Source organism: Gopherus flavomarginatus, chromosome 1 (genome assembly GCF_025201925.1).
Source record: "Gopherus flavomarginatus isolate rGopFla2 chromosome 1, rGopFla2.mat.asm, whole genome shotgun sequence".
Lineage (NCBI taxonomy): Eukaryota > Metazoa > Chordata > Testudines > Testudinidae > Gopherus > Gopherus flavomarginatus.
This window is the reverse complement of record NC_066617.1, coordinates 136,677,410-137,830,842: the sequence shown is the minus strand read 5'-3', so window position 1 is coordinate 137,830,842 and position 1,153,433 is coordinate 136,677,410. Positions and strand designations below refer to the sequence as shown.

At 41.6% G+C, this 1,153,433-nt stretch overlaps 5 protein-coding genes, 1 long non-coding RNA gene and 1 other non-coding gene across 14 annotated transcripts; 5 read left to right on the top strand and 2 right to left on the bottom strand.

The window, feature by feature from the left end:
• Window positions 1-110,728: 110,728 nt before the first annotated feature.
• PTHLH (parathyroid hormone like hormone) lies at window positions 110,729-125,667 on the top strand. Of its 5 annotated transcripts, XM_050966777.1 has the most exons (5): window positions 110,731-111,054; window positions 111,278-111,389; window positions 114,222-114,344; window positions 120,416-120,838; window positions 125,203-125,667. In XM_050966777.1, the coding sequence occupies exons 3-5, from the start codon at window positions 114,244-114,246 to the stop codon at window positions 125,210-125,212; spliced, it is 534 nt and encodes a 177-aa protein (XP_050822734.1). In that variant the 5' UTR covers window positions 110,731-111,054; window positions 111,278-111,389; window positions 114,222-114,243; the 3' UTR covers window positions 125,213-125,667. The 5 variants fall into 5 exon arrangements, with proteins under 5 accessions (XP_050822709.1, XP_050822701.1, XP_050822734.1 ...); XM_050966744.1 differs by lacking the exon at window positions 111,278-111,389 and having other exon boundaries at window positions 110,730-111,054; XM_050966760.1 differs by lacking the exon at window positions 110,731-111,054 and having other exon boundaries at window positions 111,083-111,389.
• Window positions 125,668-203,037: 77,370 nt separating this feature from the next.
• On the bottom strand, window positions 203,038-217,566 carry KLHL42 (kelch like family member 42). The gene is made up of 3 exons (XM_050965799.1): window positions 216,624-217,566; window positions 204,837-205,030; window positions 203,038-203,556 (listed from the first exon to the last, which is right to left on the bottom strand). The coding sequence occupies exons 1-3, from the start codon at window positions 217,481-217,483 to the stop codon at window positions 203,105-203,107; spliced, it is 1,506 nt and encodes a 501-aa protein (XP_050821756.1). The 5' UTR covers window positions 217,484-217,566; the 3' UTR covers window positions 203,038-203,104.
• A 23-nt stretch (window positions 217,567-217,589) lies between these two features.
• MANSC4 (MANSC domain containing 4) lies at window positions 217,590-242,361 on the top strand. Of its 4 annotated transcripts, XM_050966259.1 has the most exons (5): window positions 224,800-225,099; window positions 225,330-225,385; window positions 233,822-234,481; window positions 239,828-239,962; window positions 240,294-242,361. In XM_050966259.1, the coding sequence occupies exons 3-5, from the start codon at window positions 234,253-234,255 to the stop codon at window positions 240,968-240,970; spliced, it is 1,041 nt and encodes a 346-aa protein (XP_050822216.1). In that variant the 5' UTR covers window positions 224,800-225,099; window positions 225,330-225,385; window positions 233,822-234,252; the 3' UTR covers window positions 240,971-242,361. The 4 variants fall into 4 exon arrangements, 1 of the variants encoding a protein (XP_050822216.1); XR_007776114.1 differs by lacking the exons at window positions 224,800-225,099; window positions 233,822-234,481; window positions 240,294-242,361 and adding an exon at window positions 217,590-217,856 and having other exon boundaries at window positions 239,828-240,189; XR_007776113.1 differs by lacking the exons at window positions 224,800-225,099; window positions 233,822-234,481; window positions 239,828-239,962; window positions 240,294-242,361 and adding exons at window positions 217,590-217,856; window positions 230,443-231,118.
• A 10,989-nt stretch (window positions 242,362-253,350) lies between these two features.
• MRPS35 (mitochondrial ribosomal protein S35) lies at window positions 253,351-312,628 on the bottom strand. Its single transcript, XM_050966260.1, has 8 exons — window positions 312,448-312,628; window positions 310,463-310,515; window positions 305,888-306,055; window positions 305,279-305,339; window positions 303,250-303,389; window positions 295,023-295,132; window positions 283,528-283,597; window positions 253,351-256,015 (listed from the first exon to the last, which is right to left on the bottom strand). Exons 1-8 carry the CDS (start codon window positions 312,596-312,598, stop codon window positions 255,737-255,739), a joined length of 1,032 nt encoding a protein of 343 aa, XP_050822217.1. The 5' UTR covers window positions 312,599-312,628; the 3' UTR covers window positions 253,351-255,736.
• LOC127057880 (uncharacterized) lies at window positions 263,560-269,737 on the top strand. Its single transcript, XR_007776213.1, has 2 exons — window positions 263,560-264,119; window positions 267,628-269,737. It is a non-coding gene; the product is annotated as an uncharacterized LOC127057880 (long non-coding RNA).
• A 17,819-nt stretch (window positions 312,629-330,447) lies between the features above and the next one.
• Window positions 330,448-1,147,314, top strand: LOC127057265 (potassium voltage-gated channel subfamily KQT member 1-like). Its single transcript, XM_050966175.1, is given in 24 exon segments — window positions 330,448-330,529; window positions 387,285-387,375; window positions 411,533-411,659; window positions 424,899-424,977; window positions 431,291-431,387; window positions 437,557-437,697; window positions 445,145-445,255; window positions 447,096-447,191; window positions 448,045-448,107; window positions 450,057-450,121; window positions 451,251-451,361; window positions 461,751-461,778; window positions 464,305-464,325; window positions 496,266-496,282; window positions 511,581-511,595; window positions 528,888-528,906; window positions 611,513-611,539; window positions 630,821-630,842; window positions 678,826-678,838; window positions 813,197-813,272; window positions 817,398-817,492; window positions 818,802-818,842; window positions 828,558-828,619; window positions 1,147,221-1,147,314. Coding segments are annotated over 24 exon segments (1,542 nt in total). The 5' UTR covers window positions 330,448-330,458; the 3' UTR covers window positions 1,147,275-1,147,314.
• LOC127043383 (U6atac minor spliceosomal RNA) lies at window positions 938,535-938,662 on the top strand. Its single transcript, XR_007772243.1, has one exon. It is a non-coding gene; the product is annotated as a U6atac minor spliceosomal RNA (small nuclear RNA).
• Window positions 1,147,315-1,153,433: the final 6,119 nt, after the last annotated feature.

The window sequence follows — 1,153,433 nt, the reverse complement described above, 5'->3', positions numbered from 1 at the left end:
GGCCAGTTTTCAGAATGGAGAAAAGTAAAATAGTGGTGCTGCCCAGCGATCTGTACTGGGACCAATCCTATTCAACATATTCATAAGTGATCTGGAAAAATGGGTAAACAGCGAGGTGGCAAAATTTGCCGATGACACAAAACAACTCAAGATAGTTAAGTCGAAAGCAGACTGTGAAGAGTTACAAAAGGATCTTTCAGAACTGGGTGACTGGGCAACAAAAATGGCAGATGAAATTCAATGTTAAATGAAAAGTAATGCACATTGGACAACTTAATCCAAAACTATGCATATAAAATGATGGGGTCTAAATTAGACATTACCACTCAAGAAAGATTTTGGAGTCATTGTGGATAGTTCTTTGAAAGCATCCACTCAATGTGCAGCAGTCAAAAAAGCTAACAATGTTGGGAATCATTAGGAAAGGGACAGAAAAAAAACCCATTGTCCCTATAAATCTATGGTACACCCACATCTTGAATACTGCATGCAGATGTGGTTACCCCATCTCAAAAGTGATATTGGAATTGAAAAAGGTTCAGAAAAGGACAACAAAAATGAATTAGGGTATGGAACAGTTTCCATATGAGGAGAAAATAATAAGACTTGGACTTTTCAGCTTGGAAAAGAAAGAGATGACTAAGGGGGGAATATGATAGAGTGACTGGTGTGGAGAAAGTAAATAAGGAAGTAAGTGTTTACTCCTTCCTATAAACACAAGAACTAGGGGCCACCAAATAAAAAATAGGCAGGAAGTCTAGAACAAATAAAAGGAAGTATTTCTTCACACAAACACACAATCAACCCATAGAACTCCTTGCCAGAGAATGTTGTGAAGGCCAAGATTGTAACAGGGTTCAAAAAAGAACGAGATAAATTCATAGAGGATAGGTCCATCAATGGCTATTGGCCAAGATGGGCAGGGACGGTGTCGCTAGCTTCTGTTTGCCAGAGGCTGGGAATAGATAAGGGATGGATCACTTGATGATTACTCATTGTGTTCATTCCATCTGAAGCACCTGGCTTCAGCCATTGTCAGAAGACAGGATACTGGGCTAGGTGGACCATCAGTCTGATCCAGTACGGCAATTCTTATGTGACTAGTTCCAACCATCTCTGGCCATGAGGCAATCACAATTGCACTCATTGGCTCAAACCGTTGTCAAAAAGGTGATCTGAGTAAGTCCCATCACAGACATGCAGTTCTTTCTTGAATTGATGTACAGTCCATTTAGAACCCTCTAAGGTGTAGAAGTATTTTAATATTGTTCTTCAGATGCACATTACTTGGCATTCATCTTTTATTTTATTCTTTGAGGGTTTTTTTCTGTAGTTAAAGTTTTATTGTGTTGACTTCATCTGAAGACGGCTTTTTAATTTTATTCTCTTGTTTGTTCAATTTTATTGAAATAGCATTTGTAGCCATTGTTTATTTTTATTTGCATGTTTATTATTGTTATTTTAGTGGTGACATTAAATTTCATTCTGAATTTCCAAGAGAAAATACAGTATGACAATTTTATGGCCCAGGCAACTGGTAATGCAACGAAGAATCTTTCGTAATGTGTGACAGATTGAAGTTTAGCACAAGTTGGTAGCAATTAGGACTGGGCAAACTAGATTAGATTAACATCAAATTCAAAACCATAGCATATCAAACTGAACCCTGAGCCTTTCTGAACTTTGAAAATATGTTTAGAGCCAAGTTCTCTTGTGTAGCTGATCTGTGCTTGCCCTGAGACTTTGGGGAGTAGAAGAATAAAGTTGGCTATAAGTCATATTTGGATCTCCTAGGATCTAGGGCTGGTTCAGCACCTGCCTGGTTCACAATGTAGATTAGAAAAGTCTTAGGGCCTTAAGGAGTTCTAGGAACCAAGAATTTATGGTCATAGGCCACGGATGGGGGAATGGGACTCATAAGCAAGTATTCCAGTTGACATGGGGAATCCTCAAGTGACAAGGAAAGCCCAGTTCAGATCAGCTTTGTGCTATCAGACTGCCACAAAGCAAGTCCAGAGAATCTGGCCATTAATTTTCCTTTCCATGTGTCTTTTTACGTCGTATGAGAGATTTAACAGAGAACTTTAGTTTTATTTTTACATTCCATTGTCACTTTCCTATCATGTTATACTTCTCACTTTTATATTATCCTGTGATTATAGTGATTGTGATTAATTAATTGTAATATTAGATACTGTATGCGCACGGATGATTTTAACCAAGGCTTTGAGACACTGGGAAATCTCTCCCTCCCCAGCCCATCTCCTTGTTGTGGAAAGTAATCTTGCTCTATCATTAAAAGAAAAAAGTCATCCTAGCTCTTGATCCTATAGAGTGTTTAATTATAGCTTCAATAGAGAATTAAAACATAAGAAAAATTGGATCTGTGTCATCAGGAGGAGTTGGCCAAATTTCAACGCAGGTAAATAAAGTAACCAATTCTGTCTACCTATATTCCCTGTGCACTTTCAGCTGAATATGTGTTATTCAACTCCTGTCTTGAATTGCTGTGTAGTTTTTAAATGTGTTTTAAACCACTACACTTTGCCCTTCTGCAAAGGGACTGGGATCCAGACAGCTACCACACCCCAAGAAGTGTGCAGTACATTGTTGGCTAAGAATAGGTGCTGATTCTCTGCCCTAGGCAGCCTCTACTAGTGGGTTTCCTCAGATCCCTACCGCATTCCTTACTCATCCTAACATTTTGTTTGCCTTTTTGAATGCCTGGATGCTGTCACTCAGCTCTCCATCTTTTTATTGAGTGTTTACCATTAATTTAGAACCCAGCAATGTATGTATGTTATATTCCTTCCAGCTCTTGCTCTGAAATTGCCAACTCTGAATTTCATCTGCATTGTACTATCTAATCGCCTAGGATTGTCTGAGGCCCCTCCATCCCCTTGAGTTCCTCAGTAGTCTCAACTAACAAATAATTGTATCAGCAGCAAAATTTTGTCACCTTGCTGTTTAACCTCTTTTCCAGATCAATAATGAATATACTAATGAACACCCACTTTTGGCACACAATCTTGGAGCACCCCACTGCTAACCTTTTGTCTGTTAAAAATTGACCTTTTTTATTCCTAAACACTGTTTTCTCTCTCTCTCATTCCAATTTGTCATCCCAGACATGACTTTACTGCTCACCCAATGATTTCTTAGTTTCCTTATTAGTTTCTATGTTGTCAAAAGCTTATGGAAAGTACAAATAAATTATGCCAGCCTATTTCCTTTATAGTCCAGCTGAATTCCCACTTCTGAAATGTACTTAATCTAATTCAGAGAAAAAGTCAAAAACAGTAGTAAATTATATTTGATTTGTTTAGTAGTTTGGCAATAATAAGAGAATTGATGCTATGTCTGGCATTTATGTCAGTAAAATCAGTAGTATTAAGTGTTGCCATAAGGAATCCTGGAACACTGAATGGTTTCCAGTACATAGTGTCTGAGGAAAGTTAAAAATTGCTCATTGCACACCTGGTCTGTCTGGAAACTGGGTGTTCAAAGGTTTTTGAATATAGTAACATGAGGTGCTGGACTACAGGTCAGAGAGCATTTCTGGCCACTGGAAGAGGTGTCAACTCTTTTGGGAAGAGAGAGTCATGTCCCATTCTCCCTCCCACCTTCCTTTTGTCAGAAAAATCTCGTTGATCACATGTACATGCTCTTTTCAGCTGACTCAACCTCTCCACTGCTAGTTCCTATGTGTCAGTGGGAAGGCAGTGAATATGTTGAGGGTAATAGAAAAGAACCAGCAGTAGAAGACTCTATAGCTGGGATTTGGAAGTGGATTAGAAAAACTATGGACCTGATTTAGCAAAACTCTTAAGTACATGCTTAAGTGCTTTGCTAAACAGGCTGTATTTTGGAGCAGTGGAACCACAGTTAAGAGGAAGTTTATGGAGAGTGATTAGATGCCAAAGGAGAGTATGGTATGCACATTATGCAGTCTGAGTCTTATTTTCTGAGAGTAGGTTTAAGTTGACTTCCATTCACTCTTTAACCTTTCGTCTTGAAAGGACATTGCACTCCACTGTGGCATCTGCTAAAACCTTCAGCAGCAACATCAGTGGCAAGGTGATCTGCACAAATGGTCACTATTTTTCTTTCAGAATTTCAGTCTGTCATTCTACATTCTCAGCACACACACTTGCATTTGCTTAACATTCCTACCTACACAGAATATACTTGGTTTAGCAAATCCTGGAAAGAGGACAAAATAATGTCATGGCAACAGTCTTAGTTAAGGGAGGTCATTCTTGTGTATTAGCAGAAAGTAAGTATTTTCAAACTTTGAGGGATACATTTCTCCTTAAGAAAGTTTCCCCCATAGAAGGGCATGATAGTGTTAAAGTAATGGACTTTGATCTTGGCTGTGTGTGAGACCAATAATGCTGTATTTCTGAGTTACAGTAAACATGTAAATACAATAAGTACATGGGGCATGTCTTTTTACATATCTCCTGTTTGGTGACCTCAGGACATGCCTTCTAACATTTGAAGTTTAGAATTTGCATCAAGTATTTCATTAAATAAGGATCATAATCCTTTATTTCATGGGCATTACCTACATTGCTTGGCCAAGTCTTTGTTCTTTTGAATAGCCATCATTTCTATGGTGGCTATTTTCTACTGTATTATACATAGATGATCCAAGGTAATTACAGGTAAGAAAGATCCATCTGCAGTACCTTTGCCCTATGCTGTCCATATGTCACAGGTAAAGCTTTTATCTTGTAAGCTTAGAGAAAAGTATTCACTGACAGAAAAAGCTGGTTTCAGATGTTGGCTAATCTATGCAAAATAAGAGGTCTCAACACAATTTTATGTTGACACATGTCCACATGACAGAAATCCTTAACATAACTGGTGCCCTTGCAATAACTGAGATCCTTGTTGGCAGTCACAGAAGAAAGATCAAGGATTAACTGGGCCATGGTAACTAAAGTAGCTCAACTCTTAGGCCTTGTCTACACTAGCACTTGTTAGCAAAATGTAAGTAGCTCAGGGGTGTAAAAAAAACCACCCCCATGAGCGACACATTTTTGCTGCCATAAGCAATAGTGTGCACAGCACTATGTTGGCAGGATAGCTTCTTCCACCCACATAGGTACTGCCACTCATTGGGCTTGGTTTAATTATGTTGATGGGAGATTTACAGCAGCACAGCTGCAAGCTTTCTAGTGTAGACATAGCCTTAGAGATGGTCCCTCTAGAGCAGCATGAACCGTGGTGGCAGGACTGTGTGAGAAAGTTTGTATTGCACACTCTTTCAAGAGGAATGTACAGTTCCAGACTATCTGGAACTTTATGGATACCAAAATTTACTCATTCTCAAACAACCCCCCTAGTGATAATATATTACCTTTTATTTCAGAAAGTTGTTGTACAGTTTGGATTCCTAAATTATCACCTATTAACGGTATTTCAATAGGTCATTAGTGAAGGAATACATTTTATTTTCTTGCAGTCAAGAAATGGTGACCACACAATTCTCTTATTTAACCTAAAACTTCACTAATTATATACATATGAGTGAAAGCCGGCACACAATGATGTCAAGGAGAGTTTTGCCATTGACTTTAATGGACTCTAGATTTTATCCATAGCATCTAATTCTCCACTACAGGGAGCATGAGATAGTGATTTACATCTGTGTAAAGATGATGTAAATGCTACACCCATCTGACACTCACTTTGCACAAGTATAATGGCATACACAAGGTACCAAGGAGGAATTTAGTGCAGAGGGTTTTTCTTTAAACCTTATCTTTCAAGAATCTGGCTGAAGAGAAACCTGATCTAAATGGTGTTTCAGTTACTGGAAATCAGGGCCAAGATTTTCCATTCAAAACAAGACCCTAAAGTTAGGGTCCTAAATCTAGACCTTGTTAAAGAGTCTAAACATTTGTAACTAAAAATGTTTATCACTAAAATTAATTTTTAAATGGAAAAAATTCTCCATTTTGGAAGAAATGCTTCATGGGGGAGAAGAGGAGAGAGAAACGGTTTCTCTCTCCATGGAAATTAAACCAAAGTTCTGGTTCAGAAATATTTTGTGAAAAACTGAAATTACAACAATTTTTTAATTGAAACATATTTCCTTAAAATATACTTACCTTTTTTGATTGGCTCTGCTTAAAATCTATAGACAGACACTTTAAGTGTATTATTTTCAAGATGCTCAAATACCAACAGCTTCTATTGATGGATCTATAAGTCCAGCTTTCATTTTCAAAATATTGGCCCAAATCTTCAATTTAGGGGTGTGTGATTCAAACTACTGTAAATTATAGATTTCCTGGAAATCTATATTTGTGTAAAATTGTTTCCTGTTTCTGCAGGAAGTGTGGTTAATTGTGGATGGACAAGTAATTGCAGTAAATGATATGGAGAGTTATGTCAATTGCATAGAGTGATCAGGAATCCTACAAGATAGATTGAAATATCACCTTTGTACTGCTGAATGCATATCAACTACATTAACTATGCAAGTCCAAAGATTTTTTAATATGTAAACATGTTACCTAAGAAAGTGTCAACCCTTGATTCATATCTCACTTAAACTGATGTAAACTAGGAGTAATTCCACTGAAGTCCATGGAGTTACACCAGGGTAATAACAATGTACACCTCTACCTCGATATAATGCTGTCCTTGGGAGCCAAAAAAATTTTTTTACTGCACTATAGGTGAAACCGTGTTATATCAAACTTGCTTTGATCCACCAGAGTGCACAGCCCCACTCTACCAGAGCACTGCTTTACCACATTATATCTGAATTCATGTTATATCAGGTTGCATTATATGGAGGTAGAGGTGTATTTGAAAGACTGATCAGATCCGCTGTACTCAGCATAACACCACTTCAAAGCACAGTTGAGCCAGAGATGGCCTTAGTTTAGAAAGGAAATGCCATGTCTATACTATAGACCTTACAGCGGTAACAGCAGGACTGTGCCGCTTTAGGGTCTCCCATGTAGCCCCTCTTTGCCAGCAGGAGAGAACTCTCCTGCAGCATAGTTAAACCACCCCGAATGAGCAGCATTAGCTGTGCTGGCAGGATAGCCTCCCCTGCCCAGATAGTAATGTCCACACCAACACTTTTGTAGGTGAAACTTATGTCGAAAAAATACACACACACACACCTCTCTGACTGACATAAGTTTCACCAACAAAGTGCTGGTGTGGACAGCCTTAGATTTCCATCTATGCTAGTAGACATTTGAGAGACAGTTCACAGCATTCATGGCCTACAGATGGCACCTAAAATACAGTATCTGCTCCAAGATGGATTCCAGACTTACTTTTTTTCCCTCTCATCTACTTCCAAGAGGAAAAAAAAACAAAAAAACACAAGTATGAGTATTTGTGTGCTATGACCTTATGTAGGACCCCACCCCGTACCCTCACCCTTCCCCCCGCCCCCTTGAATGGATAATCTCTTCATAGGGTGGGGAAGGGGACAGTTGCTTTCAAGTTTTTGAGCAATGATTTCTTCCACAATTATTTTTGTCTGACCTTTCTTACTCACTGTTTATGAAATTTCCTGTTCTTTAACAATAGCATTGTTGCTACAGCTGCACTGATTATATTTCTCTTCTCTAATATTTTGGGCTTGAAATCAGAGTGGTTTGTTTTTATACATAACTTGGAACAGCCTGTAATATTACAGAAGAGCTTGTAATAATTGTAATGTGCACACACACCTTTTACTGCTTTTTATCTCCCTGACTCAGTGCCTATATATATTTAAGTTGCTGTATATAATAGAGACTGAAGTACTGGTTTCAGACAGAAACACTGGGAAATTCAGCTTGTTAATAAGCATATTCATAAAGAGGTCAGTGAATGTTTAAGAATTTCACTGCACAGCCATGCATCATTGCACATATTTAAGACCCTGCCTTATCTGGTCTCCTATTTAAAAACAAAACAAATCTCAAGGAGGAAAACAAAACTTAAAATAAACCAATATACTTGTTTTACTTACCAAAATCTTAGTTTTGGAGGCCAGATGAGAAGATTACAAAGGGATTGATTATTATTTACACTAAATCCCCTCTATATCACTTGTGAAGTGCAAAAGAGGCATGAATGTAGGGAATTTACATCTACTCTAAGGTCCTTTTGCAATGCCAGACTGTTGCTTTAGTGGATACCAGCTCCTAAATCTTTAGAAAAAGAAATATCACAATATATTAAGGCCCTTATGTAGTAAATACTTCATTTTAAAAAAATGGTTTTATTTGCCTGATTTTCATTTGGAGCCAGACAAGTGTATGGAGTGAACAATAGCCAATAGCATCCCAGCATGAAACCTGTAGTTGCTGTAGACCATTCACTTAATTATATAAAGGAGTGTGAAGAGAATCTTCCCTTTAGATTGCATCAGATAACTGCAAGTTTTAATACATAACATACTTTGTGTTTTCAAGATCGTTTACCGCTAGTGGAAAATGGCAAATTGGCAGTCCTAGATACTAAAAATTCTGTTAATCTTCAGAAAGCTGCAGCACAGGCAGTAGAAGAGCAGGATTCCCTCTCTCCTGCTAAATTGTGCTCGCCTTCTCAGCCAGCATAGGATAATGGTTCAAGGCCTACATGGCAGTTCACACCCTCCACGTTATCTCATTGCAAGTTGAGAAGGTATTTTTCCCCCAGTTTGAACTTTAGCGTCCAAAAATGGGGACCTGCATGTAACTTTCTAAGCTTAATTTCTAGCTTAGATCTGATAGCACTGCCACCAGCCAAAATATAGTGTTTGGCACACTTTGTTCCCCCAAAACCTTCCCTGGGGAACCCAAGACCCAAACTCCTTGGGTCTTAAAACAAGGAGAAATAAACCATCCCCCCTCCTTTCCCCCCTCACAGACTTTCCCCTCCCTGGGTACCCTGAGAGGCTACACTGATCCAAACTACTTGGAACTTAAAACAGAGAGCAATTGACCTTCCCCTCCCTCCTTTCCCCCCCCCACCTATCCCTGGTGAGTTCAGACCCAATCCCCTTGGGTCTTAGATAAGGGGGGAAAAAAAAACCAATCAGGTTCTTAAAAAAAGAAAGCTTTTAATTAAAGAAAAAGTAAGAGTTATCTCTGTAAAAGTGGGATGGAAAATGTCTACAGGGTATTCAAATTCATATAGCCTAGAGGGACTCCCTCCCCCCTAGCCTGAAAGTCAAAGTTACAGCAAACAGAGGTAAAATCCTTCCAGCAAAATACACATTCACAAGTTAAGAAAAAAAACATAAGACTAATCTGCCTTTTCTAGCTAGTACTTACTATTTTGAACATAAGAGACTGTTTCAGAAAGATTGGAGAAACCTGGGGTGCACATCTGGTTCCTCTTAACCCCAAAAGCTAACAAAGAACAAAACAAACAGCACAAACAAAGACTTCCCTCCACCGAGATTTGAAAGTATCTTGTCCCCCCAGTGGTCCTCTGGTCAGGTGTCAGCCAGGTTCACTGAGCTTCTTAACCCTTTACAGGTAAAAGAGACATTAACCCTTAACCATCTGTTTATAACATAAGGTCAACAAATGAGACATTCCTCTAAGAGGACAGTAGCTATGGTCCCCCAGACAGGTTCTTGACTTGCTACTGTCAACTGCCCTGTGCTCCAGCAGCCAAGCAAGGCAAAAGAGGGCACTTTCCAGCTTTGCCCTCTACCACAGATGTTATCCTGTTATGGAATTAATAAAGTTGCTGCGACTAGGCCAAAAATCCAGATGTCTGCATCTGTCCTTATTGCTTCCTGCCATTTGTAATGCACCTCCACCTGCTCAGGGTAGGGGTGCGGGATGACTCTCTCCAGTGATGAAAAGGTAGTTCAGTTCACAGCTCAGTATTTGGTCTTTCTACTGAAAATACCAACATGGCTGATAGAAAACCAAACTGATGTGGACACTTGGCTTTTAGGAATGGAACTGAGGCTACTCAACTTATTCACAGAGTACAGCAAACAGGATTCAGATATTAATACAGTCAAACAATGATGCAGGAGGTGGAGCCTGCACACTCAGGCTTCTTATGTTTAAATTGATTTTTCTTTTATAAAACCCAGAACATGAGCTATTGTGGCAGGAAGTTGCTGAACACTAGCAGTTGCTCTTTGGCGAGTTAGTTTTGAAGGAAGATCCAAAACTAGCATAGACATAGGTTTGGAACTAGATCATGCATTTCATCATTAATGCTCTCATGCGCTGTCTGAGGGGCATGGGGGGCTGTCATGGGGTGCACCACTCACTGCCAATCAGGCACTTCCTCATGGTCACTCTGGGGATTAGCTCTCAAGGCTGATGACCCCATCTGTAGTTTGCATGCCATCATTCTGATCTGCAGCTCCTCTCACTCCAGGACCCACCACGTCCTCTTTGTGACTTAGCCCCTGACTAGGTCACTAAATGCTCCTCCTTCTGGGGTTCAGTCCATGAACAGTCCTAGGCAGTCTTCACATTCACTCCCCTGGCACCACTCCCTCTGTTGCTGGTAAGGGAACCCAGGCCTGCATGTTACTCTGGGTTCCAGTCCAGGGACCTTCAGCTAAGCAGTTTTGGGATCCTCTCTCTATGTGCATTGCTCCTTCCCTGGACTGCTTCCTACACTCTGCTTCCCCTCCTCTCTGGGTATACCAAGTCCAAGAAACCTCCTCTGTCTTCCCAGGCAGTGACTGCCCTTTTTAAGCAGCCCCAGTCTGCAGCCAGCGTTCTGTCTTTATAGGTCCTGCCTTTTCCTGCACAGGTGAGCCTCTCTAATTAGCTGTCTCCAACTACAAGCTCCTCTGTTCGCAGCCTAATTAGTTGATTGGGACCACAAAGCCCAATTCTGCTCTGTGCAGGGATAGTGTGGGGATCTTACCCCATCCCAAGAGCTCAGTCTCGAGTGGAGAATAGGATTGTTTGCATTGGCCATAACGTATTTGTTTTTATAATAGTAAATGGATGGCTGTAAGAGGTGTCTGATGTAGAAAGAAAGAATGTTTGCACCAAATAAATTAGAGAAGCAGTCAAGCGTAGTTCTAATGAAAGTAATATCCTTATAATAAAAATGGCAAGCTAAGTGTCTGTTTGGGTTATCTGTCATGGAAGAGTCAATCACGCAAGTTAGATCTGCTTAGATCTGTCTGTTGTAACTTGCACACTCTTCAATATGTTTCTAATAAAATTTCCACATAACTTCCCCCGGCCCCTTATGACATGCATTGTCTTTTTCCCTTCATTCTGCATGCCATGTCAGCCTCTGCTCACCAATGCCTCTCCTACATGGGCATAACCATAACTGACTAAACATTAAATGCATGTCTGTGAAGAAAGCCATGGTGACGAATGTAAATTTTATGTAAATTACACAGCAGGGACAAGTTGCATGATTTCCGAGTACTGTTTATGCAAAACTAAAAATTTAAATGTATTTAGGTTGAAATCTGTTCAGAAATATGGCACCAGGTTTGCAAATGTCTCAGAATATGCCTGAATTTAGAATCTAAAGGGAAAGAAAAGCACTATAACTCACAAGTATCTTGTAATTCAAAACTAAAGTAGATATTGTGACTTCAGAATGGGATTAGATTTATTCTGGTTCTGCTATTAACCTGTTGATGACATTTGCCATGTCATTTAACCACCTGAGCCGGATTCTCCTCCTCTGTTTAGAGGTCTTATCTCTTTAGGTTGTAAGCTCTTTGAGGCAAGGACTGTCTGAAATTATCCAATTGTATAGTGCCTAGCCCAGTGGAGCTGCAGGTTTGACTTGCGCCTCTGAACTCTTCTGTAATGTAAAATAAATAAAAATAAAGAGGCTGTGTGCATGTTTAATGATAATGCAAGACTCCTTCTACTCCACTTCATAGAATTATTCTCATTCAGTGAGAGAAAACCAAAAAGCCTTCACTCTTACATGAAGTTTATAGAATTCAGTGAGTATGTGAAATGAGCTAGTGATATCAGTCCCTGAGAAGTGGATTAGTGCTCAGAACACAGACTGCTACCCTCACAACTGTATATACCCTCCCATTAAATGTTTTTTTCTTGATGGCAGTCTCAGCAGAGAGCCCCAGGACTAAATGAACAAGAAGAATGAACTATTCCTCCTGGGGGATTATCTAAGGCAGACATGAAGCGCATTGGAAGAGACAGGAGTACGAGGTAGGGAAGTTTGCACTGTTGCTGTTGAGGCTGGTCTGTTCTATGGAAAGACTGAAGACTTCATTCTCTAGAGCTATAAATCCAGCACCTTTCATATATACTAAATTTCAAAAAAAAAATCTATTTTCCTGCTGAAAGCCATGTACATTCTCTAAATGTACTTGTATTATGGTAGGAGGCATGGATCTGCACCCTCTTCATTCAGTTCCATGTCACAAATGAGAGATGTATTTGAATACTTCTCCCTAATACTTGTAGCCAAACATTTGAAGTATGTACCAAATTACAGTTATATGTATAAAAAAAACTTTACACATATCAGGAAGACACTGCAAATGAGAATATTAATATATTGTTAGTGTCAATGTATAGATGGGGACATTTTGCGTTCTAATTGGAAATGTACTGTACTCCAACCTCTGGGCTCATTTTATTAAAACAGCAGATAAATTAAAAATCTATATATTGTATAGTGAAACTGAAGTTATCCACTGCTATAGACTCACTGTGTTTTTTAAATGATTGAGAATAGATAAGTTGCAGAACCAATATTTATTGAACCCATAGCTTTCCACAGATGGATTTCAGATAAAAAAGCACAATAAATAATATTGTACCAAACTTGTGTGCTGCAGGAAACACACACAGTTACAGGTTCCTCATCTAATTTGTGGGTCAACCCCTGGAAGGTGACATCACCCGTGCAAAATTCAGTACATTGCCTACTCCTTCCCCAACTTGGGCCAAGAACATCCTGAGGCTCACAGGAGTTCAAATCCAACATGTGGGTGCCACCTTGAACAAGTCTATATGCTGCAGATACCCACTACACACCTGAGGAGCCAGGACTTCGCTTCAGCTCCAATTCACAAGCCTCTACCACTTGAATGGGGGGGGAGGGGAGTCTTTTAGCTATTAGTAGAAAGTCCTTGATGTAGCGTGTGGAACAGCCACTGAAGGACATCACCACAATACAAGAACATCATGTCAGACTGCTGGTAGAGAAAGTAATTTATTGACTGGAGAATGGGTAAAATAAATACCAGCCTAAACCCTGGCTTACAATTATACCAAAAATGCTCTAACCATCAAAGAGCTCAATTAAACATTTCTTATTGTTTTTCATTTTTGCAAACCTTTACACTTCCTGGTTCTGCCCAATACCAGAAGCAGAAATGAAAAACTTAAAGCCATTTTCAGGCCTGTATGAAAATATCACTAGAACATTTTCTCATGAAATATCTAGTGTGCCTTTGGAGACCAAAGAGATTTGGAAAACATTTAATTGCTCCTGTACTTATCAGAACTCAGTCCTAAATTCACAAAGGGACTTAGGCATTGTGACACTGAGCATTGCAATGCCTAACTTTTAAGAACCTAGAACATCACAGGACTAACACAGGGATCCACAAACCCTGAGTTAGCCACCTAGCCTGTACAACGAATGGGGAGAGAGGCACCTTAGAATGTGATCCAATATTTCACATCTCTCATCTGGTCACCCTATTTGAGAGATTGGGGGGTGAGGGAGGGGGGTGTGCCAGCAGAGCAACAACAAAACCAAAAACCATAAAGCAAGCCGAGAGCATAGGAAAAATTGGTGGGGACTGAGCACCCACCGGCAGCTCCATGCCCCGCCCCCCAAACCAGCTCACCTTCACCCTGCCTCCATCTCCCCTGAGCTGGTTGCTGCATCATGCTTCTCCACCCTCCCTCCAGTGCTTGTGCCACCATACAGCTGATTAGCACAAGCCTGGGAGGGCAAGGTGAGGAGGAAGAATGTGGCGTGCTTGGGGGAAGAGGCATGGCCAGGGCAGGGATTTGAGGAGGGATCCAATAGGGGAGGGAAGGGCAGGGCTGGGGTGGGGTGGAGTTGGCATGGGGGGCACAAGTCCCCCTCCACCTGTGCACCAGAGGGCAAAATATTGGGACAATTTGTGTCCTAACCAAACATTGGTCAGGACACGGGACAAGCTAGTAAATATCAGGACAGTCCTCAATAAAAAAAAAAAAAAAAAAACACAAAACCACACACACACACACACCCCATCGGGATGTCTGGTCACTCTATCCACAAAAAACAACACTAGGTGGGGAGCTGCCAACAAGAAGGGGCTGTCCTAAGCCCCACCCCTCTCACAGAGATAGGCATATAGGCGCCAAATCCATGGGTGCTCCAGGGCTGAAGCACCCAAGGAAAAAAAAAATTAGTGGATGCTTAGCACTCACTGGCAGCCAGTTCTCCCCCTCCCCCACAGCGCCTCCCATCCACCAGTGGCTCTGCTGATCAACTCCCCCCACCCTCCATCCCAGCACCTCCCAGCCATTGCTATCAGCTGTTCCAGAGTGTGCAGGAGGCACTGGAGGGAGGGGAAGAGTAGGGACAGGGCATGCTCAGGGATGGGGTGGAACCAGGTGGGAAGAGGTGGAGTGGGGTCTTGGGAGAAGGGGTGGGGTGGGGCACGGGAAGGTGGGGGCTTGGGAAAGGGGTGCAGTGGGGGTCAGGCCTGGGGAAGAGTAGGAGGTTGAGCACCCCTGGGCCCCAGAGAAAGCTTGCACCTGTGGATAGGCATGTAAGTCCAGGCTACAGGGAAGCAATCCACAACTAGGAGCCCCTCTCCTGAAATCAGGTGGCTTAGACATGTGAATCATTTCTTATGAGAAGGTGTTAGGTGCTTGCCAATCCAGCTGGAGCAGAGGGAGGTGATGGTGGTGCTGGTGCCCTCCCAGTAAATTTGTTAGTCCAGTCATTAGAGAACTCACCTGGGATGTGAGAGACTCAGATTCAATTATCCCTATGCCTAAGGGAGAGAAAGGAAACCTCTGTTCAAATCCTACACCTCACAGAAAAGTTTCTAATCACTAAGTTATGGGATATTCTAATGCGCTTTGGCCTCAATCACTCCTGAGGAAGTGATTTCCAATTTGGATAAATAATGAAAGTTATTGAAGCAGGGGGACTGGACATTGGATCTCCCATCTCCAAGGTGGGTGCCCTAAACATGAGGCTGCAGAGCCACTCTCACGTGCTCTCTCTCTAGCCCCATGACTAAGCATTAGCAATGAGAATGTAGTATTCAGGACTGTATATTTGCCTGAGATAGAATTTTGGGTCTTGTTTGCCCATTTGACTTTTGATATTTTTATATTCTCACTAATATGGATGAACGAAGAATAGACACTGTGTTACATCTGCCCACAATGAGGGTAGGAGAAAGATGAGAGATAAAGTTAAAGTGTTGCTGGGTAGAGTAGAAGTGTAATATAGGAGCATACACTTTAAGGACAGTCCTGCTTCAATTCCTCTCTCAAGATATCAGTCGGGAGGGGTTGGGGTGGGGAAGGTATAACACACACTAAAAAAAGATCAAAGAAATGCCTGTTCCTGACTGAAGAACAAGCTTCACTCCTTACCCCACCCATGGGATACAAAAGAGGTGGTACCGAAGCCCCGAGCCCAAAGACCCTCCAAAATGAAACATGATCATAAATTACAAGGGGTGGGACCAAGGGCATGCACTCCAGGTATAAGTATGCCTGCTAAGGAAGGGGAAATTGGGACACTGAGAAAAGGCTCTGCAGCATCAGAGCTGGAAAGCTGTGGTTGGTAGTTGGGTGCTCAGCTCTGAAGGCAGCACTGCTGCCAGCTGCAATGCAGAAGTGATGATGGCATGGTATGGGGGGGCATCACCATGTTTTGGGAGGGTAGGGCCAACTTTAAGGGTGTGCGATGTGGGCGACTGCCCAGGGCGGCGCTGTGGTTGGGAGGCGCTGGGATCACCACCTCCTCTTACACATACATACCCAGTCCACAGCCCCTTTAACTCCTGAGCATTGTGCCCATACCATGCCACCTCATGTCTGCGCTGCTGCCGACAGTGGCACTGCCTTCAGAGCTGGGCTTCCAGCCAACAGCTTCCATTCTTTGGCCACCCAGCTCTGAAGGCAGCACTGCTGCCTGCAGAAGTAAGGGTGGCAATACTGCTATCAAATAGTCTTGAGACCCCCCTCCCGACCGCCACAACCTCCTCATGGTTACACCAAGAAATTTCAGATTTCAATATCTGAAACCATTAAATTTAAGATACTTAATCTTATGACCATGAAATTTATCAAAATGGACCATGAATTTGGTAGGGCCCTAGTAATAAGGCAAGTGCCACCTCCATCTTCAGCTAGATTTTTAATGGAGCCTGATCCAGTAATTGGCCTCAGAGTGCGCCTACAATATAGGCAGTCTTCTGTCCATCCTCTCTCAGTCCATGGATTGCTTGGGGGCTTAGGTGGGAGATAAATTTTCGGATACCCAGAGGGAAGCAGCCATGCATATGCCTAGAAATATAGGTGCTGAGGGAACATTTACCCTGAAAACGTAAGCACTGAGTGAGTTTAGGTGCCTACAGTATTAGACAGCAGCTGAGCAGGAGTTTTGTGGATTGCAATGGAACCTAAAATGGGGATTTAGCACCTTTTTCTGGAGTTTAGGCACCTCAGTACCTTTGTGGATCTGACCTAAGTGTCCAGACTTGATATTTATCTATCATAATGTAGGACAAAAATTCAGCTACAGGATATGAAGTTTTGTGGCTAAGGCACAAGACTGGGATCAGGAGATCTGGATTCTATTCCTGACTCTTCCTATGATATTGAACAGCTCATATAACCTCTCTGGGCCAGATTCTAAAACAGTCATGTTGCCTAGTCAGGACAGCTACTTGCAGACTAAGGTACTACTCCATGTGAATAAGAATTCAGAAGCTGTCTCTTAGAGTCAGCTTTCTAAAGGTATTTATGGACTCAGAGGGAGTTAGGCACCTAGATGCTTTTCAAACCCCACTAGATGCTTTTTTATACTCTTAGGTAAATCCCTGTACAAATCTAGCCCTTAGCTTTTTAGGCCATGATCCTGCAAGCACTTATGCATGTACTTAACTTTAAGCACGTGGGTTGATTTATTCAGGTCAATGGAGCTATTCATAAGCTTAGAATTAAGCACATACATAGGTGTTTGCAGTACAGTTTCTCCATTGATGAAAAGGGGGTAATACCCACCTTACAGTAGTTTTATAAGGCTTAATTTGTCAGTCTTTTAAAGCATTTTGGGATCCTCACATAGAAGGTGTTACAGAAGTTTTATTTATGTGATAGCTTTTATGGATTTGCTGAATTGTAGAGACTTAATAGGATATTACAGATTTAACAAAAGGTAGACATTATTGCTATCCCGTTCTTTGCTTAACTTTATGTAATTATGCTGTATTTGATTTATAAAAAGGTCATTTAACAAACCACCACCATGAAGCATATAAAATATTTGAAATTTCTCAGAAAACTAACCAGTGTGTGGTAGTAACCCTCTCCCCTGCCAAACAAATAGGGTAACATTAAAAGAGTAACGTACTTTCAGTAATCTGAGTGACCCAGAAGAGATTTCTGTTTTAGTAATTGAATGTAATGAAATTAATTCTATCACTTAATAAGCTTGCTATTTTAGCATAAAAGTAGCTTCTACGTTTTAAGGAAGGAATATCATTTCTATTCCTATTAGTGCTGAATCAGGCTCCGCTCCAGTACAAGACTATTCATATAGTCATGTAACTGGCTTGGTTAGAGATATATCCCCTCCTTCCTCATTACAAATGTCTATCAAAAGACAAGCTAATTACATAATATGGCATTTATAAATCAAGTCAAGATGTTCCAAGCACATGACTTTTTTCCCATTGAAGTTGGATTCAGAACTGCCAGATCTTATTCTGCATTTCTGCCCCTTTTCTGATAAAGGCATACATTGTTTTCTACATAAAATGCAATAAAATTTTTAAAAAACTCTTTTCCTCATAGCTGTAAAATACTGCACAACAATTTGTCCTCGGACTATAGAAAACTGGCATATCACATCTTTAGTACTTAACTTTGTACCTGAAATTATCCTCATGAATGAAAATGAGGTGGCATATCTATAATTATTGTACATTATATTTGGGAAGAAATAGTCCATTGCTCTTCCAAATTATACATACTACACTTTGTCAGATTGTTCTGAAACAGTTACAGAAAGGTTGTAATTATTTTTTCCTAACTAGTTTGTAAAGAAAAACCTGACACTTTCAAAGAAAAGGTATTTTAGACTTGCCAGAAGTACTATCAAACAACATGGAAATTGTCAGCAAAAACTTTAAACAAATTTGAATAACCATGAAGTTACATCTTCTGCTTTGCAACAAGTTAATCAATATACTACATTCACCCTACCTAGCTGAGAGGAATACAAATGGCACCTTGCTATCATAAAGAATAGCTGCATCCTCAAGGGATTTACCCTAGAGAAGAGCAGATGTTTGGTTCGTTGTTCACTTTCGGGACTGAGGGGAACTGGACATCATTCCAGGTTCTCCAATCTTTCTAAATCAGTCTCTCATGTTTCAAATTAGTAAGTAATAGCCAGGCAAGGTGGATTAGTCTTATGTTTGTTTTCTTAACTTGTAAGTGTGTCTTTTTGCTGGAAGGATTTTTACCTCTGTTTGCTGTAACTTTGAATCTCAGGCTAGGAGGGTGTCCCTCTAGTCTATATGAATCTGAGTACCCTGTAAAGTATTTTCCATCCTGATTTTACAAAGATAATTTTTACCTCTTCTTTCTTTAATTAAAAGCTTTCTTTTTAAGAAAGCAATTGATTTTTCCTTGTTTTAGAATCCAACGGATTGAGTCTAAACTCACCAGGGATTGGTGGGAGGAAAAGGAGGGGAGGGATGGTTAATTCCTCTTTGTTTTAAGATCCAAGGAGTTTGGATCTGTATAAGCCTCTCAAGGCATCCCAGGGAGGGGAGAGTCTGGGGGGAAAGGTGGGGGATGGTTAATTTCTCCTTGTTTTAAGACCCAAGGGGTTTGGGTCTTGGGTTCCCCAGGGAAGGTTTTGAGGGAACAGAAGTGTGCCAGACACAGACTTCTGGCTGGTGGCAGCGTACCAGATTTAAGCTAGTAATTAAGCCTAAAAGTGTTCAGGCAGGTCCCCACTTTTTGTACCCTAACGTTCAAAGTGGGGAAAAAACCTTGACAGTCACCCACTGCCTTTTCTATGCAGGGTGGAAGGGTGTGCATTTTTTCACATGCTACCAAAAGCTGTGGGGCTTATTCCTACAACTAGGAAGGAGAGACAGGAGGTTGGCTGGCCTACCATACATTCTAATAAACATTTTAAATAATACCAAAAATCCATATTGAGCTAAAACTTATCCCGACTCTTGCTTTTTAAAAAAAAAAAAAAAAAAAAAACACATTAGGAAGAAAAAAAATTCAGCCCACTCCACATTTTAAGAAACTTTAGATTCAATCATTTCCCTATGTGAGGAAAAAACAGCAGACAATCTGCCTCCCTGTAGAGGGCTGACTCATCATCACAAAAGGGGAGGTAGAAAGGCACATTCCAGATGAAATCACCATTTGACACTACATATGCTCATGAATGCAATGTAGCATAATGGACCAGATTATTCTCTGCCACATGAACAGCTGTGTGAGTGGGCTTTTTGGGAGAGGTCTCTGTGAGGATTTCCTTGTGCAGTTCACACCACATCACCCTTTCAGAGGAGAGAGAAATGCCACCCAGTGGAAAACCAAGTTAGATAGAGCCATTCATATGTATTAGCCATGGCCCTGCTTCAGCTCCAGTCCTGAGCAGCCCTCTGCCTCTCCCTGCTCTACACCAGAATGGCTCCAATTAAATCAAACTGCCAGAGATCTCTCCTGCCTCCCTAGGTCATAGTTTCTCCCTAGGCACAGGTGGGATCCAAACAGAAGCAGAGCTGTACCCACCTCCTCCAAAATTCTACTAGGTCCCTTCCAAACCCAGTGATTCTAGGGGTTTTATAGGCTCAGTTTCTGCCTAAGAACTACGTTGTAGACTTTTCTGTAATAATAGTGTGATGCACAGACCTGCTGGTGGGAAACTCGGCTTTATTTTCTGATCCAACCTTCACCTGACCCTACCCACCACCCCTGCCACAACAGGGGACAGTATCTATTGTTACAGATGGGACCTTTCAATTTCATGTGGTAGCTGTTCTCCCTCCATGATGTTCATCACTACCTGCAGTTAGCAAGCAGGCAGGAAATGCCCCTCAGACCCTAACCCAAAAAGGCCTAGGTGGTGGGGAGAAATGAATAAGTTCCATAGATGATGAGGGGAGAGAAATAATGGAGGAGAAAAGCTCTGACAAAATGGCATCACAGAAAAACTCAGTTCTCACTTTTTGGTTGGGTGCAGCAAAATCAAATATATTTTATTTTCTCTCTACAATTGCAGAGAGGGAGGGAGTGCCCTAGGACACAGGATTTCCCCATCCTAGGCAGGTCTCTCTTTAAGTAAAAAAAGACAGCAAGCATTTATACTTTGTTACCTACAATAATAAGCAACAGCTGCATTTTGTTTATACATAGACCACCTGATATTTTTCTCACTTCTATTTAGATGCCAGTCTACATTCCTTATATCAACACAAGGTTGCAACAACTTCTCACACAGTTCTTTTCCTACTCACCTCACACAATTCTCACATTATTAGGGTTACAGCTAGCCTGACTCTTGCTAACAGAGACTGTCATGCATTAAGATCCCCTGCAAATCCCCATCAGTTCTTTCTCTACTTCCACAGTAGTAAAAGAGAGTGAACAATGGAGGTTAAAACAGATGGGGGAGCATGGCAAATTGCTGGCACTATTATAATGGGTCCCACACTTTCTCCTCTTGTGGGGGTTCAGAGTGTCATTTCTCACCCCTGAACTGAGGTATCAACTCTCTCACTAGTGTCTCAGAAAAGGGGAGTGGAGAGGGAGGTGAGTTCCTCTGCTCTGCACCAGCCAGGTTTCCCTTTACCTAGGGTCTTGATCTTCTGGTCCACCACAGCACTTCTCCAAACCATTCTTCACTCCAACACCAAACCACTCTGCTTCAGCTGTCTGATTGAAGCAGGGGGGTTTTATCAGGTGACTGACTTCAGGTGCTTTAATTGGCTTAATTGGTTTCAGGTGCTCTAATTAATCTGTAGCAGCTTCTCTTCCCTCTACAGGAAAAAAGGCTCTCATCATCCTGGGGCTTACATATTTATTTCCCATCTATCATTCTCCTGCTGCCCTCTGGCCATGCTATATCACAGGGAGAAAAGTTATATTGGAAGAGAAAAATATCTAAAATAAAGAGGAGGACTTTAAAATAAACTACATGGGAAAATTTTAAAAAATGATGTAATCTGATTGAAAAATTAGTTTGAAGGAAAACTTCATAATGAAAAAAAAGTAAAAATATAGGAAGTGGTAAGGGAAAGAGGACCAAAACCAAAGTGGACATAGTAAGTTATTTAAAGAAGGCATGCTGCAGATCTCATTTTGAATTTAGAATTTAAAAGGTAATCTTGACTGTGTCTAGCCCATAATAATTCCGTTTCTATCAATCTTAGGGTTTTACACTGCCACTCAGCTCTGTAGTGCCTGAGTGCTTTCCAAGAAAAATCAGTACTGTTAACAAAGTGCCTAGCAGACTTCATGGAGTCTCTTGCACTTCTCTCTTTTCAGAGTCAAAACTCTACTCAGGATAGGAGCTTTGTTTTTGATTTCCCAACTGCCTTTGAACAGGACTGAGACAGGATGACACCTCCTTTCAGACCCTCTGGGGCTAAAGGTCATTCAAATTTTGTTTGCAAGAAGTTGAAAGATAGGGGAATGGGCATTATTTATTATCATTTTTGAAGATTTCTATTACAGTAGCTGCCAGAGGACTCAGTCAGAATAGGTCCCTTTCTGTGAAGCATTGTCCAAACGTTTATAGTCCTTGATCCAAGCAACTTCCAATAAAATGGGGGAGCAGATTTCTGGGTTAAATCCAAGTGACTCGAAAATACAGTTTTCATTTAGACTTCTCATCAATTCAGCTTCTGAAATTCAGGGTGGAAGGAGGGCACACTGGGAAGGGGTGATTATCAGATCCTTTTCACATGTATATGTACAGAGATTTTTTTAAAAAAAAATGTGATGGTTTGTGCACTACTGTCTAGAAAAATGCCTGAACCAAAAAATGTGAAGTTAGGAACTATCCAAATATTGAAACAACTAGCATGACTGTTTCTTGCCAAGTACCCCTTCTTGGCTGGTACACAAAGAGTTTTCATGTTATTCAGAACATCTGAAACAAGGGGACAATAGAAATAACATCCTGGGCTTTGCTGAGAGTTAGAGCAGAGTCCATAAACCACAGTATCTCTCCATGAGCAAATAGCCTTTTTGTATGCTGGTTTCGCGTGTGTCTAATTAAGTACAGATTTTTGGCTGCTGGAGCATTTTTCCAGAAACACCAAGAAGAAAAAACTAAAGAAGAAAATGTCTAATAAAAAGATGACCTGAGAAGAACTGTGTGATGCTGTCTTCCTCATGATATACCCAGTAGCTTCCAATTCTAGTTGAGCCCAGCTCCTCTGTTGCAGTTACTGTAGATCACACCATATTTCTAATGGCCTAGCAACTAACTGCCCTGCCCCTGGAATGACACATTGAAACCAAGGAGAGTCCGTTTCACTGTATTAAGTCAGTGATGGTGGTTTCACTGAGGACCTTATATCCACCTCACCCCTGCCCCACTCACATGAAAATAAACAGAGGTACACAAATTAGTATCAAGCCCAAAATAATTGTTGGGCTGCATTCACTCCCCAAGTCTCTCTGGACTGGTAGAGATACAGACAAGACGGGGCAGAATCAGAGAGCAGAGCAGAAGCTCAGGATCCAAATTCTGCCCATCTACCTTGTGGATCCCTAGCCAGCGCCTCACCCCAGCAACAGTAACCAAATTAGCTCTTTGCAACTGGCTACTGTGCCATGGGTTCTACTCTGTGACTCTCCAAAGGGAGCCCCCGGATGAAATTACTTGCAGTGTAGAGGGCCTACACAAGGCTCTGTGTGCCACATGCAGGAATCCAAACTTGAGCCTGGTGTAAAGCTGAGCTTACATAGTTCCATGGGCTTGCATAACCCTTCTGCATATTAATTTTGATCAGCAGCGGAGGGGGAACATGCCGCTTAGAGCAGCTGTTCTGCAATTCTTTGCCTGCCCAGTCCTGTAGAAATGCTCCTTTATCCATACATGACCTATTGGGAGCTCAGATTTCCTGTGGAGAGAAAAAGGGCAGCTCCTCTGAAGAGACGGTGGTGAGGGTGGGGAATAGAGACCAACATGTTAAGATCCGATGTAAAGAGCAGCCTGAAGAAACCATTTGCGCTGCACAAGTTTTACTGGTACTACAACAATCAGGAACTACACTGCATACTCTTGAGCACCCTAAAATTGGCATTTTAGTGATTTTATATACACTGATACAATAGCATACAACACAGAACACAATAGATCTTTTCCAACCACCAACACCCCTGCTACATTCCACTCCCTCTCCCTTAGTTTTAGTGATACTTGCACTGCTTTACTCCCCTCTAATCTACACACAGGAGGAGATCATCTAGCCCAGCATTTCTCAAACTGAGGGTCCTGACCCAAAAAGGAGTTGCAAGCCTATTATAGGGGGGTCATGGTATTGCCAACCTTACTTCTGCACTGCCTTCAGAGCTAGGCAGCTGGAGAGCAGCAGCTGCTGGTCAGGCCCCCAGCTCTGAAGGAAGCTGGGCTCCTGAGATAAGGGTGGCATGGTAGGGAGAGAGTTGTCACTTTTTTGTGGGGAGAGGGAAGCAGTCATTACTACCTGAAATATTTTCAAAGGGGGTCCCAACAAAAGAAGTTTGAGAACCCCTGATCTAGGCCTAAGTCAACACAGAAAATTCAGCAAACAGATTTTCAAAAGTAGAATACCATCATTGGCTGATGTGATGATTTCTTAATAAAGGGAAGAGATGAGCAAACTGGCTCAGGAGAAATAAGAACTGTCTTGAATATCTACCAAGAACTCACACAGAACCCAAAACAAACTTATTTTGAAGTTTGAAAACTAAAATACACGGTCAACTTCCATGCACCTTTGCACTCCCTAGTTTAAGCTGGAAGCAGATATTCCAGAACACCTTTAAAGAGGCTATTCTTGTGGCACATCCAACTACAATGAAAGCTCAAAACACTGGAAATCTCAGGAGAAAGCCCAATTCTGTGAGCTTTTTCCTGAGGTTTCCACAATGAAGAGGCTTACACATGTTGGGGTAAGTTTGTGAAGCTGTGGATGCTGATTTGAATTGATGCAAACCAAACCAAACCTAGGAATTAACAATGGGGCTGGTACTTGGTTTTGCAGAGCCATGTTTAAAGTAAAAACATACAGAACACCAGACAGATTTCCATAACCCACACAATTCACTGCGTGGGAGCAGGCTTTTTGGCAAATGGTTGGGTCAGGAACACTTAACACTGTGTTGGGACGTGTTCAAAAGGGTTTTGTCATATAGAAGGGAGGAGTGAGGAGAGTTTGTGCACCTAGAAGGAGGTTAAGACCCTTCCTCCCCAGATAGTTTTGGAAGCCACTGGGCAAGGGAAGGCCTGACATATCATTATAACGTGTCACATCCTTTAAGCTGATGAAAGCCTTTTATCCACCCCCCACCCCACAAAGCAGTGATAAGTGTGTCCGACCTGCTCATCTACCAAAAAACCCCTCATCCTCTTAGAATTCTGCGAGTTATGGAAAATTTGTCTGAAGTCAACAGGGCTGCACAAGAGTTCACCAATGCAAATCTGTTGCGAGGATCAGGGATAAAAAATGTCAGCCATGAAAGTGCCAATTCTGGTTAAAGTGCAGTTCAAGAAAAGAGCTATGCTTGATCCAAATGAAATGCACTAATTTAATTTATTACATTACTGTATGGCAGAGTGCACTGAATTTGTTAACAACATCTATCTATCTATAGATCGATTCTTTACAACATACTTTAGCCAAAATTGTGGGTGCTTTGGGGTTTCGTCATAAGTTGTCTTTTGGAATTGTATTGTGATGTTTATAATTGATGGGGAATGCTGTTGGCATTGTGCTTGCTATTTTTGGTTCTAAGTTTTCTCAACTGGAAGTAAATAAAAAATTGATAATTTTGTGAGCGATCTTGAAATTCTACACTGAGAAGACACTCATCAGGAAGACAGCATCTGTGCCATTCAAGATACTAATTTCATGTTTAAGCATCAGAAAAAAATGGAAACTGGACAAAATAAATACAAGAATTTTGAATATGTGTGGTTAGCACAAGAGTAAAACAAGATGAAAGATTCATCATAATGGATACATAAAATGCCACAGATCATATTCTCCTAGTCTCTTAGTTTGTGAGCCATCAGGCCAAAACCATAGAGAAAAGGATATTTTTATGACATAAGAAATACAGCATGTTCTCCAAAAATATTTGTCCACCAGTTCAAAGTCATATATTATTGTGCATACTTAAAGACATAGCATCGCTATTTAGAATAAAAGATATGTATCTTTATGCCAACAGACAGACAGACATCTTTAAGGAGGGTGCAAAATCACAGAGATGCAGTGTGGTCTAATTAGCTAGGAATCAGGGTGGTCCTCTGAGGTCAGATGTGAATTCGGCTCCTGACTCACTGAACTTGAACAAGTCACTTGACCTCCTTGTACTTGAATCAGCCCAACTGTAAAACAGTGTAAAATCATCTCCCTGGAAACCAGGTGCTACATCGAAGTTGAGTCATTTTAGGTAAATAAAAAGTTACACCCTCCACCATCCCAAAAAATAGTCCCAGCTGGGGCAATATTGGGCTATGTGTTTGATTGTGTCTGTGGTGATCAAACTTGCTGGAACTGTTATTCTTTGAAGCTGTTTGCCAAATTTTACTGAGCTGCTTTATTGCTTCGTAGTGCAGTATTTCCCATGTAGGTTTCTTCTCCATTGCCAGTGTGAATAATAATAAATAATAATAATAATAATATGTATAATGAAAAAACAAATCTGCCACAGACACAAACCTTGTGGTGATTCCATTTTTTCTAAGCTTGGGAATCAAGAAAGCTGCTTCAGATTAAGGCAATCCCTAGGTCCTGAGCTCATTCTGAGAGTTAGGGGTTTGGGGGGTTATGTTTTATGTTATGTTTTTTTTTAAAGTTTCTCTGAGGTGAGCCGAAGGGCAGACGGCTGATTGCATCAGGGAGATGGAAAGATGAGAGAGAGAGAAAATGGCTTCATCCCTAAAACAGCACTGTAAAGGGCGTTTTTCTTGGAGCTTGATTTTATCTGACATCAGACAGAGTGCTTGAAAAAATTTGGTTCAAAAGCCTAAAACAAAGCATATAGGCCCTGATCCTGCACTCTGGTCCCAAGAGGAACTGGGGAGGCTCAAGGATCCACCCACGCAGATCACACTGCAGGATCAGGACCTTAAGGGTCTTTTTGACTCTGGGAAATTTTGAGTAATTTTGGTACATCTGACACTGCATAAAGAGAATGAAAGAGACAGAGGGTAAAAAATTAAAAGTATTTACCATAGCCAAAAAATTAAAGGTATTTATGAACCATAGCCACTAATATAGGTTTTTCCATTCTTAGTGGCTTTCAAATTTCAATCAAAATCAATTTAAAGCAGTAGGATATGCAGCTAATCTGTGATGTTCAATGCCACTGGAGAATAGGCCTGTCGACAGGCACTTGTATCTGGCAGCCAAAGCTACCAATCTGAGGCCTTGGCTACACTGGCGCTTTACAGCGCTGCAACTTTCTCGCTCAGAGGTGTGAAAAAAATACCCCTTTGAGCGCCGCAAGATACAACGCTGTAAAGCGCCAGTGTAAACAGTGCCCCAGCCCTGGGAGTGCAGCTCCCAGCGCTGCAAGCTAAACCCCATCAGGATGTGGAGTACGTGCAGCGCTGGGAGAGCTCTCTCCCAGCGCTAGCGCTGCGACCACACTCGCACTTTAAAGAGCTGCCATGGAAGCGCTGCCGCGGCAGCGCTTTGAAGTTTCAAGTGTAGCCATATCCTCATAATGTGACAGATGTAAGAAGAAAGGGGTGGGGTGGTGATTTTTTTTAAAACCAGTACTACAATTTGATCAATGAAACTTTTTCAATCACATTTTGCAGATAGAACCAAGGCTATCTGAATCAGCATTAAAAAAGAAAAAAAATGACAAGTCTGAAAACCAGTGGTATCAACTATATAATTCAGGGTTACTTTCTTTTCTTGAATGAGTGGGATTCATTTGAGTAGCATTCCTATCTTTTGAGACAATTGTCATGGAGGCCTATAATAGAAGGGGACTAGACTCAGTGACCCAAGAGATCCTTTCCAGTCCCATGTCCTGAATATCTCTCAGGCACTACTTTCAATCAGTGCATTCTAGACCGGGCACTCAAAAATCCAGTGATGCTATTAATGTTACCAAGGGCCAATAATCCTATTTCTCCCGCTGAATTATCTGTTAGATAGTTGAGGGCTGCTGTGAAGATACCTATTACTAAGGAACTGGAAGCAAGAGGTTACACCTGTACAAATATAATGCTATTTAAAACATTCTTCCTCTCAGACACAAGGGTAGCAAATCTAATGACAACTAAGGCCATGGCTACACTTACAGCTGTACAGCGCTAGGAGTTACAGCTGTCTTCGTACAGCTGTGTAGGGAAAGCACTGCAATGTGGTCACACTGACAGCTACCAGCGCTGCAGTGTGGCCACATGTGCAGCATTTGCAGCGCTGTTGGGAGTGGTGCATTATGGGCAGCTATCCCAGCGTTCTAGTGGCTGCAACCTGCTTTTCAAAAGAGGGGCGTGGGGTGGAGTGTGACAGGGAGCGTGCAGGAGACAGAGAGTGGGTTTTTGGAGGTCACACTGTGTCAGCTCCCTGCCTTGCAAGTTCTAAGCACTGGAAGATACACAGCACCAACCTTCAATCATTTGAAAAGTTTTGACCTCTTACCCCACCCCTCTCTTATTCACTAAATGCAAATAGCCTTCAGACTAGATAAGCAGCTGCTCCAAAACCGACACCCCCTCCCCGCCGTGTTGCTTCTCTCCTCAAGCAAACACTATCAAGCTGTGAACATTCTAAAGAAATTCCCCTGCCTGCCTCTGCTCGAGGAAATGAGTTGTGTTTGTTTTTTAGATAAGCAGCTCTGGGAAACAGAGTGGCTGAACAGGCATTCTGGGATACCTCCTAATACCCTGGAGGCCAGTTACAGCGCTTTTGGTGGCCACACTTGCGGAGCACCGCTGCATCACCAATCTGCAATCCTTATACCTGAGGCAGAGAAGGAGTACAGCCAGCACTTCAGCCAGGGAGATGCAGCTCTGTATGTACCTTGCAAGTGTGGATGGTGAGTAAGTTGCAGCGCTGTAAACCCACCACCAGCGCTGCAACTCTCCAGTGTAGCCAAGGCCTAAGAATGAGTGGCAGGGAGAATAAAAGTAGTAGCTTTGGCCAAACTGTGAACCCATTAAGCTTGGAAGGATTGGAGGATGTGTTAATTAATTAATTATTAATTCCAGTTGACTAAACTTTTCCCACTCCCTCACCCTTTGCTCTCTTTATTTATCTTCTCTGGCAAAGCTCTTCAACATGATCTCTGTTGACTTGTTCGCTATACTAGCAAGTGCAAGCTGAAACACCTACTTGTCAGATGCTTGCAGCTATATGTATGCCAACGAACACAATCTGCAACAAGATGGCTGGATTAATTAGGATGAATTGGATGGATGGCCCATTACAAAGTGAACAGATTGACTAACAGATAACACTTTTCTCCCATTCTTACTTTATCTGTGCTCCATATTCACATGAATGTATTTTTTTTTAAAGGAAGAAACTCTGCTCACCAGAAGGGTTATGATAAGTTTACCAAGCTCTTCTATTTTGGTCTCAAGGAACACTAGAAAAAAGCAAGACATAAAGTAGTGTGGAAAATTCGCCTCAGATCAAGTGCCGGCCAACACCACAAAATGGACTGGAGACAAATCTGATAATTAGAAAAAGCAGTGAATACAAAATATTTTTTACTTATGCCATATCAGACAGGCTCAAAAAATTCTTAACAGCAACAAAAGCAGAGGGATTTATTCTCCACAGATTAGACCAGTTTTATGCCAGTGTAACACCATTGTTTACAATGGAGTTATGCAGGTGTAAAATTGGAGAATCACAGTGCTGAATCAGGCCCACTGCAGCTTATTTAAGATGACAGTGCATTTTCACATTTCTGAGAATTTATGTGGTATCAATGTAAATTTGCTGACTCAGTTTACCCCCAAGTAAACTGCTCTGAAGTCAGTGGAATTACATCTGTGTAAAATTGGTGCAAACAAGATTAGAATTAGTGCAACTGCATTTAATCTGATTTACCAGGAGTTTATACACAGATGATGACTGAATAATGGCTTGTTTTTGATAAGCAGCTAGTGAAAAACGATGTGTGTTCTCTCTCTCCCTCACACACACACACACACGTACCCCAATAGCTATTGAAATCAAATAGCTAGTGACTCTAATCACTTGACAAGAGTCTATAACTTTAGATAAATCTGACCTGGATTACATGATTGGGGCCAGAAAATAAAGATCCATCTTTTACAAGCAGTGCTGTATGTCCCATCCTTATTATGTATGGCTTGTTATTGTTGTTTCTCCCTAACTAGACACTGAGAGGTCATCAAAAACACCCAGTGTGTTATTTGCATTTTTTTTTTATTTTAGCAATAGGTGCTAAGAACTAAATTGAGAGGCAAAAAAAAGCAAATGGGCCTGAATCCATGCTCCAGACAACACTCTCCTTGCCCAACAAAAGTGCTGGGGACTGGTATGCATTTCCAATCCAATTTCTAACTTTTGTGAACAGTAAATAACAATTTTGGCCAGAATTTTCAAATGTGGTGCCTAAAAGAGTGGAGTTAATCTGTGTAAAATCCCTCTCCCTCCCCTATCAAAGCTCCACCTAGGCCTACCCTATCATGACTCGCTCCCCATGTGAATACACCTGAAGCAATCTCAGCAGGGTGTAGAGAAGACAGGAATGGAACCTTGATAGTGACTGTGCCCTCTCACACAGACAGGAGATCCCCACAAGGAGCAGACTTTCAATACATAAAACTCAAGGAGGATAATCTAGGCCTCAGTGAGACAGTTCATATTTTCTAAATAATTGAGAGTTGTCATGTCTATTAGACATGTTTATTTTGTCACTTCATTCTTCATCTGGTTTCCTTTACCTCCCTCCCTCTTTAATAATAGCTAACCTTGATAAATAAAGCATGGCTCCTCATAAAAGTGCCCATAATAGCTGGCAGCTCATTGCACTGCTCTGACTAACAGTTTAGCTAAACAAAACCAGCCCAAGCATATAAAAGCTAATGCAGTTCTTTTAGGATCATCGACAGTATGAGGTATAGAGAGGAAACATGAAGAATCAGGATGGCAAACAGTATGCACGCAATGATGCTCTCCTCTTTAAGGCTTATATGCTGCAATTATCACAGAAATAAAGGATAGCCTCTTTCTTAAAAATGAGGCATAACTAAACAACCCCCTGCATCTCTCTTCTGCAAAGACCTTAATCCTTAGTAGTTCTTTGTAAGCACCATTCATATGCAGTGCATTCCAAATGAAGCAGACATATCCATGTTCCCAGATTTCATCTGCTGTGTGCCAATTGTATTATATGAAGAAGGGAAGATGCAGTGTGTGAGTAGTTTTTTTTTAAAACTCAGAATCTGTTGCAGAGAAGAGGAACCTGACATGTTTATGCAGCATTCTTTTGTATGAAATCCATTCCCTTCTGAATCTCCATCTCATCTGGCAATTCTGAACTCTTTCAATCAGAGCCCAATCTTCTAAAGTCAGCTCACCGGACAGACTGCATCGGAGTCAGAGAGCCCTGGTCAGCTGTAGTTCTGAGGTTGCCTGACTCTTGGGAGTCAGGGATCTCAGCAAGCCAGCTATCTTGGGAGGTTGTGGAGCCCTGGTGCCCAAACTCCCAGCTCCCCTTCAGCTCACTAGAGTTTTGTTTCAGAGTTATCAGAACAAAACATTTTGATTTTTCAATAGATTCTTTTCTGATGTCTGCTTCCCACAGAATTTTGAATACTTTTGTTTTCTTTCCAGATCAGAATAAAAAGATCTAAACATCCTCTGTGAAATGAAATTACCATTCTCCACCCAGCTGTGTGCATAAATTTTACTCATGAAAAGTGAATTTTTAAGACTGAATGCTTTCGCCTTCACCAGAAGCAAATTTGAACTCCATAACTAGCCAACACTAATGAACCATGAGTTTTATTCTTGATTTTCCAGTTAGACAGCATATGCAATTTACCAATAATATGGTGACTTTCAATCAGGCAACAGAAGCAGTGCCACCCTCATTTTTGTAACTAATCAACAAAATGCAAATTTTTCGGTAGAGGGGATGAACTTTTTGTGAATGATCCATAGACCAAGAGTTATTCGCTGTAAAGAAATTATGAAATATTTTGAACACTGAATAAACACAAGCATTCTTGCAAAATGTTTTGAAGAATTTGTATGCAGGAAAAGGTAAAATTTGTGGAATGTGAATCAATTGTTAGTTACCATATGAATTATTTCTCCAGATCCATGACTAACCATATACTGCAGTTGTTTTCTTTATCCTCTCTTCTGGCAAATTCCCATGTAATCTAGAAGGGACAAAACTAGTAGAGTATTATAAAAAATAATACAATTCTGTAGAGATTATTTAAAATCCATATAATTTAATTGAGAATTATACCTTTTTATTAATTTTTAGAATCACTCTGTAAAAATCTGCGTAAGGGACTGATCTAAAATACACTGTAGTCAAAGAGAGTCTTTTCACTTGAATCAGTAGAAGTTGGATGAGGCTCATAATGCTCTATTAAACTCTCTATAAAGTGTTACAAAATTCTATAAAAAGGTTAGAATTTAATAGCAGATTATACAGAATTTTCCCACAATCCCAGAAAGACTGATATGTAAAAAGGCAATTTCCTATGTCAAGAATGCTTTTGTAAACAGATTGAATTTTTTAGAGTAGGGAGGAAGTGTAAGAAGGAGACAGTCTGTTATAAGCAAAATAATTTTTACTGTTCTGTAGCCAGTGAATGCAGTAATGAATAATAGGGCCAGAATCTGAAACCCTTACCATGAATAGCATTTTGCTCCATGACTGAGGCCCATTGAACTGAATCAGACTAATCAAGTAGTATGGTACTATTCATTCTGAGAAATGGTGGCAGAATCTGGCTCAGGGTGCTTTGTAATTTGGAGCATTTGACGGGTGTGTCGAGTGTGTAGTGGCTGTTTGTGAGGGAGAGGGCATTTCCCTTTTTCATCCAATTAGGAAACATTACTATATTTTTTAAGATTCTTAAACTAGAATACGAATTTGCATAGCACCCCAAATTTTATTTTACAGATGGTTAAACTGAGGTACAGAGACATTAAGTGATTTGCCTGAGGTTGCTCAATTAGTCAATGGTAGAACTGGGACTAGAATGCAGAAATCCTGGTTTTTATTCCTCTACTCTAACCACTGGATTGTGCTCCCTCCAGGTGTGTGTACGTGAAGTGCAGGAAGGGGAACAGTAGAGGTGAAGAGGCATGTTTCAGGCAGTGTGCCCTCTAATTTTTTATGTCCATGTGCGGAATGAATTTTGTTACGTGCACCAATATGGAGATGTTGTGTGACACAACACCTTCATATTGGTGGACATAACAAAATTAATGTGGTGGGGGTAGGTCCGAGGGATTTGGAGTGTGAGAGGAGGTTCAGGGCTGTTGCAGAGGGTTGAGGTGCAGGGGGTGAGGGCTCTGGCTGGGGTGATGGCTCTGAGGAGGGGCCAGGGATAAGGGTTTTAGGGTGTGGGTTGGGACTCAGGGAGGGGGCAGAGAGTTGGACTATGGAGGTGGTGGGCTCTGGGGTGAGGCCAGGGATGAGGGATTTGGAGTGTAGGTTTCCCCGGGGCTGTGGTGGGCAGAGTGGACTCCCCCTAGCCCTCTCTCATCGCAGCAGCTTGGGGCTGGGGGAGAGGTACCTCTGCCCGGGCATGGCAGCTCTGAGGGGGGCTGGACTGGGCTGAGAGAGGGGCTCCTCTCCCCAGGCCATGGCAAGTATGGGGCAGAGGCACACTAAGGCCGGTATGGGGGGGGTGCCTCTCCCCACTGCATCAAGTCCACGCTGGGGGAGAGGCATCTCTCACTACTGCAGCCTTGAGCCCCTGCGCGGGGCTTAATAGGCAGCTTCATGGCCACACAGTAGAGGGAACTTAGCTTGCAGGTTTAAACTAGTGTAAATAGTGGATTTGCTGTTACTTTAAGTCTTTAAATCATGATTTGAGGACTTCAGTAACTCAGCCAGAGGTTACGGGTCTATTACAGGAGCGTGTGGACGAGGTTCTGTGGCCTGCAATGTGCAGGAGGTCAGACTGGATGATCATGATAGTGTCTTCTGACTTCAAAGTCTGTGAGTCTGAGTCTATAAGAAAGCTTTTTCTAGGTTTAATGGGAGAGGAAAGGTTAGAAAAATATATTGAAGAGCTTTCCCCTGGTAAAGTTTTCCATAGTAAACTGCTTTCACCGCATCACCAGTGTTTTATTAAATGTGTGTCAGCAGACAGTGAAACCTCCATATACTCGGTCTGCTCTTTTTGTCAGCTATTGCAAATGCCAGATCCATGACAAGGCCAGCCTGTGGTCTGGAGAAGATAATACTTCTTAATCCTGGTCATTTGATTACAGAAACTGAAAGGCATTGTCTGTTATAACCTCTGCAATAGTTGCTTTAAATAAACTAAGAAAAAATATTACCAGTAATCCTGCTCTGAATCTACAATTTAACAGAGCAGAGTCAAAGCTTTCCTAAAACATTATACTCATGTGCATCTCTTTGGTCTGTCATTTACCAGTGTGGACTGTCAGTGCCTATTTACAGGTCAGACTTGTATTGGGCTAAGAACATTTTGGCTTATCAATCTTTGTCTGGTTTATAAAAAATAATCTTAATCCTGACCTGTGACACCTCTGCCGTTCTAATTCTGGGTCCCCAATTGGCTTGGCTAGAGCATCGCAGTTCTGACCCACATTATATATTGGCTTCCATTGAAAAGTCAGAATTTGCCAATAGTTATGATATGTGGTATGTCAGATACATCAATTTTTCCTTCTATTTTTTTAAAAAGCCACCTGCCAATTGTATACATATGTAATCTGTGTTCCTATTGCTGCTAACCTTGTCTTCCTCCTCCCTGCCTGGAGCAGTGCAATCCCTATTGTCTCTCACCCTTATCTAGACCTCCATCCTGTAAGCTGCTCCATGCAGGTGGAACTATGCATCTTAATGGAGCTCCACTAACCTCAGCAAAGTTCTGCATGGGCACAGAGGTCTGCCTGGCTGGAGCATTTTACAGGACTGAAGATTACAAGCACTTTGGGATAGTGATCTTTTTTAATTAGCTGTTTGTACAATGCCTGCTCCTAACTGGAGTCTCTGGGTGCTACCACAATACTAAAAACAATGGTAGAAATTGCGTCACACATATACTTGAACATTTTAGATTAATTGCATATGAAATATTCTTCAATATCCAAATGTTTGGGGGAAAAGAGCCATTTTTGCTTGAAAAATTACACTTGTGAATTTTAAAAAAGCTGCTAGAGAACTGAAGGAGGAAACAGAGGTTGTTGTGTTTATGTCATGCAAAAACTACATGGTAGAGGATTGAGTTAGGAGCAAGGCTGTCACAAGTTCTGTTACCATCCCCTCCACCAGCTCCTTTTGCCACTGACTGGTTTTACTAATACCCTGCATTAATGAGCATATTATCCATATATTTGGGTTGTGAAGCAGGTAAACATCACAGCCCGATTTTACAGATGGGAAAACTGAAGAGCAGAAAGGTTAAGTGACTTCTTTGGAAGACGTTGCACTCTGATAGATTAGGCACATGCCTAATAAGCAGGAAACCTGTTTTTTATCCTAGTTGATGCTGACTTGCTGTGTGACCTGGAGCAAGTCACTTAGTCGCTCAGTTTTTCCTTCTGGAAAAACGAGAATGTATTTATCTACTTCATAGCTAATGTATTTAAAGTTAGAAGTATTATCAAGGCTAGTCGGCGTTAAAAATTGAATATAACCCCTCCTGCTTTTTGTGTAATACACTCGACCACATTGGGTGCTGCTTTTACCTTCTCTCTCTACCAGGAGCTTCTCCAGAATTGACAAGTATGAATTTACACATGAAAAGTAGCTTTTGGAAATTATACATGACTCACTGCAAATAATCAATTTTCCCAACTTCACATACACCGATATATACATTCACGTGGGGGAAAGGGGACTGTACACATGAAACCAATCAAAATGAGTTGGTGAACACTTTTTACATACTTTTCATGCCTTTTTTCCACCAGAGTTTCCCAGCTCTAGTTAAAACACCTATTTCTAGTCCAACCCTAGAATGGGCTTTGTCTAAACAGAGTTTGCCAAATGTGACAAACCATAAGCTGTTTGTCAGCAATTTAAAGTCTGGTGAGCAAGCTCCGCCAGACGGGGTTTAAGGATAAATTATGCTGACTACTTTATTAAAGCAATCTGTATTAAATCATTTTGGTCAATCAAAAGTGAGACACTTTGTTTTGTTGAGATCAAGCACACTGTTACATCAGAATGACAGGAGCATTTGGCAGGCAACTCTTCCCTCTTGACAACTGTTAACTGAAAAAGCAGCAAATTCGAGGCCTATTTTCCATTATATGAAGACAATGGAGACAGAGAAATGAAGCCTGCTTCTAAAGTACAGGAGCAGATGGAGCTATGTAAGGAAATAACAAATGAGTTCTAGGTTAAAGTATAGTACTAGTCCCAGCTAAAGGCTGGTAAATATAATGTCCATTCTTGACCAGAGCTTTGGGACAATTAAATAAGATGCCAACTCCAGAGATTCCAGGCCACATTTGAGAAATTTGGGGCAGGAATTAAGGTGCGGTTTGTGACCACTCAGTGCAGACATGATCAATAAAACTCGGAGTTCAATCTCTAGTCTCATTGAGTTGGTTTAAGGAGATCCCAGTAACTGGAACTTGTGAACAAATTCAATTAATTTACTGATACGGAACATATGTACTGTAGTCTGCTACATTACGTAAGTAAGTGAAGCCGTCTCACTGGAAAAGGCAGAAGATTCAGCCAGGGACTTGGAATAAAATGTCCTGGAGCTGAAGTCTTTTCATTGGTTAGAAGTTACATTTTTGTCCTGATGATTGCAAAGTACTTCTGCTAACCTATAAGATTCTTCACATTGGTCAAGAATATCTTTACAATTCACTTTAATTTTATGTTCCCAGTCGTACTTTGAGGTCAGAGTCTGATTTATTGGCTTGTCCTAAATATAAATTGGAAACGTTTGGTGGCTGGAGCCTTCGGTATTTATGCCCCACGATTATGGACTCAGCTTCTTACATGTATTCGGAAATCAGAATCTGGTTTAGTTTTTGAATCAAAACTGAGGAGGCATGCGTCTGATGCTGCTTTTAATTATGACAGAAATGTGAATTTCATGGGGACTTTTTATGAATGGTGCTGTAGAAAAGCATTGTATTATGAAATATATGTAGCTAATTATTATGATTAGTGTGATCACAGGCCTTTGAAAATGTTACACTGTGTATACATGGTAATCACTATTAGTACACCTCTACCCCGATATAACGCTGTCCTCGGGAGCCAAAAAATCTTACTGCGTTATAAGTGAAACCACATTATATTAAACTTGCTTTGATCCACTGGAGTGCGCAGCCCCGCCCACCCAGAGAGCTGCTTTACCGCACTATATCCGAATTCATGTTATATCCGGTCGCATTTTATTGGGGTAGAGGTGTATTACCATACATGTATTTGCATATATAGAGCCAACCCACATAAACTAATCCTAACAAAAATTTGTCCTAAATTCCTCACACCTCATTGCCACTTTGGGCCTCTACTGACTTGTGTCCAGAGAAGTTCTTCTGATCTTCTGTTTCTGCATCACCCTTTCTGCACCAACAGATGAGCAAGAAGAGGTACCATATTTTAACTGTTAGACAGACTTGCATCTTGACCTTATCCACCCAAACAATGACTTTCAATTTTAATATAATATGTTTAGGTTATAATCTAGAGTAGAATATTTTGATTTTTTTTTGTGGAGAATTAATCCACGCAAATCACAATCATTTGTGTGGGGGAGAGTGACTCAATGAGTCAATAAAATGAGAGAGAGTATGCATGTGACCCTGGTGCTACCTTGAGCACTGAGCCATCAGAGACAGGGAAGGAGACTGAATTATGTAATGCACATCCAAAGGCTAATTAAAAAGGATCAAGTAACGACAGCTAATAATTGCCCTCTCTGCTGCAAAAGGGAATCCCTGCCCAGCTTTGCAACTATTGCCAGGGACGTACCTCAAGCTTTCCACCTTGTTGTAACAGGGGAAGATGGAGAGCCAGATGACTCATTCCAGTGATGGTTGTTACCTCAGGTTGATCACTCCAGCTCCATTCATAGTGTTAATTAAAACCAAACTAAAATCCACCTTTAGGCTTATGTGCTCATCTGCAGTTCTCCCAGCTCCATTCATAGTGTTAATTAAAACCAAATCAAAATCCACCTTTAGGCTTATGTGCTCATCTGCAGTTCTCCCTTTCAATGTGGTTCTTTGGAAACTGAGAATATTAGTGCCAAAATTAAGAGGAAGCAAGAGCAAGCCCTGAAGAAAGGAGTTGATTATACCAGATAACATGTGATGCCTTGTAGGGAAGGGAAACAGTGAAAGAAACAGCTATAGCTGGGACTGGACTGGACTTAGAAAAAAAGGAAACCTCCACCCTTGGACATGGACCCCAAGCGGGCCATGATAGGGATTATCAGGACATGGGTAAAGCTCACTAGTTTCACTGAATTGCCCTTCCCTTCTCCTTTATGAGGTGGCCCCTCTAGTCTTCTGCGGTGACTGGACAGTGACCAGAAGCAGGCTGGGGTGGGACAGGGAAACAGAAAGTAGTTCCTATAGTGCAGGATTTTACCCAGACACCCCTGCTCTTCTTGCTTTGACCCTCAACTCTTCTTCCAGTTAATGAGGGTGAATCAAATTGTTCCCAAACTCCCACTCAATGCTATCGGCTCTAAGGGCATGTCTACACTGCTCAGAAGTTCAGATTGAGAGGGTGTGAATAGCAATGCGCACCATAGTGCTGCACTCCCCCATGTAGGTGCTGTGGGCGTGCATGTGAAGGTCCTGAGTTCACACTAGTATAGTCCTCTTCAAATTTAGTCCAAACAGAAGGGCAGTGTAGATGGATGGAGTTGCCCTAAGACTGAAGTTCTCATTTTTGTAAAGAATACTTTAAAGTGTGTTTAGTGTTTTTGAAAGGTGCTGAATAGAGTCCTGGAGATAAAAGTCCTCTGTTTAGCTACAGCCTGAGGAACACATAGATAACAGCAATCCATCCCTCCGCAAATCAATCCAGCCAACAATCCTCAGTCTTGAGGTGTGAGGGGGAGAGGGGGCTGAAACCAGCTGTAATGGTTTTTAGGGTTCTTCTCTTCTCATGCTGTTTCAGTCCTTGACTTCTGTGCTGCGAAATTCCAACAAGGCTGCCAGATCTGGTATTGTGAACACTTGTGTGCTAGGAAACAATGAGATCACCAACTTAACTTACACAGATTACAGAACAACCTTCAACAGTTTACGCCACTATGAATCCAAACTAGGATTTAAAGAAAGAAGTTAGAAGAAAAAGGTTCTGCACATCCCCCTACCAATTCCATCCACCTACCAGAAGCTTGTTTAACTTCTCCATCTCCTCTCAACAGGATTTATAAGAAAAATCTGACCTAGACACTAAGGCTGCACAGATCGTTGATTCCTGGGAACAACACTGCCAATAATGATTCGCCAAGGAAAAAGAGAGCATGGCCAAAGCAGAAGACTGAAACAGGTTGATTTTTTATTAAAATCCTGAATGCAGCAAGGCTAACCGAGGAAGTCAGAAGAACTAAGAGTACATATTGCTGTTCCAATATGTCAGGAGTAGAGGCAAATGTATGTCTGTGTCCTGGGAGTCCCAGACAAACATATTCTTGACAGGTGTTTATGAAAGTTTTTTTGGGTACTAAGTGCACACCCTGTTTCTTAGTAGCTTAGCACTGCCAGTCACTCAACACACTTGGGAGGTCAACAAAAGGGCAGTGATGTCTTTTCCTAACAGACTGTAAGCTGCTGGTGTTGATGGGAAGGGTGGAGGCAATGATAGGCTTTGATTTCATCACCTGCTCATATGACGCAATGGGCACTCATTCTCCTTCAGCTTTATGGAAGCATTCCACATGACAGCAGTCATGCATGCCCTGCCACATATGTGCAATGTTTCATGTCTTGGAAGTTGAGGTATATTGTTTAATAACTGAGACCAAGTTTTCCAATGGGAATAAGCTACCCCTTTTTAAACTACTAATAGCAAAGACCTGAAAAATAGCAGGCAGGTCTTAGATTTGGCTTGAACATCAGTAAATGGAGCACTGGAAGCCAGCACCCTCCTCCTGCCCTGAGCTCATCACAGTCACAAAGCATGTGCAAACTCAGGCATATTGCAATTCATTGTGCCCGTGTCATCCGGAAGAATTTAGCTGTAACTGCAGCAGCTGTGGTCCAAATTATAATTCAGCCTAATGTGGCTGATCTATTTCCCCCACCCCCACTTCCTTGTTTCCCCTCACAGCATGTGTAACAGAAGATCCTATGTGACTCAGGAAGATGAATGATCACCCAATCTACTAGAGGTAACTTAAGTAACTCTGGGTACAGGTATTATTCTACTCAGGACTGCTTGGTAAGGTGCAGCTGCTCTGCTTGTTCCCCATGCAAGGCAGCCGAGACACACAAGCAGACCAAAAGTTGCTCAGAAGAATGAATGAAGACACAAACCTAATTCAGTACAAGAAAGTTACCATGTCTAATGTTTACTAACTTGAAAAAAACCCCAACAGTTCCCAACATCACTGGAAGACGCCAGCACTTAGGGTGCCAAAGTAGAGGGCATGCATATTGGGTGAAGAGAAGAATTATTTCCCCCTAGATCCATCAAGTGTCATTTGATTCCACTTTTCTTTCTAAACTCACCATAGCTGGTGTACAACACGAGCTAGGATTCTTAATCACCCAGCTAGCTGAATCATTTAAAGCCCAAGCAACGCACAAATAATTTCAATTTAAAATTTGGCAAATGTGGATTGAATGGTGTAAGGAAATATTCATGGGATACCGAGCCATTAACTGCTGAGAAAATTTCACATCTGGGCCAGGATGGTAGTGCCAGTAACTCATCATCACTATAAGCCTTACCTAATGCCGAGAGAAATCAGTAATAGTCTTTCCATTCATTCCAATTGGATTAGGCCCTTGTTTTATGGCCTATATGTCATGATTTCAATGTGTCAATCCAATTCCTAGGTCTAGTTCTGAAGTATAGAAAGAGAGCTTCCTTTTTAGTGACAGAAGTAGTCCCACCAGATCACTGTTGGAGCACTTTGGTGTGACAGCAATGGGGGGAAGCTGGCACTGTTGCTGCATGTTGTAGAACAATTTCATAGAGGAAACAATGAACTTCTGTCCCTGGATGATTCAGGTGTTCCATTCAGCAGCAGTAACTTCACTAGTGAACAAAGTTTGACAAACTAAGCATTTAAGTTGCAAAGAAGTTTTTAAAACATTAAATAAACAAGTTAAGTTAATGCTGGTGAAAGGTGCCACATTGCCAAACCCTGACATGGAAGTCCTCTGTTTATCCACAGAAGAGGCACACCACCAAGAACAGCCATAAAAGCTTATTTCCACATCACTAAAGCACCTCAGCTTCGCTACAATATACCACATCTGAAGGTTAAGAGAGTGACACATTTCCTATGTCCATTTAGTCCCTGGTATCTGAAGTAGCCAACAGGGTTACTAGTTAGTTCACTGGTGACAGTATTTGTTTATGTCATGGAGAACTTTGAACTGGAAACTCAACTAAAATCCGCTATTGTGACAAAGTTCCTCCTCTACCTTGGTGGGTCCTGCGCTTATTGGCAGATTTGCTCACCTCAGTGACCTCCCCCACAGTCTGGATCAGCTCCTCCTGTGTCTGATCATGAGTCGGGAGGTTTGGGGGGAACCCGGGTCTGCCTTTTACTCCGGGTTCCAGCCCAGGGCCCTATGGATTTGCAGCTGTCTATAGTACCTCTTGTAACAGCTGTGTGACAGCTACACCTCCCTGGGCTACTTCCCCAAGACCTCCTCCAAACACCTTCTTTATCCTCACCACAGGACCTTCCTCCTGGTGTCTGATAATGCTTGTACTCCTTAGTCCTCCAGCAGCACACCCTCTCAGTCTCAGCTACTTGTGTCTCTTGCTCCCAGGTCCTCACACGCTCTTCATCTCCTCTGGCTCCTCCCCATCTGTCTGGAGAGAGCTCCTTTTAAAACCCAGGTGCCCTGATTAGCCTGCCTTGATTGGCTGCAGGTGTTCTAATCAGCCTGTCTGCCTCAATTGGTTCTAGCAAGTTCTTGACTACTCTAGTGCAGACCCTGCTCTGGTCGCTCAGGGAACAGAAAACTACTCACCCAGTGACCAGTATATTTGCCCTCTACCTGACTCCTGCACCCCACTGGTCCGGGTCTGTGACATATCCCTCCCCTCTGCTCAACACCAAGGGGTTGGGCAGCTTGGGAAGCCAGACAGTGCACACGTGACAAACCATCGGCATTGCCATGACGGCTCCCTGCTCTGTGTTGCACACAGAACTGGAAAGGTTGGAGGGATAAGAACCACCTGGTCACCCTTGTGTTCTTCTCCTTGTTCAGCTGCATCCATTGGAGAGGGGCATGGTCAATCACAAGGACAAATCTGCACCCGAGCAAGTAGTAGCTCAATGCTTCCATGGCCCATTTTACGGCAAGGCACTCTCTCTCCACCACTGTATATTTTTGTTCCCTCGGAAGGAGTTTCCTACTGAGGTAGAAAATTGGGTGTTCCTCCTCCCCGACCATCTGTGATAGAATGGCCCCCAACCCTACTTCCGATGCATCCATCTGCAGGATAAATTCCTTGGTGAAATCAGGGGCTATTAGGACAGGGTTACTGCAGAGGGCAGTCCTTAGGTCTGTGAATGCTTCCTCTGCTGCATCAGACCACCTCACCAGATCAGGTCCACGGGCTTTTACTAGGGCAGTCAGGGGACTTGCCCTTGTGGCAAAGTGGGGGATAAATCGTCGGTAATACCCCACAACACGTAGGAATGCCCGGACTTGTTTCTTGCGACGTGGTAGTGGCCAATTTTGGATGGCCTCCAACTTGTTCACTTGGGGTTTTACCAGACCTTTTCCCACAATGTAGCCAAGATATTTGGCCTCCGTAAACCCTACAGCGCACTTGGCAGGGTTTGCTATAAGGCCAGCTCTCCTGAAGGTATCAAGGACTGCCTCCACCTTCTCTAGCTGGGTTTCCCAGTCTGGGGTATGAATGACCACATTGTGCAAGTAGGCAGTAGCATAACTGTTATGCGGGAGTAATAGCTTATCCATGAGGTGCTGGAAAGTACCTGGGGCCCCATGTAATCCAAAAGGGAGGACAGTATATTGAAAAAGACCCTCTGGTGTAGAGAACGCAGTCTTTTCCTTTGCGTCTTCCGCAAGGGGAATCTGCCAGTACCCCTTTGTCAAGTCTAGAGTAGTCAAGTACCGGGCATTACCCAGACGGTCCACTAGCTCATCTATGTGAGGTATGGGGTACGCATCAAACTGGGATACTTCATTTAGTCGCCGGAAGTCGTTGCAAAACCTTGTGGTGCCATCAGGTTTGGGCACCAGCACGATTGGGCAGGACCACTGACTGGGGGATTCTTCAACGATCCCCAACTCCAGCATTTTTTTTACTTCTGCTTTTATCTCCTCCCTTTTGGCCGCTGGCACCCGATAGGGCCTCATTGTTATTCTGGCCCCAGGGTTCGTGACGATGTGGTGATACGTCTCGGTTGTTCGACCCGGTTTTGTCAAGAACACATCTTGGTTCTGGAAGATCATCTCAGACACCTCATTCTTCTGGTCTGGTGTTAAATCGGGAGACACTCTCACCTGTTTGGAAGGCTTGTTTTCCTGGGTTAGGTCTTTTTGGACACTTATGCACGCCTCTTGTGCATGCCAGGGTTTCAGAAGGTTGATGTGATAAATCTGTTCTTGTTTTTGGCGTCCTGGCTGCCGCACCTTGTAGGTTACTTCTCCCACGGGTTCAACCACCTCATAGGGCCCCTGCCATTGGGCCAGAAGCTTGCTTTCTGCCATGGGTACCAACACCATGACCTGATCCTCTGGTTGGAACTGTCAGACTTTTGCCTGGTGATTGTAATAAGTTCTCTGGGCCTCCTGGGCCTTTTCCAAATGTTCCCATACAATAGGGGTGACACGGGCTATCCGGTCTCGCATCTGTATTACATGTTCTATTATATTTCTCCCCTCATTGGGTTGCTCTTCCCAGATCTCTTTGGCGATGTCTAGTATGCCACGAGGGTGACGCCCGTATAATAACTTGAAGGGGGAAAACGCAGTTGTGGCCTGAGGTACCTCCCGCATAGTGAACATAAGGTAGGGTTGTGGGGAGTCCCAATCCTTCCCGTCCTGACTTACCACCTTCCTTATCATAGCCTTGAGGGTTTGGTTAAACCTTTCTACCAATCCATCAGTCTGCGGATGGTAGACTGAAGTTCTCAGGATATGTATACGGAGCAGCGTACAGAGGTCCTTCATTAGTTTTGACATAAATGGGGTTCCCTGGTCTGTTAATATCTCCTTTGGTAGCCCCACTCAGGCAAAGATCCACACCAGCTCTTTGGCTATCATTTTAGAGGTTGTGTTTCGCAGGGTGACGGCTTCTGGGTAGCGAGTAGCATAATCCAAAACAACAAGTATATATTGGTGGCCCCAAGCCATCTTCTCCAGGGGTCCCACTAGGCCCATGGCTATTCGCTCAAAGGGGACCTCTATGATGGGAAAGGGTACTAAAGGTGCCCTCAGGTGGGGAAGGGGACTGTGCAGCTGACACTCTGGGCAGGACGCACAGTACCTCTGTACTTCTTCGTGTACTTCAGGCCAGAAGAACCATCGTAGAACTCGTGCCAGGGTCTTCTCTACCCCCAAATGCCCCCCAAAAATGTGACTATGAGCAAGACTTAATACAGTATTCAAGTGTTTGTGAGGTACTAGGATCTGCTGTATCTTCTGCCCCTGTACTGGTGCAACCTAGTATAAGAGATTCTTCTTCATTATGAAGTAGGGTCCTGGTCCCTGGGTTTTCCCTTCCATGGGGACCCCATCTATTTCAGTCACCTCCTTTCTAATGTTGTCGTACCTTGGGTCTTCGGCCTGGTCTCGTCCAAAATTTCCTCTTCCGGGACTAATCTGCCCAAGATCTAGGGGCCCAGTCTCTGTTGCCTCTACTGGTTCAGAAACACTAGGGTGGGGGTCAGACTCGGGTGCTTCTGCCTCCGGGGTGGCCTTCTTTTCAGTTGCTCGGGTCCGCCTGCCTACGAGAGCGACCCTCTGACTTTTAGTCAGTATTCAGGTTCCCAAGGCCTTAGCTGCCCTCCTTTCCCTTTTTGACTTTCTACCATGTCTGGGAATGGAAAATAAATCTGGGGATATTTCAGAGAAAAGCAGGGGCTGACAGTCTACTATGGAGGCCTCACTAACTTCAGGGTTCCCCTTTTCCTCCAATCTTCCTACTGGGAGTAAGTTTCCAAACCCTGGGAAGTCCCTCCCTATGAGCACCGGGTATGGGAGTTTAGGGACTACACCTGCTGCTACCTCAGTAGTGTTCCCCAGAATCTCAATTTTTACTGGGATGGTGGGGTAATAACCAACTGTCCCATGGACGCATGTTGTCCCCTTATGCTTAGCCCGCAGCAACTGACTACACTTCACAAGCTTCCCTGAGACAAGTGTGATAGCACTCCCCGAATCAACCAGTGCCGTGGTCTCTACCCCATTTAGCTTTACTGGTCTGGTATACATATGTGGGGTTAGTGAGACCTCCACAAGGTGGATTAGGGAGCATGGGTCTGCCCAGTTCCCCAGGTTACACTGCATTGGCTCCTCAGCATTGGAACATTGTGCAGCTATATGTCCCCATTCCCCACAGGCATAACATCTATATGGAGCCCTAGGCATTCCCCGGTCTCTTGGTTTGGGCAGTCCACCCTCATGATCCTCTTCTCTCTCAGTTCTCTGACTCTTTGTGGCTTCTGGTGAGATTTCAGCCCCTCTTTTTCCACCTGTGCTCCCTTGGTAGCCCCGTCACTCGAGTTCTAGGGCTTAGTCCTGCTAGTTTAACCTGGGGTGCTTCTTCCTTAACTGGTCAGATCAGCTCCCTCGCTGTCCTTTGCCTCTCTACCAGTGCAACAACCTCATCATAGGTGGAGGGTTCGTTCGGGCTTAGCGAGGTACAAAGGTCTGGTGGTAGTCCCCTCATGTATCAGTCGAAGAAGAGAACCTCAAGTATCTCTTCAGGACTCCGGGATTCTGTTCGCAACCACTTTCTTTCGAGATGGATGAGGTTATACAATTGAGACCGCGGGGTTTTATTTTCCTGGTACCTCCACTCGTGATACCGCTGGGCCAGCACTGCAGTCATTACCCCAGATCTGGGCAGGATCTCTGCTTTCAGCTGGGGGTAGTCTGCTGCAGCCTCTTCAGGCAGATCATAGTAAGCCTTCTGGGCCTCTCCACACAGGAATGGGGCAAGGATGCCAGACCACTGATCTCGAGGCCAGGCCTCCCGTAGGGCTGTCCTCTCAAAGGCCAGAAGGTATGCCTCTACATCATCCTCCCGCATCATTTTCTGCAGCCAATGGCTGGCTCGTATGAACTGCATCCTATCATGACCGTGGTTCAGCTCTGTAAGGGTCTTTACCTGGTTTACCAGGTCTCGCAACATAGCTCGGTCTTGAGAAGCCTGGTCCACCAGCAGGAAATTAGTCTCTTGCTGCAGCTGCATTGCCTCCTGTTGGGCAGCTGCCTGGACACGAGTAGCCTCCTGCTGGGCCACCGTAGCTTGTATCAATGCCCGCACTAAGTCTTCCATTGTGGTGAAAAAAAAACCCTCTACCTTTTTTTTTTTTTAAATCACCCTCCTTCTTCTGCCGTGCTGTGCACACCAAGATCCCACTCTGACACCAGTTGTGACAAAGTTCCTCCTCTACCTTGGTGGGTCCTGCGCTTATTGGCAGATTTGCTCACCTCAGTGATCTCCCTCACAGTCTGGATCAACTCCTCCTGTGTCTGATCAGGAGTTGGGAGGTTTGAGGGGAACCCGGGTCTGCCCTCTACTCCAGGTTCCAGCCCAGGGCCCTATGGATTTGCAGGTGTTGTAATCAGCCTGTCTGCCTTAATTGGTTCTAGCAAGTTCCTGACTACTCTCGTGCAGACCCTGCTCTGGTCACTCAGGGAACAGAAAACTACTCACCCAGTGTCCAGTATATTTGCCCTCTACCAGACTCCTGCACCCCACTGGCCTGGGTCTGTCACACTATTTAATATAATAGGGCCACCAAACAACTGTCTTAACATTTTAAAAGGCTACCAGTCTAATAATGATCGATGAGAAAAATTAAGAGGCAAGACAAAGCTGAGTGTACCAATGTGACCATTTGATAGTTATGACAATATATTAATTATTTCTATTATGAACCATTTAATACTATGTTTATAGATTCACTTCCTTCTTGAGTTGTTGATTCTGGTGTTGACGTTTCTAAGCTGGTCAGATGTGGCCGAAAGCTTTCTTCTCCAGATGTGCATTGTTTAGAATCTTGGAAGTGGTTCATGCATTTCTAGAAAGTTGGGAACTTAATTGGAGGTCTCTCAGTATTTACCTGCCTTAGGGGCAGCAGACAAATTGTTTGCTGTAACTGGTCATAGCCAGTCATTTATAATTTGTTTGCAGCCAATCTGAAGTCTAGATATATCTGCATTTGGACATGAACCTGAGCATTGCCATCTTCACAGCACAGTGCTCCAGAGCACAGTGTTTATAAAAATGCCAGTTCAAATTGATAAGTCAGGCAAAGCCACTTGTCTCATCCTGGTGTGGGATCTTTCTGGCCAGAGTGTCAAAGAGACAAAGTGTGATATATTCTATTCCTGAAAGTCTTTGTATGCATTCACTTTGCTAAGGAGTATCTGATACTAAGGCAAAATGTTTCCAGAAACCATGGGGGAAGCTTTCTGGTCTGCAGGACTTGTATCACCTTTGAAAAGGTGCTGTAAATAGAAAACATCCCTCCTCCATTTAAACATCTGACACCCTGCTGTTCCCTGCCAAACCCCAACTTCGGCTAAATCAAGGCAAAGATTTCCTGTAGCCACATTCAGCTCTTGTTTTACTCAAATTGGTTTACCCCTCCCTATTTAAGTCCTTCTCTTTAGCTTATGATCGACTCACTATGAAGAATTTTATGATGGTATTTACAAGGATAGTATATAGAAATAAAATATTGTTTTTTATTATTTTTAGATTTAATCTGAGATGGTGCTAGAGTGATATTGGGTTAACACGAATAAGCAGGTCTGGTTGTAATTGTTTCTACTGTTGACAATAACTTACAGTTACACATCCTGGAGTAAAACGGTGTGCTGTGCTGCGAGGACTCATGCCAAGCACAAAAGGAACTTGTGTTACCCCTCCAGCAGCAGTTGTTTTCAAGAAAGAGGTTTTTATGGATTTAATTTAAGTGCCTAATTAACAGAGAAGGCCCCTGCAGGGTTGTATGTTTAATAATCCCTTAGCATTCTTTTTCTGAATTAAGAGTAACATAAAAACAGAATGCTACCCAATACCCAGTGTTAATTAAATTGAAAGAATGAAAGAACTTTCACATGAGGACATCAGCCATATGCAAAGTAATTAAAAATGCATATCTGATATTTCTTTTGGAGTAGATGTTCTCAACAAGTTCATTCAATCTCATCTGTGTCAAAGCTTTCCGACTTGCTTGTAGTTTAGACCCTGCGCCTGCAATTCCCTGTGCCAGGGTGCCTCATTGCACCCTCATCGTATGAAGCCCTACTGAAGTCAATGGGGTTCACTCATGCAGATCCATGTGCACAATCTAGCCCTTAATCTGTAAAAATAAATACACACACACACATTTGAAATCCCTCCAATTTGCCATAGATACTGGAGGGAGTTCAGACAAAAAGCAACAAGAGAGGTCAATTGTGCCTTCTAGACACAGTTCCACCACCCGTGAGGAGGATTCTTCAAGTTGCCTAGCAAACAGAACATGCACACTTGCTGCCATGCCTGTTCTTGGCATGAAACTTACTGCAGGCTGATGTAAAGGAGGAGCAGAGTCAGAGCTGTACCTCTTCCACCTCTCCAGGGCAGCTCTGTGTTTGTGACAGGGAGGATGCTGTGGCTGCACTCCTTATACCCCCCCGCCCCACCCCCACAAGGGCTAAATCTACTCCAAATTGATCACAGATCTGGAGGAATTATATGATAAAAGATTAAACAAGCTATATAGAGTATAGATGGGCTAAGAAACTACATGATAACAGACTACAAATATTTGGGGTCCTGCTATTTCTGGTCCTGATCCCAAACGTGTTAGCTGATTATTGCCTACTCCAGACCTTGGGTCATTGTGATTTTGAGAAACAAATTCCTAAATCGGAGAGGGAGAAGAGGAAGAAAAAACACCCTTGGCAAGATTTGGACTTGTTGCTATTTTAAATGGTAGGTGTTTCAATCTATTTGGAATGTGAGGCACAGTCCTATGGAAGATGGATTAGTGGGCAGAGTGCAGGTAAGAAAGTCAGAAATGCGAGATGTGTGCAATTTATCATATGCCTCTGTGATGTATCTCAGGAATATCACCATGGTATTAGTGGAGTTAGTGGTATAATCACACACGCCAACATATAGCACACAAACATTTGAGCTATTTTATTGCCTAGGATAATAAGAAATGAATAAACTAGAACTAGGCACAGTGGTTTCAGCTCTTATTACAGCTCTGCCAATGTACTTTCATCCTGAATTGTAACACTCCTGGTATACCTGGCCTGGATCTCACCTATCAAGCCAAATCAAATGCCTCCTGTGGATTTGGTTAATATTCATAAACACATCTTGAGAGAGATCCATTTAAACCCTGGTCTCAGGAGGTAGATGTGAAACACATTAGCCTACTTCATGTATCTCTCCCTGTCCCACCTCTATTTCTCCTCCCCTCCCCACCCCAATAGCTGCAGATGAATTACTTGCTCCAAGTCTGGTTATTTCATCCAAGTGTAAACCTTAAATTAGAATAACTGAAGATCAGGAAGGATGATTACCTTGGGCCAGAAAAATAAACATTTCCAGCCTTTTTGTTTTCATAATTACTCTTAAAGCTTTTTAAACACAAACACAATAGCAGCCCAGAGAGGCCATATTCGATCTACAAACTAAAGGCTGTGGGGAATTAAATCCACTGGCTTTATTCTGCAGATGTTAAAAGAAACTCCCACAAAATATGACAGGTTAAATTAGTTTCATTTTAGACAAATATAATGAGCATCTGTTTTGATTCTTTCAGCTGTTGATCTAATTTCTGTTTAAACTTGGTTTACACATGTGTGCAGAAATTGTAAACAGCCAAAGGTGAAGCCATTCCAACTCTCAGGAACATTTATTTATTTATATCAAAGTTCTTTTAGTCATAATACAAAAATTAAGAGTATTCCAGGCAATACATAGCAAGATATTTATAAATTAGTAGTCTAAATAGAAGTAGATGTGTGAAATTATTATACATAATGTACACACAAATATGTGGGTGGTGTTATTCATGTAATACATTGCAAAATCCTAAGATAAACAGTAGAACCATGAAATAAATAGTACTTATCAATAGCTCTGCAATTTATATGTGCTTATTACCAGCTCAACTGGCTTCTGCACACTAATCTTCCTCCTCCAGGATTACTTCCAACATTCCAGACACCGCAGCAGCATCAAACTGCTGTCCTTTTCTTTTTAAGCAAACTAACAGGAAAAAAAAAGATATATTTCTATGAAGATACAACTCTACAGAATTCTTACGCTTGGGCCTCAGCTCTTTAGCATGAAACAAACAGAACTACCGAAACACTTTATTTTTATTTTTTGATTCTTAATGAAACTCACACATCCTGCTGTAAACTCAGTGTTAACTCCACCTGTGGAGTGACAGCCATCACTCCATTATCCATAAACATACAAACACACACTACATAGAGGAGGTAGAAGATCCATTCTGCCTGTGTCCCATCCAGAGTCTGAGTTCTGCGTGATATTGATTGTGACACCAGAGCATTGCTTTGCATGCACTGATGTAGAACATTGAGGGTTTTGGCTTGCTGCCAAAAATAAACCATGCTGCACAAATCACAGATTGAAGAGTGTAATTTGCCACAACATAATTCAGCCACATTTGAACTGATTTTTTTTCTTGGACCCAGCAACAGGCACCTCACTGACCCCAGGATTATCCTCCTGCCAAACTTCCATGTTATGCTACAAACTGTGGAGGTGTTATAGCTATTTGAAAACAAAACAATCAACCAAAATAAAAAAAAAACACTAGGTTGCAAGATTTTTTTTATTTTATAATGGAATGTATTAGGTAACCTAAAAATGTCACTCCCCCTATAATTATTAAATTGGAAGAATTAAAATGGAGTTACCCACCCCATCACAGAGCCCCAGTCATGGATCAAGATCTCATTGTGCAAGATTGATACTGCTATACTCATAGAATTTGGCCTGACATTGCAATAGAGCAAAACATTTTATAAAATACGGTATCATCCATCATAAAAACCCACCTAAAAACCTGCACCCAATATTCAGCTGCTGCATTAAACGTCTACTGCATTAAACTTCTTCCTCTGTATAATAAAGGTGCCATTTACCACTTTATTTCAATTTCCTTGCTAAAGCACAACAAAATATTATGAAATGTTGATTGTTTTTAAAATTGCCTAGCAATTTGTTTTCTCCTTTGATGATAATAGGCATAATTGAGACAATTTATACAGTGAAGTAGCTTTCAACATACTTTTAGTTCCTTTCAATTGAATTAGCATTTTTTCACATGTTTACTGCTTATGGCAAGAGCTTTTGTTTATTTGGGACAAGTACGGTCTCGCATGGGAAGGCAATCTGAGTGATGCGTGGGTAAGAGAGAAGGGATTGTGATATATTTACCTATATATTTCTTAGGCTGAGTAAATTTAAAATTACTCCCTCGTATGTATGTTTTCCCATTACACTAAATTCATTGTGTAATATTGCAGTTGATATAAGCCACAGTGCAATACAATAATTATGCTTAAGGCTATTATACAGAATATACTTGGGTCAAATAATCCTATTAAAATTAGTATAATACTTTTATTTTTGAGAAGAATCAAAGCACGGGTTGTGGTCTTACCATGTCTCACTTGCTAGCCGCACAGATTAACCAGCTACAAAGGTTGTGAGTTGGGCAAGTCTTTCAATTCAGTTGCTCCTGGGGCAGCCCTAACACTTGCTAAATCGTTTCCATATAGTATTATATAAACAATAGGTGTTGGTATCATAGCTGGTTCACTTTTTTTTCTGATTATGGCTCTCATGTTAACTCCACCGATTTTTTTTTAAAAAGGGAAAAACAAAATATTTCCTCACTCCCAGCTAACAAATTTTACTGTTTTGTGCATATGTGTGTGTGTGTGTGTGTGTGTGTGTGTGTGTGTGTGTGTGTGTGTGTGTGTGTGTGTGTGTGTGTGTGTTAAACTAACAGTTCTGTGTAAATTAAAGAATGGTAAATCCACTAAATCTCTTTTATACTCAATGCTATAGAGATATGTAAATATTAACCACCAAATCACCTCAATTCTGCAATCCAAATCCACACAAGTCCTTCCTAAGCCCTACTTCAGTAAATTGGACTCCATTATTTAAGCCAATGCAGCAGTATGTGTGGCCCACGCTAAAGGATCCAGTTGTAAGAGCAGGCCAGAGAGAACTATTCTTCCTCTGCAACACTGGATAGCTTTTCCGGCACTGATTTTATTTTTAACCCTCATTGTTTTATACATACATTGTCAGTACACAAGTCTCTCTCTCGATCACACTCAGAACATTCTTTTTCATCCCCGCTTGTTAACCCAATAGAAAAATCTATCTTGTAGGCTATAAAGATGTGATTTATCACTGTTACAGGAACTAATCATTTAAAACTATTTAGATCAACCAACATTGTCAGTTGACTAAGATTAGAGTTTAACAGCAGCCTCTTAGATATCTTTGTGTTGTAAATGCTGGCAGCTGTTAACTGCGGCATGGTGAACACTGTAGAATTTTAGTGCTGTTAAAGCAGACTAATGCTACTTAGGATTTTTAAATTAAGAGTATGCTGTATCTTCCTTTCTCAAACCAGGAAAACAAATTCTCTTCCAATGTTTTAATGAGTAGTAGCATTAAATCTCATACTTCGGAGCGACCTGTCAAACCCATCCTTCCTATAAATTGTACGCTCTTTGATAGGGACTTTGACATCCTACAATGGACATTCATGATAGAGCTACAGACCTGGTAAAAGTATTTCCCTCGCTTTCAAGACAATATTTATTTTAATTAATTAACTGAGATAGTTTGAGTTAATAGATTCCAATCCTTTATGTCGTACCTCAGAGGCTAGTGAGAATCAACACTCAAATATCTTATTTTAAATATTAACTTGAAATGAGACAGCAATACCCATCTCTCTTATGTTATTTACTTTTTCTGTAGACTCATTGATGGGTGAAGATAAGGTCCAATACAGTGAGGTTGTAAAAGCCGGTGAAAGCAAAAGTTGACAATAAAAGTCTATGAAATCAATAATGTTCTCTTACTGTAGATGAAATTAGCTTTCTACTTTGGGGCATTCAGTGGGATTTAAGTGATATACAGGCTTTATGCTGCTGACTCTCTGCACAGGAGTTAATTTCACCTTCTGGGCCAAATTATAGCTAACCCTGTTCAACTGTATGTGAGGGTGAAGATATTGCTGATTGCATTTCTGAGATGGCTATATTAATGGTACAGGTGTGCATGAATGTGATATTATTACAAAACACTATATTTTATTCAGTGCAAACATTATGGTTGCTACAACAACATTAACATGATCATCTTGCAATCTATTTTTTTATGTTAAATGTATATGACAGTATAGTATACCAATGTACACCTTTAGCAAGAAAAAGTACTATGGATGTGCAACATAGCCCAGTTAAATATGCTGTAGGAACCTCAATTTTTGTGACTCCTGACTTATTTTGGTTTTAAAATATGCAACTGTAGTGAGGCAGAGAGACCTACGCCCTCTGGGGTGTGTGAGGGAGTATTACATGCCTCTTGGAAGGTGGAGCCTAGGCTGCCCTCCCCACCTCGCTGGAAGGACAGGGGCATGGCCAATAGTATAAAAGACCAGACCCGCAGCCCATTGAGGGGGAAGCCTGCAGAGGGGAAAGAAGTCCCGCTGGTTCCGGAGCAGCACAGAGTGGATCCCCCGCCTGGCTCGGCCCAAGCCCCGGAAGCGGACAACTGGCCCGGAGTGCCGCCGCTGCTTACCTGGAGGAGCCAGATGACAACTGGACGTCAGAGGTACCCACCCCAAGGGATGCAGGAAGTGACCCAGGGGCAGTCCCCAGAGCACGGGGTGCAAAGCCCCGAGCCCCCATGTCGCCGTGTTGCAGTTGGATCCCTACCGGCCCCAGGGCATCTGATTCCGCCCCTGCCAGGACCCTGGGCTTGGGCACGGTGGAGTAGGGAGGGCCCATGTCCCCCTGCCCACCTCGGGTGGCTGACCCTCATGCCTCTGCAAGAGGCTCTCACTCTGAAGACAAGGGGCCCCAGCCGCCTCGAGACTGTTGTTTGCTGGCTGCCTGAGCCCTGCAAGCCCAGGCAATAGCCAGTCCCATGAGACTGCTGTTCACCAGCTGCCGGAACCCATACAGGCTCCGGCCCTAGTTATGCTGCAACAAGCTTGGTGGCGGGCTACCACCAGCCCTTCAGTGACCTCCCTCCTTCGGGGTGAGGGAGGGAGTATTACAGCAACTCATTGTGGTGGTGTTTTTAGAATTTAATTTCCCTACATTTTTATGATGAGTAAGGAACAATTAGAGACAAAGGGGACTCAAAGCTACATAAAAATTAAGCCAACTTACATCTTTGAAGCTGGCATAAGCTTTAAAGCCATCTAAATTCCTAAAGGCAGCATAAGCACCTTAGTTGCCTTTACTCCTTAAAGCAGCATAAACTGCTGTAACATTTTATGATGGCATAAATGTTTAAAATGCATTCCAGATTAAAGACAACATAATTGCTTATTTCACCATACCGTGTGCAAAAGATAAGGAGCCTGGAGGGCTAACCAGTGCTTGAAAACATCCAAGATAAGACAGCAGCTGGCCTTTATTTCTTAACCTGTTCTTAAAACCGTTCTTGCACTCAGTGAGTGAAATTCACCCTCATCCAGAAAGTCTGCACACAGTCTATGCACCACTTAGGTCCTAATTAAACCCTTTGTACAGGGCTTAACTGGGACACAGGCGTTCTGCTGGGCTTTCTCACAGAACTGAATTTCATTGCATGTCTTTTTCCCCAAGTGCATACCTGTCATCTTAATGAAAAATAATACACTGGTTCAGTTTGCGGTATTTAGGTATTTCTAGCTCTATCAAAGCCAATCTTTCAAAACTAACCAAGACAATACTCCTCACTGAGGATGATTTCCTTGACAAGTTGCAAGTGAGAAAAATTGTATTACTTTCCATTCTCACTTAACACACAATAAGGGAAATCCTTGGTGACATGGAGCTCTATGCCACCCTTGCTCTTAGCTCCTGTTGCAAGCAGGATTATCAGTGCCTTCTTTAGTCTATGGACAACTGAGATAAGTTAGAGCAGTCTTCAGGATCAGATTGGTCTCCAGCAGGTTTCTGTATCTGGAAGGTGCACATCTGGCACATAGCTACTTTGTGCTCAGCCCCCAAACCTTTGGTCCTGTGCTGACCTCAGTTCATTCAAATCAGAAAAATCTAGCCCTGTATCTTTAAATTTAGTCTCCCTTTCTGATTATCAAGCATATAATGATACCTATGAATATTTTACCTTGCTCTAACCAAATGCATTTGACAGACATTTCAGTGTGATAATGTCTATAAATTAGCTACCTACACTGGTATTTCTCTCGCTGTGCATGTTTGTGGTTTATTTACAAGCAGCACCACTTGTATTGCTAACTTGACTTTTCTATTTATATTTATTGGATTTTATCTTCCTTAGTTGGTAGGCTGGGTTGTGAAAGTGAATATTTTATGTGTATTTTTCAGTTGTACAATTAGACATAATTGATGTGTATATTTTTATAGAGCATACGTTTCTGTTGAGTTGTATAATAAAGCACCAGAAGTCTGAACACCTTTATCGTTTGTGCGCCTACCCTAGCTGCAGGTGCTCAACGCCTTTCAAGATTGGTAACTGAATATTTCAAAAGAAAAGACATTTTCTAAGTGGCAATAATATCAGCTGAGATTAAGCAAAACAAAAATTACAGTAAATTATCTTGTGGTTCTCAGCTTTGCTTCAGTAGTCTGGGCCAACTTCTATTCCCACTGAAGTTCATGTGGCATTCTTCTACCATCTTCGGTGAGAACAAGATTAGGCCCTTCATCATGTGCAAAAGCCATATATTTGTTTGTGTACTCTACTACTTTCTCTTTAATTATATCTTTAACTACACCTTGCCCAAATACAGCTTTCCTAACTTTAGTCAAGCAGGAAACATTACCTAAAAGGACTTAAAGACATATAGTCATCAGCTGCCATGTATTTTTTACTGCTAGTGCAGTTTCATATTTTAACCCCTTCAGTGACTCATTAATGCATTCTAGGTGCCACACGATTCCTTTGATTTCAGTGGTATGGGGTGATATACAGCCATTGGTTCTTACATGTTCAACTTTGTCAGTTGCATGTCTAATATTTATTATGCAGCAAAGGGGTTACAGATCTCAGGTCTACCTCATGCAAAACAGAAAAACCTTTATGCCTGAGAGATGGCCCCCAAGTTCAGTAATCTAAGTAGCATTCCTTCTCTGCTGCCCTTCCTGAAGAATGCTGATGAGATGCACTTCTACACTACAGGTTTTAGGTTACGTGAGAGATGCTTGATAAGCCTTTTAAGGTTCTGTGTTTTTCATAATATAATGGGAGGGTGATGATAAGTTATTACAAGGTGAGTTTGGAGAACAGGTAGAATGGTGTGTTAAGGTAGAATGAATGACTCACCAAGTCATTTCTAAGCTATCTAAATTTATCCAAATGGAGGGGTCAGGTTTGGGGATCTGAACGAGGGAACAATTCAGATCCTCCCAACGTGAACCCAGAAGTTAGTTATTTTTGGAATTAATACTTACAACAAATCTCACTGACCACATACAATATCTACCCTCTTGACTGAACACCAGGGGATGAATTTCCAGTGCTAAATGCATGAGCTTCTGCAGTTTGAACTGAAGGGCCAAGCTTACAAGATGAGAGCTTAACAATGCATATCTCCTGTGGGCTGGGCACAGAAAGGAACATGTAAGTGTGGCACAGAGGCCCATTGGTACCAGCTGACAAAGGGTTTGCTGTTCTATAACAGCAACTCCTAACAGGACTGACAAACTAACTACTCCTAGCACATCACCTTCATTGCATTTATCCATCATTGATGTCATATGAGGCCTCTAATAAAAGCTTATATCAGATGGATCCTCATAATTGTTGAGAGATGTCGTATGGATGATATTTAAGGACTTGGATAAATGTACTGGAAATACGTTTTAAATTCTGTGTTCAAAGCAGAGCTGACAAACAGGTTTTGCATCATACAAAAGTTTGATTCACCTGTCTCTCTGTCCGCCGTGTAGATTAAACATTTGTGACAAAGTTCCTCCTCTACCTTGGTGGGTCCTGCGCTTATTGGCGGACTTGCTCGCCTCAGAGATCTTCCCCTCTGGTCTAACCCACAGCCTGGGTCAACTCCTCCTGCGTCTGATCAGGAGTTGGGAGGTTTGGGGGGAACCCGGGCCCGCCCTCTACTCTGGGTTCCAGCTCAGGGCTCAGTGGATTGCAGCTGCCTATAGTGCCTCCTCTAACAGCTGCACAACAGCTACAACTCCCTGGGCTACTTCCCCATGGACTCCTCCAAACACCTTCTTTAGCCTCACCACAGGACTTTCCTCCTGGGTTCTGATAACGCTTGTACTCCTCAGTCTTCCAGCAGCACATCCTCTCACTCTCAGCTCCTTAAGCCTCTTGCTCCCAGCTCCTCACATGTGCACCACAAATTGAAGTGAGCTGCCTTTTAAACCCAGGTGCCCTGATTAGCCTGCCTTAATTGATTCTAGCAGCTTCTTGATTGGCTGCAGGTGTTCTAATCAATGTGTCTGCCTTAATTGTTTCCAGAAAGCTCCTGATTGTTCTGGAACCTTCCCTGTTACCTTACCCAGGGAAAAGGGACCTACGTAACCTGGGGCTAATATATCTGCCTTCGATCACTCTCCTGTGGCCATGTGGCCTGACCCTGTCACATATCCCTCCCTCCCCCCACTCAACATCATGGAGTGGGGCAACTTGGGACATCAGGCAGTATACCTGTGACAGGCCATTTGCATTGCCATGGTGGCATCCAGCCCAGTGTTGTATGGTGAATTGGAAAGGTTGTAGGGACAGGAACCATCTGGTCACCCTTGTGTTCTTCTCTTTATTTCGCTGCATCCACTGGAGGGGTGCCTGGTCGGTTACAAGGGTAAACCGTCATCCCAGAAAGTAATAACGTAGTGTTTCCATGGCCCATTTCATGGCTGGGCACTCTCTCTCAACCACGGCATACTTCTGCTCTCTCGGGAGGAGTTTCCTGTTGAGGTAGAGGATTGAGTGTTTTTCATCTGAGATAGGACAGCTTCCAATCCTACTTCAGATGCATTTGTTTGTAAAATGAACTCTTTGTTGAAGTCTGGGGCTGTAAGCATGGGGTTACTGCAGAGGGCTGTTCGTAGATCCATGAATGCATTCTCTGCAGCGTCTGTCCACTTCACCATATCCGGACCCCGGGGTTTTATCAGGTCTGTAAGGTGTTTGCTCTGGTAGCAAAATGGGGAATAAATTGCCAGAGTACCCCATCACCCCCAGGAATGTCTAGACTTGCTTTTTCCGATTTGGCCGGGGCCAATTTTGGATAGCCTCTAGTTTGTTTAGTTGGGGCTTGACCATGCCCCTTCCTACAATGTAGCCAAGGTATTTAGCCTCAGCCAGCCCTATAGCACACTTGGCTGGGTTGGCTGTGAGGCTGGCCCGTCTTAGTGTGTCCAGAACAGCTTCCACCTTTTCCAAGTGGGTTTCCCAGTCAGGGGTGTGAATAATCACATTATCCAGGTACGCTGCTGCATAACTGGTATGGGGCCATAGGAGCTTGTCCATTAGATGCTGGAAGGTGGCAGTTGCCCCATGCAGTCCAAAAGGAAGAACAGTATATTGAAACAGACCCTCTGGAGTAGAGAATGCTGTCTTTCTTTAGAAAGATGGTTAGCCTGTTAAAGGTAAATTTAATCTCTAGAAATAATCTTATTTTGTTTTATTTGTAACCCTGCTGTTTACATTATCCTTACTCACTAGCTATTAAATCTTAATCTTCGATAAACTTAGGACTGTTCTTGTGATAACTATACCTCAGTGCTGTGATATGATGCAAGGAGTTGATCCTGAGTTGAATCATCCATGCTGGTGTGCACATGGTCCCTTTTGGGGACAGCTGATCTGGTAATTTTGGGAGTGTTCAGTGAATAAAGGGGCTGAATGGTACAGCGGGGGGGGGGGCTTTAGGGCTGGGGTGCACTTATCGTTAACCTGTAAGGCCAAGTAAGAGCTGGCAGAGCCCAGGGGAGATTGTTTGAGTGGCTAACAGGCTGGTGGTGACAGGGAGCTGACATCCTGTCTAAGCATAACAATTTCCCCTTTTGCTGGAGGCGGGGTAGGGGAGCAGGTAACAAAGGGACATACAGTCTTGAGTATCCCGAGCAATGTCACAGTAACATGACCAGGGGATTATAATACATTTCGGATTTTTCATCATCAGGTGGTAAACTTTTTCCAATCCTACCTCTTTGTGCTTGGAATAAATTAGAAATGAAAAGTGAACTAGGAGAGTAGCAGTATATAAAAAAGAAAGCTTAAATCAACCATGAACAGGCACTGGTTCTTTACACTTAAGGGAACCAGTTTGGTGAGTATGATTCAGCATCTTCTCACTTCAAAGCTCCCCTACCTGGTAACATAACCATTTAAACAAAAGATAGCCAAGTCATATCATCAGTACAAATGTATTGATTGATCAGCAATACTGAGGACAGGACACATTCTGAGGTCACCATTAAAAAGTCAACATTTACAACAGGCACCACTTTGGCAGCATCAGAACTATTTGATATTTTAAGCATAGGTCAGTCAGTGATTCTCTCAGTTACCATACCATGGTAAGTGTTGCAAAATGTTGACTGCTTAGCAACAATCACTGTATACCTAGCCTTTTCTGAGAGCTGATTATCCCGTTTATGGATGTTAAATACAACATGCTTCTTAAGAGCAGCCTTAGACAGTCAGCAGGCTAAGCAACAATGCTGCCTAGAGGGTCATTATGCAGTGCACTGGAATTATATGCAATATTCATCAACAAGTCCCTCTTCCACTGCAGTTTTTGCCCACTTGTCTTCCAATTTAATGCCAAAAAGGGAACCTTCCTTCACTCACTTTCAGACATATGTGATTGGGCCACATATCCACCTCAGAAAAGTTTCAGCTCTTCCCTTTGGACACTGTTTGGAAACTAAAGATGTTCATTTCACACAAGTAAGTAGAAATGGGTGGCAGCACTTGAAAAAGAATCTTACAAAGACAAGGAACAAAGCAAGTTGCTGATCCGAGAGCCTTTGTGGGAAGAAGGAAGCAGGGAGTAATACAGAGCAGAGGTATCAAGTCCAGACATTACCTCAGGCACTAATGCCCTGAGAGCTAGCCAGAGCCCTATTAGTATGTGTATAAAGACAGATTAAAACTTGATTTCACACAGAGATATCTATTACACCTAGTGGTTATGGAAATTCTTCCTGATTGGTGGAAGGTTACTCACATGACCAGAGAAGGTTGGCACTACTTCATACCAAGAGACAATAGATAAACCACATAATGAAGTGAACAAAATATTATTGTATAGAACCGAGATCTCTTCCTTCTTGGAGAAATTCTCTGCTGAAAGTGCAGGAAGTCTAATGGTAAATTTACATCAATAGGGCCTGATTTTCCAAGTAGAACTAAATAAATTATTACTCATGAGTACAAACATTTTCACTACCCTCTGCCTTCAACAAGAGACATTAAACAAGTTGGTTCATTTGCTTTAACCATTGAGCAATAATTCACTTCTGTTACTTTTTAATGACACAGTATGGACCATAGCTTCGAAAGAAGACAGGAAAATCATTGATGTATGAGTGTATGCATTGAACATGCAACTGTGGGAGACCAAAAGAGTCCTGTATCTTTGAAGAACTTAGCTAATGTGATGTGAATGAAGAAGATCTGGCTGTTAGAACAATAAATTACCTCATTAATCATGATTTTTTTTGTTCCTACTGACTGTATTAAATTAACTCCTTCAAGCAGTTTTAGGCACTGTCAACACTTCAGTATATTTATGTTATGTTTTTGAAATCAGATTGTAATTTGTAACACTCATCTGACCCAGTTATAAATACGGTTGAATTGTATCCACACAGTAACTTTTTTTTTTTCACAAGACAAATATGGGTCAACCATGTTTACTCGTCCACACCTTCCAAGTTGTCTTTTTGTGTCTGTACAATGCCTTTGTGGAAATCTGGGCCTCAGCAGCTAATAGCATGCCTGCAGCATAGGCACACAGAACAACGCCGGCAGTACATGATGTACTGTACACCAGCATCCTGGGATGTTTTACTGCACAGACAGATGGAAGGAAGTTAGATGGCCCAAACCTGTTAAATGGGCACGTTTAGAAGGCCCCGTCTAATCTGCAAAAACATAAGCAAGCAGGTAGTAGGAGGTGGAATGTGCAAAGCCAGCCTTAGCATTTTGGTGAAGGTCTGTGAAACTGCTTTTTGCCATGATCCTTGCCAAACATAACCAGTTTCCATTCACCAGTGTCCCTTCACTTGTGCACAGCACTGGCCTAAAGACCTGGGAGTGGGGGAAGAGGTTCAGGCAGAGAATTATCTGGGATAGATGCTAAACTTAGCTAATTAATTTTACATAACAATTTTGAGAACAAGAGCACACTTCAAATTTCCCCTCAGCTTTGTGCTGCAGAAGTGGAACTCAGCTGCCTGTTCCTTTCAACCTCAACAGCGAGTTAACAATTCTTCACATGTTTAAAGCTCGCTTTACAAGGAATGGCATGAGATACTTTCATTTTTTTTAAATGAAAGTTGACATGCTCATTTACATTCCAAGGCCACCAAAATTCAGGACATTCCCAGGAGCATAAGCCTCATGGGGCTCTAGGTATATCTAACTGATTACAGAGAAGCAAGCATGTGCCAGCTTAAGCCACTGGCAAGAGAGAAACACTTACTTGTAGAAATTACTGAGTATTAATTAAGTGTTGCATGGAGCTATGTTTAGAGCCATTCATGGCATTAGGCTCTGACTCAATAAGATACTTAGCACATGTCTAATTTTTGGCACATGAGCAGTCCAGTTGACTTCAGTTGGTCTACTCCAATACTTAAAATTAGACCCAAGTAAGTGCCTTTGTAGGTCTTAGCCTAACTGATTGTATACTCAATTAAATGTTGTAATGAAGATAGGACCTTAGCTAAGGATCTTCCTTTCAGCTCCTACTTTTGTGCTGCACATATAGAGGTAATTAGCCTATCTATTAAATCCCTTTCTGTAGTGTTTTATTGATGTACTTCGCACAGCACATATTATGAAGCAACAATCAGCGCATATGTAAAGTATGATCAAATTAAAGAAACATCTGGCTGAAGTCCCAAACAAGTTTGGCATGTTAAAAAACACCATGGAATCTAGAAAATGGGATTATTCCTCAAATTCCCAAAACAGGACATTCAAAATCATATAATTTCATTTTTTAGAAAAAAGACAATTCATCTCATCATATCCTTACATATTTACTATTAGGAGGCTCACACACACACACACACACACACACACACACACACACACACACACACACACACACACACACACAGATGTGATATCTATGTAACATACATTTATTACTCCTCTTTAACCACATCACTTGCCCTCTGTCCACAACTCCATCTCCCTGGGACTTACTGTGAGATTCAAAACCCTGAACAACTTCCAGCACACTTGCAGGGAGGTACAGTCTGGGCATGATTCAGTCCTGGATTAGTGACAGCTTTTCTACAAACAAATATTTCATTATCTTAAAGTCTGACATATCAGAGCCCTGCAGGGCTAGAAATGGGAGCTTTATGTCTTTGAAAGGGGAAATTCCCAGCTGCCCAATAAGACACACAACAGTTGCTTTGAGCCCTGAAAGGGCCCAAGATATTAGACTTAAAGCTAAAAAGAATACATGTAAAACCCTTCCAAAACAACCTAAAATATAGCTTGTCTGTGCATTAAAGTTGTTATAGTTTACCTTCCTTCTGACTGTGCATGGACTTGTTGTAACTTTGAAAGCAATGGGAGTTATGTGCCTAAATACCCTTTCAGATGCTTTTGAAAACTTTACCCCAATGTCTTACTACATATGTAAACCAAAAGAGCAACTCATGTGGTAACTGATTCTCCTTGGAATAGTATACCTAAACTATTAATCTGCCTCTTGCCAGAATGTGTAAATATAATGTTATTTTTGGCTGTATAGGTAAAGTATGGGTCCTGCAAATCTGACATCCGAAACCTGCTTACTTCAATCCTATATGGCCCCCGTGACATACCTGTAACTGCAATTCCTAATCAGAAAGACACAGAAAGGTTTCATAACTGTTTTCCAATTTGCTCCAAATATGAGCTTGCCTTCTGAGACTTTTAAAGAGCTTTTCTTTCTGCTTCTTTTCAAAGCATTTCAGCAACTAACATGGTTGAATCACAGATTTCCAGCTGCATGTTGTTAGTGTAAGTTATTGACTTATATGTAAAGAGTTCTTTTTACAAGCATCGTAGGACTTTGCAGAATTGTGCTGCTATGGACAAAATTTACTGCTGAAGTAACTCCTCTGACTCCACCTTTGGGCAGCAAAGACTATATGAAAATGCTTTTATTCTGTAAGTTCACCTTGCCTGCAGATTCTGCCCACAGGTTTGAGTATGAAAAGTAACATATTTCACATTAATAAAAATATGTTTTCATGCTATAATACATGGCCATTTACTTCAGACATGGAGGGGTTGGAGGAGTAAAGGAGAGGCAAGAGTGTGCTGTCCAAAGAGATCAGACCGTCCCCATGAGGAAAATTTACTAAATTGTTTCCAACTTTCAGTGACAAAACCCAACAAAGGGAGAGATTAGCAAATGTTCTCTAAACTGTGCTGGCTCCATATTCTGGGTTTGGAGGGTCAGCTTCAAAACTATCACCGAATTTGCATTCACTCCACAGGGTCAAATGCTTTAGATAAGACAACAACAGGCTGAAAGGTGTAAACAGAAAATTTTGTGAGGATAACTATCTGAACCTCAACATATGTGAGTGGCTCAGGTCAGCTTTTTGTCTTTGAAAATTATTCTTTGAATTCAGGAGCTAAATGAATTCTAAAATAGTGTGCTCTTCAGTACAGAACGGCAGTATTTTGAAGCTAGTAAAGTGAGATGTTAATCACTTTAGGTCCACTTCTGGCAGGAAGCTACACAGAGGCACCTGTCAAAAAACTCATGGGCAGTGGGGAAGCTCAGAGAAAAAAATTTCAACATTATTTCTGGCTGGCCTAAAAATATTGCAATGGCAGCATTGATTTCTAGATCCTGCAGAACAGGAGTCAGAAAAGCAATTTGGGATGTATGCGCTATGGGTCAGATGCTTGGCTCATGCTTTTCATGTGCACTGTTTCCTGGTGACTAACCACTATGCACAGATCCACTGCGTATATTATACCTGCAATGTCCAAGGAGCGACTTACAGCCAGGATTCATGTACAGTGTGTGCATCTGGGTTTTGGTCATTTCAATGTGGTAGCAAAATTTGGCCTTTGAAGTTGAATGGAAAGAATTTAAGAAATACTTTTTAGCTGAGTAGGTGATTGTTTAAGACAATACATCTACAAGGCATCATTCATATAGTATTGATCTGATTAGGTTTGACCTGTTGGTTAAAAACATCTCTTCACCGTCCTCAGGATGCCTGTCCACCTGCTTGACCTCACCAGAAGGGCATCTGCTCAGTCATGTATGGAAGGCACTTTTGATCTGAGGTGCAGCTCGTAATCTTTGTATTGTCTATGAAGCATCATTGTATACGACTCTGGGGTGCTAAAAGATGACCACCACACTACTGAGGAAAAATAGCACTATTCCCTTGAAGGAAAAATGACAAGAGACTGAGTGAGTTTGAGGAGAGGAATAGAGAACAATGGGAAGGGTACCAAATCCTAGGAAGCCCATATATCTAGGGCCAGGCCTGGATTGCCTAATGTACCTGAAATAAATTCTCTATAAATTCTCTTTATTACACTGTCACAGGTTGACTAATCTCTTTAAGGGGGAACAGGTCTAGTTCACCTATGACTCATTAGCTGCCTCCCAATGAGGTCTGAAAGTAATTAAGAAGAGGGGGGCAGCAAGAAGGAGCAGCAGGGTACTGGTGGGAGTTCCCTGGGGAAAAGCTTCAGGAACCGCATGAGAGCAGAAGTTGGAAGCTGCTGTATGAGGAGAAGAGCTCATACAGAGAAGGTGTGACAGAACTGGCCCAAATAAGGGAGCCTTGCTGCGTAGAAGGCTTGTGTGAAGGCCTGTGGATAAAGGGGAAGAACTGGCTCAGGCAGGAACAGGCCAAACCCAAAAGCAAGAGGAGGAGCTCAGCAGGGATAGAACTCACAGGAAGAGCAACTGGGAAGGTGGAACGCTGAGAAGAGCCTGCTCACAGGACCCCTGAAGTGAGGGTTATGGCAGGCCAGCCATAAAAGTGTGGGGAATGGCCAGTGATGCAGAGGCCCTGGAATAGGGGGTATAGAAAGCACAGAACATCATTTGTTCACTCTCAGGAAGATGGCCTGGAGAACAGGTCCTGAGTGCAACAGAACTGGAGAACTGCTGACTTTTAACTGGTTTTGTTTTGGGGTTAATGACTTGTCTCACTTCAGAACTGTATTAATAAATTTATGTCCACAGATGGGCCATGAATTGGACTTGAAGGACAACATTTCTTTCCTGGGCATGTGAGATGGCTGCTGGTCAGGTCAACAGGGAAAAGGGTAGGGAACTTGGTTATCTCTAGGGCCAGCAAAAGGGAAACTGAGGCAGGACTTGCCTGTCATGCCAGTTGGTGGCTTGAGGATACTCTGTGAGGCTGGGCCCTGTTACATACATAAAACAGACTGAAATTGCATCAGCTATCAAAATTCCCTTTGCTCAATATTTTGTTCTTTTCTTTCTCTTCATTTTCTGTTTATCAAACACTAATGATGACTTCACCACAGAGCATTTCTTAGGGAATAAGGCTAAGCGTTTCTAGAATGATTAGTGATTTTTGGCACCTCAACTTTTGGGATGCCCAACTGGAGACACCTTAAAGAAGATTGACTGATTTTTAGAAAAAACTGAACATCCATCTCCTGATAAATAAGTCCTCTTAAAGTGCCTCTCACTAGACGCCACAAAAGTTGAAGCACCAAAACATTTTTTGAAAATCATTTTTGAAAATTTTGGTCCTCATGTCAGGGCATTAGCTGCACACACACAGTTATCAAGCCCCAAGAAATGCCAAGAGCTTGAAACATAATTACTTTGTTACCACTATTCTACATATTTAGTTTGCTTAGCCATTTACTAGTAAAGAGAAACTACTCAGAGGCTCATCTCATATAATTAATTGCTCATTTGACACTGGATAGAGTAAATATGAATCACTTTATCTCTATATGCAGTGATCCGGTGAGGCTAGGCTATGCTAACTGTGAAGAGAGGCAGAGGCAAACCAAGGCAAAAGGGATACATTTAAATTTTTAGAACTTTATAAGGGAAAATCCAAAAATTGTGCCAGGAGGATAAATAATACCAAATATTATCAAGTACTTACTACTTATAATAATAAATGATAGGTTTCCAGCACATTAACCTTTGCGAGCTTGTACACACTACTCTTCCTTATGCTGTGCAGTTAATAACAAGATCTACAGAAGTTACTCAGCAGTATCCTGTGTCACTTCAGAGTCCTCTTCTTGGCTCTAAGTCCAGCTCCACTCATACTACCCTGTTCTGTGTTTATCTTCAGTTTGAAGTGGTTCTTAAAGTTGATGTTCCTATGGCTGTACCTCTTTTCACCGAGTTCATCCACAAGGGTGGTTTCTTCTAGTGGGCCCACACTTGTCCATTAGCCACCTTTGAACTGTACTCCCTCAACAGATGTTCCAACACTCAGACTCTCTGTTCATACACTTTAGGACCTTTGTGGGTGGGCTTCTCACTGTTTTCAGGATCTATTTTCATCTAACACACCTGTTTGATCAATTCCCTTTTCCACCAATTATATTTCCTTTCCATTTTTTCCCTTGATACTCTCTCTGTGGTACATCTGTAGGTATTATTTCCCTCTACTTCCCTTCTCTAACAGCGTCTCCTCACATACCCACATTTCTGCTTCTCCTGACCTGAAACATTCCATATTTTCCATCTTTTCACTTCCCAGTCCCCTTCTCCTATTCTCCATTCTTTTATTCTGTCACCCCATCTCCTGCCCTAGCTCCAGTTCATCTGCTATCGCAGTGTCTAGCTTCTTCTCCTTCCCTCCTTCTTCTCTAGCAGCTTTCTCCAACCGCCCCCTTCAGGCAGATTCTGAGCTGCTCTCTCATGGGCTGCCCCGCACCCCAGGACAGCATTCTATGCTGCTGCATCACAGCTTCAGCCCATGTCAGTGCCAGGATCAGGGTTACCCTCCTCCCCACATACACACACTTCAAGAACATGGATGACAGTCTCATCCAGCTGCAGTCAAATGAAATAGAAACGTAACAAAAACACGCTTACAATGCTGTAACATTACTATTATGCGGTAGATATGAACTAGCACAAAATCAAAGCGTATTTGTTATACATCAAGACTGTTACAAAACTCAACTCACTGGCACCATTTTTCCATTGAACCTTTTGATTTTTTCCAATCTATTGAGAGCAATGAAGGCTAATTGTTTACTGTCATTTCATGAATGTGTTCTCATAGAAAAGTTAGATGGTGGGAGAATCAAACCCAAACAGTATTTATATATCATTTAATCTCTGCCCTGATGTATAATTAAAACATTTTGTATTTTGAGAGTTTAAAAGATTAAATAGCATGTTTAATGCGTAAGGAAATAACTTATTTGATAAAGCTACCTTGAAATATGATAGCTGGTAATTACACCTTTGCTAGCCTTCAGGATGATCTGTTTTATTCATTCCATACCAAACAATGTCAGAGTTGAAAAGATATGAAAGAATACACTTTGCAAAGCAAGCACAATCCAAGGTGAACCTAATCTTTTCTAAGTACCTAGCAATATAATTCAAATGGCCTACGGTGAAGGAGTGAATAAAATGGGAGAATGCACATTATGTTTCACTAAAGAGATTAAATGTTAATAAAAAAGTCTTGATAGTGCTTTCAAAGCAACCGCAAATGTAAATAAAAATTAATCACTGGAAAAGTGCATATTACAAATATACGGTACATCTCAGGTGAAGAAACTATAGGGGAAACATGATTTGAGCCCTTCACGTGGAGTGAACACTGACAATTCCCTCTTTGCAACATGAGGGGAGATTCCAGTCATTCACCTATTAAATGAGTCTCTCTTGGACCCAGGTGTTGGAATCTAGGATGACCATGTTAATATCTGCAGTGAGTGGAGATTTATGTACAGTTTTAATGCTTGGCAAGCCAAACTCTGCTCTCTGCTACACTTGGTAACTCCCAGTGGAGCTACTTTTTTAAGATAATCTGTACTTACACCTACGTGACTGAGAGACAAATGTTGGCCAAGTGTCCATAATTCAATATATTTTTATATTGATCTAAAAAAACTCCAACAACATTGTAGCTATGGTAGTGGGAACTGTGCCTTTAAGGGCTGAACTTCCTAGACAGAGTCTGCATGGGTTACTATGAAGCTGTTGTTGTTCTGCTCTGCCTTTTGGAACAGGACATCGAATAAAGCACAGCTCCTGCAAGCACCTTAAGCACCAAGGTTCAGATCCTCAAAGGAACTTAGGTGTGTAACTGACTGATTTCAGTGGGAATTATACACTTAAATCCTTTTAAGGATCTAGGTCTGAGTGATCACAGAACACCAGAGTAGCCAGCAGTCAAGTAACCTGGAGAATTTTTATGTTAAATAAATTTCCATTTCAGCAGATAATTACAAAATAAACAACACATTCCCAGTACAATCTAGGTGAAATGCATTATTCTGCACAAGATCTATGTATCTTGTAAGTCCTACTCAAGCCCTCAAAACAGGGCTAAAACAGAACTCTAAAAGGTGCGTAGGCCTTATATTTGCCATCTGTGGAAAAGTGAGTTGAACCCTTCCAGAGTTATCTAAAAATGATCAAGAATGACAGAGAGAGGCAGGCTAAGGTTGACTTTTATAATCAGATACCTTTTCCCTGGGGCATTTTCTACTTCTTGCCTTGTTTGAAATTTGTTTTTCATTGTGATTGGGAGGAGTGGGAGATCATTAGCACTGGACTGTGTAGCCAGGTATGCCCTGGTCCTCTTTCCTATAGTCTCTGGCTTCAGTGACTAATATTCCATGCTACATTTCATGAAGCCAGATAAAACGGAACTAACACAGGAGTCAATTCCCACCTCGGAAGACTGCTTTCATAGAATGAGAAGGATGTTATGGTAATTATTCTTGTCTTATTTGTTATGCTGAGGTAGGAGGTAATAAGAATGGGTCACTCTCCCTGCTTTTTGCTCAGAGGAATTCAAATTGCTCCAACATGTGTTTCAGGCATCTGAAGAAGAGGTACATGGACCAAAAAAAAAAAAAAAATTAAAGGCTCAACAAACTAAAACCAGAAAAACTGCAGTTGGTACCTAATAAAACATTTTAACAATGGAAAAACTATCCATTAGGAGTTAATTACCATTAACAGTAGCAAACATATTGAAGTTTCTAAAGTCTTTAAAAAAAAATCACAAAATGAAAGCCAGGTCCAAGTAGTCTTCAGCCTTTCCCAGAAAGTTTTAGTGTGGTTAACTATAGAACAGTAAGACATTCTAACACTTTCAAATAAAATTGCAAATCTTTTCTCTCTCACACCCCCCCTCCCTTCTATTAAAAGTCAGCATTGACCACCAACCACCGCACCGTTAAAGTTACATCCTTTTCCATGGATATCGCAGTGTGGTAACTTTACTGTTGATTTTTTAAGTGAGATTATCATATTGTACATACACAAACATACCCTCTGCACACACTTTTCTCTAACAGTGCCACTCCCTTGCTTCGCTTTCTGTACTGAAGATAGACACCATCTTTCTCAAGGAGGAAGCCTGAATGTAGTTCTCTTCCACACTCCGCTGATACCACTCTTAATCAGCCAAAGGGGTTGCAGTTGAGCGATGCTAGACATTTCCTGCTACTGTGAAAGCTGTGCATCGTGCCTCCACTGCATTCTAAAATCCTGCCAACAAAGGGCCAAATTATGGCATTTAATCTCCGACTCAAGTAGGAGTGGTGCCATTCCATACCCACAAGGGGCAACTAAGGTAGGGACGGTGCCTTGTGAGGTTGGGTAGAGCTGCTATACCAGCTGTAAGCCACCACGATTCCCCCAAGGCTGGTGAAATTCCTAGCTGGCCAGATCTACTGTGCACCATTCTAGTGACAAAGATGTGGTAGCAGAGTGGGGAATCAGGCCCAGCCAGTTTGCCTCAGACTTCACAGCCAAAGGCTGGACTGAGGTCATGTAAGGCTCTTTGCAACCTGAAAAAGAAGTCCTTGCATCTATCACAAGTATACACATTTTACAAAGTATTCTGGTTAACTAAGGGCCCCTGCATTCACAAGATCTTAAGCTGTCTAGGGGCAACCATGGCCAGTAAGAGGACGAAGCAGTCTGGCTGTGGAAAACACTTATCAGAAGATTTTCTTTACAAGGACACAGAGGGCATGCAAGCACGCCTTCATCAATTTTGTTAAGGAAGGGGAGAAAAGGAAAGAAAGTGGGGGAAAAGCAGGAGTTCAGTAACAAAAATGTGATGATGGGTCAAATCCTCAGCTGGTGTAAGTTGGCATAGCTTCAGGCTGCACATCTTTTAACACCCCCAGCTCTGCTTAGCATTTTCCTGATCAGTGATGCAATCAGCAGCTATAACAATAGCAGATTCTCTTTCCCTTCACATCCCAATCCATCATTTATTTAGATCCATACACGGCACAGATAGAGAATGGAGCCAGTTACCTGTGTGTGAGCAAATGGGTTTCTTTCCACTGTATAGGTAGGAGAGTTTTTCTAGCAGTGCTTGGGCCTGGAATAAAATTATTAGGAAAACTTAATAAAGCATCCCTTGTCCCCCACCAGTCAATCGGACTACCCAGGACAATTAGACTGTCCAAACTCCTATTCCATTTGTCTCAGCTTCAGAGGTGCAAGACAATGGACTTCTTTTAAGTTGTTTGTCTGCAAACAGGGAAAGGGTTGTCTTGAATGTGAAGTCTCTCCACGTAATAGGAAAATCTCCAATGAAATATAGAAAGGGTTCTAATTACCCTGGTACAATTAAGTGCAATGATGAGCAGATGTTATATTTGCAGCTATTGGCTGTAAAGAAAACAAAAACAGATGCTTCCTTCAAAGAGGTTCAACTTCAAGTTTATCAACGCTCCTTATGCATCTTGCTACTGACTTTGAAGCTAGGAGGACTGGGTTTGGAAAGCACTGTACATCCTAATGTGAGCCTAACTCCTCTCTCTCATATCCCTCTTTTATTACTCCATCCCCTTTTGCAAGGCTAATCTTGCTATAGCCTCTTCCTTCCTTGACTCCTCTGTTCCACCCCAACAAGAGTCTCCTGCCTTGGAGCCAGGATGCCACCTATGCTGTTCCTTGACCAAGGGAGGATCGCAGCACTGTCAGGTTTTACTTCACACCCTTCACTGCTTCATTCTGGGTGTAACTGTCATACTTCCCTGAGCAGACTCCAGCCCAGTGCACGGAACACATCCGTCACTGGAGGCTCCTGTACAGCAAAGCAAAAGATTCAAATAGTTGCTCCAGGAGGGATTGTTGTACATGCCCCTTCTATGAGAAGCTTACCAGGTGCTGTCAAGGACTGCTGGTACAGACCCTGAAGTGGCTCACAATCCCCTCCTCAGCCCTGCCAGCTTCATTGTCCAGTGGGATGCTGATAAGACCCAGTATGAGGAGGCAACAGTGAGACTGTGGAGGATGATCCAGAACACCCAGAGAATGAGGAGCACCACTACCAGGAGGAACTGGTTGAGGAAAGCTCTCCTCCCCCACCTGACAAATCTGAGGACCCCGAGCTGCGGCAGGAATCAAAACCAGAGGCTAGTAAATTACTACGAGCCCCACCTCCCCACCACCACCAATATCGCTTCTTGCTCTGGTGCGAAGTTCCTGATTCTAAGGTCAAGGGCATTTGAAGTAGTGTGTGCTGACTTTTCCTCCCTGGATAATATGCCTTGCACTGCTATGTTTCAGAGTTTGAACTTGCAGTGTTGAAGTCCCCGCATTATCACACTGTCCCATTTCCCTTACTGAACTCAGACTTTCCCTCCTCAATTCAGACCATACTCTGCTCTAGCCCAAAATGGTCCCCAAGCATATATGGCTATAAATGAAGGATTGTATTGATTTACGATGAACCACTATTATGCACTGGGCTAAGCTACATCTTAAAACCAGATTATTAATGAAAAATGATTGTGCTCAGAGCACTTCTCAGCCAGCAGTCAGGAAGCAATGGTCCTGGGGCCGTGCAGACTGAGGGAAGGGTGGGGTTGGGTTAGAAAGGTCCTGGTTGGGGATGGGACAGTTGAAGGAAATTTTAGACAACCAACTATAAGTTAACAACAGCTATCTTTTGTCCCTTGAAAAGAAAAATACTCAATTTCAATGCTTCTCCCACATCTCTGATTTTATCATCCTCTTACAAAGGGGAGCTGTGCAGAACAAAGGGGTGGTGGTGGTTGGAGTGGGGCACGGGAAGAGAACAGAACACAGTTGTAGAATACTTTCAGTGTCTCAGGAAGAGTTAGTCACAGAAGTCCTTTCTGCCTTGCAGGAGTAGATGTTTTTGTTTAACCATTCCTGTCCTTGGTGTCTGGCCTCTCCTTGAACAGAGTCATGCTGCACAAGCCAGATGAAATGGGAGTGGGAGAAGATTCTGATCTGGTAGCATCTAACAATTACTGGAAGGCAAGGCACCTCAGGAAGTACTGCCTGAAGAAGCCAGAGCGACCAAACCATGCAGTTACCTGATTGGTCCACACCAATAATTTAAACCAGAAAGTTGCCCCAAGAAGCTGTCTGAGTAACAACGCAGACTCTGGCTTGCTACTGCTGCAGATCTTGTCTTTCATCCCATCTTGCTCCTGGCCTAGCTTGCCCTTGGAACCTGTCTCCTGGCTCAGCTTGGTAACTAGTCCCAACTCCTGCCTTCAGCCCTGGCCCAACAGATGCCACTGTGCTGGCTGCCTAAGCGCCAGCAATTACCCACAGAACCAGCCAATCTGCAACTGCCACTTCCTCCTCTAGCTGCTGCCCAATGTGCTGCTTAGCCAGAGGATCCTGTTTGAAGGACTGCCCTTCACCCCACATGACCAGGAGAAGAACATGGAGCCTACAGGACCCCGGGACCTCACCTTCCACTGGCACCCAAAAACCCCTCACAGGGTGACCCCAGTAAGGGAACCAATAAACCTACAGGAGTCCCGGGCCGCACCAAGTGCCTGTCCCCCAAACTCCTAGCAGGAGATGTACCCAGTCCCCTTTCCCCACGGAGTGATTTTCCCTTATCATTTCCCTCCTTGTCAAGAGTTGGGCAAGGAGACAGGAACAGAGACAGTAACATTTGGCCAGTATTCACAGTAGCATTTCCTTAAATTTAGTATTTGTTGTTGACCTTTCTTTTTTAAAATATTTCAATCACTTTTTCCATCTGGTAGTTTTCATAATGGTTATGCTTTCTTTGACTTGGGTGAGGCCTCTTTTTCCTAAGTATGACGAACTGAAGATGTTTTCAGGTTCTGGATTGGGCCTGATGATTCACAGCACATGAAACTGAATGGTGTATAACTGTTTGGTGCCATTATACTGCTAACATTTTTCTGTCTGTACCCCGCCATCCTCTCACAGGTTCAGAAAGATCCAAAGTCCAAAGGATCCAGGGGAGGGATGGAGAAAGAGCAGCTAGTGTACGTGCTTACAGACAGCACTACTACTTTTCAAAGAGGCAGAACTTAGTCTAAAACACTGAAAAGGTGTAGGTGAACATCTTTATGGCTTAGTTCAAATCTAAACACAATTAAATATAGGCAATGGCAGCATTTGCTGCTACCCTGTGAGTAATGGCTTGTCCTCCCCCCACCCCCAAACACTTAACAGTTTCAGCCCTCCTAGGGATTAGTGCTCTGTAACGGCTACTAAGTGCAATTAGCATGGCTGATAATGAACGAATGGTTAAATAATAAGAATGTCTACACACTCCACCTCACATAAAATCTTCATAAAGTCCTTAAAAGATTGAGTGCTTCCATTAACAGAGGTTTGTAAGCAAGCAGCAATAGCAAAGACCAAACATTGTCCAATGACTGCATTACAACTCAGCCACCACCCTCCACTGCACAAGCCCAACTCTAAGGTGATAACCCAGTGAAGGTGCCCTGTTATAATTGTCTTTAATGTGCACAATGTCACAGGAGCGACTGTCTAATGACTTTTGGCTGCAAGGAAACAAAACCCTCAGAAGTCCACGTATGATACAATGTTCCTTCTTGTGCATTTCCAGCAGCTGTACAGCATGTGAAGGTGTTCATCAGCACAGGCAGATGTCACCTTCTGCCTCCCTGTTGTGCCAAGATGTGTGCACATATGGCATGCTGTATATCCCTTTTCTGCTAGGGACCACAACCAGTGTGCACCTGTAAACCAGACTTGTCCTGAGCCCACTTTGGATGGAGGCACTCCTTTTTACTGTCTTAAAAGTTGTGGAGTGCACAGTCAGCAGTGATTATACAAATGGTGTTTGCCACGTTGGCATCTAGCAGGGTGATAGCAGCACCAAGATTTCATGTGCATCCCACGACCATTCTGCAGCCACTGAGTTTGTAACTGAATTCCCTTTTTCCAGGGTCATTGATGTTAAGGTACAGTTTTATGAGCCAAGTTAGTAGTGAGTATGCAAGGTCCCCAAGACAACAAATGGCACAGACACACCATACAGGCTCAGTTTCTCCATACAGGCACAGAGGTTGCATGACTTAACCGATTTTAAACATCAGTTCATAGAGTTGGCCACAAAAAGTACCTAGTGATCAGGTTCCACGTTTTAAAAAGGCCAAAATGTCCCACCATGTGCAAATCATAGCACAACCTTAACATCTGAAGCTGGGTGTTGCCCCTGGGAATGTAGAGACGCTCTTGGCAATAAAGGAGATGGTCTTGTAGATGAAACCTCGAATCTAGGGAAACACCAGTGCTACTTTTTGTTTGGGAGATTGGTGCCATAAATGGGTCACTTGGAAATAAGGAATAGATAATGATTGTCAGGTGACCAGTGATGGTCCCACAGACAAAGTGGGAAGGTTTAAGGACAGTGGTGAGAACTTCCAGCTCCACTTCACTTCTATGAAAAAATGAGAATATCTAAGTAAATGATCACAAATTGGTTGAGGATGCCTCTGAAGATCAAATATAGCAGGGCTGTTACATAGGCCCAATGCTGACCAAGTATTCAAAATGGCCATATCTGTTTCAAAATGTCATCTTCCATTCATCCCCTTGCTGTATTCTGATCAGTTTCTATGCTTCACATTGGCTCAGGTCTTCATGAAGCTCCTAACAGAGGCTTTCCAGGACTTCATTTATGAGAGGAAGGGTGTATCAATTGCAGATAGTAATCTTGTTGAGAGCTCATCAATCAGCACAAGGTTGGAAGAAGCCACAATAAGTTAGCTGCTCTTGCTGGGCAAGTGGAGAGCTGGATGAACCTTTTCCGCAGATTTTCCTCAAGGTACTCCCAGAGGGCCTAAAGCTCATGTTCAGATAAGGCATAGCTTATCAGAACCTCCATTTCTGAGTGAGGATTGATTGGGCAATCATAACTGCGGCAAGGCGGCAGAGTGTCTGGGTTCTGTTTTGTGAAATACCTCGGTGTATTCTAGGTACTTGGCAAGATTTCCAGGCACTTCCAGAAATCTTCAGTTTGCGACTTTGGAACACATCACACAATGCAACTGGCCATTTACTGGAAATGGGAAAGCATTCTCGTCGGCACCGCAGTGAGCAGAAGAGAACAGATCGTGAGCACCTGCTGATTCAAGAATCATGAGTGACAAGCCAAGAGACTCCAAGGATGACCAGTGAATGTGGACCAAAGATGATCTCTCAGTAACCACCAATGGTAATGACTTCTAGGGGGCTGTCTGACACGTGATGGGGCCTGAAGAGAGAAGTGATCCATCAATAGCCTCGACAAGCTCATGGAAATCCATGACAAGGATGGGAATTTGATGCACCTTAAATTTTTGGTTGATGAAGTTGCCAGAGATGGCATGGCAGAATGCCAGAGTCAAAGTGGGAGATGGAACGGAGTAGTGTGTTAGGTACGGATTGCCAAGATTCCAGAAAATAGGTGATAGTGTCATTCATTGTGGGGGAGGAGTGGAACACCAACCCAACACTAGCCTCTCTAGTAGGGATTGGCTTTGGCATTTCCCGACCCAGGGGTTAACTGGACCTTGGCCAGGCACTCTGCTGTAACATGCCTAGGCCCAGGGCCGTCCTTAGGCATAGGCAGAATAGGCAGCCGTGTAGGGCCTCACTCTGCCTGGGGGCATCACTCTGCAGGCAGCCCAGACAGTGTTGAAGCAGGGCTGCTGGGTCCTAGAGAGAGCCGAATGCAGCACAGTCTGAGAAATGGGATTGGCTGCTGGGGTCTCTGGGAAGGGGTGGGGGTAGGGGTTGGGGAAGGAGCTCACCTGTGAGTGTGACTCTTTCCCCCCGGCTGAGGTGAGGTGAGGCAGGCTCTGTGGCTCTGGAACCAGTATCCTTTATTGTGCCCCATAACATCCATTCTTCTCCCCCCTGCCCCACGGAGCACCCCCTCCTTTCTCCCTCCTCCCCAGGAGCACCCCTCTCTCTCTCCTCCCTCCCCTCCATCAGGGCTGGGTTGGGTGAGGTGCTGGGGGATAGGTGGGGGGAGGAGGCTGGCTGGCTGCCTGCTGAGGAGTGAAAGTGAAAGTAACTCACTTCCTCGGCAGGCAGACAGGATTGGAATGTCACACAGGGCTTGGCTGGGGTTAGCCAGATGTGTTAAAAATCAGGATAGGGGATTGGGGTAGGGTGAGCAGATATCCCTATTTTATAGGGACAGTCCCAATTTTGGGGTCTTTTTCTTATATAGGCTCCTTTACCCTCCCCCCCATCCCTGTCCTGATTTTTCACACTTTCTATCTGGTCACTCTAGGTGGGAGTAATTGGTGTCTATATAAGACAAAGCCCCAAATATCGGGACTGGCCCTATAAAATCAGGACATCTGGATCTGGCCACTCTAGCTGGGGAGCGCCTCTCCCCCGGGCTGGCAGCTGCCAGCAATCCATCTCATCCGGGGGGAGCTGCACAGGGCAAGATGAGCTGCTGTGGCTCCATGGGTGCCCCGTCCCTGAGATCAGATGCTGTGCTAACTTCACCATGGTCCGTAAGGCTGGTGGTGGTGCCCATTGGCGTGTGATTGGACCTCAGGGTTTGCTGCTGCTGTTGCCACTCTGCACCCCAAGAGGTGGATTTTGGGGTCCTGCAGTTTTCCACCTATCTCCTCCTCTACTGCAGCTGTTGGACAGCAGGTTGAGGGGTGAGCCAAGCATGAAAGCAGTACTGTGTTACCATTTAGATTGTCATTTAACAACTTTGTTTGCCAAAAATTCTTGCTAACAATCCTGAATCCAATTTCAATTTTTTTTAAATCAATATCTTAGCCAAAAACAGAAAATTAAGTTGTTGACAATTATTAGTGACAGGTTTGGTTTGAGGCAGGGAGTGGGCCAGTTTTCATCAGAGAAACAAAAAATGTTGACTGACTTTCCTATAGCCTGTTACTCCTGATAAGAGCCCTCCAACAACTGTAATATGCTCATCTCCTTACTAGTGTATAAAGCAGGGGTCGGCAACCTAGGGTACACATGTCAAAGGTGGCAGGTGAGCTGATTTTTGATGGTATGCAGCAGCAGGCCGAGCAGCTCAGCCCATCACTGCTCTGGGGTTCCGGCTGCTGCCCTATTGCCAGCTGGGATACCAGACATCAGCCCCACTCAGCACCTGCTGCTGGCCTGGGGACCCCCAAGGAACCCCAGGCTGGCAGTGGGCTGAGCAGGCCAGCTGAGCCACTCAACCTGCTGTCAGCCTGGGGTTCCATTCACTCAGCCGGCAGAGGCTGAGTGGGTTGGTGGTGGTCTGAGCAGGGCCGGTGGGGGGGTTGAGTGGCTCAGTCTGCTGCCAGTCTGGGGTGCCAGCAGCACTCAGCCTACTGCTACTCCGGGGTTCCGGCTGCCGGCCCCTTGCCAGTCAGGAGCTCAGCCGCCAGCCCCACTCTGCCTCCTGCCAGCCTGGGTGAGCAGAATCCCAGGCTGGTAGCGGGCTGAGGAGGGGTTGGCGGCCGGGATCCTGGCTGGCAGGAGTTGGTGGTCAGAACCCCAGACCAGCAGCGGGCTGAGTAGGGCCTGGGATCCTTGTCTAGGGTTCCAGCCACAAGCCCGCTGGTAGTTTGGGGTTTCATTTACTCAGCTGGCAGTGGCCTGAGCAGGACCGGTGGCCAAGACCTCAGATAATAACAATAGTTTATTTATATAATATAGACATAGAGAGAAACCTTCTACAAACATTAAAATGTATTACTGGCACGAGAAACCTTAAATTACAGTGAACTTGGCACATCACTTCTGAAAGGTTGCTGACCCCTGGTATAGAGTGACCATATGTTGTACTAAGATTTTCCTGCTTTTTTTTTTTCTCTGTGAGTCAGTATAACTTTTGCCAGCCCAGAAGTTGGGCAGCCAATGTTTTACGTTTTCACAATGTTTTCTCCAACTTTCATAAAGTAAATACATAGTTAATATGAGTTAAAAAGGCCAGGGACACTTCTTTGTGAAGAATCTGTACAGCAGATCATGCCCATAGATGATCCAGAAAAGAAATTTGAGGTTGAATTTTTTAATGTTGTGATGGATAAAGCAGTATCTGCTGTTGATGAAAGGTTTAATACCTTGCAAGTACACCATGAACAGTTTGGATTTTTGTATAACATAACTAAATTCAATGAAATAGGAAAACAAGAGCAACTAATAACAAAGTGCAAGAAACTAGAGAGCCTCCTGAAGCACGGTGATAGTTTTGATTTAAATGGACTTGAACTGTACAAAGAATTGAGTACACTGTCATCAATGTTGCCACATGCAAAATTGGTGATGGACATTGTACAGTTTATTCATACCCGCAAACTTGTTGACATATATCCTAATGTGTACATTGCCACTCGTATTCTATTGACAATTCCTGTAACAGTAGCATCAGGAGAACGGAGTTTCTCAAAACTAAAGCTCATTAAAAACTATCTCTGCTCTACAATGAGTCAGGAATGCTTAACTGGTCTTGCAATTCTTGCAATCGAACAAGACACGACTTTGTCTTTGTCATATGATGACATTATTACTGATTTTGCAGCCAAAAAAGCCAGAAAGATTGCTTTTAATTAAAACCAAATCTTTGTTTCAATACCTCTTCATATAAATTTCCAATAAAATTTTGATAAATTAAAAAAAATATATTATTTGCATCATTCTGTCATATCAGAATTTTTTCTATAGTGCTGCTTCTTTAGTGCTAGTCCATCAGCATTACAGTGTGCTTAATTAAGTTAAACTGGTTTTAATAACGTGAATGTGGCAAGTTTTTCAATACTGTAAGCTTATGTTTGTGTTGCTAAGAGAGATCAGGCACAGGGGCACCAGTTTAATAATTTCGCCTAGGGCACCATAAATCCTAAGGCCAGCCCTGCCTAGGCCTCCCACAATACACACACAACCGTCATGCCTGATAATGGTTCTCTTTGCCAGCAGAGAGGTGGGACTGGACTCAGTCAATTTGCATCAGTTCAGGGTCTGGTAGGGCAACTGGGACCGTGGAAGTTGGGAGAGTTCTAACTGGCAGGGGTTGGGTACTGTGCCATTTTCCTTGGACTTGCTCCATTAGCCAATCAATTCAGATGCACAGATTGATTAAAGCTTTTAGGTTAGACAGAGGCTCCACCTGTGCCAGTTTGCCATTGATAGAGTTGTTGAGCCACTGCCTAAAGTTGTGTCTCTGCATGGCCTAATTCCCAGCGGGGGTCTACAGCCCGACATGGGAATTCTGCTGCATATTTGGCAACAGAACCTTCTGGAGAGTGTGGAGAGCAGCTTCTGCAGTATATTCTTGCTTATGGTCATCGAAGATGCCCACTATTGCCTGAACTAAGCTCTTTAAGAGTTCAAGAAGAGAACTGGACTCTTCCAGGAGCAGGGACACCCACTTCAGGGCCTCTCTGCTGAGCCGGCTAAGCACTAATCCAGGGGTAGGCAACCTATGGCACGTGTGCCAAAGGCAGCACACAAGCTGATTTTCAGTGGCACTCACACTGCCTAGGTCCTGGCCACCAGTCCGGGGAGCTCTGCATTTTAATTTAATTTTAAATGAAGCTTCTTCTACATTTTAAAAACTTAATTTACTTTAATACAACAATAGTTTACTTATATATTATAGACTTATAGAAAGAGACCTTCTAAAAACTTTAAAATACATTATTGGCATGTGAAACCTTAAATTACAGTGAATAAATGAAGACTCGGCACACCACTTCTGAAAGGTTGCCAACCCCTGTACTAATCCCACACAGTTACGAATGTGGTGGCAAAATAATTGGAGATGACATTGTGCGGCAAAACCCCTACTTATCTCCTAGCTGTTCAAACTGTCACATACTGAGGTGTAGCTGGTGCAACCTAGTGGTCAGAGCAGGAGTCTGGCCTACTGGTCTGAGCTGAATCAGAGGATAGAATTGGAGGTGTGGTCAGGAGACAAGGCAATGATTAGAGCCAGGAGTCAGGAATTCAGATGTAGGCAGGGACTCGGGCTGGAGTGGGACCAGGCACAGGTTGGACCAAGGTCTGTATAGGGAGCGGGTCTGGCATGGCTTCTGGTGTGGAATGCATTCACTAGCCTCTGTGCTGCTGTTTCTACATGGCTTAAATGGTGATATTTTGGCTTTTTGGGGGTCCAGATAAGCTCACTGAGTTGCTAGGCAACCAAGCCCAGAGGCGGTTGAGTTCCTGACAGTCTGGATGTGGGTATACATGTGTACACATCGTTATACGTGTGTCCAGCACAGTGTAGCATGGACACTCAGCATAGATATGGAGAGCATGTATAAGCATGTACATGATCCAGTGCTCAAGTATGCATGCCAACGAAGACACAATCTTAGTTACTAAATATCCATCGTCAGAATTAATCAATGCAGATTTCCTTTAGTCGATGGCAACAAATCAAGTTTCAAAAACAATTAATTGATACAAAGATTAAGACATGACAGGACAAAGGCAGAATTAAAAAGGTGTGGGAAAAATAAATTTGAAAAAATTATTCTTCTAGACTGTCATGTGGGTGGACCATGGCCACAGGCACCCCATTTCCACCTCCCTTGAAAGGGAAATAATCTCTCCTGAAAGCAAATTAATGCCTTGGCATAAATCAAGTACAGGCATGTACACACTGACCCAGATATGAAGACTTTTGCAATAATGTGGTTTTCAACTAAGTATATTGCATATCTTTTTTCCATTTACCAAAGCCTGATAGACTTGGTTAAAATGTGCTAATGTTGGAATAAATATTTGGTGAAATTTCTGGAAAGTTTCTTGTAAGTGAATACTATGTTAACCATCTTTAGATAAAGAGGGCAGAAGAATGAAGAGAAGAACTGTGCAATTAGATGTAAAGATTCCCAATTCTCTGCTCCCACAAAATGTTTCTGTTGTTCAAACTATGTAGAGTAATCCTCCAGCAGTATCTGGTGGGACGAGGTCTCCAAACCAAAGCTGAGGCTAGCCTGTAATGGGAGAATCGCGTTGCTGCTTCACAACTTGGTCATTGGAATTAACCCTTTATTGCAACCCTGTGACGTAGCAAAGCCACTCTGTCATGGCTCACACACAGATGTTCTGTCAGTCAAGTACTTATTCTGAGGACTTCAACTGTTTTTTTTTTTAATACCTGTCACAGGTGAGAACTCCACTGGCTATATTACGCCTATAAATCAAGATTTTGTTAGGCTACATGTTATATTTAGCAGGAATGATGGCTATAGTCACACATGTCCATGAATGAGTACTGGGAATCAAAACTTTCACCTACAGTCACACTCACCTGAGGAAAAATACTGCATGCAACATCATTTGCATAAAATTTTTATTACATACTCTGTGTCGGGTCTGTTTTTTCAGCATATGCTCTTTTATAATGTGAAGAGGCGATGGCATGCCTATCATATAAATATTTTCAAGCATTCCATCATTAGGATACTAAAAGTGCTAGTTTTCTTCTTCGAGTGATTGCTCATATGCATTCCAGTTAGGTGTGTGCGCGCCGCGTGCACATTCGTCAGAGAAACTTTTACCCTAGCAACACTCGGTGGGTTGGCTGGGTGCCCCCTTGAGTGGCGCCGCTATGGCACCGGATATATACCCCAGCCGACCCGGCCACCCTTCAGTTCCTTCTTACCACCCGTGTTGGTCGTTGGAACAGCTGAGTGCGGCTTAGCTGACCTCCACCTTCCCTAGCTACTCGCAGTCTCTTCTAGTTATATTCGTAGTGTAGTTAACTGTTGTTGTATATATATATAGTTCATTAGATTTAGTTATAGTTCATAGTTATAGTTGTTAGTTAGTAAGTGCTGCGGGGTTCGGGGGGTAGCCCCTTCCCCGCACTTGGTGCTGGAGCTCATGCCTGGCTCACCAGGTTTCAAGCAGTGCTCGGCCTGTCATAGGCCGATGCCAACAGGAGATCCCCATGACTCCTGTTTGAAGTGCTTAGGGGAATCACACTTATTGGCTAAGTGCCCGATTTGCAAGGCTTTTAAGCCTAGAACTAAAAAGGAGCGGGACATTAGGTTAAAACAGCTCCTAATGGAAGCGGCACTGACACCGTCGCCCTCAGCACCGAGCACGAGCCAGTCGGTGAGCAGAGGCACCCCTACGGCACCGGGTGTCACCGGTACGCCTAAGGATTCCCAGCACCGGCCACTGCCAGCACCGAAATCGACTCCACGCCACTCCCTCTCCCCGAGGACAAAGACGGCGAAGGGTCAGACGGCAACACCAGCGTTGCAGCCAGAGACTGCACCTAAGTCTGACCGCCCGGCACCAATACCTGCCGCGGCACAGCTGAAACCGGTACCATCGACTCCAGCCCCACGAGGGCCGTTGAGTCCGGCACCTGACAGCTCCCCGGCACCGGCCATGATAGAGCTCACTTTGCCATCTACCCCAGAGACTTTCTCCATGGCGAGGGACTTGATCGCCATCACTGAGGCAGCACCGCCCCTACCCCCGGCACCTCCGGTGCGGGTATTGCAGTCCATGGGCAAGCCAACCCTGACCAGACCACCGTCTGTCAGCGTAGCGGACCGGCACCGATCAAGATCACGATCCCACAGGCGCTCTGAGTCGAGACGTCGCTCCCGCTCTCGATGTCGCTCTTGGTCCCGGCGCCAGTCCTCGCCACGGCACTGGTCGGACTCTCGGCAACGGTCGGACTCTCGGCACCGATCAGTCTCTCGCTCCCCAACCCGCTAGTCGCGGTACCGCTCCAGTTACCTGCACCGTCCCAGGCACCGTACCTCCCGGAGCAGGTCAGGGCGTAGAGACTCGAGATCCCGGTCGACCTCCTGGCACCAGGCCGGTCGCAGGTCCCAGTCTCTCTCTCGGTACCGCTCTGTGTACCGGCACCGGTCCCCACAATCGAGGGGTGCAAGATCAGTCGGGACTTCAGCTCCAGGCTTTTCTGCTCCACCATGGCCGTCCAGACACACGTCCGTATCCTCCCAGGCGGACAGCTATTACAACCGGGACCGGGATACAGAGGTACCTATGGGAGTTTTCCAGGACTCTTGACCGCAGAACATAGGACCTCAGCAGTGGTCCTTCTGGACACCCTGGGTGTACCACCAAGTCCAGGGTGCCCCCCTGGTCCAGACCCGCTCTGCTGCCTCAGAACATCGGGCACCAGAGGCCACCATTTCCCGCCCCCCCGCGGTTGAGTCGGAAGAGCATGCGGCACATCCTCCGGACTCCCCGGGACAGCTGGAGCAGGAACAGTCCCAGGAGCAGGAGGCCGTCCAGGACCCCCTCATTCCTGGGGTATCCTCCTCCTCCTCACCAGATGAGGCTGTGGCAGGGACCTCATCATCAGGGCCCCCGCCGATAGACCTCAGGGCCCATCAGGACTTCCTTCGCAGAGTGGCCCTCAATATCAACCTTCCAGTGGAGGAGGGCCCGGAAGTCAAGGACAGAGCCATCCTCACCTCTGATGCTCCCACCCAGGTCGCACTGCCATTCATTAAAACCATCCAGGCCACTGCCCACAACCTCTGGCAGTCTCCAGCCTCCATTCCACCAATGGCAAAGGGAGTTGAGAGAAAGTACATGGTACCCTCTCGGGGGTATGAGTACTTGTACATTCATCCTCCTCCCTCCTCCTTAGTTGTCCAGTCGGTCAACGAAAGGGTGCGACATGGCCAGCAGGCGCCGGCCCCAAAGTCCAAAGAGGCCAGACGGATGGATCTCCTGGGTCATAAGGTGTACTCAGCGGGGGCCCTACAGCTCCGAGTGGCCAACCAACAGGCTCTACTGAGCCGATACAATTATAACACGTGGGCAGAAGTGGGTAGGTTCTCCGAGCTGCTACCTCCGGACTCACGCCAGGAATTTAACACGTTCCTGGAGGAGGGAAAGAAAGTGGCCAGGACCTCTCTCCAGGCCTCCCTAGACGCGGCCGACTCAGCGGCCAGAACCTTGGCCTCGGGAATCACCATGAGGCGCATCACCTGGCTCCAGGTCTCTAACCTGCCTCCTGAGCTGCAGTACATCATCCAGGACCTACCCTTTGATGGCAAGGGTTTGTTCTCGGAAAAGACTGATCCCAGGCTGCAGAGCCTGAAGGATAATACAGTCATCATGCGCTCGTTGGGAATGCATACCCCCGTAACCCACCGTAGACGCTTCAGGCCCCAAGCACACTGCCCGTACTTTACACCTCGGCAGAGGCAGGACCTCAGTAGAGGTCTGCGGGTGGCCGCAGACGCCAGTCCGGTCCCCAAGGGGGCCAAAACCATGGGCCCTCTAAGGCACCACCGGGCCCCAAGTCCAACTTTTGAAGGTGCACCCGGGGACGGCGTACCAGTCCCAGGACAGGATCCTTTCCCTCCCTTCTCCAACCATCTCTCCTACTTCCTCCCAGCATGGTCCCAATTGACATCAGATCTTTGGGTTCTGCGCACAGTGAAGCAAGGATACCACCTCCAATTTGCTTCATCACCGCCCTCCCGCCCCCCATCCCGGTCCCTCTTCAGGGACCCCTCTCATGAGCAAGTCCTCCTACAGGAGGTACAATCTCTCCTCGCTGCGGGAGCTATAGAGGAGGTACCTTTAGACAAGAGAGGAAAAGGGTTTTACTCCCGATATTTTCCGATTCCCAAGTCCAAGGGAGGCCTCAGACCTATCCTAGACCTGCGCGGACTCAACAAATGGATGCTCAAGTTGAAGTTCTGCATGGTCTCCCTGGGAACGATTATCCCATCCCTGGATCCTGGAGACTGGTATGCCGCCCTCGACATGAAGGATGCGTACTTCCACATTGCCATCTTTCCACCGCACAGGAAGTACCTTCACTTTATGGCCAATCACCAGCACTTCCAATTCACAGTCCTCCCCTTCGGCCTCTCCACGGCCCCGAGGGTGTTCACGAAGTGCATGGCCATCGTCGCCTCCCACCTCCGCCGGCAACAGATACATGTGTTCCCGTATCTGGACGACTGGCTCATCAAAGGGACCTCTCAATCTCAGGTACGGCAGGTTGATATAGTCACGGACCTATTCTCCCAGTTGGGCCTACTCCTCAACACCGAGAAATCCACCCTGGTCCCCACTCAAAGGCTGGACTTCATAGGGGCAACACTGGACTCCACTCAAGCCAGGGCCTACTTGCCTCAGCCTCACTTCCAAGTGATCGTATCAATCATACGAGGTTTACAGGCCTCCCCAATCACCTCAGCTCACACCTGCCTCGGACTCCTGGGGAATATGGCCACATGTACTTATGTGACCAAGTATGCCAGACTCTGCATGAGACCCTTCCAAACGTGGCTCCATTCGGTCTTCTGCCCAGGCAGGGACCCTATAGACGTCCTGGTGACAGTTCCCTCCAGCCCCCTCCGCTCCCTCGATTGGTGGCTAACTCAATCCCTGGTATGTGCGGGGATGCCGTTCCATCCACAGCCGCCGTCGATGACCTTAACGACGGATTCGTCATCCCTCGGTTGGGGGGCCCATCTAGGTCACCTGCGTACCCAGGGCCTTTGGTCGTCCCAGGAGCTGACACTCCATATAAACGTTCGGGAGTTGAGAGCAGTCCGCCTTGTGTGCCAGGCGTTCCAGCAACATCTTCACGGCCGTTGTGTTTCGGTGTTCACGGACAACACAACGGCCATTTACTACATCAACAAACAAGGAGGGACCCGCTTGTCTCCTCTGTGTCAAGAGGCCATTCGACTCTGGGACTTCTGTATAGCCCACTCGATAGACCTAGTGGCGTCCTTTCTTCCGGGGGTCCGGAACGCTCTGGCGGATCGGCTCAGCCAGTCCTTTCTATGTCACGAGTGGTCAATAAGACCGGACGTCATCCATTCGCTCTTCCGGAGGTGGGGATTTCCCCTCGTATACCTGTTCGCCTCCTGCTAGAACAGGAAGTGCCAGGAGTTCTGCTCCTTTCAGGGTCTCTCTCCGGGGTCGATCACAGATGCATTCCTCCTGTCGTGGAGGCACCACCTGTTGTATGCCTTCCCTCCGTTTCCCCTGGTGCACAAGGTCCTGTTAAAGTTCCGCAGGGACAAAGCGCATCTGATCCTGATTGCGCCTGCGTGGCCCAGACAGCACTGGTTCACCACCCTGCTAGATCTGTCCTTGGACACCCCAGTTCCCCTCCCTCTCCTCCCAGACTTGATCACACAAGACCACGGCAGGCTTCGTCACCCAGACCTGCGAGCCCTCCACCTCACGGCGTGGCGCCTGCATGGCTAAACACAGCGGAGTTGCGCTGTTCTGCTCCGGTTCAGCATATTCTCCTCAGCAGCAGGAAGCCTTCCACCCGCTCCACGTACTTGGCAAAGTGGAAACGCTTCTCTTGCTGGTGCGCAACTCAGGGCGTTACTCCTTCGGAGGCCTCGATTCCCACGGTCCTAGACTACCTCTGGTACCTTAAGCAACAGGGCCTGGCGACATCCTCTCTAAAGGTGCACTTAGCGGCTATATACACTTTCCGGCCAGGTGAGGGTGGCCACTCCGTGTTCTCCCACCCCTTGGTCTCTCGGTTCATTAAGGGCCTAGAGCATCTCTATCCCCCCGTACGTCGCCCTGTCCCTACCTGGGATCTCAATTTGGTCCTAAACAGACTAATGCTCCTACCATTTGAGCCGCTAGCGACTTGCTCACTCCTGTACCTGTCATGGAAAACAGTCTTCCTGGTGGCCATTACATCGGCCAGGCGGGTCTCCGAGCTGAGAGCACTCACGGTGGACCCGCCCTACACTGTTTTTCATAAAGACAAGGTACAACTGCGACCTCATCCAGCGTTCCTCCCTAAGGTTGTGTCTGCCTTCCATACCAACCAGGACATCTTCCTCCCGGTCTTCTTTCCGAAGCCCCACTCTTCTCGGCGGGAGTAGCAGCTACACTCCTTAGATGTACGCAGGGCACTCGCTTTTTATATTGAGCGAACAAAGCCGTTCCGAAAGTCTCCCCAACTGTTCGTGGCGGTCGCGGAACGGATGAAAGGTCTGCCAGTCTCCTCCCAGAGAATCTCCTCCTGGGTGACTGCATGCATCCGCACATGCTATGACCTAGCTCATGTCCCTTCGGGCCACCTAACAGCGCACTCTACTAGAACTCAAGCGTCATCAGCCGCCTTCCTGGCGCGCGTGTCTATCCAGGAGATATGCCGTGCAGCGACCTGATCATCGGTCCACACCTTCACCTCGCACTACGCACTGGTCCAGCAATCTAGAGATGATGCAGCCTTTGGCGCAGCGGTTCTGCATACCGCCACATCTCACTCCGACCCCTCTGCCTAGGTAAGGCTTGGGAATCACCTAACTGGAATGCATATGAGCAATTACTAGAAGAAGAAAAAACGGTTACTCACCTTTGTAACTGTTGTTCTTCGAGATGTGTTGCTCACATCCATTCCAAACCCACCCTCCTTCCCCACTGTTGGAGTAGCTGGCAAGAAGGAACTGAAGGGTGGCCGGGTCGGCTGGAGTATATATCCGGTGCCATAGCGGCGCCACTCCAGGCAGCTCCCAGCTGACCCACCGAGTGTTGCTAGGGTAAAAGTTTCTCCGACGAACGTGCACGCGGCGTGCACACACCTAACTGGAATGGATATGAGCAACACATCTCGAAGAACAACAGTTACAAAGGTGAGTAACCATTTTTTTTCAAGTGGTTCCCCCCCTTCCTTGCCATCTATTACAGCAATATTTCTATTCACCTAAGGAATCCTGTTGGAAAATTCCCGTTCTCCCCACCCCTAATAGAAGGGGGGATTTCCCTACTTCCCAAAAAATTAAAAACAAAAAACAAAACACTACAAGCAGCAGCACAGCACCTCACCCTGTACATATGGATTGGGAGTCTTGGCTGGTACATCATTGAATTACATAACACTAGTAACTTGCCAGTACATTCATGATGGCTGCATTTAGAATAATATATACCTACATAGGGAAATACTAAAAGATTGTTTTGCTTATTATGGGAAACAGCCCCATTGTCTCATCCTTCACAATATTTGACCACAAACACAAACACCTATGTCTTACCAAGGAGAGGGTGCTGAAAACAATTATCTAAATAATCTGCATACTCAGACTTGAATTTCTTCCTTTTTTACCAGCTATCATTAGACTAAATCCACTTCCAGTCCAGCCTATGTCTGTGCAATACCCACATGCCCCTTCTCTACTGGATAACCTTGTCAGCCTTCCAACCAGCTCCCTAGCTCTCCTGGGTTGGCCAGCTCATTTCTCCTTCTCGAGCCTACTCCTTTTCTTGGTTGCATTTCTTTGGTCCCCCCACCACCCGAACCACACACACACACCTCTACCCTCTATTAAAGTTTAATAGCAAATGTAGTGGTGGTGAAAGATGTCAGATTGACAGCTCTGAACAAAGAAGTCTTCTACTTATTCATAGAACTAGTACTGACTGGGAACTGCCAGGGAAAGGTGCCTCCTACTCCCCCCCCCCACAATATATATCATTAGATCAATGTGCTCCAGCACTGACTTGGAGATATCACTTCTAAAGACTGTGTGATCTCCATGCCCAGTTAGTACTCGGACTCCCTGCTAAAACTGCCAAGGAATGTTCCAGTTGTGATGATCTTTGTAGCATAGCTATCTGCCACCCACTGAGAACCAGACTGAGAAGCCATCAATTCATAAATTTATTCTATTTATTTTATGACATCACATCAGTTAAACTTCCATTCCAAAACCCCATGTTATGGCTGAAAATACCTCCAGGCAATACCTTTGCATTTAAGCTAAAAATGTCTCACTTCATCTGTGCCCCGTCTGTTCTTCCTTTCCCACCATTGTAACTCGGAAATTACATACAACGGCTGAATGAGTATGGAAACAAACTTAAAATCGCTGTGGTAGAAGTTACCAGCAAGTGTTCATATTTTAACTATAAGTTATTAAAAAGCAGTAAATATGGCAAACTAAGCTATTCATCTTGCAAAGAGGGTGGACTCCTGCAGAAAGCCCGAACCACTTTGATGGGGCTATGCAGGGGCACGAGGGTCCACCTTGTAGTGCTCACTGAAGGATCTGGGGTGAGCTAAACCCTTGCACTATTGCCTCTTCAGAATTTCCCCTCAAAGCTGTTAAAAAGTCCATTTGAGTTTACTTACTTTTATATCTTTTTGGATGTATATCAGCATTTGCTAAAACAAATCCTTTGGCAAAGTATTGAATTGAGATATTTTCCTTTTTCAGATGTAAACCACTCAACCCAAACAAACAACCTGTCACTACTAAACTTTACTTATTCCTTTCCCAGTGTGAAGTAAGATGACAATTGATAGTCTGGAAGTAAAATTACAAAGCTGGAGAACAAACAGACAGCCAAATCACACTCTCACATGGAACTCCTCCATGAGTGTAATGGAGAAGAGAATCTGGTACATCAACATTCATGCCAGGGCATTGTTGAGATACTCAGATATTGTGGAATTCTCTCTTCCAACCTCTCTGTCTTAACCCTATGCTTCTCCGGCTCCTGCCCTGGTTTTACAGCTGGTAGGAAGCACTCCCAGACAGCAGCCAAACTTGGAAAGAGAACTGAATCTGCATCCAGTCTCAAAGTGAACGCAAAGTTAAAAGCATTTTCATGAAATGCAGTATTAATCCTATATTGTGGAGGTCAGAGAGGTGTGACAAAATTAGGCCGGACAGCTGCAAAATGATGGTGGAAGGCAGGTATATTAGTCATAGAATGATAAAGCCCCTTTTCCCTATAAGCTGAAAAAAGGTTACCTCAGGTCAGCTAGGGACACACGAGTCCAATTAAGGACTGTCTGAGATCTTTAACGCCTCACCCCTTCCCACTCCTCGGTGAAAGGAGAAGCAGGAAAAACAAGCTGCTGCAGAGGGCAAGTGGAAGCAGGAAGAAAGGTTTTCAAAGTGGGAGGCAGTTATTCTCCCTAACGGGAATGACTAGCATCCTTGGGCCAAAAACAATGCCACCCTTCCTCCCAGCCCTAGACAGGGGATAGGGCAAGGTATTCCCTTTTGTTTTGTGTTGTGAATTTGTTTGGTGGAGGAGTACTCTTCAGGCCTGCCTCAAGGCCTACATGGAAAATATTGAGCAATAAACTCCAAGTGGGAAAATAAACCCCGTCCAGAGTGGGGCTGCTTTACTCCAGGCCCCCACTGCCACAGGGGGAAACACTAATCCTGGTGAAGTGGAGGAGGTGTCTTGTCACAGAGACCAATAAGGATACTTTGGATACTTTGCATGAAGATGCATCTTATTCCATATGCCACACTAGTGGCATGATCTTCAGAGGTGCTGAACTGCAAATGCTGTGCTCCTCTGAAAATCAGGCCAGCTGGTTAATAACATTAGGATTGTGACAAAATCTAAAAGAGAAATTTAAAAAAAGACATAAAGCTGACATTCTGACCTGAATTTGATCCTGTGTGGCTGGGCATGGCATGACAATGATATTGCAGTGGGAGCTGGCAACAACCCTTTCACTTAAGTTGCCTAATACTTTCCATTATAAGATTATTGCAATCTATTTTCAAACAACACACCCCTCCATTGTTTGCATCAGGACTCTGAAATTTGGCAGAGGGGGGTTGCCTTGAGGGCAGGAACATGCCTTTTTCTGGTTCCATGTATATCTGTTCAGATTTGGCCAAGTTATAAATGTGTTGAAAATCACCAATTTCTTGATTGTGTTCTCACAGAACACAGCTGTGTTTTTCTGTTTTGTCTTTTTGACAGCATGCCAAAAACCCTATCGCTGCTAAAGACCTGCATAGGCAACCTTCCCCAGTGTCGCACTACAGCAGCTCCACAGAGAGTTTATACTTTGGATAGGACAAAGACAAAAAAGATCCACCAGCAGATACAGGAGACCAAACATGGGAGAGATGGGGCACACGGAACACAGTGGGGCACAGAGCATAGTGGGGGGTTATGTTGGAGAACATACTTCATGGAAAGCAGGGTTGCAGCACTGGGTTGAGAGACTTCTGAGGGACAAAGAGCATGGGAGTGGGACACAGAGAGAGTGTGTAATATATAGACACAGAATGCTGATGAGGAAGGTCTGTTACATTCCCTTCAATGGCTGGTTTGCAGACAACACATTTTCCTCCTGGAGCTGATAGCCAGGTCTGCCAGTTGCTGCAGTTAGGCCTGTTGTTCAAGTGGTAGCAGTCTGTGCTGGAGCGCTGAGGGTTCAAATGCTGCAGCTGATGCAAGATAGAGTTGCATAAAGTAGAGTTTGGTTCTGCCTTTGTCCTTTAAACATACCGCCTTGGAAACTACACAAAATTACAATAAAAATGATCAGTCAAATTGCCAACTCAAGCATTCAAAAGAAAGGAAATGCCAGCTTTTCAGCTGCTTGTTCAATATCAGTTCTGCCCCCTTGTGTGTATGTATAAGTGATCACATACTCTTTTCCTCCTACAGGAATCCTGCCTCATTCTTTTACCTGGGTATCTGTATGTTCTCTACGTACTACAGCTTCCCTGAGGAGTTTTAAATGAGACACAATACAGCAAATGAGGAAAGCAGACAAAGGAGAAAGGGGAGGGATGTAATGTGACAGGTTACATGCACCTTTTTCATTCTCTTCATTTGACTGGTTTTAAGTTAAGTTTTAAGGGTTGGAGGAAGGTCCAAGAGCAGGTATATACAGCAGCGGAAAGGAAGATAGCAGTAGAAGGCTACCCAAGAGTAGTGAGTTTTAAGGAGGTTTTGTGACTAAAAGGACGGTGTGGGGGTAGCATGGAATCACAAGGAAAATGACAAGAAGGAGTTCGCAGAGCACTGTTCTCTGTTGGGAGGAGGTGGAAAGAAGGGTTGAGATGTTGTCTGGATGTTGCTGTGTAGAGCCTTTTAGGGGCAAGTGAGGCAGCTGAACTTTGAACTCCTTGTTGAACTTAGTTAGTAACCCTATGTGTTGATCTCACATGAAGACAGACCCCAGTGGCTGGCAGACATCTCTCTGAAAGGAAGGGTTCATTAGGGAAATAATGACTGATGTGAAGATTGATGCAGTTGGTATTGCTCCTCTAGAAACCCCAACCAATAGTTACAGATGAATTTCTAAAGGCTGAGTCCCAGTTCAACTAAGCCCCACCAAAATGCAGATGTTTTGCTATATGAACGTCTCCGAATATTCTCCCTCCCATCTCACTAGTACTTATCCTACCCTTTCCCCCCAACTCTTCAAACCTTATTGCTAATTCTGCTCCCTTTTATCTGTTCCTCCTAACTTGGACCCAATGACACCCATCCCCCCTGCCCCCATTTTCTCCAGATTTCTAACCTGCATTTCCCCAACAAGATACCTTTATCAGTTTAGATCCCACCCAGTCCTGGCAGTCTGGTACACTCTGCTTGCCAGCTGTTGTCTTCAAATCTTGGACACTCCAGGCTCTTCCTAGGAACAAGAACTCATTGTGTGCCTCTGACCACAGTTACCCTAGAAGTTATGAGATTTCTGACCTAGGTTAGATTTCCAGACTTGCTGAGACCCTGCAGTAAGACTTTGTAGGTAGCAGCAAAGGTAAAGGACCAGAGGACTTATATAAAGCTATCTAAACAATTTGAAAAAGACCAGTGGCCTGATTTTCTGAGCAGCTAGCATTCCCGCTGTTTAATTATGGATTTAGAAGCCTAACTTTAGCCTCCTGCCATTTTTTAAATCTTAGCTCTTAGTTGGTTTACTGTGGTTTCTGATAACAGATTCAAGCAAGTCTTTAGTACTTTCCTATGTATAACCTGTCTAATAGGTGAGAAGAATATTATGAGAAAAGCATTTTCCACAGTTTCTAGCAAATTCAGGTTCATCTCCAGCAGGGACTAATATAATATGTTTGCTTGTTTCCAAGCAATGTTTATATAAAAATTATCTCAAGATTTCAAGGGACTTTTTTTTCCTGAGGGCTTGTGATAATAAATCCTTGCTGAACTACTCTTTATGTTATTGTATACTGATCCAAAGGTTGCACAAGCTCTTTACATTTCTCCCCTGCAGTTAGGTGCATTAAGTCTTTCAGATGAAATCTAGAGGGAAGGTCTTGACTACCTGTGGCCACTTAAAATCCCATGGCATTTTGCATAAACCTGGGGAGGGAGGGAGGTTAACACCAGTGTTCCACCCAAATTTCAGTGTGGATAATTACATTCCAATTACTTTGCATTTCCTAATCTAGGTTCTTCTTCACATATTGTTCTGAGATGTGTACTGTGCTTCTGAGCAGTATTAAACCACTGTTGCATTCTACCCTAGAAGTAACTACATTTCGGTGATGGGTGAAATGGTCATAGTACCCGAGGCAAAGCCCATCAAAGTCACTGAGAGTCTTTCCAGGAACTTTGGATCAGGTCCATAGGGAAATTTGTAATTCATTTTTTTAAGTCTGCAAGGCATTTGGGGAAATCTCCTGAAAGAAGGATGCTAGAAAAGGTAAACCAAAAACATTATAACATGGGAGGCGGGAAATTACACTGATGGATCCACGTCAGAGAATAACCACTTAATCATGTTTCCATAGCAGGACAAAACAGAGCCCTCTATTATTGAAAATTCATGTTGGCAACCAGAGGATTAGAAGCACACTGAGTCAGGTATAACATGGAGCCACTGAATTCTTAATGCTCAATAAAAATATTTTAATCTTAATTTTAAAAAAAACACTTTGTTCAACTGTACATACATCTTGATGATTAATGCTTCAGCAATGGTTTTAACACCTGAAGGGCGACAGCCACTACTTTCCCATTAATGCAAAGACGTATTTAGGGTGTGGTAAAACAAAGTGCTCTGCTTTGGCTGTGTCAAGTGAAAATGGAGTCACTTCTAATTACTATATAAGTTTGAATCCAAAATAAATGGATACAGGCATGTAGTTAGAACTTGATGAATATGGAAAAAATAATTTATTCCTGGGTGAGTCTACAAACCCATTATTTGTGATTTATTTTCAAAAAAGGTCTTATTGTTTAATCAGACATTTTAGTCATGCTTGTTATCTTCTAGTTCACTGATATACAATGCTAGGGGTGTGGAGGCTGAGACAAAACTGAAAAACCTCAGGATGTAAGCTGTCTAGAAACAGATGTGCAGTTTAGCATTTGTGGTGGTGACTGCTAAGATTCATATGTGGTTTTCCAACCTTCATTTTTCAGTTGCTTATAATATTCTAAAACAAATTATTTTGAGGATGAAACTTTCCTTGCTTGGTTTCTGCCCAAAGAATTTTTTTTTTGGGGGGGGGTTAAACTTTGAACATATTAGCTTAGTTCTCTGAGTTACTTAAACATGGAATCTCACCCTCACATCAAACACACACTTTCTATATGTTCCAACTAAAATTTGGCACTTACCTAACTAAAAACATCACTGCTGAAAAGTAGGCCCAAATCCTGCTTCTCCTACTGACATGAGTTATGACCCTGATTTAAATGATACAGCTCATGTGAGTAAGGCAAGCAAGATTTGGCCTTAACAGTCCACACTGAAGAGGAAAAAACAGTCTAAATTTAAAGAAAACTGGGTGAATATTTGATGCAGCACACTTTCTGTTCCACTCTGCTGGCCTACTTCAAGGCATGCACTCTACAGTGGTTGTGTGTTTATTCACTAGGTTTCAGGGTGAAACATCCAAACTCATGTCAACTTCTCCAGGTTTTTAGCCTAGGTCTCCAAAATTGAAAAGTAAGTGAGGGCTTAAATCCAAGAGCACTGTCTCAACTTCACAATTTATTTTTAATATAAATCTTATTGCTGTGTTCTTTGAATTGCTATAAATTTTCAAGGATCAACATTACCCTTCGAATACAGGCAGACTAGGCAAATCATATGTGTAAACCATGAGTGATAAATATCAAGTCATTTTTTACAGTGTTTTCCTTTGAATTTTCAGACAACATTTTTCTGTTTACATTCTTCCCATTTGCATTGTAGTTTGAAAGCTTTGGTAAATTACTTGCCAGTTTGTAATCCATAGTAGCTGCTTATATTAAAACATGTCACACTCCTGACATGCTGGGAAGTATCACAGCCCAGTATAATATTTGGCTTTCAAATTTTTGTTTTGCAACAAGAGAACCAACAGTCTAGATCGGCAAAAGAAACTTTGATTATTAGAGTTAGGACATGAACTTGGCTTACCAATGCCAGAAGGAATACAAGTGCCTCCTTTCATGATCTTAATGAAATCATTAATTATGTCAGCAGCTGAAGCAATAGATCTCTGAACACTTTGCACTACTTAGCAAACCAGCAGGCTTCTCAGTCACTTAGAAGTCTTAGAAAAGGTCTTCTTAAATGGACCTCTCCTAACCATAAATAGCTTTCCAGTTTCAGGGATTGCCACTTCCTTCCACCCTCTGCCTCAGTCTCGTCATGGCAGAAGAGAACTCTACTGGTGTTTAAGTAGAAAAAGCAGGCTGAATTAATCTGTCTATACAGAGCATCATTGCTGCAACCAAGAAATATACCACACTTTTGGACAAGAAAAATATACCACACTTTTCATTCATAAGAAAGCTCTCTCAATGGGCTGCTTTCTTTTAGATACAGATTTACTATACTTGAGCTCCTTACTCTATTTAAGGTAATTATTAATACGATTTTTCTTGATATACATATCCACGTTTTCACCTTCTAAGAACAGTCTTACCTGAGAAATGAACTTTTATGAAGTTACCAGAATTTAAAAGCAAAAAAAGCCATCTCGGGGGGAAAAAAAATTTCCAACTGGCCAGGGAGAGAACACACTTCGTGTTTTAAGTTAGAACCCATAGTTAAAGATGGAGAAGTTGCAAGTGAGAGGTAGCAGTGTATTAAGGCAGCTTTTGTTCATCCTGAATATAAAAATGTGATCTGAAGCAGAGTTTTATTCCAGGAGGTGCTAATAGCCTGTTCTATTTCACTAAACAGTCATTCACCTATTCCCTTTTTCACAGCATTGAAAAGCATAGCCACCCTGTTCCCTGATGGCATGAAATGAAGACAAAGTGAATGGGGGTATGAGGGGGCAGAGCAAAATAAATCAGAAGTTATTGAACAGATCAAAGTCAGGACGTTTTGATGCCAACTTGATCATGACATTTATGTCTGCACATTGCATCAACATGCCCCGTTGCCACATGATGATAATGCTGTAAAACAGATTGACAAAGAAGTCAGCCATTTGTTGTCACTGTGGGTGTCATGGGCCCCAGAAGTGATTTCTGGGCAATCGCAGTACCCACTATAAAGGTGATAGCACCTTATTTATAAAGTTTTGAGGATAACTATGGCCATAATAGGCAGATAGAGAAGCTTATGGCTGGTCTTCACTACAGGGAGATCGTAGTGAAGGGATGGAAATAGGGATCAATTTAGTGGGTCTGGTGAAGACCCGGTAAATCAATGGCAGAGTGCTCTCCAGTCAACCCTGGCACTCCTCCTCCCTGAGAAGAGTAAGGGAAGTTGACCAGCGAGCATCTCCAATTGATGCGGCGCAGTGAAGACACTGGGATAAGTTGACCTAGGCTATGTCGACTGCAGCTACATTATTCATGTAGCTGGAGTAGCGGGACTGAGATTGACTTACCCCCGTAGTGAAGACTCACTCACAGACCAGTGCTTGAGGAGATGCCTGCTGAAGTTCTTCGATGTTCTTTGAGAATCTCCCAGTCCCCGGCACAGATGAAGAAAGTGACAGTAAAACTATGGAGGTAAACAGATACCTGAGTGCATGGGTTCAGGTTCATAGAAAAAGGGGCTTTCCCTCTGTGCACCTTTCAGATTGGATAGCTTCCATTTGAATTGCAAAGGAACTACAGTAATAAACTAGGAAAGCTCTAAACTAGGTATAAAAGGGGATTGGGAGGTCAAGTAAAATGGGAGCAAAAAGATCAAATGTGCCAGGGAAAGTCATAGCAAAGTATGTGTGTGTAGCACCAAAATGGATATAGGAAGCAAAGTCTTTGTACAGCTAGGAAATACAATAAGCGACATATGAAAATTTGAATGGGCAAAAAGGCATAGAAAATGTGTTCAAACTAATGTGAAAAGTATTGGGAATAAGCAGAATAAAATAAGTACATTTCTGACCTAGTTATGTGATCCTCACTCCCAGTGAAGTTAGTGGCAGTTTAATGCATAAATTAGCTCTTATAAGAACCTTATTATTCAAACAAAACAATACATTTTGTTAACATTACAGGCGCATGGTGAAATAAAACACAACTGGACTATCAGTTAATCTTTTGTTTGTTTTTCATGCTATCTGAGACAAAGAGATATAATTTCCCCTATCTTAAAAATAACTCCATACCTGACCTTTACACTCAACTCCAACTGCTCTCAGTTTAGTCCCCAACAACTTCCTCATGGATAAATCCCAGGGCTTCTACTCTATCCACATCCTCCTTGGCCGCTCAATACCTTTCTACACCGCTTCAGCTACTCCTGACTTTTGAAAGCTTGTGTTCTGCTGGGTTTTGTAACTCCTTCCTCTCTGGATTTTGCTCTCATCTCTTCGATCATATCTTCAGCATCTAATTGGGTGGATCTTCCTCTTCTTCCCTTCTCCACCCTTAGGGTGGATTTCTCGCAGGGCTCTGTCCTTAACCCTTGCCTTATTCACTATCACAACCTTTCACTGAAGACTCTCCTTCCATCCCATCACACATCTCAGTTTGTCTCTTTGACTTCTCCTCAAGGATATTTTGCTAGTATCTTAAGCTAAACACAACTAAGATCTCATCACCTCTCTCATAACCTTCCTTCACCCCTATTTTTGGTTGTTGTTGATAACACTACAATCAGTTATTCAGGTCCATAATCTGGGCATCATTTTTGACTGTCCTCTCTTTGGATTCCCCCCATTCACCACCACTCCGCCCCCCCCCCCCACTTCGGCTATAGTCAAATCTTGCTGTTTTTCCCTTTGTAACATCTACAAGATTCAGCCAGTTCTCCCTGTTCTGAACTTGAAAGTTTTTATTCAGGCTCTTATCTCCTCTTCCCTGGCCTCAGCCACAGCAGCCTTGCCTCCACCAAGTCCATTCAAATGGCTCCTGCCAAAACCATCTTCCTTGTTGGTTGCTTTATTCACGTCACACACACTCTCCAAGTCTCACTATCTTCCCCATCTTCAGTGAATAAAATAACAGCTTCTCACGCTTACCTTTAAGGTCTTTCATGATTTTGCCCATCATACCTGGCAGACATTATTTTACTGCATTTTTGACCAACACCTTCCCTTCACCAATGGTGCCAGCTTTTATTGTCTGTCATCCCCTTTTCCATCAAGCATGTCTGTGCTTTCTCCCATTCTGTTTTTTATGTATGAAACACCACAAAAAAGGCCATAGAGCCACTACTTTATACTCCTTTAAATCCCTCCTTGAGATTCGCTTCTGCCTTGATGCCTACAAAACAGTGCCTGGTAATAATGGTTAGGGAAGATGGCTAGGAAAAGTGACCCAAAGCTAGTTTATGCAAAAGCATGTTGGTATTACTATTACTTCATCCTCTCTCTCCCCACCTGTTTGTTTCATCCATTGTTGCAGCCAATTCTCAGTCTGGATTTGGCCATATTCTCATCTAGGCTCTTGCCACTTGTTCCCTCATGGGAGCCCCCACTCCTGGGCAAGCTCACTCTTCCCTACAGAAGTTGAGCTCACTTTCTGGGTTCAGTCATTGGCGCTATTTCTCAAGTCCAACTACAGGGCACTGATGGAGAGCAGATGTCCAGAGCCATCTCAGGGCTGCAGTGTCTTTATACCCCAAACATGGGAGAGGGAAAGGGAAGGCTAGTCGCTGCCTTGGGCTGAGCTCTCTTGGCTACTAAGCTCCCACACAGTTTTTAACAGCTTCTCCTCTTAGGCAAAATCCCCCCTCCCCATCCTGTGGCCAGCTTCACCTTTTTAAGCTCTCCTTCTCCAGGTAGAGCTTATTCTGCAGGTGCACCTGATAAAGGCACTGCCTGAGTGCAGGGATGCTTGTTAGGCTTACTGTCAGTGGGAGAGAACCATGTGCCATGACATCCATCTACTGCATCTTGTGATTAACCTTGGTTGTAAGTTTTTGGGGGGCAAGGACGGTTTCTTTTATTAAGTGGTGGTATAGCACCCACTACAATGAGGCCATGATACTTCCTGGCAGTGTTTAGATGCTACTATAGTATGAAATAATTTTTAAAATGTACGTGAATGCTCTGAGGTGCAGATGGAGCTAGGATTTTTTGATGAAACATATGTCACATTTTAACATTTAGAGATCTTCTAGAGAATGCCTTATGCAACATTTGTATGTCTACCAAAACAGGCACATTAATTTCACAATGACACCATTCAGTAGAGCCTAATACACAGTGTAGCTTTTGTTTTATTTTCTAATTTTTTAGTAAATTTGTATTGCAACGTAACAAGTAAACAGCCATAAGGACGAGCTTGGACCTGAAGTTGAGCATCTGTAACTAAGGTAAGATTGACACTGTGTGAATGGGGCTTAAACAGATTCATGCAAACTGGCTCCCGACAGGTGCACGCAACTATATCATCACTATTTCTTAATGAGTCCAGGTTTCCTGAGGATTGTACAACTAGCACAATTGTTTTCAGAATGCTTATGGGTACATCCAAACAAAGTATTTCATAAACAAGCAAGTGGAACCCTTGATTACAAATCCTGTTCTGAATTTTATACAACAGATTACATGGAACACAGCTGTCTTTTATAGCACAGTTTGCTGCAATTCCTCACATCTGTAGATGCTGAAGTGAAATTTGCTTCCCTCCTCCCCCTCGTACTGGTTTTATATAGTGACTGGTTTCTTAAGCGGAATTTATGGCTTTTCTCTAAGAGACACATGTGGAATGATGTGCACTTAAAATGATCTGTAGGATGTTTAAATTGTCAGGACTAACCTAACAAACATTGGTTTTGTAATAGGACATTTTGTAATAGGGTTTGTTATTCTTGCTAATCTCATGGCTTTATGCAATATGCATCGTGGTGTCTGGTGAATGAATGGAGAGTGCCATGTACTGCCACTTTGTCTATTACACAATTTTTCCATATTTATGACTGAATGTAGGCCTCCAGGAACAGCTAATCAGAAAGCACACAGTTGAAATCTAGTCTGATATTTGGATGTACGTGTTTTTTGCAGGATCCCACTTTCTATGGCACATGGGATTCCTGGAGTTTGGACTTCAATATTTCCAGTCTACAGTGCTGGGAGTGGTCTCATTCTGGAAATTACTGCAATGGCTAGGATCTGGAATGGGCCCTCTTTAGTACTTTACTTGTGTGTGTTTGACTCCCCAGAATGGCTAAATCCTCCTATGAAACACGCGTCTGAGGAGTTTCTGCAGGTTGGGACATGCTATAACTTTGAGACTGATCTTACACCCATTACAACAAGTGGGAGCTTTGTCACACTTTGTGCCCAGATCCTAGCCCCTCCCCAGCTCCACCCAAAAGAATGCCCACTTTAGATCCAGAGCAACCCTGCAGAAATAATCAAAAGCAAATCTTGCTGAGCAAGGTGCGGCTAGCTGCACATCCAGCTCAACGACTAGCAGGATCAAGAGCTAGGGTGAAATCCACTCCACCAGAGTATTTTGGCTTTGTGCAGGTGGAGTGCAGAGCAAATGAAGTGAAAGCTACCCCACAACACAGGGCCCAGCTTGTGGCTGTATTTAAGCCTCAGAGATGGAATGGCAGCTATGGCCTCCCCTGTTAGTTGTGTGGGGCTTTGGTGCCAATTGGCACAGATCTCTAGCATCTCTTTGGAGTCAGCCCCATCCTGCCCTAAGTGTGGCCTTCAGTACCATCATATGTGGGGCTAGTGCAGAGACCATTTCTGTGGCATGTAAGGTGTGCACAAACTGCTCTCAATAACTCCCTCTTCCCTCAAGCTCCTGGAAGAGGTCTAGAGGGCTTGCACTAGCCTTCCATACCACAGTGAATTTCACCTGAAGTGATTTGCCTACAGCTAGGAGAACCCAGGAGGTATGACTAGCAGCGCCCTGTCCTAACCACTATCCCAATTCTCCCCACTTTCATATTTTAAGACAATGCTACCATGACTTGAGTAAAACCAAATACAGCTTTAGAGACTGCCTTACTCTTCTACCAAGTTCTGTACAGAGAATCACAGACTATTTAACAGTTGTACACTGAGACCAGTTGACTCTGAGCCAAGCCAGTTGACTGTGAACTAACTATTTTGTGATTTGAATTAAGAGATGAGATATTCTCTTTAAAAAAAAACCCCACACATCACTTTGATACAGGAGAAACTGCCAGAAGCCACTGTAAGATTCATCTGAGGAAACCATTCCAGTTTCTTGCTCATTAAAGGCCCAGTCCTAGATTCCAAGGCCAGAAGGGACCACTGTGATCATCTAGTCTAACTTCTTCTATAATACAGGCCATAGATCTTCCCCAAAATAATTCCTAGAGCAGATTTTTTTAGGAAAACAGCCCATCTTGATTTAACTATTGTCAGTGAAGGAGCATCCATCATACTGACTCTTGGTAAATTGTTCCGAATGCTGAGCATAACCCCCCACTGACACTAGCCATTGAAACAACTGCTTTAATGTGTGACAAGCAAGTTTCAGGTTCCTACAGGATTTAAATCTTGAACTAGAAGGGTAGCGATAATTCCAGTTAATTATGAGAAAACATGAAGGATAGTTGGGTCTCAGAGGGCCAGAGATGGACAAATATTATAATACCTATTCTTATTAAAAAGGGAAACCCAGAGACAGACAGAGCAATGTACTTATCTTCAGTGGCTGGTAAAGTGTTGGAACAATTTAAGTAACCATTTTTAATCACCTAGAGAAAAAAAACAGGTGAAAATGAGTAGATAACAGGATGAGACCTTTTAATTTTTTTCCCCAAGTGAATTTAATTTCTGCCTTTGGTCTGCTAGCAAACAGAGTCCTATCCTTCAAAGGTTAATCATGGCTCCCTCAGGCATATCTGCTATACCAGCTTGCCTGTGCACTACTTCTGTTGCTCAAGGAGACTATGCAGTCAACCGTGGGAACTCTATGCACTACATTACATTACAGGTGAACTGTGTAAAGCAAGTAAAGTAGTTACGCCATTTTACTTGGTACTGCTTAGGCCTCAGGGGATATGTCTACACTGCAATGTAAGCCCAGCTCAGAGTCAGGCCTGATCTTGAGCGCAACCCTCTCTTCTGTCTGCACACAAATCTATCTGCTTTGGGACAGCAATCCCTCTGGACCAATGCCCCATGAGACCCAGCAAGAGGAGTGGGTCCAAGTCTGAGTCCTAGTGGAACTCGGGTCCATAGTGCATCATTTTGCAGTGTGGATACAGCTTGGGCCCAGGTCCCTCAGACTCGTGTCTTGAGAGTCCACCAGTGTTATCCCACAGTCCCATGGGTCGGTGTTCCTATCCTTTCTATATAAAACTCCGAGGAAATGGAAGCAACCACCTGGTTCAAGTGTAGCTGTGCAGCATTTAACCCTTTCATTTTATTCTGAGTGTAGAGCTGCAAACAGAGTGAACCTTCTACTGCATTAGCTATGGCCACTGACAAGACATCCTTTGCCAAGTGTGCTGCAATCTGGTCACCACATCGCACTCAGATTCTGGTAAATCTGTGGTGCAAGGCAAGCAAGGTATTTGACTTACAGTAAGAGTACCAGAAATAGCAGATAAGCTGGCAGCATACAGGATTCAATGTACTGCTGAATGATGAAGGGAGCCAATTAATCAGCTCCAGAGTGACCACTGGAAAGCCATGGATGAGAACTGCACCTCTGGGAACTCCCCATCATATGGCCTCTTTTACAAGGATTGTGACTGGGTGCTGAGTGCTGCACCAAGCACTGAGCTCCCAGGGGTTCACGCTAACCAGGTAATCTGGGATGGCAACCTTCTGACCCTTGAATCTAGTCTAGGACTGGAGGGGAGCCAGAAGGCACCAGATCAGGCTAGTGAAGTGAGTCTGGTGCTCACACCAGTCCTCAAGGAAGCTTTGCCACCAGAGCAGCTGCAACACATTCTGGATTCATATCTGGAGGAGCTGTTTGATAAAGAAGCAGTCCGCTGCAAAACTGGCATTAGAAACTGAAGAGGCAAAAGTAGCCACATAGCCTGGTAATTGTTTGATTCAGTGTTTGATGTTGTTAATATATGAACAGGAGGGATTTCTGGTTTATAACCCAGTGCAATTTTTATTACAGGACATGGGGTAAGAGTGTGCATCCACTATAGGCAGAATTCACACCAATGCCACACCACCATATGGAATTCAAAATGGAGACCAGGAAGCACAACAACAGTTAAACAATCATTTAACATTACATTTTTACTAGATACCTGCACATTTTTACAAAGATATGCTGGAGTGTTAACAGTAAGAACCGCATATTGCCTTCTTTTTTTAGCACGCCGCACTGGAGAAATCAGCCATGCCACAGTGTTACAAGCCGCCTGTAAACAGGATAAGACTCAGGACAGAGGGAGCTTGCTGACAGCAGCTGCTGTCTCAGCTTGCTGATTTACTTAACAAGGCAGTTTACTTAGAGTGGGGTCAGCATACTTAAAGGGGCAATGCACATCTTTCTCTCTCACACAGGTTGTGTGTCTCTGTCTGCCATGCTGTCTCCCCTCCCTCCATTCGTGCTGCCTTACAGAATGTGAGGCTACATTAACAACATGTGTTAACTCTTGAGGGCTCAGCCAAAAGCTAGTTCATCATTCAGCAGCAAAGCATTCCCTGGGAAATATCCCACCTTCTTCCACCCTCTGACTTCACCACCTCAATCAAGCTTCACAATCATTCCTGTGTACATTATTAAATTGTTCGTTTAAAACTTATACTGTGTATGTGTGTGTGTGTACATAGTCTTTCGTCTGGTAAAAAAAATTTCCATGGAACCTAAACCCTGTTTCTCCCCCCGCCCCCATTTACATTAATTCTTATGCGGGGATTGGATTTGCTTAACATTGTTTCGCTTAAAGTCTTATTTTTCAGGGACATAACTACAATGTTAAGCGAGGAGTTACTGTATAGTGTTTGTAAATTTCAACTTTCCATTGTGCATGTACTCTTTTCACTCTGCTTAACTTAGCTATGTCCATGCACCTTCTGGGCATCAAAACATTCCTCTAAGACTATACTGAAGCTGAGTTTTATAAGGTATAAGATTTTGGCCTTGAGATTCTATAGGCTCTTGTCTCTGAGGATGCACTGAACCTTTTTTGAAGTACTGAGACAATAATGTGCAGTTTGTTGTCTGAGTTCAGACCCTTCCACCTCAGCTACCTAGCCACAGTGCAGCAGGAGCCTGGGATTTTGAACTGTCACAGACCAGTCAAAGAGGAAGCATTTATGTGATGAAATGATGGTGGACAAGCAGGTATGTGATCGGATGTACACCTCACACCAACCATGAAAGGGTTAACGAGGGCCTAAGAAGCCAATTAGGTTACCTTGCATTGCCTGAGAGAGGGAAGGCCAGGATTAATTTAGAATAAAAACCAGCTGGGGAAGGCTAGGCCACCACTATAAAGCCAAGAGGTTGAAAGCAAGAGGGGGCTTCAGGGAGAGAGTCTGTAGTAACCATCCAGGGCACAGAAGATGTAGGAAGTGATCCAGAGAGACAGCAAGGAGTCTGAGGGAGTAGACCTTGGCTACCACCTATATGGTCTCTGAGCTGGAACCCAGAGTAGAGGGTAGACTTCAGCTCCCCTTCCAACCACCAAGGAAGGTGGGGTGAAACCTCTTGAGTGTACGGGGTGTAAGGACTATGGAAGTCAGAGACAAATGGAAGACCTGCTGTAAGGATGTTCACTATGGCTGGCTTGGACTCTCTGTTACCCCAGAAGGGGTGGACTAACGTGTAACCTGGCCAGATGGCCAAGGTGTGGGAAGAGAGACCACAGCAGCAATGGAGTGCCTGTAGGCAGAGATTGCCATATACGGAGACTTCTGCTATGCCATGCTTGGCCACAGAGAAGTGCTCCTGTGGTGAGTGAACCCCTTACGAGGTACAATACCAAAGGGAAAAGGATTCAGGGCAAGTGGAAAGGCACAGACAGGCATGAGGAGAGACTTGCAGCAGTTTTTTTCTACAGCTGGAAGGTCACTTGAGGGATGAAGACAGAGCACAGCAGAAAGACTCATTTGAGACCCTGCTTGCACTAATGGCTGCAAGACTTCAGGCTTCTGTTCCACCCATACCATCTCTCGAGTCCCCTCTGCAGTGCTATGTCCTGGAGACCAGAAATGAAATCGACAATCCATGGTTGGGTGACCCATGCAACTGGGACTGAATGCTAGTTGGACAGGGCAAGCATGCCCACAAGCAATCCTCTATGTCCCTGCAGCTTTGACAGTTGTGTGCTAGAAAGGGAAAGGAGAATGGGGGGCAAAGGAACATGCAAAAGTAGGGAATTTGATTGCACTGGTTTCATTGTTTTGCACTGTTCGATGTTTGTGTAATGCACTTTAGTTTATTACTGGCTTTGATGTTGATTTATTACTGGTGTTTTGGCCTGCCTGACAGTGCTTCAGTATGGTTTTTGTCATAATACAGCCATATTTACAAATAAAGGCTTGTATTTTATTTTAAAATTGTATTACCATCTCTACATCACATCCAATAATATGTATCTCAAAGAATAAAGATAAAGACATAAGGCACAACTGGGAAATTGTATTCAAAACACAGTTTCTCAATACAGCATTCAGGTCAATGATCAATAATGGGAATCTAAAATTCGTGTCACACAAGCCACTGTCTCCTCCTCACCCTGTGTATAAGCAGTCACCTCATTCACAATTAACAATTCATGACAATAACTCCCCTCACTAACAGTGTACAGTGAAAGTACTTCATTTATTGTAAAGAATGCTATGCAAACACATCCATAAACACACTATTCTCCTGCTTTCCTTGGCCCGTGAAAATCCATAACGTGGTGCACAAAGCAGCCTTCATTTCTAGTGCCTGTGTACATCCTGCTCCAGCTATGACAGGTGAGCTTTCTGGCTCAGTGTACCAATTCAGCAATCCATTACTGTCATAGGTCCTCTCGGGGCAAATGGCTCACCTTTGGATTCACAAAGATTGTGAAGAGCACAGCAAGCCACAGTAATGTGGACAGCATTGCTAACACTGGTATCCAAATGGTTCTGCAAACAGCACCAGGAGGATTTCAATCTACCCAACGCACATTCAACCACCATTCTATGCCTACCACGGGTGTAATTAAACCTGTGACAGCACAAGGAGCCCAGGACCCATCATGAGACTTCTTCAGCTTTGAACACTTTGTTGCAATGCCAGGGCATTCTTGTTCATAGGCAGCTTAAATTTGGGGTTCAGCATTTTGGAAATATATCTGATTTTTACAGTGGTGAAACGTTTTTGTTCAGACAGGGTTCTTCTTCCCTAACAAGAATGCTTTCTTTCCTCATTTTGGGCTTCCACTCCATTACCACACACTGGAGCTGTAGATTTCTACATGTGTATCCAAAATGGCAAGCTGCTCAGTATCAGGAGTGGTTGGGAATTTTTTGACAAATTTATCTCCTTTTTTTCGTGCTTATGTGTGGAAATGTACCCATTTTGACAAAAATTTCTGCTGGAAGTTTCCCAGAGTGATCCTGGAAGCCACTACAGTTTCCTGGGACTAGGGAGACTCAGTATCAACCTACTGCTCTGAATTATGCAGAACAAGGACATGATCCTTGGTCTCCCACATGCCTGATGATTGCCCTACCACTGGGCTATCCATGGGTTGGTCATGTTTGCTTGCTTAAAAATGTCAAAAAGGCTAGTTTTGGTTCCACAGTGGAATGAGAAAAAGGTGAAACCTCACAATTTTTTGAAAACTAGAATTCTCATTTTCCAGCCAGCCCTGCTCATTATCAGTTTTGCATAAGTTAAATGGAAAAGCCACATTCATTTCCCGGGTCTAAATTATGTTCAGCTGAATCCAAACAAAACCAGCAACAACAATAAATGCCTATGTTAAGAGAATATTTAAAGGTCAAGTAATGACTAGGCCTAGATAATTACAGCTAAAGGTAAAAGTATGAGAAGTTATTAATATGAGATAACAGGGTGTCATTAAGGGAATACTTAGATAACTTAAATATAACTGCTGCTAGCACCTTAATTATCACGACAATTGTGTGTGTGTGTATGTTTGTAAGTCTGGTTAGAACAGGGACCTAAACTGAATTTCTTTGTTACATCATACATTGCAGGCAATTAACCAGAAAGTAGGGGCACAGGACATATTAGACCTCCAAGTCCATCACCACTACCAAAAATGAGATTACAGGGCTGTTAATACAGGATACGGACATACCTTTAAAAGGGCCTGTGGGTACACTTTTCAATGCCTTTTGTATCCAAAACCAGTGGGGAGGCACCATGATGATGATATTAGCAGAAAAGGCACCTATGGGGTGGTGGTCTGTGACTTGCTATGACAAGAGGAAAACTTACATCAAGAAGTCCTTAACCACCATGGACAGCTCACTGGTTTTAACCAGCCAATCCAACGCATTCTCAAACTCCACCGGAGCCACAATCTGATTTGCTTTTTATCCTCTGGAGTTTTGCCATATTCCACAAGCTACACCAACACAGAATGCCAACTACATTCACCATGGAACTATATATAGTAAGAACAGGCTTTATGAATTAATACGAACTGACTCCTTGCCCTCAAACTTAAAATTAGTCGTTTCAGTGTCTGCTACGTTCTAAGAACCAGACAGCAGATTTGGCAAAGCATAATTCATTTCCACACAACTTTTTTTTTTGCTTGAATGCACTAAATGAAATACACATTGTCTAACTAAACCGTGCATTATTTCAATAGCTAAACAGTGGGAGCTTCCACTGCATTTTAAAGTGAGAGAGGCAGTCCCTTTTGTTCATTGTTTAATAATACGGTTCTTGCGCACAAATAGTATGCAAGGAAACGTCTGAGTCCTGCTGATAGGGAGGAGGGTTTTGGTTTTTGTCCTCCCCCAGTGATCTCTTTACCTCATAAGAGGAATACATGAAATTAGAAACTAGCTAAGGTGTGTCTCTAATCTGAGACCCTATTAGCATTGGGAGTGGGAGGAGCCAATTCCTGTGAGGAATTGCCAGGGGTGTTAAAGCACATTACTAGACTTTCTGCCTCGTAAACAACACAGGCATGTATTCAATGTAAAACCGAGTATGTATAAAGAAATACTACTTTCAATCTGCAAGCAATCGTGTTTGCTAGCGGGTACGTGTCAGAGTTGCACTAAATACCATTCTGTCACAACACGATTTTTAAAAGCACTCCAGGACCTTACATTTTGATTCCACAGAGCTTTAGCCACAAACTTTGCGGCACATTACGTATATATTTTTATAAATCTTGGAGAATTTCTCTCTCTTGCGGAATGGACCCAGCAAATCCTTTGTCTAACGCTCGATTCACTGCCCCCCCCTCCCCCGCAAAAGAAGCGTCTGTCGAACTATCAGAATGAATAGATTTTGATGATCTTCACAAATTTTTCCACCCGGGAATGAATAGGAAGGTTTAACTCCTCATTCAAGCTCAAGCCCTGTCTGAGTGTAACTGAGGTTATAGATTCCTGGCAGGGAAAATTGAGAAAGCTGCGAATAAAATGAGAGGAAATGTGCTGAACTTCAAACCCAAAAGGTGAAGGCTGTTAAGCTTGTAATGCTCCTAATTTACCAAGCATTTAAAGACTAGTATCAACGCTTTGTCTTTCCTTTCTTTCTCCAAGGGTATAATTATAACTCAAATCATATTAACTGAACCTGTCCCTCCTGTTTTCTTAGGTTCTATGACTCTGAGTGAAGTTTATTCCTGAGCTATATTAGGTAAAAAAAAGTTACTCGAAGCGACTGTCCTCCTTAACGCTGGGGAGATGGTTCTATATCCCCACCCCCCGCATTTAAAATAAGAAAAAGAAGGGCAGAGACAGCCCCCTAGTAAGTGGGTTCCATCACCCACCCTTTTCCAGGATATGGACCTTTTTCACGCCAGTAATTAAGTGACTGAACTGGAACAGTTGATTTTCTTCCAGGATACCAGTTTTCTTAGCAATATTCGCAGATCACTTTCTTTTTGGGAAAGTTGATTTATGTCTATGTGTATGGCAAATCGAGACATAGGCAAACAGAATTATTCAAGAGCATCTTTCCAAACGTTTATCTTTGACGTTGGAAGGGGAAATATTGTTTTAATGTCACACACACACACACACAAAGGATTTGTCTGTCTCTGTGGCTTTAGCTGGTTTGCTAAAGACACTTGTTCAGGATGGCTTGAATGCTCTGCCTGAAATTATCCTTTTATCTATCCTTCTTGCCGGAAAAAAACTGAATTGCTGCTTAGCCCTGCAGCAGACCTTTTCCCTAGTAAGAGTCAAACAAATGAAAGGTAAACTCTGTATTTCTCTACTCTGGTATTTCCTCCTGGAGCACAGGCAAGGGTTACTCAGATGATAACCTTTGGTCATTTTCACTGGGTCTTCGGTGGGGTGCTTCTAACAGCCTCTTTCATTCCTGCCTACGTCTATGCTATATCATTTAGATCTTGGTGGTTATTGTTCTGAATAAACCTGGGTCCGCTGCTGTCCAAAGGCAGCTAGGAAAGCCATAGAAGTACATCCACTATATATTGCGAAGCCACATTCTCGGAAGGGATGGATTTCAGCACGAAATGCCAGTGAGATAAAGAACATTCCTGAGATCGAAAATCATTCAGCACCATAGACATTTTAATAGATGGTTTCTCACAGAAGGCAGGAACAGACGCTCTGCATAAGTTTAAGAGAGGAAAGAGGCAGAAGCCAGACGTATACACTCACAAAATTTCCTCTCAGCGTTGTTGCAAGACAGGGCTGAGACTTGGGATGGGACGATACTGGGGGAGGTTAGAATTTGCTCACGGGCTAGGCATTCGTGTAGGTGGCACATAACTAAGCCAGAACCATGCCAGGTGCTGTAGAACAGATACCATCGACTCCCAGTCCTGCTATGGGCTAAAAGATGCTGAGTGTGTGCCTGCCTATGCCTTGCTAAAGACCAAGCCTTCTTGGCACTTCTCCCTTCTTTGAGCATTAACAAAACTTTAGGAGCCCTAGGATTTAAGTCATGTATTTCCAGCCCTATTGAAGCAGGGATGATTACTCAGTAAATGGGAAGGTAGGCTATGATGTCACGAGTTATTCTTTTCAGTACCGGGAAAAGGGTCTCTCTCTATATATATATTAAGAGGAGAAGCTCCTGTTCCTTGATAATAACAAGAGCAACAAGGAAAGGAAGCACCTGCTTTTAAAATCCTTCGTTTTATTTTTGTATGCTAGGTGCAGAATAAAAGCTCCTAGGGCAGGATTTTTAAAGTCATTTGCATTTTGATTTATTTCAGTTTTTAAAAAAAGAGATAGAAACTAGTCGTGGAAGCGATTGCTAAGAAGGTCAACCTCTTTTTGGCCAGGGTGATCCCTGAAAGGCACAGAAGACTGTAACTCAAGGAAAAGGTGAAGTAATAATTTGTGAGGAAACTTCAGTATTCCAAGTTTATAAAAGCTATTTATTTTTCCTGAGTCTGTACGAGGATTTTTTTTTAATTTGTGGGGGAGAGGAAATTCTAAAAATATTTCGTAGATATTTTGCCATTAACACCAGCAGTAGACTTATGTGTGTTTGGGGGGGGGGGAGATTTGAGGTGGGTCACAATTATTGTTTAAGTAGTGGAAAGGGCAATGTAAATCAAAATAGCCTGTTAATTTTACATTTTAATTTATAGCCTACCAAGTGTATAGTGACTTTATTTACAGCATAAGCCATTTAATGTTTCCAGAGTGATTTCAGTTTCAGCCCTTTTCATATTCGGTTTTATTTGCTCGTGTGGTATGAAACTTGGCTAAGTAGGTTAACTGTTTTATTATGGAAGCAAATATCGTTTTAAATGTAAAACAACCTGCAGGTATAAAACGGTCTATTTGTAATTTAACTTGCTATAGAAAAAGTATTTTTACGTTTTAAAAATATCTAAATATTACGTTAAGGCTTGTGAAGCAGCTTGGAAAGAATGTATAATAATAAATCAGTGAACTGAACAAATGACACTTCTGTGGATCGACTCCTAGTGGTGAGGAGGACAGTATCTCTTGTACCACGCAAGCAGGTTTAGCTTGCCCGTTCTATGAGTTTGTGGAAATCCTTAAACTCCAACCTCGAGGGCTTTAGTAAAAAGGTAAACTAAACAAGGAAGAAGTTTAAAGAAGCACTGAAAAACAAACCCTGAGAAGTGATGCAAACTCGAAGCCACCCTGGGGTGGCGGGGGCGGGCGGGCGGGCGGGCGGGCGGGGGGGGCGGTTGTTGGATGCTGTATACAAAGTTGCAGGCTGCAGTGGTTTGGGGATCTGAGAACATTACGCTTTCAGGGTGCAACTTAAATTCGGATCATAGACCCCAAATGTTTATTTCTCCAGCACAACGCCCCCATTATGTTAAAAGGCGGAGTAACAGCGAGAGATAATCCTGTCATGCTATAACGTTCCTCAGAAGATAACTGTGTCAGATACAAAATGATTTTATTTTCAGCATTAAGAAAAACAGATTTTTCTATATATAGTCTCCGTAGTATCGATTACTTCATAATAGCCCGGGGCAGTTTCTTGCGCAACGCGGCTGTACAAAGAGATGGATTGTGTTACCTTTGGTTTTACATAAGTGTTTCCTTGTGATGGAAAATTCTGTTGTTCACTCATCTGGGGTGATGTCTGATTGAAGGGAGAGCGCGCGAGCCAGTTCTCCTAGGTGACTTCTTTCTAACCCGTTTTTGGAACTCCCTGGCTGGAAGAAAGAGCAGCTAGGCCACCAAGGGTATAAACCCGTCAGCTGGCAACGGGTTAGAAAGTATGTACGAGGGGTTCTGGACGGGCGCCAGCTGTTCACAGCTGTGCTGAGGAGCAAGGGAAGCAACAACTACTGCTCCAAACCAAAGCTGTGTCTCACAAATGAAGGTCGTCCCGCGGTGCTTTTAGCCTCTCACTTCTGGGCATAGTGACTCAGATCCCTTCAACGCCCAAGTTGGGCTATTCGCTGAGAAAGGAGAGGAGAAACGCTCCCCGATTCTTTTTTTCCCCTGGCCAGCACCTTCCGAGGCCACAGTGTGTGTGTGTGACCCCTTTGCTAGCCTACACTTCCAATCGTTAGGAGCCAACCCTCCAGGGAATAGGTGGAAGGCAGTAAACGACGGTAGGTGATGTGAAAGGAAAGGCGCCGTTAATCTCAAATTAGGGGGCTGGTTTTAATCTGGAAGTGCCCCACTGCGGGGGAGACACCTCCTTTGCAGCGTGCTGCAGTAGGGGAGACCCGCTGCTGGTCCAGTGGTGAAAAAGGGAGAGAAACCAACCCTGTTTCAGGGGATGTGACTGGACTGGGTTGGCGTGTGCTTTGTATGGGCGGGTGTTTTCTTCTCTTGATCCCGATCCCGGGGAGGGTTGAAATCTTTTTTTTTTTTTTTTTTTTTTTTTTGGATGTTGGTATCCCGTACTGGGCGCCATCCGCACATGTTCCTAGGGCGCCATCTCTTTGCAGTCACTGACTCCTCTAGCAGGTTTCCCTCCCGGCGGCTGCCTCTAGAGCGTGTGAACATTCCAAGCCCAGCTCAGCTCCAGCTCTGCTCCAACCTGCACAGCCAAGGACGCTTTCCAGCCGCTAAGCCTTCCCTGCTGCTTCTGCTCCTATTAGACCTCTCTGGTTTCCCAGATAAGACAAACACACACTTTGCCTGAAAAGTTCAGGTTCCTTTTCTCAGTGTGGACCCAAACTTTCCGGAAGCAGCAGGACCTAAACCTGGCTTTAGAAGAGGTATAATAGCTGGATGTATATACAAGTCGGTTTCTCTCTCTCTCTCCCCCCACCCCCCATCTGTACAGAGAAGAAAATACCCTGGGTTTGAAATAATAATAATAATAATGAGCTGAGGAATTTTTTTCCTCCGCTCTGAAAAGAGGGTTTGCCCTGTAACACAAACCCCTGAGAAAGCAGCTTGCCAGATTCATTAAACATTGCTATGGGAGACATGTAAACACACTTCTTAACCTGATTCATATACAAATCAGTTCATTTTTATTAGTATTTTAGAGAGGAATTGCCTCGGATTATTTTTGGAGAGAGGGAGAGAGAGCGCGCTCGCAAAGTTTGGAGCAGCTGATCTCTAAGAAGCGAGAGCTGCCGAGAGTCAAGAAAGTTTGTTTTTCTTTTGCAACTTCGGAGGAGACGGTGTAGTCCTCAGCAGCTGCTATTTTAGAAAGAAGCCGGAGTATGTATCACTGGACTCATTTTCCTTTCGTTGCAGGTTCCAAGACCGAGAGGATACAATGTTCACTAAACTGTTCCAGCATTGGAGTTTCGCAGTCTTCCTGCTGAGTTATTCTGTCCCCTGTTATGGGAGATCACTAGAGGGGACCAGCCGCAGACTGTAAGTTTCTTTCGGACTGATTACTGGGGAGAGGGGGAGGTGTGAGAAATCTGTCTGTGTATACAGCCACCGTAATGTTACAGCTTGCAACGGGGCTCCCTGTATGTTCGAAGCGCTCCAGCAATTGCATTTTTCTGTTACCTGGTGGAGTTCTTTACCGGAGTGGCTTCAGAATTACCTGCACCAGGTATTATACGATCAGTTTTGGTTAAGCAATAGATAAAGAACAGTTTATATGCTCCCCTACTTTAATGAATTACAAGGGATTTACAGCACTTTTCAATTCTCCCTGACTTTATAAGACACTCAGGTAAGAATGTGTGCTTTAACCTGAGGAGCCGAAGTGTATACAAGACAGCCAAACATATGTAGATCTGTATCTATTCACGCACCACGACAGACAAATGAGAGAGGTTTGGAACTATACTTTACCTAATAAGTGTAGATTATATACTGGAATGTCAATATGTCTGTATTGGTGTAGATCCAGTAGAGGTATTGATACAGCTCAAGAAGGAGATAGGGTAGCTGGGAATATAATAAAAATTAAATATAGAAATATTTTCTTTGGACTTGTGCCACTTTGTAATAATTTCATCAGTTGGAGCCAAATAACTGACCTGGAGACAGAAGCATTTTGTAGATAGATGACAATCTGATTTGAGACATTTTGCTCAGGAAATGACCCCCTTATCCCTCCAGTAATCATCAACATAGATATATCACTGTACTGTAAGCTAAATCTAGAAAAGAAACCACAGAAGTGATCTAGCTCCATAGCCTACACATGTAGCTATGTTACTTACTCTCTGTAAACATTTAGTTAACTGATCTGTATCAAATATTTTAGGGAGGGAACACTTCAAGCTGTACACTTGGGAGGGGGGGTCAAAGGCTTGAAAGGCAGCTGACAAGACTTGACGTTTCTATCCCGTTCAGAAGCAAGAGTCAGACTAGAGAGAGAGAGAGAGAATTAGAAAACCCTGTCAAGAATGTTTAGAGGAAAGTGTCACATACTGTACATGTAATCAACTTCAAAAGTGTTTCCTTATAAGTGCTCATGTATGTATTTCAGGATAAGTCTTCCATATATCATTTCCTCTATTATCATTTGAAAAGCAAATAAATCCCCTAAGTGAAATGACTTGAGACATGTCTAAACTTTGGCACCAAATGGAAGTCTATTATAAACCTCCTAGGGCAAATTGTGTTCATTGTACTGATGATAAAGCTATAGTGTATTCTTCCTATTAACATTTGCTAGTTTGCACTGCTGCAAACTACCCTTGAACTATTTTGTGTTTTGTTTTGAAACCATTTTATTCTCATCAGCTGCACAGAGAATCCATGTATAGATTCATGTAAATAAAAAATAAAGCACAATTAAATACTCTATTTCCTTGGCTAAGAATCTTTGAATTGGAACTGAGCCAACTTTTGCTTAAATTAAGATATGATAAGAAATATCTGTTATCTTTTTGAGTACAGTACTTATATATGCCAAGATTAAATACATCCCCTCCACCCTCCAAATCATGGGATGGAAAAATAGGTGCCAAGTTGTCCAAAAGGTTTTCTTGATTCCCTTTTTGCATAACATGTAAAACGCACTTGAAAACCATTTAGCTGTCAACCAGTGACATTCATGTAGTTTTGTTTGTGGGTACAGCATAAACACCAACAACACATGCAAACATACATCCTGTTTTAATATCACCACAAACCATAGTTAATAACTTGCCACAAATATAGACATAGGTTTCCAGTGAGGGCTTAAATCAGTAGTAGATGAAATTAGACACATTATTATAGCGAAACAGAACAAAATCATAGGCCCCATTCTGCAGTCCTTATGCAGGCAAACCTCCCATTGAAACCAATGGGAAGTTTGCCTGAGTACAGATTGCAGGGCCCATTCAATGTTATACAAAATGTTTTAGCTGCTAAAAAAGTTTCTGGAAAACAAGCAATGACTCAAAGAGAAATTAGATATTTTTATCAGCATGCCTAGACATTGCATCACCACATCTCCAAGTCTGCTTCAAATAGGGTGACCAGATAGCAAGCGTGAAAAATCAGTACAGGGAATGAGGTGTGTGTATGTGTAAATAGGAGCCTATATAAGAAAAAGTTTCAAATATCAGGCCTGTCCCTATAAAATTGGGACATCTGGTCACCCTAGTTTCAAATATTTTTCCCTTAGCATAAAGTGTGCGCTCACTTGTGAAATGAACTGAGCACCCTCAACTCCCAGCGGAGTCAATGAGAGCTGAGGGCACTCAGCCATTGGCAGGATACCTCCCTAAGGGCTAGATCCAGAGCCAATTGAAATCTTTCCACTGATTTAGATGAGCTTTGGATCTGGCCCCAAATGAACACTGAAGTACAATAATAATTCAATAATTAATGATTTAATTTAAAAAACTTGACAGAAAGTTGACTATTTGCTACTGACACAAGATTAAAAAAAGTGAACAAAACTTTCTAAGAAGAATGAACTGGGGGAAAAACAGTGACCCAAAAATAACATTTTGGAAATTAGAATGTTCACAAGTCCTGGATTCATAGTATTTAAGCCTAAGTACTTTTTCCCCCATAATGAGACATAAGACTAGTTAGCTACATATGTATATAGAACATTCTTGTATACAATAATTCGTCTGGGCACTTTGGGCAAACAGAAACCATGATCTACATCTTTCTCTCAAAAGTGCTTACCCACATGTTAGCTTAACATTTACTGCATTTGGTTTGGGGTCAGACTGTTTTCCTTTCAGTGAGAAGCATATTTCATAGAAGGATGGAAGGGACCTCTAGTGGGTCAGCCTAACCCTAACATCCTAATATTTCCTAACTGTGTTGCTTGCTAGTACAGTACTACAAATTTTTTCTTGTAAATATATTATTTGTCATATATAACATACCAGTAACTGAATACACATATTAAAGACTCCACCACTTTCCTTATTGTGAATGATGGGGGGGGGAAGGGGAAGATGAGGACTTTTCATGACATTGTTGATACCTGTGTTATGGGACACTTCTCTAAAGGACTTCCGTACATGAACCTTCTTCAGCAAGTTGTTTTCCTTGGGTTTACAAACAAAGGAGTTACTTGAGCAGCTAGGTTGGGGTTGGTAATGGGGGAAGGAGACTTATATTTGCTGCATATTTTTCACTTTATATATTGTGAAACAGAAATTTCCCAAAGGAAACTGGGAGACAAAATGTAATCTTCAAGTCTGGCTGGGTAATAAAAGTCATGTGAAATATAACTCTGTGTAATATTATACAGTAGCGTGGAACAGCAGAAAGTTGTTTGGGGCCAGATTTGCATGCTAAATATCAGACAGACATTTAAAATTGAAACCCACCCCCTCCGGGCACTGCATCCATTCGCATGTCAATTCATGGATTATAATGGAAATCTACACTCAAATAAGAAGTGGGTCTTGTAATGCTGTTTGATTGTATTGTGTGTACTCTAGGTTTAGACTATCTATGTTAAAGGGAATTACTTTTCAAGCAAGAGTTCTTAATAACAAGATTTTAAGATTCAAGATTTTGTAACAGTGACTGAATTGACTAAATACACAGCAGAGGATTAAGGCAGCTTTGTGTTCTCTGTGATAAAAGCAATTATCCCTGGTAGTTTATAAGAGGCAGTAGTAAAGCTTTTCAAATGAGGCATACTATTTTAAACTCAGTAAAGCACTAAGATTTTGTATGCTTTTATAAACTAGGAGGGTGGAATGATAACTACATTTCCCATGAAAGCATCCTGGGAAAATACAGTTCTTTAGTTAGGAAAGTAATGTGAGTCACAGTGGACAGATTGAGAAACATGACAGAAGTTTGCCACATTTCAGATCAGCGCAAGGTGCTGGTTTTAACATTTGACATTTGCAAGTCAGCTTGATCTAAGCAAGGAGGTATTTAGTAGCCAACTTTTGCTGGTTATGGCTATGAAGTAAGGAGTACAAGACAGAGCATCAGAATGACTGTGGGTATGTACCTGATATAGGCCATTAGAGGGACTGGAGAAGCATCACAGGAAGAGTTTTGCAGAATGGATGATTACTGATTACATATTTTTTCTGATAGGCCAGATCCTGAGCCAGTGTAAATGATTGCAACTCCACAGAAGTGAGTGAAGCTGTGTCCCATTATACCTGCTCAGTATCAGGACATGTTATTTTTGCTTAGCAGTGTTCAATAGAAGAGTATTATCTACTTGCACAAAAATCATCAGTCCCCTGAAACTCACCTGGCTACAGGTTTCTTGAAACTCAGAGAATGTTTAGCAGAAGACTTACTAGACTCTTTTGAGCAAATCTAGGACCAGTGTTGAGCAAATATACCCAATATCTAGCTTTGCAGCAAAATCATGATCAATGCAAAATGTTATTGTGGAGCCAGGGAAAAGCTGGCATTTTGAACTGAATTTCACTTTGAGATTTGGGATCATTTGAACCAAAAAACTCAAGGTGTCATGATCTACATGGATAAAAAGCAAAAGAGATGCTCTCATAAGCTTATACTATGTGAAGCTGCTAACTTCCAAACGGCTCTAGTATTGACTATATTGGAAGTCCACAACATATGGAAGCCAGCTCAGAAGGGACTGAGGGTAACAAATTACAGACCTCATTCAATCATTTGGCGCAGAGTTATACCGCACCACATTTTGAAACTCCGCCGTATAGTAGGATAGTGGGGTGAATATTCTGTCAGACAGTTATCAGTCTTCTCCCTGCTCATCCATATTCCGAAACTGTATCAGATGAAATTACTGTACAACAAGCGAGGCAATTAATTCATTTTCTTTGGTTAGAGTGGGTCCGATCACAGGTAGCACCCTAATACAATAAAAGAGGATGCATAGCCCATCTCAACACACTGAAGTAAAGCAAGCTGGAAGGACTATGGGTTTTAGCAGTCATGGGAACATAACTATAAGCCCACCTCATATGCTTTTGTGGTTCACAGGGCAAGTGTGCATCCACCCTGCATTAAAGAAAAAAATGTATAGTTTCTCATGGTTATTCATTGGCCAGACAGCTCTTAGGCCATCCTTTCTCAAAGGTTTCTGATGACCATTTCTTGTTAGACAAGTATGAACCATTGGCAGGGCTTCCAGTTAAATCATCTCCCAACTCCTCAAAAACAGATATAGGTTAAGAGCTTCAATGAACCAAAATGTCAGCTGCAATGAGCAATAAAAGGGACAAATATAGGAACTTTAGAAGAATATCAGGGAAGAATCATAAGGAACAGAAATGCAGAGAAAAGGGTGAGGGGAACCACAGAAATGGACTGGCACAATGCACAAGAGAAAATAGAGAACACCAGAAATTCAGGTCAAAATTTTCAAACTTGGGTTCCTAAATCCACTTACATCCATATTTAGTATTGGCTGAAGTCAATGGGAGCTGCTAGGTGTTCACAATTTCTGAATGTCAAGCCGCTTGTTTAGGTATCTAAATATGGTTATAGGTTGCCTAAATTTTAGGCACTCAAGTTTGAAAAATTTGCCAGAAAATACCAGCAGTTACACTTATTATAACTTAAAAGTAAGGTGCATATTTTTTAAAGTATATGATGGGGCAGAAAAAAGTTATTAAAACAATGTTGCATAAAAAGAGGTTCAGGTTTCACTGCAGGTGTTTATTATTCCCTTTCTTATGTGACTGCAGTACTCCATTATCTGGTTCCCTTTTCCTAACTTTGGCAACTGCCTTCCTTGTTTTAGTGCCTAGATAGAATGCCTTGTACCATTAAAATATGCTTTCCTAGAACAGAGCATTGATTAATCCACCCACAAGTCCAGTGGTGTGTGATGAGTCCACAGAGAATTATTACTGGTTTAGGTCCTTTCCCTCTCTGCAGGGAACAGCTACTCTGACAAGAAATTGCTCCAGCACTGAATTAGCAAGGTACACTAAGAGCTGGAAAGTTGGTTCACTGCTCAGTGTGGCTACAGCTGCCAGAGGAGAGATGAATTTTGCCAAGTTTTGGCTGATAATGAAATTATAAAATCTTTTTTTCTCCCTGCTCTCTTTTTCTTTTAGCAAAAGAGCTGTATCAGAGCATCAGCTACTGCATGACAAAGGGAAGTCTATCCAAGATCTACGAAGGAGGATCTTCCTTCAAAATCTTATTGAAGGTGTTAACACAGCGGAGATCCGGGCTACTTCAGAAGTTTCTCCAAACCCCAAGCCTCCGACTAACACAAAGAACTACCCTGTCCGATGTGGCAGTGAAGATGAGGGTAAATACCTAACTCAGGAGACAAACAAAGCTCAGACATACAAAGAGCAGCCCCTGAAGACATCAGGAAAGAAGAAGAAACCAAAGCCTGGAAAACGCAAGGAACAAGAAAAGAAAAAGAGGCGAACCCGCTCAGCATGGCCAAATTCTAGAGGGTCTGGTAATGGAGATGAAGGGGTCCCCCTCTTGGACATCTCTGGTACTACACATGATCACAATTTAAGGTAATCATGCTTTATCCTTACCAGGGAGACATGTCATATATTTTGTTTATTTATTGGAATTGTTACATTTTACCTCTGCCTCATACAAATCTGGAATTTTATAATAAATAAAACAAATTTTTAGGACATAACAAAATGTTGTGCAACCACAATGCACTTTACAAAGGTAAGTGTTATTCCCATTTTACAGCTGAGGAAACTGAGGTACAGAAGTTAAGTAACTTGCCCATGACTCAGGTCTCATGACTCCCAATACCCTGCTTTAGACTCTGGACAACTCTGTCAGTAATAATTATAGTAAATTACTTATCACAGAGATTTGTGAAACTGAGGTTACAGAAAGTGTTATTTATGCCAAAGGAATGAACCTCATATCTATTAAAATTTCCTGCGCTGCTCTTACTTTGGTATCCCTGTTTCAGATCTTTGTCTCACATTTAGGCTTCAGCAGACTGACAGCTTTGAGCTCTACTTAAAGCTCTGCATCTATAAAACGGAGAGCTTTCCTTTTTTTCCCCTTCCTCCTTGGCAATTTTCCTATCCTTACTTTACAGTTTTTCATTTTACTGTTTAACCTTAGGGGAGAACACAGAAAGTTTCTCTTTTAGTAATATCTGCAAACAGTGCAGACCAGCCTTTTGCCATAAAATTTTCCCTGCCATTAGGACTTTTTAATTCAGCTCCATCTTTCTGCCAGCTTGAGAAACAATGACGTTGCTGCTGAAAAATGTTGAGCATTACCCTTGGAGAGAGACATACTTTCCCCATGTATGACAATGAAGGTTTTTAAGGGCGATGGTGAGTTGGAGTCTCTCTACTAAGTGTCCTGAGCTGCTAGCCCACTTGCACACATCTCATATCTGGATTTGAGCTTGAACAGCTTTGTGTACAGAAGGCAAACAGAAACGTTCAATTCCAAAAAGAATTTAAAAGAAAACACATAACACTCTTCTCCCTTCACCTCTTCCCCTTCATTTTTGGCTCAGTGGACACGAAAGAGCAATTTGCTTCACAGTAAATTATTTGAAGAGCGATGCCATGAACCATAGGTTTTATTAAAATGCTGCACCTTGATTTAGTCTTTATGGGACCAGTCCTGCTAGATGCCTCATGTCTTCAACTCCCAATCGAAGTCAGGGGAGTTCCTGCCATTCAGCACTAGGCCTTATCTAGGCCAGAGTAAGAAATTTGGGATTGGGCCTTAGATGTAATGACAAATCAGTAGTTAACAGAACTTTAATAAGAAGAAGTGGTATAACTGGCACTGCGTTAGCTCTTTTTGAGCTAGCCTGCTAAAAATAGCAGCATGGCTACAGCGACAGTAGCAGTGGCTAAGGCTAGCTGCTGGAGCCTAAGCCTGCCCAATCCCCTGTCCAAGCTTGGGTAGCTAGTCTGAGTCTCTGCCAGTACTGCCATGTCCACAGTACTATTTTTAGCATACTAGCTCAAGCTGAGCTAGCCTGAGTCTGCCTACCCTTACTGGGAATCACGCCTTCCCGCTGCAGTTTAGAAATACCCTTTAAAGGCCTGTTCCAGGGCATATGCAATCAGATGTTTGATACATCTAGAAGTTACAATAAATGTTACAGAGCTCGGATAGCTGAAAAACAGCTCCTATCTTCAAATGTACACTTATACAGAAACTAAAGTAATGGGGCTAAAACTCCCAAAGCATTTGGTTGTATTTCATTTACAGATGATAAGAGATAAGAGTAGTATTAAAATAAAATCCAACAAAGACGACACTATAGATTTTATTGGCTTAAGTTTTAAATGGGTAATGTCCTTATATGCCTAAAGGAAGCTCAGCTTTGCAGTACATTGCAGATTTGGCCTAGCCTCTTGGCATGATTACCCTTATTGCAATGTTATTCCAGCAGGGGAATAGAGTCTTGAAGGGATTGTATACTTGCAATACTTAATTATAAAAGCTAGTTTTTTAAAAAAAAAAAGAAAGTTATAAAACAGGAGTTTGCAATTCCTCCCTTACAGAACACACAGCAGTTCTGGTTTCTGAGAATCGAGTACATGCTCTTTATCTGTAATTATCCAAGTGATCTGGCAGATGTTATCATTTCTACACCTTAAATCAAAACAGCTGTCAACTTGAAATCTGAAACCTTTTGTTTAATCATTTTTAATTCAGGAAATGACATAATTCATCATCATTTTTACTCAATAACACAAGTCATTCTTTACAAACATATGCAAGCCCTGTGTTTGAATTGGCATCTCAAATCCAACCCCTTCCTCTCCCTACACATTTTAGATAGGAGGGCCAGAGCCTCCAGGGCACCAGAGTCACTTTGCACAGGAGTGCTGGCATAACATATCTGTAAACTCAGTTTAGCTGGCTCAGGGACAATCATCCCTGTATATGGGTAACCCTCCAGTTGCACAGAGCTGATTTAAGGGTTCATATGCCACAAACTCTCCCTACTGGTGGGGAAAGAAGGCATGACTGTAGTTTGGCTGAACTCACGGATCTGGTCCTGATTCTCCCTAGCCAGTCTTAACTCCACAATTTTGGAGCCAAGTCAGAACAAAAACTGGAAGAAACTTGCTTTCTAGTTCTGGTAGGAGGGTTGCCCGACATAAGAAAAGTCTTGCAAAATTAGTTGATTTTGGAATATTTCTGACATTTGAGAGCAGAAACCACAGAGGGCAGTTGTAAGATTTTGGTACCATGAAACCCATACCTAACTCATGGTTCAACTTGAACTCTAAATTCAAGGCTAAAAGCTAAATCCAGAACCAAAGCGTAATCCATTTTAAAAGTACACATATATAATTAATTGTGATTAATATACAATGTACGTCAATATTATTAGTTTATATATAGTACAAATGTATGCATGCTAACACTTCCACTCCAGTTACTTAAAAAAAATTATTCTTACAGCACTCCCAGCTATATTCCCATTCCAATTAAATTAAATTATTAGTACCTAATTTCCTAAGAAACCTTTCAAAAGTGTAACCTCCTAACATTAGATGTAGTCTTGCTTTCATTATGTACATAAAACCCCCTTAAATTGTCAAGAATTTCCTCTTTTTTGTGTGTCTCACACCCACACAAGTCTGCCATGTGAAACTCTACCCACAACTTTGGCATTCAGTCTGACAACACAGCCAATCAAATTCCATCCTATAGTTGTTTCCCAGGGAACCAACATACAATTACAGAAACTGGACTGCACACAGTGAGAGAGGAAAAACCCTGCAGCAGTTTCACTGTTAGAAAAATATCAATATTGGAAAAAACAAAGCAAAATATAAATAAGATACAGAATGGGTGGCAGGGGATACTGCTTATAGCCTCTTGAATTCACTGTGGAGAGGTAGGATTATAGAATTAAAACCAGTCTGTTGGTGGCACCTATTAAGTACAGAGGAGCAAATCCCAACCTTAAGACTTGATCCTGCAAGGTGCTGAATGCCTTGAATTCCCACTGAATTTGGTACAAGTGGAAGGTGCTCAGAGCCCCACAGGAAATGCTCAACATTTTCAAGGTCAGGCCTTTAGACTCCTCCTGGACTCACAAAGGTGCAGTTTCAGTTTTCCCAAAGCTTTAATTCAATAACCATTCAATTGATTTGTGCTGTGAAAGGAGCTAGTGTCTCTTCAGAATCAGGGCCTGAACACATTGTACTAAAGTAAAATTCATGTCATAGAAACACCTACCTCACAATTAAGTAATTCCTTGTCCAATGGTTTCTCATAGCCCACCAGCAACGGGAAAGGCAGACCAAATGACAACAGTAGAACGTATCTGACAATAGAAAAGAGGGTATCAAAAAGGCAGCATAGGAAACAAAGCTCAAGCAATATAATGGGCATGTTAGCTGTAGATGGGCTTGATGTTTCTTTTCAGCCTTGCCCTTAAATTCCATTTTTCCCATTTTTCCAGATGGTTTTACATGGGTTTTTTAAATCTCTTATCTGAACTGATCTTTATAGACGGAATTCAGCAAGCTACTTAAATCTATGCCTAACTTTCAGCTCATAAGTAGCCTGATTGACTTGAGTAGTATTTATGCATGTGCTGAATCAAGGCCTAAATGAAGCAGAAGCTTCCTCCTACTTCTGTGAGTAGACAGCTGCAGATGATACAGACTCAGCTGCGTGAAATCAATGTGCCGTCCTTGCATCGCTAGTTTAATTGCATTGAAAGAACTGTAGAGACTTAAAAGAAGACACCTAATAGCTCAATGTTATTAATCAGCTCTCCCTAGAGGGGCTATTTAATAGAAAGGCACAGCCTATATTACTTGATTATTATATAAATCTTGTGTCCATTTATTTTCAGGGAAATTTAATTTTTTCCCCCTTTGTGTTTCCCCTCCCCCCTCTTTCTTTGCAGGAGGCGTTAAATTTTCAGTTGAGATCTTTGGAAAACATATCGCAGAATTCTGTAATAGTGAACATATGGAAAGTATTAGAAATATTTATTATCTGTAAATATTGTAAATGCATTGAAATAAAACCGCCTCCCCCATTGCTCTCTGAAACTGCACATTTGGCTATTGTGAATTTTTTTTTTTGGCTAAGGCTAAGTCAATTATTATTGTCACATTTACCATAATTTATTTTGTTGAATGGTGTATTTATTTTGTTAAAGTATCTTGGTGCTGCTGACTTTCTATACATATATATATATATTGTAACATAATGCACTTTAGATATACATATCAAGTACATTAATAACTGACATAATAAGAAAGTGTTCCTCTTTTGTGGTTGATTTTAAATGGATGCCTATGAACAATTGTTCAACTGATTTTCCTCTGTGCATGTAAAATAGCAATATTTTAAAATTTGTAAAGAATGTTTAATAAAATATAATCTTATGAAACCATGACTCGGAAGGAGAAATGTATCCTTTAGGAATTTCAGGAGAAGGAACACTGTGTGATTTTTTTCTTTACTACATTTGAAAATGGTCTTACATTTAATATGTTTACATTGGTTCAAGCTCCAACATTTTCACATTAGCTTTTAGTTAAAAATCACTTTGAACATATTTTGTTCCAGTGCTCTGTTTCAAATCAGCTAAGTGGCTGAACAACCTGAGGGCACAGAATGAAGCCAGTGGTGTTTAAGAAGTGACGTGCCAACCTCAGCTCCCATTGACTTTACTAGCAGATCAGATTACACAGCATATAGCAGGAGATATCCAGAACCTTGCAGGGTTGGACCAATCCAGATTAGCAGCCTAATGACTGATCCATCTACAATACAAAGAGAGAGATTCCTGTAGTGGATGAGGGGATTAAGGATAAAGAACCAAAGAGTCAGGGCAACAATAAACTGATGGCTATTACTGCAAGTTCTTTCCGCTACTTTGTGTCAGACTCATTAGCCAATAGTCTTTGAGCTACCATGATGATCTCTGTGGAGTGGAACCAGGGAGGCTGGGAAGGGGATAAATCAGAACAGCGGGCTGCTCCTTGTATAGGAAAAAATGAGATCCATGATTAAATATTATTAGAGTTCTAAATTGTTGTTGTTTCACTAACCTCCGAGAGCTTGCCATTCCCTGACAGCGTGTAGCAGTTACTTTGCTATAATTGCTCTTTGGGGATAGTCTCAAGATGTTCTGCAGTGAAATCTGGGATGCCCTAAAACTGAAAAAAAAATGCTTTTCAAAGTGAAAAACAGGAATTTGCATCCTCTAGGATACTGCCTGTGTTTCCATTCATGGTAAAATAACCATCTAAAGGACCAAGAAAGGTTAGTAGTCTAATAGAGATGGGACTTGCAAGGCCAAATAGAATTTTACAGGAAACCCTAGGGTTACTTCAAATTATTTACTTAAGGAGAGGGTGGGGGTCTACCTGCCGCAGGTGCTTAATGCTGTTTCCCTGTGTAACAGCTCCTATGTGACTGCTAGAGTCAAGGTTGGCAAACAACTCCAATCAAACCGCCATGTCCACTTGCTCATAAGTGTCAAAAACATTCAAAATTGTGGAGTGGAATGCCTCTATGTTTGATTTCCATCCAAAATGGCTGTTTCAGCATCAACATAACACACACACACAGCAACAGGTATGTTTATATTAAAAAAAAATAAAAAAGACACATCCTACCAAAACAGGACCCTCCAACACACAGGCTTCTCCAGCTGGGGAGAGGATGAAAAAACAAATAACATATGGCAGATGTGCAACATGGCTTGATGCTCTATTGGAAGGTGCTCAGATACTACAGTGACGAGTGCGGTATAAAAATTATATTGAGTAGAACAGAGAATAAACTATTTTTCTAGTTCTGTGAAACTGCAAACCAAGGAAACCACCCAGCCCCTCAAAGACACCTCACATTTCTTCTATTCTGAAAAAAAAAATCTTGTATTACTTTTCCACACATGCGCAGATAACAGAAAATAACGGCAGATCTTCACAACTGGATGCCCATTGGTTGAATAAAGTGACAAACAATATATAAGCCGCCGTGCATCGTCCAGGCATCTGTTAAAATGTTCCTGTTTTATGCAAAGTCTTAATGAAGCCTCACTCACTTTGTGACATCATGACATATTCTCCCCGGCCATGACTGAACTGATAGTTACTAGAGCTGCTGCTGGGGCAACTTGCATAAGGGGAATTGTTTCATGGACACTTCTATGTGCAGCAAAAGCCTTCAGACCTTCCTCCTCATCCCAGTCTCTTTGCCTAGCCAGTGCCAGTCCTCTCCCCTGCACCCCCGCTCCTTGTCAGATATGTATCTCCTCCACCCACTGATACACTCCCACTGGTTCCTAGTCTCAGTTTCCTTGCCAGCCAGTCCCCATCTCCCTAATGGATCCCAACCCCAGCTTCCCTCTCCCACCTTGGCTCCTCCCAGCCTCATCAGGCAATTTGTCCCGCTCTAATCCTTTCCCTTCCATCTGGTCCAGCCTTTGTCCCTTCTGCATTTGAATGAGACAGCTTCCTCCATTACACTGCCTGGGTGCCAGCTGGGGGGTCACTGAGAACACAGGAGAGACACACTCCCGGCTCTCAGATCTGGTGTCCAGCCTCACCCTGACCCACAACAACCAGCAGAAACTATTGCAGGGAAAGTCCAGCTTCACACTTGTACCTCTGGACTGGAGGGAGCATGCTCAGTCACTTTGTGGGGATGACACACACTCTGGTCAGCACTAGAAGCTGTGTGAAACTTGAGCATGTTCAGAGACAATGGAATCTTCAGAGGCCTCAGGGTACCTCCGCTCTACGCAGCAAATAAATCATTCAAAAACAACAACAAAAAACAACCCTGCAGCAGTGAGTCTCAGAGCCTGGGTCAACTGACCTGGGTTTATGGAGATAAAAATAGTAGTGTAGACATTTGGGCTTGGGCTGGTGCCTGGGCTCTGAGCCCCTTACCTCCTTGCTGGGTTTCAGAACCCAGACTCCAACCAAAACCTGAATTTCTACATTGCTATTTTTAGCCCTAGGATTTTTAGCCCTAGGATGTAAGCCCTGAGAACCCAAGTCAGTTGCTAAAAATCAAAGAAGTCTCAACTGAGCATGTGCACACTACAACTTTGCAAAGGCATTTAACTTGACAAATTGAGCAGATTTTCATGGGGATGACAAAAGGCATATCCTTGATACAAAGGCCACCACCTCTGCCACAGTTCAAGTCCCTGTGCCAGAGCAAGGGAGTGCTAGAACTTTTTCTTTTAAAGCCATTACAATTTTTAACATGGAGAAAACAATGTGTTTCCCCCTAACGCCAATCTTGGAAACAACCAACGATTTTGGCTAAAATTTTACCCCCTTTGTTCCCCATTCCCCCCCCAAAAAAGAAAAGACAGAAAAAAGTCATTCTGAGTATAGTGAGGTGGCTTGGCTCCCAGCTGCCCCAGAGGACGAAGAGCCCAGCTGGTGGCCAGACTGGGTGGAGCTACAGAGCTTTGAGCCCACCCCGCAAAGGGTCAAGCGCAGACCCAGAAGTATAAAGACGGGCCCCCCGAGCTCAGTGAGGCCCCAGTGGCTGGAGTGAGCAGACGTCCCTCCAGGAGCTTGGGACTGGGAGACTCAGGCAGCCACTCAGAGTGGCCTGAACTTCCCCGTGCTCGCTACCCAGAGGAGCTGCTGGAGCTCCCCTGTGCTCGTTATCCAGAGGAGTTGCAGGAGCTTCCCTGTGCTCGTTGTTCAGAGGAGCTGCCAGACCTACCCTCCAGCCCCGGCTGGGACGAACCCATGCACCTGGACTCTGCGGAGGATGACCCCAGGATCCAGGTAAGCCCCGAGGGGGAGTCTGGAAGTAGCCTGGGGGCAGCCGACCCTAGTCTGGCTGCAGCACAACCAGAGCCAATGTCGGTGTGTTGCGGCCTGGATCCCCACTGACACAGCAGCAGGTTGCCTGCCACTGTTAGGGCCCCGGGCTGGGACGCAGAGGAGTGGGTGGGCCTGCGTCCCCCCTGCCACCCCACTCACGGGTGGCAGTCTCCCCCTTTGCCTCAGTGCTCAGGCCCAGAAGCTTGGGCCTCTTACCTTGTATAGACTGAACTGCTTGCTCTGCCCCTGCCCGAGGGTCTGAGCCCTGCACCAGAGTTTGTTGCCCCTCCCGGATCCAGGGCCTGGGCTCTATAGACTGAACTGCTTGCTCAGCCCCTGCCTGAGGGTCTGAGCCCTGCACCAGAGTTTGTTGCCCCACCCTGATCCAGGGCCTGGGCTCTATAGACTGAACTGCTTGCTCAGCCCCTGCCTGAGGGTCTGGGCCCGGAACTGCTGTTGTCACCCCAGGTAGTGAGGCGGTCTGGCTCCCAGCCGCCCCAAAGAGGGGTGAACCCCCTCTCCCAACAGCAGACTTCTACACTGAGATACATACCTGGCATGGAAAATTTCAGCCCAAATGGTTAAAGTTTGGCAAAATTATAAACTACTGAAAACAGGATCTTATAATGGGCACTGTTGGACAACCTTAATAGTAGCAGAGGTACTAGCTCCATATCTAATACATTGTTAAAGTCCATTTCAAGACAGGGAAGGGAACATGGAAGGCCAAAAATTCTGCAACACTACTGTCCTAATTATCAACCATTCAATTTTTTAAGCACAAAACAACACTTTTTCACAACTAAATTGCTGAGAAATATCAAATGGAGAAAAATCTTCATACCATCAACAGTTAAACCCTCTATAATCAACTCTGTCAACCTCTTAGCACTATACACTGCACTTTCAGAGTTTCTGTTCAATTATTATTTGTAAATAAAGAAATTATTTTTTCCTCCAAATCACATATAAACCCAGGATAGTTTACAAGTAAAATATTTAATGATTGAAGCTGGACCCTATCAGCTAAGAGATCAGTCTTGTTGGCATTTCAAAGGCCAGAACTGTTCAGTTTAGTTTTAAGTATCTGACATCCCAAAATGTGGATAATGCTACCTTCTGACACAATGTACCTACAGTGTAGCAATCCTGTACATTCATTTATGAGTAAGTGGCCTTGTGCTCCAGAACTACCACAGGGAATTTGGCTGTCTTGCAGTAATCCAATAAGTAGGGGAATATTGACTATATGTAGTTACAGTATTTTAATGTTTAAACCATTTTGTTATTTAAACATAATTTGGTGCTGGTGAAAGGTGCTGGAACAGCACCACTGGAATCTGAAGGTCTTTATTTAACTAGAGGATAGATACAGCATAGGCAGAAACAGTGCAGCTTCTCTTATGGTCTCATGCCAATGTGCCTCAGTGGCAAACTGGGGACCACCAGAGCTCTACAATTCAAGTAGTTCATCCTCCATAACAGATACAGTGCTTGTCCATACAATGATTTTCAGTGGACTCAGCACCTAGTGAATCAGGCCTGGGGCTGGTGGTTGGACGCTGAGATGGTCAGTAAATGGTTTCCCCTGTTTTATGAAAATTTCAGATTTCTATTTTTTCCCATTCCACACTGGGACAAAATTGAGAGCATTCAAAGATTTTCAATGAAAAAACCATAGAGAGTAACACTACCCCAGATTAACCCATAGACCAGTATTTTGGGCACTTATCTAGGATGCAGGAGACCCAGCTTTGAGTCCCTGCTCTACCTGATTCAGACCTGGATCTCCCACATCCTAGGTGGTACTTTAACTTATTGATTGCTCTGGAGTGAGTCTCTCTCTCTCTCTCTCTCTTCCCCCATCCCCTCCTCCCACTTACTGGTTTTGACCAGAAATTACATCCTCGACCTGAAAAAAATTTTTCTCCAAAAGTTTTGTTAAAACTGGTATGTGTCCATTTTGACAAATCAGAATTGTCCAGTATATACTGCTGGACCAGCTCTAGTTAGAGGACCATTGTTCAACTCTCAACTTTAACACCAACACCCTGTAACATTATGGGCAAGTCACTAATTTGTTTACACTATAGATACCACATCTATAATTGGAGTATGACTTACCCACCATGTGTGTAAAGTGCTTTGAGCTCTACCAAGGAAAAATGCTATGTAAGTGCAAAGTATTATTATAACACCTTATTATTTTATTTATTTATTTGCCCTGTGGATTATCCAAGTTGTTTCGCTTAGGCCACGGATATAGCCATCAGATAATAATGGTTTTTGGTCTCTACCCATCCAGGCAAAGGTGACAGAGATAAAATGACTACCTCATCACCACTCCCCTCTAAACCATCACCACACCACTCTAAACACTGACTTTAGTGGAAGTTATGCTGTGAACATCCCACACAATGCTTTGAAAATACGCCCCGTAGAGTCCTCCTTTTGATCAGTTTCCTGGACTCTTCTCACAACTAAACTAATTTTTTCCTATAGTTAATGTTAACTAATTTACTGTGGAAAGTATCTATGATCTAACCCTCTCCATGCTCCTCCTTCCAAGAAAAATTAGTGCTCCACCATAGTGGTTTCCAATACTTGTGCCATAGATAGTCAGTTTCTAAGGGCTTGATCTTGTTCTCTGACAGGTAGGTGAGCATCCCTATGTATCTTATTAAATGAACTGCTCTGCTAAGATGCATGTTTGTGTTTCAGGGAAACATAGGCTTAAGCCCTCATTGTGGATGATGGGCCTGATTCAAAACTCCTTAGAAATTAAAGGGAATTTTGCCCAGTGAGGAATATGGGATATGCCTGGTGTACATATTAATGGAAATCCTTGGTGAGCCACATAAAGCTGTAGTGGCTATTTTACCCGCAACATGTACAAGAGGATGGAGGGATGGATTTATGTGGATTGCGGCTACTGAGAATCAGACATCTTGTAAATTCCACATCTAAAACAGAGAATAAAGTTTAATGAAAAAGTTTTATAGATTTTAAGGCCAGAAAGGACCATTATGATGATCTAGTCTGGCCTCAGTCTATCATTTAAACTGTAAACTCCCAGGGGCAAAGACCCACTGTCCATGTGTTTTCTGCATACTTGTGGTGCTATAATGTATTAAGAGGATAAGACCTCAGTATTAAAGGAGCCTCAGAAAGGCTAAGAACACAGAGATATAGGAGGATGAAAACAACCCAATAACCTGAATTTTCAAGAATTCATCAGAATCTCCTTTATGTCGCTTCACCAGAATGAAGAGGAACTCCTTTGATATATTCCAGGCCAGTTTCACCATTGCCAATTTTTATAGCCATGTGCTCCCAGGCAGGTATTCTTCTGTTCAGGCTAACTCCTTCCGCACCCTTTCTCTTGTAGCTGAGGGGGCCTGGACTTACACTAAACCCTATAGGCTAAAAACTGCTCAATGGAAGACCCAACTAAGGGGGAGCATACGTGGCATTATATTACCTCTGTGCTTGCCCAATCCTGGGGTCAGGCATGGGCCAGGTCAGCTTCCAGTGTAAATTAGAGCTACCTCCGGGCTCCTTTTACCTATGACCAGCTTCAATAGCCCTTCACATGTGACATACTTTCTATGCTGGGTCCATAGGGGACGGGGTCATCCACAATGGCTCTGCACTACTTGAAGAGTCTTAAAGCACTAGGCCACTCCTCAGCTGATCAGGTTAGCTATCAGTCTTCTTGACAATGCTGAAGCGGAGCAAAGAAGACTTAGTGGTGACCAGGAACTAGTCAAATAAAGGGATCTTTAGCTATTCATACTGACAGGTGAATGAGTTCCTGGAGCATAAATGGACTGTTCTCTCCTCCTGAAGCACCAGCTTTCCTTCATTTCCTGTCTACTTATTAAAGAGTTTCAATGGTAACTGAAAAAAGACTGTCCAGAAAAGAACACAACCTTCTGAATATATTTTTTCAAAAAACAAAATGGGGGGGCTTAGAATGGTCTCACAGAAAATGATGAGTCTTCTCACTGAGAAGTGATGACAATCAGTTCACTCATAACAAACTATAAGAGCTTGCATTTTATAGATGCATCTGAAGAAGTGTGTTTTTTACCCACAAAAGCTTATGCCCAAATAAATCTGTTAGTCTTTAAGGTGCCACCAGACTCCTTGTTGTTTTTGTGGATACAGAGTAACACAGCTACCCCTCTGATATAAGAGCTTGGACAATCAGTCCTCCTTTGACTGAATACACTGAGAAGGGCTATAGCAGCTCAAGTGTGTTTTAGTTAGATATGCTCATTTTAGGGCAAAGAAACCCAATTTGAGTTTTAACCCAGCACCGTGAGTGACACAGGTATAAAGACAGGACTCTTCATGAAAATGCCAGTGAACAAGGGTTGTACAGTCAGTCTCTTTGACATCAGTTGAACTACTCATGTAAGTAAGTGTTCATTATTGTGAGTAAGGCCAGTCAGGCTTTATGTGATAGTTAATGCTTTGGCAATGGATTTCAGCAGGTTCTGTGCAACAACAGTTTTCTACAGCATTTGTAACAGGTGCAGAGTCAATGCCAGCCATACCTGAGGGCTGTCTACAAGCAGATCTGGGTTGAGGGTACGTCACTTGGGAAACAGAAGGCAGCACTACTAACTGCTAGTTGGATGACAGAGCCTCTACTCAGAAGCAGCACAGGCAAGCAGTCACTTACTGTGATGATTGGCACCAGTGCAAGAATCTCAATAGGAAGTTTGTCCAAAGTTTGGACTGATGGAGCAAGATTGCCCTATAAAAAGTCTATTCTCAATTAACTCAGCTAGTACACAATGACCAGATGGAGTTCCCTACCACCAATTGTAGATTATTTACATCAAACACTGAATCACAAAACTGGTTATTTGTATTAATGGACTGTAACCTACATTGGTTAAAACCTCTTCCATTGTGATTACTCTTAGTTTGTACTTCTGTTCCACATTTGGGCCTCAGCACATAGAGAGCCCAGCCCTGCCCAGTTTCAGGGCTCTCACTATTAGCACTTGATTGAGAAAGTAAATGAAAAATAAATAAATAAATACAGTAGAACCATTGCTGTTTTATTTGGATTATTCCAACAGTGCTAGGGTAACAACAGATAAAGAAATTAGGTTAAGAGCTGCTCTAACAGTAGGTGAATGTGCATTCATATTAAATCCCTTAATTAGATGTATTTAGCAGGCAAGATCAACTCATTGGAGTCCTCAATAGCTACATTTTCTTCTGAAAAGGATAAGCACACAGAGACAGACAGACAATGCAGGAGTCAGTTTTGCAATCCAAATTCACTAATGACCTTGGAACATATACTGATAGCCCGGAACAACCAGTTGTCCACATATTACTTAACCACTATTATTGTAAGTCCATATTCACCCATAATGAGAAACAGCTCTAGGAAGATCTAAAGAGTGTTCTCTGAACAGTACCTCAGGAAGATGTGTGAATCATCCTATGTGATGTTACTTGAAAAATAGTTGGTGGGCAGCACGAGGCTGTAAATAAGCACTCCAATGGTCTGTTGGGTTTGTCAGCATGCTATGTAAGATAGCATTGGAAGTTTGTTTGGTGCTGTTTACTAGGTCTGTTGGGAAGTGCTCAGGTCATTCTGAAAGGAACACTTCTCTTGATGCACTGTAAATAATTAGCAGAACTCTCACTAATTTTAACAGCAATTATCATCAAACATCAAGACCAATGTAGACACACCAGACCTTGCAGTGAAGACACTGGGATGAGTGTAAAGCAGTAGTTCTCAACCTGTGGCCCACAGACTCCGGGAGTCTGCAGTCTATGTCTAAGATTTCCAAAGAGATCCGCACCTGAAATTCAAAATTTTTTAGGGATTCACAAATGAAAAAAGATTGAGAACCACTGGTGCAAAGAACACACCTATTGTACATACTAGTACACTGGCCTCAGAAAAGTTGAGTATTCCTTCAGTCTCTTAATTCAACTGGAAATAATCCATTAGCTAATTCTCAGAGCAGATGATGGAGTCTCTCTCTCCATTTCACCATTCTGTTCTCTTTTCTACCCCAAAATAGCATTCAGCAAGACTCCTGAATGAATTAGATACATAATACATTAATTAGGACTGCTGGTATTTTCAAGAAGTATAAGAAGTGCAAAAGTTATCCTTGATGCACTGTTTGATGACATGCTAGGAAATTCTTTCACAATCATTTTCTTCAAAAATCAGGCTTATTTTTATAGGATTCAATAAAATGAAGCATACTAAGGGACCAGATAATTTAAAGCCCTCCTCATTCAGTGCACATACACAGCAAAGTCTATTGGGTGTAGTAAATCTTTTCTCCAAACAGTTTTAGGCCTTTTGGTTTTCTTTTAAGAGCCCTATTTAGCCATCCTTAACCAGGCAAAATTCCATTGACTTCAGTGGTAACTTTGTCTGAATAAGGTGTCCTCGATAGCAGCCTAAGAGTTTCATGGTGTTTGTGACTTATACTCCTAATGCAATTTCACTTTCACCTATAGTGATCTTTCCGCAGAATATAAAAGGGTCTCAGTTTTATCTGTTACTTCCCTTTCTTTTTGTTGCCTTCCTCCAGGTCTCTTCCCCTCAGCTTCCTTGAAATACAGATTTATATACTGTATACATACATAAGGTGAGCAGCCTTACAGCTTCAGAGATTCTGGCACAGGGTACAAAGCAATTGCAACAAAAACACTGACATGCAGCTGTTTCTTTAAATGGTGGAAGGCAGAGCAGGAGACCCCTGCCAGCCAGGTATGAATGTATAAAGAGAACCCCTTCCAGAAAGAGGACTCACAAATTTCTTGAAAATGGGACCACCTCAGAGATGAAGTTATTCCCTTCCCAACCCCTCCCAGACCTGCTCCAAACTTCAGCAAATCAGTTTTTCCAAGAGTCTCACCCCGCTTCCCTTGAGTATACTGATTTTTCTAAGGAATATTTTGGCAGATCTCAGAACAGTTTTACTCATTCATTTCGGAGTCACAAATAATGGTTCCATTTCACCAGTTAATTATTTCACCAGTTCACAGATGCATGCCTTCTCTGCACATTCAGTTAGGAAAGGTCCAGTGCCCACACAGGGAAGAAGGAAAAAAAAAACCTGAATATGTTCTCATTTCTTTCCTTCAACCACTTTTGTTTCTTGATTATTAAAAAAGTACAACACAATTTCTTTCAAAGGACTGAGTATGACTTGAAGTGAGCCACTGGAGGTCACTGTGACAGTAAAGGAGAATGAGTCAGATTAAAGCAAGACCTCCTATGCAGTAGTCACCCGTTTGAGGTGGCATGGAAAAGGGAGAGGGAAGAGACTACATCTCCATTCAGACTTTACTGGAACTTAAAAGAACTGGCTGCAGAACCAAGGCTTGGGACGAAGCTCTGTCCACATCAAAAGCTTGAATCCCAACCAAGTTTCCCTCCAAAGAATCTCATACTTTTATCTACTGTATGTACTTGTGTGTTTACAATCTTCAATCTAACTGTGAAGTGTCCTGGCCTGCTCAGAACTATCTGATCCTATTTCACACTGAATAGAGCTTTTTTTTTTTTAAACCCACATCACAAAATTATATTATGCATTACATATATAATATCATCTTGCTTTAAAAATACTGCCTTTTACAACACAGGGAGGGAAAGCTAAACTCAAATGAAGGCTGCACATGCTTCATCTCTGCCTTAGCTGTCAGGGAGTTTTTATGCCCCGGTGCTGTACGCAGCAAATGGAATTCTTTGCTCAAAGATTAACCAAAAATTGGTCACCATGTTTGACTTACTACCCTTAAAGTTTCACAGTTTAAAAATCATATTCACTGCATTAATGGGGGTGAGTGGCTAAGGAAGCATCACACCTTTCAAACATAGAATGCTGGGGCGGGGGGGTCTATGTTCTGCTTTTCCCAAAAAGCAGCTGTTGAATTCCATGTCTCTCTCTCCAGCAGTGCTTGCTGCCTCCATGACATGGGCCTGCACAGCAAGAAATCGCTTGGCTGAACTCACAGGGGAAGGTGGTTTGGAGGTTCATTTTGGACAAGAATCCAAGTTATACAAAGCTTTTCTGCCCCTTGGAGGCCCCTCAGCTTGGCCCTGCAAACTTTCCCCCATCATCTGACATACACAGACCTCCCCACAACCTGCCTCACACAGATCTCTATTAAACTTCATAGTCATTGCAGGCAATTTTATAAAAGAAAGCAAAAATCAAATATCTTCTATTAAATGAAATAAATATGAAGCTATAACACTATGTCTTGCAAATAAGGTTCCTTAAAGAGCAGTTTTCCTTTCTCCCTTGTTTTCTGTATGTTTGTATGGTTTTATATAACATATACCGGTAAGCGTGCATGCACACACATATATTTGGAGGGGGGAGTGAGAGAAGGGAGGGATATTTAGGGATTCTTTGGTTTTGGACACTGGTGCACAGTTGGGGAAGTAAGTTATAAACATATAGGTAGATCCAAGAATGAATACTTTAATATTTGCAGATCTCAGGGGTTGCCAACTGCTAGCATTTCAGGGATGCAAATTCGCATGCAGCTGGCTCCACACTTTGGAAAGCTGTTTATCTATTGCCAGTTAGGCTGCAGATTTTACATATCCCAGCAGACCGACATATGCATCTTAAACTGACTAGGGAACGTCTCTCCTTATTCTCCAAACTAGTTAACTAAAACCAACCAAAATTACTTTGGGGGGTGGTGAGAGGGGAAGGGAGCAAGGACATAAACTCCCTTACCAGAAATCCTGACCTTTTACTAAAAAGCAAGTTATCCTTCCCAGGGCCTCAGTCATCCCATAATCTGATAGTTCTGTAACCTTAAGGAAGACAGCAAAACTGATCAGGCTTAATAAAACCATTACACAGCCACCCCCCTGTAGGAGGTCTCACCTTCAGGATACTTTCTAGGCATTTGTGTTAAACAGCTCATTGCAGCTGGACTTTTCATTTCATTTCATTCTCTCTATGCTATCAAGCAGCTCTAACATTCCCCAGCTTGTTTATTGCAATTCTCACCAGTATGCCGAGTGCCCGTTTAATTTAATTTGTTTTTCCAGTGGCAGCAACAATCTGTGTGGAAAATACAGAGGGGAAGACTCTGGAATCAGCAAATGGTCCACAGCTGCACACCATAATTTCTGCAAGTGAAAGTTTTAATTTAGTCCATCAGAAGAAGAGCAGAAGGATTGGAAGGGAAGAAGAGGTGGAGTACTGGAAGAACTATAGGGAGAGGAAATATTAAAATCCAAGACAGCTGGAGAATCTTGGAGTCACTGTAATTAAGGTCCAACAGGTTACAATCCCTCTGAAAAAGAAGAATGCAGGAACACAGAGCAGCCAATATGGCTTCAAGAGGGATTTCTCAAAGACCCAATGGTAAAATACATTGTACTGGAAATGGAAAAGTATGCATGTCTCCCCCACTTCATACACAAACCAGAATAGTCAGTCTTTTGTCTGCAGACAAAAAATAAGGTCGAGGGTGGGGAGGAAGTAAGTGGATTCTACAGCCAAAGGAGTCAAGGAGACTAAGCAATAAATCAGGTAGAAGGTTAAATTAATTAGTCTAAAAATCACTAATATAGTTTAAATCTCTCTTTAATAAGAATGTGAACCAAGCTACTGAAAGACCAAATATAGGAACTTTGGGGAAAAACATAGACATAGATCAACTGTTCTCTGTCTATGTCAGAAGGGAGTAGAGTGAGTTAGCTAATGAACAGGCTGAATCATTAACAATTATATTTTTAAATAGCTAGGATGGTACCAGATGGCTGGGAAAAAGGCAAATTTAGTAATGATCTCCCAAAAGAAGGAAAGAAAAGAAAAATAAAAAACCGAGAAAAGCAATACAATTCTAGTAATTCACACCCTGTAAATCTAACTTCAGTCCAGAATAAAACAATGGTACAAATACTCAGAGAAAACAATCTAAGCATTTGGAGGAAAATAATTGGAGCATGAGAAATAAAAAGCCTAGGTTTAATAAAATGGGTTCTGGCTAAATATCACCTGATTTCAAAATCTTCTTTTGAAGTGAAACAACTTTTGTGAAATCTAGAATCTTCTGATTTTAATCAACCCAGTCAGTCTGAGTTTAAGAATAATACAAGGTTTCCATTATTTTCCTTTATCAATAATCAACTTCTTGTCATGGACAATGGTCACTGTCCAGATTGATACTTTTAAATCCATCATTTGCCTTTTATGCCACTATCCATGAGGTGTTGTTGACTCGCCTGTGGTCCCTGGCAGAGGCGGATTATTAATTATATGATTAATTAATTAATTAATTATGAGACTCGTCTCAAGGTGTACTCATTCTTCCCTCTCCAAGAGGTTCCAGACAGAATTATATTGATCAATTGCTCACCCTGCCTAACAGCCCTGCCATATGAGATTCCACAGGGTTCCATTTCATCATGTATCTTGGTCAATATGCATGTGAGGCAGCTGGGGATGCTTGTAATACATACTGAGCTGCAATGTCATTGATATGCTGATGACATTTCTCTCTCTCTTTTTTTTGGGGGGGGGGTATATCAGCTATGGTTGGTGTTGTCTCTGTGCTTTCCTGTTGATGGTCTAAGAGTGCTGGACAAGATGGACACAATAATTATAATATCATCTAGCTCTTATACAGCACTTTTGATCAGTAGATCTCAAAGTGCTTTATCCATGAGGGCAGTATTGTTATCCCCATTTTACAGCTGGGGAAACAGAGGCAGAGGTGAAGTGACTTGCTCAAGATCATCCTGAAGGTCAATGGCAGAGCTGGGACTAGAATCCAGATTTCTAGTCTAGTGTTTTAACCACTAGTCCATAGCCTCTAAAGGAAATGGTGGGAGCAGTGTCTTAACCTTCTGTTGAGCTAGAGCATGCCCATCCTTTGTAAAGAAGTCCGCAAGAGGTTCTTTTACTCTCGCACTTGCTCCTGAGTTCTCAAGTAGGAGTAGTGCTTGGGAATATTTTTTCCATGTGTGATTGTCATGAATATGGTGGCCTTTTTGTCTTGAAGATAGACCTCACTAGAGTTTTCCACCCCTTTGTCTTTTCTATCTTGTACTATTCTAATTAATTCTTCTTGGGGGTCTTTGGAGACCACTTTGGGGTTTCATTAAGTGTAGAATGCAGCAGCTTATTTGTTTGGTGATGGTGGCCATATTGAGAACACTACACTTGTGCTCCATACGCTGCACTAACTACTTGCTTGCTTCTGGGGGGAAACTGCAGACATTAGCTTTAATTGAAAACCCTACAGGTCAATTCCTATCTATGTATTAAAGACTATCTCCTTTCCTATATCAGACCAACTCACACACTGGTAGTTGAGCTCAGTTGAGATGCTTTGGTTAACACTTCAGAGATTGGAACACTCAGGAACTGGTGGCATGTTATGTGCGGTAGAGGGTATTTGACTGAAAACTCCTCACTAGGTGGGCCCACCTAAACCCATGTTTTATGATCTTTAGGATGCAGAGCATGGCCCATCTGTACACTCTGACCTTTACCAGAATGGAGATGACATTTGCAAGTTTCTTTAATGTATGGTAACTGCAATTAATCAGGGGAGTCTTGATTTGCTGACGGTTATTGGCAGTCTGTAATTTTTATTAAGTCTTGTGAATGTACCCAGAGACTTGTGTGAAGGGTACACATTTTTAAATACAAATAAATGAATAATAAAGACCAAGTATTGCCAGACAAACTTGACTAATTTTTAATTTCATATTTAAAAAAAGCAGTGGATTAAGGGAACCCAGTAGATGCAGTGGGTCCGAAGTCTAGTAAAGCATTTGATACAGTGTTATAAAACCTCCCTTACAGTGTTAATTTATAATTGACTTGGGTATGAGTACTTTCACAGACTGGAAACTGGCTGAAGAACAGCAAACAAAAGGGCAATGATAAAGGCTGTTTTTGTCACAGCTGACATGTGAGTTGAGGGTTTTCATGTGTTTTTTAAAGTATCCGTCGTGACTTTTGATATTTGGGGATTTTGCATGTGGGCTGGTAGACATGATGGTTAAAGGGCTGAACCAATTTCACTCAGCACTTCAACTGCTGCCAAGTTAAACCTGAGACTGCACGGGAGGCTAATAGAGAGCAGGAGCTCAGCAACAACACTGTGGTTAACAAAGGATCAGACCAATGAATTCTCACTGAGAACTTTAATTCCTCCCTCCCCACATTTGCCATTAGTATGGGTTTACAGTGGAGAGCTCTGCTACAGCAACTACTAATGTTGCACTGGTCTGACAGCAAAAGTACCACTCTCTCCCCTCTCTAGAGATATATTTTTAAAAGGACAAATAAAAGATTATCCGGGGTGCAGAACAGCACCTGTGCCAACTGAATTTGCCATCATCATCTCATGATATTTCCTAAACATTGCCAGATTTAACCAAAACTACTGTAATGATAAACAGGAATACAGAAAACAATGGGGAGCCCACTAGGGGCTGCTCTTAGGTCTTGTGTTATTTAAACATTCATCAATGATACAGAAAAGGAAGAACAACATCCAAGTGAGATGTACAGCTGATATTTCACTGGGAAGGTATGGAAGCACCGATGAAGACACAGGCATAAAGAGTTCTAAAGAAGTCGGAAAGATGTATGGAAAACAACAAAAATGAGATTCTGATACATCTGGGGAAAAAATCTGGAAATACAGATATTCAGTGCAAGCTGGCTACCCAAGACAGCAGTGATGCCAGAGGAGACCTGGGAATGACAGCAGACAAAATTAGATCTAAGCTAGATATCTGACATGGTAGCAAGAAACTAATGCTGTTTTAGGTGGCATGTGATGCCATTGCACATCACTCTATGTATGAGATTGCAATACCAGGCTCATTTCTGAGAGACCTCATTACCAGAAAATTACTGACAAATATAGGAGTAAAAAGAACAGCAAGCACTATTATGGGAGAGATACCATCAATATGAACTCTAGTTCATGTTTGTAAGTGAACTGTAGGTAGTTTCAGGTATAATATCTGCTCTTGAGTCATCCTGCCAATTCATGTGGTTTAACAACTTTATCCCATTTTTTAAAAAGTGTTTCTCTCTCCCCATTGACTCTGTGGGTCATTCACACATTCAACCAGGGGAAAGTGGCTGACCACAGAGAGGAAACAGTGAAGCTAACTTTATACAAAGTGCTGCTATAGGTACAAAGTAAACAAATTGAAAAAGTAGAAAAAAGGTATTAGTTACAATGAGCTTAGGTGTTTCTTGCAGCAACAGTAGGGAAAAAGCTTTTAGACAGAAGCATGGATTTTTAAGGTTGTTTCCTTTTAAGAGCCTAGACTAATGGGCAGTGATCAAACATCTTCCTTAACCGAATCCTTCCTTAAAATGTACTTAATTCACTTACAGTCAAGTTTTCAAGAGGGACACTGATTTTGCTGCTTCCATTCTTAGGTGCATAGTTTAATTCCCCCAGTACCCTATGTCTCCAGCTGAAGCCAATGGGACCTCCAGGTCCTCAACATCATGGAAAAATAGTCTTCCGTGTTTCAATTTGGGCATCCAAGTAAACATTCACCTTAACAAACCCAAACAAAAATGCCCCCTTTCCTCTCCTTCAGAATGGGAATCTTCTATTTATGCATCACAGCGTACAAATGGTCCATATTGGCTGTGTCTAACTTAGACTGAGTTCCTTGGGACAGAGACCACATCTTCCTTTGTGTTTGTACAAAGCTGACCACATCCTCTCTGCTCAAGAAACAATTAGAATTATAAGGAGAACATTTTAAGGAGAGAACATTTGTTATAACACAGGGGGAAAAGTCCCAACAGTGAAATCTATTAGGGACTGGAATAATCTTATTCCTTGCGGGTTTTAAAATCAGACTGACTGCTAGAAAAAGTGCTGTTGAAAAATATCCTCCATTGGGATCAAGCTTTGGTTAAGTGGAGGAGTAGTTATGTGTCCTCGATCTGCATGCCCAGGTACAGTAATCGTGTGCATATGGACATTTCTATGGACAAGCACATTAATGGCATAAGCAAAGTAGGTACCAAATGCACAGGTACCATTATGGAAATCAAGCCCAATAGGGCTTTTTTCATTTCTCATGTCTACTACTCATATATAATAAACCTTTGAGAAACAATTCAGCCTGAGGCAGATTCCCAGCATGTAAAATGGTTAAAGACTGGCAAAGTTATAAGCAACTGAAAACAGGGTCTTATAATAAAAAGTGCTGGCATGGCTGCCTGTAATACATAAAGATAAAGGTGAAGTGGTGTGTTCCAACATGCTCTACTACAGTAGATGTCTGGTGACCAACTTCCTTTTATCTCTAGAGCCAGCACAAGCAGAGATGTAGTTTTCTAATGAAATAATCACATAGCCGTAAGACATCTTCTACTAAGATATTAGGAGTATTGCCAATTCCAAATGTTCAAAAATCGTGGGTCAGGATCCCCCCCAAAAAAGCTCATGAGATTTAAAAAACAACAGCAAAATACATTTGTGTGTTTTATTTGGCAACAGCAATGGGGACAAATGCCCAGTCTTGCCAAAAAAATTGGGCCGTGCGGAGCAGGGCTTAAAAAAGGGACTGTCCCAGCCAAAACAGGACATATGGTCACCTTAGCACACATGCACAGCTGTGCAGCAATCCACTGCAGCGCCAGAGTCCATTCAAGACAATCTGTTACCTTAGGACTACAGCCACTCCTGCTGGAGCAGTCTGGGGCACTGTGGATCCCTGCTACCCCAAGCAACAGGGTAGATGGTTCCTACACCCCAAGAGTGGGGGACTCACAGCCAGGGATCCCTCAGAGAACGAGCAGGAGCCAGTCTGGTGCAAATCCCTGGCTCCACTGCTCTGGGGCAGCCGTGCCTCCTCACCCCATTAGCACATCACCCACAGCAGCACCATGCCAAGCACCTATGGTTGTGCGGGACCAAGCCACTGGACAGCTACCTGGAGGAGCAGCAGGTGGGCAGTGGCAGGGACAGAGGCTTCTCAAGACAATCTGCTGCCCTAGGCAAAAACTTTACCACGCCACTGAAGGCAGCTGCCTTGTTTGCTTATAGTTCAAGTGGCCCCTGTATGGTGCCCAGGTCAGTTGGCTGCTGGGAGCGCTGCTAGCATAGCACCTGAGTCCTGCTCTGCGTGCTGGGCCCTCAACATGCCAACATGGCAGCTAAGCCTGCTGCTCATCTTGGTGCCGGGATCGGAGAAGTGGATGGCATGGATGGATCTGAGGCTTACCAACAGGAAGGGGCGAGGAGCAGGAACTAGGGTGGGGAGGCAAGGATTCCTGGGAGGAGATAGTAGGGGTGTTTCCTAGATAGCTGAGGCTCCTGGGAGAGAGTGGGTGTAGGTGCTCATGGCAGGGGGGCAAGGCAGAGGATCCCGTATCTAGCTGACCTCAGAGAGGCTCCCTGGAGGGCTGAGAGGGGCACCTCGGAGTGGGTGGCCATAGAGGTTCCAGTGAAGGTAAGAAGCAAAGAGATTTTTAACCGCTCCCAGATCCCTCCTGCATTACTATCTGTGTGTGGCGAGGGGATGGGGGAGGGGGTCAGGCAGCTGGGGATGGTGGGGGTAGAGAAGTGGCTGGTTTTTCTGCACCTCAGAGGTGGCAACTCTATGTGCAAGCCCTTTACAGCCTTCTTTTCTGTTAGGCTTGTTCTGGGCTTGGTTTCAAGAACAAGGTTATTTTTTGATGAAAATAAATAAATATCTGCCCTGTGCTGGATCAACACAAATATTTTCATCTATGGTCCCCATTTGGGACGTCCCTGTTCCATGCTCCTCCTCCACTTCAAATGGCATTCCACAGCCCCTGCATCTACCCCACCCTCCTACCAATCCTTCTGCCCTCTGCGACAGCAGACAGACATCTTGGAATTGGGAGCCCTGTTTTGAATGGACCTGCAATCTCCCATATCTGATGTGATTTACAGGAAAACCTGCTCCTTATTCTGTTTCAGCATTTAAAACATGAATAAGCCTTCTTCTCTATTAATTCCTGTTTTAACTGCACACACCCACACACAATTTCATTTCTCGCTCTTTGCTGAGTCTCCTTTTTTTCAGTCCAAGAACCTGAAGGGTATGGGATATGAAAACACTCCTTTGTCTAGGTGCAGTGTATTTTAAGCAGTAGTGATGACAGCAGAACAAAGGAGTCTCTTGTCCTGTTATAGAGCAGAACCAAAAGGAGAATAATTATAAAAGCGAAGTCGTCTCCCATAGCACTTTACATTCGGGGATCTCAAAGTGCTTCATAAACAGCTGATTAAGCTTCACAAGAGCACATGTGAAGTAGATAGGTATTGTATTATCCCCATTTTACAGATGAGGAAACTGAGGCCCAGAGCTGTGAAGTAATTTGTCTGAAGTCAGCATCTGAGCTGGGACTAGAAATCATATCATCAAACTGTCAGACATTTAAAAGAAAATAAAGGAGAAGAATCTGCAGAGGTAAATGACTTCCATTCCAAGTAGAAGCCCTTTTGAATTGGGTTATTTTTTAATCTAATATTGTTGACGACATCTCTTACAGAGAACTATATATAGGTTTAAAATTATTTTCCCTGACTCCCCACCAGCAACACCCAGACAGAACCCAATTGTCCATGGGAATTCCACAGTGCCATCTGCTGTGAAGTCCTGTCATTGCTGATGCTAACATCTTTCTTCAGCTTCCTATTAAGATGACTAAATGTTCCAGCTTGTCCTGATTCTTTTGCTCGTGCTCCTGCCATTCCAAGCAATTTCTCCAGGTTTCTTTTATGCTATAGATATGGTACTACAGTTCCTCTGTTAACTTCATTATATTGAATATTTCCAACCTCAATGCTACCATTCTATTTTTTTTAGGGGGGGAGTGGGATGGAATGTCATAGGCCCATGTTGGTTTTTGAGGCACAACTATCCCCATTGCCCGATCACAGAAACTTCCCAGGGTGGTCATTCATTGGCTAGAGAGTCGAGAGAGAAACTCAGATCACACAGGGCACTAATATCCTCCGTAGCAGAGCCCAGATATGCTGTCTGCAGCTCTTGCTGTCCTTGGATGTAAGAGACCAAGATGGAGAATCATACTGAAAGCATTAGAGCAGAGCCTAAACCGATTGACATTCCAGCATGACCTGGCACAACTAAATATTTAGCAAGAACCAAAGTAGCCAAAGATCACAGGAATGTGTGTCTTCTTTCTTCCTACATCGTGAGCTGTTCTTTTAGGGTGAAATTCAGAAGAGCAGCACAAGGGCTTAAGTGGGGCATAGTCCTTGGAATGGCACAAGAATGGGCCAGAGGCCCAGGTGTGAATTTCAACCTTTAATTTTTAGTTTGGTGCAGCTTTATCATTGTCAGTCAAAAGATGCATAAGCGCACAGAAAGAAATACTAGTTCTTAGCAGAACTCTAGTAATTTAAACCAATTTTGGCATCACAATAGATCCATCTTCAGTATCTCAGCACCCAGTTAACTTTAATATGTTAGCATAGGCTCGTATAAAAATAATATGCTAGCAGAAAGTGAACAAGAGACATCAAACCCAGTGCATTGAAGCTACTATTACACACTGCATGATTCCCAAATGAAGGTAAGTTTGATGGTTTCATCCCTTTGCCACGTGGAAGTTTGTCCACTCCACCCCACCACACACACACACACACAAAGTGACAAGACTGGTGACCTCAGATCAAGAGATGACCCAGCTCTGGAACAGCAGGATCATGGGGTAAGGCAGCACTGAGGTGCATTGATCAGGCTGTCTGAAGCTTACGTAGTATCTTCCCACAGTACAACCAGAGTTATCAGTCAGGAGATGTTCCAATACCTTGGTTATGGGTGTGGTATAAAAAACACTAAACGGAATAGAAAAAACTGTAGGCAGAGTTTGCCCTACATCCCAAATGCACCAAAATGACCAAACATGACATACCTTATACTAGTACCACAGTGTTAAAAGGCTTCTAAAAGGGGTTCAAGTAAAATATAATTAATAATTACTTCATGATTCTCATCAAACAGGATTTTTGAAGTCCCCTTGTGGAATTCATGGTGCAGCTCCATAGCTTGCTCTAGTTGATTGAAAGGCCCACTCTCCCCCACACTCAACAGAACAGTATAACTTTTCAGAGGATTGGGGGCTCCTTTCCCACGCAGGAACTGTCCCCTTGGTGTTGGGGCCATGAAATCTTGTCAATTTACAGTTACCTGATTCGTTCGAAGCAAAGCAGTTCTGACAAGGGCAGTAATTACAAGAATGTAATGTTCATTTCTGCACAAGGCACGGTGTCTGCATGTCTGGGAAGGGCCCAAGATGCTTACAGCATTTATATTTTCCATGCTGTGGTGAATTTGGAACCTTTACACAGCTTAAGACAGAATAAATTTTACTTCAGCACAAATCTCTTGATCATTTCTCCTTCAAATGTGGGAAAACAGCACTGAGAATGTGGAAAGTGTAGAGCACATCATAAATCCATGGACACAGGAACTCAGAAAGCTGCATAAGGCACATAAGGTCTACTATAAAGGAAGCACTGTGCTTTAATATTATTTTCTGTTTAAAATCTACATGTGTGGTTTGGGACAAAGGCCTTTTAGTGTGAAAGAAAGAAGGTTCAGTGTTTCCCCCCTCCACCACCACCTTGAAGAGAAGTGCGTCTCTGGAGAGACAGTAGAGAGATGTGCTCTGGTCTCCAGTGTACAACACCAAGAGAAACAACATAGGAAAACCTGGAGACTTTCAACCAGATAAAATGCTAGGGACAGCCAAGCACCCAGGACATGGCATGTGTCCAATTAATCAACAGGTGTTGTTCATCCACAGGCAGGGATTAGAATGCTGGACCTTAAATTGCTTAGTTTCTTTATGTACTACCTAACCCTGAAGGGCAGTTGCCTTAAGTTTACATCTAATAGAGCATATTTATATATAAAGGTATAGAAATATTATATAACTCTGAATTACGGATCCTCTGCATTGTGACCCTGCCAGAACAGTACACCATTCTTCCCTCCTACTTCTCCTTCCCCCTTCAACTCTATTACCAGAGATTCTTTCCCAGGAAGTCAGTGTAATCCCAGCAGGCCCTCTGTGTAGCTGCCTTTATCTCAGCAGTAGCCCTGCAATCTGAGTATCCCTATTGTTGCTTTTGAAAATGGATCCCTGAGGTTAAAGGAACCCACTGCCCAGCTAATATTTTTGTTTGAAGACATGAAAGATGGCATGTTAGAGCATGTAACCCTCAGTCCTTCAAACATTTTATTTTCTTCATGTTTCTTGGGAGACCCAGCTTCAATTCTGTGAACTATCACAGATTTCTTGTGTGACCTTGGGCAAGTCACTTAGCTTCTCTGTTCCTCGATTCCTGCTCTGTAAAATGGGGATAATAGCACTGCCCTCCCTCATGGAAATGTTGTAAGGGTAAATACATTAAAGATTGTGTGGCACTCAGATACTATAGAGACTAGGGCCATATAAGTACCCAAGACAGCTAGAACTCATCATGGGCTGAAAGACCAAAGACGAGGGACAAATACACATAATTTAGAAAATTTAAAACAAGGTAGGTCAAAGGCAGCAAATCCCCCAAACCTTCTGGCCTCAAAATGCTTCTGCTAATCTGGTATAGTTCTATAATTTATATATAAACATGCTAAATGAGATGTAAGCATAAGACTTCTTTTATTATTCATGTTCTAAGTGGTTAGTCCTGCTAGCAAATTTATTTTCAGAGACTTTCATAGCTTCAAGCTATTCTCACTACCACTAGCTAAGGCAAACTTGCATAAGTCAACTCTCCTACTTGTTCAGTCAAGCAATACATTGAAAGCCAAGTAGAATATTTGGATTTTTCATTAATCTCACCCATGCTATGGCCCAAATCCTGTTCTCATTTACATCAACGTAAGTCTAGAGTACTTCCAGTAATATGAGTGGACTTCTATCAGCATAAAAAGGGAGCACACTTGGCCCCATGTTTGCAATTGTGTTAGCCAAAACTGTGTTAGACATTGTTTCTCTCAGCAGGTTTGTAGGCTGTTTCGCTCACAAATGCACCCTGGGATTTTTCTTTTTCCACTTGAAGATCAAAAAATTGTTAATGGAACAGTTATAATCATAATGTGGAAAGACCAAATTTGAAGGTTTGGGGAGTTAGGGAGTGGAGTGATGGCGTGACCTGAGATGTCAGCTCATTGTTGCACACACACATAAAAAGAGTCTATGCCAAGACATTTTTCCTCATTTTTTTCCTAGTCAAAATTGCTTTTTGCTCATACAAGAAAGTATTTTTAAAAAGCGACTCCTGCAATAGATTTTCCTCACCCACATCATAATACAAAGGGAAAATATTATCCTGAGTTTCTAGACCCACAAAAACATGCTGGGTATATATTTATTTGTAAAATTTTAGGGGCAGTAATGTCTGCCTGGAGACACTGTGCTTAGTTTCACTGAATTTTTATAAGTTATCTTCTATTTTGTTAATTCTAGAAATCTTTATGTCATTAGAGAAAGCTTATGTTTGCTTATGACAAAAACATGCTGAACTACAATGGTAAAATGTGCTTTTCTGCATCTTTTACAAGACTAAAACTAAATGAGAATTAATTATGGATGAAAGGCAGAGAGGTTGTATAAAGCCTGTTCTTTTGCTCTTTATACAGATGTTCTGAGAGAGGAATGGAGTGAGGGAGGATCCAGCTATATGTGGCTGCTGCTCCAGCATGTGGGCAGAAGTAGAAAAGCTATTACATCTCAGTGCCACACAAGCAGGGGTTCTCAGCAACTGGATGCATTTAGGGACAAATCCAGCAAACCTTCTCCTAACCTGATGTCTATGCTCTCTTTCATGCCTGATTATGTTAAGGTTTTATATCACCACCCATTATCTGAGCACTTTCCTTGTAAAATCAATAGCAATGAAGTCCCAAATGGACTTTCTGGGAAACTATTAAGATAAGCCTCATACACGTGAGGCTTCCTCAGCCGGTCTCTGGTTCTCCATGTATGCAGAGAACTGAATATCACCCCAACTGAAAAAAACATTTTGCACAGTTCTAAAGGAGTCATTGTCCCTCTTGCTAGCTTTTGTCAGCAGCACTGGCTCTTTTCTTCCGCAACTATACATTTGTTGGGTAGAGAAAGCCTTAGAAAGGCCTGGTCTCAACCTCAAACTTCCCCAAGCCATTGTAATAGGACTCTGAAGAGGCAGCACATCAGTAGTTTGGATAGTAGAAGAAAAGAGCTTTATGATTTACTTTGGAAATCAGATTGGAAAGGCCTTGAAGAATTCTTAGATGAACTCTTGGGACAATGACTTCCACATACAGGCTATACAATAATTGTGATGCAGATTATTCAGGAAACAAAATAGCTTAATTAAAGCCTTATGGAGTTTCAAGCACCCAGGACCAAAGTTCTGTAGCAAAAGACCCCTTGCTTCTATGACAAACCAGCACAAGACTCCGTGGCAAACAAGAATGTTCACAATACTATCAGAGGCATCCAACATAATCTAAAATGTGACATTTTAATGCATTACATGAAAGATGAAAATTAATAGCACACACTACTGACATAAAATGTTACGTGGCTGCCTAGCTTTCAGTAGGCACCATAACTCTGTGTTAGTGCCACAAGTTGCATAAATCAAAGGACTTTACTACAGAATTTAGGTCTATTATGCCATCTAAGAAACAGCTATTTAAACAGAAGAAAGAATTCCTCTGGTTGCTGGAGGTCTAAGTAAGTGGAATGAGGGCCAGATCCCAAGCCTACTGGAATCAACTGAAAGACTCCCATTGATTTCAACAAACTTTGGATCTGGCCCTAAAAATATAAGCTTGAGGTGATATTGTATTTAGTCAAAGGCATTGTAATGAACCACATCATAAAGGTTTGTTGTGTATTCTGTGAAGTTGGAGCGCATATTATGGAGATTTTATGACTAGAGCCATCTTATTTGTAACAGAAATCCTGTCCCAAGGAGAGGTAAGGATGACTGACTTAATAGCAATAATGTTTCCAATCTGAACTCGGTTATGCTTATCAGCTAGTGCAAACAATAGAATCTACTTGCTGAATTATCCGTAAAACTCTCAAAACTAAGTGTTTTCTTATTCAAACTGTTACCAGGTTATCAGAATCCACAGTCCCCTGTGTTCTTCCAAGGAACACTGAAAGGGCTCAGCCAGCTGTACAGAACAGGAGACATGAGAAAGCAGCATGATCCACTGTGAAAAGAACCATGTCCTCCCTTAGAGATATTTGATTTGTTTCATGTTCCCTGACCCCAGTAAATTCTAAATGGAAAAGAACTGGGTGTTACATACAGAATCAAATGCTTTATCTGATAAGAATGCATTGACAGTATGTACTGGGCTACAGAAACACTTTTGTGGACTTCGTCATCACAGTGAAGATTAGGTACTTATTGCTACTAGAATAATTCTACTTTTTACAGATTCCAGCTTCAGCTAGAATCTTGCCATAAACCTTCATTTAGGCAGCCCTCTCTTTGGCTTGCTACATCAGCATGAACCCCACATTTGAATCTAGGAAAGAGTGAATTTTCAAAATCAGTGCCTAGAAGTAAAACCTCCATCTTGCAGGACAGAGTGAGTTTTAAAAGGTATTTTAATGCCAAAGCATGTCAGTCAAATTATTATTGGCTCTAACTGCACTCTCACAAGCTGTTAAATTCTTTACCTGCAGCAGAGCGGTACTCAAAAAGGTGCAAAATTCTTTTCTGCCTTTGAAAACACCAAAGAAAGTCAAAGAAATCACTTCCAAACTGATCCTCACAACCGAAACCCACTTGAGCTGCATAGGCGAAGGGCAAATCCACAGGCCCCAATGGGAACTGGCTTTTGAAGAATAAGAATTGATCCACATCCAAAGTGGTCAATTAAAATCAATTCCATTATAATATCTAAGTCCTGGCTGAAATTGAAATGGATCACACACACACACACATACATGCACATGCACACAAACATTATAGAGTGGGAAAAAGCATAAACATATTTAGGATTGAAGTTAGATTCCCATTATAATAGTCTCATCATAAATCTAACATTTTAAAATCACCCACTACCCTAGAAGAAAAAAATCCCCTGAAAATTCATATGCTACATCTACTCCCAGGATAGATATTTTCTAAAAAGTTTACTAGAAATGTGAAAAGAAGTTTCAAGATTATGATTTGAAATTTAATTTGTCCTTTACTGTGAGATTTCATAACTCCTTTTTTTCTTAGTTATCTCCCCAAAATGGCTTTGTCTCTAAACCCCAGATTTGTTTGGTTGACCTTACAGATATTGGAAGGGGTTGTGAAGAGAATTACAGAGATATAAGATGCATATTGAGATAAACAGCAAAAAGCCTCATTTGTTTGATTGCCAACAAAAATAAAGTGGAGCAAGGAAATAAAGAGAAGGCAAAATGCAGCCAACAAAAGAGCCCTGAGGGGCAAGAAAAAAAGTTCTCCTTCCCCAAGGGAGAGGAGACCCTTATATGGGCTTGCTAAAAGTGGGCAAGAGGGAAGTCCCTCTTTGCTGGACCTCATAAGATTTGTCACCTTGTAAGATCCTTCCTGCAGACTTTGCACACCCATCCAATTAAAACTTTTAGTGTTCATTCATTCAAAAAAACAAAAACAAAAAAAATAAAATAAAAAACAAGCACAGGTCGCAAACAGAGAGCTTTTTAAAGTGTGTCCCAGAGAACACCCAAAAGCAATCTTAGAATTTTCTAAAAAAAAATTCTATGCCATAAAAAAACCAAACACCCTCCCCAAGTGTTAGGCCAGGTCTCTCCCACACCAGGATCCACTCAGGTGCATCCCAGCTCCCATGTAGGTACAATGCAGTGGCTCACAAGTAGCTAGTTACAGCTCCAGCCTCAACCCAAATCCTTAATGCTGTTCTCAGCTACGCCACCTGGCAATGATCCCCATGCATCCCTCCACCAGCTGAGAACTGCCAGAGCACAGCTGCTCTTTAGTCACACCTCTCCCACCTCCAGCATGTCCCCTGCACAGGGCCAGGAAAGGGGCAACACAGGAGTTAGCTCTGTGCTCTTTACACCAACCAACAGCTCCTTTCTTCCAGGGAACTTCTCAGCTGGCCAGATGTGGTCAATATCCACCCCCTTTGCCTTAGGTGAGCAGCCACATCAAAGGGGCTGATCAGGGAAACAGAATCTGGCCCAGAATGTCTGGAAATGAACATCTAAAGGGATCCAGCCAGTTCCTCACTACCATATAATCCTTCATCACTCACTATCAACTTCCTTTCTCCCCCATACCATTATAACACTGGTGATGATTTCCCCCAACAGATTCTCCTTCAATGTGATCTCCTTTGGAAGATTGTTACATAGACAGATCCCCCACCTCTTGGGATCCACATTGTCCCAGAGCTGATGCCGTAATTCACAGAACAAAAGGTGATCTTTGATATAGCTGGGGCTTGATCCATTAACTGCTTTGAAAATTAGGACCAAGGCCTTAAACTGGTATTTGAAGTTGACTGGGAGCCAGCGGAGGGACTTGGGCACAGGCCTGAAGTGCTCACAGCAGCCTGAGCCATGGAGAAGACAAGCAGCTGCACACTGTACCAGTTGGAGACTGTGGATTATCTTCACATTCTGCTTCAAACGTAATGAGTTACAGTAATCCAGCCTGGCGGTGACAAATGCATGGATTACTGTGGGCAGGTCCTCATCTTGGAGGAAGGGACAAAGTTGTCTAGCAAGATTGAAGTGGAAGAACACATTTTTGGAAAATGATGCTACATGGTCCGCCAAGCTTATTGAGGAGTCTATCAGCACCCTGAGGCTTTACATCACTTTTGATGAATGGGGGCTTTCTGCCTTGAATAAACATTGGAGACAATGTCTTAGCTAGCTCTTTGAAGCATTTCCCCGTCCCAACCAGCATTATTTCAGTCTTACCAGGACTCAGCTTGTCAGTTGCTCTTCATCAGAGAGCTGATTTCCTGTTGGCAGGAAATCAGGGAGGGATAGGCAGTGGGGAGGGCTGGCTCAGTGGTTTGAGCATTGGCCTGCTAAACCCAGGGTTGTGAGTTCAATCCTTGAGGGGGCCATTTAGAGAGCTGGGCAAAAATCTGGTCCTACTTTGAGCAGGAGGTTGGACTAGATGACCTCCTGAGGTCCCTTCCAACCCTGATATTCTATAGGTTGCTTCAGTTGAAAATGAGATCTATAGTTGAGAGTTATTAACAGCTAATCCCTGGGGTCTTATGGCACTATTGAAGAGAATTGGGGATAGTATAGATCTCTGTAGGACCCTTCAGGTGAGGGGGCCTTTGGCAGGGAGGAGCAGTTACTCATCACCATTCTCTGAATTCTGCGGGAAAGGATCAACTGGGACATCTAGTCTTGCTATGACATGTTAGTAGTACCTCCTGGTCCACTGTGTCAGAGGCTGCAGAGAGGTCCAGTAACATGAGCATGGAGATCTTACCTGTGTCCCTGGCCCTGAGAAGATCATCTCTTAATACCACTAGAGCAATCTGTGCTGTGCCCTGGTCTGAACTCTGATTGAGGCATCCAAGATGTTGACTGATGCCAAGTGTTGCTGGATGGAGGTTGATGATTACTGTTTTCTCCTCCTCCTCCTATGTAATATCAATTATAGGTTTAATGTTAACACGGAGTCACAGGTTCCTATTAAAGTCACTGAGTAGGAATTTTGGAGTGCGATGTTTAGTCCATATGATCAGATATGAATTTTGTCAACATCTCTGGAAGCATGAATGTGTTTGGGTTAAACATGAGCTGTTCAGTCCTTTTTGGAAGCCCTTGTAAACAATAAGCATAGCAGGCATCAGTCTCGGAAGTCAGTAGTGCCGTTCTTCAGTACTCGAAGAGGTGAATGCTCCTAGACATCTCTACTTAAAGATACTTCTTTTCCTCTGACCATGGAGAGCTGCACATAATTCTGCCCCATAACATAACATCTGTTGAGGTAGTAGAGGTTAGGGAGACAATGCATTCCTGGGTATGGGGCTGTAGTTTAAAGAAACCAAAGCCCTACTTTAGTAGGAACAGATATTTAAAGTGTTGAGGCAAACAGCTTTAAAAGAAAGTTCTTCCCTTAACCTCAACCTTCAGGTCTGAAAACAAGAACCTCACTTTTAATTGGTGCCAACTCCAATCAGAACTACCCTGGCTGCAATGTATTCCATTTTATAAACTCCAGTCCTTGGAGGCAAACAGCTAATTGTTTAAGTGCTGCTGTGCAAATATTATGAAGGTGAACGATCCCTTAAACACCTGCTGCTGAAGTTAATGTCTGTGCATCTACTTCTAGCCATAACATGCACAGATGAATAATCTCTTTGTAAAAAAAAGACATTAATGGAAAACAACAGAACTCAGGAATGCTTGACCCGCCTTTTCCTACTTTATACTTACCAAGAACATGAAAAGAGAATTTGCAGAAGAACCTGACATCAGAGAAAATGGCAGTAGAGTTCATTTCATATTAAAATTATAATAAAACAAAAGCACAAACCCATGTAACTTAGCATTTCTCTTTACATGAAAAGGTAGCCTGGGCTGCAAAGTGGTGCCTGGCTGTTGTAGTATTTGCCTGTGTTAACACCTTGCTGCAAATAATGTTCAACACAAGTTAGCCTATTGGCATGTACTGATTTGTCTGACTCCGACATGTACAGCAATATCTTTTTAAACCAGGAAATAAAACTGCTAAATGAATAAAAATATTTTATTTGAAACTGGCATGGGCTTCACAGAGGAACAGACTATTCCAATTAGTTATCCTGACTAGCAGGGGCCTATACTGGATGTTTCAGAGTAAGATACCCCTCCCACCTCATAAAAGCATTCCATAGTTGGCCACGAGCATTAAGTGGGAGACGGGGGGAAATTCTTTCTGGCAGTTATGCCTTGAAGTAGAAGAACTGATAGGCCTGTAATGTTTTAACCTAGCTAGTTTAGTCTAACTGCAGATATTATTCCTACTCAAATGTTTAATCCTACTCTAACATTTACTAATCTGCTTGTCTCCCTATTCCACGGCACTGAATTCCACAAGTGGATTATATGTCATTTTGAGGCATATTGCCTTTTGTTTTCAACATGCAGACTCCAAGATCTAGGAGAAATGTGACCAACCAAAGAAGGCAACAGGAAGTGTCCAATTAATCAGAGTTCAGCTAATGATCTAATGGAACAAGGCCAAGACTAAGAGCCAGGAACTCCAGGGAAGAAGAGTGGTTTATGGGTTAGGGCACTGGATTAGGACTCCAGAGGTCTGGTTTCAATGCCGAGCTCTGCCCCAAGCTGCCTCAGTGGACTTTGGCTAACAGTAGTCCCTGCAAGTATGTCTACCTGGCAATTGGAAGCCTGTGGCTGGCCCATGCCAGCTGACTGGGGCTCGCAGGGCTCAATTTGTGGGGCTGTTTTACTGCAGTGTAGATGTAGTGGGACCTCTCATTTCAAAAGGAGCTGGAGCCTGGGCTCCAGCTCAAGTCCAGAAGTCTGCACCACAATTAAACAGCCCCTTAGCCCAAGTCAGCTGGCACAGGCCAGCTATGAGCATCTAATTGCAGTGTAGAAATACCCTAAGTGCTCAGATGGAGGCAAAAGAGAATGAGTTGTGATAAAAGGGTTTGAATGTTCTGAACTTTCAGAAGCCCTCACAACGCTTCTGTGCCTCAAACAGGAGGAGTGGCTGCTCTAGACATGGCAGGGGCATGACTAATTCTTCAGGCAGGTGCCTCTGCCCTTAAAGGAAGACATAGTTAAAAATTGTAGGGTTTTTATTATAACTGCTCCATTATATATAATAACTGTACAACACATGGTGGGATGGGAAGAGGTTTGACTGATTTCATTTCCCTGAAATAGAGTTCACCTTTCAAAAGTTTGGGAAACAATATCTGAAGGAATACAATACTAAATACTCAGTTATAAGGTATTTTAATTCAGCTTTAAAGGTGACTGACTTTTTTTTATTAAATTGGACTTGTATCTGTCATAAAAAAAAAGTAAAGAAGATTGAAAATTTTTTGTCTTCACCGATTTTTTTCCTCCCGCTTGCTTTTATTTATCTTAGGCTATATCTTCACTTGCACAATAGTTATTGTGTTATAAAATCCTAGTGGATACAAGTTCCATCTTTGAGGAAGGAAATTTATATATTCCGTCTGTTTTTACTGATGAGGAAAACAAGCACAGGCAGGTTAAGCCACTTGCTCTTAGCCAGGGAGAGAGTCTGTATCAAAGCCAGCTGAGACTGGGAACATATTGTGCTAGGCCCTGTACAAACTGAAAAAAAAAAAGGAAGAGTCCCTGACTCAAAGAATTTGTAATCTCAGTAGACAGGGAAACATGCACTACAAAGATCGCCCAGTGCTACAGCAGAGTGCAAAACTGGGGGAGAATTGGGGAAGGGGAGTTAAGGTTAAGAAATATTGTTCCCATTTTCAGAATTCAACATCTGAGCACATGCCATTTTCAAAGTCAGATTCTACACACAGGTGTGGGAAGTAATCTATTACTAGATTCCAAAGGCTGGAAGAGCATGATATCCTCCAACAGGAGCAAGGAGGGACCAGGAAAAAGAATTTTGCTTCTCTGAGGCATATTTCTTTTCCTTAAGGTGCTCCTGGAGCAATACACCTACAACCTGTCTGGTGTAAGAAAATATTTAAGAGGAACCATGTACAAACACAATCTAGCCCTTAGGTTTTACTGTCAGACAATTTTAATATATTGAAAGAATTAAAAAGCAAATACCCCACTCCTAACAGAGACAAGCAAGTCTAGTCATATCTGCATTCCATTTAGCAATATTGGTATTACTTTGGTCATTTTGAATGGAATAAATAAGAGGTGTTCACTGGCATATTGTCTGTGTCATGTAGATATCCAGTAAGCCTCCCATATTAACACGCAGGGGTGCACTGGAGTGTGGAAACTGGAATCCATTGCATTTAAATGTTTTCTTCTTGAGAAGGGAGAGTAACTGATTTACAAAATATATTCCTCAGGCAGCCTTCCAAGGCAGGGAAGATGCATGTGTACAGAATACACAAACAAGGCATCTTTTGGCATCTGGACCTTAGTGCTTTCGTGATTAGCTAGTCAAGATGCCAGGAAGGCAGAAAAAAGAAGATATCTAAATTGGTTCAAAGATTACATCTGCCTGAGTCTATTACATGCCGCTTCTCATCTGGCAATGAAGACAAAGATTGCAGGCTACAGTAAGTGATAGGGATTGTTTCATTTACTTGGCTGCAAATTCAAGGAAAAAGAAGAGAATGGGACATGTTCTCCATAATTTTGTTCTGCAACTTTCCACTGGCTGAATTAATTGTGCCAATTGTTCTGTCAATAGCATCAAACCAATGTTTAATGCAAAGTGCAACACTTATGTCTTCACTACAATTCAAATATTAAAAAATCTTTACTTGCAAATATTTTTTTCTGAAGCAGATTTTCACTTTCTTTCCTTTCTTGCTTTTCAATATTTTCTACTGTTCATTTGCATGTCAACTTATTTGGCAGAAAACCTGTCACCTTTATGACAGTGTTTCCATAAAAAGCAGACATTTTTTAATTTTGTTGTCTCTCTTTAATGAGGAGTGCTCTAAAAATAAGGCACTCAAGGGTAGGATTAGGCTTAACTATATCCACTGGTTTTGCTCAAGGAAAATAAATTGCTGTACTCATTTGACAGGACTTAATTGCTCTTTACAACAGGATTACTTTTTCTGTCATTCTGTTTCCACTGACTGATGCATATTTTTCTAAAAAAATTTGCAGTTTTTCCTCACCTCGAGCTATCTACAGTGGTTGCAAGTGAAGAAAGCAACATTACAAAAAGGCAATTGGGTTAAATACACTGAAGGCAAAACATTTTGATTCCCCACCATGCCATGATATCCTCAATCCATAAAGCCACTACAAAAAAATTTTATGGCACTATTCATGTTACTCTCTTTTAAATAATCCCAGGTGAGCATGTTGTTTAGCCTAAGGAAAGGTCATCTATCAATATAGCTCATTTTAAAGCACAACGGCACATTCAGTCAACCAAATTGTTTTATTGGCTGAATATTCTTAGTAGAGACAAGGCCAAGCAAAGCTGTAAAGTTTGATTCCAGATCTAAGCTTATTCTAAATTCAGGGGAAGTTTGGAGCCCATCTCTAATGCCTAGTATCTAATTTAAGTTAGAGAGTTCCTAGTGTATTAGAATACTTTTCCAGAGGGACTAGAGCAGAGGCAGGCATTACTGTCTTCCTTTGAGGCAATGGAGAAGAGGAGAAAGAGGGGTGTAAGACGGATTTCCCCATTTCAGACTCTTTCCTCCTTGAGCATACAAAAACTCATGTTGCTTTTACTCTCAAATGCTCTGCATTGCAGTACCCCTCAGTTCTAGCTATTGAAACTGAAATTTTGTCTGTAGTCTGACACTGAAGTCTCCCTCCCTCTGTCATGGTTTGGGGTGCAATCCAGACCAATGAGAGGTTCTGTCACAGCTTGTCCTGTAACACTGAGTGCCTTAAAATGCTCCAGTGCTGTAGCTCCCTATCTGGACACCCTCAGCTAGAATACCAGCATGCACTGAATGTCTGTATGCTGAGCAGCCCTGATTCAGCAACACTGATTCCAGCAGCCTGCTTGTTACTCCACATCCACACTTTGATCTCCACTAGCCTTGGTTACTCCCACCCAACTGGCTGCTACACCCCAGTTCTGAATTTTCCCCAAACCATCTGCCTGGAAGTATCCAGACCTCTTTTGGAACATGCAGAGAGTTAATAAGGTCATTGCTCTTTTAACAAGACAAAAGCTCAGCTTATTATTGTAACTGGAGTTAACAAGCTCTTCAATTCAAACACAGCATTAGATTGGTTTAGACTAAAAGTAAAACAAACAAAAAGAGAGGTTTCAAGTGAATTCAAGTACAAAGGATACAAATAAAATAGTTACAAGCAAATAAACATCAAAAACACTTTCTAGTGGCTCAGACCTAACTTAACAAGCTATAGCCTTAGATCAAGGTAAATATCTTACCAATCTTTTTCCTTTCCAGGCATGGCTGACTATCTCTCAGTTAGGACCCTCCCCAGAAGTACAAGTTGCTGGATTCCCTTATCTTCCTTGGCGAAATATCTTTACCTAAGCAGGTTTCTCACCTATATTCTGTTCCCAGAGACTTCAACTCCCTTGGTTGAAGGATTGATCTTTCGCAGCTTGTAAGAGCTTGGGCTCCTTGTTTCTGTTCAGTGATGGATACCAAGATGACTTCTTTTTCCTTACATATTTCCAAATTCACTGTTTTATCCCCAGATTCAGTGTGATCTCATGCTGTTCTTCCCTTCTTGTGGACTTCCCATCCCTCTGTGGATTCTTGTGTTAATAGGGCTTCCATTGTTTTTGGTCACACCTTGCTTAATTTCACTGGAGACAGTAGATAGCTGCCCTCTCTCCTATCTGGGAGACAACCTGTTTCTCCTTATGTTTGGTCACAGACTTTAAAGCATAATATCATTAAATATCATATTTCCACATGTAGTGTTAATATATTTCACAATTTCATCACGAGTGTGCCATTTCAGAAAAGACCTTACTTGATACACTTGCATACAGTATTACTGTATTATAGAATCAGTGAATTCTATTACTTAGCATTTGAGGCTCAAACCCCAGAAGAAACTATCTGCCTCACTCAGTAGGTTAATGGACTTTGTTTTCCTTTTACGTAGATGCGTTTTCATTGTCTCTGCTTGATGACCAGGCTGGCAAAACAAACAAACACACACTCTTTTGTCTAGGGCAGACCGTGCTTATGCATTGTTGCCAAACAAACATAATTCTAGCACATATCCATAACTCTTTGTGCACACACCATACATACATCACAGAAGAATATTAATGATCAGTGAGTTATTAGTTTTCCAATGATATATTACAAGTCACCATTTGGGTATATATCAGGACAAAAGTGTGTTAGGTGCAGTGAGCATGTAAGCCCGGACAAGAGTTGCTGACACAGCAGTGAACCACCAAGGGCCTGCATCACACCCTCTTTGTGGCTATGTATACTAGGCAGATCCTCAATCGGTAGGTATTGCTCCACTGACTTCAATGGAGTGCCAACTAATTACATCAGCTAAAGATTTGACTCCCTGTCTACACTCTTCTCAGGCCCAACCAGCTAAGGATTGGAGTCATAATAGAGGGATCATGAGGCTGCTAACATGAGAGTGATTATTCCAATAGCCTGGTTATGCTTGAGCTCAACTAGCACAATATTGCTAGCTCCAAACATTCAAAAAACATGAGTTATTCCTCCCTCCCCACAAATTGTGAGATTGAATCAAAGGCATGAGATTTCTCAAAAAGACTGTGTTAGATCAAACCCCAAATCTTCTGATTTCTGTACTCCAGCTGCTCATCTTCCATGTGCAAGTGAAAGTGAGTTTTCCAACTCTTGCAAATTTATAGCCAGGAAAGCAGTTTTGGTCCTCATGCTCCCATATCAATTAATTCTCCACCAACTCAACACAATCAATTCTGTATCCCCTCCAGCCTCACAGCTGTTTCTCCTGCAGTTATGGCAGTTTTTCACCTTCCCATCAGGCCTGTAATGGACAGCTCCCAGGGCTCTTCATTTCATCCCATTCAGGCCTGGTACAGGGGGCTGCTTCAACAGGGGTTCTCTTCTTGATCCCATTCTCCACCTGGAGCGCTGGGTGGGAGGAGCAAGCCCTCGACACCGCTCCCCAGCTGGAGCGCAGGGCAGGTGGGCGGGTGTAGCGGGGCAAGCACTGGGGCTGAGGGTGGGGCTGGGTGGGACATGGCCCATCCAGGCCAACCCGTGGCTACACCCCAGTGTGTAGACTGACCCATTTTTTTACAGGAAGGGAGGGAACAGGACTGAGCAGAGCCACCTTGAGCTCCTGGACTCATTCTGCTTCATCTTCTCCATTTTCCTTTTGTGAAAATGGTATCACCTGCTCCTTTTCCCTGCTCCCCTAACCCAAAAAGCTTCTCTTGGCTCCCGAAGGCTGGAGGGAGCTTTGTTTACCTTCCCAGCACAGCCCTGACTGGCTGCTGTTCCCCAGCAGGCAGGCCATCAGAAGGGCCATCTGAAAATCCCATGTAGACTGCAGCTTCTCGCATTGTCACTCCACCCACCTGCCTGCAGCAGCAGCCAAAAGAGTGTTTAGTGATTTTCTTGCAACTGAGCTGGCAATTCTGCTTGCATGAACAAAATGTTTCTAGAAGCCAGAGCACTTAGACTGGTTTGGGTGCTGGGGTGATTAATAAGTGCTGTGCTCTCTCTCCAACCCACTGAATCCTAATTACTCTCACAAACATTACAGGCCTGATTCTGAATTCTATTCTGGCCCCTTTACACCACTCCAGTGATATAAAGGGGTTGTTAAGTGAGAGAAACCAGCCCCTATGGAACACTCCTGGTATCAGAGAGTTCCCTAGATGTCATGAGGGTACAATGACTTTATGCCAGTCTTTTTAAGTCTATGGATAAAGGGCATGGCTGAGGGAGAGGGGAATGGCTGGAGCTCTGCTTCTATAGTCCCTTCAGGTAAATTAATTTAGTCCGGAGGGTGCTCTAGTTTGTAGTGAGAGTCAGGCAGGGTCTCTGGCTAATGGAGAATGTGAGGGGGTGGCTTAAAGCCAGCTGTGCCTCCCTTTCTGTGAGGGCCAAGCTAAGCATTCAGATTTATATACCCTGCATTGCTCTTCCACTAGACTGCTAGATATTACATTTTTAGATATTACATTTTTTATATATGTTTTAAATAAATACCCTGTATTTTAGGAGCACTTAGCAATGAGTATATAAACTGTTCTGAGGTTTACCCCATTGGAATTAGAAACGAATCTAATTCATAATTCAGACATCAGGCTAGAAACAGCTTAGCTTCACTCCATGGACCTATATCCTGATGTCTGAACTGCCCACGAGACGCCCTCTAATCCCAATAGCTGTAACCTAACCTCAGAGTGGTTTCTAAATTTACTGAATAAATATATTTTCTTAAAGAGGAATGCACCTTATTTACTGGCATTTTTGCTCAGTCTAGGCAGACTATCATTTTAGAGCAGTTCTTGTGAGAGGCTGTGTGGAGACAAAACACAATCCAAGAAGGACTTCATAAGAGTATTTCAGTTAAAAAAAAAATCAAAGAAACAGCTGAAACTATCATGTTTAACTAACTAAAGGGTCTATCCAAAGATTAAAGTCATCACGGGGCAGATTCCCTACAAGTAATTACACATGCAAGTAACTTTACTTTACATGAATTTTTTTTTAAATGAGTGGGACTAATCATGTGAAAAAAATTACTCCCATGTGTAAGCGCATGCAGGATCAGGTGCTAAAATATATGTTCTGTGTTAGTTTTTCTGTCAACACCTTGTCCACATGCTGACCCAGTTCTAATTCATATTAGTATATAAATGCTCAAATAAAATTAAAAATCTGTCCAGTTAAAGGATGGGGGTTAGTTTTGTTTGAATTAAAAGTGGGAATTTAGCAAGTGTGAGTGAAGGCTATCAAAATCTAGTTAGTTTCTGAGTTCAGTTTTATGAACACCTATGTACTAAGACAGCAAAGCTGAATTTTCAAACTGTGTTTTTTGCAAGAGGAAGGAGTACTGTAATAGCATAAAGGTCTGGCTGTCTGATCAGATCATGGTTTTCGGATCTGATCTCCACTGATGCTTTTTCAACTTCACTCAACACCTCATATTGGGCAAAAGGGCTGTGCAGCAGGGACGACATTTCTGAATACCTCAATACCACAAACTGTATCTGGTCAGTCTGTCTGCTCTCCATGTGTGCCTTGCTTCACAGCAAATAAATGCCAGAAATAGCATTCCTACAGGATTTCCAGTTCAAAAGCCACAAGAATGCTCTTTCTCATGGTATGGCACTGTGCAACAAAATGGTGTCATCTGGAAAATTATAGTCTTGGAAAGAAATGTTTCCCCCCTCTTTAGTGATTTAAATCTTCTAAAAATACATAGGATGTCACAACATTTATGTTCACCAAGGGAACCCCTTATTCACTCCTGCCGCAAAATGAGAGGGAACAGTTTTCCTGGGGAATCCCCTGGGAGTAATTTAAAAAAAAATTACGGGAACCCCTCAAAGATAGAAGCTGGAACCATTTCATCAAAAGGTTAAGAAATCATTCACACATCATGTATGGAAATGATTTCAGAGAGTATAGACTCGGTATCATCAGAATTTCAAGGCAGGGAGGGACCTCATGTCATGACACTTAACAAAAATTGAGAAGTATTAGCACTAATTCCATGCTTAAAGATACATTCAGAAATGGGCATCTCTTACAGGTAAAAAGGCCAAAGAAGAACTTAAAATAAGAAAGGGACCCCTGGAAAGTCACTTGGTTAAGGAGAAGACTTTTTAAAAAAATTGAAATGAGCAAGGGATCAATGGGATTAAATTATTATTATTTAAAGAAACTCATCAAAATTTAACCACTCCCAGTATTTTGTTCTTTTCCAACCTTTACTCCTGTCTCCCCCCTCAAACTCCCCCTAGTGTACTCACATAGGTATGGCATTTGCTTGATCCTTCCATAGCCAATTAGTACTATATACAAAACCATCATCAGGTAAGAAGCTTTTTGGGGGACAAGAGATTCTTCACAAGAACACCCCTCACAGAGGTGGTCATGAAAGGAACTCCTGGTAACTTCTGGTACAATAATCCCTCTTTCATACAGTATTTCTATATCATTTATGACCATCTCCTTGAAGGTGAGCATTCTGCTGGAAGTTCAAAGTGTAACTTTCATTGAGAGGCAGGCAGACTGTGTTCATCCAAACAAAAAGGTCTACTGATATAATCCAAGGATTGTACTAAAATCATGCCTGGTAAACTAGAACAGTATGAAACCAGAAATCATGGGACCAAATTTGGTGTGTTAGAAACTGGGTCCATAGGTGGACAAAATAATGAGAAGATGGACAGTTCCACTGATCATTCCCTTTTGGGGGTCCTTAAAATACAAGAGACTGAGAAGAATACTGGTGGAGAGGAAGTGAAGGAGGCAGCTATCCCAACACTAGCTAATGACCCTACACCTTCTTTGTTCTAATCCTGAGAAATGTCCTGACCAAAATGGGCCAGAGAGAGCATTCCAGATGACATCACCACCATCTCCACCAGCTAAATCCAAAACACCACCTAGGATGTGAGACTTTGTCCCCTACCTCACCCCCACGTCCTTTTCCTTCCCCACCTTATTCCTTTTCTTTCCTATCTCCCTTTCTGCCTTCTGTTGTGTAAAAGTCTGGCTTAGCCAGCCATGACCACATATTTTGCAACACTGCTATGAGCCTGTGACCAGAGAGGCAACTATATGCAATTCCAAGATCTGATGTTGGTACAAGTTTGCCAGGTCTTGGAGTGGCTGATAAGCCGCTGGGTGCTGGGCCTGTGTTTTTCCAGCAGTGAGGTTGCAAGTGAAAGTTAAAATGAGAGACAGAAGCTGTATTTTCTATCTTTACTGTTCTTTCCTCTCTCCGTGTGTGTGTCTGTCTTGTTTTGTCATCTTAGGAAACAGGATCAAACTTTTAACAGATGCAACAACAGCCCTAGCCCTTCTTCTCTTTTCTTTAAAAGGACAGAGGTATTACTATCTTTGATACTATCTAAAAAACTGTGGGACAAAAGGGGAGAGGGGTTCTTCTAAAAACTCTCTCCAGCTAAGGGGAAAGGGAACGAGGATGTTGTTAAAATGAAAGCCACACTTAATATTTCAATGCTTTAATTGGTTTTCCTTCTTTTCTGTATGTTTGGTAAAAGGTTACAAGGATGTTTAATGATGTGTTTGCCATGGTACTAAGGAGGCTAAGGTCTCTATCTGCCAAACCCTGAACCTTGTTTAGAATTGTTTAATGTTGGACAGTGACTGGATTACGTTAATACTTTTGACAATTTCGGCACATTTATTCCATCTAAATTAGCACAACAGGTCCAAGCAGGACGAGTTGAAAGATTATCTGGCAACTTATTACACATTTCTCCCATGTTTCTACAGGTCTCATCATAGAATGAAGATGCAAAAAAAAAAAAAAAAAGAAAGAAAGAAAAAGAAAGACAGGCAAATAAATGGAAGCTGTTTGTGTCTGTGGTTTTAATTGACTCACTTCTTAAACATTAATGACTGAGGAAGAAAGTAATGATATGAGAAGATAATAGCAAATTTTGGAGACCACCCTCCCCTCCCCCAACCTCCCCTCCCCGCCACTACACACAACACAGTAGACACAAAAAAGGCTCACAGACTCTATTAAAAGTAACAGAAGAACACCACCACTCTCAGTGTGTCTTCTGTTCCCCTTCTACTTAATCTTGCTCAAGAACTGGATAGGCCGGGACAGGTACATGACATGCTTTCACATGAGAGACACAAGTGTATTTATTTGAAATTCCCCAAACTGCAGCACTTTACTTGTCATATTACTTGGCTTCACTCCTACACTGATGTCAGATTCGAACTCTTGTTAAGCAAAAATAGGCATCTTATATTTTGGCTTCAGGCATCTGGTTACCCTAGTTAACACTGGTATCCTGGCCATGTTTCAATTTGGGTAATTACATCTCTAACTTCCCCCTTCATTTCAGCTGTATTATTTTTCATTCTTGTCTCTCAGTATGTGTTGTACAGGATTGCTAGGCCCCGATGTGCAGCTGCCATATCCCATCGCAAAGGTGACAGCATCTCAGTGGTTGGTGAAGAAAATCTTATATATGTAAAAGTGCCTCAGAATCCTTAGGGAAAGAAAAGCAGCATGGGCCAGATTTTTCAAGGCAGTTGGGCACCTAAAGAAGCAGATGAGTGCTTGGAGGGATTTTCAACAGCATCTGGGAGAGTTAGGTATCTAGGGTTAGATTCACAGAAGAACTTTAACTGTTATAGTTGGGCACGAACCATCATTGCCATTCACAAGTACCCCCCTCAGCTGCTACCTAACCCTAGAGGTGTCTAAAGTTCCTAAAGATCTAAATTTCATGAGCTCTGCACCCACTGAGGACTGTGCACCACTAACACCTACTTCAGAAGATAGTCACTATCAGAAGCTCATATGGAGACACCCCAGATCTGGACATTGGCACCAACTGGATTTAATTGTACCCACATACAACACCCGCAGGATATTCTCCATGTTTTCAGAGTACAGACTGTGACACGGAACATGCATTTGTATGCTGCAAAATAAGACTTTCACTCAGGAAATTTCATCATGTCACGCAAAGCTATTGCCCTTGCATTAGCAAAAACACAGAAGACCAAAGAAGGTGTCTCCAATTTGCTACAAACTTGAGGGAAGTTATGTCATTGACTGCATCTCCCCTAAATGTTGGTGCGGCATGGGACACACTCAAAATGAATATCCATGTAGCTGCAACCTTAGCTTATGTTAAACAGAGTGTACAAGACTGGTTTGCAGCATACTCTGAAGAAATGCTTCCAGCCTGGGAAGCAAAATGCACAGCAGCTCCCTGTAATAACATGAACCCCTCTCCTGAGACACGTACTAACCTCAGATTGGCCAAGAGTGCACTGGAACAAACAGCAAAGCAATGCGCTCAGTCATACTGGCTCGTTCTGTGCATGAAGATACAAACATTCTTTGAGACTAGAGGTCTAAGAGGTATGTACGATGGAATCCAAAAAAGCAACAGGTTCTTCAGCCAAGAACACTGCCCCACTTAAATCTCCTAACAGAGACATAATCATAGACAGAAGCAAACAGATACAGGAGGACTATCACCAACTCTATTCACATGAAACACTGTTCCTGAAGCAGTGCTGAATGCAATCGCCAGCTCCACACAATGAAAGGGCTTGATATAGAACCATCTATAAATGAGTTTGAAAGGGAAATCACCTCCTTAGCACCAGGAAAAGATGAAATTCCAATAGAAATACTTAAAGAGGACAGATTGTGCTTAAAGATCTGCACAATGTCTTAATTGGAGGGAAGGATACCACAAGACAGGAAAGATGCTAAAATTGTAATGTTGTATAAAAACAAAGGAGATGAGAGTGATTGCAAAAACTATAGAGGAATCTCTCTCCTTGTTGAGGACAAGCAATTCACATGAATCATCTGAAAAGACTACACATTTTTGCCAACTATGTATATCCAGAGAGTCAGTGTAGCTTCCTCAGTGGTAGATCAATTATCGACATAGTCTTCACACAAAGGCAACTGCAAGAAAAGTGTCAAGAACAAGGAAAATCTCTCTAAATGGCCTTTGTAGATCTTACAGAGACTTTTGACCTGATCAGAATGAAGGGCCCTTTCCAATTGTTTAGAGAGATTTGTTCCCCCCACCACCACCACCACCACCAATCCTCTGATTCAGTCCTTCCATGATGGCACAAAGGCTACAGCCAATATAATGGTGATGAATCTGACAATTTTGAAAAGCACAGTGGTGTCAAACAAGTGTGTTTTGGCACCTATACTCTTCAGTATATTCTTCTCTCTGCTGTTTCATCATGCTTTCTCATCTAGCACAAAAGTTGAAGAAAAAACTCTTCAGCATTGCTTTTTCCTCATAGGCATGCAAAGTCAAACTCCAGCTGATAAGAGAACTTCTTTTTTCTGATGTTGCAGTGTTTGTTGTACACAATGAAGAGGAGCTCCAGCAACTTTGTAATAGCTTTGTGCTAGCTTGTGATGAATTTGGATTGACCACCTGTCTAAAGATGACAAAGATTATGGCACAAGCTGTGTTGACTGCACCCGAAATTTTACTAGTTAGTGCCATCCTACAAGTTTTGCATCTAGGATCAATTGTATCAGGAAACTTATCTCTAGATGATTAGGTTAATTCTTGCATTGGAAAGGCAGCCTCACATTCAGCCAACTGACCAAGCACATGTGGAATAACAGGAAACACATTGAACACCAAGATACGGGTGTACAAGATTCACATTCTGAGCATGCTGCAGTACAGCAGTGAGATCTGAACTACCCACAGCAGGCATGAGAGAAGGCTAAACACCTTCCACATCTACTGTTTCCACCATATTCTAATACCATCAGGTGGGAAACCACAGTTTCGGTCCCCAGAGTACTTGAGAAAGCAAAATTACCAACTCTAACCACTATTCTCAAACACAAACATCTCTGTCCGCTTGGTCATCTGTAGTGAATGGACTATGGACTCATTCCAAAGAATCTCCTGTATGGAGAACTTGAGGATGCACCAAGGCCATTGGATTGACGTACGCTCAGGTTCACGGATGTTTGTAGGAGGGACTTGAAATCTTTCATTACTGACATCAGAAGTTAAGATGATGCAGCTAGCAACAGGCTACATTGAAGGGCTGTGCTGCACCAGTGAGTCAAAGGGGGTGAAGAGAGGGCATTGAGCGAGAGGAAAGGAAAGAGAGCAAAGTGGAAAGCGCATTAGACTTCAAATGCTATTAGTACTACTCTGTACTTTACAGTGCATTATCTGTGGAAAGGACTTTCAAGAACTGGACTTTTTAGCCACTTGCGATGTTCCAGCACAACACATGGCGCCTGAACTGCTTTGACACTTACAACATCATCTTTTGAGACAGATGGTTGCCATTCCATAGTTAGGGCACTCCCATAGAATGTGGGAGACCCAGGTTCAATTTCTCCCTCTGCCTGATGCGAGGGAGGAATCTGAGTTTGGATTTCTCATATTAAGCAGTGGACAATGGAATATTCTGACATAGGTCTCTCTCAGTCTATCTTGCTGAAGCTGTTCCACTGTGTATAAATAATTAAATATTCATTGAGCCAGAAAGAGAGAGAAAGAGAATGATTATAAACCAGTAGCTAGGGCACTCATTTGAGAAGTGGTAAGCCCAAGTTCAAATCCCTTCTCCACATCAGGCAAAGGGAGGAAGTGAACCTGTCACATTGTGGGTGAGTGCTCTAAGGCAATCCTTTCCACCCTGGCACTTTTTGCAAAAACTGCTTAGGTGCTTAACTCTAGGAGATCATGCACAACTGAGAGTCTCAAATTGAGACAGATGTCCAAATTCCATTGAGGAGCAGAATTTAGGACCTTCCCATCTCTGTGGCACCTCCCATGGGCTCCCTTAAACTGCTTCCCTTCTCAGTGTGCTGGCTTTTGCCTATTCCATTCTTAGGCACCCAACTCTCCCCATACATCGTATTCGGAGCCTAGGCGTCTAACTTGGAACGGTGGATTTCAGGAGGTTGCAGGGTTCCTAAAACATAGGTGCAACAATGGTCAATATTGCAACGCCTAAGTTCTTTTATGATCGCAGCCCCCAACCACTTTGAAAATCCCACTAGGCACGTATCTGAATCTTTAGGCAACTATATCTCTGTACAAATTTGGCCCTATATAAATAAATGAAGATACTTTTAAAGAAGCCACAACCAATACTACACCTGTGTTATTTTCTGTGAATTTTCATTCCAAACCCTGCCCCTCATCCCAGAATTGCATTCAGTTCACTTTCTACAAATAGTCTGTCCCTGTGCCTCTCCTCCCATGGACCATGATCCCACAGTTGGGGGTGGAGGGAAAGCAAAACCTTGTGGTAGCTGCACACAGTGGGAGTCAAGAGAGGAGCAAGTCCCTGCCTTCCTCCCTACTGTTCCTTCACCCCTGCTCCACTCCCTTCCATATCCAAATTCAAATAGTGTAGTCCTTTCCCTTCAATACTCCTACACTATGCTCCACTCTGGACAGGGGAAGTCGTGCTGCTCTGAAGCAGAGTGCTTGAGGGTAGGGTTGTGAGGGGAGAGGGAAGAAAAGGGAGGCACTGCAAGCCAGTACCAGCTCCATAACTAACAGCAAGCACACCACCAGCCCTACAGTCCCACCAACCCCCGCACCACAACTACATTCCCAGTGACGCCCCACCCCCCAAATGACTCTCTTCTCCTTCTGCCTCTCCTGTGGCTAGTGAAATGAGGACTCATCAGGCAGGTGACTCTGAGATGGTGGCAGGGTGAGCTGGTGCCTGGCTAGAAGAGTTTATGGGGTTCTGATTCTTCTTGCTAGTGGGTGGCTATAGCACCTGTTCTCCCTCACCTGCTGAGGAAACAAGAGACCTTGCCACTATAGTAGAGAGCTTTCCCTCCAATTTTAACCACTGGAGGGAACCAGCTGGAGTAAATCCAGCAGGGTGAGTGAGTAAACCCAGGGAGGGGCTCATGATAACATTTTTGGGAGGGGGAGGAGGAGTACGGTCAATGTCATGGAGATTATGAGTGAAGGGAGGGGATTTGGGGGAGTGTTCAATTTAAATATTTGTACAGTGCCAATGGCAGTAGTGCAACAAAGTTGCTGCACTCATGGTGGGAGATGGTATTTCTTGCCATGTCCACATACAGCACCTAAAGGGAGTGGCTTCTCCCAGATGGGAAGGACCCCTGTCTCAAGAAGTAACTCAGAAGTGGAGATGTGAGCTTCTGGCCTCGGAGAGAGGGGAGAGCCCCTGTTCCCTCTTTCAGTCATAAATAGATGTTCTGTTGTTAAACTGAGTTTGTGCCTGTGTCCAGGCCCTTTGCATGGCTATTCTAACCCTCTGTGGGTAGGTCACACAACAGCAATATCTAGGGACTGATAGGACCAAGATTATTTTTCAAAAAAGTGTATTCACCTTACTCAGTGCAGTTCACAAAGGATGCATGAACATGTCCTGATTTTGCCTGTGTAGGTATTTATATTATACCCATCTAAGAGCTTATATTATACCCATATACTAGGGTATGTGGCATCAGTGCTGCCAGGATTACGTATTCTCAGCTGCAGATTACTGGTCATTTAAAAATGTCAACAAATTAGTCTAGTAATGCATTTGTTTCCCTCCATTCCACAAAAATGGCTGTAATCTGGGGGGGAGAGGGGAGGTCATTTCATTATATGAACTGAATATTTATATCCTCTTATTTAAAATCATTGCTATTGCTATTTCAAAAACAGCTAGATTAATTTTATTTCCCTTAAGGTAAATCAAGTACATATGTTACTCCACCTCAGAATATCATAATTGTTGTCCCGAGAAAGTATTTGTTACCTCTGTGTTTTGTACTAAATATGTGCTCATCTTATGACCCTGCTCTGGGACCCTGTGTGAAATATATGTACATAAAGAAAAAAGCAGTAGACAAGCATAAGCAGGAAAGCAATAAAGAAAATGATTCTCGTACCAATTTCAATATCTTGCTAGCTGGACTGTATTTTTGTGACACTAACTTTCCATACAGTTAGATCTTTTTGAAAATGCATGTGGCAGCTATATTGAAGGAAATGTTGCAATTTTTAAAGTGTTCTGAGATCTAGCAATGTAACTTAATTTGAAATTAATTAATTTCAGTGAGAGACAAAATGCAATGCAAAAGTATTACACCGTTCGACCACCTGGCAGAACATTAAAGGACCTTTGATGAACACATCTGGTATGTATAAGCAAGCTATGTGACCAGTTCATATTTGGTACAGAAGAACATAACATGGTGTCAGGAGTAAATTAAGAACAGGAACAGAAAGAAAATAGCAACAAAGGTTGCAAACAGAAGGAATAAAGCAACAAAAGTCACAGGATCTCAGTAACATGCCACTCTTTGGTGTCCCAGAGAACTTGAGTCTTGAAAACTGTCAGAATGGACAGACTGGAAACAGCAGTTTGCAAGATTCTGCATTGCTACCAAGCTGCACAAAGAAACTAGAGATATGCAAGCGTCTTTTTTAATTTATGCTATTGGGAAGCAAGCAGAGTGTCATTTAAAATCCTTTGACTTTACTGAAGACAGTCACAAAAATGACTATGAAACAGTTCTAGCTATGCTTGATGCATTCTTTATATGGTTTATGAAAAAGCATTTTTTCCACCAGAGAATTCAAGAACCAGGGGGAAATGTTGAATATTTTATTAGAGTTCTGCATACATTGGCTGAAAACTGTGAGTGTGGGAAAGCAAAACATAAAAATATCAGAAACAGGATGGTTGTTGGGTTAACAATTGAAGAGATTTAATCCCAGCCACAGTTATATAGTTAGTGAAGCAGTCAGGATCAGGGCTCGTCTACACTTACAATGCTGCAGTGGTACAGCTGTGCCACTGTGTAGTGTTTAGCAAAGACGCTACCTACACAGTTGGGAGAGCTTCTCCTGTTGGTGTAGCTACTCCACCTCCCTGTGAGTTGGTAGCTATGTCCCAAGCTTCACCCATTAACATAGTACTGTCTACACTGGGAGTTCAGTCAGTGTAACTGCATCACTTAGGGGTGTGGATTTTCCACACCCTTGAGTGACGTAATTATACTGACATAAATTGCAGACCAAGCCTCAGTTAAACAACAGAACAAAAAGCAGGAACAACCTGGAAAACCTGAAGCTCACTTAGAAATAGTAAACAGACTCTGAAGTGCTAAAAAGGTCAGTATCATCAACTCCTCAGGGTAAGGAGAAAAAACTTCCCATTTAAGAGTGAGTAATTCCAGCCTACACACTCAAGGTGTGGAAAAAGTCATATTGCAAGAGATGATGCATGTCCAGTCAGAGGCGCACGGAGTAATACATGCACAAAATACAGATATTTTGTAGCTTTCTCCCATATCACAGCAGTCAGGGAATTGACCCATATTACAGACAGACAATCAAAACCCATTGTTACCGGGATCTATCACTTATGATGACATACAGCCTGCTGGAGAGGGAAACTGAATATTCATGGCAAGACTATTGACTTTAAAATTGACTGAGGAGCTGACATCACAGTCATCTCATCTTCAACCCCTCCTAAAGCTGAAGTCACAGCTCTGACTAGTCAGAGGAATTTTGAACTGCATGGGCCAGTTCACCACAGAAACAACTTACAAAGACAAAAGCTATGCTTTAGAGCATATGTGATCAAAGGCTCAAAGACCAACAACCTTCTCAGCTGCAGTGTGGTAACCATGATGAGCCTAATGAGACAGAAAGAAACTTCATGAAGGGTTTCATGATACTGGACTTTTGAAAGGAGATCCAGGACCAATCAACTTAAGAGACAAGGCTGGATCATGCAGTGTAGATAACACCCCTACCAGAGAAACCTTGGAAGAGACTAGCTGCAGGTTTACACAAATTGAGAGGACATCATTACCTGATCATAGTGGACTATTTCTAGGTACAATAATGTACTTGAAAGACATGTCTCGATGTTACTGAGAAACTGAAGTGCACTTCTGCTCCCTTCTGTATTCCAGAACAACTAGAGATGGACAATGGACCACAATTCATTGCAGCAGAATTTAAGTCATTCCAAACAAAATACTAGTGGCTCACATTACCCACAAGAGAACAGAGAAGCTGAGAGAGACATACAGACATTCAAGAAAATCCTACAGCAGGAAGATCCATTCCTTGCTTTTCTGAGTTCTAGATCAACACCAGTAGTGGCTATTCGGTATAGTCCAGCACAACTCCTGATGGGAAGGCAACTCAGGTTCTGTTCCAAAGTTGGAACGGTTATTTCAGATGTGGGGAAACTATGGCCCACGGGACCCTTCTGCCCAGCTCCCAAGCTCCTGGCCTGGAAGGCTAGCCCCTGGCTCCTCCCCTGCTGTCCTCCCTTCCCCGCAAGCCTCAGCTCGCTCGCTCTGCTTCCGGCGCAAGGCTCTGGGTGGCGGGGCTGTGAGCTCCAGGGGCAGCGCAACTGCAGAGTCCAGCTTGACCCAGTGTTCTGTGCTGCATGGTGGCAGCAGTGGTGGCGTGGCCTGGCTCCAGCTGGGCGGTGCAGCTGTAGTGCTGCCAGCCACCAGTGCTCCAGGCAGTGCTGTAAGGGGACGCGGGGGGTGGGTGGGTTGGATAGAGGGCAGGGGAGTTCGAGGTGGTGGTCAGGGGGTGGGGGTGTGAATACTGGGGGTTGAATGGGGGCAGGGGTCATAGGAGGGCAGTCAGGAAGGGGGGGTTGCATGGGGTAGCAGGGGGCAGTCAGGAGCAGGGGTTCCAGTGGCAGTCAGGGGACAGGGAGAAGGGCGGGTTGGAGGGGCAAGGATCCCAGAGGGGCTGTCAGGAATGAGAGGAGGGGTTGAATGGGGTGGTGGGAGTCTGGGGGCAGTCAGGGGACAGGGAGCGGGGGGTAAATGGGGCAAGGGTTCCGGGAGGGCTGTCAAGGAACAGGGGGGTTGGATTGGACAGGAGTCTGGTGGGGGGGAGATAGTAGGTGGGGGCCAGGCCATGACTCCCCCACCAACCAGCCCTCCATACAATTATGAAACCTGATGTGACCCTCAAGCCAAAAAGTTTGCCCGCCCCAAGTTATTTCAACTCCAAAGTGGCCAGAAATTAAGAGAGCAACCAAATCGGATACACAGGCTAAAGAGATCATGAACATGTTTACAGCAAACATCACTCAGTTAGAGAAGGGATGGACAACTCCAGTTGTCGTAAAGAAAAAGAATTCAGCCACCAAATCATATGTGACAGAGACTGACAGCAGAGAGTTCAACAGAAATTGTTGACTAACTTCTACAGTCTGCTCCTCTGAAAGAGCAATCAACAGAGCTAAATCTTCAGACGGCAGAACAAGATGGCGACAACTCAACAATTCCTAACCAATCACAGCCAATCATTGCAACTAATGGGCAGCCAGATGACCAAGTTGTTACTCATCTTTGTAATTAGAAAAACAGTATGAGCCAGAGACATTTAACATGCTGGTAGGTACTGAATTTCAAAGACAGTATGATAGCGTAAATACTGTAACGGCAGGAATGTGGAACTTAAAGGGGAAGATGTAATGGAAAGCTAAACTGTATTATACTGTTAGTCCACTAGATGGCACTGTGTGTAAGAGACATTATTTATTATTTAAACGACCCTCAGCCCTACTTGGCAGAGCAACAAAATATCTTAGGATGAACAGGTTTGGTGTGTGTAACAACCTCTGTGACCAGTCCCTAGCTGATACAGAGGAACATAACAGATGTGTGTCTAAATCCCCTAAACTTTTCAGAAATTTCAACCAAGTTTGTAATTAAGATAAGTTAATTACTTTGGCTGCGAACAGCTTAAGGTCCAATTTTGCTTCAATCAACGTCAATGAGAGATTCTTTTACAGTTACTTCAGTGGAAGCAGGATGGGAATTTTGCATTTGTCTTGGGGGGGGGTTTAGACTGGAAAAAAACAGTTGATGGGAGGGGCATTTCTTTCATATATTTTAGCCCAAGTGACAAAGGCCTGCAGTTTTGAAGCTGTGGGACCAGGTTCTAGTCCAAACTCCACAGGTCTGTGTGGCTTATTATGGAGACGTGGTAGCTTCTTCACAATTACAGTTGCAAATATGGCCAATTTTGTCCCCTTTGTTACTTCAAAAAGGAAAAAAAACTTATGTTTTCATATTTTTACAGTTGAGTTTCATCAACAACTAAAGAATACAATCTGAACATTTACAATCCATTGGGTGAGAGGTTTTTGAAAATAAAAGACTTTACAATGGCTTTTAAAAAAATTTATTTGGACCCTCTTTCCACCCAGTGAAGACACATTAGGCTACAAAAGTAAGGATAGGTAGATTTAGACACTGGCTCATGCAGGAAGAAGTTTTCAAGGGCAGGAATTATAAGACGTATAAGAAATGTACATTATTTGAAAGCCAGATAACTTTTCGGGATGGAGTGGGAGGAGCGGGGACGTGGCATGCTCAGGTGAGGAGGCAAAGAAGAGGCAGGACAAGGGCGGTGCAGGGGCGGGCGAGCACCCCCCTGGAAAAGGGGAAGTTTGCGCCATAGCGAGTGGTAGGTGGACGAAGAGGTGAGTGGTGGGCGGGGGGGTGAAGAGGCGAGTGTTGGGTGGGGGATTGAGGAGGGACACAGCAAGCCAGCGGAGGGCTGGGGGGATGAGGAAGGGCACGGTGGCAGGGGGGGCAAGCGTTGGGACCTGGGGTAGGGTGGGGACAGAGCCTGGGAGGAGCGGGGGCACTGACGGCACCCCAATGTGTCCCAATATTTCACTGTTGTGATCTGGTCACCCTAATTTGGAGGAATGTTTATTGGTTCCTTTTCCAGATGAAGACACTGAGGAAGGGAAAGTTTAAAGGATTTGCCAAAAGGTACATGGGAAGTTTGTAGCAGAGCCAGAAACAGAATCTTGTTCACTAAGATGTTAGATGCAGGTTTATCAAATCTCAAACAAAGTTTCAAATCTCTGCATTGAATTAGGTTAAGAGTAAAATCATCATAATAAAGTTTACCCACTTGCTTACCCACAGTTTTAGATTTCTAGATGGAGAGATTTATGTATGTCCAATACATTACAAGCCACTTTTATCTTAAGATGGGGAAACAAAACTAAGCCAGTGACAATAATAAAAATGGGTTAAAAAAAGAGCTAAGTGCTTCCAAACCCCATGTGTAACTTTAAACCAAATATTGGCATTTAATATTAGCATTTAAAAGCCTGGCATTTAAGTTGGTGCTTAACTAGTTAGTGAGGAGCTCGAATTTCCATTCTAACCTACTTTTTCTGTGGCATGTAATTTTCTCAAATTCCATTTTGGGCTGAAATTTTCTATGCTTGACAGGTTTTGTTTGTTTGTTTGAAAGTTCAAATGAAAATCAGTTGAATCATTTATTTATTTTAGCCTTGGGGAGAAAAAAAGCCTTATAAAAAATTTCCTCTATATGTTCTAATCAGATGTTTTGTGCTCAGTGAACTCAAAACCTGCCAAACTGAGAAATTTTACTTCGTATGTCTCACTGACATCTTAAAGAAATATCAAGTCAACTCATGATTAGGAATTTTAAAGGTTTTTAAACTTTTTTTAAAAACATTTTCAGGATGTAATTTTTTGGTAAGGACTATTATTTTCAGGATCCAGTTTTAAAAAAACTGAACATTTAGCATGTGATTTTCGACAGTACTCAGCCTTAGACGAATTCTATTCTCATTGACTTCAATGAAAGCAGATACAGGGCAAAACCCTTTTTTAAAGGCCCACCCTGAAAACAAACAAGGCCTTCACAAATGCAGTCGAAAGAGCCTATCTCAGAAAAACGGATACAGTATCAGTGTGCATACAGTTCAGTGCTGTCCTTATAGCTGGAAACATCTGAAAAACCAAGGGAGTTTCAGAATTTTTTGAAAGACAAAGAAGGAGCTGTGCTCAGATTATCTTGGAAGCCTTTGTGATGGTAAGGGGCTGTATGGAAGAAAGTAGAAAGGTGTGAAGGTGAAGAGATGCTTGGGGAAAAAATTAAGGAGAGGAGAGGCAAAGTAGGGCCCGTAATTCAGCAAGGTAGTTAAGCACATGCCTTACTTTAAGCACATGACTAATTTTCTCATTGGCTATACTTCCATTGACTTCTGTGGGACTGCTCACATGATTAGAGTTAAGTGTGTGCTTACATTGCTAAATCAGGGTCTAGGAGAAGATATCAAGATAGAATACAGCAGAGATTTTGGCAAGGCAGCTATGGGGCCTCCATGAAGTGCAGCACTTCTTAGTTTAGAGAGATATCCAAGCCAACAGAGCTCTATCAGTGCCCCATAGGCAAGGCAGAAAATCCTTTGTAGCTGACTAGCCCACACAACTGTAACAGATTATTACTGCTGCCAGCTAACTCCTTTATCTCAGGTGGTAGAGGTCAGCACTGAGAGTCCCAGGTTCAAAAACTGATGACAGCCTCAGTGTGGAAGGGGATTAACTACCTTTGCCTAATATTTTCTACAGAAGATGTTTTATTTCTGAAGAAAAAACCCTACCCCATTATAGTATTTGTGTAACTGATAATTATATACTTGGGTATAGAGTAGTTTTGGATGGAGCACATCCCTGATATGGATTGTCATTGTAAGCCTTATGTTACAGATGGGGATAACTGAGAAATAAAGTGATAGGCAAGTCAGTGGCAAAGCTGGGATCAGAACTATGGTGGGTTGACTCTCAACCTTGACCCAGTTCAGCAAAGTACTTAAACACATGCTTAGGTTTAAGCACGTGGGCAACCCCATTGACTTCAGTGGAACTAAGTGTGTGAAGTTCAGAATGTGCCCCAGTGCCTTGCTGAATCAGGGCTCCTGTGTTCAGACCTCCAGACCACGCCGCCTCTCTGCTAGTTTTGGAGTCTTTGCTGTTCTTCCAAAGTGCTCAAAGGAGAGGAGAGTGGAGCGGTTTCTGTGCAACCTGTTTTTATGGTACTTATAAGTAAGTGATGTGTGGCAAGGTTGCTCTGAGGGAAATTTATTAACATGAAATACAAAAAGCTCCTGTAAGAAATCTATATCAACAGATTTTGCTGCTTTAAAAAAATAGACAGACAGTCTGAACCACAGACTCCCCTCAGTCTCTGAAGCCCACAGACACACACACACTGTACAAACATATGCTGTCACATACAGACACACAGATAGAATCCCTACCGCCCCCCAGAGTCACAAACAAGTGTATACAGACTGTATATTGTGTATCCGAACACTATACACATACTGGCACACACAATACTGTGGAGTGGCACAGGCAGACACAAGCACATGCATGTTACTCCTGAAGCCAAGAAGTTAACAGGAGTGCTACAAAGAAAACACTCAACACTTTCCCATAACAATAATAATATTTGGCACTTGTAATGGAGCCTAAAGCTTTTTCTAACATTAAGTAAGCATCACAAGATCTGTGTGTTGTTGGTAAGTATTATTAGCCCCATTATAGATGGGGAAACTGAGGCTCACAGCTGTTACAATAAGCCCAAGGTTACAAGTATGCCAATGGCAGAGCTGGTAATAGAATCTAAGACTCCCCCTTTAACTCTGAGTCTCATCACCACAACACACTCCCTTGTGACCAACTAAATGCCTGACTAGAGAGCTTATTGAGGATTTCATGCTGTTGCACAATGAAATATACTCTCCCCACATCCTTCGCCATGAACCTGAAGTGGCAGGTTAAGTTATCCGCTTGACTTCTCACATATTTTAATCTGAAAATCATACAGGTTGTAAGATTATGTACCTTGTGGCATCTTGGCTTACACAGAGAAATACAAAAGGCAATTTGTGAAAGCCGGCTACCATAGGCAACGATGTTAATCTTCATTCACCCACTACAGCTGGTTAAATAAATAAGTAAAAAGACAATTTTCTCCCCCTCCTCTTCCCCATTGTTTGTTCAGTTCTAGATTCAGATGAATTTATATTTAAAAGAAAACCTATTTAAAAGAAAACCTGAGAGATATGCTCAGGTATTAAATAACTTGTTTCACATTCAAGAGCAGCCTCCCCCTGACAACCTGGATCAGTGATGGTGTTACTGTCACAGACCCAACTCCTACTACAGTGCATTGGCACACGCAGTGAACTGGTAACAAAGATGCCATTATAACAGAGACAACGGGCAAAATAAGACTGTCCTTTTCTTTTCTGATTTCTTTCCTGGCTGATGAATAGGTACCTGGCAAAAGGGTTAGTATGGCTCACTCATCATGGACAGGTTTTATTAATTGCCTTACATTTTTCTCTGTAATATGCCCAGTTTTCTACAAATAGTATAAAACCATAGCAGACAACATTGGTTGTAATTCATTCTTTAATTTTGGATTAGGGAAGGTGTTTTTCCTTCTCTCCTAGATATTTGTATGTAAGTGATTGCATGTACATTTAGTGACTTCTGTACCTCTAGGCATTATACTGCCTTTTGCCAAGCAGACAAGAGATATGCCAGTATAAATGCACGTTTCAAATGTTTAGCTTTATGTTCTGGCTGGAGGAGACAAATATGGCAGATAACCACCAAATTCTCTTCAGAAAAACAAATACTGCCCTGACTGAAAGTAATTGATTTCACCTGGTGTACACTGTACTTGCAAAAAAAAAAAAAAATTCAAGGCACAAGATACCATTTAAGGCCCCCTACCTGCAAAGACTTACACGTGTGTTTAAGTTTTTTGTGCTGTAGTAATCCTGTTAAAATCACTGGGACTGCTCCCATGCATCAAGTTAAGCATATGCACAAGTCTCTGTGAGACTATCTGTTACACAGCAATGGGTGGGTGACATAGCCAGGAACAGAGGATTTACTATACTTTGGGCTTCAGAGAATTATTTCTATTTGGAGACAGAGGTCCAGATCCTCACTGCCTTTAGTGGACCATCACCATTTCACACAGTTGAGGATCTGGTCTAGCAGAGGGATCTGACTGACTTCTCTAATCATCAGGTACACAAGAGAATGCCTAATAAGATTACTTTCTTTTCAATTTTGCAGCGATGGAAGTAAATAACAGTGCTGTCCTTATGCAGCCAAAAGCAGGGGTGTCCCTTGGTGGAACAGGTGGTTTATTCCACATTGCAATGGGTCTGTTTTTTGAAGCGTTCTAAGGGCTGCTAAAAGGATTTTGAAATTTTCTCGTAAATGCTGAATGTTTAAGTTATGATTAAGTCATGTTTACCCGTTAATTATGCAGTAAATAAACCTGTGGCTTTACCCTTCCAGTCATAGCGTGGCAGCATGTTAATTGGGTTTTAGAAGCTGGCGGCCTGCCAATGGTATGCCGTATGGGAGGTTGAGAGGTACAAACTGGTTATCAGAGATGCTGACATGTGCTGAACGTTATGTGGTTGCTCTGCATACCCAATGTCTCTAGCACTAGCATTCCCTGTTATGAAAGGCCTGCTGTTTGAAATTCTTGGCTCTTCGTCACACTCAGAGTCTGAAGATCAAGACTCTTTTTTTCATTTCTATTAGTTTTTAAGAGATCCTCTTTCACACTTATTGTAGTACAGGGTCAGGGGAAGGAACAAACTCTCAATGATATAACAACCTTGGGGAAGATAAGTGGGAGATAATAAAGATCTGGTTTGCCTTTCTCCATGCATTTATCCTTTACCCACTATTTCTACTCCAAGACATTTATCACCACCAGGTATGGGGTGAGCCCCAGGTTTTGGATCTGGATGCGAACTTCAAACGTTTAATATATACGGATCTAGAAGTCTGGCCACATTTCTCATTAAATCTAGCTAGATTCAGACCCCAAAATGGGAAAAATAAAGATATGGAGGGGAAATAGATGGTCAGAGAAGATAGAAAGAACGGTGAAGCCTTTTGCTCACATTTTAAAAAATTAAACAGATGAAAAGATGGAAAAAAAATGTTTAAGGATTTACATGCGGATAAAATCCTGGTTTTGCCACAATCTCTCTCACCTTTTCAACCCCATGTACACTTCTTATAGACTTTCTGGAGTCTACAGGATGGAAACTTTGCTTTTTATGGACCTTATAAGATCTGTTCGAGCAGTGCTCCCCTTCTGCAAGTCTGACATGCCAACATGATTTTAAAGTTTGGTGTTCATTTGAAACACAAGGAAATCCCAGAAGAAAGTTGAGGGGTGATAGGGAGTGAGGAAGGATTCTATGGCTGGATCCTTCAACTGTTCATTTCAAGACATTTAACATTTGGTGGGTGAGGGGGTTTCTGGACATTGAACAATTTGTGTAAAGAGAATAATATAGTTATGGAATTTCAGCTGGATACCAGTGAAACATACAGTACTTACAACCGTGAACCTTTTTTGGTTCTATTCCCAGCATGCTTTCCCAGCTTTGACATGTGACTTTGTACAAGTTAGTTCATCCTCCCACTCTTAGTGTGTCTTGTCTATTTAGATGTAATCTTGTCAGGATAGGGACTGTCTGTTACTAGGTCTTTTGTACAGTTGTTAGCACAATGGGGGCTCTAGGTGCTACTGTAATGATAGGGAATTCTTGTACCACAGACACCTTGTTTAGAGCAGCAATGTTAGCTGAACCTCTTCCTAAAATGGGTTTAGTCTAACAGTTTATTCTCTGCTTGCCAATTTATTCTCCACCTTACTAGAGAACAGGCTAATTTTCTCATTCAAAGCTCCATTTTTATTATCTGTGTTACATGCACAATGTTGGCAGTGTAACCACTTGCAAGCGGTTTATCTTCAAACAATGTGAAATCTGGAGGAAATTTGTTTTGATGCAAACCCAGTGTGTTGCTTTCTAGGGAGATGCTGTCAAAACTGATTCTCTGACAGCCTACAGAGCTGCCGGGTAAGTGCTAACAATAAGAGCACACATATAGAGCATCTTTCATTTGAAGATCTCCAAGAGCTCTGCAGACATTAGCTACTTAATCAGAACACATCAGTGAGATAGATCATTTTATCCCCATTTGCAAAATGGGAAACAGCCACAAAGAAAAGTTCAATGCCTCACCCAATATAAGCTAGTGGTAGAGATGAAATTTGAACTCAGGTGTTCCTGATTCCCAGTCTACCAAACTATGCTACTGTAATAGTAGGAAGCTGGGGTGCACGGAAGATATTTTAATAGCTTTAAAAAAAAGAAAATTTCTAAACTGCCAGTGGGACTTTATTTTTAAAACTCAGGGTTAAACTCAGAATTGTCAAGGTACAGAAAGGACCCTCCCCTACAGTTGTGTGCCTGGAATATTATTTCTGGAAGATGGAGAATATATAGAGAAATGCATGAGCTGTTTATATAGTACAAATTTCTGTAACATCTAGACTCCCCCAGGGTGTCTCTGCATATGGGCATGTTAGACTGAAAATCTTAGAATGACTGGCCCTTTCTAATTAGTCTAGATGCAATGCCTCTTAGCTGAAAGAGATATTTAAAAATACCTCAAGCCTATATGCCGTTAAGCACAAGGGTTGTAGCTACAATTTTAATGGTCCCCAGGACCCTGCTTTGAAGTGATGATTCACAAAGAATATTTTGTCAAGCCAACTGTGCCATAAAAATATTAAGCGCGGTTTCAAACAGTAAAGGTTTTATTATCCTGCTCACTTCCTGTCATGAAGCATTGCATTAAATTCTCCTTTTAAGGGATTAATGACCTATTTGCCGTGTTCCATGCTGCATTTGTGGTTATAAAAGCCACTAAAAGCCATGTTATCAACACCAGTGTTAATAAAGGTATTGGAAAGTCAGTCAAGCACAAATATATTATAAGCCAAAGCATTAATCCAATTGCATTTACCCAGAATGTTCTTTACTGTTCCCTGGTGACCTCAGAGCATAGTTACCATTTTGTGGACACCGTCAAGAAAGATACACATTTGAGAGAGTACAGGGCAGCAGCAATCAAAGTCTGTGTGATGTAAATCCCAAACCCTCACACACATACAAAGGGTTATGCAGAAGCACAGAGACTGTATATCAGGATGTCAACACAACTGCCAAATACCATAACCTGCCGCCACCACCACAATTAAAAATGATTAGCAACATTCACCAGTATTTTTACTGACAAATTTGCAAGCACAAGATGATGAATCTTGTTTACACAATAAAAGGCAATCTAAGTCTGCAAAATTCATACAGCTCCTATTTATATAACTCTAAATAAATCTTGTTACAATATCTACCTTCTCAACCATCAAAATGAAAAAGCCTGTGAAACTACTTAATGCATTAAAAGCTTAAGAAAGCAACAGCAACATACGTCACATAAATATAGTGTCTTTCATTCCAGAGGATCCCAAAGCACTTTACAGACTAGATACCATTTATAAATACTCTGCAGTTGATAGCAGCAAACATTACAAACCAGCCTAGGCTGAGGAGATTTTGGCTAAAAAGTACTGGTGCCAACTCCTGGCTTTACATATCATGATGTGAGATAACACCAATATATAGCACTTACTGTAGATGGTGCTTTTCATCTGCCAATCCAAAAGCACTTTACAGTAGAGCAACTCATTCTCCCTGTCATAGATAAAGAAATTGAGGTGAAGTGTCTATCTCAAAGCTACATAGCAAATGAGTGACAGAACCCAGATTAGAACACAAATCTACTGATTCCCAGTCTGATGGACCTGCTATCCACACAATGCAGAAAAGATATCAGTTTTAAGGTGTTATATGAAAGACTCATATACATGAAGATGCACGAAACTTGATTTATTTACCTCAGAAAGATGAGCAATTTTCTAACTACCCAGTAATTTGCACTAGAGAAAGGAAATTATGGATTTCTTCCTCTTGAATTAATTATCTTACTATTTTTACAGATAGTAAATACAGTTACTAATAGTGTTCAAATAGCCTGGGTCAAATATCATCACACCTCAGGACAAGATCACCTTTGAAAGTACAACCTTTCTATTCGGCTTTGAAAGTTTAGCCACTGATCAGCACCTGTGACATGCAACTTAGCCCTCAAACAGCAACTCATCTAGTGTCCCTTAAACTAAAGCACACAGGTCTTGGATGCTTTGTTAAATGCTCCATTAGGAGCAAGTACTAATATATACAAGCACAATTCTCAACATCTCTGATATAATTAACATTAAAAATGAGACAGCTCCATAGAGGTAAAACTGGGCCTTAAATAAGTTGAGAATAAGGAGACTGTTGTCCACTTTTGCTGAATGATGGTTGAGAAGTGTGCCATGTATAGTGTTGGACATTAAAAAGGGGTTGAAAAACTATACTATATTTAGCATTTCTGGGCCTAGCTGCTATAAAGTCTTGACATTTGCAACACCAGGAGCAGGCTGTCAGAGACTGTGAGCTCCGCCTAGACTTTCAGAAAGATATCTAACCTAATTTCCTACTCAGAAGAGCTTTCCTGCTCGAAGATTGTGAGGCCAGTTCCTGTACCCATGGACATCAATTGGAGCTATGCCATTGACTTTAATGGGAGCAGAATCTAACCCTGTACAGTAGTATATTTTTTCTTGATGGTTAAAAACCACCACCACCACAAGAAGATGGAAGCTGATTGACATACTTGGATATTGGGCCTCTCTCCACAGGAGTCTCCAGCACTGTCCACTTTTACACCACAATGGCTGCCAGCAAAAAGTTCTACAAAAAGGCTGATTTTAATCAAAATCTTTCCTTTAAATCTAGCTTAGAGTTTACACATAGTACAAAAGTGCTTCTCGGCACTGACAGTTTCAGGATGCTGTGCTGAGCCAAATACTGTAAGCACAGCTTGGTCATAAGACTGCAATCTCGTGGCCCACCTCTGAAGCTGTAATAAAGCTGCTGTGCTTTGCCTCCCACCCTTGGTGAAGCCTACTAATAACATCTGCTTTATAGCAGCCACTCCTGCAACCTGCTATTTCCCTGGCTCTGCTGCTGTCATAGAGAGGATGTGCTTTTCTATGCTGCAGGTCTGGTGGAAAGTTGTCAGACTTCAAGCCAAATATGAAACCAGCCAGCGCTGACTAAATGACTTGAACTGCTTTCTCAAGGGACCCCTTCCAGGATCTAGAGGCCTTTATAGCCAGATTTGGCGAGTGCTTGTAGACAGCCTTCCTCAGAAGCAAATTAAAAATCAAAATACAGACACCATTTCAAAAACATAGAAAGCTAGACTCAAACATCCACCAAGTGACATACTTATATAAAAATAACCACCAGGTTGCAAATTCATACTTTCCTACTTGATGAGACCAACTACAACCAGAAATAAACCGTGAAATGTGTGGGGTGGATTGCAGTATTGCCTTAAGAGAAAGCATAAAGCTGGAGACAGAAAAATAAAAGAGAGAGAGAGAGAGAGAGAGGAAAAAAAACACATTTAGCTGGGCAATTTGGATATTCTCATTTAAAGTAAACCAAACGGTGGGTGGCACCATAAGTTGGGCCTCTCACCTGTACCATTTCAATCAATGGGAGCAAGAATAGAGCCTTGATAAATATCCCAGTTGTATCTATGGAGACCAATGGCGAGTTCAGTTCCTGATTCAAAAATAAGGGTCTACTGAATGAAGCACACTGACTCCCTCTCCATTCTGGTTCTGCAGGTGGGAATCCCAGCACCAGGGTTTCCATGCTAAATGCTGGCCTCTCCCACACATATCACAGACAGAGCAGGGATCTAATCAGGCTTATATGCTCTCTCCTTGCCCATAATGGCGTGGGAAAGGGAAGGACTTGCTGTGATTCCTACATCCACTACCAAACAGGGGGGAAGCTAAGGGCTCCCATTCAGTCAGGAGGAGTGAACAATGTACAGCCCTCCCAGCAGCCTGGAGCAACAGTTGTGTGGCTTGGTGAGAGGGACTAAGTGGTGGCCTTGCTCTGAACTGTGCTCACTAAAAGATGACAACTCTACTTTTATTATTGATTTCTGTATAATTCAAGCATTAAGATGAAGCCATTCCCACCATCCTGAAACTCCCTGGGGGGCAGCAGAGGGTCCTATAGAAGCAGACAAGATACAGAATGGAAGGAAAACTCTCTAGTTGACCCTTTCTTTCTTCCTCCAGGAATTGCTCCTTTTCAGTAAGGTTCTATGCCCCTTGGCCATCAGGGAATGAAAGTTGGCCTGATCCAACATCTGGGATTTGCTTCAGTCCTGGAACAAGGCCTAAAAAGCACAGCTATCTTGAAGGACCATGGACAGTATTAATTGCTCCACAGCATCTCACAAACCACCAGCACTAGAAACAAATGCCACATCACTAGAAAAATCGAGACTCTCAGGTTCCCTGCAATAACAGAACATAAGAATGGCTACACTGGGTCAGACCAAAGGTCCATCTAGCCCAGTATCCTGTCTTCCCACAGTGGCCAATGCCAGGTGCTTCAGAGGGAAGAGCATTTGTGGCATTACAGGTCACCTGCTATTTGATTTTTATGTCATCTTTCTCTGATTACTATCATTTCCTCTCTCACTCCCATTTCGATTCTACACTTGATTTTCGCAGCCATTATCTTGTTACAGCTAGACAGCAGTGTTACAAAAACCTACCCTGTGGCTTTCAAATATAATTAAGTATTAATTTCTAACTCTGGAGATAGCAGCTAAAAATCATATCTGAACTGAATGGGTTGTGGGGAAAGGAATATTAGAATATGTTTTTTTTTTTTGGTCTCACAACCTCCCAAGGCTGGAAATACGCTGATAAAGATAAACAAGATCTTACTACTGCTAGCCTGCCTTCTCTCACATTTTGCCTTAATCTAGATTATCAACTTTTTGGGCTATTTAGCTGCCTGTACAGTACCTAGCTAAAGTTTGTAATCTGTATGGGGTCTCTAGGCACTGTTGTGATACAGCCAATAGGTAATACACTTTATTAAGCAGTGCTTCTTGACCAGAGATGTGAACTAAATCCCCTCTTTTCCATCACTGTGCATCTATAAGTACTTTCTAGCGGTGCCTGAGATATACACTCATGTATACCTGCCTTGCTCATTCCTGGCAAACTTGACTTTGGTGGACTACACCCACCTTGTCTTCCTCCAGACCTAACCTTTGAGTTAATATTGTTTTGTGTGTACATTTGGTCTTAAATATTGGCAGAAGGAATCTGGCCCAAAGGCACCCTGCTGGAAAGGATCTGCTTAAAAGCCCATTATGGTCTGTTGAGTTGAAGGAAGCATTCATGCATAGAATGCATAACGATTGCATATAGCTCATGGGTCATATAGTCCTCCTGTCACCAGAGACTGGACTTTAGTCCTTTTTTTTTCCTGTTTATTTGGGGAGGAATTTTCTGGGAGAAAGGTTTATTTTTTCCCTTTGTTATACAAGACTGAATACTGTATAAAAACATTGAATAGAATGGGCTGAAGCAACTAGCAGTATTGATATCTGGTTTCTGAAGAAGGGAAATTGCACTAAACGAAGTTTTAAAAACGAACGCAGGCAACTTTGCTTTGATCAACAGCTGAAGTCAGTGTGACTGGGTTTCTAAGAACAAACTGTTTGCAGAGGCTTATTGGAGACACAGAGAGAAGACCGAGGTTGTCAAGAACAAAGACTTCAGAAAGAAATAGGAGCAGGAGACATTCTGGACTTTGAATCCTGCTTTCTTAAAAGACAAAGAGCTAATTGCCATTATAAAATGTACATAGATTACATTCAAATATTTTCCAGTTCATTAGGGCTGATCTTGGTCATTGGATTTTGTGCCAATGCTTTGGTTTTCACACTCTTTGCTACATACAGTTCCGTACAGAAAAGTCAGCTAGACATTCTTCTCCTGAGCATGGCTGTGGCAGACCTGCTTACACTTACCCTGATGCCCTTCGTTCTTGCTTCTGCTCTCCAGAACAGCTGGGTTTTGGGAGATATATTCTGCAAGGTTTTCCAGTTTGGCCTGGCTTTCTCCTGGGCTGCTAGCATCTATTCCTTGTGTGCTGTCTCCATCACTAGGGCTCGAATCATTATGAGACCTTATAGAGCTCCAGAAAAGACTACCATGATCGTGATGCTGATTGTGGTTTGGACATTGAGTTTTATCATCAGTTTATCACTGCGCATCCATGCCACAATGGAAACAAGGCTTGCGACAAACATGACGTTTTGCCTACCAGCTGTCTACTCGGAGCACTATAAGATTGTCCTTAGCCAGTTTATTCTATATTATTTGATTCCTGTCTTGGTGATTGCATTCAACTACATCCGACTCGCTCTTTTCCTGCACAAGAGTCCCATGATGTCTTTGGTGAGTTCTAGAAATACCCGAAGAGCCTCAGTAATGATTTTTTGTACAACTGCTGCCTTCTCAGCATGTTGGCTTCCAGTATACATTTTGGAGTTATGCATCTACTTGAGAGTCTACCACCATGGCTATGCTTGGGACACTTTCTATTTTATCTGTAATATTCTTCAGTATCTTCACCCATGCATCAATCCAGTGCTGTATGTGCTACTGTCCAAACGATATAGGAATAGCAAAACCAAAAGGATCTTGTGTTGCCAAAAAATTAAAGTGAAGCCTCAGGTCCACAGCTTAACAGAACCCTCCTAAAACATTTGCATGCCTCAAGAGTGGAGTTCCAAACATGACAGCAAGGTGTGTAATGTTTGTACGTTTACCATTATTTATAACACATCATGGATTTTGAAATAACTTCAAAGACATTAAAGACTTTAGTGAATAAGAATACAAAAAAACCTAATCTACAATTCCTCTCCCTGCAAGCAGTAGGGGAGAACACCAGTATATTGGGTGAGTTGCTGAACTATTATTTAATCCAATCTTTAAAAAAATTAACAATCCCTCAGCAAGATATTATTTCCCTTTTCTTAATTCTTATTTTGTTGAATGTGCTATTCAAGCTTTGCTTCTGGACTGAAAACCAAATTGTCCCCAATATCCCTTCAACTTCATTGAGAAGGAATGGTGTCAATAGGGTTGGACTCTGGACAGAACTGGCCCAAAGTGAATAATTTTAGAGACTGTCTCCACTAGAAAATTGTATCTTGTTTGAATGTGATTCAGTTCTTCACAGTCAGAAGAACAGGACTTGCCCTGGTCTACACTGACCAGTCAGTCAGTTCTGCAATGTGTCAGCTAACTCAGTTCTTCCGTTCATTTTAATACAGTTTTTAATGAGGACAAGCCCTTAGAAATGTTTAAACTGCACAGCAGAAATCAAAATAAGTATTTTTGTTTTACATCTATTAAGGATCTAATACGGCACCCCACCCTGTGACATCTGAACAGCTGTTATGTCTGTTTGTGTTACTGCAGGAGTACAGATTCCATTAATACTGAGCCCCCATCCTCTAATTTTGGGGGCACCAAATAATTGTGATTCACTCTGGTCTAAGCTTGGTATTTCCATCTCATTCATCTTCTAATACATGCTTGACCAAATTTATGAGAAACTTCTAATTAGTCTGAGATATTTTAAAAACAGAATTAAAAGTCACAAACCCCTTCTTTTCATCCCCCTACCCCAAACCAAAGACTCAGACAGCACCTGAAGAGATAAGGGGAGTTTCTGAATGTTTATGTACATAGGTAGGAAAATTGCTTTAAGATTGTATATATTAAACTTTTCTTAACGAAACTCTTGCAACAGAGTCTCAGTTCTGGGATAGCTTTATTACTGAAAAGGAACTGCTAATGTTTATTACTTCACATTTGTTTTTTGGCATAAACATCCTGTGTGAGTTTGATTAACTCGACTTTAAGAGACTCCACCAACATACAAGTGAATGAATACAGGGAGCCAAGCATTCCAGAGGCTAGTGCTCTGCTCTGGGGTCACTTTCCAATCGTGTGGTATGAGAGGGGAGAGATGTGATGAGCAAAGACAGGAGTGGGAATAAACTTTAAAATTAAGCTATGTGTAACCATGCATAACAGTTGTATGACTGTGTCATTATTGTGTCTTACTAGATTGCTTTTAATCACAAGAACATAATGGCTCCATGATAAAGCCACAGAGAAATACAGCATAGTCTTATCAGCACTCTAGTCTCAATGGGATATTTTGACTGGAGGAGAGTGCAGTGTTGATCAGTGCTTGTTAATGAGGATGACCTTTTTTGAAGTTAAACCCTTCCCCCTAAGATTGTACAAGCCAGCAAGAGAGACAAAAACTATAAAGACAAAAGTGTCCAAATCCTTTCTTAAGGTAGGCAGCAGTATCAAATGAAATCTTACATAAAGCAAGTCAGAATTCACTGAAAAAAAAAAGTCCTCAGTTTATCCCAGATACAGTCACAACATGAGTAGGAGAAGTAGATCTTCACAGATACTGTGTTGGCAAAGTATTTCAATCAAGAACCAGAAATAACAGGCCTAATTCTGCTCATGTGCAATTCTGCTGATGCAAATGAAAAGGCACAGGTGCATGCCAATACAGAATTTGACCAATGCTCTCTAGCTGGGAAGGGATAGTTACTATGTGTATTACTGAAGTACCTAGATGGCTCGTGGTAAGGGGCAGCATGTACACAGAGTTAAAAAAAAATTTGCTTCTGTCTTTGTTCATTTATGCCTTATATTCTGTACAACTAAACAGAGGCACAAAATATCCACACATTTAGCCTAGATAATAGTTCTTTCCATTTTGAGCCACCACTATTGTGAAAGCTGGCTGGGCAGTCATTGTAGCAACATCTGGACTTTTAAGAGGAAGACCACAGCTGTGCTGAAACACCTTAGATAAATATTTAAGTATTTATTAGGGGAAATATGCTATATTGGGAGTTTCTAAAATGCATATTATGCATTTCAAAAGCACTATACTGAACCTATGGAATATTTGTGCGAGTTTTATTATGGATGCATTACTGGAATGTAATGCCACTATTATGTGAATAGAACCAGACTTATTGATGTGTTACTAGACAACCTGAAATATGGTGTTTGTATGGTATTCACTATGTATGAGACACTGTGTCAAAACTTTAAGTTTGGAATTGTAAGTATTTTTGTGTAGGATGTCTAAAATGTATGTATTGCTCGGTAACAGCCAATTCTGTCCAATGTAGTGTTTTATTCTGTTAGAAATTTGAGATAAGATGTCTTGCTATATTTGAACTAGTGGTTTATTTTGCTGGTGTATAGTTTTCTGTACTGAAAGGGGCAAAAGGTTGAATTAGCCAGCAGACACTCTGAGTCAGCCAGGGCGATAGTGCATGAACAGTGATTATGTAGCAGTGGGAACTGGCTGTTATACTTTAACAGTTCACTTTTAGAGTAATACCTAGGGCTCTTTAAAGGTGAAGTTTTGAAAAGGGGCAAGGGGAAATATCTTTGTAGAATCTCTCATGCACACACAGGCATTGACTATTTCAACCAGAGAACCAGTACGTCTCTCCTGCACTTCACCCTTCAGAGGTGACAAGGATCTAGTTGCTAACTGAAAGAAGAAAGAGGTCTCCCCTGCCTCAGTAAGCTCATGGAGTTCAGGAGTGGCAGAGAAAAAATCTTCAACATTTATTAAAACAAATACTAACTTTCTCAGAGGGTGTCACTGCCTTGTGGGGTGGGCTCTTGCATAGCCTCAGCTTCACCTGACTGACCCTCCTTAGTTTGCTCTCAGTGAAGTCAGTGTTTGGACCCTCATTCATTTAAGCCTATCATCTCTTCCAGGTGCCCAGCTGTTTTCTTGGAGGCAGCCTGGTGCAGAGTTGTCACTGCCTTGCTAGCCCTGATCTTTCTGCCTCCCTTTCCTTCACTGCACTCTCCCCTATATTGCAGATCTTTATTTCTTTATTGATTGCAGCTGCAGGTGCCTGCCTCCATGACTGGCAGCTGTGGGGTTGTGATCAAGCTACTTGCTTGTAAATGGGAGGGACTATCCTACCAGCTCTATGTTCATTATGGGGTTTGTAGACCCCATTACAGAGGGCAGTAGCAGAATGGACAGACAGACACATGGGTAAAAATAGCAAATATCAGAAAACAAGAGATTTTTTACAGTCAAGGCCTCTCCATTTGCAGCTATTGCTATTTCTCTGTTCACCTCTCCCAGTTGCAGTCACTGTCCCTGTTTATTGCTCAGCCTTATACTTAACCAAGTTGATTTTGGGGAACTTTTCCAGCCAGATGTATATTTACTGTTTACCATTCAATAGCACCTAATGAGCATTATACAAGGTATTTTTAAAACCCTTATTTAGAATCTATAACGTATTAACTGTGGAGCCATAGGTGGTAGAATTGCACCTTTACAGACTAATAGGTTTCTGCCTCAATATTCTTTCAAATAAGTCGCTTGTGGACTAGCTAACTTCCCCAAATTTTATATACTCCTCTGAGCAAGAGCATCACTTTGCAATGAGCTTTTGATAAGACCAGGGTAAAATTTTCAAGCATGCTTAAGTGACTTAGGGCTAGATTTTCAAAGGTATTTAAGCACCTAAGGATGCAGATAGGCACCTAGTGGGATTTTCAGGAGCACCTAGCCCCCTCTCTCCCTTCTTTTTTAAAAATCTACTAGGCACTATCTGCATCTCTAGGCATTTAAATACCTTTGAAAAAATAGTCCCATAGCTCCCCCCACCAGTAAATGTAAGTGGTTCCACTCACTGTCATTTCACTCAGGAGGTGTTTGCCTGTAGTGCTCCTGTTGATCACCTCTTTGGCCCACTTCTGTCACCAACTAAGCTCTCTAAGTCATGTCTTGTCCAGCTCCCTCTCAGGGTAGCAAAAATCTAAATGTCCCAACAGGACAGCCTTTCACTCCTCTCAGGCTATGCCTTCACCTTTCGTCTGGGCTCAGTCCTCAGCCCCACCCTGGGCTCAATAGTCAATGGTGTCTATTGAACTTACAGGAACCCAGATCCCCACTCTGTTCTGGGTTCCAGGCCAGGGACCCCATGGTGAGCAAGCAGTTCTGGTCTTTTAGATGTGCTGCTGCTGCTACATAGGCCCCTTCCTACCTCCAAGCCCCTCAACTGTTTTCCAGAAACCTGTGGTTAATATAGACTCTCCTCTTGTTCCCAAGCTTCTCCCTAGATCCTCAGTCCTCCCCTGGTACACCAACCTACAAGGCTGCCTCTCTTGTACCTGTTCCTGGGCTCACCACAGGAGCTAACTCCAGCCCCTCTTCTGCCTCCCTTCACCAGGCCTTTCCCAAAGAGTAGAACATCCTACCACCTCTCTCTAGAATCTCCCCCTTTCTGATAGAGTGCTCCTTTGTGTAGCCTTCCTTGACCCTTTCACAGCTTGGGTCACTAACAGTAATTAAGCCACCAGATCACATCAGCTGAGGGGTAACTGCTAGCTCATAGGCAAGACTCAGCCCTGCTCCTCTTAAAGGGCCAGTGAGCCTGTGACAGTGAATATATATATTTCTTTCAGCACTCAATATTTAATTATGCCTGTTTACAAAAGTGACTCATTTTGGAGCCTCAATCCCTTAGGTGCCTTCAAAGGGCCTAATTTCAGAAAGTGTTGATCACTACCCCATCTGAAAACTCAGGTCCCTTTCAAGTGTCTCAGATTGAGAATCAAAAAACTGGGGCATTCCAACTCACTAGTCACTTTTGGAAATCTTGGCCTTTATTTATATGTCTGTGTATGTTTATTTCACTGCACATTCTTCCATGCATAAATATATACACAGTGTGCTTGACATTATACCCTTTATCCCTGTTCATATTTCTTTTTCCACCTGAACATTATTTTTTATTTTATTCCTGTTATTTTTAAGATAGAGCTGTACAATTGATTCTCCTATAAGCAAAGCTAGCTAAACTCTAATGGTATTACCATGTGCTAATTGAGAATATATAGGGTAGAATTTTCAAAAGCACTCAGGCCTAAATTCTCACAGATATTTTGGTGAAATCCAAGGGAGTTAAGTGCCTACATATCCTGAGGATCTGTGCCTCAGCTACTTATTTTGGTTCCACTGAAGTCAATGTTAAAAATCCTATTGTCTTCCATAGGAGCCAAATTAAATCAACACTGAGTGCTTTTGAAAATCCCATCCATACTTTACAACAAGCTCTGAATACTCTGCTCAACAGAAACTGATTGGTTGACTTAATAAAATCATGATGCCAATGAAGCCATTCTCCTATTTCTCACACGTTCAAAGGAATATACTAGGCTGAGAGAGAGATTCAGTTCTGTTTCATGAACTTCTTTAACAACAGGCAAAGAGAACAAAGCATTCACAATGGTTATATTTGCATGGTTTCAAAGATTAATGGAAGAACTTGAAGGAAATAAGACACAGAAAACATAAACTAGAAAACCCTAATTCACAGCTGTTAGGACACAAGCAAGATTTTAGGGCTTATCTACACTTAAAACACCACAGCAGTGCAGCTGCAATTCTGCTGCTGTAGCGCTTCAGTGTCAACACTACCTCACCAACGGGAGGGGTTTTCCTGTCGGTATAGGTAATACACCTCCCCAAGAGGTGGTAGCTAAGTCAACGGAAGAATTCTAGTGCTGTCTACATGGGGACTTAGTTTGGCTTAACTACACCACTGAGGGGTATGGATTTTTCACACCAATGAGTAACATAGTTTTGATGACCTAGTTTTCTAGTGTACACCGGAACTTAGTATTCCCTATATCCATTGTTTAGAGTCATGGTACTGCCTTCCTGCCAAGTTGTTTCTTGTCCATTTTTCCAATTCAACAGGAGTGCTCTGTCTTGTGAGAGCAGGTTACAGGTCCGATCCCAAGAAGTGCTACACACCTGCAACTCTCATTATCTTCACTGGCAGCTGGAATGAGAAACTACAGCAGAGTATACAGGTCAGTGCTTTGCTTTTTCAGAGTCACGGATCAGCACCACTCTCTCAAAAGTTGTTCCAGCAAAATGTGTGAGCAGTCTTCACCTTTTCACAGGATACTCTTACGAAAAAAACATTGTCCTGATCCTTTGAGAGGCATTATTCATTTACATTCGGAAACCTGCATTATGAGGGCTATCAGCTTTGCTTCAAGTATCAACACATGCAACACACACAGGGAAACTAAAAGTATCACGTGGCAAGTTCTCCTGAAGACTTTAGGGTGTATACTACCCTTGTCCCAACATAATCAATGTAAGGTTAGAGTGCCAGCATAAGCCTCTCTTTAGATTCAATGTGTAACTGTACATTTGCCATGTCTTTCCTGTTTTTTATACAAGTGGAAGTTTGTGACTCTTCACATCACCTATCACCTATACATGCACCATTAGAAGCCAACACATATCTCATTACAGAGACATCCATGTCAGTCATTGAACTGCTGGGAAAAGTTGAAGGCAGGTTCCTTGGATTGCCAGAGATTAGCTGTGAGAGGGAACCCCCTGCTTGAGAACATCATGTTCCTGTCACACCTCTGACAGTTTCTTCCATATGTACAGATTCTTTCCCACAAATGTGTTGTTTCTTTGTTTGTTTTAAACTGACTGAGACATGTATGGAAAGCTCTGTTACTACATTTGAGAACAGTTTATGCCTGAAGGATGGACAGCTGCTGTTGCCGAGCATCTGTTTTCCAACTACCTCCTTGCCTCCCCTCCTAAAACCTAGTTTTTGTGGACTTTGCTGTGGCGATCAGCCACTGAAATTTAGAAAACCATAAATACAGGTTCTTATCCACCACAAAGCTCTGGTCTGCACTTGAATACAGTAGCTCAAAGCCCTGCCTGTAGATGGCAGCATTTTCTTCACACCTGAGGCTCCCAGAGAACTGCAATACAGTATCACACTGTATCACATGTATCTATCATTCCTAAACTGGGGACTTCTTTAAAGAGCAGCCAGCACTGAAAGTAAGGTATATTTAAACAACCCCCAAAATTAGTTAAATTATAAAAATTCTACAATTTAAAATGAGAACATTTTGAAATGACAGTAATCCCCAGGCATACTAAGTAATGCCATTCTATATCTCACTAGTCTCCCCACTAAACTCTCCACCCCTTCAAAACACCAAGGATTCTACTACCTTTACATTGAGTAATACCACAATCTGTAAATAGCCCTGCTGAGTTCAATAGGGCTATTTGTGTACTGAGGTCCTACTCAACATGGATCAAGGTGGCAAAATCGGGCTCTAAAAGACAGTTCTCCATGACAAGACCAACAAAAGCAATGTGGAATTGGTAGACTAGGACATTTTAAAAATGTGACTAGTCAAAAAAAATTAGGAAAGTTTGTATAGAGTGAACAGAAAAAAAATTAAACCCATTTTCTCTGAATTTTACCCAAATCCATAAATCCCTATCTGGGGATCAGCCACGACATGCAGAGTTATGGGGCATCGGTTACTTTTTGGAGAAGTTATTAGGGGAAAAGTGGAGAGGGAAAAGGGAAAGGAAGAGGAAATGTAAAGATCTGTTTTATAATGGGAAGTTAATTTCAACTTTAACCCTGGAGCACCTATCAACATTCCCTAATAAGTCTAGCTCTTCTTTACAAAGAGAGGAGGACAAGAGAGAGGAGGGTGCACAGATCAGCTTCAGCAAGAAGAGTTGATAAGCATCAAATACATGCTGCACAGAAGGAGGCAGGCAGTTCTGGGTCCACAGAAGGACGAGTCCTGCATCAGAAATCTGACCTTGGCAATGATTTGGAGGCTGAGGACAGAAAAGAGCTCAGCTCTGAGCCCTGGCATGCAGTGGAAGTGAGGCATTTGGGCTTCAGAGGGAGGAAGGAAGGGAGCAACTGCATTACAATAGAAACACCTCCTCCTCCCGTTTTGTGTTAGCTAAGATGGTACATGGTCTGTTGCTCTAAATAAGAACATCAGAATAGTGAATGTAGCTGAGGAAGGTGGGAGATCCATCACAGGAGACAAAGAGAGATGGGTTTGTGTGTATGTATGAACAATATAGGATCAGTGGACCTAGAATGACTGGTGGGGCTCTATTCACATTCTAGCACTGCTGGAAGTGAAGGGTCCATTTTATTAATTGAAAAATATTACTTTATTACAGTCCACCTGTCACCTCTAGGCACAGTGACAAATTTTTCACATACATTGAAATAGTCACAAGTTACAATTAAAAAAAAGGAGTGAGGGGTTAGAAGAGCTCACATGTCCTTAAACTAGCGAACCTCAGAGAAGTCTGTGAGTGCTGACAAACTACAAGGAGATGAGTGCTTTTATCTGCCACTGGAGAGCATGGGACTTGAGGGCACTCAGCATCCTGCAGAACTGGACCTTCAAAAAGGCCACAGTGCCTATTCTGCAAACGGAAAAGAGTAGTTTCAGTTGAGATGTGCTTTTTTTTGACAGGCAGAGTTAACATTTAAGAAATTGTGTGCATGTAATAGTTCTAGCTGCAGTAAAAAAGTCAAAGCATATTAAAAAATGCTGAGATTCTTATGGCATACTTAATACAGTACTTGTTTATTGGTAACATCAACACCATCAGGAAAAAACAAAACACACACACACCATGACACATTACAATACCAATTTTAAAGGTGGTGAAAGAACAATCTCACAAAGGCCTGACTCCTTTTCCAGCATCTTCTCCCCCTTTTGGATAAGAAACATAATTTACACTGAAACAGGCACCGAGCGTATCAGAGAGAAAACATACAATCTGTACAGAATGTCAACATTAATTAGAATATCAGGGGGAAATGTTTCAACCCTCCCTACCTTAAGGTTTGTGTTTTGTTTCTAAAACTTACTGTGGGTGTTGGGAGCCACCCTTTGGTCATCCTTGTAAGTGCAAAATCAATCAAATCTGCTACAGACGCTCAAGGTTACTACCTTCGGAAAGGAATTCTTGAGAGCTGCTTATGAACTCACCACTCCAATCTTTACCCTTAAAGAGCTGCCCCAGATCATAACACCACCTACTGCGTGTACCTGCCTAGCAGGGAAGGTGGGGAGGATTCATCACTGTTCGTGAAGCATCCGAACATGTAAAGAGCTGAGTGTAATTACATGCTATGCCTTCCATTCGCTTTATGCCTGTGACACAGACCAGTCTTCTCACAGCCTCTGAATAACTGTAGTGTCATTTCTCACTAAAATGAGGATTCAATAAAAGCAACATTTGTTGCTCTGCAACCCTCTCCTCTGCTAGGAGTCCAAAGTTAGAGAAATAAAAATGCTCTACGGGGGCTACGTATTGATTGCTCCATTGTTTCATCCTGGTTATTGGTAAGAACAGCACAGTGGGAAAGGCAGATGGCCAAGTTCTAAAGGCTGACAAACTGGTATCATGTAACTTTAGCAAAACAGGCTGGACAATGGATGTAGCAAAGCAAAAACTTCAAAGAAGGGAAAATACAGACATGGAAGGTCAACTAGCAGGGCAGGGAGGGAAAGCTATGGAAATTGGCCGGGGAAATTATATGGAAAACAAGCTTAAATATCATCTAAATCTTATTTCATACTGAAACCACAGACCATACCTGGAAAGGCAGAAACTATAGGTCTGATGATCTCTCCTTGCCTTTGTCTCAGTGATCTTTACAAGCCCTTAGAATTGTCCTTTGTTGTACAGTCAGTTTTTACTCTTTCCATTTTTCACTATCTAGTAGAACTGGCCCATGAAGCAAAGACAGTGCCCATGAGGAAATATGTAAGCTTGATGCCTGGGTACACAGTCTACACATGAAGGACAAGAAGAGATACTGAGGATGGATGGCTAAAACACAAAAGGCAGGTGGGGGCAGGAGAACTGAGGAAAGCTAGAGCTGATAATGTGAAGGAAAGAAAAAGAATCACTATGTAAACAAAAAAAAAAAACCCTGACAAATGGAAAGACAAATTTGTTAAGAGATACAGAGAAGACTGTAAACACTTCTGAAGATAACTAATCTAGAGCAAGGTGGGATTCCTAGCTGCTTTCTGTCCTAACACCTCCCACAAGACAGTTTCAATAATGAAATAAATAACAATACTAAGCACATATGTAGTTCTTTACATGTTCGAAGTGTTTAATCAATTAAACTTCAACACTCCGGTGGGGTAGATATTACTATCCATAGTCTGCAATTGGGGAAAACAGACACAAAGGAGCTAAGTGACCTATCCAAGGCCGCACAGTAAGTGAGGGGCAGAGCTGGGATTAAGACTCAGGAATTCCCAGTCCTGTGCTCAATTAAGTAGAACACATGGCCTCTCATTTTAGTATATTTACATAGCTGCCATTCAGTGGAAGTTTAATTGTCCCTTACATTAAGACCATTCTACCCACCAAGGGAGGTAACAGATTGTCTTGCATCCCTCAACAACATTTCCATTGGCTGACTGAGAAGCAGTTTGCTGATGAGCTATGAAAAGAGCCCCTCTGCCAGTTTGCCTTGCCTAGAAGGGCTGTAGCTGCTAAATGATACCGTATGTGGAATATTAAAGTGATGGAAAGAAAAGGAGACTGGAATGGGACAGTCATTAGAATTTCTTCTCTGAGGTGTGGAGGGCCACACACCATGAGTTCCTCCCCGAAAGAAAAAATGGTTTGTGCAACGGTTATTTCAGCCTGGTTAAATACTGTCCCACAGCATTGTCACACTGTCCAGATGTTTCATTTGACGAGAACTGGGAGCTGCGGGGGGCGGTGCCTGCTGATGGTCAACATCAGCAAAATGCCTCACGGCCTGCAATCAGATTACCTTGATGGGCCCCAGGCTTCCCACCACAGCATTAAAGCCTATGCCAATTTGGATGTATTTGAAGTAGAGATACCAATGTCTGAATACTCCCCAAAATGCATGTCATCTACTGTCTCAGCTAGCACTCCCATGTAACTCACCACTGCTGGTTCATCAGACCTTAAAAATAGTCATCTGATCACAGAGTGCAGAAAGTAGGACCTGCAGAGAGAGATTTTCTTCATTTGGTATTAGAGAATGATAAAGCTGACTGTACATTAACCTAATATAGTAGGAGGCCACCGTGAAAGAAACAATCACTCCCAAGAAACAAAACAAAGCTCTTAAAACCCCAGCTTGGGTTGGAAGTCATTGGATTAATGGACACCAGATTTGAAAGTTGTCATTCGGAGATATTACTCTGGGCAGGGGGTGAATCTGGAAGCGATAGCTCTTCACAAACAATTCAGCACATAAATCACTAAGCCACAGAATGCAGACTGACTGACTCTGCTGTGAAGAGATCTCCAATGTATATTGTTCTGATTGTGATCTGAGGTGCCTTTGGGAGATGCTAGGGAAAAATATCTTGTACTGCAGAGAACTGAAGGAAAACAAATCATCAAATAATGTGTGTAAGGGAAAGCTGTTGTGTGTTAATAGCCTCCTGCTTACATCTATCCTAAGACACTGAAATGACATGTTTTGAAAATATAAAATAGGGATTTTATTCAGCTATTCCATTCTAGTCACCTTATTTCTACATTGGAGATTGCTTAGCCTGCTTGTACTGGTGTAACAGAGGCAGCTGCTCCTTCTGTGTCACATTTTCAAAACCACGGCCACTCACATGTTTGTGCGCCCAGTTGGACTGCAGGCACAAACCTGAGTGCCTAGGCCTCCTGATTGCTGTAGTCAAACTTGCACTGGCAGTTCATGTTGCGGGTACAAAATCTGCAGGCACATATTCTCTCCAGCCAAAAAAGAAGCTTGACTTCTATGCTGACTGAACCACTGCAAGAGATAAGCTTGAATTTTCCATCATCCCCTGTCATTGAACACACAAGGATAAGTGGCTCAGTCCTGGAACAGCAGCATCTGTGCTATGTGAGAAAGCTGTGGCATGGGCTCTGTGCATGTAAGACTTTCATGACTGTCCTATTTCTCCCCTTTGCCTGGGGAGGAGTTGTGAATGCCACCCAAGCAGATAGAGTGAACAGTCTCTTCAGAACTGTCAACTAGCGAGAGAAGAGGATCCAACTGGACTAAAGATCCCCCCAGGCAATTTGAGAGGGGCTCTGAGGAGAGGACAGCAACCCTCTTCCCTAAAAGTGACTCTTCCCAAATCCCCTCAAATTAGCACCTATGAAAAGTCAGAGGTTCATCTCTGCCTGCCACTTCCCTATGAGGCAGAAAAGGGATTTCCATAGACCACAGGCTAGAGTAACCCACATAACACCATCTGCTGGGAAGGTGGACAAGGATTCACACAGAGATGCTCAAGTGACAGTTCAGTTACATGAGTTCACCTCTCCTTACCACACCTCTGAGCTGCTCCACACTCCTTTTGTACATGCGGCTGACCAACCCCAGGGTGGAGCTAGCCTGCTTAGGCTTCTGGGGCTCATGTGTGTTCTACTGCCACGTAACCTGCCCCCACAATTTGTTCCCTTGTTTCTACAATGTGATCTTAACAGCTGAGTATTTGGAGAAGCTTACTGAACAAATCAAAAATAAATTTAAAAATCACTTCTCCAGCTGAGCAGACGTTCCCCATTTTGAGTTTAGTGCCCCCTGACCTGTGCTTTTTTTTTAAATGTAGGGAGTAGTTCAATGCCTGTCACCAACATTAAAAGAACATCCAATACCCAGGGGAGCTCTTTTAAATCTTTGTGCAAATGTGCCCAGTGCCTACTATAGGGAGATACCAACACAGTGCTGTTGTATCTGGATTGCACACACTGCTTGGCATCATTTAAACTGAAGACAACAACAAAAAGTAAGTTTAATTGAAATTTTCAAAAATCCTGGAAACATCTCTATTAATATTGAGTTTTGCAACTTTTTTTTTTTAAACAGAACCAGTATTTTATGCATAGGCTATGTGACCATGTCCCATTCAGAAATGAAAATAATTTATTTCTTCCAAAAATGGCTGATGAAGTGAAAGGAAAAAATGGTGTAATTACACTTCTATCATATTGGGCAAATATACAGAGCAGACCAACATGTTTTGTCCAAAGGCCGGAAAGCGTCTAAGTGACTCCCAACTGTCTGAAAATATGTTATACTTAAGAAAAATCCGGTGTTCCAAACTTGTAGATGGCGTAATATCTCTGCTCATTATATAGATCCCATCATTATGGAGAGTACAAGTCAAGTTGAGACCTGATTTGGACGTGTTCTCCTTGAGGTAGAGCCATTCTCTGGTAACAGTGTTGTAAGACTGTACTGTTAACATGTCCTCACTGTGGCTGGATTTTTGGTTAGGTCCCAGTTCATGAATACAACCCCCTACCAGGTAGATGGTTTCCTCGACAGAGAGCATCTGCTGTTTGCGAATGTGGACATCACACAGCTGAAAGTTGGTCCAACAGTCAGAGATGGGACAGTACTGCAAGATGTTCATATTCCTGTCTGAAACAAAGGAGAGATGTTTATGCAAAAACTCAAACACACCAGTAGAGGACTATGGTATGTCAATCAGTCCTACAGATTGTCTATCTGTTCTTCATACTGGTTCTAAATAATCAATGCGTCTTCCAACCCTGCTTGTCATGTGTTAACTTATTTACAAGGAAGTGTTGGATTGACAATCTTTTTCCTTTTTGAGACTGGAGTCTCTGATCACATTTTTTCTTTTGTAGAGGGTAAGATTTAAACCACTTTTGGCACACTGATTACATGATCCAAGTTGTATGAAGGGAGTGAGGGGCTTAGCTGAATAATTCCTGTGTGTTAGCTTGCGTGTTTATTTTTAATCTTTGGTCATTGACTGATATTTGAAAATTGCTCCACTTCTCAGGTCTCAGCCAATGCATCCTTTAACTGGGGGAAAGGGAAGGAAAGCAGAAAAATCCATGAAGTCCCCTAGACCTTACCATGCAGTTTAATTTATTTGTGAAGCACCGAGACATTACAGTGAATGATGCTGTGGAAAACTATAGTGTGGATAAATTGAGAAGAGCTAAATATATTTGTTTTCCTCCACAGTTCTAATACAGTAGATGCAAACAGTGTTTCCTTTTTATTTCTTTCCCCATCCATGCACCACAATCACTGATCACGTCAGCAGGAATGCACACAGCTCTGCTTTTACCATTACAAGGTACAGGAAAGCTGCACAGCAATGGGAGGCTAGAGCAGTGACGGAAGGAAGCAGGTTTCTATTTAACTGTATCACATAAAATTGATGGCTATTTCTGTTTATTTTCTTGGCAGAGCAACGGAAACAACAGCTTGTAACAGTTAAAAGGTGAACGGAAGTGTTTTTATTTCATTTTTTAAAATGAAAAAGCGTGTTTGCGATCTTAGATTGCTAAGAGAATATATTACAAAAAGAAAGCTATTTTAAAAGGAAACAAAAGGTTTTAGCTGCTGAGATCTTTGTTTCATCTGCATCCACCAAACCCCTAAAAAGGAGAAGACTGATCTGCATGCCTTGAAGTGTTTTAGGATTTGCAGAGGTGCCGAACATAAGCAATTCCTTTAGAAGCCAGGCCACTTTAACAACAGGCACGCTGGTTTTAATTTTTGGCTGTCAATTATTTTCTTCCCATGTGTTTTATCTTAGATTATTTTCTGTGTTTATTTATAAGACCTTTTCATTTCATCTTTAAAGGCAGATTAAATTTTGGTCTTGAACAAATTGGCTGTGGTCTTTAAAAACAATAGGGTTTAAAAGAAATGTATCTTACCTCTTGTAGTATATCCTCCAACAACATAAATTTTGCCCTTGCATTCACAAGCTGAAAATTCTGCAAGAGGGTTTGGCATAGATGCCACAAAATTCCACCAGTCGTGCTCTGGGCTGTAACACTCCACATTGGAAAGGGATTGACCGCCAATGGCATAGAGCTTTCCGTTTACAGCCAAAAGCTTAAAATTGGACCTAAAAGACACAAATTGGAGTAATGAAATAGCTAGCATGTGAAAGAAAAAACAAAGAAAAGAAAGGACATTATTTTTACGAAGGTTCCAAGATCCCATCAACACTTCAAACTTGTACCATCAGCCAAACTTGTACCATCAGTATGTTATAGTCTAAACTGTTCTGTCTGTGTCCAAAATAGATTGTAAGCTCCTTGGGACAGGAACTGTATCCTTTATGTTTGTAGAGGGTTGAGAACACTGAAGGCATTCAGGAAAAAATAATAATGATGTGCCTTTTTAACATTTTATACTTCTATTTCAGAGCAATACAGTGTAAATGTAGCTGTTCAGTAGAGCAATCTGTTCTAGCTGTGTTGTGTTTTTTGTATGTGTATTCTGTTGTGAAGCACGTGTGCATTCACACACGGGCACAGGCATAGGCGCTCACTTACACGCATGCACACGCACACAATCTTATTCCAGTTAGAGTTCCTGGAGTTTCATGCCAAAGTAGATTAATGCCTGAAACTGAGCACTGTCCCTGGTCTGTGATAGTGTCTGAATAACCCATAATAAATAGACATTTATTTTACTACAGGGTGAATGACACCCTGCAGAAGACAAAGAGGAATATATCCTCTCTATATTTCTCTCTTTATGTTCATCACCACCAATCACCCTGAAAGTAACACATTTTGGTACTCTTCCCTTCGGTCCAGGACTAGATATTTTGACACCTTCTTCTGAAACCACACATTAACACAGGATGCTGAGCTCAATATACCAATAATCTGTTTTTGGTGTAACAGTATCAAAGTTCTATGTTTTCCCCTTCCAATTTAATCCACTCTGTCCTGTATATTTCACAGGCTGCAAAGGGAAACTTGCCGATGATTAGGGTATCACTTTGCAACTTGTGCCTCTAAAAAAAAATATACATATATATGCATGGAGAAACATTCCAAAGACTGGAAAAAAAGGGGAGATAGGAAGACACATAAAAACTGAAGCAAAGAAGCAAGATGGGAAAGAGATCCAGAATGGGATCAATGGATAATAAAATTGCTCCTTCAGCACAACTTGTTGTGAGCCAGATCTAGCAAATTTTACTCAGACAATACTCCTAATAAATTCAATGAGTGAAATTTATCCCTGTGCACTGGACCAGCATAAGGTCAATGTAATACCCTATTCAAGCCCATAAAGGCTTTAGTGGTACATTAGCTACGTGCTGTCCTGTGCACCAAAAGGTGAGTTCCACTCAGTGCAAGCATGAGGTTACAAGTCAGTAAGAATACTGCCTAAGTAGATATGCATGGTTTTACCTGAACAAAATGAATGTTGTCTGGCAGCAGATTGCCCTGCAATTTTTTTGTATTAAATATATTTGGAGAAGTGTAAGGGGGGGAGGAGGGAAGTCTCCTTCCAGGTGGAATCATTTTGTTCTTGTAATCCTGAGATGACTCTGGAAACTAAAATGCTTCGCTGAAAGAATTATTTGCTTTTGATTCTGTTTGTGCTGTTGTTTACTATTAAGTTACTCTGCACATCTCAAGTCTACAGTGATTATGTTTTCCAGCTTAAAGAATCTGGACTTAAGTGGCAATAATGAGTATGAAATTAGAGCAATTACTTGCAAAAACATTTGAGTTTCAAAGAGGAGTACCTATTTTAAATGCTATAGCAGGAAGAAAAACAAATATACATATATACACTACTGGAGGTCCATAACTGAGGAACTGTAGGTTGACTACAAGTACATTTTAGAAATTAAGCATATCCTTTAAAATTAGTAAAATGTTAGCAAGTCTACAGTGTGTTTGTGTGTTGTGGAGAGGCAGGAGCAGAGCTCTGGTCTTATAAAATTAATTCACTTGGGCATATACAATGTCTTTCATCTGATGGCCACAAGACACTTTGCAAATGAAGAAAGCTAACATACAGAGAAGACAAATGAACAATCTAAGGTCACAGTGTCATAATGGAATAGAACTCAGGTTTTAGTCAGATTTAGCTGCTCTAATCACAAGAAAATGTGGCCCCTTGCTGCTTTAGTTGTAGGGAGATCATTAATATCACATTTGTCTGATGGCATTTGTATAACTGGAGGCCTTGTTGCAAATCTAGGGAAGATTACTTTGTGAATGATGTATGGCACAACCTTCAACTCCTATTAGCCTAGAAGGGGTTCCTGTCAGATATTCATGTAAAAGTGTTCAGATTACATATCTGATTTCAGCATTGGTTACCATGATGTTCAGAGCATACCCCTCAAATACAGAAAATTTACCTACAACACTAACTAAAATGTTTATTTTACTCACAGGCACTGATCATACTTTGTCAACGCTTGGATCCTAACTTAATAGAGAGATTGCTTTGAAAAACCACTTGCCTTTGTGTGCCAATTACAGCAATTGCTTTTATGGAAAACTAACATTAGGAAAGAATTTAATGCCTTTTTAACCTTTTTTTTTAAAATGTGCTTCAGCAGCTAGAAACAAGGAATGCAAGCACCATACAACAAACCACCTTCCCAGAACCGCTAGCCAGTGTTCCATGGACCACAGTTTGGGAACCACTGATCTCAATATTGGGACAAATCCATTCCTGATGTAACTCCACTGACTTCAATGGAGTTACACCAGGAATCATACCTTTCAAATGCCCCTCATTTGGATGTCACTCATTTTAATGCCAAGGTTACACACAGATTTGTTGCCCCTTTATTTTTATAGCTGAAAACTATTTACATCAGCGATAGAGACTCATGAAAGTGTGATTACCAGAAGAGGTGTTAAGAGGAATAAATCCCACTGCATTTTAGGTTTCCTGCGTGAGTACAGTATATCCCCATTTATGCCCGAAATCCTCTTATCCAATCCCTTCCTTGCCCCCCATGTCTCTCATGCTGGGGGACAAGGAAAGGATTTGGCTAATACAGAGGTTTGGGTAATAGAGCAGAGACCCCCCCAGACAGGACTGCAAGGAGGAAGACGAGCCCTCAACTCTGGGGAAGGCCACCCTGCTGCTGAATGGCCTTCTGTGGTCCTGCTGTGATTGAGCAGGGCCATAATAGTGGCGCTGCAGAGGGCTCCCTACCCTGCCACAGGGCTGGTGACACCCAGTCTCTGCAGGAACAAGGAAGGCTGTGATCCAAGTGGGCAGAGCAGAATCCTGGCGAGGGTCTCTGCTCTTCCCCACACCTTGCACCTACAGGAATCGGGTGTCACTGGCCCTCCAGCAGCACAGGAAGCCCACTGCAGCCCCACTGTCATGGAAGTGAGTTAATGAGGTAGAGCAGAAATCCCCAGCCAGAACTGTGAGGAGGAGTAGGACGAGCCCCCAGCTGCAGGGGAGGCCACCCTGCTACTGAATAGCTCCTATCCTCTTGATTATCCAAACAAAATCCATGTCCCCCATGCCATTCAGATGACTGAAAGTATACTGTAGTTTGTTTGTACCCTTTATTTTGGATCTTTCTCATGTACTGCATCCCATACTGGGGCCTTGGCAGAGCAAGAGGTATGTCTGGGATGAATCTGGCCTTAAGGCTTTTAGAGTGTAAGGGTTTGCAGTAATTCCTGATACCCAGGAACTGGGAGTGAAGGGACAGAAGTAGGGACGAGAAGAACATCTCTTCAGGAGGCAGCCTGAATGTCTCCTAGTCCTCTATGATTCACCAGGAGCAGCTCCTCTTGTCTCCCTATGGAAGCCCTGCAGGTGGCAGCAGCTCAGGTACAGACTGCTCCCATAAGCACTGTTCCATATGCATCTGCATGCTCTCATGCTGGTGTTTACAAGGGCCTTTCAAACCTTGGGTATTATCTACCAGGAAAAACAAACAAACAAACAAACAAAATCACACACACCACTCATTTTGGAGCAAAACAACAATTAAAAATACAGCCAAGGTTGGCTCAAAAGGCAGGGATTCTAAAGGCAAAATATTTAGTAAATTTCATTTGGCAGTGTCACTAAGTAAAACGAAAAGGACTCTGTTTATCACTACACAATCCCTAAAGCTCCTTGCTGTTATCTCCTGCTCTCTTTCAGAGATAGTATTTTTTTCACTCTAACTCCACTGGGCCCCAATAGCATGACTTTCCACGTGAAGTTATTTCCTCATAACCAGGGATCCTTGTTTTCCGTCAGAAAAAAGCCAAAATTCTGATTTAAAAAAAAGAAAAAAAACAAAAACAAAAAACAAAACTACCCTGCCCCCCAATTCCACTTTTTTCCGTGATTAAAAAGAAACTCTGAATTTCAGTTTCCCCAGACACAATATATACAGTTATCAGTTGAACACAATGTTTTTCTGTGGTAGCCGTGTTAATCTGTATCAGCAAAAAAACCCGAGGAGTCCTTATGGCACCTTAGAGACTAACAAATTTATTTGGCCATAAGCTTTTGTGGGCTAGAACCCACTTCATCAGATGTATGAAGTAAAAGATACAGGAGTAGGTATAAATACATGAAAGGATGTGGGTTGCTTTACCAAGTGTTAAGTCAGTCTAATGAGATGAATCAATTAACAGCAGGATACCAAGGAGAAATAACTTTTGAAGCGGTAAGAGAGTGGCCGATTACAGATAGTTGACAAGAAGGTGTGAGTAACAGTAGTGAGAAATTAGTATTGGGGAAATTAAGTTTAGGTTTTGTAATGACCCAACCACTCTGAGTCTTTATTCAGGCCTAATCTGATGGTATCTACTTTGCAAATTAATTCCAGTTCTGCAGCTTCACATTGGAGTCTGTTACTGAAATTTTTTTGTTGAAGAATTGCCACTTTGAGGTCTGTTACTGATTGACCAGAGAGACTGAAGTGTTCTCCTACTGGTTTTTGAATGTTATGATTCCTGATGTCAGATTTGTTTCCATTTATTCTTTTGCATACAGACTGTCTGGTTTGGCCAATGTACATGGCAGAAGGGCATTGCTGGCACATGATGATATATATCACATTAGTAGATGTTCAGGTGAAGGAGCCCCGAATGGTGTGGCTGATGTGGTTAGATCCTATGACGGTGTCCCTCAAATAGATATGTGGACAGAGTTGGCACTGGGGTTTGTAGCAGGGTTTGGCTCTTGGGTTGGTGTTTTTGTTGTGTGGTGTGTAGTTACTGGTGAGTATTTGCTTTAGGTTGGAAGGCTGCCTGTAAGCAACTACACACCACACAACAAAAACACGAACCCAGGAACCAAACCCTGCTACAAACCTCAGTGCCTACACACCTAACCACATCAGCCATACCATCCAGGGCTTCTTCACCTGCACATCTACCAATGTGATATATGCCATCATGTGCCAGCAATGCCCCTCTGCCATGTACATTGGCCAAACCGGACAGTCTCTAAGCAAAAGTTACACCTTCTTGTCAACTGGCTAATTGGCCACTCTCTTACCACTTCAAGTTATTTCTCCTCCCTTGGTATCCTGCTGTTAATTGATTTATCTTGTTCGACTGACTTAACACTTGGTAAAGCAACCCACATCCTTTTATGTATTTATACCTGTTCCTGTATCTTCTACTTCATATATCTGATGAAATGGGTTCTAGCCCATGAAAGCTTATGCCCAAATAAATTTGTTAGTCTCTGAGGTGCCACATGGACTCCTTGTTTTTTTTAATGTTTTTCTGATACACAGTAGAACCTCATTTATCCGAGCCTGTGTTGTCCAGCTCTCTGTATTAACAGAACCACTAGCTGCCTGGGGCTGACAGGAACGGAGCTTGGGCAGTCAGCTGGAGACCCTCCTCCCCATCTTAAAATAAGGAATAGAAAGCTCTTTGCCAGTTGTCCTGATGATCTGACTTTTTGATTATCTGATCTGGCCCTGGTCCCAATTAGATCAGATAAACGGGGTTCCACTGGAAATTTAAAGCACATTCCAAAACTAACTAACTGATACTTTCAGTAAAATTTAATTCATGTATGTTTTTATTGTTTCACAAAATATAAAAACCAAAAATTGTCTGAAAAAAAGGCAATTCTGTGTTTTTCTGTGGCAAATGGATTACTAGGATCCCTGCTTGTAACACTCAAACCAGTTTTATAAAGATTATGTCTCAGTACAACAATGCTTGTTGAACAACTTAACCACAGAGGTAGTACGTATGATCTAGTGGACAGGGCTCGGCCCCGGACGAGCTCTCAAGAGACATGGGTTAAACTCAGGCACAAACTTCCTGCATGACACATAGGCAAGCCCTTAATCTGCCCTGTGCATCAGTTCCCCATCTGTAAAATAGGGATAACACTGGTCTACCAGACATGGAATTTTCTCTTCTCAACACTTACTATTGATTGTGAGGCATTTTGTTACTATGGTGATGAGACACATAAGGAGCTGGCTAGATCATAGCTATAAACTGGATTGAAATTACTAGTAAATAATCTTTAGGACTTGATTATAAAATCCAGGACATTTTTAAGGGCAGGGCAATCTTTTTATTAGTAGTCACTCAGCACAGTGAATTACCTTACTCCTAAACTTACTTCTTTTGGCCATGAAGTATTTCAGTTCACTTGGGACCAAAAGCAGGGCCCATCAAAAAGTCAACAAGAGTCAAACCACCAACTTCAGTGGGTCCGGGAACCCAGCCTCAGCATATGCAACACTGATCCATGGAATATTATAGTACCAATTGATCCAAGCTCCCTTCAACAGAGGAACATGTGACTGCCCTTCCTTGGACGCATGCTGAGCAAATGAACTGTTTATTTGATTAAGACTCCATACACTATTCCTGGGGAGGATTCTGCATCACTGCACATGTGCAGAATTCACGTCCCTCCTCAGATTTCTTTGCTTCCCCGCAGAAAAATGACTTCTGACAGGAAAGCTCAGGGAAGCTGCAAGAGCAGTCATGCGCCCCTCCCAGGCAGCACAGGCTGGTTGGCTCGGAGGCCAGTAGAGATGTAAATCACCACCGGGAGGGTGGGGCTAGGAAGTCATGCAAGAGAGAGACACACTCTGTTCCTCTCGCTTGCAACTGCAGCACGCTCAGCGTAGAGGGGCAGGGCTTCAGGGTGTTTCTGAGGCAGACATGGGGCAGGTTCTGTCCCCTCAGGCAGAGCAGAATGTAGCAGCCTGCCTGCTTGGTGAATTGTTCCTATTGTCTTTATGAATTCCCCCAGAGGTATAAAACAGGTGTACAATGTTAAGGCCTCTTCACATTGCCAGAGCGGTGTAAAGGACAGTATGGCCTTATAAACGTGTATGGTGCTTTTGTGATTAGAACTGGTCTAAATTTTTGGACTGAAAAAATTTCTTATCAAAATGTGTCCATGAACTGTTTGTTACTGACATTTCTGGAGATGGTCAGTAGCCATTACAAATTGTGAGTTTGACTCCCCAGCCCTCACTTTCTCTTCAGTTGCCTATGATGTAACACTGAGCACATGGCTGCATATATTTGTTGACTAATAACTAGAAATAAAGGGTCAAACCTAGCTACATTACTATTAAGCAGGGCTTTGGAGCGGAGCCCGGAGCAGCTCCAGAGCAGTGGAGCTTCAGGTTTTTGCCTGGAGCTGGAGCTGAGCCGGAGCACAGCTCCAAAGCCCTGCTATTAAGCAAGGGGATTTGGGGATTTTCTGCAATGCTCCCCACTCCCATTCTCCACCCATTGTATAAAATTACCGAAATAATTGAAACCAGAGTGATTATACTCTATTATTTTGACAAATAAAATATGCAGAATTTTAAAAGACTGTGCAGAATTTTTACTTTTTTTGGCACACAGTTCCCCCAGGAGTAACACACTAAAAATATAATGTACAATGAACCATGCTCTTATTGCAGTATCCCTCTGTGTAGCATAAATGCCATGAAGTTCTAGGACAGCTTTGGCTGAGGCAGTGTCTTCACCTTTGTTATACAGCCCTCCATTAAAGGTGGGACTGTTCAACAGCTATTCCATTCTGATTAAAAAGACAAGCGTACGGGGGATGTTGTAAAGTACACGAGACTTTAAAACCACAAACCCAATCTACTCTATGCAGGCATTAAAGACCCCAGGCATGTTTGATAAAAACAGACCTTTGAAAGAGTCCCCTTGGCAAAATTTCCACCTGACTGTTTGGTCTGAGTGTTCCGTGTTCATTGGCTGCCACTATATACCCAAGAGGCAGAAGCACTTCTGTAGAATTGTCTCAGGTTGACGAGAATCCTTGATCTCAAGAGGAGAGACTACTGCAGGGATTATGATCTGCTGGATTACTTTAGTCTTCAATTCTCCACAGCTAGCGGCAAGGTATCCGCAGGGAAGGGCCCACAGGGAAGGGCCCACATGTTGAGAGTCCTGAGATGTGGTCTTAGTTTGCATGGCAAACACATTGTATTTTCAGCAGGGCCCTTGCCAGATTTCAATGCAGAAGTTGGATGGTGCATAGTGAATGAAACCAGGCCCTCTGGAATAGGAAGAATGGTCTTGTGGTTAAGAACCTGATGAGACCTTGGAGAGCTGTGATTTATTCCTGCTTCTGCCACTGATTTCTTTTGTAATCTTGATCAAGTCACTTAAATCTATGTACTCCAGTTCCACATTTGTAAAATAACTCCCCATTACTCACAGGGTTATTGTAAGGATAATGTCTCTGATGCTTCATTGATTAATGCTTATAAAATGCTAAAATACTATGGCACTAAATCCCATAAAAAACCCAAGCAAGCAAGCTAAAAAGAGAGAAGAGTCAGGCTTTCAAAAGCTTGTTGGTTTGATTCATAACTAGGATGGGAACTTCTGAGGTGGGACAGTGGATTCACTGTTGGTCCTTTTATGCTGTAATACCTATACTTCCTTGTTTGTTTCATTGATATAAGATGTTCAAGTGTTTGGCCCTTGTCATCATAAAATATAAGCAATCAATCAATGCATTCAGATTAGAGTAGGATTGCTCCTGCAGAACTTGATAAGAGAATAGAACTAAGATTTTTGTTTTTTTTAAAAGGTGCCTAAATAAGTGGCCTAAAGTCACAGGGTGCTGGGCACTTTTGAAAGTAAGGGCACTTATTTAGGAACCTAAAGATGGGCTTAGGACCCTAACTTCAAGCACCCTTCAAAAAAAAAAAATCTTGGTCTACATTTTTATCTAGTGTCATTTCTCTCATGGAGCAACAACAACAAAAAAAGGTTAATATTAAGATATCACCATTTCTTTTAAAGTCTCAGGAAATGCATACTTTAGAGTCTCTATGGCAATATTAACTCAGGCATGTTGCACATCCTTTATAGTTTGTGATATACATTAAACACGAGAGTAAATTACAGGTAAACTCTCACTATGCACATAACTCAAGGAACATCTGAAATTTTATAATATCAATTTCACAAAGTAATTTGCGATAACCCAAATTTTAGATAATCGGATTGTCAAGTTTACCTGTATTATCTAATACAACAAACAAGGAAAATGGGAAGAAAAAATACACGACATATATGCAATATGTCCAACTTGCTGCTGCTGCACGAACCTTTAATTTTGCATTTCCTGACTTTTTAAACATTTTAATTTGCACAGGCTTAATGTTTCTGCACTTAGGTGTTTTAAATAGGAAAAAGAAAGAAAGATATAGCACCAATGCATGCTTCTCAGAGGCAATCTTGTTTCTTGTAAATACTTAGAAGACTAGGGATCAACTTCTCTCTAGGTCAAGAGAATAAGGGGTTAGTCTTGGGTTTAGTTTCCCACTCAAACAGGCTGAGGAAAGAGAAAAAGGGATGCCTGCAGGGCCTGATCCATGCAGTGGTGGTGGAAATTAGGGGTGCTAACGCACTGCCTGGCTTGATGCACTTAAACACCAAATACATGGTTTCCATGATCAGCACCCCCACTATAAAAATTGTCCCAGCACCTCTGGATCCACATAAGCATGAATGTTATATCCAATAGCAATCTGAGGACAATAAATACATTAAATCATTTCAGAGACAATAATTTAAAAAGGGTGGTGGGAGGAGAGCTGGTCAGGAGTGGGAATGTACAGGTGAAAAAAAACACTAAAAGATCTTGGTTTGAAAAGCACACACTTGTAGTGCAGCAGAAGCATGAAATATAGTAAATCTCTCCTGTCATGCTCATCTTACAACTCCAATCCTGCAATTTGATCAATGTAAGATCCATGCTCAGGTATTGACTTCAATAGGACACTGCATGGTTGACCCTTATGCCTGCGCAGAATTCCACTGAAGTCAAGTGTTCTGCACCTACACAGAAGTCTAACTGCAAAGATGAGAATGCAGAACCAGGGCCTATTAAAATCTTCTAGTTTTCAAATACGCAATGAGGACTATTTACATGCCAAATTTTAGAGTTCAGCTGTTTTTGCGGTAAACTGGTGTTTGTTTTTTTTAAAAAGAATGTTGAGAATATAGAGAATGTATGTATTAATTAAATATATTACATTTTATAATAAGAATTAAAAAAGAAAACCCAAACTTTCCCTTAGTTTTGTCTAGTCTTGCAGCTTTAACAACTTGTAAAATAGTGTAATTGCATAATTCCATTGGTGATCCTATGAAGCATGCACCAGCTGGAAACATAATACAAACTGTGAAACATTTACCTTTTTTCTAATTGTTATTATCAATTACTTTATGAAAAATCGATAAAAAACTAATCACAAAAAATACTGAGTTACATGGGCCACTTCCACTGACAATTATAATACAATTATGGTCTATTTCAGGGGTAGGCAACCTATGGCACGGGTGCCAAAGGCGGTACGTGAGCTGATTTTCAGCGGCACTCACACTGCCCGGGCCCTGGCCACTGATCCAGGGGACTCTGCATTTTAATTTAATTTTAAATAAAGCTTCTTAAACATTTTAAAAGCCTTATTTACTTTACATACAACAATAGTTTAGTTATATATTATAGACTTATAGGAGATCTTCTATAAACATTAACATGTATTATTACTGGGCACGTGAAACCTTAAATTAGAGTGAATAAATGAAGATTCAGCACAGCACTTCTGAAAGGTTGCCAACCCCTGGTCTATTTCGTCAGCTTTTAAAAACAATATAAGAAGCAGGAAGAGGGGGTTGATGATGGAAGGACCAACTTCAGGGCAAACATTCTCCTCAGGTATATTAAACGATAAACTCTCTGGGGCAGGGACTGCAGTTTTATAGCATGTGTGTACAGTGCCTAACACGTCTAACTGCCGCGATACAAATAGTAATCTGTTTGGTGGATCTTGACTCAGACGTTCTGCACTCCATGCATGCATGTCATTGATACCAACAGGATTCTATGTGTATAAGAAGACCACATTACTGAGCCAAAATGCACCATGCAGAGACTGGGAGACTTTTGTCTTCATTATTTTACCACGAATTTCTGTTTTAAACGAAGACAGATATTTAGACTACAAAGCCTACTGGACCCTAGAGGCCTGATTCATCACCTCCCTGCCCCTTGAATATTATCATTAACACCAGCAAAAAGGAAGAGAAGGGGAGAGTCAAGCACTGCTTGAGCTGATGGAGTTGACTCCACAAGGTGCAGGGCAGTGGTGAATCAGGCCCTACATCTTGTGTAGGTATTGACTAGACCCAGACTCAATAGGATTTATCTTAATTCACCATGTGGGGGTTTACCTCTTTTGGTTCATTGAAGCCATCTGACTCCATTCATTTATGCAGGGGTTATAGCAGTGGGCAGCCGATATCTCTTGACTGGTGATCCTATAGCCCCCGATGACAAACAGGTAGTTGTCCAGCATCGCCGACCCATAGCCTCGGACATTCATGAGATCCAGGGGCAGGTTGTTGGCCAAGGGAAGCCACCTCTGGGCCACCTCATCATACCTCAGCATGGACCAAGGGGCTTCCTCCTGCAGGTGGCGACGTGGGGCCAGGCCCAGAGAGGAGGCACCCATGAAGTCTCCAATAGCCACTAGGGTGGCAGTGCCCTTCATCCGCCTCTCCATCAGCTGCTGCCGGAGGGCGCTGGGCAGGAGGAGATGGGGACGGGCCTCAGGCCTCCGCAGCACCTGATGGTAATGGGCAGCCATGAAGTCCAGGCAGGCGTCCTGCAGGTCCTGGAGGCCATAGACCTGGGCTAGGCGGTGCAGCTCCAGGCAGTTGCCCAGCCTCACCTGGGAGAGGAGCAGGCGCAGCAGCGGGGTGACCTGCAGGTAGGAGGCGGCCTCAATCAGCTCCTCCAGCAGAGGGGGCTCCTGCTCCCCGTCCTCCTGCTCCAGCCGGGCCAGGCCCGAGGTGTTGATGAAGTCCAGCACCAGCTCCAGCCCCAGGGCGCTGAGCCCCCCGCGCAGCTGCTGCTCCTCCTGGCCCTGCCCCGCCTCCCGCATGCCCGAGCGGAACAGGGCGCGGAAATAGTCGCTCTGCTCGATCAGTTTCCTCTTGCAGACCGGGTAGCACCTGTCCCCCAGCCGGATCCGCACCACCTCCTCCCCGCCCGCCCCAGCCTCCCCCGCCGGCGGCTCCGCGCGGGACATGGCCCGCTCCGAACCCTTTCTTGCTCGCTACCGGGGTGGGAGGGGAGCGCACGCCGGGAGACGCAGCCGCTGCAGGGGCGGGGGGACGGGCTAGCTCCCGGGCGGGGGGATGGTTCCTCGGGCGGCGGCCCCAGCTCCTGGCCTGGACGCGTCCTGCAGGGCGCAGGCCTAAAAAGGCAACACTGGAGCGCGCAGCCGGGTGGGAACCAGCGTCTCTAGGCACCAGCTGCCGCTGCCTCCCGGCCGGGAAAGGATTTAAAACACTCTCCATTTTGTGCGCCTGGCTGCAGCACACCCACCCCCAGCGCCGCCTCTGCAGCACAGGCCGCAGCGGGCCAAGGTCAGCCCTGAGCTGGCAGTGCCCGTCCCTGGTGTAAGTAACTCAGCAGCACAGAGTGGGTCTGAGAGGCGTTTAAACCGGCCTTAAAAGCAATTTGAAATGAGGGGGTTTCTGGTCCAACACCCTCTGCTCTTTCTCGCTGTGAAAAGGGGACCTGGCTGCTCTGGCACTATGTGGCTCCTATAAAACCTGATTAACTGAGCTGATGGAAGAGGAAGGGTGGACTTGTAGTTAAGGCACCATGCTGCCACTTGGGCCAGCTGGCTGTAATTCACAGCAGTGCCCCAGCCTTCCTGTTTCATCCCAGGCAGTGGTGAGCTGGAGCCAATTCACAAGAACTGGTTGTTAAATTTAGAAGCTGATGTAGAACCAGTTGCTAAAGGGATGGCCCAGCTTCCCCAGGGGGCAATTGAAAGGGCCTGGGGCTCCAGCCCCTTCTGGGAGCCTCAGGCCCTTTCAGTTGCCACCAGAGTCCCATTGCTGGAGCCCAGGAGTAGGGCTGCAGGGCTCTGGTGGCTATTTAAAAAGTTTGGGGCTCCCTCTGCTTCTACTGGCCCTTTAAATAGCTGCCAGAGCCCTGCTGCTTCCCCAGGGCTCTAACCACTATTTAAAGGACTGGAGTGGTAGAAGCAGGGGAGCCATGGGCCCTTTAAATAGCCCCCAGAGACCTGGGCTAGCAAGGGGCTCTAGGGGCTATTTAAAGGGCCAGAGCTCCAGCTGCCTCTACTGGCCTAGTCCTTTAAATAGCCACCAGAGCCCTGCCACTCCCCCAGGGCTCTAGCTGCTATTTAAAGGACTGGGGTGGTAGAAGCAGGGGAGCCATGGGCCCTTTAAATAGCTCCCAGAGCCCAAGGGTAGTGGGGGAGGAGGGCTCCAGTGTTATTTAAAGGGCTGGAGCTCCAGCTGCCTCTGCTACCCTGGTCCTTTAAATAGCTGCCAGAGACCAGCTGCTGCTTCTTCCCCAGTAGAAACAGGGGAGCCTGGTTCTTTAAATAGCCCTGGAGCCCCCCACTACCCACTTTGTCCCTTCCAAAAACTTTCCTAGTCCAAAGTATTGCAATAGAATTAAAGGCATGCCCCTATTTTTCCTCCCCAGATGTCTCAGTCAGTCAGTACCCATTATGCCTCTGGCATTTAAGGCAGTGACAAAAGCTCTTCTGCTCCTGCCTGTTTCTTTCAATGGTTCCTTAGCTGTTCCCCAGGTTTTTCAGCTCAGCCTCCACAGTTCTTAACCATGTTGTTTTCAGATGACTTTGTTTTTGCTTGTCTCATCTTATTGCTATTCTGGTGATGGAATCAGTTTCCATCTGAAGCACATGGCCAATCCATCTCCAGCACCTCCTGGTAATGATGGTGCTCATATCTTCTTGGATGCACCATGTGAATAGGTCTTGGTTTGATATTGTTTTGGGTAAAAATATATGGAGAATTTTTCTGAGGCAGGTAGTATGGAATGAATACAATTCAGACATGTCATACTTTGTCATTCCCTGGCATTCTGCACTATAATGTAGTGTTGGAAGTATGCAGCTCTGATAGATCCTGAGTTTGGTTTTGGTGTTGTATTTTGATGATTTCCAGAGTGTATTTAAGCTCTTGAAGGTGTTCCTGGCTTTATTAAGTCTGTTCCAGATATCCTGGTTTGTTCCACCGTCCTGGCTGTTGGTGCTGCCCACGTATGGGAATGTTTTTATTTTTATTTTTTTTTATTTTTATGTATTGTCAGGTAATCTGCAAAGTGGCTCTTTGCTCCAGTCATATACCATGGTGGCTGTGATACGCCCAGCAAAGTGCACAGTGAGACTTACCAGAGACCAGGAACTGGTGATCTTTGACTTCAGGGGACGTGACAAAGCAAAAAACCCAAAAGTCTATTTAAAATCTCTTGAGCACTGAATGCCCCACAGTTCCCACCTACTTTTGCTAGGTCACATTCACTGCTGCAAGGAAGGATGGTTCTTGTTTGGCTTGTTATTGCCTTAAAAAAACTCACAGACAAACAATCCAATGTTGTAATTTACCCCAGGGTTTCAATAGAACATAGTAGCAGAGGTGCGTGTTTGTCTCCATTTTATATCATCAGTCATTGTCCTTGCTCAATGCTACAAGTGAGTAGGAGCTAGCTGCAAGAATAGACAGACTAAAATCACACATTTAGAATAAAAGTCACAAGATTTTGCTTGGAATAGAAAATACATTGTGAGCTCAGCAAAATCCTCTCCTCTTTCCCTCTTCTAATACTCCAACAGACTTAGAGATTTAAATCACCTATAGCAAATGCTCAAAATCTGAACATAAAGTTTAAACAAAAATATTCATAGTAGCATTTGCATTTTGATTATTTCATGTTCTGTTGCATCAGAAGGTACTTTGCCAGGTGGAGTGGGAGGGAATCTCCAACATGTGCTTTCACTTTGATTTTGCTTACATGGTGTTCTAAAATTGCTAACACTTCTCCCACCAACTTTCCTTTCCTTTCCCATACATGCTCTGTTTACATAGGGAAAATTTCTGTGTACTTAACAGGTTTACAAGAGTCAGTTTTCAAAGCCATATTGGGTAAACCAATTGTGTCAGTTCTGCTGGTGAGGGAAAAACTTTCCCCTGGCCCCAGGCTCTCTCAAGTAATTGAATAGTCATGCCCCATACACAATGGCCACAAAATATTAGCCTAAACCATTTCAGAACATGGCAAATTACAATGTGGAGGGCCTTGCAACAGTGCTAGCTAATTACTAACCCTCCTAAATGCCTCTTGAAGTCAATGGAAACTGCAGGTGCTCAGCACTTCAGAGCAATGCCCCAAGGAAATAGGAGTTCCTTGGTGTGCTAGTTCTTGGGGTACCCAGTACTAAGAGTCACCTTGTTACCTACTGCCCCCAGCATAAAGTTCCCTGGTTTAGTATTGTGCAAGGCTAAACAATTAAGCCTTGCACTGCATCACCAGCTAAAAAGGGTGGAGTGACAACTCCCCCCTGCCCAAATGGGCCATCACAGAGAGACATGATCCTCTGGTGACTCATTTTTACCTTATGTCCTTAAAGTATGCTTTGAATATAAGTAATTTTTTTCCTTAAATATTACATACCTCTCACAATGATTATGAATCTTGACAAGTTACAAGCTTTCTGTAGTTACCTTATATGTTACTATTTATGGCTAAATACCCTGTATGACATGTGCTTGGTGTAGTGAGTTTGTCAGGTCTGAGGTAAGAATTGTTTGCAAAGAACAGGGGACCCTTTCCCAAGGGGTATCTGCATCACAACTGTATTTTAATAGTAGTATGCAGCTGTTTGACAGCTGCTGCCTTGGCCAGCATGCTGAGGACTGAATCAGGGATCTCTAGAGCTAAAAACATCAGTCTCTGCAGCTTAAGCTAAAGAGACAGACTATATAGCTGAGAACGGTAACATATTGACATCCTCTGTGTGCTGGGTACAGAGGGGGACATTTAACACGTACTGTGATGAGTGGGTTACATACTTCATCTGGGAATCCAAAGGCAGAGGAAGTTTGTCCCAAGCATCTGAGGCCCATGCTGCTTTGAATCCCAGACAAGTCCTCACTCAGGGGCCAGGACAGCTATCACCTTGGCTAACAGCAGGCACTGAACCAGGGCTCTCCAGCGCTGAAAACATAAGCCTCTATAGCATGAGTTGAAGAGTCAGTCTCTGTAGTTGGGGGTTGTAAAGGGCTAATGGGCTTAAAATCTAAACAGACATGACATACAAAGCGTGTGAAGGAAAAGTATAATTATTCCCATTTTTTCAGATGAGGAGCTGAGGCACAAAAGAGACTAAGTGACTTACCCAAGATCATGCATTGAATCTGTGGCATAGCAGGAAAATGAACCCAGATCTCCTGAGTAGCAATCCAGCGCCCTAACCACAAGGGAAAATTGACATTTTTTTTATTTATTTAAATAAACCTTGGATCTTAGCAATCTGAACACAACAGCACTGTGCTACTACGTGTGAACCAGAAAGTGAATTATTATAAACAGAACATAAATTTTGCCAGTCTAATATCACTGCCTAAGGTAAAGGCAATGTAACAAATAAACAAGCAACACACACAGGTAAAAGTAAATTAGATTTTAAAAGTTCTTTTGATGTTAATAATCTAAGATGTGAGCAGAACTCGGTGAGAGAGAATTTTAAATACATGCAATTTTCATAGTGTCTCCACCATAAAAAGTTAGAGCTACATTCTTCCCTAGTATAATTCTACTGCCAGTAATTCCCAGGGAGGAATTAGACCCAGTGATTTAAAGTCTGTTGGAAATGATGAGTCAATTGCTGCCCCTGCTTAGCATTTTGCTTGTCATATGATACAAAACAGGCATTTCTGGAATACAGGATGCACACTTCAGTATTTCAGCCTTAAAAAGATCAGAATTGCACAAGGCCATGTCTTTTCTGAGAGAAGCTGAGTGGAGCAGATTTTATTTCAACTACAGGCTTTATGGTTCTTGAAGGATGGGCTGCTAAACAAGGATAATCCCCTCCTCAAATTCCCAGCCAAACAAACGCTTCTTACAGAGTTCTCTAAACATTATGTTATTAAAAAAACACATTTTTAAGCAGTCGGTTACATTTCATTCCCATTATTTTCAGCTTATTTTATCTGCCTTTTGATAGGCCATTTAATATGTTCTTTGGCCTGTAATGAAATTTGTTGTATAGCACACGCTTGAAAAGAATGCGACAGGGAAGACAAACACATTGACTTTCTTATTTGTTACCAAGCACTTGACCCTGTCTTTGCTTCATTCTTTATTTGTACTTATTAGTGTTCTCAGGTGGCTGTTTCTGAAGGCAAAAACATGCCAAGTGTTCTTGTCTTGGTAAGTATTTTCTATGGATCATGAGAACGTTCAGTCACTGGAGAGTAGAAAGGAAGCATCTGTGCTTGAATCACGGCCTTGACTCTCAATCTGTGGTATATATTATGCAAAAGACTCCAGTTTGTGACTGATTCAGGTGAAAAGTGTTTTTTAACAAATCCTGAATTGGGATCAGGCAAGTAGAGCACTGTCTCTGTCTGCTCCTGCATAGGGAATCACAGGTTAGTAGGCACTTTGGTTTAGTGGCAGTCACATACATCCCAGGCTAGGCTGGAGTTCTCTTGCTTGGTCTATAGGTCTGTCTAGAGTAGGATAAATGGTGTGGTTTAAAAACAGGATGGTTAACACATTTTAAAGTCTTAGTGCAGACAGGGCAAGTTGTGTTTCAGCACATAACTGGAGAAGGAGGACATTCAGTAAACCATCTGAACTGTGGGCAACTTTCTGAGGAATGTGGTTGCAGGTTTTGTGATAAAAGTTCTAGGTTCTGGTACAAACTCCAGTGCATTCGTTAGTAGATTTGCTAAAGTTCGTGCCCCCTACAATGAATTTAGGCTCAATTTAAAGTGAATCTAGACAGATTTACAGTTTCAGATGTGAAGCTGGTTATGCATCGTTTTAACACAAAACCCGTTAAGACTCGATGGGCTTTGACTTCAAGGTTTGTCAGGGTTCATTTGACTCTGAAACTCAGATGGACTCTCAAGGTGTGCAAACCTCCCCTCCTCCCTCCCACAGTTGGAACAATGCTGAAGGAAAGGTTCACAGGAAACCCCATAAACAGAAACTTCAGCATTTCACCTGATTCTACTATTTAGCTGAGATGTGTCTGAATGAAAATCCTGGAGTCCAGGGGTGGCTCCAGGCACCAGCACACCAAGCCCATGCCTGGGGCGGGGAGCGGCCTGACGGTCGCTGTGAGGGTGGCAGTCAGGCTGCCTTAGGTGGCATGCCTGCGGGAGGTCCGCCAGTCCCGCGGCTTTGGCGCGGGACCAGCGGACCTCCCGCAGGCATGGTGCCGAATCCGCATTACCAGTGGACCTCCTACAGGCATGCCACCGAAAGCTGCCTGCCTGCCTGCAGTGCTTGTGGTGGCAAAATACATGAGGTAGCCATGTTAGTCTGGATCTGTAAAAGTAGCAAAGAGTCCTGTGGCACCTTATAGACTAACAGATGTAGTGGAGCATGAGCTTTCGTCTGTTAGTCTATAAGGTGCCACAGGACTCTTTGCTGAAAATACATAGCGCCGCCCCTGCTGGAGTCTGATCACCCACTTCCCTTGAGGAAGTTTGAATCCAGTTCCAAGATTTGTGACTGAATAGTCTCTGTATGCTGGGCTGAACCCAAACCTGTGTGTACTAACACCTTCACAGAAAGCTAGGTCAAAAAATTTTCAACTGAAGAGTTTTCCATCAATAGATGCATTTTCATCAAAATCAAAATGTTTCACAGGAATGTGTTGATTTCAATAACATTTTCAATGGGAAAAAGTCTAAACGGTTCATTTAGATAAGGTAAAATATTTTGTTTCAACCTTCTGGTTTTGATTAATTAAGTTTTGACTTTTATAGTATATTAAATATAGAACAAAGTATTTCAACATTATTGAAAAAATACATTTCACACAGTGTCAATGATAGAATTAAAAATTATTGAAACGAAATGATTCAGCTGTCCTGAATTTAAATTATTTTGGAACTTTTGTTTCACAGGAAGCTTTGAAATGTTAGCTTTTTATTCCAATTCAGAACAACCACAAAACAAACAAAATACTCAAACCCACCAAAAAATCAGCAAAGGTAGATTTTGCTGTGAAATTGAAATTCCAGTTTTTGACCAGCTCTCCCTCCAAACTTTGAGGAAGTTTAGTTCTGAGCTTTACAACTTGGACTCCTCCCTACTATTTAAGGACACAGTTAACTCACTTCAACGCTAATATATATTTCAGCTCCATAAACTTACAGAAGACCTGGCAACAAATTAAGTGTCAATGTCACTGTTGCACTAAGGGAAAGCAAAGACAAACACATTCAGGAGCAATGAGATATGCAAAAACTTTTAACACAGATCCTGCAAGCAGACCACTGGGCCATTGTCTTCTCCAGGGCTCCAGATGGCTATAAGGGTCTATCCACATAGACCTGATTGTAGGACTGAGGTATTTACTTTTTTTATTCTCATCTGCAAATGCATTCTTATTTCACACATTTCAATCCCCTCTCCAATACTAAAGTACAATTGATGTCAGAACACCACACTTTAGATTCAAACAAACAGCTACATCAGCATGTGGAACTCTAATATTAGCAAAGTTTATTTTCCTTTTTTGCTTGGGTTTGGCATAAAAAGAGTTAATGCATAAGAGCCATCTTCTCTAGGAAGCTCTTGAGTTGTGCCATTATCCCTGCATGCAAGTAGAAAATTCAGGTAGCGATTTCCATTTATATTGTATTGTTACAAAGAGCATTCTCCCCCTTTGTTGTTGCTATGTTTACAAATCTCTCTGCACAGCAGGATTATAGAGGACCATAATCTCAAAGAAAATAAACAATTGCCAATTTGTTTCCTAAGAGTAAATATTAGAAGAAAGATCTATGAAATACTATTGAAGACAGGAGGATCAGATCTGACACTGACCAGGCTCTCTTTGCTTCCAGAAAACAGCCCTACATCCTTCCCCCTAGAGAACATGGAACAACCAGACTTTCTGCAGGTAAGACAATGATATCTGCTGCTTGTGAGATTTTGGGGATATCCATATTCATTTATCATTTAAAAATCTATTCATGCATCTCCCCATAGCAGAGTCATTATTAAATGATGCAAAAAGTGGTAACAAAGCTGCAATTTAATAGGCAAGTAAAGTGTTTGATTCGTTGGGAATTGTCCAGCGTAGCTTTAGATACTTTGGATGGTAAAATCCATTTACATTTCTTTAAAGGAAAAAAAAGGGTGAGGATTCCTTGCAGCTATTCTTGCTTTATTTATCCAGAATGAGGGAGGAGAGCGGAATTAAAATTAATGCAAAGGAAAATGGATGCTATTACTGTAGCCTGAAAGGAGCATACTGCAGAAATGCAGAAAAATTATACAAAGGTAATGAGATGAAAAAACTGTGGTAGCACCTATACTTTAGCAGGCTGAAAAGGTATTGAAAGTGCACATTGAAATTGAATATTTATATGCTGAAAGCTTCTCTTTGTTACACACGTGGGGCCCAATGCGGCAAACACTTATTATTCTCATGAGTAGTCTGCTTTGGAACTGTGCTCTGTTTAGAGCATTTAGTTACAGGCTGAACAAAAGTGATAGTACTTTAGCATTTTTCACCTTATTGAAAATGTGATGCATGAAAATTAGTCATTGCCAGGTCTGAGTGACACTTCAACCTCCAGACAGGTTTAGACCCCAGCCCTGAACCCTGTAATGTACAGAGCCACAGTGAAGTCACAGAGGCTCTGATTGGTTACTGGGCTCCATTCACACGGAAGGAGTTATAGGATTGGGGCCTTAGCTACTAATTCCTTTTATGAAAAGTGTAAAAAATGGTTGATTGTACATCAACTGCTGTGCAGTGCAGCAAATGTGTAAGACAAGAAAGTACTGAAGAGTTGAAGTAGTAGAACAAGGGTTTCTGCAAGTCTGTTTACTGTTACAATAACTGTGATGGGTCTAATTCTGACTCCCTTCCTGATGTGGAGAAGTACCTTATTCTATAAATAACCCTATTTATTTCAATTGAGAGTAAAGTTCTATTCATTGTAATGAGGGAAGAATATGAATAATTTGTTTTGAACCCAGTTCATCCCACTTGCTGCAGTCTTCCTCAAATGGTTCATTTCCCTTCATGGAGAAAACAGCAGTGGGGAAAAAAATAGGACTCAATAATTGTACATGCCTGTCATAAACAGATAGCTAAGGGTTAATGTCTCTTTCACCTGAAGCACCTGACCAGAGGACCAATCAGGAAACCGGATTTTTTCAACTTTGGGTGGAGGGAATTGAGTGTCTGTCTTTTGTGAGTCTGCCTGCTTTCTCTGAGCTTTGGAGAAGTACTTTCTACTTTCTAGTCTTCTGTTTCTAAGTGTAAGGACAAAGAGATCAGATAGTAAATTCTATGGTTTCTTTTCTTTGGTATTTGCATGAATATAAGTGCTGGAGTGCTTTGATTTGTATTCTTTTTGAATAAGGCTGTTTATTCAATATTCTTTTAAGCAATCGACCCTGTATTGTATCATCTTAATACAAAGAGACCATTTGTATTTTTCTTTCTTTTTATATAAAGCTTTCTTTTAAGACCTGTTGGAGTTTTTCTTTACTTCAGGGAAATTGAGTCTGTACTCACCAGGGAATTGGTGGGAGGAAGAAATCAAGGGGAGATCTGTGTGTTGGATTGCTAGCCTGATTTTGCATTCCCTCTGGGGGAATAGGAAAGTACTTTTGTTTCCAGGACTGGGAACAGAGAGGAGGGAAGGGAAAAAGGATTATTTCCCTTTGTTGTGAGACTCAAGGGATTTGGGTCTTGGGGTCCCCAGGGAAGGTTTTTCAGGGGGACCAGAGTGCCCCAAAACACTCTAATTTTTTGGGTGGTGGCAGCAGGTACCAGGTCCAAGCTGGTAACTAAGCTTGGAGGTTTTCATGCTAACCCCCATATTTTGGACGCTAAGGCCCAAATCTGGGACTAAGGTTATAACATGGTGGCAGCAGGTGGGATATAGACAGAATCCAGAAGCCAGTAGGAATATTATATTTTTCTTTTCTCTGCTAAGGGCTTTTTAGCAGAGAGAAACAGTTTGGTTTTAAAAGGGAACCAGAGAGAATTTTTTTTTCTCTGCTCTCTCTGGCAGTTTGTGGCTTGCATGTTAAGCAAGAAGCCATTACCAAACTGTTAAGGGTCTTTTGTCATGCAATAGCCCTCCCATTAGGAGGCAAGTACCAGCACTTATATGCATGTAAATAAAGTGGTTTTTCTGGTTTCCCTTCATTGAACATTAGCTAGAGAGAGAAAAGGAAAAAAGCACTATTACTAGGCAGACTTCAGGAGGCAACAGAGAACCTGCAGTTCAGAAGATAAACACCGGAGGGCACCCCAACACAAGAAAACAGGAACCATGACTTCTAAGGCAAAAATTGAGGCCGAAGAACAAATCAAAGAAGCTGAACACAGGCGAGAGATGGAAAAACACAAACAGGAACTGGAAATAAAACAAAAAGAGATGGAGATGAAAGAAAGAGAAGAACAGATCAGAGAGGCAGCCTACCAAAGAGAACAGGCAGCCTACCAAAGAGAACAGGCCGCCACAGAAGCAGCACACAAAAGAAAACTAGAAGAAGAAGAGGTGGCCTACCGAAGGAAACAAGCAGAAGAAGAGGCGGCCCACCACCGAGAAATGAAAAACAACAAAAAGAGAATGAAGAGAAGGAAAAACAGAGAAAACATGAACTGGACTTGGCAAAAGCTGGGCTGCATGTGCCAGCCAACCCTAACAACCCGGCGCCCATTATTGCTCCACAGCACAGGAAATTTCCCACCTACAAGGCAGGTGATGACACCGAGGCCTTCTTGGAAAATTTTGAAAGAGCCTGTCTTGGGTACAGCATTCCCGAAGACCAGTACATGGTAGAATTGAGGTCACAGCTCAGTGGACCTTTAGCAGAGGTGGCAGCTGAAATGCCTAAGCACCAAATGAATGACTATAAACTTTTTCAAACCAAGGCCAGATACAGAATGGGGATAACCCCAGATCATGCCCGTCGGCGCTTCAGAACCCAAAAGTGGAAACCAGAGGTGTCATTTCCCAAACACGCCTACTACATTGCAAAAAACTATGAGGCCTGGATAACAGGAAACAACATTCAAACCTTGGAAGAACTAAACCTCCTCATACAAATGGAGCAGTTCTTGGATGGTGTTCCTGAAGACATCACACGGTACATACAAGATGGAAATCCCAAAGATATCGCTGAGGCGGGGGAGATTGGAGCCAAATGGATGGAACTGGCAGAAAGCAAGAAAGCTACTGTCAAGGGGAACGATTACCCCAGGGGGCACACAGACCATAAACCCTACAACCGAGGACAGCCAAAGACCCCACATACCACCCAAGTAAAGCCACAGATACCCTACCTTTCAACCTCACCAGTCTCCAGTAACTCACCTCGGCCCAGTGACCCATCAGATGGAAGATGCTTTAAGTGTAATGAACTGGGACATATCAAGGCCAACTGTCCAAAGAACACCATGCGAGTGCAATTCATTACACCACCATCACACCAAAGATCCCCAGGCCCGGATGCCTCTCAAATACCCTTGGAGCGAAGGGAAAATTTGAGAGTGGGCGGAAAGAAGGTTACTGCGTGGAGAGACACGGGGGCACAAGTGTCAGCTATCCACCAATCCTTCGTTGACCCCAAATTCATCAACCCAAAGGCCAAAGTTACAATTTACCCCTTCATGTCACAAGCTGTAGACTTGCCTACAGCTCAACTGCCTGTCCAGTACAAAGGCTGGTCAGGAATGTGGACTTTTGCAGTCTATGACAATTATCCTATCCCCATGCTACTGGGGGAAGACTTGGCCAACCAGGTGAGGCGGGCCAAGAGAGTGGGAATGGTTACACGTAGCCAAACCAGGCAAGCTTCCAGACCCATTCCTGTTCCTGAGCCGTCCACAGAGGCCCCGTCTGTGTTACCAGAGACCCAGACAGAGGTAGTGGACCCGGATTCCATGCCTACCACTGAAACAGCCACGTTATAACAATGCCAGTCCTGTAAAACAAAACAGGCTCAAAATTCACAATAAAATGCTGGAGGGAATGCCATGGTAGAGGGACATTCGCCACTTCTGAGATTGTCCAAAATCAAGAGATGTCTGGCTAAAACTGGAAAATTGGTGCAAGAGTTATTTCAGAGTATATACTCCCAACACTGCGTGTTACATGGGGTTAGGTAAATGATTAATTTAGGATGTACAAAAAATTGAGCCCACACAGATATCTGTTTGGAATCCTTGTGACTGTAGGTAATAAAGGTATTCAGTAATTATGGCTCCCGTCCTGCCATTGGATTCATGTGAGTAGAACTGTGCTAAGCTCCATTAACTTTAAAGGAGCTCTGTACGGACATAAGAGTGCACCTGCACTGACCTACTTGCAAGATCAAGATCTGATGTTGAAAAGAATACCCAACGTCAATATGTAGTTCACAAGAAAAATTCAATTATGTGCATATAACTTTGATGTTTTTAGGTGCAACCAGAGGAATGTTCTTGGTGCTATCTTTGCTGAAAAATTGCATCCTCTTGTAATATACATATTAATAGAAAATTATTGCTTTTCTACTGACATCCTTCAAATCTGCACATACAGTCCACTGATTATAAACTAACTGGTGTATTGTAACATCTTTAAGCTTTTAACAGGGCTGTCTCTGTCTCTGTCCTGGTCTACACTACACGTTTAAACCGAATTTAGCAGCGTTAAACCAAATTAACCCTGCACCCGTCCACACAACGAAGCCCTTTGTATCGATATAAAGGGCTCTTAAAACCGATTTCTGTACTCCTCCCCGACAAGGGGAGTAGCGCTGAAATTGGTATTGCCATGTTGGATTAGGGTTAGTGTGGCCGCAATTCGACGGTATTGGCCTCCGGGCGGTATCCCACAGTGCATCATTGTGACCGCTCTGGAAAGCAATCTGAACTCAGATGCACTGGCTAGGTAGATAGGAAAAGCCCCGCAAACTTTTGAATTTCATTTCCTGTTTGCCCAGCGTGGAGCTCTGATCAGCACGGATGATGATGCAGTCCCAAATCCAAAAAGAGCTCCAGCATGGACCATACAGGAGATACTGGATCTGATTGCTGTATGAGGAGACAAATCTGTTCTATCAGAGCTCTGTTACAGAAAACGAAATGCCAAAGCATTTGAAAAAATCTCCAGGCTATGTGTCATAAACAGATAGTTAAGGGTTAATAGAACAGAAGTACTTCATGTCTCTTTTGCCTATAAAGGGTTAACAAGTTCAGTGAGCCTGGCTGTCACCTGACCAGAGGACCAATGAGGGGACAGGATACTTTCAAATCTTGAGGGAGGGAATTTTTTGTGTGTGCTGTTAGTTTTTGGTTGTTGTTCACTCTGGGGGCTCAGAGGGACCAGACGTGCAACCAGGTTTCTCTCCAATCTCTCTGGTACAGTCTCTTATGTGCCCAGAATAGTAAGTACTAGGTAGATAAGGCGAGTTAGGCTTATGTTTGTTTTCTTTATTTGCAAATGTGTATTTGGCTGGAAGGAGTTCAAATTTGTATTTTGCTGAAAGGATTTTAATTTGTACTTGTATACTTAGGCTGGCAGGGTATTCCCAGTGTCTATAGCTGAAAGACCCTGTAACATATTCCATCTTAAATTTACAAAGATAATTTTTACTGTTTTTTCTTTCTTTAATTAAAAGCTTTTCTTGTTTAAGAACCTGATTGTTTTTTTATTCTGGTGAGACCTCAGGGGACTGGGTCTGGATCCACCAGGGAATTGGTGGGGAGAAAGGAGGGAAGTGGGAGAGAAAGATTAATTTTCTCTCTGTGTTAGGATTACTTTCTCAGGGAGAGTCTGGGAGGGGGATTGAGAAGGAGAGGAGAAGGTGAATTTTCCTCTCTGTTTAAGATTCAAGGAGTTTGAATCACAGTAATCTTCCAGGGTAACCCAGGGAGGGGAAGCCTGGGAGAGGCAACAGTGAGGGAAAGGGTTTACTTTCCTTGTGTTAGGATCCAGAGGGACTGGGTCTTGGGGGTCCCCGAGCAAGGTTTTGAGGGGACCAGATGTACCAGGCCCTGGAATTCCTGGTTGGTGGCAGCGCTACAAGTACTAGGCTGGTAATTGAGCTTAGAGGAATTCACGCTGGTACCCCATCTTTTGGACGCTAAGGTTCAGAGTGGGGGATTATACCATGACACTATGATACAGAGTCCACAGCAGGGACTCAGCACAGTGCTGCGTGACAAGTGTAACAGAAAGCCAAAGAATCAAATGGAGGGAGGGAGGGGGGACTGAGGACTCCAGCTACCTCACAGTCCCCGCAGTCTCCGAAAAGCAATTGCATTCTTGGCTGAGCTCCCAATGCCTGAAAGGTCAAAAACATTGTCCCGGGTGGTTCAGAGTATATCTCGTCAATTTCTCCCCTCCCCCCCATGAAAGAAAAGGGAAAAAAAATCGTTTCTCGCCTTTTTTCAATGTCACCGTATGTCTACTGCATGTTGCTGGTAGACGCGGTGCTGCGGCTCTGAACAGCAGCATCCTCTCCCCTTCCTTTCCTGATGGCAGACAGTGCTAAATGGTGGAAAACCGTCCTCATCATCCCATGAGTGCTCCTGGCTGGCCTCGGTGAGGTCGGTCAGGGGCACCTGGGCAACAATGGGAATTACTACTGGTCATTCCCGGCAGATGGTGCAAAAGGATTGAAAACCATCTTCATCATAGCAACTGGGGGCTGAGCTCCATCAGCCCCCCCCTTTCATGTCTAATGAACATTCTGTACTGCCTGGACTATCATAGCAGCGGGAAGCTGCCTCCCCCTCACTTTATCTCACTAAAATGTCAGTGTTTCTTATTCCTGCATTCTTTATTACTTCATCACACAAATGGGGGGGGGGGGGGGACACTGCCACGGTAGCCCAGGAGGGTTGGGGAACGAGGGAAGCAACGGGTGGGGTTGTTGCAGGGGCACCCCCTAGAATGGCATCATCATTTCTGCAGGATCTCTGGGGCTCTGACCCGGAGCGGCTGTGCTCTCTGGTTTTCTAGTACACTTTCCCCGTATTCTAGGCAGGACTGACTCTATTTTTAGACAAAACATAAAGAAGGGAATGACCTGGGGAGTCATTCCCATTTTTGTCCATGCGCCCCCGGCTGACCTCAGCGAGGCCAGGCAGGAGCACCCATGAAAGCAGCAGATGGTACAAAAGGACTGATAACCTTCATTGCCAATTTCCAGTTGCAAACGGTGCAAAATGACTGATAAACGTCATCACCAATTTCCAATTGCAGATGGTGCTATAGCTGGTAATCGTCTCTTTAACCTTGCAAAGGCAAATGAATACTGCTGTGTAGCACTGCCGTACCGCGTCTGTCAGCAGCATCCAGTACACATATGTTGACAGTGACAAAAGGCTAAACAGGCTCCATGGTTGCCATGCTATGGCGTCTGCCAGGGCAATCCAGGGAAAAAGGGCGCGAAATGATTGTCTGCCGTTGCTTTCACGGAGGAAGAAGGATTGAGTGACGACATTTACCCAGAATCACCCACAACACTGTTTTTGCATTGGGATCTCAACCCAGAATTCCAATGGGCGGGGGAGACTGCGGGAACTATGGAATAGCTACGGGATAGCTACCCACAGTGCAACACTCTGGAAATCAATGCTAGCCTCGGTACATGGACGCACACCGCTGAAATAATGTGCTTAGTGTGGCCACGTGCACTCAACTTTATACAATCTGTTTTAAAAAACCAGTTTATGTAAAATCAGATTAATCCCATAGTGTAGACATACCCTCTGTCTCTCTGTTTTTCTCTCTCTCTCTCTCTCTCTTACACTTACACACACACACACACACACACACAAAGGAGGAAATCATGGAGCAGAGCAGATGTTTAAAAAGCAGGGGTTAATGTTTGCAGGGCAGGTACATGAAGAACTCCAGCTGCTCCCTGTTAAAAGGTGAGCATGTATAATGTCAGACCTTCTACAAGATCAAGCATAAGCAGAAAAATCCATACAAACTGAATTCTTAGTCTTGTGGAACTTAGAGACGGAAAAGACCAATTAACTATTCAGTCCATCTGATGATATGTGCAGGATGCCCCCTCCTCCAGTCATTGCCCATTGTTATTGGATCTAAACAAATAAAATAAAATGCTTTTTGAAGAAATGAAGGGAGTGAGAACTTCCCATATTTGATTGCTATGCAGCAGAAATAACTTAGATACGTAATCTGTAGCTAATAAGGAAATGAAATATATGTGTGGCCACTAATTCATTCAAAACATATCAGGAGACTAAACCAATCCCTTTCTTCTATACTAAGTGTAACAATGAACCTGAACCAGGTGGGAGACCTCTCTGCTCTCAAATGACTGAAATATTTGCTTTTTCCAGAGAGAGAACTGGAGTGATTCTGCTAGGATCACCGTTATTCTGTGTTTATTCACACATTAAAGCTGTCTGCAGTAGTTTGGTTTAACAGGACAAGCAAGGCTGGCTCAGGATCACTTTTCTGAATGATTAAGGGCAGAGTGTATCTGGGGTGCAGAAGAACAGAAATTCATGAAAGAGACATTAAGAATTTCAACAGTCTCCCAGGGACTCATCTTGAGAGAAAAGAAAAAAAACAACAACAAAAAAGCCCTACAACATGTAAGTCAGAAAATGGCTTAGTCAAGCAGGATCATGGGAACAGCTTAAAAGAAACTAGTTCCTTTTCCTGGCAGTGTTGCCACTTCTCAAGAGATTCTCTCTCAAAATGTTGGCTAGTCCCCAGTGCTTCAGGCTGGAGAACAGGCGCTTACTAAGCCGATCACATTGAGGAGATGTTTCTGTTGGTGGCAGTAGCAGAAGTGCTGTTTGTTCTGGGTTTGGCGTGGAAGTCAGATTCTCTTTGTTCACCCACTACTTTTTACAAAAACTGCTGGATCCGACGCTTCCCGGGTCTTCTGATTGATCTGGAGGAATCTCAGAAGAGGGGAGCCCAGGTGCTGAAGATTTACACAGAAGTCACAGCTGAGCAATGCAGCCGGACCTGCTGCCTTCTGAAGAATGGTAAGTGTTTATTATTTGCTTCTGTGTATATAGCCTATACAGTCTATATTAAAAATATATTACCACACATGAAGAAAGTTAATTTTAGGCTGTTTATACATCATTTAATCATTATTCCAAACAGTAAGAATGCAAAAATTTGGCAGTATTTTCAGGATAGAAAGGAAGGACACATCTAAACTATTTCCCTCCTATCTCCCACCTTTCTCCTTATAAAAGTGAACTTGGCTACTTGAACTCTTTGGAAGAGCAAACTAGAATGCTGACATTCTTAGATAAGACTAAGAGTAGGGTCTGTCTCTCCTGAACAATAGAGGAATATGTATTTATTTAAAGGTTAATGAAATGGAAGAACTCTAGATTTCCATTACAACACTGGTTTCTTGGGAACAATGTGCCAACAACTTTACTGTTTAAGTAAAGGAGACCCACAACATCCTTGGGAGTGATTCTGTCACCAGGAATCAGGCTAACAAGACCATTACTCCCTAAGTAGTACTACTGATTTCAATAGGACTACACTCAAAGTAAGTTACTACTAAACCTAAGTAGGGATGGCAGAATCAGGCCTTCATTTGAAGTAAGTTAACAAGACTGTAAACTCCTTGAGGCCGGGACCATCTTTTTTATTCTGTGTTTATAGAGCACCTAGAACAATGGGGACCTGGTCCTAACATTTTACAAATTATGAAACAGACTCAGAGCTGTTATTTGACTTGCCAAAGATATATAAAAAGACAATATTAGAGGTGGAATTAGAACTCAGGAACTTCTGATTCTTAGCCTCAAACCACATGATGACTGTACTGCTTCTCTGTGCAATTGCAGAAAGCTAAAGATTCAGTTAGGGTTTCTGCATTTGGCATTAATAGGGCAGGATGCTTTGTTGGAATATTAGCCTTGAAGAGGATCAAAGCAGATACTGGAAAAATTGCATAGCAATAGTAAAAGCAAAGCCTCCTAGTTTAACTTTTGAGAATATTTTGGATGACCTACTGGGGGTAGGCATCTGTGAGGAAAATTAAGTGCCTGCATCATAAATTGAGAGGGTTTGGATATCAGCAAGGGGCATTTGGGGAGGAGTTGATCTGTGTACAATACAATGACTAAATAGTTTGATATAAATGTAGGAAGATTTTATCCCAGATTAAAAAAACATTCTATATACTTTGCTTGCATTTTGTATGTCTCGCCTAAGAAATTTCCACTAAAAGATATAAAATTTGTATTAGATTTCTGAGGAAGATTGGCAATGGCACATGGAACATTACAACACAGTCACAGGTTCAAATATGGTTCTGTTATGTTATAAACAAGAGTTTATCTATTGATGGCACTTCAATTTACTGTCTGAAATAAGCTTAAAAAACACTCTAGTTCCCAGTAGACAGATCCACCACCAAAACGACCATTACGAACAACCATTACAATTGGCAATCTCATCGAACAGGCAAGGACTGAATGGAAATGGAGGTTCAAAAACAAAAACACCTTTGGACCATTCAAAACAGAGTTTTATGGACATTGGCAAAAGTGACACAGGGAAATGTACTCCTTCATTGCCCACGCTGTATGAACTTGCTTTTGTTTCCAGGACTCTCAAAAACAGTAGGTTTAACAAGCATGAAAAAGCTAAAATAATTAGAACAAACTAACTTAAAGTTGCCTGCTAACTCTCTAAGGTAAGGAAAAACATTACTATAGCATGGTCTTGCAATATTTGTTGTTTCCCTACCAAAGAATCCTCATCCTTACCAAGAATTATGATTGGGGCAAATTAATTAGTAAGCCCATTCAAACAAGCTTCACTTACTTTAAGCATAAAACAAACATACATGTTAAAGGGTATCTAGACTCTAATATTCATTCTTTTCAAATGAACATAGACTTATTTTTGTGACCTTCAATGAAAGAATGTAGTGAAATTTGCACATGCTGAGTAATACGTAAAAACAATGGTGCTTTTAAAAGAAAATTTTGAGATTAAAACAGATGCCTACATTGGCTCCTGAAAATCTTCCATACATAAGAAGTGTGAATGTAAGATTTGGGGGACTAGGTCCTTGCTTTGAAATAATATGTCCATTTAGCACTCCTATTTGGAGGTATTTTGTGTTCTTAAATAAGACATACTTTAACCAGGAAAACTGCAGAGTATTTGATGCATAATAGTACTAAAAGAAACAAGACATGCTATCATCATAGGCCATATTAGTGCTCTTAATAATGTACACCTGCCTCTGAGGGTAAGGGTACAGATTGCTTCTGTAATTAGTGAAAATTGAAGAGTACAGTTGTATCTAAGGTAAGATTATCAACATGAACAAAAATATAACACTTCTAGTTTTTAAACAATGACTCTATACAAAGTTTGTACTCCTAGATTATTAGAATTTGTAAAGATACCGTGTAACTGCAAATATGTTTTGCAAGCCTGCATTGGTTCCAGCTTCCCAAAATACCCATGGTGTTCACTTTACCTCTATATACCTGATGTTTCAGTCTTGAACTTCTATTGAGCATAAACTGCCAAGCATATTGTACATTAACTCTTGTGATGTAGATTACTAATGTCAGCTAGTGATCAAATATTGTATTAGCCATTACACTACAACAAATATTTGAAAAGCCATTTTCATGATGTTTGCTTACTATTTATTAAAACTGAAAGAGAAAATTAAAAGGCTTATTGGTGCTGAGAGCAGTTTTCTGTGTAGTCAGTCTTACAAATGGTCAGTGAATCTTAAGTTCTTTTACACATGGAGAAAACCGTTTTCTATACATGACCCATAATGATGCCTAGAGCACTCAGGGAATGGATGAAAATATTTATAGAGTGACTGAAGATGGCTATGTAACACTGTGGTATTTATGCACCAGGTCTAGTATGTGTTTGAATCTTATTTAAAGACTGGAACAAAACAGTCAGAATTTTCTATGAAGCCTGTAGAATTATCCTTCTGTCCTTCACACAGAATGTTTTCTGTTGTTTTCATAATGACAGTGTTTATATTTCCTTGCACCTGTCTTTTATTAAAGAACAAATGTATGCTAACCACAAGCTTTCATCAGTCTGATAACTCATTGGAGGCTGATGACAGTTGACTAGAATTAGATATAGACTATGAAGAATGACCTCAGACAAGGAAAACTTGCTAATTATTTTCTGTTTTTGAGACCTGATCATACCTCCCTTTGACAGAATTTTTATTATCATTTTAAAGATACTCATCTGTTGTTTATTGATTTTTCTGTGTTGGTTCCAGTTGGGCAAAGAAAGTTTTGGTTTAAAACCCAAAGTCTGGTCTATTTTTGCTGTAATATGTTGTTTGTAATTAATTACTTCATTTTGAAAGCTGGTGTTTTTAGGTTTATCATAGACAAATCAAGCGCATATCCTGAAACTCAGAAATACTTATTTTTTTAAAAAATCACCTCTTTTACTGCACTAACTTTGCTTGTCTATATTGACGAGCCTATTTCCAAGTAGTATTTTGATTGTGTTATTCTGATGTAGTATGTAGGCTACTAAATGAAAAAAAATTATAAAATAACCAGAGAAAATATTAAAAGGCTGGTTTTGGTATATTTCAACAACAAATATCTTCCTCTTTTTCCACTGTAGATAACTGAAAATGCTTTGTGAGAGTGTAAATACATGGGGGGGGGAAGAGAAGTTGTGATTTTTCCATGATTATCCATGCAAATGGTATTAACAAAATTATTCCAAAAGCTAGTTCCCTGTTGGACAAAGCACTGGGGTGATTGTTGATATAAACATCACAGTAATGTAATACATTTATTACATGCTGTTTGTTTTTGAATTATTCTGTATGGATTCAGTATAATATTAAAGATTTTTGTTCTTGCTGTAAAGATATACCTGCTCTGTAATTAAAATCACATTCTTTTACATCAAAAACTACAGAATCATTCCAGAAATGTTTTTGTATCAAGTGCTCAGCTCTATTGCTGCATGTGTTCCAAGCATAGCTATGCTGACACATACCATAAGCATGTAATCTGGAAAGCACACTACAAAAACAAATGGTCCAATTCAAATTCAAAAATATGATCAGCATTTTCTCATATGCTCTGCTAACAGCCAGAATTAGTAGCAGAAGATACCCCTTTTAATTTTTAATTTCAGTCATAGCTTCTTTGCTATAGACTCTGGGCCCGTTCCTGGGCCCTGAATGCAAGTAGCCCTGTTTTAGCTCAGTTTAGTTTAGTTTGTGACAGGGGAAGAGGAGATGAGGTAAAGAAACTATGATGATGATAACAAAAGCTAACAGTAATCTTACTGATGGTAAGTAAATCAATGCAGTGAAGGAAAATTAGCTTTGGACAAGATGTTTTGCTTTTGAACTATAAGATAGTCTCACAGGAAATCCTGCCAGTGTTCTGAACTGCACCTGACTAATTTAATGGAAAGTATTTCAGCATTAGTATTAGACAAGCACGTGGGGCAAAATTTTCAGGAGTGCTTAAATGACTTAAAAGCCTAAGTTTCATGTTCAAAAGTGGCTTTGGTACTTAGAAGCCCAAGTCTCAAGGCAATGGGATTTGTGCTGCTAAGATATCTAAGTACTTTTTATTATTTTGTCCATGAACTTTTTTTTTGGTTGATAGATCTGAAATCCAAATGATAGTGTATCAGACCTGGAGTTGTATACACTTAACAGGTACACACTTATTGTTTCCCCCACCCTCCCCCAAAAATACAATATTGCACTGTCAAAAAACCAAAAGATGATGGCTGGTTTAGGGGATAGTTAAGGGGGTACGCCTCATGCTTGAATGCAGTCCACCTCTGGAGTGACCAGAAGGAATTGCTATCTGACAGCTTTTTAGTAAGCTGTGTGAAATGAGTAGGTGGTCTCAGACTAATTCCTAATGGACAGTCATCCATGTCACAACAGCTACCATCTCAAAGTCACCCCTGCTGGCAGCTTTAGAGGTCCAGAACCATCTCATCCGTAGAGGTGGACAGTTCAGAACAAGGTTGAGACACAATGGAAGGAGATGTGCGGAGAAGCTTGTAATACCACTGGACTGTGGCATACCTATTGTTCTGTGAACCATGAGAATGATCTGCAATGCAGATAACTCAGCTTTTTCTCTGCCCGCTTGCCCAATTGTAAAATGAGAATTAAAAATTCTTATAGTACTTACCACACAGGGTGCTGTGAGGTTTAATGAAAGTTTGTAAAATGTTCTGGTTTAAAAGTGCTGTTTAACTGTCCTTTATTAGAACTTGTTTGATGTTAAGCAATAGAAATGAAAGGCAATGTGCCTGGGTCATCATGTCCACACAAACTCTGTTTTACTCTTTTCTCATTATAGTTTCCTGTAACCTGGCAGTTTTCTACTTTGAAACTATCCATGAGAACATTAATTGCCTGCACATTTATTGTCCAGCCTTGGAAAGCTGCATATTGAGGGCTAGAACCAATGTCATTTTGTACAACATCACAACAGGTAACAATGTATTATGCACACACAGGCTGAAACAGGCCAGAGATGGGGTAATTGACTATCATGTTGGTTCAGTCATTATGTTAAGATGAGGGGTGAACATCACCTTATTTCATTTGAAGCACAGGTACACATGGTAAAAGTGTCTTAGGGGATTTTTCTTTGTCTACAACAGTTATAAACTAACTTGTAAATTGCATTTACTTAGATGTATGTGTATATTTTATTTCCTCCCTTTCATTCCAACATTTGAAAGATGAACTGAAAATGCACAGTATTGCTATGCTTTACACTTTCAGATGTGTATTTAATGTCTTTTTTCCCCCTTTAACAGGAATTGATCCGGATCTTCTTGTTTTTGAAAAATTGTCTAAGGATCCAAATACCCGTTCCTCTTTTAACAAATGGGAAAGGCAAAACAGCTCCAGGACTGCTGATTCAGAAAAATGCCGACACAATAATGTCACACTGAGGTCTCTTCTACTCCAGTATCCACCTTCTACCACTAGCCAGGGCTTGGTAGCAAATGGTAGTCATAGCCACAGTACAAGTGGCTTGATCCCAAATACCAAACCAATCACACGTTCATGGGCAAGGTCTCTACCCTTGGATGACCATTTTGCTAAGGAGATGGAATTGACTTCAGAAAGTACAGGTTTGACATCTAATTCAGACAAAAAGATGTCTGTATCCACTAAGATGTTATCTCATGTGCCCAGTCCTGCTCGCCTAAACATCAGTCAGCAGCACTTCAATGAAACCAAAGGATACAGTGGCAGGAACTACACTTCAGATAATGAGGGTCAAAGACCTGCTTGGGTGGCAGTGGATACAGGTGCCTGGTTTGTCCCTTTGGTGCTTTGCTCTTCTTTCATCTTCCTTTGCTGTTGTACTGTTCTTCTGGCAGCTGGGCGCTGCAGAAAGAGGAGAGGTCACTATAAACCAGTGCAGAGAGGAGAGGGAGGGTCCAAGCAGTACATAAAATATACTCTTGTAAAGGATAGTTTGTAATAGCAGATACTGAAAAAGTAATAAGGAGCTAAATAACCTGCATCACTCATGTTGGTGGAGAAAGAGGCAGCAGCCGTATTTAGTGAAATACCTCTCTCAGCTTATTTCTTGGGGGTTTCCCTTTGGAGATTTTGAACTATTTTTGGTGAATGTCTCAGCAGCTTTTGATAACAGTGTCGACTAAACGTCCTGTTATAATTCTCTTTTTACTACCCACTGATCCAAAGAGATATAGGGCCAAATTCTAGTCACAGCTACGTGCTCACAACTTCCACTGAACTCAGAGGTATTTCTACATACCTTTGTTTATAATTTGATCAAGAGTAAAGCTAGAATCCTTTTCTAACCTCTCTGTAGAGACAATGGGCTTGATTCTCCACTTCCTCTGGGTGTACTCTTCCCTGTCTTACTTTGTATAATGTAAAGCAAATGTAAAATGCAACCATATCAGAAAAGCAGCATTTTACACTTACGTTGCCTAAGTTTTTATGGAAACAAAAGGTGCAAGGTTATGGAGAAACAGACCTAGTTACTTTTAGATCATTAATATCCTGAACAACATCCATACCTTTAAAACAGTGGAAATTTAGAGTTTGAAAACACGCAGTTGTCTGCTTAACCATCCAGAACAGGATTGTTCCTACTGTGTTTTTAAAATTATTCTGGTGATGGGACTTCCACAATCTTTTAGGTCTTATTATTAGGAAATGTACTTTAATATTTAGCCTATATTTTCCTTTGCCTGTTGCAGCATTCTCAATTGCCAGTTCCCTTCTAGGCATCTCTAGCACCATGCTCTCCGGCCCCACTCCCATCCTAGATGCCAACCCTTCTTTCACCTCCTCCCAAGCCAATAGTCCTTCAAGCTGGTAACGCTCTCCTATATCCTACAAATGTCAAACACCCCAAAGTCCCTCCTCCCCCACAAGAAAATTGACTGAGTCTCTTGAATAGTAAAACATACATTTAACTTTTAATCGTCTCTGGGCTACTGTTTCCATTAAAAGGGCCTCTACTTCTGTTCTCAAAGTAAATCCCAGAGGTTGGATCTTTTGCCTTTCCCCTGGCAAAATGAGGATGAGATGTTTTAGCCAGACATTTGTCATTTTCCATGAAACACTGCCCTCTTGCATCACCTCACACACATATTTCTTGTCCTTATCTGTGTGACCGGGATCCCATTGCGGGTCAGCTGTGGTCACTCAAATAGGGTGAACTGCACAGAATGGGGCAGACAATCTCCCCAAAGCTGGTGGATATTGTAGTACTTAGCATAAAACAGCTTCTTTATTACCTCACTGATTATTCAGAAGTCCAAAAAACACAGTTCCCTTAAGCAGGGGTTCCCAAACTTGGTTCACGGCTTGTTTAGGGTAAGCCCCTGGCAGGCCATGAGATGCTTTGTTTACCTGAGCATCCGCAGGTACGGCCACTTGCAGCTCCCAGTGGCCGTGGTTCACCATTCCCAGCCAATGGGAGCTGCGGGCGGCCGTACCTACGGACGCTCAGGTAAACAAAGCATCTTATGGCCTGCCGGGGGCTTACTCTGAACAAGCCACGAACCAAGTTTGGGAACCCCTGCCTTAAAGTGATCCAGCCTCAGGCCTCCATCCAGGTACCCAAATCAAATATATGATGAAATAAGATTTTGAAAAATCATCATAAAAGAAAAGGTTCTACTAATCCCAAAGGATCGGACACATTACCTCCCTGGTTAATGAATGTTTCAGATCTTACCCAAATGCACGCTACATCCAATTCTTATTAAATAAACTAAAATTTATTACAAAACGAGAGAGTAGGGTTAAAAGATCAATATACATACAGACTGAGTTCAGTTCATTGAGGTTCAGATTCATAGCAGAGATGGTGAGCTTTGTAGTTGCAAAGAGTTTTTTCAGATATAGGTTATAGTCCAATGTCCAAATATATTCAGGGCGGGCCAGCATAACTGGGACCTTAGTCTTACGACTCAAACTTCCCCTGATGAAGAGCTAAGCAGAGCTAAGATGACAGAATCAGGACCCAAGGATCTTTTATACAATTTCATGTCCTCTTTGACAAGTTGGGAGTTCCCCCCGGGAACAAAAGCTAATTAGGATGACTTGGAAGGAAGTCATCAGTGGTACTTAGCTATACGAATTAACATAAGGCAATTCGCTTGTTCTTCCACCATTCATAGATTATTTGCTGTAATTTCAAAGAGAGATGAATACAGAGATATCCTGTGTTTACAATTCATTTAAATGCTAGGATGTTCTTTTGATTTCTGAATTATCAGAACACACCATAGACAGGGACTGTTGATTACATTGTGACACTACTCATACATATGTAAAAACACAAACATTATCTCCTCACATGTCTTTTGAGAGTTATTTATTCTGCAGGATTGATTGATTTAACTCTTTCTAGCCAAGCATCACAATTTGCAAAGCCCTTCACAGTTTAGGCCCACTCCCTCCCTCCCTCCTCAAGCTATTACCCCCTGCTTCACCTTGCCAGTGAGACCTCCTCAATTCTCTCCCCGTTTCTTTCACAAGCACCCTTGTGCTTTCTCCCAGGCTGCCTCCTTCAAGTCTTTCCCCTCCTTCAAGTCTATCCTCAAACTCACATGCTCTGTATGAATGCTGAGAAATTCAATCTTATAATGGCTAGGCAGGTGGCAAACTGTGATTACTGCTCATGATTGGCTAAGATTATTTGTGTTACTCCATGTCATCCACCCTGGCCCACTCGTTCTTCTCATCTACTCTGTTTTATGTCACATCTTTTGGACTGTGAGCTGTTTGAAGAGACAGTTACTATATGTTTGGATAGCATATAGCACAATGGGGCTCTGAAATTGTAGGTCTTTAGAAACTTCCATGAAATAAGTTACCAATAAAAAGAACACTTCCTGTTCTGCACTATACCCTATTCCTGTGGTTTTCAACCTTTTTTCACTTGTGGATCCCTAAAACATTTCAAATGGAGGTTGCAGACCCCTTTGGAATCATAGACATAGTTTTCAGATCCCCCGGGGTCTGCTGACAACAGGTTTAAAACCACTGCTCTATCCATTAGAATGGCCCTTCAATTCCTAATGTATTTGTTAAACCAAGTTACTAGATCAGCAGGGTAGTAAGCTGCCACCTTACCTTACCCAAGAAGTTTGATTAATGAACTTAGGCAAAGCAAATGCATTTTCAACAGTAACCTGGATTGTTCATCTTTTAAACTGGTTGATGATTCAGAGTTCATCAATTTCTTTACTTTCTGTCAGAAGTAACTTGACCGGCTCTCTTGAACAAAGAGATGTAAAAAGACACATTGGTTGAATTTGTGTTCTATTAAAATCATTTTCTTAAAGTTTCTGTTCACTATATTTGTGTAAAACTATCTTAAAATGGGTAAGATACACTGACTAAAGTTTAATGAGCTGATGAGGGTTCAATGCCAAGTGCCTATGTCATTACAGCAGAAGAGGTCAGCGTGAAAGACTTTAAAACTATATTTTAGCTGAATATGAATTATACTAGAGCCTTTACAAGCTTGTTATAGCCTGTGGTTATGTATATAAGCCTATATGCACATATACTACAAAACAGATTAACATTAGGATAAAGATATCTAGAAGTACTATTTTGGAGGGAGAAGAGATTAAATCAGATGAAATAATGCAACAGAAATTTCATCTTTTTTTTTTAATTCAGCTAACCCTAATCTATTTATATTTTTAGAATTAAGTTTTGAGGCTTGTTCTGGTTTTACTGATAAATTGGTAAGATCTCCAAAGGAGTTAAAATATCAACATCCATGCCTGCCTTAAACAAAATGACATCAATAATTGCACCTTCACTGCCCCTCCTCCAGCTACCTCTAAGATAAAAATGGAGCAACAAATCCTGGTTCTGCACGATGTACTTTTGAATTAAAGATGAAGGCACAGGTAATCAGTTTCATTTAACAAGAGAGAGGTTTCTGGCAAGTTATGGTGATTCCTCTCTGATGGGCAACATTTAGATGCTCTGACTTCATATGCTATTACATTACACATAACAGCATAACTATAACTACATACATTACATGAACTGATCAGCCACATCCCCACAAATCAAACAGTTGTGGGTTGGGATTTTTTTGTTTTTGTTTTTAACCACCAAAACCATTAACTAGGACTTTTCATCCTCTGAGCTCTTTACTAAACACATTAGTAAGCCAGATTCTGATCTCTGTTTATACAAGGAACAAACTTAAAAAATAAGGAAAAACTCCTAAATTTAATCACACAAAAGCAGCATTAAAAGCCCTCTTTTGTATGCAAGATGAAAAGGAAATATCAGTAACATGTTTAAAAAAAAAAAAAAGGAACACCATTGTTAGCTTTCTCTTTGGCCATCCATTACCACGTGAATAAACATTTGAGTCAGTGTAATAATACAGAAATGGTTTATCCTGACCATATGATTAGACAACAGCAAAATGCACCTTTCGCTGCCAAAAGGTGGCTCAGCAAGAACTGTACCTTAAAGAACATTGTACTTTTGTGGGATTAAGTTTTAAGGTAGCCTTAACCTAATCCCAGATAAATACTTCTAAGAGAACTAGATCTGCACCTTTGGGATGCCTTTCTTCAGGCTGAATGCAGCCTTTCTTTCTTAAAGCTCTGTTTGTGTTCATAGTCTAGCCTCTGTAGCCCTCAGCCAGAAAGTAGGTGTTGTGTTACTTGAGAAATTGGACGTTCCAAATAGCACGGACTTTATTTTCCAGGATTTTGAAGCACAGATTTATGAATATATATTCACCCTCAAATTAGTCCCTGTCCCTTTCTTACAGGCATGGCAGCCATACTATCTCATGCTATGATCTCTCCACCTAAGAAAGAACTGGCTTGACTAGAAGTAGGCAGGTCAGGCAGTAGGTGACACTCTTCTCTACAAGTCAGTTTTGCCCAGTGCCCCAGCATGGTGATTGGGGGGCAGGACAGAACTATATTGCAGAAGGTGGCATCTTTTGAATGACTGTTAGGAATCGTGCCTCTTTTTGCAGATATAGAACATTCGTTCTGCTATCTTGGCCCAATTGTACTTGGTAATGTCATCTTCTGCCTACCTTAAAATTCCACTGTAGTTTCAATTGGCTAAAGTATTACTGATTTCTTAGGTTATAGTTTTGCTAAGGACTGTTAAACAGTTGTCATGTTTAACCACAGAAACAGATGCATTTTAGTGTTAACAATCCCTATATTTAGTTTGTAAAGTACTTTGGGAGCCTTTGCATGACCATAAATCATTGTTTCTTTCCCAGGTTTTATAGAAAAAGGATTTCTCTAATTTCTATGCATTATGAGAGATTAGATTTATATATGTAAAAATTTGCAATAAGAAATAATTTACATAAGATTTGCACAAATGCCACAATGTTGTAAACACGGTATCCTAATTTACTTTGTTAGCATCAAAATGCTCCATATATAATTAATAATACTGACTAGAATGTATATTTATTTGCAGAGATAGGCTCCAGTTCAGCAGGGTACTTAACCACTTGGATAAATTTAAGCACATGTAGCCTCTTAAAATTAGGTACATTCTTAAGAACCTTCCTGAATTGGGGCTACCCTGAGCAATCCCTTCTCATAGTCAATGAAATAAATAGTTAATGCAACATTCATATTGCATGGTTAAGCATGCAAAAGACGGGAAGTGTCAAAGGTTAAATTAACATGGATACTTAAATCTGCCCATTCATCAAATGCATCATAAAACAGTTTGAATTGCATCTCAAATACATCATACATTTTTACGTAAAACAGCCACATTTTAGCATACTGTAATGCTTTTGTTCTTGTATATTTACATTAATTTTTAATTGTCAGGATATGTTTAATGACTTTTTAGATACTAAGTTCTTTTCTCAGTAAGGCAGGGGTTCTCATACAGAGATCCACAGACCACTTGCTGGAAGTTTCCAGAACTGGGAGGCCACATGGTGCTGACTTTCAGCTGCTTTACGGTACTCTCTTAATTGGAAATAGCCTATAAAAGAAGCTGCAATCAAGGAAGAGGAGCCAACATAGTTGCTTCCACTAGTAGCTCCTGCTACTTAGAAGAGCTACCGTCAGTGACTGGAACCACTCTAACATCGTTGTTGTGTGGCGTAACTCCACTAGTGGAATAAATAAAAATCAAACACATGGAAAAAGTAAGAAGTTGCTATAATTGGAACAGGGATGATGTATGAATAAGAATACAATGGCTACTCAAGAGCCTCTCTCTATTAAGATATGATGTACAGAATTGTGTAGTTAGTTGTATGAACCTTTGGCCTGAGACATGCATTTTAATATTGCTGCCACTGTACTATATATGTTAAAGGATGGTTAGTTTCCCCCACTCCTCTTTACAGATAGACATTTATATCTGGCCCCTGATCAGCTGTGTGATCTCAAAAACCTCTCTGTGCAATAGTTTCCTCATTTTTAAACTGGTGATAGTGATCCTTAACCTCCTTGCAAAGTGATTTATTACATACAGTCAAAAAGCACTATATATGTTATGAATTAATGTCTAGAAAGTAGGGAGAAAGTATTATTTTGGGTTTGAAGATCCTAGAGTTTCCCTGGGATTCATATTTCAGTAGGCTCTTTTGTGCCCAAGTGGCAGACATAGGAGAAGTTTGGTGTAGGGGAAAGGAATATATAGAATGTACGACCACTAAAAAAGGAAAACGTTTTTGGCACTACTTTCATACTTGTGGGGAGGATTTGTTTAGTGTTTTTTAATTACACGGGGTGGGGGATTATCAAAATGAATGGCAGCCACATGAAGGAATAACAAGAGTTTCTCAGGTTCTTATTTGGAAACGTAGCTGAGGAAGTTGTGTCCTTAACGGCCAACTTTGCAACATCATGCTCAGAGATATGGCAAGAGGGGGAGTGGGAGTCAGACAGCTATTCTCCTAGATTAACTCAGGAGTTCATTGCTACTGTGACAACCATTAGGCTGCCATCAGTGCTTTCTGGCTGTATGCGTATAGCTGGCCACACTCTGGATCTCACATATGGAGATGTTACTCCCCTTGCTGAAGATCATATCGTCACCTCACGTGGTCTGAAGTTAAGATGCACTGATCCAGTCAGGGCCTGAGACTTAATTTAATAGTCTGTGTAAGAAGAGTGGTGATACTGCATAGGCTACTGACGACTATGAGGAAATACCACAGTCAATGGTCTGCCATAATACAAAAATCTTTAGTCCATGACTCTTAATAGCTCTGAACTGAGCTGTTCCTTAGCTTCACAAAAAAAGATCACGTGTTGCAATAAACGAAACAAGGAAATAGCTAGTACATTGATGCATAAACTCCTTAGCAGAGTCTGATTGCAACATCTAGACATTTTTTAAAGCAGCTCTGTGCAAAACACAGATAAGCTTAGCTTCCACCAAAGCTCTGGCTTGGCTAATCTGAGTTGCCTCTACTAGATACAGAGCTGAGTTTCTCTCACTGCAAGGAATTTTCAGTTTCTTTGTGAACACTGCATGGATCTAGAAGAAACCATCTGTCCTACCGACACAATGTCTCGAAGGGACAAATACAATGGGCTTTTTTTGCTCAAGTTTCAGCTGATGACCAGCTGAAGTGGAAGTGTTTGGAGTGCTTTGGACCATGACCTGCACACTAGCCCTACATTACTGTTGGCTGGTAAAGGCCAGCACTGAGATAACAGGCCCATTGTTGGTGAAGATAGTCAATGCCTCTTTGTCTGCCTGCAGGATGCCAGGAGTACTTTTCATGCCTTATTAAAGTTCAGATATTATTTCTGCCACCACCCCACATACTAGATGCAAGTTAGAATATTAACATTTAAATCAAACAGTTACCAGGTGACTATAGCTGGACCGCTTGGTAATAGTGACCATAATATAATTAAATTTAACATCTCTGTGATGGGGAAAACACCACAGTGACCCAACATGGTAGCATTTCATTTCAGAAAAGGGGACTACACAAAAATGAGGTTAGTTAAACAAAAATTAAAAGGTACAGCACCAAAAGTAAAATCCCTGCAAGCTGCATGGAAACTTTTAAGAGACACCATAATAGAGGCTCAACTTAAATGTATACCCCAAATTAAAAAAACAAAGTAAGAGAACCAAAAAAGAGACATCATGTTCTTTTAACAAAGTAAAAGAAACAGTGAGAGGCAAAAAGGCATCCTTTAAAAGGTGGAAGTTAAATCCTAATGAGTTAAATAGAAAGGAGCATAAACTCTGGCAAATTAAGTGTAAAAATATGACTAAGAAGGTCAAAAAAGAATTTGAAGAATAGCTAGCCAAAGACTCAAAAAGTAATAGCAATATATATATTTTTAAGTACATCAGAAGCAGGAAGTCTGCTAAACAACCATTGGGGCCACTGGATGATGGAGGTGCTAAAGGAGCACTCAAGGATGATAAGGCCACTGCGGAGAAACTAAATGCATCAGTCTTCATGGTTGAGGATGTGAGGGAGATTCCCAAATCTGAGCAATTCTTTTTAGGAGACAGATCTGAGGAACTGTCCCAGACTGAGGTGTCAGTAGAGGAGGTTTGGGAACAAACTGATAATCTAAACAGTAATAAGTCACCAGGACCAGATGGTATTCACCCAAGAGTTCTGAAGGAACTCAAATGTGAAATTGCAGTACTAACTGTTGTTTGTAACCTATCATTAAATCAGCTTCTGTACCAAATGACAGGAGGATAGCTAATGTGACACCAATTTTTAAAAAGAGCTCCAGGGAAGACCTCAGCAATTACAGGCCGGTAAGCCTGTTCAACCAGGTAAACTGGTTGAAACAGTTGAAAAGAACAAAATTGTCCGACACGTACATAAACATAATTTGTTGGGGAATTGTCAACATGGTTTTTGTAAAGGGAAATCATGCCTCACCAATCTACTAGAATTCTTTGAGGGGATCAACAAGCATGTGGACAAGGGGGCTCCAGTGATATAGTGTATTTAAATTTTCAGAAAGCCTTTGACAAGGTCCCTCACCAAAGGCTTTTAAGCAAAGTAAGCTGTCATGGGATAAGAGGGAATTGATTGTTAACTGGTTAAAAGATAGGAAACAAAGGATAGCAATAAATTGTCAGTTTTCAGAATGGAGAGAGGTAAATAATGGTGTTCCCCATAGTCATAAATGATCTGTAAAAAGGAGTGAACAGTGAGATGGCAAAATTTGCAGATACAAAACTACTCAAGATAGTTAAGTCCACGGCAGACTGTGAAGAGTTACGAAAGGATCTCACAAAACTGGGTGACTAGGCAACAAAATGGCAGATGAAATTCAATGTTGATAAATGCAAAGCAATGCACACTGGAAAACATAGTCCCAACTGTACACATAAAATGATGGGGTCTAAATTAGTTACCACTCAAGAAAGAGATCTTTGAGTCATTGTGAATAGTTCTCTGAAAACATCTACTCAATGTGCAGTGGCAGTCAAAAAAGTGACCAGAGTGTTAGGAATCATTAAGAAAGGGATAGATAATATCATATTGCCTCTATATAAATCTATGGTACACTCACATCTTGAATTCTGCGTGCAGATGTGGTTGCCTCATCTCAAAAAAGATATATTGGACTTGGAAAAGGTTCAGAAAAGGGCAACAAAAATGATTAGGGGTAAGGAATGGCTGCCATATGAGGAGAGATTAATAAGACTGGGACTTTTCAGCTTGGAAAAGAGATGACTAAGGGGGGATATGATAGAGGTCTATAACAGGGGTTCTCAAACTGGGGGTTGAGACCCCTCGGGGTCACAAGGTTATTACAGGGGGAGGTCATGAGCTGTCAGCCTCCACCCTAAACCCTGCGTTGACTCCAGCATTACAATGGTGTTAAATATATTAAAAAGTGTTTTTAATTTATAAGGGGAGGGGCTGCAACTCAGAGGCTTGCTATGTGAAAGGGGTCACCAGTACAGAAGTTTGAGAACCACTGGTCTATAATATCATGACTGGTGTAGAGAAAGTAAACAAGGAAGCGTTATTTACTCTTTTCTCATAACACAAGAACTAGGGGGCACAAAATGAAATTAATAGGCAGCAGGTTTAAAACAAACAAAAGGAAGTATTTTTTTCCACACAATGCACAGTCAACCTGTGAAACCTCCTTGCCAGAGGATGTTGTGAAGGCCAAGACTATAACAGGCTTCAAAAAAGAACTAGATACATTCATGGAGAATAGGGCCATCAATGGCTATTAGCCAGGATGGGCAGGGATGGTGTCCCTAGCCTTTGTTTGCCAAAAGCTGGAAATGGGTGACAGGGGATAGATCACTTGATGAATACCTTTTCTGTTCATTCCTTCTGTGGCACCTGACATTGGCCACTGTTAGTAGACAGGATACTGGGCTAGATGGACCTTTGGTTTGACCCAGTATGGCCATTCTTATGTTATGTGACCTACGTATCTAGTCATAAGTAACATAAAAATGTACAGATGTAAGGTTCAGAGTAGTAGTGTACTTGCAGTAGGATACATTAATAAAGCACCCCTGACAGGGATGCAGAAAGCTACTCTATGGATCTGCACATTTATTACTACTGTTACACTTCATGAGCAAGATGTGCTACAGGGCCCTGTCTTTCATGAACTGAACCCTACAAGAATATGAGATAGAAGATACTTAAGATTGATTTAAGGTTATAAAAGTGTATAAGTTGTCTAATGTATAATAATCATATTACAGCAGCCACCTGAGAGCACCAGCTGAGGTCAAGGATCCATTGTGCTACATATGGTATTAACACATAGTAATCAGGGCCGACTCCAGGGTTTTTGCCACCCCAAGCAGTGCAAAAAACAAAAACAAAAACCCCAAACCCACAGCAGTGCAATCGCGCCACTGCACTCTTCGGCCGCAATTTGGTGGCAGGTCCTTTGCTCCGAGAGGGAGTGAGGAACCCGCAGCCGAATTGCCGCCAAAGAGCTGGACGTGCTGCCCCTCACCATTGGCCATCCCAAGCATCTGCTTGCTGAGCTGGTGCCTGGAGCCAGCCCTGATAGTAATGGACTGCTCCTGCCTCACAAAATCTTATAAGCTAAATTAGAGAAGACAGAATGAGAGGGGAGACAGAGAGGTAGAGAGGCTTGCTCAAGACTAAACAGCAAGTCAGTGACAGAGCCAAAGATATAGCCCATGGCTCCGGGGACCTAATCTAATGCCTCGGCCCCCAGGGGCACAAAAGCTCTGTACTGTAATGCATAATCGCAAGTAGCAGCAGTTAACATTGCTTATGCAACTTTGGATTTGATATTGCTTTGATGTAAGAGCTTAATGGTGCATTAACACTTTTACATTTAAATTCCCTTTTCTTTTTTTTAAAAAAAGAAAATAGCAAGTTTTGATTGTCAGCGCCTTATAGCTCTAACTTGCAAAAAAGTTACAAAGTCAAAAGGCCAATTGTTGTAACTAGAACCATTCAGCTGCCATAGGAAACAATTACCTCTGATTAAGGAAACCCAAATCCAGGTGCCCTTGCTCAAGGAGGATCAATTTTCACCCTGCTTTGGATTACTAGCAACGTTTGATAAGTGACTCCAAGCTAGATATAAGTACTTCACATAGACTCAAGTTTAATGGATTTTGCATTTCCTATACATTTTGTAGCACATCCCATTAGATATGGAGTTAAATACAAAAACTACTTCAGATTTTAAAATACTAATGTAGTAAAATGAAAATTAGTTTCCTATGCATTCCCTTGCATCTGTGATGACTATTTCCATGCCAAAGTTGTTGCTTTCAAATTTCAGCAGTTTTTTCCGAACATGCTCTGTTCAGGTCATAATTAGTAAAGTTTATGGCAGGTAGGAGATTAATTGCATTCATTTGTACAGGGAATAGAACTCAGGACTTCCTGTTGCCCACTTGTGTGTGCAGAAGGACATTCTGATGGGAAAAAGCAACAGAAACAAGAATCAGAACCGTATAATATTCTAAGCGTCTCAAAATATGTAGAAAGTTACTCAAATTAGTCTACAGTGATTCTGCAGACTAGCCACTCCATTTTGAACTAAATTAGCTGCGCATCAGTCCCTAGGTCTAAAAATCCCTCCCATACATATTGAAAACAAATTTCCTTTGGTGTAAGGCTAGCCCCCGATCTAGAATTCATAGCATTTTCCAAGTCTAATTGCAGTTTTCAATTCTCCAGTGATTTCTGTTCCATAGCTTTTCAAAAAAAGTTAAGTGTGTGTGTATATATATATATATATATATATATATATATATATATATATAAAAACACATACATACTTTTATTCTCACTCAAAAACCAAACATTCAAAAACAGCTGAACCATTTTCCCCCACCCCCCTTGACACTTTCAAATAAAATTCACCTTGGTGCAGAGCTGAAAGGAGGGAATATTTAATGCCAAAAAGGTGAAGGATTGCAAAGTTTTGACAGTCTGAAATACGAGTTTACTAAGCAACCATTTTCAATCTTAACTATAGCTATATTACTATTTTATGTGCATAGAGGTACTTATTCCTGGATGAAAAACTGATCTACTAGACAGAATCCATTTGACAATGCCACTCCTTTTAGAAGGGGAGTATACATTCCAATTTCGAAGGCTACCTGTGGATGACAAGTATTAGAGGGGTAGCCATGTTTGTTGCTTTTTACAGATCCAGACTAAGAGTCCTGTGGCACCTTATAGTCTAACAGATCTACTGTTAGTCTATAAGGTGCCACAGGACTCTTTGTTGCTTTATGTAGATGACAGAAGCTGCAGCAGCCGGAGTACCTATAAGCCATGCAGAACGGCTCCAACAGATTCCTAAACAGATGCACAAGAGTCACTTCCCTCCACTCCCCCAGTTCTGGTGCCTATGCTCTTATGTTGCATCTTTTCTTCTTAACCAGCTGTGGCTGGGGAGCAGAACATTGTGAATGATGTTTTTAAGCTTATTTAACCTTTTGTAGAATCTTTAATTCTGATGAAAAGCCACCCACGTGAAAGGGAAATATTTTTGTAACATGAATGCCTAATTTTGCTAGTGCTAGTAGTTGTATTTTTACTGTCATAGGATCTTAACCTCCTTAGTTTTTGAAGCTCACTTCTCTTTTCTTCCTTTTAAAAATAAGTTCTCTTTTCACAATTTGTAGCATTAAAGAACCATTTGATAATTGGTGAGTGCTAAAATTACCAACTACTTTCAGGTTTTCAGACCAGTTCTGCTCAAAGAGCAATTATCAAAGGTAAAAACCATCCATATATTTTTTTCCCTTTCTTTGTTAAGAGCAAGTCCTATCCTTTTAAAATATTTAATTTTAACTTCCCATCACCTGCCACCCAAACTGTTTTTGTTCCTCTAATAAGACATGCAATTCTTACTTATGCTACATATTTATTGTAAAGCTGTATGTGTATACCTTTTATTTTGCATCCTTTCAGCCACTCTTTAACCTTTCCCTCCCTTCTTTATGGTACACTACTCCAGCCACTTTCTATTCTGGGGTCTTAACTTTATCCTGTTCCCCTTCCTTCAGAGATATACATGTCTATCTAAGGTACTTATGTGACCCTCATTAGTTATGTGCATCACAACCTCCAATGCAGTTATCCTGCCAACTGCCCGCAAAGGTAGGAGGTAATGTTACCTTCATCTGGAAAAATGAAGGTAATGGAGGCAGAGATACACTAAGAGTAAAATTTTCAAATGCACACTAAAGGTATGCTTACACAGCAACTAGACACCCACAGCTGGCCCATGCCAGTTGACTCAGGTTTGCAGGGCTCCTGCTGCGGGGCTCTTTCATGTCTCTGTGTAGACTGCTGGGCTTGGGCTTTTCTTTGCTGTGTAGACATACCCTGTGTGCCCCATTTGCAGAAATGACTTAGGCACACAGGATCCCAAATCTCATTGAAATTCAGTGGAACTTAGGAGGCTAAGGCCTGGTCCACACTACAGCGTTAAATCGATTTAAACAGCGTTAAATCGGTTTAACGCTGTACCCGTCCACACTACAAGGCACTTTAAATTGATTTTAAGGGTTCTTAAAATCAATTTCTGTACTCCTCCCCAACGAGAGGAGTAGCCCTAAAATCGATATTACTATATCGATTTAGGGTTAGTGTGGACGGAAATCGAAGTTATTGGTCTCATTCTTTTACTGAGCTACCCAGAGTGCACCCCTCCGGAAATCGATGGTAGCCTAGGACCATGGAAGCACACCACCGAATTAATGTGCCCTAGTGTGGACGCATAAAATCGATTTTATAAAACCAGTTTTATAAAACCGGTTTTAATAATTTCGATTTTATGCTGTAGTGTAGACATGGCCTAAGTCAAATGGGTGCTTTTGAAAATCTTACCCTATATGATTTACCCAAGGATACATAGAAATCTGGTAGAGCAAGGAATTCGATCGGGGCCTCCTAAATCCCAGGCTAGAACAGCAGAACAGAATGCCTAAGCCCATAAATACTCAGGCTTCCTAGAAAAGACTTGATACAAATTGTATTTATAGAGGAAAAGGAGGATATTGGCATAAGGGGAAACAAACTCTGTGTTGCTGACCCTGTTTGAAATCTCTATTCACTGGAAATTCCATTAAAGGTTTTTGAAATTTTAAAATTTTATTAATTCTACGGAAAACTTGTTTTGTTGAAGGTCCAGAATATCATGGATAACTGCATTCACAATTTCCTACAAAGTAATATTATCATAGATTATCTTTGTATATTGACATAAGATCAGAGATGCGCATGGAATGTCAATTTTCACTGTAATGCTTGTAAATTCAGTAGTTTCATCACGGATTCCTTGTATTGCAAAATGTTGTTTTCTGTTTCCCCTTCATTTTTAAGTGCAACTACAGCGGTTTTGTAATTCTCAACTATCTCAGAGGCAAGCAGCTCTTCCTCAGTTACTTCAGTGGTTTTCTCTGCAGCTCTTATTCGAAGAAGCGTGTCCAAAGCATTCTTCTGAGAGGGGCTATTATCCCAGATATACTCCTCCATGTCAGCTTCAGTCTTCTCGTTTTCCCACATTTCGGTTTTCTGAAAGAAAACAGACATCCCCTTAGAAATGTCACTACTGAAGTAACAACCATCAGGAAAAACCTAAACTCTCATCCCTCTCCCACAAAAAATTGTTTTAAGATTTTTGTCTTGGACGAAGTTCACTCCAGTGTAGAGTCTATGCAAAAAACCTTCAACACAGCTTAAGTGAAATTTAAGAGGTGAACAGTCTTTGTGTTTGACCTCTGCACAAGGTGAATTTAACTCTGTGATTAAAGTTCAAATGTTATTGTAAATATAAGCCTGGAAATCCATTTCAAATCTGTATCATTTGGCATGATTGCAGTAATCTGGAGAGAAAAAGAGCTGGCAGGAGCAATAATTAGTTTTTCAGTTATGTAGAGTTACTGATTACAGCTCAAACTCCAAGAGGAGAAAAAAAAGCCCAAATACTCCAAAATGTTATTTTAAAATAATGGTCCAAATTCCACTGTCAACACTGGAGTAGCTTTGTATTTACACTATTATTGCCAACATTAGAATCTGACCCAAAGTTTGTGAAATGAAAGGAAGTTTTCCCTTCATTAGTTTGGAAGTTGGCACACCAGCCATTAGACTGTCTGGGGATCAATAGGGCTTACTTTTGGTGGTCCCAGTTTGTGTAGTCAGACTAAGTCAAGTCACCAAATTTATTTATTTTTTTTAATCATTCCACACCAAACTGGACGCTACTTCAACACCTTCAGGACATATCGTCATGCAAAGGATCACAATTCAATTCTCTTATGTAATTAGACTAAAGAACTTGGTTAACCATCAGAAAATGACACAGCGCCCATCCATAGAATGGCCAAGTGGTTTTAGATTGTGTTTTGAAAGAAGTAGTGGTGACATGCAGCTTGTCGCTCTAAACTCCTGATATACTATATTTCATCTTTTCCTTTTACGATCAAATTCCTTGAGTTGAATGACGATCATACTGGTGAAACACGAAATCATATACATTCTTAAAAGTTAGCAAAAAGTTATCCTGCTTTTCATACCAGTCACTTATTGCACACTGGCTCGCCGGGGCAGTTTGTCCAGTTCAGAAAGAATTTAAAAAAAAACCAAAAAACACAACCACCTCTCACAGGTATAGGGTTTCTCAACAGTAAAGGAATGAGTGTTGCACCTGGTCAGTCCTGGACTAAACTCTCGTTCTTTGCCAGAATCATGTCCTAGGTTCAACAAAAGATCATTGTGAGGCCTTTGAACACCTTTAAGTTCCAGCAGAGGTAATAAAAACTAATTACGGTCATTACATTTATCTCTTCAGGAAAATCCTCCTCTGTGCACATTAACTGATGGGATTTCAAAGATGAATGTTGATAAATAGATTAACAGCTTCCCATCTCTCGTGAACATGCTGTAGGATTTTGTAAAATATCTTAAAAAGTATAAATTACTACATACCAATGTGTTTGAGTAGTACAGGGAGGGAGCCTTTATTACATTGATTATAAAGCATGGATTACATTAGCAATTTTCTACTGTATTCTTACAAACTCCCAAGAAAGTAAGGAGTAGGTGCACAATACACATTGTTCAGGAAAAACGTTGCACACATGCAGGTTTAACTTCCAAACCTTTCAACTACTGCTACAATCAAGGAATTGTGAGGAAAAGCTCCAGCAACTGATATTCACTTGGTCTCCAATAATTTTCACTTTAAAGTTTAACTAGAAATTGAACTACAAACAGTTTTTGGACCAATTCAACTAGATTGGTTTAAGAACCAATTTAGGTAAATCAATCCAATCTCCTAACACAGACATATATAATTTAAAAGTGTTTTTAGCTTTGCTGCTGCTGCAGGCGCGCACCCACACACACACACACGCACCTTAGAGGGAGCACAGGAAGTTTTTTTATATGTCCAAACTGTGCAATGCAAAGGGATTTTAAATTAGACCAGTGAAATTGTATTACTAGTTTGTAAGCTTTGTAAACAGGTTGGAGTGTCAAAAAGTAATTCTTAAAATAAAAACAGACTGCTTTTAAGGATGGGGTATGGGTGTGATTTCAAAATATGTTCCTTTGCTCTGTTACAAGAAGCCAGAATCATTTGCTGAGATGTTGGTGGCCATCCTTCAAAATGAAATGTTATCCTAGCATACATAGATCCAGAAGTGTATCATAAACAGGAAACTGAACAGAAACTAGATTTTCGCAGGCTGATTGTATTAAGTAAATTTAAAGACCTTTCAACCAGAAAATTTACTGCATGAGTAAAAATAAATGAAGTTGGAATTACACTTCCATCCGATAACACATTAGGGTAATCAAACCCATATGTGAACTCACTAATAGGAATGCTACAACAAAACATTAATGTCTCAGTTTAAAGGGTTATAAAGTGTGCCAATGAGACAGTGATGCAAAAACCAAGTACATCAATACGAAGTCTTAATTCAGAGTGGTAGCTGCCCATTTCGTCTCCGCCAAAATTCGGTATTTGAGTGAAGGATTCAGTGAGAACTTTAAACTTTGAATAAAGTTGTGACAGTTGGAATATTCAAACTGTGTATGTTTACCATTTTTCTGGACTCACTGCTGTATTAGGTTAAAAACCTTAAATATATCCTTACTCAATAAGCTGAAATGAAATGGCTGCTCTTTCAAACGCATAGTTTCCAAAAAGCATTAGCCAGACCCACCTAAAGGTGCATTCACCTGATAGTGCAACTGGTTCTCCAGTAAGCACTTCCAATGAAAGCTATAAAACATTTTTTTTTAATCTAAGTTCAGAAAGTGTCTGAAATAGATACTACAAATGAGATTTGGGGGATTTTTGCACTCCCCAGAACAGAGGAGACTTTTTTAAAATGCCATAATGAGAATAAAGGTGTGTTACTGTGCAATTCTTTTATATCAATTGTGATCCTCCAAAACAGAGGCTTATAACTGAATTGCTAACAAAGCCTTAATATTAAAAACTGGATTCAAGACAATATCAAAAAGCTTCATTATAAAATGACACTATAAACATAAAAAAAAGTGATTTTTAATCACTTAAGACATTTAAATCACATTTTTCTTGGCTTTCTTTTCAGTTTAGCAAGTTGGCGGCTGCAGTCATACCTAGGATTAAGGTTGCCAAATCTTCTGATGTGTCTTTTTAGAAAAGTTAAATAGTTAAATATTTTAAAACTCATTGTAAGTAGCACACAGAAAAATTCAAGACAATTAGAAATATTTAAGAACTCACGTTAGTCAATTTTCCTGTCAACAGCTTGAACAGTTAACACGTTAATCAGAGATTCAATGCTGTTCAACAAAAATGCAAGTATTTTTTTTTCACAAACCTGAAAATGGAAGTTTAACCTGAAGATACCCTAGAATAAGTAGAATAGGTCTCTTTCTACTATGTTGAAATAGAACGCATTTTAGCTACTTCATGGACCTGCCTCACAAATTTACAAGTAGCAATAAAGAGCAATGATTTGGAACATACTAACTCAGTTAAGCAACTCTAAAAACTGTCAAACCTATTTACCTACCAATCACTGTGCATATACTATATCCTTGAACTGCACTTACAAGTTCTTAGCTAGCAACTTGAAAGATAAGTATACATGTAAAGACACTTAATAGGCAAAATATACTTAAAAATATCTGTCTGATAGAATTCACGTTAACTGCCAATGCTGCTATAGGGAACTTACTCTTATGTAGCCTTGAAGGTGAGCTTCAAAGCAAAATATATTTATAACCTAGAAATCTTGCTATAAGTTTTAAAATCAGAGCATACCTGTCAAATCTCACACCCGAAGCACATTTGCCCCCAGTGTCACCTTTACCCATGTCAACTGAAATGTCACTACATGGAATTAGAGATACAAACAATGAGTGAAGTTTCCCCTTCAGTTCCCTCTACTCCCAGGTGCTAGAGAACACTCCAGAGATTCTGAACAAGAGGCTTCCACCCATCACTCTTTGATGGGAATGAATAGGTGGATAGGACTGCTGTGTCCTGGTCCTGAACTGTTAACACATTTTCCCGCCCCCAGGAAGTAGTCATGGTATGAGGGAGAGAGCATGATAGGAGTTAATAAAGAAATTCAATGGGAAAGTGTGGAGAGGGAGACAGGATCATTGCAGGAAGAGGGCAAATTAAAAGCAGAAAAAGAGAATGAGCCAAGTGGTACCAAAGAGACAAGGATGAATAAAAAATAGGTATCTCTGTCTCAGAACAACAATGTAGGTTGTAAAGGAGAAAGAATGATCTTATAACTAATGACAACTCCTGGGTTCCATGCCCAGTGCTGCTACTGACTTACTAAGCGACACTATTACCTCTATCCTTCAATTTGGCCATCTGTACAATGGAGATAATATTGATCTTAGGATGGAAGTGTCTGTACTTTTTTGCATCTTTTGGTTGTGTCAAGATCTGAAAGGTTTAAGTCCAAACAAAGGTTTTCAGAAAGCAAAGATCTTATGGAGACTAGAGAACGAATGAAATAAGGACATCAAAAAACAGAAAGCAAATATGAGAGGAAAAGGAATATTTTAAGGAAGCTTTAAAACTTTGGATTTTTTGCTCAATACCTATACCTGATAAACACTTGGGAGAAAGGATGTCTCTGAAGATCAACCTCCCCAGTCTCTCATCTAATGCAAGACTCTGCACCATATATTTGAGAGCCTTTCCCTCCCCAAAATTCTCCAGCAAATCCAGAAAAGACAAGATTTGACCCTGAAGATATTTCTAAGGGAATGGTAAGGCAAATGGAGCATTTTTTTTTAATTTAAAATATTTTAGACCACCTTTAACTTAGTTTCTGTTTTTGCTTGAAGTTCTCTTTTAGAAGAGACATGCTGACATGGTATTCCAGTGAAACACATGGAAACAATGCATCATTTGGCATGTACAGAGATTCACCCCAAAAGAAGCTGCGTGTTCACTAGTAAAAGGTATGTCCTTGAGTTCACTAGTATTTTACCTTGTGTTAAGGCAGCGTGCAATTTTCAAGCAAATTAATTTGTCAGGTAGTCTAACTCGACCAGCTAATTTGTATGAAAACTACAAATTCCCTTGTCTTCACTATGATTTTACAAGTTAGTGAACTCAAGATAAGAACACACCATTCCTCCTAGTACAGCCTTTGAGATAAGTGTTTGAACCCCAGCCTGCACAGTTTCACAGTACAGCCCCACAAAGACACCCATTCAAGTGATTTGTTGTATGTAAACTTGCTTAGGTTATTTCAAATCCCTTCTCCCCCCCCGCCCCTCCTCCAGGACAACTACTAAATAGAACTCTATTGTGTGATGCTGGCATGCCAAGGCCCAAGGCCTCTCCGAACGCTGACAAATGCAGAGTTGGAAACTGGTCTTGCTTACCTGTGGGTTAGTATTGTTAAAATATATATTAGTGTTATAAGAATGTGCTTAGTGTTTAGACTTTATGGAACGCTTGTAGGATGTGCATGTATTAATCCTACTTATAATATATGTATCCAATGTATAAAGTTATGTTGAGTGTTTGCATTGTCAACCTCTGTAATTGTGCAACTCAGAGGAAAAGCAGCTTTAATTAGGATAAAGTGCTCATCCTGCACACAGGATGGCCCACTGAAGGCAAATGAGGCATTGTGTAGCATCACAGGACAGAGACTTTGTTAATGGCATTCCTAACTCTGTCAAGGAAAAGGGAAACCTGTACATGAACTCATCCCATTGCCTTGGAATCCGGGGTGAAGGGAATAAAAAAGATCCCTGACAAGGAGAAACTTGGTCTCTGGACTCTGAGGGGTAAAGTCTCCTAAACATAAGCAAGAGACCCTTGTGCTACTTGGCATGGGTCAGCCCTAAAGTACAAAGCTGATTATAGAAGCTTACATTACCTTTATAAATCTACGACTAACTCACTTGTGTGTGTACGTTTTCTGTTTTAACATTCTAAATAACATTTTCTTCTCAGTTAAAAAAATTGAGAGTTTATTACAGGATTAGCTATAAGTGTTGTCTTTGGTTTGAGATCTGAATACAACTGACCTGGGGTAAGTGACTGGTCTTCTGGGACTGTGAGTAACCTGAATATTGTGATTTTTGGGGTAAAGTGACCCTCTTATCACATAGTCCAGCTTGTCTGGCTGGCAAGACAGACTGGAATATCTCAGGGACTGTCTGACTCCATGGTTAGACTGTTACAGTGTTTTAGGAGTTCATGCTTGTTACTGGGTTGGGGAAATCTAATTATAGAACATACTACCAGTTTGGGGTTTCTACCCTGCTTTTTGACAGTCTGCCCTGAGGCTGGCACTCACGGTCTTGAGTCACTTCAGAACAATGCCATATTATTTCCCATTTAAACATAGATCGTTTGGAACTTTCCATTGATTGGAATCACTATTCTTACTTGCATCAGTAACACCAGGAATAAAATTGTAATATTTGAAAAGCACTTAATGAAAGCCTCTAAAGAGCAGCTCTGGACTAAAGGGGAAATACATCAGAATCTGCACGTGTGATTAAGTTCAGTTACTCTTATCTACCTTATTCTCTCACTATTCCAAACAAAGTAGAAATCTAATTTTAATATAGTTATCCCAGAATGGGATATCTATCCAATCTATCCCTTTGGCAGCAATAGAAACTTCGGCCACTGGGAGCTGTGGGCAGGCCACCAGGCCTGCGGACGGTCAACGTAAACAAACTGTCTCGCAGCCCACCAGCAAATTACTCTTGACAGGCTGCAGGTTGCCCACCACTGATCTAGACTGAGATCACCACATTCTCTTCACTTTTAAGTATTTGAATCCAGGTTTCCAGGATGGATGGATTACTAATTCCAGATCCCTGTATACTACTTAGTCCCTTGCTTTACATACATACAGAACTACCTTTTAAAATTTATTTTAATGACAGGAATACCCTTTGCAAATTAAGTTATTAATTAACAAGTGGACAATAAAAACCAAGTATAATGCATCATAATTAAGGCTATGTTTATGTCATGGAGGTCATGGAATCTGAGTTCCAGAGACCTCCGTGACATTCTGCGCTTCAGCCCAGGGGCTGTGGGACTCCGGACCTGGCAGCCAGTGGGGCGCTGGCAGGGTTCCAGCAACAGGCAACAGCAGTGACAGGGCCCCCCCCGCAAGGTAGCAGCTACAAGTGACAGATTCTGAGGGGGCCCTCCTCAGGGTTCCAGCAATGGGCGACAGTCTCATGCTGGGAGGGGTAGGGGAAGAAATAGGACGTCTCAGGCGGGTGGCTGGGGGTGTCCTGTTTTCTCTCTGGGAAATATGGTCACCCTGCAGCTCCTAGCTACCCTGGGAGATGGCTCCCTCCCTGCAGCTTCCAGCTGCCATGGGCGAAGGAGGAACCCCACAGCTCCCAGCCACCCCAGTGGCGGGGGAAACCATGTAGCTGCAGCAGCAAAAGTCACAGGCAATAAACAAAAATTCACGGAAGCTGTGACCTGTCTGTGACTTTTACTAAAAATAACCATAACAAAATATTAGCCTTAATCATAAGACATTCAGCAGTCAAAATTAAATATTTTAGTTGTAATGTATACAGTGCACCAGTAAATATGCTGTAGGATTTTGTAAAAGTAATATCTTAGAAAGTATATATTACTATATACCAATGTGTTTGAGTAGTACAAGGAGGGAGCCTTTATTACATTGATTATAAAGCACGGATTACATTAGCAATTTTCTACTGTATTCTTACAAACTCCCAAGAAAGTAAGGAGTACGTGCACAATACACATTGTTCAGGAAAAACGTTGCACACATGCAGGTTTAACTTCCAAACCTTTCAACTACTGCTACAATCGAGGAAGTGTGAGGAAAAGCTCCAGCAACTGATATTCACTTGGTCTCCAATAATTTTCACTTTAAAGTTTAACTAGAGATTGAACTACAAACAGTTTTTGGACCAATTCAACTAGATTGGTTTAAGAACCAATTTAGGTAAATCAATCCAATCTCCTAACATGGACATATATAATTTAAAAGTGTTTTTAGCTTTGCCGATGCAAGCACGTGTGCGCGCGCGCACGCACACACACACACCCCTACCTTAGAGGGAACACAGGAAGTTTTTTATACGTCCAAACTGTAAGGTTAGGTAAGCACTTAAATTAGTTATTATAGACTCATAGGTCAGAAGGGACCAATCTGATCATCTAGTCTGACCTCCTGCACAAGGCAGGCCACAGAACCCCACCCATCCAATTTTATAACAACCCCTATCCCAGGACCGAGTTATTGAAATCCTCAAAAATGGTTTGAAGACCTCAAGCTGCAGGGAAACCACCAGCAAGCGACCCGTGCCCCACGCTGCAGGGGAAGGCGAAAAACCTCCAGGGCACCTGCCAATCCGCCCTGGAGGAAAATTCCTTCCCGACCCCAAATATGGCGATCAGCTAAACCCTGAGCATGTGGGCAAGAGTCACCAGCCAGCACCCAAGAAGGAATTCTCCGCAGCAACTCAGTACCCATCGCATCCAACATCTCCCCGCAGACCATTGAGCAGACCTGTCTGGTGGTAATTCAAGATCAATTGCCCAAATTAACGATCCTATCATAACATCCCCTCCATATACTTATCAAGCTTTGTCTTAAAGCCAGGAAAGTCTTTTGCCCCTACTACTTCCCTCGGAAGGCTATTCCAGAACTTCACTCCCCTAATGGTCAGAAACCTTCGTCTAATTTCAAGTCTAAACTTCCTAATATCCAGTTTATACCCATTCGTCCTCGTGCCTACATTAGTACTAAACTTAAATAATTCCTCTCCCTCCCTAACGTTAACCCCCTTGATATATTTATATAGAGCGAGCATATCCCCCCTCAGCCTTCTTTTGGCCAGGCTAAACAAGCCAAGCTCTTTGAGTCTCCTTTCATAAGGCAGTTTTTCCATTCCTCGGATCATCCTCGTAGCCCGTCTCTGAACCTGTTCCTGTTCGAATTCATCCTTCTTGAACATGGGACACCAGAACTGCACACAGTATTCCAGATGGGGTCTCACCAACGCCTTATATAACGGTACTAACACCTCCTTGTCCTTGCAGGAAATACCCCGCCTGATGCATCCCAAAATCGCATTTGCTTTTTTAACAGCCGTATCACATTGGCGACTCATAGTCATCCTGCTATCAACCAGTACCCCAAGGTCTTTCTCCTCCTCCGTCGCTTCCAACTGATGCGCCCCCAACGTATATCCAAAATTCTTATTATTAATTCCTAAATGCATGACCTTGCACTTTTCACTGTTGTATTTCATCCTATTTCTATTACTCCAGTTTACAAGGTGGTTCAGATCTTCCTGAATAGTATCCCTGTCCTTCTCCGTGTTAGCAATACCCCCCAGCTTCGTGTCATCCGCAAACTTTAGTAGCACATTCCCGCTCTTTGTGCCAAGGTCAGTAATAAAAAGGTTAAATAAGATCGGTCCCAAAACCGATCCTTGAGGGACTCCACTGGTGACCTCCTTCCAGCCCGACAGTTCACCTTTCAATACGACCCTCTGGAGTCTCCCCTTTAACCAGTTCCTTATCCACCTTACAACTTTCATATTCACTCCCATCTTTTCCAATTTAACTAACAGCTCCCCGTGCGGAACCGTGTCGAACGCCTTACTGAAATCTAGGTAAATTATATCTACCGCATTTCCTTTATCTAAGTAATCCGTCACCTTCTCAAAGAAGGAGATCAGATTGGTTTGGCACGATCTACCTTTAGTAAATCCGTGTTGCAATTCGTCACAATTACCATTGACCTCTATGTCCTTAACTACTTTCTCCCTTAAAATTTTTTCCAAGACCTTACATACTACAGACGTCAAGCTAACAGGCCTATAATTACCCGGATCGCTCTTATTCCCTTTCTTAATAATAGGAACTACATTAGCAATCCTCCAGTCATACGGCACAACCCCCGAGTTTATCGATTGCTTAAAAATTATCGCTAACGGGCTCGCAATTTCACGCGCCAGTTCCTTTAATATCCTCGGATGGAGATTGTCCGGGCCCTCCGACTTCGTCCCATCGAGCTGTTCAAGTACGGCCTCTACCTCAGTTGTCGTAATATCCACTTCCATATCCACATTCCTGTTTATCATCCCTCCATCATCGCAAGGTCCCTCACTAGTCTTATTAAAAACTGAGGCAAAGTACTTGTTTAGATGTTGGGCCATGCCTAGGTTATCCTTAACCTCCATTCCATCCTCAGTGTATAGCGGCCCCACTTCTTCTTTCTTTGTTTTCTTCTTATTTATGTGGCTGTAGAACCTTTTACTATTGGTTTTGATTCCCTTTGCAAGTTCCAGTTCAATGTGGCTTTTAGCCTTCCTCACTTTATCCCTACATGTTCTGACCTCAGCAAGGTAGCTTTCCTTACTGATCCTGCCTTCTTTCCACCCCCTGTAAGCTTTCTGCTTTTGTCTAATCCCCTCTCTGAGTTGTTTGCTCATCCAGTTTGGCCTACAACTCTTGCCCATGGTTTTTTTCCCCTTTCTCGGGATGCAGGCTTCCGACAGTCTCCGCAGCTGTGACTTAAAGTAATTCCAGGCCTCCTCCACATTTAAATCCACTAATTCCTCCATCCAATCCACTTCCCTAACTAATTTCCTTAACTCTTTAAAATTAGCCCTCGAGAAGTCAAAAATCCTAATCCCAGATCTACATTTGTTTATCCTTGCATCTAGTTTGAACTGAATCAGCTCATGATCACTCGAACCAAGGTTGTCCCCTACCACCATTTCTTCTACGAGGTCCTCACTGCTCACCAACACCAAATCTAAAATGGCATCCCCTCTGGTAGGTGCTTCAACTACTTGATGAAGAAATCCATCCGCTATCACATCCAGAAAAATCTGACCCCTATTATTCTTGCAAGAACTCGTCCTCCAGTCTATATCTGGGAAGTTGAAGTCCCCCATAATCACACATTTCCCCTTTGTGTTTACTTCATTAAAGACATTAAAGAGGTCTCTATCCATATCCCAATCCGATCCCGGCGGTCTGTAGCACACCCCAAGCACTATCTCAGGGGATGCTCTAGTTGCTTTTTTACCCAGTGTGATTTTTGCCCAGACAGACTCTGTCTTGTCCATTCCATCGCTTCTTATTTCGCTACATTTAATTTCATCATTGATGTACAAGGCTACTCCACCACCTTTGCCTTTCTTCCTGTCTTTTCTAAACAGCACATAGCCTTCAATACCCGTGCTCCAGTCATGAGTACTATTCCACCAGGTTTCGGTAATCCCTATAATATCCGGCTTCACTTCCTGCACTAGTAACTCCAGTTCCTCCATCTTGTTACCTAGGCTCCTCGCATTAGTGTACAGACCTTTTAATTTTCGGCGTTTGGCGTCAGTGACATTCTTTCCCCCATCGTGCGCAAACTTTCTACCACCAGCATCACCCGTTACTCTGGTTTCTACTCCACTGTTCCTCCTTGGATCAAATCTTGGGGTCGCAAGGGTATCCCCGCTCACTTTGTTTACTTCCCTCTCCAGGTTATATTCTGGCGTGGAGATCTCCCGAACATCTCCCAACCATCTCCCCCAACTTCCTAGTTTAAAGCCCTCTTGATGAGGTCGGCGAGCCTCCATCCTAGAATTCTATTTCCCTCCTTGCTGAGATGAAGTCCATCCTGTGCAATCTCAGTTACTGGCGGTATTTAAGAACAGGTTAGCCAAACACCTGTCATGGATGGTCTAGATAAATTTAGTCCTGCCTCTGCGCAGGAGACAGGACATTTCTATGATTCTAAGCTTCCAATCCTTTTTGTTGCCTTTTACTGACTTTTTTTTTAAATTTCTGCTACACAGAGGCAGAGAGGAGCTCAGAAATTAGCACAATATTTTAAGAGACAAGGTATGTGAGGAAATATCTTTTATTGGACCAACTTCTGTTGGTGAGAGAGACACGCTTTTATTGGGGGCCCTAGACTACGTGGGTTAAACTAGACCGGGGTCAGCAACCTATGGTATGTGTGCGAAAGATGGCATGTGAGCTATTTTTGATGACATGCGGCACAGGCTGAGCCACTCAGCCTGCCACTGCTCTGGGGTTCCGGCTGCTGGCCCCTTGCCAGCTGGGGTTGCTGCCACAGTCGCACTCACCTTGCTCCCGGGTCGCCAGCGCAGGATCCAGGCCTCCAGCCCTCCTCAGCCCTACCAGCCACCAGCTCCACTCATCTCAGCTGCCGATCTGGGGTTCCAGCCTTGCTCAGCCTGCTTTCTGGTCTGGCGTCCCAACAGGCCACGCCACCCCGGGCTCTACTCTTGGCCTTGGATCAGTGCTCTGCAGCCTCCCCGCTGTGGCCCACTGTCCCCAGCCTGGGACACTGAGGGTTGCACACGAGGCAAGAGGGGGTGTAGCTCAGCACCCCCATCTTAAAATTGCTTATATCAGACCACACCGCGTTTGACCTTGTGCCTGCCTTCTATCGCCACTTTTTTTCCCCCCCCCTGAGAGTTGATGGGAACATTTGACAATATGGCAGCTCTTAAGAAAGCAAAGCTAGATGTCTGATCATTTCAGCCTGCTTGGACAGATGTATTTGGATATATTGAAAAGAAGGACCGTGCTATTTGTGCTTTCTGTTATGAAAGTCTTGTTTGTCACACATCAAGTGTTCAACAACTTCTTGATGAAGCAGACAAGCCTGAATCGATCAAAAAGGCAGTAGCAGTCTATGAGAAGCAAAGCAGTGTTTTTAAAAACTTAAGTGTAAGTAAAAATCAAGCGACAGAAGGAAGTTACAAGACTGCACAGTGCATTGCAAAAAATGGAAAGCTGTTTACAGATGGGGACTATATAAAAAGTTTTTCTCAGCAGTTTGGAGATTTTGTGCAATGATTTGCCAAATAAAGATACAATCATATCTAGAATAAAAGAACTGCCCATCTCTGCCAGAACAGTTGAAAGACGCATACATGAAATGGCAGAAAACATTAAGGAAAAGCAGATGACTGAATCAAAAGACAACAGTGTTTAGTGTTGCAGTTGATGACAGTGTGGATATAAATGACATTCCACATTTGGCAGTTGTTGCAAGATATCGTGCTTCTGATGAAAACCAAGAGGAACTTTGTTGCCTAAAATCCCTGCATGGCAAAACAAAGGGGGAAGATATACTGGAAAGTTTTGTAAGCCATTTTGAAGAATGAGGAGTTGACAAAATATTTTGTGTGATAACAGATGGTGCTCCTGTCATGGTCGGAAAACAGAAGGGATTTGTACAGTTTCTTGAAGATCAAATTGGCCGCCCGACAGTCAAATTTCACTATCATCCATCAAGAAAACCTGTGTGCTAAAAATTTCTAATTCAAAGCCTAATAATGTGATGAATACAGTGCTGCAAATTTCCTTGTTGCTCGATCTTTGACTCAATTTCAAGCACTGCTAGAAGAGATGGACAGTGCTTAGAATGACATCCCACTTCACAGCAACATTCAGTGGCTAAATCGTGGCAAGGTTTTGGTGCATTTTGTAAACTTGTTTTTTGTTTTTGTCTTTTTTGTTGAAAAAAAGAACAAAACTACCCCAAACTGGATGATGACAAATGGCTGTGTAAGCTCATGTTTCTAACTGACATCACCGCTCACCTAAACGAACCCAACCTTTGTCTCCAGGGTGCAGAGCAAACGGTTCTGGATCTTTATAAAGCCTGGAAAGCATTTGTTGTGAAACTAGCAGTTTTTTCCAGGGATATTCAAACTTCTACTTTCTGCTACTTCCAACTCATAAAAGAGCTATTGACACGTTGCACTGTCAATGTCAATGAGATTCGAAAGTATATGCAAGAACTGCAATCAGAATTTTTTTTGATCGATTTCAAGATTTCCAGCAATTTGGCCCAATGCTTTCTTTCCTAATTAAACCTGAAAAGTTCAACAAAAGCAACTTGGATTTGTCTGTATTTCAGTGGATGGGTGTTGACGATTTCGAAATGCAGCTCATTCAGTTAAAAAGCTCAGAATAGTGGCCATCCACGTTTGTGGATCTGCGGAGCACACTTGAAGCTACTGAGAGAGATCATGTGGCCTCTATTGTGACCTGCTGGACATCCCTGCCCGTGAAATTTAACTGTTTGAGGGAAACTGCGTTTGCAATGCTTTCAGCATTTGGATCCACATACCTGTGTGAACAGGTCTTATCACACATGAAATCTGTCCTCTGTCCCTCTTGGAGCCAGTTAACAACTGATCACTCAGAAGCCTGTGTGCAGCTTAAAGTATCCAAATACATGCCAGACATTGGAAAACTCAGCAAGGAAAAGCAAGGGCAAGGATCACATAAGATCTGCATTAATTTTAAATAAAGCTTCTGAAACATTTGGAAAACCTTGTTTACTTTACATATAACAGTAGTTTGGTTATATATTATAGACTTATAGAGAGTCCTTCTAAAAACGTTAAAATGTATTACTGGAATGCGAAGCCTTAAATTAGAGTGTATGAATGAAGACTTGGCACACCACTTCTGAAAGGTTGCCGACCTCTGAACTAGACAATCACTATTCTCTAGATTAGAATGAACTCACACAGGAAAAAGATAGAAGACGAACACCACATCACCAATGGCTGTACACTTTTCACAAAGCAATCACTTCATATCTGATCGATCAGTCCCCATCCTCAAAGGAAACCTGGACAACACCACTTTCAAAAGATGAACCTGGAAGCTTAAATTCATAACTTTGTTACACACTAAAAATCATGGTCTTAAAAAAGAATGGATTTATGCCTTATTACAATAATCTGTAAAACACTAACCTTCCCCTGCACCTTTGTCCTATGACTACGGGGTGTTAATAGGCCACTTTACCTTGAATGATTCCTCAGAGTATGTGCTAACTACTTATGCCAACTATCTATTCGACTTTTAGCTGTGACATTTAGTACCTTTTCCAGACCTGACAAAGTCCTCTGTATAACTTGAAAGCTTGTCTCTCTCATCAACAGCAGTCAGTTCAATAAAATATTATCTCATCCACCTTGTCTCTCTAATATCCTAGGACCAACAGGGCTATACCACTGCTGCATACTAAACAAGTCAACTATTTTTTCCAGTTCACTGTTCCTTCTCTTTTCCAGATCATTAATTAAGAGATCCTCACAACATTACTCATTAACCTCATTTCATCTTGAAAATTGATTTTTTATTTCTACTTTGTTTCCTCTCCGTTTCCAACCCACAATATAAGTTTAAATCTCAATGATTATTCCTACGTAAATGAGAAAGATCGGTTTATGTCTCCTTTAACCACTTGATGGCAGCAAACTACCATTCTTTTGACACTAAAAAAAAAAAAATTCTTCGTGCTATTATACTTGCATCCATCCAAAATTAATACAAGGACCATTACATGCCTATTATAATTACTGCTTTGTATACCGCTATCAATAGTAAGACAGAGACACTTCATTAAAGTTCTCGCAATGCTGCCCTTTTTGTTTGGCAATGTAGACCATGTCCACCACCGGCTCTCTCCTGGGGACAATCTGCAAAGCCAAGACACAAGGAACAGAGTCTAGACCATCCAAACTGGTAACAGAACAAGACTATAGTAAACTATCTCCCCACCAACCCAAACATTACAGCATCAAATAGAGAGTACAGCAGAACAAAGCATAGGGTCATTCAGGCATTGGTTAGAAAACTACAGTTCATATGAACAGCAAACTGGCTATTCAGACAGCTACTACATGGTGTGTAGAAACTAATAATGTACAAGTATTAACTTAATTACCGATTAAGATGAAAAAGCTGCAAAATATAAAATGTTAAGCATTACTGTACATTTTCAAAATATTGTAATCAACATTTTAAAGTTTGTATGTTGGAAATTGTCACCAAAATGTCATCACTTTTGGTGACAAAACATGAAAGCCTGCCTTCCTGAAACTCCTGTGCATAGGCTTATAAGGCAGAAAGTTTGCTATGGAAAGGTAGTGTAGCACATCTACCTTTAAATCTCACCACAATGTATGACCATCAGCATAACAACAATATCAAAGCTAACCAATTAAGATAACCTCAGATTTTCCAAGGTCATTGATGTAACAAAGAAGTTCACTGTTTGGGACTATTGTCTCCTGGTTTTTGTTTGTTCTGTGAGCAGCACTGCAGAGCCCGTCAAGGCTGTTTGTGGGGGGATCTTACTTGTGCATTTTCAAATGTCATCATGTTTTATTTTTTAAATGCACACTTAGCTTTCAGTTTCCTGGCTAACATCTAGGCCTTTGAGAAAAGCAGTTGTCATCTGACGAGGGATTGTACAGAAAAAAAAACAAAAAACAACTCACTGAGACTCCAATGTTGTCTCAATGTCTCCATATCAAATTGGATATTTTTTTTTTTTTGTCAGGATTGCAAACAACCTGGAACTTAAAAGTTAATATGGGCATCTGCCTTCGCACTAGAGAGGCTGTAGAGAAATTAACTTCTGTATTAGAGCTATGCAACTCACTAGCCAGCCTACAATTTGCACAGGTGTGACCAAGGACATAATATAATTTATAGAGAATTACTGGTGAAGCTGCATGAGGGAAAAAAAAAAAAATCCAACTTGGTTTCAAGATTGCAGGCCGGGCTGGCAGTTTGATTTGTGAATTGAGAAAGTTTGACATAGTGGATGTCAAACTCCTCTATGTTGTATGCAGTGTAGATGTAGCCATGTTCGTCCCAAGTCCTGTGACCTGAAGAAGAGTTCTATATGGTATGAAAGCTTGCATCTCTCACCATCACAAGTTGGTCCAATCAAAGATTACCTCACCTACCTTGTCTTTCAAAAATCCTCTGTGACAGACAATCACTTATTGGGTATAACCATATTAAGTGATGCTACAAATATGAACTTACTGCACCTTAATTAAAAAAATATAAAAATTGCACAGTGACATGATCTAGTGAAGTTTGCTCTGCTCTTCCTTGTGTGGTTATTTCCCTCCCACCCCCCAGTTCTGTCCCTAACACCATACTGCCTTGCAAATTAATCCCATTTATTATCAGCCCACTGATGTGCTGCCAATATTTTAAACAGGTTCCCACCGAAATTTTTTTACTTAGCCTGTGATTAGAGGATGGATGAAGGATTAGAGGATTTATTACTTTGTTTTCCCATTTAAACAAATGGATTTAAAAAAAACCGTAACCAAGGAAGGAAGGAAGCAACACAGCTGGAAAATGAACATAAATGAAATATGATGGAAATGCTTATACTTTATTAAAGAGAAATCTATCAAATGTATAGATTTGGGAGGGATAGCTCAGTGGTTTGAGCATTGGCTTGCTAAACCCAGAGTTGAGAGTTCAATCCTTGAGGGGGCCACTTACGGATCTGGGGCAAAAATCAGCACTTGGTCCTGCTAGTGAAGGCAAGGGCTGGACTTGATGACCTTTTGAGTGCCCTTCCAGTTCTAGGAGATAGGTATATCTCCATTATTTATTGTTATTAAGAGAGTAAGAAGTGTTTAATTTCAGTTATTTGAAAAGGGGTGGGGATGATATTTTTCAATAGGATAATTTTCGAAAGTACCGAAGGGATTTAGGAGCTTAAATCCCATAGACTTTCAATGAGATAGAATTATGTACATAGGACCCTCTTTTGAAAAATGTACCCAAAGACTTTAGGGAGTCCAGGCATATCTTCCTCCAAGGGTTTCACGCTGCCCCTGACAAATATCTAACATGTGGGGCAATCAGGTACATTCCAAAGAGAACCAGAGCCCCTCTGATAAAGAAATCTTCTTATGCCATGGATGGGTTAGCATTATACTGTGTTGGAATGAATGCCAGACACAGGGAAATCATCCTAGTTCTCACTTTAAAATGGTTGTGGAAACTTAAATTTCACACTTTGCCACATTTACCCCATACTTACAGATTCTCCAAGGGAAACATACATTTTGGTAAACTTGGGACCCAATCTGGAAAAAGTACTGAGTGTCCTCAACTTCCATAGGAGTTTGCATGATCAAACTATTTCTGGGATCAGCATGTGGGAAGTCACTTTCAACTATGCCTGCGTAGTGGCTTCAAGTAAAACCATAAAATGTGTTAGAAGTGTTTCTACCCCTTCTTTGGGTGACCTCACCCATTCACATGGCTCCAACTACCCACCTTTACACCAGTGACTCACAAATCTACTTCTTCCACTCCTGACTTGTTTCCATGTGTATAATTCCTCATCTCAGCCTGTCTCTCCAGCCCCTCTTTCTAAATATTTCATTGACAAAAACTTAACATGGCAGAATTAATTCCTGATCTCTCCTCTCAAGGTCTCATCTTCACCCCATTCTTAGTCACTGTTGAAACCACAACAATCATCTTGTCGTTCATTCAGGCTCATAATTTAGGTGGTAGTCAGACTTCTTCCTCTCCCTTGCCCCTCACATCCTGCCATAGTTTCTTCCTCCATAGTATTTCCAAAATCTGACCTTTGCACTCTCTCCAGTATTAAAAGGCTACCTACCTACTGCTTTATTTCTCATCTGGAGTACTGCAGCCTCAAATTGCCTATCTACTGTCAATTCAGAAAAGTACCTACTAAGATCATTTTCCTTTCACATTATTTTGACCACATCAGTAACACTCTGAATTTCTCCACTGGCTTCACTGCATCAAGCAGAGTATTCCTGTGCTCACTCTTCAAGCACTTCCTAATTCTGACTCCTCCTGTCTGTTCATCTCAATAGATCAACCCCACTCCACTCCACAAATGCTGGTCTCATCTGAGTATTTATCAGCTGCTCCCACAATTTACTCCATGCCTTCAATGCTGCCTGTTATACACAGAACACACACACACACACACACACACAATTAATCCACACAAACGTTCCTACCTCCAGAGATTGAAACCAAACCAGTCAATCAGGGATAGCTGATATTTGTTTCTAATTAGACAAAAATGAGCCCTGTAAACAGGCACACGAAGAAACTTCATATTAAACATCTTATCTATGCAATTGTTACTTTATTGGTTACTCCTGCCCTCTCCTTTCCTTCCCATTTAGTTTGTCACTGACTTGTTGCACATATAGACTGAGCACACCAGAGCAGCAACTGTCACTGGTTATTTTTACAGTATCCAGCACAATGGAGACCCAGTTCTGATTGGACCCTTCAAGTGCTACTGCAATATTGATATCTATAAAATCAGAGTTCCACTACTAGAGAACCTGGTCCTTGTACTGAAGCCTTAGTTAGAAAGGAAGAAATGCTCCTCAAGACCAAACTTGGACCTGGAAGGCAATCTTTGGGGAAAAAAGTACATGAGTTTTCAGCAAAGAGTGATCCACAGGGGATTTTTTCCAAAAACCAACCAATCCAGAATTAACTATGTATGTGTTACTTGGGAACAAAGTTATATCAGCACTTTACTACTCCTGCATCACTTCGTACAGATCAATAGCATGCAATTTACCAAGCATTGGACAATCCACACAGAAATTGGCAATTCCCAACTCTGAGAAAAGGTTTAATTAGGAGATACTATAGTGAGACCTCATATTATTAATATGTAATTATTTTGACAAATTACTTCCTAACATTAGTACATATGCTGTAGTGCGTCAAACAATTAAAGCCAAGTTACACTTAAAACATAACTACGCTCTCTGACCTATATACAGCCCTTGGTTTTCATATCCTGTTTTTTCCCATATGTGCTAATTTGCAAGTTTCAGTACTTCACAACAGTTCTTCCAGTCATTAGTACTATTAGAGAGGATCGACAATAACTAAAACAGCAAGTACTGCACTGGGTCTTTAGGTCTCGCATCACATCTTGCAACAAAAGCAGTAATAGTCAACACGGAAAGGAAAGACTAGCCTCATTTTCTTATTGCATTCCACCAAGCACACTCATGCAAGCATGCAATATGGCACCACTCTGTTGGCAAGGTGACCAAATCTCGAGATTACTTTTGTCTAATGTTACTGTCTATAGTTAGGACTAATCCCCCCCAATATTTAAAGTTCACACAGATTAAAACAGATCACAGCTTGTTTACTTACGGTTAACAAAATGCATCAAAACTATCTTTCAGCAGGTCTATTAAAAGGGATTACCACTGATCATGGAAAAAAATCAAATATGTCACAGCAGACCATCAATTTTTCATGGAAATCAAAGACAATTACAACGGATTGATGAATTCATCAAATATTAACATGGAAGTTGAAAGGTAATAAAAGGGTAAGAGACTTGTGCGTATTCAATACACAGCAAGCACTCACACGGCAATATCGTATGGCCTGGACTTCTATCACTAAGTAATGCTAGAGCAAAGGACAGATGTGTTGTTTGCCTGGAATTCAAAAAAAGGAACAGTGCTTAGCCTTTGTTGTCACTGTTCTACTGCTGGAAACTTTGATCTGTCATCCGAGTTCAAGATTTGTTTTACTGGTACAGAGAAAATACCTAAGTTGGTAGCATACCACTGAAAAGTAAAAGCTTATGAAACATATTCTTTAAAATATAAATTCATAAACCAAATTTAATAGCATGTTGTCTATAATTACATCATACACATCCTTCAAGGCAGTGTCTGATCAAATGAAAATCCCTGACTGAATGTGTTATTACATATTTAAGTAACTATAATGACTGAAGGCAGAAATTAGACTTTTAAAGAATGTTGATTATGAGGACTTAAATACTACTAGAAAGTCAACTAAAAATAATATTATGAAGGGAAACTAAGGGTCTTCCCATGCAAAGACAAGACTAAAAATACAATCCAATTTAACTCCACTCTGACTAAGGGCAGGTCTTCGCTATCTGCCGGATTGGTGGGTAGAGAGCGATCTATCGGGGATTGATTTATTGTGTCTCGTCTAGACATGGATAAAATCGATCCCCGAACACGCTCCCCGTCGACTCCAGAACTCCAGCGCGTGAGAGGCGGAAGCAGAGTCGACGGGGGAGCGGCAGCAGTTGACTCGCCACCGTCCTCACGGCCAGGTAAGTCAAACTAAGATACGCCGACTTCTGCTACGCTATTTGCATAGCTGAAGTTGCGTATCTTAGGTTGACCCCCTCCTCCCCCCGCAGTGTAGACCAGGGCTAAGTACTGCAAGGTTCACAGAGAAGTATATAAAAGCTGGGTAACAAATGCAGTGACACCAAGGCACAACTAAGATGATTGAGAGAGAGTGGGAAGGAAGTACCCAACTTATTTTCAGCCTAATATAATTAGTCAGATGGTTAATGTTAACTGAATGTACTATTTTTTTATCAATATTTTGAGAACTTCCAGTCTGCTACATTTTACAGACTCTGAAAAAATACTATACTTGTAAACACACCTGCTCAAATACTGTGTGAAAACATGATTGCTGCACAAATGCCAAATGTAGTGGCAGCGGCGGCTAAATGTCATATTTGTCAGTTACTTCCCTGAAACAAATAGAAGCTATCCAAAATGCAAGTATTGGTTTTCAACATGCCTTTTTATGGCAGGTATGTTATCTATAGATTCATAGATTCTAGGGTCAGAAGGGACCCATGTGATCATCTAGTCAGACCCCCTGCACAAAGCAGGCCACAGAACCCTACCCATCCACTTCAATAACAAACCCCTAACCTATGCCTGAGTTATTGAAGTCTTCAAATTGTGGTTTGAAGACCTCAAGCTGCAGAGAATCCACCAGCAAGTGACCCATGCCCCACGCTGCAGGGGAAGGCAAAAAACCTCCAGGGCCTCTGCCAATCTGCCCTGGAGGAAAATTCCTTCCCGACCCCAAATATGGCGATCAGCTAAACCCTGAGCATGTGGGCAAGACTTACCAGCCAGCACTCAGGAAAGAATTCTCTGCAGTAACTCAGATCCCATCCCATCACCAACCACTGGGCATACTTATCTGGCGATAATCAAAGATCAATTGCCAAAATTAGGCTCTCCCATCATACCATCCCTTCCATAAATTTATCAAGCTTAATCTTAAAGCCAGATATGTCTTTTGCCCCCACTACTCCCCTTGGAAGGCTGTTCCAGAACTTCACTCCTCTAATGGTTAGAAACCTTCGCCTAATTTCAAGTCTAAACTTCCTAGTGTCCAGTTTATACCCATTCATTCTTGTATCTACATTGATACTAAACTTAAATAATTCCTCTCCCTCCCTAATATTAATCCCTCTGATATATTTATAAAGAGCAAGCATATCACCTCTCAGCCTTCTTTTGGCTAGGCTAAACAAGCCAAGCTCTGAGTCTCCTTTCATATGACAGGTTTTCCATTCCTCGGATCATCCTAGTAGCCCGTCTCTGAACCTGTTCCAGTTTGAATTCATCCTTCTTAAACATGGGAGACCAGAACTGCACACAGTATTCCAGGTGGGGTCTCACCAGCGCCTTATATAACGGTACTAACACCTCCTTATCTTTGCTGGAAATACCTTGCCTAATGCATCCTAAAACCGCATTAGCTTTTTTAACGGCCATATCACATTGGCGGCTCATAGTCATCCTGTGATCTACCAATACCCCAAGGTCCTTCTCCTCCTCTGTTGCTTCCAACTGATGCGTCTCCAATCTATATCTAAAGTTCTTATTATTAATCCCTAAGTGCATGACCTTGCACTTTTCACTATTAAATTTCATCCTATTACTATTAGTCCAGTTTACAAGGTCGTCCAGATCTTCCTGTATGATATCCCAGTACTTCTCTGTGTTAGCAATACCCCCCAGCTTTGTGTCATCCGCAAACTTTATTAGCACATTCCCGCTTTTTGTGCCAAGGTCGGTAATAAAAAGGTTAAATAAGATTGGTCCCAGAACCGATCCTTGAGGAATTCCACTAGTAACCTCCTTCCAGCCTGACAGTTCACCCTTCAGTATGACCCGTTGTAGTCTCCCCTTTAACCAGTTCCTTATCCACCTTTCAATTCTCATATTGATCCCCATCTTTTCCAATTTGACTAATAATTCCGCATGTGGAACCGTGTCAAATGCCTTACTGAAATCTAGGTAAATTAGGTCTACCGCATTTTCTTTGTCTAAATAGTCTGTCACCTTCTCAAAAAAGGAGATAAGGTTGGTTTGGCACGATCTACCTTTAGTAAAATCATGTTGTACTTTGTCCCAATTACCATTGACCTCAATGTCCTTAATTACTTTTTCCTTCAAAACTTTTTCCAAGACCTTACATACTACAGATGTCAAACTAACAGGCCTATAGTTACTCGGATCACTCTTTCTCCCTTTCTTAAAGATAGGAACTACGTTAGCAATTCTCCAGTCGTACGGTACAACCCCTGAGTTTACTGATTCATTAAAAATTCTCGCTAACGGGCTTGCAATTTCATGCGCCAGTTCCTTTAATATTCTTGGATGAAGATTGTCCGGGCCCTCCGATTTTGTCCCATTAAGCTGTTCAAGTATGGTTTCTACCTCAGATGTGGTAATATCCACCTCCATATCCTCATTCCCGTTTGTCTTCCATGATCCCTAAGCTCCCCATTAGCCTTATTAAAGACTGAGGCAAAGTACTTATTTAGATATTGGGCCATGCCTAGGTTATCCTTAACCTCCTTTCCATCCTCAGTGTGTAGCGGTCCCACTTCTTTCTTTGTTTTCTTTTTATATGGCTATAGAACCTTTTACTATTGGTTTTAATTCCCTTTGCAAGATTCAACTCTACTTGGCTTTTAGCCATTCTCACTTTATCCCTACATGTTCTGACCTCACTAAGACAGCTTTCCTTGCTAATCCCACCCTTCTTCCACTCCTTGTAGGCTTTCTGCTTTTTCTTAATCACCTCTCTGAGATGCTTGCTCATCCATCTTGGTCTACAACTCCTGCCTATGTTTTTTTTTCCCCTTTCTTGGGATGCAGGCTTCCGATAGTTTCTGCAGCTGCGACTTAAAGTAATTCCAGTCCTCCTCCGCATTTAGGTCCACAAGTTCTTCAGTCCAATCCACTTCCCTAACTAATTTCCTTAATTCTTTAAAGTTAGCCCTTTTGAAATAAAAAACCCTAGTCCCAGATTTATTTTTGTTTATCCTTCCATCTAGTTTGAACTGAATTAGCTCATGATCACTTGAACCAAGGTTGTCCCCTACAACCATTTCTTCTATGAGGTCCTCACTGCTCACCAAAACCAAATCTAAAATGGCATCCCCTCTTGTCGGTTCTTCAACTACTTGGTGAAGGAATCCATCAGCTATCACATCCAGAAAAATCTGATCCCTACTATTCTTGCTAGCACTTGTACTCCAGTCTATATCTGGGAAGTTAAAGTCTCCCATGATCACACATTTCCCATTAGTGTTTACTTCCTTAAAAACATTAAAGAGGTCTCTATCCATATTCAAATCAGATCCCGGCGGTCTGTAGCACACCCCAAGCACTATCTCAGGGGAGGCTCTAGTAGCTCTCTTTCCCAGTCTGATTTTTGCCCAGACAGACTCTGTCTTGTCCATTCCATCACTTCTTATTTCTTTACAGTTAACCTCCTCACTGATGTACAATGCTACTCCACCACCTTTGCCTTTATTTCTATCTTTCCTAAACAGCACATAGCCTTCAATACCTGTACTCCAGTCATGACTACTATTCCACCACGTTTCTGTTATCCCTATAATATCCGGTTTCACTTCCTGCACCAGTAGCTCTAGTTCCTCCATTTTGTTCCCTAGGCTCCTCGCATTAGTGTACAGACATCTTAATTTTTGCCGTTTGGCTTCACTCACATTCTGTACCCTGTTAGGCACAGACATTCTACCACCAAAATCACCTGTTAGTCTGTTATCTACACTACCCTTCCTCCTTATGCCAATTCTTCTGTCCATGGCTGTATCCCCTCTTACTTTGTTTACTTCCCTCTCAAGGTTAAATTCCGGCATGGAGATCTCCCGAACATCTCCCAACCATCTCCCCCAAATTTCTAGTTTAAAGCTCTCTTAATCACGTCAGCGAGCCTCCATCCTAGAGTCTATTTCCCTCCTTGCTCAGGTGAAGTCCATCCCGAGAGAACAGTCTTCTGTCCGTAAATGCTTCTCAATGGCCATACATCCCAAAGCCCTCCTTATAGCACCACTGCCTGAGCCATCTGTTGATCGCCATAATCTTGTCACACCTTTGTCGCCCTTCTCTAGGAACCGGCAGAATCCCACTGAAGATCACCTGAGCCTCGATTTCCTTAAGCGTCTTCCCAAGTCTGGCATAGTCTCCCTTGATACATTCCAGAGAGTATCTACCCGTATCATTTGTTCCCACATGAAGGACAATCAACGGATTCTTCCCCGCTCCCGCTAGTATCCTTTTCAGCCTCAGGTCCACATCCTGTATCTTAGCACCCGGCATACAGCACATCCTTCTGTTCTCCCGATCAGCTCTAGTCACAGGCCTGTCTATTCTTCTCAGTAAGGAGTCTCCAATCACGTAGACCTGCCTTTTCCTGGTGACAGTGCGCTTCTCCGGTCTATCTCCCGCACCCACCAGCTGCAAGTCCTCTCGATTCCTATTCCCCCTTGCAATCCTCCTGGGGCTCATATTTGGTGTTGCCTCCATTGACTCCTCCCCTCCTCTTGCAGGACTATCAGCTCTTCTCTTTTTCCTTCCCCTCTCTCCTTCAGCGACCACCTGCTGTGCCCCTTCTTCATTTTCCAACTCTGCAAACCTGTTCCTGAGTTCTATTTCTCCTTCACTGGCCTATCTTTTCCTCTGCCTGGTTCTCTTAAGTCACATGCTTCCACCGTCCACTTTCCTCCCCCAGCAGTCTCTCCTCTGAATTCTTTGGTCCTGCTTCCATCTGCACATCTGAGCTTATCCCTTCAGCCCCCTCGTGTCTGTGCTCCATCGTCTGCTCAAACCCCCTTCTGAACTCAACCAGAGTTTGCACCTGCATCTCCAGTCCTCGGATCTTCTCTTCCATCAGCTCTATCAGGCGGCACTTCATGCAGACAAAGCTCTTTTCAGGCGCCCCCTCCAGGATCATGTACATGCCGCAGCTTCCACATCCAGTCATCCTCATTGTGTCTTTCACTGCTGCCTCTGTATCAGTCATGGCCTTCCCACCTGACGCCTGGTAGTCAACACAACACAAGCCCCCAGCAGGCACCAGACCACCACCCTATCCCTTGACTTGCTTTTCAGTTCCTCTGTCTTAGTCTCCCCTGCAACCTCCCCCTGGAAACTCCCACTGAAACTCCCCTGTTTACAGCTCTGTTTGCTGGCTCCTGTGCTGCTGCCTGCCTGGCTGGCTCCTTATACAGGACCCCTAATCAGGTAAGCCCCGCCCCCTAATCAGGGCTCCGCTGCTTTCCCAGCACACTGCCCCTAGCAGCCTCCACACACATGCACACACCACAATACAATCCACAAACTACAAACTACAAAAACCTGCTCCTCCAACAGAACTCCCACTGCAACTCCCCTGTTTACAGCTCTGTTTGCTGGCTCCTGTGCTGCTGCAGCTGTCTGTCAATAGGAATGACTAGAAGTCATGGGAGAAATGGATATACTAAGTATTAACGAGCCAGTTGAGGGATACATTTTGATAGAGAAAAGAGTATGGATTGAAAAGTTGTTTTATGTCCACTTGATGACCTATATGAAACAGTTATTTATTCTAATTCCTAATGTACTAGTGTTCTTGTAACATATCACAACTGATGCTCCTACGGACAGCCTCAGCAATTAGGCAGTGAGGTGGGTGGGGCCAACCAAAAAAGAGAGACCCTGAATTGGAATAAATGCAAAAATTATTGTCCCTCTACTCACCATAGGAGAATATTTCACTCACCACAAGGTCACTACTTTTGTGAAACTTACTAGGCACAGACCCGTTTTTAATTAAGTTGTACACATTAAAAGCAATGTGTTTTGAATATAAAATATTCCCCAAAAGGGAAAAAAGCATATTTTAAGACAAGTGTAAGATTCAAATAATCTGTGACACCTTTAAAATAACTTCATTCATTGCTTAAAAACAAATTTGATTTTATCACTTGAATATTTAACTAATTAACTTGTAGTTTTTAAACACAAGTCTGTCAAATTATTTTGTTTCCTGCTTCTCTGTATTTTGCTTTGGGTTAAGATAATCAGGTATTATAAAACCACATTTTAAAAAAAACAAACAAACATTTTAAACTGATTTCTTATCTAATTTTCAGTGTGTGCATTTAATAGCCAGTTGAAATCTTTTGGAAAGCTGTTTCATTTCCATTTAGCTTTTTAATACTGCATCAAGATAAATGCAATCAAAATTATTCCTAATTCCTGTCAGAACAAAAGGAATTTATTTAAGACCTCCTGTGGGGTGATATTTATTGTGGGCATATGAAGTCAAGTAAACAATAAAATAGTGGCATCCTGGAAAGGTATTAGAAGTGCTTTCTGTCGTTCACGTTGGACAGAACAGGGCTGTTATGCTTTTTGTAAATCTTCCAAGCATGCTGGAGCTGCAGAACGATTCCACCCACCACACAAGTCAGGATTTTTAACTAAATGTGGTCCTAGGTGAAGCATTATCTTTTCTGAATTAAAAGCACTGTTTATTTTGTTAGATATGTTCATTTGCTTACCCACGATTCATGGTACAAAACTGTGAGGAGGTAGATTCCATAGTCATAGTTCTGTCTCCTTAACGGACACCTGAAATTTAAAAACAAAGGATGCATTATGACATAGTCGCTATTCTGTTTTTGGAAATTAAGAATACATAGCTAAGATTTTTGTTTGTTTGTTTAATCTGTGTCCTCAGACTCTGGGAAGATTTTGTATCATTTCAGTTCCTAGTCAATTGCCCATTGTACATTTCTGAATTAAATTTGATTTATACAGATTTTCAGGCTTTTAGCGTGATGTCAAGGAAATAGTTCCCTCAGTGACTGATCTGCATCTGCTCAGTGGGAGAAAATTATGACAATAAACTAGAACCGATGGGGCACATATTCAGCAACCATTCAAGTCTCTGCACACTCTTGGCCAGAGCCAGTCTTCAATGAAATTCTGCTTTCATCAAGCACAGTTAAGTGTAGACAGCATGAGATTCTGGTACTGAGAAAAATATATTGTTCAGTTAGCGAGTGAAGAAAAAACTAATAAAACTTTGGCGTCTAATGTAAGAAAACTTAGATCAACTTAATACCAAAGTTAGAGAAAGACGTTCCCAAGTGTAAGTAGCCAGAAAGGGAAGGATACTGCACAGACTATGGTGTGCATTTTTTTGCCTCAGGCCAAGTGCTTTAGGTATGCATCAGGCACAAACAGGTTGTGGATCTCAGAACACAAGTAATGCACCTTGAAACCAGAGATGCTGATCTGAAGGTCCAGAGGGAGACTGAATTACTTCCAGAAATAACATAAGGACACTAAGACAGGCTGTCACAATCCTTTAATTGAGGAAGCTGGTGTTAAACACACTGTATTAAGTGATTTCCTGGGCTTAGGTAGGGCCAGTACAGCACCTCTTCTGCTCCAAGCTCTCAGGTAGTCCTACAGTCCAGCAAAGTAGGCAGTGCAGCAGCCAGTGACACTTTCCTTGTCCCTCCATAAGGCAGGAGGTGGTGTCAGCAGGGGAGGTAGTACCCCTCCTACTCTATTTTTCCAGTGTTGGACCTAACTATACCTGGAAGTTACTGCCAACCTCTATAAAAGTTTGAATGGAAAGGGAAATACAAATGGTATCCATAAAAATCTTAATTCCCAAGCCTAAAAATGTAAAATGTACTAATAAGTTTATACTACCAGCCTCTGGATCAGGAAAGATATTGCATGTGCAATATTGAGAGAGATCCTAGAGACAACTAAAATTTAATAAACTAGTAATAATGCTTGTTTCAAGTACCCACTTACAGAAAGTGTACCAGTGTCATACCAGGACAAGGTTTAGAGAAGCTATTTCTCAATGTCTTCATATAACTGCTTTTTTGGAAAAGCTACGTCTATGGCATACAAGAGGAGTAGCTATGCCAGATTTAGTCCGAAGTTAAACACAGGAGCAAAGTAATTACAGACAACGCACTAAGTAACAGTGAGAGTAGATTTAAAATAGGAGGCTACCTGAAAAGACCCTACATTAAAAAGTGAGGAAGTTAAAATTCTTTCACTCAGCAAGGCAATTACTTAAGTATTCCCTATAAGAATCACAGAAGGTATGCATGGGGGGGAGAGGCATGTCCACCTAAGTCCCCTAAAAAAGCAGGAAAGAAAAAAAAATCAGACTACGATTAAATGGCAAAGGACAAGAGAGTATTTGAGCCAAACAGGTATCCTTCAAAAATTGAAATCCAGCTAAAGTGAAGCCAATAAAAAGGAACCAGCTATGGCAGGAAAAAATGTAAAATGGGCAAGAGGGAATTTTGGAAGAAAATAACTAAAGGAAAAAAAAAGAGCCGAGAAGTTTAAGTATTAGAAACAGGATGCCTACAAGAGAATTGTGGGGATACCAGGGAGCAAGGGGGCTAACTGATGACAAAGGGATTTCAGAGAAACGAACATTTCTTCATTACCAAGGACATTGTGGTCAACTTGTTCTTTTCAGGTAACAAAGATGAGGCTTTGTCAGAGACTAAGTGTGGAGTATGTCTTCACAGTTAATGCAGGTGATCGGCAACTGGATCTGGGCACCTGGTAGCCTTGCCTGGGTATAAGGCTCCCTACAGTGAAAGTCCTACTTGCATTACTGTGTTTTCTGTTTCTGCAGTCACCCACGATTCTGTGTGCTAAGCCAACCTAGGATTCTTTCTCTGTCAACTGCAGAAGAACTTGTCTGTTCTTTGGGGGAATTGTGGGACACACACCAAGGACTGTCAGCACTCAACTGACTACCCGTATCCTCACTTCAAAACAGACAGGTGACAATGATCTGCATTAAACTGGAGCTTGGGCTCTAACCTTTACCCACAATGGGTTAAGCTAGCCTGGGCTTGAAGTACCTGCAAAGCCAGGCCACAGGTTTTTAAACCAGGGCAGGATTTCTTCTGTCAGGATGGTTGTGGAACACAATCTGTTCTTTTTGTGCATCTGGAGTCATGGCTGCTAATTGTTGCTGCTTTTAATTTCCAGTAACCTTGTAGAGCAGACAGAATTAAGACTGAGGGTGTTGGTTTCTATTCCTTCTGTATTAACAGAACAGTTCATCAAGTTAAAGCAGCAAGACCTGTGCAAATTCATTACAAGCCAGAGGGTTACACAGATATAATTGACTCAGATGTCCCACAGAAAATTATTGGTGATGCGCAACATACAGACAACTCCTTTTGACTTACAGAGCCAGATACTTGGACAGCCAAAGCATGAAAAACTTCATAATCACAGCATGTTAGCAATGGTCACAAAGGTAAAGTCTACAATCTACAGTTTAAATTAGCTTAAATTGGATTTAAACACTTGCCAAGCAATGTCCTTACTCTGCAACACTGAATTTAACTTCTCACTATTTACAGAGTGAATATTTCTTCAAAGAACATAAGCCTTGTTTACATCATTACTTTCATAATAGCTGCAGAAGCCTTCAATCCCTCTATTTGTGCCCAGGGCTTGCTTTTAGTTTAGTGTAATTAAAAAATATCCAGCCTCCAAATGGGAGTTGGGCCAAACCACTCTGTCACCAAGTGAAGCCTGCCTCTATCACCAGCTAAGTAGCTTTGAGAACATAAAAAAATCTTGCTTCACAGGATCTTTAACTGGGGATTTTTGCAGTAACAGTTTGACTCTTAGTTATTTCTTAAAAATAAGATTGAGCACAAAGAGAACCGCACTGAAGGCAAAACTAAGCATCAGGAAAGCAACCTAAACTTTTAAAAAAGCAATATTAAACAAACGTAAGTCTTGTGATATACCAACATAACAGATTTCTCTCCCTCCTCAAGAACATAATCAGCATTGAGTATTGTTTTCCATTCCTGCACCTGGAGGTTCTTTACAGCCCCCTGGTGGAAGACGTTTTCATAAAAACAAATAACCTTGACTGAAGCATTTCTATCAACTGACAACAAATACTAAAAAACTTAAAAGGACATAATAGTTACACAAAATAACCTAGAAAGCATGAGCCAAAGAATTTACTAACAACAGTACTGAGAATGAAATGGGAAATAAAGTTAGGAATCACTGTTGTCACCACATAGAAATATTTGGACGACAACTCAAAATGTTTGGACAAAGTCTGAGATATATACATAAACCAGTTACTGAAATAGTGTATCCAACTAGTGTTCCAAACTAAATACACAAAATGCAGGTGTTCATGATTAATTCTAAATTTATCATAATTTGCTTCATATTTCTGAACACAGCTAAGTTGTACTTTTATTTTCAATTAACTTGAGACTGACAAAGAAGGGCTTTGAAATTCAGTTTAATTACAGGTTGTAGCAGAAAGGCTCAAGAAATATTAAAAGCTTTTTTATTCCTCAAGCAAAAAGTAAATACTTGTGCTATGTACTTTGCTGAGGCCATGATATTTGTCTGAAGCTTTTCTGAACACCGCAAGCCATTTGGAAAGGATATTTAATGAGTTTTTAACTTGAAGCTGCCAGATTATTGGAAAAATAAATTACTTCTGCAGGTGAAATGAGATGCATCATTATTTACTATTATTTACAATTCTGATGAGAATTTCCCAAAGGCTAGTATCTAAAATTCATAATTGATAACCATGATTAGAGAATTTAGTGTCAGCATCCAAGTTAGTAAGCTGTTGATAATACATTGAAATGCTATGTATGTTATAACTGAATACTGAACAAGTTGCATCATTCTTAATCAGCAAAAAAGACAGTTACTTACCTGTACTGTAACTGTTCTTCAAGATGTGGGTGCAGTCATGTATTCCATTCACTTGTGCACATGGCCCAGTGCACCAAAGTCAGAGAACACTGTGTAGCAGTACCCGCACAGGTGGTGCTCATAACCACTGGCCTTTTAGGCCCCCCCCCAAGCTATTTAAAGGGCAACTCAACCCTGACCTCTCAATTCTCCTTCATACCAAACATCAATAATTGATACTTCAGTGGAGAGGGGATGAAGGGTAGGTTGTGAAATAAACATCTGCATCCACATCTTGACAAATAATGTGACAGGATAGGTAAATATCCATCTTTTCTTCAAGTGATTGCAGACACGCACTCTAATCAGGTGACTCAAAAGCAGTATCAAGCGGAGAAGGGGCTTGGAGTCTACTTTAAAGAGCAACTGCAAGAATGCCTTCCCAAAACTCAAATCTGATTTGGACACAGATGTGACAGCATAATGTTTGGTAGAAGTAGGTATGGAAGACCAAGTAGCAATCCTGCAAACTTTAATAAAGAAACGCAATCTTGGCCAAGCTGGTGTGATGAGAATCCATCTGATGATCCATCTTTATCTCAGGAATGATTGGGATCAGGGGAAAGCATACAATCAGGACTGATCCACTATTTAGATTAAATGAATCACTCAGGGAACACTGACTGATACCTGCTCAGGACCTGCACTGCTTGTTGTCCATTGCAAACAGATGCAAAGATGGACCTCAGCACACTGTTCTTAAGAGAACAGTCATGATTCTAGGAGAAATTCCTGCCAAGACAATTGGCCAAGTAATTAGGCCCCTGGTAAATGAGAAACTGCAGGAGTGATGTTATCTTCGGTGCAGAGCTGCCAGAGCTTTGTCAAGAGATGAAGCAGCTGACTGGAGTGAGCTCCCCCTTGCTTCTTCACATAATACATTGTGGCGGTGGTGGGTACATGAACTGCTACAGCCTTGAGCTGTGCTCAAAATACCTTGCAGGTATTGTAAATGACTCAAAGCACCAGGATGTTGATATGAAGAGATGCTTCCTGCTCCATCCTCAAACCTTGTACCTCCAATTCCCCCAGATTTGTTCCCCAATCTATTGTGGAAGCACTAGTAATTATGGTCCTGTCCAGGGCGATGGGGGCGAACGAAGGCAATACCCTGGCATACACTGCTCTGAACTAACCATCACTGGAAAGAATCCAGACCTTCTGGAGGCACTCAAACTTGACAGTCCAATGCTTGAGAATTTGGGTGATAGATAAACTTCAACCACGCTTGAAGATGACAAAGGTGCAATCTTGCATGCAGGTCCAAATAAGGGTTTGGCTACATGACCAAACAGCTTCAGAAGCACTCAGACTGGAAGAGAAGCGTGAGAGCAGACACACAAACAGGTGACTAACTGCCTGGAATCACTCATTTGGCAAAAATGCACTCAAGTTTGCAGAATCAAAGAGGACCCCAATGAGCTTGATTTTTTGAGGTGGTATTAATGTCAACATTCTCTTGTTCAAGATCAAACCCAGACTACTGAAAAAGGCTTAATGTGAATTGGACATGTGAGAGGACTTGTTCTCTTGACTTGCCCCTCACTATGCAATTGTTCAAATACGGGACATGAATTCCTCTTTTTCTGAGGTCTGTTGTCACTACTGACATGCATTGGTAAAAATGCAAAAAAGAGAGGACAGATTAAAGGGTAGCACTGTGTACTGATCATGTTCACCTGCCACAACAAGTCTCAAACGTCCTGTGGCTTGGGAAAAAAAAGAGTCACTATGTGGAAGTAGGTATCCTGAGGATCCAGGCCAGCAGGCCAGTTGTGATTTAACACAGAAGAATAGCTGCTTAGAGTGACCATATGGATTCTCCCATATTTGATGCATTTGTTAAGAGGAGAGATTGAGAATAGGTCTCATCCCTCCTTTGAATTTGGGGACCAGGAAATACCAGGAATAGAATCCTTTCCCCAGTGCTGCAGAGAGACCTCTTCTATAGCTTCCAAAGGATGCAGAGTGTGGACCTGCTGGAAGAGCAATGGCTTGTGAGAGCAGGTCTGAAGAGGGAATGAATAGAAATGTAGGGAAGAGGGATGCACAGAGATTGAATGGCACAACCCCATCTCATGGTGCTTAGGGCCCATTTGTCTATTACTGTATCTCAAGAATGGATAAAGCAAGACAGCCTGTCCCCAACCTGAGCAGACAAAGGCATGGATGTCACAACTGGAATGCTGCCCTGGATCTAAAAGTCAAAACTGCTGCTTGCTCACTGAAGGATGACTAGCTAGTTGGCTGAAATTAGATCCAGAAGGCCCATTTCTCCTCCAAAATCCATGTCCTCTACAAGATATGTTCTGCTGCATAACAGGGAAGAGCAACTGCCAGAAAAATAGCTGATTGCGATATTCATGCTGTTATTGCTGACCTCTATAATGACACCTCCTTGTAGCTGGTGTATTGTCAAGGACTCACAGGCCCTGTGCTCTCTCAGCTCCATACGGTCCCTCAGAGTAACCCTCTTCAGTGTGACAGCTTTCCGTGAAGCTGCACTTTCTCTCTGGGGCTAGGCCCTCTGGCCCTGCCACCTCCTGGAGCTGTACCTCTAAGACTTCTGCACACCTGTCTCTCTCGCCATGGGCCCTCTCATGGAGTCCACTCTCCACACCCAAAAGCAACAATGCAACCTTGATCTCTAGACTGCAGTGACTCTCAGCCAGCTTAAAACAGAAAAGTTTATTGAATGTCTGAACCCAGCACAGGAAGTTCTCAGGGCCCACGGGTCCACAGTCTATCTGGGTCTGCCCCAGTCCCAATGGGCTCAGGCTGCTCTCTCAGTCCCCAGTCCAGCCGCCCCCTCCTTCCAGCCCATCATCCTATATTACCGTCTCCAACAGCCCCTCTGCCATCCTTTGTCTTCAGTCCCAGGGAAAGAGGCCATCTGGACCCTCTCTCTTGTCCTTTGTTCCCCCACTGGTCAGAACTGGTTGACTTTCAAGATGGGGTGGGCCTTCTAGTCATCAGCTGCTAGGGTACCCAATCTCCACGTTGTTACCCAGGCCCCTGACTGCTAAGTGAGGTCACACCTCCTCTGCAACAAACACCCTCTCCCACCATCTCAATAAACATGCAGCACACAGGGAAACAGACACACACAGTATTCATGCAAACCATTAAGAGAATTCCCTACTTTTTCACAGGTATAAACCCCCACAAACAAAGTAGCCCGAGAGTCCTGCAAAGAATGTAAAGTCTCTTCAGTTTTCTACTGAAACAAAAGCCAATCATCAAAAGCTAAGTCTACTGTGCTCTGCTGAACATCAGATCTTCTGGAATTCACAACCATGAGGCCCTTCTCATAGTCACAGCTGATCCCATAGCTCTGGAAGAAGTGTACGACACATCCAGGGCTCACTGCAGGAAAGCTTTGCCCACCAGATGACCTTCTGCATTGAAAGCTGTAAACTCTTAAGTGGGCATTTCTGGCAACTTATCTGAGAGTTTGAACTTAGTGACAATTGATGATTTGCAATGCGCAGTTGTAATCATGAAGTTGTGTACATTTTTCTCCCCATCAAGTCCCTCTTCTCAAATTCTTTGCCCCTGGTGGTGGACTTACATCTCCCTGTCATGATCTGTCATTAATGCTGTTACAATGAGTGAGCTATGAACTGGATGGGAACAGAAGCACTCAAAGCCCTGCAAAGGAACATAACACTGTTTCCTAGACAGCTTTGCTGTAGGTGGTAATGAAGCAGGGATATTCCACAAGGACTTGGTAGGCTCCAAGAGAGCTTCATTTATCAGGAAAGCTACCCTCCCTGGAGCTAAAGACTTGAGACTACCCAGCAATTTACATGTATTCTGCATAAACTCATCTTGAACGCCCAAGGTGGAAGCCATGTGCCTCAGGAGGCCCTGCTATAACTTAATATCCTCAGGCACAGGTGAAGAACAGTCCAGTATCCTAGGGTCATCAGGTGAGCAGGAAGTAGAAGGGGCTGGGGCCACTGGAGGCTCCCGCATGAGAGCATCAGGCTGAACCAGTTCAGGAGGAATTACCTCAGATTGTACTTGTAGTAGAGATGGCTCAGGAAGATAAATTTTAGCCAGAATCGGCTGGGTTACTTTGAAGAACAGGATCTTATATGCCAAGGAACATCTCAAGAATTTCAAGTGGGCCACTGGGAATAAGGGTCACGGTGGCTAGTACGTACTAGGCCAGAGGCCCCATTCCTATTGTGTTAGGCAGTGTGGTATAGGATACTGATGAATGAGAAAGCTCTGGGACCAGATGATGCTAAGAGTACAGCAGAAGCTGCCACGGAAGCTGAATGCTCCTGACTTATTGGGGAATCAAGAACAGAGAGGCAGAGTACATCTGATACTGTCTGCTAGGCCAATGGCACAGAGATCGTTGGTGCTGACCTCAACAGTACAGTGTCCAACTGATCTTGGCACAGAACCAGTGAGCAGCTGGGCAACTCAACTCCATCTGGCATACTGGAGGAATCATGGTGCTGGTCAGTCCCTCTCTTGGAAGATGAAGAAAAATCTCTCTGACCTCTGGAATGGTCTCAGTCAGTCCTGTGGGACCCTGAGGGAACTGGGATTGTTTAGTTGGCAGAAGAGAAGAATGAGGAGGGATTTGATAGCTGCTTTAAACTAAGTGAAAGGGGGTTCCAAAGAGGAGACTGTTCTCAGTGGTACCAGATGACAGAACAAGGAGTAATGGTCTCAAGTTGCAGTGTGGGAGGTTTAGGTTGGATATTAGGATAACTTTTTCACTAGGAGACTGGTGAAGCACTGGAATGGGTTTCCTAGGGAGGTGGTGGAATCTCCTTCCTTAGGAGGTTTTTAAGGTTAGGCTTGACAAAGCCCTGGCTGGGATAATTTAATTGGGAATTGGTCCTGCTTTGAGTAGGGAGTTGGACTAGATGACCTCCTGAGCTCCCTTCCAACCCTGATATTCTATGATTCTTTCTCAGATGACTAAGGGAAGCATTGGACTTCGAACCCAGAGAAGTATCACATGTCAGCTCCGAAGAAGAGCATGGAGCTGGATGATCTGTGGACATCCCCAGTGCCAAAGTAGGCCTCATGGACTACACCACCTGCATTCCCTTTTGAAACACCTCTGCAGATGGAGAACCTTTCTATAACATGCTCTTCTCCCAGGCATAACAAACAACACATGTGGGGGGTCGTTACTGGGGATATACACCTCACACAACAGAATGTTTAAACCCCAAAATGAGGGCATTACCCAGGGTAACGATCTATCCTAAATAACTACTACAAATTAAACCTAGTGGTATTGCTAAACAATACTGACCATTACCTATATACAATAAAATACCAGAAAGCCTGAGCTGAAGGGGTCAGGCTGCCACAGTCCTTAAATAGTCTAGGGAGGTGAGAGGACCTTAAAATAGGCTAAAGGGTAAGAAGACATGAGTACCAGTCCTACAGGCACTGCTAGGCGACGTTCTCTGGCTTTGGTGCAAGGGGCATGTGCACATCTTAATGGAATACATACCTACAATCACTCAAAGAACTGTTGCTTGAACTCAAAGGCAAAATTCTTATCAAGACGAGTCTTTACTTTGCTGTTTCAATTTCACTGAAACACAACCCTTTACCATTAACTAAGTTAACTACCATTAATTGTAGAAAGTAGGAGAGATTGCTCTCAACAGAACCACTTTCAGCATCCATCTAAATGATTAAGGATCATGATGGAATCAACAGTCACAAAAAGGAGAGGGGAAAAAAGAGCCCCAAGACTTTTTGTCCACACTCTTTCCACAAAGCAAGAGTCCTTAAATGAACTGAGTGTAACTTGCTGTAGTACATTTCATTACAAGATACTTCACAGCACTTTACAAACAGCAGTTTGAATAGTGTACCTTAGGTCAATATAGAAGGCCTTGTAGATGGAGCAATAGCTTTCCTTCAAAGCCTTTGACATTAGAATCTATTTTATTAAGAGGTTAAAAATTAGCATTGCCTAAGACAGAGGTTATCAAACTGGGGGTTGGGACCCCTCAGGGGGTCGTGAGATTATTACATGGGGTTTGCAAATTGTCAAGCTCCACCCCAAACCCCACTTTGGCTCTAGCATCGATAATGGTGTTAAATATAAATTAAAAACACATTTCTATATATGGGAGGAGGGTCACACTCAGAGGCTTGCTATGTGAAAGGGGTCACCAGTATAAAAGTTTGAGAACCACTGGCCTAAAATAAAGGTTAGTCTTACTCTTTCAAAATCCAGTACGAGATTGTTAATTTCCATTACAGAAGCCATCTCAGACTGGCAGAAGGGACCTTAAGTTAACATTTTGCTACCAATATCAAATAACCTACCAAGTCAGTTTCAATAAAGAAGTTTACACAATTGTATTAAATAAATGATAGTTGTAACAGATAGTCAGTTGTGAACAACTTGGAACGCAAAGGCCTGTGACCAAAAAGTTACACCTTATGTTTATTTTAACTTCAGTTATGTAGTTTTCCACTGAAAGATACACACTATATATACATAACTTAAAAAAAAAAAAAAAAAGTGTAACATGATCAAGTGGACTGAACATGGGATTGGAAGCCAGAACTCTGAAGCTCTGAATTTGGCTCTAGTAACTTGCTATGGAAGCCTGAGTAACACTGAGTGTCTTAATTTCTCCAGCTGTAAAATGAAGATAATACTGCTGAGGTGCATAAGTGTTCTGATTACCTAGTTAGTACTTTTATATTGGTAGTGCTTTACAAACACTAACATGTATACATCAACAGATGTTACCCCATTACTGAATTAAATTCTGAATTTGTAGGACATTTTGGATTATCCTCTTAAATGCCAAAGTGAGAGATAGAAAACAGGGCAACCTGCTGAAATGTAACTATAAATAACTACAATGGTTAGTGACATTAATAGATGAGAGTTTTGAAGAGATGTTTGGATTGGAACAAAGCCCTTTTAGTTTTCTGCCTCATGCTCTTTCTATATAAAATTCATATAATCCAATTGTCACACATTTCTAAACATAATTTTAAGATAATGAATTACAAATATGCATTTCTCCAGCACCTGGTGATACTTTAAGACACTTATAAGATTTGCCATTACAAACATATAGTTGCAAACTGAAAACTTGTAATTGCATTTAATCAGTAGATTTTAGTTCAGAAAGAGATATGAATTTATTAAGACAAATTGACATATTAGTGCAACAGACCCTCACTACTTTCCAAAAGAGCCAATGCTACAGACATTTTTCTTGTGTTACCATACCTGTCTGTTGTAATGGTAAGTATATCTGTGTCCTTGCAGTACCGCTCTCCTACAAGTTTAATGAGCTTCTTCTTTGCATGGTCATCCAAGTTCAATTTGGAAAGCTTAACCTTGGAGTACAACAGAAAACATCTTTAGTTCTTTTGCAGATCCAATCCACATATACAAACAAGATGTTTTTAGAATTAGTTAGACAATATCTTTTACTGAGGAATTAAAAGCCAGGAATTGAGATATGTGCATTCATAGAATTCTCCTTAAAAGCATTACTTGTCAAAAATATTTAAAATATAGACAAGGGACCATTTGAGAACAAAAAGTTTTGGGGTGAATTTGTCTGTCTCTCCTTTTATCCAGACACAGAGAAAAAAAAAACAGGTATGTGTTGCAGATCACTAGGATTACTACTCAGATATTTCAAAAATGCTTGTCCTAAGTGTCTAAAAAACAGGATGACATTAAAACAGATGCACTGACAAATGCAAGCAGCTGTAACACAACCCACAGAGTTTTCCCCAGTAGTTCCTGCATCAAGCCTATAGTCCTTAGATGCATAGAAAATAGCTTTACAATGCATAAGCTGAGGAATCCAGCTAAGAGGAAATCAACCTGAATCTACTTATTATATACAGAACCTAAGAAAATGATAAACTGGTACTAGTGGCTATAAACTACTTGAAATCACTTTGGCAAATAATGGATTCACAGAATGCACCTGTACAAGGATATCAGATTTCAAGATGACAAAATTTTGTTGAGGAGTGGTGGGAAAACATTAGAATCCACCAGTGTGAAAGGCAGTTAAGGAATTCGAAAAGGCTTTATGGCTAATCAGCAATGGACTAATTCCTCTGAAAAGGAACAATGCAAGGAACAAGCAGCAGCCATTGTAGCTCTTTGAGGGACTGCTCAAAGATCAGAATCAGGGCTTGTCCACGAGGTGACTCTGTGCAGCAAGCTGGATTATAAATCTGTGGTGCTCTAGCTTGCTGTGCATTAACTGGCCATGTGGACCCTGCTTCTGTGCACTAAGAGTACCAGAACATACTGACAATTAAAGAAGATGCAGTGCTGTTGTAGTCGTGTTAGTCCCAGGATATTAGAGAGACAAGGTGGGTTAGGTAATATCTTTTATTGCACCAACTTCTGTTGGTGAGAGACAGAAGCTTTCAAGCTCACACAAAGCTCTTTTTCAGGTCTGGAAAACTTACAGAGGCTATGTCTACACTACAAATTACTTCTGTATAACTTACATCACTCAGAGGTGTGAATAATCCACACTCCAAAGCAACAAAGTTATACCAATCTAAACGCTGGAGTGGCCAGTGCTGTCGGTGGGAGAGCTTCTCCAGCCAACATAGCTACCACCTCTCTCAGAGGCAGGAGTTAAGCCGAGAGGAGAGCTCTCTCGTATCCTCTTAAAGCATCTTCACCAGAAGCGCTACAGCAGCATTGGTGCAGCTGTGCCGCTGTAAAGCAGACATAGCCTCAGTGTCACAGATAAATACAAGATGGGACAGATTGTTTAGTATAAGTAGATGACACATATTTCAAGGGACCATTCAAGGTGAAGTGGCCTGTTGACAACCCTCCAGTCAAAGGGAGGAAGGGAAGGGAAGGGATTTGTCAAGAAAAGGCAGACAAAACCCCCAGACTGAGCGCTTGTACACACTCATGCTCACTTTGGTATACCTCAAGTTAAACTGGGGTGTGAAAAAGCCACCCCCTGAGCAACAAATTACACCAACCTAAGTGCCGGTATGGATAGTGCTATGTTGAGGGGAGAAGCTCTCCCACTGACATAGCCACCACCACTTGGGGAGGCGGAGTAATTATGCCAACAGGAGAGCTCTCTCCCGTCGGCATACAGCGTCTGCACTAGCAGCACTACAGCTGTGTCACTGTAGCGATTCTAGTGTAGACTAGCCCTGAGTCAATGCTAGCTAAAGGGTTAAAAGAATTGGGAGGCTTTAACAAACTTCAGGAAAAAAGTACTAGATTAATAAGGAGTAGGATTAAACTAAGGACTCAAGAATGGCTGAGGCACCGAACTTGGAATATATGACTTCAACCAACAAGGGAAAAAAAGGGACAAGGAAGTTTAGCACTAAAAATATCACAGAAGTAACTTCACATAACCTTTTACAAATACACAAAAGCTATGTTACCTATTCTGGAGGTCTTATGATTTAAGAAAAGAAGGCAATGCTATTGCAGAAGTCTATGTAAGAACAATTTCTATAATTTTAGCAATGTGTAGAGGAGACAGGCTTACAGAGAAAATGGAATCTGACAGCATGTGACATCACAATCAAAATATTTGACAAATGACCTAAATGTGGATTACCTGTATTTTGTTACATGACACCACAATTTATACATTTTATTTTAAACTGTACATTCCGTTTTAAACAAGGTTCTGTCTATTAACTACGTTAACCAGTTTCTAGAAAGAAAATTAAAAAACACATTGTCACATGCAACTGTAAATTCACTCTACATGAATTTGAAACCTGGACCTTCAGATCCCACTACAAACCTTAAACAAATGCTGACCTCTATGTGGACTAGCCACTAGATGGGGACTCATCACACACACAGTCTGTGGGTTACATGACTACTTACTAGGCAAGCATTAGAATTTTGGACATCAGAAAAATTGAGTTCTTACTCTTGCTTTAGGAGAGAATGTGGTGCAGTGACTGGAGACTGGATAACCAAAGCACATATCTAGCACATTCAGTCTGAAAGGCAATTTGAGTGGAAGAGAGCTCTAATCTCAGTACTGCCTGCAATTTCCTTATGCACTCTCTGTAAAGTTACTTGTAAGAAGGGGATCCTGCCTACTTTTTAGTATCAGGATATGAGGTTTTAGTAATAAAGGGCTGTGTAAGTGTATGGAAATATAAAAAGCAGTCAGCAGATGTAAGATGTGAATTCTGTCTATTGCTTACAGTATGGGGGGAGGGGATCAGAATTTTCTCCTATTGTTTAAGAGGCAGCCTGATTCACCCTAAAATCAGAATGTCGCACATGATCCAGTTCACTTGAGAGGTCTGGCTTCATGCAAGACAGACACCAGCGTCTGCAGGAGTGGGTCTCGTACGTTTAACACGATTTAAAAATGGAATCTCTTCCAGGAGAATGGCTATACCATCATAGAGCACATTAAAAAAGGTAATGAGTAAATACTTCTACTCTCATATGATTTTCCACTGGATCCTTAGGGTCTACAAAGAGCAAACTGAATGAGATCTTAGAAACCAAAGTTCTAAGTAGTTTACCTTTTCATTAAAGCTTCAACAATAAAAACCCTTCTCTAAGCCACCATTTAGAACAGTTGAGAGGACATTTCTACTGCCAGTTTTAACACATTTTTGAATGACCGTCGTCTTCAATTAATTATTTTGTGGCTAAAGTTTTGGCAAACATTCTTTGTCAAATACTTCTTTTAAGAATAGGTCAGTGCTGCAGAAAGCGACGTGAATAGATTATGCTATGAGCTCTGAAGGGTTTCAGAAACTGGGTGGCAAACACACGTTAGTCATGATTTTACAGTGCCTATGTATGCTATTTATATACCAGGAGGTTCTGTTAAAGCAAGTTAGTGAAAACCACCAACCCAGATCTCAGGCATTAGCTCATATTTACCAACAATGCAAAACACTTCCATTGTAACATAGTAGTACTTTTCATACTACAAATTGTGGGGTATCAGTATCTTTTATACTCGCATGTGTATAGTGTAATTATCCCAAACTCATGACAATAAACACCTTCATAGCATTCTTGTATTACTGTGTTCCATAAGCAATATTTAACTGTCTGCTCAGTTTATGTTACAGGACGTTAAAAAAAAAAAAAAGATTTCATTTTTATTTCTGCTCATCAGGGCCATGTTACTATGACAGACATTTTAGGCAGTTAGCTAGTTCAAGCAGGATATTAATGTTACTGTTTCCAACTATCAACTAGACTGCTCCACACTGTTTTATGATAGTTAATGTTTATAAACTATAGTATCATTAATAGTGGATGATGTAAAATGACCGGATTATATTTTCAATCTTATAACACTAGATTAAACTAACATCTGACAAGATTCCTATTTGAGATTAGACTCAAGCAAGTGCACTGAAGGAGGAGGGAATAAAAAAATTGTGGGGACAAATTAAGATATTAAAGAGCCTCAATTTTTTTCTTCAAAAACAATACAATTCTGCACTTTTGTTTCATATAGATTTGCATATCAGAGGTTTCTTTATTCCATGGTACAATGGAAACTGTTGCAGCAAATACCTGCAAACTTATGATAAAATCTCAGTCATTGTTTGACCAAATGTCATCTGCTTTCCACCGTAACATCCCCCCTCCGCCGCAACCCCGCCCCCCCACCAGGCAGATTGTGTTGTCAGAGAATTAATCAGAGAACACTAAAGAGAATTCAATAATGAGGTCTCGGGTATGATCATTAGTGCTTGTTAAGCCCATATGGCTGGCTGTTTCATTTTTATTCTCTTTTTTTTGGTTGAATACTAATAAATAGCCACACACTGCCCTATAAACAGCATATCCTATGCTAATATCAGAGGACACACATTTCAGCTAGATAGGACTTTACTTAATTGTAAAGTACAAAATTGTTAGTTACTGACAAGTCAAATTCAGTTCCAATTCACAAATGTAGCGACTTATATCTAATGGGCAAATGAGAGGGAAAAACACTGGATAGCTCAGGCCACTAGACAGCTCAGAGGTAAAGTGAACCATTATTCAAAGTTAGCATAATCTGATGGCTCTTCTATAGAATTTACAACTCGGTGGTCTTCTGAAGTTTTTAACGGGACCCATCCTTATTATACAACAGAGCCCACTGTTGGGGGCTCAGACAAAGGGCTAATACAGAGGTCAGCACTCTTTCAGAAGTGGTGCGCCGAATCTTCATTTATTCACTCTAATTTAAGGTTTCGCATGCCAGTAATACATTTTAACGTTTTTAGAAGACCTCTTTCTAGAAGTCTATAATATATAACTAAACTATTGTATGTAAAGTAAATAAGGTTTTTAAAATGTTTAAGAAGCTTCATTTAAAATTAAATTAAAATGCAGAGCCCCCCGGACCAGTGGCCAGGCAGCGTGAGTGCCACTGAAAATCAGCTCACGTGCCGCCTTCAGTGCATGTGCCATAGGTTGCCTACCCCGGGGCTAATATCTCAGCCACAAAAGCAATTCTAAAGATCAGGCTGAAAAATGACAATCTCTGTAGGTCTGTTAATACAGTGCTTTTCAACAGCACTAAGTTCATTCCACAAAAACAGAGAGAGAGATAATCAAAAGCCATTTTCTGCATTATATACTTCACACCCCCAGAACCCATGTGTTATAATAGATGGTCACTGACAGCATTCTATGCATTCTTACTAAGTATTTGGATTTTGACATCAAGAGAGAGCACTCAAGCCAACCCTCATCACCCCGACCACAGGAAATGGAGATGGACCCTGGCTACCTCAACCAGGGTCCAATGCCCTTACTACCACTTTCCCCACCCCAAAGCCCCTATATCCCAAACCCAAAAAGTACACACAAGCCTTTAAGATTTCAAAACCAAATATACTCCTCCTCATGCATCCCAAAGACCTGCACCCCAAGGGACGTTAGTTTACACTAGAGGCACTGGTCTTGATTCTCCATACTTAGGATTTTCCATTTTCCACAACTTCCTTGTTATGTATGAAAAACAGTGTATCCTTCCCAACATTACAGTACTTATACTTTGAGTACAAAATGAATAATCAAGTCTGCTTATAGTTTAAAAATAGGGTCATTCAAGAAATTTAGCATTCCTCTCAGTCTTTCCTTTGTCCCAAATGATCTTTGTGGAATAACACATCCATACAGTTAAACTCATCTGAAATCTTATCTTGCCCATAACTATAACCAAGGTTGTTAATAATGGTATCTAATATTTTTGTAATTATAATAGGTCACAGATAGGGTTGTAACCACCAGTCACCACTGCTCCTGTATTGTTACTTTGCATACAACAATTCTACTCGTTGTAAAGAGTCAGTCATATGAGGGGGATTAGACACGTGTCAAGAGTTCTCACTGGTTGATTACTTAGCCAATCTGTTGCTGCTCTCTAGAAGATTCCATTTCCACATAATAGCTTGGGCATCAGTGCTACTGAACTCCACTGCATGCTGAGACAGCACGGCCAGATAGATAGGGTAACCCGTAAAGCCAAAAGACACTGGGATTGGGTTCTCCCTGTTCTCCTCTCTTCCACTGCCTCACATACCATCTGTCTGATTAACTCAGCCCTCTATGCAAGTAGGTCAAATTAACGGCAAATTAAGAGTCAAATTCACCAGTACCCTCAGCTATCTGCTTTGCACAAAGCTATCTGCTTTGGTGTACTGGAATCTGCCCTCAAACTAAAAGTTTAAAAAAATTATTTAATGTCAATACTACAATCACAAAGTCGTGTTCCCTGTGTTTCTTCTTTAGCGTTGTTGTTTAGTGTATGACATTTTCAATTACAAAGATTCTAAGACAAAAAATTAAGTTAAAATGCAGTTAAGCTTAAAAGTAGATTTCAGTAACTAGAGGGGGAATAAACATACATAACAATGCTTTAATTATCCTAAAACCATTACAAACCCAGGAAATTGAGTTAACAGTTGTACTGCAAAAATATTAGTGTAAGAAATGCACACTTAAGGCATCCAGTAAAAACTTAACTCTCCCTTGCATTGGCAACACAAGGGGAAAAATACAAAAAAGTCTAATACGTCTTTAAAAATCAATTTAATCTGATCTGTGATCACAAACACTGAAATGCCTTAATCATATGGTTATTGCAGGATGTCACTACAAGGTAGAGCTAAGGTTATATGCATGCCTTAACTGTGCATCTCTATCTTACATATAAAAAAAGAAATCCAGAAGAGTTAACTAATTCAATTACCATAGTTTGTAATGCTTTATTTTGGGGATAATAATTACAACATCTCTGGAATATTTTTAATCCCACTCCAGCCCCATTATTCACAACCTTAATTCCATTTTAAAGTAGTTGTAGGTCCTGGAATATTAATCAAGTCATAACTATATTAGGACCACTGAGATAACAGAACAGTATTTTAAACACTACTTTTACCTAAAATAAAATAGTAGAGGAAAAAATAACACTATTTCTGCCATCCTGGCCCCAAGAAGGATTACACTGTTTTCAAATCCCTAGAACAGGATACCTGCTTTCCATGTCTTAACTCATAAAACAGAAGAGTTTTGTCTCTCTGAACTCCTGAATATCAAACTCTCAACAGAGAGGTGAATTAAAGCTCTCTGATAATGACTCACTTTGCCCTTTCTGTTCTAGCTGAGTAAAATATCACTCAAATGCTCTAGTTCTGCAGCAAAACCAGGTATGAGTTTATATTCTGCCACTTCTGGGGTAAATATAATATAATTTTTAATTCTGCTTGATGATATATGTCTTCTGTTTTACTATAACTCCTCTCCCCTTTGTAAGTCACCTTGAAGACAAAGAATAAAATACCTGAAATGACTGCACTCCTAGGACTAGATTTCTGTTTTTGGGAACAGTTCCAATTCCAGCTTTTGTTACTATCACATTCTAGCAAATTAATAATGAGCATCACGAGTCAGAGCACATTAACCTGATGACATTAGATTAGAAAGCACGAGAGATTAATTAGAAAGCTGTTAAACAGATCCCTATGGCCACAATACAAGTTAACTCATTATATTAAAGTTTCTTGTTGTAATAAGTCTTACAGTTATAGCAAACAAATGAAAAAATGCAAAAGTAATAATGAATGCTAAAAGGTATCAGGCCCACAAAATGCCAGTCATTGGTTAGATATTACTTAAGCAAGATTCCTTAACCCAAGGAATAACAAAGACTTTGACTATCAAGCTTGATGGCATTTCTGTTTCTAAAATAAATTCATGTGAATGATAACGGTATCTCTGTCTGCCTTACAGAACATTTGAATGCACAGGAAGTATGCCACTTTGGCTTTACTTTAAACTGCTCCTCACTTATATCTGATACAGGTCATACTAATATGAATGAGTTTCTACATGTTGCTCTGTTTAAAGTAAAGTAATCTACTGCCTTTCATTTGAGGCTCAATTGCAACACTTTTTGAGAGCTTAAAAATGCCTTTGTTGTTTACTAAAATATAGTACTTACTCTTAAGGTCACCACTCTTGCTTTGGGATTACGAACAGATGGCCCTGCTGAAATATAATCTACTGTCTCAATTTCAATAGGAAAATGCTGCTCACATTTCTCATCACTGTCCAATACAGCTGGCCACTCAGTGCAGAAATCTGAGGGATACAAAAGTAACGTTTTAAAAAAAATTGTCGCTTACTTGTATTTATAAAGAATTTTTTTGTATATTTATAGGGAAACCATATTCCCTTACGTAATGAAAACATAAAGCTGTTATTAGTTTACAAGCACCACAACAATATTTCTTCACTTTTGAAATCAGCTCATCAACTTCATGCTGCAAGAACCCTTTTCAGATGTCCAGAAGAAAAGATGGGCTTTGGAGAATATTCTAAAGGCTAATAGCAGAGCTGGGTGGGAAACTCCCAAATATTTGAGAATTTTATTATATTTATATATCTTATATTTGAGAAGTCTTTTCCCCTCCCATCTCAAATCAGGAAAAAAAGGTCAAAATTCTGAAAACATCTGAAAACCAAAAAGCTATTTTTTCTCTTTTGGGTCAGCCAAATTGTTTTGTTTCAATAATTTTGAAGCTTTTCTTCAACTTTTTTTTTTTTTTTGGGGGGGGGAGTGCGGGGGGGGGAAAAGGGTGTTGGAAGATTTATCAAACCTGACTCTGTTTTGAAGTCTATTTTGGCACATGGACAATTTTCTAAAAAATTCCTGACCAGCTCTAGTTAACAGTTCGCGGATCTGTTGCGTCTGGGCAGAGGGTGAAAAACAAATTTCAAGATAGAAGACCCCTGAATTTCAAAGTAGAGAATTCCTCCCAGAGATCACACTGCCAGTAGATCCCTATTCTGTATGGAGGAGGCTCCTGCTTGAAATATCTTTACTGATCTCAGATGAAGGGAAGAGACAGATGGATCTCTCAAGTAACCAGGTTTCAAGCTATTTAGGGGATCTATAAATTAAAACCAACGTTTTGAATTCTATCTGGAAACTTACTGACATACAGTAGAGATTCTATAGCACCAGTAGAATGTGCCCTGGCATGAAACTCCACCTAAGGAGGGGACTGCTATGTTCATCATTAGTTTTAATTTCCAAGCCATTTCAAGTTGTAGAACCAAGCAGAACACATTACAGTAATTAATTTTGAGAGGACATTGGCATGGATAACTATGGCAAGATCTTCACTGGAAGAAGATAGGTTGAAATTCTCAAAAGACACAGATCAAAAAACACACTCCTGGCCTCAGTCACTATCTCAGCATCCAAGAGCAACCAAACATCTAAGACAACAAATTGTATTTGCTGCGCAATCTCAGCTGGAGAATTTATACAATCTTTTTCAACTCTTCCAGCTGCTTTCCTCAGGCCTTATACTGGTATAGCTAAAATGCTACAGTTAAAGCAGTACAACCCCAGGGTGGATGAAATTACACAAGTATAAATGTATAGAAGTATAGCTTCCTCTTCTGATTAGGGTAGAAGCACATTTATGTGGATATAACTACATCCAGATTGGGGGGTTGTACCAGAAAACCTATATCAGTTTTAAAAAAAATGCAGTCCTAAACAACAGTTTTACTGGTACAAAGCACTGTGCATAAACCAGGCTGTAGTCTTCTCTGGACTGAGTCATATCCAAGCCCCATACTCATCAAGACATCAGGTTATCCATTTCCCTACACTAGCTGAGCCTAACAGAAGAGAAAAGCAATCTCACCAGCACATCAAATACATCGCAACCCAGAGTAACACACTACGCCTCTCAGTGGCCTCTTTTCTGGGAAAACACAACTCCCTGAGAGCTGATGAAACATGAATATATATAGACTTGTGAAATGATTCCATAACAATCAATGGGAAAAGAAAAATGGTACTGGACAATATTGAGAAAGAAATCTGACAAGCAGCAAGCTTTGTATGTGGGTCGTCTTATCTTATCACACAGTGGTGTAATTAAGTTAAATTACTTATTAAAGTGTCTTAAGAATTTCAAGGAGACTCTTTTAAAGAAAAGGCAAAAACTCACCTTTGAGAGCTGTACAATGTTTCTTAATTGCTGGGGGAGTCAGATGCAAAAAGTTGGGGATCTGAAATAAAATATTTGATTATTTTTCAGTAACCTAGTTTGCTTATAAACAAACAAACTGCTGTGAGAACTTAAAATTGAAGGCACTCCCTTGAGCAGACAATAACTTGCTCAATAAACAAAGTCTGACTACTTATTCTACTTTCTACTACTTATACTACTTAATTCTCTTTAGACCAAGTGTGTGATAGGAGATTCAAAAGAGAGGATTAAACAAGTGTCTCTTCTCATCTGTGATTCAGCACAAGTCTCATTAATAAGTTATGAGATCAAGTCAACAGGACCAGACCCTGTACACATGAAAGTTTAAGGGATCACAGTAAACTGATATTAAAGCTGAACTGATTCTCTTCATCTTCATTCGCTACTTGGGTGCACAGCTGTATTATGTTAAATATATTGTGTGATAAATGTATGAAGTATATATAAATCTATCAAGTATGAAGTGCTATCTGGAGAAAATATTTTGATCAAGCCATATTGTAAATCATTGGACTTTGAGAGCTGGAATAAAACTAAGTTATATAAAGACTACTGTGATGCACCTACCTTTATAAGCTCCAAATTGCCTTCTTTTGGTGGAGGTACTCCTCTCTTCACAGGATAGCCCATTCGGATGGGAAGAGGCACCGAAGAAGGATTAAATGCTGCCGCAGTTGGATAAACATTGCCCCAGTACTGATCAACAGCCATCTTTTCAGTTCTAGGAGCTCCAGGCTAAAAAAATTAGAAGTGATACAAAATAGGTGGGGGTCAGTTATTGTGAGAGAGAGACCAATAATAGTCAAAGTGAAGAGTGTTCTCAGGAATAACTGACTGGCAGGCTACAGTGGATCTTAAGGCCAGTAACTTCAAGAAATGCTTTTTGCTAAGTTCGTTATTGAGTTTTAAGAAAAGATACTTTTGTAGTAAGTGTTTAATAAATTCCTTTTCAACTGTAGAACATCTATTCTATCATATAAACATCTTATTTTAACCAAACAACTACAATCACGATGTTCTAGAAAAAGCTATGTTCACAACAAGAAAGTCTCTCTCTTTACCCTGAGGTATTTTGTGTGTGCACGCACGTCCATGTTTCAAATCTGCAAATGTAAAAAGTGAAGATGAGTCAAACCCAAATTTTAGACCTCTATTCTGTATCATTATTATTATTTCATTCTGAGAAAAGTTCAAAGGGGACATGCAAAGGAATTTAAAAGAGCGACTTGTGCCCATCTGTGGTTTATTTATGCTGCATAAAGAAGAGGTCCACCACCCCCACCTCCACTTGTATTCTAGAAGTATCAGGAAAGTTAAGTCTAGTCTTCCATGGTTTCATTATAAGTTCATAGAGATGACCAAATGATGTTTAATGTGAGCTCTTAGGGACAGACTTTGAAAGGTATTTAGATGCCTAAAGATGCAGAAAAGCACCAAGTGGGATTTTTCAGAGTGCCTAAGCAGGTAAACTAAATTCCAATAGAACAACCAACAAAACAAGAGTTAAAAATTATGGTATTTTGAAAATTTAACTGCAGTTCACTTGATTTAACACCCCACCACCACCATCACCTTTTTTTGCTCATAATATCCCAGAGTAGCTTGGTTTAGAATTCATTATGTATTATTTGTACTGTGGCAGTGCCTTAGGCGTCCCAATCATGAATCAGGACCCCATTGTGTAAGGTACTGTACAAATACGAAGAGACCACCCCTGCCTCAAAGAACTTACTATTCATGGAACGATGAAACACGTGGATACAAACAGAATGAAGAGCATGGGATAACGATGAGAATACTGGCCACCATAAAACGCAGAGGTCACAGCTGTGTCAACCTCATGACAGAAAAGAGTTTTAGAAGATTTGAAGGCCAACAATGAAGTGGCTTTGCAAATGTTTACAGGGAGCTCTTTCTATGCACGAAGGGCAGCTTGGAAGAAAGCATGAAAGTACTTGTTTCAAAAATTTAAGTAGAAGTGGGCGATGTAGGCTGGCATATTTAGTAGAGCAGATACAGAACTCTGCATCTCAACAGCGTAAGAAGTGATAGGTAGGGCAGGAAAACAGCCCATGAAAAGTCTTAAAGTGAAGACCAAAAAAATTATATTTGATGCAATACAGAAGGGAAGCAAGCAGAAGGACACAAAGGGGGTGATGGGTTAAGTCAAGAAAGTGATCTTTGCAGCAGTATTTTGAATGGATTATTGAGGCATTGGTCATGATTTCACACAGTTAAGGCTGAGTTTGTCTTTGTTTTGTAAGAAAAATACAATGTATTCTCCCTGATCTTAACACTCTTACTCTTTGAGCACAGAATGAATTATCTGTTAGTTTAAGGATTTTAAGAAGTAATTAAACTGGATAATGTAACAGAAGCGGGGCCAGTGTGACAGAGATAACCATAAGCCATCACCACAGGAATCTACAGATAGTTTTCATTCTACAGCTATGGTTGTAATGATTCAGTGGTATGAGGGAGACTGGACATGTGCCAAGCAATCTATCAGTGAGAATGTTTGACACAACTGTCACTGTTCTTTAAAAGTTTAACAACTTCAATATAGCTTGGGTTTTAGGGCTTGAAAGACCCCATGGCACTGATGCTTCATCTCCACTGAGCAAAGAGAGTACTGACGAGGGAGCAAGACAAGGAACTTTTAAAGAACAGTCACACTGGGCCTCAGACTGAGCTCTATGCCACCACTGCACATACCACATATCTTACTAACACAACCCTTTAAACCAATAACTCAATTGGTTTAGAGTGAGATTCACCAGTGTTTTGGCCACTTTGCACTGCGCTGCTATTACAAAGCAGTTGTAGATTCAGCTTAACTGGCTGCTGTGCTCTGGCTGCTTTGGTGTGGCACTGAATCTGCCCTTAAAAGAGAGAGTGTGTGTGTGTATGTGTATATATATATTTTCATTCAAATAATCAGAAATAATGCATCCCCTCTGGATTTCTTGTGAGTGACCAAAAAAAACCACACAGGAGAGTCCCAGACAAAAAAAGCCCACTCAGACAGAGTTAATGTTGAGTATGCATAGTAGTTTAGTGTCAAAGCCATGATAGTTGATGTAATTATCCTAAAATCAAGTATTGCAAATGCAGAAAACTCAAGAGTCAAGGCCACACTTCAACATATATGGGTTTCTTTTAAGTGTAACCTTAACTCCGAGGACCTGAAGTCGGCAATGCTTGGCCTCAGCATAACATCTCTAAGATACATCCCTTCCCATCCATTCACACAGTTAAACCCCCATCCAGGCTCCCATCTTGATTACTGTAACCTCCTTCTCTATGGCCTTCACAAATGCAATCTTTCCACACTAATGGCCATTCAGAATGTTGCTGTAAACTGTATTTTTCTACCCTGTCGCTTTGAAAATATCACCCCTCTTTGCATCCCTCCATGGACTGCCTTCTCTGTACCGCACCAAACATTTTCAAAGCCCTTCATGGCTTATCCCCACTTGCCAGTGGATCGATGCTGTGGCGATCAATCCACTGGTGAAGACCTGCTAAATCGACCACAGATCGCTCTCCCGTCAACATAGCATAGTGTGGACCCCACGCTAAGCTATGTCGACTTGAGTTACCTTACTAACGTAACTGAACTGATATAGCTTAGACGGACTTTCCTCCATAGTGCAGACCTGCCCTCAGTGTCTAAAGATCAACTCTTATCTTATAAATGGTCCATGATGCCAGCCTCCATTGCCTGCTTGTTAAATTTTCAAAGCAAGCACCTAAAATTTTTCTCTCATGCTGCCTTTCACGCTTCGGAGGAACTTTCTATAAGACAGGATGGATAAAAATGTGTGTATGTGTAATACGTAAATAAATCAATAAGATTTTTTAAAAAAATAAACCTGTTTTAATTTTAATCAACTTATTTAAAATTATATTTGAAATTATAAAAATATGTTTTAAGGCCTAAGTTTATTATAACCTATTGAAATCATTTAATTAAAACTAAACAATATTATGAGGCAGTACATGTTTTCTGCCAAAGTCTTAAAGACAGTTAAACCACTGCACTGGTGGAAGACATGGACTAAACTGTAACCAAGAGTTAGTTGAAATGTTAAACCAGTTCTTGACAAAAGTAGCCTCTTTTGCAGATGCAAAAAAATATATATTTTCTTCATTTTAGTTTATTCAACTAGTTCTGTTCAATTACTAGTGCATTCAAAGTTAAGAAACCAACTGGGAGTTCAAAATGTAGGAAAACGTGTCTTCCTCTTCCAATCTATACATAAAAACTAAGTGTGCAAGAATGAGGTCCACTAGTTCTAAAATTCTGAAGGAAAATGGTGACTAGAAACAAACATTCAATTCACATGTTTAATAAATCAGTTAGTTTTAAATGCAAAAAATCATGTTTTGATAAATTTTTTCTTATGTATCCTCCACATTTCAGGTAGTTTTATTTAACTAAAAAAAAATTTTAAAAATACTGTTTTATGCAATTTTAGTTAATTTTTCAAGAGAAACTTGACAAAAATCATAAGTAAAACATTCATCTACTGAGTAAAAATTAAAATTCTGAATAGATGTAAGCTATGACGTAAATAAATGTGTATTAATATGGCATATCCTCCTGGTTAACAAAAAGAAACATCAAATTTAGTTTCAAGGCTATATTTAGTTCAATTTGTTTTAATGATTACCAAGCAATGAGAATCAATCTTTCTTTAGGAAAAAACTAAGAGTACAGATGCAAAACAAGACTAAAAAAACAATTTAAATCTCAGTTTCCTGTTTGTTGATTTAAATCGCAATTAAAGCTGGTAACTTAAGTCACTGATTTAAATCAATCCACCCTGCCCTAACATACACAAAGCCATTTCATTTTTCTCCTTCAAATCCTTCCTTAAAACTCTTTGCCACAATGCCTACAAAAGCCTTGACAACGGGTAGGTCGCTGGTGTGCTGAAACTGCTGCCTGTCATGCTGACCAACAGCATCTCATCATTTCTTTGTATTCTCATGACAGTCTGGATCCATCTGCTGTCTTACAGTTGGACTGTAAGCTTCTTGGGACAGGGAGGGTTAATGGACAAATTACTAAAATATGAAGTAAACACTCTACAAAGTCTTGCAGATAAGGTAGTTGCAAACATTTTTATTTCTTACCACTCTTCTATTTCCTGCAATTTGTGATGTCCTGCTTCTTCTCGATGCTGCAACTGCAAGATAAAGCAGTATCTTCAGAAAGACTTAAACAGCACTGCTAAAAACTTGCACATTCAACAATTTTTACTTTGCCTCATCATTCCATGGCATCTCAAGACAACAGTAAAACTAAATGGTAAATCCAAACTGCAGAATTAATTGTTATAGTTAGATTAAAAAACAATGACAAGAACTGACTTTCAGATCAGGACTATTTAAAATCACACATCACTTGTGAGCGGTGGGAAGGAAGCTATCTGTGGAAAAGAGCAACCTCAGCCATCAGTTTCTGCAGAACTGAAGCTCTCCTTTAAAGAGTTAAATTTCTAGCCTTTATGCAGAGCCCATGCATTTGCAGAGATAACCTTTCAAATGTAAATTAATACAGTGCTGTCTTCCAGAGTCTGAGCACAGCTCTAGTGCTTTTGCTGTTGCTGTTCAGGAAAGCTATGAGCAACATAGTAAAATGAACAAGACACTTGAGTTTCACCTCTGGGTTGGCAATTGTGAAACTCTGAAGAATGAGAGAGACAAGATGGGTGAGGTAATATCTTTCACTTGACCAACTTCTGCTGGTGAGAGACAAGCTAACACAGGTCTCTTCATCAGGTCTGGTGTAAACTCATCTCTCTCATGAACAGCAGCTGCTCAAGTGAGAGATATTATTTCACCCACCCTGTGTATCTAATATCCTGAGACCAACATAGCTACAACAACACTGCATACAACAGTCTAAAGAAAGTCAGTTTTACACAAATACACCCAGTCCCACAGCACAGCAATGGGGACTGGCAAGGAAAGTGGGGAAAGAGTGGAGTTTTCACTTTGAGCTGCCAGAATGAGGAAGGAGTTTCAAATTTACCAGACACCTACCATCTAGAGAATGACATCTCAACAGGAAACTGACCATAGACCTCTCTTGCTAACTTCCCCCCCAGCCCAACCATCTTTCATATTGGTACATTTTCAGAGTCTTGTCTGGACATTTAAATTTTAAAAATGGCAAAAAGAAACACCAACCTCATGTTCTTAAGTTTGTATTTCAAAAATACAATTTTTAATGAGATAAAATCAATATAGCAAATAAAATCATACACTAGTAGTAATTTAGCAGATCTTTAAGCACTCTAATGATGTTAGGACAAATTCAGCTCTAGTGTATCCCCAATTCCACTCAAGTCAACTAATTTCTATCCACTCATGGCAATACTGAATTAGCTCTTGTGATCTGCATCAATCCTTGCAATATGTATCTGATAAACTAGTCTTCTGTACTGCCCACTAAGATCCTGCTCTCCCAAGGGTAGATATTTATATGCACAGAAGCTAACACATACAAAGTTTGATTCATGAGTAGGAAGTCTGATCTTATTAACAATTGGTATAGCCTGATGACAATTTGTGAAGCAACAGTGACAAAGTATATGGAACACTCACAGCCAAAGTAGTCAACATCAGACCAAAGATATGATGACTATAACAAAATCTACTTCCACAGCTTTGGACAAATTGCAAAAAGATCTTCCCTATAGTATTTGAGCACCTGCCAGGTAACATCAATAGCAAGTGTTTAAGGTTTATTTGTCTAAACCACATAGAAGTATAGTGTTAACATCTTGCCAATCCTGTTTACGGATAAAGAGCTGCGTTAGGATGGCGTCGAGCACATGTACAGGTATACTAATACAGAGGCGTCACCGGGGTGATTAGCCCAAAACCAAGCATTACAGACCCAGGAAATTCAGAGAGAGGCAATACCACACCGAAAAGAAAGACAAACCTAGTAAAGTCTGTTACGCACAAGCTTAACTTGATGGGAGTTTACTGTATTTATGCCGCTTGTTGCATTTATTTTCCCTGTCAAAGAACAAGACAAACCCCCAGCAGAGACGCGCTACACAGAGACCCTCCTTAGAGCCCCAACAATGGGGCGGGACGGGTCTCACCTTCGCGCGGGCTGGGCCCCCCGCTCCCCACAACCAGCGCGGTGGAATAAGCCGGTGCCCGGAGGAGCGACCTGGGCCCTGCGGCCAGGCCCGCCCAAAGCCGGGGCAGCATCGGGCGGGCGCAGAACTGGCAGCCACTGGCGGCCGCCATGTTACTTTGCGGCTCACGCACACGCGCTTCAGAAGGCTCACGGAAGCCGCTTTAGGCCAAACCGATTAGGCGAAGCATGCGATTCCCCGCGCTCGCTCGGTCTGGGGAGGGGGCGGGGCTTCTCGCATGCGCCCGCCCGTTTGGCAGGAGGGGCTCGCGCTGCTCTTGCTTTAGTGGTTGAGGCGCTTGCAGAGCAGCCGGCTGAGACTGTGGCTGCTTCTGTCGTGGAAGCATGCAGGGGAAAATGCATGTGGGTGTTTTGAGAGGGAGGAGTGATAAATCCCAGCAGCAATAATGAATTTTTAATACTAACCTCTGTAGAGCAGAAACCAAACAAACGGTGACTGGTAGCAAAGGATTATCTTAAAAGGAGGATGAAAAGAAACGGAGGAAGAGGAGCAAAGTGGTGCCTTATTCAGAAAGTGGCAAACTGCTGAGCTTGCCATCCATCGTTAAACATACGTAGCTGCACCCCACCTTTGCCAGTCCAATCTTATCACGACTCTTGCGATGTTTGTTTTTCTTGAAACCCCAACTCCTGCATTCATGTGATTGCGGGAGAATCTCCGTTTTTACGGTTTTGTTTTTTTTAGTAACTTTTTAGGTGTCACAGTTGTGTGACAAAGCTTGAAAACCTAGCCCAAGAGTATTCTAAGACAGTGGCTCTCAAACTTTTGTACTGGTGACCCCTTTCACATAGCAAGCCTCTGAGTGCGACCCCACCCCATATAAATTAGAAACACTTTTTAATATATTTAACACCGTTATAAATGCTGGAGACAAAGTGTGGTTTGGGGTGGAGGTTGACAGCTTGTGACCACCCCCCTCCATATAATAACCTCGTGAACCCCTGAGGGGTCCCGACTCCCAGGGTATGTCTACACTACGGGATTATTCCGATTTTACATAATCCAGTTTTGTAAAACAGATCGTATAAAGTCGAGTGCACACGGTCCCACTTAAGCACATTAATTTGGCGGTGTGCGTCCATATACCGAGGCTAGCGTCGATTTCCGGAGAGCTGCACTGTGGGTAGCTATCCTGTAGCTATCCCATAGTTCCCACAGTCTCCCCCGCCCATTGGAATTCTGGGTTGAGATCCCAATGCATGATGGTGCAAAAACAGTGTCACGGGTGATTCTGGGTAAATGTCATCACTCATTCCTTCCTCCGTGAAAGCAACAGCAGACAATCATTTCATGTCCTTTTTCCCTGGATTGCCCTGGCAGACGCCATAGCATGCCAACCATGGAACCCATTTTGCCTTTTGTCACTGTCACCGTATGTGTACTGGATGCTGCTGTCAGAGGCGATACTGCACTGCTACACAGCAGCATTCATTTGCTGTTGCAAGATAGCAGAGATGGTTACCAGTTGTTATGTACCGTCTGCTGTGCCATTGTAAATTGGCGATGAGATGACGGTTATCAGTTGTTCTGTACCATCTGCTGCTGTCATGGGTGCTCCTGGCTGGCCTTAGCTGAGGTTGGCCAGGGGGCGCAAAGACAAAAATGGGAATGACTCCCCGAGTCAATCCCTCCTTTATAGTTTATCTAAAAATAGAGTCAGTCTTGCCTAGAATATGGGGCAAGTGTACTAGAGAACCAGTGTATCAGAGAGCACAGCCACTCCATGGCAGATCCCGCAGAAATGATGAGCTGCATGCTATTCACGAGGGTTCCCCTGCAACAACCCCACCCTCGTGAACCCTCGTGAATAGCATGCAGCTCATCATTTCTGCGGGATCTGCCATGGAGCAGCTGTGCTCTCTGATTGATTCCCTTCTCTCCCAACCTTTCTGGGCTACCGTGGCAGTGTCCCCCATTTGTGTGATGAAGTAATAAAGAATGCAGGAATAAGAAACACTGACTTTTTAGTGAGATAAAATGAGGGGGAGGCAGCCTCCAGCTGCTATGATAGTCCAGGCAGGACATTAAACGATCTGGGGGAGAGGAGCCCAGCATCCCACTGCTATGATAGTCCAGGCAGTACAGAATCTTTTCTTTAGACATGAAGCGGGGGGCTGATGGAACTCAGCCCCCAGTTGCTATGATGAGGACGGTTACCAGCCGTTCTGTATCTTCTACCGGGAATGACTGGGAGTCATTCCTATTTTTACCCAGGTGCCCCCAGCTGACCTCACCTAAGGCCAGCCAGGAGCACTCACGGGCTGATGATGACGATGGATAACAGTCATATTGTACTGTCTGCCACCGGGGAGGGGAGGGGAGGGGAGAGGATGCTGCTATTCATTGCCGCAGCACCGCATCTAACAGCAGCATGCAGTAGACATAGGGTGAGATATAAAAAAAGTCAAGAAATGATTTTTTCCCCTTTTCTTTCACGGGGGGGGGGGGCGGGAATTGACGACATATACCCTGAAACACCCCAGACAATATGTTTCACCCTACAGGCATTGGGAGCTCAGCCAAGAATGCAAATGCTTTTTGGAGACTGCGGGGACTCTGGGATAACTGGAGTCCTCAGTACCCCCTCCCTCCCTCCATGAGCGTCCATTTGATTCTTTGGCTTTCCGTTAAGCTTGTCATGCAGCACTGTGCTGTGGCCTCTGTCTATCATAACCTGGAGATTTTTTGAAATGCTTTCTCATTTTGTCTTCTGGAATGGAGCTGTGATAGAACAGATTTGGCTCGCCATACAGCAATCAGATCCAGTATCTCCCGTATGACCCATGCTGGAGCTCTTTTTGGATTTGGGACTGCATCGCCACCCGTGCTGATCAGAGCTCCACGCTGGGCAAACAGGAAATGAAATTCAAAAGTTCGCGGGGCTTTTCCTGTTTACCTGTCCAGTGCATCTGAGTTCGGATTGCTGTCCAGAGCAATCACAATGGTGCACTGTGGGATACCGCCTGGAGGCCAATACCATGAATTTGCGGCCACACTAACCCTAATCCGATATGGTAATACTGATTTTAGCGCTACTCCTCTTGTCGGGGAGGAGTACAGAAACTGGTTTAAAGAGTCCTTTATATCGATATAAAGGGCCTTGTTGTGTGGACGGGTGCAGCGTTAAATCGGTTTAATGCTGCTAAAATCGGTTTAAACGCGTATTGTAGACCAGGCCTCAGTTTGAGAACCCCTGCTCTAAGAGGTTCACAATCCAGATGACAAATAAAAAGTGCCCTCAATGTATTTCTTAAAAAACTCATGTTTTGGGGGGTCTTGAACTAGGAACATCAGTAGGTACACAAGGAATAGAAGGCTTGGCTGCCAGCTGCCTACAGGGTATGGCTCTAATTATACTTTTGTTCATCTATACTCCTACAGATAGTCTCACATATGCAAATCATGAGATTAGCTTTTATGAGATTTTTTTAAAACTAAATTTCACATCCTTTCCTTGCCTTTTGGTTTCTGGGTCTTATGTTGGGTCATGTGTTCAAGCTTTTCTCCACAATCATAAAGATTATAAACTTGTGTGTGTGTTGGGGTGGGGGTGGGGGTTCTCCTGAGTGAAAGGTGGGGTTCTCACATATTTTCATAACTCATAAATCTGGAGCTTGAGAACACCACTGATCATGAGAGTTAGCAATATTGCAGTTATCAAGGAACAGGCACTGTGAAGTGATTGGTTTATTACAACTTGCTAACTCGGGCTCATTTCAAGGCACAGTTTTGTGAAGTCTCTGGTTATGATGGCAAGGCATGAGCTCTGTGACAGCACTCACTACTATTTCTAGCTCACTGAGCTAATCTCAAGGCACAGGTGGTTACTGAAATTATTGGCTTAGTAGCTCAGTTCCTGCAGCTAATATATTAAAGACTCACTGAGCAAAAGACCTCATAAAAACCATGAGGCACAGAGATCCCCTGCTCCAGGATCTACATATTAATTTGCCAAAAGAAATCATGTAAAAATGTCACTAATGAAAGCCTGACACAGGTCATCATAGAGTTATAGAGTTTAACGCCAGAAGGACCACTAGATCATCTAATCTGACCTCCTGTATATCACAGGCCACCAACACCCCAGCATCTGCACACTTAACCCAACAACCAAAATGAGACCAACGTATTACGTCCCAGAGGAGACTAGACTGTTCTGTGCCACAGGCAGAGACTAGGAGGGATCAAAGTGCACCAGTCTTCGAGGCCCCCACAATGGCAAGGAAATGATAAGTGGGATTTCTCAGATGATTCTAGCAAATGACCCACACTCACATACTCTGCAGAGTAAGGTGAACCCATCTCCACAACATCACTGCTAATGTGACCTGGGGAAATTCCTTCCTACCCCACATATGATGATCACTTCGGCCCTGAGCATGTAAGCAAGAACCAGCCAGCCAAACCCTTGAGAGAAAGAATACTTGGTACACCTCAGAGTCCTCCCCCACCCTGCCCCATGTCCCATGTCCAGCCATGGCCATCTCCAAGCTTTAGAAGGAGATAAAACTCCCAGAATTCTTTGGGGAGAGATCTCTTCCTGACCGCTGCCAGTGACTGGCTGAAACCCTAAAGCATGAGCTTTAGAAACGTAAGACATAAACTGGTAGTAAGCCCCAGCTTTCTTCTTAAAACTCCTGACTCTTCACTGGAACCCAAGAAGGATCTGCACATGACTAGATGCAAGAAGTCTGGAAATTGTAATGGAGAATAGATTATTAATTATGTGAAACACCTCAGAGAGTTGAGTCATTATAACTCTAAGTAGAAAGAGTTATGCTATCCCTAAAGAAATCAAAAGGTACCAAACCAAAAAATTAACCCTGAATATATTATCTACTGCTAAACAGAAAATTGTAGGCTAAGGATGAAATTCACACCTGTGCAGAAGGTCTGTGCACCAGGTGGGTGTTCAAAACAGAATTAAAGTTTCACCCTAAATTAATCTGAGCCACATGGAACAACAAAGAGGAGGATGGCTGGATGTTTTTCAACATGTTTCTATCAAAGAGGGTCCCCAAAAGTGTCAATTTTTTCTACTGAAAATCTTCAACATGTTTCAGCCATCTCTTATTTCTCATTGTTTGAAAACCCATTCATTCTGCAGGTCTCAGAGTAATCCTGGGGATGAATCTCTTTGCTTGTTACAGAAGCTGTCAACAACAAATGGAGACTGGTAAGTATTTTCCTTTTATTTTTATTGTCTTTGTTTTATTCTGCTCTAGATTTTTAATGCTTAGATTCAGTTTGTGGTATTTACCTATGAACATCAGGTGTGTTTGTCATCTTCATAGCATTTCTGCTAATCTTCCCTGAATGTAGATTCCTCTCTACATTCAGGCTTCCGCTTCTGTTTCGCCCCCCATCCCGAGGTTAATAATAAACAAATTCCAAAATCTAGACTTCATGGCTAGCACTTTCTTTACATCATCAGACAAAAAATTACATTAAGTTTGAGACTGCATATCAATAATTTAAGGTAAAATACATTACGGGATGCTGTGACTATCCCAAAATAAAGCAGATGGACAGTTAATGCACCCAAACAACCTTAACTCTGCCCAGCCATATATTCTTCAGGTTTCCCATGTAGTTAAAGCTCATGGAAGTCTTATGCAGAAACTACATCTGAAGATTTTTGGTTTTTATTTATTTAGGATAAATGGTCATTTCCTCCTTCCTCCATTATTCTTTGTCATTTAGATTTAATTGATTTTTAAAGACACATTAGATTCTTTCCCCTTTTGCCCCTTGCTCTCACAGGTGGTCACTACAGATCAGTTAAGGTAGTTTGGGTGCCCTGGAAGTACATTTCTATGCCTTGTCATGTTTGAATTTATTTTAAGTTTAGCCTTAACTGTCATTCTCTGAATTGAATATACTTGGTTTTAGTATAATTACAATGTCCCTGTAATGTAGTTTACCCTAAATTACTGATATATACTCTCAACCTTAATTCTATTTTAATGAAGTTTTTGTCTGGAATATAAGCTTAAGAATTAGATACAATATTTGATAACAACTTACATTAACTACAACCAAATTTCTTTCCAACAGTTTGTGCAAATGAAGAGAAAACAAGGGGGCCATTAGAGTGTAAAAGTTTGAGTCATAGGTTAATTATTGACACTTATAATACTTAATAGATATTCATTGTAATTTACAAATATTAACCAGTCAATCAAGTTGGCCTTTACAAGATATCAACTTCACCAGCTTGCTAGTAACTTAAGGTAGCTTTATTCAGGGTCATCAAAAATTCTCAAATCCTGCTATGTATTCAATAACTGATGGAAGCAATCCTAATTAGACGTCACTGTCAATTTTATTTCTCCTTTCCTCTGTAGGGTAACACAAGAAGAGGTTCTTTGTTGTTGATTGTTTCCACTGCCAGTAATGTAACAAGTTCCTAACTGCAGGTGTTAAATGTTACCTTGCAGTTCCTGTTTCATGTGTTTAGCTTGTGTTACTTTATATGTAGTATTGAAAAGATTCATGCTGAATGGCAGGGCCTATAGTGTTCATTTTCTTTTAAAATTACCTTAAATCATGCACTTTTTTTTTTGTAAAATAAATCAAAATACTTGGTGTAACTGGGTCCCGGGGATTGACCACACTGAGAATGCCACACTGAGGGCAGACTGCAAGAATCAGGGCAGGCAATTGTCCAGAACTGATGAGTTTACTCTATAATTAGATTTACCAAGCCAGTAACAAAAGAGCTTCTGCAATACCACACTGGTTAACCAGAAGTCAAACACAGTCCCCTTTGGCTCCCATCCAGATGAACTGAACACTCAGATTTAGATCCACCTCCTAGTGGATGCTGTCCATATCACAAAAAGCAACATCAGAACTGGCTTTGTTAGTCTAAACAGAGAGGGCAGAAATAGATTCATTAAGACTAAGTTATCCTATCCCTGCAATTGGCCCCTTTAGGGTTAGAATTGAGGCATTTTAACTAGTCACTGTGGAGGAAACTACAGCTTCAGACTTTGAGTAGTACCAGTGGTGCAAGCATGGAATATGGCCTCTGGTATTGCAGGAGTTAAGTTATTTAAAAAGTAGTTTACACTTTTTATAATTAGCTGTGCTGCTTAAAATATTAATTTTTACTGCAGTTTCTTTAAGAAGAGTTGTTTTGACTTTGTTGCACTGCATGTGGGAATTGAATGCAGAAAAGAGCCTTATGAGAACCTTAAATCAAAAGCAGAAATTCTTATTGCCTTTACTTTTACATGCGAAAGTCTCTCCTCAGTTACAAACATGTAATTCTCATACAAAAATGTACTGAAGCAGTAATTATATTTTGTTCAGTTACTTCAAATATACTTGTAATGTGTCCAATTTTAATAATGATATTTTGTTACCACCATGGTATCAACAATAGTATACTTCTCTTCCAGTGCATCACTAATGATTTAAACAAACGCAATAAAACAATGCTAGAACACTTAATATAATTGGAGCAAGGAATCAAATTACAGTTGAGGTTCACTGTGCAAGAATTTAAATTGTCCCTTATTATTTGAAAGCTGTCTACTGCTGCCATCTGATATCGCTTCATCAATTAGAATAGATCCAATATTTCAAGCAGTAATTCTTGCTTTCCCTTTCTATAACACAGTGATATCAACAGAGACTTTTACCCACACTTTATGTGAATAATTTCTTTGTTGATACATACAATTTCTTCATAATTTCTCTTATATGGATATTAAGACTATGGATTTTTATGAAATATCATACTAATTACTTAAAAAATCTATTAAGCTCCTAAAGAGTATTTAAAAATAAAAATTAAGGGCCAAATCCCAAGCTTTTAATTAAGGGACATTTGGGTCCTGTTGGATTGATATAAGACAAACAGGATTTGGCCTTAAGAGTGCGATGAGAAACTTTGGCATATGGTACTTTAGGAACTACTGTTACACTAAGAGTAATTAAAGTACCAATCAAGATCAGGGCTTCATTGTGCTTGGCTCTGAACAGCAAAATACCCATAATTAGCATGTAAATACAAAGTTAGAAAAATGGACTGTTATGAAATTTTCTTAATTTTGTATAACTTTAGTATATCAAGTCACTTCCTCAAAAAGTCAACGGCCTGTTGAAATGACAATTTAAATATTGTCATCACAATACAACTATTGTGTATAGAATGATACTACTTAAGAGTGAACAGAGAAGCATATATATTTATATTACAGATCAGTCACAAAGACCTTAATATAGCATTTACTTGTTAGCAAATAATTTATCTGTAGTGTAGTTTTACTCTAGAAAAAAAACTATATGAATTGCCAGCATCTTATTCAGATTTGTTTTCTTTGGATGCAATCCACCCAGTACATGGGGCTAACACCAAACATATACACCAGTACTATCCTCTTTATTTGGGGACAATTTTATGGCCTGTGTTATACTGGAGGTCAGATGAGATGACCACAATGGTCCCTTCTGGCCATGGAATCTAAAAAAGACCACAAATTAGGGGTAGTGCATAGGTCTTGTGCAAGTCCTCTGCAGAAAGGTTGAATTTCACCCTGTAATACACAAGTCAAGTCAAACCACATGTGTGACCTGAGTATTTGAAATAGTCAAGTCAGATCAACGTATGACCAGATCTTGAAGTACTTGGTAAAAGTATTGTGGAGGAAACGGAAAATGTCTGTACTTATTGGAAAACTGGCATAAGTTTAATTAATCATAAAGCAGAAACAGTGTATTTCCCCCCTTAAAGGTGATTTACGAAGGATTTTCAAGAATTTGAGCTTGTGCCCTTTAAGAGAGGCCTGAAAGGTTAATTTTTTTCCTGCATGTTCTTTACTTTAGAAAAGTCAGGAATGTCAAGTTAAGTCTTTCCTGATTTTGCTGAAGAAACTGTGAGGACTTAAGGATGTTTCCTATGAGCTCTAAGAATTATTGAAATTAATTCTTACTGAAATTTATTATTATTATTACTTATTAGTTGTATTAATGAGAGTGTTTAATCTGTATTTAAGCTTCCTTTATCCAAAATATGTAATAATTTAAATTTAATAGGTGTAAACAAAAAAGCAAAGGTTTCAACAGTGACTAAAAATACTTCCCTTTAATTACTCAGCTTTCACTTTATTGACTCTTCTGACATCACCATATTATTCCTGCCTAGAGAAGACCCTCATTTCTAATTTAACAGCTTTTTATAAGACTTTTTAAAATGTTTGTATACATCATAAAGAAGCAAGAAGTGCATACACCTAATTTAGGTTTGTCCTAACAAGCCATCATTGATATTATGGGAAATAGAAGAACTACATTAGACAAGTAATGAAACACTAAGTGAAATGATTCAACAGACAGAAACAGCAGACACAGTTCTTGGAACCATTATGGACCTGGAGCTGCAGGTTTTGTTGAGTATGTGACCCATCACAAATGTTTATCTTTTCCTGGTTACTCCTCCCCCCCCCCACTAGAACAATTCAGAAATTACAAGGGAACGCAACACAAAGCAAAAAGTAGTAGGCAAAAGTTAAAACTTGAAGGGATAGATTTCTCCCCCTCTTGAGTTGTCTAAGGTTTTATCTGCTGTTTAAATCAGTGAGAGCCTTACAGCTAGAACTCTGTACCATGCTTTGGAATGTTCCCCTTGGAATAAATTGTGTTCATTAAATTGATCCTTGTATCAGGGCAGCTGCCTCCTGAGCACCCCCTTTTGGCCAGAATTGGCTCCACAGTGCCCTTTCTCTGTTTCCCCTTTTCAGGGCCCCTTATGAGCTCCCCAGTCTTTCTTGAGGCTAATACCATCCCCTGCCTGGGGTTTTTTAAATAATTGAAACAGTTAAAAATAATCCTCAAAGTCCTACAATACAACCTATTACAGCAACACACAAGTTTATATTCATCTCTGGCTCTTCTACCACACACTGAGCTCTTCCTCTGTCCTGGTCTGCTCTTCACAAAGCCAACTCTCCTAGCCCTTCCTAGCTGGATCTCAGTCTTCTGGCTCTGGCTACCTTCTCCTGCCAACATCTTGCCTGTTATGAAGGAGAAGGCAGCATATAAACTGCCCTTCTTCAAAGGGCTGATCCCAGTTGGCTGGGAGAGAGAGGACCTCTGCCCATGCTACACTACAGGGCTCCTAATCCTGGACCCTTAAAGGAACATGTCTTTTTTCCCATCCAACTACTAATTCACCAGGACCACTTCCTGTCTTCTGGCTTTGGCCATTTCCTGTATCTTTGTTAATTCTAGTGTTCCTAGAGTGGGGTCTTCTGGCCCCTTCTAGGCTTTAAGAGCCACCATCTCTGTTACAAGCCTCAAAGGAGACAGGTAGACTGTTTCTGCATTCTGTCTATAATCATGGAGAGTAAAAAGGCTGAGTTTTCCTCTAGTTCCTAGCTATCATGTTCCTGGGTTCAGGAATAATAAGTATTTAGGCCCAGATTCTGCATCAGGACCCACTAGCACAGATCCATATTGGTAGATCCTGATGCAGGAATAGAGTCATAATAGATTAATCTATCCTGATTCTGAAAGAGGGGATTGGAATTTCTTCCTTTTACTCAGGCTAGCTAAAATAACCTCTAGAAAATGAAGAAACTAGTACTGACTCCAGTGCAGTTTAGATCTTACAGTCCTTATACTAGTCAAATTCCTTGTATGTTCCTGTGGCCCACCACTTCCTGCAGCTCCCATTGGCTGGGAATGGTGAACCACGGCCACTAGGAGCTGCGGGGGGCTGTGCCTATGGACGGTCAATGTCAGCAAAATGTTTCACAGCCCACAATTATATCACCCTAATGAGCCACATGTGGCCTGTGGGTCGCAGGTTGCCCACCACTGATCTAGATCATCTCTGACTATCTAACCTGCTCTTAAAAGCCTCTAATGATGGAGATTCCATAACCTCCCTAGTCAATTTATTCCAGGTTTTAACTACCCTGATAGGAAGTTTTTCCTAATGTCCAACCTAAACTTCCCTTGCTGCAATTTAAGCCCATTGCTACTTGTGCTATCCTCAGAGGTTATCAAGAACATTTTTTCTCCCTCTTGCTTGTATTAACCTTTTATGTACTTGAAAACTGTCATCATGTCCCCTCTCAGTCTTCTCTTCTCCAGACTAAACAAACCCAGTTTTTTCAATCTTTCCTCCAGGTCATGTTTTCTAAACCTGTAATCATTTTTGTTGCTTTCCTCTGGACTTTCTCCAATTTGTCCACATCTTTTCTGAAATGTGGCACCAGAACTGGACACAGTATTTCAGTTGAGGCTATATCAGCGAGGAGGAGAGTGGAAGAATTACTTCTCGTGTATTATTTACAACACTCCTGCTAATACATCCCAGGATGATGTTTGCTTTTTTTGCAACAGCATTACACTGTCAACTCATATTTAGCTTGTAGTCCACTATGACCCCCAGATCCCTTTCTGCAGTACTCCTTCATAGGCAGGTATTTCCAATTTTTATATGTTCAAATGATTGTTCCTTTCTAAGTTGAGTACTTTGCATTTATCCTTATTGAATTTCATCCTATTTTCTTAGACCATTTCTCCAGTTTCTCCAGATCATGTTGAATTTTAATCTTATCCTCCAAAGCCCTTGCAATCCTTCCCAGCTTGGTATCATCCACAAACTTTATGAGTGTACTCTCTATGCCATTATCTAAATCATTTATGAAGATATTGAACAAAACTGAACCTAAGACCGATCCCTGCGGGACCCCATTTGATATACCCTTCCAGCTTGACTGCGAACCACTGATAACTACTCTCTGGGAATGGCTTCCAAACCAGTTATGCGCCCACCTTATAGTAGCTCAATCTAAGTTGTATTTCCTAGTGTTTATGAGAAGGTCATGCAAGACAGTATCAAAAGCTTTATTAAAGTCAAGATATACCACATCTACCACTTCCCCCCTACCCAGAAGCTTTGTTATCCTATCAAAGAAAGCTATTAGGTTGGTTTGGCACAATTTGTTCTTGACAAAACCATGCTGTTACTTATCACCTTGTTATCTTCTAGGTGTTTGCAAACTGATTGCTTAATTATTTCCTTGGTTATCTTTCCAGGTGCTGAAATTAAGCTGACTAGTCTGTTATTTTTATAGATGGGCACTATATTTTCCTTTTCCAGTCCACTGGAATCTCTCCCATCTGCCATGACTTTTTGAAGATAATCACTAATGGCTCAGATATCGCCTCAGTAACAAATCTAAGTATTGTCGGATGCATTTCATCAGGCCCTGGAGACTTGAAGACATCTAACTTGTCTAAGTAATTTTTAACTTGCTCTTTCCCTATTTTAGCCTCAGATCCTACCTCATTTTCACCAGTGTTTGCTCTGTTAGCTGTCCAATCACTATTAAACTTTTTGGTGAAAACTGAAAAAAAGTCATTTAGCACTTCTGCCATTTCCACATTTTCTGTTATTGTTCCCCCCCATTGAGTAATGGGCTTATCCCATCCTTGGTCTTCCTCTTGCTTCTACCATATTTATAGATATTTTCTTGTCACCCTTTATGTCTCTAGCTAGTTTAATCACATTTTGTATGTTGGTCTAATTTTATCCCTACATGCTTGTGCTATTAGTTAATATTCATCCTTTCTAATTTGACCTAGTTTGCACTTTTTGTAGGGCTCTTTTTTGAGTTTTAGATCATTGAATATCTTCTGGTTCAGAACGTGTGGTCTCTTGCCATACTTCCTATCTTTTCTATGCAGTGGGACAGTTTGCTTTTGTGCCCTTAATAATGTCTCCTGGAAAAACTGACAACTCTCTTGAACTGTTTTTTCCTTTAGACTTGCTTCCCCTGGGATCTGACCTACCAACTCTGTGAGTTTGCTAAAGTCTGCTTTCTTGAAATTCATTATATTTACTGGCTGTTTTCCCTCCCACCATTCCATAGAATCATGAACTCTATCATTCCATGATCACTTTCACCCAAGCTAACTTCCACTTTCATATTCTTAACCAGTTCCCCCCATTTGTCAAAATCAAATCTAGAACAGTGTCTCCCCTTGTAGCTTTGTCCACCTTCTGAAATAAAAAATTGTCTCCAATACATTGTTAGAACATATTGGATAATCTGTGTCCTTCTGTTATTTTACCAACAGATGTCTGGGTAGCTGGAGTCCTCCATCACCACCAAGTCCTGTGACTGGATTGTTGGATCTGTTGTTTAAAAAAAGCCTCATCCATCTCTTGTTCCTAGTTAGGTGGTCTGTAGTAGACCCCTACCATGACATATCCTTGTTTTTTACCCCTTTTATCCTCACCCAGAGACTTTCAACAAGTCTGTTTGTTTCCTATTTCCATCTCAACTTCAATCCAAGTGTATACATCTTTGGTATATAAGGCAACACCTCCTCCCTTTTTTCCCTGCCTGTCCTTCCTGAGTAAGCTGTACCCTTCTATACCAATATTCCAGTCATGTGTATTATCCCAACAAGTCTCTGTGATGCTAACTATGTTGTGTTTATTAACTAGAATTTCTAGTTCTTCCTGCTTATTCTCCATACTTCTTGCATAGTATACAGGATACATAATTTGATTTCCCCTCTACGTTCTTCCTTGTCTCTTTCCCTGATCCCTGCTATAACGGCCCATGCTCCCCCAAGATTCCAACCCTCTTCCCACATCTCTATGTTTTTGACTTGCCTGTGGACTTTAGTCTCCTGTCCCCACTGAACCTAGTTGAAAGCCCTCCTTGCTAGGTTAGCCAGTCTGTATCCAAAGATGCTGTTCACCTTCCTCAATAGGTAGACCCCATCTCTGCTCATAATCTAACATATTTATCCTCTTAACACCCTGTGAGGTAGGGAAGCATTGTTAGGTGCTGCATACTCTCAGGGTTTCAAAGCATTTTATAGACCATGAAACTATACAAAACCTCTTTGAGAAAGATAGTTCCCAACCCCATTTTACAGATGGGGATCTGAGGCACAGAGATAAGTGACTTATCCAGTGGAACTGGAATTGAACCCATATTTCCCAACAGCCCAAGTTAGCACTCTTGCCACTGGACAATCATTCCTCTCCCAGTCCAAGATAATCTGGGTTCTATTGCTGCTACATATTCACTGTGAGATCTGTCATTATTTGATGTCTCGGTTTCTTCTTCTATAGAATGGTGAGGATATTTTCTCACAGGAATGTTGTGTAGTTTGTCTATAAAATGCTTTGAAATGCTCAGAGGTATTCAAAAGTAATTATTTCCATAGCCTTGGAGACATGTTATTCCTGAATAACTTTGCTGGACTATCTGCGAGTGGGAATAGAAATACAAGTACTTTTGAGAGGATTTGGAGATGAGTGCAACCAATAATAATTGTTGCAGTTGGAAAAGTACTGTAGGAAAGGATGAGGAAGTAATCATAGAAGATGTTAATAAAGGCAAAAGCGAGTTTAAGGTGGAAGGGGAGAGTAAAAGCCAGCGTGGTGCAAAACTGTTGTAAGGGACCCAAGACATGGGCAAGGTTTTCCAACAGACTCTCAAACTTTTCATTGAAACTGGGCCACCTTTCTAGAAAAGCATGTATGGCTTCAGGTGACAATCCTTTTCTATGGTTCACATTCAGCACTACCTGAACACTATATAACCAAAAAGAAGCAAATGAAAGAGAGCAACACAAATTCAGTGTTCTGGAGGGATTGACTTGGGAAAAGAGGTAAGTGTGTATAGATTATCTTATAGATAGCTAAGAGCTAGTTAACATGATACATGTACAAATATTTGAAATGGTACACACCTAAGAATAAGAAGGATTCTTTCGGGTTATACATACAGGTGTAACTAGGAGCAGTCAGATGAAAATAAGAAACTAAGAACTTCCTGAAAGTGTTTGACTGGAATATTCTTCTAAGGGAAACTATATAAGCCTCCTTGTTTGGAACATTTAGAACTGGGGTACAGAACAAAGGAAAATGGCAACAGTCCTGCATTGCTGGGAGGGTGGATGTAATGGGCCTTTCCCACTCTAGTTTCTTTGATTCACCTTCAGGTAAGTGATCTTGCACATACTGGGCAAAAACTCTGGGTCAAATTCCTGGCACTTCCCACAGGAAAATGATTTCACATTCAAAGAAATGAGACAATAAAAAAAATCAGAATTTACAACTTTTCTGGCATGATCACAAGTCTTAGCAACAAGCTGAGAAACATAATGCTGAGGAGTCTACATTTTGGGTGCTCTCTTCCTTCCATTGGAATAAGAAAAATTAGTGTTAGTTTAGGAAAGGCACGAAGAAAAAGATAAGTCCATCCTGACATGGGCTAGATATAGCACATATAATGATCCTCTGCTATTGGCTTCACCAGATCTTCAGTGAAAAAAAATACGCAGCCTGCTTAGATTCTTGAATATAAGAGACTGCTGCAAAGGCGTAGAGCCAGCTTGTACCAGTGCATAATTTAATTCAAAAGGTGTGAAGGAAATACCATTATTAATCCTTTTAATTAGTTATATACAGGTAGGAAAAGATGGATGGTTGTGGTGGGGGCAGAGAGAGAAGTGAACATCTAAACTATTGCTTATGTCTGCTGCTAGTGACATTATAGCAGAGAAGCACAAATGCTCCTCTCTGACATGATAAAACCATCAGAACTAGAGTCCCTACTTCCTTTTTTGCCTCACACCTACTTTCAAGGGAAAACAGACAAGGGAGATATAAGGGAGGTTACCCTGGATGGGTAAGGGTGGGGCTTGATAAACTAGGGGGCAGAGTCAGACAACAGTTCTATGAAATCTGCCATATGTAGCTGAAGAGCAGAGAAGAGGAGAAAAGGGACGTACAACAGGAGAGAGTATGCGCTGCTTGCCAGATGGTTTCAGGTTTTTCTTCATTTCATTTCTGTCTGTGTGTGGAATCTCCCTTTTTTTGATAAAGCACGCTAGTAAATGTTTTTTTATATAGCTTTGGTTGCAAATGCTGGTTAACAGACCTTTGTTAGTAGCACTTGTCTGGTTACCCTTAAGCCCTGTAAACTGAATTGGACTGAGTGAGAATAGTTCTGATATTTGTTTAACATAGGTTTATCTTGTGAATTGGGTGGACTGAAAGGCTTCTTGTTTTAAATTTGCAATTGCTCCCAACAGCTTTTTAGCACTGAGGGAAGTGGCTAGAGAAAATTAAGATTAGAAGTATTTACCCATCAGCAGTGTGATTAACAAGGATATTTTTCTCATTGCAAAATGCATTAAGAAAAAAAAATTGTTCACTTAGTAACAAGTCCACTACCCTATGTAAACATTTCATGAAATACCTTGGAAGAGAGGCTCTACTTAGAAGTATTAAAATGACAATTTATTCACTCATGCACTGAAATCTTAGCAACAAAAGAAATAAATTTAATTTGACAAAAGCCAGGATTAAGGCTGAAATTCCATTTTAAATTATTCTGTTATGCTGAGGTAATAGCAGATCAGATGGTATGTTTGAGGCCCCTTGCCAGAGGAGCAAATCAACTGCAACTAATAGGCATCCTGACTTGAGTTCTAACCATCGTTTCAGCATTAATTCGAGTATTGCCTTGCTTTTGTGAGGGTAAGCAAAACCTGTAATGTTACATTTATATTTTTATGGACATGTGTAAGAACTGAGGCAATTTTTAAAATGTCCCTTCAGAAAACAGACTTCTAACACCTGCAAAACTGTTATATTCTGATATAAAAATAAATGTAGTTACGTTAGTACGTATTAGACTATAGCTATTCAAGTCTGTCTTATGAAATACATGCTAAGCTTTATTGGCCAAATTTTCCACACTATTCCACCAGCAGGATTTCACTTAGGTCAATGTCATTACCACCAATATAAAGCTGTTGTAGCAAAACAGAATCAGGCCCGAGCTCTTTCATTTAACACACTGCAACAACACAGATCTACCAGAATTGTGAGTTAAAGGAGCGTAATAAAGTCCCAATCCTGCTTTTTGTTGTTGTTGTTGTTGCTTGGGCAAAACTCTGAGTACATCAGGAGTTACAATTGCAGGATCAGGCCTCTTATGTCTGAAATTGCTCATTCTGAATCTTAAAATTGTTCTACAATGTAGACATCATAGCCAAGTCTTTCAGAATGCAACATAATAATAAAGCTCCATATTTTAAACCTATGTATACTATGCTTTAGCCCACAGCGAGCTTATAGTCAAAGTATAGACTCTCAGAAAACAGAAGCACTGATAAATTTGCAACTGTAGCAGTTCTATCTGCAGTAAAGGACACTTCTGTATTCACTGAATCTAAAATGATTTGATAGAGTCACCTAAGAGGAAGGTAAGGTACTTCTGTTACTTGTGTTGTGCTATTTCAGTAACTTTTAAGCCTGTTTTTGTTTAATTGCCATTACGTTGAATCTAAATTTTCCACCCCCCTCCAAGTCTTACTGTCTAGTTACTTCTTGTGTTTCCATTGTCTAATATGTTCTTCTGATTTAATTTCAGAGCCTCTGAGTGACAACAGGTGACAGACTGGTGGCTCACACTGTTGTGTCACAGAGGAGTTCCAGGATAACGGCAGAAAGACATCTTATCAGTTATTGGAGAACACCCAGGACAGAAAGGACATACAATACCTTCTTTTATGATTTTAAATATTGATCAGGGTTAGCAATACCTGTGCTTCATTACAGAATGTCCTGTGGTAATGGTGAAACTGGTGGGCACTCTATGTCTAACCTCTGTGGTCAGGGTCAAAGCTCCAGCTCCCAGTTAGCTAGTCTGAATGGTCATAGGAAGTCTTCAGGATTGTTGGAAGTCACAGGGAACTTAAACAATAAGCAATATTCTTCAGTGGCACTAGCTCCAGATACCATGGTGAATAATGGATCAGGAATTCCCCCTAACTCTGAGGAAGACACAAAGGATTCAGCATTCCAGCTCAGCAACCAACCTATGACAGGAAGTGAAATCCATAGGACCTACACTACCAAGTGTTTCTACGGCCCTTATTTAACCAAAACTAGCATGCAGGGAGATGTCTACAACTTCCTGGAGAGGCCTAGTGGATGGAAATGTTTTATTTACCATTTTACTGTGTAAGTACCTATACTTTCACATAATTTCTGATGTAAGAGCTATATGAAATTGTGCACTTATGGTATACTGGAAACCAGGGTATTATGAGTCAGAGTCTGGCACCTTTACTCACAGGGATGGTCTTTGCTCACATGAGTAATCCCATTGAAATGGATGGAACTACTTGTTCCAGAAAGGATCAGGCCCTATACCTGTTAACTTTTCTAGTGCAGTTCACCGGAGTCCTTCAGTGTTTTTATTTTTACTTGTAGCTTCTCTTTCAACTACTGTGCTTCATCCTTGCTATATACAAGACAAAAAAGGTCCAGTACTATTACCACACTTTTTTTTATCTCTGTTTTAATTTATTTACATTGTTCCAGTAGACAAGGAGATGTGTAAGATTTAGTTCTGGTCAGAGACATCCTGTGACTGTAGATGCACACTGTTCATTTTTTAAGTCAACTTGTTGTACAAACACTTGAACACTGTATTTCTTATTTCAGTTTGGATTAATTTACACAACTTGAAGTTATCAGTATTAGATACGAACTTTGCAGCAAGTTAGTCATTTTACCACATGTGCAGTACACAGTGAGAGGAAATGAAGGCTTTGATTTATCCATGTAGTAGCAAATTAATATAGCTGTTAATATTTTCTCTGAGCTGCTTATAGCATCCACCACAGTTTAGTTATCACTTCACATGCTGCTTAAGGGCAGCAGCGAGCCTCCCCACCTCCCTGCCCAGATTAACAAACCCAAGCTTATGGGACTCATCATGCTACCATGCTAAAAATAGCTGTGTAGACATTGCAGCTCAGGCTGGAGCTTGGGCTTTGAAGCTGAGTGAGAGGGGTGGGCTTCAGAGGCCAAGCTCCAGCCCAAGCTGAAACTTAAAAATGCTGCCCACAAGTCTATTTTTAGCATGGTAGCGCAAGTCCTGCGAGCCCCAAGGCCGCCCTTAGGGGTAGGCCACCCAGGCGACTGTCCAGGGTGCCAGGGTCAGGGGGGTGCTGTGCAGCAGTGCAGAATGCATGCTGCCAATGTAGTGTCAGAAACTGCTCTTGGCTGGCAGGGGAGTGCTGCGTGGGGGGATACCCAGATTTCTCCCTGCTTCCTCCCGATGGAGGAACAGAGGGGGGAAGTGGACAGTGATGATGCACAGATACTGTTTGCCTCCCCAATGTTCCTCTGCGCCCCCTAGGGGGCTGTAAGTGGGGAAGTGAGGAGCAACATCAAGCACTCAGGTGGGGAAAGTGACCTGGATGCAGGGAGCCCTGATGTTGCTCCTCTGCTCACAGTCCCCTAGAGGCATGTGGATGGGCAGCATTGGACGGGGGGAGTGAGCAGCAATGCCAGCTGCTCCGTGCATCCAGGTCAGTTTCCCCACGTGGGCACAGAAGGGGAGTGCAGGGATTTGGAGATGCAGGAGGGGAGTGCAGGGGTTGGAGTGAAATGAGCAGAATGCAGGGGTTAGGGGCACAGGAGATGGGTGGGGAGCCTGAGGAACAAATGGGGGCCAAGGGAAATAAAGGGCACCCATGGGGGCAGGGGAACCAAAATACAAGTTCACCCAGGACGCCATTTTCCCTAAGGCCGGCCCTGGCAAGTCCTAATCTGTTGACCCAGGCTGGGAGGATCTCTGCCAGGGGCTGCCATGGGACATACCTTAACAGTAACTATTATTTGCTTTTTGCTACAGTAAAGGGCCTGTTCGTGCCCCTATTGAGTCAAGTGGGAGTTTCACTATTGATTGGAATGAGATTAAGATTAAGCCAAAAAAAAAAAAGTCTTTGTTATGAAGAAAAGTGGAGCATATAGCTCTTGTGTTTGTCTCAGGAGCTTTTTTAGGACCTGATCATGCATTCCTTATCTGAAGAAAATCATCCCTCATTTTAAGTAAGCAAGAGAGTGTCAAATGCCTACTTTTTGGAAAAAAGACTTAGAAAGATACAGCAATGTTTTAAAATGAGGGTAAACCATGATGCCTCTGTTAGTCATAAAGTAGATAGTCTTATTACTATTTATTTCCTTTCTGCCTCAAGATTATCTTGGCTTTTATCAAATGATGTTTTGATTCATGAAATTTTGCCAAATAAACGGATAGGGCCTCTTTCAAGGACTATACTTATAGTATATAATCATGCCTAAGGCTTAAACAGATTTTGTTTGTGTAGATTTAAATATGTGAATGGTCATGGTTTAAGCCTATTTGAGGTTGGGATTTATTTGTCTCACAAAAAATGTGTTTGAGATATGAAATACTGATGATGAGGGCAAACTAAGGTTGACTTTTAATTTGTGCTTGTGGCAGTGATTTTTTTTAAAAACTAGATCACAGTTAGGGGAAACCACTGAAGTTAATAGAAAATAATTCTTTTTTTTAGTAGCATAATGATTTTAGTAAAACTAAAAACCACTTAATTCCCCCATTCACCCCACTTTTAAAAACTTTTCACTAAGAAGTGCTTATTTTGATTAAAAGAAAATGTGTATACGATTCTTTAGACATTAGTTGCATCTAAGTATCCACCTAAGTGCTTTAACTCCCTAATGATCATATAGTATATACATTTACAGTACAAGGATTTTTACAAAGTGTAGATATACCATACAATAGTAAATATGATTAAAGGATATAATGACATGAATAAAAACTGAGTATCAAAATTTTTAAAATGTTGCCCATTTCATTTATGTATTACAGGCATAGTTAATGTTACATGGATCATTAGGATCTTAACTTCTTCCTTGTATGTAACTGAAGTTTTATGACTAAATCTATCTGTGTAGAACAGTGGTCCCCAAACTTTTCGTCTGCCGGGCGCCAGACGAAGGACCATGGCGGTGGTCGAGCATCCACCAAAATGCCGCCAAATTTTGGCGGCATTTCAGCTGCGACGTCTCTCGATGACGTCTCTTGTCGGCGGTAAGTGACGTCATAGAGAGGCATCGCCGCCGAAATGCCACCAAAATTTGGCAGCATTTCGGCGGATGCTTGACCGCCGACCAGGACGTGGGCGCATTTAGATGCCCCTGCCAGGTGCCATGGCGCCCACAGGCACCGCGTTGGGGACCCTTGATGTAGAATGTGGGGAACTGGATGCACAGCTTTCATTAACTCTCCTCAAATTCTCCACATACTACAGTGATAACATTAGTCATTTACAAACCTGTGGGGAACTTATATCCAAATGGGACTGGAGTCAGATAAAAAAAAGGCAGGTACTTCCAGTTCAGCTATGAAAAGTGCACATACACCTCTACCTTGATATAACGTGACCCAATATAACACGAATTCGGATATAATGCGTTAAAGCAGCGCTCTGGGGGTCGGGGTTGCACACTCCGGTGGATGAAAGCAAGTTCAATATAATGTGGTTTCACCTATAACGCGGTAAGATTTGTTGGCTCCCGAGGACAGCGTTATAATCAAGATAGAGATGTACTATGAAGAAAGACAAGGCAGGGTGACCACAAGTTCTGTGGAACTTGGCAACCCTCTTGTATTCTGAAATTACTATGACAGCCTTCTGTCTCATGTAGTATTTATAATTCCCCTGGTATCTCAAACTTTTTTTTAAAGCAATAAACTCGATATGATTCAAAATTTACTAATTACTCCTTAAACTGTTGTAATCTATGTGTTAGAAAACCAGAAAAGGGAACAGATATTTTTTCTAAATTAAATCCATGTTAGCTGTTTTTCTCAGTGGAATTATTCCAGGTTTGCACTTGTGTAACTAACTTCATGATTACACCCGAAACTTAATTGATAAACAGTTTTGAGGGACGGATTTGCTTATGAATTTTCCCATCCCTGTCCCCTGTGTCTTACATGTGTACTTACAAATTAAGATCCCAATCCTGCAAATCCTTAGTTATCCAAGTAGTTCTCACATTTGTTAGGACTGTTTGGGCAAGTGAACATTGAAAGCACTCTCATGAACAGAGTGAAAGATTACATTTGTGGGCAGAAGGAGAATAGAGGGCAGCAGAGATAGCAGTGGCGCGCAGTATGTGGTGTCTTGATTCTCTTTTGTGCAAACCATTTTTCTGCTTCCACTGAAGCTCCTTAAAGTACTGGGTATCAATATATCTTCAAGTCCAGCTGCTGACTGTATGGTTTTTAGTCCAGACACAAGAGTGCTGTGCTTGAATTTGAGTTCTCAAGTATTGTATGCATTTGCTTAAATCCCACTCACATGCCAAGATAGCACCGTATAATCCTCAGAGTTTGTTTTTGAAGTAGTTGTGTGACATATAATTTTGACCCTGGGGTATTGTACCATGGCAGACAAGTTCACTTTAATCAGACGTGGGTATTGTGTTTCCCCTTTCTGCACTAAAGTTTTGCTTTTTATCTCTCCGATTACTTTCTACTATGTGCATAAAAAAAGATGAAAGAAGATTATATTTAATTAAAGTTACTATGCAAATCCAGACAGATAGATCCTGTAACTGTGACTGGGACATCATACATATTTTGTATCCTGGTGAAACATTCTGTTAGTTTGCAGATGGAATAACAAGTGGCTGGATTATAATTGAAAATACTGTTAGGTTTCTTAAACATCTTATTTAGCATAGGCATGCCCATTAACTGGAAAGAAATAAGGGCAGGCAATTTTCCACAATGACAAAATTATTCCATCCCAGTTTAGGAATCAGATAACATAGTATGGTACAAAGCATAGTACAATACATTTTATCTGACTAATGTTCTAGACTATGTGACAGGGTATGCTATGTGTCCTGGTCTTTGGGGACCTCCCAAGAATTTGATGAGAGACATTTCATTAGGATTCAAATGCACAGTCCAGTTTTCATGGCAGGTCTCAGGGGAAGAGAAGCAGACTGGGAAGGGGTAAGTGGTCAGAAAACAGATGCAGCTGAGGCTCACTAAAATGAAGTCCCAGGTGGCAAATATGAAGACAGAAAGGTTGTGGCTGGTGGTGGGGAAGTGGTTTTTGTTATATGTGCACCTAGAAAAGGAAATGACTGATTTAGTTGCTTGCTCATATCCTGGCAAGGAGATAAGAATTCTGTTCTGTTCTGACTGCAAGTGATAGAGAGGCCACCCTGTGTCAGATTCAGTGAGCTGAGCAGCACCTAACAACAAGTAGGATATAAAATTATTTTCATTAACTGAAATTTCTTAGCTACTACTAAATGGTGGCCACCCTGTTGGAAAACAAGAATATTTATAGCAACAACAGTACAGAAACCTAACATAGAGTTGAGGGTCAAACCCTGTTATCTTTATTCACTTGTGTTGTCTCATTAAATTTTTTCTGTCATTGAAACTTAAGATAAGAGTTGACCAAAAGGAAACTCGTACGTATTCTGCTTTAGAACGGTTTGCTATTGAAAAGAAAACTTGCATATTCAATACTAAAATGTTTTTTATACACACGATGATCTCCTTCTGCTATTAAACCAGTATTACGCCGTTTGGGAATTGCTGTAGTCTGTTACCCTTGAACCAGAAATTTTCAAAGTAAAATGGACATTGCCAGCCATCAAGATAGAAGTGCAAATATTAAATTTGTTTTTTAAATATTTGAATAATTTCACAGTTTACACTTGGCAATTAGTACACTATAGATAGTCTCTTGAAGATAAGAGACTTTGATGGAAAAGTGATCATCTCCAGCTTAAAGGAAAGTTAAACCAAGAGAACCACTACGTTGTCATCATATACGTATATATGACCAAGTTCTGCCCTCACACTAGTGTCAATCAGATGTAACTCCACTCAGGTTATTTAAAGTCAATGGAATTGACACTAGTGTAAATCAGAGCAGGGCTTGGCCCATTAATTTCAGACACAGAAGTTAGAAGTTGAGTACAAGTCTGAAGATAAGTGTGATGCACAGTGGTCTGTGTATCTAAGAGTGCTTTTTGAAAATTGGAAAGATCCTTCACTTACAGTTAAGCTTGTTTCTATGGGCAGATCACAACTCCTCTGATCTTCACATAAATAGGTCCTCCATGTGTGGATCTACACACTTTTGCATAGAAGAGAAACTCAGGTACTTTTAAGGTGCCATGTCTTTCCCACCACTGCATCCTGCAGAGGTCTCTCTGCTGTTCTATGTCCACATGAAGGGAGCAGGCAGACTCAGGGAGGGCTGTGGGGATGCTTACTGTTTTCCTCTCTTTCCCCATGAAATGTTGTATATATGCTCAGTACAGGATATAAAGTGGACACTAGGAAGTTTAGACTTGAAATTAGACGAAGGTTTCTCACCATTAGAGGAGTGAAGTTCTGGAACAGCCTTCCAAAGGGACTAGTGGGGGTGAAAGACATATCTGGCTTTAAGACTAAGCTTGAAAAGTTTATGGAGGGGATGGTATGATGGGATAGTCTAATTTTGGCAATTAATTTGGCAATTGATCTTTGATTATCAGCAGGTAAGTGTGCCCAGTGGTCTGTGGTGGGATGTTAGATGGGGGGGAATCTGCGTTACTACAGAGAATTCTTTCCTGGTTGCTGGCTGGTGAGTCTTGCCCACATGCTGAGGGTTTAACTGATCGCCATGTTTGGGGTCGGGAAGGAATTTTCCTCCAGGGCAGATTGGCAGAGGCCCTGAAGGTTTTTCGCCTTCCTCTGCAGCATGGGGCAGGGGTCGCTTGCTGGAGGATTCTCTGCAGCTTGAGGTCTTCAAACCACAATTTGAAGACTTCAGTAATTCAGACATAGGTTAGGGGTTTGTTATTGAAGTGGATGGATGAGATTCTGTGGCCTGCATTGTGCAGGAGGTCAGACTAGATGTTCATAATGGTCCTTTCTGACCTTAAAGTCTGTGAGTTTATGAGTCTATGAGCTCGTTAACCATACTACAAGATGCTCAGGTGGAGCTGCCACTGGCTGGAGCTGATGTGAGGAGCATAGGACTGATGTTAACTACTCTAGCCTCCCAGGAGGAAGGAGAGCTTAGCAAGGGCCCTGAAGCCTTTCCTACATGGACGTAAACACCACTTTTCCAACAATTTGCTGTGGGGTAATGTGCAGATTGCCATGGAAAGTGTTCCTTTTTTACATAAGGGTGAGAATCTGGTACTTTTTGACTCTTAGTCAAGGTTTATGTTTGCATCAGAAACCTTTTACATTTGTATTTATTTGTATTATGGAGCAATGTAAAAATGTGAAATTGATGGTACTATGAACTTATCACAGACAGTGTTACTTTCCAACATGGATGAATTAATATTTAGTACGATCGGCTTAGTCACTGAAATAATTTAGATGGAGGTGTCGTGGAAGGGATATCAGGATGGCTCAGGGATTTATCATGAGAGAGTGAACCTTTCACCTGTAGGCAACTGGTTTGAGTCTGGGCCAAGTCAGTAGTGAAGACTACTTAATGTCTGTTGGGGGAGATATGAAAAGTTTTTGGCCTCAGTCGAGTTCTCAGTGAACAGATGTTCACATTATAATCACTGGTACAGTGAGCACAGGTTGGAACCCACGCTGGCACTCAGCAGAGAAAACAAGGACTGTTTGTATGAAAAAGGAGACAAAATTCTTCTCTGTTCTTGGCAAGTGGGGGTATGAATCTTCCCTGCACTAGCCTGCCATAAACCATCTGTCCATGTGAACCTACTGACATGCATTAAGAGTTAATTAATGAACTTTGATCTAGTCCTATTTGAAAGGGAACTAGATCAAAGCATATTTACAAATAGTTAACAGGCATCAGCAGGGTCCCAATGGATAGCTGCTCCATACCAGGCTAGTACAAGGTAGCTTCACACTCCAGCTTGGCCTAGGGTTTAGCACAGAGGACTAGGTGATAGATTCCTGGGTTCTGTTCCCACCTATGCTATTTTCTTGTTATGTGACCTTGTGAACATTAAAGGTTACTTTATACAAATGGTTAAACTACAGCATGATGACTGCAATACCTTCATCACAGGGGTATGCTGAGGTCTAAGTAGTAATCAAAAAGGGCTTTGAGTGAAAAGTACTGTATAAATTCTAAACAATAAAAATATTATTCTTAGAGCAAACATCCCAGATTACTTCACCTAGGTGTATTAAAAAAACAAAAAAATGAACACTAGTCCTCCTCATTCCTTAAGTATCGTGTCAGGTAAGAGCTACACAGCTCTTAAGGAGCACAACAGAGGGATTTTGTACTGCAGACCTCATGTGGTATAGAGATGGGACATTCTAGGGTTATCAAGCCATACAGGATCACATTATGGAGGGTTTTTTTCCTCTTTCAACCCCCTTCCCAGCTCAGACTGTATATATTTTTATGGTCTACACTGGGGGATGGTGCGGAGACTCGATCTAAGATATGCAACTTCAGCTACAAGAATGGCATAGCTGAAGTTGATATATCTTAGATCAACTCAGAATCACTTACTTCGTGTCCTTGCGGCACGGGATCGATGGCCGCCGCTCCCCCGTCGACTCTGCTTCCACATCTCGCTGTGGTGGAGTTCCGGAGTTGACGGCAGAGTGATCGGGATCAATTTATCCGCGTCTATACTAGATATGATAAATCGATCCCTGATAGATTGATCACTATCTGTCGATCCGGCGGATAGTGTAGACGTACCCATATTAAGAGAACTTTAAGATCCCATGGTGAAGCAGTCAAGTCAGAAAGTGACCAAGACTGTATGCACAAATTTAACTGACCCCAGCACATCTTTATTATCCTTCAGTACTTCACTTTATATGATCACATATTGTTTCTCATCTAATTTATCATCAGCTTTTTTCGATCTATTTTTATCTACTTTTGAATCTGAGTTGTAAAACTGATCAGCCATAGCAAGACTCTTGTTGGAATGAATGGAATTTCCAGCTGCTCTCTTTTCAGGGTATTAGAAACTCTGCTTGGGATAAGATTTTCCACAACCTTAGACACAACCAAGCTGTGTAGCATCTGAAGTAATACTTCATGTATGTCGGACAAACCCTTATAGTCATTTGAGAAGTATGGAATAATCAATTGCATGTGGTGTAAAATGGTGCAAGTATAACTACAAAGAGTAATAATGAATGTTTGTTGGCATGTAGCATGGCATTTTAGGCCCTAGATTGCCGTTAGCTTAGTTAACTGTCTCTTTCAGACTATATTCATAAATGCCGAGCTGCTGCTTGAGAAGTAATTGCATAGTACGTGGCTAGTTCCCATTGATTTCTGTGGGAGTTAGGCACCTAAATACATGCCTTAGAGAAAAAGATTAAAAGGTGTGTCAGTAAAGTTACTGAATCATTTATAACACTGAAAATAAATACACAAGAATGAAAGCGTATCAGGGGAAAAGATATGGATGTATATCAAAGTCCTTTATAAAAATTCTGTGAAATAATGTGATCTAGTAGTTGAAGGCTGTATCATAATGTATATAAATATGAAACAAAGTTAAGGTTGCTAGGGCACCCTAAATATTGCCTTTTTCTGATCTGAATATTTAACTATTCATCCTTACTTTTCTCATGTTATTGTATTCCCTACATTTAGTGTAGGAAATACTGTGGTAATTTTAACCATAAGGCAAATTGAAAAATTAAGGGCTGCTGCTACAGTTTACATTTTAAAAATATTTAAGTATTGTCATGTTTCAGAGCTCATTAGTGGGATCTACTTAAATCATGGCTAAAGAACACTTTTTGCAGGTTGGTCATCATGGCATAAATAGCAAATTTCATGGATGTGTTACACATCTGCAAAAATGGCTATTTATTCCGTGCCAACCCATGAAATGTGTGATTTCTCCAAAGTGTTTCTCAAACTGGGGGCCCTGACCCAAAAGCGGGTTGCAAGCCTATTAGGGGGTTGTGCTTTTGCCACCCTTACTTCTCTGCTGCTGCTGACGGTGGGACTGTCTGAAGCAGGGTGACAGGTGAGCAGTGGCTGCTGACTTGGCACGCAGCTCTGAAGGCAATGCAGCCACCAGCAGCAGGAGAGAAGTAAGGGTGGTGTGGTATTGTCACCCATACTTTTGTGCTGCTGCAGGCTGTGGTGCTGCCTTCGGAGCTGGGTGCCCAGCCAGCAGCTGCCACTCTGCCTTCAGATTTCACAGAGGAGACCAGATTTCATGGTCCATGATGCGATTTTAATGGATGCAAATTTGGTAGACCCCTAATCATTAGCAGTAAATAGTTCTTACATGGAAAATTATAGAAGGCTTAACTTGTGGACTTTCTGTAGACTACTTCTAATGTAACAACTCTCATTTAGTGATACTTTTAGCAGTGGTTTTCAAAAAAATTTTCATTTGCAAACCCCTAAACATGTTCAAATGGAAGTGCAGACCGCTTTGGAAATCATAGACATAGTTTGTAGACTCCCATAGGTCCACAGAGTACAGGTTGAAAACCACCGCTAAAAGCATTCAGCAAGTAAATTAGCATAGTGTTTCTCTTACTGTTATCAGTAAATGGAAGTTGCAGCCCATTATTTGTAATTTTTTATCTTTACACCCTCTTAGGGCACCCTCTAATTCCCTTTTGGATCCTTGGAACAAGTATCTCTAGAGTGCAGACAGATATTTCCCCTTAAGAAGAGTCCCCAAATGATGTGATTGCAATATGTACACCACAAATAACACCTAAAGTTCAAAGCAATAAGGAGCATATGACTGCATGTGAGAGTCTCATGACTTCAAAATCAAAATTCAGATTTGAATGTGGCAATCGTCTCATTAAGGTTAGATAGGAGGATAGAGAGCATAGAGAGGATTTAATTCAGTAATTGCTTGTACTGGTAAGAAACACTATTTAGAATTTTTACACAGAAGTTGGGCTGCCAAGTGTTCTGAATTAGAAATGTACTAGTTATATTTGACATACACACTAGTTGCAGATCCGTCTGTTGATAGGTTTTTCTCCTTGATACAGCAGACTTTGGATGCTAGGGGGTTGAGCAAAGTGTAAGCATACTGCTCTATTTCTGGTATCTCAGAACAATACAAGAAAGTGAAATCTATTATGGAAAGTTATAAAAGATTAGGAAAAAAGCTAAATGAAGTTTCATTTATTTCTTAAAGGGGATGTTCCTTTAACTATTTAAGGTGGTGTGTTTGATTGGATGATTGTCATATATTCGGAAGAGGTTGCTACTGGATGCATATGTTTTAACACAAAATACACTCTCTTTGTGATTCTCTCAAGTCTTAGGTTGTATTTTTCTTTAAATCCATGGGGACACATAGTTTGTTTTTCTAGAGTTATTGATGATTGTGGTGGAATTTTTTTGTATGCCATTTACTGCACATTTTTAAAAACATGATTTTTGGTTTCATGGGAAAGACTGTAAAGTAGATACCATTAAAAATATTTACTGCACTACAGTATTTGAGTTACTGTGGTATTTCATTCCCTGTTGCCAAAAAAAGACATATGGAAGAAAACATTTTTGAAAGTCATTGGCCATTTGGTCTCCCTTAGAACTTTACACACTAATCTGCTATTGCTGCAAATTTAAGGGATTTAGGGCCCAATCCTGTGACTTGTACAGTGCCCACATTGGGAATGGAGGGCATGCCATATCTTCCAGGAATGAGCTTTAAATGTTTGATTCTGTGAGATGCTTAACATATTGCAGGACTGAGCCCCTAAAGGTGCAATCCACAAAGTAATTTAGGTGCCTAAACCCCAAAGGTAGCTGCCTAAGTTCTTGTGCATGACACCATCATGATCCATGAAATTTCTGCTTGGCTGCCCCCTAAACTCATTTGTCACCTCACATTCCTCTGTAAAAGTTCTCTGGGTTCAAGTTTTAGATCATGAGGCATGCACAGTGCTGCCTCCCTCCAGGCATCCAGATGCCCATCTCCCACCTAAAGTCTAGAGCAGCGGTCCACAAACTTTTTGCCACACCGCACTGGAGATTCCTCCATGCCCCCCCTTGGGGTGTGTGCCCCACAGTTTGGGGACCTCTGATCTAGAGCAATGCACAAACCAGGGGAGGATAGGTGCTCACCTGCCTCTGTTGCATGCTGAGCCTGATGCAGTAAGTGGCCTCTGAGCATGCTTACTGAATAGGGTCCTATTCAAAATCCATCTGGAAGAGTAGTGGTGGGAGAGGGAAACTTGTGCTGCCACCCAGTGTTTAGAGCACTCACCTGGGATGTAGACCTAGGTTCATTCCCCCACCCTACCCTGTCCCATCAGAGAGGAGTTGAACAGCAGTTTCCCACCACTCAGGAGTATGCTCTAACCACTGAGGTATGGGATATTCTCAGGTGGGGGCTCCCTCAGTCTCTCATATTGAAGCAGTGGATAAATAATGGAAGACTGAATGGAACAAGGGGTCTGGACCCTCGGTCTCCCACCCATTAGGCTGCAGAGTCTCTCACTGCCTTCCCCTAGCCATTTTGTGGGGAGCAATGCAGGTGCTAAACTCATTCCTGCAAAAACCTCCTTAGGCACCTAAACGGCTTGATTTCAGGCCACTGGTTCCCATTTAAGGATCACTAGCAGCAGTAGGTGCTTCCCTGCAGACCAGACCAGCCCAACTCTGCAGAAGGGGAGGGCATCACACCTCTCTGGTCAGCATCTCCTATTGACTAGTTTAGATGGCTTCCCCCTAGTCTGTTACCTTTTGTGGATCACATTCTTAAATGCCTGTTTTTCCCCCGTTCCTTGTATAGGGAACATGGGTTCCTAACTCTGCTTTGTGGATCATAATGTTGTTCCTATAATTTTTCTAGGCTCCCAAAAGTTAGGTGCCATGATGCTCAGTGTTGCAATGGCTAAGTCCCTTCACAACTGCTACCCTTGGTGACTCAGGCCTGGTCTACACTACGCGTTTAAACCAATTTTAGCAGTGTTAAACCGATTTAACGCTGTACCCGTCCACACTACGAGGCCCTTTATATCGATATAAAGGGCTCTTTATATCAGTTTCTGTACTCCTCCCCAACGAGAGGAGTAGTGCTAAAATCGGTATTACCATATTGGATTAGGGTTAGTGTGGCCGCAAATCGACGGTATTGGCCTCCGGGCGGTATCCCAAAGTGCATCACTGTGACCACTCTGGACAGCAATCTCAGCTCGGATGCAGTGGCCAGGTAAACAGGAAAAGCCCTGCGAAATTTTGATTTTCATTTCCTGTTTGCCCAGCGTGGAGCTCTGATCAGCACGGGTGGCAATGCAGTCCCAAATCCAAAAAGAGCTCCAGCATGGACCGTACGGGAGATACTGAATCTGATCGCTGTATGGGGAAACAAATCTGTTCTATCAGAGCTCCATTACAGAAGATGAAATGCCAAAGCGTTTGAAAAAAAAATCTACAGGCCACACAGTGCTGCGTGACAAGTGTAACGGGAAGCCAGAGACTCAAATGGACGCTCATGGAGGGAGGGAGGGGGTACTGAGAACTCCAGCTATCCCACAGTCCACAGCAGTCTCCGAAAAGTATTTGCATTCTTGGCTGAGCTCCCAATGCCTGTAAGGTCAAACACATTGTCCAGCGTGGTTCAGGGAATAGCTCATCAATTTACTCCCTCCCCCCCACATGAAAGAAAAGGGAAAGAAATAGTTTCTTGACTTTTTTCAATGTCACCCTATGTCTACTGAATGCTGCTGGTAGACGCGATGCTGCAGCAGTGAAGAGCAGTATCCGCTCCTCTCCCCTCCCCGGTGGCAGATGGTACATGCTTGATAACTGCTGAATACCCCTGGCTGGCACCTGGGTAAAAATAGGAATGATTCCTGGTCATTCCCAGTAGATGGTACAGAACGGCTGGTAATCGTCTTCATCATAGCAACGGGGGGCTGAGCTCCATCAGCCCCCTCCCTTTCTGGTGTAAAGAAAAGATTCTGTACTGCCTGGACTATCATAGCAGCAGGATGCTGGGCTCCTCTCCCCCGCACCGCTTAATGTCCTGCCTGGACTGTCATAGCACGGGGAGGCTGCCTCCCCCTCATTTTATGTCACTAACAAGTCACTGTTTGTTATTCCTGCATTCTTTATAACGTCATGACACAAATGAGGGGGACACTGCCACGGTAGCCCAGGAAGGTTGGGGGAGGAGGGAAGCAACGAGTGGGGTTGTTGCAGGGGCACCCCCCGTGAATGGCATGTAGCTTATCATTTCCGCGGGATCTGACACGGAGCAGCTGTACTCTCTGATACACTGCTTCTCTAGTACACTTGCCCCAAATTCTAGGCAGGACTGACTCTATTTTTAGAAATCATAAAGGAGGGATTGACTCGGGGAGTCATTCCCAGTTTTGCTTTTGCACCCCCGCCCGATCTCAGCCAGGGGCACCCATGATAGCAGCAGACAGCACAGATAACCATCATCTCACTGCCAAATTACCCTGGCAGCAGACAGTACGGAATGACTGGTAACCATCTCTGCTATCATGCAAAAGCAAATGAATGCTGCTGTGTAGCGCTGGAGTATCGCCTCTGTCCACGGCATCCAGTACACATACGGTGACTGTAAAAAAAAAAAAAGCTGAACGGGCTCCACGGTTGCCATGCTATGGGTCTGCCAGGACAATCCAGGGAAAAAGGGCGCGAAATGATTGTCTGCCATTGCTTTCCCGGAGGAAGGAATGACTGACGACATTTACCTAGAACCACCCGCGACAATGATTTTTGCCCCATCAGCCACTGGGCTCTCAACCCAGAATTCTAAGGGGCGGGGGAGACTGCGGGAACTATGGGATAGCTACGGAATAGCTACCCACAGTGCAATGCTCTGGAAATCGATGCTAGCCTCGGACCATGGACGCACACCGCCGAATTAATGTGCTTAGTGTGGCCGCGTGCACTCGACTTTATACAATCTGTTTTATAAAACCAGTTTATGTAAAATCGGAATTATCCTGTAGTGTAGACGTACCCCCAAAGTGAAGAGTATAACAAATGGTGAAGGCTGTGGTATTTGCTGAAGGAATCACTTAGCAGAATAAAGCTGTGTGGAGCAGGCTTGCTCTTTCTTTCAGTTTACAGAGCAGCTCTCCACACCTGAGCACAATGATAAAGATATTAAAATCCTGAAAACTGATCCTTGAAGTCAAGTTTGCCACACAAGTGAAAGCTGCATGAACATTTAGACGAATTACCAGGCCTGCAAGAGAAGGTGTTGGTGTGCTTTACATAGCATAGAAAGAGGATGGTGTTTTGATTGCTGTGGAAAAGAGATAAAGAGGAAAACACACCGAAGTGCACATATGCCATCTAACAAGATACACTGGGAATAAAAGAAAACAACATGCAAGAAGGCACAAAAATTAGTGGAAGAGATCAAATGTTAGGTACTCAAAAGAATTACTAAGGTTACAGAATTGAGTTAGATAGTTTTAACCACGGGGAAAACAAAGTGTAGAAAAACAGTTTCTCTAAGAAGTTAAGTGGATTCCCATTAAGTATTGCTATCAAACCCAGAGCATGTGTGATCACAGTCTATCAGTCCTGGATTGGTGCAAACAGAGTGGAGGCCGAGGGATGGGAAAGGGCATAGTCTATATTAAAAGCTTAAGACCCTTCAAAAGGGAATTATGTTAACTTGTAAAGTATTTTGAAGCTGTGAATAGCTAAATATTAATATGGAGTATAAAAGCTTGAGAAATAACTTGTATTTGTGCCAGTTTCATAAAAAGTCTGAAGAAATTTTATGTTTTTCTGCTTGCAACTCAAAGTTATTGTGAAGGACCATTGGTCTCCTTCACTCAAAACTCATCCATGACCAGTTATAAAGATATAGTTTGAAGTCACCATAATAAGAGTGCTTTTTAGTATTTATAAACTGCTTTTTAATACAAGGTGCATTACAAGTGTTAGTTATTCCTCACATCACACATATGAAATAAGTCCCCACTCTCATTTTACAGATGGGTAAACTGAGTCAGCAATGAATTTACTTGACCAGAGACAAATAGATTGGTTAGATCAGTTCCTTAGTAGTATTCCTGAAATGTTCAGCTAGACAGAAAGTATACAAAATTAGCCTTGGCAGGCATTTAGCTCATCTTCTCAAAGCAGGAATGGTTAGAAGTTTATTTGCAGAATGTCAAATAGTGCTACGTACTTGCACAAATTTGAAGTAGCACTGGAAATACGTTTGAAACTGTTGAAATGTTTGACTTGGTTTCTGTAAGCTAGACTAAACCACATGGCAACAGAAGTGTAGGAGTTTATATGTACTGGATGCATATTTATAAGTTAGTGGGCTGTCATCTCTTTGCTAGGTGGTTGTTTATTACCCTGCTAAAGATAATTATGCATCTGTTAACCTAATCAGTTTGCCCTTGAAATGTTAGTACAATGTTTAATGGAACAGTATAATTGTAATTAAATAGCTCAAAATACAATTTGAAAAGAGCCATTCAGTCTCAATGAAAGATTGCTTAGTCTTTTAAATAACTCATTGATTCTAAAACTTACCTATTCTAACAACCAAGATGTAAAGGACAAGTTAATGTAGGGTGGCTAGGTTTTCAGAGTGAAATCTAAGACACCTGTTGCTGGGGCAGCACAGGAGACAGTTTTGGTTTGATTAAGGCTGTGTGTATAACAAGGTTTTACCCACTCCTCCCCCACTAGCCTGCCCTCTTTTCAGAGAAAAAAATGTCACAAGGTGACACTAGCCCTTTAAGAAGGAGCAGAGGTAGTGCCCCTGTGTCTTATCTGCTGCCTCCCAATTAGGCTTAAAAGAGGGCACCTGGGACCTACAAGGAGGAAAGATTTGCTGAGTTAGAGCAGCCTCAGTTTTTCAGGAAATGGGGGCTACTAGACCTGGCAGACTGTATGTGGTTCTTGAGGGAAGGTTGAAGTCAGAAGATTAGCAAGAGAAGTTTGCTGGCTGGCATGTCCAACCTAGAGAACTAGGGCTGAAGGTCAGGGAACAGCAGAGGGACATACCTGCTGGCCCTAAGCTGGAGAGGTAGAGCTAAGGGTAAGGGAGGAGCTGATGTTTTTGGAGACCTGGACTCACGGAAACAGTGAGAGGATCTGGGGAGTTGGGGTGCTCCCAGCAGAGGGTGGGGGCAGTTCCTGCTAAGAAGAGCAGGGCTGCACTCCAGCTGGAAGGGCTAAGGCAGCTGTCCAGGGCCAGAAGAGGACTGACAGAGACTGGGCATGGTCATAGGTGCTTGTATGTGGGATGTTGAGAGATGAGATGTCTTGAAATTTTCATAACTACTTCCAGTGGGTTGATGCACAGATTATGTGTTGGGACATATTTTGGCCAGTTTGTGCAATATTATTAATAATAAACCAGTCCCAAGGAGTGGTGGTGTTGAGAAAGAGAAGCTTGATGTGAAGTTAATGGACTACAGAAGGGAAAACTGAGGTATGGTGTTGTAGTGTCACCCTACACACAAGGGGGTACTCAGAGGTGGCCTCCCTATTACAGCAATACACTTCAATTAGAGGCAGAGGGGAAGTCTTCTATAAGAATATCTACATTCCTCTCTCTTTGGTTTATTACTTTATGCTACTTTTTGTCTCCCCATTCTAACTTTCTCTACCACTCTTCATATTTTCTCTTCCTGTGGCCATACTCTCTATCTTCCCTGCCACTCAAGACTCATGATTCATTTTCACCTGTTCCCCTCTATTATCATCAATTACTGATCTCTGGTGCTTGGGAGGTGAAGAATAGTGGAGCTGCAGGCCCAGACTGGATCAGTGGCTTCCTAAAGAAGATAGCAATGCATTTTAGCTAGCTAAAAGTATACTGCTTGCAGAACAGTCCTTTGCTTGAATCATGCTGTGGATGTAAGAGAGGGACAGCTTGTAGAGTAGGATTTTTTGTAAGGTAGGAGAACATACTATTGCCAAACTCCCCAACACTTAAGCAGTCAGTTTCTGGCTGCTCTATGCAACCTTGAGGGGTAGGTTTTTTTCCTCCTGCTGATGATAGCTCATCTCAATTGTTTGGACTCTTCCAATTGGTATGCGTACTTCCACCTTTTCATATTCTCTGTACGTATAAATATCTCCTGTCTGTTTCATTCTATGCAGCTGAAGAAGTGAGCTGTAGCCCATGAAAGCTTATGCTGAAATACAATGTTAGTCTCTAAGGTGCCACAAGTACTTTTTTTTTTTAAGAAAAATGTGAAAGCAGAAATTCTTGCTGGAGTGTGTGGGAATCAGAATTTCCTTCCAGTGGAAAATTCACAATTTGGAAAAATTTTTGAACAAAAAGTTGGGTGTGTGAATTTTTCCACAGAATGGTAGAACCAGAGATGTCCCACTAATCAGGCAGCTGAGGAGGCAGTCAGAAAACCAGCCAGGCTTCTGTCAGAAACGTGTGGTTTTAGTCAAAAGTTTTTGTGAAAATAAACACATTCCTCCAGAACACTTCATTTTTGACAAAGCAGCATTTTCTGATTGGAAAAATGTTCTATCAGAAAACTACCGACCAGTGCTAATTCTCACGGTTAGTTGTATCCAAGAGCTGGAGCTTTAAATAAAACCATCAAATATCATGAGACTTGTAATAAAATTAAGAGAATTTGTGACACTGACAGTTGTCTCTGAAGCATTCAGCCAGCCTTCTGTTAATTTCACCTATTTGGTTAAGCTAGCAACTCCTTTAGCTGTCTAACATCCATAGGAACAAGAGTGCTTTTTGGATTAAAAACTGCTGAAAGCTAAGTATGTTTTACAGGAACACATGGTTTCCAAAGGTAAACCACAGTAATAATATTTAAAGAAAGTAAGAACTCAAGCCCATAGGAGTGATGATTACTTGCTTTATATAACATGTAAGGAGGATATGCCTAGGCCGAAGAGGCCCCTAAATTAGCTGCTTAAAAAAAGTCCCTTTTCTGCTGGGAAAACCCATTAACTCTCCAAATCAATGGCTATACTGAATGCTATGGAAGTCTCCATTGGGCAACTAGGCTGTCTGCCACCAAAAACAAACCAATTCTTGGTCAGCTATTGTGACGATGCGGTTCTGGCGGGACCCCACTGAGAGTGCCAATTCAGGACCAATTGCTTAAACAGGGCAGTTACAGCTCAAGGCTGGGGTTTTTCCATCTCTAAGGCAAACCAAACCAGCCAGACAAAGAGGACTTGGGTCTCACGCCACTGGCTAACCACAAGTCACACAAGCAATTTCCTTAAACACTCCAGTCTCCCAGTATCACCACCAGTTCCACTCATCCTGGGGATGAATGGTTATGAAAACCAACACCCCACTGAAAGAAAACAGTTCTCTCAATTCCAAAGAATCAAACTCAAGACCCAGGTCAATATGCACATCAGATCTTACCCACAAATCTTGCTGTTGCCAATCCTTTAGAATTTAAAATCTAAAGGTTTATTCATAAAAGGAAAAAAATAGATGAGAGCTAGAATTGGTTAAATGGAATCAATTACATATAGTAATGGCAAAGTTCTTAGTTCAGGCTTGTAGCAGTGATGGAATAAACTGCAAGTAAGTCTCTGGAGTACATCCACAACTGGGATGGGCCAACAGTCCTTTGTTCAGAGCTTCAGTTTGTAGCAAAGTCCCTCCAGAGGTAAGAAGCAGGACTGAAGACCAGATAGAGATGAGGCATCAGCCTTTTATAGGCTTTTCCAGGTGTTAAGAATCTCTTTGTCCTTACTGTGGAAAATTACAGCAAAATGGAGTCTGGAGTCACATGGGCCAGTCCCTGCATACTTCGCTGAGTTACAAGGCGTATCTGCCTTCTCTCAATGAGTCAATTGTGTAGCTGATGGTCCTTAATAGGCCATCAAGCAGGCTAGGCAGAGCTAACACCAACTTGTCTGGGATGTTTCCCTGAAGCACAGCACAAATTTGAAATACAGACAGTAAAGAGCCAATACTCATAACTTCAACTACAAAATGATACATACATATAGACAGCATAATCATAACCAGCAACCCATAACCTGCTCTTAGACACCTTATATGACCCCCTTTACATAAGATTTGTTGCCACTACAGGACCTTGGTTGCAACCATGTTCTATATGGTCCCAGATTATATCAGTAACGTCACAGCTATAATTGCACATACATAGTTGGACATTACCCTTGGTGTCCTCTCTTTGCCTTGGTTACTGAAAAGCAGCTAAGATATTAGACTTCTATTCCAGTGTACTGGAGTAACTCATTACATTTATGTCACTAGAGCAAAGGGAAGCAAAAGGCACAAAATCAAAATGAAGGTTTCCAGAAATAAATATGGGTTATAGTTTCACATTGAAGAGAGAGCTTTAGTCTTCTAAAGTTATCTGCTAGATTGTTTTTGATGTGGCAGAGTAGCCTACAGCAACTTGGTTCTTTCTTGGGGACTGAAAATTACCATGTGTGACTTCTTCGAATCAATGACAGAACAAGGAGTAATGGTCTCAAGTTGCAGTGTGGGAAGTTTAGGTTGGATATTAGGAAAAACTTTTTCACTAGGAGAGTGGTGAAGCACTGGAATGGGTTATCTAGGGAGGTAGTGGGATCTCCTTCCTTAGAGGTTTTTAAGGTCAGACTTGACAAAGCCCTGGCTAGGATGATTTAGTTGGGGATTGGTCCTGCTTTGAGCAGGGGGTTCGACTAGATGACCTCCTGAGGTCCCTTCCAACCGTGATATTCTGTGATTCTATGATCACACTTGGAATGCCTAAACACAGTATAAGTTATTCATTGCCAAGACATTGAGAACAGATTTAGTTCATTAGACTGGATTATTTATGCTATTATTGTAATACTACTAGTAATATGTAAGTTGCTCTTAACACCAAAGGAAAGCACCTCTCCCCTCATGATTTCTAGGTTTTCATTAAATTTCCTCAATTGCAGGACTTGCCTTTTTATAGGAACTTTTCCTAGCATTTCTTTTTAGGGCTAACCCATTAAATTTGGCAAACCGAAACAGCTGCAGCCTTAAACTGCCCATTTTGGATCTATCTTTCGTGGACTGTCTTTGTTTTCTAATTTGTAAATATGTTTATGTTTTTCCTTGTTTCTGAAGAGATAGTGCTAGCACTTTTACTACAGTAGTTGAAGAGACAGTCCTTACTACAAACAGAATGTTATTTATATATAACTGGAAGGAAGGAATAACTCATATTTCTTTTAAGAGATTCTACCTTCATTGTGTTTCTTTATTAGAAAACTTTTTTTTAAAATGAGGATGAAACAGATTCATTAAGATGATATTGAATATGATTTTGTTCTCTATGTTGTTTAACATTATACCAGCTAGTGACAGTGATCCTAGCTTCCAATAGGATTTACTCATAGCCATTTGACATGATTGTCCTTGACAGTGGTGTTTAATACTGTTTGCTAACATAAAACCTCAAGGCCGTGTTCTGATGTGAGGTAACATTCTAGTGGAGACCAGTCTAGTAGGAGACACTAGTATTTATTTTTAACTTTAGTTGATCTGTCTCCCCCACACTACTCAATTAACTAGATGTCACATGGAAAAGAAAAAAAATGACTTGCTTGACTTTCAAGTTTTCCCTAAATCAGAAAGCTGCAGCTTTATGGGAAAAATAGAAGAAAAAAGGAGAGCTTTCCTCTATTGCCTATATTAAACTCATTTATGCACACAGAAGTACATAGTGCAGAGAAATAACTAAATGTAAAGGGACAAAGTGGGTGAGGTCTTAACCTGAAGAAGAGCTCTGTGTAAGCTCTAAAGCTTGTCTCTTTCACCAACAGAAGTTGGTCCACACAAACAAACATTACCTCACCCATGTTGTGTCTCTAATATCTTGGGACAAAGGTAGCTACAACAGCAGTAAACATTAGGGTCACATAATCAGGGTCTGAAAGAGGGGGAGGAATGGAATTTCCACCCTCCAACTGCAGCATCTTTGCTGTCTTTGATTCCATAACGAAACACAAATTAAAGTCAAGCAATGTAGTTCTTTATGTAGCTACTGGAGAGATGTCTGCCCCAGATAAATTGAAAGAGGAGAAAAAAAATACGTGTCAGGGGAGGGACAAACTATTTGTTTTCCATATCTGGGAAGAGCTGTTGATCAGCTTTCAGGAAAGTGAAGGTTATGATGGGGAAGGAGGAACTTCATTATTTGATCTCCCATTCTTTAACCTTGGTCTCATTCATGGGAGGTCAGTAGTGTAGAAGATAAGAGGGAAAATGTCTTCTAAAGCAAAGATTCAGGAGCTTGAGCCAGGGTACTGAAAGGAGGCGCGTAGCATCACAGTGCTCTGTAACACCACTCTGATGCTCTGTCTGAAATAGAAGGATTCCACCTGCTGAATCCATAAGAGTTTCTGCAGTTTCTGAGAATTCAGGACAAATATTGATTTCACCCCATTAGCATCTCCACTCTGATGGGATCACGCACACAATGTTGCGGCTTAAACATTTTTTCAATAAAGGAGAGTATAAGTGGCAAGGATCAAGAGAAACAGACGACTACTGAAGAGATGGAAAGTGCCACAGGGCATGCATTAAGGGCCAAGGGGATACATGCTCTTCTCCCTCATTTATTACTTTTTATAATTTTTGGTTTAACTCCTATTCATCCACTTACTCTACTGCTGAGTAAGTCAGAAATCCAATCAGAAACAGGATATGCCCATGGAGGCCCTGAATCTGACACTACTTGTTTGATAAACTAACACCTTTAGTGACAGATCTCTGGAGAAAACCTAGTTCTTAAACTAAGATAGGAGGTTGAACTTGGAACATAGCCACAAATGTGTACTGAATCATGCTAAAGTTTTAGATGGGTGTGACATTCTGCGGTGCAGTGCAGACCAGTGAGGGGTTGTCACCCCTGCCCTACAACTTGAGGTGCCTCACAATGCTTTGCTGCTGTAGCTCTCACGCTGGGGCACTCACAAACAGCATGCAGTCATACCCTGAGTATCTGTGTAGAGTCACAGCTCAGTCCAACAACTCAGACCCCAGCAGCCTGTTAGCAAACACCAGCCACAGTCTGGCTCCCATCAGCCTTGGTTACTGTTTTCCCCCTCACTTCTATAGTTCAGTCATCCTTTGAAATGCATTTTCCTGAGGGTAATTCCTAGATAAAGTTTGTTCCTGCTGTGAGATTGGAGTCAGGGAGTCTTATTGTGAAAGAAGTTTCATGCAGTTGTTTGCTAATATGCAGATCTGTTTGTTCCTGCCCCACTTCCTTGCCAAAGAATTGCCACTTGGTAGGTGATTGCTCATCAGCTTTGATGACACCTGGCTAGAGATACCATCCCGTCCTTTATTTTTGAGGAACAGACTTACCCACTCCCCAGACTAACACACCTCACAGTCATGATTTTAGCCTATGTTCACAACTTTACATGTAATGTTATTACACACATTTCACCATGTTGTTATTCACCAGTGATTTACTAGTTATCAAATGATACCTTACAAGACACATTTTGTACAAAGATTATTACAATAGTGTGCAGAATGTGAATAAAGGGGTGCATTCTGTCAGTGTGGTACTATAAATTCAGCTATACATGTGTTCATGAGGCATTTTTGCTAACCACAGGGCATTCATTTCCCTGAGGCCCTGCTGAGTGCTCAAAACTTGTTTGCACTCCAGTATTCGGAGGGTTCATTGGGTAGCATAAACTACAGACCTATCGCTAGATATTTAAGATGCAAATAAAACTAAATCTTTTTGGGTTTTGCAGTAATTAAACTGCTTCTTCAAAGTTGAACTTCTCGAAGTTAACCCAAAGCCTGAGTCCTGTTAATGTTACTTAGTTGCATGTCTTGTAATGTGAACATGATGTGTTAATGTTATGCACATAGTAATATGCTTGCAGATCTGCTTTCATTTAATAATAGAAAAAGCTTCATGGTTGCAGAGAAAAGCTTGAAAACATGAACCTTAAAAGCTAAAAAAAACAGAAGGCAAATAACTTCAAATATATTATTTTTAAACCTTCATTATTTTAAGTTCTGATAACATGATTTCAGAGGCCTTGAACACCTGATGTTAGCAGTACTTGATGTCTAGGGGCTTTAATTTTCAGAGGTGATGAGCACCTACAAATGTAGCTAAAACTAATGAGAGCTGCAAGTGCTCAGCACCTTCTGATTATCAGGTTCAGGGTGTCCTGCTGTGCACCTAAAAAAGGAGGCACCCCAAATTAGTAATCACTCTAGGAAACATTGACCTTCTGTGTTCGTATGTACACATGGAAGCTGGTGGGATGACTCATCAGGTACAAAACACTCGGCAACAGGTGATGTCTGTTTGACAGGCAAGAATCTTTATAGTGTAAACAAGCTAACAGAAGCTTAAAGAGTAACAAGTGAAAAATAATTTCAGCATGGGGACCAATTTAGTCTTCAGAACTGCCTTTTCCCATGGCTGGTCTCCCCAGCAGCCCTTCTCCATAGGCCCTTTCCCTGAGTTCTGGTGTAAAGAGATGGGAAAATGACACCTGGGGTTAAACTTTCATACTGGGGACAAAGTATTTCTCCTGCCCCTTGTCATAACACATAATTAGCTGAATATTAAAATAATGTAATAAGCAACATATTTTATTCCTGAGTGAAATTTCATGCTGGAGAGAACCTTTAAATTGTGTAGCAGGAGTCCAGGAGAGATGCATCTTAAGGATATAAAGAAGTGTCGTACATTGTCAGTAAATGACAATTTTTTTCCTTTCTTTTTTTAACTGTGTTCATCTTTGATTTAATCAGTGAATTGAAGTCTAATCAGAGACCCCAGCTGCTTTCTTTAATCAGATACCCAGGGCTGATTCTCTAAGAATCTAAAAGCAGGACTTGATTTGTGACAGGTTTGTCTAGCTAATGGCTCACACTGCAAAATATTCTCATTTTGAATGAGTAATCACATGAGAAGTCATCCAGCAGAAGGCAAAATTAGGTCAAATGATGGGATTTCAGCTGTCTCTCACTAATAAATTGGGAAGCAAAATGATCTTTAGCAGTTGGGATGATTTGCTGGTAATATGCCCTCTAATTCAGATCAAGAGGCAGATCTGCTGTGGTAACTTCATTGGGTATTGCATCACCTGAAAAAAGCACTACTTCTGAAGGGGTTACAATCTATTTTGTTATCTGTCTTAATCCAGCAGTAGCTAAAGAAACAGTGTATTTGCAAGTTTACATGAAGCTGCCAAATGGCTTTTATTATTTTAGACTTTCAGTGCATTGTTGCTTTTTTATAGTTTGTTTTATCAGTATGTGTCAATGCAGTTGGTGTGATATATAAAGTATTATGGTTGTTCAATAATACGGGAACTAGAATAAACTGCAGAGTTGTATGATATGACTGCCTTTTAGCTGAAGATACATTTTAGTACAGGCTGAGCAGGGGAGAAGTTTCTTTTAGTTTCTTATATGATTAGTTTTGCTACTTTTAGACCATGAGGATCCTTGATTGTTGTAATATTTTAGTTTTTTAAAAAATTGTTCATTGGGGTAATCTTGAGATACACATGTCCTTTTTGTGAAAGTCCTAGATCTACAGCAAATATGATTTATCTTACTTCAGTTCAATATAAACTATGTAATACAGGTCATTCTAAAATAGCAGATGAGCATTCAGCAGGTACAATTTCAGTTCTCAGTGACAAACCTTCTAAGACAACAGATTCAGAGTTTCTTGAAGCTATTTTATGGGGGGTGACTATTTCAATGGAAATAGGAAACTATTTAAATGTACAATATTCCTATAATATGCAGGAAGTAGGTCCATCTGAACAGTTAGTTCAGCTACCTGATGGAAAGATTCTACTAATTGGTTATCTGCTCTAGTGTCTAGCCAACTGTTCAACAAAGGGACTAAGGCATTGCAATGCCTAAGGCTTGGTCTACACTGGGTCTACATTACACTTGTCCAACATATGTCAGTATATCTTTCACTCAGGGTGTGGGTTTTCCACCTCCCTGAGCATCTAGTTAAACCGACCTAACCCCCTCTGTCGACAGCACTATGCTGATGGGAGGGTTTCAGCTGTCAGTGTAGCTAGTGCCTCTTGGGGAGGTGGAGTATGTATGCTGAAAATAGTGTCTTCATTAAGGACTACAGCGGTGCAGGTCCACTAGTGCAGCTATGCTGCTGCAGCACTGTTAAGTATATCAAGCCTAACTTTTAGGTGTCTTGAAAGTAACTGGAATTCGTATACCCTGGGTTAGACACCTACACTACCTATACAAAGCATGGGGAGAAATAGGTGCCTAAGAATGAGATCTGCAAAAAACAGAATGTTAGGTGGGAAGCCCCCGAAGCTAGCCAATGGGAGATACCAATGAGAGAAGTGTGCTTTAAACTCTGTGGCTCTCACAGAGTTTAATACCTAAGTCTGGGCTACATGGAGAGGCCTGTCTTTGTTTGCAATCCAGAGCCTCAAAACTTCTCTTGTGCGGAGGATGCTTTATTGCCAGAATAGCTTCGGCACCTGCCTAACTCCACACTAAACAGCAGGATGGGGATGAGGAGGAATGTAGTTAAGGAACTCACCCAGGATGTGGGATACCTCAGTTCAATTCATGTCTCTTCTTGAGAAGGAAGAAGAGGAATTTGAAGAGGGGTCTCCTACCTCTCACGGAGTACACATTGAACAGAACACTCCTTAAATATAGCTACCTGGAGACTGAAGTATTTAACAGTGCTCTGTAATGTAGGCTAGAGAATGAAGAATAATACCCTGTCTTGAAATCACAGGGAGGGATTTCAATTAGAGGAAATAATTACTCAAGTTAGAATCTGGCCAGGTACTCCGAGGTTAACAAATAGTAATTCTTCCCCCCATCCCCTAGGAAGAGGAGGGAAATTTAACCTGGGTGTTCCACATCCCTGTTAGATAAGCAATACAGCAAAACACAAAATACCCAATAACTTGGTGGAATGTACTGGAGATAACTCTTTGTTTCAGAAGGTGGACCAAGTAATTAAGGGGGCAGCCATTTGAGACTTGATTCCAACCAACAGGGAGGAATTGGTTATGAATCTGAAGGTGGAAGGCAATTTGGGTGAAATGTCATGATTCTAAGGAAAGGAAGAAGTGAGAACAACAGAAACTGGACAATGGATTTCAAAATAGCAGACTATAACAAACACATAGAACTGGTAGGAAAGATCTCAGGGGAAGAAAATCTAAGGGAAAAAGGAATTCAGGAGAGCTGGCAGTGGATCAGTAAATCATGTTAAAGGCACAATGGCGAACTATCTTGAGGTAAGGAAAGATGGGAAGAACAGTAAGAATCCAATATGGCTCCATCAGGATCTCTTTAATGACCTAATAATCAAAAAGGAATCCTACAAAAAAATGGAAGCATGGGCAAATTGCTAAGTGAGTCCAAAAGAATAGCAGAAGCATATAAGAAAAAATCAGAAAGGCCAAGCACAAAATGAATTACATTTAGCAAGGGCCATAAAAGTCAAGAAGAGGTCCTTTAAATACATTAGAAGCAAGAGCAGGATTAAGGAAAGTGTAGATTGTTTAGTGGGGAAGGAGAGCTAATAATGAATGACATCAAGAAGGCTAAATTATTTAATGCCTATTTTCCATCAGTCTTCCTTAAAAAGCTAAATTGTGACCAGATACTTAACACAATTAATATTAACAACAAAGGGGAAGGAACACAAGCCACAATAGGAAAAGAATAGGTTAAAGAATATTTAGATAAATTAGATGTAGTCAAGTTGGCAGAGGCTGATGAAATTCATCCTAGGATACTTAAGGAACTAGCTAAGCAAACTTGGAACTGTTGGTTATCTTTGAGAACTCATGGAAAATGGATGAGGTCCCAGTCAACTTGAGAAGGGCAAACATAGTATCTATCTTTAAAAAGGGGAACAAAGAGGATGTGGAAATTATAGTCCAGTCAGCCTAACTTCAATACCTGGAAAGATACTGGAACAAATAATTAAACAATCAATTTGTAAGCACCTAGAGGATAATACAAATAGTCAACATGGATTTGTCAAGAACAAATAATGCCAAACCAAACCATCTTTGACAGGGTTACTGGCTTAGCTCATGAAGAGGAAGCTATAGATGGGATAGTTATTTTTTTAATAAGGGCTTTGATGACATTTCCCACATGGCATTCTCATAAGCAAATTAGCAAAATGTGGTCTAGTTGAAATTACTAAGGTGAGGGGACAAGTGGTTGAAAGACTCTACACAAACAGTAGTTATCAATGGTTCATTGTCAAATTGGGGAGATGTCTCAAGTGGAGTCCAGTAAGGTCTGCCCTGGGTCAGGTACTAGTCACTATATTCATTAATGATGTGGATAATGCAGTGGTATGCTTATCAAATTTGAAGATGACACTAAGTTGGGAGGAGTTGAAAGCACTTTGGTAGACAGGATTAGAATTCAAAACAACCTTGATAAATTGAAGAATGGATCTGAATTTAACAAGATGAAATTCAAAAAAGACAAGTGCAAAGGACTACCATTAGGAAGAAACAATCAAATGCACAACTACAAAATGGGTAATAACTGGTGAGTGAGAGTACTGCTGAAAAGGATCTGGGGGTTATAGAGTTGAATGAGTCAAATGTAATGCAGTTGCAAAATATATATATATAATTCTGGGGTATATTTTTTCGAGTGTCATATTTAAAGTGTAGAAGGTAATTCTCCTGCTTTACTCAGCACTGGTGAAGACTTAACTGGAGTACTGTATCCAGTTCTGGGCACCACACTTTAAGAAAGATGTCAACGAATTGGAGAGAGTTTGGAGGAGAGCAACCAAAATGATTTAGAAAACAAGACCTATGAGGAAAGGTTAATAAAAACCTGGGCATGGGTTTTCTTTAGAAAAGAAGACTTGAAGGGAGGTGGGGGAGGAAATCCAAAAAGTCCTCAAAAACGAAGAACTGTTATCCAAATCTAAAACTGAAGGACAATTATTGGAAGGTGGAGAGACTGACATAGGATTGGATCCAAGTACATGGCCAATAATAATTACTAATGCAATGCTAATGATTATTGTGAAAAAAGATCCTTCAAAACTAGAGCCTACATTTGAATATCCATGTAATGAGTCAAATTGTCGTTTATGCCATACAGTATGAAGAAAAAAATTAAAGGGGGAGAGGCCAAAATTTTTTTGACTTGGGGCAGCAAAAAACCTAGAGCCGGCCCTGGTGCTAATTAGATTAGAACACTGGCAATTGTATTGTCCTATTCCTATTCTGTTGGGGGAAGGGCTAATGTTGTGTGTATACATCTTCAGTATCTCAGTGTTGAACACACAGAATTTAATTGTGTATAGGCCAGGGGTCAGCAGCTTTTCAGAAGTGGTGTGCCAAGTCTTCATTTATTCACTCTAATTTAAGGTTTCGTGTGCCAGTAATACATTTTAATGTTTTTAGAAGGTCTCTTTCTATAGGTCTATAATATATAACTAAACTATTGTTGTATGTAAAGTAAATAAGATTTTTAAAATGTTTAAGAAGCTTCATTTAAAATTAAATTAAAATGCAGAGTCCCCTGGACTGGTGGCCAGGACCCAGGCAGTGTGAGTGTCACTGAAAATCAGCTTGTGTGCTGCCTTTGACACGCGTGCCATAGGTTGCCTACCCCTGGTATAGTCCTTCAAACTTCTTTTTATTAGTTTGTCCTTTTTCATTCCATAATCACTGACTTATTTTAGTTCTGTCCTTTGTTCCTTGTGAAGCATAAGCCCAAATGGTTCTGCTCCATTTTCTTAAGTGTATATCACCATCATTAATTATATCTGCATAGCTTTAGGGGGGAAACCAATGATTTTTGTACCCTCTGTTGGCTGTCTCTTCAACAAGTGAGCACAGTATAGGTATCGTCACTTCTTGGCTAGTGTAATGTAGGACAGATTTTGCCACTCTTACTCAGATAGAATAGTACTGTAGTACTTGAATAACACCATTTAAAGCCAGTGAGTTTAGAGTAAGGTACTGCTTTTGTGCGTGTAGGAGTTGCAGAATCTTGTTTGTAACTTGCCATAACTGGATTGAGCTAAAGCATCTGTATCCTCGCTATGTCTGCTTTCCTTTATTTGGCAGTATTTGCTTTGTACAGGTGAAAAGGTTTTGTTCACGTTACTGGGGACTGCACATATGTGTCTGCACAGATACTGAGGCCTTTGACTCCCCATAGTTCTCTTACCAGCTTTCAAGAAGCAGCCTGGAACTACTTGTCAGGGTCCCCTTTAAAATTAATGTAGCATTTTTAAATGGATAAAATTATATTCGGCATCTCTTCAACCAGGTTTCTGATCATGTTCTCAAACTGTGATTTCCACTAGATTGGGGGTGGGCAAACTTTTTGGCCTGAGAGCCACATCGGGGTGAGAAACTGTATGGAGGGCCAGGTAGGGAAGGCTATGCCTCCCAAAACAGCCTGGTCCATGCCCCCTATCCGATCCCTCCCACTTCCCACCCCCTGACTGTCCCCCTCAGAACTCCTGACCCATCCAACCCCCCCTGCTCCTTGTCCCCTGACCGCCCCCTCCCGGGACCCCTGCCCGTAACCACCCCCCAGGACCCTACCCCCATCCAACCCCCCCTGTCCCCTGACTGCCCTGACCCCTATCCACACCCTTGCCCCCTGACAGGCCCCCTGGGACCCCACCCCCTCTCCAATCCCCCTGTTCCCCTCCCCTTCCCCCTGAACCTCTGCCCCATTCAACAGGCCCCTGTCCCCTGACTGCCCCCAGGACCCCCTACCCCATATCCAATCTCCCGGCCCCTTACCATGCTCTCAGAGCAGCATGTCTGGAGCCATGCCTCCCAGATGGAGCCAGACACGCTGCCATGCTGCCCTGTATGAGCATGCAGCCCCGCCACCCAGAGCACTGCCTGCATGGTGGCGTGGCTGCAGAAGAGGGGGTACAGCCAGGGAGGGGTCAGGGACTAGCCTCCCCAGCCGGGAGCTCAGGGGCCAGGCAGGATGGTCCCGCAGGCCCCATCTGTCCCGCGGACTTTGGTTGACCCACGTCTGCACTAGATGCTAATGTTTAGGCTCAAAAATGCTTGAGATCCACATGCCAGGACACCCCTGGAGAACACCAGTTTTAGAGTGTAGAATAACTCAGTATTTTAAAATGATTCTTGTGTTAAATGGCACAATAAAATCTGTCTTTGCATCAGTGTTATTTCTTTACATAATATTTTAAAGAAAGCAGAGAGAAATCCTCCTTTGTGTTAAATGTCTGGATAATGTTTTAGCATCTTATTTTGTTGTTCATACAACAGGTAAAGGGATAAATTGATGCACAGGGATGTGAACACAGTTTTTAAATGAGTATTGATATGAAAGTGAGAAACAAAGCATTGTACAGGAATAAATAAGTTAAATATTAAGAATGAACTACAGTATTCCATCTGATTCTCAGTGAGTTACAATGCATACAACTGAAAATTATGGCAATTATAATTTGCTTGTACAGTATAGTACACTGTATAGTATGTGGCAGAGATGTATGTCTGGTTTTAAGGGTTCAGTGGCTGAATCTGCTGTCATTAGGCCTAACCAAGGGAATACATTAGTCTTAGTCACTTTCCATTTTCTAAGAAGCCTTGAAAGCATCTGTGATAAGCATCAGCTCTACGTCCATATTCCTATAACTATGTTGCATCACAGTAGTTTCAAATCATATGTCTTAACCTGTGGAATAATGTCTGATTGAAAACATCTGGAAGCCTGTTTAAAATTCTTCACGTTCAGACAGAAAAATATGGAAAGGAAGAAAAAAAAGAAAAGGAATAGCGCCAAAGTTGTGTGGTTTTTTTGTTTGTTTTTAATAACAAAACCCCTCCCCAGATAAGGGTAATAAGCCGCTTCATTTCGAGTGGAATAGTCTCAGGGTACAATTGACATATGAATGGCATTATTTAGGATGGATATTTTTGATCAGTTTCTTCTAAAAATAAATCATCCTCACTCAAGTATTGCTTAATGGCTTCTTTAGCAAATTTAAAGGAATTAACATTGAGCTAGTTTATCATCTGTGCTCATCACCCTGCTTAGTTCTATGGCTAGTCGATAGAGATAGCTGCCTATGAGCCATTCAAGGAAGTACTGGACTAGTTCCTCCCCAGTCTTCCTCCAACAGTAGTAGAGAGAGACAATTTTAGGGCTCAAGGTTGTAATAAGAGGTGTAAAATTCAGAAAGGTACTTACCTTGTAAACTTTCACTTTTCAAACAGTTACTAGGAGGAATGGCCCAATTTCCTCCCCCCTCCAAACCCCTTCTTCCCCCCCCCAAAAGCAGCCTTTTCAAGGTTGACTTTAATGTACCTTAATGAACATTTGGAGGAGGAGGAGTTGTTTTTTGCCAGTCCTAGATATGACCAAGACTTTGATAAATAATTTTTCATGCCAAATCTTTGGCGATCCAACTTGAGACTCCTTTAAAGGGGCTTGATTTTTAGAAGATGTTAACCCATCATCTGAAAATTAGGGTCATTTCAAGTGTCCCAAGTTGGATTCCCCAAAACTAAGGATCCTAATCTCACCTCTAAAAATCTTGATGAGAATAAAATAAATAAAATACAACAGTCAAAACAGGGAACACACAAGCACTATGTCAGCCAAGATTGCTCACTTGTTACTATCATGAGCAGGAAAGTAGACTCTGCTCTGGTTCAGTTTGTGGCACTCCAGCAAGAAGAGCTCCATACGTGTTAAATGAACAACCATGCTCAAGTGGAAGCATGTTTACAATATAAATTTGCCAGTAGCAAAGTCAGAGGGCTAACAGGACAAAAATAGACTGCACCTATTGCTGCTATTTCATATTAGGCATATATAAATAAGAGTAAAAATATTGAACATTTTGGAGTTAATTATGGAACAGAACCAAATAATTTTGTCTGACTGAATTTGTCCATCAAGTGGACCTTTTTACCCTGCTTCTGAATGGACTGAACCCATTTCAGAAAGGGAAGATCCTTTTGGGAGAGACTCATGAGGAATAGTGACTGCCTCTGTAAGGAGCAGCCTATAAAGACACAGGAGAGGTTTGTTCTGGTGTAAACTGTTTAGCCTTTTTAAAATTTTGTTATATGCTACCATGCTGTATGAGGACACCAAAACTCTCTTTCTTGGGACATTTATTTGAGAACCTTAAAGTCCAATAAATATAAACCATCAAGAAGGGCCATTTGTATACGAGTGTGGTCTGTGAGTTTCATAATGTGGATCTTATGGCCTTCTGCAAATGGAAGATACTGAAGTGTTGTCAACCCGTATGGAGTCAGTCAGTTTCTCTGCCACTCCCACACCCACAATGAATCTTTCGTTATTTATCCACAGTGGAACAACTTCAGTAGGAGAGACTGAGCGAGCCTCACATCAGACTATCCCATAGCCTAGTGGTTAAAGCATTCTTGTGAGATGTGGGAGACTCTATTTAAACCTTCTCTTCCCCTCAGGCAAAGAGGGGGAATTGAATCTGGGTCTCCTACATACCATATGGGTGCTCCATCCACTGGGCTAAAAGTTATAAGGTTGCTGTGCCTTCTCCTCTGGCAGGATTTCAAATGGGATCTGATCCTGATCATCAGGTAAGTGGCCTGTGAGCATTCATACTGGATCAGGCCCTACAGGTGAGATTAGTGTTCGGCTGCCTATATTTGCCTGGCTTATGGATCACTCTGGAGATTAAGTGGGAGCTAGGCATCTAGAACCCTGAGGAGAGGCAGTCCTTACACGCCAAGTGAGTTTAGGCTCCTACAGGGAGCTGGCTTTTAGTCACAAACTCATTGGGCCAAATCTGCTGATCATTACTCACATGAGAAGTCTCATTGTCATCAAAGCAGAATTTGCATTAGGAAGTTGAGGAGGATCTGGCCCATTTAGGGAGCAGACCAATATATTGGGTTGACTGAACTAGTTGACAGATTCTCGGCCAGTGTAAATTGATGGAGCACCATTAACTTCAATGGAACTTCATCAGTTGATAGCAGCAGGGCATCTGGCCTGTGGTCTTCTGTGTTCATCCTTACAGTTTAGTTTCATCTGTGTGAAAGGGGAATAGCAAATGACTAGAGCAATAGAGAAATAAGGAGGAAGAAATGGAGAACAACAGAAGATTAGTGTTCCCTCCCTTTGGGATATATATTTCAAACATCTCTGACATTTTATGTGGTTACTGCCTGTGCACAAGTTTCCCCACATTAAAAGATTTCACAAACAAGCCTCTGCCAAAGGGTTCACACCCACACAAAGTCCTGCAGCAACGGACGAGTGGCAGGGAAGACAGGAGCAGTGATCTCTGGGAGTCTTTAGTCACAAGTCTACATGCAGGCAGCAGCTGTGTGATGGTTGTCTTGTTCTTGGTTGAGACAGAAGTGCATTTTGGCAGCAGTGGCTGTGACTGAGCAGGCATTTTCAGGATCCCCTCTGCTCGCCCCAAATGGGGAGGGGGCTAGAAAAGGTGCCCCAAACATAGGCTGTCTCTCACTATTCCAGCTGGATGGCCATAACTAGTGGGATCACTCAACTTCATGGCTGAAAGAAGAGTCATAAGACAATAAATTTCACCACCTGGAATGTCTGCACCCTTACGGACTCTCAGCACAGTGAATGCCCAGAAGGAAGAACTACACTTCTACCCTGATATAATGCTGTCCTTGGGAACCAAAAAATCTTACTGCGTTATAGGTGAAATCGCCTTATATTGAACTTGCTTTGATCTGCCGGAGTGCACAGCCTCCCCTCCCTCTCCCGTCCCCGGAGCACTGCTTTACCGCATTATATCTGAATTCATGTTATATCGGGTCATGTTATATTGGGGTAGAGGTGTACCGTAATTGCTAGAGAACTGGCAAGACTCAGCATTGACATTGCTGCTCTTACTGAGACCCACCGGGCTGATGAGGGCCAATTAAAAGAGAATGGAGGTGGCTACATTTTTTTTTTTTTGTAAAGGAAAGCCACCTGAAGAGAGATGCATTCATGGGATTGGCTTTGCCATCAAAATAAGATCACCAGTCAGCTTTTGGAGCTTCCTGTGGGGATCAATGAGTATCTCATGGCTCTTCAGCTCAAGCTCAGTAAGAACCAATATGCCACAGTCATCAGTGCATATGCCCCAACGCTCGATGAGAAAGACAACAAGGAGCAGTTTTATAGCGCTCTTGATGCAGTCCTCACAGCCACGCCTAAGGCAGACAAACTCATTGTCTTGGGAGATTTCAGTGCGGGAGTTGGACAGGACTCCCAGCTCTGGAGAGGCACAATAGACAAAGAAGGGTTGGGAAATGTAAACCCCAATGCTATTCCTCTGCTCAGCAAATGTGTGGAGCATGACCTGCTCATCACAAATACCATCTTCAGGCAGAGTAACAAATTTAAGACCACCTGGAAATATCCTTGGTCCAAACACTTGCAGCTCCTTGACTATGTTATAGTCAGAGCCTGAGACTATACCCACACCTATATAACATGAGCTATGAGAGGTACTGATCACTGTTGGACAGACCGTCGATTAATAAGATCGGTCATGTACTTGCAGCTCGCTGCACCACATCACAAACACCCAAAGACTAAACGAAAGCGGTACAACTTCAAAGCACTTCAGGACCAAGCCAGCTGGGAGATATTCCAGCAACATCTATCTGAGACAGTCTCTAACCTGCTTGACAACATCACTGATATTAAAAAGCACTGTGATCAACTTAAAAACACCGTTCATAATACATATGCTGAAACCATAGGATATTCCACTAATGGCACCAAGACTGCTTTGACGAAAACAATGTGGAAATCCTAGCATTAATTGAACAGAAAAGAACTGCATTTTGTAACTGGCAAAATGATTCCTCTAACAAATGAAATCATGAGGCCTATCACCTGCTTGAAGCCAAAGTCCAAAGGAGGCTACATGACATCAAAAACAAGTGGTGGCAAGAGAAGGCCTCTGAGATCCAGGGTTTCATAGACCAGGATGACATGAGAAACTTCTTTCAAGCAACAAAAGCTATCTATGGGCCAAGATCCAAAGGCCCAACCCCCTTATGTTCTCAGGATGGCTCCACCCTCCTCTCATATAACGCAACCATTAAACAAAACTGGAGGGAGCACTTTGAGAGCCTACTATATCATGAATCCACAGTCTCTGAAGACACCATCGAGTTTATTCCACAATGCTCAGTAATAGAACACCTTGCTGATCTCCCATCTTCTAAGGACCATCACTCAGACAAAAAAATCACAAGGCACCAGACCCAGACGGATTCCCTGCTGAGGTTTTTAAAGCTAGTGGAACAATGCTCCAGCACAAATTTTGCCAATGCTTTGACAAAATCTGGACCTGCGAAGAAATTCTACCTGACTTTAAGAACACCAACATTATTACAATATTAAAGAAAGGGGACAAATCTTTGTGTGGGAACTACAGAGGCTAGCTCTCCTCTCCATCACAGGGAAGATTCTTTCCTGGATTCTACTAAACCGCCTCCTCCCCCTTGCCAAGAACTCCTTCCCAAATCACAGTGTGGCTTCAGGCCATCCTGAGGCACAACTGACATGATCTTCGTGGCATGGCAGATCCAGAAGTGCAGAGAGCAGCACCAGGAACTGTTCATGGCATTCATTGACCTAACCAAGGCCTTTGACTATCAATCTTGATGCCCTTTGGAAGGTGCTGTGTAGGTTTGTCTGTCCACAGAAATTCATTTCCATCATCAGACTACTCCATGATGGGATGACTGTCACCATTTTGTGCAACAGCTCAGAGACCGAACTGTTCAGTATTCGCACTGGTGTCGAGCAGGGCTGTGTCATTGCTCCAACACTCTTCTCCATTTACCTTGTCGTGATCCTGATTCTCATTCACGACTGCCTTCCTGATGGAATCGGGATTGAGTATCGTATGGATGGCCAACTCCTCAGTCTTCGACATCTCCAAACAAAATCTAAGATCATGAGAATTGCCATCACTGACCTTCAGTATGCAGATGACTGCGTTATTCTTGTACACACAGAGGCCTACCTGCAAAGCACCCTAAATCTTTTTGCAGATGCCTATCATACCCTGGGTCTGTCTCTCTCACTCAACGTCGGGAAAACCAAGGTACTGTACCAGCCTTTACCTGCACAAACTACTCTTTGTACTCCACAAATCACCATCAGTGGAGAACCCACAGAAAATGTGGACCATTTTCTGTACCTTGGCGTCCAGGTGGGGTGGTCTTTAGTGACCTGTACCATGACATCATCCATGTTTTAAGGGCCTGTTAATTTACCAAGAGACAGTCAATAGTTCTGCCTCCCGTTTCTATCTCTACCTCAGTGCAAGTTTGTATATCTTTGATATATAAGGCATCACCTCCCTTTTTCCCCACCTCTTCTTCCTGAGCAAGCTGTACCCTTGTATGCCAGTATTCCAGTCGTGAATTATCCCACGAAGTCTGTGATGCTAATTGTGATTATTCACCAGTTTTCTAGTTCTTCCTGTTTATTCCCCATACTTCTTGCATTAGTATATAGATATATAAGATTTCTATGGTTCGATGGGCCTGCATAGGAAGAGCAAAAAAACCTTTCATTAATTTCACTCTACTGCTGCCTTTCATTGCAAAAAATGCAAGGGTTGAAAAAAATGTGTTTTAGTGTATATCCTTGATGCCCAGTGCACACATTTAATTCCTTCTAGTGGTAACAGTAGTTGGTAATGCCAAAAATTTGAGGTGCTAAAGTCATTCAGCTGTAACAAAATTGTCCTTTGACATTCCTTTGTTAGGCCTAATATGTTTTTTGACTTAATGATAAAGGATTAGATATGAACCTGTTTTAATTATTTTCGGACCTTAAATAGGATTAATCTTTTAAAAAACATGCTAGTTTAATATGTGATTCAGGGATTTCTTTAAAAGGCAATGCAACTTAAGATATCAAAATATCAGACCTGTGGAATAAAAACTGAAGTTAACAAATAAATTCAATTTAAAAATGGAAGGTATTAGTATGTTGTGAAGAGGCTTCATTAGCAAAACACAGATTATCTATCTATCTATCAAAAAATATGTTCCAGGATGCAGCCTTTTAGCTTAATTTTGAAAGCCTAACTGTCAGGTGCTTAAGACAAGGCTAGCCTACCTTGAGAGCTCTCACATTTGGCACCTGCTCTTTAAGGATTACAGCCATTTGTTTTCAAGACTCTTGGGTTGTGTTTCCAGATTTACTGCTGAGTTACTGTGTGACTTTGGCTAGGTCATCTAAAGTCAAATCTTGACCTTGCTTATATAAAGTAGATGTGGAGTGAAGTGGCACTGGTCAAGTGGAAGTCTTGGAAAGATTATGGCTGCTGAACATGACAGAAGGGCTTTGAAAACGGACTGCTGCTTGAAGAACGAGAAGCGTGTTCTTACCCATTGCTGGCTGCCAACATGTTGGATGACTGCCTATCTCCCCTGTAGTTGTGCAGTGCCTCTGGCAGGTGCATTAGCAATGCCCCAGTGACATTGAGAGGTGTGACACATCCATGTCTTTTTTTGTTCTGCTCAGGTGTGTGCTGAGAAGTAGAGGGAGAGCAGAGGCTTCTTACTCACTTCCTTTTCTCTCTAGCCCTCATGCAAAATAAGGCAGGATTTCTTCTTTAATATCTATCTGTTTTCTTCTGTAAAATGGGGATAATTCATACCTCCCTCACAAATGGTTGTGAGAGTGAATTTGTTTGCATACTGCTCTGAGATCATTGGATAAAGGCCCTGTAAATGCAGCATAGTATTAATTATTTGTTTTTATGTCCTAAGATTGCATTACCACAGAAAACCCAGTCTAGCAAAAAAGGAGAATCTCATCATAAACCAGTCTAGGATGTCGCATACATTAAAGTGACAGGCAGATGTTCAGATTCAGGATCACAGGGCTCAGATTCAGGCCTGAATCTGAGCCCTGAGATCCTAAATCTGAATGTCTGCCTGTCTCTTTAATGTATGTGACATCCTAGATTGGTTTATGATGAGATTCTCCTTTATCATGACTATGATAGTTTAGTAAAACAAAACAACCCCCCCCCCCAGGAAATTAAACTTTAGTGCTCAACGTGGAATAGGAGTTGGAATGGAAGAATTCTGGTAAATATTTTCCTCCACCATCTGAAAGGTACCATTTATCCTATTGCCTGTGGTATTGGAAGAATTTATCAAGTCTGATTGAAAACTGCAAAGTAAAAGTTGAAAACCTGAACAAATAATATATACAACAATCTGGATTGTGTCACTTTACCTCCTAAAATCTATAGAGCAGTCATTTTTGGGTCCAGAGATCCAGTCATTTTGTTAGCGATTTCTTACTGGGAGAGCTGGCAGGCTGAAAAACTGAACTTGCTGAAGGAGAACATAAGACTTTAAGTGACAATTTTAAGACCATCTGTTTTATCTAAATTGTTGGAAGTAGTGAGGGAATATGAGCAATACTAGCCTTAAAATGTACCAACAAATGCTCAAAGAAATGCATATTTCATATAGGAGCACTGAAATCTATTCTGGCATTAATATTCCAAAGGGATTTTCTGACGTCAATGGATCTTTTGTATCCAAGACTTTAAGAACTTCTTTTAATATAAACAAAGCTGCAAAAATAAGGTAGTTAAAGCTCCTCTTTATAAACAGTGCTTTTAATACTCACAAAAATGTTTGTATCTTTCAAAATATATTGCATTAAATGTTCTAAAAACTGAAGAAGGAGGAGTTGGACTGGGAGGTGTTTTGCTCCTGATATTCACCTTCAGTCAGCTTTTCACAGTATGGTCTCTTCTAAATTCACAAGAAGGCTGCAAAGAATCCCAAAGACAAGCAATATAAAGGCTATATTCTATATCTTGTGGGCTCCCATGGGAAGCACTACCAGACAGCCAATGACCATCACTGTGGGGGCTCAACCTGTGAGGTTCATGGTATAAGGTCCCTCAATCATTTAAATGAGTTCTTCATTAAATGAATGGAACATTTCTTACATCCTGCTTGTGATGTGTATGTTTTTTGTTTCTTCTTTATTTTTTTTAATAAAGCCGAGCATGGAATGTCAGAGGAATAATGCCATCTCATGTGATCTGTATGTGCTAAAAGCAAACCTTCTGTCCCTCTGTACCATCTGCAACATCAGCGATTCTAGTCAATAAGACACTGATACAGACTGCTCCTGAGATTTGCATACAATGAAAAACACAGCCAGAGCAAAATTCTACCACTTTGGTTTGGCAAAAGCCCTGGAAATTCTTTGTAGTACAGATTGCAGTTTTCTGATTAAGCAGAATATACCTTTTGCTCTGTATTTGACATCATTCTAATCAGAGAAACAATCTTTTTTGCTTCTTTCATTCTTGGTTCTGTAATAAGCAGGGGAAAAAAGAAATGTATATCCAGTTTAGACGGTATTCTATTTGGGAGTCGTATAATAAACACCTTCCCCACATATGTCTTTGACAGAAAATGTAGAAGTTAGAAGCAATTGCCATCTGAAATGATAAAAGGATCACTTCAGCTAAGAATGCAGTTACGGTTACTTGTAGCATTTATTTTGTGCATAGCAGCCATGGAATGGTCACATCTTCATATGATTGAGAATACTACATATGTTTTTCTCTCTTTATCCATACTTGAGGTATGGAAAATGTGGTCTCTGATGGGTGGATTGTGGTGCTCAAGATGAGGGTTATGGTGAGCTGTTGGATGAAGGCAACGAAGGTTAACATTGCCCTGAAGAGGATGAGTCAAAGGTAAAAGGGACTTTGGACGATGTACTGACAGCTCCTGAAGCAACTGCTGCATTTAACAAGTGTTTACTCTGGATGGAGTTAGGAGACTGACTACCTGTGCATCTTGCTCCTCCAAAAGTGATGCATGCAGGCAGTGGAAAAATTAAATAACACTAAAAAGCAGGCTCCTATAACAGAGTTCTCTGCAGTATTGTGGCAGATCACTGTGACTACCTCTGATTCTGTATTTGGTGTGCTTTGTGCAAGCTAGCATTCCCTAGTACTTTGATTTGTTCGTGTTTGCCTACTTTAAAATAAACTTACATTCTTTTAATAAAATACAGTAAGTGACAGTCTTTTTCTTCTGTTTCCCTGGCTGCTTATTCAATGTCCTCTCAATTATACAAACTCCTGATTATCTGAAAAAATTCTATCTTCCATGCTATTTGCATGAACAGGAGTGTACTATATTTCAATAACCGGTTACTATTTGTAACATCAAAGGGCAGATAAGGTGAGAGGGAAGGAAAAGTGAAAAATTGTAGGGCACTGTATAGAAAGAAATCAATGACTTTCACCAGCACATTTTTTAGAGTGTATGGTATTGTTCCAACTTTGTACTGTAGCTGTATGAATGGAGGTCAAGTAATCAAATCTTAAGCTGATAAGCTTGCAATTAATGTTCTGTTGCTGTACAGTGAGGACAAGCATGTTTATAATGTACTAGTATTCATTATTTCACTAATTTTTTCATTCATCTCATATAGATTTCTGTTGTCATCTTTGTGAATCAAGATTACATGCACCCCCAAATTAAACCAGGGGAGACCCCCTGAAATGCACAAATAAAGCATATTTCTTTTTCAGCAGAATGTTTGGCACTTATCCATATTCATCGGATTATCCCTTTAAGTGAGAGACAGAACAGCACCAGATGTCATGTGGAGCTGTTATATAACCAGTTAGTGGATACCTTTTTTCCCTGCCTCTAGATCAAAAGGGAGGAGAAATACCTACTGCCTATGGCATGCTGTTCAATCACCAGCCAGTGATTGGGAACGCCTGTAATCTGTATTAAAGAGAAACTGAGATGATTGATTTTAATAGCATGGATCAATATGGATAAACATTTAATAAACAATAAATGAAAACCTCAGTTTTGAAAGTGAAATAGCTGATACTGTTGTAGTACTTCCAGCCTTGAGAAACATTTCCGTTTGTCTCTTAATAAACATTGTAGTTTTACTGAAACATTCTGGCCAGAACAAGTTCTGTTCTGCATCACGGAATAAAGCAAGGGCGTGAAACAAAGAATAGGAAAGGTCCCAAATTTCATGGCTGTGTGATGAATCTGTCCTTTTATGGGTACCAAGGGAGCTCTTCAGAACCTGTTTCTGAGCATGTGTAGTGAAGAATTGGAGAACAGGGAGTTAATTCAGAGAGCTTTTCCTGTTTGCTTAGGTTTTGAGGGTGGGAGTGTTGCTTGTGTTCGTTTTAAATAAATGTTGACAGGCTTAAATTGAAGCTCCCCTTTCTACAGTTGCATTGCTTCATCTGTCAGTGAGAACAGATTACTGAGAAAAAAAACTGAATGGGGGTAGGGATATATCATAACCTTAGTCCCAGATTTGGACCTTAGCGTCCAAAATATGGGGGTTAGCATGAAAACCTCCAAGCTTAGTTACCAGCTTGGACCTGGTACTTGCTGCCACCACCCAAAAAATTAGAGTGTTTTGGGGCACTCTGGTCCCCCTGAAAAACCTTCCCTGGGGACCCCAAGACCCAAATCCCTTGAGTCTCACAACAAAGGGAAATAATCCTTTTTCCCTTCCCCCCTCCAGGTGCTCCTGGAGAGATACACAGATACAAGCTCTGTGAAACTACACAGAGTGACTCCCCCTCTCTGTTCCCAGTCCTGGAAACAAAAAGTACTTTCCTCTTCACCCAGAGGGAATGCAAAATCAGGCTAGCAAATCCAACACACACAGATCTCCCCCCCCTGATTTCTTCCTCCCACCAATTCCCTGGTGAGTACAGACTCAATTTCCCTGAAATTTCCCAGTAAAGAAAACTCCAACAGGTCTTAAAAGAAAGCTTTATATAAAAAAGAAAGAAAAATACATACAAATGGTCTCTCTGTATTAAGGTGACACAATACAGGGTCAATTGCTTAAAAGAATATTGAATAAACAGCCTTATTCAAAAAGAATACAAATCAAAGCACTCCAGCACTTATATTCATGCAAATACCAAAGAAAAGAAACCATATAACTTACTATCTGATCTCTTTGTCCTTACACTTAGAAACAGAAGACTAGAAAGTAGAAACTACTTCTCCAAAGCTCAGAGAAAGCAGGCAGACAGAAAACAAAGACTCAGACACAAAATTCCCTCCACCCCAAGTTGAAAAAATCCGGTTTCCTGATTGGTCCTCTGGTCAGGTGCTTCAGGTGAAAGAGACATTAACCCTTAGCTATCTGTTTATGACACGCCCCCCAAATTGCAGACAGTGGGGAAGCTCACTGGCGGCGATTTCCTTCTAGAACTTTAAAATAAACAGATTACTACAACACATGCACCTTTACATATACTACTAAGTATATAACTAAAAGACTTCTACATTTTAAGAACACTTTTTAACTACTGAATTCTGGGAAACTCTCACGGGAGAGAGCATCAGCAACTTTGTTAGAAGCTCCTGTGATGTGTTGAATTTCAAAATCAAAATCTTGGAGAGCTAAACTCCAACGAAGAAGTTTCTTGTTGTTCCCCTTGGCAGCATGAAGCCACTTTAGTGCAGCATGGTCAGTTTGTAGATGGAACCGCCGTCCCCAAACATATGGGCGTAGCTTTTCCAGGGCGTACACAATGGCATAGCATTCCTTTTCACTGACTGACCAGTGACTTTCCCTCTCAGACAGTTTCTTACTGAGAAACACGACAGGATGGAAGTTGTGATCTGTTGCTTCCTGCATGAGCACTGCTCCTATACCACGCTCAGATGCATCTGTGGTTACTAGGAATGGCTTGTCAAAGTCCGGGGCCCTGAGCACAGGGTCAGACATGAGCATCGCCTTAAGCTGGGTAAAGGCCTTTTGACACTCATCAGTCCACTTAACTGCATTTGGCTGGGTCTTTTTGGTCAGGTCGGTCAGTGGGGCAGCGATTTGGCTGTAGTGTGGTACAAATCGCCTGTAGTATCCGGCCAAGCCTAAGAAGGATTGGACCTGCTTCTTGGACCGTGGGACAGGCCACTTTTGGATAGCATCCACCTTGGCCTGTAGGGGGTTTATGGTTCCTCGACCCACCTGGTGCCCCAGGTAAGTCACTCTGTTTTGGCCTATTTGACACTTTTTGGCCTTAACAGTTAGTCCTGCCTGCCTGATGCGCTCAAAGACCTTTTCCAGGTGTAGTAGGTGTTCGGGCCAGGAGTCTGAAAAAATGGCCACATCATCGAGGTAGGCAACTGCAAATTCTCCCAGTCCAGCTAGTAGACCATCTACCAGCCTCTGGAAGGTGGCGGGTGCATTTCGAAGGCCGAAAGGAAGGACATTGAATTCATACACCCCCGCATGGGTGACGAATGCTGACCTCTCCTTGGCAGGTTCATCTAGTGGTACTTGCCAGTACCCCTTGGTTAAGTCTATTGTAGAGATGAACTGGGCACGTCCCAACTTCTCCAATAGCTCATCAGTGCGTGGCATTGGATAGTTGTCCGGACGAGTTACCGCATTTAGCTTACGGTAGTCCACGCAAAAGTGTATTTCCCCATCTGGTTTGGGTACCAGAACCACTGGAGATGCCCATGCACTGGTAGATGAGCGGATTATACCCATCTGTAGCATGTTCTGGATCTCCCGTTCTATAGCAGCTTGGGCATGAGGAGACACCCGGTAGGGTGGGGTTCTGATTGGGTGAGCATTACCTGTGTCAATGGAGTGGTATGCCCGTTCAGTCCGTCCTGGGGTGGCTGAGAACAATGGGGCAAAGCTAGTGCACAGCTCCTTGATTTGTCGCCGCTGCAGACGTTCCAGGGTGGTTGAGAGGTTCACCTCTTCCACGCCACCGTCTTTTTTCCCGTCGTAGTAGACACCGTCAGGCCACTCAGCCTCATCTCCCTGGACTGTAAACTGACAAACCTGTAAGTCTCTGGAATAGAAAGGCTTGAGAGAATTAACATGGTACACTTTAGGCTTTAGTGAGGAATTGGGAAATGCTATGAGGTAGTTTACAGTTCCCAGGCGCTCTTGGACCGTGAATGGCCCTTCCCATGATGCTTCCATCTTATGGGCCTGTTGCGCCTTCAAGACCATAACCTGGTCTCCTACCTTGAAAGAACGTTCTCTGGCATGTCAGTCATACCAGGCCTTTTGCTCTTCCTGAGCATCCTTTAGGTTCTCTCTAGCAAGGGCTAAAGAGTGTTGGAGGGTGCCTTGTAGGTTGCTTACAAAGTCCAGAATGTTAGTTCCTGGAGAAGGCGTAAACCCCTCCCATTGCTGTTTCACCAACTGTAATGGCCCCTTAACCTCGTGACCATACACAAGTTCAAATGGTGAAAACCCTAAACTGGGATGTGGTACAGCCCTGTAGGCAAACAGTAACTGCTGCAACACTAGGTCCCAATTATTGGAGAATTCATTGATGAATTTTCGTATCATGGCCCCCAAAGTTCCATTGAACCTTTCCACCAGGCCATTGGTTTGATGGTGGTACGGGGTGGCAACCAAGTGATTCACCCCATGAGTTTCCCACAGTTTTTCCATGGTCCCTGCCAGGAAATTAGACCCTGAATCTGTAAGGATGTCGGAGGGCCAACCTACCCTGGCAAAGATGTCTGTTAGGGCCAGGCACACAGTGTTAGCCCTGGTGTTGCCTAGAGCTACTGCTTCTGGCCATCGGGTAGCAAAGTCCACTAAAGTCAGTACGTACTGCTTTCCTTTGGGTGTCTTTTTTGGGAAAGGACCCAGAATATCCACAGCTACTTGCTGAAATGGGACCTCAATTATGGGGAGTGGCTGGAGAGGGGCCTTGACCTGGTCTTGAGGCTTTCCCACTCTTTGGCATACCTTACAAGACCGGACATACTTGGCAACGTCCTTGCCCATCCCCTCCCAGTGGAAGGACTTCCCCAACCGGTCCTTGGTTCTGTTCACCCCAGCATGGCCACTGGGATGATTATGGGCTAAGCTTAAGAGCCTCCCCAGGTACTTAGCTGGAACCACCAAGTGTTTTTGTGGCTGCCATTCTTCCCGGTGTCCACCAGAAAGAATTTCCTTGTATAAAAGTCCTTGGTCTATAACAAACCGGGATCGATTAGAAGAGCTGAGAGGCGGTGGGGTGCTCCGTGCCGCCGCCCACGCTTTCTGAAGGCTGTCATCTGCTTCCTGCTCAGTCTGGAACTGTTCCCTTGAGGCTGGGGTCACCAGTTTTTCCTCAGACTGTGGACTTGGGCTTGGTCCCTCTGGAAGCGATGTAGGTGATGGGGTTGTTTTCGTTGCTGGTGAACCGCTCTCCGCTGGTGCACCTGAGGGTATTTCAGGCTCTGGCTGAGCCTTTTGGGTATGGCTGTCTTTGGCTTCTGCCAGTTTTGGCTCGCTGGCGCCCTCTGGCGTTGAGTTTGAAGATGTGGTTGCACTTGCTGGTGCTGGTTGCTGTTCCAGTTCCGGGCCTGGGACTGGAGATGCTGTGGCTGTTTCAGTGATAGGCATGGAATCCGGGTCCACTACCTCTGTCTGGGTCTCTGGTAACACAGACGGGGCGTCTGTGGACGGCTCAGGAACAGGAATGGGTCTGGAAGCTTGCCTGGTTTGGCTACGTGTAACCATTCCCACTCTCTTGGCCCGCCTCACCTGGTTGGCCAAGTCTTCCCCCAGTAGCATGGGGATAGGATAATTGTCATAGACTGCAAAAGTCCACATTCCTGACCAGCCTTTGTACTGGACAGGCAGTTGAGCTGTAGGCAAGTCTACAGCTTGTGACATGAAGGGGTAAATTGTAACTTTGGCCTTTGGGTTGATGAATTTGGGGTCAACGAAGGATTGGTGGATAGCTGACACTTGTGCCCCCGTGTCTCTCCACGCAGTAACCTTCTTTCCGCCCACTCTCAAATTTTCTCTTCGCTCCAAGGGTATTTGAGAGGCATCTGGGCCTGGGGATCTTTGGTGTGATGGTGGTGTAATGAATTGCACTCGCATGGTGTTCTTGGGACAGTTGGCCTTGATATGTCCCAGTTCATTACACTTAAAGCATCTTCCATCTGATGGGTCACTGGGCCGAGGTGAGTTACTGGAGACTGGTGAGGTGGAAGAGTAGGGTGTCTGTGGCTTTACTTGGGTGGTATGTGGGGTCTTTGGCTGTCCTCGGTTGTAGGGTTTATGGTCTGTGTGCCCCCTGGGGTAATCGTTCCCCTTGACAGTAGCTTTCTTGCTTTCTGCCAGTTCCATCCATTTGGCTCCAATCTCCCCCGCCTCAGCGAGATCTTTGGGTTTTCCATCTTGTATGTACCGTGTGATGTCTTCAGGAACACCATCCAAGAACTGCTCCATTTGTATGAGGAGGTGCAGTTCTTCCAAGGTTTGAACGTTGTTTCCTGTTATCCAGGCCTCATAGTTTTTTGCAATGTAGTAGGCGTGTTTGGGAAATGACACCTCTGGTTTCCACTTTTGGGTTCTGAAGCGCCGACGGGCATGATCTGGGGTTATCCCCATTCTGTATCTGGCCTTGGTTTGAAAAAGTTTATAGTCATTCATTTGCTGCTTAGGCATTTCAGCTGCCACCTCTGCTAAAGGTCCACTGAGCTGTGACCTTAATTCTACCATGTACTGGTCTTCGGGGATGCTGTACCCAAGACAGGCTCTTTCAAAATTTTCCAAGAAGGCCTCGGTGTCATCACCTGCCTTGTAGGTGGGAAATTTCCTGTGCTGTGGAGCAATAATTGGCGCCGGGTTGGTAGGGTTGGCTGGCACATGCAGCCCAGCTTTTGCCAAGTCCAGTTCATGTTTTCTCTGTTTTTCCTTCTCTTCATTCTCTTTTTGTTGTTTTTCCATTTCTTTTTGGTGTTTTTCCATGTCTCGGCGGTGGGCCGCCTCTTCTTCTTCTTGCTTCCTTCTGTGGGCCAACTCTTCTTCTGCTTGTTTCCTTCGGTAGGCCACCTCTTCTTCTTCTAGTTTTCTTTTGTGTGCTGCCTCTTTGGCTGCCTGTTCTCTTTGGTAGGCTGCCAGTTTGATGCTTTCTTCCTTTTCTTTCAGCTCCACCTCTTTTTGTCTTTTTTCCAGTTGTCGCCTGTGTTCAGCTTCTTTGATTTGTACTTCGGCCTCCATTTTTGTCTTGGTAGACATGGTTCCTGTTTTCTTGTGTTGGGGTGCCCTCCGGTGTTTATCTTCTGAACTGCAGGTTCTCTGTTGCCTCCTGAAGTCTGCCTAGCAACAGTGCCTTTAGCTAATCTTCAATGTTAAGTAAACCTGAAAAACCACTTTATTTGCATGTATATAGTGCTGGTATGACTCTCAATGGGAGTGCTATTGCATGACAAAAGACCTGTAACAGCTCCTTAATGGCTTCTTGCTTAACATGCAAGCCACAAACTGCCAGAGAGAGCAGAAAAAAAATTCTCTTTGGTTCCCTTTTAAAACCAAACTGTTTCTCTCTGCTAAAAAGCCCCTAGCAGAGAAAAGAAAAATAAAATATTTCCACTGGCTTCTGGATTCTGTCTATCCCACCACTGCACACCATATCATAACCTTAGTCCCAGATTTGGACCTTAGCGTCCAAAATATGGGGGTTAGCATGAAAACCTCCAAGCTTAGTTACCAGCTTGGACCTGGTACTTGCTGCCACCACCCAAAAAATTAGAGTGTTTTGGGGCACTCTGGTCCCCCTGAAAAACCTTCCCTGGGGACCCCAAGACCCAAATCCCTTGAGTCTCACAACAAAGGGAAATAATCCTTTTTCCCTTCCCCCCTCCAGGTGCTCCTGGAGAGATACACAGACACAAGCTCTGTGAAACTACACAGAGTGACTCCCCCTCTCTGTTCCCAGTCCTGGAAACAAAAAGTACTTTCCTCTTCACCCAGAGGGAATGCAAAATCAGGCTAGCAAATCCAACACACACAGATCTCCCCCCCCTGATTTCTTCCTCCCACCAATTCCTTGGTGAGTACAGACTCAATTGCCCTGAAATTTCCCAGTAAAGAAAACTCCAACAGGTCTTAAAAGAAAGCTTTATATAAAAAAGAAAGAAAAATACATACAAATGGTCTCTCTGTATTAAGGTGACACAATACAGGGTCAATTGCTTAAAAGAATATTGAATAAACAGCCTTATTCAAAAAGAATACAAATCAAAGCACTCCAGCACTTATATTCATGCAAATACCAAAGAAAAGAAACCATATAACTTACTATCTGATCTCTTTGTCCTTACACTTAGAAACAGAAGACTAGAAAGTAGAAACTACTTCTCCAAAGCTCAGAGAAAGCAGGCAGACAGAAAACAAAGACTCAGACACAAAATTCCCTCCACCCCAAGTTGAAAAAATCCAGTTTCCTGATTGGTCCTCTGGTCAGGTGCTTCAGGTGAAAGAGACATTAACCCTTAGCTATCTGTTTATGACAGGATAGCTCACTGGTTTGAGCATTGGCCTGCTAAACCCACAGTTGTGAGCTCAATCCTTGAGGGGCCATTTGGGGAGCTGGGGCAAAAATCTGTCCAGGGATTAGTCCTGCTTTGAGCAGTGGGTTGGACTAGATGATCTCCTGACGTCCCTTCCACCCCTGATATTCTATCTGTATCATGCTGAATACTTCCTCAGAAGTATATAGAAGCCTTACTGCATGGAGCTCACAAGATCAAAGAGCCCTGGCTTCAGGTGCTTATTGGGACAGGGGAGTGATGGAGTCAATTAGCTATTGCTCTGCATCAGGGGTTCTCAAAATGGGGGTCAAGACCCCTCAGGGGGTCACAAAGCCATTACATGGGGGGGAGGCACAAGCTGTCAGCCTCCAACCCAAGCCACACTTTGCCTCCAGCATGTATAATGGTGTTAAATATATAAACAAGTATTTTTAATTTATGGGGGGGGGGTCACACTCAGAGGTTTGCTACGTGAAAGGGGTCACTAGTACATAGTTTGAGAACCACTGGTCTATACGGTATGTGCCCCACAACTGTTAGTGGATTCCTGAGTGGTAATATGTTCAGTAATTTAGGGCTGGCAATGTGGCCTAGTGGACAGGACACTGGTATGGAATTTGTTCAATTCCTGGCTTTGACATTACTTTGTTGAATCACCTTGGGTAAGTTTACTTCTCTGTTTCAGTTTTGCCATCTGTAAAATCCTTTATCAGATTAGAACAAATGGATGTCAGGGATGGTCAAGGTATACTTGGTCCTGCCTCAGCTGGGGCAGGGGAAGAGGACTAATGACCTCTTGAAGTCTCTTCCAGCCTTACATTCTGTGATTTAGAGCTTGTTAAATTCTTTTTTGATGGAAAAATTTTTTTGTCAGAAAACTGTTTCATTGAAATATTTTGCAGGAATGGGTCAATTTCAACAAACTTTTAGATTGTTTAGAAATTTCTCTATCTAAATCAAAATGGTTGTTTTGACTTTCTCTGTTTTGATGTATTTTGTATTACAATTTTAATCTAATATTAATATATATTAGCTCTAATATATATATTTTACTTTATTTTGACATTTGACAATGAAATGTTGACATCTGTCAAAAATGAAATGTTCCAATGAACTCATTTTCAGTGTTTCAGAATTGTGTGTGTGTGTGTGGGGGTGCGTTTGTTTTGCCATTTCCTTTCCACAAAATTTTTTGACTCTTCTTCTCAGTTCAGGTCAAAAACAAATTTTTAAAATGTTGGACATTCCCATGGGATGGAAATTGCATTTTCCAAGTACCTCTATTAATGATCCTCTGCCCAGCATTAACTTCTCCATTTTTGTAGGTGTGCAGGCATGCCCAATGGCAACAAGTATTCCTTGGGTGGTGTGTTTCCGGGATAGATGAGAGAGAGGCTATGTGCATCACCAGGGGTTAGGATGTGCAAGGGTGGTTCCAGCGGATTTAAGGTTTCACCACCTGCATGAGTCCTAAATCACATCCTTTGAGGCTAGTATTAATAGGAAATGCCATGTGATGACTCTCATGGGACTTCCTAAATACTTCCCCACCTTCTGGGGGCATATCCCTGGAAGGGAGTGATGTGATCCATAGTTTGTGACAAAGGAAATGCTGTTCCTCAGATGAAATGATGAGTGGCTGAATTTGTAATAGAAGATTAATATATATTTTATATTGAAATTCATGGAAATAAAAAAAAAAAAAAAAAGCCCAAAGCCCAAATGGCTTTTACTGTAGTTGTGGTGATATTCTCTCAATGAAGATGTTGAGTAGTTGAAAGTCTTGTTCATCCAAACTCTACTCTGGAATTCGTCTCTTCTAGCTGTTAATTAAGGGCTGGACTCTCCAGCTGCTTTGTCAAAATCACATTCACTTTTATTATACTGACAGTTTTAGAGCAAGAAGGCCAGAATGCTTAAACTCTTTTTTGGGGGGATTGACAGGGTCTACACCTTTCCCTGTTCAAGCAGTATTATAGATTCATAGACTTCAAGGTCAGAAGGAACCATTATGATCATCCAGTCCGACCTCCTGCACAATGCAGGCCACAGAATCTCACTCACCCACTCCTGCAGTGTTAGGATGGGTTTAAGCCCAGGCCTTTGGGCAGAAGCTGTGTGAAAAGCATCTATGTATCATAAGTGGCACTTATTACAGCACACACAATGCCCGCACAGCTGAAATATGCCAGGGTCTGACTATTGCTCAGAAACTCACTTACTATTGGGGATCAATCTAATTATCACCCTTTCAAATCTCTACGTGTGGATGATGGTGGTTGAACTTCTCCAGGATAATCTAAATAGCAGTCTTTTTATGTCTTTAGATACATTTTCAGACCCACACAAAGTATTAAGCTAGCTGTTGTCTGAGATAGCACTATCAAGTAAGGACAGTTTGCCTTCAGTCAGGTACTTATGATGCAGTTGATTAGAGGATATTAATGATCCAATCAAGTGGATGGACTGATGATTTTTAGGATTCATTCATTATTTTGGGAGCCTAATTTTCAGTGGCTGTTGAGGACCTATGCCTGAACCCAAGGATATTCCTGTTCAGAGTCCAGTAAGGATCACTTTGTGGCACTCTTCAGTATGCACATGAAATAACTGGAGAATTGGTAATGGCATGGTTTGAACTATCCCTCTACACTTGTGATGAGGAATCTGAGCAAGGTGACTGCATTGTCTTGTTGCGTGCCTCTAAATGCAGTATTAATATCTGAGAAGGAACTGTTTCTTGTGTGATGGGGAAAAGCCTAGAAGATCTGGCCTGTTTGTAGGGTCTGTTTATGGGTAATTTCTCAGGCAGTTGGACAGCATTTATGACTTTGGAGGATACTTTGACTATGAGGTGAATGTAGAAGAGCAAGTTTCAGCATGGGCCAAAAGTGTGTTTCAATATCCTCACAGTTCAGAAATGTAACATTCCCTTCAGGATGTTGAATGGGCCAGGAAGAACCACAAATTTGTTACCTGAGGGCAACACCAACTCTGTCTCATTTAGTACCGCCTTTAAAAACTACTCCTAGATTGTAGCAATTGTGGAACAGAGCAGCATGAGTGATCAAGGGCCTTTGCTTGTAAGTGAGTGGATGTTAGCACTCTCTACATTGCACTTGCTTATGGTTGTGCAGTACGTGAATGTCCTACTCTCACTATTGATATATAAGATCTTAAATAATATAGTCTCAGTCTGCAATTGTCATTGATGGGTGCTAGGCTGTGTGCATTCTGGTTATTTCAGTACATGTATAGTTCTTTGCCAACATTAAATAAGTAATCATTGCACTTCTATGTGTGGTGGATGAGTTTTATATATATCATGTTGGCTGTATGATAGAGAATTAGGGTCAGCTAATAGCAGCTGGCAGAGAGGGAGATTGCAATGAATTTAGTGCTAGCACCAGCCTGGGTGAAGCAAACTGATTTGGGGTCCTCTTAAAAACCTTGGAATCATTGGCTATAAGAACGGCAATACTGAGTCAGACCAAAGGTCCATCTAGCCCAGTATCCTGTCTTGGAACTGTGGTCAGTGCTAGGTGCCCCAGAGGGAATGAACAGAACAGGTAATCAAGTGATCAATCCCCTGTCGCCCACTCCAAGGTTCAGGCAAACAGAAGCTAAGGACACCATCCCAGCCCATCCTGGTTAATAGCCATTGATGGACCTATCCTCCATGAACGTATCTAGTTCTTTTTTGAACTAGGGTTTTCATGATCCACAAAGGCCATCACTGATCTTTAGGAAAAATTGGCGACCAGCTTTCACAGCTAGCAACTAGTTTATATTAGTTTATATTTTCAAGCCTGTCTTTGCAAGAGGAAGAGGGCTAACCATTTCTTGGTTTTATTTTTTTTTTAATGATAGATTTTCGTTTATATTCTTGGTCCCCAAAAATAAAGACCTGTTGCTGAGGGCTTTGTGGAGCCCAAAGACAGTGTTAGGAAGTTTACCCCTTAGAATTCACAGGATAATATTGAGATGATAATAAAAGCAACACTGATTGGTTTTCTAAACACCCATATAGCATTTAAGATATTTTTTGAGTATTGCCAACAAATTTAATGCATTATTTACATCAAGTTTGGATGCTGCTGCATGACAGAATAAGAAATGAGTGTATCAAGACAGAATTGGTGCTTCTAAAGTATACAGCTACTCCTAGGAAAGATTTATTTTTTGAGGTACAGTAAGATTTTATAAAGTAAACTACTCAATATATGTGGGAGAAAGTGAAAACTGGTCACTGAAGCCTTGATCCTGCACAGATTTGCATACAGATATAATTATATGCATGTGAGTAGTCTCATTGACATCAGATGGATTACTGACAGATGTAAAGTTGAGCATATGCATAAGGCTTTCTTGGACCAGTACTTGGAAATAGAAACATAAATCCTATCATGATACTTGGAAATGCTGGCCAATGAATTAAATTCTGCCAGAACTAAACTACTTGTTTAGGTGAACTTATTTGATGTACCATGTGATTTTTTTTTTCTCCATGGCAGGTTGTACAGTATCATGTTTTCAAATTTATTCTGAAATTCCACATTGATTCTACATGTGGTTCATTTTTAAGCACAAGAAAGGCAATTTTACATTTGAATTCTAGATTCTGGTTTATTCCATTATTGGGTTTCTTATGCCTTCCTCTAAGCATCTGGTACTGTCCACTGTAGGGGAAGTGAATACTGAATTAGATGAAACTCGTTTCTGATCCATTACAGCAACTACTGTATTCTTTTAAATAACCTCTGATGCAGAAAAGAGAGAGAGTGCACATCTCCTCATTCAGAACTTTTGATTTTGATGGTTTTTGAAAGGTTCTGTTGGTTGAGGGCTTCAGCATTGGAAAAGGATATTGAGATCCGTTTAGCATTAGGAGCTCTAAGAGCAGTGAAAGTGCTACATGATATTCTGAACTCTTGAGAAAAGTCTAGCACAGGGTGACCAAAATCTCAATGTTAGGAAGCATAAATATTGGGTAGCGCATGTATTAACTATAGGAAATTTTATCTAGTATGTTTTTTAAGTGAGCCTCCTTTGAAGTGTAAAACATTAAGGACAACTTTTTTGAAAACCATTAAATTTAAGAGCCAAATTCTACAGCAGTCCAGTGTATATCCTAGGAAAATAGGATTCTACCGGGTTAAGAGAACAACTAATTTGGGCCTAAATGTTTGTTTCATTGGTATGTTGTGTCAATCATTCCCTCTCTCAGGATCTATATTTATATTTTGAGGAGGCCTGCCTTCTGCAGTTCATCCTGTATCCACTGAAAAGTATTTCAGTAATTCGTTTAGATTGCTGTGACAGTTGGTGAGCTTAGTAGGAGAACAGCTGATCAACTTGAAAGTGTCTGCAGTTGAACTTAGCCAAAAAGCCCTCTGTGACAACAGATATTTGTGGTGTTTAAAACTTTTAAGGAACTTGCAGAGCAGTATTTCCTTATCTCTCTTCCTTGTTCAAAGTAAGAAATGTCAGGATAAAAAATTCACATGAGGACTTGAACTGGTGGCAATTGAACTGGGATGCTGTGGATGAGAGAACCAACTGTACTAGAATATTAATCTGTCCTGCTGGAACACAAATCACAGCTCTGTTTCCTCCCCTCTGAAATTCTGAATCAATATTGGAGAATAGGCAATCCTAAAGTCCCTCCCAGTTTATTTCATTTTGTTTAAAGCCCCACAATGTTATTAAAAGGGACACTTGCAACCAGTTTTGAAGGTCACTGTAGCATATGACCAAGAATTAATATGACTAACACATGCACATTAGGACCATACATGAAACAGAGATTTGAGGCTGTTGGGGTTTTTAAAGCTGTAATCTCCTACATCTCAGTTAAATGATGATTTTCACTTTGCAGATTCTGGTTAATACGGTATTCTTCCTGTAATCTTCTCCCAAGTTATAAGATGCTGGGCACAACTGTTAGCAGCACCACCCGCTGAGCAGCTTGAGCCATGGCGTGGACTTGCCTATGGTAGGGAAAAAATAAGCCTAGTATTTCTTGTCTCGGGAAGCCTTCTAGAAACTATTAAAAGGAAGGAGAGTGTATTGTTTTGCTTTTATAAGGCAAAACATATTTAGCCTGTCACAGTCCAGGAAACTTGATTATGCACTTATGAACAACTCAATGCAAAAATGGCTTAATAAAAAAAAAAACAAGGCTGCAGTCAAGATCACTAAAATGTAGGAAATGCAAACATTAAAGGTACTAGAGCAATATTAATTCTGCTGTGTTCCTCTTCCTATATTTATCATATATATTTAATGACATAAACAATAACTAACTTAGACACTCATTTTGACAAGAAAACCAGGAGTATAACACACTGTTACAACTCAGATGAGTTAATATTGTTAGAACCTTTCTATCTTCATTTGCTGATTTTTGTGCATTTTAAACAGTGCAGCCAACAGAGCTCTGGAGTTACTGGGCTTGCTGTGCCAGGTTCATGATGGAGCTTGTAAGTTCTTTGAACTAATTTGTTCCATAACCCACAGAGGTTGAAGGATGGGGGGAGAGTTTGGCAGGTAGTTATATGTGGGGTTGAGGTTCTGTGGATGGCTTTGGCAGCTGTGGTGAGAGTTTGGATTAGGACCGTTGTCCTAGAATGAAAGGATTTGACAGTTGAAGGAGTCAGTAGGTGTGGATGAATGTTTCTGGGCCACCCAAATGAAAGGAGCAGAATCTCTTTGCTTCTCTGATGTATGTAGGACCAGATGTACAGTTCAGTCCTGCATTTCCCGAGGGGTGGTGAGAAGTGTAGTAAGAATTCATCCTGTGATACCTGTGGTAAAGGCATGAGTTCTCTGTGAAACATTGTTACATTTCTACCAACTGTTCTGCATGTTACCGTTTGTGCAGAGATGGGTGATAAGATACTGCATTTATTGAAGTAATGAGTATTTCATTGATTCTTAAGCATTTAAGTGCACAACATTCTTTTGCATTCTTTCCCCATTTTATATTTTATGATTCTCTAACAAGTTTTTGGAATGGTGTGTATACTTTTTAGAGACATTTTTTTCTCGTGCTTGAACAATAGCTATAGAAATATCACATCATCTCTGCTGGTTTGTATGTATTTTGTAGTGGTTAACTTCATTACTTCAATAATTACTTACAGTCACATTAATTTAACCCTTAACTCTAGTAGAGTGTCTGAACCCATTAGAATTAACTTGCCAATTTGAAAGATTCTCATTGCAGACTAAAAGTAATAGTGTTATTTCACTTAAAACCATTGTAATTGTGTGAAAAGTCTGTTTTGGAAGGAGTTGTTGATGTGAATTTTAGGTATTTAGCTGAAGTCTGTATCAGGTTTTTTTGTTTGTTTGTTTGTTTGTTTTGTTATAGCCACAAGTAATGAAAGTTAAAAAAAAATCGGAAACTCCCTTGGACTTAAGTGGGACTTCTGGATGTCCAGAATACTGAATTCAGCTAAAGCAGAAGAAAAAGATGATTAAATTACATGATACAGAAGCATTTTTTGATGGCTAACATTAGATAAATCAGTATTTGCAGCGTAACATATCTTTGATATGTCATTAAACACTTCCATTTTTTGTTACAGATTTCTACTGGTGCTGATTTGTTTAATTTTCAGTGTACTTTCTACTATAGAATATTATTCAGAATTTGCCACGGGGACCCTTTTCTGGATGGTAAGTGTACTCCTTTTTTGTTAAATATATTTGTTTATTTTGGTGACAAAATGATTGTTGTTCTTTTTGTAAGCTGAAAAACAAGGAAAGGAAATAGAGAAATCTATTGGCAGTCCATTAGCAAGACAAGGGAATTTAAAATACTTGCTGCTGCTTCTTATGGAAAAGTAATATAGAACCTAAGAATGAAATAAAGTTATTTAGAAATTATTCTATAAATCTACAGAAACTGAGTATTCATAGTGTAGCAGTGTTCATTTTTAAAATATTTTTTTAAGTCCAGAAAAAACAAGGATGATCATCTAGTCTGACTTGCATAACCTCAAGCACAAAATTTCATCTAGTGATTCCTCTTTTAAGCCCATAATTTTGAGCTAAAACATATCAAGGTATGCAATGTTTAATGGGGTATCCTACCTCCAGGAAAATACTACTTAGTACATACTTTTTTGCACCTGAAGGTGCAAATTGCTAAATAATTATGATCTTCAGAAATATTTGAGTCTCAGTGGTAAGCTGTCCTTTTCAGATTTTAGGCCAAATAAATTTTGTGCCAGGATTTATAACTGTTACTAATCTACTAATGTCTCAGGCTTTCCTTGGGGAACTTATCAAGCAGCATACTTAGTATTTTGCAAAAGGACATTGTTATATGCATTACTTATCTACAGAGTCCTTGGTCTCACTGTTGTCACTGTCAATAGGGGATGACAATCTTGCTGTGGTGAGGAACATCTGTCCATTTCGAATTGGACTGAAGTCACTAACTCATTTCACAATGGTCACTGAACGACACTCAGATAGTAATAGTGTTCAGTTACTACCAGTCCTAGGCTAGCTTTGAATTACTGATATTCAGATGAGAGGTTACCAAACACCAGACCATACAGCGCCCCTTAGTTTTATAAACACAAGGTGACTAGCATGTGCACAGCAATTACTGCAAAAAGTTGTTACAATATGTATGATTTTGAACAATGTTATTTTTGAAGCTGGTGGGAAGTAAAATGGGGGAAAATGTGTGTATGGGCATTCCAGAGAATGCCCCTTATCACATCACCTAAAGAAAAGTTAATAATGGGAATGTTTGATGAAGTAGCCTTTACTGAAGTGATGTGAATTGCACCATGATAATACATAACATCTAAATCAGTGATTTTCAATCTGTGGTCCCCAGGTCCCTGGGGGTCTGCAGACTATGCCTAAGATTTCCAAAGGGATCTGTATCTTCGTTTGAAAATGTTTAGGGGTCTGCAAATGAAAAAAAGGTTGAAAATCACTGGTGTAAATATATAGCAACTCAGATCATAGAATCGTAGAATATCAGGGTTGGAAGGGACCTCAGGAGGTCATCTAATCCAACCCCTGCTCAAAGCAGGACCAATCCCCAACTGAATCATCCCAGCTAGGGGTTTGTCAAGCCTGGCCTTAAAAACCCCTAAGGAAGGAGATTCCACCACCTCCCTAGGTAACCCATTCCAGTGCGTCACCACCCTCCTAGTGAAATAGTTTTTCCTAATATCCAACCTAGATCTGCTGAGCTCAGTGTGTAACAACATAACAGCTATTTTGATTTTTTTTTAATGGTAATTTCCTAATGTGATGGATTTTTGCTTTACAGCTGGCTTGAGAATCAAAGCTAGGTACTCATTTACTTCACTGGAGCTTAAACTTCATTAGTGCATGCAGCCTTCACATGTGATTGACTAAAACCATCATTAGGTTCGTAGGGTTATTTTTAAGCATTTATCTAATGATAATGCTGTAGCAAATGTTGCTTGGCTTTACTCAGAGTCAAACAAAATGCAGTTTTGTTGGTCATGTGCAAGCCTCTAAAACCCTTATAAATAGATAACTGTAATGGTAAGTTATATTGAGTCAGAACCTGACATAGTGATACTGAGCGATAGTCAGTGTAGACCTCTGTTCTTATACTGGTTACATGTGTGTGTATGTGTGTGTATATAATATTTTTAGTGAATCTAGTGTTTGTTGAAAAACTGCCAGATTAATAGTCCCAGCGACTTCAAGTCCTGTGGGTTCCCTCCCCCCCACAAATGGGTACAGCCTGGGCAGTGACAGTACTAAGACAGTCTCTATGTCAGTCTGTCAAAGTGTTGCAACTCTGAGCTGAAAGGTCCATCTTTCGGGACATGAGTTAAATCCTTAGCTTCCCTGCTTAATTCACCTGACAAAAAGGCTAGTTGTGGTATTGGCTATTTATATGGCTACTTGTGCAGAAGGGTAGCAGATCGCTGTCTTTCTAAAGATGAGACCGCATACTATAGCTAACACTGGAGAAGATTCATTTAACTGTAACTTGTGGAAGGTTGTGTTGTGCTCTACATTGACAGTGAGCTAAATGATGATAGAGCATGCTTTTGTTGTCTTCCTGTTCAAGGTCTGCATGTAGTTCTCCTGACATAGCCCTTACTAAGTTGTAATCTAAGGCCATGGCTACACTCACACTTTACAGAGCTGCAATTTTCGCGCTCAGGGGTGTGAAAAAACACCCCCTGAGCGCTGCAAGATACAGCGCTGTAAAGCGTCAGTATAATCAGGGCGGCAGCGCTGGGAGCACAGCTCCCAGCGCTGCACGCTACACCCGTAAGGGATGTGGTGTACATGCAGCGCTGGGAGAGCTCTCTCCCAGCGCTGCCGCTCTGACTACACTCACACTTCAAAGCGTTGCCGTGGCAGCGCTCCCGCAGCGCTGCCGGGGCAGCGCTTTGAAATTCCAAATGTAGCCATACCCTAACTTCAAAGTTGTAACACTTACCATTTCCAAGGGTATGGCTACACTTGGAGATGTGCAGCGCTGGGAGTTACAGCTGTGTTTGTACAGCTGTGTAGGGAAAGTGCTGCAGTGTGGCCACACTGACAGATACCAGCGCTGCCGTGTGGCCACATTTGCAGCGCTGTTGGGAGTGGTGCATTGTGGACAGCTATCCCAGCGTTCAAGTGGCTGCAACGTGCTTTTCAAAAGAGTGGGGTGGGGTAGTGTGTGACAGGGAGCTTGGGGAAGACAGAGAGAGTGCATTTTTGGAGCTGACACTGTTCTCAGCTCCCTGCCTTGCAAGTTCTAAGGACTGGAAGATACACAGTGCCTACCTTCAATCATTCTGACCTTTCCCCCACCTGTCTCTTATTCACTAAATGCAAATTATGCATTCCTAAATAGTCTTTAGACCATATAAGCAGCTGCTCAACACGGACTCCCCTCTCTCCTCAAGCAAACAGCTGTGAACATTCCAAAGCAATTCCCCTGCCTCTGCTCGCTCGCTCGCTGGAGCAAAGAGCAGCTGTGTTTGTTTTTTAGCTAAGTAGCTACGGGGAGATCGGAGTTCAGCCATTCCGGTTTGTTGTGGACAGGAATTCTGGGATTCCTCCTAATACCCTGGAGGCCAATAACAGCGCTGTTGGTGGCTACACTTGATGACCAGCGCTGCATCGCTGGAATCGTTACACCCCAAGCCAAACAGGTGTACAGCCAGCGCTGCAACCAGGGAGTTGCAGTGCTGGGCGTGCTTTGCAAGTGTGGACACAGAGTGAGTTGCAGCGCTGTAACCCCATCACCAGCGCTGCAACTCTCCAGTGTAGCCATGCCCCAAGTTGGTGACACCTGACAATGGGAATTCTATACAACATGCATTCAGACCTTCCTTTTGAGGGGTTAAGGTGATGGCCGAAATTCAACATCATTATTCTTAATGGAATTTTACCAGGAACAAATTTGGCCCATTATGCGTAGCACTTAGTGCTTATGCATTAATGGATATTTTAACATTATCCCTGCCTTTCTGAAGCTTATAAAAAGAATAGTAAAAACCCATTAGGCTATAAAACTCATCATTCTGTTCTCTTGATGTGAGAAATCCATTGAGAATAAAGCAAATTGTGTGCATGTGTCAAGGGGAGAATACAATAGTACTACAACTTTTAAAAGGAAAGTTTTTGTGAAGGGGGTCTAAAGAGGTATCTGAGAGGCACTAAAATTGTCAGAGGTTTCAAATAAAAGCAGCTGAAACAATTTGAACCTGATTCTAGGGGGAAATAATGTTCCTGTGCTTATGACACTTGTGTCAAATTGCTCTTAAAGCAAGTCTTCAAAGTTGAATGTAAAGTTATATCCTCAAAGATGATGGGGATATATCAGAAAAAACCTGTTGCTGAGTTTTAAATCATTTCATCACTCAAGTTGAGTGGCACGGCTCACAGAATGTAGCAATAGCTCTACTTGTGGTGTCTGCTTGGGCTTGGAGTGAATTTCTGCTCTCAGGCAGTCAGGAAAAGACAGGCACATGCCATAATTTTCAGTCTGATTAACAATGTATTAACTTCACTTCTGTGGTTTTGAGGCTGGTGAGATTGCTTGTCTTGAGCTTCCATTTGCTGCCAGCTGAGGGAGATGTGCCCTCTCTTTTAAAAGGAGCTCTTTTCCAAACAACAAATATGATGCATATTTATGTCACTTAGCTCTTATGAACTTGTTGCCAGCTTCTCTGCTTGATGAGATAATTTAGTTGGTGGTCATGCTTTTCAAGATAAATTGTAGGACATTAGCTTTTGATTCTTTGCCCTACTCTGGCTATTTAGCAAGCCAGAACACAAGGGCAGTGACATCAGAACAATTTAATGTTCTTGGTGAACAAAAAGAGTATGTAGAATTCATGAGTGGAGTTCAAAAAGAGTTAAAGGATCAGGTGTTTTTTAGATCAGTATCCAGTTGCTTGTCCAAATTCTCTGGACCTCTTGAGCCTAAGAAATCAGGCTGGAAAACTCACAGGAGCAGTGTTTTTGGTGTAATTTCTATTTAATTTTTGTTTTGGGTCAGGCCTGGTACACATGATGGCGTATATTACATACGGAGATAAGGAAACAGATCAATGGAGCCAGACGTGTACCCAGAAGCTTCCTACTGCAAGACAAACCCAAGAAAGAAACCAACAGGACTCCACTGGCCATCACATACAGTCCCCAGCTAAAACCTCTCCAACGCATCATCAGGGACCTACAACCCATCCTGGACAATGATCCCACACTTTCACAGGTCTTGGGTGGCAGGCCAGTCCTTGCCCACAGGCAACCTGCCAACCTGAAACATATTCTCACCAGTAACTGCACACCGCACCATAGTAACTCTAGCTCAGGAACCAATCCATGCAACAAACCTCGATGCCAACTCTGCCCACATATCTACACCAGCGACACCATCACAGGACCTAACCAGATCAGCCACACCATCACCGGTTCATTCACCTGCTCGTCCACCAATGTAATATACGCCATCATATGCCAGCAATGCCCCTCTGCTATGTACATTGGCCAAACTGGACAGTCGCTACGGAAAAGGATAAATGGACACAAATCAGATATTAGGAATGGCAATATACAAAAACCTGTAGGAGAACACTTCAACCTCCCTGGCCACACTATAGCAGACCTTAAGGTGGCCATCCTGCACCAAAAAATCTTCAGGACCAGACTTCAAAGAGAAACTGCTGAGCTTCAGTTCATCTGCAAATTTGACACCATCAGCTCAGGATTAAACAAAGACTGTGAATGGCTTGCCAGTTACAGAACCAGTTTCTCCTCCCTTGGTTTTCACACCTCAACTGCTAGAACAGGGCCTCATCCTCCCTGATTGAACTACCTCATTATCTCTAGCTTGCCTGCATATATATACCTGCCCCTGGAAATTTCCACTACATGCATCTGACGAAGTGGGTATTCACCCACGAAAGCTCATGCTCCAAAACGTCTGTTAGTCTATAAGGTGCCACAGGACTCTTTGCTGCTTTTACAGATCCAGACTAACACGGCTACCCCTCTGATACTTGACACCATGCAAGGCACTGCATTTAGCCGTATGGAGTGGAAATCCATCAACCTCATGAAGAAACTTGCACAAATACAGACAGATATCATCTTCCTTTCCAAATGCAAATGGATGGGCATCATACCAAATGGACTAAAGGTAAAAAATCCACTGCTATCTACATACTACACAGACCACAGTGAGAGGGTATGACATTCTCTATCAAAGAAACTGAGGAACCACCAGATCAGCATCCTATACAGCAAACAGGAAAACATCAAAAAAGAGCTCTCCAACCTGGAGACTTTCATTAATAACCAAACTTCCATACAAACGGACTTCACTAAAATAAGACAGGAGATCTACATTACTCACTTCACCTCTCTACAAAGGAAAAAGGACTGTAAGCTGTCTAAACTCCTACCTGCCTCATGGGGCCACAACCGTGGTACCCCCAACCCACCTAGCAATATCGTCAATCTATCCAACTACACACTCAGCCCAGAAGAAAAGTCTGTCCTATCTCAGGGACTCTCTTTCTGCCCTGCCACCCCCACCAACATGATACAGTTCTGCGGCGATCTGGAAGCCTACTTCCGCGGTCTCCGACTCAAAGAATACTTTCAGGACAACACTGAACTGCGCACTGATACACAGGTACCCTCCCACCAACAGCACAAGAAGAAGAACTCCACATGGACTCCTCCTGAGGGTCGAAATGACAGTCTGGAGCTCTACATTGAATACTTCCACTGACGTGCACAGGCAGAAATTGTGGAAGAACAACATCGCTTGCCTCACAACCTAAGTCGTGCAGAACGCAATGCCATCCACAGCCTCAGAAACCACCCTGACATTATCATCAAAGAGGCTGATAAAGGAGGTGCTGTTGTCATCATGAACAGGTCTGACTACCAAAAGGAGGCTGCCAGACAACTCTCCAACACCAAATTCTACAGGCCACTTCCCTCTGAACCCACTGAGGAATACACTAAGAAACTGCAACATCTACTCAGGACACTCCCTACACTAACACCGGAACAAATCAACATACCCTTAGAGCCCCGACCAGGGTTATTCTATCTACTACCCAAGATCCACAAACCCGGAAATCCTGGACGCCCCATCATCTCGGGCATTGGCACTCTCTCTGAAGGACTGTCTGGATATGTGGACTCTCTACTCAGACCCTATGCCACCAGCACTTTCAGCTATCTCCGTGGCACCACTGATTTCCTGAGAAAACTACAATGCATTGGTGACCTTCCAGAAAACACCATCCTAGCCACCATGGATGTAGAGGCTCTCTGCACGAACATCCCACACACAGATGGAATACAAGCTGTCAGGAACAGTATCCCTGATGATGGTACAGCACAAGTGGCTGCTGAGCTCTGTGCCTTTATCCTCACACACAACTATTTCAAATTTGATGACAATATATATCTCCAGATCAGTGGCACAGCTATGGGCACCCGCATGGCCCCACAATATGCCAATGTTTTTATGGCTGACCTGGAACAACGCTTCCTCAGCTCTCGTCCACTCATGCCCCTTCTCTACCTACGCTACATTGATGACATCTTCATCATCTGGACCCATGGGAAAGAGTCTCTGGAAAAATTCCACCATGATTTCAACAGCTTCCACCCCACCATCAACCTCAGCCTGGACCAATCTACACGGGAGGTTCACTTCCTAGACACCTTGGTGCAAATAAGTGATGGTCACATTACCACCACCCTATGCTGAAAACCTACCGACCGCTATGCCTACCTTCATGCCTCCAGCTTCCATTCCGGGCACATCACACGATCCATTGTCTACAGCCAAGCACTGAGGTACAACCGCATCTGCTCTAACCCCTCAGACAGAGACCAACACCTACAAAATCTCCACCAAGCATTCTCAAAACTACAGTACCCGCATGCGGAAATAAGGAAACAGATCAACAGAGCCACACGTGAACCCAGAAGCCTCCTACTGCAAGACAAACCCAAGAAAGAAACCAACAGGACTCCACTGGCCATCACATATAGTCCCTACCTAAAACCTCTCCAACGCATCATCAGATATCTACAACCCATCCTGGACAATGATCCCACACTTTCACAGGTCTTGGGTGGCAGGCCAGTCCTTGCCCACAGGCAACCTGCCAACCTGAAACATATTCTCACCAGTAACTGCACACCGCACCATAGTAACTCTAGCTCAGGAACCAATCCATGCAACAAACCTCGATGCCAACTCTGCCCACATATCTACACCAGTGACACCATCACAGGACCTAACCAGATCAGCCACACCATCACCGGTTCATTCACCTGCTCGTCCACCAATGTAATATACACCATCATATGCCAGCAATGCCCCTCTGCTATGTACATCGGCCAAACTGGACAGTCGCTACGGAAAAGGATAAATGGACACAGATCAGATATTAGGAATGGCAATATACAAAAACCTGTAGGAGAACACTTCAACCTCCCCGGCCACACTATAGCAGACCTTAAGGTGGCCATCCTGCACCAAAAAAACTTCAGGACCAGACTTCAAAGAGAAGCTGCTGAGCTTCAGTTCATCTGCAAATTTGACACCATCAGCTCAGGATTAAACAAAGACTGTGAATGGCTTGCCAGTTACAGAACCAGTTTCTCCTCCCTTGGTTTTCACACCTCAACTGCTAGAACAGGGCCTCATCCTCCCTGATTGAACTACCTCATTATCTCTAGCTTGCCTGCATATATATACCTGCCCCTGGAAATTTCCACTACATGCATCTGACGAAGTGGGTATTCACCCACGAAAGCTCATGCTCCAAAATGTCTGTTAGTCTATAAGGTGCCACAGGACTCTTTGCTGCTTTTACAGATCCTGACTAACACGGTTACCCCTCTGATACTTGTCAAATGAAAAGAAGTCCCATTCAGTTACATAATGTAATGTAATGTCGGACACCAAAAATTCAATCCTGTTCTTAAAAAAGGTAAATTTTATTAGAAACAAAAGGGAAGAAAATACATCTGGAACTTAGGCTTTTGCTAGATTTTAAAAGAGCAATTCCAAAAATTAAGCACTCAAAATAGCTTTCTTGGGGGTTCATCTTAAAAAGTGACAAGCAAACAAAAGCATCTGGGGGTTAGCACAGAGGAGATCCACAAGCCTTAAAAAATAAACAGAAATAAACCTAATTGCATCTTCCTAAGCATGCCCTGTTCAATGATTTTTTTCTAGGTATGGAAGATGAATTTTTATACCTGGTTTAAGCCTGACACAGCATTCTCCGGAGAACAACAGACAAAGGGAAAGTTTTTTTTCCCATTTTAAAAAGTTCTAGCCCTCCCATTGGCTCTTTTGGTCAAGTGCCCAGTCCTTTTCTTTTACGTGTGGACTTGTTAACCCTTTACAGGTAAAGGTGTCCCTACCTTCTGTTTGCCTGAAGCTGGGAATGGGCGACAGGGGATGGATCACTTGATTACCTGTTCTGTTCATTCTCTCTGGGGCACCTGCTATTGGCCACTGTTGGAAGACAAGATACTGGGCTAGATGGACCTTTGGTCTATCCCAGTATGGCCATTTTTATGTTCACAGGGATCAGATATGTTAAGGAAGAAGGCATCATTTTTACATTGTGACTTTTCTGGGTAGAGTCACTTTTTTAATGAATACTTTTCACTTGAGATATTGCTGTATCAAGGATTCCAAATATTCTATTATACTTACAGTTCTATAGACCTAAACCACTTGCTGACTTTCAAAAGCACCCTGCTTTGGTCCAATAATGTTCCTGTTGATGTCAATAGGAATTTTACCATAGACGTCACTAACAGTAGAGATGAGCCAACAGGTGAATGCGTTTGAAAATCCGACTCTGGAATATAGGATATATAGGAATATATAAGAGAACGGACAATAAGGGTGAGTTGGGAAGATGAGAGAAGAACAGGTCTCTAGAAATAAGCACAGTAGTTCCTATTTCTGGTTGGTTTGTCTTGCTTTTGTTGTGTCCCTGAGTTGATGATATTTTGCATGATAAATCAACTTCTGTCTTCATTATGACAGTTACAGTGCACCACAACAGGATGATGACATGTACAGCAATGTAAAAAGTGCAAGATTGCAAATGTAATGCAATATGGTAACGTCTCAGAACATTGTCCCTTTGGCTACACTTTGCCCTGCATGTCCTCAGGCCCTACAAGTATTTATAGTTATAGATGGTTCTGAACTAAACACCTCATATCCCCTTAGACCTCAGGCTTTGGGAAAGTTCATCTTTGAATCCAAACTTTGTAGCTGAGACTGACCTCAGGTGCTGCTAGGAATGGCCACAGAGTCATTCTTATATTAGCAGAACTGTCTCATAAGAAATCTGAGAGTAACATAGATCTCAAATGTTTAATAGTTCCATGCTGGAAAATGGTAAGTGATGGGGTTTCCTGCTTTGCTTCTGTTCATCTCTTTAGTTAATCACCTGGCTGGAGAAAACCTGAAATAAAATCTTATGAAAATTTGAGCCCAGCTAATGAAACACAGAGAATAAGGATAATAATTCACAGTCTCAAGTCAGACACATTCTTCCCTGTATGGACCTTGGTTCTCTAGTCTTTGCCCTTTCCTCTGCTCTTGGACTTTGTAGGCTAGCCCTCTTCCTGCAAGGGGTCCCAGTGCCTCCTCCCTCTTCCTCTCCTGGTAGCTATGCAAGATGGCTACCACTGTCTGTTTAGGGCTGCTGCCAAGAGGGGATGGGGAGCACTGGGAAAAGCCTACCCTCAAAAGCCAGAAGAAGAACCTCACCGCTAACCAAAAAGTGGCGTGGGAAAACTGATGATGGATTGATGCAAAAGTAAAGGGAAAGCTTCCCCTTGCCTACAGAACCAAGTGTAAGGTCCCTGGCCTCAGATTCAAGGTTCTGTCTCTTCTTGCACTTGTATCATCATATCCCACCTTACCCCAAATGAATTACCTCAGCTAGTTATGCTAGTCTTATTAGTCCTTTTCCTGCTCTTCTCTTCATCCCTTCATGATGCCTCCTATGGCTGGGATAATCTCTTTGTCCATTTCCTTTTGTTAATTCAGATCTCTTCCACTTCTTGCATGAGGTTCATGAATACTAACCCCTGACAGCATTATGCCTTCACGGTGAGAAAAATGTTCTAAATGATTACTATTATTTTAATGTCACTCACTCACTGTGTGCGTGTGCACATTTTTTTTAAATTAAAAACTCTTCAGGGTTTGGCCTTTGACTTATCTTATTCTCCAAGTATGCTGTTGGCACCTAACAAAAAATAAGAGGGAAGCATTAGGAGTGTCTGGGTAAATGCTGGGTTAGGGAAGGAACAACGTGAATGCTAGGGGAGGATGATAATGAATGAGTATGTGAGGGTTAAATGTGGACAGAGAAATTGAGCTGGAGGTGAGAACACTGAGCATCTCACAAGGTAAGTCTGTTAGAGTAGAAACAGTAGTTTGGCTCCAGAGGATGTTTACAATAACGTGAATTATTAAAACACACACAGAGAAGCAAGTGTGGTGGAAAGGTTTTATGGCTTATCTCAAGCTAGGATGCCTACAACAAAAGAAATTTTTGACTGCTAGTCAGACACTGGCAGTGTGACCTTCTGTATATTGCCTAGCAAACGTGTGTCAGTACTGTTCTGGACAGACAACCTATAGGGATGAAAGCATATGTAAGGGTATGTCTATACTGGAATCAAAGGTGTGACTGTAGCTCAGGTAGGCACACCCGCACTAGCGTTAATCTAGATAGCTCACTAAAAATATAATGAGGATGCAGCAGCAAGAGCTTAAGTGTTGGCTGCACAAGCCTGCCCCGAATGGTGTGTGTACATATGCGTGTTCCTAGTCCACACCACTTCTTCATAACTGCTATTTTTAGTGTGATTGCTAAATTAAAGCTAGTGCAGGTATGTTTATATGAGCTGCACATCACACTTACATCTGCAGTGTAGACACAACCTAAGTATCTGTAGAGGTAATTCTTTGATATGGATACTAGTCTCATTGGGCTTTGGATGAAGACCAACAAATTCTCTTCACTTCTTTGAAAAAAAAAAACCTTTATTGTGGAGGCTGGAATACACATCTGAATTTGAGCTGGTCTAATGTCCACATTAATTTTACTTAACATTTTAATAAACACGTAGACGTTTTTCTCCCACTTTAAGTATTTTTATTTTTTTGATTAGTGGTTCTACTGGCACTTGCCATATAAAAATAATTATATCACAGGGTTCACCTGCTTTCGCCTTTCTTATAACTCACACCAAATGCAAGTGGGAGAATGGCTATTATGGAATTTCCCATAGTTGATACTAGACCTCCTTATTATTACTACTGTTTATTTGAACTCTTTCCAAATATTTATTACAGATGCTCTTTTAAATCTCATGTGACTGAGATTAGAAGGAGCTTTTGCTTCTCACCTGGTAGACAAGTGTAATGCTGACAGACCCCAGTCGTTGGTGGGCGGGATCGAACTTGGGATCTCTAGAGCTTAGTGCATGAGCCTCTACCACATGAGCTAAAACCCAACTGGCACTTAGCAGACTCATTTTCTCTCTCTCTCTTTAAGTGGTCTTGGTGCCACTAGATGGGAGAGAACACCACACCCAGAAGGTGTGTGGGTTACACAAACAGGGAGGGGTGGAGTGGGCTGGTCAGTCTATCTGTCTCTTCCCCTTCTCCCACCCGTCCACTTACCCAGTGAAGCAGAAATCTGCTTTTTATCAACAAAGACATAATGCAATCTTCCATTTATTGTGATGGGTGTCTGAGATGGACCACACTGACAATGCCACACTCAGAGCCATAGGCACCGATTTTCTTCTTTCTGGGTGGGTGCGCTGCCCCTGAGCCCTGCCCCACTGTACCCCTTTCCTGAGGCCCTGCCCCCACGCTCCCTCTTCTCACCCTTGCTCTGCTCCCACCCCACCTCTTCCTGCCCCTGCTCCACATCCTCCCCCCAGTGCCTCCCACCCATTGCCAAACAGCTGATCAGCATGGCATGCCAAACAGCTGATCAGCAGGTGGCTGGTGGGTGCTGACCACCCATAATTTTTTTTCCATAGGTGCTCCAGCCCCAGAGCACCCACAGAGTTGGCACCTATGCTCAGACTGCAAGAAACAGGGCAGACAATCCCCCAAAACTCGTTTATTCTATAATTAGCTTCACCAAACCAGTATCAGTATCAAAGGGCTTCCACAGCATCACACTGGTTAACCAGAAGCCAAACACAATCCTCTTTATCCACAGCCCTTGGTTCCCATCCAGACAAACAGGTCTAAGATAGTGAGAGTTTACATATGGTGAATGGGGTTTTCAGTGGGGTTGTACTAATCTCAAAGCATCAGACACTTATCCCCAGGTCAAGACGTAGATGTATCTCAAATCTTACCTAAATATTACGTTGCCAGCCAATCCTTAGTAAACTAACTAAGAATTTATTAATAAAAGAAAAGAAGTGGCTAAAAAATTCATATACACACAAGTGTTTTTCAGTGTTCATAGATCAGGATCCTAGCAGTGATGGAATAGACTGCTGGCTTGGAAAAGTCTCTCCGGTAACTTCCAAAAGATTGGAAGATTCTCAGTCCATAGTTAAAGATACTCCTTTTAGTTGTAAATCTACAGGCCAGGGAAGTAGAGCAGAAATAAGACAAAATGAAGATGTCTCAGGGGGTGTTTTTATATCATATGCCATGTGCATGGAAAGCAACTGTCCCAAACAAAGCCCACAGACCCTGTGTATGGAAAGTTACTGACCCAAAATGAAGTCAAAGTTCGTATGTCCACATAACATACCCTTATATGTTTTGCTGAATCACCGGGGTGGTCATTGGCCCTTCGTTGTCTGAGGCATCCTTTGGAAGAGCTGTCTGGATGGGATGAGTGTCTTCAATGGCCCATTGTGTGAGTTGTGTCCTTAATGGGCCATCAACACATAACCCTGATGTAAATCTATCTGGGGAGTGTCACTGAGGCACATAATACATGTTTGAGAGACAAATCATAGCCAGTATTCATAACTTTAGCTACAAAGATGATATATGGGTTTAACCAGGTTAATCATACTTGACAGATTGTAACTTTTCCATTAACACCTTACATGATAGACTTTATGCAAGATTTGTTGCAATTGTATAACGGTGGTAAGATCAATGATATAAATGGTCATCTTCATCATAGAGCATCACTACTATGTTTTAGTGCAATTTGGTGTTGTCCATTTTCCTTATTGCCACCTAATTCTAGCCTAATCCTAGTTACTTCCAGCATGAACGTGCTTTCTACAAATTTTTTTATTATAAAGTTTTTGTTTTTTAGGGTTCATAATTTGTTTTTAACATGGAGACTCCGTGTATTTAAAATAATTTCCCATTTTAGTGCTCCAATAATGTCTTCATGCTTTTCTTCTATATCTGGCTTGGTGATAGATAATTAAAAATACAGATAATTTCCTCTTCAAAAAGAATTGTCATGGTTTTTACTCTTGTAGTAAACTTTCCTTTGGTAAATAATTAGGAAGTCTCACTACATTTGCTGTTTTAAAAAACGTATATCCAATTTTGTATACCCTGTCTGCCATTGCACTTGATTTCTACCGTGGGTCAGCTCTAAGTTTTCATTATCCAATGTTTCCCAAAATTCCATCCAGTTTCTCCTGTAAAGATAAAAAAAATTCTGCTAAACTTTTCTACTGTTTAATCAGATTTCATTGTGAAAGTTTGACTGTAGTTTCTTCCCCTACTGAAATGTTGCTTGCTGAGCTGTTTCACTTTGCTTTTAATGATCACTTAAAAAAAAAAATTGGAGATATACCTATCTCCTAGAACTGGAAGGGACCTTGAAAGGTCATTGAGTCCAGCCCCCTGCCTTCACTAGGAGGACCAAGTACTGATTTTTGCCCCAGATTCCTAACTGGCCCCCTCAAGGACTGGACTCACAACCCTGGGTTTAGCAGGCCAATGCTCAAACCACTGAGCTATTCCCTCCCCTACCTACTTGTAATAGGTACCTCTTTTCTAAATTCTGTGATTCTTTTAAAAATCTGATTTACTCTAGTAATTCAAGCCTTTTCTCCTCTTCATCCATTTCTTCTTCCATGACAATTCATAGTTCCTACTGTATGTCATAACATTTTTCCAGATTTGGACCTTAGTGTCCAAAATATGGGTGTTAGCATGAAAACCTCCAAGCTTAGTTACCAGCTTGGACCTGGTAAAGCTGCCACCACCCAAAAAATTAGAGTGTTTTGGGGCACTCTGGTCCCCCCAAAAACCTTCCCTGGGGACCCCAAAGACCCAAATCCCTTGAGTCTTACAACAAAGGGGAATAAACCATTTCCCTTCCCCCCTCCAGGTGTTCCCTCCCTGGGTTCCTGGAGAGATATACAGAAGCAAGCTCCGTGAATCTAAACAGAGGGACTCCACCCTCCCTATTTCCAGTCCTGGAAAACACAAGTACCGAGAGAGAGCTAATCTCTCCTCTTCCTCCCTCACCCAGAGGGTATGCAAAGTCAGGTTAATAAATCTAACACAAAGAGATTTTCCCCCCTGAGTTCTTCCTCCCACCAATTCCCTGGTGAGTTGCAGACTCAATTCCCTGGAGTCCCCACTAAAGAAAAACTCCAACAGGTCTTAAAAAGAAAGCTTTATATAAAAAGAAAGAAAAGGACATAAAAATGGTCTCTCTGTATTAAGGTGACAAATACAGGGTCATTTGCTTAAAAGAAAAATGAATAAACGGCCTTATCCACAAAGAATACAATTTAACACAGTCCAGCAACTATACACATGTAAATACAAAAGAAAACAATATAAACCTATGGTCTTCCTATCTTTGTACTTACAACTTGGAAACAGAAGATTAGAAAGCTGGAGATAGAAAAATCACTCTCATAGCCAAGAGGGTCAGACCCAAGACAAAGAACAAAGAACTCACACACAAACTTCCCTCTACCCAGATTTGAAAAAGTCTTGTTTCCTGATTGGTCCTCTGGTCAGGTGTTTCAGGTTTCTGGTGTTACCCCTTTACAGGTAAAAGAACATTAACCCTTAGCTATCTGTTTATGACACTGTATGATCAGGTTAAAGCTTTCTTTCAGCCATAAATATCAACAAGGTGGTAGTTCAAAAGCAAAATAGTCTCACAGTGTTCTTGAGTAGTCATTACTTCACAAAGCTATATTGAAATTATCTTGATAGTGTGATCATGGTAACACAGTGACTGCTGTTATTTGTTTTATATTTAGTGGTGTTAATTAAAAGTCACAGAGGGTATATTCTGGTACTTCCTAAAAAATTATTGCACTCAGAAAATTAAAATATTTTATATACCATGGCCTGTGTGGAATGTGCCTGTTTCCAGTTACTCTTTTGGCCTCATTTGTCTGTTATCTCAATTACAAATGTGTTTTTTTAACACAAAAATCTCCCCAAATTTTAATTAATTTATGTAGAATAAAATCAAGCCTATAACTAGCTACATTACCCATGCTGGGAAAGAGCAAGGGGCTGAGGGCCTGGTATTATTGGGAGGTAAAGGAGATTTGGAGGAAAGAATGGCAGTAGTGGGAGTGAGGAAGGAAATTATTCCATTTCAGAGCAGACATTGCAGAGGTGCATGGAGGTAGAAGTTACTCCCTTTTTAGGAGGACTTGGCAGTTGATGGGCAGTTCTCTTGCAAAGAACTAAAATAGCTGGAGAGTTACTTTAAACCATCAGAAGTGTCCAGGAGAGAGAGCTTGGCCAACAATTTTTTTAAACTGAGAATTTGACTCATGCGCAAACTTAATTTTCCTTATGAAAAAATATATTCCTTTGTCACCCCATGGTTTTAATAATTTCATGTCACAAAATGTAGGGGACGATAGAGCAGGTGAGGTGGTTTTTTCTGGGGGGGGGGAAGGTTTGCATCTAATCCTGTAACTCAAAGAAGTTTTCATTCTACTTTAACTTCACCATCAATTGTAGGAGACTCCTGTTTTCTGACGGGGTAGTGATATGGTATCTGTTACTTTGTGTTTTATTTCAGATACAGAATATTAGTGAGTCATTGTGTGCTCTTGAGATCTCTATCTCTGTCATGATGATGCTATGGCCTAATCCTGCTAGCTTCTTTGGCTTCAGTGGGACTCCGTGTGGGTGTGGGACTCATGGGTGCGGGACTCACCCAGTGCAGAAAAACTTGCAGGATCAGGACCTGCATTTGTTGTTTTTCCTTAATTGGAAACAAGTGCTCTACAATCAGAATACATATTTTATTCTTTTTGAGTATGGGAAGCATAATACCATCCATATTCTAAGTTCTGCTGACTCCCTTCATTTTCATCTTCATTCATTTCCTCTGTGTAGGGGTGTTAAGTAATAAACTACTCTATATTTCATTTGAAGGGCAGAGAAAAAGGAGGGGAATAGAGAGATCTCTGTATTCTAATAGTTTGTGTAAAATGTAAATTGCATTGAGATCCTTATGGACGTGATATTGTACAACTATAAGATGTTAAACGGACCCAGTTTAATTTCCAAACAATCCCCCTCTGAGTGTTTAATCTCTTGACTGCCTTGGGTGCTGGGAACCAAGTGTCTATTTTCGTATATATTTCTACCAGAAGAGGTCACCATTGTTATTTACAATGACATACATCATCATTTTAAAAACCCCTGATGTAATAAAGGAATATCTAGTTTCATTTTGTGTTGACATTGAAATCTTTGAATAAACAAACAAAATTGTTGGCTCAGAGGAGATAGATAAATATTTGCATCCACAACCATATTTGTTCAATGTTTTTAAAAATGAATTTTAGTAATATGCTATCATATGTTTAATGCTATAGTGGTTTGAATTAAAATGGGGATAGGAAATAATTTTTTTCTTCACTGATAGCATACATTCTAGTTTGAAAAGGGCAGCTTGACTTCAAAGTAATTGCTATTTTCAAATGCTAAGCTGGGCCCTATGACTTCACTTCCAAATGTTTGTAAACAACTTTTATTGGGTGCTTTGGAGTAGGGGGACCTCTCTATTCATGGTTAAGAGACCTCCATATTTTACTCCTATCTTACTCTGTAATAACTCTTTCTGAATTTAAATTTACTGTTTGTTTTCATCCTAAAAGTTAACGTCTATTTTTAGGATTTTTTTTTTAATATTGAACCGTTTTTGTCTGTCTTAGAGTTTTGTACTCCTGCCCATCTCTGTTGTATTTGAGCATCGTCCATATAAACTTGCTTAGCTATAGCAGTGTCCCTAGTGGATTTCATGGACACTCTGGCTCTGTTGCTTTTGGGAGGTAAAAACTTCCGAGCCAGAGTGTCCATGAATTTACTCTATAGGCTGATTGCAATGTGTACTACAGTTTGCTCAAACAGAAAACAACTGCTTTGAAATAGAAAATGTTACTATAAGAGTTATTAACAGAGGACCAAATTTTGACATTCTTAGTCAGATTCCTACTCTAGTTAACTAGTGAACTAAAGATTCAGATCAGAGGGAGTTTGCTTGCTTTAAGACCACAAGATTTGGCCAAGGAGACTTTTTTTTTTTTAAATTTAGTTGGGAATGAGAAGTGGGGAAAAAAGAGCAGAAAAAACTGAAACCCACACTAGTCTGAGCCCCCAAATTGAGAGATTAAGAAAGAGTATATGATTATTTATAATTTAGAAGGGGGTATTCACTTTGGATAGATGCCACTGAAAAGCAAGACTATACCCTTTCCCTTCCAGCTACAGGTAGTCTCTTCAGGTCAGGATTGAGGCATGTAGGTGGATTAATTTGAGGAATTTTGCACTACTGCCTGGGTCTATGAATAAATAAAGGAATTCTATCTCCGGGCAATACTATCTTGACCAAATTAATGGTTTCTTTCAAGTTGGATTTTAAGGTTGCTCTTCAGAGTATCTTACAGTCCTTGTTTTAAGTACTGCTATATTCACAGTAGGTCAGAATGTATTCGATTGTACTCTAGACAGTGTCTCATCCACCTAAGTGTATTTAAGGAGATAAAACTTTCTATGAAACACCCCCAGAGATGAATTCCAGACTCAATGGCAACATGTCAGGACAATGGAGCAGAGTATAAAGTTGTCACTTCCCTCATTAACCAGATGATTAAAATTCCATCGTCTATAGTAAATAGAATGTGTTGATAAACTAGAGGACCAGACAATTACTCCTGGTGTGACATCAGCAAATTCTGGATACATCACAAGTGCTCTAAAATATGTAGTCAGTGCCATTTCTTTGCAATGGATCTCTCAAATGTAGATAGTCAATTTTTCTAGTAAACATATCAATTATATGTAAAACAAATCCATGTTGTTCAAAGCAAAATGAGCTGATAGTGTAGGAGATACAGAAAATCTGCATGGCTCTTTCTTCCATGTGATACATATTTTCAGCCACCTAGTTTCAGATTTAATCTCTATTGCTTATAACAGTGAGATTTAGGATGAGAAGTGCACATGCTCGGTGCTGGTTGACTTTCATTGCCTTTGAGTAGTCATTTAAATTAAGCAGGTTGTTAACTTGACATTTTCAACTGTAAGGACAAGAAAACCTTGAAGACAGGTTATCAGATTAAATTTCGGACATAAGCACACGTGTGCAAACATTGGGACTATTAAACCACTATGCTTGCTTCTGAGGCTTCATTGTTTTGAGCTGACATTCCTTGATTGAATCTTCATGAGCACGCTATTCATTTAGCCGTCCTGCTTCCTCCTTTTACCCGAGCACCTAAATATGCCAGTAAAAAGAGTGAAGAGAACCTTGTATATACTCTCCACCTAAAACGCAGCTGCAGCTGAGAAAATACTTGCCTTTTTCATGTGTGCACTTTAATCACTCCAGCTGCATTCATTCCGTTCAGCTGCTTCTCTGGTGCAGTGTATCTTTAACCATATTGGGAGGTATTGTGAATTCTGAGCTATAAATTTCCTTTACATGATGTACATCTTACTGCTGCAAGGAGTCTTATATTTGGTCATAGGTGATATTCTAGCAGGACAGTGTGTGTGTGTGTGTGTGTGTGTGTGTGTGTGTGTGTGTGTGTGTGTGTGTGTGTATATATATATATATATATATATATAATCTCAAACCTGTAAAGTATATCAAACCTAGTATATCATATAAGTTGGTGACCTTGCCTCAAAAGTTTCTAATTTGACTGAGTTTTGGACTGTAAACTGTTGGAAGCTATTTGCCTTTCTTTCCCTTTCGTTCTATCCTCATATCAGCATGTTCACACTCTTTTAAATATATTGTATACAGTTTCATAGAGCTAGAGCATGAATGTTTTAATATATTTTGATTTTTCTGGGTTTGCTTGACACAAATAGGTTAGAGAATTATTTAAGAATTGAGAAAACTGTATCTTTTACATACAATTAATTAGAACATCCTTTGTCTTGAGAAAGTGTGTAGGACATGCTGTAATTTTGGTTTCCAAAACAAAATGAGACAGACTTGTAGTTACTGTAAGTGTTGATACTGACTTCAGCACAGAGCAGTAAGCAAGCAGACAGTACAAAGCTAATGTAAATTCTGATAATTCTGTCAGTTCTTGAAAGTGAGTAAAGAGCTGTCAAGCTTCTGAAATCTGTTCTAGCAAATTTGAGAACCTTGTTCTGTTTGATTTAGCAAATATATAGTATACAAACAATGAAGTAGTAAGCTAAAGGAGAGGACGGAGATTATTTGATTAGTTTGAGGGATCTGTCCTGTTTCCCAGAGAAAGGCCTGCATGGTGAAATTGCCACATTTTTCCTATCGGAGAAATATCTCAAAACTATAAATCCTTTGTTTCCTCAGCATTTCTCTTGTACATAGTGTTTTCTCTGCTAGCAAATACTTAGGTTAACTGGACACAGCAATTCTACCTCACTGTTCCTGTCAATAATTCTTGCACGGGTGTTAATGATATCCTTTAAGTGTGAGTTAAAAAAGCCTACAACTTTGTGGGGGTTGGGAGGGAAGAGACATACTTTTATGTTGCAATTATATGGCACATCTATTCTTCTTATAAATTGCTATGACAATCCTTATCCTGGGGGTCTGATTCCAAAGTTAACAACTCAATCATAATTAGTAGGCTTGTGTAATCACTCTTTTACTCACCTTTCATCCTCTAAAATACTTTGATTATGTGGAATTCTAAGGATGAATAGGCTTTGTTCAGAGAGATGAATCCCATTCCAGGTGTGAAGATGGGGCATGCAGCTGTTCCCAAATGCTCTCCCAGTTGAGACTGCTCCTGCTACCCCACCAGCTCAGCCTGTGGGGTTAGAGAAGTAGGATGTGTTCCCATTATACTCAAGAGAACACGTCTGACTCGTGGTAAGGATAGCATTGGTAGTTTCTGCAAGAATCTGTATTCAGCCCGCTTCACTTGAAAGGTTGCCAAGATGCACTTGCTTTAACACAGTGATTATCCTATTGCTCTTAATTATTTGGTTATAGTGGGCATTCTAGTATGTGATATTAGCTGACATGTAATGTAAAAGTAACACATCAGACGCAAAACTTGAGTTAGTACTCCATGATATTTTGATGAAAAGTTATAAAATTAACATGGCACACAGTCAATGAATTAAAAGCTGGCTAACTAATAGGTCTCAACATGTAGTTGAGGAATTAGGAAATTCCTGATTCTAGTGGGGTCCCACAGGGATGGGTTCTTGGCCCTACACTATTTAACATTTTTTTTTATTAAATACTTGGAAGAAAACATAAAATCATCCCTGAAAGTTTGTAAATGACACAAAAATTGGAGGAGTGGTAAATAATGAAGAGAACAGGTGACAAATACAAAGCGGTGTAGATGTCTTGGTAAACTGCTGGTAGCAAACAATATATGTTTTTAATATGGCTAAATGTAAATATGTACTTCTTGGAACAAAGAATGTATACCATACATACAGGATAGGGGACTCTATGCTGGGAAGCTGTGACTCTCTGAAAAAGATTTGGGGGTTGTGGTGCATAATCAGCTGAACGTGAGCTGCCAGTGCAACACTGTGGCCAAAAGGAATGGAGCAGTCCTTGGATGGATTGGGGGAATCTTGAGTTGGAGTAGAGAATTTATTTTACTCATGTATTTGGTCTGGTGTGACCATTGGGGGAATACTGTGTCCGGTAATGGTGCCCATAATGGTGTGATAAATTGGAGATAGTTCAGTGAAAAACCATGAGATTGACTGAAGGATTAGAAAATATGCTTCATAGTGATAGATTTGAGTTCCATGGGTCTATTTAGTTTAACAAAGAGAAGATTAGGGGTGACTTGATTAATCTCTAAGTACCTTTGTGGGGAACAAATATTTGATAATGTACTCTTCAATATAGCAAAGAAAGATATAACACGATCCAATGAATGCAAGCTGAAGCTAGACAAAGTCAGACTGGAAATATGGCATCAATTTTAAAGTGAGTAACTAATCACTGGAACAATTTACCAAAGGTCAGGATGGATTCTCCATCACTGATGATTTTTAAATCAAGATTGGCCGTTTCTCTAAAAGATCTGCCCAAGGAATTATTTTGGGGAAGTTTTATGCCTTGTGTTATACAGGATCAGACTAGATGATCACTATTGTTCCTTCTAATCTTGAAATCCATGAATCTGTTAACAAAACAGACCACATTCCTTTCAGTGAATGTGTAATTAGATGCAAGTGAGTTGATGGGAGAATTGTACAATTTTAGATTCTAAAAGAGATTCAAATTTGTAAACTCTGATTTTGAATTTTTGCATAGCTTTGTATGCATATAGAGCTCTCTCCGTGTGTATGAACATTAGTTGTTAAGTTTATTAAAAAAATGAAAACTTGACTCATAAGCAGAATTTTACAAGTTCCCTTACATTTCAGAATCACATTCCTTAAAGAACTGGAGATTCTTTGCTTTTATTGACCTGTGTGATTAGAACCAAGAGTACCAAACTTAAAAGGAGTAATTGATTCTCTATGGAAGCCCAGGAGAACATTTCATATAATATTTTGGAAAACATTGTCTTGAATAAAACAGGTCAGCATCATAATTTTGAATGTTATCTCCCAGCCTTCTTTGTCAGCAAATTGTACTGCACATTGTCAGATTTCTACTAATCCTTTTTTTTAGTTAGGATAGAAATAACACAAGAATAGCAGAAAGATTTCTTGTGTTTGCTCCTTTTGCTTTTCATTCCAGCCAAAGCCAGGAAGTGAAGGAGACTTGGTAACCTAGCTGTGTCAAACACCAAAAGTTGGGTTGGAGTTTGAGTATTAGTTCAGTTAATACTTTATCCAAAGTAATTGTTTTATGCCTAGTCTCAAAATGCTTTGATCTCTGCTGTGCCATTCAGAGCACCAAGTACCAGGACAGATAGCTATCAGTATTTAATGAAAATTGTGATGTGATGTAAGTGTATTGGTACCTTGCAATTCCTAAAATGGATTGCAGACATATTTTAGTGAAAATGTAAATATTTTCCAAAGCTCTTTGTGGAACAGGAAGTTGTATAGTAAATGTATGTCTGAGTCAACTGGGTACAGTTTCAGCTGGAAGGCATCCTGGCAATTTGTCTTCTAGTTGTTCTAATGCACTGACATGGTAAAGGAAAGCAAGAAAGAAGCAGAGAACTCTTCAGTAACCTAAATTCAAATTGTAGTCCTCACCAAATCTGATTTTGTCCCAAAGCACAAAAATAATTTCCCAGGGGCTCTTTCCTGGGTGAACTAATTTTTGATTACAAGCTAGTGTCAGAATTTTCATTAAACAGAGTAAATGTAGATAAACAATAATAAGCCTAGATTACTAATACATTTTTGATGTACTATATTTTCCTGTGTATACCAAAGTTAATGTCTGGACTTCTGTTATGTTCATGTAGTCCAACCCTTGTCTTCAAAATCCTTATGTTTCTTAGCTCATATTTTTGCTAATCTTATGAATAAGTCTGTTTTCCATTTTCAGTCCTTCTATTTTCAACTTTTAGAAACAGTAACTAAACAGAGGAAGAAACTTACTGTGACTTCCCTCCGAGTCCACTGCTATGGTGTTGCCTAGAGGGATTAGAATAACTCTTAGCTCTGAGTTTTCTGTTAAACAACTTATTTATGCTGACTGGTACCTTATTCCACAAATAGTTTGCTGGCAGTATACTCCATTTTTTAAAATTTGCCCTCTGAAAAAGAGTTAAACACAACCCTGTTACTGTTGGCTTTTTGGTTTTCAGGAGGTGGCTTGACAAGTCACAGGAGAGAAATGGAAAATGCAAATAGTGAGTTAATTTTTAAAGTTAATCACATCTTTTTTGCTTTTAATTTCAACAGGAAATTGTTCTGGTGGTGTTTTTTGGTGCTGAATATTTGGTGCGGCTATGGTCTGCTGGTTGCAGAAGTAAATATGTTGGCTTTAAGGGAAGACTACGTTTTGCCAGAAAGCCTATATCAATTATTGGTAAGATTTATATTGTTTTCAGACTGTTCTGTTAGTATCCTTTTTAAAGTGCAAATATTAAGTTATTACCAAAGAGACCTGAGTTGTATCCTTGATTCTTAGCACTGACCTGTGTGTGACCTTGGGCAAGCTGTCTGTGCTTCCCGGTGTCTGTCTTTGCTATTTAAATTGTCCTTGCCTTGAAAAGTTTACAGTCTTATTATGTATTAGAAATGTGCCTAGTACAATGGGGTCTCTAGGCACTACCATGGTACAACTAATAAGCAGTAATATTGCATGTCATGAAATAATGGTATGTAGTGAGCCCTTGCATACAGGAAATCCTAGCTGAAGAAGGAAAATCTGAAAGACACAATGTCTCTAGAGAGCAGCAGCATCTACTGGGAATAACAGGAGTGGGTGAGGCTATGTGAGACACTGGGCCTGGGGAGGGTGGCCGTACTCTCAGATACTTTCAATAACTTGGTCACCCTCTCACTAGCTGTTTTCTCCCTTCTTTTCCCAGCCCCAGGTTCTCAAATTGTGCTTGAATATGTACTGTAGCATGGACAGGGTGCAAGGAAGGACACAAAGGAGCTGCTGGATGGAGAGGAAGAGGGACTAAAAGCTAGTTGGAGGAGAGTGAGAGGGGTGTTGGGGAAAAGGGGCAATGGAAAAAAGTAACTGGATTTGTACGTAACAGTACCATAACATTCTGTTTTGTCTTGAGTGTGTTTTTCTTATTTCATTTATAAACCCTTTGGGAAAGGCTTTATCTTCCTGTGGTTTTTGTACACCACTTTGACCATTTTAGGTGCTACAATGATATGAATGTGTATAAAATGTCTATTAGTACCATGTACAGTACACTTTTTAATCATTCAGGGGCCTGTGTTCCCTTTCATAGGTTATTTTTATACAGGGGTATTGGAAACTGAGTTTCAGCTCACTGGGTTTTGTAGTCATGCTTCTGCCAGGGTATGGGTAGCTGGGGAGCAGTGTGTGAGTTTAACCTCATCTGCAGAGTCCACAGCTAATTCTCTCACTCACCACCTATGATTTGCATGAAATTTCAGGTGAAAACTTTGCAAACCAAGTAGTCTGCTGAGGAACTTAATACGCATAATTAACAATAGGGGGAAATAATGTACAACTTTCAAATCCTGGGGGAAGTTTCATTGCATGCAAAACAAACAGAAGCACAAATGCACAAAATGTACAGCTGTTAGGGATCTCAAGTGATTAAAAACATTAAGTGTGTTAAAATTAATTGCCATTAATCACATGCTTAATCACACTGTTAATAATAGAATACCATTTATTTATATTTTTGGATGTTTTCTACATTTTCAAATATTGATTTGAGTTACAACACAGAATAAAGTGTACAGTGCTCTCTTCATATTTTTGATTACAAGTATTTGTACTGTAAAAAAACAAAAGAAATATTTTTCAATTCACCTCATACAAGTACTGTAGTGCAATCTCGTTATCATGAAAGTTGAACTTACAAATGTATAATTATGTACAAAAATAACTGCATTTAAAAATAAAACTATGTAAAACTTCAGAGCCTACAAGTCTGCTCAATCCTACTTCTTGTTCAGCCAGTCACTAAGACAAACAAGTTTGTTTACATTTGCGGGAGATAATGCTGCCAGCTTCTTATTTACAATGTCACCTGAAAGTGAGAACAGATGTTTGCATGGCACTGTTGTAGCCGTTGTTGCAAGATATTTACACGCCAGATGTGCTCAAGATTGCTTTGTCCCTTCATCTTCAACCACCATTCCAGAGGACATATGTCCATGCTGATGATGGGTTCTGCTTGATAACGATTCAAAGCAGTGCAAACTGACACATGTTCACTTTCATCATCTGAGTCAGATGCCACGCAAATGTTGGTTTTCTTTTTTGATGGTTCGGGTTCTGTAGATTCTGCATTGGAGTGTTGCTCTTTTAAGACATCTGAAAGAATGCTTTATACATCATCCCTCTCAGATTTTGGAAGGCACTTCAGATTCTTAAACCTTGGGTCGAGTGCTGTATCTATCTATTGGTACCTTCTTTGAGTTTTGTCCAATCTACAGTGAAAGTGTTCTTAAAACAAACAACATGTGCTGGGTCATCATCCTAGACTGCTATATTATGAAATACATGACAGAATGCAGGTAAAACAGAGCAGGAGACATAGTATTCTCCTGCAAGGAGTTCAGTCAAAATTTTATTAATACATTATTTTTTTTAACAAACGCCATCAGCATGGAAACATGTTTTCTGGAATGATAGCTGAAGCATGAAGGGGCATACAAATGTTCTGCATATCTGGCACGTAAATAGCTTGCAATGCCAGCTACAAAAGTGCCAGCGAATGCTGGTTCTCACTTTCAGGTGACATTGTAAATAAGAAGCGGACAGCATTATATCCCGTAAATATAAACAAAATTGTTTGTCTTAGCGATTGGCTGAACAAGAAGTAGGACTGATTTTTTTAATTGCAATTAATTTTTTGAGTTAATCATGTGAGTTAACTGTGATTAATCGACAGCCCTAATAGCTGTGTTTATATATGGGTGATTGCATGTGCCATCACCTTTTGAGGGATGTGGGAACTGATTTAGTGCATGCCACTTCATTGTTTGCAGACATAATGACTCTGATGCAGACACAGTTAAAATGGTCTGGTAAATTTGGCCTAGTAAGGAAGTTGTGTATTTATTTATTTTTATTTTTCACTAAAAGACCAAAATGATGTGAAATTTTTTTGAAAACTTTAATTTTTTTTGCAGAAAATAATTATACAGCCAATTCTATAACTGACTTAGTCTCATAGAGCATATCATGAGCCAGAACTTGAAACAATCTATGTATGCAGCAACTTTTCCTCCCCATCACTTTCCCAGGATTATATTTAAATTAAGAAACTTCCATAAGTATATATCTGACAGAATATTCATTTGAATGTAGAATAAACTATATAAATCCTTTTTAGACTGTATTTCAACTTGATCTATATTCAGTATGCTGTCATATTGCATACTACCATAGGCGCTGACTCCGTGGGTGGTCCGGGGCTACAGCGCCCACGGCCAAGCTCCTCTCCCTGCCCCCACACCCGACCTCACCTCCACCTCCTCCCCTGAGCGTGCTGCGTCCCGTCTCCTCCATCTACTCCCAGCGCTTGCTACAGCCAAACAGCCGTTTGGTGGCATAGCAAGCTCCGGGAGGGAGGGGGAAGAGCAGGAATGTGGCTCGCTCAAGGGAGGAGGTGGGGAAGAGGTGGGGCCAGAGTGGGGATTAGGGAAGGAGTTGGAATAGGGGAGGGAGAGGGCAGAGTTGGCGAAGAGGTTGGAATGGGGGTAGGGCAGGGGTGGGGAAAGGGTGGAGTCGGGGCAGGGCTGGGGCAGATGGGGGTCAAGTTGGCGCCTATGCATACTACAGTAGCAATTAGTGTTTGTATAACAGAGATCATACAGTGCACTTGAAATGTTAAGTGTAAATCGTGAGCACAGGGTTGCAACATTTTTGTTAGGACACTTCAGAATGTCTAAGTATAGAGAATGTGGTAAAAAGAGGTGTAAATACTGTTTTAGTCTTGTGGGAATGAAGACTTATTGGGAAAATACATTTGGAAGCACAGCTGTTGCTGTTATGTTGTAGAAGAAACTATGTACTAGCCCTATTGCTAGACTTGTCTGTGTGGCTATACATTTGTGTTGCAGATGTTCAGGCTCAGGCTGGAGTCAGGGCTCTGGGACCCTGCAAGGCCAGAGGGTTCCCAGAGCCTTGTCTCCGGCTGGAACCCAAACCATGTACACAGCAATTTTTAGCCCTGTGAGCCCATGTCAGCTGACATGGGCCAGGCACAAGTGTTTAATTGCTTTGCATGTGCACCCTTAATTTTTTTCATTTTTCTTTTTTTGTTGTTATGTTATATATGTGAGGATTTAGATGCTTATGAAAGAAAAGGGACTTTCATTGCCAGGGCCACTATTAACTTTATATCCTAAATCTGCTCACTGTTTCTGAATTCAGTGCTGTTTATAGAAAGGAGTTAAAATTGGCAGATACCCTCAGAAGAGTAGCAACTCCTTTGTTTTCCTCTTTTTTTCTCTCCTTTACTTTAGTTTTGCCAAATCTTTTCTTTGGTTTGTGTTTTTGGAGATGCTGGATAGAATATGTTAATGAACAAGCATTTTCAAAAGAACAAAAGCCTGTGGGAAGTTGGGGAGAAGAAGCTGGGGGTGCCAAAGGGGAAAGAGGAGGAGAGTGAACAACATGAAAGGGGTAAGATGAATATAATACTGAAGTGAGAGTTGGTGGGGGAAGGAAGGAAAACTACAGGGAGAAAAATGTTAGGTCTGGAGGAGACTATTTTTTATTTTTATTTTTGATAAAACTTAAAAATACAATAGTTTCAAACTTGTATTGGAAGACCTGAAGTTTTCATTGTTGAGGTGGAATTTTCCAAAGCAACTAGTGCTGGTCTAACTCTGCCTATGTAGAAATTAGTGGGAGGTGAGAGCAAGGATGGCCTAGTTGTTAGGGAGCCATCTTGGGACTTAGGAGGTACAGATTCAGGTCTTTGCTTCACCATTGACACCCTGCATGACATTGGTCAAATCATTAATCTCTTTGTGCCTTAGTTTCCCATCTCCAAAATGGGGAAAATAGGAGTTCCCTGCCTCACTAAATATAAATACATTCAAAATTATAAGGTGCTCAGATACTACGATGATAGGAGCCTTAGACATGCCTAAGAGAAAAGGATATGGGTTTGTCATTGGCTTCAGCAGGAGCAGTGTTGGGTCAACACTCAATGCTTTTGAAAATTCCCACCCTGAATGTTTATAATTAGGCTTTTTGTAAAAGATAAATAGTGGGCACAGGTGAAGATAACATGAGGGATTGCAAGGTCATACACTATCCTTTTGCTGACACGTGCCATCTTTTTGCTGCATTACAAAAATGTCACTACAGATAAATTTTTGTAATTAATGTTCATTCCCTGGGGGCTTGGGAATTTATGCTTTGAAATAAATATTAGGCAGGTATATGTTCAAGGGTGTTGTGTGTGCATTATTATCCCATATTGTCTGCCTGTAGCAATAGGCCTGTACGGAATATATTCATATGCACCTTCAAAGTTTGTTATGGAATGAGAGGGCTTTGAAAGAGCACCTGCACACTGAATGTGAAATTACAGTCAATTTATATAAGCCTACCAGTTCCGTGCCAATAAAACACTGAGCGAATATTAGCAAAAACCACATTATTGTAAGTCAGAACTCAAATATGTGCATACAGGCTGTTTATTTTAAGTCCTTACAGACAGATTTTCACTGGACCACTAAAAATATATATATCCAGCCTAAGAGCTATCTCCAGACCATAAACTTCATACCATAAACTACTAGAGCTGCTAAAAACAATTCAAAGTTTTTGTTAAAGTAGAATTTTTGTTGCTTTTTGTACTTGAAAAATGGGTGAATTGTGTTTGCTCAAAATCACCAGACATTGAAAGTTGTAGACCAAATGTAAAGATATTAGAAAATTAGAAATCAGATTGTTGAGTTAAGAATGGAAATACTTAAGGAATCTTGACTGTAGGTATTACTATGTGCTCTGCCTATGTGTATAAATAAGAAATACTTGCCTAGCAAGCTGATTTTTAGATATAAATCGTAGCTGTTTGAAGCTGCTGAAGGATTTGAAATAGTACAATAAGCCCTAAGGAGGATGGACTAGAAGGCAGAGTTTTCAAAGCTGTGAGATAAATAAGTTGATCATACAGCTCTGCAGTTTATCACAGGGCTATCATCTCTACACTTACGTAGTATATATATTGATATAAATGCTGATGAATCATTTATAATGCACCACACTATGTGCATATATGAGTGTGTGTATGTGTTTGTATATGTATAATAGTAGTAAAGGCATGTACATTATAGTCAGGTTTGGTAGCACCAGCTGTCGTCCCACTGTTTTGGGATCTATCTGACCCCAGCGTGGCCAAAAATATAAATATTTTTTGTGCCAAACCTGTTCCTGTACATACATTAAGTATTCTCAAACTAGGCTGAAGTCAATCTTTCTGCTCTGGTTTTATTATTCTATCCATCATGGATTTTAGTAGGGAAAAAGTGTGTAAAAAAAGGTAATGGGATCAGTTCAACCTCTCTATGTTAGTCAATGGGGAAGATGAAAGTACTACACTTCCAAGGTCTTTGGGGGATCTCCAAACACGTACATTTTTTTAAATGATAGACAAACCGTTGCCACCTCATTCTTCAACGAGTCTCAGATTATAATGAGGACAACTTGTTAGCATGGATTTTGTCTGCATGCCTGTTGAGGTATTAGTGTAGAAACAAGTCACTCAAAGTTTTGGTGTTAATTAGACCACAAATTATTTATGCAGGTGTTCTAGCATCAGACTGTTCTTTTTATACTTCGAGGCAGCAGTTATGATGTGATTATATGAATCTTTCAGCATTGTTTTTATCATCGTTTCAGTGGTTTTTGTTTTTCAAAAAAATATGCCCCCAAAAGACCTTGGTGTAGGGTCTGAGACCGCAGGTAACATTTGTCTCATGTATCATCACAAAGGTCCAGCAAGCTTGAGTTTCTTTGAAGATGATGCTGTCAAATTGACATGCTAGGAAGAGTTTCTGGGGAAGCCACAATTGTCAGATACATTTCCTGGCAAGCCCTCACTTGACAGATGCTGTGGATGGGGAAGAGGCTTGCTACTGTTGGCAAGACTTGCTGTTGACAGAAGCAGTTCCAGATGTCCTGTTACCATCAATGGCAGTGGCTGTGTTTGAAAGCTCCATTGGCTGTGTGTTTCTCCTGGGAGTCAGACAAGAGGGCAAGAGGAGCCAGGTCTCATGGAGGGCTCCTGAGAATGTTCGCAGTGGAAATGGATGATTCTGACACCAGGCAGTCCAATGGCGATGACACTGACTGAGAGCTTGCTGTTGCAGTACGGGGTGGTGGCATGGAAGCACTGGACGATGAAATCACTGAGGAAAGCGACTCCAGCGATACTGCTGGGCAGTAAAAATCAGGATCTGCCTGCAGACTTTTACCTCTCCAAGAACAAAGCTGAAAAATGGGGAAAGATAGCACAGATGCCAGCAAATCCTCCCTCCAGAAACATCCTGCTCGTGCTCCAGGATTGACCATGCATTCCATATTGTGCATCCAAGGATATTCTATTCCCCTGCTTGCAACTTCCTCTTGACTCAAGCTATGCTAGATCTTATTCTCCAGTATTTTAACAAGTATGGGGCTGAGTTGTTTGGGAGTACTTGGCAGCCAATACTCAAGACAAACTTTGTGCTTACCTGGGACTGCATAGATTAGCAGGTGTTTATAGATCTAGCAGAGAAACATGAGAGGAGTGGTGGTCTAATGACCATGGAAGACTTGTATTCAGTGTTACTGTTACTCCATCAATTTCCAACCATTCAGAGCTATGGGATTTGTTTATTGGTATTCTGCCCAGGTGTTTTGTTCCCTATGAGAGTGTCACCATTGACAAACAGCTGGTGACTTAACATGGTTGCTGTCCTTCCAGGCATTATATGCCTTCAAAATCAGCCAGATCTGGCATTAAATTCTGGCTATGCTGTGACTTCACAGCTTTGTATGTTTTAAATTCTGGCATATATGCTGGCAGAGAGGAGAATGTAGCAGCAGCAAGAAATCTGGCAAGAAACATGGTTAGAGGCAACAGGGGACAATTTTTTCACCAGTGTTGGACTTGCAAGGGACTTGCTGCCCAAAAAAACCTAACTTTGGCTGGCACAACGAGAAGGAACAAGCCTGAAATTCCTGCTCAGTTCCTTCCCAATTAGCAAAACCTGATCACTCCAGTTTGGTTTCCAGGAAAATATGACTCTTGTGAGTTATGTACCCAAAAAGAGGAAAGCGGTATTACTATTATCATATATGCACTCAGATGCTTCTACCTCTGGGGCTGAAGCAAAACCAGGTATGATTTATTTTTATAACAAAACAAAAGGACACATGAGATGGTATCCTCAACCATCGCAAAATGGATAGGAAAACACTGGCTGATGGTAGTTTTTGTGACCATTTTGGGCGTTGCATGTCTGAATGCATATATTTGGATTTTGTTGATTTGCCTCTGGCTTAATAAATCCTTAAGAGATGGATGTTTTTCAGGGACCTGGGTATAGAAATGAAGAAACCACTTGTGCATGGAAGCAACATTGCAGCCTGCCTCAGGCTTCTAGGGGAACGGTGATTAGTGTGCTAGGTACCAGTCCAAAGCCTAAGAAACAGGCAAGATGTTACATTTGTTTGAGAAAATGAGACAGAAAAACACCTCTAAAATGTGCAAAATGTGAAATTGTACATTCAGAACATATGTCACTTATTTGCCCCATTTGTTCAAGGTAGTAGGCTATTTACTTCATTTTGCTGTGTTTGTGCCTCTTACAGGGGCGTGCACAGACATTTAACTTTGATCCCTTTGGGGGCCACGTTCTGTGCCCCCCCCCCAACAGAGATCACTTTTCCTTCCCTCCCTCCCCTGCCCCTGGCTCCAGCAGGAGCTTGCTTTCCCTTCTCCCAGCCCCAGCCCTAAGGCTGGAGGAGTTCTGTGTCCCCTAGTGATTATGGGGGATGTATGCCCCTGATTGCCCTCCCCTCCCACCCCCTGTGCCTGTCTCTGGCCTCTTATATTGTTACTGTTGCTATCTTTCTTTTGTCTAAACATGGGGTCAGTTAGACCCTGACACCAGCAAAGCATTTAACTTCTTAAAAATATGTTTGATCCTGGGGTTAGTTAGACCCCAACACAAGTAATACTTAGTGTACTTTCAAATCTAGGCAAGCTTTAACTTGTTTAGTTGTATATCTTATTAGTAAAGGCAGTTTTACATGCATTCCATGTGGGGTTGTGTTTTTTTTTTTCTGATTTTTGACATACTAGAGGTCTTCAAGATCCCAGTAAAGAAATAGTTGGGTGACTTTTGGTCCAATATCAAAGGCACAGTTACCCAATACTTCCTATTATAACCTCCTGCTTGCAGTTGCTGAAAACTTAGCTAAACATTAACTATTTGGGTTGAAATTTTACATGCTAGGTGTCTGCCTCAGGCTAATACTTTTTTTTTTTTGTATAAAATTTCACCTCAAATGCTTTGAGCCTTTTCCAAAAATGAGGTTGAGGAGAATAGATTGTGTACCAGAATTTTAACATATGCAAACCTTTCCTTTGAGCTCTAGCACCACCATAGTTTGGAGCAACAACTTGAAATTTAATATAATATTGATCTTTGCGTGATGGATAGGCCTTTTGCCATTCCATTGAAAATCCACGCAAATTTGGTTCCATCTTATGAATCTTTGAAAAAGAACATTTTGCACATGCTCAGTAGAGATTTGCTAAAGCTTTGCAGTTAAATTCCCCAAGATTCAGTCCTCACTGGGCATGCTCAAGCCCAGGGCTGCAGGAGACTAAGCAAAACTTTGCCTACATTTGCAGCTGTGGGCTGGTGCAAGCTGGATCTGGGTCTGGGCCTGTGCCTCTGCCTGTGCCCCAGAACTGAAAGCAGGGAGCCCATCTCCCCAGTGCTCTCAGCTCACCCCATGCTGGTGCCCAGGCAGCATGGGGGAGGAAGTTGCAATATTCAAATATTAAAAGGACAAGATCTGGGCAAGGGGGAAGGGAATAGACTCGGACATGGTCGGGGGAGTGGGGACTGGAGGCTGGAGAGGATGGCTGAGAGAGAGAATGGGATTTAGGGTGAGCAAAGACTGGAACTGGCAGCTGTAGGGAGCAGAGGGGGCTTCGACTAGTCGGGTAGGGAGACTGGGGTTGGCAGATTGGGACTGACAGGGAATTGGTGGGGCAGGAAAAAAAGTGGGAAGAGGGGAGACATTCCTGAACAGCCAGGATGAGAGGTGGGAAAGGAGACAGGGACTGAGATGGAACCATTGCTGAAGAAGAGAAACAATTGAGACAGGAACAGGTTGCTGGGGATGGGGAAGGAGGAGTCAAGTTTGTGGGGAACTGATAGAAAGGTCTGTACCCACTAGACATGCTCCTCTCTAGAGCCTGGAGTTGAACCCAAGATTCCTGAGTCTCAACATTCCTCTACTGTCGGCAAATATCTATGGAACCCACTGGCAAAGTGTCTCATCTCTCTTCTGTGTCAGTCCACATAAAGGATTACTACTTACTATCGCTATCAGTTACCTTACTAGCTAAAGTAGCAGAGGTCTGTGCAGTGGAGCTAAACATTTTAGTCCTACTGATGTCCCATATGGGTATCAATATGATGCCACTTGATGGAATTTGTGTTTTCAGTTTGCTTTTTTAAAAACCTAAGAAACTATACACACACAGACCACAACTTCAATGAGCACTAAAGTTCCAAAGTCAAACATTCAAAAGTTGGGAAATGCCAGAGTAGAGGTTGGTTGTGCAATCTCAATTTGTCCCTCTTGTGGATATGCATCATGACAGGCTTTAATTAGATGATTGTGTACTGTTTTTTTTCACAGCACCTCTGCCTTATTCAGCTCCTGGGCCTATTCATAGGAGGTCCTGCCACTTGTCCTCCGCTGGTAGTATGGGGTGAAGAAATGGATGTTGAGGAGGATGAGCATAGAGAGATGATCATGAGGCATGGTATAAGATAGACCGGCTAGATGTTGTGCAGACGGTTGGCATGTTGGGTGTGGCCAAGGACGTTTATGGAGCAGAGGGGTTGATAAGTTCCAGAGGGTCAGCAGTGGATGGAAAGCACCCTTCCTCAGGATCCACTTGAGGAAAACGAGAGAAGCAGGAGACAGGGCTGCCCTCTCCTCTTGAAGCACACAACAGGGAACATGCAGGGTGGGCAGCTCCATGCAATGGCTGAGCACTGTAATCTCCAACTTCCAGTGTATCAAGGGGGAGTCCCTCACCTGCACATGGAGATGGGTTTGTGTAGCAGGGGTTCTGCAAGGAGTGCCTCCTCCACAGTGGCTGCTACAGACCTGACCACTGACACTAGATGCTTCCAGATCCTGAGGAGGTCCCAGTAAAAGATGGTTAGCTCAGCGAGGTCTTGGGAGATAAGAGCTGCCTGGCATATTGAAGATGATGGAGGAAGGTGTGCACCAAAATGCTCCATGCATGACTACCTGCACTCTCACTGCAGGGCCTGAATGCAGGAGCTGTGGGCCTGCCTGTGGATGCAAAGCAGACCTGGTCTGCCCTCCCATAAGGGGAGGCTCAGGACACCCACAGAGACCCAGTGCAGACTGGCCAGAAAAACTCCAGGAACTTCTTCTGGAGGCTGGCTGGGGTTCCTGTGGGGTGGGCTCAATGTCTTGAACTGGTGCCAGAGCATAGACTGGACAAGTTGACAACTAGTGTCCTCCCCAAAAGGACAGGAAGTGCACAGGAAAGACCTGCTCTAGGGATGAAGCAGAGCTGTGTAGTATAGGAGACTGTAGGACCCTTTCCTTATTTCTTGCAAAAGTTGGAAGATGAGTAGTGAATGAGGCAGGGATCTGCCATCATAAAGGCAATTGAATTCTGCCATGAGCAAGTCACTTGAAGCAAACTTTTTCATGTGTGTTCATTAATTGAGCATTTCTCGGTTTCTGAGTGCCTGCTTTGAGATTGATGGGTCTTATGTGCAGAAGCGCTGAGGACTCAGAAGTGCAACTGAAGTCAATGGGAGAGCTATTCTTTGAACATATTAAGTGTGTGTGGCAGAGCTCTGACCTTGCCCCTGTGGGTCCTGCACTTCTAGGCGGTTTATGCTAGCCTCAGTGGCTCACTGTGACCCTCCACGTAGCCCTTCTCTCTCTAGGGCCAGGGTTACAGTCTACTGAGCCCTTTTCATCATAGGCCAGCAAGGAGGTTGGTGAGAGAACTCCCACAGTCTCTATTGTCCCTGGGGGCTTATTTCAGAACAGTTTAGCCTCCTGTCCTGACAGAGGCCTGACTTCCCATCCCAGGAGATGTTCCTGTAGTGGTGGGAACCCAGGCCCACTCTCTACTCCGGGTTCTGGCCCAGGGATCCTAATGGTAGCAGCTGTTGGCAGCCAACCTTTCACTGCCAGAGTTGCTACATTTCCCTGGACCACTTCCCCAGAACTCTCCTGCTTCTCCCTTCTTCATCCTTACCTTAGGGCTCCCTTACCAATGGTTTGAAGGTGTCTTCATTAACCAGCACTTCAGCCACACTTCCTCTCCTCTGGCTCCCTGGCTCTCCTCTGCCTGAATGGAGTGAGCCCTTTTTATAGTATCAGCAGGGCCTTAATTAGAGTCAGGTGGTCACATTAGCTTAATGGCCTCACCTGACTCTTTTCAGGTTAATTAGGGTCAGGTGTTCTCATTAGCCTGGAGCAGCCCTTACTCTGGTCAGTCAGGGAACAGAAAACTGTTAATCCAGTGGCCAGTATATCTGCCTTCTGCTATTCTGCTGTACCCAGCTGGCCTGGGTCTATCACATGTGATATAATGCTAATGAAACATCAGGTCCTAGGTGTGCCAAATTGGGCACCCAAATAGGTAGATACTTTTGACCTTAATCTCTTTGTACCTTAGTTCTCTATCTGTAAAATGGGGATAACACTCCTCACAAGGATGTTGTGGAAATAAATTTAATAATTGTGAAGCATTCCAAAACTATAATGGTCAGTGCCATAGTAAGGACCACGAGGAGGAAATAATAATTGCGCCTAAGAGGAGGGTTTAAATAGTGTGCAGTGAATAAGGCATGGGCCACACATTGAATAACAATGAGGAAACAAAATACATTGAACACCATCCATCCTGTGCACTAAATGAGGTAGGAGTTCAGGGGAAAAATAGAATGTAATCACGTAATTAAAGACTCCATCATAATGCATACAGCACAATGGAGTCAAATTAAGGTATCACAGGCAACTTGAATTTTGGCATTTCATAACTTTTGAGTGCTTGAGTTTCCACCCTTAATAATGTTCTTTTAGTATGTGTATGGGGAAAGGGAATGGGATGGGGGTGCTCATTTTCTGAAGTGGAAATAGGGAATTTTGATGTGATTACCAAACATGTTTTCACTTGGCCTAAACCAGATTTTCATCTTAGTTTTCCAGATGTGAAACTCCACCATGTTAACTCACAGTTCTGACAAAACTCAACTAAAATCATTTGGATTTTGTTTGCTTTTTTCATTTGGTGTTCAACGACTGTTTAAGTCCATAAGTCTAATGTTCTATGTGTTTTTTTTTAAACAGATCTTATTGTTGTGATAGCCTCAATTATTGTTCTGAGTGTAGGATCAAATGGGCAGGTGTTCGCCACATCTGCCATAAGGTACGTTCTTCTAGTGACTATAATGTAACTAAATATATACAAGAGCATGCATCTATAAACCCATCAATTGTTATTGCCAAAGATGATTATCAAAATGTCAAGGTAAATGGACTATAAAGAACTCAGTGTACCATTGTGCCTCAGTCACTGATTGGGAAAGGCAGTATCGAGGCAATGCATACTGCGTGAGTGTGAGTGTGGAAGCAGAGAGGACACAACTAAAGAAACATTATGTCCCATACAAAACATCTAACACTCTTTCTGAGGGAAAAAAATAGTATTACAGCACGTTGGTTTATTTAAGAAATAATCCAGACACCACTCAATTCACTTGATACTTTTTTGGAGAAAGTGGAATTACTTCATTTAAATCCATCAAAGCACAATTGCATTTTATCTGGCACAGGTAACACATACCATGCAGGAACCAGACACATTTGATTTATGAAGTGTTTGTTCAGCTTGCCCGAAGTAGCACAATCTTGTTTTGGATGGTAAACTGAGTAAATACTGGACAGGAGTGATAAGGAGTGGTAGAGGTGCATTCCCACTGTGCTTAATCCAGCAAAGGGGTGCTGCCCCTCCCTATAATGTTCTAAGTGCCCTCCCTCCCACTTGAGTAATTGGGAAGTGAGGAAGTCAGCACTTTGCAGGATTGGGCCCAATAGATATACAACTCCCTTTAGTGTCTATCTAAAGTATTGATAGGGCACTGATTTTTGGCATGTAAGAACTGACAAGATTATGAAGACACAAATGTCCAGAAGAAATATGTACTTTCTGTTCCCACAGGTGAGGCTAATATGTTAAGATTTGTTTAATTTAGGCCTGTCAATTAATCACAGTTAACTCGCGCGATTAACTAAAAAAAATTAATCATGATTTTAAAAATTGTGATTAATCGCACTGCTAAACAATGGAATACTAATTGAAATTTAATTGTTTTTATACATTTTCAAATATATTGATTTCTATTACAGCACAGAATACAGTGTACAGTGCTCACTTTATATTATTTTTGCACTGTAAAAATTCCAAAAAAGAAATAGTATTTTTCAGTTCACCTCCTACAAGTACTGTAGTGCAGTCTCTTTATCGTGTAAGTGCAATTTACAAATGTAGAATTTTTTTGTTACTCAAAAACAAAGCAGTGTAACACTTTAGAGCCTACAAGTCCACTCAGTCCTACTTCTTGCTCAGCAATCGCTAATACAAATAAGTTTGTTTACATTTAGGGGAGATACTGCTGCTTGCTTCTTATTTACAATATCACCTGAAACTGAGAACAAACGTTCACATGGCACTTTTGTAGCCAGCGTCGCAAGAGAGTCTAAACCTTCAATGGCATTGTCCCTGTGTGGAAAAACAGTCTAAATTATGCAGGTCCTAATCTGTTAGGGGCATTTTAGATTAGGGATAGGATATTGCAGTCTGTTCTGAAGTGCACGATAGTGTTGGATTTCTCAAAACACAGCTGTCATGTTTGCCTTGGGCTTTGTTGCTTTTGCAGCATGCTGCATCAACTTAGACATTTTCATTCAGCCCTGAGTAGAGTGAATTGCAATAGTCTAAGGGTACGTCTACACTACAGGATTATTCCGATTTTACATAAACCGGTTTTGTAAAACAGATTGTATAAAGTCGAGTGCATGCGGCCACACAAAGCACAATAATTCGGCGGTGTGCGTCCATGTACCGAGGCTAGTGTCGATTTCTGGAGCGTTGCACTGTGGGTAGCTATCCCGTAGCTATCCTATAGTTCCCGCAGTCTCCCACGCCCATTGGAATTCTGGGTTGAGATCCCAATGCATGATGGTGCAAAAACAGTGTCACGGGTGATTCTGGGTAAATGTCGTCACTCATTCCTTCCTCCGTGAAAGCAAAGGCAGACAATCATTTCGCGCCCTTTTTCCCTGGATTGCCCTGGCAGACGCCATAGCATGGAGCCCGTTTTGCCTTTTGTCATTGTCACCGTATGTGTACTGGATGCCGCTGACAGAGGCGGTACTGCAGCGCTACACAGCAGCATTCATTTGCCTTTGAAAGGTATCACAGATGGTTACCAGTCTTTCTGTACTGTCTGCTGTGCCATTGTAAACTGGCGATGAGATGATGGTTATCAGTCGTTCTGTACTGTCTGCTGCTGTCATGGGTGCTCCTGGCTGACCTTCGCTGAGGTCGGCTGGGGGCGCAAAGACAAAAATGGGAATGAACCCCTGGGTAATTCCCTCCTTTATTGTTTATCTAAAAATAGGGTCCGTCCTGCCTAGAATATGGGGCAAGTGTACTAGAGAGCCAGTGTACCAGAGAGCACAGCTGCTCCATGTCAGATCCCGCAGAAATGATGAGCTGCATGCCATTCTAGGGGGTGCCCCTGCAATAACCCCACCCGTTGCTTCCCTCCTCCCCCAACACTTCTGGGCTACTGTTGCAGGGTCCCCCCATTTGTGTGATGAAGTAATAAAGAATGCAGGAATAAGAAACACTGACTTTTTAGTGAGATAAAATGAGGGGAAGGCAGCCTCCAGCTGCTATGATAGTCCAGGCAGGACATTAAACGGTGGGGGTGGGGAGAGGAGCCCAGCATCCCGCTGCTGTGATAGTCCAGGCAGTACAGAATCTTTTCTTTAGACATGAAAGGGGGGGGCTGATGGAGCTCAGCCCCCCGTTGCTATGATGAGGACGGTTACCAGCCGTTCTGTACATCTGCCAGGAATAACTGGGAGTCATTCCTATTTTTACCCAGGCGCCCCCGGCCGACTTCACCTGAGGCCAGCCAGAAGCACTCACGGGATGATGACAAGGACGGCTACCAGTCCTTCTGCACTGTACTGTCTGCCACCGGGGAGGGGAGGGGAGAGGATGCTATTGTTCAGTGCTGCGGCACCGCGTCTACCAGCAGCATGCAGTAGACATGGTGACACTGAAAAAAGTCAAGAGACGATTTTTTTCCCTTTTCTATCACGGGGGGTGTAAATTGACAAGATATACCTTGAACCACCCCAGACAATGTGTTTGACCCTACAGGCATTGGGAGCTCAGCCAAGAATGCAAATATTTTTCGGGGACTGTGGGATAGCTGGAGTCCTCAGTCCCCCCTCCCTTCCTCCATGAGCGTCCATTTGATTCTTTGGCTTTCCGTTACGCTTGTCACACAGACTGTGCTGTGGGCTCTGTATCATAGCCTGGAGATTTTTTTCAAATGCTTTGGCATTTCGTCTTCTGTAACGGAGCTGTGATAGAACAGATTTGTCCCCCCATACAGTGATCAGATCCAGTATCTCCCGTACGGCCCATGCTGGAGCTCTTTTTGGATTTGGGACTGCATCGCCACCCGTGCTGATCAGAACTCCACGCTGGGGAAACAGGAAATGAAATTCAAAAGTTCACGGGGCTTTTCCTGTCTACCTGGCCAGTGCATCCGAGTTCAGATTGCTTTCCAGAGCAGTCACAATGGTGCACTGTGGGATACCGCCCGGAGGCCAATACCGTCTATTTGCAGCCACACTAACCCTAATCCGATATGGTAATACCGATTTCATCGCTACTCCTCTCGTCGGGGAGCAGTACAGAAACTGGTTTTAAGAGCCCTTTATATCGATATAAAGGGCCTCGTTGTGTGGACAGGTTCAGGGTTAAATCAGTTTAACGCTATTAAAATCGGTTTAAACGCATAGTGTAGACCAGGCCAGTGATGGAAGATACAGAAGTATGGATCACCCTGGTTAGGCTGTTGTCTGACACAAAAGGGTGCAAGTTCCTGACCCATCAAAGATGAAAGGCCGCTTCTGCCCCGGTGGAAATTGGCAAGTCTGGAACCAATGCAGAATCCACTACACCCACAAAGTTTGTAGCACTTCGATAGTCTGCAGTCTGATATCTTCAGACTTTTGTATAGATCATTAAAACAGTCACCTTTTCTACCAACATCACTTCAACCTTTGTGGAAAGCTTGTGCATTTGCATGCCTCAGCTATGCCTATCTCTGATACTCCACAAACATCAATTTTGGTAATATGCCTTTGATCAAGTGCCCATAATGTCCATATCAGCGGTTGGATGCCATGGTGGCAAACAACTTAGATATATTAAAGACAGCTAAACCAAGAAATGTCATAATGTCTACTTGCTGTCAACTGTTAAATTAAAGAAACCTAGGGGAACATCTGTCCTCTCCTTTTCCCCCATGGGGGAGCTGTGTGAACTAGCCAGTGTTGGCATACCACATATTATGAGAATTCTCCTCTTTGAGGCCTTATTTCAAAAAAATACATGTTTGTAGTTAAATTTCTAAAATGTAATATAACTGTGTAGAATCAATAGCCTATCAAAGAATAATGAAATGCCATTTTTATATGCTGCCATTCAGGCTTCACAGTGTCATGGTACAGTGCTTAGTATTGCATGTGGGGTCAAAAAGTACAAGGCTCTAGTAATTTTTATTTTTTTCTTCTGGGGAAGCTTAGAAAAAGCAAACTTTAAATGAAGGAGAGTGTAACAGAGTGGGACTCATCCCTGCAGCATCTCCTGCTAGTCATCTCAGGGAATTAGCGTTTCTAGCCTCTGGAGTACCCTCTGCTGTCCTACTGCCGCTGACCCCCATGTCCCTCCCAGGATCCAGTGCTCTTGTCTATCCCTCTATCCCTACCTTGCCTCAGTCATGGGCTACTGCCAGTCACCATCTAGCCCCCTCTCACTGGGGCAGACTGCAGTGTAAAAGCCACTCATCATAGGCAAGGGGGGGTTGGACCTGCTGCCTCTGCCACTGCAGTACCTAACTGGCTTTCCACTAGGCCGCAGCCTGGGCAGTTTCCAGGCTGGAGCGTCCCAGCTCCCTTGGCCTTCTCCCAGCCCTGCTCCACTCCTGGGACCTTCTCTCAGCTCTCTGCAGCCAAGTCCCTCCCTCTCAAAGTTAGAGAGAATCTCTGCCAGCTCCTGGCTCACTAGCCTTTTATAGGGCCAACTGTGGCCTGATTGGGGTGTGGCTGCAGCTGTGGCTGTTTCCTCAATCAGTTGAGGCTTGATGCTTTCCTAGCAGCATCCCTCTCACAGTCTCAGCCTTCTCCCAGGGCTGATTTCAAGCCTTTCCAGGCACAAGCGGGGTGACCATCCCACTACAGAGAGATTAGATTTTCTAAAGGCAAATGCAGAACCTGTCTTTCAGGAGCAATAAGGATTGCAGGACATCATGGTGGAGAAACCTCTTGAGGTTCCTGCCTTTTAATGTGGCACAAGAGAGCATAACTCTAATGGGATGATAAAAAGAAGAAAAAAATGGCTGAATTAAAAAAAAAATACTCTAGTGATGAGACCTATTAGACTGTGGATTTGGACAGGTCACTAGAAAGTAAACTTGAAAGACAATCTTGCAGTACCAGATGGATAGACCAGATGATTCCTTTCCTTCTCTGGCTACTTAGATTCAGTGATAGGATTTCAATACAGTAGTTGCTATAAGCAATGGCTAAGAGTGTGTGTAGGAAAGATATAAAGAGATCACGATGAAAACAAACCAAACCTAACTAATGAGAAATATTTTAATTTGAATTATTTATTTAAATTATTCATACATTTCTTCAGCACAGGGTTGCCAACTTTCTAATCACACAAAACCAAACACTCTTGCACCTCTCCTTCTCCGAGGCCCCACCCCACTCACTCCATCGCTCGCACATTTGCACCGAGCTGGGGAGGATCCCTTTTCAACACCTGGCAACCCTCCTTGAGTTGCAAAAGTGCCCAATTCAAAATTCATGTTCTGGTTGGTTATTTAAGTTGCATAGTATTGTCTCTACTCACTGATTGAATGATTTATGTAACTAAAAGCATGCAAAAAAGTGAGAATTGTGACTTTTACAGTTGAATGTTCTATTCAGGTTTTGCTTTTGGAAAATATAGGGGTTAAAAGTTTACTTTTCGCAAGTGTTCATGCTAGTAAAGTTTTGGTATTGAAAGTTCTCAGAAAGCAAACATTAGAGAGTCACAAATAAGTAAAAATGTAATGTGCTTAAGAGTATGAACAAATACTTTTACAATTTATTTAACTATTTGGTATATTGATACACTTAAATACAGAGTAGTATATAGTATTGAAATTTATGGGTCCACACACACAAGGTACCGAATAGCTTTAATTCCCAGACACATCTCTGGGAAGAGAAGTTGCTCAGCATCCTGAAGGATGATCATGCACCTGTTATTGTGGGTTTTTTAAATTACAGTATATAAATGCATCCTGAAGGTTGTGTGCAAACTGAAAAATAGTTTGTACAGATATTTAAGTTTTGGATTTCATTTCACATTTTTCTTTCAGGGGAATCCGGTTTCTCCAGATACTTCGCATGCTTCATGTAGATCGGCAGGGTGGCACTTGGAGACTCTTAGGATCAGTTGTTTTCATACATCGTCAGGTACTGGATATTTTAAAGTTCCTAACACATGGCCTATGAAGCTTATTCAGCTCTTTGACTTCAAATCATGATCTGGTTTAAAATGAACAATGATTGCTGCAAGATAGAATGAATCACTTTCAAAGACAATCATGTTTCTTCTTACTTTTGAAACAGGAACACAATTAGGCTGAATGTTTCTTTCAATTTGGTGGCTAGTGGGCACCAGCAGTGGTATTTTCTGGAAATTAGCATTATAGCTACGAATAATGGTTCTCTGTGAAGTTTGATGGAACTATTCAAGCATAATTTATTAAACACAGTTACATGGTTTGTCTTGCATATAAAAATGCTGTCAGCTGTATTTGCAGGAAATGTCTTCTAATTCATGTTATTTTGGCAAAAAAACAAAAACCAGTGAAAACATTTTAAGTAAACACATCAACCATTTTAACCATTCCTTTTTATTTAGTTACTTAAATATTGGGGTTTCTAATTTGTGCTATAAATAAAAATATTAACTATAGTATTATAACATGTAGGAAACACTATTTTATCTAAGGATATAAGCTGTGAAATAGAGGTACATATTTCTATAAATAGCAGCCTGTTTTTGTTAAAACTTTTACATTTTACCATTACCTCTCCTGTTCAGAAGTGCTTAAGCTTAAGTAATCATTTTTCGCATAGACTTTTGCACAGACTTTGGCAAATGAATGATTGAAGGGCCCTTTTTTAAGGGTCACTTTTGAACAGTTTTTGGTGAAAATGGGTGCTTGAGGTTAACCATATGAACATAATATTATTGTCATCCTTTCTTACTCATCCTGTCATATTGTAATGGCTTGTTCCACACTATAGATTTCTTCAACTTTATAGCCAGTTATTTCTCCTCCTATGACAGTCCTTCCTTCACACTCCTTCATATAAATCTGTTCTCCAATTAGTGTAAACAACTATGAACTTCCATCACAGGGGCCACCTGCATTTACTTCAGCAGATCGTTATGTTACAGATGACTGGGAGCTGCTTAAAGCAAAACACTGAAAATCTATCGTATAGTTATTCTTGTGCTATTAACATTTCTGCTGTACCGCAGGTAACTTCAGCTCCAACAGGCTGAACTCCATTAAAAAACACTGAATTCCTGTTTAAAAAAAAAGTCCCAAAACAAACAGCAAAAATCCCTCAACACAAATCCACTTCATTCCTATATGACAGGAGTAATTTTAATGGCCCATGTCAGTGTAAGCTTCATTGTTTATCTCTACACTGCATGGCTATCCATATAATACTGGACTAGACTCCTAACGTATTTTCTTTGCATTCATGAGGCTTACTGTGGGGGTTTTCTGGGGGCAAATAAAAAAATACCATGGAGAAGATAAGCCTGTGAACCAAATGAATTTGAAGTTCTATTACTCCAGAGAAGCGATTATGATGATCTATAAACAGTCTTCATATCTGCATGCTTGACCAAGGAGATCATCCACTGACACATGAGCAGTTCAAAATCAAAAATATTCTTTATTGACATTGGATAAGTGTAGTTGAAACTGCAGTGAACAGAAGGGAAAACAGAACTTTGATTCCCCTCCAGTCTGCAATAGAACTTTGCGTTTTAAAGAAAAAAGGGTCTCAGTTTCTTTTTCTTTGCAGACAGCGTACAAAGCAGACTTTTATTTGTTTTTGTTGTTGATGAATTTGGTACTTTTTCAATATAAAGTAGGATCCTAAATCCCTGAAAAGTGCAAAAAAGTACATTATTGGGTCCCATGGAAAATAGATTCGCTTGGATCTGTCTGTGCCCAGAAAAACTTACTAAAGATTGAACTATGTGTGTCTTAGTTTTACATATAGCTGTATTAGCTCACTGAAACCCGATTTGGCCAGGGCACTCAGCTATTTTCAGCGGGTTGAGCTTATACTAGTGTTTCTTGCCAAAGGCAACAGAACATCAGTCAATATCACATATGATGATGGAAAAACTTGGAAAAAATCATGCTGCTCGCTGAAAAACTATTGAGTTAACTTATCGAGCTCCAGTTTATGAGTCTCTAATCTCAGAGGTTCAGTTATCCCTCATCTTGGTTTGTGAGCTGCCATAATGTTTCTAATAGAAGGCTAATTGATGATTCTGAGTATTATTATTTGGGATAATTTGTCATAATTAAAAATGTGTCCAGGTTTAAAATAACGTATTGACTTAAGCCCCTCAGTATGGATCTATCATGTTACCCTATGTGCAAGTGTGATTTTGGCTTTCTTTGCATATAACCCCCACTAGAAAAGGAAAAGAAATTTTGTTTGTGACCCTGATGAATAGCATCTCAGTATGTTATCTGTCCTAATCAAAAGCACGAGAGTAAGCTTTGCTGTGTGGTAAGTGCAAGGACTGCAAGACCTGTACTCTTGAGTTGTGTATCTGGCTCTTCTTTTGACTTCCTTATATTGGGCAAGTTATTTAACTTCTGTCTGTTACTTCAGCTATAAAATAAAGATAATAATCTGGGCCTTGATTTCTGCAAAACATTCAGGGAACTTCAGATGTTAGATGCTATATTAATGCAAGCCATCAAATCCTGTTTCTTTATATGTACTTTAGTTCACTTTCATTGAAATCTTTATATCCTATCTTCATAGGTGATGAGTTATATGGGCCCATGGTGCCTGTTCGCCACCAATATTCAGGAATGTGATGGTGCCTGACTCCACCAATGTTTGGGCTTATAGTTTCAGATCCATCCCATCCAGGGGGATGTGGGGTCCAGGATGGCCTGGCAGGTTAGCAGGGGGCCTGGCACCAGCAGCAGCAAGTGACACGGCCCCAGCCCACCTCACCTCTCTCCGTCCTGCCTTGCCTCTTCCCGCCCCTGCTCTGCCCCAATCCTGACTCTTCCCACCCCTTCCCCCAAGCCTCCCCCCAGCTCTTTTGAGCTTCCACTCCCTCCCCCAGGCGATGATGGGAGTCAGTGGAGCAGAGCAGGGTGGACTAGGGTTGGGTTCCCCCCTGCTGCTGGCACTAGGCCCCTCGCTAACCCTGCAGGCTGCTCAGGACCCCATGTGCCCCTGAATAGTGGGGCCCCCCAAAGCCTGGGGTCCGGAGCACTTGCCCCGGTCCGTCCTATGTATGGGATGGTTCTGCTTGGACCTGTTCTGGGCACCACCAAAAATTATACAAACCTGGCGCTCATGCTTATTTTACCCATATCTTCTTAGTATAGGGCTGCTGGAACAATTATTTTTTAATATTTATATATACACACTTGCTATTGCAATATTTGTTTTTAAACATATATGTATGTATTCAGAGTGGCCAGTAGAGATGATCAGAGGAAGTGATGTTTGCATCCAGACTAAGTTTTGACAAGGGTTCAGGCTTTGATGAATAGGGCTACGGTTTAGAGATGCTGATGCTGAAATAGCCTCAGAAGTTCTGGTGACATTTCTGTCACAGTGAGAGCCTGAGATCTTGCCTAACTCCACTAAAAATCATATTGGTCTGCCTGATTTTTAAAGTCAATGCTTCACATAGAAAATCTCTCCAACTATTGTCTGGTCTCTGACCTCCATTGTAAGGCAAAATCAGTGAGAAAGTGGTAGATTCTGTGTTCCAGTGACTTGTGACATCTACCAATAGCTAGGATGTTTTGTAGTTGGGCTTTGGTTTGAAGCAAGACCCAGACAGCTTTAGTGGCACTAATACGGTACCTTCATTCAGTGGGAAGTGATATCATCTCCTGGAATTGCAACCTGGTGCATGGGGTCACAGTGCCACTCAGATTTGGCCAGAACACCCCTCCATCATGATAGAGGGGCAGCTGGGCCAAATCTGCTGTCCTGGGAAGCTGCCTAGTTTGTTCATAGCTAGAGTAACCCACGCCTACAAACTAAACAATATCTTAGTATAATGAATGGATGATCGCTGCTGAAAGAGGAAGAACTTGGACAAGATAGCACAGAAAGCTGCCAAAACCAAGAGAAAACAATGCTACCTGCAAATATAAAAGGAACTCTTAACAGAATTCAAAGCAATAAGATCAGACATACCAAGTGTATTAACTGCTGTACAAAAAGAGGCAGCAGAGTTGGTGGAGAAGAGGCTTACCACAATGGAACAACGAACTAGTGAAGATTCAGCTTTAAATGAATCAGGCAACTAGAGCTGAGAAAAGGACCTACAGGTGAAACTGGATGCTACTAAAAACTGAAACTAGAGAGGGAACAATCAGAACTAATGGTTTACTTGAAAATGTATTGAGAAGGGACTCCACTTTGTTTTGTGCAAAGGTTGATTAAGTACACTGAATCTGGATTATCTCAGTGAAGTTTCAGTGGACAGGTATGTAGAGTCTTGACTCCTGATGCTACAAGTAGCAGTTGTCTCAGGGAACGTTCCAAGGCTTCACCATTTCCACCAGAGAGATGCTGTAATGAAAAAATGAAGGGAGCTGAAAGAAATTACAGGGTAAGGTAATAAAACTCAGATATTCCAGGAACTCTTCTCCCTGACATTTAGCTTTGGATGCTAGTGTAAGATGTGACAGAAGAATGGTGGGAGAGAAACATCTATTTTAAATAGAGGGGTTCTTTGTTAGACTGGTGTTTTATTTTTAAAAAAACATTCTTGCAATATTTGGGACACAAAATAAAGGAGAAGAATTCTCTGGAGTTCAGAATGGTGACTAGAAGAAAACAATAAAGAATTGGGAAAAGATACAGATGAGGCACGTAGTAAATGTTACTATTCAGTCTTCCTGCAGGTGTCAAAGCTTAAATAAAAAGTATTGCAAAAGGCAAAACAGGAATTAACCCCCAGTCTCTCAGGCAACACAAAGTAAATGTGAATAAAGTCTCAGATCCCTTTTAAAACGTTCACTAAAAAAAGTTTTAGGTGGAAGGCAATTATGTGCATCCTTGGAAAATCCTCATGTTGGTGAATCAATAGTCTGAAAAATATATTTAGAGCTAAGCATTATATATGTGCTTGTGGATAACTTAAATTAGTTTAATTTCCTTCAAGTTGGTTACTCCTAGGTGATTTGTGTATGTCTAAGTCTATAATGATATGACATTGCAGTTATAAACACAGTATTCAAGGAAAGTTTTGAGTATTTTATAATGTAGATTTCATTAGACTACTTAACGTATTTTAGCCATTGTCCCTTTTCCAAGATACAATTAATAGCAAGATGATGATATAGTTGTAAATCCAAACTATAGAACAAGTCAAATATTATATTTATGTAAGCAGCTTGATCAATGCTGATGGTTATGTCAAAGATGAGGTTTAAAGGAGAATTGCTTTCGCAACAGGTGCTTCACAGTTGATGAAATTATGGACTAATAAAAACATTACATTTGGTACCAAAGTGAAAATTTATCAAATAATTGTTCTGCTCTATGGTCTAGAAGCAGGTGCATTAAATGAAACAGACATCAGAAGGCTGGAGGCAGTAGTGATGGGTTCTTTGGAAGATGGCAGATGTAAAGAGTCATGACTTAAGATAAATCAAGTTAGAAGGAGAGTAGGACAAGAAATCAGGGTACAGGATTGGCTGCAATAGAAAAAAGATTACAATGGTGGGGACACTATAAAACATAGACATGATAGGATGTTAAAGAGACTAATACAAATGCAACCAAGGTAAGGCAGGCATAGATGCCAACTACAGAGTAAATGGTGGGACATAGTATGCAGGGACATGAATGGATGAACAGGCCATGCACAGAAATGAATGGTGATGATGTGCTCCCCATATCTGTTAATATGCTGGGGGATGTGAAGAAGAAACAAATTTACTGTAAATAAATCACATACTCTAAGAGTGTATGGTAGGATTTACCTTCAGTTTTAAAAGGCATATCATCAGAGTTGGCCAATGACATTGCAAAGTCTTATGTCTATTTTTTTCTCTCCAAATCTATTGTCAGGGACCATTTGGCCTTGAATGACTTAGTCTTGAAGCAAATAAAAATCTATTCACTGATTCATCTATTTTTTATGGAAGCACATTTTGCATTCTAAACATGCTGATTGTGTCTTTTTAACATTGCCGTCGCATAGCATTGCCATGATAGTGCCTTTCAGAAAAATATGCTAGTATGTAAAATCAAACAAAGTTATTGGTTTCAAACTGGAAAGTACATAACTTAAGCCTTACATACTGTTTCCTTTCTTTTGTGATAGGAACTCATAACCACTCTGTACATTGGATTCTTGGGACTGATCTTCTCATCCTATTTTGTCTATCTTGCTGAGAAGGATGCAGTGGATGAAGATGGAAGAACAGGTTTCTCCAGCTATGCTGATGCCCTGTGGTGGGGTGTGGTAAGTCATCTGTACCAAAGTGTGTGCCTAGTCTTTGTCCACTCTCATGCAAGATAGACCATTGACGTTAATAGGGATTTTTTTTTTCTGGAGTAAGGATTTATTGATTTTCAAAATCAGGCCTTCGATTTGTAAATGGCAGTCTAAAAGGGAAATTTTACTTTTTCTTAAAAGTAGACTTAATAGAACTAAAATATGTCAGTACTGAAGTATATTATGAAGGCAAAGTAGTGACTCCATGGTAAAGTTTGCATTGCATTTTGTACTTAAAGTAGGAATGAAATCCTTATTTTAAAGAGTGAGAAATTAATCTTGAAATTTTACATGCTCTTTTGAGCCCAATTTAATTTTCAGTGATTTTTCTAAAAAGAAACATTATTGTAAGAATGTGCCCTCTGAGAAATTTAGGCCAGGATATTCCATTATTCAGATGCCTCTAGCTATGCCACTGTACTGAAAGCCCCCAAAGCATGCATGTGGATGTCAGTCATGTGTACTACAATGCAAACTGCGTATTTTAAAACATGGAATATAGGAAGTTGTGATAACATTAAATAGTTCCATTGAAAGTAGTTGACAGAGCCCTCCAGATCCATCAGCTGTTTTGAATGTCTGATAGTGCTTCCCAGATTCACCAGCAGGGCTCAGTCAGGAGTCATGGTGAACTAGAGAAGAAGGTTTGGGGCTGGAGGTTATGGGAGTTGTATAGGGGTGTGAATACCGAGCTGGGTGGAGAAGGAAATACGTGGTTATGTGGGGAGTGAAGAGAGAGAAGAGGTATTGGTGAGGTGGTATTGGAACAGGTATTGGTGATGCTCCTTTAGCCATATTCATCACATTAGTGACACATCTCTGGGAAATGTCTTTCCTCTGCTCACCAGCAGTCTGAGTCTGGCCTGGTCTACACTGGGGGGTGATCGATCTAAGTTACGCAACTTCGATCTAAGTTACGCTATGTGAATAACGTAGCTGAAGTTGACGTACTGAAATCTACTCACCATGGTGTCTTCACTGTGGTGAGTTGACTGCTGCTGCTTCCCCATCGACTTTGCCTGCACCTCTCGTCAAGCTGGAGTACAGGAGTCGACGGGAGAGCGCTCGGGGATCGACGCAGTAAATCGATCCCCACTGGATCGATCGCTGCCCACTGATCCAGCCAGTAGTGAAGACATACCCTGTGATACACCACCTGTGCTCCTGAGGCATCTTTCCACACTGGCAAATCTCATGTGGCTTATGACCTGGGAGTGTCAGTGTGACAAAGCAGAGGAAGTTGACAAATCAGGTCTGGTGATAGGGAGGGAAATGACATACCCGGAGGATATTATGATGAGGAGATATTATTGGGGGCAGACTTAGAGCCACTAGCTCCCAAATATCCACAGTACTCCCCCGCTTGCCCATTCAGCCCTTACACATCCCTTAACTGCCTATTCTCCCTTCATCTCAAACCGCGGTGTAAATCAAAACCTTAATTCCTACCTCATACTACCCATTGACAAGTATACAGTGCATATATCTAACAGATGTTACATTTGCTGTATTTGTTGTAGTGCTAATAAGGGAATGTTGTATATTTCATACTATTTCTTCATATGTGAGTTCATAGCAGAGATGTGCAGCATGTCTGTAAGACTACTGAATATGATGGATGAGTGCTAAGGCATGCTACAGAAGGTTTTCTCTTGCTTATGTGGGTGGGTTTTGCACTTATGAAACCTTTTGCTGGCTTTGATATACGTTTGTGTGTGTGTGTGTGTGAGAGAGAGAGAGAAAAAATTTAGGCTGGCTTAATCCAAGACCAAAGGGATAAGCAGTTCAAGTCTTTGTAAAGAAAAGATGGAAAACTTCCTTAAGTAACAAAGTAATATTTTACCTGCATCTAAATAATCCTTTAAATAAAGACTGGTAAGAGTTTGTGGGATGGAAAAAAAAAGGACCTTGAAAGTCCTAATACATAAACTTTTATAATATTTATGTTAGAAGGGTGACATATAAACCTTTACTTAAAATTATTTTTTTATATAAGTTTGGCTTACCCTTATTTTAAAGGCTCAGTTAAAAAATGTTGTAAACCTTTAATTCCAGTGATTTGGTTATCATGTTTTAAACTAATTTATAGGATACACAACACATCCAATAAATTGATCTAAAAAAATGAAAAAGCCTGACCAAAAAAAGCCCCACCCTGAAATGACCGGACAGAACTAAATAGTCTGGCAGGGAAACCAGTGGCCCACAAAGTCAATCATTTGTTAAACCCCTCTATAGTCATACATGATAAAAAGTTTAGAAGGAACTTAAACCTTTGTGCATCTGGGCATAAAACAAGCTCTAAGCTTAGGAACAAACTTTCCCCAAGAACACATTGCTGAAAAAATATGGAATAAAAACCAAAAGAGTAAAGGCTAAACAAACCTGTGCCTTTTTAGACTTACATCACAAAAAGCTATGCCTATGTTGAGGAAACTTTAACAGTAATCAATTTCTACTTGTTCTACCACCAGTTCAGTTAAATTAGTTTTCAAAACAGTGGGGACATGGCTGCTCAGCTAGTTTTTGCCACCATTTCAGCTAAATATGATGAAAAGTAAATGTAATCAAAATGGTATTAGAAGAGGGTCTAGCTGTGGGAGTCTCAACATTAGGGCTCCCACCAGATCTAGCATTAGTTCAGCTCATCTCCTGGGAAACTTGTAAATTCCCCCAGTGGTCCAAAGAGGTTAGTGGCAACGTGTGTATGTGTGTGCATCTCTCTCTTTAATAAACTGGGATGACTGTTCAACGTAATTGGTAAAGGATGTCGATCTGTGTTCTTGTGAATTTTGTAGTATTTAGCTATGGTTTAATCAGGTTTCCCGTCACTGTGGTATATAAACACCTTCTGTGAGAAGTAAACACAAAAATATCTTTCTCTTTTAGCTGCTGGCAGGAACATGCTTAAAGAATTAAATCCAATTTTCCAACATGAGAAACTATTTTGGAATCTAAGGGCTAGATGCTGCAGGCCTGACACAGTAAAGGCTGCAGAATCAGGGCTTAAAACAGTTAAGATATCTTCACATGAGCATTTTTGCAAATATTCTTGATTATATGTTAATAAAAGAAAACTGGGAGAATTTTCAACAGAAATGAATAAGTTCAAAATGTAGGCTAATTGGTGCTTGCTTTAAACGCTTTCCATTGTTTAAGATAGGAACATTTAGAATTCAACCTAATTTTAAAGTGTTTATGTATTGCACAAAGTGCTCAGGGATTTTTCTGTAAAATTCTACTTGAGTTGTGTAATGGGTAGATAAAATCAGCTTTGTCTTTATCTGTGTGAGGCACATGAAGGAAGAACACTGTTTAAATTGTTTAAGCTTTCCAGACGTGTAGGCCTCTGCAGCATTAGTGAGTCACGGTGCAGATGCAGCTCACAGCTGGGACCAGTGACACAGGGGAAAGTGAATCACTTAGTTTCTTTTTCTTTTAGAACCTCCTATAACACAAAAACACAGATGTGGAGTTATTAGAGAGTGAAATTTGATTTCACTTTTGCTTTTCAAAACTAATCCAAGATTTAAAAAAATCTTGGTAGCAGCTTTTGAAAGTTTTTTTGTGTATCTGCTAAAACCGCAGAGTCTATTATGTGTGATATTTTGCCTACTGTAGAAAGTGCAAGCTTGCTGAATTTGATACAAAGGTCCTAAAGGGTTTAAACATGAGGAAAAAGGAAAATAAAACAAAAATACAAGGAATTTGGAACCAAATGTTAACTAGATTCATGCGCTTTAGCTGAATGCAAGGCTGTTTCATCTGCTTTTGACAGGCATGGCAGCTTTAATTGCAGAGTTCTATTGAAGACTTGTAGCTTCTTATGTGAACCATTTTCAGCACTATTACCTTGTTAACATATATGGAAAGACATTTCCTAAGGGATTATCAGTCTGGCAAAATTATTAATCCTGCTTGTTTTAAGTTATTTTTGAATCCTCTTTTGGGGCAGAAGTTGTTGACATCTCATTTCCATTCCTATCTCTTGAGACCCCACCTTAGTGTCTTTTGATGAGAACAGGGCTAATTTATGTCCTGTAGAATTTGAGTCAAATAATTGATTGTTTACATCAGGATACTCTATTTGTAATACCAGTTTTTGAGCTATTTCACCAAATCTCCAATATCAAGTACCCATGTCCCAGCCAGGGCAATGTCCCTTTATTTTTAATGTTTGGTCCTAAAGCCCTGATCTTGAAAGAGCTTTAAGCGTGTGAATAGTCTTATTGCTATCAGTGAAACTACTCTTGAAGCTATGCATGTGTATGTGTTTGTAGGATCAGAGGCTAAGTTAGCGAGAGCATGTGCAGAAGATATGAATGGACATGTGATGTAGTGAATCTGGTTTTGGCAACAGGCTTATTTTTTCAATAGCTAATTATTAAATGTATGCTGAGTGGTTCACTAGCATCTACTAGAAATTTGTTCAAAATAATTCTGGACAGGATTAAGAAAGCTGGAGAATTTACATTATCTATAATCCATTCTGCATACTTACAAGTATTAACTAGATTAGCAAGAAAGAATCCTCTTAAAGTGGCAATGGAGAAACCTCCTGAGACATGTCCAGACACCTGCAGAAATCTGTCCGCCAAATGTCTGCTGCAGGGATGGAAAAGCATCTCTTCCTTTTTCTGTGGTTATGGCTTTTCATGCTGTCTCCCACAGTAATGTTAGAGTAGTTCAGCCTTATGACAGTTAGTTTTTAATTTCTGAGTGCTGGAGAACGCAGAAAAACAAGGAACCTTTCATAAGAAAATACAGGGGAGAAGAAAAAGCAAGACATTAAAGGATTATCTGGGTGCACCGAAAATCTGAATGGTCATTAAGGAATTATTGCTTTAATTTCCTCTGCTCCCCAGATCTGATCGTTTTGAAAATTAACATGTGGTGTTGCTGATTATCATTATTATTTCTTTGTTTTGGGGTAGGAAGCAATAGCCCTAATCATTATTAGGGCCCTGTTATGCTAGGGGCTGTACTGACTCATGGGAAGATGCGGTCTTTGCTGAGGTGAGCATACAGCTGAAAGTTGCCGGGAAATAAAGATGCTAAAATATTGAGTTTGCTAAACAACTGGCATTTTGTTCAGAATGAGGAGCCAAGAGTCTATAGACTAAATGTGAGTCTAGTTTTCAGGCTTGAAAGTCTTAGTTCAATTGTATTTTCGACCCTTTTTTAAAAAAATCCTCCTTCCTAGCTCATTACAGTGCTTCCCTGAGATATTGCTGTGAAGCAGTGGTTCCCAAACATGATCCGCCACTTGTGCAGAGAAAGCCCCTGGTGGGCCGGGCCGGTTGGTTTACCTGCTGCATCCACATGTTCGGCTGATCGCAGCTCCCAGTGGCCGCGGTTCGCTGCTCCAGGCCAATGGGGGCTGCTAGAAGCAGTGCGGGCCGAGGGACATACTGTTCGTCGCTTCCAGCAGCTCCCATTGACCTGCGGATGTGGCCGTTAAACAAACTGGCCCGGCCCACCAGGGGCTTTCCGTGCACAAGCAGCGGAACAAGTCTGGAAACCACTGCTCTGAAGGAAGCATAATCTCTCCAACTGTTTATAGGCACTTCAGGAAAACCTTAAAAACTATAGATTAATGATTGTGAAGTGCTTTGAGATTCTGATGAACAGCACTTTATAAGAAATATGCATTATTATTATTATTTATAGTATCTAACTGGATGCAACAACTGCAGATAGCAGTGACTGTGCCCTAAATGGTCGTTTTCTCATGAGAGCCATTAAAAAAATGTTTACCAAAATGAAATTTTAGTGAAATATGTTATTTTGTTGAAGCCAGAAGGTTTTGTGGAGATGCATTTGTTTCCATGAAACTTTTGGTAGGAAGGTTTTTTCAGTCGGAGTGAGCACAGAGATCAAAGACTGACTCTGTAGCTCAGTGGAAGAGCCAGGTTCAAGCCCCTGCTCTGCCTGTTTTGGTGTGATACGGGATGAAAAATTCTGCTCTGATTTGGAGCAGAGGAGGGAGTGGAGCCTGGTTCTTCCATGTCCCAGGCCAACACGCTAACCATGAGGCTGAACAGACTCTTTCTCTTCTTTTCAGAATTTTATTTTTTGAAAGATTTTGTCCAAGGAGAAACAAAAACAAATTCTGAAATCTTGAAAGTTGCCACAAAATGGAATTGTCATCCTCTGGTCAACCCTCATTCCCATAGCCTCCTTTGTTCCCATTGTGAATGGTTAGGTGAATGTGAATTCATCAACCTATTTTGGTCATGTTTCTGGTATTATTGGTGGCAAAATGGAAGGAGTGGAGGATAGGTTTGGGGCTGTGTCCTGAAACCTAATAACTCTTTATAGATGTAGCTGTTAAAATTATTTGTATCAGACAGAATGAAAAATACTCTGTAGTCAATGGCTAGAGGTTTTAATTTTGAGAAGAAGTAAACCATCTTTGCATTGTTGAAACAGGGTAGTGGGCAGGGCCAATTATGGCAATATGATGAAAGATTCAGCACATATACAACCTGGGTCTGCAGATTCCCTGGGAAGTGGCTGCCTCCACACCACCACCTAACACCCCTGACAGTGGAAACGCTTACCACACCATGAGTCTCAGGGGCCCAAAGATGGGTGTGCTGGCCAGGGAGAGCCAAATTGACCAGACATTCCTGATGGGTGCAGACATACTGTTTGAGCCTTGGGAGGAAGTTTGTCTCTACAACTTCGCAGAATCCTAGTTAGCTGCTGTTACAGACTCTGCTTTTTCACTCTATTCCTGACCTGAACTTTACCTCCTGGCTCTGATACCCAGTTCTTGACTTGGCTTTGTCTCTTGATTCTGGCTTCCAGTTCCTGACCCCTGGCTTTTAGGTCCCAGCACTGACTCTTGACTCTGGCCCTTGGTTCCCAACCCTGGATCAACTCACAACTCCACTTTCTAGTGTCTGACTGGCTCTAGCCACCAGGCTGCCTGTCCAAAACCCAGCCCTGACATATGGTGTGTTAGGCATACCTTGATATGAGTGCCATGTCCCTCCCCTCCTGGCCCTGCATCCCACTCTGAGTGGTGGCGGCAAGGGCCTCCTCTCTCAGACAGGCCAGATGCAACAGGATGGGTCCCCTTGTACTTATATTCTGTCTGCTGGTGTATCTATTTGGATGGGTGTGCTGAAATTATTATACTCCTCGCTTCCTGCTACAAGTCCTGTGCTGGGGTGGTGATGGAGCCCTCCAGTGCAGTGCCCCAAAGAGATGAATGGGGTTACTCACCCTCTCCTGGCTATTCAGATTGAGATTCTAACATAAGCAAATGATTTCAGGAGCTGGAGCTTTAGGCACAGGCCTATAGTGTTTATGCCAAATGAATTGTCTTACGTTGTGCTGCTTTCACATCACTTCCTGAAATAACTTTATAACTTTACAGTGAATATTTTCTTTGTTTATGGTGCAGGTAACAGTCACAACAATTGGTTATGGAGACAAAGTACCACAGACATGGATTGGGAAGACAATAGCCTCCTGTTTCTCAGTATTTGCTATATCTTTCTTTGCTCTTCCAGCGGTGAGTGGGAATTCAAAGTAGTTATTTAATCCTATGTGTAAATAATACAAATACTTGTTAATCAATGCCATTGTTAAGAAATTTTTTTTATTTTGTCTCAGAATATACCAATTAGTTTATTGCACCTTTTAGCTTGTAATATTCATCATGAAAGGAAGGACGATCCAATTTTTGTGAGCTTTAGCCTAGGACTTGGGAAACCCAGGTTCCGTTTCCTGCTCTGCCATAGACTTCCTGTGTGACCTGGGGCAAGTCACTTTTCTGTGCCTCAGTTCCCACTCTGTAAAATGGGTGTAATAATTGCTACCTCATGGGAGTGTCACAAGGAAAAATACATTAAAAATTGTCAGGCACTCAGATTAAGGTTGCTAACCCTTCAGGATTGTTTTGGAGTCTCCAGGAATTAAAGATTAATGTTTTAATTAAAGATTATGTCTTGTGCTGGAAACTCCAGGAATACATCCAACCAAAATTGTCAACTCTAGCTCAGATAATGTGGTGATGATGGCCATTTACATTCCGTAGATATTGGGAATGAAATATATAACAATACCTTGCTTTTCTATAGCCCTTTTCATCCATAGATCTCAAAGCCCTTTATAAAGGAGATAAGATTCATTATCCTCATGGGGATACTAAGGTACAGTTAGGTGAATTGATTTGCCCAAGACCAACCGGCAGGTCAGTGGCAAAACTGGGAATAGAGCCCAGATCTCCTTAACTTCATGTCATTTATGATTTAAAAAACTGAGAGATTGAGAGGCGACAACCTCGGCAACCTGGGAATCTCACTCGGGTCTGCTGCAAAGCACCATTGCTAGGCTTTTTTTTTTTTTTTTTTTTTTTCCTGGGCTCTCCAAATTGAACATGAATGAATGTAAGGACAAACTAACTAAAAAAAAAATTAAGCTAGAAGACTTTTTTGCTGAAGTTTGAAAATAAAATCCTTAAAATGACTTAGCATTACACATAACATAGCAACGGGTAGAAGGAGTGTCAGGCAACAAGAATGATGAGCAGCTTTCAGTCTGAAGCCTGAAGACACACGCTGTTCCTTCTCTAGATGGAAACTCAACTCAGCCCAATTCCACTGTATTTACTAAAGGTTTGTTAATAGTTTGAGCAAAACTGGGCTACAGCTTTGTCAAAACCAGGTGATACTTGACTGTTCTAACTGAGTTTCAGTGCAGGTTTGTTCAAAGCAGAATTCAGAGGGTATGAACCCACATTACTAAAAACTAGTGTAACCTCTGAGAAATTGAAACTGGATACAGCTATAGCTCTGTAATAATTTATTGCCCTAATATAGACCCATTATAAAAGAAATGTTGCACTCAATAAAATTGTATGTATGTTTCTTTGAGTTCTTCCACAGGTGACAAGTGAAAAGAGTTGTTTATTTGCGGGGGAAGGAAATAGTAAGCGTAAAATACATCTGGATTTCAGTTGTTTTTCTCTCACCATCATGTACCAATTGCTTGTAGAATGTAGTGAAAGTGGCTACAGCTACTGTGTTGAATAATGTTCCCCATAAATTCTAGCTGTGAATGTATGGTTGTTGTAAGTCTTTTTGGGGACAGAATATTTCTTGATTTGTGTAAAAGAGTTAGTGAACTCATGTGATGCCCAGAATACCTCAAATACACTGTATTTAATCACTGGATAAATACATTTGGTCCTCATGGAAATGTTAAGAGTTAAGATACTCCATGACTGTAATTAAGCTTAGGTGAAATTCTCTCATTAATATAAAAGGAGGAGTTGTTTTTTTATTTCATGCTTTAAATTTTGGTTTAAAAAAGTTTCACCAGAGACTTACCAGTATTTGGTTTATTTTTAGGGGATTCTGGGTTCTGGTTTTGCCTTGAAGGTACAACAGAAGCAACGTCAGAAGCATTTCAACAGGCAAATCCCAGCTGCAGCTTCTCTAATTCAGGTAAATGCTTGAATAATAAAACAGAGTAGATGGAGGAGTATAGTTTAGTGGACACAGGACTAGGGAGTTATGACTTCTAGGGTCTAGTCCAACTCTGCTGCTGATTGGCTTTTAAACCCTAAATCATTTTGCCTCAGTTTACTGATCTGTGGCATGAGGATAATTACCTATCCCACAGGCTTGTTGTGAAGTTTAATGTTTTAAAGGGCTTTGAGATTCTCAGGTGAAAGACACTGGCCAAGTGCAGACACTTGTTGAATTAAAGAAGCAACTTTGTTATTTATTTTTAATTTTCATGTAATTATTATCTACCTTGTAGTATTCCCATTAGTACTGTGTATGTCTTAAATAATTGGTTCTGTATGTATGGATACGTACACCCAACTTTGGAAAATGCTCCAATGTTACATTTCATATAGTGTAAAGAGATTGTCAACTGAGAACAAAATTACTAAAATGTGGCACAGTGCATAAAAAAGTAAAGCTGGAGCATTTCTTAATGTTCTAAGAGTATTTCTTCTTATGGGGCAGATTTTCATCTGCATGTGTAGTAGATTAGGCCACAACTTCTACTGAAAGCGGCATATTTAAAAACACCACATGCTGAAGTGAACATATACCTCTTGGTGATGGTTACCTGTTAGCACAGTTACTCGTGGGAGCGACTGCATTTTATTTGATATGTAGCTATACTGTACAGCACATAATGGTTCATTGAAAACCAACTGCAGCACATTTGTATAAATCAAAGAACAGACTGTAGGTTTATTTTTGGCAGGGTGATAGTTACCTTTCCTTCAGAACACAATGCCCATTTGTTCATGGAAAGAATTGTTTGGTTTTTACTTTACAGACTCTATGGCGGTGCTATGCAGCGGAGAAATCATACAGTTCTACAGCAACATGGAAGATCTATGTTACATCGCCTGCTCAAAGTACAAACAAAACACCAGCGCCATCTAGCCCTAGTCTGAGAAAACAGGTTAAAAGGAACTTGCCATACTTATTTTCATCTTGGTTTTAATTTAGTTGGGTTAACAACCAGAATATAAGTAAAAGAGGTATAGAATTTGCAGGGAATTTGTAGAAACATTTGGGTTGGAAGAGACCTGTAATGGGATATGGAATCTATTTCCTTACATTGTGTCAAGATCAACTTAATCGTCCTTAAGGCAAACTTGATGGACAGATATGTCTGTTTTGAATGTATCCATTGGTTTCTATGGGCCTGAATCTCCATTATCTTGTCTCTTATGTAAATATTTATAACTGTTCAACTAAGCATACATTGCTATCTTATATGAGCTGGTAGCATCTTATATCCATTTTACACTCAACTGAACAGTTATATATGACTGGAAAAGGGAAAGGCAGTGGAGCAGCAGGGCCTGTGCTCTCAATTTGGCTTGTAATATCTAAATTAATTGGTTTAAAGTGCTTATCTCTATACAGGACCTTTGAAAAGCGTGTTAGGCAAATATCCCAGTTTGGCTGAAATAAGGCTGAATTTCAGTGCATGCCTCTGTTGTTTCCAAATGTATTTTATTATTTTCATTATAGTAGCAGATAGAGGCGCTGTGCAAATGCATAGTAAGAGACAGGCCCTGCCTTGAGGAGCATATAATCTGAACAGACAATTCAGACAGAAGTGGGCAGGAGTAGCACAAGGCATGGCATTGCTCTGTGCGTGTATAATCTCATACAACAAGCTAATGGCACGGCTAAGAAAAATAACTCTGGTCCTTTGACTCCCAGGCCAGTGCCTTTCCCTCTGGATCACACTGCCTCTTTTATTTTTCTATTTTTTTCAAGTGCACTGTTAGACCTGAATTTCCCTTGCTATAATTTAATCCCATAATTACAGATTCTGGCATTGTTCATTAATGGGTGAAACTCACCCTTGTGAAAAGGGCCAGCAAAGATATCTCTGTATCACTTAAACCTACCCTGGCCCTTATGCTGAGGATTAAAGTGGTTATTGGCATTGTACAGGCCCTTGGCAGGGGGTGAATTTGACCGTGATGAGAAGAGCTGGCTCTTCTCAGACACACACTGTCACTTCATGACAATCTTTAAAGCACAAGCATGTACACATCCTTACTAATTAGGTACACTATTTCGGGAAGTGGTCAACTGACTGATTTGTGTTGTCAGCCAGGATACAGTATGTGTGTTACTTATCACCAGATCTTTGCCCAGCCATCAGCTTTCTGCTCAGTTATTGGTCGCAGCAGGAGCTGACACTACATGCAAAGGTGGAAAGGAGGACAGAAACAGCTATAGACTTTTCTCAGTTCCCTAGCAAGCCAAATTGCTGGAAAATAGAAAGAGACAGTTAGAGGTGCCTATCCAATATAGGCACTTGATATCACCAGGCAGACTCCCAGGTGTCCAGCCTATGATGTCCGTCTTCTCCCTTTAGTGGTCCTTTGGCTTTCGGGAAGCAATGTACTGAAGGAGACAGATTGTTTCATTTCTGCTGGGTGGTTCAATTTAGTGCCTCTTCTTAGAGGTGCTGACATGGACCAACTAAATAGTGACCCATACTTTTACCAAAGAATTGAAATTTCCAACATAAATTAGTCAGGGAACGAGACATCAGCTTTTGAGATCTTGCAATTGGGCCAGGAATTTTCCAGTCTCTTTTTGCCTTACAGCTTGTCACACCAGCTTGTGTAAAGACAAGTTAGGCCATAGCTGTTGGTACAGCCATTTTAAGACCTGCATTGAACTCCAGCTGTTTGCTCTGGTCAGCAGCTTTTCTCCATGAGAAGCTTTCCAGGGGCCAATCTGTGTCATGTCTCTTGGCCAGTTTTGCAGTTATGCTTGCTCAGGTTGTAATTTCTCTATCAAATTCTCTTCTAGCTGCTGAAACATCCAGTTTAGAGGTCACATAATTTATAAAAAGTCACTCCAAAGTCTTTGATGTTGTTTAAACTCTTTTAACAGTACATTACACAGTACAAAGTCACTTCACTAACTGTTGTTCTCAAACTAGAACAAACTGTGTAAATTTTCCATTTCTGTTCTCCTTGTTTTAAAAACAATGGCGGGGCCTCTGTACATATGACTGAGCTGAGTCTGTGCTTTATTAATCAGTTTTATTTCTGATTATTCCACTCTAGTCAAGTGTTCTTATAAACACACTGTTTGGTTTCATTCCTTTTATTTATGGCCTCTTACACCTATGCTGAATTTCACTAACTTGATAGAATAAGCATGCTTAATTGCACACATTAACCTTGCTACTTCGCTTTAGCACTTAAACTAAAAGAAATCAATAGGAACACAACCCCTTTCTTTCCTAACAGGATTTCCCACAAGGTGAAGCCTGTTATTAAAGTTTACAATGTTTTGCCCAAAGCTTTATCTCTAATAATTGACTTCCATTTTTACACATTTTGAATTATAGTATTAGATTCCATTTTAGCACTGTGCCTGGCACATCATATAATGTCAAAATTTGATATTAATTTAATTTTTAATTAATTTACTTATTCACAGACAGGGAAAATGGGAAAATGGGGAAATCTCTAGCTGCACCAGTATGCTCTGGGGAGAAAATACAGCAATTCTGAATTTTCTCAGACTATTGAAGAAATCTAGCCATTAGATCTTGCATTTTTCTACTCTTAGTCCTCTGTTCTATCTTTCTAAAAGGCCTTGATGCCTGTGCAACTGTTAAATAGTCACAACACATAATTTTGGGGCCTTAGTTTTATACTCAAGTTTGGGGCATCTGATTTGAGAAAAATTAGAGACCTTCTTTTCAGAGAGTATTGACTGCCTGCTCACAAGAAGTTTGGTTTCTTTAAGGTGTTTTAAAGTTGGGCATCCAGAATGTGTCAGTTTTGACAACCTTGGCCAAGGGCTTTCGCCATGGCTTAGAATTTGCTGTTGGCCATGGCTCTGAATTTCATCTATACTTTTTACTTAACTTAATGGTTGTAGTATCAAATTCAAATTTACTATACAGTAAACATCAAGTGTGTTGCTCTTTTCTCTGTATGCCATTCATATCTTTGCTATTATACGACTTCCATTGCTACAGTCTAGAAGATACAAAAGAAAAGGAAAACCTGGGCGTGATAATGGCGTGACACCAATAATAAATCCTGGAGAGACTGCCTTATCCATTCCACAAATTACTTACGATCACATTGATGAAAGAGAAGACAAAAAAGACATGGCTTTTTACCTTGATGAACCTGGAGGTAATTTACTTTTATTTATGTTTAGGGCTGCAAATCTTTTAAACAGACACTGTTAAAAGAATTGAACTGGCAAAGGGGTACATTCCTTGTGTACGCAATTTTAAAATAGTTTATGAAGCAAGTTATCTGAAAACAGGGACCATTAAATGACAAAGAAGTGTGGGCACAACATAGTAAAATTAGAGATAAATTAACATATATTGTGACTATCAAAGACCCAAAGGAGTTGCCTTTTTGTTTAACAAACTGTACATAAAATCCAAAATGCCAGTTTAGTTCTGCCTTTTAAAATTTCTGGCGCAGATCTCACTCCACAACGAGAACTAAATGCAAAGTTCATCCTATGAGCCTCACTTTCCCCCAGTATGTTATCAACACACACATATATCCTGTCAACTTAATCAAGTTCCTACCAACTGGGAAGGGAGAAAGTGAGACTTGTTTTTCTTCTCTTATATGCTAGCATGACATGCAGATATGACAATGATGGGTTGGCATATACATATTTTATACCTAGGTGGATACGATAGTTTGAATTGGAGACAGTATTTTTCATCACTTCCTGTATTGAAGTACTGTGTTGTAAACAGTTGCAGCATTTCACCCTGGAAATGGCTGGATTTCAGTCTTAAGTGAAGAGATTCTTGTGTTTGTACAGTCCTTTGAGACTTTTAATGATGGACGTCACTACATAAATGTGCATATAAAATAGTATCAGTGTAAAAACTTCGAGGGCTCCTCTTAAAACCGATTTTTCTATCTGTAAACTACCTCCCTTTGTCTTATGGGAAAAACCTCCCTCTCTGTACAAATCCTGGAGCAGCAAAGCCTCTAACTGAGGAAGTAGACTTCATGCTCCTATCTTGCCCTTTTGGAAGCCTGCAAATACCTGCCAGGCTAAATGAAGGATCCAAAAATAATCTGGCCAAGTACAGCAAATAAAATATTTGTTTTGGGTAACTTAGAAGAACCTCGTGGCTTCTGCCATTTGACATGGGATACAAGAAGCCTCCAATAAACTTGTCTAGCATCTCTGTACTTAAATGGATTTTCTTATGTAGCATTTGGACTGTCACAGGATTTGACAGCTTTTTTCTCCATGATTTTGTGGTGTGATGGTTTGCTTTTGTAATGTATTTGTTCTCAGAGCACATGCTATGTACCTGTTGCTGCTGAACACAGTGTAATAAGGTGGTGATTTTTTTTTTAAGTTTTGATTTCATAGACCACAGGAATGAAGGTCAAGTGGTATAGTAGGTTGTATAGTCCACTAGGCTGTTGAGTAGCAAAAATAAATCAGTTAAGAAAAGTGTAAGCACATGATATTCTGGTTTCTTTCTCTGAGGACCCTCTTGATGAGCTATTTATACAGTATACCTAGAGTGAGAGGCTACTACTTAGAGGTTACTGTAAAAGAATACGATTAAAATCTCTATCTTTGGCTACTTCTAAAAAATATACCAATTAAGCAATTACATTTAAAATTAGTTGCTATTCCTATCCATGGGGTGCATCCAAAAGCAGATGAAAACTAATGTATTGGTTAAAGGTTGCATTCATGTATATTTTAATTTTTCTTATTGTTTTGAATTGACTCCTAATGTAAAGAAACATCAATAATTCATACATTGATTATCCTCTCTACTACATTTTTCTATTAGTTGTAACTTAGAGTATTATTTTTACAATTTACTCACGACATTCTCATTTGTTCTTAATGGCTATAAAACTTGTCTTGCATGTATTCTCACTTGAAGATTTTGCTTCATCTTAGATATATAACTACTGCAGTAATAGTCAGACAATGACAGGCAAAAGAGAAAAAAGTGTGATTGGTAATAAAGTTTTATTTGTTCCTTAGTATGATAGCAGTTAGAGAAAGAAAAGAACCTTAAGTCCTTGTCCATTCCTCTGCCTTGTTCATTTAAAGAATATTCCTTAAATGTTCACCGTTTGAACAAGCAAACTGGTCAGTTTTCACAATGGAGAGGTAAATTGTGGGGTCCCCCAAGAATCTGTACTGGGACTATGCTGTTCATATTCATAAATGATCTGGAAAAGGAGGTAAACAGTGAGGTGGCAAAGTTTGCAGATGATACAAAATTACTCAAGAGAGAGAACTCCAAAGTTGACTGCCAAGTTATGAAGGGATCTCACAAAACTTGGTGACTGGGCAACAAAATGGCAGATGAAATTCAAGGGAATGCACATTTGAAAACATATTCCAAACTATACATAGAAAATGATGGGGTCTAAATGAGATGTTACCACTCAAGAAAGAGATCTTGGGATTACTGTGGGTATTTCTCTGAAAAGATCTGCTCAATGTGTAGCAGCAATCAAAAAAGTTAAGAGAATGTTAGCAACCATCAGGAAAGTGATAGATACTAAAACAGAAAATGTAATGCCATTATATAAGTCCATGGTACACCCACACCTTGAATACTGCATGCAGGTCTGATCACCCCATCTTAAAAAATACATTAGAATTGGAAAAAGTACAGGAAAGGGCAATACAAATGATTAAGGGATATGGAACAGTTTTCATACATTTGTGTCTGTTCAGCTTGGAAAAGAGATGACTAAGGAGGAGATTTGATAGAAGTCTATAAAATCATGAATGGTGTGGAGAAAGTGAATAGTGAAGTGTTATTTATTCCTTCACATAACATAAGAACCAGGAGTTACACTATGAAATTAATAGGCAGCAAGTGTTAAACAAATATAAGGAAGCATTTCCTGACACAATGCATAGTCAAGCTGTGGAACTCATTGCCAGGGAATGTTGTGAAGGCCAAAAGTTTAACTGTTTTTTAAAAAAAGAATTAGACAAGTTCATGGAGGCTAGGTCCATCAGTGGCTATTAGCCAAGTTGTTCAGGGACCCCACCCCATGCTTTGCGTATCCCTAAAACTCTGACTGCCAGATGCTGGGACTGGAAGACAGATCACTTCCTAATTGCCCTGTTGTGTTCATTCATTCTAAATCATTTGGCATTGGCTGCTCTCAGAAGACAGAATATGGGGCTAAATCGCCCATTGGTCTGACCCGCTATAGCTGTTCCTGTGTTCAAAGTGCTGTGTCTAGCAGGAAATATTATGTTAAAAAGGCTAACTTATATTTTTAGTGCTTTCTGCCCCTACCAGCTGGTAACAAAGGAAAATTACATGTTTTTTTCCTCCCTTCAGATGGGTGAAGAGAAAATTGAGTTATTGTTTTTTCCAATTTGTAGAGCAGTGGTCGGGAACCTTTGGCACGCAGTCCATCAGGGTAATACGCTGGTGGGCTGTGAGACATTTTGTTTACATTGACCACCCACAGGTATGGCCCCTCGCAGCTCCCAGTGGCCGTGGTTTGCCGTTCCCAGCCAATGGGAGCTACAGGAAGCAGCGGCCAGCATGTCCCTGCGGCCTGCGCCACTTCCTACAGCTCCCATTGGCTGGGAACGGTGAACCACGGCCACTGGGAGCTGTGGGTGGCCGTGCCTGTGGATAGTCAACGTAAACAAACTGTCTCACGGCCCGCCAGCGGATTACCGTGTTGGGCGCATGCCGAAGGTTGCCAACCCCTGCTGTAGAGGCTAGAATGAATGCTATTCTAGGGCCAACTGTATTTCCATCTTATTTATCTCCTTTAGCCAAAGTAAAGTGCTAAGTTACACAGTGTTTCTTGTTCTGATTTATTTCTTCTGTAACCAAGCTTCCAAGAATGTGTTGGAACAACTAGATTGCTTAAATATGCTTGACCTTCTTAACAGTTTTAACCTGATTTTCCTCAAAGATCCCTTGCGAGCAGTTAAAGGCTTTCAGCCTGGTGCTTCAAAAGGGGGGGAATTCCTCCTCCCCCCCAAAAAAAACTGAAATGAAAATGGAAGTGTATTAGAGGAGTTTAGGAAGGCATAAAGGAATGGTAAATGACAGAGATGATACTATCTGCTGTCAGTGTTCCATAGACTGGAGTAGCTTGTCCATAGGTGTGTGGAAGCTAAGGGTTTTACAGAGACTATGACAAACGTAGGTGGGGTCAGGATGCATCATCTCTACTGATCTGTCCTTGCAACATCAAATCTGTAGTTTTTGGTTTTTTTGTTTTTTGTTTTTAAAAAGTGCCTGTCAGCTGTTTAATTCAGATGTGAATGTAGAATGTCACAGCAGGTGCTTTTGAGTAGAACGGGGAGGAATGAGAACTTATGAACTGTGATGCTTCCAAAAAAAAGTATCTGTAAAAATATGGTAGATCGGTAATTTTCAGACTATCCATATGTGAAAAACAATGTTAGAAAATGTTACTTTCATAAATACTGACTTGTGGAGTCAGTTTGTGATAATCTTAAATGAAATATAGTGTATAAAATGTGGTGTTGTGAAATATCTACTTTTAATTGCACTGTTTTGGCAGGTGTAATATAAACTGTTTCTTTACCTCTGTTAAAGAACATGCAGTACATGATTTATGATGATGGAGAAGCAGTCTTAATCCTGGAAGAATTGCCCTGGATTTAATGGCCATTCAGTTTTCCAGTGGGATGTATCTCTTTCCTTTATTTCACTGTAATTTCTCCCTTTAGTCTTCATTCATTGTTATTAGCCTTTCATCAGCTTTTAAATGTTCCTAGCAAGATTATGCTTCATATACTTTTAAAACCTTGCATTTTTATTTTCTGCCCAACACCTAGAGTACAGTATGTGAGTACATTGTGTGGACTGCATTTGCTTCACTTGGTTGCATTCTGGAATATTAGTCTTTGTCTGTAATGTGTGATAGACCCAGGCCAGTTGGATACAGCAGAATAACAAAAGGCAGATATACTGGCCACTGGATTAACAGTTTTCTGTTCCCTGACTGACCAGAGCAGGGGCTGCTCCAGGCTAATGAGAACACCTGACCCTAATTAACCTGAAAAGAGTTGGGTGAGGCCATTAAGCTAATGTGACCACCTGACTCTAATTACTATAAAAAAGGCTCACTCCAGTCAGGCAGAGGAGAGCCAAGGAGCCAGAGGAGAAGAAGTGTGGCTGGTTAATGAAGACACCCTCAAACCACCATTAAGGAATCCCTAAGGTAAGGGTGAAGAAGGGAGAAGCAGGAGAGCTGTGGGGAAGTGGCCCAGGGAAATGTAGCAACTCTGTCAGTGAAAAGTTGGCTGCCAACAGCTGCTACCATTAGGGTCCCTGGGCTGGAACCTGGAGTAGAGGATGGGCCTAGGTTCCCCCAACCCACCACTACAGGAACATTTCTTGGGAGGGGAAGTCAGGCCCCTGTCAGGACAGGAGGCTAAACTGTTCTGAAATAAGCCCCCACAGACAACAGAGACTGTGGGAGTTCTCTCACCAACCTCCTTGCTGGCCTATGATGAAAAGGGCTCAGTAGACCGTAACTCTGGCCCTAGAGAGAGAAGGGCTACGTGGAGGGTCACAGTGAGCCACTGAGACTAGCATAAACTGCCTACATGCGCAGGACCCACGGGGGCAAGGTCAGAGCTCTGCCACAAATGTTTATTTTTGTTCTTGGATTTAAAGACTGTGCCCTTCCAGAATGCTCATGCTTAATTAGTAGGCATACATTTATATAATTCCACATCTTCCACAGGTGGGCAAAACTGTCCATCCTCCACAAACAAGCAATTCCTCCCCACACTTTTACTCCTCCCTTCTGACATGAATGCTTGGGAGGAGAAGAGATGGGCCTTATGCTTGTGAACAGTGGTGTAATACAGTGGTTCCCAAACTTGTTCCGCCACTTGTGCAGTGAAAGCCCCTGGCGGGCTGGGCCAGTTTGTTTACCTGCCACGTCCACAGGTTCGGCTGATCGCAGATCCCAGTGGTCTTGGTTCGCTGCTCCAGGCCAATGGGAGCTGCTGGAAGCGGCGCGGGCTGAGGGACATACTGGCTGCCCCTTCCCGCAGACCCCATTGGCCTGGAGCAGTGAACCTGGGCCACTGGGAGCTGCGATTGGCCGAACCTGTGGACTCAGCAGGTAAACAGACCGGCCCGGCCTGCCAGGAGCTTTCCCTACACAAGTGGTGGAACAAGTTTGGGAACCACTGTATTACACCACTGGTCACAAGCATAAGGCCCATCTCTTCTCCTCCCAAGCATTAATGTCGGAATGGAGCAGCAAAAGTGTGGGGAGGAATTGCTTGTTTGTGGAGGATGGCTAGTTTGGGAACCACTGGTGTAATATATTAAAAAAGCCTGGACACCTGACAATTGCCCATTAGTATGAGATCTTCAACCAGTGAGACAAATGCCAGTTTTTGTGTCCATCCAGGCTTAAAGTCAAATGGAAGGATCAGGGAAGTCTGAGGGCTCCAGACAGGAACCAGTCATGACAGGACAGCTCTTTCTCAATTACTTTCTCTCCAAAAAAGGAAGCTTAGGACAATAATTGCTGAGTTCATTTAGCACAAAGCAGAGACATGAAAAAGGGAGTTGCCAGTACCCTACCTTTCCAAACAGATTGCTGGCAATCTCAGCATATTTCTCTGCTTTTTCTTTACTAACCACAAGGGATAAAGAACCGCGTTGCTCACCCAAACTCCTCAAGTGCTTCCAAATTCTTGGTGAGCAATTGTTTTTGGAGTCATTCTGAAGACATTGCATTTATCCCATACGAACTTGGATCTGCTGTTACAGTGGCAACAAACACAATCCGAACAGACCATATCTGGAAAGCTTAAAGAAAAATTCATCACAATGGAAAAGTAGAGGCAGCATGGATTTACCAAGTGATGAACTAACAAGAAGTCTCCAGAATATATCTTTGTGAAAAGACCTAAAAGGTACTTCTTGCTGTATTATTTTCTTACCCTGGATTTCTAGTGTTCTTAATCAAGAGCTCTTACATACTGATTTACTCTTCTCAGCATTACTATACAATTTTCTTTTTCAGTACTGAGTCCAGCTTCCTCCTCATTTCAGGTTGTTAGGACAGAAATCCTGACATTGCTTCACAGCCCAGAAATCGGGTTTTATCTTTCTCTGCCACCATTGCTTTGGTCTATATCTTCTGCTGCAAAGAGGTCTAGTATCATAGCATCATAGTTTAAAGCCGGAAAGGACCAATGGATTGCCTAGTCTGACCTTCTGTATATATCACAGGCAACCAACTCCCACCCAGAGAGTGTGTCAGAGTGTCAAGGGAACAGGGAGCTCTCACCTGGACATCTGCTAATATACCTATAGGGCTTAGATGAGATGCTTGAGATAACTAGTACAAATGATGGATATGAAGAAGCAAGGCAAGCAGGAGAATAAAAGAATCACTTTAATTAATGAGACTGGCATACTTTTCTATGCATTTGTGAAGTTTCATTTTCAAATATCAACTATCCAGTCTAGTATAAGCTTTCCAGAGCCGAGCTGAACTGAATAGCTGTTTCATAACTTTTTTTCTTCAATTAGAAAAAAAAATTAGAAACAGTTTTGTACGTAGAAGGCTAGTGCCTCTTGGGACTTCTCTAGCAGATGGAACATATTACAAGCTGTCGGTTATTATAGGTCATGTACACAACTCATTATTGTAAAATTTATCAAAGTCACAAGAACCTCAGAATGATAAATCGGCACTGGGATAAAAATGAGCTTTCTATCCATTGTTATGCTTTTTTAATTTGCTTTTTGAGATTTCTTGCATAGTAATTTCCCCTGTGTATAAATCAAAATGACACGAGACATTTTTGGGTAAAAAACCCAACTTCAAAAGCCCTCCTATATAAATGTTGCTAATGTCAATATATACTGTACATAATGTAATTTTTACACTGATGATGGCTTCCATTATCTGGTAGTGTATAGGTTGTTCTTAGAGACTATTTGAATTGGCATAGAGTGAGGGCTGCCTTCATCCTATGGGGTGGAGGGATTACAATCTGCAATATATATAAAGAAGCAAACATTTTAAATGAAGTGGATTCATAAAGATGCCAGTGCTGATAAGTTGAGTGAAAAGTAAGAAAAAGCATGTGGCTAATATTAACTCAACCAAGCAAATGCTCAAGTTAGTGAGGGTCTGCACTGCTGTCACTAATGGGAAATAGATGGGAACAGGGTAAATACGAATATATGCTCCAAATTACTCAGAGAAAGTGGCCAGAAATCTTGGTTGTAAAGATCTTCAGATTCAATGAGGGCTGAGTTTAACAGATGCCAGATGCTATATTCAAGATAGGGCTGCTTACTTTTTTGTTTTAAAATTTGTTGGTGACTATCATGCACATAGTTAGATGCTATTGGCATTTGCTTGAGCTAAGCATTTTTGCTGGCAGGTACTATACAGACATAGTTTCTCATTTCCACCAGTGCATTTTAGTCCTGCAATATCTTTACCATTTCAGATCTGGTCAATTTCAGATCTTGAACAGAAAATGCCAGTTAGTTGAATTCTTTGGCCAATCCTGTGATCTGCAAAAGGGTTTGTGTGGGGAGGGATGGAAAGAGAAAAGCTGTGACTGCCAAATATACTCTTGTTTGTGACTAGAGCTGCTAGATGATGATAATTCCATTGCACTGCAACTTATGAAGTGTTTGAAATTTGTTTTCATTGCTTCAAGTTGTCTGCCTGACTCAAACCAGAGTTTTTCATCATATTCCACACAGAATCGGGTAGAATGGGGACTTAAACCTGGGTCTGCTGGATCCTGGGCTAGTATGTGAGTGTGTCTTTCTTTAAAGCTTTCAGAGAAAGTTTGATGAAACATACATCTCTACAAAACAATTTAGCTTTGATGAAATTCCATTTAGTCAAAAATGTTTCAGCTAGCTATACTTGTGACTTTAGGACATGAATCCAGATCCTCAGAAATGGAAAGCCAGTGTTCTTATACTATCACTATGTCCCTCTTCCAGCCTTCATCACCAAATTGATACATGACACCTATACAGTAAATAACACAATTGTGTAGACTACTGTAGAATTATTGTTTAGAAGTTCATTATTGTATTGTAGTATTGATATTGTTTTGGCAAGCATGGTTATGTAAAGTTTAAATGGAGTATCCCATTTAACGTTAATAACTGAAGCCATCAGTGCTTTGCTATGCAAAAGAAATATTAGTTAAAAACACAGAATTGGAAAGGAGTGCAAATCCCAGAATCAGGACATTTTCCTTTTGCTGCCAGAAGTATGTATCTCAGATAGTTGGTGAAATCCTGCAATATGTATATAAATTATATTCATGAGCCAATTTGTTATCTAATAACTCTGTAGCTTAAGAAGATGAGGCTCTTTTAAAAGGACAAATGTTTTTACTAGTACAGTGTTTCCCAAACTTGGGACACCACTTGTGTAGGGAAAGCCCCTGGCTGGCCGGGCCAGTTTGTTTACGTGCCCCGTCCGCAGGTCCAGCCGATCATGGCTTCCACTGGCCTGGAGCAGTGAACCACGGCCAGTGGGAGCTGCGATTGGCCAGACCTGTGGATGCGGCAGGTAAACAAACCAGCCCGGCCCACCAGGGGTTTCCCCCACACAAGCAGCATCCCAATTTTGGGAAACACTGCACTAGTATATTGGTGTGTGAGTCCAAGATGAGAGTTGACTTGAGAACCTTGGTCCCAGAAAACTAATGCTGAACATGTGCTTCATCTCAAGCACATGGATGGTGCTCGTTCCGTGATTCCTGCATTATGCTCTGTTTTTAGCCCTTGGACCAAAATACCAGTTGGCTTTAGAGAAATCATGTCTTCGTTTCTATTTATGCACAAGTTGGTTTGGCAAATAAGTGACTAGTATGAGAGAGAATTTAGAAAGATATCTTTACATGTATAGACTTATCTTTGACAAGGATAGGATAGTCTTACTTGTCTAAAAAATATACAGTATATCTGATAAGGCCTCTTTGTTAGAATGGGTTGTTTCAGTTTCCACTCACTTTATCTCCCTTAGAATTCTTATATGGTGAAGAACTTTCTATTACGAGGTAAAGAATTTCCTCCAGTTGAAATGATCTGTTTGGTTTTTTAAAAAACTTTCATTTTTTGACTGATGAAAAATGAAATGAAACACGAAAGGACAAAAAACATCTTCCACTTTTGGTGCAACACACTGAGAGCCTTATGCAAGTATTAGCCACGAGAATTTATGCCCTGCATTTTTGGTATAATACACTTTAGGTAACACACCAAAGGCAGGTAAGCTAAATTCTTTTCACTTGCATAAGGCTCCTGGTAAATTCAGTAAAACTCTCTAGACAGAATTTGCCCCTGTTTGTGAATTCCCTCTGCTATTGTGCAGCTAATAATTAACCAAGGGCCCTATCTAGAATACTTTGTTCAAGAACTCTTCACTGAAATCAATAGTAAGTTTTCCTTGAGCAAGGCATGTCGACTGAAGCCATGTGTGCACTACAGAGACTATATCATTATAGCTACAGTGGGGTTATACCAGCATAACTACATGGTGTGGATGCAGCCTATCCATCAGTGTAGGAACACCACCTGCCTGAGCAATGGTAGCTCAGGAGCATTCTTCCATCAGCTTGGATGCATCTACACATGGGGCAGGTCAGCATAAGTTCATTGATCAATCCCCTCTTCCCATCTCCAGGCTAGCTAACTTGAGCTTAAAGCACCACTTACTTTGAGCTGCAGACTTTTGTATGTAGACAGGAGTTGGAGTAGGGGAAAAACTTGAGTGACAACTTGAAAAAACAGTGTAGTGACAAGCACTTCTTTGTGTTTGTTTTTGAAGATTTATAGTGACTTACTAACTAAACTTGACAACGTGTCTAGTGCATCTCCTCACCAACACTTGCTGCTGTGGACCCATCAAATGTTCCCTCTGCTAGTTACACAGGCTCTCACTGGACTATTGAGTCAAATTCAAAATCTTGGATTTTACCTTTAAGGCACTCAGGTGTGGACCCATAGAAGTACTTAGATGCCTGAGTCTTAGACTTGAGTGCTTAAATCCTGTTTTTAAGCTTCTTTATGGTCTACAGAAGCCCTGCTCATCTGCTGCCTAACCCTGAAGGTGCTTAAAATCACTTGGCACTGAAGTGTTTGCAGTAAAAGTTCCCTAGGTGCCTAAATGTCTGCTTTGGGGCATGCACAGGGATGCCTTGCTGTAGGTGCCTGGATGCCTAAGCCCCTAAGCAATGCACAAATGGAGGGAAGATAGGTGTTTGCCCGCTTAACAAGTGTGTGGGGCCCAAACCAGGTACTGTGCTCAGAGGTGGCTTAACTCTGCACAAAACAACTGGTGGAGATGGAGGAAGACTTTCCTTATGATTTTTAGTCCCGTGGGTAGGGTACAACTTGGGTTGTGTCCCTTTGCTTGATAAGGAGAAGGGATTTGAATAGGGATCTGCCCCTCTCAGGTGAGTGCCCTAACTAGGCGAGAGGATATTCTGGTGTGGGCTTCCCTCAATTACTCCTATTTTTAATTATTCCACTTTAATTAAATAACAATAATTAAATAGTAATTGGACGAAAGAGTGAGAATGGTTTGTTAGTCCCATGGCAAGGGTACTCACTTGAAAGGCAGGAAATGCCTTCTTATCAGGTAGAGCAGGACTTGAACCAGGGTCTTCCACATCCTGAGTGGGTACCTTATCCACCAGGCTAAAGGTTATAAATGAGGGGCTCCATTCCCACTCTCCAGCTGTTTTGTCCCAAGTTAAGCAGCTTTTGAGCATGCCTACCACATCTGGATCCACACACAAGTTAGATGCAGAAGCACCCATCTCCCCCTGGTTCATGGGTTGCAAACAGAGCTGGGTGTCTCCCTGAAGCCTGGATTTCGGTGTCAAACTCTGAGAGGGCTGGAGCTTCTCAAACACCCCTCTCTTCGCCATCTCCCATTGGCTAATTTAGGTGGCTCCTCCCCCAGTGTGCTGGCTTTATGACTTGCATACTAAGCTGCTTATCTCTCCCCATTCATTGTGTAGGGGAGCTGAGGTGCCTAACAGGCTTTGTGGATTGCAGTATTGTTCCTGTGGTTTTTCTAGGCACCAAAAAATTAGACCTTGTGAAGCTCAGCATCACACTGCCAAAATGGCATTGTGGAACTGGTGATAGAATCACAGGGGACCACCAAGTCTAATCTCTTGTCAAGATGCAAGATTTGTTGTGTCTAAGCCATCAAATGGCTATCCAGCCTCCTTTTGAAAACCTCCAGTGAAGGAGGCTGCACAACTGCCCTAGGCAGTCTGTTCCATTGTCCTACTATTCTTACAGTTAGGAAGCTTTTCCTGAGATTTAATCTAAATTTGCTGGAGTTTGAACCCATTGCCTCTTGTCCTGCCCTCTGTGAGATACAGTAAGAAAAAAATGTAAAATGTAGGCCAAAAGTAATCTATGGACAATTGTAGCTGGGTGGTTACCCTGCTTCTGCCCTGAAGGGCTTAAAACAGCCCTAGGAGAGGGCTGTGGCTGGGAGAAAGCAGCTACTAGGCTGATTGGGGAAGCAGCTGCAGCTGCAGCTGGTCCATGCCCCAATCAGGCCACAGCTGGCCCTATAAAAGGCCAGTGAGCTGAGCCAGGAGCTGGCAGTCTCTCTCTAACTGTAGAGGGAGATGGGCCTGGCTGCAGTGACCTGAGCAGAGTACCTGAGTGGAACAGGGCTGGGGAAAGGCAGAGGAGCTGGGGAGGCTCCAGCCTGCAAAGCCGCAGGCTGCGGCCTAGCGGAAGGCCAACAGGTACTGGGGGTTGCAGAGGGCAGCCTGGGGTAGGCAAAGGCAGCAGGTCCAAACCCAACCTTGCTGGTGATGAGTAGGCTGATACTGTAGTCTGCCTCATGGCACGGGGGCTAGACGATGACTGGCAGTAGCTATATACTGAGGCAAGGTGGGTGGGGGCTCCCTGGTGAGGGGAGATCCTGAGACAAAGGGGTTACTGCCAAGGGGCAGCACCCCAGATAATGGGGCATTGAGTCCAGGAGGGACACAGGGGGCCAAGCGGCAGTGGGACACTAGCCTACAGAAGGTGCTCTGGAGGCTGGATGAGCTAATTCCCAGAGACAACCAGCAGGAGGTGCCTCGGGGTGAGTCCTGCACTGTTACAACAATATTTGTAGACTTTCAAGTGTTTCCAGACAATCATGTCTCCCCATAAACTCCTCTCTTCCAAACTAAACACACCCAGTTTTTTTCAGCCTTTGCTCATATGTTTTCAATTCCATTCCTTTGAATCATCTTTGTTGCTCACCTCTGATTCCTGTCCGGTTTCTCCAAGTCCTTTCTATACATTGGTGACCAAAGCTGGATGCTCCAGCTGAGGTCTAACCAGTACTGAGTAGAGGGTACTGTCACCTCCTGTGACTTCCATGGTATGCATCTGTTAATGCAACCTAAAATTGCACTTGCTTTTTTTGCAACAGCATCAGATTGCTGACTCATGTTGAGGCTGTGATCCCCCAACTTCCAGATCCTTCTCAGCAGTGCTTCTGCCAAGCCAGTTATCCTCTCATTCTGTATTTGTGCATTTGTTTTTTCTTCCCTAAGTGTAGCGCCTGACATTTGTCTTTGTTGAATTTCATTTTGTCTATAGCCTAGTTCTCCAATTTATTAGGATCCCTCTGAATTTTAGCTCTAATTTCTGAAGTGTTGACAAGCCCCCACTCCTACCCCAGTGCCAGCTTTGTGTCATCTGCAAATTTGATCAGTAGGCTCTCTGTTCCTACATCCATGTCATTAATAAAGATGTTAAATAACACCAGACCGGATCCTTGTAGAACCCAACTTGACTTCTCTCCAATCTGATATAATTCTATTAATAGATACTCTTTTGTTTGCAGTTGTTAAACCAATTATGTATCCACTTAATGGTAGTTCTGCTGAACCCACATTTCTCCAGCTAGCTTATCAGAATGCCACTGAGACTTTCAAAAGTCTTGCTGAAGTCCAGGTATATTTTGTCCACTGCATTCCACCCCACCCCCCATCCACCAAACCAATTACCCTGTCAAAGAAGGAAATCAAACTGGTTTGGCATGATTTGTTTTTAGTTAAATCCATGCTGGCTGCTAGCGATCACCCTTTCATTCTCCAGGTATGCACAAATGGGATGTTTTATACATTGCTCTAGTAGCTTCCCAGATATTGAAGTCAGCCTGATTGGTCTATAGTTCCCCAGCTCCACCCTTTCCCCCTTTTTAAAAATGGGCGCTACGTTATCCCTTCTCCAGGACCTCTCATGTCATCCCTGAGTTTGCAAATATCTAATTCCTTCAGTAACCCGAGTGAATAGCATCAGGCCCTGCTGATTTGAATTCATTCAAATTGGTTAGAAGATCTGATGTTCCTTTACTTATCTCCATCTGCATCTTTTTCCCTTTATTGTCTATGGTAACTTTGCTAGTTGTCTGGTCACATGTTGTTTTTTGTGAGAAGACTGAAGCAAAGTAGGCATTGAGCAGCTTTGCCTTCCTATCATCTTCAGTTCCCAGCTCACCTTTGCCATTGAGCAGTAGACCACACAATCTCTGAGCTTTCTTTTTTGTATGACACATTTGAAGAATCCCTTCTTGTTTTCTCCAACATCTCTCACCAACTGTAACTCATTCTTTGCCTTGGCTTTCTTGATTTTCTCCCTTCATGCTTGTGCTATTCCCATGTATACTTTCTTGGCTACATGCCCTTCCTTCCATTCCCTGTATGTATTGCTTTTGGTTTTTAGATAGTTGAAAAAGCTCCTTGTGCAGCCACATTGACTTCCTGTGGCTCATCTTATCTTTCCTCTATGATCTGGGCCCAAGTTACTGAAATGGTTGCCCAAAGCTTTGAGGTGAGGCCTGTGGTTGACAGCTCTGTTCCTCAGGCACAATGGAATTATCCACCACAAAGATTAAGGTGAATCTGGGCAGGAATTAGCTTTCTCAAGGGCTGCTCCCAGGTTGTAGTATACTCCTGTACAATCTAAGAATAACCTCAAACCCTTCCTGCTTTCAGTTCCAAAAGCAAAGCATGCTTCTTACACCTTGTTTTCGATGCACATATCACAAAAAGATGTAAAATAAATGTGTACAAGTATTAAATTCTCACATAGTTTCCCCTCAGTGAGGATAAGGGAGCAAGAGACTCCCATTGACAGATGACAATTGTTACTTTATGCTCTTCTAGAAGGTATTCTCATATTGCAATGATTGTGACATATAAAAACTTGACTAAATAATAATGTCAGGATACTCACATTTCTTAATAATTTGAGAAGTTAATTGCCACTTAAAAAGTAAGGGTATGTAATTGCTTTATGCAAACTTCTAAAATCTATATTGTGTATATAAAACAAAACCAAAATAGCTAATAGTTCCTTACAATGGAAATGTCCATTTCAGAATGGTCACTGGAAAATTAAATTTCTTCTTTAATGTATACCATTACATTACAACACCTCCCTTTCAGAGTTGATTTGCTCTCCCAAAGAAAAAATTACTGGCCAATAGGAGCTGTGGGAAGTGGTGCGGGCTCATTTATGGGCCACAGTGATTGCATTGGCCTCATTAGAACTACAAAAGTGATTTTTCCTGCCTTGGTATTCACCACTTCTTGTCAGCTGGGGGAGGGAGACACAGGTGCACAGCCCTGACCGGAGCCAGAGGCACACTGGTCTACCTGGCCCTGTGCTACCAACGTGCCCCTTCCTGTTTCGGGGCGGGCCCATGCTGCGCCACACAGCTCCCCTGCCCAGCTCCCCCTGGATCCACTATGCCCAGAATCCCCCCTACAACCCTTCAACCACAAATGTACAGTGCTGTGCGCACACCCTGCCCGGTGCCCCCTGCCCAGAGTCCCACCACAGCTGCCCAGCACCCACACAGAACCCTCCACTCGCTAGTTTCCCAATACACACAGATTTCCCCTCCCTCCATTCCTTCCTTCCTCCCTCCCAGTTCCCTTCCCCACAGCCCCACCACCACAACTACACAATGCCTCACACAGACTTGCACTGCCCAGTACCCTGACACACACAGATCTCCCCCACTGCTAAGCACCTCCCAACAAGCCCCCACTGTCTAGCACACCAAAACCTACAAACCTCCCCCAGTGCCCTCCACAGCCTCGCAGCCCAGCACCCCACACACACCTCCCAGACACTCACTGCATAACACCCTGCACCTTTCCCTGGCCGCACTCACCAGCCCTACTGGGAAGTCTCTGGCTCCTAGGGTGAGAGCAGTGACAGGAATCTCCAGACTCTCCACGTTCTGTGCCCACCACAAGCATGAGCTCTGTGGCTCCCATTGGCCGGGAAGAGCGCCAATGGGAGCTGCTGGAGCCATGGAGTGGGGCTTGGAGGTGCTGGCAGCACGCAGAGCTCCCCACCCCAGGGGGCAAGGTGGGGAGTCACGGAGGTGCTCACCTGGGGTGGCTCCTGTCCTGGGAAGCATCTGGCAGGCCGGTCCCTCTGGCTCCTAGGGTCACAGGTAGTGGGGTGAGGGCTCTCTGTCCACTCTCGGTGCCTACAAGCCGTGCCCCTGCAGCACACCGTTATCCTGCTGATGGGTGGGTGCCAGGAGCTGCCCCAGGAAGTGGTGGATGGTGGCACTGCAGTGCCGCAGCTGCGGTCTGGACGGTCCCCAATATCGAGACAAAAGGTGTCCCTACTGATGTAAGGTCAGGATGCAGGACAAGTCCCCTAAAATCAGGACTGTCCTGATAATATCAGGACGTCTGGTCACCCTACTTTTCATATGCTGTGTATTTATACGTGCCTACTGTATTTTCCACTCCATGAATCCGATGAAGTGGGTTTTAGCCCACAAAAGCTTATGCCCAAATACATTTTTTAGTCTCTAAGGTGCCACAAGGGCTCCCCATTGTTTTTGCTCATACAGAATAACACAGCTACCACCCTGAAATGTTTCAGGAAAGATGTGCACAAATTGAAGAAATTCCAGAGAAGAGCAACAAAAATGATTAAAGGTCTAGAAAACATGACAATGAAGGAAGATTGAAAAAAATGGATTAGTTTAGTCTGGAAAAGAGAAGACTGAGAGGGGACATAACAGTTTTCAAGCAGATAAAAAGGTTGTTATAAGGAGGAATGAGAATTGTTCTTAACATCTGAGGATAGAACAAGAAGCTGTGGGCTTAAAATGCAGCAAGGATGGTTTAGGTTGGACATTAGGAAAAACTTCCTAACTGTCATAGCGGCTAAGAACTGGAATAAATTGCCTAAGGACATTGTGGAATCTCCATCATTGGAGATTTTTAAGAGCAGGTTAGATGAACACCTGCCAGGAATGGTCTAAATAATACTAAGTCCTGGCATGAGTGCCAGGGACTGGACTAGATGACCTCTTGAGGTCCCTTCCAGTCCTATGATTCTTGAAAGGGCACCAATTGGTATTTTGTAAACTGTATTATTTATTTATTTATTTTACTAGATTGCAATTTGGTTTTAACCAGAGGAGGATGGCTTAGTAGCCTAACGTCATGCCTAGGGTAGCTATGTTCCCTCAAACCACGTGTTCAGGTTCCAAGAAGAGTCAACTCCAACCCTTTGGGTTTTTTTCAGGATAGATGAATTGAATATGGTACTATGTATTGTGTGTATCTCTTTGAGCAGAACACGAAACCTGTATGTTCTGCTTGGGTAATTGAAGATACTGTTATGTTTCCAAGGGGTATGGATTTGCTGCACTAGTCTTGTGCATCATGCTATGTGCTCGCAGTCATTTTGGGATCCCAGCCCAGAGATGGCTGCATGTGTATGATTTATTGAAGCACTCTGGTACCATTGGAACTGAAAGTTAACATATAGTATCTTCTATTTTATAACACCACTGAGCATACATGAAAGTGCCCCCACACTTCACGAGAATGAATTAGATACTGGCAGAACCTGGAGCTTAAAAGTACAGGTAATATAGATGTCTCTATGTTCTCTGTATTATCTGTGAAATCAATCTTATTCATCGTCTAGCATAGGTAATAAAGCTGTCTGGCTTCCATGCTTTCTTGGTTCTTGCTGTGGTCTCTAGCATGTGGTCTTAAAAATATGAAAGGTTTTTATAGGCAATTACCATGGACTTTCTGAACTTTTTGTAAAAGGAGGGGAATGGTTTGCAGGCATGAGTAAGTTAATTATGGGCGGATCATCCGTGACCCAATTCTAATACTGTACTAACCCCAGGATTGCTGAAGTGCAGCCAACCTGGTTCTGATTCTGCATCATTGGTGCATCAGCTATGACCCAGTTCTAACCCTTTGGATCAGGTTGTGTTCTTTCATATATTATCATCATGCTGCCTTCTCAGAGCTTGATTCCAGTTTTCAAAAACACTGAATTGCAGAGTACCAGCATTTGTTGCTAGTGGCTTTTCCCTTTTTCTTTTCAATGAGGAAATCATGGTCACAGACCTGGTTGCACTACCTCAAATAAGTTCCATTTCAGGTCATGCTGACCTAACTCTATCCTAAACTGACGTGTACTGAGTGAGCCAGAATGAGGGCGGCTGCAGCCCTAGCTGTCTTCCAGGTCCTATTGCTGTTTAGCGGAAAGGGTCAGATTGTGTGTAGTTTTCATAATGTTTCAAAGGCGGAAGGTGGGGGAGATCTTGCTTGGAATCAGAACTAGTTTGCTCACCTCTAAATAGGACATTTCCCATTCTTTGTGGAAAAACTGAATCTTAGGAGACTCAGAAAGTTGTACAATATTTATAATAAGGCAGAAATGCTTTCATAAAACAAAAGATTAGTTCATTCATACATACTCTGTGGATGATACTTAGTTAATTTCTATAGGCTAAACTCAGTAGGTCAGTGAGAGCTCTTACACTGGAATAATTTTTGTCTTGTATAGAATCCCAGTGTGCCTTGTATAACATGTCTGAGTCATGCTTACATTTCTGCAGAAGAAAAATGTTCAAAATCTGTATTGTAAAAGTATTAAGATTCACTTTTTCCAAGCTGTGACATGCTGAAAGGTAAATAGCTTTACTGAGCATTTGTTACAAAGAAAGAGAGGTGGGCTGTTATATCAGACCATACAGTTCAAATGTCAGTAGTAGCTTCCAAACAGTAGATTTGAGAAAGTAAAGTTTTCTATTTTTTGAAACACTTTATATAAACTTCTCCACTATTCTCTGGTTTGTTCTGAGTATAGTTAAGCCCCTTTGTTTTTTATTGAGAAAATTTCCCGGGTTTTACAAAGTATTTGTGGGTTTTTTTCTCATTTTTCACCCTATTTTTGTATCATTCAAATGTATAAAAATAACTTGTTTTAGTAGGAAAATACAGTATTGCATGAGATAGATGTATTATGATAATACATTAATCTATGTGTGTATGCAAAGATGCCCGTTGAAGTAAGACACATACAATTAAAAAAAAAAACAGACAGGCACGCACGCAAGCTCTGAAATGCGTGCACATCGGAACATACTGATGAATCTCATGCCCACCATGTATACATTTTAAGCTTTTAGCAGATAATGGTTTAAAGGTTTGACACACTAAAATGGCAGGAAAGGGAAAATCTGTATCAGAATACATTTCAGAGTGAAAGGAAGCTATCAGAATACATTTCAGAGTGAAAGGAAGCATTCAAAAGTTTTAAAAAAAAACAAATGAGAAAAGGATGAAGTTGAGTGTATGCGCTGCAAATGGAGTGTCTCAGTTTATTAAATGTAAATATTTGTAGGCTACTAGTTCTAAGTCTACAACAATAAACTGCTTAGTCAAATGAAAACTTTTATGTGGGGATTAGATGTATTGTTTTCTTAAACTCAGAGGTGGCATTGTATTTTGAATTCTGTTTTAGTTCGGCAGCAAACTACATTGAATTCTATTCATCAAAGCATTAATCTACTGAATACTTTTATCCCCTGTCTTTCCATCCACCAAAATAAACATATTTACCCAGAAAAATTAAGTTTTTTGCACTGATTTTCACCTGTTTTGTTGTAATAAACACTGATGAATTCCTGGGAAAAATTAAATAAAAATCAAAATGAAGGACCCTACCTATATACTTCAATAAGCATGTTCAAGGAAGAGAGCAGTAGGCTTTAAAAAAACAAGTCTGTCTCTTCCCATCAGCTCTATTAGTGTGCAAAGTAATTCTTGTCCAGGTAGAAGAGGGTTAGATTTAAAGGTTCAGTTTGAGATACAGTATTGGTATTTTTATGATGTGCACACCAACATTTTCAACTTTTTAAGTGGACATAATTTCAGATGCTTATTGCATTTTGATTATTTGTGTATTTATCTCCAAAGGAAATTAGGAACATAGGCATGTAAAGTGCAGACACTGCAATGGAAAATATTGTCTTTAAATTAAATACTGTAGTTAATAGATCTGTTGCAATAATAGTCAGTGTTACATAAAACTATTGAATTTGTTTCTACATTAACTAGTTTAACACTTTAGAATAAAGGCAGCACAAGTATGTTACTGAGTGTGTGTACAGCCTATAATAAGCACTACGACTGAATAGTGGCTTTATTTTTATTGTAAAGAATTAGCTAAGATTCCAGTTGTGAGGGTTTTCTATTGGAATGTTTTATCCCTCAGAATAGCATACTGAGAGCACTAGTTAGACTTGGATCTAGAGGAAAGAAGTGCTTTGCAAGTTTCTCCCCACAGCTCTGCTCATGAACCTCCCAACACTGTACGTTATTCCAGTCTCAGCCTTTCATAAAAAGATTTTGTCAATCATGCAATATTGAGTGGGGCAACTAGATCTATACATGCATTTCATCTGTGATGTCAGCCAAACTAGAGCTTACACCTCAAGAAAAGAGGATACATTCCAAACAGGGAACTGATCATAAGCAGGCATTTAAGTCTGCTCATCAGTCTTTGCAGTTTCATTTTTCTTCCTTCCTTCTGTCCTTCCATCAGCAACAGAAAAGGAGAGGAGCTACCAGCACAAACAAATAACCATACAATTGCTTCAGTGCCAAAAAGTATTATTAACCTCTTTCCACCAATGAGAAGCACCCAACAGAAAGAACAACACTGCCTGTCCTGCAAACAGGAAGCAGAGTAGGGCCCCTTAGCTGTAGCCAGGAATTCAGAAAACAGCTATCAGAGGGATAGCTGTGTTAGTCTGGATCTGTAAAAAGTAAGAGTCCTGGGGCACCTTTTAGACTAAATTTCCACCGCATACATCTGACAAAGTGGGCATTCACCCATGAAAGCTTATGCTATAATAGTCTGTTAGTCTATAAGGTGCCCCAGGACTCTTTGTTGCTTTTTACTGAAAACAGCTAGACGTTCTCAGTCTCAAAGTTTTGAAATCTTAACCTAGGAAGCGCGTGCGCACACGCACACACACGCACACACCCCGGTCCCCTGCCAGCAGGAAGAAGATCCTGTCCTGACATAGGGAACAGCAAAAGTTCAGGCCACAGGCTTATATCTTCCATCATTCTCAAACTGCCTAAGGTCTGTTCCTAAAATATTGGGGGTCAACGCCCATTTCACATAAGCTTGACAGAAAAAATCAATGACACCAGGGCCTCCAGAAAGCCCCCTGATCAGGAAGTCTTTTTTGCTCACAAATGTTTCCTAACCTGCTCTGTATAATTTCTGGTTGGATGGTGGTGTAGGCTCACAGAGGGTACTCATTGCATTTAGACCTGTTTAAAACAAGGATGGAGAGAGAGTAGCCATCCTGTTCCAGTTCAGTCTGAAATGCAAGAAATGCCACTGTGGGACAAAATGCTGTGAGATGTAGCTAGCCTGCAAATTCAGATATGAGTACTACATGTATGTCATGCTAATCTACAGTACTCAGAAAACAAAACCCCCAAGGTTTTATAAGAGAACTGAGTGACTTGCTCTCTGACATGGTTGTGAAATTCTCAAGAATTGGTGTACCAGCAGATTCCTACATCCATGTTGACAGTGCCTCTGATACAATAATCCAAACCTCATCTGCACATTTCCTGTATCTGACAGGTAATTTCTGGACCTACAAACACACTAAATCTGATTTTCAGACTGGGCATGCATGAAGGGATTGCAAGGAACATGCTCTACCTACCACCTTCCTGCATTCTGGATCTGGACTCATTACCACTCCTGAAGTCTGACAGCAGAAAGAAAGAAACAAATGTTACTTGCAAAAAATATTTGCAGACACAGAAGTGTTGAAATTCTTGTGACCTTTTATCTAGCCATGAAAGAGACAAAGAAACCCCACCTCTACTTTCCCACAGCAGCCAGTAAATCAAACTTCACTGACCTCTTACTATTGACCATAAATTTTCTTAACATAAAATCTTTCCACTCCACTTCAGAAACCAGCACTTCCTGCTGTGAAGAACTATCTGCTGTATTCTACTAGAATACCACCCAAATCTGAGATGGTCTTTTGGATCCATACATTGGATGTAGACCCATTAATATACTTCTCTTCTCAAAATTGCAGACATTCTCTCAACAGGAAGAATTAGAAGCTGTCTGTGAAAACCAAGCTAACACCTGTGATTCTGATGCATTTATTCAGGGCTAGTAACAACCCAGCATCTGAGGAGACCCCAGTTAAAAGAGACTGTCAACTCCTCCTCTGGAGAAGAAAATGTACTATTAGAACTGGCTAATTTTTTTTTCCATGCAGAAACTTTTCTTGCTGAAAATACAATTTTGTCAAAATTTGAAATTTTTCATAGGAAAATTTCAACTTTGGCAATATTTTGTTTAGTTTCAGCTTAAAATATCACTTTATTTTTAAATTTTTTTTAAATCTATTCAAAATTTTCTAGGAGGGAACTGAAATTTTTTGACCAAAACTTTTTAACTAATGATTTTTCATTCAGAATTTCTCATGGGGAAAACCTTTTTTCCCCAACCATCTCTAAGTGTCACCTATCCCTAAATCATACCATAGTCCAGTCAGTGTTTTAGAAACACCCAAATGAACTAATTTCCATTCCTGAGCAAGCTAATTCTCAAAGAGTAGTGTCTCCAGTTTCACCCAAGTACCTCCAGTATCCTGGAGCTTTTCCCAGTCAGTAGGGCCCTATCAAATTCATGGCCATGAAAAATGAGTCATGGACCATGAAATGTGGTCTTTTACCGTATACTATGCCGATTTCATGGGGGATACTAGAGTTTATCAAATTGGGGGTCCTGACCCAAAAGGGAGTTGCGGGAGGGGGTCACAGGGTTATTTGGGAGGGGGGATATTGTGGTATTGACCACCTTGCTTCTGCACTGCTCCCTTCAGAGCTGGGTGGCCGGAGAGCAGTGGCTGTTGGACGGGAGCCCGGCTCTGAAGGCGACACCCCACCAGCAGCAGTACAGAAGGGTGGCAATACCATACCATGCCACCCTTTCTTCTGTGCTGCTGCCTTCAGAGCCAGGCAGCCAGAGAGTGGCAGCTTCTGACTGAGGGCCCAGGTCTGCAGGCAGCAGCACAGAAGTAAGGGTGGCGATACCATACAATGCCATTCTTTCTTATGCACTGATCTGGCAGTGGCTCTGCCTTCAGAGCTGGGTGCCCTGCCAGCAGCCACCACTCTCCAGCTGCCCAGCTCTGAAGGCAGCGCTGCCAACTGCAGCAGTGCAGAAGTAAGGGTAGCGGTACTTCAACATCCCCCCCCCCGCCCCAATAACCTTGTTACCTTCTCACAGCTCCTTTTTGGGTCAGGCCTGTTACAATTACAGCACTGTGAAATTTCAGATTTTTAAAATCCTATCACCATGCAATTGACCAAAATGGACTGTGAGTTGTTAGGGTCCTACCAGTCAGGCTTCATCTCAGGACATGAAAAAGATTGCGCAAGTGGGACTAGGGTGACCAAATGTCCCAATTTTATAGGGACAGTCCCAATTTTTCTCTTTTTCTCTTATATGGGCTCTTATTCCCCCCCCCATCCCTGTCCTGATTTTTCACATTTGCTATCTGGTCACCCTAAGTGGGACTAAAATCCATAAATGTTAGAGCTGGCCAGAAAATTGCTTTTATTTCTACTTCTTGGCTGAAAACCTAAACAGTGCCCTGGGGATCTATGTTCTCCCACATTTTCTTCAATTTCTCAGTGAAAACACTAGGGGAGACTCTGAAGCAGCATAAACCAAAATGTCAGTGACCACATGATAACCTGCAGCTCAAATCATTGTCACATGAGACACATTGCACCATATCCCAGGTATCCAATGGCTTTGTGGAGATCAGCAACTGGATGAAGAATAGGATAAATTTTGCTGATTCCGATGGAGATAAGGGAGCACTTCAAGAACTACCCAGCTTTATAGTAACACCTTTTACTGAGGACAGCTGCTTTCAGATAGTCAGCTGGCAGACTCAGTATTCGCCTGAATTTCTTACTCTTTCATGGCAGTGAAAAATACCCTTTCCATCTGCAGCTAGCAGGAAGAGTCAAGACTTGATTATTGTAATTTTCTGAACCTAGTATGAAACAGACAATGTGAATGAGCTACAGTTGATTCAGAACACCCTGGCCCATCTGTTTGGCAGCATCAGCTGTTGAGAGCACATCACTCTAGTGCTCTGTTCTCTTTATGGGCTTCCATGGTCATCTGCAAATCCCTTCATGGGGAAACCCAAGTTATGTTAGGGAACTCTTCACTCTGGATGAAAGTGGCCTCTCACAATGGCTACATTTCACTGGAGCAATGGTCCTGTCAGCCTTAAGGATGAGGGGTGTGTGTGTGTGAGAGAGAGCAGGAGCTTGTGCCAGGAAGAGATCAAGGTGACCACAAAATCCAGCACCTAAAGAACAAAATTCAAAACTCACTTCATCTGTACTTTCCCACAGTAATGCTACCCTTTTTTTTTAAAAAGGCCAGCCTCTGCTGACTGAGGGGCATATTTAGGGAGAAATAACTCTAAGTACACACTTCATAAATTTGGGAGGCTTTCACACACCAGGTGTGTTATAAAAACCTAATCTTTTCCTTCTCAAAGAATTAGAATCTTGTCACAGAAAAAATAACCTAAAGGGAAAACTCAGTTATAGGTTTGTTTCTGCCATAGTGACTCTAGGTATATCAGTACAAGCTTTATAATTTACATGCTGGTCTATATGGAATGCTTCTTCATAAGCCACAATGTGTAAATGTCTGTGGTATTACACTGGATATTCATGTCCCCAGTACATGGTAAAGTACAAGGCTGAAGACCCAGTGCCTTCAACTTCCAGAGACGGGCAGCAATCAGGCAGCCTTTGGTGGCGTTTCTGCGGGAGGTGTGCCGGTCCTGTGGTTTCGGCAGTAATTCGGCGGTGGGTACGCTAAAGGCACGGGACCGGCGGACCTCCCGCAGAAACGCCACCGAATCTGCATAACTGGGGCGGACCTCCAGCAGAAACGCCACAGAAGGCTGTCTGACTGCTGTGTTTGGGGTGGCAAAAAACATAGAGCCGCCCTGTCCAGAGAAGTGTGGTTATGTTTGATACTTCTAGAAAGTTAATGCATTTACAGAAAAAAATTCTTGACTATTATAAGGATCTGCTAGGTTCCAGACTCTGTAAGTAAGCTGGATATCTGCATCATTTGAAGCTCAGAGGACAATTAAGTTTTTACCTAGCCATAATGTGTATAATTATTATTTAGACTTGAAGATAAATTGCTATGCCATTTAAAATATCTCCAAATTAAACTTTGAATGGCTAAATATTAAGTCATATATGTCGTTAGAGTACTTTCCCACAAAAATTCTTTTTTTCTGGAACTCAATAGATAATAACTATAGGGATTATTGGGGCTTTTAGGTAGGAATAGTTTGGTTTAATTCAATCCATTCTCAAGGAAATTTTTGTCTTGACTTGCTTCAGGTTTTGAGACAAATCCTATAATTATTCTGTTGGTTAATGAGATTTATTTTAATTTCCAGTCTTTTTCCAATCACTAGAGGATAAGCAGATTTGTGACTTAATAGTAACAATGCTCTTTTTTCTTGAATTCATAATTAACTGCTAGTGAATGCTAAATTGTTCTTGAAGACTTCGATTGTGAGATGCAAAAGATTGCATTGGACCCTCAAATGATTATGATACATTTCACTGTAATGCAACATAATTGCATCTGTGTTCTTCTGAGTCGCATTAACAAATTCAGATTGGTGTTTCTGTTGTAATATCATGGCAATTCGTATGCTTTGAAAAATAACAGTAGTGAAAAATGAAAACTTTTTGGGATTTATTTTCTTTAACTGATACAATAAAACTGTCTTTCCTTTCAAAATAAACATTTTTACTAAAATGACAGTTCTGAATCTCATAATGTGAAGTAACTCTCTATACATTTTTATTACATGATATGTTCCCTGGGTGTAACTTTAAGAGTTTGTATGTGTTAAGAAGCTCTCCCTGCAGAACCAGGAAGCTGCTGAGTGACTTTTCACTGACTGTTAATTGTTTCGTTTGAGGGTCAAGTTCTTCTCCTCTTTTTCAAAAAATCAATGAAGGATCAGTTTCAAAGCTAGTATAGGCTGGTATTTTCCCTGACTGTGCTCACTGTACATCTTCTCTCCAGAAATGCTGAATTAACACAATCAATGCCCGTTCTTTGCTAGCCTAAAAAAGTCAGCTATATTAGTATCAGTGTTTTGAACTTGGACAGCTGATCCTCTGAATGTATTCAGAAGTTGTAGATTGCATCTCCAACCCTGGAAATGCATTTCCAAATGGATTCAAAATGTCCTTGAATAATGTGATACAAAGTTAGTGAGAAAAATAGTTCACATTGCTGAATGATTGTTGAGTGGCATTTAAATGAGCAGAGGGATGAAGTTAAAATGAATGAAAACTGTTCTGTGCTATGGAATACTGACAAAATGGTTACTTTGGACACAGTGTGAATGCAGTAGGCTTGTTGGGCTTTCTGCTTCTGGAGAAGTCCTGTTCAAGTTCCTTTTGAGCTGCTCAGGGTTGGAAAAAGATCTATGCCAGAAAATGAACTCATTGCTAACAAGCGGTGTCAGCAATTGTTTCTGTGCAGTTTTAGCTGCACATGGTTGAAACCCAATCATAGACTACTGTGGTGGAATTGGAGCTGCCCTGTGAATACTGCACGTTGGCCTGGTTATTGATATGATTAGTGTATAATTATATTGGGTTACATCAACAGGGCTTTGGATGCCTCTGAGGATGTTAGGCCTGCCTAGGTTTCCTAAAGATAGGACATACATACAGCCTTTTATCTCATCCTTTGTTTTTACTGCTGCTGTTTCTCAGGGTTTATTTTTAACACTTCTTTTGAGGGTTTTTTATGTAGCTGTCCAAAAATCAGATTTTGCAGGGGCTTTCTTTGTATATACTGTAATGAGTAATCTCTTTGTAATGTTCCCAAGTGCTCTTTAATGTAGTGCTGTTTGAAACAGCACTAGGTTAAAAAGCACTAGAGAACCTTTAGTGTGCACCAGCAGGAACTTTAAACTGATCCATAAATGCACAACTGCTCTATGTAGACAAACCCTTGGATTCAACTAACCATTGCTGGTGTCTTCATTCTGGTGTTTTGTTGGATAAACATCTGTCTTTTGTATCAATGGTGTTTGTTGGTTACAACTGAAAATTAGAAGCTCTAAGAATAAGCAATTCCTTTTCTTTTGCTGATGTCATTTACTGCAACTTTCCCCATTGTCACAATCCCATTATTACCACCAGTATGTCACGGTTACAGGGCTAGCTCCACTTCTGTCCCTCTGAGTGTACCCCTGCTGGTATTAGGTCTTGTGCCTTTACCTATCCCATGGTGGAATGATGCAGTTCTCCCACTCTTAGACTGGACCCTGGGCATTATCCTGCAAGTATGCCTACACTGCAATTAAACACCCGTGGCTGGCCCATGTCAGCTGACTCCAGCTCAGGCTGTGGGACTGTAAAATTATGGTGTAGGTTTTCAGGCCAGGGCTTAGACCCAGGCTCTCAGATTCTCCTCCATTGCAGGGTCCCAGAACTCAGAGTCCAGCCTGAGCCTGAATGTCTACACTGCAATTTTATAATTCTGAAGCCTGAGCCCTGTGAGCCTGAGTCAGCTGACATGTGCCAGCTGTGGGTATTTAATTGCAGTGTAGGCATACCCTGTGTATCCACCAAGCTTGCCCTGCATGTCTGAACCTGTTTTGTTTTTGGTGTTTTGTTTTTTTCCGTTTGAGGAGTCTGTGGTCAGTGATATATGATGACAAAAGGACCTTCTTAAAACCATAAGGAATTAATTATAGGAACAATGCATAAGAGAAAAGATTCTAAAACATGAAGTCTATACATGTCTATTTTACCTGAAGTCTTACCATTTTCTGACGGTAACCTGGGCAGAGCTAACTTCTTCAGACACCACAGCAGGTACCTATGTCTTAGTCTGGTTCCCCCAAACAACTCCCCCCTCTTTCGAGAGAGACACACTGTGACAGGATCCTTGGGTTGCAGCCTGGGACTGTGGGACCACTGTGCCCCCTTAACTCTCTCCAGCCTGGGCTGTCTCCCACAGTGCTTTGCTAGTGACAAGCAGCAAGCCCCTTCAGGCACTGTGATTACTCATCACAACAGCATGAGGAGCCACACACTCCGCTAGATTGCATGACTGTTCCCAGAGTCACTCATGAATCACACAGAGAAAGGCATCAGAGCCAACCCCGCCCCCCCCGGCACTGTACTTCAGGAATATACCATCTTGCGCTGCTCAAAATGGGCAGTGCAGATTTATTAAATGGTTCACCACTTCCACAATGGAAAGTGGACATACACCAGGCTTTGCAAAACCTGAGCAGATTTGCCACACACATCATACAAACTCACTGGTAAAAATAAACAGTAAACAAATGTATTGACTAAAAAAGTTAGATTTTAAGTGATAGGCAAAAAGTCAGAGTTAGTTACCAAAAGAAATAAAATATAAGCACACAGTCTAAACTCTCAACCCTATTAGACTGGGCAACATCTCAATTAAGCAGTTTTTCTCACCCCACTGGGTACTCAGTCCTTAATATACACGTTTGTTCCTTAAACTTGGGCCAGTTTCCTTTGTTGAAGTCTTTTTTTTTCTTTTTTTTCTTCTCAGTGTCTTAGTTGCTTTCATCATAGGTGGGGGCAGGAGAAGGGCTCCACATGTAGCTCCCATGTCTGTTTTATACACTCAGTTCATGTGCTTGGAAAACATAAGTTCAGGCATGCTGAGTCTCCAGGCAAGGCTGAGCAATTCCCCTGGTGTGGCCTCATGCAGATGAATCATTTCATTGTAGCTCCCTTGCTGGACAATGGTTGTTGATGGGTTGATTGACACCCCACCCAGGCGTTGGTTACTTTCCTTGCTGTTGCCTCTGGGGAGCTAATATCTGGCTGATTCTCCAGTTTACAGCATGTTTTAGTGACAACCATACAACACAATTCTCACAACTTCATATGCATTAATGATACGCATATATAGATAAAGAAATGACTTTCAGCAGATCATAACCTTTCCCTGAAACTTTGCAAGGCATGCTTTATACATAAGATCCTGATAATATAAAAATGAGGAATATGGGAGTTACAGCATGCTCCCCCAAGGTCTAGAACATCACACACACCCGTTTGAATCTGCCATAATCATTTTGTTCTTCTGTGTTCTCAGATATCGGGCCCTTCTGGACTAAACCAGTCTGGTAGGATCAGCAGGAGGTCAAGCCAGAGTCCTCAGAGCCACTATCTCATAACAACCCCCAGCTGTATGCTGAGGGGAGGTTTACCTTGAGTTATTTTTTTCCTTTCTTGTTTGTTTTTTTCCTTACAGTAGAAATTCCAATAACCGGGCCAACGTATAGTATTAATAAATGATTACAGAATAGCTCCAATTCCATCACAACTACAACAGGCCATATTTAGCACAATTTCAGAAAAACATGCCTCATGGGAACAAGTCCTAAACACACCTCTCTGACATTGGCAAAAGGTGTCAGCTATGTATAGTTTAACTGCATGCATAGGCCAGGATAAGTGGTGTTCATCCGTGGCAGATGTGTAGTTTTTAATATTGTAAACCAGTCCTTTGATGTTTCTCAATGCACTGCTGCAGCCATGCATTTCTGGCCTTTGGTATGAGAAGGGATAAATTGGGACTGGGCATAGCATAATCAGAAATTTAGAAGGTAAAGCTACTGAAATAGTTAGCTTGTTGCTATAGTCCATGCTCTTGTCTTTGCAGTTGTCATGCCACTGTATAATGAATATGCATTATTGTCACACACACACACACACACACATATATATTTTAAACTAGAAGGTTAATATGGGCAGGAAAAAATTAAATGGAAAATCTTTTTGAAAGGGGTAGCATTGGAAATTTAAGTTTTCTTTCTGTGTAGATAGAGCTTGGGCACCAGCAGTGCATGCTTCATTAATGTTTCCCCATCCTCTTCTGGAGGATCATATCTGAGCGAGAGCAGATACTTAAGTCTCCATGTCCAATCAGTCCTTGACCTCTCTTCTGATTCTACAAACAAGCCTGCCTGTCAGACACTTCCAATTCAAATGCAGTTTCAGTGATATGAGCATTTAATGTTCATTGGGAACTAGAAAGAGACAACATAAATCATTTCATATGGATTATAATTTTGTCTGTGCTCATGTTGTAAAAGTCTGAGGTTGATTTTGTATTTGAATACCTTTTTTACAGTAATCTTAAATTTCATTATACTACAGAAAATGACTTTATATATACATTGCACCCTTCTTGCCCACTAGGTCTTACAAGGATGTTCAAGCAATCAGGTAGGTTCAAAGCGTCTTCATACTAATTCAAGGGTGTATTTTTACTTGCTCTCTGCCAGTGTTCAGATGCAGCATGCCTCAATGATTTGGAGTTACATTCTGTGCTTATTTACACACTATGCCATCCCACTACATATGTTAGGAATTATGATTCTGTGGTATGTAAGGCAGCATGTAACTTTGCCTGTAGATTTATATGGACAAAAGATTGTAGAAAGAATAAAGTGAATAGTAGTGTCTAATTTCCTGTGTAATATGCTTTTTGAGTGTTTGATTTAAATTGGCTACCTGTGATACCAGATGTTGTATCCTGTTGAAGTTTATCTAAGGGCATGTCTAGATGGTGCCTTAGTCCACACAGGCTCAGGTGTAAATTCTAACGTGCACTAGTATGTTGCATGCTAACTGGCCCATGTGCACCCTGCTGGTGCGTAGTAAAATTTCTCTACTGTCCATTAAAGTAGTGTTATTTGAAATGGGACTGCATTAACATGAAGTAGGGAACTTTTAATGTTTTCCAGCAGGGTCCATAAAGGCTAGTTACTGTACAACAACTGGTGTGCAATAGAATCCACATCTCAGCTGGTGTGGATTAAGGCACCATGCAGGCCAGGCTGGCCAACCTGAGCCTGAGGAGGAGCCAGAATTTACCAGTGTACATTGCCAAAGAGCTATATTAATACATCAGCAGCCCCCACCACCCATCCGCTCCCCTCCCAGTGTCTCCTGTCCACCGGCAGCCCCGCCAATCAGTGCCTCCTCCTCTCTCCCCACACCACCCAATCACCTATTTCGTGGTGTGCAGGAGGCTTGGGGTTGGGGGAGGAAGGGGTGGAATGGGGGCAGGGGCTGTGGCAAAGTCTGGGGTTGAGCAGTGAGCACCCTCTGGCACGCTGGAAAGTTAGCACCTGTAGCTCCAGCCCTGGAGTCGATGCCTATACAAGTAGCCACATACTAACTTCTGAAGAGCCACATGTGGCTCCGGAGCCACAAGTTGGCCACCCCTGAGGTAGGCAATCCTTAAAATGTTCACAGCAGAATGTGGTACAAAGTACCATGAATTTCTCTCTTTAAAAGCATACTCTTTTTGCATATGTCTAATATTATACTTAGAGTGAATATGGCACTGCCTACCTGAGATTAATATTGAGCTTGTAATACTAGAACAAGGGGTTGCAAACAGTGGTGGCAATTCAGATATTTGGGCAGAGACGTGAGGGAAGTTGCAATCCCTACCCCCTTCTGGCAGGTACCCTGTCTAATCCAGTCCCTGCTTCTTCCTACCTCAGGGAAGTAAGGTCTGTCTTAGCTCCACTGAGTCTACCCTCTCACGCACACAGTGCATGAGCCAGTGCTGCTAGGAATTGAGTTCTTGGCAACTCTCCTGTGCTCTGACTTCCCATGTGCCAAGCTGCAACATCATTTGGCCTGGCTGTCCTCCTTTCTGTATGGAGGGACAATCAAGCCAAATATAAGTGGCATTCTGACTATGCAGCCAGAGTGATGCTCCAGGTGACTTTGGCAGCATCCGTATTGATTTATTACAGGACCTCTGCTTAAAAGTGGCCAGGCCATGACCTGTGAAAAAAAAATTTGGTAGGGTGCGGGGGGAAAGTGGACATTCCTCCCTCCAGCCCACTGTAATCAGCCCTGTTGGTTGCCAGTGAAATTGAAAAGCAAAAAAGAAGAAACTGCTTTTTACACCACATACTTAACCTGTGGAACTCAAGGTCACAACATATAATTGAGGATAAGAGCTCAGAGTGCTTCAAAAAGGATTAGATGGATAATGAAAATACCCAAAACCACATAAGATGAACATTAGGGATATAAACTCTTATAGTTTTAGGGCACAAGCCCAACAACTGTAATTAAAACTTCTTACAGGCAAGTTATTCCATAATTGTCTGTTACTTCTTGCACTTTCCCTGACACCTTGTACTAGCCATTATGGGTTATATATTGTTAGCTTATATCACTGGTTCTCAATCTGTGGCCTGTGAACAACTAACAATCCATGCAGCACTTGCTGGTGGACTGAAAGGAGCTGGCATGTCACTTGTGCTTGCTCTCCTTCCAGCTGCTAAAATATTTTAAAAGTAACACATTAAAGGCTTTCATAATTGCTTCATGGTGTGGTGCTTTAGGTGCCAATGGCACAGCAGGTGGGTCATGTTATAAACAGGAAGAGAGACAATCTTATGGCATAAGTAGATTCATGAGACCATCTTTCTATTAAGTTATTCTCATTAGAAGTACATCTGAGAACCCCGAGCTAGGTAGGCCATTGGTCTGATTTTCATATGGCACTTTCTGTGTTCTCCAAAAAGAGAAGACTTGGAATAATTTCATTCCTGATATTAAATAAATAAAATAAAATATGTCTTTCAAAATTGTTTTCATCACTCCAAAGATGATGTGCAAAACACGAGTCAAAACAGTGGGTTAATATAATCTCTTACCACAAGATGGAGACAGGAAATAAAGTGCAACTTTGTGACATCACTATTTAGTGAGTGGAATTCCTAGCTTGAGAACTGTTGCCTCATTTTTGTCCTCCATCAGATGGAGATCATGTGACTTGAGGAACTAAAGAGAGTTGTGTTTTAGGGCCCAGTCTTACAGACCTTACTCAGGCAAAATTTGCATTGAATTCAATGGGAATTTCACTTGAGGAGATCATCAGGACTGTCCCATTTCATTCTTTAACAAATACTTTTCTAAAATTGTCTGGTTATTGGGTACTAGAGTTTTATGTAACTTGTTGAGTGCTGTAGCAGAACCAGTAGGCAGTGACTGAGATGTAGTCATGCACGTAACACAAGTATGTAGGGACAAAATTAGAAAAACCAAGGCACAAAACAAGATTAAACTAGCTAGAGACATAAAGGATAACAAGAAAACATTCTACAGATACATTAGAAGTAAGTGGAAGATCAAGACAGGGTAGGCCTCTTACTCAATGAGGGGTGGGGAAACAATAACAGAAAATGTGGAAATGGCAGAGGTGCTTAATGACCTTTGTTTTGGTTTTTACCAAAAAAGTTGTTGTTGGTTGGATGTCTAACATAGTGAATACCAGTGAAAATGAGGTAGGATCAGAAGAGGCTAAAATAGGGAAAGAACAAGTTGAAAATTACTTAGACAAATTAGATGTCTTCATGTCCCCAGGGCCTGATGGAATGCATTCTAGAAACTCAAGAGGCTGACTGAGGAGATATCTGAGCCATTAGCAATTATCTTTGAAAAATCATGGAAGATGAGAGAGATTCCAGAAGACTGGAAAAGGGCAAATATAGTGCCAATCTATAAAAAGGGAAATAAGGACAACCCAGGGAACTGCAGACCAGTCAGCTTAACTTGTGTGCCCAGAAAGATAATGGAGCAAATAATTAAGCAATCAGTTTACAAACATCTAGAAGATAATAAGGTGATAAGTAACAGTCAGCATGGATTTGTCAAGAAAAAAATCATGTCAAACCAACCTGACAGCTTTCCTTGACAGGGTAACAAGTCTAGTGGATGGGGGTGGGGTGGGAGTGGGGAAGCAGTAGAGGTGGTATATTTTGACTTTTTGAAAGATTTTGATACTGTCTCACATGACCTTCTCATAAACAAACTAGGGAAATGCAAGCTAGATGGAGCTACTCTAAAGGTGGGTGCAAAACTGGTTGGAAAACCATTCCCAGAGAGTAGTTATCAGTGGCTCACAGTCAAGCTGAAAGGGCATAACAAGTGGGGTCCCACAGGGATCAGTTCTGGGTCTGGTTCTGTTCAATTTCTTCATCAGTGATTTAGATAGTGGCATAGAGAGTACACTTACAATTTTTTGCGGATGATACCAAGGTGAGAGGCATTGCAAATGCTTGGAAGATAGGATTAAAATTCAAAATGATCTGGACAAACTGGAGAAATGGGTCTGAAGAAAACAGGATGCAATTCAATAAGGACAAATGCAAAGTACTCCATTTAGAAAGGAACAATAAGTTGCACGCATACAAAATGGGAAATGACTGCCTAGGAAGGAATACTGCAGAAAGGGATCTGTGGTGACATAGTGGACCACAAGCTAAATTTGAGTCAAAAGTGTAAAGCTGTTGCAAAAAAAGAACATAATTCTGGGATATATTAGCAGGAGTGTTATAAGCCAGACACAAGAAGTAATTCTTCCACTCTACTTTGCACTAATTAAGCCTCAGCTGGAGTATTGTGTCCAGTTCTGGGCACCACATTTCAGGAAAGATGTGGAGAAATTGGAGAGAGTCCAGAGAAGAGCAACAAAAATGATTAAAGGTCTAGAAAACATGACCTATGAGAGAAGATTGAAAAAATTGGGTTTGTTTAGTCTGGAAAAAAGAAGACTGAGGGTGGGACATGAAAACTGTTCCGTTATCAAGTACGTAAAATGTTGTTACAAGAAGGAGGAGGAGGGGGGACATTGTTTTTCATAACCTCTGAGGATAGGACAAGAATCAAATCGGCTTAAATTGCAGCAAGGCAGGGTTAGGTTGGACATTAGGAAAAACTTTCTAACCTTCAGGGTGGGTAAGCCCTGGAATAAATTGCCTAGGGAGGTTGTGGAATCTCCATCATTAGAGATTTTAAGAGTGGGTTGAACAAACACTTGTCAGTGATCTTCTATCTAGATAATACTTAGCCCTGCCATGAGTGCAGAGGACTGGACTAGATGATCTCTCGAGGTCCCTCCCAGTCCTATGATTCTATGTGCTGGCGGGGTCCAGCCCCACACATGGAAATTTTTTATAGTCCTATTTTATAGATACTAGCTACAATGAGCTGTAGGTGAAATAGTATAAAAAGTTTTTAGACAGACTAACTTTTGAGCTAAATATTAGTAGGCAGCATATAACATTAGCATTTAGTCACAAACAAGGGCTTTTACTTTAGTATTGTTTACCACAATTTGTACAACCTTCATGAGATACATCCTTAAATTAGATAAGTGCGGTGGCAGGCAGTGTTAAACCTTACACACAAGCTGCCTTCACAGTTTTCTCCTACATAGAAGCTCTTCTAGGATCCCAGATACATATTCTTTTAAACTGTAAATTCCAGCAGCACTAAATAATAATAATAATGATAAAACCAAAATGTACATATTGGGTAACATGTTCAATAATGCCTAAGTGACTGATTGTAAATCTCATTGAAAGTCTGTGGAACTAAGGAGCCTAAGTCATGTTTGAAATTGGTCTGAGGCTCCTAAGTCAGTTTTAGGTTCTTTTGAAAACCTTACTCGTAAACAAATTGGTAAACTCATTTCATCTCCTATCACTATATATGTGTAGTAGGTTATAAACCATGAAAGTTTATTCTCAATCTTAATACATTTAAATAATGTGAGGAAACAGTCTGAAAAAGGGGTTAGAATCTTTACATTAAAGTTTATGAAATGGGACAATTGTCACAGTAAGCTAATGTTATGATCTACCATACTACCTTGACTGAGTCCAGTAAAAGGTAAAGATGCAACTATTTTAGAATATAAAGCCATAATATTTCCAGGACAGATGTAAAGAAACTGCATTTTGTTGCCATTGCAACTGTGTATGTATCAGAAAGCCAATTGTGCTTTGGCTCAAAAACCTACTGTTTATATCAGGTCAGTTCTTGCTAAGTATTCATGCTGGTAAAAATACATCACACATTATAAAATAGTATCTTGTTACTTTTCTTTCACGGGTTATTTTGTTTCAGAACAATTTTTTATGTGCAATATTTTTTCTAGCAGCAATATAAAGCCCTTTTCCCATAGGGGGAAAATAAGTAAAAATCAAGTAGGTAAGAGTGACATGAAAACAAAAGCAGCATTGAAAGGGTGGATTGGAGTTTACTATTGGTCTTCTAAGTCCCTTTTTCACAGTGTTCTGTAATAAAATACCTGTTTTCAGCTTACCTCCTAGCAGAGAAAGAGGCCTTATCCTCACTACTTCTCTCTGAATGTTAATCGTCTTCGTGCTTTGGCTGAGCATTGGTTTAGCTTATTCTCTGCTTCCTGTCTGGCTTTTTCTGGCCCTGTTTTTTGCATGCAGGTCGACAGCTTTCCTGGTCATCTTTATCCATCTGTGCTGCAAGCTGTCCCCCATCACCAGGTACAAGGCATGGCGTCTACACATATCATCATCATATATGTCTTGAGGGACTGTTTATTGATGTGACAGTACATGTTTTGTGTGAATTTAAGAGGGCTCAGCCCATTACCGTTTGTGTGCCTCCATTTTCCCTGTTCGTTTCTCAAATGTCTAATTTCACTTAAGTTCTTTGGTGTCCAGGTCTTGGCTATACTTGGTACAGATGGGCTTTTACAAAACTTAAGCAGCCATTGCAAAATCACAGCAGACTTTTAACAGATTTAATAATCTACCTGACAATGGTTCAAATTATCTTTCAGCTTGCCTCTGGTTTTTGGTGAATCTGACTTTTTCTTTGGAGCTGGCACATCAAGTAGAAAAAAATAGCAGCCAGTGAGCAGGACTGGATATATATTGGCTATTGGGAATATTTTGTCTGGAGCTGGATTCATATATTAACTGAATCTAAACAGATTATTTAATACCAAAGAATACATAATTCTACCTAAACCTAATAAGTAGATATTTTCTTTCTTCTTTTCCCTCTCTTTCCTTCTTCCCTCATTTCTCTTTGTGTGTAAATAGAAGTTCTCTTCTTTATCATTAGCCTCTTATTCCTCCCTGATTTGTTCAGTGGTGCCCCAATTCAGTGTGGGAGACATAGATTGTCTTCAGTATAGCAAACTGTGTGATGTCATAGACATTGGATTGGGGCATCACAATGGAAGGTCTCTTCCGAACGACAAGGGAGGATTGTGAAATTTTCTTCCCTGTTGTCTCTGAAAGGGAATGGTGCAGTTACCAAGCGTCATAGAACCATATGGAACAATTTATCAAAGGTCATGGTGGATTCTCCATCACTGACCATTTTAAAATCAAGATTGGGTGTTTTTCTAAAATATATGCTCTAGGAATAATTTTTTGGACTTGTATGAGCTATGCTATACAGGAGGATAAACTAGGCCATCAATGTGGCCCCTCCTGGCCGTAGAAGCTATGGAAAAAGCCCACCCCTGTTTACCTTTTCCTGAGAGAGGGTTTTTTTGGGGAGGGATAATGTATTTAAGAATGACTCTGGCTGTTGAATGGAGATGTTGTCTCTGCTGTATTCATACTTTTTTATTGTGTTAATTGTAAATTTGGGATATGTCTTTTTTCTAGCCTAGAAATTTGGAAGTTAATGTTTAAAGTATGATTAATAGATTAATTTGTGCAAATGCACCTGGATTCTTAAGCAATAGGTGACTGACTTTGAGAAATCTATATCTAGAGATAGAGATAGAGATAAAGAGCATGAGACCTGAGAGAGGCATGTCCAACATATATAATACACAAATTCATTGTTTAGTGATCAGCAGTGATGGGGAAAAAAGTTGTACAGTAAAAAGCTTAGATTTTTCTTTTTCCATTTTTTTTAAATAAAGTTTTTCATAGAATGTAGCAGCAGTAATTAAGGCCCACAGTTCAGGCTATACACTGACATTTCTCATAGTATGCTTGCTGCACTGGATATTGTATGTTTTCAAATCATTATTCTTCCTAAAGTCATGCTCAGAGGAATACCTTGAACTCTTAAACTAAGATGCTACTTCTGCCATGGTTCCTTTATACTTTTGATAGCATTTGGAATGGAACTAAAAAAAAACCACATCAAAATAAAACACCTCCCCCCAAATAAAAAATCCCACACACCAGTACTTTGTGCTTGTAAGACCACTCTTGAGGAGTAAAAGGTTAAAGTAAAATGAAATAGAGGATACAATTCCTCAAGATGGAGTTACAGCTGTTATGAGCTATCTATATTTGGTAGCTAGAGTTTACAACTTCGGATCTTATTCCTGGGTAGCATCACTATCACATGTTGAAGGTATTTTAATGTTTTATATTTCTTCAAAATTGAAGAATTATCATGAGTGATTTTGATGAGCTATTTAGTTGCTTAGAAGATCATGACTTCTTGACACAGAAAATATTTTTATCTCTTTCTATTCTGACTTTTGATATTTTTCTTTGAGTGAACACTTACTTTGAAGTGAATTTTGGAAATCCACACAATAAAAAAGTCATCTTGCAATATAGCAAATTAATAATTTCTGAAAAGAGAATTTCTGGGCAAAAATAACTGTTCACAACTATTACAATCATCTTTATGATGTAAAATTTTTAATGCAGGTGATATGAAGTTTGAATTTAACACTGATAGTTTTGATTGTATTGAATGGAAAAACCTAAGGATTAGAGGGCTAATATATCAGCGAATTGGGTCACTTAGGACTTAACGTGGCAACAGTGTAAAATTGCTTTTAATGTTAGGGTGGATCATAATCAATCAAATTGTGTCAGTGCTTGAGTCTCTGCAAAATCCATTCCTGTCCACTCTTTTATGTTATCAGTCTATCTCTTCTTCTCTTCTCCTGTACTTTCCCTTGGAGGATGATCTTGGATAGGCCAGATGATCTTGTTACATGTCTGTACTACTTCAACTTGCACTTCCTCACGGTTGTCGGGAGATCTTCATATGACCCAGTGAACTGGGTGATGATGTGGACTTCTTCATTAATGACATGGTGGAAGCAGGAGATGCCCAGGATTTTATCGAAGTTCAAGTTCTGCTGTAAGGGTCCATGTCTTGCACACATACAGAAAAATGGAGATGACCAGTGCTTGCAACAGTTTCAGTTTGGATTCTAGGGAGATGTTCTAATTCCTCCAAATTGGCTTTAGCTTTGCCACTGCTGCTGCTGTTTGCACAGTTCCTGCCAGAATTTCTGCCTTTGATCCTTCATCAGTGATGATTGCCTCCAAATACTTGAACTGTTTCACTGTCTCCAGCTCTTGTCCGCTGACAGTGATATGTGAGCTGATCCCGTCATGTTTGTTTGTCATCAGCTTGGTTTTCTCAGCACTGATTTCCATGCCTTATTTTGCAGAGGTTTCATCCAATCATTTCACAAGGTTGGCAAGTTCATCTTCGCTACCTGACAGGCCATCAATGTCATCAGTGAACCAAAGACTTGAGTGTTTGCCCCCCAATGCTGACTGTGCGTATGTGATCTTCTAGGGCATTAGTCATTATGCACTCCAAGTAGATGTTGAACAGTGTGGGTAAAAGAAGGCAGCCTTGCTGGACTCCATCAGTGGTGCAAAACCACTCTCCTATTGTGCCATTAATGAGAACTCCACTGCTGGCCTTGGCATACAGTTGTTTAATGGTAAGAATAAGCTTATGACCAACACTGTACTACTTAATGATTGCCCAGAGAGGTTCGTGCCATACTCTGTCAAACGCTTTCTTGAAGTCAACAAAGACATGGTAGATGTCCTACTGGTGTTGTAAGTACTTCTCACATAGAACACAAAGGTTGAAAATCTGTTCTGTGGTACTTCTTCCAGCACTAAAGCCAGCCTGTTCTTCAGCGATGATATTCTCCACTTGTGGCATCAGTCTTTTCAATATGACTTTCAACATCACTGTGCTTTGATGGCTAATTAGGTTTATGGTCAGGTAATTTTGACACAATTGCAGGTTACCTTTCTTTGGCAGAGTGATGATTGGTGACTGTGTCCACGTGGAGGGCCACTCACTGGTCTGCCAGATCTTTTTGCAGATCTTGGTGAGTACATCTATTACTATTTCTCCTCCGAATTTCATCAGTTTGGGTGGGATCTTGTCAATACCTGCAGCCTTTCCATTCTCGAGTGATTTCACAGCTGTCTCCACTTCTTTGCACAGTGTTGGAAAGTTGTCATCTTCTGAATCTGGGCTGTCTAGGAAACTAGGACTCCATTTGCCTGGTGAGCTCAATGAGAGCAGTAGTTTGTCCACTTGTTGATGATGTCCCTTTTTTCTGTAAGACTGTTCCCTTCTTTGTCTTGAATTGCATTAGCTTTGGTCCATCTTCCCTTTGTCAGACCTTTTACAACCTGGAAAGCTCATTTGCTATTTTTATTATTGATACTCTTCAATTTTAGAGCAGTGTTTTTCAATCCATATTTCTTTGGCCCCCTCATTCCTTTCTTGATCTTTCTGCCAATCGCTCTGTATTTATCGGCTCCCTCAGTGCTGTTCTTGTCTCTCTTGAGTTCTCTTCTAATGTCACACATTTGTAGTATTTAATTTGTGACCCATGGTTTTGTCATCTTGCGGTGTTTCCCAAGGATGTCCATTGCTGCCTCATTCATTACAGCATTGAAATTGTTGATCATTCCTTCTATGTCTTCCTCTAGAGCAAGCAGGGGGGCAAATTTTCTGCTGATCATTGCTTGGAATGACTTTGCAATGTTTTGATATCTGATTCTTTCTAAGTCAAACTTGGTTCTGGTGAACTTTGGCCTGACGATTTTCCTTCGCTGCAGCCAAAAGTTTAGCATCACAAGGTCATGATCACGTCCAGTGTCAGCATTGGGGAAGCTTGTTTTAACTCTGTTAATCCCAGAACGAAATCAGTTTTTCACCATGATGTAGTCAATTTGGCTGTGATGTAGACTATTAGGTGCATGCCACGTTGATTGTCTGAATGCTTTATGTGCTCCTAATGTGTTTGCAAGAACCAGATTGTTATAGCTGACAAACTCCAAAAGTCTCAGTCCTTTCTCATTGGTTACCGCATTACAGAAAGGCCACAATAATCTCATCAATCTGCCTGTGCCCGCTTTAGCATTCCAATCTCCCTGTACAATCAGGATATCTTTCTCATGTGCTTTATCAATGATGTCTTGGAGTTGATTGTAAAAATCTTCAATTTGCTCATCATCGTAGTCTATTGTAGGGATGTAGACTTGTACCATTGTGATATTAAACGGTGCTGCCTTTAGATGGATGGAAATAAGCCTGCTGGATATTGGGCAGCATCCTAATACTGAATTCTTGATATCTTTATGCACAAGAAATCCTACGCCATTGATATGGTTTGTCCTCTCCACTGTAATAGAATGCATGGCCTTCTTCCATTAGTGCCTCCCCAAAGTTCTTCCATCTGACCTCAGAGATTCCTAGGAGGTACCAGGTGTATTGTTCCATTTCATACGTGAGTTCTTTCAACCTCCCTATTTGTCTCAATGTCCTTACATTCCATGTGGCTATGGTGATATCTCTTCCACAGGTCCTCTTTGTTGGGGTTACAGCAGTAGCATACTTGTCGTGTCCGCCCTGGTGGGAGATGGATAGTGCTGTCATGATTAACCTGAGCTGCTACCAATCCAATATGGACATGGCTGACTTGCTCATCATATGGTGTGTCTTGGGCAAATTTCTAATCTGGCGGAGCCCAGCCCCCTTTTAGTTGCCTCTTACAACGTGCAGGAGGAGTAGTGGTCCTATTCTGTTCCCAGACCTCCAGGAAAAATGTTAGGGTTACAAGGATAAAAAACGGAATTGTCTAGCAGTGGCATAATATTTTACAGAACACTAACCTGCACTGCCTGACTCTGCATGAATTGAATGCCTCTGATAGAAAAGAGTGCTGTTTTGTCTGAGAGCATTAGGGAACCATATAATAGAACTGCTAAATGCCATGAGCCTCTAATAATGCTTCCCACTGACCCACGCAGAACAGAGAGGATCTGGTTTCTCCCAGTGAGAGGCTTGAACCAAATTCACACTGATTCTTGTTGATGAGAGAGCTGTTCTTGGATACAACACTAGGCCCTACCAGCACCTGGAGAAATTGTCCTGACTTCCCCCTTGGCATCTGGAGGGTATAGGCAGTGGGAATAAATTGTGCTTGGAAAAGATTTGCACTTGACTCTTATGAGGTGAAGAGCTATTGCTCAGAAATGGAATTCATGTTAAAATATCATCTGGTGATATGATGCAGCTAGTTATTATATAAGTTGTGGCACCCTAAAGAGAGTCAGAAGCCAGAGGGCAGGTTACTGTATTATACTCCCTGGGCAAGAACTTTTCTTTTAACCTGAGGGAGCTACAGCTTGAGTGCCTTTTCTGACTGAAATCCAGAAGCATACAGGGAGAAATGCTCCAGATGCCTATGGTTTTATATATGAAGATGAACACCTTGAACTCAACCAAAAAAAAAACTTATTAGAAGCTATGCAGATTACAGAGCAGAGTGCAGTGTGCTCCCTGCATAAAAGCACAGTTTAATAAGCAGGCGCCAGTATTCTGCACTAACTTCAGCTTCCAAGTGGTCCTAACAGATAGTACGCAAAGTTAGTTTAATTTTGAGCTGAGAATATTGTGAATAATCAAAGAAAAGTCTGCATTGAAAATAAAAGGTTGGACACTTCTTATTCAATGCAGAAGGAAGAAAGCGTTTCTGGCCACAGTTACTACCTGTATATCCAGCAATCTCTTAAATCTGTGGTTGAACTGTTGTCCCTTCTTTGGCATTTCAGTAGGAATACCCAAGAGTGTGGTGTGGGGTGCTAACAGAACATTTCTTCCCTTGAATACGCTTAGGCCATGACTTACCCTCCCTTTGATAGACTATTTCAAATTCTAATAGCTTTTTGTGAGGAGAAACCTTTCCTTATATCAAGGCCAAACCTCACACTCTGTCTGTGGCCACAGGTGATGCTGCTTCTGTGGGGGTCTGAAAACGTCTAATCCTAAATAGTTGTGTGATTCCTTAAGATATTTCATACATTGCAGCATCTGTCAGTTGCTTTTATTTAAGACTGTGATCAGTGAATGGAATCTTTGCTTTATAAATGTGGCTCGTCAGAACAAGTGCAAAATTGACAGGTCACATTCTATAGAGCTCCTGTGGAACAGCCTCAGCAGTAATGCTAGAAGGGCACAGAAGTTCTATTTCCAGTGCCAGAAATCTTGTGTTTCCCTAAAAACATAGTTTAAAGTAGCTCTGGTTAACTGCAGGTCTGAGTCAGATGTAAGTCAAATTATTTTCCAGTTTTCTGTCTTGCTAGCAATGTTCAGTTATGCCATTTTAGAACTCTATTGTCCAGGCCTTCGTTTTCACTCCTTGTATATGTGGATTTTCCATTCCTCAGCATTGATGTGAAATACATTAGTGTTTAGCTTGAATATAGGCCAACCAACTGGTGCTATAGGCTGAACCTGAGACTCTGACAACTTTAATTTTCTAAGTGGACCTTCCTTTCTCAATTCTTGTCACTTTAAATCAATGACATTCATAAGCAATGATGAATTAATGTTTCACTTTGCTTTCTTCTTATTGCTTTCACTTATTTTTCTTTGGTGGTATGCATATGGTGGTTCTTGGTTGAATCAAATTGTTTCTTCATGGCAGTGTTTTCCAAGTTAGTCCCTTGTATTTAGATCTGCTCTCGGTTGTTTGTATCAAGTTTTCTAGAAGCATCAACATTAAAATATGCAGAAGAGAACTTTCATAGAACCTGTTTGGATCACTAGCAGCTTTGACAAATTTTGTTGTTTCAGATCAAAATGATTTAAGTAAACTTATATATGTCCATATATATTTTCAATGTTTTTTGCATGAAATAAATGAAGCAATGTCTACTGTATTGTTTTAAAGACAAACCGTTGATGAATATCCAAAGAATTGTACGCTTAATTTTTCAGAGGTGCTGAGCTCTTGCAACTCCTATTTATTTGAATTGCAGGTGAAAGTCAGGCCCTATGTTTGATTGAAATGAACATTGGGTAGTAGTGCTTTTTAAAGTGTTAACTAGTCTAAATTCTTAATATATATTTATTTTGTAGTTAACAGGGTTAGCTGCACCTCCATCCCCTTTGAGGTCTCTCTGAGTGCACTCCCTCCAGTGGCAGGCTTCATACCTTTACCTATCCCAGCAAGGAATTTTGCAGTTCTCTCACTCTTAGACTTGGACACTGTACTGCTACTCTAGCAGCATTGATTTAATATGGGGTTGAGTGAGGGACCATGGGAAGTGGTTATAGGAAATGGAGGGGAGAGAGAGATTCTGAACTGGGGATGTGGGAGAGAGAAGCCATCTTGCAATATTTATTTTCTTTGTGGACAGTGTTTCTTTCCTCCTAATCCTGGTGGGAAGATTTTGTCTCTGGCCCAATATCTTTGTTCTGTTTCCTGGTTCCAAGTTCCCTTTGTGAGCTGTCAGCTGGGAGCACAGAGGATCAAGGATTTTTAAGGTTCCTTTCTGACTGGCTGCAACTTTTTCTGGCAGCCTTTCACCACTCCCCACCCATAGCTCAGGGAAGCACAGTGCATGCTCATGGTCTTCACAGCATCCAACGCTGACAGAGTTGAGTGGCTGTGTAAGCAGTATGCGTCTGCCACTGAGTGATGATTCCCTCTTCAAGGTTTTTGTAATATTCAGTGGCTGTGAAGCCTGGCACGTGGGAGCCTCCTGGACCCAGTTCTTGGCTCATAGAGAACCTGGATGTAGTGGAATACTATTTATTGTGAAATAAATCAAAGTCCCCAATTGTTTTCATTCATTGCAGTGTCCAAATTGCAATTCTTCATATAGTGAACTTCCACTTAGAACAAAAATTGGTCTTCAGGAAAAAACACACTTAACTGTAAGAGGGTCCCTGTGTGTTTGTTCTCTCTGTGTATGTACCACATCATATGTGTACATTTGTATTTTTGCATGTGACGTGTGTAATAATTATCAAAACAATTCATTGTATCTGCTCTAAAAATGTAGTGTCTTACGATGGGACTTTTTTTTTTAAAAAAAGACTATGGAAATTCATGGGTGGAGGAAAAGAATTGAAGATGCTGCCTCCCTAACATACTGTGCTCTTTCTAAATTATTTGTCTAGTGAGAAGGCACTTAGAAGGGAACAGCAATGAAATGTCACAGGACAACAGCTTCATCGATGACATAGACTTCATATCAGAGGAGTCACCACTGCCTGCTGTAGCTAATGTGGCACAGTAAGTGGAATAATGGCTTTTACTGGATAATATAAACATCAGCTAATGGTGGGGGGAAATGCTATATACTGAATACAAGGTTTTGATTTTTTTAAAAAATGCACTTGCAGTTAGCTTTAAGCTAAGAGCTGTTACTCAGTATAGTGTATTGGGACAGAAAAACTGCTCTTTAAGCCATGGTTAGGAGACTTGGTGTTTTTGGTTTGTGACTTCATCTTTTGCATCCATTAAAAACGTTTCCTGAGACTGATTCTCAAGGGCAGGTTAAGCCTCTGCAGACTTCTGAATGGGTCTAATCTCCAAAATTTCCTGAGTGCATTGAAACTTCATTGTAGGTGATAATGAAACACTTGTGTGTGGACGTAACCTGAAAGGAAGGAAACTATTGTTGAAAGGACAATTGAAGTGAAATGTTTGCCTCCCAGAGTAAATGCACTTGTAGGATGTTACCCCAAAGGTAGTGTAGACACTTAAAGCTATGTTCATAAAGGAATTATGTGGATATATTTAACAGGGAAACAGTGCTTTCAAGAATTAGAGGGTAGAATAATGCAGTTCTGATTGTCACTGGGTAGGACGGGAGGAACATGTCTACACTCAGCGTCCATTGCAGGGGTGTTGATTTCATGAAATTGTTTGTCATATCGCTTACCTTTTTGGTTTCACAAGTACGTGCATCAATACTGTTCGATAGAACGACACCGCACGTTGGCAACTCTGTAACAGTGCATTCAGGGACTCTGAAACATCTGTCCTATAATGCTCAAGTCTCTCGCTGAGCGTAGCGACTTTGGGGATAACTTTCAAACTTGGGACAGCACATTAGCAGTTGTAGCTGGCACTGACTGAACCAGTGAAGCTGTGATGTTTGTAGCTTTGTCTTTAGCTGAAGCGAAACTAATGTAATCTATACTTATTTAGCCAGACCTCAGCAAAAGGCCTCATCCTAGGTGCTGCATCCAATACTTATGATTAAAAACTCCTCTAATGGCAGTGGTGTGGGGCCAAAAGGCACATCACAAGAGGTGCCATCTCAAGGCATTCTAAGCAGTGTCTTTTTTTAATTACTTTTTGTCTAGTGTAGACAGAGCAGAAGGAACCTCAAATTTTGTCTGGCAGTGTGTAGTGCTTTTACTTGTATGTTCCCCTCAGGGCTAAGGATGTGTTGGTTTTTCATCTGAGAAATACATGAAGAATGAATCTTGCTTCTTAGTATGTGAGCGTGTTAAACTAAAAAATGATGGCTGATTTTAATGTCAAATGTGAAAACTACCCTGTCTTCACATTTGGAAAGGAAAATATGGAAGTGGCTTGGTGAGGAAGTTTGATGATTGAACCTTCAGAGTATGACAAGTAGATGGCTGGAAAATAAGATTACATTAACAAATTACAGCTTCACTGCAAAAAATATAAACTCTGGTACTCCATGTGCAAATGACTCCTGCATTTGAGTTTTCTTCTTCAAATTAAGGGGGGGGGGCGCAAAGGGCTAAAAGCCCTATTTTGTGAGTTAGATACAGTGAGATTACATTCCAGATGCCATTGGATGCAGAACAGTGTTGTTGTTCCTAGCACAATGCTGTACATATTTGTCAGGCTAATGTAATGTATTGCCTAGTAAAATTCTAAAGAATGGTGAAGTACTGATAAAAGAATGATACAATGAGCTAATAAGATTTGCTGTGTTGTTGCTCCATTACATTCCATAGCCGATATATATACTGCAGAAGACGTACATGACACATCGGTTCACAGAAAAATTGGAATTCCAGTTGAAAATATTTTTCCGGGTAAGGCAGAGCTGTTAAAGGACTTCTATTGCAAGGCTGGGATTTGCCTCTTACTAAAACACTTGGTGTGACATTACAATTAGATTTGGCTCCTTCAAGAGGAGAAATCCTTTCCCAGCAACCACCTCTAAATCTTCAGTATGAGTTGCGCATATTGCTTTCAAATCGCTAACTGTAGGAGTGTACAGCTTGATCTATGAGCACGCGAGGCAGATGCTGGAGAAGATGGCCTTGAAATGAAATGAAATGTTATGGTTTTTTGGGGGGGGGAACCTGTTATCGTTTTATGTTGTATATAGATTTAATGCTGGGATTGAATGTTTTCATATTTTTTACAAATATTTAAGTGAAAAACAGCATTAGTTAGCTGAAATTTGGCAGTTAGATAAATCCATTGTGTATCTGTTGTAAATCAGATGGAATAAAGATATCAAAAAAGTTTGGTACATTAGCTTTTTCCATCCCACAGATCATGAACAACAACATCACGGTAAAAACTGTTTTAAAGAGACAGGGCTGTAAGAATGCTGCTAGTTGCTGCTATTACCTGCTTTCCATGCCTTATTTGTGTACTCCCAGCTCTAGCAGCTAACTCTTGAATTTAGCACACATTTAATGAAGCCCTTACAGTTTAACTGGGGATGTTCTAAATTTTAAAGAGGCACGCATTGGTTAAATTGGTTTTTTTAAATAGCCATATTGAGCTCCACAGCAAACAAAAGTTTTGTGGATTTAGTCAATAATAAAGATGGTGAATTGCATGGTAACTTACAGTTAAGAGGTGAGATTTGAATTCCTGGTCCCCTCTTTCCCAGTTCAGGGAATTTTTCTAAGCTTTAGACGTATATGGTGAAAATCTCCATGCTTTGCCCACTGGAAGTGAATGGCATTTGCTCTCCAGCAGATTTGTTATCAGATTAAAATTGAATGGGTTTGCCTTTTGTGACTAAAAAGTTATAAAAGTCTTTGAAGGCAAACACTCCCAGTGTGCAACTGATATTCTATGAAACAGCACAAGAAAAGCAACCATGTGCCAAAGAACAGGTTCCAGTGGGTTTTAGATTGCTTGCAAAAGGATGCAAACAGACAATCCAGTGGGGAAGGGGCGGGGGGAAGAGGAAGGGGAGGAAATCACCAAAGCAATTCATTTTTCATCAAATGACCATGAAAATCAAAATTGCTCAGTTTCTATTCAGTGTTTTTAGTTTCTGCTGGTTCAGTAAGATTTGGATAAAATAAAGGTTTAAAGTACCTGTGCTACAGAGTTCATTTTTAACAACTTTAACTATGGTGAAACTGCTGCTGATACAAGAGCAGCATGATAGTCATTACTGCTTGAGTAGCAACTTTAGGATGGTTACGTTGTTTGGTTTAGAAAGATTTTGGTGATATTAACATTTAAAAATCAACAAGGAAGGTTGTTTAGCAAATGCAACACTTGTACTAACATAATCTCCAGTTTTAAACAACCATGCCAGTTGATGAGTTTAGCTGGATTTGTACAATGACTGGGACGTACATTGTGAGGTTATACTATATGACAATGAAGTTTCGCTAAAGCATCTAAATACAAATTTAATCAAGGGGCTCTTCTGTGTTTACATGAAGCTTCAACTCTGAAATTCATGCATGCACTATAGCATATTTCGTATTTAGCCAACACTGTTACATCTGCAAAATAATTGTTTACATAAGCTAATCAGATGTGTTTTTCAAAGTAAGTAAAACATGTTTACTTTAAACTAGTAAATGTATCAACATATACATGGCCCTCATCCTGTTGGCTCTTCCCATGTGAGGGGTCCCACTGGCTTTAAGTGGATTTATATGCATGAATGGGGCAAGTAAAACTCGACTTGCATTTACTAGAGAAGCCAGAGACGCATCTAAAGGAATCATTCAGGTAGATAATATCCATACTGAAAAGTGTGATTCGCTGGGTGAACAAAACATTTTAAAAAGTACCAAAACATGCATTTACATGTCATAGCCCTTAGTATAGCTTTACAGTAGAGATCATGATGGCTAAATGAAATCATAATCATGTTCCAACCTTCTATAAGGTTTTTGTCCTTAATATGGTCAAAACCACGACAGCCACAGCCATTCATTAATGTAGATTTTTCTTTTTTGGGGAAACCAAAACATGCTAAAGACCACTGGGGTTATGAACAGGTGTCAGGGATTTGACAACCTTTCTTTTTCTTGATAACCAAAGTAGAAGGAGGCATCCAGTTAGATCCCTGCTTGATGGGAAAGGATTCCTGGGGTGGGGGAGTGTCCCAATATGGAAAAGGTTGAGAAGCACTGCTTCAGGCTATGAGATTCCCTAATAGTCGGTCGCACAGTTCTATAGTTTTAACTCTGTACTCAGTTGAAATAAATTCCTATCTAAACTGGTCAGGGAAATTGTACAGGAATTATTAGCAACAACCGTGTTCAGACATGACATTGATATCTCCATTTCAACAATTGGAGGGCTCTAAAAGGCACAATATGGTGCCAAGCTTTTATAGAATTTTTAAGAGCTTTCTAGCCACCATGCCGCTAACTTGGATTGTCATGCTTTGATGGGCTTGTTTCCAACCTTTATATTTTCATATCTATATGTTGACTATTTTTTTGCATGTTCTGACCAAAACATTAGATGTAGGTGTAATGTCATGATCCCAGAATGGACATGTGTAGCAAGAGTGCATGGGCTTCTCTTTCTAAAGTCTGGGAGACACTTCAGTATCCCATTAGTTTTGTTCATCTGGGATTTTTTTGGACATCCACATATGCCATTAAAAGGTTTTGGGTAACATTTTGAAAGGTGCCTATGTTTCATTTTCAAAAGTGATATAGGCACTTAAAAGCCTAAATCCCACTGACTTCCAGTGAGACTTAGGCTACTGAGCGCTTAAGACTGTTCTGAAAATGGAACTTAAGTTCGTGTGTCACTTAGGATTTTTTTTTGTTAATTATCCTTTGCAATCTTCTCTTGTTAAAATTGCACTCATACAAATTTATTCAGCTGTATAATACCAAACTCTGATGAATTATCTCTGTTCCTGGGTAATTTTAAACCATGGGCCTTTGATAACTAAAATAGAAGCAAAATCTATTGAATATGTCCAGTTTATGTTTAGCGAGGATTTATTTTAAAAATAGTAACCTAATATAAAAACAGACTGTACCCACGGCCGGCCCACAACATTTTGGCACCTGAGGCGGGAAGCTCAAATGATGCCCCCATGTCCCCTCACTTGGGCCAAAACTTTGAAAGCTCTCAGTTCTGCCTTCTTCCTGTTCTTCTCCTCTCATGATACTGCTCTGCTACCTACCCCAGTAAAGGAGAACTAACAACTTAAAATGCCTCACTGAAAAATTTTAAAATTTGCTGTTCAGGAGTTTGAAAGTTAACTTTTCTTGTCTGCATAGTAAACACTGGCATTTTTATCTGTTTGAATAATCAAAGTGGTGCTTTTCATGCCTTCTTGGTTGCAAAGATTTGAACTGCTTCCTGAAGGTCCACAGTCTGGGCTAGCTCATGCTCTACTGAGATGGTTGCAAGGCTGACCAGCCTCTCCTATGTCATTGTGGAACATGTATGTGTTTTTATTAACTTCAGCTTGGAGAGGCTGCGTTCTCCACTGGCAACTGTTACAGGAAGTGTTAGAAGTATGCGCAGAGCAACAAAAGCATTTGGAAAGAGGGTGGTCATCTTATTTGTGCACATATATTCCAGAACAGCCTTTGGAGTTGATCCTGCTGAAATGTATCTTGAAAGGGCTTTCAGTTCATCACCTAAATCACTCGCATCCATATCCCACATGTAATAATGAGTCAACACAGTCTCTAGTGCCCTGCATTGCTGGTGTAGGTCTTCTTCAGGTACACTGAGGAGTTTTGGAATGTCATACAACATCCCAAATATACTGCTGTGTTCCGTGAGCTGCATGAAACGTTCTTCAGCTGACTGTATTGCACAATCTAGCACCTGGTTAAAGAATTCAACTTTGAATTATTGTTTGGGGGTCTCTTATGGGATTATCCCATGCCTCATAATCAAAATGTCTTCTTCTTCGGTATTCTCTTGTATTCTTGAATGGGTGGGAAAATAGCTTCAGTGTGAAGTTCCTCTGCCAACTTCTGTGCACTATTCAGAACGTTTTGAAATCCCTCATCTGACCGGTAAGACTGTAGGTATGACTTTGCTTTGTCCAGTTGTTCCATTGCTTCAGATATATCAAAGTCAACACCTTGGAGTCTCTTGCTTACAATATTTATTTCAAACAATATGTCTTGCCACAACACTAAGCCACACAGAAATGTGAGGTTATGTATGTTTCTAGTGATTCCATTTCCCTCTGCCACTGTTCTCCCACAAACAGTTCCTGTCATAGCATTATCCTCCGTCATGGCAACTGTCGTATCATCTAACTTCCCAATTTGGTGTTTGATAGGCTTTATCGCCTCCACTTGACTTTCCCATCATGTGGCACTTAGTGGTTTCAGTGTCAGAGAGGATGTTCCCAGGTGTTGCTTCAAAATTTGCCATCGATGAGTTGATGCAGAGAAAAATACATAGATGCTTTGAATTACATTAAAAAATTCAGCAGCCCCACAAGAAGCTGATGCTGCATTACTGACCACCAAGTTCAATGAATAAAAACTGCATGGGACCAAAAAAGCTCGAGGGTTTAACTTTCTGATCCGTGTCTGCACTCCTCTGTTCTTTCCTCTCATGTTGGCACCATTATTGTAGCCCTGACTTCTCATGTCAGCCATCGCAATTCCTGTATCTTTCAGCTTTTTAAGAAGCACATTTGTCATACCAGCTCCTATAGTATCATCAATGTCAATAAATTCTCGAAAATGCTCTGTGACAGTCACCATTGCAGGGACATTTTCACTAGATTCTGTTGTTGCACAACTCACCATTAAAGTCATTTGTTCCGTATGGCTGATATCAGGTGTGTAGTCTAGAATAACAAGAGTAATATCTTGCTGACTTCAGATCTGCCACAATCTTCAGTTTGACTTTTGTTGCCAGTAACTGTATGATCTCACTTTTAATTGTTTTTTTGCCAAGGTAGTGGTGTGTGTACATTTGTTGGGTTGTGACTCTTCTTAAATGTTCCTGGAATACAGCATCAAACTCAGCCATCAGCTCCACAATTTTAAGGAAGTTTCCATTGTTTGGCACATACAGCTGATCTGAACTGACATGCTAGGTTTTGGGTAGCAAGCATTCTCACAATGGCAATGAGCCTTTTCAGAACATTTTGCCAGTAAAGAGACTCTGATGCAACCTTCTCTTGATGCTGATCATCTATGATGGCCTTTAACCTTAGTCTCATCTCAAGCTCTTTCCACCTATGGAATGCTGTCTGGTGATTTGCTGCCTTCTCACGGCATGCCGGATTTCTAGCCAGATTTTTCCAGTCCTTTGTTCCTGTAGAACGAAATGCAGCTGGAACATTAGACTGGAAGAGTTTGCAACAAAAACAGTATGCAGCATTCTGGGTTTTTGAATACATAAGCCATGGCCTCTCCACTTTGTCACCATTGGGAATTTCATGCCAGTAATATGTTGGATGGAAACTTCTATTTTCATTGTCTTTGGGGAATATGAAGTTTTTCAATTGCTGTGGCCCATGAGGTACAAGGAAGTCCCTCAGGCTGCTGGTCAAGTGGGTCCACAGTCCTGGATCATTTAGACTTAAGGGACTAAACTCAGCAGCAGTTGTTTCTTGCACCTCCACCACACTCTTCTCTGATCTACACTTTTCTTCAGGAACGTGCATGGTTACATCCATTTGAGATGGAGATATGGATGCTGCAGTAGCTGCCAGGTCACCTGCACTCTGACTAACTGGAAGATCAGGCATCTCCTCACCACTCTCAAACTCACTGGGGCCGGAAGGCTCACCGTGAACATTTGTGCCTATGTATTTCAGGAGAGCTTCTTCCTTTTCAGATAGAAAAGCTTCCTTTGCTTGCTTGCTTTTTCTGAATGCTGCCCCAGAGGGGCGTTTTCTTCTTTCACTGATGACTGCTGTTCTGTGTCAGCTATAGTGGCTCTCAACACTCAACTGAAGAGGACAAATAAGCAGGCTGGTAGCAGGGCCTGAGTGAGGGAAGATATCAGCGTCTTAAGGGCCTAACTGGCTCCTACTATTTCAGTTAACTGCCTGTTCTCCTCAAGTGGGTTCAGGAAAGCAGCAGGAAGCTCCCTGAGAAGGTGGTGTTAATCAGTCCAGGCTCTTGGGAGTGCTAGAGGGGTACATAAGAGGCTCCTCCTCCTCTCACTACCTGAAGCTCCTGCTGCTTTCTGTTATTCCCTCTCACCTTTTCTCCTGCCTGCCTGTTATGTCTCTTGTGCCCTCCTTCCTCCAGCACGGCACTCCACCATCTCTGTGCATCTAGAGCCAAGAGAATACATATGCACCAGCAGCAGACACAATTTTCTACACTTTGGATCCTAGTGGCACCCCCTCCTCAGAGTCTGGGACCTGAGGCGACCAGCAGCCGTGACTGTACCAGTCAGTATGAGATTAAGAGCAAAATTATTTTCTGATCCACCATATACGTCTGTCTTGAACATTCTGTACTCCATGTAGAAAATGCTATAGAAATCTACATTGTGTATCAGAGAATTTTACTCACAGTATATTATGTCTATAGTGATTTTTCCACAAATTAGCAAGCAAAGTTAATGTGCTTGAATCCTCAGCAATGTTTGATTCCCTTTTTTCAGAACAAGAAATTAGTTTGAACATAGTAAATTATACAGTACCATATAGTATAGAATTTGATTACACAGATTGATTCTATTGTGCATTTGTGTAAGAAACAATTATTTTCCTTACATCTTCTGTTTACTATATGAAAAACTGTGATTTAAAGTTCATTTGGTATATTACATTTTTCAAACATTGTACTTGCATTTCCAGATCATATTAAAAAGTATATGTATTTCTGTCTTGGTGGAAATTCTGGGAAATAATTGTAGAAAACTGATACTATATAAATATAAAATACACTTTAAATTCTGCATGATGTTTAGAGATGGGTAAAATTCTTAAATCTGGGCAAAAGTTTTTGGCCAACCTTTTTTTTTTTTTTTTTGGCAAATTGTACAGATTTGGCTACACTGATATGTTGTCAGTTTCACTGAATTGCTTCACTTTTTTAAAAAGTAACAATTTTTAAAATTAAAATGCTTTATTTTGACACTTTTTTAAACAAAATATTTCCATTTTTAGTACAAAATGACTATAAAAAGATCTTCTTTTATTTTATTTTAAAATTGCTTAAAATGAGTTAAATTAAAACTAAATGTTTAGGGTTTTTAAATGAAATGCTTTGTTCAAAAAGAAAAGTTTATCCCCCACCATTTTGATTTGCTAAACATTTTTTTATAATTCTATTTTCTGCTCAGCCCCTGAAACATATTTTTCTGATTTCTTAGAATTGCCAGCAAACTGAAAAATCCGTTATCAGTTCATGCATGCCTCTCAATGTCAATGTCAGATGCATGTGTGGACTGAGGACCCAGCATCCCATTTCACTTAAAGATCGTTAGGTTTATGCATGTTAAGTTGAATTGGCTTGTCAATAATATGTTTCACCACAGTACATCTGTAATGGGAACATATAGGGAATATGCTCAACACAAGTAGGGAATAGAAATGCAACATTTTAAAGTTGTCTGTTAAAACGATGCAATATCATTGTTCTGAGTAGTGTTTTTCATCTTCAGTGTCAAGAACGTGTTTTCATCATTCTGAGTGTTAATTTCACTTTTAGATAAACACAATTCTACTTCATAGACTAGGGGTTGGCAACCTTTCAGAAGTGGTGTGACGAGTCTTGTTTATTCACTCTAATTTAAGGTTTCGCATGCCAGTAATATATTTTAACGTTTTTAGAAGGTCTTTTTCTATAAGTCTGCCATATATAACTAAGCTATTGTTGTATGTAAAGTAAATAAGGTTTTTAAAATGTTTAAGAAGCTTCATTCAAAATTTAAATTTAAAATGAAGAGCCCCTCAGACCGGGTGGCTAGGACCCGGGCAGTGTGAGTGCCACTGAAAATCAGCTTGCATGCCGCAGGTTGCCTACCCTTGTAATATACCATTATAGCAAATACACATTAATGTATTCAGCTTGTCTGACAACTGTAGCATGTCCTTATGCAGATTGCAAATTTAAGTATTCTGCATTTGTGCAAATCCTAATTATGGAGCTCCTGTTTTGACCAACATACTCAAATAATGGATATCCTTAACACACATTATTTGTTCTGTCTTTTAGCAGAAGTATAAGCAGGTAAGTGTTCCTTTGTGATATACTTATCTCTTGTCATGACCCTTCTTGAAACTCCTTCCTTTTGTATATGTATTACATAAATACATACCCTACACTACTGTGTTTTAAAATTTGTGATGGGGCTACATCATTTCTTTTCTTTTGTTCTTCTTGAAAGCTACATTTTCACTCTGAGTTCTGCTTGTTGTAAATAAAATATTTAGTGTAAACATTAACTCATGTTGTATGCCAACACAATGTAAATCTCTCTTACAGTAGGTCACCTGGAATTAAAATATAGCTTTATTTTATATAAGATGGACTACACAGTGTGAATAGTTCCACTTTATTGCATTTAAGAGAGAGATGCATTTTGCCACTAATGGGACAAATTCTGATCTAAGTAACACAATGAAGTCAATGGGTTTTACAAAGATAAAGCAAATAATAGAATTCAGCCTAATTCCTAAATGCAGTTTAAGCTTCCTAAATCTTACGTTCAATAAAATAAATAAATAAAAAAACACCAAGGGTTTCTCATGACCGCTATAATCCTTGCAGACTTAGTATGATCTCTTGATAATAAAACTATATAGAGAGATCCCTATGCGGCAAAACTCTCATTGATTTCAACAGGGCTGCAGGATCATGCTCCTAGTAATTCTTTATTTCAAAACCTTTAACTTATATATTTTTTTTACAATTAGCTGTTGATGCATACATTAAACTTGAGACTTCAAATCAGTAGCTTTAAAAAAAAAAAGTCTGAGCAAAGCACACTTCTGAAATCTGGGAACCATGTAGGAGCAAATCCTTTTATCTGTGCACAGGTTGGGTAGTAACTGGGTATGCACAGGGGATAGTCAACTAGGTCCATTGGGGTCAGAAACCCTCCCTGTTGGGGTATTGAGTGATAGGAGAGCTGTGTTCAGTAATTCCAGTAATCCCTGCATGCTTTGTGTTTGTGTGTGTGTGTTAGAATAGCTTGTGTATCTGTGTTCTCGTGCATCCATTGACCATGCCACTTCATCCCCATTCCAACCCAATGCATGTTGAGGTTCAGTGTGCCCTCACGGAACAGTTTTATGATCTGCAAGTGGAGCAGATTGTATGGGATCTTGGCATCCTGGTCACCTTCCTTCTGGTGGTGCTGTGATCAGGATACTCTTCAAGTATGAAGGTGCTGGGGGGCAAATAAGATGTGCCTCTTACAGAATGTGTCATTAATATCATTAGGAAGACCAACACAGTGGCTTGCAGCTCTCTCCAGGTTGCTGCTTTAAGATGACTTTTGAATGTCATTTCCGATATTAGTGAGAGTGGATGTGTGTGATGTGGGCACTGCATGCTGGGATAATGCTAAGAGTGCCTGCTTTTATACTGGAAAAAATAGTATGAAGGAAGAATCCATTTAAAATGAAAATGTGGAGCAAGCTTTCAACACTGCCGTATGTTAATCACTTTCAGAGTGCAAATGCAGCTGCCAAGGAGCCTGCCACGACACCACAATTGCCTGTGGTCCAGGTAAAATGCAGCTGAGTGCAGTGTTTCAAACATACAGGGAACAGAGGCAGCATATTAAAAAAAGAAAATGTATTATGTGGCTGACTGAAATTTTCTAGATATATATCAGCTCTCGGTCCTCAGCTGATGTTAATCACCCTAGCTGACCTCAGTGGAGCTACATTAACCAGCTGAAGTTCTGGCCTATTAAAATTATAATAGCTTTCATAAAGAAGAATGAGGTTATTTTTTTGTTAGAAGTCAAATATTGTCAGATTTGTTTAACTTGAACAAGTTACTAAGCTCTAGAATTTGGAGTGTGTATTTTAAAGAACAGTAAGTATTGAGATTGGCATGTCAAATGTCGTGAGCTGTAATGCTATGTACTCATCCCATTTTTCAGATAGCCAGGCATTCAGGGAAGCCACTGTGGAGTAAACAAAGTGTGACTCCATTAGTTAGTACATAGAGTACATTTTTTCATCTGTTGGAAACCTATAAAGAGCTATTGTAAAGCAGGTGAGAATGCATTTATAACAACCTATCATGTACACTTAGTTTTTGAGAATTACATGTTACTACTGTATATTGTCTTAGTTGCTATGTAGAAGATTATCCATATCAAATTACACAATAATGCAGATTTTGTGTTTGCTGAATGAAACTCTAGATCTTGCTGTTCTTATTTCTAGTATTCAAAACTTTCACTCTAGTCTCTTCGTGAAATAGATACTTGTTTCATTGTCAGTTATAGAAATGTAGGTACTTTTTTGAAATCAATTAATTTCCTTATTCTGAACATGTACAGTAACAGATTTTAGGGGAACTTCTCCATCAGACCTCAATCACACTGGTACTTCAAGACAATGTGTTTTATTTCTTTACCATGTTACACACCCTTAGATGAAGAGGGTTCACTGAGTTATGTCTTCATTGGGGCTGAAGGTGTAATTTACAGCCTGAGATAGACGTACATGAGCTAGCTTATCCATGGCAGCTTGGGTGGGTAGGAGGGGCTAGCCCCTCCACATGCAATCCCATCTGGGACCCTAGGTACTTGGGCATCTAGCCTATCCCAGCAAGGCTACATGGCTATTTTTAGCAGACTAGTTCGATCAGAGGTGGCATGCATACATGTCATTTGGCCACAGAATAGTGAAGACTCCATTTTGTGTCTTGACCTTAGAGCATTAGCTGTCTACTGAGCACAGCAGACCACCACTGCACCTGGAGATGGGACAGCAAAGGCTTGGGGCCAATAGGGACTCATTGCAGCTGAATGGGAGATTAGCCCTTTTTAGCAAGCTCCAACTCCACTACCTAATAAAACCTGCAGGGGAGACTTGGGGCAAGGGGGCTGTTCATTGTATTGACTTAGTTTTAGGCTGTTAATGTTTCTTCTTGTGTAGTTGGTTGGGTCCTCTTTTATTTAACATCTTTGATTCTTTTGTCTGTTCTTTCCCCTTTCTTTTGATGTACCCGTACCCTTTCAGAAGAAAAATGTTTATCTTTATCTGTTGGTCACTGATTGGGGATTATTAGTTTATGTCCCTGGTGGCTAGGTGGAGGCACCGCATGCAAAGAGACCTGTGCCCACTGGACCTACAGTGTGTCACTGAGCCCCTGAAAAAGAGGGAGGAATCAGGAGATCTACAACTCTTGGAGATTGAGGTGTCCCAGGTGCAGGCTACTGCTCAATACATTATGGAAGAAGAATTGGCACTTTTTTTCAGTGTCCTGTCTGTGCTATGCATTTTGGATAGCAGTGTTCTTACACAGAGATCGTGCAGCTGGATCTGCACAGGCAGATACTTAAGCTGTACAGAGAGACAGTGACTTCAGTGGAACTCTGCATGGGTGTACGGGACCACTGTACAAAGTTCCATCAAAGTTGGAGGAGTGGTGCACACGCAAAAGGGTCTGCCCACATGGATCTGGGTGCAGGATTTTGGTGAAGCAGATTGTTCACCTCCACTAGCTTTATAGTTGAAAATTGTAAGCAAAAGATGCTGTAAGTACCCACAACCCTATTGCAATGACACTACTGTATGGTTAAGCCTACACTCTTTGACATGTGCGAGAGTTTACCTCTGGTAAGCAAATGCAGAGTTTGGCCCATGGTTTGTACTGAAAGTTTACACCAAACTCATCACAGAATATCATGTCTCTTGTGAAAATATCTAAAAGATCAGCTCTAAAAATGTATGTCCTTTTGTTGTTTTTCAGAGTTGTCCTGTGCGAGTTTAAAAATTTGCTGTATAATTTGTAATCTTTTAAAGTAATAATGAGGTGTACTGTAAGTCAGCATGGCTAGGCAACTGTGGCTGAGTATGCATGTTATAGCTCAATAAGGTCATGTAAAGGTAAATGTCGGTTGGTCTTTCTTAACGTAAAGCAGTGTAATGCTGTGGTTTAGCAATCATCACTTAGATTCTCATGGGAGGAATTCTTTAGAAGGTGAGAGCTGCATACAGTGAACATCATCAGTGGTAACTGCATTCAGCCGAACAGCTGTAGTAATAATTCTTTAGTGAAATGGACTGCCAGTGAAGTGATAGAACACCTGTTCCCCCATTGGAAAATGGGATCTTAATAATTTTTCATGGGTTCAGAGCAAGACTAACAGTTGCTCTTCTTTCTAAGGGCCCTATGCACAGTGGGGATCAAATCTCGTTAAGGAACAGTGTGTGATCCAGCTAAAACAAATTCTACACACAATTTTTAAATATGGTTCTAAGTTTTATGTGGCTTAGCTGCCCTTATGGTAGCTGACCATATCATATTAAGAACAATGCTTCAAAGAAATGTAAACATGCTTCCTTAATTCAGTCTGAGGCCTTAAAGTTAGAAGCATAAACCAAGATCTGAATATGAAAGCAACCGCATTGCCCAAAAAAAAAAAAAAAAAGGATGTTTGCATTCAATTCATACCCAGAATCAGAAGTAGCTCTTACGGTATGAAAAAGTGGTCTGATTTGTGAAATTGTGTTCAGAACGACTACGGTTTGCTATGTGACTGTTGAACCCACACGACTTACAAATCAACATTCTTACACCTTGTAACAGGGTTGCCATGACCCAGTTCTCCTGTTCCTTTGACTCAGCCCCTTTGAACTAGGCATTCTGAGAATCACCTTTCCCAGGAAGGTTCATGTACAAACTATTCCAATGTGAGGGAAAGATAGGAAGAATAGTTAAAGGCAAAGATGGCTTCATCAGAAGCTCTTTCATGACCTGAAAATCAAAAGGTAATCCTGCAAAAACTGGAAACATGGATGAATTTTGCCAGGGAGGAGTACAAAAGAATAGCACAAGCATGTGGGGACAAAATCAGAAAGGCTAAGGCACAAAACGAGTTACATTTAGCAAGAGACATAAAAGGCAATAAAAAGAGGTTCTTTAAATACATTAGGAACAAGAGATTGATGAAGGGAAGTGTAGGTCCGCTGCTTACCAGGGAAGGAAAGCTAATAACTGACATCAAGAAGGCTGAGTTGATTAATGCCTATTTTGCTTCCCTCTTCACTAAAAAGATTAATAATAACCAGATACTCAACACAATTAATATTAACAGCAACAGGGAAGGAACACCAGCCAAAATAGGAGAAGAACAGGTTAAAGAATATTTAGATAAGTTAGATGTATTCAAGCTGGCAGGGCCTGGTGAAATTCATACTAGGTTACCTAAGGAACTAGCTGAAGCAATCTGGGAACCATTAGCAATTATCTTCAAGAACTCATGGAGCATGGGTGAGGTCCCAGAAGACTGGAGAAAGGTGCTATGGTTGCCCATCTTTAGGTTAGATATTAGGAAAAGCTTTCAAAATACAGTAGATTCCTCTTATTAGCAATCCCTTGGCTGTCAGCAAAAAGTTTCTATTTTCCAGCAGTTGCTAATAAGTGGAACACAGGTTTGTGAGGCAGTAGCCAGGGAACGAAGTGCTGGGAGGTGCCTTCCCAGGCTGCAGCCCTGCAAACCTGCCTGTGGGGAGGGCAGCAGCAGGGAGAGTGGATGCAGTCCAGATGCCAGGGCTTTCTACAGAGAGTGGAGGTGCAGGGGCCTGTGGGGCTGCACCATACCTCTCCCTGACGCTCTCTGTGGGGTGGAGCTTAGCACATCCCAGCACTTCCTTCCTTGCATACAGTATTCTAGGGGGGCACAGCCTGGAGAGTGCAGGGAGAGGTGCTGTGCAGTTCTGATATCTGGGCAGAAGCCTTTCCCTGCTAACTGCCCTGCCCCAGCCTGTCCTCCTAAACTGTAGCCCCTTACTTCCTGTGTGGTCCCTGCACATAGGCAGATTTGCCAGGCTGCAGCCCCAGAAAGAAGAACTGTGACGAGCTAAGCACCGGTCGCACACAGGTTTGCAGGGCTGCAGCCAAGGAAGGCATGGCCTAGCACTTCCTTCTCTGGCTGCAGCCTCACAAACATGCCTGAAAGTGGGGCCGTTCTTCCAAAAAATTGCTAATAAGAGGCATGACATTGCAAATATCTGAATCCCATTTACACTGAGGTTAATGGGATGGGACTGGTTCAGAGATGAAATGTGGGGGGCAGGTCAGGTATCCTCCTATATCTTCTGGTTGGCTTGCAATGAACATGCTCTCACACAATCTGAGCATGCTCAGTAACACTGCTGAAGCTGGCTTCCCTCACTCTGCCTCTCCACTGTCGGCAGGCATAGGTTGACTCTGGACTGATTCCTGTAATAAGTTGTCATTAATCATAAGTTGCTAATACTAGGATTGCTATTAAGTGAAATCTACCTTACAAGGGTAGTTAAGCTATAGAATAGACTTCCAAGGGAAGCTGTGGAATCTCCATCACTGGAGGTTTTTAAGAACAAGTTAGACCAACCCTGTCAGAGTTGGTCTAGGTTTACATGGTCCTGCCTCAGCGCAGGAGGCTGGACTTGATAACCTCTGAAGATCCCTTCCTACCCTACATTTCTATGATTCTGTGATGGTACTCACGCGCAGGCTTATTTCACAGGAAGAACTTTTCCCCCAGCCCTACCCATAAAAGTCCTGCGGTGATGGGTGAGTAGTGATGGGAGATAGGTGATCACCAGGAGTCCCTAATCACACACCCACATGCAGGCGATGACTGCAAGATGGTTATGTGCCCCTGGACTGGGATAGGGGGGCATTTTCAGCAGCAGCGGTCATGACTGAGCAGGCCTTTTTAGGAACCCCTCTCTGCTCACCCCATTTGGGGAAGGCGCTAGAAAAGATGTGCCAGATATAGGCTATCCCACCATACCTGACTGGCTAACCATGTCCAGAGGGATCACTCCCAGTGCAGTCGAAAAACAAAAATGTTTCTTGCAACTTAGAATGTCCATACTCTACTAGATGAATCAAAAAGTGAAAGACCCAAACACTGAACAGCAATTGTTGCCCGGGAACTCCTGAAGTACAACATCAACAGCGCTGCTTTCAGCGAAACAAGACATGCAGAGGAAGGCCACTTGAGGGAAGAGGGCGGTGGTTACACTTTCTTCAGCAAGCGACAGGTGAATACATGGTGTTGGCTTTGCAAGAAAAAAACTTTCTAGTCAATCACCTGACTGAGCTCTCCATCAGCATCAACAAGCGCCTTATGACCCTCACCATCGAATTGGCCAATAAGTCATTTGCCATTGTCATCAGTGTATATGTATCAACTCTTGACATTGAAGAACAGAGAGAATCCTCCTACACCGACCGGGATAAAATTTTGTCATCCATTCAAAAAACGATCCTTTTAGGGGATTTTAATGCAAGAATTGGCCGAGATTCTAAGTATGGAGTAGCATCATTGGGAAGGAAGAAGTGGGCAAAACCAATTCCAATGGCATCCTTCTACTCAGCAAATGCACAGAGTACGACCTTGTGTTCACAAACACAATCTTCAGACAAAGCAACAAGTACAAAACAACTTGGCAACACCCCCGCTTAAAACAATGGCACCTCCTAGATTATGTCATTGTAAGACATCTAAGAGAGATCCAAATCATCCATGTCATGAGAGGAACCACCGATTGCTGGACTGACCACTGTCTACTGAGGTCACTCATGTCCCTCAGGATTGCACCAAAACATAAAAAGCAATCCAAATCACACAGACAGCAATACAACATCCAAAGACATCAATCCTCAGTGCACCAAGAGAACTTCCAAGCACTCCTCAGTGAAAAGCTGTCCATATGCACACCTGGAAATGACAACACAAGTGTCGAAGAAGACTTGGAAGCCCTAAAACAGACCATCCAGAGATTTGTGAGGAATCCATTGGCCTTGCTACCTGCCACCATCAGGACTGGTTTGACAAGAACACTGAGATTACAGCCCTTTTGGACCAGAAGAGAAAAGCGTTCTGCGACTGGCAAAACCAACCACTATCCAGTCAGAAGCAGAGCTCTTTCCATCAGCTCAAAGCTGAAGTTCAAAGGAGGATCCGAGAAATCAAAAACAAATGGTTGGAGAACAAAGCAAAAGAAATCCAAACATTCACTAGCAGATGTGATATGCAGAACTTTTTTTTGTGAGACAAAGATCCTATATGGACTAAGCTCATGTGGCTTCACACTGCTGAGGTCCGAAGATGGTAGTACCCTTCTTAAAGATAACAAATCCATCAAAGAGCACTGGAAGGAACACTACCAAAAGCTTCTAAATCGAGCATCGACTGTGACTGATGACATCATCAACTCCATCCATCAGCACCCAATCTGAGAAACTCTTGCCAACCCACCAACTGAAGAGGTCTGCAAAGTAATTAAACAATTTAAAGAACAATAAAACTCCAGGTCCTGATAGCATACCAGCTGAAATACTGAAAGTGGGAGGAGCAACACTGAAAAGCTTCACTTGCTGCTCAAAGAAATCCTTGCTGACTTATGTAACACTAATATTGTCACCCTTCTCAAAAAGGGAGACAGGGCCGACTGTGGCAATTATCGAAGTATTGCTCTCCTCTCCATTGCTCGAAAGATTCTTGTTAGAATCTTATTGAATCACCTACTCCCTCTTGCAGAGGAAGTACTTCCAGAGTCTCAGTGTGGCTTCAGACCACCACGAGGCGCCACCGACATGATTTTCGCAGCCAGGAAGACCCAGGAAAAATGTCAAGAACAACACCAGGAACTGTATATGGCCTTTATCGATCTGACCAAATCCTTGGACTCTGTCAACCATGTGGCTCTATGGAAAATCATGTCAAAGCTTGGCTGCCCAAGGAAATTTATCACCATTGTAAGACTCCTGCATGACCAGATGACCGCCTCCATCCTGTGCAGCGGCTCTACCTCTGAGCCCTTTGTCATCCGAACTGATGTAAAACGAGGTTTTGTACTGGCACCCACTCTTTTATCCAAATTCTTAGCAGCTATGAAAATATTAACCCAAGACTGTCTACCACAGGGCATGGCATCCAATATCAGATTGATGCAACCTCTTCAACCTTTCTCGTCTCTATGCCAGAACTAAAGTAATATCGGCAACAATAACCCAAACTCGAGTACGCAGATGATTGTGCTGTATTTGCACACTCAAAGAAGGATCTTCAAACAACCCTTAATTGCTTCTCTGAAGCTTACAAAGGTCCCATTAAGAGAGTTTGAGGAGACCTATAGTCAGGATATAAAAATGGTGAAAAGTAACTGAAGGGAAAATCCAAGGACAACCTAGTAGCGGAGTGAGACAGAATCCTATAATAAAGCCAACAGCCTTTCCTAAGACAATCAATCCTCCTTTGAACTTCAGCTTTGAGTTTTCCTAAGACAAGCTCCCCCCCTACATGCGCCATCAACTGGGGGAGGGCCAAGTGGACCCTGGCAAAGGATGACTGAACTGTTTAATCTGAGGCAGTCTACTAGTACCAGTTCTGTGTCAAGGGGGTGAAATCTGACACAAAAAAGAGGACTACGGAGTCCTTATACAAACAGGTGGCAGAGGCCCGAGAGGGGCCAAGGACGTGTTTGCTTTTTATTTGCACTTCTGGTTATCCTGGAATGAGAACACTTTTTTGCTTTGCCAAGATGGACATAGTGCTAAAACCATGCTGAACTACCAAACCATAAGAGAGGCTGCAGACATGAGTAAATACTGAGGCCTAACACACACCTATTATGGAGAAATAGGAGCTAATACACCTAGAATACACCCTCAATGATAGGTAGTAGCTTGCACTGCTTTAGTAAAAGGGAGACATTTTCAGGTCATGTTTGATATAAAATTTGTTTTGTTAGAACAAGATTGAACACAGTTATTGGTTTTAATTCCACTTGAACCATATTTTTGAGAAATAATTTCCCTGTAGTGTTTGTGACCCAGTCTTTGCAGCCTTGAGCATAAAAATCTGAGAGCAAAGTTAGCTGAAAACTAACTGTAAACCAAAAATGAAATGAACTAGTCCAAAGTGGACTATTTTCTCCGTTCATTGTCTGCTGAGAGAGCATTTCCCAAAGTTAATAGTATAAATAGTGAAAACAAGGTTGTATTTTAATGTTCTTTCAGTATGTTCAGACAAAATGACTTGAGTGTCCATTTTAGGTTATAAGTGAACAAACCAGAAGAACACCAACTGAAACGCCAAAAGAAATTCCAACTGTCCTTTCAATCTTCAGATTCAGGCTGGGATATTCACAGGGTATAAGTGAGTTTGTTGTCCATGTTCCTTAGCCCAGTTTGAAAATCCCAGTCAGAGTACACAGCTGTGAGATGCAACATGAGTACATGGCAAATCTTTTCTATGGAGGTGTGTCATAAACAGATAGTTAAGGGTTAATGTCTCTTTTACCTGTAAAGGGTTAAGAAGTTCAGTAAACCTGGCTGACACCTGACCAGAGGACCAATCGGAGGACAAGATCCTTTCAAATCTTGGTGGAGGGAAGTCTTTGTTTGTGCTGTTTGTTCTGTTGCTTGTTTGCTCTTGGGGCTAGGAGGGGCCAGACGTGCAACCAGGTCTTTCTCCAATCTTTCTGAAACAGTCTCTCGTGTTCAAAATAGTAAGTACTAGCTAGAAAAGGTGAATTAGACTTATGTTTGTTTTCTTAACTTGTGAATGCGTATTTTGCTGCAAGGAGTTTTAGCTCTGTTTGCTGTAACTTTTAATCTCAGGCTAAGGGGGAGGAAGTCCCTCTAGTCTATATGAGCTGAATACCCTGTAAACATTTTCCATCCTAGTTTTACAGAGATAATTTTTACTTTTTCTTTCTTTAATTAAAAGCTTTCTTTTTTAAGAACTTGATTGGTTTTTTTTCCTTGTATAAGACCCAAGGGGATTGGGTCTAAACTCACCAGAGGATTGGTGGGGGGAGGGGGAAAGGAGGTGGAGGGAAGGTTAATTCCTCTGTGTTTTAAGATCCACGGAGTTTGGATCAGTGTAGCCTCTCAGGGTAACCCAAGGAGGGGAAAGTCTGGGAGGGGGAAGCAGGGGCAATGGTTTATTTCTCCTTCTTTTAAGACCCAAGGGGTTTGGGTCCTGGGTCCCCCAGGGAAGGTTTTGGGGGACAGGGAGTGTACCAGACACTGGAATTTCTGGTTGGTGGCAGCGCTATCAGATCTAAACTAGGAATTAAGCTTAGAAGGGTACATGCAGGTCCCCACTTTTTGGACACTAAAGTTCAAAGTGGGAAAAATACCTTGACAAGGTGAAAACATTATCTAAGTTGTATCTGTACAAACGCATCCCTCTCCCCCCATTCAGTTTAGTTTTAGTTTTATTAAATAAGGGACAGATGCTGGATATGTCAATGAAATGATCATTGTGATGGGTTGGACCCCCCTTCTGGGGTTTCACTGATGTACTGGGGTTTCACTGAGCCTCTCTGCTCCATCAGCCTGGATTCCCTCCTCCTGTTTTGCTGAATTAGGCTCTCTGGCCTCTTGCAGCCACACCCAGCTGCAGCCACAAACTGAAGTCAGTTTTGTGTGAGAGGATTCACCCAGCACTCACGTGCCCACCCCTTTTGGAGAATAAACCCAAAATACTACTGTTTTTCACTGTATAGAAAGATAGGCACAGTGCAAGATCTCATAAAAACTCACTCTCTCCCTCAATGTGAAGAGAGATATGTACAACTTCTTGCTCCCCAGTTAGAAATTGCACAAACTGGGTTTAATAATAAACAAAACCAATTTATTAACTATAAAAGGCAGGTTTAAAGTGATTATAAGGGATAGCAAACAGAACAAAGCAGATTACTGAGCAAATAAAACAAAATATGCATACTAAGCTTAAGATCTTAAAGAGACTGGTTTCAAGAAGCAATTTCTCACCTTAAATGTTATTTTAGGTAAGTTGCAGCGTTTCTGTAAATCAAAGTTCCAATTATTTCGTCTTACAAACTGGATCCCTTTCTCAGTCTGGACTCACCTCTGCCTTTCCTTTCAGGTTAGTTCCTTTGTCCCTTTAGGTTCTTTCAGCAGTCCTTGTTGTTGGATAGGAGTCCAGATCAACCCACTTCCCAAGCCTGAAAAAGGATTCACCTAAGGCGGGAATCCTTTGTTTGATCCCCATCAAAGCACCAGCAATGTCCAAAGGGATATTTTTCATTAGGTGACATTATCACCTCAGAAAGGTGGGAGATTAGCATCTTCAGAGTTCTATTCTTATATGGGTCATTCAGGCGGATTGCCTGCTGTCTGGTGGGTGTTTCTCCCAAGTACACACACAGTTGTAATTGTTATATAGTCAATATTTCTAACTTTAGATACAGAAATTATACATACATACAAACTGGATAATCACATTCAGTAAATCATAACCTTTCCAATGATATCTTACATGAGTCATCTTGCATGAAGTATATCTTGAGTTATGCCATATTCATTTCATAACCGTATTTCTATAAAGAATATGAGGTGTAACATCACAATCACATTGTGTGTAAACCAGATAATCTATATTATGGTATAACCTGAATCCACAGAAAACTGTTAGGACTCATGTGCTGGTAGGCAACAATAAAGTGAAAACCAAGATGGCTTTTGTCATGCTTGATCATTGGAATGGCCTACATGATGCTTTTGGGCTCAAATTTCGGAGGTTCTGACTTTAACTGCAAGGGTGCAGCACCTCTAAAAATCAGGCATTTAGTGCACATTTTGAATGTTTTTGTCATTCCTTCTCTCCAGGGTGTTTTTTGGCAGTGAGAACACCACTGGTGGTCATGGACAAATACTGTTAGAGGAGAAAAGGGAGAGAAAAGGTGTGTGTGTGCGGGGGGGCAATGCTACCAATGGGTGGGTAAGGACTGTGGTTATCATCATGCAAAAGGGACTGAGAGACTGTAGGCTGGCAAGCAGAGGGACAACAGCAGCAGGGGGAATTCTTAGTTGTAAGTAGGGGCAGACATACCTCTTTAATATATTATGATTTGCCTACTTTTATTACATTTGTTTGTCATCCTCATCCTTGGGTGAACCTAATATGGAGTGCTGCAGGAAAATTTGCAGTCAGGCTAGCATAGCTAGTTCTGTACACTATATTCAATACTGGTTTCAGTTATTGTAAAAAAGCAATTTGGATGGGTGTTGGGTGTTTGCAAATTGAAATAAGCTAGTTTATGTCACAGGCATATGCTTCCTATAATTATGAAAACTGGATTTATCTTTAAAGTTATGTTTCATCTTAACCTTGCCCAAAAAATACTTCTGTGGGTTTTTTTTGTATTATCACCATAGTCAACAGTACAATAGACTTCCTTAATAAAAAACAATAATTCAAGCTTTCAAATTTTATTTCAACTTCAATCTCTTAAAAGATCGTACTTATTAAAAATACAGGTATCTGTGGCTGTTCTGAAGAAAACCTATTTTTATATTTCTGACCTTGCTTGGAATGAATTGGTAGAGATTGATAATCTCTTTTTCATATGTTAAAGGTAGAAAATACGCTGCATGCATCTAAAGAGCAAGTATCTGAAGAGTGTGTATCTTTGGGAAGTAGCTGACTCATTTCCAATGACAATGAGAGAAATGTAACTGAGTCAGAAATGCCCCCCCCTTAATTTTAAATGTAATGGTTTCTTTGCATCTGAATTTCTTACCACTGAGGTGCAGTTCACTTGCATTTCCAAATCTGTGAATATGGGACTTATTCATACATTTCTCCTAGTTTATTCAGTTTTGGAATTATTGGGGGGGAGGGTTGAATTGTTCTTGGCCAGTATGTGTCTTTAAACTCAGTTTTACAACATATGAAATTACATCCAAATAATATGAACAAGGAAGGAGACATACTTTCTTTTAAAGTAGTAAAGTTTGGTAAAAATATTATAAAATATTGGCATTAATATAAAAATGTTAATATAGTAAGTTTTTCAAAGAATCTGGCATACTTCTGTTCCATTTTTAATTTTGTGTAGTTTATATTTCAGCAAGAATTTTAAATGCAGAGAAAAAAAGTGATGTGATTTGGACAGTAGAGGGCACTGTATTATAATGGAATGACAAACTAAACAATGTTTCTGTTTTGGAAATGTGATTTGTCACTTATTTTCAACAAACTTATAAATGTACTTTAAGCACCTGAATTTCCTAAATGTTAAACTGACAAGCTGCCACATTGGGGTTGGTTAAGTATTTCATTAAACTGATCAAGTATGTTTAGGATATTTTCTCAAAGACGTAACTTAGTATTGTACTTTGTTCACCAGACAACATATTGTAGACTAACAGCTTGATTTTTGTCAGCATATAGCTTTGTATATATGCTACAAACGTGTGTAGCAAATAATTTCTATAGGACTTTTCCATTAGGAATGATTTATTATAAGAATATAATATTTGTTAGAATAGAAGCTTTTTTTGTTTTTCTAATCATGCTCTAGAATTCAAGAAATAAGTGATTAATAACCTTACCACTTTCAGAACAAAATATAATATTCATTTCTTTGACTTCACTTCCCCTCCTCTTCTCATCCTCTTCCCTCCTCCCCCCAAAAAAAACCACTCAAACCTCTCACCCAACACCAAAACCTACTATCTGAACAAACATTCAACTGGATGATGGAAGAGGGATCATGTTCCTGCTGTCTTATTTTATTTTATGCGAAGGTCCTATGATATATGGGCATTGGGCAATAATCTAAATAGTCTGTGTTTTGTAGACTTGCAGTGATATGTGTGTGTGTATACAGATTATAGAGGCATTAGTAGGGACTCCATAATTCAGATTGTACTGAGAATATCAGTTAAAGACGGACATTCATGTATACTCATGCACAGCAGTCTCCACCCTGCTCCATCACACTCAGCAACAGGCACACATCCTTCATTACAATTACAACTAAAATTGAACCATACAGAATAACATTGGTAACACACATTACAATCCTCTCATCTATTTCAATCTATCTTTACGCCATGAAACAAATCTACCAATCATGTTGTGGCTACATTTCAAACACCATTCAGGCATGTATTTCTCTTTGTGAAGTCTGAATGAAAGCAAGAGACACATTTCCAATGTCCCACAGATGAGAGGCCAATCATAATTAGGGCTAGATGTATGTCAGAGTGGTGGGGAACATGTGACAGCTGTTATGTATTGCATATGGATAAATATGACTGTGTCCGTGTGTGTGTGTGTGTGTTAGCAAGATATATGAATTTAAGTGTTTGTTTTTTCCCTTGATTTTATGATTTTGTGTCAGGGATCAACTTTAGTTCTTTAAAAAATTTTTATGAGAGAATATATATTCTAGTAATATATACACGTTACATAAAATTATCTCTGTGTGTATATATGAAATATTACAGAGATGTATATATCTATTTGAAAGAGAAAATACCTGGTGATGGGTTAGAAAGGCTTGTTTGGGCAAATTGGGCAAATGAGTCATGCATGTCATTCCAAACCAGTGCTGATAAAACCTTTATACCACTTCCCACCATATGCTACATTTGACAGAGAAAACACTTTAGAAATGGTTTAGAGCAGTGCTTCCCAAACTGTGAGCCATGGCTTTCCTGGGAAACCATAAAAGTTTTTCATGGGGAAGCAATGGGTGTTTGAAGAAAAAAATTAATCAACATGCCCATTTTTGTTTTCTTCCTAATTAAGAGACTACTAAAGTAGGCTTAAAAATCACCTATCTTTTATCTGTGGGTCTCTGTCTTATGATGCTGCAGCTCAGCTGTCAGCACTGGGAGTCTCTCTTGCCCTCCCTTATTGCATGGCACCTTCAGCTGAGAGACTCCCTGGAAGGGGGAGGGAGGAAGGGGAAGCATTCAGCAGGAAGTTTCTCAGCCGAAACACCCCTGCTGGAGCAGAGGGCAAAACAAGGCCCTTCATGGCTGACGTTAGCAGCAGAAGTGCTAGCAGATTGGGGAAGGGAACTGAGGAAGAGAAAGCAGCTTTATTTTGCAAAGAAATCCAACCCATCTCACAAGTGAGGAAATAATTAAGATCGTCAATACATTTGTAGTGTATGAAGGTTAATGGTATAAAATCCCAGGCAGTGAACGCACGTTTTTTGGTATGCTTCATGGAGAGAGAGATTCTGACCATACGCAGTGTCTGTATCTCGGAAGTCAGGTGGTTGTCACATGGAAAAGTGTTATGATGCATCTTTAAACTGCATGATATCAAAATTTTTCTCCTTGGTAAAACAGATCTTGCAGACTACACGTGCAATGTGAACTTTCTGACTACATTAACTTACGTGGAAAAGCACTGAACCTAGCATTTCACGTTAGGAATACAAATATACTAGATGTAAAAGAGAAAATAGGGGGATTCATGAATAAGCTTTTTTGTTGGAGATGACATATTTAAAGAGAGTTACCGAGATGTGTTCCAGTGTTACCAGAAGCTTTAAAAGATCAGGGTGAAAGTGATCAAAATACTATAAAGACAAAATATTAATTCATTTGTCTGGATTGTATTCCCATTTTGATTAATATTTTCATGCAGCTGAACATAGATCACTATATACTGATTGGATTTGAAACCCATTCTTGGTAACAGTTGACTCCATTCTAAGCTTAAGTATGTTGGCTCAGGAAAATCTCTTATTGTCAACTTGTTCTTCAGCATATGATCACGTTTCAAATCTAACAAACCAGGAATTCCAGATTTCAGTTAATGGAGAGTACAAATAACTCAGTGATAAAGCTTTGAAAGTGCTCCTTCCATTCACTTCCTGTTATCTGTTTCTGTCTCTGTCTGCATTTTCAGCAATAATTTCTGTAAAAACTAAACCTAGAAATCATTTAAATTTGAAAAACAATTTACATCCTGCACTATGAGATTCAAACAAACATTGTGCAACTATTCAGTCTGAAACAGGCCCATTCTTCTTAAAAAAAACAAAACAAAAAACCCTTAGCCTGTCCAATTATGCCACAAAATCCATATTTTCAAATTATAGTTTTTAAAATCAAGATTAGATCAGATCATATAATTAAACTGTACATAGATTAATACAATTGAAAAATCATCCAACCTTTAGTGTCCCTCTTGAATCAAATGTTTTGAGTCAGTTTTTCTTCTTTGTATTTTTGCTTTTTTTGTTGTTTTTTTACTATGTTTGGTTGTGGGGAGCCACCAAGTTTTAAAATATCCATGAAGTAACCATAATACTGAAAAGGTTTGGAATCCCATTTTGAGAATTTAGGCTATCCTTACTAGAGCTGGGTGAAATTTTTCAAACAAATAGTTTAAGCTAAACATTATTTTTAAATTTGGGTAAAATTTAGCAAACAGTTTTGGTGGGGAAAAAAGACAAAACTCAAAATGTTTTAAAACTTTCAAAATGAAAGCTTGAATTTTCTTTTAAAAATGGCTTTTTTTTTATAAATTTAGAAATTTTTTTTAAAAGAAGTATAATCACCCCAGACCAAAAACCCAAAAAATCCCTGTTTTGGGTTGAATGAAATGTTCAGTTCAACCCAAATGAGTGGGGTTTTTATGTTTGTTTTTTGTTTTCTTTGCTCCAGTATTAAAAAACAAAACATTTTCGGTTGACCTGAATTGAATTTTTTTTTCAGATTTTTTTGGTTTGGCTACCAAATGGAAAAATCAGTTATTAGCCCGGACTAATCCTTATGTCTGCAAAGCCTGAATAACTAGCGTGATTTAAAAAAAATTAGTCCCTAATCAGATGCTCCTATAATCAAGGAAGGGAATATGAACAGGAAACTCCATAAAGTCCACTAGTCTTCACTATGGATTTAATTTACTGGGGAGCACTTAGATACTATAGTGATATGAGAAACTTCTAAAACATCCCTTAAATAATATTAGTGGTTTTCAAGTCCAGTATCTCAGGACTTTCCAGTGCTAGAAGGAAGTGCTGTGTGTCCAGGCCTGTAGCTATGGGGAAAGTGTGTCTTCTGCAGCACACTCTGTGAGAAGGGAGTGTACTGACCTGCTGCACTCTTTTCCCTGCTGCAGTTGCTCAAGAGCATCCTGCTTGTTGCCTACTCTGTCCCACATGGTGACAGAGAGGGCTGCTCCCTGTGCCGGGCAGAGAGATCCTCAGAAAGCAGGACAGGCCGTCCCATTGTTCTTTGACTGAGCCTTTGCTAATGGAATATGTCGCTCAGAGATACTGAATTCTATAGAGCAACTGCGTTGCAGAAATGCTTCCTCCCTTTCTCCCTACCCAGGCAAACAAAGGGAAAGATGTATGCAGATAAGTTGAAGGGGTGGGGAGAGAATCTGTCTGCTGGTGGATCAAGTTGTGGGAGTGAAGGTGAGGGCAGGAAGATCATATTTGGAGGGGGCATGGTTCCCCCTGCCCTCAGTAGGAAAGCATATGTTTAACACTTAGATCATTTGTATTTAAGCCTTACACAAGTATAACACAACAGCAGCCAGAGATGTGTGGTGACTGCAGCTCCCTGTGGTCCAGAGCCCTGCCTTCTGGAATGAAGGATGAGCTTCTGTCTCTGCAGCCACACCCATGTTCTTACGTAACAATGCTAGCTATTTCACTTAGGGTCTGGAGGAAGAGGTGGATCGGCTGGGATTGGGGACAGGTGGAAGGTATGACTAAATAGTGGGTCTTGGAGCAGAGGGTTGACTGAGTGGGAAGGCTGAGGGGTTTACATAGGATGGATTATAGAAAAGGATGGAAAAGTGTGATCAATTTGTCACAGATGGGGCAAGTTGTTGAATAACGGAAATTATTTATAAATAACATGATCTTCATCTGCATCTTACAATGTTTTTCATAACATTTTTAAAAAATAAGAACAATTTATATAAAAAGGCTTCGCAGCAAGCTTACTATGCATAAACTAAACTCTATAATCCGAACACTATTCTATTATCATTTGAATCAAAAGGTGAAAGCTTCTGAATTTTTTAAACACTTCCTCTCCAAAAGTGTGTGTGTGTTCGTTCTCTGGAAAATTAGCTAGAAAATTCACTTCACCAAAGACGTATAAATAAGTAGAATCAGTCAGGATTTTTTCAACAAAACTGTTTCTTTGGAAAATTATGACTCATTGAAACTGTTTCAGCTAAACCTGTGACAGGAAGGTTTCTCAGGTCCAGGATAGAACTTCTGGTCAGAGGGAGACCCACCGTCCAGTAGCCCAGTGGTTAAGGCCCTCATCTGAGATGTGGGAGACCCACGTTCATCCCTGTTCTGCCTGATTCAGAGGAGGGACTTGAACCTGAGTACCCACATCACAGGTAAAGGTCCTGACCACCCACCAGACTGTTGGCTATTCAGGGCAGAGTGTCTCTTGGAAATGTATATTTCACCCTTCCATAAAACATTTCAGAAAGTCCCTGTTTTGTTTTGAGGCAGAATGGGATGATTATTATTATTATTATTTTTAAATTTAGAAAAAATGTATGAGATGGGAAATCTTTCCCACCCAGCTTTTAAATAAGCCAAATCTGTCTTTTCAAACAAGTTCATTTGATTAAGAATATATTAGTCCTTCTAGAACTGTAAATCTCAACACAACCGCGACTGGAGCCTTTCTAATGCTATATAAGTATAAATAACTGTTCATTTCATGCAAGTGACTCTTCTGGACTGTGTTTGACATGGACAAAATAGTATATAGTAGTATAGGATGTTTCATCTAAGGATGTAGTCCATTGTGCTGTGGTTCAGATAGTATGTGACTGAATTATTGTAATCTCTATAGTCACATGAGGCAGAGTTAAGGTCATGCATCCTTTTGTGAGTTCTAGAAGTATTTTTGTTTGAGTAAATCTTAGTTTTTTAATTTATCTTCAGAGGAATTTCCTAGAAAAAAGATAGGGTCCATAATTGGTATGAGATACAGTCATGTCCTTGGGCACTATGAATTGTACACCATGTATATGTTGAGTTGTTTCAACAAGCCAGCATCTTCACCCCAAGAAACACACAAAGCATGGGTGAGTAGTTCAAAGACAAGTATGTGTGTGCCCCATGATTAAAAGGAATGTGTGTTAGTCTAGGATACTGAACTTTTCTTCCTTACCTCTTGTTGCTAACTTATTTGTTGGGTTACCTACCAAGAGTAACTAGTTTTGGACCAGCCTATATTGCTATTTTAACCCTAGTACCTTATTGTGTTTATATGTTTCATACCTAAAAATATTTCTGATAGGTATGTGTTTTGAGCCATATTTTAACCCAACAACTAAAGAATTATCTCAAAAATTTTTTTTTTTTTTAGTTTAAATAAAATACCAGGTAACTCTTCTATTTCTAGTGCTAACAAATTGTAAACTAATGTTCTAGTTTACATCCGTATATTTAAATCTGGGGACAGTTTTGATAGGTAAAGGGAGCTGACAAATAAGTGTCCTGGATTCAAAGATTGTTTTGACTGTTTTAAGATCAGTCCTCAAATCTTATTTTATTAAATCATTTTGTTGAGGAAATCTAAGTAATTGATAAGTGATTTTTCAAAACCCAACCGTTCCTCCTAGATTTCTTGGTTCCTACAGTTATACAACTGTGCAATTTAAAATGTTAGTTTTTTTTTTTTTTGTGTAGACAAAATTTACTGAGTCTGGGGACACTAAAAGTTACTTTTCAGGTTAGATAGCAAAATAGGTCAGATGTGCCCTTTTGCTCTTCTGTTTCTTTCTTTTTATTACATTGACCTTTGGAACAGTAATTACATGCTTTCCTTTGTTAGATTAAAACTGCTATCTCCAGGGCTGTTTCTCCCCACCCCCAACCATGCTTTTAGATGTTATCAGTATATTCTCCAAAAACCCTGCCCTGATTGCTTAGCTGTTTGTTTGTAGTGCTAAGACAGTTTATCTCTGGTCTCTGGGTCAAAATGAATGTATCAGACCATTACAGTACAAAATGCTTAGTATGTGGGCACTGAAGCTTATAGTCATTGCACGCTATATTGAGTTCTGTGCCTCTCATTTCACATGACTGTTTTACTTTGCTGTAATGGCATTTTTCATAAGCTACTGATAGTTATCTCCTCTGGCTTACATTAGTAGGTGTGCTTACACCCCAAGAATAGCAAGAACAGATCATCTTGATGGTGTTTTTTATATTTAATCAGCTGTCTACAATGTATATGGTGCCCATTACTATTAAAATATTATTGGCTAAAACTGATGTTAGCTCGCTAAACACACAGAGCTAATAAAGCCACTTTTATAATGGTTAGTTACTTCAGCAGTTTTACTGCAGAATCTTTTTCAATGAGTTCTGTAACTTGTCCTTTTACCAATGCGAACGTTAGATCACTAATTTAATTTAATGATTTTTACGTACTTTAGTGGACACTTTCACTATAGGTTTTCACATGTTCCTGTGCTTGCTTTGATTTTTTTTTTCTGTTTTTAAACTTTTACCCATATATTTAGTGCTCATAAAAGCAAGGGCTAGTAGCACGAGGGCAGAGGTCTTATATTTTAAATGTGCAGTGTGCAAACCTCCCATATTAATTTTGCTCTTTCTTTCTAGGCCTTGAGAGGCAGTGAATTTGCTAACACAGTTGTGGAATCAAGTTCATGTCACTCCTGATTGGACAGTGGGAATTCATGATATTTTCTACTTTTGACACATTTCTCCATAAGGAAACCAGAAAATGAAGATTATTTAACTTCAGAGACCACACAACACTGATTTATCTGGGCCTATTGCTTTCAGTATTGTGTGTAGGATAGAATTATGATGTCTAGTTTGGAGTGGAATACATACATACATGTAGTACACCTGGCTGTCAAGCTAGCTGGCCTAATTGACTAGTAATATAAAAATAGGTGCTCCAAGAGAAAAGGTAGAAGGAGGGGGATGAAGTAAATGTACATAATTATTGCTCATGGAAAACATAGTCATATTGTCAGCAGCGAAGTGACTCTGTATTAACTTGTGCAGTTTGAGCTCAAGGTCCTCCTTTGCGTCTCTTCAAGGATGTGAGACCTATGAGACTAATGCATCCAATAGGATGTTGAAGCTTTCTGAGAGAGAATACAGTGTAGCTGATAGACCACTCTGTTGATAACCTGGTAGGAAACAGATTCTTTTGTCCTTCATCCATATAGTGGATTGCAAGATAAATATGAGTCAATAGTGTTAACACTGTTGCAAAAAAAAAAGGCGATTATCATTCTAGGATGTATTATCAAGAGTGTTGTAAGCAAGACACGAGAAGTAATTCTTCTTTGCTCTGATAAAGCCTCAGCTGGAGTATCGTGTCCAGTCTTGGGCGCCGCATTTCTGGAAAGGTGTGGACCAATTGGAGAAAGTCCAGCGAAGAGCAGCCAAAATGATTAAAGGTCTAGAAAATATGACCTGTGAGGGAAAATAGAAGAAAGTGGGTTTGTTTAGTCTGCAGAACAGAAGACTGAAGGGAAACATAAAAGTTTTCAAGAATGTAAGAGGTTGTTACAAGGAGGAGGGATTAAAAAATGTTTTCTTTAATCTTTTGAGGATAGGTCAAGAAGCAATGGGCTTAATTGCAGCAAGAGGGGTTTAGGTTGGATATTAGGAAAAACTTCCTAACGTTAGGATTGTTAAATACTGGAACAACTTCCCTAGGGAGGTTGTGGAATCTCCATCATTGGAGGTTTTTAAGAGCAGGTTAGACAAACACATGTCAGGAATGGTCTAGTTATTACGTAGTCCTCTCTTGAGTGCAGGTGACTGGACTAGATGACTGCTCGAGGTCTCTTCCAGTCCTACACTTCTATGATCCATTATCAATATGGATACCATTATCTTAAATGGTACCCTCCTTTAAGCATCATCCCTATAGGTCACCTAGGTATACAGATGAAGTCAGTAGGGAGAATATTGACAGCATCATTCCACTTGAAATTCACTCATTTAGCACAAAAGCTAAAATTCATCCTTAGCCTCTCATTCTTATTTTAATGTGATTTTTCTTTCTCACTGAAGTCTTGTTTCTCTGCAGTGTTACATTATGCCTTTTGGGTTTCTGTATTGTTTGTTGCCCAGTAGTCAAAGCTGTAAGGTAGCTTGAACTCTTTTGCATGTTTAGTTTGAATCTAAAATTAATTCTACTGTACTTTGCATAGTACTCAAACCTTAAAATTAAGTTAGAATTATCCCACTCCTGGTTTTACAACAAGCCTGTGTGTGATGAGTAAGCAGACTGTGGGTGGTCTAGGATAAAATAAAGTTTAAGTGCCTGTTCATGAGGGCAGCTTTCTTCACTTCCAGTAGATAAACAGTTAGCTATGGTTTAACAGATTTTACTGGTTGGTTTATTTAACATGAACAACAAATATCCTGATGGTTAAATATAAATGTTTTTTCCCCTGGTACTTTAGTGGAAATTATTTGACAGATTTGTGAATGCTCAATTGTTCCAAATGGGGGTCTCAGCAGAAATTTACTTTTGCACAGTCCAGTATTGAAGATTTTGCTACATTCTGTGACCCAGAACTCATGGAACTAAACCTCAAAAAACCCACTCCCTTTCTCATCCATGCAGCCTTTAGTTCAGGAGAAGTAGTACATGTACAATAAAAAAAGACTCACAGAAGCTTAAGAAAGTACACTGAAGGCAGGAGTCCTCAAAGGGAAATACTCTTCTTATTGGATCATATTTGTCTGAGCTTTGATGGCATACATTTCTAAGCTTTGTATCAACTCAAGCAGATGAATTGAGGCATTTTGATACATACCCTTATGTAGAGTTGGATTTGCAACCAAGTTTATTTAATCTTATCCTTGGCTGTTGCTCATTCACGGAGGCTCTTATCTCATTTACAAATAGAAGAAGCATGAGCTCATTATAGAGTTTGCTATTCAAGACAGCATTTCCCTCACTTTCTCTTCTTTGATACTCTCTGATGTGGCTTTTCTTATTCTGACTGCTTGAGCAAGAAACTTATTTTATGACAACAATTGTACTCCCTCCTGTGAATTTTAAGTTATATTTTTATTTTTAGCAAATATAGTGCTATTGAAAGGTGTTAGTTCAAGTGACTTACATCCTCTGTCCACAATGCAGAAGTATCACAAAAAATGGTGAGTCATTGCTTCTCCATGGTGCCCTGCCTATGTGCCTCAACCTATCCAGTGGGAACAATATCATGGGGTGAGGATGTACTTCATTCTATATACCCTTTCAATCCATGGCCTCTCTTTTGAGACTTCTAGCAAGGGTGACACTTCTAAAAGCGGTTTCTGTGTTGTTATGGTCTTGGTTCTGATCTTTTTAAAGTTCTGACTGAATTAAGGCTCAGCTATCTCTCAGACTTCTTGCTTCTCAGACCTCCCTCCTGCTCCCACTCCCAACAGCTGCAATCAATAGAGATGCTGAAGTTGACAGAGGCAAATGTGAAAATCCAGGGAGCTGGGGGAGTGCTATGGAACTCCTTGCCACAAGAGGTTAGGATGGTATCCTGAGTCTGGCTTCTTTTAGGGTGTAATGCAAAGACTAGTCTCTGCACTATATTAAAGCAAAATAAATAAATGGGTTTTAATTTTCACTTTTCAGAATATCTACACATAGATTTGCCCTGGAATAATTAGAGGGATGAATCACAACCCGTTTAGTTAGTTGATTCAAATTACCATCAGACACTTTCCAAGACTCACCTGCTTGCCTCTGCATATGCATTGTCTTTAACTACTACTACAGAATAACTGTGTGAGCAGGCCTCTGCTGTAGAAATGCAGCCCATGCAGTATGTGAAGTCAAAACTAAAGATGGAAAGCAACTATTTAGGTCATCTAGTTTCTTCCCTTCTTCAGCAGGATTATTCCCATCTGTGACACTTTCTCTGGAAGCCTAGCACTACTGGTCATCATGTTACCTCCCCTCCCCCCTTGCCTTAGCAAGAGAGCTTTGCTGGTGCTGAACAGATTGACAATTCCCTGTTACCCCAGTCTGTTAGCCACCCCGACAAACTTCTCAGGGCTGTGCCAGCCCTGATTTTGCCTTGCAGGTAACACTTGGTGCACTTCAGTTCCCAAGGCCCCTGGAAGAGCCATCCCTGGGAACATTCAGCCCTGTCACTAGACACTTACAGTGAAATTATCAAGTTAGCTATCTCCAGAAAGACAGTGTATACACCAGCTTATTTGATTCAGCCAAGAATTCACACACTGTTTAATATTAGAGCACCAAGATCTACTTATGATAAAACAAAGAAAAGTTTATTAATAAAGATATAAAAATGATACTAAGATAGTAGAAACAGAATTGGTTATAAATGGAACAAAAATATAGCCTACTTCTAAGAGACTAACACACAGTTTTGTCACTCTCACCCTTTTGCAGAGTTTGCTGATTTCAGTCAAATCAGGATCCAGATTTTTCACGAGTCTCTTCCATCCACCAGGAGTGTTTGTCAGTGAAATGGATAACCCAAACATCTTTTTGCTTCACCTTATGTTTTCCCAGCTGATTGTTTTTGCTTACAGAATCAGGATAAACCCCTGGGGTTCAGACTCCTATGTATCCCTATGCTCATTTCAAGTCCCCAGTAAGTATATGTAATTCTTTTTATAGCGTTCACATATACTTCACAGTGATATTAATGACCAGTGTGTTACTACCTTTCATTGATACCTTAAAGACACTCTTTATAGATAAATATTATGAGTGCAATGTGTTAGATGTAGTGAGTTTGTCAGGCCTGGCAGGAGTTGCTGACACAGAGTAGTGAACCACCAATGGGCCTCGGTGTCACACCTTCCTCCCAACATTGACACAGTGGATTTAGCCACTGGCTACTCTGCAGGTATCAGTTCAAAGCCCCCCTGAACCCATCCATGCCGAAGATTTTCAGTTTTGTGTATGGAATATAATTATGATGTCTAGTTCAGAGTGGGGCTACTTGTCCCTTTTCTTAACATCCCTACTTCTCCTATGGTTGCTTCATGCCCATCTAGGTAATCCTGACCAATAAAGAGTTCTGTCATGCCTGAAGGCATGAAACCAGATCTTTTTACCACACAGTCTTCCCTGCCACCAGCAGAGTTCTGGCCCACAGTGGTTCTTAGCTATGCCAGTGTCTCATGCACCTGGAAGTTTTTCCTTGCTCCAGCTGAATACTGGCCTACTGCTATTTCCTAGCTTTACTGATAACTCACTGCTCCTAGAAAATTGTGGGCCACAGCACCTTCTAGCTGAGCCTCAGTTTCTTTGCTCTGAGAGGAGTTCTGGCCTTGAGCAACTCCTAGTTGTATCTAAATCTTGCCACTTCCAGCAATCTTTTCAGTTCTCTGTAGGGTACTGGCCCACAGCTGTTACTTCGCTGTACCAGTGACTCATCACTCCTAGCAGATCCTGGGCCACAACAACTTTTGTCTGTACCACAGACACACTCAGCACTGATGCAGTTTCCCCCCCTTGACCACTGAGTAAGGTTATGGTGGGCTGGTGCTTAAGCCCTTGGGCTCAACCCTGTTACATCATTACGGAAAATAACACATCAAGAAAAACTTCCCACATTCCCACTCAGAATCTCAGAATGGCTGCTTGTGTCCATAATGACTCAACCTATAGGCAGAGCAGTGGGATTCATTATATCCACATCTGATTGCTTGCTAGCCCCTGATCAGGCACATCCTTATGTCCTTCCATCCAGGTCCCATGGGCATGAATTGACCCTCTTCTGTTCGAGCTGCCTGTGTTTGTCCTGGTCAGTAAGCTTCTGTTGCTCCAGCTCTGCTTCCTTGCTCTGACAACTGGACACCAGTTCCATGTGTCTCTTCTCCACAAGCAGCCTTTCCAACTCCAGGCACCTCTCACCCTCTCTGCTGGGGTGCCTGGGGAACTGTCTGCTTGTTTTCCTGCATGCCTTGTAGGAGAAAAGGGGGCCCTTCTAGACTCCCTGTGTGGAGCAGGTGCCCTGTCTTGCCTCATGACATATGAGTGCAGTGGGGCCAATAGCTCCAATTTGTTCTGATTAGCAGCTGGCAGATTTCACTGTGCACACAGCTAACTGCTTCATGCTGAGTTCAGCATGTGTTTCTTTGCTCATCCTGCCTCTTCTGCTGCTTACTCATCTTTATACTCTTATTCTATTTCCTTTACCCGAAATAAACAACCATCAAGTAACAAACATAATCTTTCATTTGTTTCCAGATTTCTCACTCTGAATCTTGTATACTCTCTAATTTATCAGTGCTTGAAGTGGTGAAGATCAGCCAGCCAGCCAGCGAACTGTGCATAAATCCTGCCAACTATACCACTGTGACACTTTCTTGGGGAAGCCAAAATTATGGATCATCTTGTTACCCCTTTGCCTCAGTGAAAGAGATTTGCTAATGGCTAACAGACTGGTGTGTCAGGAAGCTGTGACCCAGATTAGCACCAGCAAATCTCTCTTACTGAGGCAAGGGCAGGGAATAACAAGTTCTGTCCTTCCTGAGAAAGTGTAACACCATCGGTACATTTTTCTAGTGTTTTGGTCAGTATAACTAATATCCGGTGATGTTGCTTCCACTGTTGTCCTAGAGTGAGACAGGTTTCACTCTTTATCTGGAAGATATCTTGATATTCAGCTTAAATCTTCCTTTTCTTATTATCATCCATTACTGCAAGTTGTACCCTGTAGACCATTCTCAAATAACTTACCTTCATCTCCTTAAAATACTTGTAGATGGTTATGACACCCCACATACTACGAATGCTAATTATGCTTTTTTTTTTAATCTTTGTCAGTCTGTCTAATGCTCTTCAAATATCACACATTTGTCATCTAGCATGAGACCCATGAAGCATAAGTTCTTGAATAGCCCCCATCCCCAGCAGCCTCCTGGGCAGAAGCCCCCAGGCAGGAGAAGCCTCCCTAGTGGCCCCCAGCAGAGGAAGCCTCCAGTGTCCCAACCCCATCCCCGGCAGAAGCCACGGCGCAACAGAGGAAGCCCCCAAGCCTGACCCCACTCTCCAGCACGGAGCTTCTCTGGTCTTTGGGGCCGCCAGGGGCGTGGGCAGAAAGGAACAAACAGGTTGTGGGGCAGGTGAAATGGGGAGGACCCTAGGTGGAACAAGGGCAGGGTCCCGGGAGATCAGGCAGAAAGGGTTGGGGCTGTGGGCAGGGCCGCAGGCGGAAGGAGCAGAATGGGGGTGGGACCACAGGTGGAAAGGGCGAGGAGGGGTTCCTCGCTTGCTGTGGCCCAGGGAAACCTTAATCTACCTCTGGTATTGTGACTTGGTGCATGGGGTCACAGAGCCCAATACATACCTCTGAGCCCCTCACTCAGATTTGGTCTAGCTGCCTGTCCATCATGACAGGGACAGCCAAGCCAAACCCAAGTGGCACTGTGACCTCATATGCCAAGTTGCAATGACTGCAGTGGGGAGGTGGGCCCACCCCATGGGACACGAGCTACTGCTGTGGGGTGAATGCAAGGTGGGCTTGCTCTTGTAACCCCCTCCTTTCCACATTGGGTTGGGATTAGATGTGCAGTACTGGGATGAATGAAGCATTATGTGTAATAGTGGGTCACAAAAAAAAGAAAAAGACAAAATGCAGTTAGTAAGTCATCTTAGTAAAAAGATTGGGAAACACAGCTGTAAAGAATGCCTCCCTCAAAGTCCACTTGCAGCTCCAGTTTATCAGGGAACCAGATGCCCTCTAGAACAAGTATCTGCCCTGGACAGACACCTGTCACATTGCTAGCTTGTAATTTCTTAACATATTACTTGCCCCACGGAATCCCTGACCTACAGTGGGGAAAGAGTGTGTGTTGGGGGAAACCTCACCATGCCCTGGCCAATCTGGCTATAAGAAAAATTCCTTCTCAGTCCTCCACCCCCCAAAAAACAGACAGCACAACACCCACAGCAGATCATGAAACCTGATTCTATTCTGATCCTATGGATGGGTGGTGCTTGTCTGTGGTGAGAGAATGTTATGAGTGGAGGGAGGGTGCGTGGGTGTAAATAACCTCCCACCCCCTGGTACACATTCTATTTCCTCACCCCCATCAGCCAGCCTCTTTCACTCTTTGGTTCACTTTTTATTGTTGCTGCTGCTGCTGCTGTTGTGGTTATTGCCCTTCTGTCAAAACTCAGAGGCTGTCGGGGGAATCTTAAATGAACTAGAACCTCTTTTTTTCTCCTCCTGGCTAGCCAAAATCTCACTGCTTTTTAGGTTCTGGGGAGTGCATTGTTGGCAAAAACAATGCCAGACTTGCATAGTTGGGATGAATTCTGATCAGCTGGAAGGGATTCAGTGGTTTATCATTAGTTTAGTTTGTGACACCAGCAGGAAAAACATTGGATGTTGCTATAAGAATTAGCTATAATATAAGTATTTGTACTTTTCAGCTCAAAATTGTAGATTTTCCAAACACATCTATATTCAGAAGTTCCCTGTGGGCTTGTGAGATTACATGATTGTGAGGTTACTCAGAAATATACCTGTATATAGTAAAATATTTTGTAATTAAAAAGACGAGAAATGAACCTCATCTCAAGAAAGGTCCTTGTCTATATCTTTCTTTCTCAGTCAGCAGCACTTATTGAACACAGTATCTCTCTGGCATGAAAAAGCTTTTAGTGTTTAAATCTGGAGGCAATGGTGTTTTCAAACTGTTGAACGTCTGCCTGTACTATTGCATTATAAGCATTTTCAGGAGTTCGTAATAAATGGTGCTGGTGATGTTTTCTTTTGGGAAGAAAATGTTTTAAAATGTTGGCAAAAATCCAAGCAAATGATGGTAAAAAGGGAACAAGTTTGTTGCTGGTTTGCCAGTAAAAATGAGATCTGAATTCTGTGAACTAGAGGAACATATGGCCACTTGACTAGAGTGTGAAGTCTGTTTTTATTTTTACTTCCTCTTCTTTCTTATTCTGCACCAGTCTAAATGCCACGTAGACATTCGATGTCGTGGTTAAATACACAGAAAGTTTAGTTTCATAAGTTACCACAAAAAAAGCTATGACTGTAAAATTTATAAAAAACAAAACAAAGTAAAGCTAACAGTGAGATTGTATGCTCAGCTATAATAACTCTGTTATAGGGGTTAGTTTTTCCTCTCTATTTTAATATGTCCAATCTTGCAGTCCTTACCCACACCTCCCATTACATGATCAGGTCTAGTATTCTGAAGCTTTAAACTATGAAGATTTATAAAAAAAAATTTCTCTCAATACTTGAGAGAGACTAGCATTAGAGATTCACCAATAAGTACTGCATGTGAAGTACCACTAGCCTAGATTTTTGTCTTGGCTCCCAGTCCTGCTTGGAAAATTCATTGTTTCACACTCTCTGCCTGCCTCAATTTACCCCTATATAAAATGGGGATAGGAATACTTACCTCTCATGGCTGCTTGATAGTTTGAGTTCTTTGGATTAAAACTGTCACAATTGCATTAGTAGTTAACAGTTAAAGAAGATATAACTAGGTGCTTCTTTACTATCATGAAAGTAATAATCTCTTTCTCTATTTGTATGCAGGTTAATGTTTCTTCATTTTTAACTCGGTTTGGCTGGGATGCAGATGGGGGTGGGAATCTTCCATGTCCTCCAGAATAGATACATTGTTAGTTTTTCTTCCTTTTTTGAATTTTACAGTTAAGTGATGGCCATTAACACAAAACATGGGTTGGTATGTGGTCTAGGGCTGCCATAATGTTGCTACCTTCTCTTTAAATTTAAAATGGCACAGATATCGAAGAGGGAATAAAATGAGCTAAATACAGCAGTCATTGATCAACTGCTTTAGATTAATAACACCTAAAGTGGTTTTGAGAAACTTCCAGCCAATCTCAGCAAATAAAGGGATTAGGTAGCATGATGGCTCATGGATAAATGTATGGTAATACACACTGGATAGGGAAATAATCCCAATCCCCCAAGTGTGGTAATGGTTGACTTGTGAACTCAGTCAAGTTGCTTATTTAACTCCTCTAAGAAGCATGAAAGCAGAAGCAATGCTTACTCCAAAATAACCAGATGTGTGAGTCCTCACCAGGAAACTCTGTGATCTGGGTTCTACTCTTGTGGAATCTGCAGCTCCGTGACAGTAGTTCTTTCAATGCACCTTTTTCTCGAATGGGCCATAGGTTTTGCACACACCCTCCATGCCCCCCTGGTGTGCAAAGTAATACATGCCCTCTTCAGACTTTTTTTTCTCTTCTGAGCCTTCTCCATCCTGCTACTTGTATTTGTAAAGAACACTCCTATCGCTCCCCACTTTCACCACTTGCAAAGCCTCCCTCCAGTGTGAAAATTGAAAGTGGAGCCAGCTGCCCTAGCTAAAGAAATGTCTCCAAACACTGCAGAAGTCCATGGGTGGGATGTTGGAGTGAGTCATCTGGTCGTGGGTGCGTATTAACAGTGTTTGCCTCCAAAGTGAGAGGCCTTCCGAAAGGTAGGGGGCAAAGCCTACTTCTAAGAGACCACACAAAGCCTACTTCAGAGACCACACAACACTGATTTATCTGGGCCTATGGCTTTCAGTATTGTGTGTAGGATAGAATTATGATGTCTAGTTTGGAGTGGAATACATACATACATGTAGCACACCTGGCTGTCAAGCTAGCTGGCCTAATTGACTAGTAATATAAAAATAGGTGCTCCAAGAGAAAAGGTAGAAGGAGGAGGATGAAGTAAATGTACATAATTATTGCTCATGGAAAACATAGTCATATTGTCAGCAGCCAAGTGACTCTGTATTAGCTTGTGCAGTTTGAGCTCAAGGTCCTCCTTTGTGTCTCTTCAAGGATGTGAGACCTATGAGACTAATGCATCCAATAGGATGTTGAAGCTTTCGGAGAGAGAATACAGTGTGATCTTATGGGATATGGGTGCAACTCTAATGAATTCATTGGAGTCGCTGTTAATTTGTGCTGGTCTAGTTAATGCACTGATTAATGGACACTACTGATGTGACCAGTAAAATACATGAAGTCCAAACTGTTTATATTTTCCATTGCATAACTCTGAAAACACTGTATTTAAGCATAATGCACATGAAAGGAGGCTGTTGACTACAACGAATGTTGTAACACAGCAAGCATTGAAATGTTTTGATACATCTTAGTGTCCGCTACTTTCAGTACAGTATGTGCTTTGAGGGAAACAACTTTTTTATATGTAGTGGGGGGGAAGAGCTCAAAGAGGAAGAGACAAAGTAATACATTGAGCTGCACTATCCTGAGCCAGATTTATTTGCGTATAAAAACAGCCAGAGTATTTTATAAATGTAATCACAGAGGAATTCTAACAGATAAATGAAGAATACAGGAAAATTAAAAGTGCATAATCAAAAATACATTAAGAGAAAGCAAAGTTTGGTGCCCCTCAAACATTATTTCTTTCTGGCTCTATTACTGTGTCTCCGTTACACTATATATAAAATGAATGTGGATAATTAGTACCAAACTGCATTTTTTTTCACTAACATTTTAATTGATTTTGGTAAGGGGCTTTGAAATCATTCGATGAATACTTGAGAGAGGTGCAAAGCATTAGCACCTGATCTTTGTTGTGCTTCTTCCGGAAATTCCACTCCATCAAACCCCAACTCTCTGCAAAAAGATGGAAGAAAATTGCATTTTTCTATGGTGCATTTACTCTTTTGTTTTCCCCATGTCAAGTCTAATCAGGTGCTGATAGTCCTTAAAGATCAACCTGTTCCTGGATAGATATGTCATTGCCACTCTTCTGTCTGCTCAGCACAGGAAGCATGCATCAGAACACAGTAAAGCAGCCATAAAGGATAAGGATATAGCAATTTCATAAAATCAAACTGGACTTCGTAATTTGTACATAAACAAATTACTCCAAGTATCATGGCAGGCGGGGGGAAAGGGGAAAGGATGGGACAAGGAGCTGGGAAAGGGTTGGAAAGACTGTGATTGGATGAGGAGCCACTTGCAGAAAACTGGGACTGAGAGGGCAGGTGGGGGTGTGTGTGTGTGTGACGGGGGGCGGAGATACAGATCAGGTGATGAGCCAGGAGAGGGGAAAATACGAATTAATGGTTAAAAATATTGGGACCAGGTGTAGGCAGGGGGAGAGATTCGGAGTATGAAGGGGAGATTGGGATTTGAATATCAAGACGGAACATCAGGTATTTCAGCCTGCCCCAAGAAGTACAGAAGAAGCCCGTGCACTGCTGCAGACCAGGGACCGAGTAGCTAGGCAGCAGTTCTGCGAAAAGGACCTAGGGGTTCCAGTAGATGAGAAGCTGAATATGAGTCGACAGTGTGCCCTTCTTGTCAAGAAGGCTCCCAGCATTTTGGGCTGTATAAGTAGATCGAGGGATGTGATCTTTCCTCTCTATTCAACATTGGTGAGGCCTCATCTGTAGTACTGTGTCCAGTTTTGGGCCCCACACTACAAGAAGGATATGGAAAAAATTGAAAGAGTCCAGCAGAGGGCAACAAAAATGATTAGGGCCTGGAGCACATGACTTATGAGGAGAGACTGAGGGAACTGGGATTGTTTCGTCTGCAGAAGAGAAGTATGAGGGGGGATTTGATAGCTGCTTTCAACTACCTGAAAGGGGGTTCCAAAGAGGCTGGATCTAGACTGTTCTCACTGGTAGCAGATGACAGAACAAGGAGTAATGGTCTCAAGTTGCAGTGGGGGAGGTTTAGGTTGGATATTAAGAAAAACTTTTTCACTAGGAGGGTGGTGAAGCACTGGAATGGGTTACCTAAGGAGGTGGTGGAATCTCCTTCCTTAGAGGTTTTTAAGGTCAGGCTTGAGAAAGCACTGGCTGGTATGATTTAGTTTGGGGATTGGTCCTGCTTTGAGCAGGGGGTTGTACTAGATGACCTCCTGAGGTCCCTTCTAACCCTGATATTCTATGATTCTAAGAATTTTATCTCCAGGGGTCTACACAGAGTCCTTCCAATTTCTCCCTCTATTGCTTACTGCAAGGCCTTCTTCCATCACAATGTTATGAACCTATGAAAACTCAGTTAGGTCCACATTCCTCTACTGGCCATTTCAGCTTGCCACATGGCCCTGGGCACTAGTCCCTTCTTGGTATTCAGATGCTCCTGCTGTTGGATCCAGAGGAGACCACTTGAACATACCATGATGCTCCTCAGAAGTACCCAGGGTTGTGAGGCCCCTAACTACCACCTGTCCTTAGTGTGAAAGAGTCTTGTCTGTGCCTGCCATGGAACAGCTCCCTGAAACCACCAGCCTCCGGCAACACAAGCACTGTCTTCCAGGCTTCCGCAGGCCTTGCTATCTCTGTACAGGTAGTGATGGGCACACACCAATCCCCGAATTCTCAAGGCATTTCTTGCAGTGTCCAGCCCTTTATCTACTGAACATTCACAGAATTACTGGTCCTGCTATTCCCAAACGAACAGTACACACCAGCTTGTTAGACTCAACTTGTCAGGACTATCTCTTTACTTAATGCTACAGCATTGAGATACATTTATAATGAAAACAAGAATGAGTTTATCCTCAAAGATTAGACATTCAGCAGATAGTGAGTAAGGATATTGGAAACAAATGGCTACATATAAAACAAATTCATAACATGCTGTCTGGAGACTACACTTGACTAACTGATTAATCTGTGTAAAGAAGCTTATCTAACACAAAGTTCTCTTCAAAGTTTTCAACCAAGGCTGATTCAAGACCCCCCTTCCATGAATGAAAACATGCCATCTGTTTACTTCCTAGGCATGGGATGATGGGATGTTGTCTCTGCCTTCTAGAAATACCCCCAATGTTCATTGTCTTTACTCATAGACAGCATAACCCCTATTGGCTTGATGGTTTTTTGTTTTTGTGTTGCTTGCATGCTCTTTTCTCTTTGGTTTCACATCTTTGTTAACATTTGACTTCATATGTGAATGTAGATCCGTTGTGTTAGATTACGATGCTTACTTTACATCTGGACAGAGAGATATATAACTCATACCTCCTCTCTGGAGAAAACAGAGTAAGGCATGTCACCTTTTGATAACTTGCTTTTAACTTGCATGCAAAAGAACATAATTTTCTGTTACAGATACATAACTCTTTACATAGTACTTGTACATGCACACCAAAATTATATTGATGACCAGTGTGACACCAGCTTTCATCTGAGACCTCATAGTCATTCTTTGGTGAACTAGAATATACAAACCAGAATCGGGAGATACCTGTGTCCTTCGGCACCCTCTTGTTAGTTGGCATTAAGAGGTTCTCGTGTCACACAAAACCATTCACTTTAAGGAGGTCTGCACTGTGTTGCATTCAAGACCCCTAATGGGCAATTAGGCTTTCACCATCTGTTTGAGGGTCAGGTCATCTTTTTCTAAAACTCTTCTTTCATTCTCCCCTGGCTGCAGGCTCAGCCAGAGAGCCTAAGAGCAGGCCAGCTGGCTCCAGCCAAGGCCCCACACCCCTCCTGCACTCCCTCTGTACCTCAGGCAAGATGGATTCCTTGATCACGCCCACAACTCTGGCTTGTCTCTGTAGGGGCAGGGGACTGGTAAAGTTTGAATCTCACATTTTTCATGGCAAACATAATTTCATATCTGCTGTGAATGCCATGACAACAGAGGGAAACGATAAATCTTTACTGATTGCAATATGCAGTTATACATTTTGGTATCATTTCTTTTCTTTGTTACACAGAAAGCTATTGACCTGGACTCATGTCAGCAATTTGAGTCCATATTTAGTCTTTCTACTTCTAATTATAGTTTTCATGCATATGTGCATGTGGGCCTGTCGAAAAATTGTCACATCACAATGCACTTTGAAAATTAAGAAGGATGCTAGTTTTTTGAGGTCTAGCAGTTCTACTTCATAGGCTAAGTGATGTATTTTGCAGGATAAGTTGTCATATTGTGTTCCAGATTCTATGTTGTGAATTGGTTGAATACACCACAGACAACTTTTTTTGTAGAAGCCCTTAACGTCCCAAAGATTTTCATTAATACTAAGCTAAAGTCTGGTTACATGCAGAAAAGTGAACGGAAATAGCATTCTGTGTTTTGCCTTCCAAAGACTTGCAGAATGGATGTATTCAATTTAAGACTTCTTTTTCCCCTGAGTATCAGCCCTGTCTTTGTGATCTGAAAGTCAAAGTGAATGCTTGCTGATTTGCTCATTGATAACAAAATACAAATTTTTCAATGGGAATTTGACTGCCAAATCTGTAGGTGATAAATGAGGCAGAACAACATGCTGCTAAATTTCCTCTAATTGTACAGGCTAACTAGCAGTAAAGGAGTAAACAGTACTAAAATCTTATTTTTGTAATTAAAGTGAGCAGAAATGGCTCCAAAAATCTCAAAAGGGAACACTTAGTTACATAGAAATATTCCATCTTTACATAGTCATGATTATTACTATAAATACCTACAGGGAGTACTGAAACAAAATCACATGCCTCTTGAGTGTTTAGCTAGTATTGTGCGGTCTCCACAGTTTTACATTTTGTTCTTCCTTTTCTTCCACTATTCTGTCCTGATTTTGAAATACGTGACCTGCAGCTAAATTATTGCAATATTAATTGCAACTAACAATTAAAATTGTAGTCACTGCTTCTCCATTACATTCATGTTGACATATACTAGCTAGTATATTACAATATGCAATACAAAACAAAGCAATAATAGGATTTTGTAAACTCCAGTAAGAGTAAGCTACTCATTCTCAAAGAGAAAAATACATACTCTTTCAGGGTTAAGTTTGGAACACTTTTTAAAAGAACATTGTGGCCCAGTTATAATATCTGTACAAGGAGTGGCTAGTGAGAGGCTGGAGTTCATGAACCTAAATACTTCCAGCATGCTCAGTGTAAGAAGCATGGAATGTGGTGATATCATGGGTGACTATGCCAAGGGACTTACAAAGTAGCTTTTCCTTGTCTTTGAATATTGTTGTTTTCAAAAATCCTTTTATACTTCACGTTGTCTCTGATATGCTTAATATAGCAGAGCCATCAAGACGTAATTTAAAGACTCTGCAGAACCCCCCCCCCCACACACACAGTTTTTGGATCATGTTGTTTTCTTGAACCCAAGCTTGCAGGTTGATTTGCCAGGATCCTTAGCCCTTTATTTCCACTTAGGAGTTTTTTGGAGCTATCTGACTCTTAAAATCTCAGAGAAAAACTAAGCTAATCTGGCAAAAGTTGCTGGTTTCATAATGGAAAAGGTAAGTTTCATTATCACCTAGAGTGACCAGATGTCCTGATTTTATATGGATAGTCCCGATTTTTGGATCTTTTTCTTGTATAGGCTCCTATTACTCCACACCCTTGTCCTGATTTTTCACACTTGCTGTCTAGTCACCCTAGTATCACCACTGTCCCCAAAAGTCTCCTTGTCTTTTTGTCCATCTCCCAAGAGGCATATCACTTACTTATAGTCATCTTCTGGGGATAGGCTGGTGCCTGACAGTTTGCATTCCTTGCTCCTCCTCTCTCAAACACTTTGGTAGGTAGCTGGTTGTCCTTGTGTCACTATTTGTGGTGAGGGCAGCAAGGAATCCAGTTTGTTACCGCAGCTTATCGCTGTGACAAATATCTCCTAGGTAAGATGCTGCTATTGAATGTGAGGCCATCAGGTTGCCTGTCCTCCAAAAGATGTTTGCTGGCTTCCCAAAAGATAGCATGTCACCGTGCCTCAGTAGGTCACTTCTGAATCTGGTATTCTCAGCTCAAACTGCTTAGAAATGAGGCAGACCCAGTCCAAACTGGTGGTGGTTGCACAAGATATACCAAGCCAATAACAAAAGTAAACTTCTGTCTCACCACAATGAATAACAAGTCCAAACTGTAGACTCCTTAGGCATCCCAGCCCTTGTTCCACCACCCAGACTCAAGATTTAGTGATGAGTGGTTATTTAAAACCAATTCCATCAAACAGAGGGTTCTTCTAATCCCAAGAGATCAGCTACATAGCTAGGTCAATATATAACTCAGGTCTTACCCGGTAATCAACTGTTGCCAGTCCTTTTGTATCTAATACAGGGGTCAGCAACCTTTCAGAAGTGGTGTGCCGAGTCTTCATTTATTCACTCTAATTTAAGGTTTCACGTGCCAGTCATACATTTTAATGTTTTTAGAAGATCTTTCTATGTCTATAATATCTAACTAAATTATTGTTGTATAAAGTAAATAAAGTTTTTAAAATGTTTAGGAAACTTCATTTAAAATTAAGTTAAAATGCAGAGTCCCCCGGACCGGTGGCCAGGGCCCACATAAGTGTGAGTGCCACTGAAAATCAGCTTGCGTGCTGCCTTCGGCACGTGTGCCATAGGTTGCCTACCCCTGATCTAATATCTAAATGTATATTTATAAGAGGAAAAAAGAGAAGAGATTAAAGAAATCAAATACAAGAATTTTGCAATGAGTGTATGTATCAGGTTTGGAAACAGTGATGTTACCAAGGGCTGGCTTGTAAAGTCTCTGACACTTCCAAAAGATTGGAATGTACTCTGTACATTGGTTGTAATGCTTCTTTTAGTCTAAGTCCATAGTTCAAACCTCAAGCAGGAATGAGACAAAATGGAGATGCTTCCAGGGTTTTTTATACCTTCTCCCATGTGGAGGGACTGCTCTGTTTTAGTTTGTGGAAAATTACAGGCACAAGATTGTGTCCAGGGTCACATGAGCAAGTCACATGCCCTTGCATGCTTTGATGAGTCATAGGAGCAGCCATATTCTGGCTAAAATATCCATAGGAAGGTCCATTCGGTGGTGTCGGGCTTCTTCTGTGGTCTATTGTGTGACCTAAGTGTCCTTTAAAGGGCCATCAACTAGAATAGTCCATTCACAATGTGCTGTCCAGACTGGATGTAAATTACCTTGTGGGTGCTACTCTAGGAGCAAACACATTTGAAATACTGGTACATAGTCAATATTTATAATTTAAGATTATTCTGTTTGTATGCATGTATCATCTTTGTATCCAATTTAGCAAATCGTAACTTTTCCATTGACACCTTTCATAGCATACTTTGTACAAGATTTGTTGCAACTGTCTAACAGTGGTAATATTAATGATATGATTGGTCACGTTTCAATCATAGTGTCACACAGCAGATGGGGAATTAGGCTATCAAGCAACTGCCACCAATGACAGCAGGCTAGAGCAGAGGTGTTGCAAGCCTCGACCCCAGAAAATTGATGAAGGTCAGTGAGGAGCCTTGGAGCTTGTTGGAAAGGGGAGAATGTCTAACAGAGACTATTTTCAGTAGGACTTTTCTACATGCTTTCTGCAAGTCAGTGTGAATGGTGATATTTCCTTATGTTTTGAATGCTTAGGAAGATAAGCAAGACCAATGTAAATGGAAGCTATTTACTTTTCTGGTAACCTTCTGATTCCTGGTCCAAATTTGTTAAAAATATTTATTTGTATTTAGAAAAGTTTGCTATCTTTCCCCTTCGGTATATGGACAGCCCACTGTTGACAAGTCATTTGCCTTTTACACAAGTTAGCCACTGGCTGTCATGTGCGAGAAGAGTATTGCAACTAACTAATATGGATGGGAAAGAGTGGAGAGTCTGAGGGAGAAATCAGTTACCTAATACATTCAGGGTCACATTTTGGTACCCTTACTCCTGTGAACTAAGGTGCTTCTTAACATGAGCACGGGCATCAGAATATGAACTTCAGCAGTCAGTTACTTGTACTATCAGGGAAACTAACCTAAGTCATCAAAAGATACTGTCAGCATCTCCCTTGAAATTTCTTTTTTAAACACGGTGCAAGTATACAGCCTAAGGTTCCCACTGTGGGCTGTGGTGTCCATTTAGATTGTAAGATCCTTAGGATACAGACAGTGGGCTAGATTTGTAAGAGTTTAGCTCCTGTTTAAGCACTTAAATAAGGGCCAGATTTTTAAGTGTTCTGCACCCAACATGCTGAGTGTTTCTGAAAATCTGACCGATTGTGGGTACTAAGGGGGTGGGGGAGGGGAAGGAGATGGTCTCTATGCCTTTTGTGCTATGTACACAGTCAAGTGCTCTGGCAATTAACATTATTTTTGTTATAAATATGCATGGGTGAAATAAGATAACATACCGAACCTTCACCCCAAATTCAAGTGAATGTAAACCAACTCTTCTGCCACCCACAAACACAGACCCCCCCTCTGAACTTTGCAGTTCAAGGCACAAGCATCAAAACACTTCTGGTCAGGCTGTTTTCAAACTGAACTTGTCAGAAATGTCTAAACGAAAGAAAGAAGTATCAGAGATCTTAGAAGACCAAGGTTCCCACAAGATTTCCAGTCTTGTCCAGTCAGAGCTTCATCCACTTGGAGATTGTTGGTTCCAGTATTTATTCCCTATTTGAAGTTTAGGGAATATTTCTGAAATGGGTAGAATCTTTCAAAATGGAAGAAAACTTTTAAGCGCAGCCAATGTGTTTTGATAGAACCTGTGTCTTTAACCATTCTTTATTACAGGAAATGGCCAGGCACTTTAAAAAAAATACCCAGTTGCAAATAAAAGACTCAGTACTGCTGACATGTTCTGTACTTCAAGAACATTTCATTTGCTACAGATGATGTGAAATTGTAGCCTACTTGAAATTGTATGGGCAAGTTCTTCATTCTGCACAGCAGAAGTGTTTTTTTTTTTGTTGTTTTTTTTTTTGTTAACGTGGTGGTACTTGCATCAGACCATAACAAAGATAAACCAAAACATTGACACACACGTTTGGAATGAATATAATCACTCACTTCTCATGCAAAACCAGCAGAAATCCCAAATAAGTTATTTTTAACTTTTGTTTTCTCCCCAGATAGATAAATGGAATTAGCTGAGGCAGACGCATGATTCACCACCACACGAGATACTGATAAAATCCAGAACAAAGAAAAAACATTCTCAGATTGAGTTCAAAAGCGTTCATATTTCAGTTTTAGTTCCTTCCATATTAGCATAACTGTGCATTACCCTAGCTAAAACACTATACGTACAGTTGTCAGAAGAATCTTCTTGACTGAATCCCATTTTTGCCCCATTTCCTAATGCGACTGTAGAAAATGGTTTTCTTTACGTTGACAATAAAAATAAACTAACATCTGTACTAGTATTTACTATGACAGAGACCTTGTGACTGTTTTAATGAGGTAATATCTTTCATTGGGCCAACTTCTGTTGGTGTGTGTGAGAGAAGAGCTTTCAAGCTTACAGAGAGCTTTTCTTCAGGTCTTCTCTCTCCCACTAACAGAAGTTGGTCCAATGAAAGATCTTACCTCACGCACCTCTATAATATCCTGGGATTGACATGATTACAACACTGCATATTTATTTTAGTGCAGATAGATAATTAGGCTGGTAATTACTAATTCAATAAATTCCGTTTTTCAGTATCAGAGAGATATATATCATAGAGATGTAGCTCTGATAAAGATACAGATATACATTATGAAACTAAAAAGAAAATTAAGGCTTTAACCAGGGATCATTAGATATAAATGCATGGTGCTGTTTTGTTTTTGATGTACATCTCCCTTTCCTCAAACCCCTCAGGTGTGACCACCATTCAGCACTCAACTAAGAAAATAATAATGTTACTGATTTCAGATTACCATAATTCTTGTTGAAGTGTGTGCAAAATATTTTTTACATAGACCAGTTTTCCTGTGGTTGAAAATTTCTTGTTCCAAGCTGTCATGAGTTTCAAGTGATCCCAGACAGATTTATGGGTTTGGAGGGAAACTTTATAACACTTGGTGATTTCTAGAGCTTTGTGAAATTTTCATAGCAAGACTGTATTTGATCAAATTTGCTTAGTTCTGACTTCACTATGTGTGTGAAAATATAGTATTCCCATGAAAGTTTCTCATGTCATGTTTTGATAAAGTGGGCCATTACATTTTTCTGTTATCTGTGGGACTGTGGCACTTTTTTTAGCAGATTAATTTCAGTTTTTGTGTATTAATCTGGGTTTGTAGGTTTTTAGTAGTAACATGGAATTGGTTCTGATGCCCTGTTTGAATGAGCCTATCCCATGTGGTCAGGAACCCATGCTGAGTGTCTTGAGAGGTTGCTGCAGTTTAAGGGCTCTAAGCCAGAGAGGGGAAAAAATGTCTGGGCTCAATACAGAGAGACTTTGAGAACCTTATGTGAAGCAAAAGGCACGTCAGTACACTGAAGTCGCAGGTATTGTTTAGGCAAGACCTCTTTGGCTTTTATACAGGAGTGGACTGTCAGTGAATATAGCCAATAACTTATCTGAGAAATTCAAAAAGTATGGAAAGCCAAACAATAGTTTTCAGTAAATCATGCATTGTAATATATTTGGTAAATGATCATAGAAACCACAGAAACAGGGAAAGTTGAAAGAAAGGAAAGAGCTTAGCATCAAGTGAGAATTTTCCTCCCTCATGTCCATCCTCCTCACCTCCCTATTATGGTGTTAAGAGCATGACAGACTTTCATGCTAATCTGAATTTAATGATATTTTGGATACCTGTTATTCTATGTGAACTACTCATGCTGTTGTGCTTTCTAAATTCTATAACCTGTTTTTAATGCGTGTTCGCCTGCATACATATTACATGAGTCTGTGTGTGGTATGTGCAGTGTGTGTGGATTTATGTTTGTTGATCTCTGAGATAAGTGAACAGCTTGTTTTCCCTAGTGTAGGTGACACCGGGAGTTGATTTGTGACTTTATAAACAAGAAGTGGGAGTGGGCAAAATGGCTGGCTTTGGTGGTTGAGTAAAACATGACATGAAAGTTGTGTTAAAAGAGCACCCCTTTTTCATTTCTCATGCCTGGTAAATAAGCAAGGGATGGGTATTTTAGGGACCTGCCTAGCCTTTTCCGTTTAGATGGTCTTGAGGTTCTCTCTCGTAAGTTTAATTTCCTGTGAATTTTTGGGGAAAAAATACACTATTGGAGATGTGTGGGTTCTCATAAGGAACCTTTTACATTTAGTCACAAGTAAGTGAGAAGAAGAAACAATCACAGGCTGCCTCAGGAAGAATGTGTTTGCATATTGGCCACGGTATAAGTCTAAAATAGCACATACAATTCATCTATCGATTTTGTATGTATTCTAGTAATACTTTCCCAATCTAGGAAGGGTGACGCTGGGATAAGCAAAACACAGGCATGGCTGGTGAAGAAATGACTGACAGAGCAACAACACAATTATGCAGAAGATGGGCTATCGTAATTGAAAATATAGGATTTGTTCCTGCGAGTTTGTTTTTTCACAATTTAGTTTTTATTCTTTGTTATCGGAAATATAATTTTCCTAGTTAGTCAATAACAGTGATCTTATTTTTAGATGGTTGGAAATAGTGCAGCATCACTAATGATGTCTGGATGATGAGTATAACTTTATTTGGCACTTGTGAAGATATGAGAGAATGTTATACTATATCTACTGTTGGATATGATTGTGTTAATGTGATTTTTAGATCATAAATGCCTTTTGTGTCACATTATATTTAATTACAAGATGCTTGGTGAGGCTTGGACTGATACCTAGGGCTGTGATACTAATTCAGTACTATGGAGGAGTGCTGCAGTCTAAAGGCCATTATGTGAGAACAGCTTTAAATTGAGACCCTTTCTGTCCTCTCTGTTTGCAGGAGTATATTAAAGACCCCATGGCACTTTTTGGTGAATTGAGGATAACCTCAGTTCGTTGGGCAACATTTTCTTGAGAAAATGGGTCCAAATCATGTTCAGTGCTGTACATGGCTGTTTGTTGTTCATGGGATTGCTACTTATTTGTTTACATGGTCTTCACAGTACAGTTATCGTAATGCATTTTAAAAAATGTTTTGTAATAGTTTGAATATAAAAAGCGTTCTGTCATGTCCAAATAATGTTCTGTGCACAGTTTGCCTTAGACATATTTATATTAATTTTGTTATGAAAAAGAGCAATTTTCCATTGAAGCTTTGTTGCAAATCTTGTTACACCCTTTGCAGATGACGGGGAACAAATACAGTACAAAACGTACTTTACAGATGTTCTCGATGTGGAAGACAGCTATAACTGTATGCATAGATTTTCAGATTTCCCATGATATGCACAAGATAGTAAAACTACATTTTAGTCCAGGGGTAGGCAACCTATGGCATGGGTGCTGAAGGTGGCACGCGAGCTAATTTTCAGTGACACTCACAGTGCCCAGGTCCTGGCCACCTGTCTGGGGGGCTGTGCATTTTAATTTAATTTTAAATGAAGCTTCTTAAACATTTTTAAAGCCTTATTTACTTTGCATACAACAATAGTTTAGTTATATATTATAGACTTATAGAAAGAGACCTTCTAAAAACGTTAAAATGTATTACTGGCACGGGAAACCTTAAATTAGAGTGAATAAATGAAGACTCGGCACACTACTTCTGAAAGGTTGCCGACCCCTGTTTTAGTCTGTACCAGCTATCTGTGATCTCTTACACAGAGACTCATTCATTTCTGAAGTACAGTGGGACCAGCTTTCCCTGTGTAGAGCTTTGACATTTTCATTTACAGTACATTGGATCTACTTCTAAGACCAGCCTTGGAAAAGAAAGAAATTGCATAATCACCATGTGTTATCAAGTTATTTACATAGTCAACTTATGTAATTGGCAATTTTTACTATTGCTATCATCAGTTTCCATCCACTCTTCCCTCCCATTATTGTATTATCCCTTGTTGCATCTTATTTTAAATTGGGCCCCAATCCTGCAACTTCTTGTTTTCTGTTGGTATGCTGCTCTGGTAGGGAGCTCCATTAAAATAATTAGGCAATTTGTTTAAAAATATGCATATTTCTTTTGGAAGTCAGCCCTTTATAGCTGCTTAATATTATATTCCAGCTGAATCTCCTACAGTCCATGAAATCCCTTTTCAGTAAGATAATCACATAAGGTTCCGGACTCAGTGCCTGTTGTAATTTAAAAACATAAAAAAAAAAAATCACCACAGTTGTCACAGTTCTTGCATGCATAACAAATACTTTTCACTATATGAGCTTCCAACATGTTCAGCTGAGCAAAATGGGTTCAATTGTTCTTTCAGTAATAAATAAACTAAATCAGCAGTCATTTTCTAGTGTTATAAACATATTGTTAGAAATTTAGATGTTCAGATTGTTCTTATTTCATGCAAGTAAATGAGGCTCCCAAAAGCCAGTTTTCTTAAAGGTAATGCTTGTCTCAAAATGTATGAAGGCAGTAAAAATCAAGAGGCACTTTATTTCTCCAGAGAGAAGCAGACATGCTAAAATCTCGTTTGCTTGGCAAAATCTTTTTATCTTGCAGAAGATCATGTCTGCTGCCACAAATCAGAAAGGCTTTTCTGAAATAAGAGAAGACAAAATAAACACAGGAAATTGCTGTTTTTTCAAGAAAGCTTTAAAAAGAAGCTGCATTATGTCACCAGAAAATGCAAGTAAAATTAGCAGATTGAATGTGTTTATTTTGGTGGATTTTCACTTCCTTTAGTAATTAGAAGGGTTATAATATTCCAGTTCAAAAATGAATAAACTAACTTAATTTGTAGGATAAAAGTCTATACAAACAAAGCCACTTTCAAAAAATAAGTGCAAATGCTTAAATGACACAATGACAGATTGGTACTTTTCATCTGTAGTTTTTCTTGGGAGCCATGATAAAATGACAGTATCAACATGCCTAGCAAGCATTGATTTCACCTTATTTCTTTCTTCCTTATTTTTCTTTACAAAGCCCATATAATTCTTCATAGGGAGAAAAAAATCACTGCTCTGCAGAGGATCAGTAATAACCCTTTTATACCATTTGAGTCATTCCTGTACTCTGTTTGGAGAGCTTAAGTGATGGTGCATGGCTTTATTCCAACACTTTGCATAGGTATAGTTCACTGCAATTAACCTGGGCTCTTACCAGGAATATGATGACACCTGTTACACTGGTCTACAGTTTTTGAGAAGTCGTCTGCTTTAGAGAGAAAATATGATATTTATTATGTATTTTGATGTGCTGAATTCAAATATGACAATTAAAACAACTGATTGGCTACTGTTTCTAAGATATTTAAGTTTTTACATTTTATGTCTGTGTATATTGTGTAGATAGTAGAGTTTTAATCATAAATTGTAAACCTAGGTCTTTTCATGTGTTTATGGTTGCTTTACATGATAATATTTCACCTGTCCTGTTTATGTAACACTTTAAAAATCAGCAAAAGGGTTATATAAATAAAATTTAGTATGAAACAAAAGGCAAAAAACTATTCTGTACATAGTTTAGTCCTATTCAGTGTCTACTCGGTGCTTCTTGGCTTGTCTCTTGTATTCATTAAACAGAGCATCTCGTCACTGGCCAGCAATAGTCTGCAAGCATTGATGGGCTCCATTTGCCCTGATAGCCTGCCAGGAGATTCCACTGCTGTAGTCTGGAGCCCAACAGCTCTGCCTTACTCTTGGATAGTTCCAAATCCCTGACAAGGTCATTTAGTTCACCTTGTGTTACGAGGTGTGGTTCAGAGGAGGATGGGAGAAAATGTGGGTCCTGTGACATTGATGGTTCAGGACCAGAAGTTTCATCCTCTTCCTTATCTGACTCAAGTGAGAATGATTCTGGTGCATCAGGAACCGGCAGTCCTTCTCCGTGGGGTGCTGGGCGTATAGCTGATGGAATGTTTGGATAATGCACAGTCCACTTCTTCTTTGACACACCTTTCCCAACTGGAGGCACCATGCAGAAGTAACAATTGCTGGTATGAATCTGTTGGCTCTCTCCAAATCTTTGGCACTGCAAAAGGCATAGATTTCCTTTTCCTGTTCAACCACTGGCGAAGATTTGTTGCGCAAGTGTTGCAGCATATGTGTGGGGCCCACCTCTTGTCCCGATCTCCAATTTTGCAGCCAAAATAAAGGTGATAGGCTTTCTTAACCATAGTGGTTAGACTGCGCTTTTGTGATGCAAAAGTCACTTCACCACAAACAGCAGAAGTTATCTGCACTGTTCACACAAGTACGAGGCATCTCCGCTCACTTTGGCTAAACAGAAATGTGTCCCTTTGCAAAATCAAACACTGACAAATAAGAGAGCACGACACTGTATGATTTCTAGAGCTGATATAGGGCAATTTGTTCAGCAGAGTGATGTAAGTTTTGTTATGATTGCATCATCCATCACTTCTAGGAATAACATGATGCAATTCATATCATGTATGACGCAATACCAGCTTCAGATTGCATCATTCATTGTTTTGCCTAAAAAGCAAGTACTGTCCAAACCCAGTCATAGATTTATTCATAGATCCAGTCAAAGATGTATTTTAGTCATTTCTGGTTTAAATTGAGATCCCTTCCCTTTATAACTCACTTATCCTCCGCCATTCCCAAGTCAAGGGTCGTATATACTGACCCAATAGCATATCTTGAAAACTAGAGCCAATCAACAATTTTAAGCATCATTTTCGTTTTCAGTGACCCAGAATTAGTAAAGTTGGACTACATTTATTTCAGAAGCATTTTGGCTGTAGAGCAGTGTTATCATTGTCATTTTGCTCTTCATTCTCTCTATGGCACCTATTTTGAGCAGGAGGTACTTTCTATCTCCTAACCCATACTCAGTAATTGTCCATCACTCTCGCCAGTTTTACTGTACCTGCCATGGATAAGAAAGCAAGGTAATATATATAATAATAGCATCAGTGCCAAACCTTCTGTATTAGCTTCTCATGGTTTCCTTAAATCAGGTTTTTAAAGCAAGTAGAATGTAGTAATAACAGTAATATCACTCACCTAGCACTTTCTGTCTAGGAATTTCAACACATTTCACAGCCATTCATTAACTGTAAAAGATAAAATTGCCTCAAAAAATTGTTGAATGTTGAACTGCATTGCTCAGACTCTTAGAAAGATGTGGTGAATCTATTATACTAGTTCTAAAAAGGGGGAAGTACTATTATTAGTGGCTATCAGGCAACTATGAATTACTCTTGGAATTGATAGTTTGCTCTGGCATGTCTCATAGATTGTGTTTCAAAAGAGCTAGTCTCCTACACATGCTCCCACTGAAGTATGTCCTTACCCTTTTAAGGACACGTTTCTCAGGGGAGTCTCCTTTTTCACTTATCAAAATGGGGATAAGCTTCCCAAAATACATATTCATCTTTGGATGCTTTTTTTTTTTGGTCTGGCTAACAGTAAGTTCTCTTCAGATAGTCTGGTACCACGTCAAAATTCTCTGAGCTTCCACCTTCCTGTTTTAAGGGTCTGTCATAAACAGATGGTTAAGGGTTAATATCTCTCTTACCTGTAAAGGGTTAACTAGCTCAGTAAGCCTGGAACACCTGACCAGAGGACCAATCAGGAGACAAGATACTTTCAAATCTTGGTGGAGGGAAGCCTTTGTCTGTGCTTTTTGGGTTTTTTCTTTGTTCTCTCTGGGTTCTGAGAGGGACCAGACGTGTATACAGACTCTCCAATTTTCTGAAACAGCCTCTTCTGTTCAATTTAGTAAGTACCAGTTAGAAAGGCAGTTTAGTCTTTTGATTGTTTTCTTTATTTGCAAATGTGTTTTTTGCTGGAAGGATTGTATCTCTGTTTGCTGCAATTTGTATTTGTGCTGGGGGGAGGATTCTCTCTAGTGTCTATAAACTGAAAGACCCTGTAACATTTTCCATCTTGATTTTACAGAGACAATTTTTACTTTTTTTCTCTCTTTTATTAAAAGCTTTTCTTTTTAAGAACCTGATTGATTTTTTTTTATTTCTTGTGTAAGACCCAAGGGGAGGGGGTCTGCACTCACCAGGGAATTGGTGGGAGAAAGGAGAGAAGGGGAGGAGGAAAATCCTGATTTCTCTCTGTGTTAGGATCACTGTCTCTCTCTCTCTTAGGGAGAGTCTGGGAGGAGGAGAGAAGGAGGTGAAGGTGAATTTCCTCTCTGTTTTAAGATTCAAGGAGTTGAATCACAGGGATCTCCCAGTGTTACCCAGGGAGGGGAGAATCTGGGAGGAAAAAAGGAGGGGGGAATGGTTTATTTCCCTTTTTGTGAGACCCAAGGGGTTTTGGGTCTTGGGGTCCCCAGGGAAGGGTTTGGGGGCCAGACAGTGTCCCAAAACACTATATTTTTGGGTGGTGGCCTCTCTATCATTTCTAAGCTAGTAATTAAGCTTAGAGGGGTTCATGCAGGTACCCCATCTTTTGGACTCTAAGGTTCAGAGTGGGGAATCATACCTTGACAGGGTGTCTCTCTACTTTATAGGCATAGACATGACATTTGTAACCACCTTGTTTGACAGAAATGCACAAAGGTGTTTGAGATTTTTGTGCAAAATAGTTTCTTCTGTCCATAGAACTTTGAGAGCAACTGGGAATGTTCCAGGTGTTATGCAGTAGGATTGGTGCAGCTTGGGTGATTAAGCCTCTTGAAAGACTCTGTTTATATTGGAAATGACTGTTATCATAGACAGTGAACATGGTAGTCCGCTGTGGGCCTAGCATTGGAGCAGCTACCACCTGCTTGCGTGATTCTTTCTGTTTATGATGGGTCAGGTTGAGCAGCAAAAGCTGTGATGCCACTTGTTAGTGCTGTTATTGTTGCACATGGTACAGGGTGTGGGATTCACATGCTTTCAAATTATTATACAAAATTCCTCCCAGGGCAGTTAGGGATAGAGATTACAGCCAGGAAAGAATCACATGAGAGAGAGGTGGTGGATCTTCCTGTGTCCTTTGGACCAGAGAAAGGGGGGATAAGAGGTGGGCTATTGAGAATGACAGGGCCAGGATGTCCCATGTGGACCTGGTCAATGACTGGAGCTCCCAGGTGCTGTGGTAATACAAATAATAACAGTGCATAGACCACTCTGGGGGAAGCTACATAAGTGGTAAATATGTACCTCTGTGTATGTCTGTGAAAACAGACACAATTATGTCTGAAGTTTTCAAAGATGATTATAGGATTTAACTACACAACTCAGATCAAAATTAGAGTTTTGTAGCTAAATCTCAATCAATGTTTCTAGAACCACTGGCAAATCTTATGAACACATGTGGCTAAGATATAGGGCTCATTATGACATGCTTTTTTCTTCACCTGAGAGAAAGTTCATCTTCAGTCTGTGTATGCGAGATTTGCCGGGGCTCGACCCTCCCGGATGAAGAGGGGAGCCACACTGGCCTCGACTTGTCCTCTGCGGGTCTCGGTTCTCGGGACTGTCGCCCACCGCACGGGTAGTCGGTCCCTGTGGATAGGACCAGGCAGTGGCAAAGTCAAAGGGGGCCCAGCCCTTGGTTCGGGCGGGGCACCAAACACAGTTCTAACAGCTCTGGCCTTTGGAGCAGGGCAGAGCAGTGGCAAAGTCAAAGGGGCCCAGCCCTTGGTTCGGGCAGGGCACGAAACACAGTTCTAACAGCTCTGGTCCTTTGGAGCAGGGCAGAGCAGTGGCAATCGGCGGGAAGAGGGGGAGTCTGCCACCCGGTTACGGGTGGCAGGGGGAACGCAGGCCCACCCTCTCCTCTGCGTTCCAGCCCGGGGCCTTAACAGCGGCTGACGCCGCTAGTAGCGGTCAGTGGGGAAGGGAGTCCTGACCGAAACACACTGACATCGGCAAGGTTTGCTCTACAGCCTGACTGGCATCTGGCTTCCCCGGGCTACTTCCTGTATCCCCCTCTGAGCCTACCTGGCTTGTGGGATCACCTTCAGGGACGTCCCACCACATCGGCTCCTCACGGCCAGGGCTGGGCGGCAGGTCCGGCAGCTCTTCTGGGAAGTTCGGCCAGGCCTGTTCCAGGGGGTCCTCGAGGCCGCAACAGGGCCGGGGCGGCTCCGGCCACTCCTCGTCGTAGCAGGCGCGGGGCAGCTCCGGCAGCTCCTCGTCATAGCAGGCGCGGGGAGGTTCTGGCCAGTCCGGACACCGGCCTGTGACCTCACCGGCTTCCCAGTCAGGAGCTCTCGCAGACAGGTCTGCTCCTGACGGTGGCTGGGCTCCAACTGAGGGCTGAGGGCCGGCTTTTATTCTTCTGGGTCACCGCTTGACCCTCTGGGGGGCGGGACTTCCGCTTAGAGACCCCACCCCTCTGGATGATTGACGGGGCTCGACCCTCCCGGATGAGGAGGGGAGCCACACCAACTCGTTACAGTCTGATTGGGTCTTTTGCTCTGTGATCATTGAGACATTTGTATTAATTTTTCAAGCCAATAAAAAGCCACTGGTAGCATTCAAGATGCCTTTTCCCCCCTCCCCCGATTGGGTATTTGAACCCACTTCTGTGTGTTCTAAAATGCACCAGAATGATGGTGCATGCTGTTATAATTTAAATGTTTCAAAAAAGAGCAAGGCCATCTGTGAGCCCTGATACTGATTAGGGTGACCAGATGTCCCAGTTTTATAGCGACACTCCTGATATTTGGGGCTTTTTCTTATATAAGCTCCTATTATCCCCACCCCCTGTCCAGATTTTTCACACTTGCTGTCTGGTTGCCCTAAAAGTGTTATTTAGGTAACACTGCCTCACCTAAAATGTGTATATATGGTTGATACTTGATGCAGGGGGTCATTCCTGTCCTCAAATGAGCATGCAGATCGAGTGCCAATGAATCTTGTAAAATCAGCCACTGCAAATGTGTTCTCAAGCTCAACAGTTTGAAGATGTATGTGATAGGAAATCTGAGGGCAGGATGGAGCCCGTTTAATTTTATTCAGCTCTGAAATCAGTCAGATATTTCCAGCTGAATATGTTCTTTTATTTAAAGAATGTATGTTAAACTGTTCTAAAGTGAAATTCTGCTCATGACAATTTTTAAATCCCAGAGTCTTTTATTTTAGTATGATATTTTAAATTACACCTTTTTTTCCACCCATGTAAATCTAATTGTTTTTTTTTCCCTTTCTTCTATATTGTATGATATGGAAATCAAAATAAAACTTGACAGAACAAGAGCACCAATGTGGGAATCAGTGTTTTAAATCACCCCTTTTTGAAATGATCACACCTAGCAAGTGTAGCAGTAAAACTGATGTGGAAATCTGGTTATAAAATTCCCAAGAGCTTATTTTGCCTGTCTGGGCCCAACACATGCTTTACCCAAAGGAAAAAAAGGAAATTAATTTTCCATTTGGGAAGATGTCTCTAGTGGTTAAAGCACAAAACTGGGAGCCAGTTCCTTGGTTCTGTTCCACATTCACCTGGTCATATTGAGGATGTTGCTTAACCTTGCCCTTTTCAGTGTACCTAACTGAGAGAGGGTATAACAAAACCCTTCCTCACAGGATTGTTGTGAGAACCAATGCTAGCAACCTGAGTGACAAGCTCATATCAGAGGTAAGTGTGTAAGTGTGAAGCATTACAATAGTATTTCTTCTCTAAACTGTTAACCTCTCTTACCCTGGATCAAGTTTGGACCTATAATAATACGAGTGTTTTTGTCAGTAGATGTCAAAGCCCTTTCCAAAGGAGGTCCGTATCATTACCTTCATTTTACAGATGGGAAAACTGAAGTACAAAGAGGGAAAGTGACATGTCCAAAGTCACCAGCAGAGTGGGGAACAGAACTGCAGTTTCCTGAGTTACAGACTGATGCTCTATCCACTAGGTCACATTGGCTCACTCTGTGCCCACTTTTTAGGCATATTAGTCTGTTTTTTCCCTTTCTTGGACTTTTCTGTTTGGAGGGAATAGCAAAGTGGGCAGTGAAACAAATCATAGAGGGAGTTTCAGTCCTGTCTAATTTTTAAAAGTAGCTTTCAATCTTTTTCTGTAGCTTGTAAATCATACTGAAGCTGCCAGGAATAAAAGTATCAAGACTCATACAATGTGATCTACATATTATCTTGGTCCTCATTTGTCCTACATCTTCCAACTAACTTTCTTAACAGATGGTCATATCAGCTCCTGAAGAGCATTTTTTTGCAGCCAGCTCTTCTGCCTCTCATGGCACTCTTGTGGGAGGGACATACTGTGCTCGGTGAGTTTCTTCACCAGATTCTGAGCAGAATGGAAGCCAGAGTGGCTGACACTCCTCTGGTTCTATTCACTAATGCTTTTAGTGAAATCAAATAAAAAAGTAAACAACTTATAACCGCATCTGTATATTATGCCAAGTTATATTTTCCACTAGTTTAACTGCACAAGAGATTCCAAATAGCTGGAGTTAGGGAAAACAAACAGCTGAAAAGCTTTAAAAATAATCAGTTTTGAGAAGTTTTTCCCTTTATATCTGACCATAAAAAATTAAACAGGTAATGCAGAGTTAAAAATGGAAATTTTCTTTCATGGGGCTTGTTTTAAAATTACTACAAATTCAGCTTTATTTACAAGTACGGGGTCAGATGCCCTGAAAGTGTACATTGCCAACACGTGGCTAGATTTTGGGCTGTGCTGTCTACTAATGTTCACCTGGTAGATGGGAGATTGTAGCTGCCGTCTATGTACTCATAATGTTGCTCATGATTTATTGCAAGTCTCATGGAATTTATTGCTTTTCTTAAAGGCCTAGTTCCTGGATTCATGTGAATAGTACAGAATCTTCAGCTTTCATTTTTTTTTTTTAAATGGGGCTTCTACCCTCATGGGATGGAGAAATGCTGAAAAACATGAATCCTAAAGGTACAAAATCCAGAAGAGAGAAAAATTCCAAATGTATTGTTTTTAAATCAGGATTTTTGAATGTTTGGAGTTGGCAATGCTATAGTCGTAGATTTTAAGGCCAGAAGAGACTTTTATGATCATCTAGTCTGACCTTCAGGATCAACACAGGCTACGAAATTTCACATACTGTTCACTGCAGTGGAGAGAATTATTATTTCCCACATACTGCCCAGCAAGAATCCCCTGGTCCCAAATCTGAGCCAGATCCCCAGCTGATGTAAATTAGCATGGCTCCAATGACTTCTGCAGACCTGCACTGATTTACAGTGGATGACTCAATCTCTGTATGAACAACAGACCATATCTGAAACACTTCACATTATTCAATAGTAGCAATATTTGCAGCTTGTGACAGAAACTCAGACCTTACTGGTGGACTGGGGAAGGGTAAGATTCTACTTTTTCTGTTGCCTGTGTACAAAGCCTTTTTTCTCTCCATTTGCTCCTGGTATTAAGACTTTGCACATATTATCTAATTTTTAAGTTATGATGACAAGTAAGAAATAAAATTGTTGTTGGCAGCAAGTAAAGTTTGTGTAGTGCAGTCAGAAAATACCCCTGCTTGTGTGAACAGCTATGTATAGTTCTATGGATGTAAAAAAGCACTCATTCTTTTTTACATCTTGTCTAGAGTTATGCTTTCTGCTGTAAAACTGGGAAAGAGACATGCTAGAATAACAAAATGTGATAGTACTTTTGACTTGTCACTTGCATATTATAAAATATGCAGAAATAAAACAGCTATTTAATTCAGCTAACAGCCTTACTGATATAACATCAGTGCTGATTTAGTAACAAAAATCTTCATGTTCACACAGCAGCTTTTATGCAAAGATTTCAAAACCTTTTACAAACATGAGATAATTAAGCCTCACAATCCCTCTAGCATTTTAGAAACGGATAAACTGAATCGCAGACCTGAAATAATTTCCCAATGCCATTTCTCTGAGGCAATGGTAATGATAGAAATAGAGTCTGTGACAGACTGACAATTTCCTGCCGTATCCTGAATGAACATTACTGAATTAAGTTAAACCTTTCTGAATTAGGTTAATACCTCTGGGGTCCATTGTATTACAAAGGCAGTTGCGGATGTGTTATTGTGGAATTGTATGTATTTCCATGGGGAGGGTAAATAGTAGAACAGCCAGAAGATGATTAGGCAAATTCACTCAGGTTATGACATCTCCAGATATGCCACCCCCCAGAAAGGTGTGCATATACAAGTTCAAACTGGATTCTCCAGGGGTCCACAGACAAAGAAAGAGTTTTTAGATAAATAGCCTGTTTTTAAACTGGCTCATGGCCTTCTTCAAGTTCCAGCAAATGGACATGATCTCTGGTCCACAGAGGGACCCAATCTTTTGGGAAGAGTTGGAAGGACTGGGCCTGCTGAGGCCTCATAACACTGTGTGCTTGTTCTGAGTTGAATCTGTGATGAACTTGTTAACCACAAGGAGTCCTCTTTGGGTTGGGGTTTGAAGACCTGAAATCCATGTTAGGGTTGGGTTGATTGTAGTAAGCTTATTAGCATGTGTAGTTTCTTTTATTGTTTTAATGTTTTTTTCTCTGTAGTGCTTTTTACCTTAAGTATAAGAAGAGCTATGTGTTACCTTATAAATGGAACAATTACAGCTGTTCACCATCTCTGAAGAGCAGGCAAATAGGTGTCCTAGGACAACCAACCTGTCTGTGCTGGGAATAACACCGTGAAGGCAGGGAACTGTGCAGCCTGGAAATATCCCTGTTCCTGTTACATACATTACCTCTTCATTAGAGATGCACTCAGATACAGTTTAGACCTGGATCTGAATTCCTCTAAAATTTTGGAGTGTTGGATCATGGATTTTGGTTTGGAATCATCACTATTCTTAGTGGCCACAATTCAGCAAGATACTTAAGCATGTGTTGAACTTGAAGCAAGTGGGTAGTACCAATAACTTTAATGAGTCTATCCATGTGTTTGAAATCAAGCATATGGTTAAGTATATTGCTGAACCGTGGTCCTTGTTCAAGCTGAATGAATATTTTTTTTTCTTTTGGTTTGGGGACCAAGAGGAACTTTTGGGGGGTGGAGGGAAGTGGGTGAAGGAGGGGAAGTGTGACTTGGTTGAAACTAAAACTGATTTTTTTCAGTTGATTTTGTCCAAAATGAAAAATCAAACATTTAATTTCACTCAACCTGGAATTAATTTTTTCGGTTTTTCATTTTGCTTTTGGGCTTTTTTTTCTTTTTTACCCTTTTTTGGTTTTCTAAAATATAGCTAAATTTCTAGACGAAACATGATTTTGAAACAAAAATTTGACACATTTTGTTGCGACATGGTTGAAACAAATAATTTTGATTTTTCCTAGAGTTTTTTAATTTTTTTCAGATGAAACTATTTACCAAATTCATGAGTAATTTTGGTGCCCCAAAATATGCATTTTTCAGTGAAAATGAAAAACTAGTGGAAAAAAATTGTCCAGCTGTAATCTCTGTACATAACCTTAAACAAGGGATTGCGTACCAAGAGAACTAACCCAAAACACCATATACTGAAGTGTATTGGTATTATTACATAAATATATAATTAAAAATTATAAGTGTGTTTATGTTTTCAATAGGATCACTTCAACTTCCTCCTGGAAATTGCAGAACAACAATCTATGTAAGGCCATCTATTTTCCTGCAGGGATAAGTAGAGAGAGGGAGTCCGAGACCACAATGTTTGTACAGTGTCAGCTTTAACACACACACAAAAAAAGTGTAAAACAAAAAGACCCAGCCACTTGAGCCAGGACCACCATGCTGAGCAACAAGGACTCACACAGTTCTTCTTTGAAGTTGGACACACAGTGCCTTTTATGTTTGCAGAAATCGAGGGAGAATTCAAGAAACACATTAGAGGGGTTAGGTCACACATTGGGTATGGCATACTCCACATGTTAGTCTTAATTATTATCCTACTCTACACACTTTTTTTATAATCTTATCTGCTAAAATCTTTGGAGTGCTTTGTAGGATGGATGGATAAATAGAATATTTTAATATTGTTGCAAGTAAAGTGCTCTTTTGTAGAGGACTGTATACTTACAGGTTTTTATAGGAGTGGGCTACATTTTGGTGCTTCCTTTTTAAATTTCAGTTTATTGATGGAGAAACTGAGACAGAGGTTAAAGGTCAGGAACTACTCAGGGCGTAGCGTACAACTCAGTGTGAGTAAAAGTGGCAGAATGTGATTATAGCTGATTTGCCAAAGTCCATTAAGAGAGTTTGTAGCAGAATCGGAGCTAGACCTCTCCCCTCCTGATACCCATGCCACAGATCATTCCTCTAGATCTTTGTTTCATAGATGTAGTATGCAAATTGCAAGTAGAGCCAATAGTCGTCATAATCTAGTTTTGGATACAGCTCAATCCTCAGAAAAGGGTAACAGGACTTTAAAAACTTGTCATGGTGACATGGTATCTTTTTAAATGGGAAAAAGAAAAGCTATGAATCATTTATCTGATATTTTTGACTTGCTGTCCTCCAGCACATCATTGAAATACCCTTTATTACATAGGATTATTGAAAATTAATGTTTCTCACTCTCAAAAATGTGCTTAGATTAAGCCATAACAGCTCTTCAATTTTACTTGTGATAAGATTCTAAAATGCCTCACCTATTGAATAAACTGATACTCTTGAACTAAAAAAAATGCACAATTAATAATGAAAAGCCAAACAAAAAAGGTGGTATGCTTTAAAAGTGGCCATAGAAAACCTAGCCATTTCAATGAAAGACTGAGGCTTTTTGAAATAAAAACGACGACATTCTGAAGAGGTAAAAATGAAAAATGGTTTTGCTTTTTAGAAAACTAACTTAAATGTGATTTTATTTTATTGCCTGTTTATCTGGTAATGAGAATTTTTGGTTTTGTACTTAAAAAACAAAACAGAATCACAGAATGAGTCAGGCATAAGGATTGTAGCAAAAAAATCTTCATTTTTCTTGGAGCTATTTTTGGCACGTAATACTGAAGGGACGGAGAGAAAACGTACCAGATAATTGAATGAGATTCTAAAAGAAGAAGAAAAATTGTGTTTTACAAGCTTTTTGAGCGTGACATTGTTTTTAAATCTTATCCAAGATACTTCTTGCTTTTAAAATGTACCCAAACATTTGTGCCAGAATTAAGTTACCAATCTCACTTTTTGTGTTGAATCGCATCCATTTGTTAAATGTCAACTCAGCAGTTATTGACAAGCAACTCATCAGAGGATCAAATTTACTAGATACAGAGGCATATTAAATAACATCTGGCAGCGACCTGCACTTTGTAAAGTATATTTTTGAAATCAGCTTAACATATTTTCTCTAAACAAACCAAGAAATTAACATGCAAAGGAAAGAAAAACATTCCAGCTGAAGATAAAAATAATTGCTGAAGTACTATCAGGAGACATAGGAGTAATTGCAGAAGTGTGATTGAGTGGAGGCAGCAAGTATTTTGTGTTTAAACCACAAAACAGGACATCAGAAAAGAAAACAGAAGGCCTTTAATATGGCACTATCATTTAAAAAAAGGTTCAGTTAAGTATATTGTACACAGACAAGAGAAGTGCTATGTTTGTTAGAATGTGTATGGAAGGAACTCAGTATAATGAGACTTATAATAGAACTTTCTGGCTCTGGTTCCTCTCTGTTTCAAAGCCTCAACTGTTCTTGAATTCTTAATAAGTTAAGGAATAAGTACAGCAGAAGAGGGAGCAGGCAAAATCTGTTGTAGCAGCTTGCCCTGGCCAGTTTGCCAAAGTCTAAATAAGCTTTTTTTTAAGGGCTGTTTTTTCTGATGACATCATTCCTGCCACTGTCAAAATGTGACAAGCCTTGGCTCACTCTTCCTCCCCTTTCCTCCCCTCTCCCAAAAAAGTTTTAAAATGACACTATGCAGATTGAAAACATGCTAAAGTACTACACTACAAGTAAAAAATGTATGCCCCATTTCTCTGTATTGGATTTTCATTCAGGTCTAGTTATTTCTCAAACACTTTGACTTAGTAAATCTTTAAACAAGGCACTTTAAAAAGCTCTGGATCACTTTGTTTCCATTGTGCTGTTTCGCTTTGTGTTGTACCGTTTTTGTAGCAGTATCCACAACCTGCTTTTTTTCAGGTTTAGTTAACTTTGAGCCAACTGAAATCTGTAGGTGTTTCAAACATAGCCATAAGCATTGCTTCCAAAATAAGCTGCTAGTCCTGCTTATTAGTGAACGTTGTTTACTTTCTGATCTAAAGCTTTATGAAGAATACACATTATCAAAGTGTCTTTGAACATTAAATAGTACTTGCCATTTAAACATCACCACAAGCTGTGAACTGTACAATGCATAATTAATGTTGAATGGCAACCTTGAACCCCATAAAGCTGACTAACAACAAGACAATGTATCGGGGAGAACAACTTTAAAACTGTGCTTATAAAAGAATATCAAAACAGCTTAACACAGTAACCCCCTGGAGCTGTTTCAAAACCATTTGCCTACAAACACTTTTGAAAAGAACTCTGCAGTGGAAAAAGTGTGCATAAAAATCTGAAAGTTATGAAAAATAAAGCAGCCCATACTCTTAATTGTAGCAAAGACTTTTGGCATTAAGGACTGCTAAAGGATACGGACAGTACAATCACCCAAGGGTAGAGAAAATGTTTGTCTCCTTTCCAGTTCAAATTGTTACAGCACAATTGTTTTCTAGTACATTGGGTTCTAAATTCTACTTACGGTCAAGCACTGCACAGCTTCATTGATGTTTCAAAGCAGAAAAGAATTGCTACAGTTAATTACTGCAAGAAACTAATAGCACAGTGCTTATATTTTTTTAAAAGCCGTGTTAAATTGTGTGTAATGATGATTCAACATCAGTTGGTCTTCAAGGAAAGAATATGTGATAAAGGAAAGCTCAGGAATAAGGAATCAAGCTGGTATTTTGGACACGAAGGAAACAATTTATTTAGTCTGACACTATTACAAAACTATTAACTCGTGTTAGCAGTTTCATCACAGTAATGCCTAGAAACACTAAGCACTAACTTTTGTTCTAGGTGCTATAAACTTAGTAAGAGATCACCTCTGCCTCAGAATTTTTACCATCTAAATAGACATGGTTGCTAAAAGGTGGGAGAGAGGTAGTATTAGTCTCATTTCACAGATAGAGTATTGAGACAAAGGGATTAAGACACTTGCCCAAAGCCACAAAGGAAGTCTGTGACAGAGCTAGGAAGTTAATCCAGGTCTCCCGAGTCCAAATCCAGTGGCCATCAGAAAGTTTAGACTTGAAATTAGATGAAGGTTTCTAACCATCAAAGGAGTGAAGTTCTGGAACAGCCTTCCAAGGGGAGCAGAGAGGGCAAAAGACATATCTGGCTTCAAGACTAAACTTGATAAGTTTATGGAGGGGATGGTATGATGGGATAGCCTAATTTTGGCTATTAATTGATCTTTGACTATTAGCAGTAAATATGCCCAATGGCCTGTGGTAGGATGTTAGATGGGGTGGGATCTGACTTACTACAGAGAATTCTTTCTGGTGTGTCTGGCTGGTGAGTCTTGCCCACATGCTCAGGGTTTAGCTGATCACCATATTTGGGGTCAGGAAGGAATTTTCCTCCAGGGCAGATTGGCAGAGTCCCTGGGGGTTTTTCACCTTCCTCTTCAGCGTGGGGCACGGGTCACTTGCTGGAGGATTCTCTGCACCTTGAAGTCTTGAGGACTTCAGTAGCTCAGCCATAGATTAAGGGTTTATTACAGGAGTGGGTGGGTGAGATTCTGTGGCCTGCGTTGTGCAGGAGGTCAGACTAGAGGATCATAATGGTCTCTTCTGACCTTAAAGTCTCTATGACTCTAATTGCCAGATTGGCCTTCCATTTTAGTGTATGTATTCAGTAATTCAATGCAAAAGGCTAGTCTGTGCTTGAATTTCTTTTATGGTTACATTAAGGAAAACACTTTCTATACCCTTTGTGTTTACAACAAGTTTTAAAACAAGCAAAGCTATTTCTCCATTTACATTTTCAACTAGAACACAAATCTAGAAGCCAAAATATAGTTTACAAAACTCATATATGAGCTTTGTTTTCTTTTTGGATTGTTAAAATATGCTGATGAGGTGCTAAGCAACAGATCTTTGGTTTGATTTGTTAATTCTCTTTGAAATTAAAAAAACCCACCTCAATTAAAGAACTTACAAAGAATCCAAAAAGAACATTCTCCAAGCCCGCCTCTGGTTAAAAACTTGTATAAGCAATTGAGCTACAGCATATCCAGAAGGTCAGTAAAAGTTGGGAGGAAGGGCAGGTGTGGAAAGCAATTTTACAGGATGCCCTGCTGCCAGCCTGAAGATGTTTCTGTTTTGAGGCTCTTACCATGATAAAGAAGTGATAAGGTGACCCCTAAGGCATCCAGAGCCAAATTATAAAGGGATCTTATCTGTTGGTCAAAACCAACATCATGGAACTTCTCCTGATGAAGACAGGCCCATGATGTCATTTCTGAACTAATTTCAAAACTATTGGAGCATGATGTGGAAACCCAGTTTAAGGCAGACTCACTCAGTTTGATTGAATGAGTTTCAAATATACCAATGAAGTAAAAACCAGCCATGGTCCCTAAAACATTTAAAACTGGGAATACACTATGAATCTAACAAGTTTTTAAATATATTTAGCAGACTGATTTTAAAACGTGTTTGAAATTTCACCATGTGTGAAATTGTAATTCCCTTTTGATATGTTTGCTGGCCAGTTTAGACTTAATCACATGATAATTTCCCCCAATTATTCTGCATTGTCAACTACAGGGTTAAACATTTTTAGAACTACCCTATTTGTCAAAAAAAGATTAAAACAAGACTCTCTGGATCCTATTGGAATTACAAAGAACCAATTGTACTATCTAATTTTCCTTTTTGAAATCCAGCGTCTTAGTATCATACACAAATGTACAATGTTTTTGCAAAAAAACTCTAAATCATGCAAAACATGAACTGATTTTGTGTTTTTTAAATTAAAATTCAGATCCAGTTCATCAAAATATTTGGAAGGAATTGTGAGCCTTTTTATATCACTGCAAGTTCTATACCCATGCATATACATACTGAACAAAAAGAAATGATTTTCTGTGGACTTTGTATCTGAATTGTGGTGTTTGACTCATTACATTGTAGTCTATTTCGGCCAGAGACTATTTCTTCCTTTTGTTTAGTACAGCACTAACCATGCTTTAGGCTAGGGACTGTGGCTATGTCTACACTGCAGCTGTGAGCGTACTTCCCATCTCAGGTAGACAGACACACGCTAACCCTGCTCAGGCTAGCCCCCTAGTAATAAAAGTGTGGCTGAAGATAGCATGGGCAGTAGCTTTGCTATCTGTGCTAGCTTTGGCTATGTGGCTATTTTTAGTAGACGAGCTTGAGCAGAGCTAGTGTGAGTTGTCTGCCTGAGCTGGGAAGCACGCTCACAGCTACAATGTAGACCTACTCTTTTTGTGCAGCACCTTGCACAGTGGGGAATCTGAATCTGCTTGGGGCTTTTGGGCACTACAGTAATACATATAAAGCAGGTTGAAAAGTGGGTAACATTTCTGGGAACAGTTTTGAATTTGACTGACTTGCGCTTTGAAGTTTAGTATTGTTCAAGGTCTCCAGTATCCAGCCCTTGTCACTACTAGATGCCTCCAGAAATTACCAAGTCTGCTGTCTCCAAAGAGACAGTCTACTCACCAGCCTGTTGGCTCAGCTGAGGACTCACATCTCACTTTAATATAACAGCACTGAGATGAATTGATAATCAAAAAAGTATAAGTTTATTAATAAAGAACAGAGATTTAAGTAATCCTAAGCAGAGATAACAGAAAATGGTTACAAATAAAACAAAAGTATCAATGCTTTCTGGTGACTAAAACTTAACTCAGCACACTGTAATTCTTATCTAAGAAGTTTCTTACCCACAGGGAAGAGGAATCTGCCTGAGAGAAGGCAGTGCACCTGATTTAGGGTGGATGAATTATAGAATGTGTGGAGCATGCCTTCTACCACTAAATCCCATGCCTGAATGCCTTTCTGCCATGCCTTTCCACATGCTCAGCAGGGCTGCCCAGGGAATTCAGGGGGCCTAGGGCAAAGCAATTTCAGGGGTCCCTTCCATAAAATTTTTTTTGCAATACTATAGAATACTATATCTTGTGGGGGCCCCTGCGGGGCCTGGGGCAAATTGCTCCATTTGTTCCACCCCCCTCCCCCAGGCAGACCTGATGCTCAGAGCCTTTAGAACAGTATTTTCAAAAGTTTGGTGAATAGCTAGAAGCAGAGCAAGTGATTTGCACCTTGCAGACTCCCCTGTCGGCCACAGCTTGTGAAGCACAGCCCAAGAAACAATTCGGACTCATACGGTCTATGCTGCTCCTTTTCAAATACACATTTAGGAGCAGCATGCAATAATAGTCAAGAGGGAACTGAGAAGTGACTCTGATAACTGCCCCTCCTTTCTTCCTATACACAAAATCTGTCCAGAAAATATTACTTCATGGCATCAGGAAATAAGGCAAAAGGAAAAAATAAATATTTTTCTCCTATTATGTTACATAACGGAAGTCTTACAAGAAGGAGACATGGTGAATCTCAAGATCTATAAACTCAAGAATATAAGCATGACACTGTGAGCCCCTCAATGGCATCTGTACAATGTACAAGACTGCACACTGAACTGTATTTCGTATTAGGCTTGACTCGCTCACTACATATAATACATTGCTATCATAGCATTTATTTGTATGAGTGTTATGTGAAGTATGAAATGAAAGCTGGTGACACACCAGTCATTAATATCATTGTATGATGTATGGATAGAGGGTGTGTAAAGAGTTGTATATGTTTGCTGAAAACATGTTCCTAAAATATGTTCCTGGGGGCAGAGTTGATCAACATTTCTTTGTCTAGGACAGACTTGCTTGTTTGCCTCTCTGGCTGCGTTTCTAATGTAAGTTGATCAAGATGAGACAGAAACAATGGGCCGTTTATTTGCATTTGAAGTAAACACCAGTTTATCAGGAGCACGGAGAAACAGCAAGGCATCTGCACACCTGAGGTCATCATGCAGTGTGAACTCCCGGGGATCATCCTGACTCCTGAGACAAAGACAATGAACTTTATGGAATATAATGATTATCCATCACTTAGGGGACAAAGTAGCCGATGCTCTCTGTGTCTTTGAATGGTGAATCCACTGCCATGTGGGAAGTTGTTTTAGTTAAGAAACTTCTTAGACTTCTTCCCAAAGCATTCAAAGGTGAATAGCCGTGTAGAATATATTGGATCAAATTTATTCAGGCATAAGCTTTCGTGGGCTATAACCCACTTCATCAGATGCATGGAGTGAAAAATACAGCAGGCAGGTATAAATATACAGCACATGAAAAGGGACTCCTCTTTGTTTTTGCTGATACAGACTAACACGGCTACCCTCTGAAACAGATTAGATACTTTTTTTTTTCTGTATATAGATGTTTTCTCATGAAATATACAAGTTGAAAACAGAACATCATGAAAGTTCATTTCTTATGCACTATGTTTTGGTAGCTCTTTCTTGTCCTTTTTATTCTAGTATGTTTTTTTCTGAAACTGTTTTCAATTAACTATATATTTCTTTAAAAAAAAGAAATTTTGTACAGTAAATGCCTTTGGAGTATGGAATTTTGGGGGGAGATGAAGGAGCAACTTGCATTTTTGTAGAATAATTGCAAAATGATTTATCCAAGAGTTTCAACATGGGCTTAAAAGGATTTTTAAAACTGTCAGTGAGGAGCTGGCATATAGTAGTAATGATTTGCCAAGCACTCTATATAATGCAGTATAAATGCCTGGATGAAAGTGCTTAGCTTTATTGTAAGTTAATTAAAAGTTTTTGGCAGTGTGCTTTGGATGAATATTTTTCAGAGAGACTTTTTTTTTCACAATCAACATATTCCAAATAATTGTCTGTTCTGGACCTCTGCTGGAAACCCTGATTTTTTTTTTAATCTTCCCTAATCTTAGTAGGGCAAAATACAGAAGTGACTGAGTAGTAGCCAGGCAGTTAGGAGGTACTGAAACTACAAGACAGTTTTTGTTTTCCAAATAAAAATAACAGTAGGTTCTTTTAGTGGTCCAGTATGATGCATAACCTAATAAAATCTAATGCTAGCCAGCTGCAGATTACTGAAATACTTTCCAGAGAGCTTTACTTACAACAATTTTTGAAGCAATCGTTGAGTATTAGAAGAAAAGGTATTCTATGAAACTGTCTGAGATACCAGAGGCAGATTAATGTGTGACTTTATTAACAAAGATGATTTGGACCTATAGATATCATATTATTATTATTTATTATTATTAGAAGAATTACTATCCACTAAGTGAAAAACGTCAAAGCAGATGGATGAGAAATGTCTTGAGTATGAATGAACATAGCATATGCAAACCACGGGTAGGTGGAATGTACCACTTAACAAATTATTCTATTTTTAGCACCCTAACCTTCTTCATATGCTTTCAGTCAGAAGACGAGTCTCATATATGTGAGACAGCCAGAACAAGCTGCCAGTTGCGGCCTTTTCATTTGCTTTACATGGTTTTAGTTTGCAGACCTAACACTGAAAAATCCTGCAGCAGCTGGCTGCAGAGTGCTGGCCCGTTTGCTGTAGCCATGGTGTGGAATTTCTCTGTGCATTGAGTATATTTAGACAGCAGCACACTTACAAATGTGTTGTAAAATTGGACGCCTGCCGGAGGAGGCTTGGGCCTCCTTGGTTTACTTGCTAAGCCTGTGTTTCAATGGAGAAGCAAATTTGATTTTTCCATCCCACCCCCACACTTTTCTTTCTCTCTCCCTCTCCTCCCTCCTTTCTGCTAAAGAGACATCACTGATTTGTGAGAAGAACTGAGCAACTTAACCTCATCTCCCACTGGTGGTCATGAAAATAATACAGATGGGGGTCAAAGGTTACCTTTTGAATACATTTTAGGAGCTAATTTATTATAAGGAGGGAGTTTCACATTGACTGAATTATTTTCTTGCAGAGAAGACCACACTTGAATTTGTTTATGCCCTTGTGTTCATTGGAAATTCTCTTTAGGAGCCTTTCTATGCACCTGTGCAGAGTACAACAGCCCTTTTTTCAGGGAGGAAGAGCCGAAGGGCAAGAAAAAATGGGCTACGGTGCAGCAGAACCTGGAGGCTATTTGATTACAGACATTTTTATTGTAACTTCTTTATATCTTTATCCTGTAGTTGGATACTTTTTGGTTAATAGAATGTAGGAAAGGGGTGTGTGTGAGAGAGAGAGTGACATTTTCACATCCATCCTGGCAAAGCATGCCATGGATCCTTTAAGAAAATAGGATTCTGACTTACTGTGAGTGAGTAATAAAAAGCGTCCTTCCTTCTGTGAGTTCTCTCATCTGCTGCATATATTATGAGACATTTTTCTGTTAAGCAATTTTTTCTGAGCATACAGGACCTCTGCACTAGCCTGGAAAACCATGAGATCTTCTGAATTTCAAAGTTATGAGCTGTTTGCCTAGATTTAAACAATCTGACCATATTCGGACCCCCTGCTGCTCAGCTACAGCCCAACAACTCATTCCTCAGGCGTTCCCTCTGTCTTTTGTAAAGACTCTGGTTATCTTAAACTTATCTTAAAAGCAGACTGCACTGGGCATATTTATAGTTGAGATCCCAAATCAATTCACTGGCACAGTGTAAAGATCCCCCTCCCCTACATATGATCCTCTACCTCTATTTGCAATTCAACATTTCTTAACACTGTGGTGAAGATCTGCTGTTTCTTTGCTTCATGGCAGGATTGAAGACAAACTTGCTTCACACATCATAGGAATGCTCAGGAACTTAGAGGCCCAAGTGTACAGCATCTTTAATTGCCACTAACTTCAGTGGGAGCTGAGGATGTTCAGCACCTCAAAGGAGAACCAAATACCTTGCAGGATGCAGCCCATGGGGAACTACTAGAATGCATCAGCTTTAGAGAATTTTTGTATAAATTTCATGCAATAGGAGAGGTCTTTTATTGTGTTATAACATGAAATCTGATTGAAACATTTTGACACTGCTAATAAATCATTTGAATATTTCTTTGCCTTGGCTAATAAACTGAAAGCAATGCCTCACATTACTTCACAAGCAGGGGCTTGCATGAAATCTCACTTGTATTAAAGCAGATGATGGATATAATATAGTGTGTTAAATATAATCTTTGCACTGGTGCCTTTGTACATCTTCACTTTCATATCTAACATTTTTTAGAAGTGATTTCCTGATATTTGTTAAAATTGAGTTTAGGATACTTTGGGCCTTTCTCTGAGATCAGGTAGGAGTGGGGAAAGAGTTATTTGCTTGCTTAGTTGCAAACAGCCAAAGAGAGAGGTGACTAGTGGGCAGCAGCACATGGGCTGGAAGGGGAGGGGGAGGGAAAGGAGGAGTCGTCATTGACTCAGTGAGAGCTGTTTTACAGTCAACCCAAGAAATTCTTGGCTTCCAGTCTTGGACCTTAATCCTGCACCTGCATGCTGGTGGGTAAACCCCTGTGTCTACACAGAGCCCCATGAAAATCGGTGGAGATCTCCATGGGTGCACAGAGGTCAATGTACACACATGCAAATGCAGGATCAGGACTTTATGTGCTATTTAGTGGGACTAGGTGATCCCTTTTTTTGGTCAGATGGGAATTGGTGGTTTTATAAAAGTCATTTAAGGCTTGCATTTGAAATGTTCATGCCATGTGGTCCAACTCCTACAGAAGGGGCTTGATACTATGTACTCTGGATTCTGTTCTCAATCAAGTGGGATCTTGAACAAGTGACATCCTCTTCTGTGCTTTATCTGTATCCTGCCTCTGCTGTCAAACGTTGCTTAGGGCACAAACAAGACTCTGCCATCCTGTCTACCTTGGGCTGCTCTTTGTATGTTCTCTGTGTTAAGTTACCCTCTCTGTGTTCTGTTCAAAGTAGAGATTTTTTCATTTGGCCCCCTTTTCCTTTGTTTTGCACAGCTGAAAAGTAGGGATTATAGCACTTACTTTCCTCACAGGGTGGGTATAAAGATTAGCGCCAGATTTTTGAAGTATTTTGCTGCCAAAAGAGGCAGGTAGGTGCTTGATGGGATTTTTCAGACGTGTGTAGATCCCTCACTCCCACTGATTTCACTAACTCCCAATACGATTTAGGTTCCTGGGCACTTCTGAAAATCACACCAGGTGCCTACCTACCTTTTTAGGCACTGAAATACTTAACTGCCAGATTTTTTTAAAGCTCTCTTGAAAAATATGGCACTATATTTTATACCTAATCTAAGTGCTACCCAAAGTACTAATAAGCCTGGGGGACAATTATGATTGAGTAAGGCTGTCAAGTGATTAAAAAAAATAATCTTGATTAATCGCACAGTTAAAAAAAATGCTGTTAATAGAATACCATTTATTTAAATATTTTTGGACATTTTCTACATTTTCAAATTGATTTGAGTTACAACCAGAATACAAAGTGTACAGGCCTCACTTTATATTTTTGATAACAAGTATTTGCACTAAAACCCCCCCAAAAGAAATAGTATTTTTAATTCATCTCATACAAGTAGTATAGTGTACTCCCTTTATCTTGAAAGTAGAACTTACAAATGTAGAATTATGTACAAAGAAAACTGCATTCAAAAATAAAACAATGTAAAACTTTAAAGCCTACAAGTCCACTCATTCCTATTCCTTGTTCAGCCAGTCACTCAGAAAAACAAATTTGTTTACATTTGCAGGAGATAATACTGCCTGCTTCTTGTTTACAACGTCACCTGAAAGTGAGAACAGACGTTCATATGGCACTGTTGTAGCCACCATTGCAAGATATTTATGTGCCAGATGCACTAAAGATTGATATGTCCCTTCATCTTCAACCACCATTCTAGAGGACATGTATCCATGCTGATGATGGGTTCTGCTTGATAACTATCCAAAGCAGTGCGGACCGACGCGTGTTCGTTTTCATCATCTGAATCAGATGTCTCCCAGCAGAAGGTTGATTTTTTTGGTGGTTTGGGTTCTGAAGTTTCCGCATCGGAGTGTTGCTCTTTTAAGACTTCTGAAAGCATGCTCCACACCTCATCCCTCTCAGATTTTGGAAGGCACTTCAGATTCTTAAACCTTGGGTAGAGTACTGTAGCTATCTTTGAAATGTCACATTAGTATCTTTACATTTTGTCAAATCTGTAGTGAAAGTGTTCTTAAAAGGAACAACATGCTGGGTCAGCATCTGAGACTGCTATAACATGAAATGTATGGCAGAATGTGGGTAAAACAGCAGGAGACGTACAATTTATCCCCCCAAGGAGTTCAGTCACAAATTTAATTAACTTTTTTTAAATGAGCGTCATCAGCATGGACACATGTCCTTGGAATGGTGGCCGAAGCATGAAGGGGTGTATGAATGTTTAGCATATCTGGCACGTAAATACCTTGTAATGCCGGCTACAAAAATGCCATGCAAATGCCTGTTCTCACTTTCAGGTGACATTGTAAATAAGAAGCGGGCAGCATTATCTCTCATAAATATAAACAAATTTGTTTGTCCTATCAATTGGCAGAACAAAAAGTAGGACTGAATGGACTTGTAGGCTCTGAAGTTTTACATTGTTTTTGAGTGCACTTATGTAACAAAAAAAATCTACATTTATAAGTTGCACTTTCACGATAAAGAGATTGCACTATGGTAGTTGCATGAGGTGAACTGAAAAATCCTATTCATTTTTACAGTGCATATATTTAATAAATGATATAAAGTAAGCACTGTACACTTTGTATTCTGTGTTGTAATTGAAATCAACATATTTGAGAAAAATATCCAAAAATATTTAATAAATTTTGATTGGAATTCTGTTGTTTAACAGTGGAATTACAACTTTGATTAATCACAATTAACTTTTTAAATTGTGATTGAGTGAGTTAACTGTGATTAATTGATGCCCTAATTCTGAGAGCTTATGCTGGTAAGGGAAGTTTGGGACCACTTCCTCAGCAGTTATAGGCAGTAGAAGGTGTCTTATGAGTCTATATTTTTGGACATAAGGAGCAAAAGAAAGATGAAGAAAGATGCAGGTCCTCTACTTAGCAGGGAAGAAGAACTAATAAGGGATAACATCAAGAACTCATGCCTATTTTGCTTCAGTTTTCACTAAAATGGTTAATGATTACGAGATGCTCAACAATAAATATGGACAAATCATGCCAAACTAACTTAATTTCTTTCATTGATAGGATTACTGAGCTAGTGAATGGAGGGGATCAGTAAACATGATATCTTGATTTGTAGTAAGGCTTTTGACACAGTCCTATATGATATTGTCATAAGCAAACTAGGGAAATGTGTTCTAGATTAAATTACTATAAGGTGGATGCATAATTGGTTGAAAGACCATACTGAAAGAGTAGGGTCCTGTAGGTGTCAGTTCTGGGTCCAGTACTATTCAATATTTTCATTAATTGGATAATGGGGCAGAAAAATATGCTGATACATTTTGCAGATGACACCAAGCTGGGAGGGGTTGCAAGCACTTGAGGACAGGTTTAAGATTCAGAATGACCTTGACAAATTGGAGAATTGGTCTGAATTCAACAGGATGAAATTAAATAAAGACAAGTGCAAAATACTTCACCTAAAGAGGAAAAAAATCAAATGCCCAACTACAAAATGGGGAATAAGTGGCTAGGTGGTTGAGTACTGCTGAAAAATGATGTGGGTGCTATAGCAGATCCCAAACTGATTGAGAGTCAACAATGTGATGCATTGGGGTGTATTAACAGGAGTGTTTTAAGTAAGATATGGGAGGTAATTATCCAGTTCTAGGCAGTACTGGTGAGGCCTCGGCTGGAGTGCTGTGTCCAATTCTGGATGCCATACTTTAAGAAACGTGGATAAATTGGAGACAGTCCAAAGGAGAGCGACAAAAATGATAAAAGGTTGAGCATCCTGACCTATGAGGAAAGGTTGTAAAAACAGAGAATGTTTAGTCTTGAGTAAAGAAGACTGAGGAACGACCAAATAAGTCTTCCAGTACATTAAGGGCTGTTATAAAGATGATGGTGATCAATTGTTCTCCATGTCCACTGAAGGTAAGACAAGAAGTAATGGGCTTATTCTGCAGCAAGGGAGATTTAGGTTAGATATTAGGGAAAACTTACAAACTATAAGGGTAGTTAAGTTCTGCAATAGGCTTCCAAGGGAGATCGTGGAACCCCTATCTCTGGAAGCATTTAAAAACAAGTTGGACAGACACCTGTGAGGAATGGCCGGTTTACCTTGGTCCTGCCACAACACAGGGGGCTGGACTTGACATTTTGAGTTCCCTTCCAGTCCTACATTTCTATGATAATGTCATTCACATTTTCATTAAAAATTGTGTGTCTGGTCTGATTTTTAAATTTTTGTATTCCTGTCATATGCTATACATCTCATGTATTAAACAATGCATCCTGCATAGTTACGGAGTAGTAACCATGCAAAATGCTTGTTTTTTGTGGGGGGTTGGAGGGTAGGAGGAGGAGTGGGAGAAGAGACAGTGATCAATATGGCCAATATAAGTAAAACTGAACAAACGAGTTCTAAGTATCAAGTAGAGGTAAGCAAACAAGTTCTAAGTAGTGCTAAAATCACTACTGTCAGGGAGCCGGTGCTTGGCAAAATTTAAGGGTTTGACTTATGGATAAAATCTTCTCTGGTTGAGGGGAGGAACTTCTATCAATTTCATTCATATTTCAATATAGTAAGTAATATTGTGCTAATAAATATTGTCTGCAAGGGTAAAGTTGGCTGAGTTAACCAAATCCAGTATTTTAGTTACTGCTTACAATCTTAAGTAGAGTATGATTATTTCAAAGTTCCCATGTGTAGGATGTAAAATGTTATATAAAGTTTCAGCTGCTTCTGAAGGTTTTCAAACAAAGCCACCAATATTTTCCTTTTGGTTCAGCAAGGACACAGTTTCAAATCCATTCTGTGCAAGATACAAAAAAGACTCCTTAACAAACCCAGCTGCTGTGAAGAAAAGTTGTGTTCAGGTCATTTCAATATTTTAACATATTAAAACATTGGATCTTACATGATTAAATCCAATTAGGAATATAATTACCCATTAGAAGAATCATTATGTATAGTAACTCTCAGCTGCATTTCACATTTGCTACTGCTGTTTTCTATTCAATGTGTTTTTTCTATAAGTGTTTGGCTCCTCCACGCAATATAAACAACTAGACACAAATTAATTGCAATAAATAGATGCACTCAAATTTCAAGTTAGAAGAATGTGATTTTTCTTGTATGAAATTATATTGGAAAGCTGTAGGCAGCAGCCAGATTTTCCTCTTATCTTCCCCTTTTGCATTAATCTCAGAGTCATTTTTGGAGAGATCTTGTTATCAATTCAGTGGTGGCCTTTGCATCCTGATAAATTTTCTGATGTCATTAAAACATTTTGTAAAAATTTAATATATAATAAAGGTATTTTAAAACACTTGATTTTGAAAAAAACTCATCTTGTTAACTATTCCCATAGAGTAATTTGAGAGGAATAATGCAGCACTGTTAAACAACTGTGGATGCTACAATCTTATGCTGAAACTGTAAAGCTCTAGAGAGAACAATGAAGACTTCTTTATGATGGGATTAGAAAGCTGAATGCTAGGACTATTTTGCCGGGAAAAGATATCCTTATGTTCAATGACATGTTAATTCAAGAGTTAAGGGTGGTGTGATTAAAGTATAGAAAACTACTAAAATGCATTGTGAAAAGTGACCATTCTCTTTTGCACCATAATAAAATAGCAAAGTAATTAAATGACTGGTTCTTGTAAATGTATATAACCAAAAACCAAAGTTTTGATTAGGAATCCCCAGGAGTGCCTTCCTTTTGGATGTATTTTTGTTTACTCCCAGAGGTGTTAAAAGGGAAGTGCCCAGCTTCTGGTCTGAGCAAGACCAGAGGTGAATGACACTTTCATTTAGGGTCTATGGGTCATGGCTGTGATAAGAGTTAATCTATAACTAGGCAACTAAAAGAAAAAGGGGAAACCAGAGGACTGGGCAGCTGGGAAAGAAAGGAAAAGTAATATTTCCCTTTTCTGTTAAGGTTTTTACCTCTCCCCGTTGGAAATGTCTGATTTTCTTATATGATAGGGGGAAGAGGGTATCCATGTGGTTACGTTTTTTCCATTTGAACTAGTGGATAGCAGGCTGCTATGGTCAGACCACAGGGTTATATGCTGAATCCATCATGGCTCCAACAACTCTTTAGCTTCATTAGGATCAGCTGAAACGAATAAGGCTTCTGGTGTGTGAGGGCAGTTGGTTGAGTTTCCCACTGAGCCTACTAAAACTTCTGTGGTGCGGGATGTTTTGGAGTCTCGCCAATTGCAAATGGACTCTATCAAGTTTGGGGTTAGAGGTGGAATGCTACTCTCTTTTACCACTCACCTGTCACACAGGCTAAGAGATTTAATCAGGTGTCAGTGTGGAGGACAGATCCAGAGGAAGGAGCAAAGCACATGACTGGGAATACAGGGACTGTGCCGCCTCCTTCTCTAGAAGGTCTCAGCCTCCCTCTGGCCGTATAAAGGAAGATAGGAGGCGGGAGCTGATTGGCCCCTTGCTTCCCCCTCATTAAAGGGAGGTATTTTCCCCATTGATATCAGATTGGGAGAGGACTAATGGATTTTTGGCCTTTCTTGCAGTATCTAGGAGGGACAGTTCAGTCAGTAGAAGTAGGAGTAATGTGTAGGACCATTTAGCTCATCACAGCTTGTGGTCAGTGTGGATAAAGGCCAAAGGGCCAGCTCCCAGAGAGGAGAGACCTGAGAGTGTTTATCTAGGGTAGAAGGGGATGTCTGAGCTGTCCTTTTTGGTACACTCCTTCCCTTAGCGTGGGTGAGAGTGAGAGGATTCAGATGAGTGAACAGATCCCAGAAGTAGGCCAAGGAGGATCTACCCCAGTAATAGGTAATACGGTAGCAGACTGTAAAGGTATGGGACTCATCCCTGTGGCACCTCCTGCTGGTCATCCCAGGGAATTAGCTCTTTTCCAGCCTGGGCGCCCTCTGCAGGCTGGTGTCCCGCTTGTATCTGGCCCCATGTCTCTCCCAGACCCCAGTGCCCCTTTACCCTGGGGCTGCCCCCTGGCAATACCTCCACCAGTCTCTATGGGTCTCCCCTCTCCAAGAAACTCCCAACCATTTAATCCCCCACCTTGCCTCAGTCTGGGCTACCGCCAGTCATCACCAAGCCCCTACTCCCTGGGGCAGACTGCAGTGTAAAAGCCACTCATCATAGGCAAGGGGGTTCGGAGCTGTTGCTTTCCTCTGCCTCCCAGTACCTCAGGGGCAGGCCTAGGACCAGGCCCTGCAGCCTGGGGAGTTGCCAGCCTGGAGTTCCCCTGCTCCTCTGGCCTTTCCCCAGCCCTGCTTCACTTCCAGTACCCTTTCGATAGACAGCCAAGCCCTGCTCCCTCCAAGGCTGAGAGACTATCTAGCTCCAAGCCAGCAGCCGTTTTATAAGGACCTGCTGTGCTCTGTTTGGGGCATGGCCCCAGATGTGCCTGCTTTCCTAATCAGCCTGGGCTTTTCCTTACAGCCCCAGCCCTCTTCCAGGCTGGCCTTAACCTTGTCTGTGCCAGAGTGGATAACCACCCCTCTACCAGAGGCCTATAAACCAGGGTTTCTCAAACAGGGGATGCTGCTTCAGTAGGGAAAACCCCTGGCAGGCCGGGCTGGGCTGGTGTGTTTACTTGCCCTGTCCACAGTTCCGGCCAATCGCGGCTCCCACTGGCGACCCCTGTTTGAGAAACCCTGCTATAAACCTCCTCACTGGACCAACTTTAATGCCTGGTGTGTAAGAGTCAGGGACATCACGGTGAAAGCATCCTCCCCTAGTGTTAAGTTAATAAAGTTGCAGCCTGCCACTCTACCTCCATCCTGCATCTGCCTTCATTCACCTGTGTGTCCTGATGAACTTTTGCTGTCCCCAACCTGCTTACCCCAATGGTTTAAAAAAAAAGAATTTTCTTGCTATAGTGACTGTCTCCATTTGTTAAAAGTCATAATTTATACATAGTTGGTCTGATTAACTTCAATTGATGTGTGCGTGTGTGTGTGTGAGAGAGAAAGAAATAGTCTTCCATTGACATGCTTCCCTAGAAAATTTAAACTTTCAGGTTTGTCTCTGTAACGAAAAGGGCAAGATTACTTGCATCTTCTTTTAATGAAAGCTTAGTTCTGTGACCCTGATTTGTCTGCCATTCTGATGTTCCTAGATAAATCTTAACTAACTTTTAAAATTAGAGCTGAATAAACTAATCTCTGCTCCTGTGCATTAGATCTTGACAAGCTGAGCCCACTAAACCAAGTTTTTATATCACTATTTCTACTTTTTTGCTGCTCTGTAGCAAAAAAGCTAGATCTTTTGGACCTGGTGAATAGCTGTATTTTAAGGGGTGTGTCATCTGAAAGCCACTTATCCAATCTGATTCACTTCAGATTTGGTAGAAATATTTGACGTAGACCCCAGACCTAAAATACCAGTTTTGAGGCTGATATTCAGATGTTTGTGGATTTTGGCTGTGGGGCATAATCAGGTCTACAATGAAAACCATGTTGGTATCTTAAATATGGAAAGGCTTCTAGGTCAGAATACTTACTGACAGTCCGGGCAAGTCTGCTGCTCTCTGATTTCTGAGTTTGGATGTGGGTGTCCAATAAAGAAGGATTTTTTTTTAAGAGAAATGTTCTTGGGTAAATTAAAACAATAAGTTTATAGCTCTGGAACAGACCTCAAGTAATGCAGTCTGAAGCATGAGGCGTGGAAGTTTGGAAAGTATTTTTTGTACAGGTTGCTCATCTTGGAATCATTTATGCATCAAAGTACTCTACTGTATGTTGTACACAGATGTGGCTTTACACATAAACTGAATAGCCTCTTACTCTTTATTTCAAGGTTTCAAAACCAGATTTTATAGCTTTTGGCAGTGTGTACCTAGAAGTTTGAAAATTGTTCTATAAGCAACATCTTGTGGTCATAAATTATTGCAGTCATTTTAGGTTTGTAAAAGCGCTACATAAATCTCCATGTAAGCACGACAATAAAAAGTGCAAATGTGTTTCTTGGGTCACCATTGCTCTGAGTGGTGTGTAACAGTACCCTAAAAACTACAACGGGAAACCTGTCTTATTACCTGTTTGTTAGCTCCCACCATAACATATTGCAATAGTAAAATTGTTAAGCCTTGCTGTTTATTGCCCATTCGATGTATGGCAACATAACGCAATCAAAGATAAAACAGGGGCTGCCTTTTTCAATATTATTAGTACAGATGTCAGGTCTTTGCCTTACTGGAACAGACAAACCAGATTTAATTGTTGTGGGCTTTCTCAGCAACTTATTTACCCAATTCATACAACCTCTGGGTTTCTTGTTTACTGGTACAGATTGTATTGTTGAACACATGGCTGGTACGAGTCTGCAAGTCATTTTTGAAGCATATTGGCTAAGTGACTGAATTGTTATTGGAAACATCCCTGGCTCTCTCTCATATTTTACAATGCTAGCATTTATGTGGAAAACTTGTATGTCAGACATGCATCTGAGGAAGTGGGTATTCACCCACGAAAGCTCATGCTCCAAAACGTCTGTTAGTCTATAAGGTGCCACAGGATTCTTTGCTGCTTTTACAGATCCAGACTAACACGGCTACCCCTCTGATACTTGTATGTGTTAAAGTCTTTGAGTAGATCTTTAGAACAGTTGCAGAACTTATTGTTTATCTGTATTATGATAGTGAAGAAGTGGTCAGAAATTTTTTGATGAAACAGTTTTTCATCAGAAAATGCCAGTTTGTCATATCCTAAGTGGTTTTGTGAGGGGATTGTTCATTGAAACTTTTGTTAGGAAGGTTTCTCTGGTCCAGGGTTGAATTGAGAGAGATTCCACCCTAGTAACCCAGTGGTTATGGTGCTTACCCAGTCAAAAGGAATCAGTTTTGTATTGATGCAGAATGGGAATTTTTTTGAAAATGAGAATTTTTATGGGATGCTGAAATTGTTTTAATTGGATGAAAAATTGGAAAAAATATAAATATGGATCGGAACTAAACTTCAGATCCTTGAAGTGTAGGAGGTTCAGAAATCTATTTCTGAATCGTGAAAGTCAGATACTTTTTAAATTTTCTTTTTAAAATGTAAGAAAATGTAGGTATTCTGGAGTGAAAAGTTCCACTTGTCTTAAAATAAAATGTTACAAGTTAATGTGCGGGGGGGTGGGGCGGGAAGGGGGTAAGGAACTGATTTTTGCAGTTACTCAGATTTATGACTGGAAAAAGTTGATGTTGCACTGGATGCATTTTCAGGGCATATCTATCATGTTGCTTGGTTTGGGGAATCTAGCTCTGCTGGGGACAACAGAAAGTCATTACATATCTACTATATATCTATTTCTCAGAGTAGGCAGAATCTGTAAAGGTCTTTAGGCAACTGGATGACATGGCTTCTTTTCAAGAGTGTTTAAAGTCAATGAGGTTGCAGATCCTAAAATATATAATTTGGGTAGAAATTAATTTAAGGCTAAAATTACTCCTGCTCAGACAGATCAAAATCCTCCATTTTAATCCACCTTTCATAGTGTGCTGTGGATGGCTCTTCCAGCAAACTTGTTTTTCTGTGACCCTAACCCCCCTTTTACATTACCTGCTCCTCTAGCTGTGGGAACTACTAAGCTGAAATAGTCTCTCAGGGGAGCCCTGTGTGCTTAAACGCAGATTAGCCTCTTAAGTCAGTGGTCCTTTATGACTGACTAAGACCTCTTTAAGACTGCCCAAGGCTGTTCGGGTTGACTTATTATGCTGCTTCACCTGCTGAAAGTTCCCCTAACCTAGCCGTCAGTGCATACACAGCCATGGCTGCAATAATGCTAATGTATTGCCTCTTGAAGATAAATTCTGGAATACAACTGCATAAATGGTAGAAGAAATTACGCTTGAAATGACTGCTCACAGATTAATTAAACTGTTAGTAAATAATTTTGATTATGAATATTATTCTGCTATTTCTGGAAGTGGATGAACCATAGAAAACCTTTGAATAATTATTCTCTTAAAAATGCCAAACACTTGTAATGAATAGTTGCTTGCTGCCATAACCTAGGTTTAGGTTCCACCCAGAGATGGATCGGGGGCAAACAAGTGATAACACTTTGCTGCACCTGAAGAGGCCTAGAGCTGGTTGCTGGAGTAAAGCTGGGAGGAATTTTTTGTTTTTTGGACGAATCACTTATTCACCACAAAATGCAGTTTCAGTCAATGCAAAGCTAGTCACAAATTAGACACAAACTTGCCAAACAGTTTCCGCCAAAAACATTTTTAGGCTAGATTCACAAAGAGACATAGTGGTGGCCTCCCGATACTGTTTTGCTCAGTGGTTAGGGCACTTGCATGGAATTTGGGAGGCCTATGTTCAATTCCTCCCTCTGCAGGATGTGGAGAAGAGATTTGAACTTGGGTCTCGCCCTCTCCTGGGTGAAACAAGATTGAGAAAAACCTACCCTTGAATACCTCATAGCCCAGCATTTAGGGCACTCTCCTGTGAGGTGGGAGACCCAAATACAAATTTGTGTGTAGGCAGAGGCAGGAATGTAATGCAGGTCTCTCACATCCCAGATGAGTTCCCTAACTAATGGGCTAAAAGTTACAAGGATACCACCAACTCCTCCTCCAGCCTTTTAGTAAATCTACCCCTTTAAAAATGTCTTTCAATTTGCTGCATTAAAAAAAAAATCACCAATTTCTTGGAACTACCAGGAGTGCACTGAAAAATCAGTTACTTGCTCAGCTTTATGACAGAACCCCGAAAGCGAGGCAGGACCAGGTTAACCAGAAAACATGCTGATTTATCTCTCTGAGGAAGCCTCTGTAAGTGTGTGATGAACTGCAAGTAGTGACTGATATGTTGTCCTGTCCTCTTGGGAAATCCAAGTCTCTCCCTACTGATTGCTTAGTGTATGTATGAGCGTGGAGCTGTCAGGATCATTACAATATAATACTGTCTTGAGTTAGCATCAGTTCAGGTTACAGAACTGTGTTCTCTGGAGAACTGCTAAGTAAAGAGGCAAACACTCAGAATGCTACTGAGAATTTGGATTATTTAAATGGTGACTATAATTACCTCATTGGTTTGCTACCTGGGAACTTAATGGATGAGTTCCGTACGTTCCATTCTGTCTTAGCAAAAGACAGACAAAGAAAATTTGATACAAAAACTTGAGGGGGAGAAAAGAAGGGCTTTTGTTGTTTCTAAAGCATATATTAAAACTAATGTGCCATGCAAGAAATACAGAGGGCGCTCAGTCACCAAAGAAAATATAATGTATTGGCTACCACTTCTCTACTCTGTATCATAGTGTTAAAAGCTATCCTGTTTTTATCAAATGAAAATATTCCATTAAGTGAAAATCCTTCTTTTTTCCTAATGTTACATAAACCCAAAACATCACACGAACAATGTTGCTTTACTGTGCTTTTCCTAACCAGCTAGATATGCAAATTAATGTATGAAAGCAAATCTGGCTTCTAGAATTTTAGAAATGGTAATAATATTTTGAGTCTGATTTTAGGCATGCAACCATGAATATGTAAATTTCTTAATATTGTATTATCTGATTTATACAATATCTAAAGTTACTGAATTGTGGATGAAACATTTTACAATTTCATATTTTTTTCTGTAATTATTTCAAATCATGTGTGTTTGTGAATATAGATATACCAATGTCAGAACTCCTTCTAATTTGAATATTATGGGTTATTGCAATATTGGATTTGAGTCCCTATTTCCAAATCCAACTTTACAGCAACTAGAAAAATCATAATTAGAGCTGATTTTAAATGTTGCAATGGATGTTTCCATCTGAAAATGTTCATTCATCAAAAGTTAAACATTTTGTGGAAACTTCATTTCAAAAAAACTTGACACAAAGTGTTTCAATAATGCTAAAATACTCTATTTTGATGTTTTTGTAATGGAACATTTAGATTTTCATTTTGAAATGACTGCATTTGCATTTGTTGTTTAAAAAAAGTAAACTTTTTTTAAAAATGTCAATACAAGATTATTATATTTTTTATTATTATTTTATTTATTGCTACTATTTTGGAAATTGCTTCACAGGAAACTTTGAAATTTTATTCTATTTCAGAATGGGAAAAAAAATCAAACTTTTGAAATTTCCCGTGAAATAGAAAATCAATTTCCTGCAAAGCTCTACTCCTAATATCTAGTTCAGACGCATCTAAAAATCTCATGAGAACATTTTGAGTACTTGGACATCACCTGTGAATTCAAACTACTTGCTATTTCAGCCTCAAAACCAAACCTGATCTGGACTCTTCATCTGTCTCTAGTATATTTATTTAGGCCAGATTTTCAAAAGTGCTCGGGATACAACATCTTGCATTGTTCGCAAGCTATTGTTTTCACTAAGTGCTGCTAAGTGGGAGCTGAACTCTTTATGGAAAATCTGGCCCTAATTGTGGGTGCTGAGCATTTTTGAAAATCTAGTCCAATGTGCTCATATGTGCATGTGTGTAATTATAGGTGGAGCATGTAGCAACATAAAGAGTAAAGGCTGCCAAAATTTTATTCTAAAATACTTTTTTTTTTCAAATGCTTATAACTTTGCCAATTTTATTTTTTGGCTGAATATTTCCACATATATTCCTAGATGGAAAACAATGGGTTTTTTTGTTTTGTTTTTTTTAAGTTTAAGTGAAGCCAGTTCAATTGACTTTATAAACCAAAACCAAACACATAATGAGGAGATATGCTTTTGTCATTGTATGTATATATCTGTAAAATGTGTCATGTTGCAACTCTTTTGTTTAATATCTCTATCACCTCTCAGGAAATAGTAGAAACTTGGAATTTTGGAAGGGGTATAGCCTGAAGTTACACAGCCAGAAGAAAATCTGTTTTGATATGATTGCTTTATAAGGATTTAATGAAAGTACTTTGTGTGCATGCACATTGGTTTTTCTTATACTTTTTCTATGCAAAGATCTCTCAACATTCTATTAACCCTGAGCGTACATGTATGAGCTGAGTTGATTTTCATTTCCCTGCGTAGTTCTGAAGGATATGATCTGTGAGGCAAGAGTGGAATGTGGCAGTACTCTGGACCTCATACAGATATGTTTTTGTATATTAATATTTTTTTCAAACATTGCCAACAGCACTAGGGAGAATTTAACATAGGGGTTTAATAAATGTTTCATTGGGAAGGTGATGATGTTGCTCTCCAAAGTGCATGTGTAAGAACTAAGATAAGGTATTACTCTCCTCCATCTCTGATGTTAAACAGTTGAGCTATATGAAGAATAATTTTATAATACAGTATACATTATGCTTTGAAGTAGGATTAATCATGGAGGGGTTGTTATAAGGAACCTTTATGGGAACAGTCATCCCACTTGATTCAGAAGATTTTGTGGAGGCACCATTGGTGGTATCTTTGAAGAACCTTGAGGTGTCTATGATATGTGACCCAGGTTTCGGCACTATACAAGAGAGCAAAGATAACAATGGCCTGGTACATGAGAAGCTTTATTTGATTCTTGATGTCATGATCTTCGAAGACACGTTTTCTCAAGCATCTGAAAACTGCAGTTGTGCATTGGAGGTGGTGTTGAATTTCCTCATCAATGTCAGTTTTCTGTGACGAATAGCTGCCAAGGTAAAGTAAATGCTTAACATTCTCCAGGGTCTCTTTATTGATCTGAATTACAGGAGCAGGATTCAGGGTGATTCGGAGCATGTTGGTTGAGTACTTTAGTTTTCTTTGTGTTCAGTGTGAGTCCTAGTTGGCTATAGACCTTGAAGAAAATGTCAACTATTTTTCGAATATCTTCTTCCGAGTGGAGGCACAGGGCACAGTCATCCACATACTGGAATTAAATGGCTGATTTAGTGATAGTCTGTCTTGGATTGGAGACAATTGAGTTTGAAGAGCTTGCTGTCCATTTTGTATTGGATGTCAAGTCTTCATGGGAGCTTGTTAGTGATGAGAAAGAGGATGACAGCAAGGAGGATGGAGAAAAGGTTTAGAGTGATGACACAGCCTTGCTTGACTCCTGTCTTCCCTAGAAAGGGGTCCATTTCATATTGTAATGGTCCCTCGCTCTCCCCCTCAGAGGAAAGCCACTCAGTCCGGTCCTGTCTGGCCAGGAATAGAGTCTGCAGGACAGTCAAGAGCCCACAATAGAGCTTGGCATCCAATAGTCACAGTCAGACTTCAGCCTGGGTTTGGGTGGCTCAAGCTGCCAGCCTTTAAACAGAGCTGGGGGCCTGATCTTGAGGAGGCTTAGACAGCCAGCAACAAAACAGTCTCAGGGCTGGCTTTAGCCTGGGTGGAGCTCAGGCAGCCAGCAAAGCAGCAGTCTGCAGGTGAGCTGGGGTCTGGGCTTGAGGAGGCTTAGGCTGCCAGCAAGCAAACAGTCTTAAGGCTGGCTCAGGTTTTGGCTTAGGCAGCCAGCGAAGCAACAGTCTAAAAGGGAGCTTGTTAGAGATCTTATTCCTTCACTCTCCCCCTTCCCTGGTCCTTCTCGCATGAACAGAGAGCAACAATACCTGAAGTCCGAAGGTGCAAACAATTCGATGTTTATTGGGGTGAACTTCCAGCAAGCTTAAATTCAAGTTCCTTTTCCTTATTTTTCAAATCCCAGCTTACTTCCTGTAAAAGTAGCAAAGAATCCTGTGGCACCTTATAGACTAAGAGACGTTTTGGAGCATGAGCTTTCGTGGGTGAATACCCACTTCGTCAGATGCATGTAGTGGAAATTTCCAGGGGCAGGTATATATATGCAGGCAAGCATGAGATAATGAGGTAGTTCAATCAGGGAGGATGAGGCCTCGTTCTAGCAGTTGAGGTGTGAAAACCAAGGGAGGAAACACTGGTTTTGTAGTTGGCAAGCCATTCACAGTCTTTGTTTAATCCTGAGCTGTTGGTGTCAAATTTGCAGATGAACTGAAGCTCAGCAGTTTCTCTTTGAAGTCTGGTCCTGAAGTTTTTTTGCTGCAGGATGGCCACCTTAAGGTCTGCTATAGTGTGGCCAGGGAGGCTGAAGTGTTCTCCTACAGGTATTTGTATATTGCCATTCCTAATATCTGATTTGTGTCCGTTTATCCTTTTCCGTAGCGACTGTCCAGTTTGGCCGATGTACATAGCAGAGGGGCATTGCTGGCATATGATGGCGTATATTACATTGATGCACGTGCAGGTGAATGAACCGGTGATGGTGTGGCTGATGTACCGGTTAGGTCCTGTGATGGTGTCGCTGGTGTAGATATGTGGGCAGAGTTGGCATTGAGGTTTGTTGCATGGATTGCTTCCTGAGCTAGAGTTACTATGATGTGGTGTGCAGTTACTGGTGAGAATATGTTTCAGGTTGGCAGGTTGCCTGTGGGCGAGGACTGGCCTGCCACCCAAGACCTGTGAAAGTGTGGGATCATTGTCCAGGATGGGTTGTAGATCCCTGATGATACATTGGAGAGATTTTAGCTGGGGACTGTATGTGATGGCCAGTGGAGTCCTGTTGGTTTCTTTCTTGGGTTTGTCTTGCAGTAGGAGGCTTCTGGGTACACGTGTGGCTCTGTTGATCTGTTTCCTTATTTCCTCATGCGGGTATTGTAGTTTTGAGAATGCTTGGTGGAAATTTTGTAGGTGTTGGTCTCTGTCTGAGGGGTTAGAGCAGATGCGGTTGTACTTCAGTGCTTGGCTGTAGACAATGGATCGTGTGATGTGCCCGGGATAGAAGCTGGAGGCATGAAGGTAGGCATAGCGGTGAGTAGGTTTTCGGTATAGGGTGGTGGTAATGTGACCATCACTTATTTGCATCGTGGTGTCTAGGAAGTGGACCTCCCGTGTTGATTGGTTCAGGCTGAGGTTGATGGTGGGGTTGAAGCTGTTGAAATCGTGGTGGAATTTTTCCAGAGTCTCCTTCCCATGGATCCAGATGATGAAGATGTCATCAATGTAGCGTAGGTAGAGAAGGGGCGTGAGTGGACGAGAGCTGAGGAAGCGTTGTTCCAGGTCAGCCATAAAAATATTGGCATATTGTGGGGCCATGTGGGTGCCCATAGTGGTGCCACTGATCTGGAGATATATATTATCCTCAGATTTGAAATAGTTGTGTGTGAGGATAAAGGCACAGAGCTCAGCAGCCAGTTGTGCTGTGGCATCATCAGGGATACTGTTCCTGACAGCTTGTATTCCATCTGTGTGTGGGATGTTCATGTAGAGAGCCTTTACATCCATGGTGGCTAGGATGGTGTTTTCTGGAAGGTCACCAATGCATTGTAGTTTCCTCAGAAAATCAGTGGTGTCACAGAGATAGCTGGGAGTGCTGGTGGCATAGGGTCTGAGTAGAGAGTCCACATATCCAGACAGTCCTTCAGTGAGAGTGCCAATGCCCGAGATGATGGGGCGTCCAGGATTTCCGGGGTTGTGGATCTTGCGTAGTAGATAGAATAACCCTGGTCGGGGCTCTAAGGGTATGTTGATTTGTTCCGGTGTTAGTGTAGGGAGTGTCCTGAGTAGATGTTGCAGTTTCTTAGTGTATTCCTCAGTGGGATCTGAGGGAAGTGGCCTGTAGAATTTGGTGTTGGAGAGTTGTCTAGCAGCCTCCTTTTGGTAGTCAGACCTGTTCACCCACCATCAACCTCAGCCTGGACCAATCTACACGGGAGGTCCACTTCCTAGACACCACTGTGCAAATAAGTGATGGTCACATTACCACCACCCTTTACTGAAAACCTACCGACCGCTATGCCTACCTTCATGCCTCCAGCTTCCATCCTGGGCACATCACACGATCCATTGTCTACAGCCAAGCACTGAGGTACAACCGCATCTGCTCTAACCCCTCAGACAGAGACCAACACCTACAAAATCTCCACCAAGCATTCTCAAAACTACAATACCCGCATGAGGAAATAAGGAAACAGATCAACAGAGCCACACGTGTACCCAGAAGCCTCCTACTGCAAGACAAACCCAAGAAAGAAACCAACAGGACTCCACTGGCCATCACATACAGTCCCCAGCTAAAACCTCTCCAACGCATCATCAGGGATCTACAACCCATCCTGGACAATGATCCCACACTTTCACAGGCCTTGGGTGTCAGGCCAGTCCTCGCCCACAGGCAACCTGCCAACCTGAAACATATTCTCACCAGTAACTGCACACCGCACCATAGTAACTCTAGCTCAGGAAGCAATCCATGCAACAAACCTCGATGCCAACTCTGCCCACATATCTACACCAGCGACACCATCACAGGACCTAACTGGTACATCAGCCACACCATCACCGGTTCATTCACCTGCACGTGCACCAATGTAATGTACGCCATCATATGCCAGCAATGCCCCTCTGCTATGTACATCGGCCAAACTGGACAGTCGCTACGGAAAAGGATAAATGGACACAAATCAGATATTAGGAATGGCAATATACAAATACCTGTAGGAGAACACTTCAACCTCCCTGGCCACACTATAGCAGACCTTAAGGTGGCCATCCTGCAGCAAAAAAACTTCAGGGCCAGACTTCAAAGAAAAACTGCTGAGCTTCAGTTCATTTGCAAATTTGACACCATCAGCTCAGGATTAAACAAAGACTGTGAATGGCTTGCCAATTACAAAACCAGTGTCTCCTCCCTTGGTTTTCACACCTCAACTGCTAGAACGAGGCCTCATCCTCCCTGATTGAACTACCTCATTATCTCATGCTTGCCTGCATATATATACTTGCCCCTGGAAATTTCTACTACATGCATCTGACGAAGTGGGTATTCACCCACGAAAGCTCATGCTCCAAAACGTCTGTTAGTCTATAAGGTACCACAGGATTCTTTGCTTCTTTTACAGATCCAGACTAACACGGCTACCCCTCTGATAACTTACTTCCTGTTTACCCCTAATTTATATAGTAATATTTTCAGCTATGCCTTAACCAATCATTCTACTAAAATTTACCTAACCAATCCTAACATATTGTAACATGATTAGCTAACCAATTATATCCCACCACCTTAATTAGTTTACCCCTAGCAAAATTAATTATACAGCAGACAGAAACAATCACAGAACCAGACAGAGACCATGCAAATAAACATACAAAACAATACAGAAGTGAGGATTTTACAGCTACGTCCATACAGACATAAGAGTTCTCCAGCTGTGTCTCTTGATAAGTGAGTTCTTGCCAGACAGGATGCGATCAAAGTAAGTTTCCTTTTACATCTTCTAGGCTCTTTCCTTTCTCTAGAGGTGATAGATCGAATCACCTTCCTAACAGCCCCAAATTGCCTCATTTTAATATGATTAGTTTGGAATGTGAGGACGTGACCATACATTTCCCAGTTTATGGCTGCTAAAGAACCAGGCCTCATACTGTCACAGTAAGAGAAGGCCACTACACAGACAGTGATTTTTGATTCTTTCTTTTATACTTCTATAACTAGCTAAGTGATAAGAATATACCTAAAGTCTTAAAGTATAGGCCTTTGCAGACAGGCCTGAATATCTATATCCTAACAGAGCTGATAAGGGAGGGTCCTTCTTCAGAGCTAGAGCTTCCCTGCTCAGTGTAGGGAGTTGGCCTCCCCAGGGTGGGGTGGCAGGGGGATGCAGACCCACCCTACTCCACTGTGTCCCAGCCTAGGGCCCTGGCAGGGGCAGGATTGGCAGCCCCAGCATCGGCAGGGATCCAGCCACAACACACCAACTGAGCCACACTTGACTCTGCAGCTGGCTGTTCCATGTCTGCCCCTGGGCCACTTCCTGCTTCCTTGGGGTTTGGGATCTGTGGGAGGTCCCCAGGCCTCTTCTGGCTCCTCAGGGTACACAGCAGTAGGCACTCTGGGCCTGTCCTCATCGGCACCTGGGGATCAGGAACAACCAAGTGTAGGTTCCCCTCTGGGACACTACAGAACCGGCGGAGCGCTCTTCTCTTCCACAGGCTCTGCCCCCACTGTGCTACAGGGCCTGCCTTTTATGCTTCTGGCCAGGCCCCGGTACTTCCAGCGAGGGGGTTGAAGCGATCTATGTTCCGCCCTACAAGGGGAGTGTAATGGTCCCTCGCTTTCCTGCTTGGAGGGAGGCCACTCAGCCTCACTACACAGATCCATTGCTGATGACCATCACAGACATATCATTGTGAAGGTGTCAGAAGACTTCAACAAATTTTGGCAGGCATCCAAATTTAAGGAGAATTCTCCACAGAGCCTCACAATTGATGGAGTCAAATGCTTTTGTGAGGTTGATGAAGGCCATGTACAGTTGTCAATATTGTTTATGGGCACTTTTGCTGAAGTTGGTGGGCAGCAAAGGTCATTGTAGCAGTATCTCAAGATGATCTGAATCCACTTCATGATTCTGGGAGGATTTCCTCAGCAAGGTGGAGCAACTGGTTGAGGAAAATTCTGGCAAGAATCTTTCTGGACGTGGGCAACAGGGTGATTCCTCAATAGTTTCCACAATCCAGTTTGTCTCCTTTTTGGAAGATGGACACAATCATGGCATCCCTAAAATCATCTGGGATTTTTTCTGAATTCTAAATCTTGAAGTTTAGGGTATGAAGATCTTTAGCCAGTTCTTCTCTACTTTCTTTGGAGATTTTGGTGAGGATATCATAAGGTCCAGATGTTTGTCATCTTTAATATGACGCTGATGGATTAAGTTGAAGATGCTTTCATCAATTTTGGAGTCATGATTCAGGAGATCTTCAAAGTATTCTTTCCATCATATATTGATTGATTCATTGTCCCTGAAGAGATTGGTTCCTTCCCTGGATCTAAGGGGTTTAGTCTTTGGGTGCTGAGGCCGTAGAGGTATTTGATGATGCTGAAGAATCCGTTTATGTTATGGGTGTTGGGCGAGTTGTTGGATCTCCTTCTCTTCATTCTCCCACCACTTGTTCTTCATTTTGTGGGTTTTCCTTTGAACCTCAACTTTGAGTTGATGGTGGATATATTGTTTCTGCTTGGAATTGATGTCGTTCTGCCAAGCACAGAAGGCATGCACTTACGGTCGATCAAGTATTGGATTTCCTGATCATTCTGTCAAATTAGCCTTGGTCCTTCTTAGTTGAGAAGCCCAGTGTTCACTCATATGCAGCATGGACTGCTGATTTGAGTGCTTTCCAGGGATCTTCAGGGCTCTCCATCTCATTTTGATAACTATCTGTTTCTCAGTGGTGCACTGCCTAAAAAGGTCACGTTTTGGTAGGCCTTGAGACTCTTGATGTTGATCTTCTTCTCTCTGGTTGATTTCTTCTACATTTATCATTGTGGTGCAAGTTTGAGGAAAGTGATGAGGCAATGGTCCCTCTAACAATCGTCTGCACCAGTCATATCTTTGAGGATGTAAATACCTTCACAATCACGAACAACGGCATAGTTGATCATATGCCAAAGCTTAGATCGCGAGTGTTTCCACAGTGTCTTGTACTTGTTCTTTTGGTGGAACATGGTGTTCAGAAGTAGGTCGTGCTCCGTGCATTTGGTCAGGAGTAGAATGCCATTGAAATTGGTCTTGCCCAGTCCTCCCATTCCAATCATGTCATTCCAAAGGTCCGAGTCATATCCAACTCTCGTGTTAAAATCACCAAGGAGGATGAGCTTCTCTTCGTTAGGGATGGTGGAGAGAATTTGTTCAAGGTTGGTGTAGAATCTTTCTTTGCTTTCATCATTTGATTGGAACATATTCACTAATAAGTGTTGCATACTGGATCTCGGCAAGTGTAAGACAGAGCATCGTGAGTTGTTCACTAATGCTGACTGGTAATTCTGAGAGTTGGTTGGCGGATGCATTTTTGATGGCAAAACCAACACCGTTGATTCATCACTCCATTGCTACTTTCCAGAAACAAGTCATCACCTTGTTCCTTGAGCTGTCTTTCTCCTGTACATCAGGCTTCACTCAGTGCAGCAATGTCGATGTCATGTCTCGAGTTCTCTGGCCATGTTCACTGTTCTTTGCTCTGGCTGGTTACTTTTCAGGTTATCCGTCAGGGTTCAGATGTTCCAGGTTCCAAATTTCATTGTTCAATTTTTGACCACAGTGAAATGATGCAATTATCCAGACAAACCATGTTTAGAGCACCTTTTCTAGCCCCCTCCTCATGCAGGATGAGCAGAGTGAGTCCTAAAAAGGGCTGCTCAGTCATGGTTGCAGCTGCGAAGTTGCACTCCTGACTCTGTCCAAAACCTCCAATATTGAGGCTAGGATCAACCGCCACCAACTCTGTTTGGCTGGTCATGTTCTTCAAATTCCACACAATCTATTCCCAAAACAGGCCATGTTGGCGTTTCAGAAGTGTTTCAGAAACACCTTCAAAGCCAACATGAAGAAATGCAATATTGACATAAACTCATGGGAAACTCAAGCTCTTGACCAACCAAAATGGAAAAGGATCTTCTGGCAAGTACATTGAGATCCAACAAAGACAACAGGAAATGGAGAACTGGAAAAGGAGGAAAGAACACATAGGAGCCTGACTCAACAATTTAGATCCTTCCTTTCCACCAGGAAATGTCTGCCCCAACTGTGACAAGTTCTGTGGATCGTGGATTGGTCTCATTAGCCACCTGCAGATCCACTAGCAATAACTGACTATCATTTTATGGAAGACAGTCATCCTTGAACTCTGAGGGATTGTCAACTGCATACTTCAGCTATAATGTTTTGTCCTTCCTCATTTTGTCTCCTGCATTTTTACATTATCTGAGCAGTGTGCAAATGTGATAAAATAGCCTGAGCGTGTAGTCATGACTTTCTAGTGGCTGATCCCAGGAATTATACTGTCTGCTATTTATCTCACAGGTGAAGGAATTTTCCTTTGTCTAGTGGTAGAGGTCTGTTCCTTTTGCTACTTAATATTCCAGGTTTGTTCCCTTCTGGGCAAGGGTCATGGTTAACGTCTCCTTAAAGTGGATAGCATGATGCTGATGCTATCCAAATAAATATTACTTGCATACAAAAAATTACATTAAAATAATGTTATTGCAGTTGCAAAGTTGAAAGTTAGGATGTACCAGATTTAAAATGATATTTGCAGACTTAATTCAGTCTGCTTGTGTACATTTGTTATGACTAGAGCTGGTCAAAACGTTTTGCATTTAACAGTTTTTTGTTGAAAAATGCAGTTTCATGGGAACATATTATGGTGACCAGATATTCTGATATTAGGGGCTTTGTCTTATATAGGTAACTATATTTCTCCCTCCGCAAAAGAGTGTCCCAATTTTTCACACTTGCGACTTGGTCGCCTTAGAACATATTGATTTTGATAAACAGGAAAAAGTTAAAATCAGTCACTTCAGCTTTCTGGTTTCATTTTGATAGTGTCAAAATATTTCATTTTGATAAGGTAAAAATATTTGGTTTTGACTATCATTCCAATTCACTACATTTTGATTTTTATATTAAATATTTTCATAAATACACCACTACCCCGATATAACGCTGTCCTTGGGAGCCAAAAAATCTTACGCGTTATAGGTGAAACTGTGTTATATCGAACTTGCTTTGATCCACCAGAGTGTGCAGCCCCTCCCCCAGAGTGCTGCTTTACCATGTTATATCTGAATTTGTGTTATATCAGATCGCATTATATCGAGGTAGAGGTGTACATGTATATAATGTTCATTATAACATATATTAAGTATGTTAAGAATAGAAAAGTCAGAACTAAATTAGTGGAAACAATGCAAAATTGAAACTTTTTCACATTATTGAAATAAACTTTTGATATTATTGAAACAAAATTATTGAACACTGGTCTTTTGAATAGTCCCATAGTGAAATTGTTCAAAATGTTCATTTTGGAGGAAATTTCAAAATTTGGCTTTTCATTACAATTTGGAACAAATGTTGTTTTCAAAATATTGGAATTGCCCACAGAACAGAATTCCACTTCCTGATCAGCTCTAGTTAGGATGCCGTCTGTATTTACATGATCACATGCTCTCTTTTTTTTTTCTACAAGTCCCCTGCTTTGTTTAGCACATAGGTTGGATACATAAGGGGACTAAATTAAGGTTGCATGGACAACTGTAAATTTCACGTTTTTGACTGCCCTCTAAATCAGTCTCTGTCTCTCTGATATTGCATAACCTTGTCTGAAAGGAGTTTATGTCCCCAGTTAGGCACATGCGTGCACAGAGTGAAATGGTGTAGGAGGGAAAACCCCTTGTGTTCCTAATCATCCTCTCCATTACACATGCATACCACTGTGGTATGCCAAGAGTGCAGAGAGAATTCGTAGTCATTCTGTTTCCCCTGGATTCTGTCTAGCAGTGGGGAAGGGGGTGGTAGTTTTAATTTTCTGCTGTAGGGGAAGTAGACCTGGAGGTGGCATGCTTTTCCCCTTTGTGCTGGGGGTGAAACCAGCCAAGGTCAGATCCTCCTATGGAAGAAAAGAGGTAGATAAAAGACTTACAGCTTGGGTCATTCAGCTACTGGTGTTGCTCCATCTGCGGGCAGAAAGACTTGAACTATTGGCTCCTTCTGATGTTTTCACTTCAAAGTCTCCTATCTGATGAGTCCATTTTTCACCATCCATTCAAGACGGAGGAGGAGGTGGTAGAGGTCTGGGGAAGTTCAGCTCCCCAAATCCAGGAGAAGGGAAAGATAGTGGAACTCTTCATATGTTCCCCATGGCCGTTGATTTTACACTGAATATTTTTTTTCTGCCTATAGAAATCATTCTTCTTCTTTCTCTCGGAAGAGCTGTGTTTTATCACTTGTTTATTTAAAAACACTATTTTATATATAGTGACAAAGCATACTCAGTTTTTAGTAATCTTTTGGACAACTGCCACAATATGATTACCAGAGTTAAAAGTTGCTCCTGCATTATAGTGAGTACAAAAGCTTTAGCCCTATTGTTTCCTTCCCTTGACATTTGGAACAATAGTGGCCCTTTCATAAGTAACATTGTACCAGTTTTTATTCTGAGTAAAATCAAATTTAATGGCCCAGGGTGCTTTTTAGAGCACGTAGTGACTTCATGTGAAACACGTACTCCATAAATTTTTGTCTTGGTTTGGATTGTTGTTGGACTCCTTTTTGAAATAAATTAACAAAGGCATAACATGTTTGAATGTCATGCTTCAAGATGCTGCTTTATTCTAATGCAACATTTTGATATGTGTATATATGTTGGCTCAATTCTTTTAAAGCTGACATTGTCCATGATCAATATGAAGTTACAATCCTTTATTTATTTCTCCTAATAAAATATAATGGATTTCATGTTTATCTCATCCATTGGCATACATTTTTATCTGATAATGTACCTCATTTTATTATTTTTATGTAGTGACTTTTTACCCTCAAAGGATCACAGCACTACTAAAATGCAGCAATTTTGGGGGGTGGGAGAGGAGAGTGGGCAGCAGACAACCAATGCACAATTCACTAGACCACAGAGAAGGAAATAGGATATTCTGGGCAAGTACACCTTTGAAATGCATAGGTTTGTTACCAGGTGCAGCAAACAATTTATTTAATGAATTTAGCTCTTCCTGTTGACAGATTATCAACTAACAGCCTGCTTTTTATATATATCGTCCCTCATTTGAAGTTACTCATTGAATGACTTACATGAAATATTTCAGTCTGTGGATTTCTCATGAACTAGGCTTTATGACTGTTTTGTTGACTGTCTTCATACTGTGGATTGTGCACACTGGTTACATAATAATTTTTTGCTCCATGATTGGATGGACTCCCAAATATAGCTGGTCAAAACATTTTGTTGAAAAATGGGGTTTGATGACAAATGAAATCTTTTGCAGTGGAAAAAAATGAACACTTTTCTTCATAGATTTTTTATATATATACATGTATGTGGGAAAATTCCACTTCATCTCACTTTGTGAAAGTGAAAAAGTGCAAGTGTTTCCCCCCACTTTCACTTTTTTTTTTTTTAGTGTTCTGTGCTTCAGCTGACTGTGTAACATTTCAGTTCATGTCCTGTCATAGCTTACTCAGCCCATAATTCTTCTGTTGTAGATATATTGATTTCCAGGTACTTCAACGTGTGGATTCTTTTTTCTCATTGTGGTGACCACAGGTAGCTTACTGTGGTGTAGCTCTGTCAATTCCCATGGCACTTTCCCCCTTCATATGTCATTGATCACAGTCCTTCCACCCTTCTGTGTAGTAGTGTGATCTGAAATCGTTTTGTTGCCCAGCTTTATTTCAGATGGGGAAGATGAGACAATTTTAAGGTGATGACTGGATGATTGAGTCTTTTTGCTTTTATTATGTCTATCAGAGGTTGAGGCTCAATCCAAGCAAGACAGAAGAAGTGGTGGGAGGCAGTGGAAACTAGCAAGGGTAGTGTCTGCCTTTTGTCAAGGAAGTTTTGATATTCTGGGATATTCCCAGATTCTTACTTGTTTTTTTGAGTCTTGTATCTTCAGTTGCAACTTGTTATTTACATTTAGCTAAACAATAAATCATCACAACTAATTAAAAACTAATGATGTACTTGGTGGTGTGCAAGAAGCAAATACAGTCTCCGCCTCAAAGAGTTTACAGTCTAAAAGATTTAAATATTTTTAAAATATCTCTCTCCAATCTGGACCTCATCAGTTACGTTTTTGTAAGACAATAGGACATTTTGAGCTTCAGCTAGTTCAGAATGCAGCAGCACCGTTAAACAGTGAGAGTCACAGGGAACGTATATAGTCCCTGGAAATTAGTTTTTATGAGTTTTCTATTTACTTATGGGTGCCATTCAAGGTGTTTATGATTTATAAGGCTTTGTGTGGCTTGTTTCCTAGCTATCTGAGAAGACCACCTTCAAAAGAAAGAGAGATTAAGTATGAGCAGCTGAAGTAAATAAATGTTAAGTGCGGAGTACATTCTGATTTATGCTTATCTACTGACTAGCTACTACAGTGATTGTTGCTCCATAAATACCTATGATGCACTACTTGCTTTCCTCTAGGGAGCTACCGCCTACCCTGACATCTGAGATCAGGTGTTAACAGGACCTAGATTTAAACATCTGAGTTAGGATAAGATTTTCAAAGGTACGCATAATAGGCTTTGCTCTACTCGCACTGAAGTAAGCGTGCTGAGTGCTTTAAAAAATCCTAACCTAACTCAATGTGTGTGGGACTGTATTGAGAGGGGAGTGTTTGCTAGAAGCAGGAAATGGGCGACGGGATCACTTGATAATAGCCCTATTCTGTTCAATCCCTCTGAAGCACCTGGCATTGGCCACAGTCGGAAGACAGGATGCTGGGCTAGATGGACCTTTGGCCTGACTCAGTATGGCCATTCTTATGTTCTTACACCTATTCGTGTGGACATGCACTATGCATACTAGCTCACACTCCAAATTCTTCTCTAGTGTGCCATATTTAGCTGTGGAAAAAACAAGGAAAGGAAATTTACTCCCCAAAGTTTCCTTTAAAAGTGGTTTCTTATAACACCAAAGAAATCAGAAAGATTAGTCAGTCCATTTTTAATTTTTCTTGTTAAGATGGAGTGCTCCTTTCTATTGAGGAATCATCTTTTATTGCACCTAGTTTTTGAAACACATTTGATACATGTCACTCTAATTGCTCTCAGCTAAACATTTACTTCATTTTTTGTATTTTAGTTCTTAATTACAATAAGAAAAGGTGGAAAAAAGTGGAAGTGCATCCAATAGTTGTTCATTGTTGCATAGTATGATACATTTCATAATCTAGAAATTTTATTCAGTAAAATACTCCTCAAATATGTGTTTGGTTTAGAAGCTCTTCACTAAGGCTTCAGCAATGGTTGGCTAGTGAAGAATTGGATAGCAGCAATATTAAATGATCGTCTTGTATATTATAAAAGCTCTACTGGAAATGAAAAGTATGGTAGGAAAAGAATAATATAGACAGATTAAATAGAGAAGCAAAGATACGTCAGTGGTGGGAGCAGATGAAAGACTGAGGAAAGCTCTCACAGTTTCTCTAATTTATATAGTAAAATTGAGGAGGGTGGGCTTCTTGGTGGTTTTTATTAAAAATGAAAAGCAAGAAGAATGTACTAATTTAAGTCACTGTGGTGGGTGGAAGTGTTCCCTTCTAACAAATGTTCCCCATCAGAGAACCTTTAAAATCAGCCCATTTATTGATGGCTCAGAAAACTTCTACCTTTGTGGGGTTTTTTTTCCTTCAAAAAGAAAACTCTGAAAAAGTCATCCAAGAAATCTCTTTACAAATTCTACTATATTGATTTTTTGCTAAGCCTATGTAAAGTTAGACTCAAATGAGGCCCCGATTTGGTAGGCCTCTAGGCATGATCATAACATACATGTTAAATAACAAAGCAAAGTCCTACTAAAAGATTTTTAATGGAACTTCTTAATATTACAAGTCAAGCCCCATTTGAACAATTTTCAATGCATTTTATAAAAGAAAGAAATCTGCAAGACGCAAAACACACATCAAGTGAAATAGGTGTATCTGGAGCTAGGTAAAATCACCCTTGTGTTATTTGCATTCTTTCTGGAGTTGTAAAGGTATTTATGCATTGCAAGAGCAAACAGAGAGGCAGCTCTGATCTGTTGTGAGCAAGTCTGTAGGCAGCCACGGACTGTATTTCACCAGGAAAGGATGAAATGATGGTGAGGAAGGATGGTCTTGTTGTTAGGACCCTGAATTTGGGAGATCTGGGTTGTATGCCTCTTTTAAAGAAACTCATTTAAGGTTACTTATTTGCTATGTACTCAATTCTCCATGAGTAAAATGGGGATTATAATACTTTCCTATACCTTACGGAGACCTTGAGAGGATACACTCATTAACACAAGTGATGTGCTCAGATATTGCAATCATGGGCTCACAGAAAACCCTGTAGATGAATTTCTCTAGACTATTTTATCAATCACTACAGTTCATCCTTAGAGAGAACTTTACCCCAGAGCAGTAAGCTATACAGTAAAAAAAAACAACAACCCCTATCTATAAAAAATCAAATATAGAGGGCATGTTGTATATGGTAATCTCATGATGTGGCCTTGTCAAGTGTAAATAGAACTGCTGTCTGGCCGCACCAGAAGGAAGACAGGAAGCCATTAATTTTATTCATTAGGCCAGAACTTTATTCATTTAAAATATCTGGGAGTACGTGGTAACAAATTGTACAGTACGGGACATCATCCTTTCTTTAGTCATTTCTACCTAGCCTTGATTAGGTTTCAGCTATTCTACTGCACTCCCCTCCAGGGCTGGCTCCAGGCACCAGCAGAAGCAGCACGTGCCTGGGGTGGTACATGCTAAGAAGTGGCATTCCGTCCATTCTTTGGGTGCCACAGTCCATGTGATTTTTTTTTTCTCTTCAGTAGTTCGGGCGGCAGTCTGAGACTTTTTTTTTTTTTTGCTTGGGGCGGCAAAAATGGTAGAGTTGGCCCTGCTCCCCTCATATGAAGTTAAAGTTGGGAGCAATAAAAAGATGAGAGTTGTCTCTCTTCTTTTCCAGGTGTAGGTTCCCAAACTTCTTTCCTCAGCTCCCTTAGATGCTGCAAAGTCCCTTTAAACATTTTAGCAGTGATGGAACCATGTGGATCCTCTCTAGGGCCCAGGGCCCAAGACCACCCCATTAAAAGCCTCCAGACTAAGATCCTGATACAAGCATTTGGATAACCCCTCATCCTACTGGCAAACATGAAGTTCAGTAGGTGAGTGGAAATCATAGGTGATGCCAGCCCATGGATTCACAGAGACACCATGTATTTCAGTAGCCAATCTTCCCTCCCTCTTCTGAAATCTATTCAATTGTTAAAACTCCTGTCATAGGCCCTAAACATTTGTGGCTCTACTGATCTCCATACTATGCATGAGACAACATATGCCAATGTTCCATTCCTCATTGGCCCCCAGTGCCAGCTTCCAAAATTTGTCCATCTGAAATCGAGACAATGCATCATCTTTGCCAATATCAATCCTGAACACATGCTTGGCAGTGAAACATATGGTAAGATTTAAACACTGAAATAGAAATTACTATTCTCATAACCCTGGGTGATCTAGAGGACTGGCAATTGATAACATATATCATCACCATGTTGTCACTCCAAAAATGCAACTTTAAGTGTAATGAAGCTTGGAAAACTGAAGGGAGTTCACAAGAAGTCATGGATAAACACCTTGTAAAGAAGATCCCTGGCTTCGATCGCCCACAAAGTTCTTGGGCAACTCTAAACCATATCCACACAAACCATGGCAGATGCAGATACTTGTTGCATAAATGGAAAATTAAAGACTTTCCAGTGTGTGACTGTGGTCACCAGAACAGACCATGGAACATACAACAACTCAATGCCCGATTCACAAATACGAAGGAGGCCTCACAGCAATACATTCTGCTGCTCCAGACATAATTATCTGGGTTAGCCATCTAAATGTAAAATTACAGTTGTTGATCTACATTTATATCAGCAATATGAAGAAGACAACTCCAAATATGTGCTTTTGTTTGCAAAATCAGTTCTCCAAATAGTTACTGCTACCAAAATGGGAAAAAATTCCCAGAATGTTGTATCCTTTATTATCCCTTTTTGTATCAGATCTGAGGGCCATTTCTGGGAACACAACCTGCCTGGGTAAAACAGTCCAAAATCTGAATGCACCTGAATGAACCTCTATATCTGCCTCTAACACCCATTCCTTCCTCCAAAAGGACATTCTATTAAATTATATGCTAGCAGTTGAAAGTCCGGTGCAAAATGCCTGCCCTGGGGCCATCACTCAGCATGCAAAGTTAAAATGCCCAATAATAGATTGCAGCTCCTGCAGTGTAACCTCGTTAGCTACTCTAGTCTTCATAATCACTCCCAAAAGTTCCCACAGCCTTTTCTAGAACATAAGAATAGCCATACTGGGTCAGACCAATGGTCCATCTAGCCCAGTATCCTGCCTTCTGACAGTCACCCAGGCCAGATACCTCAGAGAGAATAAACAGAACAGAGTAATTATCAAGTGATCCATCCTCTGTTGTCCACTCTCAGGTTCTGGCAGTCAGAGGCTAGGGTCCCCCAGAGCAGGAGGTTGCATTCCTGACCATCTTGGCTAATAGCCATTGATGGTCCTATCTTCCATGAACTTATAAAATTCTTTTTTGAATCCATCTGTACTTTTGGCCTTCATAACAACCCCTGGCAATGAGTTCCACAGGTTGACTCTGCGTTGTGTGAAGAAGTACTTCCTTTTGGTTGTTTTAAACCTGCTGTCTATTAATATCATTGGATGACCCCTGATTCTTGTGTTATATGGAGGAGTAAATAACTCTTCCTTATTCATTTTCTCCATGCCATTCATGATTGTATAGACCTCTATCATATCTCCCTTAGTCATCCCTTTTTCCAAGCTGAAAAATCCCACTCTTTTAAAATATTTCCTCATATGGAAGCACTTCTATACCCTTAATCATTTTTATTGTCCTCCTCTGTTCCTTTTCCACTTCTAATATATCTGGGAGAGTCTAGATATATCAGCCCACTTATCTAACTAAATCTCCAAATAGGTCAGCTTCATAGAGGGCCCCCTGTGATTTTTCATCAGCCAAAGGTACTCCCAACCTACCAACCAGTGCCTTGAATGTGGCTAGCAGGCTGGAGTGCTCCTCAGAATCTGCCCTGCCTGCAAGCAAGTCATCATCCAAATAGCGTGCCGGATGGTGCAGACCAGACTCCTGGGCTGGTGCCCATTCCAGCGGTGTATTGAATTCTTTAGATTCTGAGCAGGAGATGGACAATTCCCTGCTCTTTGCCCCCTGTTCCTGTACCAAGGGGCAAACAGGTGTGTGTGGGGGGGTGAATTTACCCCCCAATTTTCTATAATATTGGGGCCTTCCCTGAAACCTATAGCATTTGCAAACTGCATGGACCCTGAAACACACCTCACAAGCATGTGTAAATCTGCCCAGTAAATGTTATGCAGAGCATCAGATCTCTGTTGGGTTTGCCGAGTAATAAATAGACCGCTCTCAGCTTGAACACCTGGTCCCCCTGGTATTATTAACTCTAAGCAGAGCCTGTGATTCAGAATGTCCCACTGAATTCTAGCTTGTTACAGCCCTCAGTCTCAACTGCTCATCATAGTTAAACCAAGCCATGCCCCCAAAATGTATTGTGTGTTCACTGTATTATGTTCATACCTTTGAATAATGCTGGGCTTCCTTTTTTTGCCCTTTGGTAAAGCATATGCCAGAGCACAGCCCTAGTTTTACAAATCACGCAGAGATCTTTCTTGCCTTTGTATCAGAATGCAGGGTCAGTCTGTTACTTTCTGTAGTGCCAAATCCTGATCATTTGCGCAGAAAACAGGCGAACCAGATTGCATTCATCTTGTCAAATGTATAAATAAGCAAAGTAATGTTTAAACCATGAATATTTTGCGCAGGACTTTTTTTGGGGAAGGGAGGGGGTTACTCACAACCAAACCTGCAAGATAGAAGGGAAAGTGATTAGAAGACCAAGAAGTTTTAAATATTTATTTCACCTGTCTTTTCCTGAAATAGAAAAGAAGCGAGTGCGGCATTACTTTACTTTTCCAAACTTAATTTTAAGTGTAATGCCATGGAAAATGTTCATAGACTTATTGTTCTGAAGTGATTATCCTTTAAATCATGGCTTTTTCACTGGCTGCCTTCATCTGATCCTGAAACTATAAATGAACTCCAAGGCTTTGATGTTGAGGGTTCGAACTCAAAGGAGATTTTCAAGGTCTTTGAAGTTGAGCTCTAGAAGGGACAATGCACTGTGCACTTATTCACTGGGGGAGTGCTGTCATCATAATACAGCTGAGTCTTTGCCAGTGTAAATTTATCATGGATGTTTGAAGTAGCTTTATTGCATCGGTTTTCCTTTTATTTCAAAGTCAGGATATGGATAAAAATTGGTGGGCTTCTGTTCCTGTTTCATTGCATTTGTGTGAAATGAATAATTGTATCAAAGGCAATATAATTTGGACAGAATTTTGTGGAATAGAAAAAGGAATCTTTTGGCAACCCCTCTCCATCTTTTTAAAAGTTGTTTTAAAAAAAAAATCAGCGATGTTTCCACTCCCATGTCTAGTTTTCCTTAGATGATGACAAACAGGTGAAGTGTCATCAATGAAATTAACTCAGACTCTAAAGACTCAAAATTTGGAGGAAGCCATTGAAATTTAAAGATCAAGGATGTGCCCTCACATTGCAACAATATTGCTCTTTAAGACCCTGATCCTGCAATGAGATCTTTGTGGATGGACCCCCTATGCTTGCATGGATCACTACTGAAGTCAGTGGGGCTTAGCATGGGTGCAGGGGTCTTGTGCATAGATCATTGCAGGACTGATGCCTAAATTGAGAACTAGCATGCTGTGACGTATGACATCATAAATTCATGTAGTGAAGAATGAATGTAAGACCCGGCCCTTTGAAGTGCTGAGTGCTTCCAGTGTCGTGCTGTGCCCTCTCAACTTTAGATCAGTGGATGCTGAGGGCACTCAGCACCTTCCATCACCAGGCTCATATTTGGTACATGACATTAAAAGCAAAGTAATCAAAGTGATAGAAAAAATACTTCTGGGGAAAAATACTGCATTCTTAAAGGGATGTGTTGGATGTGTTGCCAACATTCACAATTTTATCACAAGTCTTGTGATATTTGCTATTTTTTTCTAAAAGCCCTGGTTCCTGGAAGTATGTCAGAATCGCAGTTTCTGGGTGTTTTTAATCAAGTTTCTAATCCTTGTGCTTGTGGAAAAAAGCTTGGTCTGACATGATTTTTGAACAAGCGTTGACAATGTTGAGGTTTTTTGTCTATCGTATCCTGTTACCATTACAAGATGCACTCACTTTCGTACACTGCTTACAAGAGGCAAGTTTTGTGAATAGTTCTTTGGAGAGTTAACAGTATATCACGTTTTAGAGGACTCATTGTAGTTGGGAACAAGATAAATAGAAGAGGATTAGTTATAATATACCCTCATAAAAATGTGTGTGTTCTTTATGTGTGATATTGGTAGTTATGTGAACATTATAAGGAAAGTAGCTAGAATACAGCTAACTGTAAATATTGTACTATGGGTTTAAGACCTATCTGTAATAAATAGTAATTTACAGTGTAAGTTCATGGGGGTAGGGACCATGTTATATTGTGCACTTGAGCAGCGCTAACACAATGGGGTCCTGATCCTGACTGCAGCCTCTTGGTGTTACTGCAGCATAAATAGTAGAGTTCTTTTGGTGTGTGTTCAGGGGGCTATTGGGTGAATTTCATTCGTAATAATGGAAAAACAATGGAGCTGGCTAATGCCTAGCATTCATGTCTCTCAAAAATCCATTTCTATGCAAACATATTTGTATTTGAGATAAGAAGCAAATCCATCGTGTAGGGTAAACAGATATTGTGTGAGCGTCACCATATAGTTCTACCGGTGCACTTTGGTCTTTGCATCTTGTGCTGCTAATATTTCATGTTTCAATCCTTGAACTCTGCCTGTTATACTGAATTGCATGGTGGCTTATTGATATGAACATTTGATTGAAACCACCAAGCTCATATCACTTGTGACCTGAAACAGATTAAAACAGAAGTCTTTACAGATGAAAGGCTTGAAGGTTTATCCTCTCCGCTACCTAGTCCCAAAGAGCTATATACTTTTTTCTGTAATTTCATGGTCCTTTTGTTGGAAACAAGTGTCATGGGACTGGGAATAATGACATGCTGTGACTGGCTGTTTCAATAAAGACAGGATTATGACAATGAGGGATTTTTCTTTCTGTCCTTGCCTGTTTGTGTGATAAATATACAAAACTCAGCTGGTAGGTCCATCTTGATATTTCAAGCTGATATTAACTTGTAAACAAAGAGCTAGACTAAGGCAATTTTTTTTTATATTTGAAATTTGAAAGGTGTGTTTTGTGTGGAATTACAAGAGCCATACCAACTTCGTGAACAACTCACATTTTGGTCTCAGTTCAGCAGATGCTTCAAATATTTTCATAGCCTGACCCTATGCTCGGTGCTCCTTGTTTGTGAAACTTTAGACAGTCTTTTATACATGTGGCTGTTTCTTGGACTTGTATTAAATTTTTTTCCCAAAGAGTTTTTGTTTGCTTACAGGCACACTGCTATTAGATTATATTAATTAAGAATAAAAAATGAATGTACAATATTTCTCCTCATACCCCAGCCCTAAACTAATGCTCCACGGCCCTGTCATAACCCCTAAGTTACACTGCTTTGGTTCCCTTTGCATTCAAGGACACACATCGTAGCCACCATCTATCCACCTGGTAATTGGTTTAGGCTGTCTTTGGACCTCAACAGTGCTATTCCATAATTGGTGTGGGGGGTTGCCATTGGTCTAAGCTAGCAGCTTCCATCCCCCAAGTCATAAACAGATAGTTACGGGTTAATGTCTCTTCTACCTGTAAAGGGTTACAAGCAGGGAACTGGACACCTGACCAGAAGACCAATCAGAAGACAAGATACTTTTAAATTTGAGTGGAGGGAAGCTTTTGTGTGTGTTCTTTGTCCATTGTGTGTTCTTCTCTCGGAGGGTCTGAGAGAGACCAGACATTACTACAGGCTCTCTAAGTTTCTTTTCAAACAGTAAGTAAAAACAGGCAGTTTAGGTTTTTTGATTGTTTTACTCTATTTGCAATTGTGGATCTGGCTGGTTAACTTTTATATGTGTAGTTGCTGGGAATATTTTGATTTGTATTGGTACTAGGGGGAAAGTCTCTTTCTGGTGTCTGTAAGCTATAGGACCCTGTAATATTTACATCTTGAAGTTACAGAGATAATTCTTTACTTTTTCCTTTCTTTTATTAAAAGATTTCGTTTTAGAGAACCTGATTGATTTTTTTTCTTGTTTCCCTTGTTTTATTCCAGGGGATTGGGATAACTCACCAGGACAGGTGGGGGAGACGGGAGAGAGAGAGATAGAATCTCTCTCTGTTTTCCTTGAATCTGTTTGCCTCTTTGTGGAAGGGAAGGAAGATGCTTCTCTGTATGGTGATTTAAGAGGTTGGATCAGTATCTCTCAGGATAGCCCAGGGAGGGAAATTCTGGGAGGGGGAAAGGTGGGGGAAGGGTTTATTTCTCCTTGTTTTAATAACCCAAGGGATCTGGGTTCTTGGGGTCCCCAGGGAAGGTTGGGGAGGTCAGAGTGCCCCAAAACACTATATTTTTGGGTGGTGGCAGTGCTATCAGATCTAAGCTGGTAATTAAGCTTAGAGGATTCAGGTGCTAGTATCTCATTTTCTGAACTCTAAGGTTCAGATCTGAGAGGGAATGCTATGACACCCCAACAGACTGTGTTCCCAGAATGTCCATAGCACTCCATCCCTGCAACTCAGATAAGGAAAGGCATGAAAGGGAAAAGGTAAATGGGAGTGATGTGTAATTATAATTATCTATATTTTCATTCATTTTTTACAGTCCTTTTGTTCTTGCCGCATAATTCCAGTGAGTTTAAAAGCTCACTGGCATCCAACTTAGCTGCAGTTTCCTACAAGTATTATCACAGGAATCTAGCTATTACACATGAGTGTTATGTCTGTAACCACAGTTACGAGGTAACTCATTATCAACAAGTGTTAATCATGTAAATTCTTAGGAGAAAAAAAGGGCTCCTGTGTTTTGATGTGCACTGTGCATGTTATTCCATGGAGTGGTGCCAAAGCTTCTCAGTCCCTTCTGTATCTTTCCTTTTACTGGAGTACTGGGCCTCTTCTGAGCCTCTAATACCGGTGAAAAATAGTGATTTTTTGTAGAAGAGTATACAGTACTATAACTTCACCCATCACTTAAGAGGGACTCAACTGTGAATCCGTATCAGAATGAGTTAAAGCCTAAGGACAGACCTTTTTTAGCCCAAGTTTAGCTTCATGTTCTAAATGCCAAAGGGGACCTTTAGCCTCATCCCTCTGAAATGTTAGCTAAGTGTCCCTAGACGAATGAGTGGTACCTCAGAGGTGGAATGAGACCTTTGGGCAAATCCAAAACACTTGTCTGCGAGTTCATTTCTTTAACTTTATTTAGAAACTGTTCTTGAAGCACAGAATCCTAGAAATACAGAGCTGGAAGGGACCTCCAGGTCTAACCCATCCCCCTGCGCTGAGGCGGGATTAAGTACAGCTAGGATTTTTGTGGCAGGTGTGTGTCTCTGTTTTTTAAGAACCGCCACAACCTCCCAGGGAACCAGTTCCAGTGCTTAACTATCCATATAGTTAGCAAGTTTGTCCTACTATCCAACATAAATCTCCCTTACTGCAAACTAAGCAGATTACTTTTTGCCCTATCATCTGTGGGCACGGAGAACAGTTGATCACTGTCCCCTTTCTATCAATCATTTACATATTTACTATTATCCTCCTGTCCCCCCTCTTTTCTACAGTAAACAGGCCCAATTCTTTCAATACTTACGTGTGTCATATTTTCTAAACCTTTTATCCTTTTTTTGCTCTCCTCTGGACTCTCTCCATGGACTGTTCATATCTATCTTAAAGTGTAGCACCCAAAACTGGAGACAGCACTCCAGCTGAGGCCTCACCAGTACTGAGTAGAGCAGAACAATTACCTCCTGTGTCTTACATACAACACTCTTCTTAATACACACCAGAATGGGGTTTGCCTTGTTTGCAACAGCATCACACTATTAATTCACATTCAATTTGTGATCCATTATAATCCCTAGATCCCCCCATAAGGATTCCCAGATCCTTTTCTGCAGTATTGCTGTCTAGCCAGCATATTATGTCTTTTTAAGGGTTAATTAAACCCAGAAAAGGCCTGTTGTTCCACTGATATGCTAAGAAAGGGTATTAAAAATGCATTGCATTGCTAGGAGACACTGGGGGCAAGGTCTCAACTGTGGCCCAGGCTTGACACAGAACAAATCAGGGGTGATGTGACAAGGTGGTATAGATATCTTTTCAATATCTTCATCAATGATTTAGATAATGGAATAGAGAGTACACTTATAAAGTTTGTGGATGATATCAAGCTGGAAGGGGTTGTAAGTGCTTTCGAGGATAGGATTAAAATTCAAAAATGATCTGGACAAACTGGAGAAAAGGTCTGAAGTAAATAGGATGAAATTCAATAAAGAGAAATGTAAAGTACTTCCACTTAAGAAGTAATAGGTTGCACGCATACAAAATGGGAAATGACTGCCTAGGAAGGAGTACTGCAGAAAGGGATCTGGGGATCATAGTGTACCACAAGTTAAATATGAGTCAACAGTGTATAACACTGTTGCAAAAAAACCAAACCTCATTCTAGGATGTATTAGCAGGAGTGTTGTAAGAAATACACGATTAGCAATTCTTCCGCTCTACTCTATGCTGATTAGGCCTCCACTGGAGTATAGTTCTGGGCACCACATTTCAGGAAATATGTAGACAAATTGGAGAAAGTCCAGAGATGAGCAACAAAAATGATTAAAGGGCTAGAAAACATGACAATGAAGGAAGATTGAAAAAAATGGATTAGTTTAGTCTGGAAAAGAGAAGACTGAGAGGGGACATAACAGTTTTCAAGTACATAAAAGGTTGTTACAAGGAGGAGGGAGAAAAATTGTTCTTTTGAACCTCAGAGGATAGGATAAGAATCAATGGGCTTAAATTGCAGCAAGGGTGGTTTAGGTTGGACATTAGGAAAAACTTCCCAACTGTCAGGGTGGTGAAGCACTAGAATAAATTGCCTAAGGAGGCTGTGGAATCTCGATTACTGGAGATTTTTAAGAGCAGGTTGGATAAATACCTGTCAGGGATGGTCTACGTAATACTTAGTCCAGCCATGAGTGCAGAGGACTGGACTAGATGACCTCTCAAGGTCCCTTCTAGTCCTATGATTCTATGAAAGCTTATTTGCACTGTTAGAGTAGCTTGCAACCGGCTGGAATTTATACCACCATAATCTCCTCTTAATTCCATGTAAACAAATTAGTAAATTTAAAAATAGACACTCCTGTTTTCAAATGCTCTTCAATATCATACTTCTGCAGTACACTATGCTAACACTGGCCTGTCCCCAACTGGTCAAATTGCTCTACTGTTAGGCAGTAGCCCACAATCTGAAGACCGTTGTTGTATAAGAGGAAGGCTTGTTTCTTCTCATCCTAGTTCATTTTCTTTGTCTCTAATTTGTCTCTAATAATGCAATCGTATTTATGCCACATTAATCACTATTGTATCTAGACGCCTTTTGGCAGCTATAGCACCTAAGGACTCCAACAACATTTTTGATTCATAGCAATGAACTGAGCTGGACTGAAGACTTCCTTTCCCTCTGACAGTTTGAGAACTGAGACTCAGGAATGTAACAGTGGTGTGTGTGTGTCATGCTATCGTATATTTAGGCTTGGAAGGATTAGCTTTCTGTTGGTAAATGTTGTTAAACGTCAATTTCACTGCAACCAACCAAAATATATTTCCATCTATGATAATTTACATTTAAAGGTAGGCAAAGTACGAAAAATGATTTGAGAACTTAATAGAGCTTGATTTAAGGATATTTACTGTCTATATTTTGACATGTGCTATTGACAATTTGTGTTTTTTTAATAAAAGTTTAACTTATTGAATCTCAACATCTACTGTCATTAAATAATTGTATGACTCCCCCCCAATAATTTCCCGTAATTATGAACATTTAAATAAATAATTTAAAAAATGCTTAAAAATAACATTGATATTATCCATCAAAATGATACAAATAATAATCACTCTGCCAAGCCTACATATATTGTTATTCTCTCTAATATACTAAATCTATGCTTCAAATAGTATATTAGAGATGTATATGACTGAATTATTATGTATATATTTATTTTAAAAATGAAGCTTGTATTACATGTCTAATACACTACAGTGTATTAGAGAGAGGTATGTATGTGTATATACACACAATAATAATGCTCTCAGTGTATTTTAAAGATGAAGCTTGTATATCCTCTGAAAAGATATTATAGTTTTATGGGTTTTTCATTCAATTTAGTTTATGATGGAAAATTATTCCCCATTATCTAAGCTGGGTGAAAGTGACCTCCAACAAAGCAAATGTCCCTGACTTCTGCCATGATAGCTTGCTGTTATTGCAGGAGTAATATGGCCACCTAGAAACCACTTCTCCTTTTTACCTTGGGGCTACAGTGCACTGGGTTCCCATATTCTCCACTTAAGGAAAGAGAGGGCATTATATGGTCCTCTATTTTTTCCCCAAAGAATGATAATTCTAAACACTGTTACTGTTCCATATTTTAAATCTTTTCTTTTTCCTCGTATGTAGGTTCCTCAATCTATTTGTATATTTAAATTTGTATTGGTATTTTTATTATTAATATTAATGTTTTCATAAATAAGAAATGATTGTGGAGCACTCAAGTGTACTGGCCCAGGGCAAGGACATCTTTATAGGTTTCACTCTTGTTCCAGGTGTAGCTGTTATGAGCTTGCAATGTGAACCTGTAATTTATATAAAATAAAGAAAATGGTAGAATGACAAGATGATATCTCTTGTTGGACAAAGTTCTGTTGGTGAGACAAGCTTTCGAGCTCACACAGAACTCCTCTCAGAACTCTTCTTCAGGTCTGGGAAATGTGCTCAAGGTGTCACAGCTAAATGCAAGGTGGAACAGACTGTTTAGCATACAGACTTCTTCCTTGGTGCATATTCTGTGGTATCTGAGTGCCTGACTATAGATAACAGATAGATTACTTCATGTGCTTGGGGTGGTTGGTGGATCTGTGAAAGTAGATGTGATGATCCATGGATTTCTTGCATGTAGTTGACTGCAGGGACTACTTCTGCTAAACAATACCTTGTTTTTAACCATGACACTAGGAGTAACTTTCCCAGACCTGATGAAGAGCTCTGTGTAAGCTCGAACACTTGTCTCTCTCAGAAACTGAAGTTGAACCAATAAAAGATATTACCTTAGTCACCTTGTCTCTCTCATATCCTGGGTCTCACTCGTCTACAACAACACTGCATATAAAGTGGTAGAATAGCACTCAATGGGTAGTGAACATCTCACTATACGTCACCATGGTTTATAATGGACTTGCAACAATGCCAGTGCCAGAAGGACTTCATAATCATCACTGAGGAAGTGAATAGATGAATTTGGTGGCTTGAAGAAGAAAAGAGAACTGGTGAATGGTACCTTAATGAGACAGACTGAGTGGGTGGGGTTGAATGGCACTTAGCTGGTGTTTGTTACTGAGTTGAGGGTTAATTGTGGGCTTGTGTGTTTGCCTGATCTATATGAAAATTATATTCATATGTGAGCGAGAGAGAGTGTATGTGCATGTGCGCTGAGGTATGGGATTTATGAATGGGTGTGTGTGTGAGAGGTTGTGTAAAGGGAAGGGAAGGTTGTGTTGAGGGTTTTGTGTGTGCATGTGTGTTGGTGTGCAGTCGTGTTTGTGTGACTCTGTCCATAGACAAGTATGTGCATGCAAGGACTAAAAATGTACTTACTTACGAGAGGTAGAGGTGGGGAGGCGGTATGAGCTGGTGATCATCTTTGTCAAGGGATTATTCCCACTTTGAACTTTAGCGTCCAGAAAGTGGGGACCTGCATGTACCCTTCTAAGCTTAATTCCTAGCTTAGCGCTGTCACCAACCAAAAATATAGTGTTTTGGTACACTTTCTGTCCCCCAAACCCTTTCCTGGGGGACCCAAGATCCAAACCCCTTGGGTCTTAAAACAAAGAGAAATAAACCATTCCCCCTCCTTTCCCCCTCCCAGATTTTCCCTGAGAGATCACTGTGATCCAAACTCCTTGAATCTTAAAAAAGAGAGGAATTAACCTTTCCCCCTCCCGCTTTCCCCCCCCCCCACCACTCCCTGGTGAGTTCAGATCCAATCCCCTTGGGTCTTAAACAAGGAAAAAAATCAATCAGGTTCTTAAAAAAAGAAAGCTTTTAATTAAAGAAAGAAAAAATAAAAATTATCTCTGTAAAATCAAGATGGAAAATGTTTACAGGGTCTTCAGCTTATATAGACTAGAGGTACTCTCTCCCCCCTAGCCTAAGATACAAGTTACAGCAAACAGAGGTAAAATATCCATCCAGCAAAATACAAATTTACAAATTAAGAAAACAAACATAGAACTAATCCGCCTTTTCTAGCTAGTACTTACTATTATGAACATGAAAGACTGTTTTAGAAAAAATGGAGACAGATCTGGTTGCATGTCTGGTCCCTCTTAGCCCCAAGAGCGAACAAACAACAAAACAAACCGCACAAACAAAGACTTCCCTCCACCAAGATTTGAAAGTATCTTGTCCCCCGATTGGTCCTTTGGTCAGGTGTCAGCCAGATTCACTGAGCTTGTTAACCCTTTACAGGTAAAAGAGACATTAACACTTAACTATCTGTTTATGACAATCTTAATGTAGATTTGTGTGTGAACTGGGAAATGTTCTTTCTGATTTTGCAGGGCTGAAATATATATTTTTCCATGTATGTGTGCATGTGAGAGAAATTTAAATAAGTAGTTTTAATTATTTTATTTTAATCTGGAAAGTATTAATGTTGCAAATCACTTGGGGTCTGTTTTTTTTGTAAACTTGCAGGAGTTTTGTAATTTTATGTGACTGCTTCTCTCCTTCTTGCGTTTGAGTAAAACAAGAGGCAGGTCAGGTTAATTTATGTCATCTGTCTTTATGCATAGTGTCAGCATGAAGAGTCTCCAGTTTAAAAAAGGAAACAAAAAGACTGTAGAAAGCTCATAATGAGTAAATGCTTTGTGTTGGGCAAGAGCAAATCACCAAATTTTTCTTCTTCTTTTGTTTATGGAGGTGGCGGTGAGGGGATATGTTTTTGTTTTGTTTCAAACAAGCCTTCTTTTTTAAAAACTCCCTTCCATAAAATGAAAAGTGATGGCTCCATCAAGTAACATGTTATGTCAACATGGTTGACTTTATTTTCTTCATTTTAATGAACAGTTCATTAGTTTTCATTTCAGTTAATGTAAAGGTAAAAGAGAGAGGCCCTGAAGCAGGTATTTTTAACCAGGCATTTTAATCAACTACTTTTCACTCGTGTTTACATAATGTGCAGGCAAACTAAGTTGGCCTTGTTTTCACTTACTGTGCTAACAGAGTGAATGAGCCAAGTTCTCTTCTAGCAGTGGAGCTACATCAGAAGTTTATAAGAGAGTCTGATCCAATGCAATTGTCATAAACAGATAGTTAAGGGTTAATAGAACAGAAGTACTTCATGTCTCTTTTGCCTGTAAAGGGTTAACAAGTTCAGTGAGCCTGGATGTCACCTGACCAGAGGACCAATCAGGGGACAGGATACTTTCAAATCTTGAGGGAGGGAAGTTTTGTGTGTGCTGTTAGTTTTTGGTGGTTGTTCTCTCTGGGTTCTGAGAGTGACCAGACGTGCAACCAGGTTTCTCTCCAATCTCCCTGATACAGGTTCTTATAGATTCAAAATAGTAAGTACTAGGTGATAAGGCGAGTTAGGTGTATATTTGTTTTCTTTATTTTCAAATGTGTATTTGGCTAGAAGGAGTTCAAATTTGTATTTTGCTGAAAGGATTTTAATTTGTACTTGTATGCTTAGGCTGGGAGGGTATTCCCAGTGTCTATAGCTGAAAGACCCTGTAATGTATTCCATCTTAAATTTACAAAGATAATTTTTTATTGTTTTTCTTTCTTTAATTAAAAGCTTTTCTTGTTTTAGAACCTGATTTTTTTTTTATTCTGGTAAGAACCCAGGGGACTGGGTCTGGATCCACCAGGGAACTGGTGGGGAGAAAGGAGGGAAGGGGAAAGAAAGGTTAAATTTCTCTCTGTGTTAGGATTACTTTCTCTCTCAGGGAGAGTCTGGGAGGGGGATTGAGAAGGAGGGGGGGAAGGTGAATTTTCCTCTCTGTTTAAGATTCAAGGAGTTTGAATCACAGTGATCTTCCAGGGTAACCCAGGGAGGGGAAGCCTGGGAGAGGCAACAGTGGGGGAAAGGGTTTACTTTCCTTGTGTTAAGATCCAGAGGGTCTGGGTCTTGGGGGTCCCTGGGCAAGGTTTTGGGGGGGCCAGAGTGTACCAGGCACTGGAATTCCTGGTTGGTGGCAGCGTTATAGGTTCTAAGCTGGTAATTAAGCTTAGAGGAATTCATGCTGGTACCCCATCTTTTGGATGCTAAGGTTCAGAGTGGGGATTTATACCATGACAGCAATATTGAAAGATGAGGCAAACCTGAGACTAATGATCAATAATAAAACCATTTTTTATGCTTTTCATAAACATATGAAAACAGGCTATAACTGAATTTTGTAATCACATTTTAACAAGTAAGACTGGGTATTAAGAACTAGAAAGATGGACATCACACTTTAATTATATCTCTTTAAATGCTTAAAAGCTATTGGCCATACTTGGTAAAGTATATTAGCTGGAATTTTCCATTCATTTTCTTTTGTGCTTAGACCAACAGTTAGTTTTTTCTCTTGTGTTGTGTTCACATGTTGTACGGAAGGAAGGGAGGGGTTCAACTTGCACTATTTCACAATAACCAAGTAAAGCAAATTTTAAAAATACAATAGTGTTGACTTTCTTTGTCTGTGTATTCAGGCCAAGATCTTCACAAGTGAGTAGTGATTTTGGGTGTCTGAATTATGAGGTGACCTTTTAAAGAGGAACCTTTTAAAGGAGCCTTTTTTGAGAGAGAGAGAGAGAATTTTGAGTACCTACACTCTGAAACTTAGCCACCTTTAAGGTGTCTCAGACTGACTTCACAAAAATAACTAGTCCACTTTGAAAATCTTTGTCTTAGTGCTGTAAAGCGTATGAGATATTTTCAAAACTGTAATGGAATGTATTTGAAGGTTTCCACATTCCTGTCATTACCTGAGTGTACTCAGCCTGATGTGCACTTCCGTGATAAAATGATCTGTTTTGACTATCAGACATGATATCCAGGAAATTTCTTCTAGTCCAGGGGGTGCAAAATGGTAGGTGCCTCTTTACAATAACATGGCTGGCAGCTGGCAGGCTACGCCAGACCCCCTCTCTGCTCAGGAACAGAGACTGTCCCATCTGTTTTGTGCTAAGCTACAGAAAACTTGGAGTTTGAGGCTTCCAAAAGACTTTCAGATTACCTCTCTCAGGGCTCACTAACGCCTGCCAACCATATCATTGTTATTTTTACTTACTCCTCTTCGCTTTATTAAGCAGAATGAGGTATAGCAGCCAGTACTTTTGCTTTTACACAGATAAGGAATATAATAATTAAGCTTTAGTTTGATTGGTGCCATATTTATAATTTGGAACATTCTGAACATATGGTTATATGAATGGCAAGATAAGAACTTCTCCTATACTTATTAGGAGTTGAGGGTCATGGCATATATTATTTGAAAGATAATTTCCCCTAGATTGGCAAAAAGTTTGATGTCACAAGGTATTACCATATGTATACAAAATGGATATTTTGTCTAACTAGCAGGATTTAAACTACTTCTAAGATAACAGGAGTTAAAGATAATACGTCATACAAATGTTCATTTCCTTTAGATTTGAAATGAAGTTTCAGATTTGAGCTATGACCTCAGTGTCATGATAATTTGGCCATTCTTACTACTAGGCCTGTGTAAAACGTTAACAGTGAAATAGAAACCTGTGTTTTTTAGTTCTTGAGTTTTCTTTTAATTTCACACACATGTATGAAACATCATAAGATTTTGCTTGAAAATTAGATTTCAGTGAAACAGTTTGAGAGAGCAGAGGAGAAGAGGGAGTGTAATTCCATTCCTGTTACGTGTTCATAAAATGTATATTCTTTCAGGCTTACGTCTCTTCAGTTTTTGCTCTTTTTTTCCTTATTTTAGTATAATTTTTTCTTGATATTCATTATACGTTTTAGATTTCCAAACTTTTTTTAGGTCTGTACTTTCAGTATCTAATTAAAGTAGTTACTAAAAGTGTATGTATAGTTTCTTTAAAAACTACCCTTCAAGATATATACCTATAACATACATTATATAAAGCACAAGAGTAGTTAGTAATTTTTGAGCCAATACTTTGACATTCAAATGCTTCTTCCTATGAAAATGAATTTTCACATTAAAGTGTGCAATATTTTGAAAGTTCACATTTTGGGGTTTGTTTTTTGTGATAACTGGCATTTCTTTAAAAAATCCAATTTATTTCTATTTTAGTTTTATTAGGATAACACAATTAGATGTGTTTTTACACCCCTCGCTATACCATGTAATTTACTGGTTTCTTCAACTGGTTCAGAAGATGAAGAGGAAGAATACACTCACCCTTCCTGAAAACAAAGTTTTGTTTAGAGTTTTAGAAAAAAGTTAAAATCCATTAACATCAATTACAATTACATGTAGCTGATGTTAAACATGTCTTTATTCCCCCTCTTTATCTCTCTCTCACTTTTTTTCCTCTTTATCTCTTTCACTTTGAATTTAACTAGTATTTTAAGAGCTCAATTTCAGGTTTCAGTTTCTCTCAGCAAAAGTAGTTCATGACCTTTATTATCAAGCTTAAGTTTAGCATCCATGAATAAGTTGCCAAATATGCATCATTATTATATTTTTGACAATTTAACAGAGGAAAATGTCTCTTAGAAAGATAAAGTATTAGTAGATCACCCATATATCTACAGTAGCCTTAATGAAAGGTTAAAGCATTGACAGATAAGTAGTTAAACAATTCTAGCATTGTACTTTCTGCAGTACTTTGAAGCCATTATGTTTCATTTATAGTTAACTTGCCCCATTCAGGGCATAGATAAAATGTCAGTCATGCACTGTAGCCCTGAGGTCATGATTATATGAAAGCTTCTTTGACAGAGTATAAGTGATTTGGGATAAACAAGTGTAGAAAATTTTGTTTATTTTAAGGACCAGCAGTAGACTTGGAGTGCATTTTCAGTAGGTTTAATCCATCCTTACAAAACTACAGTACTTTCAATTTAAAGGAACAGTTATCATATTTGTGATCCCCACAATTTGACATACTGTTCTTTGTCTTGTATCCATTTGCCAACTCCATCTAATTCCCAATATTTTTTTTCAAAAGGAGTTAATAGTAATATAGAGTAAAAATGATTTTTTAGAATGTTGAAAACTACCTTGAACATTGTCCTTTTCTAAGAAGTCAAAGCTGTGATGATTTTATTAATTCTCAGCTCATTCTTTTTCCTACTCTTTGTAGCATTTCAATCAGGAGTGATAGCAAATCAGAGAATAAATCAATGAGTGCAAGGTAAGAAAATGATTGACCTGATTCTGTTAGAGCTGTCATTAACATAGGACACTGTAGTTCAATATTTACTGTGGTGTAATCCACTGGGGGAAGGAAGCTTTTATGAATGACACAGTGTTAAAACTGGCTTAAAACAAGTGATAGAAGCAAAACCTAAACTAAAATTAAAGCATTAGGCTCAAGGGAAGACTTTTGCAAGTGCATTCAGTTCTGTAATAAACCAGCTGCAGAAGCGGGTTTCAAATTCCTACACTAAAACTGAGACCCACAGATCTGCCCTCTATCCCCAAAGGTCAAAGGGCATTTCTCCTGCAGGCAGAGTGGCAGCTTGTCCAATAAATACAGGACTGTTACCATGACACAGAAGGATCATTATACTGAGTAAGCTGACAAATAATTGGAACATTTCTTCAAGTCTACATGAGGCAGTTGAGAAGACAAGCATAAAGTGGGTACATATGTTCTCTTTGAAAGACAAGTGGGTTTAAGAAGTATGCCCTTAATAACTTTTCAGAGAGGTGTCACTGATAGTTTTATTGCATAGGCCTACCAAAACCTGTTGGAGAATTAATGATATTGGATATGAATCCTACAATTGGACTCTTTGCAGGAATTTAGTGAAAAAACATTTTGGGGAATACAGGAAATAGGCAGACATTGATAAGGATAGATTTTTTTTTTACCGTGAATTATTAATTCTAGTGATGCTTGCACTAAACAATTTTCAAGTTGGTCCATCTATACCCTAATCTATGTGTTTTGACACAGTGAACAAAAATGTTATTTTCTTCATCTTTTTGAGCAGTGTGCAATAATCAGTTTAATTCCATGATTTATGGTGACATAGTAGGCTGTAAATTCAATATCCCGCCCCCCTTTAAGTTTGAAATTATATTGTAGAATCTCATCAACTGAATTAGTTAACAAATACATATGGGATAGAACCTAAAATAGGCTCTTCTGGTTTTGGTTTTGTTCAACAGAAGGAAAATATTAGAGTAAACGCTGAGGAAAAACTAAGAATAGTTGAGCAATAGAACAAGCTGCCCAGGGAGGCTGTGGAGTCCTAAAAACTGGAGCTAAAAAGCAGCACAAGACACTTATTAAGCAAAGGTGGTTTATGGATATTGAAATCAGTCTTGCCTAGTTATGTTATATGGGGATAGACCAGGAGACCCAGTAGAGAGTCTATCCATCCATCTGTTACTATAATGTATGAATAAACAGATGACTCTAAAATTGATGTTTTTTCATATTTAATTCTAGTGAAATATTTACATTGACTGATCATTACTTAGCATTGCTCAGTTTGAATACTGCTTCTATGACTTTCGCTTTATATATTTTTTTAATTCTTATATATTTAAAGACCAAAAGGTGAAATGTAAATACGCTCCAGAAGACTTCGCTGTCACATGTTGTTCTTCTTTTTCTTGCATTTTCTTGCTATCAATAATTCAGGGCTCTCCCGATTGAGCATGTGTGTTTGATAATATGATTGCTGATACATGGATTGGAGGAGAAGGAACTTCTTCTCTGAGTTTAAAAGGAAAAATTTCATGGTGGATCAAACCTGACAAATGAGAACCTCTGTATAAAAAGATAATTGAAATATCGTGGTTATGTCAATCTCCCAGTGTTGGGAAAAAAAGTAAAATTTAATGTCCCTTGTAAAAGCAAACCAACAAGAACCAATTTAACCTTAGTTGGGAGATGATATAAAGCCTGCAGCTGTCAATATCAGTACTGCATAGCAGACATAAATCAGATGGTTGTGAAATAGGTGGATATCAAGGTGACGTGGGATAACATTAAATTGACGATATATTGCTTAGTTATTGTACCATACATTGTATTTTATGTGACTCAGGAGTAGGGGAGAGGGAGGAATCAAACCATCTTGATGTAAGATGATGTATAGAATGTGGCTCTTTGAGTTTCAAGATATTCTACTTCTTGTTGACTCCATATGGAACACTGCATTTTAGGTGAGTTTCACATTGTTATTGTGTTCCTTATAACTTGAGTTCTTCTCTGAGTTTCAAAGTGAGAATCCATGTGAAGCCAAAACAGTAAAAAAGCCCACATGAACCTTTTTCTACCCACAATTCTGTAGCTTTCATGTAATTGCAGGACAATACATTCTAATGTGAGTGACGCTTCATTTTCAGGGGAATTGGCCAATAGCTCTCCTTTGTTTCTTATTTCTATAGTTTTGTCTCTCTCAAAAGAAGATCCCTGAAGACTATATCAACTGTGGCAAATATCAAACTGTTTCAGGCCATAGTTGTGAGGGAAAGAGGGTAGTGAACAGTTTGTTGGGAACAGAGAGCACACAGGAGATGATGTTGGCGTAGTCTTGTGCCACTGACTCAGCTCAAGGAATCACTTGTTCCTTTGGTTGGTACTGACAAGCTTCACGGTCATTCCTGTGTGGGGGCTGTAGATCTGAGGAACATGGATAGCCAGCACTCGTGTTGTGTATGACTAAACAACCAAAGCAAAGTGTCATCAAAAGTCTGACTTCATACCTTCCATTTCAAGTTCCTCAGAATGGAAATCTTTACAAATGTCATTCACTGGCACTTGCCCTAATGTAGTAAACGGGACACACCTTTGCTTCCTTATTTACAAATAATAGTTGAAAGTAAAAGGCAACTAAGAAAAACATGGGAGGAACTTGGAAACTGTTGAGTAAAGGCAGCATAAATATAGTAGATGATTAGAGGAGTTTTCTCAATAGGATCAAATTATGCATAAGAACATAAGAATGGCCATACTGGGTCAGACCACTGGTCCATCTAGCCCAGTGTCCTGTCTTCTGACAGTAGACAATGCCATGTGCTTCAGAGGGAATGAACAGAACAGGTAATCCTCAAGTGATCCATCCCCTGTTGCCCATTCCCATCTTATGGCAGAACTGAGGCTAAAGACACCATTTAGCCCCCTTAGTTTCCATTTCAGTGGTTGCCACCAAATAACCCACACTGTGTGTTGGTAGATGCCCAACCTACTTGAAAGTGCTCTTGCTGGGTACAAGTGGGAGAACTAAAACAAAGAGTAAAGGAGAATGGTATTTGACCGAATATATCAACAAATTTTTGTCTAGTCCTTTTGTGGTCTAACTTCTCCTAGTGGTCCCATACCAGCCAAAAATGTAAAAGGTAATCTTCCTTTCTTTTACTGGGCATGCACAGTTTTGGGAATGCTGTGAAAATGCTAATCAGACTAAAAGATCTGAACTGAAAGATAAAATCATAAGATGAACATTTCTACCTTAACTATGCTTTTCAAAGTTCAACCGTGGCTAGTTGCTTGTTTATGATACATATATATTTCTTACAGAGTAAAAGTCCATGGAAAACACTTATGTTTACCTTTTCATAAGTTTAAGAGTTAAGATTTAATTCTTGTGTCTCTTGCTGAGCTTTTTAAAGCCATGCTGCTTAACAATATCAAAGTTATACCACCTGTCGAGATGAGTTAAAGTTGATGCCTTTGACTTGTGCCTTTGTGGAAGGGCTTATGATGATGATTGTTTTTTCATGGAAAGGAGGGAAACTCTAATCTTAGTTCCAAATCATCAAGGAAAAAAAATGCATCTCAAGATCATAGGGATTTTTTTTTTAAAGAAGCTGGTCATGTTGCTGTTTATATCCTGATCACCACTTATATGTGAGAGCTGAAGAGCTCAGCTCAGGGAGTAAGTGCAAAAGACTACTGTTTAAAGTTTGTTTAAACTGTACTAATTTTGGGTGGTCGTCTCTGGATGATACATGGGAATGTACGTTTGAAATGTGACCCATCTTCAAACCTGTAAATGTGGGAAGGAGAAGGCTCCACTTACTAATCAGTTTCTAATTTTTCTCTCTGAAATGCAGCAAAGACTTTAGTTTGTAGCAGATGCCTCACTTCTAAGAACTTTACTCCAAGATGGGGTGTTCTTAGTTAGGTAAGCAGCTTGAAATGATTAGTTTTACAAATCTCTGCAATGGTCACTTATTTTTCCCTGTGAGTTTCCATTTTCTTCTCCCTACATTTTCATCTGTATAATGAAAGGAAGTTCTTGTAATGTGAAGAGATTTCCATATATGCAGCATGAAGGAACATTTAATATTTGATGTTTTGGTCAGTTTAAACACATTCCTTTTTCTTAGGCTTTGAGAGATGAGTCACTAAAGCCTAGAACTTTAGGTTGCATACTTTTAAGTAGACTCAGATACAAGAGGAAATGAAGAATGATATCAAATTTAGAATAGATTTTATTTTTGCTATATTTTAAGTTTAAAGTTTAAAAATTATTTAAAAGTCAGGACCGTAACAATGCAATGGTACACAGAGAGCAGAACGGTCAAGTCATTCCTATGTAGTCATTTGTCTATGGATTTATACTCAGCTCCCATTGAACTAAGTGGGAGCTGCGCAGACACACATCTGAGAGCAGAATATGTTTCATGGTGATTCTTACACAATTTTCAGTGTTGAATATCTTCATTGATGGCAATTTCATAACCTACCTGGTCAACTTCTTCCATTGCTAACTTGTTTGCAGGGGTGGAGGTGTGGGGATGGAACTGGTGGTTTGAAAAATAGGGATTGGTATGTTTCTGTGAATTCTCCTTTTCCCATTTCTTCTCCTCCCCAAGGAAAATTAGTGTATAATCATAACCCTCCACCTTTATCCCCCTAGCCTATTCAAGCAGTATGAAGAGATATTTAATACTGCCACTAAGGATGTGGGTTTTGTCAGAACAGCTCTGCAGCTACAGTGGGGAAGGAAGGATGGTTAGGGGACCTAGTCTGGAATTCTGGAGACCCAGATGCAATTCCCTGCTCTGCCACAGACTTCATGAGTGACTTTGGGCAAGTCACTTAGTGTCTCTGAGCTGTAAAAAGCAGCGTGGAGAATAATAGCACTTTCCTACCTTACAGGAGTTTTGAGAGGATAACTACATTTAAAGTTGTGAGCTGCTCAGACGCTGTGGTAACAGGGGCCATGTAAGTAGATCTAGTAGAGGTCCTTTTCCCTAGCTCAGGTTGCACTGTTTCAGAATAGGACCCCAACTGGGGCTCCCTTGTTGATATCAGCTGCCAATATAGCACAGGAGGCTTATATTTGTTAAAAGTTGTTTGTTTTTTATGGAGTGCCTGAACTTCCATTTAAGTCAATGGTAGGATCAAGCCTATGGCCAATATCCTTTTGCAGCTGCTTTGATTTGTTGCTGGCCACCGTTCACCCAAGGTGCAGTTTGGATGGGCAGGAAGGAGGCCAAACAACAACCATGCATGTCAACCTCTAGAATAGATCATTATGTCTTAAATTCTGAACCAATGTGAAGGGTAATGCATAGGAATGCAGGAGGGGAAAGACTTGCTTTTGTTTTGGCAGGAAGGGGTGTTAAATTCAACAGCAGCTGCAATTCTTAAAATAATTCATTAACTTGTAACCTCTTGAGATATGTTAACATTGTGTAGCCGTAATTTTTTTAAGACTGTCCTCTGTTAGACTGTTTGAAGCATATTGACACAGGTACTGTATCTCTCTTGTCACTAGGGCTTTGGTTTTAAGGCAGCCACTTCTTTCCTGTTTTTCTCTCTGCCAACATCTCCATATTCTCATGTGCCCAAGGTACCAATCAAAATCTTTGGGTCCTGATCTTGCAGCTGGTTAACCATCCACTTTTGCATCCATCCATTTGTTAGAGAGTGATCTCAGGATCAGGGCATTGATTTGCTGAGATAATCATCTTTCTGTTCTTCTTTGTACAGTGAATAGCTCAGTGGTCCATGTTTGGGGCTCTTAAATACCACTTTCAATATAAATAAACAAATACACAAGGAAGGTACTGGAATTTTACAAACTGAGCAATTTGCTAAAGCAGATCTAGTTTGTAACTTGGGAGGGTAATAGCAAGGCACCTTGCACATCTGTGTTTCAGATCACCTTCACTTTAGTTTCATGGAATGACAGAACCTTGTAACAGCATTACCACACAGGCCATGCAGCTGCATTAAGAATGTACTTCTGCAACTGCTACATCTAATGAAAACACAGCCATTGTCATCAACTTTCTTGATGTCACACAAATATATGTTTTTATAACTTTTTTTCACCGAACAGAGATTCTGAGAACTCCAGAAGTACAGGGTCCGTTATCACTCTTGTTTTAATTTATTTTATTAATCCCATATTGTCCTTCTAGGCAGTGTTGTTGTAGCTGTGTTGGGCCAAGGATATTAGCGAGACAAGGTGGGTGAGGTAATATCATTTATTGGAGCAACTTTTGTTGGTGGGAGAGGCAAGGTTTTGAGTTTACACAGTCTTGTAGCATGCAATTTTTTTCTACAGATCTGAAGTTCTTGATTCTTTAGGTGTCTCTGCTGCAGTCCACCCTTTTTTCATGCCAACTTATAATGGTGATGTGTTTCAGATGCACTGAGAAGACCTGAATTGGGTTTATCTGCAGTTGCAAAATAATCTCAGGGCAAACTGAAATTCAGCGGGCTTCATTTTTGCTACAAATTCAAAAGTCAAATCAGGTCTATCTATAGGTTCATGGACTTTTAAGCTCATCTGGTTGTATTAATTTAACTCACTGCCACCCTCCTTTGTTCTGCCAGAGGTAGATTTTGAGATCTTCAGAGCTGGTGACACTGTTGGTTAGTATGCCTTTATCTACTCCCATTTCAAAATGGGGTAGCTTAGAGTGCCTTAACAAGCTGTTACTGTACATCAGCAAGGTCCTCATGTTACATACACACCCCAGCTTGTCACAAACTAAATGTTTTCCCAGGCTTTTTCTGAGGTGCAGTAATGCAATTAATGGATGGACTGGGTAGATGGTCAGGTTATGTAAGTAGCATTTGAGGTTAGTAAAAGATAGCAAGCAGGAGGTCTTTTGTAATTAATTAATTTGTTTTAAAATTAATTAATTGAAGATATGTGTCCTAAATTTTCAAAAGTGACTAGTGATTTTGGGGGCTGAACTGGAGACACCTTAAAAGAACCTGAATTTTAGAGGACAGATGTTCAGCACATTAAGCAAATTGGGCACCCAAACAGCACAGGTCACTTTTGAAAATTTAGGCAGATGTATTTCACTGTCTTTGTGCATCCTATATTTTTGTTGTTGTTTTTAAATAACATTTAGTAACATGGTTCAGATAGATGCAGCTTTTACATTCCAGTAAATACCACAGCCTCACCCTAGTCCAGGGGTCGGCAACCTTTCAGAAGTGGTGTGCCGAGTCTTCATTTATTCACTCTAATTTAAGGTTTTGTGTGCCACTAATACATTTTAATATTTTTAGAAGGTCTCTTTCTCTAAGTCTATAATATACAACAATATTTTAGTTATATGTAAAGTAAATAAGGTTTTAAAAATGTTTAAGAAGTTTCATTTAAAATTAAATTAAAACACAGAGCCCCCGGGACCAGTGGCCAGGACCTGGGCAGTGTGAGTGCCACTGAAAATCATCTTGCATGCCATAGGTTGCCTACCCCTGCCCTAGTCTATTACGTATAAATTATTTTATATTATTTACATGCTTTTTATGTTAAAGTAAATATTGTGTGATTAGTTAAAAATAGCTGCCCTGTTTTCCTAAATCATAGATACAAATCAGAAAATACTCTCTAAATCTCTGTATTTGCTGAAAGTTCTCAATATGTAAGTTTTAATTACTTCCTTCATCTTTTCCATACTTGAGTTTGCAGTGGTACATGTTATTTGTGAAATGGTAACTAATGCTTATATTAAATCATTAAACATTTGAGTCTGTAAATATAGAAAGCAAACTATTCAAAAGACTGGTTTCAGTTGGTAAATGTATTTTCAAAGTGAAGTGAGTTCTAAAACTAATGCAGAAAGATTCAGAAGTGCGTGCATCATGCCAGCTTGAGAACACATGAATGCTTAAGCATGTCAGGTCATTCACAGGGCACTGATCAGGCTTATGGGTGTATTAGAAAACAGTATGAGTGAAATTAGATTATGTTCTGTTCATAGTGGTAATCCCACAAGCAGCATGTGACACTTTCTGTAATTATTCATTTGCCCCACATCTCATAAATATTTGTGACCTGATCAAATCTGTTTAAGATGTCGTGGGGTTAGGCGTGGCATTAAAGCAGACTTTTCCCTAGGGACACCTTCCTTGGTGATTTAGACTCATGAATTTAAGGCCAGAAGACACCATCAGATCATCTAGTCTAACCTCCTGTGTATTATAGGCCACTAACACCAGACTTGCTGCTCTTCACTAATTCTTCAGATACCAGGTTGCCCTCTTATAAAATCTTTTTTCTCAGCATGTCTTTCTGGGGTCAGCCTTTAAAATTTGGTGCAGCCAAGTAGCTGTGACCTTTAAGGTAGCCATTTAGCAACTGGCAGTGCTGTGTTGGCTGAATATTTCTCTCTTTCAGCTGATAAATACAGGCTACATTTCCCCCAGACCCTCTCCCTCCAGTTTTTCCTTTGATTACTAAGGACAGAGCACACTCTCACAGTAGTTATAGTAATATTTTTTTTTGGCTTCTTTTTCAGTTCTTCCTCTTTTCCTTTCCCCAGCAATTAAAAGAAGTAAGTGTGCTCAGAAAATCAAAGGCCCAGTATTAGGGTGTTGGGTCAAACATACTGGAAGCCAGAAGGCATGTAAGTCTTTTGCACAGATTTGCCACAGGATTTCTATTCAGACCTCTATCATCATACAGTCACAGGCCCAGCCTTTGAGTAGAGATAGATAATCCTTCCAGAACATGAGTTGACCTTCATAGCTTTATTCTATGGACTCATACATTCTTTTACTTGCAGCCTAACTTTGGTACAGATAGTACCCTACACAGGAGTAACTTATGTAGGAGATACTGAAATCTGCAAAATTCGCTGGGCATTGTTCTCTTGGGTGCGAGGTTTCCTCTTATGTAGAACAGGCAAGGAATTTATTATCTAAAATGAGTGGATTCTCCCTAGACATCTAAATGGGTCTTAAGGGAACTGTGGAGGCCAGGGCCTTTGCACTGGTTTTCTGCCTCTGGTAGTTCTGTCCTGGCTTTGTACCAGAGGCTGAGCAATTGGCAAGTGACAGAAGGAGGAGAAATTTGACATCAGTGATTGGGAAGAAGGAAGAAAGTAAGTGGGAAGGAGATGAAAAAGGATAGGGTGGAAGGTATAGCTTTTTTTTTTTTTGTTAAATAAATCAGGATGATCCAGGACAGAGGAGAAGAAGCAGGGGACGAGGCTTTAAGGAAGGAGTCAGAAGTAGAGAAGAGGCAATTTGATTGTAGCAAGAGGATTCACTCTTGGATGTAAAGTAAAACTGTTTGGCAAGGAAGAAGCCAGACCTGACGGAGAAGATGAATATGTGGTGGAGGGAGACCCCAGTAATTCCCAGATTTTTTTCAGGGGCACGTGGCAGCATGGGAGCAGGACTGAGGAAGTAGGTATGGAATGAGGCTGGGGCATGCTGAGATGTAGAGGGTTTTGGGGGAGGAAGGCGACGTTGTTCAATAGGGAAGAGAGGGTGGTGATTTTGATGAATGAGACCATAGAATTAACCAGAATTTTAATTTAAAATGAAAAGATACAATTTACAGGCAGCCAAATATAACTGTTTCACCTATGAATTGGTTTAATTTATACAGCTTATGCTTTAAAACGCCTCTCCTGTGCCTTAACAGGTTAGGGTGATGTTGTTGGTTGAACCAAAAAAGAAAGTGCAAGCTGTGCTAGAGCAAGGCCCCTCTGTGTCTTTAGATTCGCTGAATCCTGTTGGTTGGCCAGGAGCACTGAGCAATAGCTGATTGGGTCTCACACTCTCATCCCAACAATTTAAACTTTTTCCCATGCTGTTAGTCTCTAACCTCTTCAGCTGCCCTGCTGTCCCTCTCTGTAGTGATAGAGACTGAGCTGTGTTTCCGGAATCCTATAACTCTGAGCAATTGCCTGCTTTTGGGGATCAGGAAGGAATTGTTTCCCATTGTACTTAATTGCTGGAGGTCTGTTGGCTTTTTTTATCTTCCTTGTGGTGGCACAATTGGAGAACGGAACATTAGGACACTCTCCTCCACCCCCTTAGTGTGCGGAACGTTAGATGATTCAGAAGTGAGCTGAGTCCTGGGTGTAAGCAGAGGGATCTAATCCAGGTTATTGGTTATATGGTGGGAGCCCTGTGGTCCCAATTAAATAGCTGATATGTGAGTTGGGTGGGGGTGTACTTCCTTTTCCCAATGTTGAATTAACATAGCTGTCATCTACTGCTTAAAATCCAGTGCAGTGTCTGTCTTTCATTCACTTGTGGACTGAATCTCTTCAAGTAAGACACCAAGACCAAGGAAGCCTAATATTTAAACAGGGAAATAATCTTAAAATTCAGTGAAAACTGATAGAGTTATGGCATGTGATGCTGTATGCTGTGATAGAAGATATGTTTACTTCCAATGATGAATTGGCATCAGCCAATTGTAACTGTAAGAAACAATTCTCAGAAATTGTATAATTATGTGGAGGAAATTTCCATACAACTGGAATTTGGGTGTAGGTTTTGTTATAAATGAGGAATGCTGTACTTAAATGCCACTGTTTTAATTTGTTTGAAATAACTGAGTAAGATGCATCATTTCCTGTTCCTCCATCTGGTGTATCAGTGTCATGCCATCAGGCATGCAACACTTGTTTACTTTTTCTGTTTACTCTCATGGCATTTCCATTCTCTTCTCTGGCATGAATCTGTAATTTAGATTCTCTCCTAAATGCAGTAAATCCATTTTAAACTGAAAGAAATGAGGAAATCAGTGCATTTACATGTGTAATTAGGGTAAGTGGGGAAAAAACAATACTAAATGGATATTCCATGCACAGTAATCTGTCATCTGCAAATATGGTACTGAAGTCATAAAAATAAGGCAATTTTATATTTATATTATAGTTATTGCACAAACTCAGTCCGTAATCACTTTTAGCAGGTATTAGTTGCATATTAACAATGCAGATGGGTGTGCATTACTAGTGAGCTGCACTAGAAACTTTTTTGCCCATAGTCCAACTGTGCATGGCTGTACATGGTTTTCCCTCTCAGACATGTATTTTCACTATTACTGTGATGTTGTCTAGGTACAACATACACTACATTTTTCTTATAAATATCTGGCATACACCAGTTAGTACACAGTCTTAAAAGATGTGTAGCTATGGCTGTAGAAAAGTAAGCTGATACAGTGTATTGGAGGAATGTTATGTGCACATGTAATTAAAGACTGTATCATAATGCATATGCAAAATGGGGTAGAGTTAAGGTTGAGAGTTCAATCTTAACTTTGACATTTCCCAAGGTCTGAGTGTATAACTAATACAATAAATAGTCTCCATTTTCTCTTTTTGAATTTTTTTTCATGTTTAAGGAAGGGAAAAAGTGGGACTCCAAAGAAGGAGCTTCAGTCTCTGTTTCAAAGCTCTGCTGGCTTTTGGAAATCTGATGCTTGACAGATTTCAGTTTTTATTTTAAATGTTGTTGACAGATATCAATGTGTATTTTAAAGCATTTTTTTCAATTCTTATCAATTTAACTGTTCACACTTATGGGAAATTATGGGGTCAGACAATTATTTAATGACAGTAGATGTTGAGATTCAAAAAGTTAAACTTTATAACTGTCAACATCACATGTCGGAATATACAAAATAAAAATTCTTAAATGAAACTCTTAAGTTCTCAGGCAGCATTTTTTCTTATTTTGCCTATCTGTAAATTTCAATTATTATCAACTAATACAATAAATAGTCTCAATTTATTGCTTTGTGTGTATATGGTGGAATCAACATAAAAATGTAATCCTTCCAAGCCTAAGATCAGAGCATGCAAATAAAAACCTTTTTTCCCTGTAGATCAAGGCTGTGTACTGCTTCCTAGGGCTATTTTCATAATGAATTACAAATTTCCAACTTCTGCTGGTTAGATTATATGTGGTTTAAAAAAATAAATTGCAAGATTTTTTTTAAATGTGAAGAGGGCATTTTTTCACTCTTTCAAAATGACTGAACCATATTTTTCCAAAGTTTCAAAAAACATTCCTTTTTGATTATGGAACGAGCTGGAAAATGTCAGCCAAAAGGTGAATGCATGACAAAGCTGCCATTAAAAACCAGAGATTTTTTGTATTTATTGAATCATTTTGAATGAATAAATTTAAGGGAATTGTAGTCAGCTTGCAGTAGCAGAGGAGTGGACTTGATGACCCCAGAGGTCACTTCCAGTCCCATGTTCTAGGTTCCTACATCCAGGTACAAAAAAGGAAGCTAAATTTGTCAGATTTCCAACTGTGACTTGAATCAGCTCTGTATTGGAGCTCGCAGCTAAATTCAGAGATGATGTGATTTAAGTCAAACACAGTATGCGGGCATAACATGCATGCCAAGTGGGAATAAGAGTGGGCTGTAGTTGGAGAAGCAAACAGATGTTTGTGCTTTTCTGCTGCCCTTTCAAAATTAAAAAGGGCTACAAATGTGTATCAAAGTTGTTGAAAAAATTGTATGAAGTACATGATTTGAGAACTAGTATGTCATCATGTAACTAAAAACTGTACCATAATTACATGCAAAGTGGCAGATTTGAAATGACACATAAAACCTAAACATTGGCATTTTCTATCTTTTGAGTGCTTAAATATATGACCTTTATGCTGTCAATGTCATTTCTTTATTTCCATATAATATGCATTTTTTAGAATAAGACATATTGTGAGGTAAAATTCTTCCTGGTCATGTGATGTCATGACTTTTAAGTGAACTTATTCTGAGAAATGCATCTAATTTAGGCCTACATTTATTTCTGATATTTCAGGAAATGCTGAATCATAAAACTGGAGTTAGAGGAAAACTTTGCGATAACACTTAAATTCCTCACTGTGATGGGGTTGCTGGGGTGCAACCCTGGACTGTAGGACTGCTGAGCCCTCATTTTCCACCAACCTGGGGTATTCCCCCTTACACTGTGGTGCTGTTGGCAAGCTACAAACCTCTGGCAGGTACTGCACTTAAACAGACCCAAACAGACACACCCAACTGAGTTACATGGGTGCTTCTCCCAGCCACTCATGAATCAACAATAGAGAGGCTCTAGCCAATTCCCACCAGCTCCCCAGCCTTGCACCCCACAAGTGTACCATCTTGCCCTGGTCAGAAGCCTGACCAATGTAAGTTCATTACCAAGTCTGCCCTCCCTCGATGTGGAGAGGACATACACTACTAGCCTTTGAAAACTGAACTGAGATTTACCAAGCACTTCAACCAAAACATGCTGTTTTAAATCAAATATAAAATAGATTTATTAACTATAGAAAGATAGATTTTAAGTGATTATAAGTAGTAAGTGTAGAGATCAAAGCTGGTTACCTAAGAAATAAAATAAATTTGCAGTCTAAGTTCTATAAACTAAAAAGGATTTGAATCAAGCGGTTTCTCAACCTGGCAGATGGTACAAACAGGTCACAGATCTTTGGTACATAGGCTTGAACTCTCCTCCAGCCTAGGGCCACCTCCTCAGTTCAAAGTCTTTTTCTGCAAGACTTTTCTTCCAGGTATTGAGTTGTGGGGGGAATGAAACCAAGTGATAATATAACTTCCCCTCTTTTATAGTTTCTTCCAGCTTGCTGGAAAGATCTTTGCTTGTGAAGTGAGGGTCTGACTTCATTGGTCAAGCAGCCTACATTGTCTACTTGCTTTCTCTGGGAAATCTTCTGGGATGGTCATTGGAAGTATGGATTCCCTTTAATGGGCCATCAGCACGTCTGGCTACTCCTTTGTACCTGAAAGGCTGGTTGTGGGTGTTCCCAACCTCACAACATATTTCAGTAACATATACAACAATACCTCATAACTTCACATACAATGATAGCAGGTAATATCCAACAGGATATTAATGTTCTGCAGATCAAGACTTTTAGAATGATTCCTCACATACTTTATACAAAACATATCATAATTTTATGATGGTTGTGAATATGGGGGTTCCAGGGTGCTTCTTTGAAGTACAGAGTGCCACACTCACCTTTCTAATCTTTTTTTGTTTGCCATCTTCATTGTGTCCCCCATGTAACTCCTGGCCACACATTGTTAAGTCCTCTTCTACATTTTGACACTGACAGGTGAAAGACTGTTGTCTTGAGAAAATATTGAGTCTCATTTACAAAATAAAATTGTGTGTTTGTATGTACGAGCCCTAAAATATTCTTCTTTTTCATTTTCACCAAAATAAAAGGAATTTGTGACCAGCTGTATACACGTCAGCTCCAGTGATGAAATGTAATGACTCTGGGACAGGCAGTGAAGGAAAAAAAAACAAAACTTGAGCACTGAGGTTTTGTGGTCAAATCCCACTTGAAGACACTCTGTCTAGGGATTCTCCATACTACATTTGGAAATACACGAGCTTCTGTGTTTAGAAATTGAGTTGGCTGTTAGGATTCAGGTTTTGTCACGAAATGTGGCAGTTTTGATTATAGCTTTTATGCTACAGTATAAAACTGCTCCAAGCATGGTCACATGGCACTGGTGAATAGAGTGTTTCCCTTAATCATTCATGCTTCTTTATATAATGAAAAAAGTGGCTGTGTTCATAGGGTAGTGAATATTTTGTTCTCATTGACTGTGCAAAAAACCATATTCCCACAATGGCAGTTAATTATAGAGTAATACATCCTGCCTTCTCAGAGAAGTGAATACTTTTAACCTTGTAAATTATTCATCTGAAAAGGTTCTGACCCTGCTCAAAAAAGTAAAGCATTGCACAGAACTTAAATTCTCACCTCGCCATAGGCTTTCTTTGTCTGCCACAACAGTTCATGGGTTAGATCCTTTTCTTTTTTAGCCTTCTAGGTTTTTTCTAGAGCTGAGCAAATAATTGCATTTTCTGGTTCTGTGGCTGAAGAGGGGAAAAAAAATCATGTTGGGTTGACCTGAAGTGAACTTTTGTGTGTTTGTCACTGACATGGCAAACCAAAAAAAAATTGTATAACGTGTTGTTGCAGTCGCGTTAGTTCCAGGATATTAGAGAGAGAAGGTGAGTGAGGTAATATCTTTTATTGGACCAGCTACTTTTGGTGAGAGAGACAAGCTTTTGGGCTTACACAGAGCTGAAGTTGGTCCAATAAAAGATATTACCAAACACAAAAAAGTCATTTCAGGTTAAATAAAACAAAATATTTCTTTTGTTTTAGGTGTTTTACCCTTTTTAAAAAATAGACAAATCTAGCTATATTTCAAAACAAAATGTCGTCATTTCCAAACATTTTGTATCAGCAATGTCAAAATGAAACATTTCAACTTTAAAAAAAAGTGTAGATATATATAATTTGTCCAAAATTATTTGCCTATTTTGACTCAAATTCACAAATAGTTTCAGATGACCTGAAACTGCACTTTTCAGTGAATAAACTATTCATCTAAAAATATTTGCTTGGCTCTAGTTTGAGTTCTTTGCTTGCGTAGGCTTTTCAGGGTACGACTACACTGGAATTAAACACCCCCAGCTGGTCTGTGTCAGCTGACTTGGACCCACAGGAATTAGGCAGTATAGGTGTTCAGGCTCTGGCTGGAGCCCAGGCTCGGAGATTCCCACCTCATGGGGTTTCATAGCGTATGCTCCAGCCTGAGCCTGAACATCTACACTGCAGTTGTATAGCCTCTCAAGCCTGAGTCAGCTAACATGGGCCAGTCATGGAGGGTTTAATTGCAGTGTAGACATACCCTTAAAGACTTGTCATTCCTTTATTGGCAGCAGGGTCTCTTGCTTTGGTGTAGATTTTTTAAGAAAATACTTTTCTTCGGAGTGTATAGTTGCGACCCACATTAACTGTTAATATTAGTACTACGATTATAATTTTCCTGTTTTACTTAAAAATAAATAAATATGTCCTCAGTTTATCCATGCTGTACACAAGCTTTTGCTGAATGGTCATAGTATCATTGATTAAAGTCCTGTCCAACTCTTGCTTTACCATTCCATACTGTTTTATTTCCCCCCTTCCATCCCATCATGCTGAAATGAGATGGTAAAGTCTTTCAGATCTGTGAAAATCAGTCCGTTTGTTTGTTTGTTTTTGTTTTAGTCTTATAAGTAGGATTAGGAGTTTAATTCTGGGAACCCAGGTTTGGAAATTTTTGCCAATAACATCACCATTGCTCAGCAATATCAAAGCTAAATGATTACAACAGAATGAAAACTGTCCTTGCTTTCAGGCCTGCAATACAACTTTTGAAAAGCAAGAGTGACAAGTTATACCAAAACAGCAAATGCCTTGATTGGACTTGGTTAGAACTGTAGTTTCCCTGGAAATTCTAACATGGAATTACTCAAATATAAAGCTCCAGATTATAGCAGTGAGGCACACCTATTTATTGGTGGATGCGGTGGGTGCAGTGGGCTATTTGAGACAGAATTCTTTCAGCCACTCTGGGGGAGTAACAGTTGTGCCATAGCATTGAAAAGGGTGCAATGTGAATCCTGTCTGCACGCTACATGTCAGCCAAAGGAACATAACCTCACCCTCTCCACCCTCTTGCATGAGACCACTGGCACTTGCTGAATATAATGCCACACCACAGGCATTGTGGCTGGCTCTATGTAGAGGTTTAAGAGTGCAAGGAGCTTTCACCTCCCTCTTATCACCGCTCCAGCACAGGTCCAGCCACATTATACCCTTCAGTGATGTGAAACTAAATAATATGCATTTGTTATTACTCGACTTAAAAGAGGAAGTCAGGAAGATACTGCTTTTTGAGCTCTTTAAACAATATGTGTTTACTGCTAAGGGGACCTTCATTCTTACCCTTTTGAATACAGCTTACCTTGCAACAGGTACTCGCCGGTCATGTATTTAAAAATTATTCTTATCAGTTTCTGTTCTTTGCTTTCTGGTATTGAGAACCTTTTTTTCTGAAGTTGCAAAAGCAAAATTTAATTTTGAACACTTGCAACTTTCTTGGGTGAGTTAGTCACTAAATTTGGTGACTAAGTATTACACATACAGTTCTCTCTAGTGCTGGACTGCAGTGTATTTGTATTCTGGATACTGGGAGTCCTATGTTGACTCACAAGCAGTCGCACACCAGTGTTATATTAACATAATACAGCAGTGCCTGAATGGTAGGTAGAGACCACCCAGCAATATCTGCCTTTCTGGGTGGGCCACTCTGACACTGCTTCTTTCTCTTGAAGCTTAATTTTTAAATTGCTACCAAATAACTTGTGAGGAGAATCTGGTCAGAAAAGGGCAAATGCTCCAATTTCAAAGCCACATCAGGGTGGGTCTAATAGGGTGGGTGAAACAGTTCAGGCTAAATATAAACCAGCTTGAACTTTCTTCAGCCACTCCGTTAGCCAATCTGCAGTCAAACTTTTTTAGGGTGTCAAAGGGTCACCTGCTCCTTCTTGGGTCTAATCTCCATTGATCTCTTTGCTGTGCCCTAGTGTTCTTCATGTTGAACTCTGAGACTCCTGATAGCTGCACCCCAAAGCATGTGTGAATTTCTGCTCTGGAATGTCCTGTCAGATACACAGTATATTCTGGAGCATAATTAACAGGAAACTATAGATGCAGCACAGTATGGAGCTGGCCCCACAGGAAATCTGTCAGTGCTTCTGAGCTTCCATTTGTAAGCGGGGGCAAAAGAAGTAACAATAATAGGGCCTAATAGGGAGAGGGAGATTAGCAGAGTCTCAGTGAGTGGGGAGGTCGCTGGACTTTTGTAATAGCTTAGAAACTGAATAAAAGTATAGTACAGATTAGCACCCAACATACTAGTGCTTAACTGAATCTGAAATTCACCCAGAACTAGTCTTAAAGGCTTAATACCTGAGGATGCATTATGGCTAAAAGCTTGTGATCCAATCCACAGAGAAACCACCCAGTGGGACTCCACATACCCTGCATTCTGTTGAGTGTAGTTATCCATGGCAGATCTTCGCAGTGCACAGAGGATGGGGCAAGTTGAAGTCACATACATAAGGAAATCCATAACAGCCAAACCCAGAGTAGGGAGTAGTAGGCTGCATCCTGCATAGACGATCCATAAAGATGAGGAGCCCTTGAAGCACATGTACGGGATCAGGATTCCTTATTTCAGCCCCATTGCATTTTAGTTCCTAGCACAGGCTTTTACTCAGCCTTTGCTCCATTGTCCAAGATTTCCTCTTATATTCTTTAAAAAACAAAATGTACTCAGAGTAAAAAAAAAAAATACTGAGAATCTATAGTAGTTTGCTATATATTAAGAGCCTGATTCTGTTCTCTCTTTTACCATTGTGTATCAGAAGTAAGTCCAGTGAAGTCCAGTGGTATGAAGCCTGTATAAATGAAAGTTGAATCACACCTTTGCATCATGCTGCTGCTATTTCTACGCTATGTTCTTTCTCTCTCTTTTTTTTTTTTTCATGTGCTGTCTTAGAGGGAACAAATTATCCTTAGTTACCTGTTGACTCCTCTATGCCAAGTTGCATTATGTCATGTTGGTATGCAATATCATGCAACAGAGTGGGTGAAGAACGGGAATTGACATGCTTAATCAAATTGAAAAGTAAAGTATAGCAGCAATGGTTTAATGAGATGTCTGTTATCTGGTTGGATAGCAAATATTCAGTGACAGATATTGGTTGAATTTCAGTAGTTTTGATGTGCAGATTTTGTAACAATCAGACAGCTGCAAACATGACCAGTTTTTAAATAACACCCAAACTGGCTTTTATGTTCATTGCAGCTGAAAAAACTGCAGTACAAGCCAACCCAACAGCAGCTTTGCTTTTCACAAATAGGTGTATATTGATTTAAATCTTCAACCAGCTGCTAATCTTTTGGGTTTGTCATGTTGTCAGACTTCATTACACCACTCACTCAATGATGAAATACACACTACATGACAAATTGCTGCTTACCCTTAGAATGGCTGAAGAGCTGTAGACCAATTTTCTGCAGTGGTGAACTTGTTTGCACAGTATTGTTTCTTCCTGAAATAAACACACAAAAACTACCACAGTGTAAATGTCCGTGCCAGCAGATTGTCTGCCACTTATGGCAAAGCAGGGGCAAACTTGAACAGTTCAAGGTCAGACTCTAAGTATCTTGAAGTGTGTGGGAATACACTTCACTACCTGCACATTTTGCATTCCTATATGTGTTACTCTTTACTTTATAGAAGGAAGTCATTTCTTCCCCCTTTTTGAGGAAGAAAACACATAGTCTATATAGTCTCACTTCCTCACACTAACAGAGTGTTTGGTAGCGGACTCCTTTATCCTTCTGTTTTCTCACTCACCACTAATAGTAGCTCTGCATACTACACCTAGTGGGGAAAAAAGACATTTCTAGCTGTTTCTGTTATAGCAGATTCCTGCCTTTGCAGATTGCTGATGGCACATTTTTAGGCTTGAATTAAATAATCCTATCAAGTTACATTGCAAGATGCTTTTGTTTTCTGTTACTGGTTTTCATGGTATACAGAAGGAAAAAGTTATTATCTACATGTGTTATCCCAGTGATCCAATATTTCTCTTGGTAATTTGGGAGGTTTAGTTTCATGCTATTATTCCTTTCAGAAGAGCTACAAAGAGCTCTTCAAAGTGGAAATGGTCAGGTTTGGATGGTGTGTTATAGTCCAGTATAGTGTATATACTTAGCCTTCCTTTCTAACTTTTAAAAGGAAGAGATTCATTAGATAATTTTATTTGTAGAACAATAATATAGTAATGTCATTTCCATGTCTGGGCTACTAATACCTTGTTTGTTCCAAAAATGTAATGACCAAGATTTTCAAAAATAACTAGCGTTTTTGGATGCTCAGCTTTGGGACACCTTAAAGGTTCTTGATCTTAGAAAGTGCAGAGCCTCCTCCCACCCCCCCGATAATCTGGACCCTTTGTTAGGAACCCAAAATCACTAGTCACTTTTGAAAATCTCAACCAATATCCTTTGCATCATTTATGCTCTTTTGTTTCATTTTTGGCAATTCACACTGCTTAGAAAATGAAAGTAGCCCAGTTAGTTTCACTTAATTGTTAGTTTCATCTTTTTGGTACTCATACAGAAGCCCAAAAGCATTTGGTTCCAGTGCAGCAAGTGATTATATACAACATCTATTGCCATTTAAGATAGTTTTCACTGTCATGAAAACATTGCTATTTGTATTACATTTTATAAATCCTTCTTATTTTACTGACTTAAATATGGCTTCTTTTAAATATTTACTATACAGTAACTTGTTTATTGGTGATGTACAAAGTGAAATATCTGCTGTATGTGTAAGACTGTAGTCAGACTTTACACACTTCAGATTATTTGGCCCCCCAAGTGAATGCAAAATATTCTTAGCTCAGCCACCATGAGATAGTGTGTGGGGAGGTGGTACACAAACTCCTTTGCCTGTGATCTTGTGCTCAGATCAGTCACTTTTTTACTCTTTCCCAAGCTCAGTCAGTTGCTCTCGGAAGTGCCAGCTAATGAGTGACTCCAACTAACTAACAGTACCCAAATACAGTTGTTTAAAAATAAAAGTAGATTGTTACTGTCACATAATGGAAATAGAGAGAAAAATCATGAAACAGAATTTCAGGGGAAATAAGCCCATCCTATAATGAATTAAGTGAGTTCAAGCTTAAGTGTTACTTACAGCAGTGGTTCTCAACCAGGGATACATATAGCCCTGGGGGTACGCAGAGGTCTTCTAGTGGGTACATCAGTTCATCTAGATATTTGCCTAGTTTTACAACAAGCTACATGAAAAGCACTAGCAAAGTCAGTACAAACTAAAATTTTGTACAATGATTTGTTTATGCTGCTCTACATACTATACACTGAAATGTAAGTACAATATTTATATCCCAATTGATTTATTTTATAATTGTATGGTAAAAATGAGAAAGTAAGCATTTTTTCAGTAATAGTGTGCTGTGACACTTTGACACTTTTTTGTATCTTATGTCTGATTTTTATAAGCAAGTAGCTTTTAAGTGAAGTAAACTGGGGATACACAAAACAAATCAGACTTCTGAAAGGGGTACAGTAGTCTGGAAAGGTTGATAGCCACTGACTTACTGCATGATAGAAAATGTCTTTGGTCTCCTGTAATCTAAGCTTGTTTTCCTTTAGCCTGCCAGCACTGAATTTGATCACATGACCAGCAAGGGTGTGTGTTTATATACAAAATCCCATGATATGTCCCTTACTCTTCTAATTTTCTGCATGGTCTGGTTACTTTGTGGCATTACCTCAAACTTCACCTATGCAGAAAAATTAACTTGGGGTTATCTGAAGTTTTCAAACTTTTAATGTTATATTTTGGCTTATGTTAATGTTTTTTCCTCTTTCAGAACATGAGTGCTTAAGTAATATAACCACCTCTGTAAGCTGTTAGTGTTTAGTTCAACTTAATGTCTCTCAATAAGTGTGTCTGAGTTATGTTTGGGCCTTTCCAGACAGGTGCCTAAACTTTTTAAAATGAAGCAAAAATAATGTGTAATAGGCAATTACCCAATTTAAATTCTACAGATACAATCAGGAAGCATTACATTTTATCTGTAGTGTGATGACATGTATTATGGATACTGCAATATAAAACCTACACCAAGACTTCAATGACAAGATTTTTATTCTGTATACTTTATGAAAGGAAATCTTTGTTCCTTGACCCCAAACCAAAGCTTTGGTTTTTTTTTTAAATCCAATTAAATCATATTCCACATCAAAAGATGTTTGAACCCAATATTAGCAAACACAGTTATGGTACAGTGATCAAAAGGATGTTTTTACCAATAGCGGGATTTAACCATTTGTAAAACTCTGACACACAAATTGACATTAACAAGTAGTGCAATGCTAGTCAAACCATTAACATTACTGCACTCCAAATGTCAAGGTTTAAACCCATGAAAGGAAGGAAATTGAAAGTTAAGTTTGAAACTCCACCACTAGCCTATTGCAAAGTTCTTTAATATTGCAACACAGTGATATGCTCTGTTTGAAGAGACACACATGTGTTTGCATTTACCCTCACTCATCACTTATTCATCCCTTGATGAGCCTACAGGCGCTATATGCAAAGTTTTATGGTTTGTTGTTTTTCTTAATGATGGACATGCTTGTTTAAAAATTAGTTTTCTCATCCCTAACCTTTTCCCTAAAACTTGAGCAGAGCCTAAACCAAAACTTTTATAGGTTTAAAAACAGCTTGGATGGTTTAATTTACCTTTCTTTAATTTGTTAGAACTTCCCTCTTCCCACTGCCAATGGTAGTGCCAAACAACCCCAAGAATGTCTGTTCTGGAGCCATTTCTGTTATGGCCTGTAAAGGAAGGACCAGATATTTAACAAGAGAATCTCTTACTATGAAGTTTCTAGACTGCAGAGTTTTGGATAGGTCCAGGGAAGCACCTAGTGATTTAGATGTTTGTCTGAAAAAAAGCCTCCAAATTTCATATCACCATTGAAGGATTTGTGCCTTGTATTTGAAAGCAAGGAAGGTGTGAGGGTTTATGCCCCTGGTAGCAGGGCAGCACGGCCTAGTGGCCCAAGTCCATAAAATCGCCCCTGGTTGCAGGGCAGTGTGACCTAGTGGCCAGAGTCCATAGAATAGCCCCTGATTGCAGGGTGGTGCGGCCTAGTGGCCAAAGTCTCTCCCACTCCGCCAGGCCCTGCCCCATGGCCCTAACACTGGCATAGGACTTTGCCACTAGCTGAGCCGGGGAGGTCCTACCAAAACACACTGAGGCTTACAGGGGCAAGATACCATTCCGTCATCCCCCCGCCCCTCCGGGTCACTTCCTACCAGCTTGAGAGTTAGGGTCTCCTACGAGTCCCTAGGTTCTCCACGGGTCTCCGGGTCTGTCGCCTCCTCGGGCTCCTCCCGTAGTAGGACTTTGTGCCGTCCAGGAGAAGCTTCAGTTCCCAGCAACTTCCAGGCTGGCGGCTTCACAGGAGCTTCCCGGTTAGGTCCTTCCCCTGCAGTTGTCACCTCAGACTGAGCTGAGTTCCTTCCTTTTATATTCTCAGAGCACTTGGAACATGCCCAGTACCGCCAGGGCAGGACTTCTGCTGTCAGAGCTATTGGTCTGACGCTGCTGGGGCTAGTGCGGGGCAGGGCTGCCCTGTCACAGAAGGGCTATAGCATGTGGAAGCTGGATAAGGTTTAATGGGATGTGTACATTTTTATTCTGTATTATGAGTCCCTGTTCAAGCTTAATGTATGCATTTGGGAATAACAGCGCATTAGTTTTCTATTACTGATGTGCAGTGAAAGCTAAATGTTTCTAGTGCCAAGAATTTCACTCCACTGTAAAATGATCTTATCATTCAGTCACAGATAATTTTTCATTCAATACCAGTTGATTACATCTGCAAGAAGGATCCTTTCTCTCTTCAGAAGAAGTCTGCTGAGCGTTGTTCCTGAAACCAAAACCCACCTATCAGACTTTCTGAAAGTGATGGGAAAAGTCTGTCTTGGGGACATTTAACCCCAATCACTTTTGCCCTCTGACCTGATACAGTAACTCATGGAAGACTTTGGAGACGCCATTGAACCAAACTCTGCCTCAGGATGACCAGATCTGTCTGCATCCCAGGCAGCATCCTCCAGTTCTGGATTACAATAGGCCCACATATAGCCATGCACTTCTTGGACTCCCCCCTTTCTTCTCAATACTTCCACAAGTCCAATAAAGCCTGAAATCCAACTTGATGCTGTTCCACCTTCCCAGGACATCAGATTTCTACTCTAATAGCCCAGGCCACAGATCGACACTGAGATTCCCCACAACATGCTGAAGGTGATCCTCACCTCTTTTACTATTGCAATCTCTCTCATTGTACAGCTGGCTAACGAGTGGGCATTTGTGCTCAGGGCCACTATGGTGAGGAGCCAGGCCTCTTCTTCACTGCATATGCTGGGGGCACACACAATAGGAGGGGTAACCTTTGCTCACCATCTTGTTTCATGATCCAATGCTGGATCATCATGAGAGAGAATCAGAGGCCAGCAGAGTGGGCACTCTGAATTTGAATTGCTTGGATTTATGCTGAGTAGAAGAGGCACTAGTGTTGTTTTAATGTCCAGAAAAGAAATATCATAGAGAGGCTTCAAGCTGAGGAAACAGAATTGTGTATCATTCACAGTCTAGTGGAAGATGTCAGAAAGCCTGGGACATCTTCTGAGAACACTAGATTGCTTGGAACTCAAAAAAACAAGTGGATTATTTTCCCGAATCCTATCTAGGGGAAGAATGTTATTTTTGGCAAAATGTGCAAGAATGTTTATCTATGTAGTAGTGCAAGGGTGCCTCTAACTGTAGAGGGTGAGGCAACTCTCATCAAGCTCATAGACTTCTTCTGCTTGGTCAACTGACATTCCTGTTCAATGTTTCATTAAGATAGCTTAAACAAAACAAAAAAGTAGAAAGTGGTATCTCAGAATCAATGATGGTGAAGTCCCCTCCCAAACCTAGCCCTAAAGATGATGAAAGGTACAGTCCCCTGGCTCCAAATACCTGCTACCTCTTGAGGAATGAGAGCCAACCACCACCCAGTGTTGATAGATATAAGGAGGTCTCTCTAACTGGATTATAAACTGAAAGAGAGAGACCCTGAAAGCCGCTTCAAAGCTTTCCCCTCTTCAGACATTATTAGAGGTTCCTAGCCTGCCATTACCAAGCTGTTCTTTAGCAATCCCACAAGGGAAAGGAAAAAAAAATAGCTGTCAGTTATTTTCTGCAAATTAGTCAATGCTTCTCAACTTGGGATAAATCCTAACTATCAAAGAGGTAGCCCTCTAAAAATGATACTAGTAGGCACTTTCTAACATGTGAAGTAAATCATTCTGATGTGAAGACCTCCAAAATCAGAAACAGAGGACCCAATATGAGATCCCTTTGGGGAAAGCAAGCTCTTTAATAATGGACAGGCAACTCACTTTGAGCGTATATAGTCTGTACTCAGTGTGTCAACTTTCAGACCTGGCATAAAAATAAATCAATTAAATCAGTTGTGTTGTATCTGGTATGTCTGTTTCTTAACTCTGTGTTGTTCCACAAAGTTTTCTGAACAGACTATCCTAGAAACCAACTGAATCCTTGATGAAGAAAAATCTGAAAGGATATAAATTCTTCCTGGCAAGAGAACAATCCTTGGTTAGCATGTAACTCTGTTTGCTTTATTTTGTGATGATGTCACAGGTCTGGTCTTGGCCGTTCACCAGATTGCTGTGAAAGGATCCAGATGCTGGATTCCCAAGTGTTTTAAGCCTCTGGAACATGAACAGGGCACTGCCACTGTCCCTGTCTTAGGGTCCCTAAGCATATTCTCAGATAGCCTCTCTCTAGCACCCCAACCTCAGAGTTTGGACCATGTAATCACTTGCCTAGCCTCTAGAAGCTGTGCAGAGCCCTCAGACTCCTCTGTAGCTTATACTCATCCTTTTCCAGAATCCCACTGAAGGTGTGAGCCTCTGGCCGGGATTAACTGGTGTGTACTCCGTACACTTGCACAAGTTCCAACATTGGGCTAGGGGGGAGAGGAGAGGGATGGGAGGACAGCGCATGCACACACGCACACACACACACACACACAAAACCAGCCCAGGACCAGGAAAGGGGTTGGGAATCACATCACAGGGGGAGGGCCCCATCTGTATGCTGTGGAAAAAGCCAATAGATTGGAGTACTGGATTGACGGGCCAGGTCAGTTCCAGTGTTCAGGATTCACTGTGGGATAAGTGCAGGGCCTCCAAACCCCCATCTGCAGAGGCCTTTCACCTTGGCAATAGGACCACATGACCTGACCACTCTTAAGGCCTTCCCCATCCCAGGGCCTGGTTATGTGGGGCAGCCTGGAGTTGCCATATTACACAGGGCACAAAATTCTTTAATCTGGCACTAGTGTGTCTTCTGGATTACAGTTTCACGCTTTCTGGGGCCATGTGATCGTGTACCACATAACACATACAGACTTCACACAGGACTCGAACACACCATTGCTCTTTTCTTAATCACATGAGAAATACACACATCTATACAAAAATAATAAACCCAACATGCATTTTCCTGCCTCAATTCCCCACTACTCCAGGGCATTCTTTGGGAGGGGGGCAGAATCCTTTGGGGCTGTTGAGAATCGTCCTGCTCCTGTGCATGGCTTGTGTTCTGAAACACAGAGTTTCCTCTCTTCAGCTTTCCTTCTCTGACCTTGGCTGGTCTGTCCACTCTCCTGCAAAAACTGCCATTGTGTCTCAATGAGTCTTCCCCTACCCACCCAGCCTCTGTAATTTTTTTTAAGGCTAGGATCAACACCTTGGTGTCTTTGTCTGCTTGGTAACTTTCTGCTTTCCAAACCTCAGTCCATTCTGGGGGAGGTTGGAAAGAACTAGATTCCCAACTCAGCTCTCCTCCTTAGCATAACTATTCTGTAGTGAGAGTACAGTTCTTATGGTTGAAAACTCTCCTCTGATAAACCAGTTTTCCAGGGTAGGAGCCAGCCTATTGTTTTAGAGTGATTCCATTTCACTGACATGAAGTGTTTAAATCGGTGAATTCCTATAGTTATCCCTTTGCCACCAGCCTTTGGGATTCCCATCCAACTTGAAGGAAAGAGGACAACAGAGAAGATGATAAACCCCACCACAGCCAAAATGGAGTCTTCAGTCTGACACAGATGTATATAAAGAGCCCCCAGTATCAAACAGAATTCATAAATTATTCATACAGGCTTCCCAGACCACCATCACAGATAAATTTATAAGATTCTGGGGCCCACATCCCTGGGTCATGATATACACTGAAAGTTTACTGCAGATATCCTCTGATGTAGAATAAAGGCTTGGATTATATTCCATGAGAGTAATGCAGCGTGATGCCCCATCCATCAGAGGGGGAGGTGCATCTTCAGCAGTCAGCAATTCACTGGTATGGAGCAGGACCTTTGTAAAACATAACTGAAGATCCTCAGAGGAGGACAAGTACAAATTGACATCTATGAGTCTCCTACACTAGTAGGTTAATTTCTCAACCAGGGGAGAGCACTTGTAGAATATCATGGCATTATTCCTTGCAAAAACACAAGATTTACTTCAGAACTCTTTTCGCAAGATCTCTACTTTAACTGGCTACCAGAGTATGCTATAGGAGTGGCACAAAGCCCCTGAATTGTTACGAGCTGGGAGCACTGTGACCCATCATTGGCGTAAAGTGTGAAACTAACTAACTTTAGAATCAAATGTGAATCAGTCAAATGGCAGCATTTCATGCCAAATTTCAGTCAAATGTGAATGTTATGGTCTTTGGATATTCAATTATAAGATAAATGCTGCCAGAGTCTTAAGTTTTAGTGATGCTATTGCACTGCCAGTACAATACAGAAGTTTTCTTTCTTCCTATGGTTTATTGGCTGTATCTGCATCTTTTATTTTTCTGGGATCTCAGGCAGTCAAGCAGAGTCCTAAATGTCTCAAACCACTAATTGACAGCTATCTCGCTGGTAAGGAGACAAGGAAGTTTTGTTGGTCACAGTACCCAAACTGACCAAAGAAAAGAGTGTATCGTTGGCACTGACAAAGAAAAGTTCAGTAAAACTATTCCTAATCCAAGTACGCAAACCACAAATTCTGGAGCCAAACCCGAGACACAGAAATAGTGCAACGGTTTGGTCCAAACACTTTTTCATAACAGATACAAGTATTTATACAAGTTATCTTTGTTAATTTAATTTCTGTGCCCCATGAAAGAGAGCTGTGCTCCAAGAGTTAAACATTTATTCTTTGCTTTTGAAAGTGAAGTCATTGACAAAATGAAGTACTTGTGGCCAGGATTTCTTAAACAATTGCATTAGCAAGGCAGAAAGTACTAAAAGAACTGCTGATATAACCACGGCATAAATATATTCAAGACATTAGGCCAACGAGGAATTTGCAATACTGTAATTGGATGCACACACCGGAATATTGGGACTGCTTTGTCTGCTGCTGCTGTTTTATTTTTGTCACTTTATAAGCTGTAAAACCTAAAATGCAATTTGACATCTACAGACCATAGGAAGAAGAATTAAGTTTCTTACACACATTACACACCCAGGACATTTCTCCTTGTTCATATACAATTATTTCACAATGTGGTAAATGGACTTAGTGGGTTTTTTTGTATTATTAAGTAAAGCACCTTTAGACATTGCAAAACTTCTCATGCTGTTGCCATGCCAGCTTAGACCTAGCCTGACCTGGCACTGTTTCAGGGCATACATTTTTATTCTCTGAGCTCTTACTGTTGGAGCTGTCTGAGATTGAGGTTGCCAATTTAATGCCTGCTCACCAATCACTTTGAGGCTTTGAGCCAGAGGAACTCAAGTCTGACCCAGATGGTAGTTCTCTTTTCCCTCAGGAATAAAACTACCATTTGTTTAGGAAAAAGAGCTGTGTCTGGTTTATAATGATGCATGTTAATATCACCGAGATCTTTAAAACCTTGTAACAAGCCATCTAGCATTAGGGCATTATACAGATCCAATATGGTTTGCAAATCCATGCACCACACTTTCAGAGATATTCCAGTAAACAAAGTATGAAACCAATATGGTTGGAATATTAGCCCTACACAGGGTGGAGTGTGGCTGGCATTTTAAAACAAAATAAGATGGAGGGGCAGCTTCCATTTTGACCCAGGCATGTAACAAGATATTTAAGTATCTTTAACTCATGGTAATCGTAAGTTCAGCCTGTGTAAGTCACTCTGGAAAGTTATTTTAAGGTCTAAAACTTAATTTAAAGGAGACAGAACGGACATTGGCCTCTAAAATTACAGGTTTAGTCTTTTCTAATTATGTGCTTCTCTTATCTTATGGCATATTTTAAGTGACCTCATAACTGTATCTTTAAAGTCATTTCTTTAGTCCTTGAATGGTATCTAATATGAAGGCAAATGTAACATGTTACTGACAGAAGAAATTAATTTCAGGCTATTGTCCCTTTTAGTTATTAATATGTGAACAAAAGTTCTTCAAGTCTGCTACTTTGATCATATTCCCCTAGCAGCTTTTCCTGGGGACAAAAACTTCCCTACCTTTCTGTGAGTGGAAGGGAGCAAAGGTACCAGGTCCGGGGCAGGAGTTAGGAAGGAAAAGTAATGTCTCCTTGGCCTGCTCCCTCCTATCACTGACCACATGGACATCCCTTCCCATAGTTGCTCTGTAGTGATCTGGCAGGGAAGGGATAATTTCTTTCTGGCGTTTTCCAAATGGGATAATTTCCCTTTACCCCCATCCCTTTTCTAGGGAATAAGTATGTATAACTATAAATATTGTTGATGCAATAAACATTTTTTTATTCCTTTTCCACCTGTTCTTTGAGGAGGGGCGAGGGTAGTGGTACATTTTAACCTGAAAGGTTGTGAGGCAGTAAACATGGAGCAGCACAGTCATTCTTCACAGATTGCTCTGGTCTTGAATGGATCTGTTTACTGAGATTTGTGGTGAAAAGCCTCACCCTTCTAAGCCATCAGTTGAAAACCTCATGAGTCAAACCTCATGGAGTTTTCAGCTGCTTAGAGTGTTTGGCTTATATATCCTAGGCCCTATTTATACTATAACTTTTAACCAAGTTTGTGGCCAGTTAAAATAATTGGCTTTAGAGGAGGTTTTGGTGACAACTGGTTAATACTTTGTTAGGTCCTGTCTGCATGGGAAAGTTTTACAAATTATACTGGTGTGGTTATACTGATATACCCCTTCTCCTCCTCGCCCCCTCCCCCATTCTTTTATAAGAGTGACTTTTTCAGTTTAGCTTCAACCCTTTCCAAAGCCATATAAGCTAAACTGAAAATAAGTATCCACATGGGGTTATGCCAATATAACTACATCTGTTTCAATTAACCGCTTCAGTTATACCAAAATATTCTGCCATGTAGGTAAGGCCTTAGTGACCACAGTAGGTAGTTATCATGCTATCTTTACAGTGGCCTATAATGGTACATAGTGTCTTCCTGTAACTAGAGGCTACTTTTCTGTGTAGACAGGATCCCTTAATCATGCCTGTGTGACTCCTCTGGTAGGAACTCCTTTCTCACAGCTGTCTGTGTGATAGGGCACCTCAGAGTAGGTGGTGTGGTAGATGAAGGCATACAACATGACTGACTTGTCATTGTATTGTGAAAAAAGCTGCTTTGTGGTTACAGCTAAACTGTGTTTGGTGTAAGTGGGTTAGATAAGTGTCCTAACCTGTTTAGAAAATCATGTCTGTATTCATACTGTAGATGGGATCTTCTTTTAGCATGTGTTTAATGCAAAATGTTCCTATTTGCCATAGCTTTTGATTAAAGTGTTTCCTGCAGCAGTGAACTGCAAGCTAGTCAGCTGAGGTAAAATAATCCAAATACAGATTTTAATAAGAGGGAGAAACATGGGGTAGTAGTAATACTTTGAAGTGATAGATAGTAAATGTGGACATCTGTGTGTGATGCAATATGGCAGTATAAAAGATCTGTGCAAGCTGGCCATGCAGAGGCAGCTTGTCACAAAGCAGTGGTATAATAATCCTTCTCTAGGGCAACTTCACATGGAAAATTATGTCCATTTCTGACACCACGTTAGTGGAAGTATATTGAGCAGTTCAGAAAAGAGCAACAAAAAAGATCAGGAGATTGGAGGTATGCATTAAGAGTATTATGAGGAAAGATTAAAAGACATAGATCTACATATGTTTGAAGTGTGTAAGCACCAAGGATAGAAAGCAATTATTTAAGGTAATTCAATACTATTAAGAGAAATGGGATTCAATTTGGAAGGAAGATGTATGGTGAGTATTTGGAGTAACTTCCGTTTAGACTGTGGAACAGTCTCTCAGAGAAGAATGTGGAGCTTCCATTATTTTTTTAACATTTAAAACTAGACTATACAAAACACAAGAAATATGCTGTAGGGAACCATCCTGCATTGGCCAAAAATGAGATGGTGTAACTTCCTAGATCTTTTCCATAACTGAGTGTCTGGCATTCTTTGCATTTTACAGATTTGGCTATATACTTTGGTGGACAGTTTTATTCCCTTCTCTTTTTTTCTAATTTTATCCCTCATTAGTTTCTTCAGGAGACCCCCTAATTCTCACATTATTGGACAGGGCAAACAACAAATTCAAACCCTAGTATTTCTCAGTGAGAGAAATATGTTGTTCTTGGATCTAGGGTTCCCAGGACTCCTTAAAAGACTGAGGTTTTATCATAAGCACTGTTGTGTAAATAAAGCTGTTGCCTGCTAATCATTATTTGATATTGAGTTAATGGAAAGCAGAGCAGAAGGGGAGGGGAAGTTATAGGGAAAAAATGCCATCATTAATGGAAGACTGTTCCATTGAGTATGCTTGTTTCCCATTATATTTTATTTTGACCTTGTGGGTAAGATTTTTTTTTTCTGGAAGCGATTTCTTTAGAGAGTAGGGAAAAGCCATGATAAAATGCCTGTCTTTACTTGTGGTTCTAGAGAGATTGATAAGAAGTTAACAGAGAACTTCAAAAAAGTGGACTCTTTAGCTTTGCTAAGTCTACAGAGTAGCTGTGGAAAATTCAAAATACATGACAAAGTTTGGGAAACAGTTAAATGTATATAAAGAATTCTTTGGAATTGTAGAACTTCTTTCATCTGAAAATGTCCATGTGTTCTCATTTGTGTGTAATGGGAATCTATTTGTGTCCTTTTCTATAAATGGGGTAACTGAGGCACAGAGAGGTAAAGGGAAATAGTCCCCCAACACCTCAGTTGCATTCTTTTGCCATGAGAATATAAACAAGGCAAACTGGCACATCTACAGCTAACTGAACTAAAGTTCACTATTTTTAATTAGAAATTCTTTGCATGGTAATACCCATCTTTGGAAATGACCAGCTTGTGCTATCATGACTTCTATAGCAAAGTAAGGTTATACATGATCACATTTAATGTTACTCTGATCCTGTAGTTCATGTCTCATTTTAAATGGAGAAAGAAAGACCTCCAGTACTATCATTTCATTTAAAATGATTTTATTTTGAAGGCTTCAAGAAGCCACTTCTGACACAGACTGTAAGGTTTGTTTTCTTTCAGTTAGGCCAGAGGTGGACAAACTACAGCCCAGGGGCCTCATCCAGTCCTCCAGATGTTTTAATTCAGCCCTTGAGCTCCGGCCAGGGAGCAGGGTCTGGGGCTTGCCCTGCTCTGGTGCTCCAGCTGGGGAGCGGAGTAGAGGGCTTGCCACACTCCGCGCGGCTTCCAGAAGCAGCAGCATGTTCCCCCTCTGGCTCCTACTCATAGGAGTAGCCAGGGGGCTCTGCACGCTGCCCCTTCCCCAAGCACTGTCCCCACAGCTCCCATTGCCCCCCTCCTGCACCCATAACTCCTAATTTCTTGTCCCACCCAAAAGCCAGCACCTCGAGCCAGAGCCCTCACCCCCTCCCACACTCCAACCCCCAGTTCCATGAGCATTCATGGCCCTCTATACAATTTCCATACCCAGATGTGGCATTCGGGCCAAAAAGTTTCTCCACCTCTAAGTTAGGCCCAACTCTCAGGAAAGAACGTGAAGTTGCTTGCTTCTAGAGAAATAGATGTGGAGTCAACATGGGATCTCAATAGGTTAGGGTTTCAGTCTACCTCAAAAATGCATGAAGAGAACATTTCACAGTACCTGAGAGAAGGGAGCTCTTTATCTTTAACTTTGGCAACTAGTAGCACTGAATTTTGAATATCCAAGGGGAATGATGGGACATTCTTTGCCTTATCTAAGAGCTTCACCAAAACCATTTATATGTAAATAAAATAAAAACTAAAGAGCAATTATTCTCTTGCATCAGCTTGGAAAAATGCTCTTTGTCTCTACACACATTTTTTTCCTTTGCTGTGAGTTCTTCATGAATTCTCACTGACCCTTTCAGTGACAAACAAAAATGAAAGCCCCTTCACATGACAAGAGATGCCTAGCAACCAAGTGATTAGAAATAAATCTCATCAGTCTTGACAGGCTATGAATGGGCACCCAATCAATATGCTACAACTTTTTCTCATGTAGCCAAAAAATAGCCTCTATTTTAGCCTCTGCTTAGTCTATTCTTGTTTTGTTGATGTAATTTAGAAGTTCAATCTCAAATTGTAGTGTAGAAATATAGGTTGACCTAAGTAACAAGAAAAATTAAACTACTACAGAAGAGCAGCATGGAGATGATATAGCTGGTAATGTACAAAATGAACAGGTGCTGATTTCCAGCATAGTGTTTAGATGGGGCTTCTGCTCCCAGGAGATGAGTTTCAGCATGGTATTCAGAGGAAGCTGCAGCACCTGGGAGCTGCCTTTTGGCTCATATTTCATCACGGAAAGAAAATATTACAAGTTCTAAATTAAAATTGTTTCACTTTTCTTACTGCTAACGTAGATAAGTTTGTTTTGCTTGGGGGAAAAAAGATACCCATAGATGAAACAAATATAAATTCCAATATGACAGGAAATCACCGATACCCGATTCTCATTTATTATTGAATTATACAATGACTATCAAAAGAAATTTTGGAAAATGCAGCAAAGGAAGCATATTCTCACTTAAAACAGGCACATTTTAAAAAATCTGCCTAGTTTTCTTTACCTGGAAAGATTTCCAATCGTATCGTTCATAGTTAGCTAAACACAAGCAAATTAGCTAGACTTGATTGTGCTTAGCTATATTATATGGGATGTATACTCAGCTCACTACTGAATATACTTCACTGTACACTGTAGTGAGCTGTACACTGAAGGTCACTACATTATTATCAATTTTATTATCTTTGCTTAGTTTCTTTCCATAAATGTTCAATGAAAGTGATAGAAGTGAGCTTGAGTGAAGTGAAGAGGAGGAATGGTAATGTGAAAGATCAGACTTTGAAATATCATCAGCTTGTTTTCCTTGAAGATCACTAATTATACATATAAAACTATTTCTTTCAACTCAGTCTGATTCTGTAGGTGTTTTGGGACTTGGCTCATACTCACTACAGGCATTATGACTTTTTTTTTTCTTCCCACTGTGGAGTCAGTAGATGATCAAGTATTGAAATGTAGCAAAATGCCCTTTCCCTCTTTAACACAGACATGGTAGTGCTTAAAACTTAGATGTATAATGTGACTACATTTAGAAACTCCTGTCACCACCTATTTGTGAAAAACTTAGAATTGCAAAGAATGGTTTCCATTAAAAATTTGTATTTTGCCTTAGTTACCAAATCACAGAATCTTTAATGCTATCTATTCTGCTTATAAGGAGATAGTGTGGTATCTTGCATACCACTAATGTTAGTAAATTACTTTTGAATACTATCACTATATATCTAAAAGAATAACAACCATTTGTTTAAATCATTTAGATATATATGATTTAAACAAATGGTTGTTATATATATATATAAAATAAAACTGATTTTATATTGGACACTTTATACTGTTTGGGATCAAACTATATTAGCTTTGAACTTATTACAATGATATAATACGGTTAGTGTCAGGTATTAGATTACATTTCCAAAGCAGAATGAATCCATGCTGACATAATAATACTTTGCATTTCAGTAGCACATTCTATCCAGAGATCTTAGAGCACTTTGAATACACCATTAATGAAGACGCATCGTACCCCTGTGAGGTATCATAGTTAAGTGGTATTACATATGGGGAAGGTGTAGCATATACAGATTAGGTGACTTGCTGAAGGTCATACATGAAGTTGGTTGTGGAGGTGGAAATATAGCCCAAGTCAATTTATTCCCAGTCCTGTTCCTAACCACAAAATCCTTCCTCCCTAATACTTCTGAAGGACAATAAGTAGGCTGGTGTTCAGGACTCTTTCACTGTGGCTTTGTAGATTTGTTTGGAACGTGACTGTTGATTTGTGTGAACTTAAGTATGAATCTTGGAGATAAAGCTCTTGACCAAGATTACTACTTTGAAGTTTCAAAAAGGACTCCTTGGGACTAAACACTGTTTTCTACTCATCCACTCTTATAAATCTAAACTGAATTGTTACTTAAGAACAAATGAATGACTATACTGGGTCAGACCAATAGTCCATCTAGCCCAGTATCCTGTCTTCCAACAGTGGCCAATGCCAGGTGCTTCAGAGAGAATGAAGAGAACAGGCAATCATTGAGTGATCCATCTCTTGTCATCCACTCCTAGCTTCTGGCTACTTTTTAAGCTGATTAACACTGTATTTTGATTTTCATTTGTATCACCTTTAACCCTTAAATGTGGTTCTTATCCATGGTCATTAGATATTTCCTGGGCATATGGAGGAGCATAGCCCTGCAGTAATACACTTCATGTGAGAGGACTCACTAGCTGAGGAAGCTTTGAAATGTTAGAATGGAAAAAAGGAAAAATGGGGGAAGAAAACTCAACCTGGATCTCATTCGTTTCATTGTACTCAGTGGGAAAAAGGCAGAAAAGGGAAACATGAATGTTTTTTAAAAAATCAGTAGTGCATTTAGTGAAAAATTGCAAAAAAAAGAAATAAGAAAAAAAAACCATTTTAAATTCTCCATGAAATTCTTTTTCACCATTTCAACCAGCTCTAAGCTTTTGACAGGCAGCATGCCAGAAACATGGCCTCCAGCTTCCGCTATCCTCTATCATCCTTTCTCCTTGCTCCCTTTTTGATGTTAGAGGTGTGGCAGCATCTATTAGTATACCAGGCTGGCAGATCTAGATTACATCCACATTTCAAAAAAGTAATATTTGATCAGTTGCATTTCTTGTAAGGGTGGAGTGGCATATCCTCCACAGAATAGCTGTGTTCCCCTAACTCTTCTGACATTCCTCTGGCCAGCTTTCGTGGTATTTCCAGAGTTTCCTTTCCCTAAGACTAACATTTCAAATGCCCCTTTGATCTTGCCTTCCTGTAAGTCAGTTTAAGACTCAAGGTGGGTGGAGCTTGGTTTGATTTTTCCATTGCCTGTGTCTGGAGAAGTTAAGCAGAATGTCTCTCTTCAGGAGCAGACAAAAATGCAGCTTATATTTTCTTCTATTTCTTAACTTTATTATCCTTTGTAACAAATATGAATTAGTAACAGATTAATGTTTGCCTGATAGTTAGCTTGTTTTATAGGCATATGAAATAGGAGTTTGTTTTGGCCAACTAGCTGATGTAGTTGGAAATGGAATCACTGAGTATATTTTAACGTTATAGATATTAAGTTGTTTTTTGGGCATCTTTATTATTATTAATTTTATTTTATTATTGATACACAGTTAATTCCTAGTGTAGTGCCACCGTGTTTTTAACTGTCTCTGTCCCTTCTTCAAGTATCAGAGGGGTAGCCGTGTTAGTCTGGATCTGTAAAAGCAGCAAAGAGTACTGTGGCACCTTACAAACTAACAGACGTATTGGAGCATGAGCTTTCGTGACTGAATACGCACAAAAATATCCGACTAAGTGAGTATTCAGTCACGAAAGCTCATGCTCCAATACGTCTGTTAGTCTATAAGGTGCCACAGGACTCTTTGCTGCTTTTACTGTCCCTTCTTCGTTTCTTCAGACTATTAAGATAGTCTAGTAAGATTATTGGAAAGTGTCATTTAATGTATATAATGTATTTTTGCACCAATTTACCTTTATAACTAACATTTTTTAAAATGGTTTTGTGGCTTTTCTGTGGTATGGTGATGAAAATTTATGTATTACAGTCATATCCATTGAGCTCAGTTCTGCACAGACACATAATAAGAGACAGTTCCTGCCCCAAAGAGCTTCCAAGGAGAGTAATGGGGGCAAAAGACATATCTGGCTTCAAGACTAAGCTTGATAAGTTTATGGAGGGGTTGGTGTAATGGGATAGCCTAATTTTGGCAATTAACTCATCTTTGACTACTAGCAGTAAATATGCCCAATGGCTTCTGATGGGATGTTAGATCGGGTGGGATCTGAGTTACTACAGAGAATTCTTTCCTGGGTGTCTGGCTGGTGAGTCTTGCCCACATGCTCAGGGTTTAGCTGATCACCATATTTGGGGTCGGGAATGAATTTTCCTCCAGGCCAGATTGGCAGAAGCCCTGGGAGGTTTTCACCTTCCTTTGTAGCGTGGGGCACAGGTCACTTGCTGGCAGGTTCTCTGCACCTTGAAGTCTTTAAACCATGATTTGAGGACTTCAGTGGCTCAGACACAGATTTGATACAGGAGTGAGTGGGTGAGATTCTGTGGCCTGCGTTGTGCAGGAGGTCAGACTAGATGATCATAATGGTCCCTTCTGATCTTCAAGTCTATGATTCTATGAAATGAGACAGATGTCGAGTAAGGAAAAAGGATGCATCCTCAGGGTAAGCCTACACTGCAATCAGAGGTCTGACTGCAGCACATGTAGTCACCCCCAAGTTTGCTAATAACAATAGCAGTGGAGCCACAGCAGCATGGGCTGTACAAGCCAGGACCCTGGGTGCGTACTTGAGAGCTAACTCCAGCTAGCTAGAGCAATGGTAGCTCAGGTATGTCTACATGTGCTGCAGTCTCACCTCTGAATGCAGTGTAGATGTACCCCAAGCAAAGTGATCAGAGCGATGGGTGACGACCATGTCAGGTTCAGGGGTTTCTTTTCAATTTGTTTCTTCCTTTCATGATGAGATCAAACCATATTGAATGTGGAGTATATTTCATCCCCTTTAAGAGAGAAATGCAAACAATGATCAACATGAAAACAATATTTTAAATACCAAAGCCAAATAAAAAACCCTTATTAAAGGCAGCAATTAGAAACAGTTTGTACTGAAAAGTAACAGGAATCAGGGCTGGATCCAATTCATTGAAACCAATGGAAAGGTAAATTAACTAAGGATAAGTCTGTGCTGCAAAGTAAAACCCATGGCACTGAGTCTTAGAGCCCAGGTCAATTGAGTTGGGCCCGTGGAGCTTGGGCTATGGGACTAAAAATAGCAGTGTAGATGTTCTCTCTGGGGCAGGAGCCTGGTCTCCAAGACACGACCCCCCCTCCCCCAGCAGGTTTCAGAGCCCAGGCTCTAGCCCAAGCAGAAATGTCTAGGCTGCTGGTTTTAGCCCCACAGCCCTCATCTCATGAGCCCAAGTCAGTTGACCCAACCTCTGAGACTTGATGCCGCAGGCTTTATTTTGCAGTGTACACATACCCTGAGGAACCGATCCAGTGAGCAGTCCCACTCACTTCATTTCGTGAGTAAGACAGGCAAGATTCATCAGCTACAGCTGAATGTGAGGATTTTCTAAGCTCTTTGCATAAAGACTCAAGCAATGATGAGCTTTCAGAATAATCTGTAAAAGCAGCAAAGAGTCCTGTGGCACCTTATAGACTAACAGATGTATTGGAGCATGAGCTTTCGTGGGTGAATACCCACTTCGTTGGATGCACGTCATGGACATCCGACGAAGTGGGTATTCACCCACGAAAGCTCATACTCCAATACGTCTGTTAGTCTATAAGGTGCTACAGGACTCTTTGCTGCTTTTACAGATCCAGACTAACACGGCTACCCATCTGATACCAGAATAATCTTGTAAACTTGTAATTTGTTTCTGAAACAAAGAATTGATAAAGCACCCTCTTCCTATTAAAAAGCAACGACAAAAAGTGCCTTTTTGCAGGAGATGATGGCTTTTCCCAGGGCTTGTAGCCTGAAGCCTTTGTTGCCTCTGCCTGGCTGGCTCTTACTAGAAGCATATGTTTTATTTCTTTCTATTTACAGCTGTTGCCTCTTGCGTAGGTATTATTCATCTTATACATCACTGAATTATCATTCTGCCGAAGAAGAATTTTTATTCTGTAATTTTCAGCACTGCCTTTTGTGGCTGCTTCATCACATTTCACTGGCTAGATAGCCTTGCCACTATCAGTATTTGATGAGAAACGTTCTCACACCCACTTATGGTATACTGACATGACACCTGGGGTGTGATTGCAGCTCATGTACAAATACCTGAGCTATCTTTAATCTAGCTAGCTTGGGCAGTGGAGCAGTGAAGCCATGGCTGCACGTGTTTCAGCATGGGCTAAACCCACAAATAATGACCCAGGGTTCTGGATGGGCTTGTTAAACTGGTGTCACTGCAGTCTAATATTCAAGCTAGCTAGATTAAAGCTAGTGCTGATAGCTGTGCTTGTATTGTGAGCACGCTTGTAACAGGAGGCATTCTGCTATGTTAGAATGTACTATCACATTTACTGTCACTTCAGGCATGGGGGTCTGAAATACAAATACAAACATTTCAATATTAAACTCGTGGTTTGTTCAAATTCCCCTAAATGAAAAGGTAGATTCTGTCTTGTGCCAGAACTCTGTTTAATGCAGAAGTGGATTGGATGGGAAATCATGGATCCAAATACTACTCCTTTATTCTTGGGGCCAATACCAACCCTAGCCCTAACACCACTAAAAGCTGCTGACAGGAAGGTCTCAATTCTGCTGCTGGCTATGACAGTGGAGGATAACCACACCACTGCCACCCCTCCTCTTCCCTCAAACATACCTACGAGGGCAGAAGTGGAGGGTCAAACAGTAGTATAGATGCACTAATAGGAAGTTCTTCTATGTAATGGGAATTCTCTGTGCATTTGTGGCTGGATAACAGCCACTTTTATGCCAACTGAGTGGCGCAAAGGAGTTGTAACAAGCTTTGACGACTTGGGCCAACGAGTCTAATGAAGGAGGTATGACAGATAGTGGTTTTCATGACAAATTTCTGATGTTCAGTTAATCAGATCAATATTTTCCTTTGCTATGTGGCACATTTTTGTGATGTATCTTGGGAGCAGGAGGGTGGGGGAAAGGAAATCAGTGACTTTCTTGTGTTGTAGGCAAGGAAGGTAGCTGATTTTCCAGGACAGACAGTAATGTAAGCTGTTGGCTATAGGGATAGATCAACACCTCAACTGTGGGTGGCTTTATATTTCGCTAAGAAAAGTAGTGAAGGCAAAAACAATGTTACAGCCCATTCTGATGTATCACATAAAAACAGTATCTGAGACCTTTTGGGAATATTCCTTCTTCTCTTCCTCCATCTCATAGACTAATAGACTTTAAGGCCAAAACCATTGTGATCATTCAGCCTGACCTCCTTCACGCTGCAGGCCACAAAACCTACCCACCACTGAAATAGACCCCTAACCTCTGGTGTCACGTGTAACAATGTCACGTGTCCTGAAAACAATTATGCATGTGCCTAACTTTGAGCATGTGAGTAATTCCTATAATTGGGCCCTGAGTTGTAAGTTCTTTAGGGCAAAGACCATTTCTTTCCTTGTTTTTGTTTTGTCCAGCACCAATGCCAGAGACCATTAAATAAAAGCAATATATTTCTTGGCTACAACAAGCAGGAAAGGCTCCTTTAACTTTAGCTGTGCAGTAGAGTGAGTGCCATAAGGAGGGGTAAAAAGAGCTTATGAATAACACAGCGGAGAGACTGGCAAAAACATTAATAAATGGACTAGTCTGTTTAGTGTTTTCTACACAGAGTAAAACCCTCATCATTGCTAATTTGCTCTCAGTGAGCTCGTATTGTTTTTTTCTCACCAATTTCTAGCTATACAAACAAAATGCATAATTTTCTCGTGGTGACGTGCTGTGCGTGCAATCCACAGCAGGCAAGGCTTTCAATATCATTTTACTTCATCCATAAGCATTGCCATATAGTGACATTGGCATAGGATGGTCAGCCCTGCTGTCTAATGTGCTGCCACCAAAGGATGAAGTAGGTACTATCTGTGAATGCACATGCAGTATTTTGTCATTATTCCTTTTACTCATCTGTGTGGAGGAATCAGCGTGGTGTCTTTATTGCACCATCTAGCCAATATGAATCATGCAGTTGTTACCTTGAATGTGGTACAATATACACAGTTCCTGCTCTCCCTGAACAAAGATAGCAAAAACAGCAGCCAAGCTTCACAGACACAATTCTGCTTTCAGAGTTCCAGTTAAAACAGCTATGTGTCAGCACTCTTCCCAACAGCAGCAGCCCCAGCAGCAGCTTCTCTGTCTGTTTCCCATGCATGCCCTGTCTTCATTTCTAGTGTGTGTCTCTGGCTATGTCTACAGGAAGGGAAAAAATTCCCACCATTGCTACCACTGTTTCAATGAGTGGGATCCATGCTATAAACAAGGCTTTAGTTGCTTCCAGCATTTCTGCCGCTGTCTTTGTGTTGTGTCTTAACCCCACCCCAAACACACACAACAAAATCCTTTGGTTTGGGGACTGTCGCTCAGGAGTTATTACTCGTAGTTGTCTCAGACACCTGTTTCCAGGTGTGCAATTTAGCTTGCGCCCACTCAGCTTGTTCCCATTCTTCTCTGTGGTTGTCTTGCATAGAAAGGAGGAGCCATTTCAGCCCATTAGACTCTGATGGCGCTTCTGCTTTTTGACACACAGTACAGGCTACCCCACCGTTCTGGCATTGCGAGGTTCTTCTGCCAAAGCTTTTGGGTGAAATCCTGGCCCCAGTGAGCATGTCTACACAGCAGCTGGGAGGTGCGATTCCCAGGGCGTGAAGAAAGACTTGCACTAGCTTCACTTGAGATAATGCTCTAGAATAGCCGTGTGGATGCTGCACTATGGATGGTGGCTTGAGCTAGCTGCCTGAGCTCAGGTGGCTGTCAGCCATGCTGCAATGTCAGCGCTGCCATTTTAGCGCACTAGCTCAAGCTGAGCTAGCATGAGTCTGTCTACCCATACTGGGGAATATCACTTTCTTGCTGCAGTGTAGACATACCCATTGAAGTCAATGGGAGTTTTGCCCTTGAGTTCAGTGGGGTCAGCATTTCACCCTTTATGTTTAACCCTTTTATCGAGAATCTCATATCGAGTATTGATTTAGAAGTGTATGTCTTCACCAGCTTTGCCATCTGGTATGTGAGGAAGATAGGGGAAAGTTCATTGTTTAACTAGTTATTTTGTGGGTGGGGTTTGGTGCAGGATGAGCCACTTGCTGAATTAACTGTTTCCAAATTCGCCTCAGCATCAAGGTGCCCTGGCACCCACTTTATAATCAAAGCAAACCTATAAAAATAGCATCACAGTACCATGTTATAGCTCATGAAATCAAGGTTGTAAAATTCAGCAGTTAAGAGGCCTCTAGTACATTTGTACATTTTAATTGGGAAAACTGTTCTACAATATTGTATTTAATAAATCACCCTTACTAGTATTCTTTATCTCTCAGTGATGTCCTAAGGTCCCAGAAGAACAGAGGGGAGCCCATTGTCTTGCACAAATATATATGTAAAGATGTTCCCTTCCCCACAAAGTTTAGTCTGAAAAACATAGGAATTATGGTAGTGATGAAGTAAAAAATTGATATATTTGTGAATTGTTTATATATAGGACCCTATCAAATTCACAGCTATGAAAAATGTGTCAGTGACCATAAAATCTGGTCTCCCACCATGAGATCTGGTCTCTTGTGTGCTTTTTCCCTGTACAATACAGATATCATGAGGAAGACCAGTGTTTCTCACATTGGGTGTCCTAACTCAAAAGGGAGTTGAAGGGGGGGAGTCACAAGGTCATTTTAGGGGGGCTTCAGTAGTGCCGCCCTTACTTCTGAGCTGCCTTCAGTGCTAGGTGACCAGATAGTGGAGGCTGGTGGCTGGCGCCCATTCCTGAAGGCGATGCCCCGCTAGGGTGACCAGATGTCCTGATTTTATAGGGACAGTCCCGATATTTGGGGCTTTTTCCTATATAGGCTCCTATTACCCCCCACCCCCTGTCCCAATTTTTCACACTTGCTGTCTGGTCACGCTATTCCCCGCAAGCAGCAGCATAGTAGTGAGGGTGGCAATACCATATCATGCCACTCTTATTTCTACACTGCTGCCTTCAGAGCAGGGTGGCTGGAGAGTGATGGCTGCTGACCGCTCTGCCCTGCATGACCCAGCTCTGCAGGCAGCAGCCCAGAAGTAAGGGTAGCAATACCATACCATGCCATCCTTACTTCTGCACTGCTGCTGGAGGTGTATAGCCTCCAATGGGAGCTGAGTCTGAGCAAGGACTGTAGGATGTGACCTATAATCTTGATTGGGTTCTTTTAAACATAAATCTGAACATAAAAGAAACTGCCTTTCTGTACATCTAAGTACCACACACGGATGCCAAATGCTAGTGCAATGATGTATCAAAGACTATCAAACAGTTCAGCCGGAGAAAACAGATACCTGCTTGGAGATACAAACAGCTTGAAAACATGATAGCTTTAAGAAGAGGTGGGCAGGTGATTAGAGTTAACTTCTAGAGCAAGTGAATGAGGCAAAATGTGTAATTTAAAACTCCAGCAGCAAAGTAATAAGTTCATTGAGGTTTCAGCAGGTTATATCTATCAGTGCCACACTCACTGGGACACCATATGGTAAGTTGCCTTATCGAAAGGCTCCACCTAGTCCTGCATATGGCACCTACCATTTAAAATAGAGGCTGCTACATGTTTATTAAGTTTTATTAAAAGGCTAATGTCACAGCATCCCTTCACAGCCACCCAATCAGGGTTTGGTTACATAGACCATAGCATCCAGCTTTCAGCTGCTGTCTTGGTAGTTTTAAGCATTTTAAATAGAATTTGTTGTATGCCCTGGTAGTAAAGAAAAACTGAGCAGGATTGTGTCAATATGCACAGAAAGGAATTTCATACCAGCATAGAAATTCTGGAAACTGTAGGGCCATTACCAGAAAGCTGACATTTGTCATTCTGAGCCCCTTTATCAAAAATAGACTTTTTTTCCTCTTACCTTTGTGAATGAAGAAAGAGAAGAAAATTGTTTGACTTCAGCACAAGCTATTCAGGGTATTAACTCACTTAAAATTATAAGAAAGGACACATTAATGATATTCTTTTGTATGGTAAAATTGTTGTTCACTTTAAACTGTACAGAGAACAGCAAATTAATCACAATGTGATGATCCGATATTGTGTTGCAAAGTTTGCATTGTGGCGTTGTTTTGAAATGACATGATGTAATGTGCTGTTCAAAACACAAAGTCAGGGTGAATTCATAGGAGTTACTCCTCTTCTCGGAAGGGGAGTGGGGTGAATGAGACCTAAGATCAAAGTAACCCAGAAATCTGGGATTTGAACTTCGTGGCTGATTCATTTCTATTTCTATTTTTCTTGTGTCTCACCTTCTGCACCTCTTCTTCACTTCTGAATCCTGGGCAGTGAGAATTTGGTTCCATGCTGGCTAGGAGGGAATGAGCTGTGTCCTTCCTCTCTCTCTCTCTCTTTAAAATAATTAAAAAATAACTGTGCAAATCTGCCTTCCAAAAAAAGTAAAACCAGGTTGGTTTCCACCTGTTCAGAAAAATGGTCCTATATGTTTTAAATACAATGTGTTACCATCTAGGTTTTAATTGGCAGAAGGGCAGGTATGATGTTTAATCATTGTATTCAATTAAAATTAATTGTCTTTCATAAAATGAAAGGGGGCTAATCTATCTGCTATAATTATAAGCAGCACTGGTCTATTGGAAGGCTAATTGAGAAGTGACAACTAATGGAAAGGAAGAAACATCCTGTGGTATACTGCGTGGAGCAACCACCATGGCTGTTAAATGACTCTGAAAGAAAATAGAGGTTCAGATCATACATTCAGTGATCATCTTGGCTGAAATCCTGCCTCCACTGAAGTCAATGAGAGTCTTGTTTGTTTACTTCAGTGGGGCCAGAATGTCACCTCTCCTCCCTTTAAAAGTAGAAATTGAAACCCATTTTTGGGGGCTGAACAATGTTATCAAGGAAGGGAGGCATTTTAAGAAAAAAGTATATTACTCAAGGACTGAGACAAATTGCCTACAGTGTATTCTTAGAATCTGCAAGGCAGAGTTGGATTATAATTGATTCAGGCTGTAGAAAGAGAAGAGTGCTCCATTCTTAGAGTAGTTTAAGCAGAATTGGAATGAAGCACACAGTCCTGGAAGGAGAAAAGCGAACATGAGCCAACATGGATAACCTTTTAGTCTTTTTACAAAAAAGAGTAAAAATAACCATAGTTAGTTTATTTTTCATACTTTATAAACACTAACTATATTTTGGTAGCATGTGTTAAACTTTCCATACCAGTTACACAGAATATTTAAACAAATCATACTTTTTCTGTATACCGTTCCTTGTTAGATCTTAAAATAAATATATGTTCTATGAGATTGAATCAAATTGTTGTGTTTGAGGAAATACTGTGTGTATTCTTGACAATTGTTGTTCCCCTTTCTTTGGTTGTAGAAGAAAGTTGAATATTGCTGATCTAATAGAGGAGGGGCATTGAGTCAGAAAGGACTGACACCATGAAAGTTGTCCTGGCACAGTTTAAGTGAAAACTGTGCACCAAAATGGACACAGACTAAGAGGGATTTGATTGTGCTATTGTATTTAGCATTATAAACAGAGATGTGAGAAACTATCCTAAAAAAATGCTAAAACAGGCAAAATGTCTAAAGGTATCTGTCCTTTCTCTTTAGCATAAGCATTGAGTCACTTTCTTTACCACAAAAATAATACTATATAATTCCAACAATACTCTGCCCATCCCCCCAAAACACTTCACCTGGTAATTCTATTTTTGCTTCCACAACTCTCCTACAGAAAAAAAAATGCCACCCAGCTAGATCTTCCTTAAAGAATTCCATCTCTCCCTTCCACTGACTGAATCCTCTGACCTGGAGCTGAGCGGGGAGTCAGGAAGATTTAGGGTGAGCTTCCTGCTGGAGAAGAGATGAAGGCTACAGCTGGCTGCTATTAGCTTAGGGCCTGATCCAAAGCCCACTGAAGTCAGAGGGAGTCTTCCTGTTAACTTCAGTGAGCTTTGCATCACACCCTTGGTGAGGGCTGTTCAACTAGGCAAAATGTCAAAGCTCTGTAAAGGGCTTACCAGCACTAGTGGCCCAGTTCTTCAAAATGAGATCTTGAGTTCCAAAGAGAGTTGAGAAAGTATGTGACTAACCCCTAAGCAGTTTTTACTCAGCTCTAAATACAACGTATTTGAAGTAAAGTACTTAGTAAACTTATCTAAGGCACCAAGAGAAATCCACTGAATGCCTAGGCCCTGATTTTGCAATTGGCTCCATCTGATCTGACCATGCAGAGCCTTGTTGAAATCAATGGAGCTCCTCACTGGAACAAGAGTCTGCCCACAGATCTGCTTGAAGGACCAGGGTCTTACTGTCATATTGTTTCACTTTATTGCATATTCTCCCTTTTTTTGAGTGCTGTCTTTCAGAACAAAAATTATTTTCAGTTCAAATGTCCCATCCATTAAAAATGTCCTAGAAGTTTAAAATCTGCTGTTTTTCCCATAAGCCTTGCTAACGAATTCCTTATCAGTTCTGTATTTCAGGGATAAAATGTTGTTGCGGTGATTTAGTAAGTGCATTTTGTTGCTGTTTGTGTTTTTAGCTGCTGTTTCAGCATTGCTCAGCTGACAGAACAAATTGTACTTGTGATATATACCGAACGTATATACATTTTACTCAAATGACATCCAGCACTAAATACTTTATAAAGTAATTTTGAGAGGGGGTTATACCTTTAGTAAGCATTAGATAATTATTAATCACCTACTTTTATTAGTAACAATTCTTTTTATTGCGTTTCTGCAATGTAAGAAACTAAAAGATTTGACATGCTGATTTTACAATCTGATTTGGGATTTTGAAATTGCAGTCAATCTGGAAGTGAAGGTGAAGGTATTAGTGAACTGAACCAGTGTTCTAGGGCAAAGGGCAACACATCAAGACATTAACCAACAAATAAAAATGCAATCTTTCACCTTATTTGTAAAAGAAAAATGTTAGATTTACTTTTAGAATGATTATAACACACAAGTAGTACTGTTTTATGTCTCCAGCAAAGTATAACAGATTGGCTGTGGGTTTATTGGGGGGGGAAAGGGGGGAACGTGCTGAAAGATTTTTATTATGTGAGAAAGAGAGAACAAAACCCAAGGAAACATCTGGACAATTAATCTCTCAAATCTTTGTATATAATATGGAGAAAATTCCTCAAATGTTGCAGGAGCCTTGCTCAGAAACAAATTAGCTATTGTTCGCAAAGCACAATATATTACCAGCTTGCATGTAAAAAGTTCTGTGTAATTAATAATTAATTGATGCCCCTTTATTCTTTACCTGTGGAAAAAATAAAGAAAAGGGCAAACTATGTGCTCATCTCATGTGACTTCTACTTTATTGTTACGAAGTGATGAATCACTTTCACCACCTTTGAACTGATCTGTCGTCTTTCAGGGAAGCTTGTGTCGTTGTGGGGCTGGGGGTTCTTCATCTATTGTTCTAGCTTGCATGGGTGTCTGATTACTAAGATGGACCCTAAACATCTGGTAGACATGCCACCTCTTCCTGACATGTGTGCGCAATATGCAATTCTGGTCTTGAAAAGAGCTACACAATAACAGGTGAACAAAGAAATAGACCCTTTTGTCTGGGCTGGTGAAACATTATCTCTCTGAGAATACATGATCATGTTTCTCAAACTTGTCATTCTGCAGACCCGTTCTTAAGGAAGAGATGGCTGCCTCCCCACCTCCTCATTCAATACCATCTCTGTGGCAATAATAGTATTCAGCTATATGGAGAAATATCAGGACAGTACTATGTATAAAAGATGAAAATATGCCCATTTTAATTGTATAGGTGCTGCTGTTTGGTTATAATTCTTCCCCATGTGTTTTATCTGTGATTTCCTCTCCCTGAGGTTTCAATTTTTCTAACTCAATTTTCCTTTGTTCTCAGTGGTGCCCACTGCTCTAATCTGTCTAAGTCACTTTGATTGTCTTCCTCTCTATGCAACGATTTGGTGGTACTTGTAAATTTAATCATGGTTGAATTTACACTAAAAACTCCTAGCAAATAGGAACTCAGGTATAGCCATATTGGATCAGACCAGTGGTCCATATAGTCCAGTATCCTGTTTCCAATAGTGACCAATACCAGTTATTTCTGAGGAAGAAACCCTGACAGTTATGGGATAAATCAACACTTAGGGAAAACTTCCTTCTAATGCCTAGTAGTTGCAATTGTCACTCTGGATATTTTAGATATTCATCTAAGTGTTTGAACCTCTTTGAATCTAGCTATGCTCTAGTCTGCAGTAATATCTTGTAGCAGTGAGTTCCACAGTCTGAATGTGCATTGTGTGAAAAATACCTCCTTTTATCATTTTTAAATTTCATCTCTTTTTAAATATATAAAGCCAGCTATGAATGGTGCAGAGAAAGGCTTGTTTTTTATTTAGTTGATGTGATAAAATAGAAAATCCTCTAGTGACAAAGGTGCTTTAAAAAAGTGCTTCTAAATTCCTGGATGCTCAGGACATCTGAAATCAGGTCACTTATATTGGTGCCTAAATATGAATTGAGGAGTCTGATTTAAGGCACCCACTTCTAAAAAATTTGTCCTATAATTTTACATACACCTGTACATCCTGAAAGAGTCTCTGTTGGGCTTCATGTAGCAGTGAGCTTCATTTCTTGGAGATTGAAAGATGTTCCAGTACAGAGGCTGGAATAGCTATGCTGACCACCTGGAAATGGCCCATGAGACCACAGTTCGAAGAACACTGCTAAATATTTATATCTCATAATAGCATTAGGTAGCTGTTTTGAGGGTGACACATAAAGGGAAAAAATGGATCTTGTGCTCTTTTTTGTGACTTACGATATAGGATATAATAAAAAAAAGGGTTTTGTTTCTTTTTATTTGTGTTTTACATAGGGTCTTGTCTACCCTGGAAATCTATGCAGACAAATGAAATTGACATAACAAAAGATTGTAAACTGAGCGCTTCAGAGGCAAAGGGATTTTTAGTCAAACATCTTAAGACTCTGATTTTTGTTTTTTTTACTTCTCATTTCATGCTAACTCTCAAGAAAAAGGAAATCTTGTTAAAGATTCAGAAACCTCATCCTCCTCCTTAATTTGAGGTATGAGAGTTCATAATGCATACTGCTGAAATCCTTAAGAAGTCCACTACAAAAACCAGGGGAAAGTAGGCATAACATTTCTCATAACGTCAACGTAAAATAACAAACATCATTTAACATAACAGCAAACTTTATATGTCATAAACAAGCCAAGAAAAAGGCACAAACAATTAAAAATCCTTTTAAAGTCATCTTTAAGAAAATTTACGGTAATAATACCTAGCCTTATATTTTTTACTCTTATTTACAAAGAGACAAAATTTAAATTCAAAGCATAACAGAAAGATGGGTGGAAGTGCTGCTCTGGGAGTAACTGTTATCATTTTAATACTACTGTGAATAATGAACTCACAAACAAAGTGAAAAGAGTTATTAATGTTTGCACCAGTGGTTAAAACCATTCTTAACTCCCTTTATTGATTCAATATGTTTTATAGTTGTTTTTTTTTGTAACTCGTGCTTGAATTAGCAGTAGCAAATACTTGTAAACAGACTGTAGATTGTGACATTTGCATATGTGTGCATTACTTTATTTTCACTGTGTTTACTTACCAGTTTTATTGATGGGGGATTTAATGTTAACCACTGAAGAATAAAGATCAACATTTCAGGATCCACATGTTTAGTCAGGAATAAACTGCAATGGTAGTACAAACAGATGTGCAAATCAACATCTAGTATTGTCCAATCCCATTTAGCTAATACCGCTGTTTAACCAAAATTCCATCTTATTCAAATCTCAGTTATGTCTCCTGGCGTGAATTGCTTACTAATTATTCCAGCCCCTGTTTATCCAAATGTTTTTTAATGTTGCCAAAATGTTTCAAACAGAGTTGTACTGAACACAATATAAAGGGTGTGTGTTGATGGGGGACCTGGGATCAGAGCCAAAAAACTGTTTTTAGCTAGTTGTGGTTTTATTTGATGTACAACATCAATGTCTTCCTTCACTTATGCCTCCTAGAAGCAATATTACCAATTAAAGATATAGTATTATGGTAACAACTATAATTAATGATGTGCCTGCTTTCTCATTGAAAACCTTAACTTAAGGGGTTATAAGCTTCTAGGACAGAATATTCATTAGAAGATATTTGAGTAACAAACATCAATTTTATATATTGGTTTTGAATCTGAGGAAAGTTGCCTTAGGGAAGTTTTTGGGTTCTTGGGGCACCAAAACAAACAACTTTAGATATTTTATATATCACTTGATGAAAACAAACTTTATTAAAAATTGTTTTGAAAACAATCAACTGCTTCCCAAAATTCCACATTTTAATAAGACTTTACAACTATTTTATGTTTCAGAAAAAAATGGCTAACGAAATCCAGTTTATTTTAGTATGTGAAGTCAGTACACACACGTGTCGTAGTAATGACCAAATGTAGTCAGTGGGCAAAGCTGCATTGCATACAGAAACAAATGAATTCCCTAACACTCTAAAGCAAAAGAAAAGTAATATATAGATCTGCAAAATAGATTCCTCTGTGTCTGAGATGGATTTCAGGCCATGGATCACAAGCTAAACTGAAAATTAGAACAAAACTCAATTTAAAACAAAAAAACTACCCAGGCAGAACACAACCAAACCAAAAGGGAATAGCAAGTTAAAGGCCTCCAGCATTTCGACATAACTCCTTTCTTCAGCGGCTTTCTAAAAATCCTTCATGTTGTTTAGGTGTTTCAAGATTTGGGGCTCTAAGCGTGGGGCTTTCCAATGTTTGTTTCTTTTTTTTTTTAAATATCATTTTTGGTGACTAACTTGAAAAATGTTCGTAGTTCAGAAAGAAGTTATAGAAGAATAACAAGTTGCAGGTTAGAGGAAAAGAGGGGGAGTGTGTGTTCCAGGCAGGTCAATCCATTCCGCTAAGGAACTTGTAAATCCATTATTTATATTGCTGAGCAATTACTCCCACGAATAGCATCTGTGACTTCAGCAGGGCTACTTGTGTTAATAACTGCTCACCAGTTTGAGTAAGGACTCCTCACTAAATCCTTTAGAGATGGCTGGTGCAGAATGAGGAAAGCATAACATTTTGTTTCTCTAGAAATTCAGGTTCCATTTTGTAAACAGAAATTTTTCAAGTTACTTATTTTGCTGAAGCAAAAGGCTAAATTTTGTAGTTTACAGGGCTGTGTTTTTCAATATTAAGCAGAAATTAACCAGATTTTTTTGAGAAAGGAAATTTAAATTTAATTGTTAAGTTGACATGTGCATTTTAATACAACATGGGGTAGGACCTTCCACTTGAGGCTTGAATCATGAATAAGATCCTTCCCCCATTCCCCCATGGAACTTTGCCCATTTGATAGACGATTAAACTGAGGCAGAGAAGTTAAGTTATCTGGTCAATGTCACCCAGCAAGTCAATGATAGAGCCAAGAATAAAACCCAGAAGCCGTGACTCTCTCTTCCCCTTTTCCAGCCACTAAGAATATGTCTTGTCTGGAGCTGGAGGTGTCATTTCCAGGTTGGGTAGATGAACCATGCTAACTTTGATCGATCTAAAACCAGAAGTGTAGCTGTGGTGGTGTGAGTGGCAGGATGAGCTAGCCACACTGAGTACAATCCCACCTGGGACCCTTGGTACTTACTCCAGTGGGTAGTCCACCCTGCTGCTGTGGCTACTCTGTTATTTTTAGTGTGCTAACACAACTAAAACAAGTGTGTGTACATCTACCCAACCTGGACATTATAGTGATACATACTCCCTGCCTACACTATATCTGTACAAAACAAAGTATATTTTTCTTCTGAGTAAATCTGTTAATTTAATAATGACAAATTTACAAATCCAATAATACATTTCAGAGGTATGACTGTTGAATCAAATGCTCTTTCCTCTACTTGGTAGTGAACCCTCTGACAATACTCCTAAGTCATAACTTCTCATTTTGCCATCCTGTATACTTGTAGTTTTTATATAATCTCAAATTCAAATTGTGTAGTCCAGTCAGATTCAGCTAGATATATAACCATTATCTAACACTTCATTATGACTTTTTTTAAACGATGATTGACCCTTTGTTGTACAAGTTTTGTATAGTGGGTACTCACCCATGAGTTTTGAAGTGGGTATTCACCCACGAAAGCTCATGCTCCAAAATGTCTGTTAGTCTATAAGGTGCCACAGGATTCTTTGCTGCTTTTACAGATCCAGACTAACACGGCTACCCCTCTGATACTTAAGTTTTGTATAATAGTCAGAGGGTGGTTCAGTGCCAGATATTAACTAATGGCAGGGTTGCAGCTACTATTGCTGAACAGAAGTCTCTTTTGATGCATATTGAAACAACACAACCCTGTCACAAAGCCTTGACATCTTTCACATCTGCAGTCTGTGTCATGGCCCTTTGTCCAAATCCTTGAGAATCGTACTCTTAGACATATGGACTATGAGCTGTGTGACAACTAAACAATACTTTAGAGCTAAGAATTTGAGTGTAAAGCCTATTTTAATACTCTACCCATGCTCCCAACATGCCACACAGTAATTTCCTTAATTTCCCCAGGGTTTTTAATTTGATCATCTTTACTAAGTTCCACACATTAGAGATTATTTGAAGAAGTGTATTTCCTGGCACGAGTTGTGAACTAATGGTTTCTGCTTGAAAAGTTTCTAAGATGAGGAAGCATGTTTGCAAAGACTAAAATGAGCACAATCTTAACTTGATTGTTATATGTGGTGATGAAATGCATTCTGGGCTCTGTTCATCCACAAATCTCAGCTTGTCCTCATAGCTCCTATGGGATCTAAGATCTTTTTCTTTTTTTTTTTTAACATATTTATATCCTCAGAGGTGCTGTGCATTTCATTTTCAAGAAAGTGCCCAGAATTATATTTTAAGTGAAAAAATTATATCTCTATTGTATTTTGCCTAATACATGACACTCAAAAGCTATCTGCAATTTTGTTTTGTTCTTTATTATCTTTATTATGGGAGTGCCTATGGGCCTCAATCATGGATCCGGGCCCCACTGTGTGAGGAGTTGTACAAACAGAGAACAAAAATATGATCCCTGCTCCCTAAGAGCGTTTCAGATATCAGTCCACTTGCACAGCATGTCTAGATTATTTAGGACTTCCCTTGTAGCTGTGCAGCATAGCTCTTCTTTTCATTAACTTAAGTCTGTTATTGGGAGCATATAGCTGGACAGCTGTACCACACCCACCCTATCAATCGCATTGTTAGTGTGTGTATTTTATCAATTATGTTAATATGTGGATGTACACACATGCACATAATATATATACATATATGAAATACATTAATTGCATACAAAAAAAACTACATTAAAAGAATGTTAAGATTGCAAAGTCAAGCACTTAAGTTAGGAAATGCCTGAATTAAGGTTCCCTGTGCTACCTTAATTCAGCCCCCTTGCACACATGCATTATGATATAGTCCTTAAATACATGATCACATACTATTTTTTCCACAATCCTCCTGTTTAAAACTGTATCGTAATGCACATGGACAAAGGGGCATAATCTTAATTCTGGCATTTTCTAATCTGAGTGCTTGACTTTGATTCCTTAACATACTTTTAATGTAGTTTTTTTAAAGTAATTTTAAATAATCATAGCCCCAGTGAAATTTCCACTGACATGAATGCTGCAGCATCAGGCTCAATGATAGCACTGTACCTGGACACAGCACTTTTACAAACACAGAGGAGACAAGAAGTCCTATTCTGGGCACTTTACAGTCTATTATATGCAGTGCGTTGGACAGCAGTTCAAATGGAACAGGATATAGACAGAGAACCATCTGCTCCCTTTTGTCTATTTGGCACAAGGGGGAAGATACAAGATCCTAATTTCACAGTTTGCTGAGGATGGATGGGGGAAGTACACTTGGAGAGAGGTATTTGCACGTTTGTGTACTCCACAGCTGTCTGCCTCCCTGTTCTGACCACTACAGTCCTGGAGCCTGTAAGTGTTACTTGCCCTTGAAGGTGAATTCCATTGAATAAAAGGGAACTGAAGACTCTGTGACTGTTGAAGCTTTTGCTCCATGCAGCTGAGGGAGGCAGGTTCAGAAAAAGGGGCTGAAAGAGTGAAGTTACTGTTTCCAAGAGCAGAAGTAACACCCCTGCCAAGACTTCAGGGCCCACAAGTGGGGCATGGGTTGGTGGGGTATTATCATTCCCTTGTACCACTGCAGCACAACAACCATGAGTCACTTCAACCCTCTGTTGTGCTTCGGAGAATGTGGCTGGGAGAGACAGGATATAGTTTACTTTTGTAGTAACATTTTCTTAACCTGTTTTATGGGGCAGCAGTACTGTGTCTACAAGTTCTCAAAAGAGAAATGCCAAGAAGACTTTCCCTTTCTTATTCTGTTGTCATGTACTGACAGCCAGGCATAGCTGGCAAATGTATAGCACTAACTATCTGACCTACTCATAGAGTGCCCATCAGCAGCGGTGCCTCGTATTTCTGCATGTACATATATTAGTGTTTTTATGAATAGAGCTAAGCAGGGCTTTTCTGATGAAACCGTTTTTCATCAGAAAATGCCAGTGCATCAAAATCAAAAGTGTTTCGCGGAAATATCAGTTTTGACAAACTTCAAATGAAATACAGGCGGGGTTTGGAACCTTACCTGGTTTTCTGCCACTTCTCCTGGTAGGCTGTGGGGGAGCCTGGGCTCCCAGGGTCTACAGCTCCAGAGCAGCTCTGCCATGTGGACTGCCTTGAAGTCAAGGACCCCAGTGTTCCTGTGGTCTGTAGCTCCAAGGCAGCCCGTCCATGCAGACTGCCTCCGAGTTGGGCACACCAAGGCTTCCAATGTCCAGGTATCTGGGCACACCAAGGCTTCCACACCGAGTTGGGCACACCAAGGCTTCCACACACCGAGTTGGGCACACCAAGGCTTCCAATGTCCAGGTGTACCCAGGCCATGTGGACAGTCCGAGGATCGGGAATGCCACAGCTTTCGGACTCCCGGTCACAGAGCAAAGAACCTGACCGTTTAGAGAGACATCACTTTGCTTCTGGCTCGGTAGGAACCTAGACCCTGAGCGTCCTGGCTAGTGTTGAGTCAGCTCCATGGCAGAGAGCCTAGGAGATCCATCTCTAGGCTCTATGGCAGGGAATCTGGAAGCCTAGAGAACCCTGGCTTGATCTGGGCTCTCAGTGCTTCCAGGATCCCTGCTGTGGCACTGGGAACCTGACAGCCGTGGAAGGGCTAGCACTAGCAAGGACTTTCAGATTTCCAGCTCCTGGTTCGGCCATGGATTCCAGGGTTTCTAGGCTCCCTGCTGCCTGTCAGGGCTGATGGGGAACCAGAGCCTAGCAGCTTTAGAGCTTGGACTCCCAGGCTTAATTTCATTTGAAATTTTTGAAACAAAACATCTATTATTTCAAAACAATGTTGTTTTGGTTTGATTTTTCCCCTCTGAAATGGAACACAGAAGGCCAGATGCACACAAATGAGTATCTGAAAGGTTTTGAAATCTATTCAAGCTCTTTACTCCATGTTACGCAGCCTCAGGACCAAAGCTAACCTTATGTGTTCACCATTGAAATGTGCGCCATCTCGTTCATACTGAAGTTCCCCCACAAACTGGGCTTGTTTGCAAACCCTACCAGTGTCAGGTGTTGTTTTTGCTTAAGTGATTGGCTCTCTGACAAGTAAACATATCCTATATCCAGCTTTCTTTGGCCTACTAAAACGTAGATTTGTATTTAAATTTCCAAAAATCACAATTACTGCTGCCAATTTATATCATTGAGAAAATGGGCTACTCAACCATAATATGTTTGCATAAATGTTTTGGCTTCGGACATCTCTCCCTTGGGTCAGGCAAGCTGGATAGAAATTCTAGTTAAATGTATTTAAGAAAAAGCTTAGAAGGAAGTTTAAAATTAATTTGTGATGTAGCCTGAAACTCAGATTGGGGCGGGGGTGGATTAAAATTTTTACTGTGCCTTGGAGAATGGCAGTGTTATGCTTTCAAACATCAGAATAACTTTTTGATGGCAAAATAATAGTTCCATAGGTTCTGAGGGGTTTTTGGTAGTGATAGTGTTGTGTTTTTATGTTTGTTTGGGTTTTTTTAAATACCAGTTCTTCCAGCTTGGATTACTTTTTATCAGCATAATGGCTCATTGGTGGCGCTGTATATACATACGGGGCCAGCTCTAGGTTTTTTGCCACCCCAAGCAAAAAAATTTTGGCTGCCCCCACCCCAGCTCTGGGCCTCCCCTGTCGCCCCAGCCCTGGGCTCTCCCCACCCCACCTGCACTCCCTGCTGCCCCAGCCCTGGGCTCTGCCCCGTCCACCCACACCCTCTGCCACCCCAGCCCTGGGCTTTCTTTCTCCCCCACCACCTGCACCCTCCTTCTGCCCCAACCTTGGGTCACTGGTAACTTGCTCCCAGGGCGGGTCATTCAGCAGGAGTTTTAGATGTGCACAGAACACAGACAGGATTGGTTCCCATATGGTTACAGAACAGCAGTAAAGTGGAACAATTTTCACCTTGTGCGATTGGAGGCTATCTGGATGCATATTATAAGACTGTCCTCCATAAATGAGGAAAAGTTGAAGTGCCTTTATTCTTTTGTTCCACTCTTTGTTTCTATGGGGAATTTGCCGATGGAATATCACTGTCTTCCTTTTAAAGTTTAAACAAACAAAACTTAAAAAAAAGGCAATGGCTGTTGAAAATAGCAATTCCAGTCCTAATAACCACTGGGAAGCATTTCTTGCTCAATTTTATCCTACTTTTTCTACAGCAAGTTACAGTGGATCAGTATATTTGATTTGGGAGAAATGAAGTAACAGCTGCCCAAACTGAGCTTGAGCACTCCTGAATTTTGAGGTGTTCAAATCTGGAAAGCCAGTGCTAGATTCTCTTTCTGAATATTAGCTAAATCTGGAAAGGAAAATCAATTTCTCCTTCCATGGCTCAGAAGTGGAAATCCTCATAAGTGCCTAAGTATCTAAAGCTGCCCAGGTACAGTAAAGCCTCCCCTCCCTTACTTTTCATTTTAAATTCTAGTGGGATCCAGGTACCTCCCTTGCTAGGCTTCAGATAGAGAGGTGCACTGTCCATTTAGTCCACCCAATTCCTTCTTTGGAGGCTGCAAGGTGAAGTCACACCAGTATTCCTAATCCAGTCTGGGGATGTCTTCTGAAGGGGATATCTGGGGCAAAGTCTTCTACTCCTTGGGCACACTTGTTCCCCATTCACAGTGCCACCCGGCTCTAGCAGTGAGCTCTCCATTCACAGCAACTGCAGCATGAGGTTTCAGTTACCATACTCCCTCCTCCTCCCTTTCCTGTTGATAGCGACCAAGGGAATGCTGGGAAATGTAGTTCTTTCCCTGCTCCAGGGCTGGCTCTATAGGCAGAGTGCTAACCAAGGAACTACAGCTCCCAGGGCCCCCTGTTGGTTCTTAGCTCCCGGGCTGGATCCCTGCGGGCTGCTGCCCCTGCAAATGGGCTGCCCCAAGCAGCTGCTTGCTTTGCTGGTGCCTAGAGCTGTCCCTGTATACACAAAGCAACTGTCTGATGCAATACCCCTGAATTCTGTGGAAGGGATCCTCAATTTTTGTGGCACTGTCACCAGAGTGAAGTCAAAAACAATCAGTAACCCTTATGCCACCTATTAATTTTGATATTTAATGTCATTTGATTTATGTTCCCCACCCCACATTTTCAATTATTCAATTATTGCTGAAGACTTTTGTGTCTGAAAACAGTCAGTGACATTGTAGAAGGTGTTTAGATAAAATTGGAGGGTTTTACCTCTGGGAGAGAGAACTAGGCTTTTTAGTGCCCTAGAAGGTATTAGAGGCAGTCTGGGGTTCTCTTATCCACGAGGCATTTGCAAATCTTGTTACTGGGGAGTGGATGCATGCCTTTTTCTTGCTCTTGTAAAAATGACTTTAAATTTGAGGGGAGTGAGGTTTGAATTCAGTGTTCTCTATCTCATCAATCACCTGCCCTATTGAATTCCACCCTAATGTCTGCAAACTAGAATTAGAGATAGGCAAACCCATTAACCATAATGCTTTTGCTAAAATGATCATCAGTGAAATAGTTAATACTTCTACTTGAAATGGTCTTTGGGCTTCAGACTCAATACACCAGGAGATGTATTTGGAGTTCATGTTTCTCAGTAGTTCTCTGTTTCATGTTATCTGCAGGCTCAGGCACAGAACACTGAATTGACTTATACATTTGGTTCATAATTCGAAGGTTACCTTGACAAATTCTGATGCATTTTAGAAAAATTTGCCATTACGTGGTCGGATGTGTAGTCTTATACACGTTATCTATGGGGCCTCAAAACACAGAATCATAGGACTGCAAGGGACCTCTATAGGTCTTCTAGTCCAGTCTGTGCACTCAAGGCAGGACCAAGTATTATCTAGATCATCCCTGAAGGTATTTTTCTAATCTGCTCTTAAAAATCTTCAATGATGGAGATTCCACAACCTCCCTTGGCAATTTATTCCAGTGCTTAACCACCCTGACAAGAAGATTTTTCCTAATGTCCAGCATAAACCTCCCATGCTGCAATTTAAGCCCATTGCTTCTTGTCCTATCCTCAAAAGTTAGAGAACATTTTTTTTCCTTTCTCCTTGCAACAACCTTTTATGTACTTGAAAACTGTTATCATGTCCCCTCTCAGTCTTCTCTTCTCCAGACTAAACAAACCCAATTGTTTCAATCTTCCCCATTTTCTAGACCTTTAATCATTTTTGTTGCTCTTCTCTGGATGCTCTCCAATTCAGCCAAAATTTTCCTGAAATGTGGCGCCTAGAACTAGACACAATACTTCAGTTGAGGCCTAATGAGCAGGAAGTAAAGCAGAAGAATTACTTCTCATGTCTTACTTACAACACTCCTGTTAATACATTCCAGAATAATATCTACTTTTTTTTGTGGCAACAGTGTTACACAGTTCACTCATATTTAGCTTGTGATTCACTATGACTCCCAGATCCCTTTCTGCAGTACTCCTTCCTAGGCAGTCATTTCCCATTTTGTCTGTGTGCAATTGATGGTACTTTCCTAAGTGGAGTACTTTGCATTTGTCCTTATTGAATTTCATCCTATTTACTTCAGACCATTTCTTCAGTTTGTCCAGATCATTTTAAATTTTAATCCTATCCTCCAGAGCACTTGCAACCCCTCCTGGCTTGGTATCATCTGCAAACATTGTGTGTATTCTCTATGCCATTATCTAAATCACTGATGCAGATATTGAACTGATACCTATGGGACCCCACTCGATATGCCCTTTCAGCTTGACTGTAAACCACTGATAATTTCTCTCTGGAAATGGTTTTCCAACTAGTTATGCACCCACTAGCTCCCTTTAGGTTGGCTTTCCCTAGTTTATGAGAAGGTCATGCAAGACAGTATGAACAGTCTTATTAAAGTCAAAATGTACTACATTTACTGCTTTCCCCCATCCATAAGTCTTGCTACCCTGTCAAAGAAAGCTATTAGGTTGATCTGACATGATTTGTTCTTGACAAATCCATGCTGACTCTTACTTATCACTTTATTATCTTCTAGGTGATTACAAATTGATTGCTTAATTGTTTGCTCTAGTATCTTTCTGGATACTGAGTTTAAGCTGACAGCTCTGTAGTTCCCCAGGTTATCATTATTCCCCCTTTTATAGATTAACACTATAATTGTTATTTTCAAGTCCTCTGGAATCTCTCCTGTCTGCCATGACTTTTTTTGAAGATAATCGCTAATGGCTCAGATATCTCCTCAGTCAGCTCCTTGAGTACTCTAGGGTGCATTTCATCAGACCCTGGTGACTTGAAGACATCTAAACTTGTCTAAGGAATTTTTAACTTGTTCTTTCCCTATTTTAGGCTCTGATTCTACCTCATTTTCACTAGCATTCATTGTTAGATGTCCAATCACTACTAAACATTTTGGTGAAAATTGAAACAAAAACATCATTTAACACTTCTGCCAATTCCACATTTTCTGTTATTGGTCCTCCCCCCCATTCTCTAATGGGCCTACCCCATTCTTGGTCTTCCTCTTGCTTCTAATGTATTTATAGATTGTTTGTTTTCTTGTTACCCTTTATGTCTTTGACTAGTTTAATCTTGTTTTGTGCCTTGGCCTTTCCAATTTTGTCCCTACATACTTGTGTTATTTGTTTATATCCATCCTTTTGTAATTTGACTCTAGTTTCCACACTTCATAGGACTTTTTTTTAAAAATTTCAGATAAGTGAAGATCTCCTGGTGGTCTCTTTCCATACTTCCTATCTTTCTTATGCAGTAGAATAGTTTGCTCTTGTTCTCTTAGTAATGTCTCTTTGAAAAACTGCCAACTCTCTTGAACTGTTTTCCCCCTTAGATTTGCTTCCCAGGACATCTTACCTACCAACTCCCTGAGTTTGCTAAAGTCTGCCTTCTTTAAATCCATTATCTTTATTGTGCAGTTTCCCTCCTACCATTCCTTAGAATTATGAACTCTACCATTTCATGATCACTTTCACCCAAGCTGCCTTCCGCTTCCAAATTCTCAACCAGTTCCTCCCTATTCATCAAAATCAAATCTAGAACAGCCTCTCCCCTAGTAGCTTTCCCCCCTTCTGAAATAAAAGCTTGTCTCTAATACATTTCAAGAACTTGTTGGATAATAGGTGCCCTGCTGTATTATTTTCCCAACAGATGTCTGGGTAGTTGGAGTCCCCCATCATCACCAAGTTCTGTGCTTTGGATGATTTGTTAGTTGTTTATAAAAAGCCTCATCCATCTCTTGTTCCTGGGTAAGTGGTCTGTAGCAGATCCCTACCATGACATCATCCTTGTTTTTTACCCCTTTTATCTTTACCCAGAGACTTTCAACAAGTCTGTCTATTTTCATCTCAATCTCAGTCCAAGTGTATACATTTTGAATATATAAGGCAACACCTCCTCCCTTTTTTCCCTGCCTGTCCTTCCGGAGCAAGCTATACCCTTCTGTACCAATATTCCAGGCATGTGTATTATCCCACCAAGTCCCTGTGACTGTCATAATTGTGTTTATTAACTAGCATTTCTGGTTCTTTCTGCTTATTCCCCACACTTCTTGCATCAATATAAAGACATATAAGATACTGATTTGATTTTCCTCCTATGTTCTCTCTTGTCTCTCCCTTATCCCTGCTATAACAGCCCATGCTCATCACAGATTCTGACCCTTCTCCCAGGTCTCCATGTTTTTGACTAACTATTAAATGAGGATCCACAGTTCAGTAATGAAAAGGGACATCCACTCTCTGGAATGGTCATTCAACCTAGACAAGGCCAGAGCTTCTCAACACTCTTAATCAGCAAACAAAGGCTAATACTAGTTGACACAGATAAGCTCTTTAGGGATGTTTCTTCATGGACAGCAGTGCTCCTCTGGGGCCGGCCAGTCTGTCTGTGGTATTGTACTATTCCTGTTAAAGGGCTTGTCATCTACCCAGTCAGAAAAGACAAACACTTCAATGAAGGAGAATGAAAAAATGTAGATTCTGCATGGACATGCTGATAAAAACATAACTCCTTCTGAGCGTGGGCTGATACAATGAATCACTGTTTGGGCCAATTCTTGACTGTAACTAGTGGAAGAAAGTATTGGCTCATCAAAAAAAAAAAGAATTGGGGCGAGGAATCTTCAAAAATGTTTGTTTAAAATAATTGAGAAATTAGGGTCACCCACTTGGTGGCTGGTGCTTTGATGAGCTGTTTCTCTTACTACTTACTTTATATTATCATATACAGAAGTAAAAGGATTTTATAATCATTCCCTGGTCCCTAGTCCATCTGGTAACAAAACTCTGTAGCATGAGAATAGATTGGGATCACATATTTCATTTCCTGACACATATTCTTAGATTCCAAGGTCAGAAAGGACCACTGTGATCATCTAGCTGGACCTCCTGTATAACACAGGCCATAGAACTTCCCCAAAATAATACCTAGAGCATGTCTTTTAGAAAAACATCCAATATTGATTTTAAAATTGCCAATAATGGGAAATCCATCATGACCTTTTGCTAAAATGTTCCAGTAATTAATTACCCCGTTAAAAAAAAATTACACTTGATTTTCAGTCTCGATTTGTCTAGCTTAAACTTCCAGATTCTGGATCATGTTATACTTTTGTCTACTAGGTTGAAGAGCCCATTATCAAATATTTGTTCTCCATGTTGGTACTAATAAACTGTGATCATGTCACCCCTTAACCTTGTCTTTACTAAACTAAGTAAATTGAGCTCCCTGAGTCTATCGCTGTAAGGCACGTTTCCTAATCCTTTAATCATTCTGGTGGTTGTTTTCTGAACCTTGTCCAATTTATCAACATCCTTCTTGAATTGTGAGCACCAGAACTAGATACAGTGTTCCAGCAGTGGTAGCACCAGTGCCAAATATAGAGGTAAATTAACCTCTCTACTCTTTCTCAAGATTCCCGTTTATGCAACCAAGGATCACATTAGCCCATTTAACCACAACAATGGAAGCTCATGTTCAGCTGATTATCCACCACATGCATATCCATCCACATGAACTTGATTCACTGTTCTTTTTTAGTAACCTAGAAAAACCTATTTAGTACCTGGACAGAAATTTTCTATCAGAATGTTTTTTCTGAAGAGAAATGCGGATTGTGTAAAATTGATTTTTTTAATGAAAATTTTGATTTTTGCCAAACTTTTTTGATTTTCCTATTGGAAAATAAAAATAAAATATTGTTTGTTGGGTAGACTTAAATTAGAATACTTTGCCTTGTACAACTAACTTGAAACATTTCAGTTAAAATCCGCTTAATAAGATATTAAACTGTATTTCCCTATCAGTATGTTGTTTTAGGAGAGCTGTAATTTGGTTCCCCAGAAGACTACATCTCCTGTAACAAAATGAGAATTTCCCTCTGAAAATGTTGAAGTAACTCAATTTTGTGAATGCTGAAATGTTTTGTTCCAATTTAAAATATTAAAACAAAAGTGTTTCACCATTTCCAAATTGAATTTTTTTGAAATTTCCATTCTACAATTTTTTTTTGAAATGTCAACTTTCCACTCCAATTTTGCATAAAAAATGTTGAAATGTCAGAATTTAAGTTGATATCTAGGAAAACAAATTTGGTAAGCCCCAATGTTGGCAGAAAACAGAAACTGATAAATTGTCACACTGAACAACAGTAAGGTGAACCTGGCTACATCAAAGGAGTCATTTTCGCAAAGGAGAACATGACAATGGATAGCTAGACAATATAGCGACAAAACATTAATCTGTAGGAACCTCTTTGCTACTTCGATTATTACAGAGACTGACCCATATTGAGATAGAAAATGTTGTGGTTTTGGTGTCAAAAATAACCTTATTAACTCTTACTGGTAGGAAAGACAAAACAAACATCTGTTTTTTATTATAATCATATTGCAGAGGTAAAAGCCACCCTCATGTTCCTCTCATCTTTAAGCTTTCATATTGGTCCCCTCTATTTGCCAGTTCCCTATCAAGGCACTTTTACTTCAATAGCATAATACTGAAGTTCGGATGCCAAAGCAAATTTAGGATGCAGATTTTTGCAAAGTACAAGCTCAGTAGCCTTTCTTTTTGATGAGTTATACTAAAGCAATAGAAGAGTCATATGAACAATCCTCTGTGTGCTCCTTTTACTGTATATGGTTACAAAAAGAATTAGGGATTTGTTTATATTTTGTGATAAAATTTACATTAGTACTCGGTCCTCCAGCAGCAATGTGTGGGTTTTGCCAAAATTCTCCTCCGATTATCTGTTGTCCCTGTGCAGTGAAATATAATAAAGGGCTTTGGGAAAGTTTCAGCACATCAATTATCAATTTTATACAAAGGGCTATCAGTGGCCAAGGTGCTTACCCATGATGCCGAAAATACTATTGCTTTTGTTCACACGGTAATGATAGGCAATTTGTGAATAGCCAACAATACAAAATCATAACATTACCCTGGAATTGGGCAGATAAATTACTGCTGCCAGAAAGTATAATTTTGATGAACTGTTAAAGTCATTATTCAGTGCCATTACTCTGTCATAACATCCATTCAGGCTGCGTCTAGGTTATGTTTAGTTTGTTATTGTAACTACTGTAGTGGAAGTCGGCTGCAGCATAACCTTTGTCAATAAAAGACCAGGAAAAACAGTTGGGTTTTGTATGTTATTAGCCATGTTGTCATGGACTTTTTGTTTTCCCCTCTCATGATTGCTGAGGTCAGATGTCAGTCCCAGGACAAATAAAAAAACATAGCGATGGGGCAGAGTCATTACCTCATTAAACGACTATGCACTGGATTAATCGTGGCTTTGCCAGTGTTACTTTAGGTAAATCCCTGTTTTTTCTGACTTAGTCATAACACTGAAACACTTCCTGCTAATTATAGACTTGAATCTACAGTGACTGTGGAATAGACAGGCAAAGAGGATACAGTGTTAAACCTATTTCCTGGCTCCTTGTTTAATTAGAAGTTAGTGTTACATTGATGGCTGAATGGGTCAGAGCTGCCCTGTTCTTAACCAAAGGAAGAGAAATATATGGCTGGAGGGTGGGGGCCACTGTTCTGTGGAGGTTCTCTCTCCCTACTTCTTCCCACTTTTTGAAGGGCGATGCTGAGAAGCAATGAGCTAAGTTAAGAAACTTGGTGTTATTTTTGACCCCACCCTTCCTATGGAAAACCGTGTGTCAGAGGGCTGCAAAAATCCTTCTTTCAGCTGTGCAATTTGCACAGGCTTCACCCTTATGCATCCTGAGATGACCTCACAATGGCAATATCTATGGCCTGGTGACCACAAGGCTCCACTACTGTAATTCTTTCTTAGCTGGGCCTGCAGCATGGCTGCACTGCCTCTCTGCAATGACCTCAAAATGCAGCAGCATGCCTATCTCACTTGATTGAGCAGCTGATACAACCCTGCCTGGCCTTCTTTATGTTGGCTGCCTTAAAAAACCTCCTGGTTTGGTTTAAAAATAACCTTTAAATAAACTGAAGATGCTTTCCAGGAGCCTTGAAGTTGCCATTCACTTTAAGGGGTTCACATAATCACAACTTGAAGTGGCAGGTGTTAAAGCTTTTTCTCTCATGATTCTTGAGATGTGTAATTTATTCTTCCTGGACAGCTGCCCTGGCACATCTCTTTCCTTTGAAAAATATTTGAAAATACTACTTGTTTCAAAGGTATTGCAGCTGGCTCATGAGTAATTCCCTACCTTATCCTCTACCCTTTATGATAATGCTAGTCTGTTAGCCTTACATTTTTATGGTGTGTTAAATTGTATTGTATTTTAGCTGTGTGTGCAGCTCCTTAGTCGGATTGGAGGGGTTGGTGAAGAATTCTATTAATACCATGATTTAGAATTTAGAGGGCCACTGTTCTCACATGAAGGTTTTTGAAAGATTCACTTGCTGAAAATGTACTGTACCAAATTTATCCCTGGCATAACTCCACTGACTTAGCTGAAGTTACTCTAGGGAAGAATTTTGACTGTTTTAACTAAAAACATGAAAAAAATAAACCACTGTTTTCAACTAACTTTAACTTAGTTTTTCCACTAGCCAAACTGGTTAAAAAGAATACTGTGATTGTATTTTAAAATACATTTTAAAGTAATTTTATTTCCCCTTGCCCTTTGGGTAGTTGAAAATGTTTATTTCTTTACCAGATATTGTTTTCCTTCCACACTTTGACCTTAATTTGTTGTAGTGTGGCTCACATGAGTTATAAGGTGCAGACTTCACTTTCTGATTTTTTTTAAATTTAGTAAAAGGAGTTATTTGTTGTGCCAAAAATTAATTGTTGTATGAAATCTGTAGCCATATACAAGAGAAAAGGCACAATTCCAAATGTTGACCTTGCAACTTGGACAATGTCCCTTTTTAGAAAATAAAGTGTTATTCTTGGTTCAGCATTTTATTAAATGAATTTTATCATCTATTTTGAAAAACAAAAAATTGACATCAAACGTTTGAGTACTTCTTTCACAGAGATGAATTTCACATAATCTAAGAAAATGTCTACATTGGAGCTGGTGGTGTAGTCTCCAACCCTATTAGATATACTCACGCTACCTTTTCTCAAACTAGCATGCTCAAAAGGGTAGTGTAGCTGTATCATAACCTTAGTCCCAGATTTGGACCTTAGCGTCCAAAATATGGGGGTTAGCATGAAAACCTCCAAGCTTAGTTACCAGCTTGGACCTGGTACTTGCTGCCACCACCCAAAAAATTAGAGTGTTTTGGGGCACTCTGGTCCCTCTGAAAGAACCTTCCCTGGGGACCCCAAGACCCAAATCCCTTGAGTCTCACAACAAAGGGAAATAATCCTTTTTCCCTTCCCCCCTCCAGGTGCTCTTGGAGAGATACACAGACACAAGCTCTGTGAAACTACACAGAGTGACTCCCCCTCTCTGTTTCCAATCCTGGAAACAAAAAGTACTTTCCTATTCCCCCAGAGGGAATGCAAAATCAGGCTAGCAAATCCAACACACAGATCTCCCCTGATTTCTTCCTCCCACCAATTCCCTGGTGAGTACAGACTCAATTTCCCTGAAGTAAAGAAAAAACTCCAACAGGTCTTAAAAGAAAGCTTTATATAAAAAGAAAGAAAAATACATACAAATGGTCTCTCTGTATTAAGATGATACAATACAGGGTCAATTGCTTAAAAGAATATTGAATAAACAGCCTTATTCAAAAAGAATACAAATCAAAGCACTCCAGCACTTATATTCATGCAAATACCAAAGAAAAGAAACCATATAACTTACTATCTGATCTCTTTGTCCTTACACTTAGAAACAGAAGACTAGAAAGTAGAAACTACTTCTCCAAAGCTCAGAGAAAGCAGGAAGACAGACAAAAGACTCAGACACAAACTCCCTCCACCCAGAGTTGAAAAAATCCGGTTTTCTGATTGGTCCTCTGGTCAGGTGCTTCAGGTGAAAGAGACATTAACCCTTAGCTATCTGTTTATGACACGCCCCCCAAATTGCAGACAGTGGGGAAGCTCACTGGCGGCGATTTCCTTCTAGAACTTGAAAATAAACAGATTAATACAACACATGCACCTTTACATATACCCCTAAGTATATAACTAACAGACTTCTACATTTTAAGAACACTTTTTAACTACTGAATTCTGGGAAACTCTCACGGGAGAGTGCATCAGCTACTTTGTTAGAAGCTCCTGTGATGTGTTGAATTTCAAAATCAAAATCTTGGAGAGCTAAACTCCAACGAAGAAGTTTCTTGTTGTTCCCCTTGGCAGTATGAAGCCACTTTAGTGCAGCATGGTCAGTTTGTAGTTGGAACCGCCGTCCCCAAACATATGGGAGTAGCTTTTCCAGGGCGTACACAATGGCATAGCATTCCTTTTCACTGACTGACCAGTGACTTTCCCTCTCAGACAGTTTCTTGCTGAGAAACACGACAGGATGGAAGTTGTGATCTGTTGCTTCCTGCATGAGCACTGCGCCTATACCACGCTTAGATGCATCTGTGGTTACTAGGAATGGCTTGTCAAAGTCCGGGGCCCTGAGCACAGGGTCAGACATGAGCGTTGCCTTAAGTTGGGTAAAGGCCTTTTGACACTCATCAGTCCACTTAACTGCATTTGGCTGGGTCTTTTTGGTCAGGTCGGTCAGTGGGGCAGCGATTTGGCTGTAGTGTGGTACAAATCGCCTGTAGTATCCGGCCAAGCCTAAGAAGGATTGGACCTGCTTCTTGGACCGTGGGACAGGCCACTTTTGGATAGCATCCACCTTGGCCTGTAGGGGGTTTATGGTTCCTCGACCCACCTGGTGCCCCAGGTAAGTCACTCTGTTTTGGCCTATTTGACACTTTTTGGCCTTAACAGTTAGTCCTGCCTGCCTGATGCGCTCAAAGACCTTTTCCAGGTGTAGTAGGTGTTCGGGCCAGGAGTCTGAAAAAATGGCCACATCATCGAGGTAGGCAACTGCAAATTCTCCCAGTCCAGCTAGTAGACCATCTACCAGCCTCTGGAAGGTGGCGGGTGCATTTCGAAGGCCGAAAGGAAGGACATTGAATTCATACACCCCCGCATGGGTGACGAATGCTGACCTCTCCTTGGCAGGTTCATCTAGCGGTACTTGCCAGTACCCCTTGGTTAAGTCTATTGTAGAGATGAACTGGGCACGTCCCAACTTTTCCAATAGCTCATCGGTGCGTGGCATTGGATAGTTGTCCGGACGAGTTACCGCATTTAGCTTACGGTAGTCCACGCAAAAGCGTATTTCCCCATCTGGTTTGGGTACCAGAACCACTGGAGATGCCCATGCACTGGTAGATGGGTGGATTATACCCATCTGTAGCATGTTCTGGATCTCCCGTTCTATAGCAGCTTGGGCATGAGGAGATACTCGGTAGGGTGGGGTTCTGATTGGGTGAGCATTACCTGTATCAATGGAGTGGTATGCCCGTTCAGTCCGTCCTGGGGTGGCTGAGAACAATGGGGCGAAGCTAGTGCACAGCTCCTTGATTTGTTGCCGCTGCAGACGTTCCAGGGTGGTTGAGAGGTTCACCTCTTCCACGCCACCGTCTTTTTTCCCGTCGTAGTAGACACCGTCAGGCCACTCAGCATCATCTCCCTGGACTGTAAACTGACAAACCTGTAAGTCTCTGGAATAGAAAGGCTTGAGAGAATTAACATGGTACACTTTAGGCTTTAGTGAGGAATTGGGAAATGCTATGAGGTAGTTTACAGCTCCCAGGCGCTCTTGGACCGTGAATGGCCCTTCCCATGATGCTTTCATCTTATGGGCCTGTTGCGCCTTCAAGACCATAACCTGGTCTCCTACCTTGAAGGAACGTTCTCTGGCATGTCTGTCATACCAGGCCTTTTGCTCTTCTTGAGCATCCTTTAGGTTCTCTCTAGCAAGGGCTAAAGAGTGTCGGAGGGTGCTTTGTAGGTTGCTTACAAAGTCCAGAATGTTAGTTCCTGGAGAAGGCGTAAACCCCTCCCATTGCTGCTTCACCAACTGTAATGGCCCCTTAACCTCGTGACCATACACAAGTTCAAATGGTGAAAACCCTAAACTGGGATGTGGTACAGCCCTGTAGGCAAACAGCAACTGCTGCAACACTAGGTCCCAATTATTGGAGAATTCGTTGATGAATTTTCGTATCATGGCCCCCAAAGTTCCATTGAACCTTTCCACCAGGCCATTGGTTTGATGGTACGGGGTGGCAACCAAGTGATTCACCCCATGAGTTTCCCACAGTTTTTCCATGGTCCCTGCCCGGAAATTAGACCCTGAATCTGTAAGGATGTCGGAGGGCCAACCTACCCTGGCAAAGATGTCTGTTAAGGCCAGGCACACAGTGTTAGCCCGGGTGTTGCCTAGAGCTACTGCTTCCGGCCATCGGGTAGCAAAGTCCACTAAAGTCAGTACGTACTGCTTTCCTCTGGGCGTCTTTTTTGGGAAAGGGCCCAGAATATCCACAGCTACTCGCTGAAATGGGACCTCAGTTATGGGGAGTGGCTGGAGAGGGGCCTTGACCTGGTCTTGAGGCTTTCCCACTCTTTGGCATACCTCACAAGACCAGACATACTTGGCAACGTCCTTGCCCATCCCCTCCCAGTGGAAGGACTTCCCCAACCGGTCCTTGGTTCTGTTCACCCCAGCATGGCCACTGGGATGATCATGGGCTAAGCTTAAGAGCTTCCCCCGGTACTTAGTTGGAACCACCAACTATTTTTGCGGCTGCCATTCTTCCCGGTGTCCACCAGAAAGAATTTCCTTGTATAAAAGTCCTTGGTCTATAACAAACCGGGATCGATTAGAAGAGCTGAGAGGCGGTGGGGTGCTCCGTGCCGCCGCCCAAGCTTTCTGAAGGCTGTCATCCGCTTCCTGGTCAGCCTGGAACTGTTCCCTTGAGGCTGGGGTCACCAGTTCTTCCTCAGACTGTGGCCTTGGGCTTGGTCCCTCTGGAAGCGATGTAGGTGATGGGGTTGTTTCCGTTGCTGGTGAACCGCTCTCCGCTGGTGCACCTGAGGGTATTTCAGGCTCTGGCTGAGCCTTTTGGGTATGGCTGTCTGTTGCTTCTGCCAGTTTTGGCTCGCTGGCGCCCTCTGGCGTTGAGTTTGAAGATGTAGTTGCACTTGCTGGTGCTGGTTGCTGTTCCAGTTCCGGGCCTGGGACTGGAGATGCTGTGGCTGTTTCAGTGGTAGGCATGGAATCCGGGTCCACTACCTCTGTCTGGGTCTCTGGTAACACAGACGGGGCCTCTGTGGACGGCTCAGGAACAGGAATGGGTCTGGAAGCTTGCCTGGTTTGGCTACGTGTAACCATTCCCACTCTCTTGGCCCGCCTCACCTGGTTGGCCAAGTCTTCCCCCAGTAGCATGGGGATAGGATAATTGTCATAGACTGCAAAAGTCCACATTCCTGACCAGCCTTTGTACTTGACAGGCAGTTGAGCTGTAGGCAAGTCTACAGCTTGTGACATGAAGGGGTAAATTGTAACTTTGGCCTTTGGGTTGATGAATTTGGGGTCAACGAAGGATTGGTGGATAGCTGACACTTGTGCCCCCGTGTCTCTCCACGCAGTAACCTTCTTTCCGCCCACTCTCAAATTTTCCCTTCGCTCCAAGGGTATTTGAGAGGCATCCGGGCCTGGGGATCTTTGGGGTGATGGTGGTGTAATGAATTGCACTCGCATGGTGTTCTTGGGACAGTTGGCCTTGATATGTCCCAGTTCATTACACTTAAAGCATCTTCCATCTGATGGGTCACTGGGCCGAGGTGAGTTACTGGAGACTGGTGAGGTTGAAGGGTAGGGTATCTGTGGCTTTACTTGGGGGGTATGTGGGGTCTTTGGCTGTCCTCGGTTGTAGGGTTTATGGTCTGTGTGCCCCCTGGGGTAATCGTTCCCCTTGACAGTAGCTTTCTTGCTTTCTGCCAGTTCCATCCATTTGGCTCCAATTTCCCCCGCCTCAGCGATATCTTTGGGATTTCCATCTTGTATGTACCGTGTGATGTCTTCAGGAACACCATCCAAGAACTGCTCCATTTGTATGAGGAGGTGCAGTTCTTCCAAGGTTTGAATGTTGTTTCCTGTTATACAGGCCTCATAGTCTTTTGCAATGTAGTAGGCGTGTTTGGGAAATGACACCTCTGGTTTCCACTTTTGGGTTCTGAAACGCCGACGGGCATGATCTGGGGTTATCCCCATTTGGTATCTGGCCTTGGTTTGAAAAAGTTTATAGTCATTCATTTGCTGCTTAGGCATTTCAGCTGCCACCTCTGCTAAAGGTCCACTGAGCTGTGACCTCAATTCTACCATGTACTGGTCTTCGGGAATGCTGTACCCAAGACAGGCTCTTTCAAAATTTTCCAAGAAGGCCTCGGTGTCATCACCTGCCTTGTAGGTGGGAAATTTCCTGTGCTGTGGAGCAATAATGGGCGCCGGGTTGTTAGGGTTGGCTGGCACATGCAGCCCAGCTTTTGCCAACTCCAGTTCATGTTTTCTCTGTTTTTCCTTCTCTTCATTCTCTTTTTGTTGTTTTTCCATTTCTTTTTGGTGCTTTTCCATTTCTCGGCGGTGGGCCAACTCTTCTTCTTCTTGTTTCCTTCGGTGGGCGAACTCTTCTTCCTCTAGTTTTCTTTTGTGTGCTGCCTGTTTGATTTGTTCTTCTCTTTCTTTCATCTCCATCTCTTTTTGTTTTATTTCCAGTTCCTGTTTGTGTTTTTCCATCTCTCGCCGGTGTTCAGCTTCTTTGATTTGTATTTCGGCCTCAATTTTTGCCTTAGAAGTCATGGTTCCTGTTTTCTTGTGTTGGGGTGCCCTCCGGTGTTTATCTTCTGAACTGCAGGTTCTCTTGCCTCCTGAAGTCTGCCTAGCAACAGTGCCTTTAGCTAATCTTCAATGTTAAGTAAACCTGAAAAACCACTTTATTTGCATGCATATAGTGCTGGAACTTGCCTCCTAATGGGAGGGCTATTGCATGACAAAAGACCCTTAACAGTCTGGTAATGGCTTCTTGCTTAACATGCAAGCCACAAACTGCCAGAGAGAGCAGAAAAAAAAATTCTCTCTGGTTCCCTTTTAAAACCAACTGTTTCTCTCTGCTAAAAAGCCCTTAGCAGAGAAGAGAAAAATATAATATTCCTACTGGCTTCTGGATTCTGTCTATCCCTTAACCGCTGCACACCATATCATAACCTTAGTCCCAGATTTGGACCTTAGCGTCCAAAATATGGGGGTTAGCATGAAAACCTCCAAGCTTAGTTACCAGCTTGGACCTGGTACTTGCTGCCACCACCCAAAAAATTAGAGTGTTTTGGGGCACTCTGGTCCCTCTGAAAAACCTTCCCTGGGGACCCCAAGACCCAAATCCCTTGAGTCTCACAACAAAGGGAAATAATCCTTTTTCCCTTCCCCCCTCCAGGTGCTCCTGGAGAGATACACAGACACAAGCTCTGTGAAACTACACAGAGTGACTCCCCCTCTCTGTTTCCAATCCTGGAAACAAAAAGTACTTTCCTATTCCCCCAGAGGGAATGCAAAATCAGGCTAGCAAATCCAACACACAGATCTCCCCTGATTTCTTCCTCCCACCAATTCCCTGGTGAGTACAGACTCAATTTCCCTGAAGTAAAGAAAAAACTCCAACAGGTCTTAAAAGAAAGCTTTATATAAAAAGAAAGAAAAATACATACAAATGGTCTCTCTGTATTAAGATGATACAATACAGGGTCAATTGCTTAAAAGAATATTGAATAAACAGCCTTATTCAAAAAGAATACAAATCAAAGCACTCCAGCACTTATATTCATGCAAATACCAAAGAAAAGAAACCATATAACTTACTATCTGATCTCTTTGTCCTTACACTTAGAAACAGAAGACTAGAAAGTAGAAACTACTTCTCCAAAGCTCAGAGAAAGCAGGAAGACAGACAAAAGACTCAGACACAAACTCCCTCCACCCAGAGTTGAAAAAATCCGGTTTTCTGATTGGTCCTCTGGTCAGGTGCTTCAGGTGAAAGAGACATTAACCCTTAGCTATCTGTTTATGACAAGCTGCAGCGGCATGAATCGGGGGAGAGGCACAGCTCTGGATTCAGGACATGTACTGTACACTGAAGTAGAAGCTGCACAGACAAGACTAGTTTGACTAGCAGATTAACTGCTTCTGCTTTTTTCTTATCTTATTGACCTTTAATCTTTTAGTTCACTCTGTCAACCTTTGGATCAGAGTTTTCTTGTTCAAAGTAGCAGTGGCAACATGCGTGACTCAGGCTAGTTGTGTAAGCTGCCATGGCACAGTTGAAGAACAGGATTGGTTTAAATCAAAATGCCAAAAACACCACCTGAGTTATTTTGGAACCTGACCTCTGGGTAACTTTAAATATGATTTGATGAGCTAGGCAGCAGAGGAGTTGCATGATCTATGGCCTATAATATCGTCCAAATATTATCCTTCATGAAATAATCTTTTGGATTATCTGTTGTGACCTTGTTCTTCCAGCACAGATACAAAAATGTCCTAGCTGGGAATAACAGAGTGTGCACTTTCAGGTATGATGATATAAAGATCATGTGAAAGCCCCACAAATTGATGAGTCATAGAATCTCAGAGTTGGAAGGGACCTCAGGAGGTCATCTAGTCCAACCCCATGCTCAAAGCAAGACCAATCCCCAGGCAGATTTTTGACCCAATGGGCCCCCTCAAGGATTGAACTTGCAATCCTGGGTTTAGTAGGCCAATGCTCAAACCACTGAGCTATCCCTCCCCCCAGGTGTTTTTTATGCTTAGGTGTAGGTGGGGGTTAACTATTCGTTGACCATTAGTTCCTGACATACAGCCCTGTAGATTGATCACATGGATTTATTGGTAGTGTGCACATTGGGAGTGTGAGAGAAGGAACAAATTGATATGTCTTCCTTTATTTTTAAACAATAGGGTATGTGTTTTTAGAAACTTTCCTTGTATTTCAGCAGCAGTGATGATACTCCATTCCTGTTGGCAAGGAAAGTACCAGAGGCTCAGCTGTTTATACTCAATATGACTTTGTCTACACTAGCCTTTTCTTAAGATTTCCCGCCAGTGGGAGCAAAGGTAAAAGCCTAGTGTAAACTGGGCACCAGTGCCTGCCATCATTTAAACCACCATATCAGCAACATGGTGGTTAAAATGCTTGCAGCTGGTCCTACCACCACATCTGTAGAATCCTTTTTTCCCAACCTTGATTACTTTGTTTTGTGTAGTAAATTTCCCCTCATGAACGTGTTTTCTAAGCTTGATATTAGCCATTTCAGGCCTAAAGTACTGACTCTTTTAAAATTAAAGTTCACATACTCCTAATAATCTGGGTTCATATTGTACCCTTCATCTGGGGATCAGAAAGTGCCATAATAAAACTCTCATTTTGTGGAAGGTAAGCCTGATCCAGGCTGTCTGACTTGCCCTGAGGTCACATGGTGAGCATCAGTGGCAAAGTCAGGAATAGACCTGAGGGGTCTTAATTTGTAGTCCTGTGCTCTAACCACTAGACAACACTTCCTGCAAATTGTTGGAACACCGATTACAATTAAAAAAATACTATGGGAAAGAGAAGTAGTACACAGTCACAACTTTCTGAAAAATGTGGTTTGCCATTATCCTTTCAGTTTCTTCCAGTAGTAGAATGTGGACAAGTGGTCTTATTTGCAGTATGTTGTATAAAATTAAAACAATGTATTAATATTAATTATACCAGCTGCTAACAATCAAATCCATAACCAAAGATTAGGCTGGCAATAAAGCTAATAGTTACAAGTAAGTACTTTTATTATTTGAAAAGGATAGACTGAGTCCAAAGTCAGCAGAATCTGAGAAGACAGTCAGAATTACTAAAGAGGAACAAGTCAATATTACCCAGAAGTAAAAGTGATTGAACACTCAATTACTTCGAGAAGTTGTTTGTCTAAGCATTTAGCTGCTGCTAACATTTAAAGTAAATGCTCTAGCCATCCTTCTATGAACAAATAACAATGTTGCTCTGAAGCCATTAACTACAAACCCCTAGGACTAATTCCAGTTTTAGTGTGTTGAACCCACCTATTTTAACAAAAAATAGTAATAATAATGTGAGTTGTAAATTGCACTTGGTTAAAACAATTTAAATTGCAATTTAGCACAGCCAATGAAAACATTTTTTTTTCATGATTTCAAACTTTCCCATGGGAAGGTTGGAGCAACTTTCCTAAGCTGTGTTTGTATGTGTTGAGACACTTCTTCAGTACAATTGCTTGGGAACACATTTTAGCAGTTTCTTCAGAGAAGGTTCTTCTCTGGGAAATCACAGAACTATAACAAACTTACCCATTAGTTGTATAAAGTGGAATAATATCTTTTTACTTTTTTTGGAGTGCTTTTCAACCAAAGATCTCAGAGATTTATAAACATTAATTAGGCATCATAGCACCTAGGTGAGAGAGGGAAGGGTTGTACCTAATTTAAAGATGGGCAAACTGATGCATGTTGATGTTAAATGATTTGCTGAATGTCAAAGTCTGTGGCAAAGTTGAGTTTAGAACCTAAAGGTTCTGATTATAATTCCAAACTTCAGCTACTAAACAATACTCCCTCCTCAAACTGTCCATTAATTAAATGTGACTATTTTTTTAATGCAAAGGAACTTATCTCCACATTTACTGGCTTTCAATATATTTTAGGTATGAAAAACATCCTAGTAATTTATATTCTAAATAAACTGATGTGCATTTGCCCCTTCTACTGTATCTATATGAAGTTTTTCACCTGAGAACACAAATTTTGTTTTATAGTGCTACTCTTGCAAATATGAGATTTTACATATGTGAATTAGAATTGTATAAACCCTGAAAACAGGCTACATTGACTGAGACAGCATTTCCATTATTGCAGTACAGTAGTAAATGTACTATTGCACAAGTGCATCATATGCCACACAAAAGCTCTTACAACTTCATCCTACAATTTGAATAAAAGAGTGGTATGGACACTTTGAAGCTAAAGAATCCTTATAAATAGGCTTGTTAGAATTCAATTTTTATTTTTTATAATTTGGATGGATAACATCAATGTTTATTTTTAAGCATTTTTTCAATTTTAATTTTCACAATTGCAAAAAATCATGGAGGAAGTCAAACAATAATTATTTAATGATAGTAGACATTGAGATTAAAAAAAATTAAAGCTTTATAACTATTAAAACACAAGTGGTCAACATCACATATCAAAATATACAAAGTTAATATCCTTAATATCTAACAACTTCTCAAGCAACATTTTTCCTACTTTTCCTCTCTGTAAATTTCAGTTATTCAGTTTTTTTCGTGTGTGTGTGTGTTGAGATCAACATTTACTGACATTTACCAATTAAAAATCAAATGCTCCCAAGCCTATTTATAAGTGTTGGTAGCAATATCACATGATCCTAAATTTGCAGTAGGATCTATAAGAAATATAGAGTAAGCATACTGTATTAGTAATGTCAGTTTATACATGAGAGGAAGCTAAATCTTAAAACTCCAGTGCTTTGAAGATGTAAAACTTGTACAAGTGCTAAGCATTATTATTTAAAATAGAGCAGGGTTCATGACCCACTATAGTCCAGGATGCATAATGGTTTCCATTTCAAGCCCTTGTTTTCACTCAGACATAACTTTCTTAAACTAAAGCTTTCAGGGTGAAATTTTCTATGCTAATCTTTAACTGATTATACTTTTTTTAAAAGAAAAATGGTTCAACCACTTTTGAGCATGAAGAGAGGGAAAAATAATTTTCCTTATTGTTAATAAAGAATCTTGCAACCTTTTTTGAATACCCTACAGCTGAAAGTCAAGTGGTAAAATTTGGCAAACATTTTAAAGGCTAGTGCCTTTCCTTTTTTAGTGGGAAATGGCAGTGTGAAACTATTGTATTTTGCTGTAGTTGCATAATGAAATATCTAGTCACATATTTTTCTTTCTACTCTCGGGGCTGGGAGAAGGGCTCCTGCCGACACTATAATGTGTGAAGGGGGTGGAAAGTGGCTCTGCAGGCTTTATAAGGTGTGAATTTAAGGGGGGGTTCCTATGTACATATTTCTGCAGCAGACTACTGGCTTTTAGTACTTTCTAGAATTTCAGAAGGCAAAGTTCAATACAGTAACGAGGAAGCATGGTAGTATACATTCATACCTCTTCCTTAAAGAAGTACACACCCAGGGCGCAGATTCATTACCCATACATAAAGATCTCACTGCAGATTCAGGAGTTACCTGAACACCTCTGGTCCTAAGAAGAGAGCGTTGCAGAAGTGGTTGGTCTCCAGATGTCAGAGCTCTGACTGTACATCTGCAAGTTCTTCATGTGTAATCAACTATACACACCATAATAAGGATGGGAGTTGAATAGTAGCGTGGGCCTACATTTTTTCAAATGTTTGTGTGAACTTAATATTGGTGAAAAGTAACAAACTGACAGTCCCATGTATTGATATTCTTTATTTCAGCACAGAAGAAGTTCAGCATGTGTCAAGGGGACTACAAGTTTCCAGCCATGTGGAACAACCTGTTGACCTTTGTCAAACTTTGTCCTTGACATATTGCCTAGATCTGATGCAGGTTTGGGAGGGCAGTCACTATATGACTAATTCAACTGAAACTCCTCATTCCCACCCTCCAGCGGGGATGCTGATTAATGTTCACCTATAGTGGGACCCACAATGACACAACTCCAACAACAACAGTTACTTAACCTACAGTAACTGCAGTTCTTCGAGTTGATGCAGTCAGCGTAGATCCCATGAAATGCTGTTCACCCCTGCTTTCAGAGTCCTCCACATCACAACCTTTGAATTGCTAGGCAACTGAGGGAGGATAATGGTTGCTTGACCAGTTGGGCCTTTACATGGGAGCATCACGAGGCACAGGGACCATGTGTGGCCCCAGCAGACTCTGCTGTTCAAATGGCTACAATTTCATGTTCATGAGGCATGTATGTAACTACAGCAGGATCCATATGGATGACACCATCTCAAAGAACCACAGTTACTGTGGTTAAGCAACCTTTCTTTAATCCTGCTTCAGTTCAGTATATGCATGGTTTAGGATTCCCCTGAAAAATACTGGTGCTCAAAAGGCAAAATTCCTGGCGGGATTGCTGTTGCAATGGGGAAAGGATGGTGGCTTAATGCTACAAAAAGTTTGATTTTGGATAAAATAGAGAGAATAATGTTCTTATTATCTGTTCTATGATAGACTTCATTACAAAACATCTTTGTGGATAGCATTCTCTGCTGTAATCATTAACCTTTGACATTTTTCGTTATGAAAAACTAGAAAAACTATTTCAGTTTTTCATGGTTACACTGTTCATTTTTTACTTTTAAATAAAACAAATGAAACAAATCTGGCACAGAACTAGCCAAAGAGATTGAAATGTCTAATTTGTCCAGATACCTGCCTGATACCATCCAATTCCATTAATCACATCTCCAGCACACTTAAATTGGAGCCTTTTATTCTATTCTTGGCTTGTAATGGTATATGGCCATTAAAACTGATCCAGCATATTACAGTAACACTTTCTTCTAGTAGTAGTCAAAGTGAAAAGTTCCAGCTGTTAAGAGAGAAATATTCTGATTAGAGCAGTGTGGAAATCGCTGTTTTTTCTAGGTCTCCTCACTTAAGATGTGTTGCCTGTAGCAATATTTGCATTTGTTCCAGGCCATATGACCTCAGAGTTCTGTTTTAAACTGCACTTGTGACCTCTCTTTATTAAATATACAAAACAGTTCAAGGAATGGAATGATAAAAATATGTGTGCTGAGGGAAAAACATAACCACTAAGGGCTTCTATTATTGACAGTTTATATCTCCTAAAAATGAATAAACATTAATAACAAGGATTGAAGGTCAGCTACAATAAAGGACTGCTGTGGATTGTTTTATATTCAGATTGGTGTATGGTGAGGTTGCTTTCTCATGCAAAAGCTGTATTGTTCTGTATATGTACTGTTATGTCTGGCTAATGCCTGTAGTAAATAACTATTAATCTTCAGTCACTATGGAAATGGCCGCATTTTGCAAACCAGCAAAAATGAAAATCTGTGAACATCCATATAAAAGATAACCATATTTCCCCAGACCTACCAATTAACCAGTCTGACTTCACAGAGCTAATTTTTAAAAAAATAGCCTTTTTGAGTCAATTTAATTTCAGTGGGACAAACTTTTAGTCTAATCCATGTTGCGTAGGAATTTATTTACAATAGACACACCAGGATAATCTTGTGAGTCGCAGTATCTTGTTTTCATGACAGACATATACATATTGGTGAACATCGCATTGTATACATACATATGCATTGATAATTTCAGTAATTACATAAACAGAGTTAGACATGGAGCATTACTAGTGTTTGTTGAGGTCTATTCAAGACCAAGCTGGGTGAGAACTCCTGTCACATCCTTGGAAATAGTGGAGATTGAAGTTTGAGATGTTCAGAACTGACTCTGAGTTTTGGACACAGAACTATGGGAGCTGTGGTTCTGCTGCATGTGATAGTTCAGTATTTATGGAGCCAGTGTAAAAGAGGAGAAGTTCATGGGCACCACGGAGCATATCTCCACAGAGTACAGCGCACTTGGTTTTCGGAGGAAGCAGTAGAGTCTCCAGACTGCCAGCACAGCTGTCAAATGGCACCACTGCCACTTTTCACTACTTGAAAATTCTGTACTTCTGGCATCTGTTGATTTCCCCTAGTGTGTGCACACCCTCCACCCTCTGTGACTGTGTCAAGCACAGCTAACTTGATCCAGAAGCCCTAGCCCAATGAGCACTACTTTTGCTATTAGTTTGTTGTAATTCCCTTTGATTTCAGCAGGAGATGCCCACGTGAGGACAAATCCTGTAATGTTTGTATTTTTAATTAACTTTTTTTTCCATCAGTGCAGCTCTAGATTATCATATTCCTAATGGGAAATAATGATACAAAAACATTTCACAGGTTTATAAAGCCATGTTAAAAAAAAAGAATAGGTCAGCCAGAGATGATGTATTTAAAAGCCATGCCTAGAAAGGGCCACCTATGGCATTAAATATAATCTGATACCACTGCATAGAGAGAGCTTATTTCTATTTTACTGAATGTGAATGATCTATTTATTACATTATCTTGGGAAACCTGCATTTCATGGAGAATTAAATTCAATGGGACTGTGCTGCTGGACTGTTTGAAGAAACAAAACATAAGAAAAGGATTGAATTATGGTCATGCTATGGAAAACTGTATTTGCAGTTGAACTGAATTAAACAATTTCTCTTTAAAAGAACAGGACTGTTAAACACACTAAAATTGTGTGTGGCAATTAACAAAATACTGAATTGTGAGGGTTTGAGCTACTAAACTTTTAAGCCTCTTAAATACATAACATTTCTCCATACTATGGCTCGGAGATTAACAGAAATATGAACTACCTGCTAATGGCCCAGATAAGGTCAGTGAAATGTATTGGCAGAACCATTCACATAAATTCAGTTGCTGGCAGTAATTTAGGTTTGGCTCATGTGCCGCTGAACAGTGATAAGGCTGTTTGAGTGTCTATAGGAAGCAATACTTTGACCATGACAATTTAAGGATATCTTCTGAATAATAATCTTTAGTAATAAACAAACAACCAGGTTTGAGTTGTGAACAAAACTCTGTATGCATGTGATATTTTCCCGTCAAACTTGGATACAAATAAGTCCTGTATTTAAAGCTGACCTGATTACGAAAACTCTATCATATTGGCTGGAATTGGTCTTAAAAGTTTCAACATACCATTTAAAAAATAATAATTACACTGATAAAGCACAGTAACCCTTTAACTCCAAATCTGTTAATCTGGAACTATATAATGAATAGTATAGGAGCATAAGCTTTCATGAGCTACAGCTCACTTCTTCAAATGCATAGAATGGACCATACAGACAGAAGATATTTATGCATACAGAGAACATGAAAAAGTGGAAGTATGCATACCAACTGGAAGAGGCCAATCCACCTTTTCATGTTCTCTGTATGTATAAATATCTCCTGTCTGTGTGTTCCATCCTATGTATTCGATGAAGTGAACTGTAGCTCACGAAAGCTCATGCTGAAATAAATTTGTTAGTCTCTAAGGTGCCACAAGTACTCCTGTTCTTTTTGCGGATACAGACTAACACGGCTGCTACTCTGAAACCCATCATGAATAGTGTAATCTTTGTTTGATTACATACTTACAGTCCCTGTACTTATTTGGGAAAAGAAGAAGATGATACAATAACAATACATTCATACATCTGGAGAATTTTTCAGGCTTTGTCCAAGTGCAAAACACTAGGGAAAAAATCCAAATATGTTAGAGCTGGCCTAGTATTTTATTATCTATATTCCAGAGAGATGCTAGTGTTTCTATAGCTAAGGATAAAGTTAGCTTCCCATTATCAGCATCATTTTGACCCCTCTGCTGACTTCTCCAAAACTAAGATAATCCAACTTAAATTTCCAAAGTGTGATTTTACGTGGCAGTAAAAGTGTGCTATGTTGGTACTGTACCTCAACACAGCTCCGTGCCTGGGGCTCCTCAGTGCTACAGCAACACAAATAATAAAGAACAATAATATAAAATGTTTGAGGGACATTCAAAAGTATGTTCATGAAATAAAGTTTGAGTGTTCAGAATATGCAGTTTTCAACTTCATAGAGTTTTCTCACATTTTTTTTGGATTTTAATGGATGTGTTTTAATACTTTTTTTCTCCTTCTGTGTGCTGGAGAGTTGGGATCATACTATGGCACTTGGGTTTGTAGGTAGAGGGAGAGTAGCATCTATATCCACTCTCTACACACCTTTAAAATAGTTTGTGTTTAAAACATGACATATACAGAATGATGTAGTGTATTATAAAGGATTCATTGGTGCTGGTGCAGGATCTCCATTTGTGACCAGTGTGGTTTTAGTCTCATGCTGAATAAAACATTTATACCATATCCAAGTACCTCATAGTTTATTAGATTTTCATTCAGCTGCAGCATCTGCACACCTTAGTACCTAAACTGTATGTTCAAATGCCAGTTTTGTTGTCTTGGTACAGTGCCTAGCACAATGAGCCCCCCCCCACATCTGATTAGTGTCTCTAAATACTACTGTGTAATAGTAGTAATAGTGATTTTTGCAGTGTCTCTCTGCAGCTAATATTGCAGAGAGATGCTTCTGATATACTTGTATTGTGGTACATAGGCCATTTTATGAGAAGTTTGGGGTGTAGGGATAGAAGTACCTTTTCCTTCCATAAAATGAGGTTTTGTATATCTTATACTCAGTCAAATTCTGATACTCTTACTCGCAAAGAGTCCTGTTGACTTCGGTGGAAATATTTGTAGAATAAGGGGATATTTTACACAAGTAAGGGTATCAGAAAATGACCTACAGAGAGTCATTCAAAGTTGACTGAGCCTTAACTTACATCTAGTGTGCATCAGAAGATGATTTTGTAATAATTGTCAGCTGGTGCTTCATTTGGCAATATGTAACTCATAACATTTAAGCAGCAGGCGGTTTGCATTTGGCTATCATAACTGATAAGAAGAGCATAGAGTTTTGTAAACTTTCACTGTGTAAACTTTCCTGTACAGAAATTTAAAGAATAGATATTTTAATAAGTATCTGACAGGCTGCTTTACTGACTCGTCTTTATATTGGGGCAGTTTGGCTATGCCTAGCCTAGTATGCCACAACACCTCATTAAATGTTCTCTGAGGGGATGTAGCTAGTCTGCTAGCATAGGACCAGGCAGCAAACATGTAAATAAGCATCTGGGAAATATTTGTACCTTGTATAAACGCTATGGGTTAACAATAGCAGTAGTTTCTTCTCAGGAGCACTTTGCAAGTTCAGAAAAGCTACAGAATCAGACCATTCTAAAAAGTCATAGCATAAGCATTTGACCTTTGGAACTAGTGAGCCAGTATCTTCTCTGTCTCTTTCATTACACCCACATGCATAGTATTAGTTAGTTTCATTATATCCGTGTTCTACTGTAAGGGTAGTTAAATGATTTATGATCTTAAATAATGACTAAATATTTTCTAAAAACATTTCAGCTCATTCACTCAGGTTTGCAGAACATTAGTGCACTATTCTGAGAGAAAAAGAATCATGAAAATCATCCAGTGTCCCATGCTGGTTTCAAATAAAATAGATTTAAAAATACAGGAATATGGGGCCATATATCACATGTACAGAAAACATACAAAATCTCAATACTAACATTAAAAGTGTCATCAAGCATTGTCTTCTATGGAGGGACCACATTTCAAACATGACATTTTGCCCAATAGAAAGGTTAGTCCCAGTAACCTAGCTAGGTTATAGTTGAGGTTACTTACATTTTGATTTCCTGAAAGTCACTCTCTAGGTTCTACTGAATGTGGTATTTTTCCACCTTGTATATTCTGTTGCTTGCATGTCAAGTTCTTTACAAATATAAATTCAGATTCTTTCAGGATGACAGATACTATGTAAATATTATATCTGTTAAATTGTAATGTATGATTTTATATTTAATCAAAGTGCACCTTGACATGATGCTACAGCATTGATTCACTAGTTACTGAGAGGGAAGAGTCTCTCTCTCTCTCTCACACACACACACACTCACACTCACACACATTTCCATTATAGAAGTATATTAAAAGAATGTTGCAAAGTCTGAATGTGGTAATGGTTTTATAGAAAATGCAATCTTTAATTAGAAAATCACATATTGTGTCATACTGTATACGCACAGGACAGCTAAATTAAGATTGCACTGGTGAGCTTCAGGCTGATATTTCTTAACCTTTGAATGCATGACTTTGCAACTTTAGCTTTCTTTTAACATTGTTTTTAGGATGTAATTTCCAAAGTCTTCTAAAACTTAAATTGAAAAAAAGAAAAATGTTATGTGGAACCTTATTGAGTCTGCCCAGACACACATGGGTCATCTTCAGGGTCGTGTTCATTATATCCACAATAGAATACTGTACCAGTTTAATGAACAGAGTAACTAGTAGTAACAGATGTCTGTTATCATCGGTGTTAACTTGCCACTAGAAGGGGATTTAGAAACATTCTTTGCCAGTGAGTTTCACAGCTATTTGCTAGATAACAAAGGAATGTTGAGTTTTAGGAATAATGGGTTCAATTCCAAGTGTTGTATGGGAATGTGATTTACTGCTTACAGACCTGTCTGCCTTGATTCCCGCCCCAGCTCCTGACCCTGTTCCTTATTTCCTATTCATGCCCACCCCCTTCTCTTTTCATCCATCTCTGGATCCTGCCCCTCTTCCTTCTCCATTGTTCCTACTCCCCTGTCTTCTGCCCCATTCTGCTCCTGCACAGCCCCCTGCTTCCCAGCTCCTATTCCCCCTTGATTTCCTGCCTTTGTTCCTCACCCTGTATCCAGGGCCGGCTCCAGGCACCAGCTTAGCAAGCAGGAGCTTGGGCGGTCCCTCCGGAGAGGGGCGGCAGGTCCAACTATTCGGCAGAGAGTCCCTCACTCCCAGTCGGAGCGAAGGAACTCCTGCTGAATTGCCGCAGATCGCAATCGTGGCTTTTTTTCTTTCTTTCTTTCTTTTTTTTTGGCTGCTTGGGGCAGCAAAACCCCTGTAGCCGGCCCTGCCTGTATCTCTTTCCTCCCCTCTTGTGTCTTATCCCTATGTATTTTGGTCAGGCAGCTTCCTCCTTCTCCTTCACACTGTCTGGGCACCAGCAGGGTAAACACTGAGAGTACATGTGAGACAGTATCCTTACTCTCATTTCTGCTGGTCAGTGTCACAATAGCTGGTAGCCAGGAGGTGTAATTGCAGGGATGGTTGCGCTCAGCTCCTGTGTCCCTAGAAGAAAGCAAGCTCAGTCGTTCTGTGGAGATGGTGCACATGCTGTTCAGTTGTCAGGTAGGAGCAGTATAGAGATATAGCATGCTCAATGCATACGGAATTGTCACAGAATTTAGCTGCCAAACTCTTGCAAGTTCTCTACTATGTGCAGACTGAGATTTTTCAGGCGCTTATTACTTGGCTATATTTGAACAGATTTCTTGCATGGCAAAAGGCACCTACCTGGCACTAGGGCAGTGGTTCTCAAACTTTTTTTTTTTTTTTTGCAGACCACTTGAAAATTGCCGAGGGTCTCGGCGGACAACTTAATGATCTTTCCAAAGGTTGCTTGTGCCATTAGCTAACTATTGTAAAGCACTTTAGATAAAAGCGCTAAATAAAAAAATCTTAATGATAATTAACTTTTTGGTTCTACAAATAAAAGCACACAACTCATATTTTAATACGAGTAGTCTTACCTTTCTGATGTGATGGATGTGCCCTATGTCCCCTGCTGTGGCAGCCCCCAACTTAGGGCTCAGAAAGAGAGGGTCTCTCCCTTTCTCCCAGACAGCGGCAGCCCCCGAGTTGGGGCTGGGAAGGATGGGGTCACTCCCCTGCCACAGCAGCCTCAGAGCTGAGTCTGGGAAGGAGAGCTGTCTCTCCCAGCTGCTGCAGCCCTGGAACTGGGGAAAGTCATCTCTTTCTGTGGCTGCTGCAGCCCTGCACATCCTAAATTCTCCCTACTCCCTCTTCTCACCTCACCGCCCCCTACCAACTATGCCCTATTCCTCCCAAGGCTACCACCTCACCTTACATTTGCATCTTCTCCAGGGTCCAGGCACCTAATTAGTGGATCCATGCCTACACAGCTCCACTGATTAAGTAGGTGTCCCTTCATTCTCTCATGTGTGGCCGCCCAGGTGTGCACCTTAAAGGGAACTATCTGCAGACCACCTGAATGGAGCTCGTGGACCACTGGCGAGAACCTCTGCCCTAGGGCAATTCCCCTGCCAAACTTCAAATCCCTGTTTTAAACCATGGAGGTGCTAGAACTTCACAACAAAACTTATAAGATTTTTTTAAAACACAGGCAAAACAATTTTTTTCCCCTACCTCCTTGGAAACAGTTGAAGCATTTTTGTTAAAAATTCCCCCCATTCCTGAGCAAAAAAAAAATTAAAAAAAAATCACTAAACCAAAAAAAATATCCTCCTGAGGCAGACACCTGGCATGGGAAATTTCAGTTCAAATGATTAAAGTTTGGCAAAGTTATAAGCAGCTGAAAATAGGATTTCGTAATGGGAAGAGTCGGGCAACCTTAATAGTTGGAGATGCTACCAACATCACCTCTATTAAACGTAAAGAATGCAAATGCACATCCAGCTTGCTTTTATACATAAACTGTACTGTCAGGGCATAGGAGTGTTTCAGATCAGATAGATTATCCTCTTTCTTATATTGGATTGGCTTATGGAGTATGGATAATTTTCTTTTTAATTAAAATATATTCTTGAGACATACTCTAAATGACTGCAATTACAAAGAAGTTTTCTAAGTAAGAAGAGTTGTTTATGTATGACAGTTAATCCAAGTACATGTTTTGAAAAGACAGCTTAAGAAAACAGTCATAATATCGTAAGTCATCAATCAAAAAGGGCATGAGGAAATTCCATAATTACAAGGTTAGCCTCAAGATTTAAATGAGGTCAGAGATTTGACTCACTGGCTCTGCTCTGAATTTTTGCTGAGTTAAATGGGAGAATTGGATAAAATAGTGATGGAGTGAATCATTTTTGTAAGCTCATCCCATAATTTTTGATTCCATTCTTGTTAAATGCATTTTTAGGATTCCTGGTTTACCATAGCAGTATAGTCACTATCATTTGCTATTGCTAAGGGTTCATTAGCGTGTCTGTTACAAACCTCAGTTTTTAATATTATATAAATTTTCTATAATTGTTTGCTATGGGCTAAGAACTGTCATGCTCACTCATCTTGGGAATGCATTATTTTTACATAGCCATTTGTAAATTATAGGAGCACAAACCACCCCTCATGGACACACAAAAAGCAAGCTCACTTATTATACCCTTACTGTCATAGGTTGTGGTCTCATTAGATCTCACAAGCTAAACAGGCCTGGGCCTGATGAGTATTCAGATAAGAGACCTCCAAGGAAAACATAAACTGCTTCAAGAAATGGTGCTGATTGTTCAGTAGGTGGCACTTTTTCCCTCCAAATCAGAACTTGAATCAATACTACAGTATGGTGTTAAGGTGTGCTCTGTTGTTGAAGATGCTGTCTTTCAGGTGAGATGTGCTCATTTCCTTATTGTACATATTTGTGCTAATCTTGTACCCTCTAACACCAGGCAGATCTCAAAAAATCCAGTGGTTCACCGTGAAGAGACTTCCAAAAATTTGGCAAATTTACCCAAATCTCCCCAGAAACCTGACAAGAGAGTTTTCTTGTAAAATGTTTAATACTTCCTGACTTTGGATCGGCCACAAAATAGCTTTTGTGCTTCATGCAGTGTTCTGGGAGTCTGCACAGTGAGAAGCAGCTTTCTTGTATGTAAAATTGTGTTTTCAAATAATAGTTTTAGTTAACATTGATATTTCACAGCCTCCTCTTGGTATCACCTGTTTTGGCACTGTGAAAAATGTGAGTCAAAATCTTGAGGTACCCAACGTGAGACACTTTAAAGGGGCAGCTTGCTCAGTACACTCTGAAAATCAGACCCCTTTGAAGTGTCTCAAGTTGGGCTCTTAAAATGATTAGTCACTTTTGAAAATCTTGGCCTGAATGCTGAGGTTACAAACCAGTTTCCATGCTGCTTTAATGCTTTCACATTAAAAGAGCAATATAGTGAAATTGGACCAAACACGGTGATTCAAGTGCAGTAAGAAGGTGTGAGAAGGGTTCGAGGAAACTGTTCACTTATCCTGAGTGCCTGAGCAGTACTGGTTTTCTACTGATGAACAGCCAATCAGAGGCAGTACAGTCTTGGTGATGATCCCTGGTATCCGATGTACCCAGGAAGAACTAACCAGTGTATGATTTTAATAACCTCTGGTATAATTTCAATAACATATGCAGATACATTTTCAAACATTTTACATTCCTTTGCATTACAACTCACTGTTGCACCAGTTTCATCCAAAAGGGAAGTGCCATGGTCCAAAATACAACAGCATTATCCGCAGCTTGACCTTAATTCTTCAAGAAGATTAAAGGTTAAGACATATATTTACTTTCTGTCATTCATCCTTACGGGACCGAAACTGACTATCCAAACAAATAAGCTAGTACATATATACATTTTTCTTCTGTAGCTAGTACAGATTTCATGAGAAATGCTGCGCACTGCTCTATAGTTTGGCTTATATTTTATACATGAGAGCAGTCTTGGTAGATAGGTTTATATACTGATTTGTATCAACCTTAGTAGAAAATATAATAAGTATTTAAATATGGGATTTGGGTAAAAATTCTGTCTCTCGATATATACATGGATACCCATATAGCATAACAAAAAAAATGCCTTAGGGCGAAAACCATCTCTGAAACAAACACACACGTTTGTATGCACTAGCATGTGAATAGTATGAAACAGAGAGGAAGCTTGGTTTGGTGGTTAGCTGGGACTTAAGCGACCAGACTTCTTGTGTAGGAGGGGGCAAGTCACTTAGGGCTCGTTTGGGGCCCTGGTAGTGCATGGTAAGCTGGGGTGTAATTCTATGGTGCACTAACTGACTGTGTGGGCCCTGCTGCCATATACCAAAAGTTCCTTAGTGTGCTTTGACCTACATAGGTCAGTGTACTAGGGAAATTTTAGTGCGCAGTAGCAGGATCCACACAGCCAGTTACTGCTCGGAAGGCTAATGCACAGTAGATTTACACCCCAGCTTGCTGTGCACCAACTCGCCCTCAGTCTCTCTGTGCTCCAGTTGTAAAATGGAGATACTTCCCTGAATCACGGGAGAGTTAGGATAAATATATTCAAGATTGTCAAATGCTCAGATGCCGTTGTACTAGGGGATACAATATTACGAGGTACACTTTGGAAATTGATAATTTAATAGTATGTGATAAGAGTGAGATTTCCAAAGCCACCTAAGGGATTTGGATGCTCAATTTTCATTAGTAGATGGAACAGGTTCAGAGACGGGCTACTAGGATGATCCGAGGAATGGAAAACCTGTCATATGAAAAGAGACTCAAAGAGCTTGGCTTGTTTAGTCTAGCCAAAAGAAGGCTGAGGGGGGATATGCTTGCTCTTTATAAATATATCAGAGGGATTAATATTAGGGAGGGAGAGGAATTATTTAAGCTTAATACCAATGTAGATACAAGAACGAATGGGTATAAACTGGACACTAGGAAGTTTAGACTTGAAATTAGACGAAGGTTTCTAACCATTAGAGGAGTGAAGTTCTGGAACAGCCTTCCAAGGGGAGTAGTGGGGGCAAAAGACATATCTGGCTTTAAGATTAAGCTTGATAAGTTTATGGAAGGGATGGTATGATGGGAGAGCCTAATTTTGGCAATTGATCTTTGATTATCGCCAGATAGGTATGCCCAGTGGTTGGTGATGGGATGTTGGATGATGGGATCTGAGTTACTGCAGAGAATTCTTTTCTGAGTGCTGGCTGGTGAGTCTTGCCCACATGCTCAGGGTTTAGCTGATCGCCATATTTGGGGTCGGGAGGGAATTTTCCTCCAGGGCAGATTGGCAGAGGCCCTGGAGGTTTTTCGCCTTCCCCTGCAGCGTGGGGCATGGGTCACTTGCTGGTGGATTCTCTGCAGCTTGAGGTCTTCAAACCACAATTTGAAGACTTCAATAACTCAGGCATAGGTTAGGGGTTTGTTATAGAAGTGGATGGGTAGGGTTCTGTGGCCTGCTTTGTGCAGGGGGTCGGACTAGATGATCACATTGGTCCCTTCTGACCCTAGAATCTATGAATCTGTAAGCCATATGGGAGGCCACTTCCCTTAAACCCACCACACAACCTTTATCTTTTTAAAGTCAGAGCACTAAAGCATGAGAGAGAGGGGGAGTGTGGACAAAGACAAAAAATTAGAACTTGTAGATCTAACAAGAGTCATAATAAACATCAGGCCAAGCACTTTGTAGGTATGTTTTCCTCCTTTCCCCCCTACTCCTTTATCTGTTGTTGTTTTTTTAATATACATAGGGCTGATTTTCTATTGCGTTGGCCCCTTGTCTGGCCAACTGGGCATAAAATGCTACTTAATCAGAATTCTCCTCTCACTCACCCTGGCCATTAGCGTTTTACACCAACTCTTCATTTACTTTGCAAAGGGGTAAACGACTCCTATAGGTGCAAGAGAGTGAAAAATTAGACCAGTACATTGTAAGCTCCTTCTGGCAAGGAACTGCTGTCTTGTGCACTAATAAAACCATGAACATAAATTTGGATGCTTAATATATAATTGGTCAAAAACAAAGAGCTCATTCTAGGCAGCAGTAGTGAAACCTCAGGTGTTTGCCTAATATTCGGTGTGCAAAAAAATGAGTGCAGTTTTTTATAATCTAATTGCATATATATGCTTCAGTGCATTTGGCTGCCTTGATGTACTCCTCACTCAGTCACGTGCATTTAAAGGTGGATTTTAGCCTCAGTAGCAATGGAGAGTGAAATAACAGCCTCCGTTAAACACGGAAGAGGATAACAGTGTCTGCCTCAGAAGTGGTTTTTGGCATCAGAGACTCTAAAGAGTGACAAGCATTCACAAAGGGAGATTTTATGCTGTTTGGCCTCTACTGTAAAGCAAAATCTAGAATTTCTAACTGAACCATCCTATCCCTGCTGGCAATAATTAGTGCCCTAGTGAGTATGTGAGGCAGAGAGGCAAAGGACCAACATGAGTCATGGAGAGTGCACTGCTCTCTTCTTCATAGTGATGGACATTAAGGTGAAAGTTCAGTCACTCTGATGGGGCAGGTTGTGCTGCTGCTGTGCTTAGCATGATTTATCTGGAAACAGGAACAGTAAAGTAGAAACGGAAGCCTGCTTCCACTAATAAATCATTGCTTTGAATGGCCTATAAAGTTTAAACTGCTCTAAATATTAATTAGGACCCAAATTCTGAGCTGCTTTTAGCCAGTCTTTAAGGCAAAAATCCCTTTCATTTCAATTATTTTTTCTTGAGCATGGACTAAATTAAAACACAGGCCCCACTCTCACCTTGAACCTCCCATGCACAGCATTATATCTTCCTCTCCTTGCAGAGTTGAAGTTTGTATGCTGCTGGCCTGTTGCCTCAATCCAGGAAGGAGTGACACCACTTGCTGGTGCAGGCCCCTTTCTCAGGGCTCAGCTAAACTTCTTCCTCATAAAACTTGTGCAGCCCATCCATCATCCCTTCCCCTAAACCCTAGATCTTCTGCAGGGGCCTATCTATTCCTTTCAGTTTTCCACTCTCCAGGCCACTTGCCTGAGAGTCATTCCCTGCTCCAGGGACAACCTGCTTCCTGTAGGTCTTGGCAGCTCTCTACCCAAACAGAGCCACAGGCCTTTATAATTGCCTGATCCCTAGCTGATTAGTCTTGGCCTGGAGGTAGCTGATTCATCACAGAGGAGGCTAGACCCATTGCCCTTTAAGGAGCCAGCCTCCCTGTGACAAGGATCTATGATGGGGGCTGAACAAACAGGTATCCTGTCTTCATCATCTTCCTTTCTCTGCCCAGAAACCAGTGGACAAGACATTATTGGCTCTCTGTGCCCATCTATACTTTTGATCCTGCCCCAACCAGCAGGCATTCAGGTACTGTGCTTAAGAGCTGGAGGAAGGTGACAGGGAGTACAGAGGTACTGCTTCAGGCTCCAGTAATCACTCAGTTCACAAGGTTTAGTGGTTTGAACCCTTGCTTGTTTGGGGTGGGGCAAAATCCTCGAATGGAACCATCTGGTGGAAACTCTGTGAGGCAGAACCTCAGTGAGTTTCCAGGCCTCTGTGTGGGTTTTGATGTGTGTAAAGGAAACAGTCTGAGGACGGATAAAGACTTCAAGATTTAGCTCTAGTATTTCCTGCATCTTCAGAAGTTTCAGCCCATGTCTTAAGTACACCATTGCTGAGTTTCACCCTTTCAATTAATCTACAAAAAATATATTGGTCTAGGACAGGGGCAGGCAAACTTTTTGGCCTGAGGGCCGCATCGGGTTTCAGAAATTGTATATGCCTCCCCAAACAGCCAGGCATGGCCTGGCCCCCCCCCCATCTGACCCCCCCCAGCTTCTCACTCCTTGACGCCCCTCCCAGGACCCCTGCCCCATCCACCCCCCTGCTGTCTGTCCTCTGACCGCCCCTGGACCCCCCACCCCTAACTGCCCCCTTCCACCCCATCCAACCCTCCCTCTCCTTCTGACTGCCTCTCTCCAAGGACCCCCGCCCCATCCAACCTTCTACCTGACTATCCCCAGAACCCCCGCCCCCATTCAACCCCCCTGTTCCCTGCCCTATGACCACCCGCCCCCTATCCACACCCGTGGCCCCGACCATAATCCCCCCAACTCCCCTGCCCTCTATCCAACCCCTCTCCACCATTCCCTGCCCCCTTACCATGCTGCCTGGAGCAGAGGTGGCTGGCAGTGTGGCTGCACCAGGAGAGGCAGCCGCACTGCCTGGCTGGAGCCAGCCACGCATGGCGCAGCTCAGAGCACTGGGTCAGGCTAGGCTCTGCAGCTGTGCTACCCCAGGAGCTTGCCCAGAGCATTGTGCTGGTGATGCAGTGAGCTGAGGCTGCAGGGGAGGGGGAACAGCAGGGGATGGGCCAGGGGTGAGCCTCCTGGGCCCGGAGCTCAGGGGCTGGGCAGAACGGTCCCGTGGGCTGGATGTGGCCCATGGGGCATAGTTTGCCCAACTCTGATCTAGGATGTAGTGTATCTCTAATTCAGTGTATTGCCCAGTAAGTAGTTTTGCTCCAGGTGTCATTCTCCATGATCTGTTTTTGCTGGAGTGCTGATTATTTGAACTTCAACAGTGATAGCATTTCACAGAACTGCAGAAGGACTCTAGAATAATTTTTACTGAGGCAAAATGTAGGTTAAAAGGTTAGAAACATATTTTTTTAATGAAAGGTGGTATTCTCACCTAATCACATGATTTTATCAGGTCTTGTGATATTTTGAGCTTTTCTTGAAGTTCCAGTTCCTGGAAGCATGTGAACGGGAAACACTGAAATAATGCTAGTCCATGGAAAGCCAACCTGTGGCTCTGGAGCCGCGTGCGGCTCTTCAGAAGTTAATATGCAGCTCCTTGCATAGGTGCCAATTCTGGGGCTGGAGCTACAGGCGCTAACTTTCCAACGTGCCAGTAGTGCTCACTTCTCAACCCCCGGCTCTGCCCCAGGTCCTGACCCCACTCCACCCCTTCCTCCAAGGCTCCTGCCCCTTCTTCCCCAGAGCCTGCTGTGCCCTCGCTCCTCCCTCTTTCCCCCACCCCCAGGCCTCCTGCATGCTGTGAAACAGCTGATTGTGGCAGGTGGAAGGAATGGGGAGGGAGAGGGAGGCGCTGATTGGTGGGGCCGCCGGCAGGCGGGACGCACTGGAGGCGGGAGTGGGGGAGCTGATGCGGAGGTTGCTGACATATTACGGTGGCTCTTTGGCAATGTACATTGGTAAATTCTGGCTCCTTCTCAGGCTCAGATTGGCCACCCCTGTGCTAGTTGTTCAGAACTGATCAAATAATTATGGAATTTTTGTATGTGGTTTGTTACTATTGGACAATAACAGATGCTCCATTGAACACTCTGGTTGCACCTGTTAAACATACACGTATAAATAAACAAATCAGATCAAATCAAATAACCCAATGGCTGCATAAATATAATTAAGTTTTTGGGGTAAACCTCCCTGTATCACAGCTAAACAACCCCACCCAACACCGTCACAGCCAAAGACGGAAATCATTGCTATCTAGCATGTCTTGAAGGTTTAGCAAATTCAGATTTTTATGGACCAGGTGTGTTGGTTCTAAATGCTCAGAATCCTCATGGAGAATGCCCTGCTAGCCACCTCCTCTCTCGAATAACAAAGGGGTTTCAGCTCTGGCACCTCCATTCACTGCAGCAGAATGCCAAGGGAAGAGAAGTGGTCTCTTGGATTGTAGGCCTAATTGCTGACAGAAAGTTTTGCTTACTCTACTGTACTGGATCCCTGGTGGGATGCATAATTTCAATGCGTATGTGCTGGAATTGTGGAAGTGAACCAAAGGACTAATGCTTTAGTTTAGTGAGGCTAAATGAAAACATCTCAACCAATACTATCTATATGTTTTCCATTAGATCTTAAAATATATATACTAGGAATAGTTCAACTACGAATAAAGAACACAATGTGTTAATATAATTACTAAGTGGATAATTGGTTAAAAACTGGGAATCAATAAAAAGTATCCACGTCTCACTGATTTGGGAAAATCAGAAAAGATTACTTGCCAGTGAAATAACAGGTATGAAAAGGTTCAGAAACTGTGATAGCCTCTTGGAGGTCAGTGACAGAATGCAGGTAGTTTGATTACAGATCTGTTTTATGATGTATTTTGAGTATTTAATGTTAATGTAATGTATTTGCTTGCATTTAAAATCTATCAGTGGGCTTCTCTAAGTGAATAATGTTTCAGAATGTGGAGATTATCAAACATTTGAGGCCAGGAAGGTTGAACTTTGCGTTTTTTCTTCTGGGCAAGAACTTAAGTTAAATCTTGATGCTTTGGCCTGATATGTGTCATGCGTAGGCCTCTCATGAAACCTAGGTCAGTTGATCAAAATACTTCCTTGGAAGTGCCATCAGGTTATTTCTTGGACACATAAGGGTGGATGGGGTTTTTAATTCAATTTAATGTACTTATAACAAATAAAGTTACAGTGCTTGAGGGTCAGTAATTGGTTCATTGGCAGAGATGTTACTTTGATGATGATATAAGGCAGAGAAATTGGCATTAAACCATTCTTCCACTAGAAAGTCTTCATCAGTTTCATATCCTGGCACATATCACTTGATTCATGGAATCAAATATCTGCTTGAGCTTGAGTTACCCTCTCAGAGAGCATATTTGCAGCTTTCATGGGTGAGAATAATTGTTTTTTGTCTTCAGCTACCTGAAGAAATATCTAATTCAAAAGCAATAGTTCTTTTACATTTAAGAGAGACAGCCTCCAGCTCAGAGTAAGATAATTTTCTGAAAAGTTCCCTGGTTCTTAAACCTGTTTTGTTTTCCAGCTAAATGTTCAGCTTATGCCTCACAGTGACATTGTAATAGAGTAGTTATCTCTGTAACATGTGTTTCCTATGCAGAAAAGATTAGGTAAATTGTACTGCTTGATTTTACTTCTCAGCTGTTCAGAGTGGATGATAAAGGAAATATCATCTGGCTTTTTTGATTTTCTAGAAATCCTGTGTGATAGACTAATCACTTTGACCTCAAGTTGTTCCTCTCCAATTTAGGTTTGTTATTGATAACTGCCCAACCTTTCCTTCAAATCTACAAATCCATAATTAATTCTGTGTACAACACAGACTATTAGTGGACTTTTGCCTTATGGGCCCATTAAAGAATTTGAAATCCCTCAGATGACGTTGTCCATTTAGTCTTTAACTTATCAGTGGCATTTCCTGTTGGCCTAAATACATCCCCAATTAAATCACATGCCTCAGCCATGAGCCTGTGTTTTGCTTAGGTAGTTGTTTCTGCTGCTCAGAACTTTCTTTCTTTTGTTCATTTTTTTTTTTAAAGAAGGACTTTCAGACTGGGAAAAGCTTTCAGACATGCCAGACTTAAATCCTGCTCGCTGTTGAGGGACTACAGAGGCCCCAAACTCAGGGAAAGTACCATAATTAAGCTGTGCAGGGGCTGGAAGTGGCCAGTCCAGGGACACCACAGTTCCTAACCCTGGCTGTGACTCATTCCACAGGAACTCGAGAAGGCTAAGAGGGGAGACAAGGACCTAACTAGTCCTTATACACAAACCTCTGATGGGGAACATAGCGGGTAATAGTTACTCATTCCTAAGGCATGTGGGCTGAGGTAGCAGCAGCGGACTGGCTGCATAGGTGTTCTGCTCTGATTTGATTCCAGGCTGGAAGGGAAATTATTCTTTCCCTCTTATCCTTATACACAGCCAGTTCGCTTGAGCTCTGTCAGGAGGGTGAGGCTATCACCCTTTAATTATAGATTTTCTCTTGTTTTTCATAATTTGGCTTGCACCTTGGCTAATCAGGGCTACTTTTTCCCAGCCAGTGGAGGAATAGAAATAATAGAGCAATCTTCCATTTTCTTGCTTCAAGTTTGCTTCAGTGCAAAAGTGATTCTTCCAGAGCCTTCTGTAAGGCTTTTGTTGTCTTCAATCTCTGTGCTCTGTGTTTAGACTGTTACGGTATATTGTAGTCTACTTCAGACCTTTTACATTTAGTGTTCTTTGGTTTTTAAAATATTGCTAGATGAAGAATGAAGATGAAATGCTCTGTCTCCTGCTTTATGGTGGCCCCTCAGTTTTTCCCATAAAAGGACTCTTCATATTGATCACTCAGATTTGAATCTGCCTTAAAAAATAAATAAATGAATTGTAAAAACACGTTCCTCCAAATCCTGAAAAATGCATCATCCCCTTGAAAAAAAAAAAGGTGGCGGTGAGGAATTACCATATAGGTTTAGTGCCTAATGCTCTGTTGTTTCAGCCACAAATTTAGGATGCTGGATTGTCTTTGCTAGGGAAGGACATCTGCATGCTGTACTCTCCCTATGATGTTTATGCTCTCTCCGTTCTGAGTACAGGAAGGATACCGATATTTACAAAAATCTTATGTGCTGATGACTCACTAGCGCAGAGCAGAAGGGTGTGGATGACATGTCTAATTTTCAGATCCACAGTACCAGCATTGACATTATCCTTTTAAAATTTTTGTGAAATCTTTACAGAGAGGATTCACGTGAACCTTTTGTTAAGATAAGATGTCCATCAGGCTCTTTCTGTATGACCACTATTAAAAGGGTGGGGTCAAGACACCCCATCGTTCTCAGCTTTCTTCTCCTGCATTTGAGTGAATGATCTCTTTTATACCAAGATAGTTTCTAAAGGTCTATAATTCTCAGGAGCCTGTTCTTTGTCTTGCTTTTTGTGAATTAAGGACTCTCCGTATGTTTTATCATTAAGAATAGGTCTCCTTCACTTGACAGTTTCCTCCCATGAACTGAAAGGGCAATTTCTAACCATTCAAAAATTATTTACAATTTATTACATTTCTATGTGAAAGGAACTTTTCTTGTATCAGATTTTATAAGGCTTTTTCATGGAATGTTGGTGAATCAGGGCTTTCTCCAGTGGGATGTGTGTACAGTTGGAACTGTAGCTTGACCCATAATAGCTTGGCAGGTGATCTGTGAATGCTTATATTTTTGTTTCCCAGCAGTCTGGAAATGTGGTGATCACAAAGAGACTTATTGAAATTAATGGGAACATACCTCTCAACTGCTGCTTATTAGGAAGAATGTTCCTTATTTTAGATACAAGGCTGGAATTCTCTCACTATTATTGTTGTGAATTGTTTATACCAGAAATGTGTGATCATAAAGCTAAAATGCTAGATGCTGTTTATGCTAAAATGTTTACTCCAGGTCACTTACAGCTTCATGCACTATTAATTTTCCCGGGCATTTTGAGTCTTAATTCCATACCTTGTCCCACATTTGGCCGTCAAAAGGCTGGGGTGAGAATGAGCAGGAGAAAGACATGAGGAATATTTCATGGATTTCTTTGTGAGTGACCTTGCCAAGTCTGCTTTTAATCCTATTTTAAAATGGGCTGACTACTGCCCTAGCATTTCCAGCCACAAGGGATGTTTTTACTTAGGGAAGAACCTTAAGCAGCGATGACCAGCAGGCACCGTTGTTTGTAACATTTAATCAGTCTTCCATTCTGTTCAGAGATCAGAAGCCCCTAGTGCCAATTATTATAGAAACTATTTTTCTTGTTTAATTTTAATTTTGTTTTTTCTCCTCTAGGGAAAAGTCTAGGCTGGAACAGCCATTACTTTTGTGAACAGCCAGCCATTACTTTAGTGTGCCGTCAAGCTAATATGTGTGTGGCTTTTAAAAAATTCCTCTTATGTGAGTGTGTCTAAAATCAAGTGGTAAATTGTTATAAGAGCCTATGTTATTATGGTATGCTTTATATTCGACTAATATATTATGTGTAGATGGATGACCTAGCATATAAACAATCAAGTCTCTTTAAGGTTGAAAGCATTACATTCACAGATTGGAAAATTCATAGTAAGCCTAACTTTTTGCAAATTTAGCTTTCAAGAATAAGCATCTACTCTTCATAAACACTCTATTTGCACAGCAGGGTAGCTGAGACAGCAATAGTCCCAGGGATCAGGACCCCATGCAGCTTATACTGGTGGCATGCAATTTATTGCAGTCTGCTCTGCTGGCTCACTTCATTTTCTTTATCTCACATCTTTATTCTGCCTACAAAGATGTACAGTAGGTGGAATCTGTCAGGCATGAAGCCAGCAGGCAATGTGAAAGTGGAGACTGCTGGCGTCAGATTGATTAAGCCTGTGCACGTGTCTGCAGAAAGGAGACATCAGGTTTAATCACTCTGCCTGAATTTCTTTCTGTTCCTTTCTCTTGGAGATAAATGTCTTGTGAAATGTCTTGTGCAGTGCACAGTAGGAGCACTCCTGTAAGGCAGAAAAGTAATAAAGAATGGAAACGTATTTTTCCGTATCATTCTGTTTCTGGCAGAGATATGTAAAGTTTGAAAGAAGAGCATGCATCAGATTTGCTAAAAAGTTTCCTAAGCACAATTATTAGTGAATAATAAATGTTACTTATTTTATTAGATAAATGCTTAATGATTATCTCTTGTCTCAACAGCAACTTTTTGGAGATGCTACCCTTAGCAATTCTCAGTTGTTGACAACTGTAGTCTTTGTTTGCGCTAGAAGCCTTGAAAGTACTTTGGTTCTAGGCACTTTTGAGGGCAATTGGACACTTATTTTTAAAATTAAATATTGATTTTGTTTCCAAATGTAGAGATCTCTAGTCTACCAAGGCTGTGCTTGAAGCATAAAATACAGCACATATTTATTATACAAAAAAACAACAACAGGAATTGACTAAATGTGTAGCACTATCTGGTAATTAAAGCATTCTGTCATGTCTGTACATAAATGTGGGGATAAGAAAAGATGAAGATAAAAGATAAGGGAGAAAGAGGAAAGGAATGTCAATGCTAAAATGAAGACAAGAATTAACCATTGTCATGTGCTTGAAATTAAGACCTCAAATGCCTTTCAGATCGGTCCTCATTTTTTGTAAGTGGTAACCTGTGCTCTTCCTTTTCTTTTGAGAAAATAAAAACTTGGCAGTTGCTTATTATTCAAATCTCTTAATGGAACAGGTGTCAGGATCTCATAGCATTGTTATTTTGAGTTGGAAGTGACAAACTCTTATGCCATAGAGTGAGTAACTTGTATCTATGAGCCACATGCTACTCTGAAATGCATTTTGATTTGTCTCTGCATGATATTCAGAACTATAGTCATACAGTATATGAGGCTCCATGCACCTCTGAGGCCATGCTATGGCAGCTGAGCCTTCATGTACCTCATAGTTTCTTCTATTTTTCCTGATCCAAAGCCCATGGGAGCCCTAAAAAAAATACTGCATTATTTTAAAGTAATTGCCCTAAATACTGCTGCATCAGTATTGTGAACCTTATTGGTTTGACTATTGATGTGGGATTCTACAGTCATTTATTTTTTTCAAAATAAGGGGTTGCTACAAGTTAAAGGAGACCAGAGACAAAAGACAGGCCCTGGGCACAGCAGTAATAATGGAGTGTTTTTCTCTAAGAGGAAGTGAGGGATAAGAACTAAAATGGACAGGCATGCAGGATTTTAATTTTAACTTGCAGATCCTATTAAGTCACAGCTATTTGGCTGAATTCCAAAGGTTGGACATTAAAAGGATTGAACTGAACTGAAATTTCTTTGATAGCATCTAGGATTAACTATTGCAACTCTTTGTTTATTAGTCTTCTGGAAGACAGAGTAAACTTTCACTCATTCAGTATTCTGCCCTTAACTCATCTTTTGTCTAACATAACACCAAGGCCCTGACCACTTCTGCTCATTATAAATCCTATGACATTTTTGCAGGAGTTAGAGGTGTTAATCCCACTGTCCTAGCCAAACTGCAGCCTGAGTGATTACATTACGGATTTATTTTAGCCTCCAGTGCCTCTTAATTGGCTAATGGATTCACTTCCTGCCCTAAATACTTGTGCAATGTTGCTGAGTGCTGTTAAATAGCTGCCTTGCTTCACTCCAGAGGTTGCTGCATTCTAAAACACGGGTACCTGCGTTTCAGTGGCGTATAAATTGATTCTTGTAGGTCTACCTGCAATCGCAGTGAGTTTGCCACCTACTTTAGTGTAGTTCCTCACCATGTGGAATTTGATGCCCTAGACGTATATTCTTATTTTGATACAGAGGTTGTATAAATCCCCACACATAAAAGAAAAGACTATCCTTTGCATAGACTGTAATTATGAGGCCTGATTCAACATTGCATTACTTCAGAGACTAAGGAGACTCCACCGATACCAGTGGAGTTACACCAGCACACAGACAGAGGAACACAGAGGTGAATTAAACCCATAATTTGGTTTCACAAAGAAAGCAGCTATATCTTGTTATAATTCTTCATTATAAAAATGTTTAAATTGTATTCTACAACATTTGTGGAAGCATGTTCATATCTATTACAGAATATAGTTGTTCTGGGGACATAATTAAAACAGTTTAATGCTAAATGGACTGGTATTTATGGTAAAAGTGTTCCTTTATTATTTTTGCTAAGTGAACACTGTTGCTTTTCCTTTTGATAGTTGGCTCAGACAGCAGTGTCTGCCTTTACTGTTGCTGCTTTTCTCTGTAATGCCATAATCCTCTCTCGATGAGCCACAGACCAAAGTAAGCAACTGATCTCCTGCATGCAGGGGTTCCTGAAGCTTGTATAGATCTCACGGAATCCACTCAGGGCCCTCATTGGGCATTCAGTCCTATCGAAAGCAGTCTCCTGATTGGCCCTTCTCCTTTGCCCTGCTAACTGTCCCTAGTGAGAACCTGAGCAGGAATGAAAGGGGGCATAGCATCTGCTGCAAGAGGAAGCTCCCCGATCATTTGTTCTCCTCTGGGCTAGCTAGGCTCCTACCTTTAGGCAGGCTGTTATTCCATTTCAACTCAGCATTTCTAAGCGTCTCGTTATTTTATTGAACAATTCAATATTATGTGATGAAAACTGCTAAAGGCTTACTATGAGTATTTTCATTAAGTAAAATAATCCTTTCAGATTTTGTTAGTGCTATTATAATTTCATGGGGTGCAAGGAGAGTTCTTATAATTTTGCTATGATTGTTTAATATCTTGTCTTCAAAGCCTAATAGTTGATTAAATTTCCTGAGCTGACACAGAGGTTTATCAAGTGGTTAAATCTAATTAAAGGTAATTTACAAACACCACTGGTGCTCCTCTTAAGATACTAAAAAAAAAAAATTAGTAGGGATAGAACAGCCAAATGACCGTCCATCATGCTAGTAAATGGAGGGTGGAATGATATTAATAAGAGAGATCTGTCATGAAAACAAACTGTATCATTTGATGAAACTGCATTGCCGGGGCTCTAAGGAATTAATCATACAATGTTACATTGGGCCATGGAGATGGCTCAGCCTCTTTAGCCACTTCTTCTTTTAGAAAGCTGATAACACTATTGGACTTTCTGCTGCCCATTTTTTATTTCTATGCCTGTAGTAGGTGGAGCATGGGAGAGCTTTGGTTTTGTTTATGACCTCTCTGAATGCCTGTGGACATGGTTGTTTTGTTTGTTTTTAAGGTGATATGATCAGAAATAAATTGGGCCACCGAGGATGCTCCTTAATTGGAAGGGTTTCTGATATCAGTATATTTTTGCTAGGACTTGGGTTTTTGGTTTTTTGTTTTTGTTTTTTTTTTCTTCAGCACTTGTGTAAAAGCATGTAATGGGAATCAGGACAGACTTTCATTTAACAAACCAATGCATTGTGTAAAACCAAGTGAGGTCTTGACCTCCGAGTTCTGGACTAACCTGAGACCAGAGCAGCCAGATTAAATAGAACTGTCAAGGGAAGATCTATGGTTGGGAACTCGGAAAGGTCAGTGCCAAAGTTAATGACCCATGAACAAGCAAGAACATCACAACATAATAATGGCCAAACTGGGTCAAACCAATGATCTGATGACAGGGGACAGTGCCAGATGCTGCAGAGGAAATAAACAGAGCAATTATCAAGTGATCCATCCCCTGTTGTCCAGTCCTGGCTTCTGGCAGTTGGAGGTTAAGGGGCAACCAGAGCATGTGGTTGCATCCCTGACCATCTTGTCTAATATTTATTGATTGGACCTATCCTCCCATCATGTTGTCTAATTCTTTTTTGAACCCAGTTATACTTCACAACATCCCATTGCAAAGAGTTCCACAGATTCAACTGTGCATTGTGAGAAGTAGTACTTCCTTTTGTTTGTTTGAAACGTGCCACCTGTTTATTTCATTGGGTGACGCCTAGTTTATATGTTATGTGGAGGTGTAAATAATACTTTTTCTCCACATCGTTCATGATTTTATAGACCTCTATCAAATCTCCCCTTAGTCGTCTCTTTTGTAAACTGAACTGTCCCAGCCTTTTGAATCTCTTCTCATATGGAAGTTGTTCCATACTCATAGTTATTTTTGTTGCCATTCTCTGTGCCTTTTCCAATTCTAATATGTTTTTTGAGATGGGATGATCAGAAGTGCATGCTGTAATTAAGGTGTGGGCATACCAAGTTTTCTGTATTATGTATCCCTTTTCTAATGGTGGTTAACATTGTTAGCTTTTTTAACTGCCACTGCACTTTGAGATGATATTTTCAGACAGCTATCCATGATGAGGGGATGTAGGGACAAAATTAGAAAGGCCAAGGCAGAAAACGGGATCAAACTATCTGGAGGCATAAAGGGTAACAAGAAAACGATCTAAAAATACATTAGAAGAGGAAGACCAAGGCCAGGGTAGGCCCATTACTCAATGAGGGGGAGAAAAGAATAACAGAAAATGTGGAAATGATAGAAGTGCTTAATGACTTCTTTGTTTCGGTTTTCACCAAGAAAGTTGGTGGTGATTGGGTGTCTAACATAGTGAATGCCAGTGAAAATGAGGTAGGATCAGAAGATAAAATAGGGACAGAATACATTAAAAATTATTTAGACAAGTTAGATGTCTACAAGTCACCAGGGCCCAATGAAATGCATCCTAGAATACTCAAGGGGCTGACTGAGGAGATATCTGAGCCATTAGTGATTATCATAAGCCATGAAGATAGGAGAGATTCCAGAAGATGGGAAAAGGGAAAATATAGTGCCAATCTACAAAAAGGGAAATAAGGACAACCTGAGGAATTATAGACCAGTCAGCTTAACGTCTGTACTCGGAAAGATAATGGAGCAAATAATAAATCAATCAGTTTGCAAATATCTAGACGTAACAGTCAGCATGGATTCATCAAAAACAAATCGTGTCAGACCAATCTGATAGCTTTCTTTGACAGGGTAACAAGCCTTGTGGATATGGGGAAGCAGTAGACGTGGTATATCTTGACTTTAGTAAAGCTTTTGATACTATCTTGCATGACCTTCTCATAAACAAACTAAGGAAATGCAAGCTAGATGGAGCTACTATAAGATGGGTGCATAACTGGTTAGAAAACTGTTCCCAGAGAGTAATCACCAGTTTTTCACAGTCATGCTGGAAGGGTATAATGAGTGGGGTCCTACAGGGATCAGTTCTGGGTCCAGTTCAGTTCAATATCTTCATCAATGATTTAGATAATGGCATAGAGGGTACACCTATAAAGTTTGCTGACAAGACTAAGTTGGGAGGGGTTGCAAGTACTTTGGAAGATAGGATTAAAATTCAAAATGATCTGGACAAACTGGAGAAATGGTCCGAAGTAAATAGGATGTAATTCAATAAGGATAAATGCAAAGTACTCCACTTAGGAAGGAACAATCACACATACAAAATAGGAAATGAAAGGCTAGAAAGTGGACCACAAACTAAATATGAGTCAACAGTGTAACTCTGTTGCAAAAAAAGTAAACACTATTCTGGGATGTATTAGCGGGAGTGTTGTAAGCAATACACAAAAAGTAATTCTTCCGCTCTACTCCTGTTTAGGCCTCAGCTGGAGTATAGTGTCCAGTTCTGGGTGCCACGTTTCAGGAAAGATGTGGACAAATTGGAGAAAGTCCAGAAAAGAGGAACAAAAATGATTAAAGGTCTTGAAAACATAACCTATGAGAGAAGATTGAAAAAAAATGGGTTTGTTTAATCTGGAAAAGAGAAGACTGAGAGGGGACATAACAGTTTTCAAGTACATAGAAGATTGTGTAGCACCCCCTCTCCACTCGGTTGCCTTCTTTAATGCCAATCTGCTTAGAGGTTTTGATGGACAGGTCAGGGTTCCTCTGGATCCCGCCACCTGCTCAGCAAGGTGTATCTTCTTTACTTTTTTCTATGAATTTATTTGGCAGTGCCTCCACCCCCCTTGCTCCTTCCTGGCAGGGTCACCAGAGCAGCTTGGGAGAAAAATTCTAACCACGGGGGTAATCCCCACTTACGTGCCAGATAGTTGGAGACTTTCAAGAAGTAACACAAACACATACAATATATTCAACACAATAATTATATTAAACAGGAGACAAATATAACATAACAGGGTAAAACGCTATTCTCTGGGTCACCGGTGCCCATGCTGATAATACCTGTGACTTTCCCCAGTCACGTGACCTGATGTAGCAAATGTAAGATTAGGGTCACATTGGTAGGCATACTTTGATGGGGCCCTTGATGATCTATGACCACAAAATTCTACTCTGCAGTGGTCTAGCAGTGTGGCTGACTGGGTTCAGTACAGCCCAAAGGACTCACAAGTGGGAGAAGGTGGTAAATCCCTCCACAGGTTTAGTATGAAGCAGGTTATAAAATCCTCAAACCTTTACTCCCTGGCTTGAGGACACAGTTCAGGGAGTAGGGGGTCCTCAAAACAAGTTCCCCGACTAACTAAAAGATGGTGCACTCTCAACCTCCATGAATGATCCTCAGGTTCAGAGATGACTCTGGACTCCTCAATCACTGCAGGGGGCTGATCTCTGCTGGCTGGGATCCTCTTCAGGCAGGAGTCAGGCTGCTTCTGGTCCCAGGAGTTCCCCTCACCACAAAGGGGTGCAGGGCTCAAGGTGCAGTTTACACAAAAATCCAAACCGTAGTCTCCTAGCCCAGCATCCAGACACACACACAGCGGGCAGCAGCCCTGGACTGGTCTCACCTAGGGAGCTGTAGGGCTAACTCAGCCTGAATGGGGAAGTTTCCTAGCAAAACTCTACAAACTTGGAGTCATCAGTGGAGTGGGAAAAGCCCAATTGAGGGATCTTGCTTTCAGGAAGAACCCTGCATGCAGGCCTGGCACTCACCAGCTCCTCACACAGCCAGTCCTGCACTTGCCCTGGCTGGCTCCAGACTGACTCAAAAATGGCTTCTCCCCTTTCCTGAACTCCCTGCGAAGGGCATCTCACTCCCTATTGGTTGCCGGTCAGACTCTGAGTCTGCCTTGGCCTCTCCTCCCTACCAGGGACAGTGTGCCTCTCCCTGAGCTGCCAGCAGACAGAGCCCCAGGAATCTAGGTAATCTCCTTGGGGGTTACAGTTGTTACAAGGAGAGGGAGAAAAATTGTTCTTAACCTCTGAGAATAGGACAAGAAGCAGTGGTCTTAAATTGCAGCAAGGGAGAGTTAGGTTGGACATTAGGAAAACTTCCTAACTCTCAGGGTGGTTAAGCACTGGAATAAATTGCTTAGGGAGCTTGTGGAATCTCCATCACTGGAGATTTTTAAGAGCAGGTTAGACAAATTCCCACCAGGGATGGTCTAGATAATACTTAGCCCTGCTATGAGTGCAGGGGACTGGATTAGATGAGCTCTTGAAGTCCCTTCCAGTTCTATGATTCTATGACTCCAAATCTTTCCTAAGTGGAAACAGGCAGTTTAGATCCTATCATGTTGTATGTGTAGTTGCAGTGATGGTTTCTGATGTGCATTACTTTGCATTTATCAACATTGAATGTCATCTGCCATTTTGTTGCCCAGTCACCCAGGTTAATGAGAACCCTTTGTAACTCATTGCAGTCAGTGTTGGATTTAACTATCTTCAGTAATTTTGTATTGTGTGAAAAAAATTGCCACCTAACTGTTCAGGATGATTTATCAATATGTTGAATAGCACTGGTCCCAGTATAGATCTTTGGGGACCCTATTGTTCATCTTTCTCCACTGTTCCATGAGAGGACCTTCCCTCTTATCCTATGACTGCTTAGTTTGCTTAAGGGTGATCCTGGAGACTCTTCCAGTCGATCGCAATCTCCGGCAGCTAAAACCTGGCGGCACAGTGTGGCTCATGCAGGTTGCCTGCCTGCCTTCGCCCCTGCACCACTTCTGTAAGCGGCTGGCTGCTGGCACGTCTCTGTGGCCCCTGAGGGGGGAATGAGACAGCTCCGTGCGCTGCCCCCAGCGCTATCCCTGCAGTGCTTGCGAGTATGGGCAGCGCACTGAGACCTGCTGCACCCAGGTGCTGCAGAGACATGCCAGCAGCCAGCCGTTTTCAAGAGTGATATTGGGCCAGGGCAGGCAGGGAGCCTGCCTGAGCCCCGCTGTGCCACTGGCCGGGAGCTGAATGTGGTAAGCACCTTCCGGCCAGAGCCTGCACTTCATACTCCCTCCTGCACCTCAACCCCTGCACTGAGCCTGCACCCCCTCCTGCACCCAAACTCCCTACCAGAGCCTGCACTCCTCCCCCCTCCTGAACCCCAATCCCTTGCCCCAGGTTCAGCCAATGCACACTCCACAGTGTAGAATGTTACACTGATTTGTGACAATTCCTGAAGGATTTTGGATCTATAAACCACAAATGACACTAATAAAAAGTAAAACTCATGAAATGTCCAGTGGATTCTATGAGATTAGGTGCAGTGTGACCTATGACCCCTGCACCCAAACTCCCTCCCAGAGCTTGCATCCCTCACCTCAATCCTTTGCCCCAGACTCAGCCCAGAGCCCCCTCCCATACTCCAAATCCCTCAGCCCCAGCCCAGAGTCTGCACCCCCTCCCGCACCCCAAACCCCTGCCCGGTGAAAATGAATGAGATGGGGAGAGTGAGCAATGGAGAGAAAGGGAATGGTGCGAACAGGGCAGGGCCTTGGGGAAGGGATGGGGTAGATCCTGGGTTGATCCTAAATTCAAAAAGTGATCTTGTGAATAAAAAGGATGGAGACCACTGCTTAAGAGCCTTTGATATGGAACTTTGTCATAGGCTTTCTAAAAGTTGAAATACGCTATGTCGACTGGATCACCCTTGTCCATATGCTAGTTCTCACTCTCAAAGAATTCTAATAAATTGATGAGGAATGATTTCTCTTCCCTAACGTTTCATGTTTATCTGTGTGTTCTTCATACTATAGTGTCACCCAATTTGCCTGTTACTGGAGTTAGGCTAACAGGCCTGGAATTGCCTCTGAAGTCTGTTTAACAAACTGGCACTACTTTAGCTACCCTCCAGTCATCTGGTACAGAGAAAGTGATAGATTGCATACCACGGTTAGTAGTTCTCCAATTTTTGTATTTTAGTTCCTTTAGAACTCTTGCGTAAAATTAGGTTAAGTAAGACAGCCACTAACTACATATAATATATTACAAAGTAACCCAGAAAGACGTCACTAAGATTGCTTGTCATGTCATCATTTAGTTCATAATGCTGTGGAATACAGAGACAGAATTATGTTTAGGTTTGCTATTGGTTACCATCATTGTCTTCAACTTCTTCATTTTTGATACATTCCTTTATAAAGAGAGAAACTGTTTCCCCATCACGTCCGATCAGAATGGCTTTGAACTTGAAACAAAAGCATTCAGAATCCAGCCATAGACTCTTAGATTTTAAGGACAGAAGGGATCACTGTGATCATCTAGTCTAACCTCCTGCACATTGCAGGCCACAGAACCTCATCCACCCAGTCCTGTAATGGACCCATAACCTCTGGCTAAGTTACTGAAGTCCTCAAATCATGATTTCGAGACTTCAGGTTACAGAGAATCCACCATTTGCTCCAGTTTAAACCAGCAAGTGACCTGTGCCCCATGCTGCATAAGAAGGCAAAAAAATGTTTTTGATCTCTGCCAATCTGACCTGAGGGAAAATTTCTTCCTGAATCCAAATATGGTGATCAGTTAGATCCTGAGCCTGCTGGCAAGACCCAGCAGCCAGACACCTGGGAAAGAATTCTGTAGCAACTCAGAGCCCTCCTCATTTAGTGTCCCAGCTCAGCAGGCTGTAATTTAATCATTTTTTATAATTTTAAACAAGGTTGCTCCTGGTCATATTTGGTTCAGAAGGAAAAAAGTGCTTCAGGAAGCTGTTTTGGGATGTAGTAAGTGGTATGCTTTGCTCTAAGTCAGTAGTTAACCAATATCCCAGTATAGTGCTGGAGGTCCTAAGCTGCTTGAAGGGCATCTATTGGATAAGATGTAAACAGAGTTCTTGGCCCCATTTAATAATGACAGAGTGTATGCCACTCCTCATAAATTGGAGGAATTATGCCTTAGTGTCCTAACCCAATTCCCATTTGAATAGCCTACCTAAATTCTCTATGCAATGCCACTAGATACACTTCTTCTTGCCTATTCTCTTTAAGCCACGTTCCACTCCAGAGGTGTAGGCATTTTGGTAGTGAGCAAAGTGATTTTTGCTTACTACATGTCATTGAGGTTCTATCAAAATGGCAAGTGTTATATGAATGTAATGGTATTTCCTAAGATTCATTGACTTTATACTATGACATGTTGAATGTATGACAATGACACTTCCCAGTTTCTCTAATGTCTTTTAGATATCTCACAAATTGTACTGTAGCTCTTCTATTCTTGTTGTTCTATGATTACTTATTCCTTACTATCCTCCTCTCCTTCACCACATCCCCAAGTTGTTTTGTCCTTCTGTTTCTTATCTACTCCTTCATTAAAAGTATTTACAACTCTGCACTGAAGTTTCAGGCCTCTCCCTATCTCACACAACTGTTTTTCTGAGCACCTTACTTCAAGCATTTCTCAAAAGATTTGGAAGCTATTAAATAGGGTAAAGGGTTTAAAAAAACCTTAAACTCCATCAAATTCACTGACCCCCCCATTCCTTTCATAGCCTTTGGGAGGGGAAATGATCATCCCATTAAATATTTAAAAAAACACATCCATATCTCAAAAGATTGATTATGGAGCACTTCCTGATGGCTAGATAGTACACACAGAACCATTATAATCTTTCTTTCAATCACATATTTTAAATCTGCCTGTATGGTGTGCTACAGTGAACTAAGATCAAACGTAGGAAACTTGTAGGTTGAAGTTTTACCCTTCTTCAATCTGTTTTGCTTCTTTATATGTTGCAGTTATAAATGTAAAAACAAAGAAGCATAGAGAATGCAAGATAAAACCACTAGCCGTTATTGAATGATCTGGTATTTCTACATACATTTTTATTATAGCCAAGCGAGTGAATAGCACTAGACCACCATGCCACAGACTGGAACTAAGAAACTGTATTCTGACTTTGTAGTCAGGTAAGAGAGCATGCCCTGCCAAACAGGAGCTCTGATTTCAGAAATAGACTTTTCTAGGCTGTTGGAGTTTACAAAAATCACTGGCTCTGTTTCCAGATGAGGAGCATTACTATTATAGGAGTAGTGCTGCCGCAGTTCCCAACACAAGTTTATTGATAATAGATAATTTTCTATTTCTCTTGCTTCCACAATAATTTAATGTCATAGTTAATTTGACACATGTTTTTAAATGTATGATTAGGAGTATATCAGGGGGCTTCTGGGATAAAAACAGTGGAAGGAGACTGGATGGCCAAGACATTAATGAGTTATAGAGCCTTTCACCTCTAAGCCCTCTGGTTCAGATGTAGCCTATGTTACCACCTTACACTTGTTCAATAGCTTAAATGAATCAATATTTTGGTCACAGTCCTGGTCTTCATTTTCAAGGGTTTCCCTATAGCTAAACCTACCACCACCTGGGAATCTCAACAGAGAGGTGAAGGATTGAATGTGCATGGAGACTGATGTATCCTTTTACCTTCTAAATGCGGCCTCTTCAGGTAGATGGGAGAAACTCCACTCTCCAGGGCTGTCAATCCAGTACCTTATACTAGTGGTAAATTCTGACTCTCAGAGACACATGAAATATTAACTGCAACTCTGTCACAAACTGTTGTTTACAGATCTGCTTTATGGCTGCTGTTACGATGATGCAACTTGGGTGGTAAGGAAGTACAGAATCCTATCGCTTTTGAAATCTCTGCACTTTGGTTGGGGTTTGGTTAGGCCAGAGTATTGTTATAATTACGCAACATTCAGACTATTTATTTGACATTTGCTTTAAATTTTATCATGCTCATTAGGAGGTCCTTTAGTCCAAAGATTTTATCAGGCCTTATGACGTCTGTAATTACGCTATAATATCAGCCCCCACAGCTCTGCTAGAGCATTCTGATTTTTTTTCCATCGCTTAGTCAGCTTCCTGGCTATGCTACACTGTATCACAAACAGCTGCTTATAAACATTGCAGAAACAGCATTGCACTCAGATGCTCTATTGACAACAGCAAGACTACTCAGGAGATAATTACTAACTTTTCTTGGGGAAAAAAATGTAGCCAGACAAGAAAGGATACATTTTTGTGAATGCAGACAATCTTAATTCAAAAATTAATTTTCTCCAGCCACAGGTAATTTTTTTGGGAGGGTGAATTGGTATGTTTCCCTTTATTTTATCATTTATCAGAAAAACATCTTTTATGTATGAACACAGGTATGGAGGGGATAGATCATCTGGCTTTATTTTATAAATATATGTGACAGTGGGGGAATGATTTAAACCCAAGATGCTGCAAGGAAATTTGCAGACAATGTCACTTCAGTGCTTTAAATGGTACTAGATGAGGACAAATTATTTTCATACTTTCACATAGAGTAACACTAAACGTTACCATATCTCCAGAATAGCACAGCTAAGTGTGTGAAAGCAGTTCCCTGCCGCATCAGCAAGCTGGGCAAACTGTAACTTGTTAAGCCTGTCAGCACCTTAGCTTACAGACTGAGACAAGATTATGCAGAGAACTGTGCTATTTAAAGTGCATTGCAGAATGCTGAAAAATTCCTAGTACTGCAGAACCAACTGAGGCACCAGTACAGGTGTAGAACTGATAGCTCTGTAGACATTCATAATTCATTAAAGGCCACATCCTGCAGGCAATAGCTGGCATATCTGCACAGCAGCAGATCCATTGGTCCCTTATCAGTCCAACCCCCTTTCCCTCAACCCCCATCCTGCCAAAGGAGCATACTATGTACCTCCATGGAGCAGGACTCTGTGCTGTAAAAGGAATTTTCCTCACTTATTCAGGCTTCTGAAATCTGGCTCCTAACTGCTCCCTGTCTCCCTCAGTCCATCACAACAGCACCAGTTCTACTGTGTTTGGGACTGTCTAATGCCACAATTGTGGTGGAAGAAGGATTTGCCTCTGATTGTATAAAGAATAAACTGCTGTATTTTCAAATGGAAAAATAAATTCAGCAGCAGGTATTCAGGGAATGATCAGTTACTGCATTTTAGGAAAGCAAGCACTCTCTTGGCTAGTAACTGTGTGTGAACAACATAAAAAAAATACCCTAATTTTCTTTTCTAATAAATGTAACATTAAAAAAATTATTGGACCACGAGTACCGTAAAATGCTCCAGCATTGCCTGTGAAGAAATAAAACCAAGTATTTCACATCCTAAGTTTGTTCTCCTAGTAGCTTTCTCTTGAAATGAATTCTGCTGTGACTGCAAAATGGAAAATTGATAGCTAGGAAGTTGAAGCCAGGGCTATGTTAACATTCATAGTTCTATATACTGATTTTAGGACTATAACATTAGCACTTAATGTCTAAAGTGAAAAGCAACCCAGTATAAGGATGGCGGATTGGTACCCTCCACAATGTACCATATGTGCAGATATTCTCTGCCAACAAAAAAAAAAGTGCTTATTAAAAAGTTGCACAAAAAAGTGGCCATTAAAAGGCTATTTATGAATTCTTTCTGTCAATCTTGTGATTATTTTATTCAATACCTTGAAATCTGAGGAAACAATAGTCCCAATTCATGGTAGCTTGTCTTGTGCTGCTATATAATATCTGTCTGTTACTTTAAATATTAGTGGAAATATGCTTCATACAGAAGACTTGCAAATTTGCACAGCCAGAGGGCTCTGTAGATTGAGCAAAAGCAAAACCCAGTAGGCAATTTCATATGAAATAAGAAAATAAAACACCTAAAGCCTTTGCACTTTGACACTAAGGGATTGTCTACACTGCTATAGCTAAGTATCTCTCTTACACACCCAACCAACACAGAATGTGATACAGTTAACAGTATGAAGATGCTTTAGAGAAAGAAAATAACTACACTGGAAAAGACCCCTTTATACTGATTTAACTGTGTCCATAGCAAGGTTTGCTGTAATATAACTTTCAGTTAAAAAAAAAATAAAATCACAGTCCTAATTGACATAGTTATATTGGTAAAACTTTTAAACATAGACCAAGTTTAAGTAATACCTTCCCTCAACAGAAATAAGTAACAGCCATAAAGCATTAAAAAAATTTTCCTGTCAAAAAATCCAATCAAAATTATTAAACAAGAAAGAAAATATTTAACTAGACTCTCCTTTTTAATATTTTTATTTTTATATGAATTTTCTGATATCCTCCTAAACCCAGCAGAGATTATATCTGCAAAAACACCATGGCAACATCTCTCTGTTTTCCTATAATTAATAGTGTTGTTTGTCATCCAACAGTTCTGTCAAACAAATAGGTTCTGTCATGGAGAAAAAAGTAATGTCAGTATTTTGAGGGGGTTGAAACAGGAACTTGGAGCATTTCAATTGTATTCAGGTAGGTTGTTTTTATGTTAGCTTTGTATATTCCTTGAGGGAGTGATTGTGTTTTCCGGTATATATAATAATATTAGTATCAAAGGGAAAGGTACACAAGGCAAAATAAGGAAAGATCAGGTTAAAGAAGATTTAGATAAGTTAGATGTATTCAAGTGGGTAAGACCTGATGAAATTCACCCTATGGTACTTAAGGAACAAGCTGAAGCAATCTTGGAACGTGGAGTAGGTATTTCCGTCGCTAAGATGCCTGTTCTTCTGAGGTGCTGTACGTATAGAGCCCAACCCTGTGAGTGCTGAGCTGTTCTCCAGCTGAGGGTGAAGGTGCTCAGAACCTCTCAGAATTGGGGTCTTTGTTGCAACATCATCAGCTCACTTGATCATGCCACTTTTATCATGGTTTTGTGATTGGTTAAATTGCTTTTGTTAGCTATGGGATTATTTTGATTGCCTGCTGTCACAAGCATAAAAAGTTATGCTTTTAGTTACTTAAAATCATGGTAGAATGCTCAACATTTTATATAATTAGAAAACAACAGCTATTCAATCTCAACTATCTACTAATGCTTTTATGTTTAAATTGTACTTTGCTTTTTTCTTAGCTATGCTCCATGCTTTTATTATTATTTTTTTTTAGATTTCTCTTCATTTTTCCATCCTAGAATTAAAAAGGACTGATGTTCAGCACTTTTAACCAGTGTCTCTCTGCAGTGGAGATTAGCTTGAAATGAATTCATTTTGACTGTATAGACAGGTGTTTTGAGTTTGTGGAATCAAAACGCTGTTTCAGCAATTATTTTGAGCAAGTCTTTCAACTTGTACCTATCAGAGCTGATCCTTGGAGATGAGTGGCTCAAATAAAAATAAGTGTTGCATTATCTAAGCAGAACTGTAGCAGTCCCTTCCTCCTGAGTGGTGAGGAGGCCACTCTGCCTCAGTACAGGCAGCCAGTAATCAGTAGTCTATGGGGGAAGCTCTGGCTCTCTGGGCAGGGCAGGGCACAAACAGTCTTTAGCCCACTGCCTCCTGTCTGGGGCAGATAGTGATTAACAGTCTATAGGGCAGAGGTTCTCAAACTGTGGCCCAGGAGCTCCATTCAAGTGGTCCGTGGATAGTTCTCTCTAAGGTGCACGCCTGGGCAGCCATACACAAGAGAATGAAGGGCCATGCACCTAATTAGTGGAGCTGCGCAGGTGTGGCTCCACTAAACAGGTGCCTGGACCCTGGAGAAGATACCTATGTAAGGTGAGGTGGTGGCCTTGGGAGGAATAGGAGGTAGGTGGGAATAAGCAGTGGGGTGAGAAGAGGGGGTGGAGGGAATTGGGGAGTGCAGGGCTGCGGCAGCCAGAGAAAGAGGTGACTTTCCCCAGCTCCAGAGTTGAGGCTGACAGGGAGAGACCTCCCTCCTTCCCAGCCCCAGCTCAGGGACTGCTGCGGTGAGGGAAAGAGGGAGAGACCCCCATTCCCTTCGCAGCCCCAACGTAAGAGGTTTTTTTATATAGGGCTTTTGTCCAAAGTGCTTTACAATAGTTAGCTAATGGTGCAAAAACATTTGGAAAGATCATTAAATGATGCGCCAAGACCCTCAGCAATTTTCAAGTCATCCGTGAAAAAATAAAGTTTGAGAAACACTGCTATAGGGGATCTCTGGCCCTCTGGGAAGGCAGAGCACAAACAGTCTTTGGTGCAGGCCTCTTGACCTAGAATGAGTTTGCAGCCACCCCAGGTGTGGGATGGCAGTGGTGGATGGAGGAAGGGAGTAGGGGGACCCTGGACCATCCTACTTCATCAGGTCCCAGACCAGGGCACTATCAGTGGCAGGTGGTCCCACCACTGTTGTCAGCAGGGAAACCACTGAACCAGGCTCTCTCACTTCCCAGCAGCCCAACAAGGTCATGGTTGGGTCCCCCTGAGCTACTTCCTACCCAATCATTGGTGCTCTGTTGAGCAGGGGCTCTGTCTCATCGCCTCACAGTAGGACAACAGCCACTTCATTCACTCCTCGGGGTCTTCTGTCTCCTCTGAAAGCAGAGCACAGCTCTGCTTGGGGGCTAGTCTGGAATCCTGTAGAGGTCTCAGCTCCCTGGAAGAGATATCTGCTTCCTCCCATGGTGCAGTCTCAACTGAGCTCTGGGGCTCTCCTTCTATACTTTCTGGCCTGCCCCAGGACTTCTGGTGAGGGGGCAGGATGGATTTAGCTTCACCCACAAGGGGGTGTAGCGGTCCCTCACTCTACAGTTCAGGGAGAGGCCACTTTGCCTCACTAAAGAATTAATTGAAATATTTGTCTTCATCCTTCAGATGTTTCCCACCCCTTTATCTTGATTGGGTTAGCATTAAAAAAATGCCATTTGATATTCTGCTTCATTGAGCTTAGCAATTGTTCAAGGTTTATTTGCTTCAAAAAATACTTAGAAATGTCAAAGTGGCAGGGTTGTTGTTGTAGCCAAGCTGGTCCAGGATATGAGAAAGACAAAATGGGTAAGGTAATCCTTTTATTGGACCAACTTCTGTTGGTGGAAGGGATAAGCTTTCAAGTGACACAGAGCTCTTTTTTAGGTCTGGGAAAGGCACTGTGACACTCCCTAAGCAAAAGAAGTTGATCCAGTAAAAGAGATGACCTCACCCACCTTATATCTCTAAAGCAGCAAGATGTCAGAAAAATCTTTGCAAGCTCACACTGAGTGATAAAGCTAAAAAACATCTCTCTTCTCCTCTAAATGAGTTATTGATTATAGGATTAGTCTCACAAATATTATTCAGATTACTAGTCTGTTAAAGCTAATTGGGACTACTCGTGTGATTAAAGTTTGAAGGATCAGGCTATATAACTTCTACAAGTAAATATATTGTTTATAAAATCCCTAGTTCCCTTAATTTTTGAAAAGCAGTTTGGTGTAAAATTATAATAGTACGATCCCCATGTGAAGGTGAAGATTCAGCTCTCAGGACTAAAGCCATATTTTTTTCTCTTGTTTGGTATTGGATATGGAGGCATTATAATGCTGGAGGCTCCAACACGCAAGCCTTTATTGCAGTTTATTCGGAGCTTACTCACGAGTCATGCAATATCTGATGTTTTACTTAAAGCCTTGCTCCTGGAGACTAATGATTTTGGTGAGAATCTCAGCTTTCAGGTTTTTTTTTAAAGGTATGTTTTGAGCCCCCATGATTGCAGAAAGTAGCTGGAAAATGAATGAGGACTACTGGTGGCAGCTTAGAGACTAACAAATTTATTTGGGCATAAGCTTTTGTGAGCTAAAACCCACTTCATCAGATGCATGCAGTGGAAAATACAGTAGGAAGATATATATATATATATTCTATGTATAGATAACATGAAAAAATGGGGGTTGCCATACCAACTCTAGCAACATGATCAATTAAGGTGGGCTATTATCAGCAGGAGAAAAAAAATGTTTGTGGTGATAATCAGGATGACCCATTTCAAACAGTTGACAAGAAGGTGTGAGTAACAGTAGGGGAAAAATTAGCACGGGGAAATAGTTTTTAGTTTGTGTTATGACCCATCCACTCCCAGTCTTTATTCAAGCCTAACTTAATGGTGTCCAGTTTGCAAATTAATTCCAGTTCTGCAATTTCTCGCTGGAGTCTAGTTTTGAAGTTTTTTTGTTGAAGAATTGTGACTTTTAGGTCTGTAATTGAGTGTCCATGGAGGTTGAAGTGTTCTCCAACTGGTTTTTGAGTGATATAATTCTTGATGTCTGATTTCTGTCCATTTATTCTTTTGCATAGAGACTGTCCGGTTTGGCCTGTGTACATGGCAGAGGGACACTGCTGGCATATGATGGCATATATTACATTGGTTCACAATTCCAGGCCAGTGGGGGCTGTGGAAAGCAGCAGCCAGCACATCCCTCTGCCCACGCAAGTTCCTGCAGCCCCCATTGACCTGGAACGGCGAGCTGCGCGGCCAGTGGGAGCTGCGGTCGGCTGAACCTGTGGACACTGTAGGTAAAGAAACTGTCCCGGCCCACCAGTGGTTTTCCCTGATGGACTGCATGCCAAAGGTTGCCGATTCCTGATCTAGAGGAAGTAAAAGTCATAACAATGTTTCTGCAGATGAAGCTGTGGGAGGATCATTAACTGGGTCAGGCTAGCAGCACACATTTTTGCACTGACAGCTGATTTACAAAGCCCTCCCTGGTAATCTGTTGTGTGAAAATCCTTTGTGTTCTCCTTATAATACCCTTACTAACAGCTTCGCGGCATATTTCATGTGATAGAATGCATGTGCATTACTAATGGTGCAGTGTCTAAAACCTGGGTTAAGATACATGTCCAACAGAGTTCCTCCATCTGGTTTTGAGCACAGAGGGCAAGCAGTGTGGGTGGGGCCGAAATGGTTTAAAAAACCATACTTGACTAAAATTTGATCCCCTTCACACTGGCAAATTATCTGTACTGAGTATTGACTTAGTGAGGCCACTTTTCAGCCTGGGTTTCACACACAGTTCCAGCTGCAGAAAAGGTAACATAACATATGTAGTTGGTATTATAATTAGAGTATTTTCTACGCCAGTGAAAATTATTGTCGAGCTCTGCTTTTCTCTGGCAGCAAACATAGATAATTGTATTAAAATGTGTTACATAAAATAAATAACTACCCTCAGAATGGCAGCAGGGAAAGGGGGAAGTTAGATGTAAAATGGTGCCTATTGCACAGAGTTGGAAGTAAAGGTACAGGAAGAATTAAGAGGGTAGAGTATATCTCCTGTAGGTAAACAAACCCTTAGGTCATCTTTCTTACAGTTTACCTACAGATACTATATACTGTTTGGTGGTATATGGATACTGTGGTCAAAACTCAAATTTGGGTGCCCATTATTGCCAAGTCCAAACATTCCGAAATCGTGAGCCAGCATTCCACTTCCTCCCTGCCGTGCCCCCCTCCCAAAAAATAATGAGATTGGTTTATTTTTTTTCCAATCATAATAATTAAAAATAGGAAATATTGAGTTCTTTTCATTTGCTTTGTGTTTTTTGAGCCTTTAAGTGTCAGATTTTCAAGCCTTTCTCTGCAGTCATGAGGACAAGACATTTGTTATGAAAGCGGAATTGCATGACTCCAAGAGCCCTGAGGCTTTAAGAAAAACACTAAATATCATGAGACTCACAATAAAATCACAAGAGCTGGCAACACTGAGCAGTCCCCCTAAATTCAGTGGGACTGTTCTCATGCATAAAATTACTCATGTGCATAAGTGTTTGTGGGATCAGGGCCCAAGCTGGTTTCTGATATTTGGATATATCTCTTTGGTATGTGCAAGATGCAAAAATCTTTTTTTTAATGTTTTGGAAGCTGTAGGGATTCTTTGAGGCATAGTATTTGAAAAAAGTCTTGAATCTCTGTGTGGAAGAGATCTAAGAAAGAAGTATTGTTAGGGTCATCCAAGTAGTGGCATAATGGCATGTGTCCTACCTTTTGGATTGGGTATGAATCGCCAGGTAGTTATATTTTTCTGACCTTTTCCTATTTTCATTACTTATTGCTGGGTAACCATATGTTTTGTAGTTTAACAGCAATACATACAAATTCAAGTATGTATTAGCTGCTATTGACCATTTTGTTAATTACTGATCTCCTCAGTTTTGGCTCAGCCTGTACTACTGACCAATTTCCAAGGGATTATTGTTTGATTATATCTGCCAGACAGTGATTTGCATGGTCAACTATTTAATATCTTCATTCAGACTGTGAATGTTATAAAAGCTGCAGGGTGTTTTTTTTGTGTGTTATTGCCTTTAATTCATTAAGCTCTCAGCCTGGAGGTAATTCAGCTGTCCCTATGAGGAACATGAGTGTAATCTCATACTTGCTCCACAGCTGCTATTTTATTCTGCAAAAAATAAATCTTACTGGCCAGGTACAGTAGGAAGATGTGTTAACTTGAAACCATTAGATAAAGGATTCAGTTTAAAGATTTATTTTTAATGTTCTTTCACTTCTGCTTTCTTCTACCATTTTTCCTCCTCCTTTCCTACATATTCTCTCCTTAATTCTCTGAGGTGCAAAACTGTTCAGGAGGTAGACTGTCATTTTATTTTACAGCACAATTTTCCTCCTCTTGCAAAGGAGCTTGTGTTAGTTTCTACAATAGAAATGTGTAGAAAGCTGACCTGAGGTTTATGCAGCTCCTGCATTACTTGTTTTCAAAGTCATATAAACAAATAATGGAAGTTCAGGCATCTATTTTTGGTCAAAAGCTATCACCTTTCAAACTGTCCAAAGGCTGTATCCATAACCATGATGAGAATGCTCATAATGGAGTACTGGGGATCTGGGAAGAGAAGTGGTACACCACTCTGGCATAAGAACATGAGAATGGCCATACTGGATCAGACCAAAAGTCCATCTAGCCCAGGATCCTGTCTTCAGACAGTGGCCAATGCCAGGTGCTTCAGGGGGAATGAACAGAACAGCTAATCATCAAGTGATCCATCCCCAGCTTCTGGTATGTTCTGTGGGCCAAATTTTGCTGTTGGTTATGCATTATATAGCCCCTATAGACTGCAATAGGAACTGCTTGAGTATACTAGTGGCATAATTTGGCCTTTTGATTTAGGAAGAGTGAAGGAGTTTATTTAAAATAAACCTAAATGCCTTTTAAAAAAAAAACACCCGCTGATGATTAACAGCATTGCTGAGAATGAAAACTTATATCAGTTCAACAAAACTGCATTTAAAATTCCCAAAAAACTAATTGTGCTCTGCGATGCACATTCATATCACACATTAAAACAAGCTGCAGTGGCATGAATGCATCTGAGAGAAACATTTGTCTGAATGTTATGCTAGGGATGGAGCTTTTCTTCATTGGGTACTTCTTGGTCTGAGATCTCAGCTTGCATATGCTGATAGTTTTATTTTCATGTTTGCCAATAAAAACAAATAGCTACATGACAGCCAGTTTCAGGATGAAACCCCGAGGCAGTTTGCATGAGTGAAAGACAAGAAAGTCGAGCAGTATTTTAAAAAGAAGAAGGAAAAAAAGTAGTATCTATAATCAGGAGTCTCGGCATGAGTTCTTAGGTGGTGAAAACCGTTCTTTGCCACTTCGCAAGAGGGGTTTCAATTCCATTGCCATGTCAATTGCCAACATCATTTCAGGAAGCACAGTCAGCACTTCAGCATAAAACCACTGAAACAAAACAGTAAGCCACATAGTATGCTGTCCCAAAGACTGGAGGGTTGAGGTCACCAAGGTCAGGCCCCTAATAAGGGAGTGTTTTAATTGGTTTCTGTTCTTCTTCCTCATCACCCCCATGCAAGCCTTGGGCCTTTGCTAGGTCATGTGCTGGGATTATGAAGCTGTACTGAGAAAACTGCAATTATACAAATATCGTCATTACTGTGGCACATTACAGATAGGGGGAGCACAGGGCCTCTACTGCCAAGTAATCCTGTAAATTGCTTAAAATAACAACAAAGAGCACTATGCACATTTTTCATCCATTGTCGGACTGAAATAAATAGGTCTTTCTTTAACGTGCCTAATCCTGCTAAACAGTACAAAATCCTATTACTCAATGAATTATAAATCCTGCTTCAGCACCTCATTTGTCCTGGAGTGTTTCATTGTGAAAAACAGAAATTCAATACCTCATTTTATTCACACAATCCCCAGCATGACCGATTTCCCCACCACCACCATCACCCTCCTTTAATGTTGGTGGTTCTCTATAAGGTTTACTCTACTATTCCTCGGAATTCTTGTGTGGAAAATAAGACAGCATTAGCCTGTTTAAGAACCAGCCTCCTGGTTCTTTCACTTACTTTCTCACTGTGGTGAATTGGAAGTTAATACAATACAGATTTAAGTCCTTGGTATCTTAACTTTATGATGGATATATATTGGGTTGTATTTATTCTTCAGGGGAACACTTACTATGATTTAGTGTTTTACTGTTTTCCCATGCCAGGGAGTGAAGAGGTTCTGATCATTTCTTAAAAAGTTAGCTTTACACTCACATAGATGAGCTAGATACATGGCCAATGATCTCTTTGAGATATAAGGGTGCCAACCGCAACTCTCAAGGATAATAGTCCTTATAGTTCTGTTTGTTTTGTTGTAAAGGAGAAGTCTCATGTAAGATGCCCACATTTTGCTCCATTAAAGGCCTGCTTGGGCAGCTGGCCAAGATCTTGAGAGCTGCATCAAATCTGCATAAATTATGGACGACTACCTATCAACCCTTATAATTAGTAACATGGAAGTGTAGCTGGCAGAGACTACAGCTTCCACCATGCAATGCTCCATCCTGATCCCAATATTGACCCATGAATAGTCAGTGCAGGCAGCACCTTCGTAATGACTTCAGCAGTTGCAGGCCATAAGGGGACAGTAATTCAGCTAATTCTGGTTTAATGTTTATAAGAACGTAATGGAAGAGGCGAGGATTGATGTGGTTCCAAAAGAGATGTTTTTTTTAAAAAACCAAACAGAACCCTTATGAAAACCAGTGGAGTTATACCAGGAATAAATTTGACTCACTATCTTGAGTTTACAAAGATTAGGATCAGATCTTGTGGGAGAATGCAAATGTGGATGAAAGGGTGAGAAGTCTCCCTTCTTTGCATCCCTGCATAGGGCCTTGGCGCAATCCCAGACACTGCTCCCTGCTAGTATGCTAGCAGGCTAATCAAATGGGGCAGAGCTGGCCAGACACAGAATGGGAAGGGGGAGTGCAAGCACAGCACCCATTGGCAGGTCAATAGGGCTACAGCTAAAGCATTAACAGAAGCATCAGGAGGAATTCTAGCTGAGTCAGCGCTGGTCCACACTAGGGGGGGGAAATCGATCTTAGATATGCAACTTCAGCTACGTGAATAACGTAGCTGAAGTCGAATATCTAAGATCGGATTACTCACCCGTCCACACCGCGCGGGATCGATGTTCGTGGCTCTCCGTGTCGATTCCGGAACTCCGTTGGGGTTGATGGAGTTCCAGAATCGATATAAGCGCGCTCGGGGATTGATATATCGCGTCTAGATTTAGACGCGATATATCGATCCCCGAGCAATCGATTTTAACCCGCGGATACGGCGGGTAGTCTGGACGTGGCCTCAGACAGAATTCCTTCTGGGCTCTGCTGCTGCAGCTGGGTTTCTGCTCTCCCCTCTTACCCTCCTTTCTCCTCCCCCCGCCAGTCATGCCTCTGGCTGTAAAAATCATAATCTAACCCCTGTTTTTGAAAGATTGCGTACAGTAAATATTTTAAAACCTCTCCCGATCCAGTCTGAAATCAGTTTTGTTTTCTTGCCATTGCCAGTATTTAAGACTTAGTAGTTGAATAAAGTTGTTGTAAATTTAACCATGCTTTATCAACTTCATGTTTATGGTGCATCTCAGTATTTCTGGTGTTTCCAGCTCTGTGTCTGTTTTTTTTAAGGTTTATTCAGCAAAGCATTCTATTACTTTTAATTAGCACATTTTCCCCCAGATGCAATATTTTTAAAGATAACCTTTCAATTTTGGTTCTCTGATCTCTACGAAGCCTAATACAAGAACCTCGCACATGTGTTTTGCTCAGAAAAATAAGTTCTGTGCATCACATAATTGTAAATCAAACCAGTTAGTAGCCAGGTACTGTTGGCTTCAAAAGTTCTCCAACATTTTCTACCTACAATCCAAAATCCACTTTTTTCTATCATGGTTTCCTATTCTAGAATCCTTGGCACTGCCTCCCTCTAAAATAAATAAATAAATTTAAATACATCCAAAGTTGTAGTAACAGAGAATAATTTGCTAATACAATTAAGTTCTTTTCTCCATGTGTAGCAAGGGAGACAATTTCATGCAGTGCATGTTAATGTTACTGAGCCCTGATCTACACTTAGGGGGAGGGGATCGATATAAGTTACGCAGCTTCAGCTACGTGAATAATGTAGCTGAAATCAACGTACTTAGATCGACTTACCGTGGTGTCTTCACCGCGGTAAGTCGACTGCTGCCACTCCCCCGTCGACTCTGCCTGCGCCTCTCGCCGAACTGGAGTACAGGAGTTGACAGGAGAGCACTCGAGGGTCTATTTATTGCATCTAGACTAGATGCAATAAATCGATCCCCGCTGGATTGATTCCTGCCCGCCAATCCGGTAAGTTGGAGAGACATAGAAGCCACACTAAAATGGATCATTTAAACAGTCTTTTGGGTAAATCCTTTCCCTTGCCCTCTGGTGTGGGGAGTTCCTAAATGCAGTAGAATCGTTGCAGTTTTGCTCAGATTGGGAAGAGTGGGAGATGATCTGGGGCACCTGTGGAGACTCTGAGCCACTATAGAGCACAATTTGGGTATGGAGCAGCCTCATTGACCCACATTTAATGTCATTGCTTCAGTTTTGATTCACTTCTGTCTGGTTTCAAGGCAAAATCTTGTGAAAATTCACCTTTGGACACTGTGTATCTCTTTGACTTTGTGAAAACTCTTATATACCTGAGACACCTTCTAGGTTCTCTGTCACTGGAAATTTTAGAGATCAAAATTTTGTCCTCTAAAGCTTTGTAGGTCAGAAGTTTTGTCATCAAAATATTTAGATAACACAGCTGTTTGATGAGCAGTTGATTGATCAACAAATATATTATAGTAACTTCAACATACAATCTTGGCATAGTTCTGGACAATGTAAATATTTAATATTCTGAAATAAAGAGAAAATAAATTACAGCTTTCAGAACTGTTTATGGATGCCCATAATTATGGATTTTCAAACTTTCACAAAAAAACAGTGTTTGTATATAAGTGGCCAAAAATCATTAGGGGTGTGTGTGTGTGTGTGTGTGTGAGAAAACCAATGTCTCTTTAAAAGAAATCTTTGCCACATGAACAATTTTGATCCATATAAACAGTTTCTGAAAAGTCCTCACACACACAAAAATCTGCTATACAAGTTGATAAAAAATTTCTGGCTGGTATATCCTTCTGCTAAAAAATTAAGAGTAGAAGATAGGAATCTATATAATCCTTATAACAGAACTTTGTTACAAATTAACTATAGAGTCACAATGGGGATCTCAAGTAAATAAATGTAAATGTATTGATTTAATGTTTGCCATCTCTGACAAGAATGCGATTTTCTTCCGGTGTTACTTTATTATGTATATAAAGCTTATTATTTATATTGCACATGGTGCTTTACAGGCAAAAATTACAGATACCTATTCAAAAGAATTTACAGTCTAATGCCTTTATATCTGCAAGTACTTCCACTTATGAATAAAAATGGGCAAATAAATGATGTTTTGAGTTCACTGGCAGTTCAGAAAAATGAAAAAATTGTTTGGTTCAATTTTAACACAAACCGATTTTTTTTTAAAATTTTCAGTGAATTAAAAAATTTGGGAAATTTCATTTCAGGTTGACAAAATGCTAGTATAAAATACTTGAACAGTCCTTGTGCGAGAGAGAGAGAGAGAGAGACTCTATAGCTCAGAGGTTAGGGCACTCAAGAGAGTGGGGAGATCTGGGTTTCGGTCCTTGCTCCAATTAGTAGTTTAATTATTTATACAAAGTGGAATAGCTTCAAATAGGAGAGTCTGAGTAAAACCTACCCCAGAATAGCGTATAGCGCAGTGCTTAGAGCATTCCTTTGGTATATCTGAGGGACTTGGATTTAAGTCCCTGCTCTGTACTAAGGATTCAAACCTGAGTCTATCACCTCCCAGATGAGTTCCCTAACCACTGGGTTATAGGGGTATGGCTCAAGCTCCGCCTTGGTTTACTGAATGGCTCCTGCATCTATAAATAAAAGGTTTGTCACACTTCAAAAATAGAAATGATTTGTTTTGGAATTGTCAAAACAGTTTGTTGAGACATTTCTGAAAGTTTCCTTTTTTTGTTTAGACTGAAACAATTCATGGAAACCAACATGAATTCATGAAATGTTTCAGTCAACCCAAATCTGCATTTTTTTGCCAAATATATAATATCTATAAGCTGAAAAATTTCACTCATCTCTAATCATGAGAAATTTTACACATGTGAAGCAGTCCCCTAGAACTCAATGGGACTACTCATATTATAAAGGTATGCATGGGTATAGGTGTTTGCAGGACTGGGGCCCAAATGAGCAGCAAAACATGCAGAAATGACAGAGTGCAAGCGGGGTGGTGGGATCTAGGAGGAACAATAGAGAACACAATTAGGGACAAGATATAGACAGGACCGAGGTGCACGGGCCTTGAAATGAGGATGGAGATGAAATTCTTCACTAAAAGAACTCTTTGTTTCTCATTTTCCTGTTACAATGTTTGTGGATTCATTGTGATACGATTTCTTTTTTCTTTTTATTTAGTCTGTGCACTGTATTCCAGTCAGTAGAAAAGTGCCGTTTCAGTGCCACTGCTGCAGTGAACCAGAAAAAAGCCTTTGTTTTCATAACATGTTAAATTGTATTCTTTAAATTCTTCCTTGAGTCTATTAAATTTAAACACAAAAAGAGTCTCTCATAATCCCAACATGCAATAATTTGGAGTGATTGGCAGCCTCTGCTCAAAAGAGGCCCTAAAACTAATACCAAGAGTTTTTGCAGGTCAGGACTGAGGTTCATTTACAGAGCTTTGTAGGCACCCAGGACTATAATGATAATAGGGGGTGCTGTAAGGCAGCGGAGTGATGCACTGACAAAGCAGTGAGAGAGCCCGAGGAATGAACTGGCACGGAGCACTGTAGGTCAGAAATAAGATATTGGCAATACTGTTTGGGAGCCCCAGGAGTGGAACAGCAAAGGCTGTCACAGGTCAGGACTGAGGTATTTGGGCAGAGCTATGTGGAGGCCCAGGATTTTGTGGGGGGTAGAGATAATTAGTGTTGGCGCAGAAGAGCCTGCCTTGCTTTCGTCCGTGATTTTAGTCCTGCACTTTAATGAGCAATAACTTTACTCTCAAATATGGGAAAATATTATTTTTCAAAAAGCCTAAATCTTCGATCTGCTAACGTTGTTTGAAATATGGGAAAAAGGTGATACCACAAATTGTATTGTGATTAGCTTTTATGCTGTCATGTGAATATTGGTTTGAAAAGCAAAGTGTAACCTAATTTTTGGAAGCTTTTTGGAGGGTTGGGGTTACCTTTAAACTCCATGGCAAACTAGACTCCACAAACGCACAACAAAAGCAGTCTGAACTTAGCTTCCCTTGGGGCTTGAAGCAATAGCTAATAAATATACTGAAGTCTTGGGGAACCTACTAAACTCTGCTAATTCTTACAGTAATGCACATACAATATTTATGAGGGGACCCACAAGTGCTAAAATGGTATAGTTGTACTTTCCAGTAATCCATGTAAGAGAGAGCACAAAGTTCAATGCTTCCTGTACACAGATTTTTGCCTGGAATTCCAATAAGGAGCTTACGAATATTTGTCTGAGCTCATCATTGAAGTACTAGCAAAAGTTGCTGCAGGGCAGAATGAAAGAGTTTATAAAAAAGGAATTTAAGAAGTTGTACAGTCTGCATGAATATTATCTAGAACTGCATGAATATTACCGCCAACCCACCGCCCCTAACACAATTATTTGGGAATCTTTAATTTTTTAAAATTCACATTGACTGTGTCCTTGTAGCATTTGTGTTTGTTTTTCACTAGTATTTTAGCAAATCTTTTTACCTGCAGGAATATTTGTTGAACCAAGTAACGTCAAGTGAATACTGTGAACTATTTGAGGAAAGGACATTGGAAATTGATAAGATTTAATTGTACAGAAAACCTGATTCCAGAGAGTTATTCTCATCCAACTGGGCTGTAAGCATACCATGACCTATATAGCCAATCCTATATAAACTTGTGAATATCTAATTCTTGAAGCAGCACTCACAAAATGTTTGCTCTGAGTAATCTAGTATAATTCTTTTATTTTTTGTATTATTGTAGCAGCTGGGGGTCAGAACTGAGATCACCTCCATTGTGCTAGGCACAGTAGAAACATAGGAAGACACAGTCTGCGTCCCAAAGAGCAAATCTAAATAGACAAACAAAAGAGTGGGACAAAGTATTGTGGTCTTATTTTGATGGATCAGCATGGTACAGAGATATTAAATGACTTGCCCAAGGTCACAAAAGAAATCTATGGAAGAGAGAATAATTGAACCATTCTCCCTTTCCAGTCAAGAAACTTTGTCCATAAGACCATCCTTCCTGTATTTCGTGTGTGTGTGTGTGTGTCTATGTGTGTGTGATTTACTTCAGACTATGGATTCCTTCAATCCATAGGCTGAAATATAGTCATCAAATTATTTTGAGCAATGAACATATTAGAAATGTTGATGTTTGGAAATTATTTGCATATAGAAATAAAGCAGCTGTATTCAATGAATAAATTGTTCATTGCATATCATTCACCCTGTGTTCATTTAATAGTTTGTTAGTGCAAGGAAGACATTTCCAGCAATGTTCCTTCTACATTGTAATTCATCTTTATCCTGAAGGTTTCTTTTCTTTTAGCAGTCTTTAAATATTGATAGTTTTCAACTAGATTTTATGGAATATATTCAATTGTTTTTTCTTAGCAATGATAATCCTTAGCATGTTGCCACCATGAATAGATTCTGTAAAATACTGGATTAATGGAAACCCTCCCCACTACCTTCTTTCTCAATTGCTTTGGACACCATAGTCAAACTACCTGTCATTCAGGCCCGTAACCTGAGTGTCATCTTCGACTTGGATCTCTCTCTAGGTCCTCAGAATTCAGGTTATGTCTAAATCTCACTGATTCTTTCTGTATAATAACTCTAAGGACTTTTCCACAAAGCCAGTTAGTGCACGACAAGCTAAGGTATAAATCGACAGCGCTCTAGCCTGCCACACATTAAGTCACCATGTGAACCCAGTTACTGTGCACTAAAAGTTCTGTAGCGCACTTTGACCTAACAGCCAGCACAGCAAGATAGAGTGAGCTGCATGTTTACTCCCCAGCTCAACGCTCTCTAAATTGGTGTGTGGACAACCTCTGAGATACAGCTTCCTAACTCATGTTCAGGATCTCATCATCTGACATCTTGATTACTGCAATAACTTCCTCTCTTTATTTTTCCTTGACAAATGCAATTTTGCTCCACTCATAATGCTGCTGCAAAGATCATTTTCCTAGCCCTTCATTTTGACCATTTTACCCCTTTCTTTGCATCCCTCCATGGGGTCCCACTTCTCTAGTGCATCAGACATAAGCTGCTTGTATTCACTTTCAAGGTCTTTCAAGACCTAGCCCCTCCCTACCCATCATCTCTCCTTCAAAATCAAAAAGTTGACTCCAACCTCTGATCGGCCCACGATGCCAGCCTCTGTCACCCTCAAACAAGCACCTTCATGATTTCTCCTGCTGAAACAACTGCCTGTCATACTAATCAATATTGTTTTCATCTATTCCTCTATCTCTTTGTCTGTCTGTATCCATCTGGTCCCTTTTTTTTTTTTTTAATAGATTGTAAGCTCTGGAGCAGGGACCATCTTTTCGTTCTGTGCTTGCATGGCACCTAGCACAATGGGGTCCTGATCCATGACTAGCACTCCTAAGGTGCTAGGTTAATACAGTTAATTAAAATATCAGCTAAAGAAGCCAAACAGTTTGTTTGGTTGGTACGTTGAGGGGATTTAAAAAGTTCCTTCTACTTCTAGACACGTTCAACATTCTAGCAATATTCACTCTTTTAAGTACAGGAATGTGGAGGATCAATGTAGAACTTGGGAGACTTTCTGTGCTTGGGATATTCCCCAGGGCCATCTTCAGTATGTATCTGCCCTACCTGTAGAGCACTGGAGTGGTGTAAATGTTTGTGGATTAACTGAGAATCAGGGCCTCTCTATGCCTGGCTCTTACCTCTAACAGGTCTCCGGAGTTCTGAGAGTTTAGGGATCTGAACCCCTGGGCAATCACATAGGAGGGCAAAACCTGTCTCATAATGGAAGGATTCCAGGGAAATTCTATAAATTGAAAGCCACAAAATTTCTAACACCCCCCACCATGGAAATGATCTGTATTAGGGGAGCATGAGGTCTAAGAATGGAGCAATCTAAGATGGAACAGAGCCTTTAAGAAAATGGAACAAATGACTATACATAGCTTTATAATTTAATTTGTAATGAAAACAGGCAATTAAATATAAAAATTATATAAAATAGAGACACCTTTTTCAGCATTTGTTTTAGCAAAGGATTTATTTAAATAGTTGTAAACTGTAAATACTAAATTTAATATTTAAATAGTTGTAAACTGTAAATACTAAAAACTTTTTTATATTTAGCAAGATCACTATAAATGGTTTAAAACGTTAATTGATAGACAAAGATAACCATGTTTATCATTGCAAATTAACACTCCATGGGCCACATTATAGCTATGTGCACATTTTCCATCAGCTCTTTGTGCCTGCTGTGCCACGTTGATTTATTGTGCTAATCCTGAAGAATTCACACCTCATTATGTCATTCTTTGTCTGGGCAACGCACAAGCTTTTAAAGATACAATATGCTGGCTGTATTATACCTTGCCACAAAAGGCATTGGAAAAATTATTTTAATTTCTTTAAGATTTTGTATTTTTGTAGCCACAACAAATAGTTAACCACATGCTTGACCTTCTTCTGGTCCCCTCAGTATGTAAGCAGAGAATATGTCATCCGACTCAGCAAAGAACTTAAGTACATGCTTAACTTTAAGCATGTGAGTAGTTCCATCTCTATTCAGAAAAAAATGCTTTATTACATGCATAAGTGCTTTGCTGAGTAGGGAGGAAGTAACTCGCATACTTAAGTGCTATATTGAATCAGTGCCTACATGACTACAAGTGGTGCTGTATCACAGCCCGATCCATTTTGCATTGATACTGATAGATTCTGCACTTACATTGCGGTCCTAAGTTGAAAACAGTAGAATGTAAATATACAGATAACAGGAAATAGTATGTAGTGTAAGATAGTTCATACGCATTGAAACAAAGACATGGCAACTGTGTGTCACTGCCCTATCTACTGTAAACATTCTCTCTGTGGTTCTGCAGAGATGTATAAATCCCAAATGCAGACAATGTTCAGTGCATTGTTGTCAAGACTTATATAGATCTCAGGCTCTGTCAGGTTAATCATTTTCTTTAAAGCTGATGGGCAGCACAGAGAGGCCCACATACTGTGCATAGTTTCGTTTATTAAAATCTTTTTTGCTGACATTACTAACATTTTGCCAAAATTTAATATCTCTGCTGACATTTATCTCACATGCTTTTTAATAAACCACTTACAACAATTGTATAGGAAGGATGCTTCACAACTAAATATTGATCATTAGATGCATTCCATATATATGACGTCCAATTTGGAAAGGATCTGCTTTAAGAAGTAATAGATTGAAAACATTCATGAATATATGGAGTCCTTTTAATGGATTTTTGATCTAAAACGGATTATGGCCATATACATATCAAAACTATGAGTCTGTATTGTAATTCAGCCGCTGAACCCAATGGCATGACTCATATGCTTAAAGTTAGGAATGTGTGCATTTGCAGGATTGGGCCTTAACCCGTTATCTGCTGTTACACATGGTATATTGGTATCTGGGGGTCTCTTCTTCTCCTTTTTTTTTCTTGTGCTCTGTAAAAATCCAATAAATTGTTTCAAACTTAGGGGTTCAGGAGGAAAAATATCATCTAACATATGAATCGAAACACTGTTAAAGTATTTGTCACTCAGTAATCTCAGCAAACCTCAGGCTTTTGGTGCTGTTTCCCATTTAACTTATTTACTTTTAAAACTTTAAGATCATTTTTCAATCAAGCTAATAATAAGCAGGAAAACTGATTAAAGTTAGTGCTCATGTAGTGATGCACTCCATGTCAATGTGCAGTATAATTCTCCTAAATGTTTGCTTTCAACATAAAGTCTATTCATATAGCATATCCTTTTCCATGTGAATGGCATAAGTAAGGAATACATCTAATGGTCAATATGTGTATTACATACTGCTTATGTATATTATACCAAACATACTATGTTAACAGAATAGAATTAAGATTGCAAGGTCAAATTCTCAAAAGTAGGAAATGCTAGAATTAAGGTTTCCTGTGGGGAAAAACATAGTATGTGATCATATAATTAAAGCTGCATCATAATGCATATGCACAGGGGGGCGGGGACAAATGAAGGTTGCACAGGCAGCCTTAATTCTGGCATTTCCTAACTTTTGAGTGCTTGACTTGGCAACCTTAAGAATGTTCTTTTAACATAGGTCTCTTTATTAGAAATTTCCTGGGTGTTTAAAAAAAAACAAACTTAAAAAAACAGAAATTTCCTCATTTGGCATCATATTGATAGCCACATGGGTCATCTGCAGAATTGGAAACTTTAGATCTACCTCACAGACTTCTGCTGCTTAAGCTAATGGAGTAACTGATAGCAGTTGTAGGTTGTCAGCCTCCATGTGGACCAGTACTAGAGGAGGAATGAGGCACATATTCTGGCAATAGGTCTCATGGGTCTTTCTGATAGCAGAGGAATGGTGAGACTAAGGAATCCTGGTTTCCATTGCAGGCTCTGGAGAGGATGCCTTCTAGTGAGAACAGACTTTTCTGCCCATTCCTCCAAAGCTTGACCCTGTCTGCCCCATACATTTTAACCTATCCCAGTCCTGTCTCTTCCTCATCTCTAGCTCCTCATCGCAGTCCCATTCTCCTCATCTAGCTAATCCTAATTTGTATTCCTCAGGCTTCTCATCCCTGTTCTGTTCTCCTTGCCTCTTGGCTGTTTATCCTTCCACCATCCCAGTCACATTCCCCCTCCCCACTAGCTCCCCACTCCCTATCTTCCTCTCTGTAATCCTTATTGAGTCTGTGTCCCCCTCAGGCTCTTTGTCTCAATCTCTTGGTCCAGCCAGTCCCAATTCTCCTCTTGTATCCTGGCTCTTCATCAGATCTGTCTCAGTGCCTCCTCCCACCACTGGTTTCCAGTCTCCACCATGCCCCCAACTCTCATTTCCACTCACTGCTAACCTCCAGTCCCATTGTCATCTGACCCTCCCCTGGCTCCTTGACCCAATCTTCATCACCCTTACCAGTCTGCCTCTTATCTCCTCTCATTCAAATCAGGCAGCTTCCTCCTCTGTATTACCTGAGTCCAGCAGAGGTATCATTTAGTAGACAGGAAAGACAGCTTCAGTGCCTGGCCCAGCACAGCTAGCAGCATCTCGGAGCTGTGCAGGGAAAGTCCTGCTCATCCCCAGGTTGGACCATTCCCAGTGCAGATGTAATCTTCAAGGAATTTAACTTCAAAGATCTAGCAAATCTTTACTGAGCATCTGGAAACTGTGATCTCCAAAATTGGGAGGATTTTCACAGGGATGACAAAAGGTACAACCCTGACACAAAGACCAACTCCTTTCCCAATTTCAAGTTCCTGTTCAAAAGCATGGAGGTGTGGGAGCTTTTCAAAGGAAAGAGCATCAGAATTTTTTAACATGAGCAAAACAATATATTTTCCCCTGACCTGTTTCTTGAGCTAGTTTGTCTAGGGCTATCTATTAATTGCAGTTAACTCATGCAATTAACTCAAAAAAATTAATCACGATTAATCGCACTGTTAATAAGATACCAACTGAAATTTATTAAAGATTGTGGATATTTTTCTACATTTTCAGATATATTGATTTCAATTACAACACAGAATACAAAGTGTACAGTGCTCACTTTATATTATTATTTTTATTACAAATATTTTCACTTTAAAAATGATAAACAAATGAAATAGTATTTTTCAATTCACCTTATACAAGTTCTGTAGTGCAATTTCTTTATCATGAAAGTGCAACTTACAAACATAGGGGGTTTTTTTCAGTTGGTTTTGTTTTGAGTGCAGTTATGTAACAATGTAAAACTTTAGAGCCTACAAGTCCACTCAGTCCTACTTCTTGTTCAGCCAGTTGCTAAGACAAACAAGTTTGTTTACATTTACAGGAGATAATGCTGCCCACTTATTATTTATAATGTCACCTGAAAGTAGGAACAGGCGTTTACATGGCACATTTGTAGCCGGTACTGAAAGGCATTTACATGCCAGATATGCTAAACTTTCGTATGCCGCTTCATGCTTCAACCACCATTCCAGAGGACATGCTTCCATGCTGATGATGCTCGTTAAAAAAAATACATTAATTAAATTTGTGACTGAAATCCTTGGGGGAGAATTGTATGTTTCCTGCTCATTCTGTTACCCTCATTCTGCAACATATTTCATGTTATAGCAGCCTCGGATGATGACCCAGCACATGTTCATTTTAAGAACACTTTCACTGCAGATCTGACAAAACACAAATAAGGTACCAATGTGAGATTCCTAAAGATAGCTACAGCATTCAACCCAAGGTTTAAGAATCTGAAGTGCTTTCCAAAATCTGAGAGGGACGAGGTGCGGAACATGCTTTCAGAAGAGTTAAAAGAGCAACACTCCAGTGCAGAAACTACAGAACCTGAGCCAACAAAAAAGAAAATCAACTTGCTGCTAGTGCAGTGTTTCTCAAATTGGGGTTGCCGCTTGTGTAGGGAAAGCCCCTGGCGGGCCGGGCCAGTTTGTTTATCTGCCCCGTTCGCAGTCCGGCCAATCGCAGCTCCCACTGGCTGTAGTTTGCCTCTGCAGGCCAGTGGGGGCTACTGGAAGCGGCGGCCAGTAAGTCCCTTGGCCCACACTGCTTCCAGCAGCTCCCATTGGCCTGGAGCAGTGAACTGCAGCCAGTGGGAGCTACGATCGGCCAGACCTGTGGACAGGGCAAGTAAAGAAACCGGCCCGGCCCTCCCCGCCAGGGGCTTTCCCTACATAAGCGGTGACCCCAGTTTGAGGAACACTGTGCTAGTGGCTCTGACTCAGATAATGAAAATGAACGTGCATTGGTTCGCACCACCTTGAATCATTATCAAGCAGAACTTGTCATCAGCATGGACGCATGTACTCTGTAATGGTGGTTGAAGCATGAAGGAACATATGGATCTTTAATGCATCTGGCACATAAATATCTTGCAATGCCGGCTACATCAGTGCCATGCAAATGCCTGTTCTTACTTTCAGGTGACATTGTAATAAGAAGCAGGCAGCTTCCTGCAAATGTAAACAAACTTGTTTGAGCCATTGGCTGAACAAGAAGTAGGACTGAGTGGACTTGTAGTCTTCAGCATTTTGCATTGTTTTATATTTGAGTGCATTTATTTTTTGTACATAATTCTACATTTGTAAATTCAACTTTTGTGATAAAGAGATTGCACTACAGTACTGGTATTAAGTAATTGAAAAATACTATTTCTTTTGTTTTTTACAGTGCAAATATTTTAAATCAAAAATAATAATGTGAAGTGAACACTGTACACTTTTTATTTTGTGTTGTAATTGAACTCAATATATTTGAAAATGTAGAAAATATCCAAAGCTTTTAAAAGAAATGGTATTCTATTATTGTTTAACAGTGCGATTAATCGTGTGATTAATTTTTTTAATCCCTTGACAGTCCTAGTTTTGTCCAAAAAAAAAAAAATCAAAAAACATTCAATTTGAGGCAGGCCCCTAGCATGGAAATTTTCATCCCAAATGCTCAGTTTGACAAAGTTATAAGCAACTGAAAACAGATATAATGCAAAGTATTGCACAACATTAATAACAGGTGATGATATCAGCCCTGCCTATAATTTATAGAACGCATTAGTCCTCAAAATAGATTATTGAATTAGATTAGTGGAATATGGAATTATTATAAAATTCTAAATTACTTTAAACTGTTTTTACTCTTTATTTACTTTAGCTTGATTTTCACTGCCGAGACCTGGCCAGTTTCCCATTTCTTTCTCCTGAGTTTCTCTTCTACTCTCTCAAGCAGTAGCACAGTGCAGTGGGTTTCTTTGTTTGTTTGGGTTTTTTTTTTGTTTGTTTCCACTCCTTTGCAAGAGAATATTTATGCTTTAACATATTTTGTTCACTTCATTAAAAATTTTTTTGATAACATTTAACTTACATGTAGTCTTATAGTTAGCTGACAGTTTGTATGTGTCTTGTAAGCACAATTTTGGGTCCTGATTCAGCACAGCGTGGTGAGCACATGCCTAAGTACTTTACTGAATTGGGGCCCTTATGGCTACTTCACTAATGGAAAAGAAGCTCTCTTCCCCCCCATGCATTTAGTGAGTCCAGTAACTTTACTATCAGTTCAATACAAGAGAAGACAAAACTATTCTTTCTGCTCATTTTTAGAAATCAAACTATATAATCATTCATTCTGCCGCTGTGATATGAAGTGAAGTTCTAAGTATGAAATTACCCTGTTCCTCTTCCTTCCTGAAGGTCAAGTGTGAGGCATATTAACAGACAGGCAGTTAACACTACCTCATTGAGGTATAAAATTATTCTTGTGAACACAGATGAATCAATCATTAATATTAAAGTGCATAATCATTTGATCTAATAATCCCCAAATTTTAAAACTGCACCTGCATTAATTATTAGATTCTTTGTCCAGTATTTGTCAAGTGCTGTATTAGGAAAAAACTATGAATTTTCCTTCCTTTGTTTGCATATCCATTCAAGTATCCAACTCTCACTCTCTATCAGAGATCATCTCCCATGTCTCAGATGACCTTGGCCAATGTTATGCTTTGAAGTAAATTGTTTGATACCTAGTCCCAAAGCATATGGTAGATGACTTTCCTTTGCAGCAAATAGAAGTGAGATTTCAACCTATTCCTCTAGTACAGAGTACTTAACATTTAATTCCTTTCTTTGGTTTTCAATTATCAAACTAGGTCTGGGAAGATCAACACATGGGCAGGCTGTTCTTGTAATTAATTGTTTGCTTTTCCTTGGCAGCTTTGCAAATCTGGTCTTTGTCCCATATATCTCATAATGACACTACTGTAAGATGCTTTATAGGCATAGTAGCTAATGTACCATAATGCATTTATCCTTGAGAGACTTTAGCTGGGTTCCAAAGAATAGTCTTGTTAACATTTACCAGAACAGGGCTGAAGCAGCCCTCCTGATAACCACACATTCTAGACCTCTCACTCTGACTGTTCTCCCTTGCTACTTTCTTGACCTCTCCCATTGCACTTACAGCATGGGTTATTAATCGTTCTTACTACGGTAACAAATGCTGAAAATTCTCTAATCTATTTGCTATATTTGTTTCTTATCTAACAGTGCCCACGGTGTCAGTTGTAAACACAGCGCACAAGGCCTTCTCTTCCCAAAGCACAGGCCCCTGTAGTTTTGGCGAGAGAGGAATCTTCTTTAGCTGTAACAGACTTAGGGCTTATAGTTGTGGCACACACTTGGGTAGGGCTGACACTGTATCCAGAGGAAGACCATAGTGAACTTAAAATCTAATCAATAAATTGCTCCCCCACGTTTAGGCAAATCTAAGTATCACATATCTGGAGTGACACATGAGCTTAAAATCAAACAATCATGTGCTGGTTGTAACAAATCCACAGCTGAGAATGGGTGCTGTGATTGCCAGTTAAACTGCATACAGGAGCCATTAGGTGAGTAGGGTCCAAAAACACAGGCATCATTTAGGATATACCTACAAGCAGCTCCACTCAGTAAGCCAACTCGTGCATTCTGCACCAGCTTCAGTCTCTGAATGGTTTTAAGGAGTAATCCCATTTAGAGTGCATTGCAATAGTCTACTCTTGAGGTGACAAAAGGATAGACAGCAATGGCAAGGTCTGCATCCTAAAGGAAAGGTTGCAACCTTCTAGACAGATAAAGACAGTAAAAAAACTGACTAGGTCAGTGATATAATGTGATTGCCAAAGAGCAGCTGGGGGGTCTAAAACTTCTACTAAGTTGACACTGGGCACCATTGTCCATCAATCAAAGGTACTGATATTACCTCTGCCATCTCCTCAGTCTTCTTCCACCAAATCCTCCCATTATTGCCCAATCTTATCTGAGCTGAGCCTCAGTCATCTCACTCTCATCCAGACCTCAGTCTTGAGCAGACACTGGGCTTTGGCACTGAACTGCATTATCTGAATTAGATCTGATAGAAACAGGCAGCTGGGTGTTAGCATATGGAAAACACTGAATGCTGTGTCCCCCCACCTCACAGACCCATGTGCATGTTGAACAGAAGCATGACAGAAAGGCACCCCACACTTGAGAGCTCTTCAAGAGCAGTTGCCCACCACTACCCGTTAAAATCTCTCAGAGAAAAGAATGAAGCCACTGAAGAGCAGCCTGTTCCATGCCGGCAAGTGAGTCATCAGCTCCTCAGGATCAGCTGTATAGAACCCAGCTGACAGATCTAATAATACCATCTTGGTCACTATCGGTCATCAGGAGGAGATCATCAGACACTTCAACTGGTACAGTCTCTGTGCCATAGCCTGGTCTGTACCCAGGTTGACAGGGGTCAAGAAGATAAAAAGCATCTAGATATCATGAGTGTTGTCTCACCACAACTGTCTTTATAATCTTACCCAAAAAGAGAAGATGTGATTCTGGTCAATAATTAGCAAGAAACACTCCTTGAGCAAGGCCACGCTCTTGCTTCTTAACTAGCAGTAGGCAGTCTGCCCTCTCTAAAAGAGGCATTGACAATCTCTACATGTAAAAGGACACCGAGGTTTGTGAAAAGCTAATGCAAGAGTAGCAAAATGAAATGTGGGTTTCAGAAATGAGTTTGAGTAATTTTTCCATCTAATATTTACCTGTAGTGCAATAATTAATTTGTATTACAGTTGCACTTGCAGTCAGCTGAGAACAGTGTTCTATTGTACCAGCACTGGTCAAACACAGAGTGATAGACAGTACAATCTAAAAAAAAAGAACAGGAGTACTTGTGGCACCTTAGAGACTAAAACATTTATTTCAGCATAAGCTTTTGTGGACTCAATTGTCTAAATAGACAAGACACACATCAGGTAGAGGAAGGGATATAACCCCCTATAAGTAGAGTGAACTGAATGATGGTTTGCAAACATGTTAGATCCAGGATTATTATTATTTATTTTTAATTCTTGGAGGGAGAGAGGTAGTGAGGATTAACTAAAAGGAAAGATAAAGGAGGGGGGAGGGGCCATAGAAGGAAGGGTGAGAAATGAGGGGGATAGGATGGAGGGAAGTGGAAGGAGGGGAACAGGCAGGGCAGGTGGATTGAGGCTTAAGCAAAGAGACTGTGTGGGTGGGAGCCAGGATAAGGTTGGAACAAAGAGCCCACCAGTACAGGAAAGAGAATATACAAATGGTAGAAAGCACTCTAGTATCATCAGTGGATTAAGGAAACAAATGGCTTCTCAAATGCTAGTTTGTGCAGCTAGGCATCCTAGTACTCACAATAACAATAGTAGCTTTAAAAAGCTGACAACATCCTAACAATATCATTTTACAAATAGAACCTCTGACTTTCACATTCAGAGTTCCCACAGTAACCCCTGGCAAATCAATATTAACAAAAGGTCATATTTCCATATCTGCATTTCAGAGGGAAACAAAGGGTCCAGAAATAAGTGGGGAGGGCATTCTTGCTTTGTCTCATTTGAAAGAGGTGATATTTTGACTTATAAGGATCCAAGTGCTGTTCATGTGCTTCATTTCCACTATGCTACACACAAAAACAGGAAAAACCAGTCTTTTGGCTGTGCTACTTCTTTTTATTGTTGGTTGTTTGACATGTGTTTCTATTACAATTCACAGCAGGGAGTATTTATCTCCATTATGAAAACCAGTTGGCCCATTGTTAAGAAAGAAAGCTGCACTTCCCCAATAGGAAGTCAAGTGTCTCGTAGAGGGCATTCTGTAGTAGAAGTCAACATGTGTCAGTGTTAAGAGAACATGTACTGTGTTGCTGCTTCTGTCTTTAATTAAAACACGCTTCTCTCACATACATATTGAAAAATGCTGCAGAGCACAACATATGCAGTGGTAAATTCAGTATTTTTCAGTCTAATTCCAGAACAGCTTTCAGACCATTTGAGATATGCGAGGCTTTGGTAGCAATGGCTTTTGTGTAACCTTAGCAGAAGTGGAGTGGTTTCTTTATTTCTTCCTTTTTTCTGATCTGAATGGCATTGAATGAGGTAGCCAGCTTTACTTTGAAAAGTCTTACTCCACCTGCTAAAAGAATATCAGCTTCACTCCATTAAACTCTTCCAGTTCCACCTTTCTGACCCCCTGCCTCCCCAAAAAAGTCATGCTGCAGCTGGGTTCTCTGTTTTTACTGTGTTGGAATTAATGAGGACACACAGTGGTGGTTATTTTTTCCTTGCAAAAGCCTTTCTCAAGATTGATGATAACCACATTTTTATATGGGCAGTTCTAAGTGTTTAGTGTCAAAATTATGGTCCCATATTTGCATCTGTAACTGGTTCAACAAACAGGCTCCAGTCTTGTAATCAGATCTGTGTGGGGTAGGGTGACCGATTTTCATAGAATCATAGAATATCAGGGTTGGAAGGGACCTCAGGAGATTATCTAGTCCAACTCCCTGCTCAAAGCAGGACCAATCCCCAAATCGCCCCCTCAAGGATTGAACTCACAACCCTGGGTTTAGCAGGCCAGCTCAAACCACTGAGCTATCCTTCCCCCCTGGGAACACCTGGTTGAAAAGGGACCCTGGCAGCCGGTGCTGGCCGGGTTGTTAAAAGTCCAGTCAGTGTTGCTGCGGAGCTAAGGTAGGCTAATCCCTAGCTGTCTTGGCTCTGCGCTGCGCCCCGGAAGTGGCCAGCAGCAGGTCCAGCTACTAGGCAGAGGGTTCGGGGGGGCCACGGGACTCCGTGCACTTCCTCTGCCGCAAGCACCAGCTCCGCACTTCCATTGGCTGGGAACCACAGCCAATGGGAGCTGCAGGGTGCAGTGCCTGCAGACGAGAACAGCATGCAGAGCCACCTGCCACACCTCCGCCTCAGAGCCGGACCTATTGCTGGCCACTTCCAGGGCACCGCACGGTGTGCGGTGCCAGGACAGGCAGGAAGTCTGCCTTAGCCCCTGCACCCCACAACACCGTTGATTGGGAGCTGCCCCAACCCCCTGCTCCATCCCTAAGTCCCCCCAAACCCAGAGCCCCCTCCTGCATCCCAAATCCCCATCCCTGGCCCCACCCCAGAGCCTGCCCTTCCAGACAGAGCCTTCGTCCCCCTGCATTCCAACCTCCTGCCCCAGCCCAGAGCCCCCTCCCACACCCTGAACCCCTCTGCCCCACCCCCCAACTGGGAGCCTCCTGGTGCACCGCAAACCCCTCATCCCCAGCCCCACCCTAGAATTCGCATCCCCTGCCTCAACCCACAGTTCCCTTCTGCACCCTGAACCTCTCATTCCTAACCCCACACCAAAGCTCACAACTCTAGCCCTCACCCCCTGCCCCAGCCCGGAGATCCCCCTCCTGCATTCTGAAGCCCTCATTTCTGGCCCCATCCTGGAGCCTGCACCCCCATTTAGAGCCCTCCCGTACCCATGCCCCAGCCCAATGAAAGTGAGTGAGGATGGGGGAGAGTGAGCCACTAAGGGAGGGAGAATGTAGTGAGCGGGGAGCAGGGCTTCAGGGAAGGGTCAGGGCAGAGGGCATGGCCTCGGGAAAGAGGCAAGGCTAGGATGCTGTTTTGTGGGATTACAAAGTTGGCAACCCTAGTGTGGGTGGATTTCATGGTGTCCAGAAACACAGAGGACTGTCCATATGGTACTCAATGCAGGATCAAGGCCTTAGATTGCAAATTCTTGAAGCAGAGACTGACTTTAACGTTGCATCTTCAACTGTCAGTGTCAAGCAGGTATTCAGTGTTATTCAACAGAAAACAAGAGGTCTATGTTCATCTGCTATATTTTCTTGTGTGCTATTCTTGATTGTTTTCTAATCTGATCTAAAAAAAATCAGATCTAAATAACAAATATTAATAATAGACTAAGCCTATGGAAAAAAATATTTATACTAAGGGATCTTTCAGTGGTAAAACATGCATTGAATGTAGGCCTGTGGTGCTGGCTTGTATAAATACAGACAAAATAGCAGCATAAAACAAATAACTAAGTATAAGGAAATAAAATGCAAAGCAAACAAATTCTTTTTTTTTCATTTTTCCCCTGAAAGATTTTAGACTTGAACCTAGCAAAGGACGTAAACTTCCTCATGCAGTTGTAAAAGTCTCTATGGAATTCCAAATTACACTTCCTCTGTATTGTAGTTATTTTAATCTAAAGTTATGCAGAACTCTGTAAATAGATAAAGCACCTAACAGTCTTAGAAACCAGAGATATGTTACATTCCACGCATCCACTCACATTCCTTTCTATTGTCTAAAAAATATTAATGTGTGATTTTTAACATAATTGCAAAGTGCCATAAACCTTTTTAAAAGGGGAAATAGTATTGTGGTTAATAAAACAAAATCTGTCTCTGTCTTTATATAGTCTTTGGGACAGATCCTGGCTCCGTAAAATATGCTTTGCACAAGTCTCTGGCACAAAGCAGGCAAAAATCCAGTGGAGCAGGTTTCTCCAGGAGAAGGGCATTATCAGATAGCATAAATCCAGCTTTGTGCCACCCTTAACCTGGCCTCTACTGTAGGGGTATTCCAGGGGAAAAGGGGACTTGACCAGAATGCCCTTGCCCTCCTGCATTCCTTGGCTGCTGGAAAGGCCCCAGGGAAGCCATTAGTAGCTGGAATCTGTTCTAAATTATACCAGGGACAAGATCAGTGCAGAACTAGTCCCAGGACTTGGGGGATAAGGGGCAGGCAGAGAACTCCTTAGCATCTCCCTTCTTCTTGCTGGGCTTAACTTAGAATCTATCCCTCTATATGTAGATATAGAAACAGGGCCTGTTTTTGAATAGCAGCCTTTGATTGTATAGGCAAAATCAGTTGTGCCTGTAATTCCATTTAGATCTCTTTCTGCCTGGTTTTCAGGCACATTTAAATGGCAAAGACCTATTGGGATCTGTTTTAATAGTATCAAATAGTAACAGCCTCAGACTGTAGCAACAGTTTGGGGTTTGCCTTACTTGGTCAAGGGACACCAGTACAGAACAAAGAGGGGTTGGTTGGTAGTGCTGAGCTGGAGCAGGGATTCAGGGTGCATGCACATGGGAACATAAGAACACAAGAATGGCCAAATTGGGTCAGACCAATGGTCCATCTCTAGCCCAATATCCTGTCTCATGACAGTGGTCAATTCCAGATGCTTCACAGGGAATGAGCAGAACAGGGCAATTATCAAGTGATCCATCCCTTGTTGTCCAGTTCCGGCATCTGGCAGTCAGAGGCTTAAGGAGACCCAGAGCATGGGGTTGTATCCCTGATCATCTTGGCTAATAGCCATTGATGGACCTATCCTCCATGAATTTTATCTAATTCTTTTTTGAACCTAGCTATACTTTTGACTTTCACAACATCCCATGGCAATGACTTCCACAGGTTGACTGGACTTTGTGTGAAGAAGTTTTGTTTTTAATCTGCTGCCTATTAATTTCATTGGGTGACTCCTGTTTCACCAATTTATCCAAAGGGGTAAATAACACATTTTTTCTCCATATCATTCAAGATTTTATAAACCTCTGTCAAATCTCCCCTCCCCCTCACTTAGTCATCTCTTTTTCAACCTGAACTGTTTGTCTTTTTAATCTCTCCTCATATGGAAGTTGTTCCATATCCCTAATCATTTTTGTTGCCCTTCCCTGTATCTTTTCCAATTCTAATAAATCTTTTTTGAGATGGGGCAAACAAAACTGCACACAGGGCATATCATGGCTTTATGTAGTGGCCTTATGATATATTCTGTTTTGTTACCTATCCCTTTCTTAGCAGTTCCTGACATTCTGTTAGCTTTTTTGACTGCCACTTCAGAAAACTATCCACAATGACTCCTCCTTGAGTGGTAACAGCTAATTTAGACCTCATCTTTTTGTATAATTAGGATTATAGTTTCCAATGTGCTTTGTATTTATCAACACTGAATTTCATCTGCTATTTTGTTGCCCAGTCACCCAGTTTTGCAAGATCTCTTTGTGACTCTTCTCAGTCTACTTTTGGACTTAACTATCTTCATTCATTTTGTCTCATCTGCAAACTTTGTCACCTCACTGTTTACCTCTTTTCCAGATCATTTATGAACATGCTGAACAGCACTGATCCCAGTAGAGATAGCTAGGGAATGCCTGTTATTTACCACTCTCCACTATGAAAACTGACCATTCTACCCTTTGTTTTCTGTCTCTTAACCAATTACAGATCCATAAGAGAACCTTCCCTCTTATCCATGACTGCTTAATTTGCTTAAGAGCCTTGGCTGAGGGACCTTATCAAAAGCTTTCTGAATGTCCAAGTACACTATATCCACTGGATCACCCTTGTTCACGAGTTTGTTTACCTTCTCAAAGAATTCTAATAGATTGGTGAGGCACGTTTTCCCTTTATAAAGCTGTGTTGACTCTTCTCCTGCAAATCATGTTAATCTGTGTCTGATAATTCTGTTCTTTACTATAGTTTCAACCAATTTGCCTCATACTAAAGTTAGGCTTACTAGCCTGTAATTGCCAGGATTACCTCTGGTGCTTTTATTAAAAATTGGCATCACATTAGCTATCCTTCAGTTATCTGGTACAGAGGCTGATTTAAGCAATGGATTATATACCACAGTTAGGTATATTTCATATCTGAGTTCCTTCAGAACTCTTGGATGAATATCATCTTATTCTGGTGACTTATTACTGTTTAATTTATAAGTTTGTTCCAAAACCTCCTCTATCGACCCACTCAGTGTGGGACAGTTCCTCACATTTGTCACCTAAAAACCTAGTTAAATTCCACAATCACTTTGAAAGGAAGATTGGTGTGATTTTTCTGCCTGTGCTGGACTTGACTCCTCTACCAAAAATTAATTCTAAAGAGCAAATATTTGTCTCTGAAATGGACTACATTGTCCCAAGTATCAGGTATTTTGAAAATGTTCCCTGGGGAAGAAACCCCAGACAAGTTCATTCTCCCCTCTCATTTCAAACAACATGTGTCAGACAGTGTGCTATGCCAGCAGTATACTACATATATTTTTAGGAAGAAAGTATAAATATTTCCAGCAAAGCACTTAATTTGTTTCCTTGCAAAATATTGCCTCCTCCAGAGAAAGCACTTTTTCTTTAAATGGAAAAAACAAATGAATAGATTCTCCAGGCCCCTGCCTCCTCTCCTCTTTGCAATCACATGTACTCCTGAAACGGGCTAAAGCCAAATGGTAAAATTCTGTCTCTACTGAAGTCAATGGCAAAACTCCCATTGACTTCAATCTGTCAGGATTCCATTCCAGATTTAAATGGGAACCCCTTTTTAAAATATTGCCAGCACATGATTGTATAGCAGCAAATATCACTACAATTCTTGAAAGCAAAGCTGGATGCCTTACTAGAAGGTACAGTTTAGTCGAACACAAGTTATGGGCTCTATAAAGAAGTAACAGGGTGAAATTCTATGGCATGTGATGTAGAGATCAGACTTGATGATCTAATTGTTCCTTCTTGCCTTAAAAATTTATGAATCTGTTACGTATCTCTTCTTTCTGACATAAATCTGATTCAATCAGCCAGCTATTGGTTCTCATAATGAGGCCAGAAGTGATCTCAATCTTTCACTTTGGGAATCCCAACAATTTATAGACTCTTTTTATTTTATGATTGTCAATGTGTAGTCCTCTTTCTTTGGCTGGGAGGACAGCACCACACATCTAATTATCTAAGGAAAAGCACTTCTTTATAGGAGCGGTCAGCACATTCTCCCATCACCATGGTCCCCAAGGTCATCACTGTCAAGAAGTAACCCCCTAACAATGTGCGCTGCATCCTCCTGTAGTGTTTGGTCCACTAATAGCCAGCTAGTAGAGTTATTTCTATAACTTAAGTGATAGAGATCTATTATATGTCTATGAAGATTCCAACGTTCAAACTCCACTGATGACTCATGCAGGGGACGTGGGTGTCATTATACATACATGTCTACCATCTATGTTTTGCAGAAACATATTTACCATTTTTTCCTGTTCTGCCCCTTCAAAAATCTGTTGTAATCTAGTCTGATTTCATGGGGTTAAAAGGCAAGTTGTCCCTGGTTAAAGGATTCAAAGGATGGCAAGTATAAAAAACATGTATAGTCTCCATGTATTTTCTTGTTGCTTGTGTATTACTATTTTAAATATGCATTAAAATTAGCTGCTCTAATGAACATAAACTGCCCATCAATGGTCTTCATGAATAAATCTAATCCCAGTGCTATTTGCCTAGTCTGGATATATTAACATTTGTAATATCGTAGTACCAAGAGATCTCAGCCACGATTGTGGATGCATTATGCTAGGCACTGTACAAACATATAGTATGAGACAGTCCTTGCCCCATGAGTTTACTGTGTAAAAAGATGAGACAAAGGATCAGAAGCACTGGGCAGCAAAGTTAGCTAAGGTCACCCAGCAGGCCAGCAACTGAACTGGGAATAGAACCCAGGTCTTCTGAGTCCCAGTTCAGTGCCTTATTTGCTAACTGATGCACTGTTGTGGTTCTCATAAATATTCCTGCCTTAAATGTTTAATTTATAAGCCCTAATGTTGTGCTTAATCAAACCTTTCACTAGATTGCTGGTGGTTTGCAATAAAGCCAGTTCCTGCTCTTGTATCTTTATGTTTACAAACTGTAAAAGGAGTGATTAGACTGTGAATCAGATGGAAATTCCAGGCTTCATCCAGATGGAGATTTTGCTTTAGTTACCATGTTTTTATATTAATAATAGTTTTATACTAACAATATCAGTCACATGGTTTCCAGTCAGTATTACAGCAGTGCTGCTACATTCCTTAAATCTTTGCATTAATTGAGAGTTTAGACATGAATACTTATTATTTTTGATTGCTTAGAATGCTGTTGGTAGGTTATTTTTTCTCTTTACCTTTAATAATCTTATTTTTGAGGAATCCTCTAATTGTGATGCACCAGAAAGTGTGTGACTTACAGCACTAACTAGAGCCATGCATGATGCTATATATTACCTGACTTTATGTCCTTCTGAAGTTCCTCATAATCCTCTCCAGATTTCACAAGCCTCAATTATGTTAGATCACCCAGAAATTCTTCTACCTCACTGTTCACTTTCCTCTTCTGAATCATTAATAAATTTACTAAATAATACCATCCCTAGCAGGTATCACTGGAGTAATCTGTTAGCCACTTTGTGTGCTGAAAATAGTCAATTTCTTCCTCCCCTTTGTCTTCTCCCTCAGCCAGCTTCTAATTCTTGACAAAACTTTGTCTTTCTTCCTATGACTACTGTAACTCTTTGGGAGGAACTTTATCAAGCTGTTAAAAAGTGTGTGTGTGTGTGTGTGTGTGTGTGTGTGTGTATACATATATACACTGAAATAAATTGCCTAGGGAGGTTGTGGAATCTCCATCTCTGGAGATATTTAGGAGTAGGTTAGATAAATGTCTATCCGGGATGGTCTAGACAGTATTTGGTCCTGCCATGAGGGCAGGGGACTGGACTCGATGACCTCTTGAGGTCCCGTTCAGTCCTAAAATCTATGAATCTATGAATATAAAATTCTCCTTTATCAACTATTTTGTTGACCCCTCTGCTCAAAAAGAATCCTAATAGGATGGTGAGGAATTGATTTTTCTCTACTGAGATCATGCTGGGTTGTTCCTTTCATACCATATGCATCTAGCTTGTTCTACATTTAATGTTTTTTTTCAGCTAATTTACTCATTACTGTAGTAAGGCTCACTGGTCTGCAATTCCCACTATTAGCGCCTTTTTAATGCTAGGTACAACATTTGTTACCTCCAGTCCTCTGGCAAATTAGCTGATATTGAGAGATTCTGTATTTCTGTTAGCAGCTCAGCCATTTCATTCTTAAGTTCCTTATGAACATTTGGCCAGTCCTGGTACATTATCTATTGCTTTCAACACCAAATCTTCTAACACCTCTATCTTTGACAGGACCTCATCCTTATTACCTGCAAAGAGTAGATATCTCCTTCCCTGTCATACTGAATGATTCAAATAAGCAATTTAGGTTCTCTGCAGTGTTGTGATCCTTCTTAATTGTATCCTTAACTCTCTGGTAGTTTAAAGGAGCTACTGACTCTGCACTTCTTTCTTCTGGTATCTATACTGCATTTGCCTGTTGTTGTTGTTGTTGTTTGTTTGTTTTTTTTGTTCTTTAGGGTTTTGAAAAATATTTTGTAATGTTTTTCTTGAACGGGCTTGCAACAGGTGCTATTTCAATGTCTGACATAGACATAGTGGGTGTTGGAAACATTACTTAATAATAGCCGTCACCCCTGCTAGTTGATTTATGGGATGTTATTGGACAGGGAGTCTTATTTATAAACAGCTGATATCCTCATGGAAAACTTTGAAACGCATACTATTTAGAATCACTTCAGCCTCTGTCACATATTTGCTGTTTTCTTCCTTCATTCTATATTACTAAGGAATTTTGCATGAAAACAGGATCTTTGTTTCTAAAGAGTTCATCTTACCCTGGATCCGTTCCCCACCTGAAGCACTTAATCATATCCACAATAGCCATTTGTGCTGTCACAAACAGAGGATTATGGCTTCAGGTGGGGAATGGGCAGCAGGAGCAGATGGAATCTTCAGAGACAAAGATTCCATTTTCATGCAAATGTCTCAAAAAAGAGAGAGAGAGAAAAGAAAATATATTCAATACAAACACTACTTTAGTGAAACATTATCATCAAGAAGCCAAATGCACAAAAGTCTGGAGATTCAGGGGTAAGGTTTCTACAGCAACTATAACTCTTTGCATTTTTCATGACACTGTTAGCTTTTATGTCTGTCTTCAGTCTCAAACTAGAACTCTGGATCTGGCCCCTACTGTTTAGGAAAGTTTAAATTCAGATCTGGATTCCAAACTAGGAGGCAGACCCCTCTCTACTTACTATTGGGATCTGATCCTACAAGCTCTGAGTCGTCTATGTGCAATATGTTTAAGGTGCAGTTGTCCTGGGATTGCTTTGAAAACATACATATTATTACATAATCCTGTATCCCTAGGACAGAGAGGGTGGTGGGTGTGTTTTCCAATGGATGAGCCTATGTATCATTTCATTAGTGATCTCAGGTGGGTCAGTCTAGGGAAGAGCATAAAAAATGAGCTCCAAAGGAAGATGTATTTAACCCTCCATGATGGAAGTATTTGGAAAGCAGTAATACTGGCAAAGACCAAAGGTGATATAGGAGTGGGCAAATTTGATGTGAAAGCAAATTAGATGTGAGCTTGCAATAAGATATAGCAGCAAAATAGTTAATGTGATTTCGGGCTGCGTACCCAGTGGCATCACATCAGAGAACAGAGATTTGTCACACACAGAGATTTGTCCTTAGATGGACAGTTAATTTTACCTAAGTATTTGCACTACTCCTTTAGTCTCTCCCCCCCTCAAAAATACATTAAATGAAAGAACATTATTAAGATTGCAAAATCAAGCACTCTTAAGATAGGAAATGCCTTTGCAAGCTTTAATTTGTCCTCTTTGTGTCTATAAATTGAAACAATCTGAACTGAATTGAATTCAGTCGAATACAATTGAAACATACTACTTTTTCCACAGACTCCCTTGCCTCATTCAGTGCAGAAGATGGACAGTGCTTGCTAAATGGGCACCTATTTAGTTTTTTTTTTTCCTCATTGTTCAATGTGTGGCCTCAGGCCTTATTTCTTGCACACTGTTCAAACCCTGCTCTGAAGACAGAATTGGAAATTTCCTTAGGATGCTCATCAGCACAGTATCTGAGTGTGTCACAGACATTAATTAATCTTCAGAACACCGCTATGAGGGAGGAGTTGTTCTCCCAATTTTACAGAAGGGGAGATGACAGAGATTAAGGTCAAAAATTTCTACTGATTTGCGTGCCAAATTGGAGATGTGCAGTCCTGATTTTTCAAAGTACTTAGCATTACAAAGCACTTTCTATGTTCAGAGCATAACTTCCATTCACTTTAGCTGCAGCTGTGAGTGCTCAGCACTTTTGCAAAGACCAAGATTCTAAAGTCAGGCACCCAGAAAATGAGTGAAACACTCAGTTAGTGACAACCAGTGAAAACATTGGTTTATGTGACTTGCCCAGCATCACACAGAAACTCTGTGGCAGAGAGAGGGATACAATCCAATTCTCCAGGGAAGCATTCAACTGCCTTCACCATGAGACCCTCCTTTCTGTTTCTGTAATCCATCCTCTGTCTCATTCACTACACACCTTCCAACTTTTGCAACAAATGAGGCTGGGTTCCTACAGGCAGTTACCTCCTTCATCCCAACCCTGATTCATCATGGTTCATCCTGTGCATCAAATGAGCCTGAGTTCCTTTGGGGAAAAAACAGAAATGTGATTATGTAATTAAAGACTGTGTCATAATACATACTCACAATATGGCCAAATTAAGGTTGTAGACACAATCTTCATGCTGACATTTCCTGACTCTCAGTGCTTGACTTTGCAACTCTAGTAATGTTCTTTTAACTTGGCCTTCTTGCACATAATTTCCTAAATACAAAAAAAAGCAAACTGAAAAAACAAAAATTCCATCAAGTGGCATCACATTGACACCCCAACTCATCAGCAGGGTTAGAACCTTTAGATCCACCATACAGACATCTGCAACTTGAGCTGACAGAATAATAGGAATAGTAGATTGTCTTAGCACCTCCATCTCATCTCTCCTCCCAATATTTATTATTTTATTTTATTTTATTGCCATTATCATCCTTAACATTAATAATAATTAATAAGTAGCAATCACCTACGTTCGCCTGGGGTATTTTTGCTGCTTTTTGCAGCACTCAGCAGCTCCTGATTTTGTTGTACAGAGGACGGGGGAGAAAAGGGGGCATCCTTTGGCAACCCTATTGATGGATGATGTCTTCCACTCCTAACGTGTCCTTGAGCTGCTCATTCATACTCTTGGAGATCACTCCAAGTGCTCAAATAATTACTGGGATCATCTTGGTTCTAGTTTTCCATAATTGTTCCATTTTGTGACAGAGTTCTTCATTCTTCACCATTTTCTCTCTCTCTCTCTTTTTTTTAATGTGTCTGGCTGCTATTATGGCAATTATCATTTAACTTGGTCTGATTTGCCTTCTTTTCTGCAACAACTATGCCTGGCCTGTTTGCCTGCACTGCAGTTATTATTAATATTATTTGATTATGTGGACCAGTACGCTGGCTCCCAGTCTCCTCTCCTATTTCCCTTGCTAGCTCCCAGCCTCAGTCTGCTTCCCCAGGCTTTTCATCCATTCTATCTCCTCACCCCAGCCCCACTCCCTCCCCAACACTTTGTCCTAATCTCCACCACCTTTGCTTCTTGTCCCAGATTCTTTGCCCAGCCAGTCAATTTCTCCCCTGGCACACCGGCTCCTTGTAAGATCTGTCTCCCCGGTGCTTGCCCCCATTGCTCCCTATACTGGTTCCCCATTGCAGATTCCCCCCTTCCCTCCAGCTCCTCATCCAATCTCAGTGTTCAGCCTTCCACTGACTGGCTCACAGTTCCACCTCATTTCTCTCGCTGGCTCCCATTCCCAGTCTTCCCATCTTCCCCAGACCCCAATCCAAATCTTCTTGCCCAGCAAATCCCAGCCTCCCCTCATCCCTGCTGGCTCCTAGTCTCACTCTCCTTGTCTAACTGTAGTCACTCCCCTCCCCACAGCTTCCAGTCCGTGTCTCTTCCAGTCCCAGTATCACCAGATTCCTTGTCCCAGTCTACTTCCTTCCCTCTCCATGATTTGGTTCTTGTCCCCTCTGCATTGAAGTCAATAGATTCCTCCTCCAAGCTGCCTGGGTGCCAGCAGCGTGTGGGGAGGATATCACTGAGAGAGTAGAAGGGGCAGGCTCACTGCTTTCAGTTCTGGTTCTGGACTGGAGCAGCTGAGAGCAATAATTACAGGGAGAATTAGATGTCACCCTTGCAGCCCTCTGCTACAGCATGCTCAGTTATTCCATTGGGCATGGCACAAGCACAGTCTGGTCATACCTAGGAGCTGTGAGGGGCTGGAGCATGCTCAGTGACTTTGGAGTCTTTATCTGTTACATTCTAGCAAGTCTTTACTGGGCATGTGCAAACCACATTCTTTCAACGTTCCATAACCCCACCCAGTTAGGGTGGCCAGGTGTCTGGTTTTTGACAGGAATGCTGGGTCAAAAAGGGACCCTGGTGTCTCTGGCCAGCGCTGCTGACCGGGCCGTTAAAAGTCCGGTAGGTGGCACACTGGGACTAAGGCAGGCTTCCTGCCTGTTGTGGCTCTGCGCAGTTCCCAGAAGCAGCAGCATGTCCCCTCTCCGGCTCCTACACATAGGGGCAGGCAGGGGACTTTGCACACTGCCCCTGCCCCAAGCCCCATCTTTGTAGCTCCCATTGGCTGGGAACCATGGCCAATTGGAGTTGCAGGAGTGGTACCTGCATATAGGGCAGTGCGCAGAGCTGCCTGACCACGTCTTCACATAGGAGCCAAAGAGGGGACATGCCACTGCTTCCAGGAGCTGCTTGAGGTAAGCGCTGCCTGGAGTCTACACCCCTGATCCCCCTCCTTCACCCCAAACCCCTTGGCCCCAGACCAGGACCCCCTCTGTACTCCAAACTCCTCATTCCCAGCCTGGAGCCCCCTCCTGCACTCCGAACCCCTCAGCCCCTGCCTGTTGCCCCCTCCTGCACCTCTAATCCTGCATCCCCAGCCCCACATCAGAGTCTGCTCCCCCAGTCAGAGCCCTCACCCCAGCCGCACCCCAACCCCCTGCCCCAGCTCAGAGCCCCCTCCTGAACCCCAAATCTCTCATAACTGGCCCCACCCCAGAGCCCACACTCCCAGCCGGAGCCCTTACCCCTCCTGCATCCCAACCCATTGCCTCAGCCCAGAACTCCCTCCCACACTCTGAACTTCTCATTTCTGGCCCCAAGCTGGAGTCTGCACCCCCCTCCCAAATCCCAACCCCTTGAGCCAGCCTGGTGAAAATAAGCGAGTGAGCGAGGGTCAGGAGAGTGAGCGACGGAAGGAAGGGGGATGGAGTGAGCAGGAGACAGGGCCCTGGAGACGAGGCAGAGTAGAAGCAGGACCTCGGAGGAGGCACAGGGCAGGGGGTGGGGTAAAGGTGTTCAGTTTTGTGTGAGTAGAAAATTGGTAATCCTACACCCAGTTTGGGTGGGTTTTCACTGGGATGGAACAATGCAGACCCGAACACAAGGGCCAGACCCTGGCCATATTTCAAGTACTTTCTCCAAAGCACAGGAGTACTAAATCTTCTCATAGGAAAGGTTAGCCTCATTCTTAGAAATGATTGAACCAGTCTGGCTGAAATTTTTCAAAAAGTCCAGCCTGAGACAGATACCCAGTATGGATAATTTCAGTGCAAATGGTTAAAATATGGAAAAGTTAGAAGCAACTGAAAATAGGCCATTGTCTCAGCATTGAGTCTCCTGTTGGCCCCTGCACCTTGCACCTTCCAAGGGCAGGACGGGGAATACAGGTACAGATGACAATTGTGATCAGTTTTGCTAAAAGCAGAGCCACAAAGAGAGGGATATGTCATGAAAAATGGATGCTCTCTGGTTCACTTTCTTCCTTTCTTTGTCTATTTTATGTGGGGACACATTGGGTGATGTGAAACAGCTGTAAGCAGGTATGGAGTATGGGAAGTGGGAGTCATGTATGGGACAAGTAGAGTGGGGAACATACCTTTGTGTAAGTTGGGACTGGGCTTTGTGGAGGGGAAATGAAAGGATGTGAAATGAGGTGTGGGATACGTTGAGTGGTTGTGACTTGGTAAGTTGGGTGTGAGTTACCGCTGGCTATGAGCTGGGTAGGAGAAAGATGTGATTTGGGTACATTTAGTCACAGGACATGTTGTGGGGGCACAGAGAAATGTAAAGGGAGAAAAAAAACAATCTTTCATGAAGGGTTGCCCCAGGTTCACTGTCTGGGAAACCCCCTTTATATTGTGTATGTGACTGGGGGCTATTCAGTACTCCATACTCCTTCCTTACCTAGGCAAAACTATTGATGTCAAAGGGATTTTTGTGTAACTAGGAATGGTAGCACTGAATAGTGCTCTTAAATTAGCCACCAGGAGGATTCCACTGTGGGTGGTAAGCGAGAGGGAGTAGCCAGATGGCTGTTGAGCTGGTTGGGTAACGCTTATGGTGATTAAAGGAGTGGGACACCCAAAGAAGCACATTTGAAAATATGTCTTGGCCCACACATCACTTCTTACTAAAGTATTAATTTTCACACTGTTTCATGAGGAGTCAAATTTATTAACAATTTGTATATTCAAAGCTTTGTGTGTGAGGCAACACACCCTGGTCTCATTATTGCTAATGCCGATGGGATCAGCACACATAACTCCCCATGTATTGCTTAAACAATTTACCCCTAACAGTGTAAGTTACTCCAAAACAAAACTAAATCTTACATGTAAGAAAAGAAAAATGCCTACATCTTGACTTTATTTCACCTTAAACCTCAGTGTTTAAAAAATGTTCAGCTACTTGGTATTAATCAAATCAAGCTGGGTAAATTTACCTTTTATAAATCTGAAATGAAACTCTGTTTTATAGCTTGAATATTATTTTTAGGAAGATGAAGTTGTAAGAACCTTTGACTGATCTGTAGTAAAATATTTTACTGCAATTTTATTTGCTTGGGAAAATATTTTTAAAACATTAACAGAAATGTATGGCATAAATTTCAAAGCCTATCTCATAATTTCATGTACAAATATTTATATACATGGTCCCAGGGAAGTTAAAAATGTAGTGTTTTTATAGAAAATATACAATGCCATGTACATTCACTGTATAGTAACTATAGTTTAAAATGGCCAGAATGATGTTTTTACAATGTCTTTATGAAAATACCTTTCACTCAAAATTGAGCTAATGAATCTTAACAAAGGGAAATTTTGTTTTGTGGTGTTGATAAACAGAAACAAAAACATATATACAACCAAGGAGACAGTTAATAAATGACCTGCAGATGGAGGTTATAGAGTATCAAAAAATGATTGCATTTATTTGGCTTTCTATGCATTACACAATAGAGTCTGCAGCTTGGCATGCCATTTCTTCTGCAAATGCATCCCACTCTGTTGCCTTATATAGCAAATAGCAATGAGGTGGAGCTCATAGGAGCTTGTCTTAATTATGGCCTTAATTTTTTTTTATATACTTATTATGGACCTGATTGAAAGCCCACTGAAGTCAGTGGAAAGATTCCCATTAACTTTGGACCTGCTCTTATGTTCAGTTATTTTTCAAGATAGTATGGGATTATTTTGTAGCTTAGTTCTCATTCTGTATCTAAATCAAACTCTTTACTACATTGCAGCAAAAGCTGTTCTTGTTTCATTCTGATACTGACATTTTGTCAACCTCAGAGTGATTATTGATCATTCAGTAATTGAACCAACTGCTGAATTTTCAGCCATGCAGGAGTAAACATAAAGCATACAGCAAAGTTAGCATTTTTGGTATGAATTCTCTGACAGTCCAAGTAATACCCAAGAAATGCATTGTCCAGGGCAAACATCTCCTGGTGTGAATCAAAATGCCATAAATAACATACATATTTTCAGGATGAGGCACTTTGTGTCAGATCATGCTTTTAGTCTTTCCAGAATCAAAATAACATGTTTGTTGCAATGACCCCAGTCTTTTCAAGATTTTTCTTGTTCAGTTCTGATTTTATTCCTGAAATCAGTTCTCTGGATGTTTGTTCATTCATGTTATTTTTATTTAGCTTAGTCTCCAGAAACTTGGCTGCTTATAGAAATGTAAAGTATTTTTCCTTTTGGCAAGCTACTTTTCTTTCCATGAAAAATAAGGTTCCTCAGTATATTGTTCTTTAAAAGGGTTAACCTCACAGTTGCTAATACCATATAACTCTATTAGTTATTAATGCAGTCAACTCATAAACACAGTTTAGAGAGTATTAGCCTTGGAAGAACTTTCCAGGAGACCAATATATCAAATAAATCCTGAAGTCCCTTAACCTCAGGATAGAATTACAGGTTTATAATTTACTCAACACTTACATGACCTGGAGAACAAAGGATTGCCAAGTCAGTCAAAACTAAATTACTCTTGACCTTAAATTAGTCTTTTTCATGGTATTCAAACTGTAGCTAAACTGCTGTTGAAATAATTTGGGCTGTTTAAAGCAGGTTTTTATTTTTCCATATTGATAGCTACAAGTAACACATATACAGAATGTATATATGATTGTTTACTAAAAGTGGTTAATTTGTATCCTGGTCAGAAAATCCAATTAATCTTGATTCATAGATACATGAAACATTCATATATAGATGTGTGTGTGTGTGCGTGTATATATATATATCTTTCCAGCTTTCTCATGGCTAGAATGTTATACAGTACAGATCAATTAGTTGTGACTATTAACTGGAACCTAGTCAAGTCAGTTTGATACTGTTAATTTTGTTGGCTAATGATAGCTGCCTGTTGTCACATGAGGTCCCTATTTTGCCATCATTACTTGTTCAAAATGGAAGTTTTGCCTGAGTATGGGCTACTACAAGACCGGGCCCATGGAAAAAAGCTAAGACATGAGAGAGTAACTTTAGGCATCATGTTGACAACATTGGTCCTATCTTTAGTCTTTTTTCAATCCATACTGAAGCTGAGTGATTGAAGGACTTTCCCTGATACATCATTTAATTACAAGCTTGAGACCAAATCCTATTAACACTATGGCTTAGTCTGCACTACAAAGTAATGCCAGCATAATGATGTCAGTGATGAGTGTGAAAAAAATCACTCTTCCTAGCTGACAGAGTTATGCCCCCCAGTGTAGATGCAACTATGCCAACAGAAAAGTACTTCTATCAGTTTAGCTTTTGTCATTTTGGAGATGCTGTAGCTATGCCACCAGAAAAACTCCTGTTTTCTGGCTCTTCTGGCATAGGTATACTGGTATAGCTATACCAGCAAAGCATTTGTAGTGTAGACAAGCTCTTATTGGCATGCATAACTTAACACATGAGTAGCCCCAGATGAATTCAGTGAGACTACTCATGGGCCTAAAGTTACACACACATGTGTTTTCAGGACTGAGGCCTTCATTAATTGTAATTAGGTCTTAGGTTGTACAAATCTCTCTTATGTCTCATGCAGAAAACATTTGTTCCTGAAAGTAGTGCTACAGGAAAGCTTTTATAAGCATTAACATTAGAAAGCCAACTTTCGGGATGTGAATGGGACAATGTGGTTTCAGATTTGATTTTGAATGCTTTGACAGTTCCAAACTGAGCTGAGCCCTAAGACTTTTTAAAAACAATGCAACACCCTTTTAAAAAAACTGCTACTGTTCATTCTCAATATCTCAACAATGCAAAAGGATTTTTAATCTGGTTATTTAATGTGCGCTATATCATAGTCACGTTAAACATGCAATCTAGGGACAAAATCTGGCCAGAACAGTACAGGACAGAACTCGACATCCTATTCTCTGCATTTTTTCTGAAGCCTTTCATAGCAGATGCCTTGGAGTGACGTGCCAGAGTAAGGCCTATAAGTCAGATGTGCACCTCATGTTTCTTTGCATACACTTTGGGTGCAGTTTCCAGCTCAAGGAGACAATACTCCCTGTCAGCTGTGATCGCTCTAGCACAATAAAAACAGAAAAGTAGCAGCACTGGCACAAGTGGCGGGAGGGACTAGCTGCCTGAAGTACAATCTCATCCAAGACATGAGGCACTACTTGAGGCTAGCCCCTATCACTGCTCACGCTGCCACATTTACACTTCTACTGTTAGCATTCTCACTTAATCAGAAGTAGCACATGTATGTCTCCTTGAGCAGGAAATTCAATTTCTAACCTCCAGTTTAGACATGCCCTTTGTGGTTTAATAGATCTTAAGGCCAGAAGGGACTGTTATGGGATCTAGTCTGACCTCTTGGTTCTTACATAATGCAGGCCATGAAATTCTGCACAGTGATTTCTACATCTAGCCCAGCAACTTAGGGTTAAATGGAATCTATCTTTCAGAGAGGCATCCAATCCTGATTTTAACGACCCCAAATGATGAAGGATTTATCACATTACTTGAGCAATCTGTTCCAATGTTTAATTATCCTCAGTTAAAAATTTCCGTTTCCCATTGGGTGTCAGTAGCCCCTATACATACATACTATGCAGATTATTATTGCTTCTGCCAAGAATGATCTTTGCAGCAGAACGGTATAGGAGAGTAGTGCCAGCCATAAAATGGTCACATGCTAATGCTACCTTAAAGGTATATATAAACACCTGCTTTAAAAGGCCACTTTGCACATTTCCAGAATGTAGCCTCACTCTGTTCTTAGCTCACTTCCTAGTATATAGAAGTTGGGAAGGTCTTTGAAGAGTGTGTGAATTTTATTAACTACAGTACTTTGTATGTACAGGAGTGCAGATGGACAATTGTGAGAATTAAGGATGGGGTCAGTGTACTTTACTGCGGATCAAACTAAACAGTTTCTTGTTTGAGAGATACTGGCAACTGACTCCCAATTCATACTGAGAAAGTAGAGCAATCGGCTAGTTATCTTAGGTGCCTATACACGAACGCAAGACGCCTGCGAAACAAACAGGAAGAATTGAAAGTCCTGGCACAGTCAAGGATCTATGGTATGATTGGAACAACAGAGACTTGGTGGGGTAAGTCACATGACTAGAGCATTGTCTTGGATGGGTATAAACTGTTCAGGAAGGACAAATGGGGGAGAAAAGGTGGAGGAGTTGCACTGTATGTAAGAGATCAATATGATTGCTCAGAGCTCCAATATGAAACTGGAGAAAAGCCTGTAGAGAGTCTTTGGGTTAAATTTAGAGGTGAGAGCAACAAGGGCAATGTTATGTTGGGTGTCTGCTATAGACCACCAGACCAGGAGGATGAGGTAGACAAGGCTTTATTTGGGCAACTAACAGAAGTTTCCAGATCGCAGGCCCTGGTTCTCATGGGGGACTTCAATCACCCTGACATCTTCTGGGAGAGCAACACAGCAGTGCACAAACAATCTAGGAAGTTTTTGGAGAGTGTTGCGGAAAACTTCCTGGTGCAAGTCCTGGAGGAACCAACTAGGGGCCATGCTCCTCTTGACCTGCTGCTCACAAACAGGGAAGAATTGGTAGGAGAAGTAGAAGTGGATGGCAACCTGGGCAATAGTGACCATGAGATGGTCAGGTTCAAGATTCTGACAAAAGGAAGAAAGGAGAGCAACAGAATACGGACCCTGGACTTCAGAAAAGCGGACTTTGACTCCCTCGGGGAACTAGTGGGTAGGATCCCCTAGAAGGCTAATATAAGGGAGAAAGGAGTCCAGGAGAGCTGGCTGTATTTTAAAGAAGCCTTACTGGGGGCACAGGAACAAACCATCCTGATGTGCAGAAAGAATAGCAAATATGGCAAGTGAGCAGCTTGGCTTAACAGAGAGATCTTCGGTGACCTTCAATACAGAAAGGAAGCTTACAGGAAGTGGAAACTAGGACAGATGACTAGGGAGGAATATAAAAATATTGCTGGAGCATGCAGGGGTTAATCAGGAAGGCCAAAGCACAACTGGAGTTGCAGCTACAAGGGATGTGAAGGGTAACAAGAAGGGTTTCTACAGGTATGCTAGCAACAAAAAGAAGGTAAGGTAAAGTGTGGGACCCTTACTGAATGGGGGAGGCAACCTATTGACAGATGATGTGGAAAAAGCTGAAGTACTCAATGCTTTTTTTGCCTTTGTCTTCACAGACAAGGTCAGCTCCCAAACTGCTGCACTGGGCAGCACAGTATGGGGAGGAGGTGAGCAGCTCTCAGTGGTGAAAGAACAAGTTAAGGACTGTTGAGAAAAGCTGGATATGCACAACTCCATGGAGCAGGACCTAATATATCTGAGGGTGCTAAGGGAGTTGGCTGATGTGATTGCAGAGCCATTGGCCATTATCTATGAAAACTCGTGGTGCTTGGGGGAGGTCCCGGACAATTGGAAAAGGCAAATATAGAGCCCATCTTTTAAAAATGGAAGAAGAAGAATCCAGGGAAACAGACTGGTCAGCCTCACCTAAGTCCCTGGAAAAAAAATCATGGAGCAGGTCCTTAAGGAATCCATTTTGAAGCACTTGGAGGACAGGAAGGTGATCAGGAACAGTCAACATGGATTCACCAAGGGCAAGTCATGCCTGATCAATCTGATTGCCTTCTATGATGAGATAACTGGCTCTGTGGATATGGGGAAAGCAGTGGACGTGATATATCTTGACTTTAGCAAAGCTTTTGATATGGTCTCCCACAGTATTCTTGCCAGCAAGTTTAAAAAGTATTGATTGGATAAGTGGATAAAAAGCTGGCTAGATTATCGGGCTCAATGGGTAGTGATCAACAGCTCAATGTCTAGTTGACAGCCAGTATCAATCAGTGTGTCCCAAGGGTCTGTCCTGGAGCCTGTTTCGTTCAACATCTTCATTAATAATCTGGATGATGGGATGGATTGCACCTGCAGCAAGTTTGCGGATGACACTAAGCTAGGGGGAGAGATAGATATTCTGGAGGGTAGGGATAGAGTCCAGAGTGACCTAGACAAATTGGAGGTTTTGGGTAAAAGAAATCGGATGAAGTTTGACAAAGACAAGTGCAGAGTCCTGGACTTAGGACAGAAGAATCCCATGCACTGCTACAGGCTGGGGACCGACTGGCTAAGCGGCAGTTCTACAGAAAAGGACCTAGGGATTACAGTGGATAAGAAGTTGGATATGAGTCAAATGTGTGCCTTTGTTGCCAAGAAGGCTAACGGCATATTGGGCTGCATTAGTAGGAGCATAACCAGCAAATCGAGGGAAGTGATTATTCTCCTCTAGTTGAGGTCACATCTGGAGTACTGTGTCCATTTTTGGGCCCTCCACTGCAGAAAGGTTGTGGACAAATTGGAAAGAGTCCAGCCGAGGGCAATTAAAATGATTAGAGGGCTGGGGCACATGACTTGTGAGGATAGGCTGAGGCAGCTGGGCTTATTTAGTTTGCAGAAGAGAAGAGTGAGGCAGGATTTGATAGCAGCCTTCAACTACCTGAAGGGGGGTTCCAAAAAAGATGGAGCTGGGCTTTTCTCAGTAGTGGCAGATGACAGAATAAGGACCAATGGTCTCAAGTGGCAGTGGAGGAGGTCTGGGTTGGATATTAGGAAAAATTATTTCACTAGGAGGGTGGTGAAGCACTGGAATAGGTTACCTAGGGAGGTGGTGGAATCTCCATCCTTAGAAGTTTTTAAGGCCTGAGTTGACAAAGCCCTGGCTGGGATGATTTATTTGAGATTGGTCCTGCTTTGAGCAGGGGTTGGACTAGATGACCTCCTGAGGGCTCTTCCAACCCTAATCTTCTATGATTCTATAACCATCTCCCCAGATAATGAACCAACACCTCCTTGTTTAGATTTTACCAGCTGTAGAAGAATACAGGTTCAATTCACAGCACAAAACTCTCCTTGCACCTCTAAACCTCATTGACCAAGACTGGTTGAATTTGAACCAGAGAAAACTTTGCATTTGTCAGCTGCTGACCTGGATCTGCTCCATGAATAAAACTAATCTGGATCAAATCAATGATGTTATCAATTCCATTTCCACACAAAGACAGGCTGGATTCCATCAGATTGTTGATCACATATATCAGTTCTGCTGATCCCATCTTCGAAGATGGTTTGGTGTTGAAGAAAATGTTCTTGACCTCCTTTACAGTTGCTGTATGAAGCTTGAGAAATTCTTTATGTTGTGACTGATAGAAGCAGAGAAATATTAAAGCTAGGATAACATCAGTTTAGGATGGTAAGGTTCTTACAATTTTTAAATACGGGGCTTCATGGTTGAGAGGGCTGGTAATGGAAGAGAGAAACTTTCAGTTCTGTCAGTGTCTTAAATCCAGGCCACGTAGGTATTGCTCAAAAGATACCATCTATTTCCCATTTTGTTGTCCTGTTGTTTGAGTCAGATGAAGCTAATTAACATTGATTAACAGGGTGTTATGTGAATGTTTTCTGTTATTTTTACGTGCTTTAGTTTACATCTCCTGCTCCAAGCTTTGCTTTGAGTTTCAGGTTTGGGCACACTCAATTTTTCAAAGTAAACTCATTGGAAACTGCTGTGTTTCAAGTGGTTTTGCATCAAGACAATGCCAAACCTTAGATTTTACATAATTTCTAAGCAAGAAGATGCATCTGCTCAGACTTGTTTGAAACTGGGCCCAGGCTGAGGGGTTTATGAACATTGTCAGAGTTTTGCATTTGTAAAGCAACCCCAAACCATGTCACTGTTGTGAGGACTTTGGGTATTATTGGGAACAGTCTATACCAGTGGTGGGCAACCTGTGGCCCATAGGCTGCACGCAGCCCGTCAGGGTAATCCTCTGGTGGGCCGTCAGACTGTTTGTTTACACTTGCATGTCCACCCGCAGCACCCAGTGGCCGCAGTTCACCATTCCTGGTGAATGGGAACTGCGGGAAGCAGTGCAGGCCTGGCTGGCTTTTCCCATAGCTCCCATAGATCAGGAACGGCAAACCGCAGCCACTGGGAGCTGCTGGTGGCCGTGCAAATATAAACAAATGGTCTGGCGGCCCGCCAGTGGATTACCCTGATGGGCCGCAGATTGCCCACCACTGGTATATGAGCATTGTGTGGATAAGCAGAGAACGTATGTTTCCAAGTGTGCCATCTTTCATCATTTTTTTTTGTTAAAAACATTAAGAATGAAAGTTACAAGAACTCCATTGTCAGATAACAGACTGTAAAAAGATGTCTGCATAAAATGGTGCCCCACTATTTAAATATACCTTTGTACCTAGGTTTTCAAAAGTGGCCTCCAACTTTGCTGAAATGATTACATGCTTAACTACAGCAAATCAGGCAGTTAGATATCTAAATCAGTGCAGTTGTGAGCATAGCTATTTAAAAGCACATTTGATTGGAGATGAAAAGATACGATCATAGTCTAGTTTAAAAAACCCTAAGGCCTTAAGGCTTTTGTATTCATAGCTATTTCTATTATCATGATAATTCCCAATGTGAGTAGGTAAAAATATTTTATGGGTATCATTTACTTCTATAAACCTCAGTTGTTGTTGTTAAATCGAACCAAATGTTTTTATTTTGAGTCAGTTTGACATTAAAGTGCATCTGCCAAGGTGCTGTGATGTGTCATGAGAGTCATAGTTTGGGTGTTTCACGACCCCATGGTTTCTTATGGGGTGGGCTCTTTAGCCAGATTACATCTCCCAGGATGCAACATGGGAGTCACGTGGCTGTGATGCATCATGAGAGAATTAGTCTGGTCAGGAAGCCCAATCCACAGGGATGATTCATGGCACTGGGCAGTTGAATGTTAAATTTTTGATTTTTTTTTATCCCAAATTGAGATGAAAACAAATGCAGAAATATCATAAACCCTGTGGGATAGAAATTCTAATTTTAAATCAGCTGTAATAAATATTCTCCCCCCCCCGGTGTAATTTTAGAAAAATGAGTTTCAGGTACATGGTTCCTTTTCTTCTACTTATCACATGCCAGTGCTAATGGTGTGCAAGACAAAACCAATATAATTGAAGAAGATCTTATCTTTCACCAAAAACAAAAAAATGCACAATTTGAGAATAAATGCAATAACAGGCTAAATCCTGCAGACCTACTTTGGGCAAAACTCCCAAGTGGAGTGCAAAATTTGATGAAAGGATTTTTAAAATGATAAATTGTAGCAGTTCTTCCTGAACTGTGAACACGGCTCCCTTTGGGAGCCATGAAAAGTTCACAGGGGAGCCAGGAGTGTTTATGGAAAACTTTAATCAATATGCCCATATTTTCCTAATTAACAGATTATTAAATTAGGCTTCAAAATCACTTTCATCTTAATTGTGGGTCTGCGTTTTATGATGCTGCAACCGCTGGCACCAGGAGCCCCTCTGTGCCCTGTGTTCCTGTAGGGAGCCTTCACCAGAGAGAGTCCCTGCTGTGGGAAGCACTGACGCCCACAACTATTTCACATTTGGGGACAATGTGTACCTTCAAGTCAGCGGCACTGCTATGGGTACCCGCATGGCCTCACAGTATGTCAACATTTGTATGGCTGACTTAGAACAACGCTTCCTCAGCTCTCGTCCCTTAGCGCCGCTACTCTACTTGCACTACATTGATGACATCTTCATCATCTGGACCAATAGAAAAGAAGCCCTTGAGGAATTCCCCCATGATTTCAACAATTTCCATCCCACCATCAACCTCAGCCTGGACCAGTCCACACAAGAGATCCACTTCCTGGACATTACAGTGCTTATAAGCGATGGTCACATAAATACCCCCCTATACCAGAAACCTACTGACCACTATACTTATCTACATGCCTCCAGCATTCATCCAGACCACATCACACGATCCATTGTCTACAGCCAAGCTCTGAGATACAATCACATTTGTTCCAATCCCTTAGACAGAGACAGACACCTACAAGATCTCTATGAAACTTTCTTAAAACTACAGTACCCTCCTGCTGAAGTGAAGAAACAGATAGACAGAGTCAGAAGAGTACCCAGAAGTCACCTACTCCAGGACAGACCCAACAAAGAAAATAACAGAACACCACTAGCCTCACCTTCAGCCCCCAACTAAAACTTCTCCAGTGCATCATCAAGGATCTACAACCTATCCTGAAGGATGATCCCTCACTCTCACAGATCTTAGGAGACAGGCCAGTCCTCGCTTATAGACAGCTCTCCAAACTGAAGCAAATACTCACCAGCAACCACACAACAAAAACACTAACCTAGGAATTTATCCTTGCAACAAAACCTGTTGCCAACACTATCCACATATCTATTCAAGCGACACCATCATAGGACCTAATCACATCAGCCATGCCATCAGAGGCTCGTTCGCCTGCACATGTACTAATGTCATATATGCCATCATGTGCCAGCAATGCCCCTCTGCCATGTACATTGGCCAAACCGGACAATCTCTACACAAAAGAATAAATGGACACAAATCAGACGTTAGAATTATAACATTCAAAAACCAGTCGGAGAACACTTCAACCTCCCTGATCACTTTTACAGACCTAAAAGTCGCAATTCTTCAACAAAAAAACTTCAAAAACAGACTCCAACTGAAGAACTGGAATTAATTTGCAAACTGGACACCATTAAATTAGGCTTGAATAAAGACCGGAAGTGGATGGGTTATTACACAAAGTATAAAGTATAAAGTACACAAAGTATTTCCCCATGCTAATTTTTCCCCTACTATTACTCACACCTTCTTGTCAATTGTTTGAAATAGGCCATCCTGATTATCACTACAAAAGTTTTGTTTTTTCTCCTGCTGATAATAGCTCATCTTAATTGATTAGTCTCATTAGAGTTGGTATGGCAGCCTCTATTTTTTCATGTTCTCTTCCTTCTGATGAAGTGGGTTTTAGCCCATGAAATCTTATGCCCGAATAAATTTGTTAGTCTCTAAGGTGCCACAAATACGCCTCATTCTTTTTACTGAGCAAGAAATCTCTCTGCTGAAAGCCCCCTGGTGGAGGACAGGGCAAAGAGAGACTCCCAGTGCCACTGCTGGCAGCAGCACTAGCACTTGTTGATAGGGGAAGGGGTTAATGGGGAGACAAATGCATCTTGTCTTTATAATGTGATTATTTTTACCAATTGCTAAGCTGACATGTTGCAAACGGTTGGCTGAAGAGGATGATGATTTTAATAAAGTTAAACAGAAAAGGAAGAAAAGTAGACAATCTGATGATAGTTATGTTATGTTTGGATTTTTGTGTCTTGTGTCCAAGACCAGTTGATAGAACAAATTATGAAGAGTCAGTATCTTGCACTGCATCTTAATATATCCACACAAGTATTAGCCAACATGGCTCAGCTTCTGTGTTATGTGAGATTTGTCAAAGTAGGAACAATGGTTGAAAAACTTGTATAGACCCATTCTAGTAATAGACCCATTCTTCTCACTGGAATCTTAGGTTGTGTCCAAACATGCCAAAAATCCATATTTTCAAATTTGTTTTTAAAATGTGAATTACAGGGATTAGATTGGATTATATAAGGCCTTGTCTGTACTACCACTTACGTCGATGTAAGTTATGTCACTCAAGGGTGTAAAAACCCACTACCCTGAGCAATGTAATTTACATAGTCTACACCACACTATGTTGGCAGGAGACACGTTCACGTTGATGTAGCTTCTGCCTCTCGTTGAGGTGGATTAGTTACACTCTTCCATAGGCTTATCGCGTCTTCACCAGACGTCCTAAATCAACACCGCCGCATCAATTGCAATGGCACGGATTTAACGCAGTAGTGAGGACAAACCCTAATTAAACAAACTGTATGTAGTTGAATAAAATTGCAAAACCATCTGAACTATAGTGTCCCTCTTGCATCTAATGTCCTGAGTTGATAAAGAAAAGGTATTTGGTTGTGGGGAGCCACTAAGTTTTAAGCAGCAAAGAATCCTGTGGCACCTTATAGACTAACAGACGTTTTGGAGCATGAGCTTTTGTGGGGGAATACCCACTTCCTCAGATGCATGACATGCATCTGACAAAGTGGGTATTCACCCATGAAAGCTCATGCTCCAAAACGTCTGTTAGTCTATAAGGTGCCACAGGATTCTTTGCTGCTTTTACAGATCCAGACTAACACGGCTACCCCTCTGATACTTGACACCAAGGTTTAAAATATGTGTAAAGGAGCTGTAATAATCAACAGTTTGGAAACCACAGGATCACAGTGACAAATATTCTATATATTTGGTATTAGTAAAATAAGAGAATGGCTGCTGTTTCTGACTCTTACGCCAAACATGGTGTCGAAACCTTGAAGTTGATAGTGTCTCTTTCTTACTCCCGGTTTTCTATGGCAGACCATTGTTATGTACATGATCAGTATAGTCTGCAATATGTTTTAAAGGGCATCAACATTTAGGGGGAAAACATACATTCACTTGTTTAAATATTATGTATATCTGTTTGCAAAATAGTATTTCTCAGTTCTTGGTATCTAAATGAATCGCGGTATTAAATACATGAATCAGTCAGGAAATTTTTAAAAATGACACTACTACATTAGAGAGTGACTTCAAAGGTTTTAGTAGGGAATGCACAAGACTTTAGAACGGTGGTGTTCAAGTTCATCAAAATAATCAGAAAGCAATATTGAAGCAGGGTTTCAGAGTAAACAAGCACAACATTATTATTACTTTTACACAGCTTCAAGCAAACAGAGACTAGAGGCATGCTTTCTGTCCATCCTGGCTAATAGCCATTGATGGACCTATCCTCCGTGAACTTGTCTAGTTCTTTTTTTAACCCTTGTCTAGTCTTGGCCTTCACAGCATCCTCTGGCAAGGAGTTCCATGGGTTGACTGTGCATTGTGTGAAAAAAATACTTCCTTTTTCTTGTTTTAAATCTGCTGCCTATTAATTTCATTTGGTGACCCCTAGTTCTTGTGTCATGAGAAGGAGTAAATAACACTTTCTCATGATTTTATAGACCTCTATCATATCCCCTCTTAGTGGTCTCTTTTCCAAGTTGAAAAGTCCTGGTTTCATTAATCTCTCCTCATATGGCATCCATTCCATACCCATAATAATTTTTGTTGCCCTTTCTGAACTTTTTCCAATTCCAGTAGACCTTTTTTGCAATGGGGCGACCACATCTGCACACAGTATTCAAGATGTAGGCATACTGTGGAATTATATAGAGGCAAGATGGTATTTTCTGTCTTATTAGGTATCCCTTTCTTAATGATTTCCAACATTCTGTTTGCTTTTTTGACTGCTGCTGCACATTGAGTGAATGTTTTCAGAGAACTATCCACTATGACTCTAAGATCTCTATTTTGAGTGGTAACAGCTAATTTAGACCCCATCATTTTATTGGAAGTTCGGATGTTTTTCTGTTTATTTTTTGGCTCCTTATTTGTCTTACTTTCTTGATATACCATTAATCCTTGAGGGATTGGTGATCAGTGTTATCTTTTCCCTGTTGAGCCATTTCACCAGTTTAAAGCTCTTCATCTGGGATCTCAAAGTGCTTTAGAATTATTAAAGAATTAAGCCTCATGACTCTTCTGAGGGAAGTATGTTTTGTACCTATTTTACAAATGTATCAACTAAAGCACAGAGAGGGTAAGGGACATTCCCAAGTTCACACAGCGAGTCACGGGCCAAACTGAGATAGAACCCAGATGTCCTACCTCTGTATCCTCTGCTCTAACTACTAAACCACAGTTATAATAACTACTCAGCTGATATCTAAGGGAACCACGTGGGTGGATCCCTGTGCCCATTCAGATCCAGTTGCAGGATCTTACCTTTACTGAGTATAAATCACAGCTCATAATAGACTACAATGGCCCTGATTAGCAGAACACCTAAGCATGTGCTTAAAGTTAAGTGTTTTACTGAATCAGGGCCTTAATCAGGCTAAAACTAAATCCAGGCAATGGTTCTATTTACACATCCTAATTTCTGAAAGAATTGAAAATGTGGAAATGAATCCCAATGTTTACATATTGAGTCGAACAAATTTCATTCTAGATCCCAAAGAGGGGTGGATGTTACTTTTTTTTTATAGAGGAAGCCAGATGGGGCAAGAGACTTTTTCTGTCAGTGCTTATTTAGATGCTTCCATTTAAGCACTTAAATGAAGGCCAGATTTTCAAAGTGCTCTGCAGGTGGCAACTCTCATTGTGACACTCAGGGCTAGATTTCTGAAAGAACTCGGTACCCAATATTCTATTGTCAATTGCTCTCTCTGACTTGGTTTTTCATTAAGAAAATGGGGATAATACTTTCCTACCTCACATTCATGCCATGAGAATACAGTAGAACCTCAGAATTATGAACACCCTGGGAATGGAGTTGTTCGTAACTCTGAATAAAACATTATCATTCTTCTTTCAAAAGTTTGCAACTGAACATTGACTTAATAAAGTTTTGAAACTTTACTGCACAGAAGAAAAATGCTGTTTTCCCTTTATTTTTGTGGTAATTTATGTTTAACACAATACAGTTCTGTATTTACTTTTTCTTGTTTTGCCTTTGCTGCTTACTGATTGTGTACTTCCGGTTCCATATGAGGCATTTGGTTGATGGGTCAGTTTATAGCTCTGGTGTTCATAACTCTGAGATTCTACTGTAAATCCATTATTGTTTCTGAGCTGCTCTGATTCTATAATAATGGGGATCACCTAAGCCTTAGCTGTATTTTATACTTGATATATATAATTTATAGATAGTATTTTGCATTTTTAAACACATCATAAAAAACTTTTCCCTCGATACTGCAGTTTAAGTCCCTACTGGTATATAACGGAGAGCAATTATTTATTTTTCAAAAGAAATATAAAGCCCTGAGCTGCCTGAAAGCCATTAAAATTTTAATTCTTAGAAATGTTCCCTGACTTGACTGTGATCCAGTTTCTGTGCAGGTGAGGTAGGAATTAAAATTAATGAACCCAAACAAACTAGTGTTTCAGAAACTCAGTCTTTGCCAGGCATTATATTTTCATGACAGAAATCAGTGAAGTGTAAATATAGTGCTCAATCACTGATGTATATTAAGAACTCTGTGTTGTTCCCATAAATGTTGAATACAGAGAAGAGGGAAATGAACTCTTACAGTACACAGAATAGAAACTCAATAACAGGTTTTTTTTAAAAAGGAATAAACCAGAGCAAAATGAATAAGGTGGCCTCAATCCAATTCACAGTGGATAGTTGTCAACATCTTGTCTTCTATTGTAAGAGGCACAATTGCTTGTCATCCTTCCTACTAGTCTCATCAGAAAGGTCAAGAACTGAATAAGCCTGGTTATGGAACAATCTTTCTATTACTAGGAGTGATTCTGTCAGGTCAGCAGATTGATAGGCATGATGATACATGTATTGCACATGGAGTTTGGAAAAATAGAGCACGTTGGTCTCAAGTTCTGTGTCTCTGGCACCTTTTACTAATAATGTATTCGTTTCATTTTGTATAAATTTTAACAAGTTGTTTAAATATCTGGGACAAAGTCCCAAGGTTAAGTGAATCGAATAATACATTTCCCCAGAGAGGATCAATGTCAGTCTTAACTGATGGGGCAAAAATTTGTGAATGTTGGTCAGAATCTGTTTGGCTGCCAGAGATTCAAGGAACTGAGCATCAAATGAGATCAGAAGCTAAGGTAAGGGGAAATTATCGAAGCCAATGACGTAAGAGGATTCCACTTATCCAACTAGTGGCCAGATTTAGAATAATTTGTGACCTCTATAATTCAGCCAGTTATGGTAGCAGTCATTCCTCTCTCAGCAGTGTCCAGAAGCAGTTTGGTCACTTCAGAGGGGGGAAAATATATCTCTTTAATTCTAGTTTTACAGGGAAAAGATACCCCTATGAAATCATTTTCAGATAAAACTGGTTGGTGCCCAGCTGCAGGTGAATTGTATGCATGTTTGGTGATGAATTTAGATTACCTCTTTACATATGTGTCTTAATTACTAGGGGACCAAATCTGAACATCCCTACTCCTTCCCCAATAAACGCACTTTTGTGATGTTGTTGAAAGACTAATGAACTAGTCTTTACTAAATCAGTAAAGATTTGGGGTTCACATAAACATCCAAAAGTTCAGGTGCCATCTTCCCCACACAATCCTCCTCAGCCAATAAGCTCCATCTGCCTTCAGTTATTTTCTTGGGAGAGGCTCCGTAGTTTGCTGCACCTCCCACTGTGCTCATGGGCAACTTCAGGGTCATCTCCCCCAGGCCATGGCTACACTTGCAGATGTAGAGCGCTTTGGGTTAAACTAGCCTTTGGAGAGCTCAGTAGGGAAAGCGCTGCAGTGTGTACGAGCTGACAGCTGCAAATGCACTGGCATGGCCACATTTGCAGCACTTGAAGTGGCATTTGGAGCAGTGCATTATGGGCAGCTATCCCACAGACCACCTCTTCCCATTCTGGCACTGTGGCTTGTTGGAAGGGGGCATGGGGTGAGGGGCATTCTGGATCCTGTCCCAACACCCCATGATGCATCACTTTGCATCCCAGCAGTCCCTGTGTTTCTGTCCACATTTGGCGCCATCTTTCAACAGTTTCTGTGCAGAGTGCGCTTTGTCTTCCCTTTCGGCCCATGGGAATGGAGCCCAAACTGCTGCGGAACATGCTGATGAGTCTTGCCAGCACGTCTCGTTTGGCAGTCAAATTACTGCTTAAGATCCAAAGTGACAGTGAGGAGTCTGATGATATTGAGTCGTGTAACGCATACGACATGAAATTGCTTGTCTCATTCAAGGACATGCTCTCCACTGTGGAACGCCACTTTTGGGCTCGGGAAACAAGTACTGAGTGGTGGGATCACATCATCCTGCAAGTCTGGGATGACGAGCAGTGGCTGCAGGACTTTCGGATGAGAAAAGCCACTTTCATTGGACTGTGTGATGAGCTCGCCTCCACCCTGCTGCACAAAGTCACAAGATTGAGAGCTGCCTTGACGGTGGAGAAGCAGGTGGCTACTGCAGTCTGGAAGCTGGCAACCCCAGACAGCTACCGATCGATCGCTAACCAGCTTGGAGTGGGAAGTCGACGGTTGGAATTGTGTTGATGCAAGTTTGAGGGCCATTAATTACATCCTGCTCAGAAGAACCGTGACTCCGGGTAACGTGCATGACATTGTGGCTGGCTTTGAACAAATGGGTTTCCCAAACTGCGGAGGGGCGATAGATAGGGACGCATATTCCTATTCTGGCACCAGCCCACCTAGCCTCCGAGTACTTTAACTGAAAGGGGTGTTTCTCCATGGTTCTCCAGGCGCTTGTGGATCACTGTGGTCATTTCATTGACATTAACACAGGCTGGCCTGGAAGGGTGCATGACGCATGCATCTTTTGGAGCATTGGCCTTTTCAGGAAGCTGTAAGCCAAGACATTTTCCCCAGACCAGAGGATCACCATAAGGGAAGTTGAAATGCCTATTGTGATGCTTGGAGACCCCACTTATCCTTTAATGCCATGGCTCATGAAACAGTACACAGGGAGCCTTGACAGCAGCCAGGAATGGTTCAACTACAGGCTGAGCCAGTGCCGAATGTCTGTGGCGTGTGCTTTTGGCCTTTTGAAGGGCCGTTGGTGCTCTCTTTATGGGAAGTTGGACTTGGCCGAAGACAGCATCCCCTCGGTTATATCTGTGTTCTGTACCGTCCATAATATTTGGAAGGGAAGGGTGAAAGCTTCACTCAGGCATGGGCCTTGGAGGTTCAACACCTGGAGGCTGAATTTGCACAGCCAGAGAGCAGGGCTATTAGAGGGTCCCAGCGTGGGGCTGCAAGGATTAAGGATGCCTTGAGGAAGCAATATGAGGCTGAAAGCCACCGGTAATGTCTGGTGCTCTGCACGGGAGTTAAGTGCAGTGGCTATGTTTGGTACACCGACTTGCAGTGTTTGTTGTTTTCCTGGGCTAAAGTATATTTTGATTTATGCACTAATAAAGTATGTTTTCAAAGTAAAAAACTCCATTTATTGAAAAGAAAATTAATTTATTGAAAAAAAACCCAAAGTAACACAGAAATACCAAAAGGGCAAGCGGGGTGGGGGGACCGGTTCACTCATAGACTTGAGTATGTCTTCATTTCATACTCTCAAATTCTGTCTGGAGTTCTGTGCACTGAGTGCTGCACTTCAGGATGGCTATAAGGCATGTTGAGGGGGGTTAAGTGCAGTGGATAAGGGCTGTAGTTTTTATGGGTGGGTGGGGAAGCTACAGGTGTAGGAGGCAGCTGTGGGTGGTAAGAACCCGGATGTTGGGGAAAGTGGGTTGGAAGGGACATGTGGGCACAAGGGGAAGAGTTCTGGGACAAGGGATGCAGGGGGGGGCCAGCACAGTAGTGTTCTGCCTGCATGGCGACAAGCACCTGGATAGAGTCCGCTTGGCGCTCCATTATGCTAATCAACCATTCCGTGCTTTGCCACCCATGCATTGCATTTTCCTGGTGGATCCTCCTTTTGCTCTCCCTCCACTTCTTTGCCTTTTGATTCTTGTTTACAGACTGCTGCATGACTTCATACAGCATATCTTCTTTGCTTTTACGCAGCCTCTTCCTGAGTCTTCTCAGTCTGTCAGCCGGTGATAAGAATGACGGCTGAGATCTCAAGGTTGCACCTATACAGGCAAAATGCAACACTTAACAGAAGCAGTATTGTACGCACCAGACAGAGCAATGATTCCCCCGCACTTGAGGAGGGCAATCACAAAAACCATACTTTGCCTGTCCCAAAGTGAGCACACACAACCCACGGGAACCCCAGAAATGGTGAATAAGCACAGGGTACAGAGGGACTGATAGTTTCACGGCTGTACTGTCCTCTGGGTTTCTGTGCCTTGGGGAGAGCCAGCAGCTGCAGGAGGCACCTACACTGAACACTATCCAAACAATCTCCACAGGAGTTCGTCCTGGAAGATATCTCACTGCTGAAGGTGACTAGGGAAGCCAGGGAGGGTCTTCTCCTACAATGCGGCTTCCGCCCTGGCCCATATGCAGCTTACCTGTGTGCAGCAATGGTCCCCCTCCTCACCCAAAGAGCCCAGACCTAAAAACTTCCTTCCCAAAAAGAAAGCTGCTTATCAGGAACCTCCTCTGCTGTTTGTCCTTCCCCAAGCACCGGACGCTGCATCTGGCTGCTTCCTCCTGGCTCGAGAAGAGCTCCTGGCTGCATGCATTTAGGGATTCTGGGGTGTCTCCCCCCGCCTCAGCACCATCACTCGTGCTTTCCTCTTCCTCCTCCTCTTTGCTGTGCTGGGCTGGGAAGTGTCCATGGTGGTTGTTGCAGTGGAAGTGGGATCGCCCCCAATTATCGCGTCCAGCTCTTTGTAGAATTTTCAGGTCATGGGTGCAGCACCGGAGCAGCTGTTTGCCAAGCAGGCTTTGCAGTAGGCTTTGCTCAGCTCCTTTACTTTAACCCGACACTGCACTGCATCCCAGGCACGGCGTCGTCCATCATGGCCCTTGATATGTGCCTGAACGTATTGTAATTCCTATGGCTTGAGCGCAGCTGGGACTGCACAGCTTCCTCCCCCCAAACACTGATAAGGTCCAGCACCTCGCCATTGCTCCATAATGGGGATCACCTGGTGCGTGGAGGCATGGCCACCTGGAAAGATGTGCTGAGAGCACTCCACTCCTGGCTGAACAAACGAGATGCGGATTTTCAAAATTCCCAGGGAATTTAAAGGGTGGGTCTGACACTTGGTCACCTGAGAACAGGTCAGCAGAGTTCAAAAGTGATGACCAGGGTGGCTGGAACAGGCATTGTGGGACACTTCTGGAGGCCAATCAGAGCCAATCAGAGTGCATTAGGTGTCCACACGGGCATGCCAGTGCTCCAGTGAGAGTGCAACAAAGGTTATTCCTCTCAGGGAGGTGGAGTACCAGGAGCACTCCAGTCGCGGAGTCAGAGTGCTCTACATGCCTTGCCATTGTGGACGGGGAGTGAGGTAGTGCACTCTTGGTGGCTTTATTGCGCTATAACATGCAAGTATAGTCAAGGCCTCACTTTCTGTTCCCTATCATTGTTTCCCTCTGCCAATGGACTCTGTGCCCAATTTCTCCCATAAATCATTGTCTCCATCCTTCCTCCTCCAAAAGATTCTTTCTTCACAATTAATTCCCTGCCTCCCAGCAAGGAGTTCCAGAGGTTGACAGTGCGTTGCGTGAAAAAATACTTTCTTGTGTTAGGTTTAAACCTGTTACCTATTAATTTCATTTGGTGGCCCCTTGTTCTTGTATTATGAGAAGGAGTAAATAACATTTCTTATTTACTTTCTCTGCACCAGCCATGATTTTATAGACCTCTATTATATCCCTCCTTAGCTGTCTCTTTTCCAAGCTGAAAAGTCCCAGTCTTATAAATCTCTCCTTATATGGAAGCCGTTCTATACCCCTAATCATTTTTATTGCCCTTTTCTGAACCTTTTCCAATACAATATATCTTTTTTGAGTGGAACGACCACATCTGCACGCAGTATTCAAAGTGTGGGCGTACCATTGATTTATTTAGAGGCAATATGATATTTTCTGTCTTATTATCTATCCCTTTCTTAATGATTCCCAACATTCTGTTCACATTTTTGACTGCCACAGCACATTGAGTGGATGATTTCAGAGAACTATCCACAATGACTCCAAGATCTCTTTCTTGAGTGGTAACAGCTAATTTAGATATTGGCATAGAAAGTACGCTTATTAAGTTTGCAGATGATACCAAACTGGGAGGGATTGCAACTGCTTCGGAGGACAGGTTCATAATTCAAAATGATCTGGACAAATTGGAGAAATGGTCTGAGGTAAACAGGATGAAGTTTAACAAAGACAAATGCAAAGTGCTCCACTTAGGAAGGAAAAACACATACAAAATGGGAAGAGACTGTCTAGGAAGGAGTGCGGCAGAAAGGGATCTAGGGGTTATAGTGGACCACAAGCTCAATGTAAATCAACAGTGTGATGCTATTGCAAAAAAAGCAAACGTGATTCTGGGATGCATTAACAGGTGTGTTGTGAGCAAGACATGAGAAGTCATTCTTCTGCTCTACTCTGCACTGGTTAGGCCTCAACTGGAGTATTGTGTCCAGTTCTGGGCACTGCATTTCAAGAAAGATGTGGAGAAATTGGAGAGGGTCCAGAGAAGAGCAACAAGAATGATTAAAGGTCTTGAGAACATGACCTACAAAGGAAGGCTGAAAGAATTGGGTTTGTTTAGTTTGGAAAAGAGAAGACTGAGAGGGGACCTGATAGCAGTTTTCAGGTATCTAAAAGGGTGTCATCAGGAGGAGGGAGAAAATTTGTTCACCTTAGCCTGTAAGGATAGAATAAGAAACAATGGGCTTAAACTGCAACAAGGGAGGTTTAGGTTGGACATTAGGAAAAAGTTCCTAACTGTCAGGGTGGTTAAACACTGGAATAAATTGCCTAGGGAGGTTGTGAAATCTCCATCTCTGGAGATATTTAAGAGTAGGTTAGATAAATGTCTATCGGGGTGGTCTAGACAATATTTGGTCCTGCCATGAGGGCAGGGGACTGGACTCGATGAGCTCTCGAGGTCCCTTCCAGTCCTAGAGTCTATGAATCTGTGAATTTAGACCCCATTATTGTATATGTATAGTTAGGATTATGTTTTCCAATATGCATTACTTTGCATTTATCAACATTTCATCTGCCATTTTGTTGCCCAGTCACCCAGTTTTGTGAGATCCTTTTGTAGCTCTTCACAGTCTGCCTGGGACTTAGCTATCTTGAGTAGTTTTGTATCATCTGCAAATTTTGCCACCTCACTATTTACCCCTTTTTCCAGATTGTTTATGAATACGTTAAATAGGACTGCACCCAGTACAGATCCCTGGAAGACACCACTATTTTCCTCTCTCCATTCTCCTCTTATAAGGTAGGTTTTCTATTCCTTGGATCATCCTTGTAGCCCATCTCTGCACCTGTTCCAGTTTGTATTCACCTTTCTTAAACATGGGAGACCGGAATTGCATGAAGTATTCCAAATGAGGTCTCACCAGTGTCCTGTACAATGGTACAAACATTTCCCTTTCTATACTGGAAATATCTTGCCTGTTGCATCCAGTGACTGCATTAGCTTTTTAACAGCCACATCACATTGGCAGCTCATAGTCATTCTGTTGCTCTTCTTCTGTTGCTTCCAACTGATAAATCCCCAATTTATAGCAAAAATTCTTGTTGTTAGTATCTAAGTGCATGAACTTACATTTTGAAGTATTGAATTTCATCCCATTTCTATTACTCCAGTTTTCAAGGTCATCCAGATCTTCTTCTAAGGTATTCCAGTCCTCCTCAGTATTGGCAGTACCTGCAAACTTTGTGTCATCTGCAGATCTTATTAACATACTCCCACTTTTTCTGTCAAGGTCATTAATAAAAATGTTAAATAACACTGGTCCCAAGACTGATCCCAGAGGAACTCCACTAGTAACCTCCCTCCAGCCTGACAGCTCACCTTTCAGTCTGATCCTTTGTAGTCTCCCCTTTAACTAGTTCCTTATCCACCTTTCAGTTCTCATATTAATCCCAGTCTTCTCCAATTTAATTTATAGTTTCCCATTTGGAACAGTTACTGAAAATCCAGGTAGATTAGATCTACTGCATTTCCTTTGTCTAAAAAATCAGTTATCTTCTAAAAGGAGGCGATCAAGTTGGTCTGGCACAATCTATCTTTTGTAAAACCATGTTGTATTTTATCCCAATTACCATTTACCTCTAGTCCTTAACTACTTTTTCTTTCAAAAGTTGTTCCAAGACATACAATTGAGGTCAAACTAACAGGCCTGTGGTTTCCTGGATCACGTTTTTCTTCTCTTAAAAACAGGTATATTATCAATTATCCAGGCATAGGGTACCACCCCCGAGTTTACAGATTCATTGAAAATTCTTGCTATTGATTTTGCAGTTTCAAGGGCCAGTTCCTTTAATATTCTTGGATCGAGACTATCTGGGGGCCCCAATTTAGTCCCATTAAGCCGTTTGAGTTGGACCTCCACCTTGGATGTGGTAATTTCTACTTCCATATCCTTATTCTCATTAGCCACCCTGCCGCTGTCCTAAGCTCCTCATTAGTCTATTAAAAGCTGAGATAACGTATTTGTTTTGGTGTTGGGCCATGCCTAGATTATCCTTAATCTGTACCCCATCCTCAGTGCTTCTTAGCAATCCCACTTCTTATTTAATTATTTGTATATAAAAATCTTTTAATATTGGTTTTCATTCCCTTTGCAAAGTTCAACTCTGCTTGGCTTTTGGCAGTTTTTACTTTATCAATACACTTTCTGACCTCCAAGAGCTAGCTTTCCTTGCTGATCTATCCCAACTTTCATTCCTTGTAGGTTTTCTGCTTTCTTTTAATCACCTATTTGAGGTGCTTGGTCATCCAGCTTGGTGTGCATCCCTTTTCTATGATTTTTTTCCCTTTCTTTGATGTAGGCTTCAGATAGTTTCTGCAACTTTGATTTAAAATAATTCCAAGCCTCCTCATTAAGATCCTTGAGTTTTTCAGTCCAGTCCACCTCCCTAACTCCATCCCTTTAATTTTTTTTAGATTTCCCTTTTGAAATCAGGGTCCCTAGTTGCAGATCTATTTTTGTTTATCCTTCCATTTAGTTTAAACTGAATTAGCTCATGATCACTAGAATCCAGGCTGTCTCCTAACAATCAGTGCTCACTACTCTCCAATATCAAATCTAAAATGGCATCACTTTTTGTTGGTTTGGAGACTATTTCATAAATAAATCTGTCAGCTATTACATATAGAAAAATCTGGGCCCTATTATTATTGGTAGCACTTGTCCTCCAATCTACATCTGGGAAGTTAGTCGCCCATACTCACACAATTCCCAGTAGTATTTATTTCATTAAAAACATTAAAGAGGTTTCCATCCATATCCACAACAGGTCCTGGAGTCTGTAGCATATCCCAAACACTATCCCAGTGGAAGCTCCAGTAACTTTCTTCCCCAAAGTGATTTTTACCCAGTCTATTTTATCTGTTCCATCCATTTTAATTTTTTCACAGTCTACCTCATAATTCATATACAATGCTACATCACACCTTTTCCTTTATTTCTGTCTTTCCTGTACAGCAGATACCCTTCAATCCCTGTACTCCAGTCATGACTTTTATTCCACCATGTTTCTGTTACCTCAATAATATCTGGCATCACTTCCTGCACCAGTTCTAGTTCCTCCAGTTTGTTACTCAGACGCCTTGCATTGAGATAGACATCTTAGAAGTTTCTGCTTGGTTTTGCCAAGATTCTTCACTTGACGGTACAGTCATTCTACTGCCATTATTGCCTACCTGACTGTTAGATTCATTGGTAGTGGCATTACCTTTCCTTTTTTCTATCCCTTGTTCCTCCTCTCTTCAGTGCTGTACTCTTTTTTGTTTGATTTTCCAGTCAATATTAGAATCAAGCATGGAGATTACATGATCATCTCCCAGCTGTCTTCCCCAAATTCCTAGTTTACAGCTCTTTTAGTGAATTGTTCCAACTTCCATCCCAGAAGTCCATTTCCGTCCTACTCAGGTGGAGTCCATCCCATGAGAACAGTCCTCTGTCCATGAATGCCTACCAGTGGTCAAACATCCCAAAGCCCTCCTTATAGCATGACTGCCAGAGCCATCTGTTGATCATCATAATCTTGTCTTGCCTTCATTCTCCTTCTCTAGGGAAGGGTAAAATCCCATTGACAATCACCTGAGCCTCAATTTCTTTAAGCAACCTTCCCTAACCTGGTATAGTCTCCCTTGATGCATTCCAGGAAGAATTTGGCAGTATTATTTGTTCTCATGTGAAGAAGAATCAATGTATTTTTTTCTGCTCCCATTAGGATCCTCTTCAGCCTCAGGTCCACATCCTGTGTTTTAGCTCCTGGCAGACAGCACACCCTTCTGTCCTCTTGATCAGCTCTGGTGACAGGCCTGTCTGTTCTTCTTAGTAGGGAGTCACCAGTCACATAAACCATCCTCTTCCTGGTGTTGGTACAATTCTCTGGCCTTTCTCCTGTTCTTTCTGTCTGCAAGTCCTCTTGTCTTTTATTCTCCATTGCAACCTTCTGTGAGTCAGCCTGTGTTCTCCTGGGGCTCTGCACTCTTGGTATCTACATTGACTCTACCCCTCTTCTGAGGGCACTAGCTGTGTTTGCTTTCTCCCTTGCCATCCCATCTTCTGTTACTGCCTGCTGTACCCCTTCTTCATTTTCCAACTCAGAAAACCTGAACTCTATTTCTCCTGTGCTAGCTGGTCTTTTCCTCTGCTTGGTTGTGATAGTAACGTGCTTCCACTGGCCACTTTCCTCACCTGGCAGTCTCCCCTCACAGTTCTCCAGTCTAGCTTGCATCTGAGTCTTGAGTTTTTCTTTCTGCCACCTCTTGTCTTCCCTCCATCATCTGTTTAAATCCCTTTCAGACTCAATGATAGTTTTCACCTGCATCTCCAAACCTTGGATCTTCTCTTCCATCAGCTCTATCTGGAGCCAATCCATACAAACGAAGCATTTTTTGGGCAGCCACTCCAGATCATGTACATCCCACAGCCTCCACATCCGGTCATCTACCTTATCTCTTCCGTTCTTTGGGTCACTACCACAGCTGTCTCTGTGTCTGTCAAAACCTTCCTGCCTAAGCTCCTGTCAAGGAAAACAAAAACCAACCAACCAACCAACCACACACGAAAACAGAAGTAGAACACCACACACCTCCTCTCCCAAACTCTCCTTATAAACTCCCACTTAGATGCTTCTGGTTTTAGCTCTGTTTGTTGGCTCCAGTTCCACTGGCTGCCTCCTTTGCTGCCTTTATAGGCCCTCTAATCAGGTGATTATGTTAAATGCTGGAATCATTCAATATTGTCTGTTCTTTTCAGGTTTTCACAAAGTTTAAATGAAATGCTACAAGACTGACTTTTTTTTCAAGAAATTTCAGTCACATTGAAAGATGGGCCACTTCTAGCATTGAATGAGCCCTGGGACCAAAACCACAGGCTGACATTTGAATGGATTCACCCATAAGGTTCTAGGTTTGGCTTTCTCTGATCTTTGTAGATAAAAATATCCAGGATCAACACAGACCTTGTGTTCTGTCTGAGCTGTAAACAAAGCATGAAATGTCTGGCTCAGCCTACCTGAAACCAACATTAATTACTTTTATTATTTATTTTTAGGATGAGACCTATTTTCTTTTTTTGATATTTTTATTTTTCCAGTTATTTAAATATCTCTCCTCACCAAAAAAGAAAGTTTTCCTTGTTTCTATTCCTAATCATGTGATGCTGTTGCTGCCCCCCAGCCGCTACCTGTTAAAGATCCTGATCCTGAAAGTGACTCTCTGTGATTGGCCCCCCCGAGTGCCTCTACGGCAAGTTTGCAAAGTTGCCAGACTTGCAACTTTGGGGCTATAGTTTGCATCATCCCACATTATTTACATTATTTTTTAATTCAAATATTTTGAATATTATCCAAAGAGTGGGAACTCCTATTACAAATTTCCTCTCTGTGTAGGGGTATTGGTTTAGCTGTGCTAAATTCTAGTCTCACTTAATGAGAGTCAACTGAAGCTTAATGGAAGATCTTCACTCTGAAGTTAACGAGAGCCCCATGCTGCTTACAGCTGAAGGCAGAGTTCAGCCCTGTGAGTCTGAAGGTTTCCCTTGGTTTTGTTTTTTTCCTGATCATACTTTTGACATTACTATTGTCCAAGGCCTCCTTTCTGTTTTAGCTAATAAAATATTTGTCTGTATTTGGCAATTTTATATGTGAGGAAAAATTACAGCAATGACTGCGATTCAAAGCCCTTTCACAGCTACAGTGAATGAAAGTAGATACTTTTAGTAAAACATGGTGGGAGAACAAAAAGGCAAATATAAGAATGAGCAGTTCAAAATACTCCTTTATTTTTCAGTCTATGCGCTGTCTTAAAAAAACAGTCAGGTGAAACACTCCAGAAAAGATACCATATGCTGTTGCAGGCAGGAGTTACATCATTATTCAAAGACTTGGTATAAAGACAGCACTAGCATGATGTTTTTTCATATTTGCTGTTAAGCAGCCATACATAAGAAATGAATTAATCGCTGCAGTAATCTGAGTAAATATGGTACTGTATCCTCAAACCAGTTTTGCAAATTGGGTCAGAGAGCTATAATTAACCTAGATGAAGTGGCCTTTATTTTCCACAGTACTTGATCAAAGTAGTAGATTACACTAAATAATTCCTTTAATTTACGACACCTGAATAAACTGCAGAAAAATCACCGTGCAATGCATATTTCACTCTCTGCGACCATAAAAACAGTACATCCTGGATAAAACCCTTCCTTTATCTACATTTAAATGAATACTAAGGATAAAAACCTTCCAGATTGAAAGGTGCTACACAGTGAAAGCAATAACCAACAGTGCTTTTGAGACTCACATTGTGCTTCAGCATTAGAATGGAATAATTCTCTAGTACGTCTCTAGTTTAGGGTCCTTCCCATGTCTACAGTAAACCCTCTTTTTCACCTACAAATATTACTTGGCTGTTTCAATGCACATCAGACTTGATGTAAATTATGAAAAAAGGGGGCTTGAGCTGGCTACGCTATATTTTTAACCGAGTGGTATTAACAAAAAGTTCATGAATAGTGTCCAAAGGAGTTCTGGATTTGATTATCTACCTCTTTCCCCATCGGTTTAAATTTTTAAATTGAAAATGTTCAGCTTCTTTGACTTGGGCTACTTCCTTTCTTTCTTTATTTAAAAATTTTTATTGTGTCCAAGTTTTCTAACTTAAAAGTAGCAACTTTTCATAATACTCTCTGTACCACATGTTAAGGATCCAAACATGGGGCCAGGGTGCCTCCCTGGCACGGAGCCTTTAACAGCTGTGCAGTCCAGCCAGGCTCTGCAGCCACACAGATGTACTCAAATCCTATGGAGGGGAAAACTATATCACCCAGTAAAGAGGGGGTCCTTTGCCCCTTACCCACCAGATTAGTTGTTGGCGAAAGGCACAGCCACTCATCATCGAAGTTTTGGAGATCAGTTTGCTCATAAAATAAAGATCTACGTTTCACCACATCCCCCTTCTCTCTTTCCCCAACCTACCACATCTCTGTGCTAGCAGCACCACAGGCAGTGCCTAGGTGGAGAGAGATTCTTGAATCTATATGAGTCCCCCCTCACCACCCCCTCACAATAGGTATGAGTGTCCTTAAAACTGGTTGGCTTGTGAAGTAGCCAATTTGTAAAGAGGTAGGGGACACTTACTATTGTGCAAATTAGCCGGAGGCTTTGGGCCTATCTCAGGGACATACCTTAAGATGATGTCAGGTTCTATTTACAGATCCAAGTCTATATTACTGCAGTAGACACTTGGTAGTACCCATTATAGTTAAGGATGCAAAAAATTTCCGTTATTGGCTCTTGTTTTTATGTGCTCATAACTTTCCAATACTGTCACCACTTGGACTGAAATTTTCCTTTGTTATTCCTTTGCCAAAATGCAAATGTTTTGGGGAAGGCTTCAACAAAATCCTTCAGCTGTTTCTGAGTTTGAGAGAGTGGAAAAATACACTTTTGCCTGATGATAAAATTCTAACCACAGTCTTTTGAATGAGACTCTTGCAAAAATAACTAGTTCAAAACTTGACTCAGCCTGGACTTGGTGCTTAATGAGGACTGTTGCTTTTGCTTGGTTTTGCGCATAAAAATGTCTGAGCAAATTACAAAACAACTTCATAGCATGCTCAGTATCATCTATATGTCTGTCATTGCCCTCCACTGGATAGAATCATAACTTTTCAACAGTTTCATAGGCACTATAATGCTGACAGTTAACACAGATTTTTATTCTTATTTAGCTCAAGTGCTCATATCCTGTGTCTTGGATTGATTTTGTGCCTGCTGTCACTTAGAAGCTCAGAGGGGCCAAGGTGTCCAGCATAGTGACTACCATGGAGGTCCTAGGCTGGCTCAGATTTTTATCACAAATTGCATATTATAAAGTTTACAGGATGTACAATGTATAAAAATTAATTTTGCTGTTGATGCTTAAGTTTGCATTAATGATGGGGCTACTGAGTGTTTCTTTTTTACATTTAATGTTAAGTAGCTGGATAAAGGACTTTCTGGGAGTGCTCACAGCTTCCTAGTCATCCCTAAGGAATATACACATAAAGGTATTTACTCTGGACCGATTGGTTTTTATAGAAAAATTGAAAATAAGTAATGAAAAAAATCAGGACAGGTCTAGTTTTGATTGGCCCAAATAATTATTTTTAGTATATGAATTGACACATTTGGGACCCAGTTTCATCAGTGATCCCTGATATAAAATTCCTTTTTAAAAAATATTAAAGTTCTCTTCTTAGACAGTGAGCCACAGCTGTTTTTTCAGAACTTTTCACAATATCAAATAAAAAACCTTGACTGAAAAAGGCTACAATTACAAGAGTAAATAACAGAAAGAAATATAAAGGAATTTAATTAAAAGTAAATCTCAATTGTGAAAGGTATGTCATATAGTCATTTAAAGCCTTATTACAGGAAAACATCCTTATTCAGGAGAATATTTAAGCATGTGCTTAACAAGTCAAGGGGACTTGAGCACCTGCTTAAATGCTTTCCTGAATTAGAGCTTAAAACAGAGGACTGGGAATCAGGATTCTGACGTTCTGTTCTTAAATCTGCCAGTGACTCACAGTGTACATTTGGATAACAGACATAAGCTCTGTGTCTCAGTCTAAATAGGGATAATAATAACAATGCTTAGAGAAAGAGGTTACAAGGTTAATTAATGTTTTGTATTGTAAAGTGCCTCTGAGATCCTTAAGTGAAAGGTACTTTACACATGCATGTTTACAGAAAGGAGTCTGTCATTACAGATTTGTGCAGAAGGCTATATTAAAGCCAAGTAATTTAAATGTCAAAATATTAAGTGAAAGACCAGATTGTCCTTTGCCCATGTATGCATGCACAGGTGTGTGCATATGCAAGTGCAGGGCTGGGACAGTACAAGAAATAGTTCAGGTGCACCACTGTGGGACAGAGAAGAAACAGTTAAAAATGCCCTGTGTACTAGGCTCCAGAGCCGGTGCAAGGATGTTTTGCACCCTAGGCGAAACTTCCACCTTGCGCCCTCCGCCCGCCCCGCACCCCAGCCCTGAGGTGCCCCCCCGTGGCAGCTCCCCCACTCCGTCCTGAGGCGCCCCCCTTGCGGCAGCTCCTCACCCTCCACCCTGAGGCACCCCATTGCCCTGCCTCAGCTCACCCCTGCTCTGCGCATGAACACCCTGAGCACGCCGTGGCTGCTTCACTTCTCCCGCCTACCAGGCTTGCGGCACCTAAGCTGATTGGCACCGCACCCTGGGAGGCGGGAGAAGTGAAGCAGCTGACCCCTGCCCCACCTCTTCCCCGAGCACGCCGTGGCTGTTTCACTTCCCCCGCCTAAATGGTTGCACCAGCCCTGCCAGGCTCTGCATCAGCCCCTATGCAGTACTTAAAAGCCACAATTTAGTCCTAACTGCAAAAAACATTTTAAGCTGTGACACAAAGTGATCAAAGCTGGGAAATTCCTAACTTAGTAGATGAGCCTGTTCAAGGGCACTGGAACCTTTGTAGAAGAGGAGGGCCACTGGTGCTGGAACTAGGAAGGCCATGGGACCATGCCTCCCCACTTTTTAACATGGGCATAGTTTGGAGGCCAGTGGGCAGAGGTGCAGCCCCACTGGTGCTGCTCTGCACTTACTTGAGGCTTGCAGTCTGGGGGGGCAACACCACCTCCTGTCCCCCAAACTATGTCCATGTTAAAAAGTAGGGGAGGGCATGGTCCCTTGCTTCCCTTCCCCTGGTTCTGGCACTGTCGGGCCTGTTTCCTTACAAAACTATGACGTATATGACTTACACTACAGTTTAGATCCATCTGCATCATCTAACCCCATAACAGATATTTCTCTGTTCAAAATCAATGTTGAGTGTAGTTACCTAGCATACAACGGTAACATGATTTTAAAAAACAGAATATCACTCACCACTAGGATGTAGCAGTTAAATGTGTATCTTCTGAAGACAGTATGTGTCTGTGGATTTATTGGGACAATTCAAATAACATACATAGCTCAGCTCTCCATGTGGTGCACCTCTTCATGCTGTAGTTTTTCCCCACTAAAATAGAATTTCATAGGTTTATACTTGTGTTTTACAGCTAGGGATCATTAAATATGAACAATAATTAGCTCTCCAAATACAGATGGGATTTTCAAAAGCACTCAGCCCCGCCTTACTCCCACTGAAGTCCATAGGAATTTTTATCATTACGAGCAGAGTCTCCGGTCAATGCTGAGTGCATTTGAAAACCCCATGCTGAATGTCTTTGTATTATAATCTGGCATTCTTCTTCGAGTGCTTGCTCATATCCATTCCAGTTAGGTGTATGCGCGCCGCATGTACGTTAGTCGGAAGATTTTTACCCTAGCAACACTCGGTGGGTCGGCTGGGCGCCCCCTGAAGTGGTGCCGCTATGGCGCCGGATATATACCCCTGCCGACCCAGCCACCCTTCAGTTCCTTCTTACCACCTGTGTCGGTCGTTGGAACAGTGGAGTGCGGCTTAGCTGACCTCCACTTCCCTAGCTACTAGTTGTTCTCGTGTATATAGTTATATAGTTATAATCCTTTTATATATATATATATATATATATATATATATATTTATATAGTTATACGTTTTTTCTTTACTAGCATAGTTAGTTTAGTAATAGTTAGCGGGGTTCAGAGAGTAGCCCCTTCCCCGCACACGGTGCCGGAGCCCATGCCCAGCTCGCCAGGTTTTAAACCGTGCTTGGCCTGCCACAAGCCGATGCCGACAGGAGATCCGCACGACTCCTGTTTGAGGTGCCTCGGGGAATTGCACTTCACAGCTAAGTGCCCCTTTTGCAAGGCTTTTAAGCCGAGAACAAAATGGAGTGGGACTTTCACTTACCCCTCCACCTTCGGCACCGAGCGCTGGTCAATCGGCGGGCAGAAGCACCTTCCCTGCACCGGACCCCACCGGCACTGCCAAGGCCTCTCGGCACCGGCCGTCGCCGGCACCGAAGTCGACTCGGCATCGCTCCCTCTCTCCGAGGTTGAGAAAGCCCACGAGTCCTCCTGCCAGTGCCTGACAGCTCCCCGGCACGCATCATGGTTGAGCTCCTTGCTCCTGCTGCTTGCGTGCCAACTGCACCGCAGCCAGAGAGCTCGTCTAAGTCGGATTGCCCGGCACCAACACCTGCTGAGGCACCGACGACATCAGCACCGTCAATCCCGGTCCCACAAGGGCCGTCGAATCCAGTGCCTGATTGCTCCCTGGCGCGTGCCGTGGTTGAGCTCCCTGCTCCTGCTGCTTCCGTGACAACTGCACCACAGCCAGAGAGCTCGTCCAAGTCGGATCGCCCGGCACCAACACCTGCCGAGGCACTGACGACATCAGCACCATCGATCCCGGCCCCACAAGGGCCATTGAATCTGGTGCCTGACAGCTCCCTGGTACTCGCTGTGGCTGAGCCTACTGTTCCCTCCATGCTGGAGACGTTCCCAGCGGTGAAGGATCTCATTGCCATGACAGAGTCGATGCTGCCTGAACCCCCGGCACCGCTGGTGCGGGTAATACAGTCTCTTGGCAAGCCTCCCTTGATACGACCATCCTCTGTCGGCACAGCAGAGCGGCACCATTCATGATCACGGTCCCGCAGACGCTCCAGGTCCCATCGGCACTCCCGCTCCCGCTACTCTCGGCACCATTCCAGCTCCCGGCACTGCTGCAGGCACCGTGACTCCCGTAGCCGTTCTCGACATCGAACCTCGAGATCTCGGTCGACCTCCCGGCACCGCTCTGGTTGCAGGTCCAGATCTTGTTCCAGGTACCGGTACGCCTCCCGGTACCAGTCCCCAGTGCCGAGTTGGGCAAGGTCTGGTAGAGTCAGAGACTCTGACCATGATTTTTCAGCACCTCCATGGCCATCCGGACACGCATCAGTGTCATCCCACGCTAACAGCTCTTATGCTCAGGATCGCGATTCTGATGTGCCCACCAACAACCTGAGAGCCCATCAGGACCTCCAGGTGGAGGAGGTCCCGGAGGTAGGGGACCCAGTAGTGGACATTCTATCGCCGGTTGCCCCACTAGAGGGGCCCTACCCGTTTATTCGGACCATCCAGGCGAATGCCGATACTCTATGGGGGGTACGACTACTTGTATGTCCGTCCTCCTCCCTGCTCACTAGTCGTTCAGTCCGTTAAGGAAAGGGAACGGCATGGGCAACAGGCGCCAGCCCCGAAATCGAAGGAGGCTAGGCGAATGACCCTACTCAGCCGCAAGGTGTACTCTGCAGGGACCTTATAGCTCTGCGTGGCAAATCAACAAACCTTGCTTAGCCCATATCATTATAACACCTGGGTGACGGTGGATAAGTTTATGGAGCTTCTCCCTCAAGACTCCCGCCAAGAGTTCACTGCCCTTTTGGAGGAAGGGAAAAAGGTGGCCAGAGCTTCCCTCCAGGCCTTGTTGGATGCAGCAGACTCAGCAGCCAGGGCTCTGACATCGGGTGTTACCATGAGGAGCATCTCATGGCTTCAGGTTTCAAACCTCCAGTCGGAGCGGCAGTATACCATTCACGACTTACCATTTGAGGGTAAAGGCCTCTTTGTCCTAATGCGCTCTTTCAGCGTGCATACGCTGACGACCTAACGCAGACCTTTCCGTCCCCAGCCACACCGCCGTACTCTGTGCCTAGCCACAGACAGGACTTTGGCAGACGGCGAGGCCGAGGTGGTCGCAGACGACCGTCAGGACCCCTAGAGGGCCAAGATCGAGGTCACTCGCAATCACCACCGGGACCAAAGTCGAACTTTCAAAGGTGCGCCCGAGAGCGGTGTACCAGTTACAGGCGGGATCTCACTCCTACTTCCTCTTGGCGTGGTCCCAATTAACTTCAGATCGCTGGCTCCTACACATGGTGGAGTATGGGTACCACCTTCAATTTGTTCCAGCCCTGTCCCTCTTCAGGGATCCCTCTCAAGACCAATTCCTCTTACAAGAGGTGCAGATGCCGATGGATGAAAGGGGCAAGGGGTTTTACTCCCGTTATTCCCTAATCCCCAACTCGTATGGAGGTCTCAGACCTATCCTAGACCTGTGAGGAGTGAACCAGTTTATGATAGGTTGAAGTTCCGCATGATATCCCTGGGAACCATTATCCCGTCCTTGGATCCTGGAGACTGGCATGCCACCCTCGATATGAAGGACGCGTACTTTCACATCGCCATCTTCCCTCCACAGAGGAGATACCTCCGCTTCTAGCCAACCGTCAGTACTTCCAGTTTACGGTCCTGCTGTTTGGCCTTTCTACAGCCCCATGGGTATTAACCAAGTATATGGCCGTAGTCGCCACCCACCTCTGCCGACATCGGATATGCGTTTTCCGTATCTGGACGATTATCCGAGGAGACTCTGAGACACAAGTCACTCAGCATGTGGGCATCGTCAGGGACCTATTCACACGTCTAGGCCTGATGATCACTATAGAAACATCCATTCTGGTTCCCACGCAGAGGTTAGACTTCCTCGGAGCTACCCTGGACTCCGACCTAGCCGGAGCCTGCTTACCACAGCCGCGGTTTCAGGCGATGGCAACAATCATCCGAGGTCTGCAGACTTTCCCAACGACCTCGGCTTGCACTTGTCTCAGTCTCCTGGGTCCCATGGCTGCCTGCAAGTTTGTAACCAAACATGCCAAGCTCCGCCTCTGTCCTCTCCAAGCTTGGCTCAAATCGGCATACCGCCCGGACAGAGACCCAATGGTCATGATAGTCACCATTCCCTCGAGCACCCTAGGCTCCCTAGAATGGTGGCTAACTCCCTCCCTGGTGTGGGCAGGGTTGCCGTTCCATCCGCCCCAGCCCTCACTGTCCCTGATGACAGACGCGTCATCTCTCGACTCGGGTGCTCACCTCGGTCACCTTCGAGCTTAAGACCTTTGGTCTTCTCAGAAGCTGGCATTCCACATCAATGTCCAAAGATGAGAGCAGTCCACCTGGCGTGCCAAGGGTTCCAGTAGCAGTTGTGAGGCCATGGTGTCTCAGTGTTTACAGCCAACACAACGGCCATGTGCTACATAAACAACCAGGGAGGGACATGGTCCTCCTCCTTTTGTCAGGAGGCCATCCATCTCTGGGACTTTTGCATAGCCCACTCAATAAATCTGGTAGCGTCCTTTCTCCCAGGCGTTCGGAACGCCTTGGCACTTCGACTCAGCAGGTCTTTCCTGTCTCACGAGTGGTCGCTCTGCCCCAATTTGATGCATTCTGTTGCCAGAAGTGGGGATTTTTCCCCACATAGACCTGTTCGCTTACCGCAAGAACAAGAAATGTCCGAGGTTCTGCTCCTTCCAAGGTCTCTCCCCAGGATCGATCTCGGACACTTTCCTCATGCCGTGGAAGGGCCAACTCCTTTATGCCTTCCCACCATTCACCCTGGCTCATTGGGTCCTGCTCAAACTTTGCAGGGGCAGAGCGTGCATCATCATGATCTCTCCAGCGTGGTCCAGGCAGCACTGATACACCATGTTGCTCGACCTGTCAATAGCCAACCCAATTACCCTGCTACTCCACCCAGACCTCATAACTCAGGACCACGGCAGGCTTCGCCACCTGGATCTGCAGTCTCTTCACCTCACGGTGTGGCTGCTGCATGACTAAACCGGGATAGCAGGAAGCCTTCCACCTGATCAACGTACCTGGCCGAGTGGTAGCGTTTCTCCTACAGGTGCGAAACTCTTGATCTTACTCCTACTGAGGTCTCCATCCCCTCTATTTTGGACTGCCCTCTGGCCTACAACAGCAGGGCCTAGCGGTGTCATCGCTGAGGGTACACTTGGCAGCCATCTCTACCTTCCATCCAGGCTAAGGTGGTCGTTCCGTGTTCTCACACTCTATGGTTTCGAGGTTTCTCAAGGGCTTGGAGCGCTTACATCCTCAAGTACACCGCCCAGCCCCAACCTGGGACCTCAAACTGGTTTTAACCATTTTTATGTCTCCCCCATTTGAGCCGTTAGCGACCTGCTCGCTGCTATACCTGTCTTGGAAGACAGCTTTCCTCGTAGCCATTACATCGGCCAGACGAGTCTCCGAGCTCAGGGCTCTTACGGTGGTTCCGCCATACAATATGTTCACAAAGACAAGGTGCAGTTACGACCACACCCGGCTTTCCTCCCTAAGGTGGTTTCGGCCTTTCATGTTAACCGCACTCCCTGGACGTCTGTAGAGCACTCGCATTTATATTGAGCGGACAAAACCATTTCGTAAAACGCCCCAACTCTCGGTCGCAGTAGCAGACCGAAGGAAAGGTCTACCTGTTTCCTCTCAGAGGATCTCATCTTGGGTGATGACGTGCCCCCACACTTATTATGATTTGGCTCACATTTCCCCAAGCCACATCACCGTGCATTCTACCAGGGCTCAGGCTTCATCTGCCGCCTTGCTGGCTCGTGTACCTACCCACGAGATCTATCGCGCAGCTCCATGGTCCTCGGTCCATACCCTTGCTGCGGATTATGCTCTGATTCAACAGTCGAGATGCTGCAGCCTCTGGCTCAGCAGTTTACATTCTGCCACATTTCACTCCGACCCCACCGCCTACATAAGGCTTGGGAATCACCTAACTGGAATGGATATGAGCAAGCACTCGAAGAAGAAAAGACGGTTATTCACCTTTGTAACTGTTGTTCTTCGAGATGTGTTGCTCATATCCATTCCGAACCCACCCTCCTTCCCCTCTGTCGGAGTAGCTGGCAAGAAGGAACTGAAGGGTGGCTGGGTCGGCAGGGGTATATATCTGGCGCCATAGCGGCACCACTCCAGGGGGCGCCCAGCTGACCCTCCGAGTGTTGCTAGGGTAAAAATCTTCCGACAAACGTGCACGCGGCGCGCGCACACCTAACTGGAATGGATATGAGCAACACATCTCGAAGAACAACAGTTACAAAGGTGAGTAACCATCTTTTTCTCTTTATTGCATAAATAAATACCGTTTTCTAATAGTGGGGTCTGTTAAATTGTGTAATAGCCTCCAAAGGGCAACTTGATCACTTGGGACATTTAAAAACTTGACAGTGAACTAGAGAATGTACTGTAGGGAGCAGATCTTTGTCAACAGGGGATGGTTGGACTTCAAGGACTTCACTCATGTCTGTTTTCTGTTGGCTGTATCTATTTGGAGCTGTTTTACCCTGCAGAACCCATTTCCTTGGATTGCGCTAAATGACCCCTATAGGTGCATACAGATCTCAGGATATTCAGATCTAGATGTTTGTTTCAGGCTGTCTTTACCTGTAGGTAATGTTTAGGGTTCTGTAGTTCTATTCTTTTAAAAATTGCATTGTGTTTAATAACTGTCAACTATTTCTGTATCAAATGTACTCAGTTTACAGACAAAAAGACATTTCCTTTTTAATCACAAGCCATACAATCTTAGCTGGAGCTCTGTGAGCCAAGCTCAGTGCTTTCCTTTTGTCATAATAAAAGTCCTGTAGGCCAAACTACTAGTAAGCTGTCGGTGACACTTGTTTAATAGGTTTACACAAATGTAATGATTGGAACGTAACAATTTTGTTGATGACACACAAGAAGTTTTGGAATCCAGCTCACTTGCTTAATTTTTTTGACTCTGCAATGTTCTATCTGTGTGTTTATGTATATACAATGTGCTGGGGGGAAAGCGGGGGTTATATTGTATATACACACATTTCATACAGACACTCTGTGTATAAATATATATTTTCAAACTGCAAATAGTGACTTGTTTAGATAGAAATCACAGTAAAATATTTCCATGAGGTTTAAAAAAATATATTCCTCAGATTGTGGTACATTGCCCGATCAACAGGAATGATTTAATCAAACAACAATTTTAAAGTGCTGCTTTGGCATGGGCACTATTTCTTTTGTAATGCACTGAAATCATTACGTCTTTAAGGCCTTCACTCTGTAAAGGGGCACTTCAGAGCTGGAGAAACCAGGGCTGCCTCCTGGCTCCTTTCCCCAATGAGTGACGGTAGGAGAGAGGCAGTTGGCTCTGCTTTCAGAATATTTAGTGGGTCCAGTCACCATGCTGGCTGGCCTTTTCGAGGCTGTCATCAGTTGTCAATGATGATGTCAACATAGAGTATTGCCCTCTGAGCACTGTCGCCAGCTTGGGAGGATAAATATAACTTTGCTCATCTCACCAATTTTGAATGATTGGGAGGATGATATTTGCTAAATATATTGTGTGCAATATGATATTATGTGTGTGTAACTATTATATATGTGTGTGTGTGTGTGACTGTCTATGTATTTGTTCATACAGGTACACACACACATAGTATGTAATATATGTATGCGTGTTGTGTTAGGCTTGTTTCAAATCTTCTGGTTTGTTATTCTCTCCTCCTCCCCCCTCCTCTGAAGAATCAAAGCACTTTTCAAAGGACTTAATTTCCATGCTCTGGAGCTCATGGGCAACCATTCAATAAAAGCAAAATAAGGAATGTGGTCATGGTTCTAAAAACATTTCACATTCTTCGAACTGATGCCAGTTATAAGCAATGACAGTAATCCTGTCTAATCCCCCACACATTTTATCTTTGTACACCTGCTTGTACTGTCTCTCTTATCAATTTATTATACTTAGAGCCAGAACTATAGAAGAAGGCAAGGCAATGGAACAAAAGAGATGTGTGCTAAATGTACTGTGTTATAAATTTGCATTCTAGAAGAGTATTAGGACATGTTGTATTTCATTGCTTACAGTCATCTTCTGTTGTTTTTCTTTTTTTCTTTTTCTTTTTGTGTGTTTTATTCGGCAGGTTAACTGAAGCACACCGAATAGCTGTCAAAGTCATAAGGAGAATGCAATATTTTGTGGCCAGAAGAAAATTTCAGGTAAGCAGCAATATTAACAGTAGGGACAAATGAGAAAGATAAGTGAGGGGGGGAACAATGGGTTGGACTTTGAAAATGCTCAGTGTGTACAATTTGCCCTTGAGCACAGGGCTGGGAAAAGGCCTATGTACTTAAACACTAGGCCTCATGTTTGCCTTCTACATAGGGGCAAATTTCACAATGTGTTCAGAACTTCTAGTTAATTTCAGGGTAGTGTTCCAGAACACTCATGCATTCAGCATTTCTAGAATCAGCCCCATCATTCTTTTTCATTCATCTTTTTTTGTTGTACCTTTAATTTCCAGAGTAATTGAAAAAATATCAGGTTTTTTTCCTGTTGAATGAAACAATCAATATGCTCATGTGTATTGTTCAACTAACAGAAAAGACTACATAGAGGGTCCTGCTACAATGCAGTTGTATATGTATTGTATATGATGATCATCTAGTAAACGTCTGAAAAAAAGACCGAAGAATAGTTTGAGTGCAACAAAATAGATTTAACTGTTTTAGGAGTATATAATACAATGTTGCTTTCAAAATCATGATCAAGATTTTCCAAAATGACTAATGGTTTTGAATGCCCAACATGAGACATCTTAAAGGGGGCCTGATTTTCAGGAAGTACTGAGCATCGATTTTCTGAACATTCACTTTCTTTAAGGACTCTCAAGTTATTCATCCAAAATTTGAAGCACCCAAAATCACTTGTCACTTTGAGAAATATTTTTCATTCACCTGCCTGTGGTCTAATTCCCTAATTTCCCATTACAATAGCACTTTATTGTTAGTTTAATTATGATATTCTTCTTGCAGTAACTGGTGACCTGATTTTCAAAGGTGCTGAGCACCTCCAGCACCCACAAAGTTCAATAAAATATGTGGAGACTAATTGTTTCCGAAAATCTGGCTACAAGTTTCCCACACATTGTATTAGTTCATAGTTTTCATACTATTTTGAAATGATATAAAAAATAAAAAAGAGAGAATATGGAGTATGGAGAGAATAGGTTTCAAGCAGGTTTGACTTCAGCCCTAATATGTAATCACAAGGGACAGAAATGTGAGATGAGATTGCAATGTTCAGAACCAAAGGACCTGAGTTTGTAGCTTTTGTAAAGATATCCTAGCCTAGAAGTCTGTGTATTAGATGAGTTTGTGAAATCAATATTCAGATGACCTTATGGCCACAAAATGTAGGCTAAGGTAGACCAGAGTGTGAGATAGATTTGGGGAATTCAGATGTGCTTGGATGTTCATACTCAAAAAGACACAGAATTTGAGATGGATTTAGAATGTTGAGTCTGAATGGCCTGGACCGAGGATAACTTAAGGGGGAAAGGAGTCCAGTAATGGGGAGTCTGAGAATTACTTGCAGGGCCAGCCTTAGGGAAAACGGTGCCCTAGATTAACTTGTATTTTGGCTTTCTGCTGCTTCCCTGCCCACCCCGCACTGCCCCTGGGCCACACTGCCTCCCCCAGCCTTCCACCCATCCCCCCATCACCTCCAGGCTACACTGCCTCCCCACCCCATTGCCCCGAAATCCCTTCTACAGCCTCGCACCCCAGGCCTGCCCCACTCCTTACCTCTTGGCCACTGCACCACCCTGACCACGTCGCCCACCCATAAGGCTGGCCCTGATTACTTGGGCTCAGGGAGTTTTGCCAAATTTTCCAAATTTTCCTGGGAGTCTCCGTTATATCCTTCCCCTAGTTGTACTGTATATTGTAGTATTTTTCAGTCAGAACTTGAGAAGAGATTGTGTTTAGTCGAGTCACGTCTGTGGATGCTGTGCCAGAAGTTGGCAAGGGCATAAGATGTTCAGGTCTAAGGAGGGCTATTGGGAAAATGGAAGAAAAAGAATAGAAGTAGAGGGATTTTTTTTTTAATCTTGATTCTTTCCAAACTTTAGACTGGACTCAGGCAGCATTCAATGTAGAGTACTTTACAACACAAGGCTTTAGTGCTGATGATTTGATAGCAGGGATAAAGAAAGTTTTAGGGAGGGGAAGTGAAATTTTATTGGGAATGAGAAGAATTAATTATGCACATGGTAACACATATTTAAAAATAAAAACAAAAAACCTAGTACATTTAGGCTCTGGGCTGTACATCATCTGTAAATAGAGAGTGCTCAAAAGAAGAGAGAGGGTTAGCCAAAATGCACTCAAAGCACCCCTGCCAGTCAATCCAAAGAGTGATATTGGCACTGTTTCTCTGGGGGAAGACAATAGCCTGCTTTTCTGGCCAGAAATAGTGATGTGTCAGCATCTACTACAAATGTAGCTGAGAAAGCGGGGGGGGGGGGGGGAAGGGGGCTATGGGGGGGATGGCAGTAAATTGAAAGCTTTAAACACACACACACAAGAACACTCTAAGCTCTGTTGAAAGCAATGCTACAGGTAACTACTGACTGAAGAGCACGAGGAGCGTGTTTTGTCATTAAGAGTTTTTGCTTCTTCATTTTACAGGATTTATTTCCACTCCAGTTGCATGCTTTTTATTTGAAATGTCTATATGGCTGCCTTCCAAGCATGACTCCAGCACATACTGTAGGTGTTCTGTGCATGTGTGCAATGGTGCATGCTAATGGCTCTGGCTGAAGCTGTGGCAGAGTGGAAACAGACAAGATGACTAATGAGCTGTTTTCAGTTATTTTCAATTACTAGATTTGCCGTGTACCTTTTTTTTCTTGATCCAAAGCCAAAAGGAAGACATCTTGCCCCATATTTCCCACTGGGCTGATGGCTCTGAAAATGCTTATATTTTCAAAAGCAGATCAGCTTTTTCCTCCCGTAATTTGTCCATACTGCACCTTTTATAATCACATCATTTCATGCAAATTAACAAACCTTATTTTTAAAACGGTGTCTCACCAGCCATATCCATCAATTGGTGGTTAGCAGCAGCAGCTGCACTCAGGCTTAGAAAAGGGAGAAGTCAGAGAAACCCCGGAGTTTTAGCCTTTTTGCCTTTGTAGATTCACTTCTATTTTTAATCTTAGTTGTTCCTTTTTGCATCAAGAAATGTTGGGTAGATTTGGGCCCAAACCAACTCCAAATCCAAATACAGTCAAGCTTTGAGGAAGCTCCTGTCTCACCAATGATCTAGACCAAAACCCTGTCACTAAGCATCCCCAAAGTTTAGAAGAGTTTGCATCTGGCTCCAAGCTTTATGAATTGAGCTTCTCTCTATTGTTGAGAATTATAGCAGAATGACTTCTATATTGTTCTGTAATAAGCTGAGGAAGTCACACATGTAACTTTCATTCAGTTATATGCCATGGCTTTCTGTGCTTAAAATGGACTATGATGTGCCAATATTTTTCTCAGCATGTGATAGTGTAAAGGCGTAACTCTTATTGACAGTAATGGGTATCGCTCAGCTATGTTCCTGTGCTGAATATGCACTCCTATAATTTCCAGGAATATCATATTTTTCAGTTATTACAGAGAACTTTCCAAAACAACAAAAGCTCTAGAGGATCAAAACGGATGGTGCAACTGCAGGACCAGTGCAAGGATGTTTCGCGCCGTAGGCAAAACTTCCACCTTGCACCCTCCCCCATCCTGAGCCTCTGCCCTGAGGCGCACCCCCACCATTGCAATCCCCCCCTCCGCCCTGAGGTGCCCACCCTGCGGCAGCTCCCCACCTCCCACCCTCCGCCCTGAGGCACCCCCCCTGCTCTGCCTCCTCCCCAAGCACACCATCGCTGCTTCACTTCTCCCTCCTCCCAGGCTTGCGGCGCCAGTCAGCTTAGGCGCCGCAAGCCTGGGAGGCAGGAGAAGTGAAACAGCCACGGCATGCTCAAGGAGGAGGCAGGGCAGGGGTAAGCTGGGGCGGGGAGTTCCCCTAGGTGCCAGCCCCCCCCTTACTTGCTGCTGGCAGCCCTCCCTGCACTCCCCTGCCCCAGCTCCCTCCTTCTAAATGCCGGCGGTGACCAGGGTAGCCGAAGATCCAGCCGCCGCTGTCTCTGCCGAAGAAAATGCTGCCCCCCCAAATCCTAACGCCCTAGGCGACCGCCTAGGTTGCCTAAATGGTTGCACCAGCCCTGTCCAACTAATATAAATAAGTGATGTAAAACAAGGCTTATTACACAGTCTCTCATATTACTCCTTTCACAGCAAGCTCGAAAACCATATGATGTGCGCGATGTAATTGAACAGTACTCTCAAGGACACCTTAATATGATGGTTCGCATAAAAGAACTTCAGCGAAGGTATGCCCTGTCTATCTAATCAAATATTGGTTTCTCCGGTGCTGGTTGGCTTTAGAAGAGAAGTGTACTTAATGAACAGTAATTGTCAAAAATTGCAAGCTGGGAGCATGATATCTGCAAGGTTTGACTTTGTCAGTTTTTAACCCTTTTTTTTAACAAAGTTCAAAATTTTTGTCAACATCCTCAGCAAAAAATCAAAAGGGAAGAAAAGAAATTGAGGTAAATAGTGTGAAATTTAGTGCAGGTTATGACAGGGCCACCCAGAGGATTCAGGGGGCCTGGGGCAAAGCGGCAGAGCTGCGATGCATGTACTCCCCCGGGGGCCGTCCTGGTCTTTGGCAGCATTTCAGTGGCGGGGGGCCCTTCAGTCGCTCTGCATCTTTGGCAGCACTGAAAAGCGCCCCCACTGCTGAAATGCTGCCGAAGACCTGGACCACCACCGGGCCAGGGCACGCGGGGCCCCTGTGGGGCCCGGGGCCTGGGTCAAATTGCCCCACTTGCCCCCACTCTGGGCAGCCCTGGGTTATGAGCATTTCTGACCAGTTCTCACAAAAGAAAAACTCTTCCAATAATGACTTCCCTACCTAGCTCCTCTCTATGCCTCTCCATGGTTGGGAGAAATCATTATTTCACCTGTACTTGCCTGTCTATCCGAATCTTCTCTTCTTCCCCTTTCCTCTCCCACAATTACTCCTCTGTCTTGCCTACTTTTCTGTCACATACGTTCTCAACTATTGAATCAATCATGTGAAATTTTGCCTTAAAAATGTACTTCTGGCTTTCAGCATAGGTTTGACTTTTTTCTTTGTAGTGCATTGCTGAATTCCTGAGGACACCAGAACCAGATCTTTCACCCACTGAGGCAAAATTCCTATTGAGCAGGATAGGGTCACTTATTCAAAATAAAATGATTTTAAAAAACACACCCCACCCCGTCTCTGTGTGATTCAGGGAACAGTTATGAATATTAAGAAAGCCATTTTATCTGGATATTCAGTGCAATACAGGTCTAAATTGCTTTAGCTATAAAATCAAAACAGAAGAAATAAGTAAAATATCAGTCTTCATGAAAACCACAGTAACAGTGCAGCTTTATTCCAACAAATAACAGTGTATAAAGGGCGAGACTGCTGACTGTATGTAAATCCAGTCATGCAAGACCAGTATTTTCACTTGCCTTGCTATTGGTTTAAAACTACTGTTCTTTTGCATGTAAAATATGCATGTGTACTATTCCAAGCAGCAAACAATAAGTTGTTTGATAATTCTACTGCTGGCAAACTAAAATGATTGTCTGTTTTCTTTTCAGACTGGATCACTCCTTAGGGAAGCCTGGCCTTTTTCTTCCAGGTAAGATGACTACATATTTTGTATAAAATGAATGGCTCCATCATTCAGTAGAAATAACTGTTGGTAGACTAATGTAGACCAATCATACAGTCAATTGCTGGATGCAGTTAATAGGCCCAGTATAGCTGCAGAAGGATTGGTACTTGGCATTCATGTAGGGCTGCTGGAATTAAACAGAAACTGAGTACAGCTGTTAAAAATGTGTACAAGGGCTAAAATGCCTGAAAACTTCTCCTACTATGAGATTTGCCATACCAAACTGCTTTCTTAACCATTTGTGGCTGGGCTTGGATATACACCGTTTACACTTTAAAAGGTTTTTTCCTTTTAGAAAGATTCTATGGGTTTGGATTTAGGATCAACATTTTCAAAAGCACCTAAGTCCTATTTTTACAAAGTGACATTAGGCACTCAGAAGCATCAGTCTCACTGAAAGTCAATGGGATTTAGAATTCTGAATATTTAGTTCCTTTTAAAAATGTGATTTAAGCCCCTAAATCACTTAGGTGTTTTTGAAAATTTTTACCCATATTATCCTATAGTTAAAATGAAAAATAACACAAGAAACATGAATATCTCTCAAAATGGAAGAAACTTTTAAAGTCTGACCACTGCAGGGGACTTTTAGCAAAGTGGAATACGCAGTATGCTCTTCTGCCTCATAACTAAATTGTTGTTTGGGCTGTAGGGAAAAAAATTAGCTAGCTTGCACACATTTATGTATGTTTGCACTTTGAGTTATTATTTTTTTTAAGTGCATTGTGCAAGCTGAGTTTTTGAAAATGTTGTGAGGCTTCAGGGTTGTTTTTTTTTTGGTTTTTTTTTACTTTGGGTTTAATATTACCAGATTAGAGCTATAATTTGTATTACTTGAACATAGCATTGGAGGTGACTTAAATATGTTTTATGAGACAACTTTTTGTATCTAAGGCAGAGAGCGAGAGAGACATTTGACTGTAAAGAGCATAACTGTGAGATAACATTCCAAGGAATTTGTGAAGCTGGGTACTCTCCATCCATGCTTCTTTAAGCATCAGGTCCCGCAGACGAGGCTACTAAAATTTAGTCCCTAAATCCTAGCTCCTCTAACCTATTTTGCCTATTTGGATGATCTCAAATAGCTTTAGGGATTTAAACAAGTGTTGAAATAAAGTCGTATGGGGCCAAACCTGCCCCAGTGGCTGTCTGGGATCTGTAATCAGCTCCATTCCAGGCAGCTCACAAGCAGACACTACATTAGAAGCAAAGAATTTTCGGGGAAGAGTGGGGCCTGTAAGGTATCACTGGACTACCAGGAGCCCTCAGGTTTGGCAGTGAGACCCTACACTAGTGACATGGTCTGAAAACCTCATCCTGGAGAGTAGGGAGCAGTGGGAGGATTTCAGTTCAAACTAGGGTCTGCTACAATTTTTTGTAATGAAAAATCTTACCCTTCATTTTGCATTCATATTCTATTTTTTGTCTTTGGAGAATTTATTAGTTTACACAAATATCTAGTAATACAAAGAAAAATTCTGGTAAGTCCATCTTCAGACCTGATTATGATGCCCAGCCTAATCTGAGAGCAGACTTAGGATCACCAGGGCTCTTGGAGATATTTTATGCAAGTGACGCTTGCTTTTCCAGACAAGAACATTGCAGCCCCATCACTTAAACAACTTCCTCTGCTAATCCGTTCATGGAACAGCCTTAGCGCTGAACGGCTGCTCTGAGACAACTTTTTCAGAAGTAACCACCTTTCAAAGGTGATGCTGCCAAGAATGACGCCACTCGCCATAGCCTGCCAGCTCTACAAAGTTATACCACTTGCAGGCAAATATGACAGCACCCACAGAGGAGCGGGCAGCATCATAAATATCAACTGGAGATGGGGAAAACTGGAGATGGTTCTTAAGGCTGCAAAACTTAAATGTCTCAGTTATGGGTTTGCAAGACAAAGAGCAGAAATGTTCTGATCTATATCTTATTTTATCTGACCCTCTCCCTAAGTTCAAGAAAGTTGGGTAGGTCCAGATAAATAGATCCAGATTTTACCCACCTCATTTTCTGTACTGGGTGACTTTAGTTTTGCAAACTAAAACCAGGAGTGGTTTTGATTTCAATGCTATTTTATTCAACAACATTCAGGTGAATTCAGCAAAATGGTTGTAGGTTGGCCCCTTTCTGACAGTGACAGACGCTCACACTTTCCCATCCACTCTGGACACTTGAGATCCCTGAATTTTCATAGGCACGGCTGTCCAGTGTTGCATTAAAAAGGAATTTTTAAACAGTGCATTCTTCACAAGCAAAGGCATTGCTGAGAATCTCCTTCATCAGCAATATGGGTGTATTCTCTAGTCTGCTGGATTTTTTTGCATTCATAGCTGGCAAAGAAGCGATAAATAAAAACACAGGGAAAATCAAAGTATTGAAAAGAAAAATAGAGAAGGAATGTTGCCTTCCCAATGACTTCTTTGTGGTTTATTACCAGCTTTATTTGAAGAATCTTAAGGTCTGATCTAAAGCCCATTGAAGTCAATGGAAATGTTTCGATGGACTTCAGTGAGTTTCAGATCAGACATCTTTTGAATCTCTGTTGTCAATACTGACAACACTATACATGGTGTGATACTATAATTCTAGTTTTAGATCAGCATTCACTAGTGAATGACATAAACCTGGGCAAGATATTACAAATACATGATAGAAATAGTTTGTGTTAATTAGTAGTAGTTATTGGCTGTTTTCACTCAAAATTCCTTAAAGACTGGAAATTTAAAAAAGCCAAAGATAATGCTTAGTCACCTGGATAATTAATGGTCAAATTTTGAAAAGTGCATAAGTCCCATTTTCAAAGTGAAATTGGAGATTCAATAATATTTACTAAACAAAACAAACACCTATGAGATGGTACAAATCATAAAATGTAAAATAGTAACAAGCGACCTTTTGCACCTAATGAAGTTCAGTGGTTTTGAATGCAACTTCAGAGAATCCCCATGGCTGTTCAGGAGCACAGGGGAAGAATAATGCCACAAAAGATTCAGTGTTTGGGCTCAAATAAGTATCCAAAGGTTGGTGCCTCATCAGACCTGCCTGTGTGTGTGCAATACAGCTGCAAATCTCACCAGAAACTGGCTTTCTTGTGAGATATTTGGCACTTTTTCCTGCTTTTGGGTGTACTTAGCAGGAGTTCCTTATATTGTGTCATTCTGTTTCCAGCCAGTAACTAGAAGTGGGGAAGAAGATTCTTTCAGAAGCTTAATAAGTATTCCTCTTTCATATCCCCCCTTAGTGTGGAAAAGAGGAGACTAAGGGGGGAGTATGTTAGAGGTATATAAAATCATGAGTGGTGTGGAGGAAGTGAATAAGGAAAAGTTATTTACTTGTGCCCTAATATAAGAACTAAGGGCCAACAAATGAAATTAATGGGCAGCAGGTTTAAAACAAATAAAATAAAGTTGTTCTTCACACAGCGCACAGTCAACCTGTGGAACTCCTTGCCTGAGGAGGTTGTGGAGGCTAGGACTATAACAGTGTTTAAAAGAGAACTGGATAAATTCATGGAGGTTAAGTCCATTAATGGCTGTTAGCCAGGATGGGTAAGGGATGGTGTCCGTAGCCTCTGTTTGTCAGAGGGTGGAGATGGATGGAAGGAGAGATCATTACCTGTTAGGTTCACTCCCTCTGGGGCACCTGGCATTGGCCACTGTCAGTAGACAGGATACTGGGCTGGATGGACCTTTGATCTGACCCAGTATGGCTGTTCTTATGTCTTATGTTCTTAAATGTGTTCAGATCAATTTGGCTTTTAAAAATTGTTTAATATATGGGATATGGGAGTCAGTGTTTCTTTAAGTATTGTTTTACCCCTCCTCCCCCAGATAAAGATGAGGAAGGTAGGATCAAAAAGAAATTTGCCAGCAGAGAAAAAAAAGCCCTCAGCAGACATCGTTTTATATAGATACAGACTATTCTCCATCTTGCCTCTGAATGTGTTTTTCACTTCTGAATGAAATTAGTTCCCTTGTAGAAACGACTATGCACCACTTAAGTCCCATTTTCAAACCTAGATGGGAGTCTATTCACCATTTACCTTGGCCCTCTACACACGGTCAAATTTCATCCCCTTTAAATAGTTACTAAGGATACTTACAGTATTTCATATTAAATTAGTCCCATAGTTATTTTATAAACATTATTATGAGTTCATGGCCAAATACTGGCATCTGCACATTTTGGAGAAGGTGCAGAAATACAACACAGCTATGTAACAAAATCCAATGTACTTCTGTTCTTCATCTCAGTTGAAGAAGGGATCAAGATTGCTTAAATTATGACCAAAATGTTCTAATCACTAAGCCCTAGATTATTTTCTTATCTGTTATTTTAGAGATCCCAGATGTAAATGAACAATTATTCACAGGTACAGCAGTCTACCTGCATTGACTTTTAATTGCTTTAAAGAAGACAAAAAAGTGGGGTGTCTTCTATTAGCCCATTTCACTCCAAGTGACCCACAGTAGTGTGCTGGGCTTGATATATTTTCCTGAGTTTTTGAGGTGCCTTTTGCAGTCTGGGTTACTCCATAGGTCACCCAGCTCCAATTCTCTCTTTTTTACCTTTAGAAAAATACTTCAAAATAGATATGAGAAAAATCTCTAACAATTTCATAATTTATGAAGCAATAGTTTGAGATGTGCTAAAAATTGAGTCCTATCGCTTCCCTTGTGAAAATGCAACAGATCCCTTCCAGCTCGAATCATTTTCAGGCAGTTTGGCAGGAATTCACTTACTGAGTTACTACCCATAAGTATTTTTTCTCACTTATAAAAGAAACAAACATATTTTTAACATTCTCGTACATTATATTGTGATGCGATATGGCATAGTACTTTAGTAAATAGTAAACTAAAAAAAAAGTCATTTTCTTCCATTTCACTTGTTCTTTTTCTCTTCCTCATTTTAGATGTGACATTCACTGTTCCCTTGCAGAAAATGTTTCATAAGTGTTTCAATGATTTAATCTGTTCAGTTTTTGGGTGACCAACTTGAGATTTCTTGTTCCTGGTTTTCATCAGGAGGAGCTGTGACTGGTCTGCACCTCTGAAAATAAAGACCAAGGTGTCTCAAACTGTCCTCTAAAAATTGGTGGTACCCCAGATTAGTGAACACTTCTGGAATGTTATCTCACTTTGTTTTTTAAACAAGTACTGTATGTGTGTGTGTGGGGGGGTGAATTTAGGGTTGCCAACTTTCTAATCACACAAAACCAAACACCTTTGCCCTTCTCCTTCTCTGAAGCCCTTCTCCGAGTCCCTGCTCACTCCATCTCCCTCCCTTCCTCGCTCACTCTCCCCCAACCTCACTCATTTTCACTGGGCTGGGGCAGGGGGTTGGGGTGCGGGAAGAAGTGAGGGCTCTGTCTGGAGGTGCAGGCTCTGGGGTGGGGCTGGGAATGAGGGTGCGGACTGGGGCCGAGGGGTTCAGAGTGCGGGAGGGGCTCAGGGCTGGGGTAGGGGATGTGGGCTTCAGCTGGGGTGTGGGCTTTGGGGTGGGGCCGGGATGAGATGTTTGGGGTTCAAGAGAGGGCTCTGGGCTGGGACAGGGGGATGGGATGCGAGCTCTGGGAGGGAGTTAAGAGTGTGAGAGGGAGTTTTGACCTGGGACAGGAGGCTAGGGTGTGGGAGGAGGTTCGGAATGTGGGCCCCTTCCAGACAGTGCTTATCTCAGGTGGCTCCCAGTCGGCAGTGCAGCGGGGGTAAGGCAGGCTCCCTGCCTACTGTGGCTCCACATGGCTCCCGAAAGGGGACGGCATGTCCTGTTCCTAGGCTTAGAGACGGGCAGCCAGAGGTCTCTGTGCACTGCCTGCAGGTGCTGCCCTCGCAGCTCGCATTGGCCGTGGTTCCCAGGCAATGGAAGCTGCGGAGCTGGTGCTTGGGGCAGGGGCAGCGTGTGGAGCCCCTGTGACTACCCGTGCACCTAGGAGCGAGACATGCTGCTGCTTCTGGGAGCTGCGCAGAGCCAGGGCAGGCAGGGAGCCTGCCTTAGCCCCTCTGCACCACTAACTGGAATTTTAATGGCCATGTCAGCGGTGCTGCCCGGAGTCTCTAGGGTCCCTTTTTAACTAGGCATTCCAGTCAAAAACCAGATGCCTGGCAAACCTAGAGGAAGAACACATCAAGGAGCAGCAATTTATATAATAATGATAAAGTCTAGAAATGAACTGGATGACTCAAAAGATATTCTCTATCAATCTGATAGTACAAGATGCTTCCTATTGTATTTCTACAAGTGCTTTACCTAGTCTAAATTTAAATCGAGTAAATGATAGGCATTTATCATGTTCCTAGGAAGATTACTCCACTGTCTGATATTGGCTAGCATCAGGAAGTCTTTCTTGATATTTAGCTTAAATTTTCCTTATGTCATTTCATCCTATTATACTTAATTATACTCCCCTCTTCATAATGATCCCAACATCCTTTCCCTTTTTTGTGTGTGTTTATGCACTTCACATATATATTTGTAAAATATTAATATCTGGGTTAGCCAATATATTACCATATATTACACACACCAAAAAACCATACAGCAACCAACCCTACATTAAAAGAATGTTACTTAAGTTACAAAGTAAAAAACACAAAAGTTAGGAAATTTCAGGTTTACAGGTGTCTGTCCAACCTTTTCCTACTATTTACAAAGGCAAATAATCTAGTATGCAGAAGAAGGAATAGGGGGATGAAATACTATATTTTGAAAAGACTGTAGAAGAATACTATAAAAACAAGATAGAAATGAAATACATTAGAACAGTGTTATTTGAGCTATTGCCCATCCTTCTGCCACAAGGCTTCCCAGATTGACGATACACCCAGTTTACTTTTATGAAAAGACTGCAGCGTTTATTAGAGGGCAATACTTACAAAGTACAGCTGAAATACCTAACTAAATGGAGGCTAACCAGAAACAGAAAAGATTGCAGCCTTCTGTGAGATACAGAGCATGCATGTCAGAAAAGTGAAAGCCATGCCACAGCTGACTGAGCATTGCATGACATGTTTTTCACTTCACTTGACAGGAATGCCACAAAATAGCTACACCCCCTTCCAACCATTTGTCTAAGCAATTCCTGTTTTCTTGTTTTCTCTCCTACATAGTATACTGGAGTAGTTAAAATGAGAAATATTGTTAACTTGTTTAGGTTTTGTTTGGCTAGCTTGTACATAGATGAATTGTGTAATTAGAGTTGGTTAGGAAATTATTTTTCCCAGGAAAATTTTCAACATTTTTTTTTATTAATTTTGATCAAACATTTTCTTCAGATTTGGGGGAGTTTTGCAGAAACCCCCAAAAATGATTGTTGTGGGGGTGTTCGAAAGTGAAAATTGGAAAATATGGGCTCAAAACCCACAAAAATTTCAGTATTTTGATTGCCAAAAATTGCATTTTCAATTAAAATCCCAAATATGGTGTTGACATAAAATTTCTGTTTCAACAAAAAACTCTCTTCCATACAAAAACATGTTTTGAGGAAAAATTTCTACCAGTTCTATGTGTAACCCATTGATTAAGTTGTGAACCCAGAGTTCCCTCCTGAATGTTAGAAATGTACATAGCATCTCTGCTTCTGGATTTCATCTGATCTGAAAGCTGTGTAAAGTTTCCTATAGCCTGTTGACTTGTGCCTTTGAAGATGGTCATGTGCAATTCTACCAAAAAGTGTTTATTCTGTAAAGATGTTTAAAATGTAAATGGGATCTTGCCTACTTGAGATGGGTAGGAAGTTAAGATTTGGGATATAGAGCTCTGATCTCCCCACTTCTATTCAACCACACCCCAAGGGATTGTGAAGCACAGATTTAGAAAACATGCATATTTGTCCTAATACACATGTTGGGGGATGTTAGGATTCTACACACTTGCAATTTAATGTATAGACTGCTGTGTACCTATCAAATCCGCAAATTCCACTTTTGGTGGAGATGAGCCAAACCAGGATCCTTGAATCTGTCTCTTCAAGTTTCAGAGGTTTATGAGTTCTTAAACTAATAAATTGTCCAAATAGCACAAATCTCTGGATCCAGCCAGGCCACTCTGCCCACAAAATGCCTCCAACTGTATTTGTGTTGTCTACTTGTGGGGAAAGATTGGTGACCTGCTAGCTGCCTCCCCAGTTTCATTGATAAAACTTCTCTCCTATCCAATATCTTCAGAAGGCCGAAGGCAGGGCCACTGCCCTCCTAAAATCTTGGCATGTCTTCGGGGGGAGAGGGATGGCCAATAAGTATTCCTTCTCCCAAACACACAATAGTAGAACATTGCACAAGAACTGCTCTCTGCTGTGGCCACCTACACTAAGAAAAATGGGTCTACATGGCTTCTGTTCCACCGTTTGGCGCAGCCAGTCAGGCAATTATAACCAAATAGAGTGTGACTCCGGGGCCAAACCTCAAAAAACCAATCCAGCTCAACGTGTGAAAAAGGAATGTAAACATGAGTGTGAAAAAGTCACATTTCTAATAGCAAACTGTTTGTGTGCATGTTTTCCATCAGAAATTTACGAAGTTTTTCTTTTGTTTTGTGAAAAAAAAAATCACAAATTTGAAAGCAAACATTTTAGGTCATTGGGTGAAAATGTCAGAAGTGCGTAAGTCCCATAGACTTAAGCTCCTAAGTCACTTCATTGACACATGGAAATTTAGGCTGGAAAAGACCACAAGAGGCCATCTAGTTCAGCCCAGTGAGCTGAAGTAAAACCAAGTTTACCTCACTAGGGAGGCCATTTGTCTAGTTTTAAGCCACACAGCCCTAGTTCATGGAGCACTGTCCCTGTCCAGTATAAACTTAGCACCCGACATACCTTTGTCCGCTGAAAAGGAGAGGGAAGAGGAATCGATTGGATGCTGGAGGGTGGTGATGGGTGGGGGTGCAGATGGGGATAGAGCCAGGGGAGACGCCTTCATGTGAAGTGAAGCAGGTGGAGATGGGCTCACACAGGCGGGGGCAGGGATGTCTTGTATTCTGGGGATGTGCCAGTGGCCACTGTATACCTAGCCGATGCATGATAGGGGTTAGGTGCTTTTGAAATTTTTACCCATTATGAATATTTTTTGCAGCTCATAATATAATTATTATTTCCGATTTGTTACTGTAGTGCTTAGAGGTCCCAACCAAGAATTGTGGCCCCACTGTGCTAGACACTGTACAAACATAAGAGACAGGCCCTGCTTTGAACAGTTTCCACTTTTAAGTACCAATCCTTCAATTCAAGATCAGGGCCAACACAGGCAAGACAGAAAAAGGGTAGGAAGAGAAATGGAGACAAAGAAAGATATAATGACTTGCCCAGTGTCTTAGCTGGGAATAGAGCTCAGGACTCCTAAATCCCAGGTCAGTGTCTTATCAACTGAACTATACTGCCTGTCACATTTATAAACGTGAAGATATAATATGTGTTCTTATATAAAAGTATGCATGACTGTATAGTTAATATGCACACATTGTATAAGTGGCACATACAGACATATGTGCACACACATATTACATGTGTACCCAATCCCTCTTTCACTCATACAGTGTATGAAATAAAAACTACTTGTTGCACTCATGTCATCAATATCACCCTAACTTTTTACTAGCTTCTATTTTGCTTTAAATCCAATTAAATATACTTCTTAGTTTCAGATTATTCTTTGTCTAATGACTGTCACAATTTTTTTTCTTTTAGAAAAAGGGGTAGACAAAGGATACTATACTGTAGGAGCCAGACTGATCCGGTTAGAGGATAAGGTAAGTGTATGAAAGCTTTTTTTTTCCCCCTGGCTAATGATATCTGATCTACAAGACTGCAAGATAATATCTTTGCATGATTTACTTTAGAACTATGGGGCACCATAATAAAGAAAAATATCCTAATTTTTGTAAGGGATTTGATGAAGTTACATTCTTATGTTGTTAGCACTTTTAACCATTTAACTGCCATGCAAACTTGATTCTTGATATCAAGTAGTAATACTTTCATGTTAAAGGTAGGTCACATAAGCCTGGTAGACAAATACTGCATAGTGACAAGGTGTCTGTCACACCAGAATTAGTATATTAAAGATATTAGAGAGGCCATTATCAGCATTATTTGTAAATAGCAACAGTTGATATCTCAGTTTTATCATAGCAGACATTTCCACTACAGGTTATTTTAACATTTGAGACAAGGCCTGTCTGTGATCAAGGATATCCATTGGTTATGTGTATCTCTCCCTCAAGTTGTTCATTTAGTTGTTTCTTTTTTTTAATTATGTGAAGGGGAAAAAAGCTTTGGCTATTCTTAAGAAACCACAGTGTCAAAATGATACAAAGGTGAAATTCCACCAGTCACCTAACGTTGAAGGAACTTTATCATAATAACATGGAAATATTCAATGCTGTGATCTTGGATAGCTGATTTACCTAGACTTTTAGTTTCTTGGACCTGAATGGGTTGTGTCCTAGAAATAATCTACTTCAGAGGCAAAGGAAACAATATATACAGTATTAGGAAATATAGTATATGAAGGATATCTGTGACACTACTTCCATCAATTTTTGTGAGCAATAATTCCAAAAATTGAAAGAGCTATTGCCTTACTAAATTAGTAGTATGTATGCATCTGACTCCTCCATGTTATGAAGACGAGAAATCAGTGTGTCATTACTGATTCTGCCACCTGTCCAGGCTCAAAGCTTTATTAGTAATGGCTTCAGAAATTTTAATTTGAGATCTCAGTGGTACCTGGCTAGAAGGGGTGTAACAGATGGAATACTGTGCAAAGTTCTCCCAGTCAATAACATGCTATATTGAATAATCAGCATTACAACCCTTGTTCTTGTAGTTTAAACACATGCAAGCAAATCAAATTCTAGTAGTTTCCCAAAGGCTTTTATTTTCATCCACTTTGCGTCAACATAGAAGTTTTAAGGCGGTAAAGTAATGAGGGATTTACATTATCATTATAAATGTCCATTATAAGCATGTATTGCCCATCTATTGAATGGGTTTATTTTGGAACCTATCTTGCAGGGTTCTTGGAGCAGCATCTACAGTAGCTCAAAAAGCCCCGATAAAGCCATATTAACATTGATCATATATAAATATGATTTAAATATTGTTGTTGCGAGCTCAATTTCATTTGGGGTTTGGGCAAGGCCTAACTGCTTTTCTAATTGATTGATTCTAGTATAGCGTTTTAACTTTCAACATGTTGTATTGGAACTGCTGATTTCTATCTCTATATTTATATTCTCCAGAACAATGAAGGGAATAAAAAAGTATGAAGATAATTTATTAGGTGAACCTGCAAAATGCATGCAGTGTTTCCAGCTTCCGTTATGTGCTCAGAACAAACTACAAATACAAAATAAAGGCAAGCGGTGAAGTCTGCCCCACAATGAAAGTTAAATTGTTTGCTTTTATGGTACAACTTAACTTTCATTTGTTGTTCATGACATCAGTCCTATCTCAAGAATGTAACTGTGGTATGCAAAAAAAGACAAACCTTTCTTGTTTGCTGTTTTTTTTAAATGAGTGAATATGTTTGCATCTTTTTTGCACACCAAGGCTAAAATATGTATGTTTACATAGCAGAAACAAAGTTAGGCTTTCCAGATATCCCTGTTTTAATGGGACAATAGAAACTACCACATCCTGCTGTCAAACTGCTTCCCCTCAACCGTTTTCCCATATCACACCAATTCTTGTTTTAAATGGTTTTCCCTATGGTAAGTACTATGTACCCAAATTTGAAACAATTGGGAGTCAGGAAGGGCAAAGCAGTCTTCAGTCTCTAAGCAGAATAAATGGAGTGGGGGCATGTCTGACGTGAGGCTCCAGCTGGTAATGAAAAATGACCTGCCCCTTGGAACTTGGAAACCTTTGGGATGAACCCCATCCCCCTAGAGAAATTGTTTTAACATGCAGTCACCCGAGGCAGACATGGCAGCCTCCCAATCCAGTGACACATCTGATAAAATGACACACTTTTGGACAAAGGCTAATTGGTTTAGATTGATAAAAATGCAGCTATGGATTTTTATTTTTTACCCAATTAAAATTTTGTCTCAGTAAGCAGTTAACATGTTTCTGCTCCAGACTGATCTTTCCCACCAGCATTTTCTAGTAGATTGCTTTTACCTTTATGTACAAAAGGGGATTACACATAATTCATAATTCATTCAGAGGGGTGTGCATTGTTCTACACAGAGCCTTAGTAATTGTCTGTTTATAATGTTTCAGAGAGAAACGATGTATGGATGGACTTTAGTCTCTTTCGTTTAAAGGTTTCTTATTGTTTTGGTTTAAGCTTCTCAACCTGCCAAGTACAGGACATAATTTAGGACAAAGACCCCAAAAAGGTGAATAAGTAACAGCAGTGCAAGAAGCTTTCAAAGATCCAGAAAACAATGGGTTCTTTTTCTTTAACACGAACAACATTGTCTGTAACCTCAGGTTTAGTCACTGTCAGTGCTTCTGAAGTAATCTTACAATAATAAAAGTGTGATAAGAACAGGTTTGTGCAGGATGGAATAACATGTGAGTTTACAGTGAAGGAGAGTTAACGTACACTTGCATAACTTTGTTTAAAACACTCAAAGCCTGGTGGGAGACGGATAAAACACATGGTGGCAGTTTCCAGCCAATATGTACAAACCCTTTTACGTAAAAACCCCAGTATGTAAAAACATTAATGCTGTGTAAGTCTTTACTCCTTCATTAACATGGCATGTTGTGTAGTGTAAGTTTATGCAGAACACTTTTCAACCTGCTCTTCTCAGAGTAGGTTATAAAAGGTTTATTTTGTTGTGGTCAGCATAATAACCTGTTGTGGTGCTTTTTCATAACTCAGAGATGTGAACAAGAACAAGAATGGGGCTGCTTTCCCAATGATATATGCCAATGATATGTGCCATTTGGCTGACCCTTCCTTTAGTTCAATGGCAGGGTTTAATTTTAAATTGCGGCATGTAGCCATTGACAGATTCTTTTGAAATGCATTAGGAGGGAGATCATTTCTAAGATGATGTTCTAGAGTTGGCATTAGATTCTCTTTAAAATTGTACATTAATTTGTCTTTATGATGAAATGAGTACTATGTCTTTTTTTCCCCAAAAAAAATTAGAAACAAATTTCAATGTACTGTGTCAAATTGCCCAGGAACCTATAAATAAAAACAGGAGAGAAAAGAATCTGCAAATGGAAGGTTAAAAGGGACAGCTGTGTTGTCTTTGAAAAAGAAATCTATTAGGTATTTTTATAATTATATGGCAGTCTTCTTTATGTGGTATTTACAGTTATGATTTACATCCATATTACCATAACTCTTTCCATGCTTACAGACAACATGTGATAATGGTAGAAGCCAAAACCAACCATTTGGTAGCATTTAAAAAATGCAGAAATGCTCAGAGAAGGCAGAGCAGTAAAGCTGAACCCATCTGAGCTTTATTCATCCAAGTAATGTGAGCCAGAACAAATGGTCCAAAATAAACAAATGAGGGGGTTGGATTGTGGTGGTAAACTCTCTCTTTACCAATTTAAACAATCATTCTAAACTTGGAAGTAAAACCATGGGCTCTAAGAAGAGTGGTTTCTGTGCATCCTTCTTTTGTATAACAATAGTGAGATTGATGTTCAATGAATCTGACTCCTGTTATAATTACATCAAGAGTCATTAAATAGTCATCACATTGTTTATCATGGTGGCATTTGCAAGCACACCATAGTTAAAAGTCTGTCAGCATTTCCATTATAAACCCTTAATTTGTGGGATGGAGAGGAAGGGCATAATTCAGCTGTTTAAAAAAAATTGAGGCTGAAAACTAGTGTACAATGAGTCAATTAAAAAATCTGTTTGTGAGGGTTCAAGAATACATTAAAAATAGACCAACCAAATAAGTTTGCCAAGTTAAGATTTTGGAGGGGAAGGACCATTGTGGAGTTAAGTCAGGGTGGGTTTTTTTTGTTTGTTGTTTTGGGGATTGCGGTTTGGTTGGTTTTTGTTTTTGTTTTTGTTTTTTTTTTGCACCCTTGTTGCTTAAACATTGATTCACATTTTATGATGAAACTTTTTAGACAACTGATTTGTAATATGAGTTATTTGATTTTGGTGTTTCAAAGAAACATAACTTAATAACTTAAACAGTTAGGCTAATGATGATGTGTTTGTGTCCACAATTAATGCAGTTCAACATACCCACATTGTGCTGTTAGATCTCTAATGGAGAATGAGTAATATTGTCTATACAGAGTCTCAACATATGCCACATTTGGTCCAAAGAGACACGTGAGAGATTTTGTGACTGTGTATTAAGAGAATACCACTAAAGTGGGCCAAATTTGACTCTTTTTTACACCAGTGTAAATCCAGAGTAGATCCATTGACTGTCCTCACAGCATGAAGTAATTTGACTATTGTTTTAAACTAGTGCCTAATTGAAAAAGAAATTAAAAAAAAATCCGCCAAATTTTGCTTTTGTTTACTTCAGTGGAGTTATTCTGGATTTACAGTGGTGTAAATGACAGTAAATTTGGCACAAGGATTTAAACCTAAGAAGACAAGGTTCCCAGTTCTGCCCTCACTCCCTATCAGACCCCACTCAATTAATTGGGTTTGCACATGATGTAAGCAAACGCAGAATGATGCTCCAAAAGTTCAGTATGAAGGCTGAACAGAATTCTGTTTTCACTCCGCCCTACAAAAGTATTGCAGGCATCCTAGTGGTGTGTGTGAATTGGTTTTCCACATATGCTGTAATACTGAACCCTATGGAACAGGTTTTATTTTAACCTGAGCTCTAACTCATGCTGATTTGATAAACTGGCTCCTCAGCAATATTTAAATGTTCTGTTCTGATATTCTAGTAGACTTCTCAGTGCAGAGATCACTGTGGCAGCCTAACCTTATTTTTGGTAACTTAAAAAGGTGATTTCCATGCTTCAGAAACATTCACTGATAAATTTTGCTTGCCCATCCCCAATAGTAGGGCATGGCAAAAATACAACCCACTACAAAATTAATTCTGAAAATGGTGTGCATAGCATTAAAGCACTGGAGTGTTTTATCTCATTTGATTTCTGAAATTGCTGAACACCATGTAGGACAAGATGTCATAAACAGATAGCTAAGGGTTAATGTTCTTTTACCTGTAAAGGGGTAACACCAGTAACCTGAAACACCTGACCAGAGGACCAATCAGGAAACAAGACTTTTTCAAATCTGGGTGGAGGGAAGTTTGTGTGTGAGTTCTTTGTTCTTTGTCTTGTCTCTGTACCCTCTCGGCTATGAGAGTGATTTTTCTATCTCCAGCTTTCTAATCTTCTGTTTCCAAGTTGTAAGTACAAAGATAGTAAGACAATAAGGTTTATATTGTTTTCTTTTGTATTTACATGTGTGTAGTTGCTGGAATGTGTTAAATTGTATTCTTTTTGAATAAGGCTGTTTATTCATTTTTTTCTTTTAAGCAATTGACCCTGTATTTGTCACCTTAATACAGAGAGACCATTTTTATGTCCTTTTCTTTCTTTTTTTTTTATAAAGCCTTCTTTTTAAGACTTGTTGGAGTTTTTTTTTAGTGGGGACTCCAGGGAATTGAGTCTGCAGCTCACCAGGGAATTGGTGGGAGAAAGAAGTCAGGGGGGAATATCTCTTTGTGTTAGATTTACTAACCTGACTTTGCATACCCTCTGGGTGAGGGGGGAAGTACTTGTGTTTCCAGGACTGGAAACAGGGAGGGTGGAGTCCCTCTGTTTAGATTCACGGAGCTTGCTTCTGTATATCTCTCCAGGAACCCAGGGAGGGAACACCCGGAGGAGGGAAGGGAAATGGTTTATTCCCCTTTGTTGTGAGACTCAAGGAATCTGAGTCTGGGGGTCCCCCAGGGAAGGTTTTGGGGAGACCACAGTGTGCCAGGCACTGTATAGATTCCTGGCTGGTGGCAGCTTTACCAGGTCCAAGCTGGTAACTAAGCTTGGAGGTTTTCATGCTAACACCCATATTTTGGACGCTAAGGTCCAGATCTGGGAAAAATGTTATGACACAAGAAGTCTAACTGCATAGTTCCTTTAAGAGAATTTTGTTGGTTTGAAACTTTTGGATCAAGGAAGTTTTGCTGCTATTATACTCTCAAAGGACTTATGGGAACAAATATCACTTTATTAAACTAGTGTAAATCCAAGATAACTCTGTATTGTCTTCAGAGGACATAATTCATATTTATAACAGGATAAGAAACAAGAATATGGCCTAGATTAGCCAATAAACAAGTTTAGAGAGAGACCAGTGTCAAGCTGCCTGTAAAATATTTCTGACCTTGAATGTTTGAAAGTAGGGACAAAGGTAAGAGTTTACTTTGATAAGTACTTTGAAACAAAAGGAAGGAATGTAGATACATAATATTTTAGAGTGTACAACTGAACTAATTAAACTTAAATCCTTCCCTTAAGGTTCCTGTTATGGAGCCTTGTTTTATGGATCATTCTGAGGTATCCTTTCTACATCGCAGTAATTTGCATCTCCATGAAGATTCTCCTCCTCCCCACCCCCGAATAAACATCAACATGGGAAGCACATGAGCTCTTTCTGAGTTCTATCATGGAAGCTGGACCGAAATGAAATCTTCACTGCTAGTTTTGAGAATCATGGGTCTAATCCAAAGCATAGTGAAGTCAGTGGAAGTCTGTCCTTGGGATTTGGCTCAGGCCCCAATTTTTTTTTTTTTAAAGGGAGGGTGAAGGGAAGGGTTTGAGATTATGAATTTTTATCGGTACAACATTAGAGCACCACAAATCAAATGTTAAATAATTTAGGGGTCCTATAAATGAGCATGCAAATCATTGTATCTGTTCCCCTGGGGCTGTATTGTCTGTTGATTAATGTCCAGGCATAATTAGTTTGATCCCATTTACAGCAGTCTCAAAGATTGCTGTGAATAGACAGACACTATAATCTAATTGCTTTTCTGCTATTTTGGCTGAAATTATTTCAGTGAAACCCTTTTTTCCCTCAGAAAACCTATTACTCTTGCTCATGATGTCCTGCGGCATAAAATGGGGGCTTACGCAATATACACTTCCTTAGGTCATCAAACTGATAGCTGAAAAGGCTGTGCCTACCTAAGATAAATGTACCATTCATTTAGTTGAAATCAGTGAGAGATACCTGAAGAAGATATGTTCCATATTAACTGTCATTGACAAAATTGCACAAAATTACTGTAAACGTTGTGAAAGAGAGAAATAATTAAATGGCTTTACAGCTGTTTATAAATAATGGAGCCCTGAGGGAATGGAATCTTTCCTGTGCAAAGTTGATTTAGGATATCTAATTCTAATCCATATTGAAGGGTCTGAACTGATTAACCTAGGTTAGAGCCTACTGACCAGCCTTGGGAAATGTTACAAACTCTGATTTCTTCATATTTCAATATAGTTTTTGAGCAAATTTGATGCTTCTGAAAGTGAGATTTTAAATATATAATAATGCAAACTACAATTCAGGCTTAGCCACCCATCACCACCCCAACAGCTCTGGCTCTGTCTCAGTCCTGGTTTGTAGCGCTCTCTGTCATTCCAGTCATGGTCTTCAGTGCATGTTACCAATTATGCTGAATGTGCTCAACTGTGCACCAAAATAAAGCCCAAATTTCTTACAGTTAACATAAAACTACCAATGAAAGCTAGTGGTGGTAGTGAAAATAGTTTAGCATTCTATACACTGTCTGTAGTAATAGATTGTGAAGGCAATCAAGTACTTTTAATCAAATGCTAAGGGTCAGATCGTAACTAGCCGTAATGTGGCCATGCAATGCAGAGAGGGACTAAGGACCCTGCTCTGCTCTTATGACGCCCACATATGAGCCAGCCAGCATTTCAACCCTATGTACAAGCACAAAGTGCATGAGAAGTAGCTGGAATCACAATTCTGACATGCATCCGACGAGATGGGTATTCACCCAAGAAAGCTTATGCTCCAATATGCCTGTTACTCTATAAGGTGCAACAGGACTCTTTGTCGCTTTTTACTAGCTCCCTACCATTGTCTGACAGATCTGCTGACTTAGCTCTTGAGGGGAGCATGCTGCACTGCTTACAGCTGTAGCAGAGTGCTCTCTCCCTGTCACAACTGGAGAACTCCAAGAAGCAGAGGGTAAATGTGACACTGCCTCCATGATGTTTTATGGAAATATGCTTATGAGCGTGAATATAATGTAACTGGAGTATGCTTTTTGCAAAAGGTCTCTTGTAAGGTATCATTACAAAGCTTATAATCTACTGAGTGTGTTCATCCTATTTGTATAAATGTATCACTCTTGTATCTGAAGCTAGAAATATAAAGTGTAACTCTGAGGCCCTATTGTAATTATGCAAAGTGTGGGCCATTGATGGTGGTTTAGAATCTTGATGGCTCCCATTGACTAGGATTATTGGTTGTAAATGGTCTGTTTACTTGCAAACCTTCCTGGGTAAGTGCAGGCCAGCCCTAGAAGAATGAACGCTGGGGTCTCACAGCACATGTGACCATATCACCTGATACTGGAATCTATCTTAAGCCTGGTGCTTTTCCATTTAGAGGGAGGGGTGGGGACCCAAAGAGACAAAAGATTCCCGTCTTGTGCCAAAGCTATAAAAGAATGGTGGAACAGAACAAAGGAGGCTGCCCGTCATGAGAAAACCCCTAAAACCTCACCTGAGCTGGGACTAACAAGAACTGTATCAGGGGAAAGGATTGGGCCCAGACTAGGAAGGAGTCTAGTCTGTGAAAGAAGCTTATTAGAACATCTCTGAGGGTGATATATTATCTGTAATCAGTTTCTTAATGTATTAGGCTTAGCCTTGCATGTTTTTGCTTTATTTTTCTTGGTAACTTACTTTGTTCTGTTTGTTATTACTTGAAACCACTTAAATTCTACTTTTTATACTTAATAAACTCACTTTTGTTTATTAATTAACCCAGAGTAAGTGATTAATACCTGAGGGAGCAAACAGCTGTGCATATCTCTCTATCAATGTTATCAAGGACGGACAATTTATGAGTTTACCCTGTATAAGCATTGTACTGAGTAAAACAGATTTATTTGGGGTTTGGATCCCATTGGGAACTGGGTTTCTCAGTGGTGGAGATAGATCTGCTGAGCAGTTTTTGATTAAAGCCTGCAGCTTTGGGGGCATGGACCAGACCTGGGTCAGTGTTTCAGCAGGCTAGTATGTCTGGCTCAACAAGATGGATCTGGAGTCCCAAGTTGGCAGGGAAATTGGCCTCAGAGGTAACTTCAGCATGTCAGGTGACAGTCCCAAGGGGGTCTCTGTGACCGAACCCATCACAGTACACTGCCATGGGTTTAGTGTATGGGTGCTGGGTGGTGGTGGTGGCCTGTGATATACAGGAGGTCAGACTAGATGATCTGGTGCTCCCTTCTGGCGTTAAACTCTGACTCTATTTTTAGCAAGCTGGCTCAATCAAAGCTAGCGCAGGTGTATCTACTTGATTGGGAATTTGCACCTCCAGGTCCAGTGCAGACATACCTTGAGACACAGGGTTTCCAAATGTGGCAGTGCAGCTCCACACCACCATTGCTGCTACTTTATTTAATGCTATTATTATTACTAGAGATGGGCAGAAAATTATTTTCCTATCTCATGAGGAAAAAAAATCCCATTTCCAGTCGGGGTAAAAGTCAAGATCTTGAACATTTTTGCAAAACAAAAATCTCCCAAGAGAAAAGAAAATTCAGAGGAGGTCAATTGAAATGTTTTGTTTAAATAATTTTTTAACGTTTCATTTAGATTTCAATTTTTTATATTTTTTCACATTTTTACTATAAATTAACTTACATCTCAAAATGAAAAGTTGTTTCAGACCAAAAAATTGAATCTTTTTTGTTCTGAAAATATTTAAAATGTCCCCTTTTGATAATTTTGAAACTTACATTCAAAATTGGAAATGTATTGAAACTAATCCTGCCCCACGAGCGGTTTCAATTTTGATTAATTGGCATTTTCCAAAAAAAAAATCTTCTAAATTCTTGACCAGCTCAAATTATCATGTATTATTATTAAGTAATTTAACTCTCAAAATTATTTCCCAAAACATTAATTTTAAGTCATTTGTAATTATTTAGGGGTGCATCCTGCAAGTGATCCTCCTAAAACTGGTTGGAATTGTTTGAAAAGAATGTTTTTCCATTAGAAAGTGCCACTTCATCAAAAGTTAAATGATTAGCAGAAACTTGTCACCTGCTATGAAAAATCATTTTGAAATAAAAATTGAATATACATCTTTCAATTTTCCATTTTGAAACTCTTTTTGAAAGCCTAAATAAGAATGAAATGTTTTGATTTTGTCCAGGAGAAATGTTTTGATTGAACCAAAATGAACTTGTTTGTTTATTTTATTTATTTTGGTTTGATTCCACTCCCTGTTGTGGAATAGAAGATATTTTGAAATCACAGAACTCTTTCCGGAACAAAAAAGTCTGGTTCCTGCACAGCTCTAGCTCCACCCATAGAACTCCTTTCAAAATTATATGGCCTCTCTGCACAGAGCCCTTTCAGGATCAGTAATTAAAATGACAGTGCTTGCTTATTTATTTGAGGGCCAGATTTGAAAAGCATTGGCCTCTCGTTGCACCAGCTGGAAGAAATATAATTGCAAAATCCACATTTTAATTAAACTAATAGCTATTTGTACTTGCAGTTGAATTCATGCATTTTTTGCAAGTACATTTTAGGATGTGAGTTTTTGCAGTTAGTCCCTGAGTGTGTGTAATGGATTTTATTATTGTTAATTGTAACTGCATTGATACATTGTGACAAACAGTACAGGAAATATGGTTGTGCAGTACATGTTAGAAAATTACTTAACCTTATGAAAAGAGTACTGAACAGGACTTCTGTGATGGTCCACTCCAAAGTGTATACAGTACCTTGGGTGGGAAATGGTCACCTAGTTAAGAGTTAATCTCCATATTCTTATAGGTTCATGTTATGGCATCTGGGGTGAGGGAGGCAAAAAGGTAAAGTGTTGTAAAGAAACCTAGAAGCACTGTCCCCTGTATTCTCCACTGGAATACTGTTTGAGATACATTACTTTGAGTCACGCAAGTAGGGGTGTAACAGGGTACTGGCTAGGAGACACAAGCCAGGCCCCTGTTAGCCCTGTTTCAGAGGAAGAAGGGTACTAGTTGGGCTGGCTGAGGGGCCACGCTCTAATTACCAGAGTGGATCCACCTGCAGGCCTGGGTAGCCAGCCTGCCCTATAAAGCTGATTAAGACAGGAAGCAGGGGGAAACAGGAAAGGGAGGAGTGTGGGCTCTAGAGCCCTGCTGGCTGGGAAGTCAGTGGTCTCCCAGAGTGCTGGTTTCTGTAAATAATAGGTGGTGAGAACCGACACAAACAATAAAAGGACACAGGTGCTGCACTTCAGTTGGTTCTGACTGCATTTGTGGAGGGGCCAGGAGCAGGCACTACTATAGGGACAAAGTGGTGACACAGAGAGTAAATCATTACAGTATATTCTCAATAATGTAGTTTTGTTTCTACTGGCAAGTAACATAATCATGGTTTTTTTTTCTGTTAGAAGTCATTTTTAAGGTACTGTGGGCTGGGAGGTACTCATCTTCCCTGTGTTATTCCACATGTCTGTTAAACATTCAGCAGCCTGAGGACTAAGGAATGAGGTAGCATAGGATACATTATGCATCTTTTCATTTGTTTCCTAGCGCCTAGTACAATAAGGCCCTGATCCTTGGTTGGACCCCTTGGCATTACCACGATACCTAATAAATCATAATCAGTCACTATTATCCTGCACATAGTGATTTAACTCAGATTTTTTTTGTCATTCTCAGTTAATATTTTACCACAGATTGAATTGCACTTATATCGAATAATGATGCTGGTGTAAGAACTGAAAGTGAGGAAGGTTGGCCCAATGGTTAGGCCACTAGCCTCAGACTTGAGAAACCTGGATTCAAATTCCTTGCTTTGCCACAGCCTTCCTAGGTGACCCTGAACAAGTCACATAGTCTGTCTGTGCCTCAGATCCCCATGTGTAAAACAGGGATAATAGCACTTCTCACCCGGACAGGGGTGCTGAGGATAGATGCATTAAATATTCTAAAGCCCAGTAAAAGGGGCCATTTAAGTCCCTTAGACAGAAGTGAAAGCTTTTTAATGTGATATTTTAGACAGTAAAACAAAGTTTTTAAGTATCCAATGCATCTCTGTAAACTCACTCCTTCCCATGGTCTCTCTCACAATCTTTGTTTTCATTTTTAATGCCTTTCTGAGCTCTACCTGTGAACTGATAGCTGGAGTTTTTGATTTCTTGAATCTGAGGAGCAGAGTCTCTGCAGCTGGATTTGAAGTTGTAGAGTTTTAATATGCTGCCTTACCACAAAATGGTAACTGCAGTCTGACAGTTCAACAGGAAACTGCCATGTCCTGCTGTTTGTCCTATGAGTCTAGCATACTTCACAAACAATGGCCTTATATCATGTAGATGAAGTAATCCCCTCTTAAAATGTGCTGACTGGTTGGGCTAGTGTTTAAGATACAGTACGAAGAACTGAACTGGCATCCTCCTGTTTGCTTAACAGACCTGTAGCTCATCATTAAAATACACCCTATGGAATGGAACAAACCAGTGGTTAGAGTTTGGGCATTTCCAAAACCTACAATTGCAAATGCTGCAAGTCCTGTAGCATTTCCTCTTGTGACAATGTATTGACAAAAATAAGACATTGGAAATTACATTAAAATGGTATGGTTTCACTGGAAGCGAAGAGGACAGCGTTGTAAAATCTTTGTCTGTAAGTGAATGCATAAAGCAAAAAAGGTAGGTTTCCTAAAAGATCCAATGAAAAATATGGGCTGTTTCAGGGGCAGTGCTCTCTACTACCTTTTTTTTTTAAGATAGTGTTAAATATCTGGTCAGATCTCTCATTCCCTCACCTTCCTGGATCAGAATCTGGCTAATAGTCTGCTCGTCTCTTTAGGGGTAGAAAGTACAGTGTATCAATTCTCACAACTTTTTCACAATTCTCACAGGAATCTGTGTTTTTCTTAAAGATCTGGCTCCAGGACACACATAATTATGTGAGAATCCATAAAATAGTAGGTTTCCATCCCTCATTGCAGGAAAAATGCTTGAAATCAGGAACCCTAAAGTCTCAAAAACCAGCAAGCAAAAAAAAAGAACCCCAAAATGTAGTATTTTTTTAATCTCATTATTTTTAAAAACAAATCTAATTATTTGTTGGTCTCTGACATGATTTGTAGTAGATGGGGTTATCAGTGCTGGTAGTAGAACTGTGAGGAGAAACCTGCAATTTTTGTGCCGTGGAATTTGATGTGAAAAATGTTGTCATTGTGAGTTGTGCAGTTTCATATGCCCTAAATTTCCCATCATTCACAAATATTCATTTCTGTTTATTGTCATAGCTATCTCTGTTCAAAAACTAGGCCTGCTTTCTTCCATTTTAACTTGGTCATTGGCCTGGGTTTGCTTGAAAAAAAATGTGTATCTTGCCAAAAACATTCTACAAAATTGGGCTCATTTGTGTATTTGCAACAAAATATGGGGAAAAAACCTTCAAGTATAGTGGTTTAACATTTTTAATGTCTGTTTCATACATCTCCAGTGTTGGGGGAGGGGGGAGAGCTCTATATCATTTCTAAAGATTGGTCATGCTTCTGGGCTACTTAACAAGTGACACTGATTGGGTCTATAGCAAGTCATGCCATGTCCTCTTCTATACCAGTAAGCTATAGCTCATGGCCTGGTTAATGAGATAGTGTGATGGTAGAGGGCGTGTACATATGTAGAAGTGGGAATGACAAGGTGACAATGCTCTGGCCTTTGATAAGGATCAAGCAAAATTTCTGTCCTCCTACTCTGAAATACAAATGATATGGGCATGGACCTGATCTTTTTCTGTGTCTCTCCTGTGCATTGTCATATAAATAACAGAATAAATTGCAGAGGGATATTGTAATGCTATACCAAAGAGAAGTCCTGAAGGAGACCATAATTTTTCTGGTAGCTCCTCCAGCACAGAGATAGCAGATGGTCTGATGGGTGAGGTGTCTTTCTGAAGAGAGAGAGAATACAGTTCTTCAACATGTGTAGTAATTAAAGAGCCCATGTCCCCTTTTTCAAGAGTAGGGCTGTTAGCCCTGGCAACATCCAGTGCAGGGTGACTACATTCTTGTCTACATCTCTTTTGTAGTTGCCCCTGTCATGAACTATTGATTTGAGATGTTGAACATTTCATACAAGGAATGACTGCACATATAAAAGTGTTGCCAACTCTCATGATTTTACCATGAGTCTTGCAACATTTGACTGTTTACTTGAAGCCCCTTACTTTCCTTTTGTTTTTTGGGTTTTTTTGTTTGTTTGTTATAAATAAAGAGTAAGTTTCTAATCCTTCTGGTTGTGCAGACAAGTTAGAAAACTTGACCATGAAAGGCTCAAAAACAGAAGGTAAATAAAATGAACCCAGAACGTTGTTGTTAAAAAAACACACTTGATTTTTTTAAGCAAATCTCTTGATATTTTGAGGCCTGACTTGTGATTGGTGATACTGCATATGTAGTATATGTAATAACTCTATATAACTTATAAAAACTCTCCAGTTAAAAGCTTGGGCATAATAGTGTCTTTAGATTAATCAATGGATTAGTATTTTTTTAAACTGAAACACAATTTATCATCACCAGAGTATTTTCAATCTGGTGCTTTTTGTTTAACTAAAAAGACGTACGTTTAAATACTTTTCTTGTCAAGATTGGGCCAGTGTAATCCCTTGCTCATAGGCCACCCTGATTATATGCAATATAGAATGAAGCAGCAGCCCATATTCTTACTCAACCTTGTTTTAAAATCCCTGAGCATAAAGCTGCATATTAATGTTGTTGTATTACTAAATGTCAAGGTGCCTAATGGTTGGCAGCCTATAGATGCTGTGCAAAACTTGTCACCATATGTACCACAGATGGCAGTCAGTTTTGTCTGTCCAAGACTAAAACTAAAGTCTTTGAAAAGGGAGGCCTATCGAATTCAGTAGACACCATGAGTGTAGCACTAACTTCCTCTTTCTTTTTGTAGTCCCCAGTCTACCTCATCATTTCAAATTAAACAGAAAAAAAAATTATTTTCTGTTGCTTTTGATTGCTTTTAAAATAATGTAAAAGTAGGATCATTTTTTGGTTAATGCCCAGAAATGGGATACAGAAGATCCTGATTCTATTCCCAGCATGGCCACTCCCCTTCTGTATGAATTTGTGCAAGTCACTAAGGACCTAATTTTGAATGGGCAGAAGCCCAGGACTCTATCCAAAAGGCATACTCAATTGCATACCTAATCTGTGATCATAATTACCTTGGTCACATGTGCAAATTGGATATCTGTGTTTAAAAATGTGTGACTAACAGTCCATTTGTGCATGACATTGCTTGATTTGTAAGCAGTATTGCACAGAACTCTTCTGTTTAAGCTTGAAAGCTTGTTTCTCTCCAACAGAAGTTGGTTCAATAAAACATATTACCTCACCTACCTCGTCTCTGTAATTACCGATTTGCACATGCATTTTTAGTAATTGTGTACATGAATTAGGCATGCAGTGATGTGTATATTTTTTCATGTGGTTCTGGATTCTGTTGTCTGCTTTTTATGTCTCTATGCCTCTTTAATCATATGTAATTTGGAGATTATACCTACCACACAGGGTATTAGCAAAAACAATGAGGAGTCCTTGTGGCACTTTAGAGACTAACAAATTTATTTTGGCATAAGCTTTCATGGGCTATAACCCACTTCATCAGATGCATGGAGTGGAATATATAATAGTGGAACATTTGTTCATGTATTTATACCTGCTCTTGTATATTCCACTCCATGCATCTGATGAAGTGGGTTCTAGCCTACGAAAGCTTATGCCCAAATAATTTTTTTAGTCTCTAAGGTGCCACAAGAACTCCTCATTGTTTTTGCTGACACAGACTAACATGGCCAGCACTCTGAAACCTGACACAGGGTATTGTGAGAGTATATTCATTAATGTCTATAAAGTGCTCAGATCCTGAGATAGAAGACACTATAGAAATGCAAAGTAGTAGTAGTGGTTCTTGTTATTTATTATATGTTGTTAAGCACCCTCTGGGACCCTGAGCACTGTTATATAAACACATGTTGATTTTGACATAGTTATATACTGTAAAATATCAGTAACAATAATTGTTTAGTATCACAGGGGTAGCCGTGTTAGTCTGGATCTGTAAAAGCAGCAAAGAGTCCTGTGTCACCTTATAGACTAACAGATGTATTGGAGCATGAGCTTTTGTGGGTGAATACGCACTTCGTTGGTGGCACCTCATAGACTAACAGAAGTATTGGAACATGAGCTTTCGTGGGTGAATACCCACTTTGTCGGATGCATGTGACGTGCATCTGATGAAGTGAGCATTCACTTACGAAAGCTTATGCTCCAATACATCTGTTAGTCTATAAGGTGCCCCAGGACTCTTTGCCAATAATTGTTTAGATGTTGAGAGCAGCATTTATTTCCAAGCCCAGTAACAGGATGACACACAAGGTATATAGAATGTGGGATCATTCCTGGAGTCCCACTGAAGTTTTATCTGAGTTTGGATTGCACTAACAATCCTGTGTCCCCCTCACATGCAGCAATATCAAGCAGCTGGTGGGAGACATACTTGGGGCCGGCGCAACCCATTAGGTGACCTAGGCGGTCGCCTAGAGCGCTAACATTTGGGGGATGGTGACCGCAGCGGCCGGACCTTCTGTTGCCTCTGTCAGGGGTGGCATTTCAGAGGCGGGACCTTCCACTGCCTAGGGTGGCAAAAAAGCTGGCAGTGCTCCTGGACATACTATAAGGTGACAGGAATCATTGCTAATCTAATACAGTCATAGCATATACAGAATATAGTATTCTGTATGCTGCTGTCTGATTTCCTTCCCTGGCTTGGATGGTAAAAATAAACTTCTTGTATTTGGAAGGTAATTTTCTATCCCAAAATATATTTCCTATGTTTACTTAATTTTACTAGGTGGTTTTGTAGCCTGACCATAGCTCAGATTGACTGGAGTTCTGATTATGTCATTTAGGAGAAAACTCCCTTGTGTGGAGAGGGTTTTTCTTCTTCATCTTTTTTCCATAAAGCCATAAATACACACAAATGTCACAAAACAGAAGTAAAGCCAGAAAACTTCATATTTTGAGAAACGAAAACTTGATATACTTATTAGAATTTCTCTGTAATGAGGTCATTTATTTCAGAGCAGGAAATGTACAAAATAACATAGGACAGGAAAATCAAGACTCTGTAAAATACTCCAACAAATTTGGTGCATTCATTACTCGCTTAATATGCCTCCAGTGTAATCTCTAGACCCCACAAAAGACCACATTCTGTTTATGTCTGTACAAAGTTCTATATATCTAACACACATACGAGTAGCAATTTTACTAATGGGGAAAGATTGTTGTGGGCCTTTTATACACCATATAAGTTCACTTATAATCAGTCCATTTACAAAAATGCTGTACCATGAAAAGCAGTTAAATATGTCATGGTTATACTAATTTTGTATTAAAAGGAAAAGTTCACTTTAAGTTATAGCTCTAAAAAATTCACTACTCATTCATGCTTTTTATTTATTTATTTATTTATTTGTGAATGTATAATTGGCTGCCTCCAAAAATGTCACAGTAGGAGGGAAAAAAGTTCATTTTCCTTGGCTTGTGCACTGTTGCTATTCCTGTGTTCATTTAGCTTGGCTCAGAAAATGAAATGCTACGGTCTGAAATAACTTTTTATATGTTGACATGTGCATTTAACTAGAATAAGTAAGCAGAGTGGACTAAGTTGGATTCAGCAACTAACAAAATATGTCTTGTATTACACCTTTTAATACATCTGACTACATTTATGATTATTTGTTCATTTTTAATTTTAGAAAGTCTGTGCATCCACCTATAAGAGTTATGCAGCACAGTCTCACAAAGTCTCACAGGAAGACATTAGACTGTAGATGATAATACATTTAAAAATCATCAGATTCTTGATATATATTTAAGATTTTATATATTAAAAATATAAAGCCAGACCTGACAAAGAGCTGTGTGACACTTGAAAATTTGTATCTTTCACCAATAGAAGTTGGTCCATTATCAGATATTTCCTCACCCGCCTTTTATATCCTGCTACCAACACAACTACAAGAAAGTCGCAAACAAGAAAAACTAAAGTGAAGTTACTAACAGCAAAGGTGTTTCAGCTGCCCTGCAGAACAGCTTCTGTGCACAGTGATCTTTTTTCTTCTGTCAGCGGTTTGAACATTGGCCTGCTAAACCCAGGGTTGTGAGTTCAATCCTTGAGGGGGCCATTTAGGGATTTGGGGATTGGTCCTGCTTTGAGCAGGGGGTTGGACTAGATGATCTCCTGAGGTCCCTTCCAACCCTAATAATCTATGATTCTATGACTTTATGTATAGTGAGCTTCGTGGTGGCTTTTCCATTTGATAGTGCATTATGGGTGCAGAGGAGCAGCACTTGAGTGACAGTTGCCTGAGGCAATCTGCCTGTGCAGTCAGACAGAATGCTTCCAAGGCTTTGGGAAAGTGGCCTGCATCATTTGAAAGGGTGCTTTTCCTAAAGCCAGCTTCCAGGTGGCAGTGGGTATGGAAGTGGGTTGTGTCTGTGGACCTGCCCAATATTGCAACGCATGCTCCCTCTGGAACACGGCTACAGTACTGCAAACTTTTGCCATTTTGTCAAACAGCTCACGGTATTGGTGCCTTTCTTCAAGCCCCAGCTCAAGAAGAAATCTTAGCTTTCATTTTTTTAAAAAGTTAGTTTCTGGCCCCCATGCAGAGAAAAGTTTGAAAACTGAAAAAGTGAAGCGAGTGTAGCCTATGGTCTCAGAAGGCTGTCTCAGGCTGTTATGGAAGCTTCTTCACTGGAGGTTTTCAAAAGGAGACTGGGTAGCCATCTGTCTTGGATGGTTTAGACCAGGAGTGCTGGAACTGGGGCAGGGCGAAGGGGCCACTTTCTGCCACGGGCCCAGCTGGAGCCTGGCTCAGGTAAAAGCAACCGGGAGAGCCTGCTGGGCAACTGTGAGAAGCTGTGGACCCTCCACCTGCCTGGAATGGAGGGGCTCGAGAGCAGCCCCAGGCCCGTGTCCCTGGCCCCCATGCACAGAGCAGATGGAGGGTCCATGGCTCCCCACAGCTGCCCAGGTGACTCTTACCATGACCTGGCTGCAGCTCTTCAGCCCCTGAGGCCCCGGCCAGAAGCTGGAACTGGGTCAGGCTAAAAGCCATATGGGGAACCGCGGACCCTCCACCTGCCCTGGACAGAGGACCAGGGGGTGGGGACATGAGATGGGGGCTGTTGTTGGGTCCCCTGCCCCAGGCACGTGGAAGGTCTGCAGCTCCCCACAGCTGCCTGAGCTCTCTGACCTGGCTCCAACTTCCAGGGTGGGGCCTCAGGGGAAGAGGAGGGAAAGAGATGGGGCTACGGAGTGGGTGAAGGCTTGTGGCCCCTCCACTTTAAGGAAGCATCTGCCACCCCTGGCTAGGCACGACAATTCCTGCATCTTAGCAGGGGGTTCGACTAGATCACCCTTATGGTCCTTTCTAATCCTATGGTGCTATAATTCTAAGGCTGAAGGCAAAGAAAAAGAATCCCTACTTTTGGGGGGCTTGACTAATGATTTTTGAATACTTGGGGCTGGCAATACTGCTACAGTGTGTGTTTTCACCTCAACTTACACCTCAAGGGAGTCCAAGTACCAAAATGGGGGGAAGGAAGGGGAAAACCTTCCCCCACAGCGTACTCATTCCAATCCCATTAAGAGCAGCAAGAGTCTAGCCCTCTATGTGCAATGTAGAAAGTGTCACCGATATTTTTTCCCTATTTTTTGTATTGTAAAGCTCAGCCATCCATTTGCACTGATGTTGTTTTGTATTTAATTTTCTTAGGGAGGAGGATTCTTTCCCCCCCTTTTTTCAGAGTGGGGGATGACGTGGGAGGGAGATCGTGCATGGAAATGCTATATAGACCCTATGAGTGAAATCTATCTATGATGGAAAAGTTCAGCATTAGGGTCCTTGCACCACTTAAGCCTAGATAACAACTCTCTGGAGGACCACTGGCTGAGTAGCTGTGCAGAGGTATCTGCATAACCCCTATGTACTTCAGAAAGCGTCTCCATATTGGCCCCACATAGGCAAGCCCGGAAGACTGTGGTTGATGGGTCTGAGAGTGGACCATGGGAGGGGCCGCAGATATCATTTTATGTGGGGCCTACAGCTTCAGTGCTCCATGGAACATGTCCTATAGATGGAGCACTGCTCTGAGACTCAGGAAACCTGGGTTCTGTTCCCAACTTAGCCACTGTGTGACCTTGGGTAAATCACTTCCACTCTCGGTAACTCTCTCTCACCCTTTATTGGTCTTGTCTAGTGAGATTGTCAACTCTTAGTAAGAGACACTGCCCACTCCAGTGCGTATCAGTGCCTGGCACAATGGGACCCTGATCTCAGTTGGAGTGGAGTACTGGTATTAATGGAGTGGAGTACCAGATTCATGTATGTTTATTTCACAGAGTGCAACTTATAACCTCCATTAATACCAGTTTTATGCCATTGTAATTCCATTAATTTCAGTGCAGTTAGACCAAAGTAAAACTGGTGTAACAAAGTAGAGAAACAGACCTCTCTGTGTGTATTTTCATGTGTACTCTCTAGATATTGTGTAGCTTATTTCTCATCCAACTCTTTTCAAACATAGCACAGCACGCATGCCTCGCTGAGGACTTTAGAGATACCAAATTTAAAATGTTATAAGAAAATATTTCTAACTTGTCCAAGAGTCCTTTAAAAAAAAAATCTTGAAAAGAACTTTCTTTCACTCGTTTGTTTGTTCTTTTATGCTTTGATATCTCAAAAATGGATTAATAGAATTTTACACCTCTTCCCGACAGGGAAAAAAAACAACAACCTTGGACTGAAAACAAAGAATTTCACCCAGAACTTTGATGATTATTATAGAATTTGTAGATACCTGAAAATAGATGTTTAGAGAGAGTGCCCTGTTTGTCATAACTATAGTGTTGCTGCTGGAACAACACACACACACACACACACACACAGTAACACAAATTACATGAGACAGATTATAGTATAGTGCAATAAACAAGTAGACCACAAAATGTAGGGATAATTAAATGAAGCATAGGATTTTGAATGAGCTTGTAAATACTTGTAATTTCAAATAAATTAATGTGTTAAGTACATGTCCCCCAAGGCATCTATAGATTTATTGAGGGGTGGTGTCTCCCACCATGTCTCTGAGAGATATTTATGTTTACTCCCTTATATTTTTAAACTTTAAGGTTTTTAAAGCTATTTTAAGATGATTCTGTGTTCTACTTGTACAGAGTTGAAGTTGTAGAAAATTGTGGTCTTCAGCTGTGTTTGTAACAAATTCATTTATAAACAGCAGTTTCAGCTAACAGTTGGACTAAAAATATTCCAAGGACCTAATTCTGAAGTCCTTACTTTTGGGTCAGTCTGTACTCAGGCAAAACTCCCATTGAACACAGGCTCATTAGTAGTAATCATAATAAAAATGTGAAGACGTAGCTTCAGATTTTTGAATAAAGTTGATTTCTTTCCTGTACTGATAGGTAGCCTTGTGAAGGGGAAAAATACCAGCCCCCCACAGAGGTCCAGCTTTTAGGACAGTTTTATAGGTTACCACAAATCAATTTTAAATCTGTGTAGTTTGCAGGAAACATTCAAATATAGTAAATGCCTTATTTACATTTAAATTAGCTGTGTTGTGTGTGTGCATATTTTACTTTTTTTTTTAAAAAAGTTGCTGAAGTTTGTTACTCTAAAAATAGCAATCCTTTTTGGAGTATCTAATTGCTGGGTTTTTGTTGCTGTTGCTACTGCTTTGGTACATCAGTCAGAAAAAGAAATCTGAAGAGTGGCTTATGTTTGCCTGTGTTCAGTAGTGACCTGTGTTTTCTCACTGGTAGCTTTGCAACCTTCATGGCCTGTGTCTAAAGACCTCAAGACCCTTTTTCAGCCACCACTGTTGAAGCCTCTCCCAATAAAGCGGCAGAGACTCAGCTGATGGGGAATATAAAATAGTTGCAATTTTTTTTGAGCTGAAGGGTTTATTCATTCATTACATCTATATTTATTTCTTACCAAAATGAAGGAAAATTGTTGGGAGTACCTCCCTCCCTCCTCATTTGGCCCTGCAGGTAATTCATCCCCTCCCCTGCCCCAAGTGTACTTGCTCATCGGAGCAGAATCCAGGAAGGAAAACAGGCAAACTGCAATACTGTTGGTACAATGTCATAATATTAATGGTTCATTTATAAATATCCTTGCCAGGACAAATACTTCTCTCTGGAGTGCTTCGTCTGCCTCAAGTAAATTGTTTTGTATTAGCTTGCAAGAATGTTTCTGTGTCTTCTTGAATGAAATTTTGGGTCTTAAATGAATGTCTTCTGCAAAGGAAAAAAAATAGGGAAATTGCCATAGAATCTAAGAAAAATCCAAAGATTTAATCCATGATGGGACTTAAATGGGAGTGGGGCGGTGGCGGGGGAAGATAGAGTGAAGAATTTGTTAATGTGTCTGTCTTCTATCTATCTTAGGGTTTTAGTGGCACCCATCACTGTAGTATCTGAGCACTTCCCACTTTAAAACAATATCAATATTGTAGTCCTTAGTAGACTTCATGAAGTCTCTGGCACATCTCTGCTTTGTGGGGGTCAAAATTCTGCTTGGGGTAGGGGGTTTTGATTGGGGAGGGTGGGTTAGATTTTACTAATTTCCTATTTTTGTTTGGTATTTTGAGGGTTGGTATGGTTTAAGGCAATAAGCACAATCTTATTTTATTTAAGAAAAGAAAGGGATGATTTTCTAGCATCTTTTGAAAAATTGTATACTCCTATGAAGATTTCTAAAGAAAAAGACACAAAGTTCATGTCACTTGAAAAGAAAGGAGAAAAGAAACCAGTAAGTACCGCAGGGGGTATGTGACTGCCAGCACCATGCCCTGGCCAAGAAACAATGGTTTCTTGTAAAAATTTTTTGTCTTTTCAGTTCAATAAAGGTGTCACCTGTAAACGTTCTTTGTACAGAATCAGCAACAAGGCCCATTCTTCCGTCGACCTAGGCACGGCCTCTCGGAGAGGTGGATTTACTCCAGCGATGGACAAGCCCCTTCTGTTGCTGCATTACAGTGCTACAGCAGCGCTGCTGTAGTGCTTGTAGTGTAGATGTATCCCTACTGTAGGGGAAGCAGTTGAAGCTGCTCAGAGACTCCTGGTTCAGGGGCAGGAGAGGCCAGGAAGACCCTGCCTCCACCCTCAGCAAATCCTATATCAGACCTGAGAGCCCTCCTCCCCCCTGCGTCCACATTCTTTGTATGGGACATAGCAGAGATTCCTGGAACAAGGCTGGAGAGTCACCTGTGTATGTCTACACTGCAGTTAAACACCTGCGGCTAGCCATATCCGCAGACTCAGGCTTGCAGGGCTTGGGTGACAGCTGTTTAACTGTGGTGTAGACATACAGGCTTGGGGGTGGGGTCCCACAACCCAGGCTGCAGCCTGAGACTGAATATCTACACAGCTGTGCTGCGGGTCTTTTATCCCAGGGTAGATGCACCTTGAGGGTGCAATCCCTTTGCAAACCTCATACTGGAGCAGAGATTCTCCTTTCTTTTCCCCTGCCCACCACTGCAGAGGTCATGGTAGAGCCACAGCCAACACCACTCCCAACCAGAAGGTTCCTGGCAAGGGAAGTGGCTGGAGCTGCTGAGACTGAGGGTTGGGGCACAGATAGGCTCTGTTCAGCAGGCTACACATGGGAGCCTTTAGTCATTTTAGACTTCAGACAATTGGGGTCATTGAGAGAATCCCACTGTCAGCTACTTGTGTGCCTTGTTAGCCTGTGTAACCACATGAATATTATTACTCTCACCTTGGCCTTTCTCCCCCCAGACCTCCTTACTGTTTGTTGTATTCTCTAACCAGGTGTTTTCTTGACATTTTAAACTCTTCCAGATGGGCAACTGTGTATTCCTGGGGACTTATACAGCACTGAGCACAATGAACCCCTAGTTTTGTTTGGAGCCTCTAGGTATTACCACAGTATAAATGATGATAGTAAAAAAAAAATGTTTCCAAATATTTAATGCCTACAAGCTTGTAACAGTACAAGTATACTCCGCGCCAGATCATAATTCAGATGTGCACATGATTACATCACTGGAAGAGAATAGCACTAGTTAATGAGGATTTGATGGCCACAGTCATTTCATCCCCACTTATGTCTGTGCACATGGACTGACTTCCCTTTAGTTGGTGGCTTTTTTCAGAATAGCATTTAGCTTCCTATTACTCTTCTCTGTGATCGTTTGAAATAGTGGTTGATTTTCCAAGTTGTGCTTTTATTAATTTCCTCCCCAGATGTACTTGTCCTGAAGTTTCTTTTTTGTTTAAATTGTGGTATCTGCCTGTTGGGCCCTTTACAACCCTAATCTTGATTTCTAACAAGCAGAGATGACATCCTCTGAGAAGGAGGAAGTTTCATTGTTTTGTCTGGGTACAAGTGTGAATTAAAAGACAATAAAGGAAGGTTCACTAACATGAAAGAAACCAATTAAATTTCAGATAGATTTGCATGAGTATCTTACAAAAAACACAGTCTTCATGATCTGTATTTGCCGGTGCTATGGAAGTAAAATTTATCTGGAGTAATATCCAGATAAAATAGGTACCTGCCCTGGCTGAAATCATCAATGGAGAGCTAAGTATGGGCTATATTCTCCCCAGTCATGGAAAAACCCACAGCAGTGGGGAAAATGTCTCAAAAACTTCAATGGTTTCAATTAGCTTTAGTTTGTTTTTTGTTTCATTCAACCCTTGGGGAGAATTTTGCTGCTGTATATGGATGTGGGCTTCATACAGCATTGTACCCAGGGATCTGACTCTCATGGATCCCAGTGATCTATACAGAGAACCAGTCCCTCTGTGCTGCTCTGTGAACTTTCTAGTGTGACATACCAGGGTGCAATACAGACCACTGCAACCTTGGGTTGCCTTACAATGGGTTGCTGAAGTAGCTCCCACCTGGCTCTCTCACAAATAGCCTTCTGGCATGCAAGTCACACCCTGAGTGTCTATGTGTAACTGCAGCCTGCCAGCCACACTTGGGTTACACTCTGGCTCTCACCAGCCCGGGTAACTTCTGCAGGGTGACCCCAATATGCTCTCAGATTTTCCTCCAGAAATGTATGTCCAGCCCTCTTCTGGGCACTTCGAATAAATTGTTTGTTATTCCTTTCAGGGAATAATATACACACAAATTACCACCCTAAATGAAGTTACCTAGACACTTTAACTTAAACACTCTGGATTAGACAAAACAATAAAACAAATTTGTTAACTACAAACAGAGAGATTGCAAGTGAGTACAAGCAATGAAACATAAAACTCAGAAATGGTTACAAGAAAATAAAAATAAAAATGCTTTCTAGTGCCTAGCTTAACAAATTACATTAGATTGAAGGCAGAGTTTCTCACCACATGCTTCCAACAGCATTACTGAGCAAACTTTCAGGTCAGAATCCCTCATCCAGAGTCCAACAACTGCTTCTTTTGTCTTCTCAGGTGCAAATGCTGAGATGGAGAAGGAGAGAAAAAGGGGTGTCTTGAGGTGTTTGCCCTCCTTTCTATAGCTCCAGTCCCTTTTTGAAAAACATTTCCAGCTGAGAACAAAGATACAGGAATGGGGAAAGAAGGTGACCTCATGCTGTTCCTTTGCTAAAATGCAGGTCTCTTTCTCCCTGCCCCCCTTTTGCACCAAAGAACGTCCATTTGGTAGCTTCCATCCAGGTATCTGCCATGTTGTCTAGCAGGTTTTCTCTACAGCACAGCTGTTCCCTGACTCTTTTCTCCCCAAATTCTGCAGATTTCTGTTCCTTAGCAAAGAGGGACTTGCAGGAAGGAAGGGTGCCTTGCAGCTGCTGATTTTTACCTTATTTCTATTTTCAGTGGTATGCAGTGAGCAGCATAGGGCCTGGAGTGTTTTAATATCAATGGAGTCATTCTAATTTGGATTCTTTTCTTTATACACTATGGACACGTTCTAGGAGATTTCAATCTCACTCACAAATCTCTTTGTAAAAAGCAGCCTACATGTTGCTCACTAAAGCTGTCAAAATTACCAATTTTAGCTTTGATCATGGTGTGAAAATCTGCATGACCCCAGATTTTCACAAGTATTCATTCAATCCAGGGAAAATTTTTGCCCTTTTCAATGGCCTCTGAAAACAGCCTTTTAGGTTTGCAAACAGTAGTGGGTAATGAGGCATGTTTCCAAAATAAATGTTTAGCCTTTTCTTATGCATTCATGTAACTCCTTCTAGCCAGTGCTACAACTGAAAAACATTAAATCTCTTTACAAGTAGATGTAAAACGGTGTGTGTGGTCAGTATTTCCAGTCTAATAAACTACATGTTTTCAAACATTTTATAGTACTCCCTGCAGATATAAAGCACTGCTGTTATTTAAAAAAAAATGTTTCAATAAAACAATAATATAGAACAATTTACATCCAATTTACATCCAAGGAGGAGGTATCTGAGCCTGGATCTGATTAGGTTTAGGCTAGTGTGATTCAGGGCCAGACCAGAGTGAAGGCTCTGATCAAGGATGATGAAAGTGAATTCTCATGAGCTGCTGTTATAAGGTTTCAGCCAAACCGGAGTAAGTCTCATGTGGTCAGTTTTCTCACTAAATTTTTGCCACACCTAAACCATATCCAGACAGCAGGTCTGGTTAGGATCTGTTCCTCACCCAAGACACCTAGGGATAGATTTGGATCTGGAAATTTTAATCCAAACACACACATTTCTGCTTCTGCAGAACAAATTTTAAAGGGCTTCAGATTTGAGACTTCAGTTCAAATGTATCTTTAATTGACACTGCTCATCTTAACTCCCAGCTGGGTCAATTCAATTTGGAGTCTTTCATCTCTAGGTCCCCCCCCGGGTACAAATCCAGTCAATTAGTGATCAAGCTGTTACTAGGGGTATACAATAACCATACTACTACAGAGAACAGCACTTAGGCATGGGCTTAAGCCTCAAACTTAAGTGCTGTCAGAAATAGCAATGCTTTCCTTAATCAAGCCCCAAACAGTGGCCCAAACTGGTAGGTGGTGACCTATGTGAAATAGTTCTGTTCCATCTTTGCTACAACTACTGGAGCTAAAAAAAACATTGATGGATTTTTCCTAGTGTAGACAAGGAGTGCATTGGAACTTGTGTTCATGGAAGTTATATACAAGAATTGAAAGGAGAATGCACACCTTTCTCCAGCAGCCCTAAACAACCCCCATATTTTTTTAAAGAAAAGCAAACAGTCTTCTGTGTCTCGTTGCATGTTGATGGGAACTAGGTGAAGGAAATACTCTCAAATCCATTTTTTAAAAAGTATTGATATTTATGATTGGTGTAAGTGGACCAAAAAACAACTGCTTCACATAGAGAAAAAACATTTTTCGTAATACTAAACCCACAGCCTATAAATATATATAATGTCAGTATTCAGTGTGAGGGGCAGCATAGGTAAAGCAATTTAGATATCATATGTTCACCTATTTCATCAAAACAGTGCTGTCTTTTTCTCTCTGCTCTTTTAATAGGCCATCTTGAGATGACTGTCAGCACTTTCTTGTGGAAAGACACAATTTTGCTAAATATATACTCTCTCTGTGTGTGTATAAATATAGATGGATATAAATAAGGCAGAGTGTGTATGCTTTTTGTGGCTACTTCTGATTTATTTTATACTATACTTATTGATTTATTTTTTATTAACATTTATTCAGCTGTGAGAAATTTTGAAACCTGGGGAGACCTTAAATACTTTATCAAGATTTATATATGTATAGCCAAATAATTTATTGCTATAACTCTGAATGCTCTGATTTATTGGTTTAGAACAAACTAAACATGGGCCTGATAACTGCAAAAGGAGCAGGACTGGATTATCTATATTATGGGAAATGTATACCGTTTTCAAGAGCGTGACTAAACTAGCTTTTAAAAAACAGTTAAATGGGTTTTTCTATTTACAAATTATGAAGACAAATGGGATATTCAGTGAAATGCAACAAATATAAAAGTGAAAAAAAATACTTTTTTTTAACATTGTTAGGGGGCTTATTCCTTCACCCTCTCACTTCCCTGGTCCTTCTCGCATGAACAGGGAGCAGCAATACCCGAAGTCCAAAGGCGCAAAGAGTTCGATCTTTATTGGGGTGAACTCCCAGCAAGCATGATTCCAGTTTCCTTCCTTAGTGTCCTCCTTCCCGGCTCTGACACCACAGAGCCTTGCCTGTGTCCCTGTCCCTGTTCCTGTTCCCATCCCCTGTTCCTATTCCCTCCTTTAGCAAAACATGATCCCAATTCTCCCATCCCCAGTCCCTGTTCCCATTTCCTCCCTTACTTCCTGATTGACTGCAGACTATATAATAAAACTTGAGTTTTGCTTAGCTATACCTTAACCAACCATTTTACTGAAATTTAACTAACCAATCCTAACATATTGATATAATAGGCATCACAGAAACCTGGTGGACTAAGAGCAATCAATGGAACACAATCATTCTGGGTACAAAATATATTAGAAGGACAGAACAGGTCATGCATGGGGGGTGGGGAGTGGCACTATATGTGAAAGAAAATGTAGAATCAAATGAAGTAAAAATCTTAAGTGAATCCACATGTTTCATAGAATCTCTATGGATAGAAATTGCATGCTCTAATAAGAATATAACATTACGGATCTATTTTCGACCACCTGACCAGGACAGTGATAGTGATGATGAAATGCTCAGGAAAATTAGAGAGGCTATCGAAATTAAGAACTGAATAACAGTGGGGGATTTCAATTATCCCCATATTGACTGGGAACATTTCACTTCAGGACAAAATGCAAAGATAAAATTTCTCGATACTTTAAATGACTGCTTCATGGAGCAGCTGGCATGGGAACCCACAAGGGGAGAGACAACTCTAGATTTAATCCTGAGTGGAGTGCAGGAGCTGGTCCAAGAGGTAACTATAACAGGACCGCTTGAAAATAGTGACCATAATACAATAGCATTCAACATCCCTGTGGTGGGAAGAACATCTCAACAGCCCAACACTGTGGCATTTAATTTCAAAAGGGGAAACTATGCAAAAATGAGGGGGTTAGTTAAACAGAAGTTATAAGGTACAGTGACTAAAGTGAAATCCCTGCAAGCTGCATGGGCACTTTTTAAAGACACCATAATAGAGGCCCATCTTCAATGTACACCCCAAATTAAGAAACACAGTAAAAGAACTGGAAAAGAGCCACCATGGCTTAACAACCATGTAAAAGAAGCAGTGAGAGATAAAAAGACTTCCTTTAAAAAGTGGAAGTCAAATCCTCATGAGGCAAATAGAAAGGAGCATAAACACTGCCAAATTAAGTGCAAGAGTGTATTAAGAAAAGCCAAATGTTTACACATTGCTGCAATTTTAAATGCTAGTAAGCCTCATGCTTTTGTGCTTTGAGGGGAATGAAGCAAAAAGACAACTGATTTTCCTAAGAACTGCATTTTAATATAAATGTTAAACAAGTTGCTACGTGTATGTAACAAGTGGTTTTGGTGCCTCTCAGATGAAGCTGTCCATATATGCAGTCGTATATAGAAAGCTAATGTTTTGGTATGTGCTATCTGTAAATATCCTGTTAAAAAATTATGCTGCTTTATTAGGTTCATGGTAGGAATCAGGGCCAGCTCTATTGTTTTCATTGTCCCAAGCAGCACGCTGAATTGCTGCCACGGACGGCGAGAGCAATCCGTGTGCCGTTAGGGCAGCACACGCATTTCCTCGGCGGCGGCAGCTTCTGTCTTCAGCTGGAAGACAGAAGCTTCACCGCTGCGAGCAGCTGAACATAGAAGCTGCCGCCGAATTGCCACCGCCGCGGAAACACACGTGCCACCCTAATGACACACGAACTGCCCCCGCCATCCGGCAGCAATTCGTCCACTGCTTGGGGGCAAAAACACACGGACTGCCGCCCCTTGCAGATTGTCGCCCCAAGCACCTGCTTGGAATGCTGATGCCTGGAGCCGGCCCTGGTAGGAATCTAAGATTCTTCGTCAGAAAACTAAGGGCTAGATTATGCCCTTCAGATCAATTAATGGAAGGTCTTTTCCATATGTGGATTTTCCCTCCCCCAGAAGGAGGAGCAGATGAGACGGGGACATGCACATGCATGCTCAACTCTAGGTATATTATCCTTTCTGCGTAGTATCACCTCTGGCATTTTGGAGGCTGCTGCAACCAGAGAGAGTTCCAGGCAGCGTTGCTTGTGAATGGGTTCTCATAGCATTTTCTGCTGGGGACATACCCCACTTCCTCAATAGAATGAGGTGGAAGAGTTCATCTGGTGTACCTTAACTGGGTCTTCCACCTTTCCTCACCCCCCAGGCAATCATTCTGGCTAAAGGGAGGAGGAAGGAATAGGAGCAGGCCACATGGGTCACCAAACTGAAGGTGATGATGATGGTTCCTTCCCTTTTGAGGGTTTTGGGGTGTGAAGGCAGGAGTAGGCAGTCTTTAGTGCTGAAGATTCCTGTTTGCCATGTGGAATTCAGCCTTGGGGACACATGGCTGTGTCCTCTCAGACCCTCTTCCACTTTCCCTGTTGAATTCTCCCAGCAGCCAAGAACCCCAGTGCCTGCTGAGAGGATTGGGAAAGTGAAATGGTCAATGGAAAACTGAGTCTGAGTGAGGATGAAGGGGATGGGAGATTGTGAAAATGGGGTGACCTGAAGAATGGGAAGCAGAGAGAGCGGGAATGACGCCCTCGGAGGTGTTCTTCATCTTCAGCTCCCATTGATAGAAATAAAGCTGCACCCCCTGAAAAAAACTCCAAATGATATAAAAGGTAGAAGTCTGTCTGTTTAGCAACACAGATTGACATGTACTCACAGAATACAGAATCCAATTCAGGGCTTCTTCCTGATATTCAGAGCTCTCCATGACATTGGCCTTAACTATCCAAGAGATCACCTCTCCTTCGGCAACCATTACCTCCCTGACAACAATGTTCCACAGAAACAATGAAGTTGCTGACCAGCTGGGAGAGGTCCCTGAGTTCAGGAGCCAAACCCTCACAGGAGATGGAGCTAGGCTATAGAACTAACCCCCACAAGAGACAAGAGTGGCCACTGATGTCACCACCTAAAATTCGAAATGTAATACTCATTTCTTCAACTTCGCTTCCAGTCAATAAGTTCTCCCTGACACACAGTTGAACACAAACAAAGCAACCCCCTATAAACGTCAACATTTTCTCTACAGGCTGTTGGAAGACAAAAACAAACAAGCAAACAAAAAACAGGGAGGGTGAAAGAGATACTATTGTGATCTCTACTTTTAAATACTCAGTGGTTGTTCAGACACTGCAGTGAATAAGGGTGGTAAAAGTACCTGGATAGATATGAGACTGGGAATAAAGGGTGCTCAGCACTTTGCAGAATAAGACCCTTTGCTGGGTATCATTCCACTCCTGATTCCTCATTAACCCCAAATAATTTTGTGGCTAGAAAACAAAAGGCTTGGGAAATAACTCTTTAACTGAATGATTTAAATGTATAGTATTCAAGGATTGGTATTTTAAGGCTTAGATGTACTGTTTCTTAAACTAAACATACAGTGCCCGCTGTTCAGTTCTCAGTTGGAGCATTGCCAGATCTGGTGTATAATGGTGGTGTTGGTAAATAATATATGATTCGTAGCTAACCATACAAATGCAAACTTGTGGGTTAGACTGAAAAAGCAAGCACATCATACGGACAGAAACTTATTCAAAGGTGGATTCGGTGATAGTTGTGCTCTTGTTCCAGCCTTTCAGTTACACAGTATACTATGTCAGAGCTCTTTTGGTTCAAAGCAGAGATTTATGGTTAATTATAGCATTGCATGTTATTATGTGTTTGTGCTTCAGTAACTGTTAGATGAGGAGAAAGTTGGAAGTACTTTTGGTGTAGTAACTTGCTCTAGCAAAGGTACTGAATCCACTTTTGCAGGGTGGACCCTTCTGAGAAAGGAGACTATGAGAAGGAACCGTGCTTTAGTAGTTAGATCACAAAACTGGCAGCTAAAACTCATGAGTTCTACAACTACTTCTGATGCTTGCTTGCCTTTCTGGCCTTGGGCAAGTCACTTAACATCTATTCCTCAATTTCCCGACCTGCACAAAAAGGCTAATGGGCTGGATTCAGCGCTGGCTTCTGCTGGCCCAGACTTTGGGTTTCTGGAGGGGGAAACTCCTGCAGGAGCAAGTAGCATAATGATTCAAGCTGCATGGAACCCCTATTACACTGGGTGAGGGGTCGGGATGGAGCACTTGGAACAGTCTAGCAAGTGGTGGGGCATATTTAAGAGGTATGGAGCTGATTTGCCCTATCTCCCAGGTAACCTCTGCAAGCAGGGATTTTATGGAGACCTGGCCAGAACTTAAAGCTGTCCTCTTAATTTGGAACCATTTGGTGGCAGCAGTAGTTTGTACATGTCATACCTCCCTGTGACTGAAGAAATGAATCTAATAATACGTAACTACCTCACATGGGGAGAATAAATTTGTATCCACACAGTGCTTTAAAGATGACAAGAGCTATATGGTATTGTGGACAAACACTATACTGGGCACTAAAGCAAAATCTACAACAAAGCATAATTGTAGCCATGGAGGAGTGTTGCAGTTCAGGTATAGCTATAGACAATACCCCTAATGGTGCCACAGTTATTAGACCCACTGCTGTCTGTGCATCAACTACATTAAATAAACAGGAACTATGGAAGTTTAAAAAAAAAAGCAGTGTATTAAGTGGTAAGAGCAATATACTCAGAATCAGGGTCCTGGGGCAAAACCCTGCTCACATTGTGCATTTTGGCATTGATTCAATAGGGGCCAGGATTTTCACCTCGGAGGTTCTTCCTAACTTTGACTTGGGGCAAGTCACATGACCACTAGAGGCCTCTGTTTACGGTTGTCTGTAAAATGGAGATAGTTTTATCTGTCTTACAGAGTGTTGTGAGATGTGATTAATTAATAAAGAATCAATTAATTTATAAGCAATTTTGAGAGCCTCAGGTGGAAGTTACTATGCATTATTATTATTATTATTATTTATTTTATAAAACTCATTGTAATCATTTTTGTTTTCCTTCTCTCTTTGCATTTTTATCATTGCTTGCTGCCTGCTCTATTTTAGTTAACAAAAAGCTCTTGCCTGCTGGCACAACATGGGAATTACATTTGAATGAAATACAGAGGCAGGAAAACACATCTTCCGTAGCTGAAGACCAAGCTACATTGACAACGTTTTGTCCTCAGATGAAACTAGCTTGTTCCTACACTGGTATCTGCAGCTTTTCTGAAGCTAAGAGAAATGTTCAGATAAAAGGGCCACTCTAAGTTTCAGATTTTACTGACACAGCATGGAAAGAGTTGAAATCAAAATTATTTCCAGTGCATTTTTACTGTGCAGGGGAACTCTGAATGATAGACCCTGACACCCAGCGACCTATAAGGGCACTGATCTTGGCTTTTATGGTAATTCTGTTGTTTACTCAAAATGTATGATTACACATTGCACAGCATAATGTTAGTGTTCCCATCCTTCTTTCCTACTCTGCATTATAATTACTTGTGGGGCTATATTTAAAAGAACCTTTGTTTACTTTCTTAGCTGAAGGCTCCTATGAACAATATATTTTTATTTTAAATTCAAGCACAAGGAGAATATTAAAATACAAACTACTGTGCCAAATGTTCAAAGGCTGTTCCTCTGCCCCTCCCACCCCCAGTTACTACTTTTATGACCATGGAAACGTTTCTTTTGTTTCCGTAGAAAAGCTAAAGTGAACTTTAATGAACTGAAAACTAAAGAACACAATCAGATTTTAGATATGAAATAACTAACTATAGCTGTAGCAGTATTGGAGATACAGCAATGAAATGCAAGTCTACTTTACAGATACACAATAACTAAATTAGAAGATTAGGATCACAGAATCCCTTGTTATGGTGGAATGCCTGTTAAGTCAAAATGAAAAGGAAACTCTTGTCAGAATTACAGAATGGGGAGGGGGGACACTTCAAAGTGAAAGGAAAATTAGAAGAACTTATGCCAAACCTTTGAAACATATAGGGCATTTTATTAAGCATACTAATATATGTCCCACTGCAGTGAGGATTTTAAAAGTATATATTAACATGTGCACAGACTGAGGCTAGCATTTTTTAAGATAGTGTAAAGGTCTAATTCTGCCCTTAGATATTAGATATTAAATTAAATTGAAAGTTGCATGCATGCATCTGAGGCCAGAATTTTGCCCTGGGGATCTTACTTCAGTTGATAATGATGTTGCTCTCTTGACAGTAAATGGAGGTTAAACCCCAAGGTAGGCTGCAGAATTAACCCCTGGTCATGTTAATATACCATGGAAGATTGTTGGACACCTCAAAATGGAGCTGCAAATCAGGATAGAAGAGCAAATGCAATTATTGTAAGCTGAGTTTAAAAAAAGAAACAGCTCCTATTTTTAGTATGTTTACTATTCCTCAAAGGGATTTTCTGTTGTCTGAGACCCAGACCACTGAGGTTTACCACTGCTTGTATAACATTTTTTTCAATAATGTTATTCCTTTTAAAATAATCTGCATGGTTTCACATGGTTTTAGAATCCCGCATATATCTCTGCAATTAATAAAGCAGGATTTACCTCCACACTGGGGGGTGAGGGAGGAGGAAGATATGGGGTCCGGTTTTGCCCTGAGTGAGGTGAGTGCAGCTCCCACTGACTTCAACCATCTCACTGATGGCAGAATTGGGCCCAGAATGGTTTTTGTTTTCCCTGAAGTCCAGTTCATTTCCTGCACAGGATGCATGTCTAAACACAGCATCTCACGTTTTATGCAGGAATGTTTACCCATGCAACGTCAGGCAAGGTAAACACTTTTTTTTTGTTACGTTTCTTTTTAATGGAAATTAGTCTTGAAGTATATTATTTGGCATCATCTCAGCTTGCTGGAGCTAAATATGGTCACTGTCTTCCTTTTTTGGTATCCTTTAGTCCTCATTTTATTTTCAGTCGGAAAGGGATGATTTAGTGCTGCTTGGTAACAGATATGTCAGAGTGGACATTGTGAGCTCGGTGAATTTTGCATTCACCTTTTAAATAACACAGCCTTGAATGAGTTTGTTGATAGAAGCTGAGCAATTTAAAAATATATTTGAAAGTATGCAATGGGATTATGACACAGAAGTGTGCCAGAAAAAATACAAGCTCTTACTATGCTCTTACAGTTGCTGAAGCACATATTAAATGCATAGTTTGTTCTGTCTCTCTCTTTTTAAAAGAAGAATGCTACAAAGGGCTAATAAATACCTTTATTTAAGACTAAATTGTTTTTAATTCAGTTTTGAGTGAGGATTCTGCTTATATGGTTCTTTAAAATTCTTCGTGTTGATTTGTGATGAACTCAACTTTCAATTTGAAATAAACTTGTCATTTTGCTGAACATAAACAAGATTGAAGAGCTTTTATCAGAATGGTTTGCTCTAGTTTTCTAAACAAGGGAAAACATTTCTGACCAAAGTGTGATTTTTCTGGTAGCTAATGATCATTTCATCAGCTGACATTATTGTACACTGTCAGATCAGAAAGACTGTTGTTTGCCTGTCCGACTATCATATAGGGAAGCTGTAAAGCAAAATAACTTATTTTTGTAATCAACAGGGTTCTGGAAAATGAAATATTTTCTTTAAATTGGTTGGCATTTTGGACTTAATTTAAGCAGGACAAAGATGTGAAAAACAGACCTTTAAAAATCAAACAATCTCTCTTCTAGTAAGATTTCCACACTGGGGAACACATGGAAAAGAAAACATTTTAAACAAAAATGAGTTTATTTCACTTTTAATGTGCTGTATTCCAATTGTTTATTGCAGATATTTGTGTCTCTAGGAGAGGATTAAGGACCTGATCCAAAGTTCATTGATATCAATGATAAAACTCCCACCAACGTAAGTGGCTTTTAGGTCAGGCCCTATGGCAGAATCCTTGGGATCTGAGCCACACAACTGTCATGTAGTGAGCCAGCTGGCTATGTGGCACACAGGTGAACTGCTGACCTATCTCTAACAGGAGATGAGTCAGGGAGGAGAAAATGTTTCTTGGGGCCACAGGGCCTTGCTTCCTCCCACAGATTCTGTTTCTGTGTGGTTTAGCTGTTTCCCTGAGAAGCGTGAATTTTACTATTCCAGTTTTGTGCATTTTTCTCTTCCTTTAACGACTGCTCTTCAGCTGCAGAGTAAGAGAGAGACTCAATAAAATCTTCACTCATACCACACAAGCCCCACACCCAACACTTAATTATTCAGGGCTTGTACTGGGTTTCCACACTGTTGCAGCTGCACAGAGCTGTTTCTGAATCTGCACCTAACTGATCAGATTCAGGAATGGATCAAGCATCACTCACCAAAACAACAATTCATGCTTGGCAAAGAATGAGGTAAAAATAGAACAAAGTATATGGAGGCTACATCCTGCCCAAGCCTAGTACCCTCTGCACAACAATGATAGACCTTCAAGGGAATGAATTGAGATTCTTCCTTAACTAGCATAGGTTGCTGCAGGGACACAGTCAAGGTTAGTAGGCTCACACTGGAATCTCTTTATGTTCCTTTAATGTTATACTGGGCCTGGACCCATTGCTGCTCAGCTTCATCTATGTGACACAGAGGGATCTCCCTGGTGTAGCTGAAAGCAGAATTTTTATGTCAGTCTGTCTGCCTAACTGCTTTAAGGGACCTCACAGTCTACGTATTAGTGGGTTAACACAGCCGGGCAGAGTCTGTAGAATGATGACACAGGCACGAGCTCAGTAAACAGCAGACCATCTACATATTACCGAAAGAGGGACCAGAGGCAGTTCCCTGAAAACAGTTTCACTTTCTCTCCAAAGCAGAAACTTCCTCTCAGCGTTACCTACCAAGACAGGTTTTCTTCCCATCTGGGAGGAGCCACACGCATAGGGTGTGCCAAGATGCTCCCAGTCATCCAATCAGCACAGTTATGAAGGACATGTCATGGGGAGATGGTAAAACAACACAGCATCTTCCCACGAGTGTTCTGGAGGAAAGGGTGATATTGGAAATAAAAATAAAACAATTTAACCATCATGTACAACTGATTTTATCTAATCTATCTATCTATATATATAATATATATATTTTAACAGCGTTCTCCATTGCCAGGATAGGGCTCAATTAAAAGGACTGTGTAAAAAGTGAAGGCACATATTTGAGAACGTGCCCAGTCAGAAATCCCAAATGATACCTTTTTAGTGCAAAATGTTTAATAAAAGTCTCCTGAATCATACTTAGGGCTCAGACAGTGCCGTCTGTTGACATGCAGAGAAAACTGAAATGCTTTCAGATTGGAGTTATTTAGGGCTATTTGTTGTAAGCCCTCTACTTGGCTCAAGCTATTTGCTTGTGTCATTATAGACTGCCTTCCTCCCCAGTCAAGTAGCCGTGGTTTTGGCAATGACTTCCCTCCCACAGGGAGATAAGGCAGTTTGTACCATGTCATTGACCAGAGGCAGCCACAGAACATTAGGCAGGCTCCTGACTGTCGAGAAGTTGAAACTGCTTGAAAACAGCAGGGTCAGTCTGCTCTCAAACACACTGATATTATCTCATTAGTGGTGGCATTTATTGCATGGTGCAACAAGCAGAAAAGGGAGTTGTAAAAAAAATAGTTACAGTATATGGTCTGGCGAGGCAGAAAGAGTGCAATTCACAGGAGGGTTTTTTCTTTGTTAAAGATAGCAGTTGTTTCAAACGTGACACATAAGCTGTGAAGCTGCAGATCGCTACGACCTTAACCCAGTTCTAAAAAAAAACCCTCCCTGCAGTGAGTAACAGAGGAGCGTGTTTACCTGAAACTCAGGCCATGTTCACCGACCTTTGGAAGAGCCTGGACCAATTCTGGGTTTATAGCAAAGCTTCAGTGAGGTTTGGGATTTTGTAACAAAAGGTCAGCACTACTCTAGAACTCCCCCCTTTACCCGGGCTACCTTACCCCTTCTGCTTGATCCTGCAATGAAGTCATAATCCTGTTTTACAACTCCACTGTCTGTTGCTCTGTAAACCACTGTGATGTCATAAAATTCAGCCTTAACTTTACTGTGGGATCAAGTAGGATGAGAAAGACAAACATTAATCTCTTTCTTAGCTTGTGAGCTGTGTGTGGCAGGGGTTATATTTTGTTCTGAGTTTGTACAGCATCTAGCACAGCCTGAGCAACGCTACAGGTCCCTAACGGGGGTTCCCAGGTGCTACCTCAATACAGCTAATGACTAAATAATAAAAATCTCTGTTAATTAACAGTAGTGAGAGAAATGAGGAAGCACACGGGAAATATAACTGCATTGTTAAGTGTATATCTCCTTTAAGGACAACCAAGAACATATAAATGTTGAAGATGTTTTAACCCAAGTATCTCAGGATGACAGCTCTTTAACACACTTCACGTAGAAACCATTTGTTACATGCATGCTGGTGGTTGAGATGTAACAACATGAATGCTGTAATCTGCCATATAAAGACCCATTCCCTCAAACTGTCCACACGCACAGTTCCCATGGATTCCAAGGGCTGTTACACATATGGAGGGCTTGCTGGGTCAGCACTTTTAAATTTCTGTTGGAAATGTGCAATACAAGGATCTTTCTCAGATGGGATCAAATCCTTTTAATTACCAACAAAGAATTATCAGTCATCATTTATTACAGACAAACCGATGATTCACAGCAAAAAAAAATTATCCAATGATTTTAGCTTTTATTTGTGGTCACAGAATAGTCCTCAGCAGCTTGCAATTTCCTGAGATGCATTTATTATTTGTTGAATGCTTTAAAATCTGTGGATTCACTGTGAACAATTGTCTCTTAAGTGCTGGGTATCTGAGCTGTATTGGTTAGTTATGCTTGGTCAAGTAGGTTAAATGGTATTGTGTCTGTCCCTGGATTGTAGGAGTGTGCAAGCACTTCTAGGTCCAAATATTTGCACACCCAAATGTAAAATTTAGTTTCCAAAAAATATCTGGGCATTCAGTGTTGACGTTCGTGGCAGCACAATGAATTGCATGGGTATTGCAGAAAGAAAACACAAAAAGTAGCATGAACATAGCCAAAATGAATTCATTAAAATTTCTAATGAATATCTATAGAAAATATATTGCAGAACTGGCCCAACTCTAATATTTATAAAGTTGTACAGAGTTGATAAATGCAATGCACTAGTCAGAATGAAATCCAACATAGTGATATTCCCATGATAATTGGGTTTTTTTTGCAGATTATCAATTGAATTTATTCTTTTGATGGACTTTGCAGAAGATATGCAATAACAATTCGTGGCTATTTTTGTCCTGTCATCTACTGCCGCTGCTGCTGCTGTTGTTGTTGTTACTAATAATAGTAATAATAGTAATAATATATATTATTTTATTAGTACAGTATTTTGTAACTCATTTTCTGCCAACATATGTGTCAGTAATTTATATGTTGTCATATACATGCACAGTGCTTTATGGAAATAGAAGAAGATTTAGTTTCTCTCCCAAATTGCTGACAATATGTGCTTAAAATATTGTAAGTAAACAAATAAAGAGAATGTTGCCAGCTGGAAAAATAAGGTGAGAGAAACCCTGTCTGATACCCTCTATACTGTAATTTTGCATTTCAACTTTTCTTTGAAGATGACTTACGGCAGTTTTTCACCAAGGTGTATTCTTACTCAAAATCTGAAAGTAAAAGAGGCATCTTTCCAATTTCTGCCTCAAAACTAGAGTATAGCTTTATAAACATTAAGAAGAATCCACAGCATGATTTATAATTTGTCATGTTTCACAGCATGTGTGTGTATGTGGTGTTAGGAAGAATGGTTAATATACAAATTACATGTGACAAACGAAAAAGTCATCATACATTCATATCACACCTGTTTAAAAGTGTTATCTGGAGCGCTCAACATTAGATAGTTTCCACTTTGTTATCAAGATATAATTAGTAAAATTTAAAGTGCTTGCTTCCTTCCCTTCTATTTCTTATGACAAGATATTTTTGTGTATGTGCATGCAGTGTATTTAAAATATATTTCTACTAGGTCACAAACTTACACATACATTATTAACTAGTTCTAAGGGGAGTTGTGTCTATACCTCAAGGGGATAATATAATGCTCTAAATGCTCACAGAACTGACATCCTTAGCCAGCACATTGCTGTTCTGGCCACTGTACAGATCAGTTTCTTTTGTTCCCTTTTTTTTTTTAATGCCCCAGGTTTGTTTACACTCAGCTGTTTTACTTGGACCCCTGGATGCAGTGGCTGCAGAGAGGCTGCTGTTTTTAAGTGACTGGCCAAGACATTTCCTGGAACATAATCATCTTTATCTCAAAATTCTCAATAATCAGAGAAGTTTGCACTCAGGTCACAAAAGGATTGTTTGTTTTTAATAGCATTCCTGCATGTTTCAAGGTGCCACCTGTAAAAGGCATTAGAGGGATGGCATGAGGAACAACTTCTTTCCAGTTCCTGAGTAGGCATATCTTTTTTACAACAGATTCTCCCTGTCATCCACTTACTGTATTTAACTCATTGCTATTTGTGCTCCCTCTATCCCAGGTTCTTTTGATGAATTATGGTGAATTAATGGCAGGTGAAATTGTAACTGACAATCTATTTCACTGTATGTTATCTGTATAGTAAGGCTGCCTTTACACTTTCCTGTGAAGATGCAAAGAGGCACTGGATAGATACAGTATATTTTGGGATAAAATAAGAGTTGAGTGATGTGTTGGTTGATTGATCTTCTTTCCTAATACTGTAGAAGGATGCTGAGGGTAATGAAAGAATCTTAGACTGTGTGGCAAATATCCTGTAATTGTATTCACACAGGAAAAAATACAGAGCATTCATAAGAGCTAAGTGAACAATTCAGAATCGACAGTTTATTCAACACATTCAGACCAGGAGTCTGAGCTGCATCATGGCATCAGAGTTGTGCTCAGGGCAGCTTCAGGAGTCACGGCAAAACTGGTATTAAGCAACCTTCCCAGTTCTTCCCCCTCTCAATCCAGAGGCCTCAGGGCCTGCTCTGTTATGCATCTATTGTCTTTCTCCTGGACATGCCAAAGACCAGCAGAAGGAGTGGCACATGAATGCTACAGTGAGTCTACCATACTTGGGGCCTCCCCCACAGAGTGAGAACCCTCAGGAAGCTGGATACTGTGTCTTTCTGCTATTGTAGTGGGGTCCTGGATTTTTTTTTTACTGACTCACTATCTGTGAAGAAATTGTGATTTCCATATTTATGGAATAAATTTATGATATAAATCAATATGGAAATCACAATTTGTATATATATATATTCACTATTCAGATTTATTCTGCAAACCGTTTCTTAGAACTGTTTGCTCTGTGATCCTCAAATCCTGAATATTCTGTTTTGGGTTTTTGTTAGTTGGGAATTGTCATATAGGTAACATGGTATTATTTCTGTTCTCTGATAGTATGACATGTAAGTACTTCCAGCACAAATGCTGAAATTCATTGGTTTTCTGTGAAAAGTTGTGCCCATAAAATGTTCCTTGAAAATGAGTACAAAAGAGGCACAAACATGACCAGAGCAAATTCATTTAACATTTTGACCAGATTTTGGTAGATATTTGCCTAGCTGTAACATTTACCTGACCAGTGAAGAAGCCACCATGAGATTTGCATTGTGGAGGAGATTGGCAGAAGATGTGAAAGAAGGAAGGAGTCTAATATAGGGAGGCTTGGTTTGTGGCATAGTATTCTGGCTTGCCATGCAACCAGTCCACCCTGATCACAGGGTTAAAAACAGAAAAGACCTACTAAAAGACTAAGTTCATCCATCTGCAAAGAGTCGTTCTCTTTCTTCTCCCCCTCCTCTCTGCTTCCTCCCCCAAGGACTAGTTAGGTAGTAATATAAGATTTTATTATTATTGATTTTGAGTGCCTCAATTTTTGGATGCCCAAATTGTCACCTTAAAAAGGACCTTATATTCAGAGAGTGGGTGCGCCATACTTTCTGAAAGTTAGACTTCTTTAAAGGCACGCCAAGTGAAGAACACAAAAACTGAGGCACCAAAACTCACAAATCATTCTTGAAAATGTTGGCTTATAATGATACTACATCTGATCTCCGAAAGAGAAACATGGCTCTCTAACCAGAGTTTAATGTGACATCCAGAATTAAGCGTCACTGTACTGAATCAGCTGTCCTGAAGAGTGAACAATATTAAATCAAACTGAAAAATTAGCTAGTCATGCAACTCTATTCAAGAGTCCACCCACCCACCTACAGCAGCTAATTAAAGTTCAGTGGGACACAACTGGTCAGCAATGAAATGATACAATATGTCTGAACCAAATTCTGGAGCTATCTACAACTCTAATAGATTCCCCTTTCCTGCATGATATGGTTATCACTCAGACCTTATCAGTGGATACTGGTGTAAATAACAAAGAAAAAAGAGATTTTTGTTATCCAAATGTTAAGGGAAAGAAATGCAGGAACAATGAAGGCTGAAATAATTAGAATTGCTTTACGTTATTGGAGAATGAAAGGATAATATTTCTTGCATAATGTTTACCATTTGAGTCTTGTCTATAGGTATGAACACATTAAATAGAAATTATAGGAGGTTATTCTGGCATTAGACATAAGAAAGATATTACAGATATAATATTGTATGTCATTAGGAGGATGTTTCAGAGCAAGAAAAGATAGAACAGAGCATTTCTAAAACAACTCTAATAGAGAGTGGGGACGTGAATTATCAAAAAAGATTAGCCAGATTTAGGCAGCTTAGAAAATAAAAGAGACTCCCCAGGGATACACTGAAGACAATCCTGAAATGAAAGGAACCAAGTGAGTGAATTCAATTCATCTTTCTGAGACAGTCACTAACTCAAAAAGTCTGGGATCGCGGATGGCAAGGGGATGAGTCAGAGCTGATAAGCAATTCCAGCGTATTTATTTAGTGTTGTTGAAATATAGAACAAATAGCTGAAGTCAAGAGCACCAAGCCATCAGTTTCAAAAGGAACTAGTTTGTTTTGTTTTTGAAGGATTTTTGAGATTACAGCACTAGCTGCATATTTGAGGTTAGAATGATGCATTCTAGGGTGATTCGTATTTATTGGGGTTATAAGGGCAGGCCTTAGTGGACCATATGGTATTTTTATAAAGCGGATTCCATGACAAAAATGGCACAAGATTGCATTAACTTTTCATAGATTGATAGAGAAACAAACAGCTTAAATAGACATTTCTGTTCATTTAATAGAAGAGGGATGAGACTTCTTAGCAGGGATATATACATTTGTTTTGCTTAATTTTAAACTCACTTTAAACACCATGGATTTGAAGGTTTGAATCATGCGTTTAAATTTACTTTCTGGGAAGAAGAGACAGAGGGAAAAAAACACAATTAACAGGGTGAAAAGTGGAGAAGAACAAGGATAGAATTAAAAACCAAAGAGACTGGGGGTGCGGGGGGAAGGGAAAGCAGAAAGAAGGAAAGAGAAAAATTCTAATGGCCAATGAAATACAGTGTGCTGGGTAACCCATGGGGTGGAGAGGTTCAAACATGGCTTTTAACCATCTAATGGACAGATTGGGCCATATAATAAATTAAGGGTGCTCTTTTTCTAGCTATAATCCCTCTCTGTGGACACTGTAGTTCTAAGCAATGTAGATTTCAATATAAATCAGAAGTTAGGAATTTAGAAGGGAAGCCAAGGGACACAAGGAGAAGTCTGTGGCTAGCAAAGCTAAGAACAATAAAGAGCTTTTAAAATATATTAAGAACAAAAAGAATCCCAACAATGGTGTTGGTCCATTACCGGATGAAAATGGTAGAATTATCTATGATAATGCAGAAAAGGCAGAATTGCACAATAAATATTTTTGTTCTGTATTTGGGGAAAAACAGATGATATACTCTCTTCAAATGTGATAACTCTCTTTCCATTCCACTAGTATCTATAGAGGATGTTAAACAGAAGCTACTAAAGTTAGACATTTTAAAATCAGCAGTAACTTGCTGTGATCGGGGTCCCAGCGGGACCCCAGTCATAGCAAGTTACTGCTGATTTTAAAATCAGCATAGAATCGCATAGAATGGGGCAGATAATCGCCAAAGCTGGTGGATATTTTCAATACTTAGATATACCAAACCATCTTAAAATAGTTTCATTATTATCTCACTGGTTGCCCAGAAGCCAACTCCACAGTTCCCTTGAAGTAACTGAGCCTCAGACCTCCATCCAGGTACCCAAGTTAAATATGATGAAAATTTCTGAAAGTCTTATCTCATCATATAAAATAAAAGGTTCTACCAATCCCAAAGGATCGGACACATTACCTCCCAGATTACTGAATATTCCAGATCTTACCCAAATACATGCTCACAGCCAAATGCTTATTAACTAAACTAAAATTTACTAAAAAAGAAAAGGGAGAGAGTATGATTAAAAGATCAGTATACATGCAGACGTGAGTTCAATTCTTGAGGTTCTGATACATAGCAGAGATGGTGAGTTTTGTAGTTGCAAAGAGTTTTGAGAATTTAGTCCAGGGATCGGCAACCTTTGGCACGTGGCTCACGAGGGTAAGCTCCCTGGCGGGCTGGGACAGTTTGTTTACCTACCGAGTCCACAGGTTCAGCTGATCGTGGCTCCCACTGGCTGCAGTTTGCCATTCCAGGCCAATGGGGGCTGCGGGAAGTGGCGCGGGCCGAGAAATGTGCTGGCTATGACTCCTCAATCTAGCAGAGAAAAGTATAAAAGCTACACTCTAGGAATTATTTTGGGAAAGTTCTGTGGCCTGTGTTATATAGGTGGCCTGACATAACGATGATCACAATGGTGCCTTCTGGTCTTGGAATTTATGAATTTTCCTAATTAATTCTGTGAGTCTGATTTAAAGAAACACATCTGTTTGCAATTCTTTGCTTCTGAAATTAAAGTACTTTAAAAATAACATCAGAAAATCAAATGTTTGGTCTTATTTAAGTAGATTTTTTAAAAAGAGGACATGATAAAATCATATTGAATGGCATGAACAATGCAAGAAAATAACAATTTAATAAAATTTTTGATTTATGGGAAATACCAAATTTCCAACATTACAGCATAGAGCATTCTGAGATGGTGAGATTAAGGGGTGCCTGGGTGTGTATTTGTAGCCATCCCATTTTTAACCTGTTTTTAAACCAAAGTAAAGCAATCAATATTTGGACAAATGGAGTGGACTGTGCAAAAGAGAAATGAAGATCTTTGATTTTACACAAAGAAGGGCTACACCAAATATCGGCTCTATTCATATAGATCTTTGACTTGCTCAAAGACTGCCTTAGTGTAAACATGAATGCCAACTGGTCATGCAGGTATGCAAATTGGAGGTTCCCTTTCACTTGGCAATCAGAATGACACTGATGCTATGTATACATTGCAGCTTAAGTCGGTATAAGTTAGGTCGCTCAGGGATGGGAATAAGCCACCCCCTGAACAACATAAGTTACACCAGCCTAAGCACCGGTATGGACAGCGCTATGCTGGTGGGAAAGCTTAGAGTATCTGCACTAGCAGCGCTACATTGGCACAGGGGCCGCTTCCAGGAGCAGTGTGGAGCCAGGGCAGGCAGGGAGCCTGTTTTAGCACCCCTGCACCATGGGACTGGCAATCCCATGAGCCAGATTCAAAGTGCTGATGGGCCGGATCCAGCCCGCAGGCTGTAATTTGCCCTCTCCTGTGCTAAACCCTAGTGGGGAAGGCCTACCACTTGATAACTTGGATTGTCTTTCCTACTATTTAAACGTGTTAGCTAATGTGTTAGCAACACACCTTTTTTTCCTCATGAACAGAAGGCTTAAGAGAATACGTTCATTAGTGAATCATTTGAAAGAAATCATTTGTCTCTATAATTCATTTGCTTTGTTATTTGATATAGGTTGTTGTTTTTTTTTCTCTATTTTCCCTCCTATAAGAAGTGAAAAGGCAAGTGGTCAATCATTTATCATGATTGGACACAGCACCTTGAAAATAGTGTCCACAGGAAGATTAACAGCAGACTGCAATTCCTTGGTACCTGTAAATTTAAACACATTAGTTTTCAGGTCAGTTCAACGTAAGTGTACATCAGGTAGGTGGCATTGCCTTTACATTACCCTGAGGGAACTGCTGTTTGGTATGCATCCATCATTGTATTCGCTATCCTTGGTTAATAGTACATTAAGAGTGTTTACTACTCAGAGCTTTTAGTCTAAACTATTGAAACCATAAGGCCCAGCTGTACATTTCTAAGAAATTACTTTATTGCAGGCCTGGGGCGCTATTGTGCAGCATAAGACCAAAGGTCAAGTGACTACAGCTGCCCCAGAAATACCCTGCCTGGAGCTTCTTATTGCTTACTATGAAATAGAAATAATAGAAAATGGAGGCCCATCCACATGGCATTTATTAATTGATACAGCTAGAGTATGACATGAATGACAGCAAGTCATATCGCTCCACTTGTGTCTCTTGTGGTAAAGCCATTTAATTAAAACGGTAAATGTGCTAAAGCCCAGGTTCTTGTGGTGCTCACCCAAGGCTCGCCCAAACAACACACACACACTGGATGTTCATTGATGACTTGTGTGTTTATAGTTAACAATATTAGGAATAGAAATATTTTCCTTACTTTCTTTTGTCATAATTTTGAATGACACATTTACTGCTCAAATTCAGCTAAATATTAGCTTAAGTTCCATTGTTTTAAGATTAAGTGGGTGTACAAATGTTTTTCTGAATCAGGGCCTATGTCCTTTATACTGAAATGGCCACTTTCCATTTAGGACATTTTACAATGATCATCTATGGGTGCCACAGAAATTAATGTTTTGCTTTTACTCTCTAAAATAGTTAGCTAAGAGAAGAAAGCATTATTCCCAGGGCTGTGCCAGCCTCAGTACAAGAAGATGCTGGTGCCCAGAGGTTTTAATGCAGGGCCTTCTGCGTCCTAATCCCAAAATGATATGAGCACCTGCAAATCCTTTTAGCTTCACTGGGAGCTGTGGGTATGTAGTGATACGTGATGTTATAGAGATTGCATTTCCTATTAACTTGAAAATGGTCCATGTCTGCTCCATTAAAATATAGTAAAGTTCCTATAAAGAATGAATGCACCTGGGAAGAGAGAACTCTTCAGTTTCTCAAAGGGTGATATCAACGTGGATAATAGCTAATAATAATAATAGCCATAAAAGTTACTCAGTAGCTTCTTCCTAAGGTGGAAGACAAGGAAATAGATAGAACAGCAGCATAATTCAGGTCACACACTTTAAAAAGTAGTCTCATCTAGTAGATGTTGGGTCACATCATAAAAACCACTGTGAAACCTTGACACAGATTTTCTCTCTGTTGAAGAGAAATACAAGACTGGAGCAGCACAGGGTGTTTATTTCAGATCAAGATTGAAGTGGCTTGTAGGGCCTCATGCAGAGCCAGGACTGGAATTGCAGTTTGAAACTCAGGTATGTTGCAGAGATGTTTTTATTGGGAGGGATGCAGATCACCTGTCTTCTGCACATGAGATATGAGCCAGTGGCAGGTCCTTTATCCTCAGGACATTATATATATAGAAGTCAAAAAAGAAATCATAATATAATTAGGAAGGATGGTCTTATCATTCAGACAAAGGGCTGTGTAGACGGGTTCCGCCGGGGCTCGACCCTCCCTGAGGGAGAGGGGAGCCACACCGGCCTCGATTTCTTCCCTGCAATTACAGTCTACTCTGGCCTTTCGGCAGGGCAGAGCAGTGGCAAAGTCAAAGGGGGCCCAGCCCTTGGTTCGGGCGGGGCACCAAACACAGTTTAGACAGCTCTGGCCCTTTGGAGCAGGGCAGAGCAGCGGCAAAGTCAGCGGGGGCCCAGCCCTTGGTTCGGGCGGGGCACCAAACACAGTTTAGACAGCTCTGGCCCTTTGGAGCAGGGCAGAGCAGTGGCAAAGTCAGCGGGGGCCCAGCCCTTGGCTCGGGCGGGGCACCAAACACAGTTTAAACAGTTACAGGCCTCTCCGACTGGGGAGAGGGAGAATCTGCCACCCGGTTACGGGTGGCAGGGGGAACGCAGGCCCACCCACTCCTCTGCTTTCCAGCCCGGGGCCCTGGTAGCGGTTGTCACCGCTACTGGTGGTCAGTGGGGTCCTGACCGCAACACACTGACATGGGCAACGGTAGCTCTGCAGCCTGACTGGAGTCAGCTGCCCCCGGGCTACTTCCTAATTCCCCCTCTATTCCTACCTGGTCCGGGGCCTCTGTTCCGGAGACGTCCAGGACCATCGGTTCCTCCCAATCCGGGCTGGGCGGCAGGTCCGGTAGGGTTTCGGGGAATTCGGGCCACGCCTGGTCTGGGGGCTCCTCGGGGCCGTAGTAGGGGCGAGGCATTTCTGGCGGCCCCTCGTCATAGCAGGGGCGAGGGAGCTCTGGCAGCTCCTGGTCTCGACCTCTGGCTTGGGCAGCCTCCCAGTCACGAGCGGCAGCGGGCATGTCTGCTCCTGCCGGCGGCCGAGCCGCAACTGAAGGCTGGGGCCCGGCTTTTATTCTTCTGGGTCGCCGCCTGACTCTTTGAGGGGCGGGACTTCCGCCCAGCAGCCCCGCCCCCGTGGATGACTGACGGGGCTCGACCCTCCCTGAGGGGGAGGGGAGCCACACCGCCTCGCTACAGGCTGGGATTTAGGACATCTGAGATCAGTTCCTTGCTGTGCCACAGACTTCCTGTTCCTTCATTCAGATTGTAAGCTCTTTGTGACAGGGACTGTCTCTTACTACATGCATGAACAGTGCCTAGAACAGTGTCTAGAGTTCTCTGAGTGCTACTGTGATACAAATAATAACTAAAATTACAATGAAGTGTAAAATAGCACTGTTAAATATAGCATTGCCCTATACCCCCCGATAAGCAGAGTAAATTATAAAATCTGTAGTAAGGGGACTAGGACAGAAATGATGAAGTCTTCAAGAGGTGCCCCACTTCATGATGTCGACAAAGCTTTGAACTCTTCTGGCAGGTGCTATGCTGCCTCCTTTTAATACCACTGCTACAGTCTGGAGGGAGCTGGGGCTGTTCTTAGATAGGAGAGTTACACAGAGCATTCTGGCTAATGGGGCAGTTTTGTTTTGGATCAGAGCCATGTGTTTCAAGATGATAAATCTCCAGATTTGATTTTAAATGTAACACATTATGCTGATATGGCAAGCAGGTGGTCACGTCTTCCTGTGCATATGAGACTGAAACCAGCAAGACTGCAGGTTCAGTGACCACAAGGCAGAGCACATTCTATTGCTGAAAAAAGTAACCAGAAACCAAAGTGCAGGAGGGTGGAGTGGGGGAGAAATATATACGGGACAGAAATCAGTCCAAAACCCCCTCCCGGATGCAGAAGGAATCTGAAACAAACAAAAACACAATTCACTGTCTGTGTTTGTTGCCAGGCATGAAGGCTTTTTTTTTTAAGCCTAACAAGAAAAGGAAGGCAGGATTTTAGTAAAATTCTATTGCCTAGCATGTTTTCTTTCTTTCTTTCTTTCTTTCTGACAAATCCCCAAGGTCAACATTGTAATAAGCAGCAGGAAGGACCCAATTTTCTGCACCTGTGGCCTTGTTTGTCTATGCATTTCTATAGGTGAATGATCACTGGGGACACAGAACGGAAGTGAATTCAATGGATTGGTTTAAAAAACTCAGCAGGCTAATCAGCAGGCACTCAGGTGAAATAGCTTTAAAACATTGTTCTAGAAGACCAGTAGTGAAGCAGGCTGTACAGCTACAGTGCACACAACTTGGGATTTTTTGCAAATAAGAAAAACCCATTGTTAAATCCAGTCTGTAGTCAAGTAGCTTGTTATATATGACACAAACCCCTACACCTGAAATCTCTTACTCGTACCAATAGACAAATTTATTTTATTTTTTTTTTAATCTCTGTTTTCACCATATGAAGTTTAGTACGTGGTAAAGGTAGTGGACTGACAGCCCTGGAGAATGAGTCTTTACTTGGCTTGAGCAGTGTCAGAATGTAAACTTCTTCACCCTTTCTCCTCTATGGCTAGTCATAGGTGAAAGGACAACACAGTACTTGGCTTTGGGGCTGAGACAACCAAGAAGGATGCCATTTAGTACCAGCAGTGATGGTGACAGCTGCCCACTAGGAACTGCAGTGAGAACCTGATCCTGCACCTGATCCAGCAATCAAAGAGGCAGTGTGGGCCAGTGGATGGAGACTCAGGAAATTTGGGTTTCAGCCACTGGCCTTCGACAAGCCACTTTAACTCTGTGCCTCTTTTTTCCTTTATGCATTTTGTCTGCTTTGTCCATTTAATTTGAAAACTCTTCAGGGCAGGGACTGTCTGTTACAACATACAGTGCCTAGCACAGTGAGGGCTTGATCTCAGTTAGTTAGTACTGGAGTTGATTGGAATGATTTTCTGAGGAAAAATATTCTTTAAAAAAAAATTTCCATAAAAAAAATTCAGTTTTGCTGAAAAAATTCAATTTTCCATTTGGAAAATCAAAAGGAAAGCTCCTTGCTATCTGCCTGCCTGTCTGGAAGGTAACTGTCAATTTCACTTTCATCTGGCGAAATTGACAATAGCTTTCCCAGAGGTCTGCTGAGGCAGAATGCTCACACACTTGTCTCCCAGCCTCTCCCCTCCCCCTAGGGAAAAGGAGAAAGAATCCTTTTTTTCTTCCCCAATCTTGAATTAAGACAGGGGAGGGCAAATAATGGGGGGGGGGTTGGTTTTGAAAAAACATTTTAAAAAGTTTCATTTTGGGTTGAAGCAAATATGACATTTTTCTGATTTTTTTTGGTGAATTGAAGTAAAAAAAAAATCAAGTAGAAACAGAGTGTTTCATTCCAACCCAACATACTATGTTTCGACTTTCAGGCATTTTGACAAAAGCAATGGAAAAGATAAAAAAAAGGCAGGAGGAGGGGGAGCTGCTTCCCTTATAAAATTTAGCCCAGTCATTTGAGCACTCAATGGGGGCATTGGAGGGAAACCCAGGTTCAATTCCTCCTGTGCCTGCTAAGGGGAAGAGATTGGAACTTGGGTCTCCCACATTGCAGAAGAGTGCCCCAACCAGGGGCAGCAACCCGGGGTCAGCAACCTACGGCACGCGTGCCAAAGGTGGCACGCAAGCTGGTTTTCAGTGACACTCTGCTGCCAGCTTGGAGTACCGGCCACCGGCCCCCTGCCAGCTGGGGTTCCGTCCACCGGCCCCGCTCAGCCCGCTGCTCCAGCTCTTGTTCATCCAGGAACAAGCCTAAGACTAGCTGTAAATAATTCTGTCCAACCAAGCTAAGTCTGGCAACCGCCATCATGTAGCCAGAAGTCCCCACAGCTGCTGCGTAAAAAAACAAGCCACCAGAAAGCGGTCCATAGTCTCAAGTGGTGCTGGAGCCTGTCATAGCGCCCATGGTCAACCTTTGCTCTGCACATGCCGGCCGTGGACATTTGCATGGACATACCGTTTTCCGTGAAAGATGCCTCATCGTACATCTTGATACTTAAAAGACACCTGTGCCATTTGCAGATACTTTAAGGCTCCCGTCAGTAAGTTCTGGGGACATTTGATGACATTCAGTGGAACCTTCCTAAAATTGGCCTGCATCACTGTGGTACAATGAAGTTTTTCTCAGCAGTTTGGAGGTCTTGTTCAATGATTTGCCAAATAAAGATACAATCGTATCTAGAATAAAGAACTGCCTGTCTCTGCCACAATAGTTGAGAGACGCATAAGTGAAATGGCAGAAAATGTTACCAAAATGCAGATGACTGCATTAAAAGAGACAACACTGTTTAGCATTGCAGTTGATGGGCGTGTGGATATAAACGATGTTCCACATTTGGCAGTTGTTGCAAGATATTGTGCTTCCGATGAAATCCAAGAGGAACTTTGTTGCCTAAAACCCCTGCATGGCACAACAAAGGGGGAAGGTATAGTGGAAAGTTTTGTAAATGGTCAAATTTCACTGTATCATCCATCAAGAAAACCTGTGTACTAAAATTTCTAATTCAGAGCTTAATAATTTGATGAATACAGTGATGCGAATTGTGAATTTCCTTGTTGCTCGATCTGCTTTGACTCACAGACAGTTTCAAGCACTGCTAGAGAAGATGGACAGTGCTTATAATGACATTCCACTTCACAGCAACATTCAGTGGCTAAGTAGTGGCAAGGTTTTGGTGCACTTTGTAAACTGTTTTGATGCAATCAAGGCCTTTTTGTCAGAAAAAGCACAAAACTACCCCGAACTGGATGATGACAAATGGCTGTGTAAACTCATGTTTCTAATTGACATCACCACTCACCTAAACTAACTCAACCTCTGTCTCCAGGGTGCAGGGCAAATGGTTTGGATCTTTATGAAGCCTGGAAGGCATTCGTTGTAAAACTAGCAATTTTTTCATGGGATATTCGAACTTTGACTTTCTGCTACTTCAACTCATAAAAGAGCTATCGATATGTTGCACTGTCAATGTCGATGAGATTGGAATGTACATGCAAGAACTGGAATCAGAATTTTCTGACAGATTTCAAGATTTCCAGCGATTTGGCCCAGTGCTTTCTTTTCTAATTAAACCTGAAAAGTTCAAAGAAAGTGACTTAGATTTGTCTGTATTTCAGTGGATGGGTGTTGAAGATTTCGAAATGCAGCTCATTCAGTTAAACAGCTCAGAATTGTGAGCATCAAAGTTTGGAGATCTGCGGAGCGCACTTGAAGCTACTGAGAGAGATCATGGGGCCTCTGTTCTGACCTGCTGGACGTCCCTGCCAGTGAGATGTAACTGTTTGAAGAAAATTGTGTTTGCAATGCTTTCAGCATTTGGATCCACATACCTGTGTGAACAGGTATTTTCACACATGAAATCTGTTCTCTGTCCCTCTCGGAGCTGGTTAACAACTGATCACTCCGAAGCCTGTGTGCAGATTAAAGTATTCAAATATGTGCCAGACATTGGAAAACGCAGCAAGCAAAAGCAAGGGCAAGGATCACACTAAACTGATAAGATCTGCATTTGAATTTAATTTTTAATGAAGCTTCTTAAACATTTTAAAAACCTTATTTACTTTACATACAACAATAGTTTTAGTTATATAATATAGACTTATAGAGCAAGACCTTCTAAAAATGTTCACCGAAACCTTAAATTACAGTGAATAAATTAAGACTGGCACACCACTTCTGAAAGGTTGCAAACCCTTGCACTAGACTGTGAGAAAGTCTTGTGTGAGTCTTGCTCAACCTCTCCTCTTGGAGCTGTTCCTCTTTTTATAACTAATTAAATAGTCATCAGAGCAAGGACTTTAAACTGGATTTCCCCCTCTCTCAGTGAGTGCCCAGGTTGTAGAGTCATTCTAGCTCTCTTTCCTTGGCCAAATGATTGTCCATTGTCATCATGAATGACCATGAACTGCCACTATGAAAGACAGCAAAGAGTCCTATGGCACCTTATAGACTAACAGACAATGAAAGACAATGAATAGTCATTGGGCTAGATAGATAATGTGAATAATTTATAGGCACCACCTCTTCTTCCCTATCCTGCTGTTGTGTGAATCCTCTCCTTTGCTTTTCTCAAAATGCCTGAACGTTGAAATGTTTTGACTTTTTCAGTTCAGTCAAAACTATTCAATGTGAATTCATGAATAGTTTCATGTCAAGCAAAAATGCATTTTTCAACAGAATTTCACCCATAACTAGTTAGTACTTATAGCGCTACTGTAATATAGAGAAAAAGAATTAGAATGAGAGTTTTGACTCCAGTGGAGCCACAACCAAATGGTGGGAGACCAGCAAACTCATTTCACATGGGCCACCAAACTAGCATCAGAAAGTAACAACTTTTGGTCACTACTGACCTGGGTTGGATTGGAAGTGGTATCAGAAGGTATGTTTTCATGACAGTGTTAACCCAGGCATCAGGTCTAGGAACCCAGATTAGCCTAACCTGGGTGTAGAAATCCACACTGATAAATCCAACTTGAATCACGGTGAAGGGCTTCTTATCCCACTGCCAACCATCTTAGTCGTCCAACTCTCCAAGTATAGATAAGTTTAAAGGAATACAAACTATTCCCAGAAATCACAGAACAATATTCCCCAATACTATTAAAATCATCTCTTTTTTTCAAATCTGACCCTACTGTGTTCTGTCAAATTTTCATATTCCAAAAGGTGAAAAAAGAACTAGAATTTGGATTTAGGTATTTTCTCAGTCTTTTTTTAATGCCTTATGGGAGCCATTTATAGGGCTCAAATAATGTGAGATTTGGTCTTCTCTTGGTATTTCAGTTCCTGGATAGTGAGACATATTGTGAAAAGACAGGTCTCATGCTGTAATGTCTCCCTGGAGAATTTATAAAAATGCGGTTAAAATGAAAACACAAATGCAAATGCCAGACTTTTTTGCCTTTATTTGTGTTTACCACGGGGCTATTTCTGACATCACTATTTATTCAAATCCCTACCGAAAAGCTGAAATATCTGAACACCTGAGTACATGCACCCACACACTTACTGAGTGCTTGTGTTGTTAATTTATTTGCAATCTGAAAAATTAGGTCTGAAACAAAAACAAAAAAAGGGCCTCACTCTCAGTACAGATATGGAGCCAAAAGTATTCCTGGTGCTACTGCACTGGGGTCAGCTGTGTTACACCAGGGACAAACACTGCGTGTTTGCTTCTTCTTGGTTTTTTTCATGTTGGCCCTAAAATATCCCTTCTGAGGTTTCCAATAAAAAATCACTGGCGGAGGGGGAAAGTTTGAAACATAGAGATCAGCAGTAATTCATTTTAAAAAATAACTTTGTCAAGCCAAAGTATAAAGTACTGACAGTCAAGATTTGATGAGAGGTATGGACTAATTTGAGCTAATTAGGAAAAATGAAAATATTTCATGAATTCTACTGCTTCAGTTTGATTTGTGCTCATATTTGTGACTTTTAGTATTCACAGACTTATGTGGCTTCACAACTGGCTTGAATGCTTTGACTGAATTCATTTATTTGCTGTCAAAAAGGTATATTTAATCTCAAATACAAATACTCAACACTGAATATGTTTGTTCAATTCATTAGTAACTTTGGTTATCAATTTCCCAGGCTGAACATCAGTTTACAACATTGTAAGTAATCCAAAGGCAGCCCTTTGCTCATGATAATTTGTCAAATATTTTTCTTAAAAAGAGAGAGAGCCCCAAAGGGATTAACTTTCAGTGGCTTCATGAAACCAGAAAAAGACAATTCACCAAATTTTAATTTGGTACACAATATGCAACCTGTTTGAACTGATTATCTGAACACACACTTGAGACCCAGGAACTCCTAAACCCTAATCAGGGATCTTACCCTAACTTACTACATGGCCATGGACAAGTTGTTTAATTTCTTAGTGCCTTGGTTTCCCCATTTGGAAATGGAGGGTGATTCGTATTTACTGACCTGACACAGCTATTGTGTTTTGCAAATCAAAAGGCTCTCTCTATATGCTAAGAATTAATACTTTTGTGATCACATTGTGTCCAAAATAATTAAAGATTTAACCAATGAACAGGGACCCCTATCTGGTGAGTATTCTGTCTATGGGTATTCTGCATGTTATGACAGCTGAGACTGGAACCAGGACCCTCATAGTCCTCAAGTGGACCAAAAGGGAGACTGTCTCTGTCTTTACTGTTACTGACTGAACATCTGCTCTCACTCCCTCACACATACACACAACCCAGTCCCACTCTTATCCCTGTATTGCCCTTTGCATGTTGAACCTTAAGGACACAGAACACCTGCAATATCTTGAATACCTGAGCAATAGCCAACAATAACAGCTGGATGTTAGAAGAACCCAAACAAAACATGATATGGCACAAAGCACTGCCTTCACAGCAGTAAAATTACTGATGGGTCAGCAAATATATTATCCAGAAGTGCCTACGAAAGACACTTCAGATGACTTTTGAACTGTGATTTTTATAATTCCTATCTATGGTTATTGTTAATGCTATTAATAATCCTACTAGTGAATCTGGTATACAGCATATGATTAAATAGATTACTATTGTGTATTTATTTAGCACCCTTAATCCAACCATCTCAAGATGTTTTGCAGACATTAACTGATTAAGCCTCTGAGGTAGTTAAGGGATACCATAAGGATCACATCACTCATTGCTGACAAATGGCTACCTCCAGAGTGAAACTGCACAGCTGTTTAACCCTGCTGCATACCAACACTACTCAATATCTTAGAACAGGATGTACGAAATACTGACAGTGATGTATTTCTGTCACTTGCAAAGGAAGGAAAGTGCCCTCTTCTACAGTGGTGAGGTTCCTCACAGCTTGTAGATAGCTTTTGTTCACTGCCTATGCTGTGTTGCCAGCCCTTGGGATATTTTATATTTGTCTTAAAGCCCCAGCTCCTGAAGTCATGTGAATATGTGCGAACCTCAGATTTCATTTAAAAAAAAAGTGTTCACCTTCATGGTTCTTGTGAAAAGCTTGAAAACATAACTTGAGTATACTCTAAAGCAGAGGTGGGCAAACTTTTTGGCCTGAGGGCCACATCTGGGTGGAGAGATTGCATGCAGGGCCATGAATGTAGGGCTGGGGCAGGGGGTTGGGATGCCGGAGGGAGTGCAGGGTGTGGGAGGGGGTGTGGTGTGCTGGAAGGGACTCAGGGTGGGGATTGGGGCAGAGGAGGTGTGCAGAGTGTATTGGGGGGAGCTCAGGGAAGGGGCTTGGGGTGTAGAAGGGGGTGCAGAGTGTGGGAGGGGGCTCAGGGCAGGGGTGCAGGGAAGAATGTGGGAGGGGGCTCAGGGCAGGGGCTAGGGGTGTGGCAGAGGGTTGGGGTGCAAGAGGGGTGTGGGGTGCAGCAGGGGGCTCAAGGCAGGGGGTTGGGGTGTGGGGTGCAGGAGGGATTTGGGATGCGGGCTCCAGCCCAGCGCCACTTACCTGGAGCGGCTCCGGGGTGGCAGTGGTGTGCACCGGGACCAGGCCAGGGTAGGCTCCCTGGCTGCCTGCCCTGGCCCCGCGCTGCTCCCAGAAGCGGCTAGCACCACGTCCCTGCAGCCCCAGGGGTGGCGGGGAGGCAGAGGGTTCCACATGCTGCCCTCACCTGTGGGTACCTCCCCCAAAGCTCCCATTGGCTACAGTTCCCCACAGGCTGTGGTTTGCCCACCCCTGCTCTAAAGGTTCAAAAACCAGAAAGTAAAATAAAGAGAACCTAACATTTGTGTTATATATATGTAAAATTCCATGATTTTGGGGCCTGATTCATGATTCTTAGAATACTGAAAGTTGGTGGTTCTGAGTACAGATGTAAAAAATTACAGAATAGCATTTTGGAAGAAGATACAAGAGGCACTTTAAGAAGTTACAGTTCAGCTGCCTAATCCAATTCAGGTATTGAAGCATTCACAATTCATACTTCAAGGCTGGTGAAACAAAGCTAAATAGTTTATTGTGAAAAGAAAGTCACAGAGGATTTAATCCTGCTCCCCTTGAATTCAGTGTGTGTTCTGTCATTGACATAAATAGGATTAGGATCCAAACTTTCCTGAAGTTCAGGGTGTTCCATCTCCAGTAATCATAACATTTTAATAATGAGGGGTGGGGGAGATTTCACATAGTGCAGGTTTGCAACAATCTGTTAGGTATTAAGTCAGGGAAAGGTAGGAGGTCTTAAATATGATGAAGATCATAGTACAGCTTGCTGTGATGTGATTAGATCTTTATCTAAGCAGATTTGGTTGGGTTATCACCTGTATGAGAGAATCTAGGTGCTAAAAAGATTTGATTAGGTAGGTGGCACTATTCCCTGTATGTCCATAGTAAACCAGTGTCCTGTTATGGGGTTACTGTAATGTTGGCTGTGCTGCCTTTCAGATGAGCTGTAAATACAGCATTTTATCAGCTGTGATTATGTAATACCCTGTAGCACATTGTGCAGGAATAAGCATGTTTGCTCCTGTGCTTGAACCAGTATGGTTGGTTACATGCTACCTTCCTAAATTCCCCCTTTGCTTTAAGAGGATAAGGAATTTTTTTTCACATCATGCCCCTAAATCATTGGTTCTCAACCTGTGGCCTGCGGTCCCAGTCAGCACAGAGCTGCAGCCAATGTGACATCTTCAGGGCCATAGAGGTAGTAATGCATGCGGCCCACATAACACATTGTGGGCCACAATGGTAAATAAGTTGAGAACCACTGCCCTAAATTGTTGCATAGCTGGATGGTGCTATTCTGATAGCTGCTGTGTTCCACTGCAGAATGGTGGCAAAATGGCAGCCGAAGTGTTCCCCAGTATGTATAGTGTATAATTCCCAGAGTGTCTGCAGCTTGTGAAAGGTCTAGCATAAACCAACCCAGTAATAATTATAATCCTTATGTGGATTTAAAGCAAATTCAGAACAGGCATAGGAATGTGCAGCATGGTAGCCACAACTGGCTACATTAATGCTAAAGAGAATGTGCTGTGTTCACTACTGGAATACTTACACAGAGAACAGGTTTGTTAGTACTCGTAGCAGTACTAACTCGTAGAAATAAAAATGAGCATACGGTAGCACCACCTCATCAGTCCCCTGTGGCTTCACTTCAGACTTTGAATAACACTAGTTGATTTTTCAAATGTCCTCTACAAGGGGTTATTTTTCCTCCCCTCCCGCACATTTCCCCCAGTTGAAAACTAAACTTTTGAAATTATAACAATAAAAAAAAGTAGGGCCAGATTCTTAGAGGAAGCCACTGAGAAAAAGGGAGGATTTCTGATGCTGGGGCCTATGAACTGTCGGCCCCAGCCCTGGTGTAGTTTTGACTGACCTTGGGGCCCCCAGGAACCATTATGCCAGCCAATAATAGCTGAAACCAACCTAGCCCTCTGGCCTGGCCCCGATATGCCTCCTACAATGGCGCTTGCAGAGGATATAGATGAGGAGCCAGCCATGGAGATATCCACACTTGTGGAGTTCGCGCTTAGAGAGATCCACCAGCTTTCTTGACCCCTTTTTGTGACACCAAAGTGATTGCAAGTGGCCAGATCACAGAAAGGAATCTGATCCAAAGGTTTTAACTCAGACTTTTTGTTTTAAGTCTCCATCATTCATCCGGTAGGTTACAAAACTCAGTGCTAGCTTTCAGCGATGAGACTGTGGAACATGGTCACTGCATTGGAAGGCAGTAGTTAGGAGTCAATAGCATCAAAAGATATTTCCACCACATGCATCTGAAGAAGTGGGTATTCACCCACGAAAGCTCATGCTCCAAAACGTCTGTTAGTCTATAAGGTGCCACAGGACTCTTTGCTGCTTTTACAGATCCAGACTAACATGGCTACCCCTCTGATACTTGACACCATGCAAGGCACTGCATTTAGCCGTATGGAGTGGAAATCCATCAACCTCATGAAGAAACTTGCACAAATACAGACAGATATCATCTTCCTTTCCAAATGCAAACGGATGGACATCATACCAAATGGACTAAAGGTAAAAAATCCACTGCTATCTACATACTACACAGACCACAGTGAGAGATTATGCCATACTCTATCAAAAAAACTGAGGAACCACCTGATCAGCATCCTATACAGCAAACAGGAAAACATCAAAAAAGAGCTCTCCAACCTGGAGACTCTCATTAATAACCAAACTTCTATACAAACGGACTTCACTAGAATAAGACAGGAGATCTACATTACTCACTTCACCTCTCTACAAAGGAAAAAGGACTGTAAGCTGTCTAAACTCCTACCTGCCACATGGGGCCACAACCGTGGTACCCCTAACCCACCCAGCAATATCGTCAATCTATCCAACTACACACTCAGCCAAGAAGAAAAGTCTGTCCTTTCTCGGGGACTCTCTTTCTGCCCTGCCACCCCCACCAACATGATACAGTTCTGTGGCGATCTGGAAGCCTACTTTCGCCGTCTCCGACTCAAAGAATACTTCCAGGACAACACTGAACAGTGCACTGATACACAGGTGCCCTCCCACCAACAGCACAAGAAGAAGAACTCCACATGGACTCCTCCTGAGGGTCGAAATGACAGTCTGGACCTATACATTGAATGCTTCCGTCGGCGTGCACAGGCAGAAATCGTGGAACAACAACATCGCTTGCCTCACAACCTAAGTCGTGCAGAACGCAATGCCATCCACAGCCTCAGAAACCACCCTGACATTATCATCAAAGAGGCTGATAAAGGAGGTGCTGTTGTCATCATGAACAGGTCTGACTACCAAAAGGAGGCCGCCAGACAACTCTCCAATACCAAATTCTACAGGTCACTTCCCTCAGATCCCACTGAGGAATACACTAAGAAACTACAGCATCTACTCAGTACACTCCCTACACTAACACCAGAAGAAATCAACATACCCCTAGAGCCCCAACCAGGGTTATTCTATCTACTACCCAAGATCCACAAACCCGGAAATCCTGGACGTCCCATCATCTCGGGCATTGGCACTCTCACTGAAGGACTGTCTGGATATATGGACTCTCTACTCAGACCCTATGCCACCAGCACTCCCAGCTATCTCCGTGACACCACTGATTTCCTGAGGAAACTACAATGCATTGGTCACCTCCCAGAAAACACCATCCTAGCCACCATGGATGTAGAGGCTCTCTACACAAACATCCCACACACAGATGGAATACAAGCTGTCAGGAACATTGTCCCTGATGATGCCACAGCACAACTGGCTGCTGAGCTCTGTGCCTTTATACTTACACACAACTATTTCAAATTTGATGACAATATATATCTCCAGATCAGTGGCACTGCTATGGGCACCTGCATGGCCCCACAATATGCCAATATCTTTATGGCCGACCTGGAACAACGCTTCCTCAGCTCTCGTCCACTTACGTCCCTTCTCTACCTACGCTACATTGATGACATCTTCATCATCTGGACCCATGGGAAGGAGACTCTGGAAAAATTCCACCATGATTTCAACAGCTTCCACCCCACCATCAACCTCAGCCTGGACCAATCTACACGGGAGGTCCACTTTCTTGACACCATGGTGCAAATAAGTGATGATCACATTAACACCACCCTATATCGAAAACCTACCGACCGCTATGCCTACCTTCATGCCTCCAGCTTCCATCCCGGACACATCACACGATCCATTGTCTACAGCCAAGCACTGAGGTACAAGCGCATCTGCTCTAACCCCTCAGACAGAGACCAACACCTACAAAATCTCCACCAAGCATTCTCAAAACTACAATACCAACACGAGGAAATAAGGAAACAGATCAACAGAGCCAGACGTGTACCCAGAAGCCTCCTACTGCAAGACAAACCCAAGAAAGAAACCAACAGGACTCCACTGGCCATCACATACAGCCCCCAGCTAAAACCCCTCCAACGCATCATCAGGGATCTACAACCCATCCTGGACAATGATCCCACACTTTCACAGGCCTTGGGTGGCAGGCCAGTCCTTGCCCACAGACAACCTGCCAACCTGAAACATATTCTCACCAGTAACTGCACACCGCACCATAATAACTCTAGCTCAGGAACCAATCCATGCAACAAACCTCGATGCCAACTCTGCCCACATATCTACACCAGCAACACCATCACAGGACCTAACCAGATCAGCCACACCATCACTGGTTCATTCACCTGCACATCCACCAATGTAATATACGCCATCATATGCCAGCAATGCCCCTCTGCTATGTACATCGGCCAAACTGGACAGTCTCTACGGAAAAGGATAAATGGACACAAATCAGACATTAGGAATGGCAATATACAAAAACCTGTAGGAGAGCACTTCAACCTCCCTGGCCACACTATAGCAGACCTTAAGGTGGCCATCCTGCAGCAAAAAAACTTCAGGACCAGACTTCAAAGAGAAACTGCTGAGCTTCAGTTCATCTGCAAATTTGACACCATCAGCTCAGGATTGAACAAAGACTGTGAATGGCTTGCCAACTACAGAACCAGTTTCTCCTCTCTTGGTTTTCATACCTCAACTACTAGAACAGGGCCTCATCCTCCCTGATTGAACTGACCTCGTTATCTCTAGCTTGCTTTCTAGCATATATATACCTGCCCCTGGATATTTCCACCACATGCATCTGAAGAAGTGGGTATTCACCCACGAAAGCTCATGCTCCAAAACGTCTGTTAGTCTATAAGGTGCCACAGGATTCTTTGCTGCTTTTACAGATCCAGACTAACACGGCTACCCCTCTGATACTTAATAGCGTCAAAGTAATTTTCCAGAAATCCAATATTCTTATGCAAAATACACTTAAGGGCACTTTTACCCGTAATATTCTGCACAAATCCCATTAACATTCCTGAGAGTCCCCCACATATAGACAAGAATAGTACAAGCATTTTCAGGCCCAGCCATACACACAGTTTTGTATGAGTAAGCATTACAGAGCAGACCCTTGAACGATTTTTTTAGTGGTCCTTTATTTGTGCTAATAATGCACTAATTATAACATTATCTGATAACATCTTTCCATGTTTAAAATACCTGTTCTGAATCAGATTGATTCTCGCTCTCTGGATATAAAGAAGCAGAGATATAGGTAATCACTATCTCTTTATTAGCCTCAGTGATATTTGACCGTAAGTACAACATTCTTTTATTGGAATGATCTCGTTTATCAGTGTTCAGATGATGGATGAACATGTACAAAATAATGCAGTGTGTTATAAACAAAGAACATAATAAAATAAGAAATAAATGCAGCCAATATCAAAGGAACCTGTACATGAAACTTAGTAACACATTTGAAACTGTATAAGGTAACCCTCTCTGCTTCCTGTAATACATTGAGGCATATCTTTCAAGTTACTGGATCAATTTGTACTGTTCTCCTGCAGGGTGAGATTGGATTGAGGTCTAAAGCATTTGAAGATTCTTTCTTTCTTTCTTTCTTTCTTTCTTTCTTTCTTTCTTGTGAACTACCACTATTACAAGCTGAAAAGCTTGTTTGTTCCCCAGCAAAACTTGGTCCAATAAGAGCTATTACCTCCCCAACCATTACCATTACATTCATTTTCCACAGTGTATTCTTCCTCCTTCTTTTTCAAGATACTGAGTACATGACAAATCAGTTGCAACACACTCATGATAGTACTGAAATTGTCTACCATCTCTGTCCCTCTAATGCCAACCCCAAGTATTCCAAAATCATGAATCAGGCCGCACAAAATAATGAGATGATTTTAAAATCTCCATGAGATTACATTTTCAGTTCTTTTTAATTTGCCTTCTGCTGTTGAAGCATTTAGGGTTTGCATTTTAAAGCTTTTCCCTGTGACCATGAGGTTTAGAAACTTTTTTTTCTCCCAAATGAAAGGTGAGAGTCACATGTAATAATCTGATCCCAGCAGCTGAGGTTTTAAGAACTTCAAAAACCATGAGAGTTGGCAGCACTGTGTGACTACCTGTGTATCTACAATATCCAACCTAGGTTCTTACATTGCACATTTACATCTGTGGTCAGGAGCGGCTCTGTGTTTTTTGCCGCCTCAAGCATGGCAGGCAGGCAGCTTTCGGCGGTGTCCCTGCAGGCAGTCCTCTGGTCACGCAGATTCGGCGGCATGCCTGCGGGAGGTCTGCTGGTGCCGCGCCATTGGCGACCCTGCCGCCAAATTGCTGCTGAAGCCAAAGGACCAGCAGACCTCCCGCAGAATCACCGCCGAAAGCTGCCTGCCTGCCACCTTCACAGCGACCAGCAGGCCACACCCCATGGCTTGCCGCCCCAGGCATGAGCTTGCTGCACTGGTGCCTAGAGTGTCACCCCTGTCTGTGGTATCTGAACACTAAAAGATTAATTAATTTCAGGGAATTCCCAGAAAAGTGATTATGTATTAAGTACTTTGATTTTAAAGGGGGATATACTTATTTTACTTTATCAGAAGAATATAGATAACCTCTAACCCCACATAATTCATAGTTCACTGAATGTAAATTTCAGAGTGGGTGAAGGGATCTGATAGTGACTGGTAGCACAGTGCACTAGCATGTGGAAGACTCAGGTTTACAGATGATCTCATCTCCCTTTTTTTCTCTCTAGCTGTGAGTGAGGAGCACTTTGAGGGTGATTTCAAAATGGGAAGAGGCAGGGTCTGAAGGGAAACACCATGGACTGTTGCTTAGAGCAATCTGTGTTTTATTTATTCTTATTTGCATTATGGTAGTGCCTAAGGGCTAACTGGGAACAGGGTCCCACTGTGTTTGGGCACTGGATAAACAGTGAATAATAGAGAATCCCTGCCCCAGAGAGCTTACCTTCTGAACAGACAAGACAGACAATGGGTGGGGAAAGGGATATAACATACAAGAAAATAGTTTGCAATTATTAGTTTAGTTCCACAGGTTTTATCCTCAGGGAGAGAGGGAGAAGATGCTGGTAAGTTCCTTTTTAAAAAATATTTGGGTGGGATTTGTTAGGAGATGATTAACTTAATGGAAAGACAAAGGAAAGGAGAGGGGCCATAGAAAGGAGCTCAGTAAAGGGGGATCCATATATCTCAAAGTCCTTTACAAAGGATGTCAGTATCACTATCTCCATGTTACAGAAGGGGAAAGTGAAGCATGGGGAGTTGAGGTGACTTGCAAGGTCACCCAGCAGGTCAGTGGTGGAGCCGAAAATAGAACCCAGATATGCTGAATCCCTGTCCAGTGCTTTATCTGACAGGTCACGCTGTCTCTCCGAACACTGCCCTCTAGAATGCTATAAAAGGAATGAGTGGAGTGCATAGACTCCTTGCCATGCTGGTATGATTATGCTGAGATCTAGCTATGACCAAGAATCCCTCAATGCCAACTGGCAAGAGGGTGTCAAGTCTATCCTGATTGGAATATGTATATTATGCTTCACCAAAGAATGTCATGTGATGTCTTAAATGAAAGCCTGAGCTGCTCTGGCCATTAATATAGTTATGAAATGTTGGCATGCATACTGTGGGAGGAGTTATGTATATATATACTGCAAATATGATTTCAAAGCTTGAAAAACAGGTTTTCCTCCAGATAGGAGATAAGGAATGTAGATCTGTGTGTCAGGATGTATTTTAAGCCTGGTAATCTAACACAATTGGATATCCATTTGCATATAAAGTCAGACGTTAAAGAAGAAGTGTTAAATCAACAGGGAAGCAGCACACCAGAAAAACAAGCCGTGGGGGGTTATCCTGTCTCTGAGTATAGACAATGAATTTTGGATGTGTATGTAAGAGACAATCTAAAACAGTAAATTGTGCAATTACATTCATGAAAATGGGATCTCAGCCAACATTGACTGAAAAGTTGCAAAAGGCTTTGGGTGAGATCAACTTCATTGGGCAGAATGTTAACCTGATAGTTAAGTTTAGTGTCTAGGAAGCATGTTGTGATTTTGTTTTATATCCAACCATTTTTTCCCCATATCCTTACTCACTGTCACTTGAACATTTGATGATAAACTTATTCTTGTTTTCACTATAAATCTGTCTCAGTGCTGTAATATGAAACAAGTGCTGGTCCTGAGCTGAATCTCACAAGGTGGTTGCACAGTTCCTTCGGGGACAGCAGATCTGATATTTCTGAAAGTAGTCAATGTTAAGCTGGATAACTCAGGAGAACACTTCAAAGGGATTTGGGGTGCACCTATTGTTAATCTGCAAGGTGGGTGCTTAAGTGGGTCACAGGCTGGTGGTGTCTGGGAGCTGACACCCAATTAAGCACAAGCAAGAATCCCTTGTGCTGGTGACAGAGAGTAACAAGGTCTCTTACAGTTGTGGGTACCCTGAGATACCATCATACTAGCATTAGTAACAAATGGTCTGGCCTGTATCCATTCCCCCCAGTAGATTGTCAGCCACTATAACCAGTGCTATTCCTGTGCCTTCCCCAAGTCTAAAGCATGACTGATTGGGAGCCCAAGGATTTTGAGGATATTACATGCTGTTGGAATCAGCCCATCACCACTTGATCAATGAACTTCCCCTGAAAGTGGAATTTAGAGACTAGGCAGTGGTTCACAAGAATGTTAGTCACACTTGGTTGGTGGATTGTCCATTGCTTCATAGCCATCTACTGGGCATCTTCTTGCTTGAGTATGCCTTTAATAGATGGTCTAAGTTACATAATAGTCTCTTTCTACTCCCCTCCCCTAACACTCATCCAGTACTCCATCTCCTTTGCTTGTCTTTCAATACAAAACCTCATCGCAGCCTTACTGCCTAAGGGAGAAGACACACTCGCCTTGATTTATGATAGTATAGGCACTGTGTTTGAGAGAGATGACAGTTGCTATGATATGTACTGTGCATCGGATGACCCAAAAGCAAGCTGTTTACCAGGGATACCTCAGCAGCTGTTTTAATTCTTCTTGTGAGCTGTCAATGCTTCTGGTTTTATAGCTCCTTCATCACAATCTGTCACTTCTTTTTATGGTTACAATGCACACTAGTTGTCACCTTCTTCCACTGGCTGTGCACAGACCAATTTAAATATAGTTCATCCATATGGCAGCAGATAAGTTGTGCTCCACATTTCTGGCAGTTTTCCTTTCACAGCTGCTTCTGCCCCTCTTTTTTGTGTTACAAGAATAGCCCAGAATTAAGGATTCAGGGAGAAAACTGAAGATTATACTCAGATGGACACTGCGACATATCCTGAGTCCCTTCTTTAGGGACGTAAGATTTATCTTAGCAAAAATTATTGGTGGTTGTGAGTGATAGATGCCTGGCCCATTCCTCTAACAAAACAAAGTAACCTTTACTGATAGTCAATAAACGTGCCTTATTTTTAAGATGTTTACAAGTGTTTGTATATGTACATGCATATGTATATGCATGTGTACGTATATACATACACACTCAGTCTAGATATCACATTTGCCAAAGTACATATGTTATTTCAGCTTGACCTATTTTGATTGCAAAATCCAGGTGGTTCCTTTTATTTGTCTGAAAGCAAAAACAACTCAGTGTACTAATCCCTGTTGCTGTCTTCCATCACTAATCTAAGTTCATGCCGTGAGCACAAGTGGTACGAAATCAAAGTGTTCTGAAGGGAATTGACAGGGCCACCAGAAGAAAGTAAAAGAAATCTGCAGTTGTATCCCTTAATTTTCAAGCCATGGAGTTTTTAATGCCTGAAAGATTAATACAGCACATTACAGTGTTATCCGCATTACTTTTTTTTTTTTTTAAAGAATAGCATGTGATTGAGAGTAAACTTTATTGCAGCAATTTTTTTCCTCTGGCAGTTTCTTCTGATTGGTCCTTTGATTATAGCGAATCCCCCAAAGGCTTGTGGATTAAAAACAAAGGCTGGTTTGTAAGTGAACTTGCTGTTGATGGATTAAGGCAGTGTGCCTGCTGTAACCAGATCCACAATACAAGTTCATTCATTTGGAGTGAAGCTCTCAACTCACATTACACTCTCTCTCACTCAGCTCTTTGCCATCCAGCCAGTGAAACTTTACACCTACATGATTTTATCACAATCTCAGTTCACCAACAATGGGTGTCATGCTGTGAAAAATATAACTATAAATCAAAGTCATACGTATGGCATAGACACTAACCTTTCCAAAGACCCTGTTTTGAGGCTGCAACTAAATAGATTTGTTTTTATGTGTTATGTATATACCCATAAAAGAATCTAAGGCCAACACAGTATATTTCACTCTAGTAGCAAAAAAAAAATCTCCATTTGTAACACAGTACATGAATTCTGGGATAGTGAAATTAATTGACTTTTTTCATGCTTTCTCTTTAATGGTAAATAGATTCAAAAGTGATGCATTTTTAGAGTAATGTTTGAAAAGTTGTAACAAAGCATGCATGCAATTCCGAAGTGTCTGTAAGACTCTCCCCTAAGAATTTTTATGCTCCTGCCTCATATGCCACTGTAGCACGGTGCAGCAGGCCCTCCCTCCCCCGCCGACTCCTGCCTCTGCTAGGTTCACAAAGTCACTCTGAGACCCTGGGATTAACAACCACTGGTGCAGTTTATTCACAACCTTGTTTCTACCACCATTTCGCCATGTACAATTGGCCCTTCACCGTCTGCAGTCAGGAAGGAGGGAAGAGCTACCTCCTTGCTTCCACTCTCTGTCTTTCCCTTTCTTTCACTCCCCCCCATGGCTTCTTTCCCCAGGGACTTTTATAGAGCCTCAAGCTAATTAGGCGACAGCTGTCTCTGCTTCCCCAATTAGGGCCAAGCTATCTCCAGCCAGCTCCCATTTATACCCCTAAATGGGAGCTGTCATGAGAGAGGGCTGAATCAGCAACCCTTTGCCCAGCACCCTGACACACATTTCCTAACCTTTTCCAACTTCCAGGTTCACCCCTCTGCGTCCACTCCTTCCTCTACCGGAGGGGGCTCTACAGGAGAGTCTTTTACCCTCTTTTGGGGCAATCCCAGGATTTCTGTGTGTATTTCCTTCATCCCCCACCCACAGAAACGAAGTTGTGTGTGGGTGGATGGCCCCACAGCTGCACTGTAACCCACAGGTCCTTGCACCATTCACAGCCTCGTGAGTGTTCCCGTGTTTCCCCCCCTTCCTTTCTGTCAGGGGTTAGGGGTTGGTTACGGCCCTCTCCTGGACACTCAGGGCTTCCTATCCCCCAAATTCGTCCAACAGGGCCTGAGTCTCTTCCTCTGAGGGTGCACAAATCTAGATGCCATACCATCTCATCCAAATCTATATCGCTGCCCACTTATACAGGGTAACAGTTATACAGACTCTTGACAGCTGCTCCCTCTGGGGGGCCAGCAGGTCCTCGCTCTGTGGCCGAGGCAATGCCTATGTGGCTGGGCCTCCTGGCCAAGCAGCAGGTGGCCAGTGCAGGGTCCAGGTCCCTCCCAGCCACCCCTGTGTCCTCAGACTGCTTGGGACATCCCGCAGCAGCTCTGTTCTCCAGCAGGCCGGGGTTCTCTCGCTGCTGTAGCAAAGGTGCAGGGAGGGGCAGAGTGTGTCAGGGATCTTGCCAACTTCTTCATTGCTTTCCAGCACCACAGTTGCTGAGAGGGAGGAGAATGCCATGTAGGAATGGGCTCTGTTCTGGATTCTTTGCCTCCTCTTCTTCCACATCTGTATTGCTACCCACCTCAACGGCGGCCTGATGGCTCTTCCATGCAACATCTGGATTCTCTGCTCCCCCCTCCACATCTGGCTCTCTGCCCCCACAGAGAGCATGTTGATGGTTCTGTATAACCTCTGTATAACCTCTGGATTCTCTACCTTCTCCAACTCCTCCTGCTGCGTGATCATCCCCATTAGGGGCTCCTCCATCTCCAGATTGCTAAACATTTTCTTTGGCACTGGATCCTGGACAAGCCCCTATGTGTAGCAGGACATGGCAAGGGCTCCTCTGCTAAGTCCACAAAATCACTCTGAGACCCTGGGGTTAGCAACCACTAGTGCAGGTTATTCACAGGCTTATTCCCACCACCATTTCACCATGTACAGTTGGCGCTTCACTGTCTGCAGGCAGGAGGGAGGGAAAAGCTACCTCCTTGCTTCCACTCCCTGCCTTTTCTCTTTCTTTCTGCTCTCCCCCTTGGCTTCATTCCCCTGAGACTTTTATACAGCCCCAGGCTAATTAGGCAACAACTGTCTATGCTTCCCCAGTTAGGGCCAGGTTATCTCCAGCCAGCTCTTATTTATTCCCGTAAATGGGAGCTGGCATGATAGAGGACTAAATCAGCAACCCTTTGCCCAGCACCCTGTCACAGCCACGCTGAGAATTTCCGATCTTTTGAGAGTATGTGCTTTAAAATCTGTCATTAAACTCTTCAAATGTGACAGAAGATAAAGTAAGGAAGAAACTATTTTTAATCAGAAAAGGTTCCAAGTCCTGAAAATCTTCTCAGGAGTTGCTCTGAAAAGCTGAGAGTCTCTGAAGGCCCCCTTTCCTTCCCCCAGTGTTCATGTGCATACTAATACTGTCCCAAGATCTTCACCTCCCGCCCTTCAGTCTTGCCTGCCTTGGTCTCTAGTGGACAGTAAACTGCCACATGCTTTGATAAAATACACATTATCGACAATACCGACTAAAGGAGAGGGCCAGGACTGGAGTTGCTGGAGGCCAAGTCTGAGCAACATTGGCTCAGTTTTGTGAGACCTCCAACAGGAGTGGCAAGGGTCAGGCCTGTACTGTGGCATATTAAAATTTTGTGTTAGGGAAAATCGCTTCATTCTAAAGCTAGCTCTAGTAAGAGCCATTATTTCATAGCACCTTGTTATGGCCTCATCTCCATAACATCTCGCTAACTTTAGTATATTTACCCTTAAAAGCATCCTGTGAGGTAGGAGAAAGAGCTATTATCACCGTTTTTCAGATGGTAAACTGATGCACAGGAAAGTGATTTGTCCAACATGAAGTGTGTGGTAGAGATCTCCAGAGCCTTAACCACAAGGCATTGTTTTTTCTGCTCTTATGTGAGGACCTCTCTTATGAGGCTAAGGCTTGGTCTGCACTTAAAAGTGAGGTCAGTGTAGCTTCGTCGGTTTGGGCTGTGAAAAAACCACACTTATGACTCCCATAGCTATTCCAACCTCATTCCCAGTGTAGACAGAGCTATGTCAGTAGAAGAATGCTTCCATCAACATAGCTACTGGTGCTCAGAGTGGTGGTGTTTCTACACTGATGAAAATACCTCTTCCATCATTGTATTCTGTAGCTATGCCAATCTAGTCTCCATAAAGTAGATACAGTTTGAGGTGGCCTGAGACATCTTTCCCCAAGAAGCTGCTTTACTCTAACTTTAGGCTTGCCCTTAATACAGACAAATTTGTGAAATTGTGGGAAATTTATGCATTTCTCGTGGTCCACTACACCTAGGTGCTTCCCATTTAACGATATCTTGGTTCAAGCCCCAATGAAACATGTTAAGCCATGTCTCCACTATGGGCACTACAGTAGCATAGCTATTGTATATACCAGGGGTCAGCAACCTTTCAGAAGTGGTGTGCTGAGTCTTCATTTATTCACTCTAATTTATGGTTTCATGTGCCAGTAATACATTTTAACCTTTTTAGAAGGTCTCTTTCTATAAGTCTATAATGTATAACCAAACTATTGTTGTATTTAAAGTAAATAAGGTTTTAAAACTGTTTAAGAAGCTTCATTTAAATTTAAATTAAAATACAGAGTCCCCCGGACTGGTGGCCAGGACCTGGGCAGTGTGAGTGCCACTGAAAATCAGCTCGCATGCCGCCTTCAGCATGCGTGCCATAGGTTGCCTACCTCTGGTATATACTGTAACCCCATAGTGGAGAGACAGCCAGCAGTGACAGAAGGTGTTTTTCCATCTCTGTAGGAACTCCAATCCCCAAGTGACAGTAGCTAAGTCAATTAAATCACTCTTCAGTCAGCCTGCACTGGGATTAGGTCAGCATAGCTACAGTACTCAGGGATGTGGATTTTTGAGACCCCAAACCAACATAGCTATGTCCACCTAAGTTTTAAGTGTAGAGCAGACCTGAGACTGTCCATTAATTGCAAATACACCACACAACCTTAGTAGTGATCATATCACAAAGCTGCATTCTCTAAAATATTGATGCTTTCCCATCTCACATATCATATATTCAGTTTTATTTAAAGTTTATGTGGAGGAGTCTTTACAACAAGCTTTAGAGTAGAGCTAGTTGAAATGTTTGTGTAAATTCTTTTAATGGAAAATGCCTTTCTTGGACAAAATTGTACTTTTCACACACAAAAAATTGAAATATTTCAGCGTATTATGAAAAACAATTTTTTTTCAGTTTTTGGTGACCAAAAATTGAAAAAATTAGTGGTTAGGTCGCTTAAAAAAATTCAGGTTCTTTCTTTTTTGTTTTTGTTTTAAGAAAATCTAAAAAAAATAGAAGAAAAACAAACAATACTATTTTTTCAAAAAAAATCATAGGAAAAATAATAATTTCCTGACCAGCTCTACTTCAGAGGGTGTTTTGGTTTTGTTTTTAAACAAATGAGTGAAGAAATAAAGTAAAATCTTTTTGAGGAAGCATTATTCACCAAAAATGTCCTCCGGAGGGCAACATGACTGGAACTGACTGCTGGTGTGGTATTAAGGACTAATTTCTATATTTGCTCCTGGCAGAAAAAAATGCCTATTGGAGTAGGTTCATGGGGAATGATTATGTTTCCTTTATTTGTCTTGACGGTGCAGCTGGGACAATTTCATAAAGGGAAGAGACGAATCTCGATTTTCCATGTTTTAAGCTTAGTTTTGTGTTACTCAAATAAAATAACTTTTTATTACTTGGCTTCTTTTTTTTTATTAGCAATTTCTAGCATTCACCATGGAGCCAATCTGAATGTTACATGACTCTGATATTTGGGTTTGTCATGTCTAAGTCAAGAACTTCATGATCTCCGTAAAGATGGGTTTTGTAATAAGAAAACGGAGGTTGAGGCAGGCATTAGGGGTACTTGTTTGGACTATTTGAAAATAGAATGGGCAAATCTTGAAAAATTGACAGTCTTTATTTTCAGATTAGACCAGAAAAAAGGTACTGCCCAGGGTAGCCCTTGTGAAATGACTGGGCACAGCTACACTAGAGAGTTTACAGTAGTGGACCTGCACTGATGTAGCTGCGCTGCTGTCTAAGCTGCCTAGAGAGAGCTATCCTGTCGGCATAACTACTCCAGCCCCCGTGAGCAGCAGCAGCTATGATGGCAGGAGAAGCTTTCCCGCCGACATAGTTTTTTCCACACTAGCACTTACGTCAGTGTAACTTAGACCATGTCTACACTAGAGATCTTGCAGTGGCACAGTTGTGCCGATGCAGCTGTGCCATTGTAAGATCACTCATGTTGCCACTCTATGCCGATGGCAGAGAACTCTCCCATCGGCATAATAAAAGCACCTCTCTCCACATCAACATAGCGCTGTTTACACTGGCACTTCTGTTTGTATAGCTTATGTTGCTCAGGGAGGTGTTTTTTTCACAGTCCTGACTGACATAAGTTATACCAACAAAAGTGGTAGTGTAGATATGGCCTTATGTAACTCAGGGAGTGGTTTATTCACCCTGGAGCAACATAATTTATGCCGACGTAAGATGTAGTGTAGACCTAGCCTTAGTACTCTCTGCCCAGTTCCAGTTCATTTTGGACAAGAGTCCGCATATTGTATCAAAAACAGCATCACAACTGATATTTTTGTTTGCAATCTCACTGGAAAGGACCAAAGATTGAGTGACATGAGGACTGATCCAGCACCTTTGCCATTGACTTCAGTGCCCATTGGGCCAAACCATGTAGACTATCACCACCTCTGGAGCTGATGCCTACAGATTAGCATGTGGAAGAACATTGCTTGTATCTGTTCTATATCTGCTCTGTGCATACATAAAGGTATTGGTCTCTGGGTCTGTCAGCAGAACACTTTTCACCAGGAATAAATGCATTACTGAGGTAGAGAAACAGTATTGCCCAAAACTACTGCTTGAGTGAGTTAATGTTGTTTGGTTACTGAGCTATTGTGATCACCATTTTACATATGCCCTTCTTTAAATGTAGTAAACAAAATATCACCACTACTTACTGAAAAGACTAATACTAGCAAGTAGGGTTTCAGGTTTAAAATAGTAGTGTGTGCTAAAATGTAAATAGTTTTCTACTTGAAAAGGCTGCAAGTTATTGATAGATGAGCTATGCTCTGGGCTGGTATGTGTGTAAGTGCTAGCTGCCAGCTGCTTCAGATGAACCACTACATTTGAATGTGCCATTTTTATAACTCTGTTTACTGCACAGGGGCACAAGGATGTTCAGTGTATTGGGTAAGATCCTACTATCAACATTATACATATCTGTCTTTGAAGGGGTTCATCTGATATGAAGAAACTGAAAACTCTTAAAACAAATCACCGTACCTGGCAACAATCTTTTTGTAGTTATATATTGAGAATGTTTGTACAATGTGCATTACCTTGTCCATATTCCAAATGATTGTGCTTCTCAAGAAGTTCTCAAGAACTGCTTCATAGTTATGTCATTGTTTTTCACTCTGTCTAGGGACTGTATTGTAGTTTAGAGCCTCATACTAGTTCCAGATGAGGTCATTCTGTTTATCTTTTGCTTGTTAACCTTTCAAGAATTAATTACCTCTCCTCTGGAAGGCCAGACATTATTTCTCTTTTTTTCCTTCCTTGAGTTCTACTACAGAATAAAGATGTTTAATTAAAGCTATTACTATTATACATTTATTAATATGGTGCAGCTTGACTTCAGAGATAATTATTTAGTTGGATTTGTTGCAAGTTGTAAAACATCTTAAACATGTGGCTTTGGGTATCACATTTGTGGGGCCTTTTTCCTCCTCTAAATTTGCATGCCCACTGGCTCCACGGAGTTGAAGTTGGCAGCGTTTTCTAAATGTCCCTCATTTTCGGGACAGTAGATAAATCTAGACCCTATTATTTTCCTCTACAGATATACAGAGTCTGATTTCATGATTTTCCTGAGTTCCTAAATTTCCTTGCTAATATCAGCTTTTACTAAACAGAGGGTGAAATCCTGGCCCTGTTTGCCATTGACATCAGTGGGGCCAGTATTTCACCCAAAGACTGTTTCAAGCCCTTGTTGCTGCTGAGAGCCTCATGTAGATGAAGGCCTACCAAACCATAGGTTTATCTGGATACTTATCCTTAAAAAAAAAAAAATCATGGCAACTAAGCAGCTAAGCACCAGATCTCCTGTAGTAGAAAGGGTCTTCTGCTGACCCAAAGTTTCACCCCAAGTTTCTTGGGCCAGCAGAAACCCTCACTGATTCACCTCAAAATTCAGAGGGATTGTATATTGTGACAAATTTATGGTCATCTAGGACCATATGGTTGTCACTGTGCTGCATGCTGTGATCACTCAAAACTTCTGCATGACAACAGAGATTCTTCTTTAGCTCAAGTGGTAGTGAGTAGCCTGTTCTTTTGGAGCACAAGGATCTGAGTTCTATCTTGGCTGTGGCTGTGAATTTCTGATCCATTGTGTTGTGCAACTAAGTAACAACAGAGAAATCCCACATGATCATAGACGAATTATATACTACTGCAAAGGCAGCATCCTTTTATCCCCCTTAAGAATTTCTATATGTTTCACAGTCACAACATCTATGTAAGAGATGTTTTGAATATGAATAAAGAACATACAGTAATATATTCTCAAACAAAAAATCTTTATTAAACATGACTTAGTTGAAAGTCTGTTTCGGGTAGGTCCAGCTAAACAACTAAAACTCAATGTTATACACTGCAGACAAACTGGTACACTTTAAAAAAAAAATCCAGCCATCTGGAAATAAACAGTTAGAGCAGGGGTTGGCAACCTGCGGCATGCGTGCCAAAGGCGACACGCAAGCTGATTTTAGTGGCACTCTGCTGCCAGCTGGGAGTCCTGGCTATTAGCCCCGCTCAGCCCACTGCTGGCCTGCAAGGACGGAACCCCGGGCCAGCAGAGGGCTGAGCGGAGCCAGTGGCCATGACCCCTCCTGGAAGTGGCCAGCAGATGGAACCCCAGACCAGCAGCAGGCTCAGCCTGCTGCCGGTCTGGGGTTCCATCTGTGTAGCCCGCACTGCCAGTCTGGGTTTCTGTCTGCTGGCCCCTGTAAATGTAAAATTTATTACTGGCACACAAGCCCTTATATTAATAAGACTTGGCACGCCAATTCTCAAAGGTTGTCGACCCTTGAGTTAGAGGATGCAGCCACTTCCCCACTGCCATTTAATCCTTCATCTCTTGCTATCACCTGCCCTGTACACTGTAACTGCATAATAATCTAGTATTGGGGTTTACAACAGTAACACCATAAACCAGGGGTGCTGGAACAATTTTAACAGTTGGGGTGCTGAGAGCCATTGAACCAAACTGTAAACCCTGTATTTGATGGAAACCACTTCAAGCCAGGGGGTGCAGCAGCACTCCACACACCTCTAATTCCAGAACCTATGCCATAAACATTGGCCACTGTATCTTAAAAATAAACAAAACATTAAAATAGCAGTTGATTTAAACAGCACAAAGAGAACTGTCTTTGCTCCAACAGACAAAACTTTTAGATGCATTTTGGAAATACTTCGTAATTTCCATACACAAAGGAACCTTGCCAAATAGCCCAATAGCCTATAACAGATCTATTTATGCAAGCTTTCATCCTTCCATTGAAAAGATTTTGGATAGCTATAGAATCAGAATGTTCCCACTCTTCAGACACTCGCACCCCACCCCTCTTAACACATACGTAATTTTGTTCTGAACTCTTCAGGTTCACACACCTTCCCTCCCAGAAACAGAGGTGTAAAATGTTGATCAGAAACAGATAAACTCCATATTGGGGAGAAGTCATGGGAGAATCCTTCCACTCTCATTTATGTGTGGTTTATTCTTATGCACAGATAATTGCAGGCTTCTGTTATCACTGGCTTTTTGAGTAGGGAATGGCAAGTATTTGTTTATGAAAATATTAAAAGCTCTGGAACATTTTCGTGAGTCACTCCTTTGCCTATACTGTCTCTGCATTGAGTGGGAGGTAGGAGCACTGATGTGAATTAATTCAATGATTTTTTCCCAGATAACAAATCAGTCTGTTGTGGGTGAGATAAGGTCTTGTCTATAAGGGTTAGCTGAAAGAATAGTCAAGGGCAAATTACAATCAACACTGTTTCAGCTGACCATAGTTAAATCCTATTCCAAACAGGAATTATGACCATAGTTAGCTACTGTTGACAGCATCTTATACGTTTACAGCTAATCCACATTGAGTACAAGTTTAGCAAAACCAGTTACTAAAATAGATCTGTTCCCTCGTGTAGACAAGGCCCATGTTTTTGAAAAGGTTAGGACTTGTGGAATTGTGTATAAGAAGAAAGTCAAAGCAGTAACTATGAAGAGGACACTGTTGGGTGCTCAGTACTTCTGAAAATCAGGGAAGTGATTGAATATGGATTCAGGAGCTCATCTTTAGGTGCCTGTTCTTAAAAATCTAGGCCATAAATTCCTAACAGATTAGTAATGTGTAGAGTCTCTCAAACCAAGGTTGCTACCGGCTTTCAATCCATCTCAGGTTAACAAAGATAAAAAAGTGGCCATCTAGCAGCTCTTGGGTGGTGTAGGTGAAGAAGCTTTGGTGGTTACCATCTAGCTGGTAGAGAACAGGTGTCCACAATGACAGAAATTGCCATACTGCTTTTATTAATTGGCATCCCTGTCATAGAAGGGACCATACACTGACTAGTTATAAAATCTGATTTTTACTATCTGATGCAGGCAAAACCTTATAGGTAATCCCTTCAGATCAGGGTTGAGACCCATTGGCAGGGCATATGCTCTACATGTTTGTGATAAAGGATTTCAATTTCTAGAGCTGTTAGTCTGACACCATTCATGAGCCCAAATATGAGTTTAATCCCCCCTTAATTCTATAATTATAATAAAATAGATACCACATGTGTGCTGGTGATACCCATGCTCTGTCAAGTGCATTTTTCATGTACTGACTCTTCTCAATTCATCTGCTAATCCATCTCACCTGGGACTACTTTCAATATTCCAAATTTCTGATCAGTTTCAAACAAGCACCATTAAAATGCATATGTGCATGTGTGCACGCACATACATACTGGGCATAAAACTGTTTCTTTCCTCAAAGTGTGGAATTCCCACTAGCCTGAGACGGAAACTGGGCCATTTTCCTAAGATGATTCAGAGAGGATCCCAAACCTGTGGTTGCAGTGCCCTCTTAGATGGAAGGGCTGCCCTGGATTGCCAGCTATGATGCATTGTACTCTATGTATGGGGAAGTTTGCATTGTGGAGTTCAAGGAGAAGGAAGAAGGAGTTCTGTGACCATTGCAAGAAGCAGTGAGGCTCCCAGTGCAATGACTATGAGGTTACTGTACTACTAAAATGCTTGGACCCCAAAACTATTTGAAAATCATTTATTCCTTATTAGAGAGCCAAGGTGGGTGAGGTGATACCTTTTATTGGACCAACTTCTGTTGGTGAGAGAGACAAGTTTACATAGAGCTCTTTTTCAGATCAAAACTGCATATGCTTTTTCTTTATATCCTTTTTATCATGAAATGGGCTCATGGCTGGGGCAGGGGAGGTGTTTGTGCTAATATGAGACTTTTTGAAGTGAATTTTTTTTGTAAGTGAAAATGGCTTTGCATTGATCAGAGGGCGTAATTCCTTCCCACCACAAGGCTGCTGGGGGGATTCTTTTTATTTGCCTTCTGGCTTTTGAGCCTGTCATAAACAGATAGTTAAGGGTTATTGCCTCTTTTACCTGTAAAGGGTTAAGAAGTTCACCTAGCCTAGATGACACCTGACCAGAGAAACCAAGGGGGGAACAAGATGTTTCAAAAGGAAGGAGGGAAGTTTTCCTTTGTTTAGTCAGTTTCAGTTTCAGCCAGAGTGAAAAGATCAAGGAACCAGCCTCTTATCAGAGTAGTAAGTTTTGGAAAGGGATAAATAGGTTTATGTTTATTTTCTTTGTAACTTGTCTTGGTACCATTAAGGGAATTATCAAATTTGGGTATTCTTGTGTGTATTAAAGTTTTTACCCAGGGGAACATCCTCTGTGTTTGAAATCTGTTGTCTGTGAGAGTAGCTGGTATGCTAATCTCTCCCAGAGGGTTTTCTTTTACCTTTCGTTTCTTTAATTAAAAGTCTTTTTCTTAATACCTGATTGATTTTTCCTTGTTTTTTTAGATCCAAGGGGGTTGGATCTGGATCCACCAGGAGTTGGTGGGAGAAAGGAGAGGGGATGGTTAATTTCTCCTTGTTTTAAGATCCAAGGGGGTTGGATCTGTGTTCACCAGAGAATTGGGGAAGTTTCTCAAGGCTACCCAAGGATGGGAGTGCTTGTGAATGGTTGCAGCAATACCAGATCTAAGCTGGTAGTTAAGCTTAGAAGTGTCCATGCAGGTCCCCACATCTGTACCCTAAAGTTCATGTCAAGGTTCCTTCCCCACTCTGAACTTTAGGGTACAGATGTGGGGACCTGCATAGACACTTCTAAGCTTAACTACCAGCTTAGATCTGGTATCACTGCCACCATCCAGATCCTCCGTCTGGAACACCCACTTTCCTCCCAAAACCTTTCCCTCCCAGGGTAGCCTTGAGAAACTTCCCCAATTCTCTGGTGAACACAGATCCAAACCCCTTGGATCTTAAAACAAGAAGAAATTAACCATCCCCCTTCCTTTCTCCCACCAACTCCTGGTGGATCCAGATCCAACCCCCTTGGATCTAAAAAACAAGGAAAAATCAATCAGGTATTAAGAAAAAGGCTTTTAATTAAAGAAACGAAAGGTAAAAGAAAACCCTCTGGGAGAGATTAGCATACCAGCTACTCTCACAGACAACAGATTTCAAACACAGAGGATGTTCCCCTGGGTAAAAACTTTAATACACACAAGAATACCCAAATTTGATAATTCCCTTAATGGTACCAAGACAAGTTACAAAGAAAATAAACATAAACCTATTTATCCCTTTCCAAAACTTACTACTCTGATAAGAGGCTGGTTCCTTGATCTTCTTCACTCTGACTGAAACTGAAATTGACTAAACAAAGGAAAACTTCCCTCCTTCCTTTTGAAACATCTTGTTCCCCCCTTGGTTTCTCTGGTCAGGTGTCATCTAGGCTAGGTGAACTTCTTAACCCTTTACAGGTAAAAGAGGCAATAACCCTTAACTATCTGTTTATGACAGAGCCATTAGGGTTCACATGGGTCACATTTTCAAACTTTTCTCCATAATCATGAGGGCTCAAACCTTAACTATTTTAAAAAAATGAAAGCTGAAATTCTCATCCAGCCATGTGCCTCCAGGAGCTGGCGCTTTAAGTAAAACACCAAATATAATGAGTTGACAACACTGAGAAAACCACTGGGGTTCCCTATCTCTTTATAGACACACAAACACACACCAGCAATAAAATCTCACTAACATGGAACAGACAGAGGAGATCCTGCAAAAGATGAGCCACTCTAAAGGCGGGTTGGAGAGAGAAAATATTCCTCTCTGGAGACAAAGATGAAATGATGCAGGCGGTGGATATGGAGATACAATTTTGGAGATGGGAGAAGAATAGAAAAGTCTCCATGAAGAAAGAGATCAAGAAGGAGATGTTGAAAGCTCAAAGGAAAGAGAGTAGAGCAATAGGAGGGGTTTCAGGAAGCCAGACAGAGTTCTAGAGGGAAAGGGAGAACATAACATTTAAGAATGGTGATGGGGAGTGGTTTCATGAATGAGAGCTGTGGGAAAGGCAGGGCCAGAGTTGAGCTGAGCCAGTAGCACAGGAAGTGGTAGGGTTGGTGAGAACAAGGAGGTTGAAGAATGAATAGATAGATGATGCAAAAGGGCTGAAGGGAGAGATTTAACGGTAAAGGGTAGGGGGAAGCAAGTTGAAGGCAACACTGACAGCCTGAGGGAAAAGAGACAGACGGACATAAAAAGAGTGTGTGGGGAGGATGTGATGGACAAAATCAAGGGAGACAATGCAAGCAAATTCATCTTTGTTTAATAGCAAGTTTGCTGAAGTACGGCATGTAATCAGATAGGTGTGTATATTTTGCACAGAGCCCTTCTGTTCTGGGGCATGAGGGGTGTTAAGCTCAGACACAAGTCTGAGGAGGAAAAACTGTACTCAGCCATGTGTACTACTGAAAAATAAATTGACCCCGTGATTCTTTTTCCTTTGAAAATTAGTAACAGAGAAAAAAATACAATCAGAAATTTGGAAAATAGAGCTTTTCTTGCTAGTTGTGTTTTGCTTGGCTCTGATTCAGTTTGACAGGGAAATTAATATGTATTTAGTGTTACACAATATGTACTGAGAGAAACAAGATGCCTCTGGTTAGCGGACTTTACTGTAACAAGACGAAGGTCAAGACCTTAACAAGAACAGTGCAGGTTCAAGAGTGGGCGAATACAGTCTCTGTCTGTTCCATAGGATTAAACCTCCTCATCCAATCCCATTAATGTCACAGATCGAGTTTCTCATCTCCCTCATGCTTAGGACACAAATTTGAAAGTAGTCGCACCAGGTGCATATCCAGTCTAGCTTAAGTTTTGGCTTCGAAAGGTACTTCTGTTTCTACATGGATACGATTCAAATGCACATGCAGACTTCCCATGGCAAAAGAACTGGAAAATTGTTTTGTTTTGGGCTGGTTTTTTTTTCAGAAATACATCCCTACTAAGTGTCACTAAAGGCTGCCAAGTTTTACCTTTATAGGCATTTTAGCCCTTTCTCCTGGGAACTTTGAGAAACACTAGGATGGTAATAACTTTGATTTTAAAAATATCTTGTTACATGTCTTGGTGTTTTGCCTATTTCCACTATTTTCTTTGAGACAATGTACCATTTTCATTGTGTGCCTGCTATTGTAAACCCTGTGCACAGCAATGTATGTAACCTGAAGAAAACTAGAAAAATCAGCGAAAAAATATATAATTTGAAAGAACAATAAAGCCCTACTGGCTTTCAGGATTTACCAGGCTTTGTGTGTTCATTAATAAATTGAAATATTCTATCACTAAGGAAATGAAAAAATGAAATCCATATATGTTTGTGTATTATGAGAGTATCAGATGGAGGGAATTCAGTAAGAAATCTAATATCCTTTGTTATGTGAACATATCTGTTAAATTATGTTTTATAGTTGAACCTGGATTAGACAAGCCATAACTAATTTGTCAGATTTTGACTGAATGCCAATACTTTTGTTATATACTACATTTCAATCAACTTCATCTTTGAACCAAAGCTCTTTGGAAAGGGAGCTTCCATTTGACCTGTCATGGTTTTTTAATGAGGGACAAAAAAGCAGTAATTAAATAACTGAGAAACAAATCTCTAGGTTAGAAAAAGTGCATTGAAATTTAAGGGAATAATCAAATTAGATGTTGAAGATTGAAATAAAAACATTTTAAACATAATCATAAACACAATCATACTGGAAGGGCATAACGAGTGGGGTCCTGCAGGGATCAGTTCTGGGTCCGGTCCTGTTCAATATTTTCATCAATGATTTAGATAATGGCATAGAAAGTACACTTATAAAGTTTGCAGATGATACAAAGCTGGGAAGGGTTGCAAGTGTTTTGGAGAATAGGATTAAAATTTAAAATGATCTAGATGAACTGGAGAAATGGTCTGAAGTAAATAGGATGAAATTCAATAATGACAAATGCAAAGTACTCCACTTAGGAAGGAACAATCAGTTGCACACATACAAAATGGGAAATCACTGCCTAGGAAGGAGTACTGCGGAAAGGGATCTGGGGTGTCATAGTGGACCACAAGCTAAATATGAGTCAACAGTGTAACACTGTCACAAAAAAGTGAACATCATTCTGTGATGTATTATCAGGAGTGTTGTAAGCAAGACATGAGAAGTAATTCTTCTGCTCTACTCCACTCTGATTAGGCCTCAACTGCAGTATTGTGTCCAGTTCTGGATGCCACATTTCAGGAAGGATGTGGACAAATTGGAGAAAGTTCAGAGAAGAGCAACAAAAATGATTAAAGGTCTAGAAAACATGACCTATGAGGGAAGATTGAAGACATTGGGTTTGTTTAGTGTGAAAAAGAGAAGACTGAGAGGGGGCATGATAATAGTTTTCAAGTATGTAAAAGGTTGTTACAAGGAGGAGGAAGAAAAATGATTTTTCTTAACCTCTGAGGATAGGAGAAGGAGCAATGCACTTAAATTACAGCAGGGGCGGTTTAGGTTGGACATTGGGAAAAACTTCCTAACTGTCAAGGTGGTTAAACACTGAAATAAATTGCCTAGGGAGGTTGTGGAATCTCTATCATTGGAGATTTTTAAAAGCAGGTTAGACAAACACCTGTCAGGAATGGTCTAGATAATTAGTCCTGCCATGAGTGCAGGGAACTGAACTAGATGACCTTTTGAGGTCCCTTGCAGTTCTATGATTCTGTGATAATGGCCAGGGTTGTACCATGTACCATGACTTTCATACAATACACAATAGGTAAGCATATTAATAAATGCCCTTTACTGCTGCAGAACACATGATATAAATTGTCTGATCATTATTCAGTAGGTCGTTAGAAAAGTAAGGTTTAGATTCAAATACTTCAGCTCTCTCTTATGAACCTTATTAGAAATCAAAGAATGAGAAATGAGTTGAGAAAGAGCAGAGCTCATTTTGCAGTCACTCTGATTTACAGATTCCTGATCCAGGACACTATCGTCGGAACATTTATTACAGTTGTTGGGATTCCAAGTCTTTAATCACTGTGTTGTTAATTAATACTCTATTTGTTACTGTCATTGGCTGAACACTAGATGTGCAAAATGCCCCATGTGAAAGTACTTAATGTAATCAGGTAATACATTAGTGAGGTGCTGCTCAGCTGTCAGTTTGTTGGAATGTTCAGCTATGCCAAGAAAAGCATTGAAAAGTACAAAAAGGGTGGGACGAAGGGGAGGAAAGATTGCATGTAAGACCTGCTCTTGGATCAGCCAGTAAGTCTCTACCTCTCCAGCTCAAATGGTAAGTCTCAGTCATTGAAATTGCACTGCCTTCTACTGCTTATAGGATCTGATTTCACTCTGAGCAGATCAAATGCATCAAGTGTACCGTATAGTGCTGGCTGCACAATAAATTCCACAGTAAAAATCAGAAGCATGAAAGTAAAATATCTTCAAGAGAAAAATTCCACTGCTCAAACAGATGACTCCGGTAATTTCTCAGTTACGGAATGATTTCCAATTTCCACTAGTGGTTAGAATAATTAAAAAAAAACGCTGAAAAGAAGGGTGGAGGTGGGAGTTTACTTTTAGGGTGGAACTACTTGTTATAAACATAACCCGTAATAGTGAAATGCAACTAGTTATGGAAAAATGCAATAAGAAAGAAGGGATGATGATAGTATACTGAGGTGTGGTGCAGGTTGAATACAAAAAGTCTATTCCATAATAAGAGTTAATGTGGAGTCGTAATTTTGACTTTAGACATCCTTGCATGAGTGTTCAGACTTACTGTATTTGCCCTTGATTCCCCACTGTATAATCTTACAATGTCCTAATGCAGGGTAACATTATACCTTGTATTCCGTTCTCCCTGCCCATATCCATGTTTCCCCATTTTAATTGTAGAGAGAGTGGTGAGGCAGAGAGAGAGAGTGTTATACTTGCTATTTTTTTGTGTGTATATTGTTCTGAAAAGTGGATCAGTTTTTCTTTTATGTTAAAAGTCAGTTCTCGTGTCACTTTGGAAAAAAAAGATTTTGTCTTCTGACAGGTAGTAATAACTATGTCCTGAACTCAGCAAGTTATTTAAGCATGTGACTAGCATATTATTTAAGCATATTCGCTTCTTTCTCTTGTGCTTAAAGCGGGTCACGAGCTTAAATACCCTGCTGAATCAGGGCCTCTATTCCTAAAAATTCACTCCAGAGAACTTTAGTGTGCAGAGCACTGTGGAGAGTGTGTGTGTTTGTATGGTAAGTCATGTCTTACCCTCTGCTCTGTAAGCAGGAGTTCTAGATCAACATATCATTCAACCAAAGTCAACTCAGTCAGCGCTCTAACAAACACCATTTTATAAGTGTGCAATTGTCTCCAGATGGCTGTGATCTCATTATACTACTACCTGCCTGGAGGGCAGGTGAGGGACTCATTCCCAAGGCAGATACCACTGCTGCTCCTACAGTTGACTGACCTAAGATGCTTGTGCAATGGACAGCCCCTCCCTCATTCTGGGACCAAACAAACATATTACCTCAATAACATGCCTGCCCAAGGAACAAGGACCTAGTTTCATTTCTGAATCAAGATTTCCTTTATAGCAGGTCCAAAAAGTATACAGACCAGGCTACTGGCCAGATGCATACAGGTTTTACAGAAAGGTGGATGAAAATTTCTGGCCCATTTTTTTTTCTGAAAGATGCAGATTCGGGATGACAGAAACGTTGGGCAAACTAGTTTGGTCTTAAATGAAAAAAAATGTAAAGGTGGAAGCAATTTGTTGAACTCAGGGCTCCCTTTTGCCAGGTGAACGTGCTAATCACCAGGCTCTGAGATATTCTGAATGTGGGGGTCTCACAATCTCTCCTGTTTCAGTTTGTGTAAATAATTATACAAGTGATTATGTTTTTTACCTGAGCAGCTTGACAAAGTTCGGGACTCAGTTGGGATTAGAAATTAGTGGTAGCCAAGTATTTATTTGGTGCAGTCTTGTTTCTTTACAAGGAATGTATAAAGTCCTGTGTTGGTAAATACAGAAGGAACCAAGAACAAAAAGGAGCAGTTGCTTAGCTTACCAGCCTCCGCAAGCCCATTTAGCCAACATCAGACCCAAAACCGCACTCTTTAGCTTTTTGCAAGGTCACACTGTGCTTATAGGCTCCTGCTTGGCTTTTCTTGCCTCTTTCCCTCTGCCTCTCCCCCAGTTCTTGTCTGGGCACTCAGTATCTGTGTGTACAGTGTGTTCTCTCACAAGCACCTACCCAAAACAATACTTAGCCTGAAAGCTCCGGGGCAGGTTCACACACACCTTTTGTCTTAGCTGGGGCTTATGTTTACAGTTATGTCAACTGAAGGATGAGTTCACATCTATCAACCTCCCTGGGGTTTAACCCAATCCCTAATAAGGCTTAACCCAGCTCATAACAATATATTCATTGGAGCAGGGACTGGAATCTTGGTCTACCCCCTCCTACCTATGTGCCCTACAGTCTGGGCCGTACAGTCATTCTCACTCTCGCTGGCCCAGTGACTATAAGTATTTTTTAAACAGGAGAGATTGAGATTGAGGGTGATCCACCCTGCAATATCCTGGTGGTTAGAGAACTCACCAGAAGGAAGAGACACACCTGGGTTCCAATGCCTACTGGGTCCAGTAAATACTTAATAATGTATACAATTATTATTTTTATTTTTTTTATTATAATGTAGAAGAGCTTCAGATGAAAGTGAAATATCCTGTAGCTTAGTGGTTAGGGAACTCAGCTCAGACACCTGGCTTTAAGTCTTGCTCCAGAGCAGATATTTGAACCTCAGTCTCCCACAAGAATGCCATTGAATATAATATATATATATATATATATATATATATATATATATATAATTGAATAAACTAGCGAACAGGGGACCACAAACAGGGGAGTTTGAAAGGGAGTTTGTAAGAGGAAGTCATAATATAATCACTATAGTTGGGAATGGCTGCTTCACCAGTATTAATGCTGCTCCTGTCTCCTCCACCTATGCTTGTATCCAGACAGACAACCTAATCATGGATGCCTCTACCCAGATCCTGATGTGGACTTGCAGAGACTGTGGCTTGCATTGCCCACTCACAGAAAGCCAGGCTGGGGGGCCCATCCAGTGTGAAAGGTGCCTGCTGGTGGAATCTCTCAGGAAACAGGTGGGAGAGCTTCAGGAGGAAGTGGCTAGGCTGAGGAGCATCTATTCCCACTAGGAATTACTTGAGAGGATTCACATGGAGACATCCAAGGCTGATGATGCTATCCAGCTACAGAGAACTGTTGTCACACCACCAGGGGAGTAGGATGTGACACTATCACAGGGAGCACACTGGCTGCTGGTTACTTGTGGCAGCAGGCAGTGCTCCACCCCTACTCCCAACTCATCCACCATAGTGATGGAAAATGTATATGCTGCCCTGGAAACAAGCGATGAGGAATTACCCCCAAAGGTGGAGAAGAAGTCATGTAACCCCAAGGCTAGGAGGATCACAGCCACCACTTCCAGGAGGAAACGTAGGGTAGTGGTGGTTGGTGGCTCTCTTCTGAAGGGGAAGGAGACATCTATCTGTCATCCTGACATGGCATCCCAGGAGGTATGCTGCCTGCCAGAGACCAATAACTGGGATGTTATGGAGGGATTGTCGAGGATCATCCAGTCCTCTGACTACTACCCCATCCTACTTATCCATGGGGGCACTAATGATACTGCGAGGTATGACCCTCAGCAGATCAGAAGTGACTACAGGGCTCTGGGAATATGGGTGAGGGTGTTGGGAGCGCAGGTGGTGTTCTCTTTGATCCTTCTGGTCAAGGGTATGGGCCTAGGCAGAGACAGATGCATTCTGGAGGTGAATGCCTGGCAGCGAAGATGGTGTCGCCAGGGGGGCTTCGGCTTCCTTGACCACGTGATGCTGTGCCAGGAAGAAGGACTAATAAAAAGGGATGAGGTTCACCTATTGAGAAAGGAGAAGAGCATATTTGGATACAGACTGGCTAACCTAGTGAGAAGGACTTTAAACTAGGTTCTAAGGGGGCAGGTGACCAAAGCCCACAGATAAGTCAAAAACATGGGGACCTGGGAGAAGGGTCAGAATTTAGGGGGGAGCATGGACTGTTATTGCAGGGATAAAGGAGAGAAAAGACAGAACTGGGGGGAGGAGGAAATCAAATCAGTATCTTATATATCTGTGTACTAATATGAGAAGTATAGGGAATAAGGAGGAAGAACTTGAAATGCTAGTAAATAAACATAACTATGACATAGTTGGCATCACAGAGACTTGGTGGGATAATATGCATGACTGGAATATTGGCATAGAAGGGTACAGCTTGCTCAGGAAGGACAGGCAAGGGAAAAAAGAGAGGAGGTGTTGCCTTATTCAAAATGTATACACTTGGACTGAGGTTGAGATGGAAATAGGAGACAGACTTGTTGAAAGTCTCTGGGTAAGTATAAAAGGGGTAAAAAACAAGGATGATGTCATGGTAGGGGTCTACTAAAGACCACCAAACCAGGAAGAAGTGGTGAGGGAGGCTTTTTTAAAACAACTAACAAAATCATCGAAAGCACAAAACTTGGTGGCAATGGGGAACTTCAACTACTCAGACATCTGTTGTGAAAATAACACAGCAAGGCACAGATTGTCCAACAAGTTCTTGGAATGTATTGGAGACAACTTTTTTTGTTTCAGAAGGTGGAGAAAGCTACTAGGGGAGAGGCTGTTCTAGACTGGATTTTGATAAATAGGGAGCAACTGGTTGCAAATTTGAAAGTTAAAGGCAGCTTGGGTGAAAGTGATCATGAAATGATAGAATTCACAATTCTAAGGAATGGTAGGAGGGAGAACAGCACAATAAAGATAATGGATTTCAAGAAGGCAGACTTTAGCAAATTCAAGCAATTGGTAGGTAAAGATCCCATGGGAAGCAAGTCTAAGGGGGAAAACAACTGAAGACAGTTAGCAGTTTTTCAAAGAGACATTATTAAGGGCACAAGAGCAAACTATCCCACTGCATAGGAAAGATAGGAGGTATGGCAAGAGACCATCCTGGCCTAACCAGGAGATCTTCAATGATCTAAAACTCAAAAAGAGTCCTACAAAAAGTGGAAACTAGGTCAAATTACAAAGGATGAATATAAACAAATAACACAGGTATGTAGGGACAAAATTAGAAAGGCCAAGGCACAAAACGAGATCAAGCTAGCTAGAGACATAAAAGGTAACAAGAAATCATTCTACAAATACACTAGAAGCAAGAGGAAGACCAAGGATAGCGTAGGCCTGTTACTCAATGAAAGTTGGAGGGGAATAATAACAGAAAATGTGGAAATGGAAGAGGTGCTTAATGACTTCTTTGTTTGGGGTTTCACCAAGAAGATTGGGGTGACTGGACATCTAACATAGTGAATGTCAATGAAAATGAGGTAAGATCAGAGGCTAAAATAGGAAAATATCAGGTTAAAAATTACTTAGACAAGTTAGATGTCTTTAAATCACCAGGGCCTGATGAAATGTATCCTAGCATACTCGAGGAGCTGACTGAGGAGATATCTGAGCATTAGCGATTATCTTTCAAAAGTCATGGAAGACAGAAGAGATTCCAGAAGACTGAAAAAGGGCAAATATAGTGCCAATCTATAAAAAGAGAAATAATGACAACCTGGGGAATTACAGACCAGTGAACTTAAATTCTGTTCCCGGAAAGATAATGGAGCAAATCAATTTGCAAACATCTAGAAGATAATGAGGTGATAAGTAACAGTCAGCATGGATTTGTCAAGAACAAATCATGTCAAACCAATCTGATAGCTTTCTTTGACAGGGTTACAAGCCTTGTGGATAGGGGGGAAGTGGTAGACGTGATATATCTCAACTTTAGTAAAGCTTTTGATACTGTCTCACATGATTTTCTCATAAATAAACTAGGGAAATGCAACTTAGATGGAGCTACTATAAGGTGGGTGCGTAACTGGTTGGAAACTGTTCCCAGAGAGTAATCATCAGTGGTTCACAGTCATGCTAAATGGGTGGGGTCCAGCAGGGGTCAGTTCTGGGTCCAGTTCCGTTCAATATCCTCATCAATTATTTAGATAATGTCATTGAGAGTACACCTATAAAGTTTGCGGACAATACTAAGTTGGGAGGGGTTGCAATGCTTGGGAGGATAGGATTAAAATTCAAAATGAACTGGACAAATTGGAGAAACAGTCTGAAGCAAATAGGATGAAATTCAATAAGGACAAATGCAAAGTACTGCATTTCGGAAGGAGCAATCATTTGCACACATACAAAATGGGAAATGACTGCCTAGGAAGGAGTATTGTGGAAAGGGATCTGGGGTGTCATAGTGGACCACAAGCTAAACAATGTAATACAGTTGCAGAAAAAGCGAACATCATTCTGGGATGTATTATCAGGAGTATTGTAAGCAAGACACGAGATGTAATTCTTCTGCTCTTCTCCGTGCTGATTAGACCTCAGCTGGAATATTCTGTCCAGTTCTGGGTGCCACATTTCAGGAAAAATGTGGACAAATTGGATGTGGACAGAGGAGAGCAACAGAAATGATTAATGGTCTAGGAAACATTACCTATGTGGGAAGATTGAAAACGCTGTTTAGTCTGGAAAAGAGAAGACTGAGACAGGACATAACAGTTTTCAAGTACATAAAAGGTTGTTACAAGGAGGAGGAAGAAAAAAAATTTCTTAACCTCTGAGGATAGGAAAAGCAGCAATGGGCTTAAATTGCAGTGAGGGCGGTTTAGGTTGGACATTAGGAAAAACTTCCTAACTGTCAGAATGTTTAAGCACTGGAATAAATTGCCTAGGGGAGGTTGTGGAATCTCTATTACTGGAGATTTTTAAGAGCAGGTTAGACAAACACTCACCAGGGATGATCTAGATAATACTTAGTCTTGCCATGAGTGCAGGGGACTGGATTAGATGACCTCTCAAGGTCCCTTCCAGTTCTATGATTCTATGATAAGGGAGAGAGACACCTACTCCTCCATTGTCAAAGAATCATAAAAATGTAGGGCTAGAAGGGACCTCGAGAGTTAATCCATCCTCCCATGCTGAGGCAGGATTAAATCTTCCCTGACAGGTGTTTGGCTAATCTCTTCTTTAAAATCTCAAATGATGGGAATTCCACAACCTTTCTTTGTAGCCTATTCAAGTACTTAACTATTTTTATAATTAGAATGTTTTTCCTAATATCTAACCTAAATCTCCCTTGCTGCAGATTAAGTCAATTACTACTTGTGCTACCTTCAGTGGACATGGAGAGCAATTGATCATCATCCTCTTTCTAAAACCCTTAGTATATTTGAAAATGATTATCAGGCCTCCCCTCAGTCTACTTTTCTGAAGAATAAACATACCCAGTTTGTTTAATCTTTCCTCTTAGGTCAGGTTTTCTAAACCTTTTATTATTTTTGTTGCTGTCCTCTGGACTCTCTCCAGTTTGTCCACATTTTTAAGTGTGGCATCCCAAATTGGACACAATACTCTAGCTAAGGCCTCCCCAGTGTCAAATAGTGTGGGACGATTACCTCCTATTCACCATCTCATGTAGGACACTGCTATTAATACCCCCCAGAATGATATTAGCTTGTTTTGCAACTATTAAATTTGTGATCCGGTATTACTTCCTCAGATCCTTTTTGGTAGCACTGCTGCCTAATTGTTTATTCCTCTATGGGTGGTATGTATAATAGGCTTGGGGAGGCCTACCGTGTGCCGCTGAAGGGGAGCTCCAAGCTTGATTGTTTAATAATTTATTCCAGAATTTTTCCAACTATTGAAGTTAGGGTGACTGGTCCTCTTCGTTCCCTTTTTTAAAAACAGATACTATGTTTGCCTTTCTCCAGTTCTCCGGAACCTTACCATCCTCCATGAATTCTCGAAAATAGTGGTTCTGGGATTGTATCAACTAGTTCCTCAAGTATCCTAGGGGGAATTTCATCAGCCCCTGCCAATTGAATGCATCTAACTTATCTGCTTTGTCTTTAACCTGTTCTTTCCCTATTCTGACTTGTATTCCTTCTCCCTTGTTGTTAATATTAGTTGTGTTGAGCATCTGGTCACAATTAAGCTTTTGAGTCAAGACTGAAGCAAAACAAGCATTAAACACCTCAGCCTTCTTGATATCATCCATTATTAGCTCTCTTTCCCTTCCAAGTAGTGGGCCTACACTTTCCTTTGTCTTGTTTCTGATATTTTATTGAACCTCTCTTTATTGTGTTTTATGTTCCTTGCTAGGTTTAACTCATTTTGTGCCTTAGACTTTCAGATTTTGTCCCCACATACTTTTCTTTTGCTTTTATTACAAATGTTAAAAATGCCCTAAATAAAACATTTCCTTTTTTGATTGAATGAAATGTTTCATTCAGTCAGAAATGAAAATTTTCTGACTTTTTCAGTTAACCCAAAATTAAATTTTCATTGAGACCCAAAGTATTTTTTTAATTTTTTCAAAACTGACAGTGAACTGAAAGATCAGTTATTTGCACAACACAAGTTTTATACTGTGAGTGTGGATACAATGCATAATATTAAGATAGATAGTTATTTCTGTAAACATTTCATTCTGGCCAGCATGTGGACATGTGAACATATAAAACTGTGCTAGGTTGCCAAATGAATTAACCATTGGTAAAGATATTTACCTGGAGTTTCAGAACTTTTAACAACGATTTCCAAATGGCCAGTAAAAGGCTGAACCTAAGAGACCAATTCATATGTGGTATAAGTGGATAGAATTCATTTGGCTTCAGTGGCATTCCACTTACTAGCACCAGGTCTGAATTTGGTGTCATTTCTTTGTAACCTTTTTAATTAAAAATAATAGCCAGTTATAAAGCAATTAAAAATATTACGTCTGTCATCCCTAACTATGTAGTCCAAAAATACCAGAAGATATAGATGAATATGTTTGTGATCTATTTATATTTTATAGTGTTAATAAGATGCAATTATACTGCGCATAACAACTAGGTCAGTTCATGGCTGCATTTCTGGCCTAGCTTGCAAGGCCTTACTCAGTTTGACAGCACTCTATTTCTTCATCTGTAATGTGATAGGTTTTGAACACTGCATCCAATCAATTTCAAAATTTCAGGGAATGTTCTAGGCACCAGTAAGCAGAATCCCATTGATTTTGGTTAAATTTGGAAAACTAGAAGGGGGAAATAAGTGAAACACAGACCCATCTGGTTAGCAGATCCAGCAACCATCGACCAGCTCTGTAATTGTCTAGAGATCAAAGAATTGGTGGATGGCAACCATTAACACATTCCAGCATGACACCCCCATCTCAGTTTAAAATGTTGACACCCTTCTGATTTATCTCTCAGACAGAGAGAAAAGAAATGATAGTGGTGCAGAGAAAAGGAGAGAATCGGAGGGCACATAGAACCCTGGCATAGGGGAGAGTATGGGACCCCTCTTGAGGTGAGAATGAAGCCACACAGAGAGCTGGAGAAGAGAGGAATAGAGAGGTATAGAAAACCCCTGGCAGGGGAGGAGAAGGCAGGAATAATGAGTAGATGTCTTTCCTTTTTGGTTCAGTTACTATCAGTATCAGTTTAGCATTGATAAACTCCCTAGTTTTCCTTGTCTATATGTATGGAAAATCAGTAACAATAAGCAGGCTGGCCCACCAGAGTGGCCTGTGACCTCTGTACCAAAGAAAAGGAAAAAAATAAGAGATCAGGTTAAAGAAAAGGAAATACAGATTTTTGTACAGCTGAGACCAAATAGAATACTTTGATACTTCCCTATATTTTGAATTAATGCTTCCTAATTTGACATGACTGGTCATTGAGTTCAAACCAGGGTTATATTGTCATGATCTGATCATTTTTCTTAAGTACTAATCTGTGCAGAATACCTTAATGTGAAAAAGAGAAGGCAGCTATTCTTTTCCTCATGATACTTGGCCTGAATTTATAGAAGTGTCAGCCAAGAACAAAAATAACTTTATAATCTTTACCTTTTTCCTTACGGCACTTATGAGAGGTACTGTTATCTTTTCATGGTCCTTGTATCATCTGAAAGAGAACTTTGCACATTTGCCTCTGTTGATTTAATAATATTTGGCCTTGAATCAAGGGTTCTCTTACTAAATGTCTTTATGCAGGTACACACAGATGGAAATTTAAAAAAAAAAAAAGAAGACATGTCTTGCAGCTTCCACAACTGAACACTTTTGGGATTTTCAATTAAAAGTGTGAATGTGCTGTCTATGGGTGAAAGCAGTGATTCCTCTTCTTACATAAAGCCAGAAGAGCCAAGGAAAAATTGCAAGACTACCAGGATCTTTGGGGTTTTCATATTGACTTACAATAGTTTTTTCTGCTGAAGAGGCACCTGCTATCAGTATTAATTGGGCCTGTCATGAATGGAACGTTGTGGTACCAGAAGAGAAAGTAACATAGATCGTAGAAATGTAAGGCTGTAAGGGACTTTGAGAGGTCATATAATCCAGCTCCCCCATGCTGAGGCAGGACCCAAGTAAACCTGGACCATCCTTGATAGGTTTTTGCCTAACCTGTTTATAAAACTAAAGCTCCAATGACAAAGATTAGAAACCTATTGCAGTACCTAATTATCTTATAGTAAAAATTTTTTTCCTAATATTTAACATAAATATCCTTTGCTGCAGATTGCCAGTTACTTCTTGTCCTACCTTCTGTGGACATGGAGAAGAATTGATCACCATCTTTCTTATAATAGCCCTTAACATATTTTAAGGCCATTCCAATTGTACCCTTTATCTGACACATATACGTGAAATAATATCACAGTGCAACTGTCCTGCCTTGGGCTGCAGTCTCATCTGCTCTCACAGTCTAAGCAAAGTTGGACCTGTCATTGATGGGAGATCTCAGAAGAACACACAGATGCCACAGGAAGTAGTGTTGGTGATTCAGTAGGTGACATTCTTCCTTCTGAGTCACTATTGAACCAGTGTCCCAGCATGGATTTAGCAGGGTGCTGTCCTAATGGAGGTGTTGATTTTTTAATGAAATGTGAAATTTGGGTATTGACCATTTTGTCATCATTTAAAAATCCCCTGCCCTGAGCCCCCTCATATACCCCACATCCCTCCTGCACCCCAACCCGTTGGCTTGAGCCCCTTCCTGCACACCACACCCTCCAACCCCCTGTCCCAGCCCTACATTCATGGCCCTGCATGCAATTTCCCCACCCAGATGTGGCTCTTGGGCCAAAAAGTTTGCCCACCCCTCATATAAAGGCTAGGTATAACTAAGTGATATCATTATTGTCTTAAGCTGTGGTGAAATATTCAGAGTGCTGCAGAAGTTTTTCATGTATTCCACCTGCCACAGAAAGCCTATTATTACAGACATTCTTTTTGTCTTGTTTTGTTGACAAATTCAGTTGCCACCTGGTTCTCCATCTCTCTCCTCAAAAGCCAGCCACCTTCCCGATCTGTCAGTCAGAGGATTAAAACATATTAATGCGTAATTTAAACAATGGGTTAAAAGTCCTCTTGGTGAGTGAATGGGAACCTGACTGGTACTGTAAGAAAAGAAAAAGATGTTCAATAAATAGAGAGTCGTTGAGTCCTTCTTATGATAATACTGGCTCCTGTGTATACACGCAAGAGGACCAAATTAAGGTGGCTCAGGCAACCTTCATTCTGGAATTTCCTAACTTTTTAGTGTTGGAGTTTGCAACCTTAACATTCTTTTAATGCATTTTGATAATTGCATAGTGTTCTTGACCATCTTGCCGATTTAACATAAAGAAGGCTAGCTGGGCTTCTGGGGATATGTTTTGTTTGAGGATTTTAGGAGCAGTACAACTTTTATTTTGGAGGTATTTCTAATTCTGTTCATACAGCAAGTTATCCTTTTGAAGCTGTTCAGATGTCTTTATAGTGTCATTTTACAGGACATCATCCAACATATATATGCCATTTATGTCAGATGAACAAAAGTTTCTTGACCTTCAGATGAGAGTTAAAACAGAGAGCAGCCTGAGGCATGCAGGAAGGGTTGGGTTAAATAATTTTCAGTATTTTAGTCCTTTGATCCCATAATGTCTGACTCTTTATGACAGAAACACACAAAGAAAAATGTCTTCTTTTTCTCAAGCTCAAAGCTTATTGTCTTCTAGTATGATCTCTGGGAGAAGGCTGGAAAACAAAGTCACGCTTTCTATAAATAAAAGGTAAACCACTAAGCATCCAAAGTTGTTATTAGATAGTTTTACACACCTTTTAAGAACTTGTAGTCATTAGTAAATTGCCACCTTCACAGCCCTCTAATTCATAATGTTTTAAACCTGACTGGACTGGCCCAATTCCATGTGATCCAGATGAAGTGTTTTTTGTGTGTCTCATTTCATTTTTTCCCTCTTGGTTAATGACTGTGTACTTCAACTACAAGGAGAAAAGAAAGTGCTCGATGCAAGGCAGAGGGAGAGCACTGTGGAATACTGCTCCCTCTCCTCTGCTAAAAGCAGAGAGAGGGCTCCCCCTCCCTTGCCTTTGAATGACTGGGGAAGAGAAAGTGATCCAAAACCCCTGTTAGCTCCCTCTTCCCTGGGAGAAAGAGGCAGATCAATAATACATACATTTTGCATACAATCTCCTTTGAATCATGTTTAAATCTTTAACAATGCAGGGAATTGCCTAGAATATTTTAAAATGAATTATGGAAGAGCCCCTTGATTTCCTCATTTTTATTTGTGTGGACATCAGTGTTAGTTCTCCAGCAAGGCTATAGAGCTAAGGAATGTGCCTCTATTTAGATCAGCACACACACGCACGCATGCACACATATTTATATATGGCATGCAAATAGGCTGCTGCTTAAGAACACCAACTCTTTTCAGATGCACTTCTTGTTTCCCGTTTCCTTCCTGAAAGCAGACTCAGTGTTGCATCACCACAAAACAATGAGGTGTTTGAAGACAGTTACCAGAATTGATTAGCTCATCATTCTGTCTTGGTCTGCTTTAAATATTGGTTTGTTTTCATTGAGAGAAGCAGCAGGTGCAGCAGGAATTTAAATTAAAGGGATTTTGAAGACACTATGCCTATCTCTTGGGAAGTGTTAAGTGAATGAATTTATTAGGAAGAGTATTGGTATATCATTCTACAATTCACATCTGCAACATTTCTTCCTTCCCCATCCCAGATGTATAGTTGACTTGGAGAATATTGTGTTTTGTGACATAAAAGAAGAACTAGCTCCCGTTTAGATGACAAGCATAGGAACAAATTTTGTCCTCAGTTATGTGAACACAACATCAATAAATACTGCATATACGTAACTGAAGGCAAAAGTTGACCCTTACACTATGTTATTTTCCACACTGTAAGCCAAATAAATCCTTTGGAAGATGTATATACAAATACAAATGAAACTTGTTTTATGAGACCAACCTGGGCATCAGCTAAAGCTTGTTATCTAACAGAGATAGTGTTTAACAAAGGGTCAAACAAAATTGTGCAGTACTAGAAACCTAGGGGATATTTTAAAGCCGTTGCTGCAGACAGAAGGTTGTCTAGAGGAGGTAATCACTGTGTTCAGAGTATCCAGATAGCTCCAACAGATTCCATTTAATTAGTTCAGGTTTATGTCAGATTCACATGCTTCTCAGCAGGCCTTCTTACACACTTAAGGTTTGGGCTGGGTTGTGCTGCCAGCTTTAGATGCTTTAGTACAAAAAACCAGCTATTAGACACTTTCATGGAAGTGGCCACGTTACTTTTACAGTAAAAAGATAGTGAAGCAGTACGCTTTGCAGTATGGAAAAAAAATCTACTTAGAAGAATGATATAATAGAAGAGGGTTTGTAGGAGGTCTTGCTTTAGGATGGACAAGTACTAATTATGTGAGAGCAACATAAATAAAGTAACTTTCGACCCACTGAAAATTATTCACATATAATATTCATAGACCAATAAGATCTGCAGAGTCCATCTTCCTTATATGAAAGAGAGGTATGACTTCACAGGCTAGGTAGCTTTAGGACGGAAGCCCCAAGCAGGTACATGAATGTGAGAATAGACAGTTCTGATACTTGAAACTGCCACTCTGCCAGATGTATAACTTTCAGTGCTGCTCCTGCAGGATTCCCTTCCCCTCTTTCCTCCTTAACCTCAACAGGTTTTTGAAGGGAATGGCAAGTTTTGGAGAGTCTGTCAAGTTTTAGAGAGTCTGTTTGCATGTACTGCAAATGCTTGAGTGACTTTACAGTAGAGAAGACTCCTTATTTTTGGGCCACCTCACTTGAAGCAGCAGTGGGTCAGCATTCAAGTTCTTTGGTTGTTTTCCCCCTAGCTTAGCATGCACTATTAGATATGTGCCTCTTCAGTAACCACCCTCTGCGGTCATGTTAATTAGAAGTTTTAATCCAGGGTTGTGAGGAACCTCACAATCTCCTGCCCTTAGCGTGAAGCAGTCTCGTCTGCTCCTGTTGTGGATTACCTCCTTGAAACCACCAGCCTCTGGGCGCACAAGCACTGCCTTTCAGGCCTTGCTCTCTCTGTACAGATAAGGGACAGACACACACCAACCCCCGAATACTCAGGGCATTCCCTGCAATGTCCAGCCGCTTGTCTGCTGAACACTCCCAGAATTACCAGACCTGCTCTTCTCAACGGAACATTACATGCCAGCTTGTAAGATTCATAAGAACATACGAATGGCCATACTGGGTCAGACCAAAGGTCCATCCAGCCCAATATCCTGTCTACCAACAGTGGCCAATGCCAGGTGCCCCAGAGGGAGTGAACCTAACAGGTAATGATCAGGTGATCTCTCTCCCGCCATCCATCTCCAACTTCTGACAAACAGAGGCTAGGGTCACCATTCCTTCCCATCCTGGCTAATAGTCTTTAATGGACTTAACCTCCATGAATTTATCTAGTTCTCTTTTAAACCCTGTTATAGTCCTAGCCTTCACAACCTCCTCAGGCAAGGTGTTCCATAGGTTGACACTGCGCTGTGTAAAGAAGAATTTCCTTTTATTTGTTTTAAACCTGCTGCCCATTAATTTCATTTGGTGGCCCCTAGTTCTTATATTATGGGAACAAGTAAATAACTTTTCCTTATTCACTTTCTTCACTCCACTCATGATTTTACATACCTCTACCATATCCGCCCCTTAGTCTCCTCTCTTCCAAGCTGAAAAGTCCTAGTCTCTTTAATTTCTCCTCATATGGGACCAATTCCAAACCCCTAATCATTTTAGTTGCCCTTCTCTGAACCTTTTCTAATGCCAGTATATCTTTTTTGAGATGAGGAGACCACATCTGTATGCAGTATTCACGATGTGGGCGTACCATGGATTTATATAATGGTAATAGGATATTCTCCATCTTATTCTCTATCCCTTTTTGAATGATTCCTAACATCCTGTTTGCTTTTTTGACTGCTGCTGCACACTGCATGGACGTCTTCAGAAAACTATCCAAGATGACTCCAAGATCTCTTTCCTTTAGTTGTAGCTAAATTAGCCCCCATCATGTTGTATGTACAGTTGGGGTTATTTTTTCCAATGTGCGTTATTTTACATTTATCCACATTAAATTTCATTTGCCATTTTGTTGCCCAATAACTTAGTTTTGTGAGATCTTTTTGAAGTTCTTCACAGTCTGCTTTGGTTTTAACTGTCTTGAGCAGTTTAGTATCATCTGCAAACTTGGCACCTCACTGTTTACCCCTTTCTCCAGATCATTTATGAATAAGTTGAATAGGATTGGTCCTAGGACTGACCCTTGGGGAACACCACTAGTTACCCCTCTCCATTCTGAAAATGTACCATTTATTCCTACCCTTTGTTCCCTGTCTTTTAACCAGTTCTCAATCCATGAAAGGATCTTCCCTCTTATCCCATGACAACTTAATTTACGTAAGAGCCTTCGGTGAGGGACCTGGTCAAAGGCTTTCTGGAAATCTAAGTACACTGTGTCCACTGGATCCTCCTTGTCCACATGCTTGTTGACCCTTTCAAAGAACTCAAGTAGATTAGTAAGACATGATGTCCCTTTACAGAAATCATGGTGACTTTGCCCAACAATTTATGTTCTTCTATGTGTCTGACAATTTTATTCTTTACTAGTGTTTCAGCTAATTTGCCCGGTACTGACGTTAAACTTACCGGTCTGTAATTGCCAGGATCACCTCTAGAGCCCTTTTTAAATAGTGGCATTACACTAGCTATCTTCCAGTCATTGGGTACGGAAACTGATTTAAAGGACAGGTTACAAACCAAAGTTAATAGTTCCTCAATTTCACATTTGAGTTCTTTCAGAACTTTTGGGCGAATGCCATCTGGTCTCCGTGACTTGTTACTGTTAAGTTTATCATTTAATTCCAAAACCTCCTCTAGTGACACTTCAAGCTGTGACAGTTCCTCAGATTTGTCACCTACAAAGGACGGCTCAGGATTGGGAATCTCCCTAACATCCTCAGCCTTGAAGACTGAAGCAAAGAATTCATTTAGTTTCTCCGCAATGACTTCATCATCTTTAAGTGCTCAATTTGTATCTCGATCGTCCAGGGGGACCACTGGTTCTTTAGCAAGCTTCCTGTTTTTGATGGACTTAAAAAACATTTTGTTATTTCCTTTTGAGTTTTTGGCTAGCTGTTCTTCAAACACCTTTTTGGCTTTTCTTATTACATTTTTACACTTAATTTGGCAGTGTATATGCTCCTTTTTATTCACCTCACTAGGATTTGACTTCCACTTTTAAAAAGATGTCTTTTTATCTCTCACTGCTACTTTTACATGGTTGTTAAGCCACGGTGGCTCTTTTTTGGTTCTTTTACTGTGTTTTTTTAATTTGGGGTATACATTTAAGTTGGGCCTTAAACCATCACTTTGCTTAACTTCATGGTACTTAGATATATTCATAATGAAAACAAGAATAAGTTTATGATCAAAGAATAGTGAATCAAGTAATAGTGAGTAAGGATATTGGAAACAAATGGTTACATATAAAACACAATCATAACATGCTTTCTAGAGAATAAACTTTAACTACTAAGTTGCTTTCTTGTCTAAAGAAGCTTATCTCACCCAAAATTCTCTCATGTTTTTAACCAATCCTAGTTGAGATCCCACTTTCATAAAACAAATTTGCTGTCCATTTATTTCCTAGATGAGGGATGCCCCAAAAAACAGTCAAGCAAACCTTTGTTATGCACCTCAAAATAAGGTTCTCCTCCCCTGCTGTTTTTCTCCTCCTGTTAGTTTCTTTCTGAAATTGTTACAATTATTCATTTACATTCAGTTCAGACTGGTGATAGGAGACTCACTGTGAACAAGACAATACTCAATTTACATGTAAACAGATAGATGGACAATTGTCTCTTCTCTGACATAAAATCTGTTCTTCATCTTTGCTGGTGACAAGTACCTTGATACAGACTTTAAGAATATATTTTCAATATATATACATAACTCACTGTGCAACATCTGTCCATGTGTTTTGTAATGATATTGATGATCACTGTGACGCTGACTTTCATTTAAGACCTATATGACTTTCTTTGGTGAACTAAAATGCACCTACCAGACTCAGGAGCCTGCTGTTCCTCCTCTGCAGGCCGTTGGCAGTAAGAGGATCTTGGGTCACTGTAGCCAATGCCTCCAGCCTGTGTAGGGATGGCATTCATCTGTTTAATTTGTGTTTTGCATGTTGATGTCACTTCAGGCCAAGAACTTCCTTTAAATGGCAGTTTTATAAAACTATCTCTTTTTTGCCCCCTGCCATTCAGCTTACTGACAGCTACAGTTATGCTTTACTACATGCGTGGGGCATGTGGCATGTCAGTAATTTCAGATTAGATATAAAATTACACCTGATTACTTAGGGTCATTCGGGGGCTGATCTAACTTCCATTGAAATCAATAGGTCCTAAATATTTCATGGAATTTTGTTCAAGGGTAAGATTGTTATTTGTAGAATTCTGGCCAAATTCTTACTCAACTGATTAGTTTGTGCTTTTAGTAATAATAATAATCCCCCTGTGGTTTAAATTTGAATTTATTTTTCAGTCCCATACCTTAGAAAAATGTTTTATAGTGCTGCTAGAGAAGAAGGATTACTATGTCCTATAAAAGAGAGAGCTGTATTTCAGAGACTGTTGATTGAACTGTTCATAAGAATAACACCAGTAGAAATAACATTTCACATAGTAGGGGCTGCCTTTTGCACCACAACTGAAGTGTGGTTCTAGCACCATATTACCTAAAAAGCTAGAACTGGAAAAATTAAAACCAAAGGGAAAATAAAGATGATACGGTAACTCCAAGAAGTTGAGCAAAAAGTGTGTCCTTGCCAAAATCAGAAGTAATAAATAGAGACCAGTCTAGGCCCTCTTGATATGTGATTTCTTTAACTGATTTTTGAAACAGTGTTGCTAATTGCAAAGCAAGGAAATACCCAGGACTTGAACCAAAATGTTTTGCCCAATATACATCTTGGTGTCTACTGAGAGCACAGCTTTCCTAACCTCTGAAGTACCACCAATCTTCCCCCGCCCCCAACCCCACTTACAATTCCCATTCATCAGAGCTGGACACTGCTAGAGGATATGCAGGAAGGGTCCATTCTTGAGGTTTCGCAATAAGTGCAATCTGTGGAACATCCATAGTCTCATAGGCCTACTATCTCGGGAGTTAATAAGCTCTTTGAAGAATTGTATATATTATTCTTAATCTTTTGTTTGTTGAAACCTTGGAAACCTGTTGAAACAGACCTTGCCTTTTTCCAGTGTCCTAATCCAAATTGAGATCTGCAGTGCAGGCAGGTTCAGTTCACAATATCTTCTTCTTTGTGGTCCCAGTGATGACTGATAAATATGAAATAGTGTGGGTTGTACATTCTGTCCCAGGCTTACCCCAGTGGAGCTTTCAGATTTTGTGGTGACTGTTACTTTTTTGATCCCCATAAAATGTGAGTACCATATGGCAGATTTGCCGATACTGCAAAACATAAGATTTAGGAATCTGCCAATCTAGATAGCAGGGTTCTAGAATATAAAGAATTAGTATATATCTCCTTTGCTGACATTGACGTCTCATCGTGTAACTGCTTTGCTATTTTTACTAACTTCAGGATGATTAGTAAGTGGTTTATAAGCCAAATTTACCAGACTCGTATTGTACTTTGCTAGGTATTCTTGCCATATCTCAGTGGCTTATTTTACAACAGGAAGTTGATCTTTTCCCATGTACATAGAACTGTCTTCCTACCCCATGTTTGGCCTGTCAGGTTACAACTAGTAGGTCTCCCAACTGAAAACAGGGTAGAATAAATTAAAGTTGGGAAAGCAAGTTTTATCCACCAGGAATAGTAGTGTCTTAAAGCTAACTTTGTGGATCTTAAGAAAGGGAGGATTCTGAAGAATTCAGAGCTTTAAAAGAGTAGTCTAGGAGGATTATTGATATGTTCTGGAATGCATAATTGAAACAGGTCACAATATGTATCTTGAACCACCTTCACTCATCTACATATGGAATAGTGTGAGTGCAAGATGGATCCAGATCTTGAATTTCTATGATTATTCAGACAAGCAGTGGATAAAAAGGATTTGCATTCCTTACAGTTGTGAATCCTATGTACCTATAAGGAAGAATAGTTTCGAGAAGCTTCAGCTGTGCTGTGACCACTGACATTTTGTCTCCCAACAGAAAGGCATCAGTTTTGTTCTAATAAAAATAAAATTCTAATGAAGGCTTTCGATCATAGGCTTTATGAAAATCAGAACTATCCTTGCAGTTTCTAACTGGCCGTGGGGATGACCCCATGCACCTCATCCTAATCTTAAATCCAGAAGGCTTTTGATTAGGCTCTTACTGACCACAAAATCCTTTGAAGAGGTTCGATGAAGTCTTAGCTAAGCTTTTGGAATCTTCCTTGGAACAGAAGTTATGAACATTTGTCCATGGTAGAAAAAGACTTCACCTGTAAAATTGAAAGTTCTTGATGATGCTTTAAGACAGCCCTCCTGTGACCAGAATCCCAGGGGAGCCACACAGAGATCACTCAATTATAGTGAACTGCAAAGAATGGGGCAGACACTCCCTAGAGCTGGTGTATATTTCAATTCTTTGATTTACCAAACCAGCACAAAACAGCTTCTATAATACCTTACTGGTCACCCAGAAGCCAGCAACACAGTTCCCTTAAAGCAACCCAGACTCAGGCTTCCACCCAGACACCCAAGTCAAATACAATGAGGAGTACTGAAAATTATAATCATCATATAAGAAAGTTCTACCAATCCCAAGGATTGGACACATTACCTCCCAGGTTAATGAATATTCCAGATCGTACCCAAATATATGCTTAGCGCCAATTCTTATTAATTAAACTAAAATTTATTAAAAAAGAAAAGAGAGAGAGTATTGTTTAAAAAAATTATATAAATACAGACATGAATACAGTTCTGAGATCAGATTCATAGTAGAGATGGTGAGCTTTGTAGTTGCAAAGAGTTCTTTCAGAATTAGTCCATAGGTTGTATCCAATGTCCATATTCAGTGGATCCTGTTAGGACTGGAGATCTCAGCCTTATGACTTATGACTTATGACTTAAGCTTCCCCTGCATGAAGCATCATGTAGATCTGAGATCAAAAGGATTAGGACCCAAGTCGTTTTTATACAGTTCCAGGCCCTTTTTTGACTGGTCAGCGTCCTTAGGTGAACAGGTTTCAGAGTAGCAGCCATGTTAGTCTGTATCAGCAAAAAGAACAGGAGTACTTGTGGCACCTTAGAGACTAACAAATTTATTTGAGCATAAGTTTTCATGGGCTACAGCCCACTTCATTGGATGCACAGAGTGGAACATACAGTGAGAAGATATTTATACATAGAGGACATGAAAAGGTGGAAGTACCCATATCAACTGTAAGAGGCTAATTGATTAAGAGAAGCTATTATCAACAAGGGAGAAAAACTTTTGAGTGATAATCAAGATGGCCCATTTCGGACAGTTGACATGAAGGTGTGAGGATACTTTAACATTAATTAGTATAATGACCGAGCCATTCTCAGTCTCGGTTCAAGACTAAGTTAATGGTATCTAGTTTGCATATTAATTCAAGTTCAGCAGCTTCTTGTTGGAGTCTGTTTTTGAAGCTTTTCTGTTGCAAAATTGCCACCTTAACGTCCGTCACTGAGTGATTATAGAGGTTAAAGTGTTCTCCTACTGGTTTTTGAACGTTATGATTCCTGATGTCAGATTTGTGTCCATTTATCCTTTTGCGTAACATTCCACACAAAGACGGACTACAAGCCATCAGGAACAGTATCCCCGATAGTGTCACGGCAAACTTAGTGGCTGATCTTTGTGACTTTGTCCTCACCCACAACTATTTCACATTTGGGGACAATATATACCATCAAGTCAGTGGCACTGCTATGGGTACCCGCATGGATCCACAGTATGCCAACGTTTTTATGACTGACTTAGAACAATGCTTCCTTAGCTCTCGTCCCCTAATGCTCCTACTCTACTTGCACTACATTGATGACATCTTCATCATCTGGACGCATGGAAAAGAAGCCCTTGAGGAATTCCACCATGATTTCAACAATTTCCATCCCACCATCAACCTCATCCTAAACTAGTCCACACAAGCGGTCCATTTCCTGCACACTACTGTGCTAATAAGCGATGGTCACATAAACACTACCCTATACCAGAAACCTACTGACCACTATACTTATATACATGCCTCCAGATTCCATCCAGGACACACCACATGATCCATTGTCTCCAGCCAAGCTCTAAGATGCAACCGCATTTGTTCCAATCCCTCAGAGACAAACACCTACAAGATCTTTATCAAGCATTCTTAAAACTACAGTATCCTCCTGCTGAAGTGAAAAAACAAATTGACAGAGCCAGAAGAGTACCCAGAAGTCACCTACTACAGGACAGGCCCAACAAAGAAAATAACAGAATGCCACTAGCCGTTACCTTCAGCCCCCAACTAAAACCTCTCCAGTGCATCATCAAAGATTTACAATCTATGCTGAAAGATGATCCCTCACTCTCACAGATCTTGGGAGACAGACCTGTCCTCTCTTACAGACAGCCCCCCAACCTGAAGCAAATACTTATCAGCAACCACACGCTATACAACAAAAACACTATTCCCAGGAACCTATCCTTGCAACAAAGCCCGTTGCCAACTCTGTCCACATATCTATTCAAGTGACACCATCATAGGACCTAATCACATCAGCCACACCATCAGGGGCTGGTTCACCTGCACATTTACCAATGTGATATATGCCATCATGTGCCAGTAATGCCCCTCTGCCATGTACATTGGCCAAACCGAACAGTCTCTACACAAAAGAATAAACGGACACAAATCTGACATCAGGAATCATAACATTCAAAAACCAGTAGGAGAACACTTCAACTTCTATAATCACTCAGTGACAGACTGTTACATATATATGTAAACCTACAAAAACACAGACATTAGCTACCAATATGTTTCTAAAGGTTGAATCTGGGTCAATTAGTTTGCAAACTGCTTAACCCTTTCAGGCCATGCATTACACTTTGTATAACATTCGTTGCAATTATATAACAGTGGTAGCAGCAATGATTTGCATGATTATATTCGAATTAGATAACGTCACACCTCCCTCCCACGTATTTACTGGGCTGCTCCAATCTTTCATTAAAGGGGCCTCTCACCCTAGGAGAAGGACTAAGACGATGCAAGGAGCATTGTTAATAGACTTCCACTCCATTCCTCCCTCCTATCAATGTCAAAAATCTCAAAGGCTTGCCCCCAGATTCTGGATGTGACCTTGGCAACTCCAAAATGAATGGCGGGTAGGGGTCTCCCATAAATTCTTTTGGGTTTATATCCTGGCAGCTGAAGGTACCACATAAAACCAGAGCCTAAACAGAGGGGTTTTTACATGTATTTGCCCTGTGGCCTTCTGTCGCTGAAATTCATGTCAAATCATATGAAAATAATAATTCATTATTAAGTATAACATTTTCCACAGATCAAGATAAAATGCGGTTTTACAAATCTGTTTCTCTTGGGATGGTTTCAAATACAATGGACAACTGAAGTAGAAAATCCAATTTTTGTAGCTATGTACTGGATAGCAAAGTTCTGCCCCTTTGGCAGTTTACAGTAACTCAGCAGTGTTTACAGTGATAAGAAAGCAACGTGGTGAAAGTGAGGTAAAACAGCTAATACAGAGCAAGATAAAACTGCAGTTAATTCAGCCATCAGGAAACTGATCACTGAGAAATGGTCTTGATATGTCATTTTGAGCCAGACCAGGTTGTGATTTCACTCAATCCACTCCTTGTTTAAGTTTCAGTGCTAAAAAGACCATTTATCAGCCTGTCACTCATGAAAACTCCATGAGGCAGATACAAAGCAACCACAGTACATTGGTCTTGGTGTAGCAAAGCACAGAGGCCCTTGCTAGTAAAGTTTTACTTACACTGTATTTCATCAATCTTTCCTAGAGATAAAGATGCAGTCTTGGTGGGAAACAAAATTCAGTGGACCTTGTGGTGTTTATCAGCTGGTTAGAGGAAGAACTGTATGAGAAGTCAAACTGGAAGTGACTAGACAGCAAACAGACATACTAGTCTATGACAGACATACTAGTCTATTTGCAAGTTATTTCAAGTTGTTGAATATCTGGGTTATAGCCTGGTGTATAAACAAGAGTGTTTTGCCCTCAAATTGTTACTGAGCAACTTTATTTTGCCAGAGTAGCACTTGCACCCCAGATCAATTAAAGTGCATCTCAGTAGACAGTTATGTAACAAAGAGTGTGGCTCATAATATGCAACCTCATTACATTGCATGATATGTTGTCGGGAAATAAAGACAATTCACATTAAAGACTTCAAATTAACTCACTTGTTGAGTATTTGCTTACATTTTAGATGAGTGAGTGATTAACATGTACACAGAAAACTGTCCCTCAGTGATTCTTTAAAAATAGCAAATGTTCAAGGCTAGATTGAGCAACCTTTACCCATATTGGTGAGCTTTTACTAACACAAGTACAAGGGCGGCTCTAGGCACCAGCAAAGCAACACCTGCTTGGGGAAGCCCATTTGCAGGGGTGGCATGGGAGCTGAGAACCAACAGGGGCCCTGGGAGCTGTAGTTCCTTGGTTAGCTCCCTGCCTATAGAGCCACCCCTGGAGCAAGGGAAGAACTACATTTCCCAGCATTCCCTTGGCCACTAACAACTGGAAAGGAAGGAGGGGGATCTCCTGCAGCAGCGTGCTGTGAATGGTAGGGAGACCATATTTTAACATTCAAAAAACAGGACACTCCAGGGGGAGGGAAGCCCCACCCTGCCACCATCCACTCCCTCCGACTGCCCCCCCCAAAACCCCCAACCCATCCAACCCTCCCCCACTCCCTGTCCCCTGATCATCCCCTCTTGGGACCCCTGCCCCTGACTGCCCCCCAGGACCCCACCCCCCCATCTAAGCACCGCTGGTCCTTGTCCCCTGATTGTTCCCTCCCGAGACCCCTGCCCCAACTGCCCCTTGGGACCCCACCCCCTATCTAAGCCTCCCTTCTCCTTGTTCCCAACTGCCCCCTCCTAAGGGCCCCCCCAACTTCCCCCTAGGACCTCACCCCCTACCTGTCCCCTGACAAACCCCTGGGACTCCCATGCCTATCCAACCGCTGCCTGTCCTCTGACTGTCTCCCCAAACATCTGCCCCATCCAACCCCCCCTGCTCCTTGTCCCTTGACTGCCCCCCCAGAACCCCGTACCCCTTCTCCAACCGCCCAGCCCCCTCACCATGCCACTCAGACCAGCGTGTCTGGCTCCAGACATGCCTGCTGCATACATGCTGCCATGCTGCCGTGCTCCCTTGCGGAGCCCACAGCTGCCCCCCGCCATACACACACACCCAGCACCTGCCTTCCAGAGTTGAACACCTCAAAATTTAGGAGTGCTCAAGCTCAGTTTGGGCAGCTGTTACTTCATTTCTCCCAAATCAAATATACTGATCCACTGTAACTTAACTGTAGAAAAAGTAGAATAAAATTGAGCAAGAAATGCTTCCCAGTGGTTATTAGGACTGGAATTGCTATTTTCAACAGCCATTGCCTTTTTTGTTTGTTTGTTTGTTTAAAAGGAAGACAGTGATATTGCATTGGCAAATTCCCCATAGAAAGAAAGAGTGGAACAAAAGAATAATAAAGGCACTTCAACTTTTCCTCATTTATGGAGGACAGTCTTGCATCCAGATATCCTCCAGTCACACAAGCTGAAAATTGTTCTACTTTCCTGCAGTTCTGTAACCATATGGGAACCAATCCTGTCTGTGTTTTGTGAACATCCAAAATTCCTGCTGAATGACCTGCCCTGGGAGCGAGTTACCAGTGAACCAGGGCTGCGGCGGAAGGAGGGTGCAGGTGGGGTGGGGGGAGAGTCCAGGGCTGGGGTGGCAGGAGGTGTGGGGGTGGCACTGGTGGGGCGGAAGGGGGGAGCCCAGGGCTGGGGTGGCAGTGGGGTGGGGGGAGGGCACTGGTGGGGGGGAAAGGGAGAAGCCCAGTGCTGGGGTGTTAGTGGGGTGGGAGGGAAAGCCCAAGGCTGGGACAGCAGGGGAGTATGGGGGAGGGAAGCCCAGGGCTGGGACAGGGGCAGCCAAAATTTTTTTGCTTGGGGCGGCAAAAAACCTAGAGCCAGCCCTGCACAAGTAGCTCCATTACCTTCACTGTGACTGTTTAAGAAGTGCTTATGGTTTTAAATACATTTTTCAAAATCCAGCTTCTTAGCCACACTGAAAAATGATCAGTTTGGGTGTTTCTATCTGCAAAACTGCATGTGTAGCAGAACAGCATTTGTTCTGTTTCATTCCATTGCCGATCAATGGAATTAACAGGGAAAGCTGGGACCAGGGTGTAGAAGAGGGGAATAATTTTGTCACTAGAGCTAGCCACTTGATGCTGTTTCAGGATATGTTAGCCCCAAAGAGCAATGATGTATTCCAGATGGCGATATTACAAAATGATGTTAAGTGAGCTATGTGATGGAGATGGGTTTAAAATTAGGTAGGAGAAGGAAAAGAGCCAACACTTTTTGTGTTGTATGAAAGGAGAGAAGGTTAGCACTCCCCTCGATAAGGATGGAAGAGGTCCTAGTGACCTTTACAACACACATATGGTTAAGGTATTGCCACTTACTTCATGGCATCTAACCAAGTTTGTGGGGGGAGGGATAGCTCAGTGGTTTGAGCATTGGCCTGCTAAACCCAGGATTGTGAGTTCAATCCTTGAGGGGTCCATTTAGGGAACTGGGGTAAAAATCTGACTGGGGATTGGTCCTGCTTTGAAGAGGGGGTTGGACTGGACGACCTCCCAAGGTCCCTTTCAACCTTGATATTCTATGTCCTGATTTTAAGTGGAAGCCTTTCAAACCTTCTGGAATTGAATCCAGTAACTGTGGCTGATCCAAGCTCCATTGAAGTCAGTGGAAAAGCAGCATTTACTTCAGCAGGCTTTAGATCAGGCCCAAATTGAAGAACCACTGTATGATTTCACAGGTGAATATAGGTAATGATGCAGAATATCTGGGGTTCCAAGGCTGTGTGGTTTGGTAGGCTCAGATTCTCTTCTATGGCATGCTGATAACTAGGATTACTTGGACAACATAAAAATACACCTCCCTGTGTTGTTCATGTAAAGCTGTTTCCTCAACAATTTCTTTGAACTTCCTCTTTATTTTAATCATAGTGCCTGTCCTTTCTTCGAGTTACTGGCCTGCTCATTGCATTGATCTGAAAAAAAATTAACCACCAAAACTGAGATTGATCAGAATTGGAAGGGACCTCAGGAGGTCATCTAGTCAAGCCTCCTGCTCAAAGCAGGACCAATCCACAGACAGATTTTTTCCCCAAATGGCCCTTCAAGGAGTGAACTCATAATACTGGGCTTAGTAGGCCAGTGCTCAAACCACTGAGCTATCCTGCTCTAACCTCCCCCTGAACAAAAAAGAGAACACAATGTAACAGTCAAATGAACCGTTTCAGAGATATTGTTTCTAGTTGGATGCCAGTTGCAATATGGACCAAAGGCAAACAGCATGCTGTGTAGCTAATGTCCTATGTAGGATGACCTAAGAGACAGAAGTGTAGTTTGAGCACAGGCCTGGGGGCTGGGAATCCAGGCTTGTGTTCAGGGATTCCAGGTTTGAGTTCTAATCCTGACTCTGACACTGGCATTGAGCAAGTTACTGAGAGCCTGATTCTTTGAGGTGAGGAAAGTAATGGGAGTAGTGAGTGATCTAGACCTTTAAGAATTTACACTTTGACTCGGTATCCACTTAAAACTTATGTGGGTACATTAATGTCAGTGAGGGATGTGATTTTTTATTTTTTTTTATTTTTTGGATTTTTTGCCAGCAAAAGCCCTGTATAGATGCAGTTATACCAGCTTAAAAGTCCTTTTGCCAGTATAACTTTTTTTGCTCAGAAAACTAGTATAAGCTGTACCAGCAAAAGCACTGTTTTGCTGCTGTAAGCTACCATCTACACTGGGGCTTTTGCTGGTACAAAAATGTGATGAAAAATCGTACTTCTAACTATCATTAATATGCCAGCAAAAGTTAAAGTGTAGGCCAAGCCTATGTGTAAACTAAAAGTATAGCTGTACTGGGAGACTTTCATAGCATAGACTAGGCCTTGCACTGTGTGACAGTTTTCCCATTTCCAAGCTGCGACTGATAGTACTTTATTTCATAGCGATGCTGTGCTGATTAGTTTATTGATGTTTGTAAATGTTTTCAAGGTGAAATGCACATGGTAACTGCTTTATTATTATTTATGAACACAGATGTGTGGTTTGGTAACACAAGACTTGCCTGTGCTGTGATCCTATGAAAACAATAAAATCCTTTAATTTTAGAAATTGCTTTTCCTATATCTATCTATCTATCTATCTAATATTAAAGTTCTAGAGTAATTCAGAATGTGTAACATTTCCAGGTTCTCTAGTTCTTCCTAGTCCTGGCACATCAAAGAACAAGCCACAGTGAGACGTCTGTCGCTAGTTAATGTCATGGCTATGGAAGTAGAACCTCCTCTTCTGTTTGGTTCAGTGTGGTCATCCCTTTGATGAATGTGTTCAGCCTTCATCCAGTTTGATCACTGTGTTCAGCCCCTTGTTCAGATCTGCATGTGAACAAGAATGTCCTGACCTGAGATCCTTTTTAATACAGCAGGGATCCTTGATATAAACCATCAAAGGAAACCTTTGATCTTTTGACCATCTCTTAGTCATCTGCAGCAGGATGCAAATAATAATGAAAACAACGCTAAGGAGCAGAGCAGCTACATTAAAGAGTCAGGCTCGCTTGCTGGCAAAGGAACTAATCATAGCTGTGATGTTTTATCCTTTCGTTGGGGGTGGGGAGAGAGGAGAAAGAAAGAAAGAAATGAAAAGAAAAAAGCTTTATCCGCAGTGAAACCTTATTATTAAAATGAAATATTCCAGGAGTGACATTATTTATTTCACTGCAGAAGGATTTTACAAGAGAGATGAGGGTGCAACAGTTATCTGCAGCTAATGAAAAATATTGCTTATTTCACTGTAGTTACTGTGCTTCTTGTAAGAAGTGACATTTGATGATGCTTTCAAAGACCTGAAGATCAATTGTAGACCATTTCTCTGCTGGTCTGATTTGCACAGGACTGTTTCTGGATATTAAACACTGAATGTCAGCAAGTTTTAAATTAACTCAGTCAAATGAAAGAGTACTAACTTTTTTATTTTTGCAGTTCGTATGGAGGGAAGTAGATCCAGAAGGTGACAATAAAGTAATAACTTTAAAAACACAATATCTGAAGGACTTTTATTTTTAATTGCATTTTCATTTTGTTTTCACAGTATATTCTGAGGCCAAGACATGGGTGTGATAGAAACCAGCAATAAAGTGTTACATTTAGAATCTGAAAAAATTATGTATGTGTGAAAGCTTGTCTTCAGGTTTCAAATGTCTGATGCACTTCTTTATATGGACAGCTAGGCAAGAATTTCTGCCCAAAATTTTTTTCACCAAAAAATGCAGAGGCAAGTGGGCCAAAACATTTTGTGAATTTGTGTCAAATTTGCTGAATTATTTCAGAGGGGAAGGGAGGAAAAATATACTTTGTTCTGACGTTTTCTGAAAGAAACATTTCAATTTGAAATGACTTTTCATTTTGAAATTTCGTTCATTTGATTTTTTTAAAGTAAAATAACCTCAAAAAGAAAATGACATTAAAAAAATGTTTTTGCTTTGGGTCAAATGAAATGTTTCCTTCAACACGAAAACTAAACAAAACATTTTATTTCAGTCCTATACAAACTTTTTTCACTTTTTCGGTTTACCAAAATTTTTCTCGTCAACTTGAAACAACTTTTTCTTTTTTTTCTGGTTTGGCCACCGAACCAAAAAATCAGTTATTTGCACAGCTCTGTTTATATGTTTATACTCACATACTCACTGTGTATGTGGGAAATTTTATGACATGAAGCAAATTTGTAACATTTTAAATCCTTTGGTATAGTTCAGGAAAGCAGATACAAGTTTCCCATTATACTATAGTATCAATGTCTCTAAATCCTCTTCAGCAGAGACTGCCTCCATGGGTGAGAGGGTAGTGAGAGGGTAGTGAGAGGGTAGTGCAGTTTTCATGGCCTATTCAGTCTTGGCATCTGTGGTGAGACAAGTTTGCCACAGATTGTCACCAGGAGGATCACAATCAAGATGTGTTTAGATAACTGGAAGCTTATAGCTCCAGTTAACAGGAGTAGCTATTGGGAACCTTGTATCAGAGACTGTGCTAGTCTGGATCTGTAAAAGCAGTAAAGAGTCCTGTGGCACCTTATAGACTAACTGATGTATTGGAGCATGAGCTTTCGTGGATGAATACCCACTTCATCGGATGCATGTCACATGCATCTGATGAAGTGGGTATTCACCCACGAAAGCTCATGCTCCAATACATCAGTTAGTCTATAAGGTGCCACAGGACTCTTTGCTGCTTTTATTGGGAACCTTCCGACTGTTAACTGCATCTCCAGTTTGAAATTGAGATACTGCCCCAATAATGAAACCCAGTCAACAGTATTGGCACCCAAAGAAAATATTTTATTTCAGTCAAGGTTCATGAACTCCCACATTGACGGTGAAATTGTGTCATTGGTTTCCTCAGCCTTTTCAGTGCTGGAACAAGCTGCAGTTCTATGTCGCACAGTGCTGAGAATTCAGAGACAAGCTCCAGTCATTCATTAAGTCTCTCATTCAAAACTCAAAGCCTGGACCTGTGTAAGACACAGGTTTTGGTAAATATAGAGGGCTAACCTAACCCTGGGTCTTGACTCTACTGACTTCAGTGGAGCTACAGGGATAAATTTGGTCCGGAGTTTTTTAAGTATTTATTTAACATTTTTAACCTGATTTAAGTTCTGAGCTTTAAAGACTAATGTAGTGTCCCTAACACTCCTGTCCAACAAAAAATCCACACGTTCCCTAGATAATCAGAGTTCAGTGCAACTGGGGACAGAACTGAGTGTGCCTTTGCTTCTGCTTTGATCTGTATGGGGTTCCAACACCCGGAGTTTCATTTTGAGTTTTGGAACTTTGGTTGACTTCAGACGAGAGCTGTGCTGCCACACTAATTTCTGTTCAATGGACAATTTTGTGTTTCTCAGTCTGTGTGTATGTTCCAAATCAGAACAAAAAGTTAGAAATGGAATGGAAATTTTCAAAAAATTCCAGGCACAGAGCCAGCCAGCAAGCTGCCCAGGAGCACCTGAGGAGGATGGGAACTCAGCCTGCCTACCAGCCAGAAATCAGGCAGGCAGCTGCCTGGTTTCCATAAAAAAATGTAGATGCAATCTGTCTAATTCCACCAACTATTGGAAACTAAGGGAAAACTATTCCATTGGAAAAATTTTCACAGGCTCTGGTCATAACCAATGAAGTTTATCTGTTTTTCCCTCAAATTCAAGAGGAATTGAGTGTTTCCTGATCAGGTGTGAAACCGTAAATCAAGCCAATCTTTTCACTGAACCAAAGATGTGTATTGAGAAAAAATACTGCCAAAATTTAGTGTGGTTTCATGGCCACTTTGTAACAAGATGATATTTAAGTATTTACCTGTCTGTCACCTAGGCCATGGTAACTATTATATCCTTTGCTATTTGTTTTAGGTAGGCCAAGGATGAAAAGGGTCTTTCAGTGCCTTTCCTATGAAATGGTTAAGTGCTTTAGTGCAATTGAATTATAGGAGAGGATTATTGTATATGTTTTTCCAGGCAAGAAGAAATGACTGAAAGGAAATGTCTTCCTTTGATGATTATGGCAACCAATCAGTTACCCAAAAGGAGGTTCCAAAGAGGGCGGAGATAGACTGTTCTCAGTGGTGGTAGATGACAGAACAAGGAGCAATGGTTTTTAAGTTGCAGGTGGTGAGGTCTAGGTTGGATATTAGGAAAAACTGTTTCACTAGGAGGGTGGTGAAGCACTGGAATGGGTTACCTAGGGAGGTGGTGGAATCTCCATCCTTAGAGGTTTTTAAGGCCCAACTTGACAAAGCCCTGGCGGGGATGATTTGATTGGAGTTGGTCCTGCTTTGAGCAGGGGGTTGGACTAGATGACCTCCTGAGCTCTCCTCCAACCCTAATCTTCTATGATTCATGGGTTTCAATTTGTATTGTCTGATTTATTACACATTTGTATATGACAGTGACATGAGGCAGATCTAGTTGGCTGATCGCTGCTATTAGTCAGGCAGGGACTGGCAGGGAAAAGTATGCTGAGTCAGCAGGGATGGAGAAAGTTTGTTTCACATCCCTTTTGTTGATTAATGGGAAGTGTTGCTGGGCTCTGAAGAGAGTCCCCTCCAGTCAGAAGAAAAGTATTCTCAGCCTGTAGGATGGTAGCCCTGGCACAAAGCACCAGGAAGGGAAAGATTTAAAAAAAATAAATCCACAAACCCTAAATCCTGGTGAATTTCCAGGACTCTTTCAAGGTCATCAAGAAATCTGGTTTAGCCCCCTCTTCCTCGCCCTCAGAGAGGAAAAAAATATATACATTCCTTATAAAAGGCAGTTCACATTGTAATGTAATTGTCTAGTGCTGTACCTTAACTTTTGGACAGACTGGCCCATCTGCCCGCTAGCTATTCCCAGACAAGCCCAGACCAGAATTCTGCAAGGGTTGGTAATATATTAGATAAATGTCAATCTGGTTATGGGGATTTCTTTTCTTCAGATGCTGTCTCAGAAATGTACCCATTTAAAATGATTAATTGATTTAATTATGAGGTAGGGAAAGATTGGGGTTAGATGAGGGCTAAAATGCCCCATGTCATTTATCAGCACAACAGCATTTAAAAAAAAGTGAACGCATTCTGAAGCTTATGTTTACAATTGGAGGAGCTTAACAAGTGATGAATTTAGAGTTTAGAATTAATATGGGCCCCCTCTCATATCATCAAAAGAAACATAAGGGTTTCTGTCACATTCCCACTTTTCTGACTGTAACAGCATTCTGGGGGCCCAACTCTGCAATCAGATGTCCCGATTTTAGGGTATTTTTCTTATATAGGCTCCTATTACCCCTGACCCCCATCCTGATTTTTCACATTTGCTGTCTGGTCACCCTAGATCGGATTTTTTTCAGGCAATCTCTTGTGCCAGTGCTGAAACGAAGATTGCAGGACTGGGCCAAGGATGTGATATTGGCTCTACATTAATATTTCCTTGCTTTCTAAATTTTTCTCTTTTACGTTTACTTTCTAGCTATTGTAGTTAAGTAGTAACTGGCAAATTATTAGTAATTTAACTTAGACTAATCTTTTACCCATTGTCTAGAGGGAGGAGACAAGATTTAAGTATTGTACTGTTTGAAGAACAGATTTTTTTCCCCTTGTGAATAATATGTACTGGCTTTCTATCTTCTCTTGCCTTTCTTGTGAGTTTACACCCAGCAAGTTTTAAGTAACCTTACGGATGCTTTTTATTTTATCTCATTTTTTTATAAACTGATTTTTTACTGTTAATACCTTTTGTGCCATTTTGTTTCTATCTGTTATTTCAATTGTGCACGCCATGACTAGGCACCGCACTAACAATTAACACAACGACAGCCCAGGCAGCAGAGAGCACCTAATCTAAGATTTGGGCAAAACATAGTAAGTGAATAAACAGACAAGTGGGAAGGAGTGGAAGTTTGTGAAATACCTCGCCTTGAATTTTTTTACAAAAATAAAATGTCAGTTCAAAGAAATTTAAAAAATGTAATTTGGACATAAAAAAAATTCAGATTTTCACTTGGGAAAAATATATCAAAATTAACCATTTGGTCTGGAGTTGCAATTCTGCCATTTTAGGAGAAAAAAGAACTATGCTTATGTTAGAAACATGACACTTCACCTTGGATCACTTTACCAATATATATCAGCATTCATGTGCAAATACTGTGCTTACAAAATAGAAATCACTAGCTGAGATTGGAGTCATAAAACATTTGAAGTACCAGGCTCAACACCTAAATGCATAAACTTAACTTAGGCATTCTGAAAGCAAAAATTACAGGAGGCTCACTAACAAGAGCGGTAGTATCTCGTATTTAAATATGTGGACTACTTTTTTTTTCTTTCAGCCTAATTAGAACTGAGTGGAGATCCTACTTGATGTATTACATAGCTGCTCCTAAGCTTAGTTTTCCTGGCTGAAATCAGTCCCTAAATGATTTTTATCCCTCCCTACAGCTTGTTACAGCTAAAAGAATCTGGTTGTAAATTGGCTCCAGAAGGCTTTGGGAAAGCTACAGCTGGATGGCTAAGCGATCATAGTTCGTTTAGGTTACTGGGACTGTCAGTAAAGCTTTGTAATCTTCACCCAGAAAGACCTGGTCGGTGAATTCTCAACGGTGGTAACTTGCTAATCTCCTTTGCAGCTAGCTGCTGCCTCTCATCAAATGAAATTGTCACTGGGCTTCTGGAACTTCCCTGCAACTTCTGTTTGAGCAGTCAATATCTATTTACAATTTAAAAAGCAAAGTGCGTCTCAGCAACCAGATGCAGTTAAATTTGAGGTTTAGCCAGCATGGCAAGCCTGAGCCACTTTCTCTAATTTCTACTCACCATGCTACGCCCATGAGCAGCAGGCACAAGGCAAGATCTTTATGAATTAAACGCAGCAGATAGCCCCGTTTGAAATATGAACTGCTTAAGAAAAGATGGTGCGATTTGGGCTATAACCCTAGATATATTTGGGAGAACAGAGGAAAAAGCAGTGATGGGACTGTACAGCTTTTAGGATGGATAAATTGTTCCCTCTCACTACTCTCAGAGCCTTCCCATAGGGTGACATGTATGTGACCCAGCTCCAGAGTTCTTAGTCTGCTGCCTATGTAGCATTGCCCTAGGAGCTTGCAGAGGACTTCCCTCAATTATGGTCTCTCATCTTCTTTGATCAGGGCATTGAAACAAAATTTGCAAAGGATTCCTTAGTGTTGTGTCAAAAGATATATTAGATTTTGTCTAAAACAGCCTTCCTTCTATTTGAAGTAGTAGAAATATAGGCAATTTACTATTTCTTTTTCTTTCTGTTATAAAATCTATATTGACTATTGGTTCTGGGCAACATTTTTAGATGCACCTAAGTGACTTAGTCTCCTAAGTCCCACTGAAAGCCAAAAGAAATTGGGCACACGTGTTCTCTGAAAATTATATCCTTCACTAGAATTTTTTTTTCATGGGGTAACACCTTCCTAGTTGGAGTTTCTTTACCATAGAAGTGCTAAGGTTCACAATGAGAATCTATCTGAGCAATGAAAAGGAAACATCTTGGTTTATAGATTCACGGAGAAAATTCAGTTTAAAAGCATGCACACATGGAATGAAAGGAATAAAATTGGAGAGGTTGGCATTGTAACAGGTCCAATGTGAATGGTGGCTTCCGTGATGTGGACGGCTATCCTCAAAGAATTTGAATGGTTCCTGGATGGAGGCCACCAATCCACTTTGCACACAACACTGAACAAGCGTCAGATAGCAGCAGCATAATTTTGATCATAACTATCTTAGCTGGCTTCAAACGCCTGTCCAATGGCTCAACTGGCTAAAGCTTCTGACACCTATTTTGTTGTTGTTCAGGGAGATTCCATTTGTAACATCAACAATCTGCAGCAATAAAATGTATCTGCAGAAAATGAGGATGAGGGAAATGGGGAGGAGAAAGAGGGGAAAAGCCACCAAACAAATAACTAGTTATGAAGTATATTCACAAATGGAAATAAATAAGTCAGGCCTGCACAACATACGGCCCACGGGCCGGAGGCTCACTGTGCGGCCCGCGGCCGGGAATCAAAGGGCTCTCGGCTGCCTGCAGCTGCGGGGAGCCCAGAGCCCTTTAAATCCCAGCCGCAGCCAGGATTCAAAAGGCTCTGAGCTGCCCGCAGCCGCAGGGGGCCCAGAGCCCTTTAAATTCCAGCTGCGGCCGGGATTCAAAAGGCTTTGAGCTACCCGCAGCAGCGGGGAGCCCGGAGCTTTTTAAATCTCAGCCGTGGCCGGGATTCATAGGGCTCTGGGCTGCCTGCAGCCGTGAGGAGGCCAGAGCCCTTTAAATCTCAGCCTCAGCCTGGATTCATAGAGCCCAGAGCCCTTTAAATCCCAGCCCACCAGGGCTGGCTTTAGGCCAATTCAACCAATTCCTCTGAATTGGCCCCGCCCATAAAAGGGCCCCACACCCAAGCCCCAGTACAGTGTACCAGCAAAAGCCAGTGCTCTGTACTGGGGTGGCCCAGCTTCCCCAGGGGGGCAATTTAAAAGGCCTGGGGCTCCCAGCAGGGGCTGGAGCCCCAGGCCCTTTAAATTGCCACCAGAGCCCCACTGCTGGAGCCCTGGGGTAGGGCCACGGGGCTCTGGGGGCTATTTAAAAAGTCTGGGGCTCCCGTCACTTCTACTGCCCCTGCCCTTTAAATAGCCACCGGAGCCCCGCCACTTCCCCATGGCTCCCACAGCTATTTACAGGGCTGGGGCAGTGGAAGCAGGGGAGCCCCGGGTCCTTTAAATAGCCCCTTAGCCCCAGGCTGCTGCTGCTACCCTGATGGGGGAGGGAGAAGGAGGGGGCACTCACTGTACAGGGTGGGCTGTACCCCCCGTACCTGCACCAGCTGCCCGCAGCCAACCCCTGCTGCACCTCCTGCCCACACCAGCCCCACACCTCCTGCCCTGCCTGCCCCAGTTCCTGTCTGCAGCCAGCCCTGCACCCGCTGCCCGCAGCCAGCCCATCTCCAGCCAGCCCTGCCCCCTGCCTTGCCTCCAGCCCTGCACCAGCCCGTCTCCAGGCAGCCCCTGCTGCACTGCCTGCCCTGCCCACACCAGCCCTGCACTCCCTGCCCTGTCTCCAGCCAACTCCTGCCGCACCCCCATGCCTGAAGCTAGCCAGTCCCGCACTCCCTGCCCTGTCTCCAGCCCTGCCAACCCATGCCGCGCCCCCCGTGGCCCTGCCTGTAGCCAGCCAGCCCACCCCACACCCTCTGTCTCCAGCCTGCCCCACACCCTACCTGCAGCCCCCTCCCCATCACCACCTGCAGCCATCCCCATGTCCACTGGTGCCCTGCAGTTCCCAGGGAAGTAACCCTGCACACCTGCTTCAATGAGGTGGGCAGGGAGCAGCTGGGACCCACACAGGTTCTGTGGCCTGCCTTGTGCAGGAGGTCAGACTAGATGATCATATTGGTCCCTTCTGACCTATGAGTCTATGTGCACCCTAGCACACCCTCAGGGAGTGGCGGAGCTCATTTCTAGTTCAGACCCATCTTTTTAAAAAAGAACTTTAGGTAGGGTTAACATACATCTGTATTTTCCCACACATGTCAGACTTTTTGGTTCTTAAATTGCCATCTGGGAGGAAAATACAGATGTATGGTAACCCTATTGGTACAAAAATTACATACTGTGGCAGAACTTTTTATAGGGAACTGGTTGCTAAGAAATGAAAAGCTTTTTATTACATTTTTTTTTCAGTCATTCCTGTCGGGGCCCCGCCGAAAATGTTCGAATTGGGCCCCGCAGTTCCTAAAGCCAGCCCTGCCAGCCGCGGACAGGATTCAAAGGCTCTGGGCTGCTCACAGCCGTGGGGAGCCCAGAGCCCTTTAAATCTCAGCTGCGGCCGGGATTCAGAGATTCCGGACCACAGCTGAGATTTAAAGGGCTCAGGGCTCCCCGCCGCCACAGGCAACCCAGAGCCCTTTGAATCCCGGTGGTGGCTGAGATTTCAAGGGCTCAGGGCTCTTCGCAGCTGCAGGCAGCCCAGAGCCCTTTGAACCCCAACCGCAGCTCCAGGGTATGGGCTGGGGCTGGGATTTAAAGGGCTCAGGTTACCCTCCGCAGCAGGAGCTCTGGGCCCTTTAAATCCCTGCCACAGCCCCGCAAAGCTCCGGGTTCCCCCAGCCACCAGAGCCCTGGACCCTTTAATTTGACCCTGAGGGCTCCTAGCCGCCTCTTCAGCTGGGAGCCCCTGCTTGATTTAAAATCAAGTATCATCTCCTGTAACCGGGTGGACTCACCCCCGTGGCACCTCCTACTGGTCATCCTGGGAATTAGCTCAAATTCCAGCTTGGAGTGCCCTCTGCAGACCAGTGATCCGCCTTGTTTCCTGCTACAGGCCCCATGTCCCTCCCTGGACCCCAGTGCCCCTTTTATGTGGGGTTCTGTCCCCTGACCATAACCCCTTCCTCTTTCTTAGGGGTTTCCCCTCCCTGGGAACCCCCCACCCTCTATCCCCACTTTGCCTCAGTGTCTTGGCAACTGCCCAGTCATTAGCTAGCCCCACACCCTGGGGAGGACTGCAGTATTAGCCTCTCATCATCAGCAAAGGGGGTTGGACCTGCTGCCTTGGCCTACCCCTGGGTTGCACCCTGCAACCCCCAGTACCTCTTAGCCTTCTGCTAGGCTGCAGCCTGAGGCTTTCCAGGTAGGAGCTCCCCAGCTCCTCTGCCTTCCCCTAGCCCTGCTTCACCCTAGGTACCTTATTTGGTTCCCTGCAGCCAGGCCCTTCTCTCTCTGAACACAGAGAGAGATTGTCTGGGCTCCTGGCTTCTCTGCCCCTATATAAGGGCCTGGGCTCAGTTTGGGGCATGGCCCCAGCTGCTGCCACTTCCCCAATCAGCCCAGCTTAAAAGGCTGCTTTCTCCAGCCCCAGCCCTTCTCCAGGGCTGTTTTCACCCCTTCCAGGCTGGAGCAGAGACCCACTCTGCTACATCTCCCCACCCCCAACCTTCCTTTTTGGCCCACAGCTGTTTTGGTGGGGTGGCACTGAGAAAGGAGGGTTTGTTTTGGCAGGGCTGGGTGGTACTGGGGTGGGGTGTTTTTGACAGGCCAGGAGGTCCTAGAGGCGGGGGGTGTTTCCACGGGGCTGGGAGGTTTCGGTCTTCAGCTGTTTTCTTTGGAGTAATGTGGCCCTTGCTGCTTTACGAGTTGTGCAGGCCTGAAATAAAGCAAAAGGTTCTGTTGATTGTGGCAGAGATCTTGTAGGAATGTAGGTTGTGGTTGCTTTGAAAAACCTTGACATTAGTATCTGTAATGCTAAAATGAGGTTGGCTACCTCAAAACTAGCTCTGCTTTAAGTCTGAACAAAGGATGGGGATCCCTTTAAAAAAAGTGACAATGTAATATCTTTTATTTTCTTTTTGTTTATCATATTAATAATGCCCACACATCCCCATTTCCTTATCCTCTTTGTGCATGTGTGTACTCATAGTAGAAAATACAGGCTGCAAGCATCACCCAGAAAGGAATATGGCAGTCATAGAATCATAGAAGATTAAGGTTGGAAGAGACCTCAGGAGGTCATCTAGTCCAATCCCCTGCTCAAAGCAGGACCAATCCCAACTAAATCTTCCCAGCCAGGGCTTTGTCAAGCCGGGCCTTAAAAACCTCTAAGGATGGAGATTCCATTTATTCTATTGATCTATTCTATCTGAATTTTAATTAACTTTTATCAGAACCGCTGCTTTGGAGGCCAATATTTCTTCTATTCTTACTCAATTTTTGTACAGTAGAGAAGCACAAGTTGTTTTTATGATGAACCTTTCTAGTATTTATATAGATAGATATAAGAAAGAGAGGGATCATTGGAAACGTTTGTCACATTTTATGCAGACCAAACACAAACATATTACCTGAATATCAGGCAGATCTTGGGCCTTTTTCTGCTCTCACTTTTATATCCGTGTAAATCAGGAGTAAGTCCAATAAAGTCCATGGAGTGACACTGATGTAAGTGGGATGAGAATCAGGCTCCTTTTATACAAGCTAGTGAAGTCTCAAAATAAATTGTGAGGTTTTTTCCTGACTAATCTCTCTATTTCAGTGGCTTACTATTTTCATGGAAAAATGAGAGTGAATCTGGCAGGGGTAGACACTGTCAAAATGGATTTCTGCGGTTAATTTACCTATTTTGCAGGCACATATTTTCATAAGATTTAATGAGCTGCTGAAAGGAAGAGTGCTGCTTTTTTTCCTGATGGCAGAGAGATGAAAAAAAATGGCTTCTTAGGATTACATTAATTGGCACTTTAAAATGTAATAGAACTTGCATGGATCCACAATAGCAGCACCTGGGAGAAGCGTGTGGGAATTCCATTGCGATAAACTGAAGGCTGGTTGCCGAATAAAATAGGAAGATTCTATTTGCAGAGTCTGGATACAGGGTCAGTCCTTTGGTTCCTACTCAGGCAAAATCGCCATTGACATTAGTAGAAGTTTGCCTGTGTAGGATTAAAAGATTGGGCCTGTAAAAGAAATTGTATTTAGAGAAGGTTTTCAATATTCCAGATTAAGAATATTCTTTTAAAATATTTTTTAATTTTATAAACAAAAATATCCATTTTAAATCTAGAAAATGATAGAGGAAAGAATCTGTTTCCTGTCCCGTAATGCCAACCACACAGAAGTTGCATTCAGTTTCCTTGTTCCACCATTGCTTGGGCTTCCCCATGTGTCTGATTATCAGATGTGTAAACAGAGAAAATGTGCATAAGTTTCTTGGGCCAAATTCAGCTCTGGGATACTCACATACCATGCCTGCCAATGGCAGCAGGAAATGCACATAGGTATCTTCTCTCTGGGTATATCTACACTGCAATTGGATACCTGCGGCTGGCCTGTACCAAGTGACTTGGGCTTGCTGAGCTCGGGCTGTGGGGCTGTTTAATTGCAGTGTAGACTTCCGGGCTTGGGCTGGTGCCCAGGCTCTAGGGTCCTGCAACCTGGGAGGGTCCCAGAGTCAGGCTGCAGCTTGAACCTGGAAGTCTACACTGCAATTAAATAGCCCCACAACCCGAGCCCCACAAGCCTGAGTCAGCTGGCACAGTGTAAGGGTATACCCTCAGAGGGCAGCATTTCGATCACTTGTATTCAATCCAAAAACAATAAAGGTGGAAACTGCTTTAGTTTCATATGTTACTTCTCACATTTGTTGTGCAATTTACTGTGATGTAATGGCCCTGATTTTCTGGTCTGGCTGAGCTCTGCTTGGCACAGCATCCAGAGGGAGTGGAAGCAGCAAAGGTGGCTTTGAGTCATTTTTGTGACTCCTCCATAGAGCTGGGAGATGTTTTTTTGGAAAATAGCAAATTCACTGAAAAATGTACTTTTCAGGACACTGAAACTATTTGTGAATTCAGGTCAAATTTGGTGAATAGTTTTGGATATAAAAAAAGCCCAACTCTTTGAAATTTTCAAAACAAGTGTTTTGGCATTTCATTTCTAATTGACATTTTCTAATGTTTTGCTTAAGACAAATAACATTTTTATTCAATTTTTTGTTTTGGCAGAAACCTTCCAAAAATCAGTTTTGGTTTGAAATGAAATAACTTTTTTTTCAGATTTTTTGTTTCAACCGCAAAACTAAAAAATCAATTCTACATTCAACTCTCCTCTTCAGCCCATGGCTTCTTACTGGCACATGTGGTGTTTGAATTTGCCCCCAGCTGCCAGTAACCCCAAGGGTCTGTTCCATCAGCCAGGAATAGACAGAGAGAGGCAGTGCTCCATTTTATAACCCCTTGTGCCCAGTCGCATCCCCTGGGCAGGGTTGTTGCTGGCTCTGCACCATCTAGGTTTCCTCCACTTTGAAAGAAACATTATCTGGCCAGTTAAGCTGGTTTATGGCCTCTCTGTACTGCCCAGAATTAGCTCCCTTCCCCCCTCCATCCCCCAAGCCAAAACATGACATAAAATCTAACAGTGGAAATTCTCAAACTATATATGCCAAATTTGGGGCAGAGTTTTTCTTTCTCTGTGTATCTTTCTAGCTGTCTTTTCTGTGGTATTTTTCTATCTCTCACTCTTTCTTTTTAAACACCCTATGTGTTGGATTCTAGATATATCTTGTCTAATCTATTCCAAGGTGATATTTTTTAACACATTCAGGGGTGGGAGAAAGTAATTTAAAATGTTTTTAAAGAAAACAATTATCAATGTTGGGTTTTTTTTGTTTGTTTACTTGTTTTTTAACATCTCTTTCTTTGTAGTGTATCTGTGTCTGTATGTTACACATTCCAATACATACAACATGATAGTAAACATTGTATGAAATTGCAAAAAAGACATGACATAAAAGAGCTAATTGTTTGAGTTGACTGCACATACATCAGATGTTTTGTGCAAAATCATTCAGAGGTGCTATCAAACTGTGAATGTGGTAATTTAAAAAGGAATGAGAGATGCTCAAGGTAAGACTAAAAGAAAACCCAGAAGAGAGATTTTGTATCTCTTAAAGCTGCCATAGAATATCTAATTCCATCCTGGGCAATAGCATCTGCACAGCTGATGACAGCATTCTTACAAAACTGTGTAGTGTAGTCTTAAATAGTTATGAAACTAGAATGGTAAGATTTGTTTTGCAGAGGGTGGAGTAAGAATGGGGGCAAGGCTTGGTTTTTAAATGGTGCATTTAAGGTCACGGACTGACTGGCTCCAGTCAGATTATTGCCCTTATGTCTGCAGACAAGCCTCTTAATAACTATTCTGGGGCTCCCGCCCTCACAAACTGCACATGGGAAGAAAAGTGCATCTTGAGGATAACGTATAAGGTTCATCCACCCATTACCACTGTAGAGGAGCCAGTGCTTTGCTCCTGGAATAGTCATCCTTACCGAGGTCATAAAAATGAGAACTTTCCCATAATTAAAGGTGAATAATAAAAAGATGTTTTTAGAAAAAGAAAACTTGCATATAAGATTCCTGTGAGAACATTTGTATGGGTTTGTACGTGTATTTGTATAGCTCCCTTTTTTTAAGAAAAATAATAAAAGCCAGGCTCCATGGAACTTCTCTGGACTGGAAATCTCTTCCTATACCTAGACTGCCTCCCCACGGCCACCTGCCAGTGTCCTAGATTCTCTATTGGGCTTCAGGACAGGGCATGGTGCTGAAGCAGCAGAGATTGCTCTAGTGGATGACCTCTCTTTGCCTATAGACAAGGGAAGTACATCCACACTCATACTTCTGGACATCTCTGTAGTATTGGATACTGTTGGTCACCAAATATTCCTGACCTGTCTCCATGATGCTGCAGGATTGAACAGAAATGCCTCAATGTTACTATATGGCCAAACAGCCATGGCAGCAAAAAGCATCCAGTTCATCCTGCTGGATCTCTCTGTGGTATTCAATACCATTTACCAGCAGATGCTTTTGCTTCACCTCTAAAATGCTACTGGGGGCAACAGAAATGTCTTGAAATGGCTCAGGCTTGGTCTACACAAGGAACTTATGTCGGTATAACTACATCGCTCAGAGGTTGACTGGAATACCTATGCTGATCAGAGAAACTCTCCTGTCAGGGTAGGTAGCATCTTCAATACGTGTTACAGAAGCACCCCTGCAAGTATAGACAGGCTCTCAGCTCCTTTCTCCCAAACTAAACCAAAGGGTCATTCATGGGATGAATGGAGAGGTTGAAAGAATTTTAGCTTTGTATTTTAACACAGTTTGAACCAATTGCTGCCATCTTGAGATTGGAATGGATTGGGAATGCAGAGTTCTTGGTTACACTGTCAAAGTGACAGATGGAAGGACACCATGTTGCTAAAAAATAAAACATCTCTTTCAAGCCTCAATTTTCACACCCTCCCTGTGATTTTCAGTGAGTAGTGGGTGTATAAATATGGCCATAATACACAGTACAAATTATGTATAAGTTATTGAAAAATATATTTGGCCATGCAAAAAACTTTATTCGCATTTGCTTTGATTTTCCTCTCTCCAATATTAATTTCCATATACTTCTTCCCCTTTTTGGGAAGTATGCAAACAAAGAATGCAATGCTGATACTAACAAAGGCCAGGATTAAACTCATTTCAGTGAGAGCAGGAACAAGTTTAGCGTTCTATTTTCAAAAAACCTTTACGCTTCACGTTAACTAAAACATGAAGTTCTCCAACACACATGCAGTTAACATAAGCTCTGCAGAAGAAATACTTGTCAAAAGCTTCAGCAATGCAAGAAAGATCTAAATTTGATGTATTTAACAGTTTGCCACTTGGCATTGGTTTTGGCTGTTTGTATAACATTACAGTTCAGAAGCTATTTAAAACTGCATTTTGTATCCTCCAAGCTGAATTACTAAAATGAATGCTTTAAGAACACTTAATTAACAACTGACTAATTAATATACAATAATAATGAATGATGTAGTAATTTAATTTAATTATGGTCACAGTTTGGGACAATGTCAGCACCTTTCTGTGGAACTTGACCAACATGCTAGAATTTTGAAATTGCTGACCTAGGCCAAGATTTTTGATTCACAATAGTGATTTTGGATGCCTCAGTTTTGGGTGTCCAAATAGAGACTTGTTGAAAGAGACTGATTTTCAAAGGTACTCAGGACTTTCTGAAAATCTGTTAAGGTGTCCCAGGTTGTGTACCCCAAAATGAAGGCATTGAAACCACTTTTGAGAATCTTGGACTTACATTTAAAGCAGGTGTATGGCTCAGTTGACTGTGAATATTTTTTTTAAAACAGAAATAGAAACGTCCAGGGTCCAGTTTATGTTTTTTTGAGACACATACATCCCATTTTAGGCAGTTGCCAAGTATGAAAGAATGAATGCTTGTGTTTGGTAGGTTAAAAACATTGCTTGTGGTTAATTCATTCCTCAGAGCTCAAAGCTCTAAAAGTGCTGGGTGGATCATTGTGGTTTTTGAAAATTAAGGTGTTTCATTCCCCGTAGTTTCTCCATCTGTGTGTGTCATCATTTTCAAAGCTTTTATGGCAAGCTTAAATTTAGAGTCCTTGCTGGCATTGTGGCTTTGTTGGGGCACCCTCTTTACCCTATGTGGTCATGAATTTGTGCTTCCTGTCTCTATGCAGGTTGGGTGGGGAGCTTCTTGATGAGGTAATCAGGGATGGGCAAAAGAGCATCACAGATCAGTTATTTTCCATTCACATGGCTTCTAGATAGGCAAAAAGTAGGCTTAGGTAGCTACATTAATTCAGAAAGAATAGGCCAAAATATAAGTCAAGTCAGATGTCTGTCATGGGCCAGGTATTAATTTTCTGGTGATGGCAGGTGGGGAAACACAACACTAGTATTTTAAAAAAATTATTTGGGATATTTATTACGCTGTGTCTCCCATGTTAGTGAACTTGGTTCACTGGACACCAAGATTTTCGGATCGAGGGACCTGAAGTTAGCCTTCCAATTTCCTATTCAGGCACTTAAATAAAGAGGGCCTGAGTTTCAGAAGTCAGTGGGACCTGCTTGTTGCACAACACTTTTTGAAAATCAAGCTGTTTATTTAGGGGGCTAAATTTGAACTTAGGCACCTAAGTTAGGCACCCAGGTCTGAGAATCTTTCCGTTGTCTACCTTGAGAAGTAATAGGTGCATTTGAAAGGACTCCCAGACACAGAGTCTGTTAATGCATATTCATATTACTATGATAACGACAGCTCTGTGTGTAAGCCCTGGTCAGGTCTATGCTAAAAATTTAGGCCAAGCCAGTTACGTTTCTCATGGGTTTGAAAAATCCAGGTGGTGGTCTTTTAACCCAGTGGCCAGAGCACTCACCTGAAATGTGGGAGACCCCACTCCAATTCCCGTTCTGCCAAATGTGAAGAAGGGTTTTTGTATTTGTGTCTCCCAGGGTATGTCTACACCTCAGTAAAAGCTGACCTAACCATGGTGTAGACAGTATTATGTCAATGAAAGAATTCTTCCATTGACCACACTACTGCCTTTTAGAGTGGTGGATTAATTACAGCGACCGGAGTACCCCTCATGTTTCTGTAGTGGTGTACACTGCAGCTGTGCTATTGCTGATTTTCTAGTGAAGACATAGCCTAAGAGAAGGATTAGGAGAACTCCTCTCTGGAGAAAAGAGTAAAGAAGTCACCAAGCTCAGTGGTCTCAAAGATTTTTTCACAACATTTAACACCTATAGGTAACACTGGTCTACAATTTTTGAGAAGTCGTCTGCTTCAGAGAGAAAATGTGATATTTATTATGTATTTTGATGTGCTGAATTCAAATATGACAATTAAAACAACTGATTGGCTACTGTTTCTAAGATATTTAAGTTTTTACATTTTATGTCTATGTATATTGTGTAGATAGTAGAGTTTTAATCATAAATTGTAAACCTAGGTCTTTTCATGTGTTTATGGTTGCTTTACATGATAATATTTCACCTGTCCTGTTTATGTAACACTTTAAAAATCAGCAAAAGGGTTATATAAATAAAATTTAGTATGAAACAAAAGGCAAAAAACTATTATGTACATAGTTTAGTCCTATTCAGTGTCTACTCGGCGCTTCTTGGCTTGTCTCTTGTATTCATTAAATGGAGCATCTCTTGTCACTGTCCAGCAATAGTCTGCAAGCATTGATGGGCTCCATTTGCCCTGATAGCCTGCCAGGAGATTCCACTGCTGTAGTCTGGAGCCCAACAGCTCTGCCTTACTCTTGGATAGTTCCAAATCCCTGACAAGGTCATTCAGTTCACCTTGTGTTATGAGGTGTGGTTCAGAGGAGGAAGATGGGAGAAAATGTGGGTCCTGTGACATTGATGGTTCAGGACCAGAAGTTTCATCCTCTTCCTCTTCTGACTCAAGTGAGAATGATTCTGGTGCATCAGGAACCAGCAGTCCTTCTCCGTGGGGTACTGGGCATATAGCTGATGGAATGTTTGGATAATGCACAGTCCACTTTTCTTCTTTGACACACCTTTCCCAACTGGAGGCACCATGCAGAAGTAACAATTGCTGGTATGATCTGTTGGCTCTCTCCAAATCATTGGCACTGCAAAAGGCATAGATTTCCTTTTCCTGTTCAACCACTGGCGAAGATTTGTTGCACAAGTGTTGCAGCATATGTGTGGGGCCCACCTCTTGTCCCAATCTCCAATTTTGCAGCCAAAATAAAGGTGATAGGCTTTCTTAACCATATTGGTTATACTGCGCTTTTGTGATGCAAAAGTCACTTCACCACAAACATAGCAGAAGTTATCTGCACTGTTCACACAAGTACGAGGCATCTCCGCTCACTTTGGCTAAACAGAAATGTGTCCCTTTGCAAAATCAAACACTGACAAATAAGAGAGCACGACACTGTATGATTTCTAGAGCTGATATAGGGCAATTTGTTCAGCAGAGTGATGTAAGCTTCGTTATGATTGCATCATCCATGACTTCTAGGAATAACATGATGCAATTCATATCATGTATGATGCAATACCAGCTTCAGATTGCATCATTCATTGTTTTGCCTAAAAAGCAAGTACTGTCCAAACCTAGTCATAGATTTATTCATAGATCCAGTCAAAGATGTGTTTTAGTCATTTCTGGTTTAAATTGAGATCCCTTCCCTTTATAACTCATTTATCCTCCGCCATTCCCAAGTCAAGGGTCGTATATACTGACCCATTAGCATATCTTGAAAACTCGAGCCAATCAACAATTTTAAGCATCATTTTCGTTCTCAGTGACCCAGAATTAGTAAAGTTGGGCTACATTTATTTCAGAAGCATTTTGGCTGTAGAGCAGTGTAATCTGCAAAAGATTCCTTTAAAATTGTCCATGTGCCCTTCTTTATATTACACAGAGGGAAAAAAGACTGAAAGGTTTGGGAGTTCTTGTTCGTTTTCTTTTATGTATTATTTCTCCTTCTATATTTTTGCAACCTTAGAAATATCTGGGATGTCAATTCTGAAGAGTCTTGGTTTTGCTGGAGGACTGACTAGCCTGTGTCAGAGATGTAAGTTCAGAATTCTCTTAACTGAAGTGACAGATGTGCCGAGTCTTTACCCAAGACATCTCTTCTCCCAGATGTTCATTTGGTGCTGGAATTTTAAAGATGTGGAAAAATAAAGAGTGCCAGTCTGACTAAAAATCCCTCCCCTTTCCTTCACTTGTGATCATTTCAGTAGTTTCCAGTTACCATAAAGTCTTCCAGGATAGACAAGACCAAAATTTCTAATGTGGAAAAGTGAATATGAAATATTTGGACACCACTTTGAAGGTTTAAAGCACGGTAAGTGCTTTGTATTGTTGCTGTCCAGTTTCAGACAGATTCTGCCCTCCCCCCTCCACCCCATCTCCCACAAAACTCTGACTGAAGTCAAAAAGAATTTTTTACATGTGTGAAGTAAGCAGGATTTGGCCCATAGTTCAGGTAAATTAAATGAAACTGACAAGATAGCAGTGCACTATTTTTTCAAGATATAACACGACCAGATATAACACAAATTCAGATATAATGCAGTAAAGAAGTGCTCCGGGGGGTAGAAGGGTGGGACGCTGCGCACTCCAGAGGATCAAAGCAAGTTTAATATAACATGATTTCACCTATAACATGGTAAGATTTTTGGCTCCCGAGGACAGCATTATATCGGGGTAGAGGTGTACAATTACATTTGCTAATTTGACTTCAGTTGTGTGAAATTTATTATTAATAAAAATCTACCACAAATCAAAAGCAGGTGTTCTAATCCGATACAATTCTAAACCCTTGAATTGAAAGGGAGATTGTATGTGGGGAGATTCAGTACCCTAACTACCAGGCTATCTCAGTCTCTTTCTCTGGCCCATTGTCATCCATAATGGTAATTTGTAGTCACACCGCTAGTCCTTTCCCAGTGACTATTTAATTATTTAAACAAAATGGAACTGCTTCAAAAGGAAGGATTCAGAGAGTCATGCCCTAGAATATCCCATTGCATGACGGGTAGGGTGATTTCCTGCAGTGTGGAATACCTGAGTTCAAATCCCTTCTCCACATTAGGCAGAGTGGGGAATTGGACCTGGGTTTCCAACATCCTAGGTGAGTGCTCTAACTACTGAGTTATAAAGGAGGCCTCTGCCACTGCTGTCTGTAAAAATCCATTTTGAGTCCATTCATTTGACCCAAAACAGGTTGTTGAATTTTTTTCAATTCACTGAAATTTTTCGCAATGTTTAGAGTCAGTTTGGGTTGAACTGAATTGTTTTGATTGCTTTTTGTTTTGTTATTTTGGAACTGCCAGCAAACCAAAAAATCAGTTATTCATCCAGCTCTAGTCCCAAGGGCCTGTCTCCCTTCCTTCAAAGTCCTTCTCAAAACCAGAATCAGTAAAAAAAAAAAAAAAAAAAAAAAAAAAAAAAAAAAGTTAATATTTATAGGAAAAAATTTCATTGAATGTTCTAGTCCTTTAAAAAAAAAAAAAAAAAGCACCTCTACTCCAAACCTATTGTCAGTAAAGTGCTGTCAACACCTATTATGGAAATTCAAAATAAAATTTTAAAAGTAAAAACGATGCTATAGGGCCGAGTTTTTCAGAAGTGACCAGTGATTTTGGATGCATCATTTTTGAGGTGTTCTGCTTGAGACACTTCAAATGTGCCTGAGTTTCAAAAAGTGCCAAGTACCCACACTCTGGAAAAAATAGTCTCCTTTTAGGCTGGGCACCCAAAAGATTGAATCACTTTTGAAAATGTTGGCCAATTTGCAGCAGCATCTGTGTGTGTGTGTGTGCTTTGCCTGTCTATTTAGACTCTAAGACCTTTGTGGCAAAGACTCCACCTTCCTTTGCATTTTGTACAACTCCTTACACAATGTTAATTCCTAACAAAAAATGAAAAAACGGAATAAAAAGTGTACAAATTATGCCTGAGCCTCTGCATTCCCATTGAATGGGGCAGTGGTAATGGAAGAACCTGTTTTATGATACATGGGGCCAGCTGCATAATAGAAAAACAAAGGCCATATTTGGATTAGTCTTGTGGCTCTGCTCCATGCTCCTTTCATTAGTGCTTCCCCTTTCCCCAGCCATCCCTCACATGGGAAGGAGATAGGACAACACTGGAGGCTTATAGAATAACAAAATCCAAAGGGGTTAGGGAGACGGTGGAAAGGATAAACAGACTCGAATGTCAGGTTCTGCCGAGTCAGCACCTGGAACGAATGTATTTTTCTATTATTGTATGCTAAGTGGGTTTGCCTTAAGAATTACTTGGAATTTAATACTGGCATTTCCTGAGGAACAGGTTTGAAATGAGTTTAATCATAACCAAGTGATACTCTGCTAATTTTTAAAAGGCAACTAATTATTAGACATTTCCGTGGCCATTTGAAGGTTTTTTCACATTTAAAAAAAAAAAAAAAGCAAGTGAGCCAGATGTTTCTTCTCAGATTACAGCAGCCTGCTTGGTTTGCATGTACAAAATGGAAATAGGCCTATTACAGTACCAGGTGTTATACGCAGCATATAGCATGACTGTTACTATTGTTTATACAGTAGTCCTCTAACTCAGTCTCGGGCTTATACTGCCATGCCTATATCTATGGGTGTGACTGTCAGAACTCTCTCAAACAAAGTTCTCTCTGTAGTATCGAAAAACACTGCACTAAGCTACATCACTGGAGAGACAACCCCTCGTGTCACAATATACTGTAGCACCTGAAGCTTTTGCCAGCTTGGATTGCAGCTGATATGTGCAAGTCTCAGTTGAGTATTACAATAAATGACTAAAGGTAAAGAAATAGCAAGGGTCAATAAAAGCGTGGTGAATTTACTGAGTGTTAGCATATACATTTCAGGGCTGTCTAACATTAGAAAGCTACAGTTAGAGTTGCAGGTCATATGTTTTTTGTTTGTTCTCAGAACTCTATATCCCACCATCTCTATGAAGTGTTTCTCTCAGATGGAAGGGCATTCGCATTCTGGGTAATAACATGTAAATGATCACACTGAGGGCTAGATTTCTAAAATTGCTCAGGGCCAACCAGATTTCCAAGGGCTCAGAACCCACAATTGAGGCCAGATTTTCAAAGGAGCTCAGCTCCCATTTTGGACACCTAAACGAGGGCCGGATTTTCCAAAGTGCCCATTCTGCAACAGTTCACATTGTGACACTTATGCTCAGGTTTTCAAAAGTGTTCAGCATTTATTTTGGTGCTTAAGTTGGTGCTGAGCTGTCTTGAAAATCTAGCCTGCACTGCTTCAAAAATTCAGTGTCTAATGCTGTCACAATAGGTAGCTTTTAATTTAAAAAACAGAATTTTCCCAAGCCAAGTATCTATTATGTACACTTGTTTCATCTTGTCAGAGCTTGTTGGCGTGCTACAACAATCTCTATTTATGAAGAATAGCAAAGCATGAGATAACATCAGCCCTACAAACTTACATTTCATTTATGAGAATTTTTTCAGTCATACATGCCATGTGGTTAAGTAAATTAACACAAGCTCAATCCATACAGTGTGTGAGTATTTGCCCATATTTTCTATATAATCAGTGTTAAGGCTGTGGCTTTTATCCATTACATTTTGGAGGAAATCACTGATGTGCCATGAGAAAGTTTGAAAAAAAAATCACAATTTTTTTAATTTAACATTGTAGCATCCATCACTTCCCCCCCTTTGTCTATGTCGATCTGCAGGTTTGGAGCCCTTGCCACACTTTCTAGCTATGCCCCTCTATCCTGCAGTTTTGACTAATGCACTAATGCGCTGCATTACCTGTGGAGTAGCCTTGAAAAGCCATGCTGAAGCTTCCACTAGTGCAGATCGCATCTCACCAGTTACTCAGCAGCAGCACTGAAGAGAATAGGAGCTGTTTACGTGCTCACCCCTTTTGGAAATCAGACAAGTGCCCTAAATATGGGTTTAGGGGCCTAACTAGACACCTAACTTTGAAAATCTTGGCACTAATTTTTATGTTTCTCTCTTTGAAGATTTCCCAATTTTACCATATAAGCCAGTTCTTGCCTCCTGCTAATTGTTACGCCAGTTCTTCATTAATGTTAACAATGATTGTAGTTTGAAGCTGTTACGGCTCCATATTGCTTGCCTTGCTTTAGGAAGGAAAAGAAGTGTGTCTTTGTGTGTGTCATAAACAGATAGTAGGAGTTAATAGAACAGAAGTACTTTATATCTCTTTTGCCTGTAAAGGGTTAACAAGATCAGTGAGCCTGGCTGTCACCTGACCAGAGGACCAATCAGGGGACAGGATACTTTCAAATCTGGAGGGAGGGAAGTTTGTGTATGTGCTGTTAGAATTTGGTTGTTGTTCTCTCTGGGTTCTGAGAGTGACCAGACGTGCAACCAGGTTTCTCTCCAATCTCTCTGATACAGTCTCTTATATGTCCAGAATAGTAAGTACTAGGTAGATAAGGCGAGTTAGGCTTATGATTGTTTTCTTTATTTGCAAATGTGTATTTGCCTGGAAGAAGTTCAAATTTGTATTTTGCTGAAAGAATTTTACTGTATACTTGTATACTTAGGCTGGGAGGGTATTCACCGTGTCTATAGCTGAAAGACCCTGTAACATATTCCATCTTAAATTTACAAAAATAATTTTTACTGTTTTTCCCTCTTTAATTAAAAGCTTTTCTTGTTTAAGAACCTGATTTGTTTTTTTATTCTGGTGAGACCCCAGGGGACTGGGTCTGGAGCCACCAGGGAATTGGTGGGGAGAAAGGAGGGAAGGGGGAGAGAAATGTTATTTTCTCTCTGTGTTAGGATTACTTTCTCTCTCAGGGAGAGTCTGGGAGGGGGAGAGAGAAGGAGGCGGGAAGGTGGATTTTCCTCTCTGTTTCAAGATTCAAGGAGTTTGAATCACAGTAATCTTCCAGGGTAACCCAGGGAGGGGAAGCCTGGGAGAGGCAACGGTGAGGGAAAGGGTTTACTTTCCTTGTGTTAGGATCCAGAGGGTCTGGGTCTTGGGGGTCCCCAGGCAAGGTTTTGGGGGGACCAGAGTGTACCAGGCACTGGAATTCCTGGTTGGTGGCAGCGCTACAAGTACTAAGCTGGTAATTGAGCTTAGAGGAATTCATGCTCGTACCCCATCTTTTGGACGCTAAGGTTCAGAGTGGGGAATTATACCAGCACAATGTGGGTAGGAGGGGAACCACTTCCTGCTGGTGTTAATTGTGTATAAGTCAGTGTAATGTTTAAGGTCTGAAGCTGTATTACTCCATATTCTTGCTTTCCTTGGGCAGGAGGGAGCAAGTCTAGTGGTTAGATCAAGAGAAGGGGCAATGATCTTATGTCCCCAGCTATACATCAATGTAACTCCAATGTTGTGAAAGGAGTTTCTCCTGAGTTACCTTGCTATTACTAAAATCAGAATTGGACCCTAGGGGCCACAACACAGCCACTGACTTTTTGTGTACCGTTGGACAAGTCGCTTGTGTGCCTCATTTTACTCATCTGTAAAATAAATATCATGGGTGAACTCTTGATCCAATTGAATTCACTGGGAGTTTTGCCATTGACGTCAGCGGAGCCAGGATTTCATGCAGTTGCTCTCACCTGGGGGTTACAATATTTCATTAATTGATGCTTGTGATGTACTTTGAAATTCTTGGAAAAGCGGAACTATGAAAGTGCCAAGTACTGTCTGATTATTATTGTTAGTCAAAAATCTCAAGGTAGAGGGCCAGATTTCCCAAAGAGCTCAGCATCCGATAGTTTCAATGTAAGCGCCAAAATAAGTGGCCACTTTTTCCAAAGAGCTCATCTTCCATTTAGGCAACTAAGTGAAATGGCAAGGTCTTCACATGTTCATAGTACTGCCACACAGAACAAATGGGAATTGCTGGGAGCTGAACGGGTTTTTTTTTTTGTTTGTTTTTTGTTTTTTAAATCTACATTCCTAAATTGGAGCTCAGTTCTTTTGAAAATCTGACCACAAGTGTCATTGCTGACAGCCTTTGGAAACCTAGCCCTAGGTGCCTGAAGTTAGGCAGCTAAATAAAGAGCCTGATTTTCAGCTGAGCACTTCCAGCTCTCACGGAAATCCATGTGAGCTGGGAGCTCAACACATCTTGTTTAGATGCCTAAATATGGTTTTGGATGTCCCAGCTTGAAAAAGTTGGCCATTACTGTTATTAATTAACTATGGGTAGATTTGGAATGAAGTGAAAATGGAGGGGAGGAAATTCTTAAAGAACAAATGAGCCCTGTATTATTTTTCCCATTGGGAACAACTCTGTCATTGAAAATCACAAGGGGATTTCATGACCATCTTCCAGAAGTATTCCAGGCAGAGCTTCAGAAGTGAGCCCACCTGTGTGTGGGTCAGTGAGGGACATGAGTAGCGGCAGTACCAGATTAACGCACAAACTAACTAAGCTATAGCTTAGGGCCTCACAATATGAGGGGCCTCTAAAAAAGCAAAAACTGACTCCATTTCAAATTTTATCAAAATCAATTGATAAATAAAGGAGATATGGGAAAAAGAAGATTCTCTCTAAATACAGAGTGGTAGCCATGTTAGTCTGGATCTGTAAAAGCAGCAAAGAATCCTGTGGCACCTTATAGACTAACAGACGTTTTGGAGCATGAGCTTTCATGGGGGCAATGAGAGCCCACGAAAGCTCATGCTCCAAAACGTCTGTTAGTCTATAAGGTGCCACAGGATTCTTTGCTGCTCTCTAAATACAGACATTTTTGTTCAAATATGCCCAAAAATATGTAAAAAAATATACACATCTGGCTACACAAATACCCTTACCCTACCCTTACTCTTCACTAATTATTCATAATTGACAAGCAGGAGGCCAGAGCTTAGAAAAAAATAATAATTGCACTTGTAAAATTAGTATTTCTATGAGTAAGTCTGCTATCACTCTCCCAAGGCAGCCTTCTGTTGACCAGCTGCTACTGGTAAAATTCTGACCATGCCTTCATAACCCATTTAAATAAATAAATAAATAATCTCACTGCAGATAAAACTGGGAAAAATGTGAGCTCGGACACGGCAGTGTCGTGAAGCAATCCTGCCAAACTCATACTCGTATGGGACTCATCCAAGGGTTGCTGGTAATAGCCAGAAGACCGCCATTTTTTGTTTACAATCCAGCACGCTCAGTCATATAGTGCCTTCGCTCCTGTTTTTCTTAGTTTTATTAAGTGTTAGTGTGTTCTAAGATACAGTTGTGTATCTTAATGAACCCACCGCTTTCTGCTTCATCCACTATCCAGGCTTCACATGATTGCGTTTGCAGGTGATCGTCTTATAGACTTGGGTCGAGTGGATCTTGAGGAGGACATCTTTGTGTTGGCTTCCCTCCATCGGTTTCGGGAACCTTCACAGTAAATATCAAGAGTGCTGACAAAAGGATTAATAAAGGGGTTTTGAGAGAAGTGAAGGAAGATATATATATATATCCAAATATTCTGAGTACTTGGTGAGCAAGTTATTTCAAACTATGTGCATATATGATTTATAGGCTATTAAAGTCTATAACAGTCATTATATTTGCTTGAATATAGGCTAGTTTTTCTCACTTTCTCAATGCCTGTCTAGAGATCTTTCTTTCTCTTTTGTGCATATAGCTTGTTGTCACTGTGTGTCCAAGGTGTTTACTTGAGATTAATTAGTGTTCCTGGTGGAGACAGAGGATAGAGAAACAAATGCAAAGAGAGATGTCTGCCTAGAAAAAAGACTGGTGTTTTCTGCTTGGTAGGTTTGCAGTTCGCAAGATAATATTATTTATAGGTAGTATGCTATGCTAATTCATATATAGCCTTAAAAATCACATATCATATGCATAATACATTGTATTTTTATAGTATAGCAAAAGACAAATCCCAACAATTCATGTTGCATAGCAAATATTAAATCAGAATAAATATTTGTAAATATATTTTATATATAATCTGGATAAACTTTGTATTTCCCTAACAAAATTAATCAAACATTTCTTTCATTTATTCATATGAAAAAAGAATAGCTTTTCTTATTCATGGTGTAAAAAACATTATATAGCCTCTCTTGTTTTCCTGTGAGAACATAGACAAAATAGCACTAACTTTCACAGAAAGATCTTGGTAAAATAACACAGGTTTTCGGCATATATATATTAATAAAAATATTATTGTTGTTGTGTAGATATATAAATCTCAATATTTATAATATACAATTTTTACTGGTTTTTGAAAGCGATTTTGCAGCTTTGTTTGAGTCTACTGGTAACAAACTGCTCAGGAGAAAGGTCATTTTTGCAACTGAAATATATCAAGAATGAACTGCAGACAACAATGCTGCAAGAAAAGCCATCTGCCCTACCATTCTGTGCATCGAAAGTGACAAATTACGTAGCTTATCATTTGAGGACACATTCAATTACTTTGGTCTCCAAAAATCACAAAAGAAAATGTTTTATATTTCAGTGTTAAAATGTATGTGACGTGCAAACAGACATACTGCAGGCTGTACTGCTTCCATTAAATAAGCTGGCCTGTGTAACTGTAACTGCTTTTGTGTTGCCGTAGATACAAAGTTTTCATATCTACTAATTAAGAAATCGTAGATAAAAATGTTAATTTGAAATTATTTTATAATGCAAACAGATATATTACACGACATGTTTTAGTTAGATTATTATTCTGTTTTTACAACTTCACCTCCGTACGTGTACAAATATAAAGCTTTTGTATTTATATATTCAGTGTCCTCTCTGTGAAAATAATAAATTCAGTTTTTTATGGTATGAGGCCTCTTACACTTGACATAGTTTAGGGCCTCAGAATGTCATAATCCGGCCCTGGGTAGCAGAGCGCTTTAGGAAGTGTTATTCATCATTTGGACAAGGCCCTTGAAAGCAGGTAAGATGAATTAAGACATAAACTGTTTGTTTGTAAATCAAATGCCCATATTGCATTACATTCCCTGTGGTGCCTGTTGATTCTTTATGCAGCATTAAACAGTGGGTCTTTATCTGTGAAGAGTTCCTTTACTGAATTAGAAGAATTTGACTGATTGTCAACAATTTACTATTACAACAGATGCATTTCTATCGTGCCCATCATGGTAGTATCAAAGGACCTGATTTTTAAAGGTATTTGTGTCTAAAGATGCAGTTAGGCACCTACTGGGATTTTCAAAAGCACATAGGCACCTAATTTGTATTCATTTCTCATTGAAATCTGGTGCTAAGTGCTTTAAGACTTCGTTATAGCAAATTATCTCTCTATTTTTGTTGTTTATACAGCACATAGCATAATGGGGTCCTGGTCCATATTCCTAGGAGCTACGGGAACACAAATAATGAATAATAACATGGGGACACCCGTATCTATTGTAGGCTTGGAAAACTCTCTCATTGCCCCCACCCCTTAAGCATGCCCTGGGACATGAGCCACATCTGTGTGTGCTGTGGGATTCATTTGTAACTATAGATCTTTCAGCAGTTCTTTTCATGTGGGAGGACAAGCTGATGAAAGCTGTTCTAACCAACTCTACATCCTCCCCAAGCCTTATGATCTTGCAGTGGCCCTTTCTGGAGATTTTCAAGAGTCCTCTTCCTGCACTGTACATACAACCCCTCTACCTTGTAGGACACAGAATTGCTTGGCAATTTTGAGAGAAACCATGTTAAGATGTAATGCTAGTCAGAGCAGGAATTAATAATTCAGCACCAGCCAGGTGATACGGTATTTTCTACATAGCTGCTCTCCTTTTTGGCCTATAACTATGGTCTAAAAGGGAAAAGAAAATACATATTGCTTCTGAAACCTAGACATGCATCACATTTCATACAGGTGTTTTGCCTCTGTAAGGCCATGTCTGCGCTACATAATTAAGTTGACCTAACTTACGTCAGCGTACAGCCACAGCAGTTATTAAATCGCTTGTGTGTGTGCACGCTCGGCTTCTTGTGTCGGCAGTGCATGTCCTCACCAGGAGCACTTGTATCGATTGTATTGCTGGAGTGAGGCATTATGGGACAGCTCCTGAAAGCCAGTAACAGTCTATGTAAGCACCGCAGTGTCTCCACTGACAGTGCATCGACCTAATTACATGGACCATGATTCTACGCCACTTGGGGAGGTGGTGTTACTAAATTGGCATAGACAGGCGCTTACGTTGGTGGGAGCCAAATTTCAGTGAAGACACTTCCACATCTAGGTCGACGTATGGCAGCTTACATTGATCTAACCATGTAGTGTAGACCAGGCCTAAGGAAGTGACAAGCAACACCCCACCCACAAACATCTGATGGTATATTGTAATAAGCTGTTTTGGCTGCATATGTTGTAATAGCAGAATGTATAATTGTAGCACAGTTGGTTCAACTAATGAATGCAGGCTAGTCGCAGTATGTTAATGCCGACATTAATGTATGTAATGCCCCTGAGGATATTGGTAGTACACAGTTTGAATAACGCAATAGGCAGCCCACAAGTAACTCAGGCACGCCTTCACTATACTGAGTGCCCCTTCGTTGCAAAAGCCCCATTGTTGTGAGTTATGAGCTTATCACTGTCTGTTACCCTTAGTCTTATTATCAATTTTGCATAGAAATTGAGAAATGAAAAGGGGAGCAGGATTAATTGAAGTTAGTGCCTGTTTTATAGGTGGGATTTTTTTTAAGTCTATGGCCTGGCTCCTCCGCTGTGGTTTGGCTGCACCCTTGTCCAGCTGTGCTGGTGAAAGGCAGCTGGAAAGCCAGCCTAGCTGGCATCCTGAAGGGACACACAGGCATAGGAATTCTTTGCCACCCCTGCCCAGCCTGTCCTCTTCACCCAACGCAGGAGGTGTAGCTGAGGAAAAGAGATGTGGCCAGAGTGCTGTGTACTGCAGGGATCCCTGGTTGTAAAGATACATGCCTGGGATTAAAGGCAGCCGGGTGCAACGTACAGCAGAACTACGTCACGCTAGAGGCTAAACTGGTCCCTGGTCAGCACCAGGAACAGCCACTGCCATCAGGAAAGCCATGTATGCACACCCCAGCCCTGAACACTGCTCCAGTGCAGCTGAAGATCTGACCTACTGTCTCCTCCAAATAATTTGAAGCTCTAAACCTGGACTTTAGTGTTTGCAGCTTTCATTTATGAGGAGAGTGTTTCTTTATTTCTAGTATATGAAATCATATGTTGTTGCATCTCATTCAAAATAGTGCCTTGTGCTTATTTATTTAATGAGTTTATTCACCACTGATATAATTGAGACTTTTAGTTGTAGGGAAGCCAAAAGGCAGCTCCAGATTATTACAGGTCAGAGACTCGAAATGTATTCATGTTCCATCATATGCCAAATACCTGGTTTCTACTCTGATAAGTTAGTGAAGTACTAAATTAAAGTGATACTGTCAAGCAGCCCAAGCAGTTCCAGCTCATGTAGCCCAAGGGGCACTGTCAAGTAGGCTAAGGCCACTGTCACATTGATCCAAAATTTAGATTTTATTTCATTTAAAAAAAATAATGGCAAAGGCATGAAAAAGCAGAGAGAAAGATGCGGAAAGCCTTTATTAATTAAAGTATATTCTAAGGGAAGAGCTGATTTTTGGATTTTAATCATTCACTTGAAGTGAGGTTTCTGTTCTCCCTGCCTCACAACATAAAGGCAAAGGGACATTCAATGAAACCAAAAGGTGGTTAATTCAAAACTGATAAAAGGAAATACTTTGTCACACAATGCATAATTAGAATGTAAAGCTCATTGCCACAGGATGTCGAGATCAAGAATTTAGCAAGATTCACAGAGAAGACTGGATATTTATATGGATAGCAAGAATACCCTGAGTTATAATAGTTAATGCTAAAAAAAGAGTATTGGAAGGGATATAAAACCTTGTTTCAAGACTTAAAACACTGTTACTAGTGGAGAGATTAGGAAATTAATAGGATGGGGAACAGCTCATCCCACATCTGTAGGGTTTCTTTCACTTTCCTCTGAAGCAGCTGGTGGTCTCCATAGTCAAAGATGGGATACTGGATTAGTTGGACCATGAATCTCCTCCAATATGGCAATTCCTACCTTGAAAATCTAAACAAATTTGCATTCTGCTAGTGCAGTAGAAGCAGAACGCAAATCTAATTTTAAGCAGGAAGTGAAACTGACCAACTTACTTTAAGTGTCATTGCCCAGCGAAGTGCAACGAGAAAAGAAATAGCGCAAATTAAAAGTACATTCAATTTTTAAATTCTTTTGGTTTTGATAACCTGTTGTGTTAGCAACACAAATAATTATTTTATTGAAAGACACTTTTAGCATGTTACTGTCACTTTAAAGGGAAAACTCAACAACTCAGTTCAGTTTTGGTTCATTTTTGGTCCCCATTCCCATGCCTTGGAATGGATTGGCAGATGGGCACCCCTGCACACACCTCATATCCCTTTGCACTGTTTTAAAATAGTGGCCCCCCTTCCTCCTCTTTTCTGCTCATTTCCTCTCTCATTTCTTCTTCTCTGTATGTTTTTTTTCCCCCTTCTTGTGTATTTTTCCTTTTCCTTCCTTGTATATTCTTTTCTTTGCTGACTCTGCCATTCTTCCTTGGTAGCTTCAGTCACATTCCTCATTCTCCCTCCCAATAGAGGCCATGTGCTGCTGGGGGTCGGAGGGCATCCAAGGCTGAGCTGAGTGCCACAAGAACAGGGCAGAGAAGCTTGCCTTACTCCTGCAGCTCTGCACATGTGAGCTGCTCTCAGTCAGGGCCACACCAGGAGGTGGGAAGGCAGGTGACTTTCAAGGAGTCACCTCCTGCAATACTCACAGATGTGCAAGTACATTTACAGCTTTGGATAAGGACGTAGATTCCACCAGCTTTTCCCACTCATGCCGATCTTCTCCATCATCCCCCTCAAAACCCACCAAACTAGTCTCCGCCCCGTCCACCTCCCAAACAAGGCAATTCTCTCCTCATTTAAAATTGTTTCTTGTACAGTTGCTTCCTTAGGAGCTAATCTTGCAAAGACTTACTATTGGGTTTAGTGCTTGCTTCTGTACTTAGTCCCATTGACCAAAGTGTTTCCTGGATTTGAACCTCAGATCTCAATCCTGAACTTGACAGTGCACAATCAACATCAGTGGAGCTTCACAAAGGTGCAGCAGCCTGTCTGTGATGGGTTCCTCCCCCTTTAAGGTGCCACCTGATGTACTGGGATACCACTGAGTCCACCTATTCCAGCAGCCTGGGCTCCCTTTACCCTGTCTTGCTGAGCCAGGCTATTAAGCCTCCTCCAGCACACACATAGGCAGAGCCACACCCAACTGCAGAACAACACAGACACTGAGACCAGCTCTGGGAAGACTCAGCTTAAGTGACATGACCCAGCACTCTGGTGCCCACCTCACTTGGAGTGCAGGCCCAAAGGTATATTGTATGTCTTGCGCTGTTAGTAGAAAATTACTATAAGTTCCAGCATAGTGTTTAATACCAAGTGACAGGACCACCTGACCTAGTAGTGTCACAGCTAAGTCCCAGGAAGGTCAGAAGGAGAGAGATTAGTATCTTTACAGTCTTGCTGTTTCTTCCTAATGGCCCATCAAGGCTGATGGGGCCTATTGTCTGGTGAGTGTCTCCAAAATACACACACAGTTGTAATTGTTACAGAGTCAATATTCCTAACTTTAGATACAGAAATGACACATGCATACAGATTGGATAATCACCGTCAGTAACTTATAACCTTTCCAATGATACCTTACAAGACCCATTTTGCATAAAATGTATCTCAGTTATGCCATATCTATATCATAAGCATATTTCCATAAAGACTATGGAGTGTCACGCCACAGTCAGTATTTGCCCCCATGCGAGCTGCTGTGAAAGAAATAGAGAAGTAAGATCAGCATGTTTTGTGGGGAAGGGAAACATTTCATGTAGAACCATGATTCAGACAGATTACTCTAAAAGTCAAAAGAGTAACTTTAATGGAAAAAAGAGTAGCACTAATGGAAAACTCTAAGAATAGAATGCAAGGTCTCTGTGTTTTATGGTCTTAAATTACCATATATCACGGCTACAGAACTTTTAGGAAACCATGACCGTTTTTTTTTTTTATCTTGACTTGGTATTACAGCCAATAGCTTTCAATTATCTTCTTTTACTGCTCCCATCAGATGCTGGCACCTAAACAGAAGGGTATTTAATTTTGCTGAAATGTGAATGGAGATTGGTAGGAATAAAAAGTCAAACTGAAGCAAAGGCTTTTTCAGTCCATCAACTCTTGGCACATCAGCAATGTTTTACAGGGTTTATAAGTTCAGCTGTCACAATGGTACAATGAGCATTCTGATACTTCTGAAACAAATAAACACTTCCCACAAATTACAGTGCCTTAGAACTTGCACAGAGCAGGTAAACTAAGGGCATTATCTTCACTTCCAGCTGTGGGGCTGTAATTTCCAGCCTGCTAAGACATACCTGCGCTAGCTCTAGCACATTAAATATACGGTGTGGCTGCACTTCAAGCTGGAGGAGTGATTGCCAACTCCAGGAGGCATACTCATGTTACCTCTCACTGAGCTAGTGTGCATTAAAAATAGATTGTAGCCACAGTGGCACAAGCAGCGGGAGGAGCTAGCTATCCGAGTACATACCCATCTGCGACTGTAAGCATGTGTTCGGGGTGGCAAGCCCCTCATGCCACAGCTACACTCGACTTTTAATGATCAGAGCCAGCCTGGGTATCTTCTCCAGCTGAGAGAGACAGCCCCAGATTGATACCCGTAAATGCCTGCCGAATCTATGCAAGTTTATCAAAAATCATCCAGCATACCAGTGAATTTCTTAATCTATAAGACAATAAGAATGCCTTGCCATTGTCTCTTGAAGGATGAATATAAAGGGCTTGATCCAAAGTCCATTGAAGTTCATAGAAAGACTCCTGTTGACTTTAATGAACTTGGGTAAAGGTCCTCTAACTAATAGACTCATGAAATATTTCCTTAACACTATATTTTCACACACAATTTAAAACAAAAACCTACATGAAATTATGCCATCCTATAGAGCTAAAAATGTGAATGAAATATATGGTGTGAGTGTGACTCAGCCTATGAATATCTACAAATATAAGCCATCTCCTCCAGAGAGCCTTTAAAAAAATGCTTTCATATCTCCACATGTGCGATCATGTTTCCTAGATCTGTTTGTATATCCCTATGAAAATAATAATTTAGAAAACCTGCACTACTTTTCATTAAGAGAGACTCTCATATTAAGGGAATGTACATTTGCAAAAGCTAAACAGTAGGGGGACAGAAAGGGGGGCATTTATGAATATAGAACAGCAAAGAAGCAGTGCCCTGTTTAAATGTATGCTCTTCCTTTTCACCTATAATTATGTCTTAAAATAAAATGTCACTACAGTATTCGAGTTAAAAAATAGCTTAAACTGCATGAAATGATTTCAATTATGAACAGACATCATTAAGTTATAAATTTTTCAAGTATTTTTCCCTTTTGATTTGGAAAAAAGAAAGAAAAGTTCTGGTGTACTGTCAGATTGAAATCACCTGTGGGAGGCTTGTAGGTAGATGGAGGATTTCAGGATCAAATTTGCAATTTTTTTGTTTTAATGTACCAAGGGGGCTAGGAATGGGAGTGGAAGAGAGATTGCGTCTTTTCCTTATATGACTCCATTTATTTTAAAGTCGTCTTATCCTGAGTCTGCTCTCACCAAATCATTTGCCTGGACATTTCCCTCTCTCACCCCATTATCAGAACCCCATTTAGCTAAATGATCTTGATAGCCTTCAAACATTTTAGATAAATTAGGTAGAACCCCGTATATATCTGTTTTTACCATTTACTTTACCACTGAAGTAAGGGCTTGTCTAAACGCAGTTTTTGTACTGCTTTAACTAGACCTGTTTGGAAACAGATACAGTTAAATCGGTGACACTGTGCAGTTATACTGATAGAAAGCTGCTTATACTGCTTATACTGTACTGGTGTAAGCACTTTCGTACCGGTATAACTGTGTCCTCACCAAGCAATGTCCCTTATTTAGCTATACCAGTTTCTAAACTGATATTGATAAAGCGGTGCTGTACAAATGCTGTGTATAGACCAGGCCTTACAGGTGGAAAAGATTCTAGGCCATCTATTCCATCCCTGTTTCTGGGCCTGTGTTTCCTAACTACAGGTACTTAATACCTTTATAAAGGCTAATTTGGACGATCCTCAAACACTGGATTCAGGTGATCTCTAGGGTGAACGTCAAGTGGCAGGGGAGTGTCCAGACTAACCTTTACAAAGGTTAATTGGCTGTTAATTAGATCAAGGTAAATAAATGGTGTAAGCATACTCAGTGATGGATTGTTCCATTTTCTAGTATTTCCTAGTCCACTATAAGCTTGGCTGCAGATGCTAGCAAAACCTCTGCACTGGAACATCCTTGAACTCAACAGTTTTGAAAGGAATATTTTAAATCTTCAGAAATGATCAGTTTGAAATGTCTGTTTTCCTTATTGATGTTACGTATGATCATAATTTGTTACATTTCTTCATTAAGGTAACTGTTAAATACACCCCCAGTCCTCTGCCCACTGAAGTCAATGGCAAAACACCTACTGATTTAAATGGGAGCAGAAACAGATCCTTATTGTACCTTTAGACACATTTGTCTGATTATTGCAACATGTTAAATTGAGTTGTGTTTGCATTTGTTTGGACTGTGACTGTTTGGTTTACATTTGATGTATGAGTGTTTACTTGAAAAATCAATTAAAAGACTTATTTTAAAGTCCTGTAACTACTAAAGGAAAATATCTTGCCTTTATGCAGAAAATGCTTATGTTAATATTATCTTTAACTGAGAGAAAGGGAATTAACTAATAAAATTGAGGATGCAGACTACAACTCACAGACTCCAATGTGCCACATGCTGTCATTGAGAATCATTAGGTGTAAATCTCTGAAACTTGGTAGAATCTATAACATTCCTGCATATAAATTTTGAAAATAATCTATTTTAAATATTCTAATTCTTGTTATGATGACATTTGCTCTTTCAGTGTTCTTTTTTATACTATCAAATATTTAAACTAGTTTAAAAATTGAATGGTCCAAATTCATCTTTGGTTTAATCCCCACTGATTTCAGGGAATTTACACAAGAAATTAAATTGCTGTATGGAGCACCCCAAAACTTCAATATGAAAGTTTATATTTTAAAAAAATAAGTAAAACCACATAAGGATCTACAGGATCTAAAGGAAGGGTCTGATTCTCAATTACATGAAAGCCCTTTACACCATATTAGCAGTGTAACGAGGCCTCATTTAGTGAGCATAAATAGGTCCAAGTATATCTCTCACTTCAGCTTCCCGAATAACTTTCTCACGTGCCTGGAAACCTTGGCTCAGCGGTATAAATAACAGGGAGAATCATTAGAATAATAAGAATAACAGGGACAATATTCAGCCAGACACTGAAAAGGAGCTGATGTTTTATTTTTAGCTTTAAAGTTTTATTCCACAAGCACAGTTTTTTGCAGTTTCCTTTTAGCGGCCCCAGTGCATCTTTCTCTAGTGATGGCTGTAGGCACAAACCACATCGTTTGTGAGTAATGAGTGAGGTAAGTAATCAGGGTCTGTTTTCAGTAGCCGAGTCCACAGAGGCAAAAAGTGAGTTTTTCCAGTAGTTTCAAATCTCTTGTAGCATCATAGTGTGAAGTACCAGATTAGACTTTCAACTTCTATTGTACCATATTTGTAATACAAAATATGTGCATATTCTATACACTTATAAGTTGTTATTGGTCTACAAGGTATGTTATATAAAATAAATAATATACAATGTATTGGATGTCCGTTATAAGCAATTAACACTCATTAGGCAGCATATAAATGGAACACTAAATACATTATATATTTTGGAATCCTCCCACATATTCTGCTAAACCAGCTATTGTTTTTCCCAAAAGCAAATGCCCTCCCTGGAAAAGGCACTGCCAACCGCCCACTTCATGTTCTGTCTCAGAACAGGCAGCTGGACCATTCCCACTGATTTCAGGTGCCATAAAGGAACACGGAGAAGCAGATGGTTCCTCTGGTAAATTGATCCCTATTCTTTAGGACTTTGCTAAAATTACAGGACTGACATGCAACCACTCAAGTTTGCAGAGTGTGAGATTCTCAGCATTTTAACTCATGTACTCCCATGTTCTTCGGTGGCTGAAATCTGTGAGTGGTTCCATTAAACCATGTAATTTCATTAAAGTCGCCCAACCGAGAGGTCATAAAGTTGCAGATCACTATGGGCAGGCCTGCATCCACAAGAAGGGACCACAGCTTCTCAGATTTTCAGATATTCAGAATGCTGCTTCTGCCTCCTGCTGACATCTCTGTTCCCAGAGGTAGGAAGGATGGACTAGATAGATTGCTCATGGTCAAAAGTAACTCCCCAAAGTACATACCTTGTCTAAACATCTAAGTCAAACCCTCTCATTCATAATAATAGATTATAGCATTTTGCACCAATGTACAATACAGACAATTAAACAGTGCTGCTAGAGAGCAAATACAATTCTCTATGTATTTTCCAGGTCTGTCGAATAATACAGTACCCCTTTACCTGGTTGGAACCTTAACTAGCTGTCTTGCATCCAATTCTCAATCTTTATGAATCAAGGAGATAACACAGAGATGGAGTCAGGATCAGATGCAGCATGTGTGGTATGGTATCATCCATAGACAGCCAATAGCTCAGATTATTGCATTTAATCAATTCCCCAGTTGGTTTCATATATACACATTGAACAACACTGAGAAATGTCCCCCTCAGTGACTCTCTGCAGGGGCCTTTGGGGTCAATGATTAAAAGCAGAGCAATGAAAAGAAAAACCATTTCATAAAATTATTCTATGGCCTTTGTTTCTCTGACTGGGTTTCCCCATCTTTCTGCACATTCTGACATGCACTCACTGGCTCACCCTATGTAAAGCAACTGGAGGATATATGGGTTGTAAAAGATAGCTCAGCCATGGCACGCTGCAGCTGTGCATATGTGGTACACAGGTGTTTGATTTTTGTATAGCTAGCTAGTCAGCTGCAGCCAAATCTGTCTATTGTTTCTGAGATAGGAATGTGGGATGGTAATAGAAGCATATCAGTTGCAGATGGTGTACAGAGAAGGAGGAGGGAGAGTGGTTCTGCGATAAATCCTCCTCAGCGGATTCTTTCTTGGAAGTAGCAAGCCCTCCAAACATACAACAGTTGAGCAGCACTTGAACAAGACACGCTGTTCTCCTGATTCTGCAGCAGTGCAACTCTTGGTGTTTCTCAGCACATCTCAGTTGAGTAGGTGATTGCTTTACTAGTCCCGGTGCCATTGTTACACTTAATATTTCCACACACAACACGCACTGCAAGCCCCTGATGGTTTAATGACATATTTACAAATGTGACTCTAAATAAGCAAGAGCTGATCTCTAATAAAGTTACTTTATAGCCCTTTTGGGGACCTTTGCTCAGCATCAAAGAGTGTCCATCATTTTTAGCCAGAATGTAGGTCTTAAACAACCAAACAAAATCTTGTTGATCTCTATCTTTCTGAAGCTGAAATCTCAGTTAAAAAATTATAGAAAATCACTTTCAGGAAAATAATGGCAAGAACCATACTGGGTCAGACCAATGGTCCGTCTAGCCCAGTGTCCTGTCTTCTGACAGTGGATGGTGCCAGATACTTCAGAGGGAATGGACAGAAAAGGACACTTTATCAAGTGTTCAGTCTCTTCATCTAGTCCTAGCTTCTAGCAGTCAGAGGTTGAGGGACACAAAGACCATGGGGTTGTGTTCCTGACCAGCTTGGCTAATAGCTATTGATGGGACCTGTCCTCCATGAAATTATCTAGTTCTTATTTGAACTCAGTTATACTTTTGCCTTTACAACATCCCTTGGCAATGAGTAAGGCTAAGATTTAGTCATGGACATTTTTAGTAAAAGTCATGGACGAGTCATGGGCAATAAACAAAAATTCATGGTCCCGTGACCTGTCCATGACTTGTACTATAAATACCCCTGACTAAATCTTTGGTGTTTGTGGGGCTCTGGGGGTGCAGCTACTGCTTTGAAGGGGGGGGGTCTCTGGGGCACTCGCTGGTGCTGGGGGGGGTCCAGGGAACCCGCTGGCACTGGACGGGGGGCTCCGGGGCGCCCGCTGGCGCTGGTGGGGGGACTCCAGGGTGTTCGCTGGTGCTTGGGGGAGAGGGGTGACTTCCGTGACCTCCGTGACAGACTTGCAGCCTTAGCAATGAGTTCCAAATGTTGTGTGAAGAAGTACTTCCTTATGTTTGTTTTAAAGCTGCTGCCTATTGATTTCATTGGGTGACCCCTAGTTCTTGTGTTATGTAAAGGAGTAAATAACACTTCCTTATTGATTTTCTCATCACCAGTCATGATTTTATAGACCTCTATCATATCTTCACTTAGTCTCTTTTTTTTTTTTCAAAGCAGAACAGTCCTAGTCTTTTTAATCTCTCTTCCTAAGGAAACTGTTCCATACCCCTAATCATTTTTAAATCCTCCTCTGTACTACTTCCAGTTCTAACATACCGTTTTTTGAGATGGGGCAATCAGAACCGCATGCAATATTCAAGGTGTGGGCATACAATAGATTTATATAGTGGCTTTATGATATTTTCTGTCTTATTATTTATCCCATTCCTAATGTTTCCTAACATTGTTCGCTTTTTTGACTGCTACTGCACATGGAACAGATGTTTTCAGAGAACTATCCACTATGACTCCAAGATCACTTTCTGGAGTGGCAACAGCAAATTAAGATTCCACCATTTTGTATGTATGATTGGGATTATTTTTTTCCAATTTGCATTACTTTTCATGGTGTAGCAGACAGTTGGCCTCATTCTCAGTTTCTCATTAGCAAACCCAATGGCAGAAGGGTAGTGCGCTTCCAGATTTGGGACCCGGTTCTGCATTGAGCACCAGGGACCTTGGAAAAATTTGTGGGAAAGAACAAACATACCCTGAACATAGAATTGCTATGGCCTTGTTTAACAATGTATTGTTATTTATATAACTCCCAAAGTTCCCCTTTTTTCAATACTTAGTACAAGCCTCCCTTTAGCTAGAGAGCCTGTTTTGAATTCTTTCCCTTTTAAAAAAAACTGTGTAAATAATAAGAAGAAACTTTTGTAAACTCAAACTAGTTTTATGAATCCTCACAACACAGCTTGAGGGACCTGTAAGCCCTACAAATCCATTGCTTCATCCCTCTAATTAAAACAAAATTAATTCTGCCAGGCCTTTCTTCTATAAAAAATAACAATGTTAATGGAATTAGGAAAAAATTAAACACTGTACCGTAGAAGGTGCGGTCATTACAATGATTTATTGCTCCACAGGTTTTTTTTTCTCCACAGAATATATGTTTTATAAAAACACAGAAGTTCCTGTGGTGTATTGGTGGATGTTTTCTCTCAGCGTAGGACTTCTTATCTTGGAGTTATGTTTCTTGCTTGCAGTATAAAAGCTCCCATGGAAAGTACATGTTTCTTACCAAATCCAGGAACAAACAGGCAGGCACGCACTTGCAAACCCATTATGACAAGGTGATGCACAAATCGCCTTGGGGCTTGCACCTCTCTTTTGCAAAGAAGGCAGTGTTTTTTTATTTGATACCTATACATTTGATGCTTTTGAACGAAGAGAGATTTAAACGAAAAAAACTTGGCTGTGCTTTCTTATTGGACTTGAACTCCTTTGTGATGTGTAACAAAGTATGGGCCACTTCTCTCTTAAGTCAGAAAAGCTTTTCTTTATTATGTTCTCTATATTATAGGTTGGTGTAGAAGTGTTTTGGTGAGAATTTATGGCTCATAAGAAGTTGACAGAGCTGAAGATTAGGCTCCCTGTTTATTCACAGAACTGGTACAACACCACTAACATCACTACTCACCCAATGACCTCTTTGCTGTGACTATTCACAAGGGTACTGCATAAATCAGCTCTTTCCTCAAACTCCTCAGCATCCCTGTGTGCACACACACTCGGTGTATATGGGGAAGAAAGAATTGTCCTCCTTTAGATGTTATATAATAAATTTTATCTTTTCATTTGTAACCTAATTTTGTTTTAGCCATCAAAGGAAGATTAGAAGGTCCCTTAGATGAACAAGCCAGATTGCCAATAAGAATCCCAATTAGTGGCAATTTTCATATTGGTTTTATGTGATATGGATACACTTGGTTGAGTTCACGTCAATTGAGACACGTGACAGTCTATCCATCTAGGCTTTTGTACCATGCTAAGCATTGTCATAGCTGAGAACCCATCATAAAATGGCACCAACTTTCAATAACTACCACTGTAGGCCAGGTTTGAACCAGTGACCTGTGGTAGATTCCAGTGAGGCCTTAAGCCAGGGCAGCAATTGGCCTGAGTGATTGTAGGGGACTGGGCAGGGCAGGGCAGGGACTTTCTCTTACTTTGGCTATACAGCTCACAACAGCACTGAGCCCTGTCTCGGCTGGGGATTCTAGAGGCTTCTGTAATGCACTCAGTGAATAATCAACAAACCAAAATGCAAAGGAAAAGCAAGAGCCATTTGATAAAAAAACTATCACAGTAGTTTCAAGAGTAGATGCAATGAAAATAAATAAGGGTCTTGGACAGGCAGAAAAACAGTTTTTGTTTTCACACAAAGTTTCATACTCAAAGCAAATGTTTGGCATGTCTGAAAGACACATTGCCCTAAGAAGGTGATCTTCAAAGTTAAAGCAAAAAAAGATCTCACTGTGTAAAAATAAAAATCACCCAGTCCCAGCACATACGTTTACTAAGAATTTTCAGCACTTCAGTTTTTACCATTTGACAAGAAATCTTAAGAGAACTTAACTAGCAATTAGCAAATGAAGACAAGTCACAGAACTGTAGAACTGATTCCTCCAGAGACTTTTGCATGAGGCTAGTTTGTGATCTGTTGTCATTCTGTCAAAAGTAGAGTAATTCAGATTCAGAGGTTTGGTATGTTAATTACATGCAACTTCATTATGTCCTTAAACTCTAGGGCCTGATTCTTATTGACACCAAGGCCCTTTTACATCACTCTGTATGTCAAAGGTCCTTAAAGTGAGCATAAATGTCATGTTTACACTCACATTAAGGCCCCTTCACACTCCCAGGCAGTGTAAAGGGGCCTCAGGGTAGATATACTGTACACTGGAGATGGTGGTGTAATTTCTGGCACCAGCTCTGATCAAACTAGTGTACTAAAAATAGAATTGCAACAATGGTGGTACAACTGTGGAATGGGTGTATGTACCTAGGATCTTGGACTGGATTATATCTGGGGCAGCTAGCCATCCCACTGCCCAGACTGCCATGGTTCTAATTTTAGTGCCTCAGTTTTCTTATCTGTACAATGAAAGCAATTATGTCCTCTATTTTAAAAATCTGGGGATGAAAACTGCCATGTAAGTGCAATGTGTTGTTATAATATTAGGAATAGTTACAGTCATAGTGACAGAAAGTAGAAAATATTGTGTACAGATGGAGATGTAACACAAGAATGCAGTAACTAAGACAGGGGATGGTAGGAAAAGTTTAGAGTGGAGATCTGCCTGAGCCTCAAAATTCACATTTGGATATAGTCGTACCTAAATGTCATGGAAGTTCAGGTCCATTTTTTTGGGGTTCTGACCCATCTCTGGTTTAAGGTCCATTATAACATAGAGTATGCTTTGTACAGTTTACTGCTCCCTCTATCGTATCCTCCTTATTTAAAATGCTATGTTGACAATTTGCTGTATATCAAGTAACACTAATTAACAGCCAAGAAGCAGATTAGAACAATAACTGCTCTTTACTGATAGCTGTATTCAACGTCTTGAGTATGAGATCTAGAGTTCACTGGCTAGTTCAGGATCTCCAGCTACACAACTCCCCTGTAGGATATTGAATAACAACAAAGGCAGACAACGAAGTGCAGAGAGAAGCATTACATCATCACAATGCTTTCAATGGCTTAACAAAACCCAAGAGCAGAAGGCAGCTACCTGGCCACTACTGAAAGCTACTGATTAACTATTTCCTGAGTGTGCCAACCCCTCCCAACTACCCCCAAAAATAGTTGTGTTGACAAAAGCCCAAGACAGAGAAGTGCCTTGCATGAAGCCGTATATTAGACTAAATGTTCGACTTTGATTTATCCATCTAGGAATTTATACTTATCATTGCAGTTTCTGAGCATCACACAAACTTTAATGTATTTACCCTCACAACACCTCCCATGAACTAGGGCAGTGCTATTATCTCCATCATATAGATGGGGAACTAAGGCACAGAGAGATTATGGACCAGACTTTCAGAGGTATGTAGGCACCTAAAGATACAGATAGGCACAGCCAGATTTAGGGGTGGGTGACTGTCTGGGATGCCAGGTTTGGGGAGCACTGCACTCAAGCTGCTGTTTTTGTTGTTAGCGACAAAAGGGAAAGTAGAATGTTTAAAGTAAAATGTTTCCAGTATTCCATATGTGGATTCATTTTTCACCAACCTCCTAGAATGTTCTGGACCTTTGTAGAATCTCATGGAACCTTCCAGACTTTCTGAGAACTACATTTTCCTCAAACCTTCTAAAATGCTGAGGTGGTGCAGGGTAGGGCCTTGGTGGAATGGGTGGAGTGGGAGCAGGGCCTGAAGCAGGACAGGAAGAGGCAGGATGGGGGTTCAAGCTTGGGGGAAGGGGTGGAGTGGGGGCAGGGCCTAGGGTTGAGCCCTCTTGGGCAAAGTAAAAAGCCAGTGCCTGTGGCCTGAACACAGGTCTCCTGAGATCCAGTGCAGTGCCTTACCTGCAGCCGCATCTTTCTTGTCAGGAGCAGCTTAGTTCTCAGTTCTTTATCCTAACCATGTGGCTTCCATTATAGATGTCTATATTTTGTTTGATTTAAATGACCACCCTCCTCCCCAGGTATCCAAGTCTTAGCTGTCCTTTACCACCCACTAGGTTCCCTGTTCTATCCTATCAGCTTTTCTTTGGGTATGTTCAATTTATTTTTTTAAGTGGAAAAATCTGTCTTTTTGCTTCAGCCCCAAGCTGTTCTATGAGGAGAGTCACAGATGTAGCCTGCCTGCATTCACTCCTTAGGGTGCAGTGAAGTTCAAACATGGGGGGGGAGGGAATGGAAAATCAAATCAGAAGTGAAGCTAGGCAAACTCAGGCTGGAAACACTTCAGACAATTCATAGAAAGTAAACAGAGAAAAGAAGGAAAGAGAAAAAAGATTTAGGGAGAGACTCACTGTTGGAAACTGAACACACAGCACTGGGCCATGGTCCTTGATGGATTTGTGCAGATCATACGGTAGGCTCATCACCTGGCATAAAAATACTAAACTTTTCAGGTGTTTCCCTTTGAGAGACAGCCACTCCTGGCCAACAGCCTTCAACTGTCCGTTAAAATATGTGCTTTTGAATACACTGATGTGTCTGCCATGGATTCTATACAAGCCGCTGCAAAGTTTCCGCTATAGCAAGTAGGCATGTAACTTAAAGACTTTCACAGCAGAGATGTGAAATTACTGCATTGTTGCTTAGTGAGTTTGTGAAACAGCAGATGAGCAGTCTTGCATCCTGGTAAATGTAGTGGCTTTGCTGTCACACAGCTTTGTAAATAAGATGCCTTCATTTCTGGAGCTGGGGAAGAAGCTGCACCTACTCCTACTCTACCAGCCTGGATGCATTTTGGGCACTAAGGGGTAATCCATCAACTAAAACATTTTCATTGCTTCCACATGATGGGCACATATGTTGTGGTCATCTCCAGGTGAATGCAGATGTGAGGAGGGGTAGAGTTTTCTATGTCATGCAATGTTTAAATGTTATCGGGCAGCCAATCTGAAAAAATCATAAAACCACAATAAGAGCCATAACTATTAGAAATATAGTTTAATTTTGACTAAAATTGCAGAAAGCTTCTAAATACAATTGATAATGCAACTATGTACTCAAAATAATACTGTAAGAGAAAGATTGGGAAATATTTTTAGTGCCAGGTGATATATTTTATGCATTTTCCTGTACTTTTTTGCCTTCATCAGATTAGATGCCAAATAACATTTAAATATTATATGATATAGAAGAATTGTACTAGTCAAGCATGTGGTAGCAATGAAACTATTTTAGCTGATGGGTTACCCTAACTCATTAACCCTAACCCTTTTTAAATCTGGCTGGTAGATTACCTGGAAGAGCTAACCATGAAAGCCATCTGCTGTATATAACTGTGGCTCATAATCTTTCTTGGATCACATTGTTCATCATAGCACTGTTGCTGTTATTTTAAAAGTCACTAAATGCTGACTTGGAAGCCACAAAGATCCCTGAAGGATCATTTTTAAAAATTCTGGTTTATGCTCATAAAAGTAATATTTCAATCTCAGACTCTAGCACAAATTTCCAGAAAAAACAAAACAAAACAATGCTACTTTATTTTGTATTTTCCATTAGCGGTCAAAATAATTCCTGAAACTGAGAAATAGTTTGATTAGAGTGTTTTTTTAATTGTTTCTGCTTGTGTGTGCATGTGTCACTTACTGAAGAAAAGTCAACTTTAACGCATTGGCCTGCTAAACCCAGGGTTGTAAGTTCAATCCTTGAGGGGGCCACTTAGGGATCTGGGGCAAAAATAAGTACTTAGTCCTGCTAGTGAAGGCAGGGGGCTGGACTTGATGACCTTTCAAGGTCCCTTCCAGTTCTAGGAGATTGGTATATCTCCAATTATTATATTAAGTGCATTTTGCATTTGGTTCTGAAGCTGATGAAGGTTCCTTCTCCATCCATCCCTCTTGCAGGCATGAGTTCCATTATGTAGTTTCAGCTCCTGTGAAAGTTCTGACTCCTGCACTCTGGCTCTCCTCTTATTGGGTGACAATTTTGGTGTGCCTGTGAAATGTAGCCATTTTGGGAGGTCGTGGCTGCTGGGAGAGAGACAATCACTCAGGCAGGGCCAATTGCATGGAGGACTATGAAAAGCAGAAGTGAGGCCTTGAACTGGACTCAATATTCAATGGAGAGCCAGAGCAGAGAGAGGATATGCAAAATGTGCAATGTAATGTTCTATCTGAGGGAAATTTCTTCCTGACCCCTACTTCTTTACCTCCCAGCAGATCTAAACAGACTCTAAGTGAAGTGCCCACAGCTGCTGTGGTGCGCATTCTCCCCTCATGCTCACAGAGTAACTCTGGCTGAGACAAATGGAATGCTTCCAGGGTTCCAATCCCGCTCAACATTCTACCAGGGCCATCCAGAGGATTCAGGGGGCCTGGGGCAAAGCAATTTTGGGGGCCCCTTCCATTAAAAAAAGTTGCAATACTATAGAATACTATATTCTTGTGGGGGCCCCTGTGGGGCCCAGGGCCTGGGGCAAATTGCCCCACTTGTTTCCCCCACCCCAGGTGGCCCTGCATTTTACCAGCGGGGACTGTGACTTAAGAGTCAGAAGATAGCCCTTAATGTGGTCAATCTGATCAGCGATCCCTTTGTTAGTGTTTGTGAAGAGTCCTAGATCCAGTTGGAATTTTCCAACTAAATAGTTTTTCATTGGAAAATATCAATCTTTCCAAACCAGAACTTTTCACAGGAATGTACTGCTTTCAACACCATTTTTATTGGGCAAAGTTTCTTGGGTCCTAAATAGAATTTCTGGTCAAAGAGACAGGGAGAATTCCAGCCCCTCAAAACCAATAGGGGCATCTATCTGAGATGTGAGAGATCCAGGTTCAGGTCTCTGTTCTATGAATTTGGAGTCAGGGATTTGAAGGTGGGTCTTCCACATTCCAAGATCTTCTTTGGGGCCTGTGGCTTCGTTCCTAGAGAAAATGAATTGTAACAATCAAGTCTGGAAGTCACATATCAGCTATAGAGTCAGTGTTTCTCTAACTGAATTAATATTAAATTAGTGATACAAAGTGAAAAATCTCCAACACTAGAGATCTGCCACAAAATAGCCAATAGGCCATTGGTTAGGGCAGATGAGAGGCTTGCCACAAAATAGCCAGTAGGCCAGTGGTTAGGGCAGATGTGGGAGAACCATATTAAAGTCCCTGGTCTGAATCAGGCAGAGTAGGGACTTGCATCTTGGTTTCCCACCTCCCAAGTGAGTCTACTAACCGCCAAACTATTTAATGCAGGGGGGTTGCTCTCTCTTGTTTTTTCACAGAAATACGTTGAAAGATCTTGGGTTTGTCCTGATGCAGAACAAGAAAAAAACTGAAATCTTGAACATTTTCTCAGGATTGGAAAACTCTTCCCTGCCCAGCTCTGGCTGTGACAGAAAAAGGATCCCTCTGATGCTCCTCAGATTTATGATCTGAGCGTGTGAGTCAGGCCTGGTCTACACTACAGGGTTAGCTCAAATTTAGCCATGTTAGGTCGATTTAACCTACCTCGTTCCATTGATCTAAAGGGCTCTTAAAATCAACTTCTGTACTCCTCCCCAGCGAGGGGAGAAGCGCTTAAATTGACTTTTCTGGGTTGAATTTGGGGTAGTGCGGATGCAAATTGATGGTATTGGCCTCCAAGAGCTATCCCAGAGTGCTCCATTGTGACCACTCTGGACAACACTTTGAACTCTGATGCACTAGCCAGGTACACAGGAAAAGCCCCAGGAACTTTTGTATTTCATTTCCTGTTTGGTCAGCGTGGCAAAATCAGCAGCACAAGTGAGCATGCAGTCCCCACAGAATCGTAGAATGTTTCTACGCTCCCCCATCATCTCCGTCCCTGAGGTTATCGCAGATTAGAAGGTGAAAAAAAAAACACTCTCAATGACATGTTTTCCAAGCTCATGCACTCCTCCCTCACTGATAGGGCACAGCTTAATTCAGTGGCAGAGGACAGGAAAGAATTAAGTGAGCATGAAGAGCAGAGGCAAACAGACATGATGAAGAGTCTGGTGGAGCTGCAGGAAAGCCAACAAGAGCACAGACCCCCGCTGCATCCACTGTATAACCGCCTACCCTCCTCCCCATGTTCCATAGCCTCCTCACCCAGATGCGCAAGAACGCTTGAGGGGAGGCTCTGGGCACCCAGCCACTCCACTCCAGAGGATGGCCCAATCAACAGAAGGCTGTCATTCAAACAGTTTGATTTTTAGGGTGGCTACAATAAACAATGTGGCCTTGTCCTTCCCTCCTCCCCAACCCCAAGGGCTACCTTGTCTGTTCTCTCATTTTGTTTTTAATTAATAAAGAAAGAATGCATGGTTTCAAAACAATAGTTATTTTATTTCAAAGGCGGGAGAGTGGTTGGCTTACAGGGAACTAAAATCAACAAAGAGGACAGGTTTGCATCAAGGAGAAACACACACAACTGTCACACCGAAGCCTGGCCAGTCATGAAACTGGTTTTCAAAGCCCCTCTGATGCAATAACGGCAGTGACAGTGAGCTGAGTGGGCTCCATGCTTGCTGTGGTATGGTGTCTGCATGGGTAACCCAGGAAAAAAGGCACGAAACAATTGTCTGCCATTGATTTCACAGAGGGAGGGGCGACTGACGACATGTACCGTAGACAAGCGGACTCACCCCTGCGGCGCCTCCTGCTGGTGACTCCTGGGAATTAGCTCGTTCCAGCTCCGGAGCGTCCTCTGCAGGCTGGTGATCCACCTGTCCTCTGGCCCCCATGTCCCTCCCTGGACCCGGTTCCCTTTTACATGGGGTGCTGCCCCCTGGCAGTAAGCCCTTTCTCTCAGGGTTTCCCCTCCCTGGGGAACCCCCACCCTCTATCCTCACCTCGCCTCAGTATATGGCTACTGCCAGTCATCGTCTAGCCTCCACACCCTGGGGCAGACTGCAGTATCAGCCTGCTCATCACTGGCAAGGTTGGGTTTGGACCTGCTGCCTTGGCCTACCCCTGGGCTGCCCTCTGCAACTCCCAGTACCTGTTGGCCTTCTACTAGGCCACAGTCTGGGGCTTTCCAGGCTGGAGCTCCCCAGCTCCTCTGCATCTCTCCAGCCCTGCTCCACTCAGGTACGCTGTCTCTAGCTCCCTGCAGCTAGACCCATCTCTCCCTACAGCCAGAGGGAGACTCTGGGCTTCTGGCTCCCAGCTTCTGATAGGGGCCAGCTGGGCCTGATTGGGGCATGGCCACAGCTGAGCCTACTCTCCCCAATCAACCCAGGCCTAAAATCTGCTTTCTCCAGCCACTGCCATCCCAGAGCTGTTTTTAACCCTTCAGGGCAGGAGCAGGGGACCACCCTGCTACAGTACCTCAAACCACCCGCAACAATGTTTTTGCCCTATCAGGCATTGAGAGCTTAACCCAGAATTCCAATGGATGGCGGAGACTGCGGAAACTGTGGGATGGCTACCCACAGTGCACCGCTCTGTAAGTCAATGTTAGCCATAGTAGTTAGGATGCACTCCGCCGACTTAATGCGCTTAGTCTGGACATACGCAATCGACTGTATAAAATCGATTTCTAAAAATTGACTTCTATAAAATCAACCTAATTTCGTAGTGTAGACATACCATCCGTTAATCCCTTCCCTTTTTTGCTGATGTTCTGGTTACCCATAGTGGGCGGCCCTGCTCCTCTCTTTCCAAACAGCTTTGGGACTGCAACCCAAATGTATAACGAGCTCCAAAGCTTCATTTCTGGCAGATATTTCCCACTACGTACCCCTGAGGTGCACCGTAAGTGTGGAGGAACTTGTGCTTTTCCCTATGGGCTTTGCAGTTTTTGAGTGTAAAGTTAAAAACACACCCGTGAAAATGACACTTGGACCTTGGTAGCCTTAGAGAAGGAAGAGCGAATTCCCTGGTTTTTGAAGGATAAAGAATGCATAAAAGTTTAGAAATAAGGCCCTAATTGTTTTATGTTACCATTAATTTCGAGCTTTCAGCATCATTAACTGCAGAATGGAAAAGCTACTAACTTTCAGGGCTATAAATTAAACCCAAGAAAAACCTTATGTTTATTGAAAAAGTAAGGATGGCTGCCAAAAAAGGCTTCCTCTCTTGAGAGCAGCAAAGATTTGAAAGCAGGAGCAGATTTACCCCGAAACATACTGTGCCGTGGCACAGGGTCCCCAATGACAGGAGGCCCCAAAACATGGGCATGGGAACTAGGGACGTGGGGGGGTGCTGCAGCACCCCCACGTTTTATGTGGGGCTCCGCTGCCGCCCCATGCCTGGGGGGTCTCGGCTGCCACCCCGCACCCAGGGCTCTGCAGGCTCCACTGCCGCCCCGTGCCCAGGATCCCGGCTGCTGCCTCACACCACTTATGTTAAAACATGTTGTTAGGAGAACAGAACCACCTGGGCTCCTGGGGAGACAGGGAGGTGCCCAAACCTGGCCACTGGGGCTGCATCGCAGCCGCAGCGGCTAAGAGGAATTGCAACCACCTGCTTTGCAAGGACCCAGCGGTCAGGGGAAGTGAGCAGAGATCAGTGCACGGAGGCAGCAGGGCGCTCAGATGGCTGCCGTTGGAGCCGTGCCTCCCCTCATCTCCAGGACAAGTGGATGTTCAGCACAGGTGGGTCTCTGCCTGCTTCTCCAAGCTGGCCAGCACGGGGCCACCAGGGCACCCAAAGTTGTCCTTGGCAAGGAAGATCTTGGTGTCTCCTGTCTCCTTCTCCAGCCCCATGGCAGCCCCACTCTTGCGCTGCCTTCAGGGTGCCTGGGGTCCTGGCTGCTGCCCGGGGCTCTGCAGGCTCTGCTGCCACCCCACACCCGGAGTCCCAGCTGCCACTCCGTAGCCAGGGCTCTGCAGGCTTTGGTGCTTCCCCGCTGGCTGGCCTGGGGAAGTGGGCAGAGTCCCTTGTGGGCTGAACACCCACCTGAAGGTGAGGGGGGGCATGGCTAATGGTACAAACAACATTTGGAAAGATCATTAAGTGGTCCACCGAGACCTTCAGCAATTTTCAAGTGGTCTGTGAAAAAAGAGTTTGACTACAAAAACAATCAAGGTACCTCACTTTATTTTCATTTACTTCCTATTACTTATAATATAGGAGGAGGATGAAGAAAAAATGAATGAAAAACTGAGGGGGGAGAATAAGAGAGAATGTTCTTTTTCTTGGCTGGGTCCCGGGGGGGGAAGGTCCCAAAAATGAAGCTGCTCATGGTGGCCCACTAACTCTATATCTGCCACCGTTTGAAAGTACATCTCTTTGTTATCCTCACTGGGACTGACAAGGGAAATGAGAATGAAACAAAAATACCCTTTCTCTTTCATGACAAGGTGGTGGGGCCTGTCATTCTAAAAGACCTTTCGAACACATCCCATGTGCATTTGGGAACAGATGCTTGAAACTACAGTAAATAAATGACTGGTGTATCATCTAATCCTGGGACAGCCTTAGCGCTCTTGGCTTCCTTAGCTGACATATGATGGACACTGAAAACTATGAAGCCTTCCTCTAAGGCTGCTAGTAACCTTGCCAAAGCCCAAGTGGAATAAAATAAATATGCCTTGCACTGGTTAAAATCAGCACACGATAGCCAGTTTTGCTGTTCCTGTGGGACACTGCTGTGTCAAATACCAGTAAGTCCCAGGTCAAGCATGGATTTTTCAGTGCTCTCCTAACTACGGAAGAGCATTTCTGTATATGGAGCATATTCTTTCTCACAGTGAGAGAAGTGGTGTTTCCATATAGCAGCATTCCCTACTGGCTAGCCTTGAAATTGCAAGTGCAGTAGGTCAAGAGGGAGGGTCTTGGGAAGCAGCCAGCTGCAAATGTGCTGAGTGAAACTGGGAATCAAGATGGAGGAGAATTAATGGTCATGAAAACTAATTCACTTAAATTATGGGAAGTAAGGTCACAGATTGACTCTATCAGTTGTATCTCCTCTCAACCCACTTCAGAGATATGCTCAAGCCACAGCAATCAGATTTGGATCTGGATTTTGACTACACCAGAGGTCTGGTGTGTTTGCCCCATCATCAAAATAGGAACAGTTTGTAAAATCGACATCCAGATTTTGGTTTTGAGCCTTTCCCCTCCAAACTTCCAGTATTCAGATCCTGTATTTTGATTTGAGCCCATTTCTGTTTCTTATATTAGTTTTTAAATGGGTGTAACACCACTGACTTCACTGGATTTACTCATGAGTAAATACTGGTGTTTAGAACCTTGTTGTAAGCAAGATGTATGAGGGTACTACAGGATACAATATAAAGCAGAAGGCATAGTCTTGTGATACAGATTCAGTTGTTCAGTTGTGATATAGATTCAGAGTAGTACACCTCTACCCCGATGTAACAGGACCCGATATAACACGGGTTCGCATATAACACGGTAAAGCTCTGACACGCTGCTCTGAGCAGTGTGTTAAGGGTGCTGGACCAGGCTGGGGCTGAGGGGTTTGATAAGGGGCAGAGGGTCTCGGGGGCGGTCAGGGGCTCCCCCCCAGAGTCTGGGGGCAGGAGCTGTGGGAGGGCACTTTTGGGGATCCCACAGTCCCAGAGTGGCCCAGGGGATTAGTGGGGTGCCAGGAGCACCCCGCTCTGCTTCCCTCATCCCGGCCCCAGCCGTGTCACTTGGAGGAGGGGGCTTGGGGGAAGGGATCCCCCCCCTGCACTCACCAGCAGCAGTGGAAGCGGAACAGCCCAGCCCCAGTCTGCTCCACTCTGCCAGCTCCCAGCCACAGCACTCCGCTTCCTGCCACAGGTGAGTACGGGGGGCGTCTTTTCCCCAACCTCTCCGCAGTCACCGACGGCGGGAAGCGGAGCACCACAGCTGGGAGGTGGCAGAGTGGAGCAGGCTGGGGCCGCGCTGGTCTGCTTCCTGACGCTGCCGGTGAGTGCTTGTCAGGGGGTGGGGGGTATGGATAGGAGTCGGAGCAGTCAAGGGACAGGGGGCAGGGAGGTTAGGTAGGGGGTGGGGTCCTGGAGGTGATTAGGGAGGGGGATCTCTTGGAGCGATCAGGAGACCAGGAACGGGGGAGGCAAAGCAAGTTTGATATAACGCAGTCTCACCTATAACGCGGTAAAAAAAATTTGTCTTCCGAATACCGCGTTATATCGGGGTAGAGGTGTATATATAAACAACAAAGATAGTCATCATGGCTTTATGATATAATCTCAAAAAGACTAAGCTATTTCTCCCTTCCTTCCCAGTTACTTTATTTATGTATCTATTTATTTGTATTGTCTTAGTGCATCATGCTCCCAGTCGTGGAGCAGGACCCCATTGTGCCAAGCTCTGTCCAAATGCAGAAAAGAAAGACAGTCCCTGTCCCAGAGAGTTTACAATCTAAGGAAATTAAGTGCACTGAAGGAATTAGAATTTTGCAGCTGAAATCTGTCCACTGCAGTATTTTGGTTGTGTATTAAGGTTTGGCATTCAGGCTGAAAAGAAAGGGTAGGGGAGTCCTGTCCTAAATTTTTTAATAATGCTATCTGACATCTTCTAAAGACACACACACACACACACACACACACACACACACACACACACACACACACACACACACACACACACACACACACACACACACACACACACACACACACACAGTAATGCTTTAGCCATTTTCAGAGTCTTTTGTCAGAAGTTTTGCATCTTCCATTCTAGCTCAAAGTCTTGTGAAGATTTTTTTCTCAATTTTTTGTTTTTAAAAAATTAATATCAAGGCAAGAGAGATTTAACATTTTGAGAAGTGATAGAAATAACAGGCTGGAAATCTGACTCTGGGTGTTGTATTTGGGTTGTTGGACCAGCTGGCTAATAGTGAAGTATTTTGATTTGTTCTGGGAGTCTGAGTTAATTATAGCTAGAGACAAAGTATTATTTCTGTGGTGTTTGCTGCCTGGGTTGGAGGGTTTTTTTTCTTCTTTTTTTCCGGGTATGGCTTTCAACCAGGTGTCCAAATCTGAGGGATCCTTCTTGGCAATAGTAAGCAGCAAAAAAACAAACAGAAAAAAAAAAGCCAGTTCCTATTTATGTTTCATGGTTGGTTTCCAAATATTGTTATGGTCTCTAGGGGGGTAATGGAGAGGAGAAAGTGGAGTAAGATTGTTTCTGGACAGTTTGAAGTCATAAAGTTCCTCTTCTCCAGGTTTCCTTCTCTAGCTGTTCATTGAAGTCGCTCTAGAGAAATGGCTCCTTTGCTGCTCATGTGTGTCATCATTATTTAATATCCTGGCTGATGTGCCAACATCAGCACCCACCAATTCTCTTTTTGTTTATGCATCCATCAAAAGCTTCAGACACAGATGAGCAATACAGGGATTTGGCGGTTGATCATGGTTGGCTTAAACTCTGCTTGAGATTCAGCATCTGGCCCATTTTCTGAAGCTGGTCTGCTTTTTAGTTTAGCCTTAGGTTACCCTTTTCTTAAAACATAAAATTGTTAGAATCATAGACTATCAGAGTTGGAAGGGACCTCAGGAGATCATCTAGTCCAACTCCCTGCTCAAAGCAGAACCAATCCCCAGACAGATTTTTACCCCAGTTCCCTAAATGGTCCTCTCAAGGATTGAACTCACAACCCTGGGTTTAGCAGGCCAATGCTCAAACCACTGAGCTATCCCTCCTCCCCCAGGGTATCTTAAATGTTCAGAGTTTTGCATAAAACTTAAATACAAGTTCCCTTCAGCTTCCTCACTGAATCATACCCGTCTTTGGCAAGACTCATGAAGCTACCCAGAAATGGTTTGGTAATTTTGCATTTTATAAGGATCCAAGTAGTTATAGGCAGTCTCTAGTGAGAATGTTTTGCTGCAAGGTCTCAGAGGATTCTGAGAGCCTGTTACCACCACCCCATAGCCTTCTAATATGATGACCTTCTGTAGCATTGTGCACGCTAAAGGAGAGGGGACTTGTAACAAGCCAAATGGAATATTGTAGGGGCTTGGGATCTCTTTGCTGAAACTAAATGGGAGAGTGGTTTGTTCTTGATGTTCATACTTTCGGTCCTGAATCTTTTCTCTTGAACACTGGGGGTAAATCAGGAATAGATCCCTTGAAGTAAATGGACTTACACCAATATAAAACTGATGTAAGTCAGAGAAGAATGCTCAGGGTTTAACTGATCGCCATTTTGGGGGTTGGGAAGGAATTTTCCTCCAGGGCAGATTGGCAAAGGCCCTGGAGGTTTTTCACCTTCCTCTGAAGCATGGGGCACAGGTCACTTGCTGGAGGATTCTCTGCACCTTGAGGTCTTTAAACCACGATTTGAGGAGTTCAATAACTCAGACATAGGTTAAGGGTTTGTTATAGGAGTGGATGGGTGAGATTCTGTGGCCTGCAGGAGGCCAGACTAGATGATCATAATTGTCCCTTCTGACCTTAAAGTCTATGAGTCTAAGAAGCAGACCCATACTTTCCAGTGTGACCCTCCATGGTCTACAGCACAGGACCAGAGGCTAGGAACTTCTAAATTTTAATCTTGGCTGTGACAATGACTTTCTGCTATGGTCTTTGGAAATTCATGTAAGCCTTCCACTTCAGTTTCCCCATCTGTAAAACAGCAAAACACTCAACAGGAGTCATGTGAGGGTGGTTGTTTTTTTGTTAAGTGCTAGCTGTGCTTAGAAGACACAGCTCTCTCCCCTGAAGACGGCACAATTTTAGGGTTAGATTCTGCCACAATTGCTCATGGTGAGTAGAACCTTGCTCCCAACTGAAAAAAATGGGACTAGTCACAGAGTAAAGTACTATTCAACATAAGGAATGGTGATAAAAGGCCAGCTTCTATCCTTAGAATTAATTAATACCTGTAATGCACTACCTACATACGAAACATTTTTATTTTAATCTGTCAGCACCATGTAAAGAGTCTCAAAATCACAATTCCTCCTATCCCTCAATCAATTACCTATTCATTGACTATGAATTTTAAGGCTCCTGGAACTTGATGGCCTTTTCAAAGTGATATTTTGACTGTAGCTAGATTTTAATTGCTATCTAGTCATAGCCTAGGGTGACCAGACAGCAAATGTGAAAAATCAGGATAGGGGATGAGGGGTAATAGGAGCCTATATAAGAAAAAAGACCCAAAAATGGGGACTGTCCCTATAAAATCAGGACATCTGGTCACCCTATCATAGCCCCAAGATAACCCATTATTATATCTTTTAATGGAGGCTGGGCCTCAGTAGGTACCATAACCCAGAATTACCATAATCCATTCCTTCCCAGCACAAGTGTAGTTTGATTTCTGTATTTGTGGGGGCAGCTCCAGTCAGATCAATGGGGCCACGTGTGTGTGTGTGGGGCAAATTCTATGCTTGCCCCAGGCTTGCAGTTTAGGAGGGCAATGTCCCCACTCCTCCCCAAACTATGCCCATACTTCCCAGTCTTTTCCTCCTGGTGCCCTAGGATTGCCTTGCTGTACTGTAATTCCCACTTGCCAATATGTGGCTGTGAAGCTTTCTGGATTCCTCCTACTTCTATGAGTAGGCCCACTCACTCTCAAGCAGTTGCACTGGGCTGTGAGGAGAGAAACTACCTTTCATGGAGCTATAGAAATATAGTACTAAAACTGTGACTTGTAATATTTATGTCTCACCTACTTGAGAGAGTCTTTTCTTATAGTGCGTTCCCAGCCTTGAATCATCCATTCTGTTGTCCTTTTTGCCTTTGTTAGGGAAAACTACATTTTCTTATTATCCGGACAGGATCAAAGAACAGATACTAGCTGAGGCTTTGAATTTTCCATCCAGTCTGTAGTTTCTTCATGCTGCACCAGGAAAGCTTTGCACAGCTGATGTGATTTGTGTGTTAGTTATCACAGGGTCGCTGGCCAAATTCAGATTCTCCAGTGTAACCATTTCTTGGTAATTTCCACAGACTCCGTACTTTTCACATCTCCTCAGTAAATGAAATTGGAAGGCTGTAATAAAAATATTGAGTCCTGGACAACTGAAAAGGCCTAGAGGGTTAAAGAAAGAAAGCACTGGCAGGAGAAATGGGTGTTAACCTAGAACTATAGCCATTTTTATTAGTTTTATTTACATTCTGGTAGACTCAGCAGCCCAATTCAAGATGGGCACTAGATGTTATATAAACATGTAGGAAGAAATGGTCTCTGCCCCACAGAGCTTATGGTTCAGACTAGCAAGCGTCCTCAGCATTCTCTATTGGCCTATTAACTAATTACTTGGGAGGTAGTGGATGGAGGATTCCCAAAGTTCTCCTCTCTCAGGAAATACTCCTTTAAAATATTTGTCATTTTGTGCAGTCAGGTGCATTCCAAGGGCAAAATATTTGTTCTTCAAAGGAAACTTCAAGAGCGAGGTATAAATATCAGACAGAATTAACTACAAAGGTGTGTGTTTGGATTTGGTATCGGTATATAGTCACACGCATGCGTGTACATGCAGACTATTTGTTCATATATTTTATTCTAGCATTGTTAGTATTCAGAATTTCCATCCATTTTTTAGAATTTAGTTATGTTTGAGCCAGATCCTCATCTATAGCCAAGAAGCCAAATCACTCATTCAACTCTGGAAACCTTTGTTAATATGCAGACCAGAGAGGAAACAGGGTTGGAAAGTCTGTTCCCATTTGTGAGCATCCAGCACAAAGCCTCCTTGCTAGCAGGCCTACCATTGATGTTGCATGGGGCACTGGAGGTCAGGATAGAGGAGGATTGGCAGAGCTGTATATGAGAAGGTTGCATATCGCCTATCACCACATCCAGGATCAAGCCATTGCTGTTGTCATTCGTCTGTCATTTTTATGAAAATTACCATAAATTCACTCACACACATACAAGCAAAAAAAGAAAAAAGACCATTTACTTCCATCTACACTTCAGGTGTGAGCCAGGCGCCAGCATAACCAGGTATATGTTCAACACATCTCCCTGACAGTCAATTAAAATAAAAAGTTTTGGCAAGCGAAGTGATTTAATATCTAGGGGCACTGAATTTAATTAATAATATTTTCTTGCTGAACTGCTCTAAGGTTTTTGTGCTACTCCGTAATTCTTCATGATTTTAGGTCATAATTATTTTACACCCACTGAACAATGGTAATTCTTAGCAGTTTCTCCCATTCAGTTTGACAGGATGTGTATTCTGTTGGCATAAACTTTTTGTGCCATCCTGAAGTTATGGTGGTTTTCTTTAGCATGGGTTTGGCATTCAAAAACTGCTCACTATGAAAACAGGAAAGCACCCTAGGTTAGTAGAAATGAACATGTTCCTATTTGAGAATGTGAAGTCCTGATCTTTATAGAGGAAAAAGAGAGACACTGCCCTGCCCCTGGTTTGGAGCCTTATTCAGGATGCTATACGTTCATTTAAATAGATTTTTCTGCCACTTCCCTTGTTCTTCAGCCATCAAATATTTGTTATAGGTGAGTCAGATGAAGGTAGTTGAGTCTTGTGCTTCAGAGGTATAAAATGATAACCGCGGTTGTCAGGGAGGGTTCTGCATACCTTCACGATATACAGCATGATCACGTTGGCTTAGGGTATGTCTACACTACCCGCCAGATCGGTGGGCAGTGATCAATCCAACAGGGGTCAATTTATCATGTCTAGAGTAGACATGATAAATCAACCCCCGAGCGCTCTGCCATCGACTCCTGTACTCCAGCTCGGCGAGAGGCGCAGGTAGAGTCAATAGGGAAGCGGCAGCAGTTGACTCACTGCAGTGAAGACACCATGGTAAGTCGATCTAAGTACATCAACTTCAGCTTTGTTATTCAGGTAGCTGAAGTTGCATAACCTAGATTGATTCCCCCCTCACCCCCCAGTGTAGACCAGGGCTAAGGTACATTGTTGAGACTGGAGGGATTCTTTCTGCTCTTAATTATCAGTGCTGGAGAAGGGGATACCAAACTTGATGAATCACTGAAAGGAAGGGATTTGTTCCTGGGTTAGTGTTTCTGTGGTTTGAGAATTTGCTTCAGGTTGGGAGCTGTCTGTAAGTGAGGACTGGCCTGCCTCTCAAGGTCTGTGAGAGTGAGGGATAGCTCAGTGAAGAGAGAGACTGTAATTCCCTTAAGAAAGCCTTCACAGCTTTTACTGTTTTATGGGGTTCCATGAGTGACCATCAAAACTGAACACCACATATCTGAGTTCTGCTTTTTAAGATCCTCGTTCAAAGCTGAATGACATCAATTGGACTTCAATGGGCTTTGAATCAGGGACTAAATATATTAGGAAAATCCATCATCCCTGAATGCACACATCCTAGAGGCTCATTCCTGAAAACATTTATGCTTGTGAATAACTTCATGTATGTGAATAGTTCCAGACCAGTATGGGGGTTTCAGACTACTCATATGCATGCGTGTTGGCAGGACTGGGGCCCTAAATATTTGAGGGCTACATAAAAGTTTTTTCTGTGTGACACTAACTTTAGTGAATTAATCACCAAGAAAATAATAATTAAAAAATTCCCACTGTGTATTAGATTTTTTTTTACTTTAATAGTGAAACAAATCTCCCTTTAATTGTTTTCTTAATAGTAAATAAATAATCTTCAAAAATAGCCTGCCAAACAACCTTACAGATATTCAAAAAACAACATATGAAAATACAGACATTTTCAGTTATCAACAAGCATATAGAGTCCTTTGCGGATGATGGAGAGGCTTAGATCCCATGTCGTAAAACTTCCACCACCTTTGCTTTCTCTACTGAGACCTGGTCCAATGTCCATTTTGGTGAATGTAAGTCTTTCATTTGACTTCAGTGAGCTTTGGATCCGGCCATTGTTTCCTCCCTGAAAATTAGATCAGTGGCTGAAGTTAGAGGAACAGACTTACTACGAAGTTACCGGGGAAAACACCTTGTGTCATTTGAGCAGAGTAGCTTATTGTCTTACTGACATTAAAATGAGTTATTACAACATTCTGTAATGCTATTTAAAGAATACGGGTATTCGACTGAGTCAAGCTTTTGTCCAGCATGTATTGGCGGGGTAGAGGGGAGGGAGAGTCAAGTGGTTTTTTTTCTTATTATTATCATTAAACATGTTTTTTATAAAGCAAGCCCAGCAGCATTCTATTAATAAAGTACATTTCTCTGTTCTTACCATTCTTTGGTTGTTTTTTTTTACTACCTTCTTAAATGAATGCTGACAGATAACAGAAATAATCATCAGGCACATAAGGAGAGGGAGTTAGTGAAACAAATGAGACTAAATCTCTCATAAAAACAACAGTATTTTAACTACATAAAAACATCACAGGCAGCCACATTACAAATCTTCACTCACATATTTTTTGAATGGAATCACAGAAGAATTGCCATAAGGCAATATGTTCAGGAGTTTATCTTCTGACACATTGTCTAATACCTATGAACAGTCTACCGTGCTGGGCTCACAAATTCAGAGGATCAATATTTTGGTAATGACTAGTTGTCAATAGCTTGAGTCCGGGCACCAGTTTTGTCTGAACTGGCCAAAGAGACGCCAAGAATAGAGACTTCAGGCTCTTCTGGATTCTGAATGTTCTGTGTGTTCTCCTACTATAGTCTAGAAGTAAATGACTCATCTGTCTGGCTTCACAGCTTCTTGGAGCAGAACTGCCTCAGGAGCTATGTGCCAGGTGGACAGGGCTAAGAGAGAGGAGGGCTAAGCATCCACAAATGAATCCACCTAACAGCACCAGCTCCTCCTTCCCTGAAAGATGTTCACTCAGAAGCACCAGGCCTCCAGCCCCCAAATGGCCAAAAATCATCCCATGACTCCAAGCCCATATACCTTTATGGCTCCAAAAGACTGTGGGTTGAAAGATGATTTTTCTGCCATTCTGTGGGACACAGACCAAAAAAAAAGTTAAGAAACCCTACTTCAGAAATTAGCTTCCTGATGGACAAGCCAGTATAAAGGCAAGGCAAAATTTCTCCACTGCATTTTGTGGTAGTAATGTGAATTCACTGTATCCTCCATGGACCTGACCAATCTGAATCTGCCTGACATCGCATAACTGCAAAGAGTTATGAATGTGCTTAACTTTACTCACATGAGTAGTTCCACTGAAGTCATTGGTACTACACACACGGAGAAAGTTAAGCACATCTGTAAGTCTTTACAGGATCAAGGATTCAGGCGTTATTCTTAAACAAGTGTATTATGGATAAAGATTTTTTTCTGTCACACACTCCCTTCCTCATTCCCTTCCCTGAATTATATAAATATAGGATGGATGGATGGATAGGAGAACAAACTTCTTTATCCATAATCAAGGGGCTTGAGAACAATCTGTATCAAAACATGAACAAAATAGACTAGTTTCTATCTAACGAGTAATATAAAAGGAACGTGTTCAACAGAGAGAAAGCCAATCTGTTTTCTTTCTCAATTCTATCACTAGCTGTATTTCTGTGGCAGAGTTTTTCAAGACAATATTTTGCCTAAACTCTTTTGCTTTTTGTCAGACCATTCTTCCTTTCGCTTTTTAGTTGACTGCCTCCATCATCCAACGCGAATGTGTGTAATGTATTGTGCTGGTGCTGCACTTAGATCCCTGGCACACTTCACAGGCATTTGTGTTGGCAACGTTTGGAGCTGTCTCTTAAGCTCTCTGTGGTTATTTGCTGATTGACTGCATTACTTTCCAGACCGTGCTTTCCTCCTTCCCTCCCCTCAGGCATATCTTTACTTCTGTTCACTGAACAAGAACATTTTACTTAAATGCAACGCATGGCCTAGATGATATCCTTTGGCAGGATGTAGGGTGATTGTTCTATCCCCTTGGTGCACCCTACAGAAGTTGTTGGTTGACTGTCCTTTGGACACGTTCTGCTATATGTTCTACCTGTCTGCCATCCTTCAAATTAGGAGGATACTTTACCCTGGGATAAGAGGTCAGGCATGAACTTTTATAGTTGCTTTGTTGTATGAGAATTTATGTACATCAAGTTAAGATTAAACCCCTTGAAGGCTGAGGGCCATTTAGCTTGTGTGTTTCATTAAGTGAATAGATTTCACCTCTTGATTATTTTTTAAAATACAGATGAGACTGAAGTCTTAGTGCTACACTCCCGTGCCCCTGGTTTGGTGCCTTATTCAGGATGTTATACGTTCATTTAAAGAGATTTTTATGCCACTTCCCTTGTTCTTTGGCCATCAAATGTTTGTTATAGGTAAGTCAGATGAAGGTAGTTGAGTCTTGTGCTTCAGAGGTATAAAATGATAACCACAGTTGTCAGGGAGGGTTCTGCGTACCTTCACCATATACAGCATGATCACGTTGGCTTAGGGTATGTCTACACTACCCGCCAGAACGGTGGGCAGCGATTGATCCAGCAGGGGTCAATTTATTGCATCATGAGAAGACGTGATAAATCGATCCCCGAGCACTCTCCCATCGACTCCTGTACTCCAGCTCAGTGAGAGGCGCAGGCGGAGTCGATGGGGGAGCGGCAGCAGTTGACTCACTGCAGTGAAGACACCATGGTAAGTCGATCTAAGTACATCAACTTCAGCTTTGTTATTCACGTAGCTGAAGTTGCATAACTTAGATTGATTTCTCCTCCCCCGCCCCCCACACACAGTGTAGGTACATTGTTGAGACTGGAGGGATTCTTTCTGCTCTTAATTATCAGTGCTGGAGAAGGGGATACCAAACTTAATGAATCACTGAAAGGAAGGGATTTGTTCCTGGATTAGTGTTTCTGTGATGTGATGTGGTTTGTAGTTGCTGGTGAGTATTTGCTTCAGGTTGGGGGCTGTCTGTAAGTGAGGACTGGCCTGCCTCCCAAGGTCTGTGAGAGTGTTGGATTGTTTTCCAGAATAGGTTGTAGATCGTTGATAATGTGCTGGAGAAGTTTTAGTTGAGGGCTGTACGTGTTGGCCAGTGGTGTTCTGTTATTTTCCTTATTGGGCCTGTCCTGTAGTAGGTGACTTCTAGGTACCCATCTGGCTCTGTCAATCTGTTTCTTTGCTTTCCCAGGTGGGTATTGTAGTTTTAAGAATGCTTGATAAAGATCTTGTAGGTGTTTGTCTGAGGGATTGGAGCAAATTCGGTTGTATCTTAGGGCTTAGCTGTAGACAATGGATAGTGTGATGTGTCCTATTTGGAAGCTGGAGGCATGTAGGTAAGTATAGCAGTCAGTAGGTGTTTATGTGACCATCACTTATTTGCACTGTAGTGTCCAGGAAGTGGATCTCTTGTGTACTGGTCCAGGATGAGGTTGATGGTGTGGGGGGAAATTGTTGAAATTCAGGTGGGATTCTTCAAGGGCATCCCCTAGCACCCCTCTTCTACTTGTGCTGTGTTGATAACGTTTTCATCATATGGACCCATGGGAAGGAGGCCTTTGAAGAACCGGTTTATACAAATGACCCAACTCTGTCAACCTGTTCTCTGTTAATTTCCTACCAAAAAATTCAATCATATATATATATTTTTAGATCGCTTTGTTGTGTTTGCCAACTGGTAGCCAGATATAAGAGAGGATTTTGCTTTTTAGGGGTGTCTCCCATCATATAGCATTAGTGCCACATATTACCAGAGCAGAGACTGGCACCAGGAACCTGTGGGCAGCAGTGCAACCAGATGAACCAAAACAGAACTTCACTTTGATTTAACAAGTAGAGGCTGCACTATGTTTGTCTTCATTACAAGTGGCTGTTTGTATATCTCCTTCTTCTGCTGGAAATCTTTTTGTTTTGGTTTGGTTTTTATTAAAATTCTAGCAATTTCCATCATGGTATGTTGTGTAGAATTGATTTAAGTTTTAAAGCAACATTAATAAATCTTGATCCAACTAAATAACAAGAGAGGAGAAAAGTGGTTGAGATAAAATGACAAGTGACCTGAAATGTCACCACAAAGCTAGAACTATTTTTGTTTTGTTTTGTTTTGTTTTTCTTGGAAATAGTTTGTTTAATTCTGTTATTAATTATAGTTTGTGCTAAAGGCTAGCATACCTTTGCACTCAGCAATGCCCAGGAGAGACCAGGCAAGTCAAAAAGAAAGCAAGCAGGAGAGGGACTTGCTGGATTTCACAGGCAGAGAGTAATGATACATGTCACCTCCAGGGTCGCTCAGAGGATTCAGGGGGCCTGGGGCAAAGTGGCGGAGCTGCGGCTGAAGGGACCCCAGCTGCCAGAATGCCGGCCGAAGAGCCTGACCGCCGCCAGGCCGGGGCTCGCAGGGCCTCTGCGGGGCCAGGGGCCTGGGGCAAATTGCCCCACTTGCCCCCACCCCGGGTGGCCCTGGTCACCTCTTGAAGCCCTAGTTGAGCAAAGCACTGAAGCATGCGCATTGACTTCAAGGGAACTTAAGCATGTGCTTGAATGACTTGCTGAAGAGGGAACCTTAGGCCTGGTCTACACTACACGTTTAAACCGATTTTAGCAGCGTTAAACCGATTTAACGCCGCACCCGTCCACACTACAAGGCCCTTTATATCGATATAAAGGGCTCTTTACATCGGTTTCTGTACTCCTCCCCAACGAGAGGAGTAGCGCTAAAATCGATATTACCATATCGAATTAGGGTTAGTGTGGCCGCAAATCGACAGTATTGGCCTCCGGGCGGTATCCCACAGTGCACCACTGTGACCGCTCTGGACAGCAATCTGAACTCGGATGCACTGGCCAGGTATACAGGAAAAGCCCCACAAACTGTTGAATTTCATTTCCTGTTTGGCCAGCGTGGAGCTGTGATCAGCACAGGTGACCACACAGAGCTCATCAGCACAGGTAGCAATGCAGTCTCCTGAGAATCGAAAAAGAGCTCCAGCATGGACCGCACGGGAGGTACTGGATCTGATCGCTAAATGGGGAGAGGATTCAGTGCTAACAGAACTCCGTTCCAAAAGATGAAATGAAAAAATATTTGAAAAAATTTCCAAGGTTATGATGGAAACCAGGGTCTCAGTGCAGTGCAGAGTGAAAGTTAAGGAGCTCAGACAAGCCTACCAGAAAACCAAAGCAGCAAATGGAAGGTCCGGGTCAGGGCCGAAAACATGCCACTTCTACGCTGAGCTGCATGCAATTTTAGGGGTCTGCGCCACCACTACTCCAACCCTGTCCATGGATTCCGAGGTGGGGGTTGTAATCTCAACCATGGCTGAGGATTCTGCAGAGGGGGAAGAGGAGGAGGAGGAGGAGGAAGAGGAGGACGAGCTTGCAGCTTGCACACAGCACTCCGTTCTCCCTAACAGCCAGGAGCTTTTTGTGACCCAGACGGAATTACCCTCCCAGCCCTCCCAAGCCACTAGCCCAGACAATGAAGCCATGGAAGTGACCTCTGGTGAGTGTACCTTTGTAAATATAAAATATGGTTTAAAAGCAAGCATTTTTTAATGATTGATTTGCCATGAGGGCTTGGGATGCATTCACGGCCAGTAAAGTTACTGGAAAAGTTTGTTAACATGTCTGGGGATGGAGCGGAAATCCTCCAGGGACATCTCCATGAAGCGCTCCTGGAGGTACTCCAAAAGCCTTTGCAGAAGGTTTCTGGGCAAGGCAGCCTTATTCTGTCCACCATGGTAGGACACGTTACCACGCCATGCATGTAGCAAGTAATCGGGTATTACTGCATGACAAAGCATCGCTGCATATGGTCCCGGTGATTGCTGGCATTCAAGAAACATCCGTTCTTTATCTCGCTCTGTTATCCTCAGGAGAGTGATATCGTTCATGGTAACCTGGTTGATATTCAGGAATTTAATTAAGGGGACAGAGATGGCCATTTTCCTACTGGGCTGTTTCTTAAAAGAAATCCTTCCTTGCACGTAGCCAAGCGGGGGGAGGAGAGGAAGGATAGCGCTGAGCTTTTTTGCGTTTGGCTAGCAGGAATCTTCCCAGCTACCAGCCACGTGGTGGGGGGCGGAAAGGGGGGTGATTAGCAGTGATCTTCCATGATACCAGCCATGCGGTGGGGGGAGGGGTAAAGCAATCATCCTAGAGAATTGGATGGGGGGGTTGACTTCTGCTGCTGCATGTTAACAGGAAAGAAGCATCAGAGGGCACTGTGTATATGAAGGCTGGAGAAGCCGAAAGACAATGGCTTACCATGGCCGCATGCAAGCTGAATTCTGATGCCCAGACCTGCGTCTGTGAGATATGTAACACCAGAGCCGCAGGCACTCAATATTAAGATGCAAAATGCGACCTTGTCGTGAAATCACATGTGCTATATAAGGTGAATAGTGTTGTTCACTGTGAAAGAGTATAACCATTGTTCTGTAAAATGTATCTTTTTAAATACTTCTCTCCCTTTTTTCCCTATCTCATGCAGCTGCACATTTTTCAAGCCTCCCTACTCCATCCCGAAGGCTCTCTCAGATAAGGCAGAGGAAAAAGAAGACACGAGACGAAATGTTCTCGGAAATCATGGAAGTAACCTGCAATGAAAGAGCTTATCTGAATGAGTGGAAGGACGTGGTAGCAAAGTACAGGAAAGATGCCAGTGAACGTGAGGACAGGAGGGACCAACGTGAGGATAGGAGGGATGAACGTGAGGATAGGAGAGATGCTTGAGATGAGAGGTGGCGGCAGGAAGATCAGAGGTGTAGGCAGGAAGATCAGCGGTGGCGGGGTGCAACGCTGTAGCTGCTGCGTGATCAAACTGATATCCTCTGACGTCTGGTGGATCTTCAGGAAGAGCAGCGGGGTCACAGAGTGCCGCTGCAGCCCCTGTGTAAGCACCCTCACCACTCACCATGTTCCATATCTTCCTTACCCAGACGTGTAAGAACGCGTGAGGGAAGGCTTCGTGCACCCGCCCACTCCACCCCCGGGGACAGTCCAACCAAAAGGCTGTCATTACATTGAAATGTGTTTAATGGCCTTTTCCTTCCCTCCTATCCTCCTCCCAAACCACACCCGGGATATCTTGTCAGTTCTCTGCCTCTTTTTATAATTACTTTTTAATAATGAATACATGATTTTTAAACGATAGAGACTTTATTTCCTTAAGCAAGCTGTAATCGAAGGGGGAGGGTGGGTTGCTTACAGGGAAGGAGTCAATAAGGGGGGGGGGGTTCATGAAGGGGAAACAAACACAGCAGTTACACCGTACCCTGGCCCGTGATGAAACTCGTTTTCAAAGCTTCTCTGATGCGCACCACTTCCTGGTGTGCTCTTCTAATAACCTTGGTGTCTGGCTGCGCGTAATCAGCGGCCAGGTGATTTGCCTCAGACCTCCCACCCCACCATAAAGGTCTCCCCCTTACTCTCACAGAGATTGTGGAGCACACAGCAAGCAGCAATAACAAAGGGGACATTGGTTTGGCTGAGGTCTGAGAGAGTCAGTAATGTGCGCTAGCGCGCCTTTAAATGGCCAAATGCACATTCTACCACCATCCTGCACTTGGTCAGCCTGTAGTTGAACAGCTCCTGACCACTGTCCAGGCTGCCTTTGTATGGCTTCATGAGCCATGGCATCAAGGGGTAAGCTGGATCACCCAGGATAACTATAGGCATTTCAACATCCCCAACTGTTATTTTCTGGTCTGGGAAGTAATTCCCTTGCTGCAGCAGTTTAAACAGAGCAGTGCTTCTGAAGACGCAAGCATCATGAACCCTTCCTGGCCATCCCACGTGGATGTTGGTGAAACGTCCCTTGTGATCCACCAGTGCTTGCAGCACCATTGAAAAGTACCCCTTGCGGTTTATGTACTGGGTGCCCTGGTGCTCCAGTGCCAAGATAGGGATATGGGTTCCATCTATCACCTCCCCCCCCACAGTTAGGGGATCCCATTGCAGCAAAGCCATCCACTATGACCTGCACATTTCCCAGAGTCACAACCTTTCGTAGCAGCAGCTTAATGATTGCTTTGGCTACTTGCATAACAGCAGCCCCCACAGTAGATTTTCCCACTCCAAATTGATTCCCGACTGACCGGTAGCTGTCTGGCGTTGCAAGCTTCCAGAGGGCTATTGCCACTCGCTTCTCCACTGTGAGGGCAGCTCTCATCTTGGTATTATGGCATTTCAGGGCAGGGGAAAGCAAGTCACAAAGTTCCATGAAAGTGCCCTTACGCATGCGAAAGTTTCGCAGCCACTGGGAATCATCCCACACCTGCAAAACTATGCGGTCCCACCAGTCTGTGCTTGTTTCCCGGGCCCAAAATAGGCGTTCAATGGCTAGAACCTGCCCCATTGCCAGCAGGATCTCCAAAGCGCAGGGGCCCGCGGTTTGAGATAATTCTGTGTCCATGTCCTCATCACTCTCGTCGCCGCGCTGCCATAGCTGCCGCCTCCTCCTCACCTGGCTTTGCAGGTCCCGGTTCAGCATAGACTGCACGAGAATGCGCGAGGTGTTTACAACATCCACTATTGCGGTATTGATCTGAGCAGGGTCCATGCTTGCTGTGCTATGGTGTTTGCACAGTTCACCCAGGAAAAAAGGTGCGAAATGGTTGTCTGCTGCTTTCACAAAGGGAGGGGTGAGGCTGTACCCAGAACCACCCGCGACAATGATTTTTGCCCCGTCAGCCACTGGGCTTTCAACCCAGAATTCCAAGGGGTGAGGGAGACTGTGGGAACTATGGGATAGCTACAGGATAGCTACCCACAGCACAACGCTCCAGAAATCGACGCTAGCCTTGGACCATGGACGCACACCATCGAATTAATGTGCTTAGCGTGGCCGCGTGCACTCGACTTTATACAATCTGTTTTATAAAACCGGTTTATGTAAAATCGGAATAATCTCATAGTGTAGACGTACCCTTAGTTGCCAGTTCAAATCTGACCTAGCTCTGTAAAGAATGAAAGCTGTTGCTATTTGATGGCTCTTCGTTGTCCTACGTGAAATGAGTTTGGTGGTTTTGGTCTAGTTCCTAGTGAGGTTAGCATCACTAAAAGCTTCTGATGCAAATGGCACTAACTAGTGGACTGCAGAGAGATGAATAGACATAAAGATACTAACTCAGAAGTGAGGCACATTGATGGGGTGGTGTGCGGAGTCTTTCAGTACCGCTGGTCATGCTGTGTCTGCCACCTGCCACAGAAGCACTCAAACTGGAGAGGAGGTTTCAAGAAGGAAAGGTGCAAGTGAAAGAAAGGTAGGGAAATGCCAGTTGTGACATCAGAGAGAGCGATCAACCCCTCAGCTTGTGAGCTCTTTCAGGTGGAAATCATATGGCTGAAATCCTCCACGTAGTTTTAAAAATGTACCTAGATAAGACTGAAATAAGATTTTTTAAAATTTATTCTCTGTTTGATTGCAAATAGAGGTCGATAAATTCTTGTCATTTTTTAAAAATCATTTCCAAATGCAGTTGTGAAATTTCAAAATAATTTTATTATTCACAATTACACAGGAATAAGAATAAAAATACCTTCACATGGTTTGTTAGGCTGTGTTTTTCCTAAGACATAATTGCAAATTTGGTTTCCTTGGGCTCCTTGTTTGGAAAGGGCTCCTGCCAAATTGGATACGTTAAGCCGCACAACAGGGATATTGCATCTCTTTTATAAATCATGGCAAGTTCATATCAGGCAAATATATGAATTTACTGCCTGGCATTGTACCCCATACTTTGAGTGAGCCACGTGTGACGGGTGTATTCGAGTGAAAAATGCTGTATTAGTTTTGGACACTTTATGCTTATATAGATGCTTTTTGGCCTGTGTGGGCCGGAAGGGAAACCAATGACCTGAATAGCCAGGCATGAATCTCAGTTAAAACATTTACACAGCTGAGACCAGGAATCTGTGCTGGGTTCAGAAAAAACAGTTGAAGCTGTGAACTGCTTTCCAACGTATCGCTGCCTAAAAGAGAAGCATGAAGGGAGACTGTCCTGGACACTGCATTTGGAAGGAACAGAGAGACATTTCCATTTCCATGCCTGGCCAGTGCAGAACTCTTTTTTCTTCTTCTTCTTTTTGTGGAAGTTACCATCTATCAAAGCAGAGAAAAGAGAGAGATTCACTTAAGTTCTGAATTTCACAAAGTGACAGAATTTCTCCTGTGCCTATTAGGGTTGCCAGGTGTCCGGTTTTTGACCAGAACACCCAGTTGAAAAGGGCCTCTGGCGGCCTTTAAAAGTCTAGATGGCACCACAGTGGGGCTAAGGCAGGCTCCCTGCCCAGCTTTGTGCGGCTCCCAGGAAGCAGCGGTATGTCCCTCTGGCTCCTAGGTGCAGGAGCGGCCGCAGGGCTTCCAAACGCTGCCCCCTCCCAGAGCGCTGGTTCCACAGCTCCCATTGGCTCCAGGAACTGTGGCCAGTGGGAGCTGCAGGGGTGATGCCTGCCAGCGGGCACAGCACACAGAGCCCCCATGGCTGTACCTCCGCCTAGGAGCCAGAGGGATATGCCGTCCATGTCCCGGAAGCGGCCTGAGATAAGCACTGCCTGGAGCCCACAAACCGAACCCCTTCCTGCACCTCAACTGCCTGCCCCAGTGCAAAGCCCCCTCCCACACCCTGATCCCCTAATTTCTGGCCCCAGCCCAGAGCTCACCCCCCCAGCTGGAGCCCTCACCCCCTACCACACCCCAACCCCCTGCTCGAGCTTGGTGAAAATGAGTGAATGAGTGAGGGTGGGGGAGAGAGAGCAACAGAGGGAGAGGAGACAGAGTGAGTGGGGGGTGGGGCCTCCGAGAGGGGGCATGGCAGGGGCACAGCAAGGGTGTTCGGTTTTCTGCCATTAGAAAGTTGGCAACCCCAGTGCCTGTATTCATTTCTAGGCCTGATCTACAATTAAAAGTTAGGTTGACATAGCCACAAGTACTCAGGGATATGAAAAAATCAGACCCCTGAGTGCCATATTTAAGCTGCTCTAACCCCTTCTGGAGATGCAGCTAGGTCAATGAACATAAGAACATAAGAACGGCCGTACCGGGTCAGACCAAAGGTCCATCTAGCCCAGTATCTGTTTACTGACAGTGGCCAAGGCCAGGTGCCCCAGAGGGAGTAAACCTAACAGGTAATGATCAAGTGGTCTCTCTCCTGCCATCCATCTCCACCCTCTGACAAACAGAGGCTAGGGACACCATTCCTTACCCATCCTGGCTAATAGCCATTAATGGACTTAACCACCATGAATTTATCCAGTTCTCTTTTAAACGCTGTTATAGTCCTAGCCTACACAACCTCTTCAGGTAAGGAGTTCCACAAGTTGACAGTGCGCTGCGTGAAGAACTTCCTTTTATTTGTTTTAAAACTGCTGCCTATTAATTTCATTTGGTGACCCCTAATTCTTGTATTATGGGAATAAGTAAATAACTTTTCCTTATCCAGAATGGAAGAATGCTACTATTGTTTGGGGAGGTGGAGTTCTTACAGCAAGGGAAAACCCTCTCCTGTTACTGTAGGAAGCATCTCCACTATAGCGGCATAGCTACCACACCATAGTTGTAGCACGTGTAGTGCAGACATGGCCCCAGTCTCCTCTGTTATATCATGTCAGGTCCCTGGTATTGAACCCCAGTCTGCTGAGTCCCTAGACAGCATCGCTACCCTCCACGTCATTATAATATGCTGAACTGTTGTTCTTGACCAACAGCCTTAGTGCTCAAGGCCTGCTGCCCACAGCAGCCACACTCCTGGCTCTTGATAGGATGGACAGACAGCATTCTCAGTGGATATTTAGACTACATAAAGATGCCCAACAGGAAGAGGAAGCTGTATGAGCAACAGGCCATTGCCTGCAGGTTGCTGCCTGGACTGCCTTGCCTCGCTGTCTCACCTGCCCTTGCCTCCCTAACCCACTGACCTGGCCCCTTGGATTGACTCTCCTGGCTTCTCACTCCTTCAAGAACTTCAATCCTTGCCCCAAACTGCCTCTGATACCCATTGACCTCCCAGCTACTCGACCATCCGCACACACTTGACTACTGCTCTGGACTGCCTCTAGCCTGCTTCAGTGATTGGTCATTACAGTTTGCTCAGATCCCTTCAGTCTCCCCATGGGCCTGTTCTGCCAGTAAAGGGCATGGAACCCACAGGTATAGCGTCGCAGGCTCTCCAGGGAACTATGAGCCTCCAGGAGTGGATCATCAATCTACAGGGGGAAAACTAAGCCTTACAGGCCACAATGGACCAGCTTAGGGTGAAAACCACACCCTTTGGGAATAGATCTCAGACCTGAAAGCAGGAACATCCTTATTAACCTTCCATCCTATGTTGTCCACTGGACCCAAACGCACAATAACTTTACCAGAGCGCTACAACAGGATCTGTATCAAGTTTCGACGTTTCATGAACCAGTGCAGAAGCTATTTCCTGCTATGGCCCAAAACCTTCCAGACAGACCAGGCAAAGTTGGAACTGGTCATCAGAGGAGGCCTTGAACTCTCTAGTCACCTCTGCTAGAGCAGTATCATCCCATACTAGCTAGTTTGGTCAGCTTCCTCAGACTTCTTCATAAATTTGATGAACCCACTGGGTTTGCACAGGGAAGGCAGCCCTACAGACACTCTGCCAGGCCTTGATGTCAGCTGCAAAGTGTGCACCCCACTTCTGATGCCTGGTGGAATGAGCTTTCCCAACTACACCAGTCCATCTTGGTCTCAACAAGGAAATAAAAGAAGAGCTTGCCTGCATCGAGCCTCCCATGGATCTTGACCCGTTTATTGAACTTTGCATCCAAATCTACATCAGATTCAATGATAAGCAACTTGAGAGGAGAAAGATTCCACCCCTTGTCCAGGCACAACCCACAATCCCTGCCAAGGTCCCTTTGCCTGAGCCCATACTGGTGGACTCAACATGGACCTGACTGGACCCTTCCGAACAGGAACGTTGAAGACAAGAGAACTTGTGCTTTTACTGTGGTGGCACCAGCCACATGATGCCCATCTGTCCTGTCAAGTCCCAAAACCATGTGACTCCAGGAAATTACTGTGCTCAGTCTCCATAAGTGGGGTGGGGGTCAAGCCCGGGCAACACTGGGGAAAATCCCCAAAGCCCTTTCCAGCAACTCATTCCTGATGCTTGGCTGAACACCTCAAAATTGTCCTCACACCTACAACTCCAGCCTCTGGATTCCAGACAGGTACTTTCCCCTTCAGAAGACCCTGATTGAATCTGGGCAAAGCAATAACTTCATGGACACTACCCTGGCTCAAGTACTTGGCTTCCCTATACACCCTAAAGCAACCCCTGATTTAGTTGAGACATTCGATGGATTGTTACTCACCTCTGGCCCTGTCAACCAAATTACTACAGTTTAAGAACATAAGAATGGTCATATTGGGTCAGATCAATGGTCCATCTAGCCCAGTATCCTATCTTCCAACAGTGGCTGATGCCAAATGCTTCAGAGGGAGTGAACAGAACAGGACAGTTTTTCAAGTGATCCATTCCCTGTTGTCCAGTCAGCTTCTGGCAGTCAGAGGTTCCATTGCAACCCAGAGCATGAGGTTGCATCCCTGCCCATCTTGGCTAATAGCCATTGATAGACCTATCCTCCATGAAAGCAATGCCAACAGGTCATTGGTATTGTATTTTCCAGCATTTGGAAACCTAAAGTTTAAGAGAATCTAGGCGACCACCCAAGTATCCAGAGCACCACCAATGTATCACAATAGAAGTAGGTGGCTTCTTGACTCTCCAGGAGCCCCATCAAGAGATTTAATAAATTACCTCATTGGGAAAGTCTATGCTGGAGAGGGAAAGTGTAGTTTTGAGCTTGAAGCGACATATCTGCATTAGTTCTGATTTATTTTTAGCATGCAAGCTTGAAGTGTAGCTACCATGGCACAAGCAGTGGCAGGGGCTAGCCACCCTGAGTGTGATCCTGTCCAAGACACTAGGTACATACTCGGACGGCTTGTCCCTCCCATCACTCACGTTGCTGTGGCTACTCTGCTATCAGTAGCATGCCAGCTTGATCAGCTTGGGCAGGAAATTACATCTTCCAGCTACAGTATAAATATACCCTTTATTCACAATGGATGTTGCTGTCATGGAAACAAGGTGAAAAATAATATCTTCCTTTCATCCCATAAAGTGCTAATACTCCTTACAAACTACATAAAGTGCAAGGTGCACTTCTTCAAACTTGCCTTCACTAACATAAATGCACAGCACAACACACATTTTTTCTAAAAAATGTCCACGTGCAATCTTCCCCTTCGGATAAGGAAGAAAGAGGGAAAGAACCACTGGTGACAGATGATAGTAATGTCACTTCATGCACTACTGGGAAGTGCTCAGATACACCATGATGATGGACATGCTCTAAAAACCATAACAGAAAAAGGAAGGTCAAAAGACAGCTGTAGATAGTTTTTAAAATATGCTCCATGGTTGTCTTCATCTTTAATTTCATTGAATACAATGCATTTTGCAAGCTCAGTTATATACAGAGAGAAAGAGAGATGCATACATCTATAGGAAACTCATATTTCTTTCTGACAAACTATAGCATGCTAGAAAATCAGTTAGAGTTATGTTTTCAATGTTTAAAATAATATCTGTTATTTTTCTGTATGATTCTCAGGACTGTAGTCACTGTAGGTAAAAACAATACAATATATTTCGAACAGCTGTCAGCAAGGATTGTGTGTGTAGCAGTGGGGGGGAGGGGAAACAGTATCTTTCTAAACCCTGAAGCATTGTGTATTGTTATATGGATTTTTTTATGGCTCATGTGCATACTCTGTAGAGAACACAAGTCTAGAGTTCACTGCGGGAAAGAAAGGCAGCCTGAAAAAAGTAAACTGAGGAGAAAACCATAGCTTCATTGTTGTGATATAACTAGCCAGGTATCTACTGGGAGATAAAGGGAAACTTACTACAGGGAAGCTGACCATGAAACTCTAATATAAAAATACATCATAATGAACCTAGAAATTAACCCTGTGTGTTGTTTTTAGTTATTTGTGGAGGCATATTTAATTAAGAGTTAGGTGCATGGATCAAGAGGCTGAATAAACCCTATAGTCTATATAGTAACCAGAAATAATTATAATCAGTGTGGAATTTAGGCAGTAAAATTACTAGAGAAAGAGAACCACAATGCACATAAATTACCTACAATGTTATGCATCCTACACACAGACATATTAATGGTTACCATTCTACCAGTGCAAGTGATAGTAAAACCCAAATCATGTTACCAGAAAAAGCTGCCAGCTAGTTTTAAATCATGAACACTCTTTCACACTATTTTCAGGCATTTGGATTTCATAAGGTGAGGAGGTGTTCATTTTAGTACTGTAGATGTATAGCTCTTCTTTTAACCCACAATACACATAGTGTGCATTAGCAGTGCTGAGAATTAAGCATGTGAATCAGCAAGGTAATAGCCTTCCCGGAAGATGTGTGAAATATTTGCATCCAACCTTAAACCTACTCAGACTCTACCTCATGTGTCATTCAGGCTCTTTCTTGGTGTGGGGCTCAGAGCTGATACATCTGTTACCCTCTGCTGGTTGGGAACCTCCCTGCACTCAGGGAGCTCCTGTAATTGGAAAAAGGAGATGAGACTTATGAGTCTGCATCGCTTCCTCTGTGACTGGTAGGATCAAAGGGGCAGCTGTTCATCAGGCAGCCTGGAAGTCCCAGCACAGCTTAGGGGCATGTGGAAGGTAGGAGAGGAAGGATGGGAGGAAGTCTAAAATAGCATTACAGCTAGCAGGACACGGGAACTCTCGGGTGAGACTCTTTCTGTTTCTAGACAAAAATTACAAACATTTGTGCCCAAATATGGATGGGTAGGTAAGATTTCTTCCTGTTTTTATTTTGGTTACAGTGGGCGAGGGGGGGAGGGAAAAGACTAAATGTTGGGAGGGAATGTGTAATTAGTAAAGTTCACAGATTAACCATTGAGTATGTATGGTGGGGCAGATGACCCCGCCCCCGCCCCATACCAGCCAGGCAAGGATTGCAATCAGCCCCAACCCACTGCACTTGTGAGGTTTGTCAGGCCGGAAGGCAAGCCCTTAAAAGGGAGGAACTCAGTGCAGTTGGGATGGCACTGAGAAGCAAGCACAGCCATGGCTCAGAGCTCCCAGACTCAGGGCCCTGGGGCACTAACTGACCTGCAGCTAACAAATGCTACCTGACAAACTCTCCAGGGAAGAAGATGGTTGAAATCCCCCAGGATTAAGCCCTGACCTGTACTCACATTGAGAAGTGGGAACCGAAACTGCCTGTGGGGCCTCAGAAACTGCTTCCCTCCCCTTTACACAAGAAAGGGGGTTGGGGAAGTGTTTTCCATTTGTTTGGACTGCTTTATATCCCCCCAAAGGGGGTGGATTCACTAAAAGGCACAGATGGGGGGGGCTGTGCCTCATACCCCAGAATCAGACCACAGGGTTGCAACTGTCTAGAGAATGGCACGGGAGGTAAGTGAGGTACCCACTGTCAACTGTAGGGGACAACTTTGAAATGTTAACCTTCATCATTATGACACATCTGAACATGGAGAATGCTATGCAGTAAAAGGGACTGCTAAAAATATACAACTGTGGTATCTATGCCACATCATATCTATCACATGCAGATCTAAAAATGTGGGACCTTTTCTCCAACCACAGGATACCAGTAATGTCAATGGGAAGCCACGCATAGTCAATGGGAAGTCAATGGGAGTTACTCATATCCTGCATGAGCATGTCTCTCCTTGAAATCTGCAAGCGTTCCTTCAAGGCAGTATGTTGTTGCTTACCATTTCACTCATATACCACTCTGCAAAGTACAACTGATTTACAATGCCTTAGAATGATTGTTTTGGCTACAGCTTCATCTCCTAAGAAAAATAATTTGAGGATGATTTAAACCTTATATAATTTAAGTAAATTTATGGTTTTCAGGTCTTACATAGTTAAAATCCTGAGAACTCCAGGTATGCTGTTGTTTAAAATAACAACAATGATGATGAGCCTTCCTCTAATTTATTTCCAATCATCTTTTATTTTAAGCCACTACCATTATTAACGATGAGCCTAAAACTAGTTTTAGCTGAGCTAATTTTGAGAAGACTTGAGAACTTGGTCCTGGAATAGTTGAATTCTAAACTATATTTATTTTATTTTTTTCTGCGTTAACTAGAGCTCACTGTTCACCATTGTCGTGTTCACATTACCTCAAATATTCCCTCAGTATTTTGTCTGTTTGGCTCTCTTATATTTCTGATATTCAGAGATATGATGACTTTTATGTTCACTCAGCTTTCGGTATAACCCAGATGGAAAAGCTAGTTTCTGCTTTCAGCACAGCAGAGTTGATGATGGCACAGTGAAGCAGCAAACAGTACACCAGGATCTGCCAACTCAAATGATGAAATGCCCATCACTCATTTAGTGTAACAGAGAATATTAGAATTGTCAGAGAACATTATCTTAGTCTTATTGGCTTCTGTTTGAAAGCAAATATCTTGGCTTTGCCTCAGCATTAAGAACTTGATTTTGATCTCACTTTTACACAGGTATTACTCTGACTTCTGTGGAGTTACCCCTCATTAGCACAATTTAATTAATGCTAAACCATTTAATTTTAAAAAATCCTGTGTCAATTATCTGCAGTGGAATAGAATATTATCCCAGGAATTTGTCTGTTTGGCTCCATGTTTCTGGCAATCTGAACTGAAACAGAATTCCATACCCATAAAATTCTGGGACAATATTCTCTGCTGTTAACATTTGGCTAATTTCTGTGTGCAGATGCACTCATGCAACTCCCATAGTAGTCAGTGGGCATTACGTGTCTGTGTCTGAGGATAGAATCTGGTCCATTATTTTCAAAAAGACCAGTAATATCTTTAAATTCCAAGTGCCCAATTTTGTCCTAAATTATACTTGTCTGTTCCTACTGTGACAGACCCAGGCCAGTGTGGTACAGGAGTCTGGTAGAGGGCAAATATACTGGTCACTGGCTGAGTAGTTTTCTGTTCCCTGAATGACTAGAGCAGGGGCTGTACTGGAGTAATCAGGAACCTGCTAGAACCAATTAAGGTAGACAGACAGATTAGATCACCTGCAGCCAATCAAGGCAGGCTAATCAGGGCACCTGGGTTTAAAAAGGAGCTCACTCCAGTCAGGGAGGGAAGAGCTAGAGGAGAGGAAGTGCATGTGAGGAGCTGGGAGCAAGAGGCACAAGGAGCTGAGAGTGAGAGGGTGTGCTGCTGAAGGACTACGGAGTACAAGCATTATCAGACACCAGGAGGAAGGTCCTGTGGTGAGGATAAAGAGGTGTTTGGAGGAGGCCATGGGGAAATAGCCCAGGGAGTTGTAGCTGTCATGCAGCTGTTACAAGAGGCACTATAGACAGCTGCAATCCTCAGGGCCCTGGGCTGGAACCTGGAGTAGAGAGCGGGCCTGGGTTCCTCCCAAACCTCCCAACTCCTGATCAGGCACAGGAGGAGTTGATCCAGACTGTGGGGAAGATCACTGAGGTGAGCAAATCTGCTAATAAGTGCAGGACCAACCAAGGTAGAGGAGGAACTTTGTCACAACTGGTGTCAGAAGTGAGATCTGGTGTGCACAGCACGGTAGAAGAAGGAGGGTGATTTAAAAAAAAAAAAAAGGTAGAGGGTTTATTTTTTTTTCACCACAATGGATGACTTAGTACGGGCATTGATACAAGCTACAGTAGCCCAGCAGGAGGCTACCTGTGTCCAGGCAGCTGCCCAACAGCAGGCAGTGCGGCTGCAAGAGACTAATCGCCTGCTGATGGACCAGACTTCTCAGGACCGAGCTATGTTGTGGGAACTGGTAAACCAGGCAAAGACCCTTACAGAGCTGAATCGCGGCCATGATAGGACACAGATCATACGGGCCAGCCATTGGCTGCAGAAAATGACACGGGAGGATGATGTAGAGGCATACCTTCTGGCCTTTGAGAGGACAGCCCTACGGGAGGCTTGGCCTCGAGATCAGTGGTCTGGCATCCTTGCTCCATTCCTGTGTGGGGAGGCCCAGAAGGCTTACTATGATCTGCCTGAAGAGGCTGCAGCAGACTACCCCCAGCTGAAAGTAGAGATCCTGCCCAGATCTGGGGTAACGACTGCATTGCAGGTCCAGCGGTATCACAAGTGGAGGTACCAGGAAAACAAAACCCCGCGGTCCCAATTGTATGACCTCATCCATCTGGCACGAAAGTGGTTGCGAACGGAGTCCCAGAATCCAGAAGAGATACTAGAGGTTCTGGTCATCGACCGATACATGAGGGGGCTACTGCCAGACCTTCGTGCTTGGGTAAGCCAGAACGAACCCTCCACCTATGATGAGGTTATTGCACTGGTAGAAAGGCGAAGGACAGCGAGGGAGCTGACCCTACCAGTTAAGGAAGAGGCACCCCGGGTTAAACTAGCAGCACTAAGCCCTAGAGCTCGAGTGACGGGGCCACCAGGAGAGCTCAGGTGGAAAAAGAGAGGGGCTGAATGCCCACCAGAAGCCACAAAGAGTCAGAGCACTGAGAGAGAAGAAGATCATGATGTTAAACTGCCCAAACCAAGAGACCGGGGAATGCCTAAGGCCCCAAAGAGATGTTATGCCTGCGGGGAGTGGGGACATATAGCTGCACAGTGTCCCAATGCTGAGGAGCCTATGCAGTGTAACCTGGGGAACTGGGCAGACCCATGCTTGCTAATCCACCTTGTGGGTGTCTCACTAACCCCACATATGTACACCAGACCAGTAAAGCTAAATGGGGTAGAGACCACAGCACTGGTTGATTCGGGGAGTGCTATCACGCTTGTCTGGGGGAAGCTTGTGAAGAGTAGTCAACTGCTGCGGGCTAAGCGTACGGGGATAACATGTGTCCATGGGACAGTTGGTTATTACCCCACCATCCCAGTAAAACTCGAAATTCAGGGGAACACTACTGAGGTAGCAGCAGGTGTAGTCCCTAAACTCCCATACCTGGTGCTCATAGGGAGGGACTTCCCAGGGTTTGGAGACTTACTCCCAGTAGGAAGATTGGAGAAAGAGGGGAATCCTGAAGTTAGTGAGGCATCCACAGTAGACTGTCAACCGCTGCTTTTCTCTGAAATATCCTGAGATTTATTTTCCATTCCCAGACATGGTAGAAAGTTGAAAAGGGAAAGGAGGGCAGCTAAGGCCTTGGGAACCCGAATACTGGCCCAAAGCCAGAGGGTCACTCTCCTAGGTAGGTGGACCCGAGCAGCTGAAAAGGAGGCCTCCCAGGAGGGAGAAGCTCCTGAGTCTGACCCCCACCCTAACGCTTCTGAACCAGTAGAGGCAACAGAGACTGGGCCCCTAGATCTTGGGCAGATTAGCCCCGGAAGAGGAAATTTTGGACGGGGCTAGGCTGAAGACCCAAGGTACCACAACATTAGAAAGGAGGTGACTGAAATAGATGGGTCCCCATGGAAGGGAGAACACAGGGACCAGGACCCTACTTCATAATGAAGAAGAATCTCTTATACCGAGTTGCATCAGTACAGGGGCAGAAGGTACAGCAGATCTTAGTACCTCAAAAACACCAGAATGCTGTATTAAGTCTTGCGCAGTCATCTTTTTGGGGGGCACTTGAGGGTAGAGAAGACCCTGGCATGAGTCCTATAACGGTTCTTCTGGCCCGGAGTACATGAAGAAGTGCGAAGATACTGTGCATCCTGCCCGGAGTGTCAGCTGCACAGTCCCCGTCCCCACCTGAGGGCACCTTTAGTACCCCTTCCCATCATAGAGGTCCCCTTTGAGCGAATAGCCATGGACCTAGTGGGACCCCTGGAGAAGATGGCTCGGGGCCACCAATATACACTTGTTGTTTTGGACTATGCTACTCGCTACCCAGAAGCTGTCCTCCTGCGGAACACAGCCTCTAAAATGATAGCCAAAGAGCTGGTGGGGATCTTTGCCCGAGTGGGGCTACCAAAGGAGATATTAACAGACCAAGGAACTTCATTTATGTCAAAGCTAATGAAGGACCTCTGTACGCTGCTCCATATACATACCCTGAGAACTTCAGTTTACCATCCGCAGACTGATGGGTTGGTAGAAAGGTTTAATCGAACCCTCAAGGCTATGATAAGGAAGGTGGTAAGTCAGGACAGGAAGGACTGGGACACCCTACTGCCCTACCTTATGTTCGCGATCCGGGAAGTACCTCAGGCCTCAACTGGGTTTTCCCCATTCGAGTTATTATACGAACGTTACCCCCGTGGCAGACCTGATATCGCCAAAGATATTTGGGAAGAGGAACCCAATGAGGGGAGAAATATAATAGAAAATGTAATACAGATGCGAGAGCGGATAGCCCGTGTCATCCCTATTGTACGGAAACATTTGGAAAAGGCCCAGGAGGCCCAGAGAACCTATTACAATCGCCAGGCAGAAGTCCGACAGTTCCAATCAGGGGATCGGGTGATGGTGTTGGTACCCACGGCAGAAAGCAAGCTTCTGGCTCAATGGCAGGGGCCCTATGAGGTGTTTGAACCCATGGGGGAAGTAACCTACAAGATGCGGCAGCCAGGATGCCGAAAACAAGAACAGATTTATCACATCAACCTTCTGAAACCCTGGTATGCACAAGAGGCATGCCTAACTATCCGAAAAGACGTAACCCAGGAAAACAAGCCTTCCAAACAGGTGAGAGTGTCTACCAATTTGACACCAGACCAGAAGAATGAGGTGTCTGAGATGATCTTCCGGAACCAAGATGTGTTCTCGACAAAACCAGGTCAAACAACCGAGACATATCACCACATCATCACGAACCCTGGGGCCAGAATAACAATGAGGCCCTATCGGGTGCCAGTGGCCAAAAGAGAGGAAATAAAAGCAGAAGTAAAACAAATGCTGGAGTTGGGGATCATCGAAGAATCCCACAGTCAGTGGTCCAGCCCAATCATGCTGGTGCCCAAACCTGATGGCACCACAAGGTTTTGCAATGACTTCTGGTGACTAAATGAAGTATCCCAGTTCAACGCGTACCCCGTACCTCACATAGATGAGCCAGTGGACCATCTGGGGAATGCCCGGTACTTGACTACCCTAGATTTGACAAAGTGGTACTGGCAGATTCCCCTTGCGGAAGACGCAAAGAAAAAGACTGCGTTCTCTACACCAGAGGGTCTTTTTCAATATACTGTCCTCCCTTTTGGACTACATGGGGCCCCAGCTACTTTCCAGCACCTCATGGACAAGCTATTACGCCCACATAACAGTTGTGCTGCTGCCTACTTGGACGATGTGGTCATTCATACCCTAGACTGGGAAACCCACCTAGTGAAGGTGGAGGCAGTCCTTGATACCTTCAGGCGAGCTGGCCTTACAGCAAACCCTGCCAAATGCGCTGTAGGGTTTACGGAGGCCAAATATCTTGGCTACATTGTGGGAAAAGGTCTGGTAAAACTCCAAGTGAACAAGTTGGAGGCCATCCAAAATTGGCCCTGACCGCGTCGCAAGAAACAAGTCCGGGCATTCCTAGGTGTAGTGGGGTATTACCGATGATTTATCCCCCACTTTGCCACAAGGGCAAGCCCCCTGACAGACCTAGTGAAAGCCCATGGACCTGATCTGGTGAGATGGTCTGACGCAGCAGAGGAAGCATTCACAGACCTACAGACTGCCCTCTGCAGTAACCCTGTACTGATAGGCCCTGATTTCACCAAGGAATTTATCCTGCAGACAGATGCATCGGAAGTAGGGTTGGGAGCCGTTCTATCACAGATGGTCGGGGAGGAGGAACACCCAATTCTCTACCTCAGTAGGAAACTCCTTCCGAGGGAACAAAAATATGCAGTGGTGGAGAGAGAGTGCCTCGCCGTAAAATGGGCCATGGAAGCATTACGCTACTACTTGCTCGGGCGCAGATTTGTCCTCGTGACCGACCATGTCCCTCTTCAATGGATGCAGCAGAACAAGGAGAAGAACACAAGGGTGACCAGGTGGTTCTTATCCCTCCAACCTTTCCAGTTCCGTGTGCAACATAGAGCAGGGAGCCCTCACGGTAATGCCGATGGCTTGTCACGTGTCCACTGTCTGGCATCCAAAGCTGCCCAGCCCCTTGGTGTTGAGCAGGGGGGAGGAATATGTGACAGACCCAGGCTAGTGTGGTACAGGAGTCTGGTAGAGGGCAAATATACTGGTCACTGGCTGAGTAGTTTTCTGTTCCCTGAGTGACTAGAGCAGGGGCTGCACTGGAGTAATCAGGAACCTGCTAGAACCAATTAAGGCAGACAGACAGATTAGATCACCTGCAGCCAATCAAGGCAGGCTAATCAGGGCACCTGGGTTTAAAAAGGAGCTCACTCCAGTCAGGGAGGGAAGAGCTAGAGGAGAGGAAGTGCATGTGAGGAGCTGGGAGCAAGAGGCACAAGGAGCTGAGAGTGAGAGGGTGTTCTGCTGAAGGACTACGGAGTACAAGCGTTATCAGACACCAGGAGGAAGGTCCTGTGGTGAGGATAAAGAGGTGTTTGGAGGAGGCCATGGGGAAGTAGCCCAGGGAGTTGTAGCTGTCGTGCAGCTGTTACAAGAGGCACTATAGACAGCTGCAATCCTCAGGGCCCTGGGCTGGAACCTGGAGTAGATGGCGGGCCCGGGTTCCCCCCAAACCTCCCAACTCCTGATCAGGCACAGGAGGAGTTGATCCAGACTGTGGGGAAGATCACTGAGGTGAGCAAATCTGCCAATAAGCGCAGGACCCACCAAGGTAGAGGAGGAACTTTGTCACACTACTTACTTTGGTTGCACAGTATACGTAGCATGGAGTGCAAAATTTACCCCCAAATTATTATATAATACCAATAATATCAATTTTGAATCTTATTAGGTAATGATCTTACCAATAACTGTTGTGTGCTGGCTTCAGACAATGAACTACTAGAATTTGTTTCCATTGTTCTTATTTCTTTTTTTCTTTTATGGAAGCCTAAAATATGTTGTTATAAAAAATTAAGGTGGACAGGTTTGTCCATATAAATGTAATATGGGTGATTTGCTTGCGCTGAAAGTGAATATCACAAATACCAAGCCAGAGTGATCTACTATTCACCAGTTTGTAATATGGCCGTGTCCTTCATCAGATCAGCTGTATGCTCAATTAAAATATGTAATTAAAACTGGTTAAAACAGAGAAAGTATTATATAACATCTTAGCCACTGAGGACAGACAAACTCATTGAGATGTGGATAACACTGGGAAGTGGAGAGGAAAGGAGAACGGCAGAAATTAATATGTCAATATGGTAAGTAAAAGATATTAGCTTCATTGGGGTAAATAAGCTTTTATTTATTCTCAGTGTATCCTGTGTTCTTAGGCCACTATCAGATAGGATGGTGTCAGGTTTCTATGCTTTGTTTTTGCACATTAATCTCCAAAGTTTAGCAAATCCTTGAACAAATTTCTGACAACTTCCATCCACTACCCTCAAACCATTGATGTAACATTGGGTTGGTTTTTCTTTTGTCTTTTTATCTTTTGTTTATAAGAGGAATTATTTTATTTCCAGAACACACACACACACACACACACACACACACACACACACACACGCATGCCATTTGGATATAAAATCATATATATTCATAAAATATATGAACAGATTTTCAGTTAAAGGTTTAGATTAGAGCTTAAAGAGTTGAATGGAAACAGGGTTGGGACTGTGAATCAAATATATTGGGCTGAGGGAGTGTCAGGAGTAAGGTCCTACAGCTGCAGCTGCTCAGCCTCCTGAATTAGGCTACCTGATGGACTGAAAAAGGTTCTGCCTGAGGAAGCTAACAGGCCGTTTGTTAAACCCTGCAGCAGCAGTAACTTGCTGACTGCTCAACACACACACCTGTGGATTCTCTGCCTCCCTGTGCTCACCTCACTCCAAGCCCTTCTCCTGCTTTGCTTCTCCACTGCTCCAGCCTAGACTCTGATCTGCTCCCAGCCTTGTCACAGTCCTGCCCCAGCTTTGCTCCTGCCTTGGAACCAGCCCTGCTTGTAAATCCTTGATGATATGCTGGGGAGGTTTTAGCTGGGGCCTATAGGTGATGGCTAATGGTGTTCCGTTACCTTTTTGCATCATCAAGGATCTACAACCTATCCTGAAGGACAATCCTTCACTCTCACAGACTTTGGGAGACAGGCCAGTCCTCACTTACAGACAGCCCCCCAACCTGAAGGAAATACTCACCAGCAACTACACACCACACAACAAAAACAGCAAGCCAGGAACCAATCCCTGCAACAAACCCTGTTGCCAACTCTGTCTGCATATCTATTCAAGGGACAGCATCATAGGACCTAACCACATCAGCCACACCATAAGTGGCTCATTCACCTGCACATCTACCAGTGTGATATATGCCAGCAATGCCCCTTTGCCATGTGCATTGGCCAAACTGGACAGTCTCTACGCAAAAGAATAAATGGACACAAATCAGACATCAAGAATTATAATATTCAAAAACCAGTAGAAGAGGACTTCAATCTACCTGGCCACTCAATAACAAACTTAAAAGTGGCCATTCTTCAACAAAAAAACTTCAAAACTAGACTTCAACGAGAAATTGCAGAACCAAAATTAATTTGCAAACTTGACACCATCAAATTAAGCCTGAATAAAGACTGGGAGTGGCTGGGTCACTACAAAAAAAAATTTTCCCCTCCATTGATACTCACCCCTTCTTGTCAGCTGTTGGGAATGGGCCACATCCACCCTAATTGAATTGGCCTCATTAGCACTGACCCCCCACTTGGTAAGACAACTCCCAGCTTTTCATGCGCTGTATATTTATACCTGCCTACTTTTTTTTACTCCATGTATCTGATGAAGTGAATTATAGCCCACGAAAGCTTATGGACAAATAAGGTTTTGTTAGTCTCTAAGGTGCCACAAGGACTCCTTGCTTTTTCTCTTGACCTCTGACTCTGGCATTTGAACTCTGACTACAGGTCTGACCTTCAGCCTTGGTCCTGATTCTGATTCCATCTTGATTCTTGGCTCTGGCATTCAGACTTTGAGTTTGGTTCTGAACTTTGGCTCCGATCCCCAGCGCTGACTCTGCTTTGTCCCTGGGCTCTGATATTCAGACTCCATCCACTAGGTCTGACTCCTGCTCTGACCATGAAGTCTGATCACCTACGACCTGTTCCCCTGACAGGGAGGAATACTGTTCCAATGACTTTAATTCAAACTCTCCTTTTGCTGAATTAATACCCAACCCCAAACATTCAAAAATCCTGACATTGGATTAAAAATCATGATATATATGGGTTCCTTATTTGCCTTCTGAATTCTGAGCCTTTAGGTTTCACATATTTTAGCTTATTTCCCACAATCATGACAACTAGAAATGGCTTTTGTGGGGCTTGATCCAACTTCTACTAAATCCAATGGGAGCCTTTTCATTAACTTTAATGGGAGCTACATTGGGCCCATAATGAGGTCATTTTGTGAGCGGTATTCAAATTTAATTTTTAAAAGCCTGATATTTCAATTTTAAACAGAGTGTCAAGCAGTTTCTATGGGGCCTCAGTTCCTAAATGTGATCCCTAGATGCTACTGTAATACAAGCAACAAGTAATAATAAGTCAGTTTTAAATCTGTTTGTTATTTCTAGCATAAAAATAGATCTCTCCAACCCATTGGGATTATTCACCTCTTTTTCTTGGCCAGTGTTCTGCTGTTGTTGTTTGTTGTTGTTGTCGTTTTAAATAGTTTTCCTGTTCTGTTGTTACATATGAATTCTCGTAAATATTTATTCTTATACTTGCTGTACGAGTATTCCTTTCCCTCCGGGGAACTGCGGAATTCCAGATGTGTAGAGCTGAAACATTTCAAAAACAAAAGAGGCCCCAAATGTAGACACACAACAGAGAGGGCAAGAAAGCTTGTTGCATCCTTAAAAAGTTGCTGTGTGGCTTTGCTGAATGCAGCCGTCTCTGATCTTAGGGATGTTTGACTTGGCTGAGGCTGAAAAGAGTCAGGATGAAGAATTACAGACAGGAAAAGGGTAAAATCTTGCCTCTTGAAAAGTCTTGATTAAGTTTGAGTACATTTCTCCTTACACCTACTAAGATCGGACTCTCTGAGCTGAAACTGCCACTCTTCATATCTAGTCCTGTTGTTTTTGTGCTATGAACATTGGTAGAAGCTTACTATGTTGTCTTTTATGTCGGGTACTTTTCTGGGGCCTAATCCCTTTGAAGTCAACAGTCAGAATCAAGCCTGCAGAATGTGTATGTGTGGATATGATGGGAGGGGAGTGGCATGCTTCTTGGGGTACATTGGAATAGTTCATTGGTCTTCCTCTGTACAATGGAGTTCCACTCACGGAGATGAAATTATATAAGGAAGCTAGGTCTCTCTCCTGAAGAGCTTATTATCTGTAAGACAAGCAAACAGCCAAAGGGGTAGAGGTCAGGGGCACAACATATAAGGGAAGTACTCAAGATGATAACCATTAACACTGTGGCAATCTAATGTTTTAATAACATTATTTTGAGGCACGATAAATAAATTATTACCAGGTACCCGCAACCTTGCTTTAATCAGCGGATTTGCTTCTCATAAGTGTCATGGTAGAAATGTTTCTTCAGGAGGGATTTGAATGTGGAGCAGGTGGTGACCTTTCATACCAGCTAGCAAGTGCTCTTCCACATGTATGGGCAGTTTGCTATAAGTTTCAGAAATAGCAGCATGTTGCCATAGAAGAGAGCGGGGAGCAGTGCAAAAGGAGACAAAGGCAGATAAACAAGGACTGGCATAGTTATACAGGGCCTGGAAGGGTAAAGACAAGAAGCTTGAACTGGATGGTTGGAGTTCCAGGGAACTAAATTTTGCTGAGCTCACAGAAGATGAGTTTCCTCATCTCATCAGTGTCTTTGTGCACATCATAAAATGAGCAACAAATTTACCATAACTGTCATTCTCTGTCCAGAGGAGACTCCAGGGATGACGGAGGTTGCTGAATTTCAGTATAGCTGTATTTGGTTCCAGGACAATTGTAGCAGTGGATGCAGTATATAGCTGTAGATCAGGACTAGTACGCATTAATCAAAGCTGAAGTATTTGTGCTGTAGATCAGGAGTGAGATGCCTTGAGCTTAACATGCCATGTCTGACTGGCCAGTACTATTGTCTTTTCATTTTTCTGAGTATAGGGAGGCCCTAATCCTTCAAGCTGTTGAGTGCCTCTTGCAAAGAGTGAGGAGGTGTAGGGGTGCTTGTAACCTTGCAAGTGGACATCAACACCTTGTAGGTATGTTCACTCACAATTGTAAAACAGGGAAAGGAATTTTAACTATTCATTCTCTGCCCACAGGAGATTTGCTACTAGTATTAATATCTGTGACTTTACTAATTGTCAAGGCTGAATCCCCACTCTGGCACTTTGAGTGCAGAAGGTGGGGGCCCGCAAGGATTTTAAAAATTAATACTGGCCACTCCAGGCTTGTATTAAACTCCCAAGGTTACAGCTTTTCTCCGACCTTAGCTTGGTAAACGCTGCCACCACCCAAATGAAAAAAAACCTTGAACCCAGGAAGGCACTTGGGAATTCCTCCCTGTGGGATACTCTCAAGCCCCTTCCCCCCCCCTCCAGGGAAGAGCTGAGAAAGAAAATAAAGGAAATTAGCTGTTCCCACCAGCTAATTAAACAACATCTGCACAAACCTCTTAGGGACACAAAATCCAATCCTGTTCTTAAAAAAGGTAAAATTTATTAAAAACATAAAAAAAGGAAATACATTTGGAACTTAGGCTTTTTGCTAACTGTCAGGGTGGTTAAACACTGGAATAAATTGCCTATGGAGGTTGTGGAATCTCCATCTCTGGAGTTATTTAAGAGTAGGTTAGATAAATGTCTATCAGGGATGGTCTAGACAGTATTTTGTCCTGCCATGAGGGCAGGGGACTGGACTCAATGACCTCTCAAGGTCCCTTCCAGTCCTAGAATCTATGAATCTATGAATCTAGATCTTAAAAGAAACAATTACAAAAATTAAGCATCAAGATAGCTCTCTTGAGGTTCAGGTTAAAGCAAGGGTTCTCAAACTGGGGGTCGGGACCCCTCAGGGGGTCACGAGGTTATTACATGGGAGGTCACAAGCTGTCAACCTCCACCCCAAACTCCACTTTGCCTCCAACGTTTATAATGGTGTTAAATATATAAAAAAGTGTTTTTAATTTATAAGGGGGTCGCGCTCAGAGTCTTGCTGTGTGAAAGGGGTCACCAGTACAAAAGTTTGAGAACCACTGGCTTAAAGGTTACAAGCAAAACAAAAGCATCTGGGGTTAGCACAGAGGAGTCCACAAGCGAAAATAAACCTAATCACATCTATTTAAACATGCCCTGTCCAGTAATTTCTTCTAGGTATGGAAGATGAATTTTTATACCTGATTCAAGCCTTACACAGCATTCCTGCTTATAGCATTGCTGCTCTGTGTCTTCTTCTACAGAGAACAGCAACACAGAGACAAAGGGAAGTTTTTTCCCCATCTTAAAAAGTTCTAGTCCTCCCATTGACTCCTTCGGTCAGGTGCCCACTTCTTTTCTTTTACCTATGGGCTTGTTAACTCTTTACAGGTAAAGCAAGTAGAGAACAGACACCAAGAGAGATTTTACAGCTAACTGGCTGGCTGTCCATAAAAGGGAGCTACCCCCACCAATTTATTTATCACACTAATAGAGACTTAATTTGTCATCTAAAACTCAAAAGGGAGAGATCAGCTTTAACTCTGTTTTTTGGTCATTTTCTGAAGGTGGTTATTACAGTGCCGTGAAAAATGCCAAAAGCAAGCTGAGTAGCTTACTTTCAGTTGAAACTCACGCTAAAAATACATTCATCGAAACTAACCCTTTAAACTTTCATAAATTAAACTTTCCTCCCAAAAATATAAATTAACCCCAAAAAACAGGCATTTTGAAGAATGAGAAAGTAAGTTTTATTTGTTTATCTCCTTGCCTTTTGATGTATTTTGGTAAATATACCACAAACGTGCGTTTAATATTTTCTTTCTTCTAAAAGGCCTTATGTAAAGCAAGATGGCACCACATATAAGGGAGGTTTTTTAATTGAGTTGAAAATAATTTGCATAATTCCAGTGTCAAGAAAATGCTTGCATATATTCTTTAGGGATTATATTCCCTTCCAGCATACATACACTGGCATAAGGATTCTAGCCTGTGGTGTTTGTCCAGCTGAAGCTGACTAGGGGCAGCTTTGTTCAAACTAATGTCCCATGATGGAAAAAACTGGGCATACAGACAAATTATCAACAAATGCTTTAAGTAACATGTGTGTCAATTCTGTATATCATTAATGCACATGTATTACCTGAGAAGCTTAGAATTGCTCTAGACTCCTACAGTGCAATTGGGGCCCATCCAAAGCCCAAGGGAGTCCTTCCATTGGCTTCAGCAAACTTTGAGTCAATCCCCTACAGCACAGATGCATCAGCACTGAACAGATGAGCAGGCTATGAAACAACAACATACATTCTTACCAATGCAGTCACCTATCAAAGGGCTTAATCTTGCATGGTGTTGAAGCCAATGATGACTGAAGATGCTCAACAGGAGTTCCACTGTTTCATGTAGTGGATGTGAGTGAACTAGATTTTAATTGCAATTGGGATAGAGAAAGGCAGGTTACAAGAAATGGGGAAAAACGAAAGAAAAAAAAGCTGGGAAAAGATTTTATAGACAGAAATGGGAAGATTTTTGCATCTGTTTGAGAAGATCTACCAAAAAAAGGACCAAATTCTGCTAGCTTCATTCATGTGAAGACTCCCATTTGAATGAACTGGATCACTCACATGAGTATGGTGAACTGAATTTTGCCTTAAGATTGTCCTTCTTGATACATCCCAAATCTCTAGTTGTTTTTCTTTTTAAAGTTTATTTTTGCTAAAAATGATTAGAGTAGCAAATGCAATGTGCTTTTAAATCACCATATTATTAAGCGTAATGCTGTAATTTGATAACATTTTTCAATAATAATAATAATAATTAATATATCACAAAAGATTGTTAATCACACAAGATACCATCCTCCAATCTAAAACTCCCTTCAGCTTCAGTGGGATTTTTGCCTAATGATCAGGCCTCAGAGGTATTTGGCTCATCTCTTTGTTGCACTATAACAGGGTAAGACAATCATTTGAACTGATAAGAAGCAGAGAATTAAGTAAGAACACAGATTGTTGACATAGTTAATTTCAGGTGTGTGTAAAAAGAACTGTCTACTTGAAAATCAAATAGAAAGATGAATACTGTGGATTCTACCACTGTAACTTTTCTACCATCCAGTCAGGCTGGCAGACCGATGTGGAATTTAGGCAATAGAATGAGATTTGATATACAACACATTATTGGTATTGGTATAGGTATGTGGGGAGGGATAGCTCAGTGGTTTGAGCATTGGCCTGCTAAACCCAGGGTTATGAGTTAAATCCTTGAGGGGACCACTTAGGGATCTAGGGCAAAATCAGTACTTGGTCCTGCTAGTAAAGACAGAGGGCTGGACTCAATGACCCTTTAGGGTCCCTTCCAGTTCTATGAGATAGGTATATCTCCATGTATTATTTTTATATTATTGGTAACGCTGTTGTTTCAAGGTCTTAACTACTAATAGAGGTGAGATGGTAAATTATTAACAGTTTAAGGCAGTGATACTCAGACTGTGGCTCTCAACCTGCAAATGGCTCTTTAATGGATCTCCTACAGCTCTTTGCAGCACATGATATTAAAACAGGTTTCAGAGTAGCAGCCGTGTTAGTCTGTATCCGCAAAAAGAACAGGAGTACTTGTGGCACCTTAGAGATATTAAAACACTGTGTGATTTAATATTAACCAATCAGGATGCTTTTACTGTGTTATTAACCAATTAAGTTATCAATTTGCACTAAGTTATCAACCTATTTGCTGTGAGAATAATTATATATATTAAATATTTCCCCTCTGAGTCACACTGCTCTGGCTCTTTTGGATAATGTTGATGGCTAATTTGGCTCCTGAATCGCCAAGGGTCTGAGTATCGCTGGTCTAGGAGTTTGAGCCTATAAGGCCTTTCTCCTGTTAATTTGCATGGATAGTTCTATTGACTTAGCCCTGGATCCTTCAATGAGCTCTGTGCAGGTTGACCTTTGTGTCCTTACAGAGCCCCAATGATGTTAATAGGGCTCAACCATACAGGTTCGAGGCTAGGCCTGTGCAGAGCTCATTGCAGGATCAGCACCTTATTGAGAACATCCCCTCTGCCTGGACATCTATACAACACTAATCTGACCAAAGCCCTGTTCCAGCATGTCCTAGGTCTTGTGTAACATTTAGAATAGGGTTTACTGGCATTAACTCAACTTGGGTGATTTCAAGGTCCTAGCAGGAGATGATCAGAGAAATCTTCTCAGGACATTATATAAACAGGTAATCTTAGTAAAGCCACATTTCTCAACCATTTTTCTGCATTTTGTGTTTATCAGGTTGACTCTGTGCTGTAATTAATTTTTTTTCTGCCCAGTCACTGTGCAGAGAAATCCTGTTGCTGAGGATATTTTTTAAGGGTATTGATTACCAAAATTCTTGACATTATTTAGAACATTTTCATTTTATTGTTCAGTAAAATTATGTCACTGATCAGTTGCCATGTCTATTACATTATTTCGATAACCCCTTGAGAACTGATAAAATCTGAAATAGTATGGCCCCTTTTAAGGGAAGTCTAATCATGTTTTTTAGCCAGCCTTGGAACACATGGTTCTTTATTAGCCTAATAAGCCTCCATTATCCCATTCCTAAAGTTCTATTCAAGCCCTGTATTTAACGTAAAGTACCCTGCTTAGGTTAATTAGAGCATATTATCTTGGATGAAAATGCTGAATCTTATTCTGTAGAGTCAATGCTTGGAGAATTTGTTAATACACTGCATGTACCCAGATTGATTCTTAATCTTAACCTTGGCGTGTGTTAGCAATGCAATTACCTACTTGCAATTGCTGCCTGTTTCTTGGCAGAGGGAAATTCTGAACAGAGAGTTATTTCACTAAAGATAGAAAATGACTCATTTTGATTACTCAGTCATGTCCTTTCCTACTTATCCACATACAATGGGAAAGTCTGATAGTAGCAGAGAAAAAAGAAGCAGCATGTGATCATGTAATTTCCCTCACTTCACCGTTTACTTGTAGTGAAACTGAAATGTCGATAAATGTAATACAAGAGGGAACGATAAGTTTCACCCGGGTGCAATTATTTCCAGGTAGAATTTGAATTTACAGGGGCATTGACAGGTTCAATATTGGGTGATAGGAATAGACTAGTCAATTTTATTTTTGTTTTACTGCAGTGTCTAGTCAGTTTTGCTTTCTGGCTCTTATGTATTCACACAATGTTCTCGTTTTAAGATTACAGACAGGGAGGGGAGGGGGAAGATTTAAATCCAACCAAAAGCAGTTTTAAATTAATTTTGTTGCAATTTATATTATGGTTACAGTTGGTCTATAAATATGTTGAGTGAAATTTTCAAAAGCCCCTTAATGGCTTAGGAGCTCTTGTCTTATTTTCAAATGTGATGTAGGCTCTTAGGCGCCTATGGCCTATTGATTTTCAGTGGAATAACTACACTGTAGATGTGAGTAGTATGCAGTATAGATGGTATAAATATTCACACAGAAGTGTACCTTTTTTTCATCAAAAAATTTCTAAATTCAAATATTTTCAACCAGCTCTAGGTATAAGCATAGCAGTAGCAAGTGGTTTTGATGGTTGTAAGCAACCTGTTGGACTATCTAACAATTTATTTGATAAAACAACTATTCATGATTTATTAACCCTTTATTAACTATTTATAAATGTACCCTTAATATAAAGTTTTTACATTATTTTAAAAAACTGGAAAAATATTTGTTGTTCTGTTTATTTCAAGACCTAAATTCTTAGACTAGACTACCTGATGGTATCCCTTTAAATATATATCCCGTGTCAGTAGACCTGACATAAGCCTATGACAATAAGACTGTACAAAACTATAGCAAAATTTAGTTAGAATACTGTGTGAATGCGTATCATGTCCTCCTGCATTACCTAGGATCAGTGAGGTTACCCAGGTGTAAATGAGAGGAGAATTTTGTGCTAGGAGTTTAAATCAGAACACTGATGTTAGTTTAAAACAGCATTTTTGTGGGGTTTGCATTTTTTTATTTTTGTATAAAGTTTAATTTAAAAATAAATAAATAAAGGAACTGAAATGTTACATCATAGCAGCATCTTGGAGGTATTTCCACAGATGGATTATGTGAATACATGCTTAGATCATTTTTTAAAAGGTAAAGAAATTATAGCCAGCAGGGTAAATTAGTATTCAAACATTTTTGAAACATGTCTGATGTGTCTAATGATATTGAAATGATAATTTGAGGGTACTTCCTATTTATAAGATAATAACCCTATTCTAGGCCAAATAAATCCTGAGACTGAAAACCGAGAAATTTTAGTGTAGAATGCAGTTTTTACTGAGTTAATAGGAAAGCATCCTCAAAATCATTCTTATATACTGAAGTGTGCTCTCTGACCTTTCACCTCTGCACTCTTCTTGGCTGCTCTAAAAGCCATCTGTCCTGTTTGGCTACTGCCCTCAACTTCATGTCTGAGCAATTTCTAAGCTGTCTTCCCCCAGGCTGTCAAACCATAGCTCCTTGCTATATTTTTAATGTATCCTTCATACCCCTTCCTCCTAACAGAGATTTAGTCTTCTTTCCTACCACTAGGAGTAATTCCTGTTATAATTAATTAGTTTATAATATCAGGACTGGGACTGGTCAAAGGATGTGGCATGGGTAAGAAGTTGAGGAAGATGTAAGAATATGAATGGGTACTGAGGAGTGAAGCCAACAGAAATATACAGCAGTCAATCAGATTGGAGAGATTTATGGAGACTAAGAGGAGAATGGAAAAGATGTTTCAGTCTTCTTCTTAGGGTACCTCTACTCTATGGGATAATTCCGATTTTACATAAACCGGTTTTATAAAACAGATTGTATAAAGTCGAGTGCATGCGGCCAAACTAAGCACATTAATTCGGCGGTGTGCGTCCATGGTCCGAGGCTAGCGTGGATTTCCAGAGCATTGCACTGTGGGTAGCTATTCCGTAGCTATCCCATAGTTCCCGCAGTCACCCCTGCCCCTTAGAATTCTGGGTTGAGAGCCCAGTGGCTGATGGGGCAAAAATCATTGTCGCAGGTGGTTCTGGGTAAATGTTGTCAGTCATTCCTTCCTCCGGGAAAGCAACGGCAGACAATCGTTTTGCGCCCTTTTTCCCTGGATTGCCCTGGCAGACGCCATAGCACGGCAACCATGGAGCCCATTCAGCTTTTTTTTTACAGTCACTGTATGTGTACTGGATGCCGCGGACAGAGGCAATACTCCAGCGCTACACAGCAGCATTCATTTGCTTTTGCATGATAGCAGAGATGGTTACCAGTCGTTCTGTACCATCTGCTGCCAGTGTAATTTGGCAATGAGATAACGGTTATCTGTCCTTCTGTGCTGTCTGCTGCTATCATGGGTGCCCCTGGCTGAGATCGGCTGGGGGTGCAAAAGCAAAACTGGGAATGACTCCCCGAGTCAATCCCTCCTTTATGGTTTCTAAAAATAGAGTCAGTACTGCCTAGAATATGGGGCAAGTGTACTAGAGAACCAGTGTATCAGAGAGCACAGCCGCTCCATGTCAGATCCCGCAGAAATGATGAGCTACATGCCATTCACGGAGGGTGCCCTGCAACAACCCCACCCGTTGCTTCCCTCCTCCCCCAACCTTCCTGGGCTACCGTGGCAGTGTCCCCCACATTTGTGTCATGAAGTTATAAAGAATGCAGGAATAACAAACAGTGACTTGTTAGTGAGATAAAATGAGGGGGAGGCAGCCTCCCGGTGCTATGACAGTCCAGGCAGGACATTAAGCAGTGCAGGGGAGAGGAGCCCAGCATGCCGCTGCTATGATAGTCTAGGCAGTACAGAATCTTTTCTACACAGGAAAGGGAGGGGGCTGATGGAGCTCAGCCCCCAGTTGCTATGATGAGGATGGTTACCAGCCGTTCTGTCCCATCTACCAGGAATCATTCCCATTTTTACCCAGGCGCCCCTGAGGCCAGCCAGGGGTATTCAGCAGTTTCAAGCATGGGCTGATGGTGACGACGGATAGCAGTCATATTGTACCGTCTGCCACCGGGGAGGGGAAAAGAGCGGATACTGCTCTTCACTGCTGCAGCATCGCGTCTACCACCAGCATTCAGTAGACATAGGGTGACACTGAAAAAAGTCAAGAAACGATTTCTTTCCCTTTTCTTTCACGTGGTGGGGGGAGGGAGTAAATTGATGAGCTGTACCCTGAACCACGCTGGACAATATGTTTGAACCTACAGGCATTGGGAGCTCAGCCAAGAATGCGAATACTTTTTGGAGACTGCTGGGGACTGTGGGATAGCTGGAGTCCTCAATACCCCCTCCCTCACTCCATGAGCATCCATTTGAGTCTCTGGCTTCCCGTTACACTTGTCACACAGCACTGTGTAGCCTGTAGATTTTTTTTTCAAACGCTTTGGCATTTCGTCTTCTGTAACGCAGCTCTGATAGAACAGATTTGTCTCCCCATACAGCGATCAGATCCAGTATCTCGTACAGTCCATGCTGGAGCTCTTTTTGGATTTGGGACTGCGTTGCCACCCATGCTGATCAGAGCTCCACGCTGGGCAAACAAGAAATGAAAATCAAAATTTTGTGGGTCTTTTCCTGTTTACCTGGCCACTGTATCCGAGTTGAGATTGCTGTCCAGAGCGGTCACAGTGGTGTACTGTGGGATACCGCCCGGAGGCCAATACCGTCGATTTGCGGCCACACTAACCCTAATCCGATATGGTAATACCGATTTTAGCGCTACTCCTCTCGTCGGGGAGGAGTACAGAAACTGATTTAAAGAGCCCCTTATATCAATATAAAGGGCCCCGTTGTGTGGACGGGTACAGCGTTAAATCGGTTTAACGCTGCTAAAATCGATTTAAACGCATAGTGTAGACCAGGCCTTAGCATCTATGCATTGTGCCACAGGTGACCAGGATTTATCACCGAATTTGGTCCGCTGGTTGGATCATTAGCTTTCCCGATCCAGGCCAGGTACTGATGGGAAGTGTGATGTGAACGCAGATCCATGCCCCTCGATGTTTCAGTATAATAGTGGAGCTGGTTGATTTTTTTTTTTTTTCATTATTTTTTACTGAAACATGGTCTGTCACAGAAAATAAAATTGTTCAGAAAAAAATTGTCAAAGTATCAACATTTTCCATATTTTCTCATTATTTTTTTCCACAACACTTCAAATCACTATTGTAATTCTTATGGACATTGTTTTTTAAAATATTATCAAATATTTAATTTTAATAATAATTATAATAATAAATAATAATCAAATATGGCTTTCACTGAGAAATCATGGATTTCTCAAAACAAAAACCCTCAAACAATATTCACTTAAAAAGACAGAAAATGTTGCCAACAATTCTTCCATTCTGAATATTGAAAATGGAAACAACTTCAACATTTCAAAAATTTTCACAAAATCACTTTCCCAATTTTGGCCAGCTCTAATTATAACAATAATTTGCAGGTGTTTCCTGTTAACTCAGTAGTAACTGTATCCTGGGATAATAAAACTCTTTGGGGTTTGGCCCGTTTATCATATTTAGATTATATCTTAAAGGTGCATCCTGTTTACGAGGTAATAACTATAAGCTGGACTAAACAAACTCCTTTGGAGCCATTCCAATCTATTGTGTTATGTCAGACTTGAGTATGGGCTTTTAGGAAGCTCAGACGGATAATGCAATCAGTAGTAAAAGTTGCCACTGCCCTTTTTAAAAAATGATGTAGTTTTGTCTATGTTAGAGAATGAGTTTTAAAAAATTTAAATCAGCCTCCAAAATGAGGGAGACAATTATTTAAAAATCTTAACTGATGGCTGGGTTATCAGACAAAACAAACCCACCTGGACTCTTTGTCTGTAGATCTGAGCAAGAGTGAGATGTAAATACATATCCCAGTATTTTTCTTCTCATTCTGGTGAGTCCAAAAGGGCTTGTCCCTCTTACAGAGGTCAATCCTTTGCTTGGTGAATTTGGTACTCGTGCAGTGTCAAGACCATACTCATGTTACAAGGCCAGTGAGCTCAGGCTTCTGCATTCCTGTTTGTGTTGCTACCAGTTTGCTGGTTGGGATTTTAAGACAGTTTTCCTTTTTAGGAGGTGGGAACCTGATAGAGAAAAAACATGATTCGGGAACAGGTGAGAAAGAAATGTAGATGGGTCAAAAGCTGAGCCTCTCAGTCCTCACCTAGAAAACACTTTTTGAAATGATTTTTAAAAGAGGGGAAATTAAAATAAGCAAAGTTCACCTCATGGAAGTCATGACTAAGGGCAAGATGCTGAGCACTATTGTGATGTGGTGAGTCCATTCAACTCTCATTGATTTCTGTGAGTGTTGGAGGCCATCAGCACCTTCCTGACAACCCTCCTCTAAGCTAAACCAACATATTTATGCATCAAACATTCCAATAACTAGGTCAACATACAGTATTCGTAAATTATTCCAGAACTATTCCACTTCTATCACATGTGGCCAGTTGCCGTGTCAGTCCCAGGATATTAGAGGGACAAAATGGGTGAAGTAATATATTTTATTGGACCAACTTCTGTTGGTGAAAGAGACAAGCTTTCGAGCCACACAGAGTTTTTCCTCAGTTCTTCTTCAGGGGTGGTAGTGGTGGCCTTAGCAGATTTAGGCACCTGAATGTTAAATAGGCTGAGGGCATGGCTAAATTGTTAGTTTCTGGTCCATGTGTGGCTCTTGTTCCCAGGTCAGTACTAGAGGGGCTGCCGGGGGAGAACATCTGAAGTGTTCTTCTGGTGGGGATAAATATGTGGTAGTTAAAGGAACACTAGCCAAAAACTGTGGTACAGATGAGAAATTTTTAAAAAATGGAATGGGAAAGATCACAGTGATGAGAGGGAGGGGCAAAGGTGCATTCTTTTTTAGCCTCTGCTTTCCAAAGCATAGCTCTGAGACTAGCAGAGATGGTGTCCTCGCCAGCTCAGTGCATCAACATACAACTGTGCCACCTGAAGCCTGAGAGGGGAACTGACCACACCCGCACCTGATGGTAATGGGAGTGACAATAACTAAGGGAAGGGTGTTTTGTGGATTACTGAGTGGGTTGCACCTGATTTGGGGGGAAGATGGTGATCTCAGGAAAGGAAAATATCAGTCTAGGTGCTGGGTGTGCAGCTAAGTCTACTAAGGAAGTCTACACAGAGTAGATCCCTTTATGGAGTCAGCCATGTTGTCTGGGTCTCTAATGCAGTGCTCAGAGAGCTAGCTACCCCACTCTGATTCTCTATGCTCCTATGGGCCCAGATGATCAGTTCCTTGGTAAAAGCCAGCTGCTTTTTAGCCTATGCTTTCTATCTGAACTGCCTTATATCCTGCAAAACCTTGTTGTAGTGGGACAGCAGCAATACCTTTGAGGGCAGGGGGAGGAATTTGGCATCTCCTGCATATGTAGAAAAGTAACAACTTTAGTATGAAGTACATTCTGTACGTTTCCAAAAGAGATACCAGAACTGAAAAACTCAAGAAAAATAAAGAACCAACCACTGCATTGGCTAGCATTCTAGTTTGCACCAGTGTTTTGCTGCGCTATTTCTTAAGAGCAAAATAACCCCCCCAATGTTATTTTTGCTTCCTGCTGCTCAGTATGAGTAATTCAAAGGAGAATAAAGGCTGGCATTGTGTGGAACACTCTCTCATGTGTTTACGAACCTCCTCCCAGCTTTCTGACGGAATCAAAGGGTGGAGGGAGTGTCCTCCAGTGTTTCATGTAAACAGGACATTTTTTTCTCCAGTTCTAATGCCCATCATAAACTCAGCATGATGAAGCATTGATGGATAATGAGCCAATGACGCATTAATCTTTTAAAACAGCTTATATGTTTAGCATCATTCATGTCACTTTTTTTCACCTGGATACAGACTGCAGACACTTTTACCATAACTCAGAGGTGCAATTTTATTTTTATTGTATTTTTTTTACACAGGGAAGCAGCTTTGACTGTCTTTGCTACTGACACCCATTAAACTCCTTGTGATGCTGCAACAGAGGAAAGTTAGTTCCATCCATCCGGACAGGCATTGTGTATTCTTAGAAGTCATTGCCTTGGCAGGCTGGGAATAACTGGGGGGTCTCACAACATAATCATTCTGTTACTTGAGGAGCCACTGATGTATGCATTATATGTACACATTGGTCTAATTTGCTGCTGTATTATTTCACCTTCCCAACTGTGTAACTCCACTGTTTTCCTTGAGTCAAAAGGAAATTAAGTGGAGAATTAAAAACTTGTTTTTAAAAATGCATTTTCTCAACTTCATTGGGTAGTAATTAGGCCTGGGATAAAATTTTCCACAAAAACTGTTTTTTCACAGAAAATTGGGCTTTCAATTAAACTATATTTTTCATGAAGACTGTGTGTGCTTTCCATGAGAAATCTGGATTTTTCATCAAAAAACTGAATGACAAAAACCTGAAAGATTTTGGTTCTGAAATGTTGCCACAATGCTTCATAGTAGTTGTAGTTATGCCTTATGCACCCATTCTCCATTATGGGCTGGGCTCCTCTGCTGGACTTCATCTCCCATGATGCACTGCTTCCCCTCACCAAGACAGGAGATCATGGTGCATCCAGTGAGATGTAGTGAGACCATGAAGGCCAACCTATAGAGAAGAATGAGGGCATGAGGAATCTGAGCTACAATTGCCTTACAGCAGCATTTCAGAATCACAATATTTTGAATTTTGATTTTTATTATTTTTTTTGCTGGAAATTCTGAAATTTTCCACAAGGACGGTGGGGAATCATCTTCCAACTAGCTCTAGTAGTAATAATAATTCTCACTATTTATATAGTGCTTTGTGTTTAGGGTGTGATGCAGCCTCTGCAGCCTGCCACCAGCAGATTGTGGTCCTAAAATCACTAACTGTTCATGGGAGGATCACCCCAGTATAGTGTGACCTTCTGGTGGAGTTTAGCTGGTATAGAGGTCCCCCTGCTCATCTTTCTCCTGATTTCAAAGGGTGCTTAGTCAGGGGAGGAGACATGGCCACTTACCTGCTGATCTCCAACTGCACTATCTGCCCTTTGGGGCCCTTGTTAGATGGCAGAACGTGGGGCCCTTGTTAGATGGCAGAACTTGGGGCCCTTGGTAGATGGCAGGGTCTGGGACACTGTTGGCCCAGGACAGAGAGAATACAAAGTCCACCATTCATAGATTCTAAGGGCAGAAGGAACCATTGTGATCATCTAGTCTGACCTGCTGTATAGCACAGGCCATAGAACTTTCCCCAAAATAATTGCTACATCATATCTTTTAGAAAAACAGACAATCTTAATATAAATATTGTCAGGGATGTAGACTCTACCACAAATATTGGTAAATTGTTCTAATAGTTAATTATGCTCACCGTTAAAAATTTATTCCTTGTTTCTAGTCTGAATTTGTCTAGTTTCACCTTCCAGACATTGGATCATGTTATAACTTTCTCTGCTATATTGAAGAGACTGTTGTTAAATATTTATTCCCCCCATAAGTACTTTTAGACTATCAAATCATGCCTTCACCTTCTCTTTGTTAAGCTACATGGATTGAGCTCCTTGAGGCTATCACTATAAGCCATGTTTCTTATCCTTTAATCATTCTCATGCTTCTTTTCTGAACTCTCTTCAGTTTATCAACATCCTTCTTGAATTGTGGGCACCAGAATTGGTATTCCAGCAGTGTTGAAGCAGTGCCAAAGGTAAAATAACCTCTCTACCTGTACTCAAGATGCCCCTTTTTATGAATCCCAGGATCGCAGTAGCTCTTTTGGCCTCATCATCACACTGGGAGCTCATGTTCAGCTGATTATCCACTCTGACCCCCATATCTTTTTTCAGAGTCACTGCTTTGCAGGATAGAGTCTGCCATCCTGTAAGTATGGCCTACATGCTTTGTTTAGAGATGTATACATTTACTGATAGCTGTATTAAAACACATTTTGTTTGTTTGCACCCAGTTTAACAAGTGATCTAGATCTCACTGAACCAGTGACCATTCTTCGTTATTTACCATTACCCCAATTTTTGTGTTGTCTACAAACTTTATCAGTAATGATTTTAAGTTTTCTTCCAAGTCATTGATAAAAATATTAATTAGCCTAGGGCCAACAACCAATCCCTGCAGGATCCCACTGGAAACAGACCTTCTTGATGATGATTTCCCTTTTAGTTACATTGTGAGACCTATCAATTAGCCAGCTTTTAATCCGTTTAACATGTGCTATGTTAATTTTATATCATTCCAGTTTTTTCATCAAAATGTCATGGGGTACCAAATCAAAAGCCTTATGGAAGTCTAAGCATATTATGTCAACACTATTACCTTTATCAAACAACATCATAAACAAGATATTAAGTTAGTTTCATGAGATCTACTTTCCATAAACCCATGTTAATTTGTATTAATTACATAACCCTTCTTTAGTTCTTGATTAATCAAGTCCCATATTAGCCATTCCATTATCGTGCCTGACTTTAATAACTTCTGGTTAACATCCTACAAAGATATTAATGGAATGGAAAGAATGTTATCCTAACAATGTGATGAGATGATATCTGTTTTTCACCAAATACAGAAGATAAATATTTATTGAACACTTCTGCCTTCTCTTCATTATTATTTATAATCCTGCCACTTCCATATCGTAATAGACTAATACCATTGTCATAATTCTTTTCATTTCTAATATATTTTAAAAATTCTGTCTTCTTGTCCTTAACTCTACTGTCCATAGATTTTGCCTTGTCTCACTTGGCTTCTCTTATCAATTTTCTACAATTCCTAACTTCTGGGATTCATTGTTCATTATTATCAACTTCCCCTTTCTTCCATTTGTTGTTTATTATTTTCTCATTTTTCACAGTTGCCTTTTTTCATTTTTCACAGGTTGGTTTTTTTTTAACCAGCACAGCCTTCTTCCTTAATAGTGGAATTGTTTCTTTTTGGACATCTAGTAAGGTGTTTTTAAATTATTCCCAATTATCAATCACATATTTCTCATTAAATTCTTCCTAACAGCTGTTTGAGCTCATAATTGTTTTCTGCTTTGTGAAATTAGTCCTATTAAAGCACCAAGTATATATTACTAGTCTGGACTTTATCCTGCTTGTACCTAAGCTACTGTGAACTTTTAATTCTGTGATCAGTTCTTCTTTTTCTATTAGGACAAAGTCTAATATAGAATTCCTCCTTGTTGACTGAAACACTTTAGGAAATTGTCATCTATAATGTTTAGAAATTCCAAGGATGTTTTAGTGCTAGTAGCATGAGACCTCCAGCATATGTCAGTCAAACTGAAATCCCCCATGATCACACAGGTTTCTTGTTTTCCCTACACATTATAGATAGCGTAAGGAGGCATTTATCCTGTTTCCTGGTGTGATTTGAAGGTCTGTAGCAGACACCAACTAGTAACCAATCTTGTGCTTTATCTGTTAGGACATTGATCGATAAGCATTCAAGATCTTTTTTTTTCAAGTTAACAGTGACAGAGAAACAGGTAATGCCATTTATGACATAGTGTGGTACTTCCCCTCCCCTTTTGCCCACTCAATCCTGCCTAAATAGGTTATAACAATTGATTTTAACATTCCAATCACGCAGAGCATCCCATCGGGTTTCAATAATACCAAATAGATCAAATTTATGCTAATAAATGAGCAATTCTGATTCCTCTTGTCTGTTAGCCATGCTCCGAGCATTATTTTGTAGGCAATTCAAGAATTTATTTTCTTCTTATCCTTTAGATTTCTTGATTAATTTTGTTCTCAACCTCTCAGTTTTGTGTTACCTGAGTGCTCATATCTTCCCTTTTTTTTATTCTCTCCTTTTGCTGTTAGTTTAATCCCCTCCTGATTACTCTAGCCAGCCTGTCCCCAAAGGACTGGTACCCCTTATACTTAGAGGAAGGACACCCAAATTATACATTACACCTCTCTGCTGAGCTGTGCTTTGGGTTGTAGGCAAGGGCCAACTAATCCTCATAACACTCCTGTGAGGTAGATAGGTAAGTGGGTAGTTGTAGCTTCTCTTTAATATGGAAATAGGACTTACTTATGTCAGCAACAGCATGGCTTCAAATGGCCTCCCAGACTTTGCAGAGAGGAAACTACAGTAACATACAATACTGAAAACATCGATTAAATTAGGTGATGCCTACATTTTAAGGTCCAGTGTACTGTGACTTGCCAGGGCAGTGAAACACATTGGCAGATCTTTCTAAATGCTTCATAACCAGAAAATGTTTCTAAGTATCATAACACCGCTGAACAGGTTTTTGTAACTGAACTCAAGACTGGATCTAACAGTGTGAGCCTTTACTGGTTAACCTAAAAGACAAAGTATGTTAGCTCAGAGACAGTAGCAGCTCATAAACCTCAGTATGTGGCGTAGCCACTAGAGTGGGACAAAGAGCCACCCTATGCTAGCATAGGTTACAAAGTACAGGTCCTATATCAATGATTAGAAAGAAAATATTAGTAGTTCCTGAGTCCCAGTGGCATCAGCAACTTATGTTCACACCTACTAGCACACCACCTGCATTCATGAGTAGCATTTAAGAAGATGGTCTGCCTTATTGGGAGGAGGAGGAGGAATATATGCTAGTACAAGGCATTGGCTATGTCTGCTGTGGCCTGTAGTTTTAATGCATTGGCCTGTTACCTAGCCAATATATCTCTACTATTAAAGCTGTTAATGGAACATAGTACTATATTTCACTTGCATTCTCTCTTAATGGTTTGTTTAACTGTTTATTAAATCTCTCCCTGTAAAGAGAGAGACAGTGGTGAGTCACAAGAAAATTGTTAGCACTGGAATCTTAATATGATGTGGAATAATTCCCATGAGGGAAAGAGGTGATTAGTCTTTTTGGCTCAGCACACACAAGAGTTTCCAGGTTTGGCAAAAAGTCCCATAAAAATGCCAAAAGGCACTTCTTGTCTTCGTAGCTTTCATTGCAAGAGCATCACAAATGTGAAGCTTAGCTTTATAGGGACCATCTGCTGTATCTGCACCTGGATAGAGAAACTGTCATTTCTATTTTAGTTTTGTTACTTTGTCTAATTTGGTGTAAGTGGGGGAATGATCCCACTATCAGGGAGAAGTTTCCTGGCTTCTATTCTACCCCGGTGGAATCAGCTGGCAAAAGGATCTGACCCTGGCCCAACTCCCTTTATCCAGATGCCTGCCTGACCACACAGACTCTTCTTTCTCTTTCTTATGTGGTGGAGCCCTCGTAATCCTGATAAAGCTGGGCCCAGGGTCCCTGGGGGGGCTTGCCGCCAATCCCAGTGTGAGTCACTCAAGAAAGGGGCTAGGGTGTCCCCACTTTGGGTACACTCTCCTCACTGGCCATTCCCCTCTCCTAGTGATCACTACATTGGGTTTAAATCATGTGCAATTTATTAAACAGCAACTGTAAACAAATACGGGGGAAATGGAAAAGGTTAAAGGATGAAGGAATCCTGCACTCTGGGCACAAGGACGCTGTACACAATAGTCTGTAGAACTCAAGAAATTACACATCCCAGGCCTTCTTGTCAGGACCTAGATGCATTGTGGCGATATCACAGGTAAGACTCCTGCTCTGGCAGTGGCTAATGCCCTCAGGTTGTAGGTGGCAGGAAGGATCCTTCTCCCCAGTGTCAGCCCTCCCATCAGGGTCATGACCCCCCTCCATGTCCAACCTTCAAGGCCTTCTTGTCAGGCATCTCCCTCCGCTGAGCCCTCTCTGCCCAGGATTCCCACCTCATTCTCCCCAGCCGCTCACCTCTCTTAGCTGCAGTTTACTTGCAGCACGGCAGGCCTTCTGCTATTGTGGTGCTGGTTCCATGCCCCTCCACTGTAGCTTGGTCCCAGCTCACCATCATCATGGCTAATTTCCTCTGCTCAAGTTCCCCAGCTCTGGGCTGCTGTGCTCTCCCTGCCTTTACCTTCTCTGCCCTGGCAGCCCCAGCTCACACAGAGGACAGGTGCTGATTGACGTGGCAGGCAGGCCAATCTGGCTGACTTGGAGAGCTGGCCTCTCTCTATTGGAGCTGGAGACTTTCTCTTCAGCTTTCTCCTGGTATTGGGAGAGGGCCAACCAAAAAACCCACTAAGTATCAGTAAGAGGCCAACATCCCCCTTACACTGGGAAAAATAACAAACCTTTGCTTTTTCACAAAATGGCTGCTCAGTTGTTGTTGTAGGATACTATGTTATTTTATATTAGGCTGTTTGAGTAAAACAGGCAGGAATCTGTATTGTACAAGGACATTCTGAATGGAACCTGCATGTTTCTGAATCAAACTAGAAAAAACAAAGCTGTTCGCCTCATTTTACTGTGGTCAGCGCTGACCTATATTTAGGGCCACATCTTCAGCTGGTGGTAGATCAATGTAACTGCATTGACATCAGTGGAACTATACAGATTTGCACCCACTAAATATCTGGCCAGAGATAAAGCCCCACGTACATGTCAATTATCTTAACAGTTCTGGGTTTCCAGTAAAGCTGTATTAAATCCATCAGTTTGAGTTTGCATGACTTTTGGTGAGACCCACTCACCTCAGTCTGGTGGGTTTGGTTAACAGGCTTTTTACACTCAGAATGAAATCAACACCTTTTGTTGATCTGGTTAGGAAGCTCTAGGGGTCTGTCCATTTCCTTATGAAACCGGAGATTTTGTCGCTTTCATCACAAAACTCCAGAAACTAAATGTGTCAGGACTTGTCTTCACTACCACGCTAAATCAGTGCCACTGCCATCAATGCAGCAACATCAATTTAGTGGGTCTGGTGAAGATGCACTAAGGTGATGGGAGAGCATGCTCCCATCAATGTCAGTACTTCACCTTAGTATAACTTAGATCAACTTACAACGTTAGTGTCGACAAGGTCTCAGTTTCAGAGGAACATTATGTCTTTTTGCTGTCTTTGGAATCCAGTTACAATGTAAGTCTGAAACACACAGGTAAGTGAGTTTCTCTAAACTGGATTTCATTGCAAAAATGTAGCACAGCTAGAGAAGCCAGTCTAATTTAAAGCAACTCCTCCGGGAATTAATTTCAGTAGCACAAATAATAGCTCCTATAACTTCTCTTTATCAGGCAACATTTCTCGTATCAATAATTATAAATTTGAAAATTTACCTAAAACTAAGTTTGGTGAGATGGATTATTTGGCTCTTAAAAAAAGAGAAAGCTAAAAGCCCTGCTGCTGACCTGTTTCTAACCTCTCTATACTAATGTCTCTTGGGCCTTATACAAATCTTCTGGCCAGTGATAAATGTGGCAGGTCCATTTTCACTATTGGCTCAAACTCAGATAATATGAATGCTGTTTTCAAAAAACCTCCCACCCAAGATATGTTCATTTCAGCAGAAGATTGTTGGGTTGGGAAAGGGTTAAGTCTCAGTTTTGCAGGCTCACATTGATGTCTCCTATTTTATTTTGTCCTTGTTTCTTATGTCAGACACATGTCTGGACTGAAACGATAATACAGTCAGTGTCTGGATTTCAGTCAAGGATTAGGCTCTCCACCCTGTTATTTGTGTTACTCCTTGAAGTTTTAAGTGATTTTAGCACTATAAAATAATAGTTGTGGTTTGATAGTTCTTTAGGTCTATTGTGAATGACACCACCCACCATTTACCCTGATGCAGGTTTTTGAGCTAGCTTTCAAATCCAGATCCTGGCATGGAATCCAGCTGGCGGCACATGTTGTTCTTCCGTGTGTGTTTTCAGACAGGTTGCCAGTGGCTGGCATATGAAGTCTTAGTGATTTACCCAAGGTGGCCAGTGAGAATCTGCATTCAAGCTGGAAACTGTGAGTTTAGAAGGTTTCTGCTTTTTTGTAGGGTAGTGATCCAATGGGAGAGCCATAGCTGACAGCATATGCAGAGATATATGAGATTTCAGTTCAAGATGGGGAAAATATGGTGAGAACAACTGATTATGTGAGATTTCCACCATTTTGGGGACCAAAATCTTCACCATCAAGCCTTCATCAGAATGACTGTCCTAATGTGCTTTCTGTGTTAAACCTGATCTGGATTCGGATCTGAACACACATATCTTCAGCCCATTTTTATGTTGACTAAGCTGTTGTGGTGAGACTCCTTGCTGAATCCTCTTTACTAACATCTTTTGCTGGAGAAATTCAGACAGTTTGCTGTGAGTTCATGCTCTCCAAACCCATCCACCATGAATAACAATGCTGTCTTAACTAGCTTAGGTAAAGGGAACTTTCTTACATATTAGATATTAACAGCACCTTTGATATGAGTTGATATGAGTTGATATGGAACCTGCATGTTTCTGAATCAAACTAGAAAAAACAAAGCTGTTCGCCTCATTTTACTTTGATATGAGTATTAGTGGAATATTATTGAGTGATTTAATAATCCTTTCGTTTATCTTTCTGAATTTCCTTTTAGGTGTTTTCAGTCAGAATTTAGTTCTTGACAGAGAGAGAGAGAGCGAGACTACTACATTAAAAATCATAATTTGCCAATAGCTACCTCACATTGTCAGAGATGTCACAGTTTTTCTTCCTACTTGCAATTCAGAAAAAAGCATCATTTCCGATGCTTGATAATGGTAGGCAAAAGATGACTTTTTAACTGTGACAGAGTATATAAGGTGCCTCAGGGTTCAATGCTGGGTCTTTTGTGTACAGTGTAAACTCTGTATTTTATTCTGGGATTAGTCACTTCAAAAGTACAGTTGAACAACCTCCCTAATTTGCAATATTATTTGAAGATGAATTAATAAGGATTTGATCAAAAACCCATTGAAGTCAATAGAGGCCCTAAGCAATCAAGCATGATAAATATAGCAAAAATACTGTAACCCAAAATGTGGTTTGTTGATTTGCTCTGTCATGTAATGTAGTGTTATGGTTGGGCTAAACTTCATTAAAACTAGTGGGTGTAGCAGCTGCCTTTATTTATAAATATAAGAAACAATTAAGCCCATACATGGAACCAGACAACTGAAACGATAGCAGCCTCCATCCAATACACAAGAACTTCACTGCCCAAAACAAAGGCCCATGCGAGGCACATATGCAGGGGGTTGGGTTGGGTATTGTTTGGAGGACATGTGTGATGTCTGTATGAGAGAAGCAACAGAAATAACAGGGTAGCTGAGAAAGAAGCAGCAGAAAGTCAAAGGTGCAGCTGGAATGTGGCCCTACAAAAGCCTAGAGAGAGAGCTTTTTGGCTAAGTGCTGGCTGGAAAGGGGCTTGGAACTGTAAGCAAAGAAATTATCTCTTGCTGTTTTATTCCTGCTGTGCTCAGAGACACAGGATTTTGTACATTATTTGTAAATAAATAGAATTGCATCAAAGAAACATCGGATGCCATCATCAGTTTCTTCTCCTAACCAACAGGACCTGCTAGACTCTAAATTTTGGTTAACCACTTGAGTAAAAAAAGAGTTAACAGTGGTATAATTCTGTATACTGTGCTTCATAGTTTACTGGTAAATGTATTTTGCGATATTTTTTGGTTTTTTTACAAAAGTGTAACATTCAAATTATTGGTGTAAATCCATTAATTTCAATTCAGTTACTCAAGGGTTGAGCCAGTTTAGCTGTGTTGCACAGGTGTGGATTTTTCACACGCTTAAGCAATGTAGTTATACCGACACCTATTTGTCTAGTGTAGACCAGACCTTATTCTCAGCTCTGTCTGAAAGCTTTAATGAACAGATGGCTTTTGTATATGTGACATTCCCCAAGGGTACCTAGGGTTGTGAGGTACCCCACCACCACCTACCCTTAGCATGAGGAAGCCTCATCTGTGCCTGCTGGGGGTCAACTCCACAACTCCACCAGCCGCAGGCAACACAAGCCCTCTCCTCTCAACCTACACAGACTTCCCTGTCTCTCTACAGGTTAGTGACAGGCGCACTCGAACCCCCAGCCCCTCTGTGCACCTGCCTATAATATCCAGCCCCTGTTCTACAGGACACTCATAGTATTCACAGAGTCGCTGCTCCCCTAGGAACTGTATGCTCGGGCTCACCAGTTTCACTCCACATCACTGCTCTGCTTAACACACAGCATGTAGATATATTTGTAGCGACATCAAGAAAAAGTTTATTTAACAAAGTATAAAAATTCAAGTGAGAGCAAGTAGAAATGTTAGGAACAAATGGTAACATATAAAATAAAATCCTAACATGCGTATAGAGCCTAGACTTAATTAACAAGATATTCTCATCTCTAATCAGGTATTGCTCACCAGCACTTTTCATCCAGGCAGCCTGTGATCCCTTCATCATGAGACAAGCCATTTTGTCAATTTGTCCCATAGGTGAAGCATGCCATGTGTCTCCTTGCATTCCTCTGATATGCCAGACAAATCCCTTGTCGATTTCACAGTCTTGATTAGATGGTGGCAAAGTATGCAAATACACTTACGTTGTGAGGCACACATTTTCCAGACATAGAGGTAAGCATCTACTGCCCTCTGCCTGAACAGAACCTGTCTGAGGCATGTCATCTCCTGGTGAACTATCTTCAACTTCAAGGCTTTCAGAACATAATTTCTACTATAAATACATAACTTCTTAAGTACTATCTGTACATACATTTCCCAATTATTATGATGACCAGTGGGCTACTGGCTCTCAGTAGAGACCTTACATGCCACCCTTTGACGAATTATTGTGCATATATCTGACCCAAGGGACTCCTGTAAAATCCTATGCCCCCTGCACCTGCTGCCAGTTGGCACAAAGAAGTTCCTGAGTCACAGTATTATACCCTGAGTGGTACTGAAAACTCATGCTAATGATAAACTAAGCTCCTTTTTCATAAAGACGCACCCTCATAATTGCTCTTTCGTACACTTGCCTTGCAAGCTATCTCAGCATTAGATTGTGTTCTTCCAACAGGCTCCGAATCATACTTTCTCAGTTTTAGCCTTTTAGTCAAAACTGAACCATAGGTTTTGCAACCTTAACAGTCTATGTTAAAATAATGGTTAGAGTGAAAAGGCACTGTGATTCATGATTCGGCCATTTTACATTTCATTGACTCTGACTCCTTATTCACTAAAACAACGAGGAGTCCGGTGGCACCTTAAAGACTAACAGATTTATTTGGGTATAAGCTTTCATGGGTAAAAAGTCCACTTCTTCAGATTCATTCTTATTCACTGGCCTCCCCTAGGCCTTCATTGCCTGTGTCTACCCATAGGAATCCTAACCCTGTGTTGCGATTCGTTCAAAGTTTAGCTGTGACAGACTAAGGCTGGTCTGTTGGTCGGAAAAGTTGTAAGCCGTGATGTACACTGAAAAAACCACACCTTTAACTGACAGAACTATGCCAACGAAACCCCCAGTGTAAATGCAGCTGTGCCAATGGAGGGATCCACTGATGGCACTAACATAATTTGGAGAGGTAGTGATCCTACACATACAGAAAAATGCCTTCTGTCAATATAGGCTGTGTCTGCCTGAGGGGGCTATGCCAGTAAAGTTATATCAGTATAATCATATGTCAGTATAGTGTAGACATGCCCTGAGTCTGGAACACCTCTGTAGTTGGTGATAGCAGATTGATTATTCTAGGATTATTTTATTCAGGTTTACTCTGAATCCATTTCAGTGAATGTTTGACTTAAATTATTGCATAATGGAACCTGAATGAGCCATATGAGTCTCTCAACGTACTGTAGACAATAAAGCTGAATTTTCATTTTACTCACACAGCATTTGGGGCTGATTCTCTCTTGTTCCCAGGGTTTAAGGAGAGCAGAAATAGCCCTGCGAGAATACCTGGATACAAGGGGGTACCCTGGCCATAGAGCTGCCAGAATAGCTGTACACTGGCTCCTCCTCTTACACTGCTGCACTCCAGGTATTCATGCCAGGTGGACACCCATAGTTGGCTACTGCTACTTGAGGGTAAGTTAGCCTGGCCTCCAAGCCACCTTTGTGGTTCTCTCCTCCACCCTGTTCCCAGTGCCAAATGCAGGACAGGAGCAACAGAGAAAAATTGAGAACAAATTGGGAAGTATTGCCAATGCAGAGGAGGATCAGATTATCATGCAAAAAGATTTGTATGGCCATGAAAACTGGAGTAATAGAAATGGGATGAAATTTAATAGTGCAAAGTGCAAGATCATGCACTTAGGGACTAACAACTAGAGTTTTTATTATAAACTGTGGACTTACGAGTTGGAAGTGACAGAGAAGGAGAAAGACCTGGGTGCATTGGTCAACAACTGGGTGGCTATGAGCCACCAGTGTGATGCAGCCATGAACAAGGCCAATGCAACCCTAGGTTGCATTAGGAAAAGTATTTCCAGTAGAGCTAGGGATGTGTTATTGCCATTTATACAAGGCACTGGTGAGACTTCATCTGGAATATTGTTTGCAATTCTAGTCTCACATATTTAAGAAAGATGAATTCAAACTAGAACAAGTGCAGAAAAAGTTTCCAGGACAATCAGAGAAATTGAGAACTTGCCTTATGAGAAGAGATTTAGGAAACTTGGCTTGTTTAGCCTAACCAAACAAAGGCTGAGGGGAGATATGGTTGCTCACTATAAATACATCAGTGGGATAAACACCATGGAGGGATAGGAGTTATTTAAGTTAAGTGCCAATGTTGGCACAAGAACAAATGGATATAAACTGGCCACCAACAAGTTTAGGCTTGAAATTAGACAAAGGTTTCTAACTATCAGAGGACTGAAGTTCTGGAACAGCCTTCCAAGGAGAGCAGTGGAGGTAAAAAACCTAATGTGTTTCAAGACTGAGCTAAATAAGTTTTTGGAGGGGATAGTATGATGAAGTTGCCTACAATGCCATCCACATCTGCTAGCAGCAAATATCTCCAATGGTCGGAGATGGGACACTAGTTGGGAAGGGCTCTATGTTGCTACAAAGAAATCTTTTAAAGGTATCTGGCTGGTGGGTCTTGTTCATATGTTCAAGGTCTAACTTACTGATTGCCATATTTGGGGTTGGGAAGGATTTTTTCCCCAGGACAGATTGACAGAGACTTTGAGGTTTTCACCTTCCTCTGCAGCGTGGGGCAAGGGTCACTTGTTGGTTTGAACTTGAGTAAATGATGGATTCTTTTTAATCTGAAGTCTTTAAATCAAGATTTGAGGACTTCAGTAATGCAGAAGTTGTGGGCCTACTGCCTGAGTGGGTGGGTGAGGTTCTGTAGCCTGGTAATGTGGAGGAGGTCAGACTAGATGATTGTGATGGTCCCTCCTGACCTTAAATTTTGAGTCTATAAGTCACTGATGTGGAAGCTGCATTCTTTCAGTCTTGTTCCCAGACTTCGTTTTCTTGTTGTTGGTCTATTCTTCATGATTGTTCTCTAACTTGCATTCCAAGTGAGAAGCTCACACACAGGTTATTGATCCCTGAAGTGTTTGAATTTATTCGGCTGCTTACCTGATTTGGACTTGCCTTTACATTTTTCAGATTTCATTTGAAGAAATCTTTTGGCAGGATTTGCAATCTTCAAAAACTTTGTAAGCAGCAGAAAAATCTCAGGTGGTGCTTAGGAAATTCCTGAGTTCGGAAAATTGTTTTGGATTAAAATTTCTGAGCTAATCATCTCTATGAGAGTTTTAGAGTAAAACTTTGAATTACTTTATTGACTTCACTTTATACAGAATAAATCTTCGGAATTTTTTTCCCTGTAAAAAGCCATTACCAAAAATTAGCTGGGGATCAGCAGCAGAATAGTTACTGCATTGGCCTTTCACTTGGGGAGCTTGTTTGAAACCCACCGTGGATTTCAAGTGAAAAAGCTTCACTTGTCAAAATCCTGATTATAAATGGAAAGTTGGCCATATTGCAAAACAACATAATGTGTGGCACAATTCAGCATGACTGACAGTCTCTCTCTGGAGAGGCACAGGAGTAGTCAAACAAAAGGTACTGGTTAGAACTGAGATGCTTTGACAAAGCTTTATAAAAGCCCACAACTGGAACAAAGGAGGATGAAGTGCAGGGGTCGGCAACCTTTCAGAAGTGGTGTGCCAAGTCTTAATTTATTCACTGTCATTTAAGATTTCATGTGCCAGTAATACATTTTAATGTTTTTAGAAGGTCTCTCTCTATAAGTCTATATTATATAACTAAACTATTGTTGTATGTAAAGTAAATAGGGTTTTTAAAATGTTTAAGAAGCTTCATTTAAAATTAAATTAAAATGCAGATCTTGTCAGTTTAGTGTGATCCTTGCCCTTGCTTTTCCTTGCTGAGTTTTCCAATGTCTGGCACATATTTGGATACTTTAAGCTGCACATGGGTTTCTGAGTGATCAGTTGTTAACTAGCTCTGAGAGGGACAGAGGACAGATTACATATGTGAAAATACCTGTTCACACAGGTATGTGGATCCAAATGCTGAAAGCATTGCAAACACAATTTTCTTCAAACAGTTACATTTCACTGGCAGGGATGTCCAGTAGGTCAGAACAGAAGCCCCATGATCTTCCTCAGTAGCTTCAAGTGCGCTCCGCAGATCTCCAGACTTTAATGCCCACAATTCTGAGCTTTTTAACTGAATGAGTTGCATTTCGAAATCGTCAACACCCATCCACTGAAATACAGACAAATCCAAGTCGCTTTCATTGAACTTTTTAGGTTTAGTTAGTTGCATCAAAACAGTTTACAAAACACACCAAAACCTTGCCACGACTTAGCCACCGAATGTTGCTGTGAAGTGGGATGTCGTTATAAGCACTGTCCATCTCTTCCAACAGTGCTTGAAACTGTCTGTGAGTCAAAGCAGATTGAGCAACAAGGAAATTCACAATTCACACCACTGTATTCATCACATTATTATGCTCTGAATTAGAAATTTTAGCACACAGGTTTTCTTGATGGATGATACAGTGAAATTTGACTGTCAGGCGGCCAATCTGATCTTCAAGTAACTTTAAAAATCCCTTCTGTTTTCTGACCATGGCAGGAGCACCATCTGTTGTCACACAAAATATTTTTCTGATATCAACTCCTCGTTCCTCAAAATGGTTTACAAAACTTTCCACTATACCTTCCCCCTTTGTTGTGCCATGTAGGGGTTTTAGGCAACAAAATTCCTCTTGGATTTCAGCGGAAGCACAATATCTTGCAACAACTGCCAAACGTGGAATGTTGTTTATATCCAAGCTCTCATCAACTGCAACACTAAACACTGTTGTGTCTTTCAATGCAGTCGTCTGCTTTTCATTAATGTTTTCTGCCATTTTGCTTATGCATCTCTCAACTGTTCTGGCAGAGACAGGCAGTTCTTTATTCTAGATATGATTGTATCCTTATCTGGCAAATCATTGAACAAAACCTCCAAACTGCTGAGAAAAACTTCATTGTATCACAGAGTGATGCAGGCCAATTTTAGGAAGATTTCACTGAAGGTGATCAACTGTCCCCAGAACTTATTGATGGGAGCCTTAAAGTATCTGCAAATGGCACAGGTGTCTTTTAAGTACACCACTACCCCGCTATAACACGACCCGATATAACACGGCTTCGCATATAACGCGGTAGCAGCAGGGGTCCGGCAGCGCTTTAAAGGGTCCGGGGCTCCGGCTGCTGTGAGGAGCCCCGGGCTCTTTAAATCGCCACTGGAGCCCTGCCGCCCCTACCCCGGGCTGTGGCAGCGGGGCTCCATCAGCGATTTAAAGAGCCTGAGGCTCCCCACAGCGGCTGGAGCCCAGAGCTTTCTAAATCACTGCCAGAGCCCTGCCGCCCCTACCCCAATATAACAGGGTTTCAGCTATAACACAGTAGGAATTTTTGGCTCCCCACGACCCTGTTATAGCGGGGTAGAGGTGTACCAAGACGTACAAGGGCGCATCCTTCATAGGAAACTGTAGGTCCATGCAAATGTGCACGCCCAGCATGTGCAGAGCAAAGGCTGTCCATGAGCACTATGCCAGGCTCCGGCACCACTTGAGACTATGGACCACCTTCTGGTGGCTTGTTCTTTTAAGCAGCAGTTGTGGAGACTTCTGGCTACATGATGGCAGTTGCCAGACTTGGCTTGGTTGGACAGAATTATTTACAGCTAGTCTTAGGCTTGTTCCTGGATGAACAAGGGCTGGAGCAGCGGGCCGAGCGGGGCCGGTGGACAGAACCCCAGCTGACAGGGGGCCGGCAGCCGGTACCCCAGCCGGCAGCAGAGTGCCACTGGATTGCTGACCCCTGATGTAGAGTTTAGGACTGAGGTGGGTGCATTGCTAGGGCTGTGTAGAGGCTTCAAACTGGCATAATAGAAAAGCGACAGGTAAAGAATGAAGTGCACTGTCAGAATTCTGCAGGGGCCCAAGCCTGGAACAGCAGTAGAGTTTGTCCAAAATATGCTCTTATAATACTTCCAGCTTTATTTTTCTCTCTTGCTTCCAAAAATGATACAGAATTGTTCAGTTTCAGCAAGGAGATTTGGATTTTTTTTTATTTTAGTTTTAAAACCTGCAGAGCCATAGCTTTGTTTTGTGTGTTTTTGTTTGTGTTTTTCCTTTTTTTTTTTTTTTTTTACAAAGGAAAGAGGAATTGTTTGTCTGTCTAGCCCTCTTCCCTCTCCCTTGTCCTTTTCCACCTGTTTAGATGTTTTCACAGTGGGATAACATACATTCCCTCAGGACCAGGGCTCAGCTGTTAGGAATGGAAAATAAAACCAACGTTTTCAAAGTATTTTTAGCCCAGATTAAATAAGACCACTTCAAATACCATACGCCCACTAGCTCCTCTGGCTTGCAGAGATCCGTGCCCAGAGAGAAAGGAAACAGCGTGATTAGGCTGAGCCCATTGATTTCAGATCAGTGCCAAATCTTCTGGAGTGAATCACTCCATGATCCCGCCCACCTACCCCCATTTTTTTTTAAAGGTGCTTTCCCCAGAAGTCACATCATCTGGCTTTTCTCATGTTTGTGTCACTTGTGCTTTCATTACCATATATGTACTTAGCCAGTCTGAGCCTCATGCCCTGATCCCTTTGTACAAGTTAATCTGTTGATGACTTGCTAATCAGCAGGTTGCAGATGGATCTCCTATTTCTCTCTGATCTGTCTTCTTGTAAATCTCAAGGGACTGGCCTCCAAGAAGAGGCAAAGCGGTAAGGGGATATGGCACTAAACAGATGATGCATATTTTACACATACCTAATGGCTGCGCTGGGTTTCCAGGCTCCCCGGATGCCATTTGCTTTTAACAGATGTCTAAGCAAGCTGCAGAGATGATATTTTAAAAATGTCTTTGAAATGACTGAGTTGCATTTGATGGCATTTGCAGCATGTGTGCTCTTGACAGTTGCCCTCTGTTCTACCAAGTTGTTGTTTCTGCAGGTAAAATGGACCCTGTGATATTATAAGAGGGAAAATATAAATGGACAACGGGCTTACATGAGAGGTAGATCTGAAGTCACTTGGCTCCCTAAATTAGGCCCAGACCGAGTGCTTCTGAAAATTCCATCCATTTTGTTTTCCTCTTTTTATTCCTAAAGAGATGGAGCATCCTCACAAAGAAAATGTGAGCAATTAAGCACAGCTTTATTTACACCGGCTGGCAACTTAATGCTCCGTGAATGCTGACTGCTACCAGCCAATCCATTACTTCGGTTGGTACTTTTTTAGTTATTATCTACAAAATCTTGAGCACATTACTTTTGGAAGGCTAAGGCTGCCACTGTCACATTATGTGAGAGAGAGCTATTGTTTTAAAGTCACTATCAGCTGGCCAATTTGGTTAGAACAAGAAGGAATACATGCATAATGTTTTCAAGCCTCACACTGGGAAGGAAGTTGAAGCAATGTGTGTCTGGAATTAGCCAATAGTAGCAAGTGTTAATCCCATCAGAGCATGACAGTGGTGATGCTAAGAAAGCACATGCTCCTTGCAGGGCCGGCTCCAGGGGTTTTGCCGCCGCAAGCAGCAAAAAAAAAAAAAAAAAAATAGCCGCGATTGCGATCTGCAGCTCTACTGCCGCTGCTTCAGTCTTCTGCGGCAATTCAGCAGCTGGTCCTTCACTCTGAAAAGGACTGAGGGACCCACCGCTGAAGAGCCGGACGTGCCGCCCTCACTGTTAGCTGCCCCAAGCACCTGCTTGCTGGGCTGGTGCCTGGAGCGGGCCCTGGCTCCTTGGGAGCAAGTTATTTTAGAAGACCCACAAAGAATGGCCTCAAGAAATTCACAAGTTTCAGAGAGCTTGGAGTCAAAGTTCCATTACAGAGTCAGCCACACAACGCTGTACAGAGCATCTCTGAAGAGTTGCCTGCCTCTCCTTTTACAAAGGTCTTCATGCCCCAAATATACAAAAGTTAATGGTGAAGCAGACAAAAGCCTGGACCAGATTTTTCAAAGACCGTTTCAGAGTTGAATATGTAGCATTCCTATTCTTCATTAAAATTTGATAAAGGTAGTTTAAAGAATGTTGGCACAATTCTGCCTCCAGGTTGACTGTGGGATTGCACTACCCTGTGGATAGAATTTATCTCAGTTTTATGTGGCTGGTTTTCATATTATCATCAAGTTGTAATCACTAGCAATAAAACCTGGACCTGACACACCTCTCAGGAATGGTCTGTCTATTACGTAGTAGTGTCTGGAGTGCGGGGGACTGGGCTAGATGACCTCTCAAAGTCCCTTTCTGTCCTACACTTCTGTAATTCTGTGATCACCTTTTCCTTACTCTTTTTCCCATCCTCGGCTGAATTCTATTTTGGAAAGTTTGGGTGGGATTTTCAAAGTGCTTGATGTTGGCTTAGCTCTTTTCCCATTGAAGTCAATAGTAAACGCCCAGTGACCTCAATAGGATGCTATCCTTCCTGGAAGGAAAACTAGGGAAATAATAAATGTTGCAACATATGTGGCCTTATGACAGGAGCATTTTGAATGGTAATTTGAGCAGGGGCGCCATTTTAGGTTGTGCGGGGGAGGGGAATGTTACTGTTATTCCAGGAACTAATTAAGAAACCTGAAAACTCTAGCTTTTTTCATAGGCATAATTTGACTTCTCTGTTTGGAGGCAGGGGAAGGGCCCAGTGGGGCTCAGGCACACAGCAGGGCCTGGGGACGAAGCACCACCTCAGCAGGCCACTGAGTCTTTCTGGATTGGAGGGGTGGGCGGAGGGGGGTACACAACCAAAAATTATAACTCAAAGAGGGGGCTCAGCTCAAAAAGTTTGAAAACTGCTCAGGGTGCAGGTGATGTAGCTAGGGACCGTGTGGAGGCAGGGGGTAGCTCAGGGTGCAGAGAGCTGATGGCTAGGGTATGTGTGCAGGCAGGGAAGTAGCTCAATGCAGGGAGAGGGAAGCTGGGGGTGTGTGCAGGCAGGGTATAGCTCAGGGTGCAGGCAGGGGGTAGCTCAGGGTGCAGGGCAGGGCTAGCTAGGCGCTGTGTTCAGGCAGGGGGTAGCTCAGGGTGCAGGGAGGGTGTAGTTAGAGGCTGTGTGCAGGCAGGGAGGTATCTCAATGCAGGGAGAGGTAGTTTGGGGCTGTTTGTAGGCAGAGTGTAGCTCAGGGTGCAGGGATGGGGGAGCTAGAGGCTGTGTGCCGGGGAGGGGAGCTCATTGTTCAGGGAGGGGGTAGCTGGGGCTGTGGAGGGGGGGGAAACTCAGGGTTCAGGGAGGGGGTAGCTGGGGCTGTGGAGGGGAAGCTCAGGGTTCAGGGAGGGGGTAGCTGGGGCTGTATTCAGGCAGAGGGGTAGCTCAGGGTACAGGGTACTGTGTTCAGGCAGGGGGGTAGCTCATGATGCAGGGGGAGGGGTAGCTAGGCGCTGTGTTCAGGCAGAGGGTAGCTCAGGGTGCAGGGAGAGGTAGCTATGGGCTGTGTGCAGGCAGGGAGGTAGCTCAGGGTGCAGGGAGAGGTAGCTAGGGGCTGTGTGCAGGCAGGGGGGTAGCTCAGGGTGCAGGGAGAGGTAGCTAGGGGCTGTGTGCAGGCAGGAGGTAGCTCAGGGTGTAGGGAGGGGGGAGCTAGGGGCTGTGTGCAGGGCTTGGGGAGGGAGCAGAGCCAAATGGAAAGCAGAAGTCTGGGTGTGTCCCCCATTTGTTACCTCTGCAAGATATCCAGTTTGGTGGGGCAACACCTCCCCAGTCACCACCAATCTCCACCTATGTGGGAACCAGTGCCCACCCCCCCCCCGCCCAATGGCACCCCTAAATTTGGACTCTGATATGAATTTGTGTGACATATATGACATCAGAAACAGGGTTAATAGACTAGCATGTAGACTGTTTGCATGCTAATATTTGGCCATGTGAACATTGACAATACATTTTGCAATTCTTAAAATGTCACTTGCCATACGCTCTCACAGGAGGTTTTATGTCCATTCAGACGGGCCTAGATTGTCAGAAATGGTATTTGAGCCTTGGTTGTTCACTGAGGGGCAACGGATTTGACAGACTGACCTGCTGAAGCAGCAGAATCAAATGACTGCACCCAGACTTTTGCTTTCTCCAAAGCTGTGCATTTGCCCGGGCTTGTGGTAGTAGTGATGTTTGGGTACTTGGTCCACATGTGAGCAGGTAAATAACTGGCAGATGGTTTTCTTTATGCGGTTAAGTAATAACTTTCAACACTGTGTCACGAGAGATTAAGAAGGGGAAAGATGTGTGGAAGAAAGTTTTGGATTAAGCAGTGGGGGTGGAGTTAGACAGCATTTCTGCCATGCAGACTATGGCAGTAGCATTCCATGAGGGCCTAACGGTGCTAGTTATACAGAGTGTTTACAGGTGTGTCATTATCAAGTATTGGTATAAAACACTACTGTGAAAAAAACATGCTTAATATGCTCCAGCTGTTCATAAAAAAAAAAGTTAAAAACAAATCCTGAAGTCAATAGGCAACTGAAAAAAAAAAGTAGTAGTAAAATAGAAACAAGGGACCAGAGCATGAGTATACTTTAAATGAATAAATCCGCAGTTTAAAAAGTAGTGTATTTGTTAAATCTTCATGTAGCAAGTAAGGTTCAATAGTTTTGTCTTTGTATGGGTAGGTGCATTTACCAGAACAAGTAACTCAAGAGACTTAATGTGCTGTTTTTCACAGGGTGATGGAAGAACCGAATTCACATCCTACAGAGCCACTTTCTAGTGCAGCTAAGAGTATGTCTTCACTGCAGAGTTAACTAGAGTTATCTACACTCGAGTTAGCCTAGCCCGAGTGAGAGTGGCCCCACTCCAATATAACACTCAAGTTGTTGTAGGCGCTTGGCTACAGTAGTAACTGTGTGGCCCTGACAGTTCTTGGGGCACTTCCTGTGGTTCTTAGCACTGCAGTACACTGAGCTGCTCAATGTTTCCTTCCCAATGAATTGTGGGAGAACTTGTCATTTCTGGGCCCGCGGGGGGAACTGTGGGAAGGCATTGGATGACTAGCGATGCTTGAGTGGCATTAGCCTGCAAAATGGGTGGGTGAGCAGCTGATGAGTTGTGCTTACTTGAGCTTTAGTCTGTACCTCCTGATGACCAGCCAAGTTGAGTTAAAAACACCACCGGACTCAAGTCAAGGGATTTTGTGTGACTTGGATTAGGGGCAGCACTCAAGATACAACTTGAGTTAACTTTGCAGTGAAGAGAAGCCCTAAAAACAAGATCAGGCACTATTATTCACTGGGCACCTATTGCTGCCCATACATTTATTGCATTGGCTAATATTAGAGGTATTGGGGTCTGAAAAGTCTGTTCAGGCTTTTTAGCTCCTCTTCTAAATAAAACCATCCGAGGATCTAAAGTGGTGAGAACAAGAAATGGGCCCAAGGCCCTAAATTCAGAAGTGGATCTAAACTTTCCAGAAGTTTGGAGGTGCTCAGGGTTTGGGCCCATCTGTAATCAGAATCAATTGGACTCAGTTTTATTTTCTGTGCATTATCCTATTGAAAAAGCCCTTTTAGTCAGTGCAAAACTTTTTTTTTTTTTTAAATTTTGGATGCATTTTTTTGCTGGGTAAATTGTACATCTGTTCAGGAAATATAATGTTGACCATCCGTGATGCTTGTTTGGCAGATATCACAACTGGCAGCTTTGTTAGTCATAGCAGAAAGATGCTATATTGACGTATAAAGCAGCTGTATCATAGCTGTGTATGGATGTGGGTGTGGTTTCAGAGACCAAAGGCCATTCTCCATTTTGGAAGGCAGGGTGCTGGAATGCCAGGGGAAGATCAGGCAGTATGCTGCAGCAGGCTCTGGTTTCTGTGATAGGCAGTGCTTGAACAAAACGAATGTAATTGTTAAATACAAACTCTGGTTGTTGCCATTAAAAGAACAACTCATTAGGGCAGAGTTCAAGATATTGTTGGTGGGGCACTGTGGGGATGTAAGACAGTACTCCTGTTGTTCTGTGCACCGAAGCTCTGATCCTCCAAATGTTTCCACACATGAGTACAGCCACTGAACTTGGTGGGCCTACCCATGTGCATAAAATTACTCACAAGCATAAGTGTTTGCAGAATCTGTGCAAGAGATGTCAGTTTCTAGTGTTACCAAACTGGAACCTCTCACCAGCTCTAAACTCACTTAAAAATCAAAGAACTTTGAACAGTGTATCTTGGTTTCAAAGTACATTAAAAGCAGCAGAACGTTGTATGCAGTAAATTTAGTTATAAGTTCTCCCTCTTTTCCTTTACCCCTTGAAACTATAATGAAATTCCACCAAACTAGCTATAGGGCCAAATTCTGTTTTGTGCCTGAGCTCTGCTTGGCCCTGATCCCAGAAGTATTTGGTGCAGTCACTAGGCTGCTTTAAAATACATTTCTGGGATATGGTCCTTAACAGACCTGATGTCAGTGAATGATTGTACTGCTACACCACATGTGCTCCCTCATCTGACATGCCCCTTATGCTGTGAAGGGGGATGTACAACTGGTGCGGGATCCAGATCCATCTATGCCAGCAGGGAATTCCTCTACACCAGGGGAATTCTCGGCTGGCCATTTGAAGCCCATTTCCAGCTCCCTTGCACCACCTGAGTGGAGTATAAAGCAAGCAGATCTTGATAGCATATCTGGCCCTTTGCCTTTAACTGCTTGCACTCAAAATATAGATAGAACAGTATCTGGTGATGTGAAACGTGAATCTCCAAATTATTGTCTTTGGATATATTAATACATTGTTGGACAGCACAAAATTGCTGTCAAGCCCTGGCCTTCCTCTTCTCCCATTCAGCTATTCTTTCTTCCCCTGCCCCCAGCATAAGAAATGTTAGTGCTATTATAAGTAGACTATCTTCATGCAACACACACACAAAATCCCTTTTGGATTCTGGTTTATATCTTAAATGAGAACCTTGACAGCTGTAAAAATATGATTTGCTGTGGTCACTAAGCTAAAGATTTTTTTTAATTCACATGCAGCCATTAAAAGGGTTGGGGCTTTTGACAGTGATATTATGCAGTGCCATAAGTGCAGATTTTCCATGAGTTTAAAAAAAAATAATTAAAATCAGGCTTGGCTTGTTTGTTTAATATATTAAAATGATGAGAAACATTCCTAAAAATAGCAACATTCTTCATTTTTGTTTGCTTTACAACATGACGCTTGATCAGAGTGAATGAAAGTAGAATCTCAAAGGGCTCTGGACTAATTTGATGTTAATTACTAGCCTCTTACTTCCCCCAAGCTCAGTAGCTAGACACAACATGTGAGCATCCAGAAGCAGTCACCAGATCTTTTACATTAGTTAAACTGCAGTTTTCCTGTACGGCTGGCTTCAGACATCAATGTGATATACATATGCCCTTTCATTTGAACACTGTACTTTTACTTCTTGCCTTGAACTGTTATTTGTACAGTTCCTAGCACCGTGTTGTCCAGGACTTGGGTTCTAGGGTACAATAATAGAAATATAATATTTGTTGTTGCTGTACACTGTTGGACAGCTGATAGTTTTTGATCCCAGGAGTGAATATGTTAATATAATGGACAAAGGGTACACATTTTTAAAGGGCTTATGTGATTTAGGAGCCTAAGTCCATATACCTTCCCATTGACTTTCAGTGGGACACAAGTACTTGGGGAAATTTTCTTCAAAATGTTTATATATGTTTGTATGTGTGTGTATATGTATGTATATATGTGTGTGTATATATATATGCATATATATACACATACACACTAATATATACACACACTATTTTTGTGTGCACGCATATCTATATATCTATAAAAATGTGCTTATGGAAAACTATGACTAGGTATAAAACATTAGGTAGCAACTATATAGTTAAATACACAAAATGTTAACTATTATCTCCTGTTTTCCTATGATCACAACTTTTAAAAAAAACATTTCAGATTAATCTTCCCTTGCTTAGTGTTCATCCAAAGATGATTTTTGTTGCAGGTCAATTTGATCAAATCCCTTCAACCATAACTGAGCTGTATGCCAGTGTGTACATTTCAAAACAAACAAAACCAAAACCCTTTCTCCGTGCAGCAAAAATAAATAAATAAATAAATAAATAAATAAAATTTTAAAATGCCCTACTTTTTTTTCAGTAGATAATAGAAAAAGGACTGAACTTGACAATTTTCATGTAAATAATGTTCACTGAAGAGTACATCAGAACAAAGCCTGAAAACAATCGGGTGAAACTTATCAAAGTTATGAAATTTGAATGTTGTGTGCAGGGTATTGCCAGTTCTAAATTACCTTGAGAGTTCACGCATACACAGTAATGCACGCTGTCAGGTATGCATTCTTTGATCAGCACACAATGTTCTATGTATCTTAACTCTCTAGAATGTAACAGTTAGGGCCTGCTGCTGTCCTCATTAGCAGGAGTAGCCCCACTAACATGAATGGGACTACTATACTCACATGAGTAATAGCAGCAGACCCATCGGTGCCATATTATGCACTTTCAAAAGGAACTGAAGAAAAAAACTTAGAGATTGAGTGCAAGCATTTTTGTTAAACCAATTTTAACATTGCAGAATTAAAATCACAAGAAGTCAAGAAATGTAGAAGTTACAAAAGCAGTGGTAGCTTGACTTGGTTGAATGCATGTAGTATTTTTATTCCTGCTTTTCTTGTTAAATGCCATTTTAATTTTTGTTTCTCATTAAATACACAGGATGTGTCAGATAGCCAAGTTAACATTGCCATTGGAAGCTCAACTTTTACTTTTCCAAACGTTTTGTGATTTGAACTGCACAGGTTTTTTGGTAGGTTCAGGTATGTTCTGGTGTGTGTGTATGGGCGGGGGGTTAGTTGCTTTTCTGTATTAAAGAAAGGATAATGTTTAATGAGTCAATGCAGCATTAAGCCTGACAGCACTCTAAGTCAGTAAATATTTGTTCCACTATTCAATATATGTATTCCATTCTTTAGCATAAGACCATTTTTCATTCCTCTGGCCTCATTAACTGAGATTACTTGTCCTTCCATTAGTAACATCCTTTGATATGCCTATGGTATACGCAACACCTTGCACTTATTCACTAGCAGAAGTAACTCAGTAGGTGAATGATCAGCCAGGTACTAAAAGTAATGTCTCATTTCCCATGATCTTGTGTATTGCCCAGCATTAGAGCTGAATAATTTGCAAAGACGTGGAGGAGAATATAGGCCTTGTGGGGAAAGAGACTGGTGTGCTGAGCATTTCATATTACTGTGCATACAAATGAACTAATGCATTTGCATGTAGGAAAGGTGGCTTCAAAAGGGGGAAGGTTGTCCTCTACCTTGGGATAAAGATCTACTGACTAGTGAGCTGGAGGCTGGAGGTCAGCACCGAGTTTGTTGATTGTTTCTTTAGGGAGGAGCAGTAGGTCCAGGATTCTGCTCCACCAGGATTTTTTTTTAACTTGCTGTCATTGATCAAAACAATTTTGCTCTGTATAATAGTATCTTTGTAAGTTAGAAAGAAACTGTATCTAGCCAAGATACTTTAGCAGTGCCCATCAGATCCAGGGCAGGCAGGAAATGGACTCTCCCAAATGCAAGAAAATCTCCCTCATCTTTCCCCCATGTGACATTCAAATTAGCAAACAAACCAGGGGTGGGAGCTTAATGTTAGCTATTTAACTTGAGTTGCAGGAGGTGTTTTCATCAAATGGTGGGGAACTGTAAAATACTTCCACAAGAAGAAGACCTCACTTGGATCACATAATTAAATGTCCAACTAAATCAAAAAAAAGTGTCATGTTGAGGAATGGGTTCTTGTGGGAGACCCAGCAGTTGCAAGTTTTATTGCAAATGATATATACTCATCTAAAAGCAATAAGATATATTTTATTGAAATTAAATTGGTCTCAACTGGTTTAATTGAAATTAAAGTGGTTCAAATTAAAGCATCTAAGGTAGAAGACTCTTTGAAGAATAATGCCAGATTATTCATGCTGACAAGGTCTTTGAGTCACAGTGAGTTCTTAATATTCAGCATTTAAAAAACCCTTGGGAGTTTGTAAATGAATAGATAGTCCCTTCCAAAAACTTCAACCATTGCTTACCTTGGACTAAAAGCAAAATTCATCTTCAGTACTCCCTACTTCTTATAGCTTGTACACTAGATGATAATGGCTTCTTCTCACTTGGTGGATAAGGTAAAAGAGTTGCTAGAATTCTGAAAAAGTTAAACTTAATGTTTCAAAACTGGATAGATTAAGGCCATCAGGTTCTGTACAGGAATTAGGTGGCTTGGGGAGGTAATTATTAAAGAGCTTCATCATATGACAAAATGACAGCTTTCTAGAGATCCTTTGCTTACTTAATGCTCCAGCATTTTAAACAGAATGACAAATTAATTTCATTTTTGATTGTTAGCAGCTAGAGTCTGTATTGCACATTGCAGAGAAAATGTAACTTTGCCTCTTCTGGAATTGTGGTCCAGTAAAATATGGGCTGTTCCTGTAATGGAAAAGCTTTCACATCAAGTACGTACACAAGTGAAGTGCTGAAAACCGGAGAGTTATTTAGAAATGTGGTTACTCTTTCCAGTGTACTTAGAAGAGGAGGACTTCCCAGTCAGGAAGTCAGAATCTTTATCCAAGTTCCTTGAATATTAACCTGATCCTGAATATATGATATAGTATGTTAACATTTTATTGTAACTTTGCCTTCATAAAAAGTTAAAAACAAAAGCCATCAATAGGAATTAGATCAGACTCTGCAGCACTTGTCGTCTGTGCTTCCCCTGTACTCTGCCTGATCTGGGTGTTGAGATGACCCATCCCAACAAGAAAGAGGAGATTAGCCCTGGAGGATTCAGTCAAGGCACTCTGGTGATGGGCACAGTACATAGAGTAGGTATAACTAGGTAGTTCCATGTGCCTCCAAAGCTGCTCTGTAGGTGATGTGATCTTCTAAGACATCCTTTCCCTCTGGCACAGCTAGCAGTTTGGGACAGACCCTGAGAAGTGCTGAATATCTCCAACTCCCTTGAACATCAGTTACACCTGCTCACACTGATTAAATCAACCTCTCCCACACAACTCAAGCCCTACAAATATTTTATTTTAGTTTTTAAAAACTACATTTTTGTAGTTAAAATCAAATTGCCAGTACACAAAGCACACATCCTGTCAGACCAGCAAGCAAGTACTTACTAGAATTTGCCTGAGACAGTTGAGCTGTATGTTAAAAGAATGAAGTAGCATTGAAAATGAAAACTGGAGGGCTCATCTTGCCAAATCATTTAGCACAGAGGATGTGGTGCATCTGCTGCAATGGGATCTGGGGCACTGGAACTAGGAGTCAGGATACTTGGGTTCTAATGCCAGTGCTACCACTAACCTTCTGTGTGACCTTTAGCCATGTCACTTTGCCTCTAGTATCAGAGGGGTAGCCGTGTTAGTCTGGATCTGTAAAAGCAGCAAAGAATCCTGTGGCACCTTCTAGACTAACAGACGTTTTGGAGCATGAGCTTTTTGGGGTGAATTCAGCCACGAAAGCTCATGCTCCAAAACGTCTGTTAGTCTAGAAGGTGCCACAGGATTCTTTGCTACTTTGCCTCTAGTTTCACTCCTAGTCTTTATGGGATTTTTGCAATTTATATGAACTTTCTAATGGAACCTGGAGCTAGTTGAGTTTTGCATGGAATATGTGTGTCCTTGCTATAAAATTTAAAGCCAGAGGGACCACCTGATCATCTAAGGCGCTGCTCATAAATTACATATCACATTTGTGGTGATTTTGAAGCCCCACTCATGTCCTTGTAACACTTTATAATACTGAAACACACACTCAAAATTAAGGACCCACCAATGCCCTAATGTGTTATGTAATTTATGGATAGCCCCTAATCTGACTTCCTGTGTATCTCAGGCCCCTAACCAAATCCAGCCACCTACACACCAAATCACCAAACAGCATTAGAACAAAGTATTGCAGCCCTCGGGACACTGAACTATTGTAAATGTTTCACACCACTCAAGAAGCAAATCCCAATCTGCAAACCCTCCACTGACAGGTGCAGTAGAAGCTAAACACATCAGAGCTATAGGCTGTGCCTGGTCACGAAGGAACTCAGCCCACTATGTGCACTGCAGAGCAGTGCTCCACGGTGATTCTCTCCAGAGTAACATGTAATAAGGTTAGGATGGGTGCAGGGAAGGGTGTGACATGGCCTGTGAGTCTCCGAGTATGTGAATCCACTGGCTAAAATCCCATATTGGGGCAAAAGGGATCACAACAGCTTCCGGTACAGCCTCTTGGCTTCTGTAGCAGCTAGAGGGTGGCTCCTCCTGGTGCTCATTGCTCTAGTTTCCAGACTCTTCATAGAAGGGAGATGTTGAAACAGAAATATGTGGTTTCATCCTCTAAAAGGGGAAACACTTGCTAAAAGGAAAATGGAGAAGAGCTGCGCCTGACACACCATAGGCCTCTGGTGACTAGTGGCGGTAGCAAAAGCCATGGAAGTTCCTGTCACCATCTGATGTGTGGATCTGGTGACAGAGAGAAGGCCACACTATTTGCAATATGCTTCTGAAAAACAACTCCCCCAAAGACCTGGAACCTCTCTTTTCACCTTTGCACAAGTGGCACAACACACGGCCTGGATCACGTGCATCTAGCCCAACGTGCTGCTGAATGCCAAGGAGAGAAAGTCCAGAGATACTGTTAACAATAACAAGGAGCCCATTGTCCTGCCGGTCGCTTCCTTTTGTCTCACAGAACAGACTCTGGAAAGACTGGGAAGCATTCACAGAATTAACACGGACTGGCAAACTTGGCAGCAGGTGCTACCACCTGTGCTTGTCTAATTCTAGCCCAAGCAGCCAGCCACCATCTAAGTGTGAAGGAGGGCAGAAATAATGCTGGTGATTTAGAGCCACAGGGGGAGAGAGCTGGAGCACTGGCTCAAGCACAGAATTTATTATGGAGTTGTGGTAGGCTGACATTTTTATTAATGACAGAGAAAAACAACTGTGAAGGCTTCAGCCTTTTATCCTTCTCTCCTAAGGCAATACATCTGAGATGCCTGCTGGCTGGCTGGGTAGCTAGCAGGTATCTGAAGCTTGTTTATGTAGGGAGGGAATACACACAGCCATATGTGCGCCTGCTGAGTCATCTTCAGGAAAGGCCACATGCCAGCTCGCATACATAGATTAGGTTTGGAAGGAGGCTTTATTAGAGAAAGCTCACAATGCAAACATTCTAGCAGATAGTGGCACCAACATACTGGAAACACTTAAGAATGGATATTTGGAGGAGAAGCCCATTTTTAACAGCATGATCTGTGTGCACACCCAACTCTTGATAAAACACCCTTGATAAAAGGTCTATCTTAGCAAGTAACTACAAATGAAGTTCTTGCTAGTCACATAAACCTCTAATCATCCTATGAACCCTCCTCAATTATGATATATTGTGGCAATGAGTGCCAGAGATTAATTACATGCTGTATAATACAATGTTTTATCAATTTCAAATGAGTTGACTTACAGTAACTCCTCGCTTTACGTTGTAGTTATGTTCCTGAAAAATGCGACTTTAAACAAAATGATGTTAAGTGAATCTGGTTTCCCCATAAAAATTAATGTAGATGGGGGGGAGGGGGTTAGGTTCCAGGGATTTTTTTTTTCATCAGACAAAAAACTATATATTATATAGCTATACACACAGTATATGTTTTAAACAAACAATGTAATACTGTTCACAGCTATGATGATTGTGAAGCTTGGTTGAGATGGTGAAGTTAGAGGGTGGAAGAGGGAGGGATATTTCCCAGGGAATGCCTTGCTGCTAAATGATGAACTAGCACTCTGCTGAGCCCTCAAGGGTTAACACGTTGTTAATGTAGCCTCTCACACAAGACAGTACAAACACGAGGGAGGGGAGACTGCATAGCAGAGATAGACACACACCTTGTGTGTGGGGGAGAGAGAGAGATGCACACTGCCCCTTTAAATAAGCTGACCCACTCTTAAGTGCATTGTCTTTTTAAGTGGATCAGGAAGCTGAGACAGCAGCTGCTGCCCCAAGCTTTCTATGTCTCTCTCCCTCCATGTCCCCTCCCTGCTCTATATGGAGAAGGGGTAAGCAGGGTGCAGGAGCACGGGGAGGGGGACACCCTGACATTAGGTCCCCCTTTCCCTGCACAGCAAGCAGGAGTCTCTGGGAGGAGCTCCAAGGCAGAGTGCAGGAGCAGCACTTGGCAGTGGGGAGAGGTACAGATGAACTGTCTTGATAGCCTGCTGGGTGGCTGCTGCATGGGGAACTTAGGGGAGCAGGCAACTGATGGAGGAGCTGATAGTGGGGCTGCCAGTCCACCCTGGTTCCAAGCCCCCACCAGCTAGCTGCAACGGGCTGCTCTTCCTGCACCCAGTGGACAAAGCAGGTGGCTGCTAAACGACGTTAGAAGGGAGCATTGCACAACTTTAAACGAGCATGTTCCCTAATTGATCAGCAATGTAACAATGAAACAACATTAACCGGGACGACTTTAAGTGAGTAGTTACTGTAATTTCATTGAGCATCCCCTTATTTTTATATTACAGGAAGATTCAATTATTTTAGATACGTCTATCATGTCTCCTCTTACTCAGCTTCCCTCTAAACTAATGGCGATAGAGAGGTTTTGTGACCTATTGATGGTTTATCAACCAAATAAATTTGGTGTGAGCGATCAAGCTCTTTGGAAATTTCTCATCAGAAAATGCCAATTCATCAAAATTAAAAAGTTCCAAAGGATTAATTTTGGACAGAATTCCCAACCGACAGGTTTCCTGCCTGTCTGCTCGCTTCCCTGCCTCCTCAGCAGCCCACCTGGCAGGGAGCTTGGGAGCCAGGGCTTCTGTGTCTCCTTGCCTGGTGAGTTACTAGGGAGTCGCAAGGAGCTGGGAGCCTGAGGTCCATGTTTTGTTTCAGAAACGCTGAACGGTTCCACTGCCAGCGTGTTTCAGAAGTGAGATGCTGCAGGCTTCCAGTTGCATGAAAAATGTTGATTTTTGGAGGTTCATCTTCAATTGGAATGAAAAACTTTCAAAAACCTCAAATTTTCACACACTTGGAAGTCAGTTCCCTGGCCAGTTCTAGTGAGCAGATGTTTGAATAATCAGCTATGGCTATTCCCGTTAACCACTCACGGTGTGCTTCTGCTTGCCAGGCTGCCTAGGAACGTAAAGCACAAAACCTCCTGGATAAGTTCCTAATGTTTAGGTTGCACCTGCACTAGAGAAATGCACCATGCAGCTGGCGCAGGTGTGAATGAACCAGTGCCAGCTGCAATGGGGCAGTGTGTCCATGCTAGGCATTCTGGTTCAGATGCAAACAAAGCATCACCTCCACACACAGCACTACACGCATGTGTTACAGGGCTGGTGGAATGCTGCACCAACTCATTGGTACATCATGCCTACAATGTCCATAGTATCCATTTGCATGTGTTTGCATTTTGGTGATAGAACCAAGGCCTTGAGCTGTTAAAGCAGAGACTGAAGGATGGGCTGGAGCATTGTGGGATTTCAGTGAAAGGGCTAATTGCACCAGGACTTACAGTCTACTCTGCCATTGCAACAGTAGTGACATGATGGTTAATCAGATAAAGTCCAATCCCCATGGTGGTGTGAACCATTAGGGACAATTCTAATTGTGGACACGTTATGTTACAAACATACTAGGAGGATGTGATGGCAAAATTCTCTAGTGTAGTCATGGCCTTAGGTACAAAATGATCCAGAAATGATTGATGTTCCCCTCTGGGCACCAAAGCAGCTACTGATGGGGAGATGAGATATCACTGGCCACTGCAGAGAGGAAGTGGTGAACAAGGGGGCGGAAGTGAAAATATCATTATATTGAAAACTAAGTTACTGAGTAACACTGACGCCTCCTGTGTGGAAGGTGGGATGTGGTCATATGGCTTTTTACTCCGAGTAGTGCCATCATAGCCAGCAGCACAGCACATGTACTGTACCTCTTAACTGTGTGGCAGAGATAACAGTGGCCTACAGACCTCGGAAATGGAAAATTTTAGAAAACAGAAAATAGGAGCACAGTGATTATGGCGATCCCAGCCCTTTTTGTTTGTTTTCTGATATATTTTTCCTCTGTTTCTATCCCTTTCCTGAATAAGGGAACAACACTTGATTTAGGAGAATCTGAGGCAGACTCAGGTTTATATCCCTGGGACATCAGGCCAGGAAAGAGGTCTTCAATGTTTCATTAAAGAAAGTGATTTGAATCACAGCTGCTAGAAGTGGAAAAAAGACACATTAGCACAGTGAGTCCATCTCCATGCAAGTGTGGGGTACAGGCATCAGAGGCACATTGTATCAAGTATTAAAAAACAGTGAAATATTTTTGGCACATAGTGTGTCTGATCATTTGGACATGATTTCTGTTTTTAAAATATGGGATTTTTTAATAATTTTGTAGTTCTGTTCCTTAATCTCTTTTTTTTAATCTGTGTATTGTGGACAATGCTGATGTGATGCAGTAGAGTCAACAAACGTTGACTTTACAAAACTTTTAGAATGGATGTGGGGCTTATTTACTTGATGGAATTTCAGTTAGGAGAATGAACATCCCAACCAGATATGTTTATTATATATTGTGCTAAGGTATGCACCTGCAAGAAGAGTCATCAGGAATGCAGAAGTTGTGGAAGGTCCATAGTACATTATTTCTCAGTAGTTTGGAACATCTGCAATTTCAGTGTCACCACCTACTTTTTTTCATTTTACTTCTTAATGAATGTATACACCAAGGCAAAATCTTTGTGAGGCAGAACAGAATCAGAAGGAGGGTACAGGAAATCCTCCAGTGTCCAAAGTATTAAAGAGATAGATCATAAAATATCACTCTCTGTGATAATAATTTTGAACTGGAAAGGAAGGAAGGGGTGACAGAAACCAGCTTTTTCAATATACTTTGGGAAGCCGATGGCAAAACTATGATGGTAAAAAAAAACATGTCTGTGTAGGCAAACCTGCTCCACCAAGATATTACCAGGTGGAGCAAGGTCATTTAACCTGGACTGGAAGCAAAGACCGTGCAGCCAAGAGCTGTCATAATGAAACTAGCAAATACTTTTATCAAGAAAAGTATTTGCTTAACAAACGAGTATGCAAAGCTGGTTTCTTTATTTTGGAGTTTGTCTCTTCTTAAACACCAAGAACCAAATTCAGTCTTGGTGTAAACGGATTTGATTCCATTGTAGATCTGGGCCAAAAAAAAGATTTTTTTGGTTTCATGGTAATTCCAAAAAATAAAAAAAAAAATCAACAAGTGGTTGTCAGTACCAGTTGTGTAGGTTTTTATCATGTGGGCACCAGTGAGCTTTCCACATGAGAAACTGATCTGCAATCAGATAACTTTCAATAACAGTCAGCCTGGGCTGAGTTAGAATCAGTAATCTAGAGGTGAAAGCATTCAGATCCCATTTCCAAACACATGGGCCATCTAGTCCCCTTATAGTTAGGCATTTAATTTTTTTCTGGACGTATCTTAAAGACCAAATTTGTAAACGTAACTATATAAGTTGTATCTGCAAAATATCAATCTTGCACATGCACTTTGCATCTTTGCACATGTGAGGCACAATTTAGGTGCCTATATTTAAAAACTGGCCCTTTTTAATTTAGTAACTTTTACTGTAAATAAATGTGTAAGCTCTAAATCATCTTTAAATTAAATTTTACTATTGCACAGCTACTATGTATATTACAGTGACAGAGCTTCAAGCACCTCAATTTCAGCCCACAAAAGTAAGAATTTGCTTGACTTGTTCTTTGATGTGGTAGTGCGCAGTGGCAGTTTGACCAAATCCATAGCACACAAGAATCAGGGCCCAAGGACCTCTGAATTTGGGACCATAGAGCAAGGCTCCAAGTCTCTGCCACCCGGAGCGTGTGAACAGCAACTTGAACTGTGGATCTGCATCTCTCAGTACTGAGTTAAATGGTCATTGCTTGGCTTCCTCTTCCAGACAGCGGGCCAGGGAACTGAGCATTAATTCATGAGTTCAAGGAAAACACTGCATTTTAGTCTTTTCCTCCCCATTGGAGATACTGCAAGAAGGGCCCTTGCCTTGTTGATTAGTCCAGGCCCTGCTTAGTTCTACTCCGCCCCTGCACACATGGCTGTGAGGGTTTCTAAATTTCAAAAAGTCAGTGTTTCCAGTCTGCCACATGACTTTACCATTAACGGGTAGGAGAGAAAGTCTAGATTGTTTGCTGTAAGGACTCTGCCCTTTCCGAGGGGCTGGCCACACCCAAATGCTGTTTGGCTTTTAGCAACATGCACCGTTTGGAAATCCCAGCAATCCGCAGGCACCAGAGGGTGAAATAAGGACAGTTTCCTTTATCTTTAAATTTCCTTGCTTTCTTGGGTTTCAGCCAGACCCTTTGTTTTTTGAATATAGTTGTTTGTGGTTTAATTTCCGTTGGGTTTATTTTTTTAGTATTATTAAACCAGAGAAAACCTAACTTCTCATTGGAATTATATAACAAGAGGGACAAGATAAACTGTAACAGCTCAATGAAATTAAATGGTTTTCCCATGAGACCTTGCAAGATCATGCAATAAATCTCACACAGCAACTGTGAAATTACTGTTTGCCACTGCTGTAAGAACACCTGTTCTTAATAACATTGATGATCTAACTTATACAAGCAAAAGTCAGAGTAGACCGGCTGCCACTGTTTCTTTATCTTCCTCTATTGTGCCAAAGGACATCAAGGGTCTCATGACAAAGTGCTGTCCTACATACTGTGTGTGTTGCAATTCTCAGACATGTCTAGCTGGGTTACTGCTTGCTTTTAAAATATAAATTAATGTACTTTTTAATCAGATTTTTTTCTCTTAAAAAGAGACTATGAAAAACTTCATCCGATATATCACATAAGTAACACAGTAAAATGCAAGACTCTAAAGTCCACAATAATAATTAGGGCCTGATGTTTAAAATGAGTGGCAACCAATTGTGCACCTAGCTGGCATGCAAAGTTACTGTTGATTGCAAATGCAAACCACCACTGATTTGCATGTGCAAATATATAATGGGTACACTTTGTTACTGTAATTGTTCATGTAAATTAAGTGTACAGTTGTGTGCGGCTAATTTTGAAAATTAGGCCATTATTACTAAACAGGAAAGAATATGCATGAATATATGGTGCAAGAGTGACAGTTGGACAGCTATGTGTTATCGCAGGAGATAATCACAAAATTCTAAGACAAAACAAAAACCATAATAAATTATGCATTCATAAAGCACCTTCATCTCAATGATTCTTAACAAATTTTACAAACTGTGGGTGCATCCTACAGTCCTAAATAAGGCTAAACTTCCATTGACTTTAATGAGAAATTGGCATAAGTTTGGTCTGCAGGATCAGTACCAGAAACAGTAGGAGAATCAATTCACTCATAACTGAATTGCAGCCGCCTTTGGGGTGGAATCCAGCAGAGGTTTGCAACTTCGGTAGCTCATTCTGTATGATCCTCTGTTAATCTCTGTGGGCGAATAGTCTTTTCGATCCACCAAGGGTATCATATCGTCCATCCAAGATCTTTTCTGTCTCCTGTGCTTCTGCCAGTACCCATAAACATGCCTTTCCTGCTGAATCCTTAAAAATGTGCTCAACAAATTGAGTCTTTCTTTTCATAAGATCCCTGACTAGCATTTGTTGAGTTCCAATCAGCAATGAGATCTTTTTTCATTGGTTACACAGGCTTTCCCAGGTATTTTCAGAATTCTTCTGTAACTCCACAGTTCAAAGGACATTTCGCTGCTCACAGCTTGGGGCAGGCAAAATAAACCGTATACAACGGAAATGACCATACAGACAGAACATAAATACACCAAGTTGGAACACACGGCTTCTGAAAGCCAGGCTGGTAAAAGAGCCCTGGAGGATGCACTCCTTCCTTTATGCACAGGATTCTCAAGGGCTCATGGAAGAGTCTCCAGGCAGTGTTGCCAAAAAGTGATGTTTTATATTTGGTGGGGATTTTTTTAAAGCGCCAGCTCCTGGAGGGAAGTGATTACATAAGAATCTCAGCTTTCATTTTAAATAACAAGTATGTTTTTAGCCTCCATGATTGCAGAGAAAAATCTGAAACTGTGACCAAGTGCATCCCAAAGGCTCAGAAACCAGAAGGCAAGTAAAAAGAAACCCAACATGTATTCTTATTGTTGTAAAAAAACTCATGATTTTTCAAGCCAATCTCATGGTTTTAGGGGCCTAACTCGTGATTTTTTGAATGTGGAGGATTGGCAATACTGGTGCCATCCCACCAGATGTCCTTAAAATTCCACCTGAAAGGACAACCATTAGGTGTTGGCTCTCCATGCCCACCCACTGTCTCCTCTCTCTGATGAGACTGCCAGCAAAGATGCCACTTGTGGTGGGAGTGCCTCCCCTTGAGGAATGTGACTGAATCACCCTCTGAGGTTTTGAGTTGGAACCTCAAAGTGAAACTCGAGGGCAAAGGAAACCAAAAGGAACATTTACAGGAATCCCTGAGAAACGATACCTCTGAACTTCACAACAGACCGTCCTGTAGATTAGAAAGTCCCCTTGACACATGCCTGTTAATTTAAGTGAGAGTTACATTCCTGGATGGTCCCAGGGTGTCACAGTTTGGGGGTGCAACTCCAGAGCACTGAGGGGCTGTGTCACCACCTGCCCTGTAACCTTGTGTGCCTCACAATGATTTGCTGCTGTAGCTCCCAAGCTGGGTCACTCACAACCAGCCTACCAGCATGCAGGTCACACCCTGAGTATCTGTGTGCTAGACAGCCCTGCTCCAGCAACTCAGAGCCCAGCAGCCTGTTAACAGCCCCACTCAGGCTCTCATCAGCCTTGGTTACTACTTGCAGGGTAACCCCAATGGAGTATCAGTCCTGAATTACCACAGATCTGTGTTCAGCCCTTTCTAGGACAGGGCCGCCCGGGCGGGGAGGGGGGACAAGAGGGGCAATTTGCCCTAGACCCCACAGGGGCCCCAACGAGAGTTTTTTTGGGCCCCTGGAGTAGGGTGACCAGATCACCCAGGTCAAATATCGGGACGTGGAGGGATGGGGTGGGGACAGAGGGGAAAAAATGGCAGCAAGACAAAACAAAAAAAAAAATCCCTCACCCCCGATTCCTCCTCCCTCTGCAAGCACTGAAGGAGGCCTGGGAGACTCAGGGGAGCGCAGGGCCGGGGTGAGTGTGAGTCCGGCCTGGCCCCGAGCTGGCAGGACTTGGGCGCGGTACCTGGAGGGAGAGTAGGGGGTGGCCTGCGGGGCCAGGCGGTGGCTGTTCTCCTCACTTGGGTGGCAGAATTTGGGAGCAGCCACTGCTGCAGCTCCCACTGCCGCGGGCGGAGGAAGCGGCTGTTGGCCAAGTTCGGTGGCTGCGGCTCTGGCGCCCAGGAACCCCACAAGCCCGGGCCTGCTGCGGGGACCCAGCAGCACGCACGCTGCACCCAGCCCCTGGCCAGTCGCGTCTGGGCTGGCTGCCCAGCTGGTGCAATCTCACGGGCGGCCCTGGAGTGAGGGCAGCAGGCCCCAGCCTCCCCATCCCACCTGGGTCCCGCAGGGGAATGAACGGGGCTGGGCTGCTGATGCCTCCACCGCGGGATTGCACCAGCTGGGCAGCCAGCCCAGAGGCAACTGGCCAGGGGCTGGGCGCAGCGTACGTGCTGCTGGATCCCTGCAGCAGGCCCGGGCTTGGGGGGTTAGGGCCCGGGTGCCAAAGCCGCAGCCGCCGAGCACCACATGCTTGGCCACTTCCTCCCCCCGCGGCAGTGGGAGCTGCAGCAGCGGCTGTCCCCGAGTCCCACTGCCCAGGTGGGGAGAACAGCCACCGCCTGGCCCCGCGGGCCACCCCCTACTCTCCCTCCAGGTACTGCGCCCGAGTCCTGCCTGCTCGGGGCCAGGTCGGACTCACACTCACCCTGGCCCCGTGCTCCCCTGCGTCTCCTGGGCCTGGTGTGCTTGGCAAGAGGTGGGGATTTGGGGAGGGAGCCAATGGGGCAGTGAGAGGGTGGGGATTTGGGGAGGGATCTAATGGGGGAAGGAGGGGGCGGAGTCGGGGTGGGAGAGGGCGCGAGCCCTTCTGGGCTCTGGAGCCTTTGCTTGTTTGTCCAGTGTCCCGGCCGATGCGGGACAAACAAGCAAATATCGGGACAGTCCCGATAAAATCGGGACATCTGGTCACCCTACCCTGGAGCAGGGTCCTTCACTCGCTCCGGCAGCCACAGAAAACTGTCATAGGTCCCAGGCCCCCGGAGCTTCTTCCGCTCCAGGTCATCGTTGGCAATTCGGCAGCGGGGGGTCCTTCCACGCTGGGACCCACCGCCGAAGACCCCAGGCCCTTTGAATCCTCTGGGCGGCCCTGCTCTAGGACAGCACAGAGATATAGTAAGATTTGTTTGTTCCTCAAAAAGCACAAAACCACAACCCAGCTTATTAATTTAATAAGATAGATACATCCATCTTTTTGTACACAGCATCAAATTTGTTTATGGTAAAAATGAAATACATTTATTAACAAAACATACATAGGATTAACTGAGTTCAGGTATAAGGAATGAAGATAGAGTTTCAAGTAAAACAAAACAAAACAATATATGCTTCTAAAAGTCTAAAACTTAATCTAGCAAGATCCAGGCTTTGTTCAGGATGGTTTCTCATCAGTCATTCTTCTTTCCAACCATGGCTGACTTTCCCTCAGTCAGGACTTTCCACAAAAGTAAAAGGTGCTGGCTTCCATTGTCGTCTTAGGAAAAAGATTTTTGGGTAAACAGGTTTCTCACCTATATTCAGTTCCAGAGCCTTCATCCTCACGTTGGTTGAAGGCCCCCTCTTTATCAGCTTGCAAGAGTTCTGGTCCCTTGTGTCCGTCTAGAGCAGGGGTGGCCAATCTGTGGCTCCAGAGCCACATGTAGCTCTTCAGAAGTTAATATGCATCTCCTCCTTTAGGCACCGACTCCAGGGCTGGAGCTACAGGCACCAACTTTCCAATGTGCCGGGGGGTGCTCACTGCTCAACCTCAGACTCTACACCGAGCCCTGCCCCCACTCCACCCCTTCCTACCCCCTCCCGTGAGCCTACCGTGTTCTCATTCCTTCTCCCTCCCCCCAAGAGCCTCCTGCATGCCACGAAACAGCTGATCGGGAGGTGTGGGGAGGCACTAATCAGCAGGGCTGCCGGTGGACGGGAGGCGCTGGGAGCAGGGGCAGGAGGGAGCTGATGAGGGGCTGCTGACTTATTACTGTGGCTCTAGGGCAATGTACATTGGTTAATTCTGGCTCCTTCTCAGGCTCAGCTTGGCCCCTGGTCTAGTGGCTTCTGTCCTTGCTTATATCTTCCAAAGTCCAATGAACTTGTTTCAAGAGGCAGGATGACCCGCTGCTGTTCTTCCCTTCCCCCTGTATGGAAGTGGTGTTCCATTGTTTTGATTCTACCATGCTTACTGTCTATAGAAGACAAGTAATTAGCTGTTCCCAGCACCTCCGGTCTGGGCAGGAATTGTTCCTTTGTTTGGCCACACACTTTAAAACATATCAATGAGTATTCATAATTCCTCCTACTGTGTTAATACACACATTTCACAATGATATCAATCACCAGTGTGCCATCAGCTTTCAGAAAAAGACCTCACTCTGTTTACTTTTATAAAACAATCATATTATATGCAATCAGTTGATTCAGTTGCTTATCATTTGAGGTCCCCCCACCCCTTTACAAACAGTAAACTTTTGAAATGGATGCTTCTGAAAAGTAAAACACAGACCAAGCTTCTCTCTCCTGCTGGGTCTTCCCCCACTTGTTTGCTTGATAGCTTTCTTTGTTTGATCCAGACATGCTGACCTCCAACCACCTGTGAGCTTTGATGGTTCTGTTTACCTCGTATGTAAATTGCAATCCAATCCCATAGTCTCTGGTCAGCTCTGCTTCATTTGTATTCAAGACCTGAGTAGACCTGTTTCCTTCTGGCATGCTTGGTTTAAACACACTTTAATCATAATTCCAGCCTATATTGGGAACTTTGAATATACATCGTGTAGGTACATCTTGCAAGAATACTAATGATCAGTGAGTTATGAATTTTCAAAGGTACCTCACAAGACACACTTTGTAGCAAGATTATTCCAATAATGTCTGGGTTGTGAATAGAAGGGTGCTGCATGTCACATGCACAGAGGACAGGAGACTGCTATAACTTCGTTTTCATTTTTGACAGTTCTCTCTGTTTGGGGGAAGGGCACCCTGGCCTCCCTAAAGCCCTGAAGGGTTCTGCCTCCCTACAATTTCCTTCTCTCTACCCACCTCAGCGAGGCATGACCCAGCCACCACCCCCTGGGCTGAAGACGCCTAGACCGAAACTGTGCCCTTTTTGGAATCCATCAGGGCTCAGGGCCGGCTTTAGGAAATGCGAGGCCCAATTCGAACAGTTTCAACGGGGCCTCGGCAGGGAAGACAAAAAAAAACTCGTGGGGCTTATGCTCACCGGGCGGTGCTCCGAGTCTTCGGCGGCACTTCAGCAGTCCTTCACTCACTCCAGATCTTCAGCGGCACTGAAGGATCCGCTGCCAAAGTGCCACTGAAGACCCAGAACAAGTGAAGGACCCACCGCCGAAGTGCTGCCGAAGACCCAGAGCGCTGCCAGGTGAGTAAAAATTAAAAAGGTGCCTCTAGCCAGGGAAGAGATTCTCACTGGGCGCAGGGCCCTCTTAGGCGCGGGGCCCGATTAGGAGGAATTGGTGGAATTGGCCTAAAGCCGGCCCTGTCAGGGCTGCTCCTTAATCAGGTGGAGCTGCTGGGGAGTGACCCAGAGCACCCTCTGCTCACTCCTGATCCGGCTGCTTACTCCCCTCTGGAGCCCCTGCCAGCCCAGAAAGTAAGCGTGGAAAGATCAGGGGCGGCTCTAGACATTTCGCTGCCCCAAGGATGGCGGCATGCCTGGAGGTCCCCCGGAGCCGCCAGCCGCCCTCCTGGTGACCAGCAGAGTGCCCCCCCTCAGCATGCCGCCCTAAGCAAGCGCTTGGCATGCTGGGGTCTGCAGCCGCCCCTAGGAAAGATTGTCAGTCACTTTAAAATAATCTCAGCGCACGTTTATTAAATCGCTCCAATGCCCCTTGCAATACTGTGCAAGCAAAATTACTTCCATTTCTCTTTTCTTCCCCCACTGCTCTCTTTACTGGAAAGCTGGAAAAGCACGAAATGCACGTGAGTTTCTGCTTGCAGCGTAATACATCATGAATCATCGGTCCTGGGAGATAAAAGCTTCAGTTGTTTCATCCCACAGTTACGCATTTTCTGATTTCCCTCTTATATGTGCAATGGTTATATGTTTCCTGTTACCAGCTACAAATCTGCACCATGCATCTCCCAGCCTGCAAAATGCCTGTCGGGAAGCTAACCTTTAGGATTAGGATTGCTGCTTTGCTTGGATACACAAGCCTAATCAATCATCTTGTTTGCCCAAGTCATCATTGGAACAATCGAAACTGCCTGTGCCGCTTCGCTCAGAAACATGCGAATTAACCAAAGAAAACCATGTGTAAAGTGAGCGCCCGATCACCCTTGCCTATAAATCCCGTTGCCTCTTGCACACTGCTCGGAAAAGTCATTCCCCTGGAGGGTTTTCTTTGCTTGCTGGGGGAGGGGAGAAGCACAGAACAAGATGGGGGCGGGGGAGAGAGTTCTCACTCCTGCAGTGGAGAGGATTAACCCTGCCTGCTCCAGTTTGAGCTGTGATAAATGGGGGGCTCGACAGGTCCCGTCAGCTGTGCATACAAAGAGGTACCAGCGGCAGTTAAATTAAACTTCCCCTTCTTGTTCCCTTCCCCGCCTTAACTGTAGTGCTGGGGTCTGCAGGGGGTCCTAGGACGTGTAACCTGAGATTCTGAAAAGCAATCCCAAAGCAATGGGCTGGGGAGATAAATGCAGCCAGGACCCATCCTGATACTCTTCAGAGTAGTGTATACAGTCCCCTTCAGGGCTCTGTTGTGGCAGTGATTGTTTTCTACACAACTGCCAGGTACACAGAAATTGCTCTGATCTATAATGTCCACATGGCTTTCCTTCCTTCCTTGTGGTGTAGAGGAGAGAAGAGACAGTCTCATAAAAACACAGCTAGTGGGCGAGGAAGGGGGCGGCAGGGAGTGACTAGCTACTTTCTCCTCCTACATAGTTTAAGAGAAAATACAGAGAGCAGAGGGAGGAAAAATCCCTGGCAATATAGAACATATGAACTTGGAACAAAACCAGGAAACAAAGGCTCTCAACTGAATTCAACAGCACAACTGGTTTTCTCTTTTTCTTAGATACGACTATTGATGCCGCAAATATTTTAACCCAAGTCTTGTCTCCTGCACAAACATTTTCCCCTTTTCCTCCATAACTGTCACCTCCCCTTACATCACAAGTTGTTTTGTTTAAATCCAGTTTGTTAATATTGTACAGTACTTCAAAGATGTAAAGTGCTAAGTATTATTATTAATATACAGCTTAATGGAGTATTACTTTCATTGCTAATATGTAGTTTTTCTCTAGGAAGTGTGTGTGTGTGGGGGGGGGGCTTCTTGTTAATACAGAGGGATCCACACACACAATGTGCATTAGGACTTCAATATGTGTTTCATCTCAAAATCTGTACTTGTTTTCGTTCATCAGATTTCAGTAAGCATCCAGTCCATTTCAGAGCAGTGTAGTCTATTGGAAAGGGGGGGAAACAGTTTGCTAAGTTGTTAATTAGTGTATGTCGGTGGGGTTTAGCTGTACCCTGCAGAAAGCTGAGTTCTTTTGCTTTGCCTAGAAAGCTGTCCCGGGGAGAACAGATTTCAGGTTTTCAGAGTTCAGTTTCCTTTGAGAGGAAATAGCTGGTAGAAAACTGGTAGATGAGTCCTTGCTTGAATTTAATTATTTGAGAAACAGTTTCCATCGTTGGCATTTTCGTGGTATTTTTATATTGATTGGGCTTGGGCTTCATTTGGAGTCTATGTGTATTTAGTTTGTTTTCCTTACGGGGGGCCTGACCTGCACTCCCAATTATTTGTCTGCAGAAGGGGTACTCTGGGCTTTGTATTTTTATTTCAATAGCAGAGAGGGAATTTAATTTACATAAATGGTAAATCGTGATAAACTCTTGCTAATACTGCTTGCTTTTCTTCCTTTGACATGCACTACCCTGGAAAAACCCTTTAAAAATGACAAGACAACAGCCTTCAAACCTAGTGAGCTCTAGCTAAAAACAAGTGGACCCAATCCTTCTAAGTTCCTTGAGCTCCCAATGGGGTTTTTGTAGACTAAAGTTTATGGTCCTGTTTTATCTTAAGTTAACTGATTGCCAGTTAGCTAACAGAGTTGTAAATGCTAGACTAAATGCAGAGGCTCCACAAACATTGTTCCCGGATTCATTCATTTTTGGCTTAACCTACAGGACGCAGCCTTTCAGGAGTGCTCAGCACTTTACAGGATCAGACTTATTATGGCCTGAATAAGAAAAAAGTTTGGCCAGGTTTTTCACCTTGAGTGTCTACTGGGAAAATAGTGAAACATTGTTAGTTTGTAAAATGGGAGGATGGGTACCATGACTCCCAAGTGTGTTTTTTGGTTTTTAATTTTTTTCAGCATTCAGGGAACACATTTACTGAGCTGTTTACCACATAAAACAAAGCAGGGCTAGGATATTTTCAGGCCACTAAACTTGGATTTCAGACAGCCAACTTGGACTGACACACTGCTACAGCAGATTGGCACCGAGAAGTGAGCAAAATATGCATCTGTCTTTGTGCCAATTTTAGGCCAGGCTGCTGTTTTGTTTGGTGTCTGGAGAACTGGTTTTCAGAATTAAACCAGCCTTCAAACTCTTTTTAAACAAGGCTGAAGAAAAAGAGGAACTGAAAGAGATTCCTGTCCAGCATGCGTTTACTGCTCTAGCAACTTTTGCATCACTTTCTGTGCCGTTGCTGAAGATTTTTTTAAATTGTTCCACAGTAAAATAGTTTATACATTGTATATATAAACATGCCACCACAGAACATTTGCAAGCAAGGAGAAAACATCTCTGTGGATTAGAGTGACGGTGGAGTGTCATTAACTCATTCCACGTCGAAGTTTTCTTTAAGGTCTGGTCTACACTATGCGTTTAAACCGATTTTAACAGCGTTAAACCGATTTAACGCTGTACCCGTCCACACTACGAGGCCCTTTATATCGATATAAAGGGCTCTTTAAATCGGTTTCTGTACTCCTCCTCGACGAGAGGAGTAGCACTAAAATCAGTATTACCATATTGGATTAGGGTTAGTGTGGCCACAAATCGATGGTATTGGCCTCCGGGCGGTATCCCACAGTGCACCACTGTGACCGCAATCTCAGCTCAGATGCAGTGGCCAGGTAAACAGGAAAAGCCCTGCGAAATTTTGATTTTCATTTCCTGTTTGCCCAGCGTGGAGCTCTGATCAGCATGGGTGGCAATGCAGTCCCAAATCCAAAAAGAGCTCCAGCATGGACCGTACGGGAGATACTGAATCTGATTGCTGTATGGGGAGACAAATCTGTTCTATCAAAGCTCCGTTACAGAAAACAAAATGCCAAAGCGTTTGAAAAAAAAATCTACAGGCTACACAGTGCTGCGTGACAAGCGTAACGGGAAGCCAGAGACTCAAATGTACGCTCATGGAGGGAGGGAGGGGATACTGAGGACTCCAGCTATCCCACAGTCCCCAGCAGTCTCCGAAAAGTATTTGCATTCTTGGCTGAGCTCCCAATGCCTGTAGGTTCAAACACATTGTTCGGCGTGGTTCAGGGAATAGCTCATCAATTTACTCCCCCCCATCCATGTGAAAGAAAGGGGAAAGAAATCATTTCTTGATTTCTTTCAATGTCACCCTATGTCTACTGAATGCTGCTGGTAGACGCGATGCTGCAGCAGTGAAGAGAAGTATCCGCTCCTCTCCTCTTCCCGGTGGTAGATGGTGCAGTAGGACTGGTAACTGTCCTTCTTCTCAACCCGTGAGTGCTTCTGGCTGGCTTCAGACGAGGCTGGCCGGGGGCGCCTGGGTGAAAATAGGAATGACTCCCGGTCATTCCCAGTAGATGGTACAGAATGGCTGGTAACCATCTTCATCATAGCAACTGGGAGCTGAGCTTCAATCAGCCCCCTCCCAGTGGGATGCTGGGCTCCTCTCCCCTACACTGCTTAATGTCCTGCCTGGACTATCATAGCACCGGGAAGCTGCCTCCCCCTCATTTTATGTCACTAAAAACTCAGTGTTTCTTATTCCTGCATTCTTTATTACTTACTTCATGACACAAATGGGGGGGACACTGCCACGGTAGCCCAGGAAGGTTGGGGGAGAAGGGAAGCAACGGGTGGAGTTGTTGCAGGGGCACCCTCCGTGAATGGCATGTAGCTCATCATTTCTGCAGGATCTGACACAGAGCAGCTGTACTCTCTGATACACTGCTTCTCTAGTACATTTGCCCCATATTCTAGGCAGTACTGACTCTATTTTTAGAAACCATAAAGGAGGGATTGACTCAGGGAGTCATTCCCAGTTTTGCTTTTGCACCCCCAGCCAATCTCAGCCAGGGGCACCCATGATAGCAGCAGACAGCACAGAAGGACAGATAACCATCATCTCATTGCCAAATTACACTGGCAGCAGACAGTACAAAACAACTGGTAACCATCTCTGCTATCATGCAAAAGCAAATGAATGCTGCTGTGTAGCGCTGGAGTATCGCCTCTGTCCGCGGCATCCAGTACACATATGGTGACTGTAAAAAAAATAGCTGAACGGGCTCCATGGTTGCCGTGCTATGGCGTCTGCCAGGGCAATCCAGGGGAAAAGGGCGCAAAATGATTGTCTGCCGTTGCTTTCCCGGAGGAAGGAATGACTGATGACATTTACCCAGAACCACCCGCGACAATGATTTTTGCCCCATCAGCCACTGGGCTCTCAACCCAGAATTCTAAGGGGTGGGGGAGACTGCGGGAACTATGGGATAGCTATGGAATAGCTACCCACAGTGCAACGCTCCGGAAATCGATGCTAGCCTCGGACCATGGACGCACACCGCCGAATTAATGTGCTTAGTGTGGCCACGTGCACTCGACTTTATACAATCTGTTTTATAAAACCGGTTTATGTAAAATCGGAATAATCCCATAGTGTAGACATACCCTAAGACAAGCAGAAGCTTCAGTGATTTCTTTGCAGCTGTAACAGGCCACTGTACCTGAACATGACACTCCATCAAGCAGGGAAGCTAAACAGAGAGTGAATGAAATGCTGAATGCTTTGCTGTGCCCCAATAAATGTTTTTTTTTTCTCTCATGGCAACAGAGGCTGAAGTGACCTGAGTTATATTCCTCTGATGGAGTATGATTTGAACCCTAAACATTATCCATGTTATGGGGAATGTAAGACAGGGGAAGGGATTAAGACCTTGTATACATCAGCGACCTTAACAGCTGTAAGATGGCTCACATAGCCTCTCTATGCCAAAGGGAAAGGGCTCGCCTGTCGATATAGTAAAACTATCTCAATGAGCAGCCATAGCTGTATCAGCGGGAGAAGCTCTCCCACCAACACAGGGCTGTGCAAACTGCCACTTATACCGGCGAAATGTATGTCACTCAGGAGTGTGGTTTTTCACATCCCTGAGTGACATACGTGTTACCACCATCAGTAATAGGGTGGACATGGCCAAAGTTGTAATCAAAATTTTGTCATGCAAACAGAAAGTGGCTTTAACGGTGAACAGAAGCCGATTGTCTTGTTAAACCATGGAAAGGAGCAAATGATATACATGCCACAAGCATTAAATGCATCAGCAGAAACACAAGGCAAATGGCCTGATCCTGCTGCCACTGATCCTGCTGCAACTGAAGTCAGTGCAAGGTTTGGCATTCACTTCAATGGGAGCAAAATCAAGAGGTACAGTTACTCTGGATGCCCACACCACACAGTTCTGAGGCATTGTGAGGCAGGTTGAAAAAAAGTCCAAATGTTTTCTACCACTTGGGAAGTGTGAGAAAGGATAAATGCACACCTTGCAATGTTGTGGTGTGATTTATTGCCCAACTGCCTGTCCTTTGTTCTTTATTTGTCTATGTAGTATAGCTCTTCAAAAATGGCAATTGTGTTTCATGGGAATGTTTTTAAAATTCATGACAATTTTTGAATTATGTTTTTCAGAAAAATATGTGGTTTTACAACACTATTTTTGGTAAATCTATACATGCTTTTCAGTAAAATCTTTTGGTTTCTTGTACGTAAAGATCTAAAAACATAAATCTATGTAATTGACAAGTGAAATGGTATTGCATAGCATCTGGAATTCGGTATGCAGGAAAAGAAACCAACAGCAGAATCAAAAATAATGTGATTATTTTCTTTAAGTGACAGTGGTGTTGAGCAATTATGGCCTGAAAGACTTCAGTGGACTTTAGATCAGACCCCTAGACTTGGTCTACACTTAAATTTAGATCAAACTAGCTATGTTGTGCAGGGTGGGGGAAAAATCACACCTCTGAGCACTGTAGTTAAGCCGACCTCACCCTGGTGTAGACAATGCCAAATAGATGGCAAAATTCTTCCGTTGACCTAATTATTGCTGTTCAAGGGGGTGGATTAACTACAGCAATAGAAAAAATACCCTTCTGTTGCTGTAGCAAGTATCTACACTACAGCCGCAGTGCCACTGTAGTGCTGATATTGTTCACTTAGGCTGTGTGCACAATTCTTAGGCAAACATTACAGAACAGCTGGATTCAAACTGAAGAGTTCAGATCAGAATTGCCACCATCCTGTGGTCTGAGCGTGCTGGAGTATTTACTTCAACCCCGTCCCTGTTCATCTCTGTCTTACAGAAAGCTTTGTAACCCATTGTATTTAGAAATCACTTAGTTTCATATGTCCTACACCTTTAGAGAATTTTCCCCTTCCTTCATAGTTTTTATTATACAAGAGACATTTATATGAAAGAAGATCTTTAGTATTTGCATAGTTCAACTACTCCAGCTGCATATTCCCCACCTGAAGCCATAATCCCCTCTGATGGACATAATAATGTACGGAGTCAGTTCTACAGAAAGCCATTGGGATAAATTCATCCCTGATGTTGTAACTCTGTTGATTTCAGTGGAGTTTTACTACTGGAGATTATTTGACACATCATATTCAGGGCTGGATTAAAGCTAAAATGGGCCTGGAACGTCTACATTTTTAGCATCCACGTGCCTTACATATTCCATCTCTGAGCTGGAAGTATGCTGCAATCTGTGCACAAAGCTCAATGCAGTGTCTGACAGCAACAATCGTGGTGTACTGAATTTCTTATGGCGGATGCCAGCATTTCAGCAAATCATATCCCTTTGTCATACTTCTTCCTGGGCAGACGCTTCAAGATGGGCTATTCTCCCACTTTCAGAATTTTGGAACACTACTTAGTCAGTGCATTCCAACTTCACGGCACATTGTGTCTGCTGGCACACTTCCACCTATTTTGACCCCATACTCCATGCAGCTCGCCTACCAAACTGTGACTCCTGTCTCAGCAGCCTGGACTTTCTCCTGCTGCCATAAAACGGCAGCAATCAGACTGTGAGAGACAAAAGAACCACTTGCACTTGGGGAGATATTGCAGGTGCTGTGGTATCGTTTCTAAAATGTAAATTTGAAAATTCAGTTAAGATATTCAGTGTTGCCCACTCTCACAATTTTATCATGAGTTTCATGATATTTGCTGTTTTTCTTAAAGCCCTAGCTTTGTTCTTTTTTAGTCTAGGTTCAGTACGATATTGGCCATTGAACTGTGCTCATTACTTTAGTTCTGAGCACTGTCCAGCGGTGTGGTAAGCAACTTAACCAGTATCTGTCACATATTATTTGTTCTCTCATCCTCTCCCCAGAGAGAGAAGCATGTGCACTGGAGCATATTGTTTTGGTAGCATGTTTTGTTGTTATATAAATATACTTGTTGCCATGTATTTATATTAGAGAAGGGAAGGTCAAAAAGATGTACTCTGCACTTGGAGCAGAAAGTGGTAAGGTTCATGATGGCCCTCAGTTCTTAGGGGGTGTTTGTTCCATAGTCTCAGACCGCCCCTCTCCTCCCCAGAGAAAATTCTGTCTCCTGTACAGATAAGCGTTACTATTATTGTTGAGACTTCCATTGTACCAGAAGAGTCATGCTCCTGGAGCCATGTGATTAGGTGAGAATCTCAGCTTACTTTTATTAAAAAAAAAAAAAAAAAAAAAAAAAGTTTTCAGCCCTCATGGTTGTGAAGAAAAGCTTAACAATGTGACCCAAGTGCCTAAGGCTCAGACCAGAAGATTAATAAAAGGAGCCTTAAATGTCAGCTTTTGAAGTTATCTTGTGATTTTGGGGGCCTGATTCATGATTTTTGAATGCTTGGTTTGGCAAAACCGAGTATTGATCCTTGTTTTATTTAATAAGTATTGGGGACAGATAGCATCTGGCCACATGTGGAAGTACAAGGCAAGGAGAAGGCATAAGGAGCCCTTTCCTCTTGTATCCCTGTCCAAGGGCCAGGTGCTATCAAACTGGGGTAAGTATCGCTGGTGCAATCTTTGCTTTACCCCAGTGCCATGCCCCTGTGCTGGGGGCTTGTTCTGGCACAGCTACATCAGTCCAGATATCTGGAATGCAGACTAGCCCCTTGCGTTTTTTTTTTTTTTTTAATTCTGGAAGGATGAGGACTAGTGTCAATGGTGTGAGGGAGTGCATGCCATACCCTTTCAAATGGCATATCTTAACAGAGTTAGCCCAGGGTCTAAGAGCCTGAATTAGCCAAGCCCAGGTGTGAGCAGCTGCACTTCAAAGCCAGACCCAAGTTACTGTGTCCTCACTGGTGCTGCTCTCCCCCATGTGTGTCGCTACCCAGACTTCAGAGGGCACATCCCACTGTTCTGAGCTGAGCTGCGCTATGATTTTTCCCAGTGAATTGTGGAAGAACGTGACTGTCTTTCTGACGCACAGGGGAATTGTGGAAGGCTCTGGAGGACTATCAGCTCTCGAGTTGTTTAGCTTGCATCCTCACTGCAAAGTGGATAGGTTACCAGCCTGAGTGAAAGTGGATCTAACCCACACCCTCAGCCAGGCAGGTAGCCCAACTGAAAGCACCACCCATTAATTTGTGTGAGAGGGTTTAGAGAGTAGAGGAGAGAGGGTTGGGAGCACACCTAGAGGAGAGTCCGGGGTAATTCTGCAGGGAGAACATACCCCAAGCATGTAGCTATGGTTTTGCTCCTAGAGCATTGTGCTTGCCTCAGGGACAATGCCGCTAGGAGTCCTTGCTGGCATGGTGCTTTTCTGCATTGCCCCAGACCTGGCTAGTGGCTTCACAGCCACACCCTTTAGCTAAGGTATCACAAAGGGGTGCAGTTTGCCGTCAGACTGCAGAGGTTTCAATTTCAGCCCAAGGAGCACCTTCCTTTTGGTTTCTTATCTTCAGTGGTTTATTCTTCCAGGCTAGTGTATTTCAATCAGCTGCACATACCCTGCGCTCTTAGTCCAGCCCCACCTGTGTGTGTCTCTCGCACATTTCTGGGTGAAGGAGCTGGGCAGCCACTCATAGGGTTGTAGAGATGATACATTTGTCACCATCTGCTGATTCCCCAGCCAAAACTGGGAGCAAAAGAGGTTTCCTCATAGAAACTCCTATGCAGCTCCCCTTTGGGTGCTTCTTGTCAATCAGTTCTTTGGCATTGGCCCACCAGCAGTGCTGGGGTGGGGGCAGGGAGAAAGGAGGTAACAACATATAACATTTTTACTTCTCTACTTTGTCCTGATTACGCTGCTGCTTCTTGCCACTTCTTTGTATAGGCCAGTAAGGCAGTGGGTGTTAGCGGGGTGATTTTTAGCAACATTTCTATACTGCCAAAAGCCCTAGTGTTGATGCAGTTACACCAGTGTGGATGTTGTGTTGTTGGTTTGAGGGGTTTTTTTTTGCTTTGTAGCTTATTATGCTTGACAAACTGGTATAAGCTACAGGCAAAAGCTACATCTGCACTAGGAGGGTTGGCTGATATAGCTATTCCGCTAAACCTTGTCTAGTGCAGACCTGGCCCTAGTCATTGTTAAAGCCGTGGATACTGCCACCGTGCAGAAACACTGCCGGTACATGCACATACTGAGCAGCAGCAAGTCTCAGAGCCCAGGTCGACACACTTGGGCTCACAGGACTAGGGCTATTGCACTAAAAATAGCGTTGTAGACATTGTGCCTCAGGCTGGAGCTTAGGCTTTGAAGCCCAGGGAAGGGAGAGATTTCAAAACCCATGCTCCAGCCCAAGCTGCAATGTCTACACAGACATTTTCAGCACAGTAGTCTGGGTCCCGCAAGCCCAAATCTGTCGACCTGGGCTCTGAGACTTGCTGCCATGGGCTGCCTCTTGCTGTATAGACATACCCATAGAGGGTAGGGAGGATGATCTCATGGAAGAAGCACTGGGACTCAGCAAGCTGTCTGTGGCAGGGCCTGTCTTTTTGTTCCGTGCACCTAGCACAATGGAGTCCTGGTCCTAGGCACTACCCCATAGTACAAATTAATAATAATACAGCAGTAAAAGCTTTGTTATCTGGTATGTTGGGGAAATGGGGGGGTGGTACTCATAAGTCAAAAATTATGGTTAACTAAGAGTTATACTTACCAATGGAGGGAGGGAGATTGGGTGCAGGAGCGGGCTTGGGGCAGAGAGTTGTGGTGTGGGAGGGGTTTCAGGGTGCCGGATCCAGGCAGCTCTCTCCTCAGGTGGCTCCCCAGATGCAGCAACATGTCCCTGCTGCTCCTAGGCGGAGGCGGGGCCAGGCAGCACTGCGCGCTGACTCCACCTACAGGCGCTGTCCCTGGAGCCAGCACTGAGGTGGGGGGCAGCACACGGAGCTGCCATGGTCGTTTCTGCACCTAGGAGCAGCAGGGATATGGTGCTGCTTCCAGGGAGCCATGCAGAGCCAGGTAGGGAGCTTGCCAGTCCCACGCCAACTGGACTTTTAATGGCCCAGCCACTAGGGTTCCTTTTCGACTGGGTGCTCTGGTCAAAAACCAGACACCTGGCAACCCTATTTAAGATTTGTATTGGGATATATCAGAAATGCTGGTTTCTAGAGCTTTCCGGTTGGTAAAGTGTCAGCTTTTACTGTAATAATGAGATTTCAGTTTTACAATAATAATGAGTTTTCAGGTTCAGTTCTCAGCTCAGCCACAAACTAACTGTGTGACATTAGGCAAGTCACTCAATCTCTCTCCCTCAATTCCCCATCTGTAAAATAGGGATAATATTTCTCTACCCACAGGGTTATTGTGAGAATGAAATCCATTGGTGATTGTTAGGGACTCAGATACAGCTATTATGAGGGTAATATACTGAATAGAGAAATGCATCATTAAAAATAGGTACCTGTGTTTTGCACACAACATATACACTTTGGGGCAAACCCACAGACATTTTTGTGTGCAAACTATGCAAAGTGTTTGCAGAATGGGTGCTTCTATATGCACAATCACCTGCCTGCGCTGTACATGCAACTGAATGTTTTGCACCCTCAAATACGTGTTTGTACACAAATTAAACAGTCCATGCTCTAAGAAATGAGTGCCTTATGTGTCCTAAACATTAGTGTTGGCTGGCACCCTGGAAAATACCAATGTTCTCAGAGTTAATAACACCTCTTGCCACTAAGAAGAGAAAAAACCTCTCCCATGCTCTTTTCTTTGATGATCAGTTGAACACAGACAACTATAAACTTGTGGAAAATGTTTTGATGTGTTGCCAGGAACAGACAGTTTTTCTTTTCTAGCTGACCTCTTTGTTATTGTGTTGGGATCTCAAGAACTTTCTCTGGAGGGCTTCGAGAAAAATAGGTCTGGTGCTTTGACTTTTGGAATCTGCCCCGTCGGGACTAAAATAAAATTTTTTTATAATCTATTACTTCCTGCATTGAAGGAGCTTGCAGGATCTGCCAGAAAACACTGCCCTTTTCTACTGTCGCCACTGTGAGGCCAGGCAGTTGATTCACAATGGCCATTGTTAGTAGCAAATGGTTAAAGAATTATCTCATGAATGATTGTTTCAGAGAAGTGACTTGGTTTTGATTGTAGACGTTTAAAAGAATCTGAGTCATGACTTCAGAGTATTTTCCCACTAGAAATTTTTTCATGAAGTCCACAATATCCATTCAAAACAAAAATGAACAGGAACTGAAAGCAAGTCGTCTGATTGCAACAGACATCAAATCCCATCTTTAGATCTGACAATCTAACTACTTGAAAGGAAAACAGATGTTCTCTAAAACCATTAGATGAATCAGCAACATTATTAATGAGATCAAGTTTACTGGAATAACTCGACTTAGCTGCAAGTGAACCAGAGGGCAATTCACCCCAAATCCATCCGGTGACCTCATATTTCATTAGTCAGCAGCACCTGCAAAAGAAAAGAAATCTCCCAGATTCTGCCCCACGTTGCTTTTCGTACCAAAGGAGTTCCCATCACAACTTTATTTTCCAAATGTCTTTGAGTGAGTAGAATCGATTTCAGATGATGGGAACCTTAACTGCCAACATCTTTAAATGGCTGCCCACATCTGGCATGAGTTTCTTTTGCTTGTATGGGCCAGAAATGCAAAGGAATGAATACCATGATGAATTTGCAAAAGGAAGTTGTTGTTTTTTCATTATGTTTTGATTAGTCCATGGTTACTTCTGCTTTGCAAGATGGCAGAAACCGTACGATGCCAAGACTTCTCAATGGCTACTGAACTTAACCTACCAAACCCAAGCCTAGCCATTGGTGAGGAAAACAAATTGACCCTATGACTCACAAGCAGTTTTGCTTAGCAAATGAGTAGAGCACAGCTTAGGCATTAGAGTCAGGGGTGTCAAGAGGAAAACAGGGACATTGTTTGCTCAGGAAAGACCAGTTTTCTTTGAAAATCAAAGAAAGCATACAACGGCAGTGAACAAACATAACAGGATAGACAGAGTGAAATGTTCAGAAGTGCCTAAGTCACTTAGAGTATGTCTGTACTGCAGAATTTACTTGTGTTTAGGCACCTAGTCTGGGAAGCTGGGTTAGCCAAGCTCAGGTATGATGTTAAGCGACACTTAGGTCATACCTATGTAGCCACATCCACATTGGTTCTTCACTAACCCTGGTTAAGCACTAGGATTTCTGAGGGCATATCCCATGGTTCTTAGTGCTGCACTAAACTGAACCACTCTAAACATTGTTTTGCAGTGTTTTGTGGGAGAACTTGTCTGAGCTTTCCAGGCCCCTGTGTAGATGTGTTCTTAGACTGCCAACTCAATAAACTAAAGCACTTCCAGCTCAGCAGTCCCCGCACTCCTGTCCATCACTTCCATTGCCGGTGGTAGAGGGGCTTGGATCCAGCTCAGGACCATGACCAGTGTCAGGCTTTTGACATTTAATGCAACTCTCATTTTGGCAACAGGAGGTGAATGCTGGGTATAAGACTTGGTGGAGGGCATTTTGGCAGTGGCTTTTGCCCTTAGAAAGCAGTGGCATGCTCTACTAAGATAACGCAGACTCTGTGCAGATGATTGTGGAGTAGACACAGCTGAGGCAGGATTTAATAGCTGTGGAATCCCACCTGGCCCACCAGCAGTTCTGGAGCAGGACCACAGAGTGGTGGTGTGATCACATCATCATGCAGACCTGGGATGACCAGCAGTGGCTCCAGAACTTCTGCCTGGGGAAGGCCACCTTCCTGGAAGTTTTGAGGTGCTTGCCCCCCACCCTTCAGCACCAGGACATGCCAATTAGAAAGCCCTTACAAGTCCAGAAGTGGGTCACTGTTGCCATCTGGAAGCTGGCTACCCCAGGCTGCTACAGGTTGATGGCTGACCAGTGTGATGTTGGCAAGTCCTGCTGGTGCTGTGGTGGTGGAGGATTATGAGGGAATTATTTCTGTGGTTTGCCTAGAAGTGGTGAAGATGGCTAATGTCCCTGAATAATTGCTGGCTTTGAGAGAATGAGATTCCTGAAGTGTGCTATCAGGAATGTCAGTGGCACCCAAAAGGTACCAATGGATATGCCAACCGAAAGGGATACTGCAGGCCTTGGTCAACTACAGAGGGAGATTCATGAACACCAATATGAGATTCGCTGGCATTGTGCATGGTGCCTAGGTGCTCAGGAGATCTGGTATTAATCTGTTTGGACAAGGAGGGGCTGTGTTTCTCTCTCAGTAATATGGGTATCAATGGGGTATCTGTGCCCACTGTTATTTTAGGAGACCCCGCCTATCCTCTATCTCATGAAGTCCTATTCTGATGGGACAGGATCTGGAAGAAGGTTTAATTACATACCGAGCAGTCGCAGCATGGTGATAGAATGTGCTTTCGGCTGACCGAAGGCAAGATGGCACTGCCTATGGAACCGTTTGGATGTCAGTGCGTCCATGCCATTCAAGTTACTGGGGCATTATAAGCACTGCACAACCTATGTCAGAGAATTTTCAACGGAAGTCATTCAAAGACGGTGCTGGGTTACAGGCCCAGTCCAAGCAACTGTAAAGTGTGTTTCTGATAACTGGGGTGTGGGGAGCAAGGAAGCCTTGTGTGGCTATCTCCTTGCTTTGCAGGGAGAAGTGTGGTGATGTAGAGTGATGTGACTCACCTGTACAAATGCAACAACAGAGTCAGTCGGTGCAATGTCACTGTTAGTGGAATCGCACATCGGCAATGTACCTTTTCCCTCTCCCTCATGGTTGCATGGGGGGAGAATGAACAGGGTCCATCTGCCCATTCACACTTCCATGCCGGGAATGCATTGATGTGGCTCATTGACTCCCCGTTGCTGCAGTGGCAGAGCAGCGTGCTCTTAAGTCACTTGGATGCTTTTGTGAATGGTACACAGCAGACTCTTCTAGTGTTAACCTACCACCTTTTATAGCTCTTCCCCATTTGTGCAAATTCCCCAGTTTCTCCTCTAGGTTATTTTTTTGTTATGTTCCTCACATAGCTTTTCCTGCTCTGCTCCTTTCCTTAGTGGCCCTTTAGTTACACTGGTAATAATTAAATACATTCACTGCATATTTTTTTCTTTCCCATGGGGGCTTGTGGGCATAGGGAAATAGGAAATGGAGTGTTGAAAAGTGCAACCTTAAGAAATCAACAGGCAAAATGAGCTTTTCCCATGTTAAAAGCAGATGCATCGGTTAGTTTCTTATTGAAAATATCTATTTGAGGCTGTGACATGTTGGGATTTAATATATTTTAACTACCTGCAGGAATGAAACTTCCTATTGTATACAAGGCCCAGCTAACTGCTTTTAAAAAATATACATTTCATCTTATTATATTTACATTTGCTTTACATTATGCTATACACTTACTAGATAGTTGGCAGCCACAACGTTTTAATAGCTCTGTTTTCCTTCTTTTGTGAAGGCCAACGAGAGTCTGTCAGATCTGGGAGGACTAGAAATTGACCCAGTGTCTCTATTTGCCAAGTCTATGTAATTCCTTATGTAGGATTATTTTCATAAACAAATGCCTCAGTAGGATTGCTTTAGAAGAAAAAAGTGGCAACAGCCCAGTACTCATGAGCTGTTCTACAATAACAAATCAGCATGCAGTCACAAGCATGACTAACCCTCAGTACTGCCAATCCCAAACATCAAAAATCACAAGTTAGGCCCCCAAAATCATTAGATAGGCTTAAAATCACGAGATTTAAAGAAAATAATAAACATGGGGTTCTTTTCCATTTGCCCTCTGAGTTTTGAGCTTTTAACGGACCTTCTGGTCCCAATTTCAAGATTTCCTCTGCAGCCAGGAGGGTTAGAAATGAAGTGAAAGCAGAGATTGTCATGTAATCACTTTACTCCAGGAGCTCGGGCTTAAAGAGAAATAAACATCACAAGACTGGTGATTAAAATCCTGAAAGTTGGCAATGCTGAATCCTACAACAACAAACTCATATGTTTCCACAGTGCAGGAAAAGATACAGTGAGGAAATGGATTTTGGTTTCAAGATACGTATCTTCACATTGTAAGTAATGCCCAGGAGGATTGTTTAGTTTAACAGCTGCAGAAGGGTAATCTTGGATATAATAACTGACCCAAACTTTCACTCAGTTCACAGTGGCACTGTATACAGGACATGATAAAACAAAGACTGCAGACCTCTTTTGAGATCTGAAATGTTTCAGTGAACTAGTGGCCACATTTTTCAAAATAGGAGCTCACAGCTACATTCCTAAATCCATATTTAGACATTGAAATAAATGGTCTGATTTTAAATCAGGCTCTTATTTAAGTGCCTAAATCTGAATTTAGAAGCCTAACTTTAGGATTGGATTTTTAAAAAAATATCATGGCCTACCTTTTTGTAACTACGTGCACCTCTACAGTTCCTGGCTTCAGGCCTCAACTTGGCAGTGGAAATAATATAAGAGGAGGCTACTAATCACAGGCCTTTGGACTCCTCTTTCACATGAGTATCTCAAAGCACTTTCCATCTTTCATGAATTAAGCCATGTAGGGATGTACTTTTATCCCTAATCAACCTAAAGGGAAGCTGTAGCACAGGGAGGTTAAGTCACTTGTCCAAGGTCAGCCTCTGTCATGCTACTGGATTTCTGACTTGACTCAAGCCAGGAAGTATTGGATGTATCACAGGATAGTCTTTTCCTAGAAGATGATGATGTAGAGATTGTGGGAGGGGGCGAGCAGGTGGAGGTTCAGTTTAATCTCTCAACTTTGCTCCAACCTCCTCCTGCCTTGCTGTCTTAGTGACTCTCCACTGCCCACCTTGCTCTCCTGCCTTCCGAGTTCTACTCCAGGCTGTCTTCTCCCTATCTCCCCTTTTCTCCACCCCTCTGAGTGTCCCCTGTTCCTTCCTTGCTTCCATTAACTCTTCCTCTCACCATGAGCAGTGAGTATAATAGGCCAGGGAGGCTAAGCCTCCCCTAAGCCAAGCCCTGTCCCTGCCCATGCTTCACCAAGCAGGCGGGAGCGCAGCTCTGGCCAGAAGCCAGCAGCCAGCTGGGGCCAGTGGGCGACCCAGCGCTGGGACTGACTGGTGGCTCCTCCAGCCATAGGGCATGGGGCAGGAGACAGCTTGGGGTGCCGGTGGATGGGGGTTATGGGCGGGGCTGCATGGCTAGCCTCCCCTCAGTCTACATTTAGGAAAATGTGATCCCTGCCCCAAAGAGTGAACAACCTAAATAGACAAGAGGAGGTGTCTGTGAAACTAATGACAGTTGTCTTGCCAACCAATATCCTAATAACTTTCCCCGTATGTTGTATTCCCTTCCTCCGTTGTTTATCTGTCTTGTCTGTTTAGGTTGTAAGCTCTTCTGGCTAGGGATCCTGTCTTCACTGTGCTAGGGAAGCCCTAATGCTGATTGGAGCCCTTGACTGCTACCGCAATACAAACAATAATAAATCATAACAAAACTGTGGAGGGATTACAATTACAGCTGTGCAAAACTCAGCAGTTTTGGTTTGCGTGGGTTCCTCCTCTCTGAGTCTGCACAGTGTTTTGGATTTATATGCAAAAACTCAAAGCAAAACTCATCCCAAACTACTAAGTGTTGTCTGGGTTGGCATTGAAACCATGCAAAACCACTGAGTTTTTTTAATGGCTCCCACTGGAAATTATAAATATACCAAGACTCACTCAAAACTCAGCCTAGGTTTGCTGATAAATTCTTTAACCTCTGCAAATTTGATGGAAGAGGGGCAGGACAGATGAAATTTGAGGAGTTTCATTACAAAGCGGCTAACGAGAAGGCTTCATCTTCCTCAGCTGTCCACTCAGTGCTATGTGTCTTTTAAAAATATATTGAAATCACTTCATTTATCTAGAGTGCCCAGTTATTCAGTCAGAAGGGAGTAATTAGGATACTCTGAATGTTACTCCAGTGACTTTAGATCAAATCCAGCTTGCTTCACTCAGAGAAGTACCACTGACTTCACTTGAGTGATTCATTGCCTCACTTGCCCAAGCCTGCTAAGGACTATCGGGTTGAATAAGCACAACAAGAGGTAGTCCTTGGTATATGGCACTGCACTTAGGACATGTGTTCATGTGGCTGCCTTAATTGCCTGTGGATCATTCTGTTGTAACCATTGTTACTGAACTCTTGTTATGTCAGAATAAGCTGTGTCCATCAATCTGACTTCTGAAAGTCTGGCCTTTATCCTAGAGAGATGTTTTTAAAATGTTAAATCAGCCAATCAAACAGAGCCCCATATATGTGTGTGTGTGTGCGCGCATGTGCATAAGTTCTTTGCTGGATCTGGGCCAGGTTGCTCATCACCTTGCAAGATCAAATTAGTAATCAATGCCTCAGTTTCTCCATCTGTAAAATGGGGATAATAATCTTTCCTTTCTTCCAACCTGTGTCTGTCCTGTCTATTTAGAAGGTACATTCTTTGAGGCAGGGGCTGCATGTCACTGTGCTTGTGCAGTGCCTCCATTGCAGCTGGGGCCTCTAGTAATTGTAACTACTATAACACAAACAACTAAGGATGGCCCTGTACTTGTCTGGCTGGGGAGCTGCCCACCCCATGGGAAGCAATGGGGACCATTGTGCTTCAAGGAGGCAGAAAACCTCCTTGCTTGCTACTGTGCCCCTTGCTACTGTACCTCTGCCCTGTCTCCTTTGGAGCACTGCATGCTCCCTGGAGAGTAGGAGCTGGAAGTCCCTGCATTTCCCAAGCACATTATTTGCCATTGTGTTGGGCTGTCATAAGGGCTGTGCACATGAGGGCAGGCTTCTTGTGCCTTCCTCACTCCTGCACTGCGTAGACATGTAAGACCATGGCCATTCTAAAGAAAAAGATATGTTCTGAACATGTGTTAAATAACATGTATTAACTAATATACATTAAAATCTTAGGCAGGTGTAATTTTAGCTGGTCAGGGCAAATCTAAGAGGGGAATCTAGAGTGTTTTCTTAATGTAGACAAGGCCTAGCATGGGAGCACAATCTGTCTCTTGGAGACAGTCCATCTCTGCTTTATGCTCTTCCCTATCTATAGCTCATGCACAGTAGGAGATAGAAGCCTCTGCTCCATGCCTCAGAGTGGCAGTGGATCTGTTCCATGGATCCTCAGGGCTGCAGTAGCCCCTACAGCTACAAAACCACATGCTTGTCAGTGTACACATGGAGCCCTCGGCCCTGGCCCTGTCTCATACCCATCATCTTCCTGGGGCAAATGGAGGGCCTCACAGAGCTTTGCTGTGCAGCGTGCAGGAATTGCAAACCTTGGAGTGGAATCCCCACAGCCCCTGCAAAGCAGAGCCAAAGTAGTTCTGCTGCAGTCCAGTCTTTCTTCACATTTGCAGGGAGGGGGTGGGATTTGACCCATGGTTCTCTTAATACTAAAGTGCTGATGCACAACTATTGTTATGTTAAGGCACTTTTTGGTGCCTTTCTTAAACTCAAGGTTGAAAAAAAAAATCAGTGCAGCTGCAGTTCAGACCACTGTTTTGCTGTTGTTGATGGCACTTAAAAATGATTAGTTCCAGTGAATTCAAGCTGAAGAGGAGGCCTTACTTTCATCGTTGGTGGTTATGTCTGGGAGGTGTACTGAAAAGATGATATCTCAAATGCTTCAAGTGAATTTCCTAGTAAACCCAAAGAAATACCTCCTGAGCCTGCTTCCATATACAGAAGTTAGACGACACGAGAGCTGTATTGCTATTTACTGATGAGTGCGACGCATGTGATCGCATGAAAATGGAAATACCCCAAGATGCCTTCTCAGCAGGAATGTTGCTGAAATGAGAAATGTTGCTATAGTGAGAAAACGTCTCAGAGGACTCTTTCACAGAGATTATTGGGCTGTTTGACATCCCTTGTTTGAATGCATGGAGGAAGTGAGCACAGTGTTGACTAAAACTAAGCTATAGGTCATAACTTCCAGGACATGAATTCATAGGCACTGTTATTTTTGTAATATTTTCATTATGCATTTACTACTTGGTGTAGACACACAAGCTTATGAGATGTTTCTGGGATTTGAAATACAGAACGCTAAAAATTTTGCCCATCATTTTTGTAAAATGTATTTGTTAGATAAAAGATACAAAGATTTTTTTCATTCTGACAAACACTGATATACAAAGCTTAATATAATAGATGATTCCTACTGTAAACGGACATTTTCTTTCACAACAAATAGCCCAAGTGTTACTTCTTGTGAATTCATCTTCGAACATACTTTGCGTGTTCTAGATTACTTTAAGATAGCGTCCGAATTCAAAGGTCATGGCAGGGAGGCTAAGTCTGAGGGATTTTAGGTGAAAAAGCCTAGAGAAGCACATTATTTTATTAATGAATTTTCAATTGTGGAAACACCTGGGCCTGAATTACAGTATTTTCCTATCTTCCCCTTACCGCAGAAACCTCTAGGGAGGACGTCTGTGGATCTGAGCTCTGCCTCAGAACCTCAGAAAGGCTGATAAACCAAGGCTTTAACGAAACTTGCAGCAGCTCCCCAAAGGACAGCACTGTGAAATCTCAGCAGGTCCTTCCCATATCTTTGCACCTTGACCTTCATGTTAGTACATGCACTTTTTTCTTATTGGTGTGCATTTTCTCTGCAATAAAATCATATGGAAGAACAACAAAAAAGAAAGCGACACAAAATATTGTCTACTCTCAAAGCAAGACCTGTATTATACTTCCCCCCAGAGTCACTCCTTCTTGAGCACCAGGATATGTAATTCTAAAGACCTACAAGAAGCATAGTAACTATAGCAAACATTTTTATTGAACAGTGCAATGGTATGCTCAGCCAGGCTTTTGTTGGCTTGACATGTGTCTCACCAGAAAGAAAGCTATCTGGCAATTAGGGCCCTGCATCCTCCACCCTGTTTCCCATTGTTTGTCAGCTACAGGTACAGGGCAGTGCCTCTGCCGCAAGCATCTTCATAGCTTTTGCAGGTAATCCATCTGGCTCAGCAAAGTTCAAACAGGACTCCTCCCTTTCTGTACTTAAATTGATGCTTTATTAACCTCTCCCCTAGGGTTGTAGCCATGCTGATTTTGGAAATTCTCTTCTATTTCCAAGCCAGAACAGAAAGTTAAATGTCCACAATTTAGAGTCTGGGTTTGGAAAAATCTACCTTACTGTATCTCCTACTTTAAACTTGCATTTTACATAAAGTAGTTTAAGAGAGAGAGAGAACGAGAGAGAGAGTAATATATTTATGCACACACACACATGCATATAAATATATAATATGCTATACATGCAATTTTTCAGCTTGGCAAGGGGAAAATACATGTCCAGTCCTCTCCCTGCTCACTCCCTGACGTATTAAACCCCAAATTTCTACTTTTTGATGTATTCTTTACCTCCGAGCAATGAATGATCAAGTCTTTGGCGTAAGTGTCTCTCATGCCTTTTTCAAACATTTACCAAGCAGCTGGGTGAGGATGCTGGCCCTTTCAGGGATCATTGCTGCAAGTGCTGAGCCCTTTGGCCCCAATCCAGTAATGTACTCGATGTCAGTGGGACTCCAGAGATGCTTAAAATTAAGCATGGCCTTAAATGTTTTGCTCGATTGGACCTGGGAGACATAGGGTCTTGTAGGATCAAGCCCTTACTTTGCGTTGATATATGGACATATTTAATGTTATGTAACAGCCGAGGATAATGGTGTTTACAAGATAAAATCATACAGACTGGAATTCCACCCTAGGCCCCATTTCAGTCACTAGACAAGCATTCATTTGCTTCCTGGTTTAATCTGTTCCCTAGCGTTATCACAACCCCATCACCAACCAACATACTTACTTTAAAAGACGTTGGCTGCAGACGTGGTATAAATGAGCCTTCTGCTGGAATAGAAAAAAGTCACTTTCGTGATAAGTGAGGCTTTGGCAAAAAACAAACAGGTGCAGCAAAGCAGGTCTGAATCTCTAAAGGCAGCCCTACCTTAGGGTGGTGTAACTGATAATATTTTACTTCTGTTTTAATAAGCAAACAGTGATGTTCTGTAATCCAAGCAATTAAAATATCTGAGAGGCGGGAAAAATATTGTTAATAACAACAACATATTGCACTTCTGTTATCCAGGGATCTCAAATTGCCTTGCAACTCGTTTGAGGCTAGGATAAGTGTTGTTATATCCATTTGGCAAATGGGTGAGCTGGGAGACTCGAGGCTTGTCTACATGGAGACTTGCACTGAAATAATTACATAAGTTTTCGTTCACACTTTTTGTTGTTTCAGTGCAAGTCTGTGCATGGATACTCTCATTTAGATTTACAAGTGCTCTAGATAAGTTTAGCTATTCACCATCTAACAATCTTTTTACCTGTCTAAGTTACATTGAAATAGGACACTTTTATGCTGAAATAAGTACACCACTACCCCGATATAACACGACCTGCTATAACACGAATTTGGATATAACGCAGTAAAGCAGCGCTCCAGGGGGGCAGGGCTGCACACTCCAGTGGATCAAAGCAAGTTCGATATAACACGGTTTCACCTATAACGCGGTAAGATTTCTTGGCTCCTGAGGACAGTGTTATATCGGGGTAGAGGTGTATCTATGCATAGCGTGCCTGAAATAACAAAAGGCGTGTATTACAACTGATTGAGTTATTTCAGTGCAAGTTTGTGCCTGGACCTGCCCTTCCACAGGTTAAAGGACTTGTCCGAAGTCACCCAGAGTATGTGTACATAGCAGCTGGGAGCATGCCCCCCCACATGGGTAGACACACACATGCTACGTCTGTTCAAGTTAGGGCACTATAAATTGCAGTGTGGACACTGCAGCCTGGGCAGCAACACAGGCTAGTCACATGAGTGCAGATCCAGGGTGTCGGGTGGGCTTGTACTTGAGCAGCTAGCCCATGTCACTGCCCATTCTGCCATGGCCGCGCTGCTATTTTTAGTATGCTAGTTCAAGCAGAGCTAGCATGCGTCTGTCTACCCAAGCTAGGAGACGTGCTCCCCCAGTGGCAGTGTAGATGTACACCCTCCAGTATATCTGAAAATAGAGCTCAGGTTTGTTGCCTCCCTGGGCTCCATTTCAGTCACTAGACATGCATTCATTTGCTTCCTGGTTTAATCTGTTCCCTGGTGTTATCACAACCCCATCCCCAACCAACATACCAGCACTGCCATGCCGTGGCATTCATAAAAGTGCCAATATCAAGAGGGAGAAAGAACAGCAAGAAAAATACAAGTAGGTAAGTATTGTGGGTGCTTTAGGTCACAAAATAGTCGCTGGTCCTATCTTCTTCTTCCATACTCTTCCCAAAATGGAGCATCTCACTTTTTCTTCCCCATTACAGGTTAATTCAATTTCCGCTGACCATTGGAGCCGTACTACACTTGTTAATAAACATAGGAACTTCCTGGTCAGGGAGTTCTCCTAGTTGCTGCTTGAGGAATGCTTCATTGTGTTGTGTGTCCTTAGGGTCCTTTGTATCCTTACATACAGGGGTTTCACTCAACATTTTAGCTGGCTCTAATCTCTATGGACCCACTGCTTCTATCCTCCAACTAACTCAGTCAAACCTGCTCAGTTTCACATGATCTTTGTCTTGCCTAAAGCGCAAGAAACTGCGGGTTTCATATAACTCAGTGTGAAACAATTTCACCCTAGATTTGTATGATTCACAAGCCCTAACAAATCCTTTGAATGACCATCTCTAAATTTCTAGTTTGTAATAACATTCAAAAGCAGTAAAGATCCAATTTTTGTTCAGGTTTTGGAACAAAATTTGAAGCCAGTTGTATAGGTTGCTTACCTAACTGTTGGTCTCTAATGCCAATATTGCACAGGTAACATCCAGCTCTACTTATCCTTCACCTCAAAAGCTAATGTTACCACTTCCCAGCTGTCTCAGAGCATAAGTATAGGTGCTGGAACTACGGGTATGGGGGGTGCTGCCATACCCCCTGGCTTGAAGTGGTTTCCATTATATACAGAGATTACCGTTTTGTCCAATGGCTCTCAGCACCCCCACTATAAAAATTGTTCCAGCATCCCTAAGCATAAGTACTATCAGTGTTTGGGTGAAAAGTAGCTGCGGAACTAAAAGAATGCAAGACAAAAATTGATACGAGGGGAAAGACAAAATGCAGCACTCCTCTCCATAGTTTTCCTCATAAAAATAATAATTCATAATTAGCCACTAAAATTGATTTATTAGCAGTCAACTGAAATTCATTAGATTATCTACCAATATTTATTAGACTATCTTAAGAATTTCTATGCCCCCCCATTACCAGAGTATCTGAGCACCTTTCAATGTTTAATGTATTTATCCTGGGAACAGCCCTGCAAAGTAGAGAAATACTGTTATTCCCATTTTCCAGATGAAAGACTGAAGCACAGAGAGACTAAGGCCCAGACCCCCAAACATATTTCAGTGGAAGTTGGAAGCCTAAATACATGTGTGGATCTGAGCCTAAGTGGCTTGTAGAATGTTAGAGGGAAAGTTTATACCACAGTTGGGAATAGAACCTGGGTTTACAGAGTCCAAAGCCAGCCCCCAATCACGGGACCATCTTTCCTCAGTAGTACTTACATCTCTGTTAATCTAGTCCCTCCCCCAAATATAATGTCTGAGCATTGCCCTAGTGGTGTTATAATAACAGACTCTCCCTAGAGGAAAAATAGACTGATCATCTGCAGTAGGTTTTTTTCTGTTTATGTCTGTGTGTGAATGAATGGTAGCGCTTATTCTGAGATATGAGTTGCAAGAATAATAATAATGAGTCCTGAAAATGTCATTGCCCTATTAGACACACCATCTAACAACTGCTCTAGGAAACCTTTGGTGCCTAGAGGTTTATTGTTTACTTGGATGGGCAAGTTAGTCTTGTCACTGGATTCAGTTTCACCAGAGACACTCAAATGACTTAACACTGGGTGAGCTTTTGCTGCATTTGAGTTGAGAAGGATATAGAGTGACTTCTCCCTCTCTAGAATTACCCTCCATGATGCAAGATCTGTGGCAAACTGAGTATCCTGCAGGGATGAGCTGAGCTAACCCCTGTCCTACCGTGCCAGTCATGTAGGACAGGTCAAGCAACTTGCTGGCAATAAGATCCTTGATAATGAAAGAATTATTGACCACAGAGCTTGCATTGAGTGACACAATAGGTGCTGCCTATCTGTTCACAGATCATGTTCGTAAGGCATTTTTTTCCCATGCTACATAAGCACTATGCAATAATTAATGAAAGCATTGAGTGTGCCATAAATAATGTTATTCTCACAGACACTAGAAATGCCTAGCCAGACTATTAAATGGATAGATATAATTTATGATAGTAGAGATTTAACACAGCTTTAAGAAGAGGAAGTAAAAGCAAAAAAATTCAGATAATGGAGGGTGTGATACCATGCTACTTACACCAAGGATTGTGCTGCGAACAAATAACAAGACCATCGCATCCAGCTAACTGGAGAGTCTGTCTAACCTTCTTAGTCAATTCTTCCTTGGCACAATTAAAAGTGCTTAGTATTTTTTCCAGTGCATCTCTCTGTCTAATGTTGTTTGGGGCTGAAAAAAATTTGGCAGCTTATAATGAAGCATATGTTGTGAAATAAAGGTGTGACTCATAAAAACTGCATATGTGCCCTTTAGTCTGGGCCAACTTTGATTTTTTTCACCCTGCTTTTGCAACAGAACTTATAGCCACAACCGTGTGACTAGCTAAGAAATGGCAGTGCATCATGCAGGGTGTGGTTGCACTGTGATGTCGCAAATACAGACGGCAAGATTACAAGGAGAATTTGAGCAGGACCTGAAAGGGAAAAGAATGAAAAACCTTATAGCAAAAAAACCCAACCCATATTTCCATCACTAGAGAAATACTTAAAGATTTGCCAATGTACCTGTTGGGAGTGGGAGTCGGGGGAAAAAGCAATTTCAAGGGATCCTCTATAGTACCTTGTCTACACACAAAAAGTTGTATCACTTTAAATTTTTTCAGTATAGTTAAAGCTGCACAACCCCCCTAGCGTGGACGCAGTTATAAAGGTGCCAGTATAGCTGTTCCCATATGGGAAGGGGAATAAGTTCTACTGGTATAAGATATTTTTACATGGGTACAACTGAATCCACACTAGGGATCATCCCACTAGAACTGTTCTGGTTAAAAAAAAAAAAATCACACCTTTAACCAATATACTTGTGCTGATACAAAATGTGTGTGTCAACCAAGCCTAACTTAGAAATAAGCAGTGAGTCTTGAGAGCAGCCTGCTGATGAAGTGTGGACAGTGTATTACAGCAGAAGCTGCAATTACAAGTAGATTTCTTAGCATGAAGGTTAACCATTATGACTGTGGTGTAGGGAATTTAAGACTATAGAGCTCACTGAAAGAGTAGCAACAGGAAACACCCCAGGAACAAACTGCAGAGGAATAGACATTTGTGTTTTCATTTAAACAGGAAAGGGAGATGGAAACCAAAACAAATGAAACTAAACTTAAAATAAAGGTCACTATATTCTAGGCCACTAAAGGCCATAACACCTGACCTAAGAATGGGTGGGTATGTTTGGGATAAAGGAAGGGAGGATTGGAAAATGGAGGAATTATATAGATAAGTGTAATGAAATGAAAATAAACAAGAGATATCTGGTAAGAGGTAGGGGGACTAGGTCAAACAAGATATTCAGATGGATTATATATTTATTTTTAATGTTTCTGGGGGCTGTATCTGTCAGAACAACAGATTTCACTGAAATTAGCTCTGTTTTTCTTTTTGTCCTTTTTTAGAACTTGATCATTGAAATCAGTAGTAAAATTCCCATTATCTTCACTGAGAGCAGGAACTGATCCTCCATCTTTTACTCTTAAGGGAGTGAGATGAGGAATTGTGCTGATGCACAATGGCTTGCAGAGTTGGCCACTGATTATCTGTGTAGTCGTGTAATTATTGGGGTTACTCTGTATCCCCAAACCTCTAGCATGCCGGGTGTACCCCGTCTCAGAGGGCAGTACTGTAGGTGCTTCTGCAGCTAGGCCTTGTAGCCCTAGTGGGTCCCAATAACCACTCAGACACATGGCCAAGGGAAGGTTTTTACTAGGGCTGGCAGGAAAGAGGAAAGGTTGCAAAGCCCTAGGTACAGAGGCTTAAACAGTTACAGTTCAAAGTGAGCAATAGCGGTTCCTGCCTGGGTCCCTGGAACAGTCCAATCAAGAGTCAGGTCTCTTCAGGCTCAGTGCCCTCTCCAATCCAGTCTCTGGTCAAGCTAATAAGCATCTGTGCATTTCCAGGCCAGGCTCAGATAGCATCTCTCTTTGGGGCTGCTATTGTCCTGGTTCCCTTCCCAGTCACTGTGGCTCCCAGCTGTGATGTCTGGCACCCACAATCTGTTCCACATGCAACTCGGCATACAGGTCCTGGGGCTTCTCTGCAGCTGCCTGCTGCCATGCAGCTCCCACCCCTAAACAGAGTCCTGCCACTTTCCGGTCAGTAGCTTTCCTCTTAAATGGCATGGGGAAGTGCAATAGGGAGTAGGCTGATGGGAAATATAATCCCAGGAAGAAGGGGATGCACAGTGGGCAGGGGTCTGATGGGAGTTGTAGTTCCCGGTTTTGCAGATCTGTCAAAATATTCACACAGTGAAATCTCTATGAAGGTGGCATCAGTATAGATATTTCACTAGATACCTCAATTACCCAATCTGACAGCCTCATCTTCTGCAAGGGATGAATAGCATAGGCTCCAACTCTGTGAGTGCTTCAAAAAAATTAATGAGTGTTTAGCAGCCACTGGCAGCCAGCTCCTCGCCCTCCCCCAATGCCTCCCACCCACTGGCAGCCCCACCGATCAACACCTTCCCTTCCCTCCCAGTGCCTCCTGCCTACTACAGTCAGCTGTTCCACAGCTTGCAGAAGGCACTGCGGGGAGGGGGAGAAACTGGATGGGAAGAGGCAGGGTAGGGATGGGGCCTTGAGGGAAGGGGCGGAGTGGGGACGGGACCTGGGACAGAGCAGGGTTGAGCACTCCCAAGGAAAGGAGGAAGCTGGCATCTGTGTGAGCAGTGATTAAGTCTCAAATTACAAGTCAGTCCATATCCATTTGCAAAAACCTCCTGATAATGGGATCAAGTTAAACAAAGTCTTTTTAGACTCGGACTATAAGGTCAGAAGGGACCATTGTGATCATCTAGTCTGACTTCTTGCACATCACAGGCCACAGAACCTGACCCACCCACTCCTGTAATAGACCCATAACCTGTGGCTGAATTACTGAAGTCCTCAACTCAGGATTTAAATACTTTAGGTTACAGGGAACTCACCATTTACTCAAGTGACCCAAACCCCATGCTGCTGGGGAAGGTGAAAAAACCCAGAATCTCTGACAATCCGACCTGGGGCAAAATTCCTTCCTGACCCCAAATATGGAAATCAAATGAACCCTGCACAGGACCCAGCAGCCAGACACCTGAGAAAGAATTCTCTATAATAACTTAGTCCTCCCCATCTAGTGCCCTATCTCTGACCATTGGAGGTACTTGCTATTGGCAATCACAGATGGGCTATATGCCATTGTAGGCAATCTGATCATACCATCTTCTCCATAAATTTATTAAGCTCAAGTCTTAAAACAAGTCAGTTTTTTCCCCCCAACTGCTCCCTTTGGAAGGCTGTTCCAGAACTTCACTTCTCTGATGATTAGAAACCTTCATCTCATTTCAGGCCTAATCTCGTTAATGGGTAGCTATATCCATTTGTTCTTGTGTCAGCATTCACGCTTAACTTAAATAACTCCTCTTCCTGGTGTTTGTCCCTGTGATTTATTTATAGAGCACAATCATATCTCCCCTCAGCCTTCATTTGATTACATTAAACAAGCCAAACTCCTTGAGTCTTCTCTTGTAAAGTTGGTTCTCCATTCCTCTGAGCATCCTAGTAGCCCTTCTCTGTTCCAGTTTGAATTCATCTTTCTTAAACATAGGAGACCAGAACTACACACATTATTCCAAATGAGGTCTCACCAGTGCCTTGTATGATGGCAATTACACTTCCTTCTCTCTACTAGAAATACCTTACCTGATGCATCCTAGGATTGCATGAGTATTTTTCATGGCTGCAGGACAAAGCCCTAGCTGGGATGATTTAGTTGGGGATTGGTCCTGCTTTGAGCAGGGGGTTGGACTAGACTACCTCCTGAGGTCCCTTTCAACCCTGACATTCTATGATTCTATGATTCTATGAATCACTTTGGCGGCTCATAATCATCTCATGGCCAACCAATACGCTCAGGTCTTTCTTCTCCTCTGTCGCTTTCAACTGGGAAGCCCCCAGCTTACAGTGAAAATTCTTGTTGTTAGTCCCTCAGTGCATGACTTTGCACTACTTAATTTCATCCCATTTCTATTACTCCAGTTTTCAAGGTCCTCCAGATCTTCTCTATGATATTGTATATATGTACATATGAAGGTACTCCTCCATATTGGCAATACCTCCCACACTTCAATTTTTTGTGCCAAAGTTACGAATGAAAATGTTAAATAATGCTGGTCACAAAACCAGTCCCTGAGGAACTCCACTAGTAGCCTCTCTCCAGCCTGTCAATTCACCTTTCAGCATGACCCATTGTAGTCTCCCCTTTAACCAACTCCTTATCCACCTTTCAGTTCTCATATTAATCCCCATCTTAACCAATTTTTTTAATTGCTGAATTGGAGATCTTCTCAAAGAAAGAGATCACGTTAGTCTGGCATGATCTACCTTTTGTAAAACTATGTTGTATTAAAACAGAAGCAGCCATTTATCTAACAGTAATACCACCAAACCTATATCATGAAGGACATCAGGTTTGATTCCAACTACACTGCCAGGAATGTAAAAGAACATATAAGACTTTCTACCACTAGATTGGAATATAAAATAGTGGTGTATATAAATAAAAGTGTGTGCGTGTGTGGTATGTATATTTTAGAAAACAGAGAAAGCTTATTCTGAAAGTACAATCTTCCAGGTTCTTAGTATCCTGATCCCAGTCCTGCAAAACGTTTAATCACATGCGTAACGTAAAGTCAGTGAACTATTCATCTGCTTTGAGTTAGCACATGTTTGACTGCTTTTCTGGTTTGGACCCAGGGTGCTCAGCTCCCTGCAGGACCAGGTTCTAAAAAAAAAGCCTCTGGTGCCCTCTCTTAAGTGGTGATCCAGTTGATAGTAGACAGGTATCAATATTATAAAAGCGCTCACCATAATTCATACTTGTTGGCAGTCTCAGCAAAGAGCACAAGATGTAAATGGCCATAATATTTCATCCCAGAGATGGGTCTTCTAGTTCATAGTTGAGACTAATTGGATAGCAATGAGAGGAAAGTTGCACTGAGGTTGCCTGCACTCGATCCATTTTATGGATAAAGGACTTATAGTCTTCAGAGCTGTCAATCTTTGGACAGCACTAAGCGCACACAATTTTGTTAACTCTTAAAAAATGTACAAGGTTTCAAAGTATCCAACAGGCAACATTGTGTTTGAATAATCTGATGTAGTTGTACGCATAGAAGAGCTGGTAGAAGTGCCCGTAAATCTAAATATTGGCTTTGCTGTACCTTATGAAACCATTGAACTGTTTAGCACAGGAAACAGTAGCATGTGACTTAGAGCCTGTCTGCTTGAGAAAATTGTACCAGTTCAACTAAATCATTAAGGAATTGGCTTGAGCTAAATCAAGCGTACATACAACGGGGTTTCACCAACTGAACTAAATTAGTTTCTTAACTAATTTAGTTAAAATGGATACACATTTTCTCAAATAGACAAGGCCTTAGATGACCAGTTGTCTTCCACAAATAATGAGTGGTGACCACTGAGACACAGGGTATGTCTACACTGGCAGAGTTACATCGCCGACAGTTACACTGCCACTCAGAGAGTGCTGAAGGGAAACCACTTTTGTGTGTTCACACTGTCAGCTGCCTGCATAATAGCATGTTCACACTTGCGCCGGTATTCGGAGCAGTGCACTCTGAGCGGCTATCCCATCTTTTCCTCTTCTGCCGCTAAGAGTTCTGGGAAGATGGACGGGGTCACGGGGCATCCTGGGTCCTGTCCCAGTACCCCTTGATGCATTGCTTTGCATTCCAGCCACCCCTGTGCTTCCGTCCACATTTGGCACCATCTTTCAATGGTTTGTGTACTGCACGCTCTGCCTCTTTGATCTGCAGGAATGGATCCTGCACTGTTGACCAATATGTTGCTCACTCTCACTAACACGTCACAAGTGGCAGTGGAGTTATTCCTTAAGCTACAAAGGCAAGAGGAGTTCAACATTGATCTCGCTACATGTAGTAGCTATGACACAAGATTGCTTATGGCATTCACAGAGGTGCTGACCACAATGGAATGCTGCTTTTGGGCTCGGGAAACAAGCACTGAGTGGTGGGATCACATCATCATGCATGTCTGGGATGATGAGCAGTGACTGCAGAACTTTCGGATGAGGAAAGCCACATTCATGGGACTGTGTGATGAGCTCGCCCCAGCCCTGTGGCACAAAGACACAAGAATAAGAGCTGCCCTGTCATTGGAGAAGCGTGTGGCAATTGCACTGTGGAACCTGGTTACTCCAGACTGCTACTGATTGGTAGCTAACCAGTTCGGAGTGGGAAAGTTGACCATTGGACTCATGTTGATGGAAGTGTGCAGGGCCATTAATCGCATCCTACTCCAAAAGACCATGAGTCTGGGCAACATGTGTGACATTGTGGATGGCTTTGCACAAATGGGCTTCCCTAACTGCAGAGGGGTGATAGATGGGATGCATATTCTATTTCTGGCACCAGACCACCTACCCACTCAGTACATTAATCGGAAGGGATCCCTCTCTATGGTTCTCCAGGCGCTTGTGGATCACTGTGGGTGTTTCATGGACATTAACGCAGGCTGGTCTGGAAAAGTGCATGACACAGACATCTTTCGGAACACTGGCCTGTTTGGGTAACTGCAAACAGAGGCTTTCTTCCCGGACCAGAAGATCACCGCAGCGGAAGTCAAAATGCCCACTGTGATTCTGGGAGACCCTGCCTGTCCCTTAATGCCGTGGCTTACGAAGCCATACATGGGGAACCTTGACAGCAGCAAGGAGCAGTTCAACAACCAGCTAAGCAAGTGCAGAATGACTGTTGAGTGTGCTTTTGGCCGTTTAAAGGCCCCCTGGCACTGCCTGTATGGGAGGCTGGACCTGGCTGATGATAATATTCTTATGTTTGTAGCCACATGCTGTACACTCCATAATATTTGTGAAGGCAGGGGTGAAAACTTCACTCAGGGCTGGACTGCTGAGGCTCAGTGCCTGGGGTCTGAATTTGAACAGCCAGAGACCAGGGCTATTAGAGGGGTGCAGCACGGGGCCTTAAGGATCAGGGATACCTTAAGGCACCATATTGAATCTGAAAGCCACTAATATTTGTTGTTATGCTCAGGAGTGCAGTGCTTGTAATGCTAGGAGGTGATTGTGATTGGTGCAGAAGATGCACTGTGAAGGTTTAAGAAAATTGTCTGTTGCTTTCCAGGGCTCTGTTTGCTTTCAGTTAATGGAATAAAGATTGCTTTCAAGCCAAAACAATTCTTTTATTAAAAAACAACAACTACAGGAGAGGGACAACCAAAAAACACGTCAGCACTGTGGGGGATGGGGGAAGGGAGGGTCCCAGGAGGAGGTGGGGTCCTGGGAGGATTAAAGATTTATGTATGTCCAGATATCCTATAAAACCTTGTCCTTTGGAGTACAGTGCAGTAGGTGCTGTTCTTCATCAGGGCTAAACTGCAGAGGGATGGATGTTGAGTGCAGTGGGTACTGGGAATCCGCAGGGCTGGACTTTGACAGGGCAGGAGTGGAATACAATGGGTACAGACTGGATCCAGGAGGTTGATGTGTGTTGGCAGTGTCTGGGGGGCGCATGGGAAAGAGTTTTGCGACTGCAGCTGCAGGGCATGGAACTGCTTGGTTTGTAGTGCTAGTAGCGCCTGGGGCGTGTCCACTTGGCGCTCCATAATGTTTAAGAGCCGCTCTGTTGCTTCGTTTTGTCATGCGTTGTTCTCCTTTCGGTCCCTTTTCTCGCTGTCCTGCCACTCCTTTGATTTCTGTTTCTCGGTGGCAGAGTGCATCATAACATCACGCAGAAAGTCCTCCTTAGTTTTCCGTGGCCACTTTCTAATTCTGCGCAGCCATTCAGCCAGCGGTAATAAAGAGGGAGGCTGAGCTCCCAAGGTCGTATCTGTGAAGCAAAAATGCAACATTTTACAGAAGCAGTAATGTTTGCAACACAGAGACCACTGATCCAGTGATTTAAAACACAGCCACTATTCACATACCTGTCACTAACTGGCTGACCCCAGACAAGCACACATGAGCCACAAGACCCCCAAAATGGGGAGTAACTGCAAGGGCAGGGGAAATCAGTGTTCCAGGACTGTACTGTATACTGGGCATGTGGTTCTTGGGGAGAGCTAGCACTGTAGGGGGGCCTTATAGTCATTACTGCCCCACATTTTCCACAGGCTGTGTTCATTATGGAAGATATCTCGCTGCTGAGGTTGAGCAGGGAATCAAGGGAGGGTCTTCTCTAAGACTGCAGTTTCCACCCTGGCCCTTATGCGGCTCACCTGTGTGCAGCAATGGTCCCCCTTTCCCCCAAGTAATGGCAGAATGGTGTGGGAGAGTTACCCTTAATGGGGCAAGAAACAAAGCAGCTCTGCCAAAGAACCTGCAGCAGCAGATTCCCAAGTATCTTCATGACAGTTTTCTGGAGATCTCTGAGGCAGATTCCCGTGAAATGAGGGAGTCAATCAACAGCCTGTTCCGCTACTCAGACTAGGCTTGTGGTGGTACACACATCGTACAGACACAAGCCTGCTTTCTGCAACCCTCCTGCTCCCAAAACTCACTTCAGTGATTCCCAAAATCAAATCCACTTACCAGGGGCCTCCTCTCCTGTTTGCACTTCACCAGGATCCAACCGCTGTGACTGGCTAGCCTCCTCCAGGGTAGAGAAGAGCTCCTGGCTGCATGCATCTCTGACCTCCAAGTCGTCCTCTGCCTCTGGGTCCTCCCCCAACTCCACATCCTTGTCCAAGATTTCCTCCTCCTGGTTCAGTCCACTCTCGACTGGCATGCAAGCCACCGAAGTATCCACAGTGGCCTTCACACTGGAGGTGGGATCGCTACTGAGTATCCTGTCTTTGTAGCTCTTTGTAGAACCAGCAGCTTGCGGGTGCAGCACCAGAGCAGCGGTTTGCCTCCCGTGCCTTGTGGTAGGCGTTCTGCAGCTCCTTCACTTTGACCCTGCACTGCAGTGTGTCCTGGTCATGGCCCCTTTCTGTCATGCATTGTGAAATCTATTCATAGGTATCATAATTCCTACGGCCAGAGCGCAACTGGGACTGGACAGCCTCCTCTCCCCAAATGCTGATGAGGTCAGGCAGCTCGGCATTGCTCCAAGCGAGGCATCACCTGGTGTGCAGGCATGGCCACCTGAAAAGATGTGCTGAGACCACTGCATGTGTCAGCAAGCAAACAGGAAGGGGGCTTTCAAAATTCCCAAGGAATGTATGGGGTGGTGCTGACGGTTGATCACCTGAGGGTAGGTCAGTAGAGTTCAAACCGATGACCAGAAAGGTGAGAACAGGCACTGTGGGACACCTTCCAGAGGCCATCTGCAGTGCTATAGTCAACCAGGGAGTCCACACTGGCACCACAGCACTGTACCCCCAGCGCAGAAAGCTGCACAGTTTCTGCACACTGACTGGCTTGGCAGTGTGTACACCTTAGGAGTTACAGCATAGAAAGCCCCTTTACTGCACCAAAACTTGCCAGTGTAGACAAGGCCACAGTTAAAATGAAGAGTTTCAGCAGCACTACTAGACTGATAGATGTTTGCATAAAGTCTTCTACTGATAGCAAATAAATAGGTAAAAATTAGTCTGGTAATTAACAAGCAAAGAAAAGAGGGTTAGAGTTATCAGATCCATTGGTGCAACTACTAGTTTGCCCATTTCTAATTATTAGGCAAAGAGGAGATGAAAGAGTATCCAGCTGAACTATAAACCAAGCACATTGTGAAGTTTTGGAATAAGGTCCTTTAAAAGCCCATCTTCTATCCCCCATCCCAGTGTTGTGTTCTGCACTATGGCATTAACATTCTGGATATTTTCATAAAGACTCTGCTATTCAGCTCAGCTATTTTGATCAGCGTTGCTGGGATTGTGGAAGTCTGGATTGCTATGTGCCCAAGGAAAAAGGAACTTTCAGAAAGGGAAAACTTTTAAAAAAAATTTAATATAGGCCAACATCCACTTAGCAGAACATAAGCATGTTTGTGGGTTCACAATTTAGTGTTCCAGCAGCATATCTTCCCCTTATACTCCTCATCTGGTAGCAGTGCAAGTCAGTGAGTTGTTCACATATTTGATTTCTGCCTTCCAAACCTCCAGAAATAATATTTAAAAGGCAGACACACCCATGAAGGGGAACATTTTTGTTTAAATTGAGTGAACTTTTTGAAGATTATGTGGCTACTTCAATTCACTTTTTTCCCCTTTTGTTTATTGTATAGTTTGCTTTGTGTGTGTGTGTGAGGAGAGGCAGACAGATGGAGAAAAAATTAAGCTCACTTATAATAATTAGGAATGTATCCAGCCTGTGGTAAATTTGACAGCACAATTCAGTCTTCCACATTGCTGCCATTCTTAGGGTCCCGTTTTCACACTGCAGAAATCCTTTACAGATAATCAGTGTGAACTCACTGGGCTAAAATGAAGTATTTAAAAAGGGTCCAAAGGCCCTGGTTTTCACAAAGGCAGACTTATAAGCAACCACAGATGACAAACAGTCAGATACAGAATGCAAACACTGTGTTCAAGGTTAAGAACTCTGACTTGCTGAGGCCCAATGGCTAACGTGACCCGATTCCCCTTTGCCCCCTGCTATGACTCACTGGAGCTGGTTTCAAGACTTCTTTTTTTAATCCTACCACATGCTATTATAGAATCACAGTTCCTTCTCAAAAGGAATGCTAACACAAATAGAAATCTCAACAACTCACCCTAAAGCCCCAATAACAGCAACTTCATCTTTCAAACTGCATTTCCAGTCTCCTTTCTAAAGGGCAAATGAGGGTATTTAAAAGCATTAAAGTTTGTAGATTGTCTCTGGAGCTCTTTTGTAATGTGGAGGAGCAGAAGTTTTGTTGCCATTTGCCAGTGGACAGCTGCCAAACTCACCTGTCTCCAAGGAGCCTACGAGGAGCTCTGAAAATTCTGTGGTAAGGCCTGCTGGCTTCTCACTTTACTCAGCTGAGAAATGTGTTCCAAAATTTAACCCTTTGCCCTTGCATTTGCCTGGATATGTTATTCCAAACTGACAACTTGTCCTGTTTGCAGCCAGGCTGAGGGAAAGTGGCAGTTGTTAGGAGATTTAGCAGGGTTAGCTACATTATGCCTGAGTGTCTTGGGAAAATTAGGGCCTGATTCTGAAAGTTTTACTCATGTGGCAGCCTTGACTCTTCAGAGTAACCCCACATACCTCAGACAGGCCCTGAGTTGAGCCTGTTAAACTAGGTTGGCTAGCCTAACATTTTGTTTCAATTTTAAAAAGTTTCTAGGCCCTGATCCAGCAAAGTATTGAAGTATGCATCTCTCTTTAAATGAGTGGTTCCACTGACTTCAGTGGGATTATGCCTATGCTTAGTTGGCACATGCTTATGTATGTAGCTGAACTAGGGTCATAAATCAGGGGTTTGGAGGACTTGTGCTTAAAGCACAGGATTGAGAATCAGGAGAGCCCTGCCACAGATTTCCTCTCTGAGTTTGGCCAAGTCACTTAATCTCTCTGTGCCTGATTTCCCATCTGTAAAATGGGAATTAAAATACAGTGTGTATCTAACATGCACAGGAATGATGTGAGTCTCAATTTATTAATGACTGGGAAGCTTTTTCAGGCCCTTGTATAGAAGACACTATGGAAGTGCAAAATGTTGTCTCTGTTGGTAAAGTGACATGCAATTCTTTTTATGTGGTGGATTATTTTTTTTTTCTTTTTAAACAAAAACTTTGGTGCTTCTTTCTGCTGGAGAAAATACATAAATCCTGTAACAAAATTATTATCAGTTACTTGCTTTCACTGAACTGGTACATTGAGAAGCATGGTATTTTTGAATTATTATGAAACATGTTGGCATAATGCATTTAAGATCCAAGTATATACTTTGGAGCAAAATTGACAAAATCTCACTACATAAGGCCTTAAAATGTCTTTTATCCATCCAGTCGTACTTCCCTGCTTAAAGCTCTAATACCCCATCTTCTTCATGTGCAGTAACTCTGTTTTAATTTCTGCTCTGTACATTATTTCTGCTTAAGAAAAATTCTGTTGAGTCACTACTGGCGTCAGCCAAACAGGCTTTTCAAGAACTGGGGAGCAAGAAAATCAAGGCTGTGGTTTTTAAATTAATTCCAGGCTGCTTAACCCTTTCAACTCTAGTGTTTTCCAGATTTCCAGCTGAATACATGCTTAACAGAACATGCAGATTTTCTGTCTCCATACATTTTTCTCTGTGTATGAAACACTCTACACACATGGAGTACATCTATACTGCAGCTGGGGTTTTCGTTTATAGTTCGTGCAGACCAGTGGTTCTCAAAAAATTTTATTGGTGACCCCTTTCACACAGCATGCCTCTGAGTGTGACCCCCCCTTATAAATTAAAAACACATTTTTTTTATATTTAACACTATTATAAATGCTGGAGGCAAAGTGGGGATTGGGGGTGGAGGCTGACAGCTCACAACCCCTCATGTAATAACCTTGTGACCCCTTGAGGGGTCACGGCCCCCAGTTTGAGACGCATGAAGCCCAGACCTTCTATTTTTAGGAGCAAGCCAGAGTACAGCTAGCACTGATACATCTACACTCACTGCTATATTTATCCCCCGGCTACAATGTAGATGTATCCATACACACCCACCACTGTGACATCATAATATCTCAACAATGAGCTGTTCAATAAGTGACTTAACTCAATTGTCAGTCCCTGTCATCCACTCACCTCTGACCCACAGTCCCACCACTCGGTAAACAGCTGTGAGGAAGATGGGAGTGGAGAAGGCCAGAAAGAAGAGGAGGAAAAAGAGGGTACAGAGGAGAGGAAAGGCAGGATTCTCTTATCCCAACCATAAGAAGTGTTCAGACAGCATGGACAAATTCACCCCCATGTCACTTCATTGCTCCAAAGGGTTAAGAAATGAGAACAGGTCTGTTTCTACCATTGACCAAATTCAACAGAGAGCTGCTATAACAGCATCAACCTCTTTCAGGCTGATTTCTGAGTTACAAGACAAATAAATGGTCAGAGTGCCACAGATGGTATCGGGGGCATGTTGGGCCAGGAGGTGGATGGAACTCTCTCATGACAATCTTCAGTTAGGGTTTGGTCCTTTAAGGACCACATGCTGATAGTATAAGTTAGAGCAACACTGAGGCTGCTCTAACTCACCCTAGGCACAGGCTGGCCCAGAGAATCAGGGAGCTGTAACAAGCAATGCGACATTCCATTCCCCTTCCTGCCCCAAGCGGTGCTCAGACACGGGAGGAAGTCCGCCCCATTGTATTCACAGTACTCTGTAATTGCCAGATAAAAATTTGAGATAAGATGAGTCAAGGTTTTATTGGCTTCCAGTAAAGACCTATCAGCCACCAACAAGGGAATTGGGTGGATTTTCTTTTAGAGATTTTAATAAAAACTAGAGACACCACCACCAAATACCACCCCTCCCCCGCTTTTTTCGTAACAGACTCAGGTCTAAGGGTTATGTCTCTGAGTAACCTCTAAGATCATTAGTAAGGTTTCTAAACCCTCTAACCGCTGAAACATGAGTCTCTGAAAACTCACATCCACTCAAACCAATTCCAACCCCAGACTGTCTTTAGCAGTTTAGAATGCAAAGCAAAAGGTTCATGCTGTACCCGCGTCCCTAGTTGTTGTGACAATGTTATATAGCCAGCTATAAAAGATCTATGGCAACTGTTAGAGTTAACGTCACTAAGGTTGTAAATCAGTTATTTTAAGCTAGCATTACTGGAACATAATAGCTGCTGAAAAATAAAAGTTTGAAAGTTAACCATGTGGAGTTAAAGTTCCATAATCACCTTAACTCTGACCTTCTGCCCTCAATCCAACCCACTTTATGGGGAGATGGGTCTATTATAAGTATTATAGGAACTTTAGAAGCTTGCAACATTTGTTTACGCAAGAAGAGGTAAAGTATTCTACCCATATGCCTCAGTGTCGTTTGCTAATGATGGTACTCGTACTTCACTCATCAACTTATGCAGAGTGGCTGGATTATAGGCACACATCGGGCTTGTTTCTGAAGGATGCAGCCTTCAGATCCATATAGGGATGTGTGGCGGAATGGAGATCTTAGATACAGTAGGTCTCTGGTTGGTATACAGAGTGTTGATTAAGTAATAATTTTTTTCTGGGTAGCAGTGGACAGTGCTGTTTCTGTACCATATACAGGTAATAAATTAATAACAAATTGTCCTGGAGCCCTGTGATTTTTGTTTTTCCCCTTTTGAACCCTTCTGTGGTAGAAATGATGCTGTTGTAGTGGGAGATACCACCCTGTTAGCGCCTTCAGGCAGGAAAATGTGTGGAAATGAAATTCTGCTCCTTCCTGATTGCCCCTACAGGAGTTAAGCATGGTGAAGGAAGAAATGCAGCTTCTTCTGCTAAAAGAGAGATTCGGTCCCATTCTGTCTCCCCCAGGGTTGACAGGAAGCACCACTGCTTAGGGACTGGCAGGAGCACAGCCAGTTTCTCCTGGATGCGCTGTTGAGAGAATCAGTGGATTAAAGGGCAGAGGTTTCAGCGAGGAGTCTGTAGGTGTGTCTGTCTCTCTTTTGGGGGGCAGATCTCCACCACTTTCCTGCCAAGTGGCAGGTTGTCTATATGTAAAGATACCGTCAGCCGTGGTGATATACTGCATTCGAACACTGTTGTGAACAATCAAGGCAGCTGACATGATACTGACCAGGACTTTCCAGTCACAGGAGCCTAGAACAATTCACTTTGAGCATCGTGTCAGATAATCGTGATGGAATCCTGTGGGTTTAATCATGATTCGCTCACAAGATGCTGAAGGTGGCAACATTTTGTAGTGTGGACCAATCCCTCAGCAACGACTGTATAATACCAGGTATCAGAGGGGTAGCCGTGTTAGTCTGGATCTGTAAAAGCAGCAAAGAGTCCTGTGGCACCTTATAGACTAACAGACGTATTGGAGCATGAGCTTTCGTGGGTGAATACCCACTTCTTCATGCATCCGACAAAGTGGTTATTCACCCACAAAAGCTCATGCTCCAATACGTCTGTTAGTCTATAAGGTGCCACAGGACTTTTTGCTGAATAATACCAGTGTGGGGTTTCTGGGCTGAGGCCAAGATTTTTCAACATGATTAGTGATTTTGGGGTGCCTCCATTTTCTTTAGTGCCCAGCTTGACACACCTTGAAGGGGCCTTATTTTCAGAAAGTGCGCATCCACCCTCTGAAAACCAGGCCCCTTCAAGGAGCCTTCAGTTGGGCACCCAAAACCATGACTCATTTTTGAAAATCTTGGCCCAAATTATGTTTGAAATGACATTTCATACACATGAGAAGACTCTTCCAAAAGCAAAATAATCCTCTTGTTTTTTCAAACTTTTATCTCCAAGGCACCTTGTTGGATAGAACCCAGCCCTCAACAGAAAAAGTAAGAAGTTCTTCTCTGGCTAGAGAACATGCATGAGAAAATTCATCTGGAAAGCCAGTGATTTAATGAAGTGAAAGGAGCAATCAAAATCAAGCTTCTAATAGAAAGTTAATCCTTATACCATAGATACATAATTTACCAGCAAACTAGAGCTCCGATATTCTTTATGGACCAGCGTTCAAATGATGTACATAAATGTACATAGTACTAGCTAAATTGCCAATCATAATACATATCACAGAGTTGTCTATCATAAATGCAGGAAGGGGATCATTCAGTGGCCTAAGATAGTAAAATAGGGAATAATGGCCTAAATCTGAGGAAGACAGAAGTGTAAAATAGACCTGGGGGGAGAGGGAGGAATTAAGCTAATTTGAGCAGTGAAATAGATTGTCAATGCAGATCTTCAAAGGAGGCACCCTCCCTACAGATGATCTAAGATAGGTTAGATAAGGCACTTCTGGGAATGCTGCAAAATGCAGAGAGTCAGAGGGGATGACTCAGCCAGCCTTTGCTGGGCCTGCTTTCTAGGACCATTAATGTGCTATTTCTGTGGCTTTCCCAGTGACTTTATTATAGCGTAAGGCAGGAGTGGCCAACCTGCGGCTCTGGACCCACATGCGGCTCTTCAGAAGTTAATATGCGGCTCCTTGTATAGGCATTGACTCTGGGGCTGGAGCCACAGGTGCCAACTTTCCAGTGTGCTGGGGGGTGCTCACTGCTCAACCCCTGGCTCTGCCGCAGGCCCTGCCCCCACTCCATCCCTTCCCACAGCCTTCCCTGAGTCTGCAGTGCCCTCACTTCTCCCCCCTCCCCTCCCTAGAGCCTCCTGCACACCACAAAACAGCTGATCAGGAGGTTCAGGGAGGGAGGAGGAGGTGCTGATCAGCGGGGCTGCCAGTGGGCAGGAAGTGCTGGGAGCAGGAGGTGGGGAGCCGATGGGGAGCTGCTGACGTATTACCGTGGCTCTTTGTCAATGTACATTGGTAAATTCTGGCTCCTTCTCAGGCTCAGGTTGGCCACCTCGGCATAAGGTTTAATCTTCACATTAGCCTAAGCACAGAACTGTGCACAACACGGTGGTTTGGGGACTTGTAGAAGCCTGTTGTTCTTTTGTATTTGGTTTACATGTGTTTGTGAAGATGCCAGTGCTGTACAAAATATTTCTCTTTCCAATATTATCAGGCTGCCCCTTTGCAGCAGCACCGCCATTCTCTTTTAAAATACATGTACATAGTCATAAAAGTGAAGAGGCAGAGGGTGTGTGACCATCTGATACACCATCCGCTTTGTGATTTCCTAACAGGTCACGCAGATGGACCAAAAGCTTGATGACATCCTGAGCAGTCTCCAAACTCAATTTGGCACTCAGCCACAAGTGCAGACATCAACCCCAGCCACCCCAACTGGTAGACGTTTTCGGTCATCCTTGGATTCCCCTCCTATGAACCGGAAAATGTAAAAGCAGCAGGATGCCACGTGGTCACCTTCTCCTTCTCTCAAGTATCGTTACGGTACTTTTATTACTGGTGTCTGGAACTTCTGCATTCGTCATTGGTTGAAGTTAAATATTCTGCGGCAGTCTGTTAAATTAAAAAAAGCCCCGATATGTACAAACCCACAAACTTTTGCACCCAATATCTTGGCAATTATGGGAGAATCCATGTCAGCTTGTGGGATGCTGAAAGTGCTGTAGTATTTAGGTGGGATGCTGAAAGTGCTGTAGTATTTAGGAGGACTGTACACACACACACACACACACACACACACAGAGCACACTGTTAAAGTGAGAATCCCATAATGAAGTAGGACAACTCTCATTCATAGGTGAAACGAAAGAGGATTGCCTTTTTGGCATTCACTCTTCTGTTCGCACTAGTTTAATGGATGCAGCATGCTCAGGCAGGGGAGGGGGCCATCATTTGAACATGAAACAAATGGAAATCAGTGAACAGGAAAATTAAACAGCATGTTTTGAAGTAAAGACTTCAACCAAGCAGCGAAGATCATGAAAGGGGCAGATTTATCTCTAATGTGAATGACAAAGTGAAAACAACAGGCTACTGATCAAAAATATGAAAGTGTAGAGCGGCTGGTCAACATGCGAAAGACTGAAGCAAGACCTCAGCTAATTAAAGCAAAGCGTTTGCCAATGAGACGAGATGCACGTTGCAACAGACAGAAACGAGAGATAAAATCTGCTTTGGGTAACAGCACAAGAACATTTTAATAGCAATCAGCTGCACTGATGATTGTTATCCAGAATGTTCTCACTGTTTTACTTTCATTCAGTGACGATTATTGACTCCAGTTGCCTTATTTTTAATAAATGAAACCTGCATAATAACAAGATGCATAAAAACATGCAAAGCCCAGTTTTAATGACTGAACTAACCCTGTACAGCCCCAGTTCTGCCAGCGTGATTTTGAATGACAATGTTTTGAAAAAACAAATGCACACACACTGTAGATGAAAGCTAGTCTTTATTTAAATAAATTGCTGTATATAAAAATGCTGCATTTTCATGTAATTTGATTGTAAATTAAGTACAGATACTGGCTGAAGTATTGTTTCTGTTAAATGCTAATGATGTGTACAATTACTCGTGTAAGAAAATGTATCTTCTCTTGCACATCAGCCAAGCAATAATATTGCTGAGTATGTAAATAATAACCATAAATAAAAAGGTATATTGCTATTTACTAAGTCCTTTTTTATATTTGCCTTGAAGTTTCATGGTAAGTACAGTCAACCTTATTCACAAGAAGCCAAAACCAAACCGAGGTCTTTGAACCCTGTATCAGCTTGCAGTGAGGGGTAGGATGGTCTACTGGGCTATGCATGGCAGTAGGAGCTAGGAACTCCTGAGCTCTAATCCTGACTGTGTCCGTAGGAGCATCCAGAGGGCCCAGGGCTCCCTAGTGTGTATCAGCTGGCCTGACCAGCTCAGTGTACCCCAACTCACTTTTGTCATCATCTGTATCTAAAGGGTGTCATGTAAGATATCATATGCAAACTGGCAACATGATGGTCAACATTATTGTGTGGTATACGTACAGGTGGTGTATTGAAACGTATAAATGTGTGCTGGAAATATGTTCTTCAAGTGCGTTTGGCAGGCAGGCAAAGGAATGTGGTTCCACCTGCTTGAATGGGTCTCCAGTGTAACTTGAGCAAGGAGAGACAAGGAAATTACGTTTATATGCCAAGTAGACAAAGCCATCAGGCAAACAAGTGTGGGGAATGGTCACTTAACGAGGGATGGAAGCTGCAGCTCCAGGAAACCTTCCTGCCTCCTGAAACAAGGTCATTGACCTTTGGAAGATATAAGCAGAGAGAGAGAGCCATTTTGGCATCCTTCACCTGAAAAGTCAAAGGGTATGTCTACACTGCAATAAAAAACCCATGGCTGACACGAGTCAGCTGATTCAGGTTCATGGGGCTTGGTTCTGTGGGGCTATAAAATTGCATTTTAAATATTCTGGCTGGAGCCCAGGCTCTGGAACCAGGAGCACTGGAACACGGGGGCCAGAGGGCCATGGCCCCATCACTTTTAAACCTGGGAAGGCTATTCCCTTCCACTTTTTACTGGCTGTAAGTGTGAGTGACAGGGGGAGGGGCAAAGAGGAGTGAATAGGGGACAGGTCTTGGGGCGGAGAGGCGGTGCAGGAGTGGGGCCTAGGGGAAAGGGTGGCGTGAAGGCAGGGGCATGTAGAGAATGGGCAGCATGAGGGAGGAGACATGTAGAGAAGGGGCAGTGTGCGGGTTAGACCTCGGGGGGAGGATGATGTGGCACAGGGGATGGGGCCACAGTTTAGCTGCCTGTGGCCCCCCCACCTTTAGGGCACTTCCACCACTCCTGTTTGGGACACTCCTCTTTCACAGACTCTTGGAGGCTGGGCTCCAGCCTGAGCTCAAATATCTGCACTGCAATTTTATACCCCACAGAACTGAACCCCCATGAGCCCAAGTCAGCTGGTCTGGGCCAGCCAAAGATGTTTTATTGCAATGGAGGCAGACCCAAAGAAACAAAGCACTTTGAGCTCTATGTTGGATTCTGACTAAGAATTGGCCAGCCATGCTGGAAAAAAAACTGTGGTGAGAAAATTACTTTGAACAAAAGACTCTAGTTTGTTAAGTTAGGTTTTAGTCTTAGAAGCATTGTTTGTTTGTTTGTTTGTTTGTTACTTTGGTTTGTTTGAAACCATTTCTATCCCAACTCCTTCTATCACTTGGGACCTTCCTTGGTATCACCAATAGCTGTTCTATGTTAATAAACATACGCTTGTTTTATTACATAGCCCTCCCAGTGTGGTCTTTCAAACTGAAAAGTGAAATCCTCAGCCAAGCTAATAAGCTGGACACTACAGGGGAAACTTGGGGCTGAAAGCGCAGTTGGTGTCACCCTGTAAGGAGTAACCCAGCTGGGGTGAGACTATTGTGCTGTGAGCACGCGGCTGGTCTCAGGGCTCTGAGCCGCAGCTCCACAGCACAGAGGCATCCAGGGTTACAGGGCCGGCAGTGACTCACCGTCTTACTGATCTGGGTTGAATCCCAAAGCATCCCACTGACTCTGCTACTGATTCACTCTGTGATCTTGAGCTAGATGTTTAGGCCCAGGTCTTCACAGGAATTGAGGCACCTAACAACAGTTGTTTTCAGTGAGGATCTGGGCCTTCACCTGTGAGATTTGTCTGTAAAAAAGGGGATTCACTTTATTTATTATTTGTTTGGCAGGCCCCCAAAGTGTGATGGACACTTAACAGAAGAGACAGAAGATACTGTGCCTGCTCTGAAGCACTTACAAATACGCTTACCTGGCTCACCGTATGGAGTGCTGATGTTCCAAACCTATATAGGTGCCTTAGGAAGTGTGGAGGATCAAGTGAGTCTACAGTACTTTGACCATGTAAACTGCTGTGGAGGTGAAATACAGCCTTGGGTATCAACGTGTAGCTAGGACCACGAAGTTCACTGGCATAATCAAAGGTCTGAATGAATGAGGGTTCCTGAGGCCAAAGATCTGCAGAGTTAGGGATTGATCCTATCAGGTGCTAAGCACCTTCCACTCCCACTGATGTCCACAGGCATTGAGGATGCTCAGCACTTCCCAGGAGGCATTCTGTGCCTTGCAAGATTAGGCCATCAATAAACAAATGACCATTTTAATGCAGTCAACTCAGCCACTAATCACCTATCCCTCTGAAGCTCTTTTCCACATTTGTGTGTCTGGGAGCAGGGCCAGCTCTACAGTTTTCGCTGCCCCAAGCAGCGTGCCGAATTGCCGCCCCGGGCAGCAGGGGCAGTCCATGTGTCCTTAGCGCGGCAGGCGCATTTCTGCGGAGGCGGCAATTCGGCAGCAGCTTCTATGTTTAGTTGAAGCCGCCGCGGACAGCTAAACATAGAAGCTGCTGCCCAATTGTCCTCACCGCGGAAACGTGTCTGCCACCCTAACGGCGCACGGACTGCCCCCGGCACCCAGGGTGGCAATTCGGCGTGCTGCTTGGGAGCAAAACAACAAGGACTGCCACCCCTTGCAGAATCCTGCCCCAAGCACCAGCTTGGAATGCTGGTGCCTGGAGCCGGCCCTGTCTGGGAATTCAGCCTTGGAAAGAGCGCTCTCAGGCTGATTCCAGTCTGTAGACTGGAGACGCTTCTAACACACAGCACTAATGACATGTGAGATGCAATGAAAAAAGAAATGTGCTTTTAATTAAATCAGCTGATGAGCCACCATTCCATTTGGGCTGATTACTGTGGAGAATTACTGAGCATTACCAAATACAGCATGCAACACAGGAAAATGGGAATTAATCACTGTCAGAGGAGTGCTGAGCTGCCGCTGGCTATCAGGCAGAATTGTGAGTTTCAGAGATATATCAGTAATAGCCCTTAGTGCTTTCTACCTAATTCACTTGGACCTGGTCTCTACTTTCCAAAATGTGCTCTGTTGTACCACAACAAGGAGACTGTCTCTTTCACACTCTATTTCCCCAAGTAGTCAGAAAGGAAAAGAGAGCAGATATCACTAGAGGGACTCATGGATTTTGCTTTTGAACCCACCCACTCCAGCACATCTAAAGGCAGGCAAGATGAAATTTCCTTCCTGGGAAATACCAAATGTTTGTCATTGGCATCCCTTATCGTTTCCATTACTAGTAATTAATAACAACTCTATTTTACTTATTAATGTGACACCTGCAAAGGGGGTCAGGGCAAAGTACAACACAAGAAAGCTCTTTACTAAAATATACTCATTATAATAACATTTTTACCCTATGAAACTTAAAATAAATGTAATTGGTCCAATATGCAGGGGGTCAAAAAGAAGGGATGGAAGGGAGGGAGAAAGAAAAGAGTCATCAACGTGAGGCCAAGAGTAATAATTTGAAAAAAACATTGGATGAAAAGAAATTGAAAACACAGAATTATAGGGACCTTGAGAGGTCATCTAGCCCATTCCCCAGCACAGATGTAGGACCCAGTATACCTAAACTATCCCTGACAGGTGTTTGCCCAACCTGTTCTTAAAAACCTCTGATGATGGGTATTCCCCCACCCCTTTTGGTAACCTATTCCAGTACTTAACTACCTTTCTGGCTATCCTAAATCCCCCTTGCTGCAGATTAAACCCATTACTTCTTGTCCTTCCCTCAGTGGGCGTGGAGAACAACTGATCACTGTCTTCTTGGTAACAGCCCTTCTCATATGTGAAGCCTGTTATCAGGTTCCCCACTCAGACTCCTTTTCTCAAAAGCAGATTGTCTAAAACTTCTATCATATCTGTGGCTCTCCTCTGGACTCCAACTTGTCTACATCTTTCTTAAAGTGTGACACTCCAAAAAGTAGGACAGTTATCTCCTGTGTCTTACATATGACAATCCTGTTAGTACACCCCAGAATGATGAGTCTTTTTTGCAATTGAATCACATTGTTGACTCATATTCAACTTGTGGTCCACTATAAGTCCCAGCTCCTGTTCAGCAGTACTACTGCCTAGCCAGTTTTTCCCATTTTGTATTTGCGCATTTGATTTTTCCTTCCTAAGTGTAATACTTTGCTCTTTATTGAATTGCATCTTGTTGATTACCAACCAATTCTCCAATTGATCATGGTCCTTTTGAATTCTAATCCTGTCCTCCAAAGTGCTTGAAATCTCTCCCAGCCTGGTGTCATATGCAAGTTTTATAAGCATACTCTCCACTCTTATCCAACTCCTTAATGATGTTCCAGTATATCATAGTAATGAGCTTTATTGTATTATCATTAAAGATGTGTGTGTGTATCTTTTTTTTTTTAAAGCAAAATGTTTCGAAACTGCTTGAGGTGTAATATGTTCCACAACCTAAACCCAGCACAGCAAAAGCACAATCACTTACTAATATAAGGTGCGGTGGTAGGATACCTAAAAGGAGGAGAAGGTGTGGCCCCAGACACCTCTCATCAGGACAAGTCTCAAAGAGGAAGTCATAAGTGTAGCCAGCATGTTCGCCACTAAGGGAGTTAAAAACCAGCCATCTCTCATTCCACCACTTTGGCAGCAGCCACTGTGGAGGATGTAGGGTGGGTATAATGTGCTCAAGAATGTTTAAACTAGTAAGCAAATGTCCTTATTGATGCATTCTGAACAAGCTACAAGTAACAGAGAAACCCTGCCATTTGGATTGCTGCAGAATGCACTGAACTGATGGAATCTCGAATACACCAGGTCAGGTAGCATAGCTTGTGCAATTTGCACCACTGCAAAAAACACTTTAGCAACTCATGTGGAAAGGCAATGTTTAGCCAGCTGGAGACCTGGAGGAAAAATTGAGCTGAGGGTTGAGGAAAAGGCAGCTTCAGTACTTCTAGTTGGCAATATTACCCAAGAACTCCTCAAAGCAGAGAATGAACATGCAGAGACCATGGGGAAAAGTTATATGGTGGCATATCATCAGCATATTGATTCTATCTTGTGTCTAGGAAATGATCTTGCCATGCGGTCTCATCTATTTACTGAGCAACCTAGAACATTATCAGACATTCTAGCATCAAGGTATGCTTTCCTGAGGTCTGAACCAACCCTCTCTGCTTTAGGATGGTCAGTCCTCATTCCTTTTACTAAGCAACATATCAACAAACCAGTCATTTATGACATCACAGCTACATCATTTTAAACAAACCAAAATGAAAAAAAGCATAAGAAATATGGGTGATGAGCCTCAGGAAGCTCAGAAGTGTGTGGAGAACTCTTGCTGTCACAAAGCCCCAACGAACCAGCCATAAGCTGATCTAGCCTGTCAGTGAAGAATGTCGCATGTGTGTTAGGTGAACCACTGAAGGTACAGGAGAAGGTAGCCTGGTTTGATCAGCCTACACATTACCCAAAACTGCTGGTTCCTTGCAAAGTCTATGACAGAACAAGTAACATCACTTACTACTTGTGTGCACCTGCATGAATGCTTGCACAGAAGAAGATAAGACTCTATATGGCTCACCAGCCATCTTCTTTCAGTTCTGACTCTTTAAACTGCCTGAGATCAATACTAATCCATGGAGCCTCCAAGGAACAAAACAGAGAGAGATCATGAGGAAGCCAAGAATCTCCCGTAACAGCTGTTGGTAAGTCTTGATGAATTGTTTGATACCCTAGTTGAAAGATCATGAGCTGAGGTCTTGACCAAATCTTCAAGTTCTCTAATGACACCAATAATATGCCTTTAAGATGAAGTGGATGAAGGCATGGCTGTGGTTCCTAGGAGGAATTCTTCCTGGCCAGGATTCCTTCTGTCAACACTTTCATAGGAAAGTGTTCTTCATCCAGCCATCTGGGGAACAGGGATGTTGCAATCCTTAAGCACTGATCTCATGTTGTTCATATTAACATCTCCATACAGGGAGTTCAGCACTCACATTACAAAACCTATTGTAGCCAAAAGGATGCATTTGGCTAAGTTCATCCCCATTGTAACTCCTCTGACTTCAGAGGAATGATACACCCATGGTGAATGTGATTCACTTGAACTCCTTGCACTCTGCACCCAGGCCTGATATAGCCTCATCTTGTCTTGTCAGTCCTGAACAGAGGATTAGATTTTGCAATTACGAACACCCTGATAAGTAGAGCAATGAAGCTGAGGATACATAGTACTTCGGTGGTCAGTATTGTGACCTTTGGGGCTGAAATATAGCCTCTCATGGCTAAGATAGAAAAAAAGTTGGACATCACTGAGATGAAATATCTCCAAATGAGTGAAAACATCCAGTGGTATGAATTCAAGTCAAATGAGGAGATCCATTTTCTGACTAAAGAGGTCCCACTCTCCTGAACCATTGCCCAATGCTCTCTAAGGTGGTATAGTCATTTGCTTTGAATGCCTGCCAACTTCCCTGTGGAAATCATCTGTGACATTGACCCAGTGAAAGCAGAATGGAAAAGATCCCTCAGAAGACCTAAAACACAAGGGCTGTATGGCGTCAAGAGACACCAGTCCATCACAGGCATTCCAACATATAAAATGCCAGATTTGACTCAAGACAACTCTTCCATCATGGAAATGGCATAGCACATTCAGTGTCCTCTGCAGTGTCCGGCTGGCAGCATGAGAACTAACCAGCTAAGATCCCTTGAGATCACGGTATCATAGAATACACCAGGAATAGATTTAATGAAATTGTTAAACTGCCATGTCAAAAGAATATCAGACTACAAGAAATCAAGCAATATTGTGTTTCTTTCCAAAAAGGTAACAAGAATCTTCGCCTCTCAAATTGCAACATGAAGCTTCATGCTGTACTCCTGCATTACAAAAGTCTACACCAATCAAAAGAAGATTTTCTACTTTCCTTTCATTCATGCATGGCAACCTGCAGGACAAAGGGATGAAAGGTGGGAATCTAGGGCACCTTTCAATCTGTTCTCAGGTTATGATGATGCAAGATGTTCAGAAGCCTTGGGGGATTGCATTCCTATTTCCACAATACATAGTCAGTCGTATTTTCATAAGCAGATTTTATCTGGAGATGTATACGAACATGTTTAACTCCTATATTTTCAGTGAGCTTCATGGAATTAAAGTTCCGCATATGATAAAACTACATCTTGGGTGAAATGTGAGTTCTTCCCATTCTCATTTTCAAGGCTTCTCATTCTTAAAGAGGATGCTACTGTGCCCTCTGGAATAAATGAGATGGATCATAGGTCAAGATCATCTGTCTAGTCAAAACACTCTATCCATCCCTTGACAAATACAAAGGAACAGCAAGTGAGCTATTTCATACTGGAAAAAGAATTGCCATCCACAGTGGTGGTTCTTTAGATAAACCATGTGATTTTGCTATCACTGTAGATTTTCCACACACCTATGCTCCTCATTTTTCATCAGAGGATGCTCTGCATCCTGTATGGAGTGCCTGTCTTCCCCAACTTTAACTCTTTCATTTCATGAGTCACAGCCTCCAGCCTTCTTGCTAATGTGGCAGAGTTCTGACCTTGCCCCATGGGTCCTGTGCTTCTAGGTGGTTTATAAACCAGTTCAAATATATTGTAGTCCGATATTTTTCACATTTGTGCAGTCCATCGGGTATTTACCATATATACACAACACAGAATATTAATGATCAGTGTGCTAATGGTTTTCTGATGATACCTTACATGACATCTTTTAAATACAGATTATGACATCAGTGAATTGGGATACACTGAACTGATCAGGCCAGAGGACACTCACTACTTGCTACCAGTGAGCCCCTTGCCTTCTGAATTTGGGATGCTCTTAAGATCACAAGTATGCATAGAAAGCAGACTAGACCTCAGTTTTTCAAGTCTCATGGAAAAGATTGGTTGATTATCGAGAGAAAGATAAGAGCAATGGGGCCAAGTGCCTCAAGCGGACCTCCAATTCAGTGCCCACATTGTGATTAAATACAAAGGCAGGAACAATTTTGGATGTATAGATCTAGATGTCTAAGCACTAGTATCTGGTTCGTATGAGGAATACGGTATAAGGCCATTTTTCAAACTTAGGTGCTAGAAATTAGGAAAATAAATCCACCTTTAGGTACCTAAATGAGTGACCTGAGTTTTCAGAGTTCTTTGAACTGTGGCAGAGCTCCAACCTTGTCTCTGTGGGTCCTGCGCTTCTAGGCAGTTTATGCTAGCCTCAGTGGCTCACTGTGACCCTCCACGTAGCCCTTCTCTCTCTAGGGCCAGGGTTACAGTCTACTGAGCCCTTTTCATCACAGGCCAGCAAAGAGGTTGGTGAGAGAACTCCCACAGTCTCTGTTGTCCCTAGGGCTTATTTCAGAACAGTTTAGCCTCCTGTCCTGACAGGGGCCTGACTTCCCCTTCCAGGAGATGTTCCTGTAGTGGTGGGTTGCGGGGAACCTGGGCCTGCCCTCTACTCCAGGTTCCGGCCCAGGGACACTAATGGTACAGCTGTTGGCAGCCAACCTTTCACTGCCAGAGTTGCTACATTTCCCTGGGCCACTTCCCCACAGCTCTCCTGCTTCTCCCTTCTTCACCCTTACCTTAGGACTCCCTTCTGATGGTTTGAGGGCAGGAGCAGTGCCAGGGTTTTTGGTGCCCTAGGCGGAGGTCCTTCTGCGCTCCCAGTCGTTGGCGGCAATTCTGCGGCGGGGGGTCCTTCTGCGGCTCCTGGTCTTCAGGGCACTTTGGCGGCGGGTCCTGGAGCGAGTAAAGGACCTGCCGCAGAATTGCCGCAGAAGACCCAGAGCACGGAAGGACCCCCCGCAGCCGAATTGCCTCCGAGGGTGGCAAAATGCCACCCCCCAAATCCTAGCGCCCTAGGCGACCGCCTAGTCTAAATGGAAGAGCCGGCCCTGTTTGAGGGTGTCTTCATTAACCAGTCCTTCAGCTGCACTTCCTTTTCCCCTGGCTCTCCTCTGCCTGATTGGAGTGAGACTTTTTTATAGTAATTAGAGTCAGGTGGTCACATTAGCTTAATGGCCTCACCTAACTCTTTGCAGGTTAATTAGAGTCAGGTGTTCTCATTAGCCTGGAGCAGCCTCTGCTCTTGTCAGTCAGGGAACAGAAAACTGTTAATCCAGTGGCCAGTATATCTGCCTTCTGCTATTCTGCTGTATCCAACTGGCCTGGGTCTATCACACTAAGGAAGAATGAACAGGATTCCTTTCAGTATCAGACAACACCATTCCTATTGTTTTTTTGAATCATGGTGCTTTCTGCTCTTCCTAACTACCCCCAGGGCTGAGTGTTCTGCTTTGGTAATAATTGCCACTCCCAACTGGTATAGCAAGTAAGAGGCAGAACATATAAAAATCACACCCATGTATATTGCACAGCAAACCAGAGCCCTACCACTAGAATAGCGGGACAGGAGCCATCTGCATGCTTCTAACATGCAGAGGAGAGCCAGGGGAAAAGGAAGTTCATAGGCTTCCTAAATGTTAATATCTAAGAGAATATTTTGTATTTGGCGGATAGCATCTCATCTGCCTGAAGGGAATTGTGCTTTTCAGATTAAGGTAAAGACTGCAGCTGAGTTTTGTGGAAAGCTGTGATATATATAAATCATTAAATCACATGTTCTAGCTTAGACAAAACTCAGCCAGCTAATTCAAACCACCATGCGTTACCCTGCATCTACACTAAGGATGTCAGGATTAGCTAGCAAATGTTAATGAACCCCAGCCTCAACTCGATCACTTTCCCTACTCAAGATAAAGCCAAAGGGAGTTAGCACCCAGCTCCCATTGACAAAGCTGTCGTCTCCTTCAAAAATCCCAGCCTAAATCACTGAGTAAATGAAAAGACGTGGACCACATTACATGCTCTCCCAGGAAATGTGATCTGCTTGCAGCATCCTGCTCTTGATGATTTGCCATACTTCACTGTTCCCTGTTTCCCACTGAACAGAGCAAGCTTTTAACCTCCTGAGACAATCAAACTCTGGGCTGTGTTTGTGTTATTGGTGCTGGGGGTGTTCACTCGCTCTCTGTCAGACATTAAACAGTGTCTCTCAGACATAAAAGAGCAAAATTGCAAAGAACATCTCTGAAATGAGCTTTTTTGCCAAAATACTCATTATGATTCATTAGTCCTTATTATGGTTTACAGTGGCTCCCGGGTGACTCTGCAAAAGTACAATGTCTCTGCTTAGATTATGGCTCTACACTAGTGTATCTCGGGGTTTGGATTTGACCTGTGGGGCTTGTGAACTGAATGTTAACTCATCGTCTTGATGTTATTTGATCTCCTCTTGGGGAGAATAAGGCTGGGAAGGGAGGGACTCGGTGTAAGCGTTAAAAAAAAAGAGGATTTTGAACTCTGTGATTAATGTAAATGCTGTATATAGCCTCTTCAAACAGACTCACAAGGATTTCTTTTTGTTTAACAAAACAATCGTGTTTTTTTAATGATGTATGCTAGACATTTGTCTGAACCATTTCCTTAACTTTAGAGAAAATTATTTTTTAAAAATCTGCCCCTCACTTATTATTTCTAAGTGAAACATTGATCCCGCCTCTCCATTGCCCTGCCTGATTCTATTTTGTATTTTCAATCTATCTCATATCGTGAGGAGTGAGAAGTGGGGAGTTCTTCGAAACTCTACACAACAAAATATTTCTGAATGAACATGAGTCTACCAAACACTGGTATGAATTACAGGCAACAGTACTGTTCATTCTCTGCCAAGGATAGCAGGTACAATAAATACTATTTTCACTTTCTTGCTTTGTTTGGGATCTGGTCTGAGTGGACAAGGAGGGCTGGTTATAGCAGCTGTGACACAGATCATTTTGCCCCTAATTCTTAGGTCTAACCAAGATGTGAACTGCATGATACTTTTGTACTCTCTCAAACCTGGAGTAGCGGGAACTGCTGGGGTCATTTGCCCCACCAACAACGTAGAGCAGCCTCAGAGCTGCTCTAAATTACACCAGCTGATAGCAGCCCTCAAGGTTCTATTGCATAAGCCACTCCAACTCTGACCTCTAGCTAAGCTCCAGCCACTGTCCTGACAGGCTCTCTACACTGGGGGCTGCATTACCAAAGTATTTCCCCACACTGACATAATCCTCAACAACTGCCCAGTTAGGCCAGCTTTACAGCTCCTTTCAGAGAATTACAAAGGGGCTATATCATGCACCAAGAGCTGGCCCATAGACTCTAAAGCCTGTCCCACTCAGTAATCCCACCTATGTATCCAAGAAAAGCATTTAAGGAGAATCACTGTCAAGGGAAGAGTGGAAGTCTACTTAGATAAACAGCCCACTGGTCTTGGTGCACAATTAAATTTTCGTTGAAGGGTTCAGAGGTTAGTTTGTTGAAGGAACCATGGTCACATGTCTTCACTTTGAAGTGGACATGTAATTTCCAGTGAGGAAAGTCATATCTGTGCTAGCTCTGATTGAGTGAGCACACTAAAAATAGAAGCATAGCTGTGGCAGCAAGAATGGTGGGAAGAATCAGCCACTCCAAGTACAACCCCATCCAAGTGTCATAAACAGATAGTTAAGAGTTAATGTCCCTTTCACCTGTATAGGGTTAACAAACAGTGAACCTGGAACACCTAACCAGAGAGCCAATCAGGAGACAAAATACTTTCAAATCTCGGTGGAGGGAAGCCTTTGTGTTTTTTGGGGGTTTTGCTTTGTTCTCTCTGGGTTCTGAGAGTGACCAGACGTGCAACCAGGTTTCTTTCCAATCTCTCTGATACAGTCTCTTATATGTTCAGAATAGTAAGTACTAGGGAGATAAGGTGGTTTTTAGTCTTTTGATTGTTTTCTTTGTTTGCAAATGTGTATTTTGCTGGAAGGATTTTAATTTGTATTTATGCTGGGGGGAGGCTTCTCTCTAGTGTCTATAAGCTGAAAGACCCTGTAACATTTTCCAACTTGATTTTACAGAGACAATTTTTATCTTTTCTTTCTTTTATTAAAAGTTTATTAAAAGCTTTTCTTTTTTAAAAGACCTGATTGATTTTTCCCCTTGTTAAGGCTCAAGGGAATTGAGTCTGTACTCACCAGGGAATTGGTGGGAGAAAGGAGGGAGAGGAGGGGGGAAGGTGAAATTCCTCTGTGTTTTAGATTCACGGAGCTTGAATCTGTATTACCTCTTTGTGAGAGGAAAAGAGGAGGGGGGAAGGTGACATTCCTCTCTATTTTTAGATTCAAGGAGTTTGAATCACAGTGATCTCCTAGTGTACTCAGGGAGGGGAGGATCTGGGAGGAAGGGAGGGTGAATGGTTTATTTCCCTTTGTTGTGAGACCCAAGGAGTTTGGGGTCTTGGGGTCCCCAGAGAAGGTTTTGAGGGGACCAGAGTGTACCAGGCACTGCAAGTCCTGGTTGGTGGCAGCACTACAAGATCTAAGCTAGTAATTAAGATTAGAGGAATTCATGCTGGTACCCCATCTTTTGGACGCTAAGGTTCAGAGTGGAGGTTATACCATGACACCAAGACACTAGGTACCTGGGTAAAATTAATCTCAGGTGTGATTCTAATGGCTTCAGTGGAATTACATCAGGGATGAATTTGGCTTGTTCTTTTACCTTCCTTTGGTACACAGCCATTGTGGGTCAAAGTCAGATCAGCTCCATTGACTTCAATGGTTGCTTACATCAGCTCTGAATGGGACCCAGAATTTTACAATGACCAGTTATAAGTAAATACTAGGGTGTCCCATGGTTTTATTAATTTTATGGAAACTACATGTGCCCTAAAATAGGCAGAGAGATGAGGGTGAGAGGGGATAAAAGGAGTAGCTCTGTAGTTGAGGTTTGCATAGCTTTGGGCAAACATTCTCTCTTTACTTCAGATGGGTTCACACACCCATGAGCTTCCCTTTGAGTTTAATGTTTGAATGGACTCAAAGGGAAATGAGAACCTGCACATCTTCCCCAGCTTCATAACAAAATCTGGCAAATCAGCCAAGTTTGACACTCCTAAACCCATAAATCATATCAAATATGCCACGATTCCCCCAAAGTTCTTACCCTGGCCCACGTTTCAGGTGGGCCCTGAAAACCTGAATTTCATATGAATATTTTGCACAGCTCTGAAGCTAAAGTGGTAGGTAGATTGGAAGGACAGGTGGCTATAGAACCGACTTATCCCCTCTGGTATGAAAAGCCACAAGCAAGGGGACTTGTGCAAAAATCTCAGTGAGAAATCCCTTGCAGAAACTACCTCATTCACTTTTCTGAAGGCCATCTGTGCCCTGGAGTAAAAGGATGTCTCTACACCTGCTAGATCCCGGGGACCAAGGAGGAGGAGACCCAAAAACATCTGCAGCAGCTCTGGACATCCAGCAGGAACCCTTAGCCTCATCGCTGCTTCAGGGCAGTGTGGATCCATTGGAACCATGCTAATAGGAGCTCCGCTCTAGTTGTGTTGACTCCTGCAGCTCAGTGTAGTCTGAAGGTGTATTACATTTGAAGTCTGGACTGGGGGGCAAGATGTGTTCCTCCCCATCAATCGCACCTGAACTCCATCCCCTGCCCAGCTCGGAACTCTGACTGCATGTAGATCCCTGTGCAATTTCTTGGGGAAGGGAGAAGGGAACAGTGAACCAGAGGCACTCAAGCATCCATTCTGCATGGCTCTCCCTATGGACCTCAAGGATGCAATCTGGCCCGTCCTGTGTCATTGAAACAAAGGTAATTGTTATGATGTAGGAAAGAAGAATGTGTGAAAGTCATTGGAAGATTTTAGAAAAAATAATAATACCACAACTGAGGAGGAACGTGATGGCTCAAACCTTGAGACTAAAAAAAACAGGTGCTAGGAAAGGTAAACAGTTGGCTGAATGGGAAAGTTGAATGCACAGTGCTCAAACTGCCTTTTTTCAAACTTTAGGTTCTGTTTTTCTTCTTTATCTTTTTCCAGCAGTTGCTGACAGCTGACCTTTAAAGCTCCAGAGAGCCGCTCCAGCAGGTGATTTACTAACAGCTGTGCCAGTCAGCAAAATGGAGGAGGTCAGAGGTCACCACAGGATGGAGCTGGCCAGTGAAGTCAAGAGTGGAATTTAATCAAATAAAGCTGCATTACACTTTTTATTGATTTTTTGTGTGTGCGTGTGTCTTGTTTTGTTTCTGCTCCTGGCACCTGGACATTTCATCCTGGATGTGTCGGACAGCCCTCCCAGAGCCCCCCACCCCCCCATCCCTCAGGACAATGTTCACTGAAACCTCACACTTGCAACGAGGCATGTGAACAGGTGGGGACTAGTCAATAAACAGAGGAGAGCAGCAGCTGACAGCACACAGCAATCCCTCGTGTCCCTCAATATTCATTAGGTGCTTGCAAGGTTGTTTTTCCCTATATGACAGCTTTTTGCCCTCTGCTAAACTGTTCCTTCCCAGTATCTTTCAGAGACTCCATTTAACAAAAGCGCTAAAAAACACATCTCAGCTCTTTTTCTTTACATGCATTTGAGGCCTGATCCAACTCCCATTAAAATCAGCGGGACTTTTTTCCATTTACATCAGTGAGAGCTGGATCAGGTCCTTAGAACATGTCACTAAGGCTGGCTAATGAAAGTCAGAGGATGATAGTTATAGAATCATAGGTCTGGAGGTCTTCTAGTCCAGTCCCTTGCACTCATGGCAGAACTAAGTACTATCTAGACCATCCCTGACAGGTGGTTGTCTAACCTGCTCTTAAAAATCTCCAGTGATGGAGATTCCACCATCTCTGTAGGCAATTTATTTCAGTGCTTAACCACCCTGACAGTTGGGAAGTTTTTCCTAAAGTCCAGCCTAAACTTCCTTTGTGGCAATTTAAGCCCGTTGCTTCTTGTCCTATCCTCAGAGGTTGACAAGAACAATTTTTCTCCCTCCTCCTTGCAAAACCTTTTATGTACTTGTAAACTGTTATCATGTCCCCACCTTAGTCTTCTCTTCTCCAGACTAAACAAATCCAGTTTTTTCAATCTTCCCACATAGGTCATGTTTCCTAGACCTTCAATCATTTTTGTTGCTCTTCGCTGGACTTTGTCTGATTTGGCCACATCTTTCCTGAAATGTGGCACCCAGAACTGGACACAGTATGCCAGTTGAGGCCTAATCAGTGTGGAGTTGAGAGGAAGAATTACTTCTTGTGTCTTGCTTACAACATGCCTGCTAACATCTCAGAATGATGTTCGCTTTTTTTGCAACACGTTTAGCTTGTGATCCACTATGACCCCCCTCAGACCCTCTTCCAGAGTACTCCTTTCTAGGCAGTCATTTCCCATTTTGTATGTGTGCAACTGATTGTTCCATCCTAAGTGGAATACTTTGCATTTGTCTTTATTGAATTTCATCCTATTTACTTCAGACCATTTCTCCAGTTTGTCCAGATCATTTTGAATTTTAATGCTATCCTCCAGAGCACTTGCAACCCCTCCCAACTTAGTATTGTCCACAAACTTTATAAGTGTACTCTTGATGCCATTATCTAAATCATTGATAAAGATATTGAACAGAACCAGACCCAGCACTGATCCCTGCAGGACCCCACTCGATATGCCCTTCTAGCTTGAATGTGAACCACTGATGATTACTCTCTGGGGACAGTTTTCCAATTAGTTATACACCCACCTTATAGTAGCTCCATCTAGGTTGTATTTCCCTAGCTTATTTCTGAGAAGGTCATGCAAGACAGTATCAAAAGCCTTACTGAAGTCAAGATATACCACATCTACTGCTTCCCCAAATCCAGAAGGTTTTTTACCCTGTCAAGGAAAACTATTAGATTGATTTGACATTATTTGTTTCCGACAAATCCATGCTGACTGTTACTTATTATCTTCTAGGGGTTTGCAAATTGATTACTCATATAATTATTTGCTCAATTATCTTTCTGGTACCAAGGTTAAGATGACTGGTCTGTAGTTCCCTGCGTTGTCCTTATTTCCCTTTTTATAGATTGGCACTATATTTGCCCTTTCCAGTCCTGTGGTATCGCTCCGGTCTTCCATGACTTTTTGATGATAATCACTAATGGCTCAGATATCTCCACAGTCAGCTCCTCGAGTATGCTGAGATGTATTACATCAGGCCCTGGTGACTTGAAAACATCTAACTTGTCTAAGTTCTTTCCCTATTTTAGCCTCTGATCCTTCCTCATTTTCACTGGCGTTCACAATGTTAGATGTCCAATTGCTACTAACCTTTTTGATGAAAACTGAAACAAAAAAGTAATTTAGCACTTCTGACATTTCCACATTTTCTGTTATTGTTCCCCCTGCCCCACATTGAGCTTTACCCTGTCCTTGCTCTTCCTCTTACTTCTAGTGTATCTGTAGAATGTTTTCTTGTTACCTTTTATGTCTCTAGATAGTTTAATCTCGTTTTGTGCCTTGACTTTTCTAATTTTGTCCTTACATACTTGTGTTATTTATTTATATTCATTCCTTGTAATTTGACCTAGTTTCCACTTTCTGTAGGACCCTTTTTTGAGTTTCATTCATTGAAGATCCCCCGGTTAAGCCAGGGTGGTCTCTTTCCATACTTCCTATTTTTCCTACACGGTGGGATAATTTGCTCTTGTGCCCTTAAAAATGTCTCGGAAAAACTGCCAACTCTCTTGAACTGTTTTTCCCCTTGGGATCTTACCTACCAACTCTCTGAGTTTGCTAAAGTCTGCCTTCTTGAAATCCATTGTCTTTATTTTGCTGTTTTACCTCCTGCCATTCCTTGGAATTATGAACTCTACCATTTCATGATCACTTTCACCCAAGCTGCCTTCAACTTTCACGTTCTCAACCAGTTCCTCCCTAGTGTCAAAATCAAATCTAGAACAGCCTCTTTCCTAGTTGCTTTCTGCACCTTCTGAAATAAAAAACTGTCTCCAATACATTCCAGGAACTTGTTGGGTAATCTGTGCCCAGTAGTGTTGTTTTCCCAACAGATGACTGAGTAGTTGAAGTGCCCCATCACCACCAAGTGCGTTGGATGACTTTGTTAATTGTTTTAAAAAAGTCTCATCCACCTATTCTTCCTGATTAGGTGGTCTGCAGTAGACCCCTACCATAATATCACCCTTGTTTTTTACCCCTTGTATCCTTACCCAGAAACTTTCAACAAGTCTGTCTCCTATTTCCAGCTCAACCTCAATACATGTGCATGCATTTTTAATATTTAAGGCAACATCTCCCTTTTTCCTTGCCTGTCCTTTCTGAGCAAGCTGTATCCTTCTATACCAATATTCCAGTCACGTATTATCCCACCTAGTCTCTGTGACACCAACTATGTCATAGCTGTGTTTATTAACTAGCATTTCTGGTTCTTTCTGCTTATTCCCATACTTCTCACATTATTATACAGAAATCTACGATACTGATTTTATTTCCTTCCTATGTTCTTTCTTGTCTCTCCCTTATCCCTGCTATAACAGCCCAGGCATCCCCCGATTCTGACCCTTCTCCCAGGTCTCCATGTTTTTGATTTACCTGTGAGATTTTGTCACCTGCCCCCACTGAACCTAGCTTAAGGTTTACTAAGTTAGCCAGTCTGTATCCAAATATGCTCTTCCCCTTCCTTGATAGGTGGCCCCCATCTCTGCTTAGCAGTCCTTCTTCTTGGAACAGCATCCCATGGTCAAGAAAACTGAAGCTTTCCTGGTGACACCATCCTTGCAGCCGGGCATTCAGCTCCAGGATGCACCTATCTCTGCCTGGGCTCTACCCTTGTCTGGAAGGATTGAAGAGAACACCACCTGCATTCCCAACTCCTTCACCCTTACTCCCAGAGCCCTGTAGTCACTCCTGATCTGCTTAGGGTCATATTTCACAGTATCATTAGTGCCGAGGTGGACAAGTAACCTGGGGTAGTTGTCAGAGAGTTGGATGATCTTTAACAGTCCCTTCATAACATCTCAGATACAGACCCTTGACAGGCAGCATACCTCTCAGGATGCCATGTCAGGCTGACAGATGGATGCCTCTGTCCTCCTCAGAAGTGAGTCACCAACCACCACTACTCTACATTTCCTTCCTGGGAGTGGTGGCTGCAATCTTCCCTGTCTTGAGGGGTACATGAATACTTCTCCTCCACTTTTGGGGGTGATCTTTCAACAGTCATTGCCAAGGCAACATAACAGGTTTTCATCACTATGAGGGATGCATTGGGAGTAGGGGTGGAGCACTGCCGGCAACCAAAAGTAACCAGCAGACAGTGTCAAGTAAATTCACTGGGCTGTTTGGCTCTACGATACATCCATTAAAGATTCTGAAGTGCTTTGAGATTTAACGATGAAAAGCTGTCTATACAAATAAGCATTATTATTAGGTAACATGTGAATGGCTGGCGTTTTGAGCCTCCTCTAGCTAATGCTTTCGCCTCTGTATTTTCAATATCATCTCAATCTGCTGATGTGACACAACGTGATGTGTTTGTGTTGGCGTTTTTTTCTTGGCACTGAAGTGTAGCCCTAAAGCTTTCATTTTGTTTATTAAAAAGTCAGGCTATGTAACCATCCAATCTCCAAACCTATAGGAGGAACTACAGTTTAGGCTCTGAGACTGGCCTTGTGGTTCAGTTGCGTATACTTTTGTTACTCAGTTTCATAGCTCTGGTGATGTTAGTCATTGCCTATTGTTTTTACATGATGTGCATAGAATGACCTCTAGTATTCTACTAATCATTGCCATGCTAGAATGTTTGTTTATTACTCACTACGTATCTGAAAACCACAGACCAGTTAAAACAGAAAAAGTCTGGGTTTGTGTGAAATTTCCTTTGAATCGCCAGGGCCTTTTAACTCTTAAAAACATGCAAGGAAGAAAGAAATGGCTGGTTATAATGAAAGGTAGGGTTAGGGTCAGGTTCCTCTACAATAGTGACTTTAATTACTACTCATGTGTGTTAGAGTATCTCTGTTATTAGACACTATTTATAGCTCAGTGCATCTGCTCCAGTATTGGATTATCTGCTGTGAACATTTCATGTACTAGGAATTGGGCAAGGAATTTTTTAATTAATTTATTCTGTGTCGTGGACAGGCAGGCCAAGAAACTATTGTTTTAACTTGTACTGGATTTTCTTCTGTAAAAGGGGCCAGCTAGATGTAGTGTAAACATGCTAGGTGACTGACCAGTTCATATAATGTCAGGGTATCACAAGAGGTCATTTAGTCCAACTCCCTGCTCAAACCAGGACCAATCCCCAGACGGATCTTTGCCCCAGATTGTCCCCTTAAGGATTGAACTCAAACCCCCGGCGTTAGCAGGCTAATGCTTAAGCCACTGAGCTATTTGCCTGAGAGCTGTATCTAAATTGAGATTTGTTGTGGGTGTGTTGTGAGAAAACCAATGAACAATGCAAGATAATGCACAACTATGTAAATCATTGTGGCAAGGTTTTGTGCATTGTTCATTGGTTTTCTTATATGCCCTTATATGCTTTGGAAAATTATACCCCTACATCCACACCGAGGGATCTAATAAGTAGCTTCATTCAGAAATCCTCCAAGCACTCAACAGCTCCTACTGAAGACAAAGGCTGTGGGATTTTTAAAGAAGCTTGGGAGTAGGCATCTAGTGTGCTTTGAAAATTCCAGCCAAAACACTTTTGAAAATCAAGTCATGGATTTTCAGGCCTAAATGTGAACTTGGGAGACTAACTTAAGGCAGCTGTTGGTTTTTTTTTAAGTGGCCTAAGTTTATGTGCCATAGATGTCATGGAGTAAAAATAAATTAGCACATAAGTACCATCAATCAGAGCAGATACCAAGACTTTGTGATTTCCATATATATAACCTACTGCTGATGTCAGATGTGCTAGCCCTAAGATGAGGGTAAAGGAAGACCGGAGAAACAGGCATAAATTAGTCCCTCATGCAAATTTTCTTGCCGCTCTATGAGGAAACTGACAACTTTTCTGTGTTTTAATGATGATTATGACAGCAGGATTTTTTCCATTGTACTAAAAAAAACCCCAGGAATTCTTTTCATTTTTCCTACTGGAGGTGTGGAAGAAGGACTCTTGGTTATCTTTCTGCCTTTGTCTATACAGAAAAATTGACCAGTATAGGTATTGCAAAATAAACTACAGTATTCTGCTTTAACTATTCTGGAATAGCTTTCCATGTAGATACTGTATTATGGAATCAAATTCACTTTTAATACACTCCACGTTATGAATAGAGCAATTATTCTGGAATAAAGCAATTTATTAAATAAAGGCCAACCCTCAAAGAGATCAGTACATCTCAGTACATTGAGAGAAGCTGAGGGACTGTTAGGGCAATACAATGCTCATAGAAATGGCCTTCATTATTGGTGTAGTCCTCTACTACTGATGACAATAGGAGTTTTGCCATTGATTTCAAATGGTAGCAGAAGCTATAGTAAAATATTCATAAAGCAAAAATGAAAACAATCACAAATGTCTTAGTTTTGGGTAGAGATGAGTGAATAATTTATTCATTTAATTTAGCGTCTGCTCCTGCTAGCTAACAGGTCACAAAAAAAAGTTATGATTTTCTCCAGTGTATCAACTATTTGAAGTCATTCTCTGAATAATTTTTGGGACTGATTCCCAGTCTCTGGATTGTTTGTGGGCAGTTTGTTCAGAATGTTTGACAGTCAAAATTCATGCAGTGTTGGATAGTTTTTATTGGATAGCTGGGTCACAGGATATCACTTCTGTTCCCTGACTGGATAAGTGTCACTCTGAGAATCAGGTTTCCAGTGCAGATACCAGCATTTACAAGGTCAAATTTCACTTATCATGACTGTTCTCTATTATTTACTTAAAATTCATTGTTTCCATGAACATTCCTGCCAGTCAACTCATTCACTTTAAAGTGCCTAAAGTGAAGAACAGACAGTTGAAAGTCAGAATCAACAAATATTAGTGAAAAATACACTAAAAAGTCAGGTAGGAGTCACAAACACAGCTTGAAGCTAATTCAGTTTTTATTCCAGCAAATATTAGTGGAAGTTTTTGCAGTGTATTCAAAAATCTCTAGTTTGGAGGTGTTGTTAGAAACTAAAAATGCCAGGCCTATTTAGCAAACAGTTATATTAGTAGCCAGACATCTCCTGTTCACTTAGGTCACAATCCTGTGCCAACTGAAGTTAATGACAATGTTCCCACTGACTTCAGTGGTTCAGAATCAGGTATCTGGTTTCTCAAGAACCTCCCAAGGGATTCATTTGGTAGTTCCAGTTGTACACTCCTTATATAGAAGTCATTGGCTCATCTCTAAGCTCCCACTCTGCAGGGTTTTACAGTTTGTGCTCAGTGTATTGTCGTACTTTAAATAACCCTGAATACAGAATAGCAATCAACATGTGTCGCAAGTATTCTAGACACATTTGGCATGTTTAAACACAAGTTTTCATTTCCTTTGTCTTCATGCAGCTACTACATAATGTATTTTGGATGATTATTTATGGTAATGTTGCTCTTAGCCCCATCGCATGACATGTCCAATTACCTCTTTATTTCATTTGTAAGAGAATAATGGATTTTTATATCTCAGCATGTTTATCATTGTGCCAGTTATCTTTTATGGGGTCACTCCATAGTTCTTAGAGTTAACAGATTATTGTGCCTTACTAAAATCACGTATGCCTTGCTATTGCAGCTGCACCTCAAAAGGAAAGCAAACAGCGAGATCTCCACAGCACAGCATCTGTAAGAGGATGGATTGTTCAGTGAGCTGGTGGCTTGAAAGGTGGTTTTTGCTGTTATAGTGTATGGATACTTTCTATCATCATATATCAGAGGGGTAGCCGTGTTAGACTGGATCTGTAAAAGCAGCAAAGAGTCCTGTGGCACCTTATAGGCTAACAGACGTATTGAAGCATGAGCTTTCGTGGGTGAATACCCACTTCTTCAGATGCATGATACTTTCTGTGTGCTTGTTTTTCCAATATTCTTAAAAAGTTGTCTATTTCTGTATGAGATTCAAACATATGGGCTCCTTGTCTCTGTGTATCAGTTTGCTGTGTGTACTATTGTTACCTGATCTTTGTAAAGATTCTCTAACATGACAAGCCTAGTGGAGTGCTAGCACTTAAGCAGGAGGATACAAAACAAAGCAAAAAGAGATGATATTGTTACTGTGTAAGGCACTTGTTAGACCCAGTCTGGATTACAGTGCTCAGTAAAGGTCACCCTGATGTGAGAAAGACATTGTGGCTTGTGTCAGAGGGTGCAACGTTGGGCAACAAAGAAGACAGCAGTTCTAAAAATAAAATTCAAGTTATGAGGAAAGCCTATAGTGAAGTTGTACTTATTCTTCTTGGAAAAGAGCACAGTTTGTGGTGAGCCACTTGAGGTTTTCCAAAATATTAAAGGGTGAACAATGGACCTGAAAGAGCTACATTTATCACCCCATCAAACAAATTTTAAAAATCTTAGGAGACTCATGCTAAAAATGAGCAGACTAGAGGAGTTAGCAGCTCATGGGTAATGCAACTATCGAAAAAGTTATGAGGGCAACGAATAAAGACAAATTTTGTGCCAAATTTCCAAAATGGCATGTGCTAAATGGCACATGCACTTCTGCATGTGCTCAGCTTGTGCGCACACAAGCTGTGCTCAGAGATGGTTTTGGGATGGAAAATTGGGGTTTGCTTCGTATGCATTGGAGTTGCACACAATTTTGGAGCACACAAAGGCACACATGCAATTTTGTGCATACGCTTGTGAAAATCTGTCCCAGTCAGTTGAATAAAATCCCAGAGTACATTTGTTCCTGGAGAGAGGGGTTTGATGGATACAGTGAAAACTCAGAAAACAGAGATTAAGAAAAATATAAAAGGCAGACATCCCAATCTGAGATATGCCCGCTCAGCATACGAAAATAAATAGAATTCACCTTATAATAGGGTGTGTCTCGATAATGTCGATTTTGGTTGCAGACAGCTACGTTATTGCCTCCAAATGGAAGTAAAAGGTATCCATTGCATGCATCTGGGACTTATAATAATGTGATAAAAAATGTGTTCAAGTAGGCAATTGTTGTCCAAGACATGAACATTTGGAAGTTGTTTCTGAAACCAAACCACAACCCTACACAAAAATCCAGGAGATGGCATTCTTCTTTGCATACTAATACAAATGTACTCGGCCTGTCATGTTTAATCCACAATGGCTTTTAGTACTTAAGTCACAGGTGTAATGACTGCAGCTGTTTGGCTAAGATCAAGTGTACTCTCAGTTCAATATCTTATCTGTCCTTTATGTATTCTGAACTGGCAGGAAGATGACCTGGATGATCTTAACAGGATCTTTTCCATCTCTATATTGTATTATCTTCAGAATATACTGTCTTGTGATTTAATAGTTTTTTTTTTAAATAACCTTTGTTCTTACATTTAGTTTCACCTTCCATGCTATGGTATTATTTTTGCTGCTGAAGGAATCTGGGAAAGAATTGGCAGCTACTGCTTTCAGAAATTGGATCTGCATAAACTGTTGCCCAGGGGATAATTCCTTGGTGAGCTAACCATGGGCCGTTGGAACATCAAGCCCCTAATTTCTGCATTAACCTGCACTTGCTGCTGGTAAATCTGCAGTTTCTCATGTTGATTTGTGTACATGGTTAGAAAAGAAATGCCTGCACATCAAACTGAAAATCACAGCAGCACTACAAACAAGCTAAACATACAGCATAACAAGTAGATAGGATAGGATAGTATTGGCATGAATAGACCCAGATATCATCACTACACCAGTACTAATTAGTACTTCAAAAGGTTCTTTCTCATTCATATTTTTTTACCCCTGCCCAAAGAATTTCCAACTGTGCTAAGCAATTTTTCAATTAATAATGCATTGGACCTGAATACTCCACTTTCTCTGACTCAGCCATTTTCCTTCTCGTTTATTTAGCTGACTTACAACTTGTAATTTCCACATATTTCTTGGCAGCTGGAGTACACTGAATGCTGCCACTGTCCCTGGCTGAGGACTGAGTGGTACCCTTCATTTGCTCACTGGGAGCCACTTTATCCCTCCCAGTGCAGAGGGAGAGGGATGGCTGCCTTTGTAAATTTCCACCTCCATATGTATAGTTTCTTTTGAAATTGTACAACAACCAGCTTTCCTGTCCCTCCACCCCACCCCACCCCACCCCACCCCAACCTCTTTTGCAGTAAAGAGTCAGCTGTTTATATTCCCCTTCCTGGCTTTTCTTTCATTCTGTGTGTTATTCTCATTCATACTGCTGTGCGGTAATATGAAGGCAAGGAACTCTTGGTTTTACTCACACAAGCAAGTAGGGGAAATAATTCAAGGCATGCAGCTTCAGATTCAGAGAAATTGCTGAGGCTATTCACACACCCTGTGCTCTGCCAAAAACTCCCCCTCCCTCCCCCAAGCCTGTGTAGAGGTTCACAGAGTTCATCTAACTGTGTTCGCTTGTTTGTTTCCACATTTTGTGTGCCTGTGCACTTCCTGTTTTAGACCAGTAATGGAGGGAAAAAACAAAATATCATGAGAGAGGCTATTCTAGTGGATGAAACCAGAAAGCATGCAGCTCAAACTATAGGCCAAAGGTGTTACTAAGTTTCTGAACCAAATATTAACCATGCTCCCAAACCAATTGCTAATCATATAGGACTCTTTCCTGGAGTGCTGCGTACATTGTAACTACACTCCTTATTTTCTGCTCTTTTAAGCCTCATTTTTCAAGAGGAGGGGGTCTACTAAGAATTTTTTCCCCACCATATAAAATAAATCACTATGAATCTTTTTTCAGTCTTATTTTGCCATCTCCTGAGGAGAGGAAGGTCCCTTTAAACTTCATCACTGTTTTTACAGAAAACAAAGAAATTTGGGGTTTTTTTCCAATTCCTTCTGAACCAGAGTCATCTGTGCCTTTTTCCATAATGGCCCTTCAACTTGGCCACTTGGTTGTTTTGTGTGTGATATGGGCGTATTCCCACTTGGAACTGGACTTGATAACCAAGTCATTTCACATCATGAAATTTATGGTTTACAGCTGGGAAAACTGAGCTGCAGAGAGATTAAATTACTTGATTTAAGTGAATTCACTATTATTATATATATCCCAGCAAAAAAAGGGATTGGTGCTGTACAGAAGAAACAATGCAGTCCCGGCCTTGTCAGCTTAAATTTGAAAAAGATGAATAAATGAGACATCACAAAATGCAACACAATTTTAATTTACATTACCCATCATAAAAGACAAAAAGCACCTTGAACATAGAGGCTCCAACACATTTAACTCAAACTAAGGTGGTATGTTACAGAGCTGAACTTCAGGAGGCTCAGTACAAAATCATTGTGGCCCACGATGAGTGCCACAACTCCAAAATAATCTGTGAAGGGGGTCTTGATAGATATAGATGGACCCTAGCAATAATTATTGAGATCACCATTCATGTGGACTTTGTTTTCTCTCCACTGGAGTAGTTCTTGGCACGTCAGACAGAAGGAGATGCTTAAACACAGCAACAGCAGTAGCAACAAAAAGGAGTGCTCTTGTATTAAATTATCTGGAAAAAAACAATGATCATCCTTTTCTTCTTTGTATTCCTTTGTTTGGCTGCCAGATACCACAGGAAAGAAAATAGCAGGTTTTGCTGCGCATGGTGTGACAAAGTTCCTCCTCTACCTTGGTGGGTCCTGCACTTACTTGGCAGATTTGCTCACCTCAGTGATCTTCCCCACAGTCTGGGTCAACTTCTCCTGTGTCTGATCAGGAGTTGGGAGGTTTGGGGGGAACCCGGGCCCGCCCTCTACTTCAGGTTCCAACCCACGGCCCTGTGGATTGCAGCTGTCTATACTGCCTCCTGTAACAGCTGCATGACAGCTACAACTCCCTGGGCTACTTCCCCATGGCCTCCTCTAAACACCTCTTTATCCTCACCACAGGATCTTCCTCCTGGTGTCTGATAACGCTTGTACTCTTCAGTCCTCCAGCAGCACTCTCCCTCTCCCTCTCCCTCTCCCTTTCCCTTTCCCTTTCCCTTTCCCTTTCAACTCCTTGCACCTCTTGCTCCCAGCTCCTCACACACTTCCTTTCCTCTGGCTCCCCCCTCCCTCACTGGAGTGAGCTCCTTTTTAAACCCAGGTGCCCTGATTAGCCTGCCTTGATTGGCTGCAGGTGTTATAATCAGTCTGTCTGCCTTAATTGGTTCTAGCAGGTTCCTGATTACTCTAGTGCAGCCCCTGCTCTGGTCACTCAGGGAACAGAAACTTGCTTCTCCTGTGGCCAGTAGCTCTCCCTTCTATTGCTCTGCTGTAGAGGAAGGAGGGAGAGGGCTGCTGCTGCTGTTCCTGCTGAGCACTGGGCCCTCGCTGCTGCTGCTGTTTCTGCTGCTGTTCTTGCTCCTGCTGCTCCCCTGGCTGGGCTAGACACCACCACCCACCCCTTTCTCTGCTGTCTGTTTGCTGGCTGGCTAGTGGTTCCCCCTCACCTCAGTTACTGCTGTTACTCCACCTACAGCCCCTTGGGGTGCAGGGGGGGCTGCTGGCCTGCTTCCCGAAGAGGAGGGGAGTGAGGGACCCCAGCTCTTGTTGCTGAGGATACCATCTGAGCAGGGTCCTTCCTGCCTGGACACCAGATCAACACCACCTGGAGCTGCTGGGGCTACTGTGGCTGTTACTGGGAAGCTGTTGGTGCCCCGAGGAGCAGGAGGAGAAGAAGGAGAAGAGGACCGCTCACTGCTGGGTGACTGCGTGAAGACCACTGTGGAGGGGGCATTTCTGGACTGAGTATTTTTCGAACTGTGCTCTTGTGGTGGGGGTTTGGACTGTGTCTGTTGGGACACCGGAGGTGTGGCATAGAGCCTGCCCCTAGTCCATCCGTGTTCCCCTTTGCCCCACCACCATTGTTACCCCCTCCACCACCCCCGCTGACTGTTTTCCTTCTGCTTTGGACTCCTGCCTCTGAGACTGAGCTGTTCGCCTTGCTCACCACGCCCACTTCTACCATTTGAGCCTGCAGCAGCAGCAGCCAACCATTGACTTTTTACACAAGTTCCTGTGGGTGCACCCCCTCCCCGCACCCTGGACTGGCCCCTTTCCTTTGCCTTATTTGTCTCCCCCCCTGCATTTCCCCCTGCGGCCCTGATCGTCCTGTGTCAGCCCTGCAGCTAACCCCATGGTTCTTCCACCCCATTCCCAGTTCACCCTTTTTTCCTACCCCCCCACCCTGTGATTCCCCAGCCTTGATTGTCCCCTCCCCTCATGCGCCCATACCCCCTCCCATGCGCTTGTGCCCTTCCCCCGTTTGAGTTTGCTGTTGTTCCCTGCACCCTCCCTATGCCGTTATCCCCCGATCCCCTAGTGCAGCTAGAGGAGTCGGAATTCCCCTCTGAGTCGGTGACCTGACACCCTCCCACCCCTAGGCCCTTAGTTGCTCCCCATGCCCCTTTAGCCTTCCCTTTCTGGCACCCTCCTCCCCTGCCTGCAGCCTAGTGGGGAGGGATGGTCGCCTCCTCTCCCTCCCCTCCCCTCGCTATTTGTCCCCCTCCCCGCTCTCGTTATGGCGGGGGACACAGCGGGGGAGACCCCTCGTGATGCTCCCACTGCCCCTACTCCACCTGCCCCCGTGTCCCCTGTGCAAGCCTCTACCTTGGCCGCCGCTGCCGATCCACCTATCACTGCCCCTACTGGGGCACCGGCGGCGGTAAGTACCGGGGAGACCTCCGCTGCTGCCACGTCCCTCACCCCTTCCGATTCGGGGGGAGCCCGTCCAGCCGGTGAAAAAGGTCTGGGTGGGAAGAAGGGTAAGGGCCCCGCTAAAAAGGCCAGGCCCTCCATGGCAGATACTGCCTCCGCTGCCGCAGCCCCGCTACCGGCCACGGCGCCCCTCCCCGCT

Coding starts and splice junctions, on each gene's coding strand:
- PTHLH (XM_050966744.1), top strand. Junction 114,345..120,415: donor GAGGGGACCAGCCGCAGACT/GTAAGTTTCTTT, acceptor TTTTTCTTTTAG/CAAAAGAGCTGTATCAGAGC.
- KLHL42 (XM_050965799.1), bottom strand. CDS start 217,483: ATGTCCCGCGCGGAGCCGCCGGCGGGGGAGGCTGGGGCGGGCGGGGAG. Junction 205,031..216,623: donor GCTTCAATGAACCAAAAGAG/GTAAACCCCCAC, acceptor TGTGTCTTTTAG/GTCCAATTTTAAGCTTTTGG. Junction 203,557..204,836: donor TGGAGGATATACTACAAGAG/GTAAGATACATT, acceptor CCTTTGTTTCAG/ACAGGAATATGAACATCTTG.
- MANSC4 (XM_050966259.1), top strand. CDS start 234,253: ATGTTTCTGTTGGTGGCAGTAGCAGAAGTGCTGTTTGTTCTGGGTTTG. Junction 234,482..239,827: donor CTGCTGCCTTCTGAAGAATG/GTAAGTGTTTAT, acceptor TTCTCATTATAG/TTTCCTGTAACCTGGCAGTT. Junction 239,963..240,293: donor TTTGTACAACATCACAACAG/GTAACAATGTAT, acceptor CCCCTTTAACAG/GAATTGATCCGGATCTTCTT.
- MRPS35 (XM_050966260.1), bottom strand. CDS start 312,598: ATGGCGGCCGCCAGTGGCTGCCAGTTCTGCGCCCGCCCGATGCTGCCC. Junction 310,516..312,447: donor GGGGCCCAGCCCGCGCGAAG/GTGAGACCCGTC, acceptor TTTATCTTGCAG/TTGCAGCATCGAGAAGAAGC. Junction 283,598..295,022: donor CTTACCATTACAACAGACAG/GTATGGTAACAC, acceptor TTTAAATTTCAG/GTGTCCGTTAAGGAGACAGA.